This window comes from Castor canadensis, chromosome 2 (assembly GCF_047511655.1).
Source record: "Castor canadensis chromosome 2, mCasCan1.hap1v2, whole genome shotgun sequence".
Lineage (NCBI taxonomy): Eukaryota > Metazoa > Chordata > Mammalia > Rodentia > Castoridae > Castor > Castor canadensis.
Window position 1 is genome coordinate 26,569,948 of NC_133387.1, and position 1,153,433 is coordinate 27,723,380.

Consider the following 1,153,433-nt stretch of genomic DNA (forward strand, 5'->3'; position numbering starts at 1 on the left):
TTCACAGGATTACCATACGGGTTAAGTAACCAGAGCCATTAGAAAGTGCTTTGCAAATAAAAAGTGCTACATATAAATGAAGAATAATACTCAGGCACATGCATTTTGAGTACAGAGATATGGGTGTCGGTTCAACCCTTTATTTGCAGGAAATGAATATGTTGGCTGAACTAAAGCTGTCTACATCTTTTAAGATGACAGCTGTGAAATACTTAAAAACATATGTTGCCTCACATTTTGTCTGCTTGATACCACCAGATTGAAGATTTAAAATGAATTACAAAGAATTTCCATGGTACTGCATATTTTGAAATCTTTTTCATAAAAGATACAGTTATTAGCAGTCTATTATACTAAACCACTCTATGACGTGACTGGCATGGAAAATCCCACCTAAAGGAAGACATGTCCAGTGGGCAACTAGTTTCCTTGCACATGGAAGAACCTCATTTTATAGCAGGGACCACTGTGGTCCAAGGCCAGCAACATGTCCCTAAAAGTAGCAGAGACCTTAACACTGTTGGTTCGCAGAGCATAGTTCCTTTTCCTTTGTGGGATTATAAACATAGCAATAATTTCTCCATTATTTTTCATAAGGGTTGCGTGGGAGGAACACCTTGTCTGCATTCTGAACTGCCAGTCAGTGCCTGAATGGTATGGATGCCTAGAAAGTGCTGCAGAGCAGGCCAGTTTTGATTAAGAGCAGACCTAAGCAGGTATCTCATTGCTTTGCACTTTCCAAATTTCCCTTAAGTAGAACTCAATATCATTTTGAAGATAAATTTTGTTCCTCACATTGAACTGCAGTATTTCTGACACATCTTCAGAGTTCAGAAGGGTTTTTGTTTTGGATATGCGTCAGATGGAGGCTCCTGATAGCAGCTGCTAGGGAGCTAAAGGCCTCTCTGAAGGTCCATGCTGTTCCTGCTGGGTATCTTTGTTTGAGAGTTACAGCCCAGAGCTTATGAGAAGGGTTTACTGTCATGGGAATATCAATCAAGCAGGGAAGAAAGTGGTGAAGAGGCAGAGGGGTGGGTAACTCGAGGTTCCAAAATGAATGTCAGGGCATGACCATATGGAAAGATGGGAAGAAGATGCTGGAGACTGGATGCCAAGTTTGGGAGCAGGCTTTCATACAGAGTAAGAGTGGTCCAATAAAAGAAAAATAATCAAACAATTTAGAAATCTGGCCGGTGGAGGGAGAGGAAGATAAAGGTAGAAAAGGAATAGGGATAGGGATAAAATTCAATAGGGATAGTGAAATAAAAGAGAAGAATTTTGGGGCCCAAGGAAAACAAAGTGGCATGAACTACAGAGTGCAATTAACTCTGTCTCCATGGTTCAACAAAGAAATACAAAAATAACCAGAATACTGGATTCCAGCCCCGTATCCTCTGCCCACGCAGCCAGGAGTGTTCCCCACAAACAAGACTTATCCATCTTCTAACTTTTTCCCCTGTTACCTCTTCCTGTCATTCATTTGAACACAGTGAATGGGAGCATGGAAGTTAGATTAAGATAAAGGCCCATTTTCCCCTTGCTTAAGCTCATTTTATTTCTTCCCATTTCAAAAAAAAGCAATCAGTGAAATCCATGTAGGTGGCACATGGACAATATTATCTTTTCTTACTTGTGTGATGGTCTTTTCATTTTCAGATTTTGTTCCGTGAAAAGTTGACATTTTAATGCCAAGTGATATTTCCTCCCACTTCCTGCCATACAACTGAAAAAGGTATCCTTTTGCAAGTAGTTTTATAGGCAAGATTTCATGAAAGGGTATTGTATATAAGATAGTCACAAATTTTTAGGTATACTCATATTTTTCTAAATTTGTGAGAGGCTAAAAGCAGCAACATTTATGTTTGAAAATTATAAGGCATGAAACATTTAAATTTATAAACAGTGATTCATAACAATTTCAATTCAAGGAATATAGATGCTTCAAGTTTGAGAAGACCACCAGAACACGTGCAGTAGTCCCCCATTATCTGCAGAGGATGGGTTCTAAGATGTCTAAAACTGAAGTTAGTACCAAACTGTGCTCATCCTTCTTGTGATGCTGTGAGATGATACAATGCCCAATGTGATAAAATGAAGTGAGATGAATGATATAGGTATTGCAATGTAGCACTAGGCTACTGCATAGTGGTTGCTTGCACACAGGCACTGCAATACCTCAACAGATAATCTGATAACTGAGGTGACCACTAAGTGGCTTATGGGTGGGTAGCATAAACAGAGGAGATACAATGAACAAAGGGGTGATTCATACCCAGGGAGGGATGGAGCTGGACAGGATATCATGAGATTTCAACATGCTACTCAGAATATCACATGATCTAAAATATATGAAGTGTTGATTTCTAGAAATATCCATTTAATATTTTCAGACCAAAGTTGACTACAGGTTGCTGAAACTGCAAAGTCAAACTGTGGATGAGGAGCTCTGATAATCAGGTTCATGGTATATGCACCCAATGCTGTCTTTCTTTGGAGAAAGAAACAAAGGCATAATGTATGGAATTCTCCAATTACTTGTTCCAAAGTTCTCTTTGGGTGATAGAGTTGGATAAAGTGAGTTTTGTGCATGATTTCTGTCAACTTTGTCTCATTAAGCAGATAGTAAACTTTCAGTTTTTCCCATGTTAATTTCTGATAAAGAACTGAGTTGACTTTTACATCACTTCTGAAATGGGGTTTGATAGAGCCCACAAATGAATCTCCAGTGGTAGCTAAAGTTTGCTCTTTTCATTTCCATATAAGAAAGAGGACCTGTTGGTGTCAGTCGGGACAGCAAGCACAGTACAGATTAGTGACAGGAATAGCATAGGCAATGTAACCAAGATGTCCCAGGCCACATTTGTCATTAGGGAATAAAATGGTACCTTGACCCCCCACCTGACTGGCTGGTGGCTTTTAAAAATCATTTGTGTTACCCTAGGGATGCTTTACATGTGTATGCATATTAGCCAAGCAGTGGTGACCATTACATCTTGCATTTGCTCTTCTTTACTCTAACTCATGTGATAATGTCACTTGATTGCTGCTGCCACACCCAGCACAAGAATCTAGGGCCACATTCAGGATGACTTCACATGTTTCTAATGCTTTCAGGGTCCTGGTGTCCCAGACTTCTTAAAGGGGCTGGGAAAATGGCTCACACTGCCCTATATTTTGTCCCCCGGGACCACAAAGCAGGTCTGCTTGCCTGGTGCTGCAGCAACTCTCTCTTGAACTCATCAACCAGGTTCTGACCTGTCCTCCCTCAGAGCAGGCCAGAGAGGAGTGAGGGGCAAGAGACCAAGTAGACACTTCCCCTTTGCACCTCCCTTTAAAAAAATATATATCCTTTTCTTAATCCTCCTCCCCTTTACCGCTCTCATTCCTCTCTTTAACAGGTAGAAGATAATGTATGTGTAAGGCATAGACAGAGGGCCTGGGGTTGGAAGACCCTGGAATTAAGAGAAGGAGAAGTGGAGGTCTGTCTGCTCAGGAAGCGAGGCTCTACCTAGCCAGGTGAACATATTGTTGAAACTAATTGGCACATAGTTGGTGAGAACTGCTAGAGTGCATTGTTCTCATTCTTTTTCTCTCTTTCCCCTTACATTTTTGGAGCTCAAGAAAGCCGGGGATCACTCCATCTGGTAGATTGATCCATCTCCTCACTAGATAGGAGAAAATGAAGCCTGAGTCTTGCTCTGGAGTGAGGGGACAGTCTCTGAGGCCTCACATAGTCCAGGGCAGCCCAACAGGCAGCTGCAGGGCCTCAAGCTTTTGAGAAAACAGATGGATAGTTGCCTGTGGGTCTCTGGCAGCAACATACATAGAGGTTGGTGGCTGCAAGGTGTTCAAGACACCTTGATGAGATCTGTCAGTTATAAATAATATTTCAGACAGTATGTTGAAACTACTTAAATTTTGAATAAGCTTCTCCAGCATCTAAGCAATGCTTATTTATGGAAAGTCAATAGGGTAATTGTTCTTATTTATAGAAAGGCAACTCCCAAGGACAGACAGCTATTTGACAACATTTTATTAGATTATTGCATTTATTTGATGGCAAGAACCAAATTTTGTTTAAAAAATCTTAGAATTTTAATTGTCCCTACTTTAATAATAGAAAATCTTAATGGCTGGAATAGCAATTATATCACAATGTCTGTAGAAATGTATAGTTGGCAAAGCACTTTCTAATACACAGTCTAGTTTAATCTTTACCACAATCTTGTGTGATGGTGAGGAACAGGGCCAAAAGGCCTTTGCCCAGGGTCACACAGTCAGCAGGGAGCAGAGCGGCTCATCAGCTTTCAGATCTTATTTCATGGTTCTTTAGTGCACCTTAAACTTAAGAGTGAACTTGAACAAGGTGAATGTAAAGTCCTTCACACTCCCAGTGCTCCCTCCATAAGCTGCCACATGCACAGAGTGACTTTCTTTGGGACAGTCCCAACTTCTCTCTGTCTCTCTCATCTCTCTTTCTCTCCTCCTTCTCTCTCCTCTCTCTCTCACTCTCTCTCTCTCTATCTATAACTATATAAAGATATATATATGTATAACTGTATAAAGATACATATATATATATCTGTCTATGTAATTTTAAAAGAATTTCATCATGACATTTTCATACATACATATCATGGACTTTGATTATATTCATCTCCCCTATTACCATCTCTTGTGCCCTCTCCTTCCCCCAGTCTGCTTACTCTTCCCAAATAATCCTTCTACTTTCACGTCTTTTTAAAAAAAATTCTAGATTCTTCATATGATAGAAAATGTGATATTTGTCTGAGAATGGCTTATTTTGCTTAACATGATGATCTCTAGTTCCATCAATTTTCAGAGATTTAAAAAATTTTGATTTTGAGTTATTTGGCTGTGAACACTCATTTTATTTAAAGGTGGCTATGATGTTTTAGCAAGCAGAGTGAATATTCAGGAATTCTTGCAAGTGAGAAAAATCTATCTTACAAGTTGTTTTCAGATATATTTTAAGTATATTAGATTTAGTAATTAATAGAATCTATCTATTTTTATCTATAATGCTTTATATGGTAGATATTTTCTGAAGCATTTGTTTTGATCTTTCAAAACAAATTTTTTTTATATCTTTTTTAGGAATCACATATTTTTCAATGTCTTCAAAACAAGCACATTTTTAGTTTTCCTCTTCTATACGCTGGATATAATAATAGCAGCTATCTCATGGGGCTGTTATGAAGATTAAATCAATTTCAAATAATAAGCTCAGAGCTGTCAGAACAACACCTAGCATATGATACTCAACAGTGATTAGCTACTTTTATTATTTCTATTAACAAAAGGGCCTTTGTTATATACCTCATCACAGAATAAATTTGTAGGGAGCCAGTAATTCAATGATTTGAATCCTAATCCATGTCTACTAGTTTGTGCTGAATATCCAAGTAATTTTAGCTATATAGCACTTAAGAAATGAAGTGGCTTAAGGGGAGAGACTATCTGGTATAATTACAACTCCAGCAAAGATATTAATGAGACTATTGTAATGGCAGACAAAAATCAGTCTTTCTAATATAGTAGCATGTAGCACAGTATGTATGATAGAACAAGATGGAAAATATCATGGATGATCTGTTTTAAATCCTGGTTTTGAGTTTACTGTTTGCATGAACTAAGTTACTTGAGTCCTTGAAGTATCATTTCTTCTTTCATAAAATGGAGATAATAGTAGTGTGGACATCTGAAGGTCAAAGAAGGAAAAATGAGACAGTGCTTACTCCAGTGGCTGGCATAAAGTGATGGTCAAAATCTCAGCTATTAGAGCCATGATTGTAAACTCAGGGCCAGAGCCAGAGCTCCGGATAGAGACTGGTCCTTCTTTAGCCCAAACAGTCTTGTTACTCATTTACTATCTTTCTGTCTTCCATTTGCTAAATATTTGGAAATCCTTCAAATTCCTTGCCTACAGTTGATAAAAAAAATTAATCTCTTTCTTTCCCTTGTTTTGAGATTTCAGTATCCCCTGGGTTTCAAGTTTAGGCAGGAGGTTCCAGGACCCATGCTCTTATCAACAAAGGATTATGTTTGATCATCTCTATTTTCCATCTCAAAGGATAGCAGTTCACTTTGAACACAGATGTAAACCCTGTTGGCAAAATAATAATTTTACAATAATGAGTATTTAGATTACAAGACATTAGAAGGGAGATTAACAAAGGAGCTTATTAGTTTAACAGAAGATTTGATGTGGCTTAATCCAATTTTCCAGATGAATTAAAAAATAAATTAATACAAAGTAATACTTTATTGTACTTTACTCTTACTAGATAAACATATTCATATAGTGTAATTTTTTCCTTTTTGAATATGAAGTTTTTCTAGTTAAAGCACCACTAAGCTCATCATGATGGCAACTTGGTTTAGAAAGGGTAAGGACTTCAAGATCCCTACTCAACAGCGTTGCATTTATCTGTTCCAGGGGACACATTTTACCTTATTACACCATTAAATTTTATTCAGGCAATATTAGCAAGTACAATGGCCTGTAAAGATAAATTAACTTTCAATAAAGATATCAGGAATGAAGTAAAATATGAAAAGTTAATGCCTTTGCTTTTAGGATCCCTAAAATGTACCACAAAGTTCTGGTAGTAAAATTTTTTTGAAACACATGGTGTTAAGCAACAGGGCTTCTGTGGGAAAACAAAATGTGAAAAAATATCCTTTTTCCCTTGCAAACTGCTTCCCAATGGATTGAAGATGATATGGTTCCTCCTAAGTGCTGGCCCATTTCTTTCATGCACAAGATCTACTATAGTTTCATCTTACTTAACAATGCAGAATTGAGAAAATGCACAGATCTTTCACTAGAAACCTTTTACTAGAATGTCAACTGGCCTCAGCTGTGTGGCTTGAACTGAATTTTCATTTCTTGTACAAGTAAAGTGGTTTGTGTCTAGAGAGATGTGGCCTCTGGCTTCTTCAGACCCTGCTCCACACTGAGGAGCATGGGTTTGTACCTAGCTATCAGAATGGGGTAAGACTTGGCCTTGAGATCCAGGTAGAGTGGCAGCAGCATACAGGTATTAGCTTGAGAGTATATGAATAAATGTGTGTGCACACACACATACACACACACACACCACATGCATTTGCATGTATATAATTATATTCACTCACACACTGTTAGACACATTCATACATGTACTCTGCACATGCATTCATACATGTATACCCCTCAACACATGCACACATGCACATGGTGCTCTCCAGAGATGTCATATTTAAAGATGGTTATGTAAACATGGAAGAGTCCCTTGGCAAATTTAGTCCTATTTTAAAGTCCTGTTGGAAAGAATAATCACTGTTAGCCCAAGTAGATGCTATTACTCTCAAGAAAAGACTCATCTATTAACAACTTTCTGGGACTGAAGGCAGTATCTTAGAATGTAGAGAAGCACATTATCTTTAATGTCCTAAACCCTGCAACTCCTCTCAGAGTAGAAGCTCAAGTCCTCACAGTGGCTTACAAGGAATACCCCCAGCTCCACTCTCTCCTCCTTAGCATCTTTGCTCTTCTCCAGCCTGGATGCTCTTCCTCTGCCTCCATCCCTCCAGTCAGCTGCATCTTACTTTCTCAAACAAGTCTGCCTTGACCTTCTCTTCCATTCCTGCTATTCTACCCTTTCTGATTTTTTAAAAAATTGTACCCAACACTTTTAACCTATAGTATAATTTGCTTATTTACTATTACGCATTTAGCTTCTCTTTCTAAATTTGCAAGCTCCATAGGCAAAGGAATCTTTTTTTCTCTCGCCAATGGATCCCAATGGCTTAGAGGAGTCCTGAGTGCCCAGTTGTGCTCTGTTAATATTGGTTGAGCGCATGGCGGGTACATTGAACAAGTATCAAAGAAATACTCCTTAGTCATTTTAACAGTCCTGAGGCACCATGATTTCCATTTTCTAAATGAGAAAACTGGAGGTGAGATTCAGTATCTTATTCAAATTAAAATGAGTTACCAAGAGCCAGTGACAGAATTGTACCCAGACCCACCTGTCACCAAAGCCAGTGTGCTTTCTTCAGTGCCACTTTCCCATCCTCTGAAACAGAATTGTGGTTGATAAATTCAGAGTGAGTTATGATCTGTCATAACTTGACAGAGGCAACTTCATAAAAACCAAGGAAAGCTTATGGGGCTTTGTGATCTTAAACATGACCCTTCATGTAGTTTTGAGGTTTTAGAGGAGGGGCTTGAGGAGCAAAGAGAGGGTGCGATGGTCTGAATGCTTTGTCCTTTCAAAACTCATTTGGTGAAAATCTAATCCCCAAGTTGATGGCATTAGCAGGCAGAGCTTTTGGGAGGTGATTACATCATGAAGGTGGAGCCCAAAAAAAGGATTAGTGCCTTATAAAAGAAGCCCAAGGAAACTCATCACTCTTTCACCATGTGAGGACATATCTAGAATGCACCATCTATGAACCAGAAATCCCTAACCATATACTGCGTCAGCCAGCAACCTTGATTTTGGACTTCCCAGCCTCCAGAGCTACAAGAGATGAATTTCTGTTGTTTCTAAGCTATGTAGTTTAGGATATCTTGTCCTAACAGCCTGAAGGAAGTAAGTCAGAGGGATGAATCCAGAGAGCTGGATTACATATTCTTGAATTTGCATGTAAAATAAAATAATCTAGAGAAGATACAGAAAGATTATATAGATGTAGGTTAAAAGGATCTGTACTAAGCAAAACGGTCTTCAGCTTGGTTTTTGGTTTTAGGTCCCTATTCACCCAACATTTTCTTAAAATGGTGTCTTTCAGACTTGTGTGTTTAGGTATTTCCTGAGCAATATATTAAAAATACAGATTCCAAGGCTGTACGCCAGAGGTGCTTGGGTTAGTACATCACTGGACACAGAAATGTGCATTCTTAACAAAGCTCTTCAGTGTTTTTTGAAGTGGATAACCCAGCAACAGCAGCCAGAAACATGGCCCTAAAGCTTATGAGTGAAAAAGTGATTTTAGAGGCTTATCAAGCCCCTAAAATGTTCATTATGTAAGTTTTTATCTAAAAAATGGAGGATTGTATCATATTAAAACATTCAAACTGGCTTAACTGTCGCCTCTAAGGGGCCTTTGCCATTTGGCTGGTTAGTGATTGGAACTTACTGACAGGGTAGTGATGGAAATATGCAGTCCTTGGGGGCAATGCGCCTTCTGGAAATATTCCCTGACTTAAGATGCAAATGCTCTGGCACCCTCCCTTTTAAATGAAATGTAACAATTATTCTCACTACTGTGCTCAAGTTTAAATGTTAATGGCTCAAGCGTCAATATCCCTAAGCTGCTCTCCCAAGCTTTACCATTTATGAGGAATTTAGAGAGGTAGGAACAATAAAGTCATCTCATTCACTATAGAAAATTCCTCTGTTTTTCTTGATACCTTTGCTGTCAGCATGTTGTTGAGAGATGTGCCTCAATGAAGACGAGATTAAAGGCATGCCTAGTCAATGAATCTGCTAGAAGTGTTTCCTTGTTTGCAATTGCACAGAGAAATAAAAGCCCTCAACATACACTTTCATTGCAGGTAAGGGTTTGGCTGGCTGCCTTTTTCAGGTAGAACCTCAGAGGTTGCAGTTTGCAAATGATAACTCTCTAACACAGGGTGTGAGCCTCATTTTTTAAAGCTATGAAATTAAACTTGTCATTTCAGTCATTTTGACTCCTAGCTATGAACTTTTTTTTTTCTTTTGTCTTTTTTTTTTTAAGCTATGAACTCTTTCCTTTAACTCACATTGTCCCACATTCCTATGGCAAACTGAGATATGGGAACAGTTTTCAGCTGTGGAATTGAAGTTATCCAGGTTACCTTAGAAGTGAACCTATTGTCATGATCTCTTTAACACAGCATTCTAACCAAGATGGCCAGTCCCTGTGGTCATCTGATTCCATATTACCAGTTAGTTCATTGTTATTAGTGAAGAGATGATGAAACAGCACTTGGTTTGTGTAGACCTCAATCTAACCACGACAGCTGAAGTAGTTACACTTTTGTGTAAGAATTACTGAAGATTTTCATTGCCCTTATTTTCTTGAAATTTTTAAATAAATGTGTTTTGAAACTATTTTTCACTTGAGTCTTAGAATAGCATTGGCTACTTTGAAGTCTTATTTTTATTGTAATTGTAGAATTTCAAAGTTTAGCTGTCTTCCAACAAAAAAGGAACTATTAAATTTCTTTTTCTCAATTGGTTAAAAAATTGTAATGGTTTTTCATATCCTTATAGTTTGAAACTAATAATAATGTTCAAAAAAGTACATTTTCTCATATTTGTTAGTAGAGAAATATATAAGTATTCAATAAATATTGTGGAATGGATGAAAACATATTTACTTTGGTAATTAAAAAAGAAGTGTGTGAAGTTATATTTGAATTACTTATCACTCCTTTGATGGCACTGGATGACAATATCAGGACTCTCACAGAAGAGAAGCCAGACACCAAGGGACTAGCCAACTGGTTGATTGTATCATGGAGCCTGAGAACCAGGAAGAAGTAGGTAGTTCTACTTCCTCAATCACTCAGTGTTTCCCTAACGATCCGTAAAAATCCCTGACAATATTTGTAAAGAGAAAATCACGATTCATGCAAATATAAAATGACATTTACCAAAAATTTAATTCAACTTACTAACTAATAAGGAAACCAGTAAGATATTATAATAGTTCAAAGAATATTTGAGTTTTTATGTATTTGTAAGCAATTCTAAAATAAGATTGAGGGATTAAATACAAAAATGGTTAACATCCAACAGAGCCATAAACCTTGGCCATCTATTATATCAGGAAAATCTGCAAGTTAACCTTTGTCCCTGCAGAGTTGTAAACTGTCCCATACGATAAAATGCCAAGCCTATTACTGCACTGAAAGTGTCCCAGTAATCTCTTTTTGGGTATGTCCAAATTTTATATAATTTTTTGACACCCTAGTGTGACAAGGTCTTCTTACCATCATGATTCTCTTTTTCCAGGTAACTTCTTGCACTGAACCCTTTATTCCTTTCATTTCCCCTTTTCTGTAACACATAGACACACACACAAACACACACATACACATATGTATCTATATCTATATCTATCTATCTATCTATCTATCATCTGTCTCTCTCTCTTCCTTCTAATTGACACTGCATTTTTGTCTTGGATAAAAATAAATTAGGATGTTAATCTCTGATACTCTCTTTTATTTCATCCATCCATCCATCCATCCATCCTTTCATGGATTTATTCATTCATTTTCTATCCATTTTTTGTTGTGCTGGTGCATCTAACCCAGGGCTTTGTGCAGGCTGGACACGCATTCTACCATTGAGCTACAGCCAAGCTCCATTTTTCTATCCATCTTTATTAATTTGTTATCACATTTATTCTATCAGCATGTGCTGAACTCTGACTACAGTAACGATGTGTTAGGAGGTGTGGAGAAAAGTCCTTAGTATATAATTTCTATGCTTTCTCTGAGTTTGTTTGTAAACCAGATGGTATGATAAGCTGTGTTAGTTACTCTTCTCATTGCTGTGGCATAATGCTTGACAACCAACTCAAGGGAGGAAAGATTTATTTAGCTCACAGTTTCAGGAATGTCAGTGCATCATGGCAGGGAGGGTGTGGCAGAGCAAAGCATTTCACATCATGGTGGATTAGAAGCAAAGAAAGGAACAGGAAAGGGCCAGTGGTAATACACCCTCAAGGACCTGCAGCTAGTGGCCTACTTTCTCCATCTAAGCTCTACCCTCTAAAGTTTCCAGAATCTCCGGAAACAGCACCACCTGCTGGGGACCTAGATTTTAATATATGAGCCTGTAGGGGCCATATCATATTCAAAGCATAACACAAACTATCCATAAAAATTATGAGTTGTTTACAAAGATAAAATAGTAACATTTCTCATTATCACAATCCAAGATTGTTTTCAAGTATTTATGTCATCATCCAAGACTCTTTAAATACCCTCACAAATGAACTATTTTTTGTGTCATTTACCTAAAACACACTAAATGAACTATTTTCAATAGGAAGTTATTACTCTGAAAGCAGTGCTATAACAAAGACAGTGTTTGATTTGGAAATCTTTACTTTTGTACACTAAATCATGTGTCAATTTAATTCAATAAAAATTCAAAGAGAGCTAGGCCTGGTGACACATGCCCATAATCCCAGCACTCTGGAAGCTGAGGAAGGAGGATCACGAGTTTGAGGCCAGCTTGGATGTTTCAGTGGCAGCCTGGGCTATTTACTGAGACTGTCTCAAAAACACTAGGGAATATATTGTGCCATGGGAATTGGATGGAGATTGGGTGTGCATATTTACAGACCTTTGTTAAAAGCCACATTTTCCTCTGGTAGATTTTTAAACTGCCAACAGCCATTAGATTTTTGAGTAGGATCTTCCATTTTTTTTTGGAAAGTAGATTTATATATCAAGATGTTTCTTTTGTAGCAATGGATAAGGAAAATGGTGATTGGGTGTGTTAGTCAGCTTTCCATTACTATAACAAAAATATCTGAGATGATTAACTTACAAAGAGAGATGGGACTTTTTTGGCTCAAGATTTGAAGGTTTCAGTCTCTGATGGGTTGGCCATGATGGAAGCATGTGGTATAGCAAAACCACTCACCTCATGCCTAGGAAGCAAAGAGATACCCTCCAAGGACACACCCCAGTGACTTAAAGACCTCTTATTAGGCTCTACCTCCTTAAGGCTCCATCCCCCCAATAGCACCATCGTGGGAACTAGGGCTTTTAATTCATGGGCCTTTGAGGGATATTCAAGATCCAAACCACAGCAATGGAATTTCAAACACATTAAGAATGTGTTTGTTATGGAATTGTTTGGTTTTTGTTAGTTATTTTTTTTTGGAGATAAGAGGATTGGTTGGTTATTTGTTGGTTGATGGGTTGAGGAAAGAGCAAAAGGAGTAACAGGGAGAGAAAAGACATCACAGAAATTCCACCTTAGCTTGCCCCAGTTACCAAAGCCCTGATTGAAAAGTAGTAGTAGAGTAGGTGGGGAAAACAAGCTCTAGAAATGCAGAAGGCATCACTATCTTGCTACACATAGGCACTAGCCTAAACATGCCCTAGAGGTTGTTCCAAGTGAACCGCTTGGAAACCATTCTCTAGAAGCCAGGTAGCTTAATCCTACCTAAGGGCAAAATCTAGGAAACTGTATTTCCTTGTCAACTCAATTAACATGTATACAGCTGCTTTCAGCATTTTGTTATTTGGTTTGAACATGGTTTAGTTATATGACATGCCTTCTTTAATAAACAAATAGTCTGCATGTGTTAAGCATTAAGAGTTTCCATTATTGTTCCTGGGTTAAAATATTCATATTTTTTGAGGTGGGGAGAAGGTGTGGGGATCGGCAAGTAGAAGGCTGGGAACTGAAGTCAGATGAGCTTATGCATTTGAGCTTTAGCAATCTTTGCCAGTTTGTAAGTTATCATAATATCTATCATTTTAATTCACATATTTTGAAAATATAGAAAACTATAGCTGGGATAATGCTGTGCTCAAGAGTGTGTAATACTCTGAGCAATGTCACAAAGTGTTCAGGGTGAGACCAGCAAGGGTCGCCCTGCCCCAGAGGTCACAATAGCCAATGGAGAAAGGCCACTTCACCGCAGAGGTTAAGATAGCAAATGACATTGTATAGGACCATGTGTGGGATAAGCTGTATTCCCCTTTTTCTATAGCCTGATCTAAATGGTATATAAGGTGAGACCCCTTTGTCCTCAGGGTTCAGCCTTTGGACTCGAGTCCACCGAGTCTGTGCTGTCACAATAAAACTTTGCTTCCTGCTGAAAAAAAAAAAAAAAAAAAAAAGAGTGTGTAATACTTAATATGTGCTTTTGGAAATACAAATAAACTGTGATATTCACTTTCTTATCTGTATCCTTCATTTGATTGCACTTGTACTTAAGACTTTTGGACAGGTAAAATTAAAAACCCTTTTTAAACTTTAAAGCACAATTTAGTAGAAAATGTATTAGGGCCTTAACTTGAAAAGTATATTACATAGAACAATCTATGAATACAGAGAAAGATATCTATAATACTAGGTTGAGAATATCTGTTCTGAATTGCTTGGGACCAGAAGTGTTTGGGGTTTACAATTTTTTTAAACTTTGAGATAACTTGGGGATGGGACCCAAGTCTAAACATAAAATTCATTTGTTTTATACAATATAGCCTAAAGGTATCTTTATGCAATATTTTAAATAATTTTGTGCATGGAACAAAGTTTTATGATGTGGAATTTTCCACTTGTGGTATCATGTTGGTACTTTAAAATTTTCAGATTTTGCAGCAGTTGAGATTTGAGATTTTCAGATTAGGGATGGCCAATTTATATATAATAATTTCCTTCTCTGTGTAAGATTTGACCCACTGCTATAACTCTCCAAAAAATGTCTAAGTGCATGACTACAATCATGGTTAATGCCACATCAAATGGCTCCAGCTTCTAAGAACTCTGTGGCAGCAGATAAAGCACTGGGCCGGCACCAGGAGGCCATTCTTCCATTCCCATCCTGTCTGTAACCCACTGGAGGACTTTAGGCAAGTCACTTCCTGCTTTGGACATCAGTTTTTTTTCATCATGATATGAAGAGTTTGGATAAGATCAACACAACAGGTCTTTCTAGCACTGTGATTCTAGATCTGACCAAAATTTGAGGTTTTTTTTTTTTAATGCTTTTTTTTGGTGACTTTAAGTCTGTTCTTTCATTCTGGAGCAATCTTCTGGCTTCCTTTCCTGCTTTGTTTCCCTCTTTCTCTTTCCTTTTCCCTTTATGTTCTCTTCTCCTTTGTCTCTTTTCAAATCCCAGGTGGGAGTTGTAGTCCTCATTAATAGAGGAAAGATTCAAATTTCCTCTCCCAACACTTTCAACTTTTTATAAAAGAAAATATCAGACTTGATATGCTTAATTTTAGCTTCAGAAATCTATGCATGAGCATGCATTTGTCTGAAAACAATTCCTCAGAGGAATTGGCAAAATGGTTGTTTTTTGCCACATAGTAAGATAGCTACCTGTACACTGCTGGCTGGGCTCTGTGTACTTCCTGAAGACAAGATAGTATTGTGTGTCAGTTTATTAGGAAGTTTGCAAAATGCTCACCTGATTTAGATTGAACACAGTGAATTATGTAAATATCATTATGGCAGGACACTGGAGTTGCCCGAAATGGTTACTGACTTGAGGGGATGTTTTGTTCTTGCCTGGTCCTGGGGAAGGGTGAGGCTGACTTTGGCAGCTAGAACATGATCCAGTGACATCCAGCGTCTCTGGGAGATTTCTTAGTCAAGGCACTGCTGTCATACATTCCTCCTTAAGCTGAGACAGTGACAGGATCACGCCTCAGAGTGTAGCAGCTGGAGGCCCTGCACATGCTGCTAAAATAGTATCAGAATTCAGGTGAAAGGTTTAATTTTAGGCTTTTTAAGAGATAGGCTCTCCCCTACCCCAAGTCTGAGAACAAATCGTTGCTTAGGTTCTTTTTTTTTTTCCTTGCTAACTATAAAGTGTTGACTGCCATTTGTCAGGATGTAGTAATATATAAAGTATTAAATTAGTTTGGCATTAAAAGTCTCTCTTTGTACTGACTTTACACTGTAAGAAAGCTTAAATCCATAGGTCATCTGCACGATTTTAAATTTAGTTCAGATTTGACAGGTCATTCTAGTTTCTAATTGAAAGCTTTGAACCTATTTTGGAAAATGATCCTTTCATAAAGGAAGAATTTACTAACAAGGGTTCTCTTGTAATATATAGAAATTTGGTCCCACCATTCAATTGTTAGCAGGGTCAAGAACACTTTTTTCTTTTTTTTTTTAAATCAAGGGTCATAGGGGAAAATTGACTGTGGTTCACACAAATTAAAAATAACTTAATGAAGTTAAAACAAGAATTTATAGTAAGTAACCAACTGTCAAGGTTATTCTGTCTGGAGCAGGCAACAGGAAATTCTGTTCTGGAAGTACAACATATAATAAATAAATGTCCCTTTGTTCCGTAATAAGTTCACTGAAGAAGGGAGGACTGAGAGAATTGGAGAAAGACGGAAGAAAGTAAGATGAAGTTAGAAGACAAGGTAGAAGGTTGAGAAACTAAGGAAGGGGAGAGGGACAGAGAGAGAGGGGGAGAGAGAGAGAGAGAGAGAGAGAGAGAGAGAGAGAGAGAGAGAGAGAAGGAAGCAGGTGCAGGATGCAGGGACAGGGACATTTCATGGACCAGTCTAAACCCCTCCAGGTTTGATCATCCAGTAACATGTCCTTGAAAAAGATGATTACTCCTTGATCTCTCCTTCAAGTTCTCATTTTCATGACCCCTTACCTGGACCTGGACCTAGCCTCCAACTACGGTGCTGGGCGCAGTTCCTTCTCTTGTCCTTACAAGTCCATTGCTCTCTTGTCTCACTGCTCCTGTAGCTATTGTGCACAGTCTTCTGGTCTGCATCCCCAGTGTTCCCACTGGCCTGCACATCTGCCTCTACTCCCAGTTTCTCACTCGAACACCTACACTAAGAACTTGCCCTTGACAGTCCTTCTGGATTCTGATTCTCTAGCCCAGAGAAAGGTGCTGGGGATCCCACCTCACTTCTAAGTCAGTTAAAAAGCAAGTGGCTAGAGTGTTTCTTTCCAAAGCCTTCACTTTTTCTCCTCTCATCTTTTCCTCCCTCCTTTTTGATTCCATTCCTTATTCTCTTCTTCCCTTCTCTTCTCCAGAAATGGAAAAAAATTCAGAAGTTGTAATAACTCTTCTTCCTTCTACTGAAATCACCACTAAGCATCTGGATGTGGAAAAAGTGAGAAGGAAAAAGCAACAGAAGAAATGTGAAAATATGATTGACGTCAGGTATGGGCAGAAGACATCTTTTAGAGTGCTTTTTTCTTTTTTACTTGTGACCATCTAGAAGTAAAAGAATAAAGTTAAAACTGTTAGAAAGCAATGGATTCCTGGCCCATCATTGTTTGTTAACCTCATACACTTCCCTCTCTTCATGGCAACAATGTGTTAATTCTTTGTTAAGTGGAATGCTTTATAAATGACATATGATCTTCATTGTATAACAGTTGCTTTGAGTGTCTGATTCAGTTGTAGACAGGTTTGTTTAAAGCTTTGCAAGTTCCCCCACAGCTGTGTCTTCCAAACACCAACTGTGGACCCAGCTGCGGCATCAGGCTTCTATGATGGGTCCCCCAATCCTGTTATCTCGGCTCTGTGTAATCTCTCCCTTTCCCTTGAGTGTGGGTTGGACCTAGAGACTGACTTCTAATATGGCAAATGGAATGGGATGTAGCTTTCAACATTAGGTTACAAGAGGATATGACTTCTACCTTGCTGGTATTCCTTTGCTTATTCTGATGAAGCTTGTTACCATTGTGAGAGAGGTCCATGTGGCAAGGAATTAGGGGATAACCTCTGGCCAACAGCCAGCAAGGATATAAGGCTCCCAGTCCTATAGCCTATTAGGAAATAACTCCTGCCAGCAAATACTGAGTGAGCTTGGAAGAAGATCCCGCCCCAGCCACCTTTTAAGAATCATCTCAAAACGACTGGGACCACAGCTAACACCTTGATTGCAGCCCTATAGGAGAACCTGAGCAGATGATCTAGGTAAGTCATGAGTGGATTCTGGACAAATAGAAATCAAAAGATGAAAAAAATCTGTACTGTGCACAGGTATTAGTTTGGGGTCAAATTGTTCCACGGAAGTATATAATTTTAAGTTAAAATTTCCTTTAACAGAGTCTTTTTTTTTTGTATCTCAATATCCTTAGGTGCAATTCACTTACCTTAAATGATATTTTTTACTGAGAAAATAATGCTTTGATTCTTTTGAACTACCTAGGAAGGGGAAGCTGTTTCTCACAAGCCCTGGAACCCACTCATTATTTCTTCTCTATTCATTCTCCCTGGACCAGCTTGGTCTTGTCTTCCTAAAGTCTTTCTGACTCCCTAAAGCACCCCAAACTGACCTATGTAATTTGGCTTTGAGTTGTTAATATTCCTATATTTTACCACCTAATTGCACATCAGTCAGATTGGATTAGAATGTCTTATGGTATAGTGGCTGTGACTTCATTTGAGTCCTTGAGCCAAATAGGTAAACATAAATCACTTGACTATTAATCTTGGAATTTATCAAATAGCTTACCTGGGTTTATTATTGTGTTCATGATAATTTATGTATTTTTGTTTGACTATTACTGCCTAGTCAGTTGAAAGACAATTAACCAAATAAGCCAAAATATTCTGCCACTGGAAGCTCATGAAACTCATGCTCATTTCTGACATCCAGACTATTTTAAGAAGTTTTTGTTATGAACTTAGACTCATATCGAATGTAACACAGATTGTTTCCTGGAAAATATCAGCTAGCAGGGATCATTTTTGTTCTTTCTATTTGCCAGTGGTCTAAGTGATTTTCTTAACTCAGGTTTCAGAGATTCATATTTAAATTCTAGTGAATAATTTTAAAATAATATAAGACAAATAATTTTTAAACCTGCAGAGCTGAGATACATGAATGAAAGTCACATTAGGGAGTTCAGTTACATGTAGCAATTTTCACAAAATGATTTAAAGATATGATATATCTATATCACTATATCTATCTATCAATCATCTATAAAGCTTTTTTACTGCCACCTTTTAGTCTTGGAGAGAGTAAAGTTGTGTGTGTGAGGTATGGTGGTGGTGATGGCAGAGGTAATAATAGTGAATGTGTGGTGATGGTGGTGATGTTGTCTATTGGATTCTTTCTGAGGTTAATAGTCAAATAACTTATGAATATTACAAATGCAGTCATAACCTCTGTAATACAAGACAGTCCAGTGTAACCTGACAGACATGCAATAAGAGACAAAATGTAGGAAAAGCATCAAACTACAGCTTAATTTTGTGGGCCATATTGGGTACTCTAGAAGTCTGGGAAGGTTTCTGAGGCAACAATAGGCCTAGATGGTCTGACAAGAATGGGTCCAGAAGAAATAGTCAGGCTGTACCAGAGTTTGTGTGAAGCACAGATTCCCCTTCTCAAGTAGTGAAAGAAATCTGCTTTTGGATTCTTGGAAGAGGACATTTGAGAAGTGAAAGCAATTCTTCTACTTGGCCCAGAGATGTCCCAAGATGCTATTGGTCCCAGTGAGTAGCTATTAAGGGAAGAAACAACTGTGTAGAGGGGAGCTACATTAACTTTTCCTTCTCCTAGGCCATGCCATGCCAGTGGGAACCCAATGGGAGGAAAGACTGGGCCTAGGGAGGATCTGAAGGTGGCTCTGTGCTCTGGGTGCATAAATGTTGCCAAGAATGGCCAAATGACCATGTTCAGCTGGACCTGAAATGGTTCTTAGAGTAGCAGGAACATTTTCCCCTGTGTTTCCTAGGTTACTGGGAACAAATATTATCATGTTAACTTTGTTAGTAAGAAAAACACTAGGTGCTATCATAATTAAATCCCCAAGTTTCAGTGACTTAACACAACTTTCTCGCTTGCCTAACAATTCGTGAAGATGTTTCTGGTAGGCAGGCAGCATTCCTCAGGATGATCCAGGGCCCTTCCATCTTGAGGTGCTGTGTTCGCTTTCCACCACGATAACAAACACCTGAGCTATTCACTTTGTGAAGAGAAAAGGTTGGCTTTTGACACACAGTTTTGGAGAATTCAGCTCATGATCTCCTTTCCTGTTGCTTTTGGGCCTGTGGCAGCACATCTTAGGAGCAGAGCAACAGTGCTCATCTCATGACGGAGAAGTGAAAGAGTAGAAGAGGAAGGGACCAGTGTCCCATTATTTCCTTCGAGGGCATGTCCTCAGTTACTTATAAAGCTCTCAGTAGGCCTCACCTCTTAAAGTTTCCAACACCTCCCAATAGTGCCATCCAGGGGACCAAGCCTATAACACACTGACTTTTAGGGGACACTTAAGATACAAACTATAGTAGCTGCCAGTCCTAGAACCACAGAGTTCTCTGCCTTCAGCTGGCAGAAGAGGACATAAAGGGAAGAAGGCATCTGTGTTTTGACTTCCTTGGCCCAAAAGTGACTTCACCTATATGGAAGGAGGTTAGAGAAATGTAGCCCTTGGGGAGTGTGTGTGTGTGTGTGTGTGTGTGTACACAATGATTCCACACCGTTGAAAGGGGAGCATGAATCTTGGTTGGACAGGTGTCTGTCTTTGCCACATGAACATTATAAATAAGGAATCATAATGCAGAAATGTTAAGAGTTCCAAACTATGTGACTTATTAATGGCATAGTTAGAGGAACTTAGCTTCTTTTCTCCTTAAAAAAAAAAACACTGGATGGAGTGTTTAAAATTTGTTCGGAGGAAGAGTGGTGTAAAGGAGGGGAAAAGGACTATTTATGGCCATAAGCAAATATGAACAGCCTGGGTATCCTGACTTCTAAGGTCTTCTAAGGTTCTTGAGCTTTGTAAATAAGTCTTAACAGATTTAAGTGCACTGCCTACTGACTGCCTGCAGGAAAATAGCTTCCTGAATGTAGTGGATTTCAAATTTTAGACTATCACCAGATTCACCATTAATGTTTGCAAAACATGCATCTTCCCAAGCACTATTTCAGTGAATCTCATTTAAACATCTCTGGGATACACTCTAGGAGTCTCTGCATATATCCAGTGCCCCAGTAATTCTGGTGCAGGCGGTCCTACCTTGTGTAGAGACAGTTCCTTGATCATTGTATGTTTTATGAGGTTTGCTTGCTAACTTTGACTTGCCCATACTTTCTCTCCCTTACCAATAGGTTACATACCACCTGCTTACTAACTGCCAGTACCTGCATTCCTTTGCCAGAAGGTTTTTCCTGGCTTCTGGAGGCTTCATTGTCACCCATGTGGTTGGCTGGAATTACTGGAGAATTAACCTCATCTAAGAGCAGTTTGTAACTGATAACTGTAAGTGTTGGAGTATAGGTAACTCACCTTCCTCAGCCCTCAGTTAGGGCAACTGTCTTATGTACATTCTACACTGGAGTACAGAGTACCCTGTTAGGTTAAGTTCTAGGTGCCTACAGATAGGTTAATCTGGATATTTCTGGATAATTCATCCTTCATTGATTCACTTCCACTCCTGATTACTGGGGTTTCCTTACTCCTCTTAGATTTTCTGCCCTTGAAACTTTGTCTCAGGTTGTGCTTTTGGGGGAACCTAAATGAAGCTGGTGGAGATACACATTCACTTTACATGTAGTATCTCAGGGAATTTCTCCCATGACTCCTGTATGCAGGTGTGAGCTTACTGTAGGAGTGAGAAGCACACTGCTCTCATCTTCACTGGCTACTTGTGAGTGTCAGTCTAATGAGTCTGGTCATGTTTCCAAGAGCTAGTGCCTTAATAAACTGAGCAAAGCCCACATGATACACTCACTGCCACTTGCAGATGCTCTAGCAAGAAAAATATTGTGTTGGTTTCTAAAAGAAACAACTCCTATCTCCCCTTCCCACTGTCAGCTTTGTTCTGTATGGGAACTGCATTCTGGGTCAATATTCCTTGTGGGTGAGTGGCCAGCAAAGAGTTCAGCCTTAATGATTACCCCAAAGCAGGAATTACAGCATAAATCTTCATGCACGGAATGCATATCACAGCTTGAGTTAAATGGACCTCAAACATATGGCATTGTTTTTTTGCATTTTCTAACACATGGGCAGTTTCTCACATTTTAAATCAACCGAAAATGAGAAGATTATAGGCAAATCTTCTTGAAGGATTAACTACCAGGAAATATATTTAATTTGCATAAATATTTGGGATGGGATGGATGGTGAGGTCAGACACTTTGCAAAGACATAGTTCATATTGTAGGAGGTGGGAGCTCAAGGAAAGGCCAGGTAAATGACTCTAGAATCACCTCGTTAGGACAGGAATGCTTGGACTTCAGTCACTCTTGCCAGCCTTGGACTTCAGCAAAGGGCAAGCAGAGTCACGGTGAATGAGCTTGATAAAAAGGGTTTATGTAGCTGAGGTGTTTTCCATGTGAATGTTACTAACCCAGACCCATCACTGCAGGAGACCATCTCTCCTATTGGTCTCTGATGTTACTATTTGTATGGGTAGGTTACAACCTGTCACTTGCTCAGGGACTTCTCCTAAAGTTATTAGAAACACTCAAGAGTATGTAACAGGGCCATATTCCCTATTGATCAGATTTCATGTGGGATTTGAGTGATGGCTCCTCTCTGAGTATTGAGTTAAGAATGATGCAAAGCTGAGCATCAGAACAATAATTTCCCTAGGAGAGAGCAAGTCTACTTATCCCTCAGACAGTTGCACCAGAAAAGCAGCCATGTGGCTGTAAGACACCAGTTCTCTGCAGGTTAAAATCAATAGGGAAAGGAGAAAAGCAGCTCATTAGGCTATTCTTTCCTCAGCAGTTCACTTGGCCTTGTTAGGCCTTAAAAGTCACAGCCAGCTGTGTTGTCCTCATTATGAAAATGGGTCTACCAGAGCACCAGGGCACTGCCCTCTTGGTTAACATCAGGCAACAATCCTTCTGGGCCCACAACCAGCCCCTAGCAGACCTTGAAGACCAGAGTATGGTCAGCAGCTCTGTGCCTCAGTCTTGCTCCTCCTTTATGTCTCTCCCCTAATATATTAAGGCACGCATAAGTAAATGGCCTACAGAGGGATTTATTCATAACCCTATGTTACCTATGATAGCTCTGTTTAGACACTGGTCACTAGACTGGTGTTTGAGTCAGGCTGGACTGCTTGCTGTGGAAACCAAGCTGCCAAGCTTATTTTCATACTTCTAGAGAAGGAGTGAGTTCTTCCAGTCTCTAAGAAAATTCCCCACGCTTCATAGCAGACATACAACCAATGAGCCTGTTCAGTTCCATTTCTACAGCAAGTAGGGGTTTACCCCACCTTTGCTGCTCCAGGCTGCACTGGCCATCCCTCCTTTTAGGGTTGCAGTGTACATTTCCTGTAAATTGAGATTCCCTATGCAGAAATATTTTGGAATGGGGGATCCAGCCTATTTTGTCTTTCCAAATCCTCCTTCCTCCCTCCCAGGTGGTTATGGTCATAAAAGAATGATTCTACAATCAAGTAACTGAATGGATGGAGAAGAATGCCCCTGAGCTAGAAAACTGTAGATTTTTCTAAGTAAAAGAAAAGAGGGTGGCTTTAGGAAACCTGGAAATTTCACACTAATACCAGCGTTGGGAAAAGCAACAGTGCCAGGGAGGGAGTTTTGAAATTTCCAGTTTTAGTACTTGCCAAGCGTGTCTCTACGTCTGGTTTTCTTCTTCATCTGTAAGAGTGGGGTTAATAACTTTGTTCATTTTTTGATTCGAAAATTAAAGAAGCCTGGACAGGATGATGGCTGTACCTGTACACAGGAATTAATGACAGTTACCTGTCATGAAGTTCACGATACTTACTTAGGAAGTTGAAGCTCATTGTAGAGATTCCCTGGGCAGAGGTAAGGACAGAGGGCCTTAAATGTTGCGGGTCTCCCCTTCGCACCTTCCTCATTTGCTGCCTCCATCTCCCCCAGCGCCTCTCCCCTCCCTCCCTGGCACCGGTCCTCGCGCTCCGGCTGCAGTTGCGCTCGGTCACCTCTAGATGGAGCTTTCTTACCAACACAAGGCCAGGCGGGCCGCAGCTCCCCGCGCGCCACGCGCCAGGGGCTTCCTCTTTCTTTCCGCGCGGCGGGTGCAGTGTGGAGGGGCCTGGGCGGTGCCTAGCGGGGAGGGCGATGGACTGCTCGCTTGGAGCCCGGCGGATTCCCGTCAGCTGGAGGCGAAGGGAATCCCGAGGTTTCCCCGCGGCGCGCGGCACCGCAGGACTTTCCTGCCCCGCGTCTGCGGCTCCTCGAATCTTATCAATAAAATGACGGTCGCCATGGCCGCCCACGCCCCCTCCCTCACATTATCCGCAGGGGGACAGTATCGTGCCCAGTCTCGAGCTCCAAGTACTCTGTAGAAGGCGCCCTCGGGGCGCGGTGTCGGGTGATGATTGCGCAGCCGGGCAGGACGAATGGCCGAACAACCGCACGGCGGGAGGCAAACTTTGCGGGGAACCGCGCGGTTTGCGGGCTGTACTTTGAGAATCCCCGGAAAGAAGGCATGAGCAGAACACTTGCCATCTGCCATATCTTCGTCACAGTGACCCTCTTTGGCACTGTTCTCACTAGGGGGAACTTCGGGCTTGCGTGAGCGGACTGTCCTGCTCGGGTCGGCGTCCTGCAGCCCCTTCCCGCGCGGTTTTGAGCTCCCCAGGCAGTAGGACCTACTGGGCTTCTCCGCGCCACGTTCTTCCTTCTACCGCTCCGCTCCGCACCACCCTCCCATCTTCTCATCTCCCCCTCTTTGGGTCCTCCAGTTTAGGTTGGGAGCAGGGCAGGTAGAGGTGATTTTTTTTTTTTTTTTAAATTCAGAACTATTGATATTTCTGGTCCCCGCGTCGTTTGGGGCTGAAGTGCGGAGGGGTTCCGGCCGCTCGAGTGTCCCTGTTCCCGCCCACGCCAGGGCTACGCGGTGAGATCGAAATCCGGGGCTCCCGCCTCTCGGGTTCCTCCTCCCGCTTCCCGAGGTGACTGTTGGCTTGAAGCGATTGGCGATCCCGGGCGCGATCCCGGCCGCGGCTCCCGCGCCGCGCCGGGTGAATGGTCGCGGGAGGAGGATCGGGAGGCGCCGGGCGCAGACCAATCGCGGCCGCCGGTGGGAGTATTTGTTATTCACATGGAAGAGACTTGGCGGAGGCTCGGCCAGCTCAGCCTCCTCAGCCCGGAGATCAGCCACAAGTGCGGCCGCGGTGCTCGCCTCGTGCGGCGGCGGCGCTGACATGGAGCTGCGGACGCCCCGCGGGCTTCCTCATCGCGCCCTCTGCGGGGAGCAGGGTAAGACTCCCCGCCGAGCAGCAAGCTGAGAAAAGAGGAAAGCAAGTGCTGAACCACGGGGTGGGGGGAAGCCCTCAGCCCCCAACCCCCCAAATCTCTCCAAACGCCAACCTTGCTGAAAAAGTAGAATTCCCCCTATTTTTATTACCCTTTCCATTTTCTTTCCCCAAATCATTCAGCCGACAGCCAGGTGGACCGTTCCTTCTCAGATCACTTTAGTGATTTGCTTTTCCTGGGCACAAGTAGGTGGCCTTGCACATCCGGAGTGTGGGAGAGAACTGGCGGGCGGAGGAAATACAAGCGGCGAGAGAGGGAGAGTGGGCACCAGGGGGCGAGGGGCTGGCCGGGCATTGGAGCTTGATTGGGTGTCTGTTGATTTTACGTTGCAAATAACAAGGCAGCCACCCCTCTTGTCTTCCCATGATTACATTCCAGCGAAGAGGTTCAGAAGAGAGGGATGCTTAGCTTGGAACTCCCAAGGCTTGGAGATGTGATCCCCCAAAAGTTTAGTCGGCGAATGGGAGATTGAAGGGTGATGGGAAGAGGGCAGGCGCTCCTAGGATGCTCAGATGGGGCGTAAGGCGGCAGGATTTTAAATCGTTCTGCCTTGGATTGTCTGCCCTGGGTGACCTCCTGGACCTGCCCTGGCGGAATCCGGACTTGCCCCGCCGAGATGACGAGGTACCTTCGTTATGCGAATCTAACGGGAGGGATTTCCGAAGTTAGCTGCTTCCAGGTTGAGTTGGGATAACCCCCGCGTTTCTGAGCTTGGGCTGGCTGATGGTCTAACAAGGATCTAGGGAAGATGGGGGACGGGTCGCAGAAGAAGCCTGGCACTGTGGGGGTCCTCGAAATCCGCATCTCCGCACAGAGCACACTGTGCCTTGAGTTTGCGTTCTTGGAGTTAGCCCTGCGAGGTTGGGATTTACATGTCCCCCCTCCCCGTTTTGTGGCTCTGGGGAAAACACTGGAGTTCCTGTTCTCTTAGGGGTGGGGGTGGGGGTGGAAGAAAGGTCTCAGGGATGCTGAGTTTCTTAAGCAAAGGCAAACGCTCCCTGACAACTCCTTGGTAGCACCCATGGCCAGAGTGGTCCCAGTTTTGCGCGGACAAGTGCGGGGTGGGGGCGCTCAGGGCGGCCAGGTGTGGCGGGAGCGGAGGGCGCCCTCGGGGAACTGGGGCGGTGCCAAGGTGCAAGGAAAGGCAAGAGTAACCAGCTATCTCCCGCGGCTGTAGACTGTACCCAGAGCTGGGCTTCTACAGCCCAAGGAACTGAGAATAAAAAGGAAGATGCAGCGGGGAAGAGGGAACCTAGGGCGGGGTGAGTGGCTGCTGTCTGAGATACAGATAAAGAGCTAGAGAGAGACCCCGAAACCACGCCATTGAGCGAGCGCATCTGCTCAGCCAAACAGCTTGGAGATCCCTGATGTTCCTACAGTTGGTGAAAATATAACAGAACACCCCCCCCCCCACATACACACCATTCAACAAAAACCCGTGTTGTCTGGCATGCTTCTTTGGTGCAAATGATATGCAGAGGAGCGTGAGAGTCACCCAATGGCGCAAGACAGCACCCTCGCGCTTCCCTAAGGAATTGCTTCTCGCTTAGACCAAATTGGGGAGCTTGGGGTCAGAGGGCTTGGTGTCTGAGCCTACAGGATAATGGGGGTGAAAATACATTCACTGGCTAGTTGCAGAAGCACAAACTCTTCAGTTCTCCAACCAGTCCCGCCCCTGGAGGCAATGTCTTATTTGCCAATCGGTGGCGATCCTTTCCCACAGATTTGATGGTATGGGAGTCTCACAAACACCCAAGAACACATTAGGGTCTTGGCCACTGCCGCTATTGAACATAAATACTGCCAACTGACAGAACTGGAAGACAAGGTTTGTGGTGGAGATAGTTACAAGAAAAAAACTACAAACAGGAGAAATGCATTGCAATGATAGCTTGTATTTTGCTTGAAAGAAAAAATAAGAGAAAAAAGAGCCACCAGCAGGTAGATCTTGGATAAACAGCTTATTGTACTTGACTGTAATTTCCATTTTCTGCTATGAAATTGTTTGTCAATAATTGCAAATGGCTACAGAAACCACTTTAGTTTACCTTGGTCACTTGCTTGTGAATAATATCTTTGAAAGATCTCCGTAGAATCGGCTGTGTGAAATTCATTCTCTGGTTCTTAAAAACATATGGCTTGATAATTTTGAAAAGAAGAGCCTTATTGAACCCAGGGAAATGATATTCTAGTGCAATTTTCCTATTTCAGAGTCAACTACAGGTTGTACCACATGTAAGATAAAGACAGAGAATTGCTGCTTTTAAATAAGTGATGTGGTGACAATTAGATGAGAGGAGGCTCTCTAGGAGACATTTTACTCAGAGTAGAGAAAAAAGATGCTGAGAACACAGCCCTATACTGTTATGTAGGCTCAATTTGTTGTATTTGGTTTGAGCTAGCTAGTTCTGCCCTATTATGCCCCCTTTGCACTTTCTGGCTGCTTGAATAATTATTTTAAAAAATCTCAATTCAAAAGGAATAGAAAAAAGGATGAACTGAGCTCCAACGAGTGCAGGAGAAAGTTAGAGGTCTGAAGAGATGTGCTCTTTTCAAACTTGGCTGGGCAGGTTGAAGCTGCTGTGGGGCTTGTTTAATTGGTATTTATGCATCAAATAACCCAGCTGACATTCACGTTGGCAGCATCCGGTGCCAATCTTTGTGTAAGGATGCTCCATTGTCTTCAGGGCATGACTTACAGAATGTTGTACACACATGCTTGTGGCAGCAATGATGTTTTTCCTTACAAGTTCCTTTCCTGCTGTCTTCCCTCTTGCAGTTACAAGAAGGCCCAACATAAAGAGGGCCTTGCTTTAGTCAGGGAGGGGAGTGGCATTGCTCTGTTTTGGTGTTTAGAAAGAAGATGCTGCATGGACTTATCTTTTACAGAATCCACAGCAAAAACCTAGCCCGGTCTCCATGCCTGTTGAATAGGCTGGCTTGTAAAGGTTCAGGAAATTAATTGTTGCTGTTTTTTTGGTAGAACCTGAGGAGTATCACCAGCCTCACACATACAATTTTCCCTGGAGGGATGGTCATTCTGTATTGTTCCAGGAGAGGCTGGAGCCTAGAGGCAGTTGGATCATATATTTGGATCTTACTGTTTGGCATCACAAGACTGGTTTTTCTCTGCTAGGAATTTAAACATTTCCTCCCTCCCTCCCTCCCTCCCTTCCTTCCTTCCTTCCTTCCTTTGTTCCTTCCTTCCTTCCTTCCTTCCCCCTTTCCTTCCTGTTTCCTCCCTCCCTCCTTTCCTTCCTGTTTCCTCCCTCCCTTCTTCCCATCCTTCCTTTCAGAGAATGTTTTCTTTGAGTTTGATTTCTACTTGATACTTTGTCAAGTTGTATATAGTTACCCACTGACTAGAAGGATTTTGAACGTAATGTTGTCCATCCCAGGCCCCACCTTATGAGCAGTGGGCATTGCTGTTGAAGTTATCTGAGGGGCACTGTTGAGAGAAGGTTCCTGACTCATAGCTTTTTACATCACCAGTGTTATATACACTATTAATGGTGATGTTTCTTTGGTAAAGAAAGTATGGCTGCCCTAGGAATCATGTTAAAGACACAGGTGCTCTAGTTGGAGGATGATAGGAATGCCGGTTTAGGTTTTGATACCTGCTGATGAATCCACTTAACTTGGTACTCCCTGTGGAGTACCAAGGTAACAAGAGACAAGGTCTTGAGGTCAGGACTCATGGGACACATTAACACTGTGGGAAGGAAGAGAGCCAGCTCTGGGGAGGTAGTGGGAGAGAGCAGCAGGTGGGCAGAAGCAAGTAGGTATAGGAGAGACCCTAGAGGAGTATGTAGAGCTTGTTAAACACACATCCTGCCAATTTCCAGGCAGGATTTTGCCCAAAGATAGAAATATGCTGGTTGCTTATTGGCTGACTTTTCTAGTGGTAATAACCCTAGGGGTAAAAGCATTATATTCTCCTTATAATTTGGGAAGGTTTCCTATTGTCCTGCTTTCACTATAGAAAAACTGTCTTGTAACAATTTTTACCATTTCTTTTTCAGAATAATCCTTGGGATGCTTGAAGTGTTATGATCTTTGGTTCTCCAGGCCAGACCTTTTACTTCTATTGACTTTCTTCTTATGTCCTCCAGTTTTCCTTTGAGTGCTGTGCTCTCAATACGAGTTCTTCAAGCTTCATTCTTGAACACATGACTTTTGTTAAAGTCTGAGCAGCCATGAGTGTGATAGAACAGTGATTTTCTCAAATCTTCTAAGTACAACATACCAGTAAAATATTTCACTTCTAGGGCTGATTGCAAACTAATAGTACCCTTGTACATTCTTATAGCTCTTGGCAACTTATAAAGTATACACACACATACACACACACAAACACACACACACACAGATGTTTGGTTAAAATGTGCTGGATGTTTCTGAACCTTTGAGAGGTTCAGAAATTACCATCCTGGAAATACCCCCAGATTGCCTCTTCCTTATCAGTACATTATATATGTACTGATATATAATATATACTGATATATAACTTTACATATATATATATATATATATATAAAGTTTGATTTCACAGTCCAGGATATGGACAGAAGTCATTTTTCATTCATTCTAGGCTAAGTGCCTTGCCCAGTTCCATGCAGTGAGTTCTGGAAAGAGTGAGACTAGAATCAGGACATTAGGACAGTCCGCTCATACGCCATAGGATAGCATGAAGGGTAGCTCTATATCTATCAGGGTCTCCTGCCCCTAGGGAGTGTGGAGTAAAGGGAACAATGTAACAGGGTCATGCATTTGAACTGTGGCCTGGGCTTTACACACACAGTCTATTTGCTTTCAGATCCTCATATCCAGAATGGGGGCTTTGATGCTAACCTCATAGGTGAATTTCATGAGGAAATGAGATAATATGTTTGAGGCTCCAGGCATATTGTAGGCGTTCAATAAGTGTTAGTTTCACCCACTTTCTCTCTTATCTGCTCTATACTATAAAAGTGGCTTCTCATTTCTTTAAGTATAGTCTTTTTTTATGCAACAGCTGTGTTATTGGAAAGAAGGGTACAAATTGAATTCTACTAAATCAGATTGTATTTTAAATGCACGGGATTTAGCTATTAAAGGAAACCTGTGGTGAATTCTTTTGTAATGCAAATAATCGCCCTCTAATTTATCTGTTTAGTAAGTTGAACTTCTTGTGGATCAGATTTTCTTAATATGGGGCCTGCTTGTGCAGAAGCCCTTTCTTACTGATAGAAAAAATGTCACTCAGCTTGAAAACAAAATCAGTTATTAAGTTCAGTTGGCAAAGCTTTGCTCTAATGTTTGCGTATAATCTCATAGTCCCTTATAATGAAATAAAAGGACCTCAGAACAGGAAGCTGGTAGACACCTTAGAGATTTTATGTTCTATCTCACTTATTTCACAGATGAGGAGGTGGAACTACCTAGAGATGAAGTGATATGTTCAATGTCACAAGCCAGTGACTGCCAGACAAGGGTTCAATTCCAGGCCTCCATTTCCAGGGATGGACTCTGTCTACCCCCACCAATGATTCACACACAGGGCAACCTGGGAGATGGTTCAGAAATACGATGTATTTCCAAACAACCAAAACGAGCTGCAAGTATGGGCAGTTTCAGGTGAAAATCTGGATTTGCAACTTTATGAGTTGATGTCAACATTCAGCATCACCTTTCTGTTAAAGAGCTGAATGGAATGCAGCATAAGAATGCTGCTTTGACCTTTTTATGAGAAAAATAGCTCTTCGGGAACAATGTTTCTCAGCAAGGATTTTAGTGTGTCATGCCTTAATCGCACTTGCCACAGCCTGGAAGACAGAAGTGACTCTGACAGACTCCGTGTGTGTTTGTGGTTTTGTTTCTCTTGTAGCAGCTGGCCAGGAAACCAGATTTAAAGTAGAGATGTCTGGCTAAAATGTACTGGATGTTTTTAACCTTTGGAGAGATTCAGAAATTATCATCTTAGAAATGCCCCCAGATTGCCCCCTCCTAATTATTATTACATTACATTGTTTTTAAAGAGCTAAGCCTTGAAGATGTACATGGTTCTAAAAGATTCCAGTAGAGGAATGGGCCTTCACCCTCACTGTGGTATGTCACAGCTGGTCTTGAAGCACTGGGGGCTTTCTAAAAGGACAGGACCCACATTCCGGGCTTGAGGATTTTGTTGGTTCTGCTACTTGTTAGCTCAGGGCTCTACTCAACTTCTCTAAACCTTCTTTTCCCACACAGGAGTTAATGATTGGTATATGGAAATTCATAGAGACCCATGTTAGGTACTTGAGACTTTAGTATAAAGAGGGTACATAGAAGAAAAAAAGAAGCAGAATTCAGAACTCTGGCCCATGAGGGAGTCATCCTTACTGGCCTTTCAGGAACTACCCGGAGCACTGTTAGGGAGCCATGGACTCAAATTCCAGCCAGGATACCTCCTCCTTAATAGAACCAGGTCTGCAGGACTGTCAGTGGAAGGTCTAGTGGTATATGATGCATGATGTTAGGATGAGCAGGGAGAGGGTGAAGAGGAAGAATTGGGGTTAGATGGTTAAGCCTCTGCTGAGCTATCCACACTGTGGACCCAGCAGTAGTTCAGGGCATCTGCTCTTCTCAGAAGTAGATTTCCAGAGCTCAGATCTCATACTTCCTTTAAGAGTGAGGTTTCTACCAAATCCAGAGAAAGGTCAGTTTGAGAGAAATACTGTTTTAGTTTAAATCAAACACGGAACATGAAGTAGAGCTACTTGGATCTATAGCAGAGAAAGGTCATTATTTTTTTTTAAACTCATTGATTCTAAGTAGGATAAATTTGGCTTAAAGCTCACAAGAATTCTGTAAGAGCGAGATTATGCAGTGTAAGATTATACAATGAAACCTAAGTTAGGTAGTTTTCCACAAACTTTCACATATATTTTTCTCAGAATTTAGAAGGGAAACCAAACCTTCCAGCCATGGAGTCTGTGATTTTTATGTCAATGTGTCAGACTTGGAAGTAACTGCAATATTTAAATATTTTATAAGTAGTCTGATTTTATTTTTAAAGTGACAATAAAAAAAAATCTTACCATCTGGGCAAATAGGCAAGAAGTTGCTCTGCTTTGGTAGAAAAAGAATAGTAGAATAGATCAGGTTTGCTCCTGTTTTCTGAGCATGCACCCTGGACAATATACTAGGGTTTTCTTTGTGTGCTGTATGGTAGGTTCTATCACCCACTTACAGACAAAAAAAAAAAAATCAAGAGTTAGGGAGCTTGCATACAATTGATTCTATGTTGCAGGAGAGGAAACACAAGCAAAAATCCAAACAATTCACACTACATGCTCTCCATCCCCTGACCTTCCCTTAAATTAAAGCTCCAAACACACCTATGAGATGATAAAGAGACTGAACATTTTTGCAAACACCAATAATTTGAAAAGAAATTCATTTCCATTACTTCCAGTTCTGCACAGTAAGTGGATCTAGTTTAATGCCACACGAGTAGGTAAGGTTGCTTCATGATTAGCAGAAGGCCTGCTTATGTGTTGTCAATAACTGAAAACCACTTATTCTTTAAAGCATTTAAGAACTTGGGAGGTATACTGAAGAAAGGGTATGGAGAACAGGTGCCATCAATCCCCCTTAAATATTTCTCCTTCTCCTTATTTGTCCATGTATTCCAGGTTCTGCCAGAAAGGATTTGCTAAGTGTCAGTCCAGCCCTGTGGTCTTGGTCTCAAATTCTAAATTAGTGGTTGAAGTTAATGAGGTTTTATTATCATGTTACTGTATTCCTTGTGAAATTGTAAAACACAATCCTTCTCTTCATGGGTAATTTACCACCCATCACTTACATGGTTTCTTCCAGAAAGTCAAGTTGGCTTTCTAAGTGATTCCTTTTGTGGAGTACTTTAGGTTAGGCTCTTGTGGAATCTGAGTTTCCAAGGGAGAAGCAGCTGCTTGGAGAATTGAGTGGTGAGAAAACTCAGAAAAGGACTCAGTGTGTGGAGCAGTGTGGAGGAAATCCAGGGCTCACCACATGCCAAGAGACAAGGAACACTTAGAGGGGCCCATGGCTGCTCAGGCCTCTCAGTGTATATTCAGAAATTCAGTGCACTGGGCTGCTCTGGGCCCCTTTGCAAATCTGAAAGTGAAAAAAAGTTCAGTTTTCTCTGAAGGCACTTGAACATATGTTCAGTTGTCCCCTAGGGAGGCTCCGTCCTTTCTTTCAGGATGAAGAAGATGGAAAGAAAATTTTATGAACTGGAACTTGAATAAATGAATGGAAAATACAACCAGATGTTGGTTGGCTAGGGTAGAGGGAAATGGTCTAAATTTCAGGTTTCAGACTCATATATAAATAGGTTGGAAGTGAATGTTGGAGTTACCATCCTGCCAAAATAAATTGGTGTTGTTTACTCTCTTAATTATATGTACATTTCAAATCTCAGATTCCCTGTATTAAGTTGGCTCTCATTTTCAGCTAAACCTCTTCAAAAATCTATTCCACTCTCATGGAATTCTTTAAGGATATAGGTCCTAGAATGAACTTTTTCTATAGATTTGCCTGCAGACTTTTTCACTCTAGATTATTTCTAGTCTGATGAAATAACTGTTTTCCCCACTGAGTCAGACAAAATTAAGAAGCTTTTCAATTGATCTCCAGCTCTGATATGCTCCTAGAGATTCTAGGATCAAGGCATATTTACTTCAGAACTGTAAGCATGCCCAGTGCTTCCACCTTGACAAATTAATTTAGTACTCTGACAATGGTAATAGGAAGATCTTCACACATAACCTTCTTTATGTGCTTAGTTTCCAAGTCTTTGTTTTGTTACCAGAGAACAATGAGATAACTTATACAAAGTAGCTGATATTCTATGTTAAATGCTTTCAGAAACTGTAGGACTTAAATGTTTTGAGATCTTTGAGTAGATTTCTTTCTGTCTTTTTTTTTTTTTGTGATTGAATAATCACTTTTGCCCACTGGGAAATCTGGGACACTAAAAAATGTCATTAACAGATGACTGGCTTGTTGAGTGCATCACAGAAAATAACTTTTCATTATGATTTTGTGAACAAAATTTAAATGCTGAATTCAGATATCTGTAAAAGGTAAAAACAGATTTGAAAAGAAATAAAATGGCACTCATTACAGGATTTTTACTTTCATGGAAATAGGATTTATTGAAATAAAATGAGAAATAAATATTTTCTGGCTTGGGAGAATCAACCTAGTTTCCGATACTTTTCTGTTTCTCTTGCTCTAAAGGTATCATCAATCTCCCTGTTTAGATGCAGTGTGGCCAGGTGTTCAGAATCACAGGGGGACAAAAAGGGATAATATAGAAAAAGAAGTTGATGTAGACAGGGCTTCAATATGTGAAAAACACAGTTCCATTGAACTGAATCCCCCTTTTTTCCCTCTCCTACCCCCAGGAATAATTCTGCTACGGGGCTGATGTCAAGGACGTGAATTGTTGACCTCATCCCAACATCAGAACCTCAGATGTTATTCTAATTCTTGCGTCATTCCAGGCAAGTTGACTTTATGTGGGAATAAAATTGAACCTTAAGGGTCTGATGGAAATTCACTGTGACGTTCAAATCAAGAAAACCTGCTAAAATCCACAGAGCCTTTTCCCCATGGGCCCTGATGGTAGCCTCCAGAACTTGCAGCCTCAGGTGGTTCCCCTTCTTCTGCGGCAAGAATAAACTTTGGGTCTTGGATCGCAACACCATCTGTGGAGAAAATGGTATGTGAGGGAAAGCGCTCAGCCTCTTGCCCTTGTTTCTTCCTCTTGACTGCCAAGTTCTACTGGATCCTCACAATGATGCAAAGAACTCACAGCCAGGAGTATGCCCATTCCATACGGGTAGATGGGGACATCATTTTGGGGGGCCTCTTCCCTGTCCATGCTAAGGGAGAGAGAGGGGTGCCTTGTGGGGAACTGAAAAAGGAAAAGGGGATCCACAGACTTGAGGCCATGCTTTATGCAATCGACCAGATTAACAAGGACCCTGATCTCCTCTCCAATATTACTCTCGGTGTCCGGATCCTTGACACTTGCTCCAGAGACACCTATGCTTTGGAGCAGTCGCTAACCTTTGTGCAGGCATTGATAGAGAAAGACGCTTCTGATGTGAAGTGTGCTAATGGAGATCCACCCATATTCACCAAGCCCGACAAGATTTCTGGTGTCATAGGTGCTGCAGCAAGCTCTGTGTCCATCATGGTTGCTAACATTTTAAGACTTTTTAAGGTAGGTAAAGGCATTGTCTTTGACCATTGTGAAAGGACAATAAATTGTTGTGACTCTAAATGCAGGTTAAAGAAGAAAGTAGAGATGAAGATACTGACAGACCCTTTCTACATCACCAGGTTTCTCAAATAGGGGATTCTATGCCTGGGTTTCTACCTGTGTCACTTTAGTTTCATTATTTATGATTAGGTGGATTAATCATGATTCAGACAAAGAGAAAGGTGGTAAGTTCTGTGACATACCAAGTCCACATTATCTTGGGATAGCCTCCTTACAGAGGCTCATTTTAGATCAAAGCAAGCACTTTTTGAGAATAATGAACATTTGGCACATTTATCATATAAAACATTTCCTTAGTTTTGAGGCAATTTATTTGGTGAAACTTCTTCATGGTAGGATGATCTGTTATAACAAAAGTTCTTGTGTGAAGAAACAGTATTTATTACTAATCTGTAGATGGGAGTGACACACTGGGAGATAAGATGGCCATAAAATTGTCAGACTTATGATAACTGCAATAGAACAGAACCTCATTAATTCAGACTGCTCCAATGCAGACTTGGAACAATTATATACAGTGCTTATTGATTTAATAGTTTGAATTTAGCAGGATAAATTATGACATTTTGATTTAGGGTTGATGACCTATTACCTATACATTGCATTTATATACTGAATAAAATTGGCAATATGTAATAATGTAGGATAAAACACTTTGAAAAGTATTAAGTGCCATAAAAATAAACTGATTGTAACTCACTATTTTCATTAACTTTCATCATATTTATTAATATCCATTATGTAGTTTTTTGTAATAGATGTAATTTTTTAAATTGAAAATACTTTTCACTCTGATTTTTTACTCAGTAGGACTTGACTCTTCCAACTTAACCTGAATTAATTAGGTTTCATTTTGTATTGTGAAAAACTGTTCCGATGCATATTAGATTTAAGATTGGACTGATGACAGATATAGTGACAAAAATGAACAAAGTGATGAAAACATCACGAAAAGATGAATGGAATTGAATCAAAGGCTTTCTGTCTGGGAAGATATCTAGAGGGCCCATCTAGTTTGGTCCGTCTTGTGCTAGAATCCTCTGTGTAACATCCCCGGAGAGGCTGCTCAGGCTCTGTATGAATTCTCTTCATTTAGAGGAGAAAACGCTAAGAGGCAGCTTACTGGCTATTTTCAGATTGATGAAATTTCCTCAAATGAGCAGGCTGCTGAACAGAAGCTCTCTGTGTCTTAACGCATACTTGAGAAGCACAAACAGGCCCCAGGGAGCACGGGAGATACTTGAGCAGGACATTAGAAGAATCTCCTGGAATGCGAAGGACACAAGATAAGAAAAGGCAGTCTCTAGAAACCTTAAAGGGAAACATGTCTACTGTAAATAATTTCTCTTGGCAGCTGCATCCTTGCCTGGAGAAGATGAAGAACAAGGATGCTTGAGGACCCTTCCACCTCCTGAGATCTAGGATTGTTCCCAGTAGTCAAGACTCTATGCCACATGACATTTTCTGCTCTGGTGTAGTGTGCAGTGCAGTCATTTCCCCAACTCTCCTCCCCTCTCTGATTTAATCTTTCTCTTGACTCATTCCAAAGCATCTCTTCTCAGTTCTTAACTCAGTGACTGTGGCTTAGAAACACCCACTTTTAGAGGAGAGAACATTTATGAGGATCTTTTGTTTGTGACCCTCTAATTCCTTATATACTAATTCCTGTTCTCATGAGTTCATAGTGATTCCTATGAATCCATCTCCTTCCTGTAGTATGGTGCCCAGCCAAAAGTAGGCAAGGATTTGAGGAATGGGATAGAGGAGATAAGGTACTTATCTGAGGTTTTCAGTTTATTTACGTTATTTTTTGCCACAGAAACAGCTTATCTGTAGGATGGCAATAAAACAATATTAGGTTGTTGGATGTATTTTATTAAGAGAAAACCTTGTGTTCTTTGTTTCTGTGGGCTGCTGAAGCATGTTGAAAGCAAGAGGGGAGCTTTTATTTACATAGAATGGACCTGGCTTCTCTCTGCTCAGTTCTTCTCTCACTGGGTAGTTCTCTTACTCTCTGCGATAATTCTGGAGGGACTCCATCTGACCAGGTAAGAGAATTACCAGTGATTGTCTGGGAAGAATCAGTGCTCCAGGCCAACTGCTGAGACATTGATCAGCATTCCAAGGGGCTTATTTTGCTACCCTTGGCTGACTTGTGGGGCGTGGGCCATTTTTAATAGTGAGGGGGCACTGGCTGTGGTTGGTCAAAACTAACACCATCAGTACATGGGCATGAAGCAAGTATTAAAATTATTGGAAGTAAATCTATTTATTAACCAAGTCCCTGCATTTGAAAAATTGCTCTCATTCAAAAGTCACTCAGTGAGAGGGTGTGTGTGCCCAGCCATTTTTCCACCTGAACATGGAACCATATGAAGGTGAATTAGGTAATTCTATCTTATCATTGTGTTGCCTTCATTTACTTTGATGATTTATCGTGACCCTCAGCTAGCACTCCATAGCAATTTTAATTATGAAATAATGATGGTTGCTCTTGGGGTAGAAAATGGTGTACTTTATGGGTATAAACAAAAGTTTATACCCATATGCTAGAATGGACATGAAATATTGGAACAGTAATTAAGTGACTGATTAGCAAATTAATACACTAGAGATTGGAATACAGTTGCATTTTGAAAAAAATCTTAAGACAAATGCTATGGCTTGAATGAAAGTCAATTTTAGGACAGTTTATGGCCCCATGAGGACTTCATAAGACCCATTGAATCTAAAAAGTCACACAGAAATCCACGTGTTGTTGCTTATTCCTGAATGAATGGGGTTAAAGAAGGTGGAACCTTTTGGTTTGAAAATGTGCAAACAATTAACCTTGGGCCCAATGGTATAAACAAGGTCTTAATTTATAAATCTACTCTCCTGCTTAGCACTAAATATGAACTGGAGTTTTAAGAATGTAGTTGAGACCTATTTGAAATTTTATAGAAAATATTTGGGCCAAAAGTAATCCCCAAATATCTCAGTTTTCTTTTTGGGACATTGTTGGAAAAGTCTCAAAAGGACTTTTCCTGCAGGAACTTTGTGAACTAAATTGTGAAGGAGACGCCATTCTCCAGGCATTCTTGTCTAGCTCTGCCTTCATTCTTAGCTCTCCTTCAGTAGTTTGCCCTGTTCTGTGTTCCTCTGTGTTCTAATCAAAACCTGGTATAAAAGATCCATGGATTATCCATCGCTTACTTTTAGTCTGTCTGTGTTCAAGTTAGAGGAGGATTTTGTTGCTGTAGGATCAAGTGGAATGAAATGTTTTGTCTTTGCAAAGGCGATTCTAGCTGCAGTGGGGGAGGATCGCATTGCCCCTGCAGGGCTGGGCCACCTCCTCTTCCTGGAGTACTGGTAGCCCTGCACATCTGAACCAGAGGGAAGCCATGTTCCATTTTTGTTTCTCTTTTTACCAAAGTTCAGAAGCAAATGATAAAAAATGGTTTCTTTAACTTTAGAGGAGAATTGGACATAGGGCTGAAGCCGTACACTTCCTGGAAGCAGAAAAGTCTGTATGGCATAGGCCAATAGGGTACTGACTCCGCCACCGACCACTGATCCTCAGTCCTAGGATAGGGTGGGGCTCATGCTACCCTCTCCTCACTTCCAAGAGCTGTGTGTTGTGCCTGGGAGGCTTTTCAAACGGTGGTACCCAGAGAGTGTAGAGTGTCTCCCAACACTTCAGAGAGCTATTTTCACTGAGAGGAGTGGGGATGACTCATAACCCTCAGGTGTGTTGGGAGTGGAACCAAGCATGAGAGCCACAGAACAAGGCTAATTCTCTGAACTTTCTAGAATCACTACTGTAATATAACACACACACACACACACACACACTCACTCATGCACATCATATGGGAGCTGACATGGGTCAGAGTGATTACCTAGGTGATTGTTTAATCCTGTAGCAAGTTAGCAGCTTTAAGTGACAGTAGCATCAGTTGGGCCAGTGTGGCATGTAACTGTGGAATAGCAAACTCAGAAGAATTCTCTCCAAAACAAAGGCATAAGTGACCCCTCAGGGCTTCCAGAACTTCAGAAAGCTCAGTGAAGAGATGTGCTCTGTTCTCAGAGATTGTGTAACTTGAAAAAATTAAAAAAAAAAAAAACCCACGAGAAATCTTTTGGAAATGCTGACTGGGAAACACAGAAATTAAATTTGCTTATGTTTTATAAAGAGGTCAAAAATTTTTTCCTTTTCTAGAACATTTCCAACCTTCTCCTTTAGAGAAAAATCTATTTCCCAAAACACTAATCAGATGGCTTAGTTTGAGCAAAGATTGATCATTCTAAGTTAAAAATAGCACACTGATGCTGGAGGTAACTCATTAGTGTCCAGAAAGACTCATTGGGTTATAAGAGGACAGTGTCAGATATAATTTCTCTCTCTTCTGTTTTTCTAGTTAACTTTACCTTGATTATTAATTGTCTACTCTTGAAGGATAGGGATTAGGTAGCCTGTAGTATGTGCTTCCAAAGCAATCAAATGAGAGTTTTCCATAGAAATCTATTTGTGGGTAGGCTAATTTCTTCCCATGTGAAACTGTGCTGGTTATAAATGGCTAAAATTGATCTTCATGTTAAGCAAATGAAATAAAGAGAAGTATCCTGTTTTCCTGGGAGTCTTTGCCAACTTTGCAATGTTTACAAAGATGTAGTTTGTTTGAAGAGACTCTACCAATTGTACCAACCACTGAAGGCAAGTGTTTGCAAGTTATTTATCAAATGCAATGGGTTTTATTAATTGTAAACTATGCAAAGGTAAATCTGCCATACTTGGTTCATCTAGTTAGATGGACAGATAAATGAATTCTGCAGGAGATAATATTTCATGAAAATCTTATTTGGTAGCAAATAGATAAAAGGAAATGGAGAGACTCCTTCAGTCAATCCTTTGGTACTATACAAGCTCTAATTTATCTCTGAGAAGAGCTCATTTGCCTCAGATGAGATATGATGGGTACTCTCTCTTACACTGGTTGAAAGCAGTGGCATTGGGTGAGAATGGATCCTGCTCATGATAAGTGGCACTTAGATTCACAGCCAGCAAGTTCTATCAAAAATACTGGTTTAACTCTTGGGGATATACCCAAAAGACTGTTACTCCAGAGGCACCTGCACATCCATGTTTATTGCAGCACTATTCACAATAGCCAAGTTATGGAAACAGCCAAGATGCCCCAGCACTGACGAATGGATTAAGAAAATGTGGTATCTATACACAATGGAATTTTATGCAGCCATGAAGAAGAACGAAATGTTATCATTCGCTGGTAAATGGATGGAATTGGAGAACATCATTCTGAGTGAGGTTAGCCTGGCTCAAAAGACCAAAAATCGTATGTTCTCCCTCATATGTGGACATTAGATCAAGGGCAAACACAACAAGGGGATTGGACTATGAGCACATGATAAAAGCGAGAGCACACAAGGAAGGGGTGAGGATAGGTAAGAAACCTAAAAAACTAGCTAGCATTTGTTGCCCTTAATGCAGAGAAACTAAAGCAGATACCTTAAAAGCAACTGAGGCCAATAGGAAAAGGGGACCAGGAACTAGAGAAAAGGTTAGATCAAAAAGAATTAACCTAGAAGGTAACACCCACGCACAGGAAATCAATGTGAGTCAATGCCCTGTATAGCTATCCTTATCTCAACCAGCAAAACCCCTTGTTCCTTCCTATTATTGCTTATACTCTCTCTACAACAAAATTAGAGATAAGGGCAAAATAGTTTCTGCTGGGTATTGAGGGGGGGAGCGGGAGGGGGTGGAGTGGGTGGTAAGGGAGGGGGTGGGGGCAGGGGGGAGAAATGAACCAAGCCTTGTATGCACATATGAATAATAAAAGAAAAAAAAAAAAACAAAAAACAAAAATACTGGTTTAGCAGTGCCTCTATCCATTAAAACCCTTTAATGATACCATTTCCCCCCTTTTTTGCTCCCCCCCCCCAAAGTTCTGCTTGTACTTTAAGAAGTCCCTTCCTTGACTAGATTTTTTTTGGTTACATATCACAAAGAGCAGAATATATTTCTTCTTAGCATTTATCCTACACTATTGTCTGTGTACCCAACTGGACCATAAACAGTGTGAGTGCAGGATCCACATGTGTCTCATTTGCTGCTGCGTCCTGGCCCCTAGCCTAGCCTAGCCTGTCTGGGGACCTAATAAATGTTTACTTAAAGAATGAATTAACCAACCATGTCTCTCTATTTACTCCTTCATCCTATTCTCAAATATTGGAAATAATATGTGGGTAGATAGGGCAGAAATAGCTTTTTAAAAACTTTTATAGCTTTTTAGATTAGAGGAACAGAAGGAGGAACTATGGAAGAAAAGAAGGACATACGGCATATTTTAGAAATTCCTAATTTCATGTGCTTCCTCATTTTCCTATGCATTTACATTTTTCTCTAAATAGATTTTTAAAATCAAAGATTAAATAAGTAGAATACATAAGTACATTTTAATTTTAAAAGGTTTAAGCAGTAAATGAGATGAATGTAAAATGGAGAATCCTGTTCCCAACACATCTATTAATAAAATTGCACATGCACACATGATTTTATTAATAGGTTTGTGTCTTATGACTTTCTTTTCCACTTAATAACACATCCTGAGAGAGATTTCCATGTTGGTTAATACAGGTGTAGTTCACTAATTCCAAGCCCAGGCTGAATGTTAATATTACTTGGATAGCTTTTTAAATATAGGGATGTTTAAACTTTATTCAAGACCAGTGAGATTGGTATGCTTTAAAAGATTACCAGGTAATTCTGATATTTGTCTAGGATTGAGAACCACAAGACTGTCTTTATTTTAGTGGTTTTTTCTTTTAGTCATATGGATAGGCCACAGTTTATTTTACAAATCCTATCAGGGAAGTAATCAAAGGTTTTTACCTTTGATATTTTTTTAAGGATGGGTTATCATTTGAAAAACTGTTATAACAATGCTAGAGCCTCATCCAAACACTGTTAGCTCTAGAGTGATTTTTAGCATTATGGAACCCTTTCTTGGACCAAAAAGTGGATGCATTAATGATAACCAAAAACATTGTTCTGTAAGACCACCTCACATGACAGGCATGCATCAGAGACCATGGCTTTTCACCACATGTAGTAACTTAAAATCACTGTCAGGGTCATGTGCTCAGACTGTGACTCTTGTTGGATAGGACAGATTTTAAACTTGGTGAATTTATATCTTTCTTACTTTCCTTTTCTGTAGTCCCAAATTGTCTGGATTTTCACTACAGTGTGTTCTGAAGACATCTTAAGAACTTACTTAGTGATTAATGCCCATCTTTTGGGCATTTTAAACACTGAGGTAGTTTTAAAAGTAGTGAAAAGGCTGTCTAAGAAAATGGCTTGTGGTTGGATGCAATATATTTTTTGTTTAAGAAGTTATCTGTAAACCTTTCTAGAACAAGTCATGGCAGATGTAAATACATAAATAAATCTGCATAAGAAAAGTAATGTGTTCTTTTTATTCATTTATCTTATAGATTGCAGTTTTTAAAAAATATTTTATAGACTTAATTTTTTTAGAGCAGTTTTAGGTTTACAGAAAAACTGAAGATTGCAGTGATTTTGTTTGGTTTTAGCACTAGTGTCTTTCATGTCTTTTTTTCCCCCCCTCATCTGAAGGCTATGCCTTCCTAGGAAGACTTTAATTCTGAAGGTTTCTTGTTTTGTGTCTCCAGTTCAGTGGCTCTCAAACTCCGTATGCATCAAAATCACCCAGAGGGCTTTTTGAAACATGGATTGCTGAGCCTGCCTTCAGAGTTTCTGATTCAGTGGGTACAGGCTGGGGGGTCTGAGAACTGGCATTTCCAATGGTTTCCAGGTGATGCTGATGTTTGCTGTTTTGCACACCATTCTTTGAGAACCACTGCTCCATACAAATTGCTTGCTGGCTGACTTAGCAAGTCAAAGGACACAAAACAAAAAGAGATTTAACAATGTTCTGTCTGACAGCAGCCTTTTTTCTTTTGATTCTACCTGGTTAGAGTTCTGTTCATGTTGGTTATAATCACAGCAGCTGCTGTATGGATCTATTTTTAATTGTGTGCTCCTTTGTAAGTTCTGTTCCTTATTAAATAATGCATATCTCAGGACTCATGATCAGTGTAATGGTCACTTGAACACGATTCCTAAAGCAGGGTCACTCAGATTACCACTTCTATTTATTTTTACTACTGAGACTGTAGAGCAAACTGATTTAAGAAATTTAGACTGTAAGATACACATTAACTGAGAGTTGAGAACAGTAAGAGACAAAAGAGGCTATGATTTGTCTCAGCTCCCAGCAATTTGTCTTCAGAAACCATGACAGCTACCTCTTGATTTCCATTATACAATGTGATTGCAAATAACATTCCAGAGCAGTCTTAATCAATAGAGGGTCACAAAAGGCCCTTCTTTCCCCATGGTGGGGAAAAGGCCTATTTACCCAGTTAATTGATAACTTTCTGGCAAAAGACAGAAACATCCCTTTTAGCTGTAATTAGGGACTCTTCTATCCCTAAGCATGTTTAACAAAGTAAAAATACACATGTAATTTTTGTGTATTTTAGATACATAATAAATGAATCTATTCTCACACTTATTTCCCCTCACATGGATTGAGAGTGAGCACTAGCTTCAATAAATGCTTGTACTATTTGTAAGTAAGGTGAATGGTCTAGGCATAGTTGTCCACAGCCAGCTTCGTCTGTTTCCAGAATGAGACCAATCTCCTGCATCAGGCCCAGGAAGTCAACAGGCATGTTCTCAGTGTTGGCCACTGGTCTCCCTCCAAGAGTCTTCTAGGCTCTCTCAGAGCACAGAGAGGCTACTTTCCTGGGCATACTGTAACCCCAAATCTGTTAGTTAGTCCCAGCTTTAGAGAAGTTATGGATCTGTTTCTCTGCATCTTCAACAGTGCCACACAGTCCCAGTGCCCTGGGACATGTGTATACGGTCACATATTATTGCACTAGCACTTTCCTTCCTCTGTTTCCCTTCACATGGATTGAGAGTGAACTCCAGTTTTGGTTAGTGCTTGTACTATTTATTACACTTGAAATGAAAATATATACATTGTGACAGTTCTATTTATTAACATCCTCAGAGTGTTCCTGTTTGTTATTTATAGAACAAATGCCACATTCTGCTTATGCAGATTTGTTTATTTGTAGCTTATAGATATTATCTTTGTTATCAAAGAAGTTATTTAAATATAGATTTCTATAACAATATCTAGTGATGCTGACACTTGAGTAAAACAGATGAATGCAAGTTATATTAAATAGGTTATTCTCTATAGTCAAATTCTGGGTTCAAATTCTGATATAATGCTTATTAACTGTGACTTTAAGCAAGAGAGTTAATTTGTCTAAATATAGATTTTTTTAATTATAAAACATAGACACTAATAGTACCTTCCTTATAAGGTTTCGAATGAAGGCTGATAAGATAAAATGTATAGACCCCTAAGCAAATCCTTGGCACATATGAGGAAGGTATTTATGTCTGTCATCATAAAGATACTCATTTTGCATTGCACTCCCAATTTCTCAACCATTCATTTTGACCCTATTTGACAATGGCAGGCAGACTAGCATTAAAGATGTAATTATTGGTCAGGAAACAGAATAATATGATAGGTCCAAATCAGCTCTGGCATCCAGCAAGGATATGTTGTTTTCTGGAAGACAGTCCTTGACAGTGGGACCTCACAGCTCCGGGTTTCAGCCAAGTGAGCTAAGAAAGTATATTACTATCCTTTCCAAATTCATATGTTAGGTGTTAGGAGTCAGTATTATTTTCAAAAACCAGCAAACCAGGGGCCAGGCATGGTGGCTGATACTTGTAATCCCAGCTACTCATGAGGATTAAGGTTCAAAGCCAGCTTGGGCAAAAAGTTACAAAGAGCCCATCTCAATGAACAAATCAGGCTTACATCTGTGGTCTAGTTATATCGGGAAGTAGGAGGATTGTGATCTGAGGCCCACCCTGGGCAAAAATGCAAGCTCTTACCTGAAAAATAACTGAAGCAAAGAAGGCCTGTGTGTATGGCTCAAATGGTAGAGCACCTGTCTAGGGAGCCTGAGGCTATGAATTCAATCCCCAGCACCACCAAGAGAATAAACAACAACAACAACAACAACAAAAGCAAACCAAAGAAAAAGATCAGGTGACCCAAAGATCAGCTGTGTTAAATTTTAACTTTGTTTCTGTACCCTAACAAAAATGCCCACAGGATTCAGTTTTGAAAAACAAACACAACAAAACCATTTCTGGCCTACTTAGACTCTTTCTTAGGACCCTGGGTTTTATGGTGGAATTATACCTGAGGGTGGGCAGCTGACTAACCCCAGCAGTGAAAATGAGCTTCAAGCCTGTTTTGGATTGAAATTCCTTTTCTTTGTACCACGTTTGCTATAATGACTCAAATTCAGAAACAACATGCTCATTCTGAACCATTTATCTGAAAGGATAAACGAACAAAAGTCATTTATCCTTTGTTGAAGGAAGAATTTTTTTTTTAATCCAAGGGATGGTCTGTGTAACACTAATTCCTGTGACAACTAACTCCTGTGACTAACTCCCAATACAAATATCATAAATGAAAGCACTAAAACAATTTATAAGTACTTGCTCTAGAAGTCACATTCCTTTTTGAACAATCAGAAAAACAGGGATACTAAATGTATTTATTAGATTTGGATTCACGCTGTGAACTATCGTGTTCTGTGTGAATAATTAAGTCAAGTATATCAACTATGTCTGATAAATTTTCATTTGAGTAAATTATGGGTAATTTGCTGAAATGTAAAAGGATATCATAGGATAAGAGAGATTACATTTATGCAGTGCAGACTTATCTGGGCTAATTAGAAAGAACCTGATAACACAGGATCCTATGATAGGTGTTTTAAGATAATGCTGAATAGTGCTTGGTATAGCTCTTTAAACTCAGTAAGTGCTAAAGTTCTTCTTTTTTTACACCAAGGGTAGTAAAATACTGAAGAGATGGCAGCATTTTACCTACTTATTCTCCTTTAACTTAGTGGGTGAAACAGGTAAATAGATAATATTCAATTAACTCACCAATAGGTATTTATTCAGTATTCCATAGGTATATGCATCACGCTATGACACGTATGAAAAAAGTTGATGATCCTAAGATGTCATGTTGCTCAGAATCTAGTTGAGGAGAAATTACTAACATGTAAAATAACAATGAATTATATGAAACGCTGTAATAAGGGCTATGTCTTTGGCAACCTTCTGGGTTTTAGAGGAAAGGCTGACTTTGTCTGAGGAAGGTAACATTACCAGCCAAGGTGTTTTAGTCAGCTTGTGATGCTGTAACAGAATACTATAGACTGGGTAGCTTAAATGATACTCATTTCTTATAGTTCTGTAGCCTGTCTTAGATCAGGGTACCAGCATCCTTGTGGCGTTGGTGAAGGTCCTCTTTCAGTTTCATTGATGGCCATCTTCTCATTGTGTCCTAACATGGGAGGTGAGGAGGGAGAGAGAAATGAGAAGAGAGAAGGGCGGGGGATAGAAAGAGTTTGAGAGAGAAAGAGAGTTCTACTTCCCACAGGCCACTGTCATTACATTGATGGTTTGGATTTCAATGTATGAATTTTGGGAGGGCAGAGGCATTTAGTCTATAGTGCAAGGCTTCATACAGTGATGTGGATTGAGTGGGCTTAGAGGGGTGAGTAGGAGTGTGTAAATTTAGTATCTAGAAGGAAAAAAGGACATTCCAATCCAGGGAATCCTATGAACCTTTGACCTGATACTAGCTCATGCTCAGCTATGAGGGGGTGGAAGTAAGTGGAAATCTTTCTCCTCCCAGCATCTATTTGCTATGACAAAAGTTCAAAGGATTATTTTATAAGTCTCCAAGTAAGATTCAAAATGAGGAAGATTGGAGTGCTATGTCTCCAATTTCCAATGAACACAAAACTGGGGGCCTTGGTTATCATTTGAGCATCTGGAGGGTACAGCGCTATACCTTCATACTCAGAGGTGCAGGAAGAGGTGAAGGGTTAAGTGCTACTGGATTTAAGGAAGGGGCTATCAAATTGAGGGAACTGCCTCTGTCTTTTGCTCTATCCAAACCTAAGATAAAACATGCTTTTTTTCAGTAGCCACATGGATATCTTTGCTCTTGATACTATTCTCATTAAATATAAATGTGCAATTAATTGCTGAAAGCAAAATTGAATGCATTATCAGTGAATCTATTTTATTTATCTCTTTCCCATTAGGAAGGCCAGTCCTGGAAGGGCTCATAGGTCTGTGTGTGTGTGTGTGTGTGTGTGTGTGTGTTTTCCTGACCCTTGAGTGGACTGGGAATAATCATATCTGCACTGTTCCTGTTTCACCAGGTGATCATACGAGTCAGTAGAAGAAAATGTGGAGAACTGACAATATTCTGAGTGGAAAGAGTTTTGAATGATTTGAAATAGATACTGAATTGACAATGGCATAAATGAATATTTTTCTTCTCAATGCTACAGTGCTTTACCTTGTAATTTCTACTCTTAGAACCCCTCCTATTGAAATAGAAGATGTTTTGTTGGATTGAATTTTAAATCCTTGGATTTTTTTCCCCTTCTGCCTGAGGAAATAAGATTCTGGAAATTTCCTTTTTTTTAGTTTGGATGCCTTTATTTCATTTACATTTATACAGCTTAAGCATTGAGTAAGTTTGGCTGGTATATAAATTAATATTTACAGGTAAAACCTCACTGAAAATAAACTAGATTAAGTGGAGAATATTTTTCCCATAGCTTCCTTCTCTAACGAAAATGAAATAACCAGCACTACTGCTTTGCTGAATGCCCCATCTGTCAGCTCCATGGTGATCGAAGCTTCTACTGTCTTGGGAATGTTTGGGGCCAGGGTCTTCATGTGAAGCAGGGTGGGTTTAGCACATGCCTGGAGAATTGAGAGCTTGGAATTTAGGCTTATTTTACCTCTAAATATTTCCCTGAGTTATAGGGAACTAAAGTGGAAACCTGTAGTTTTGGACTGTAATTACAGTTAAGTTTTAGCCTCTACTGAGCAGATTATTCATAGCATGAGATAAAATTTTTTAGATATTAAATCAGTGATTTAAAATATGGTAATGGTACAGGATTGATGAATGAATATTATTTTAACACATTTAAAAAATCGAATAATGTTTAAACTAATAACATTAATGTTTTATGGTACAAGTTTAGGTTTTGAAGTAAACTAACTATAAACCTTATAAATAATACTTATTATCTACATGATAAGAATTACCCCTAAAGAATCTATGTACATTTAGAAAATAATTCTTATGAAGGTACACAGTTTTATCTTGTACTTTGTTTTTAACAGCTCAGAATTAAGTTCAGTAGAGTCCTATGGTTTTTAAATAGGACAGATCATACCCACTATGGTCTATGGACATTTAAAAGATGTTTTAGAAAGCTTGATGCATAATAGATTTTAAAAAAGTAATTATCCTAGTTTGTAAGTACTTAAAATCTTCAAGTTGGAAGGAAATTTTGAGGTCTTTTATGGCTTTCCATTTGAGGCAAAATCTATTCTGTGAGGACCCTTGATAGGTAGTAATAGGCAGGTAAATCCTTTGCTCCTCTTGGTTTAACATAACTTCTCACCCATCCCCTGTCTCCTGATGCCTTTCTTTGTCATGGGGTAGTCCTTCAGATGTCTGAGGATCCCTCTTGCCTTGAGTTCTCTAGGCTAAGCATTGCTGTTGCTTCTTCTGCTTCTTATCTTAACAGCACTAGAGCTAATGTTTACTGACAGCTTCCTATATGCCGGGTGGCACTGCACTAAACACTTAATATGCCTGACCTTATTTGATCCTCATCACAATTGTCAGGTAAGTATGGTTTTCAGATGAGGAAATAAGGCTTATCTAAGGTTACCCAGAAAGAACATGGACAAACCATATTTAAACTATGGTCTATGTTTTCAACCATTGCTTTGCACTGCCTTTCAGATGGTGTATTTTTAGACTTTTTGTTAGTTTCTTTTCTTTGTTACATACCCGCTACTATTAGTTTAGGCTTATCTTGAGTTAAATCCATTTTTCCTTGCCACTCTAAAAGATTCCTTTGAGTAGGGAGGATAAGCTTCCAAACAGAGTACTTTAACTCTGAAAGCCTCATATTCTCAGTGTGTAGGTGGCCAGAATGGCAGGTGGGCTGTTCAGCACATCTGTGCTGGACAGTGGCCTGCATATGTGGATGGGATCTGACTTGTGACCGTATGTGCCTTCCTTCCTGCTGGGATGGCCACATGGCTCCCAGGAAATGTTGGGAAACTTGTATTCCATTGGCAGCGTTGATGGGAACTTCCTATTGTTCCAGATGTTTTCTAGGGACTGTATTTGGTGGGAAAAGTTTGTATTATTACAGATGGTCAGAGCAGTTTGTATACAGGAAGTTTTCCATGGAAGAACTAATATATCCAAGATTCTTTTTTGAAGTTGATGGCAGGATGTGGTGAAATTACTTGACTTTCGGAAAACACTGAAAACATCAAAATAAATACATGTGGTTTGCGCCTACTCCTTTCCAAAACTTAAAATATGCCCCATGACAACACATGGAATCATGTTCTAGATCAAATGGAGAGATGATAACGTGAAACTATTCATATGATGTTTCTTTCATTTACTTTGTTTCCACCAGTGTCTAGTCTAGAATGGTTGACTGAATATATTAGGACCAAGGATTATATGATCTTATGAATGTCAGAAGAACAAACAATTCATTCTCACATTTGTGGGGAGAGGTCAGAGATCTAGCCCTCTTTTCTGTATCTTGACAGAAGGAGGGAATTGAGTTCTTTCAGTCACTTTTTGGGGTAGACTTGGCAACAGCCCCATGTATCCATGCATTATTCCAGTACAAGAATTTCCCAGTGGTGTTGGCTGTGTTTTCTACTGTCACTCTCTGCCCCTTTCTCTGTTAACCCATCTTGATCCTCTATTCGAAGCTGCTTTTAGCTACAATATGTTTGGTTATATCTTTACTTTGAAAATACTTTTGATCTTTTTAGAGTACCTCTAGGTTTTCCCATTAGTTGGAAATGGCTTTTTATACCTTTTGTTTCCATGGTAATAGATTCCAGGACTGCTTTAGAAAGCCACTGGTTTCTTGTGGCAGTGGAAAGTCAGAGCATTATGGATTAATACAGTTAATCCAACCCACCTGTACAAGGAGCACAAGCCTGATAGAATTACTTTAGAAGATGATAATGAAGTGACGGAAGCCTATTTCTTTTTTTTTTCTTTTTTAACCGTAATTAGCAGAATTTGTAAAGTAAGTCTTGCATTGCAGGCGAATGGCTTGGGAGCATTAGCATGAAATTTAGTGTTCACTAATCAGCTTAAGGCAGAAAGAGCAAAATTAACTGGAGATGTTAATTTTGAATTTAGCAATATATAAGAAGTCATGGAATCCCATTTCTGAATTTTCCATAACTTCCTGAGTGACAGTTCTACTTTTGGGAAGTCAGACATGGAATGAAAAGCTTTCTCAAGCTATTTGCATCTCAGTGAAAGGAAGATTGCTTTAGGAAACTCAGGAAAATCTACTTGGTATTGTCCGCAAATACACCTTTTAGGAAAAAGCCATTAAGAAAAAGTTGGGTAAAGATAGGACAGATTTACAAAGCAAAGATTTTCTGGGAAAATCTTTGTAGAAGGATTTTTTTTTGTGAAAAAGCTTTAGGTTTCTGAGTATGTGGAAGGAAAAGAAGTAATCAGAATTTTTTTGGTCCACCCTAGGTCCACCCTCTACAGTCCTGCTTTTTGTTATGTCATGGGACTAGGACAGAGTGGGAGAGTGAGAGACAGGAGAAAGGGCAGAGATCAGGAAAGAGGATGGAAGGTAGAAAGGAAGACAGGATGAGTTTGATGAGTTGATTGAACTTATTTGGAATGAGGTAATGAATAAGGACCCCTTTTCCCTAGTGTAGATTTTAGTATTTTAAGTTGCCAGTGCCATTATTGAGTATATTACAATGCTTTTATGTTGACCTAATTAAAATTACTTTCAGAATAATGAATGACATATAATGTATAAATACCTTTCCCACATGTTTTCTTTTCTTCTTATTCTTTTTTCCTGATGCTAAGGATGGAACCCAGGGCCTCTTTCATGCTAGTGTTCTACACTAAGCCACACTCCTTAGCCCTTTTCCTCCTCTTTTTAAAAAGCATAAAATTATATACAACTGTAGTGGAAAGTTTTCAGAAGCATTATTCCAGGAGACATAAAGTTGAGGGGCCAGAAACACAGGGCCACCATGTTGTGTAAAATGACTTACTAGAAGACTTGGGGGCTCCCCACCTGCCTGGGAGAATGCGGTACTCCTGTCCCTAATAAAATTAAAGGGAGGTCATTTATTTAATGAATATACTCAACATTCATTTTCTTTCTAGTACTTCTAAGATGAAAAAGCCAATTTTCAGTGAAAAGTAGTCTTCCTGTTTGGCAGGGAGGGAACACCAATGCTGATTGCTATTGAACCTGAGTCATTTGAGCTTGAGGGGCACTGCTCCTAACAGTTGCACTGGCTACTTCTCCTTGCCTGAGTTACATCACACCTTTAGCAATGCCATCTTAGGTTCCACTTTCCCAGAAGTACAGGTTGCACCCAAAGCAGAACTTTTGGCTTTTGTAATCAGAATGTAAGTGAGCCAACTCTCTCAGAATGGAGTGCCCACCATGCTGAAGGTTAGTCAGCACCCAGCCCCTGGCAAAGAGCCCCTTTGGGTGTGCTGGCAAGTCAGCCTGCTATAGAAACATCGACCATGTTGCTTTCTGGGTTTCTCCCTCTCTCATCCCAAATGAACCACCAGAGCAGCAGATGGACTGTGTTCCCATGAGAAAAGAGACTAGTTAGCTCTAGAGTAACCTTGGCATAAGAGGTGGAGATGCCTCTGTCCCCTTCTTCAGTTTTTTCTTTGTGTTTTTCCTGATTTCTGGTGGGTTATTAGAGCATTTTATAGAATTCCATTTTGATTTATCTACTGTGTTTTAGAGTGTTTCCCTTTATAAAGCTTTTTATGTATATACATACATACATAAATGCATACATAATTTATCACAGCCTTCTGCTGCCATCATATTGTTAGTTCCAGAGAGGTATAGGAACTCACCTCCCTTTACTCTTGCACTTGTGCAATGTGATTGTCCTAGACATTTCCTTTACGCACTTTGAGAAGTGTATTGGACAGTGCTATGATTTTTCTTTAATCATCAACTGACTTCAGAAAACTGAAGAGGAGAAGCAAAGTCTATTGTATTTACTCTTAATTTTGCTTTCTTAGTTGTTTTCCCTTTCTTCCTGATGTTCTAAGCTTCTTTTATCTTTTCCTTTCTGCTTAGAGAATTTCTTTAGCTATTCTTTTAGGATAGGTCTGCTAGTGACAAACTCTTTTAGTCCTCCTTTACCTGAGAATGACACCCTAAAGAATATTTTCTCTGGGTATAGAATTCTGATTGACAGTTTTTTTCTTTCAAAACTTGAAAAATGTTGTGCCAATTCTTTTGAACCTCCTCGTCATGCATTTTTTTTCTCCTTATATGTAATCCTCTGGCTCCTTTCAAGTCTATTATTTCCTCTTTGTGACTATGATGTAGTCTTCTTTGGACTTCTTTGGATTTATCTGTTTAGTGTTCACTCAGATTCTCAATTCTGCTTTGTTGCTAATTTTAGAAAATTTTAGCCATTATTTTTTCAAATACTTTTTTCCTCCCCCCTCTTCTTTTCATCTCCTTGTGGGAGTCAGCTGACCTAAATTTCATAGTTCCATGGGCCTCTGAGGTGCTATTCATTTTTCCCCAGACTAATTAATCTTTATTGTTTAGCTTGGGTAATTTCTATTGTTGTATCCTGAAATTCACTGAGCTTTCCCTGTGTCATTCCTGTTTTGCTGTGGAGCCTATCCATTGAGGTTTTTCTTTTTTTCATTTGGCTATGATATATGTTAGTTCCAAAATTTCTACTTGCTTCTTCTTTCTTCAGTTTGTTTGCTGACTTCCCATTGCTTTGCTAACTTTTTGTAGTTTTTCTTTCTTTCAAGAATGTTAGCAGATGCTCCTTGAAGCAGATAGCACTCTGGCTGTTATGGGGAAGGATGCCTTGTTCCTCAGTGGAATTTCCATTAACACCTTTGGGGATTGCTTGCCACCGCCCCCCCCCAGGCCAGGAAGTGAGATGCTGGCTTTCCACTAGCCCCCTTGACAGTACTTCAGTGAGGCATTACTACCCAGCACAGGTGAGAGGCCAGCCTCCAAATTCAGGGTGTAGCGGCCCCTCTCTTTAGTCTAGGCTCTTAACTGTGATTTTGCATCTATGGGAGGGGGCATGAACACAGTTGCTCTGTGGTGTTTGGCTGGAATAGATGGATTATTATCTAAATGTTTTCTGTCTAAAATTGGCTGGGCTGCCCCTTTTCTAGTTCTTGGGATATATTAAGAAGACTTTTTCCTTTTGTTTTTGGTCTCTGCCTGTTGTCATGTCCAGGTGGCTGGTTTCTCCATGTAAATGAGCAAATATATAAAGAAAATAAAAGAATATGTAGGGAAAAAAGAAAATCCAGGAACTCACTACCATGCTATTCCTTGGGTTCTGAGGTCCTTAACCTTCAGAATTCCATCTCCCCACCTGACAGAGTCAGTGTTAGATATAATGTTCATAGTTTTTAGCTATACCCTTGGGAGGAATAGGTATGGGATAATAATAGGTATAATAGGCCCTCTACTCCAGCCAAACACCACAGAAAAACTGTGGTTGTACTCTCTTCCTTACTGCATCCTCTTGTCAAAGCCCTTTGGGTTCTTATCTATATCCATACCGATGCCCTTTCTATTGCTCCACTCTTTCAAGGACAGAGAATGTGGCATGATTTTGAGAGCATCCAGTAATTGTTGTAGGAATCTTAGCTTGGAACAGGCATAGTAGGATGTAGAACTAGTCTCTAGTACTGGAGCAGAAGGAAGGACAGGTGAAGTGGTCCAATCACTTGTTGTGTGGTTAGACAAAGGTCAGCTCAAATCCTGTTTCTACTATGTATTTTTTACTTAAACTTCATCAAGATATGTAACTTTTCCAATCCTTATTTTTCTACCTGTTATGAAGACTTAGAAGTGACATATTTCTGGTGCCTGACACATTATAGGTGGTACGTGGTCATTTTGTTACAATGCCTATTATAAATTACCCAGATATATTGTCAATAGTCTGATCTCTACCAGTGAGAAATCAGTGTTTTATGTAAGCAAGTTATAGTCAAATAATAATTCCCAGAAATGACAAGCTCTCTATCCCAAATTCTGCCTCCAAAGAACATGGAGCAAGAATAGTGATTCCTCTGAGAAAAGGAGGTAATTTTAGAAGTAATGGTTAGCTTGTTGATGATAGTAATACTGTAATGAAGTCTCATACTGTGTTTAAAAGATTTCATACTGTAAGAAGCAAATTGAAGGAAATTGGGGAGGCTTCTTTTTCCCCAAGAAGAACTGGAAGAGTAACTACTTCAGGGAGTGTTCTGCTGCTGGTTACCTTAGTTTAATTATTCATACTTCAGAATGTCTTTGAGCTCCTAACTATGGTCAGGTGAGAGTGGAGGGAACAAGAAGGGGGGTGTGGTGCTTCTCCCAGGAGGAAGGGTGGACTTCTAAGCCAGAAAGAGAAGAGAGCTATTCCTGATTGGGTGACTAGATTTAATGTTGAGAGGCTCTGGATAGAGATGGTCATTTGATTATTATAGGGCCTAAGCCAATGTGCCAGCTTGGAACAATCACATTCCAACTTACGTCACGTTCCTGACTCAGTGTCAGGTCAGAGCTGAAGAAGCAGAGCTGAAGAGAAGGGAATCTTATACAAGTGGTTTGTTAAAGAGCATTCTCAGGAGAAAAGATGTGGTTTTAGGTGAAGTTTAGCTTCAGCCTAGTCCTGTGGAATGCCTGGAGCATCAATCACACCAGAGTCTGTTCTGCCTTGAGGCAGAGAAGTAAGGATTTTGTATCCTTGGATTGATCAATTCTGAGCTACAGATAGCCTAGTCCTAAATTAGGGGTCCTTTTCAGGCACCCTTGGACAAGGAGGTGCTATCATCCAAGGGCAGTTCTCTGGAGGAGGTGTGAGGTTAGCAGTAGCCCTGGGAGCAGCTGTAAGAGGGACTCCTGGGCATTATAGGCAGGATCAACCTCCACAGTTTTCATCAGAGGTACAACATGAAGATCACTAGCTTGTGTAACAGGAGGCTTAATTTGTGCTTCCTAATTTGCTGGTAAATCCTTTAACCTCTCTTCCTCATATGGAAGAAAGGATCAGTATGAATTATGGACCCTTAAGGCCTGTTTGACTCAGCTGAATTGATTGAAAACATTGGATTTAGTAAGATCAGGTTTTCCTGGCCTATGGGCTGTAGAAATTTTCAAGAAAACTTAAGGGGCAAGTGTAAGGTTATTGCCACATGGGTTATAGCCCAGGCAGTCATCTTTTGGGACCTGAGTTTAAGAAGGCTTCTTTAATTCAGGGTCTGGGGACCAGGATGAAAAGGCTAAACAGCTTGGTGAACATGGGGACAACACGGAAACTCACATGAAGCATGTAAGTATAAAAGTAGATTCTGGGAGGAGCCAAGTCTCCCTGATCCTTGTCTAAGTGGCTACAGTGGGAAATCTCTCTGGTTAGAAGTTTGATTAAATGTGTTCAGCATCTGAGCTTTTGTTTCTTATATCTGTCAACTTTTTTTCTTGATTTTCATTTCATCCATCTAATAAGAGATTCCCCATTTTCCCAAACTGATTGCATTATTAGTAATATTTTGCAGTAATTCTTTGGCTTATGACTACAGTTGCGCACTGTCAGGGGAAGAGACAGGTTTTTTCCCCATATTTTCATATGTACTCATGTGCAGAGACTAGATAGGTCTCAGGAATAGTGGGAGCAGGTAAAGTTAAGGAGATAGAGTGAAACTTTAGCAATGTTAGTCCTGGGCTCTCTGAAGATGGTTTCCTTCTCAAGAATAGAGATTTCTGATGAGAATATTGTGTTAGATAACACAAGTAGTTGATGTTTTGCCCAGTTAATATTGCTGAAATTGTGGTATAGATTCACTGTTAGTTCCTGAGACTTTCTTGGTATTTCAGGAAATTATAGACCAACATCTATCAGAATAGACTCCTGGAGAGGCTTCTCCTTTCATGCAGGGCTTTTGATTACACAGCTGTTACCATTCTCAAACTTCAGCCCCTCCCAGGCAACCTCCCAGGCTAGAAACTCTGCATCGAGGAGTTGAACCTCAAGATAAATCAACTTGCTTCATGGTAGGTTATATAAGCAATCTTGAGCAGGCCTTTTCTTTGGGCATGGTTACTTCTGTTGGCTTTCACTAAAAGCCAAATGTTTTTTGGCCTATGACCACAGAGGTCTTCAAGAAGACCATGAAGGCAAGTCCAAGGTTATTGTCAAATGGCTTGTAGCCCAGGCAGTCATCTTTTGGGGCCTGACGCTAAGGAGGCGTCCTTATATTGGGGGTGGGCATCAGAGATGGAAGGGCTGAGTAGCTTGGTGATCAGGGGGACAAGAAGGAAGTTCTGCCAAATTTGGGTATTGTTCAGTGTATTGACCTTTTAAAAGGCAGAGTTCGTTTTCTGCATGGTCAGCAGATTTGTAGTCTGCTGGAGTTGTGTCCCTCACATGTCTGTCCTCCCAGAGTGGAGCTTTAGGATGGTGCAGAGGTTCACTGGCATCACTGGATTTAAATAAGGTTAGTGTGGCAAGACTCTCCTTTTTTTTTTTGGTTCTTAAAATATCTGTGGTCATAAATATGGACTTACTTAAAATTCTATGTACAGCTCTAAAATAGTTTTATTTAGAAATAAAAAACGAATAATTTTAGTTCCTCCTTAAGATTTAGTAGAAATACAAGTTATGGAATAATTTTTGTCCTGGAAGCAAAGTTCTTTACTGCATTTATGTATTTCAGTCTTGAGGCCGCAGCTGATATGCTCATGAGGTAGCTTCTTTCCTAGGCTGAGACGTTGCCCAGACAGATAGCACTGTTTGCTGCTAATGATGATTGATGTTAGTCAAAAAAAAGTTCTTCTGTGTCAAGAGGGCACTTAGGAAGCTGCTGTAAAGAGCAATTCTCACCATCAGAAAGCATTTGTTATCACTCATGCTTTGATGCAGAAAGTCATTGCAGTTCGTGGCATAATGAGAGGCAGGTTTTAGGAGTTACTGCTGCAACCAACTCATACCTGCCCAACTATAAAGACAAACTATATTGAGGATTAAAGGATGGGAATCTCTTTGTGCTTCGTGCCGGCAGAACTGAAAGGCTCATAATGACAGACAGAACCATTAGGAGGCATGAAAGGAAAAGCAGTAGCCAGGCTGAAGGTGTTCTGTGCTAGAAAGGAGTTGACACCCTTTGAACATTTAGGTTGAAGTAATGTGCCGTCCTTTATCTCCAAAGACAGTACTACTGACCCACTGTTGGAGGAGCATTTTCGTATGTTTTCCAGCAAAAGGGATGGATTTTCTTCAGCTTTATTTTGTTATACTTGCCAGAGATCTCTTTTGGGACCAGTGACTGGCACTGAGAACCTGGAGGCTGGAGAAGGGGAGACTGAACAGCTGTTGAGTGCCTGCTGTATGCCAGGTCCCCTTCTAAGCACTGTACCCAAGTCACTTTCATTATAATTCACTATCCACCATCCCACAAAGTAGGAATGCTTTCTATCCCTACTTAAAGAATGGGAACACAGAGATTGAAGGAGGCAAAAGGACTTGCCCAAGGTAACATACACAGTAAATGGTGAGGTCAGGATTTGAGCTCATGGTGTTTGATGCCAAAGATGAAGCTCTAAAGCACCACTTCTGATCAGGTCTACTTAGAAGTTGAGAACATGGACCCCAGGAGTCAGAGGAACATGAACTGGATGCCTGGTTTCCCCATAGGACTGCTATGTAAACTTGGGCAATCTCCTTAAAATTGTGTGAAGATAAAGGAAGTGAGAGAGGCTACTGTCACTGTTAGTGTTTTGTTTACTGTTTTGTTTTTGTTCTAGATCAGAGCAAAGCTAGGATGTAGTGGTCCTTTAGAAAAAAGAATTATCTGCCTGTGTTAACAAGGTAAATTTTTGGACCCCACTCAAGAGAGATTCTAATTCACTGGCTTTGGGGGAGTGGTGGCTGGTTGTACCCAGGAGCCTGCATTTTAAACCAAAGGCTTTATGTGATATGGAGTGAGTGGTCTGCAGATCCCAGGATGAGAAAGAAGCCCTACAGTGTGGGGATCACAGATCTGAGTTGATTTCCCTGCCCTGGCCCATCCTAGCAAGGCCAGAGTTCCATAGGTGGCATGAACAAGGCTTTAGAATTTACCAAAATTCAAAACTGCATTTCCTAATTGACTTGTGCATTTAGCCATAATTGAGCAACAGAGTGGAACACAGGTATTCAGTAGACTCTCTCTTAATCATTTAAAAAAATAAACCAACAAAAATGCACACTGAAAGGAACTGATAAATTTCAGTTTCAGTACCAGCTGCTTTAAAATGTGTGCTGAAACAAACCCAAGAGTATCTAATGGACTTCAAGAGCTGGAGGGGATTTTAGAGACCTTCAGTTCACATACTGATTTTACAGATGCCAAGCCTGAAGGACCAAGGAGTGAAAGGATCTGCTTAAAAATCATAAAATCATTTAGTGGCAAAGTCTGTAATAGAACTTTGATGTTTGGCCACCTGGCAGTAGCCAGGACAAGGATCCAAAAACTTGAACTCTTTGGGAAGTTCTGCATTCCCACAAATCAGTACCTTCCTGTGGCTACATGGGTTCTTTTTCTGTATGGATGCTTTGTTCTACTATGTTCAGTCAGTAACAGCAGCTCATTCTTTAGAGCCTTTTGTAAGATGCCTTTTTTGGGGGGACAGTTCTCTGGCTGTCTCCCACACTTGCTCCCAATAGAGTTCATTACTTTCCCCTTGACCATTATAGAACCTAGTGGCATTTATTACACTTAATTGAAATTTGTTTTTGCTATTTATCTTCTTTCCTGGGATGTAACTAGTTGGTATATGTAGAGCCAGTCTCCTATTTTGTACACCTGCCGACATCATTGACTATTCATTCATATGTAATGGAGCATCTACTATATGTGCAGGTACATTTAGAGAATATAGAAAAAAGCAAAATAGGGATATAACAATGAAAAATACACAAATAACTAGATAATGTAAGATATCAATATGGACTATGGGGAAAGTAAAACAAGGAAGATGTAATAAACAGTATGGTTGGGAGGTCCTTTTGATCAAGTGGTTAGAGAGGAACTAAGACTGAAATGATGGAATATGGGATCCATGTAAATACCTGTGAAAAGAGTATTCTATATGCAGGAAAGAATCTGAGCAAAAGTGCTGGAGTGAGAATGAACAGCAAGGAGGCCAGTGTGGGTAAGGATGGAGTGAACATAGGAAGATGGGGAGGCAGGTGGTGCCGCATCTGGAAGGGGCTACTCATAGGCTATCAAAGAGTTTGGATTTTAATGTAAGGCTATTGGGAAGATGTTAGAGATGGTTAAGCAGGAAAATGGCATGGTGTATTTCAGGTTTTACAGATCAATTTTATTTACCCAGCCTGGACTTGTTTCAGATTCTTAATACAGTGCTCCAACCAATCTCTACTTATTGGTCAGTTTGCATTTCTTTGAAAACATTTTTAAGGCATTCTTATTATACTATTTGAGGGCCAAATTCATGCTTTAATCACTTTTGTATGCCTCACATTTTGTACCTGGCAAAGAGTAGGCTCTTGGTGGATATTTTTTGTATAAATGAATGGTTTCTGGATTATTTTATCCCTTGGAATAAAGAAGGGGCAGGGCTGTCTCTGTTGGTGACTTTTTAGCAAGTCCTCTAAGTGGTAGGTGGAAGCACATTTTGACAATCGGTTGGCTGATACCCAAGCTTACCTCAGCTACTTCAAACATTTCTTTTTGTTCCAGAAAGTTCAGTTATAATTAAAGCTGGGAGGTAACAGAATAGGGCCACTTCAAACCTCCTGAAGTTATGTCCAGATTATCTCAGTAGCCTTTAAGCAGCTGATAGAGAAGGCCTGGTGGACTTCTGCATCTGGCATGATGACAGACTGTATACTGAGAAATTTCCCAATGACACAGAATGGAAATGCTGGATATCACACAATAAACAACCTTTTAAATGTGTATCTAAGCTTGTAAAATAGAAAGTAAATCCACAGGGGCTAAAAATGGAGAGCTGATACCCGGGTGGTGAGTAAGTAACAAAGTTGTGGGCTGCTTTGGGGGTGTCTGCAGATCATAGAAACCTAGAGCCCTGTTTTTTTAACTGCACAGAACAGGAGGCTAGTAGGGGAGCATGGCAGAATGGGAACAAAGTATTTGGTACTACTAGGTGGGCAGAACTGATTAAGAGCCTACAAACCTAGAGATCTTGAAGATATTCACTCTCAATGAACGATGGACTAGGAAAATTCATCTAGCAAAGAAAGTTGCTATGAAAATTGTCTGTTCCAGCCTTGGCTAGACATGGGAATAAAAGGAATCTCTCCTGAGAATTCTGACTTAAATTTACATTATCTGTATATGCTGTTCAGGAAACCTCAAAGGATGAATTGTTAAGATGATTCCAGTGTCAGCATTCTGGTCAGAATCGGAAGAGAATTCTCTTTGGAGGCACATACCCACAGCTGGGGCTCTTTAGGATTCTCATAGGATAAAATCAACCATATATGAGTTCACAATGAAAAGTTACCAATGACACAGAGTAAGCAAGCCATCAGTGGATACAACAAAGAATAGAAACAGACTTCTGGAGAACTTCCATAGAATGATCAGAATCAGAATACACTAAGTGTCTTTAAAATGTTTACTGGAATAAAAGATGTAACTGAAAATATGAGCAAGAAACTAGAGGCAATTAAAATGGAGAACTTGAACCAAAATGAAATTCTGAAAATGGAAAATATTATATTTGAAATTAATAATTCAAAAGGGAAGATAAAAGGCTTTAACCTCCAAATATTTTTTGAAAATCATTGATGAGTTTGAGTGTACAATACTGTTAAAAGTCATATGCACAGAAAAGTATAAAAATTATAAGTATGCCATAATGAATTTTTACAAATTAATGCACCATGTAACCAGGGTCTAGAAAGGGAAATTATTAGCATCTCAGAAGCCTTCTTCCAAATAATCTCACTCCAAGGTCAACCAGTACTTGACTCCTACTACTGATTTAGTTTTACCTATTTTTTAAAAATTTATAAGTGAATTTATATAGTATATACTCTTTTATACATGGCATTTGTCTACCAACATATGAAAATGATAAAAGAATATGAAGCTCAACCATATGCTAAAGACAGTATAGTTTTCTTCTTATTTAAGTAGTATTCTCTAGTATCAACTCAAAATGGATTAAGGACCTTAATATCAGACCTAAAACTCTGAAGTTAGTACAGGAAAGAGCAGGGAATACTCTGGAAGCAATAGGTATAGGCAAGGACTTCCTCAATAGAACCCCAGCAGCCCAGCAACTAAGAGAAAGGATGGGCAAATGGAACTATATGAAATTAAAAAGTTTCTGCACAACAAAAGAAATGGTCTCTAAAATGAAGAAACCACCCACAGAGTGGGAGAAAATATTTGCCAGCTACACATCAGACAAAGGACTAATAACCAGAATATACAGGGAGCTCAAAAAACTAAACTCTCCAAAAATCAATAAACCAATAAAGAAGTAGACAACTGATCATTAGCAACACCACGCCAACAGGTGTTGGTGAGGATGTGGGGGAAAAAGGAACCCTTTTACACTGTTGGTGGGAATGTGAACTATTACAACCACTCTGGAAAAAAATTTGGAGGCTACTTAAAAAGCTAGACATTGATCTGCCGTATGATCCAGCAATACCACTCTTGGGGATATACCCAAAAGACTGTGACACAGGTTACTCCAGAGGCACCTGCACACCCATGTTTATTGAGGCATTATTCACAATAGCCAAGTTATGGAAACAGCCAAGATGCCCCACCGCTGACAAATGGATTAAGAAAATGTGGTATCTATACACAATGGAATTTTATGCAGCCATGAAGAAGAATGAAATGTTATCATTCGCTGGTAAATGGATGGAATTGGAGAACATCATTCTGAGTGAGGTTAGCCTGTCTCAAAAGACCAAAAATCGTATGTTCTCCCTCATATGTGGACATTAGATCAAGGGCAAACACAACAAGGGCATTGGACTTTGAGCACATGATAAAAGTGAGGGCACACAAGGGAGGGGTGAGGATAGGTAAGACATCTAAAAAATTAGCTAGCATTTGTTGCCCTCAATGCAGAGAAACTAAAGCAGATACCTTAAAAGCAACTGAGGCCAATAGGAGAAGGGGACCAGGAACTAGAGAAAAGTTTAGATAAAAAAGAATTAACCTAGAAGGTAACACACATGCACAGGAAATTAATGTGAGTCAACTCTCTGTATAGCTATCCTTATCTCAACCAGCAAAACCCCTTGTTCCTTCCTATTATTGCTTATACTCTCTCTTCAACAAAATTAGAAATAAGGGCAAAATAGTTTCTGCTGGGTATTGACGGGGTGGGGGAGACAGAGAGGGGGTGGAGTAGGTGGTAAGGGAGGGGGTGGGGGCAGGGGGAAAAATGACCCAAGCCTTGTATGCACATATAAATAATAAAACAATAAAAAAATAGGCAACTGAACTAAATAGAACTTTTTCAAAGAAAGAAATCCAAATGGCCAAAAAACACACGAAAAAATGTTCACCACCCTCAGTCATAAAGAAAATGCAAATCAAAACCACACTAAGATTCCACCTCACCCCTGTTAGAATAACTGTCATCAAAAACACCACCAACAACAAATGTTCTCAAGGATGCGGGGAAAAAGGAACCCTCATACACTGCTGGTGAACCCTCATATGCTGCTGGTGGGAATGTAAGCCAGTACAACCACTTTGGAAAACAATATGGAGGCTTCTTAAAAAACAAAACATAGATCTGCCATATCAACAATCCCATTCCTAGGGATATACCCAAAGGAATGTGACTCAGGTTACTCTGTAGGCATCTGCACAGCCATGTTTATTGCAGCACTATTCACAATAGCCAAGTTATGGAAACAGCCAAGATGCCCCACTATGATGAACGGATTAAGAAAATGTGGTATTTATACACAATGGAATTTTACTCAGCCGTGAAGAAGAATGAAATCTTGTCATTCGCAAATTAATGGATGGAGCTGGAGTACATTATCTTAAGTGAAGTTAGCCAGGCTCAGAAGGCCAAAAATTGTATGTTCTCCCTCATATGCAGATTTTAGACTTAAAGCAAATGCAGTAATATTATTGGACATGGGTCACACACTAAGGGGAGAACACATACAGGAGGAATAGGGAAAAGTAGGAAACCTAAAACTTGAAAGTGTTTGATGTGCCCACTGTAGAGGAGGTGATACAGTAATCTTAAACTGACAGAGGTCACTATGGGAAGGTGACCAGGAAGTAGTGAAGAGGTCTGGTAGAGATGAAACAATTCGGGCTGTAATACACAAGTACATGGAAGCACTTGTGTATTACATTTCTGTATAGCTATCTTTATCTCAAACTAGCAAAAATGCTGTCTTTCTTATTATTGCTTATGTCTTCTCTTCAACAAAATTGGAGAAGAGGGCAGAACAGGTTCTGCCTGGAAGTGAGGGGGCAGTGGGGAGAGATGGTCCAAACAATGTATGCACATATGAATAAATGAGTAAATAAACAACAACAAAAAAGTAGTATTCTATTGTATGAGTATAATTTATTCCACTCTACAGCTGATGAGCATTTGGGTAATTTCCAGTTTGGGACTATCATTTATTTCCATTGGGTTTATTCCAAGAAGTGGAATTTCTAGCCACAGAGTATGCATGTGCTCAGCATTAATAGAAATTGTCTAGTAGTTTCCAATACTTTCCTAACCCAGGTGTAATCTGTGTGGAAAAAGAATAAACAAAACCATATTCAAAAGGTCAAACCAAACATACAAAACCTCATGGAAAGGACAGATTAACAATAAATTAGATTTAGTGAAGAAAGAGTCAGTGATATGGAAGATAAGTATGAGAAAGTACACAGAATGCAGCACTGAAACACAAAAGGATTGAGGAAGAGTTAGATTAAGAAACAGAAAGGTTAAAATTATAAGACCTTCCTTGGATCTAATTGAACAGGTCAGTAGAGTTGAGTTAGAGAAAGACATCCTAGAATTATCCAACTAAATATTATCCAGTTAAAATACAATGTGAGCCACATATGTAATTTTTAAATTTCCAATGTCTTATTTAACCCATTATATACAAAATATTTCAACATGTCAGCATAAAGTTACTTAGATATTTTTACTTTTTTTCTCCATACAAAAGTTCAAAACCTAGTGTGTAATTTTATGCTTACAACACATCTCAGTTTAGATTAGCCACATTTCAAGTGCTAGGTGGCCACTTGTGACTAGTGGCAACCCTATTAGAAAATGCAGGTGTAATCAATAAAGGTATATAAGGGCAGAGAAATTGACTGAAAGTAACTGTGTATCTGGAGAAATGAGCCACTTGTAGCAAAGGGCTCTGTCATGAAGGCGGGAGGAATGTGGATTAGGGTAATGCCACGTGGCTGCATTGGCTTTGAGTTTACACACATTCATATCCCTCCATACACTTATTATATCTTTCAACATCCAGTGAGTGGCAAAATTGCAGCTCTTGAGTAGTTCAGAGCAGTAGTAAACAAAGTTTAGTACAAGGAAAGAAATATATCTGTTGAATTTGCAGAGGGGACTTGGAAGCTCAGAATTTAATTATCCCCATGCAAATTTGACCAGAAGCTAAAGTGAGCATGCCTGACATTTACATCAAAGTTTACTCTGTGTATTGATAGAAGCAGGCAGGTTGGAAATGGTTTCCATTTCTTTGGCTGCAATGATATGAAAACTTGACAATGAGTGGAAGTAGATTGTTACTTTGGTTTTTATGTCTCAGTTCAAACATAGCACTATGTCCAAGTGTATTCATACACTTTTGTACAATACGAAGGATATGTTATCAGGCTCTGGATCAAATACTATATAAATTTGACCCAAATAACCTCAGACTTCCTGGAAAATTCTACATTTGTGTAGAATATGTGACTATAGGTGTTGGTTCATTTTTGCCATGGCTTCAAAGGCACTAAAGCAAGGTACTTGGAATCCCTGTATAGCCTCTGCTGTTTGAAAAGTAGTGATGGAATTGAAAATGTATTTTTGTCCTTAGAAACACCTCTGAAATGCTATGTTTATTTGTGTAATGATAACACTTTTTATGCTTGCTCTGCTAGTCCAAAAATAAGGGTGTGACTGTTACGCAAGGGAGAGCATTATTTAAGCTTGTGATCATTATGATGGAAAAAAATTATTCTTTTTCCCATACCCTAAGGATGCAACCAACTCAGACAAAAGTGCTATTGTTATGTTTGATTATGGGATTGATAGTTAAATTATTAGTTTATTCCAATTATTCCAAATATTGGAATATAGTATTATCTTAGTCCAGTCTTATAGCTATAACAAAATACTTTCTACTGAGTAATCTATAGATAATAGAAACTTATTTACAGTTCTGGAGATTGGGACAACTAAGATCAAGTCACAGAAGGGCACTAGGAACTAGAGAAAAGGTTAGTTCGAGAAGAATCAATTTAGAAAGTAACACATATGTACATGGAAGCGAAACTAGGACTCTCCCTATATAGATATCCTTACCTCAACTAGCAAAAACCCCTGATCCTCCTTATTAATGTTTATACTCTCTCTTTAACAAAATTAGAGATAAGGGCAAAATAGTTCCTGCTTGGAAGCGAGGGGGTGGGGTAAGAGGAAGGGGATGGGGGCAAAGGGAAGGGGTGGGGGCAAAGGGAGGGAGTGGGGGGAAGGGGGGAGTAATGACCCAATAATTGTATGCACATATGAATAAAGAAAATTAAAAGAAGAAAATCAAGTCACCAGCACATTTCACATCTGGTAAAATCTTGCTGTCTGATTCACAGAAGGTGTCTTGTTATGGTATCCTCACATGGTAGAAGAGGCTAACTAGGGGTAAACCTGATCCCTCAAACTCTTTTAATAGGATACTAATCTGATTGAAATTACACACCTCTTAATACCATCACCTTAGGGCTAAGTTCCAACATGTGAATTTTGGAGGGATAGTAACATTCATACCATGCAAGTATTCTATGGTGGAACCATAGTATCTCCAAAATACTCTTTATTTTGGCTTTCAGAGGTTTATAAAACAGTTTCTGTCTAATGTAGTACCTATACTAAGTTGATCATCTTACAAAATATTTAAATCATGTCCATTAGATGTTGAGCTGTTTATTTGTGCCCATTATCTATGAAACCAAAAGGAACTGTGCCAGTATTCCCTGGTGTTTTGGGGTTGAGTTTGTTGCTGGCAGAAGCGGAAGATATTCAGTGGAAGGAGTACTAGAATAGGAGTTGGAGTGTCTGTATGACTTGTGCAAGGTCACTGATTACTTTACATTTGGGTGTTTTTGCCATAAGAATGATTCATCATACATGTTAGGGCTGGAATAAATCTTAGAAATTATTTATTCCTCACATAATACCCCAAAAACTAGAACTCTAAAGCATCCATAGGAAATAACCATTTGGTTTTGGCTTAAATGGGCCATAGATTACTCCCTTACAACACCATCCACTCTATTGTTTAATATTGGAGTTAGAGCATCTTTTCTTTTTATTCGAATGGTTTGCATTGAGTTGATACCATTTTAGCCAGTGCTAAACTTATAAGGGGCTTATGAAGTAAAATATCATAAATATGAAAGTTTTTTTTTTTTAAAAAGAGTAAAAAGACTTGAAATCTATGGCACTATGTTTACTGATGTGGATCAGCATGAATGGATTCTAACCTAAATTGTAACATCAAAATTCTAGCTTTCCTTTCAACAATTCCCTAAATTGAACCTATCAGCATCTTTGTGGTATGGCCTTATGATCTAGAAATTGACTTTCTGTGGGTTTGTTTTCAAAGTAGGGACAATTCTACCTTTCTAGGCTAAGTAGGAACCCTTACATTTTAAAAAGCTGATTTCATTCTTACCTTCAGAGTTTAACATATAAACACTTCACATGCTGAGGAATTCTCTCACTTATACTAAGAATTTGCTTGACCATACACTAGAGCCTTTTAGTTTTTTTCTAGTGCAGTGTAGAGTGAGAATTATATATTGTGAGGATGCCACTGGTCCATGGGCTATCTTAGAACTACAGGGTGCCTTAATTTGTTGCACTGTCTATTTAGGGATATCCGCTCATTATTAATTTATCCAGATAGTATTTGTTGAGAGTTCGTAGTTAGTGCTTAGCACTGTCTTGACTCAGGAAGTTCTAAAATCCTCTCCAACCTTATGTGTCATTGTCAGAGGATCTTCAATGAAGATGGAATTATTTCGGGTTGGCTATAGAGGCTTAGGGGACCTGAGACTAATCTCTAGGATTTCCCCTTGGATAATTCCCCTTGTTGCCTTGCCAGGTTTTGTCCATACAAAGACCTTTGTTGGAGGTTGCTGGAGTCCCCTTGGTTTACTCTCCTCCTGCCATGCAGCTAAATTGCAGAGTTTGTAGGGTGAGTACCCATCAGTCACCTCAGTGGTCTATTCCCACTGAACCCTGAAGAGCTAAATAATTGGCTGAGCTTCATACTGGACAGTATATTCTTGGCTTTGGAAAAGGTGGTAGGGAGTTAATGAGCTTCCTTTCTGATTTAGCACTTGGGTAATTTTTTTCCAACAGCTTCTCCTTAGCAAATGAGGTTTCCAGGTGTATTTATTTCCTCAACAATCCCAGAGCGGGAGCTGAAGGTGTAGTGCTGTGTTCTAGGTGCTAAATCTTGTTGAGGTTGAATGAGAGAAGAAACCTGAACTATATTTAACTGAACACAGTAAGTCCCTTAGCTCACAGTGGGGGTAGGGAGCAGTGGAGCAACACCCAATGGAACCTTCATTTTAGTTATTTATATCCCTGATTTTGAAACAAACACACACTATTGGATATTCCAGAGTAAAACTTGTGTGGGAAATGGAATTGGGAACTATGTGTCCCCAAAGACAAGCTGGGCATTCATGGCAAAAAATCAAATGACAGGAAAAAAAGAAGAAAAGAAAATTAGGCAGCTTACAAGCTGGAAAACTCAATGTTGCTATGTAGTGAAAAGATTGAAAACAGGTGACTTCTATGATTATATTCAGAATGAGGCTAGAGTAAGAGCTGGTAATATTAGATTGTATCATGTGTACTGAATCAAGGGGTTAGGGGCTTGGAGAAGGGGTAGATCTGTGAGATTTGAGATGAACAAACTAGGTGACAATTATGAAAGCTTCATAATGATTTGTTTATGGATCTGCCTCCCTGGGGAATTCAGAGTTCCTTGAGATGGTATAGCAGGGTCTGGCTATGGAGTCTGAGAGTCTGGTACAAATCTTAGCTCATTATTTCTTAGTTAAGTCACTCAATATGTCCCTATACCTGTTTCATCATCTATGAAATAGGACTTGTAATGACAACTACCTCTCAGAATTGTGGTGGGGATTGTTGATAGCAGGTCATGTGCTTAGCTTGGTGTCTGGTTTTCCTCACTTTAGGTACTATTTTTGTTGTCTATATTTCTATAGATTGGATCAGTACTGGGTCTATAGCCAGTATTGGCTATAGCCACTTGGTTTCATAAAAGTTTCATTTTTTAATTTCTTCCCTCCCTTGATAGTATATCATTCAGTGTACAGAAAGCTTTGGAATAAGGGTTCTGAAAATAATGATCAAATGTATACATAGTAAGTAGAAGTATTTTCTCTTAAGAATATATTAAGCATTTTATAAAAATCAGGAGTATAGTAGCCATGATATGCTTTATCATTTTGCAAATATAAATTAGCATGCAATTAATATTTCTCCCCAGATATGCTTCTCTTGTGTTTAATAAAAAATGGTTCTATACTCTCCACAGTGTAAGAAACCTTAGAGTCATTACTGCCTCCTGTTCTTCCCCATATGCACTCACGTTTGTGATCACATAACCCATGCCCATTTAATCTCCCAATTTGCTTCTGAATCTGTCTTAGTTGTCTTTCTCTACTATTATTACCTTAGTCCTGCTACTGTCAGCTCTTGTGTACATTATTGTCATAGAGCTCTGACTGATAACTAAGGAAAAGTCTTCTAGGAATCTAGGAATGTCCAAGGCAGCCAATGACTGAACTTCCTGCTGGCAAGCTCTCCAGTATTCATGCACATAGCACTTATGAATGATTTAATCAGCTTGGATTTCCATGGGTTTAGAGAGTGTTGAAGGTGCTTGCTTTCTCCCCTAAAGAATTATGTATGAGGAGATGGCTGCTGAAGCTAGTTGGACATGCATTTGAAGTGGACATAATTTGAGGTTGTTCTGTAGTTTGCTGTTATTATGGAGGTGTGTTAGTTTCAAGGAAATAAAACCTCATGATCACAAAAGATTTAGCTGTGGAGAAATCCAATATAGAAAAATAGAAAAGCTAGTTTCCCATAGTTTTATGTATATTAGAAAAACAAGTTATTTAACACAAACTTATTTAGCAATTTCTGCATGCATACTTTAGAGCAGCTGATAGCCAAGGAAAATCATGTGGAATAAATCATTCAGAATTCAGAGGCTGAACATTTCTATATTGATTAGGAAAACCCAAGTTAAATGGATGGATAGACTCAAATTAGTGGTTCTAAAAGATGGCTTCACCACATTTGGGCAAGCTTATTGTCAGACTTACCAGAATGGTTAGGGAATCTGACTTGGCAAGGATTATAAATCATGTTGGTTCAGTGGCATGGCTGCACCTCACCCACAGAGTCCATTATCCCAACTGTAAGAAGAGGGTAAGGAAAATGCTCTGATATAGTGGTTGGGTGGAAATAATAAACTGAATGGTTAAAGACTGGTTCTGGTGCTGGTGTTTTTTGATGTCACTGGCTCTCAGAATTTTCATCTACTTATAGCTGATGGGGCTTCCTAACAGAATCCAGCATGGTTTGTGGCTTTTGGAACATCAGGTTAGTCAATCCTGTGAAAATACAGATGTATGACATAATTCTCATGAACATTCCTGTTTCTGAAGAAAAAAGTGGGACCTGTTTGTACATAAGTATCTGGAGAGACAGATGTGAGAAAAGAGAAAAGAAAAAAGAGAAATGTATGGAGTCTAGCTGGAGAGAGAGGTAATTGGTCAGAGGGAAAAGGTAGTGTTTGTGAAGACAAGGTAGGTGTTTAGGCACATACAGATCTCTGGGGCTTGGGGGACCAATTGTAATACTAGCAAGGGAGTGAGTCTTTAGATTTCTTTCCCCATCCCCTAAGGGAGGTGTGACACAGTGGATCCTCCTGATGGACTCAGCAAGGCACAGTGCAGAACTGCAGAACAGTAGTAGAGATAATAATGTCCCAAGTCAGTGACTTCATCGTAGTGCTGGAGACATAACAGAGTTTTGGGTTTCTTACTCATGAGGAAAGATGACTAGCAAGAGGCCAAAGTGCTGGATCATGATTGGTTGGTTTTGTGCTTATTGAATGTGACATTTGATAGTACCATCAAATTGATTGGGGAAGCTTTAAAGGAAGCCTGAATCCTGATAATTCAGGCATTAATAGAACTGTGACTACATTTGTATTCATGGGCTGGTGAAACTTGAAATATTTGGAATTATATATAACACCTTAATTCTAAAATGCTATATTATGCTATATTTAATAGCATTCACACATGGTGAGACAAAAAAACGACTTAGCACTTATTTGCAAGTGAATCACAGAATTTTTAGCCCAGGAAGGAGCTTGAGGAATCATTTACTTCAGCCTTCATATTTTAGAAACTAGAGTTAGAGTGCAAAAGATGGGAAGTGACTAAGCTTTGTGATGTTGGGCATATTAGTGGCAAAATTAGGTCTGTACCCAGATCTCCCGGGTCCTAGATTTGGATGATTTAGGACTAGAAGAAGGAAGGAGTTTTTAAAAATATCAGTAAAAATATCAAGTAAAACTTGGTTTCAATCAAGTTAGAATTCTAAAAAAAATTACATTTTCACTATAGTTATGTACTAAACCTTCCAGTAGTTCTCTAAATTATAGTGTCTATTTAAAGAAAAGGTTCTAAAACTTCAGCTTGATGATTAGGTTTCCACATAAATTGTGTCTTTGGCTCCTCTATCTTGACTGCTTCTCCCTGGTGGATTTTGTTAGGGTAGAGATTTCTTGGTGGTGTGGATTTCGCTGTGGAAGTGACCACAGGTCTTAAATGCACTTCTCTTTTTCTCATCCCAGAGCTTTTCTTGCAGTTTCTTTTACCTCAAATGTTCTTGCTCTCAAGTACCCTCAGACTGTCACTTCCTCTTCTATGAGTCAGCTAAAGCATCACCTTCTGAGGAGCTGATGCTTATTATTCTCCCCTCCCCAGGCTGCTGTCTGTCTTAGTGGCTTTCAATGGAGGATGTTTTGCCACCCAACATCCATTTACCAATGTCTAGGTTTGACTGTTACAACTGGGACACTAGTGGTAGCAGCCAGGGATGGTGTCAAATATCCTGTAACCCATGGGACAGCTCCCCAAGGCAAAAACAAAAAATAACTAGCCAATATGTAAGTAGCACAAAGATTAAGAAACCGCATTCAATTCTTTGGCCATAGCTTTGCTTTTTTCCAAAGTAGTTTAATTTGCTTGCATACTTTTTGTTCTGTTTCCTCCCCCACTCTCCCAACTATAATATTGGCAAGTGAGTAACTCTCCAGTTGCTTTTCCCACTCTGCCATAGACTTGGTGAGGTGCGACACATTGGATCCTCCTGGAGGAGCCAGCAGAAAACTGTGGAGAGCCGCAGAACAGCAGTGGAGGTAACGCCTTGAATCAGTGACCTCTTGGTAGCCCTGTAGACCTGGCACTGCAAGGCCAGGAAGTTTGTTTTGTTCATTGTTATATACACTTTCGGAACAGTACTCAGCACCTGCTAGCTACTCCATAAATATGGATTGAAGTGATTGAATGGATGACTCCATCATTGCTACTAGAAAACAATTTCCAGGGCTAGCTGTACTGGTGGTGCGTCATCCTCTCTGATTAAAGAAACCAAGGCAAAAGTCCTAGGTAAAATGGAATGCCTGGATTTTGTTGCTCTTTGTCCTCCACCATAAGGATCCAGCACAATTTTGTCTGTCAGAAAACCAACAAATGGAAATGGTGAAGGTTGTTGAAAATAAGTGGATACTGTTGGTGATGGTTGTTTTAGCATAATCCAGTATCTCCCATAACTGTGGTTATCTCAGCACCCACTGAGAAGGAGGAAGGAAAGGAAGCCATTTGTATATAAGTTACAATTGGTGAAAAGTAACAACTTATTGGTTTAGGCTGTCCAGGGAGGCCATGTTTCTTCTCCATGTCTTTTCATTCTTAGTCTAGGTTGAATTGAAAACACAAATTCTACTCAAATGTGTTAACAGCTTTCTAATATAAGATATTGCTCACAAAGAAATGAAAAGAATTATTTGAAGAAGTACTGAAAAAGGCTTGAGTTTCAAGCTGCTTAATTTTACATGGTGTATTACAAATAGAAAAGAAAGAGCAACCCAGCACTAATGTCAAATCAGAGATTGCCTCAGCACAGTTTTCTCAATAGAACGGAGTAATATATTAGCGAGCTCATCTAACTAGCAAATATGGTCAGGAGCATCATGGAGTTAAAGACAGAAGAGTGCCTTAACGGCTTTAAAATCCACAGATGGCAAATCAAGTAAAAGATCTGTTTATCACTCTCTGAACACTCTGTAAAATGCACATCGGAGGGCTTGGATGTTTCTAATGGCAACTGCTGTACTTTTGGAAACTTCAGTGGAACCTTGGCTCTCTGGTATTCAGCTCTTTCAGTGTCTTGAGGCATAGTGGGGCAGCCACTGTCCTGACCACACAGCTTTGTGCAATGCAGTTGTGCAGAATTCTGCCTTGCCAGGAGAGTCTGTGAGCAAAAATGAGAGTCAAATATTGTTATGCCATGTGCTGTGTTTCATAAAATCTTTCACAAACAGCTTGATATGGAGCATTATAGAGTATTAAAAGCTTCTTCCCAGGGTTTGGGTTCTTTCTGTCTACAATTCAGTGAATGTTATGTACACTAACTGCATGGTTTGGGTACCACATTTTTTTTAATGCCCTAAAAATGTAAATTAGGCCAGGCACCAATGGCTTATGCTTGTAATCCTAGCTACTTGGAAGGCTGAGATCAGGAGTATCACAATTCAAGACCAGCCAGGGCAAACAGTTCATGAGACCCTATCTCCAAGATAACCAGAGAAAAATAAACTGGAGGTGTGGTTCAAGCAGTAGAGCACCTGCTTTGTAAGCACAAAACCCTGAGTTCAAACCCCAGTTCTATAAGAAAAAAAAAGAACTCCATAGTCATTTAGAACCCTAATGTATTTTGACCACAGCTCTTACATTTAGCTTATTATTTATTTTTACAACATTTCAACATTATTTCTCTTTTTTGTATTACGTATTTTAAAACATTTTCTAAATTACAAAGTTCTACAATGAGGACATTCCCATTTTAGCTATGGAGAGTTTTTTCTTTTTCTTTTTCCCTCCTATATTCTCCTTTTCTTCTTTCTTTAAAACAATTCATACAAGGATCAACTCTTTAAAACCCCAAATTTAATCACCTTATTTTAAAAAATATTTGTTGTTAGATACAAAAATGTGACCATATACTTGGCAGTATTCACCCACACATAAAACAAATATGACAATTTCATTTATACCAGGGATTTCATTGGTTATCCAATTATAATAGGGATCGAATCATGTTCTCCTAAAACATAATGTATGGTGAAATTCTGCTATGTAGCATTTGGCCTCTAAGATAAGTCTTAGGTGTATCTTCTTTTTTATTTATTTATTTATTTTTTTTCTTTTATTATTCATATGTGCATACAAGGCTTGGTTCATTTCTCCCCCCTGCCCCCACCCCCTCCCTTTTAGGTGTATCTTCTAAACTGAATGTGATAAAATTGTCTAAATATTAGCAGACCAAAAGCTCTGGCTTCATTGAGCAAAAGTATGAATGTGTTCTGAAGAGAGAATATATTTCTACCTCTATGAATCATCATTAGATTAGGGGGATCTCCAAAGATAAAAACAGCTGGTTAAGTTTTTAGTAGGGCTAGGATGAAACAGAGCATATTTGAGAGGGTCATGATCTTACAAATGAATGAATATTTTCCTGGATGGAGAACATCTCTAGTTATGTAAACTAGTTAAAATTCTGGCTTATTGTGTCAACAATATTAAAATACATCTGTGCAGGTAGAGGATATAACAATATGTATTGAAAGCTGCTGAATAATGGAGGGTGTGAGAGAAGGGTAAGAGAAAGTGATGGAAAGGGTTGAACTGATACAAGTAAAGTATACTTACAACGGGATACATGGAGAAGCCCCTTTGAACATTGATTTAGGAATTAATAATGAAAGATAGGACTACAGAATAGGTAAAGTGTATGGGAGGAGGGTAAATGTGAACAAAGGAGATGAAGTTGAGGGAATATGGTTGATGAACTTCATATCCATATATGAAACAGAACATGAAAAAATTCTGGCTCATCCATTTAGTAAGTCTTGAATGACTTAAACTTGTTAGAATAGACTTAGGCATATAATAAATTTTGTATGCTCTTTTTCCTTTTAACAAAACAAAAACCAAACAAGCCAACCCCCCACAACATCTCAGAGTCTATGTATAGAGTAAAATGGGGTTTAATAATAAGTACTCATAGAACTAGGAATATGTACAAAAATGCTTAGTTACTAGGAACCTTATAGGCGTTAAATAGATGGTAGCTATTATCAATACTTTTTTGTAAATAAATATAGAATGTGTTAAGAATGTGGAAAGAAATTTCTGGTTTTGTATTAATGTTTACAATATTTATGAGATAGAACCAATAGTGTGAAGTATAATACAATGTACACACACAAGTACACACATCCATACATTTTCTAGGCTAGAGTCGGTTCTGAGATATTAAATTCAAGAAGGCACATTTTTGTAGTAAATTTTAGTGAAGGTACAACTCTTCAAAGGCTGGGTCAGAACTGAATTTTCTCCAATTTCTTGTTTGAAAGTATTGGTTGATTTGAAAGATCAAAGTGTGCTCAAGTTTCCCTCATTTGGGAAACCTGTTCTTCTGACATTTTCCTTCTTAAGATTATAACAACTTCTTTACCTTCATTCTTGTGATTTAGGGTATAAAAAAGAATGTTCTTTGGACAATCTTTCTCTGCAGGAATGATAGAGTCATTTCTTGACTTCAACCTCTTGGCCCTCATAGAGGAGGAAGAATGGAAGTCCTAGAGGAGTGTTGTATTTGAGGCTATTTAAAAAGTGTTTGGGTAAATTTTTGACCATCCTTACCACCATAATGCTTTATTTGTTTTCAAAGTTAGGAAAATGTATACATTTTGTTGCAATATAAAGAATAACGATAAAAGTACTAAACCATGGTTTCCTATATGTATAATAGTAAGTGGCCTGAGGTTCTTCTGGGTGGATCTCTTTATCAGATCACTGGGTCTCTATATTGACTGCCACAGGGTCATACGATAAGATCACTAAACATATTTTAATAATTCCTGACCATGAATAATGTTAAGGACTTATCAGGAGGCAGTCTGAATTGAGATAGAAAAGTGGAAGCAGCATGGACTTAGAACATAGGTGCATTTGAGTTGCTGTCTTGGATCTGTTATTTATGGCCTATGACTTTGGGTGAGTACATTTGCTGTTCTTCAGAATGTGAATAATACCACTTACATTTACCTTGCAGTTTTAACATGGATCAAATGCCACAACTCATGCAGCACTAAGAACAGTATGTAGCAAGAGTTAGTATTTAATAAAGGTTAAGCTTCCTTCCCCTCTACTTCACTTTATCTACAAAAAGAGACTAATTGTCCTGCGTGTCTACCTGAGGGTGATTATTTGTATTTGTGAGTATACTGTGTTTGTGTCAGGTGAGGCAATGTGAAAACACTTTCCAAATATAAAGCACGGTATCAACATAATCAATGAGAATGACATATTTTATGATCCTAGATATAATAGAGCTGTACATCTGTTGAGAATTTGGTGACGATTCCAATTAACTTTGACTCCCTTAAAAATTCTTTGATAATCGAAAAGTAGATAGTTTTTGCTCCCCATATATACTGGGTTGAATAGTGCTCCTCAAAATTCATGTCCACCTGGAGTCTCAGAATGTGACTTTATTTGAAAGAGTCTTTACAAATGTAATTAGTTAGGGCAGGATCACACTAGCTTAAGGTAGGCCTGAAGGAAGGCCCTAGACTAATGAATTGTATCTTTAAAAGAAAGCAGATGCTATAGATACATGCAGAAGAGAAATCCATGTGAACATAGAGACAGATATTAGAGTGATACATCTAAGGACCAAGGAATGCAAAGAATTGTCAAGTACTAGATGCTGGAGGAAGCAAGGAAAGATCCTCCCCTAAAGCCTTCAGAGAGAGACAATGGTCTTGTAACCCTTTGATCTCAGGTCTAGCTTCCAGAATAAGAGATGTATTTTTGTTGCCGCAGGCCACCCAATTTGTGGTACTTTGTTACAGCAGCCTTAGGAAACCGATATACCACAGAAGTGATCAATTTAAGATTTTTTGACTTTATTATAGTGAAAAAGAATACCAGCATATAAGTATACCAACCATAGTTTTCATTTTCAGTACAGTATTCAATAAATTCTATGAGGTATTCAACACTTTATTTGAAATAGGCTCTTGCTAGATGATTTTGCCCAACTGTAGGCTAGCACAAGTGTGCTCTGCACAGGTAAGGTAGGTTAGGTCAAGCTATGATGTTTGGTAAATTAGGTGTATTAAATGCATTTTGACTTACATAATTTTTACCTCATCAGGTTGGAACACCATTACAAGACAAGGAGCATCTGTACTTCCCTTCTTTTTATTGTTCAGAATTCTGTATATTTTAAAATTGTATAAAGTTTCCACTTTAACTCAAAAACAAGATTAATAAATGGTTTAGGAACTTTACTAAAATCCTGCTTCAAGTGGAAATTAAATATGATGCTATCTACATGTAGTAGCTCCCAATGTGTTAATGTTTGGTTTTATTTTTTGTAAACCCACCGAAGAAAGAGGAATGAACTCAGATCTGGGGAAGAGCTTTAAGCTTCCAATTGTAAGTCCCATCTACTTGATAAACAAGTAAATTATTTAGATCAGAAATGGTGTATGTTTTTATGGGAGGCTAAAAGCAAAACAAACAAACACAAAAACAGAACACAACTTGTTATAAGGGAATTCTTTTATAAAATTAAGAAATTTAAATCATGTTGGATGTTTTGACCACCACATATAATGATTCGAATGTTCTAATTTACCTAACAGTTTTGAGATATTTGTGAGCTAAAGAAAGCAGGGAAATTAAGCAAGTTTGATTTACAGTTGTGTTAGGTCCTCCAGGGTGGATTCTCTTTTCTCTTTATAATCTATCCCTCCCCCCTGAAAAAAAGAAACAAGTGCAGACCTCCCAGGCCTCTGGTAGGCAGTTATTGAGCCAATATGAGTTTGGATGAAGGGAATGACACCTGAATTGAGTTGCTACTTACTGTGGGAATAGAACCACACATTCAGAACATCTCAATTATTCTGCAATTTTAATTTGCTGTAGAAGACCGAAGAAAAGCACAGGCTTTGGTATGGTTTCTGTCTTCTCATCTTTCCCCAAGCTTAGCCTCACATCTCTGTAGCTAGTCCATACCAAAGTGCTTTATTTTTACTCTCTAAGAAAAATTACATATGACACTATTGTACTTATGTCTTAAAGAACTCATGGTTGTTGGATGCATACCCACAAAAAAAGCAAAGCTGAAGTTAAATATTCCAAAGATCAGTAGTATAATGAAATAAATGGTATTTTTTCTGAAGCTGTTTCTGTTTTCACTTGTTAAAGATCTTTCTGACTAAAATAGGCACTACTATCGTCTTCATGTTCCTCTGGTTAATTAGGATGCTGTGCAGTGCTTTGGACTGGGGGAAAACAGGATAATGGTTTGTGTTCTTCTAAACTGAGGCATAATTTGCATCATTTTTAACAATAGGTAGTAGAGTTTCATACAATGCTGCAGAAAGATGAAATGAAAAGAAATCCTATCTTCATGTGGCCATGTTCTCATAATCTACAATGATTAATGCCTGGAGTTGGGTGTGGTGTCATCTTGAATGGTCATCAGCATCCAGACCAGCAGAACCTAACTCACCACATGCTATCTCTGCAAAGACCCAAAAAGGCCTGGCTTCTGCCTTGCTCAGAATTGTACATCTGTAAGGAAAGGACAGTCCAACCAGTGTAGTGGGGTTTAAAGGTACTCTGTTTTTATTTTTAAACTTGCAATAGAACCAGCTCCCTTCATCTGTGACAAAGGTTCTCATTTTATTTGAAAGCAATTTTAATTTCTATGTTATAAGTATTCACAGATTGACTCCCAGAGTCAAGTTGAAAATACATCCTAGAGTATGAAGTGAAAAATAGCATATATCATTAGCACTGGACAATATAAGTCAGAGGTCAAATCTTAGACTAGGACAATAGATGAAAAAATCTTCATGAAGACACACAGTGAAAAAAACAATAACAACAATAGCTCGCATCTACTAAGGGCTTGTTATGCATGGGGTGTTGTACAAAAATTAGCCCTGGTAGCCTTCAGCCATTATTCAAGGAGAAGACCCACAATTGTTATCATTTTCATTTTGTGGAAAACTGCTATTCAAGTTGGTTCAGTAGCTTGACTAAGGCGGCTGAGTAGATACAGGATTCAAACTTAGGACTGTGCTCATTGTGACATAAAGACTTTTGTCCAGTTTGTAAGCCTCTTGTGAACTATGACTTAAATAGCATAAATATTGGTTAAAACCTAATTATTTGGTATTCAAGAACCAAGGAAAACCTCATCAAGCCTACATAAAAAAAAGTCTCTTGGTCATTCTATATCTAGAAAGCAGAAAACTGAGTAGTGTACAGATTAGTTGAAGTTTGGATTAAAGTACTTTCTGAGAAAGAAAGCACAGGGACTGCATGTATTATTGCCCAAAGGAGATAAATTTATAGAGTATAAATTGTTTTTTCCCACTTCTCCTGCCTTGCATCTTTTAACATGTAGATATACATGAATTAAGAACAATGGAGAATATTGTTGTTTTCCTACTTACCTAGGCCAGATTTACATTGTTTTCCCTAAGTATGACACTTTGTTCTCATGAATAAATGGGCAATATCAAAGAATTTCTGGCACTTTTTATTGTTTTCCTTCCTATTTTTACTTTTTGCTCAGAAGGATATTTTTCCTTTGCAATTTCCCCCTTTCCTTTTTCTGACAGACATGTTTCCTTTCTTACTGAAAGAATCTGTTTTTTTTTAGTGAAAACAAAACCTAACAAAACATAGTGCACATGTATATCAATGAATTTTGGGTTGTCAAGTACATTAGAAGAAAAAGTATTGCTTCTGTGGTCACAACCCTCTCCCTCTTGCTGGATGTGCATAGTGATGGTAAATGAGTGACTCCTCTGAGATGAACAGCTCGCAGTAAGCCGCCTCCCCCCCCACAAGTTGTGGTCTTTTTCAGTTTCTTTGATGATAATCTGAATATGTTGTTGAGATTTTGTGAAAATATCTTCAGTTTTTGGTGGTACTGGGGTTTGAACTTAGGGCTTCATGCTTGATGGGCAAGTGCTCTACCACTTGAGTCAGACCCCTAGCACTTTTTGCTTTAGTTTTTTTTTAAGACAGACTCTCATGCTTTTTTCTGGGTCAGGGAACTGCAATTCTCCTACTCCTCCTTCCCACATAGCTGAGATTATATGTGTGAACCACCACATCCAGCTTGTTTGTTGAGGTAAGGTACCTTTAAGTTTTTGCCCTTGCTGGCCTCAACCATGATCCTCCTATGCTACTTCTCAAGTGAAAATATCTTTCTAAAGAGTAGTTCACAAAATGGCCAGCAAATACATAAAGAAGCATTCAATTTTTCTGTCCATAAAAGAAATGCAAATCAAAATTACACTAAGATTTCATCTTACCCCAGTTAGAATGGCCATCTTCAAGAGCAAAAACAACAACAAATGCTGGCAAGGATGCCATGAAAAAGGAACCCTTATACACTGTTGGTGGGAATGGAAACTAGTAAACCATTATGGAAAGCAGTATGAAGATTTTCTTAAATGCTAAAATTAGAACTGCCATATGATTCAGTGATATCGCTCCTGGGTATCTATCCAAAAGAGCACAAGTCAGGATACAATAGAGACATTTGCAATTTGAAGTTTATCACAGCACTGTTCACAATAGCTAAATAACCCAGATGCCCTACAACTGATAAATGGATCTAGAAAAAAAATATATATGAATGGATCTAGAGGTTATAATGATGTGTATTGAAAGCTGTTGAATAATGTTGTGTGGGAGGAAAGGAGTAAGGGAGAGTAATGAAAGAGGTTGAATGGACCAAAGTAAAGTGTACTCACAGTAGGGATACATCGAGAAACCCCTTTTGAACATTGACTTAGGAATTTATAATGAAAGGTAAGACTGTAAAATAGGTACAGTTGTGTGTGTGGGGTACTTGTGGGGGGGGAAGGTGGATGAAGGAGATGAAAATGAAGGAATATGGTTGATGGACTTCATATGCAAAATAGAACAATGAAACTTCTTGCAATTGCTTTAAGTGGGGTGGAGAGGGGTCAGAGGGGAGAGATGGTGTTGATGGTCTAACCAATGTACAATATAAGCCTATTTGGACTTGCCACAATGAATCCTCCCTGTACAATGAATATATCCTAGTTAAAAAAAAGAGTACTTTACAAATACACATATAAAATTAGGTAATTTTGCATGTGAGCAAAATTGTGACCTTGAGATGAGATTAACTTGGATTATCTGGGCTAAAAGTACTTGAGTCCTTAATAGCAGAGAATTTTTCTTGATTGTGGTAAGAGGAGATTGAGGCCAAAAAAAAGCAGGGGTGGGGGGAAGTGGTTGGCTTATAGAAGCTAACAAAGGCAAAGAGATGGATTTTCCTGTAGAGCCTCCAGAGAGGAATGCAGCCTTGATTTTAATTCATGGGCACCTTGATTTTAATCCATTGAGACCCATTTCTGATTTATGACCTCAAGAACTGTAAGATAATTAATTTTTTAAGTTACTAAGTTTGTGGTAATCTGTTATGACAACATTAGAAAAAGAATAATAATATAAATATATGTTTTCAATCATCTCTGTTATGGTTTGAATATGAAATGTCTCCCACAGGCTCATGTGTTAAAGACTTGGTTCTCAGCTAGTGGCATTATTTTGGGAGGTGGTATAAACTCTAGGAGGTATGGCCTAGATGAAGAAAGCAGGTTACTAAGATGTAACCTGGAAAGACATCCTGTCCTTGACTCCTTCCTGCTCTCTTTCGGCTTCCTGGCTGCTGTGACGGGAAGAGCTTTGCTCCACTGCCTGCTTCCTTTTTTTTTTTTATTGTTTTATTATTCATATGTGCATGCAAGGCTTGGGTCATTTCTCCCCCCTGCCCCCACCCCCTCCCTTACCACCTACTCCACCCCCTCCCTCTCCCCCACCCCCTCAATACCCAGCAGAAACTATTTTGCCCTTATCTCTAATTTTGTTGTAGAGAGAGTAAAAGCCATAATAGGAAGGAACAAGGGTTTTTGCTGGTTGAGATAAGGATAGCTATACAGGGCATTGACTCACATTGATTTCCTGTGCGTGTGTGTTACCTTCTAGGTTAATTCTTAATTCTTTTTGATCTCACCTTTTCTCTAGTTCCTGGTCCCCTTTTCCTATTGGCCTCAGTTGCTTTTAAGGTATCTGCTTTAGTTTCTCTGCGTTAAGGGCAACAAATGCTAGCTAATTTTTTAGATGTCTTACCTATCCTCACCCCTCCCTTGTGTGCTCTCGCTTTTATCATGTGCTCAAAGTCCAATGCCCTTGTTGTGTTTGCCCTTGATCTAATGTCCGCATATGAGGGAGAACATACGATTTTTGGTCTTTTGGGCCAGGCTAACCTCACTCAGAAAGATGTTCTCCAATTCCATCCATTTACCAGCGAATGATAACATTTTGTTCTTCTTCATGGCTGCATAAAATTCCATTGTGTATAGATACCACATTTTCTTAATCCATTCGTCAGTGGTGGGGCATCTTGGCTGTTTCTATAACTTCACTGCCTGCTTCCTGACATGATGCTCTGCTCACTGAGGCTCAGAAATAATAAAGGCAGACAACTATGGACTGAAACCGCTGAAAGCATGAGCCAAAATAAATACTTCCTTCCTTAAATTGTTTATGTCAGGTATTTTGCCACAGCAATGAAAAACTAACACCCTCTGCTCAAGGAAAGTACTCCATCAGTTCCTAAAATAAGTTGTCTACAGTCATACAACCCTGAACATGCCCGATCATGACTGATCTTGTAAACTACGCAGGGTTGGGCCTTGTTAGTACTTGGGTGGGAGTAAGTCATTCATCATTTAAAAGTAATTTTATCAATGAAACAGATTAAAAACAATGTTTCTGTTCTTGTTCCTTAGGAATTAGGTGAAATGTTGTCTTCTTTTCTCTTAAATCACCTATAAAAATAAAATCTGAACTCTGTATAAATAAGGGAGCTATTAATAGTCCCACAGCATCACTATTTGCTAGTTTTTTAATAAAGAAATTGTACACCACCCTCTGCTCAAGGAAAGTACTCCATCAGTTCCTAAAATAAGTTGTCTACAGTCATACAACCCTGAACATGCCCGATCATGACTGATCTTGTAAACTACGCAGGGTTGGGCCTTGTTAGTACTTGGGTGGGAGTAAGTCATTCATCATTTAAAAGTAATTTTATCAATGAAACAGATTAAAAACAATGTTTCTGTTCTTGTTCCTTAGGAATTAGGTGAAATGTTGTCTTCTTTTCTCTTAAATCACCTATAAAAATAAAATCTGAACTCTGTATAAATAAGGGAGCTATTAATAGTCCCACAGCATCACTATTTGCTAGTTTTTTAATAAAGAAATTGTACACCACTAACCTAAATGAGATGAAATACACTTAAAATATTGGTTGTCACTTTTACTGATTTACAGACATAAAGAAGACTCTGTCTTCTTTTAAAAATTTGATTGACTCTCTTTTTTTCACTTTAAAGGATTTTGCTAATTTGGAAGTTAGTTTCTTTCATATTTATCTCATTGTATCAGGTGTTTCAAGTTTTTGTGTAGGTGTCATAAACTTAAAACAATATCTTCATTAAGGGGAAGATCTCTTTATGTGTCAGGTACCAGGGGCATCACATTGTCCATGGTGTTGGCTTTAGGACCCTCCACATTCCAGAGCCCCACAAGCCCCTTCTGAAGGCTTTGACTTTTGGATAGTCAAGACTAGTGCAGGTGTTGGGGTGTGGCACATGGTGGACTTGTTTTGTAGCGTCAATCAAGTTAGCACATGTGGGGAAATGTACCTGATGACCATTGAGTTGACCTCTCCCTGGCATTGTTCATTATTACATGGAGTCTGAGCCACCACGGGTCAGAATATACCTTTTCTCAAGATAACCATATACAATAAGACTGCATTTGAACATAGTTGTACCACAAGGTAGACATTGATCTTCTACTCTGGTGTTAGCATCTTAAAGGACTTTTGTGTTTTTTTTTTTCCCAGAGACCAATAATGTATTGAAGCTTGTCTTAGTTATTTCAGGGTTTTTTATTTTTGTTACTACAGTATGGTAAGAATAATGACTTTTGAGGGGGTGACATAAGTAGGAAATCAATTACAAAATTGATCTTAGGGAGAATTGTATGATTATCAGCATAATAGTAACTGTCAATTGTTGAGAAGAAAAAAATGTATCCCTTTCATTTATTCCTTATTTGCTTATTAATTAATTGCTCTAATCAGGAGGAATTCAGAGGATTGTTCAAAGTATTGTGGGGATTTCAGAGAAACAGAAAACATAATTTTATGTTGCAAAAGACCCAGTTCTATTGGAGGAAGAAAGTCACATTCAAATAGAAGACAAATGAAAGGACAGATAACCAGATAACTAAAGTCACTGATGTGAAATTTCATGCTTGTGAAACTAGAATTTGGAAAGACACACAATAAGACAGTGAGCTGTGTGTGCAAAGTCAACAAGACAGGCCTCTGGTTTTAGTAGGGAAAAAGCTTGAATTAGAACTTAAACAAAGTGATGAACGTGAATAAGTGGAAGATATACTGAAGTATTCATTGTGGGAAGGATGGCAGAGAGATATGGGGAAGGATCAAGGCTGATGGAGAGCCATCTGTAATAAGATCTCTCTTTGATCCCAGCAAATAGAAAACCTGTCAAAATCATGGACATCAAAGTGAAACTTTATTGTGGCATTTTATATTATATTCATTATTTCAAGCAACAGGTAGGGTAGGAACCACCTGTTACCTGGAACTGGAAAATGTAGTTAAGCTTATGTTTATTAATCCTTTTGATATAAGGTCTCTTAAAATGATTTTCCTTATATAAGTATGACTCAGGAGTAATTTATGCTGATTTCTCTGGATGTATTGCCAAAATCAGTCTCATTACTTGGTATTCATGTTTTCCATATCTTATATAATTAGTCTATCAGAAAAGCTAGTTAAATTAGGAAGTTAGGATTATTTCTTATGGATTAACCATCAAAGATTTTATTGAAATGGGGCCATTTTCTAAGTTTTATGTTCTTAATTTAAAAAATATAATGTATTTGATGCTTAAACAGAGATGCCCAGAGTCAAAAAGGTGTTTTACCTTTTCATTGTGGTAGAGAAGATGCAAATTAAACTTTAGGGTAATGAAAGTTAAAGATTGAATGGAGGCTTTTTTTCAGTCTTGTTATTTCAAAAACCCTTAGACTCCGAGACATTGGAGGAACACAGCCTGTGGGTCATCTGGTGGTAAAGTCAGTCTTGCCCCTTCCTGAATACTCTCCAACAGAAGTAGGGACCATTAGTGTTACAAATGGAGCCTCAATGGCTTCCCCATGCTTCAAGTATAATTCATATTATGATAGGGATTGGATGTTAACATTTGGGATCTTAAATTTGATTTTACTTTTCTGTTTCTGTTTTCTTATGCCTGGAACAATGAATAAAATGTTTACTAAAAACATAATTCAGAAAGAGTTCCTTAGTTGGCCTGGGCTCTAACTTTTAAAGGTACCCAAACTTATGGGGCAGCTTCCTAAACTATCATAGCCTTCCCTCCAGCATCTCTGCAAGTTTCAAGACTGTAATATTTGACAATGCACTTCTGAGGATGTGTTGCATAACTGCTGTTCTTGGCAATTGCTTAGGAGAAGTTACTGCTTTACTTTTTAAGCCTCAGGAAGACTTGGAGTTTCTTGCAATGCCCCAGGAGTGCTGCTTTAAATTAGAATTGGGAATTAATCCAGCTCACATTCACTTTGAAGTTTTGTGCTGAATTGTTGACCCACTCAGGGATCCACACTGATAAGGAAAAGTAGGTTTCGACTGAATTGGGTCTTCCAACAAATAATATAGAAATTTCCACACCACATCCTGGAATACCTGCCTGGGTCAGTGGTGTGAGCTCTTCTTCCATTGACTAGAACTTTAATTGAGCATGGATGGGAGTTACAGCTTTTTCATTCTCATTTATACTTGAAGGTTATGTGATGATGACATATTCTTTAATTAAGAAGGAAATATTTAAAGTAATAATATAGAACATATGAAGAAGCATTAAAAAACCCCTGTTTTCTGTTTACTTTGAGAAAGGCTCAATGTTCACCATTTATGGGAATAATTGAACACTCTAACATGCTTTTGTCCTTGCAAAATATGACCTATTAGGGAAACGTGACTACTTATGTAAAGCATGTGGTAGATATAAAGATATATGGATGATAGAGAAAATTAAATGCTGTAATTTCTCCATGGAGGTGGCACTGGCTTTGGATTGAAATACTCCAGGAAGATGAGAGAGTGGAAAATGCGTTGGACCTTAACAGATGGATAAAATACAAGCACAGAGTCTTGAAGGTGGGAACTTGAGGTGCATTTAGGGATATGCAGGTGAGCCTGGTACAGTGGAGTCATAATATCCTGTGTTTCTAGGAGCTAAGTGGACTAAAATAGGGCTGTAGGGTGGCTGTGCCACAACCTGGTACTTCTTCTCCAACACAAGGCTTTGGGAGAACTTCAAATATGATTAGATATTTTGTTTCAATATCATGAAGAATGTGAAAATGGTAGCTCAGTCCTTGTACTTGTTTAGATCATGACCTTCAGTTTCAGCTGTTCCTGGGGTTTCTGTGTTATATACAATATGGAATGCTCCCTTGCTGGAAGTCAAGGAAGTTTTATGTCTTTCAGACTTCCTTTCCCTTTGTAAGCTCTGATGGGCTCCCTGAGACTAATGATAAAGTGCAAACCTAGTGGGTGAATCCAGAGAAGCCATAAATTAATGGCTTATAAACTCAGAAAGCCTTCTTTGGAACAGCCTGGAATCTTGCACCACAGTTTTCAGTATCTTCCACCAATAGATTTTAGAATTAAACTCCACTTCCACCCCTGCCTTGGGAATTTGAAATTAAAAACTGCAAATAGACTAAAATGTAAATGAAGCATTGGTATCTATGACATACTTTGGTTAGCTATGCAAAATAATGATGCATAATTTGGTAGCATGAAACATATGTTCCTCTTTTATGCATTTGTTCTATTTACTTTCTCCAAGTTTTCATTGGAAAGGCACTTCACATATATTCTGTGCCCCAGGTAGTGTTTGCTGATCAGAATATTGTACAGATCTCTCCATGTTGAGTTTACTTGTAATGTGGCAATACATTAACGGGAGCAGCAGTTGTTAAACACCATTTTAAAAGAGAGAGAGAGGTGTGTTTCATCAGTTTCGGACTACAAATTGATACATACATGCAAAACCGTGAGTTTTAATAAATGTGACATAAGTTAACAGAGCATGGAAGACAGAAGAATGGAAAAATGGTGTCCCTAAATCAATTTAATGTGGTAAGAACCCTAAACAAACAACAGATTGGGCCTCTTCAGCAGAACACACTGGAAAAACGAAAGTTGTCAGAAATTGTTCATAGTGTATTGTTCATCAACTTGTGGCGGAGATTATCTGGCAGAATGAAGTACAAAGTCACTTATGAGAAATTTGTCCTCTTGGTAGCTAATGTTGAGAATATTATTTATATTAACAGGCAAAATAGGCTGGCAGTACTCATGCAATTATCTAAATTTTATGGATGTGTCTCTGTGCATAAATCTGGATAATGATGACATATCTCTTATGGGACTACATTAACGTACGGGTTACCATAATTGTATCGAATCAAGAGAATGTCCACTTGAAGATTAAGGCATCAAAGTGACAGCTGGTAGCTGACAGATAGACAGGTGAAGAGGTTCTAGTCTTCGACAACAAAACAAGCTTTCCAATTAACTATAAATGAATATAATTTGAACACAAGCACCTTTCTATACATTATGTTATAGTCCCCAAACTGTTTCATTGTTAGAAGGTTAAGGGATTTGAAATTAAGGTAGTCTCCTTTTTCATATGATGAAAACAATGCAGGTAGTTAAACTGTCAAATGAACCCAGAAATAGAGATTCTGATTTGTATAGAGATACAATTTCATTCCAGCATTCCCTCAATCTAAAGCTACTTCTGATATTGCACAGTGAATTAGTCTTTACCCTGATGTGACTAAGTTGGTGATTTGAAAATATAAATTTATATAAATTGACTCGGATGAGAAATAAAAATTTAGGAATCAGAATGTTTTCATTTTGTCAAAACTGTTAAATGAAAGCAATCATTGAATTTAAAGTACTGAAACATTTTTTTAATTTGTTCATAATCTTTGTTATATCATGCAGGATATTTCAGTTCTCCTTTTCTCTAAAAATCAGGAAAATTTACTATTGTTACTGATTTACAAAAATGTTCAAAACTTTTATTAAGTCACTCGATTAAAGTGAGAGAGAAATCAATTTATGCATAATGTTATTTATCTCAAGATAATATTTAACTAATTATAGTAAAAATAAGATGAGTGAAAAACTAATTCTGAGGTAGATTGTCATTAGAAAAAACATAAGTACCTTCTTTTGGTTTGGTTACCTACATGGATTGTGCATGGATTCTATCTTTTGAGTTCAAAAACTGTGGTTTTATTTACTTATTATTTATTTATTTACATTTTCTGATTTTTTTGATACAGGGTCTCTTTGGTAGCTCACGATAGCCTCCAAGTTGTGATCCTTGCACCTCATCCTCCCCAGTCCTGGAATTACAGGCATGTGCTTCCATGTCTGGCTTTGTGGTTTTAATTTTTATGTGAATATACTTTTTTGGCAGATTATATCACTGACCTCAATTCTCCATTTTTGTCTATACCACTCATTTGCCATTTAACTTCAGTTCCTTTCCACTGAGGGTGGGGTATAATTCCCTGGCATTGAGTTTGGTCCAGGGTCATTTGGTTATATGGCTTGCTTTTGCCAATAGAATGAGGTGGAGGGGAATGTATGACAACTCCGAGCTTAGGCCTCAAGAGCTCTTGTCTATTTCTGATAGCAAATTCCCCTTCCTTTGCCATGTCGATGTGTCTGGATAGTCTGCGGAAAATGGAACAGAGCTTAGTCATCCTAATCGCCAACCCCCTCAGCCAAGGCCAGTTGATATCAGCTAAGGCCAGCTGACTGTAGACATGAGCAAGTCTGGCAAAGATTAGCAGAGCCATTGAGCCAACTCTCAGCTGATGCAGCATAAAAATGCTTTTTGCTGAATGCTACTGAGGTGTTTCTAGCTGTTTGTTATGTAGTACAATTATGGAAGAAGCTATCTGATACATTTGATACTTCTGCTGGTCTACCATTAGAAGCCAAAATATATTGACTTGGAACTTTCCAGCATTGGGGATGAGTTGCTACACATTGGTTACTCTCTTTCAAATTGTTCTTCTAGTGGTATAAATCCAAGATGGGACTGATTGGCTCATAGGATCACAGAATGGTGTTTAACCCTGAAAGACTTAATGGGTCACAAGTCAGACAGAGATGTAGTTTTGGCCTTGACTTCTTTTCATCTGCCATTACTAATTTCAGCTCTCTTGCCTCTACTTTTCCTTTTCATTTATTATTCAGCAAATATTAACTCAACATTTATTTAGTGTCTCCTATGTGTCAGTCATTGAGAGGACACACAGAGTAAGGGAGCCTCATTAAAGGAAAAATTCATTTTGTTTGAACAAATTAAGAAATAATTATTTAGATAAAGCATCAACTTGCTGATATTTGCTGAATATTTAGGAGTGTAATTCTTAACCTTAGGAGAAAGAAACAGGAAGAAACTAGACTTGCTACACAGGGCAAATCAGACACAATTCTGCAGATGCTCTATCAAATTGAATATAATGATGCCCCTCCCCCTGTGGCCAGTTCTAAATAAAGCTACTTCTCTGCACTGGAGATGAATCATTGCATTCATGATAAGGCACTTGAGAATTACTGTTGTTTACAGAAAGCATCACCAGCAGCAGGGTTTAAGAATACCCCATAGCTAAAACACAAAAGCATTTGCAATGATGAGTGATAGAAAATAGCTCAAACCTGCTTAGGTCTGCAGATCTTGCTAACATACTGCATGTCCTCCTGTTAGGTAGTAGGAGAGGAAATGCCCCTACCGGAAAGAGAACACTCAGGGTAGATGTTTGACCCATATCCAAATTCCTATAAAGGCACTTTTGAAGCTTCTAACTTTTATGGCAGTTTTGATTTACAATACAATATAAAAACCTGGGCAATGGAAACCATGAAACAGTAAAAGTTCCTTTCACTACTTTTGAGACTCAGTGTTTAAACTATCATTTAATACAAGATAAAAGCCACAGGCTGGGGGTATGGAAAGCTGATTGGAGGCTATTTGTTTCAACTCAGTCCTGGTGATTGACAGGGGAGGTTCTGCCAGGTCAAGGTGAGTGAGTGTCCTCAGACTGGTCTGGATAGTTTAGATTTGGCTCTTTGGATAAAGTAAGTTACTTGGTTTATTAATGGACCTTGCTTGCTATTTGATGAACACTGCACTAGGCTTGGATGGAGGTGCCCTTGATATCTTGGTTGGGAAGATGAAACATGGCATGAGAACACATTGGAAAAAATAATGCCAGATGTAGTATATGAACAAAGTAGCAATCATAACAGGTACTAAATAATAAAACGCAGATAGTGGTCAAGCCATTAAGTAGTTTTTTTCAAGGTGTTTGTCCTTTGTGCAGTGCTTGAGATGGAGATGGCTGAAACTATGTGATGGGTGCTTCAGATGGGGCCATGACATCAACATGGGAAGGGGTGGAAAGTATCTTGAAGCTCAAGTAACCCCTTATCCTTAGGGAAGCTAAGATCTTTTCCAGTACTTTGTGGATATCTTGAAATCAATTTTCACTGTTATTAAGAGGTATATCATTTTGAAACCATGATTCTTAGTTCATTCATTTCTAGTTACATGACTGAGGCCAAGTGGCCCATATGTCTCAGTTTTCTCACTTATGAATAAAGTCATCAAAAGTACCTGTATCGTAGTCATTGTGAGGATGCAGTGAGCCCTGCTTAAGTGTCCCAGGTAGAAGTGCTCAGAAATGTCAAGTGTTGCTAGATGGATGTGTGAAGAATGGCAGATTCCAAGGGTCTAATTCTGCAGAGATTTATACATGAGATCAGAGGCGTTCAGTGCAGGAATGATAGAATCAGAACTAAAAGAGACCTTTGCTGCTACTTAGTCCCATCCTCATTTTTACAGATGAGAAAACATGCCAGAGTGCATTCATGTTAACTGAGATATTTGAACACAGTGTATAGGAGAATGATGTGAAGATACTGTATTGGGGAAAAATTGTGCCTGGGTAGAAACATGAAAGCAGTCAAGGAAGTGAGAGCAGGAGCCCTGGGCTGTGAGATCTGGAACAGGCTGCCAGCACAGCAGATGCTGTGAGGAGGGTCGTGCCCAAGAATCACACAGAGAAAAGACCAGGAGTTCATGAGTCAGAGGAGACAAGATGAAAACACCACAGGCAGATATATGACAAAGGAGTTTGTGCCAGTTACAGTCCATTAGCTGGTGGCTTTGGAGGTCATCTGCGTGCACTGCTGTTTGCTATTTGTGTGGAAGCCCCCAATTTAATGTTCTAACTTTAGGGGTTGGAGACTCTCTTTCATTATACATACAGACATGCAGTTTATCTTTAGAATTGTGTGTTAAAAATCCATTCCTGATTGCTTTGACATGAACATTCTTTTAAAAATGAATCCTTTCTTAAAATATTTTGGTGTTAGCAATGGAAAAAAGTGTGCATTTGTGTATGTGTGTGCATACATTTCAAGGTACACAGTGTTGGGGTTATTATAACCTAGATGTTTTGATATTAAATGGTATTCTTTTAAACAGCTGTGTTTGTCTTTATTGGGAAATACAACTTAGAAGGTAGTTCTGGGTTCATTAACCAACACTGATTGTCCTCTTATTGAGTATTCTCAATAAGTAGGAGGTCAACAAGTGTTTATTGGGCAAAGGACTAGAGATGAGAATGAAAGGATGATAAAAACTCCTTTTTTGATCTCCCTTCTTGTCTCAGTGAGGAGACAGATATGTTAAGGTAAAAAGGGCCTCACTGAATAGTGCAACACTTCATTTCTCTTGGTTGCGCACAAGCTGAAAGTCAATTGCACCTGCCTGAGTTGACACAGTTCCAACTGTCAGACCTGTAAGGGTTCCTATACTTCTCAGATCCCTCACTTCATCAAGCTCTTCCTAAGTGATGTCCCTTTGCCTAAGTACACTCATACCCACCAGAAGCCATGATGGTTGTATGTTATATATAAAGAACAAGGAAAACAAAAAGGAAGGTATAGTGACTCTTGGGATTGGGGAAGGCTCCATGGAGGAGGTGGATCCCATGTAAGATCCAGTTCATTAAAACTGAAAAGCCCTTGTCTTCAAATTAATATATCATATTATTTTTATCTGTATGTACATATTTTATACTTGCATCAATTAAATTATAGGCAGGTAACAAGTAGGGGGAATAAACAAAGGGATAATTTCAAAGATGTGGGTAGGGTCAAGAGAAGCCAATAGGGATGGTTCAAGAGCAGAGAATGATACCACCCTGATGGCTGGAGGGGATATCTGCCAGAAACCCTGGCCTTGGGAGAAGAATGAGGCCTTTGTCTACTCACAGGACAGCAGGGAGGAAGCTGCAGTGATGGGACCTCTTTTTTTTTAATTATTCATATGTGCATGCAATGTTTGGGTCATTTCTCCCTCCACCCACCCCCTCCCTTACACCCCCTGCCCCCTTTCTCTGCCCCCCTCAATACCCAGCAGAAACTATTTTGCCCTTATCTCTAATTTTGTTCAAGAGAGAGTATAAGCAATAATAGGAAGGAACAAGGGTTTTTGCTGGTTGAGATAAGGATAGCTATACAGGGAGTTGACTCACATTGATTTCCTGTGCGTGTGTTTTACCTTCTAGGTTAATTCTTCTTGATCTAACCTTTTCTGTAGTTCCTGGTCCCCTTCTCCTATTGGCCTCAGTTGCTTTTAAGGTATCTGCTTTAGTTTCTCTGCATTGAGGGCAACAAATGCTATCTAGTTTTTTAGGTGTCTTACCTATCTTCACACCTCCCTTGTGTGCTCTCGCTTTTATCTTGTGATCAAAGTCCAATCTCCTTGTTGTGTTTGCCCTTGATCTAATGTCCACATGTGAGGGAGAACATATGATTTTTGGTCTTTTGGGCCAGGCTAACCTTACTCAGAATGATGTTCTCCAATTCCATCCATCCAGTAATACCACTCTTGGGGATATACCCAAAAGACTGTGACACAGGTTACTCCAGAGGCACCTGCACACCCATGTTTATTGCAGCACTATTCACAATAGCCAAGTTATGGAAATAGCCCAGATGCCCCACCACTGATGAATGGATCAAGAAAATGTGGTATTTATACACAGTGGAATTTTGTGCAGCCATGAAGAAGAATGAAATGTTATCATTCGCTGGTAAGTGATGGGACCTCTTAATGAAAATCATAAAGGCCAGATGCCTGCAGGTCCTTGGTGAAGAAGGTAAAGAGTTTTTGTTTGGAGAGGCAACAGAGAGTAGTCAGCACAATACCTGTTACATTTATTGGTTTGAATCTTCTTATGTGACCATGTCCAATCAAGACATATAGTCATTTCCTCCTCTCCTCTCCAATATAATCATTAATTGTAATGATATATAACGTATTAATTTTTTTCTTTCCTGGATATCTGTCCTGGATATCTCTTTAGCCATGGTTTATGCAATTTCTCTGTCTCTGTTTTTTACATTTCAATCACTTGCCAGTTCCAGAGTTCTTTTTGTTTTGTACTATTATAGTATATTGTCACAATATAATATGTGTTCTTTTGTGTGTATAGGATTTTCTCTAGGTCTTTCCCTCCTTTAAGATTCAAATCAGTACATATTTTAATTAAACCTCAAAATACCTTAGTGAGGTAAGTAGAAATACATAATGAAAAAGAGACAGAAATTTATTAAGATGATTCATTGGGTAAAAATTTTCATGTGTGCAAGAGTAAAAGATTAAAACGCCTATAGCTCCTTTTATACATGAACCCTTGTTGAGAATACTTATTCTTTAGCCAATACATGGCCAGGAATCCTGGATCTCCTCCTTTTTGGTCCCTTCCAATACAGCAGGGCCTCGCTCTTGAACAATGTTCATTGAACTTGAATTAGCTCAGTGCATAGGCAGCCATTTGGGTAGGGGTATAAGATGGGGAGTGGATTTTTAAATAAAATTCAGCTTATCATTTTTTTCTTTCATAGATTGTGCTTTGGAATTGCATCTAAAAATTTACTGCCAAACCCAAAGTCACTTAGACTTTTTCCTGTGTTTACTTTTAGAAGTTTAATATTTTTACATTTAGATCTATGTTCTAGTTGAGTTAATTTTTGTTAAAGGTATAACAAAAATAGATTCTAGATTCTTTATATTTCTTTTTTCATGTATATGACCAAATATGCCAGTGCCATTTTTTGAAAAGACTATCTTTCTCCATTGAATTGCCTTTTTCTATTTTGACAGAAAATCTGTTGATTGTGTGTGTGTGTGTGTGTGTGTATGTCTGAACTCAGTACTCTGTCCTATTGACATATATATATATATATATATATATATATATATATATATATTCTTATGCTGATACTATACTGTCTTGATTGCTATGCCTTTATTCTAAGTTTTGAGCTTGGGTAATATGAGCCCTCTATGCTTGGTGTTCTTTAGTATTGTGTTGATTATTTTAGGTCTTTTGCCTTTCCATATAAATTTTAGCATCAGTTAATTTTTATGAAACAATTCTCTGGAATTTGATTAGGATTATTTTGAATCTATAGACCAAATTAGGGAGACTTGACTTTTTAATATTGAGTCTTATCCATGAACACATAATGTCTTCATTTATTTAGTTTTCAGATTTATTTAATCAAATTTGTATTTTCTTCATATAGATCTTACACATGGTTTGTTATATTTATACTTCAGTGTTTTTTTCTGGTAATACTGTAAATGTGTTTTTTTTTATAATTTCAAATTCTAATTGGTCATTATTGGTATATAGAAAAGCAATTGATATATATTGATCTCATATCTTTGTATAGTGACCTTGTTACACACATTTATCAATTTCAGCACTCCCCCCCATTATTTAGGATTTTCTATATAGACAATCATATCATTTGTGAACAAATACAATTTTATTTTTTACCTCTCTATCTTTATGTCTTTTGTTTCCTTTTTTGTCTTATTTCTTCAACTAGGACTTTTAGTATGATGTTCATGTAGAATAGTGATAGAGGACACCATTTTTTGGATATAATTTTGGAGAGAAAGTGGCAGTTTCTCACATATATGTTTAACTATAGCTTTTTTTTTGGTAGGTGTCCTTTATCAAGTTGGATAAGTTTCCCTGTGTTTCTAATTTGCTGAGAGCTTTCTAAATACATAGATGTTGGATTTTGTCAAATGCCTTTTCTGAACACTCAATATGGTCATATAGTTTTTCTTTGTTAGCTCATTAGTGTGGTAAATTCCATGAATCAATTATTAAATGTTGAAGCAGGCATCTGTACCTAGAATAAATCCAGCTTCATTACTATGGTTTGAGCATCCCCACAAAAACTCATGTTGAAAAAAGAAATGGTCTCTAAACTGAAGAGAACACCCACAGAGTGGGAGAAAATATTTGCCAGCTACACATCAGACGAAGGACTGATAACCAGAATATATAGGGAACTCAAAAAACTAAATTCTCCCAAAATTAATGAACCAATAAAGACATGGGCAAGTGAACTAAACAGACTTTCTCAAAAGAAGAAATTCAAATGGCCAAAAAAACACATGAAAAAATGCTCACCATCTCTAGCCATAAAGGAAATGCAAATTAAAAACCACACTAAGATTCCACCTCACCCCTGTTAGAATAGCCATCATTAGCAACACCTCTAACAACAGGTGTTGGAGAGGATGTGGGGAAAAAGGAACCCTTTTACACTTCTGGTGGGAATGCAAACTAGTATAACCACTCTGGAAAAAAATTTGGAGGCTTTTTAAAATCTAAACATAGATCTACCACATGATCCAGCAATACCACTCTTGGGGATATACCCAAAGGAATGCAACACAGGTTACTCCAGAGGCACCTGCACACCCATGTTTATTGCAATACTATTCACAATAGCCAAGTTATGGAAACAGCCAAGATGCCCCACTACTGACGAATGGATTAAAAAATGTATTTATACACAATGGAATTTTATGCAGCCATGAAGAAGAATGAAATGTTACCATTCACAAGTAAATGGATGGAACTGGAGAACATAATTCTGAGTGAGGTTAGCCTGGCCCAAAAGACCAAAAATCATATGTTCTCCCTTATATGCAGACATTAGATCATGGGCAAACACAACAAGGGGATTGGACTTTGATCACATGATAAAGCGAGAGCACACAAGGGAGGTATGAGGATAGGTAAGAAACCCAAAAAACTAGACAGCATTTGTTGCCCTCAATGCAGAAAACTTACTGTAGTGGGACTGTGGCTTCTATAAAGAAGAGGAGAGACCCAAGACAGAATCCTTAATCCTTTTCACCTGTACAAGGTGTGTTGCCTGATCTTAAACTTAGCCTTCAGAACCATTAGCCAAACAAATCTCTTTTCTTACAAATTACTTAACCTCAGATATATTGTTATGACAGTGTGAGATTAAACAGTTACAGTGTATAATTCTTCTAATACATTGTTGTATTTGATTTGCTTGTATAAGTTGAGGATTTTTACATTTATGTTCACAAGAGATAGTGATATATGGTTTTCTTGTAATGTCTTTATCTAGTTTTGGTATTAGGGAATGCTACATTGAGAGAATAAGTTAGGGATCACTTTCCTTTGCTTCTGTTTTCAGAAAGAAATTGTAGAGAAGTCTAACATCTCTTCCCTAAATGTGTTGTAGAATTCCAATGAAACCATCTGGACCTGGTGCTTTCTTTAATCATTAATTCAATTTCATTAGTAGGTATGGTCCTGAGCAGATTATCTGTTTTTCTTTTTGTGAGTTTTGGTAGTTTGTGTTTTTAAAAGAATGGGTCCATTTTATCTAAATGATCAAATTTTGGGGCGGAGAGTTGTTGATAGTCTTTCTCTGCTATCCTTTTTGTGTCTTTGTGATTGGTAGTGATCACTTTTCATTTCTGATATGGCTAATCTATGTCATCTCTTTTTCTTGGTTAGCCTAGTAGAGATTTATAAGTTGTTTTACTCATTCTTTTAAAGAATCAGCTATTGATTCCATTGTTTTTTATATTGTTTTCCTGATTTCAATTTTATTGTTTTCTGTTGTGATTTTTATAATTTTTCTTCTTTTGCTTTAGGTTTTAAATTCTTTTTCTCTAGTTTCTTATGGTATAAACTTAGACTATTTCAGCTCATTATTCTATTCTAACATATTGATTTAAAGATATAAATCTCTATGTAGAACTGATTTAGGTAACATAATTTGATAAATTGTATTTTCATTTCTATTTAGTTCAAAAAATGTTTAACTTCTTTTGAGACTTCCACTTAGACTTGTGTTATTTAATCTCCAGATATCTGTCAGATTTTTCACTCTCATTCTGTTATTTTTTCTCATATCATTTTTACATTTACTCATATATATATATACATTGTTTGGGCCACCTTCCTCCCCTAGACCCCTCCCATTTCTGGGCAGAATCATTCTACTATTGATAGCTAATTTCGTTTTAAACATGCTTATATGATTCCTATTCTTTTAATTGTGTTAATGTGTGTCTTATGGCCAGTATGTATTCTATGCTGGAGAGTATTCTATGTGAGCTTGAGAAGATGTGTATAAGGATTGTTATATATTATGCTATTGCATATAATATATTATTATTTTATATTCTTGCATAATTGACCTCTGACCATTTTCATTATGTAATGCCTTTTTTTGGTGACAATAGGGTTTGAACTCAGTCTTGTGCTTGCTAGGCAAATGCTCTACTACTTGAGCCATGTCTCAGCTTTCTGAGTAGTTGGGATTACATGTCTGTGCCTCCATACTCAGCTTATTTATTGAGGTGGGGTCTTACTAGCTTTTTGCTCAGAATATCCTAAAACTGCTATTTCCCTATTCTCTGCCTCCCAAGTTATGTGTTTTTTTTCCCTTCTAATCCTTCTTTTTCCAGAGTCTGATTTGTCTGAAATTAGTATACCTACTCCAGGTTTCTTTGGTTATTGTTAGAATAATTTCTGCCTTATCTATATTCCTTTACTTTTAACCTATTTGTATCTTTATATTTCAAGCAGGTTTCTTGTAGGCAACATATAGTTGAGACATGGTTTTTAATCCACTCTAACAACCTTGGTCTTTTACTCATTCACATTTAAAGTGATTATTGGTATAGTTGACAAATATGTACTGTGTTTGTAACTACTTTCTCATAATTTCACTATTCTTTTCCCTTTGTCCCAATATTTTTCTGCCTTTTCTGGTTTTAGCTGAGCATTTTTTGTGATTTTTACTATATTTCCTTTCTTAGCAACTACACTTCTTACAATAATTTCAGTAGTGCTCTAGAGTTTATAATTTACATATATATATATATATTTTTTTTTTGTGGGACTGGGGTTTGAACTCAGGGCTTCAGGCTTGCAAAGCAGCCACTCTACCACTTGAGCCACACCTTCAGTCCATTTTGTTCTGGTTACTTTTTGGAGATGGGGTTTCAAGACCAACTTGCCTGGGCTGGCCTAGAGCCATGATCCTTACAATCTCAGCCTTCCAAATAGCCAGGATTACAGGTATGAGCTATAATTTATGTTTTAAAATAATCTATGTCCACCTTTTAATAACACAGTTTTGTGTGCACCTCAGGTTCCTACTTAATAACAGTATTCCTAACTCCTCCCACTCATTTGTTATAACATTGCTATTATTTATTTCATTTAACCATATGCTACAACTATCCAATATACCATTACAATTATTACTTTAAACAAGCACTTATTTTATCTTCATTTATTTCTTCACTGTTTCTTTTCCTTTCCTTATGCAAATTCAAGTTTTGAGTTTCTGACCTGTATCACTTTCCTTCTCTTGAAGAACTTCATTTCTTTGTTTTTTGAGACAGAATTTTGTTATGTAGCCTAGGCTCACCTGTAACTCTGTGTAGCTCAACCTGACATGAACCTAGTAATCCTCCCACTTCAGCTTCTAGGGTGCTGAGATTGCAGACAGGTACCACCACACCTGAATTGGAGCATTTCTTTCAATATTTCTGCAGTATGGGTCTGCTGGTGATGAGTTCCTCCCATTTTTTTCTTTTAATGAGCAAGTTTTTATTTCTCCTTTACTTTTGAAGGATAATTTTGTTAGAGATGGAATTTCTAGTTGATTTGTGTCCTTTCACACTTTAAATATTTCATTCCACTTTCTTCTTGCTTGCACAGTTTCTGATGAGAAGTCTGTTGTAATTCTTTATCTTGTTCATCTGTAGGTAAAGTGTTATCTTCTCTGGCTTTTAAGATTATTCTAAATTTTGAATATGATATGCCTACATGTAGTATTTTTGTGTTTATTCTGCTTGCTCTCAGAATCACATGGGTATGTGATGTGGTATCTGTCATTAATTTTGGAAAATTCTCAGGCACTATTGTTTTAAATATTTCTTTTGCCCCATTCTCTTTCTGTTCCTTCTGGTATTCCACTTGTGCATATATTCCATCACTTAAAATTATGCCTCAGTTCTTAAATATTCTTTTCTTATTTTTTCTCTTTGCATTTTATTTGGAAAATTTTTATTGACATATATTCAAACTTTCTGATTCTTTCCATGGCCAATCTTCATTTCTGTTACAGTGTTTGATTTTTAGCATTTCCTTTCATGTATTTCTCAGTATATCCACAGGTTTGCTTATATTACCTATCTATTGTTTCATATCATCTAATTTTTAAAATTACATCCCTTAGCATACTAATCACAGTTATTTTAAATCCCCTGTTAGAAAATTCCAGATTTTGTGCCATTCTGGTATCTGGTTATGATATCTGCATTTTGTCTTTGATTGATTTTTCTTGCCTGCTAATTGGTCTTGTTGGTTTTTTGTTGCAAGTCAGTTATGATGTGTCTGGTAATAGGTACTGTATAAAAATAGGCCTTTGGTGTGAAGTTTTATGTTTACCTGCCTAGAAATTGCATTTTTAATTTTTTTTTGCTACACCAGTATGTACTAGATATTTAGAGGAGGAAAAAAATTCCATCCAGATAGGTGGATCAATAAAGGAAATAAAGGAAACATTGATATAGTTTTGTAACATGGATAAGGCTTTGACATGTGGAGGAAGGACTGTACAGTGGGGTTTAAGTATTATAATGGAGTTCTAGGATTTAAAAAGGGTGAGATTTGAATGACTCCAAATGATCTTGGCTAATTTGAGAATAGTAGGAGTCCATAGCAGAGCAGCAGAGTAGTGGCATAAGATTGGAGTCAGAGTAGATGAAGGGCTCACTTTATAAAGGGTCTGGAAAAGCAGGCCTAGGAATTCCTATATTGTACCCTTGCCTCTTTGAACATTCTAAAATGAGAAAGTTATACTTAGGCAGTTGAAAAATCTGAAATTAAATTAAAATGTAGAACATATCCCAGTGTCAGCAAGGAAAACTAAAGGGGTCTTCAATTTCCTACCATGCCTGATATTTCTATGGTAGAGAAGGTTGATATGTACAAAGCAGTCATTGCCTTAGGTTCTTTCTCATTGAATATTTCCACCATTTAATTTTTTTTGCTAGAGGGGCACATTTCTGATTTTTAACTGGAAATTATGATAATCAGGTTTGTTTGCTTTTGGTAGCATTTGGAACTTTGTAACACAGTTATTATCATAGGGATATCCCATTCTTCTGAAAGTTTGAATGAGAATGGGGATAAGATGGAGGTAAGTATTCTAGAACTTAAGTGCTGATTTTGGTGGCAAAGGGCACCCTTAAGAAATTACCGGGAAGGTTTCTTGAATTGAATTGGCTTTAGGGTATCAGGAGCTTATGGTCTTACCTACCAACATTCTTCCCTTTAAGAAGTCTGATCTTCTTCTGGGCTTTTTCTATTTGGATCCATGGAAACCTGCTTTAATGAAGGGATAGGATAGTGGGTAAGCTTTGTGGGTGATAGAATCAAGGCAAATTTCTTGTGCATTTAAAATTATATCAAATAGAGAATTTCTATCTCCTCATGAGACTCAATTGGTAGAAGTTGTGATTTATAGAGAAGAAAGAGGTCTGTTACACTAAACATAAAGCTCATTGTGTGCCTATAGCTGATTGTGTTAAGAAAAGAAGTCATGTGTAATTCAAATGTGGGCTTCAGAAGCACAAGGTGACAAAATTACCAGCTTAGAGTTGTGAGCACTGGCAAGATACTAAACTTCTAAACAGCTTTTATACTTGTTAGGAAATAGGAATTCTTTTATTTTTTCAGTTCTAGCTTTAAATCTAACCTTTGGTGGGAAGTGTGGGTAAAAATTGATACTCACCTTAACATATTTTGCCTTGCTTTTTGATAGTGCTCCTCTTGGAAGCTATTTATGAAATAGTTGAGACGTTAAAAGCTTTCCATTGTGATGATGAAATATCAAGAAACTTTGCTACAAAAAAGTGTAAGTCAAACCAATGTAGTATTAGTTTAAAAAAAAAAAACGAACATAATTCAAGGACCAAGATCAAGAGACATCATTGGGGATGAAGGTCAGAGGGAAGGGCAGGGCCTCAGGAGGGACTTTTAAACTTTCTTCCTGCAGTGAGTGAGCCTGAAGTAGAAGCTGGCTCTGGTTCAAACTTTTATGTAGACAAGTTTTTCTTCAGGGGTCTCCTTGCCTATGTGCTTCTTACTTCCTAGTGTAACTGCCATGAGACTTTTGGATTGCCTTTTCTTTCCCTCTACCCTCCAGCCATCCTTATTCAGCACTAACATACTGAAATGAGGTACACACAGATGGAAAGACACAATGATAGGATACCATGTGCATCTTGTGGTGTATATTGGGACCTGTTAGCACTGTGGTTAGTTGATAATAAAATCCATATGAATAATGAATATCTAAATATTGAGGGGTATGTATAAGGTGTGTGTCTATGTGTGTGGGGTGGGGTGTGTGTGTGTGAGTGTGGTGTTGTGTGTGTGTTGCTGTGTGCTGTGCATGAATCTGGCCTTTCCCTTTTTTTCTTCCTGTCTAAATGCTAGTTTACTAGTTCCTTGTCATTTATCAAGGGATAAACAAATTTATCTCAAAAGTTAATTTTCATAAGGTAAAAGTCCAGATGTAGTTTATAGTTTTATAGAAGGCTTGAAGATATTCAATGCAAAATAATTAATCTCAAATGGTAAAATTTCAGAATCTGTCAGCACCTCTAGACACTTACCTGAAGAATATCTCTACTGAATAAAGGACTATCACATTACACCTTTAGGAGGGATGTAAGGCAAGAAGCAAGGACAGTTGGTCCTCAAAGCTAATCAAATGGGATGGCTTAATCTTGCTGGTGAATGGGGGACAGGCATGTTAGCTGGACTGCTTGACATTTCTCTGGGCAGACTGGAGGATTTTCAAGGTAGTTACTCCACTTATACTAAGGATACTCTTTTAAAAATCATAATTTGTATCATGTCATTCCTCTTCTTAAAACCCTGCAATGGAAATAGTTACCTGTTTTACCTAGAGTATAAGACAAAGTCCTCTTCAGAGCTTCATAAAACCTTGTATGATGTAAACCTCCTGACCTCTCTGGATTCATCTGCTATCACTTTCCCTTTGACTCTCTGCTCCATGACCTTTCTCTTCCTAGAACAATCTGGGTATCTCCCTTCCCATGGCCTTTGCCCTGGCTGTTTTCTCTGTCCAGAACACTTTCCTCAGAAGTCTACAAGTTGAATTCCCACCTTCTTCAAATCTTTGATCTAAAGTTATATTCCCAAGGATCCCTAACCACCCTATTCAAAATCAAAGCCTCCTGGCACCCTTTTACCACACTGGATTGATTATAACAGAATCATAGCACTTACTGCCTTTCAACATACTATGTAATTTATCTGTCAATCATGCTTATTAGTTATTATCTGTCTTTTTTCCACTATAATAGAAGCTTCAGAGGGCAGGAAGCTTATCTCAGCCATATTCCTAATGCCTAGACTGGTGGCTTAGTCCAGTGCTGGATGCGAAGTCATTATTTGTAGAATGAGTGATGAAGTGAATGCACATCTTGGTTGTTTTCCCTTTGTTCTATTCCTTCCTTAGGAGGTGTTTTCTTCTAGCTGCCCTAGAATTACCACACTAGGCCAGCTCACACTTTCAGTACAAACTCGTGTGAAGACCTGAGATGGAGACAAAAGGTTAGAAAGTCAGAAAGAAGCTGAGAAAACTACAGAAAGTTGGTGATGTACACAGCATGTTTCAGTCAGAGCACATGATTATTTTTAACCTGTCACTCCTCTAGGTGACAAAGTTATCTTCTAAATAATTTCATATGAAATAAAATGCCTGGTAATATGGCCATAAAAGAAAGGACAATTGTGGGAAAATTTTTATTGCACTTTATTCATGTAATTATGCCAGGGAAAAGTATAAGATAAAATGTGTTGTGTCCAAAAAGTAAAAAAGAAATGGATCGATACTTTAAAAAATTATAACTTTTATTATTTCAAATCTACCAGTAATTTTCAAGATATGCAGAATATCATTAGTGTTCATTTGAAACATTTTAAATTACAGATCCCTAATTGTCAATAACAACAACAATATAATTATAGCCTTTTATTCCCTACCATGTAAATTAAGGAATTAAGGACATTTTTATCTCTATCCTCTATCCCATACTTTCGAGTTTTAGTTAATATAATCTGTGGATTTAATCAATTTTTAATTAAATTATTTTGTTCACATTGCCCATGTCACTGGATAGATACTTTTAAATTACACTACTATAAATTTTTGAAGACAGGATAAAACTTTACTTATTTATTGGACTATGACAGTAAAATGAATAGCATTATAGTTTAATGTTGGCTAAGAAACAATTATATAAGAATAGCAAAAAATAGTGATCTTAATTTTAAAAAATATTCTTGAAATTCAGTAAGATAATTCATGTGCAAATGAAAATTTGCAGTTACCAATAAGAACATTGTTCTGCACTCTTATTTCATTGTTTTACATTCTTAACACAAGTGAAAAGTTCAGTGGTCATATGGAATGATGAATTAACTCAAAGTTTTTTCCCTACTACAATTAATATCCTATCACTATTTAGCATAAACTTACATTTTTCTTTATTAAAACAAATTTAGTTGCAATTCCAGGTCCACACTAGTTTTAAATTCCATTCTACAAACAGGTCAGGGTATCGTATACTTTAGAGTATTTGTTATAAAAGCAAGTATGGAATAGTCAGCAAAGGTTCTAGAACAAAAAGTCAAATCTTGGCAGGGATTATAATGTCTCCTGTCTCCATCTCCAATTTTGTATTATGTGGTAGCTGCAAAATTACAACACAGAAGAAAAAGTGTCACTTTACACAATGCACAAATGACAAGACATATACAAATCCAAACAGGCCAACAGGGACAGGATTGAATCTACTGTTTAAATGTATGGATGTGGAATACTACCAAGGATTTTCCAAAGTGGGCTGGAACGTTTTCTGAGCCTTCAAGATCTTACTTATGGAGTGAATGTGTGTATCTGTAACTGCATGGGTCTGGAGTCAGATATGACAGTGGTCTGAATTAATTTATTTGTAGTCTATACTGTATATTAAAGAATGAGCAGTAAAATGTGCTAAAGCTTGCAAGTATGTTGTTAAAATCCAATGATAAGCCAGCAGTTGTTAGAACTTACACAACAAAAAGGTTTTGGGGGGAGAGCAATACTTTAACATTTAAGATTACCTTTAGTTGTTGGCACATGATGATAAATGAGAACTAGTTTGGTTTTTAGTGAAGTTTTATTGTTAAAACATTATTGTCTGTTTAGAACACTTCCTGATGCATTTAAATTTTTTATAGATAGAGTACCTTTTTGCCTGTATTCCAGCCAGACTAGCCCCCTCCCCTTCAGGAAATACCAGACTCTTTCTAAATCTTTAATTCCCAGATTTCTTTTACTGATTGCTTGATTGATTCATTTATTTAGATTCACACAATATTTCTATATATTTATGAAGCACAATGTGGTATTTTGATTCAAGTATAAGTTTTGTCATTTCTTTATGGTGAGGGCATCCAATTTCCTCTCTGCTAACTATTTTGAGATATAATAATGCCAGTCCTCAAATTTTAACAGGGTGTTTTAGAGTTAGTGATTCCATTCTCTTAGGAAAGAAACTTCCAATTTTGTTTAATTCATGCTTGTAGCTCATCATTTTTAATGAAAACACAAAAGAAGAAAATCCTTTCTTTTGATCAGAATAAAGTATGGTCTAAAAGATTAAAATAAGTCACCAGAGGCCACTAGAGGGTGAACCAATAGTAGTTTAAACATGTTATTTAAAAAGAAATATAATTAAAAATTTATAGAAAATTTAAAAGTAGGACAATGCAGGACATTTTTATGAGGAAAATCTCTGTAAAAGGATGTAAGAGAGTAAAAGGCTAGAACTCTCAGATACCTCTTCTTCTCTGTAATGTTTTAACTTGGGAGTCAATGAAATTGGATTTTTTATTATCATTGAGAAGAGAACAGTAGTTTCCCTTTATCTTGTATTCGAAACCTTCAGTATCACACGCTCTGAGGTGTTGCCTATGCAGTTCCACTCCTTCTTGGATCCTGGAAAACTTTGTGCAGGAGTTGTGTTTGCACAGTGGCTCCATCCTGTCTCCTATGTAAGTCAGTCATGGAACAAGAAGGGAATCTGTCCAGTTTTGTGTGGTCCTAGTTTATCACAGCTTCAGAGGTGGTTTCATTAATCTGAGTTGTTGAACTCATCTGTTGACTCAGATGTTGAGGTCTAGGATAAGAGTTTTATAGTATTAAGTGAATCCCTGAAAAGTTAATCTTAAGAAGCTAATTTCTTTTTCTTTTTGTTTTGGGTACTGGGGCTTGAACTCAGGGCCCATTTTTTTTGTAATGGGTTTTTATTGAGATAGGGTCTTGTGAACTGTTTGCCCAGGCGAGCTTTGAACTGTGGTCCTCCTGATCTCTACCTCCTGATCTCTGCTAGGATTGCAGGCATGAGCCACCTGTGCCCAGCTTCAGAAGTCAATTTCTAAGTCTTTTATTTCCTAATCTTTAGTGATTTTGTGCCCTGTGTGTGAAAGTGGGAACTCCACCCTCCCCCAACCTACCATCAGCCCAAAGGAGCTGGAGATAAAGAAGAAAATTCAGCTGGCCAGGATATTTGTCTATGTTTATTTCTTCACATGTGGAGAAGTCCAGTGGCTCAGGTTAAACTAACCCCTGTTATTTTATATAGCCAGAAATTTGCATGTGTGTTTTAAATGCATTTCATTAATCCACTTACAAAAGACTCATCAGGTAATAATTTTCAATACTGGAAATTTTTTCCCTAGTGAAATAAACCATATATTTATCTTCCTGAATCTCCTGACATTTTCTAATGCAAATCCTTATATTATTAATTTTCTGATTTTGAAAAGAAAAATGATGGCGGGGGACTGGGATTGTATTACTTCTTCTCTCTCATGTCCTATTTCTCGGCTTCTTCCACTGTCACCAGTGCAGCTTCTCACCTCTCTCTCCCTTCAAACACACACCTTCCCTGGGTTGGCAGCTTCTTTTGGAATCTCCTCTTGCCTTGGCTATATTTGGGAGTGAAGAGAATGAAGAAGAGAGGCAAGGAGAATGAAAGAACTAGGTGACAGTGACTCTGATATAAAAGGAAAACAGGTGAACAGTAGCATTATAGCAGCTTAAAGGTGTAATTCAGACTGTGCATGATTTCTTAGGAAACAATTAAAGGTGAAAAAGAAATTAAAAGGCCCCGTCTGTGAAATGGCAGAAAGTGAAGAACCTGTCAACAGTGTGAAGAAGTTGTGATGAGAAAGCACTGTGTGTGTGTGTTTGAAAAATTAAGTCGGAATGTAAAAGGCAACATGTGGAAGATGGTAACATTTAAAAAGGCAATAATAAAATACAGCTTTAGAAGGGATACTGAAGCTTTATAAAGTGACCATTATCATGGCTACTTAGTTGGAAAGCATATAGTTCCCGAATATTTAGAAGCTTCTGATATCTATGAGTTTTTGATAGGCTGTAAGACTGGTTTAAAAACTAATTTCAATAGGCCTTGACAATAAAATGTCACCTTTTGAGAGAGGCATCAAAGGGCAATTTATCAAATTAATATCTTCCATCATTTTTAGTCTGCTTTAGTTTCTTCATAGTGCTTAGCACTATTTGCAAACCATATATCTATATCTACACCTAGACATACATATGTCTATGTCTGTATTTTTTTTGATGTATTTTCTATCTGCCTCTCCTTATAGAGAGGAAGCGCCATGAGGGTTGGATTTTTTTTTGTTTTGTTTTTTGCTGTATCCTCAGGACTTAGAAAAATCCAGACACAGAATGCAAGCTCCATACATATTTGCTGAATAAATTGAGATAGTATGAGCTGACATTGACCAAATGCTTAGTGCTGGCCAATTTAAATAAACTCACCTACTACTCAAATAAGTCCCAAGAAATGTATGGCTATTAATCCCATTTTACAGACGATAAAACACAGGCCCTGAGAGGTTAAGAAACATCTCAAAGTTATCTAGTCATTGGTGGAGCTGAGATGCTGATTCCTGAGAAGGAATGTTCATTTTGGGTCAGGAAGTTTAAGACAAAATTTACACAAGAGGTAAAACAAGCTAAATTTCTAGAAGAGTGAGTTTTGACGTGCAGAAGGCAGGACAAGATATGATAGGATGTGGAAAACTATATCGAAGACAGCTATAAAGGAAGTTTTCATAAAGATTTGCCAAAAGGAGTGCTGGGAAATAAAATTTGGTGTGTGAAGGTCAGTCTAATCTTAAAAGTGAATAACTTGTTCAATTGAAAGTGTGTAAGAATGAATTCATCACATAGATCTTTCCTGAGACAGGTTGAATTGTTCTAATTAAAGTGAATTAATGAAGTTTTATGTCCAGTTTAGAAAGGACCAGAACTCATTATTTGAAGCCCTTTGTTATTTTTCCTTTAAAGTGTTTTTAATTGACACATAATTGTACATATTTATATGCGATATTTGTACATGTATATAATAGATAATCCTTAAGTAAGGGAAATTGACATATCTATCACCTCAGACATTTTCATTTATTTGTATTGAGGACATTCAAAACTTCGCTAATTTTGACATACAAAATTAATTGTTTATTATGCTATAGAACATATTATATACTATGTTGTAGAACATTAGAAGTTATTCAGCCTATCCAACTGCAGCCCTGGAAGCCCTTGGCTTTTAGGGGTAGTTCTAGGAAACATTATAGAGTAAGTCTTGTTACCTTTTTGACATTTTCTACTTAATCATGCTCAACTCCTGAATAAATCCAAGTCCCTGTGGGAAATAAGTAACATCCTAGAAGAGGTACTTAAAAAACTTTTTCCCATAAAAAAAATCTCTTTATGATGGACAGTTTTAAACATTCAAAAGTAGAGAGAAAAATTATAAAAAAGATTCTGGACCCATTTACTGATGTCTTAGTTTTGACAATTATCATCAATTCATGGTCAAACACAGTTCATCTAAATATCACCTGATCCCTAAATATTTTAGAATGTATCTCTAAAAGATACATTTAAAAATGACTACAATGTCATTGTCCCACTCAAAGAAGTAATAATTCTGAAGAATGTTGTTACAGAGGGTGTATTTAAAAAATGGTGAATAGTTGAGGAAGTTCAACAAGGAATGGTAAGTCACCTAAGGGTGAGCTGCAGGGAGGAGCTGCTGCCACCTCTAACCAGCTTCAAGAGGTTGCTGAGACCCATGGAGAACTGTAGCTTTAGGTGTGTCCATTAGCAGTAAACACAGCCACTGTCAACCCAGCAGGAAGAGAGCAAGTGCTGTATCACAACTGTTCTCTCCTTCTGCTTTTGCATCCCTGGCAAACCCTCTGCATTGACCAGCTTCAACAGGAAGCCAGAGGGAAGGTCAGGTTGATATGGTTCATAGATGTCAGGCTCCCAGGCACACAGCAGGATGGAGAAGGGTAGAGAGTGGATTTCGAGCTGCAACTCATTTTCACCTTTCATTATCCAGGTCGCTCTAGGACATGTGCTGTCTTGTAAGAATGCCTTTTGAGGTATGCATTCACTTTTCTGTACTTGGAAACCTACCTCTATCACTTTGGGCCTCACATATCATCTACATAATCAAAGAAAAATCTACTCTGATGACAGGAATGAGCTGGTGGAATCAGACATTTTGGTAAAGAAAGTCCTTTTCCTTTTGCCTTCCAAAAGCATTCTTAGTCTCAGGTGATCTTGATGCTACAAAACAAGAGCTTTATTTTAATATATTAGCCCTCAGGCATTGATAAATCAAGGCATAAGGATGTCACTCTAACTGCCTTTCGAACTTGCTTTGCTTTACTGTGTTCCAATTAGGTTTAAAATATTTAGATGAGAAAAAGTAGTTCTGCTTCATTTAAGACAACCCTCCAGTAAAAGGCAGTTTGGAGTTTGCTGTTGGAAGCCGGCAGAGGTTATAAAATCTAGAGTCTAGTTAAATAAATCCTTTTGCTATTAACTCTGTAGTAAGACAGGAATGAGAATCCAGAAGAATGGTTAAGTCTAGCAAAAGAGAGAATGGAAGTAACATACAGTTAATACTTGGTTACCTAGGCAACCAACCCCTGACTGTGAGAGAACCATCTCTGGGGCTTGATTGGATGGAAGAAAAAGAGGTAGGGTCTTCCTGTCCATAGCTTTTTCTTTGGGTCTAGGAGAAAAGAGACCAAAAAATAGGCATATAGGACAAAACAAGTGAGGGAAAATACTTTAATGGAAATGTTGGCGAGAGAGGGATGGAGATGTTGCTTTGTCACTGGCACCCTCCTCTTGGAGCTGAAGTAGGAGTGCAGAAAAGGCTCAGAGCCCCCCAGGTTTACCAAAGACCAGAACCTACCTGCGACTCCTTTTTTTCATAGGTTAGGAGGCGTAAAGACTCAGAATGTCTTAGTTCTGGAAACCAGAGCCCTGGAAGCACAGAATTTTTTGAGTACAAAGGGATTTTACAAATGACATAGCTCCATACTACTACATAGTCAGGAGAGTTGGTTAAGGGACCTGTCAAGGAGCATCTAATGCTGATCTGTTAGCAGCGAGTAACACAGGTCAAATATCTCTGATCTGAACATTTGAAATGTGGAATGCTCAAAAATCCCAGACCTTTTGAGTGCCAAATTTAGTGGGAAGTTTCATACCTTTCCTCAGGTAATTAGGTCATAGTCAAAACATAGGCACACTAAAAATGTTGTATAAAATAACCTTCAGGCTATGTAGATAAGGTATTTATGAAATATGAATGAATTTCATGTTTAGACCAAGATCCCATCGCCAAGATAACTCACTTTGTATACATAAATATTCTAAAATCTGAAATCCAAACACATCTGTTCCTGAGAATTTTGGATAAGGGATACTAAACATAATTGCATTTCATCTATTCCAGCCTCCCTTAGCTTAGTTTGTGGCTTAACAGTTCATGCAATAAGGAGCTACTGAGTTCCAGTTTACTTGGCAGTACGTTTTTCTTTTTTCATGATAGCATGAAATAATGATACATTGCAGGCAAATAACACCAATTGTCATTTATTATGTGGAAGCTAAAGAGTTGATTTCATAGAAGTAGATAGTAAAATAATAGTATCATAGGCTGGCAAGGGTATGGAGAGGGGGATAGAGAAGAGTGTGAAAAAGGATGAAAAAATACAATTAGACAGGAGGATTAAGTTCTAGTGTTCTATAGCACAGCGCACTCATGCACACTATAGTTAATATCAATTTATTGTCTTTCAAAATAGCTATAAGGGAAGATTTTTGAATGTTTCCAACACAAAGAAATGATACATGCTTGAGGTAATGGATACACTAATTACACTGATTTGATCATTGTACATATGTCCATGTGTTCAAATATTACACTGATCCAATGAATATGTATAATTGCTACATTTCAATTATAAAAAAGAAATAAAGTTAGTCATCAAAAACAGATAATGGTATATTGGGCCAGGTGTGGTGCTGTATGCTTGTAGTTCCAGTTACTTGGGAGGTAGAAATAGGAGGATTGCAATTTGAGGCCAGCCTGGGCAAAAAGTTAGTGGGAACCTATCTCCAAAACAAGCTGGACTTGGTGGCACACACCTGTGGTTCACCTAGTTGGGAAGTGGAGGTAGGAGACCAGTCTGGACAAAAGCATGAGACCCTATCTGAAAAACAAACTAAAAATGCAAAAGGACTGGGGTAAGGGCTTAAGTACCAGAGTGCTTGCCTAACAAATGCAATCCCCAGTACCACCAAAAAAAACAAAACAAAAAAAAAAACAAAAAAAGGAAAGATAATGCAGTATCATATGATCATTGAATAATTGAATGAAATCCTGCTTTTCATGGTTGCATTGTTGATCCTTGACTTACAGAGATTAAGTTTTTACTTTACTATTTTATTTATTTTTTGAGATAGGTTCAGAACAAGCTATTTTCAATTATTAACAGATTTTTTTCTTTTAGTAGAAAAAGTTTATCCAAGTAAAGAATCACATGTCATCTTGTACTCCCCATCCCAGCCCCTACAGGAGACGTGGATGCACATGCATTATAGTAACCCAGTTCTCAGGTAAGAAACCTTCAGTTGCTGACCAGACGACAGCTGACTGAAACTGGGTGTCAGGGTTGATGGTGACTATGAGATGGAAGGGTACCTGTGAGAACATGGGCTGGAGGCGGTGGGGGCAGGGAGATGAGAGATTCCACCTCCCCAGCTGCTCCACTACCTAAACATCCACTTCTCACAGGCAGGTTTCCTTCTTTGCTCTTAAGGGTTTTGTTTTGTTTTTTTTTATAATCTTCATATTTCCCTCTTTTCTTTTTTTTTTTTTCTGCTCTCAAAGGTCAAAGTGCCAAATACACTGGGCTCATTTGATGAAGACAGGAACATTATACAGTTTGTGAGCTCCCTACCTCAGGGTCATGGTTTTTAAAAATTTTGTGTGGCCACATTTCTTTCTTTCAATAAATATAATTTTTTGTTTGATTAAAAAATTCAAGTTTATTATAAAGACTATTTAAGCAAACCAGACAATAGGGAACAAAGTAAAAAGAAAGACCTCTAATCCTATCTTACAGCAATAACCACTGTTCTTCATTGTTTTCCCCTGTCAATCTGAGACCTGCTGGTTGTTTTTCTGTGTTTGATCTACTTTCCTACTTCCTGGGAACATGACCTGAAGCTGGGTAGCTCAGCTGACTCAACCTCTGAGACAGGTGATCTAAACGTCCACCTGATGCGGGGGGAGGGTGGAGGAGGGGAAAAAAGACCAGTCCACAAAGTTTGCCTCTCTTCTGGATTTTGCACTTCCCATTGTAACTTGTGAGGGCTGCACAGAATGTGTGGGAGATGGTCAAACCTTCTTATACCATGCCACTCTGCTATATTCTAGAATCTTCTGTTTCCATCTTTTGATGAAGTTTTCTTTGTTGTTTTTACTAGTTTTTATTTCATTAAATTTGGATGGTAGTATATGATGTAAGCCAGTTTATGCTAATCCCCAAGGCTGGAAGTTCTGTTGGCAGGTTTCTGTGCCCAGTTCAGTTGAATTTGGAATACTCATAATCCACTGCCTACAATGAGGAGTTGTGATGTCTGAGACTGTGTATTCTAAGTGGATCTGTGCTATGTATGTATGTCTAAATATCCTTTGCTGTAGAGTATTGAATTAGTATTTTCTTGAAAAAGATGACTGCTAACCGTCTTGAAAAATACCATTTTCTAGTTTTCTCATGCTTAGGCAATGAGTTTTAAAAAATGTATCTATTAAATATACTCTTTTACATTCCATTAAAATATTTATTCTTTAGTTGAGCTTTGCTTTCCCACTATGGAAGTAAAGTCAATTTTCAGATACATCTTTTATTTGTGAAAATAACAATGTAGTAAGCTTCAGTCTTTTGTGCATGTTGCATTACACTTTATACCAGCTCTTCAGGGGGTGGAATCCAGCATTTGAATAATTTTATTTACATTTTAGAATGCCTTAATTTAACAAAAAGGAAAGCCTTCTTTTTCTTTGGTCTATTTGCCATTTAAATAACATTCATTCTCATGAAAAACAGTGTAAAGCTCGATGGGATTTTTAAAAAAAGCCTGTGGCAAAATGACTACAAATCTGATTTATTAAATGGGAAGTATGTTAAGACGATAAACACAATTTGAAAATTACTAAATTTTTTTTCTGTGGTCACTTTTCAATAACATCCTTTTCCATGTCTTAGAGACTGAGTTTGTCTCTGCCTTGTATTCATTCTGGCGTATTTGACAACTGCGTTCGAATCATACTATACAGGTTTTTGTAGAACCGCTTCAACAGTGTCATACACTTAAGGTTAGTGGTGGGTTCGTCTAAACACTTTGCTTGCGTTTCTTTTCTCCCCATGTTCTATGTAACAATTAATTAGGCCATCCTTAAAAATAGATGCTGGTGGTTACACTTGGCATGCACTCAGAAAGTATTTCCTGCCTTTAAATCTCTGAATTTACCAGCACTTTGTTCCTGCATCTTAATTATCAACAGAGACTGAAAAGCTTAAGTTAGATAAGTACTTTTGCACAAGAGTACCTGTATAGAGATCAGGTCTACATGTAGTTTACAAAAATCACCTGAAGAATACCCTGAAAAGCTGAAAGCAACACTTTCTTGTCCTTTCCATTGCCTGTTCCAGAGAAGCAGCTGTGCACCCTTGCACTCAGTCTACTCTCTCCAAACCTGAAAGAGAGCATGCATCAGCATTAGTTCCATACAGACCTTTCCATTGTGGGGCATAGTTTAGGGCATGTTTGAGGACCAGCAGAACTTGTTCATAGAGTTTGTGTGCTTTTACTCTAGTTTTGTTTAGGGCCCTTCAGGAGGAGGTAAGGCAAATAGAGAGAGACAGATTGGGGAATAGTTATTTATTGCCATCTGCAGTGAAAGGACCAGGAGAGCATATTTGGTGTTCCCTCAGATTCACATGTTGGAGTCTAATTCCCACTGTGATAGTATTAAGAAATGGGGCCTTTGGGAAATGAGTAAGTCATGAGGCTCTATCCACATGAATGGGATCAGTACTCTTGTAAGTGAGACTCAAGCAAACTCCTGTGCCCCCTTTCCACGATGTGAAGACAAAGCATCAAGGCACCATGTTTAAAGCAGAGTCACCAGGCACTGAATTTTCTGGTGCTTTGCTATTGGATGTTCCAGCATCCAGAACTATTTGAAATAAATTTGTAAATCACCCCATCTAAGGTATGTTTGTCATAGCAGCAGGAATGAACTAAGACAGATGGGATTTCATGTCTCAACTAAGTCTAGACAATCATTGGATTCCTGAGTTTGTGCTGGCTCTACTGACAAGAGAGTGGACAGAATGATGTCCTTTGTTTAAACTGGGAAAGACAATTTGTGACCAGCCTTTCAGGGTGGGACAGTTCTGAGTGCTACCCGATTTCCTCTCTAGACTGTCAGGCTTTTATTCCCGATGTGGACTCAATGATGTACTCTGTTATGATGGAGTAAGGGATCCTCAAAAAAACAATTTTAGGACTATTACACCTGATCAAGTTTGTAATTATTGACATAAACTCTTTAGTGGTTATCTTAACAATTCTTTTTTTTTCTATCTATTCTAATACATGACAATAACTTCTTGCTTTCAGCTTCCAATCATCTATAATGGTGTTGTTTGTTTCTTTTAATTAGCTCTCAGGTATAGAGAGTTAAGCAGATCATTCTCTTTAGTTCAGAGCACATTGCTATCATTGATTGGTGCATACTCTTCCCCTGTTTTATTTCCTTTCTCTTTCATCTTCCCTGATCACTGCTCTAATTCTCTTCCCTTCCTCAGCATTCACTCTGGTGTCTTTGATGTATTGTTTTAAATATGTGTGTCTCCTTGTTAACTTTGTCCTATTTTTTTGCATGTGAATGTGTCTTTAATTTACATCAATAGTGTTATATTATAAATCTGGCTCTGTTCCCTACTTTTATCCCTTAGCTCTGTCTAAGTAGTCTGATGTATCATAAACGCCTGGCTAGGTCAAAATTACAAAACCCCTTAAATTTCAGTGTCAGCAACAACATAATTTTTCTCACTCATGTTACATGGTTGTTGTAATTTGGCCAAGGCTCTTCAAATTATAGTAGTTATGAGACCTTCAACTAAATATTGTTGTGCAATGCATTAATAATGGAGAACATATATTACTATATCACAAATTTGTTTTGATACACTTTGGTAACTATATTTCAACAAAATTGGCTTTATTTATAATTCCATGAATTTTTCTTTTTGAGACAGGATCTTGGTATGTAGCCCAGGCTGGCCTCAAACTTGTGATCCTAATACCTCAACGTCCCAAGTGCCACCATGCCTGTCTTATAGTCCTATTTGTGTTATGCATTTAAAAATAGTGTTTTAGAATGACTCCATAGGATTCATCTGGTGACCAAAGTGCTCACAGCACCAAAATGTTAAGAACCTTTAGTCTAGAATATTTGTCCTCGATTATATCATACAAATGTGTCCTTCCCCCTTTCTTTCTCCTCTCTCTTCTCCTTTCTTTTTCTTTCCCTTTTCTCCTTCACTCTCTTCTTTTCCTTTTTTGACCTTTAATGTAATTTCTTTAATTCTTAAAAACTTTCTGTGATAATTTCTTCCATTTTTCTTTTCTCCAAGGCCCATGTTAAAAAGATGAGGACATGTATATCCTCAGATATCTTAACTGCTATGCTTTGTATCTTTTCCTTTCCATCTGTCTTATGGGAGATTTACTGGATTTGCTTTTCCAGTTCTCTCCATCTGCTATTTATTTCATTTGTTTTGTGGAGTTGTTTTTCACATCTGATATTTCTGTTTCGAGTGTTCTGAGAAGTCCTTTTTCTTGCTTCTTGTACTACTATCCTTTCTCTTCTCTTTGAGGACATTTATTTTACTTATTTTTACTTCTTTACTTCTCTTTAGTTCTGATTTATTGGGTATAGGTTGTTCAGTGTATTGTAGCTGATTGAAACTATACCAATATCAGGTCACTACTCCCTTGAGCCTGACCACACCTCTGATGCCTAAGTATCAGTCATAGAGGGGAAGACCCAAAGCCAAATCGTAGGCCATGTCACTCCTGGTAGGTATAAGGAGAGGAGGATGAAGTGTGCACAACAGAGAGTTCATAGGGTCAAGACATAGACTTAATCTTTGCACTTACTGCTTCTTTACTAAGACTGCCCTTGAGTAAAATCTTCTGTCACTTCTCTGAGCCTGATCTCTGTTTATGTCTTTTCTACTTGGTTGTCATGTCTGAAGCTTTCCAAGTCCTAAACTTGACCTGTGGATGGGGGTGGGGAGCTGGAGAAACCACTCAGGAACAGGCTAGTCAGACTAATCTCCAACACAGGCCACCGCTCCAGCTCTTCCCCAAAGTAACTGCTGCAGAGGACATGAAGGTAAAACAGATCCTGCTGGGTGCTGGTGGTTCATGTCTGTAACCCTAGTTAATCAGGAGACAGAGATCAGGAGGATTGCAGTTTGAAGCCAGTCCCATGCAAACAGTTTGTGAGAACTTATCTTGAAAAAAACTATCACACACACACACACACACACACACACACACACACAGGGCTGGCGGAGTGGCTCAAGTGGTAAGAGCACCTGCCTAGCAAGCATGAGGCCCTGAGTTCAAACCCCTGTGCCACTAAAAAGCCAAAAACAAAAACAAACCCCCAAAACCAAAACCACGTCCTGTTTGGGGATTGGTACCAGTGAGAGGAGGGGAGGGTGCAAGAAAATATTATGTACTCATGTATGAAAATAGAAAAATGAGACCTGTTTAAACTATTCTAAGAATGGTGGTGAGGGGAAATAATGGAGAATGATGGTAGGGGTGAGTTTAACTAAGATATATTATAAGTACTTTTGTAAACGGCACAATATACCCCCAGTACAATAGTAAAATAATAAAAAATTTAAAAGGGACAATACCAATTTTATTGTCTTCTTCTGCTTTCTTAAGTAGTTCTGACATGTATTCCAGATTGTTTGTTTGCATATTTTATAAACAATATGTTTATTGGGTGACATTTTGAGGTCTCTATGTGGAAAAACTTGTGAATAAAACTTTTTTGAACCAAACTTACCATTTGATTCCAGACAACTTCTTTATGCTTTCTTCCTTTTATATCCTACATGTTCAGTATGGATCATTATATCAGACATCTATTTCAGTCCAATTCATAACTCAGTTTTTCTCTTCCTAAGCATCAGTAATTAAGAAAGACATTCAACTTGTGACTGGAGTATCCTTTCCTTTGACTTCCCTCCTGTAGTTTTTCAATGAGGTAACTATTTATAACATATTTTAAATGATTAATGACAGTTATGTAAGATAATCAAAGAAAGAATTGCGTCTTGTTCCAAAAAATAAATTTCCCTAAACAACACAACTGTGATTTTAGAAGCTGTGAAAGCACTAGAAATGCCATGCTGAGTTAGATCAGACCAAACTGAATGTATCCTGCTCAATGGTACAGCTATGACAAAGATGCAAGTGGGACTTTGTGGGTAAGTGTGGGGGGGGTGTGCCCTGCTGACAAGGAAAATGGCTCTCATTTCTACTCGATGACATGTTGGAGCCATCATCCTAGATTATAGCTAAGTCCTTCTTGGAACCTACTTATATTTTCACATCTGTATCAATTCTCAGAATAAAGAGTTTCATGTTTACCTCCTGTTGTGTAAAGTAGCACTCTCATTTATTTATTCTAAAGACACCTTCTTCAGGCTTCAAGGGTGCCTCAAATTGTAACATTACCCTATTTGGAAGAGCACAGTCTTATTTCTGTAAACCCCCCATGTCTTTTGCAAAATTTTATATTCTTTAAATTGATATGAACCTTAATGTTTCTAGACTGTTTGAGTTAAAAAAAAACTGATAGAAGGAAGTAATTGGAATTCATTTAAATTATTTCTATCTTTCAAAAGTTTTATTCAGATTCCAGCAGTGCATATATTGTATGTGGCTCTGAAAACAGTTTGGAAAAAAAAAGGATTTAGTCCATTAGCTGGAAAAAGGAAATGTCAGAATTATTTAATACCTAAGAAATAGTCATTTGCCTACAAAGTAGATAAACAGTAAAATTCACTTCGACAAACATGCACTGAGCATCTAGGATGTGCCACTTACTTCTCAAGCCATGGGAAGTAAAGGTAAAATTAAGTGTGGCTTCTGCAAGCCTAAAGGTAGGTTCAAAGACACAATAGGGGTGGGTTCTTCTGTTTGGGTTTAGGCACACAACACCTAAGAAGGAGGAGTGGGAATTTATAATGGATAGGATGAGGAGTGAAAGGCCATCCAGGGACAGAGAGCGTTTCGTATAGAGCTTGTAACTTAAAAGAACATAAGGTGTTTCTAACCAGGAAGTAATTTGGAATAGCTGGAACAAAGGTTCCAGGATGAAACAGCAAGAGGAAGCTGGAGGGAGCTGCAGCCAGGGATAGGATCTTGGCCTTGAGAAAGAGAGCCAGGCATGTTATGTTATCTTTCTGTCTTTGCAAAACTGGAAAGCTGGATTATCAAGGTGATGGGTTCCTTGAGAACTTTTCCCCAAATTGCAGGCCACCAAGCCTAATTTCTTTACAGAAATGTGACAGATGGTGCCCCACTGATTCCCTTGATCTTGTTTCTGGAACCCTGCTGTACTCAAGGTGCTACCAGCAGAGGTGATGGGCAGCCATCTGATCTTCACCACCATGCTTCCCAGATCCCCTTACTTGGACCTTTCCCTACCTGTCCTCCTCTGTACCAATGACCTCAAATACAGAGTCCAGGCCTCAGGTTTTTCTTTTTCACTGTCAAATCAATTGCACTATGCAAACTTAAAATTATAGTATTTATTTAACATTTGTATATGTTCAGACAATTCAGTATTTGCCATTTCTAATTGAGTTCAAATAATATTTATGAGCATGAATTGGAATAGGAGCTGTGCTGGGTGCTGGTGACATGAAATGAATTAAGCCTATCAAGAGTCCCGTAGTGGAGAGATGGACAGGACTGGATAGAGAAGTTAGATGCTTCTCTAAATTTGTAGTCACCAACTTCAAATTGCTCCACAGTCCACAATTAACTTCCTCCACCATATTGCACAGTGACTATTTCAAATCACTACTCTCCCCACCTCCTCTCTCTGAATAAATCTTTCTACTACTTTGCAGAAAAAATAGAAGATATCTGACCCAAACCTCTCAACTTCCACCAAACTTTTAATCCAGTTTATAGCCAGACACACCAGGTGTCCCTCTAACCAAGGCTCCAGCTGTGGTCTGGATTTAAATTCTTCCCATTTTCAGAGTTCCTGTGATATCAGTTTTTAACGAAAATGAATTTCTCTTCTTTATAATATTTCTGACTGCCAGGTACTCTAGGATTGGATTTTCACTAGCTTTGCATAGCACTTGGATTAGCTATAACTTTTTGCCTGCAGAAGTGCTTCTAATAGCCATGAAATATGTCTTTCCCATGGACTATAAATAAGATGAGCCTCACACTTCATTAATGAATCCTTCCTCTCTACATCCCAAGTGATCCAAATGCTAAAGATACAGTATTTCACAGGAGGTTGTGCAACCTTTTATGTAATATACCCTTTAAGTAAATGGGTTATGGTCTTGTGATTAATGTGGCCTGATGCTCACATTGAGAAAATGGGAGAGTGTTAACTCTCTTAAGAAACCCAAGAGCTTTAAGCAGATTTTTGTAATTTATGCAAATAAGATTGACTGATATTTTATTCTACAAACGGGATGACTATAATTTAATTTTACTGAAAAAATGGTTCCAAACTGTTAAGAACATAAGTTGCACACAGCAGTTGAACTCTAGTTCTATGACCCATATCTGAAAAAAATTTTATTCATGATTTTCCTTTTTGTTAAATTTCCTTAGGGATCTTTTAATTGTTTTCTCCAAGTGTCATCAGATGTGCTTTCAATTTAAAGAAAAAATTCCCTGCTCATAATACCTGAACTCATTTGCAAAAAGAGTTCAAAGCACATTGGCAAAGGAAAAAACCACCTAACGGCACTTTGGCCTAACTTTCCCCTTGAATCAGATATTGATTACTGTGGGGTATGAATGTGGAGATAAACTGAGGTGAGACCAGCCAGTGTGTGGATCCTCATAGAATTTATGACCCAGCTCAAGTATCTTTACCAGCAGAATGAAGTTAATCAGGTTGGTAATTATTTCCCTTGTTATAATCATATTTGGATTTTAGGGTCAACAGTCTCAGTTTGGGACCTTCATTTTCTGTCTTGCCACATTTGCCTGTCACCACCACCACCATCACCACCACCACCACCCTCTTTCATATTTTGCATTTCAACGGTGTGCCAGGTGCTTTACTTGCATTGTTGCTTACCCTTAGACCAGCCCCTGCAAGGTGAATATTAATTTTCCAATTAATCATTTCTTGCTCTGTATGTGGTAAAACTTACAAGGATACTTAGGCCTGAATGACTTAAAACTTTTGCTCTGCCTCCAACTCCCCCCTCCATGGGTCCTGCCAGCCTTTCCTGTTCATATAGCATCTACACTATCTCTGTTCACTTCCCCCTAAGGTGACAGGAAGTGGCAGAGACATAGCAGTTTCCCTGTTTTCAAGATTAAAAATAAACATGAAAATTCAACAATTAGCAAGTGAGAAACGGTAATCTTAAAATGGCTTAGGAACATCTCCTGTTAAAAATTATTTTTTTTTGATCTTCAGAATTAAAAGGGCCTGGAATGCAAAAGAGAAATATAAATATAAAACTTCAGAATATAAAATATAATCTATATTTAGTACAGCTAAGAGAAGAAAATATAGCATCTGGCTTTCTAAAGACCTCTCAAGGTACATAATAGCCCTTCTTAAGATTTATAATCTGTAAACTAAATAGAAGCAGCTTTTTTTCCCCTATGTATTTCTTAGGCATTGTATCACATTGAAGAATCTTTGGTCTGAGATTCTAAGTACACATGCTCCATTTTTGGTAGGTCTTTGCATATGTCTTAAAGGGCCCATAGAGAGCCATAAACACAGACTTCGGGACTATGATGATGATGAGAAGATAAAAGAAGGTTGAAAATGTAGGAAACAATGTTGATGATCTTCTTAGTTTGGTGTGATGTTCACATCCCATAATTAGGTTTTTGAGTGTTTTTTCTATTAGGACATAAGCAGATCTTCAAAAAAGATATACTTAGCTAAGAGATAATATTTTGCTCCTTAATCTATAGAAGAGATAAAATACTAGTAGGTGGGAGATTTCTGAAGGGGTTGGCCTATATACTCAGGGAAAATAAAGCCTTTGGGTGGTTGAGTTTATTACAGAAGTGAGTAAGATGTGATTTTCTCTAGGGAGGCCAAGGCTGGAGAAGGATGTGGGATGGCACAGCCTCTGAGGACTAAAATAGACCTTGCAGGCCAAGCTAAGAGACTTTCAGAATATAGAGTTGCAGTGCTATTCTCAGGGGATCTGACCTCCCATAAAGTCCTTGGGTATCAAGGAGCCAGGTGGCTATACACTTAGTGATGCTAGCATATGTTATTCTCCAAGGAAGGAAAAGTGCTTCATTTTTGCTAAGACTTGATGTTAATTCTAAGGTATAACATGTACCAACTGGGGAAAAAAATCACATTTTGTTAAGACAGCATTATGTAGTGCCAGCCTCCTTGGACTGTGAAGGTGATGATGTTTTTGAGGCAGGGTCTGTTTACTTGTGACATGGGTGTGCAGTAGCATCTGCAGAGAGTCTTTTAATTCCAGATTTTATGAAGCCAACCATAGGGACATCTGGGAATAATTGAGCCAGGAAACCCATGCATGGCTAGTTCTCCTTGATCAGAAGGAGCAGTGGAACACAGGGTAAAAAACAGACTTGAGGGCCCAGTTGAGTCTGTATCCTGTGTTATCACTATCAGTGGTGTGTTTTGGATATGAGTCACAGTCTCTTCATTTTTTCACTTACCTCATTTGCAAAATGGGAATAATAATCCTTATTTCCTATTATAGTTGCTATCAATTGAAAAAGACAGAGTGTTAATTCTTGTTGTGGCCTACAGCACTGAGTATAAGAGAGCCTGTAGGTCTCTGACTTAAACTTCCAGTTCTTTCTCTTTAAGATGTCAAGCATCCCATTGCCATGGACTTTTTTTCTGTCTGGTTCTGGTGACTTCTAGCCTCTGCTGAGCACTCCTGCATACCCATGTATTCCTGTTGCACTGTCTGAGGGTGCTCCAGGCTCCAGGCTTCAGGGACCTTTGCAGGATATGCTGCTGCAATGATCCCAATGCCAAGTACCAACCCTGTAGCAATTGCTTTCTGAGAGCTGACTTGTTTTCTCATTTGCATCTTCTATTTTATGTCTGCTTCTTTCCTATATCACCAAGGGAATGAAAAGCAAATTTCACTTATTTTAATTAATTAATTTTTAATACAAATTTTATTATGTTTAAGGTATGCAATATGATGTCAAAGTATATGCAGAGATAATAAAAAGGTTACTATAGTGAAGCAAATGAACATATCCATTTTTTTCTTTTCTGTGACAAGTGCATTTGAAATCTACTCAGTTTTAGTATGAATCCCATATGTAGTACAATATTATTACCTATAGCTCTCATACTGCACATTACACATCTAGATTTGTATATCTTTCACATCTGCTTCTTTGTATCCTCTTTATTCCTCCCCTATGTCCATAGTAATCATTGTTTTGTTCTCTGAATATTTGAAGTTTTCTGTCTTAGATTTCACATGTGAGGTCACGCAATATTTTTCTTTCTGCATCTGCCATAGTTTACTTAGCATAAAGTCCTCCAGGCTTATCTGTGTTGTAGCAAATGGCAAGATTTCATTAGGGATTGAAGCCTCCTCTGCTATTGCATTGATGTGTATTTCTCCCTCATGTCCATTAATATTTGCCTTATGTATTTAAGTGCTTCAATGTTGGGTGCGTATATATATACGATAGCTATGTCATCTTAATGAATTTATCTCTTAAAGTCCTTTAGTGGAAAAGTTGCTTCTTAATAGGTAGATTTGATTGGGCAGGACTAGGGATACTTGAATTGATTCATCTGTTGCATTAATTTAAGAGGTACTTCTTATAGATTATTTCATTCCTAGTGTGGAGGAAGTCAGGGCTTCACAAACTTTATTGTGCAAACAAATTACTTGGGGAAGCCTGCTCAAAGGCATATTCTCTTTCGGGGCCTGGGCTTCTGTCTCTACATCTTCAACAAGTTTGCATGTGATGCTGGTCCATGGGCCACATTTTGAATAGCAAGGGGATGGTCTACATTAATGTGTTGGAGTTGAGTTCCAAGGTGGGCAACAATAAACACATTAGGTCTTTGAACAGTAAAGTGTTCTGTGCTCCTCTACACTAATTGTCATTTACTTTGTTGTGTTTTATAACTACATTTGAGGCACCAATCTATATGCAACTTTGATTTTCTTTCTCTGAGTAAATAACATAAAAATCTGCACTACAATCTTGATACATTAGTGTGTAAGTATTCAGGCATCACATATAAAAGAAAACAGTAAAATTGAGTTACACTAGTTAATGCAGATCAACTTCTAAAAACAGGTGTTTTGAACCCAGCTTCAAAGATCTGGCAAATGTGGATTGGAGGATATTGGAGATATGCTAAGTCAGTGCCCTTGTAAGGGGCAGAGGGAATAGGGGAGAGGGACTTGTCCAAAGCAGAGACCAAGAAAAAAACCTGCAGCTCATTTTGGTTAACAGAGAAATATCCCATAGTGAAGGGCCCTTTTTTAAGCCATGAAAGTCCTCTTAAGAGCTGTAGGGCTGCAGAGGTGGTATAGAGAGTTAATGTAAATTGAGTGATCACCGAACTGGAGGTAAATAGAGGGATGCTTTTGATAGGGAGGGATTTAGTAGCTGTAAGTATGTCCTGCTGGAGTAGATGCTTCTCTTTGGTGAGCTGTCTGGGTAAATGAATAAGAATATTCAGTTCCAAATTCACAGATTCAATGATAAGGATTTCAAGAAGACCATATGTCCTAATCATCACATCCTTCAGAATTCTCAGGTAGGAAGAAACACTTGCCTTTCTAATGGTTGGAACTTGTCCTCTCTCTCCTGTCTGTTGTCCTTCCAACTTGCTGTACCCTTGTTCTGTATCTCTCTAAGCCTTGGAACCCCCCTCTTTTGTCTGAGACTTATTTTTACACTGGAGAGCAGTTGTGAGTCTCTTCTAGCTGTGCCTCTGGTGACCACATTGTTTGCAAGGATTTTCTCATGAAAGTCTACAGAGCCACAAGTATCTCTTGCGTTCTCTTTAGCAACAGAGTGCCACCCAGGTCTCCCAAAGGCTGGCACATCTTTTTTGCATCATTCCAAAGGGCAAAACATAACTGAGAAGCTTGTGGTCCTCTGAGACCTATCTATTACAATTAAAAAACAATTAAATCGGAGCAGATTAAACAACGATCAATAACTTTTAAAACTCCAGATATGACTTAATGAATAAGCAATGTTTGTCTCCTGGACATTCTTTCTTGATATCAGCTATTGACCTATCCTTATTCCTTCCCAGGAAGGCCCAGAGTTTTTCTTCCTGTCATAGCTCACTCTGCACCCAGATACCAAGAAAATATTCTTAAAGAGACCATACTCTTTTAAAAAGTAGGGTTTCCAGATAAAATACAGAACACCAGTTAATTTTGAATTTCAGATAGAAAATGAATAGCCTTTTACTATAAGTATGTTCCATGCAATATAGGGAAAGCCAAAACAAAACACTGTCAAATCTGGCAACTCTCAGAGGAGGCTGTGTTCTGTTTTCTTGACATTGCAATACTATTTTAGGCAATATTCCTCCTTTCACATCATTGGGTTTCAATGGCCAGTATTTGTTTACAAAAATAAAATGAATATACCAAATTTTTCTTTGAGAAATCAATAATACCATGAGATACAATTAGGTACTCCTAGTGTGTTGCAAAATTCAGAGACAGGTATTACTGACCTATGGCAACATGAAAACTGGATACCATAGAATTGACTTGCTAAGTTTTGTAAATTGTTTGGATTTAATGATCAAGTGTAGTATTTAATTGTAGAACTCAGCTATTACTTTAGTACTGTTTTTGCATAAGTATACACATGTGCCTTGAAACATATGTTATACCATTACACTATTTTTTTTGTAGTGAAAGTGATAGTAAAGTTTATTAGGAAAAGAATACACTTTGAATAGACTTAAATCGGGTTGCTTCTAGAGTGAGTATGAGAATGACCACAGCTATACTATTTATTTGCATACTACATGAACAGAACAAGCTTCTCATAACACTGAGAAACTTAACTTGGAAAACTTATTTACAAACATGATGTAATAATTTTGTAAGTACGTAAAAGGGAAATGTTTCAGATCATGGGTAGTTTGCGGTCACTATTTTTTAAAGAATCATTTAACTAGAATGAGATTTAGCAATAATTTTCATCAAGCAATTTACAGTTGAGAAAAATTAATGACATTGTCATCTGTTTAATTACTGTTTATTACCCTTAATTAAAATATTAATTGAATACATTTGTGTATGTAACGTACTTAATGTGTTTATTTTTTGACAAAGGGAATGACCATGTTTTCTACCTTCCACACTCAAATGTTTAATTGTTCACTTAAATATTTTAGAGAAAATTGAATATATTTAAGGAACACGAGAACATAGTTTGAGAAATCATTTTTCTGTTAGGACTTTAGATAAGAGATATGTAGAAAATCAGCACTTTAATCAGCAGAAAGGAAAACTACCAGAAGTATGCGTTTTAGCCTTGCATTTGTATATAAGAAAAAGGGACAAAAATTAATCAGCTATAAAATGTCCATTTAGAATGACATTTGTAAGTAAGAAATTGATTATAGAGAGATGCACTTTAAACACAGTCTTGCCTCACTAACAGTCAGAATAGACTAAAGGATAATGAGAACCTTTATGCTCTTTTATATTGATGTACACTTGACCTTTTCATTTGACCAACATTTGAAATAGTTGTTTAAAACAACATGTAGACCTATGCTGCAAAATTGGTTTGAATTCTCTTTTAACAATGGCCATGATTTCTCTTTTCTACACAAACTAACCTCTGTTCAGTGAATAAACATATGCTGGTTGTATTTTGAAAAGCAAAAATATCTCATATATCAGCATAAAAACAAAATGGTTCCTTTTCAAATAATTTATGAAGCGTAATGCTTTCCAAAAACAGCATCAGCTAGGCAATAGCATCTACTATGCAGATCCATCAGCCAGCCAAGCAGCTGTGGAAAGAAGGGAGAGATGATGGAAAAATATACTTCTTTGCCCTTATGCAGCTTCAACTTTAAAGGTTTCTTCCCCCACCCCACCAAAGTTACTCTTTTTTTTTTCTTCTTTCAAGTCTAGTAAGAAGAGAAAAGCTAGTGCTTCTGAGAAAGTGATAATCATGAAAATAACAAAAACAAAAACAGATTTTTGTGCCCATACTGTTCTAAGTGCATTTCTTATAATATTTCCTTTAACTCTCAAACGATCCTGTAAGTACTATCATTATTCTCATTTTACAAGTGAGGAAACTGAGGCATAATTTCCCCAAGGCCACACAGCTAATAAGCAATGGGTCTGGGATCTGAGACCAGACATTTGGGACTCAGAGTGTATCCTGTTATCCTCTCATTATTCCTTTGAATATTGAAAATATTTAATGCAAGAGATAGACAATGATTTGAGCAACCACACATTTATACCTACTGCAGCAAAGAGAAGAGCAGGTGTGCTTTAGTTTTAAACTTAATGGTTTGTTTATTTACAGTCTTTTAATGACCATTGAAGTATCAAAGAACGTTAAGAGCCAACAAGGGGAAGCATAGGTTTGTAAAATATCATTTTTTCATACATAATAGATCTTTTGCCATAAATGGGGCCACAATTCAACAAGTTTGTGGAGCTACATGGCATTTGTTACAATTTCACTTACTAGCTGAATGATCATGGGCAAATTGTATAACCTCTTTAAGCTTCGGTGTCTTCCTTTACAAAATGCAGGCAACAATTCCACCCTTATAGGGTTGTTATAAACAGGAAAGATAAAGCACAAAGCACAGTGTTGGGTTCATACTGAGATCCACTACATGTGAGCTACATCTGCTACAAATTAAATAAGCAAATCATTATGTTGAGAAGTATCAGATTAGACATTAGTTAACACCTATTAGAGTATCTCTGAAGAGATTTAGGGACAATATATGTGGATATGTAGTTTAACTTGCCTAAGAGAATAGGCTTTCACAGCTTCAATGTTTACCCATTACTAGCAGTGAATATTTATTACAAATTAAAATGAAACTGCTCCTTCTGTTACACTACTAGAAAATATTCACCAGAAGCTGATTCATTTTGCTATTTTCTTTCCATTCCAACAGCCTTATCTATTAGAACTGTGGAAAAGAGAAAAAAATAAAGGAGAGGACATAAAAGAAATCTAAGAGAGAATGGCCCCAAGAAGCCATGCTTAAACTTGAAAACTGGCTTGGAAGGGGAGAAAGTTAACAACTTGGACTGCTCTTTCCACTTCACCCCAGTCCAGGGGTTTCCACTATGTAGGGCGATTATTGGTCAAGGTTTCTCCAAGATGGAGTGGTGGAGAATGCCTGGGTATTTCTTTAAGCAGTGCCTTTCAAACTTTTTAAAACTATATTTATACTAAGCAGCACATTTTTCATTGCTGTCTACTCTACTAGGCATCTGAGTCGGGGGGCTTTTATCTGTCAAGGTCACTGATATATCCAAACATGGATCTGGAAACATGACATGTAGGTATTCGGTAAATAGTTACATCTATTGATCTATAAATCTAATCTATGTGGAAAAAAGTTTCATCGCACATTCTTGAACTTACTACTTGCTTGCAAAGTGTTCTGGATTTTTAAATTTACTTTCATAAAAAGAAAAATAATTGTAGTCAAGACTTACTAATTTAATTTTAGTATGTTCTTTGTGGAGAGAACCTTAATAGGTCATTTATTCTAATCCTTTGGCTTATGATCTGTGATTTGAATAGCACTTCTTGTTACTGGGAGCATTGGCTTTGTGTGTAAATTGGCTTGTGTCGTTGGGATTTATATTTCTTGCTGTTACAATGCATGGTTTAGCTTGGGGATTCTCTAGTCCATTTATGAGCTTGGGTACCATGCTGCATGCTGATGCAATAAGTCAATTTATATTTGGGGTTCTTTCTCAATTTCTGGGAAGTTCTGAAAGCATTAGTTGTACTCCAGTGGGTCTTCTTTTTATGAATCCCCAGTGTAATTTTAATTGTTGGGTGGCATTCTTATCTAACCAGGGTCTATGTCTGACTAGAATAGTCTGGGTAGAGCTTTTCATGAAGGCAGAGGATTGGAAAAGCAAGACCTATAAAAGATTTCTCCACAATAAACATACTTTGAATCCATTCAGATACTAAAGTTAAAATTAATTACAAATGGATTTTAAGACTTTTAAAATCTGTTTTTTTGTTTCCAATTTCCTTCTGAGCTATCTGTACTTAAATTTTATACTCATTGTATATATAAAGAAGAAAGAAGATAAGGTAGAGAAATTGATGCAATTAACTGTTTTGATAGGTGTGAGAATTGCAAAAATCTTTCATTTCCTGAGAAAATGCATGGGAGTAGAAAGGATAATGTATTTAAGTATTACATTTTTGTGAAGGACAACTGGAGACCCTGTTTCTTGTTCATTTTCTGATCCACTTTTGGAGCATCTAACTAGAAAAGTCAGTATTCTGGCTTAAATTTTGAGTAAAATAGCTAGAAGAAATAATTAAATATTAACTCTAGCATTCAGTGTAGGTTTGAGGGCCATAGCTTAGCAAGGTTATCCTTAACTGCAGGGGTGGGATAAATGCTCAGGAGAGGGCAGGGTTGCAGACTGGCTTGTGGATGTTATCAGCCCGTGGGTGTTAGAAGGCAGGTGGTGGTAGGCTAATAAAACCATTGGCTTCATATACATGCAATAGGGTCTAGTGAGCATGTGTTGATGGGTTGTGGAAGCTCAATGATGGCCATTTCCAAAGTAGGTGATATTTGGGATTCCAAGGAGCAGACAAAATAACATTGGAGTAATAATACTGCCTACATGCAGGGAATCGCAAATTCTGAGTCAGGACTGGTAAAATAATTCAGGGCCCTAATTTTGGAGGACTGTGGTATCATGAGACCAATTATAAAAATGTAGGAATGAGAAATAAATTATCACCACTAAGTGGTAAGTGAAGGTTTTGTCTGCAGTTCAGCATGCACACACCTGGATTTCAAAACCAGGTCACAAGGATGTGTTTTAATGACAAATAGCAGGTGTAACTTGACTCTGACTCTCAGAACATGAGGCTAGGTCCCTACTTGCCAAATCCAGATCAACCCTTGAGCAAAGATAGTATTGGAAGTGAGTCTAAAGCTGAGTGGAGTTCAGGGGCCCAGGTGTTCAGAAAAGGAAAATGAAGATATGCAAGCTTTTCAGAGGCAGACTTCATTAAAGGCTTTTTAAGTACCACAACATCAGAATAAGGAAGCCTGGGCACTTGAAGTCAAAATAAATCAATCACCAGGCTCATAGGAACATGGGGTATAAAATATCTTTAAATAGTTGCACTATTTTATAGAAGTATATTCATATTTCTTTCTGTTATTGTTGCTTTTATGGCTCCATTATTCAAAATGGTACCACACCATGATGTGACTGGAGTATTGTGAGTTACACTAACCTATAAAATTTGCCTCATGGACTGATGCACTCAGGTTAAATGTTGTGATCTTTTTCTTGTATGAAGAAGAAAATGAGACTATTAATAGGTACATGAGATGCTGAAGGTACTGCCTAACTCAGCATCCAAACTGGTTCATAGGAGAGGTTTCAGGATAGCTCATAATTAAGAAATTATGAGAACATACTACTTTCCCTATTCTTTATCAAAACTGGGCCAATGAACCAGAAGTCAGCCTGGCAAAGTAATATTTGTGGGCTTAGAGGTTAGATACAACAAAGCTAGAACCCCAGCTGTAACACTTATTATCGTCTAAGACTTTGGGCATGTTTCTTAACATCTTAGTACCTCCTTTTCCTTACCCATGAAATTCAGGCTATTATTGTGAGGATTAGATAATACATGTGGCTCATTTGACAGAGATCCAGTGTCAATAAGGTTGATTGCTTTTGTTATCATTGCTGTTACTGTTAATTGCATTGAACAATCCATATTCACTATTCTAATTTTCTTCTTGTTAAACACAAAGAGGATGAACTGAAAGCTGGGTTTGAGGTAAGCAGGCTATTGGCCACTCTTCAGTGTTTTTCCTCATTAAGAGAGTTTTTTTTTCTTTTTTTTGCCTCAGCATGTGTATGTGAGTGAATATGTGTGCATTGAAAATAAAATTTTAGAACTTACAGTGATGTAAGTAAATTCCAAGGGACAAGTGCTTTATTCAACCAAGTGTTTGTTATTTTGAAATGGAAATGTATAACTATTTAGTGCTATGTTAAATGCTATCATTCAAATCCTAGCCCTGGGATCAGTTAGATGACTGGGAACCTTTAGTGTGTTTATGAAAATGGAGAGCCATGTCTGGACTGGGCTCCATACTGACAGACCAGAACAGTGTTTTTTGTGGCAGAATCCTCTTGAGTGCCTGGGAGAACACAGGACTCTGGGCCCCCAGTGAGATATGCAAAAGTTTGCAGGTTATTAACTGATTTGACTCTCAGTAGATGATGTGTACAGGAAATATTCAAGCTTCTGGGTGTACTAGCCCAATGATATAAAGCTCAAAAAACATCATAAAACAATAAGATATTTTAGAAAGAGAATGAAATGGGTGGGAAGGAAGATTAGTTACATGATTTATTTGTTTGGGACAGGTAAACTGAAGGAAAGGCCTTGCTGTTCTACACTGAAGGCCTCACAAAAATTATACTAAATGTTGTGCAGTCTTGTCTGTGCTCCCTGTGTTTGGCACCTGATGTGGAGAGAGAATTGGAAGTGCTTATGCAGGTTATCTCTCCTGTGTCCAAATACTTGTGACCAGAAGGATTTCAGATTTTTTTTGATTTTAAAATATTTGCATATACATAATGAGATATCTTGGGATCGGATGTAAGTCTAACCTCGAGATTCATTTATGTTTCATACATACCTTATCCACATAGCCTGAAGGTTATCTTATACAATATTCTTGGTGCATCTGTGTTTTGATTTTGGCACATCACTTGAAGTCAGCTCTAGAATTTTCTACTTGTGGCATTACGTTGGTTCTCAAAGAGTTTTAGAGCATTTCAGATTCCAGACTTTTTGGACAGGCTGCTCAACCTGTTCTTCTGATAGGGATAGGGGCTCCAAAGTGGAGTAGAGAGAGAGAAAGAATGAAAATAATCTGATTTGTGTCGAACAGGCCGCTGTATGCTTGGTAAGTTTTTTTTTTTTTTTTTAATTAAGATCCCTGGGTTCAAAAAGGAAATGAGCTTGAGCAAACAGCACAAACTCTCTTGAAATATTCCTATAGGTTTACAATCTAGCAAGAAAATACTTTCTTTCCTTCACTTTTAAATAAGAATTTTAAATGGGGAAGATTGCCTCCAGGCAAAACTCAGTTATTTAAAATTTTTTACCCAGAAAATTATTGTATTTTGAATTGAAAAAGCAACTTACCTGGTATTTATGGCCGACAGTTCTGTCATTTTTTTTTTTAAAATCTCAAAGCAAATTAAACTTCAAAAAAGGATCCAGACACATTCAAAGATGGTAAAACAATGGGAAAGTTTTAAATTTAAACCTGAAGTAGAAAAACAACAGCTGATTGTTGTAGCTAAACAAGTTTCTAAAGAAGTTTTAAAAGATAGGAAAACATTTAATAGGTTAAGAATGAACACTCTTCATTTTATTTCATTTGATAAAATATATTCACATGTGGGAGGAGCCAAATGCTATCACCAAATGTAAGTTGTAATTGATGAGAGAAATTAGCATGTGTGGTGCTCCATCCTGGGGTTACAGAATTGGGCATGATGTAGTTTCTGTCTGTAACAATCCCTTAGGAAGAAGGATAAAACAGAGCAGGAATGTGAATGCCAATGTATACAACAGTCCTACTTTTATTCACATTTTATAGATGAGAGAATCAAGGCTCAGAAAGTTACCTAAGATCACACAACTAGTTTTTTTTTTAAATAAGAACTCAGATTTGCGCTTAGAAATGTGAATGACCTTGAAACCTATGTTCTTCACATTATAATGCTATGATTTTTTATCCTCTGATCTAATTCTTGTGTATGTCATATCAAGCTAATGGGCAATTATTCATTTTTTTTTCTTAGGAAGATTTGGAATCTTCTTTATACTCTCAATCTGAGTCATACTATTCTGGTGCCCATTGCTCTGGGTGGAAGAAGTGTGAATGTCCAGTACATTCTCAAATGCTGACATGTCTGTCATGGTAAACAATTAATAAATGTGCTCTTTATAGAGATGCTCACTGCATCTGCACAAGCATGTTTATGGAAACAATGAGTTAAGCCTCAAAGGAAACAGCAGAGGTTGACACATTTTTCCAGACCTGGCTAAATTTTGTCACTGATCTCAGGTACTAGGATTTGAAACATTTGAATAAAAAATATATCCCTTTAGTGGAAAGAGGGGTGTCTCTGGTTACCATAACCTACTAAATTTATGTTTAAAATATTTTCACATTTTATAAGAGTTCTGCTGGTTTGTGCTTTATAACACACAGTTGAATGGTGCTATTATGGATGCTAGCTTCCTTCCTGGAGATAAAATGAATATAACATAATCCATTCTGCCATAGGATGAACTATTAAGAGTGACGCTCCTGGCTTTTAAGGGCAAATCATATCCAAGGAACAAATTAAGAGTTGGGCTGTTTGCAGAGTATTTGATTTGCCTGTTTCACAACTGCATTCGTTAAATCCAAATTTGATGAAAGCTGTTCATATTAAATTTGAAAACCCCAATTCCAGCAAGTTACAGATATAATAAAACTCCTTTGAAAATTCTATGACATTTGTGTTATTTTTGTCCTTTAATAACTAAGCCATTTTTAAATTACATACCTTTACTTAGCCATCTATTAGTGGAAGTACTTCATAATTTATGACTTTTATTGAATTAGTTCAGAATTCAGTGCTCTTGTCTGATTTTATCTTAACATTTTGGCATTGAACAATCAAAGATTAGGGAACAATGTTAGTCTTTCAGTTGAATTTGATGAATTTATAAAGGACTTCTTCAATGCAAGCAACATTGTGCAAGATGTAGTTGATTTGAAAGGGAAAAATAAGAAATCCTCAATTTCTAGAAATTACTGTTTATTGAAATAATAATAGGCAAGATCCATGTATGGAATATTTTCCCTGTTATTTGCCAGAGAAGGACAAATTCCTTGGATTAAACCGAAGTGGGGAAAATGACCTGTCTTATCATATTTAAATTCTCCTTGAGAATAAGAACAATTAATTCTCCATGAGTGTGAGTATAGATTCTTTGTCCAGCTGCTTCTAACAATTTCATGCCTGGTTCATTTGAAAAAAAATTGCACATTAATTCTCTGTCTCTCAATTCTGACTTTTAAGTGTTTCCTTCTCATCTATTCCCCTGGTTCAGTCCCATCCTGAAGCAGAACAAAGTTGTGTCTGGAAGGAAGGGTGGGGACAGATCAATTAGAATTAGTAAAAAGTCTTCACTGTGAATATTTAAAATTCTAGCTTCATTATTTTCAAACATCTATTATTGTTCAAACCATGTCTAAAAGGCATTGCTTGGAATATTTTCACTTAGAAGTTTCTGTGAGTTTGCTTAAGTGAATAGCTAAAACTGATTTATTATTTGCTTGTAATTAGTTTCAAGTATGTTCACATTTATTTATATGTAAATGGACGCTCTCAGATTTCTTAAAATAGCTTTATTCCCTTTTAAGTGGGTTAAATATGGTTTTCTGAAAATGTTTCCATCTTATTAACTGAGTATACTTGTCTTTTAAAAAATGATACAAACACCTCTAATCCAAATTAGTGAAGCTTGTATCAATGAGTTTTAAAAATACAGTATAACGTATACTACCTGTGATCTCTTAACTATAAAAAATTCCTTGTCTACTTGATTTTCATCATTTTAAACTTCTCTGGTGACCATAAGTTCAGTATACTCAAAACAATTATCAATTTGCAAAATGTTAGCCTTTTAAAAGGTCTTTGTGGAAAATCCCAGACCTACATTTAACAGCTCAAAGGAAAGTGGGCTGAACTTCAGATAGATCCTTCCTTTAACTTAAACACTTCATATGTTCAGAAGATCTGTCTCGCCTACATTTTGTAGTTAAGAGCTTAAATTTTTTTTGCATGAAAGAAAATGCCTATTAGTTAACAAATCAGAAAATGTCATGAACATTGCTCTGATATTTCAAATGGTTTAAAATGTTACAGTAGAAAACTGAAGAGTATTGATTTTTAATTTAACTTTATTTTTTTCTTCAAAATGGTTTTGATTTTCGTACAATCCAAATTCTGTCTTGGCCACATTTACCTGTGATAGCAAAATGTTTTAGTTCATTCTTGAAATAATCCCATTTGGCTCTCACACTTTCTTCATTGAATCATAGCAGATTTTAAGGGTAAATCAGGCCCACTGGAATTTATGTAATGGTGGTTTGTCAATTCGAGGTGATATTTTAAGGAGGTGAGAGCTGTAGCAAGATGTGACTATGTTTTAAATTGATCTTTGAAGTGTTGAACAACTTTATCTATTGCAGCACAGTAGATAAATTCTTACCCATAAGTTTTTAGTAATTCCTATCATTTTTTTTCCTCGAGGAGGAAAGCTTTCTGAGCACAAGTGTACTTAGTAATGAGTTCTTGATTTGCTCACATTAAATTATTAATAGAGTAGCTGTACAGTAACAAAAATGATAACTATAGCAGCTAGTATCTAATCAGTACTCTCTGTACAGGGCTCTCTATTAAATTCTTTATGTGTATTATTTCATTGACTCTTCTTACTTCAAACTTGCTTTTGGATGGGGAAGCTGAGGGGTAATCCCCATGAAGATGAATGATAAGATCCAAGTTATGTAGATGGTATGAAGGGGAAGGAGGCTGCAAAATTTGCTAGATGCCAAATTCCCTGTGCCCAATGACCACATCCCCCTCAATTAAAGAAAGTCTGCCCTGCACAGCCAGCTGGAACTTTTAGTGAGCCCTGTCCATTACAAGGTAATGTTTACCTTTGGACAACTTTCTTATTCACTAGCATACACATTAAAGGGAATTAAGAAAAAAGCAAGAAGAGTAGAAACAAAACATCTGTTTATCTTGTTATTTGCTTCTTAAAAAGTTGGCAGAGATCTATGGAATTAATTCTGTTTTTTAAAATATCCCAACTTCTACTCTAACAAGGACTTTCCTTTAGGAATGGGGCTCTGGGGATAAATCTGTGTGTCCTGCTTTCTCCAATGAACATCTAGACTCATCTTGTCTATCTGTCCAGTCATAGCAGTTTCCTAGAGGACTCAGATCTTTCCAGTACTTAGAACCCTCTAACTCTGTTACTTGCAAAGTAAGATTTCTCCCAGTACTTTACATCTCAGCTAAATGCCATTTTTTCAGAAAGTCTGTCTCTGACCCTCTCCCACCCCCTAGCTGTAGTGAGACTTTTCCTCTTTAGTACCTCTCTAACATATCTTAAAAATTTTTTTTTCCAGTACTGGGATTTGAACTTAGGGTCTTGTGTTCTACCACTTGAGCCACACCTCTTTTGCTTTAGGTTATTTTTCACTGATTTTTCTTGATTTTTACCCAGGGCTGGCTTTGGACTTTGGTCCTCCTACCTGTGCCTCCTGTGTAGCTGGAATTATTTGTTGAGATGGAATCTCACTAACTTTTTGCCCTGACTGGCCTTGAACTGTGATCTTCTTGATTTCTGCCTCCTGAGTAGTTGAGATTATAGATATGAGCCACTGAGCCAGGCCTAGATTATTTCCATTATAAGGCTCTTATTTGGTGTTGTCAATTTGGTCTGTATCTCCCACTAGACTCTGAACTTTTTGAGTCTTGTCTGTCTTACTGAGTCTCTAGCACTGAGTAGAAAACCTTGTAATAGGTGCTCAGTAAGTGCACCTATTCAGTGTGAATAAAAGAAAGAATGATTAGGAGAGCTTTAGGAAGAAAAAAGGGCTAGTGGAATGGCTCAAGTGGTAGAGTGCCTGCCTAGCAAGCATGAGACCCTGAGTTTAAACCTCGGTACTGCCAAAAAAAAGAAGAAATAGTAACATTTAAATTTATAGCCTTGGCAGAGCTTGTGGGATGAATAACAGTATGACTTACAGGACTATTTTGAAACTGAATGAGGCTACCCCAATTTCTTCCTCTGAGAAACAGTTGTGTCAAGACCCTGATCCAAACTCCAGGCCTCAGATTTGATGTATCACAGAGAAGACTGTTTGCACCCTACCATAGATAATGAAGCTGCTGGTACATAATGGCTTCCAGTTTGTCCCTATTTTTTTTCTTTCCAAGACTGCAGAATTAAAAAAAATGACATACTGTAAAGTACTGTTCTTTATTTTGAAAAATGTCATTATTAGAGTTAAAAATTAAGTTTACACTGTTCAGATTACTCTTTTGCATTTAAGAGTTCAGAGCTGCATAGGTTTAGGGAAGAAAACATAATTAAGCATAAATAACAGATGCCAGGAAACAAAGGATAAAGGGAGGAAATGTTAAATTACAACAGTAATGTGACAAAAAATAATAGACATGCAACAAATCTTTTTCCACAGCAAACTCAGGGTGGAGAGGATCAATCAATTCTGTCTTTCAAGCCTGGGTTAGAAAAACATAGGAATGAGAATGATGGAAAATTAATTGCCTAAAACTATGTGAATGATGTTATTATTTTAAAAAATTTAGGAACCTAGGGTGGTGAGATACCTTAAACCAGTGTCCTTATAGACAGAGAAGAACAGAGAGAGTGACATAGGAAGTCCTTATCTTTAGGTCCCTACTTACAATGGGAACAAACTTTTCAAGGTAAATAGTAAAAACAAGCAACAAATAAAACTGACTGGGGCTTTATCTTAAAAATCAAAATGAAATTATGAAACTACTTTCCTTTGAAACCTTTGGGTCATTTATAGTTGTTACTTGGTCTAATTGTTCCAAAGGTCATATGTCTATGACTTCCCGTATGATTCTGGAAGGTCTCCACTACTGCTTTCATTGACTTTGTACCATACTGAACCTTTTTTTAATAAGATTTGAAGTTTCATTTTGCAATTGATTTTCACTGCACCCTTGACTGTTGTAAGCAGTCAAAAGGCTGATTACAAAACTTTTGATTGGAACAAAACTGGTGCTTGGGAGGGTAATAATTTTCAGAGAATTTGTGAATATTTTGTTAAGACAATTTGCTTCTTTGTGCAACCTTTTTGCTGGGGGGAGTTGGCTGACATAAGCTCAAACAATTAAGAACTGTTATAATTCTGCTTCCAAACAAAAACCTCCTCTGGTGTTGCCACAAATCTTGCTGCAAAATGACTGGAAGAATAGGGAATTTCAAAATTATCTTGATTGGTTACATCAGTGAATCAAATTCAGAAAATTATTGTTTGATCCATGTATTAGTTTGCTAGGGGAAACTAAAGTAGGAAAAGACTCTCCCCCAAGGTTCTGGCATAGGAGAAAAGGACTACATTTACAACAGGGCTGCCAAGGGCAGACATTCATTCAGATTGATTTTCTCATTGGTTTAGCTTCCATGGCCTAGGAATTAAATCTCCTACTGTGTGCAAGTGCAATTTAGACTCATTGAGAAGGTTAGTGTCCTGGCAAGCTGTTCCCTGGTGTGTCTCGATGCGGATAAGAAATGAAAGTTTTAGCACTTTAGCACAAGTGTTAGTGAATTTTTTCAGTTATTTTGAATATTTAATTTACACGAGTATATTTTTCAGTTTATAAGAACTGATATTTAAAATTATACTAAAGAACAGGGAGCTTGGCTTTATGCTCAGCACCTTACTTCCTTAAAGGAATGGAATACTTTTGCCTTAATGTGGGTAAAACATTTCGAAAGAAGTATCTTTTCATAAACACAAGCTATTAGCTAATAGCTGCAGCAGGGAATGATAAATAAAAATGTTGTCTTGTTTATACCTTGACTGAAAGTATAATAGTTTTTTGGATTATACCTTTGATTCTGTATATTTATTAAAAATGTCAGGTCATGAAAATATTGACTTCACTGGGTTCTTGCTATGAAATTCATGAAACATGAAATTCTGACATACTTACAGGCACCCACATACATTCTTTATTTGAAAGAAGAAATAATTTAAATTTATCAGTGAAGAAGGCATTCTTTTGAAGTCATAGGGTTAATATTGACAATACCATTACTACAAGACCTTAATTCATATGGTATTGCCTTTTTATCCTTGTCAGTTTTTTTCCTGTGTACTCAGAGATATTAGGTATTGTTTGTTGCTTCTGCCATCCACAAACTGATTGGGAAAGAAGAAATTCTGGATGCAGTTTAAAGGAAGCAGTGCATATGGCAGGGAATGTTTTTTCCTGCTTGCTCCTAGGGAATCTACAGAAAGAGTGAGATCTTTAGAGTCTGACAGATTCTGGCTTAGGCCTTATCCCTCCATCATGATATGTATGCAATCAAAGGACTTACTTATTTTTCCAAGTCTCAGTTTTCTTATCTATAAAATACAGATAACGATGCAGCTAGAGATAGTATACCTTAAAGGGCTTAGAAGGTTTAGCATAAGTGGTAAAGATTATTATTGTTACTTTGCCACATTGAAAGGAGCTTTCATATATAGATGGTCACTTTGGTAAGAGTGAGGGGTAAATCTGGTGTTTGGTGTGGAAGTTTCCTGGTTTATATCTGCCAGACTATATAGATATAGTGGTACCAATAAAAGGACTCAGCTTAAAGTGGGACCCACTTCCACTAATTTCAGAGTAGTAAGATTCTCAAGCCTGGTTGATTATTGGGCTATTCGGAGAAACTGTTTGGTACCATTTGAAAACTGGATTATGATCTCCAGGTCCAGGGCAATATATGAGACTTGGAAATCTGAATTTTTAAAAGCTTCTTGGGTGATTCTGATAATCAGTCAGTTTGGGGAACCTTTTCTTCAGATTCAAACCCAGATGTACCAGACCAATATTGGTCATCATTGAGATCTTTTATGTAACTTGTCCAGTTTTCCATTCTGAACAAAGTTAACATAATTTCTTAACATCATCTAAAACCCAGTCCATATTTGCTTTGCCTAAATTATCTAAATTATTTTTAAAGTTCATTTGTTTGAGTCAGTATCCAAAAAAGGGCTACATATTGCATTTGGTTGATATATCCCTTAAATCTCTTTTTTAATATCATTTATTTATTAACAACACTATGTCATTTATATTGTAGAGTGTTTCACATTTTGAATTTGATCGATTGCTTTCTCCTGGTGTCTTTTAACTTGTTGCTTTATTTTTATATTTTGTTTAAACTAGTAATTTGATATTAAGTCATAATTAAATTCAGGCTCAATTTATTTTCAGATTTTTATATTTTCAAGTGTTCCAATTAATTGCAGTAATTATTCTTTTCGATACAAATTGTCTCATCTTAGGTAAGTGGGAATAATTGCATGTTGACTCTGGTGTCTTTTGACACAACCTAGTGTTCTTAATAATGTTCTTCCTTTCTGGAGCAATAAGATGTCCCAGGTTCATTGTGCTCTGTGTCTAGGAGGAGTGATTCCTAGAAGTAGCTTTGCTTCATTTCAGTGGGGCATGGTATTTAGAGACAATAATCTGAGTACCAGGAAAGCTCATTGCTTCTGCACATCACTGCACAGCTTTTTTAGATGATAAAATTAGAAAATATGTTAAAATAAAAGAAATCATGAATTTAGATTGAGATTTCCAATTCAAATGTAAGAAAACAGAATTTTCATTTAATTTACTTGATTTTATACTTGTTTCTCTTTAGTCATAATGTGAAAATTTGAAGCCTGCCATCCTAACCCTTACATTTGTACTGGCCATTGGGCTATCTGCTTACATAGATATTTTCCTTCCCATCCTCTGGTTTGTCCTACACTTCAGGAAGGATGACCCTTGAATTTTGCATTTCTGTGGTTCCATCATCAGCTGGCTACTAATTGATCTTGGTCAATGGAGAGGGGGAACTGGTAGTCAATTGGCCAGAAAGAGATTTCAAATTATTTCTTCCTTTTCATTTCTCCCTTGGAAATCATCTCTGGCAGTGACTATGTCTCTTCTGAAGCTGCCACTACCAAATAGACTGACTTGTCATGCTTGTCATGGTTTCAGTGTTCTTTGGGTGACCCTGTCTCTGGTTCTAGCTATTCTCTCTCTCTCTCTCTTTCTCTCTTGCCCTTTCTCCTTCCCTTTCTTTCTCCCTCCCTTGCTTAGGCATGGTAGGGGTCTGCTTGCTGTTTTCTGAGTTTTCAGCTTTATTGTCACCTGTACATCATAGTCTTTCTGTTTTAAATATTCAGGTGGCTTATTTGATTAGGCTCTGATACATAGTGTTGATTAATCATTTGACATTTTATTTTGACAAAAGAATGTTGTGAATTTTTAACTGCTTAGAGCTTGCGAGTTGAGTTCTGACAGCCATTATTATCATTATCATAAGTCATTTGTCAATCATCACACTGTGGATATCATTTCATGCATTTATGTGTTTTCTTTTTAATTTCAACTGTTAGCCTTTGTCTAATTCTGCATCCCCTCTTGATTCTGGAGCTCCTATTCCCACTGCTCTCACCCCACTTCAGGCCATTATGACAACTTCCTTAAATATTGCAATAACTTCACAACTCTTTCCCACCTCCATTCCTTCCATTCTACAGTCTATTTTAATATATGCTGCCAGATTTATTTTTATAAAGTATAGCTCTGGTAATGTCACACTGTCATTAAGAAAGAAAATCTACTGTGGCTCTCCACCACCTACCAAATTGAACATAAACTCTGTTCTGGCTGGGTGCCGGTGGCTCATGCCTGTAATCCTAGCTACTCGGGAGGCAGAGATCAAGAGGATCGTGGTTTAAAGTGAGACTCTGTCTCAAAAAACACCCCATCACAAAAAAGGAGCTGGTGGAGTGGCTCCAAGTATAGGCCCTGAGTTCAAACCCCAGTACCACAAAAAAAAAAAAACCAAAACCTGAATAAAATCTCTTCTGACATTCAACATTCTCTACAAAATATACCCAGATGTGCCTCTGTGTTGAGTCTCTTTCTGTATAACCATGCTTCAGCTTATTGGTTCATTGACATGGAAAATCTTTGGACATAAGAAGGCTATCCCAGACTTCACAATAGAGAAAGTGTTGAAATATCTTAGGGAGAGACCAAGCCAAACTAGGCTTAACTGTAGTAAGCAAATTTGAGTGTCATTATCATAGAAATGATTCTGTATTTATTAAAGGAACTTTTTCTCATTCACTATTTGATTACTCTGAACTATTAAAAAAGTGTGTTAAATATTTGATTTCCTTCTCTTTATTATTAAAGCAATTTCCAATGGTGACCAATAAATTTTAGTATTACTATGAATTTGTGCATTATTATATATTTTATATATTTCTATCCATTTAAGTTATCATTTTTCTGGATGCACCTTGTCCAATTTAAGGTAATGAGTCCATCTCTTTAAGATTTTAAAACATAGGGATTACAGTGTATCAGTCCTTAGTGATAAAATGACATTCACATTTTATAGGCTTGTTTATTCTACTCTGAATCCTAGGTCCCTCTGGACTCATTTTAGAAGCAAAATGTCAGTGATTAAAGAAGCTACTTGCTCTCAGAGAAGGTCATTGTTGACACTTTATTTTATTGTCATTGTGGGCTCTCTAGGTTCTTTGTCATAGGCAATATTAATTCATTTATTCATGTTTGTTGGACCTTTTAATAATTTGTACTGGAGATATGTTGGTGAATAACATGGGCAGGGCCACTGTTCTTGTGAATCCAGTGAGAGATACGGACATTAATCAATAAAATACACCAATAGTGAGACAATTCCAGTGGAAGCAAGTACTATGTAGGAGAGCCTGTGTCGGGGTTCTGACTTGGAGGGGAGTAGGGATGCTTCCCTGATGAAGTGATATTCAAGTAGAAATCTGAAGGATGAGCAAGGATTTGGGAAAGGTGGTATGTGAGCAGAGATCAAAGCAAGTGAGAAGAACTAAAGAGGGAAGCAGTAGGCTCTTCAAGGTCTGAATAAAGGCCACTGTGACTGGAGTATGGAGACTAGAGTAGGACCGGAATAGATAGGAGAGCATGCAGGGCCCACCACACTGGTCTTTCCAGATGATGGCAAGGACCGCATAGATTTTGGAGGGCTGTCATAGTCAGATGTGCACTTGGTTTGAGTGTGGGCGATACATTGCAGTGACACTGGAGTGCCTGCTGAGATGTCATAGGAGATCTGTGTGAGAGATAATGGGGTGCAGGATGAGAGAGATGACAGTAGAGATAAGATATGTCAGGACTCTCAGATATTTGAAGAGAAATAGAACTTAGTGATTGTACAGATCTCCATATTGAGGGAGATGGAAGTGGGAAAGCAAGATAGCAAAGTTTGAAATAACTTGAAGGACTTAATGTTTGAAGGATATAGGTTTGCCTAAAAGGAGAGACCAGCCATTGACTTCTTTTTTAACAAAACAAAACAAAACAAAACAAAACCTTTATTAAAGAGTAATTTACATATGTATCTATTTTAAGTGTATAGTTTGACAACTTTTGGCAAACGTGAACCTGAATACCCCAGCATGATCAAAATATTCAATCAAGCATCTTCCCATCAGCTAAAGGTTTCCTTTTGTTCTTTTCAGTCCCTTCATCCTATTCTGGTTCCAGGAAATCATTGATTTGCTTTTTCACTAGAGATTACATTTACCTTTTCTAATATTTCAGTAAGTGGAATTATATTGTATGTAGTCCTTGGGGATTGGCTTTTGTTTTTTGCTCAGTATAATTATTTTGAGATTTACCCCTATTATTACGTTTCAGTAGTTTGTTCCTTTATTGCTGGGTTGTGTCCCATGCTATTGCTTTGTCACAATTTGTTTATCCACTCACCTGTTGTTGGATAGTTAGATTGCTTTCAATTTGGGGATATTATAAATAAAGCTACAATGAACATTTGAATACATATCTTTGTGTGGATCTATATTTTTATAACTCCCATCCAAATACTAACTAGATCCAACCCTATATTTTTATATCTGTAGGGTAAGTATACCTAGTTGTAATTTCATCAATTACATGTAACCCATGTAATTGATTAGTTACATGGTATGTACACATATATGACTTTTATACATTTCTATAAAATGTTGATAGTATATAGAAACATAGTTTATTTTTCTATAATGACCTTATATCCTGTGACTTTATTAAATCAGCTAGTAATTTTAATATCTTTGTTGTGGACTGTTTTGAATTTCTGTGTAGATAATTATGTGGTCTATAAATGAGCACAGTTTTTTTCCTTGCCAATTTGTGTTTCATTTATGTACCTATTGTTCCATCCATCCAGTTATCACCTATTTATTCTTTTCTTACCATATTGCACTGGCTAGACTCTCTAGTACATTGTTTAATAAAAGTGGTGGGATAGATGTTCTTACCTTGTACAGGAGAATCTTAAGGGAAAACCTTGACCCTTTCCCCACTAGGTATGATTTTAGATGTGTTTTTCCAATAGATGTCCTGTATTAGGTTGAGGGGGGTTCCTGTATAGTCTTAATCTGCTGAGAATTTGTTAATTTAATCAGTGAATATTACATTTGCAAGTACTTTTCTACATAAATTGAGATATGTTTTGTTACACTCCTGTTACATAGTGAATTGATTACATTCTTATAATAAACCTTGTTAGTCATTGTTTATTATCTTTTTTATAATTCTGAATTTGGTTTGGTAATATTTTCTTAAGGGATTAGGGACCTATCTGGTCCCAGATTTTCCATCATGGCCAGAAGCAAAAAGCTAAGCATTCACTCTGGTTCATGTTGAATTTAAGGTAAAACTGAAATTTCTAAATGGAGGTCTGTTACCCAGTTGGTGTTAAGATTTGCATTTTAGAGAAGTCTGGATTGACGAGATATGTTTCAGGATTATACTACATGAGTGGTAATCAAAGCCATAGGCATGATTAGATATTATCTTGTGAGTATGAATGAATATGAAGAAAATTGTGTGTGAGATCAGGCCTCAAGGAACTTCATGTTTTAAATTCCAGGTAGATAGAAAAAGATGAACTAGAGGAAGTGACAAAGAAGGAACATCTAGAGAGGTAGGAGAAAACCAGGAGACTGTAATGTAGAAGACAGGGAAGATATTGTCAAGATTTTAATGCTGCTGTTTCAGTGAAATGAGGACTGAAATTTGACCACTGGATCTCTGGTCATGAAACGTTTCAGTGACCTTGCCCAGAGCAGTGTAAGTACAGCACCCAGACAGATGTCAGTATCAAAGTTGATGAATGAGTGAGAAGTAAGACAAAGTAGAGGATGTTTAGATATTTTTGAAAGTTTGGGTATAAGTTAGCTTGATAGCTAGACTTGGGTGAGGGTTTTTGAGTAATGGGTCTCTTTCTTTCTTTCTTATATGTTCTTTAAGTAGGAGAGGCTTGAGTGTATAGAAATGCCAGTGCAAGGACCCAGTTGATAGCATGAAGTTTAGTGACTCAAAGAGACAGGCAAAAATCTACAATGTTTAGCTCAAAAAGTCTGCTGCATATGCAATTAATAGCACAAGCTGAGGCTCAACATCTGATAACAAAAGTGATATTTAGTTGTAACCAAAGAAAGGAACAGAGGGAGGGAGGGAGGGAAAGTGGGAGGGAGAGGGGGTACCCAGGAAGTTAAGTTTGCCTGTTTGATGGTGGGGAATTGACAGCACTCTTAACTGGTAACTTCCATTTCTTATGAGAAAAAACTATGTTCTACAAAATTCTTGAAAAATATTTGACTGATAGTGAAATAGATATGAAGACTTTTGAAAGAATATTGAGTAATGTTTAATCAGATACCATAGATGAGATTGTTTGACTGAAGCTGTAAAGGCACAGCCATGTTTGATTACATCTGGATGGTCATTGGTCATGAAGGAGCTCAGTGGCCCTGGCACTGTAGTACAGTGACTGAGACTATCTTGAACCATAGCTATGTAGTCCAGAAAGACAGTGTACAAATGATTAGTACAATGATAGCTCCTTAGTAAGAAAAGAAGACTAGAGGGGAAATGGTGACTTCTTTGCCTATTCAATCTCCTGCCAATGGGAATTTAAAGCCCTCTTTTTCTCTAGAGTCTTCTTTCCCTGTTCCTGATGTTCAGTGTTGACTCAGGTGACACTGCTTTCTCCTCTTATCCTCTTCTTCTAAATCTCTAGTTTTATTATTTGTTGGTGGAGGACACTGGGGTTTGAGCATATGGCTTTGCACTTGCTAGGCAGGTGCTCTCATGCTTGAGCCATGCCTCTAGCCCTTTGTTCTCTGGTCAGTTTTGAGACAGGGTCTTGTTTTTTGGCCAGGTCGGCCTAGACCACAATCTTCCTATTTGAGGCTTCCCATAGTAAGTGCCACCATGCCTAGCTTTTTCCATTGAGATGGGGATCTTGGTAACTTTTTGCCTAGGCTGACTGCCATCCTCCAAATCTCAATCTCTTAAGTAGCTAGGATTTCAGTTGTGAGCCACCACTACCTGGCTTTTAATCTGATATTTAACTTGCCTTTCACTCTTTGGCCCTTGCCCTGAACAGTCTTTGTATTACTTTTTTCTTTTGTGCAGAGCTGGGAATCAAACCCAGGGCCTTGCACTTGCTAAACAAATGCTCTACAACTAAGCTATACCCCTGGCCCTTATATTACTTATTGAAAATCCTTTTTTCTAATGTTTCAGCTTTCCATCTCCTTCTTAAGTATTTTTCTTCCTGAATTTTTTAACTACCTTGAATTCAACTCATTGTCTTAGTATTTTTTTGCTTACAAAAGACAAAAGTCTAAACATTCAGTATTCTAAGTCCTAATTTTAAGGTGTATTCTTAAATGTCATCTTGAGCTACTATAAATTTTCTCATATTTTATGCCTTAGAATTAAATAGATTAAAGATACATAAAATGCTAATATTTTGTTAAGTGGTAGGGGGTGTATCTGGTCCCAGTTATTCCATCATTTCAAATTTTAGGTTGAAGTAGTATTTTTTTAAAGGTAGAAATGCCTGAAAGTTTTTTGTTTTGTTTTGTTTTTGCTTTTCTTGAAAATAGAGAACCCAATGACATTTACATATAGTCTCTGGCAAGCCATTATGAAGACATTTACATATTTAGATTATTTAGAAAATTAGAGAGAATTGGAAAGACAATAAATGTCTCCATATATCTAAGTTATGGCCTATGAAAGAGGAGTCATCTACTCATAAAAACATAAAAGTATATATTCATTTAAGCACCAAAAATATGAGAAACTTTTGAGGAGCAGTTTTACTTGGTAGACAGTAGATATTAAAAATTTGGAATCCTGAGATGTTTAGCCATGATTATTAGGCATTTAATCAACAACATATATGTATTATGGAGTATGTACAAAGTACTTCCATAGAAGCTGCTAGAAAATCACATACATCACAGAGAATTAGCTCATAAGCCCACCTTTCAGTAGGCAGTAGGCATAGGAATGTATTTGCTTTTCAAAATTCAGATGCAAGAAGCTTTTTTCTTCCTATCAACCAACTCTGGCACCAAGTCACATTCCCTGTGGTGTCAAGAAATTCAGTTATAGCCATAATTTGGGTGGCCAGACTTCAGTATCCAAAGCTACAGAGATTTCACTACAGGGATGCTTGCTATAACCCTGGTGGGCTATTAAAAGGAGGGGGATCCCATTCCTTCTATTGTAAGCACAGGTAATAAGCTTTGATGAGATTTCTGGGTTCTCAGGTACTGCTATGGAGCAAAGTGAAGATCTCTATCACTCCCAAGTTCATGGTGAAGTACTGAAGTACTACTCTCTCCCTCTATTTCCATTTATAATTCTTCTTCCTTCTCAACCTTTGGGATATGCTTCTAGTAATTCAGCTATACAGCCTCTGTAGGCTGAGGCTTCTGAAAACCAGCTAATTCTCTAGGTACATAGGCTTGATTGCTCATATGGAGGGTAAGGGGAAAAACGTCTTTCATAGGTCTCCTAAAGCAGCAAGAACCAGACAGAAATGAATATATCACTAAATTATTCTGTTGCATATGAATGTTATGGAAAATTTATTGATGGTAAGGTATATTGCATTGTGTATTTGGCATTCAATCATGTGGGCTTAAATTTTTATTTTTCAAAAACTCATCTGTTATTTTCAAATAAGTGAGAAATATATTTAAAAACCTTTTACTGACTCAACCCTTCATAGGACATATTCACTGGTCTATATATTTTCTGTGACACCAAAAATAAACTCTATGCCAGCATTTGATGCAAGAATTGAAACATATTTCTCTTCAAAATATAACTTTGGAGGCAGGATATTTCTAAAAATAAATTTCCAGTTATCAGGAGGTGCTGTTCACCGTGGGGAAGTAAGCCTCATGTTCATGAAGTGAAAGAGAGGGAGCGTTTCCATCTACTCATGGTGTTGCCAGCTTGATCTACCAAAATAATCTGTGCATTTAAATCCCTTTAAGAATGATATGGAAAAATTTCAAAAGAAACACGGGGCTCTTGGGTACATGTTCAATTTTTTTTATAATACAGCAGTGCTACTTTAAATTGACTGTGTACACAAATTACCTGGAGATCTTGCTAAAATGCAGATTCTCCCTCATTAGGTCTGGGGTGGGCCTGAGAGTCTGCATTTGTAACCAGCAGCCAGACATTGCTGATGCTGAGGCTGTGGGTTTGCTGAGAACACTGAGCAGCAAGGTTATAGGGAAAATCTAGTCAATGCATTCTTCCTATAGTCAATGTTGGTAAATTGACCTTATGCAATGTGAATATATCCAGCATACCAAAATAAGAGTATATTTGTTCCTCTTGAAGAAAAAAGAACCTAAATTTAATTTTTAAGCAGTCTTTATTTCTGGTGAGTACACCAAAGTCATGCATTGCATGATAGAGTTGTAAAACATTCAGTACAGCTGCAAAGTTGGACACTTTCATGAACTTTTAAGTAACATATTTGGAGCTCACATGCATTTGGAGCAAGGTAGGTTAGCTAGCTATGACTTGAGACCAGATGACCTCTAGTTTATGCTGGGGTGGGTGTGACAAGTTTTCAGTGTGTTGTTTGGGGAAATCTATTGGACACTCAACAAGAGGTGTCAAATGAATAGGACCTGGGTCTGGAATTCAGTAAGAGATTTAGACTGGATGAATAGACTGGGTATGAAGTGAAAAGCAAAGAGAAATGTAAAAGAATAACATTTAAAGTAAGAATTGTGTGCCTTTTCAAAGCAATCTATATTCCTTCATAAGTTTGTTTCTATCAGAAGCTTGTCCTGCTTGAAATACCCTTCAGTCTTTTTCCACTTTGTCTGGATTTCTGCCTCTGGTCCCCATCCTCTCTGGTGTTAGGACATGTTTTCTCTGGCATTTGCAACTTGGGTATCCACTTTGCCTAACCTGTCCAACCTTGTCTCTGGCCATTTTACTACTACCCAACTGGGTCTGAAAGCCCTATTCTCCCTCAGGAGCTGTAGCTAGTGCAATCGATAGAAACAAAAAGTGACAGATCATATTTGGCTGAAAGTAGATTTTAGTATCTCCTTTTCACTGTGGTGCCCTATATGGTGATGGTTGGTGCTATCCAAGCTGTAGCTAAGGTATGACCTGTGGCCCTGAGGGAGTTGCATATGTGGCCAGAAGAAGCGAGAACAGACTACTACGGCTGCGTCCTCAGAACCTGGACCCTCATGAATATCAGAGCTAATGAGGGAGAGACAGCGTACTTTACCAGGGGGATCCATGTAGTGGAGAGTAGGCTGTTCAGGAGACGAATCTAGAGTCAGACTGTCTGGCTTTGAATGTTGCTTTGCCATTTACAAGCCATTCAATTTCTGGAAAATTGCCAGTTCTCAGTTTTCTCTTCCCTAAGATAGAGGCAGAACACTTAGCACAGTTCTTGGCCAAAAAACCCACATTAAATAAACTTTGGTGAAACCAACTTCTACCTCCTCTTCCCCCACACTATTTCATTTGTTAGAAGTGCAGGTTGAATATGATACTTAAAAGAGGTTTATAAAGAACAGGGAGCTAGATTTCTCAAAGAGATTGTAGATGAACATGAAGGGTGAATCAGTTCGCTTTGGACATGCCTAATGTACTGCCTTTCAGATAGTATTGATGTTTGTCAGAGGGCATTCTCCAGTACGTAGTAGAATAATGGAATCTGAGTCATTTGCTACCTTTTATCTATTTTTTCATCACTCAGTGATGACCATTTATGAAGTCAGTATTCATTCTTTGGAGAAGGAGTGAGGCTTTTCCCTATGTAAGTGGAGCTCTAATTAAGACCTTTAACCTCCCTTGGACCTTCTCCTACCTCCTGAGTTCACCAACTTGGGTAACATTAAACAAATGAAATTTTCCAGGGGCCTTAGGTGTTTAGGATAAGTACCTGAATGTCAGCTGGGAGATAATGACTTGAAGACCAGGATATCAGTGAATGTGGATAATCACTGAAAATCCAAGATATTGTCAATCAGGAAACTTATTTGCATAGACAAATATTCTTACCAATGTTTTTCCTTATTTGCAGGATTTAAATCATGTATTACTGAGTGGCCAAATGCCAGTGTAAATGGAATATTTACCAGCTTAAGGTTTATTGACTTCAATTTGTTGGTTATAATTACTAACTTTTTATGTTTAAGTGTTCTAGTGCTGACATGCTTAGGGGGAAAAATTGAACCACAGCGGTGATTGCACAGCAAGGAAATCAACAGAAGAGGAAAATTAAATGCTAGGTGATAGTTTGAAGTCAGCAGTGATGGGAATGAGTGGGTGGGAGAGTTAAATTTTAAATGATTTAGCAAATGATGCTAAGAAAGTGCCACGACATCATTTTGGGTTTTCTATTATAACAAATTGTAATTGATCATCTTTTGGTACTCATGTAAGAAAACCACTTTACAAAAAATTTTCATTGCCCTAAGCAACTCATATCAAAAAATTTTCTTTACCTTTTGTTTAAAAGAATACTCAGAAATATATTTCATTTTGAAATCCCATGTTCCTTGAAAACTTTGTCAAGAAGGTATCAAAGAAGTACCTTTTACTCAAGAATGTGCTGGAATCTTGGTAGTAATAGTTGGGCATAGTGAAATCATAAGATGACATTTTCCTCATCTCCCTGACATGTTAGGTCACCTTGTGGAATTTTCAGAGACAGATCCATTTATTTCTCTTTCCTTCTTCTGAGAAAATATATATTATTTTGTAAAAAATGATGTTCTAACCTGCTTCTCACATGTATTAAAATTCTATCCCAAAGCCTTCCCTTCCTGAAGAAGGGAAGTGTTTGCTTCCACTTCTTTTTACTTTACTAAGGAAGCAAATATTAGAGCTTATAAGTAACAGAAATATATAGTTTTTTGGGGGTGGGGGAGAGGGAATGGGCTCTTGTCTTAAACTTGTTTCTCTTTTATGGGCTTAGTTTCTGCTGTATTCATTCATCTGTTCTTTCTCCATCTATCCATCCATGAATTAGTTAATTCATTCATTTCTTACCCATACAAAACTTAAAACTCAGAGATCTGTGTAGATCTATGTGGGTTTCTGCTGATAACTGTATGGCTACTTTCTTTATAGTTCTGTTATAATAACCCAAATTAGGTATATACTACTTAAAAGCAGATTTGTAGGGTGATTAGAGTTAACAATAATGTATTATAGATTTCAAAATATGCTAATTACCCAGATTTTATCATTATACAATGTATATGTGTAATAATACATAAATATGTACAATTTTTATATGTCAATAAAAATAAAGTAAGACAAAGTTGAAAGAAGCATGGGAAATAGTGGTCTTTGGTTTAATATTATTGGCCTAGGGCAAGCTTTTTAAGATTAAAAGTCAATTGTGCTCTCTCTTTCCATCTACAAATTGGGTAGTTGCACATCTGAAAGAAGGCCGAATGAGAAGCCATTGTGGCTGTTGTTTAGTGTTTGTTTCTTATTCCCTCCTAATTCTTGTGTCATCTTAATTAATCTCACTTCATCAGGAAAGCCTGCCCTGTCCGCCCATTAGGTGAGTGACCCTGGAACTCTTAGCAGCCTATAATTCACTTTCACAGAACTCATTACAATTGCTGTTAGATGTTTGTCTGATTGTTTACTTGATGCCTTTCTTTTCCATTGTACCTCATGTTCCCAGAGTTGGGAGGACCATGTGTGACTTACTATATCTTTAGAGCCTTTTACAGTGGCTGGTACCTAGTATAAGCAAATTTGTTGAAATATTTATTATAATATTTGAAGTAACCATTAGAAAGACATTAAATTTTATTTAACCACTGACCAGAAAAAGAATGTGTATTGAATTAACCCTTTAAATTTGTGTATAATATTACATATGTAGTGGTTATAGTTTTCTAGAAATCACAGAGTAGTGAATTGTAAAGAAATTAGAAAAAAATACAGTGTTCACTTCAAAAGGAAAATTGAAGATCAGGAGAAGTTTTAAACTAGAAAAATTATAAAATTAGTTGGAATAGTGAACTCCTTTTCTTAAGTAGTGAGGATTTTAACCCAACTTGCTGTTACAACTTTTTCATGAGCATATATGTAGAATAGTTTGGCTTAAAAATCTTCATACTACTAGTGATTTGATAGATTATAGCAACCCTTTCCCTTAGGAGCTGTTGTGCTTTCTCATTGTAAAATGTAATTAGCAGATATAAAAAAAGTTTATTAATCTTATAGGGTATAATTATAGTTGTTTATATGTAAATTCTTTTGTGTTCATGGATTGTTTGTCTATCATTTTAAGTAAGCAGGTTAGAAGTTAAACACCATTGTCAATTTTGTTAAAATCATTACACTTTTTAAAAAACAAAAACAACAACATAGCATTAGTTGTTTTATTTTTCCAAAAGAAATTCGAACTTAATTGGCATGGTGTTAGGGTTGGAATTTTCAAAACAAAATAAATGTTTAGAAATCTCAAGTTATATAAAAAAAAGTAACATAGCAAACTGAAAAACCTGCATAACCATTCATAAATTTATTTAAAGTGTCCAGTGATCAGCATCCAACAATACCTAGGCCAGATAGTTTTGCTTGCTTCTTCCACATCTACATTCTCTCTTTTTGTCTTGCTTGCAATCTGGGAGACTCTTCTAGGCAGACAAAATAATTAATTTGTTCTCTTGCCCTTTGACTTCCAGTGGATTCTGTTAGAGACCCAGTAGGAGGTATGTGTGGGGAGAGGCTCGGCTATAATTTCTTGGTTGGCCTGCAAGGGACTGGTTGTATCCTTTCAGGGAGGACATTGCTTCTCTCAAGGTGGCTTCCATTCATGACTCCTGCTTCTTTCTGTGACTGGTCCCTCCTCTGACCTTTGGGATTCATGTGTAGTTGCTGCTGTGCTCTGACTCCCAATGGATTATGGATTTGCATTAACATTCTTTATGCACTGCCTTGAAAATAGTCCCTTTACCTATATTCCTTGAATTACTCTAATTCAATGTGCTAATTGTTTTCTTTGCTTCCCCAACTCATGTAATACCCTTGAGAAAGGTGAAAAAAAAATGTGCTCTTTTTCTCTTCAATAGATCACTCAAATGGATTATTAGAAACCAACAAATGACTTTGCATGTGCAATATATATTTACACTTTCAGGCACACATAGATGCAAAAATGTGTTTTTTGTGTGTTTTAAAGAAAGCATACCTCCTATGACTTGAGCATCTTCATATATGCTGCTAAAATTTCAGGTTCATCATTTGAATGGTGAGAATAGATGGGCCTTGTCTGTCTTGTCTCTGGTTGATTTTGTTAGCAGTGCTGTGCATTTGTGAAGAGGAAGGTTCTGGTCTAACATCTTGGCCCATAATGGGATTAAACACATGATCTTAAACTTCCTAACATTGCATTATGCTCAGCTATGTTAACTAACACAGGCCCTTTTGGTGTGGGTGTGTGCATAGAGCATAGGTTAGTCTGAATGAGCTGATGTAGGGGAAAAGTATAAAAATGTATTACAATGAACAATGAAATCTCTTACTGCAATGGCCTCCATGATTTCACATTTCAATAACCTTTCTCTCCCTTTATTTTGCTGCGCTTCATCATGCATCAAAACCTGATGCTCTGGTCCCTCCTCTGAGTGAACTGTGGGAACTCAACTGACAAGAAAGGCAGCAATGACTATTTCACATTGGGCACTAACTTGCACGAGCAGGAGGCTTAGTAACTGTCCATTGTGTGGGCAGGGTTGTTTTGACCAGGTTTTGATTTAGGAGGGAATCACAGCTCATGCTTTTGTACAGAAACTTGGGACAGTTGTCACTCTTCTTTATTGTATCACACTTTGGCTCTATATTTCCTTTCTCCCTTTTTCTCTCCTTATGCCATTTTCATGAAGCTGAGAGGAGTATGAAAGCTGCAGGTATAGTGTTAGGATAGGAGGACCAGTGCTGGGCATTGCTTTCTAGCCTTAACTCCTCATTCTTATCTAATTTCTGATTGCATACTCATGTTTTACCACAAGAAACTAGTAGTTTTGATACTACAATGCAGTGAAGTCTGTAAAGACAAGGTTAATGGTAGCAATCATTATGCTTTTCTGGTCTTGAGTTTTGCAGCAACAACAAATCCATCTCAAGGCAAGGTGGCAGGAAGCAATCATTGTGATAGCCACTGTTGCTAAGGCCATTATCATTGGAGAAGTGCTCAGGCAAGTGCTACCTCCTGAGGGAAAAGCAAAGTTTCAAGCTGATCTTTTACTGGAGAAAACCAATGATGCTATTGAACAGCACAAAGAACCCTGCCAACCCACCTCACCAAGTTGACAATCAATGAATGAGCAAGGTTGTTCATAGAGATAAAAGAACAAAAGCCCTTTTTGGCAGGAATTGATGGCAAAGGTGCTGTGACTCAGGGCTTCTGCCTACAAATGTGTATTTAGATGTGTGTGTGTGTGTGTGTGTGTGTGTGTGTGTGAGTTTCTTTGCAGGAAGACTTATATTTACTACAATTCTGAGGGGTTCCTCCGAGCTCTGCTTTAGGTGGCTTATTGGTCAGGGATTTTAGCTTCATGAAATTTTTGGCAGATCAGAAGCTGGAGAACAGAGACAGAACTCATGCCATTCCATGGAAAAAGGCAAATTTTAAGCTTACCACAATATTTTGATATGTAAACAGTGGGAAATCTTTAAAAAGGCAGTTGGAGTGGAGTTTTCGGACCACAAAAAAATCTCGTTTCTCAGTAACTCCCAATCTTGCCCTTTAGTCATGTACTGAAAGCACTCAGTGAAGGCAATGTGGAAAGTCAGTTTAAAGGAGGAATAAGCACTTTTAGTTGTGTCTAGAATAATCAGTTTGCAGATAAGGATAGCTTGGGAGGGGCAAAAGATTAAATAATCTGTGACTTTGGTATTTGGTTAGAAATGTAATTTTTATTCTTAAATGACAAGTTGAAATCTATGGGCTTTCAAAGTATTAGCCAAGCTAGTTCTGAAGTTTTCATAGACATTTCTTGTATTCCGAAGAGCTTGATGGCAACTGTGTGCTTCCCTGTGATGAGGCTGCACAATGCGCAACTGAAATGGCACTTAGTTGATTTGAATTGGAATTCTAACACTCAGCCTGGGGAAAGCAGATATCTCAGGCTGACCAGAAGCTTTAGAAGGTGAATAGATCTTTGTTTAATAACTGATATGAGAAATGTATAACTTCATACTTAAATAGTTTTATAGAAAAAATTACAAAGTTGGAGTACATGAAGGAAAATAATAAGAGGGTACTTGATTGATGGATGGATGGGTTCATGTTTCTTTCAGTGAATATTTACTAAGTCATAAGATGAGCTATGAGCTCATATCACATCTGTAAACAATACAGAGAGGACTGCTGCAGACTGTACACGTTAGTAGAGAGAACAACACAAAAACTAATACAAGTTGTAATAACAGTAATGAAGGAAATAAATAGGATGATGAAGTAATAGCAGGAGGTAGGAAGACAAACAAGATGGGTTGGTTATAAAGGGTCTGTTTGAGGCAAACACATCGGAGCTGAGGCTGAAGGATGAGAGAAGCCAGGAAAGATTTTGGAAAACATTGGAGGAATATGTATGAGAAAGGGGAATTGGCCTGGTCAGGGAGCAAAAAGGAAGCCTGCATGGTTGAATTTGTTGAGTGAGGGGAAAAGATAGTGAGATGCCAGATCAAAGGATCCTCTAACAGATTTACGGGGTTTATTCTAAGGGCAAAAGGGAAGTGCCTGAAGGGCTCTGAGCAAGAATTTTTTTATAAGGTCTAACTTTACTTTTTTTTAGAAAATATCAGTTTTGTTGTTGGCATAGCATGGATTTGAGAAGGGAGAGAATAGAAGCAGAAAGAACAGCCAGGTATCACCATGGCTTGGACTGTGGTGTGGCCTTTTGCTCCACCTTTGTTAAGACATTGTCACAGATGGCTAGTCTGAATTCCAGCCATTAGAAAAGAAGGAAGAGCATGAGAAAGGCATGGCCTCTCTCTTCAAGGTCAGAAGTTATGCTTCCCACTGCAGGGAGGTCTAGGAAATGAAGTCTAGTTCTGAGTGGTCAAATGTCTAGGTTCCATCTAGGGAAAGTGGAGCAGTCACTGGAGGACAGTAGCATCTGATAACTTCTATTTTTAAAAAATATACATGTGGATGAAATTTTTGAGCTCTAAGTCAAGGTTTTGGAATCTTTCAGAGTATATAAGTCCAAGATTCACAGAGTAGCTGGTTAAATGTAAATCAGGTAATTACCTTTATTAGCAGCCTGTAAGCACCAAATAACTCCCCAGACACATGGCTGTCTGTTAAGAACTGGATTGGCTTAGACCTAAGCCACATGTCATCCTTGGGATCTACTTCTGCTTGCCCAGAAGACTTGAAGTCCAGGCTCCAGCCCTCTCTCATACATTTAGTTGCCAGGGGAATATGACAAGAAGGAGGATAGGCTTCCTACCCAATAAGGGGATCCTACCTGATCTTCTGACCCTATAGAGAAAAGAAGCCTGGGGTGGATGTGGGGAGGTCAGAGCATAAAGTAGAGTTTGCTGTATATTCTTGCCCAATAAATGTAGATCTCTGACTCCTGGTTTAGTTTCTCCTTCCTGTTGGGGAACGTAAGGAAAGGGTAGAAAGGAATTCTTTGTTCTGGAACTTCCCAAGAAAGGTAGAGTTGGGGATGGGAATCTCCTCTTCCCCATGTCTTCTTCCACGGGCAGAAGACAGCATGTAGTTTGAAGAATAATCAGGAAAATGGAAGGTAAAGCAATGTTTAAAGGAGGTTTGATAATGAGAATCCTGAGTTGTATAATTAATTGCTTCAAATATACTTTATTTTGGTAGTGGAAATATGACCTTATTTTAAGCACCCATCATAGTCTCATGAAACCTCAGCATAAAGAAAATGAGGAATGAAGAAAAGCAAAATGACAGGTGTTTTCAAATATGCAATTTGATGCCTTTAGGAGCAGAAAGAGAAAGGGAAGGGATAAGTCATATAAGGACAGTGGCAGGCAGAGAATGTTGGAAGAGAGAGTGGATGGAAGACGACTAAGAGGTTAGGGCAGGGCTGAGAGTGGAGAGCACAGCAGTGACATTCCTTCCCAAGACCTGTCATAGGGGATGCATTAATCAGATCAGTCAGGCTTCTGTCACATTGGAGGGGTAATAGGAGTCAAGTTCACAAAAGGACTATTTATAAGGTATGGGCACAGTTAAAGGAACAACCATGGGATGCTGAATTACTCAGGAACACACAAAAATGAGAGACCTGCAGGGGCAAGGGTGAAGAGTGGTCACAGAGCCTGGCAAAAGTTAGTTATGGCTGAGGTCTTAGGTAAGGAAATACTTTGTCAGTGGGGGAAGAAACTAGAGGAGTAAATTCTGATTTCTGACTCCTCTTGCCCTCCCATGTTCTGCTGTGCCTCCCTTTGGCCAAACTCAACTGGAGGCCAGAGATAAGAAAACAGCAGTAAAGAGGGCCTCCTTGGCCATCAATCAGGTGGAGGAGGATTGAAGAGACAAACATACCATATTTTAGTGGTGTGAAGGGGAAAAGTCAGTATCAAATTTCCTGCCATAGTTTAGTTAATAAATTGCCTCAAAACATTGATTGCGTCTTTTTTTCTTTCAGGTGTGTGGATACCAAATAATTAGGTACCTCATTCCTGAGAGAATCATAAGCCAGTAGACAGTCAGGATTCTAAGGGTAGATCATGGGGTAAGAAACAGCAAAAAACAAGGTTGCCTGATAGAGGAAGATGTCCAGAAAGAGGTGATCATGAATGTGTGTAGATGATAACCATGTAGATGAGGACAGTATCCCTGAATAGGGAACAGTATGCACAAGGGTGCAGATGCTGTCAGAGTATGGGCAGAAGACATGGCAGAGAGGGAGGGTGGCACAGAATCTGATGGTCATTCTGAGCCAGACTGAAGGGTTTGGATTTTATTCTCAAAGCTAATAAGTGAGAGTTAATAGAGGAATGAATATAATGGATGTTACTTCTTTAAAAAGTTAGGATAACTGATAAAGGCTGCCTCCCTAATACCTTCTTTTCTTGGTATGCTTTCCTTCTTTTTCCTCTGATTTCTCTCTCTTCTACCTAATCCACCACCCTTCTATTATTGTGGTAGTTGTTTGTGATAGATGAAATCTCCAGTGTGAAGGGGATAGTTAAGGTGGTTTTGATCTAGGTAAATGAACAAAAACATTCCAAGTCTTTAATAAATTCTCACTTCAGATATCAGGAGGGGTTTAATTTGAGGATAGTGGAAATATTGGGAATGCTGGGATAGAAATTAAAATGCTTAATTAATGGGCCAATTCTTAGTGGTCTACTGCCACAAAATAAAAAAAAAAAGATGTGACTTCATGAGAGCTTGGAAAGTTGTCTTGAAATACTATTGCTCTACCATGATTTATATAATTGTAGACTTCAACATAACAAAAAAACTAACAAATGAAAATACAGACACATACTCCCACATTGCTTTTTCGCACTTTGATCTCCAAAGAGGAAACTCAAGACTGTGGGGAGAAAGTCCATTACTGAATTAATCAAACAACCATTTTCTATCTGCACTTTTATTTTATATCCCCTTTACACCTGTTTAATTAATCCTAAACATGATGCTGACTGCTAATTAAACAGCCCTGGAAGTGACTGACTGAAGGTAGTAATTTGAGATAATTAGTTTTGGTTTCAAACACTCAATTTTCACACTTTGTGCTCATTTTTAGAAAAGGGTGGCTCATTATTATAGATAGGGTGGGGGTTGTATAAGACATTTTACTGCTGGACTCTGAGAAAGTGGGAAGGTTATGCCTTCAAATATGATAAAGAAATGTTACAGTGCTGTAGAAGTTCCTCTAGAATGCTCTCCTCTTCCCCTGACACACACACACACACACACACACACACCCTACTCACACATACACAGATTTTCTTCCAGTGTGAAGGTCATAGTGCCAAATCTTTTTCATTAGAACATAGACATGCACAGGATTTTGATCTTCAGGAAAATCTTACTTAGCAGGGGGCAGATCTCACTGAATCATCCATGGCTTCTTTCCTGTGTTCTCTAGAAGTAAATAAGAAAAGGTGAAAAAGGCCAAGGTTTGGCATGTGGTTTGAGATTTAGAGGAGTGTCTTGCTGAGTAGTCATGTACTGCAAAGGCACAAACCTATGCAAGGCAACCATCTGTCAGGATAAGGCCCGTATCTGGCAGAGAAAGCAAAGGGCTGGAGGAGGAAGGTCAGATGTTTTTCATGGTCACACAATGTTGATAAGTTAACATGGTCTCCACCAGGAGAACAGAACCAAGAAGAAATTTGGGATTAAATAGGTTCCACTGAGTCATCATTGTTACAGCCAATATAGGTAGATAGGTCAATGCAGGTTACACAGAAGCTGAATGGCTCCTGTAGCACCCCAGAGAGCTCCAAGCACATTATTCTGCTTCTGCACTGGATGACCAATGCTTTTATTTGTATCTTGGGATGCTCAGTATGACCTCACTAGCCACCAGTATGGAGTAGGGCTCACTAGACTTAGAAGGACTTATGTAGAAGAATGTTTTTCAAAGATGTCAAGAGTGCAGTGACCATTGGATCAGAGGATATACAACCTGTCCAACTTCTGAGAAGATGGAAGTGTAACCTCTGACATCCTTTTATGAGCAATGACATTAGCTACAGGCTCTGATTGTGAATAAGCTTAATTGTTTTGTGTATGAATCAGTCCTACATCTTTAAACAAACAATATGAGTTTAGGCATCTTGAAGTTAATTTGACCTTTGAACTTTCACCCACAATCCAGCATGGCAGCTGAACAATGATGAAATACCTAGCTGTATAGCTTACCCTTCCAAATTGTTGGGGAATGACATATGCTCCCATGTTTTAAAAATGCTCTAGCAATTTGCCCTGTTTATTTCAGAAAATAATCTCTTTTCTTAATGAAGTTATGATCTGGATTCTTTTTCTTTGAGTTTTTTTGAGAAGTTGGAAAGATGTTTTTATTAGAGGTTACCTGGCTAGCTATGCCCAGATATTTTTGTGTTATTTAGTGATTATACAAAGAAGCAATGAATAGACTCACAAAACTATGTATTTAAAGTAATTTACCAAAAATGCAATCTTAAGATTTAAATGGTATCAAGTATCCAAAAACATCTCATAATAAATTTCCTGTTAGTCATTGCAGCCTTTATATCCTAAAGCCAAAGACAATTTCAGAGGTGACCTTTTTCTGATGTATGTATATACTAGGACGTCAACCTTCTCTCTCATTTCTTCAACAGAACAATTAAGTACAGAATAAAAAGCAATAACAGCAAAAAGCATAAATATTTTCCTTTGAGTCCTGAAACAATGGAACCTGAAGCAAACTAAATTCTCTCTCTCTGCTTGCAAGTATGTGCATCAGAAGAAAGTAAGCCTATGGACCATTATGAAATACTTTTAAATTAAATTGGTGGTTCTAAAACTATATTTTGAATTGAGGCTGAGGTATCTAGATTTCTGTTATATCTTTGGTTGTTTAGCCTCTTGTGACAGTCCCTCATTCTACATCACTCATGCATAAAATGACCTATGATTTGTTTTGCAGATACCTCAAATTAGCTATGCATCCACTGCCCCAGAGCTAAGTGACAACACCAGGTATGACTTCTTCTCTCGGGTGGTTCCACCTGACTCCTACCAAGCGCAAGCCATGGTAGACATTGTGACGGCCCTGGGATGGAATTATGTGTCAACCCTGGCTTCCGAGGGGAACTATGGAGAGAGCGGTGTGGAGGCATTCACCCAGATCTCAAGGGAAATCGGTGAGCACATATTTACCACACGACTGTGTTTGGATGTGAGGGGTTGCTGAAATCTGAATAACTCCAAACATTGTCTGATATGTATGGAATAAAAGAACTGCTACAGATTTGTGACCCAGGATGACCACTGTTAAGGGAAACTGGATATATTGTAAATGATTTTTTTGTTCATATTTCTATCAAGGTATACTTTGGTGCTAGTTGAGGAGATAGAGCTCTTGACTCAGATGAATGTTTTTTGAAGTTGTCTACTTTGATGAGGGACTTTGTCAGCACATTAGAGCCACTGTAAATTTGAATAAATGGCATACTATTTGATTGTTCTAGACGATGTTTACATTAGCAAGTCATTAAATTTTTTAAAAGTCAGTGGAATTTAACATCCCAAGCTAGAGGTATTAAGACTAGTAATCATTTGAAGGCAAAACCAAAATAACCCCCAATGCCATACTTAAGTGATATTTTTATTATCGTAGTTGACTTTTTGCTTTTTAAAATTCTTACTTAAAACTCAGAAGCTTACAGTGGGATGATCATCTTAAGTGAAGTAAGCCAGGCTCAGAAAGCCAAAAATCATATGTTCTCCCTCACATGCAGACTTTAGATCTAGGGCAAATGCAGTAATATTATTAAACTTGGGTCACACGCTAAGGGGAGAGCACATACAGGAGGAATGGGGATAGGTAGGAGACCCAAAACTTGAAATGTTTGATGTGCCCACTACAGAGGAACTAACACAGTAACCTTAAAATGACAGAGGTCGATATGGGAAGGTGACCGAGAAGTAATGAAGAGGTCTGGTAGAAATGAATCAATTTGGGTTGTAATACACTTGTGCATGGGAAGCAATGCTAGGAATCTCTCTGTACAGCTATCCTTATCTCAACTAGCGAAAACGCTGTCTTTCTTACTATTGCTGATGTCTTCTCTTCAACAAAATTGGAGAAAAGGGCAGAACAGGTTCTGCCTAGAAGTGAGGGGAGTGGGGGGGAGATGGAGGGAGAAATGTCCCAAACAGTGTATGCACATTTGAATAAATGAGTAAAGAAAAAAAAAGAATCTTAAAAAATAAAACTTGGTTATGATAAAGTGCTAATGAGCTCCTTCTTGGGCTGGCTTCCTTCTTTCTTCTCTTCCTTCCCCCTTCCTTTATCCTTTCCTTTCTTTCTTGAGATGGGTCGTGCTATGTAGCCTGGAACTCACTATGTAGCCCAGGTTGGGCTTGAACTCATGATCTTTTGGCCTCAGCCTCCTGAGTGCTGGGATTACAGATGTGTGCTACCACACCCAACCTAAAATCTGGGCATTTTTCACAGTGCTTATTTGAATTTCTGTAGACATTTCACCAATGTGTACATTTACCCATGAGGTTGGAAAGCCATCCATTACTTGGAAAAATAGAACAAAACAACTGAGAGTACAAATCTTATTGCTAATTGGTCAGTAATATATCTTTGTGGATGAAAGGAGACATAATTATTACTCAAATTCTATTACTCTTATTAAAAATGAATGGATTTTTCTATAGGGATAATAACATTTTATGAAAAGTTAAAGTGTCCATTGGATATTTTTCAATAATTTTTAAGTTAAAGAAAGAAAATGATGTTGATCAATTCATATCTGTCCTAGAGGTTTCAATTCAGTAAAAGATCATGGGAATGATTTGTACTTAGCTAAAATTACCAAGTACAAAGAGTATTCAGGGTTAAAATAAGACTTTCACTTGTGAGACTTGTGGATGCCTGGAGACTGTTCCGTTCGTAATAGGAATTGGAAATATATTAAGCACAATGTTTTGTATATTTAACATTTGTTCTATGATTGTACTGTTGTAGAAACTGCAGAAAAGGAATAATTTTGTTAGACAGATTGGGTTAATTGATTTTACTGGACAACTGTTCACAGCTGCTGCATCCATGATAGCATAATTTTTGATCTTTGGAATTTTAAATTACATCACTATTGTTATAAATGATTGAAAACCTTCCATTGAACTTTAAATTATATTATCTTCTTGTATAAGAGTCCCAAGTTTATCATTAAAGGAAATGCCCACTCAGATGAAAACAATAGCTTCTGGAAGCAGGTTTAATGCATTATTTAAGCAGCCGATGTGAACTCTTACAGAGTGATAATTCAACACAAGAAGGAAACAACAGAGCATGTCTTGAAATAAGTTTTCTGTAATGATCCTGGACATTCTTCAATGCCAGGATACATTTCATGTGCACAAAACATATTACTATGAAAAATTCAATACAGAACATAATTTTCCAATTTGGAATCTGATAAAATTTATTGTTCTACAAGTTAAGTGAGAGTATCATTTTATTCTTTTGACTAAAATAAGAAACCCATAGTTTTCACTTTTTAGGGAGCACTGCTGTACTTTGGTAATGCTGTCACATAAAAAGATTCAGAGGGTGCCATTCATTATTCCTATTTCTATCATAGTCATTAATATGAAGAAAATAATTTTAGTGCCTGTGTATGCTACTGATTAGAGCAACACATTTTTTCTGTGTTGATCCTTTCAGTATTCTGTGACTTGACTGGCTGTCCATTCTATTTCAGTTCCCACTTATCTGGGGAATAGAGGAGAGATTCATTGTCAATTAATATGCAGAATACTGAAAAGGCCAAATTAGTACCACACTAGAGTATGCCATGGAATATATTAAATATCAAAATCATCCCTCATTTTAATGACAAAGATTTTATCTAGAACAAAAATAACTGAAAATTAAACCTTTTACATGACAATGATATTAATGGGAATGGCAAATAGTAGCAACTTAACCCATTCTGAAATTATCTGATGACTCTAATGAAAATTCATTAGTTCTGTAACATTTGCTGCTCTTACTACAACATCGATGACATCTCTGTCACTATGTTAGTAGTGTATATGTAAAAATCTTAGTATCTTGACTGAAAAGGAGATGTATAAATTCAGTTTTTGGAGTGTCTGCCTATTAGTAAAATTATATATTTCCCCAACTTTTATGAATAAAATCGTGCATACTTGGTTCTAAATTTCTGTCTTTGGAAACATTGATTGCTAAGAACTTTCAGTGTACATTGAGGCATCGTATATCTTACCTCTGATTAATTCAGGAAGATCATAATGGAATGATAGTGAAATGAAAACTCATTTAGTGATGAATTGCTTGTACAGTTTGCTTAGAGTACTTTTAATTTTAACAAAATCTTAGACTTGGGGAGGTGTCCTTTGTGAATCTGGGAGGATAAGGTTTATGATTGAATGGTAGTCATGAACAGACATCAGTGATGACTTTTCTCTAGCAATATCCTTGTGAAGGGGAGATAAGAAATGTCTGATAAAATAAAGACAAATAGCCCCTTGATATGCTCACTGTTATAGTGTTAGCTCATGGCATGTCTTGGTTATAGAATTTTTGCTGGAGAAGCCAAAAACATTTTAGGATCAACAAATAGAACAATTTGGAGCGTAGTGCTTAGTACAGGAGACAAAATTGAAAGATTCAATGTTGACCCATAATTGAGTATTTTGAATCATAGGTTATTTTATTCTTAATTTTCTAGACAAAACAGGAGACTTTTCCTTAATAAGAGAATCTATCAGTATATGCACTTAAGATTATACTAGGTGGAAGAGGGAGAGAACTGTTAGGAGGCCATTGCCATATCAGTTTTGGCTTGATACAGGGCAGTGATAATGGAAATGGAAAAAGAGACAGACTTGAGAGACATTTCTGAGATGGGAGTCTATGGGACTTAGTAACTGATGGATTTCAGAGCTTGAGGGTAAAAAAGAAATTAAAATTAAGCATAAAATTTCATAAATGGGCAACTCAGAGAAGCAAATACTATACAGAGAACCAATAGTAGAAAGGCTGGTCTGGAGTGGGGACACTGAGTTTGATCATGAACACACTGAGCTTCAGGTACCAATGCACCTCACTATGGAGAAGAGAGACAAGGAACACTGGTCTGAGCTAATCAGGAACAGAGATGTAGATCTGAAACTTGTTCATACAAAATTGGTAGTTGAGGAAGGAACTGTGTTTTCTGGGGTAGAACATGTAGAGTGAGAAGCAAAAGGGGCTGAGGATGGACTCTTGGGGGAAATGCTTCAAAATAAGGAATGGAAATAATGGCCTACATACAGCAATAGGAAGCTAAGAGTAGGGAAGAGTGTTCTCTTCTCTTGGTAGGTATGTGCTTAGGGAAGGGCTTTTAGTTGTCTTTGAAAAAGGGTTATACTGTGGGATAAAGTACAATGAAGGATTTTGAGTAGTTTTTCATATAAGAACAGGATCTTTTGCCAAAAGGTATAGCTGAAAGGGTGCCACATAGTTATAGAGATCTAAGCAGTGAGAAGGGTATTTTAGTTTTCCAGGTCTGTGAGAGCCAAGAACAATCTGGGTGGCTTCAAACAATACTCTTTGCATCTTAGCTCTGGTGGCTAGAAATCTGAAATCAAGGTGTTGACAGAGCCATGCTGCTTCTGAAACTTGTAGGGTAGAACCCTTCCTTGCCCTTGGAGTTTCTGATGTTTGGCAGCAATCCTTGGAATTCTTTGGACTGTATATACATCACTATCATCACTGCCTCTGTCATCACATGGTTGTCTTCTATCTTCTTGTATCTGTCTCTCTGTCTTCTCTTCTTATCAGGATGCAGTCATATTGGGTTGAAAGCTCACCTTACTCCAGTACGACCTCATCTTAACTAATTACATTTTCAATGACTCTATTTTCAAATGGTTATATCCTGTGGTACTGAGGTTTGGAGTTCAACTTATCTTTGTGGTAGATAGCTCAACTCAAAATAGGGGATAATTTGAAGTACTCAAGGGAATAGCTTCCAGGGACAAAGAAGGGAGGTGGTTCAGGAGAACAAAAGGTTAGCAATAGGACTGAGAGGAGTGCTATGTAGGCAGAATTTAGTTAATAAGGAAGCTTGTAATATAACCAGTTAAGAAGTTCCTTTGAAGTGTTAAGGAATTCTACTTAATTTTGAGAACTTATATGGATGGAGTGACATAATGATAATTTAGGGTTCCAGACTGGAGTAGGAGTTGGGATCCCAGTGTCTGACTTTCCTAGGCTCAAGGAAGTAAGAGGTGTGTGGTAGGGTTGCCATGGGGGTTGCAAATACCAATGTGAACTGGCTATTCAATTGCTTTTGTAGTTCCAGGAGTTTCTCTTCTTTTTTTTTTGTAACACTTTGAAAATTATGAACATTCAGAAAGTCCCTTCTGGCCTAATTTATTTTTACTTCTCCATTTGGTCTCCTTTGGCTCGAGGGAAGGGAATAGCTTAGTTGCTGTTGGTTAAGACTTATTCATCACTCATGTTACACACCCTCAATTGTTAGGACCACAGTCCTCTATTTGTCTTATTTTAATTATTCAACATAATGTTTCATTGATATTATAATAAAGGGGTTGATGATAGTTGGTCATACTTTCCTATCAGAAGCTGTGGCTCTTGTAGCACATGACTCAATAAATGACTTCCTTGAGCCTTTAGACAGGCTCTTTCATTTCGTTGTCTTACCTTATTATACTATTTTTAAAAGAAGACAGGATAATAAATGTTAATGTTCCACTATCATTATAAGGGGCAAGGAAGCTAAAGCTTTATCTTTGAAGATAAAAGGAATTTGTGAAAGCATATCTTTTTATTGTGGATTTGCAAAGTATGGTGACACACCTCCTTTAATCAGTCATCTTGTTTATGAATAGCTTATTGGAGATGATGGGCTTTCAAGTCATCATTGCATACATTATAGGCGGCAGAATAGACCTGAATCTGTCAAATTTTCTACTATATGTGACTTTCCCCCTCTAACTTTCAAATACTGGAAGCTTCTGAATATTGTCTGATATGTTTTCAGAATCTTAAAATCTCACTGTTGGAAGGTACTATAGAGGTCATTGGATTAGAATATCGTTTAAAATGTAAATGTAATAAACCAGTTCAATTAGTTCATTTTTTGTATATAAAATGACTGACACTTGCCAATAATTTGAGAGCAACTTATTTTTAGTGAGAGTCAAGCAATAAAATAAGGGAAATCTCATTCCTAGTATAAAATAGAGATGTGCCCACTGATCATATTTTTTTAACTTAGTATTGTTTTAAAAGAAAGCTTCCCCCCCGCCTTGGGTTATAAACATGAACCAAGTTTCTATTAACTGAAATGGATTCCCTTTAAGATTAAAACAAAGTATTTTCAATGACAGAAAGAAAAGAATCATAAGGAGCAGCTTTCCCCTCAGATGTTCATTGCTTTGGAAAAATGACTTCCAGCAGGCAAAAATCAATTTGACAAAAGTATTAACGTTGTAAAATACTGTGAATGAAAGGAAACATTTTAATTCAATTGAAAATTTTACTTTATATTCTTACAGCTGAGTTCCATTGATAACACCACATTTCAAGTTGCAAATCATATTTAATTAATATTAACATCAGGCAATTGGCAAGAATAACTTCAAAGGAGGGCTGAGAAAATTGCAAATTAGAACTGCAGGTGCAGCAGTATTGTGGAAGCTTTGGAGGAATCCAAAGAAAGTGTATATGATTTTAACAATTACTGCAGAACCTGATCAAATAGAGTGTCATTTCAAAGCTGTTCTTCACTCTGGCCTTTCCTAATATTTGGGGCTTAGTAACTGCCAACTATCAACAGCAGCTGTTAATGTGAAGTAGCAAACAGCATTCAAATAAATGCTTTAAAGTCTATAATTTGAATGCTGTAGTTATGTTTTTAGTAAACAATGGCTGTTCGATGCAGTGGAATCCATTTTGGAGTCAGAAGTTCTTTAAATCCTTGTTTTAAGATTGTGAAACTGTTAATGGTCTTCTTTGAGAATTAATTTCTTTGTAAGATGGGGACCCTCTACTAAGTGATCACATTAAGTAACATGATACTTATGAATGTTTCGTAAACTCCAATTTAATACTTGTGAAGGGAATGGGGATGAGGCAGACTTCTTTCCACAAGGCATTACAAAGGTATATGTTGTTATGAGGATGGAAAGTGTGCTTACTTGGTAGATAGGATACTTGAATTAGTAGAGATGGCTTTGCTTGATTTGCTAATTACCTTCAAACTTAAATCATATGTGGCAGTTCTGCCTGAAAGAACAAAACAAAGATTTTGAGTGGCCCCTGACCACTGCCCTCTCCTTTCTCTTGTCTCCACAACATTCTTGGCAGGTATTCTACTCCACTTCGTATTTTTGCCACCCTCCACTGTTGAATGTTTCTTGCCATGTCACCTGACAGTTGTCTTTGACTGGGTTCATTCAACTGTAACTTCAGCAGGGCTGAGATTTAGTGTAAGTTTGGGGCATCTTGCCTTATCCTTAGCAATGTGGTCCCATAAGTCCCTGTGCTTAACTCGTGGTGCCACTCACTGGGATGTTTCCAACCGTGGCTTATGCACTTTATTTGCTAATGTGTAACCTCTAAGGGAAACTTCAGGGGCTTTTATGCCATTAAGCCATGTTTTAATAGAGAATACCAAAGCCTATAATCTGTAGGTTCAGCCCTAATCCCTAGTCAAAAAACACTGGGGAGTAATTCAGAGCTTTCATTAGTGAGGCTTGAAAGCTTGAGAGCTTTCATTAGTATGGATGACAACCATTTTAGGTTCCAATTTCCTAATCTGTACAATGAAGGTAACAATTGTCTAAGAATTGATTGAGATCATATATTATTGTGGACAGCTCTGATAATTACTTGACAATTGTCAATTTGTATTATTATTATTATTATTAAGACAGGATCTTTTTGTGTAGCCCAGACTAGACTTGAACTCCCAATTCTCCTTCCTCAGTGTCTGAATTTCCGGGATTACAGGCACATTCCACCATCCTGGGGCTTAATTTATATTATGTTAAAAGTCTATCCTTACTAGTGGATGGCCTAAGAGTGGTCTTTCTTCCTTGAGCCTGTATGCAGTTTGCTCAATGCGCAGAAAGCAGTTCTCCTAGTAGTTACCAATCCTATTTTTTTCTTAGCATGGCAAGTATATTACCTAAGATAGTACCTTCAGCATTGGCTCCATCTAATCTGCCTATTCTGCTTCCATTTTGAACCTTCTAAATATTAATTGATTCAGCCAGCATTTATAGTGCAGGCATCATGTATTAGGCCATATTAGTATAGACTTTGAGGAGACAGAGATGAATTATGGCCTCTGTTTTCAAACAGGTCAGTCATTGTATATCAGAGAACAGAGATCAAAACAATTATGGGTAAATGTGACCATTGTCTTAGTGAAAGCAACATTTGGAGGCATTGCCCAAGAACATAAGGTGCAAGAGAGGGCATCCTTTAGTGCTTGTCACAAAAAGACTTGTCATGAGACATTGTGGAGTAGTAGTTGGTAGATCCCAAAGGGAATGCACAGTGTGGTGTGAATCAAATTAATTTAGATAACTTCAGCAAAAGCATAGTTTTCTGAGAAAAAAGCAGCACAAAAATTGAATATAAACTGGGATGCCAACTTTGTAATAATGTAGTATATATTTGTGAAATGTTTTATATGTGTAAAACACGAATAGTGTTTGACAATCATATTTATTTATCTATATGATTACTCAGTGCTGTTTAATATGGGCCATCAGTGCATGGACTTGCCCTGACAGTGTCAATCTGTTTTCCATCATCACAAGTCCTACCCAGTATCATTCATGCCCTTAGCAGCAGTTTCAGTTTTTCTCAGTTCCTAAGAGAGACCAAGAGCCAATGATTTATATCCAGTTTTGACCTATAAGTTCCTAGGGTTTGGCATGGCATTGCCATTATGGACCCTGCCATAAGGAGTAAGATCTGGACCCCTCTATATTTGGCAAACTTACAGTATTGGCCTACCCTTGACTTATTCTCCATATCCTTGGTGATTGTTCTGGTACTAGAATCTGGTGTCCTAGGTTTGAATCATGATGTATCAACTGTTTCTTGTCAACTTCTACCACGTGGAAGCATCTTGTGGTTGGCCTCTACTCTCACACAGGCAGTAAAAGGTCTTAGTATTCATGAAGCTGTCTGATCAGAACCCTGACTTTCTCCTGGATCCTAATATGTGCTGGGGTCCCTGTCTAGCTTGTCTGCATATTTCTCATATCCTTTTAATATCTTAGTAATAAGTAGGATACTATGAATCTATCTATCTATCTAATGTACATATATGAATTCCCTAGAATAGAAGAATCAGCCTCAGGTTATAGTTTGAGTCTGTGTGTGTGTGTGCGTGTGTGTGTGTGTGTGTGTAAGTCATATTAGATTAAGGGCTCCTCCTTTGCCAGTATGACTTTCTACTAATTAATTAAATCTTCAGTGACTCTGTTTCCCAAAAAGGTCACTTTGTAAAGTACCAAGGGCTAAGGCTTCAGCATATGAATATTTGGGGACACAATGTAATTCACAACACCATCTTTGGTTACTGAATTGCATCCCAGTTGAAAGTTCTGTCTGAACTGAGCCCACATTTGCACTAGCCTTTTGGATTGCTTTTGGGTCCTTGACCACATAGCTTCCCCTGAGGAATTAGCTTCTGTAATAAGGTGATCTAGTGCCATTTCTCCTTGTCCTTGCCAGGCAATAGCCCCTGCACTTACCCCTTAGAGCTAAATGCCCAAGTCATGGCAAGAAGTGTGTTTCCCCTGTGCTTAGCCTCAAAGAAATCATTCTTTTCTTTTCTTTTTCAAAGACATTTCCTTGTTAAAGGCATTCTTTTTGGAAACTCCAGCACTAGATGAGAGCTTTAAGGTGCAATCTGTACTTTACTGTGTTGATAGAAGCACATAATATAAAAACGCCCTTCTGCAGAAATGAAGCAACATCAGAATCCATTTATGTCATTTTTATAGGCCTTAAAAGAGTTGGCCTGAGAATTAGAAGTGTTTTTTTCCAAGTTTACTTCATAACTTCTCAACTAAGCAACAATTATAGTTTCCTTAAAAACACATGGCTCAAGAATAAAAATATCAGAGGGCTGTAAAATGAATAGTTGATTGAAATAGGTACCAGTTATTTCAAGGGTTATGTGTCTTGGAAAAATTGTGCCATACCAACTCTATTCTCCAGCATTCACATGCTTGACAGGTTCTGGACTCCTTTCTTCTTTCAGTGCTACCTGACCAAAGCCATTTCATGATTCACTGGTGCCCCAAGAGATGCAGGCAGGGGAAGGAAAGAAAGTGAACCTCAAGTAAGCACATTTTGTTTCTTGTTAACAGCTCTGGGAAGAGGTTTGGTCAGGAAAGGAATTTCAAGTAATGATTTAAACATATCATCTGGCAGTTGTAGCAGTGAGGAAAAAATAATGCTTCTTGTAGCACCTCAGACACCCTTCCAAGGCAGTGGTACGCACAACCATGTGACTCTGGAGTCATATTGGTATCACGTGTCACAGCTGGCATGCATGTAATGGGATATTAAGGGAAAGAGGGATGTTCAGAGTATATTGCCAGTCTTTTGTGTTGGAAATCATGGAGGGCAATCACTGTGTTCTCCTTCAAAATGTTGCTTGATGTTACTGCCAGAGGGAATCCTGTGTTAGACAGACTATTCATGCGAGCTGATGTGACATTTCATTCAACAAATATTCCAGCCCCTACTATGTGTTGGGGCTTTTCTCTAGGTGATAGAAATGTGGTGCTAATGAGACAGACCTGATTCCTGACCTTGTAGGTTTCTCAGTCAAGCACTCTATTTGTACATATTTTGTGTCCTTTTAGTCTCATATCACTCTAGGCTATGGGAAGTTAGCCTAATCCATGAAGTGAGATCAGATCACATAGAGAGACATGAACAGGCTGAGAGAGGAACTGAATCTGTCACATCTACATTTGGAGCCCTTGGGTGTTCTGGAGATGCTGAAGTTCAGTTGAGGTGTCCATAACATGTTGGGGGCACACATTTGAAAGAAGCTCTATGTGTGTGCACATGTTTGTGTGGCCATACACAGAGGGTAAGGCCTAGACTAAGGAAGGAGAGACTCCAGTTCATTGAGTGTGGATGTTTGGGAGCAATGCCAGTTTCGGGGAGGGTACAGAACTCTGACATGTAGAGTGTAGATCAGACATTACAGTCCTGGTGAGGACTTGGTGAGGACCTGGGGTGGACCCGAGTCTCCTGCAATGTGGTATGAGATTCATGCTTGCCACCTTTTAGCCTTGAATGCCTGGCCATTACCCAAGTTGGCTGGGTTAACATTTCATTGTACTTTCGCTCTTGGTTATTTCTAGGAAGCCTTTTCTGGTCTCCATTCCCTATTCCTCCCAGCTAGTTAAGTTTCTCTTCTAGGTATTCTGTCAAATGAAATCTAATCCTGGCTCTGATATGGAGAGCCTTAATTTAGAAGAAAGAATATAGCAATAAAGAGAATACTCCAATCTCAGATGCCTCTAGCCATCACAAAATCAAAGACAAATGATTTTTCTTTTATAGGGTAGGGAGGGATAAACAAACATTTAATAGAAATTGTTCAAGGGAAGTTTTGGCATGAAACAGAAAAGTTTCTTGTTATGGTCAGCTGATTATCAGTAGAAGCAAATAAAAGGGTCGCATTCCAGATTTCAGTGCTTGCTCTTATCTGGTCACATAGGAAGGAGAGAATACTGACTAAAATTCTGTGCAAACCACATAGAGTGTAAAATGTGGGCCATTGTGAACGTTTTAATGGTACCATGCAGTGTTACCACATCCTGGTTTAATTACTCTTTCTTTAGAGGTGGAGAGCATGACTTATTTATCTTTGTGTAATTGAAAGCTCTAGAAGATGTTCTAAGAATGCTTGTTGAATGAGTGAATGGCAGGAGAGTGTACCCTAACAGGCTATCAGGAAGCAGGTGGCTTGAAGAAAGATAGATGCTGCAGGTCAGGAGTCCACATGAAATAATTCTGTAGCAGAAATGGGACTCTGACTGTTCAACATCACATTTTTCCTAGTGACCCTTGAGAGATGTGGGCTATGTGGTTATGGCTGGGTCTACCATAGGAAGGTACATAGCAAGGAAGGAGGGAGAGCCAGGAAATCAGTTTAGTGCCAGGTTTAAGTTGGGAAACAGAAGCATTAGCTTAAGTAGATAACAGCAAGTCCAATGCCCAGATTGCTACACTTAAATTCTGAGAACCAGAACCAGATGGAAGATTTATAGTTCCGGTGGGAAAAAAAAATCTGAGTTAAGAACCAGATCTCTGCTACATCTGACAAGTAGGGTGGATGCAAAAATTAGGAAGTACATTAATCTGTTGAATATACTGCTCCTCTTTCAACTGGCTTTGAGTGTTCTGGGTATTTAAATGTGTGATGTGATTTCTGACAGCAAGTTGTCCTAAAGGTCTAGAACCTCTGATATTTAGAGTCATAGTCTGGGCCCTTGGGGGTTTCTTGCTCATTCATCATTCTCTTGCTGTATGCCTGATGCTTAATATGAGGTTCCAAGAACCATGGTAGGTGCTAGAAGTTCACAGATCTGGTTCCTGGCTATCAGGGCCTTAGATTCTGAGCCTGAGATTCAAAACAAATGCAGTTTATGGTTTACTTGAGAGGCAGCCAGGTAGGGTGGCAGCACATAAGATAAGCAGACAAGGGCTTGATTGACTGTAGCTGGATAGTGGATTCTATTTTTGTGCAATGGGAAGTCTTGCAGGGGTTTGGATAATGCCATGGTAATAATGAGGCTTTAAGAAGATCATGTGCAGAAACTGGATTGCAGGGAGAAGACGGAAGTGGAAGTTGAGTTAGAAATTTATTTCAGGTTTCTAGGCAAGGGCTGGGGTTGCCTTGGATTAGAGTGGACATAAGGGAAGGAAGTGTATGAGTTGACATTGGCTCAAGTAGAGACAAGGTCCCAGGTCTGGAGGTCTGAGGTTATTTACTTCCACGAGAATCTATGCCCTTGAGACAAATTCTACCAAGACATCTTGTCCATCAGCAGCGTGTGTCCTGGGGTCTTTAGATCGAGATGGGTATATCCAGAGTGACTATGTGGCTCCAGAATGGATGACTCAGGGCTGTGGCATTGGGTGAATTATTTTCTCACAAACTTTCATTGTAATTTAGTGAAAAAGAGCTAAAAGCGTAAATACCCCTCAGGTTGTTGTTACTTTTTTTTTTTTTTAATAAAATCCATTTGGAGATTTTCATTGCTATGTTTTCTAGGTGGTAAGAGGACCTGAGTGTTCTTCATAGTAGTTCTAAACATTTCCCCCTCAACTCATATGTCTTGCTGCTTTTTTAAAACTTTGTGTTAAAAATTCATTTTAAGGCCCATTAATCATTATACAGTTTTCTGGACATTTTTGTGCTCTTGTAATACAGTGGTGATTTTGGAATCATTCCTAGGTCCACATAGTCAAAGACTGTAGGAATGGGTAATTTGATACTTTTGTCTCTAGAAATTAGGTTTAGTGTGTCTTTCATTTAAAGCGTGTGAAATTATGATTTGACCAAAGTCCTTTTGTTTTACAAATTCCAACATGGACCATATTCTACTAAATGTGAATTATTTGCACACCAAAGTCCCCAAAAAGCCTCAGTGGAAGACAGAAGCTCTCCTTGGTCTCTTTTTCTGTCCTGTTGTTCCCAAATCTAAGCTTCTCCATAGATAAGTCATTAAAAGGAGAGAGAGCTGATATTTATTAATGTTTGCTCTAATATTTTACTATGTTATGAATCGAATATTATCTCTATTTTAGAGATGGCAAATTCAAGGCTCAAAAAAGTATGCAGCAGCCAAAGATAGCTTAGTTAGTAGGTAGCAGTGATGGATGCAAACCCAGAGTTTATTGACTCCAGTGTGCATGTTCCTCTACTACCTCTTGTCATCCCTCCTTTGAGGTTGCCCATTTTGGCTTCTGTAGTCAGGCTTCCTATCTTTGGTTTGTCAAGCTGCAGGGAGGACAAAGAGACAATGCTCTACATACAGGTGGATTGCTTGCTTTTCCTTCCTTCTCCTGCCACCCATTGTGCTCTTGTGCTGTACCTCATGACCTGAACTCTTTCTTTTGTGGGTACTGGGGCATGAACTCAGGGCTTTTTACTTGCTAGGCAGGCACTCTACCATTTGAGCCACGACTTTAACCTTCTTCTACTTTAGTTATTTTTCAGAGTCTTGTGCTTTTTTGTACCAGGTCAGTCTTGGCCTATGATCCCATGTAGCTGGGACCAACGCTTGTATCACTATGCCCAATTGACCTGACCATTTTCTACTTATGTTTTGATCCTTGATTTAGTCAAGCAGACTAAAGTCTACTTGAAATGCAGTGTCCACAAATTTCTGGAGTGCTTTTCATTCCTTAGGACCCAGCATAAGTGAGACCACCCAGCCTTTGCAGATTCCTAGATTCCTCAGAGTTTGTCTCTGTAATTGCAGCATGTTGTGTATACCTTTACTAAAGAAAGCATTTATTTCACTCAATCAATACTCAAACTTAAGCAGAGAGGAAATTTAGAGATCAAAAACTGAAAAATATCTAGGGGTTAATCTGACTTTAGATGGGCTGAGCTCCACATTTTAAAATGAAGTTGATAGGAATGTGTCATGCTGCAGCTCTGAGTCTGCTTTATGGTACAATGGCTCTATTCTGTTCTTTGCCATGTGGTGGGAAGATGGCCACTGACAGCTGTAAGCTTGCATCCTGCCAGCTTAGCAACTATATTAGTTTTCTAGAGCTACCTTAACAAATTACTGCACACTGGGTGGCTTAAAACAACAGAGTCTTATTCTCCCAAAACTGTGGAGCCAGAAGTTTGAAATCAAGGTGTTGGCAGGACTGGCTCCTTGTGGAGGGTCCTTGTGGCTCCTTGAGGAGGAGAATCTGTTCCATGCCTCTGTTCTGGCCTTTGGTGGCTGCCAGCAATTCTTGGCATTCCTTTGGTTGTACTGCTTAACTTCAGTCTGTCTTCATTGTTACATCACCTTCCTTTCTGGATATTTGTGTCTTCTCCTTTTCTGTCTTTTATAAGAATACTTGTTATTAGATTCAAGACTCACTCTAATCCAGGATGATCTCATCTTGAGTTTCCATTCTTAATTATATCTTTAGACACCCTTATTTCAAATAAGGTCATACCCTGAGGTTCCAGGTGAACATGTCTTTTGAGGGGTATCAGTCAGCTCACTATGGCAACTTTAGTGGAAAGGGTGTGTTTCCCTCTCATTTGTTCCAGCAGAAGTCCCTGGCTTGGGCTCCACTGTGTGTCAAGTGAAACTTCATCATCAACGGTCACTGTGGCTTGCAAAAGGTGTGTTCACATAGATATGCTTGGGCCAAATAGCTACCTCTGGAGATAGGAAGAAGAAGGTGGGGTGAGCACCACTTGAAACGTAGGGCCCAGCCCACAGAGTGGTTGTTTCTCAAAGGTAAACTTGGGTGCTCTTGTAGAGCAAGGAACAAAGGCTTCCTGGTAGAACAGCCACACAGATGTCTCCCTTACACACTGCAGTGTTAGTCTGTTGACATCTCTCCCTTCTACCTACACTATATGACCTTCTCCGGGGTAGGAGCAACCTGGTCTTACTCATCAGTGTCTGGGGCATGATAAAAGCTCTATCAACATATGTTTAAGTTTCAGAGACCAAAATTTCCCTGAAAAAAATAGGCTCTAAATGTAACCATGAATCATAATATTTGTTAAAAATAGTTTTGGCCTCCATCTAAATGACAACAAGCAAAACAGTTTCAAGGATAAGAAGAAGCTTCTATTGAAGTTTTGCCTCTCCTTTGAAAGGCTCTACATTCTGTCTGCCTCCATCAGCCCTAGTGTGTTGGGAACCGAAGAAATTATCCAAGGGGCTTCATGTTCATCAATAGGGCTGTATCTGCCCAGTAGTTATGAGTAGTAGGATACAGGTTCTTTCAACCTCTGTCACCAATTCATTGAGTTCAATCAGTGGAAATAGTACAAATCTCACAGCAGCCAAAGAGCTTCCCTAATATGGTTTCTTAATAATGGGTCAGTGCTGACCACTACCTATTTAGATGCAATCAGAGGAGTCTAAGCCAAAAGAAAAGAACTAGACATTTTGTTTGCCTCACATAGATATGGCTGAATCCTTTATTTTTGAAGAAGATATTTTAGTTCTTTTTCTAATATACAAATCAATGATTTTTAATTTTTTCATTAAAATATGGAATTCTCTGTGTGATTGCTGGGAAGCATGGAATCCTTAGCATTCCATGAGTCTAGATGGGGAAAGGCATTTTGGGGAAGCCGTACTTGAGAAGTGACTTAAAACATGTAAATATAATTGGCATATTGAATAGGTATGACCCCATTGAACAACTTCTTTATTTTAAAACAGCAACTTATTTATTTTATGTATTTATTTCAGTTTTTGAGGTGAAAATTCTATACATTAGCTCTATCCTCAACAAATTCTTAAATGTGTAATACATTATTGTTGGCCACGGCTATAATGTTCTACAGCAGATTGCTAGAGCTTATTTGTTTTGCTTGACTGAAACTTTATGCCTGCTGATTAATAACTCCCCATTTCTTCCTGCCTCTAGTCCCTTGTAACCACCATTCTACATTTTGATGCTATGAATTTAATGCTTTTGGATACCTCATTTAAGTGACATTGTGCAGTATTTGTCTTTCTCTGCCTGTATTATTTCACTTAACACAGTGTTCTCAAGGCTCAACTTTTTTGGTTTCACCACTTCTTTATTTTTATTCTTCCTATGGATTCCACATATGTGATGGTCTAGGTTTCCCTCACTCCTATCTAGAAGATACCTTGGTCTCATACTCTTAGTTCTCTTGTCATTCCTAAATATATAAGAAGCCTCATTTCAGTTATTAAAATGTGTAGCCCTATGTAATAAAATTTTGGAGTTCACTTGGACTGGGAGTTTCTCCCCTCCTGTTGTTTGGATCTGGAACCCTGGGTGCTGAGGCTGACTTCTTCTCTGCTGTCCCTTTGTACTCTTTCTCCTCTGACCCAGCTGTGTGTCAGGTATTAACATCCTATCATGTTATGGAAACATCCAGTGACAGAGGTGTGAGATGGCTATAGTACTTTTACTTAACTGGAGGGGTTTTCTCCTTCTACCACTATTTATTTTTTCCTTGGAGAAACTTTGGTTTTCTCCCTGACTTTTGGCATCAGGCCCTCCACGTGGGCCAACATATGCTTCGGGTCTTGATCTCAGCAGCATGAACTCATGAATTCAGCTTTTCTCTTCCTTGCTTGTAAACAACAAGCTGGAGGTAGGACTTGATTAATGAAGGTGGAACAAGAGCAGAACCTGGTTTCTTTTATTTGTGCCACAACATGTGATGTTCCTTGGTCACACTCAGTAAGATGCATTATATACCAACTTCCAGCAAGGCTCTGTGATAGGTACTGGAAAAGACACAAAGATGAATGTGATATGACTGTTGTCCTCAAAGAGCTTAGAGCCAACATGAGAAAATATTTTCTGGATACGGGTGCAGGTTCTGAGCTGTGCAAGAGCAAAGGATGAGGTGATTGGTTCTAACTAAGGACATTATGGGAGGACTTTATAAAGAGGCAGCATTGGACCAGACACTGAAGGAAGAATTGATACACACATAGATGGAGACTGGGGAGACAGACAAAAGTATTTAAAATAATAGTAATGTGAATCTCATAGAGTTTAAGACTTTCTTTGGCTGGATGTAGTGGCACAGGTCTGTAATCTCAGTACTTGGGAGGCTGAGTAAGGCAGGAGGATCACGAGTTGAGGCCAGTGTGGGACAGGCGAGTCTGGCTACATAAACACTGTATCAAAACCTAAACTAAACAAATGAACAAAGAAAGATTTTCACTGAGGGACACTAAAGATTGCTTTGGAATTTGTATACTTCTCTCTCAATTATAAAAATAAAAATTACTTTGATTCTTCTGACACTAATGCCTTTGTTTTCTTCTCCTCAATTTTATGATCCAGAGGACCTGATCCATCAACATAATTTATGTTTGTGGGTTTCCAGCATTCTTGGTATGCATTATTTCATCCCATACACTTTCCCTCTTCATGGACATAAAGATTTGTCAAAGTGTTCTCACCCTGAAACATTCGGTGATCTGAGTGTCATTGAGTTTGGAACTGTGGTCTTCCTTTTGCTAGCCTTTGGTAACAGCAACTCCTAAATAGAGACCAGGAGGGCTGAGTAAGTTAGTGATGGGGCAGAAACATTGCTGTGTATCTTCAGGCTTGGCCAGAGTAAGAGGCCTAGTTTTTCTGTCTCAATAATGACCTCCTCCTTTCTGTAACTGATGCAAATTATACTATGGCTTTATTTTAATGCCTTCTAGAATCCAAGGCTTATTTACAGCCTCGTGTCTCCAGATCATCAATAGTCTTGTGTTTACAGAGAACTGTAAAGCTAATCTTTCCTATGATGAAGGTGACCTCTGATTTTATGTATGTTTGTTACCATAACAAACATGGTTCAGGGTGCACCCAAAGCCCCTGGTCTACTCCTAAAGTTTAGGTACTTGAATGTGTGGCTGCTGGAGTGTCACATTTAGCTTACTTCCCTAAAAGATTTCAACTCCTCGTCTGTTTTTTTTTGTGTGTGTGTCTGAAGATTCTAGTGTTTGCCATTGTCTTGAAGGGACAGTCTAGACTAGCTCTGTCCTTTCTCAGTGTTCTACCAATCCTTTCTTACTTGCTCATCATTTTTCTTAGCAACTGGGAAGCTTACTATCTTTTTAAACTCTGAAAGACAAAAATACATTATTATAACCTGTCTTGAGGAAAATATTTATGATTTCTGGGTAGTGCCAGTGTTTTTTAAGACAAATGTATTCTCTAAAAGGCTGTGTTTCTGCTGAGGTCTCCAACACAGGTAGAAAGTATTTGTCTCATATGTCCCGGCACTACGTTGTTAAGATTCAGGTTACCAAATGAACGGAATATAGCACACTCTCCCAAGGATCTACAGAACAGAGGGGGAGTTATTTACAGTAGTTGGAAAAATCTGTATTAATGCTCTAGGTGGTCAGGCATGGAAATGTTTTCTAGAGATATTAGGAAAACATTTTCAGAAAATAATGATGTTTTTACTGATTTCGAGAAAAATGAGTCTGGCATTTGAGGCAGAAGGGAAAGAGCATTTGCAAAAATTTAGAACCAAGAAAGGGTAGGGCAATTTCAAGGGAGTGCAGAATTTTCAGTAAGATAGGGTGCAAGAATACAGGATTTATGGGGGATGATGTGAGATGAGCCTGAAAAATAAATAGGGACAGAATTGTACAGGAATTTTTCACCAAACTAAAGAGATGGGGTTATTGAAGGATTTAAACCAAGGCAGCAGCATGACCAGATTTGTGTTTTAGGGAGATCCTTCTGACAGTAGGTTGAAAGATGAATGGGAAGACTCCATCCATCTGTAAGAAGCAGGATGAGTTAGTAGGTTATTGCAACAGTCCAGGCAACAAATAACAAGGCCTTAAATAAAACTATGGTTGTGAGAATGGAGAGGATGTGACAAATAGCAAATAGGATCTATAGGTCTTTGCAAGCACTTGGGTGCACAGAGGAAGGGAAAAAGGAGAATTGGGGACAAGTATCAAAATGTTGACTTGGGCATCTATGTGGATAACTCTGCTACTAACCAAAATAAGGACTCTAAAAGGAAATGTTCGAGATGAACTGACATTTAAAAACTTATTGAGTGCCTCATTCTGATAAGGGCACAGGTATGATGGTTAATTTTTATGCATCAACTTGACTGGGCCGTGTTTCCAAAATGGGTACTCAAACATTATTTTGGCTATTTCTGTGAAGGTATCTTGGATCAGTTTTACATTTAATTTATTGAGCATTGAATAAAGCAGATTGCCCTCTACCATGTGTGCTGGGGTCTCATCTAGTCAGTTGGAGGTCTGAATAGAACAAAGGATTGGCCTCCTCTGAGCAAGAATCTATTGGGTCTGATTCTCTGGAGAACCCTGACTAATGCAACAGGTGTGGGCTATGCTGCCTTGGTTTGCATTTACTCAGAAACATGCCTGTGATATCACTGTATTGATTTGGGAAAAAGGACTTTTCTAAGTCACACCTGCCTCATTTGTACACTGAGCATAACAATGTTCTTTACCTCTATGGTTTTTGTGACAATTAAAGGAGAAAACTTATGTAAAGTTTGAAGCTTAGGGTCTAGGATGCAGCAAACACTTAAGAAATGTTTGCCATTATTATAACCAAGGAAACACACATTAATGTTAATGACTAATGACTGTTCAGATTGTTACTTTTCCCAAGAGTGGTTTATGTGATAATAGGGATCAGAGTTTTCCATTAGAAGAATAGCCTCTTAGCTTAATGCTTTGCACATTGAACTAACAGGTAAATATTCATTGAGTGGTTATTTCCTGGTACCAGTGAGTGGGATCAGAAAACCACAAAAGGTTAGAAATGTAGAAACTGAAGTCCAGAGAGATGAATGATTTAATCAAAATCATAGAATGGGCACTGGAAAGCCTTGTACCAGAACTCTAGTTTCTTGGCTCTTGGTCTCCTACCTTTGCTCTTAGAACAAAGGAACTTAGCTCTGAATCCATGCCATGTAGTCAATCTCCAGTCTGCCAAGCCAGTCCTGGCAGAGCGCCTATATCTCATATCTTCCCTGGTAAAACCTTTAAAGGCCTAATTCCCAAATAGACTAAAATTTGTGAAGTCATTTGTATTTCTTTTATTATATAAAAATGTTTCCAGGACTATTATCCAATATGAATATAGAATGAAAGAAGGCAAAGAGGCATGTGGTTTGTTCTCCTCCTTTTTGGGTGAGCATCTGACAGAGGCGTGTGCTCAGTATCCATCCACTGACTCCATTCTCGGTCTCCGTGAACCCCCACCATTTGCTCTCCCTTCATTCACTCTAGTGAAATTTCTTTCCTGGAGGTCATCTCTCAGAGGCCAAGTCCAAGGCCATTTCCTAGCTTATTTCTTTCTGACTCCTCTGCATCCTCCTGCACTGTGGTACCCTCTGCTAAACTCTTTTTGTCCCTGTTTCCCTCTCGGCACCTTTGCCTTCTCCTACTTCTAATGGAAAATATTTCTGCAGGAACCATTCTTGGCAGTCTCCTGTATGTTTTCAGTTTCGGCTGTCATTGGTACGTTGATGACTCCCTAAATGGCATCTTCAGTCCTGATGTTTCATCCAAGCTCTAGACTCAGCTCCTTTATTCATATTCATCCTCTCTCCCTTTAGTTTTCTCCCTCCCTCTCCTGGGCCAGGCACAGTACTGGTATGGGGGTTACCTCTGAAGTTTCTACCTTTGAGGTCCAGATTAGCAGGGAAGAGATAGATGTTAACTCACACAATCACAGCAATTCTAACAATTTGAAAAAGTGGATGTGTCAAGATGAAGGTGTGTCTAAGGTTCTGTGGGAACACAATTAAAGTAATTAATGTTTAATGTTCCCTGGGTAGTGTATATGGGGGATGCCAAGCTTTGCTTCTCAAAGCCAATATCTGAGTTTCATTGTAAAGAATGAAAAGGTGTTAGCCAGGTAAAAGGGCCCTAGGGACCATCTTGCCCAGTTGCACATGGATTGAGAAGGCGAGACATGTATTTGCAATGGAAGGTTTCTCAATATGATGTCTAGAGGACATGGGATACAGGATGAGGCTTCTCTCAGGGAGAGAGTTAGGCCGGTTCTGTGGGCAATGGCCACTCAAGAAGTACATCTAGTGCTACTCTGAGATTTTTTTAAAAGTCTGCTGACCATCTTTAATTAAACTCTCATTCTTATAATCTCTTAGACTGAAATTGTCTTTTACTTCAAATCTCTGTTCATCTTTCTAAATTTCAGCTAATGAAGGGATACCTAGTGGTGAGTGTTTTGTTTATAGAAAGAATTCATTTCTGGTAAAGGGAATAAAGTCTGCTTTTGATGATAAACCATAGAAGACCCATTTCTAATCTGACTAAAAGAAGAAGTACATTTGTCTTCATCTATACCAAGAAGTCTAGAAATCCATCAATTCAAGGGATGGCCATGTCAACACCTAATGAGGGAAGCAAAGATTCAGCTTCTTTGCATTTTTTCTGTTCTGCTATTTTTAGCACATGGACTTTCTCTTCATCCATCTACCCTTATGATCCCACTGTAATTAGCTCAGGGAATACATGTAGATGGAACCATATGTAGATAAACAAGATAACTTGCTGTTTGTGGGTCTCTTCATCTTTTCTATTTAAGAGCAAAAATACCTTTCCCAGAAACGTTGGGATCTGTCATCATATCTCCTTGCATCCTGTTGCATGCTTGGTTATAAATCAGTACTTGGGAAAGGGAATAGACTTACAATGACTGAAGTAGACTATCATTCTCCATGGCAACAAAATCACCACAATGGGGACAAAACATGGTTCTTGGGAATGGCACGTATTAACTTCCTATGCTGCTATTACAGATTACTATAAATTTAGTGGTTTAAAATAACAAAAATTCATTACCTAACAGTTCAGAATATCAGAAACCCAAAATGTGTCTTACTGGCCTATAGTTCATATGTATTAATTATACAGCAGAGCTGTGCTTCTTTCTGAATCCATTTTCCTGGCTCTTTCAGCTTCTTTGTCTGCATTCCTTGGCTTGTTGCCCACTTCCACAATATCAACTACTTATTGGTGGCATCATCAATGCCACCAATAAGTAGTTGATATTTTTCATTATGATTTCTCTGACTCTTCATCATTTAAAGACCCTGAGGTTACATTGGGCTTACCAGGAAAATCTAAGACAACCCTGACATCTCCAGTTCAGCTGATTAGCAACTTTAGTTTCATTTGCAACCTTAAGTCTCCTTTGCCATGTACTATATCAAATTCATAGGTTCCAGAGATTAGAATGTGGACATCTTTAGGAGTCATTATTCTGTATACCAGAGGGACAAACCACCCCACAATCTTAGATGTTACAATGGTTTATAGTCCTTTAAAGGGAAGTATATCCATGGAACTCAAATTTCACAGAAGGGGAAGAAATTTTGGGATTACTTGAGTTATAAGGCTCCATGGGTGGGGGTGGATTTTGGTTAAGAAATATAGACAACACTTTAGATTTGTGTATTCCACATCTATGGATTCAATGAACCATGGTTTGAAAATATTAAAAGAATATTTCATCTATATTAAATATGTACAAATATTTTTCTTAGCATCACTCCCTAAACAATATAGCATAGTAATTATTTAAATAGCATTTACATTGTTTTTAGTATGATAAGTAATCTAGATGATTTAAAGTACGTGAGGAGATGCGCATGGATTATATGTAGATATGCATCACTTTATATTAGGGACTTGAGCATCCACATATTGTGGTATCTATGGGGTCCTGGACCGAATCCTCCATGGACAACAAGGGATAACTGTACTGGGTTAGCCTAACTAAACCACATTCACCAGTGCAACTTATGAGAGACCATTGTACCCTGAAGCAAATGGATACTCCTTCCTGAAAAACACCGACAAGAAGAAAGAGGTAAAAGCTTTTGGGTCTACAGTAGGCAGGAACTGCTCCAGGAGAGTTGTCTGAAGTTGAGGCAGAAGAAAGTATAATCAGTTGGCATGAACTTTGATAGGATGAAGTCATGCAAAGCCCATTTGATTTCTCAAACTATATTCTCTTTTCTTCTACTAATTTTGATTTGCTTTTATTTTGCCTTTAACTAAATAAAACAATGAAGTGTAGTAGGCCCTTGATGTCCGTGGATAAATGGTTCCAAAGAGACCCCTGCCGAGGAAAAACTGTGAATGTTCTGAATACATAGAGTTCAGTGCTGTGCTGCAGCTTCTTGATTCATTTTTCCCCTAATTCTGCCTAGTTTTCAATAAAGACATTCCATCTTTCAACAAATGTAAAATTTTCACCTATCACTTCAATTAAGCAATTCATTTTTACCTTGCTTTTGGGGGCAATATTTGCTTTTTTGGGAGGCATATTTTCACAAAATTATGGGCAGGTCACATGATTTAAACATGGCTGGCAATAATGTGGGATTGACTAAGCTTCTTTGCATCAATTGAGCTGCATGCTCATGCAGGAATTTAACACTTTTTGTTTTTGAAATTTCTTTTGATTTTTAATTATTTTTTGATTATGCTTAGTCAAAACCACATGAAATAAATTCACAAATGAGACAGACTTACTATGTCTATCTTTAAAATATGAAAATATTTGAGTGTCATTGACTTTATGTATATATAGCATATGTGGTTGGCTTCAGGAACAATATCTGGAAAATGAGAACACAATGGTTGATTACAACTGTTATAATGAAATTTTCTACTTTTTATATGTCCTTTTCTTTACATGTGGGCATCTTTTTTTTTCTTTTTCAGTAACTATTGTTTATCCAGAAGTTATCACTTGAAATTCCATTACTTCATGAACTGCTCACAAAGCTTTCGACAATTACTGTTAATTCTAAAATAATTGTACCACTTATCATTACTCAGTCAAGAAAAAATAGGCATTTATGTGTGCTTTAGCAATATTTAGATAGGCTGTTACACCTCATCTTTTAAAATAGTCCTGATTGCAATGCAAATTGCAAGCTGTGATGCCATCACTAGAAATTGGAATGATCTTGCTGGTTGATATCCTCTATTGACAATGGGTGCCTTTGAAAGCTGTGTTCTGTTCTCTTTGGACCTCTTTACTAAGAGGACCAGTGTGGTCTGTTTAAGCAAAACCATACCTTACATCATCATGAAGTTATTCCTATGGCAATGTGTGGCTTCCCTATCTAATAAGAATTATGATTACTCTCAGCTGTCAATATAATCTTCACTATACTGCCAGGCTTTATACAAGATTAGGGGAGCTGCTCTATGAGCATTCAGTCATTCAATTCAATTCCACAATTATTATTAAAATGCCAGAACTGTGCCAAGGGAGCTAAAACAGAATGATTTATGTTGCTCAGCAACTATGATATAACCAGGTGGATGATAGAATGGTGGTGTATAAAAAGTGCCATGATAGCACAGATGGAAGAGTGGAAAGAGGGAGTATGGATAGCTATAAGGGGGTTTGGTTAGTGCAACTTAACTAAGAAAATGCAATTTTAAACAGCAGCTACTTTTCTAAGGAGGTGGAAGGTATTTGGATAAGCCTAGAACTGCACTTGGAGATAGAGCTGGCTACAGCTAAGTTGCTCTAGATCAGGGTTTCTCAACCCTAGCCTTCTTAATCCCATGATATTTTGATCCAGATAATTCATTGTTGTGGGAGCCTGTTGTATGGGTTTATGGTGTTTATCAGCATTCCTGGGCTCTTCCTACTATGTGCAGGTAGTCAATATCCCCTCATTTATGGCAATCAAAAATGTTTTGCAATTGTCAAACTTCCCTTAGGGGCCAAAACCACTACCAGTTGAGAGGCATTGTTTTAAACAGTAGGATAAGAAAAGTACAGAATTCCAAGCTGTCCTGAGAGGAGGGATAAGGGAAAATAGGAGCATGGGAAAGAGGAGTAAAAAGAAATCAGGGAGATGGTAAAAAGTTGGGTTACCAATGAGTGTTACCTGCCCAGTAAAAAATATCCCTGTAGGAGAGGATTTTAAAAACCAGGCATGTCTTCTGGCCAATTTGAAGTGATTTGCATTGTCTTTTTTATTGTATATAAAGTTGTATGGGAAGGGGGAATACATTGTGAGATTTACAAATGTGCTTAGAATATATCTTAAATAGAATCCCCCCTCCTTTTCTCTCCCTCATTCCATCTAAGAACGGGGGACCCTTCTTAGAACAATTTCAACAGGTTTCGTTTTTTTATTTTCGTACATGAATACGAAATACACCCACTATATTCTTACAAACATTTCTTCACTTCATCTCATACACACAGGAGGCTTGTGCAGGGGGATTTAGGTTTGGTGGATCTTTAGAAAGGTTTGACTCCCATGTATGGTATAGAACAGAGAATGTCACATTCATTCCAGTAGCTAATCTATAACTAGAATTATGTGTTAGAAAATAAGTTAAAATCATAGGAACCACAAAGCTGAAAACTGCTCTGGAAATCACAGTAATTGATGTGCATCAATGTACATGGAGACTAAAATGTTTAGGCTAATACAGTTGGAATCTTAAGGAGGGAGGAACACCTCTGGTTGAGATCTGGATTAAATAGGAAAGAATACAGAGTTGGAGGAAGATTGAGATTGTTTATGTAAAGCCCTGGCATTTGCTTGACTTAACACTAGAGGGCCTGGGTGAGTACTTTTGCACTTCCAAGACCTCTTTAAACTCTTACTCCAGCGTAGTTGCCTTGCTGCACACACACACACACACACACACCACCCCATCAGAGATCTGGACTTAGGAAAATAGTATGGGAAGAGAAAACAATACAGAATAACATGGGCTATCCAAATGGAGAACAGCATGTGACCACTGATATACAGATACAGAGCACTGGATGGGGATCTGGAGACAGTGCTTTGGCTCTGGCTCACCCTCTAGCCTGTGTATGAACCTGGGGATCATTTCACTTCTCTGTACTTTGGTTTCTTCCTCATTAAAGACTTTTGTTGAGCTAAATTGTCTGCTGGGAACCATAGACCTTTCCAACTCTAACATCTTGTGTATCTGTGAGAAAGAAGGGCCTAATCAATGTGGCTTCTGTTCTTCATTTGAACAAGCCCTGTTTACTATAAAAGGACACTTGTTTATAGGTCTCATCAGACCAGCTGAGTGAAAGTCAAACTCAGGTTTGCAATAGGTGCAATGGCCAAGCATGTTGCAAAGAGTTCTGTTGCAGCCTTAGGCTTCAGTTGGTCACCAGACCTCTGGAGATTGCTGCCAGATCTTGCTCTTTGGAGACCCATTAAAGGGTATTGTGATCTATCTGATCACAGATAGATCAGATAGCAGAAGGAAGCAGCAGGTACAAACCAGAATGGAAACCACTTCCATAGTATGTACCCATCCTCCTGGTAGGGTGTCCCAGAAGCTTCCCATCTCATTCTGACCTGTTTTTCTGAGCCCAAAGCCTCACCCCTTAGCCTTTTCCAGAGCCCTGATTCTGTTTGCTGGGCTCTTTAGATGGGTCTGAACCTGGAACAGAATTACAAAGTTTCTGCTTCTGTTACATATTAAAGCATTAAATGTCTATTTGCCTCCTTCTATTTCTTGTATTTTTTCCTAGCTGATCCATCCCTATTTGGATCTCAGGGCTATTTTAATGAATCTTTTACTATACTATGGCAAGTTGTTTACTGATTTCTGCTTCTAATGCAGCTGTCAGACACTCAAACTGTCTATTAGCCAAACTGGCACTCTATAGACCATATTTTCCAAGCTTCCATCTCTTAAACACAATGCTTTTGACTAGAATAAGCATTTCAGTCTTTTAACACTTTTAAAGCATGGTATATGCCATCATACAATTCAGTTCAATACAAATTTTAGCACTTTCTCTGTGTAAGGCTTTCTACTGGGTGCTGTTGGGTTGTATAAAGATAAATCAGAATATGCTGCTCTTTTCAATTGAGCCCCAGTGGGAGCTTGGGAAGCAGATGTGCTGAATGGATGTTTTTGCCTTCCTTCTTCCAAGATCATAGTGTCTACTGATCCCACCAGCTGCTTTGTATGGCTATTTGAATGTCTCTGCCCACCCTCAATAGTGGGATGTTCCCTTGGGAATTGACTCAAAATCAGGACAAGACTGTGGTCATAAACTAGAATCAACAAATTCTTAGAAAGTAATTGCTTCTTCCTCTGATTTCTATTGCCCTATCCAAAGCCTAAGAATGTGGATCTATCTCATGGGTAATGAGACAAATGCCCTTGTTTATTCCTGATGTCTCTGTTGTTAGTTATACTTCTAGCTCTTCCTGCCGCCCCACCTACCCCAAGTTTGAAGTTCCAGCTAAAAGGACTGGATTTATCAAGTAAGCACTGTACTGGTAGAATGGCTATGTTTCCAACAATTTTATTTTAATTAATTATCAATTTCACTTTACTGAACTACCAATGCAGTCACATTTTCTGCAGAGTGGTACATTAGCTGAGTCATTTTGGGGAACATCTAATTCTAATGGACTTAAATCTTAACTGTAAGTAATGGTAGAGAATTTTTTATATTAGAGAATGTTATTTGTTATCCATGATTACCTGGGAAATCTGTAGATTGAGTTTAAATACTTACTTGGTAAAACTGTAAGGTGCTGGGTGCCAACATCCCGTCTCCCTCCTCTACCAGAGATCTTTTCTAGGAACTTGACTTTGGCAGTGTTTCTTATTTTAGAAATCATTGGGGGAAATAAAATAAGCCTTCAGTAAAATGAGAAGGATCTCCTACATTAGGTATGGCTTTACAGGGGAAGAAACATGCCCATAATGCTGAGAGTAAAATGAATTTCAAGAATATACAAGAGATGCCCTTCTGATGGAGCATCTGTCCGGGAGAGTCCTTATAAATGGTACACTGAAGAATATGTATCTTAAAGTCTAGTATGTCCAACTAAGAGACAAAGGTGTAACCCTAGATAGAGCTTGACTATTAGATTTAAAACTGTGACATAGAAGAAGGTGCCAATAGAAGATAGAATTGTCATAACCTTTACAAGAGGGTAAGGAGATATAGAAGCAGTTAATGCACAGCAACACTGTTAAGAAAGAAGGCCAGTAGACTGGAATCTTCTGGCCCATGAATGGATATAATGGCAACTTGAATAATGAAGAAGCTTTATGCTATTTCTAAAGACTTATCTTAAGATCATACTCTTATTTCAAATGATAGTGAAGTTTTGTGAACATTGGTTATTATAAGCCAGTCCCCAGGTATCTAACAAGATTGAGTTGTTAGATATACAAAGCAGAGAATTATCCCTCAGAGAAGGGCAAGTGGGGACATCCAGAATCTCTGTCCCCAAAGGAAAAGCATCACCCTGCCTCATTACCTTCCAATGCACACATCTGTGACCCTCTGCTTTCCTTATCCTTTGCCTATATTGCACAATTTCATGCTCAGATGTGATGTGTGAATGAAAATTGGAAATATGAAAAATAGACTATATGGAATTAAATTTTCATAAGTAACAAAAGACTGAGTTTTGCATCGAAGTTCCAAAACCTACCTCTCTAATTAATGGTGTCTGTACTCTAGATTATTATTAATCAGAACATTATTTTATTGCTACCTTCTACTATTAAAAAAACCAATATTGTTTGGACTATCACATTAACTTAGCATACTATTGTATTGCCATCTGGGCTTATCAGTAGCAACCATTTCCATTTCCAAGTCTTATTAAGCCAAACACATTATAGCAATTTGTATGTGAAACATTCTAGCACCATTAAAACTCCTATAATGATGAAAACAAAAATTAAAATAAAGCATATTTCTCTGGTTACCTAAGATTTTATTAATGCTATAGTCCTATGTAGAAGAATTTTCTTTTCAAGGATAAAATATTCCTCTCAGAAACTTCAAATTATTAAGTCCATAACTCACATTGGACAAGATTTTCTGTCTAGTTAAAAGAGCACAGTCTTATATGCAGGAAAAAATGTATTAGGAAAGACTGGTTGCATTCAAGAGGTCCTTCTGGGGCTGGGTCTTTCCTCCTTCCCCTGATCTGGTGCGTTCTCCCCTTCTCATGATAACTGAGGGCCTGAGTGACTCATAAAGTTTGAATTCCAATGCTCTCCTGCTGTTTCTTGATCCTTGCTGGGTCAGACTTGCTTTCATAGACTTTGGGAAAACCAAGTCATCCATCTCATGGGATCAGACAAAATGTGGTCCTCTGGCTCACACTTTTACTCTCTTGAAACAACAAATGGAAGCTTCTAAGCTAATAGCTTCTGCGCCCCCTGAAAGTGCTCACCTTCTCAAGACTTGTATCACCATAAACATCCTGAATCACCATTTTTGGGGTTTCACTGGTGGAACACATACAATGTTTCTCTACACTTACTCGTCTGCCCTCCTTGCAATCATAGGTTATTTCTCTGTTCTTCCTGTTCAGTTGGTCAGATTGACCCGGAGGATTTGGGCTTCCATTCTAGAGGCTTTTTGTGTGGCTCACTCTCTTTAGCTCTTAAGTGAGTTTTCCCCTAATAGTTCTTCCAATCCCTGGAAGTTTAATCCTTTACACAGGCTCAAAGGCCTGGAATGGAGTAATATTTGTTCCTGTCTTTTGGGCAGAGGAAGGCTGCCATCTTCCAGCTGTGCCAATGATGAATGACTGGCTCTCTTTCCTTCTTATTCTCCCTTCACCTTACCTGCCCTCTTCTAGGAGTTGTCTCTATAGAACACCATTTTTGAAGGAAAAGGAAAATGAAGGAAAGAAGGATGGCTTATTCACCACCAACTAGTGAGCTAACTTCACCTTCCCTTGTCCCTTGCCAAAATAAAAGAAGGGAATTGGAACAGTATCTGACCTTATCTTGCCCTTCTTCAAGACGGCCTAAAAATGATGTTTCAGATTTATCAGATGGTCTGGAAAAACACCTAGACTGTTCTCTCCCTAAATTGTAACTTTTACCTATGATCATTCTTTGCATTTTTTTATATTTTGAGGTGGCATTGATCTTATTCACTCATATATTCTTTCTTGTTGAATTAATAATCAGTTTTGGGTGCCTGTGATTTGTGTGGTGCTGTACCAGATGCCGCAAAATCTATAGTATGAGGGTTCCACATTCAGTTATTGGTAGCACAAGCAAGAAACACTCATGAAACCCTTATGTAACAGTGGAAAGAAACATATAATTCAGTTTGAGACTTATAGGTACAGTTATAGATGCTAAAACGTTTTAGAGAGGAAATCAATATAATCTAGAGTGGCTAGGGAAGAATTCCACTTACAGAAAGATGTCTTGAGAGCCTTAAACGCCAGACTCTTGGGATTGTACTTCATTCTATAGACAATGGGAAACTTTGGAAATATGCTGGCTCTCTCAAAGTATCTGTTGGAGGAAATGAGCACACAAGGACTCTTAGTGGTTGTGAATGAAGAGCTAGTCCAACCTAGAAGAGATTTTCTTGATTCTCAAATGCAAGTGTAGTAGAAATAAAGGAAAGGAAATGCTTGCTGAGCTGAGACTAGAGGTTAGTGGGGCAGATGTAGATTGCACAGGATCAAGCTTGGGTGAACCAGGTGACCCATGGGCAGGAAGACATGATGCATTAGAACGGAGGAAATGAGGTGACATCCCTGGAAATAACACAAACCTTGTTATTTCTCAGTGGGCAAAATAACAGTATGAAAACTTCAATTCAAAGGGTAAAGATCGAATCACAAAAGAGAACAGAGAGAAATTGATGAGTTCAGGAGGTTCTCATCAGCATTATCAGTGGCATTCCACCAGGATAAACTGGATATATGGAAATGGAAAGGGAAAAATCCTGAAAGACAAATATTTCTGATTTCATCCTAATTAATTTCAGTTAGAGTTCTCATATTCAACTTGAAATAGCTTGGATAGAGAGGAGTCCACTTTGATTTATTACTGTTCAAAAATCTATAGAATAAGTTAACTAACATTATTAATCTACTGTTTTTATTTTATACTTAGAGACATTCTCTTTTGAGGTACAATGTTTCACATAATCTCCAAACTGACTTCCACAAATAGGAAAAGGAATAGGAAAAGTATCTGAGTTGCCAGGCAGGATTATTACCATATAGCTTTTGATCTGGCCCAATGATGGAGACCCTGTCAGGGGCTAATAAAGAGGGTTTGTTGTAGGTGATTCAGAGAATGTAACTCCAAATGGTCTTAAATTAATATCTGTTCACCTTCATGCTTGACTTTGAGCATAATGACATCAATGTGCAAAGAAGGCAGGATGAGGTGGTCTTAAATCATTATCTGAAAACCAAGTCTATAAGAAGTCCAGTTTTTAGCTCATTAAGGGATACTGCTGAATACTCTAGGATATCAAATTAACCATTAGAAACCTTTGAAAGTTGAGTTGAAAAACTAGGACTTTTTTTTTCAAATCTTTTGAGGTTCAGTTTTTGAAGTGAATAAAACTCAGGGCTTTTTAGGTTCCCCCCCCCCAGCTATGAAGAAGAGAACATTAAAGGACATTTGCTTAAACTACTTACATCAAGTCTAAGAAGTTACTTTGGAGAAAGAATTTCTAAGGCAGTGATGCTATTTTCTGTGGGATAATAGGAGTGATCCAAGTTAGAGGCTCAGAAAATGTAGTTTGTAGCCACTGGTACATAGACCAGCTAAACAATTTGGAGGGTAAAATCAAGGTGCTTGTTTTAGTACATCATTTAGAGCTATTAGAAATGTGAGCTGAAATGAACTGTTTTAAAATTTTTATTAGGTAGAATTATAATACTACCAGAAAGAAGACCAGTTCAGTTCCCTTTCTTCTCTTACATAGCTTAATGTCTAAAGTGAATGGGCTTCAAAGTCAGAAAGACACAAGATCAGGTATTACTTTTGCTGTCACCAGTTCTGGGGCCGTGAGCTATTTTCCAAGTCTTAGTTTCATCAGCTGTACATGGGAATAATCATAGTTCCCTTAGCACAGAATTATTGTGAGAGTTAAACTAATTTATTTAATGTATAAAATATGCTTGAAACAATCCCTGACACATGGTAACAGCTCTTAATTTTCTCCAGCAATAGAAGTCAAAACTGAGAAAAATAATCCCTGTGCTAGCTCACTTTTTTCCAGGAAGCTCCTTTGATACTTCTGGTTTTTAGTCACTTGAACTATATTTACACAGACAGGGTATCAGAAGAATTATTGGGCTGTTTTGACTTTTATGCATTATTTCAGAAAAACTGATTTTTGCCATGTTTGTTATCATTTGAAAATGGTGGTGAACTTTATGTCTTCTTCCATTTGGTGGTTGTGTTTGTGATATAAACAAAAATCAACTTCATAGGTCTGTAAGTGTAGTATTCATTCTTCTACTTGGAAATCAGGATTTTCTCAGAAAATAATCAAATATGGCAAGGTTCCAGAATAGGACTTATTTATTTAATGGTCCTTATCTAGCAACAAGTTTAATTTTGGATAGGAAGTAGGTGAATCGATTGGCCAAGTGCATTTTAGAACTTTTCATGGACAAATATTATATTGTCTCTACAAAATACCCATTTATTCTAGTGATAATATTTTTTAAAAGACAGTTGGTTTTTAAAGGGTAAGGTAAATGTAAAAGAAAAGAAAAACAGCTGAATTAAGTCTCAGCATATTGTACTGAGATTGGTAAGAAATGATAATAATTAACAATTTTTCAAATTTGAGAGTGATATGTTTTGTTCATTTGTAGACAGGATATTGTCAGAGAAGAAAGAAAGGCAAAGATCTAACATTTGTTGAACATGTACTCTTGAATACATTTCATTCTGCATTTGCTAGCTCTTGTGATTCTCTACAATCCCTGGACATTGGGAGTTTTCCTATTCATTTTTCATAGGAGGATAGTTTATCTTCAAAAGATTACAGAACCAGCTAAAATCATACATTTAATAATGGATAAATGCATGCTTTTAATCACAACACCATAGTGCTGCTCCATTTGTAAAGGAATGTCATCTCCATTAGGAAAATAAACCACTGCATTGAGTGTCAGTAATGTTTAGTTCTCTGAGAGAAGAAGCTTCTTGTGGAAAAAAGTAGATATTGACAGTCCTACTGTCCTCTTGGGGGTTTTCTCATCTGTTCCTCTGAACTGCATAACCAGTATACTGGCAGCAAGTTATACTTGTGATACGCATTTTTACAAAAAAGAATTTGCTAAGCAGAAGGAGAAGGTTTATTTCTCTTTTTCCTTCTTAAATGTTGTTTATAATGGATATGGCAATGAACACCAACTACCTATGAAAAGAATGGAAAGGAACTTCTGTTGTCTTCCAATGAAGAGTACTTCAGCATAGCAGAAATTCAAACTGAGTACCATATATACCATCTTTTTAACAGCATGTGAAGACTTCCCCTCACAAAAGCAGGAAAGCCCTATAATTCTGGTGGCATCCTTGTCTCCTAAGGTCAGTGTTGATGTGGGAGCTCTGCCCTACCCACACATGCTGAGGAAAATAGCAGTGCTTCCTAGTTTGAATGAAAGCAAGAGAACAATGGACTGATCAGCTGACAGGAGAGGTCAAAAAGAAATGAGGCCAGGAGGTTGAGGTCTTCTGCAGGTTTTATTCCCAGATTGCTCCTTGCTCTGTTGTTTGACTATTTGTACCCCAACTGCCCTGGGGCCATCTTGTCTCTAATTGGAGCTCAGCTACAGGCTTTAGCTGAATATGCCTGTGATATAGCATCAAGGCCTCAGGTCCAGCTTCAACCTGTGTTCTGACTCCAGCAATGCAGCTTTTGCTCTGTTCCAGAAGCAAATTCTCCTCTGTTTTTGCCCTAGTTTTAATTGAAGGTTTTCCCCTCAATTTGAATGTAGAGTGACCAATCTGGTTTGTCCATGACTGTCCTGTTTTTAGCACTGAAAATCCCATATCCCAGGAAATCTTGCCATCCCAGGCATTTTGGAATGGTCAGTCACCACACAAGCTCCACCTTGGTAATGTGACTGGAATCTCTTAAGCACCACCCCTAATGCTCACTGATTGTCTCTTGCTAAGTGTGAGTCTTTAGACTAAATTGCTAAAATTCTCTGGCTATTGCTAGGTATGTTAATAAATTGAGTATGGGATGTTGGCTGGCTGTTGTTCTAAATGATTGATTTTGATTATCAAACTACCCACACCTTTTGAGCACAAATTGTAATGGTTAAAATTTCAATTCCCTTGTTCTCTAATGCACAAAGACCCCTTTGTCAGAGTTTTGTCTAAAATCATGTTTTACATAGTCCTCTGAGTGCTGTTATTTGTGAGTAAAACATTTTTAAATAATACTACTAAGAGTTGAGATGAAAATAAAGATTATTGTAACAAAATGATTTATGTAACTAGTGAAGATTGGATCTAATATACTATTCTAAATTGGATCAAGTTGACTTTTGCTATAAAAGAAATGTCAGTTTTAACTAATGGCATTTTTAATTGCTTGCATTGAATGCAGGATAATATCCTTTAAAACAAAGGGAGATATTTAAGCATAATGAGACACTCTCAAGTGAAGATTGTAGAACTAAAGTATTACTTTCATCTATCAGAAAGAGAGACAGGGCCGGTGGAGTGGCTCAAGTAGCCTAGCAAGCCTAGTAAGGATGAAGCCCTGAGTTCAAGCCCCAGTACTGCAAAAACAAAAACAAAACCAGAAAGAGAGACAATCAGAGAGAGAGAGAGAGAGAGAGAAGAGAGAGAAACTAATAATATTTCAGAGAGTTTCTCAAATCAAGGTAAATATTGAATGGGCAAACCAAACTCACAAAATTAGTTTACATTGAGGCAAGTCTCCCTTAAAAATTTTAAATAAAGAATAATTCTTGATAGGGTAGAATTCTGTGTGCTGTTTACATGGACTGTCACATGGCAGGAATCATTTAAACAAGAATATAGCACCTGTTACTACCAGATGTGTAGCTTTCTTTGCTACAGGATGAGGGGTATACATTTCAGAAATGCTCACTTGTGATTTTTTTCATGAGAAAATAAGCATTTTTGATCTACAAATGGTAGCGTGTGATGCTTCTCTGACAGAATCCTTGGTCACCAGAGGGAGGTGGCCAAACAAAGCAAGGGAAGTAGGGATATCTCGCACAGTCTGTTGATACTGTGGGAGAGGACAGAGTCTATTTTTAAAAAGTCTTTTGGCATCTGTTTTATCACTACTGGTGCAGAAGATAGCACAGACATTTGGGGAGAATCTCAGCTCCACCCCTTAACAGTTAGGCAGCTTTAGGCAAATCACTTAGCCTCTCTGAGTCTTGTTCTCACCTATGAAATAAAACCACTCTTACAGGGTTGACTTGAGCATCAGATGAGATAATGTCTGAGAAAGTACTTTGTAAACTCTTAAATGCTACACAAAGGTTAACTGTTTTTCCATAATGTGGTTTATAATTGCATGTGTTTAGGTATTCTATGAGTCACAAAGCTACCTCCAAAGCCCACGGCCCAATGTAAGTTATTCTGTGACACAGATATTAGTCCTCTCCCCAGGAACCAACATTATAAAAGGTTAGCACCATATTAAGTAATAGATCTATTGCTCTTCTAAATTATTCATGATTATGTGCTCAATGAGTGATTGGTTTGATTGAAATAATCATCAGGTATTCTCAGGGCTCTGGAGAGGAAGCTGATAAATGACATAAGCATTCTTCAATGTGATGACTTTGCTGCCATTAAACCTAAGTAAAACCAATTAATGGATTCACTGTGAAAAAAAATGTCATCAGGTTCCTGTCTGGAGTTTTAAAGAGCTCATCCCTTCTTTGAAGTAATTGTTCCTTTTTTTTTAAACAAATCAAAGCTTTTCAGAAAAAAGTTACAGAGTAGTGAACAATTTCAGTCATTTCCTGAAGATCAGGTTTTTGGTGAAAACCCATTTCTTTTTCACAGAAAAAGGTAGGTGGAGTTTCCATTGTCATTTGAATGGATGCATAGATTTGGTTCCCTTAGCTCTGAAATTTTAGTGCCTGTTGAAAGGGTGTGAGTTGAGCCTCTTCTTGGGAAATGGGTGTCCCTGTCTCTATCTACGACTTCTTCAGTAGGCTCTGGAATCACAGCTGTCACAATCAACATGAAAATTCTACTTGGATACTCTGATGTCAGCTCGAACTGCTCATCTCTAAAATTAAACTAATTTCTTCTTCCTCCTCCTCCACCAACACAACCTTTCCTATTTCTGTCATTCTTTCCATCTCTCATGCTCAAATTCTTCAGAATTACATTTTTCTTTCCTTGCTCCAGTATTTCTTAAAGATAAGTTCACAGTCTTGACTCTCATTCCACTGAAAATATTTCTGGTTGAACTCTCACTCCCAGTTACCCACCCCCCCACTATCCTCGTGTCTCCATGCCACAAGCCTAACTCAAGCTTTCATGCTGTAGTGTCATGAGAGCTCTGACTCCAGAGGTCTTCTTCCTCTACTTCCTTCCAAATCTTTCTCTCCCTTGCAGCTCTTATTGTGCAAACCCTGGGATGGATCATTCCCTTTCATGGAATTTAGGAAAGTCCAGAATCAAGGTAGACATGAAGCTGCTTCAAAAATTTAAGTTTACCAACTCCAACTTTAATTTGGGTTTCTTTTTTTAGTTTGTCACAGTCCAGGACCTTCATATTCTATTGTGGAAAAGCAAGAGAATCCTGTATGGAAAGCAGACTATTTCCATTATGGTGGGAAAAGTTTCCTTTCCAACTTTAGCATTTGCAACCCAGAGTCTCAATGAATGAGCAAGAGAAAGCCCATGTCATCAGGAAGTACAGATGAGAGTGAGGTATGCACCGCAATGCAGATGGTCTGGGAGGACACAGCAGAACTTGAGTCCATAAGCGTTAGTAAGAAGACAGAGGATGTAGGGAGAAGATAAAATTAGGGTTGAATATTCTACCACAGAGACCCCAAAGCCTGAGATTATTAATCAGGTTGTTAACATCATTTGTACCTATTCACCTAAAAACTTCAGGAAAATAATGAGTTGAGTTTAATTTAAAAATGACAGTGCCTAACTCAAAGACCCATTTAGAAATGTTAATATATTTATCTAAAAATGATGAGCCAGCAGATTAATTCAATTAATTATATGGGGAGAGAATTGATATTAAGAAATTCTTCTCTGTCTAACCAACTGTTAATTGATACATGTCTTTGGGAGTTTGAGTGTTACTACTCTGTTTATTTATAAAATAGAAATGGTAATGATATATATGGATACATACACACACTACTTTATAAACCATATGTTAAAATTTCATAAAGTTTTAATTAAATAATTACTTGAATTCCAAAAGGATATGTGTATATCTGGCTTAGAAATGACATTTTTGAAACTTGTTTGAAAACTTGCCTGTCAGAATCATGTAATTCTCAGAAAATGGGGCTCAAAGAACCTAGAGTTTATTTTCTCATCATGTCTAGTTTTTAAACACCTCTTGAGGATGATGGTAACAGTAAAAATATCTACCCATAGCTTTCAGGTGGTACTGGATGTCAGCATACATTACTATTTATGGTTGACTGGGCTGAGATGTTTGCCATAATATATTAAAAAACAAATATTATTCAATGCTGATTTTAAAAAGGTGAAACATCAGCAAGGATTTTTTTGACTCACCTTTATGTACATACCAGAAAAGAAATTGCCAAGATCTTTGTGGCTATTCAAATGTTTTCAGGAAACATTTTCCTGAAAATGGCTTTGATTTCCAATTTGTATTTGGTTATGAAGAGAGAAGGGATGTATTTAGTCTCACGGATAGAAAACTCTCCTAAAAGAGAACTGCATTGATGTAGTACTTTAAGAATCATCTAGAGACTGTTTATAGTTATGATGAAGAATTAAGTAAAATGAGTTTGTGAGTCGGTACTTCTCAAGTAACATTTATATGAACAGATCATTTTGAGAAAATATCTACAAAAGGATGAATTTGGTCTAAGACATTAGGGGTCTCCATATTTCCAGCTTCTTGCATTTGAATCTGAAAATCTTTTTCCCCTCTATGTGTTCATTTTTAAAGAAACAGCAAAGATAAAAGATGTTATCTCCCTTGTAAGATCTTTTAGGTAACTTGGATCATACTTTCCTTTTCTGACTCCCTAGAACCCTGTCTTATCATTAGTGTCCTTTGCAGATTGTCATGAAATCTGTTGCTTACTTGTCTCACTTACTATTCTATGAGCTCTGCAAGGTGACTGTTTCATTTGCTTACCCTAAATGCTTGTACCTAGAACAGTGCCTGACCCTTTAGGACTGGATTAATGAAAGAGTTCTCAACATCATTCTGAGTGAGGTTAGCCTGGCCCAAAAGATCAAAATCATATGTTCTCCCTCATATGTGGACATTAGATCAAGGGCAAACACAACAAGGGGTTGAACTTTGATCACAAGATAAAAGCGAGTGCACACAAGGGAGATATGAGGATAGGTAAGACACCTAAAAAATTAGCTAGCATTTGTTGCTCTCAATGCAGAGAAACTAAAGCAGATACCTTAAAAGCATCTGAGGCCAATAGGAGAAGGGGACCAGGAACTAGAGAAAAGGTTAGATCAATAAGAATTAACCTAGAAGGTAACACACATGCATAGGAAATCAATGCGAGTCAACTCCCTGTATAGTTATCCTTATCTTAACTAGCAAAAACCCTTGTTCCTTCCTATTATTTCTTATACTCTCTCTTCAACAAAATTAGACATAAGGGCAAAATAGTTTCTGCCGGGTATGGAGGGGGTGGGGGGAGAGGGAGGGGGCGGAGTGGGTGGTAAGGGGGGGGGAGAAATGACCCAAGTATTGTATGCACATATGAATAATAAAAAATAAAAATTAAAAAAAATGAAAGAGTTCTCACAGCAGCAGTAGGCACAAACCACCCCATGTGTTTAATGAGCTAGTAAGTCCAGTCTTTTGGAAGAGTTCAAAAGTTAATTCAGGTAACCCTCACATAAATATCTTATCCAAATGCCCAAGTTCATAGTTATAGACATGGATATTGTGCTTGTCACCAAGGCTGTGATGGAAAAAGGCCCTCTTTCACAGCCTTCAGCATCCTTCCAATTTTATATAAATATCTCTAGTCAAAACCATCTACTGTGTCTGCCACCTGCCCTCCTTTACTTACTATGTTAGAATGTTATAGAAGAGGAAGTCAGATAAAGGAAAAGAATCTGAAGAAGGTGGTTGACAAGGCTAAGAAATAAGAAGCAAATTTCTTTTTCACCAGCCCAAAAGCTATGCTATTTTGTGTCTTCAGGGAAAAAAGGAGTGACTAACATTTGTAAATATTTATCTTTAAAATGGAGTTCAAGTGGTATTATGAGTTATGAGGCAAAGTAAGTAACAATCTATGAAATCTATCTCCTTGACAATCAACCCCTTGATCTCCTCTTTGTAACTTTCAAACACTTCTAATTGAAGATGTAGGAAATTTTAGGAGACCAGGAAATTATTTCTCCAGTTGCTGTTTTCTCCAATTCACCAAGAGTGTTGACAAGAGCAAAGAAAAAGTTGTAATCTTTCCTGTCCTTTCTGGGCCAGGCTGAGGGATTGCGATGAATTTAATTTGATGATATTATGCCATGACGTTGTGTCAATATGCGATGATGTGTTGTGACAGCACAGCGTCATCACGTGGTGACGCAACATCATGACATGAGATGTTGCAATGCCAGTTAAAGACGTGATTCAAGGAAAGTTTTTAAACTGATCAACAAATCTGCAATTATTTAAGTAAGATTTGAGATTTAAGGTAGGATGGTATCTGAACTTTGAACCAATATGTCTCCTTATAGAAATTTAACCTCTGTTCTTATAAGGCAGGTTTAGAACTAAAAATATAATTCATTTAATAGACTGCTCCTATTCCAGGTTGTCCCTATATGTATTTTTCTTGTCTGTGGAATATAAGCTGGTGCTAAATTTAAATATAATTTCACAATGAGGCTTAGAAAATATCTCTTAATATGCATATTTGTTAAAAATTATTTGGTACCTCATATAGCTACACATAAAATGATTTATCATTGGAATTACATTGTAACTAATATTTTTTGTATGCATACATTTTATAATAATGGTAATCATACACTAAGATTCTAATAATATGGAAGTGTTAAAAAAGATAAATGACTTGAAATTTAGTTGGTGTGTGTGTTCCTGGGAAAACCCTGTACCTATCTATTTTGAGCCTAACTTTCACTATTTGGAAAAATGAGGATAATGCCTTTTTTTTCCCCTGACTTTATAGGGATATTGTTGGGCAAATTATAGGGTGTTTGTAAAAGTCCTTTGTGACCTTTAGAAGAAATGTTACGCAACTTTAGGGTAGTATTACATGGCTTCTCCAGAGTTACACAGATTCTGCTTATGAACTTGACATCAAATGGAGAAAATCTGTTAAATTAAAACTAAGAAGGGTTTCATATTTCATATGTCATCTTTACTTTCCCCGACTGCTTTATTTTTAGATTTATATATTCAGAAATGAATTAGATAGTGAAGTGGAGAAGACATTGCTATACCTGGGATTTTACTTGTTGTATTTAAAGTTTTGGTAACTAATTCTCTCCTGTGAATGTGTATATAAAATGTATTTTTAACCGGGTAAGAGAACTTTACAACTCATATTTGGGAGAATATAGTTTGAGTAATGGTTCAGAGTTCCCGTATTCATTTGTAGCTTTGGCAGCTCATAATCCAGAGAACATTGAAAAAGCCCCAAGTACTACAAGGGCTCTTCTTTACTTCTGATTTTCTTTGGTGAAGTGAAGAGATTGCTTTATTGTCTTAAAATTCATGTTTGCTTCATTACTACTTCTGTAACTCCAGGAAAAATGTACCAAATTTTTGTGCCTTCTGAAAGTGATACATGATTTTTGATGGTGTTTGAAATGGTGGCTGATTACTTTTGAACACTGAAGCTTTGCTGGTTGTCAGCTCACATCTGCAGCAGAGAAAAACAATGACCAAATTTGTGAATTCTCTTTGATTTACACATTAAACAAGCAAAGTAATTCTTTATACCTTTAACCAACCGGCTGTGTCTTGATTACAGAATATTGTTGTTCATTAATAAATGGAGCTATTTTTAGTTGTTGCCAGTGCTTATGCCTCTTGCTTGCCTCTTTGTATGTTAGTCTCATTATGTGCCTGCTTCCAGGAACACCTACATAGTCTGTGGAGCACAGTGCTTAAAGATTATTAAGACTTTAAAACATTGATAGAAGAACTTTAAATTCAGTAAATGGCACTTCTAATCATAGTGCCCTGTGCAGCTGCACAGGTTGTGCACCCTTGCAGCCCTGGTAGCACTGGACCCTATCTGCTTGCTCTCAGTTTCTAGAATCAAGGACAGTTTGTGATCTATAGCTTTGGTTGGGTCCCTCAAGGTAAGTTTTGGACTAATTAGAACATTTTAATTTCTCTCTAGATGAAAATTCCTTTGTTTTGACTGGTAGTGGTCTACTGTCATTTCTTGCTTACACAGGTACTCAAGAAGAACTCAAAGCAGCATATTATCCCAGTGGTCCCTTAAACAAGTTGAATTAATGGAACTTAAAGTTAGAGAAATGCTCATTCAAATGAAAGCTGAATTTTTTAAATTTAAAAAACATTTTATATTTTCAAGTTTGTATGATACTCAGAAATAAGTGGTACTAACAAGTACTTGTGACTGTTCATTCCTACCAGACCTGGTAAAGAATGGGTCATTAAGAAATTGAAAAGATTTATTTGTACAAAGATTATAATAAAATTATTTTAATGGTAGGATTTCCTTACTTTATATATGATGCTAAGCTTTCCTCTCAGAATTTGTTCACACTAACAATTTACTTTGCAAACATTTTTTTTTCAAGAGAGATAGCAAGCTTTGATCCTCGTCTCCTCTGAATCATTACAAATTTGAAATGGTAGAAACTGAACTAATGCAGATTTGGTGTTTATTATGCCTCAAGTAGACTTATATGTCTCTCTCTTTCTCTCTCTCTTTGTACAAATTTGGGGCTTTGTGGGTAGAAAATTGAAGTTCAATCATATCTCACTGAGAGCACTAGTAATATGAATAAGTCTTTGGCAATCACTTATCTTTTAGATTCAAAATTCATTCAAACAAAATTCCCACTGATGCCTTTCAAAATATCCCACCAATCATTTGGGTTATTGTTCTTGTTGTCTGTCTACCCAACATGGGGAAACTCATAATCTCATCTGCCCCCAGCATACATTTCTATATTGTGCCAAGTCATCCTCATTCTACCACTTTGATTCTTCACAGTATTTCTGTTCTGTGGGCAACTTAGCTAATGTGTCCATTTCAGTTCTTCTTATCATTTAAAAAACAAATCCCTTTGCTTAACATGGGGAAGTTTGAATTTTCATACCTTTGGACAAATTGAATGTCTAGTTTGTCTATTTCTTTAAGTTTCAACTTCAGTTTGTATCTTTAAGTATCATTCTCCAAATCCATCTGCAATATGGAGTTCAATTATCAGTGTCAAGAAGAGCAGGCCTGGGCTGGTGGAGTGGTTCAAGTAGTAGAGTGTCTGCTGAGCAAGTGTGAGGCCTTGAGTTCAAACCCCACTATCGCCCCCCAAAAAAGCATGTTTCACTCCTCTAAGATACTTTCGTTTTATTATTGCACAGAAGGGTGAGTCAGCCTTGGAGTAGTCAAACCCTATTGTTGATTCAGATTGAATTTGTTATTATCCAACATTTTAATGGCAGTTTCAAGGTAACTGCCAAATCATGTTTTTGTTTATTTGAATGCTTTTTCTTTTTAAACATTGTATATGTGGGAATTTTGTTTTTTGGATTCTAAACTTATCTTGTCATCTTAAACATATCTCTTCATCCTGTTAGATCTATTTTGATTTGCACAACATATTTAAATAATATAAATTATTTGTTTATTTATTTATTATGGGATTTAACATTGCACTATGTAGGACATATCTTCCTCTCAGAGATACCAAAAGGATTAAATGAGAAATGATTGTAAGTACTTAGCATACTCTATGATATGGTATGAGCTTAATAATTAATGCTATTAATTGGTTCAGATAATTTTGTCATCTTCCCATTTTAGGATCTTTTTCTCTGTCTAAGCCATTGGCAATGTTTGGGAACAGGAGAGGGTCAAGGACAAACTTCAGTGGCACAATTCTTTGTTCAGATTGAGATCCTTTTCTTTATTGCCCACTTTTTGGTTAGAGTTGTCCAACTCATTAGTAGTCCTAGCACCCAGTATGTATTTTTCCATTTGGATGTGAATGACCCTGTCAGATGTTTTGCTGTATTTCCATGCACATTATTAACTTTGTTTCCTGACAAACTGACTAGTAGCTCCTTCAAAGAAAGTTATGAAGTTTATGTACATAACATGATATATTTAGTAAAGATAAAATAGATACCACAGATAATTCACAAAGATAAGAATCCATAGGTAGAAAAAGTCAAGTGTATTTGTCTAAATGAGAATAAGACCTAGATGAATCCCACTGAAGAATTCTCATTATTTTAGCTTTGAGCCAGTTTTCTACTTTCTAGAGGAGTACATCATCATAAAAATGCATGATAGGAAATTTTAAGATAATGCTTACGAAGTATATAGTTGTAGGTAAGTATTGAAAGGAGACTAGAAGTTGGAGTGGTACACAAGAGTGAAGCTCTTTAAAAGTTCATTTGCAAAGCATGTGTCTGTCATTTAGATATTAATATTGTAATTGAAGTAGGCCAAGACAGAATCTGGACTAGAGTTTGATAGTACTAAGGTTATTAGAGGCACTAAACTGGGAGGTTAATGCTCTCCTAGGAAATACCTACCTCTGTAAGAATTATATGAGAATGTCTGTGACCTAGTATGAACTTAACAATTAATCCCATTAATTAGTTAAACAAGTATTGATTGTATGCTATTATATGGCAGATAATAGATTTTTTTGTATAACTGAAAAATGTACATTGTTTTCTTTTGCTAAATAAAAGATACACATCTCTCTATATGATCAATATAAATAAACACAAATACACACTCATACCTTGTATTGAATCTAGCTTGGATCTACATGATTCATTAATAATGTATCATTTAGCAACCAAAAGAATTAAAAACTTAGACTGAGATTTTTATATACAAGACCAGAACAATTGGCTTATTTATTACATAGGACCAAAAGATTTCAGAGTTGGAAGGAACCTTAAAATTAACAAAGCCCAATTTGTACATATCATATACTAGGAAACTAAAGTTAAAAGATGTTGAATAACTTCAGAAAACCACTTAGTATATCTTAGAACTAAAACCAGATTTTGACTTTTACTCGTAAACAGTCAAAAGTAGATACACTTCTTATAATATAACACTGACTAAATGCCTAAAAAGTTTCCTGGAACCCTTAAGCTTGTGATACAGTGTCACAAATCACAAGGCAGAAAATGCCATTCTGCTGATTTTTTAGTATGCAAATTAGTAAAACTTAAAAAGATATTCTAAATCTTGGTGGTGGGTATTTTTTGTGCATTTGAATGAATTCTTATCATCTGAGTATCTTACAATAAACTAATGAAAATTAGTCACCCTTGTGGGCTTAGCTCACCAGTATGATTTTCATGTTATTGAAATAGTGAAAGACATTCAGATAGACTCTACAAACCAACCTACTTGGAAAGGGATTTCCCACATAAGGCGTAACTGGAGGGAAGTTTGAAAGAATCACATTAGAAACTAGGCTTTCCTTCATAGAAAAAATCAGCTAGTCAGTTGGGTTGAATCATTTCTGCTGTAGGAGGGTGGATAAGAGGTGGAGGTGATGCCCAAAGAGTAGGAATGAAGAAGTGAGCATTGCTATATTGTTGGTTTGCAATTCTCTTGCACTTGGTGAAATGCATTATTAAGGGAAAAGATTCTCCTTCAGAGAAAGAAAGATTGCTTACTGATTCAAGGTCATTTTCTAAATCCAACACAGCTTGTCTGTGTGCCAAACTTTTCTGGTTTTATTTTTATTCTTTTTGCCTTAAAATATATCTTAGAACATAGGTTCTATGATTCTTGCTTTGTGATATGTTATTAGTTCCTGTCTCATTTCTGAGGCCATTGTAAACAAGGGGGTTATTAGGGTGGACATCTGGACAGGAACAACTGCTGAGGAGGCTGCAGTCCATGCATAGAGAGGAAAAAAGAGAAGGGGCTGGGAATTTTCTGTTTGATCCCCAAAATAGATCATAGAGGGTGTAAGAGGAAAAGGACCAGAGGTCATTAAACCAATCCCTTCCATTTTGTCTATTAGGAAACAGAGGCCAGAGATAGAAAATAATCTGTGTAACACCAAAGAGCTACTAACAGAGTTGGGCTTAAAATCAGGTGCTTTGATTGAGGTTTCTGTGGATTTTTTTTACCTTATCAAAATTTTAATGAGATATTTCATCTAGTTAGAAAAGTATAATAAACATGTGTGCCTCTAGCTCTCCCCTCCCTGGGACATACCTTAACCTACTGCTATATTATCTTTAGATTAAAAAATAAAATTGATAAAACCCTGATCCCCCTCCCTCTTTTCTTCTCTTTCCCCAGAGCTAACTACTTATGATCATGGCTTATCATCCTTTGCAGGTCATTAAGATCAGTTAGTGGCACCAAGAATACCTAACATCATTTAGCATATAGAGTTATAAACATTATATAAACATTACCAAACTACACAGTCTTCTGTAACCTGCTTATTTTGCTCAACATTGCGATTCTGAGATTTCTCTGTTGATACATGTAACTTCATTCATTCATTTTGACTATGAGTGGTATTTCAAGGCACAAATAATGAAATTCATGCTTTTTTCTGTGTTGGTAGGTACTCAGGTGACTTTCTATTATGTCCCATAAAGCACAGTCATGTATTTATTTCCTTTTGTATTGATGTGAATTTCTCTGCTGATGGGCTGCAGAGGGCTTACAGTGAACTACTCAGGTCAGCAGAACCTGGGGCACCTGTTGCCTCTGGCCTGTGGAAGCCTCATAAACTTAACATGGTGTATTGTGTATGGGCCAATAGTACAAGTACCATCATTTTCTCTTTTTGCCAAGATGTGAAAAGGTTAGAAAGCACTCTTCTACAGTAGTAGCTCTCAAATATTAGTATGTATCAGAATCACCTGGAGAGCTTATTAAAAAGATTGCTGAGAATCACCTCCTGAAATTCTAATTCAGACTGTCTGGAGTGGGGCCTAAGTATTTTCGTTTTAATAAAATCCCAAGTGATGCTAGTATTCCTGGTTTAGAGAACACTTTGACAGCCACTAGGGTATTCACATAGGAGTTGAATTGTGAGTTCCAATGGATTATTCAAATGGATTTGTATCATTGCAAAAATATTTTATTATAATTAGTATTTCATATAATCCAGAATGTAATTTACAAATAGATATGATTCTTTAAAACTTTGGATTGTTTAAGCTTTTATTTATAACATGCTCAGAAACAACTTCCCCATAATAGTAAATTCTGCATTTCCTTTTGAGTGTGTAAACCAGAAAGAGAACTTTAAAAAGACAATTAAATGAGAAAAGCAGTCCTTTCTTCCTTCACCTGTTATCTTTATGGAGTAATCAATAGGTACAACACCCATTCACCAAGAAAGGAGAAGTAAAAAGGGAAATGTTACAATTAAAATCTTGCCAACCCTCAGCAAAGTTGCAAATAATCAGGATGTGCCTTGATGCACACCTTTATGGGGTCAGCTGTGTTTTTGTTGAGGACCATTCCAGTTCCTGTCAGCTAGGCTTGAATACGGCTTGTGTGTGTCTCCCAAAGGTTCATGTGCTGGAAGCTTGGTTCCCAAATAAGGGTATTGATAGGTGGTAGATCTTGAAGAGATGGAGCAGTAGAACGTGATTAGGTCATGGGGATGTTACCCTTGGAAGGAATTAATGCTGCTCTCATGGAGTGGAGGTTATCACAGGAGTGGATTACTTCCCGTGGGGGCAGGATGTTATAAAGGAGCAAGCCTGACCCCTCCTTGATCTCTTCCTTCCTCTTTTGCCATGATGCTCTTTGCTATGTAGCAGTTCAGTGACATGATCCTTATCAGAGGCTGCCAGATATGGTAGCTCAATCTTAGACTTTCATCCTTCAGAGAGTGAGTAAATAAACCTCTTTTATTTATGTAGTTCTCAGCTTCAGGCATTCTATTATAACAACAGAAAACATACTATCTAGTGCTCAGCCTTTTCTGGACAGCTCTGCCTTCAGAACTTTTCTCCTCTTCTTTCTGCTATCTTCAAAGGACATCTGTTTCTTTGCAAGAATGACACTCCATTTCTACCACCAGGAAATAAGAGGCCTCCAAAATAAAATTTTGTGCAAGCAATTCAATTTGGCAGGAGGAAATGGTACTGAAATGGACCTTCACTCTCACCATCAGCCCTCAAGCACAGTTAACATGCATACTTGGAGAGAAGTAGAGCCTCTCCACTATCTTCCCCATCTTAGTGAATGGACTTACACTTTCCCTACCAGATAATGAGGGCTCTTCACGAGTACTGCTTCGCCCTCATTCTTGACATGTATTCCATTCCTCTACATTTGCATCTGTACATCTTCACCCACTCCCTTCCTCCACCTCTATCCACATCACCGTCACCACACCTCTCATCTGGATGTTGCAATAGCCGTCCAAGCATTCCTCATTCTTGTTCCCTTCTAATCCATTTTTCTCATGGTGGGGCCAGACTGACCTTTAAAAAGTAAATACTATTAAAAATCTCCCAAAAGTGATATCTCTTTGCTTTTAGAGTTAAATCCAAACTTTGTAGCCTTACCTGACCCAGTCCTGCCTTTATCCAGCATCACCTTACGTGGTAGTTGCATTGTCCTGCTTTCCACCAGGTACACCAGTCTCTCTCTCTGTCTCTGTCTGTCTGTCTCTGTCTCTCTCACTCTGTCTCTCTTTTCCAAGCTGTTTGACTCTCTTCTCTCTGAAGACCTATTCCTCTCCAGCAGGAAGCCCAGGCTCTCCCATTACTTGAAAAGTTCTTTTTTCCCTTTGCTCTTCTTGTTAACATGTACTCGTCCTTCAAGTTGGACTTAAAATCACTTGCACAGAGTATTTCCTCTGCCATCTTTGCCCATAATGCTGGCCTCGGTTGCATGTTAAGAGCAGTCCTGCACTTTCCCTTTTCCTTCATCCTAATACACCTCAATATGGATTTATTGTTGGTTTCCTTACTAGGCTGTAAGTTCAATGAAGATGGGAATCCTTGCTCTTTTATTTTCAGAACTGAGTTCCCAAAGCCAAAGATAGTGTCTGGAGGCTACTTACCAAAGCAATAAATGTCTATGGCTGATTAACACAAATTCTTGAAGACATTTCTCTATGTTGATCACACACATACACACACACACTTAAATTTCTCAGTGTCATTTACCTGTAAACCTGGGTCAATGTAACTTGTTTAAAAACCTAACACCAACAGAATATAAATAAAATTTGTATAATTTATTTTTAAGTTGTTCAACCTGGAGCCTCCCCATTTGTCTGCCGCTGAGTAAGTGGAAATAATTCAATAGAGAATTCTTCTGTTTATAGGTATTCTATCTTTCTTACCAGTAATACTATTGTTCTGTGTATATATGTGTGTGTACATGTGTATGTGAGGAGAGAGAGAGAGGTTGAGAGACAGAGAGAGAGAGAGAGAGAGAGAGAGAGAGACTGAGAGATTGTTTCTCTTGGTCTAGCAAAAGTTTGATGGAAGACAGCATTTGCAGTGTACAAGATGAGATTTGTTGGGGAATATACTTTTCATTAGCAGATTTTAAAAAGAAGAATCAATAATCAAGTGGTAAAGTAACTTTAAAATAATGTAATATGAGACTATAGGGGAGAAGGAATATAATGTTTAGCTTTTAGTTTCTAGAGCTACAGTAAATAAATCTCTGGTTCATAGGTTTAGTTGAAGTAAACCTAATATTTGATGATCTAGGTTTAAAATTATTTTTGTAAGGGAACCACAAGCAAAATTCAGGAAGTCTAGATTGATAGCATCCAAATATTTTTATTAAAAATATGACTTATCTAAAAATCCATGAAAAATAAAACATTTAATTACTCTAAAACCATGAAACTCTTAAAGTAAATATTATACATTAAATAGACTTTACTTGTGAAGTATTTACACAAAGTGAAAGCCCACTTAGTCTGATTCTATGTACTCTTGACCTTGAGCAGACTGGATTTGAAACCACATATGCTTTACTTTCAATTTATTTAACCTTTTCCAGTCTTAGTTTCTTCATGTAGAATAAGTACCCCTTTCATTCAGCTGTTGGGAAATAGGACATGAACTCTTGAATGGCTTCTACAATCTGTCCTCACTACAACAGCTGAAGGGATCCTGTAAGTATCTACTTTTATTCCTCTGCTCAGAACCCTTTAGTGGCTGTTGGCTGTGGTCAGAATAGATCACAAGAGCCTCCACCATTTGGATCCTGTCACCTCCCTGGTTCTCTCTACTTTATCTGTCCCATCTTCTCCGGCCTCCTTGCTGTCCCTGGACACACCAGGAATGCTCCTGTCTTGGGTCTTTGTGCTCATCCCTCACCTCCTTCAAGTTCTTTGTTCTGTTGGCACCTGCTCAGGGATGCTCATTGAATGTCTTTTACTCTGCTCCTTGTACTTCTGTCTCTCACTTTCACCCTCCTCTGTGTTCTTTTTCCATCACTATTTGCTCTATTTTTTAATGATTTATTTTCCACAGCTGAAATGTAAACTTCATGAGAACAGGAATCACTGTTTTATCTCCTGATTTATTTCTGGGACTTAGAACAATATCTAGCAAATAGTGTACATTTCAGATTCTGAGCCAATGAAGTTTGAATGAAGTAATTTAGCACAGGGCCTGTGGCATATACTAGATATTGAAAAATATTGGCCAGTTGAACAGATTTTGCTTTGCTTTTTAAAAATATAGAATGATAAGAAAAAAAGAACCTGAGTAGAGGAAAGGCTAAAAGGAAAGGGGAAAGGAGAACCACAAACAAGAGAGAAAGTAGAAACAACAGAGATTAGGGGAAGATTGGAAAGAAATGTTAAAAATAATCTTTTTGACTTGTTTCCTTGAAACGGGTCCTTGCCCCTTACATAAAATGGAAGTTGTAAAATAAGCAATTTGCTGTGGTGTAGGTCAGGGTGTAAAACTTGCTGTAAAGGGCCATTTGGTGAATAAGTTAGGCTTTGTGGGCCACATGTTCTCTGGGTCAACCACTTAACTCTGCCATCATAGTTTGAAAGCAATCATGGAAAACATGTAGTTGAATGGGCATGTCTGTTCCAATAAGCCTCTTTCTCCTCCTCCTCATTCTCTTTCTTCTTTAAACAAAAATAGGTTATATAAACTGTAGCTTGCTGACCCATGAGCCTGTGTGTGTGTATATATATATATATATATATATATATATATATATATATATATATATATATATGTTGTAGAGTGTAGACTATAGTATAGGGATTAAATTAAAGAAATTAGGGAAAATCTAATATATTCATGGTAAAACTCACACCAAACTAGGAATGCAATGGGTCTCCTCCATCTGATAAAGAGTATCTACTAACAAAACTATGGAATCATAAATAAAGGCAAAATTTTAGAATGTATCTTTTAAAGAGATTAATGCAGAAATGTTGTATTAAATCCAGGATGATATAATACGGCAAGAAAGAAAGAGAAAAATTAATAGGTATAAAGAAGAACAAAGAAGAAACTGAATTTGTTCTTACTTGTAGATTGTATCATTATTAAAAAGAAAATCCAGATAATCCACAAATTATTTGAGCTAACAAGAGAGTTTATAAGGCTTTTAGATATCAAGATAATTATGCAAATTAGTAACATTCTTATAATAATAAGAATTACTTTTGATTACTCTGTGCCAGGTACTTTGCATATGTGAATTTGCTTACTTTCACAATCATTTTATGAAGTAGCACTGGTATTATTCTCATTTGAAAGTTAAAAAAAACTGATGTACACAGAGATTAAAGAGTTTGCAGTAACACAGTTGATAAATTATGACATTAGAGTGAACTAAATCCAGATTTGGTAATAATGCTTTTATTCTTCTTCCTTTTATATACCAGAACTAGTCTATCAAAAATGTAAAAGAAAAATATTTTCATTAACATTGACTAAAACTATATGGCCCTTAGGAATCAATGTAGAAAAATATGTACAAACATTATGAAGAAAATATAAACATTATTCAGAGACAAAGAAGTCTTGAATGACTAGAGAGATAATATTTGTTTATTTAAATTAACATTAGCATATTAGGCATTCAGTATTTCAAAATACTCCTAATCAATTGATTTATACATTCAATGAAATTTTAACTTAATGCCTACTGGTTATGACTTGATAGATTCTGAAACTTACACGGAAACATTCTGAAACAAATAAGCAAAAACGAAGAAATTTCCTATATATTGATTTATTAAAAAAAGCTTTAGTACATGGGGCAGTTTGTAGCTTGTCATTAGCATGGAGATGAACAAATAGATTAGAAGAAGAGAATACAAGGTTTGAGAGCTAACTCATTCACATATGGACCTTGGACTGTGGAGGTGAGATTGCCAATCAATGCAGAAAGAATGAACAACTCATGAATTATTTTTGTTAAAAAATAAAATCAGTTCACAACCTTGTGCTATTTAAAAAATAAAATTGAAATGGATTAGAGACCAAATGTGGAAAAGGAAACTGTATAACTCTGTGTAGAAAATACAGTGATAGAATATGTAGACAGACTGATATAGAAGGGTATCTTTATAACATCGGGATAAGGAAAACCTAATTGGTTAGATGACATGAAGTTAGAAATTTCCTAAGTGACTAAAGACCTAAAACAAAAGTAAAGACTGGCATAAAGTATTGACATGTATAAAATACTGAAGACTCTTACAAATTATTAAGGAAAAGGTAAATAATCGAGTAGAAAACTGAGCAAAGAGTATGAATTGGCCACACATCCCAGAGGATGCTCACAGATCCAGGATATGTTTGAAAACAGGTTCAGTTTCATTAGGGAGCAATCAGGAAAATATAAATTAACAGAAAACTGAGATGCCATTTTATTTTTATCTAATTAGAAAACGAAAAACAATCTGATAATGCCAAATGTCAACAGGCATGTGGGAGAGCAGCTGACAGTGAAAGGTGGTGTGCCTTCTTGGGAAGTAATTTGAAAATATCTAGTAAAATTTAAAGCATGCACATGAATGACCTAGTAATTCTGTTCTAGATAAATGACCTGGAAGGACTTTTGCACATGTTTATAATGATTTCTTGCAAAATTACTCATAATATCAAGAAATTAATAACTTCAAATAAGCTTCATATAAAAATGGATAAGTTTTGAATCACACATGATATAGACTATTCTAGAAGATAAATTAACTAAAAGTATATAATCATTCAACAAATATTTTCTAGGTAGCTACTACACAAGAGGCACTGTTTATGTGGTCAGAATACATTATTGAACACGACTGAAAAAATCCCTGCCTTTGATTCTTATAAGGAGAAGGCAGCATATAAACAAAATGAACCAGTGATTTTAATAGATTGTTCCAAGCTGATAGATGCAATTCACCAGATTAATCCACAACAATAGATTTTGGAGTCATACATTTGAGTTAATATAAGAAGATTTCAGGAAATAAAAATCTAAACTAATGCTGGCTGATATTTATAGTAAATATCAGATTAAGTGTAGTAAATACATTTGAAGGGACAGATATGCTAATCTCACCTTAATTTGCTCATTGAAACTGTGTATGACACTTCACTCTGTAAATGTATACAATTATGTGTCAATTAAAAATAAATTAGGACAAAACAAGATGCACAACTGAATACCACATTCGTGACATAATGCTCATCTCTGAGGAGACAGAGGGAAACAGGATCTGGGGAAGGTGAATTACTTCATCTGTAACTTCTTAAAAATAAAATCTGAAGCAAATATAACAAAATGTCATTTTTTAATTTGGGGTAGCAAGTACATAGGTGTCACTGTATTTTTCTTTGTACCTTTTTCTCATTAAAAAATTGAACCTGGGGAAAGAGGGAGAGGAAAAGAGAATGATAGAGCATCGGTAATATTGTAAAATATAAGATCTGTGAAGGTAGAGGATATAAGGATGTGTATTGAAGACTGTTGAAAAATGGGGGGAAGGGTGAGAGGTAAAGGGATAAGGGAGATTAATGGAAGGGGTTAAACTGACCAAAGTAAAGTATACCCATAATGAGCATACATTGAGACACCTCTTTGAACATCAACTTAAATATTAATAATGAAAGACAGGACTGTAAAATAGGCACAGTGTGTGCAGGGGAGGATACTAGTGGGAGGGGGCAGGGGAAGGGTAAAGGAAGGAGATTAAGATGAGGGTATATGGTTGATGGATTTCATATACTTATATGAAATAGAACAAAGAAACCTCCTGCAATTGCTTTAAGTGGGGCAGGGAGGAGGTTGAGGGGGAGAGACAATAGGGTCCATGTAACTAACGTACAATGTAAGTCTAATCAGAAATGTCATTATTAATCCCCCCACGCTGTATAATGAATATATTCTAATTTAAAAAAGAGTTGCATATAAAGCAATTAGCCTGGTGTTGCCTGACTTGCAGGTTGCTGTTATCATTGCATGAAGAAAGTTCCTATTTAATTCCCTCCCTGCAGCACCCTTATATTGCCCTCAGCCTGCCTGACTCCAGCTATGACTGGACTTCCATGACATGAAAGGATTTGGAGTTTCCAACCAAACTTTGTTACTTAAATTACATGGAGATTGCTTGATGTTTAGTTCTGAAGAGTACCTACTGAAACACTGTATGCATAATTTAGGTAAATTGCTAGTAAAACATTTATTTTAATTACTTTTAATATCTAAATTGTGGTGGAACTCTTAAGCTGCATTTGTTGTCCCACAGAGAGAGGTAAGTGGGTCTTTCCAAGCTTGATTGCTCCTGGGCAAGGTGTATGAGCCATCTTGATTGATCTTTCTTCAATCCCACAGGCAGGTGGAGTTGGTTTAGAGACAGTGATGTGTGTGTGTGTGTGTGTGTGTGTGTGTGTGTGTGTGTGTGTGTGAAAGAGAGAGAGAATATAGTTAACGATTCCCTGGAACAATAGCTGCCTATCAGATGCCCTCCTGTGCAGTTGCCTTTGGGTCTGGAGGGTTTTAAGTTTCCCCTTCCCACTGGTACCTCCACATCCTCCTCAGGGAGACAGCTTAGTGCTCCTGTAGGTTCCCTTCCTTTGTTGGCCTGTCCCTGTGATCCATGGGTTGGGCAGGGCTTGAGAAAGTGAGGTCCTGAAAAGAGTTTTCCAAAAAAGTGTTTATACAGAATTCATGTGAGAAAAAATTGTGGTTGTTTTGCTATTCTCCAACTTCCTCTTCAGGAGCCCTGTGCTCCTCATCTCTTGCAACCTTTTGGCTATTGCTCTTCCAGAAGCTCTTCATCCTATATTACTCCTGGCTCTCCAGCATCTCCTTCAGGTGACCCTACAGCCACTTACCTGCAAAGGCTTTTATCTTTGAAATTATTTCATTTTCCTTTCCTTTCCACCATCTGATCAACCACTGCTCCTCTTTACTTCATCTCGATCAAAATTGTTAGCCTCATGTGCCTTTGCACCTGCCGTTTCTCTGCTCTTCTGTCTGGATGGAACTTTCTTGCTTTCTCTCTATGCACTACTTGCCCCAGTTCAAATGCAACCAGCTGCAGTGCCACTATTTACTCTGCAGCCACTTAATGGTTCCCTGTCTTTGCTCTGGAAGCATTTTGTACATAACCTCTTATTACACTTCACACATCATACTATAATTGCCTATTAATCCATTTATCTTCTTCTTCAATGGTAGAAATATGTTTTATTAATTTGTACTGCCCTAGCGCAGCATTGTGTCTGATCAGGGCCACTGAAAGAAAGAATGAATAAGTAAATGGAAACTTTCATTTTGTCAGTATTGAGAAGCCACTGAAAAGTTTGAACTGCAGTGATACTTGGGGAATCCACACGTAGTGTGTCTCAGCTCTGTCTGCCTAAGTTTTGCACTGTAACATAGAAGGAAAAGAAATGAGCCATTAAAACTTCCTCACTCCTACAGACACAGCCCTGCCCTAAAATTCGCAAGTTCTATCCCATTGTCTGTGCCTTATTTTGCTCTCCTGCTTTCTCTGTTGACTCTGGAAGCAAGGGACTTCAGAAAAACTTCATTGCAAATTTCTGCTCCAGGGTAATTTACCCTCTTCTCACCTGACCACAGACATGCTGATTACAATCATTTACAGGAACTACTTCCATTTATTATTAATCACTGCGAAACTCACTGATTCAATATGTGCACCGTTATTTATTCCTCTAATATGAATTGGACATCTACTATCAATCACTGTGCTAAGCAATGGATGGAGATGCATGGGTTTACTTTGCACGTCAGATTAATTTAGCTGTGTTTTTTTTTTATTTGAATCTGGCATATTCTCTATTCACTAATGCTTGTTTTTCTTGATCTCATTCTCATGTAACATGATAGATTGCTCACAGCTTAACAAAAACATCATGAGTTCAAGCCCAGCCTGGGCTAGCAAGACCCTGTCTCAGAAAACAAAACCACATGACCACCACCACCACTACTACAAAAAATAGCCATTTTGATTACCCATCCAGAGGAAAGAAGGCAAGCTCGAAACAGAAAAGGCTGAGTGAGTTTGAGGAGGACCATCACCACCTTTGATCTTTCTATTTTACAGTTAGCAAATTAGACTTTGCCACCCATAGTTGCCTCATTTGGAAGCTCCTCAGTAGGGTGACTACTGTCCTTCATTTACATTTTTAATTTGGGTAGCCTACTAGCCTCCCTCTCTTTTCACAAGGAATACAGAAGCAATTTGCAGGACAGGAATCTTCTTCATATGACTAGAATTCTTCCATTAATTGTGTCAGACTACATTGATTTTTACTTTTATAGAGTCTGGAACAGTATTTGTGTTTGAGGGAAAATGAGAATGTTCTGTAGCTCCACACTGGTAACTAGGTAGAAACAGTGGTCCATTCAGAAAATCTGGATGGTATTTGTGACCTCTGGATGGAAGTTCTTGGGCATTGTCCAGAGTGTGGAGATCTTCCACTATGGCAGCCAGGAGATTTCCAGATCTAAAGAGTGTAGTAACTTGACAACTCCATTTATATGCTTTGAAATCTATCACTGATGCTTCCTGAAACTATTGTCACTGACTGAATGTGGCAGAGAGACTAAGGTAACCTAGTCCTGGGAGATACAGGATGCCCCTATGGCTTTGCCAAGATTGCCTTACATATGTACTATATAGTACCACACACTACCATCCTCCTTCTCTCCTCTCTTCCATTCTTCCTTCACTCAGGGTCAAACCAACATTGTGGACTCATAGTGGACTTATTGTGGACTCTCTTCATTTCCTCTCAAAGGAGCTCCTCTTGTGCAATAGTATCCTAGAACTGCTATAGCAGACACTATAGAGTAGGTGGCTTAACACAGAAATTTATTTATTTATTTTTTTGCAGTACTCGGTTTTGAACTCTGGGCCTACACCTTGAGCCACTCCACCAGCCCTTTACTGTAATGGATTTTTCCAAAATAGGATCTCATAAACTGTTTTGCCCAGGCTGGCTTCGAACCATGATCCTCCTGATCTCTGCCTCCTGAGTAGCTAGCATTACAGGCGTGAGCCACCAGTGCCCAGCAATTTCTCATAGTTCTGGAGACCTGAAGTCTGACATTAAAGTGTTGGTATGGTTACTTTTTTTCTGAGGCCTCTCTCCCTCTCTCCTTGACCTCTAGATGGCCATCTTCTCCTACATCTTCACTTAGTCTTCTCTCTATGTCTATATCCTAATCTATTCTTATGAGGGCATCAGTCCTATCACATTAGGGCTAATGACCTAATGACCTCATTTTAATGACAGACCCTTTGGTGTGTGTGGGGGGCATCCCATGCTACCTAATAATTTTCTTTTACATTTAATCTTGTTTCTGCCTTTGCTCTTTGAAGGACATGGGCCAGCATACATAGCTTTCCTAACTGGTCTGGCTGAGTCTGATTGCATTGCAGTGAGTTTGCTAAACCTTGGGGGATACCAGAGTGAGTGGAGTGGTCTCCTTGTTCTTCTAGCTGTTTTGATGGACTCCCAAAAACTTAAACTATAACTCAGATTTTTCAGACATTTCACTTGTTTTTAAAATATATAATACATCTTTCTGGGCTTATCATGATCATATGAATTTATCAATCAGTGTCATTGATTTTAGTTTTCAAGCATAGTCAGTGTTTCATTAGGCTCAAACCAAGAAGATGAATAACCTACCACCTCAGTTAAGCAGGGAATATAAAGTTTAGTGTACCATCCACTGTTGGTGGTTTTATTATTGCATTTTAATAGATTATTATTTAATTTTTATAAACATCTTTATGACTTTTTAAAAATTAAGCCAAAATATTAATATATATTTCTGTGAGTAAATAAATTATAATTGATATTTTTGAGTTCATATGAGTTCCTTCAAAGCTTGTCTTATTTCATCTTAATGTAATAGTACATTAAGATGAAATAAAGAGTTAGCTGAAATTTTGAATGTCTTTTCTATCAGAGAAAATAATTTTTTGCCTGGACAGGATTGCCTTTCTATCAAAATTCATATCTTGGTTTTTTAATGCTAAGTTCAAAACTCATTCTTCTCACCCAGGCTTTATACTTTGACCCATTGTCATAAATCCATCTCCCCTCATTTTTCTATAAATTGTATCTACTATAAGGTTCTTATCTGTTGTCATATATTTTTCTTTAGTGATTTCAGGTATGTATGCAAACTCAGGTACCCAATGCTAGATTATCAATTCCTAGGCATCTCTTGCTGTGCTATTTAGATTGAAGGGAAAACCAAAAGGAGTATAAGATGTGATTCCTGTCAATGTCTTCCTTACTGTTGGAAATTGTGAACAGCAAATCTTGATGACCAACTGCTAGTAAACTACTTTTAGTATGCAAATCAAATTCAATTTGTAATAAAATTAATGACCTATATATATATTGATGTAGTAGTTATTTTGCATTTGGTAATTAGTCAGAAATGGTAAATGTGATTCATACAAAACTATAATTGTCATTTCTTTTATACCATCAAAGAATGTATTCAATTTTCATTCTCTTCATTAACTCTTAGGTATATATTAAAAGCATTAGAGTTGGCAGTTTTTGTTGATGATGAATATAATATTATTTTAAACACACACACACACACACACACACACACACACACACACACACACACACCCCTGGAATTCAGCTTCCGACTAACCAGGATTTTTGTCATCCATGGTGCTCTGCAAGCTGAAGTAACTTCTGCTTTCATTGCCAGTTTTGCAGCTTACTTATTTCTCCTATCCTCTAATTTACAAGGTCTGGTTGCCCCTTCTCCTTGCTCTCTTCCTGTCCCCCCTGGAAGTTGTGAGCAAAACTTTAGGGCCAGAATTCTGAGCTTGTGGTCAGAGTAATGTATGGTCATACTCTGAGAGAAAGTGAGAGATGAGAGTCTATAATGCCAGTTCCAGTTGTGCCATAGTGTGGGGGGAAGGAAACAGCAGGAGGGACCCATATTTCACAGTCTCTGAGCAGAGAGGAAGAGAGGAAGACTTAGATTGGTGAGAGTACTAGCCCTTGATGACAGTGACTTGGGAAAATTTCCTGAGCTCTTATTCTGTTGGAGTCCTGGGAGGAACTCCTGAGCTCCTTTTTATTCATACACACAAGATTTTATTCACTGGAATCCATAGGCCATATTTAGTCTCAGAAATTCATGAGATCCTGGGTGTGTACACAATGATTTTGGATAAGGTAGATATTTTTTGTAGTGAGAAAATCTATCCCTTTAGCAAAGGAATCTATGACTCCAAATTGTTTAAAAACTATTTCATCATCATGTAACATAATTCTTTAAGATCAGTTTTTGAGACAATGTGATAAGATATGGGGGAAGTATGGGGTCGGGCATATGGGAATGGAAAGAAACTAAACAATATTCTATCTCCTCTCTGACCGCTTATCCTCCTGTGGGTCTGCTTTAAATTAAAAGCCCAGGAAAACCAAAAGGAAAAGTAAATGTGAATCATTAAATCGAATCAGGAACAATATTAAGATGACTATAAAACTTGTTTACTTGCTTAGGATAGATCACAATTTGGCTGTAACCTAAAAGTAAAACCTATTTAGTTAACAATGCCATGGGGTCCATAAGTAAGACAGAGCAATTGCCTTGAGAAAGTTGTCCTTGGTACTAAGACCAGACAGGATTCTCTACCAAGAATATTTATGAAGGGGACTTTGTGCAATATAGCAATTAGTCTCCTCACAATCTCCTAACTGTGGATCCCATGGGTAAATCCCAGTGTTGGGTTTCCAAATAGTAATTTATTTGTTTTCATTTTTTGAGTGGTGTCTTGAACTCGGGGCTTGCTCTTCCTAGGCAGGTGCTCTACTGCTTGAGTCATGTCTTCAGCCCTTTTTGGAGGAAGATCGGGTCTCACTTTTTGCCCAGGCCAGCTTGAACTACAATCCTCCTATTTTATGCTTTCTGCCATTACTGGGATGATAGGCATGCACCACCAGACCAAGCTTTTCCCTTTGAGATGAGGTCTCATGAAGTTTATTTATTTGCCTAGCCTGGCCTGGAATAGGGATCCTCTCTGTCTAAGCCTCCTGAGTAGTTTTGGATGACAGGCAGGTACCACTGTGCCTGGCTATTGGTTGGGATGTGGGTCTCACTAATTTTTTTTGTGTGGATTGGCCTCAAATCACAATTCCCCTGATCTCAGCCTCCTAAGTAGCTAAAATTAAAGGCATGAACCATGTTCCCCACTCCAAATAGAAATTTAATAGAAACAATTGTGTAAGGGCCAATACTGTAGGGAGTCCAAGTGTCCAGCTGTCTGTTATTCTTGCTTGCACAGTGGCTGGTCTTCTAGTCAGAGTTTTGAGTCTATGCAGAGTATTTGTGCATCAGGCAGACTGTCTAATAAAATATTCTTTCCACTTAGTTGATGACAGATTAGGCAGCTATAAGTTTGCAATAAAATTATAGATTTTTTAGTAAGACTCATATTCCTTAACGATATGGAGAAAGGGTGGACATCTAGGAAAACTGAGGAGTCTTTGTTAAGACACATGCCTAAGCATATAGATACTCCACTTTGGCTAGAATGGGACCCAAGGGAAGTTTACTATCATGTTTCCATAAGCTGGTTCCTTAACTTCTCTGTATCTCCATTTTCTGATATTTATGTTACATGTGGGCATTAGAACCATCCTTGTATCAACTGAGTGAAATAAAGTGGACAGTGGATAGTTATCATTTACTATTTAATTCATTATAAAATTCCTGCTGGACATAGTTTAATAGAGTAATGGTCCAAATCTTGAAAGAGCTTAATAATCATTGTGGTGGGTGGTATGTACTGATAAATACAGAGTAAGTCAGTAGTTTGCAATTAAATACTGAAATACTGGGGCAAATAACTGGGGAAGTCAAAAGAAAAGAAATATCTGTTATATTGTCAAGGAATGCTTCATGGAAGGTGTGGCATGTGAGATTGGAAGAGCGTAAGGCTTGAGCATCAGAATGGGGTGGAGAGAATCACTGATGGAGTGGCAATATGGAAATGGGAAGAAGCCATGTGGTGCGGTGCTTGCCTGACTTGCGTATACTGACTTCTAGATGTGACGAAAAAACATGTATGGATTAAGAAATGTGACAAGTTCCTATCACACTACAAAGACAGCTTGTCAATAGCCATATCAGTGACATTTCCCACACTTTTAAGGGTTTTGACGCTGACCACGGTGGTGAAGGTAGAAGATGGCTGAGAAGCTACCCCTGCCCTTTGAGGAGGTCAGTGTTTAGTGAGGAAGACAGGTTTGGAAATAGGCAATGACCTTGTATTGTCAAAAATTTGTAGTGAGTACTGTGGGTGACTGCTCCAAGTGGCAAAGGGCAGTCAGGAGCCAACCAAGTGTCCAGTCCATCAGACAGGCCAGTCAATCACTTGGTTAATGTAGGCAAAAAACACAGGCTTGAGTAAATGTTTCACTAAATTGACTGTTGCTTGAGTGAATCAACCTAATCAAGTGTATACTGGCATCATATATACACAGCCTTAACAATGCAAATATCATTATAATCCCTTGTCTTTGAAGTGGTTCTGTGGAACTTTCCTGGGAATCTGGGTCCCCGATGGGATCTAGCCAGCCATGTTTTGACCTTTCCTCCATATGGTGGGAAGAGGATTATTTTTTAATGGAATATTATTCATTGTCTAAAATGTACCTCTGCAAATACTTCCAAACATTTCCAACAATGATATTATTTCTATGACTTAAAAAATATATTGGTGTTTCTTTTAGAAGGCTAATCTTTTCCTGGCTATTCATTGGCAACTGATCTAAACTGAACTGATTTAGTTTATGATCACACCACTTTCCTAGCTTTCAAAAATACCTTTTTTAAAGCTCTGCAGATATATTTTTTCCATGCCCACCCTAACCAAGCACTTTTTAAATGACTTGAGTGAAAGTTTACAGTTTTATGGGCTTTTGTATAGTAATGCTATTTTTAGGAAGGCAAACAGGATATTTAGTTCTTTTCTTTTCCAACAAAACAAAACAGAACAAAACAAAACAATTTTGTCTCCATGAGCCACTCTACAGCAGTGTTCAAGGTTATTTGAGGGATAGAATGACTACAATTTTGCTTTTATCCCTGGAAGCTTTTACCAGTAAAAACAATGGATTTGTGGAAGGTCAGGGATGTACCTCTATGACGTAGATTGTATAACCAATTTTGAATTCTGACTGCAGCCTCCAGGTCTGAGCTTGAGTCAACAATAAGCACAACTATAAACCTTGCTACTTTGAGCAGGATCTGGGAGAGAAAAAGGAAGGAGCTGGGAGAACAAGGGTTAGGATTGTAGACAAACCTGGTTGATTATACAGTGGGATATCCACTTTCCCTCTTCAGCTTATTTTGGGGGCAATGTACCTGTGCTAGACTTAGATTATAAGGCTTGTAATATGGGCTTTTGTCTTACCAACTTGATAATCATATGATCTATTCAAGAGTCATAAACTTAAATGACTATAGAGGTTGGGGCAGACCAAATACAAATATATCATACCATGCAAACTGTGATGTAATAGGGAGTAGTATTGCCAGTGGCAGACTAGAAATTGTCCATGCATTTGTGCAGGACATTTTGGAATTTTCTGCAAGCCAAATTTGGTCACTGAACATTACTGCATTAAAGTGCATGGGAAGAAAATATATTTGCATGTAGTTGATGAAGAGATGTGTGAATTAGGCAGTGTTGTCCCTATTAGTTTCCTTCTGTGTCCATTTCAAAGTTGATTAATGAGATGCAGAAACAGTGGCTAGTGACACTCTGCCTTGGATATTCAGAATTTTCATTCTCTCAGAAAACAATTCCATTAGACCATGACAATGAATCTTCCAGCTTTAAGTTTTGTTGTATGTCTTCCAGACAGCATAATTTGTGATGCACTGTTAGTGGATATGGGAAAATAATTGAATAGGTTAAAAGCAATGTGTTTACACATGTGATTTTAGCTTTCATTATTAATGGAGTCTATTATTTTTAAAGTATGTGTCCAGAATTTATATGAGGGTGGATTTTTCTGTGGGTCATTAGTCCTATTCCTCCTAAAATTTAGGGGCTATGGTTTAATGTTTAAGAAAGTACCTTCCAGCTAGAGCTTTGTAAGACAAATATATATGTAGTGTTTTCATAATCAATAAAGTTCTATGATTAAGGACATTGGTTTTAGAGAGAGAAAACCTAGGTCCCCAGGTTTGAATTCTGTTTCCAACCTTTATGACCTATACAACCTTGATCAAATTACTTAATCTCTTTAATCTTCATTTTTCTCACCTATTGGAGTTTTTTTTTAAATAAAACTTAAATGAAATGGCACAGTAGAATGTGCAGATCATCTATGGTAGTGCTCAACAAACATTTAGCTATTCTATTACTATAATTATAATTAATATTATTAACTGAGATACAGGTGTTCAAATGTAATATTGGGGCCATGACAATTATTTATAGTAAATCTCAAGAATGAGCTAATGTTTAGTATACAGAATATTGAATAATACTAAAATAATAATAGTAATTATAAAAGTTTAAGATTTTTATTACAGAGAAATGAAGCTGAAGAAAGAATATGGTTGCCCAATCTAATCAAAGCATATGTTACTCTGTCCTATAGATTAAAATATTTAGAAGTTGCACTAGAAGAATATTTTTATAATTTTTGAATGGTGAGCGCATTTTAAATAAAGTCAAAAGGTAAACAACAAACTAGGAGAAAAAATCCAAATAGAGAATTATGATGTATAAATAAACTATCTGTATCTTTAATTAAAACATTATCCAACTCATAAAAGTATAAAGATAAAAACAATTCACGTGAAAAATTCTTAACTCACTGTGATCAAAAAATATAATTAAAGCATGACATGGTATTGTCAAAAATTTCAACAAAACCATCCCAACCAACCAACCAAATAAACAGAGAAGCAAACAACAACAAAACAAGAAAGAAAGTCCTCCAGATAATTTCTAGTTAAGGATATATAGTATGGCTTTTGAGAAGTTATAGATAAAAGTGCTTCTTTCCAGATTGTACAGCAAAAAAATGTTCCCAATTATGCCTTTAGCAGAAATAAAACAACAGTAACCTAAAGCAAAATCAAAATTTAAAAATAGAAAACTTTTATCTTCCTTACCTTATGGAAAAAAACCACAAGCTCTTTCTCTCATCCCCTCTTATACCCACATCTGAAGGCCATCCAGTTAGGAAAAAGTGGAGTTCTGAGAAGGGAATGGATAATTTGAAGGCTAAAGGTCTGTTTATATTTTCTTAAATTTCCTATGTTCATGCATAGTTAAAGATTTGGGCTATTTATCTCTGGTGGGAATTAAGATTGCTATTGATTTTTTAAGTACCCCAAATTGAGGCAGTAAATGAACCTTTAAAAAGTATAGCTTTTCAATTTTCTTTAAGGAGCATTGCTAGGAAGGTGGTAGAAGAGTATTCTTCAGTGGTAGACTGCACAGCTTGGGTGTCCCAGAGAGTTTATCCTGGAAGGTGACCAGCAGGGTAGAGCTCTGTGCTCTGAAATGCTGCTACTGGTCACTCAACTACCAATGAAAGTTAGTTGAATGTGGCAGGTTGTAAGGCAGAAGTCCTGAGGGAAATACCAGTGTACAAGTAGAAAAAATGCCAAAATAGGAGAAAAACTGTAGGAGGATTTCTGTGAGGCTTACATTCCTGGGTGGTGTCAGTGAGGCTCACAAAGAGAATAAACTGTAGTTCTGAACAATGCTGGACTATAAAATGTGTTTTAAATCTACATGTGGCATAAAAGGAACAATGAAACAATAATCTTACTGCTTAGAGCTGATGAGCAGTAAGGACAGATTATTGAGAAAAGGAAGAACAATTCAAATCATAGTTCTCTTCTATTGTATCATTTCCAGTGGAGCAAATAATCCTCAAATTGGGAAAGGGCAGGAAAAGCAATGTGAATAGAATGAACAACTAACTAATCTCTAAGATAAATGAGAGGATAATAGGAGGCTGTAGCTAGGACCAGTGCTCTAGGTGCAGACATAGAACTTTCCAGGGACTGCAAGAACATAAAGATTTGGCCCAGTAAATTGTGAGGTTCTGTGGACATTTATAGAACCTAAGAGGAATCTGAAGATGGACAGATATCCATATGTTAAACAAACCTAAAAAGATTTCTGGAAGTTGAGAACAATATTGATGTTAGTGAGGACGATTTGTGGTTATTTAGAAAGCAATTAAACAGTTTTTATAAGAAAATAAGCTAAGTATACTATATCATACTAACAAAATACAATTTTGAGGATTAGGTGATTTTTTTGAGAGATCATAAAAACTATTGTAGATGAACCATCTTTCCATATCATCAAATTATATCTTTAAAGCTACAGAGGAGGGAGGGAAGGAGGAAGAGAGAGAGAGAGAGAGGGAGAGAGAGAAAGAGAGAGAGAAAGAAGAGACAGCGAGAGAAAAGGAACATGGACTACTGGATAGATTTAGGTGGATTTGCAAGTAGGTGCAGTCATATCCCCAAATGCCTGTCCATATGGAGATTTCTAGATAATTCCAGGGTTCTGACTTGCCCACATTCTCTGTGGATGATTGAAAAAATTGGTGGCTTACGTAAGGATATAAGACAATATGGCAAATTTGCAGATAATGACAAATTGAATATCTTAATATGATAGCAAGATTTCAATAGTGTTTAGAGACTGTAACAATAGGAAAAGAAAAAAGGAAAGAAATGTACTGCAGTTAAATAAAAAATTAAACATTTGTATTTTTTAAAAAGTCACTTGAATTAATATAAGAGGTAGAAGTTTGACTTGACAGTCCATGTAAAGAAAATCTGGACTATGTGTTGATCACATAGTTGGCTTAGTGTGAGCTAACTGTGTTTTTTCTGCTGAACTAAATTTACTCCACATATCAAATTCCATAAACTTAATGCAAGTATAAACTTCATTAAAGAAAAGGTACGTCTGGCTCTCAGGAAGTGCTAATTTGATTACTCTTCACTGGTAGAACACATCTTAAGAGTAATATTAATGTTTCTAAGAGGCCAGCCAAGATGATCAGCGAGTCTAGAAACCATGGGACATGAGGAACTTGGAGAAGAGGAGGAGTTAGGGATATCATCTCTACTATAGGGACATTTAAAGTGAACATAATGTAGAAAGAAAAAACAGTTATTTTCTTATATTGACCAGATAGAAGGCTAAAATAAATGTGTATTTTAGCAAGATAGTAATAAAATTCTTTTGATTTCAAACCACTAAGGCTAGCCCAGCATGTTGTGGACGTCATTATGTTGTAGTTAACTCGCTGCTTTATAGGTGTTCGAAACAGGATTCATTTGACAAATCTTTAATGAGCACTTATTTTTGTGCCAAACATTGTTCTAGGTGCTAAGGCTAGACTGAGATGGTGGAGGTTAAGCAAGGGATAAGCTGACATTGACAGAAAGTAAAAGTACATGGCGATGCAGTTTACCCTGGAGTCCAGAAACTGGGACTTGGCTCAAGGCTGAAGACAAGAGACACAAAATACCCCCTTCCCAATTTCAAGGTGCTGCTAACCATTGGAACAGCTCTCCTGCAGTTCTTATTGAGAGACCCTGGGTAAGAACCAGTTTACACTTACCAATCAATATAAGAGGAAGATGAGAGGGATCAGCCTTTGAAATATTTTGTATTTAGAGCCTGGCTTTTCCCCTCCCTCCATGTGAGAAGTGGGAGGTCTTTTGTTCTGCTTAGAGGTAAGAGAGCAGGATTCTAAAGGAACAAATATTAGGGATATTGCTACAATGGTAGACCAGCACAACATTCCATGGAAGAATCTGTAGGGTTATTTTGGTGCTGGTGCAGGAATGGAATGGGAAAAGAGTTTGGGAGAATGTTCCTGGAGCCTAGTAGTAAGGCTTGCTATTCTTTTCCATCCTTGGCTCCTCTCTGAAGAGAATAAGGAGCATTAAAATTGTTCTTGTGAAGATTAAGCTAAATGTGCCTAAAGTTAAACTCTGGAGCTCCCAGAGAGAAGGAGAGCCCAGGAGAAGGGTGTGTGGTGTAGTTGGGAGGAAGTAGTAGACCTTACTCCATCCAGATTCCTGAAAGCCTTCAGAGGTGTGCAAGGGACCCTGGGTGTTTGTGTGCACCATTTGCAGGCATTTGGAAAAAAGCTGAGGTACAGGAATTTGGTCAAGCTTTGGAGAACTCTCCTTGGGATAAGCAAAGAAATCATGGCTGCTCCTGTGGCAGGGTAGGTGAGGGAGTGATGTACTCAGAAAACACAGCAGATTCCTTGGTCAGGACCATCATGAGTCAGAATGAAACACTGAAAACCTTTTTCATCAGGCTTGTAGTTAAGAGTCTCATCAGTGGTGATAATGGGGGAGGAGGTTGTGTATGTGTAAATGGAGGTTAGCAGAAGCTATGTAAGAATTTCCTGTACTTTCTAGTCAGTTTTGATGTGAACCTAAAACTTCTCTAAAAAGTAAGTCTGTTAAAAATGATAATCGATTTGATAAGGAGGATCTCTAAAACCCAGAATCACCTAGGGTTGATACAATTCCAATTGTTAAATTAACATAGCCACTTCTACCAAGAGAAATCCTAGCACCTCTATTTTTCCGAATAAGAAGATTTTGCTAAATAGAGATAATAGAGGTCAATTTGACCAACTGTCTTGTGAATTGTCTTTAGACAGAGTATTGACTGCCAGGGAGTTGTATACAGCTTGCAAGAAAAAAAAGTAAAGAAGTAAATACTGAACATATAGGAAACACCAAGAAAATATTTGCGCCTGTGCTTATTACAACCCAACACATGCTTATTCATATGAAGCAATGAACTAATGAACTAAAAAGGAGATGGTCTTGATCTCTAAATTAGAACATAGTGAACTAATACTCTGTACTTTGGCAAGGAGGAAGATAGGGAGAAAATATTATTTCATCTTAATAGCCAAACAAAATGGAAAAAAACAAAAAGGACTCTCTTCTTTTATGCAGCTATTCTTCTGGGTGTGGCAGGCAAGTTGAGATTACCCGAAGATGAAGTGTCTGAAGGGAGAAAAGTGAGAAAATTTAAAGAGATCATGAAAAGGAGGTCTTAGGCTGTGCTGAGGAAAGGAAAACGTAGTGTTGAATCAACCTTGAGGAAGGTATTTAAAAATTAATAGGGCCAAGTTTTAAATACCAAAGTGAGACTGTTGTCAGCCACAAGTAGCCACAAGCTATGGAATTTTGCCAAGATTCTATAAGGGATCTGAGGAGGGATTAACATGTTACTGCTAGGGGCAGTACTTTCATTCCAACAGCAGAGATTTCTCCATACATTGTTTACATAAACAAGTCAATAATCAAAAACCAAAGAGAGAAGTGCAAGGAATGAAACAGAATGAGAGTATTATGGGGAGGACAGAAGGGGGAGGTTTTTCTTGGGGGTAATGAAGTATCCCACTGGAGTAGCTTTTGATCTGAAATCTGCATGAAAAGAAGGACCCAGCCACATAAAGGAAGGAACCATGGGCTCTGCAGGCTCACAGCAGCAAGTGCAAGGGCCCTGCTATGGGAAAAGCCTTGGCTGGGGCAAGAAACATTAAAAAAGGATAGGCTGACTAAAGGAGGAAAGACATGGTATTTGATGAGGGCAGAAATTGGTTCCTGGGAAGCTCTGTAGGTCACAGTACAAAGGTTAGATTTTATTCTTAGCGTGGTTAAGTCTGGAGAATTTCCATCACAAGAGGGGTGTGTGGGTTAGAAAGATGACTTTGGATGCTGTGTGTAGAATGGAGAGGATGAAGGGATGAGTGAAACAAGGAAGACAATTAAGTAACAACCAACTCTATTTTCTGACTAATAATGTGTTAAAATCTCAATTGTTGCCATCATCATTAATGATGAATACAGAAAATCACCAGAAAACAGTTGAAATCCCTGATGGCTATTGCTGCATGAGACACCTTCTCTCTCTCTCTCAGTTGTAAAATAATTGCTATTAAGATATTAGCAGCTGCCAGTATTGGGTTCTTATGAAGTGCCATGCACAGTGCCAGGAATGTGATGAATCTTCCCTTATTTAATTCTCACAGGAATATGCCCAGCAATGCTGGAGAAGAGGTGGCAGCTGTAAATAGCCAAATATAAGATGTGACAAGCTATCAATTTAGTTAAGCAACTGCTTAGCAGTGCAGTGAATTAAAGCCAAGTCCATATTTTACTAAATCTAATCTTAAAAAAAAACTATTTTATTTACAGGCCTAGGCTTGGAGAAAAGACTTTAATATCAAAAGGAATGCTTGAAATATTCTCTAGGTACCGAGAGATTTTGAAATCACAGGCATTGTCAGGAATACATCTCTCCAAATTATCATACCATTTTCTAAAATTTTCCTTATATGTTACGATTCTTGATATTCTGATATTTTATGTAGCATTGGAAAAGCACATTGAAACCCACTATTTATTAAGGGTCTCAATTTAATGAGAAAATAAAATTACATGAAGCTGTGCAAACACTGACTGAAAGGTGACTATGGATTTAAAATTGGTAATTTTTGCCAGCCGAGGAAATTTTTGGGGGATCTGTCTCCATGAATTCAATTTTACAGTTTTTACTTGATGAAATGATCAAAGCCTTTTGCCTCTAAGCTAACATTCCTTTGAAATGTAAAATTAATAGTTTTCAACTTAAAGGAGAAATCATCACGGTTTTAGGTTTCTGAATATGATGAGCTGTTATGAATACTTGAAAAGTTAAATTCCTCTTTAAAAACAAGTGTCCAGATTTGGAAATTAATCTAATTCTTTTCTGTACAGGTGGAAAGTATTCTCAGCTTTTGTCCCCTTTGCACAGATTATGAGTGGCTCTATGAACAACCAAAGGGTTCTTGGCACCAACAGGTAATGAAGACTTACAGATATGTTTTGCCATAATCAGAAACTGTAAATAATGGATGGCTAAACAAAATTTCATAAACATTTAAATTTCATTCCATATGAAAAAGCCGAGATAGCCTATTATGAAGAAAAAGAGCTTGAAAACCCAGAATACTGCTGAGAGCATAAAAGTAGTGTCATCTCGGAACATTAGAGAGGAAAAGTACCCTGTAAGTGGAAATGTATGGTAATTTTCTAAATGGTAACACATATATATTTTTTCATTTTTAAATGGATAGATATTGATCTGATCCTCATAGACACATGGGCAATGTGGTTAACTACTGCTTCCAGGATAACTTAGAATTCAGGTATTTGCTGTGCAATGATCTATGCAGCCATAATAAAATTTATACTGAACAAGAAAAGAAACACCATCAATGCAGAGGAAGACAATAAGTTATATTATTCTAAGAAAACACAAATACATTTTAACCATGACCTATTTGTTTGGGGTATGAGCTAGCTAGTTCCTAGGCAGAAAAGTTAAGACTGATAAGTACAATTTTAATATTGTTGACAAATATAATTTGCCTAAAACATAGGACTTAAGTTTAGATGACATATTGTTTTATCAGCATTTAACTCAATTATAAAGCTGGAATAGAAGGAAACAATAATTAAAAAAAAAAACAAAGCCTAAGATATAAGAATTGTTTATATCCATTCATTGTATTTTACAGTGTGCTTTCTAATCTGAATCTAATCCTATAATGTATCTACTGCCTGAAAACATGATAGAATTTAGTTCAGCAAGCTTAGTAACTTGCACTTATCAGTCACTGACTAATCCCTTTCTTTCCTAAAAATGATTTTGTGTGAACAGCTGAGGTCTCTGTTTTAAAATACCATGAAAAGTACTAGATTTTCTAGTGACATCATAGATATGTGTTATCTTTTTCTAAGTAGTATCTACTGGAAGATATTTAAATATAATTTGATAGATTTAGAAGATCTACTACATTGCCTCACTAGTTGAACTACCCACAAACAATTAGATTAACTCAGTTTTTCTTCTATACCGTATACAGTTACATAGCTCTAATGACTAAACTGGCCAATAATATACAGTTGACTTATGGGAAGTTAGTGTATCAGTTACCACCTTTACTATAAGAAAAATAAACTTACCTAGGAGAGAAGATAATTTAACAGTTTAGTTTTGGGGTTACGATATTTCTTTAAAACATTTTTGATCATGATGCATGGTGGCACATGGCTGTAATCCCAGCACTACTTGGGAAGCTGAGGCAGGAGGATCATGAGTTCAAAACTACCCTGGGCTCCATATGAGAACTCCGACCCCCAAAACAAACAAACAAACAAAAGCCCCTACCACTACCACCACTAATAATAAAAAAAGCCATTCTTTCTCTGTAGGTCTTGGGCTGGAGTTCCTTCAAAGAATCAATTGGAGGGGGATTAGGACTGGTGGTGAGGGCAGCATTTAGTGGAAAATATTTCTGGCTATAGCACTCTGCAGCGGGAAAGCCAAGAGTTCCATCTCTTTGCCTCTCTTCATCTCTGTCTCTCTCTTCTTTAATTAATAACTGCTGTATTTGCAATACCTATAAATGTGAGTGAATATAAGAAGCTTTCTCCTGTAGCAGCATTTTGAAGAATGTGGAGATGTTATTCCTTGTAAGCATTTAGAACTGAAGTTGAAAGACTAGAAAGTGTTGGCAATTTTACATCACACAATCGCTTATCTCTTTTTCAATAATGTACTGTTCAGCACAGCACACATTCCCTTAGGAAGCTCAGTGGAATTGCCCTTTCTTCCACTTAGAAAAAGCTTTAATTTTCTTCTTGTATCTACTCTGAATGGTAATTGTATATTGAGATTCTTGTTTCCTGATTTATGATGATGATTAGGGCAACAGAGGACTAATACAAATTTGGCCACTCTAACATAAAATAAAATGAAATGTTCTCTGAATAATTACAAGCCTAGATAATGACGGTTATCTCCCCTCCACCACCTTCCTAGGAGGGAGCCAATAAGGCTACACATTTGTTTTAACAGACAAATGAACTGACATTTTTGAGACTGGCCAAGAAAATGTTACCATTCATAGTACCTTCAGGAAAAATATGAATTCTAAGTACTCATAAATATTACAACTGCTTTATCACTAAAGTCCTACTTATGAACGTTTTGCTCTCACTGGCCCTTGGCTGCTAGACTGCCCTAAAGGAAGTGAGATAATCAGAGATGACTTGCCAGGGAGGTGATGCCTAGTGAGGAACTGCCCTGGGCTCCTGGGGGGAGATGTTTGCTTTGTTTTGTGCTGGTTCAAGATGAAGGGGGTGTTGGCTGTGGATGCAAGGGTTGCAGGAGGATGAGAACAGGGTAGATTCATCAGGAAGATCCCTTCTCGGTGCTCAAGGATGTGCCCAGGTATATCTCCATCCCCCTGTCTATAGTATGAGGAGAGTGTTTTTTCAAAATTCTTTTCTGGTTTAACTGTATGATTATGCAATACTAACTTAGCCTTTTGGAAATGGAAACTATCCTTAAATATTCTTTTCAGGGTCTGCATGATTATTCAATAATGGGAATAATTTATTTTTACTACTTCCACCTTGGCTTCTGTATGTTTATAATTCCTTCCTTCAAATTTTAATAGAAACCCCCTTTTTATGTTGCACTAAATTAGGCTAGGATGCATTCTGTAAGAACAGATTTTCCTTCTGCTTCTGTTCATGAAAATTCCTCAAATGCAGTTCAGTGTGGAGAAAGGGCAAAAAAGAAAAGAGAGAATATTTGTAGAGAGCTTACAGTGGTATAGGAAAGCCTGTATGCTCACTGAGTTTCTTTATAAAGGATCTCATTTAATACTCACAAAATGTAGGTATTCAGGAAACCAGAGCTCTGACACATTGGGTTACTTGCTCCTGGTAACCCAGTTAGCTCTGGAAAGAGAGAGAATTCTAATCCCAAGGTTTTTGGCTTCAAAGCTCTATCAGACCAAACACACCTTAGAGTGAAATTCGTGCTACAGTGGACAGCATTTTAGAAGGCACAGGGTAATGATTCTTGGTGTTTACAATGCTTGTCTAAGTTGGCCAGAGCTGATTTTACATATCCTGTAAAATGGCAATGACATAACAAATCAATGTGTTTAATTAGAAAAAGGGATATGTTGGAAACCTATCTATGCTTTAGTGACTCAAAAAGTACCGGTCTCTTGCCAAATTGACATATATTTTTGGAGCCCGAGACTCTAAGATACTCCTTTATGTGACACTTAGGATAAATAATACCATTTAAATGGCCAGCCACCTGCTGCAGCACACAGCTGAGCTCTCAGAACAATACTCCTATCACTTCCCCGGTTGGTCTAGATTGATGATCGGCAATGGAAAAAGTGTCTTTATAAGGAAAATGTTGTAATGTGACAACTAAATGTTTTTAAATAGGCTAGTTTTTTGTGGTTTAAAAGGCTTAAGAGCTTCCAAGGATAACATTTACAGTTCTAAACCATTTTCCTAAATAAGGTAACACCTTTTGTTATATAGCTTGATTATTCTGCATATATGTAGCAATGACAGTGTCTGTGTTGTAAAGAGTTCCTTGAAATGGTTTTCTATCCCTATTTCTGTCGATGTCAGAACTACTCTGATCACTCCTACTACAATCTTATGTCAATTAAGGATTACATTTGACCTTCAGTAGCAGAAACTGTGTAGGGCCACAGATAGACAGTCTGGAATAGGTGCTAGGACTCTAGGATGTCATCAAAATTCCAGGTGCCCAACATTTTTCAGTTGTGTCTTACTTAGTAGGTGGCTTTTGCTCTTATGGTTTTCTTATAGGACAAGATGACTTCCAGCCTTGCAGTGTAACTCATGTAGAAAAGGGAAACAGGGTATCAAACAGGAAGGGGCTAACTATATGTTCTCAAGGAAGCAAAACTGTCGGAAAATCCCCAGTGCCTCCTGCATATGTCTTATTGGTCAGAATTGTCATAAAATCACTCTTAGCACCAAGGATAAGCTGGAAAAATGAGTAATAATTTGGTTTGGCTAATTGCTCCTAAAATGCAGAATTCTTTTAGTAAGTAGGACTGCTGAATGCTATGTCTGTCCCACCCCTAACTCCAACACTGAATTGTGTACTTACAGTTGGCTATGGATAGCATGGAAAATGCTGAGGGGAAGAAGAAAAGGAAGCTCTGTACTATATGTTTTCCTCAGTAGTGTTGCACTGTCTCTGCTCCCTCTGACTTTGGTGGTCCTGTTTCCTTATTATTGCTACTTTTTATTACTCATTCCCAGGTAATTTTTTTTTTCTTAAGGTAACCTTCCTCTTATGTATGCCCCTGGCACCTGGATCTTGCTTTAGTTTTTTTTTTTTTTTTCCTTTTAGGAGCATTTATTACCATTATACTTATTGGAGTGTGTGTGTGCGCGTGCATGTGTGTTATTTATCCAATGCCTTGTTCTCTTCTTCACTAGACTATAAACTCCATCAGAGCAGAGGCCATATTTATCTTGTACCTCAATAACTTCCCTGCCCAGCATCTAACACAGTGCCTAGGATGGAGTTGATGCTCAGCAGGTATTTGTTGAATGAATTTATAATGAATGAATATTTTGTGCTGCTCTACTCTCATCTGTACTTCCTTTTTATGCATTTCTTTTTGTCTCTTTCTTCTCACATTAAGCATTATTTAAATGCTCTCATTCATATTTGTCCATTCATTTGTATTTCTTTTTCTCTGTCCTTGCCTGTCTCTGGATTATTCTTCCTCTCTCTCAGGTGGATATTATCTTTATTCATAACTACATTTCCATCCCCATTCTCTTATTCAAATTATACTATCACATGTGAAAGCGCCTACTGCTTTTTTAGCTGGAATGACTCCTCAGCCCATACTCAACAAGTTACAAATGACACTCATCAGATCCCTGTCTCAACTTTCTAGTCTTTGAAAATGATGGTACCTTCTAGTTAGTTATACTTGAAACTTGATGTTATTTTTGGCATCATTTATTTATATCATTAAGTGCTATTTCTCTAACTTAGCAAATAGCTCTAGCTACTCTCCATTTTCCTTGCTGCCACCGCAGTATGTAGTGTGTAGATTTTGCATGCTGGAACTTGTGAGATGGCAAGATCAAAGGTGACAAGAGTCAAGGGAGCGTAGGGTAGAGGTTTTGGCAGCTCAGCATGCTGGTAGATTCACTTAATACCAATCTCAGTACTTGTGGAGCAATCAATTCTGATAAGCTGGGATTACTCTGCAATAAAATTTAAGAGTATTTGGATATTTAAATAGGTAGAACATTTTATAATGATAAACATGGGAAACTTTTGCACTATTGATGAAAAGATCACAGGAAGTATTATATTTGCAGTAATAAAGGGCTTTGTAAAGACAGATTAGTTGTTCCCACTCAATCAACTTCATAATACAGAAATTAGTGGAAATTTATTGAAATTAATAAGTATGAAATTTAGAAAGTTAGCAAAATTGCTTCACAGATTATCTCATTAATCAAGATGTGCATTTTTCTTTTTTAGAAAAATGAGAAATCACAGGGATAGATTGGGTGAATAAATGAATAAGGCAGTATCTTTTTGATGCCAAAATGACTGGTTGAAAAGTGAAAAAAATTGATAAGTTTCCTATTTAACATTTGCAGTCACAAATTCTATTAGTTGATAAAATTTTAAAACTAGTGTTTGAGAAAATGAATTGAAAAAAGCTATATTTTAACATGAAACTTTTAAAAGCATCATGTGAATGGATAATTTTTACATGGCTTTAGGTTCATGACTCATAGTATTTCAGAAATTAGAGAACACCTCCTTCATTACCCTCTTATCCTATAGAGAATATAAGTTTCTTCAGGATTTTTTTTCCCATCTAGATTGAAAGAGTGAGGGAGCACTGGTTTATGATCCTGTTCATATTTTAGCTCACTGCATTTGTCAAGTTGAAATTGATCTGTTACCATGTTGTTCTTTGGGATAGGTTTTCAGATAGATAGAAGCAAAGACATAGCTTGTATTAATAACATAGCATTATTTTCTTGATTTTATAGCTTTTCCTTGCTTTGTCATTCAAGTAACTATTTGATTATGGGAATTATATACAGATAAAAGTGTTACATATGGGATCCATGAAGTATTTGTTTCCTTTTAAATTTCCTTCAGTTAACTCTGTCCCTCTTACTGTTTTTAGCATGGGTATGTAGGAGTGAGGGACATACTTAGGTTTCTGCCATGGTATGACTCCTGTGCCAGGATCAGTGTTCCAAAAAGGATGCCAGAGACTAAGAATCTAGTTCCCTGTATTGATGCATGCATTTCATCTATTATTTTTAGAGCTTATTGTCCTCTAGACATTTTCATATTCTTCCAATAAGATGAAGTAAATATTATGTGGGTTTTCATTCATCATAATAATGGAAAGCTACTGTCATAAGGAGAAAGTTGAGGCTTGAGAACTAGGGCAATTAAGTAAAGAGATCTAAGCTTGTTTGTCTGACAAAAACTGTGAGTGAAAGGCACGTAAGATGACACAAAAATATGTGCCTCATCTTTTTCTTTGGATTTCATCTCTGTGGATGTCTCAGAACAGATGGCTATAGTTCAGATAGGCAATTCAACTAAAATTATTCCATTTGGTTGCCATTATTCAGCATGAATACTTGGTAACTTCTTCCCTTTTCAGCTGGTTGGGTTTTTATATACTCAACCAACCTTCTTTACTTTGATATATATCACTCTAGTGAAATAAGAAAGTCAGCTTTGTCAAAAAATACAATAATTATTGATACTAGGGTTTGTATATGATTTATATGGAACTTTCTCTTCCACTGGCATTCTTATGGAAGGTAAAAAAAATTCAAGAGCAAGATGGATAGCAGCCAACTTCATGTTTTAAATATAGTAGGGCAGTGACCAGAATTGCAAGCAGTGGAAGTTAAAATCAAGCACATGGTTGAGTGGGTATATCTTTAAGTTTAAGATTACCAGACTAGTAGAGAATGATTTTGAAACTAAAGGGGGCTACCTGCTAAGTAACCATCTGCAATCCCTTTCCTCTTTCCACCTGGACCAAACATTCCAGCTCTATTCAAGTAGTGCATTCCAAACCTCTGGACACAGGGATTGGTCTCAGGGTGATCATATGACCCTACAGTAGGACACATGTGTGTATCTGCTCACCTCTCCCCTCCCATATTAGATGTGCGTGAAGTATTATTCAGTTTTCTGGCTATTAGTCGACTTTTACTCACAAGGTCAGACTAAAGGTGAAATTGACTCTCTAAGTGGCAGAAAGCATCCTAACTGATTTAGAACCAACCCATTTAAAGAAAAATGCCCAAACTGACTCAACTGCCTATAACTTCTTTGACATTTATTTTAGAATTTTAATCCAAATTTTGAATGTAATATATAAAAAGGAATAATAAGAGCATTTATCAAATATCAAGTTTTTGCTATGTTCTGGGCATTGTACTAGATAACTTATATTCCTTAGTTTGCTTAACCTGCAAAACCATATTATAAGATAAATATTAACATTCTTCACTTACAGATGAGGAAACTGAGGCACTGAGAGTTTAAGTTTCTTGCAAAATGTACAGGTAGCAAGTGGCATTATCAGAATTCAGTCTTAAAGGGAATGCTTCTAACCCACTAAGGCATGATCAGACCTTGAAGTTGGAGAGGGCTATCCTGAAGGTCATTTAGGTCTTCAGCCTGAATATCCATAAAGCAGTCCTTTGAAGAAAGTTTCACAGATGGATAGAGCTTTCAAGCATTAAAGAAGTTAAAATCTTGGTCATGATCGTATAATAAATAGGATGAAAAAAGCAGCAGTGATGTGGTAGGAAATGACTTGGCTCTGTGTGCAGTTCACTCCATTGTCTTTGAGGTCAGTGGGCTCTGTTTTCTGCTGTCTCCCCCCGTATCCTCAGGCATCCTGCCTTTCCATCTTTGACCTTGTCATCATCAATTACCATGTTCTGGGAACCCAGATACTGCCTTGTTTGATTAGTCTCCCCAGACTCTAAGAAAAAAGATCCTTTAAATTTTTGCAGTGGCCTGTAACTCATCAAGAGTTTCTCTGTGATCTCATTTGAGCCTTTCAGCCATGCTATGAGATTGGCCAAGCACTGTCTCAGGTGCTTGTGTGTCAATTTTCTTGAGTTAATTTTTACTTTTAAGTATGTTGTCTTTTAAATGAGTTTTGATTCTGTCTTTTTTGTTGCTGGGCTGTATGCTTAATGAAGAGAGGGATTGATTGTAAATTTTATGTTTTTTTATACTACTTCAACAATGCCTCCTCTTGGTGCACAGTGGTTTCTGAACACAAAAACAAAACAAAAAAATCATAACCAAAAAACCAACTCATTAATATGTGAAAGAAGGAAATTTATACTTCCTTCTAGCCATGTGGTGGTGACTGTGGCTTTCCAGTCACTGTTAAATATTCAGAAACATGGTCAGCAGGATAATACTGTTGGCAGCTTGATATGTGTGGTAGAATTATTTATATTATGAAAATTGGAAAAGGCTACAAATCCAGGCTAACCTTTATCCTCATCCCCCAGAAGCCAGGTTACTAAGACACTCCTGTTTAAAATGTTTCCTGTGTTCCACAGGCAGCTGTCCTTCCTTCTCTTTTGTGGATTAGCTAGTGGCTATGGCCCAAGTGTGCACACAGGAGAGGAGGTGAAGTGAGGTCACTGTGTTAGCCTGCATGCATGACTTGGATGTCCTGAAGTGCTGCCAGAAGATGATGGCTTACATGTAGTGCAGAAAATCAAACCATAGGAAACTGCTCAGAGAACACTGGGCTGGGAGTCTTGTGTGGGCATCACCAGAAAGCCTGCTTTCTTACTTGCTCCAGCCTGAGTCTTTCTAACCAGTAAACAGATCAAGCTGTGCTTATAGGGATTCCAAAGACTGTAACAGGACAGTTTGGGTTGCAGGTGAAAGCATTCCTGCTTAAAGGTGATCTATACCACAAGGACCTTTATTGTTTACTTAACAGAAAGGCTAGAAGTAAGAGCTCCACAGTTGGTTCACTGCGTTGGCAGTAGTCTTACTGACTCAAGACATTTCTTATCCCTTCTCTGCTACTGTCACTCAGTATGTCAATAGTGTTTTCCCATCTGGCTGAGATAGATCTAAACAATAAGAAAGTTATACACCACCCAAACCCTCAAAACGATGTGATTAGGTGTCAGAAAGTTTAGAGAGTGCCAGGTATAGGGTGCATACCTAATAATCCCAGATACTTTATTGGTGGAGACAGAAGGATCTGAGTTTGAGGCCAATTCTGAGGAAAGTTAGGAAGACCCTGTCTCAAAAACAAAATTCAAACAAAAGTGCTGGAGGCATAGCACATGTGAGAGGCGCTGGATTCAATCCCTATTTACACACACACACTCACACACACCTACACACACAGGTTAGAAAGCTTCTGTTTTTTACCTTCTTCCTGAAATAATGACATTATTTTCTCCTTAAATAAAGAGCACCTGGAATAAAAGGGAAATGACATATCTTACAGAGTATTAAAGATAGCTTTATGGTAAAAATAATTTTGAGTTATTCACTTCCAATTATCAGGAAACTCCAGTGATTGTATGTGATGAGAAATTAATTAAGGAAGCCAGAAACCCAAGATCATCATAGAAGCTGTAGAATGATGTAAAAAAAATTGCAAGAAGAATAAGCAAAAGCTTTCATTAAACATTCAAGGCAGTAAAATGCTATTTAAGTGGAATTGAAGGCCCAAATGGCTGCAATTACGGAGTATTGAAAAATTTTTCACATTAAGAAAAAAATAATATTTTTACTTTTATGAGAAGCAAAATTAGATGAAGCTTCCACAGGAGGCCAGCTATCTGAAATTGTAAGAATTAGTGAGCATCCCTGCTAAAAGGGACTTGCTTTTCTCTGTTTCCCCTTGCTAACACAGTGCCTGGCACACCATATGTGTGTTGAATGAGGAGAAGTCAGTAAAGGAAGCATAAAGGGAACTGTGGTAAGGTAGAGATCGGTCATGGCAGAAGGAATCCAGGCTCAGGGTGCTGGAACCAAGGGTAGATGGGCTGTAGGAGCTGTTGTGAAATTGCTGGTGTTTAGATCCTGTGTTTTCCTTATTTGTGGCAAAGGACACAGAGTCTGGGTGAAAGAACTGTGAAGGGCAGAGAGCAGAAGGGCTAGGATTATTACGCCACATTCTCTTGGAGGACCAGTTTTCTGGTTCAGTCTCTGCACCTAATATTCCTTCCATACTGTTGGCTAAAATTAAGTAATGAAATGATTAAGGTTGATACGTGGGTGGCTGGTATTTGTATTTAGGAGCTTAATAAACTGCTTTATAGTCCTTTTTAAGGGAGAAATGGGCAGTTAATCTAAAAGTGAGGCTGGATGAGAAGGAAGCTATAGTATTCATGCCAGTGTTATCATCAGTGTATAATTCAAAGGGAAAACATTCCATGCTGAGAGAGTACAGAAAATATTGTCACACAGCTTAGGCTGTGAAGGAAGTCTTGTAATTATTCTTCATATTTTTAAAAATACATTTGTATACCTATGGTATAAAACTTTTGTTGGAAATCTGTCTTCAGTAAATCAGAGATGAAAATTTCCTATTAAATTTGAACTTCAAAATCCATTTTCATATTTAAGAGACCACCAAACCATTCTTAAAACACCATTGGCTTTGTCTTTTTCTGTAGAAGTCCTCATTAAGCGTCAGACGGAATAAAGAGAAAGAAGACTAAATCAACTAGTTAATAAATTTGATATTGCAACATCACAATTCCACACGCTCATGAGATGTACAAATTCAGTAAAAACTGGAAATATTGTATCTGTGAATGATAGCAGTTTTCCTCTAACAATTTTAATTTATGTAGTTAAACCTCAAGTTATATTCTGGGGATTTTCATATGAAATGTACATGTTCAAGTGAGCTCTGCAAATTTTATTTTCCTGAATTTTGAGTCCTCTGTCTGGGACACCATTACCTCTTTCACAAAGAATTGTGAAAGACCAAGGATGTAGAATTTTATAAACATTGCTGTGAGCTATGGTTGTATTATTTTGTATTCCATGAATTTGTTATTGAGTTTCATGGAATCTGACATACAAACGATATCTCTCTTAAATATTACCTCTGACTGAATAATATATTGAATTCTTTAAAAGACAATATGTAAGAAAATGAAATAATATCTAGGATGACAAGTAATATTCTGGGACAATAATAAGTAATAATGAACTAGATGATAATCTTTGTGAGTTCAGAATCCTTATTTTAGAGATATTTCTTTTCTTTTATTATGTATTCAATAAAATAAGAAAACAATTAAATAAGAAAATCAATTAAAATTATGCTTATACTTTGGTGGAAAGGTGCTAAAAATCAAAACCTTTCTGGAGATTATTTTAAATAAATATAAATTTTACCTGACTTGTATAACTTCAAATCAAAATATACTTATTATCTGGATCATTAAAGGCAGTATTAATTCAACTTCAATTTTCTATTGCAGTAAAGTAGCATACATAACAACGTACATCATTTGAAAGCTGCTACTACTTTATTACAACTGAAATTAAATAAAGATGATTAAGAATTTTTTTCTACTTACATACATTTTGAAGAGATTATATAAGGTCAGCTAAGGTTTTCTAGTGGTCACAGTATCACCTAGGAATTCATTTATGATAATATAAAAATTCAAAACTAAATTGAATATACTAATATGAATCTATTTGATGAGAGTGGTCCAGTGGCTTATATATTAGAACAATGTGCTGATAGAATTTTCTACTTCTCATTTCAGTGGCAAGATCTTTTTTTTTCATTATTATTGTGGTAGGTGGGGGTGTACTGGAGTATTTACAAAAGTTCTTCCAATGTATCAAATCTGTCATACTTGAATTCACCCCCTCCGCCCCTGCTCTCTTTCATTCCCTCCGCCCTGTTTCAGGATCCTTTTTTAATAATTATTTCTTCTTCCTTCCTCTTTGCCTCCTTTCCCTGTACCCCTCAATCTTCCTTTAATTAAATCCTACACTACAAGTGGCTTTGAATATCATGATTATTCAAAAATAGCTTTTATTTTATTTACTTTTTTTACTCTTATTTTTTCAAATTTTTTAGGAATAATTTACATACAATACATTCTACCCATCTGAAATGTATAATTCAATGTCTTAACAAATGTATATATCTCTTGAAACCATTACCTTGAACAATCCATAATATTTTCACCAACCTAGAATATTACTTTGTACTCCTCTGCAGTTGACTTCCTCCTGCTCAACTGGTCCTTGGTAACCACTAGTTTGCTTTATGTCATTACAACATTCTTTGCATTTTCTAGAATTTTAAATGAATGGGATTATACATTATACACATTTTTGGATCTTGCTTCCTGGACTCAGCATAATGATTTTGAGGGTCACCCATTTTATTGTATAACCAGCAGCTCATTTCTCTTTCTTGCTGAAGAGTATTCCATTGTTTGGCTGTACAGTAAACCCTTGGTGGGTCTGTGGCACCAAGATCCATACCACTGAGGACAACTGTGCATGCTCAGTGTGCATAGAGTTCAGTACTCTAAATTTATTCAAATTAACCTATACTATATGAACAGTAGGTGTTCACAGACTTAACTTGAAACTGCATGAAGTAGGCTACATTACTGTCACAAAATTTCTGTTGTATACATTAATACTACTCATCAAATGTAGATCTTATTTTACACTCTTTATCCCAAATAGTGTGGATGCTTGATTCATTTTTTTTCCCTACAACTCTGCCCAACTTCTGCTAAAGAATGGCCACCTTTCAACACATCCCAAACTTTCACTTGGTCACTTAAATTAAGCAATTTTGGTGCACCGTCTGCTTCTTTGGGGAGGCAGATTGTCATAAAATTAAGCGCAAGGAATTACTCAGAAGATCACAGAAGGACTTAAACTCAGCTGGTGATAACATGGGACTGACTGAGAGCATCAACTGAGCGGCATAGTGGGAATTTCAAACTTTTATTTTTGAATCTTATTTTGATTAAAAAACAAATATAACTTTTAAATTAATTAGTACGTACATAAATCTTTTTATCTTCAAATCTGGCTTACTATTTTAGGTATACTAACTGATAGGTAAGCATTGTTGAATGAAGATTTTGATTTACAGGCATTTTTCCTTTAGGGGTTTAATTTGATAACTTTTGAGCTTGAACTGTATTGAAGAAGAAGCTATCAAAGTGTTATTGAGTAAAGATTTTAATGGATCCACTTTAACAAAGAGAGGGAAACATTTATAATAAACATAATGATATGCAAATAAATGCTGGGAAGACTGAAATTAATTTAGTCCCCAAAGTAGATGGGTTTCTTCTTAACAGTTTTGGACACATTTTTTCATGTATTGGTGTTATAATTACTTCCTAGCAGCTAGCCATTTTTACCACTTTCATGATTTTTAACAAATTTGCTTACCACCTATACAGTTACTGCTAAATATTCTTTTTTAAATTGGTTCACTTTGTAATATAAAATTGATACTAATATAAAGAAAAAAACTTTATATTAGTACCATGAATAGAAAACCAGTATCTGCCACTGTAGATAGAAGGTGACTACAAAAATAAATATAATGTGATGAAAAAGACATGATTAAATTTTGGCCAGGTTTAGTTGCCTGGGGAATGATTGAGCCTGAGATAAATTTCCTTAAAGAGTTTGGCAAACATTCAAGAAGTATAAAGACAGACAGATGCTAAAATAAGCTTTGTCCCTGTCCATGTTATCAGAATTGAAAAAGAATTCAAAGGAGAGCAACTTGTCTCTACATTGAGTCAAGTATCAACTTCAAAAAAGAAAAAAATAGTTTTTTTTCTATAAAATAGGGCCATAACTTGCGATATTTTAGTTCTCTATAACTTTTGCATTAAGTAAAAGTTTTCTTTATTTTTAATTTCCTTTATAACATAACTAAAATGAAAGACACAGTTTAGAGAAGCTTCCATTTCTCCGCAGTGAATTTAGTTCCTGCCCAATGGATTATTTAAGCAAAGTTGGGGTTTTCTATGATGGTACAATATACTTGGTAAGCTTTATACTTTATTATTAATGGCTCATCAAGAATGTCATTCTAGGGTTAAAGACATGGCTTAAGTGGTAGAGCACCTGCCTAGTAAGCACAAAATCCTGAGTTCAAACCCCAGTATCACCACCACCAAAAAAAATGTCATTCTATGTAGTGCTTATGGAAATATGATATATGTGTAGTAAAAAGTCATCAATACTTTAGTGTCTTATAAAACTAACTCAGCAGTTTGTTTAAATGATCAAAATTCCAAATTAATGTAATCATAAGTAAAGAGTTTTAATACATCAGTATTGAGGAACTTTATTTTTTGGTGGTTGCTTTGGGTTAGTAATTGCAACATTGAAAAGGATCATTTTAGGTCATATCTGAAACATAATCAGTTTGACCCTCTAGATTGAAAGAATTGATTTCTTAACAAGTGAAGTAATAGTCTGTCAATTTAGTCAAACCCCCAATGGTCAGTCACTTTAATCAAAGTCAAACTGATTTTGTATACAGTTGGAAAATAAATCCTATAAGTTCTACATTATTGGTCTCCCCTGTCATTTCAGGAAAATCTATGTGGTGAAAATTCAGCCAGGCAAATTTAAAGAAAGAAAGCAAATGAAAGATATGATTTAGAAATTTCAGATGAAATGATGCCTTGTGTTATGTAATGCTTCCTAACGAGAGTTTCATAAATTATTTATTATACTGATTCAGGTAGAAATGTATTTGAAAGACCGAGGAGTCAAAGCAATTGAAATAGTCAATGATTAGTGTATATGCATATATATATATATTTTACTAATATATATATAAAATGTATATACTAACATATATGTATATATGTATATATTTTATTCCCATTATATCAGAGGCAATCTAAATGTGTATGGAAAATACTCTCATGACCAGTGATTGATGCCTTATAATCACTGAGAATAGAGGCTCTTTTCAAAATGGCCATGGGATTTTTCAATATTGTTTTTGCACTACTAATTGGCTTTAAAATAACAAATATAAATTAAGGCAGAAATCGCAAGACAAAAACAAGGCTCAGGTAAATGTTTTAACTTTTAATAGTTTATCTGAACAAATGCTGAGAGATTAAATTTCACCATGAAAATGTAAGTAGTTTAAAATAATTTAGAGAACAGAACATATTTTTCACAAATGCATTGTAAACAATTTAGTACCCAGGAGCTGAGGCCTAAGGAATAATTTTAATAGTGCTATGTCGCTAAGTGTGAATTTGCTTTAGGATATAGGTGGATGAATTTTTGGTTTGTTTTTCTTCTCTTTCATGTCCTTTTGTTAAGTGTTTGTAAGATTTTCTAAAAGAAAGTTCATTATATGAATCACTTAAGTGTAAAATGGAGAAACAGAAGGGTTATGGTTAAAGTTCTTCCTATCATGTCAATGCTGAAAAGGTTATGTTCAACCTTAGCTAGATAACTGGGCCTATGTGAGAAATTCCAGCAAAAATCATTTATTCTTTGCATCATACAGTCAAATACATCTTTAAAGCCTCTGCCAGAAAAATGAGGGAAATGACTGTAGTAACTGCATCTCTTTATTTTCTTTGTTTGCTTGTTGTTTCTTTGCTTCATTGTCTTTAGACTTTTCAGATCAAAGTCAAAGATATAATTAACCCTGAAAGAGTAGTTGATCTCCAAGAACTGGTTACCTATTATAATAATAAAAGGATTTGGTTAAATGACTCCTTTATGAATAAATAAAATGTTTATGACAATATAGAAGTTTGAAAATGTTCAGAACATTCTTTTCTAAATTCCCAGAAGCTACTCTAAGTCTGGAGCTTTACGAGTATCTCTTGGCCAGGTGTGGTGGCTCATGTCTGTATTCCTAGCTACATAGGAGGTGGAAATTGGGGGGGGAAGATTGCATTTTGAGGCCAGTTTGGGCAAGAAAGTTCATGAGACCCCATCTAAGCCAATGGTCAGATATGGTGGCATACATCTATTATCCCAGCTCTACAGGGAAGTGTAAAAAGGTGGATAGCAGTCCAGGCTGGCTCAGGCATAAACTGACACTTTATCTCAGAAATACCCAATGCTGAAAGGGCTGCAGGAGGTGGTTCAAGTGATAGAGAGGCTGCCTAACAAGCATGAACCCCTGAGTTCAACCCCCAGTTCTGAAAAAAAAAGAAAAGTATCTCTTGTAATAATGACATCTGAATTTGGGCACCTTTGACTTCTGAGCCCTATAATCCTGTTGGAATTGCTTAAGGAATAGCTATGTGTATAGATTTAAGTTAAAGAGATACTTGACACCATATTTTAAGATAGAGATTCATCTGGTATCTTCATAAAGCCATAACAAAGCATTTTCTAACTGAAATTATAAGAAAATTATCTTGGCCTTGAACTTTCTAAGAATGCAAAAAGTTATTAAGATGTTAATCCTTACCATATTACCCTATGATAGTGTGAAAGAATTCACTAGTGATGAAGTATTGCTAGAAGTCAAAAGTTAATAGTAAAATTAATGAAAAAAGTTATTAATACAAAGTAAAGTAGAGTGATGGGAAGAATCAAAGATTCTTCCCTAAGGGATAAAATGTTTTTATGGGAAGATTAACATTTTTGAAGAAACAGACCATAAAATGGCACTAGAAACTCTTAAAATCTTATCACTCATATTAAGAAAAATCTGTCCTGTAGTCAGGAGTGATCAATGTATTCTCTATTTTTAAAAAGGTATACATGGTACTTAAACAAAAATGTCATCCCATTATCTTAAGTCAAAATTACTAAATGCACTATTTTTATTTTTTATTGATTTTAGATACAAATGGTTCTGAGATCATCTGGGGAAAATAATGGTTCTGAAACAAAGGGGATGAAAGGCTTGCAGTTCTCCAACTCTGCTATAAGAAGGAATTGGAGAGACTCTTAGAGAAGTATGGATTCCCTCATACAGATGGCCCCTGATTTATAGTTGTTTGTTTTATGAGTTTTCACGTTCATGATAGTATGAAACAGAAACACATTCAGGACAAATCATACTTAAAATTTTAAATTTTTCTGGGCACTGATGACTCACACTTATAATCCTTGCTATTGGGAGACTAAAATCAAGAGGATTATGGTTTGAGGCCAGCTGGGGCAAATAATTGGTGAGACCCTATCTCCAGAATAATCGGAACAAAATGGACTGGAGGTGTAGCTAAAGCAGTAAAGTGCCTGCTTTGCAAGTGTGTAGTCTGAGTTCAAACCCCAGTCCCACCAAAAAAATTTTTTAAAAAATATTTTGACCTCTTCCTCGGCTAATGATATGTGGTATGAAACTCTCTTTTGATGCTGGGCAGAGACAATGAACTGAAGCTCCCAGGCAGCCTTGTGATCACAAGGGAAACAAGAAATATTCTATCATGTTCTGTGTTGCTAAGTTATAAGTTAAGTAGGTGAGGCATATTAAATACATTTCTGACTTACTATGTTTTCAACAAATGATGGGTTTATTAGGATGTAACCTCATGTAAGTTGAGGAGCACCTATACCAAGAATCTCAGTGTCTACCCCTACTCTAGTTGACAGACTTAGGTTGGCTAAATAAAGTGAATAAAGTGAATTAAAGTGAAGGTCTGTTACTAAGAAAGAAGAAAAGAATGGGCACAGGTGAGGTATATCCCATACTGAGAGATCTAATTCCAAAGCTCCTCAGGTAACAAAGGTTATTGTATTACTTAGGGCTCTTAATCAAAGAGTACACTTAGTCTTTGATTTGAAAAACAGTGACTGATGGTGCTGGTAGGTGAAATGGGGGTAACTGGTGGAGGCTCAAATGTGTTGAAGATAGAAATAATAGTTTTTCTTTGGCTGCTAGTTTAAGAGGTCTTTAGACATTCGAGTGAAGATTTTAAGTAGGTACTTGTAGGATATAAAGAGTTTTGAGTTTAGGGCACAAGTGGGAGTCTTAACACAGAATACATGGAATATAATATCATTCATATAGACTACAGAATATCTATATGATTTGAGAACCATCAGAATTTTGGTCATTACATAATAATGTGGAACTCAATAAAATTATCTAGGGAGAAATAAAACATGATCAAGAAAAGATGGCCAAGGACCAAGCTTTGAAGAATGTTAAAATGAAAACAAGGAAGAGCCAGCAAAAGAAACAGAAAATAAAAGCAAAAGAATTAAAAGGAAAATCAGCAAAGTGCTCTTTACTGGAAACCCAAGAGAAGCTCTTAATTTGAGAACAAATCTATTGTTCATTAAGTTAACACTTTTGAGAAGTTGAATAATTCAGAAACAGATGTGGCAAGATGGAGGGTCTTAATGATCTTGATGCAATCAGCACCTTGGGAATGAGATGGTGATGACAAAAGCCTGATTAGAGTCAGTTAAAGAATTAGTGCCAACAGGGGTAGAGACACTCTTTCCCAAGGAAGCAGCAGGGAAATGGGGACAAAAACTGGATGTAGGAACTTTGGTTTTTTTTTTCTTTTTTTCTTTTTAAGGTGAGAGACTTTTTATATGCTAATGGAAATGATTCAGTTAAGCGGAAGAATATCAAAAGGGAGCAGAAAAGGGAAGAATTCCGAGAGCAAAATTCTGAATATATGAGAAGGAATAGAAGCTGATGTTCCTTGGAGGGTTGCCTTAGCTGGATCAAGGAGATTTCCTCCATCATATCAACAGGAAGGACAAAGGGGATGGGTAGAATGTGACTAGGTTAGAAAATTTATTGATGGAAAAATGAAGACATTTTATTTTGTTGGCTTACAGTTTTCTTGTGAAATGGAGGTCAAATTCATTAGCCTGGGAGAGAGGGTCAGAAGGAGGAGAGAATGTCAAGGGTTTGAGGTGAGAGCAAATATGTACAATAAATTTCAGGGAGAGATGGAGAATACATTCACTATGGAAACATGTAAGGATGCTGGTGATGATGTAGTCTTAGGATTGTGGTTGTGTTAGTTTGCTTCCTGTTGCTGCAATAAAATATCCAAGAAAACTTAAGAAAAGGTTTATGTAGTTCAAGTTTCTAAAGATTGAGCTGTCCCATTGCTTTGGGCCTATGGTGAGGTGGCATATTATTACAGGAACATTTTACACAGCTAACAACTCATGAGCCAGGAAGCAAAAAGACAGAAAGAGATTGGAGTCCTACAATTCCATTCAAGGGCATGCCACAGTGACCCAGGGTCCTTTCACTAAGCCCCACTTCTCAAGGTTTTTCTGCTTTCCCATAGTGCCACCCTGGGACCAAGCTTTTTTTTTTTTTTTTCCTTTTTCTTTTATTATTCATATGTACATACAAGGCTTGGTTCATTTCTCCCCCCTGCCCCCACCCCCTCCCTTACCACCCACTCCGCCCCCTCCCTCTCCCCCCCCAAACCCAGCAGAAACTATTTTGCCCTTATTTCTAATTTTGTTGTAGAGAGAGTATAAGCAATAATAGGAAGGAACAAGGGTTTTTGCTGGTTGAGATAAGGATAGCTATACAGGGCATTGACTCACATTGATTTCCTGTGCGTGGGTGTTACCTTCTAGGTTAATTCTTCTTGAACTAACCTTTTCTCTAGTACCTGTTCCCCTTTTCCTATTGGCCTCAGTTGCTTTTAAGGTATCTGCTTTAGTTTCTCTGCATTAAGGGCAACAAATGCTAACTTAATTTTTAGGTGTCTTACCTATCCTCACCCCTTCCTTGTGTGCTCTCGCTTTTATCATGTGCTCATAGTCCAATCCCCTTGTTGTGTTTGCCCTTGATCTAATGTCCACATATGAGGGAGAACATACGATTTTTGGTCTTTTGGGCCAGGCTAACCTCACTCAGAATGATGTTCTCCAATTCCATCCATTTACCAGCGAATGATAACATTTCGTTCTTCTTCATGGCTGCATAGAATTCCATTGTGTATAGATACCACATTTTCTTAATCCGTTCGTCAGTGGTGGGGCATCTTGGCTGTTTCCATAACTTGGCTATTGTGAATAGTGCTGCAATAAACATGAGTGTGGAGGTGCCTCTGGAGTAACCTGTGTGGGACCAAGCTTTTAACTCATGGTCAATACCAAACTGAAACAGTGATCCTAAATTTATTTTAAGAAAATGAAAGTTTTTTAAAATTATTTTTTCAAAGCTTAAATTAGATTAGTGAACTCAAGTGGGTGTTTTCTTTCAGCCACTTTAAGTTTCTTGAGTGCAGATGGAGAGCAGATTAAAAAGTTGGGTTTTAACAAGGTCTGAGTTTTGGAGGTGAATAACAAAGGGAAAAAAGGAGAACAAGGAATATTGGAATTAGTAAAAATAATGCATGCAGTACTGGTGGCAAGGTAGAGAGCAAACCAGTTACTAAACCCTAAATGAAATGCTAGGGATGATTGGGTAGATAGTAGAAACTATGATTCTGAAAGACTCAGTGCAAATAGAACTAGCTTGGCAGAGTCACTTTGATCTTAAATGCAGTACAAATTATGTTTGGTTGAAACAGCTCACAGTCTAGCTTTAGGGGGATTAAAATAATATAATTATATCCGTCAGTTAGCTTAAAATTTTATTTTTAATTTTTTAGTAATTCTAACATACAAAGTCAGACATCACCTGCAACAAAGAAAGCACAGCCTGTGTCTTCAGGGAGTTGACATTTTACCAGAGACTTGGTAGAAAAGATAATGAGATGTAGAAAATGATCCACAATTGTTTTCTTGCATGGAATCTGTTTAAGTGGGAAAGCAACAGGCATATCAAGTTGTTTCTCTGCTCTTGTAAAGTAGGATGTAAATATTTATGGAATACAGACCTCTCTTAATCAGTAGCACAGTTGGATCTCTACAAATACAAGTTCTCTTTCAGATACTTCAAATTAGAGAGAAATATCAGCCAAAATTACTGACAGTAAAATTCTAATATGTCAGGAATAAGCAGGAATTCCCAAGAAATCACATATGTCATTTGTCATCAGTACAAAATAAATGATGCTTTCTTCTTCTTCTTCCTCTCTTTCCTCTTCTTCCTACATCCCTTGTTGTGATGGAACCAGGAAGGTGATACCATAGTATCTTGGCAAGTCTATAGTCTTTTCCCTTCTTTCTTTCATTCTTTTAAAAAATATTAGTAATGACTGTATTGCTTTTGTAAAAGTAATATATATTCCTTACCAATATACAAGCAATAGAGGAAAATACAAAAAAGGTAATAATCACCTCAAATTCTACCGCCCATAAATAATCATTTTGCATTTGATAGTTCTTATTCTGGATATTTCTCTATATTTATATGTGTACGTAGAAGAATGGATAGCAGGAGTTGATAACTAAGTTGTTTTTCTTCATCTTTGAATTTGGGTGTGGTAGTTAGTTTTTTGTCACTATAACAGAATACTTGAGATAACTAACTTATAAACAGAAATTGTGTATATTGGCTCCTGGTTTTAGAAGTTCTAGTCCATGATTTGGACTTTTAGTCCTCTGGTAGAGGTACTAGATGGCAAAGCAAACTGCTCACCTCGTGGCCAGGAAGCAAAAGAGAGACAGGAAGAATATGTGGTTCCACAATCCCTTGAAGACATATCCACAATGACCTAAGGACCTCCCATCAGGTCCCACCTCCTAAACGTTCCACTACCTCCCAACAGTACCACTTTGGGGACCAAGATTTTAACGTATGGACCTTTGAGGGGCACTTAAACAACCATAGCACAGGACTGGAGGAAAAACGTATCCAAAGAACTTTATTACAGATAATTGTTGTTTCCCAAATTTTCCTAGAATTTCATATACCCTTTAATTTATAGGTTTATTTTTCCCCTTAAAATTAGGAAAGTTTTATTTTGCCATCTTCTTTAATATCTTTTATGTTGCTTTTACTATCTTATTGATCTTCTCTATACATTACTTTAAATAATTGTTTTAATTTATGTACTTTAATTGCATTCAGTGTGACTTTCTCAAATGTTTTCTTTAGTAATTCAATCTTCAAACTTGCCTATTCAGTTCTTTGATCTTATTAATTTGTTACTTTGTTCTCCTTTGTTTCCTAACTTCCACAATCTTTCTTTTATATTTGTTATTTCATAAGCTTGTTCTTGAGCTTGTTTGGTTGGATTCACTTACATATAATTAATTTATTTGAATTAGGTATTCATATGAAGTTTCTTAAAAGTCTCTCTTCAGAGCCACTAGTCAAAAGGGGTCCTTATATCTGATTACAATTACAATTGTGGATTAGATTCACTCAGTTCAAAATCTTTTTTAAAAAATATGCGTGTTGTTTTAAAGTTCTTAAAAGGATTTACTGAGAATGAGTGCCACTCCTACAATGAAATAAACTGTTTAATTTTAACTCAGTAGTTAATTAACTAGGGCATATATAAAAAAGACTATAAATCAATCAATTTAGTAGACCCATGTATTCTCTCTAGGTTGACTATTCAGGTGTTAAGTGAAACCTTAACCATGAGAGGCTAAGAGGATATCTCTAGCTGGGTGTAGTCAGACCCCTTTTCTGTTATTTTCCTAGTTCTCTTTCATTTATCTTTTTTTGTCTGTATCCTGTGCTGACCCATGATGCCTCAGGTTGGATTGCTCATTTTTAAGATCAAAAGCAGAGATAATGGTGGAAAATTGTCAACCTATCTACCACTACTCAGAGTTTAGACTTTGACATATTACTTTCCATCAACTCAATTTTTATAGTTTATTTAGTTGTTTTTTCTATTTGACACTACACAATACCCATAATGTGGAGTGCTCCAAAAAGTTACAGTACTCTTCTCCAGTGGACAAATTGCAAGATTTCTTGGCACATAATGTCCTCCCTTTTTTCTGCTGTTGTGGAAGAGGTTTTATAGAGTTTCTTCAAGTGGGTGAAGAGGGAGCAATTTTCCATCTGGATGCCACCTGTAAGAGTTCACACCTTTTCTCAGAAGATATTTAATCTATAGTGGCAAACTATTTCATTTTCTTTTAAGCAATTATCCTAGTCATTCTCTAGGCATTAAGTCTAAAGATCCTTTATGGGTTATTTTCCTAGGATGTTACTGTTTGTATAATCAATGTCCCTTTCATTTAAAATTTGTTAACAAAAGCAAAGATCTGTCATCAGTTATATATTGCCCCATGCAAAAGTAATCATGCTATGTCTTCGTGAGGGACAATTTGTAGAAAGCATGTAGTGACTTATTTTAGTTTGATTATGTATTTGGTTATAATGTAGCCTATCAGTCAACTCATTCCACTCTAAATACAATGACTAAAAAGTTGGTTTTGGCAGAGTAATGAAAAAGTGAACCCATTAAAACAGAATTTCTCAAAAGATTCTTCAAGGCGATTTGCATCAGAATCACTAGGGAAGTTTAAAGTGCAGGTTGTAGACATTAATCCTCCTTCCAGATTCTAGGAATTTGACTTAAGATCATGCAGTGTTTGAGAATCATGGTATTGGTGTTAGTAGTTACTATAAAATCATCAGAGAAAATGAGTATTATTAAGACATTTTCAAAATCCACAGGATCAATTTATATCTTCATAAGGAATATTTAAACTGTCACTTGAGTTATGCTTTCAAAGTTTTAAAATTGTTTCTGTTGAAATCTAGACAAATTGCTAAGCACTACCTTGGAGGAAGAGAATTGAGAATCAGTAGGCTGTCCTATTTAAGGAAGCATTGGAAATGACAAGAGTGCACAAACGTTTTGTAAGTGATTTTCTAAAGAATAGACTTCTGGAGATGTGGCCATGGCAGAGGTTTCTAAGACCTGTCTCAGGAACCCATTGCCAAGAGCAATGACATTTTTTTCAAGAAGAAGATGCCACAGTCATTCTGCTGGTTCTCCAGCTGTTTACTCTGGCGTGTGAACACTGCTGGTCAAATTGGTCCTAACCAACAAATACATGATGTGGGTTCACTGAAGGTGATAGATATTTATTTACACTTTTACAACCTTCTTTGTCAAGCATGGTTTACAGTTAATAAAGTGTACCCGTTCCAAGTTATAGAGTTTGATAAGCTTTGACAAAATTGTGTTCATTTATGTAATCGTCACCACCGTCAAGATACAGAACATTTTCAATCACCCAAAAATGTCCTCTCATGCCACTTTGCAGTGACCTCTCTTCTACCAGTCACAACCTCAGGCAACCACTGATACGTGTTCTGTCACTAGAAATTTGTTTTGCCTGTTTTAGGATTTAATATACATGAAATGATACATCACACATTCTTCTTTTTCCTCAGCAAAACGTATTTGAAATCCATCCATGTTATTGTGTGTCACAACAGTAACAATACTGTATTCTTTTGTATTTCTGAATAGCATTCCATCAAATAGATAAATGTCTGACAATTTGGTGATCCAGTCACATACTGATGGGTAGTTTTCCCCACACAGTTTTTTGTCTATTATGAGTAACTCTAACGTGGAGATTACTGTGGGCTTGCCATATGAGTTCTTTACTTCTGTGAAATCATTACTGTTGGTTGGTCATGTGGGAGACAAATTAACTTTATATGAATCTGCCAAGTTACTTTACAAAGTGGTTTCAACCTTTTGTTTTCCCTCCAGCATTGTAGGAGGTATCCACTTGTCTAGTATTCTTATTTTTAGCTATTCTAGTGGATTTGTAATGGTATCAAAATGAGGTTTAAATTTGTGTTTTTCTGATGACTCGTGTAGTTGTGCATTTTTTGATGTACTTAGTGAACCTTTCATTTATTTTGCCAAGTATCTGTTAAACTCTTTTGACAATTTTTTTAAATGAAATTTTGTCTTTTTGTTATTAAGCTGTAGGTTATTATCTTCTGGATACAAGTCATTTGTCATATATACATGGTACTCAGTATTTTTCAATTGATAAATTGTTATAATTTATCAAATTTGGGTTTTTGCAAAGTTTTTGCTCCTTTCAGGTGATATATAGTTTTAATTTCTATGATTATTTTAGGTATCTGATCTATTTTGAGTTAATTTTGTATATGATCTGAAAGAAGTCAAAGTCCACTTATTCACGCACATGTCCACATGTTCCATGCCATTTGCTGAAAATTCTTTCTCTGAAAATTACTTGGTGCTTTGTCAAAGACTAATTGATCATATATTTGTCTGTTTTGGTCACTCTACTCTCTTCTATTTATTTGTGTGTCCACTTTTACTGTATTATATTGTACTTTGTTATGCTATGCTATGCTGTGCTATCTTGATTATTGCAAAATTGTAATAAGTCTTCACATTAGGTAATTGAAAAAAGAAAGAACTAAGATGGGTAACTTATATATCTTAGTTCTTTCTTTTTTCAAAATGATTTGGGCTATTCTAGGTCCTTTACATTTTCATTATATTTTCTCATATATAAATGAATGTCAATTTGTAAATTTCTGTTAAAATATTCCTACGATTTTGCTTTATAAATAGTGATTTTTAAAATTATATGTAATTTATTTGCCATTTTAAGTATAAAATTCAGTGGCATTAATTACATTTGCAATATGGAATTATTATCATTATTTTCAAAGTTTTCCTTTACCTCAAACAGAAACCCTGTACCCATTAAACAAAAACTGCATTTACTCTACCCGTAGTAAGCTCTGCTGCGCTATGTCTCTCTGAATTTAACTCTTCTAGGTATTTCACATAAATGGAATTATACAGAAGTTTACTTTTGTGTCTGTCTTATTTCAATTAAAGTAATGAGTTAAAGATTTATCAATATAGTAGCATAAATCAAAACTTAATTACTTTCTAAATTAATTTATTTTTATTATTGCTGTACTGGGGGTACACTGTGACACTTACCAAAGTTCTTATAATATATCACAGTTGAATTCACCCCTTCCATCATTATCCTTTATTCCCTTTCCCCCATTCCTGGAAGTTTCAACAGATCTTACTTTTTTATTTACATACATGTGTACACAGTATTTGCACTATATTCATCCTCCTACATTCTTTCCTCACATACTCTCCCCTCCCACTAGTGTCAGCCCTCCAGACAGGACCTGTTCTGCCTTCCTATTCTCCAACTTTGAAAAAAAATGACATTTTTGTTTGTTTGCGATAGCTATGCAAGGAGTTTATTTGTGACATTTTCATGTATATATGTATTATAACCTGAATTGATTCATCACCTCTACTTTTCTCCTTTCTACCTTAGTTCCTTTCTTATGGTGATTTTAACAGGTTTAAAAATTTTATATCCATTCTTGTATAGAAAGAACATCAATGATACTCATCTTCTTAACTTCCTTCTTTTACCTTCCCTCTCCCATTAGTGACCTCCTCTTAGTGTAACCTGTTTTTCATAATATTGCTTGTATTTGTATTGGGTCTATATTCCACATATGAGAGAAATATGCAGCTTTTGGCTTCCTGAACCTGCTAACTTCACTTAAGATGATGTTCTCCAGTTCCATTCAGTTACCTGCAAATCACAAAATTTTATTCTTCTTTATGGCTGATTAAAATTCCATTGTATATAAATACCACATTTTGTTAATCCATTCATCAGTAGTGAGGGCATCTTGGGTGTTTTCATAGCTTAGCTATTGCGAATAATGCTGCAATAGACATGTGTGTGCAGTTGTCTTTATTGTAAACTGACTTTATTTCTTCTTATTTTATAATTTTGGTGTGCTATTGTGAATTTATTTTCATTTGTAGTTTCCTATGTTAGTATGTAGAAATGCAAATAATGTTTGTCTATTACTCTTGTATATTTTGACCTTGCTCAATTAAGTCACTAGGTCTTCTGGCTTTTTTGTAGATTTTAAATATTTTTATGCATGACAAGTCATTCATCTGTGAGTAAATGTGGTTCATTTCTTCCTTTCATATCTGCATGCCTTATCATTCTTTTTTTCCCCTTGCTTTATTGCACCATTTGGGACATTTAGTAGAAAGTTCAACAGAAGCAATGAGATTAAACTTGCTTGCCTCTCTCACAGTATTATAAGGAAAGCACAGAGTTGTAGACATTATATTTGCATTTTTAAATTTGTAACTAGATCAGTTTATTGATTACACAATTCTTTTCCTCACCTAGATTCTGCAATTAGTGGTTATGGTAGCTTCAGACTTTTCAACTGTGTTTTGATTAGAAAAATTCTTATTTATTTATTTTATATTTTGATCCAATGAATAATTTTTCCAAGTTTCATTGTTAACTTTAAAATTACTTCTGTAACTGAAGTTGAAAAAAAACACACTGAATTTCACTGACAAAAGTACCGTGTTGTAAAAGTTAATTTTCCTTGAAGAAAGACCATGAAATAAATTCCTACTGGAATTTAGTACCAAGATCACATTCAGTAGTCATATCTAAAAGTAATGTAGAACTTTTCAATAAAATAATAAGAATTGCTTAATTAACTATATTTACATTTTTGCCTTAGTCTAGTAGAAACTCAGTAATTGTGACTATGATGATTTTTCTTTGTCTCCTCTTTTTCAGTGCTTTGGTATATTTTGATTTATTTTAGCAATCTTAAATCAATGTATGTCTTTTGTTGTAATTCAATTCAAATCCTTTTTTAAAAGAATTTTTGTTGTAGTTCAACTCAAAACCTTTTTTAAAATATAAATTAGAATCTCTTTGAATTAATAACATCTATTTAATAAAAGAGACTACCTTTTTAATATGTAATAGGTATAAATAGTTACCCTTAAGAGGTTTAATGGAAAGCTATAAATGGAATGTCTTTAGGCTTGGGAACACAGTCTTTTACTGGCCTTGTAAGATAAGCTTCCAAAGAAAAACAGTTGGAATGATGATCTTCTTGAAATAAGGCTAAAATACTTTTAACTAAAACAAAATAAAACAAAAGCATAGATCTGCTGTTTCCTTCAGGGATTCCAGAGAAATGGTCGGATGTCCTAGAAATAACCTAATAAATGAAACACTAAAGATTCACATGGGTTTCTGGATGAGGCAGTGACAGATGAACTATTTCTAGCCATTTCCAGTTATCTCGGTGCTGGAGGAGTTTATTTTCCATGACTATAATTACAATAATATAAAAAAACTTAAACCATTATGTTACTCATTAGTTGACATTTGTACCATCTAGTTTAATCACACATGAATATATTTGTACATCGTAATGCTAATTGTACATTGTCTTGACCTAAAACATACATACATATGTATATATGCATACATGTATCATGGAAATTACCAGGTGAATACAGGCCTGGGTATCATATACTCAGGACTGAAAGAAGGTAGAAGTGGCAATTCCAGCCATATTTCTCTCTTTTTTTAAATCAAGAAAACAAAATCTCTCCAAGAAATCCTCTGCTGATTTTGTTTGTATCTCATCAGCCAGAGTTGTGCTAGAGTCACTCGTATTTGTAAGAGAAGTAGGAAAGTGAGTGTTTAGTGGCCTTCATTACAGAAGACAATGGCTAGATCAAGGAGTGACTCTAGTTGGCCAAACAAATGTCTGACACATGACTATTACATAATGTTGGTGCTGTCGGGTTAGTGCTCATGGAATTTATGAATACATTTTAAAGGCAGTGATTAAGATGGGGAGAGTAAGACAAACAAATATTTACCTTCTCTTGGGATCTTTAATTCAATTTTCCAGCAGAAGGCTTTCAGGTACTCTTCTCTGTCTTCCTACCCCCCATTTTTGCAGAACTACATTGTCTTTACTAAACATGTCCCTAGAGTAGGCACAGTAGCATGCATTGTCAGGGTGTAAGGATGGTAAGAAAGAGGGACACCAACCTCATCCCTTCTCTACCTTAAGGTTTAGTTGGGAGACAAGACAAACATAGTACAAAGACTACAGGAGAGTGCAACTGAGGATGCAGATTTTGTCTTGCTATCAAAGTCATGAAAAGGAGTGAAGCTTGAAAACTCATGTATTGTTAATATAGTTTTAATTGGAAAACTTTGAAGCAATTATAATTTATTATCTTGTTAACTTGTAATTTAATAATCAGAATAATCTGAAAGATAAAGTGATTAAAGGTTAAGAGGATTAAGGAACTCCACCTAATATTAATAGCTATTAGTAAAGCTATAGCTTGTGTTGGTTCACTGATTTAGTTAGGCTTAAATTGTTGTACCTAAAGAGCTTCAATACGCTATCTGGGTCAAAATGGAAAGGTTAATATGAGAAGGGTAATGACCAAGTGGCCATCTTCATGTCTGGCATATAATTGTTTTTTGCATTGGAAAGAGCTAAGTGAGGGTCATTCATTCAAAGAATTATATATTGATGCACAATGCATTTCAGAAAATCAAGCCCAAGGGTACACGTCATGGTTTTTATCCTCAGGAGCTGTGGTTAGATGGGAGCTGGTCCTCTAATGATGATTCATCTCCTTCATGCTATGGGTCTACTGTCCCAAAATTAAATGCCAAAGCCAATTTTCAATATTTGAGTTCATTTACTGGTCAAATTAGGCAAAAATGCAAAGCAAACAGTTAATAAGAATGCAAACTATGTATATAAATATAAATAAAATATATTTATATGGATGTTCCTTCCATCTAAGATAAAATGCAGAATTATTTATGTCAACTAAAATTGTGCTTTTTCTACTGTATGTACTAAGAACTCACTGTCAACGTAACTGAACTTGACAAAAATCTCAGAATTACCAACCCAATGTAAAAATATGACTCTGGAAATGGTTCATGCATGTACACCAGACAGAGTACCTAGCACATAATGGTCACATAATTAACAAATTGATAAGTGAGTGATGCTGAATGAAAACAAATAAATAACAATTTCTCTATAATAGTTTATCTTACAAGAATTAGCATGACTTTTATAACTAAATTCTTCCATGTATAAGAATAAGAGTCATTTTAGAATAGTTGTAGTTTGTGTTGGCTAACAAGTCCAGTTAAGTTCAAATTTTTATACCTTAAGAGATTTGCAGCAGTTTTTCTGGGGATGCTTAAAGTGGTGTATGAAAGGTGGCTCATGATATATCTAGATCCTCTCTTAAACTGACAAGTTGTTTTGATGTCTTTTGTACAAAATGACATAACGTCATTTCTTGTGGAGAGAAAAATGTGTTAGCTGGCAATTGCTTGCTTGCATTTAGGTGTTGCTGGAAGTATCTTGTTGTAGTAGCTTGGTATATATTCCTTGACTTTCAACTTGAGGTGCTCGGGTCACCTGTGCTGAGATTAGAAAGATTTTGGGTGTCTGTGTGGGAGCAGCCACAAATGATTTTGGATTTCAAAGGGATTTATATTGCTGTGGTGAGGGATTGAAACCAGGGTCCTGCAAATGCTAGGCGAGTACTCTACTGTGGAGCTATGCCCAAGCCTTCAAAGGGAAAAGTATTTTACATGATTAAAGTTATTATGTTAAGTTGGACTCCAAATATGGAAGTGATTTTGGATATTGAGAAGAAACCTAATACAGTGCTTAAGAACTTGGGCAATCTCTGGTGCTCAAGTCTTAGGTTCAAGTTCTGAGTTTGTCATTTACTATATCTTAGGACTCTGACAAGATACCAAACCTCTCTACGTATGTAAAATGGGGAGATGACACTGCTAACTCAAAAAGTTGCCATGGGGATTGAATGAATTAATATTTATAAATGGCTTAGAGCAATGCCTAACAGCAACTGCTATATCAGTGTTTGTTAACCAAATATTGTCATACAAATACAGAACCATGTTAACAAATTATTTACCAGTTACCCATGGTCTAACTTATGTGTTCTGTACATTTCTAAGTCAATGAGATAATTCCAGTGACCTAAAGATCTAGTAGAATCATCCTGGGAAATGAGTTAAGTGCTGATTATAATCTAGTTTTGTCTAGGAGAGGGGAATTGCTTAGGTATATTAATGTCTGTGGATATTTTATATGACTATGCATATTTGTAATTTTGAACATTTTATAAAAGTCTGCATAGCTTCTCAGAGTCCATTACATTTGTGATGATAGAAACTGATTATTATGAAGAAAAGTAAATAATATGGACTTTAGTAATTTAGGTGATAATTATTTCTACAGTTGTTTTTAGGACACACTATAACTACAAAATTAATTCAACTGAGATAAAATATGACAGAAAGCAAAGATGAACTTTCCAATGATTACTGGAATAATTATTTTTACTATTTTTAACAATAAAAGGAACTTGAGTTTTCTTTCACACACTTAACTCTTAGGAAAAGGAATTATATATTTTTTAAAGGTTTGGTAATTCTCCTTCCATTACTAATAAATTCAGCCTGCAGTTTTGCTCTTCAGAGCTTTCAAATACATAGAGAAATAAAGTTGGTTTGAGAACACAGTAGATTAAGGAGGTTTCTCTGTTTTACTTTATAAAGTTCCAGCAGTGGTGAAATTATCCCAGATTCCCTGGTAAATGGAGTCATTCTGTGACTAATCCAGGCTGTTGAGACTGGATGTAACACAGACATCATGAGAGTAACAAGGAAATGAAAGTAGTGTATAGAATTGGCCAAAATATTGTAAAATAGTTTACCTGTGCTTAAAACTCCCATTTGTGTCTGTGAACACCGTAAATTATTTCTAAAAGCTTTTCTTTTTCTTTGACTAATTTTGTGTTTATACATGTTGGGGAAAGAAGAAATCAATCAGGAAAATGGAAATGATGAGAAAGCTTTAACCAGATAAAGTGAGGAGACATATGCAGGTATGTAATTTTACACGAGGCTATGCCTGAAAAATTATTTCAGAGAACATGCAGGTTATAGTTCTTACTCTTAAATGAAATGGTCACATTAAAAGCAGAATTATTCAATTTTAGGCTTATCTTTTCAAACCAGTAAGTTTATGAAAAAGAAACTTGATTCCACAGATAACAAGAGCTGTGGTGGATTCTTGATTTTTTTTTCTGACTAATAGAATGCTTATTAGCTTCCCTCTGTCAAATCCTGAGTCAACCACTATCCCCAGACTGCTTGGGGAGAGACTGGGAAAGGAACATACAGGGAAGATGAGGTAGGGAAGAAGGAACTATGACAAACAGAGAGGCTCCTGCACGATGAGAAAGGTTACTGTCAAGCATAAGGAATCTCATTTGCTTCTCAGAGGGCACAGCTCAGAATGGCATAGGAGAAGAGCTGTTGCTTCATAAAAGGAACATAACCAATGATGATTTTCCCAATCCCAGCCCCAGAGCCAGCTGCACCAAATGTGGCAACTCCAGTCCCAATAAATTCGACTGCTCTGTTGATGTTCCTTAAAATGGTGCTAGTTTGGAAGCTGTGACTAGGGATAAGTGAGGTCAGGGAGTGTGGGGTTGCTGGGGCAGTCATCTGTCAGCGGGTCCAGTTGCTTCAGTGCCACTGTACACAGTTCTGGGCTCCACCCCTGACCAGGGATGGGGTAAGATGAACTTGGCAAACATTTTCAGGAGGTAAGGGACTGTGGCAGGAGAAAGACTCTAGGGAGGTCAGTGGCAGACTACTGTAAGATTCATCATGATTTAAGTGCATGAAGGAAAGGATACGGAGACATTAAACCATATGAAGAAGTTGTTTTAGTAATTCAGTAATGAGAAGTGACAAGCCTAGATTGAATGGTCCAATGGGAATGGAAGGAAGTTAATAGATCAAGAGAGATTCCGAAATTATAATGGCAAAACTGACGAGCTGGGTGTGAGCTCTTTTAAGAGGGAATGTCCAACAATTTGCTATTTATTTTAGAATCTTATTTAAAGCTGGAAAAAAAAAGCAGCCAGGCATGGTGCTTCGTGCCTGTAATCTCAGTACTCAGGAAGCTGAGGTAGGAAGATCATGAGTCTGAGGGCAGATTGAGATACATAGCAACTTCAAGACCAGCCTGAATTACACAGTGAGACCCTGTCCCAAGAAAAAGTTCTGGGGATGTAGTTCAGTGGTATAATACTTGCCTGACATTTGCAGAGTCCTGGATTTGATTCCCAGCACTGAGAAAAAGAAAACCAAAACCGAAAAATAAAAAAAAAAAAGATTTTATTATAGGTGAAAAACCTGTTTAAGAGGGAATCAAAGAAAGGCAAGAATTTAAAAATGTTCTAAAAATACAAATGCTGAAGAAACATTAGATTCCAGTAAAACAAAACCATCAGTAGCTGCCATCTGCAGAACATCAGTGAAAGCAGGCCAACTGCTGTGGGAATGAATGAAACAAAAACATCTTGTTACTATGAGACTTAAAAGGAGATGAACTAGCATTGAAGTTCACCACTGAATTCATCTTTTCTAGAGGCTATGTATCCACTCCTTGGTGATTTTTCCACTGGTATGTAAGTTCCAGAGTAGATGCCAGGACTGATTTGCTCATGGTTGTATGTCCAATAGCTAGACAAGGAATAGGTCAATATTGGTTGAATGAATAAAAGAGTAAATACTAGCATATTCTGATCTTTCATGAGTGATAAAATCTGCCCATCTCCAAGGATAAGGTGTGCTTAGGTCAAGAACAAATTGGAATCCTAGAGCCATACTCTTCAATGGGGTGTGATGAAAATGTTCTATATACTCTCCGTGGCTGCATGCTGCTCTTAAAGTGTGGGTAGTGTAACAGAAGAACTGAACTTTTAATTTTACTTAATTTTAATTAAATTTAAATAGTTACATGTGGCCAGTGGCTACTGTAATGGACAGTGCAGGTATACAGAACAGCCTCTTAAGTTATAAAAACCTTCCTCCTCTGGGCAGATGTAAACTGCACCAGGGCAATGGCTGTGTAGGGGGCCCAGATGAAAATGGGAATCACAAAAGACATAAAGGATTTGCCACTGGGGTTATATTTATTAATCCTGAGCCCAAGGGACAGCATTCGTTTTCCAAGCTTACATCAGGTCTGGATCAATTTATCAGGGAAGGACACCGGAGAATTGTTTTGATCCAAGGTTCTAGTTAGCAAAAAAGTTGAGTTTACTTAGTGGGTCTTTGTGCACATATCTGTTAGAAATCTTCAAGTACATGGTAGAAGCTGTGTAGATGACTTGAAAAAATGCAAGACTTAGGGATTCTTCCCACCTTTTTTTGTACCATGATTAACAATAATTGCATCTAATTATTAAAAGATGGACTATGCTCATACACTTAAAAAATACTGAGACACCCAGGAACTCACAGTTTGGAAAAGCAACATCTTTGACTATCATATAGTCAAAGTATAACAGATGATAAAGAAAAATATGTATTTTAAAATACTCATTAAATTAAGTAAATACTTATCATACTTATCCCATGTCTCTAATTTATAATAGATTTGTAGTGTGACCACTACTACTGTCTTTTCTGTTTTAGCAGATTCTCCTGGCCAGTTATAGTTTCTTAGATAAATGGCAGTATTATTCTAATTTCCTTCATTTCCCTGTAGCTGGGCTATGGGGGAGGGGAGAGTTGTTCAGGAGTGTGTTAAATTGGCCTTGTATTCAGAATTCACCCAGCAATAATACATATCAACATCATGTATTGAACTGTGTGTAGGAGCAGATGTTTGGCATGTTTCAGGCTTCTTTGGGGAATAGACTCTATTGAAGAAAGAAAAGCATGCTTCAGATCCATTCACATAATTTATGAAAGTGAATAGGGATTTTTCACAAAGGAAGAATGCTGGACAAACTATTATACTTAGTAAGATAAAACCAGCTGTGTGCAAATTCCCAAAGTGGAGCACTATAGCAGAGGACTAAGAGATATTAATACATCCCTGGGAAGGAGATTAGTTCTCTATAGAGCAAGCAAGAAAGAGAGGCGTCTCAGAATTTCCTGAAGACTTGATTCATTTCCCAAGGCTATTTGTTTTCATTGTTTTTATAAAAAGAAAAATCTTTTGTAAGAACCCAGTTTTCACTGTAGGAAAATGTTTGAATTATTGGAATCTTGAGGTTTGGAGAGGACTTTAAAGGTTATCTAGTCCTACCATCTGCTTTATGTCTGAATTAGTTTTGCAGAAGTCTTACCAAGGTTTATCCAGTCTGGGTTTCAAGGTATCCTGGAGAGAGTAGTCAATAGCTCTAAAGCTTGGCCATTTTGTCCTTTGAGCACTTTGACCAAGAGACTGGTGATTTCCATTCATCTGGCCATCTTGTATATGGGTTCAAACACCGTGCCTCTAGTTCTTTTTTTTTTTTCTTTTCTATTAAAGTTCTTAGGATATTTGAACATAATGACCAGCTGTCTGGGCTGCTTGATTACTTTGAGAAGTTCTTGGGTGTTTTTGATTTTAGTTGTTTGTATGTCACTCCTGAATGTGCTATTTACCTAATCTTGTACTGCAGTATTTCAAGGTAGTCTGGGCTGTGGAGACAAGTGGAACTTTTGCTTCTTTCTATATAGATTTTTTACCTCTCTTTCATCTCCTCCCATCTCTTTTCCTCTCCTATGCTCTCCTTCCTCTCCTCCTTGGCCCCTTCCTCTCCTTCCCTTCTTTCTCTTTCCATCAATGCAGTAATTAATTCAATCAACAAACATTCCATTTACTATTGATTCAAATTAACCTTCTTGTAGACTAAATCTCTAAGCCTTCATTGTGTATATTTCTGAAATCACATCCTTTTTCATTCTGTATCAATAATTGTCCTTTTGGACTTATTTACCTCATTTTAAATTTATTTTGATTCTTTTCATCTTTTTAGATTTAGCCCTTATTTCTTACCTTCCAACTTCTTTTAAAAGCCTGATTCAGTCATCTAATATCACCATTTTCCCTTCAAAAGATTTTTTAAATTTAATTTTGTTTTTAGATTAGCATATATTAATAACATGAAGAGACTACATTGTGACAATTCCATGCATGCATACAGTGTACTTTAAACAAGTTCACCCCTCCATTGTATTCCCATTTCCATCTCCCTCATTTTTCAAACAGTGTTTACTGTTTGTCTAGATGTCCTTTCTGTACTCAGTGTGGGACACTGAGTAAAATGTTGAAACAAGCTGAACCCAGGGGAGAATCCTTATGATGCTAGAATCTAGACTTAGATCTGAGTTGATACTGATCCACGAATTAGGACCCTCTAATGCAGATGCTTGGTTCACATCTGCTGCACTGTCCTTGCACTGAGCACCTAGTTACTCTACTTTGTCCATATGAATTTGTGGAAAGATTTTCTAAAGGTCTCATTAGAGGTGACATGTGCCAAGCTTCTTCACTTTCTATAATCCTAGGAATGATATCAAACAAAAAAAGAGCAATTGACTCTCTATTTCATCCTGAAATCATTGCTTTATATTCTCTTTAGCGTATTTCTTCTTAGGCAAACATACTTTTTGATTTCCTAATAGACAAATATGACTAAGAGAAGGATATTGGCAACAAAGTGAACATTCAGATAATTGTTAGAAATGGTGATGGCATTTTATGGGATTACATATGTTATAACAAATTGCTTCGATATATTGAGTGAGAGCTACTACTTTTTTATTAGTAGACTTGAAATAATTGACATTTTGGTTAAAACAAATCAGAGGCTCTAAACTTCTGCTAATTCTTATTTATTAAAATTTTTCTTATATTTTCAGAAGAACTGAAAATCAATATCATATTTATCAATGTCATAAAACTAGGAGATTTATACACATTTTGTTCAAAATAGAACAGGTGCACAACGAATCTTAGAGTAAATATAAATCCTTTGTGGAAAGATGTATGGTGATGAGTCAGTTGGATATTATAGTGGTAGACAGAATGTTAAAGACCAGACTTTGTCTTATATGGAAAATGGAGGTTTCATTCATTGTGCAACAAAGCTTCTTAAGACAGAAGCAGTATTAAAGAAACAAAAACCCCAAACAGGTATAGTAGAGTAAAACATGAACCAGTTCCCTATAGATATGGCTGTTTCCTCTTCACAGTCACGTCGACAGATACTTTCTTTGACCCATGTGACAAGTTGTCATTAGTCAGATAAGTGGAATTTACATTAAATTATATCCTATATGTTTAGTCATTTAAATTATGTAGATTTTTAAAAATAAAATCAGTATTATGTTTTCTTTTTTGGTGACTTTAGGCCATTTTTTGTGAAATTTCATGGTGTCTTGTACTTCCTATCTTGTAGTTAGAAACATGAAAATTTAAGAACATCATAGCTTTAAAAATATCATTATGATAAATCTTTAATATACAGTTATTGAATAGAATTTAATATGAGCCAGGACCAAAAGAAGTTTCTAAGGTAGAAAAAAATATTTTTAGAAGTATAGATTTCCTTAGTAGTGTCTATGTATTTCCAATACAGTGAGAAAAGGAGAAAATCATCCATCTTCATGCATTTTTAACTTAAATTATAACTATGATTTTTCACTATTTAGATCTTACAGAAATGTCCTTGCACTTTTGACTTAAACATCTTATATCATCTTTTTCCATTTCCTATCTGGATTGAGTACTAATTAGAAAATTAGTAGGTGGTGATCCCACCCATTAAAGGAGGAACTGGGTAGTCATGAGATAGGCAAGAGTTAAAACAACATTTTCATAGCTAGCAGTTTACAAATGTAGATATGACATGATTTTAATATTTCATTAGATATTTGTATCTTAGAACTTTTAGAAGCTAAAATGAATTTTATTTCATTTTCTTATTAACTCATGTACATAGAAGCTACGAGAGACAATTTATTAAAGTTATTAGAAATTCTGAAATACCAATCTAAAATGTCAGAGGCATTACCTGACTCAGTTTTGTGTTACAGAATGAATGCATTTTTTATGGTGAGAGCATGAAGATCAAGTTGAAGGTGGGTCCACTGCCTGCCCTGCCTTCATCCAAACTTCCTAAAGTGAAGGGAAATTGCAAGTGCTATAACTTGATGAAGCAATCGCATTATAAAAAGTTGGCTATATTTTTTCCAGCCCTTTATAAACTCAATTTATATATCAAGATGGAAAATATAAACCTGCTACGGCCAAGTCCCAGCAATGTGAGTGACATTTACCATCTTCTCTTCTTCCTGGAATATAAATCTTCTTTGCCTCCATTAAAAACTTCCCCAATGAAGCCAGGCATGGTGGCACACACTTGCAATTCCAACACTTGGGAGGCTAAGGCAGGAGGATGGAGAACTCCAGGCCAGCCTGGGCTAATAGTGAGACCCCGTGTCAAACAACAACAAAACAAAACAAAAACATAAAACTCCTTCAATGACCTCCAAATTTCAAAACCGAAATTCATGTTTATGAAAACACAACAACAATAAAATCTATCATGGCCCGACACCTTGACACCTTCCTGTGACTGCACTATACTCTCCTCTGATTTGATTGACAAGTCAGTGGATTGATTTGTTCTTACCATACAGACAGCTGGTGTTCAAGGGAGAAGTCCTCTTTAAAGTTTAGCGCTTACTCCTAGGGAAATATGTGAAAGACTGTGACTCAGGTTACTACAAAGGCACCTGTACACCCATGTTTATTGCAGCACTATTCACAATAGCCAAGCCATGGAAACAACAAAGATGACCCACTACTGATGATTAAAAAAATGTGGTATTTATATACAATAGAATTTTATATAGCAACAAAGAAGAATGAAATTTTTTCATTTGCAGGTAAATGGATGGAACTGGATAATATAATCTTCAGCCAAGTTAGCCAGGCTCAGAAGGCCAAAAATCGCATGTCGTCCCTCATATGCGGATGATAGACCTAAAACAAATGCAGTGATATTATTGGACACGGGTCACACACTAAGGGGAGAACATGCATGGGAGGGATAGGATAAGGGAAGGAAACCAAAAACTTGAATGTGGTTGATGTACTCACTGTATAGGAATGAATATAGAAATCTTAAATTGACAGAGGCCACTATAAGAAGTGGACTAGGTAGTAGTGAAGAGGTCTGGTATAGATGAACCATTTTGGGTTGTAATACACATATGCATGGAACAACACAAGGAATATCCCTATATAGCTATCTTTATATCAAACTAGCAAAAACAACATATTTTTCTTATTATCTTTTGTGTTTTTTCTTCTACAAAATTGAAGAACAGGAAGGCATAACAGGTTCTGCCCAGAGGTGGGGGAAGGGGGGGGGCAACATGGGGTGGGGAGGTGGTGCAAATAATGTATACACATGTAAGTAAATGCAAAAATGATACCTGTTGACACTGCTCCAGGAATCAGGGGAGGAGGGATGAAAGAGATCAAAGGAGGGGGTAAACTCAAGTATGAGATATTTGATACATTGTAAGAATGTTTACAAATACTCCAATATACTCCCACCGAGCACAATAATTTAAAAACATTTAAAAAAGAGAAAATATTTTTATTGCATTAACACCCCATGGAATTATTTAACATATGATATTGGGATATGTTACTGTTGTAAGCATTTTTAGGGCTTCTAGACTTTTAAGACATCTGAACATTGGGTCTTTACAGGTGTCACATCGTTTGAGGTTTATAGTTTGGGACCAGAATTGTACATCACATAACCTGGGAAGAAAGCCCCAATTCACATTCCTACTTACTGTATTTACTGATTCCAGGATGCACATTTTTCCAATTTTATCTATCAGTTTAATTGTGGTATTAAAATTAATTTATTGTGTATATTGCAGCATGATGTGAGGAGATACATATAGACAGTTACCATAGAGAAGCAAATTAATCGTATCACACAGTAACTGCTTTTGGTGGCAAGACCAGCTAAATCTACTTTTTAGCAAGAATTCCTAATGCAAACCAATTTTATTAACTGTAGTCCTCATGTGCTACATTAGATCTCTAAACTCATTCATGCTACATAGCTACTTCTTTTTTTTTTGTTTGGCAGCACTGGGGTTTGCACTTAGATCCTCACGCTTGCAAGGCAGGTGCTCTACCATTTGAGCCACTCCACCAGCCTGTTTTTGTGATGGGTTTTTTTAAGGTAGGGTATTGCAAACTACTTGCTCTGGCTGGCTTTGATCTGTGATCCTCCTCATATCTGCCTCTTGAGCAGCTAGGATTATAGGCGTGAGCCACCTGCACCTGGCATAACTGCTTTTTTATATCCTTTGACCTACATCTTCCTATATTCTGCCCTTCTTTGCCACTGGAAGCACTGTTTATTCTCTACCTTTATATATTTGGCTTTGATTTTAGATTTTGAATATAAGTAAAGTTTATACAGTATTTTTCTTCCCATGTTTGCCTATTTCACTTACCATAATCATGGTTTAACTGCAGCATTTTCTTCCTTATTGTACTTACGATGGTGATGTATCTTCTCAGCCATAACATCTTAAAATCAATGAGTTACTGATTACAACAGAATATCTGAGGGGGAGGTGGGCTCATTGTATACATTTTATAAAAGCTCTTCAGGTGTACACCATTGCATATAAGTTTTTTAAGCTAGATTTTGGCATATTTCTCAATTAACAATAATAATAAGCTGACCACTTTCCTCTGTTGATTTTTAATTTGCCAAGAACTACTCTAAGCACTTACCATAATTTTCTCTCACTTAATTCTTGCTTCAAACTTATTGGAAAGGTATTTTTATGCCCATGATATAGATTAAGAACTAAGGATGAAGTAAGCAGCTCAAGGTCATGTACATATTCATGGGAGAGCCAGAATGCAAACCTTGGTGGATTTGATTCTGAAGCTCTATGTATTATTTGATTCAACGATTTTTAAAATGTCGTCTGAACCAGCAGCATCAGCATTCTGGGAGGACATGCCAGAAATGCAAATTTTAGGATCCTACTACAGACCTAAGAATGAGAAACCTGGGGGTGGGGACTGGTAATGTGTTTTAACAAGCTTTCCATGAGAATCAGTGCGTACTAAAGCTTGAGGGCCAATGTCATAGGATGCAAGTTCCCTACAATAGGAATGGGAGGCATGGCTAATAAAGATAGAACCTAATAAAGTTTATTGGGTAGCTGACTGGCTCATATTGTAATCTTGAGATTATGCCATATTTGCAAGGTTGACTAAGCTTTTACTTGCTTAATAACAAATAAAATTGCATTTGCTCAAATGTGCTTTAATTATAGTTCCCAATAGGCAGAACTATGCTAACAAAATATACTAGACTGTAATGGCATTTTTTGCATAATGAGCATAGTCAAAACATTTAGCATGAGTGGATTACAATTCCCCACACTAGCAGGGAAAGATTTAGAAGGGTCACATGCCTTTCTTTGGTCTGACAGCTTCTTGTCCTCAATCTTAGTCTAATCCTATTATTTCTTTTTTACTAAAGTACCAAATACAGCATACTTTTTCTTAAGAGGAAAGGACAAACTGACAAGATCCCTCCCTGTATTGTCCTGAGTTGATAGATTGGTTAAATCTAGCATTTGTAATGCAGATAGAAATAAACACTTTCTGAACAAAAGCTGATTAAAGAATTTAGTTGAAAAAACACAAAACCTGCTTACTTAGTGAAAAAAAATTGATTGACATTAAGGAATTAAACATCCCCAAAGGATAAATAAATTTGATTCCAAGAAGAAAAGACAGAATAAAAAATAACATACCAACGTGACAAGGGGTAGAGATGCCTGGTGATTATGATTACGTCTACCTAACATCAGAATAACTACTTGAAAAAGCACAACATTCAAATAGTAATTTTTTTGCTCTGCATGATGCAAAATAAGCAATTTGATTTTTCTTTTTTCACTAAATTGACTGGTTCTTGAATGCATTATTTGACCCATGGTACTTTATTATTTCACAGATGACAGAACTAAGTAGATGTCTTGTTTTTTTCTAATAGACATGCATGAGGATGAAGATAGTGATAACTGGCAGAGAGAAGCATAACATTTGGAACTTGGGAGTGGAGGTTTCAGAAGCTTGAGTGCTTCTCAGTCTAGAGTCTGCAGTGACCTGCATACCCTGTCTCCACCCCCACAGCCTGTGCACACTTAATACAGATGACTGTCTTATAAAGAGGGCTGAGAGAGCCAGCCCTTGTTGCAGATCCTGAATTGCTCCCTTTTTGAAATCTCTTTTTAACTTTTCTCCAATGTGTATCTTGAACCTCAAAATGTTACTTGATTGATCTCAAAGAACTCCTAGGCCTTTCTACCTTGAATAAATATCTGTCCTCCTATTGCTATTTATGTGCTTACCCAGGTTGGATGTCATAACTGGGGGCTCAAACCGTCTGCCCAGTCCTTGACTACTGCCTATACCTCCAGCTTGACCAGACTCTCGGAAATGGACATTAGCCCTCCTCATAGATTACCTTTGAGGCTAGAGGCCTCTACTGGCAATTCAGTAGTTGTAAGATCTGCAGTTACTCTCTGGGCCTTAGTTTTCTTATCTACTTTATGTTCAGTAAATGAAAAAAATAATGCTGAAAATAAAGTAGCACAAGTTTAAGGCACAGAGCAAAGCCTGCACATAGATTTTGTGTTCACCATATGTTTGCCATTGTTGTTTTGGAACTTTTCCTGATTATTTGTTTGGTTATTTGCTGTTTGACATATTTGGTGCCTCAGATACTTACTACTTCCGTTGGCTGGTCTTGGCCACCTCCATCTCAGTTTTTCATATTCTGCTATTCACAAGGCCAGTCCACATTCAGCATGAATCACGTAATTTATTTAGGGACGCTTATTGTCCACTAAAGCTCATCAACATCAAGCTATGGAATCAAGCAGTTTCCTTAATCTGTGAAACAAAAACCTTTTTAGGAATTTTTCCCCAAAATTCTATAAGAACTTTTGTGGAAGAATCTGCAACATAGTATACTTGTTTAATTCTTTCCTTTTGGCTCCCTGAGTTGAGTGAACAGCAGACCCCAGGAATACTAAAGCCTAACTACTTAATGCTAAGGTTTGCCTGCCTGTTTGTTAGGACACGCAGGTATAATTATAGATTTTAGTTTCAATTTTTGACTTTTTCTTGACCTTGAAGTAACAGCCAGCCAATCTAAGCAATTCATCATTCTTATAACAAGAATTCAGGGATGATCCAAAAGTGGTAAAAGAGTTTAGAAGTGATCATAGTTAAAACTTGATAGAGTTGTGGAATTAGATTATGACTGACATAGGAGTTTTTTATTGACCAGGGTTTAATGGCTTCATAATTTTCTTTTCATTTCTAGAGCATTTACAAACTTCTGAGTTGTTTAATGGATAGATCTTAGACAATGTCTTCCTACCATGATGATGATACAATTGTAAACTCATATATTACATCTAATGGATATCAAAGTGGTTGCTTCTCCAAGACTAATGTTTGTCTAGAACACATTTTCATAAGCTGAAGTCATAAAGCACATTTATGCTTGCATATGTATCCTACACATTTAGGTGTACATTTAACTCTATGTGAATATTTATATAGTCATACACATGAATTTAGATTTATTATGAGTGCTGAATATGGAATTGTAAAGTCAAGGCAGCTTAAGGCAATTTCCCCAAGACCTCCTTTTGCTTGGTTGTGACTTATTAGTTTAAACTTGACCGGTTGTATATTAATAGTACTGTTCTCTTTGAAGAGAGGACTGTAGTTTCAAAACTTATCAGAACTATGTTTGAATTTGGGACCTATATAAGACTTGATAAATTGGATAAAGAAATAGCATATTAAATATCATAAGTTTCTAAACTTTAAGGCTGCTCCTGAACATTTTAAAATACTTTTGAAGAAAGCAATTGTATTTGAGGGGACAAAGAAAAGAGCTTCTTTTTTTAATGAAAGACAAAAATGAAACAAAGTCCATGTAATGCATTTGAGAATGCTGTATTACTTTTTTCCCCCAGCACAGGTAGATTTATGAGTTTTACAGATGATCTAGGTTCTTATTCTTATAGAGATTACTGTTATCCACTGAATTTTGCAGAAATGTCTGCATTATTTTTTTGATGATGTGAGCCAGAGGAGGAAGTCTAATAATTCAAAGATATCTCTGAGTTGACATGAACAAAGTAAAACATAGAAGAATCCCTTGCCGTATTGCTGATGAATAGATTCTGAATTGGTTAAGTCAAGTTTAAAAGTTTGTCTAATCTTCTTTGGCCTAACCATATATGTTATCAAGTCTGATAATCTTTTACATGGTATGTTATGGGAGAAAGGCACATTTTGTCATGCACTGCATAATGACATTCCAGTCAAGAATGGATTGCACATAAGATGTTAGTGCCATAATATTGTATTGTGTAGTGTATCATAGCCATTCTAATTTCAATAAGTACATTCTACTATGTTCACACATTGATGAAATTGTCTTGCAAAGTGTTTCTCTGAATGTATCCCCATTGTTAAATGTTGTGTGATTCTGTGTATGTATGTATTTATGTGGATATGTAAGTATGTATATATAAGCTGCTAAATCAAAAATTAGAAATCAAATCAAAGCACTATGAATAAATGCAGCAGTGCCAGCAACTATCAGAAACCTACCAGTCACCCATTGCCTTAGTAAAATCTGTACTATTGTCCAAGCATTCTATTTCTAGGATGAGTGAGTCTAACAGCAAAGGCAGTGTGAGGGAGTCTCATGGAAGAGCACCTGCTCTCTAAGTTCCTATATTTTTCTTTCCTAGAGAGACCAGAGGAGGCAGCATTGGATTTCAGGGTGACATTAACACAATATAGTAAAATACAACTCTAGCAGCTCCAAAATGGGAACCATGAGTGGCTCTCTTCCTACCCTCACTTCCCACCTCTGTCTATGATTCTTTTTTATCATATCAGACTAGAGCTAGACTGGTCTATTTCTTCTTATTTTCATTGACTTAGTTTTTCCTAAATGTCTAGGAAGAGCCTACGGTAGCAAATTATTGTCTTTATTGGCTTACATGATGAGTTTAGTAAATCAAAGGTTTTCTGACTGGGTTATGCTGACCAGTACAGTAGTGTCACAACTGATTTTCTGTTAGAACAAAACATGTTCGCTCCTTAAATCCTAAGTATGGAAAGCACAATATACATGTTTCACTCATAGAGAGATAATCATAATATTATTTTGTAGAAAAATTTCCTGTGCACAAGCTAATACATTTTTTTGTTTTCCTTTCCTTTTAAGGTGAAATAATCATAAATAACTTGAAGACATCTTTGTGCATCCTTACTTAGTACTTAGTGCATAAATCCTTTTTTTTATGTTTGTGGAGTATATATACAGCTTTGATTCTAGAGTGTCATTTTCTCTTTTCATCTAAGTTGTATGACATTTTTAAGTTCTTAGTGTGTCCCTTACATTGTGCTAAGTACTGGAGTCATGAAGATGAAAATAATGGACCTTTCAGCATGTCACTCACAGTTTTGCTAGAAAAAAATAATTTGATTTTCTTCTTCTTTGTTTATATGCATAATTATAATGAGAAGTGTGTCTACAGTGTACTAGGTGACACAGAGTGGAGTCTTTGGGAGAATCAGGGAAAGCTTATTGAAAGAGGAGCATTTTGAATTTACTTTTGAGAAAATAAGGGAATAAAGGTAAAACCTAACAATTTTGTTAGTGTAATGGTTCATCTTGTTTATCTACTTGATTAGAATAAGAGACACCTAGATGATTAGTAAAGCACACTTCTAGATATATGTCTTTGAAAGACTGTGGGCAGGTAGAGAGCAAATAAGGCAGGAAGACCTGCTCTGAATGTGGGAAATACCGTCCAATAGGCGGGGGATGCAGATGGAACAAAAGGAGAGAAGGAGGAAGCTTGCCAGTGTAGACATGCTGCTTCTCCACTTCCCAGGTACCATGAGGCAAGCAGCTCTGCTCCACCATGCCTCTCTGCCATGATGTTCTGCCTTGCCTCAGGCTGGAAACAATGGATCCATCTGACCTTGGACTGCAACCTCTGAAGCCATGAGCCAAAATAAATCTTTCCTCCTTTAAATTGTTTGTCACAGTGATGAAAAACTAACACAGATAGGGAGGAAGTCGAAAGCATATGTTTTCATGGGACAACACGGTCATTAATCACTTTATATTTATTACAGATTGAAATGATACTATTTCAGATGTACTGGGTAAAATAAAATTAATTTGAGTGTAATTACACTCAATTATAAGTTGAGTAATTTCTAATGATAAATAATTTAAATTTTAACTTAATCTAGTTTTTACTAAACATGATTACTAGAAAATGTAAAAGAGTCTACTAAAAATTTAAAATCACAGATGTAATTGCATCAGTGTTAAGAAGGACTGATCTAGTTAAAGTTCTTACTAGAAGGGACATAGATGTTTAATTAACAAAATAAATGCATAGCATATATCTTTGACAAGTTAACTGAGAGTACCTATGTTTTATACATGTTTGATACAAATTGTTCCTTTTCTTGCTATCTCTATTTAAAGTAATTCAGATTCAATTAATATTTATTGATTGCATACATTGTGGAAATTACTGTGCTAAGAGAAATAATACTTCTAATATAAACATAAACTGGGGGTTGCATGGTATCATATATGTAAAAATGAAGTAGCAAGTACTATTGAAAATGAAGTCATTTGAAACTGACCAAAATAAAAGGTGATTAAGAATATAGAGTGTTATTTTTGTTATTACAACTGTGTGATAGGGCAAATAAAACATTTTTCCTAAATTTGTGTCTACCCTGCCTTAATAAAAAAAAGAAGCAAACAAAACACCAGTTAGTTCTTTGGTTTGCACATAGGAGAGACAAATAAATCCATTCATATAAACATATGTAAATGTGTGTGTGTGTGTTGGCAAAGGTTGGAAAGTGATATATCGGAGGAGAAACTAAGGGCAGAGACGTCTAAGGCTTCAACAAGTGGAGTGATGGCTACAACAAATAGAAGACTTTAGAGAATATCACCATCTTGAATGTTGAGCACAAAACTTAGTTTTAAGGCAGAGTACATGGGAATAGTAGAACCTATAAGGCAAACCACTGTGCAGAGAAAATATGTAGGTGGCAGTAGTAAAACATTTACTGCGGGATGAGTTGAACTGGTTAGCATGGTGGGCAACATTTGCTGTAACCACAGGTATTGAAAGAAAATGAAGTTAAATGTTTTGAGCAAGCTTTTATTGAAGAAAATTGGTTAAAATTGGAAATTGCTAACTGTGAGTTATTAACAGACACAGTATCCATAAATCAATTAAGGTGCATTATATTTGATTCCATTGCCAGTCCTCATTTGAAAATACACTACTGTCTGTTCTACTCGCAATACTATAAATCAGAAGCTTAGACTATCTTAACTTATTCTACAGTGTTTGTCTTTTGCTGAAATAAAATGAAATGCATCTTTTCTGATAAGCTGGAAGGGAAACACATTTGTATTCAACAGATTTCTGGTACTATAATCTTATTTTGGTTTTGCTACTCACATCTCGACCTTATGAAAGGGTATGGGGCACTGTAAAAAGCTGGGCTTTGGCAGGTGAACAGACCTAGTTCAAATATTGTCTTCATCATAACGTTTGATTTGGCCAAGTTGCTTTCTCTACCCAAACTTCTGTTTTCCATGTGTTGTCCCTAAACATTGTTGTTGGTGTTATTATTGGAAGGCTGAGAAACATTTGGAGTGGGAAAGTTAATTTTGTGCAATAAAAATTTTAATTAAAATGAACATCGTAGATATGAATAGTATTGTGAGTAGTTTTAGCCCCAGTAATTGGAAGGAGAGAAGAAAGGGTATAGAGAAAGGTTGAGGAAGGGATCAGAAGGGCACATGACATCAGCAAAGACAGTAATCCCATCTCTAGCTGGAGCCCTTGCAAGATGAATCTCCTCTGTGGTGGATGCAGAGAGATAGTGAGAACTAGAGCAGATGAGTGAGGAGATATAGAAGAGTTTGGCAGTTCTCTGGACTAACAGTTACAGTGTTCAGTCCTGCATGACCAGCAGCTGTCTGAGCAAAACAAACCTGAAGAAGGAAATATGTCTCTTTGTTTCTGTATCTGTCTTTCTCTCCCCTGCCCCCCTTTCTCTCACCTTCTCCCTCTCTTCTCCCAAACCTTAGGCTGGGGACAAATGCTTTCCTTCAGGGTCCTGGAACTCAACTAACTCTCTGCCTGATAGACAATATGATTTTTAGTCCTAGGTTTTCCTGCATCTTTAGCATGTGAGAGAGTATCTGCATTGTGGTGTTGGAGACTGGGGTAGAGCCAGCACCAGCTTGCTTAGCCTGAACTTGGCACACAGTAGGGATGAATAGTGTAGACAGGATCCAAACAAATGCTCACTACTCACAGTTTACAGACCCTGTGAATATCCAGAGTCTGAACAATTCAAACTTTGTTTCAGGCAAGTGAGAATCTTGCTGTATTCTCTTACACATGGTGAGGGTATAAGAGAAGAAAAGAGAATGGAAATCAATGATAAATTAAGCAAAGGGTATTAACTTCCAAAAGGCAAGTGTTTTAAATGTCTCTCAGAATTCTGCATTTGCTTGTTTTACAAAATACTTTGATCAATGAAATGCAGTAGGTGAGGAGTTTCACATTAGTGATTCATTCTCCCAAGCCTGTTTAGAATGAACCAGGAAAATCTTTCACTTTTTCCCACAAGAGCAGTATTTTTACAGCGAGAAAGCATTTCTGTTATCTTCATTTAAAGTAGGACTTCCATAACTAAGATCAATTGAGTTTGAAAGCTACGTACTTTGTCCTGTAGCTATGATAACATGGCCAGAACAGTCTTTATGAAAATGAGGAAGGCGAATTGTTTGATGTGTGAATATTTGCAGGAACAGAACTGGCTCCAGTTGTGGGCATTGCATTTGTTTATGTGTCAGTCATCCATAACAAAGAAGTAGCTGCTGGAGGTGGGGATATTCTTTGCTGAATTTTAAGTGTTACTAAGCTGTTTAGCAAGGGGTTGGGGATATTACTAAATTCCTATAAAAAGTAGGAATGGCAGGGAAAGAACAGAATTAAGTGGCACTGTTTTTCACATAGGAACAGTCTGGATTTTACAATTAATCTGTTTGGAAATAACTTAGTCTAATGCTATTCACATATTTGAATTTAATTCCTTTTTTATGTGGATCTGAATAAGAGCATGTAAAAATAACTTTTTCAGGTTTAGAACAAAGCCAAATTGAGACTAAGTCTCCAATATTATTTCCTTGGCTATGGTCACAATAAATTCAAATGATTCCTCTCCATCCTGAAAGCATCTCCTCAAACACATAACATAAATTTTAAAGGACTCACTTCTTCAATTCCAAGCAAACATTATAAGAATAGTGTAGGTTGGGGACTTATTTGTTTATTATTTTTCATTCTTTGATGTTTGCTAATTTTTTCATTCTTGTTCTAATAAAATATTGTCTACCTTTTGATAGCTAATTCTATTTTTTTTCTGGTTTCTGTGTTTCTTCAAAAGCCAAGATATTTGAATTGCTTTTTAAAGGGGATACTGTATTTTATCTTTTTCATTTTCTTGGATCTTTGAGGAAGATTCTCTGAATGAAATAGCATTGTATTAAAATTATCTTCACTTGTTAAGACTTGTGCTAATTGTGACAACACATCATTATTTTGATGACAAAGGTAATATACCTCCCAAGCAGGCTTTTTTCTTTTCCTTCCCTTTCTTTTCTTTCTTTTTATTCTTCCTTACCACTAGCTTCTAGGGTCTTGTCAGAGTGGAGATATTGAAAGATTGATTAGTGTCCTTTTCTTTTTCATTGATTTACCTGGGTTTCTGACTGGGTGATGAATGTGTAGCATACCATGGATTATTTGTGTGAATAACTCAATAATAAAAATAATGAAGACTACCATTTCTTAATGTTTACAATTTGTTAAGTATTATATTAATTGCTTCATGCACATTTTATCTTTTAATATTTTTGGTGGCTCTGGGCTTTGAACTCAGGGCCACTTATTAGGCAGGCTCTGTACCACTTAAGCCAGGCCCAAGCCACTCCTTTTTTCCTTTAGTTATTTTTCAGATAGGGTCTTGCTTTTGCCCAAGGCTGGCCTTGTATAGTGATCCTCCTACCTATTCCTTCCATGCAATTGGAATTACAAGTGTGTACCAACACACCTGGCTTATTTGTTGAGATGGGGGTCTCACTAAGTTTTTGCCAAGGCTGGCTGCCCGATCACTGCCTCCCAAATAGCTGGGATTATAGTTAGGAGCCACTGTGCTTATTGAATTTTAATTTTCTTTTTGGGGGCATTATTAGGGTTTGCATTCAGGGCTTTGTGCTTGCTAGGCAGGTGATCTACCAACTCTAGTCCCTTTTTCTCTGGCCCTTTTTACATCTGAGTCTCACTTATGCATGATCCTCCTATTTATGCTTCCCACAGTAGCTGGGATGAACAGGCACATGTCATTATGCCCAGCATTTTTCCATTGAACTAGGGTCACACTAATGTTTTTTGCCTGGGCTGACCTCCAGCTGTGATCTCCTCATCTCAGCCTCCTGAGTAACTAGGATTACAGGTGTCATGAGCTGCCTTCACCTGGTTTAACACTATTTTCTTTTTTTAGCAACCTGATCTTAAAAGGCCATGTATCACATGTCCTTGCTCATTTATAGAACCTAGACCTGAAATGATGATGACAATGGTAATGATGATGGAATGTAAATGTATAGGTCAAACTGGGGGTGTAGTGAGAGAGGGGAAAGGGAAAGGACAAGGAACTGAAGGGTGAGGAGGATTGAAGCATGCTACATATATGTATGAAGACAGAATAATGAAATCCACCAAACCGTGTTTGAAAAGGGGAAGAGGAGAGAGGGAGAGAATGGAAATGTAATGGAGGGGGCAGACTTGTTCAGGTATAGTGTATTCATGTGTAGAATTATCACAATGAAATCCCCTTGTATTATTAATGTATGGTAATTCAAAATAAAAGTAAAAACAAAAAAATCCTCAGTGTTACCTGATAGATGAGGAAGCTGAGTTTAAAGAGGACAATTAACTTATCTAATGCCACACAACTAATAAGTGAGAAGCTGATTTCACCCTAGGTTTATCTAACTATAGTACCCAGACCAGACGGTTTATGATCAAATTAAATTCAAGATATTTGAACCAGCTAATCATTAGGCATTGCAGAGGATACAAACCCACAGGAGTTTAGACTTCCTTGGATGAAAAAAAAGACATGCAAACAAGTAAATAGTAATTGTATAACATTTTACAAGAGAGCTTTAGAGTTTCACCTTGGAAGCAGCCTCTTTTGCTTGAAATCTCTGCATCTTTCAATTCCAGAAAGTATATGCTTTCTCTACAAAACTTGGATCTATGCTTATTGGTTCAAGCTAAAAATAATGCAGGTATAACATTCTTACAATCTCAGTACAATTTTCATCTTTGATCTCCTTTGTTTCTCAAATCACCTTTGCTGAGTTTTGCATCTGGATACTTCCTCTTCCACTCTCTTCTAATCCTGCAACAGGACTTTGGCTCAGGGACTTGCCATCTCTGAAAAGTCTAGTTTGGTTGATTGTAGTTTTGTTTATTTGTTTTTTGGGGTTTTTTGGCCGGTATCTGGAACTTCTTGCTGAACACTGTCTTTACTGCCTCTTTTCACTATGGTGTTTTTTGCTCAAAGGTTGAATCAAGCCATTCCTTAAAACTCCAAGTTCACAAGATCCTATGAAGAACTAACAACCTTCCTCTCTGCTTCAGTCTTTTCCCCAGGTTTCCTCTTACCAGGCCCCATCCCCTTTTATCTTCTAATTTTCTTCTTCCATGGGCCCACATTAAATTTTATCCTGTTTCTGAAGCATGTTAGAGAGTCAACAAAGTAAATTCTATATCTAAGAATAGCCTCACTGCTGGTTACTCCCTCATAATTTTGATGACATTGGGCAACTTTACTGAATGTACTTTATGAAATAAACTGGGTAAAATGGTGATTATTTGGTATTTTAGCACACAGGGTTGTGAATGGAGAGCAGGTAGGAAAACCCTTAATGCAAAAGATACTGCTCTTTTCCATGTAAATTCTTCTTTAAGGGTGGAAACCCGATGGTTTAAATCCCTGTCAGGTTAATCATGAAGGTATCAGGAACTATAAAGAACCGAGTTGCAGTCTCTTCATTTATATTTTCATGTTAAAAAGGAGTAGGAGTAAGTATATCAGGCATTAACAATTATTGGACATCTACTGCCAGACACTGTTCTTGATGTTATAGATAACATTCTGTTTATTCAGACCACAACATCTGAGGTAGGTATTGTGATTTACCTTTCACAGATGAAGGTGAGACTCAGGAAAAATAACAGTAAGTAATGGAGTGGGGGTGGGGGTTCCTTCTCACTCCACATTCTTAGTCTTTCAGCATGTTCTCTTTGGAAACCAGCAACCTTTGAGATTTCTTTTCCTTTACCTTTAGATAATTCTTATAATACCCTCATTTTAGAGTGATCAATTTAGATTTTTAGAATCTTTTATCTGCACATTTTTGTCCACAAAACTTTTAAGTGTCATTTATTTTTAGGTAGTTGATAATATGGCAAAATTCACTGAATTTTGTCCTCTCAGCTAAAGATATCGCATAGACATGTGCAAAGCCTACCATTTAATTTAACTTAGCTCTCAACTTAACCATTTAAATTCTTTTTTAAAAAAATTAAAAACTGAAATGTGGTATCTAGAACAGAATTCCTCTCAACTCTGGGAAAATCCCCCACAACCAACATCAGTGTGTATTCAGAAGTTGACAAAGTTGTCAGATTTTTGTCTCTCTTCTTAAGGAAATGAGATAAAAATGAAAGGCCCTTTAGAGACTCCATATTCTTAAGAGGCTGCACAATTAACCAGCAGTATAACACAGAAAAAAATTTCATTAAAATGTTGGAATGTGAAGTTTATCTGATTGCATAAGGAAAAAAGTCCATTGAGATTTATTAACAAGAAGACAGACTTGAATTGACAGGAATAATTAATCTCTTGAGATCTGGTAAAGGAAAGAAACTCATTTGAGTCTATAGAACACCTCAAATACCTATGAATACTAGTTATAAAGAAAATGAATCTTTTACAAGGATCCTGACTCATGGGAAAGAGGAAACAGTTTGGAAAGTGCTGGTATAACCAAACACTTGGAGTCCCTGTTATTTATTTATTTATTTATTTATTTTTGTACCCTTCTAGCCAGCAGAAAGAATAAGTTGACAGTGATTCAAACAATTTTCATTGAGAACCTTTCTACAGTGCTGGATTTTGCATCCAACCAAGAGGAAAATGTTATTTTACAGCCTTTGTATTGATGTTGATGGGTTCTGAGGAGACTTCCTCAGGGAAGGAAGGTGGGAGAGGCAGATAGAACACTTCTAAGAGAGGGGCTTAAACATTGGCTGTTATCCAGGTTCAGGTAATCTTGGAAAGTGACTGTAAACCAGCCTCTCCACGGAAATATTTTACTAGAGGTCGCTGTCAATTCCTTTTTCTTAAGGGCTGGTAATAAGTGTGTTTTTAATTTACATATATACCTTTTCATCATTTTTTTCTTTGGACTTATCTCCGTTGTTTCACTCCAATTCTTTTGCCTTTTATTCTGAATTGAAGTGAAAAATGAAATGTATAAAACGTTGCAAGAAAATTCTGTAAGCTTTCTTTATTCTGAAGCCTGACAGTAATTATTATTAAGGGATTACGGGAAACTCTTACAGTGTAATTTAGGAACTCTCAATTTATTCACAGACTCTTCTGCCTCTGCCTTGTTTAGCAAAGATACTTTCTGTCTTTCTGATAAAATCGATACTTTGCTTATTAACTTGTTTGCTCTTGCAGCAAATATTAATTCAATGCAAACATTAATGATGAAATAATTATACTATTTATTGAATACATATTATATGCCAGGACCTAATCACTTAATAGACTGCTTGATTTTACTCCTCACAACAACACTATAAGGAAGTTATTATTATAATTATCCCATTTAACAGATGAGTAAATGAAGAGTTAGGGACACCTAAAAAATTACTGGAACAACATAGAAAGGAAGTAATGGATCTATAAAAAAAAATCCAGATCTGGAAGTTAAATTGTAGCATTACATTTCTGAGAAGGCAGAGGGGTGTTGCCGGAAGAAAAAAAGGGCACCCTGCTGAATCTGAATTTCAGATAAACAACAAATAATTTTTAGTGCAAGTCAGTCCTAAGTATTTCATGGGACGTGGACCACCTGTATTGTTATTTGCTAGATCTGGAAGCCCTAGGAAGACTTGATTATTAGCAGAATCAGTTTTGACCCAGAAAGTTCTTTAGAGGCCCTCTGTCCTCCTCCACCCACCCCCATCTTGGATACAGGAGAGGAAATGCTTGAGAGTTTTATATTTTTATGTTCCCATGACTGGCAATAAGGTGAAGTGCAGGACCTTGCTGTGCTGCCTCTTTGAACCCCTCAGCAGTTTTTCATTTGACTGCTAAGTAAGTTTGCCCCTGCTATTTCTAAGGTCACCCATCTCTTGCCTATTTTTAAAGTTGCTGTCGAGAAAGCAAACCTTCACAAACACTTTACCATTAACATTCAACTTGAGTTTATGTGTTCTTCCCTAGCTCGCCACTATAAAACTAGGAGTTGGGAACCACCATTTTGAAATTTTGCTCCCATTTCCTGTATGGGGAACAGGAAATGTCTCTCTCTCTTTCCCTGCTGACCCTGTTGTTCTCACTCTAGAGATAACCTGCTTTGAGTCTGTTGAAAGTGTTGGGGTCCAAGGTCAACCACCCCTCAGAGGAACAAAAGACACTCACGATAATGTAAGCCACAAAGCGAGGTTTATTTCCAGCTAGCTGGGGTCTGGGTATCCGCCCGATGCAGCGGGTTTCAATGAGGACCCTCAAATGCAAAGTTCAGGCTGCTTTTATATTTTTTAAACATTAGTCATGGTCACGCAGCAATTTTTATGGCCCCTGGGGTCACATATTTCTGATATCACCCACATCCTGGTGGTGGGGCAAGATTACTTAAAGATTACTTATCAGGAACTTGATAAACACCAGGTGTCTTAACTCATACCGTTTAGCAAGATTAACCAGGAACAGTCCCTGTTCCCAGAAACCGTCCCACCTCCCTTTATTCCAGTAAGTGGTGGCTTGGGTCATGTTAGTCATGGCCGGTTTCAGGCTGAGTGGGCTGCAAGCCTCAAAGGTACCCTAACATTCCCCCTTTAGTTGTTCATAATGAGGAATCATGCTCATCTGGGCGATGAGCATAAACATTGTCAGGGCTATGTAACTTTTCATATTGCTGTCTCAGGACCATTAGTTGGACTGTACTAATTCGATCTTTCACGAAGGTCACTAGCTTATTCAGAATACAAGGACTAAAGGTTAAGATAAGCAGTAGTATGACCAGAGGGCCCACCAGGGTAGAGACCAAGGTAGTGAACCAGGGGGACCTATTGAACCAAGCTTCGAACCAGTTTTCTTGGGCTTCCCTTTCCTGTTTCCTTTTTTCCAGTCCTTCCCTCACTTTAGCAATAGAATCCCTAACTACTCCTGAATGGTCAGCATAAAATCAACATTCCTCCCCTAGGGCTGCACATAGTCCCCTCTGCTGGAGGAACAATAAGTCTAGGCCCTGTCAGTGAGTATCCAGGTTCGCTTATAGGGCTGGTGAGGGTGGTTTCTGTGAGGCTCCTGCTCTGGGCATTGAGCAAGATCAGAGCGACCAGCCAACCCATCCATGGCTGCTCTTGAAGACTCTGCATGTTCCCAGGGTCGCAAAAGCTTCAGCTTCAATGGGTTATCTGGGTGCCGCCGTGTGGTCCACTCTCTAGCATCTTTCTGTTCTTGCTGACTGGCTTGACGCACGTGGGAGTGACGGACCCAAGGCCCAACGTCGTCAACCTTAAGAGCAGTGGGGGTAACCAGAATGACCAGGTAAGGACCTTTCCGTCTTTCTTCCAGAGTGTGGGCTCTGTGCCTCTTTACCCATACCCAATCCCCTGGGACAATGCCATGTTCTGGGTTCAATGTGTCCTTTGTCTCATACAAGGAGCGCACTATGGGCCAGATTTCACGTTGGACCTCCTGTAGGGCCTTTAAGCTGGCCAAGTAATTTGGGGCCGTACTGGGGTCTTGGTCCGGTAGGGTTTGGACAACAATGGGGGGCAGAGCCCCGTATAGAATTTCAAAAGGTGTCAATCCATGTACATATGGTGAGTTTCAAACCCGGAAGATGGCATAGGGTAAGAGGGCCACCCAGTCTCCACCAGTCTCAATGGCTAATTTAGATAAGGTCCAATTCATTCTTTCTACCTGCCCTGAGCTCTGGGGGTTATATTCACAATGCAGTTTCCAATTAGTCCCCAGTGCCCGGGCCAGCCCTTGTAGGACGTTACTGATGAAAGCCGGACTATTATCAGAGCCTAGAGTTTCGGGGATGCCATATCTGGGTATGATTTCCTCCAGCAAAACCTTAGCTACAACCTGGGCAGTCTCTCATTTTGTAGGAAAGGCTTCCACCCAGCCTGAGAAGGTGTCTATCAGAACCAGCAAATACCTATACCCATACCTTCCTGGCTTCACTTCAGTAAAATCCACTTCCCAGCTCCGTCCCGGCACCCTCCCCTGTACCTGTGTACCTGTATGTAGGAGTCCCCTTTTGCTGGGTTTCATAGCCTGGCACCCAACACATTGGTCCACAATCTTTTGAATCTGGGCTGTTTGGCACGGGAACCAGAGGTGGGCCGACTCGAGGAGGGTGAATAGTTTCTTCTTGCCTAAATGGTTGGCTCGATGTAAATTGGAGAAGAGAAACAGTCCTAACTTTTCAGGAAGGTTCAGCCGCCCTTCGATATCATGATACCAGCCTTGTTGATTGGGCTCCGGGCATCGGTGATCTTGAATCCACTGTTTGTCTTCTGGGGTGTACTCGGGTCATGGTGGCAAGCGTGGAAGCTCGGGCACATGTAAGGTCAGCGCTAGGGTCGTGGAGGCCAAAGCAGCATTTCGGGCCGCTATGTCCGCACGCCGGTTTCCCGTAGCTTCCGGAGTCTGGGCAGATTGGTGACCAGGAACATGTACTACCGCCACAGCTTGGGGCTTCTGCACCGCAATCAGTAGTCTCTGGATCTCCAGGAGGTTATGTAGCTCCTTTCCTTCTGCTGTAATGAAATCCCTTTCCCGGTAGATGGCGCCATGTACATGGACAGTGCCGAAAGCGTAACGACTGTCAGTATAAACAGTTACTCGTTTTCCCTCAGCCTCTGCCAATGCGATCAATTTGGCCTTCTGGGCTGAGGTTCCCGGGGGCAATGGGGCACTCCAAATTATGTTCCCACCTTGGTCCACCACCGCTGCACCTGCCTTACGCACCCCATCTGAGATGAAGCTACTCCCATCTGTATACCATACCAGCTCACTGTTGGGTAGGGCTGAGTCCTGGAGATCGGGGCACACTTGGGTGATTTCAGCTATGATCTCCTGACAGTCATGTAGAGGGGCTTCCAGGTCTGGATTTGACAGCAAGGTGGCCGGGTTCAGAGAGATTGGTTTGGAGAAGAGGATGCGGGGAGCATCCAGCAAGGGCCCTTGGTAATGAGTCAGTTGGGCATTGGTCATCCATCTACCTGCAGGGTGCTTTAGGACCCCCTCTACTGCATGGGGGGTTACCACCTTCATATGTTGCCCAAAAGTGAGCTTATCTGCATCCTTTACCATTAGGGCAACTGCTGCTATGATCTGCAGGCATGGGGGCCAGCCTGCTGCAACTGGGTCTAAACTTTTGGATAGATAAGCAACTGGATGCTTCCAGGGCCCTAGGCACTGCATTAGTACCCCTTTTGCTATCCCCCTCCTTTCATCTACAAAGAGGGTGAAGGGCTTTAGAGAGTCTGGCAGCGCCAGGGCCGGGGCTCTCAGGAGGGCAGTCTTGAGCTCCTCAAAGGCCTTTTGTTGATCTGGCCCCCAGGCCCAAGGGGCCTTGTCCTTAGTTGCCTCATATAAGGGTTTTGCCAGTCAGCATACCCCAATATCTACAGCCGGCAGTAGCCCACCATCCCCAGGAACTCGTGGGCTTCTTGAGCCGAGGTGGGGTGGGGAGTCTGAGAATAGTTTCTTTCATAGCATTTGTTAACCATCTGGTTCCCTCTTTTAGTTCATACCCCAGGTAGGTGACTGTTTGTCTACAAATTTGAGCCTTCTTTGCACTGGCCCGATAGCCCAACTTCCCCAGCTCCTGGAGGAGGTCTCCAGTGACTTGCCGGCACTCAGCTTCAGATGCAGCTGCCAGAAGCAAGTCATCTACATACTGCAAAAGTGTGATGGAACTGTGGCTCTGGCGATATGAGTCCAGATCCTGATTAAGAGCCTCATTGAACAGAGTAGGGGAGTTTTTGAAACCTTGTGGAAGTCTAGTCCATGTTAGCTGTCTGGGGGTTCCCGTATTTTCATCATGCCATTTGAAGGCAAAAATGTGTTGACTGTTGGGTGCCAGGGCTAATCTTTCAAGTCCAAAGTGGTATACCAAACGTGGGAGGGGGGCAAATGGCTCAGCAAGGTATAGGGGTTGGGGACTGTGGGGTGGATGTTCTCGACCCTCTTGTTTACTTCCCTTAAATCTTGGACTGGCCTATAGTCTTTTCCCCCGGGTTTCTTAACGGGGAGAAGTGGAGTGTTCCAAGCAGAACAGCAGGGCAGTAATATTCTGGCCTCCAGGAGATGGTTAATGTGAGGGGCAATCCCCCTCCGTGCCTCAGAAGACATGGGATACTGATGGACTCAGATGGGCTGAGCCAAAGCCTTGATTTCTACTATTACTGGGGCTTGATGTTCCGCCAGCCCCACACCTGCTATTTGGTCCCGGGTGACCCTGGAGTTTGGGACATTCCTTCTTCCAGTATCCATATTCCTTACAATAGGTACATTGTCCCTGGTATAGCCTGGGTCGATCTCTTCGGGGACGTGAGGGGCTGATCCGTCCAGAACTCGGTCTGGCCAGACCCTGGACTCCTGCTAGTAATATCTTAGCCATCTCCTTTTGCTGTTTCTTGTTTTCCTTACTCTGGTGTTCCCTGTCCTCCTTCCATATCCTTTCTTGTAGTTCCTGATTCTCCTTCCTGATTCTATCCTCTCATTCTTCTGGGGTTTCTTGGGTGTTAAAAACCCTTTTGGCTACTTTCATCAGATCCCGGATAGTCATTTCCCCAAGTCCTTCCTGCTTATATAGTTTCTTCCTGATATCTGGGGCAGCCTGATTTATGAAGGACATTATCACAGCTGACTGATTCACCTCTGCTAGTGGGTCTAGGGGGGTATACTGTCTGTATGCATCGTAAAGACGCTCAAGGAACGTGGCCGGGCTTTCATTTTCCCCCTGCATTATTGCCTTTACCTTAGCCAAATTGGTAGGGCGGCGAGCTGCCGCCCGGAGGCCTGCCATAAGAGTCTGGCGGTAGACCCGGAGACGCTCCCTACCTTCTGCATCCCCATAGACCCAGTCGGGTCTGTTCAAAGGAAAACGATCATCAATCAGGTTTGGCAGGGTGGTCGGTCATCCATTGTCGCCGGGGACATTCTTTCTGGCTTCAGTGAGAATCCGCTCCTGTTCCTCAGTGGTGAATAGAGTCTTAAGGAGCTGCTGACAGTCATCCCATGTGGGACTGTGAGTATGCAAAATGGACTCGAATAGATCAGTCAGGCCTCTAGGGTCCTCAGAAAAAGGAGGATTCTGGGCTTTCCAGTTGTACAGGTCACTAATTGAAAAAGGCCAATACTGATAGGTGCGTCCCCCATCGGGACCAGCACCACCCAGGGCCTGCACCAGGAGGATGGGGGCCCCGGTGGAAGTGGAGGAGGGCTCCTCCTCTGGGGTTTCCTCTCAGTGCCGATAGGGTCTGAGTCCCCTCGCCAGTCCGGAGACCAGGGCAGGGGGTGCAGATGGGAAGGCTGACGAGTGGGGAGGCTAAAGGGGGCCAGCTGCCTCTGGCTGGAGCGGCGTGGCAGTGGCATATGGCGGGGAATTTACTTCAAAATCTAAGTCTATCAAGGATGGATGGAGAATCGGTTCTTCCTATAGAATAGGCTTTTTAGGGGAAGTAATGGGAATTACTGTGTTCCCCAACACGGCCAGTATTGTAGGCCAGTCTGCAGGTGACTCATGGATAAATGGCTGCAGCCAGGAAGGAGGGTCCTCTACCAAAGTCTGCCACATAAGGATGTAGGGATATTGATCAGGGTGGCTGTGAAGACCAGGTCTATTAATGACATCTCGGACCTTCTTAATCGTGTCCAAGGAGAAGGTGCCTTGAGGAGGCCAGTCTACATTCTGCTGAACAAAGGGTGTTAAACTTACCTTTCTTAATTTCCACACCATAATTGTGTCCCTTAGTACGGATTTCTGAAAAATGACTCAGAAAGAGGGTCTTAGGAGTTACCTGAGCCTATCCCATGATGATCAGGAGAGATGGACAGAGGAGACAGCAAAGAACAAAAGAGACAATTCCAGTAGACAAACAAATTTGCACAGGACTCTCTAACATACACAAGTACTGGCCGGTCAACCAGACCACTCTCACAGGCGTAATTCCATTCACACCAGACTCTGGATCCTTACCCAAAGACCGCCCAAACGGCGTCCACTGAGGACGCCGGCGCGGCTCCTGACTGTTGGGGATGTCTCCCACGACATCCAATAGTGGATCCTCCAGGGCTGTAACCCCTTCCTTCCACTCAATGAGAATTCTCAACCAAATTCAGACGGGGACTCTAAGTCCCTCCAAACGGAGGTGGCCAATCCTCCTTCCGCGGTCTTTCCCAACTAAACCTCGGTATCGGAGGCCGTTTGTTCCTCTCAGGGAGGGGCCAATATCTCGGTGGGACCTCCAGATGTTGGGGTCCGAGGTCTACCACCCCTCAGAGGAACAAAAGACACTCACGATAATGTAAGCCACAAAGTGAGGTTTATTTCCAGCCAGCTGGGGTCTGGGTATCTGCCCGATGCAGTGGGTTTCAACATGGGCCCCGAATGCAAAGTTCAGGCTGCTTTTATATTATTATTATTATTATTATTATTTTAAACATTAGTCATGGTCACACAGAAATTTTTATGGCCCCTGGGGTCACATATTTCTGATATCACCCACATCCTGGTGGTGGGACAAGATTACTTAAAGATTACTTATCAGGAACTCGATAAACACTAGGTGTCTTAACTCATACCATTTAGCAAGATTAACCAGGAATAGTCCCTGTTCCCAGAAACCATTCCACCTCCCTTTGTTCCAGTAAGTGGTGGCTTGGGTCATGTTAGTCATGGCCGGTTTCAGGCTGAGTGGGCTGCAAGCCTCAAAGGTACCCTAACAAAAGTGTAATCCTTTCCTAATAAACTACTATTACTTTTATTGAAAACTAAAGCCAAAACAAAAAAAAAACAAAAAAATCAGTGTTAGTTTAAGTGAAGGCAGGGAAAGAGGAAGCAACAAGTAAAAGTTACTGGCTGCTCTTCTGTGTCAATAATACCCAATATTTTTTCCATATGGCCATCTCATTTGTTAGAACAAGAAGCATGAGTGTAATGACATATACTGAATATCTACTTGTCCCAGTCAAGTTTCTTTTAGACCTTAGCCAGGGGGTCGAATGTGAATGATGTGTTATCAGAAAATGAATAAACAGGAATGCATTTTATAAAGCAGTTATCCTTTTAGCAGATAGTAAGTTAAAATGTTGTATAATTCACTGGAGTTCAACAATGGGTCATTTTTCTTCAAAGAAGAGTGAGGTATTAATTAGTCTGTTGCTTGGAGGCTTCATTATATATGCTTCATTCCCTTTGCTGTTCTAACAAACAATTCCTGGGCTCTTGGGCCCTGCCTGATTAATTTGCAGAACTCCCTCTTGATAGCTCTCCTTCTGACAGACACTGTTAAATAGGAGAGATTGGGGTGGAGGAGAAGAAAAAGCAGAAAACAAAACCTGGCTCTTTTCATGACATGAGAAAGCAAATAAATGGAACAGCTCATCAGACAGAAGTGAAATACATTGCCTGAATTGTCCATCTTAGTGATGGAGTTCCTTCAGGCCAGAAAGCGAATGTACTAGAAGCTATTTGCATTTGGATTTGCAAGCAACTAAGAGATCAAGAAGCTTCTTGGGAGGGCTTTGTCTTTGGGAAAGGGAGTGACAGCTTTTCATTGAAGCTGGAAAGTTGAGATTGATTATAGCTGAGGAATAAAATTTATTAATGTGTTAAGTACAAGGAATAGAGTTATTGATTAGATTTTTAAGTTATCATTAACAAAAGGTAGGAATTTTTATTTAAATATACTTTCCTTAATATTTTCACACCAGAGTGTTTCATTTTCTTACCTAAACCTGGTCTTTGCTCTCGAGAGAGGTTTCTTTAAAAGTGTTTCCAATTGTGTTTGAGTGAAGACAACACCTTTTTCTTTTGATTTCAAGCTGCTTTTTGACTTACATAAAGTTGCAAATAAATGCAGGTAGCTTTTTTCTTTTTTAAATATCCCTAGCCTCTTTAGTTTTAAAATCTTTCTTGACCAAAGTACAATGATGAGAACTAAGAAATTAACATTGGAACAATAAATAAACCAAGGACAGTATTCAAATTTTATCAGATTTTTTTTTTGTTGTTGGAACTGGGATTTGAACTTAAGTCTTCACATTTGCAAAGCAGGTACTCTACTGCTTGAGTCATACCTCTAGTCCATTTTGCTCTGTTTATTTTGGAGATGGGGGTCTTCACAACTATTTGCCCAGACTGGCAAATCCTCCTGATCTCATTCTTCCAAGTAGAATCAGGATTACAGATGTGAGCCTCTAGTGCCTAGCTTCACCAGGTTTTTTATCACTGTCTTACTGCTCTTATTTTCCCACAATTCACTTTACATTACTTTTTGTTGTTATTTCTCCTTAGCCTCCTGAAATCTATAATAGCTCATCATCTTCCTTTAACCTTTATGACCTTATGATTTTTGGAGAATAGATCAGTTATTTTGCCAAATGTCCCTGGACTTGGATTTGTCTGGTGTTTACTCATAGATGAATTGAAGTTATGTATTTTTTGGCAAGAATCTCACAGAAATGATGTTGTACCCTTTTCAGTGTCTCATATAATAGCAGTCATGATGTCAATGTGTTTTATTACTGGTGGTATTGACCAGAATCAATTGGTTAAGGTAGCTTCTGTTGGATTTCTTTACTTTATAGTTACTATCTTTTCCCTTATTGCTAATAAATATCTTGTGGCAAAAGCTTGAGACTATGCAATTCCTGTTTGTCTTTAAACTTTCACCTATAGATTTTTGTCTACATCAGCAGATCTTGATTTAAGGATAACTATTGTGTTTGCTTGGTGGTGACTTTCTATTTCCCTCTTTCTCTCAGCATGTATTAATTATGCAGCAAGGAAGAGCTAACTTTCTCTTCTGTTTTTCTAGATAAGTGATTCTTTATATTATTTTATTTTTTATTATTCATATGTGCATACAATGCTTGGGTCATTTCTCCCCCCTGCCCCCACCCCCTCCCTTACCACCCATTCCGTCCCCTGCCTCTCCTCCCCACCCCCTCGATACCCAGACTCTGGGATAGTTATTTGATTCTGTAGGTCAAAATCTAATGTTACCATTGTTTGATTTGCTGTTCAAACTTTTCCAGTCCTTGACATTAGAAGTGTCTCTAGATTGCTGTTTGTATTCTTTTGATAAGCCTTTATCTAGTTTTTGAGTAATTTCTTACTATATTAGACTCATTTGTACTTTTCCCACCCTAGTCTTTTCTTTCTCTCTTTCTTTCTTTTCTGCAGTACTGGGATTTGAACTTAGAGCCTTGTGCTTGCTAGGCAGGTATCCTACAACTTGAGTCATGTCCCCAGTACTTGTTCAAGTTTCTTTTATTGGAGAATAACATTTAGGAACCTAGATCTTGGTGCTACATGTGCTTATTACTACAGAGGTGTCATTGCTCTAAGTTCTGTCTGTGGAAAGGGTTGGGAAATATATGCATTTATACATACACACAGTCCATGTTTCCACATCTATCTCTCTCTATAAATATATGTATATATGTCTATATATAGAGAGACATACATTTATACTATAATCTTAAGGGTCATTTTGACATCCACCTTTCTGTATTTTTAAGTTCTTTCTCAAATAGTGAGAAATCTGGTTCTCATTTTCCACAATATATTTCTTACTTCTTTAACTCTAATGCATGCACAAAGTAGTTTCAAAATTGTTAACCTATATCCCAGCAAGAAAAGCATTTACTGACTAAATTATAGCATTTATGTTATTTTTATCTTAGTCTTATAGTAACCACTTGGGATACTCTTTTCTGCAGTTATTTAGGTTGTTTTACTATTCCTACCCCTTCAGTGTGTTTTTGTGATTCATTTGTAATAATTGGTTTTATTTGTTAATTTTTATATTCCATATGGGATCATCATCATAGTTTCAATAATTTATTGCTCAGATGTATGTGAAAATTATGAACTATAGCTGTGGTTCTAAGAACCAGAGCTTTACAAAATTATATATCAGAGAAGTGTTACTCCATCCTTGTCTTGATACTGCAAATCCTTTCCTTCCTTCTTTTTAGCATCTGTATATAGACAAACAACCTCTTTAGATTCTAGGGAATTTTTCTCACATTTCTTTTATATAAATGGACAGTTAACATGTATTTTCTTGTAAGCACTTCTTTCTCATACAAAGAGTAGAATACTATAATTTTTTTTTCATTTTTCACTTAATGGTATATCCTAGAACTTATTCTATATCATTTGCTAGAGCTCTTTCTTAACCTTTTTTTTGCAGCTGTATTATTGTATATATGTATGAAATAACATCTTCATGTACCACTTTTTCTAGGAGAAAGTCATACCAGTTAGCAGTGAAAGGAAGTTTAATATTATCACAACAAAAAGAGAGAACAGAACACTTAAAAACCTCTTAAAGCTGGGTAAAGTTGGTACATGTAACTGCTACATTTAGTATTAACCTAGTTGGAAAAATACAAAAGCAAGTCATAATAATTTACTAAGTCAATATTCTTGTGGGAAAGTCTGCCTATGTCTATGATTTTTTTGAAACCCTTTGGTGATTAAAGGCAGTTCTTGCTATTAGATAATTTGGGTTCCAAAAGATTTGAAATTTTATAAATTGCTGGTGATATGCATTTGGGCAAGTTCTTTAACATCTCCATGCCTGTTTCTCCTATCTATAAAATAGGAATAATAAGAATAGTCATCTCACGGGATTAAAGATAAGCCATGGGAAATGCTTAAGATCTTTTATGCAGCCCAGTAAGCTAAAAATTGGCTATGAAAATCACTATTTTGTTGCCAATTGCTCTTAAACATTGTACTAATTTTTACTCTAAGCTAAAGTTTTTAATGATTTTTGGTTTATATAGACAATTGACAATACTTGGTATTTAAAAAATAATAGCTATTTTTATATCAAAGTAATGCTGAGAGAGCAAAAGGGATAATGCAAATTACACTTAATTTTACTAACTAGAGAGTTCCTGCTAGTATATGAGCATAAATCGTTCTATATAATGTTCTATGCTGATGTGAAAAGTGTATATATTTCAATGAGGTATATAATTTAACCAAAATGCTATCATAATTCATATACAAGCATTGTTCATTTAAAATTTTATTGTGAATATTTTCCATAGCATTTATTCTTCTTACTAGAATGCCTGAGCAGATCATTTTATTTCAGTCTAAGGTCTGATCAAACAAATGTGAAACAAAATTGAACAAACAGACAGACAAACAAGTCTAAAAGCTCAGTAAACTTGAATATTTGAGTGACATGGGTCCTCAAATCAGTCAGCTATTTTTATAAATGCAGCATTTTCTAAGCACTTACCTAGAAAAGATATAGTTAAACCCAAGGAATCGATCTTTGCTTTTGAACTTTTGTTTGTGATGCTCATTTTAGTGGTATTGCAAAGTGAAGGAATTAACCTCAACTTCAAAATCATGTCTTTGATTAAAAATACTTGACAGAAGCCTCCAGGCTTCCTCTAACACGGCAATTCTAAAAGAAGCATTTTCATTATGACTATGGATTTTAGAAATTGTAAGTAAAGTTTTACAGTTTTAAAGAAGCTTTAATGAGGCAAAAGTCCCCCAAAGGTCTCCTTTGCTCCTTTTCTCCTTCCTACCTTTACTCATTTCTCCAGCTCCATCATACAAGAAATATTGCTGGTCTTTTAATATCGCCAACATTTTAGAAGGTGTTGAGACATATAAAAATTCCCAGAAATGTAGAAGATTGAGCTTTATGTTCATTTTTAAACTCATGAGTATAATAAGAGAGTGGATGAAAATTCAACAAAGTTCCCATCTAAAGAGGCATCCTTACTAGCTCACAAAACCCACCATGACGTAGGGGGAATAGAGGTGAGCTGCTGTCTTTCTCATACAAACATAAGTCTGTATCTTTATTTTGATTCAAATACTCTGCCCCCTTTAAAAGAGGGTCTTCTCAGGGATAGGAGGGAAAAATTAAACTTTATCATAAGAATGTAAGGAATGCAGGGATGAGGCACTAAAACACAGTATTTTGTCTTCGAGATCTCTAGAGGGGATAATGGTGGTTGAACTATTGAGGAGAATGCTGCTAGTACCATGGATGAGTTTCTAGACTTCTTTGGGAATAAGCAAAGTGCTTGACTGCATGTTGCTTAAGGTTAATAATCATAATTATGGATTATAGAGTACTTGCTACCTGCCAGGATCTGTGCCACATATTTCACATGTATCATTTCTCTTAGTATATTCACAATATGAGACAGATGTTCTTGTTATATGCATTTCGTAGGTGGGGATCCTGAGCTTGGAAAAGCGAAATAACCTTTGTCACACAGTTATTCCATTGGTTAAAACACCTGCTAAGGTTTGTCCCAGGTCTGTTAGACTTTACTACCTTAGTGTCAACTGTGGTTGAGTCTTGTGAGTCTCTGGGATTCCCTGAGGCTCTGCTTTTTGTAGCATCAGCACTTCTTTTACATAGTAAGCCAACTGTGAGCAGTGGTGGGCTCTGGTACCAGGCCTGGTCCTTCCGAAGCTCCTGAGCATCTCTACTGCCTTCCCTGTAGGATTGGATCGTGGATGGTGATGGAGGTTTCAGGCTGGAGGGAATGAAATCCTTCAGAGACTGGTAGAAAAAGCAGCAGACCTGGGCTTGCCTCCCACTGCTCCCATTGTTTTCATTAATCATTTTCCCTATTAACCAACTGAATTTTCTTGTCTCTTCTTTAGGTGTGTGCTTTTTGTCAAAAGCAAAGATAACCATCCCCCTTACCTGTTTATGGTCTTTTACTGGTTCATTTCTCATCTCCTTAGACAACAGCCAAAACTCCTTTCCTTGGCATTATCTATTTTTGCCTATTTCTTCCTTTATGTCTCCTGGCATTGTCAACTTGTGTCCTAGGTTTAGGGTTATTTGGCTGTATGCATATGTGTGCGTTTGTAAATATCTTTTGCAAATGCCGGGTTCTCTGCCATTTCATCCCATTACCTTTTTTTATCTTTGAAACTTCTTATTTTTCAAAATGTAGCTCTGTTGTCTTCTCTTCCATGAAGCTTTCCCTGTGTCTTCTATCAAAGTGAGGTATTCCTTCTTCTGGGTTTTTGAAACATCCTACAAATACCTCTGCCTTAGCATGTGTAACAGGGTTTAACATCTTTTCCCTCATCCTTCTCTTCTATCAGACTGTGAACTCTGTTAGGGCAATGGGTTCATCTCAGAACTCTTTGTATGTCTAGTACCTAGCACAGTGTCTGCTAAGTGTTTGATAAATTTCCCTTGACTGGAATAATGGGTGGACCAGGAAAACAAAGAAGTAGAACTTACTCTGCCTGCCAAGATGCTGCATAATTGGTAAACTAAAGGACTTCCCAGGACTGATCCTGACCATAATCTGTAATATCTCTTCCTTGGAAGATATTTAGCCAGTTTAACAATGGAAGTAGCAAGGAATTTCTGATGGCAACTACTTTTCAGCTTGCTTTTGGCTAAAATTTTTATTTCAGTCCAAGTTTTACAAATGTGTGATTTAGCCTGAGAAGAAGGACACCAAACTCTATGGAAACTGAAGTGGAATGAAAAGGTTGCTTTTATAATAGGAAGGCCTCAGAGCTTGTTTCACTGTCACAGGATCTTGGAGTGTTCAAATTGGTGGAGGAAGCTAAAAGATAAGTCATTGAGCCTCTTTATTAAAAAAAAAAAAAAAGACCTGGAAACTTTAAGTAACTTGCTCAAAGTCATAGCACTAGTTTGCAATAAAATGCAGTTCTTTGCCAGGTGAGGTAGCATACACTTGTAGTTCCATGACTCAGGAGGCTTAGGTGGGAAATTGCAAGTTCAAAGCCAGCCTGGCCTATGTAGTGAGACCCTGTTACAAAAAAAACAAAAACAAAAGTCTCTTACTTTTAGATTTGTACACGTGTATCATACCCACTACTGCTGTCTATAATTATTAAATCAAGATGTTGAGTAAGGTATATGGGCAATAAGATGTCTGCTAAGGTGTATGAGCAAAAGTATTGGTTCTATTTTTTGAGCTTCTGCTTCACTCTGGACTTCCTTTTGAGTAGACTCAGTGATATGTTAGACTCTTTTGACTTGCTTTATATCCATATTGGCTTGGGGTCTGCTGCCAAATATAGTAGAAGCTTATAAACAGTTTGTTGTTTTGTAAAAGCATCAGTTAGAGAAATCTCATGAAGGATAAGTGAAAGGCGATTGAAACTTCATGAAGGGGACTTTCCATGGCACATCATGCTAGAAAATATGATAAAAATTCCACTTTAGCCTTAGTTGGTGGGGCTCAAGCTTCATGGAAGATGAAGCAAACATCTAGATAAGAAAGTAGACAATGTATGAACAAAACTGAGCAAGTTCTGATGCCAAACCCTAATGATGTTGTGAATCATGGAGGCTTGGAGTTGCTGCCTGCTCTGTGTAGCTGTGAATCAGCAAGTCACCTTTGCTAGAGTAGATGGACATTTCGTTCACTTTTAAATTTTTCTTATGTGGTTAGTCTATGTGTCAGTTAACTGTTATGGCATAATTTAACCATCTCAAAACTTAATGGCCTAATACAATGAGCATTTAGTGTGGCTCAAAAGTTTATGGTCTACTGGAAATTTCTTCTGGTCTCAGATAGGTATCTGTAGCCCCTGTGGGTCTAGTAAGCAGATCTGTTAATATTGACTGGGATTCCTGTATTTTTCAGGGAGAACCTTCATTAAGTTCGTTTGGAATAGCTTTGTCTGAGACAACTAGTGTCTCTTTCACATGACTTATAATTCCCCATTGGGCTAGTACAAACTTTTCCCAAGAGTGTGTAAGTTTTACTTTGGAAGAGAAGGATTAGGAAGTGTGCCATCCTCTTGAGACCTAACTTTGCCCGTTGGCACATTATGGTTTCATTTGCATTGTATAGCCAAACCAAATCATGGGGCCATATTACAAAGTTACAGGGTAAACATATGGATGCTGAAAGGACATTAATTATGGCCTCAATCCCATTAATTCACCATGACACGTGAACATATATTCATAAATATGTGAATAACACAGAATTAGGTAAGGAGAAAAAAATTCCCCTTTGACCTTCTTCCATTCTACTTTCTTCCCAAAGTCATACTATTAACAATACTGGGCTCTTTTGGGTCTTTATTTATGTATCTGTACATAGGGATAAAATTCTTCAAAAATATAGAAAACAGAAAAATACAATAAATACTTAAAGTTTTATAACCCTGTTTAAACATTTATAACATAAATGTATCCAGTATTTTATCTTTATGAAGAAATGAAATATTTGGGCTGGAGGTGTAGTTCACTGGTAGAGTGTTTTCTTAGTATGCATGAGGCCCTGGGTTTGATCCAAAGCACCATAAAAAAGCTATAAATAGAATATCCCCATTTATTTATCAATTACTCCTTGCTTATGAACAGCTAGGTCTTCTATTTCACCATTATAGACATTTCTAAGGGGAATGTTCTTGTCATGTCTCCCTGTAGACACATCAGTATGTCTTTAGCGTAAATGCATGACTTCTGGGATTTAGGGTATCTTCACTTAATAGGTATTGCCAATTTGATCCCCAAAAGATTGGCCCCAACCTTTCCCACTAGAAGTGTATACAAGTTTCCCCAATCTTAACTCACAGTTGTTAAACTCTAATATTTTTCAGCCCAATGGGTATGAAATTATATCACTTAATAGTCATTTTACATTTGTAATTATTATTGAAGGTTAAAATCTTCCTATGTATTTTTTGGACTTTAGAATATTTTTTGCAATGAAGTGTCGATATGACATTTGTCGACACCCTTGCTTATTTTTTATGGTATCATTTGGCTTTTTCTTACTGATTTTTATAAGTTATTTATATATTTTTGGTACTAATTCTCCATGTCTTATCTGTATTCACTTAGTCTTTTTCAGGATGTGGTTTGCCTTTCAGTTTAGTTTATGCTATTTTTTAGGTGTCAAGGTCATAATAAAAATGAACTAATTTTCTTTCTATTTTTCTGACTTCTGGAATGGTTTAAATTTAAGATTGATTCTGGTAAATCTCATTTATAAATTCCTTTTTATTAGAGTTTGAGCATCTTGAATGACTTTTTTTTGTGTGTGTTTTTGGTGAAAACAGTTTTGCAGTGCCCTAGGCTGGAGTGTTTTTTTTTTTTTTTTTTCCAGTTCTCTCTTCAAGGGTTGGGTATTGTGGTATGTAGTTCTAGTTCTCTAATGGGCGAAGAGCCAAGGCCAGGAGTTTAGGCCCAGCCTCTAGGGTCCATATTCTTGAATAGTACACCATCAGGATTTTATACACAGTCCCAGCTTACATCCCTTCTCTATTTATGGCCTCTGTGAATCTCCTGTCTTTCCTTTAAATTCAGATTACATTCAAATATTTATTTTTGGTATGTTTGATCCAATTTTCTAGCATTGATGGTCAGAGGAGTGCCCGTGTCACTAGCCCTCATGTTGCTGGAAGTTTTATGGAGAGACTGAGCATTTGCATTTGTCATTCTGTTGGGTACTGTTGGTGTCTCATGGATAGGATACTAACCTAAGAACCTGAGTTTTATTTTCATGCCAATAGTTCAGGAAAGGCATCAGCTGAGATCCTTGGAAAGATATAGGAAGTATTATCAATATGTATATTTTTAGTTCAGGCATTTTATATTTAAACTTCATCCAACTTATGAGTAAAATGAGTCCTTTAGAAAGACAAATATTCAGGCTATGCCTTCCTTAGAAAAGTGAATAGCTCTTTTGGCAGATGTTTGCCAAATATCTAAGTTAATCCATATATAAATTTAAATTTGTCCATCTATTTTCTGTTTATTGAGCTCACGGTCAACCCCTACTCATTTGAAGTACTTGTTCTGTGAACATGACTCTTTAGGTCTAATTTCAGCTGCCTCACCAGCTAGAATATACATTGCATCAACTAGAAAGATGGAAACAATGGATAAAATTTCATCTTGAATTATCCCAAGAGCTCACCTATCCTGTTAATTCAAATGGAGCATGGGGCAATGACTTAATGCATTTGATATGGAGATGATTTCCCACCCAGCTCCTCACATCTGCTAACTTTTATGTAACATGATCTGCAAGTCTTTACTTTGTAACCAGGGTCTTTAATTTGAGCACCTTGTACTTCCTGTCTTCCGTCAGTGCCTAACACACCTGTCTCTTTTTTTGTGTCAGCTGTGCTACTGGTGCCTGCAAAATTGAGCCCTTTCCCTGTGTCCTACAGACCCTGGCTGCTTGCTCTGGGAAGTGGAGAGGGAAGAAGCCTGACTCAGAAGTCTTGAGAACTGGTTGAGACTGAACCTTCTGAGTCATTGTAACCAACCTAATCTCTGGTTTACTGAAAACTTGGTGATTCTGACCAGGTACTTGACATTTTCTCCAAACCTTTCTTGTCTTGCTACTTAGAGTGCGATCCAAGGACCCAACACCTTTGGCATTACCTGAGAGCTTGTTAGAAATGCAAAATCTCAGGTCCCAATCAAGACCTCATGTGTGAGAATCTGCATTTTAAGAAACTTCCCAAGTGATTTATATGCAGTTTTACTTGACTAAATATCAACTCAGTCTTAGGTACAAACTCCATACCCCACAAAATGGTAAGGGTAGCCCCCTTCCTCTGCCCAAAAGAATTGTGCTCTCTGATGACCAATGCTCATGAGTTTGTGTTACAGAAGGAAACATGGCTATCACTCTGGTATGACAGAGAAAGAAACTAAAGCAAGGAGCACATTTGTTTGAAATCACTGTGTCTGCTTCTGACCTGGACCACAGCCTTGTTCTAAACACCATTTGCTTGTATGTCCCCAATCCTGTCTGTCTTGAGGACTTGTAGTAGAACATTTAGACCCTTCTAATGGTCTGTACTTCCTTGTCACATGCGGGCAGCTACAAAAACCCAGGCATTTCATTTATTGTCATGGAATAGGGCAAATGTCCATTCATGACAGGTTCAGGACCTTGGCCTTATTAGCGCTGACCTCCAAGCTGAGCTGGTTATTATGATATTCCTTATTAGGTAATGAGTGCTTAAGCACCTACTGCTTCCAATTATAATGAGCTACTGGCAATATGGTCTGAGCCCTCAAGTCACTTTCACAGTCTCAAATGGGGAAATGATACAAGGAAGGGAGAACAGAAGACATGCAGAATGGAAAAAAGAAAACAAAACCCAACAACAGCATACAGGCCTGCAGGGTGGGTATCTTAGGACACATGATGACCATTTCATTGTCAAGAAGGTTTGGCATTTTAAAAATCGACACATTCTCTATATGGCAATGCTGGGCTGTCATACCGTCACTTTATTGGAAATGTGGATGTTTAGGGACTTGTTTACTCATGTAATTAAGTCATTCAGAAAGTACTTTTCCAGCTTGAGAATCTTAAAGGGTCCTAAGAAATCACCTCCCTAAGTTCATTACCCAGAAAACAACCCCTAAGATTAAAGGAAAAGTATGGCAGAAAGACATGCCAAAGTGAATTTTAATTACAAACAAAATTCATTCTTTATTATAACAATTATTCATTTATTTTTTTTGCAGAATTGAGGATAGAATCCAGGAACTCATGCATGCAAGTATTTGATCACTAAACTACATTCCAGACCCTAAATTTCACTTTTTAATGAAAGAGAAATTTTTTACTTGTCTCATAGATTGGAAGAAAACATTTATGCCCTACCTGATGCAAGAGTTGGGGTACTTGCCAACATATTTCATTTTTAAAGAGATGTTTCTAATTAGACTTGATTTTTGTTTTTAATATCAAGTATTTATAAATCTATCAAACTTTTGACTTTATAGTTTCTGCAATAAGAAAATAGCAAATAAGATATCATTCAAGTGCAATAGTGGTTGGTTTGCTTTCTGAAATAGAATCATGAATTTGTCCTGCTAATTGAACAGATTCAAACACATATAATTTATTATATCTCTAGGATGGCCTTTAATTAGTTTGCTTTGGCTATAACAGGATTTCATTTCAAAAGGTGAAGGATTATAATTTGTTCCTACTCAGGTTGAGGAGCTCCATGGGCTATATCATGGGTGTTTTTACCAGTGTTTCCTAAGCATATTGTGAGTGCTGTACATGGCTCCCGGATGAAGCAGGCAGTGAGATGGTTCTCTAAAACCTTACGGGTGAGAAGGGACAAAATGTAATGTGAACCATTTTAACATGTGGTTGGAAATAGTTGTCTTAAAGAGAAGTGCCATGGCTGTTCAGAGAAAGGTTCAGTAGAGCAGGAAACAAATGAACTCAGTTTAGGTAGAAGGAAAAAATTGAACACGAATCACAGTCTCATTTAAAACCCTGTGGTGCACACAACTATAACCAACTTGTCTTTGACAAAGGAGCTAAAAATATACGATGGAGAAATAGCAGCCTCTTCAACAAAAACTGCTGGGAAAACTGGTTAGCAGTCTGCAAAAAACTGAAACTAGATTCATGTATACCACCCTATACCAATATTAACTCAAAATGGATCAAGGATCTTAATATCAGACCACAAACTCTAAAGTTGATACAGGAAAGAGTAGGAAATACTCTGGACTTAGTAAGTATAGGTAAGAACTTTCTCAACGGAACCCTAGCAGCACAGCAACTAAGAGATAGCATAGATAAATGGGACTTCATAAAACTAAAAAGCTTCTGTTTATCAAAAAAAATGGTCTCTAAACTGAAGGGAACACCCACAGAGTGGGAGAAAATATTTGCCAGCTACACATCAGACAAAGGACTGATAACCAGAATATATAGGGAACTTAAAAAACTAAATTCTTCCAAAACTAATGAACCAATAAAGAAATGGGCAAGTGAACTAAACAGAACTTTCTCAAAAGAAGAAATTCAGAAGGCCAAAAAACACATGAAAAAATGCTCACCATCTCTAGCCATAAAGGAAATGCAAATTAAAACCACACTAAGATTCCACCTCACCCCTGTTAGAATAGCCATCATTAGCAACACCACTAACAACAGGTGTTGGTGAGTGTTTGGGCAAAAAGGAACCCTTTTACACTGCTGGTGGGAATGTAAACTAGCACAACCACTCTGGAAAAAAATTTGGAGGCTCCTTAAAAAGCTAAACATTGATCTACCATTTGATCCAGCAATACCGCTCTTGGGGATATACCCAAAAGACTGTGACACAGGTTACTCCAGAGGCACCTGCACACCCATGTTTATTGCAGCACTATTCACAATAGCCAAGTTATGGAAACAGCCAAGATGCCCCACCACTGACGAATGGATTAAGAAAATGTGGTATCTATACACAATAGAATTTTATGCAGCCATGAAGAAGAACAAAATGTTATCATTTGCTGGTAAATGGATGGAATTGGAGAACATCATTCTGAGTGAGGTTAGCCTGGCCCAAAAAATTGTATGTTCTCTCTTATATGCGGACATTAGATCAAGAAGGTCAAACACAACAAGGGGATTGGACTTTGATCACATGATAAAAGCGAGATCACACAAGGGAGGTATGAGGATAGGTAAGACACCTAAAAATCTAGATGGCATTTGTTGCCCTCAATGCAGAGAAACTAAAGCAGATACTTTAAAGCAACTGAGACCAAGAGGAGAAGGGGACCAGGAACTAGAGAAAAGGTTAGATCAAGAAGAATTAACCTAGAAGGTAACACACATGTATAGGAAATCAATGCAAGTCAAATCCCTGTATAGCTATCCTTATCTCAACTAGCAAAAACCCTTGTTCCTTCCTATTATTGCTTATACTCTCTCTTCAACAAAATTAGAGATAAGGGCAAAATAGTTTCTGCCTGGTATTGAGGGGGTGGGGGGGAAGAAGGAGGGGGCAGGGCGGGTGGTAAGGGAGGAGGTGAGGGAGGGGGGAGAAATGACCCAAACATTGTATGCACATATGAATAAAAATAAATAAATAAATAAAACCCTGTGGTGGAAGTGATGAACTAAAATATGTAAAATTCTGTGCTTTATTATCATTGTCTTTGTTTCTAGGTGGATACAAATAGTCTGGAAACTGAGTAAGCAAGCAAATAATGGTATACAAAGTCCCCCTTTCAATAATGTAATCTACAATGATTACACAGAGGGCTCTGGCTAGGGACTGGGCTCTTAGCTGGGATAGCCAGCCAAGCAGCAGCCGATCCAACTGGGCAAATTTGAAAATATCTTCAAAGGAAGAGAAAGGACAAAAAATGACCCCAAATGACGATCATAGAAGATAGCCAAATAATCTGAGGCAGATCCAGGAGACCTGGAACAAGACTGTGTGTACACAAAGCCACCAAGCAAAGTACTTCAATTTTTATTTTAATTTGTTTTTAGTTTATAGTGGATCAAGGGCCCTTGCCTGTATGGTGACAACATAGATAATGGCTCTGATCATAGTTCTGCCACCACTGAGTAGTGTGATCTGGGCCTGTGTCTTCCTCTGGGACCTCAGGGGAGAAGGGTGGCAATATTGACTTTTTCATGAAGTGCTCAGAGGTGCCAACCAGATACAGAGAAGATGATTCCAGGGCCTATGGCACTAAGAATGGAAGTAGATGAATGGTGAAGCCACCAAGCAGGCAGCTCTACAGCTGAGAAAAATCAGTTTAGAAAATTGGACCAGAGTCAGGTGGTGACTCTAATCAGAAACCTGCAAGAAAGACACACTATACACATATTAGCATGGGAAAAATTGATTGTTTTAAAACTAAAGAAGAAATAATGGATTCAAAGGAGCAATGCTAAATGTCCCTTTTCCTGATAGAAATGGGATGAGGAGCTGGCATTGCAGGTGAAGGAAAGGTTTTGTTTTAGTTCCAAGAAGAAAAGATTTATTTTCCCTTAAGTTTCAAGCATGGTTTTTGGTTTCATGGTTATCTCCATGTTATGAGTGAAAGATAAAGGTGCCCCCTGATCCATCCTAGAGACTGGGTTAGCCAATGACACTAGTTGCCCCAATCAGCTCCTCAAAAGCTATGAGGGTATTTTTCTTACAAGCTTAATTTTAGCTTTGTGAAATCATTAAATCTTGGAAGATGCTGGGTGACACACATTACTATAATTATTATCAGCCAAGCCTGGAGTGGTCAGCTTAGTTGGATAGAATATGGCACTAATAAGAAGGAACATTATGGATTTAATTTCATAAAGGCCATTTAGTCTCACAGAGGGGAAAAAAATCTATGTTCCAGGAGTGTATCCCATTCCTGGACAACAGGAGCTCAAAAATAATGTTTTTGGCATTAATAATGAAGAGTGGAAGAGAATATGCTTAGGCAATCAGTGGGGGCCCATTAACATGAAGAGAAAATAGCACAAAGTGTGGTGTGTGCCTTATAACCAGTAGGCCTCATACTAATGCAGGTACCATTGTTTTATGATAAGAAGCATATTTTACTACCTTATGGGACATTAACTATAACAATAATGAAGTTTCTATTGTCCATTATTTTAATACTTGCTGTATTTAGGCATAGGATAAATGTCTTGCTTATATCATCTCATTTGATACTCATAGAAATCTGTGAGGTAGATATTGTTTCCATGTTATACATGAGGAATCCTGGTCACAAAGATATTTGAAGACTTTCCCTGTGTCAGAATAAAGGTACAATAGAACACACCTGGTGTTCTATTCAGGTGGGCTCAGAATGGGGAAATGGGAGTTGGACTCTGCAATCTAGAAGTTGTATTTTAAAAAAAACTGAATATGATTTTTATCTGTATATTTATTATGCCACATTGATCCTCCATTTCATGCCAAGGTAAGGGAATACTTGATTTTTTTGAATGAATTGCTTTTTCCTTAAGACCCAAGGCATTCAGCATTCTGTGGTTTGCCAAGAAGAGAAAGAAGTCAGTCTCATAGAGTACTGAAGGTTAAAGTGCTTGTTCTCTAAATAGTGACCTTTTCACAATCTCATGGTAATGATTTTAAAAAGTATTCGCTGAGGTCTTACTAAGAACTGGGCATTGCCCCAAGTGCTTTGTTCCTAATTTCACTCAATCTATAGGAAACTGCTGGGAGCACACGCAGCTGAGACTTAGAGAGTCTGGTTAAGTAGTTCAAGGTCAGGTAGCTCAGAATTGGGGAGTTAGGTTATATAACTAGTCTGTCTATCTTCAGGTAATACCTTTTAACCACAGTAGTCAACTGCATTTTTACTATGGGATTTTATTTCTGGATATTTATACTAAATACTTGAGCATGTATCCATTCATTTCTGAGATTACTTATTTGTTCTTGATAGGATTTCTTTTTGAATTGATCAGGTGACTTATTACTACCTTTAAGCCATTGAAATAAAAGAGAATGCCTCCTTGATTTTACAATCCCTTTTATTTTTTAGATAGTACCTTCCAACTGAAGCTGGCTTTAGTTTTTCTCATGGATTTTCTTGGCTGTGTATGGTGAAGGCTACTGGATTTTAATGCATGCATTTTAGTACTCCTCTACTTTGACTGACAGTTTCTATATACTCACATTAAGCTCATGTCTATGTAAGTACAATTTACACTTTGTACTCAAGTTACTTTGCTTTCCAGATTTCCATTATATTAATCAGAGAGCAGACTTATTTTCTATTAGGATGAGGCAACAAAACAGTTACCCTCCTAACTGTTTAGGCAGACAGTTCAGGGAGAAGAGGCTGTGAGGTCACCATATACCCAGGTCCTTTTTCTCTTATTGCTCTGCATTCCTCTGGCAATGCCTGTGTCTGTGTGTTCAGTGGTGATACACATCATCACACCTGTATTCTAGCCCATGGCAAGGGAGTAGAGAAAGGAGAGAACAATCAATTTCCTTTATAAACATGTATTCCACTGGCCACCATACATACCTTGTTGACCAGAATCTAGTTATATGGCCATGCCTAGTCAGCTACAAGAGAAATGAGAATGACTGGTAAATGTAAGCTCTCTAGAAAATCCTTACCTAAAGGCACAAGAGGAGAATGGACACTTGAGTTACCTAATGGTCTCTGCTGTAGTCTAGCTTCTAGCATCTAAGCATCCCTTCCCAGTTCTCATCCCACATAGAAGACATGCTCACTTTCTTCTCAGCAGAGACAAACCAAAGTTCTTCTTACCACACCCAGCTAAGAGTCCAGGATTTCTGGGAGGCATTCAAGCCTTTCTACTTGGTCACCTGTGGTCCAATGACCTCTGCACTAAACTATGTGTTAATCTGCTGCAAAATCCTCATCTGGAAAGGGCAAGAATAGGAAGCACACTACAGAGACTGGTCAGAAGGACTGATCTCCTGATGCTGGGCAGGAACTAATTGGCACTCATGGTTAGGCTTTCTGGGTCAAGCCAGACTTGCTCTCTGGTGATCACTCCATTTTCCATTGTTTTGAGTAGCACCCACATCTGTGGTGGGTGTTGGAGAATGTGACTTCCTGAGGAGTCACCCCTCTTTTACAGCCTGCTTTTGCTAGTTCAGGGTTGGGAACCTGGGATTTTATGTAGTAACTGAGCATCACTGGCTTTGTCAGCCAGGCTTTTGTTGACTTTGGCAATATTTTCCTAAAATTTTCCTGTTTGTTTCCAGTCTGTTCCATATGAAAGTAAACCTTTGGCTGTAGTTCTTAAGTTTGCAGATTTTACTTTTTTATTTGTTTGTTTATTGGCTTCTAATTCTGTCCTTCTGTTTAAGGGTTTCTTTCTACCTTGAGGTCATCTGATGCCATGGTCTTAGATAGGAAAGCTATCCCTGCCCCATTTGAATGTTTGCAGCTGGACTGGTTGATATCAGGTGTCTCAGAAGGACCCTCCATGGGTAGCAGAAGCAGGTGGCTTTTCTAGCAGCAGTCGCCAGTTTTATAGCCTTCAATATCTGTGTCCTCACCATCTGTGACCTAGTCTCTAAGCCATTGCCAGATATTTTTGGTTTTGTTATGGCAATATCCCACTTCTGTATAGCAACTCTCCATTAGGATACAGGTTAAGCTGCCCCTAACAGACACTTATATGGTTTAAACAAGAGAGAAGCTTATTTCTTTTTCACTTAATGGCCTCCAGATGAGCAGGTAGACCAGGATAGGTAAGAACTTCTGCACTACAACATCCACTAGGGAGCAGGTTTCTTTGATTATTACTGTGCAGGGGTGGCTGTGAACTGCAGCACCAAAGCTGATTTCCATCATTGTGCCACATTCCAGTCTGCAGGAAGGGAGAGAGTTGGGAGAGGATGGAGAATAAGCAATGTCCTTATGAAAACATGAAATGGAATTTATACACATCTTTCCTAATTACACCTTGCTGGCCAAGACAGTTCTTCAGCCACACCTAGGTTCAGAGGAGGCTGATGAGAGTGGGGAGGTATAGTCTCTAGTGGGTTATCCATGTGTGTAAGTGAAATTCAGGTGATTCTGTAACTAAAGGAGTGAAAAGTAGACACCATGGGATTAGATAGTCTCTACTACAATCATGCTGACAGATCATAAAATGAGGTTAAAACATGATTGGACTCCTGGAAGGCCTTAAATACTTTCTCCTTTCTAAGGAGCCTTTCCATCGTGAAAAGTCATAGGAAAGAGAAATGTCCTCTCAGTCTTGTTACTTGTTCAGCTCTCTCTCTCTGTGTTCTTATAAATATACTGTGAATTGAGTTTTAAGAAATACTATCATGGGACAGGTGATCAACTATTTTAAGTCCAAATATCCATCATTTTTTGAGTTCCTTTCAGACAAACACATTGTAATTCCATCACAGAAACTTATCTGTGTGTCTGGAAAGGTGTGGTTATATCTAATTCTATACAGCATGCTTGAGACAGTTTCCATCTCTTCTTAATACTGACCTTGTTGCCAACCCCAAAGAGAGTAATCCAGGCTTGGTAGTAATGTGTGCATGAAAGCAAGCATGTTATTTATACTGGAGAGGGAAGATGTGAAAATAATGAGCTAGTGGCCAACTTAGCCAGTCTGAATCTCTTTTGTCCTTGGAAATACTGAACCTGTGGAAAGAATTTCCTCCTGGGGAATAGGCTTATTTAAGATGAGATGAGAAGGAAACACAGAAGAGTCATCACACTAAGAAAAGTGAATAAAGTTTGGAAATGCAGTTTGAAAATTGTATATAGGTATTGTTTTCTGGTATTATAAGTTCATCTGGACACCTACAAGCAATTTCCTCTTTATCCTGGTTGAACTCTGTTATCATCCTTAACATATATTGTTAAAATTCATTTCTGAGGCCGTGTGAGTGTGTGTTGTGTGCCTCTGCCTACTTCTCTACTAGCTGAGTGAACAGGTAACTGCAATGTGATGCTCTGGCCTTTGTCCCTTCCCAGCACGGAAGTTGTTGCTCACCTCTCCATTCTCACATAGAATCTCCTTGGCTCCTATAATGTACTTTGCCAGTTTTACTTGTTGCCTTCCTGCTTAGATGTTGAAAATTGCTGGCTCTGATAGGTTTGCATTTCCCTAGTGTCTCTGCCACCTTTACTGCTTGCTCTCCTTTGCTTCTGAGTGAGGCTGCATTCAGCCAAATTGTGAGCCTGGCCTTGAGTCTCTTCTCTTCCTTTCTCTCTTCTTCATTAATCTTTACCACTGAAATCTCCCTCTTCAGCCCAAACCCCTTAGTGGCTTGAAGTAATTGACCGCAAGCATATTGTTTTGTATTTAAAAATGCATGCAAATCTTGCATTTCGTACACCAACTTACCCATTTGTTTAAATAAATAAACAATTTAAATTACTCCCAGTTAAAACATTCATCTCCATCTCCTTCAAATCTTCAAGAAAAACTTGATTTGTAGGAAAAGAAGCTGTGTGTATCCTGTGGCTTTGCATAGTCTTTTGGCATATGTCTCCAGACCTCTAGGGAGGCAAAGTATTCCTGTTTGAGAAATTCATATTTTCTTAGCCAAAGAAATTGAGCTCTAACTGTGAGATTTGTTATAAGGGATGTTGTTCTTGCATGGAGAATTTCTCTCAAAAGCCTTAAAACCATGCTAAAGAAAAGGTTACTCCTCATAGATCCAGTCCAACCCATGTCTCTTTTGAACCATGTATATGAATATTGCTTATCTCGTAAGCTTAACTCCGGCACAAAGCAAATGACATATTTATCCCTGGCCCTGACAGTATCATGCTATTTAGTGGTCCTTTGATTTTAGTGTTGTTAGTCATCTGAAGATACGTTTTATTCATTAGCCTTTCATTTTTTTGGACTGTTATTTTTCTGGCCTAGAAATTACTGGTATGTTCATTTTTAACTCTGTGGTTTAACCTCTGTGTACACCATTATGAAAATCAATTTTAAAAAGTCATAAGCATGCTGTGGAGACCTATCACCAAATGTTTCTATGAATGATTCAGAGTGGGGCTACATAATTACATTTTGTGACCAAAAGACTTTTTGTTGACAAGCAAGAGGAACAAATCATTTCTTTGCCTTTCTTAAATATATACTGGAATTATATAGTTTTGTATAAACTTCATAATGTAAAATAATTTTGGTAGCATTGCTGAAGACTGGGGTATTTTGCCTCTACCTACATTTCTCTAGATTGGGCTCTGTATGCACTGGGGAAGTATCTGGTTAAGTTTGAGCCTGAGCATCATGAGTTGTTGTACTGGGCACGCAGAAGGAATGTTAGCTTGTGCCGAGCACTTTGAGACCAAAGAGACAGAGTGAATAGTAAAGCAGAAGGTTTAATGAGTCAGAAAGTATGGAGTGATGGTTTATCCATTCATTACACATATTCATTAACCCCCAATATTTCCCATACACTGTGCTATGCTTCAGAAGGTTGGTGGAGGATGAAACAGACAAGACCCTTGTTCTCATGGACCCAAGGGGTGCCACCCTATTTTCACTGAGTACTGTTTGAGTGCCAGGCATTTACTTGCCTTTTACTTATACTCACTCTTAATCTTTATAGTAACATTATGAGGTGTGGAATATAATTATTTACAATTAGAAGTGCTAGAACAAAGATTTGAACTGAACACCTCTCTCCATAGCACAGAGCCATGGACTCTACACTATCCCCTACATAATCAACCAATATGCACGGAGTTATAAACCTGTGAAGTATAAGTGTTAAGAAGGAAAAATACATGATGGCATGAGAAACTAGCTGGGGCTAGTAAGAGATGCAGGTTCAGAGAAGGTCACTTGGAGCCAGTGAAGTGGGAATGGAAGAGGGGCTAGGCTAAGTCCAAGAGTTTGGAGTATTCAGCTTGTATCTCAGTTTAGAGAAATTCCAGATAACCTCCATCCAGTCACTGGTCTCTATTCTCTTCACTCTTCCCAGGATGTACTATTTGCATGCATTGCCCTTGACACCTATATGACATGTACAAACTAGTCAAGTCCTCTACTTTATTTCATCTAGCTTTAGAGTTTGTCTCTTTTAAGTTTTCTTGAAAGGAGGTAGGGAATTGTCTTTCCACTTACTGTATCCTGCTGGGGCTAATGTATGTTGTGGGTGTGCTCGGTATCCAGATACGATTCTGAAAGTTTCATCCTTCCAACCATGTCAAAGTCGGTCTTTCTCGGGGGTCAGAACACATCATTTCTTAGGGAAGCAATCTTGGGTCTTTCTACCATCAGAGTCATCCTTATCCTGGTTTTATCTTTTTCTGGATCGGGTTAAGAGTTTCAGCCTCCTGAACTATGGTAGACCTTTTAACTGGTTGCTTCTTCACATTGTATAACTCCATGGCCTGGGCAATCTTTCTCTACTTCATTTCATAGCCAGTGTGGCCTTAGTCTAACATTTTCAGTACTTCATCTCTACTTACAGATTCCTATGTTGGAAGAGTTGACTCTAGAAAATCCCTAACTAAGGTGCTATTGTTAGGTTTAAAGGAGAAACTAAAGATAGTTAAAAGAAGTGTTAGCAGAGTGAGTCTGAAAGTGAGGCCTTGGAATTTGTTGTGTTGGTCAATACTTTGTTTTTTGAGTTAGATGCAAAGTGCTATGTGATGCTCTCAAGGCAACCATGATGAATTATTAAGTGTTTATAACTTATTGCACACATCAGAGAATAATATATTGCAATGTGAGCTAGTGTCACTAAACTGTGCTGGCTGGAGCATTTGTCTAGATATTGTGTGAGATTGTCTGAGAAAGCAATGGACTCATTAGTAACTCAGATTGTTGCAAGAGACTGTTTTCCTTTTTATGAAGGTTCTTTTTTCATTTTCAAACTAGAAAATGAAGAATTATGAACACATACTTACATTATTCAAGTGTCCTAGTGAGACTTCTACCTCCGATATTACTTGAACAATCACTGGTATTTCCCAAAAAATAAATTACAGTACTTGGCTCCTTCTGTTTAAAGCAAATGTTTTATGAAGTCTTGATAAATATATATTTGAGATTTTGACTTTTTAGTTATCTATGGATGATATGAAATGCTATTAATCTATTGTTTGTTAACCTAGTTACAAGCTACAATTCTTATGCTCAATGTTATTTTATAAAGAATAATTCACACTAAGCATGCAGAAGCATGCCTCAGGTAAGGATTAATTTATAAAGCTATAGATATTACCATTTTTCATCCCATTCTTGCAACCTGAGTGTTTTCTTCTACTGATTCGAAGCACATCATTGAATTTGTATTTGGAGAAGAATAAAAAATATTCTTGCATTTTCTTTCCTAGCAATTGTCATATGCTATACCTTGTTAGCTCTGTAACACCTTAAAAATCTTTAATTTATTTCACATTACTCCTAAAAATGACTTCAAAAATCATTTTGTATTTTAAGTAGTGCTTTTCTTCTTGGGTAGTCTGGATTTCACATCCATCCCAATGCATTCAAATCAGCTTTGCTTATAGACAAATTATTTCACTGTCCTTGAGTGTTCTTTCTTAAAAACCTTAAAAGCTTCTATCTAGCTGCACCAGGCAGTGAGCTGCCTGGAAAGAAGAGGGAGGAGACAGGACTTATGCACTTCATATAGAAGGAAGGGCACAGTAGAGGTTGGAAAAGCAGAGAAAAAGAGAGTTCAGGAATGGACAGGGTGTAACCAAGAACAAGGATTCTGAATACAAAGAGCATCCCAGTGCCAGGCTGAAAAGTGGGAGGCTTTCAAGAATTCTGACTATGACTGTTATTTACTATGTTTGTATGAAGGCATTTCAGAACTGATAGAAATCATAATTTTACCTATAGTTTCTAGCCCATTAGAAGTTGGAAGAAAAAAGTAGCCACACATACAAAATAGAATTACAATTAGGATGATAGGATGATGGAATTGGATTATCAGGAGAATGTAAAAATTTGGTTGAAGATATTCTGTTATCATTTGTTTAGTACTCTGTTTTCTTTTGTCTGGAACCTTGTTGGATTCCTCATCAGATATTCATGAGCAAAGACATATCACAGTCAGAATGAGGACTGGTCAAGACCAGAACAATGGGCCTTTCCCAAAGAGGCTTCCTTGGGCATTTGTGAACTGCTGCTCTATGGGTAGCTGCTAATCCAGGTACTTTTCTGTTTTGCGTGTGTTAATTCATACCACCGATATGAGGTTGATACTACTATTACTTCTTCCATTAAGTTGAGGAAAGAGCTGAGGCCCAGAGAACTTAAATAACTTGGTCAAGAGCACACGGCTAGTAATCCTGAAGTGAATTTTGAGCATAGTCTGGCTCTAGAGTCTGCATTCCTAGTGACTATTGTCCCCTGCCTATCCAACATGGCTCATAAGGTCTTTGCTCTACAGGAACCAACCATATTCTTATTAGGTGAGGATGTAGAACCTGATTCCTTTCCTATGGACTCTGTCAATGAGAGTCCCCGTTTATCTTTAGTTTGTGTATTCTTGTTAGATAAAATGTGGGAAAGTACATTTTAAATGCACACTCAAATAAAAGACTGTTTTATTTTCTTCTAAACAGGTAAAACTGGCTCTTAAGTCCTCTTCCTCCCTAATTTATTTCATTATTTTAAAAATCTCACATAAGATGGAATTCTGCTCTGCCCAAAGTGGCAGGCAGTAGTCACATGTGGCTATTCAAATTTAAATCAAATAAAATTTAAAACCCAGCTTGTTAGTTAATATAGCCACATTTCATATGCTCTGTGGCCATATGTTGCTGCTGGCTACTATACTGGATAGAGAAGCTATAGATCCTGGTCATCATCACACAAAATCTCACTAGACAGATTGCAAATAGTAGCATTCCTGTCCAAATGAGACAAAATGATATTTCAGTCATTTTCACATTGAACTATCTTATTTAAAAATTTTTATGCATATTGAATAAATATATGATCTCTTTCCCTATCCTCTTGCTTGCTTATCAATTTTTTTACTTTAAACGAATGTACCTGTTCTTTTCTTCTCCCTTTCTCTTGATTTAACTCATCTTTCCATACTGAATATATGTGAAAACAACTGCCAGAGCCCATTAAATGCATCAACATCCTTGCCTCCAGGCAGCCTGCATGCAGACTTCTTTCAGACAACCTTTCCCGAGTGGCAAGAGGATTTTCTGAGACAGCCAGATTGGGCAGGAAGTTCTGTATCACCCTTAGCGGTTTCCTTTGTTCCTTGCTTCCTTTGTTCCTTCCTTCCTTCCTCCCTCCCTTCCTCCCTCTTCTCTTTCCTTCCTCTTTTCCTTCCTTCCTCCTTTCCTCCCTCTCTCCCTTCCTCCCTCTCTCTTTCCCTCCCTCCCTCTCTCTCCCTCCCTCCTTTCCTTTCATTTATGTACATCACTACTATGTATTTTGTCTATTATTAGGGTATTCACATTTAATGCACACGCCAGAGATGGTATCCAGTATTCTATTTAATATGTCATACAAGAGTACCAATTTCATGTACCTTCCATGCCAGAAAATACTTTAACAGTGTCTTAATATTTATGTGCCTAGTCATAATGGCAGAAACTATAAAAGCTGCTCTCTAGTTTTAAAAGGTTAGTAAAAACAATAGAATGTTTGGTGGAATACTATCACTAGAATTCGTTGGACAGAGACTGGCTCATTCATTCACCTATTTATTAATCCAAAAAACATGTATTTACTACCACTAAGCATGCACTTTGCAGAGCTCTGAGGACACAGAGCTAGAGGCACATCTTTAACCTCAAAGAGACAAGAGGCTGGTTGAGGAAGTCAGCAACTAAATAAGCAGGCATGATGCAGTGGAATAAATGGTGAGTATTTTTTAATCTCTGTTGATGGAATAATGGATGACCAACAGATACTGGGAAGGTGTGGAGTCAGAAAAGCATTCTGGATGAGTGCACCCTGAGATGAGTCTTCCAGGATATCCAGATGAAGGTTCATAATGCACATGTCCTTTGGGGGTGTTCAAGGTATGACAAAAGGTTACCTGGTGGGGGGTTAGTACCAGTGGGATGGAGAGAGGTGGTGGGGAAAGGGCATGGATGGGCAGGTGAATATGGTGCAAATACTGTGTACACATGTATGTAAATGGAAAAATGATACCTGTTGAAACTATTCCAGGAATGGGGGTGAGGACAGAATAAAGGAGAATGGGGGGGGTGAGTTCAAGTATGATATATTTGATATATTTTAAGAACTTTTGTAAATGCTACAATGTACACCCACCCAGCACAACAATAAAAAAAAGGTTAAACTAGATTATGAAGATTCTTATATACTATGCTGTGCAGTTCAGATTTTGTCCTGAAAAAAGAGGCATGCCATTGAACTTTTTGAACAGAGGAATAACATTCACTATCAGATTGATATTTTAGACCACATATAATACCAAACATTGAATAAAGGTAGAAACACAGGAGAAAACTTTATTGCATTAACCCGGATGAGTAAGAAAGGCTTGAACTAAGGCCATGGGAGGGGAAATTTAAGTGTGATTTGGGACTTGAAATAGCAGAGCTGAGTAATACATTGAATGAGGGCAGTTAAGCATAGTGAGCAGTCTAGGATAATTGCCAGGTTTCTGTCAAAGTTATTGCTGCAAAAAATTTTCTATGGGTGGAAGGCTAGGTTAAATGGTATAGATAGTCCTTTTACAGGTCTGCAAGTTATAATTTAGAATTCAATTAACTTTTAGATCTTCTGACAGTTTCTACTAATTATTGCAAAATGTAATAAATCTAACATTTGACATCTATAGAGTATGGTGGGATATCATTGTTCAGATATTGCATTAGGAAAATATTAAGAATACGAAATTCATTATTAGCAAGCTTCCTGGATGATCATATATTGTTGGCAAAAGTATAAATTGGAATAAATCTTTTGGAAAATAATTTGATACTATGTACCAAAAGCTATAAATATGTCCTCCCTGCCATGAAGGTATATTAAAGATAAAGAAAAAGAGACATAATTAAAGAGCTATATCAAGGAAGTGTGTATTTTACTGGTATTTACATCTGTGAAATATTGGTCATGACCTAAATGTCTACGAACAAAGAAGAATAAGTAACATTGTTTACATCAATTCCATAGAAAATGGAGTAGGTGAGAAAATGGTGACTGTTAGGACAGGACAAGGAATTAATTTATGCTAACACTTGAACCACATCTTCTTGCTTAAAATCCAGTCATCTTCTTTTTGTTTCTCTTGTAATTGCATGGAACAATACTTATTGTGTCATGCTCAGTGGCAAACCAAACTCAAGAATGTGTGTGTAGTGAGACCTTTGGAAACTATTCCAGGAATAAGGGGAGAGGAGGATAAAGGAGAATGATGGAGGGAGTGAATTCAAATATGATACATTTGATATCTTGTAAGAACTTTTGTAAATGCCACAGTGTACCTTCACCCAGAATAACAATAAAAAAAAAAAGAAAGGGTGTGTCTATAGATTCAGAATAACTGATAACAGAGGGTGTATTTGGATAAAAACTAAAATCAATTCTAATGTTTTAATGCTAGTATGGTAAGATTATGGGCAACATTTTCCCCATTTCTTTTTTCTCTGGAAGTCTTTATCTTTTGTGCTATGTTGACAAAATGATATTTTAATAATTATAAAAGTAAAAATAATGGAACAGTTTTATTTTTGTTTCAGAATTGTATTGTTTAGATCTTCAGCTTCTCCACAAGATTGCTTATTATTATCTTTCCCAATTTAGAGGAGTTTGATATTTAATAATAGAACACATGTGCAGTAATTCTAGTACTGCATTCTGCTTTCTAAAAATTCATTCAGCACAATTTTCACAGAAGCCCACCTACACTTTTGGAGCTATTTAATTTTTCACAGTTTTATGCTCATGTTGTATTATGGCACCCATGCAAAAATGAATTGAATCCTAATCAATCTGCAGAAAAATAGAAAAAAATGCATGCTATGAGCTCTAAAAAGGATGAGCTGAGTGCTATTTTGGATAATTTTTCATGCTTGATAACAAATGGAAAATAGGAAGAAAAAGCTGCTGTTGATGAGGCCTTGTTCTCTTGGGTAGCGTTCACCTAAAACTGATAAGACCATCTTCCTTCCCTCTAGATGCTGCAGATTCTTACAGTTCCTTCTTCTCTCCCTTCTTTTCTCCTTTTCTCATGTAAATTGTGACATTGCCTCCTTAACTCCCACAGACACTCATTGGTAATTTATTTTTACAGGACTGGAGTAGTGTGAGGTAACATTTATTTGGTTATGGATTTGATTCTTATAAAAGGTAGGGATCTCTTCCTCTTTTTCTTCATTAAACCTCTCACATAAACTTTAAACTCTGAGAGGCTCTGATGTCCATTAATTTCCTTTTGGTCCAATTAGAACCTTATAAAAACTTGATTCTTACTGATACCATCAACACCCAAGAAGATTAATTAGTAATTTTTTTCCTAAGGAAAGAAAGAAGGAAGGAAGGAAGAGGGAAAAAGGGAGGGAATCAAGGAGGGTGAGAAGAAGGGGGGCGGAGAGGAAGAAAAGTCAATTCATCCTTGTAAATATTATGAATATGAGTTGGCAGAGGATGAAAAAGTCTTGTTATGAGTAGACAATGTGACAACCTGGTTTCATATGTCAATATATCTAGGACACATGTGAAACCTGGAGGTATTATAAGTCAAATCTCTGTTGTAGAATGACATAATGTAGGAAAAGAACTTAACACTTTTTCAGTTATGTGATTGTTTCCAATTTTATGCCCAAGTGATGTTACAAAATCCCTGAGATTTAAAGTGAATATTTATAATTTGATATTAAAATGAAGGAATGCCTTAGGAATTTAATCCTTTTATTTCTTCCATCACTTGGTCCCATATTTTGTGAAAATTAGGACCTGGTCTTGAATCCCCTTGCTTGTTCAGTGCTTGGCATGAGAAACCTCTCCCCATTGCTGGTGTTTGACTTTGCTTTTTCCTGTGTAAGGGCTGATGGCAAGGGGCCCTTTAATTTCCTATGTAGTGAGGAAGACAGCCCATTTGCTATTGGCAAAGAAATCACTGCAAATCCTTTCTGGAAAACTGTGACGTAATCAATTCCCAGTGCTGCAATGTATAGCATACATTAAAAAATACATGGAGATATATTTGAATCACGGAAGAAACCATGGCTAGGCTATGAGCAGGTTAGCACTGGCCACTGAAAAGCTGACACTTTAAGCCATGACAACATATATTGTCATATGGTCCTATTTTAGTCAATATTTGCTATTGTTTGGGTTATATTCCTAAGAAGATTAAACAAGTATCTCTTGTTCCACCAACACAAATAAACAAATAAATGCATTAGAGTAAGATAATACAGGCACAGGTGGGAAGGTACAGACAAGTTTTAAAGAGAAACTCACAGAAGATGCTTGTCTAACATATAGGATTAAAATAATTTTGCTGTCTTGAAACTCTTATGACTTTAAAAAGTATGGGCTCAGACATACTTATTTTAAAAATATGAGGCATGTCATATACACGGCAACTAGGCATAAACCCATCCCACTCCTCCCATTTTGGAAAATAATTTTTTTGTGTGGTGTTTCGTGTTGAGCTCAAGGCCTCACACTTGCTAGGTAAATGATCTACCACTTGACCCATGCCCCCAGTACTTTGCCTTTAGTTTGTTCTTCAGATAGGTCTCATGCTTTTGTTGGGGTTAGCCTCAAACCTTGATCTTCCTACCTCCAGTTCATGAGCATTAGGGATTATAGGCATGCACCACCATGTCTGGCCCACTTTGTAGTCTTGATTCTCAAGAACAGTCATTTTCAATCCCTGTAGCTATTTTTCTGTATGATTCCACAAATCACGTTTATACTGCTATGTCTTGACTTTTGGGCTATTATCTTCATTGTCTGCCTAGTACGATGACTTAACTCCCCACATTATGCAGATTGCGCATGGTATGCATGTAAACATACACTTTCCTTCCTTCCACATTTGCAGTAGGATTATCTCACAATTTTGGTTTAATTAATAGTAATTATCATAATTGTGTTCATAATGTAATAGTTGGTCTTGCAGAGTATTATAATAACATTTTTATATAGCATTTTATCTTTTCTACTATTATTAATCACTTTGTCAAATGCTTGCTTTTCTGTATATCTATTATTAATTCATCTTCATACTGTGATAGAGCTATTCATATCCTTTTAGTGTGTCTAAGCACATTAGTCTCCCTACCTTAATTCTGCTTCTTTTTTTCTTAGAGATAGGTCTAGAGTCTTCCAGCTTCCTGCTCTGATGTGGACTGATCAGTAGACGAGTTTCATGGCTGTTTGTTAACACTGACCTCCCTCATCATCACACTGAGAAATCCCTTTATCTCTCCTGTGTTATTTTACCTATTACCTGGACTCTGGGCCTTTCTCTTTCTTATTTCCTTTCTTGTTTGGATGGCATATTTCCTTCCTAAGAAGGGTGCGTAGGAAGTAAATATTTTTGTGCTTTCTACAGAGTCAAAATAGACTTTACTGTATTTGGATGTTTGAAGGAAGGAGAGTATCTTTGTCACCTCAGGCTGCTAAAACAAAATACCATAAATGAGTGATATAAACAACAAACACTAATTTCTCAGAATCTGGAGACTAGAAATCCAAGGTTAAATTCCCACCATGGTAGGTTCTTAGTGAGGGCCATCTTCTTTTCATCTTCCCCAGACAGCCATCTGGTTGTCTTTTCATTGTGTTCTCACATGTGGATATAGATAGAGATACTCAAGTCCTTGCATTTTACAGGCAGGTGCCCTACCAATTGAGCAACTCTGCCAGCCTTTTGTGCACTGTTTTTGAGATAAGGTCTTATTTTCTGTCCTATCAGCCTGGACCATGATACTCCTCTTTGTGACTTTCCACATAGCTTGGATGACATGTGCCACCAAGCCAAGCCATTGGTTGAGATAAAGTCTTGAAAACTTTTTACCCAGGCTGGCCTGGAACTATGATTCTCCTGATTTCTGCCTTGCCAGTCTCTGGTATTATAGGCATGAGCCACCCTACTCAGATCCCTTCCTCTTCTTATAAGGCCACACATTACATCATTGTGATCCTGTACTCATGACTGTCTAAATGTTATTGCCTACCAAATTTCACACCTCTGAACACCATCAGATCAAAAGTTAGGACTTCAGCCAAGCAGTGGTGGCTCATGCCTGTAATCCTAGCTACACAAGAGGCAAGGGTCAGGAGGATTGAGATTCAAAGTCAGCCTGGACAAATAGTTCAGAAGACCCTTTCTCAAAAAAAAACCCCACAAAAAAAGAGCTGGTGGAAAATGTCTATACTCCCAAAAGTAATCTACATGTTTAATGCAATTCCCATCAAAATTCCAATGACATTCATTAAAGAGATTGAAAAATCTACCGTTAAATTTATATGGAAACACAAGTGGCCACGAATAGCCAAGGCAATACTCAGTCAAAAGAACAATGCTGGAGGTATCACGATACCTGACTTCAAACTATATTACAAAGCAATAACAATAAAAGCAGCATGGAACTGGCACAAAAACAGACATGAAAACCAGTGGAACAGAATAGAGGACCCAGATAGGAAGCCACATAACTATAACCAATTTGTCTGTGACAAAGGAGCTAAAAATATACGATGGAGAAATAGCAGCTTCTTCAACAAAAACTGCTGGGAAAACTGGTTAGCAGTCTGCAAAAAACTGAAACTAGATCCATGTATATCACCCTATACCAATATTAACTCAAAATGGATCAAGGATCTTAATATCAGACCACAAACTCTAAAGTTGATACAGGAAAGAGTAGGAAATACTCTGGAGTTAGTAGGTATAGGTAAGAACTTTCTCAACAGAACCCCAGCAGCACAGCAACTAAGAGATAGCATAGATAAATGGGACTTCATAAAACTAAAAAGCTTCTGTTTATCAAAAAAAATGGTCTCTAAACTGAAGAGAACACCCACAGAGTGGGAGAAAATATTTGCCAGCTACACATCAGACAAAGGACTGATAACCAGAATATATAGGGAACTTAAAAAACTAAATTCTCCCAAAACTAATGAACTAATAAAGAAATGGGCAAGTGAACTAAACAGAACTTTCTCAAAAGAAGAAATTCAAATGGCCAAAAAACACATGAAAAAATGCTCACCATCTCTAGCAATAAAGAAAATGTAAATTAAAACCACACTAAGATTCCACCTCACCCCTGTTAGAATAGCCATCATTAGCAGCACCACGAACAACGGGTGTTGGTGAGGATGCGGGGAAAAAGGAACTGTTGGTGGGAATGTAAACTAGTACAACCACTCTGGAAAAAAAATTGGAGGCTCCTTAAAAAGCTAAACATTGATCTACCATTTGATCCAGCAATACCAGTCTTGGGGATATACCCAAAAGACTGTGACACAGGTTACTCCAGAGGCACCTGCACACCCATGTTTATTGCAGCACTATTCACAATAGCCAAGTTATGGAAACAGCCAAGATGACCCACTACTGATGAATGGATTAAGAAAATGTGATATCTATACACAATGGAATTTTATGCAGCCATGAAGAAGAATGAAATGTTATCATTTGTTGGTAAATGGATAGAATTGGAGAACATCATTCTGAGTGAGGTTAGCCTGACCCAAAAGACCAAAAATCACATGTTCTCCCTCATATGAGGACATTAGATCAAGGGCAAACACAACAAGGGGATTGGACTTTGAGCACATGATAAAAGCGAGTGCACACAAGGGAGGTGTGAAGATAGGTAAGACACCTAAAAAATTAGTTAGCATTTGTTGCCCTCAATGCAGAGAAACTAAAGCAGATACCTTAAAAGCAACTGAGGCCAATAGGAGAAGGGGACCAGGAACTAGAGAAAAGGTTAGATGAAAAAGAATTAACCTAGAAGGTAACACGCAAGCACAGGAAATCAATGCGAGTCAATTCCCTGTATAGCTATCCTTATCTCAACTAGCAAAAACCCTTGTTCCTTCCTATTATTGCTTATACTCTCTCTTCAACAAAATTAGAGATAAGGGCAAAATAGTTTCTGCCGGGTATTGAGGGGTTGGGGGGAGAGGTAGGGGGTGGAGTGGGTGGTAAGGGAGGGGGTGGGGGAGGGGGAGAAATGTCCCAAGCATTGTATGCACATATGAATAATAAAACAATAAAAATTAAAATAAATAAATAAATAAATCTTAGTGTTAGAAAAAAAAAGATTTTCTTTGTTTCTCATGAGTCTGCTTTTAACACCAGAGGGTCTTTAATTCTAACAATAATAAATTTAGAAATTGAAAAACAAACAAACAAAAAGGGCTGGTGGAGTGGCTCAAGGTGTAGGTCCTGAGTTCAATCCCCAGTACTGCAAAAAAAAAAAAAAAAAAAAAAATATATATATATATATATATATATATATATATATATATATATATATATGTGTGTGTGTGTTAGGCTTCAACATATGAATGTTGGGGCGCACAAACATCTAGTCCATGACATGGAGATTAACAAATATATTCTACTTTCCACACTTAACCAGAGGCCAGGACATGCAGCTGTTCTTTTTGGCTGCTGCTGTGCTGTTAATGAGATCAGAGTAATGGAAGGAAAGTAATTGGAAAGGGATGGTATCAGGTGACTTGTTTCATTTTTAAGTTTTTGGAAGGGGAAAGGGTAGAGAAAGAGAAGATAAAAGGAAGAAAAGACAAGGAAAATGGAGTAATACAAAGAAATATGAGAAGGAAAGATAAAGATGAAAGGAGAATAAGGCCATTATTGAATAGTGAAATGGAAGCTATTAATGGACAAACCAGCATGGAGATGCCTCCAAGCTTATCCCCCAAGCTCCTTTCATTTTTACTGAACTGACAAGGGACTGTAATCACTAGACACCTACCATCTGACTGAGGTTTTAATACTTTTATAAAAATAAGTTTTTTAAGTTACCCAGTCATGCTCTGGCTCATCAAACCAGGATTCATGATATTGAGTTGGACATGTTTTCCTGTGTATCCTTTAGTTCTTTTCTTGTAGGCTTTTAAGAAAATGATTTATTATATTTTACATGATGTTCTGTTCCCATATTAGAACTTACATAATTCACAGTCTCATGAGACCAGCGTATATGGTATATTCATAGAAACACAAATGTTGAAATTGAAAGGAATTTTGAGGTTATCCTGTCAAGCAACCTTCTTTTTTACAAAAGAAGAAACTGATTGGTAGAGAGGTTATGTCTCTTACCCAGGGTCATGCAAAGGGAGCAGGGACTCTCTCCAATGTAGGGATGAGAAAAGGATACCATGTAATGAGTGAACTTGTTATAATGATAGAATCATGCTTTTGTTATGCCACTTAGACTCCAGAATTTTTTTCACAGCCAAACTACATTTCATTTATAGATATCAGTATGTTCTATATGGTTAAGATATTGTGCGTTTGTAAGGAGAATGAGTTTTATCTAGGAGCCAGTTCATGACCAGAAATTATGCCATAGAAATTGATGAGGTAAAAATTGTTATCCTTTTGTCATTTGCAGAAGTTTTCATTTTTGTGCTTGGATGATATTAGGATTGTTGAAACCTTCATATTCTTTTGTAATAACCCTTTTAGATAAACGATATAACAACAAAATGTTATAAACACATGTCTATCACATGGAAGTTGTAGAACTTTCTTGATTTCAATGAAAGTTTGTTTGATAATGAATCCCTAAATTATGCATATATGTGTGTATTTGACATTTGCTGTTTTATGGTCCTGATTAAAATTTATTGAACCCAGCTCTGAAATTCTTGGTTCTTAGGATTTCCTTGATTCTTTGCTATTTCCCCTTCAAGTAACCATTTTAATTTTTTTCTCCACCTCAAAGTGAGATATGTGTTTTTTATTGTGGAAAGGTGAGATTAAACTTCCTTTTGCACATAAACACAAATGTTTATTACAAGATATTTTAATTATTCACAATAATCACATTCTCATAGGAAATGCTATTCCTGTCTATTGCCTGGCAGTATACATTAGAAATAGGTTTTTCTGGTTTCTGGCTACCTAAATTAATCAGCTCACGTCTGAAATGTTTTCTGACTGAGTGATCCTGGTGAGTATCAATGCACCATACAGAAACCTTTTGTGCATCTCTGACCATGTATTTCCAAGGTCACTGGCAGGAGCCAGTAAATCTTACTCAATTATCAGAGTCCATCTTCTTGGTCCCTTTTACTAGGCTACTCTGTATTATAACATTTCTCACATCAAGTTGTAACATGTTCATGTTTACATGTTGTGTTGTTCACTAAGAGCTCCTCCAGACCAGGCACTGTGACTTATTCATTTTTTAGCTTCAGATTCCAACAGAGCACTCAGAATGTAGTAAGAGCTCAATTAAGCTCCAGAAGTGATGGCAGGTATGCCTGACTTATGGGGGGAAAGAAACCTACTGCATTTTGGGAGGATATTAGCAAATGAAATTTTTGCCCAATTTGAACCAACTAGACCTAAAAGCATTTTTAAAAACTATTCATATATTTTTAAGTTTTATTTTTATTATTCCCATATTATTAACTTCACCATCACTATTCTTTTATCCCTATTCTTACCTTCTTCACTTTCCCTCCTTCTTCTGTGCTATAATCCATTATTCTCCCTCCCAACTACTCTTTCTGCCCCTTCACACCCACTCTTCACTCCCCCTCCTATCCTTCCCTATCCTGTCACCACAATACCCCTCCCTCCTACACACTCATCACCCACTGACTAGCCTACTGTACCAACTGTATACAACCCCAGGCCCCTGAAATCCCTGACACAAGCACCCTCCACTACAACAAAAATATACCCAAATACGCACAAGGGCCACAAAACCCAGCAGCTCCCATACCTCTTCTCCCACCCACCAACCCCCCTTTTTAGTACCGCCTTTATAAATTCCCCAAAATCTATAACTAACCTAATAACTATCACCCACCCCAACTACCATTATTTATAGATATTATCATCAAGGGGTTTTCAATGTAATATGTAAACAAGTGGTCTGGCATTGAACCTGTGAATTTGTTATGCCATATCACACCTTCAGGCCAGGAACAGAAAGAGCACATCAACCAAGGTAACAACCAAGTCAGTCTCAAGACAAAAATTAAATCAGGGAAAGAAAACAGGCAATCAGAACCACCAACTAGCCTATCAAAACATAGTTGCACAGCACCAAGTGGAGTGATGGGAAGAAAAAGGCATGGAAACCACTCTCCTCAAAAAAACAATTTAATACAAGATTCAGGGGGAAATGAAGAAAATAGACACCCAGTTACTGACCTCAACAAAACAATGATAAATGTCACTAACGAGCCCAGTGACACCCACATAAAAACCTTCAAAGAAGAAATTTTGGAAGATATCACCAAGAAATTCATGGAGAAGATACTAGACATGGTTAACCAGAATGAACAACATGCACTCAAGAAATTTTGAGACACCAAAAATAGACAACATGAGAAGACACAGAAACAAATAAAGGAACTCAGAGAGACTTCAACAAACACCAAAGTGAAACAAAGGACACTATAAAAAGGGAGATATATGAGTTAAAGATGACAACACAAAACATAAGAGGAGTTGAACAAAGATATGGAAAACCTCAGAAAAAAGAATCAAACAGAAATCCTGGAAATTAAAAAGTCCCTTTACTCAAACAAAAAACACAGTAGAAGGCCACTCCAGCAGACTAGAACAAGTGGAACACACAATCTCAGAGCTTGAAGATAAAATGAAATTAAAAAAAAAAACAGAAGAAATCTTAGTTAAACAACTCAAGAGCTATGAAAAGAACTCAGTGACTCCATCAAAAGATAATTTCATCAAAAGTGACTGTCATCAAACCTGAGACTCATGGGCAGTGAAGAAGGAGAAGAGGTGCAAGCCAAAGGAAACATAATATATTCAATAAAATACTAACAGAAAATTTCCCAAATCTTGAGAAAGTTTTGTCCATTCAGATACTGGAAGCCTCCAGGACACCAAACAGACTTGACCAAAATAGAACCTCCTCATGGCATATTATCATTAAGACAACAAGCATAGAAAACAGAAATAATATTGAAGGCTGTAAGAGAGAAAAAACAAATAACATACAAAGGTAAACCCATCAAAATAACAGAGATATCTCAATGGAAACCTTAAAAACAAGATGGGCATGGAGTGAGGTATTTCAGGCACTGAATGAAACTAACTTCAAACCTACGATACTCTACCCAGCAAAACTATCATTCAAAATTGATGGAGCAATAAAAATCTTCCACGATAAATAGAAACTAAAACAATATATGACCACCAAGCCACTACTACAGAAGATTCTTCAAGGAATTCTGCACACAGAAGATGAAAGCAAACAAAACCATGAGAGGGCAGGAGGTATTAAACCACAGGAGAAGAAAAGACAAGTATCAGAGTGTAGCATTGATTCAGCTGCACACACTCAAATCCTGAAACAACAAAAACAGCTAAATGGCAAGAATCACCACATACCTGTCAATATGAACACTGAATGTCAATGGACTCAACTCCCCCATCAAAAGACACCATTCAGCAAACCTGATTAAAAAGGAAGATCCAACAAATCTGTTGTTTACAAGAGACCCATCTTATTGATAGAAATAAACACTGGCTTAGAGTGAAAGGCTGGAAGAAGATTTACCAAGCCAGTGCACCCCCGAAAACAGGCAGGAGCAGCAATACTTATATCAGACAAAGTAGACTTCAAACCTACATTGGTCAAATGAGATAAAGAAGGACACTTCATACTAATAAAAGGGGCAATACATCAAAAGGAAGTAACAATTATCAACCTATATGCACCCAATGTCAGTGCACCCAATTTCATCAGACATACACTAAAGGACTTAAAAACACATATAGATTCCAACATATAGAGGTGATACCCCTCTATCACCAATAGATAGTCATCCAAACAAAAAATCAACCAAGAAATATTAGAAATAAATGACACCATAAACCAAATGGATCTAACTGATGTCTGCAGACTATTTAATCCAACAATGGCACAATATACATTCTTGTCAGCAGCCCATGGAACTTTCTCCAAAATAGATCATATCTTAAGGCACAAAGCAATTTTCAGCATGTATAAGAAAATAGAAATAACCCCTGCATTCTATCTGATCACAATGCATTAAAACCAGAATTCAACAACAAAAACAACATCAGAAAATACACAAATAATTTTAGGCAGAATAACACATTGCTCAATGTTCAGTGGGTCATAGAAGAAATAAGACAGGAAATTAAAAGTTTCCTGGAAGCTAATGAAAATGAAAACACTACCTACCAGAACCTATGGTTCACAGCAAAGGCAGTCCTAAGAGGAAAGTTTGAGCCATTGAGTGCTTATTTTAAAAGGACAGAAAGATCTCAAATAAACAACCTAATGCTACATCTCAACCCCCTAGAAAAACAAGAACAAGAAAAACCCAAAAGAAGCAGAGGAGAGAAATAATAAAAATAAGGGCCAAAATTGATAAAATAGAGACCAAAATAACCATACAAGGAATCAATGACACAAAGAGTTCTTTGAAAAATAAAGAAGATTGACAATCCCCTGGCAAACCTGACTACAATGAGGAAGGAAAAAACCCAAATTAGTGAAATCAGAAATGAAAAAAGAGAGACAACAACAACACTCAGGAAATCCAGGGAATCATAAGAGACAACCGTGGAACCTATATTCCAATAAATTGGAAAATATTTAAGAAATCAAAAAATTTCTAGATACTTATGACCATCCAAAACTGAACCAGGAGGATATTAACCACCTAAAAAAGATCTATAACATGTAATGAAATTGAAGCAGCAATAAAGAGTCTCCCAAAAAAGTAAAGTCCAGGACCTGACAGATTCTCAGCTGAATTCTACCAGACCTCCAAAGAAGAACTAATACCAACACTCCTTAAACTTTTTCATAAAATATAAGGGGAATGAACACTGCCTAACTTATTCTATGAATCCAGCATTACACTAATCCCAGAATTAGATAAGGACACATCCAAAAAGGAGAACTACAGGCCAATCTCCTTAATGAACATCTATGCAAAAATCCTCAATAAAATAATGGCAAACCGAATCCAACAGCATATCAGAAAGATCATCCACCATGATCAAGTTGGCTTCATCCCAGGGATGCAGGGATGACTCAACATACACAAACCAATAAATGTAATACAGCACATTAACAGAAGCAAAGAAAAAAACCACTGATCATCTCAATAGTTGTACAAAAAGCCTTTGATAAGATTCAACACCACTTCATGATAAAAGCTCAGCCCTATGACAACTAGGAATAGAAGGATTGTACCTCAACATTATAATGGCTGAATATGACAAATTTGGCCAGCATCATACTTAATGGAGAAAAACTGAAACCATTTCCCCTAAAGTCAGGAATGAGACAAGGATGCCCACTCTCCCCACTCCTATTCAACATAGTCCTAGAATTCCTAGCCAGAAAAATAAAGCAAGAAGAAGAAATAAAAGCAATATAAATACATAAAAAGATAGTCAAAGTATGTCTACTTGCAGATTACATGACCCAAAAAACTCCACCCCAAAACTAGACATCATAAACAGCTTCAGCAATTTAGTATGATACAAAATGAACTTACAAAAATCAGTAGCTTTTGGATACACCAACATTGAAAAACTGAGAAAGCATATAGGAAAACAACTCTATTTATAATATCCCCCCAAAAAAATCAAATACCTAGGAAGGAATTTAACAAAGGATGTAAATGACCTCTACAAGGAGAACTACAAATGAATGAAGAAAGAGATCAAGGAAGACTACAGAAGATGGAAAGATCTCCCATTCTCATGGATTGGCAAATCAACACAGTAAAAAATGGCAATACTACCAAAAACAATCTACATGTTCAATGCAATTCCCATTAAAATCCCAATGACATTCATCACAGAGATTTAAAAACCTACCCTAAAGTTCACTTGGAAACACAAAAGACCACGAATAGCCAAGGCAATACTGAGCAAAAAGAGAATGCTGGGGGTATCACAATACCTGACTTCAAACTATACTACAGAGCCATAGCAATAAAAACAGCATGGTACTGGCATGATTTCATTCTTCTTTGTGGCTGAATAAAATTCCATTGTGTATAAGTATACAATTTTACTCAGCTGCAAGAAGAATGAAATTTTGTCATTTGCAAGTAAATGGGTGGAACTGGAGAACATTATCTTAAGTGAAGTTAGCCAGGCTCAGATGGCCAAAAATTGCATGTTCTCCCTCCTATACAGATTACAGACCTAAAACAAATGCAGTAATACTATTGGACATGGGACATACACTAAGAGGAGAATGCACACAGGAGGAATGGGGAAAGGGAGGGAAACCTAAAACTTGAATGTGGTTGATGTGCTCACCGTAGAGGAGTGAATAAAGTTATCTTAAACTGGCAGAGGCCACTATGGGAAGGGGACCAGAAAGTAGTGAAGAGGTCTGGTAGAAATGAACCAATGTGAGTTTCAATACACAAGTGCATGGAAACAATGCTAGGAATCCCTCTGTATAGCTGTCTTTATCTCAAACTAGCAAAAATGCTGTCTTTCTTATTATTTCCTATGCTTTCTCAACAAAATTGGAGAAGAGGGCAGAACAGGTTCTGCCTGGAAGCGGGTTGGGAAGTGTTCAGGGGGGGATTGGAGAGGTGGCCCAAACAATGTATACACATGTAAGTAAGTCTTTTATGTATTATTCACTGTGATCACTCATTGTTGAAAAGTGTCTCACACACAGTAAGTACGCAAAAAACACTTGTTGAATAATTGAAGAAGGGCAGATGTGACTAATGTCCCACCCCATGTAATTTTGCAATTAATTCCTAAACATACTTAATAATTCTGTACTGGGCTTAGTTAAAATTCCAGTACTATATTTTAGAATCCAGAATGTGTAAAAAATTTAACCAATGCTCATTTTGATCCCAAACTCTCATTTTGTAATGAATTTCCCTGGCAATGGGCTTGAAAATATGAACTTTCTCTTCTCTCAGATTTTTTTCGTATTGGGCATGTGGACCTCTTAAGGGCATTTGAAACCTTCCTGTCATATTGTTGACCTCAGTATCTGGAAACCTAGTTTGAAATTGCAAAAACAACTGAACATAAAAAAAAATCCTGTAACACTCTACAAAAAATAATTGACATAAGTACATAATTGCCATAAGTACAAATGCACATTGCATGCTAATAAAATGTCTTTAATCCTAGTCAGGTGTTCCTTGTTGCTTTGATCTTATAGATTCACTTCATGGATAATTCTGGGCTGTCTCACATCTCCTGTTTCTACTGTTGTTCTCTCTCCTCTTCTCATTCATTTCCCATCTCACATCTCTTCTCACTCTGTCCTCTTCCAATCCCTTTCATACTTCTTGCTTTAATTTTTTTCCCTAAATCTTTTCCATTTACTGTACCTATGTTTCCTTAGTCACTTCAGATTCACAAGAGTGGGAAGCGACTTCAGTTCTAGCCTGTTGTGGGCATGTGTTTGCCTTCTAATCCCATTGGCTGGAATCTCTTGTAAGAGATATCATCTTGTTATGTTTGGTGAATGTATTTGAGGGTCTAGAAATAATGTAGGTAATTATGACTTATTGGAAGTGAGTTACTTTTTTGTAAATTTGATTTTAAACAATTTACAGCTAAGATATTCTCTGGAGAAAAAAATGATGTTGCGTGCCATTTAATTCCTTTATGATAACCCATTTGGCCAGCATCCTCTCAATCTTCAGAGGTACAAGGAGCACACATAAGAGGAAGTCACATAACTTACAAAGTGTCACATAGCTGGTAAGAGAAGGGCCAGAAACCAGAAAATTTGCCCCAACAGGTGAGATTTGTAACTCCCACACCAGTCTATTTTTCTGCAAGGATCTTTGGTTCCTGTTGACCTGTGGCTGTGTTGGCCCAGTGTGAACCTTAATGCTGGGAGCCTGAGCCAGTCAAATCCACATTCAGAGCATCAACAACTCCCTGAGAGCAGACATGGAGTCTGGCAGGGGAAGGGTCCTCTGTGCGCAGGTGCTTTTCATAGTGGATTGATTGTCTCTGTGGCTGCCCTGTGTGTGGGGGGGTCACATTGAGTGCATGCCTCTTCTGTACTGGGAATTCCATTCACACATTGCACTGCACAGCCCCTTTAAGAGTCACATGGGCTGAAGGATTGTGAGTTTGAGCTCAGCTTGAGCTACATAGCATATGTAGCAAGACCCTGCCTCAAAAAAAAAAAAAAAAAACAGAGTCCACATGGCATTTGATGGAGGACAAAGTATAAAATGTTTGAGAGTCACGGTGAGAGAGAAAAAATGAAAATATATTTAAGTGTAATTTTATTCTTTTAATCCATGTTGGTAAAAATAACACTTTTATAGTAATATGTGAGATAAGTCTTCCTTTTCACAAAGTGTACTTTTGAGCTGACAAACTTAAACAATTTCATCACACTGTGCTCTTTTCTGCTAAATCCCAGTTGTACATCACATGAGGAGGTGAAAATATTGTTACAAGAGGTGTGATTACACATATTTGAATCTTAGAGCAAATTTTGCTCAACTACTGCTAAAGGACCAATTACATTCGGCTAAATTGTTATTTTACTTTTTTCTTCAGAAATATGGAATGAAGTGATGGCAAGGGTATTTAGGTTGGGGAGGTCATGTGATTCCATTGTCTTAAAAATTCCAAATCCTGGTTATTTTGTTTTGCTCATTGCTCCTTATCTAAAGGTACACTTGTAAAAAGTTACAATAATTGAATGGCTATATCACATTTCTATTAGCTCAAAATGGTCAGTGAAGGACAATTTTCAGCCTAAAATTTTAACCAGTAATTTTAATTCAATAGTCTAGTTATTTTCTTTGGTAATTGATAAAGTGGTAATTTTGTTTGCATATTTGATTGTGTAAAGTTTTATCATGTGGATCTGTCAAGTTATTGGAGGCTTGATCAGATTTACAAAGGACTTAATTTGATGGAAATTGTGAGACAACTTGAAATACCGATAATAGTCATGTTGATTTTATTTATTTATTTTAGTTAGTTAGTTAGTTAGTGGTGTAACTGGGGTTTGAATTTAGGACTTTGTGCTTGCAGGGTTGATGCTCCACTACTTGAGTCATACCTCCAGTCCATTTTATGCTGGTTATTTTGATTTTTTTAATTTTTAATTTTTTTATTGCTGTGTTGGGTGGGGGTACGTTGTGACATTTACAAAAGTTCTTACAATATATCAAATATATCATATTTGAATTCACCTCTCCATCATTCACCTTTATACCTCCTTCCCTGATTCCTAGAATAGTTTCAATAGATATCATTTTTCATTTATATACATGTGTATAGAGTATTTGCACCACATTTACCTTCCCACATGGGGTCTTGAAAACTATTTGCTTGGGCTGGCCTTGAACCACAACCCTCCTGATCTCAGCCTCCCAAGTAGCTAAGATTACAAGTCTAGCACCAATGCATGGCTAGTCATGTTGATTTTAAAACATTATATTTATTATTATATACACAGGTTTGTAAGTAATTTAATCCTAATAAATTAATCCTCAATTTCTATCACAGTTGGAACTCAGTGCTCTGGCATTGTTTCTTGTTTTATTTTTTCCTACTACATTATTAATAGAGATTTTTTGTCTTACAAATAAGTAATAACCAAATTGACAATTCTTTGTCTTTTTAGATTGTTTTAACAAAACTTCTCTATTGAAATACCAGGGATTTTTCTGAGCCTAATGCTCTTATTCGTGTTGGTTACAATTCCAAGTTTGTACTGTTTCTGGAGACTAGCTTTCTTTGTGCTGTAAGTATCCTTGGAATTTTAACAATAAAAAATAAAATTCTTCTAATTCTTTGACTTATTTTAGAGATAGAATATCTTTACTTTTCTATAAATTTCAGTTTTCATATGTGGTGAATTCCCTTTCTAGATCTCTGTTAGTAAGTGACCTATTGTTCCCACTTCTGAGACGGTCTTAGGCAGGTGGCCTCTAGCTCTCAGTCCCTGAGGGATTGGCCCTAGCTGCAAAGAGCTGCCTTTTGTAAGGCCAGCTCCCTCTTCCCAGGATGTTCCACATTCAGTGATTGATTGTACTTGTCAGGATCCTTTGGACAAACCAACTACACGCATACATATATATGAAGAGAATTATTATAAGGTATTTACTTGCAGAATTATGGAGACTAAGAAGTTCCACTATTTGCCATCTACAAGCTAGAGATCTAGGAGAGTTCATGATGTAGTTTAAAGACCTGAGAACCAGAAGCACTGAGGGCAAGAGAAAATATAATATTCTACTTTGAGCAGTCAAACCAAGTTAATTCAACCTTATTCCATATTTTTGTTCCATTCCAGCCCTGATGTATTGGATGATGTGAGCTGACACTGTGGAGGACCATTTCTTTTACTTAGTTCACCAATTCAAATGATAATCTCTTCTAAAAACATCCTCATAGACACAGTCAGAAATGATGTTTAACCAGCTATTTTAGAAATCCATGGCCCTGTCAAATTGACACATAAAATTAATACATTTTATACTGATTGATATGGAAGTGGAATGGTCTGGCCTTTGTGGTAAGTGTCAATGAAACTCTGAAGGCCATTTTAGCCTGAGGCCCCTGTGCTATTGGGAGCCTGTCATTGGGACTCAGCTAGTTGGAGTTCTTTTTGTTTAATGTTTTTTTTGATATGTGATAGTTGTATAGGGGAGTTTGTTGTGACATTTCTATATATGCATAGGTGGACTTCTCTGCCCAATATTCCTTGCTTTTGAGCCCTTCACAGGTTAGATGCTAAAGGCAAGTTTTATACATTTCAAACTGTTTCTGAAGGTCTACTTTAGAGGGAGCCCAATCTATAACTGTATTATCTCAGCATTTCAGATTTTAACTCTTAATAAGGTATAGTGAGCATACGTTTGTTTATTTATTTATTGTTATCAGTACCATGAAATTATTTTAATATCATTTCTTCCATGACCAAATATACAAAGATAATGGAAGTAATAAATTCTGCTATGGATATGGGCAGATATATCAAAATCCACTTGTTGAATTTTCTTTAAATAGTTATCTAGAGAAACCATCTGAAGAAAAGCAGGGTATGCTTTCACAGGAGCACTTTTGTGGGAGGACCTATCATGCTTTAGGTGCAAGTGTGCCAGGATAGAAATGTCATATATTACATTTCTCACATTTTTAATCTCTTTTCCTTGGTAGAAAGTGCTCTTGTACAACACCATATAGCATACAAATATCCACAGGAAGGAACACTTCTGCCACAATGATAGGGTGTTTCTCTTAAGTAAGTGACAGTGCCTTGTGCTTTTCTTATGACATGCTCTGTATGAAGATCTTTTATCCCCTTTTCTAGTGATAAATAAAGAAGAGAGATTTATGTGTATTCAGATTAATTTTCAAGTTCCTGGATATTACAATATACTTTGTTATACAATTTTTTTCTTGTTTATTAGTGATTTTCATGAGCCATCTCTAAGTCAGATAATGTCTTTTGTGGGGTTGATGGTACTAAGGGTTGAACTCATACTTGCTAAGCAGGTGCTATACCACTTGAGCCACCTTACCAGCCCTTTTTGTGCTGGTTATTTTGAGATAAGAGTCTCACTTTATGCTCACTAAGGTCTAGACTTTGGTCCTCTTGTTTGTGCTTCACCAGGTATATGGGATGACAGGCATGCCACTGCCTCCAGTAATTGGTTGAGATGGTGTCTCAGAAATGTTTGCCCTGGCTGACTCCAACCTCTGTCCTCCAGATCCCCACATCCAAAGTTGCTAGCACGACAGGCTTGAACCACTGAGTCCCTGGCTGTTTATCTCAAGCTGGCCTCCAATTTGCAAGCAATCTTCCTGTGTTAGTCTATCTAGTGCTGGGATTATATGCCTACACCACCATACTTGGCTCAGATTATGTCTTTTGACAGCACTGTCCTATTCATTTCTTCTTCTCAGTCCCCATTGTAGAGGTCTGAATTTCCATCTTTTCTGGGATTCTCTGTAAAATCAATCTGGAGCCCATGTCTGCCTCTTACTGTGTGCATACCTTCCATAGTTCAGTGACCACATGCTGATGTGGTAGACTGTCACAGCATTTATCTTCCACAGTTTATTTCCAATTTGTATTATATCAGTCTAATTGTTTTCTCAGAGACTGAGTCCTTAACCTGAGCCAGTTCCACACTGAAGGCCCTCAGTGCAAAAACAGAGTTTTGGAAGCAGGAAGAGTAGGGAGCATAAATAACTCATAAGCTCAGTTCTGCAAGAACTCAGAGCCTGAGATGTTGGGTCTGCTGGTTCCTGCCATACTCTGTGATCATGGTGAGGGTGGGAGTGAGTGGGTGGGGCTTGGTGGTACAGGCCCCAGGTAGCCAAGCCTAAGGGGCCCTGGCCAAACCCAGTGCAGATGCTTCCATGATGTAGGCAGACTCAAATGTTTAAATGAAGCAACATGTACTTGGTTCTACAATAACTTTTACACCATAATTGCCCCAGTATACTTTAATGGTTTGGGGCATTCTATTATTTTAAAGAGTTAAATCCTAATTTTCAATTCAAATCTTTGAAATGCTTATGGACTATTGTTGATTAAGTCTTGGATTCTTGTGGTAGGAATTGGGAAGGCGAATTTAAGTAACTATTCCCATTCTCTTACCTTGAAACTACCCTCATCAAACATAATCATTTTATCTATTTGCATAAGAAAGTAAACAATATCACTTCTCAAAATTCAAGATATCTCATACTATGCAAAGAATGATGAAGTGTTCAAGAATCATGTCTGCCAAAAATCCCATGTTTTAGATCTGAACACCAGCTATTTTCTATATCTATGTGAATGGTATTGCTTGTCTAGCTATCATTATTATAATGATAATTATTATTATTAACAGTGATAATGTGCCACATTTGTATAAAACTTTAGTCTTTTTTAAGAAGAAATTCAAATGGCCAAAAAACACGTGAAAAAATGCTCACCATCTCTAGCAATAAAGGAAATGCAAATTAAAACCACATTAAGATTCCACCTCACCCCTGTTAGAATAGCCATCATTAGCAACACCACCAACAAGTGTTGGCGAGGATGTGGGGAAAAAGGAACCCTCTTACATTGTTGGTGGGAATGTAAACTAGTACAACCACTCTGGAAAAAAATTTGGAGGCTACTTAAAAAGCTAAACATTGATCTACCGTTTGATCCAGCAATACCACTCTTGGGGATGTACCCAAAAGACTGTGACACAGGTTGCTCCAGAGGCAACTGCACACCTATGTTTATTGCGGCACTATTCATAATAGCCAAGTTATGGAAACAGACAAGATGCCCCACTACTGATGAATGGATCAAGAAAATGTGGTATCTATACACAATGGATATTTATGCAGCCATGAAGAAGCACGAAATGTTATCATTTGCTGGTAAATGGATGGAATTGGAAAACATCCTTCTGAGTGAGGTTAGCCTGCCCCAAAAGACCAAAAATCATATGTTCTCCCTCATATGCGGACATTAGATCAAGGGCAAACACAACAAGGGGATTGAATTTTGATCACAAGATAAAAGTGAGTGCACACAAGGGAGATACGAGGATAGGTAAGACACCTAAAAAATTAGCTAGCATTTGTTGCCCTCAACACAGAGAAACTAAAGCAGATACCTTAAAAGCAACTGAGGCCTATAGGAAAAGGGGACCAGGAACTAGAGAAAAGGTTAGATAAAAAAGAATTAACATAGAAGGTAACACACATGTACAGGAAATCAATGTGAGTCAACTCCCTGTATAGCTATCCTTATCTCAACTAGCAAAAACCCTTGTTCCTTCCTATTATTGCTTATACTCTCTCTTCAATAAAATTAGAGATAAGGGCAAAATCGTTTCTGCTGGGTATCGAGAGGGTGGGGGAAGAGGGAGGGGGTGGAGTGGGTGGTAAGGGAGGGGGTGGGGCCGGGGGGGGGGAGAAATGTCCCAAGCATTGTACGCACATATGAATAATAAAAAAACAAAACAAAAAAAAAACACTTTAGTTTTTTTAATTGGGTCCTTACAACATTCCCAGGAAATATCATGAATCTTGTCACAGAGATGAGAGACTAGTTCAAGTTTGTACTGGACCTACCCTCAGGTCTTTGGACACTAAGTCTGTTTGCTTCCCCACTTCATCTTCTCTCTGCACTAGCAAATAAGTACATACAAACCATTCATCTCTCAGGTGTGAGACATCAGTTCACTCAGTCATGAGTCTCATCTTCCTAAAGAAGTAAAAAATTATGAAATGATATTGTTTACAAATTTTCCCTTGTTTTATAATGCCACCCGATAGAGGAATAAACTAAGGCCTAGTGTTTTTTTTAATTCACAGTACCTTGATAAAAAATAGTCTGGGGAGGCAGAGCACAGTTCAGTGAAAACTTCTTCTGTATTATTATGGCCCATATCTTTTTTTACTTCTATTAATGGCACATATTTTTAAACATTTGTATGCAGCCAGTTTTTTCTCTGTTTGGCTGAGAGTTCTGTGAAAGCAAGACTGTCTCATTTCTATTTCTCTATCTCAGCACTGTCTGTTTTAAGTCTTGCATTTATTCATTCAACAAATATTGTTTGAAATCCCTATGTACCAAGCATGGTGATAGGTATTGGAAGTATGGCAATAAATGTGAAAGACAAGGTTTGGCAGTCATGGAGTTTTAGTTGAAGGAGAGAGGGGGAAAAAGATAACAAAGCACAATTATTGTGGTTGATGCAGTCCAAAAGTAGAAGACCAGTATCTCAGGAAGGTCTTCTGAGGACATGCAATTGCAGAGATGATTGGAAAGTTTTGAGTTTAAAGTGATATCTACTGAAGCTTAAGTCACTTTTACAATCTGCCAAAGTCCTAAGTATCTTAATTCAGTTCTTAATACTCAGTAGAAGTACTGTATTTATGTAGCTGTCAATTAGATTTGCAAGGAACAACCTGCCGAATTTTCTAAATGAGTCTTTACATTTGCTTTATCTTATTCATCAGTGATTTGCAAACACTAAACTATTAAGCTACAGGTATAGTTAATTATGGACAGGCAAGATGATGGAAAAAAGTTTAGACTTAAGTAGTTCTGGCTTTGAATCTGTGCTCCAGCCTCTGATACCCCTGTTTCTGTTTCCTCTCCAGAAAGATGGGGATAATACCAACCTTAGAGAGTGGCTACTAGACATAGTGATAGAACCAGAGGGGTGAGACTGGCAAGGAGCAATAACTTCCATTGTAGAGTATATATAAAGTGTTCATTTCACCAAATCATCTTGAACTATTGCTGAATTATCAAAAGGAGAAAAATTATAGACTTCAGAAAATTCTGGAAAACAACCCATCATAAATTCCTTCATATAGTATTTTTCCCTAGATGTGAAGCTTTAAAAATATTTTTTTTTTGCAGCAATGGGCATGTTCGCAGAGTGGGAAACATAGAGTCCCTTGAATTGTACATAATCAGTAATATTTCAGAGTAAGATATGAACAAGTGGATTTAATGGACTAATTCTATGATGAAGGGCAATTTCTCTTATCCCTTCCACCCCAGGAGTTTAAATGTCTATTTCTTTTTTTCCCCTTAGTCTTATTATCTTTTGAATTGGTATACATTAATAATACAAGGGAGTTTCATTGAGGTAGTTCCATACATATGTACTGTGTACACAGAACAAGTTCACCCTCTCCATTATATTTCCATCCCCCCAATCTTCTCTCCCTTTTTCAGTGTTTGGTGGGTTTCATTATGGTCTCTTCAAACATATACATATAGAGTATTTCAATCCTCTTCCTCCCTCAGTATCCTTTCCTTTCTTTCTCCCCACTCCCAGTTGATTTGTCCCCACACCACCTTTCACATTCATGTCCCATTATTATTATTATTTCATGATCTTTGTCATTATTTTAAGTCTAAGTTACACAAATGAGTGAGAACATCAGATATTTGACTTCTCAAGCTTAGCATATCTTACTCAACAAAATTCAGCTAAAGACATTTTCTTTTATGAGCTGAACAATAGATGTTGGGTATTATATGGAAAACATATCTTTTTTTAGTCTTGCACGTTTGACTGAATTTCACTGGATTTTAAAACCAATTTCTAACAGTATGTAATGATCCCTTTTTTGTATGAAGTCACAGGACTATTTGGGAAAGGATGATCAATTTGTCCTTTATTACTGCATTTTGATATATTTTATGCTTATGCCTTGTGAAAAATAACAACCTTTCATTGTTACCTAAATTTTTACTCTTGTGTTCAATTATCTTGTAAGACTGCTGAGGACTGGCAACTTTTAAATAGCTATAGCTCCTGAAACATAGTAGACCACAAATGCTTATGAATGGATTAACTGTCTGTCTTTTTGAATGATATGAAGATAGAAAGTGAATGAGTTTCAGAGCTAAGGAAAGCCTCCTAATCTTCTAACTCCAATCACTAGAGAAGTAATCAGTCTCCAACTTAATAAAATACCCATAAAGTACCAAACAGCAAAATGCCATGTGTAGCAGGATCTCCCTAAGTATTTGCTTGGCTGAAATGAATTAAATGTGCTATGTCTCTTTCCAGGAAAATGCAAATTGACCAGGTTGACAAATATAAGGGAAGGAAAAGAAATCGAAAAAAAGTGAAGTGGATGTAGACTTTGATAAAATCCAATCTAGATAATACAGCATTTCACAAACAAAACTGTCCAGTAGATCCTTAAAAAATCAATCAACAAATTCAGATTAAGCCCTGTTTGGATTGCCTGTTTAGCTCACTTGAAATAGTCATAATAAAAAATTTTCCAACTTTCATTTCTTTGGCTCTGGAGTCAGTAGTAGTCTCAGAGTGATGCTGAGGATACAACACGTCTTTAATGGAATGCTTCAGTAATCATAAAGCTTTAATTAAAAGGGCAATCGTACTTTGGAACAACTGTTGTTCCCTAGAGAGTTATTATACTTTTGGTGTTGCATTTCTGCAGTTATCTAGTGTTTCCACTCTCCATGTTTGTTTGTTTGTTGATTTTTAAATAAATTATATAGAAATTTCAACATACCTCTAGACTTTGTCCCCCAAATTCTCTCAAAATATGTGATCTTCCTTCCTGGTCTCATTCACTAGCTCCCCTCCAAACCTGGTAGTTTGTTCAGAGCTCCATCAGTGCCCTTCCTATTGTTGATCTAACTCTCAGTCACCTGGTGCATCAGCACTTGACAGAATTGTAATTGCATTTCCCTTTTCTCTCCTTAGTCCAGAAACACATTTTCAGTCTGATGTTCCAGGGATACTTTAAAGACGACCTGTCTCACACTGAGATCGTTCTTTTCTTCTCCACATACCTGCTCAACTTCTTGTATTTCCCACTCGTTTAAATGGTCACAAAGGCCAAATCCGTGGAGTCATAGTTAGTGGGCTTCTGGTTGCTTCACTGCTCACATAAATAAATATAAAGCTCTGTTGATTATAACTCAGAAATTCCACCTGAGATCGGTTGGCTCCTCCCAGCACTAGTAGCATTGCCTAAGCATCATTTCCCATCACACATTCTGATAACCCCCTCCCTGGGCTCATTGGCTCCTGTTCTTTCCACTTTGAGGTGTTCTCTATATTAGCCATCCTCATCCATTTTCCTGTTATGAAATGCCATGTTTATATAGGAAACATTTTCCCATGGGTCATGAAAGATTGACAAAATAGTAACATTTAGTGAAGATCCTAAGCACTTTAACTATGCACAGTCTTCCAGGGGCCCTGCAAAGTCAAGAGTGCTCTGATCTCTGTCTACCTCTCTCTAAGCTTTATCTCCCCCTTACTCATTAATTCTACTGGCTCTTTTCTGTCCTTTACCACACTATTCTCTAGCATCCTTTCACTCTTTTGACCTCAACTAAATTATGTCACTTTAGGGTAGCTTTTCCTGAATCCTCAATCTAAATTAAATTTCTTTGTTCCTTCTTATAGGACTTGTCATAATTCATAATTATGTACTTATTATTATCATTGTTTTTCTTAAACCTGATTCACCCATGACATTTTTGAAATTTATGAAGGCAGAGGCCATGACTGTTTTATTTGCCATTGCATCCATATTTCCCACACAGTGTCTGTCAAATACTGGAGCTCAATACATATTTACTGAGGAATGAATTAATCATCACAACTGTTAATGGTCTATCAGTAGACTAGCTAACTACAGGTAGTAGCATGGCACCATCTATGGATTATAATCAGTTCCTATCTGTGAAGAGCATAGTGTAAGTTAGTAAGAGTATTTCCATTATAGAGTGATTTTGAATGTTCTCAAACTTACAAGAAAAATAAGTCTGCAGAACTCTAACATTGGTTAGTCATACATTGCTGCCATGTACATTAAGATGAAGTCTGATCATGTACTCCAGACACTGATTGTCAGCTGGCAGACATTTCTTTCTTTGTATGGCTATCTCAGTTTTCTTCCTAAAGCATAAAGCTTATCGTGTAATTCTCCTGCTTTAGAGCTTTTAATGGGTTCTTGGATAAAATCTAAATTGTTTGATGTTTTAGTCATTCAGGCTACTATAAAAATTACTGTACACTAGATGGCTTAGGAGCAAGAGAAATTTATTTTACAGTTCTGGAGGCTAGAAGTCCAAGATCAGAGTGCTAGCATGGTGGAATTCTGGTGAGGGCTCATATCTTGGTTCACTGCTGTCTTTTACTGGATCTTTTTTTAAATTATTATTATTCATTTATTTGAATGTGCATACATTGTTTGGGCCATTTCTCCCCCCTATCTCCCACCCCTTCCCTCTCCTCCCCTACCTCCTCGCTTCCAGGCAGAAACTGTTCTGCCCTTATCTCTAATTTTGTTGAAAAGAGAGTATAAATAATAATAAGAAAGACAAAGCATTTTTGCTAGTTGAGATAAAGACAGCTATACAGAGATTCCTAGCATTGCTTCCATGTACATATGTGTTATATTCTGAGTTGATTCATCTCTAACTGTCCTTTTTTCTAATTCCTGACCCCTTCTCATATTGACTTCTGTCAATTTAAAGTTTCTGTATTAATTTCTCTGTAGTGAGGACATCAAATACTATCATGTTTTGTGTTTCTTACCTATCCCCATACCTCCCATGTGTGCTCTCCCCTTATCATGTGCCCCAAGTCCAACCACATTGCTGTATTTGCCCTAGATCTAAAGTCCGCATATGAGAGAGAACGTATGATTTTTGGTCTTCTAAGCCTGGCTAACCTTGCTCAGAATGATGTTCACATGATAGATGGTACAAGGGAGCTCTCTGGGCTCTTTTAGGACACAAATTAGGACACAAATCCTATCCATGAGGGCTCCAACCTCATGACCTAGTACCATCACGCCAGGGATTAAGTTTCAGCATATGGATATTTTCTTTCTTTATTGCAGTACAAGCATGTAGCCTTATACATACTAGGGAAGTGCTCTACCACTCAACTGCACCCCTCATCCTAATATATGATATTTCATCAACAGCATTTGACATCATGAACAAATGCATTTTCAATCTGGACCTAGTTATTCTTTCCAAACTCAACCTTAGCCAATTTCTACCACAGACTGTGTCAAGATAGGTTCTTTCATACCTTGGATTCTGCCATGAATGTCCCACTTTTTTCCTGTATGGATGTATGTATGTTCTTTAAAAATCAGCTCTTCCAAGCACTTTTGTATTCCTCTTTGTAATAAGAACCTCTGTGCTCTTATTACATAGAAGACTTTGTTAATTCTCTGCTGCAACTGGGAGGAACTTCTTTCTTTTTTTCCTACCCTGGCCCAAAGGCAGAGATCTTTTTCAAAAATTTCCCTTTGTCCTCTCATTGCCTGAGAAGGAGAAGCCAAAAGAAGAGCTTTTCTTCCTTCCTTCCTTCATTCCTTCTTTTCTTCTCTCTCTCCCTCCCTCCCCCCATTTCCCTCCCACCCGCTCCTTCTTTCCATCCCTCCTTCCTTCCTTCCTTCCTTGTTTTCTTTCTTTCTCTTTCTTTCCCTCCTTCTCCTTCCCTCCCTCACTCTCTCCCTTCCCCCCTCCCCCCATTGCCCTTCCTCCCTCCCTCCTTTCTTTCTTTCTTTCTCTCTCTCTCTCTCCATCCTTCTCCTTCCCTCCCTCCCTCCCTTCTTTCCCCCCTCCCTCCTTTCCCCCCTCCCTCCCTCCCCTCATTGCCCTTCCTCCTTCCTTCCTTTCCTTCTTCTCTTTCTTCATTCCTTTCTTTCAGCTGGGATTTCTGCCATTTTGATTTTTATGGTGCAGACTATGTCAACTGAGTTCCATCTTTGGGAACTTGCTTGTGTCTCTAATAGCCTTGAAGACTGTTTATCTCATAATCTATTATTATGCTAATGCATGAGAATCTTGCTGCAATACTAGAAGCAATAAAATGAAATTAACTTTAAATGAGATATACTAGTAAATAAAAGTAGCAAAAACCCCTAGCTACTTAATAAAGGTCTCACCTATAAAACATACTCAGATTTTTTATTAATTCTACCTCTTGTCTTTTGGCGTATGTTAAATAAATCAAACCAGCTCTTCTTCCTTCCACCCCTCACCTCTCATCATGCATCTTATACATGTTGCTTTTCCTACATATATCCATAAAAATGATGTTTAAATTTGGTAAAATACTCATATGTTGATAAGTAATTGATCATGTATTACATGCATATATTATAATGCAAACAAACATGATTACTTTTTACTGAGAATAACAAGTGCTTTGAGAAACAATATCCTGTACTGAACCATGTTCTTTTAAAAAACAGTTAATTTCATTAAGTGTTAATTCAATAAGTGCTCTTTCTTAGTCACCTTTTTTTTTTCAATAGGTGGTGTTTGCATTGCTCAATCACAGAAAATCCCACGTGAACCGAGACCTGGAGAATTTGAAAAAATTATCAAACGCCTGCTAGAAACACCTAATGCTAGAGCAGTGATTATGTTTGCCAACGAGGATGATATCAGGTACTCATTATTTTTCTTCTGTATATAGGATCAGATTTGTCCCACATCCTTTTCAAACATATTTCATGTTCAATGTAAAGTCTTATGAGATTTCACCAGAATTGCCTCCTTCCTTTGCAATTATAGACTGCTTTCTGCTACAAACACAATGACCTCCATTTTACATGTCTGAAATGCCTATAGAGTAAAACCAGGGACTGAGTGAGATGAGCTAAATAAAAATGATAGACAGAATGATGGGAACAAGGTTAAGGATAAGGCTAATTAACATGCACTGCAGTTAAAGTCTCTGTTGTATTTCCTTTAGGAGATGATAAGACTCAAGCAGTCAGAATGATTGACTAATTGTTTAACAGTGACTACTGAGTGTATTTAATTTCATAAAGCTGGTTGTGTTAGTCTGCTTCTGTTGCTGTAACTAAATGCCACAGAATGAGTAATTTATAAAGAAAAGTTTATTTAGCTCATGGTTCTAGAGGTTCAAGAGCATTGTTCCAGTTTCTGCCTCATGTCTGTTGAGGGAATTCTGCTGGGTCAAGACATGGTGGAAGTTTTTATGAGGAAAGACAGAATTGTAGTGTTTCTTGATTAATGTGGTATGCTTTATTTCTTTTTATCCCTATAGGAGGATATTGGAAGCAGCAAAAAAATTAAATCAAAGTGGTCATTTTCTATGGATCGGTTCAGATAGCTGGGGTTCCAAAATAGCACCTGTCTATCAGCAGGAGCAGATTGCAGAAGGGGCTGTGACAATTTTGCCCAAAAGGGCATCAATTGATGGTAAGAATGCACCATGGAGAATTTGTTTCATTCCAGTTGAATCAAAATTCAAAGCAAAACTAGAATATTAGAATAAAATGAAAAGTACTCGTTATTAATGACTGAATAAATGGTTTAGTTCTGATGACAGAATTGTCATTTCAATAACTATATAACCTAGCATGTTTTAAAGTGTACCTACTAGACTTTTACTTTAAGAAAGAGAACTATAATTGGTGTTAGATACTTCCATTATGCTAGTAATTGGATTCTAATTCTGTATATTTCCGTTGTCATACATGAAGGTTATACAGTTGAAGGGAAAGTGCTTGACTAATAAAAACTGAATATAAGATACTAGGTTGACCCTGTTGATAATAAACTCAGCAGGAAAGATCTGTGAAACAGGCTTTCAAATCTTTTTCTAATAGTATTGACTGTGACTAAAATTCTTACCTTTAACATTATCCTTTGGAGTTGGGCATTTTTTCCAAGTGTTCTCCCTTAATTGAGGTAGTTCCCTGAGAAAGCCAATGCTCTTTACCCATGACTCCATAGATTATATTAGCACTGATTGCATAATTGAATTAGTTGAAAGTGGAACATATAGGGCAGATACATTTTTGGCTATACCAGGGGTTGAACTCAGGGCCTCCCAATTGCTAGGCAAGCATTCTACCAATAGAACCATGCCCTCAACTCTTCTTACTTTAATTATTTTTCAAATAGGGACTCATGTTTTTACCCCAGCCAGCTTGGACCACGATTCTTCTGTTAACACCTTCTGCATCTCCAGGATGGCAGGTGTGCACCACCACACATGTGGTTGAGATGGGGATCTCAATAACTTTTTGCCTCAGGTAGTCTCAAACCACAATTCTCCTGATCTCTGCTTCCAGAGTAGCTGGCATTATGTACCTGGAAAAATGAATGTTGAAGTAGGTAGAAACATAGCAAAGTCTGGTACATTGATCCATGCTAGAAGAGAGAGAGAGAGAAAAAAAAATTAGACAACTCTGAGTTAGAATCTGCATATCCAGGATCTAGCATGAGGCTACTAGTTGCTGCTCTGGGAGGTGTAGAGTAGAAAGAGAAGTTATAAGGAGGATACCAATGATAGACTTTCTTGTTTTACTCATCTCTAGAACCAGGTGCTGAGTTTGGGGATGGAGACACTGCCTACTGATCTTTCTTGGCTTTTGCCATGAAATAAATCATTATTTCTGGCTCTTCCTCACTTGCTTATATATATATATATAGTAATATATAGTAATTATATATACTGTATATAATATATGTTTCATACAATGATTGCAACATAATATCTACTTCAAAAGTTCTGGAAGTATTTAAGTTTTATTTAAAACTATTGAAAGTCATACCTTTCTTCTTTAATAGGATTTGATCGATATTTTAGAAGCCGAACTCTTGCCAACAATCGAAGAAATGTGTGGTTTGCAGAATTTTGGGAAGAGAATTTTGGATGCAAGTTAGGATCACATGGAAAAAGAAACAGTCACATAAAGAAATGCACAGGTAGTGACTTAAATCTTTTCCTGGTTGTTTTAACATTACCTGATAAATGAAATATTTTTCTATGTGACTTATAACAAAAGCATCTTGATGTTCTTATACCTCTTGTTATAGTTTCTCAGCAGGGCACAACAGGCACTGATCATTCAACAAATTTAAGTTTGTTTGTTGGTTCTTACAGTCAATCAACAAGTATTTATTAAGCATACACCATGGGTGCAGCACTGGGCATTTCAATTGTATGTGAGTAACATTTATTAAGTGTCTACTTTGGGAAAAGCAATTTATTAGGTTTGATGGGATATAGGCAAATAAACAGGATGCAGTATTGCTCTCCAGGAGTTCAAAATGTAGTGAGAGTGATACAGCATAAGTTGCTATAGGACAAGTGTTTTTCAATTATTTCAGTGCATGTCCACCATAATACTGTTTTTCAGCCAGCATAGCAAATATCCTGGAGCAACTAAGATTTTTGATACTTTTATTTTCTGTAGCTTGTGCTTAAAAATAACAATGATATTGAATGTTCATTTTTAATGTAAGAATAATCTACATTTATTCATAGATAATAAGACTGTGTACATAGAAACAACTATGGAATTTAAAAAATTACTTAGTACTAAGTAGTAAATTTAACAAGGCCACAGATACAAAGGTCAATATAAACATCTATTTTTAATATATAAATTAGAAACTAAAACATTGAAAACAATATCTAAAAATAATGTTCATAGCAAGATGAAAAAATATAAAATATTAGGGATAATTTTAACAAAGATGCATAAATCCTTTCCACTTAAAACTACAAAGCTTGAACATGTGTTTTATAAACCATCCACTCCTTCACCTCACCCTTTACCCACATATTTCAATTTGTCCTCCTTTCCCTCTATCTCACTTCCTTTGGAAATAGCTGCTTGAAGAAAGATGTTACATGCTAGAATAGACTTATAATTGGAGAAAAATGAAGATGTGAAAGTAGGTGTCACACAGAAAAGGAAACTGAATTCGGGATTCTGAGCCAAGCACTATTCAGTATCTGGGGTGAATGAAGAAAAGATTCGTGCTCACAAGGCTGGCATTCCCATGTGAGGGGACAGATATTCAATAAGTAAACATGAAAATGAACATATACTTCCAATGCTGAGGTGAGTTTAGAGAAATAAAACAGAGTAAATGTGAAAGAGGGACCCAGCAGAATTGGGAGAGAGGATGACAATTAGTTCATGTGACCTGAGGACGATTCCATTCTCCCAGGCAGTGACACTTGAGATGAGATTATGTTATCATGTAAGGTTTGCAGTCATATGAAGATATGATAACAGTACATTCCAGTATCTTGGGCCAGGATGAGATGCTTTTGTTTAAAGTCTAGAAAAAAAGAGCTGGAGTGAGAGAGCATGATTGAAAGGGAGGTTGATGGCAAATGTAACTAAAGAAATAAGTCAAGAATAGGCTTGAAGTTTTTTCTAGAAGTTCCAGAGTTGAGGAATTTGGACTTTACCCTACCTATAGAGAAGAATGACTTGGGGCTTTGCATCCAAAGAATTGCTCAGATACCTGTTTCAAGAATATTCTTCCAAAAGTATGGGGAGGGCTGGGGTTCAAGGGAGAAAAAGAGAAGGTAGGTCAGTCAGGACTTATCCAGCAGTCTTGGTAATGGGGCAGTCACCCCCTACACAATTGTGGGTTGGGAGATTCTCTCTTGCAGGTAGTCTTTATCATAAATGTAAGTGGCTATGTTTAAGAGATGGAGATTTTGAATGATAAATTTCTATCGGGAAGGTCTAGGAAAATAGTGATGTAATTAGTTTACAGAAAACAGCAGAATGAATGGGAACTTGATTTGCTTTCTGTGGCCCCATGGAATGGCCCAGTAGGTGGCAGCATAAGGTCTGGGACCTAAAAGAGTTCACTAAACTTGGAAGTTAAAAACAAGGACAGAGATGCACTTGACTAGGGGATTGAGAGAATATGAAAAAATGATGACAAAACTCAAGAGAAGTAGCCAAGAGAAGAAGCCAAAATGGTGAGCTTGGAGGAGGGGAATGAACTGAGATCAAGGTTTTCTCAGGCTCCAGGAGAGGGAACAGGTAGTTGTAGTAATGCAGAGAGGTGTGGCTGAAGGGTAAGAAATATGAGAGAGATACCCAATATGTGAGGAGTTTAAAAGAACATAATAATCGGAGTAGAGGAGATTCTGTTTCAAGAAGTTGGGTCAAGAAAGAAAGTAGGTACAGTAGAAAACTTTAGAAAGAAGCAAGGGAAGGTTTTAAAGGATATGGCAGGTTTAAGCATGCTTTCAGATGAAAGAGAAGGAAAATTTCCTAGAGACAAGAGAAAGAATAAATGCAGAGAGGAATCAAGGAAACTTCAGGATGAGGCATGAAGAGGACAGTATCACCTCTGCATAATAGGATTTAGTTAGGGTAAAAGATACACACAAACATATACATAATCAAAGGCGGATATTCCCTGATTAAATGCAAAATTTGGACATAGATATTAAGGAAATTCAGAAAATGTATGACTGTAAGTTCAAGATAGAGGATCTAAAGCCGCATGGAGGAGGTGTTTGTTAACAAGAAGTTTTGAGAAAGAGCATTCAAGCTGAGGGAAAAGGATGAAGGCATGGTGTAGGGTATGGAAGGCAGGTGTTCAAACAGCAAAGAGGTCCAGCTTACTGGAGAGAATGATGTATATTAGGAAAAAATTGGAAGTAAAGAGAGCTAGTTTGTAGAAGGTTTGAAAGGAGAGTTTATAAACAGAGTGATGTTTGTTTTTTACTAAGGTATATTTTTACCCTGTGCTTAATTATGAATTTTGAACATTATTGTTTGGTCCTCTACAAATTCAAACCCCATTATTTAGATGTTAGTAATAAAATTACACTAGTTCATGAAATAGATGAACTTGCACGTGTGTCTGTGTATAAATAATTGTGTATGTGTGTATATATAACTGGTAGAATATTAGCTAATTCCATAACTATTTAATAGATTGTTTGCAGAACAACCAGTTTCTCCAACCTAATAAATTGAGGCATGTAGTAACATTTTTAGCATCTATTGGTAGCATGTAGTTGACATTTATTTCAGAAAAAAGTAATGAACTGGTTTGCTGTAGAATCTAGACTTGGTGGCAGACCTGCTTCACATTCCTTTGATTTACTTGGGTGTTGCTGTAATTGTAACAATTTTCCCAATTAGAACTACTTCTAGTATGATGAAAGTGGAGTTTAAGTGCTAGGGCAAACATACCCTTTAAGGAACTGGATCGTTCAGCAGATTTTCATGCAAATCCCATTGTGGGGATGCCAAAATAACTTCTGCATAGAAAACAAATAAATAATGAAATGTTGTACTTCTTTTTTTTTTTTTTAAAGAGTTAACCATGAGTGTTTCCAGATGGTAAGAGAAGACATTTGTGCTGTAACACTGTAACACTCAGTTTTCATTTGTTCTGGAGAAGGAGAGAGGATGATTTGGCATGGTACTGGTCAAATGTACTTAAGAAGAAACATTAGTAAATAGTATATTCATGACTCGAGGTGTCAGAGGTTTGAAAATTGTTTTAAAATTTGGCCTTAAGATGTTAATGTTTAGCTATTTACAAAGAAAAAGTTTAGGAATTCTGTGAGAGTGAGACGTCTATAAGGCCCTTTGTCCCCACATTTGCAGCATTTTTTTGTGAGTTAAATGTGATGAGTAAAATTTTACATTCGGTGATGGTAATCTGTGAATGTGGTTATTTATTTCCACTGGGGGCAATATGATGCTGGCAATATGTTTACATGGATAGAAGTCTTCCCAGCAGTGCAGGGCTTCTGTCTTATTAATTTTCAGGAGGCAGATCATCTTCAAGCAGTGAGGAGTGTGCTCTTTCTAACATTAACTCCGTTCCAACAGTTTTTCTAAGATAATTTCTCCCCTTGAATCTCAGGAAGCTTTCAGAAAGATGTGATAGTGCTAACTTTTGATATGCTGGCCAAATTCCAAGTGAGGTAATTCTTACCATCCACTTAGCTGTTTATGTAGTTATTATTGCTTCTGAGAACTCAGAGTTCCAAAGGCTACCACTACTTAATCCTACTTAAAATTCCCTTTGTCTTCCTCAAGAAGAGAAAAAGGGCTCCTTTATACTTGTTACCAGTGGCAATGGCTGTTATTTAGTAGATGTTTGTCTGACTTCTCTCATTCTATTTTCAGTTTTAATGCCTTTCACTTCCCCAAACCCAGACACCCATAGACACCCTTGAGAAGTGTATTATTCACAGTAAAGCACACCCACTGTGGGCATACATTGAGACGCCCCTTTGAACATCAACTTAAATATTAATAACAAAAATCAAGACTGTAAAATAGGCACAGTGTGTGCAGACAGGGGGCTATTAGTAGAAAGGAGAGGGTGAAGGAAGGAGATTAAGGTGACAGTGTATGGTTGATGGACTTCATATACCTATATGAAACAGAACTAAAAAACCTCTTGCAATTGCTTTGGGTAGGGTGGGGAGAGGTCTGAGGAGGAGAGACGATGGGGACAATGTAAATAATGTACAATATAAGTCTGATCAGAATTGTCACTTGGAATCCTCCCATCATGAATATATCCTAATAAAAAATATAATGAAAAAAAGAAGTGTGTCTTCATCTTCTCCCTGTCTTTACACATATTCTACACCTATTTTTGTAGTTGGGCCCCTGCCTCAACTCCTTCTTCAATATTCCCCTTCATCACCACTTTTTTCTCTTCTTGTCTTTTCTTTTATCTACCATGTTTTCCCCAGCAAGACTCTCACAGGCAATGGAGAGTTTTTCTTCAGTGATGTTGCTTGACTCTTGATAACTGTCATTCCCATTTCTGTCTTTTCTAGTGAAGACCCAACCGTGAATGTGTAGGGACCTGGATACATCTGCTTGAGCTGTTATTTCAAAGGCAGTCTCCTTCACAGCACATACTGTGTCATTGACTTTATTTCTCCACCATGAATTATAAATAGTTCTGTCTTTATCAGAATAATATCCCTTAGCCAAACATGGTGGTACATGTCTGTAATCCCGCACTTAAGAGGCTGAAGCAGGAAGATTATGAGTTCAAGGCCAGCCTGACTACATATTGAGACCCTGACTCATAACAATCAAACAATCAAATTTTTTAAAAATCCACAAAAAACAAAGAACAAAACAACATCTTTGGCCAACTCCATAAATCCAGTCAGTTGCATATATTACTTTAGACCCTTTCAATTCATTCATTCATCATTCCTTCACTTATTGACTCATTTGAGTAGTCCACCATATGCCAAGCAAGTTTGGCTAATATAAAGACAAACAACAGACCTCCCTTGTCCCCAGACAGCTCACAAAGACATACACACCATCTCATTGGCTCTGAAGTGCTTTTCCTGTTTGCTGTGTTTTAATCCTCAGCCAGAAACCTGGAGCCCTGTGGCTTAGCCTGTATACAGCTGACACTCAGATACTAAATAGTGGTGAGCATATGCTACACGAAATGGCCTATTGATTCTTATTTATGATGATAGAAATAGTGGTAATGGAAAAAGCAATGGCCAAATATGTTTCTTTCCACAAACAAGCAATTTTGTCAGTGAACCAAATAGCAGGCTCAATAATTAGCTCCTGGAAAGTCCTGTCAGTTTATTTTCTAGTGCCTGAGTAACTAGGTGACTTCAGGTATAACCACCTCTCAGCAGTCCTCTATTTGCTCTGAAAGGCTGTGAAAGGGGAAGCTTTCCCCCATTCACCCAGGACTCATGAGACCCAAAAATGAATTGAGTAGTTAGCAAGGGGGACAGATTCCACAATTTGATTTGGTGATTCAAAATGAAAGGAAATCGAGCTAATCTTCCCTGAATTAAAATGTGTCTGGCATCCTCATTTGTCCCCTTGCCTAAAGTAAAGATCTGTCAGGAGAATGGTTTTACATTAGCACTACAAGGTGGCCATTGGTCCATATGCTGTCGTTCTTGGCAAATAGCAAAAATCTCATAGTAACTTATTTATGCTTGTTCTGAGATTCCGTATTGAATTCCCCTAGTGCATCTGAGATGAAAAAACAGGTATTGATTTCAGACATACTAGATTTTAGAATTTAGAGCCAGAATGTAAAATCAAAATCATTGTCTCATCGTCTAGATGAAGAAACTAGAAACCAGAGAAGTGAATTATTAAAAACAATCGCAGTGTTAGTCTCAGAGCTGCAACTAGAAACTGAAACCCTGGTCTTTTTTTAAATTTGAATTTGTCCTTGACATTTACATACTCAATTTATTTTATTATTTACTTACTTCAGAATTTTTATCACATTTGAAAAGTATTTTTTCCCTTTATGATGCCTTATGTATGATACAATACATTGCAGGATTTTAAAATTACCAGCTATAAAGTGAAATAAAAATAATATATTGGCTTGTTACTTAATCCTACAGGAAATAGTAAATATTTTAATATTCTTAATATTGATTTTCAATTATATATGTGTTTTTTGCTAGTGATTCTGGAATAGCACAAACCTTTTTATATAGCTTTCTGTTTCCCAGCCATTTATAAGAGTAGATCTAGGACTACATTATGAAAAAGAAAATAAGAGAAAAGTGTCAACTATAAGTTGCTATAGCTCTAAGTCCAGAGATGCTGAATTAAAGCAATTCACTTTGCTAAATTACAGTTAGCTCACTCATTTTTTTATCCCCTTAAAGAAAAAAAGCATGTAATTTCAAAAGCAGTTTGGGAAGAACTGTACAGCATCTCTAGAACTTTATTGTGCACACAAATCACCCAAGCACCTTGTTAAGATGCAGATTTTTATTTTGTACATCTGGGGTAAGGCATTTTATATTTCTGACCAGTTCCCAGGTGACCTGGATGCTGATGAGCTCTGGGAGGGGCTATGAGAGTGAGCTTATAGTGACACCAATAGCACCTGAAGCTTAATTGGCAGAATAAATATTCAACTGTGTTAAGGATTACTGATAAACACAAGGTGGCTTACAGAGGATCATCTAAATAAAACTTTAAATATAAATCATCAAATGCAAAAATGTGCAATCAGTGGTCTGTGTTTTATATACTATCTCCAATATGTATTTAGATCAGTAAAGTGTAAAGACACAGTAATAGGTGTGTTTTCTCATAAGGAAATGTGAATTGGGAAGCTTAATTACTGAATTTAAAGAAATGTACACAGATGTACCTGAAGCTCCAAAATCTACAAAATAGATTGTAAGGTTTGCCATAACAACCAAAAACATTCTGAAAACTTAAATTATACTTCCAATCATATGTACACATTAAGTAAGACTTAGAGAGGTCACTAGAGATCATTTAGCTTAATTTTTTCATTTTTCAGAAAAAAATTGAGGCCCATTTGACCTTGGTGAGTTGTCTAAAGCCCTGTAGCTACCTGAAGGAGTCTGATTTGATGCTTAATCCTTTCCTTGCTCTTTTTTTTATTCTGAAGACCTTTCCAGCATGGGATCAAGTCTAAATCATTTCACTCATTTTCTTAAAAGAGTGGTTTGAGTGTTTCCCAGTGGTCATCCCAGGTTAAGTATTTCCTATTTGTGAATCTCTGTGACTATTGAAGGGGTTGTATTGATATTCTTGGTCTAGAAACACTAATTCTGCCAGAATTTCAGAAGCAATTAAACTTTAAGAATGAATAAACTCTTACATTTTTTAGACAGTAACTTAAAACAGAAAAATACACATTCTTCAGAACACCAATGAATTTAGGGGGTCTTTAAATTCCTTTCTGCAAAGGTCTTAATTTACTCTGGCCTTTGGTCAGAGTTGAGCATTAACTGAATGATCTCTGGAATATTACACTGAAGCACTCTGAAACATAAAAAAAATATAGGCCATCAAGTACCAGTTAAGCATTTTTGAGAATCAGTTATTTGAAAAATTGCAGTAAGGTTTGGCCAGCAAGATACCAGAGAGGATTAGAAAAGTACAATACCAGACAAAATTGTCTTCCCACCAATTGTAATTAAACATTAGTTGAGGAGATCAATTCATTCAAACAAAACCAAACACACACACACAAAGAAAATACAGATGGTTCAGTATCAGGAAAATTTGGTATTTCCCCCCTTAAGGGGGAAAACAGATAAATATAAGGTATTGATTTTGTATACTACAAAAGAAGTACTTTTAAAGAAGTTTTACCTTGGGATTCCTTTAAACACATGGGGTTTGAGGGAATCCCATCCTTATGATTTGATGTACCAAAAAAAGAGTTAACTCAAACTCTTAAGAACTCATCTAAACAAAAGAACTATCTAGCTATCTAACAAAGATTTGTATTTATTAGAACAAAAGAGACCTAACATAAAGGGTGATTTGAGTTTACTGAAGTTAGTTGAGAAAACCTTCTGGAAAGTCTTGATTATCTTTGGTTACTTATGACATTTGTTAAACTATATTGTGCTAAACATCTCCCCTAAGGATACTATGCTTATGATAGAAAAATGAAGCAATTAGTCTGTAGGTGGCTAGTAGACAGGACCATATCTTCTAGATTTAATACATGTTTAGCATTACATGTCCTTTAAATTAATTAATTGTTCAATAATGATGGTTTGCATTTCATTACAGTACTGTAGATATGGTGCATGGTGCCAGTTTGGTATGTACTCAGTTAATGTTTTAATTGTTTTGTTTTGTTTTTTAAAATGTTTTAATGGGTTCATTTTTAATGAAAGAAGTTCAATGCAAATGATTATAAAATACTTTATAGAAATTTATGAAAAAAGTGAGCTCTTCTGTCTTCTGGTAGTTTGTTGTTAAACTCTGACCACACAGTTAATACACAGGGGAATATGTTTCTAGAAACACAAATAGGCCAATGCCATGGGTCAGATTTTAATTAGAATATTTGGTTTCTTGATTGTAAATGCACTGACTTTGTAGGGTTTTTTATTTTTAGTATAATACTTGAACTCAGGGCCATGCCCCCATCTTTTTGCTTTTAATTCTTTGGAAACAGTCTTGTGCTTTTGCCCTGGTGGGTTCAGACCACAGTCTTCATTCCTGTAACCCCTGAGTAGCTGGGATTATAGTTGTGGGTCACCATGGCTAGTGACAGTATTGTGTTTCTTTAGAAAATTTCATTTGTTCCATGTGAGGGAACAGTGCTTTATTTTCATACTGCTTCCATTGAGGTAACAGAATAATGGATAACTTGGAAAGCATGTTGGAAAATTTCAGTTAAGAATGTGTCCATTTATTCAATTTTGGCATGTTTATTATTATCTTCCTCATATCCTAAAAGCATGATTTTTGTGAAGGTAAGGACTTTGTTTTATTCTTTGTTGTATCTGGTGCCTTAGATGGCATTTGGCACAAATGGGATTCCTCAAAATATTCATGAAATGCATGATTGAATTCAATTCAGCTTTCATTTATTATCTACTTTTTTGTAAAGCACTACCTACTGTATATCAATGATGTATCTGTGAACAAAAAGAAATGGTCCTTGCTCTCATAGAACTTATAGGCTAGTTGGGAAGATAAATTTTTGAGTCAAGTTCTTGAAATGAAATGTGTTATATAAAGTGAATAGGAACATATAGCAAGAACTAATGTAAGGTAAGGGAGCAGAGAGGTGAAATTTAAGTTGAGAAAACATGAACAGAATTTAGACAAGATGAAGAATTTCAGTGGTGTTAGTATTTTAGGAAGAGGAGAGAACAATGACCAGTAGACAAGAGCTAGGAGAACAGTTCGAGCAACTGACCATATTCAATATAGCTGTTGTAGACAATAGATAGGGGGAGTAGTAAGAAATTAAGAACAGGTAATGTCTCACAAAGGAGATGAAATCTGTTTTGAAAGGCAATGAACAAGTGCTAAAAGGTTTTAAGTAGCTTGGTGACATAATTGGATTCACATTTTAGAAAGATTATTATTGCTATAGTGTAGAGAATATATTGGCAAGGAATGACATTAAGCAAAGGGAGACTTAGATATTCAATCATCCCTCTAGAGACAATAGTGGCCTGAGTTTTGATTGCTGTACCACACTGGGGATGGACAAGATACAAAAGATATTTTGAGATATAATTAAGATTTGACAATTGAGTGTTTAAGGAGATAATGAACGAATCAGGGATGATGATTCGTTGATGATGCCTTGACTCATGGATTGGAAAACTGGGTCATTGGTTGAGAGCATTCCTGACATAATGTATGATTGGGGAAAGAGGGGAAAAGGATGATGATGAATTCCATTTGGGATATAAAATGTATATAAGGAACAAGTGAGGTAGACAGCTGCAGAGGTCTGAGAAGCTATAGTTGCTTATGAAACTAAAGCTGAGTAAAGAGATGTTACTGTAGAGAGAAAGCTGATCATCACTAGTCTGTAAGTAGGACTGGGTGAGATAGATTCAGAAAGTGTGTGGAGAGCAAATTACAGATGATCTGAGGCAAAGTTTTGAGGAACTCAATCTTTGGGAAATGTATTAAATGAGAGGACCTCTGTCATACAATTTCTCTAATAATTGATAACAATATTTATTGGTGGAGCTCCTGTAGCCATATCTCTGATGTACAACCCAATCTCCTTCCCAATGTCTCTTCAGTTACAACTGGTTGGATCAAGGTTGAGTGCTTGACTCAAGATGAACCATGAGAAAACATTCAAGGAATATGTAAAATGGGAATGGAAGAAGGAAGATCCCTCTGTCTTGGAGGTGGGTGGGGTAGTGGTTTGAGACTGTGAAATGTAAGATGTGTGTTTTCAGAAAACTGCCTGGAAGAATAATATTGACATGTAGAAAGAACAGAGAAGCTAGATGCAAAGAGTTCTGACTGTGATCAAGACCCTAATTATACCCTTCTTTATAGGTGTGTGAACTAGTTCAGGATCCTTCTAATTGAGTTTTCTCATCCTTGGCTAGCACTCTAGTATCCAGACTAACATGCAATAGGAATACTTGCCTCACAGGTAAAGAAAATAATATTCATAAAGCTTATTACCTCCTACTCAGGGAATACAATAGACACTGTTGCTTATTGATCCAGTGGAAATTTCCCTTTCCTATTAAAGCATTGTTGAATAGAACTTTCTGTGATGAGGAAAATTTTCTATATCTGTATGGTCCAATAGAGTAGCCACATGTGGCTATTGGTTACTTGAAATATGGCTAGGGCAAACTACTAAGTTGAATTTTATGTTTTATTTAATTATAATTATATTACATCTCAATGTAGATAGCCATATGTGGCTAGTGTCTATCGTAGTCAACAACAGAATCTACGTTCACAACTTTGAACGTAATTGTGATCTACGTTCACAATTTTGTTTCAGGGTGTACCCAATGTAACTCAGCCCTGATTGGTCTGGTCCTTCATAGTGGTTACTACCCTGCTGGAAATTGAAAGAGTAGTTTGTAAAACAGGCCTAGTCAATGCAATAGATGGGAAAGTATCCCAGAATCCTTTGGAAGGGAGTGTCTATTGGTTCTTGTAGTTGTGTCTGATATTGGTGGCTGGACCTGCAGTAGAGAAATCATGTGGAAGGAAACTCAGGCAAGTGGAAAAAAACTCAGTTGCTGTTGATATCTTTAAACCTCTGCTGATTTGCTCAGCTCTGGAATGCCTTCTCATCCTTATGGTAGGAGATGATAATAAAGTTTATCAATTTTAAAGCCATTTTGTATTAGATTTTATATTATTTGAAGCTGAAAACATCCTGATTAATGCAATGTATTATAAATAAGTAGAAATGATTTATTTAACATGACATGAAATTGACTCATTTTAAGAAGGATATGAAAAAATTAAAAATAAAATTGCTTATTTTTACATAAAAATTAAAATTCTAAAATAAACAAGTAGGTGAATATTTGTGATAGAGCTAAACTGTTTATATTAATTGGATTCACTGCTGATTTTTTAAATATGACTTCCCAGCTAGTAAACACAAGATATGATTTGATTTCTTAAAATTAAACTAATATAGCTTTTGGCAATATTTCATTGAGGCATATTTCTATATAACTGCAGAATTATAAAACACACATATTAAAGAATGTTCCTTAGTTTACTCAAACAGTTCACTTTTGGATTTCTTTAAACAACATGGTCTCTACTTTATAAAAATATTTCACAGATGGTAGTGATTTCTACCCTGTTAGATAGTAACTCAAGGAAGCATTTTTCTTTTCAGTGCAGTTAAATACCTGTTCAAAGTGCAGGTAAGTTTGTCAACCATATCATAAAACCCAATAGGAGCTTGGTATTTCTGTTATGTTTTCTCTGTTTAAAGTCTCAGCCCCTTGGTAACTGTCTCCTAGTTGTGTGATCTTAGGCAGGTAATCTAGCCTCTAAAAGAATTTTGCTAAATTCTAATTTTTCCTCTGCTTAGCTTTTGATGGCGATGATGGTAGTTGATATTAGTGTGCTTATCCTTCATAAAGGATAAGCATTCAGATTGCTCTCTTTTCCCCCAAATGCTATCTGGCTAAAACATCAAGTTTAAATGTATAGTTTACATTGCTTTTGGAAATAGTACTTACCTTTCCACTTCCCAACAGTGGGCTGACATGGGATGTCAGCTATTTTGGGGGAGACAAGATTAGTTGTCTGACAAATGGGTGATGACATTCCACCCATGTATTATTTCCATTAGAGCCATTGACCAGTACATTACCTTTCCACTGCAAGTTTGTTTAGATTAATGTGGTCACATTGCTAGAACTGTAGATTTTCATTTAGTGAAATGATTAATCTTGGTTTGCATTCTCCCTTTGTTCAAGGTCCATGAATACCATAGCTTTCTCTAACCTTGCTGTGAAAGGTAGGAATATGCTCTACTTGTGTTTCTACCCATATCTCTTTCAGAAAGAAAACAGGCTGTCTTAGCTAAGCTGTGGGACAGGAGCAATGTTCAGTTCTTTGCCAAGACAGATCCAAGACCCTGAATATGCCAATTCAGCAGACCACAGTGAGACTATCTAAAACTGAACAATGGTTCAGGATTCCATCAGAGAAAATTTAAATACAATTCAAATCCCACTACCCAATAGAATTGGAGGACATTAGAGAAAGAAGGAAACCTAGAGGTCATTGTCCCCAGTATTTTGCTGAGCTTCACCTCCCAGGCTGATGTAAAATGAGGACAGGGAGTGCACAGAAACATTTTGGTTTTACTGATTCAGTAGAATTCTTGAAGGCTTTTATTGGTGCAAAATGAGGCGTTCTCATTGACTCTAAATAGGCTTATTAGCAGCACACAGAAGGATTTCCACTGTGATCTTTCCTTTGTCCCTCGTCGGAGGGAAGGCTTAGGTCTGAAGCAGGCTGATAGCTGTGGAAGTGAAAAATACCCGCAGACCAGAGGGCAGAGAGCGGGCTGGCTGCCAGTGTTGGGTTGAGACCCTGAGGAATGTCATTTGTCTGAGACACTTTTATGAAACAGAAGCCTTCTCTTTTGTGTATTTATACCTGTGAAAGGGAGCAGTGGTGTAGCAGATCCAAAGTAGCAGAACACCAAATAATTCATATTGATTTAGGATGCCCACATACCCGCTCTTTTTCAAGAGTGTTAGTTTACATTTCAATACATGGCCAACATCCTGGGATTTCTGGCATCATGTTTTCCATAGAGGTTTCATTAATTGGTGTGCAGGTTTAACTCAGTAGAATCCAGGGAACCGTTTAGCTTTTTCTCCTCTGCTTAATGACAGAAATGCCCTTATTGTTGATTTCTTTGTGGGTTTGGTCTGTGTCCTCCCCAAGACTGACAGAAAACCCAGCTTCAGCATGCTGTGCTAACTGTGTGACTCATACTCTTCCCCCAAGAGCTGAGGGTTTGATTAAATGTTTAAATGACCTTTTAGGAGAGATGATTATGAGGATGGGCAAACAATTTGTTCTTCCCATTTTTAATAACTGCAGTGTGTATTTGGAATATGTGTACATGGAGTGAGAAGGAGTGTGACTAAGAGTCCTGGGTAATCATTGTAGATATGGGTGATGGTAAGGATGGTGATAATTTTGATATAAATAAGCAGAGAGTACAATTTGCCAAGAAAAGGGGAAATTCAACACAGTTCCTTATCACCAGCTGCCTCTGCTTACTCTAACCCAGACACACAGAGAATGTTGCATTACTGGCAATTTTCTAACCTCACGTGGGTTCCATTGTTTCTCAAGGAACATACCTATGGCCAGAGTACTTTTGCCTTGATTGCATTCTGGGAAGTTCAGAAGTAACTTTAACATGGCAAGTATAATTCAAGAGTAGATATACTTTGAGGAAATCTGCAGGAAAATAATGCACGCATTTGTAAACTACACATAGTCTCATCATTCAAACTATCTTTATGGAATCTGATAAATTGGCTACAGGTTTCACTTCCTAGGTCTCATATTCTCCAGTTGATTCTCTCTAACTCTAGTTCTTGCAGTAGCAGTCTCCCCTGGTTTATTTGCAGATGCATCTCTCCTCCTCTCCTACTCCACATTGAAAACTTTCTTGCTGGTACCCAAGATGGACCACGTCTTAGTCTACCAGCCTCTTACCAGTTACATTTCTTGAATGAGTTCACCTTGTCTGGACACATTTCCAGAAAAATATTTCTCTGCCTTTACAAAACGCAGCCCTCCCTTCTTTTTGGCCCTTTACTTGGCTTTAGTACATTAAATCATTGTTACTTAGAATAAATACTAACTCGATATCTAAGGTTGAATTTTATTTACATCTTATATATTTTATTATAAAGGAAACTGGCCATATTCAAACTATCATACTTAGACATGGGAATATTACTCAAGAAAGGTCAACACAGACATTTCAGATGATGAAAATTTGTAAAAGGTGAGTTAGCTATGATATATTTTTCATAAAAATACATATTTGCTGACTTTTCATTTGTACTACCATGTCATTAATTTGCAGGCATTAATGAATTTGAGCAGCCTGCTCAGAAATTAATGAAGTTTGTTTATTCTATGGATTATCTCATTAGCTCCTTCCTTCTTCTCTTGTCTTCTTGGCATCACTGTTGACATTGTAAAAGATGCTGTGAATCCCACTGCTGCAGTCCTTGCAAGAATTTTGGTAATTATTACACACTTAGGGACCTGAATAGCATTGGATCATCAGTCAAATTATTTTGAGATTTTAATTCAAAATGCACAGGAGAAAATGAAAGTGTGCGGGAGTTTGCAGCTTTTCTTTGTTTAAAAAACCCCACAATCTAAATAGATTAAGTGGCATTAAATGTGTCAGGAATTTTGCTGCCTCATTTTCTTCACTTGTGACTTTGTGTACTTAACTGGTTGATCTCAAGATGTGTTAATGGATATATCTGATATGAAGGGTCTATGTAATTGTGGGAAAATTTAGACTTAATTTTGTTGTGCAGGTTAATATGCAGAATGATCTTATCATCAAGGTCTCTGTTATAATAACTACTTTGCAATCATAACAGAACCTTGTTTGCAACAATGCCACTGAAGTAAAGCAAAACATCATTGTACCTGCCCAGAATTACCTAGTTATAAAGAATGGGATGAACACTGTACCACTATAGTCACCTGAAGCTATTAATAAGATATCTACACAGGACCAATACTGTGCCAAGAGCCACAAAAAGATACGAAAAGTAGCCCTTGTCCATCAGGAGCTTACATCTCTGAGGAGAAAAACTTGTCTTTGGAATCAGGTAAGAAACTTTACTCTAAACACAATTTGCATTTTCTCATTTTATGGCAAGAAAGTTACACCTGAAGATTGAAGATACCTTGAATTGCCCTCTCTTATACTCTCTGAAGTTTTGAAACCAGTTTTGACTTAATAAATGTATTTAAAAATTAAGTCATATTTGTGTAAAATTATCTGAAGCTAATTTCTCAGTTAAAGATATTTTAATTTCCCTCTCTGGTTTTCTGTTTTGTTTTGTTTTGGCAGTACCAGGGTTTGAACTCAGGGCCTCACACTTACTAGACAAGGGCTCTATCACATGAGCCAAAACCCCAGCCTTTTTTGTTCTAATTTATTTTTAGATAGGATCACAAGCTTTTGCCTGGGGCCAGCCTTGGTCCCCAATCCTATTCTGCCTCTCTAGAAGCTGGGATTATAGGCATGAGCCACCCTGTCCAGCCCTCACTGTCTTTTTTTTTTTTTATAGGCTTAGGCATCCCATGATTTTGCACTGTAGAAAACAACAATAAATTTCCCTGGTGTATGCAAGACCAGGGTTGTTCTTCTGTTTCCCAAGCCTAGGGAAGACTTTCAAGTAAGGAGTAGACCAGTCTGGCTAAGATATACTCTGATTACTCTAAGGACACAGATGATGGGGAAGAGAAGGCTGAGATTGAGGGAATAATCTTAGTTTTGACTTGGACCTCTTTTTGATGTTGGTTACCTGTTCTTGTTAGGAACTTCTCATTTTAGAAGTTAGGACTATTTTTGTGACTGGATGTGTTCTGAGTTTATCTGTTTCCCCCCTGAGGACCCTTAAATTTTATAGCATGTTACTGTATGAAGATACTGGGAGAGAGACAGTGGTGAGTCTTACTGGGGTCTCTTGTAGTAAGGCAACCATCATCATGCGTTAGCTCCAGGCTCAAGGCTGAGCCATTCAGATTTTGGACAATGGGAATTTGTGCCAGGCTGTAGATTCATCTTCCATGATGTACTGGGCTGTCAGCATGACCAGGTAAAAGCAGAGAGTCAGCTTTGGATGTAGAGGTATGCATAAAGCCGATTGCTGCCCACAGGGCAGGATTTTGTAGGTTCAAGAACAGCATACTATTCTTAGAGATGCTCCCTCACTGTTTGACAATGAGCAAGACTTTACGAATAGGATTTAAAGTCCTCAATTCATCTTAGCTCTTTGATTGGCTGTATGTCCTTGCTGCATGCCCACACAGCACAATGCTCATTTCAGCTCTTATTGTAGTTGTACATTTATCTGTGGTATTATTTGATTGCTGTCTATCCCTTATTAAACTATAAGCTGCATGAGGACAAGGAACATGTCTTTGTTCACCTCTCTGTCCACTGTATCTGATGTGTAGAAGGTACTGGATAAATATTTTTGAATGAATAACTAGACCTAAAAATACTCAGTGGTAGGTGATGCATTCATCAAGTTTATGCCACAATAATGACAGTTCTTTCCAACAAAACATAGTATCTTTTTTTCTCCTATGTCATTTCTATTTCTAAGTTGTCTTTGAGGTTGAGAAATTGGGTGGTGATTCAATATGTGCATAAACTCTTTGACAAATAATGTGCTTTATTTTCTTTCATAAAGCCAGAATGAGGATGAAAAAGAGCAAAGAAAAAAAGTGAAATATTTATTTAGCACACTGATGTACAGTTGATTGAAAAGGCATTTAGCCAGGTGCTGGTGGCTCATGCCTGTAATCCTAGCTACTCAGGAGGCAGATATCTGGAGGATCTCTATTTGAAACCAGCCCTGGCAAGTAGTTTAGCAAGACCCTATCATGAAAAACCCTTCCCAAAAAAGGGCTGGTGGAGTGGCTCAAGATGTGGGCCCTGAGTTCAAAACCCAGTAATGCAAAGAAAAAAAAAAAAAAGAAAAGACATTTGGGTTGTTTGCATTTTGTTTAGCCATGAAGCGTCCACATAAACATTTCTATCTTTGACACAGGTTTAAACAGGTTTATGTTTATGGCATTCAGTTCTTCATTGGGGGAAATGCTCTTTCCTATGCCTCATCTTTTAGGGAAATGCTCCCATGTCTAATGTGTTGTTTTGTTTTGTTTTGTGTTCCTAATTTACAGTGTCAGTAAATGATTTATACTATATTGTTATCCAGTGCTTATAAGGATGCTAATTTTGACTAAATCCTAGGGATCTAAGAAGAAAAATCACCTCAGTTTAGTACTGTGTAGGACCTTATGGCACATCCACCTAATATTATTATTCATGCTTCATATTTTCATGTTAAACTATCTGTATAGTCTATAGTCTGATTTTTACTTTTTCTTGAATATATTTTAATATAACTGATTTTTTGGAAAATGTGGGTGAAAATGTTGTCTTTTTATCTCCTTCCTGATTATCTCTTTATCTATCTATCTATCTATCTATCTATCTATCTATCTATCTATCTATCTATCTCAAAACCCAACTTTTGGATATATATTCAACAAGTGGATGTATAATATACCAACAGAATAATTGTAGATATGACAATCTTGGTTAAAGTGTTTGGTCTGTCCATGAATTGAGTTCTTCAATTTTGCCCGATTCTGACTGAATCCTTTAAGCTGGTGCTAGAGATTTTTGAATCCACATCTGGCTGCTTCAGATCTACTTGAAATGTAGCTTCATGGGAACACAGGTCTATACTTCACAATGTTGTATTTGATCCTGCTTGGCACATAAAGCAATAGCTATTTTTAAGAGTTGGAGGACAGTTTAGAGATTATTTATCTGGTATCCCCTTTTTATATATTGGAAACCTGGAATTAATTGTAGTAACTTGTCTAAGGATCAAAGAAAGAACCTGGACCAGAAATCTCATATTTCTTCTTATCTTAGAGTGAATTTCTGTTGATTTGTTCTACTAGTCTAAATGATTTATTCATGTCATTCTATTTGTCTTTAAAAGAAGATGTGATTTGTTGTACTTCTTTCTACCAATTGCACAGTTTAAGTGAATCTCAACATTCTCTTGTAAATTCAAATGTTTATCTAGTCTAGAAAATCAGGCCAAAGCAGATGAAGGGGACTTTGAATAGTTTATCTAATCCAAACACCCAAATTCCTTAATTATTTGTCTGTGAAGCTTCTTGAGTTTTATTGTGATGCTCTCGATAGAGGCCAATCAGAAATGACCCATGAGTTCTGACTCAATCTAGTCAGTCTCCCCTTGATCAAGGAGAACACTGGGGCATGAATTGTAGTTTCCATTGTCCTGTGACTGACTCACATTAGAAACAGCTACCTGAGGCCAGCCGTTACTTCTATTTTGATCTAATTATCTGGCAGACAGAGCCTTTAGTGTTTTCTTTGACCTTTGAAGACTTCCCCAGGGTACAGGGAAATTACAAATACTACTGAGGTTGATAGTGTCTCTATAATGAGGATACTATTTTATATGCTTAGAGATATATGCCTTTTCTCTGTGGGATGCCTGAACAGGAAATTTTGATGTCCTCAGATGTGGACACTACAAACAGTAAGTCTTCTATTATAGAAATTCCCCTGATGTTGAACTCTAGAGGATGAAATTGCTTCTAGTGCGCATCCTGTACATTCCACAAATGAAGTTAAATGTATATGTGTGTGTATGTGTTCTGCATTTTTTAGTCCCATAACAGATGAGTTTAGAATCTCATTCCTTGCCAGTGTACAACCTAACAATTTTTATGAATGTTCTCCAGCTTTTAATCACTTTTTCTACTTGAATCAATTTACTCACAAATTTTTATAGGTTATCCCTACAACTTTTGTCTTGGCTTACTTGAAATATTCAAATGTTAACACATTGGAATATGGAGGAGCTGAAAAAGAGCAGAGTGTCCTCTTCTTTACTTCCTTGGTGATATAAAAAAGACAACTGGAGTACTTTTTCATGTTTTCTTTTGCCTTTAGAAAAAAGAATCAGAGAAGTTGAATTAGAGGCATAGCAAAATAAGCAAAAATCTGCAGCTATAAATTCTGGGTCAATCCAAATACATAAAGCATTAAACAATGTCAGATATGAACCTAGATATAAACTGACAGGGAGAAAAAAATCTGCTTGTGTACATAAAGTCCCAAACCAAAAGCAAAATTAAAATTTGTGCTGACCCTTCTCCCTTGGGGCTGCAGATGTCACTGCTGTCCTGGGCACCGTCTGTTACTGAATGGAAGGAAGAGGAATGCATGCAAGTCACTGGTGTAAATAAAATAGTTTCCCTGCCAAGTCCTGAAGATGTTCTGCCATATTTTTTAAGGTGGGGGTGGTGGGGAGGGAGGAGGGCTGTAGAGGTGAGCAATAAAGGTGACCACTAACATTCATTGATTCTTATTTTTGATGACTCCTTATTTTAAGATGTTTTAAAAGAGGCTATATGTACACATATACATATAATTTTTATTTAGTCTATAACAATAGCAACTATCATTTAATTAGTGCTTACTGGTCTAGATATTTCATATTTTTTATGTATTGTTCAGAACAATTTTATAAACTATGTATAATTCTTATGGTAAAGGTAAGAAAACTGAGCTTCTAAGAAAGTAAATTGTTTAAAGTGACATACAGAGGGGTCTCTGGTTGTTTTTTAGTCCAAAGGTGGGAAATTGCCACAGTTAATCTTGGAACTAAGCTACTTCCCTATCTTTTCTCTACCATTCTGTGTCCTTCCTGGGCCCTGGGAAGCTGACTTCTGTTGACTTTGTGACCAAAACTCTCTTCCTCTTTGTGTTCATCTAGGAGGTACTCTAGTAGGATATTGGAGGGTGGGAAGGGAAGGAAGTGGATGTTTCTTCTCCACTTCCTGCTTTGGCTCTGTGTTCTGGTGCTGGCAGTGCATTTTTTAGACTTTAACTACTAGCAGCCTGCCTTATTTCTTGCATACTTACACTGGGCTCCCAAGAACACACTACTCTTTATCCTTCTCTTGTTCCCTGGGGCTAATGTTATCTTCTCACCATTGCTAGTCTTTGTGAGAGGGGAGGGTCTCACTATTTCATTTGTTCTCTCTTAATTGAACCATCTGGAATGAATTCCATTTTTGTTCTGGGATCCTGACATCTGATAATATACCCATATGAAGGTATGTCAAAGATCACTTGCAAGTGATGTTTTAAAGTTCTAAATTAGGACCAGTAGCATGCCAAAAGACACCAATAAAAAATGATAAGCAAATACATGGCCTGGCATAAGATTGTTTCTTACTAACAGAACTTGCCTCAGGGAGAAACTAGAATACTGAGAGGGGTAAAGACTTTCAGAGTGTTATATACCAGGCATTAGAGAATTGTGACAGTTTTTTGAGTGTGTGATAAAAGCTGTCTTTGGGGAAGATTTTTCTAGCAGTCGTTTGTAGGAAGAGTAGAAGTGGAAAGAACGGTTGACAGTAGAGAGAACAGGTAGAGAGACTTTCAAAATATGACAGTTGTAAAGAGATTGAAGACAGGTTCACATGGGGACTGTAGATATGAAAAATAAGGAATGAAATCAGGAATGAAACTAACTTTGCTACTTTTTGAGCCTGCATTCTTGCCCATGTGATGTATTTGCTTTAAATTGGTGTAAGTTCCTCACCTGTGGAGGGCCCATAGCCTTGATGCAACAACATTAGATCAAATGGCAGAAGTTAAATTAGGAGTTAAGGCAGTATTTGATTGTAGAGAACATCATTCTTTTTTCTATCTCTTGGACTTTATGTGAAAGCTCTTGAAGTCCTAAGAGGCTAATTTCAGCCCAATTTATCTATTTAACAATATTTCAGATCTTTAATTTTCTGTTTCCAGATGATCAGACTCCTCAGCTTGAAATCCAAAGGCATTATAGACTTCAAGCAAATTGCATCTGCATTAAGACTATTGAACTTGGAAAGAGAAATCCTATAAAAGCCCCATCACTACTGAAACAGTTTTCTAATCACGTATTCCTTCTGAATGTTTACTTGAAAATATTCCCTTTTCTTGGGGAGCTAAATGAGCTAATGTGTATTGAGCAGTATCCACGAATTTATTTATTTATTTATCTAATAAGCATTTTCATGAATAGGTATCAGCACATTTATGTTATACTCAAGAGGCATTTCACTTAATATTTAGCCATTCACCCCTTTTTTCATTCCTAATGAAAAGATCACAGGCTTTGGAATGAGCCTGTGGGCTTCAAACAGGTATTTGATGCTTACTGGAGGAGTTGTGTTGGGGAAATTATTTTACAGGCTGCTTTTCAGATTAGACAAGAAGGTTTTGTAGACAATGTGTGTTGTGACTGAGAAAGGGCACTCAAAGTAGATGAGTTTAATTCTTACCCTGACTAACTTTATATATAAGCAAAAATATGCCAGGCTCCAAATTTGATGCAAAATAAATGCAAGTATGACAATCACCCTAAATGCAATTGCAGATACAAGACAAAATATAATAGTGTTTATGAGAAAATTAATACAAAAAAGGAGCAAATACAGTATAACTCCTCCACTATTTACTTGGTATAAAATCAATTTCTCAAATCTCACATTTTGCCAACAAATATGATAAAATATGTTGTGATGTATTGCTTTGCTTTGAGATGAAAAAAAATTATATCCATAAAATATTTAAGAAAATTCTGGAAAATAAGATTAATAGAATTTTTGAACCTTTTCCAAATGTGTTTTAAATGGCTTTCCTAAAGGAGTGAGGGGGGAAGAAAAGAACATTTGTGTACAGTTAAAGATAAAATTCGTGCCTATTATTTGTGAACTTAAATATAATCATGCATGTTCAAAACTAAATTGCTAATTAACATTCCCAGAATTTTATTTAATATAAGAGTTATCTTAATGAGGTTAGGGCAAAAACAATATGATAAAGATCTAAATATGTAGCTATTTAACCAGTGCTGACAACTTGCGAAAGTTTCCTCTCGCCCTCACATAGACATAAGCAATTAAATCTCATTATCACATTTTTTTAAACAATGAAAAGGACAAGTAGAAAACAGTATTTTGAGACAAAACACTTGGAGCCTTTGTTGATTGTTGAGTTTTAAACTCTCAAGGGGTTCAAAAGCAAGGCTGATGGAACTTAAAGGCAGAAGACAGGAGCTAATATCCTATCCCTGCCACTAAATAGCACTAAACTTTTGAGTCTCGAAAATGGAGATAGTATCACCTCACAGCTTCTTGGGGAAGTATATGCAGATGAGTTATAAGTGTCAATGCACCATATGAACTGCAAATCATTTCACACTAATAAGGTAATAGTCATCTACCTGCTCATTCACCAATGCAATAGTGCCTCCTGTTGATGAGGCATGTGGTGTAGGCATCAGTTGGTGAATGAGATCAGGAAGCCTTGTCGTCTCCATGATTAAGTCTATGAGCTTAGATTCACCTGGAGTTAAACTCACCTAGAATGACCCAGGTCAATCACTTCTTGTCTTGAGACCTTAAGAAGCACTTCATCATCTCAAAGCTCAGTTTTTTTGTTTTTTTTTTTAACATCAATGTGATAAAATCCTAGATGTTTGACATGGGGATTATGAAGATGTGAGGACTATTGTCAAAGACTTAGCAACTACAACACTTCAAACACTTTCTAATGTGGAGAGAGAGGAGGCATTCACACCAACAAGGTCTGAACAAAGCAACATGGGAGAGAGTAGTAGCGAGAATTTTAAGAGTTCGTGATAGTGTGGCTATCCTTTCAGCCAGAATGATCAACAAAGATTTTGGAGAGATGTAAACATTTTGGATTAATCTTAAAGAAAGGCTCAGATTTCAGCAAGCAGAGATGTGGTTGGTGGATAGTATTTGAGTACAGGGAATAGAATAAGCTAAAGTTGAGAGGTGAGAGACTTGAGTAGTCCAGCTCTTTGGTCTATAACTGATCAAAAGAAGTTTCTGCTTTCTATAAATGTCCTGTACATTGTGTCATGTGTCTATTAGCACTTGGCATATGATAGTGTGATTTAGCAATTGGATTTTTATTTCACTTAATTTTAACTAATATAAAATTTAAAAGTCACATGTTACTATTGGTGGTCTGGACCGTAGGGTACATGAAGAGCTTAGTATGATAAGACCCAAACATTTCACGAATTGGGAAGAATGTGACTACTATAACAACAAGTTTAGTTGTCGAAATGGAGCCAAACATATTTAGAAATAGGAAAAAGCAGGTTCTGCCTGGAAGCAGGGGGTTGGGGGGTTGGGAGGGCGGTGTGGGGGGTAGGTGGCACAAACAATGTATACACATGTAAGTAAATGTAAAAATGATAAAATAAAAGGAAAAGGGGGAAAAAAATAAATCCATTTGCAAAGGAGAACAAAAAGCAGCAGAAAGAGAAGTAGGAAGACCAGGAAGGCAACAAGGACTGAGCCTTGAAGAAAGGTTTGTCTTGTATTGTTAGTTCAGAGGTAAATGGGTATTGGAAACATTTGTTAGATATGGCAAGGAAGAGGTTATTACAGATGTTCTAAAGAAAAGTTTCCCTTGAGCAGTGGAGGTAAAAACATCACTGCAAGGATTAAATAGCAACGTATGCTGAGTAGGAGCAACATAGAGCACAGTCTTTTTGAACAAGTTTCTATTCCTAGAGTTGCAGAATAAAACATTGCGCACTAAGTTAGTTTTAGCAAGTACTGTATAATCACCAAGTAAGTGGAGTTCTTGCAGGCAAACTAGGTAGTTTCAATGCCAGGTGTGAAATTATAGTGGTTTAGATAAAATTTTGAAACATTTCTACAAATAACTGCTCTGAGTCATGACATTTTTAGGCCATATGGAAAACACAAGCTGAAAGAATACAAACAATGTTGAAATGATAACCAGGCCCCTTGCTGAGTTTATATTCTGAGCTCAGGATAGATTATTCTCCTGCCCTTGTTTCTATGTGATGAAAAACTGTTTTCCTTGCATAGCACAGGTAGATACTAGATAAAGGAAGGGAGTGGCCCTGTGGATACATCAAAGACAGGTAACCCACTGACCAAAATGTTTTATACGAAGACAGATTTTCCTGTCTTTCCTGATTAAATTATTATAGCAATTCTCTCAGTGTCCTCATTATGAAAATTACTTGAGATACTTGATAACACAAAATCTTTTGCTCCAAATCAAAGTGGTCAGTAAGAATCTCTAAGGAATTCATTTGGGGATCCCTTCCATTTTTAATTCACAGTGGTTTTTAAGATCAGACACTTTTGGAAAGTAATGATTTATGTAAATTATTTATCCTTTTAATAAACATCAATTGAGCATTTTCCATGTTCCAGATACTGAACTAGATTTTGGGACCCAAAGATGACTAAAATAGTATATGGTCTCAAGAAATTGTTCTGGTTGAAGAAACCAGTAAATGTTATTGTGGAATAAATGGATTGGTTAACATTACAAAGGGAAACAGAAGAGGAAGGTATGAAGAGCTTTACTAGGGAGAGGTAGAGCTGGAGTAGGGCATTCAAGGATAAATCCACATAACTGAGGGAAAGAGAACTACTATATTTGGGGAAACAGTGCATTGAAAATGGAAAAGCAATTAGGTGGGTATGGGAATTCAACATGGCTGAAAACAGGTTTTCTGTGAGAATGAGACATGGTTAAAGAGAAAGGGATTGACCACAGCATAAAAAGGGATTTCTAGTTAGTCACCAGGTGATGTAAAGTCATTAAAGGGTAATATGGGATTTGTGAGATTGTAGATAGCAAGAGCTACTAAAAAACAATATGATAATTAAGGGCAGAGGTGTTACTGTCTGACCTAAGACAATAGCCTTAAAGGTGGAATGGAAAGGACATTTTGGAAAAATAGTTGATGATTTATTATGCATGATATAATCAGATGATAGTTCCCTGATTCTTTTATTAAGGTTGTCATATGAGATGAATTGGATTGCTCAATAATTGATTGTGAAAATGGCTCACATCATGTGTTTTGGCTTTGACAGGGAACATATAATTGTTTGCTTATTTATTGCTGCTTAAGTTGGATTGCCATTGGGCAAGAGTTCCAGTGATTTAGGGAGACACCAAGCAGAGGTTTTTATAGTTGCTTCTATGGGTATCACAAACTCAGATTTTATGTAGGCAAGGAAGTGTGCACTGCTATTTACTTAAATTATTTTTGTTTAGTGTTCTTACCCTTTAATATTTTAAAATTTATCTTATATCCTTTTATTGATCAGTTACAAATTCAAATCAAAATATAGAATATTCAGATTTCTAAAATATAAGCAAACTAAATGTTATTTTTGAACGTTTTGATTCTTTCTAAAATATTTAAGATATCTTAAGTTGTCTTGAAACTAAATTTGAAAGAAACTAATTTAAACTGAGTGACAATATTAGTGGTAATGTTGCAAATGAGATATTGGGCATTTCAACAAGATTTAACAGAAGCTAAGTACATGAAGTCTAATAACCAAAAAACAGAATATAAAACATTGTAAAATGTGTCACAACCTTGATTTACAGACATATTTTATAAGTTGGAATAACTTGAAGGTTCATAGCATTTGTGTTAAATATGTGGTTGTTAATGTATTTTAATAAATTCATTCTATTGTGAAAAGCCCTATGTTATAAGGTATTTTGTAGTTAAAATGGTCAAAAGTATTCCTATGCTTATAAAGTTTGCATTCATAGGAAGGAAGTGGGTGATGTGGAAGGAATGTTGACCTTGAGTAGCTAACTAAAGACAGGAATTTAGAGTGAGAGAGATGTGCTCTGAGGGTTGATTATTCCAGTGCATGAACCTGGATGCATGGGCTCACTTTCTAAGTTATACTGTGGGATGATAATGCTCACATTTATGTTGAGTTTTAAATGAAATAATGAAAATTGAACATTCAGAATGGTGACTGACTCATGGCATACCATTGCAAAAATAATAGAAATTACAAAAAAAAATCATGATTCAAGATTCTATCAGCAGTTCAGCTACAAATCCATGATGATCTTCAAAAGTTTCTCAGGTGGGAGCTTCTTTATTAGCAAAATGATACAGGGGGATTGGGTGAATTCTAAATTTGATGATTAGGATTAGGATTCAGTGACTGAGCCACTTCTAAATTTGTGCCAGAAGATTTGTCACTTAAAAAGTTTATTTTGCTCCGAGCCATGCACTCCTAATAAGTACTGAGAATGAGTACTTAAATAGCATTACTTTAACAAATGCAAGTTATTTAAAGTATGAAAAATGACTGGCATTTCTTTAGCAAGAAATATGCAGGCAAATTTCACATTTCTGTTTCCTTCCAATAATCACAATAGGGGTAGCCTGTTAGGAGATCAATAATTAACTAAGACTGCTTATTATTAATTACAAAATTTGTATAAAATACTGATTTAGAAAATCTTGAAAGAAATTTGAATTTCCATGTATTTCTGTCATGATAGTTAGCAAATGTTTGACATCTTTCACACAGATGAGGCCAGTTCATGGATGAATTTTGTATGTGACTATGTTGAAAGCCTGAGCATGGAATACTATCCAAGACAAAAGTTGAGGCCGGGGACTGAGAGATTCATGTCTGCTTATTTACCTTTAGTTACTCTGAGCTAGTTTGAACTAATAATGTCTGTATGCTGATCTTCCTATACACATGTTCATCCTTAAAGTGGTTGAGTAGTACAGTGGTAGGGCATTTACTTTTGGAGTAGTCGCCTTAGTTTCAAAAAAACTTAGGTAGGTCTGTAACTTTGGGAAAGACATTTTACTCTCTGAATTTTGTTTTTTCCATACAGGATATTAACGATAGGACTTATCTAATAAAGGTTTGTGAGAGTTACATTAAATAATATATATATAAATAATAGGCCTAAACCTAATATACAGTTTTTAAGGATCAGCTGTTTTTCCCCCAGTTTTGAAAATAAGTTTTGCTTTTATCAAGTCAAAATAAAAGTTTCTTTATTTTAAAGGAAACTAATATGCTTAGTGAATTTGACCATGCACAGTATAAAAACATGTAGTGAATATGACTCTTTGAATTGACTGGTCAATTTCACTAGAAAGCCAAATTGAGCACATTATATAGACAAAATGTAGGTTGAAAAGTGCTCTTCAATGAAATTTATCAAAACTGAAGCAATCCTGATACATGCCAGGAGAAGAAGATTTTTATAATACTCTGTGTATGTATGTGCATGTGTACATGTGTACGTTTTGAATTGTAATAGAGCATCTAAATATTTAATCACAATTCTGATAACATGGTAGTTAGTTGCTGATTCTTTTTATTAATATAAAATGCATTTGAAGTTATTTATATTTTGAGTGCTTTATAATTATGTGCATGGGAGAGAAAAGCATTTCACAAAAGTTATCTTAGTTTTTCCCATCTGAAATTATGACCTATGCCTGATGGATATAGATTTTCATTTGAAAAATTAAAGAGGGGCTCAAATGAGTTTAGTTATTTTCTTCTATGATGAAATGCTCCTGGGAGGTGGACCAAGAGGGGAGATAAATCTTTTATGTACCTTTGTAATATATGTGGTACACTGCTGAGAATATCTGGTTTTGAGGTTTCAGTGGCAGAAAACCAACTGCAGGGATCTGGATATCCTAGTACACTTCTGACTTTAAATGCTTTAGCCACTAGAAAAAAATAATGCAGTTTCAAAAATATTAGCATGATTCACCCAAAAGGTGATACAACTTTAATAACACTGTACTAAACAAGTGAAACACAAGTATCACCTTAACTTTGAAACAGAGGCTCCCTTTTGTTTAGGATACTGTTATTTTAGGTTTCTCTGTACAGTCTCTTAGAAACTAAAAGAATTAATGCTGGGAAATGGACTCCATGCAAGATGAGGCAGGTCTGGGCTACAGAAGCAATGGGATGGGAATGGCTTTTTCTCCCAACTTCCTTGGCATTTCAGAAGGAAAAGGAAAAAAATAACAAACAAAAGACAAGGTGTGTGGAGGGATGACAGAAAAGCAGAAACAAAAGAGACAGGATAGGACAACCTTTAAAAGAGTTTGTTCATCCTCAGAAGTCAAGACAGACTCTGAGAAGAAGAGAGCTCCTTCTCTACCCTTTGTCCTATGCAGACACAAAGACCAGGAACGAAGCAGGTTTTTATGCTAAGCCACAAACAAAGCACCCACGTCACTGTCAGACATATACCAGTTCACTCACGGGTGTCCTTGGGTGTGGGCTAGCAACATTGTCATGTGCTTCGTGCAAAGGCTAAATTGCATCAAGGATGCACAAAACATCTCATGAATCATATGTACTAGAAATAGTTTAGTTTATTGTGATTAGTCACTAAATTTTCTCTTCTATTTAACATTTCTTTAACTGTTTAGTAATGTTTACTGTGTGTGCACCTAAAGGTACACATGATGCTTAGAGATGGGTTTAATTTTGCTTCTACAAGTCTTTTTTTAAGAGGACAGTCTTTCTCATGTAATACAAATGTATACTGAACTCTACTTTTGTAAGACATTGACATCTTTTTTAACATCTAGAAAGATCTAGCATTGTAAAACAGGACTTGTTTTTCCATTATATACACAACAAAGTAAAATGAAATGCACAGAACACATAGGATAAGATAGTTAATCTTGAATTCCATATGAAATTTTAAAGAAATAGTATTCAATATTATTGTTACTTTAAACATATATCAAACACTTCAGAACATCTAGAAGATACTTACCACTGTTAACTATCTATGCAGTTGTGAGGAATGAAGTGTATACGTGGAACAATGTGTGTAATATGAAGATGTTTTCTAAATATGCCCAATTCAGCACAGGCATAGATATCCATTTTATTCTTCCCTATGGCTTTTCAAGGAGGTGGCTCAATTTCCTTGAAAACACACTGAACAGACCATAGACCTTTGTAATTGCCAATGTTACTTCTAGACGTGTGCTAACAATTCCATTTCCAAACATTTTCAGAAGACATTTCTTTCCTATAATTTTTTCTTCCTTCAAAGGGTATTTACAAGATGTCAGATGTTCTAGTATATAAGAACTTCTTTACATCTAAAAACCCAAGATGTAGCAAAGTTTTCTTTTAAAAAGATAGGAATGTTTCTTTTAAAAAGAAGGAATGTTACTACTAATAATAATTTGGTTGTATCATAATCGTATGTTCTTTGTACAGTTTATCATTCATCCATGATTCTGAAGATATTAATGATATTAATAAGACTGGTATTCTTTCTAAACTCACCAAATATAAGTTTAAATTCTTCAACATGTGGAACAAATCACTTCATCAGTATTAGAACATTGATTGACTTCTGTCTTTCCAAAAAAAAAAAAAGTGAGGGAAATTTGAGAGCAGCTGTTACATATTACATACACATGCCTTTTATAAATGGCCAGTAAATCTTCCCAAAGACTTGGGGGCATTTCCTGTTGGCCAAATGTGGCATATTGTTCTATTCTTTTTCTATTCCTATGTCACAGTATGGTTGAAGGAAGGTTACCTTCAGGAAGGATGCTGGGCACTCTCACCAAATATTCCTGCCTTCCTTCACCTGCTGGGCTCCCGGAGTAGAGTCTTCTTTACTAAGGCTGTCACCCCAGGTCCAGGGTCTCTGACTAAATTTGTTGAGCTCCAGTCTACTCTGGCCAACTTTTGAGTTACCAAAGTCCTTCTTAGCATTTGGGTGGTTGTCATTCTCCCTAGCCCACCAACTTTCAGTTCAACGGTGCCATATCTTCTGTGTCTGTCAAGGGGTCAGGGGTGTCCCACAGAGCTGGTGTTGCAGACTAAGTGACCAGAGGATCCAACTCAGAGAGTTCCCAGCTGGGACAGGGATTGAAGTCACCTCAGGGCCTGGACCTGGCCTGACTTGGCTTCCCTGGGATCCTCAGCTCACTCAAGAGCCTGGGGCCTATGGGGCTTAAGAAGGGGGCCATGCTTCAGTTCTCAACACACTCTGTCAGGTTCATTACTTTGTTTTCATATTTAATTTTTCCTCTGATTAACATCCTATGAAGAATAAAGTCCTTTAGGTGTAGATTATATGATTTTTTTCTGCTGTAAACTGGCACTAATATTGAGATGCTTTATCAATATTTTTAGATTTATTGTTAATTAGTTACTTCACTTGAATTCCATTGATGATTTTAGTCCTGATCAGAAAACTGCACACTTTTCTATACAGGTGGATGATAGCTTCCTTTCCTCTTGCCTCTCTCTTTCTTCTCTTCCTTTCATTTCTCTCATTTAGCATTCTTATTATTCTTCATTCCCACTGACCCATTTCCTAGCATCTGTTTTGCACTTTCCCATTTAATCTCTCATTTTTTTCTGATATTACAATATATAGAGAAATGCAGACTAGAATTACTTACTGGGATTTACCATATAAAAAAGAATTTCTGTTCATTCTCCTTTGCCAATGATTCATTACTTGAAAATATTGACATTGATTTCCAGAATTTTATAGAAGTCTCTAGTCAATACATCTAAATTTCAAATAAACCTCCAGTGGTTTTGGTGAGAAAGTGTTCAATTTATTACTTTCCTTCATTTCTTGTAAATCACAACAGTGAATATTTGGAACAAGGTTATATCAAGACACCATAAAAAAAAATCAGTCTACATAAATGATTTTTTTCTATTTCTTTAAGGTTACATCATCCTAGTAACTCAGACTGGTTAAGGCTCCTAAACTGTTTAGTTCCCAGGGCTTCGGTATTGTCTCCTTATTTTATATCAAAATTTCAACAATAATGGCTCCTTTTAGTTCTGCTCACTATAGAAAAACACACACACCTGGAAATATGTAAGAGAATCAATGTCTCTGAACTAAGATTTTATAATTCCCTCATTTTAGAGAGATCAAAGTATCAAGAAGGCTGATGTCTCATATCCTTTTCTAATGCTGTGATAGCAATTATGCATAATATACCCCAAATCATGTCATTTTCTTGTCAGATCTTTAATGCTTAGAGAAGACCTTTCCAGGTGGTAACCACTTTAAAAATTACCACTGTGCTCATTTCACTTAAAATATTAAATCAGAATGGATCAAAGACTTAAATGAGAGCTCTAAAACTATAAAGACCCTAGTAAAAATATGTATAAATCTTTGTGACCTCGAATCAAGCCCTGATTTCTTAGATATGACACCAATATGCATGAGAAACAAAAGAAAAAGTAAATAATTGGGCCAGCATCAAAATTAAAAATTTTTGTGCTTCAGAGGACACCATCAAGAAAGTGATGAAACATCACAATGGTAGAAAAGATTTACAAATCATATATATGATAAGGGATTTGTTGCTAGAGTATATAAAGAACTATTAAAATTCAATAATAAAAGAACAGCCAGGTGCTGTGGTTTATACCTGTAATGCCAGCTACTACAGAGGCAGAGTTCAGAAGAATATTGGTTTGAGGCTGGTCTCAGCAAAAACATGAGATGTCGATCAAAAATAAAGCAAAGGGCTGGGGGTGCAGCTCAAGTGGTAGAGCACCTGCCCAGCAAGTGCAAGACCCTGACTTCAAACTCCAATCCAGCCCCCCGAAGCCCCCTCAATATCCCAAAAAAGACAACCAACTTAAAAAAAATGAACAAATGATCTGAATAGACTTCTCTCCAAAGAACATAAACAAATATGGTCTTATTTCTAAGAACATCAGAGCATGAAAAGATGCTGGTGTGATGAGGCACACCTGTAATCCTAACAACTTGGGAAGTGGAGGCAAGAGAATTTCAAGTTGGAGGTCAGCCCAGGCAAAGTTAGTGAGAACTTATCTCAAAAAACAAAATACAAACAAAAGGGCTGGGGTGGTAGCGCAAGTGGTATGTCAAGCAACTGGCTTGACATACCCCAGGCCTGGGCTTAATCCCCAGTACAGAAAACAAAACAAAACAAAACAAAACAAAAACACAAAAAGATGCTCAACACCATTATCACCAGGGAAATGTAAATCAAAACCATAATTAGACAGCACTTTATACCCACTAGGATGACCATAACAAAAAAGATATAATAACAAATGTTGTTGAGGATATGGAAAAATTAGAACCCGCATACATTGGTGGTGAACATAAGAGGAAAACAGTTTGGCAATTTCTAGAGTAGTTAAATAAAGTTACTATATATTCAACCAGTTCCACTCCTAGCTACCTATCTAAGAAAAATGAAAACACTTCTGCACAAAAACGTAGTCACAGTAGTTGAGACCAGCTTAAATGTTCATCAACTGATGAATGGATAAATAAAATGTAGTACAGCCATGTAATAATGGAATACTATTTGACAATAAAAAGTACTGATATACCCTAGGTTGATGAATGTTGAAAGCATTGCACCAGGTAAAAGAGATCAGTCAAAACCAACCAAATATTGTATGAGTCCATTTATATGAAATGTCAATAGGCAAATCTATAGAGACAGAGGGTACATTAGTGATTTATAGGTCTGTGGATTGGAAAGTGAGGAATAGGATGATTGGATGGTGATGGGGAAGGGAAACAGATTCTTTTGTGTTTGTTACAATGTTCTAAAATTGATTACATGGACAAATTAGCAATATTGTGAATATTTTAAAAACCATTAAATTATACACTTTAAGTAGGTGAACAGTGCAACATGTGTATTATATTTCAATGAAAATGTAACAAAACACAAATATTCCATTGTGTTTAGAGAACTCTTTCTTTCTTGATGGGTGTAATATAAACCTAAGGTAGAGCCTTCCTGGGAGAAGGGTCAAGAAATGCCTTTGAAAATGCCCAGGAAGTGACATAGAAGGCTCTTTGTTCCATGCCCAATGCATTTAATCAATATAAAAAGGATAATAAATATATTATACTTTAAGGTATATATACTTTAAAACTATATGTATATATATAATATATATACTTTAAAGCTAACATAGATTTCTAGTTCTATAAACAAAGATGAAACTCAGTGAAGAGTGCTCAGAAAGTATCGAAACTGGATAGAAGAAATTGATACCAGATTCTGAAGCTATGCTTGGACTTGGAACCACACTCCCTGAACAAATCCTGGAGCCACGACTCTGCCTAGCCATAAACATTGTACTAGATAAACAGTCTCCACAAGCCCTGGGAAGCAGAAAGAAAGTAGACCATTTAGTCAGGATGTAGAGTGGGAAAGAACAAATCTATGCCAGACAGTGTATTAGGATCTGGAGTTACAGTACTCTGCAAGAATCCTAAGCAGATCAAATTACAAAAATTAGTCTAATTTTTTTTAAACACAAGAGTCCCCAGAGAAGGGACCACTAGCTATTTTGTACAATAGGCTTCTAATAAGGCTAACTTCATATAGAACAACTGCCAGAAGTAAATAAATAAATGCAACTCATAGTAAAAAATTGCAAACAACATAAAAAATGAATTGGCTTCAGGTAGAATCAGCAAGTAACAAAGTCTGGAAATGTAAAATAATACAAGACATTAGAAAATTAAAATCAAAATCTTAAAAGGTATAAATGAAAGAACCAAAACCATAAAGCATTTATGAAAGAGAACTAAAATAGAATTACTAGAAAGAGTAATCAGTACATTGGATGAATGATGGACTAGAAATAGCTAATGAGATAATTAGTGAGTTTGAAAATATTCATGTATAAATATGGACATCATCCATTATGGAATATGCAAAGAAAGAAATACAGAAAATAGTAATGAATCATAGAGGATAGAATAAGAAAATCTAAAGTAGGAGTTCCAGTATAAAAGAACAGAAAGAATGAAGGAGAGAGAATAGCCAAATATATAACAATAGAGAGTAATTGAGGTTTATATAGAAATGAGTCCTCAGACTGAGGGAACAACCAGACCCACTCAGAACATCATAGAGAAACTGGAAATGGACAGACAAAACAAACTCTTAAAGATACTAAAGAAGAAATGCGGCATGGTGGCACATAGCTGTAATCCAAGCTAAAGGGGAGGCTGAGGCAGGAGGATTGCTTGAAGCCAGGAGTTCAAGACCAGCCTTAACTGGAGCAGTAAGTCATATTATACATGATGGTACAATAATAAGAATAATAGCAGAATTCAAATCTGCTAGGAGACATCACAAACATATCTTTCAAATGTTGGGGGAAAAATTACAGTAGTTATAAATCTAACTACGATTTAGGAATAAAGGGAAATGAAGACATTTGCTGTCATATAAAAACAAGTTTATAAAAGACTTGTGCAGAGGGAATTGCTAACTTTTTTCTAAAGTTATATTTTATTTCTGGGTTACTACTGTTAGTGTAACATTTCTTTTTTATTACTGTATATTAATTGTAACAAAGGGATTCCACTATGAAATTTCTGTACATGCATATAATGTACTTTACTCATATCCACCCCTCTATTATTCTTATTATCACTGTCCCCCCTTCCTTCTTCCCCTCTCCCATCCCTAATAGTCAACCTTTTACTTTCATGTCCTTTTTCTCCATGAGATTGCACATGAGAGAAAACATGTGATTCGTATCTCTGTGGGACTTGCTTATTTCACTTAGCATGCTGATCTCTACTCCTGTCCATTTTCCTTGAATATGACATAATTTCATTTTTCCTTATGGCTGAGTAACTCTTCATTAAGATATAAACTACATTTTCTTTATCTTTTCATCACTTGGTGGACGTTTAGGCATATTCTATAACTGGCTATTGTGAACAATGCCACAATAAACATGGATGTGCAGGTATCTCTCTAAAAAGCTGACTTTGATTTTGGGGAGTGTATATGAAGAAGTTGTATAGCTAGATTACATGAAAGTTCTATTTTTAATTTTTTATTCTGATCTCCATATTGGCTGGACTAATTTACATTCTTATCAACAGTGAATAAGAGTTCCTTTTCCCATGCATCCTCTCCACCATTTGTTGTTTTTTGTTTTCTTGATGTTAGCCATTTTGACTAGGGTGAGGTGGAATCTTAATGTAGTTTTGATTTGCATTTCCTTGATGGCTAAGGGTGTTGAACATTTCTTCATACATTTATTGGCCATTTGTACTTCTTCATTTGAAAAAAAAAGTTTGTTCAATTCAGTTGTGCATTTATTAGATTACTTCTTCTGTTGTTTAGTTTTTAAAGATATTTATATTCTATATGGTAATCCCTTGTCAGATGAATATTTGGCAAAGATTTTCTCCTATCCTTTAGGATGTCTCTTCACCATGTTGATTGTTTCTTTTGCTGTACAGAAGCTTTTAATCTTGATGCAATTATTTTTGTCAATTCTTCCTCTTATTTCCTGAGCTATTTCAGTCCTGTTCAGAAAGTCATTACCTATACCTATATTTTGAAATGTTTCCCTTGTGATTTCCTCTAATAAGTTCAGAATTTTGGGTCTTACATTAAGGTCTTTGATCCATTTTGAGTTGATTTTTGTGCAAGATGAGAGATGGGATTTTGTTTCAGTTTTCTACATGTGGATATCCAGTTTTCTACATGTGGATATCCAGCCACTTGTCAAAGAGAGTGTCTTTTTTCACCTTATGTTTTTGACACCTTTGTCAAGAATCAGATGGCTGTAGCTCTGTGGGTTTATTTCTGGATCTTCTATTTTATTCCATTGGCATACATGTCTGTTTTGTGGCAGGATCATGTTGTTTATGTTACACTGGCTCTGTATTGTTGTTTGAAGTCAGGTATTGTGATACCTCCAGCATTGCTTCTTTTTGCTTAAGCTTGCTTTGGCTATTTAGGGTCTTTTGTGTTTCTAGATGAATTTTAAGGTTATTTTTTCTCTTTCTGTGATGAGTGTCATTGGAATATTGATGGGGATTGCATTGAGTTTGTATAGTTTTTGGAAATGAGGCCATTTTCACAGTATTAATAAATATAGGTGGTCCTTCCATCCTCCAGTGTCTTCTACAGCTTCATTTTCAGTGTTTTGTAGTTTTCATTATAGAAATCTTTAACATGTTTGGTTAAGTTTATGCCCAGGTATTATTCTTTTGAGGTTATTGTGAATGGGATTGTTTTCATGAGTTCTTTTACAGTGAGCTTGTTGTTTGTGTATGAAAAGCTGCTATTTTTTTGGCCAATTATGTATCTTGCTGTTTGCTGAAACTGTTTATCAGATATAAGAGTCCTGCGGTGATTTAAGGTTTTTAAATATGGAATCATATCATCTGCATACATGGATAATTTGACTTCTTCCTTTCCCATTTGTATTACTTTTATTTCTTTTTCTTGTGTTATTGCTCTGAGTAAGACTTCAAGCATACCCTGAAAAAGAATGTTGACAGTGGACAACCTTGTCTTGTCTCAGTTACTGATGCTGGAGGAAATGCTTTCAAACTTTAGGTCTGTTGAATATAGCTTTTACTATGTTGAGGTATGATCCTTCTATTAGTTTCTTCAGGCTTTTTTCATGAGGAGATGTTAGATTTTTGTTAAAGGCTTTTCTTGGGGCTCAATTGAAATGAAATGTGATTCTTGTCCTTGATTCTGTGTATATGCCTTATTATACTTATCAATTTGTATATGTTGAATAATCCTTATGTCAATAGAATTAAACCAACTTGAACACATTTATGATAGGTAGTATACTAAAGTAATACTAGACAAAATAGAATTTATTGGTTTGTTTCTGGAGGACATGTCTCATTGTGTAGCTCATAATGAGATATGACTTCACTATGTAGCTCAGACTGGCCTCAAACTTGTGATCCTCCTGCCTCAGCCTAGATGGGTGGGGGAGGGGAGTGCTGAGGCAGGAGTATCATGGGAGCACCACCTGCCAAAAATAGAATTTATCACAAGACATCAGTAGAGATAAAGAGCAATATTAATTGAAAAATCATTCATCAAAACAGATAATTACAAACTGAAATGAACTTAGAAAGCAAAAATTAGCACAATAATAATATGAAATTAACAAAATTATAATCCAAATAGATGTCAACACATCTCTTAGAAATGAGTATATCATTCAGACAAAATAATTAGAAAAGATATAGAAGACTTAAAAAGCCCAGTTAACAAAGTTGATCTGACAGATGTATGTACAACTGCATACTCAATAAACATGTGCCCTAGTCTGTTTAGACACACTGACTTCAGAGCCAGTCTGTGATGGAGACTATAGATGCAGACTCTGGGAATTGACTAGGTTTGAGTCTTAGCACTGCCTCTTACTAGTTGTGTTACATGGTTAAATTATTTGATGTTATTATGGTTCAGATTCTTCATTTATAAATTATCATTAATAATAGTACCTAAGGCTTTTGTGAGTATGAGCAAATAGACTAGTGCCTAACACACATGAACTCTTGGCAAATGTGAATTGGTAAAGAAGTAGCACAAAATTCCATGAACTAAATTCAATAAAATTAGACAGCAACTATAGAAAATAGCCCCAACTTACCCATATTGCTGGAAATTGAAAAATAGACTTCTAAGTAATTTATGAATTAAGAAAGTAAATAGATATCACACAATATTTACAATTGAATCAGAGAACATAAAAAAACTAGTGGAATAAACTAACCAGTTAAACAGAAGTTTCTAATAAGAAATGTATTATAAAATAAGGATGGAATTTTGAAAAAACAGTTAAAATAGACAAGTCCATGGAAAGATTGATCAATCTTAAAAGCATATATTAACATAGATAGGCAATGTGAAGAATGAAAAAGTATATTGTTTCAGGTCTAATGAGGATATTTAAATCCTGAGAGAATAATTTGAACATTATGACAAATAACCTGCAATATTAGATAAACTGAACAATTTTCTAAATACAAATCTCCAATATCAACATAGAAAAAAGAAGAGATTCTGAATATATGAAAATTTTAAAACACTGAATTAACAGTAAAAACACCACTTTCTTACCCAAAAATGCAGGTTGTTGGTTCTTATAGCAGCTAGGTCCTAAGCCTATGCAATGTGATAAGAAGAGCTGACAGAGATTAATAAATAAGAAACATAATGATTGGTTGAAGAAGATAAGTGTATGTAAAGGAAATTCTATTATGAGAGAATAAATTGACAAAACAACATTAGCGGGTTGTGGGAAAATTTGCATTCTATACTACTAATTACACTGTTACATACACCATAAGGAGATGCTCACATATTTGGGATATTGTTCATCTCTGCATTGATTTTAGTATTAAAAATTTTGAAAAAACACAAATGACCATTTATAGAGGAAAAGATCAATTATGGCATATGAATTATAGTAATTGAACTAGATCTTTATGCATCAACATTGGCCAAATCCTTCTTTTGTGGTGCTGGGTTTTGAACTCAGGGCTTCATGCTTGCTAGGCAGGCACTCTACCACTTGAGCCACTCCACCAGCCATTTTTTTAAAAAATTTTATTGTTTTATTATTCATATGTGCATACAATGCTTGGGTCATTTCTCCCCCCTGCCCCCACCCCCTCCCTTACCACCCACTCTGCCCCCTCCCTCTACCCCCCATCCCCTCGATGCCCGGCAGAAACATATTTTGCCCTTATCTCTAATTTTGTTGAAGAGAGAGTATAAGCAATAATATGAAGGAACAAGGGCTTTTGCTAGTTGAGATAAGGATAGCTATACAGGGCATTGACTCACATTGATTTCCTGTGCGTGGGTGTTACCTTCTAGGTTAATTCTTTTTGATCTAACCTTTTCTCTAGTTCCTGGCCCCCTTGTCTATTGGCCTCAGTTGCTTTTAAGGTATCTGCTTTAGTTTCTCTGTGTTGAGGGCAACAAATGCTAGCTAATTTTTTAGGTGTCTTACCTATCCTCACCCCTCCCTTGTGTGCTCTCGCTTTTATCATGTGCTCAAAGTCCAATGCCCTTGTTGTGTTTGCCCTTGATCTAATGTCCGCATATGAGGGAGAGCATACGATTTTTGCTCTTTTGGGCCAGGCTAACCTCACTCAGAATGATGTTCTCCAATTCCATCCATTTACCAGTGAATGATAACATTTCGTTCTTTTTCATGGCTGCATAAAATTCCATTGTGTATAGATACCACATTTTCTTGATCCATTCATCAGTGGTGGGGCATCTTGGCTGTTTCCATAACTTGGCTATTGTGAATAGTGCCGCAATAAACATGCGTGTGCAGGTGCCTCTGGAGTAACCTGTGTCACAGTCTTTTGTGTTCCACCGCCATTTTTTTGTGTGTCAAATATTTTCAAGATAGGGTCACATGGACTGTCAGCCCAGGCTGGCCTTAAACTGCAATCCTCCTGATCTCTGCCTCTCAAGTAGTTAGGATTACAGGTGTGCGTCACCGGCACCTGGAAATATTGGCCAAATCTTGAAAGTATAATGGTAGAAGAAAAAAAAGTGTGGTGTAATACCTTGTGAATGCATAGAAACTTCAATACTATGATTGTAAATGGAGAGGAAGGAAGGGGAATGAGATTATTAACTCTTGGTGGTGAGTATGTGGGTATTTAATGTAACTTCTTTCTGTATTTTTGCATGGTAGAAATATTAGCAAAGTTCCAGACTGCCTGACATCCTTACCAATTTCTAAGTTCAAAGAGCTGCTTGGGATGGAGTGAGAAAGACATGTCTGAGCATAGTTGAGGCCACATAGGAAACTCACCAATGAAACATTGATAATTATGATTTGTGGCAGTCACAAACCATAGAACAATCTCAACATGCCCACCATTATCAAATGACTCTTCATAATTATTTTTATGTCTTCTCAGTTTTATACTAAGGTTCACAGGCCATGATTAGGCTTTTGTTTCCTGAAAAGGAAAAGAACATCAGTATCTAAAATACATTTAAATAGTAGAGGGACATGTATATTCATAGCAAATGTGCAATAATTCCACATACTCCTAGATTAGATATGTATTTTGTCTAGTTAATGTGTTATGTAGAAAAGAGTGGGGCATCTGAGCTCAGTATGCTCACAAGTTCCATAAGTAAATCTGCTGCTGTTTTAAAGAGATGAAGTTAGTATCTATAAACTGGGTAAAATAGCAGCATATTTTAAATGAGGTTTTATTTGTGCTTTTATTATAAAGCTATAATCATTTTAATTAGTAATCATTTCTTCATAAATGAAATATTTTTTAATTTCACAAATTTATATTTATTACAAGTATCTTAGTACAGTTAATCCTCTTCTAAATAATATGATTACAAAAATACATTTCTTAAGAAGGCATATTCTTATTCATATATATAAATAATTATATTTCACATACTGCTACCAAAAGACTATTAATTACTTTCATATGATTTTTCCTCAAGGATATTAGTTTAAGGTCTAGTAAGGGAGCCAGTGTGGCTTGGATGAGGTGAGCAGAGGGGATGGTGACATCAATGAAGTCAGAGCATTAAGGGAATGTCAGTTAGATGAAAGAATCAATGACCCACTTTTAAAATATGACCAAGTGGTCCAACCTAGAGAGCGTAGATTCATAACCTGGATATGAATCCAGGCTCTATCCTGCCCTTTTATTTTTTACATTTTTATTAGCATGTATTAGTTTAATGGGGGGTGGAGTTCACTGTGACATTTACATCTGTGCTTACAATGTGTCTTAATTACATTCACCCCTCCACCATTCTCCTTCATCCTCCCTATCCCCATTCTTAGAACATTTTCAGTGGGCTTCATTGTTCTATTTTTATATGTGCATGCAAGGTAAATCATCCATAGTTGTCCTTCCTCACTCTCTCTCTTTACCATCCCTCCTCCCACTGGTACCCATCCTCTGGACAGGACCTGCCTTACCTTCCTGTGCCTCTTTTTCTAAGTGTATATTGATTGTACATGTGGCATTTCATACATGTGTATTTTGTATTTTAATCAGATTAACCCCCACTTATATGTAAATTATTTGACCTTATTTTTCTTCAGATTTCCAGTCTCCAAAAATGGGACTGATAGCCTCATAAGATTGTATTGATATTTAAATGTGAGAATTTAATTTTGTGATGAATTAATATGAAAACTAAATTGCATTCCATGGAAGTTGTATTGCAGAATTCTGTACACATATTAGTGTCCAGTTAACATTAGTGTTCCTTTTTTCACTGTTTCTCCTAGTTTATATGTTCTTTGTCTTCAATATATAAGGCAATGACCAAGTTAAAAACTACATTGAGCACGAATTACAAGCAAAACCAATTACTGAAGATTCTGCCTGCATAATCATAGAACAAAACAGTGACCTCTTGTTCATGTAGTCAAGAGTGTACAATGCATAGGCTTCAGGGGGTCCACACACAACTCAAATTGTATGTAAATTTTTTCCATATGTGAATTTTGTTTTATATTTTGGTCCATATTTGCATCAAACTGTCAAAGAATACATGCCCTCTGAAAATACTAATATGCCTTGACTTTTAAACTTGTGTGGAATATTCTTTATTATAGTAGAGTGTTCCTAAGGATTGTCTGAGATATGTTTTCATATTTGGGTAAGAACATATGGTTTCAATTCTAACATGTTAATTGTGCATACATGAAAAACTCTTATTCTTCCCTTTCCCTTTCCATTAAAGTACAAGAAGCCTGGGGAAAGTAGGCCTTGGCTTTGTCCAGTGGCTTCCATTTGAGTTAATTGATGGGTAGTTTGGATGGAGGTGATAAAAGGCTTCTGAAGTGGAGTTGGCTTCACTCTTACCATATTTGGTCATGGCAAATCCAGCTTTTTTCCACTCACCATAAATAACTTCGAATTGAAAATCCTCTGTGTGCCACAATCTGTGCTAGCACTAGAGTTGCCGTGGTAAGAGCAGTAAGCAAACAAGTCAACAAGAAGATGCTAAGTTACAGGCGCAAGGTGCTGAGAAGGGTTTGGAAGTGTGTTGGGACGGATGTGAATGCTCTGATGAAAAACAACTGAGCTATAGTATTGGAAGCTATTTATGATGTGGTGTTCTGGGGAAGGCCTGTCTCTACGTTTGTGTGTGAGGGGGGGGGTCACTTGACTGAGATTGCTATTAAAAGAACATGGAAGACCATCCAATGCAGAGGTCTTGGGTACATTAAAAAGGATATGACATGTTCAAAGAACAGAAAGGAGACAGTATGGCTAAGTATGGCCAGTACGGTAAGAGGCAAGTCCAATCATGCAAATACTTATAGGCCAGAGTTAGGAATTAAGGTGTTGCAGTATTAGTAATGCTAATGGAAGAATATTGAGTGCAGAGAGTGACCTGATTTTAGTGTGTAAATTTTGACCCCTGGATGTTTCTTAATTGTAGGAATCAATAGTAACTGCAGAGAGACCACAATAACCCAACCACAAAGATACTGTGTAAGTTCTATCATTTCCAAATGTATCTATACACCCAGCCTCTTCTTCCACAGTCAGGGTTGAAGGACAGCATTAGTTACTAAGTTTGAGACTTGAATAAACTGCATAAAGTGGAGGTATCATTTACAACCTTTCTAGGTTCAGATTTGAGTTTGTGGAAAATTCTGTTTTGAACATAGCACATGAACATCTAGTGACAGAACTGCACATGGGATTCAAAAATGCATTGGAAAATGGGGTCTTAAGACAAAAATTTAGAATTAAGAGTACATAAATGATATTTCAATCACAGGACCAACAAGCTAGAGAAGCTGTGATGACTTGGGTAAATAGTACATCTCACTTGATGAGTTTCACTGCAAAGGAAAACACAGAAATGAATTTGTAGATAGATGTGGGTGTTGAGTCAAGCCTGGGAGGGTCCTCCCTCTCCCCTCCCCCTGCAGATGAACTATTTGAGAACATATTTGTGTAGATAGAAATGATCCAGTTTTATGGAGTAAATGATGATGCCAAAAGACAATAGCTCACAGCTTTTGTGAGAGTTGAGGGTTGAAGCATTTCCTCGATTAGTGGGTCACATATTCAACTTCTTTTATTTGGGTAATTCAGTGGAAAATGGTTGTTTATAAATGCAGCTGCTACCTCTGCCTGCAGAATCACATGCAATAGCACCGTTTGGTTGAGAGGCTTTATAAAGTTAAGATAGACTTTTCTAGACACCAATAAAAGCAAAGATACCATCCTGCATAGTTGTGATAGCATACAGAATTTTCCCTATTATTTGTATTTCTCTCTTTTCCCTTCAAGAATAGACATAGTTTCTCTTTGGTGAGTAATTAGGTCAGTTTTCAAGATCCTTTTTCTTACTCATGGAACAAAAGTTTACTTTGCTTTTGCCATCGAGCAAATGTACCATGCAATCACAAAGAACATCTTCATCATTAAGACCTTTGATTCAGAAATCTAGTCACAGAGAGCTTTCTCAAAGGACAGGAATAAAAAGACAAGCTAATTCCCCAAACACCTCAGAAGCAAGTGGAATTGACCCTTTAAGAAGACTGACTCCTGTAGGCAGAATGAAAGACTGCATGAATCTCATAGTGGGTAATACATCTTGTTTGATGTGTATTCCCAGAACAAGAACTAAATTACAATATGGAAGTTGGTAACTATTCCTTGATCAAAAGGCTTCTAAATTTCATCATGTTATGGTGTAGATGATGACTTAGCAGGGTTGCATATTTGTTTCCATTTCCAAATCTTTTGTAAAGAAGTCACCCCCAAATGAGTTAGCTAAAATATTTCCAGATTCATCCACGGTATGGGACTACATATTATAAATTGGTCAGTGATATCATTGGCCTCTAATTCAGTTGTCAGATGATATTATCATATAACATAATTTATTCCTGAAGCTACCCCACTCAAATTTAGGAGAATAACAAATAAATGCAAATGATAGGCAAATAGAAATAGTATCATTTCCAGTATGAATTTTAATCACTCAAGCTCAAGCACGCATTTCAACTGTATCTACTCAGACCCTTCAAAATAGATTGTTGAAAAAATTGTTGCAATGCTATTTTTGTTGATTATTTTTAAATTTACAGGCATTCCCTGCAGATAGCATGGTGACAGGAAATTTATAGAATGATAATAAAAAGGATGCACTATTTGAAAGTAGTTTAAAACAATACTTCTTTTTTTATTCATTTATTCACATGTGTGTACATTGTTTGGGTCATTTCTCCACCCTGCTCTCTTCCCCCACCCTCTCCCACTCCTCCCCTCAATTCCAGGCAGGTCCTGTTTTGCCCTTATCACTAATTTTGTTGAAGAAAAGACAAGCATAATAAGGAAGACAAAGCATATCCTTGAGTTAAGGATAGCTATACAGAGAGATTCCTAACATTGCTTTTGTGTACCCATGTGTTACAATATTTCTTAAAATAATTACTTGGAATAGTAAAGTCCATAGTTGTACCATTATGCTTATTAGCCTGATCTTTCATTAATTATTAGAATTCAGAAAAAAACTCCAGGGGAATTTACTTTTGAAAAAAATGTTGATTTTAGCAATACTTGGGAACAAAATTTTTAAAAAGCTGGTGAAATCCATGTTTGTTAGTCATTGAAGTCATTTATGCCTTTAAAGAAAGATACTTCTCTTTTTCTTGGTTCAATTAAAATATATATAAAATATTTTTGACACTATAGATGATGCAGGGATGGGTAAATCATTATCATTACTCATGAGGAATATTCATTACTCATGAGGAATATTCACTTACAAATTCATTCTGATGCAATATAGGTAATTGGTTAAGAGAAGTCCAACTAGCTATGGAAGCACAGAGGAAAGAGAAATTAGTTTTGACTTAACAACTAGGTAAGACTTGAAATAATGCATAATACAAAAGAATGAAGCAAGGTTAACATTTGTGTAATGTCAATGTGTAGAAGAGTCTTCCTGAGGAATTAAATCTGTGATTCTCAAAGCATGGTCCCAGGAACAGAAGTCTCTACATCACCTGGGAACTTGTTAGAAACATAAAAGATTGGGTTCCACCTCAGAGACCTACTAAATCAGAAATGCTGGAGTTGGTTTTAGTGATATATGTTTTGACATGACCTCCAGGCAATTCTCATGTATATGAAAATTGGGAACCACTGGATTAACCTATTCAGGTGAAAGTAAGATGGTAGGAAAGATAAAGCCATTTCAGGGAATAGAAGATAGTTTGATTTTTCTAGACTTCATGATATAAGAGAGGCACTTGTGAAAGTAAAAACTAGGCTGGTATAATCCAAGAGAAGATTTTTCCTCAATCTAGATTGAGGAATTTTGGATTCATTGCCTTGGCAGAGAAGATCTATTGAAGGCTGTTGAAGGAGAGTGACCCCATCAAGCTTGATTTCAAGGATTCCTTTGGCAGTAGAGTATAGGATAGTGAGAAGAAGACAAGTGGAGAAACCATTTAGCAGGTTATTGCAATTGGACAGGTAGAAAGTGACCATGGTAGAAAGAGACTTCAGATAGTATCTGTTCTGACCTCTTTCTCAGGGAAGAATAAGAAAGAGGGGAAAGCAAAATAGAAATCAAATAAAGATAGTGGAAGGAATAGATCTGATCATTATCATTACTTTGGTTTTGGAAATTTTCAATTGTCCTTGCAGGACATTGAAGCAGAGCTATCTGGCAGTTGGACTGAAAGTGTGCATCTCATCTACATTGTCCAGTAGGACCACAGACAGCTGCTGAGCATGAGCAACGTGGCTGGTTGGAATAGAGATGTACTATAAGTGTAAAATACACATTGCTTTTTGAAGATGTAGCACAAAACATAAAATATCTCAATAGTTTAATATTTCTTGAAATGGCCATATTTCAGATATTTGGGGTTAAATAAAATGTACTACTAAAATTAATTTTACTTTGTATCTTTTAAAACTTTTTTTATTTTATTTTTTTTTAATTTTATTATTCATATGTGCATACAAGGCTGGGTCATTTCTCCCCCCTGCCTCCACCCCCTCCCTTACCACCCACTCCACCCCCTCCTACTCCCCCCCACCACCTCAATACCCAGCAGAAACTATTTTGCCCTTATTTCTAATTTTGTTGTAGAGAGAGTATAAGCAATAATAGGAAGGAACAAGGGTTTTTGCTGGTTGAGATAAGGATAGCTATACAGGGAGTTGACTCACATTGATTTCCTATGCGTGGATGTTACCTTCTAGGTTAATTCTTTTTGATCTAATCTTTTCTGTAGTTCCTGTTCCCCTTTTCCTATTGGCCTCAGTTGCTTTAAGGTATCTGCTTTAGTTTCTCTGCGTTAAGGGCAACAAATGCTAGCTAGTTTTTTAGGTGTCTTACCTATCCTCACCCCTCCCTTGTGTGCTCTCGCTTTTATCATGTGCTCATAGTCCAATCCCCTTGTTGTGTTTGCCCTTGATCTAATGTCCACATATGAGGGAGAGCATACGATTTTTGATCTTTTGGGCCAGGCTAACCTCACTCAGAATGATGTTCTCCAATTCCATCCATTTACCAGCGAATGATAGCATTTCATTCTTCTTCATGGCTGCATAAAATTCCATTGTGTATAGATACCACATTTTCTTAATCCATTTGTCAGTAGTGGGGCATCTTGGCTGTTTCCATAACTTGGCTATTGTGAATAGTGCCGCAATAAACATGGGTCTGCAGGTGCCTCTGGAGTAACCTGTGTCACAGTCTTTTGGGGTATATCCCCAAGAGTGGTATTGCTGGATCAAATGGTAGATCAATGTCGAGCTTTTTAAGTAGCCTCCAAATTTTTTTCCAGAGTGGTTGTACTAGTTTACATTCCCACCAACAGTGTAAGAGGGTTCCTTTTTCCCTGCATCAGCTTGTTGGTGGTGGTGTTGCTGATGATGGCTATTCTAACAGGGGTGAGGTTTTAATTTGCATTTCCTTTATTGCTAGAGATGGTGAGCATTTTTTCATGTGTTTTTTGGCCATTTGAATTTCTTCTTTTGAGAAAGTTCTGTTTAGTTCTGTTTAGTTCACTTGCCCATTTCTTTATTGGTTCATTAGTTTTGGGAGAATTTAGTTTTTTAAGTTCCCTATATATTCTGGTTATCAGTCCTTTGTCTGAGGTATAGCTGGCAAATATTTTCTCCCACTCTGTGGGTGTTCTCTTCAGTTTAGAGACCATTTCTTTTGATGAACAGAAGCTTTTTAGCTTTATGAGGTCCCATTTATCTATGCTATCTCTTAGTTGCTGTGCTGCTGGGGTTTCATTGAGAAAGTTCTTACCTATACCCACTAACTCCAGAGTATTTCCTACTCTTTCCTGTATCAACTTTAGAGTTTGTGGTCTGATATTAAGATCCTTGATCCATTTTGAGTTAATCTTGGTATAGGGTGATATACATGGATCTAGTTTCAGTTTTTTGCAGACTGCTAACCAGTTTTCCCAGCAGTTTTTGTTGAAGAGGCTGCTATTTCTCCATTGTATATTTTTAGCTCCTTTGTCAAAGACAACTTGGTTATAGTTTTGTGGCTTCATATCTGGGTCCTCTATTCTGTTCCACTGGTCTTCATGTCTGTTTTTGTGCCAGTACCATGCTGTTTTTATTGATATTGCTTTGTAATATAGTTTGAAGTCAGGTATTGTGATATCTCCAGCATTGTTCTTTTGACTGAGTATTGCCTTGGCTATTTGTGGCTTCCTGTGTTTCCATATAAATTTAACAGTAAATTTTTTGATCTCTTTAATGAATGTCATTGGAATTTTGATGGGAATTGTATTAAACATGTAGATTACTTTAGGGAGTATAGACATTTTTACTATGTTGATTCTACCAATCCATGAGCATGGGAGATCTCACCACTTTCTATAGTCTTCCTCAATCTCTTTCTTCAGAAGTGTATAGTTTTCCTTGTTGAGGTCTTTCACATCTTTTGTTAGGTTTACACCTAGGTACTTGATTTTTTTTGAGGCTATTGTAAATGGAATTATTTTCATGTATTGTTTTTCAGTTTGCTCATTATTAGTGTATAGAAATGCTAATGATTTTTCTATGTTGATTTTATATCCTGCTACCTTGCTATAGCTATTGGTGATGTCTAGAAGCTTCTGAATAGAGTTTTTTGGGTCTTTAAGGTATAGGATCATGTCGTCTGCAAATAGGGATATTTTGACAGTTTCTTTACCTATTTGTATTCCTTTTATTTCTTCTTCTTGCCTAATTGCTCTGGCTAGGAATTCCAGTACTATGTTGAATAGGAGTGGAGATAGTGGGCATCCTTGTCTGGTTCCTGATTTTAGAGGGAATGGTTTCAGTTTTTCTCCATTAAGTATAATGCTGGCTGTAGGTTTGTCATATATAGATTTTATAATGTTGAGATACTTTCCATTTTATTGATTTTCGAGTGTTGAATCACCCCTGTATCCCTGGGATGAAGCCTACTTGGTCGTGGTGAATAATCTTTTTGATGTGTTGTTGAATTCGGTTTGCCATTATTTTGTTGAGGATTTTTGCATCAATGTTCATTAAGGAGATTGGCCTATAGTTCTCCTTTTTGGAGGTGTCTTTGCCTGGTTTTGGGATAAGTGTAATACCGGCTTCATAAAATGTGTTAGGCAGTTTTCCTTCCCTTTCTATTTTGTGGAACAGTTTAAGGAGGGTTGATATCAGTTCTTCTTTAAAGGTCTGATAGAATTCAGCAGAGAATCCATCAGGTCCTGGACTTTTCTTTTTGGGGAGACTCTTGATTGCTGCTTCAATTTCATTTTGTGTTATAGGTCTATTCAGGTGATTAATTTCCTCTTGGTTCAGTTTTGGATGATCATATGTATCTAGAAATCTGTCCATTTCTTTTAGATTTTCAAATTTATTTGAATATAGGTTCTCAAAGTAGTCTCTGATGATTTCCTGGACTTCCATGGTGTTTGTTGTTATCTCCCCTTTTGCATTCCTAATTCTACTAAAATTTGGGGTTTTTTTCTCCTCATTTTAGTCAGGTTTGCCAGGGGTCTATCGATCTTGTTTATTTTTTCAAAGAACCAAATTTTTGTTTCATTAATTCTTTGTATAGTTTTTTGGTTTCTATTTCGTTGATTTCAGCTCTTATTTTTATTATTTCTCTCCTTCTATTTGTTTTGGGATTTGCTTGTTCTTGTTTTTCTAGGAGTTTGAGATGTATCATTAGGTCATTGATTTGGGATCTTTCAATCTTTTTAATATATGCACTCATGGCTATAAACTTTCCTCTCAAGACTGCCTTAGCTGTGTCCCCTAGGTTCCGGTAGGTTGTGTTTTCATTTTCATTGACTTCCAGGAACTTTTTAATTTCCTCTTTTATTGCATCGATGATCCATTCTTCATTAAGTAATGAGTTATTTAGTTTCCAGCTGTTTGCATGTTTTTTGTCTTTACTTTTGTTGTTGAGTTCTACTTTTACTGCATTGTGATCAGATAGTATGCACGGTATAATTTCTATTTTCTTGTATTTGCTGAGACTTGCTTTGTGCCCTAGGATATGATTTATTTTGGAGAAGGTTCCATGGGCTGCTGAGAAGAATGTATATTGTGTAGAAGTTGGATGAAATGTTCTGTAGACATCTACTAGGTCCATTTGATGTATTGCATATTTTAGATCTTGGATTTCTTTATTGATTTTTTGTTTGGATGACCTATCTATTGATGATAATGGGGTGTTAAAGTCTCCCACAACCACTGTGTTGGTGTTTATATATGTTTTTAGGTCTTTCAGGGTATGTTTGATGAAATTGGGTGCATTGACATTGGGTGCATACAGGTTGATAATTATTATTTCCTTTTGGTCTATTTCCCCTTTTATTTTTATGGGTTGTCCTTCTTTATCTCGTTTGATCAATGTAGGTTTGAAGTCTACTTTGTCAGAGATAAGTATTGCTACTCCTGCCTGTTTTCGGGGGCCATTGGCTTGATAAATCTTCTTCCAGCCTTTCATCCTTAGCCTATGCTTATTTCTGTCGGTGAGATGGGTCTCCTGTAAGCAACAGATTTTTGGATCTTCCTTTTTAATCCATTTCATTAAGCAGTGCCTTTTGATGGGTGAATTAAGTCCATTAACATTAAATGTTAGTACTGATAGGTATGTGGTGATTCCTGTCATTTAGTTGTCTTAGTTGTTTGAAGGTTTGATTGTATATACCTAAGTTGAGGTTACTTTCTACTGTCTTGCTTTTTCTTTTCCTGTGGTTTGGTGCTGCCTGTCTTTTCATGGTTAAGTTGGGTTTCACTTTCTGTGTGCAGAATCCCTTGAAGAATCCTTTGTAGTGGTGGCTTTGTGGTCACATATTGTTTTAGTTTCTGCTTATCATGGAAGACTTTTATTGCTCCATCTATTTTGAATGATAGCTTTGCTGGGTAGAGTATCCTGGGGTTGAAGTTATTTTCATTCGGTGCCCGGAAGATCTCACTTCATGCTCTTCTTGCTTTTAATGTTTCTGTTGAGAAGTCTGCTGTGATTTTGATGGGTTTACCTTTGTATGTTACTTGTTTTTTCTCTCTTACAGTCTTCAATATTCTTTTCTTAGTTTCTGAACTTGTTTTAATGATGATATGTCATGGAGTAGTTCTATTTTGATCTGGTCTGTTTGGTGTCCTGGAGGCCTCTTGCATCTGTATGGGAATATCTTTCTCTAGATTTGGGAAATTTTCCGTTATTATTATGTTAAATATATTACGCATTCCTTCGCTTGCACCTCTTCCCCTTCTTCGATGCCCATGATTCTCAAGTTTGGTCTTTTGATGGAGTCAGTGAGTTCTTGCATTTTCTTTTCACAGGTCTTGAGTTGTTTAATTAATAGTTCTTCGGTTTTTCCTTACTTCCCATTTCATCTTCAAGTTCTGAGATTGTGTCTTCTGTTTGTTCTATTCTGCTGGATTGGCCTTCCGTTTTGTTTTGCAGTTCTGTTTCGTTCTTTTTTCTGAGGTTTTCCATATCCTGGTTGTTTTCCTCTTTTATGTTGCCTATTTTTGTCCTGAGTTCATTTAACTGTTTATTCATCGTGTTCTGTCTTTCACTTTGGTGTTTATACAGTGCTTCTATGGTTTCCTTTATTTCTTCTTTTGTTTTTTCAAATTCTCTATTTTTGTTGTCTTGGAATTTCTTGAGTGTCTCCTGTACATTTTGGTTGACCCTATCCAGTATCATCTCTATAAAATTCTCATTGAGTACCTGTAGTATGTCTTCTTTTAAATTATTCTTGTGGGCTTCATTGGGTCCTTTGGCATAGTTTATCTTCATTTTGTTGGAGTCTGGATATGAGTACCTGTTTTCTTCATTCCCCTCTTGTTCTTGTACTAATTTTTTGCTGTGGGGAAACTGGTTTCCCTGTTTTTTCTGTCTTTCCATCGTTGTCTTTGGTGTTGTTACTGTCCCTGTACTGTGTGCAATTAAGTATTTTCTACCTTGTAATAATAACAATGGTAATATTTAGAATGGAAGGGTGAGCTGAGATGGAAAGCAAGAAGTTAAAGAAATGGGAAAAACAAATACACAGACTGGAGGGAGAAAACAGAACAAGGTGTCAGACAAGAAGATTTCAAAGATGTAAACAGGGAGCTTTAGTGTACTAATCGACAGTAAGCTAAACAGACATTAGAGACAGAGAGAGGATTGAAAATCAAAAAAAAAAAGGTAAGAATAAAAATAAAAAGTAAATGAAAGAAAAATCTATTTATACAAATGTATTAAAATAAAATGAAAAAACAGAAAATTAAAAAAAAACCCAAAAAACCAAAAAACCTCCAAGTTCAAATGCAGTGAAGTCACAGTCTCCAATCCTGGAGATGGTGCCTCAGATGTTGTTCTGTAGTTGTCTCATCAAAGGGGATGCATAAAGAAGAACAATACACACACACGCACAAAGAAAACCCCACCAAGTGTCCCAAGTTCAAATGCAATACAGGTTCAGTAAGTTTTTCAGCTTGCAGGTGTAATTCGGTTGTTCTCTCATCAAAGGTAGGGAGACAAAGAAAAAAAAAAAGAGTCTGGAGACAGTTCTGAGAATGGTTTCTGGAACTGTGGCTTGCCTGCCACTGTTGTCAGCCTGCTGTTGCTGGAGGCATTATTTATGCAGATCTCTGGGGTGAGCTTAGCACTCACCTGGACCCACAGGCTTTGTTGCTCAAATTTCTCCTGTGCATGAGCCTCTGCTACAAGCTTTCCCCTTTCCAAGCACTGGGAAAGGTGACACTGCACCTGCATTCTCAGGCGTGTGTTTATTTATAGTTCTTTTGGGAGTTGGGTCTTCCCCCTCTCCTGTGCAGTTCTCCCACCGCCACTTTCACAAGCTTTCCTGCTCCTGGTTACTGGGTGGTGCTGCTGCTCCTGCCAGCCGCCATGTTTGTTTACAGCTCACGTGGGAAGTGGGTCTTCCCTCCTCTCCTGTGGAGTTTTCCTCCCTCCGCCACTCGGCTTATTTATTTACAGTCCCAGGAAGGATTCCCTTCCCCCAATCTTTGGTGCTCAGGGTGCCCCACCCTCTTTCCAGCGTGTCTTATTTGTTCTTATTGCTTATTACTCAGTTTCTCTTTTTTCCTGGGGTAGAGGTCAGTCTGTCCAGGGGGCTATGCTGCTCTGGCCCAGGCTTGTCTGTGGGAGTTCCGCGGTACCGCGAAGCTCACCTGGTCCACGTCTTCCCACACCATCTGGGCGCTGGCGACTGATGGCCCGGGGGCCCTCCTTGTTTCTCCTTTTAACGTGAAGTGGAGATTCTCTGCGCCGGCTGGAGGTGTGGAGGGGTCAAAGTTATGCCTTTTCTCAGTGATTATGCCTGCAAAGTGTGTCTCTGGCATCTCTCCAAGATTTCACTATAGGAGGCTCGCTTTCTGCTTCCTCCCTCTAGCCGCCATCTTGGAATTCTCTTAAACTTTTTTAAAAGAGGCTACTAAAACCAGAATAAAAACATAAGTACTTTTTCCATTCAAATTCTACTAGACAATTGGTCTACAGTTTTAGTCAGAGAGTCTGTATTTGGGAATATTTTAACTTATCTATGTATTATACTATTCTTGAAAGTATAGTATTGGATGATAACTCAAAGGGAGAGAAATAAAAGCAAAACAGCGGAACTGACAAAAGAACCTTAGGAAATTCTCTGACTGGAGAGGAGAGATGTTGGAATGTAAGAGGCAGAGTTTACAGCTTCATTTCTCACATTTATCACTGTGATTTGTTCTGTTTATGTAAATCCTTGCTGAAAGAATAAGTTCATGGAAAATGGTGGATGGATTAATGTTTGCTTACTTTAAGTGGACTCTTCATGCTGCTCAGTGTACTTTATTTCTCTAGACTCCACTTACTTTCCTTCTCCTAGACATTTCCTTCTGTCTCCTTAAACCTGTCACTTTCAATCTTTCCTTTTCCATCCTCACTTTTAATTGGCTTCCCCTTTCCTTGAGAACTATCAGAAGAGAAGGGGGCCATTTCCCAGCTCTGTCCCCACCCATCTTATTTAGTCTGCATACTGGTATACCCATCTCTTCTCTGTTTGCTATATTCCTGTTTGCCAACCCTCCACTTATATACCACAATCCAGACCCGTTCACACAAGGATGTGGCTCCAGTAATTCTTTCCAGCTTCAGAACTTATCCTTCTCAACCCAGATTGTTCCAATCAGCAGAGAAAAATAGCTATTTATGCTATCTTCATGAAGCTCTCTCTTGATCCCACTTCACTCTTTAGTGATTGCCCCATTCTCTTCTTCCCTTCACACCAAAATATCTTGAAAGGGCTGACCATATATGCTGCTTTCAGTTTCTCTTCTGATTCCCTCCTGAATCTATATCAATCATAGTTTCCACCATTCAGCTGTTTTTATCAAGAATGTCAAATCATTTCTTGGTCTTCGTCTTATTTGACCTCTCAAAAGCATTGGTGCATTGGTCATTATCATCTTCCATTGGATTCTGGAATAGCACACAGCCCTTGTTTAGGTTCATGGCTGTTCTTCTCGGTATGTATGATTGGTCTCTTTTTATCTCCCTCATCTTTACATGTTAGTGTGCTCCAGGGCCCAGCCCTTAATGTCTTTTTATTGTTCATCTATGTGTTAACTAATTTTTCATTGCTGTGACAAATACCTGGGAGAAACAATTTAAAAGGAGTAAGGATTGATTTTGGCTCATAGCTTCAGAAGTTTCAGTCCAAGGTCAGCTGGATCCATTGCTTTGGGCCTAAGGCAAAGCTAAATATTATGGTGGTGGGCATATGGCAGAGGACACTGATCAACTCATGGAAGCCATGAAGCAAAGAGAGTTGGAGAGAATATGCTGGCTTGGTGGGCTTCTTCTGCTTTTATTCCATCTGGGCCCTCACCCTATTGTATGATGCTATCCTCATTTGGAGTGGATTTTCTACTGATCTCATTTCCTGCTACTTCTACCCTTCCTCACACTGCTTCAGCTACACTGGCCTCCCCAATGTCCTTTGAACATCTAGAAAATTGCCATTTATTTTTCAGGGCCTTTGTAATGATCTCTTCTGTCCAGAATGCTCTTTCCAGCTATTTTCACATATTACCTCTCACTCTCCCAGGGTTTTTACTCCAATGTCATCTGAAGGCATTCTTCCTTAACCTTTCTCTCTAAAATTGTAGCCTTCTATACCTGACATTGCCTCTCCACATTTCTAACCTTATTTTTTATCTTTAGCACTTGTTACTCTCTGATACACTATATTTTCTGCTTACTGATTTTAATTTACTATTTCTCTCTTCAGCTCCATAAGGACAGCATTTTTACTTGTTTTAATTGCAGTATAAACAGTGCTTCATAAGTTATATATTATGAGTGCAGAATTGTCATGCTACAGAGAGTGGGTACTGTGGCAATTGGGAAGTCAGAGAAAGGTGCAGTATGGAAAAGCAGGCTCCTCCACATCTCCAGGGACCCAAAAGACTGATGCTATACTCATAGGTGAGATGCTGTAGGTGGCGCCAGACCCCCTTTCTGGCTTCACACTCATTTGTGGATAGGGATGTGAATCTCTGGTGTGTACCCTGGCCAATGGTACTGTAACTATCTGAGTCATCCCCGTCTACCCTGGAGGGTGCCCTGCTCCAGCCATGCAATGTGTTTGTGACTGTCATAGATGCTAGGCAGCATGGTCCAGCATGATCCACACGTGTTATGGGGGACCATACATCAGTGCATGGCATTTTCTTTTTCCTTTTTAGATATTACACCAAAGTTTAGCTAGAGAGTTGGCAGAGTACATTACTGAAAAAATTAACTTTGACAGAAGCAGTTCCTATCAGCAACTCAAAAGACCACAGTTGTAGGGCCAGGCTAGCTTTGAGTAAACACTACTCCTATTTTTTATCCCCAGTTAAATTATCCTAGTCTTCACTAACAAAAGGAAAAAAATGAAAAGAAAGAGCTTATATTAAATTGCTTTTTAAGAACTGAACTAGAAACATCAGGATTTACTTTTGTACTAAATTGCAATGTTTAGTAAACCTTCTGAGAAATCTTCAAGTGTACTGACAGTATTTAAAAGACTTGTCAAGTATTATATTTGCAAAAATCTAGTAATAAGTGGCTTACCTCTGGTATAGCCTAGCCTCTATCACTAATCTTTTAAACAGAATATTTGTGTGTGTTACATCATGATAGTTAAATGTGTTATATTTATACTTAAATGTTTGGATTTATAAATAATTAGATAAAATGTCATTGTTGAAAATCTATAATTTTTAGTGGACTTCAATAATGATTGATCAACATTTTAAATTTAGTTTTGTTCAAACAAACTAATGTTACTCTAAACAGTATAGAAGTAAACTGATTGAATGCTAGCACCTGTGCTCTTTTTCAAAGTCAAGATATCAGAGATAATAATTTTCTGATGAACGTAAAGTTTTGTATTTATAGGCCTCAAGCCTTGGTTTTTGAAAAAAGAATGTGACACACGTAGTAATTCCAGTACTACTTGCCTCCTCTGTTTCCTTCAGCCACTTTGTATTAGTAGTGACATTACATGACTGGCCTTCAAGGCTGAAGAAAATCAGATCGCAGGAAACAGTGCATGCTGGATTTTTCATTAGCTTTTCTCTTCATCATCAGTTACTGGTATTTTATTTGGTCTGTAATATGTTATAAAAGATGGCTGAAATAGTTTTTTCTTACTCTTTGTTACCTTTACTGTACTGTGCTAAATTTCTGCTTGCCTGATTTGAACTCACTTTAAAGTATGTCTCCTGGTCACAGGAAGAAAAGATGACACTCTGGTGGGTGAGGCTTAAAGAAACCCCTTCTAGACACAGGAAACCCATGAATCTGTTTGGACCATTTCTGAAAAACTTAAAGCATAGCAACTCCTTTTATACCTGGCCCATCCTACATATGTATATAAGGTTATGTACATATGTTTTCTTACAGTGGATATCATTATGCTTTGATGAGTAGTGAGTAGTTTATGAAAAAAAAGGACCTTAATGCAAGAATGTAATGGTTCATTGAACTCAAGGATGGAGCAGGGCCTAGGAATGGGTAGGAATAAGAAACTGAATGCCTGTAGGTGATAATCCCTTCTCTCCCATTCCCTTATCTAAACCTGCTCTCAAACTTTGTTATTTGCCTTTTCCTGTCTTCTTCTTTCCTTTGCCTTCTTTCAATAAGAACTGTTTTTACCTATTACAATAAAAATGAATGGATTCTTATTGGTGAATGGATTCTTACTGGCTCTGGTTGAGACAGGTACCCATGCTTGGCCATCAGTTGAAGTTGTAGCCAGTTGGGCAAACAGTTGTTGGGAGGTTCACAGCTATAAAAATGTAGATTATAAGTGGACACTAGGGTGAATGGATGGGGGTGGAGTGGAGTGTGGATGGTTCCCAGAGAAAGGATCTGGGAAACTAATTTAATATGTCCACTTATAGTCCTTTCTGGTTCAATGAGCTTTCTGGTAGATAGAAAATGAGATGTTCCCAAGTGTGAAAACCTCTCACAGTTCTTTGTTCCCATTACTGAAAGGATACCTGTGCAGACTGTTATCTCCAAAGCTGGGCCCAATATATCTATCTCCATACTTTCTGGATATAATGTGTGGTTGATACTTCTCTATGTAGAGGTAAGGTTCATATTCTCTCCCCTTAAGTCCAGAAAAGCTTGTAATCAAAACAGAAGCAAGGCTGCACAACTTCTGAGCTAGGTCATAAAAGCAATATGACACCCACCTGGCTTTCTCTGATGGAGATATCTTGAGAGTCTTGAGCCAATATATAAAAAGGCCAGCTATCCTGTCACTACCATGGAGGAGAGATTGTGTGGAATGGCCATATGGAGTCAGAGATTTCCAAGGATCACCAGCTATTTCAGTCCTAGCTCTTTAAGGCTTCAGATGCTTCCAGTCTCCACATCTAAGATGCAACAGCTGATGCCAGATGAAATAGGACAAGCTATCTCATTCCTACCCAGATTATAGACTCTTAAAAATTATATCTTGCCATTTGTTAGTATTCATCAAGGTAGGATCTCCTACTGAATTTTTAAATGTCAACTGTGTAAAAATGGGCATACTAGTCAGTTCCAGGTTTACAAAAATCTATGCTTATTAGAAAGCTCATTACTGAAGACCTTTGTTATTTTCTTGGACTAAAGTAGCCCTTAGGGCTATATCCTTCAGTAACCAAAGTTTCCATTCTGTAATGTTTCTTAGACACAACTTTTTAAAGATAAGATGGCATTACTTTCAATTTCACACTATGTGATTATTTTGGGGAGTAAATAATTTTGTAATCTCAAGTGGCAATTACAATGTACATAAGGTATCACCTTTTTCTGCATTTGATTTTCTTGGTAATTGCCCTTATCTTCGTATGATACCTCTTATGTAGTTAAATTTTTGAATGTAGGAACTTCATTTTGAATTTGAGTTTTAATAGTAGGTTTCCAAAAACTCCTAAAACATCATGCCCTGTTTTTCCAGTTTGCTATCATTGCTAATTCATACTTAACATCTGTATGGCTTGGGTAGCTTACCTGATCTTCCTGAGCCCCAATTATCTACACAATACTCAAGATTTTTATGACCACACAGACACACACACACACAAATACACAACCTCCAAAATATATCACACATATTTATATGTCTATATATTATCTATATATCTATATATTTAAAAAAAAACTTTCTTTTATTCATATGTGCAGACAATGTTTGGGTCCTTTCTCCCCCCTTCCCCCCACCCCTCCCTTACTTATCCCACCCTCTCCCTCTTTCCCCCTACCCCCTTCCTATCAGGCAGAAACTATTTTTCCCTTATCTCTAATTTTGTCGAAGAGAGAGTATAAGCAATAATAGGAAGGACCAAGGGTTTTTGCTAGTTGAGATAAGGATAGCTATACAGGGAGTTGACTCGCATTGCTTTCCTGTACATGTGTGTTACCTTCTAAATTAATTCTTCTCGAACTAACCTTTAATATATATTTTATTATTCTAGGAATATAATAGGACATCAAATTAATAATTATTAATTCTATTTTTTCCATAGAATCAGTAATGTTAATGTGCCCTCCTCCAGGGCCCCCATTTTGTTCCTATCTCTCTCCCTGTGTTACTCAGCATAGCCTACCCTCCCATGACAGCTAGACTTGAACATGGGAGATTTAATAGATTTCCCTTCTTTCTATTATTTTGTAATACATTTTTAATGCATGTTTAATATCTTTGAGTACATAAGTTCCCCCAAATGCACATATTTATGAATTCATAAGAAATGATTCTTTAAACACAAGCTTGTCTAGTTGAGTTTGCCTGGGTGTTGATATGAGATAGTAAAAATGTTTTTATAGTTTTTCTTTAAGCCTTATTTGTTTCCTCATCAGACTGTGGTATATAAAGGAAGCTTAGTTATGAATGACTCATTTATACGCTGATTATGAACTGGGAAAATGCTGATGTGGTGTACTTTATTTTTACCCGTTTTGGAGATAAGAAAAAGGATAAGGCAAAGCCTACTTGAGTCTAACTAAGGCTTCTAGCTTTGGAGGAAGGGAAGACAAATGTGAGCTCTGCAGAGGAAAATGCAACTGTCTCAACCTTTTTCAACATCCTCTCTAAAACTGCTGAAAACCCCTGTCATGAAGGGATTGTTGGATCATTAACCTCTATGAACACAAATACTCCACTAGCATGAAGTTATAGGAATAAAACAGTCATAGTCAGCCAAAATACTGCAATTCTCAAAGTTTAACAAAGTAACCTGGGTTATATTAAAGTCAATTCTCAGTCACTGGGTGACCAATCACTGTTCTTTTCCAACAGTTCAGGTAGATGGTAAAGCTCTGGAGTCAGGCAAATTTGGGTGCAAATCATGGATCCCACTTACTTGTTATAATAAGCAAGTCTTATGGACTTCAAATTCATGTATTGAAGCCCTAACTCCCCATGTGTCTGTCTTTGGAGGTAGAGCTTTTAGGAGATAATTAAAATTAAATGAGGTCATAGGGGTCTAATGGGATTAGTAGCTTTATAAGAAGAGAAAGAGAGATCTGTTTCTGTCCATGAACACATTGAAAGAATGCCAGGTGAGCACACAGAGAGAAGACAGTTGTCTGCAAGCTAAAGAGAAGGCCCTCCCCTCACACCTGACCATGCTGGCACTCTGATCTCAGACTTCTCAGCCTCCAGAACTGTGAGAAACAAATGTCTATTGTTTTCAATACCTGGTCTGTGATATTTTGTTATGGGAGCCTGAGATGCCTAAAACAGTAAGGGACTTAACCCTTTGCATCTCCATCAAAATGAAGATAGTAATGCTTGCCTCGTAAGATAATTCTGTGAATTTAAACAGCTCACACACACAGGGCTTAGAGATTTAAAGGAAAGAAGAAAAGAATGTGAGGAAAAGTATCATCCAGATTTATATATGGCTACAAAACAGGTCTGGTTACATTACACCAGAACCTGTGGATCAGAGTCTCCCAGAAAGTTTGTTGAAAATACAGATTCTTATGCCCCACACAAACCTAAAGAATTAGAATTTCTCTGATAGAGTCTAGGAACAGGAATTTTACAAATTTAAAGTGATCTTATACACTAAAATTTAGGGGTACTGTCTCAGAGGAATAGTTCACTAATTAGTGTCTCAAAAAGTTGTTTTACAAACGCTTAATGCCAGGCACTCAGATTAAAGCAATTTATGTCAGTAGACACCAATAGACAAGAATATTAACTGAAATTTCTCTGAAAGCTGCTATCAGAGTTGGCCTCAGCTATGTTGATCTGTGTGTAAATTATGGAGATACACCACAAAGGACAGCAGGTGAGTGCTAGTTATAAAAATTAATTAAGATATTATAACAAGATTACTAGGGAATTTTATTAATTGTGACCCTATTTAAATATTACTTTCTAATCAATATTATGTATGAGAACTTAGTATGCTCAGAAAAAATGAACTGAAAGTTCTGAAGTTGATGCTCCTGATTCTTTATCTGTGCTGCCTTGAATAAATAACTAGCAGGTGAAATTGCCATTCTGTGGGCATACCTAACAGCTGAGCAGAAGGCAAACATCAGTGATGGTCCCTCCCCGGGCTTGCAGAAATATTGACTTCTTTTTTAGTGATACTAAGTCTCATCTAAATGATTAGATCTTTAAAAAGAAAGCCAAATTCCCCGCAAATGGTAATTACAATGCCTAATCCACCCCCTCACATCTTCGTGCAAGACAATATTTACTCTGGGTTATGCGTTTGCCAGAACAATCATAGCCCAGCTTCAGCTGGTGGGTGTTCAGCTGTATCTTTGCCATGCAGTTTTGCAAGATGTTATGAAGACCCAACTGGAACTCAGCTTTGTCAATGGTTAAAAATGTCTCACTAGAAATATATTAGCATTTTCACTTGGATCTCAGTTTGAGTTCTTTTTTTATTCCAAATAATTTTAGCTGCCTTCTCTCTTCTTTTCTTTGTTAACATGCCTAATATAACAGGCTATATGTAATAATGACTTTTGTTGTTTTATAGCCCTATTTAGCTTATAGACTAGATTTATACCTTCTTGAGGTTCTATTATGTACCAGGTACAAAGCTAAGTGAGGTCTAGATCTGTCAAAGTCCACATTAAATGAAACAGGAGGCTGGTTTTCAAGACACTACATGGATCACATTAATTATGAACCTGACAGGGTTATGCCAAGAATTATGTGTTAGATATAGTTTCTTCTTTCAGGACAGTTATTTTCTTTTATAATGCATTTGTAAATTTCAGTATCATTTTTTATCATCCTTGAATGCTTTTAAATGCTTTTATTTTTCTCTTTGGAGTACTTCACACATTTTAAAACTAAATTATCACAAACTTAGTGCCTTAAAACAACACTTGTATTACCTTATAGTTCTGGAAGTCAGACCTTCCAGATACTTGAAAAGTATCTCTGAGCTAAAATCAAGGCAGCAGTAGACTGGCTGCCTTCTTTCTGGAGGTTCTATGGGGCAATCTATTTTTTTTTTCATTTTTCATTTTCTAGATGCTGCTTGCAACCCTTGCCTCATGATCATCTTTCATTTTCAAAGCCAGAAAGGTTCGGTTCAGTCTTTTTCATGATACCATCTCTCTGGAACTGACTCATCCTCCCTCTTCTCCATTTAAGAACCTGGATGATTATATTAGGACAATATATTTTATTATATTATATTTGACAATCTAGGGTAACCTTTTAATTTTAAACCCAATTGATTATTAGCAACCTGAATGGTCTGCAATGTTAATTTCAGTATGTAACCATAACATAGTCACAAGTTTCAGAGGACAAAACATGGACAACGGACATCGTATTCTGACTACTACAAATACATAGAATTTCTCTCTCTCTCTCTCCCTTTCACCTCTCCTCTTCCTTGTCAAGGTAAAATAAATACCATTTACTAATTTTTCCCTCTTCTTACATTATTTTGGGTGGGCTGTTTCTTCATTCCGATAGCCCACACGCTCCTCTCAGCATTGCTTTGTGCGTGACTGGCTGGGTTCCCACTGAGCATTATGCCGTGCCGTTGGATTTTCCCTTTTCCATTTTGAGACTTCTGTTCTCTTCTCTATTCCATTGAAAAGTACGCAAATATACTGTATTTAAAGTTTTTCTCTAAATTATTGCATCTTGTCTTTTTAATAATAAATCACAAAAATGTTGAATGGTTAAGCAATATATTAATCATAGCTACCTTTTTTCTGACAATGTAGGTGTGGGAGCTTTCTTTTTGGTCCGTATTAATTATCCATTATATATACATATGTATGTATGCGTGTGTGTATGTATATATAGTTTCTGCACCCTTATCCACAGAATGAGGAATGCGTTGTATATAATGCATGTCTATTTATCTATCTATCTATCTATCTTCCTGCTAAAGGCCATACCTCATTCTTTGGTTTTACTGTCCTGGGAGATCTATATTCCATTTAGTCAATAAATGCAGTAGAAGTGACATTTTGGGAACCCTGAGTACTAATGCATAAGAAGGCTTGTTCCTTCTGTCTAGCTGTCTTGGAACATTTCCTCTGGGAACCTAAGCTGCCAAGTAAGATACCCGATACTCTGCCACTACTGTATTGGGGAGGCCACATGAGGTGCTGCAGTCATCTGTACATCTGCACCCACACTTCTCACTATTGCCACCAAGATTCCAGAAACATAAATGAAGCCAGTGAAGGCTCTCTGGAGCAACTCAGTCACCAGCTCTTGCTTAAGACCACCAAGTGACTCTGTCAGTGCCACCTGGCACAAAGGAATTACTCAGTCAGGACTCTCCTGGATTCTTGACCCATCCAATTACAATAAATGATCAAGTGATGCTTGTTATAACCCACAAAATCTGAGGGATAATTTGTTATGTGGTGAGAAATAGCTTTCAGGACCTGAGGTGAGTAATGCAGCGTGCGTTAAGTCTCATTCTATGAGATTTTAAAGCTCTCACAGTACTAATGTATGCATTTATTGTAGTACAGAAAATAGAGACCTTCATTTTTAGCACTGCTAGAGCCTTTAATCTTTACATATGTAGCTACTTACACAAAATGAAATGTACCTTCTTTGTTAAGTTTTCAGATTTTCCTCAGATAGGGGCCAGAGTAATCTAACAAATATTGATTATAAAAACAGAATTTCTGGGAGAATGATGGGGAGAGTGAATTCAAGTATGATATATTTGATATATTGTAAGAACTTTTGTAAATGCCACAATGTACCCCCACCCAGCACAACAATGAAAAAAGAAACTCTGGTCTCATCTGTGACATAAAATTAGTATATACTTTCTACTATTAAAATGAAAGTCTGATGGAAAATTCTCATCTTCCTTTTAAAAGTGAGTTGCCCTGTGTTGCATTTCATTCATATTAGAAACTTGCATAAAGCTCATGTTTCCTTTTGGTGTAAATGTATTCATTAGCAAGTCATGCTATGACTTAGAATTTGGAAGTTTTCATAATAAAAAACACATGGTCAAAATTCATTTTTAAATAAAAAGAAGTTCAAAGACATTGATTCAAGATGAATGGCCACTTGAGCCACGTGGTTATAGTAATACATGATGAACAAGAAAAATTATCCTTAAAAATAAAGCTATAGTCTCCTCCAAGACAAGATTAAAATAAGCCAAGTGTGTGGGCACCAGCCTGTAACACCAGGCTGTTACCAGCACTAGGGAAGATGAGGCATCAGGATCACGAGTTCAAGGCCAATGTGGGACACATACCAAGAACTTTTACTAAAGCTGGTTTTTGTTTTTTTTTTAAAGAGTAGGTACTATGAAAGTCACTCACTAAAATCTTTCAATATAAGATTAAGGAAAAATAATGGCTAACTTTTAATGAAAAGGCAATAAAGCTAACCTAAATAATTGTGATAACTTGAATTCTATGTGACTTGAAGTTTACCTTTATAGTCTGAAAACAAAAAGATTAGCTCGGGGAATTTATAATATAAGACAGTAGCAAAAATAGTTAACCAACTTAAGGTTAAGGAAAGCTGTCTTTAAGATCAGTTGCTAATTTGCAAAAATATAACATTTTAATTATTTATCATGCTTGAATTCCATCCATGCAAATGCAAAATAGATGATTGGTTAATGTGGTTTGATTTATTATATATGGTGGAAAAAACTAAAATTAGATTTTTTTAAAAGTCCTCATTCATACAGATGTTTCCATTTATCAGGCTTTATCTCTAAAAAGCTAATATTGAGGTGATTGTCTAACATAAGAACCTGAAGTATAATTATGTACATTTGGCAAAGCAATGTCTTTGGGTCCATACCCACAGAACATGGGATACTTGGTTCATGAGAAGGTGATCTTGTGCATAATTCAATGTGGCACTCTTGAGCTTCCCTGTAAGATTATCTGATGTCTAGACCACTTTAGGTGAGCTGAGACTATTTCAATGACAGAGTCAGAATTAGTTAGCTGTGAGTTAACATTTTTCCTTCACAGCCTGTCTCACGTTTTAAGTAGTAAATTCAGTCAGTTAGTACTTAGCCAAATTGAAATGGACAAATTCTGTTTTAAGCTTAATTTATTTTCCTAATGGTTTTCTCTTATTTCCTTACTGAGTATCTACTTCCTATGTAATTCCTGGGTCACCCTTTTCTTCTCTAAATTTTATAATTCTCAGTATCAGATTTTGTCAATCAAAGAAAAATATTGTGCCTAACTGCAAATATACTCAATGGTTTCCATCATTTAGATGTCAGTGCATCAAGAAGAGCTGATTATTTTAATATAGTAATCTTTGAGTTAGAGACATCTGAGACAGACTGTGAGTTAGTCCATTTTCCTAGAGTGATGTTTCTCAGTATTCATGTACATAAGGCACATGGATAGCCTATGAAAATGCAGATGCTTATTTAGTCCTCTGGAAGTTGGGCTGTCAGGTGATTTCCATGGATCTTGGAAAATTCTTTCATTTTAACCAAAACCTAGAACAAAGTATCTGTTGTAATTTAAAAATAATAATAATACCTACTTCATAGAGGTGTTACATAATACCCAATGCTGTCCTTAAGAGTCAGTCCACCAAGCTACCTGCCCTTTGGCTTTCCCTGGTGGGCAAAGCACACACATGGATATTCCTCCAGTAAGTCAATAGCACAGAGGCCTTTGACAGTTCATGGTAATGTTGTAGGGTTTGTAAATCAGTTGCTGCAAAATACTAGCTGTGAGTTAACGTTTTTCTCTCACATTCTGAATTATATGATTCAAGTAGTGAATTTGGTAGAGGGAGTGGAGGACAGACTCTTGGTTCTGTTTTGTTTTGTTTATTAGTATCTAAAGAGCTGGAGGAATCTTCATTGAGTGTTTTAGGAAGGGGAGAATTCAAATGTAACATTGTAATGCCTCTTAGCAATAATGAAATATTATGTGGAAGACAGAAGTAGAGCATGGTGTTCATCTCAATTTATCTCTAGGGGTCTTTAAGAACTTGAAATGGAATAGCTTCCCCTTGGTATAGATAATAGCTGGGGAAGGTTATGAACCACTTCTTTAATGTATTCGGTTGCTTATATTACTCTGTAATTCTAAGAAACTCTGCATATAAGTGCAGAAAAACTGGAGCCTCAGTACCTCAATGCTGAACAAGCAAAGCAGAGAAACAAAAGAAGAAAGTTGATATTGCCAATATTTGGCTGTGTCACTGGACTCTCACTGCCCCTTTTATTGGCTTTTTTTTTTAGGTAAACACATTTTTCTTTTTTTCTTAAGATAATTTTTCTAAAAGGTCAGTTATTTGTCACATTACTATTACTATATATTAAATTGTAGAGTTTATAAAATTAGAATAAGATAAAAACATTACAGCATTTCTCCTCACACATATTTTAGTAATGCTATTTTTTAGATTGGCGTGTTTAAAGCACAGGTAATATTTACAATTGAGTATCTAACAACACTTTCACTTTGGAGGCAATGGTTATCTTTCATAACCCATTTGAAATAGCCTTCACGGTCCCTTTAACTTTAAGAAGCTATGGCTTCCTCCTCAGATTTTTAAGGGAAACTCTACAAGTCTTTGATTTTCTGCAGTACTGCTTGAAAGATGAAGATGTCAAGATGGATGACAGCTAATGAACTGAATGCTCAATAGTTCATCACCTTGTTTTTTCCTGAAACCATTTCTTGTCCTTGCCTGGTAAATTGAAATCACTTGACTTTGTTGCAATACCTGACAGGAGTCAAATCCCTAAAATATCCAGGCAGGAGTAAATTCTTTTAGCATCACAAATCTTCTGCTGTCTGGGCCCACTAGGCCACTAGGTTAAGGTGAGAAAAAATGAGACCATGGTCATGTTCCATCTGGCACTTTTTGCCTCCCTTCACTCTGATAAAAAGTGTTCTGGACATAGTTCCTTTCACCTTGCTATTGGAAGAAAGAATGAAGTGACGACTCTGCATAGGTCAGGATAAATGGATTTCCACTCTTGGAAAAATAACTCAGACAATAAGCCTACCCACAATTGGCCTTTTATATCCTCTTATTTCATAAAACACATTTCCAGTTTTGATGTTCATTCAAATATAGTTGTTAATATCACAGTATATTTGAGCTATTCAGTCACATATACCCTGTATTGTTTTCCAAGTTGCTGAATAGTACACATGAATAGAAAAATTAAGTAATACCAATTGATTTCTTTTTACCTGACATCCTAGCACAGACTAGATTAAAGGAAATAGTCTTCATCAAGAAGTTGGTATACCTGATGTAGCACAAACTTTAGCTTGTGGTCAATGTGAGAAAAGAAACTAAGTAAATAATTACACAAGTATGTAATCATTCACATTGGTAAGTGTTTCAAAGGAAAAGTAGAGCATGCTTTGGAAAAGAATAGGGTGCACAATTCAGAATGTGGGTTAGGCAAGGCCTGAATTTAAAAAACATATGTAGTCTGAGACCTGAGCAGGACATATCCAGGTTAAGATGAGTCTGTGAAGAATGTGACACAGGTTACTCCAGAGGCACCTGCCCACCCATGTTTATTGCAGCACTATTCACAATAGCCAAGTTATGGAAACAGCCAAGATGCCCCACCACTGATGAATGGATTAAGAAAATGTGGAATTTTATGCAGCTATGAAGAAGAACGAAATGTTATCATTTGCTGGTAAATGGATGGAATTGGAGAACATCATTCTGAGTGAGGTTAGCCTGGCCCAAAAGACCAAAAATCATATGTTCTCCCTCATATGCGGACATTAGATCAAGGGCAAACACAACAAGGGGATTGGACTTTGATCACATGATAAAGCGAGAGCACACAAGGAAGGTATGAGGAGATAAGACATCCAAAAAACTAGATAGCATTTGTTGTCCTCAACGCAGAGAAACTAAAGCAGATACCTTAAACACAACTGAGGCCAATAGGAGAAGGGGACCAGAAACTAGAGAAAAGGTTAGATCAAAAAGAATTAACCTAGAAGGTAACACCCACACACAGGAAATCAATGTGAGTCAATGCCCTGTATAGCTATCCTTATCTCAACCAGCAAAAACCCTTGTTCCTTCCTATTATGGCTTATACTCTCTCTTCAACAAAATTAGAGATAAGGGCAGAATAGTTTCTGCCTGGTAGCAAGGGGTAAGGAGAGATAAGAAAGTGAGCAGGGGAGGAGTAAGTGAGGGGGCGAGGGGCTGGGGGGAGAAATGACAGAAACATTGTATGCACATATGAATAAAATAAAAATTAAAAAAAAAAGATGAGTCTGCGAGAAACCAAAGAGTCTGGGATACGTGGCATGGAGCTTGGTGTACTTGAGGAACTAAAAGGTGGCCAGGAGACAGTAGGTCATGAGGCTGGAGAAAGGGCCACACTCGTTAGAGATGAGTGTAGTAAGCCATGTCATAGACTTCGCATTTCATGTAAGCAATGAAGTCACTGCACAGGAGGTAGAGGAAGACATTGGCCAACTTAAAGCGGGTGTTCTGCCCCTAATGTTAGTGACTTATGTCATGATGCACCAGTCTTCTGGTAGTGCTTGTTTTCTTATCTTTATTTATTCACTTAAAGTTTAAATATCCCAGTTACCTTATTTACAATGAGTATATGCTGCTTCATCTATTGGCTGCCCGAAGTGGTGGCTGTTGCAAATTTTTTTCCTATTTTACTACAAATTTATTTACTAGATTTTACTAATCTGGGTCTCTTAAGATGAAGCTTTAGGAAATGTGATAGAGGAGTCTCATTATGGATACAAAGTCAATCATGGAAGATGGTCACCTGCCTAGGTTTCATGTAGTTTAGCTTATTAATTGAGAGCACAGGTTAAGATTCAGATAGAACTGGTTTTAACCTACAAGTCCACTTTTAAAAAAAAATCTTTAATATAATCATTTTATTTAAAAATAAAATTATTTTTATAAAGTAATTTTTAATAAAATGATTGCAATTTAAAATCATTTGAGAGGACATAATTCTTGTCAGGAAGTTATTAAGAAGTTACAGGCAAATTGCATTTCATTCTCTGTGCATTTCAGTAATATGGAATTCATGTTATTTTTTGGCATTTCTTCATTGTGCTAACAAGTGGTTGCATGGTGCTTTTGATCAAAATAGAATGAGCTGACCAAAGAAGGAACTTTTTAAAGATACACAATGTCTTTGACTGTCAACTTTTCCTCTTGTTCCGCTCTCATCCATCAGTCTTAGCAGTCTACATCTAGATGTTGAACAAGAATTCAGCCCTTGAACATAACCTATCCTTTTAGAGGTGAGTTTCTCTGTGTGTTTTAAAACAGAGAAAGGTATTCACTTTGAAGTTTGCTTTAAAACAACCTGTATTCCTGTCCTTTGAATTAATGTCCTCAAGTTTACACAGGCAGTTAGAAAACATGGATGGAATTATCCACACAATTTTTGTTTTCCTGAGAGCATCTCTGAGCTAAATGGCATTTTGAAAACCATATTTATAAATCACCTGAGACCAAAATCCATCAGGAAACGTATATCTTTGCAAAACTTCATGTTTTCAAAGAAATTAAATGGATTTTAAAGATGTAAGTATTCAATATAATTTAGCAATAGTTATTTATCACTATGAACATTGGTTTATTCTTAGCCAACTGCTCCATGATGCCCCAGTGATGACAATTTCCTAGGCACTTAGAACTTGGTTAACAGATTTTCATTATATTTCCTGAGGCCCAAATTTATCCAGGAACATTTGACCACATTCATCATAAGATTTCAGTTTAAGGGTCCTTTATCTTTAAATAAGAGTGGCTGGTAGGAATTATACTTCATTTTTTACTTGTTTGTTCTTTCACTAAAATATACCTTGTGTAAACCCAGTATATAAATAATTTAATATTAAACAACACTATGATGACACTCATTTTTCTTTTCCTTGCAGTAGCAGTAGTCTTGTGCATTTATATTTAAATGACAACTTGAACTGTTGTAGGAAAATATACAATGTGCTAAAACTAATTATAATTTTTTCAGTATTACAGTTCTCTTTCTTTTGGTGCTTCTCTCTTATGTGTATGAACAATAATGACTTTTTAAATCATCATTACATGTGTATTGCAAAATGCTCTGAAGCTGTTAAAGCTTATGATTTCAGTATTTAAAAATAAATTCCTAGCAGTTAATTCCATTAAAGCCTGCCCATTCAGGGTTTTTAATGTGACCACACTGTATTATCTTTACGATAACTGAATTATCAGTTCTTGTGAAATTTCTCTGAATGTTATTAGTGCTTTGTTTGAACCATTTATGACAATAGTTCTTTCTTCATGTTTAACACAGAAGACAAATTAACCAATATATTGAAAAGTATTACATGTGAGTAAACATAATCCTCAAAGTTTTTTTGTTGTCTGCTTCAAGAAACTTTTCACTGGTATCACATTGAAAGGAAGATGCTTTCTTGCTCAGGGTGAGCTCTCCTTAGCCAGACCTCCTCCACTGGGCCTTGGTGATATTCCTACAGGGGCAGACAGTTCCCATCTACTGCCTCTCCTGAATAAATCTTAAAAACTCATCTTTAGATTGGATAGGGGGATATTTGCTAAGATTTTTTTCTTTTTTCACTACTCAAAGGTAGTTTTACAAAGACCATACAACTGGGAGTGGGGGTGGGGATTGGATAGTGTGTACATATTCATTACTTAGATCAATCACTGGTTGGCTGACAAATATGTGGATGTGCCTCTATTGACATCTGGTTCTAAATAATTTAATATTAAACAACAGTATGATGGCATCCACAGCGAAGTCTAAACTCCAGACACATCCTTGCACTCCTCAAAGTACATTACCGGGACTTGTTAGCAATCCTTTCTCCTCAAAGCCAACCTGGGCTTAGGACGAGATCTGTCATAATGTGGATTCCTTGGCCTGCTTTTGAATGCCCTGGCCACCTTCCAGATGGAATGAATCAGAATCAAAAGTGTAGCAGGACTAGTGATCTGAATTTTTCCTGTGTCTCCCTACGTGGTTTTTATGTACACTGAAGTTTGATGGCTAGGCTTATGAAATGAATGTTCAAGTCCCCCTAAATTCAAATATTGAAGCCACAATCCCAAATGAGGTGGGCGTTTCAAGATGGGGCTTTTGGGAAGTGATTAGGCTTAGATTAAGTCATAAGAGTGGAGGCTCCATGATCATATTGGTGCCTCTATAAGAAGAGAAACACCAAGCATGCCTGTAATCCTAGCTATTCAGGAGGCAGAGATCAGGAGGATCAAGGTTCAAAGCCAGCCCAGGAAAATAGTTTGAGTGACCCTATCTCAAAAAAACCCTTCACAAAAAAAGGACTTGTGGAATAGCTGAAGGTGTAGGCCCTGAGTTCAATCCCCAGTACTGCAAATAAATGAATAAATAAATAGAAGAGAAACATCAAAGCTTCTTCTCTCTATCATGTTATACAGCAAGAAGGCAGTCACCTGTAAGTCAGAATAAAGACCTTCACTAGAACCTGACTGGCGTTCTGATCCTGATGTTCCAGCCTCCAGAACTATGAGAAATGAATGACTATTGTTGAAGGTGTTCATCTTATGGTATTTTGTTATAGCAGTGCAAACTGACTAAGACAACCAGTTTCCTAAGACTCCCTTGTGGAAATATATATAGATTTATCTTTTAGATTGAGAATGAAGATGGAGGAAATGCAAAGAGTGATTGATCAGTGATTAATCAGTTCTTGCATACAGTTGTCTCACTTTTCCTACTGTAGTGATTATTGTCCAAAATCAAACGTTTTTGTATCCCTCTTTCCTTACCTCTTGGGTAGTTTCTTCAACCAGCTGCATTTGGTGCAGAAAAAGTTTCAAAGCACAATTCATTAAGCTCCTGTGTCCTGATCCTTAATCTGCCCTTGGCTAGCAAAGAGACTGATTATGCAAGACTCCTAATGTTTCTGCAGAGTTAACTGAATTTGCCTTACCATTAAATTTGAGTATATCATGTGACTCCCAGTACACATTAAAATTGATACTATCCCTTTAGTCTACAACATAAAGTCACGACTTTCTTTTGAGATTTTGCAAAATTCATGAACTGTCATAGAATTTCCTGAAATTAAAACAGCATGTTAATAAGTGACAGTAAATATGATTGATGTGGTGATATGGCTCTTCAGCATATGCTTTAGCTTTTAATTCTTGGTTATTACCATTATCCAAGGAGCCACTGTAAACTATTTGAAAAGGAACTAACACAAGAGAATTTTATTGAAAATAATGTACCAATGGCTGATAGAGTGACTCAAGTGGTAGAGTGCCTGCCTGGCAAGTGTGAGATACTGAGTTCAAACCCTAGTACTGACCTCCCAAAGTCAATAAAGTACCAAAATTGCATGTTTCTTCCTAAGTTTTGTTGAGAAGGATAGTCACAGGGGTCATAAAATTCAAAGTCTTCTACCACGCTCTCATCTTTTCTTATAAGAGAAGCAGAGAATTTCACATCTTCTTAGTACTATAGGTTTGTTTCACATAATTCATAGGCCAAGGTTAAACAATGAAAACTTTGGCCAGATATGATGGTTCATGCTATAGGTAGGAGGATCACTGTCTGAGGCTAGTCCTAGGCAAAAGCATGAGACCCTACTTGAAAAATAAGTAAAGCCAAAATGGCTGGGGGTGTGATCAACTGCTAAGCAAGCACAAGACCCTGAGTTCAAAACCACAGTATGGCCAAAAAAAGAAAAACAAACAGAAAAATTGGGCTGTATGTGATGGTGCATGCCTATAATCCAACTGCATTGGAGGCAGATAAAGGAGGATCTTGTTTGGAGGCCAACCTGGGAAAATTTAGTGAGACTCTATGTCAAAAAACAAGATGGATATTGTGGTACATGCATGGGGTTCCAGCAAGGTGGATGTAGGCAGATTTTTGTTTGAGGCCAGCCTGGGCAAAAGCACAAAACTCAATTTGAGGGAAAAAAATTCCAAAAGCTAAAATGCAAAAGGACTGGAGCATGGCTCAAGTGGTAAAGCACTTGCCTAGCAAGGGTGAAGATCTAGTACTCCCCCCCAAAAAAAAAGAAAGAAAAGAAGAAAAATAAAAGAATTTAGGCAAACAGATGTTTTAATTATAAATTAAGAAAAATGTTCCTGTCTAATTCATCTTTATAATGTTTGATTGTATACATGTTTCTTCTTGCTTTAACTGAGCAGAGGTTGAGTTTAGGTGTTGAGAATGCAAATAGATTTAAATATGGCTTAAATAAACTCAAAGAAAAGACCGTCATTATGAATTATTAAGGCAAGCAGAAGATGTTTGAGGCATATTCCTAAGTTTGTGAAATTGATGTCATAAACCATTATTGCTTCCAATTGTGTGATTGTCATGACAGCACAGGACTAAATGGACCAGGAATCTGAGGTAGCATTTTTGTTTTGGAAGGTGGCATGCTGATATGTACCAGCACTTGGACAAGAAAAAGGCAATGATCTGAATTCTAGTTATGACTCTGCCCCAAGCTTGAGGTTCACTGGGCTTTGGCACAGTAGGTACAAGTAAATGTTTGGAGAGGGATTTGTAAAGTTATATAACTCTGTACTCAATTCTTGGGATGACTTTCATATTTGAAAAGGAAAACAGAGGATGTGTTCTGCCCATTTCTGGAGATATAAGCTTTTAAAATGAAAGAGAAAACAAGTTTGACAACTCAGATGTATAATATTCAGGAATTATTTTACATACAGACATGCTATTTGTGTGTAACACTTTCAGTTTTTATTAGCATACATTAATAGTATACAGGGTTTCATTGTAATAATTCCATACAGAGATAGGGATTTAGTTTCAGTCTTCTATATGCAGATATCCAGTTTTCTCAGCATTGTTTGTTGAAGATACTGTCTTTTCTCCAATGTATGTTTTTGGCTCCTTGTGAAAAACAAGAAGGCTATAGTTACGTAGGTATATTTATGGGTTTCCTACTCTGTTCCATTGGTCTTCATGTCTGTTTTTGTGCCAGTACCATGTTGTTTTTGTTTCTCCGGCTCTGTAGTATAGGTTTCAGAATTTGTTCTGGGTGTGATTATCTTATTTCATAGGTGCTAATAGAACTTAAACCCACTTCCAAAAGTCTTTTCGTAATCTTCTGAGGCTAGTTGTGGTGAGAACTCTGAAAGTGAATTGAGAAATATGGGTAATCTGTTACTTATTAATTCTTTTTATCCTGGACAGGCCATTTAATGTCTCTAAACCTTTGGTTTCTTATTTAATTAGACAAACATAACAACAGTGATAAAGAAAATACTTCCTCATTGATTTTTTTTTACATTTTAATACATTCATACTCAGGCAATTGCTTTATAAGTTCTAATGTGGAATAGATGGGAATGGTTGGCCCAAGTTTTTTCCTGAATTTTGGTGTTTTCAGACTAATTTCCTGAGGAAGTAGAGTCTTTGAGAAAGTCTTATAGTATGAAGGTTTTTATTAGTCTTTATTCCTAATGTTCGTCTTCCTTCTTTGCTCTCTTCTTGAATTTCACTATATATGAGTTAAGGAGGAATGTGACAATATAATGGTATACCAACAATTTATGAAGGATGTAATATCAAAATACTTCTTAGTCACTGACCAAGAAGGCAAATGAAATGATAAAATGTTGGATATTCCTGTTTTTTCTCATACAGATACTTCTATTGATATCCCAAACTATATTTCATGAAGAATCATATATGTTCAGCACAGGTGTCATTAACGGTCATGATTGTGATCTGACAGAAAGAGTGAATGACCCACCCCTCAGAGATTGTCAGAGGGTAAGCCACAATCTGTGGCCTAGCTGTCGTCACTCTTTCATGGGACACACTCACGGTAATTCGCATGGCATAGTTTCTCCTCTCACAAGGCACCTTTCTCCCAGTCAATATGAATGGGAAATGAGAGAGAAAACTGCCATTAGTAATTTTGACTTCCAGGATCACCAGCTTTCAGTGCAAAATGTGTTTTATTTATTAATTTATTATACACCATTGACCCTGACTCTTTCTTTCTACATGTAGACTTGTGAAATATATGTCAAAATAAGTACTTTTTTTTGTTTGCAACACAGTGCCAAGTCAATGATTGAAATAATCTTGGCAGGATCATTTCGCTATAATATACCTGGGCTGTCTGCAGCTGGAGAACATGAAGTGATTAAATGAGGGAAGAGCAATGATACCCAACCTAAGAAATAGTAACAATAACAATGATGATAATAATATTTTTAAGTGAATAATATTTTCTTCAGGTACATAAAAACAATTAAAATCATCTATAGATGTCTTACATTTATTGATTTGTAACATTCTGAATAAAAATTAGTGCTCTTTTTATGAAAGTATAGATTTAAGACAGATTTCCTTGTGTATAACCCCCCTTCTGTCACACACACACACACACACACACACACACACACACACACACACACACGATACACTGTATCTTGTGTAGAGATTCACCATGAACTAGTGATGAGAAACCTGGAAAGTCTTGGTTCAACTCCACCCTATTGTAAGATGTCATGACAATGACCTGACAGTTTATAGTTATTATCTTCTAACTATTATCTTGTGATTGGATGGTACAACACAGCATAGGAAATACTACCCAGTAGTTTCTGTGAGTTGACTCATTAATAGGTGGCACAATAAGTCCAGAAATGTGAAGAGACATGTTGAAGAGTCTGTGGGGCAAAAGTCTTCTAATTCCTCAGTCATATGACAGGACAGTTTGGAAAACTATGGGCTGACTTCAAAGATGATGTGGAATATGAGTTTATGACTGGTGATTAGTGAAATAGCCATCATGAGGCTGCTGACTAGTGGGTCGCTAAACAAAAACATGACAGAAGTCTGTGTTACTATTTTTTATCACAGTGTATGGATACCATGTTTTATTTTTATTTTATTGTTTTTGCATTTACTTACATATATATATATGTATATATGTATATATATACATACATTATCTGGGCCACCCCCCACCCTACCTCGTCTCCAGGCAAAACCTGTCCTGCTTTCATGTTCTCCAATTTTGTACAAGAAAAAACATAAAAGATAATAAGAAAAATGGGCTGTTTTTGCTAGTTTGAGATAAAGAGAGCTATACAGGAATATTCCTTGTGTTGTTTCCTTGCATACGTGTACAACCCAAATTGGTTCATCTCTACCACACCTCTTCACTACTTTCTTGTCCTGTTCTTATAGTGGCCTCTACCAGTTTAAGATTACTATATTCTTCCCTATACAGTGAGTATATCAACCACATTCAAGTTTTTGGTTTCCTTCCCTTCCCCTATTCCTCCCATTTGCAGTCTCCCCTTAGAGTGTTACCCATGCCCAATAATATTGCTGCATTTGTTTTAGGTGTATAATCTGCATATGAGAGAAAACATGATTTTTGGCCTCTGAGCCTGACTTCACTTAAGATGATGTTCTCCGGTTCCATCCACTTACCTGTGAATGACAACATTTCATTCTTCTTTGTGGCTGAATAAAATTCTATTGTGTATAAATATCACATTTTCTTAACCCATTTGTCAATCGTGGGGCATCTTGTCTAGATGGAAAGAAAGGATACATGCTTAACAAATTTGAAGATGGGAGGGAAGGCAAATTTAGGGCCTTAATGTGGTTAGTTTTTCATCTCGTGTTCCTTAGGTTGAAGTTGCTTTGCCAGAGAATCCAAAATACAAGTAGTTTTCTTTCAAGCAAATGAAATGTGAAGTGTAAGTGTAAAAATCCACTCTGAAGTCCATAATCAAGAGCATCTTTCTGGGAAATGCAATTTCTGTACCTTTAAACTATTGAACACAGTAACTACTGGCCAAATAAGACTATTGAGTTCTTGTAATGTCATTGCTCAGGATTTAGATGAGCTCTGATATACATACCAATTTCAAAGAATTGGGATGAAAAATACATAATGTCCTAATTTTTATATTTTTATATTAATTACACTTTGAACTGGCCATATTTAAATATATTGGGCTAAATAAGATGCATTTACTAAAGTTGGTTTCACTCTTTTATTTCATTTAATTTGACTACTAAAAACTAAACTTACATATGCAGCCCCCACTATTTTTTTAAATTTTATATTGGAAATTGTAGCTGATGGCCAGGAACCCAAATGAAACTACAATATTATAGACAAAGAGAAGACTGGATCGAGAAGACCATTCTTAGTCAACCCCACTACTATGTCTCCAGTGCCTCAGAAATTGTTACACACCTAGTATTTGCCCAGTGTAACTTGATTTAATGACTAATTGAATTACTATATTTGTATCCTAAAATATATCAGATTGGAGTGTTAGGGACAAATTTAACAGAGTGATATATAGTGTGTCCTAAATTTATCTGTATAACTGCAGGACTGGGAAAACAGCTGTAGCAACATATTTATAATAAAAATAGGGACTTTTCTAAAATTTAGCATGTGCTAATTATGTGTTGTAGCCACTGCAAAATCTAACATAATCCTAGACTCCATTAAAAAGAATTGATTTCAAAGAACGAATGGCATTCATAACCTATTCTCTACTTTGCTAGGGTTTTATCTGTAGTGGCTAGGTAGGTTGGGGTCATCCTGAAGTGCAATATAAACCATATGTCACAAGGCTAAACTTTAGGGTTTTAGTACTGTTGGCTATGGCATATTTTCAGTTTATGATTCCTAGAAAGTATCCCATAGAGATGTTTGTATATATGGGTTGAAGATTAGGAACGAAAAATGTGTTAAAGACATTGAAGAATTTTCTGTATATGGATGGCAAGTAAAACCAGAGATTTGGATGATTTTGTTTAGGAAGACTGGATAGTTAGGTACCAACAAAGGAGCTAGGGAAAGCACTCAAAAAGCTAGTGATAAGTGATAAATCAGGTAAGTGTGGGATTGTGGCCTGCTAAGTGCAGCCATGAGAGAACTGCTGAATATTCAGCAATACCAAGAGTGACCCAGGAGTATAGAGTAAAGAAACTTCTTTTGAATTGAACAGAGAATTCGTGGTGTCCTTAACAAGAGAATTTCATGCGTTGGAGGGGACCAAAGCCAGTAAACAGTGGATTAAGAAACAAGAGAGAAGAAAGAAGTGAAATCGGTGAGAGGAGATAATTCTTTCAAAAAGTTTTGTCTGGCATATTGATATCATGATCTTTTGATTTGATGCCAGAGAAGGATACAATATCATTTCAGTGGTATTATTGCTAAAATTCAAGAAGTTTTCAAATTTCAATCATAGAAAAAAAAAGAGACAAACCCAAACTGAAGGACATTCTACAAAATAACTTATGAGTTCTCTTTGAAAGTATTGAGAGCATAACTTGGAAAGACAAAGGATCTGTTATAGATTATAGGAGAATAACAACTAATTGTGCTTTAGGATTCTGGATTGGACACTGGAACAGAAAATGACATTAGTAGAAACATTGGTAGAATCTGAAAAAAAATATTGATAGCTTAACAGTGTTGCACCTATGATAATTTCCTGGTTTGTATAATTGTCACAATTGCACATTATGTTAACTTTAGGGGAAGCTGGGGAAAAGGGTATATGAGAACTCTGTATTACTTTGAAACTTCTATGTAAGTCTAAAATTAATTCAGAAAACACTTTTCTCTGAGGGGAAGGGAAGATAAGGGAGTGACTGGAAAGAACATGAAGCTGAGGAGAATTTAAAATTAGCAGTAGTAATGAAATTGACTGATAATATTTCTAGGAGGTTATCATATGCTACGTACCCTGTTAAGTGCTTTGTGGAAAGTTTTGGAATCTTGTACTATAATTATACTATGGAGGAAATGTTGTTTTGCTGTTGCTATTCCACTTTAACACATGAGGAAAGGGAGACAAGAATGAGGTTAAGCATTATCAAACAACAGTAAATGGCAGAGCTTACATTTTGAAGCAGACTTTTAAAATCACTGTATAATATTTTCTTTTCAAAATGGGACGGAATTGGGCACATTTAAATGTTTGATGGATACATGCTGTTAGTTGTGGAGAAATAGAAAATACAAGCCAGAGAGGGGATAAAAAGTAGAGGGTTAAATCCAGCATATGGGTAAAGTTGGACCTGAGGCTGATCATAGCACCCATGGAAATAGTATGGGCAGCTTAAGAAATAAGCAGGAAAGTAGTGAATATGTTGGATACTTGGTTGAGAGTAAGAGAGTTCTTAGATGGTTTTTAATTTCTTTGTGAACTAGGAGCTGAGGCAACCAACTGATAGTGTGGTTGAAAGATAGCAGTGGTGAAACTTGTTGAGAGTGGAAAGGTTATATAAGTAGCCAAAGTAATGAAATGGAGAGAGAACTGGGGGAGAGAATGGTTGTAAAGAACACATAGAGGGTGGGTGACCAGGCTGTGCTGAGAGCAAGGCAGTGAGACCAAATCTACCCATGGTGCCACCATCTTTGCAGTAGTGTGGCTTCTACCATATATTCTGTAACCCATCTTGTATACTGTTGAATTTATTGAAGGCCGACTTTTTGACAGGTGTGCCAGGAGGAAATAACTAATAAATAAAGAAAAAGATATTGTTACGATAGTGATATAAGGTGATGATCTCAAATCTAATTAGTAGAAATGAGGTAACAATAGGAGGGGGCTGATAAGGAGAACCTAGAGCATTCATTGTACTGTTTCAATTTTCATTTTTGGATAACTAGTGTGTGGTAAATGCTTTTCATACATTTATTGGCCATTTGTATTTCTCCATTTTATATATAATTTGTTATTATTTTTTTCCAAAAAATGTAAAAAGTCATTTGAAAGAATAATTTATGTTTTAAAGGTATGATATATTTATCAATAAATGTATTTCAAATATTTTCTCCTGAATTTTGTGATTTATATTTTTACTTTTCTTCTAGAGGATTTTATTTGAACCTATGAATCTATCCATTTATAACAGCAACCATTAACTACAAGTGGCTATAAAACTTAAATGTAATTTGAATGTCATTTTATTGTTGAAATTAAATAAAATTAAAAATTCATTCTATAATCTCGCTAAGTTTCAAGTGCTCAGTAGCTTTTTGTAACTAGTGGCTACTATATTAGACTGTGTAGTTAGGAAACATTTGAATTATAGTTGAAAGTTATATTAGAAAGAATTGCTATATAGTTTTTTTTTTAAATTGGAAAGCCTGTGTTGCTTTCTTTATTAATGTTTGCCTTTGAATGCTTAGAAAGGACTTTTCCATCCCAACATGATATAAGTTTTTTTTTGTGGTGCTAGGGTTATTTTTTAATTTCATCTAGTATTTCTATAGCTTTGTTAAAAGCTAGTATTACATGTTAATGTACCTGGAATATATTTTGTTGTATTTAATAAACTAAAGCCTCATATGCTTTTTCAAAAATTTGACCAGAAATCCTAAAAAAGTTAAATGAAGTTGAAATGACATATTTTACATTTAACAAATATTTTAATATTTATTATTTTATTATTGTCTACTTATTTTATTACATAGACTTGTCTTTTAGAATTAATCTCAGTTGAATTAATATTAAGGATATTAATATAATAAAGATTAAGGCATACTTAACACTTCAATGAAATCCATAATTTAGCAGAGTAGGCAATAGATACAATAGATACTTATAATGGTATGTGAGCATATTTGTAGGTGTTTGAAAACAGTTAATAGTTATTAAAGTGGGCTCTGTAGGAAGTTATGAGGAATTTAAGGTTAATGTAATGTGAGTGTGTGTGTATGTGTGTGAATAAGAAGGTTTGGGAAAGAGGATGAGGAGTGAGGGGAGAGTGTGATAAAGTGTGGTGAAAATAAATTATGAAATATTTTATGTGTCACATTCTAGCTTCTGATTCATTCAAACACTTGTTCTCTGGGAAGATAGATCTCCCATTTGTTAAGGATAAATTACTGGGTGGATAGACACAGAAACAGGAAGATCTATCAATGGCCAATCCATGGTTCAGGTGAGAGTAAAGAGGACTTACACAAGGTATTACTTGTGGCATGAACTAGAGGGATTCCTGGAAGGTAGAATTTATTAGACTTAGTAATAGTTAGATTTGCAGGGAAGTGCTCACTGAGTGATATTTCAAAGTATACCTGTAGACTAGAGTATGCCTCAACGTCTGCCAAGAACGACCCAAGTTGCTAACATGGGAAGCTGAATATTTGACAATATGCCTTTTCCTTATTACCATCCTTTCCTTGTCAGAATTCTAAATAACTAGATGGGCCTTCCTTGAACTTACAAGAGTATCTTAATACTGGAGAAACATTCACTTCTGCAGGTTCTTCACAGTGCCAAGATTATTTCTGAAAAAAGTGATGTGCTAGAAATATGGCTACAAGACATTTAGTTTTAATAGGATGCTATAGTACATCCAACACATAATACTCCATTTTTATTAATATGTATGTTGTTTCTAGAAAGAAATGCATCAAATTATTGATTGTGATTGTCACTGGGGAGAGTTGTAAGAGCTTTGATTTTTCTCTGTATTTTTTGAAAAATAATTTACAATATACATAATTTCAGGAAAAATAAAACATTTTCAAATAAAAAGTAATGCTGCAATTAAAACGTTAAAAAATTAATGTGTGATGGAACATCTCCTTTACAGAATTTATTTGAAGCAGAATGAATCAGCCAGGAATAATGGAATTATTAGAGATGAAAGATTTGCATTTGATATTTTCCATTGACACTAAGGGTCTAAAAGTTAGTTTAATGACAGTGAGCAAGAAGAGATTATCATTGTGTCCTGAAATTATATCTTCTGTTTTTTCTTCCTGGAAAAAATATTTAACAGACAGTTGATGTTACTCATTTAAAGAACACAGACAAGCTCGAAGCCAATATGCAGAAAATTAAATTTAGATTTTGGTTTTTGGATATGCTTCCAATAATGACTTCAAGTTATATTTACTAAGATTTCTTGAAAGCAAATATCTCATCTGGAAGCTAATTTTATTGTTTGACATGTAAAATGAGACATTTACCATCAACTAATACATTTCCTAGTAAGAAATTAAAGATGTCACGTTTCTTAGAAGATTCCATTCTCTTTACCATCCTTTTTCCAGTTAGAAAAAAATATTTCTTAAGGATTTTAAATTTTATTTTGTTATTATTGCTATTCCTCAGAAAGAGTTAAAAACCTTAAGTTTAAGACTTTGGTGAAATAACTCAATAGTTGAATTACCTGTGAATTCTAAGTAATTCATATAATTTTTTTAAATAAGACTTGGGAAAATTTTGGTTTGCTGTAGTTCTTATTTTAGTTGTGAAAGGTAAAGTGTAGCTGTAGGAAAGAAAGGGAAAAGAATGCCTAATGATTTAACTATATAGAATGAATCTAAGATATTTTCTCTTTACCCTTTTAAAAGGACAGCTTACTTACCTCAGTGAAATTACATCTTTTTCATCGAGGTGAGTTATTGACTCATAAACACAGGAATGCTCAAGCAACCTCCCCTTCATCCATTCACCTCAAATGTCTGCTTCTGAAAATCAATTGCTCAAAACTGATGATGGCAAAAGTGGGCAGGATGTGTTTAGAGGATGATAAATGATAGGGAAGGACTTTTTGTAAATATGCAACCTACAAGATATTTTCTAAATTTACTGGTAACTGCCCATCGATAATCCCCAGTAAATAAGCCAAACCTTACAAATTAATCACACAAGCAAAAACTCATTATCCCTGAAGTAAATTATTTCAGAGGAAACTGGCAAATATTTTGGAAATATTTGAAAGGATATTTATGGCATTGATGAAGTGAAGCTTCCTGCATATTCTCCATGCTATAATTTGACTGTAACTCTTTTTTGCTGTACTAATACTAAAACAAACTAAGTAGTAAATATTGCACAGACCACTGTAGGTTGTTTGTGATTAAAATAACAAGAAATTGTGAGGGACACTAACAAAAGTAGTAAACTTAGATATTAATCAATTCTATTCCAAATTCTACTTGTCAAAAGTCTGTAAGTAATTCAATTAGTAAACATTCATTTTATGAGTACAATTTCAATGGAAAGTAAAAATTAAAAAATGAGCCTTACATTTGTGGAAATATTTGCAATGTAAATAAATCAATGTTGAACTTTGTATCATGTTAAATTTATAGCACAACAATTTGGTAGATAATATTAAGGAATTTTAAGAAGGCATAATGGCATTATGAAATGGTTACATTTCATAAAAGAGTTCTTATTTAAAAAATGTATATAATGAAATATTACTCATGAAGTAATTTCTTACAAATAAAATGAAATGGGAGAGAAAATTTGGGAATTATTGATGAAAAAGATTGTACATGAGGCTATAATTAGTGAAAAGTAATGATTAATGCATTGAGTTTCATCATACTATCTGTGTACTCTGTATATACTAGAAATTTTAGAAATTATATATATATATATATATATATATATATATAATGGATACACTAGCTACCATAGATGTAGTTTCTCTTTTTTATTGTTGTGCTGGGTGGAGGTACATTGTGGCAGTTACATATTCTTACAATATATCAAATATATCATACTTGAATTTACCCCCTCCACCCACCATTCTCCTTCATTCCCCTTACCACCCCTATTCCTGAAATACAACAAATATCATTTTCCATTTACATACATGTGTACATAGTATTTGCACTATATTCACCCTTCTTTACCATTTTCAGACCTTCCCCCTCCCACTGGTGCCAACTCCCCAAGGCAAGACCTGTTCCACCCTCCTATTTTCCAATTTTGTAGAAGAAAAAAATGACACTTTTGGTTGTTTAAGATGGCTACACATGGAGTTTCCTTGTGGCACTTCTATGTATAAAAATATTATTGTAGCCCAATTTGGTTCATTTCTCCCATTTTTCTTCTTTCTACCTTCGTCCCTTTCTTACGGTGGTTTCAACCAGTTTAAAAATTCTGCATTTTTGAATAGAGAGTACATCAACCTTATTCATCTTCTCCCTTCTTTACCTCCCCTTTCACATATGACCACACCTTACTGTGACCTGATTTTCATAATTTTGCTGTATTTGTATTAGTCTGAGAAAACATGTACTTTTTGGCTTTCAGAACCTGGCTAACTTCACTTAAGACAATGTTCTAAAGTTCCATCCATCTACCTGCAAATGACAAAATTTAATTCTTCTTTGTGGCTGAATAAAATTCCATGTGTATAAATGCCACATTTTCTTAATCCACTCATCAGTAGTGGGGCATCTTAATGTTTCTATAGCTTAGGTATTGAGAATAATGTTGTTATCCACATGAGTATGCAGATGCCTTTGTACTAACTTGACTTAAATCCTTTGGGTATATCCCTAGGAGTGGAATTGCTGGATCATATGGCAGTTCTATTTTTGTTTTTTTGAGGAGCCTCCATACTGTTTTCCATGTGGTTGTGTTAATTTACATTCCCACCAGCAATGTATGAGGATTACTTTTTCCCCACATCCTCACCAACATTTGTTGCTGTTTGTGTTCTTGAAGATAGCCATTCTAACCAGTAGTGAGGTGGAATCTTAAGACGATTTTGATATGCACTAGATGCAGTTTCTTAACATCGCTGTGGGCAATGTGAGGTAGCAAATTGTAAGACACACATAAATTGCAAATCACAGAAAACACAAGAAACCATCACCACCATCATCGTCATAATTATCATTGTCATCATAACCATTACTTATTGGCCACCTATGTGCCAGATTATAGGATAAGTGTGTTTCATACTTTATCACATTTAATCATTGTACACACCTATTTAGGTAATATTATTACTGTCATTTCTCCGAAGAGAAAACTGAGACTTAAATATTAATTTTTCAAGAATAGACATACACTAATAATTACTAAGTGTGTTGTCTTTTTTATATTGTCATTTCACTTGGTAGTGTTTAGTGTGCTGGATTGCCTGTAAAGAGTATAAGAATTTGTGAAAATAAGATTACTCAAATTAGAACAAAGTATTTATTCAGAGCTTATCATAGCTATAGCCACCACCCTGTGCATCTTTGTCAGAAACTCAAGAACAGACAGGAGAATAAAAAACATTATATTGAAGAAAAAATAAGAAAAGATTCTAGGTATGCTTTGATTAAACATTGTTGGCATGAGGAAACTGAAGGTAACCTAACTAGAAGTGCAGCATCTTATGTGATTGGTTTGGGGAGCATATTTGGTTTTTTCTGGTTGTTTCTGACTTGGAAGTGGGACAAAAGTAAGGAAGCATACCTTCAGAAGAAGTTGTATCACAGCTCTGCTATCTATCATCTATCTATCTATCTATAATCTATCTATCTATCATCTATTATGGATACTCAGTTCCACCTTCATATCATTCTCTCACTTGTGAGAGGCTGACCAATTTTTAGAAGACTAGAGACTCAGACTTTCATCCTTGGGAGTTATTCAGTTCTTGCAATAGTCCCTATATCCCAGGGTATTGGTCTTTCTATTTTTGTATTATCATGCTTATCCTATGATGAGAGAATGGCTACATAGAAGCATTTGATACTTCAGATAGAATGCAACAAATCAGCACCATGATCACAAGGATAGAAACAAGAACAAGTAATAATCTCTGTAAGATTATTTATGTTCAAGAACCTCAGCCAGAAACCAGAAATGCCCAACCCAGGTCATGAGAACAAATTCAAGGGAGCAGGAAGATCATCTTAGAAATCCAAGTAGCTTTCAGTAAAGGCAGAGTATAGCCTGTTCTGTCTTGTGTACTTCCTGTATCCATGAATAGCAACACACATGCACAGGAAATCAATGTGAGTCAACTCCCTATAGGTATCCTTATCTCAACTAGCAAAAACCCTTGGTCCTTCCTATTATTGCTTATACACTCTCTGCAACAAAATTAGAGATAAGGGCAAAATAGTTTTTGCTGGGTAGCGAGGGGGTGGAGGGGAGAAGTAGGGGGCGGAGGGGGTAAGGGAAGGGGTGGGGGGCAGGGTGGAGAAATGACCCAAACATTGTTGCACATATGAATAAAAAAAATTTAAAAAAGGGTATTAACAATGGCACAGACATCACCATAGCTAGCCAATAAGAAATACAGATCAATCTATTACTATTGTCTATTACTACTGCCAATGAATTGAGGCTAATGAATATTCCATCCATTCCATTCCATATTGTTAATAACTCTGTTACAGTTAATGATAAATTTCTTATAGTCTTTTCTAAATATATGATTCTTACTATTGGGACTGCTATTCTACTTGTTCACTAAAACAATGAGTCAGTAATTCTCCCAGGAAGAATGTCTGAATAATCAAGGGCTGCTGAGTTTGTGTTTGAATCAGAAGTTCTATCCTTGGTGATTTATAGAATTAAGTTCTCTGCATGAAGAACAACTTGGAATACTAAGCAATTTAAGAATTAGTCTGAGGCAAGCAAGACCAGGCATCCTGATCACAAAGGAAGTAATAACTAATAGGGGCACATGACAGTCATGACAAAAAAATTGAAAGTATCATTCATGTAGACTAGTACAACCACTCTGGGAAAAAATTTGGAGGCTACTTAAAAAGCTAGACATGGATCTACCATTTGATCCAGTAATACCACTCTTGGGGATATACCCAAAAGACTGTGACACAGGTTATTCCAGAGGCACCTGCACACCCATGTTTATTGCGGCACTATTCACAATAGCCAAGTTATGGAAACAGCCAAGATGCCCCACTACTGACAAATGGATTAAGAAAATGTGGTATCTATACACAATGGAATTTTATGCAGCCATGAAGAAGAACAAAATGTTATCATTCGCTGGTAAATGGATGGAATTGGAGAACATCATTCTGAGTGAGGTTAGCCTGGCCCAAAAGACCAAAAATCGTATGTTCTCCCTCATATGTGGACATTAGATCAAGGGCAAACACAACAAGGGGATTGGACTTTGAGCACATCATAAAAGCGAAAGCATACAAGGGAGAGGTGAGGATAGGTAAGACACCTAAAAAACTAGCTAGCATTTGTTGCCCTTAACGCAGAGAAACTAAAGCAGATACCTTAAAGCAACTGAGGCCAATAGGAAAAGGGGAACAGGTACTAGAGAAAAGTTTAGATCAAAAAGAATTAACCTAGAAGGTAACACTCACGCACAGGAAATCAATGTGAATCAATGCCCTGTATAGCTATCCTTATCTCAACCAGCAAAAACCCTTGTTCCTTCCTATTATTGCTTATACTGTCTCTACAACAAAATTAGAAATAAGGGCAAAATAGTTTCTGCTGGGTATTGGGGGGGAGAGGGAGGGGGCGGAGTGGGTGGTAAGGGAGGGGGTGGGGGCACGGGGGAGAAATGAACCAAGCCTTGTATGCGCATATGAATAATAAAAGAAAAATGAAAAATAAAATAAAATAAAAAGTCAAAAAAAAAGTATCATTCATGACATGAAGTTAGAACTATTGTCTTATATTATGTGGGTTTTACACTTGAATCTCTATTCCAAGTAGTAAGCAATTGGACCATTGTCTAGTGAATATAATGGGATTCAAATTTAGAACTCTTTAAAGTCTGATGAATAGATGATAATTGGTTCTTTTTCTGGTCTAGAGGGGCAGTAGAAAAGTCATGGGTTGATTTATTTATGGTTTGTTATCCATGTTGGGCAAGTTGAAAATGCCGTCAGTTATAATTTCCTGTGATGTCATTTGATGCGACCAGGATTTCTCAGATATTTTTATTAGGGTATCTCATTATAGATGAGCTACAGAGGAGTCCATAAGATTGAGGGCAGAAGCTACTATTTGGGAGAATATAAGAATGGCAAAAGAATGAATATGTTCTTAATAAAGAATTATAATAAATTGAGAGAAAGTGAGTTAATGACAAACAGATGTTTATAGAAAAATGACAAGAATCATTCCTCATAAGCAAGAGCATAAAGCAAACAAGCAAATAAACAAAACCCAAACAAGAATACACAGGTGTTTGGGTTCAGAGGTCCTGAGAAGAAACTGTTAGTCTGTGAGATCATCTCCTTTTTTTCTAAAGACTTTAGGTCAATCTCTGCTTTTGAAGACTGGCTACTTCTAGAGTATCTCTAAGAATCCTTAGTTGAAGATCTCTTATTAGAGTAGCCTTTCCATTGTGTGAAATACTAAATGGATTCTTTATTTGTAAAAAACAGGCCCAAGTTTTGACTTCTTGGAATTTCACTGCTGTATTTGTTGTTCACAGTACCTGGTAAGGTCTCTTCCAATGAGGTTCTAGAACACTTTTTTCTGATGTCTGTTTCAATAGTTGGAATCTCCTGGTTAAGATCATGAAGGAACTTTTGATAGAACAAGTTAAAAAGTCAGTCTTGTTGGTGATGAGAATGGATATACTACATGATATTTTATAATATCTCTGTGCAATAGGACAGAGTCTAGTATTAGAGGGAATGTCTTAAATTAATGGCTCTTCCAATTAACAGATAATAGGTGGGTAATGATATATAACTGAGGAAGTGGACCATATGGCCATAAGGGCTAGTGGAAATAACTGGTGTTCCAAAGAAGATTCATGGGCTTCTGGAAGTTTTTGCTAATTTTAATTTAAGATACTTTCAAATTTTCCATAGATTGGGAGGTCTTTCCTGGATATGTATCTAAAAGAAATTAATGTCTGTATTGCTTGCACTCTTATACTTAATATGCTACTATTCACAATAGCCAAGAAATGGAAACAACCTGTGTCTATCAAATGATGAATGAATAAGGAAAATGTGGTATATATATACAGTGGAATACCATTCAGCCATAAAAAGAATAAATCTTGTTATTTGAGACAACATGGATGGAACTGGAGATAACTGTGTTAAGTAAAATAAGCCAAGCCCAGAAAGATCTCACTTGTATGTGAAATCTAAAAAATTTGATGTCATAGAAGTTGAGAGTAGAATGGTGATTACCAGAGGTTAAGGAAAGTAGGAGAGAGGGAGAGATGGGGAAATCTTGATCAATGGGTATTAAGTTATAGTTAATTAGGACCAGAAGTTCTGGTGTGCTGTTGCACAGTAGGGTTAGTGTAGGTAACAATATATTGTACATTCAAAAAGCTACAAGAATGAATTTTGAAAGAAATTATAATTGTTTAGGGAGGTATGTGTAACCTGATTTATACATCACATAATGTTAACATGTATCAAAAGATTACATACTGTACCATTAGTATGCATATTTTGAGTCAGTTAAAATTTAAAAATTACTAAGATCATGGATGTTGAAGACAGTGTAGTTCTGAGTACATATAATGCCTTCAGACTTCTTTTACATTATTTCCCATAAGGCACACGCCTTGGTCACTTGTTGTAAAGGATGGCATGCCTCACGTATTCAAGGAGTTTTTTAATGACTATGAAGGATATAACTTTTCCACAAGTAGTGTTGCAACTCACCTTGAGAATAGACATATAAACTAATGTATGTGAAAATCTTATGGAGCATAGAAGCTGGAAATAAATCATCTGAGAGTGTTTAAAAGGTTCTTGAGGTTCCTAGCTATGCCTCACCTTTTTAATTTTTCCTGGATTTTGCCACTGATTATGTCATTTCAGGTTAGTTAACATATGACCTGAAAACACCCTCAGCTGTGTATAAATTTTCCCCACCAATGTTGACTTAAGATTGTCACCAATTTGTCCATGTCATGAATTGCTCCACAGAGAAATTAAGCTAATAATCATTTGAAACTATTTTGTGCTTTCAAGCATCTTCATTGGGCATGCCAGAGATTATCTGAGTGAAAGGTACAACTGTTCTTTTTTTCCCATTCTTTCTTTTCAGGGACTTAACATTGGCATTTTGTAATGGCCTCTTTGAATTCTTCAAGGGATTTATCCTTGGAGGGGTTAATTAAGAGCATAACCTTGGTGGAGGCTGCTTTTTTATTTAGGCTGCTTTTTCTGTGGCATTCCCTATGCTTCTAGATAATCTCTTTTTGCATGAGTGTGGTCCTGAACCTTTATAAATAGCTATCTTTCTAGAAGGTTTCTTAGTTTAGTGTTCATTTTGATGGAAGTTTCTGTGGAGGTGAGGAACTCCTTTGGTTATAAAGATCCCAAAGTCATGTACTGCTACAAAACTAATCTGCTCTCTGTATGTATATTTAGTCTCTGGCAAAAAGACAATCACTATTAAGCATAATAAATTCTGATACCTGAACTGATATTAACTACATTCTAAGGAAAGTTTAAGTTAGTGATGATACATTCAGACTGAGACCCTCTATTTTCTTTCTTGAAATCTACCTTCTTGTCAAGTAATGTTAGGTAAAGTTTTGTACTGGGAGTCTCCACTAAATCAGAATGAGGTTCAGAAAGTCCCCAACTTAGGTAAGAGTATTATAAAGTTTCCCTTGTTCTGATAGGAACAGGAGAGTGGCAGGATCTGAAGTAAGGCAGTGAGTTGTAATGTGAGAAAGAAAGATTGACAGAGTATCATAAGAAGTTTACAGGTTAAAAAGTGTCCATTGCTCTCAGGCAGTAACACTGTGTGAGGAGCCACACAATCCAGCTAGATGCTGAGAACTAATTCAGGTGAGCATTGACACATTGTATAGCTGTAATTATTGTCCTCAGACAAGAAGGGTAAGCCTTTGCAGCAGGGCCAAAGGTGAGGTTGTAGTTAGCAATGGGTTTTTGTTATTTTTTGTAAAGTTGAATTTAAATCTCACTTTGTTCAGGGCACTTGTGCATAAATATATAAAAAGGTCTTTTGTAGTCAAGAATGATCTTGAAACAGGGCATTTAAAGTGCCTTCTTGGGTTGGGAATATACCTCAGTGGTAGAGTCCTTTCCTAGCATACACAAGGCCTTAGATTTGATCCTCCATCCATGAAAAAGAAGAGCTTTCTTTAGGTTCCAGGAAACCCACTCATGGTTGGCCTCTCAGAGAACTTCTTGTACTGAAGCCTTAGTCAATTCATAACAAGGTCTTACATGCCCAGAAAAATAATTCTTCCCCAGTTAAACCTAGAAATCTTCTAAGTTGTCATTTTGTTGGGGGAATAAGCTTGGATAGTGTTAAACTGGAAAATGTTTTTCCAAAATTATAATTTATCTTTTGAAATGTTATGTCCTTTCTGCTAAAGCTGGGAACAAGTAAATATAGTCTTTCTTACAAGTTTCATTATCCTCTGAAAAAAGTAAGAGATCGTCTGCAGACTGTACTGGAATTGAATCAAAAGGGAAATTTATACCTTTTAAGCTTTATTTGAGAATCTCAGAAAAGTAAGGGGGGAGGGTTAATGGATCTGTAAGGTCTGATGTACAGGTAGATTCCTATCCTCCTTAGGGAAAGGTATATAGTTGTTGACATTACTGGTCCAGAGACACTGAGAAAGGCAGAGCAGAGATCTACTATAGTGCAGTAAGTAGTTTAATTTGGAATTGAGAGATGACATTTGGGTTAGGTACAGTGGGGAAGTGAAAGATAATAATTTTGTTGATGGCCCAGAGGTCTTGAAAAATGTCAATATCCTCACTTGTTTGGCTTCTTTACTAGTAAGATGGGAATGTCTTATGCAGACTAGTGAGAAGGCCTTTGGATATAAGACTTTCATTGAATTGAGTTCTTCCTTTGTATTGGGCTTTAAGGGATATTGAGGAAGTATGGATAAGTGTTTGGTAGAATCACCTGGATGTTACTAGATTCTCTTCCACTTACTTTTCTTATGTCAGTGGAAATTTTGCCCATAGAAAATCAGGGCAAAATAGAATAATAGCACTGTTCTCCCCAAAAAATGTCCACATCTTACTCTCCAAAAACTATAACTGTGGTATGCCATTTGGCAAGGAGGAAGGAATTAAGTTTGCAGATAGGTCACTGATCAGCTTACCTGGAGAGGAGATCTCCTAGGTAGGCTCAATGTAATCATAAGGGTAGTTAAGAGCAGCAAAAAGTTCAGGGTTAGAGAGAGACTTGAAGAAACTTCACTGTCCATTTTGAAGGTGGAGGAAAGGGCCATGAACCAAGGAATTTAAATGGTCTCTAAAAGCTGAAAAATGAAGGCAACAAATTCTCCCTTTGAGTCTATAGAAGGAATGAAGCTCCCATGACACTTTCATTTTAACCCAGTAAGACCCATTTTGAATTTATAACCTTTAGAACTGTAAAATAATAGACTCATGTTGTTTTAAGCCACTACATTTTAGTAATTTGTTGTAGCATCCATTGGGAAGTAATCCATATGTCCATATCTCTATCTGATATATGCCTGATATGTAATGGAGGAGTAAAGATACCAGAGGGGACACAATTTGATTATGAAAAGAAGAGCTCTCTGGAAATAGCTCCCCTAGTATGCATTTAATATTATAATTTCATTTGCAAAGTAAGTCATCTTCCTATTAAATTTGCAAAGTGGTGTCATAAAGCAGTTAGGGTTTTAATTCAAGAGTTAAAGGGTTACAGTTCAAGACTGAGATAGAGAAAAAATATGTGTATTGTTTGAAAGACCCATCATCTATGTGTATTGCTTACTTTGAGGATGAGTTTCTGCAAAGGAGGAAGAGTTTAATGAAGAGAGAGTAGCTCTTGTGCCCGCCTGGAGGTTAGCTACCTATATTACAGTAAATTCATCTTGAGTGTTTAAGGCAGGACATTGGGTGCTTTTTCCTTTCTCAGAGTGTCCTTGCTGATCTGAATTGAAGGATTTTTCTTGGCCTCGATATTTCTTTTGTAAGATGGGATAATTTTTTTCCAGCTTCTTTTTTATTACTATGTACAAGTGTCCTTGTTAGTAGATTATTAATCAGGAAGTAAACTACTTAGTTGTTTGATTTGTAGGAATGTAAGTTTATTTTGGGCCTTGCTTTGTTTTTGTTTTAAAGCCCTTTCAAAATGTTCTGTGGGATGCTATAATTCATGTTCCTACAGAACATTCTAATTTCTCTAAATTGAATCTCCAATTTTAGGTGTAAATTCATTAATAAAATGAGATGGAAAGGTCCATATTCCATAAGCAACTTCTTTAGCTCCCAAATGTTGCCAAAAGGAATTTTTGAGTCTCTCTTGAAAATGCCCTATAATTTTACCTTTCACTATTCATGGACTGAATTATGGCCCAATCCATTTTATTGGAAATGGATCAGGTTTAGGACTTTGCTTTACAATTTTAGTACTTTTTCAACCCTTGGGTTTATTATAAAAAGAGGAATCCTACGGGTCCCTTTTTGGTCATCCAATCAGCATTTGTCATGTAGTATTTAGCATCTGCAGTTCCAACCAACTTTAGTCTAAGTTGTTGTAGGTCAAGAATGCACTTAAGGTAATCCTAAATTCTTCTAGAAGCACCTGCTGGTCTTTTCTGGGTTTCAGAAAATCCTTAATTACAGCTTTTAATACTGCTTAAATCTGAGGTTTAAATTCTAGTGTTGGCTATATACCTGAGTCTGGGAAAATGGGTTCTTAAAGGCAATTGATATTTTAGGAGTTTACTCCTACAACCATTTGGAAAGTCTAGAGAAGGGTGGGAAGAGGGAGGAGATGACAGAGGAGAGGGGGATATAACAATGCAGGGAAAGAGTAAAATCCAGATATAGGATGTCAAGTGAAGGATGAGGAATGGGAGAATTTATTAGGGAGATGAATTTTGCTTACTGTTGCTTAAGTTTGTCAAATTGTTGTTTATTAGTTTTGGCCAAAGGATCTTTTATGAAGAAAATTTTAATGAGAATTTAATTTGTAGCCTTCGGTACATTAATAGGAAAATGCTGCCCATTGGGCTTGAGAAATCTTATTCCTTTTTTTTCCTAAGGAACCTCTCAAGTGATCAATTTTACTCAAGTCAAATGTTCCTCAGAGTGACCTCTGAAGACTCAGATATTCTTTGATGAGCTTGTGCTACTTAGAAGCTATGATGAAGAATTAGGATTGTAATAAGAGTGTGTAGCAGAAGCACACTTATACTTAATGACCCCACGAGACCTGACGACAGTTGGTCAAGAGATATGCTTGTGTGGATACTTCATATGTTGGGCCCACAAACAGCAGGTTCCCTATAAATTCAGAATTGATGTGTACCTTCTGGTAGAAAGAAAAGCAGAGAGAACACTCTGTTTGGATCAAAGCCAAGCTCTCAGGACAAAAAAATTGAAATAGAAGCAAGCCCTCATCCTGCCCACAGAAAATATTGTATAAATGGAAGCTGGTCTGTTAAAAATCAAAATCTCACCAGTCTGTGAGCCCAGCTTGAACAACAGGGTTATGAGACCCATGCCTTTGTTCTATCATGTGCTGCTACTTCTGATAAACAAGACTTTTAGACAGTCTACTACAAACAGTAACACAAAAGAAAGCAAAAAGAATGAATAGGAATGGCTAGCCAAGCATACCAAACTAATAGGAATCCATAACATGGCTTATACATCCCACTTAGAATAGATAGCCAATGAACTCAATGAAAAGAGAGAGAGACTTCATACTTGGTGCTAACTCACCACATTTGTGTAGACTCTGTAAGTTGTAAGCAGCAAGGCACATACCTGACTGAAACCGACTGGCAACAGCAGTGACTAATGCAGCTGTGTCTCAGTGAAGCCTCCAGAGACACTGGAAATAACAGAGACTACCCAAATGAAAAGAAGCTTGCCATAGTAAGGGAGTTAGCCACCATCACTTGTGCTTGTTGGAGACTCAAAGAGAGGCAAAAGAATGATACAACTTTTTTAGATAGACACACAGATGGATAAACCCAGATGTGCTCTGATAGGAATTGTTGGCATGAGAAAGCTGAGGGTAAGATAATTAGAGGTGAGGAATCTTATATGATTGGTTTGGGGAAGCCTATTTGAGTTTCTCTGATTAGTCCAGAGTTGGAAGAAGAGCAGGGACAAAAGAAAAGGAAAGCTGGAAATCATTGACTTGGGTCAAGTTCTCCTCTTTCTGGGCCAATTTCTATAGAAATTATAATTTGTCTTCCTTGGATAATTATTGTGGGTATTTGGGGTCAAATTCTGTTGTCACTCATGGCCTGGTCATTACTATTTGTAAACTCAGGCTCTCACATGAAAGGAGAGCATCAGAATAGGTTCACGTAGAGTATCAAGTAAGGGACTACAATCTGAGCAAGGAATTCCTCCTGACATTTGTTTATTTGAGGGCATAGAGGAGTGTAAGATGGGATTCCTAGTAGAATAATTTATAGCAGAATAGAGTAGGTCTGGTTAAGATTCTAGAACACCTATAAATTATTCAAATTATTCACAAGCTTCAGCATGGGTATGGTAGACCTGAATGGAAAGTAGATTCAGTCTGTCATCTCAACTCCCTTGTTATAAACTGATGGAGGCAATCTAGCTACCACAGCAGAATTGTGCAGCCCTAAAGAAAGGTTCACAATTTCTAGTTGGACTATGATGTTTTAGGCTTATCAGGTAGAACAGCTCGTCCACACTGAAGATAAAATGCAGGTGCCTTTGTAGAATGGATCTTGAAGTGGAATTATAACTAGGTTCCTATTAAGGTGTGACTGTGAGACCAAAACAGGGGCAGGAAGGAGAAGAGAAGGGCAGGGTGGGGGAGTAAAGAGGGAACTCACAACATAGGTTTTTCCACACAAAATATTCTGAGGTCAATAGGTTAGTGTCATGTGTACTTCTACTGGCTGATAATCTGGCCCTTATAACAGGAGAATAAACTAAGGAAAAAAGATAATGAAATGGAGTACAGTCAGAGGGGACTTGAGAAAATAAAATGATGGTGCCCAGTCACTTTAGTAAATCTTGGTTATATTTAGAATATGTTTGGAAAGATATTTAAAAGAAGAAGTGACCCTGCTTAGTAAGGGATTTCCTTAAAATAGTACATATGGAAGAGGAAGGGATAAAAGCCAGTAACCTTCCAGACAACTGCAGGAAAAGCCATGGGGTTGGTGAACAGACCAATGGAACACAGCATTGATGAGAACTATAATTGCAAAGGTGCAGACAGAGAGGACATTTAGGAGAGGAGATTGAAATTAGTTTATTTTAATCTGATCATTCAAGCAGAGGAAATGATACCCAACCAAAGATGCATTATAAGTGATGATAATAGAAATCATTAATGAGGGCTTTCTTTGTGGAGGGCATAATGATGTAAACTTAACACTTCAAACATGTTCTCTCATTTAATTCTATGAGGCAGGTACATTGTTAACACTGTCTTACTGATGAAGATGTTTAGATTTAACAAGATTAAATAATTTGCTCAAGTAAGTGGTGAACAATTTAAGCCCATAGGCCTTTTGACACCAGGGCCAGAGCTCTTAGCCACTATGGTCAGCACCCTCACTTAAAAATAATTAAGAGCATCAATTTACTTGGTTATGAGAGTGCTAGAACAATGCTTAAATTTCACAATGTCTTAAATAGGTAGGACTGGAAGAAATACAACTAAGGCTATTTCCAAGGATGTAGAAAAATACAAACCATAATTGGGAAATTTACAAAGGAATTAATTGATAGTATATCAGCTAACTATGAGACTTAAAATACCTATACCTTGATTTGTATTCAACAATGGAAACTCATTTCCAATAATCTTTGTAGAATATTTATATACATTTATTGTCAGAGGTCTTTCCTTCCCCTCTGAGTTCTGAAGGATTCATGAATAGTTTTCATATTTAGATAGAATTAAACTTAACATTGTAGGAAGAGCATCCTGTGGGGCTACCTGCATTCTATGCCCAGAGATTGGTTCCTATGACATTACTCAATAAGCCAATGTGGCCATCTGCTGGTAACTTCTCTAAGTTGCAGACACAAGATTCCAGGGTCCTTACTATTTAAGGGTGTGTTCCTTAGAGATGGAATCTTAAAGGGAAAGGAATCATGACTCTCCAAACATTAACAATGAAATATCAAAATAATTTTGAGCCTCATGGGTACCAAGAAAACCATCTATTTATTTAGAGATAATTTTCATTTAATTGACACTTTGGAAGCCTTTCTCTTTGACCTGCTTCTGGGAAATTTTCCCAGATCTCTCTTTCAAGGTCAGTAAATCCTGCTTAGTACTACCTGGAAATTTATGGCTGTTCACCAGGTTCATGGGCCACAGTCTATTAGTTTAATTTACATGATGCTGTGGTTATGGGAATGAATACTCTCTTTTCTTGAGGCAAGTGGCCATGGTCTCCATCACCTCCTCTGCACATTTTGACCTTTGTGATTTTCAAATGATGAGAGTTTTAACTTTATAACTTAAAATTTTAATTTCTGACTTTATTCTGGTTTGCAGTACACTCTAGTGATGCTTTTATTTTTGTGACAGCTCTCAAGGAAATTTTGCTGTGAAGAAGCATTCTGACCAACCAAAGATAAAGGCTGACCAGAAAAGTCACAGGAGTGGAGCTCACTCAAAAATTCTTGTAGCTTATTTCCCCCCTTTTTATTGTCATGTGTAGGGGTACATTGTGGCATTTATGAAAATTCCTAAAATGTATCAAATTTATCACACTTGAATTCACCGCCTCCATCATTCTCCTTTACCACCCCCTTCCTGGAATAGCTTCAACAGGTTTCATTTTTCCCTTTACATACAGGTATGCACAGTATTTCCACTATATTCACCCTCCCACACCTTGTCCCTACCTCCTCCTCCTCCAACTAGTTCCAACCCCCCCAGACAAGACCTGTTCAGCCCTACTGTTCTCTAATTTTGTAAAAGAAAAAACAAACATTTTTGTTTGTTTATGATAGCTTCACAGGGAGTTTGCTTGTGACATTTCCATATATATATATATGTATATATAAAAGTATTTTATCCAGAATTGGTTCATCTCCTCTATTTTTCTTCTTTCTACCTTAGTCCCCTTTGTATGATAATTTCAACTGGTTTAAAAATTCTATATTCATTCTTGTATAGAAACTATATCAACCTTATTCACCTTCCTAACTTCCTTTTTGTACCCTTCCTCTCTACTTTGTGACTTCCCCTTAGTGTGACCTGTTTTTCCATAATATTTGTATGAGGTCTATATTACACATACGAGAGAGAACATGTGGATTTTGGCCTTCTGAACCTGGATAGCTTCATTAAGATGATGTTCTCCAGTTCCATCTTCATTTTCATTCTTCTTTGTGGCTGAATAAAATTCCATTGTATATAAACACCATATTTTCTTGACCCATTCATCAGTAGTGGGGCATCTTGACTGTTTCCATAGTTCAGTTATTGTGAATAATGCTGTAATAAACATGGATGTACAGGTGCCTTTATTTTAAGTAACTTGGCTTACATTCCTTCAGGTACATTCCTATAAGTAGAATTGCTGGAGCATATGGAAGTTCTATTTTTAGCTTTTTGAGGAGCCTCCATACTGTTTCCCACCAGCAGTGTAGGAAGGCTCCTTTTTCTCCCCACCCTCACCAACATTTGTTGTTTGTGTTCTTGATGACAGCCATTCTAACAGGAGAGAGGTGGAATCTTAGTGTGGTTTTGATTTGCATTTCCTTTATGGACAGGGATGTTCATGTGTTTTTTGGTCATTTGGACTTCTTCCTTTGAAAAAGCTCTGTTAGTTCATTTGCCCATTTCTTTCTTGGGTCATTGATTTTTGGACAGTTTAGTTTTTGAGGCCCCTGCATATTGTTGTGCAGAAGCTTTTTAATTTCATGTAGTCCCATTTGTCAATACTTTCTCTTAGTTGCTGATCCATTTGAGTTCTATTTAGGAAGTCATTGCCTATGCCTAATATTTCCAGTATATTCCCTGCTCTTTCCTGTACTAGCTTCAAAATTTCAGATCTTATATTATGGTCTTTAATCTACTTTGAGTTGAAACTTGCACAGGGTGAAAAACATGGATCTAGATTCAGTTTTCTGCATGCAGACATCCAGTTTTCCCAGTAACATTTGTTGAAGATACTATCTTTTCTCAATCATGTTTTTGGCACCTTTGTCAAAAATCAGGTGAGTGTAGCTGTGTGGATTCATATCTGGGTCTTCTATTCTGTTCCACTGGTCTTCATATCTGTTTTTGTGCCAGTTCCATGCTGTTTTTATTGCTATGGCTCTGTAGTATAGTTTGAAATCACATACTGTGATACCTCCAGTGTTGTTCCTTTTGCTCAGAATTGCCTTTTGTAGTTTAATGCAATGTTCTCCTGGGTCCTCCATATTGCTGCAAACGACACAATTTTCTTCCCTTTTATGGCTGAATAGTATTCCATTGTATATGTGTATATGTATATGCATATACATAGGCAAGTACTGCATGGTCTTACTTGTATGTGGAATCCAAAGGAGTTGAATTCATAGAAGCAGAGAGTAGAATGGTGGTTGCTAAGGGAGGCACTAATGTGGAGATGTTGGTCAAGAAATGCAAAATTTTAGTTACTCAGGAGGAATAAGTTAAAAAGCCATGTTTTATATCATGACTGTAGCTAATAACAATATTTTTTGTACTTGAAAATTGCCAAATTAATATATTTTAAATGTTATAACCTAAAAAACTTGTGTGAGGTAAAGCATATATTAGATAGTTTGATTGATCTATTTACAAGGCATACATATATAAAGATATATTGTATACCATAATTATACAGTTGTTATTTGTCAATTAAAAAGTTCTAAGAAACAACAAAAAAAATTCTTCTAACATCACAAGGGAAACATAACTATCAGTCCTTAGAAATCCTGCATAAGTAATTTATTGGCACACAATGCTGATGTTAGCTAAATAAACCATTAGGAAACCCTTGCTAGAGGTCCAGCATAACCCATGTTGATGTTTAACTGTTTGTATTTCCCCAAATAGCTGAGAAGTTGAACCAATGAATGAATTCTACTCAAAGCAACGGAGATGAATACTAGTAGAGTTTGTTTTCCTTCCCTTTGTAACTAGTCACTGTGAAAGAACAGGCCTTCTCTATTGAGAGATGGCCCCTTCTTAATATTTTGTATACTGGTTCTCACTCTCCTTTCTCCCCTCCAAATTGTAAATATTTATTTTTAATTATAGCCATCATGTATTATCATAACTGATATATATATATATTATGGAAAATTATATATCATAGATAAAAATGTAATTAAAAACATAGTAAATACTACCCAGATAGTAATGCTGAGTATTTTAGTATACTACACAAACAGATGTATATCACCATTTTCATTTTACACAAAATAAGTAAGAAAACACCATCCATTAGCCTTTTTAAACTATAATGTAGCAACATATCTGTGGACAACCCTTAATTTAGTAATTACAGGTCTAGATCATGAATTTCCATGAATGCAAAGTATTCCATATGTCTTCTCTTATTTATTGATTTAATAAACAACAACTTTATATCTAAGTAAGATAAATATTTTAAAATGGCCTTGGTGGGTGATGCATACACACATTTTTAAGTTTTGTTTTGTAAATGTTGGCAAATAGTTGTCTAGGAATGTGGGTCCATTTTTACAACTACTATCACTAAATGGGATATTAATAGGTTAAAAATTGTGTTATAGCATGACTTCAATTTGTATTTATTTAATACAAGTTTGGTTGAATACTTCACTTATATATTGGTTGATAGTATTTCTTAGTTTCTGAATATCCCTTTTATAGCCTTTGCCATTTTTAAAAAATTTATTTCAAATGTGTCCCTTCTTCCTTGCTTATTTTAAATAGCTTAGTCCACATACAATGATATTCTTTTGTTTACCATATGTTATGGACTTACCTCAGGTACCTTATTGTGTTTTAATACTACTAATAACATGACTGTTTTGCATTTCACGCTTTTGTATTTTTATTCAGTGAAATATGTCAATCATTCCCTTTAAAGTTTCTAACTTTGGTATCATGCTTTGAAAGGCTCTTCTCAAGTCAGGGTAATATTAGAACTCTGCTTTCTTTTAAATACTTTATTTTTAGAAGTCAAGATTGTTTCATCTAGAGTTTATTTTGGTATACCTTTGAGATAAGAACTTAACACATTCTTTCCCCTAGTCTTTGGCTTGGACACCACATAAAATATCTTATTGAGTTGAATATTCTGTGATGCTTCACACCCTCCAAGTCCCCACTCCATTGAGTGGCAGAGTTGGTATGATGTGAGCAGCAAGCTCAGACACTTAGCACATAGAGAGCAAGACAGAAGCATTAACTTCCTATTTAGTGTTCCACATTTCTCTATCATTAAGTATAATAAGGATTACTATTGATGTACTAGAGCATGGTTTCATTGCACTTACAAATATTTAAATGGGAAAAGCAGGGTCAAAAATTTACCCTTTTCTGAAAAGTGAGCAGAAAGCCTGCTGCATGTGCAGAGGATGGGGCTTTGAAATAGAACTCAGATTGCCTGAGAAAGGATGCTTTGATAAATGATAGAGGCTGGTCTCTTTCCTGGGCCTGTACAAAGAAATGCATTAGGGCATGAGGATATTCATAGGGCTTATGGTTTTTAAGGTACCACAAAGTAATTTGCCAAGGTGGAATATTTTCAGCAGCATTAGTCATCATTATCATCATTATTATCATCTACAAAATAAAGAAAGACAAAAAAGGAAAAAAAGAAGAAACAACTTGGCAAATTGAAAGAGCTGATGTTTGAGGATAATGATATCATTGAACTTGAAGGAAGAAGATGTCTATGTTTCTGATTTTGTAAAGTGGAATGAGTATTCCAGTTCTCACTGTGTCTTTTAAAGAGGCATGAAAGCTCGTAGACTTCTTTCCCTAGCTTCAATTTCCTTGGATTGGGTAGAAGGAGATGACTGGATTCTGCAGTTTGGGGCAGGTTTGCCTCAAGTCCAGGTCCATCTCACCCAGGTTCTTAAAAGTTGCGGTAAGCTTTAAAAAACTCAACTTAGAGAGACCTTTTGAGAAGGTGAGGAGAGAGGCACAGCTAATAACAAGTTATTAGTAATAATAATTATTGTTATTATAACAATAACATCCACATTAATGGAACACCTGCTATACTCCAAATAATGTTCTATGTACTGTTCCTGAGAAATACTTTAATTACTAGTATCTGGGCATTCTGGCCAGGGAATCTGCTCCCTGCACTCTAGGGATGGAGAAAGAAGTGATGGAGGAAAGAATTTGTTAAGTACAACCATGCAGAAAATGATGAGAACATGTGCCGAGAAATATGTCATTAGGTGATTTTGTCATTGTGTGGACATCATAGAGTCAAACCTAGGTGGTGTAGGCCAATCACTCAATGTGGTTTCTTGATGTGATCAAGAGACAGGCTAAGTATGAAATATACAAGGCTATTGGTGGCAAAGTGCAGCATACTGTTTCATAGTAAGCATTTTTTTAAGTAGGAGGAGTACATTGCAAAATAATAATTAAAATTATAGTAAATCCGTAAGTCAGTAACATATTCATTATCAATACCAAGTATAATAGCTGAGCTCTATTTTTATGTGAGTGGTAGCATGGTAGGTTTGCTTACACTAGCATCTCTGCAAACACAAGAGTGATATGTTTGGCTGTAAACTTACATTGTATTATATGTATGATGTCACTAGATGATGGTAATATTTCAGCTCCATTATAATTTTAAGGACCACAGTTTTATATGTGGTCAGTTTTCAACCAAAATGTCATTATGTGGTGTATGATTGTGCAAAGATACTTAATCAGTCCTGCTTCTGTGTGCCAAGTTGGGCATTACGGAGGCTGTTTAAAGTTGGTTTGGTTGACCCTATTTCATATAGTCATGGCTACATTATTGTTACTATTTTTTAAATGATTGCAGCTTGCCCCTTTCCCCTTACACCCATCCACTACATCTCCTTCATTTTTTTTTCATTTTGCTTTTATTATTCATATGTGCATACAAGGCTTGGTTCATTTCTCCCCCGTGCCCCCACCCCCTCCCTTACCACCCACTCCCCCCCCCAATACCCAACAGAAACTATTTTGCCCTTATTTCTAATTTTGTTGTAGAGAGAGTATAAGCAATAATAGGAAGGAACAAGGGTTTTTGCTGGTTGAGATAAGGATAGCTATACAGGGCATTGACTCACATTGATTTCCTGTGCGTGGGTGTTACCTTCTAGGTTAATTCTTTTTGATCTAACCTTTTCTCTAGTACCTGTTCCCCTTTTCCTATTGGCCTCAGTTGCTTTAAGGTATCTGCTTTAGTTTCTCTGCGTTAAGGGCAACAAATGCTAGCTAGTTTTTTAGGTGTCTTACCTATCCTCACCCCTCCCTTGTGTGCTCTCGCTTTTATCATGTGCTCATAGTCCAATCCCCTTGTTGTGTTTGCGCTTGATCTAATGTCCACATATGAGGGAGAACATACGATTTTTGGTCTTTTGAGCCAGGCTAACCTCACTCAGAATGATGTTCTCCAATTCCATCCATTTACCAGCGAATGATAACATTTCGTTCTTCTTCATGGCTGCATAAAATTCCATTGTGTATAGATACCACATTTTCTTAATCCATTCGTCAGTGCTGGGGCATCTTGGCTGTTTCCATAACTTGGCTATTGTGAATAGTGCCGCAATAAACATGGATGTGCAGGTGCCTCTGGAGTAACAGTCTTTTGGGTATATCCCCAAGAGTGGTATTGCTGGATCAAATGGTAGATCGATGTCCAGCTTTTTAAGTAGTCTCCAAATTTTTTTCCAGGGTGATTGTACTAGTCTACATTCCCACCAACAGTGTAAGAGGGTTCCTTTTTCCCCGCATCCTTGCCAACACCTGTTGTTGGTGGTGTTGCTGATGATGGCTATTCTAACAGGGGTGAGGTAGAATCTTAGCGTGGTTTTAATTTGCATTTCCTTTATTGCTAGAGATGGTGAGCATTTTTTCATGTGTTTTTTGGCCATTTGAATTTCTTTTTTTGAGAAAGTTCTGTTTAGTTCACTTGCCCATTTCTTTATTGGTTCATTAGTTTTGGGAGAATTTAGTTTTTTAAGTTCCCTGTATATTCTGGTTATCAGTTCTTTGTCTGATGTATAGTTGGCAAATATTTTCTCCCACTCTGTGGGTGTTCTCTTCAGTTTAGAGACCATTTCTTTTGATGAACAGAAGCTTTTTAGTTTTATGAGGTCCCATTTATCTATGCTATCTCTTAGTTGCTGTGCTGCTGGGGTTTCATTGAGAAAGTTCTTACCTATACCTACTAACTCCAGAGTATTTCCTACTCTTTCTTGTATCAACTTAAGAGTTTGGGGTCTGATATTAAGATCCTTGATCCATTTTGAGTTAATCTTGGTATAGGGTGATATACATGGATCTAGTTTCAGTTTTTTGCGGACTGCTAACCAGTTTTCCCAGCAGTTTTTGTTGAAGAGGCTGCTATTTCTCCATCGTATATTTTTAGCTCCTTTGTCAAAGATAAGTTGCTTATAGTTGTGTGGCTTCATATCTGGATCCTCTATTCTGTTCCACTGGTCTTCATGTCTGTTTTTGTGCTAGTACCATGCTGTTTTTATTGCTACTGCTTTGTAATATAGTTTGAAGTCAGGTATTGTGATACCTCCTGCATTGTTCTTTTGACTGAGTATTGCCTTGGCTATTCGTGGCCTCTTGTGTTTCCATATAAATTTAACAGTAGATTTTTCAATCTCTTTGATGAATGTCATTGGAATTTTGATGGGAATTGCATTAAACATGTAGATTACTTTGGAGAGTATCGACATTTTTACTATGTTGATTCTACCAATCCATGAGCATGGGAGATCTCTCCACTTTCTATAGTCTTCCTCAATCTCTTTCTTCAGAAGTGTATAGTTTTCCTTGTAGAGGTCTTTCACATCTTTTGTTAGGTTTACACCTAGGTATTTGATTTAGTTTGAGGCTATTGTAAATGGAATTGTTTTCATACATTCTTTTTCTGTTTGCTCATTGTTAGTGTATAGAAATGCTAATGATTTTTCTATGTTGATTTTATATCCTGCTACCTTGCTATAGCTATTGATGATGTCTAGAAGCTTCTGAGTAGAGTTTTTTGGGTCTTTAAGGTATAGGATCATGTCGTCTGCAAATAGGGATATTTTGACAGCTTCTTTACCTATTTGTATTCCTTTTATTCCTTCTTCATGCCTAATTGCTCTGGCTAGGAATTCCAGTACTATGTTGAATAGGAGTGGAGATAGTGGGCATCCTTGTCTGGTTCCTGATTTTAGAGGGAATGGTTTCAGTTTTTCTCCATTAAGTATAATGCTGGCTGTAGGTTTGTCATATATAGCTTTTATAATGTTGAGGAACTTTCCTTCTATTCCTAGTTTTCTTAGAGCTTTTATCATGAAATGATGTTGGATCTAATCAAAGGCTTTTTCTGCATCTATTGAGATGATCAAGTGGTTTTTGTCTTTGCTTCTGTTAATGTGGTTTATTACGTTTATTGATTTTCGTATGTTGAACCACCCCTGCATCCCTGGGATGAAGCCTACCTGGTCGTGGTGAATAATCTTTTTGATGTGTTGCTGAATTCGGTTTGCCATTATTTTGTTGAGGATTTTTGCATCAATGTTCATTAAGGAGATTGGCCTATAGTTCTCCTTTTTGGAGGTGTCTTTGCCTGGTTTTGGGATAAGTGTAATACTGGCTTCATAAAATGTGTTTGGCAGTTTTCCTTCCCTTTCTATTTCGTGGAACAGTTTAAGGAGGGTTGGTATCAGTTCTTCTTTAAAGGTCTGATAGAATTCAGCAGAGAATCCATCAGGTCCTGGACTTTCCTTTTTGGGGAGACTCTTGATTGCTGCTTCGATTTCATTTTGTGTTATAGGTCTATTCAGGTGATTAATTTCCTCTTGGTTCAATTTTGGATGATCATATGTATCTAGAAATCTGTCCATTTCTTTTAGATTTTCAAATTTATTTGAATATGGGTTCTCAAAGTAGTCTCTGATGATTTCCTGGACTTCCATGGTGTTTGTTGTTATCTTCCCTTTTGCATTCCTGATTCTACTAATTTGGGTTTTTTCTCTCCTCATTTTAGTCAGGTTTGCCAGGGGTCTATCGATCTTGTTTATTTTTTCAAAGAACCAACTTTTTGTTTCATTAATTCTTTGTATGGTTTTTTTGGTTTCTATTTCATTGATTTCAGCTCTTATTTTTATTATTTCTCTCCTTCTATTTGTTTTGGGATTTGCTTGTTCTTGTTTTTCTAGGAGTTTGAGATGTATCATTAGGTCATTGATTTGGGATCTTTCAATCTTTTTAATATATGCACTCATGGCTATAAACTTTCCTCTCAAGACTGCCTTAGCTGTGTCCCCTAGGTTCCGGTAGGTTGTGTTTTTATTTTCATTGACTTCCAGGAACTTTTTAATTTCCTCTTTTATTGCATCGATGATCCATTCTTCATTAAGTAATGAGTTATTTAGTTTCCAGCTGTTTGCATGTTTTTTGTCTTTACTTTTGTTGTTGAGTTCTACTTTTACTGCATTGTGGTCAGACAGTATGCACGGTATTATTTCTATTTTCTTATATTTGCTGAGACTTGCTTTGTGCCCTAGGATATGATCTATTTTGGAGAAGGTTCCATGAGCTGCTGAGAAGGAATGTATATTGTGTAGAGGTTGGATGAAATGTTCTGTAGATATCTACTAGGTCCACTTGATCTATTGCATATTTTAGATCTTGGATTTCTTTACTGAGTTTTTGTTTGGATGACCTATCTATTGATGATAATGGAGTGTTAAAGTCTCCCACAACCACTGTGTTGGCGTTTATATATGCTTTTAGGTCTTTAAGGGTACGTTTGATGAAATTGGGTGCGTTGACATTGGGTGCGTAAAGATTGATGATTATTATTTCCTTTTGGTCTATTTCCCCTTTTATTAGTATGGAATGTCCTTCTTTATCTCGTTTGATCAATGTAGGTTTGAAGTCTACTTTGTCAGAGATAAGTATTGCTACTCCTGCTTGTTTTCGGGGGCCATTGGCTTGGTAAATCTTCTTCCAGCCTTTCATCCTAAGCATATGCTTATTTCTGTCGGTGAGATGAGTCTCCTGTAAGCAACAAATTGTTGGATCTTCTTTTTTAATCCATTTTGTCAAACGGTGTCTTTTGATGGGTGAATTAAGTCCGTTAACATTAAGCGTTAGTACTGATAGGTATGTGGTGATTCCTGCCATTTAGTTGTCTTAGTTGTTAGAAGGTTTGAGTGTGTGTACCTAACTTGATGTTACTCTCTACTGTCTTGCTTTTTCTTATCCTGTGGTTTGGTGCTGCCTGCCTTTTCATGGTTAAGTTGGGTGTCACTTTCTGTGTGCAGGATCCCTTGCAGAATCTTTTGTAATGCTGGCTTTGTGGTCACATATTGTTTTAGTTTCTGCTTATCATGGAAGACTTTTATTGCTCCATCTATTTCGAATGATAGCTTTGCTGGGTAGAGTATCCTGGGGTTGAAGTTATTTTCATTCAGTGCCCAGAAGATCTCACCCCACGCTCTTCTTGCTTTTAATGTTTCTGTTGAGAAGTCTGCTGTGATTTTGATGGGTTTACCTTTGTATGTTACTTGTTTTTTCTCTCTTACAGCCTTCAATATTCTTTCCTTAGTTTCTGAACTTGTTGTTTTAATGATGATATGTCGTGGAGTAGTTCTATTTTGATCTGGTCTGTTTGGTGTCCTGGAGGCCTCTTGCATCTGTATGGGAATATCTTTCTCTAGATTTGGGAAATTTTCCGTTATTATTTTGTTGAATATATTACGCATTCCCTTCGCTTGCACCTCTTCTCCTTCTTCGATGCCCATGATTCTCAAGTTTGGTCTTTTGATAGAGTCAGTGAGTTCTTGCATTTTCTTTTCACAGGTCTTGAGTTGTTTAATTAATAGTTCTTCGGTTTTTCCTTACTTCCCATTTCATCTTCAAGTTCTGAGATTGTGTCTTCTGTTTGTTCTATTCTGCTGGATTGGCCTTCCGTTTTGTTTTGCAGTTCTGTTTCGTTCTTTTTTCTGAGGTTTTTCCATATCCTGGTTGTTTTCCTCTTTTATGTTGCCTATTTTTGTCCTGAGTTCATTTAACTGTTTATTCATCGTGTTCTGTCTTTCACTTTGGTGTTTATACAGTGCTTCTATGGTTTCCTTTATTTCTTCTTTTGCTTTTTCAAATTCTCTATTTTTATTGTCTTGGAATTTCTTGAGTGTCTCCTGTACATTTTGGTTGACCCTATCCAGTATCATCTCTATAAAATTCTCATTTAGTACTTGTAGTATGTCTTGTTTTAAATTATTCTTGTGGGCTTCATTGGGTCCTTAGGCATAGTTTATCTTCATTTTGTTGGAGTCTGGATCTGAGTTTCTGTTCTCTTCATTCCCCTCTGGTTCCTGTACTAATTTTTTGCTGTGGGGAAACTGGTTTCCCTGTTTTTTCTGTCTTCCCGTCATTGTCCTTGGTGTTGTTACTGTCCCTGTATTGTGTGTAATTAAGTATTTTCTAGCTTGTAATAATAACAGTGGTAATATTTAGAATGGAAGAGTGAGCTGAGATGGAAAACAAGAAGTTAAAGAAAAGGGGAAAACAAATATACAGACAAGAGGGAGAAAGCAGAACAAGGTATCAGACAAGAGAGTTTCAAAGGTATAAACAGGGAGTGTTAGTGTACTAATCGACAGTAAGCTGAACAGACATTAGAGAGACAGAGAGAGGATTGAAAATCAAAGATAAAAAAATAAAAAATAAGTAAATGAAAGTAATATCTATATATAAAAATCAATTAAAATAAAATGGAAAATAGAAAATTAAAAAAAAAAACAAAAAACTTCCAAGTTTATATGCAATGCAGTTTCAGTCTTAATAATTTGGGTGTCTTTCTCAATCTCCTGTCCTGGAGTTGGTGCCTCAGATGTTGTTCTGTAGTTGTCTCATCAAAGGGGATGCATAAAGTAGAACAAAACTACACACACACACACACACACACACACACACACACACACACACACACACACACACAGAAAGCCCCACCAAGTGTCCCCAGTTAAAATGCAATACAGTTTCAGTAAGTTTTTCGGCTTGCAGGTGTAATTCGGTTGTTCTCTCATCAAAGGTAGGGAGAAAAAGAAAAAAAAGCATCTGGAGGCAGTTCTGAGAGTGGTATCTGCAACTGTGGCTTGCCTGCCTGCTGCTCTCAGCCTGTAGCTGGTGGCGTTATTTATGCAGATCTCTGGGGTGAGCTAGCACTCACCTGGTTCCACAGGCTTTGTTTGCGGGAGCCTCTGCTACAGGCTTTCCCCTTTCCAAGCACTGGGAAAGGTGACACTGCCCCGCGTTGTCAGGCCTGCGTGTTTATTTACAGTTCATGTGGGAGGTGGGTCTTCTCCCCTCTCCTCTGAAGTTTTCCTCCCACTGCCACTTTCAGAAGCTGTCCTGCTCCTGCTTACTGGGCGGTGCTGCTGCTCCTGCCGGCCGCCATGTTTATTTACAGTTCACGTGGGAAGTGGGTCTTCCCTCCTCTCACAAGCGTCCCTGCTCCTGGTTGCTGGGCGCGCCCTGCTCCTAACAGAGGCTCTCCGGCTGCCCGGCTTGTTTATTTACAGTCCCGGGAAGGATTCCCTTCCCCCAATCTTCAGTGCTCAGGGCGCCCCACCCTCTTTCCAGCGTGTCTTAACTGTTCTTATTGCTTATTACTCAGTTTCTCTTTTTTTTTTTTTTCCTGTGTGGAGGTCAGTCTGTCCAGGGGACTATGCTGCTCTGGCCCAGGCTTGTCTGTGGGGCTACCACAGTACCGCGAAGCTCACCTGGTCCGCGTCTTCCCAAGCCATATGGGCGCCGGCCACTGGCGGCCCTGGGGGCCCTCCTCGTTTCTCTGTTTAACGTGAAGTGGAGCTTCTCTGCACCAGCTGGAGATGTGGAGGGGTCAAAGTTATGCCTTTTCTTGGTGATTATGCCTGCAAAGTGTGTCTCCAGCTCTCTCCAAGCTTTCACTATAGGAGGGTCGCTTTCTGCTTCCTACCTCTAGCCGCCATCTTGGAATTCTCTACATCTCCTTCAAATTAGTGTTCCTAAACTGCTGTTTGGTTTTTTTTGGCCTGCTTATTTTTCTCACCCAGGATATTTATGGAAAATGGAGATGCCTGACCTCATTTTAAGCTTTAGTACCAGGGATTCAACTAAATACTGGAGTGGTACATCTCCAACATCTGTGTGTAAAGTTCCCTGTTTACCATCTGAAGCAATCAACGCAGTTTCTGGAGTGTTCTCCAATAGTGCACATAGACCTTGCCTCTGAACCTTTGCTTTTACTTATCATCACTTCTACCTTTCTGAGCCCCAACAGAATTTTTCACACTTATCTCATAGGGTAGGCTTTTCCAATAGACCCAGCCTTCTGAAGCTCCCTCCTCTTTGACCTTTTCTAAAAATGCCAACCATTTATCCTTGGTAATGTGTTAGGGTAGATAGCGCTGTAATTTCACCCCACCTGTAGAAAGAGCTCTGTGAAGTGCAACTAGTCATGTTGAAGTATTTTTTCTCTTTTTATTTTCTACTCATGTGTTCTATTAGGCAGGAACCATAGTTGACATGGAGCTAGCAAGGCCCTATTTCAAAAGTTAAAGCTGTCTGTACCATCCCCATTGATGAACAAGATGTCTCTGACTCATCCCTGTTAATTATCCCTAACTTGAACTCATTCAAAACAATCCTAGACGTGGCCACGGGGACACATTGAGGTGGGTGTAATCTTATCTTCCTACCTCCTGAAATTAAAGGAAAATGTTCATGTTTTTACCTAGTTTTTTTTTTTTTGCCTTCAACTTGCAGACTGGTTTATCTGGATCAGTATTTTTCCTATCAGGACTTTCCTTGATGTCTTTGTTCTAATTGGTAAAATGCATATGCCAAAGCCTTCTTCCTTAATTCTTAGTTACACACTTTGAATCTGCACTTGGTTTTTCTCTTTTCAGATATGAAGGGGATGCACACTACAGGATGGATGAAAACTGTTCTAAAACATTGACCCCTATATATTGTTAAGACAAGTTGAAGAAGTAGACTTGTACTATATAAATTTGGAGAAGAATTTTGAGACTTTCTTTAATGAAGGATTTAGGTTATTATGATGTTTTTTGGTTCTTCTCATAGTAACATTTTATTCTTACAAATTTATTCCCAAACAGGACAATCCTGACTCTTTTTCAAATGCTGTTGGTGGTTAGATATAGTTATAATAATAGACTTGCCCAGTGTTTGTGAGATCCTTAATCCTACTTTTAATGGGGACATAAAGTGTACCTTTAGAAAGAATCAGGCTTGAGCCAGAAAAAAGTTCATGTTAGTATTTAAAGGGGGAGAGAGAGAACAGCAAAATTTGAGGTCTGAACTGTTTTACACTATCTTAATGCTAGGTGTAGATTTTGGGGTAATATTTTATGCTCTAGGAGTAGTTTTTATCCAAAGACTAGACCTTTCAATTTTTCAACCCCCTTTCCCTAAATCTCTTAAGGTCAAAATCATGAATAAATCCATGCTCAATAGACTGGAAGATTTTAGCTTCAGAGAGTTGTTGGTGGACTTCTAGTTGGAACAGGCTTTCAATTCTGTTACTTGCAAGTTATTGATAAATCTGCCCACTGCTGGCTGTAGTCCTAATGAATATATTTATGGATCACAGAGCATGGCTTGATATTTAGAGAATCCAAAATGTGATTTTTATAAAAATGTAAATAGAGTTGGAAATGTTGTTTGTGATTGAATATTTTTAAAAAATAGCTTAAAAATTAAGACTATGTGCCATTGAATTTTTAATTCCAGATTCAATATCAAAATGTAAATAATAGATGATAAAACACAGATGATGTTATTAGGCCATCCAATTTAAGCCATCTTTACTAATGCTAATCACAACACCAATGAAGTATTTTAAAAAATTAAGAGCTTTAGCTGATTAAATTCTAAGCTTTATACTGATAGAAACGCAAGGAGAATTATAAACTGTGGATATCTCAAGAATTAATGAACTTCAAGTCTGATAATGACTCATAGGGTAGGGGTAGGAGACTTTCCATTTAGTGACCATTTATATAGTCTAGAGTTCAGTTTGAACTTTTACTTTTATTTTCAGATAATGAATTGTAACTTAAAAAGTCCAATTAGGCTTTCCTACTCCAGGGGAGAAAACAGAGTACCTAAATTCCTGAAATTTAAATTTAACTAAGTAAAAATACTAAGTCTGTATTTTTATTTATTGAATCTGGAAATTCTGATTTAATTGTTCTGAAGAGAGGTAAGATGGTGATCTCAGGGTAAGATCAAGTTTTATTCTGAATTCCTCAAAAATTGAGACAAGCCCCAGTGGATTCTCCAGAACTGTTTCTGAGAATGATGACATTTAATAAATATAATATCTGTGAAAAGAGAGTTATTCTTATTTAAGAGAGCTTTAACAGGGGGATCTTAGCCCTAAGAATCCATGTCTTACATTCAGAAAGTAGGGAGCCACCTAGACCCAAATTGATAAAAGGGCATACAGTGAAATTCAAATGAAGTGGTATCATTTACATGCCTTTTAAAAAGCTGGCATACTGTTAGCATAAATTAATTGTACAAAATAATGGATTTCATAGAGATTTTTTTCACACATGAGTATAATGTACTTTGATCCTATTCAACCCCAATGACTCTCTCTTCTTTCAATCTTGCTAGTTCCCTTCCTCTTATCCAATATTTCCCCTTCTACTTTCATGCCTTTTTAAAATCTATTTTTCACATATAAGAAAAAACATGCAGTACCTGTCTTTCTGAGTCTCTTATTTAGCTTAACATTATATTCTCCAATTACATCCATTTTACTACAAATAGCACGATTTTATTCTGCCTTATGGCTGCATATACACCACATTTTCTTTATCCATTCATCTGTTAATGGGAACCTAGGCTGATTCCATAGCTGAGCTATTGTGAATAGTGCCACAATAAACAGGGGTGTGCAGGTGTCTCTATTGCATGCCCTTTGATTCTTTTGAGTATATGTTCAGGAGGATTTTAGGATCATATAGTGGTTCTGCTTTTAGTTTCTTGAGGAATCCTCATACCCATTTCCATAGTGGCTGTGCTAATTTACATTCTCACCAGTAGTGTATGTGGGTTCTTCTTTCCCTGAATTCTCAACAGCATTAATTGTTGTTTTCTTTGTGACTGCTATTCTGACTTGGGTAAGATGGAATCTCAGTGTCATTTTGATTTGAATTTCCCTAGTGGTTAACAATGGTGAACATTGTTTTCATGTATTTATTGGCCACTTTAAATTCTCTTTTGAGAACTGTCTGTTCAGTTAATTTGTGCATTCTTTTGATGTTTATTTTTGGTGTTCTTTACATATTTGGGATATGAATCCCATATTGGATGAATAGTTGGCAAAATTTTTCTCCTATTCTGTTGGCTGTCTCTTCACTCTGGCAATTCTTTCCTTTGCTGTGCAGCAACTTTTAAAGTTGATGCAATCTCATTTGTCAATTCTTGCTCATATTTCCTGGGCCACTGAAGTTCTACTCAGAAAGTTGTTGCCTATGCCAATATCTTGAAGAGTTTTCCCTATGTTTTCCTCTAGTGGTTTCATAATTGGGGATCTTACGTTAAGGTTTTTGATACATTTTGAATTGATTTTTGTGCATGGTGAAAGATAGGGATAGGTTTCAGGGAAAAGATTCAGTTTTAATCTTGTATATGTGGATATCCAGCCTTCCCAGCACTATTTGTTAAAGAGGCTGTTTTTAACTTACGGGAATTTGGCATGTAAACAGTAAATTAGCAGGTTTCTATTAGCTGTCTATTAAAATTATTAATGGGAGATAACTTACTAGTAACTCTGATAAATGGTTATTATTAAATTCTATCAAATCCTGGGAGACGTGTAGGTCTGTGTGATGAGTCTAACTCAGTGAAAGTCATTTAACTCTTTGTCATTTTTATTTTCCTCTTTGGTAAATGCTACATCTTGAAGGAGGTTAGTTATCACCAAACCTGGAGCTATATTAACATATATCAAGATAAACTTTAAAATTCCCTTTTTGTTTTGGGAAGCAAGAGGATGGCTTCCCAAAATGTTTCATATATATAAAAAATCTATGATATATATATAATATATAATCTATAGATTATATATGTGACCTTTTCTCATTTACAAATGTATTACAAAGATACATTCTTGCTAAAATTTATTTAGTATTCCCCCCAAATCTGTCATCTGATTAGAATTCAGCTGTGTTTAAGTTTTAGACTTTCTTAAACTTTTATGTTGAGGGCAATTCCCCCTGACAGTCTTTTTATGAAAACATTGAATGATATATTGAACTTTATTATTGTAAAGTATTAATGATACTTTACTTTAATGATATTATTGTAAAGTATTAATGATACTTTACTTTAATGATATATTGAACTTTATTATTGTAAAGTATTATTTTTTGTAGATTATGTTAACATTTTAAGCATGGGATGATTGAAGTTGGGCTATTCTATCAGCTCAAAAATTTTGAGGTTGTTACTATCAGTCTTACTGTCCTAACTTCATTGGATACAGCAACATATATTCTGTAACATAATCTTCTCTCTTCTGTGCAAACCTGAGGATTATTTTTGTGCTGGTTTTTACTCCTTCAGGGTCTCTATTCATTGGACAATTGGTAATGTCTAACCTTTTTTTCTGAGAAGAAAATGCCATTAAGTTTTGCCTTCATATGAAATGTCATAGAGATAGGTTTCTATTATTCACAACTCTTCTCCTGCTGAACATCCTGGTGATCCAGAGAAAGGGGTTTATAAATACAGAAGCCAATTTACCAATTATGAAAAACTTTAGCCAATTATGGAGCTATGCTTTTGAAGTACTTATCTTATTTTGTATTTTCTAAGAAGATATTTTTAAAAGATACTGTTTTCTGTTCTCACCCTTTTGTGCAATACTAGGGTTGTTATAGTCTAAAATTACTTATGATATATTTCAAAATAAGTAGAAGAGTAGGAAGAAGGCTCTCGATACATAGAAATGAAACATATGAGGAGATGGAAATTATTTTTACTCTGATTGGATCATTACACATAGCATCCATGTATGGAGTTATCATGCTGAACCCCATAAATATATATAAATATTATGCAACAATTAAAATATATTATTACATAAGTTAAAGCCTAAGTCTTAGATTGATGTATTTCATTTGTCATATACTTAATTTAATATCAGTCAACTCCTGTGAAATTTTTTTGGAAAACAAAGTATATGAAATAATCAAAATGTGATGAGTTTTTCACATTATTCCTGAGCTAGATTATATCAACTCTGCCTGCAATACTGGAGTGTTTCTGTAGAGTGATATATTCTAATCATTTTAGGGTCAATTCCACTGCTCAGTTGGCACAAAGAGGGAAGCTTTTAAAAATCTTGCACCTGGGACCCACAACTTGGGTTGTCAAATATAAGTGTAGATAATTTAAAGGTCAGATAAATAATAGATAATTTTTACTATGTTAAAGAAGTATGTTTGTATTTTATCTGGCAACCTTGCTCATGACCCATAGATTTTGATTTAATTAGGCTGGAGTGAGTTGTGGCCTTGGTGGTTTCATAAATTCTCCAGGTGAGTACAGTGTACAGTGAATTTGGTAACCACTGGCCAGATGAACAGTGTTTACAAACTGTTCTGTACATGGGAGTCACCAGCAACATCTGTGAAGGTAAAAATTCCCCTACCTCCAATTCCCCTCCCATCTAATTCATTAGGTCAGACTTCAAGAAAGCATAAGCATCCTGGTTTATTCTGGATGCAGGTAGGTAGTGGATGACGCTTCTTTGATAAACACTGTTTTAGGGCTTATTAGAAAGCACCTCTGTCTCCCAATCTCTCTTTTTCTTTCTGTCCTAACATGATGCTGCTTTTATGTTATTTAAAAAGTCTCTTGGAATAATAAATTCCAGGGTGCAGCATAATATACTGTCTGAGAATGAATACCATTTATTTCCATATTTTAGAATAAATGATATGGATTAGAAAGATGTTTTCCAGAAGAATATTAAAAATCAATATAAATTGTGTTCTGTTGTTTGCTGTCATTTCTTGTGTAACAGATGGAAGATCTATATCTTCTGAAATGGAAAATGGGGTCTCTGTGATGACAATATGTTAACTTTAAGAGCTCCACTTCCCTAAGGACTCTAATCTTCAGTAACTGGAAGAAGTGACCTTCAAAGACACTAAACCAGGGAAATTGACACAACTTGGGATTAGTTGTAAACTCATGCTGAACAAGATTGTCTATGAAAATGTGTTCTACAAGGTTAATAGGCTGAGTTTCTTCAACATCGTATACTAGGAAAAATAAGTAGATAATTAACAGTGCTAGTGCTGTTTTTCATTTCTTATGTGGTTTTGGTAATAAAGAGAGCAAAGACATTCTGTCTTATTTTAGTTTCTTGGGTTTGGTGATTTCCAAGTTCCAAATCGATATTTTTTCTTAAGCCTTGAAAAAAACCCGGGGATGTAAATATTGCACTTTATTTTCAAGGGCCATTTAAATTGATGGAAATCCATACTGTTGTTAATGAGCCAAAGTAATTTTTTATGGTGTGATTATCTCTTATAATCTATCACAGCCCTGTGGATCAGCCACAAAACTTATTTTGTTTTAATAAATATTTTCATGTGCCATCAACGACCCCAAGTTCCTTTCCATTGATCTATTAGGTAGTATTATCTTTAACATATTTACTCCTTTTTTTCCAATTTGGAAATAATTTAGGACACATTTTCTAAATATCTCTGCTTAGACCTGTTTTAGCCAAATGGAACTATTTTTTTATTATCAACATTTTCTAGCTAGTCAATTGGATTAACCTGCTCAAATTGTGGCATTGTGACTGGCGAAAGGCTAGTTATTATGAGACTTGTGATTGCTTCCAAGTCCTCATTCTATCTGTTTTGTAACTTTGACTCTAATAATAGCTCTCTCGTTGACACTAGAAAGTCAGGTATATGCAGCACTTTACAGTGGTCACAATGACCTCACTTACATTTTAAGTTTGTTCTTTTCAAGAATTTTATGGGGCCTACCTGTCAGGGATAATTATTAATTCCATTTTCCAAATTAAGAGATCCAGCTTAGAGTTCTAAGGAGCATGTCCAGATAAGTTTGTAAGTTCTGAGATTGTCCCTTGCATGTGGACCTTCTGACTCACAGTGCCTTTTCCACTGGATTATAACTGTCTCTTATTAGAACAGACCAAACCAAACAAAATAAAATGAAAGCAGTGGGTGAGTAGCTGTTACCAAGGAAACTATCGCTTTATTTTTTAAAAGTATTGATCAGAAAGGAAGTAGAAAAAGAGAACCTTTTTTTTTAATCACAAGTAGGAAAAAAAAAAAACCAAATAAGTAAAGAGTTGAAAGCAAATTGATAGAAAAACTGTCCTGAAGAAACTTCAACACAATCACTTTCAGCACACTCTTCCAACTTTCTTCTATTTCTGGGAGGGAAAAGAAGGTACAAAGAGATTGGCACAGACATGAAAGAGTGTTCTGTAGTTTAAATTATATTTCAGAGATGAATATGATGCAAATTCTTTACTGTGAACTTCAGTAGGGAGGAAAACGAAGGGAGGAATTATGAGGGAACTTGTATCTTCCATAGCCATGGGGAAGTGCAGAGGGGGCCAAAGCAGAAGTGGACATGGGCTGTGGCCAGTCATCATTTGATGGTTTTCAAATGTTGTTCAAAGATGTTAGAAAGTCCAGCTCCATTCGTTTCCCAATATAGTTTAGGCAGAGTAAACATACTCTTCATTCATGGGATGGGAAAAAATATCCAATAATCTACATAGAGGACTTTTGTTTTTCGTTTATTCGTATGTGCATACGTTCTTTGGTCATTTCTCCCCCTACCCTCTGCCCCCTGCCTCTTCCCCCTACCCCCTCACTTCAGGCAGAAACTGTTCTGCCCTTATCTCTAATTTTGTTGAAGAAAGAGTATAAACAATAATAAGAAAGACAAAGCATTTTTGCTAGTTGAGATAAGGATAGCTATACAGGGAGATGTGTAGCATTGCTTCCATGTACAAATGTGTTACATTCTAAGTTGATTCTTCTAGAACTGACCTTTTCTCTAGTTCCTGATCCCCTTCTCCTATTGACCTCTGTTGCTTTAAAGTTTCTGCATTAGTTCCTCTGCATTGAGTACATCAACTACTATCATGTTTTTTTGGGTTTCTTACCTATCTCCATACCTTCTGTGTGTGCTGTCATCTTATCATGTGACCGAAGTCCAATCACATTGCTGTATTTGCCCTAGATCTAAAGTCCGCATATGAGGGAGAACATATGATTTTTGGTTTTCTGAGCCTGGATAACCCTGCTCAGAATGATATTCTCCAGTTCCATCCATTTACTTGTGAATGATAAGATTTCATTCTTCTTCATGGCTGAGTAGAATTCCATTGTGTATAAATACCACATTTTCTTAATTTATTCATCAGTAGTGGGGCATCTTGGCTGTTTCCATAACTTGGCTATTGTGAATAGTGCTGCAATAAACATGGGTGTGCAAGTGTCTCTGGAGTAACCTGTATCACATTCCTTTGGGTATATTCCCAGGAATGAGATTGCTGCATCATATGGAAGATCTATATTTAGATTTTTATGAAGCCTCCAAATTGTTTTCCAGAGTGGTTGCACTAATTTGCATTCCCAACAGCAATGTATGAGGGTTCCTTTTTCCTCACATCCTTGCCAACACCTGTTGTTGGTGGTGTTTCTAATGATGGCTATTCTAACAGGGGTGAGGTGAAATCTTAGTGTGGTTTTGATTTGCATTTCCTTTATGGCTAGAGAAGGTGAGCATTTTTTCATGTGTTTTTTGGCCATTTGAATTTTTTCTTTTGAGAAGGTTCTGTTTAGTTCAGTTGCCCATTTCTTTATTGGTTCATTAATTTTAGGAGAGCTTAGTTTTTTGAGTTCCCTATATATTCTGGTTATCAGTCCTTTGTCTGATGTATAGCTGGCAAATATTTTCTCCCACTCTGTGGTGGTCTCTTTAGTTTAGAGACCATTTCTTTTCTTGTGCAGAAGCTGTTTAGTTTTATGAAGTCCCATTTGTCTGTTCTTTCTCTTAGTTGCTGAGCTGCTAGGGTTCTATTGAGGAAGTCCTTGCCCATACCTATTACTTCCAAAGTGTTTCCTAGTCTTTCCTAATGGGAAAGTTGGCTTTACTCTTTGGGACTGTAGATGTGTTACGCTGAAACTGCTTGAGTTGTGATAGAAAAGCCAGGGAGACAAGGTTCAGGTTAATTAATGATTAATTAATGATTGAACCTGAGAGTAATTTAGAGGCACTGCACCTAATTGCTTACATTTTAAGCCAGCAGCCTTCAAATTAAAGGGTGCTCCAGAATCACTTTGCTAAAATCCAGATTTCTGGGGCTCAGCCAAGAGTTTCTAATTTAGTAGCACTGCTGAGGGACCTAAGAATTTATATCTTTAAGTTTCCTGTCAGGGGATGCTGCTGTTGTTGGTACCTGGACCACACATGGCTCACCACTGGTTAAACATTGCTTTGATGACTTTGGGTTTCCAGAAGCAATGATGTTGGCTAAGAGAGAACACGGCCCTTTTACCATAAGGTTCTTTGACATTCCATCCAGAAAAGAGATACTGACCAGATGTGGAGAGGCTACCTCCTGGCTTTCCTTAAACCTTGGTTCCCGGGGAATTTCCTCAGGTCATGGACCTGCTCTCCAGAACATGGTTTGATAGATATTATAGTAGGAGCAGTGTCTCACATGTACCACAAATCCTTTAAATCATACTTCTGGAAAATTTCACATACAATCTGTGAGTTTTCTTTGAAAGGATGTTCACAAATCCCGGGCACTCCTGCCTTTGAGCACCAGCAAGCATACCTCATCCATGAGGGAGAACAGATAATACTCAGGTATGACTGCTCAGCGTCTGTTTCCACCTCTCCATCTTTCCAGAAAACCTGTTTCCCTGCAATTACATGTTAATTTCAGGACAGTGATTAATAGCCTGATTAAAATTGATGTCTTTCTGTTTCAGAGTTGCATTTTATTTTTATGGAATTCAGTTAATGACCCTTGTGATTCTTTTACCCACAAGCTGTGCCCAAGAGACAGACTACTTTTTTAACTGATGGCAGCAAATTATAATTATGAGCAAAATACTTGGGAAGATAATTTAAGGCCTGAGCTTTTGAACACAGTCCTATGCACTGGCAAGATGCATTACAAGTCAGTTCCTGCTTCAGAGCTCCTGAGAAAGGAGAACAGAGAATGCTTCTTCCTCCAATCTGTACTTGGAATGTACGCAGAACTCTGGGGTGAGTCACCACCTCAGGTTGGCAGCTTCCTTAGTTACAGCAGGACGTAAAAAAATTTAAAAAATGGTCTGGGAAAGCTGCCTCATGTGAAACAAAGCAGAGAAGGCTTTGCATTTAAAGTATGAATATAGTGCGATTACCGCAACTGTAAAAGAAGTTCTGTGTTGTGAAGGGAAGTCATAAAATAACTGTAGGCAAAGAAAGGTGGTAGCAAGCAAAGAGGTTCAATTATCTAAGCGTGGCATCTCGACTTAAGTGTTCTGTTAAAGTAGGAATGAAGTTATACAATATTGTTAAGAACTATGTGCTGTGCCTGAATAGTTCTCTCTCTCTCTTTGCCTGGTGCAATATCTAAGCATATAAAACACTCAGTCATTATTACACATTGTTTGGGTAGGAGTGACACTCATCTACATTAGTAAGGTGGGCTCTTTAGAACGAACATTCATTCCAACAGATGCTTAGGCTCCATTTAGAACTCTAGCACTGTCATTTATCAAATGGCACCCTACTGGTTTTAAAGAGTTCAGGAGAATCTCCTTTCCTCCTTACTCCCCCACAGCAAAGACATCTGACATATTTTGCAGTCTAGCAAAGCAGCGTGCACCCTGAGACATTCATGGCAAATTATTCTAGCCTGAGCCCCAGGTTCTCATCTGCTGAGCCACCAGGCCTTCCTGTCTGCATCTGAATTCTATGGGGTACTGCTGTGGTGCTTTCTCATTCACCTTCATCTGTTTGGACTTTGGACAGTTCTTACCATACGTTCCTGTCTCCATGAGTGCGGCCCTGGCCCCATGGGTGGTTGCTGATTTGGCAAATACCTCTTCTCCCTCTGACTACCTTGGCACAGTCATACGAAAACAGCTGACCCACCTCTAGGACTTAGTCCTTAATGAGAAAAGTAAACTTTCAAATAAAATGTTAATACAATAGCTTGATACATAGCTGGTACAACAATATGAATAATTACTAATGCAAAACTAAATTTCCAGCAGTTAATTAAACATATTGGTGTGAATAGGTACATTATTGATTGTATCTTTATGATGCTACATAAAGGTAAATTTCTCCTTGGGATGTAGAATACTTCCATATCTATGAAGTGAAAGGAAATTTCAATACACATTTGTCATGCCAGTAATATGCATCTTTTTATTTGTTGAAACAAACTGTTTTATTCCAAACTTCAGGTTGGGTAATAGTTTAGTAATTCAGCTCTTTGAAAAAAAGTAAGAGAGTCTTAATCTTCCTCCCTCCTTCCCTCTCTTCCTTCCTTTCTTCTTTCCAGCAGTACTGTGATTTGAACTCAGGATCTTTACTTCTTCAGTCACACCCCAGCCCTTTTTGTTTTAGTTATTTTTTGGATAGGGTTTCACATTTTTGTTTGGGGCTGGCCTCGGACCATAATCCTCCTACTTCTGCCAACCCCATGGGGGATGCGGTTACTGCTGTATGCAATCACATCTGACTTATTGAGATGGGGTCTCCCTAACTTTTTTGCTTGGGCAAAACTGTTTGTCCTCAAACTACAACTCCACCTCCTGGCTAGCTGGGATTGCAGACGTGAAACACCACGCCCAGCATCTTCCTCCTTTTCTAGATATTTGATTTCTGGCTCCACATGATATGATTTACATAGTAAATCTTCTCTAGAAAGTCAGTGTATAGAAGAAGGAAACAGCCAGAGTAACAGAAACAACTCACACCTCTCCCACTAGGATTACATAATTTCAACAAGTCATGATATCAGATAGTTCCCATCTATTTTAGGTGGAGCATTTTTCACAGTTCTTCAAGATTGGTATTTGTCACTGACAAACAAGAAGCTACTTTCTCCTGATGCCAAGTCGCAGTTGCTTATATTTTAAACCTGTGTTATTTGTCATGCTTTATGGGGTTTTAACATTTAAAAAAATAAATTAGCTTCCATGGAACACTAACCTGTACATCTGGATGTTAGTTCTGATGAGAGAAGTAGCCGCCTCAGAACTCAAGAGTCCCCATCGTCAGTCGGGGCATCGAAGATTAAAACAGCTTGAAGCTGCCATAAATTTATAACTTGGAAGCTGACTAGGAGTTTCTTGCTATTTCTTTATATGCTGCCTGGTTTGCAGGGCCATAATTATAAACTGATTACAGCTGGAGAAAAATCCCTCCATTGTTCTCCTCACTGCATAGTAATTACTCTGTTGTGTTTCGTTGTGGTTTTTTGTGTTACTCTTTTAAACATTATTAGGCTATCTTAGACTAAGATACTGGCTCCTCTCAAGCAGGAAAGGCAAAATAAGCGTAATATATGTAAGATGTTTATAGTAATTATCTACTCTCTGCTTTAAACCACATTTGGACAAACTAAATATATACTAGAAACAAACTTCCTGTTTCCTTATCTCTTCCTTAATAATACATAAGTACTTCAGAAAAGGCTGTTTCAAAGTCAGAATGCCACATAAAAGGTTTCAAATATATTCAGGACAATATGAAAAATCTGTTTCTGTGGGAAGAATAGCTTTCACTAAGACTGCATTTATGTCAGCTAAAAAAACAAAACCATGGGCAATCTTTCCCCTCTCTTAGTCAGTGTATTAGTTTGTTTTGTTTTTAAATTGACATAACTGGCCCGATTGCTGTCTCATCGGCATAATCTATGAGCTCATATCCTAGGTCTAATTAGTCTAAATTCTTTCTTGATTTGCTGCTAATTGTTTATTTAACTGTACAGTTATAATGAAGCCCTCTGTAGGGTAAAGTAGAATTGATTCTTCACATTCTTTAGTGTAATTGCATTTTATTTTATCATTGCAATAGGTGGGGATGATCAATTTTGCACACATTCTAGGGCACAGGGGATATTTGAGTGACTCTGAAATTAGGGAAATAGCAGGAAGATGAAGCATAAGTAGGATGGACAATGTTAAAAAAAAACACCTCCAAGTTGGATGACAAAGGAATAATAAACACAAAGATTATCTGAAGAAAAATTTAAATAATAGAATTGAAATAAAATTTTCAGATAGCTTGCTGTTTTTGTTGGATTTTAACAAAGAGTTAATGCAGAAAGTAGAACACATGCATTTTCTAATTTGATACATTCAACTAGAGATATTTCCCTTATCTTTAGGCATTTGTGATAAATTTGATTTTTAGTGATAACTTTTGTCTAAAAGAATGAGGTTGATCACAAACCAAAATTTTTAGAAATGTCTCTGATATTAGTGAAGTTTTTTTATTCATTTATTCATATGTGCATACATTGTTTGGGTCATTTCTCCCTCTTGCCCCCTGCCCCCTCCCCTGCCCCATCCATCTTCCCCTACCCCCTCGCTTCCAGGAAGAACCTGTTCTGCCCTCTTCTCCAACTTTGTTGAAGAGAAGACATAAGCAATAATAAGTAAGGCATAGCATTTTTGCTAGTTGAGATAAGGATAGCTATACAGAGAGATTCCTAGTATTGCTTCCATGCACAAGTATATTACAACTCAAATTGATTCATCTCTACCTGACCTCTTCACTACTTCCCGGTCATCTTCCCCTATTGACCTCTGTTAGCTCCTCTGCAGTGGGAACATTAAATACTTTCATGTTTTGGGTTTCCTACCTATCCCCATTCCTCCCGTATGTGCTCTCCCCTTAGCGTGTGACTCAAGTCAAACAACATTGCTGGATTTGCCCTAGAGCTAAAGTCTGCATATGAGGGAGAATATACTATTTTTAGTCTTATGAGCCTGGCTAACCTCGCGCAGGATGATGTTCTCCAGTTCCATCCATTTACTTGCGAATGATAAGATTTCATCTTCTTCATGGCTTAGTAAAATTCCATTGTGTATAAATACCACATTTTCTTAATCCATTCGTCAGTAGTGGGGATCTTGGCTGTTTCCATAACTTGGCTATTGTGAATAGTGCTCCAATAAATATGGGCATGAAAGTGCCTCTGGAGTAACCTGAGTAGCATTCCTTTGTGTATATCCCTAGGAGTGGGATTGCTGGATCATATGGCAGATCTATGTTTAGCTTTTTAAGAAGCCTCCATATTGTTTTCCATAGTGGTTGCACAGCTTGCATTCCCACCAGCAGTGTATGAGGGTTCCTTTTTCCCCACATCCTCGCCAACACCTATTGTTGGTGGTGTTTTTGTTGATAGCTATTCTAACAGGGGTGAGGTGGAATCTTAGTGTTGTTTTGACTTACATTTCCTTTATGGCCAGGGATGGGAGCCTTTTTTCATGTGCTTTTTGGCCATTTGAATTTCTTCTTTTGAGAAGGTTCTGTTTAGTTCAGTTGCCCATTTCTTTATTGGTTCATTGATTTTGGTCGAGTTTAGTTTTTTTGAGCTCCGTGTATATTCTGGTTATCAGTCCTGTGTCTGATGTACAGCTGGCAAATATTTTCTCCCACTCTTTGGGTGGTCTCTTCAATTTAGAGACCATTTTTTTTGTGGTGCAGAAGCTTTTTAATTTTATGTAGTCCCATTTGTCCAAACTTTCTCTTAATTGCTGAGCTGCTAGGGTTCTATTGAGGAAGTCCTTACCTATACCTATTGCTTCCAGAATATTCCCTGCTTTTTTCTGTATTAACTTCAGAGTTTCGGGTCTGATATTAAGGTCCTTGATCCATACTGAGTTGATACTAGTACAGGGTGATAAACATGGATCTAGTTTTAGTTTTTTGCAGGAAGAAAACTACTTTTCCCAGCAACATTTGTTGAAGAGGCTGTCTTTTCTCCATCATATGTTTTTGGTGCCTTTGTCAAAAATAAGGTGGACATAGTTGTGTGGATTCCTATCTGGGTCCTCTATTTTGTTCCACTGGTCTTCCTTTCTGTTTTTGTGCCAGTACCATGCTGTTTTTATTGCTATTGCTTTGTAATATACTTTGAAGTTGGGTATTGTGATACCTGCAGCATTGCTCCTTTTGCTGCGTATTGCCTTGGCTATTCGAAGTCTCTTGTGTTTCCAAGTGAACTTTAGGGTAGTTGGTGGTTTCAGTCACTTGTTTTCTTTCCCTTGTTTAATTTTGTTTTGTGGCTGTATTGGGTTTTTACCTTAGTGTGTGTGCCTTTTTTGTCCCTGGTCTGGGTGTAATTTAGTATTAACTAACTCACAATAGTAAAACTAACAAAACAAGTGAACAAGAAACAAAACAAACAAACAGACAAACACACACACAAAAAAACCCAGTTTTAGGAACAATAGAATTTTAGTCTTAGTTTAAGTTCTGGTATTACTCCTCCTGCATCCAGTCTTGGTGTTGGTATTTAAGCAGAAGCTCTGTTGTAGTCTCGCCAGGTGATTGGGTAGTATTTGTTTGTTTGTTTGTTTCTCTTCTGTCTTTCAGTGGCAGCTGCTTATTCAGCTCCTCCCTCAGTGAGGTATGGCTTGTCTTCAGGTTCTGGAATCAGCTCTGTAGCCCACCAGCTGATCTGCTTTGGAGTTGGGTTTTTGCTGTTCTAATTTACTGGGGGCTTGTTTCTTTGCTGTGCCTCCTTTCTCTGGGGCAAGATCAGTGATCCGTCAGCCGGCCCCCTGCTGTCAGTGTGTTATGGTGGTTTGCTGATTGTTTTTAAGTTTTGCAATGTTGTTTGACTTTGGATGTTGCTCACTGGCTCAGGAGATGAACTTTGTGGACTGCTACCCGCCCTATTTCAGGCAGTGGCTCACTGTTGGTCCTTCTGCCTTTCCAGCCTTTGTTTACTGAAAGTTTGCATGGAGATCAGCTCCTTGTCCTTCATCCTTTCTCCCTTGCGATTTCAGTAACTCCGCCCCTCTGCTGTGTGTTAGTTTTCAGTTCCTTGTTTATTGTTCAGTTGTTGTTTTTTTTTTGGTGTAGGGGGATCAGTCTGCCCAGGGGGTTATGCTGGTTTATCCCAGGGGTGGTTGGGGAATATTGGGTGATGCTTGCTGCTCACTTGTTTGGACAGCCAAATGTCTCCCAAGCAGGTTTGGAGCCAGCATCTGGCAGCACCAGGAGCCCTCCTGTTTTCTCAGTGTAAAGTGGCATGGAGAAGCTTTGTATGGGCTAGGAGTTCAGGGTGTCTAAGTTTTGATTCTCCTTGGCTCTTCATTTCTGCCAAATGTGGCTCCAGCATCTCAGCAAGATTTCTGATTCATGGAGCTCATGCTGTCTGCTTCTGTACCCTAGTCGCCATCTTGGATCTTATCTGATGTTAGTGAAGTTAACTAAAAATTGATTTCAGTGGAATTTTCCTTAGTTGCATAAGTGGTGTAATTGAGGAATAAAGACTTATATATATGTAGGAAGTTATTAAGTATCCAGTAATAAAGTCTACATGAAATTATTGAAGTATCTAAGTAGATGCTATAGCAAGTCAAAATGATAAAGGTTATGAAAAAAACATAAAAAGTAGCAAATTAGTTAACAAATAAAATGCAGTACCACTTGGAAAATTGCACAAAGAGAATAGAAACTTGTTTTGTAAATACAACATGAAGAAATGAATATTGATTGACATTTTCTTATAATTACATTGAGAGGAAAAGCTAATTGATTTGATAATATTTTTCATGTGGGGTTGTACTTTTAGAAAAAGAGTTTTTTTAATTAACAGAGTAATGCATAACAAATTGTTGTAAAGTTAGAAGTGTTTACATATTGAATTAATTCATTAAATTAATTGAAGGTACTGGAGTTTGAACTCAGGGTCTCATGCTTGCTAGGTAGGCACTCTACTGGAACTGTGATCTTCCTGATCTTGCCTCCTAAGTAGTTGGGATTATAGACATGTGTAACCAAATCTAGCCCACATTCAATTTAAATGACTACTATTCAATTATATAAGGAACACTGTAGTATGTGATTTGAATTATTACTTCTTCCCCTCTTTTGTTGATGCCTGGAAATCTAAGGAGAGGATCATCTTTGGGACAGTTGAAATAAATGTCCATCAATGTTTAGTGACTCTTTCTCATATATATGCAACTTATTAATGTCATAGGTTCCAGAATTGCATGGATGTTCACAAAATATATTATAGCTGGTAATACTTTGGGTTTATCCGTCACTATTATTTCATTGTGAAGTGGTCTGTCTCACTGGCATGGACACTTGTTGATCAGGGATGGCAAAAAAGGGATGGCTATTTTGTAGAGAAAAATGCAAAAACAAGATGAATTGGAAACTAGCTTTGTCTCCTTCATAACTTGGTTGGACATACACCAAATGCTGGGGTAGAAAAGAGCCAATATTGTGACAAAAAACAGCATTTGCAAAATGAAAGGTATATGGCACTGACAATTGCTCTGTGAACTTAATTGAGAAAACAGTGGAAGATAATCTCACAGTTCAAAACCCTTAGTTAGCCTAACATAATAAAGTATACCAACACATCTAGCTGATCAACAAAGTTCATACCTGCCAAGATAGTCACTTTTGAGAACTTTGATTCTGTCTTATTGGTATATTATAGTTATCATTAGACCAGGAGAATATGAAATAAAATGACTAGTTCTCATCAAGGAATATAGTTGGCTATAGGACAATATTCAAAGGACATGGGTTTGTGGACTGCAAAGGTAGAGCATAAATCTGCCTACAACTTTCCACTTCATGGCAGTGGAAAGGACCTTTTGCCATGGGAAAGCCTAGCATGGAATCTTGGGAAAGGTGGCTAACAGTTGTTAAGAAATCACTATGTGCCCTGGGAATCAAGCCATGAATGAGCAGGATCATGGGCCCTGCCCTTATGGACCATTAAAAACATTGTCTTAAAAATGAGATAGGATGCCAAGATGATCCAGAAGTAACAAACAATGGAGTGTCTTTAAAGGCTTGTGTTTTCTACCTTGTTTATTTCATAAATAGTAATAATTTGCAGGCAACCAGTGAGTAGATGCTGAGGTTGAAAGGCATTTTCAAGATAAGTGTGTAAAAATTCCTAGTCCTAAAAGACTTGTGTGTTGTGAAAGTAGAAACAAGAATATTGCACAAATCACAGTTTTCATTTGATTGGTTTCGTACAGCATTTTGAAGTAGGAGGTCATTACCCTCTTATTCATAGGTGACACTCAAACTAAGAGAGGTTGAGTTATTTATCAGACATAATATAGATTCCAGGAATTTCTGTGAAAAAAATCATGTTTTTCTTATTGTTCTAGGAAACCTCAATAGACTAGTAATCAAAAGTCAAAATGTGGTGGTGAGTGTGTTTCTGTTCTTGGGCTTAGTTATAAACAAATCTTGGCTGTGTATCATTTAGGATTATGTCCAGCTATAAGTGACAGAGAGTAAAAACAATCATTTAAATGAGATAGAAATTTATTTTCTGCCTGGTAAGATCCAGAGGGAGCACTCTAGACACAAAGGGGTTCTTCTGTCCCCCTCAGGCCTCAAGGACCCAGGCTCCTTCTAGCTTGTTGCTCTGCTTCCCTTGGGGTATGGCTCTCATATTCTAAATCCCAGGTATGGCTCCAGTGATCACATCTGACTTTTAGTTGGAAGGGTGGAGGAAAAGATAAAAAAATGATAAAGAGGCAAAGGCATATGCTTATGTCTCTTAAGAAAGGTTCCTAAAAGTTGCCACACTATACATTTGCTTACATCATATTGGCAGCTATGTTAGCCACAAATGTGGAAAATGAACTTGTTATTTTGGTCAGCCATGTTTCCTGCCAAAAATATGTGTTCTAATGACATGTAGAAAGTGGTGAATTAGGATGAAAGTACGGCTACAGATATCTTTCCAGGTAGTTGTGGGGGTATGGTTGGGCTACATATGAAATTGTAGGACTCAGGGTGAACAAATACTCTTTTTAGAAATCTGGGTCTGACAGGGTGGTTTACCAGATGACTCTAATATGTGGGTCTGTCTTGCTTCTAAATACATTTGATTGAGAGACTATTACAAAACTCAGAAATTAAAAGATACCACTCCATATGGAAGGTGAACACATAAGACTGTGATAGAAAGTCAAAGGATAACTTGTGTCTTGGTGCTTAAAGTACAGGTGTTAAATGACATGGGTTCATTCAAGGACCTGGTAACAACAGCTTATATCTTTGTCTAAACCCATAACACTCTTGATGAGCTTATTCTTTATTATTTAGACCTGGGATGTAATGAAAAAAGCAAGAACACTCTGAGTAGACAATCACAGTTTGGAGTATTGGCTGCATGTCTTTTGTTTTTTGGTGGTACTGGGGTTTGAACTCAGGGCCTCATGTTAGGTAGGCACTCTACCACTTAAGCCACTCTACCAGCCCTTTTCTGTGATAGCTTTTTTCAAGATAGGGTCTCGTGAACTATTTTCCTGGGCTGGCTTCAAACAGTGGTCCTCCTGATCTTTGCCTCCTGAGTAGCTAGGATCATAGATGTGACTCCCCTGCACCAGGCCTGTGTGTCTTCTAAATCTGTGATAATGGGTAGCTTATTTAACCTGTCCAGGACTCACTTTACTTGCCTAAAATGTGGGAATAACAAGTCTTGCCTCACAGAGTTATTGCAAGTTTTGCCCCAGCATTTCCAGCTAACCTAACATGGCAGTTGGCTCTGGATAAAATCCTATGCTAGGTCTCTTTTCAGCTTCTGAGAAGAAGGCTTTTTATGTTTATGCATTTCCTTTATCATGTCTCTCCTAGTCCTTGGTGCCAGTAACATAATTTGGGTAGCAAAAATAAATCACTGAGAAAAACAGATTTGTTAGAAATAAATTTAAAGTGCATCTCAGGCTATGATTTTCACATTAGTTCTAAATTTATCAAATTTCTATTTATAATTTTTCTCACAAAGTGTGTGTTGATATTCAAAGCATGTGATGAAAGTTAAAAGATGAAAATATTTTCAATTCTTTTTTTGGCATTTGCATGCATTGAAAATGTAAAGATGAAAATATTTTCAGTTTTTTTCTTTGCATTTGCATACAAGGGTAATAATGAGAGATTTTAATGGGTCTTTCTTCTTCTCTCAAGGTGAAACAGATTCTTGGTGGTTAATTCAGTCCTTACTGGGCCAGAATTCCACTTTTGTTTTGGCGTGTTTCCTAGGTCCCAATAGAACCTATACAAACTAAAAGCTGTTATATACCGTATTTGTAATGTTAAAGAACACTATATTTTATATTAATTACATTTTATTTTAAGAAAAGATAACTAATTCACTGTTTCCATAGTAAGATAAATTCTTAGTCAAAAGTCACAGTTTTTGATCTGAGGCAATGCTCTGTATGAGTTCTGCTTAATGAATACTGGTGTTTTATTGATTGTTTGGGAACTGTTGAAATACAACCATAGGTTCCTGATTCATAAGGGGCTTTAAATGAGCTGTCATGTGAGCACTTACCTCATCTTAGATCTCTTGTTTCAACACTGTCTATTGTGATTAGCCTCAGATGACCCATTTTCTCTTTTATGGAAGTTATCCTACTGGCTCATTTGGAAAGAAACAAAAAGCAAATACCCTATCCACTCCACATTTTATATTTATTTGAAGATAAAAATAAAATGCATGGATTTAGTTTATTTGGTCAAAGTTTTACCAGTAGCACTTTAATAAATCTTTTAATAGTTTTTCTAGAGTAGCACTCTGTAGAATGTTAAAGCAAAAGGATGGGAACCTATGGATGGTTAATTGGAATTATTTTATTTATATACACTTCTTCAGTGAGAGACTCAGTTCAGATTGGTTTGTAAACATTTCATTAACTTAAGATGTATTAGGATACACATCAGGTCCAGTGAGAACCCAGAAGAATTAGATCCAGCTTCTGTCCTCCATGGGGTTTTAGATTATTGTAGGGGAAAATAACACTTAGAAACAAGACTGTAAATCAAAAGTGATGATTGAAGATGAAACCTGATTATTCATTAAACACAGTCTGAGGCCTCTGTGTTTATTTATTCCTGTTGAGGACTTGCAGAGAGTATATAGTTTGCATCCCTGAAGATGTCTGATAGAAACAGAGGCTGCATGAATTAATTGGAAGGCAACAGGGAGGTCATCTTGTCTGGTCCCTATCTCTCTGAAGGATGGCAGAGAAACTCTCCTAGACAGACTGTGACCTGCTTTAATCAGCCACTGGCATTACAGCTACACCTGTGCTGTGACCCCTAAAATTGGGAAGAAAAGTGAAAGACCTAGTCAGTCATCCAGAGGATTGACCGCATTGTAGAGTCAACAATTGTTTTTGTTTTTCATCTGGGCAATCCAGTACTACACACAGACACCATAAAATTCTCACTTAAAGTATATGCACCTTATACTTAAGCTACCTTTGGTCTTTTTTTTTTTTAATTTAAGTTTCTATTTCAAAATCCTTTGCTTTTTCAGCCTCAAACCATGATTCTTCTTGTTAGTTTTCACTGATACATTTCCCATTGAATTGAGACAACCTTCCCATAACTCATACCTTCCTGTCACTCCTTTCTTTCCATGATTGGTTTGTTCCTTCAAGGCTTTTAATTTTTCATGGATAACCTCATTTAGTGACTCCCTTAAGTTTTACTTACATTCATGGAACTTAATTACAAGAGAGAAAAGGTGGCTGAAAAGAGGCAATATGATCTAAAAGGAGAGTCATGGAATTAGGTGATTAGGGGACCATTCCTGGCTCTGCATCTTCATGAATTGCTGGGACAGGAAAAAGCACTCGGTCTTAACATTTGTAAAATAAGAGAATTGAAATGTTAGCCAGATTTGTACTTTTTTAGATTACCCTTCAGATTAATAGTTTATGTGTATGGCAACACATATACAAGTTTCAAACTCAAATACAAGTTTCAAGAAAGATTGCTTCCTATTACTATTTGTGATGTATTTGATTTCTGTTCATTTAAAGAAAAAACAAACAAGACATGTGAACCACTAAATTGATTTCAAGAACCACTCATGGGTCATATCACAAAGTTTAAAAATAGTTTTAAGTTAATTTTAGCATGGTTATTTCTATTATTAATTATAAGTTCTAAGGTCTTATAAAACATGTTCTGTTGTAGTAGTCCTCTGTTGCTGACAAAATATTAAAGGCAAAAGGAATGAGAGTGCAGAGAGGCAGGGATGTGAAAACGAGAAAGTTTTCCTTTCTAATGTTTGTATTTAAGGCAGACTAGCATGTTTACTGAGAAAAGCTACTAGTAACTTTCACGTAGAATTGATGAGGTCAGCTGCTGAATATGGTTTTAGAAACAATTCCTGTGTCATCTCCTTCTCCAGTTCCTGGGTAGTAATTTACAGCCTGAGAAGTTTGTTAATAATGATGAAACTAAGAGTAACCCAGTGTTGACCTTGACCCTGAACAAAGCATCTATGCTACACATCAGGCAGGGTACAGTCCTGTAGTGCCAAGAGAGTAGACAGTTTTTAGGAGGCAAAGGCTAGCAAGATTCCCATGACTTATCTTAATAGGAACAGGCACATAATATTGATTGTCCACTAGGCAACAACCAGTGCGTTATCTGGTGGGTCATTATATTTCTGGCCTAGACAGTGTTGCCCATCTCATTGAAGAGGAGCAGGGTCTGTGCAGATACGTGAGCCTGGAACCTAGAAGTCACTCTTTGTACCACCCTTTGCTTCAGTTCCCCTATCTGAATCCTCTTAATTTTATCTTCTAATATGTCTCAAATGCTTTTTCATTTCTCCATCATCATCACCACCTCAGCCCTTTGCTACTAAATATGCTCCTGTCCAACCTATGTGATAACCTCCCAAATGGCCCCATCCATACTTTTCTCTTTCCTCTCTGTTCTTCTGACCAAGTGTTCCTTCTGAACTGGAAATATGGCTATTCCGCCTTTCTCTGGTTATACTCTACTCTTCGGAACAAGATAAGTTGATATCATGTAGTTTTCAGGGTCCCCTATCTGACTCTAGCCCTCTCTCAGGCCTCAGCTGTGATACCATCCCACTTTCTCTGCCCCAGGCCCACTAGATTTGTTTCAACCCCTCAAACTCTTCTGCTCCCCCCCATCACTTGGCCTTTACCATTATGTTACCTTCCTTCTGTGCTTCCATTTTATATCTTGTTTACGTGATCCATTCCCATTTATTCTGTAGATCTTAGCCCTGGTGTCACTCTATGACTCAGGGACTAGGTCAGTTTTGTATATTATTGCATCCTGTGTGGTGCTTAACATATCACAAAGCTTAATGAATGATGATAATAAAAGTAGTGATAAGAATAATGATATTGTCTCATGAAGTCCCTATTATACTCCTCACACTACATTTTATATATGAACTCATTTGAATATGACACCAATCCTATGGGGCAGATACTATTATTATCCCCATTTTCAGGTAAGAAAACAGAAACAAAGCAGGTTAAGGGACTTACTGAAAACCCTATAATTAGCAAATGGTGATCCTAAGATTTTTAACCTGGACAGATGTGGTGCAGGGTGAGTGTTCCTAACTACGAAACTAAATTGCCCTTTTCATGTTTATTGATTAAATGTGTATATCTGTAGACTAGTTTTCACTTTCTGTTGTGATATCTCTTGTTTGTGTGATTGCAGAAATGTTACACATCATAGAAGGTGGTCATTCATTCAATACATAATGTGCCAAATATCTTACATCATCTCATTTAATCCTCACACCCACCATACAACATACGTAGTAAATTCCACTTTCAAAAATGAAGGCTAAGAGGCGCTGAGGCAGGGTCTAAAATCCAGGTCTGTCTTATCTTAAAGCCCTTGCTCTTTTGTATGTTTCCTTGTTTTGTAGAAGAGATAGGACTTAACGTGGAGCCTCCAGGATGCAGACTTTAAATAAGAGAAGGAAATGTTGAGCATTAAAAATGAATTGAAATTCATGAATTATGTCAAGAATGACCAATTAAAAATCAGTGAAAAAATTTCTATCTCATAAAACTACAAAACATGAAATATCAAGGAATTAATTTAAGAAGAAATATGTGGGTGACATGTCTTTACTGTGAATGCCAAGAGAAGATTGAAGAGTCTATATTCTCAACTGGGAATTTAATACTGTAGCTATGTTAAATCTTGTGCAATTAATTTTAAAAGAATTTTAAGAACGAATATGATATAACCAATGAACCAATGATCTAGCATTATAAAATCACGATAATTATAAAAACAATATAGCATTGGCATAGTAGGAGACTATGGCTTAGAGCTGAAACTAAAGTGAATTTATATAAATAAGGAAAATAATATTAATTCTATAAATAACATTGGGAGAATTGGTTTACTATTAGGGAAATATGAAGTTGGGATTCCTACCTTGCTACAAATATCACCTTGAAAAGAATTAAATACGAAAATCTGAATCTATTAAATGATTAAAGATAACCCAAGAATCTTAGAGATTAAAAAACACTATTAAAAACTATACTTCCCTACTATTGAGGGAAATTCTCACAAGAGGTGAAGTGAATGCAGCATATTAAAATGATTGCACATATTAAACCTTAAATGTTTAAAAATAAAGAAGAAAAGAAAGAAATGGTGTAAGGCACTAGAGCAAATACAAATGGTGGGTAAGATGGCAGGTTACTTGGTGTTCTTTATTTTCTTTATGCACTATTTTCCACAATTCTACTAAAATGGCATATTATTTTGTAATTAGGAAATAAATGAAATACATTTTAAAGGATAATCCTGAAGCAAGTCATAGGGTCTTCAATGAGTATAATATATCCAGTGGGAAGCATTAGAAATCCTCTCTGGTGAACTGAGAATTATGATGGAAAATTTGAATTCATTTATAGAACAGGGTTTCTTTAATATACTTCAAAGAGGGAAATTTTACTATTCATCAAGAGTTTTATACAGTATTCAAATCAAAATTTGTAATGTGCCTGGTCTAAGATAATTATGAAGAAAAATGCAAATGATTGGATTTAATCAAACAGTCTTTTCTTTGTTTAGGGACTTAGGGATCTCTCTATGAAATAACTTGCTCTTCTGAATGTCTTTCTTTTAAACTGGTTGTTTTGCCTGAAGATACACTCTTAATTTTATTTGCCACTTACCTTAGGTTTTTCAGTGTCTTAGAAACCCTAGGGCATTGCATGGAAAATTTAACACCTGAAGGGGACACCTGGTACCTGCCTAAAGCACTTTCCATTTCCTGCTAGGCACAAAGGAGAGAGTTATTGTGGGCTGATCTACAACTCTTCAGTGGTTGATTTACAAGTGCCTCCTGATGTGTCTGCAGGCAGCTAAGAGCCTTCAGTTCTTGCTACAACATTTAAATTACAGAAGCTAGAGAGCAGGTGATTTTCAACAAAGGACCCTTATCTTCTAATTTCCTCTGCCCTTTGCAAATAGATAAGGCAGAGGATCAAATTAGTTCATCAGTCCTATAGACCTGTCTCTACAGGTCCTTGACAAAGCCTAGGATGGAGTCCATAATGCAGAACCTTAAGTGTGGAATTCTCTTTGGAGCTTGATGTTATTTTCCTAGAGAAATACACTAAACTAATTTATGATAATTTCATAAATATAAATTTGTATTTATTAGGTTTGATGTTGCCACAAATATCTAGCATTTTGCTTTTGCATTTCAGTCATTTTATCTCAAGAGCATGGCTGAAATTCATAGGCAAGATGATTTTTTTATAGTGTATAAAAATGCTCAAAATGCTCTAGAAATGCATTTGTCCTGCATAGTATATTTCAGTGTAAATATTGTCATTTGTTAATATTTGCTAATATTTATTAAAGATTCTGTAAAATTTATGTATTACTTTATAACATTCCTTAATGCTTGATCTAGTGCTTTAAAAATTAACACAAGATCATTATCTCTATTTATAACTTTGAAAACAAGCCAATCATGAGTCTAGTGACTAAATTAAATAATAGCTCGAAAACCAAAGGATAACACTGAGCTGGAAGAATCAAAGAGGATTTCACAGAAGAGGGAGAAGATACAGAAAGTATTGGAGGAGGTTTTGAATCTGACAGATCTGACTTTAAATTACCATTTACTGCCAAAACTTTGAGATTTTGGGTAAATAAAATTTTTTTTGCATCTTAATTTGTTTCTTTGTAAAAGAAGAGAAACAATAATTTAATATTAAGGAGATGCTACTTGTGGTATCCTGTCCATTTTAATTATGCACCCTCCTTTTTCCTATTCACTTCTCTAAACTTCTTTTCTTTTTTTTTCATTTTTCTTTTATTATTCATATGTGCATACAAGGCTTGGTTCATTTCTCCCCCCTGCCCCCACCCCCTCCCTTACCACCCACTCCGCCCCCTCCCTAACCCCCCCCAATACCAAACAGAAACTATTTTGCCCTTATTTCTAATTTTGTTGTAGAGAGAGTATAAGCAATAATAGGAAGGAACAAGGGTTTTTGCTGGTTGAGATAAGGATAGCTATACAGGGCATTGACTCACATTGATTTCCTGTGTGTGGGTGTTACCTTCTAGGTTAATTCTTTTTGATCTAACCTTTTCTCTAGTACCTGTTCCCCTTTTCCTATTGGCCTCAGTTGCTTTAAGGTATCTGCTTTAGTTTCTCTGCGTTAAGGGCAACAAATGCTAGCTAGTTTTTTAGGTGTCTTACCTATCCTCACCCCTCCCTTGTGTGCTCTCGCTTTTATCATGTGCTCATAGTCCAATCCCCTTGTTGTGTTTGTGCTTGATCTAATGTCCACATATGAGGGAGAACATATGATTTTTGGTCTTTTGAGCCAGGCTAACCTCACTCAGAATGATGTTCTCCAATTCCATCCATTTACCAGCGAATGCTAACATTTCGTTCTTCTTCATGGCTGCATAAAATTCCATTGTGTATAGATACCACATTTTCTTAATCCATTCGTCAGTGGTGGGGCATCTTGGCTGTTTCCATAACTTGGCTATTGTGAATAGTGCCGCAATAAACATGGATGTGCAGGTGCCTCTGGAGTAACAGTCTTTTGGGTATATCCCCAAGAGTGGTATTGCTGGATCAAATGGTAGATCGATGTCCAGCTTTTTAAGTAGCGTCCAAATTTTTTTCCAGGGTGGTTGTACTAGTCTACATTCCCACCAACAGTGTAAGAGGGTTCCTTTTTCCCCGCATCCTCGCCAACACCTGTTGTTGGTGGTGTTGCTGATGATGGCTATTCTAACAGGGGTGAGGTGGAATCTTAGCGTGGTTTTAATTTGCATTTCCTTTATTGCTAGAGATGGTGAGCATTTTTTCATGTGTTTTCTGGCCATTTGAATTTCTTCTTTTGAGAAAGTTCTGTTTAGTTCACATGCCCATTTCTTTATTGGTTCATTAGTTTTGGGAGAATTTAGTTTTTTAAGTTCCCTGTATATTCTGGTTATCAGTCCTTTGTCTGATGTATAGTTGGCAAATATTTTCTCCCACTCTGTAGGTGTTCTCTTCAGTTTAGAGACCATTTCTTTTGATGAACAGAAGCTTTTTAGTTTTATGAGGTCCCATTTATCTATGCTATCTGTTAGTTGCTGTGCTACTGGGGTTTCATTGAGAAGTCTAAACTTATTTTCCATAGTCCATCCCTTTAACCATTGTATCCAAAAAAATAACAGAGCTGAATATGATTCTTTTTGATGAGTAATGAGATTTGATATGTGCTGTAGTCTAAGAACAATGAAAATGTAGTGAGAGAATTAGCTAAAACTGAGAGTACAGGAATTAAAATCCTGGCTGACATTTGTTGTTTCAGTTACTACAGCATTTCCGGGTCTCAGCGGAAATCCAGTTACAAGATATTCCATACTATTTGGAGAACTGGTTTTAGTAGTGTTTGTTTAGTGACACCTAGTCAAATGGACTTAGAAAGAGTAGAGAGGAGGCAATTGAAAAGAAGAAAACATGCCCAGGAGTCCAGAATTATAGTACTGAAGGAACACTGACTGATTATTTTATTCAATTCCTGAGTTTCCATGGAGAAGTAAACAAATGCCATGAGATCACCACTTGCTCTAATGTCACAAAGTTACTTGTTTGTACTGTTAGACAGAACATACATTCAATGTCCCAGGCTAGTGGTTTTGTTTAACAAAGCATAGCACAAGCTACTTTACCCCAGGTGGCTTACATTATTACAATGTGACAAATGACCAATCATATTACTGTTACATGATTACTTTAACATTTGTTATTATTGAACTAATCCAATGAATTTATACAAATCTATGCTATATTACAGGGTGTAATAACTACTGCAGCATATGAAAAATTAGTCCTTTTAACCAAGATCTTTGTACAGCTAGCCTCAAAACCCTGATCCATTGATTTCTCCCAACCCTTACTGCCATACTTCATCAGGGGATCAGATTCTGTCATTTGACATATGAAAGTTATTTTTCTTATTCCTTCACTTTCATTTCTACTGTCTCATCCTATTTCCAGTCTCTGTCTGGCTGCCTCCCAACTTATATCTCTACCTTCAACCTATGCTTGCTTCAATTCATTTTATACATCATTTCCAGAAATTGTTTTAAATACTGATAACAGCTCTCTGACTCAAGTGAACAATATTCAGCATTAGCTTAGCATTTAAGATGCTCCATGATCTAATCTAAGCTGTGAAATTAAAAAATAATGAAATATTAACTAGTTTGAGGTACATGCAACCTGGAAACCTCTGGGGCAGAGCAAAGAGAGTTACAGAGAAGCAGCTGAGTGAGGTCCCTGTGGTCCGCAGATCTCAGGTTACAGTAAAAAATCTAAGGGAGGTGCAGAGAGAGGTGGTGGTACCCAAACAAGGCTGAGAGATGAGGAGCCCTACCACAGAGATCTCAGTGAGGCTCAGACTTAGTGAGGTTCAGCAATGTGTCCTATGCTACACACTTTCTAAGCTGTCCATAGGGACCCAGATCCAGGTCTACTGACTGTTCAGTCCTCTCCCACAGCCAGCTGCTTCCTTCTGTCAGTTTATCTTTCTGCTTCATCTCATGTTTTCATGCCTCTGTGGTGTGTATTTCTCATGATAGTATTCAGAAAACATTCCTGTATACTCGAATATGTTCATGTTTCTTCCCTGTGCTCCCTTTAGTGTGTCTTTGAATTCAAATTAGTTTCTATCTGGTAAAAGAGGACCTATGCTTTCCAACTTGATAGAAATTACTCTTTAGTATATAGGGTAGTTCTTGGTGTAGTTCTCATGATTAAAATTACTATGCTATACAGTCACAACATATATTTGCCATATTTCCCAGCCTAGGAAAGCACATGTAGAACACAATAACTAATCCTGGTTACCACTAGTGAGGCCAATGGAACTCTTGTGGAACTCAGAGCAACTTTTAAATTTGTTCCTACATGCATTAAGGTTTTTATTAACAACATGCTCACAAATTCTCTTCTTCCCTCTTATTACAGCAACTCCAAGAAAATAATTAAATCATTTAAAATAGTTGCTGCATACTAAAGAAAAAGTCAGGGAGGAATTTAAAAATTAAATAACTTTAACTTACAAATTTAGAGTCTGAGATTATTTCTACCCTAAACAAGAACAGTTTACAAATGTTTTGGTTTCCTGTGAATAAAGCAATCGATAGGACTTTTTCTTTTTCTCTTTTTAATTTTTTTCCCTGAATTGACAAGTGTTTATTGGATTAGCACTACATTGACATTGGGAGCTTTGTATGACTAATTTCAGGAAAATGAAAACAATGTTCTGACATTTCAATTTAGAAAATTGAACTCTATCCCAAGAAATGGGAACTTCTTAGAAAGTGAACTTCTGTAGTAGTAATGTGTCAAAGAATTAAAAATTCTTCTTGGGTTCTTTTTAGGAGGTCACATTATAGCATACTCAATGCTTTGCAAACTTGAACTAATTTTGCTTTTTATGAAAAATTTTTAAAAAGTCATTAAAATACACTATGGAGAGTGAAATATCTTCACTGAAGTCCATTGGTATTTCTTGGACTAATACAAATATACTGTTTTCCAAGAACATGAGATATAGTTAGAAGTTCAAGATTTCATTAGTGAAAGCATCAAATGATCTTGCTATAAAATTTATGAGGTTGACTTCATCTCCCACCATGCAAACACATTACTGCTATATGTACTGTTAATTTTAAGCTATATACTAACACACATCACTTTATAGTCAGTGATGTTTTAAGCAGATGGCTGACAAACAGCCTTTGACAATATTTAGCACTTTATAGCAATGCATTAACACCAACTTTAGAAACTATAGCATCATGAAGTTTTATAGTCAATTAAGTTGATGAGTAACTGTCAGTTTCCTAAACTCTTTTAGATGAATGAGAGAATCAGATATATGGGGAGGAAGAGCCAACTGGAGCTACTGTAAAAAAAAGTGTCATCATGGGGTTCATATGTTAATGAACAGGATGATACACTGTCTAAACTTCCTGAAAAGAAATAAACTATTTCCTTTTAAATTTGGAAATAATTTTTGGTCTATCCCATTTGTAAACATATGCTTACATTGATTCATGGAAAATGTCTGATGGTTTCTGTTGATTCACATGTGGATACCAGTCATTGGACAGGCTGCAGGACATGACTTTTACTTTAAAAATCAAAAAAGAAAAACTGCACAAGCTTACCTATTGTTAATCTTCACTAAAACTAAGTAATTGAGTTGTATAACTGGCCAAGAAAATAATTAGTCTGAAGAGTGAAAAGTTACATAATGCTCTTTAGTTAGATGGTGTGGTATTTAAGAGTACACAGGAATCCACTATTTATGAAGTTGAATCTTTTTAAAAGAAAGGCCAAGGAAGGTTATGTCTATCATGTCCAACCTCCTCTAGGTTAGTTTATCATGAAGGTGTTGTATATAAATTTATCCCACTTATTAAATAAATGTTAAGGAATATCTTCTTAGATTGACAGGTAGATTACACTGGCATTAAAATAAAAATATATAAAATCCAGAATAGTTTGGGATACAGCAAATGTAAAATATAACATATTCACATGTCTAGCTTTTACGTGTATGCCATGGATGTGGAAAATTTCTAAACGTCTTAATGTTCTCATGGTCATTGATACCTTTGGAGCAATTTGGCTTAAGCATTTTCTGCCAATTCTATGCTTGCTATCCATCCTTCAAACTGCTGTAACAGAAATAGAAATCCTCCCCTTTCCTCAAAGTCCACAAAAGGAAACAAAATCAGATAAACAAACAATAGTATTCTCAGAAGAGGTGTGTGTGTGTGTGTGTGTGTGTGTGTGTGTGTATGTGTGTGTTGTGCACGTGTGTGTGTGTCTGCAGCAGAGAGATTTATTGAGTAATAGTACAAATAGCTTGACTTGGAATATAAGACATCCTTGTTTAAAAAATTATGCTGCTGTTTTTGCATGTTGGGCCCTTGCCTTCTCTCTGTTTCACACCCTCCCCCATCTTTTCCTTTTTCTACTTCTTTCCTACCTCTGTTTCCACCCTGCCAAGAAGAAAACATTCAATTCCTTACGATTTCTTATTTACAGATCTTTTATGTCTCTCTGGTGTCTATTCAAAATCAGCTTTAGGTCTCCCTGGTACCAAAGGATGTGATACAAGTTTTGAAATTTATAGATACTGAGAATTATGCAGTAAGCCATTCTTATCCACAGCTTCTGCATCTATGGATTGAAACAACCATGACCTCCCAAATATATTTTTAAATGCATCTATATAGAGCATGCACTATCTATCTTTTCCTATCTTTATTCCTTATATGATATAGTATAACAGATATTCATATGGTATTTACATTATGTGAGCTATTGTAAATAATCTAGAAATTATTTGAAGAATAATAACGCACCATTTTATATAAGGGGTTTGAACATCCATGAATAATGATAACCATTGGGATCTGGGGACCAACACCCCACAGATACTGAGGTGTAGCTGTATGTCCAACTCTTCACCTTGTAGAAAATGGGGAGATTTTCTTTGAGTTGCATATACCATGAAATGGTTATTTTGCTTTTGATGGTTTAATATCATAAGATTCTCTAAACAGGTAATCTATATTGACTTTAAGGATTAGGACATCAAAGAGCAGTGTTTTCCAAAAGCTGGTTCACAGACCAGACTGGTATATCATAGTTTCTTGGGGCAGATTTTGAAATGACAGATTCTTTATATCCCTTAGTTAGAGATTCTTATCCAGCCATTCCAGAGTAGCACTGAGGAGTCTATACTTAAGAAGATGACTGAGTGTGGGAACAGCTGCTCTGGGCCTCCTAGGCTTCATATTCAGTCATCAAGTTCCTTGAAGCAAAGTCAATGAAACACAGGGGTATCCATCTAGGGACTGTTCTTAGAAGTAGTTCAGTTTTCTATCATCAACTTTCCTTGTTGCTTACCTCTTATTTCATAAGCAGCCATCCTGGCTTTTCCATAATTGTTCAGGTTTTGGTCTCATGTCTAAAGAAACCACTAAAATCCTGATCTAACCAGTATAGTTGTTAGCCAGATAAGCATCTATAAAGAAAACAACCTGATTTTAGATATTGAGTAGATCTTAAAAGCAGACTACTAACCTGACAAGGTCACTGGACAAGAAAGGCTTAGAAAATGAATTTTCTGAGTTAATTTCCAAAATAAATCTATTACTATTAATCAAATTGATAATTATTGATCTATTGTTTCAAACTCTATAACTGGCATGTTGGATTCCAATTTATATTTTCATACCATAGAACTATTACTAGTTGACATTGTTGAGAATGAATAATTCTGAGATTGGGAGAAGAGAGACTTTACTTTAGAGAATGGAAAAATCAGAAAAGCCACGTCCAAAAGGAAAACCCAGAATTCAGCATCACAAATTTAGTGGAGACTAAACACTATCAACAACACCCAAAGAAACAAAGTGTCACAAGTGATTGAGACCAGAGGAAAAAATATCCAGTGATTGGGTAAATAAAAATGAAAAGTAATTGTTTTTTAGGAGGTAATCAATGTCCAAATACAAAACAACCATGTAAATTCAACTCTTAAATTTATCAGGTATATTCATTGGTGTTATGAAAATAAGTATTTATTGTATTTAAACAATTTTCATTACATATAACTAAGATCTACAAGAAAATTTAAAGTGTTTGCTTTTAGTTTTTTTTAAAGTGTTACTGATGTATACACTTTCAGGAGGATTTGAGAGTGATAGGAAACTGTTTTTCATTTCCTTGGTAAGTCCTTGACCTTTTCGTAAGTTTTCTTGCATTCCCCAAATTCTTGTCATTCACTGATTTTTTTTTTTTGAGGATGGAGAGAATATTGAGTTGGCAGTATCAGGCTTGGAGATGCTTCCTCATGATCTGTTCTATGTGTTCCATGTGACTATCGTTTCCATGAGTCTCAGTTTCCTTATCTTCAAAATGAGATAGTTGGATCATAGCTGCTCTCTAATTTATCTTCTGTTTTTAAATTCTGTGCTTTTTTTACATATTAAATGATAAATACCAACCTAAAGGTAATCCTAATGCCAAGTGTCAGCCCTAAATATGCATAAACACTGATACAATTACTCTGACTGACATTCATTTTGAGAGATATACATCTTTTTAATAGAAAATTAAAATAGAAAATTGGGTTCAAAGAGAAAATAAATTGAATGACTCTTCTAGAGATAACTAGAGTCATTTATGCAAATATTGTCATAAAATAGTCACCAGAAGACTCCTAAATACTGCACATTTAAAACAAGAACAGATATGAAATGAGGAGAGATTTTACTTTGGGCTATTAAAGGATGCTCTTGTATCTAGGTGGATGAAAAGAATGACATTTAATTTAAAAGATCAAGTCACCAAATGTTATGTAATTACTAGAATGTACAATACAATGGGACTCAATAAGGTGGCAATAAAGATAATGGAACTATGTGCCTCTTATTTTTTTATTGCTAATGAAATAGTTTCTATTCTTTCCAAATAAAAATTCAATACCCAGTTTAAAAATTTGACTCAGTAAGGATAGGAAAAAAGTAAAATCAAATAGTTGTATCTTATTAAGTCAAAAGATGGAAATCTTATTGCTGATGCCATCTTTTATTTAAATATAACAATGCTAATTGATGTTTTTACTTTTTATTTGCAGGGCTGGAGCGAATTGCACGGGATTCATCTTATGAACAGGAAGGGAAGGTCCAGTTTGTAATTGATGCTGTGTATTCCATGGCTTATGCCCTGCACAACATGCACAAGGATCTCTGCCCTGGATACATTGGTCTTTGCCCACGAATGAGTACCATTGACGGGAAAGAGCTACTTGGTTATATTAGGGCTGTACATTTTAATGGTAAGTTACAACTTTTTTTTTTGTCTCTAAATACTTTAGGAGTGACAGGGCATTTTTCCTTCCCTATATATAGGAGATAACTCAGGCACAGTGGAAAGCACAGGATTAGAAGCAGTTCTCTTTTTTAATCAAAAGTGTGAGTTTTCCCACCTGCTTTTAAATCTTAAACATATTTTTGAGCCACCATTAATCTGCTCTGGAAAGAAACAGAAGTTAAAAATAAGTCTTTATCAATCAAAATATTCTACTTAAATATCACTTTTCAGAACCAATTTAGGAGGCTCATTCAAAAACATTGACAATAGGTTAGACTTATTTGAAAATGTTTTGTCCATGTGATTTTTAGAGATCACAGGCATTTTGCTTGGAACTGATTTGGTAGCTTTTTGCACATTAAACTGACTCAAGGCAAATGGATGACTTGGAGTTGCTCTTTATTTATATAGTATAATCTATGAGTGTTCGGTTTCTACTCCTCTTTTCTTTACTTGTGCGTTTCTCAATGATTTAGTCAATTGGAAGCACAGAGCTACATACAATGCAGTGTAGATTGGATTTTCCTAGTATAGAAGCAGAAATCTTGCTTCTGTGACTGTCAGAAGAAACTGATACAGAATATGCTAGATTCTCAGTATTCAGTTGAAAATAGCCAAACTGTCTGTCTGAAGTGATGGAATTATTGAATGCTGCTGTTCTTTCATGAAAGTTGTAATGGCTGCTACCCATGACTTTGACCATTATTTTCAAATGAAATGATAGAATGCTCTGAGCTGTCTAATTCTTTTGGCTTGGCTGTAATCCACACAATGGACATGCCTCCAAGCCACACACAGCGCTGCACTGTCTATCACAATACACTCCAGTGACCTCAGCTGCCAGCTTTTCTCAAAACAGTACAAGGTCATCTTCAATTTAGAATTCAAGTGGAAACTTCTTTTGCTTTTTTCAAGGAACATAAGGCAGAATTTGGTTTTCTTTCAACACAGACTGTATTCCTCTCTAAGCAGAATTTTTGAGAATCATTATATAACATTAATTCCTTTGCTAATATAAACACTAAGAGGAGTTTGAAAATAATTTTCATGCAGTTATCAAATTGAACAAAAGAAGATTGTTACAATGTTAAGTCATTTATTCTAATGTGAGGTTGGAGAACACTTCATTTATCTAACAGTGTTAGGAAGCAGGAAGAAGAATGCAAATGAATAAATTTTTTCAATAATTGAAAATCACCTTCAGGTAGGGAAATCTTATAAAGATACAGTAGATGAAAGCATTTTAAAGCTGAATTACTAATTTTGCTTTTATCTTAACCACAGATGAAAATCTAACCCTTCCTGATACCTTCAGTTATTAGACCACACTATAATATAATGATGCTATTATGAACTATTAAAGGTTGTCTTAATTTCTAATGGCTATTAAGACAATTTGCCTCTAGACTCCAATGATCTCTGATTTCTCTGTCCACATTTTGTAGATGTTCACTTCCCAACTACTGTTGCTGTGCTTGCTCATAGGGCTGATTCCTTCAAGAATATGCTTCTTTCAATGCACTATCGATAGAGAAGCAAACATAACATTTCATTAATTTAGTTGATAGATTTTTATTGAGTACACAGACTATATTCAGCTTTGTGATTAGTGTTAAAGATGCATTACTGGTAAAAACAGACAAAACAGTCACAGGATTTAGAGTTCTTTAAGAACTTAGAAAACATGAAAAGTATAATTTTATAATCTACAATGAGTGTGGAAAAGAGAGATGTTGGAATTAGAATTTATAATAGGGGAACTTTTCTAATCTAGAGAATTAGGAACATGAGACCTGAAGGGGTTTAAACCAATAGTCAGGGCCATATAGACATTGTGAATACTTGTAGGCAGTTTTCAAGGTTTGTTCTTTACCTGGAAAGCAAGGGGGAATTAGTGAAGCATAATTGAATGGAGCCTGATACACAGAAATAAGTATACTCCAGATGAGGGTCATGGAAAATTTTTGACATTTATTCATATATTGAAAGAGAGTTTCTTTGAGTTCCTTGGAAATTTATTTTGTGAGGCTTGAGATTTGTTTGTGTTCTGATAGCCAATGGTACAGAACCAGAGACCTGAACATCAGCAAATTAGCATGGAATATATAATTCTTTTGATTTCCAGTAATTTTCAGGATGCTCATCATGTTTTTGACTTCATTATTGGTTACTCTATTTTTTAAAAAATCTTTTTGGTGATACAGGGGGTTAAATCCACAACTTACTCGGTAGGTCTACATAAGTCACTCTGCCAGCCCCTGGTGTCTCTATTAATGTTCATCACTGTTGATGCTCCACCTGTTTATAATAAACAAGACACAGCTGTTTAAATAGAAATACAGCTTCAAAACTATTAAAGGAGGAAGATCCAGATATAGTAACCAAAATAAAGGATTGAGTTTTGAAATTCCTAAGCAATCAAAGAGTTAAGTGGCTCTGTGATGAAAACTATATGGCAGGAAAAAGTCTACCTATTTTTTTCAATAGAAAATGAGCCAAATGAGAACATTACTTAATAAAATCTATAGCAAAATTGAATCCTTCTTGTTGACTGTTTTGTAAATGTACTCATAATCAAAGCTAAGAAATGTAATGCTTGTAACACCGAAGGATATTTCATTAAAGATGTTTTCAAGGAGTAGGAGGATAATCTTCCTTGATCTAGACTTACAGCCTTTTGCACTCTGATTGTATGGGGAGGTACCATATCCTGTGCAGAATAAATGAAGAGCATCCTCATTACACTCTGCTTTTAAAACTCAATCTTCAGAAACATCCCACTTACAAAGCTAACAGTTTAATCATTTAAAATAAGAGCTGCTAGATTGAAGGGGTTGACATAACCCTGGCCAGTCCATTCCCTTGGTCCTACTTGCTGGTCTTAGAGGCTCTTTGAAGGGTCCCAATGGCTACTTCCTATCCACAGACACATACATCATTGCTCTTTGTGGAGATTTCACAAGCTGTAAGTAGACATTTAGAATTTTTGTTTTCTGTTGGGAGCCTAGCAAACTGCTATTTTGTGTTAATTGGAGACCTTTTGATTAGGTCATGCTGGTCATGATCAGTGTTCTCACCTAGTGGGACAACCATCCAAAAACTGGAAGTGAGAAGTTCTCAAGTATACCAAGTGTTCTTCAGAGACTATTTTAATTTTTGAGGAGCCCAGGTGTGCTTAGTTAGATCTAGAACTGCACAACAAAAACATGCATGAGGAGAGTTTTAGCATAGCTATCAGCAATTGTTAAAAAAAAAAATGAGCTTCACAGGGCAATTGCTAGTTTTGCACAGGGTGGCCTTCCAGATTCACTGTTAAGATCAGTGAACTACATAGTGTTCTCCCGAGTATTTTAAAAAAACTCAAATGACCCATTAGATGGAATTACTTAGAAATTCCCACTTAAATACTGGATGCTAACTGCCCTAACATGTAATTTCTGGGTGGATGACAAGATTATTAAGCTATTTTTTTGATGTTAATAATGGGACATACTGCTTTTTTGTTGTCCCTTTTAGTTTAAGATAGTAAGTTGTCCCTTTTAGTTTAAAATAGTAAAACCATGTCATTAGTTTGGAGGAAGATTCTTCTTCTTTGTAGGAACAGAAGTGGAACAGATCAAACAACTGAATGTTGCACAGACCATTGGTATAAGAGAGTCATGTTTCAACCTTGTTGAAATTGTAGCCACGGATGTGAGATACCTACTTAGGCAATAATTTAAAGATACTTGGTTTAAAAGATCTTACTTCTTCCAGTATGTTGTTTAATTGACAATGTAAAGACCATAGAATTTGGAATCATAAATAGCTAGTATTTCAGCCTAAAATTATTGCATTACAAATATGACTTAAATGATTTAATCAAAGTATTATTTTACCTCAAGGACATAAGCTACAATGATGATTTGGCTTTAATAAACTGATATTTTTCATTGCTGGAAAAATCTACCTATACTATCTGCTGTATCTGTGTTGTAAGCGTGTTCTTAATCATGGCCTGTCTGGAACTACTTAGTTTGTCCTTACAAGTTTTCTCAACCTCTCCTCTCTACTTGGGAAGCCACAGGAAAACAAAGATTTGCCTTTTAGGATTACTTTTATTGCTCCTATTTGAACAAAACGCTATTTCTATAAATTTTTTAAATTCTAAGATCCATCAAAAGGAAAACATAAAGGAGTGTAGAATTTTTAGGAACTTAAGCAACTACAGCAATTCCTTACTCTACAGCAATAAAATATTAATACTATAATCTTGTGTAGAATCAAAGATGTTTCTTTTGCTATGAGAACCTTATTTATTACAAAGAAAAAAAGCGATGGGTGTCTCCCCACTCCTTTTACCGGTAGATGAACTCATCACAGGGGCAAATCAAGTACAATGATATTAATTAGAATTGTGTGATTGTAGGTAACAGAGACCAACTTAAGCTTGCTTAATTAAGCTAACATAAAGAATTTCTGAACATGTCTCAAGAAAGCCCATAAAAGGATATTTAAAAAGTCTAAGAAAAGAACTGTTTTGAAGAAATACAAACTTTTCAGAAACCCAAACATGCCTCCGTCTGTCTGTCTGAATTGGTTTTTTATACTTTAGGTCCTTTGTGTAGTACAAGGCAGTTGTGTGTGTGTGTAAGTGTATGTATATGTATAGTCTCAATTCCAGTTTCTTGGAAGCTTGACTCTTATTAATAGACTTAGGTTGGATGTCAGATCTATTCCAAATTATCAGTGGTTGGGAGCAAGTGGTACAAACTTGATGGTCGTCGGCTGTTCCTTGAAGATGAAAGGTAGGGGGAAATTTCTTGAAGTGACTTGGGAGGAAAGTTTAAGCAGACTGAGCAGAGGGGTGGAAACCTGAAAGAGGGGAGGTATCTATGTGACTGAATCTTGTTGCCTCCTTGGGTGGGTGAGCTTTTCTGAGGTTGAAGAAGACACATTTAAGAATCACACAGATTCTGTGCGGAATGACTTTGGAGTTAAGCAATGCAAGGCTCATATTGTGTCTGAGTTCCCTGGCATCAAGAAGTGTGAAGTAGCTTCTCTAATCTCAGTAGAGGTAATAGACTAACCATTTCAATGCTCAGTCTCCTAGGAGAAAAATGGCAACATTTACCAGATCACAAAGACTGGCATAAGGTTGGAATTTACCAGAATTTTCTGTAGAAACCGTTATGGTGTGAAGATGAACTGTTCCCCAAAGGCTCAGGTACTCAAGGTCTGGCCCCTGGTTGTTGATGGTGTTGGGAGGTGATTGGATCATGAGGCACTCGCTCATGAAAGGATTGATCCTTTTGTAAGTTCACAGCTGAACGGACCATTCAGAGTTGGGGCCTAGCTGGAAGAAGTAGGTCATGGAACAGTGCGTCTGGTCCTGGAAAATTTCCTCTCTCTCTCTCTCTCTCTTTCTGCTTCCAACTTGCCCCAAGGGGAGAAGCTTTGCTGTAGCACATGCTTCTCTCCATGTTTTTGCCTTGCCACAAGCCTAAAAGTAACGGAGAGCCATTGGACTGGAACCTCCAACACTGAGAGCCCAAGTAAATCTGCCTTCCTTTGTTTTTCCTCAAGTATTTTATCACTAATAGAGAAACCTTACTGACTTCAAAACTTCATTCAAAATTTCCAATTATACAATTCTGAGAGCATCTGAACATTACAGTCTGATTATGAAGCAAATTTGTTTGCAGAAAATATAATTAGGTTATCTAAAGGAAATAAGGATGGCTTAATATTAAGGAATATACTACAATTATGCTAATAGGTCAAATAAGATGTTTAATATTTCATAATATTTATGAAGTCATTTGATTAAAATATTACCCTCATTTCTGTTATAAGCAAAAAGCAAACCGGAAAGGGAGTACGTGTTTAACATGATTAAATAGGTCTCTCTCAGCCTATAGCCAATTACATATTTATAGTTATTTCTATTAAAAAGAGATGGATTAGATCTATTAACACTATTATTAATACTTAAAAAATTTAACCAATACAGTAAAACATGAAACAAGAAATGACAAAGGTTACTACTAACAGTGAAAATTTAGTATTATGATTTTCTTTTTTGTGCATGTGTGGTTCTGGATTTGAACTCAAGGCCTAGTGTTTGCTAGGCAGGTGCTCTACCACTTGAGCTATGCCTCGAACCTTTTTTGATTTTTAGTTATTTTTTGGATACGGTCTTGTGGTTTAGCCCAGACCCAGCCTGAGGCCATGATCCGTCTGCTTATACCTCTTGCATAGGTGGTATCATGCCCTTACTCCTGGCTTATTTGTTGAGATGGGTCTCACTAACATTTTTGCCTGGGCTGGCCTCAAATGTCAATCCTCCTAATTTCTACTTCCTGAATAACTGGGATTATAGGCATGTATCATCATGTCCAGCCCAGTATTGTGATTATTTTCAACAATTTGATTGTAAGATAATAAATTTAAAAATATTAAAAGTACTTATGATGATCAAACATAAAATTAACATGAAGACATTAAGAGCTTTCCTACATACTAATAAGAAGTTATTAGCTAATATGTGAAATGGAACTTTGTTCCTTTTGCAAAAATGTTGAAAGTATCTTGCAATGAATCGAACCAGAAAGACCTCTATGAAGACAACTATTTGTAAAAATGGAGATACATTTCTTATTGATGAATAGAAGAACTTATTGAAGGAAAAAGTGTTTATCCTTTTTTATTTTATAAATCTGTATTTGGATTCAGTATTATTCCAAAGGGAATATTCTCTTAAATTTTGGATTGTATTTTCAATTTTAATGGTAAGAATAAATGAGTAAAAATAAGTAGGTGATTTTGAAGAAAATGTTATTCCTACCACACATTTAGCATTTAAGCATAATGTTAGGCTACAATAATTATAATAATCAGTTTTATATACAATATCAGAATAGATATATGATAACTGGAACCAGAGAGATACAGCAAGAAACATAAAGTGATGGTAAGCACATTTCCATATGTATTTGTATCTGCATATATAAATTTATAATAAGCTAAAGCAGGCATTAGAACTCAGTGGGACAGGAAATTCTGTGAATTGTTTACCAATGTACAGTAAAATCATATGAGATGATTTCTCTTCACCAGGCGAAATGTATTCTGGTATTAGTTATAAAAGAAACAAGAAAGTGAAAGAAAAAGGAAAAGAAAATATAAGGTAAAATTTATCTGATTTAAATTGGTCAGTTTGCAATTAGTGAAAGAAGTTGTAGTGGGAAAATAGACATTTGGTTCAGTAAAAAGTATGAATGTGTTAAACTGGAATATTAAAATGATCATGAATACAATTTTAAAGCAGAATTAAAGTAGAGGACATATCGGGATTGCTGTGTCAAAGAATTAATATTTCAAATGTAAAAATGACACATAGACTTGTCTAAGTTATGATATCTTAAGGGATCAGTTGGTAAATCTTGCAAATGTTATGATATTTGAAAATGTTAAGATTCATGACTAATCAAATAAAGGCCAATCAATCAATAAAGAGATTGTTTTCCATGTGTCAAGTTTGCAAAAAACAGAAAAATAATAATGGCAGTTACTAAAAGGAAATTATATTGGGTGTTCCAAATATGCTTGCAGAGAGTAGATATTGTTGAGATTTTTATTCAAAGATTAGTTGGTCAGAACATATAAAACCCCTGTTTTTTTAATCCTAGGTATATACTGTAAGGAAAATATTTGAAATAATTTTATTTATAAGCAACTTTTTTCAAAAATAAGAATTAAATTTTATTCATCTTGTTCTGTTTACTTAGAAACCACCAAAACCAGGTTGTACAATGATGTGATAGAGTCATGGATATGTACAAATACAACATAAAGCTAAAATTCAGGAAACAACATAAAGGAGGCTGAAAGAATACAACACAGACAGAAAGTCACACCTGATATGTGCTACAGATGAGAAGTGACATTTTCTCAGTGGATAAGATGTGGATAAGGAATTCATGGCAGTTTAATAATAATTGGAAGACACAGAAGAGCAGGAACATATTCTAAGAAAACTGAGTAGAAGTTTCATACTAGAAGAATGTAAGAAAATGCTTTCATCAGGCACTTGGGAGAGGAGAGTGGTAAGATGAGCTTGGGACCATTAGAATTCTCTGCCAAACTCTGGTGTTTGAAAGTAACATATCAGGAAAAAAGAAACTATAGCTTTCTGAGCAGAACAATGAAGTGTAGGTAAAGTGTTATAGAAAAATAACTGCGGTAGTAATTTGAAGACTGAAGAGAAGGTTATTAAGTTAAGAGATAGTCCTGCACATCTTGGTGAGAGAAGAGCATCTGAAATGGGAAAATGAAGGTACACATGAAATGGAGATAAGGGAATGACAGAGGGAGGAGATACAGCACCATTGGAAAGGTGGCTCTGTACCAGGCACTTTGACCAGAAACCCAGAGATTTTGAGAAATATCTTAACATCCCTAGGTGATCTTTCTTTATAACTTTGTGACAACTCCATTATTGGAATTAATTCAGTATTTGAGCATACATACTCTTAATGAAATTGACTTGACACTACTTTATGTTTCATTTACCTCTATAAGTAAAAAATAAAGGACAGGAGGTCAGTATATGCACAAATTAATATAAAATCCCATCACTTGGTGTTATAACCCATAATTTCCTTATGATTAAATTTTCCTTATCTTCTAAATAGAGATAAAGCAAAGTCTAGCATGATGATGTAATTATCTGTTCATCTTAAAATGATACCCCTTTTGATAATTATCTCATTGAAATAAAATTGAGAAGTCATTACTAATAATTTGAAAGTACATAATTAGTTCTTCAAGCTAAGATAATACCTGGAAATATGTATACTCATAAGAAAAGTGAGTGGATTATGTGGTATTAATGATCATATAAAGATAAACAGATTGATTTGAAGGTAGGTAATTTTTTAGTTTGTGATTAAGGAAACTTCAAGTTAGTTATGAAGTATTCATCTTAACGAAGTAATCAAGAAATTTAGCAGTGGAATTGTACCTGCCTCTGATTTCTAATTGAGTAAGGCGATAAACTGTGGTGTTTTTAAAGTCTAATTTCTTTCACAGCCATGAAGGACAGAGTTTATTAATTTCTTATAATCTCTCTTAAAATAAGGATTTACCTGTGGACCAAGGTTGGGGCAGCATGGAACAAAAGCTTGAGGCAAATCAGTATAGTTATTCTGTGTTCTTATTGGTCTTGCTCAACTTTACCCACTGTGTTGGGCTTTTTACTTATTGTTTATTCTTATAGTTCCTAATCTTCTTTATTGCATATTCAAAACCCAGGGATAAGTGATAAGCAAGTCCCAGAGAGAGGCAGGGAGCCATGGGTTTAGGAAATGAGGGTTGAAGACTGACTTTGGTGTAAATGGGGATGCAATAGTGAGCCTTGAATGAAGAATGAGGAAATAGATAAGGGATCAGAAGAGGGTCTGAGGTGATGGACAAAGTTTTTGAAGGTGTTTTCATTTAATGGCGTGGTGTTTTTCACAGTGATCAGAAACACAAGTCTTAAGAAAACTGTACAATAAATGGAGATTATTCAATCTATAGAGACATAAGGAAGAAAGTGGTTGGCTCTTCCTTTGTTGATGGTGAGATGTGTGGTTTGAGACTGAGGACTTGAGAATCTTTAGGAAGACACAAACTTAAAAAGCACTATAGTTGAAGACCGATAGTGGAGTGAAAACCAGGCAGACATTAGAAAGAGACTTCTGCTACTGAATCAAAGTAGGAAAACAAAGTTTTCTGAGTAGTCTTAGCCTCTTGAATATAGGAACAGAAATGTGAATGTTTTTACATTCTCAAAGCAAATGGGAAAGTACATTACTGCTAAGATGGGAATATGATGAGTCTAGAGTAGATCAAATTGGGCTTATTCTCTCATTATTTCCTCCAAAATTATGTATGTTTTTTGAAAAGAAGGAACATATTTAATGGAATAGCTCCCATGTTATTAAGGGTAATTATTTTCTGGTGATATTTCACTTTAGGAAGAATCTACCCCCAAAGTAAAACGGAGCCTTGATTATTTTTCTCTTTAAGGTTATTAACTTTTATAATTACATTAAGTTTTAATCACAAAGTTAGTTTGAAAGTGTGGGATATGAATGAGAAAATTCTTTTTAATTCTGGTGGTTAATCATTACACTGGGGATTTTGACTTTCTTAGTCCTTTGCATGTGTTCAAAAACCACGACTATAAAATAACTTTTCTTTTGAACCATATAAACACCTTTGTCTGTAGCTTAGTGAAAAATTAATAAGTTTTAATTTTTTTATAAAAACTTAGTGACTGTATATTTATATGACTATGTCATACACATTCATTTAACAAGCACTTGCCACATGTTTTTGTGCTGGAATCTCCTATAATTGGAAATGCTGTATTGTCAGAAATTATTATTTCTTCAAGGTTTTATTAATGTATTCTCAAAATATCCTTAGTCTTTTAAGTTTCCCCTTCCTCTTTGCTTTTGCAGTCACTTCTTAAACCTGTCATTTATTATTAGTGCCATAGGGTAAGATAGGTGAATAAGAGAACATAATATCCATACTAATCCATTTTTTTCCAGAGTGAAATGACAGGACAGGTAAGGAGGTAGAGGCTTACTACTCAGGTAGTGACCAGAGTATGTGTACCAGAATATAATACACCTCCCATGTTGAGTATCATTGGAAGTTCACTTAATCAGGGACTGAAAGACACCTATGGTCTGTGCAAAGAATTTACCTAGAACACATTGGTCACATCCAACTCAACCAACAAAAATGCAAACCAGTGCACAATTGTATTTTTGCACTGAGCAGACTCAACTTCACGTGAAAGAATTAGCTAAAAGTCATAAGCTCTATCCATTTCAAAAAGTAATTCAAATAGCAATGAAAATACTTGTTTGGGAAGTTAAAAAGGGATGTGGCAAAAGTCTTGCAAAAGGTGTTAATTCCTAATTTACCCTTAATCCTGTTTAAGAAAGCCCTAATTTTCTCAAAGGTATTATGTTTTTTCTTTACTGGCTATTTAGATTATGTGGTGACCCTGTGATTTATATTAGCTCATGAGTAATGCTGAGAAATTCTGACCTGTATAACAGCAATTCCAAAGGGCCAGTCTACTCAACTTCTTGAAGCACACATAACTTCCTTTCTATTCCTCTCTGTTATATAAACCTCAGGCTTGGGTTGAATTTTATATGCCCTTATCTCTTCTTTTTGCTTCATTCAACACTTAAGGAAAGGAAGAATCATGTTTACTGTCTTTTACTTTAATTTAAAAGAAACATGCATATAGAAAAGTGTAATAAGTTACAGCTCAATGAACTTTCATAAACTGAAAGCAACCAAGCCAAATCCAGAACACCCTAAACCAGAAACTGTACATAAAATGGAGTTGAGAACACCCTAAGCCAGCATCCAGAACTCAAAATCTAGGCCTCAAAAGTCTCTTGCATCCCCTTATGGAATCACATCCTTCTAAGAAGTCACACTCTTGACTCTCAACAGCACAGACTGTGATGGTCTGGTTTTGCACTTATACAAATGAAGTTTCTCTTATGTTGGGTTTCATTTCATCACAATTTTTGATAAAGAGGAAATTTACTTCCTCTTTATCAAAAATTTCTGCTATTAACTCTCTCTATTAATGTTAGACTCAATTATTTAAATTTACTTTGTTAGATATTCAATATTTAATTTTTAAAGCTGAATGAATTACTTTATGAAATAGTAACACTTAATAACCATTAATGAAGTTTAAGTATATGAAGAATTAAATTTTTATCACAATATCTATAATTTCTGTGAGAGCAATAAAGATACTATTACATTCAAGAACCTAATCTTGGGTGTGTTACCATCATTTTTTTAAGTAATAGGCTTTATTTTTTAGAAAAGGTTTTTAGTTTCACAGTTCAATTGAGTGGAAAGTCTAGGAGTGTGCATAGTTCACATTAGGGTTCATTATAGATGCATAGTCTACGGGACTTCAGAAATGTATAAAGACATGTATCCACCAATATAATATCACACAGAATAGTTTCAATATTCTAAAAGTCCTCTGTCTTCCTCATATTCATAGAGAATCACTGATCTTTTTTACTGTCTTCATAGTTTTGCCTTTCCCATAATGTCATATATTTGGAATTACATGATGTGTAGTCTTTTTATATTGGCTTCTTCCACATAGTAATGCATACAAACACATATAATATACCCCACACACACATACCTATATATGCTTTCTTCACCTTTTTTTCATAGCTTGGAAGTTCATTTCTTTGTAGCATAGAATAATATTGCATTTCATGGATATATTACAGTTATCGGTTCACCTACTGAAGGATGTTTTGGTTGCTTCTAAGTTTGGGCAATTGTAGGCTTTTGTTAAAACATAAATTTTCAAATTTTGGGGTATATAAGTAACTTGATTAATGAACCATACAGTAAGTTTATGTTTAGTTTTGTAAGAAATAGCCAAACTGCCTTCCAAGTGGCTGCACCTTTTTGAACTCTTATGAATAATGAATCACAGTCTTGTCGCTCTACATCTTTGACAACATTTAGGGTTTTCAGTGTTTTGAATTCTGTTCATCCTAATAAGTGAGTAGTGGTATGGCATTGTACTAGTTTGTCATACCCTAGTGACATATGATGAGTGTCTTTTCGTGTAGTTACTTGCAACTGGCGTATCTTTTTTTTTGATGAGATGTTTGTGCAGGTTTTTTGTCCATTTTTAAAATCAGGTTGTTGTATCATTGTTGAGTTGTAAGGGTTCTTCGTGTATTTTGAGTAACTGTTCCTTATCAGATGTCTTTGTAAATATTCTGTCACACTCTGGGGGCTTGTTTTCTCTTTCTCTTGACATCTTTCACAGAGCAAAAGTTTTTCGTTTTAATGACGTCTAGCTTATCAACTATTTGTTTCATAAATCATGACCTACCACCCATTTTTAGTGAATTTTTGTAAAGATTGTGGAGTCTACAGGATTGTTTTCTAGTTTTGCATGTGAATGTTAGTTGTTTTAGCACAATTTGTTGAACCATCACTTTTCATTCAGCTAGAGGTTTTATCTCAGTATTGGCAAAGGACAAAGTGATTCTCAAGAACAGTTTCAGGTAACTCCTCAAGAAACTTTGGTCATAATCAATTGTTGAAATGTCATTAGAAGGGAAATCAAACATTCCTTGAGACAAGAATGTGGTTGTGTGTGTGTGTGTGTGTGTGTGTGTTTGTGCATCATCATTGTGGTTGTTTTTGTGATTGTTGCAATTTAGCGGTATAAATACAATATTTAAACAATGACAAACTAAACAAAAACTAATAAGTTTGAGTTGAAAAACTGTCAAGTGGAAAATATTGCTATATAAGACACACACTGGCTAGATGTTGGGCCCTTAATTAAAGCATATAAACATTCAGCATAGTATCTGAAGTATATTTCATCTTCTAGGAGATAGAATTCTCAAAAAAATTTCAGTTTAAATCAGCATTATGAAACAGTACTACTGATTGTCAAATTCTATCAGTCTTTGTGCTAGACACTGAAGAGAAGAATATTATACTGTTCCAGCTAATTCTCTAGTATATTTCCAAACTATTAAAAACAACAGTGTAAGGTCTGCCAATACTTTTTTTCTCTTAGCATGCAATACTTTCATTTTACAGAAGAGCAAAACACATTTGCTTTTCCCAACTTAGCTGTTAATGATAATATGTCACAGTTGTCACAAACTAGAGTCAATAAATTCTAGAGTGCTAAAGAGGCATTAGAGAAGACCTTAGTATTCTTTTTATTATTATTATTATTGTGCTGAGTGGGTTCATTGTAGCATTTACAAAGGTTCTTACAATGTATCCAACATATCACACTTGAATTCATCCCCTCCACGGCTCTCTTTCATTCTCCCTTCCCCTATTCCTGGAACAGTTTCAACAGTTATCATTCTTGCATTTACATACATATGTATACATTATGTGTACCATATTCATCCTTTTCTTCCCCCTCCACCTCCCCTCCACAACCCACCTCCTGGCAGAGCCTATTCCACCCTCCTGTTCTCTGATTCTGGTAGAAGAAAATACATAAAGATAAGAAAAACAGTGTTTTTGCTAGTTTGAGATAAAGTTAGCTATACAAGGAGATTCCTTATGTTTCCATGCATATATCTATTATAACCAGAATTGGTTCATCTCTACCAATCCTCTTCACTCCTCCCTAATCCCCTTCCCATAGTGGCCTCAGCCACATTAAGATTACTATATTTGTTCCTATACACTGAACACATCAACCACATTCAAGTTTTTGGTTTCCTTACCTTTCCCTACCTCTCCCATGTGTGGTCTCCCCTTAATGTATGACCCATGTCCAATAATATCGCTGCATTTGTTTTAGGTCTATAATCTGCATATGAGGGAGGACATGCAATTTTTGGCCTTCTGAGCCTGAGTAACTTCACTTAAGATGATGTTCTCTAGTTCCATCCATTTACCTGCAAAAAAATGACAAAATTTCATTTTTCTTTATGGCTGAATAAAATTCCATTGTGATAAATACCATATTTTCTTAATCCATTTGTCAGTAATGGGGCATCTTGGCTGTTTCCATTACTTGGCTGTTGGGAATAGTGCTACAATAAACATGGGTGTTCAGGTAACTTTGTAGTAACCGTAGTACTCTTGAATGTATGTAATTCCTGCTTCCATTTATATCCAGAGATAAGTGTGTTCTCATTTTTCTATCCTCTGAAATCATCTTTAGCCTCTGAAATCATGTTGGCCATCTCTAAAAAGGCTTCAGACTGACATTTCAGAAAAATTTTCCAGGTAGTATTTAAATAAGAATTTTCTGGATATATTTTTGTGATCCTACCAGGTACTTTTCAATCAAAACCATATATATAACTGATATTTCTTATATGCAGAAATTTGTCTGGGGTGAGAAAGAGAAATGGTGTTTCCACTGTTAAAGTATATAATGAATTAGTAGATCTGGATGAGGAAGTTTTCTTTTCTTCTTAAGCATGGTGTATCTGCATAGGCATAAACCATCAGATATTATTAAAGAATAATAAGATTTTTTATTGAAATGTTTGCATAATATTCTTTTTATACATTTCCAGATTGAGTACTTCATCTGTTTTGTACCCTCTGAGACATCAAAGGAGACTGCAGATGCATAATTTAAATAATATTACTTTGGACAATGATATGTTAATATATGAAAAACAAATACCATTTCATGTTGAATTTTTTCTTTTTAGCACTACTTGAAACCATCCTTTGGCTTTTGAAAATGGTAAAAAATGTGCTTCATTGGTACTGAAGCAGAAGATAACCAGTCCATAAATTTTCTAACAGTCTTTACACACAAAGTGTTTGTGAAAATAAAATAACACATTTAACAAACTCAAGGATGGTTTCAGTGGAGGAGCTTTCAGTCCCGAAGCAGATCTAAGTAAGAAAGTGAGATACAGAGCTTTTAAGAATACAAAGGAGTGTGTGCAAACATTCACATGCCTCTCTTTATATAGAAATAGATAACAAAAAATAATGATATGTGGAAAAGAAGGATATATCTCCTTGCCAATGTCAAGATACATTTTTCTTTCTTTCTCCCTTCCTGTTTTATTTGTTTAGTTTTTGTCATAGTGGGATTTCGACTCAGGGCCTCATATTTGCTAGGCAAGTGCTCTACCACTGGAGCCACTCTGCCAGCCCTTTTTTGTGTTAAGTATTTTCAAGATAGAGTCTCATGAACTATTAGGTCTGGTTTGTCTTTGTGCTTTGATCCTCCTGATCTCTGCCACCTGAGTAGTTAGAATTACAAGGGAGTTGCTGACACCTGGCTATCTCTTCTTCTTTCTTTCTTCCTCCCTTCCTGCCTCTCTCCATCCCTTTTCCCCTCCCTCCCTCCTTCCTTCCTCCCTTCCTTCCCTCCTTTTCTTGAAACAGGGTCTCTCTGTGTGGCCCAGGTTGGCCTATGTCTCCCAAGTGTTGGGATTATAGGCATGCACCACCATGCCTAGCTAAGATTTTTTTTTTTAACTGCATAGAGGTATTGAGAACGAGTAGACGTTTTCAGTGCTTCATGTCTTTCAAGAGCAACTTGGATAAGCCAAATGACATTTGAGCTTATGTTGACTTTTGGCTGGCATTTACAGAAAATATTTCCAGAGTCACTACCTATATATTTTTTTAGTTTTAATAATTGAACAAGTATTAAAAATATTCAGAGTATTGTGAGCATCTACCTTCTTTAGCTCATTTTTAGAGCATCATAATCTAGTTGTAACATGGTTACAGATCAATAATGTAATGCACAATTTTAAAATGCTAGCAATCAACTGCAGAATCTTAGGATACTTCATTTTGCATGGCCCCACAGGAAACCTGCGCTTAATTGATATACACCAGCTTGGGTGGTCCTATTTGATAGCACAAGGAATTGTGCTTACAGGTTTGCCATAACAAAACCCCCAAAACAAAAAACCTCTGTATTTCAAGAGTTTCTTGAAATAATACCTGATTAGCCTATCCATCTCTATCATTTGGGTTGATTTAGGACTAAACTCTTACATGATATTATCATTATCCAGTGATACTTCTCTAAGACTTCAGTACTTTTTTTTTATGGGTAAGTGAATGTGATTATTTAAACACTGTGATTGAAAAGACTTGTTATACTTTCTAGCAAAGACAATAGTGTTATATACACATAAAATTGACGGGTTCTAGTCATTAGAAATGTAGATTAGAAAGAGTCAAATAAAATGAGTTATGTAGTGTTTAAGAAAGAAATAAATCACTTTAAACTACATATTCTTTTTTCTTTTCCCACCATAGACTTTAAGTTCTAAGCACTTTATTGGTATTTGAGGTGAAAAACAATATTTTCATTTGGGATTTATTTTCAAACAAGTTATATATGTAAAGATGACAAGATCCTATTAAAAATGCCCCAGGTTTTTCTTATTTTATACCTCAGTGCAAGACTTTCTATGATATATTTAAAATTCATCCATGTTGAATTTAGTTTTTAGCTTTTAATTAAGTAGAGGAACTTGGACGAGACCTACAATTTTCAGTTCTGTGCTCCATGCTTCAAATAGTAAAATAGCCAACGTAGGGAATTACTCTGAAGGTAGTTAATTACAATTGCTAACTCTGTATTCATTCAATGAACTATTTATTAAATAGATTATTGATAAAAGCTTTCTAGGTACTAGTCTCTGTTAGGAACTAGACAAGAAGATAGTCCATGCTTTCAGGGAGATGCAGTCTAATAAAGTACACTAATGATGAGCAACTGACAACAATATGTAAAATATGACAATGATAAAAGAGAAGATGGTGAGAGAAGAAGGGTCAGGCTGATTAGGCAGGAATATCAGAGAAGGCATCAGTAGTGTGGTGATATTTGAACTAGGGCTGGAATTGTAAGGACAAGAGCTTAGGAATCCTTAAGGTAGAAAAGATATTTGTTCAGCTACCATGCTGAATTCTTCTATTATGGGAATCCTTTTTACTAAAATATATTTCCTGAAATTCTCAAAATATAATTTTATTCTTTCAGGGTTAAGATGGTATATCATCCGGTAAACACTTTTTGAAAACCCATAAAAGTTCACAAACTATTCTCAGAGTATTCAGAGTCCAGGCATGTCTTCCCCACAAGTCTGCACACTATTCCCCTCTGCAAATTGGGAAGTACCGATTTGAAAAAATAAGCATTTTTGTGAAGTTTTCATTGCAAACATGATATTACTGAACACTGAAGGATGTTTTGTCTTGTGACTCTATCCCTGATTGTAATTGTAGGTGTTGGAAAACATGGCACAGAAAACTATGCCAGATGATTCTGGCTACCTTTAAACTTTCATCACTATTTTAAGGAAGGTCATGGGCTACCAGGGCAAGTAAACTCTCTCTAATCATTGAATTCTTCCCCCCTCCTACCCTAAGGAAGAAGAGGTTCTTTCAGATGGGTCAGATTCAAAGTCTGATCACTGTGCTCCTAGATGGAGTCATCCTTTGCCTAAAAGCATGTGAGTAAGGCTTTCACTAGAAGATTCCCTGAAGGAACAGCAATAACGCAGTGCCAAGACATCTCTCTAAGCAGGCTTGTGGGCATACATTTTTATATATGGCTAGAGACCCAAAATTGCTGTTCTGGGTTGGGAATACCTAGCACAGGTTGGTCTACTTCAACTAAAACTTAAACTCTGCTTGTGTAACTGGCTTATTTTCCTAACACAGGGACAAATTGTCCACTATATTGTCTCTTCTAGCTTATGAATTTCTACTGTGGAGTTTGAAGTCAAAGACACAGCTAATTAAAGTATAATTGTGCCTTCTTTCTCCTCTTTGAGGTGTACATTTCCTTGGAGATCTCCATAAAAGAAACATCTGCTAAGCCAAGGCAGGACTTGGGCAGTCCTTGCTTTCCTATCCAAACAATGCAAGTCCTTTACAGAGGCTCAAAATAATGCAAGTCCTTTAAAGAGACTCAAATTAGAGTTAGGATAAGATATATTAAAGTACATCAACACACAGTGCAAACAAACCAACAATATAGATGCTTATGATAGCTATGAGATATCTTTTATTGTAGAAACTTAAGAATGCAACAATAACAAAAAGAAACTCCTTCACCTCCATCATGCAAATTCTCCAAGTGGGAAAAAAAAGAAAAGAAAAGTAGAGAATAATTCTATTATTCACTCTGTTATAGTGAAGTACAATTTTTGGATTTAAAAAAATCTTTTTTTTTTTTGGTGCTTTAATCACAGTGATATCATGTATATCATTGGGTATTGCCAATAGCAAATGTGAGGCAGATACAAACACCAACAGTTATTTAAAATTCTTTTTTTAATCATTGTGCAGGATGGGGGGGTACATTGCAACATTTACAAAGATTCTTACAATGTATCAGATATATCATATTTGAATTCACTCCCTCCACTGCTCTTCCCCATCCCCCTTCCCCTGATTCCTGGAACAGTTTCAACAGATATCATTTTTATATTTACATACATTTGTATACATTATTTGCACCATATTCATCCTCCTACCCCTTTCCCCACCACCTCCCACCTCCCACCAGTGTCAACCCCCACCCCTCATCCAGCAGAACCTGTTCTGCTTGTTCTCCGATTTTGTAGAAGACAAAATATAAAAGGTAAAAAGAGAAACATGGTGTTTTTGCTAGTTTGAGATAAAGTTAGCTACACAAAGAGTTTCCTTGTGTTGTTTCCATGCATATATCGATTACAACCCAAATTGGTTCATCTCTACCAGTCATCTTCACTCCTCCCTAGTCCACTTCCCATGGTAGCCCAAACCAGTTTAAGATTTCTATATTCATTCCTGTACAGTAAGCATCGTTCAAGTTTTTGTTTTCCTTCCCTTTCCCTATCCCTCCAGTGTGTGTTCTCCCCTTAGTGTGACCTATGTCCCATGATATTGCTGCATTTGTTTTAGGTCTGTAATCCGTATATGAGGAGAGCATATGATTTTTGGCCTTCTGAGCCTGACTAACTTCACTTAAGATGATGTTCTCCAGTTCCATCCATTTGCCTGTGAATAACAAAATTTCATTCTTCTTTGTGGTTGAGAAAAATTCCATTGTGCATAAATACTACATTTTTTTAATCCATTTGTCAGTAGTGGGGCATCTTGGCTGTTTCTGTAATTTACCTATTGTGAATAGTGCTACAATAAACCTGGGTGTGCAAGTGTCTTTGTAGTAACCTGACTCTCATTCGTTCGTGCATATCCCTAGGAGTGGTATTGCTAGATCATATAGCAGTTCTATTTTTAGTTTTTTAAGGAAACTCTATATTGTTTTCCATACTAGCTTACATTCTCACCAACAGTGTATGAGGGTTCCTTTTTCTCCACATCCTTGTCTACATTTGTTGGTGGTAGCCATTCTAACAGGAGTGAGGTAGAGTCTTAGTGTGGTTTTGATTTGTATTTTCTTTTCTTTATGGCCAAGGATAGTGAGCATTTTTTCATGTTTTTTTTTTTAGTCAGTTGGACTTCTTCCTTTGAAAAAGATCTATTCCGTTCACTTGCTAGTTTCTTTATTGGATCATTGATTTTATTGAGTCCTTATGAGGGAGACTTTTAAGCCCCATAGGTATATTATTCTATTTAATTCTTTAAGTCATATGAGGAGGTAGTGACAATTTTTATTCCAGTTTCTACAGATGAGGAAACTGAAGCACATATCCAGTTCACTTGCTTAACTAAGTGGTGGCATCAGGATTATAGCCCTTGAAGAATTAGTTCACAGCCGCAGTTGTAATTATTGTAGTGATTATGGAAACTACCATGATAATTAAGGTGTATCACCTCTAATGATAGCATTATTAGAGAAGCCGGGAAACCTTGTTGGGGAAAAAAAAAACCATGTATCTAAAAGAGAAAACAAAGAAACTGTGGGACACATGGAGTCAGATTAGTTCTCAGTAACTATAGAGCTAATGTGAAACAGGTATAAACAGACTGAACAACAAAAAACAAGAATTGCTTCTAAGAATTGGAATGCAATGGGTAAAACGAATATGAAGTCAAACTCACTGCAGTCATGCATATTAATCCATGACTTTCTTCAGACCAAGGAGGGGAGATCAAGATTTCTTCCAGCCTAGTAATTTTTTTCTAAGCTTGACTGAGCTTAGAAATATATGCAGCAAAGCTCTTCCAATTTAAGTGTACAGTTTGATATATTTTATACAAATATTATGACTACCACCACAATCATGACTTAGAACATTTTCATCACCCTAAATATTCTCTACTGCCTCTTTGCAGTCAATTTCTACACTGGATCCCATTTACAGGCAACTACTAATTTACTTTCTGTTGACATATATTTGCTTTTTAAAAACATTAATAGAAATAGAATTGTGTATTATTTTGGTCTGGTTACTTCCATTCAGCACACAGCATTTGAAATTTACCTGTGCTGTTGTGTCTATCAGTAGTTCATTACCTTTTACTTTTGCCATGAGTATGTAAAAATTGTTTTATCTATTCCAGGGCTATTGGACATTTGGAATGTCTGCAGTTTTTCTCAATTAGGACTAAGGCTTCTATGTACATTGAAGTACAGCTGTTTGTAAGGACATGTGCTTTTATTTCCTTTAGGTAAATATTTGGGAATAAAAGTTATGAAAATATGGTAAGAATATGTTTAATTTTATAAGAAACTGGAAATTCTTTCCTAAAGTACCTGTATCATTTTGCATACCTAACATAAATAAATGATAATCTCAGTTACTATGTTCCTTTCCAACACTTGATAATGTCAGGTGCCTTGATTTATAGCTATTGTAATGGGAATATGGTGATTTCTCATTGTGGCTCTAATTTGTATTTCTCTGATCAGCAGTCATCTTGTACATCTCTTCCTAGGCTTATTTGTCATTTATTTGTCTTGTCTTTTCAAACATTTTGGTCATTTTAAAATGCAATAATTTATTTCTTATTATTAAATTATAAAACTTAAATGTTTACTTCTGGAAGTTTTAGACTTTAAGCATTTACATTTAAACCTATGATCCAGAGAAAGGTAGTTTTTGGATATGGTATAAGGTAGTATTGAGGTTCATTTTAAAAAATACAGATCTCCAATTGTTCTATCACCATTTTGTGAAAAAGTATCAACTTCTCATTCGATTTTGTTTACATCTTTTTTGAGAGTTAGTTGAGCAGCTCATGTGGGTCTATTTCTGAACTCACACAGTTCTTCAAAGATCTATATGGCTATGCTTTAATATTTCTTGGTCTCTATTACTATAGCTTTTTACTAGCAATTAAAAACAAGTAATATAAGCAATCCTTTTTTTCTTTTTATAATTTTCTCAGTTATGCAAGGACAAAAACTGTCTTTGCATCAACCTATTGATTTCAGAGTTCTGTCCATTTCTAAAAAAAACAAAAAGGAAAAGAATACCTGCTCTGGGTTTAATTAGGATTGCATATAATCTATAGGTCAATTTGGAGAGAGTTTACATCTTAACATCAAGTCTTCTCATCTACAAGCATGATGTATTTTCCACTTACTTAGAGGTTTTAAAATTTCTTTCTATTTACAATGTAATTTTCAGTGTAAAGGTATTGCATATATTTTACCAAATTTACCTTTAATTTTTTTCTTATTTTTGATGATCCTGTAAGTACATTCATCCAAAAATTTTCTCTGTAGCTCCTTTTTGGTATTAAGAAAGCTTAGTTTTTTTATATCGCCATTGTTGACTCATATTTCAGCTATTTTTGTAGATTCCTCAAGTTTTTCTACATAAACAATCATGTTGTCTGCAAGTAATACTTCTTCCTTTCCAATCTGTATGCTGTTCAAGTCTTCTTTGTTCTTCATAATACAATTATAATATTCCCCAGTAAAATTATGGAATAAAATTAGAAAAAGAACTTTTCCCTTATCATAGGAAGAAATAAGGCTATTTTAACTTTAAATAATGAACTAATGTGAATGAGTCAAAAACCATGAATGGTGTAAGCTACCTGTAGAATAGTATGTAATATAAGACATTATAAAATGTAATAATATTATATAAATACTGATACATATCACATATCTTTATGGATACAAATGTATATGTAAAATGAGTTAAAATGTACATAGAATGATAAATAGGTAGTTATCTTTGGAAAATGGGGGAAAGGGAGAAAGTTTGTAATATGCAATTGTATTTGGGTGGTTTTATTATTTGAAACAAATGTGAAGGAAAGAGAAAACAACAGATAGTTTCATGCATGTGGAGAAAATAAGAAGAAGTTCCTTATCATTCTAAGAAATATAGTCATTAAAAAACTGGCACGAGTATTATAAATAGTTTTTATGGTAAGTAGTGACAATAAAGTTGGTTAATATATTGTCATCAAAATATACATATTATTGAAAACCAAGTAGAATAACTTAGATTTGCTAGTGTGGCCAAAGGGGAGTCATGTAAACTTAAAACTGGCAGAATGCATGAACATAGATTATGTCAGGGTTAGCAGGTAGGAGTGCATACCCTTAAATTTCTGAAACTCAGCTGTAAATGTTTTATTTTCCAACAAACTTTTACACAGATAGAGTTACAAAGCATGCAAACAATAACAATAGCAAACTATGGAGAAGTATGCTGTCTCTGAAAATAACATCAATATATACTACTATGCTCTATCATCCAGACATTTCAAGGTGAATTGAAGGGCGATTTGATGTTTAATCATACTGAACACAAACTATGTGGAAAATGGTGTATAAAGTGTTGGGGAGGCACGAAAGATATATTAGACTAGCATATTGCCTTAAAAACAAGATGCATTTGAATTAGGAGTTAAAATATAGCAAGCAAAACAAAGTAAGATGAGAATGTTAATAGCATTGTAACTATTTAATAGCTTATTGTGTTCTAGAGTTCTTTTATATAAAATTTGTAGACATATGAATGTGAAACATGGAAGTATAATTTAGATTGCATATGCTTTGTATTTGGCAAGATATTTTAGGTCTTATCAAGTAATTTTAGGTGTTATAAGTTTAAATTTAGCTTTTTGTTATCAACTATAAAATATTTTAACTTTTAGTGCATAGTTCTGATGGTGGTCTCAATAAAGGAGTAATCATATGTAAATAAAAAAATACCATTTCTCTATTCCAGACCACAATGAATGAATTTTCTTGTTGTATCTAAATCTCTAGCCTTCTGTTATGAAATATTTATAATATTAGGGAATATTCAATGATTTTCATGTTTTGTTAGTATGTAATGTGTATACATCATAGAATTCACAGTAATGTGAATACATCATAGAAGTATTTTTACTAGTATGACCATACTTTGAACTTTTGTTGTCATTTTTTTTAATTTGCAGGGAGTATGATATTTAAATAAATATTCCACAATTGTTTAATATTTTCTACAGTGAGTTTTAAACTGTTGTATTTTAAATCATCATATTATAACTCTGATTGTAGTATTTTCTGATAAAGGCCTCTTTTCCACTTTAACAAATAGTACTTCCTTAACTTTCTTTTGGGCAAATGAATATGGCAAAATCAATTAACAGAATTTTCAGAAGATGTAAATTTATTATGTATCTGTTTCCAAGGTGTTTTATGGGTTACAGAGAGAAACGTTAAGTGGAGTGTACACACATATCCAATGTGATTCTGAATCATTTTTTGTTGTGAGGATGACATATAGTATTTGTAGGGAAAGATACACAGGATAAGAGGAACAATCTTGTGAAAATCCAGTGTGTAAGAAATTCAGTACTTATAACTTAAGGAGAATAGGCTGAGAAGCAGAGGCTGTACTGACAGATGGAATACAAAAAAATGAAATTTCAGAGTTATGATTTATCATCATTACAAAAGAAAAGATCATATTATATATCTATTTTTAATGTTAAGAAAAATCTCCCTACATCATAAGGGAGGAAATTACCATTAATCGAACATGGAATTGAACAAATTATTTCAGTTTTGAATTTATTAGAGTTCTCTGTGAAACTTTCTGGGTGAAGATATTTAGGAGGTAGTTGGACGCACACAGATTAGATGGGAATAAATACATGAACACAAGTGATTAACACTAGAAGCTAAACACTATGTCTTATGGTTTTGGTTTCCCACACTGTATGTGGTCTATAACCAGGACTGAGAAATGGTTGTTACATATATGACATATAAATCATTGCATCTGTGTAGGTAAGGAACCAAACTAAACAGAACAGCAAATAGTCAGAGAATTTGTCATCTCTATCAAATTGTGGAGAATCCTAACGCTATCTTCTAAATTAGCAGTTCTCAAACATTTTGGTCCCAGGACTTTCTTACTAAAAAATTATTGAGTGCTCAATAAAAACCTGTCATTTGTGTTCATTATATCCATTGATTATTTACCTTACAAATTAAAGTGATAAAAATTTATATTTATTTAGTTCATTAAATAATTTAAAAGCAATTCTATGTTAAGATAAATAGCATTACAATAACAATATTCCAAAAGAAGAAAAACAGTGAGAAAAGAGTTATCAATTTACATTTCTACAAATCTCTTTAAGGTCTGGATTAATAGAGATAGCTTGCATTCTCTTATCTTGTACATATTGAATCTTAAATATTATTTTATTTGAAAAATTCACTTGGCATAATTTAGGGAATACCAAGACAGAGAAAGTGACGATTAACCATGGCTACATTTCTATCTCAGGTACATATTATTTTCTTTTTTCTTTATGATTATGATTGGAATCTAGCTTAGTACGGTTTAAAAAATTGCAAAAAGGATCAGTGAAGCTGGGTGTGCTTGTGTATGCATGTAAGCCCACCTACTTGGGAGGGAGAAATCAAGAGGATCTTAGTTTGAGGCCAGCACAGGTAAAAAGTTAAGGAGAACCAATTCCAACCAATAAGCCAAGTGTGGCAGCAGGTGTGTATGGAGTCCCAGCTACGCAAGAGGCACAGAGAGGATGATCACTAAAAATGTAAGACCCTATCTAAAATCAATGAAAGCAAAAAAAGACTGGATGTGTGGCTCAAATGGTAGAATGCTCACCTAGTATGCATAAGGCTCTGAGTTCAAACCCCACACACAAAACAAAAAAAGAGGATCAGCATAGAAAATGGTATGAAAAGTAGATCATTTTAATTACACATGTACTGAAAATTAATCTCTATTCCTGAGATATAAGCATGCATATCTTCAAATATTTAAAAATGAAAATGGTAGAGATTTTATTTGATGTGCATTATAGTACATTAAACTACAATACCTTTATGGGGAGAATGGCTCTTTAAGCTGCCAATTGGTTACATCCTTTCACTGGATTCTTACTACATATGCCTCAGGCTCAGTTATGCACTGGTCTGTTTTTCAGATAGTAAAGATTTTATGCTTTACTTTTCAGAGAATACTTTTATCTAGTGCATACTATGCACTGTGTTAGATTTTGCTGGGTGTGGATGTGCTCTGTTGGTTATATTCAGGCAGAAGGAAGGGTGAGAGTCCAGGCACTGAGAGCAACATACGTATCATGGTTGGTTAGTGGTGAGGTGGTAGTTGGGCACAGTGGGCTGGGGAAGGCTGGTCTTGTAAGTAGTAGCATGTATGTTGGGGGTAGAACTGGGACAGTAAGAAGTTAATTATTGAAATGCTCTTAAATAGAGAGAAACAGGACACTGTTTTAGGCCAGTTTTCCAGTACTAAATCATAGCTTCAAGTTGCTTTCCCTCCCTGCTTTCTTGATTTGTTTGATGGTCGATGCTCTCAGACAAGCATAGCCAATGTGGATTTTTTTTTCCTAATACTCCATCTGGATATGAGGTTAAAAACATTAGAATGTAAGGTTTATAAATCCTTATTGGGTTTGATTTCAAAGGGTTAATTTAATCATTGCAGCAGTCCTAATAATCACAAATGTATTAGCTCATTTAATTTTCATCAACACCCTCTGGGCTTGGTGTTCTTGGAATCCCTGTTTTATGGATGAAGAATTTACTGTTAGGGAAGTTGGTGGTACAGTTGGAATTTGAATCCCCTCTTAAATATCATGTTGTTTAGCCTCCTGCAACTTTGTGTACATGTCTCCTCTTATTGCTATTTTATTAGTAAGGAAGACAAGGCTCAGAGAGATGAAAAAAATTTGCCTGTATTCTTACACTTTTACAAATGGCAAAACTAGGATTTGAGACTGTATTTATTGTGCCCTTCAAAACCTTTGTTGTTTTTCTGATATCACGCTCTCAACTTCTGTTGGACTGGTCCTACAGAAGACATTTCAGTTCTTTTGCACTCATAACTAGAGTTCCAAGAAAAATTCATGCACGGTTCTGAGGGTAAACAAAAGGAGAGCATTTATGTGTATATACCTCTGTGTCGGCAGGCATATTATGTACATATCTGAATTAAGCAAAGCCATTATATGACATCTTCCCAGAGGAGACTAAATGTTTAATTTACAAGACTGTTCCTTTCTCAGACTTGCAAATAGAGATTTTATTATTTTCAGCAGGTCATCTAGGCTGCTGATTTTCATGCACTGGAAACAACCTCATTAGAATTAATGAGTGAGCATTGAACATACATGCACACACAGTGCATAGATGTGTATGCTCACACATATGCATATATATGCATTCACACATTCTTGGAAATATGACCCAAGAACTCAGGTAATGTTGAGCATGGTGGTGCATGCCTGTAATCCCAGTGTTTGGGAGTTGGAGGTAGGAGGATTTTAGGTTTCCTGCCAGCCTAGGTTATATAGCAAGTTCCAGGTCAACTCAGGTTACATAGTGAGACCTTGTCTCAAAAAATTAAAATAAATAAATAAATAAAACTGAGCTTCTGATCAAGTCAAGTAGTGCTCAATAATCTGTCATCTACAAGATTTTTGGTTGAGGCAAGATAGTATAACAGTGAAAAGCCTGGACTATAAAACCTGATCTCATTGGTTTTATTCCCAGCTACATTTCCTTGGCAAGTTAGGCAGTCTTTCTGTGCATTGATTCTTTACCTATCCCCATGTGAACTCCATGTGAATCCCCATGCACTGTGGTTATTACATGCAATCTGGATTGAGAGACACTAGAGGTTATGATAGCTCAGATTCACAGGAGTGGGTGAGAAAATCCTGTGTGGCCAATGAACTGTTTTCCTCAGGTGAAAAGAAAGAGAACTATGTGAATGGACCCAGGACAATTCACTTGTTATCTTGCTTATGTGCAATGTGCATTTTTCAAATATTATAGCAAAAGAGATTAATGTAAGCATCATAAACTGAAATCTGGATGACTTAGAAGCGTATGCTTTTACACAATTACATACGCAGGTTTTACTAGAAGTGAATCTATTTAGAAATGCCTTTGCAAAGTCTTTGGACCTTGAAGCTTATTAGAATCTGTAAAGTTCTTTATTTATAGATGAAGAAACTGAATACCAGAAAGGTTAAGATGACTATCTAAAATTTATAACTAGGTAATTCCTAATTTGAAATTAAGAGTGAGTTTTTAATTTTTCTCTGTTTATCTTATTATATTAGTTTTTACTAAAGTTGTTCTAATAATTCAGACCACTTCTTATGCCACAGTGACTGGGAGATACATGTTCTTAAAGACAGAATACAGAGACTTTGGTGTTTTTCAGATTGTAGTTAACAGGCTCCCTCATTTATTAGATATGTAGCTAGGCTATAATACTTCACTTTATTGAGTTTTACTGAGTTTCCAGTAAAATCAGATACAATAAAATTGACATCTATATTTATTATCTATCTATCTATCTATCTATCTATCTATCTATCTATCTATCTATCATCTGTCATCCTTCTCATCTAAAAAGAGCCTGAAAAGAAAGCCAACTGCTGCTGTTGTGAATGGTGATGGAAAAGAAAAGCAACAGGAGAGACCTAAGAAAGTGATGGTTCTTATGAAATAGAAGCTGGGATAAAGAGTAGGATGTCAAATTCTGTACTGGTTCAGATCCAAATCGTGACTAGTTCTGCCATTAGCTCCATATGCTGGAACTAGAGAAAATGATTCCTGAAGTTGTTTCAGCAAATGCTGTAGTATTTTCAAAACAACTCAGAAAATCAAGCTTTAGTGCAAATTGAATATAGATTACATTGAAAATATGTATATGAAATAATTATTTAAACATGAATGTAGATTATTTTTTCTTTTGAGACAGGGTGTCATTGCTATTTTTGCCCAGAATAGCCTTAAACTCATGGTACTCTGCCTCTGCTTCCTGAGAAGTGGGGATTATAGGTGTGAACAACAATGCCTGGATGAATGTGACATGAACGTCCACCTACCTCTACAGACATTTCTATATTTAAAATTTAGCAGTTTTTAAAAGTATAAGGATATATGCCTAACAAATATATGACTTATTATAACTACTTAGTAGTTTATTACTACCATGAGATAATACATTTGACACATTGTCCAGCATTTACTATGTTCACAGTAATGACAATTGTGATTTCTCCACTTAATCTGTGTAAACAAGGTTTTACCACAGAGGAGTGTAAGTTTTATTCCTGCTATCATTTTCTATGTGAAACATTAATCAGTTGTCAATGTTGGTTTCAACTTGTCATTTTTATAATAAACTAGTTTTGTATATGTTTTTAGTGATTAGGTTATCATATTTTATGTGGTTTATTGAAAGAAGATATATATATACATATTTATCTGTATGCTTATGTATCTATACATGTATACATATCTATACAGATAGATATGTATCCATTTACATTTATATGGATACATATCTCCACATATATATGTCATAGCTATATCTATATCTATCATCTATCTACATTTGCTGTTTTATTTTATTTAGGTGCTGGGGATTGAACCCAGGGCACTGCACATGCTAAGCACATGTTCTACTACTGAGCTGTATCCCTAAGCCTGGAGGGAAGATATTAATCAGAGGATTTTTTTGGTAGTAAATGCCTATCCTTCTGTATTTTCTTAAAGTTCTGAGTTATTATTATGGCTGGCTAACACACATACCTGAACTAATGTGTACAGCTTTAGGACAAGACTCCCCTGAAAATCCATCCTCTAGCCTGTGTGGCTAGAGGAACCTGTTAGCACACTTTCATGATCTTTCAAATCAAGAATTGTTGAGTTCAAGTCATAAATAATAGAATTTTTCTGCCAAAACTGTGAAACGAAGTCAGACAGTGTAAATGATTTGCTCAGGGTTAGGAAAGGAATGCATATTTGAGTCTCAGATTGTGACTTGGGAACCACCTTTCGTGTCAGCCATTAGCAAAGTTCCCTATTTAGCAGAAAAAGCTTCATATAAGAAAGGAAGGTTTTTTTTTAAGTATGCATAAAATACCTACATTTTATTCAAGACTTTTTAAAAGGAAAAACTTTTTTTGGCAAAACTAATTCAATTTGACAGGATGGGAGTTATATCCTAGTGAATAAAGAATGGCCATGTTAGCAGTCGGAGGTGGTATCAGCTTGTGGCTTGTTGTTCAGTGGAGCATCTCCTGTGATTGATTGTAGCTCCGGTCTGGTGAAGCATCTTTATTGTTTGAGAGCCAGGTAAATAGCATGTTGATTGTATGACTTGTCGTTTTCATCATCTTTAACATTGCATAGCATTTATTTATATAAGAAGGGTATAGCTTGAAAGGTATTTTAGGATCCCTCAGGTTAAACAATGCTATTTAAATGTAAATTATTATAATTATTAATAATTTATAGCTGATGTTGAATTAGATTTAGAAACAAATGTAGGGAAAAGCTAAAAATAATTATAGAAAGGAAAGTGGGAGGATTACCAGAATCCGAAAGGAACAGAGAAAGAAGATACTAGGAGAATGGAAAATGATGATTTAAATCTCTAGGGAAGAATTAATCTCAAACATGAGCATAAACATTAGGTGATGTATCAAAACACCCGTCTTAAAAGAGACATAAGCTGAGATGGAGTGACTATTGCATGTTTATTTACACTCACAGGGTAAATTTTGATTTGTGCAGGGCATGCCTCTGTACAGACATAGTTTGGAGTAAAGGGAAAAACGAGTTTACCCTCCATTCTATTAAAATGGTTTCCGGCTGGGTGTGAGGGGTCATCTCTGAAATCCCAGCACTGAGAAGTCTAAGGGAGGAGGATCATGAGTTTGAGCTGGCCTGGGCTACATAGTGAGTTTGAGTCCAGCCTGTATTACAGAGTAAGACATTGTCTCCAAAAACAAAACAGTTAACAACAATAAAAGAAACAAAACTGTTTCCAAAAGGCTTCATTTCTACTTGCAAAGGAAGTAGCCAATATAAGTATTGTGAAACAATTAGGTATGCAAATAATTAGTATAAAACTAATGGTTGATAAGGAGCATGTCTGGGTCCTTCTTTTCTTTCTTTGATAAATTATTAGGAAAACTGGTTCATACTACATCTACACTGCCAATCACCTGTGCAACCTTTTAGAGTGTGTTTTCTTCTTCCCTTTCTTCCCCCACCCTTCAGATCTGATTTGCACTCTGCCAAAGCCTTTGAACACTTGTTCTGCTCATCTTACTAAAGTGAACTCTCTGAAGCAAGAGATATGGCTTACCTACTTGGAGCTCCTCATCAACTTCTATGAATGACAATACTGATGGCCTCTTTCTTCCTCCTCCATTACCTAATATTTGTCAGAGTTTCTCAGGTTTTTATGCTGGCTCCTCTGTTCTTCTTTCTGTATCCTTTCACCTCTGATTACCTTGGACTGCTCTCATTGCTCAACTACCTCTTCTATAACAGATGATTCCCACATCTCTGAACTAGAACTTTCATTTATCCAACTGTATCCTGAACTGACTTACTTGGATGTTAAACTCAACAAATTCAAAATTAGGTTTAACTCACTTCACGTCTATCCATTCTCTTGAATTTCTTATTTTTTGAGTTGAAAGCACCCACTTGGTCCTCCAAGTCAGAAATCAGAACCAGTTTAGCCTCCTATCCCTACTACAATATTTTCATATATATATATATATATATGGCGGTACTGGTGTTTGAACTCATGGCCTCATTCTTACTAGGCTCTATCACTTTAGTTACTCCACCAATCGCCTTACAGAATTTTATCAATATTGCAAAGAATTCCAAATCTGTTCTCTCTTCTGGATCACTCTTACCTCAACTGAAGCTATTAAAATTTCTTGCTTGGTTCATTGCAGCAATATTCTAGTTCCCTTTTTCTAGTTGGCTTCCTTTGTATCTTCTATATAGCAGTCAGAGGCCTTGTTTCCAAAATACTTGTATCACCATGTTTTCCTCTTGCTTAGTCATGAGGTGGCTTCCTACATCTCTTTCCATCATGGCCCAACTTCTTGGTTTAGCACATCATACTCATGTAGAAAAGGTTCTTATTTTCTGTCTTTCTACTGCATATGGCCTTTTCTCTGGCTATGCTGGACTTGTAATTCTATAAATGGATCATGCTATATAACACCTTTGTGGTAACTTATGTTATCTTTTGTCCTGGATAATTCGTCCTCTTGTCTTTGACATACCACATTTTTTTCTTCATCTTTGAAAAGTCAGTTCAAGGGTCACTTCTAGAAAACCTTCTCTGACATGAATTCATCCTCATTAGTGTTAATCTGATATTCCTGCTCCACCTGCCTACTCTTCCAATCAGTAGGTAGCATTTACTATACGGTAATTAAATTGCTAATTTACCTGTCTACTCCCACTCTAGATTATAATTTTCTTGAGGGCAGGTGTCATGACTTATTTGACTTTATATTCTCAGTGATTCATGCATGGCTCAACTAAGTAGTGTTCAATAAATGTTTGCTGAAATGAATGAAAAAAAAGTAATCAGTGGACTTTTAAAATGACTCTTGGTAAATTTGGCCATTGGTTAGGAAGGGAATGGAAAGATTACATGCTAGTGAATTTTTAGTCTATTGTTAAATATAATATCATAAGAGAGGTTATGTTTAGAGGGAAAATGAGAAAGTCTATATTTTATTGAAATGGTACTAAGTTGGGACATAAGTCTGATTCTCTAAGAGACATGCCAATAATACTGACTAAAAGATTTTCCTGTGAGATAAACTTTGGGGTATTTGGAAATATAACCACATTTGTCTTTATATAGAATAGCTACCCTGACTAGTGATTGACTGCACCTTTCCATTTCTATTAAGTTATTCTGGAATCATTTAGCCTCAGAGGATAAATAGTAGCAAAGGTTAGATATATTTAAAGCACTCCTTCCACTAAATATAATGAGAGAGACACAAAAACATCCAAATTGCAATTATAGGCTCATAACATTGACACACATAATTAATGAATGACCTTGTCCAAATTACAGGATAACCTGAATATATCAAGCATGAGAAATGGAAATGGTTTTGCTAGGTTCAGCATGTTTACAAAATCCAGGACATTTTTGATCCCTGTTTGGGGGGGGGTTATGTTTACACATGTTTTAAGAAATTGAAAACAAGCTAGTATTTCAATAGTGCATTGTTGTAAAGGTGTTGCATATTTCCAATTAGTGGGAAGAGACTTAAACGTGCATACATGTTGTATGCTAGGTTAAATCTCTGATTTAACATAGTACATTCTGTTGCAGATTTCCTGTATCCTGGTTGTGGAATAGATCACAGAATTGGTGTTGATGTTGCCTATACTAAGTAGAGTGGTGCTTAATGTTGGAAAATGTTCAGTTTGTGCTGAGCAATGAGTTTTTTGTACCCAGAGCTTGCATCAGCCTTCTGGAAGAACTTAGCATTAGCAATTTGTGCACTTCTATTAAAGGTATTGTGTGCAAATATCGGACTCTTCTGGTTCTTGAATTGAATTTAATGTTAGCAAGGCTTCATTCTCATCCAGGGAAAGAAAGATAAATAGGGCCTCAGTGTCCCTGTTTCTGCTTACAGCTTTTTAGTGTTCTAGAGAACCCATTCCCCGCAGGTGCACAAATGGGACTCACATTGTCTCCATCTGTTTCTTTTATTCTTTTTCTTTCTTTGTTCTTGTGATTAGAGCTTTTGAATTGTGGGTGCCATCTAAAAACCTTTGGGTTTACTTGATTTTAGTGTACTGTGAGGACAAGGTCTTTGAAATACTAAATAGCTTTTCATTCTGAAAAAATAAATAATTCATCAGAATCTTGGTAATAAGGTGGTGTCTTTTGTATACAAAATAGATGACAACAATCATTTAATTACTTTCATAGGAAAAATACTTAAGCTGTATAATTGCTGCTTTTCATATTGTTGATAAATGTTACCAAATCACCCTTTTTAGTTACATGTACTGGGTAAGTTTATGTACCTTCCCTTATTGTCACATCTTTATCAATGTCAAAGGTGAAATTTATTTTATATTTTAATTTGCATGTTTTGTTTTATCATGAGCCTGATATTAATTTGATAACAAATATCATGAGCTGTATACTAATTAGATAATTGTACTTATTCTTTTCCAAATAACTTGTTCATTATTTTGCCTAGTTTTCTTTTGGAGTATTCCTTTGTTTCCTGTGGATTTGTGTAAATTTATTTTAGGCTAAGTACATCAACCTTTTGGCATATATTATATACATTTATTTCTGAAATAAATCATTTCATATTTGATGTTACTTACCCTACATCAATTTAAACAAGTTAGGAGGGCACGTATGTTGTTTTTCCTTTATACTTTCTGTCAATGTGTTATGCCTAGGAACATGTGTTAACATGTTTGGATTTGGTGAAAGTATTACTTTTCAGTAAGGTTTTTTACCTTTTTATACTCCAGACGCTCCACCAAGTTATTTGGAATCCAAATGCCTTAAGTCGTAAGTCAAATCATGTAAATTTATCGTAGCAGTAGTTTGAATAAAGGTGCTCGTTATATTTGAATGGCGAGAATGTAGTTGGGCTCCAGTGAAGCAATCTCAGTGGATGTTGCATCACTCCTGCTTTTCGTGAGTGTTTGGTCCTAGGAGGTGGGGCTACTCTCAATTAACCCCAGGAGGCAGGCCAGGCAGCCCTCTGCTATTCTTTCTGGGCAGGCAGAATTTTAGGCAGGCACGTGTGCACACAAGCCCGCACACATGTATTTTGATCCTTACCACTAGTTTAAAACTAATTTCCTAGTTCAAAGATCAAGCTAGACTAAAGCAGATATATTATGTTTTCAGGATTATTAAAAATATTTTTAATGCAATTTTTTCATGATTTAACTTTTTCACAAAATGTAATTCATTTTCACCTTATATTATGAGATCTAATATAGATATATAATATAGTAATTTCCAAATACCTGGCATCAGATGTTATTTATAGAAAACTCATCATTTGTTTTACTGATTCGAAATGCAATTTTAATGATTTACTACATTATTACATTTTCTGGATCCATTTTTTGAATTTTCTATCTTATTGATCTGACTATCCATTTTTTGTAGTAGTACGAACTTGGGGTTTTTTGTTTGTTTTTATTTTTTGTGGAACTAGGGTTTGAACTCAGGGCTTTGTGCTTGCAAAGCAGGAGGTCTACTGCTTGAGCCACACCTCCAGTCTAATTTGTTCTTGGCTAATTTGGAAATAGGGTCTCGAGAACTAACCGTGCACCACAATCCTCACAATCTCAGCCTCCCAAGTAACTAGGATTATAGGCACAAGCCACTGGCCTATATATTGTTTTATATATTATAATTGTATGATGTATGTTATTACCTACCATGAAAAATCACAACCATTAGTATGAATTTCAATTTGTTTTGGCTTTTTTTCTTGTATTTTAAGTACATTTGTAAAATCCTTACCCTCCAATAATGAATAAAGACATATGTATTACAAATAGGTTATACTATCAAGTCAACTTGGAAAGGATAGTGTGTCCCTATGGGGAAGTGATCTATATACCTTGTTTATTCAACTCGTGTGTGATTCTCAGTAACATATTATCATTTTGATATAGTTCTGGTAAATTCATACTAAGTTTATTTATGAGCATTTAGTATTTGCTAATGTTATTGCTAATAGGATATTTCCCATGGTATTTTAAGGTAATTATTGTAGGTGTTTTAGAAAGCTTTATTCTTTTTTTTCTTTATTCATTTATTCATATGTGCATACATTGTTGGGGCTATTTCTCCCCCCTTCTCTTTGCCCCCTCAAACTTCCCCCCGCACCCCTTACCTCCAGGCAGAACTTGTTCTGCCCTTTTCGCCAATTTTGTTGAAGAGTGGGCATAAGCGATAATAAGAAGACATAGCATTTTTGCAGTTGAAATAAGGATAGCTCTACAGAGAGATTCCTAGCATTGCTTCCATGCACAAGTGTATTACAACCTGAATTGATTCATCTCTACCTGAACTCTTCACTACTTCCCATATTGACCTCTGTTGTTTAAGGTTACTGTATTAGCTCCTCTGCAGTGGGGACATCAAACACTTTCAAGTTTTGGGTTTCCTACCTATCCCCATTCCTCCCATATGTGCTCTCCACTTAGTGTGTGACCCAAGTCCAAAACATTGCTGCATTTTCCCTAGATCTAAAATCTGCATAAGAGGGAGAACATATGATTTTTGGTCTTCTGAGCCTGGTTAACCTTGCTGAAGATGATGTCCTCCAGTTCCATCCATTTACTTACGAATGATATGATTTCATCTTCTTCTGAGTAAAATTCCATTGTGTATAAATACCACATTTTCTTCATCCATTTATCAGTAGTGGGGCATCTTGGCTGTTTCCATAACTTGGCTATTGTGAATAGTGCTCCAATAAATATGGGTGTGAAAGTGCCTCTGGAGTAACCTGAGTTGCATTCCTTTGGGTATATCCCTAGGAGTGGGATTGCTGGATCATATGGCAGATCTATGTTTACTTTCATAAGAAGCCTCCATATTGCTTTCCAGAGTGGTTGCACAGCTTGCATTCCCACCAGCATTGTATGAGGGTTCCTTTTTCCCCACATCCTCACCAACACCTGTTGGTGGTGGTGTTTTTGATAATAGCTATTCTAACAGGGGTAAGGTAGAATCTTAGTGTGGTTTTGACTTGCATTTCCTTTATGCCCAGGGATGGTGAGCATTTTTTCTTGTGCTTTTTGGCCATTTGAATTTTTTCTTTTGAGAAGGTTCTGTTTAGTTCAGTTGCCCATTTCTTTATTGGTTCATTGGTTTTGGTCGAGTTCAGTTTTTTTGAGCTCTTTGTATATTCTGGTTATCAGTCCTTTGTCTGATGTATAGCTAGCAAATTTTTCCTCCCACTCTGTGGGTGGTCTCTTCAGTTCAGAGACAATTTTTTTTTGTGGTGCAGAAGCTTTTTAATTTTATGGAGTCCCATTTGTCCATCCTTTCTCTTAGTTGCTGAGCTGCTAGGATTCTATTGAGGAAGTCCTGGCCTATACCTATTGCTTCTAGAGTATTCTCTGCTCTTTTCCATACTAACTTCAGAGTTTTGGTTCTGATATTAAGATCCTTGATCCATTTTGAGTTGATACAAGTACAGGGTGATAAACATGGATCTAGTATCAGTTTTCTGCAGGCAGATAACCACTTTTTCCAGCAACATTTGTTGAAGAGGCTGTCTTTTCTCCTTCCTATGTTTTTGGTGCCTTTGTCAAAAATAAGGTGGGCATAGCTGTGTGGATTCCTATCTGAGTCCTCTATTCTGTTCCACTGGTCTTCATGTCTGTTGTTGTGCTGTACCATGCTGTTTTTATTGCTATTGCTTTGTAATATACTTTGAAGTCAGGTATTGTGATACCTCTAATTGCTCCTTTTGCTGAGTATTGCCTTGGCTATTTGTGGTCTCTTGTGTTTCCAAATGAACTTTAGGGTAGATTTTTCAATCTCTGTTATGGATGTCATTGGGATTTTCATGGGAATCGCATTAAACATGTATAATGCTTTTTGTAGTATAGCCATTTTTACTATGTTGATTCTACCAATTCATGAACACAGGAGATCATTCCACCTTCTGTAGTCTTCCTCAATCTCTTTCTTCAGGGGTTTGTAGTTCTCCTAGGTGTTTGATTTTTTTTTTTTTGAGGCTATTATAAATGGAATTGTTTCCATATATTGTTTCTCAATATGTTTGTTGTTGGTGTATAGAATAGCTAGTGATTTTATAAGTTGATTTTCTATCCTGCTACCTTGCTGTAGCTGTTTATGGTGTCTAGAAGTTTTTGGGTAGAGTTTTTTGGGTCTTTAAGGTATAGGATCATATCGTCTGCAAATAAGGATACTTTGACAGTTTCTTTACCTATTTGTATTCCTTTTATTTTTTCTTCTTGCCTAATTGCAGTGGCTAGGCATTCCAGGACTATGTTGAATAGGAGTGGGGATGTGGGCAACCTTGTCTCATTACTGATTTTAGGGGAAATTGTTTCAGTTTTTCTCCATTAAGTATGATGTTGGCTATAAGTTTGTCATATATAATCTTTACCCTAGTTTTCTTAGAGCTTTTATCATGAAATTGTGTTGAATCTTGTCAAAGGCTTTTTTTGAACCTTTTGAGATGATCAAGTGGTTTCTGTCTTTGCTTCTATTAATGTGCTGTATGACATTTATAGATTTGCGTATGTTGAACTACCCCTGCATCCCTGGATGAAGCTGACTTGGTCATGGTGAAAGCTCTTTCTGATATTCTGTTGATTTCTGTTTGCCATTATTTTATTGAGGATTTTTGTAAAGATGGTCATTAAGGAGATTGGCCTATAGTTCTCCTTTTTGGAGGTGTCCTTGTCTGGTTTTGGGATGAGTGTAATACTGGCTTCATAGAATGAGTTAGGCAGTGTTCCTTCCCTTTCTATTTTGTGGAAAAGTCTAAGGAGGGTTAGTATTAGTTATTTAATTCAGCAGAGAATCCATCAGTTCCCGACTTTTCTTTTTTGGGAGACTCTTTATTGCTGCTTCAATTTCATTTTGTGTTATAGATCTATTCAGGTGATTAATATCCTCTTGGCTCAATATTTGATGGTCATAAGTATCTAGAAATTTGTCCACTTCTTCAAGATTTTCAAATTTATTGGAATACAAGTTCTCAAAGTAGTCTCTGATAATTCCCTGGATTTCCATGTTGTTTGTTGTCATCTCCCCTGTGCATTGGATTTTACTGATTTGGGTTTTTTCTCTCTGAATTTTAGTCAGATTTGATAGGGGTCTGTCAATTTTGTTTATTTTTTCAAATAACCAGCTTTTTGTTTCATTGATTCTTTGAAATTTTTTTTTGTTTCTATTTCATTAATTTTAGCCCTTATTTTTATTATTTCTTGGCTTCTGCTTGCTTTGGGTTTTGCTTGTTCTTGTTTTTCTAGGAGTTTGAGATGTAGTATTATGTCATTGATTTGAGATCTTTCTGTCCTTTTAATATATGGGCTTATGGCTGTAAATTTTCCTCTTAGGAGTGCCATTGCTGTGTCCCATAGGTTCTGGTAGGTCATGTTTTCATTTTCATTAATTTCCGGGAGTCTTTTAATTTCCTCTTTTATTTCATCAATGACCCACTGATTGTTGAGCAATGTGTTGTTCAGCCTCCAATTGTTTGCATATTTTCTGCTGTTGTTTTTGTGGTTGAGTTCTAGTTTTAATGCATTGTGATCAGATAGAATGCATGGCATTATATCTATTTTCTTATATTTTCTGAGGCTTGTTTTATGCCCTAAAATATGATCAATTTTGGAGAAAGTTCCATGGGCTGCTGAGAAGAATGTATATTTTGTAGAAGTTGGATGAAATATTCTGTAGATATCAGCTAGGTCCATTTGATTTATGGTATGATTTAGTTCCTGAATTTCTTTATTGATTTTTTTGTTTGGATGACCTATCTATTGGTGGTAGGGGGGTATTAAAGTCTCCCACTACCACTGTGTTTGAGTCTATATATGCTTTTAGGTTCTTCACAGTATGTTTGATGAAATTGGGTGCACTGATGTTGGGTCCACATAGGTTGATAATTATTATTTCCTTTTGGTGTATTTCTCCTTTTATTAGTATGGAGTGTCCTTCTTTATCTCGTTTGCTCAATGTGAGTTTGAAGTCTACCTTGTCTGAGGTAAGTATTGCTACTCCTGCCTGTTTTCAGGTCCATTGGCTTGGTAAATCTTCTTCTAGCCTTTCACACTAAGCCAGTGGTTGTTTCTGTCAATGAGGTGGGTCTCCGGTAAACAAGAGATTGTTGGATCTTCCTTTTTAATTCAGTTTGATGACTGGTGTCTTTTGATGGGGGAGTTAAGTACATTAATATTCACTGTTAGTATTGATAGATATGTGGTGATTCCTTTCATTTAGTTCTTTTTGTTGTATAATGGTTTGATTGTGTGCAGCTGAATCAATGTTACTCTCTGATTCCTTGTCTTTTCTTCTTCTGTGGTTTGTATTGCCTGTCCTCTCATGGTTTTGCTTGCTTTCATTTTCCGTGTGCAATATTTCTTGAAGAATCCTTTGTAGTGGTGGCTTTGTAGTGGTCCTATATTGTTTTAGTTTCTGCTTTTTTTGGAAGTCTTTTATTTCTCCATCTATTTAGAATGACAGTTTTGGTGGGTAGAGTATCCTAGGGTTGAAGTTATTTTCATTCAGTGCCCAGAATACCTCACTCCATGCCCTTGTTGCTTTTAAGGTTTCTGTTGAGAAATCTGCTTTGATTTTGATGGGTTTACCTTTGTATGTTATTTGTTTTTTCTCTCTTATAGCCTTCAGTATTCTTTCTCTATTCTCTGTGCTTGTTGTTATAATGATAATATGTCATAGGGTAGTTCTATTTTGGTCAAGTCTGTTTTCCTGGAGGCTTCCTATATGTGAATAGGCATAGCTTTTCTAGATTTGGCAAATTTTTTGTTATTATTTTATTGAATATATTATGAATCCCTTTTGCTGCACCTCTTCTCCTTCTTCAATGCCCATGATTCTCAGGTGGGGTCTCTTGATGGTGTTGGTGAGTTCTTGCACATTCCTTTTACAGGTCTTGAGTTGTTTGACTAATAGCTCTTCAGTTTAGTTGTTTGTCTAATAGTTTTAATTTACATTTTTTCTTCAAGTTCTGAGATTCTGTCTTCTGCTTGTTCTAGTCTGCTGGAGTAGCCTTCCATTGTGTTTTGTATTTCTGCTTCATTCTTTTTTCTGAAGTTTTCCATATTATGGGTCACTTCCTCTTTATTATTGTCTATTTTTGTCTTTAATTCATTTGACTCTCTATTTATAGTGTTTCCTGTTTTACTTTGGTAAGGTATTCATTTAGGGCCCCTATGAGTTCATTTATACATTTCTATATGTGCTCACATTCCTTATTTTTGACGTCTTGAAATTTCTTGAGTGCCTCTTGTATGTTTTGGTTAGCCATGTCTGATAACATCTTCATGAAATTCTCAGTGATTACTTCAGGATTTCTTCTTTGAAGGTGTTCTAGTGGGCATTGTTGAGTTCCTTGGCATCATTTATCTTTGTTTTGTTGGAGTCTGGATCTGGGTATCCATTTCATTCATTTCCCTCCTAATTCTGTATTACATTATTTTTGGGGGGAGAATGATTTCCATCCCTTTTCATCTTCCCATTGCTCCACTTGGTACTGTGTAACTGTGTTCTTGATAGGCTATTTGGTGGTTTCAGTCACCCGTTTTCTTTCCCTGGTATAATTTTGTTTTGTGGCTGTATGGGGTTTTTAGCTAAGTGTGTGTGTACTATTTCTGTCCCTGTTGAGTGTAATTTAGTATTAGCAAATCCATAATAATAAAACTAACAACAAAGAAACCCCCTAAGATATCAATGGGGAGAGATGAACAAACAAACAAGAAACAAAACAAAAGCAAACAAACAAAAACTCCAGGTTCAGGAATAATAGAATTTCAGTTTTAGTTTAAGTTCTGGTATTGCTCCTCCAGCATTCAGTCCTGGTGTTCGTATTCAAGCAGAAGCTCTGTGGTAATTTAGCCAGGTGGTTGGCTTGTGGGTAATGTTTTTTTTCTTCTTTCAGTGGCAGCTACTTGGTCAGCTCCTCCCTCAGTGAGGTGTGGCAGTTTAAGTTTGTATGCTGTTCTCAGGTTCAGGAGATTAGCTCTGTAGTCCACCAGCTCCCCTGCTTTGGAGTTGGCTTTTCGCTGTGCTTGTTTACCCGGGGCTTGTTTCTTTGCCTTGCCCCCTTTCTCTGGGGGAAGGTCAGTGATCAGTCAGCTGGCCCCTTGCTGTCAATGTTTGTGATGGTTCGCTGTTTATTTTTCAATTTTGCAGAGCCATTTGATGTTGGATGTTGCTCGCTGATTCAGGAGATGAACTTTGTGGTCTGCTACCTGTCCTATTTCAGGCAGTAGCTTATCACCCACCACTTCTGGCCTTCCTGCTTTTCCAGCCGTTTGTTTACTGATAGTTCACATGGAGATTAGTTCCTTGCCCCTCTCCCCTTCTCTGGTGTGTTTTCAGTGTTTCTGCCCCCTCTGCTGTGTGCTACTTTTTCGTTCATTGTCTATTGTTCAGTATTTTTTTTTTTTTTTTGTGGGGCAAGGGGTCAGTCTGCCCAGGGGGCTATGCTGGTTTATCCTAGTGGTAGCTGGGGGAATACTGTGTGATGCTTGGCGCTCACCTGTTTGGTCTGCAGAATGTCTCCAAAGCAGGTTTGGAGCCAGCGTCTGGCAGTGGTGGGAGCCCTCCTGTTTTCTCGGTGTAATGTGGTGTGGAGAAGCCTTCCACAGGCTAGCGGTTCAGAGTGTTGAAGTTTTGATTCTACTCGGTGCTTTATTTCTGCCAAGTGTGGCTTCAGCATCTCAGCAATGTTTTTGATTCACTGAGGTCACGCTGTCTGCTTCTGTGTCCTAGTCACTATCTTAGATACTTCAGAGCACAGGTGAAAATTGTATTCTTAAATTAGAATTTTTGCAACACTTTTGTTTATTATTTCTAATAGATATTCAGATGATTCAATTTTGTATGTAACTAGTCTTTTTTAAAAATGAGGATAATCTTATCTCTTTCCTTAAAATATTTATCTCTTATTTCTTTTACTTGTTGCATTGGTTAGGATATCTAGAGTGGTGTGGAATACTGCTGACTGTGATACTAGGCATCTTTGTTTTGATATAACATTAGTAGCAATTATTTTTGTATGATATTTTTTGTTGACCTTGAATAGTTCCTAATGGTCATGCTAAAATGTATTTCTAATTTGAAATCTGTCTTAAAATATTATGCAGTATGAATTTTTTCAACTGTCAAAACTTTTTGTCATTTATTAACATGATATATTTTTGTCCTTTATTTACTAAAATAATTTTTCCTAATGTGTAGCCATACTTTGTGGAATAAAATTTCTTGGATATGCTGTATCATTCTTTTAGTATACTATGGGATATATTGCTATGTAATCATTAATATTTTATTGAGGAATTTTTTGCATTCATATTTTTAGATGAAATTAACTATAGGTATTTTTCCCTTTTATCTTTTTCCTCACAGGTATGTCTTTTTAATTAGAAAGAAATGCTGATCACTGACAAGCATATACCCTGACATGATAATACATTATTTAGTTATCAATTTTATGTATAAAGTGAAGAAATAATGAAGTAAAAGCAATAAAAATCTATGTTTGCTAGTCATTATCTTACTGAAACTTCCAATAAGACAAATTAGTCATTGTAAAAATGTTCTTTAATATTTCTTGATGTCACAAAAGACATTGCCCTTTACTGGTGAGTTAGTGAAGAAGACAAAAAGACAACCACTAATATGATCTCAACTTAATGGATTTATCTCAAACTTGCCTTTAAAGGAAACTGGATGATTCTTTATTGCTAAGCTATTATTTAAAAAATTTGTATTTGTCATCTCTTGGCATTATCATTTGTTAGACAATGATTCAATAGAAAGAATTCCTTATTAAAAAATGAGAAAGCAAAAGGAAGGTATTTCCATACTGTGTTTTAATCAGGTCTTCACTTGACTCATGTAGACTGTGCATATAAGGACAGGTGGATTTTCTCAGTCTGCTTTATGTAGCTCTCTATACACTGTATTCATATTTTTGATAAAACAAATTTTTCATGCTTTTCATATACTAGAGTAGATGACTCCATTTATATATCTTCCTTTAAATTAAGATAACAATAGCTTTTACTAGCAATTCTGAAGTGGAAATTCATAGAAGATACAAATTCAAAAGAATAAAAGGTACTTAATTGGAGACTGAATTTTTGTAGATAATTTAGATATTTTCTCTTGCTCTGGATGAATATAGAAGACTTAATTAAATATTTCTTCAGTTTTTTTAGTGGGTCTTTTCATTTTTATGACAGATTTTTTTAAACTGGTCTTTTATCATCCCTAATAACCTGCCTGCAGTTTTTCAGTTTCATAGTTTAAATTAGTTTATTTGAAATTATATTAAACATCTAATCTGGTGAAAGACCATGTGATCATACTTGTTCTTCCTACAAACTAAATCTGGTTATTGTTTGTAAACAAGCATTCACTGCTGGCACAATTAACCCATTAGGATTTTGGTGGTATTTCCTTCAGAGGGAGAGTCACTGTGGTCATTTCCTGGATATTTTGTACCTCATGGTGATTCTTCTAATATTGAGGGAGTTTAGAGCTGAAAAAATAGGAAATTAACTCTTAGTAGAGGAAGCCTTTATAGCATTTCACTGAGAAAATCTCTTTTAAGATGGAAAAAAAAAAAAACCCTTCTGTTCTTAATAATGTAAATAACATAACTAACTGATTACCTCCTTATTTTCTATCTACAGGTACTTATTAGACATCAGGAAAATTTAAAAATCAAGAAAATAATGTATTCTCATTTTCTTCTGGTAATATTATATTTATAATTTATATGAATACACATGTGCATTTATCCATCATTCCTTGATTATTGTAATCATGGTTAATTATTCTAATCTAAATTGTTCAAATCTAAGTTTGAGTGTTTTCTTCTCGTGGCTTATTCCTGGTGATATATGTGGAATATATTAAATAAAGAAGTCATGAGTGGAAAGTTTGTGATGCTTAGAAATAGTTCACATTGGTAATAAAATGTCAGAGAATCCTGAGTTAAAATGAACAATTTCTAGAAGGGGTTTTGTTCCCCTCCATTTTACTACCTTTGGGAATATTCAGTGCATATCCCTTCAGTTTCCTCTGAAAGGAAGTTTGGAAATTAAGAATCAAAGAAATTTAGAAAAGTGAGCAGGTTGAAATGGAAATTAGGAAACCTGTAAAGTGAATTTTCAAACTTTTAAGCCGATTCCAGCCATAGACATAATTATTTAAGTTGAATTTGGGTCTAGATTTAACTTAGTTGCACATGTTCTCAGGATATCCAGGGTTTCTTAATAAAAACAGTTTCTTTATGTGCTCTCATTAGAGTTAAACAGTATTAAGTCTTTCCATTAAGATATCAGAAGAAGACATGGTTAAAAGAATGAAAAGATCATTTTTACATTCATAATGTAAAAATGTAATTTTTACATTTAATGTAATTCAATTAATGAATTTGGCTTAATGTGAAAAATTAGTCTAAAGCCTTCATTGTTTGAGGTCCCTTTAAGCATATAATTATATTCTGAAAAGAATTCTAAAAATCCATATCTATAATAGATATCCACAACTTTTAACCATGTTTGCTAATAAAATCTAGTGTGTATCAAATAATTTTATTTAAGAAAATATATGTTATGTTCAATTATCAAAAAGTAAATTTGATAACTAAATTAACTAGGTGCCAACTAAAGCATTTCTTTTGTGCTCTGTACTTAAACCACTTGCTTCCTTAATTTCCTGATTTAATTGTCTAAACATTATCATGTTTTTAATACTTCAGAATCATGTCTTTCTCCAAATTGAGCTTCACATTGAAGCAATACCAAATATTGTTTTTTTCTATCACACTGTTTCTCCATTTTCCTTTCTCTCTTTTCAAATCTATGTGGTATCGTTCTGCTCTCTCCTTCTTGAATAAATACACAGGGCAATGCCTATAAGCTATTTTATTTTTCATGCTCAAAAGTTTTGATAGTTCTACATTATTTATGAAAAGGAGTTCTAAATTTCCTGGGTGGACATCCAGGGCCCACTGTGACACACCTCAAAGTTACTTTTCCAAAATTTTTTTTTCAGTGTCTGGGGATCAACCCAGGGCCTCCTGCATGTGCATGATAGACAAGCACTCTTTCACTCAGCTGCATTCTCAGTTATTCTCCAAATTTTTTTATCTTTTTTCAAATTTTTGCTCAAGCTACAGTCTCTATTACATTCCCAAATTATTCTTGCTTCTAAGTCAGTGCCTTCCCAATGCCATTTCTTTTACGTAGATGTCATTTATGTGTAGGTCTATCTTCTTAACTAAGGTTGTATGAACCTGGTACCATGATCTCAACTGAATAGAGAAGATCCAAACATTACTCTCACACAATGACTTCCTCATTCATGAGTCCTTTTATTTTTGGTTTAACACTCATTTGATCTATTTTTCGTTTTTTTTTTTTAGTTGAACATTCTCGGTAGAAGATGTTCTTTCTAAGCCCTTTCATATCTGGGATGATATTTATGTTTCCTTAATTTGTATGGATACTTTTCAGATGAGAACTTTTGCTCCAGAACTCTTTAGATTTGTGATAATTGTCTTTCAGCATTTTGTGTATTAGATGCCGTAGAACAATCTGATTTTCATTCCTCTTTAGTTAGGTCCTTTTGTTTTGCCTCAAAGCTTTAGAGACATTTCCTCTCTCATCCTTGCAATTCCAAAATTAGTTGCCAGGGTGTTTAGGTGTGAGTTGTTAGGGATTTGGTGGTATTTTAGGGTTTGAGTTATTCTCGATGACATTGTCATGTGAGGGACAAGGTAATTGTTATGGTTTAGATATGAAGTGCCTCCTTAACAAAGGCTAACATATTGAAGGCTTGGTTCCCATCTCTTCTCACTATGGAGAGGTGATCATAAGGGTACTAACCTCATCAGTAGATTAACACGTTGATGGGTTCATATAACTGAATGGGCTATTAAGAGGTGGAACCTACATGGAGGAAGTAGATCACTGGGGGTGTGGATTAGAGAGTATATCTTGTCTTGAACCTCTCATCTCTTTCTTTCTTTCTCTCTGTCTCTCTCTCTCTCTCTTTCATTCCTAGATGCCATGAAGTGAGCAACTCTGCTCTGCTGTATGCCTTGCTATGATGTTCTGCCTCATTACAGGCCTAGAAATAATGGACCCAAGTGTCCATGGGTGGAAAATTCTGAAACCATGTGATAAAATAAATCTTCCCTCCTTTAAATTGGTTTTCTCAGGTATCATGTGCAAAGTGTGTGTTACTTCATTTATGGGTAGTCTAGCATATGGTACCTGTCCATATGGTACCTGTTAGAAGGTGGGACTTCTAACCTGGAAAACACAAGTTGTGTTGTGGGGCTTACTGAAGTTATCTGCTTACTCTTCTCCAGTGTCACATGCTAGGGCCTGCATGTCCACCCAGCCACACAGATAATGGCAGCTTCCCAGAGGGCCAAGCTCTGGGCCTTTCACTACACGGAGGTGGGAAATGAGAATTTAGGAAGATTTCTTCTAAGGGACACGAGCAAACCACCTCCTCTCATTAGTATAATGTGGCCAGATAATGTCTTTCATTCAAATAGATAAGTGTTCTATTTTTTGTAAGGAGCTATGAAGTGGATGAAGAAAGTAGAAATGACCACATAGTAGATTTTCTCATTATTTCTTCTTATAGAATTTAAGACTTTAGAATTGCATCTTTAACAACTTACTATTTTTAAAATATGAAGCCTATTCTTTCATTGGTTATTATTAACATTTCTAAAGAAAATTTCTTATTTTTTCTTAGGAACCCCTAGCATTTTTATGTTGGAGTTTTGTTCTTTGTGCTGTGCATTAATCATGCCCATCCTAGTCACTTTCAACTCTTTTGTCTCTTTTCTTTATATTCTGGGATAGACTCTGGATCTGCTTCTATATTCCTAACATGATTTTTTTTTCATGGAGTTTAGGGCTTTTACAGTGTTCTAATTTGAATTATAATAAAGATACCACTTGTATAAACCCTGTATAGTTCTTTATTTCACTTATTCTCCTTTTCTCTCATATTATTCCTTTTTATATTCTTTTTGTTAATTCCAAAAACTATTCATTAAGCATGTCCTTTTTACTAGTTTTTTTCTAAATACCAAAATATATCCATGAATATTAAAATACTAGTTAGATGTTTACTGTGTTTAGGTATTATTTTACATCCTTGCTTCTATCAATTCTTTTAACTTATCCATTATCTACAACATAAAAATCCTGAGATTAGCATTTGACTACAATCAGTTTGAGTAGGAAGGAATTCCAGGAAGGACTAATAAAGAAGTAGAGAACTGATGAGGAAAGAAAGGAGAAAAAAGCCATGACAGGGTATTTGGACTGTGGACAACTGGGGCATTGATTATAGACCTCCAGTATGGAAATGGCCTCCATTTTCTACCCAAGGTATGACAAAGCTGAGTTGTTTATCTTCATACCCTCACTTATCATAGTGTGCAGACTATTCCCTAGAGTTTTAACTCCTTGGTACTTCTGGCCTATCCTGATCACAGCATGTTTGTGGGGCCAGCAGACACTTTCTGGCTGAAGATGGCAGGTGCTTCCAGTGTACAGTATAGTCAACTGAGGGCAGAGGAACAGTGAGTACCAAGAGAGGGAGGTATCAATAATGTTAGTTACAATTGGTACCAAATGTGAAAAATGAACCAAAAGGCGGTAAATAACTTGCTTGAAGTTGCACAGACAGAGACTAGTCACTGTAATAGATGCTTACTTGTTGTGAAGACTTGATGGCAGATTATGGCAATAAAGAATGAAAGAAGCCAATGTGTTAAGGGTGTAATGAGGGAGATGCCCCCAAAGAGAACATGTATAAGCAGATGCTTGAATAAAGTGGGGAGTTGAGGTTAGGGATTATCTTACAAGGAAACCTCCTGCCTGGAGAGGGCAGGCACATTTAAGGTGCAGCATGGCTGGAGGAAGGTAACTGCAAGCAAGAAGGCCAGGCAACTGGGCATTATAGGTCCAGCAGCCCCTATTGACCTTGTTTCATTTCCTGCCCCTAGATCATTGATGCTGTTCCATTTTGCTGCCTATTGAATTTATCAATGCTCTAAGAGTTCATCTAACTACTCTATTGAGATGTTTTCAAAGAGAATTTCTTCCTACGACTTTTCAGAATCAAATTCCTTCCCTTATTTTGGAGTGTTTTCCAAAGGTACTGTGTGTTTTTATTTTCTAGTTTGTGCATTTCTGTAAAAGGGGCAACCTCTCTGGAGCCATTGTGGGTATATTACTTTTCTGTTTGGCCTTTCACAGATTGAGAAGACAACAGGGAAACACAAAAAGCACAAAGGACCAAACCCTGTTGGTAGTATTGTTCCTTGTCTGCAACATCACTTCTTTGTAGCAGGATTTTCTCTCCTGTCCCCACTGTCAGTCAGTCAGTTGAGTCCTCTCTTTCTTCAGAAGTAAAGGGAAATGAATGAATGGTTAGACACAGATGGCAACCCAAATAGTGCTACATGCAAGAGCACAGAGAGGAGGAGCCATGTGTGGCACAGCACTGAGAACAGCCTCAGTTCACATATTTCTTTCCTTCTTCATTTTCTCCCATGTACTTCAGTCCCAGGACATATGTGAAGGGGTGCTCTAATGGTTATGGGTGTGGGGTTGCAGTGTTGGGCCTTGTAGAGGTAGATTGCTTTTGCTGCCTGGAAGAGCAGAAGCTGTGGAGCACACAGGTTCTCAACAAATATTTTCTTCCTGGTATTTATTTCTTAAAATGATGTTCCCATGTTCCCTTTGTGTCTACAGTGTTTGTGTAATTCCCAGCATGCTAGTTATATAGCATAGCACTCCATCCCTTTCTTTTCAAATGAGTAAATTGCATCATAATGCAAGCACTAATAATATGCTCTTAGATATTTCTCGGTGCTCAGATGCCCACAGAGAAACAATAAAACTCTCACTTCACACTTCAATGGCTGGCCTCAATGCCCAGCTACTTACTTTGTAGGTTGTCAAAAAATCAACATATTCTAAAGGTTGTGGGGACAGAGATGGAATATGTGAGGACAAACAGCAGAGGAGGGACTATTTTGTTGTTGTATCATTTCAGATGAGCGAGTATTTTCTTATCTGGACACTCCACCCCATGTACTACTATTATCATTGTTTTTTTTTGTTACAAGATCTCTCCCTTGTAGCCCAGGCTGACCTTGAACTCTTGATTTTCCTTCCTCAGTCTCCCAAGTGCTGGGAATATAGTTGTGTATCACCATGCCCCTCAGGCATTATTTTAAATCCACTTCAAGTCATGTTTTTCTTTTTATTGGCAGTCTGGGGTTTGAAATCAAGGCTTGGCTGGCAGAGTAACTCAAGTGCTAGGGCTTCTGTTTTGGAAGTGTGAGGCCCTAAATTCAGATTCCAGCACTACCCCCAAAAAAGGCAAATGAAGTCAGTGCCTTGAGTTTACCAGGCAATAATTCTACCTCTTGAGTAACAACCCCAGACCTTTATGCTTTAGTTTAGTAGCTAGGATTATATGCATGGTTGGTTTGAGATAGGGTCTTGCTAACTTTTTTGGCCTGGACTGACCTCTAAACAAGATCCTTCCATCTCCTCCTCCCTTGTAGTTGGGATTGCCAATGTGCCCCACCATACCTGGCTCTTACTTTAAGTCATTTTAAAATTCTTTCTAGATCCTGGAATACAGTGAATATTTGCTTTGGATGATATCTTTTTCTTTTTTTCTTAGTATTTACAGTTATATTAGTAGGAATTGAAAAGTCTATATCAAAGACATCTACCTAGAAGATGATTTATTTCACTGAGGTCTTAAAACTCATTGTACTAAGTCAGTGGCATAATGAATCTAAATTACTTTTCAAATGATGTATTTAAAAATCTATATTATTTTGACACAATAAAACTGTGAATCGCATTCTATCTATATTTGTACAGATCTCATATTAATTTATGAATATCAATAATTAGAGATTTTTAAAAAGTATTTCTTCCTCATGCACTTCAATGTTTCATAGCTAGACCTACAGAAGTATATAAGATATCCTCAATACTGCCTTATTAAATTTATATACTGGTACATATGTTAACATGTGGATATGCTCTGTACATGTGTCATTATGTATTTAACTGTGTTTTCACACATTTAGATACTAGTCAATTTATTTGATTTTATGATTAAGTAATTACATATAAGGATGTATATATTTGTATAGTTATATGAAACAGTTTATTTTATACAATAATTATGACATAGCTAACCAAACACTATGATATACTTTGAAATGATCTTAATTTATTAAAGAGGAAAATAGTGGATAAAGAATGTATACATTTGTCTTTTTAAGTGCTGGATGATATTTTTTATAAGTGGTGACATATTACTTATGCAAACCAAAACCTAGTTATTTCTAAACCCTCTTTAGCAAATCTTGGGTGGTAAGTCTTAGTTTCATTAGAATTTTTTTCAGAATAGGAGATTAGTTGGGTTTATATCTACACATATTTTCAAATGTACTTCATCTTTGTATACTTCTGCAGTGATATACCGACTTACATAAAAACCTCAGAATTTTTCTGGGACAGACACTTTCCATCTCCTCTTTGTATTCTGAATTACAACGGACTCAGGCTCAGCAGCAGAAATAAGCCACCCACTCCAGAAAGAAGTTTCAGGAAGGTCAGGGCCTAAGCCCTGATTCAGAGTCAGGAGGGAAAGTGGTAGAAAGAGCTGGTCATGTGGAGGATTGGGACCAACTTGCATGTGAGGAGCCCTAGGACTCAGCAGAGGCCTGAGCAGGGAGCCAGGGATTCATAGTGGCACAAAAATGTGACATGGCCATCAAAGTTGGGATAGTGGGAAAGGCTCTGAGCTAGAGTGTCAAATATCTGCTGACTCTGAATATCCTAACTAGCATGACATTGAAGTGAGGGTTTGCTTAATCTCAAGAATCACAGAGCAAGGGATCTGCAGTTATCACTAAGGTTGGGGACTGCTTGCTTCTCCTTAGTTTTCCCCAATGATTCACAGATATCGATGATGATGACAGTAGTTGACACAGAGTTTATATTAGACAGTCTTTTAAAGAGCTTAATATGTGTTAATTATATTACTTATCACAAAAATGCTATGAGAAAGTATTATTATTTCCATTAAACAGATAAAGAAAATGAGACACAGAGAGGTACACTTAAATGTGCCACCTGGAAATTGGTCGTGTGTGCCATGTTAGTGTTAAATATTCTTAACTTCTAGGTCATTCCTTGTCTGTATTAGAAACCAGTGGGCGTTCTGCTGCAGTTGGTACATTAGACTAGGAGTAGACCAGATTGGGTTTTTTTTTTTTTTTTGTATTCCCCTCACTCCAGGCTTATTCCTAAGCTACATAAGCCTTGCAAATATTTAACTGGGGTGGGGTAATTCTTGGAAGAGAACTAGAGGACCTCCTGCTTCTATTTATGAGATTTAGAGCATTACAATCTGGCACCTGAGCATAACAATAGGGGCACTACTTTGCAGCCCAAATTGTAAAGAGGGGTGCCCTGAATTGACATGTGCATGCATCATGGGTATTCATGTATATGATCATTAAGAATCTAAGGTAAGTATGACAAAGAGAGCCCATCACTTTCTTCCATTATTGAGTGTTGTAAGATCAACCTTGGAGAGGCCAACTTGGTCTGAAGATGCAGGTCTGAAAGCTGGCCACAGCCTATCTGTCAGGTGGTTATTTGTAGACTGTGTGTTTTGATGCTTTCAGATGCATCCCCAATCATCTTGAGAAAACATCTGTGCTTGTCATTTCCTTTATAATTCTTCTTCACAGCATGCACCTCATCTGAGAGAACCCACAGACTGTAAAGGGTAACATGAGGTCCTACCTGCTTGTAGCAGATGTAAAGATGTGCACCAATTTAAGTAATGTTGGATAGCTTATTTTATTTCCATCTCTTCCCCAAACCAATGATGTCTCATTTTTGTTTGAAGTGCTGCTTAAAATCAATTTTAAAGATAATTATAGGAGACAAATATTAAAACTGTCAAAATTCTCTCCCAATTTTTTTCTCAAGTATGTGCAGTATTTTCATCTGTCTCTTTGCAGGAATATATTTTAAAATGTACTTTAATTAAAAGTTTAAGTCATACATTTTCACAACCATAAAGGAAGTAACATAAGTGGATCACCATAAACCATCTTTAAGCTACCCATCCATGCTTTTCAGAATAACCAATTGTTACAACAATATTATATATATATATATATATGTATATAACAATATATAATAACAGTAACAATTCTAAATGATAGAATCTCAATGGATTAATATGAGAAAATTTTACTCCCTTGTAAATGTCACAGTTCAGTGAAGGACAGTGAGACTTAGGGAGGATTCTTTGCTCCATGCAGTCATTCACATAGTGACTTTGTAATTCCCTAGTGCCCCAAGGTTCATCACTGGATCTTTACACCTTGCTAATAAATGAAGGGGTAGAAAAGAAATGGAAAAGGCTGCAGGAAGTCCTTCAGAGCCATGCTTGGAAGTGTCATGTACATTTTCATTCCCATTTTATTGATCATAACTCAGTCAGGGCTGCACCTAACTGCAAAGGATGCTGGAAAAGATAACTATCTGCCCAGGAGGAATAGAGATACTGTTGGTGAATAATTAACTAATTTAATATATCTAATTACAGCGACCTCACACTAATTATTAAATGGGCTCCCCTCCTATAACCCTTGAGAATAGGTCTCTTATGAATGATGATATTGCCAAGCAGAGAAAACAAAAGAACATGTTCTGTTACTCACCTCGTCTAGACTCCGCTTTAAACATGCATACATGCGATGTAAACGTGAATTTGTAGAGGCTGGAGGTAGTGTCTGTTGCCTAAGCCCTGCCTTTCATAAAACTAATAATTTTTCTTCTTGTTGTAGCTGATCACTTGTGTGTTTGCCTTGGCCCTAAACTCTTTAAAGCTCTGACATTTCATCCTCTGCCCACAGTGGCTGCATTTAGGTAGATAATAGCAGAATAGTAATTTGCTTAGTTGATTCACACTAAGATATAGTTAATTGTAAAAATTCTCTTAACTGCCCAAATGTGATCTCCCCCTGACATTAACATTCTTACTCCTCACTTAGACCATTGTTTTAAGCATTACTGTATTTTCATTTGTCCACACTGAGCTCAAACTGCCCAAACTGTTAGTTTTAACATGAATTTCCTTGATCCTTGACCTATCATTACTTTATTGCCTAAAGGGAAAATGAGATATAATTCCGATTCTATGGTGTTCTAATTTCCATTATCCCTGAGGATCTTGAATGCTTGGCTTATTATTTAAGGCAGATCAGTTTGGGAGCCTCCATTTCCCAACCCCGTTCTGGCTGCAAGTTGAGATCTGGAGTAACTTTTCAGTTGAAGCGCATAGTTAAGAGAGAAAGGAATCACCAGTTGACAAAATTTATGAAAATAGGTAAATAAACAAATATTAGGTTTGACTAGGAAGTTGTAATTGTAAGGAACATGCTTCCTATAACCCTTTTTGCTATATTCTTGACTTCCACCAGCAATGTTAGCTTTGTTTTCACTTATAGAAGAGGACAGGGAAATGAGAGTTTTCTTAGTCCCTCAATGTCTGCCTCTTCTTGAGGAGACAAGGGAATCGGTTCTTATAAGAAAGGGACAAATGCTCTCTAAGGAGGGCTGATAAGATGGGCATTCTGGACTAACTTACTCATCTATGTAGGATCCCACTTTTAGTTTCCACACCCAACGGACATATTCTTGTGAAAAGAAGACCTGACTTTCTATACACTTAGGTTTTTTAGATTCTTTTTGTGGAAAATGGAAAAAAAATGCCACCTTAAATATTCCAGAGATCTGCAGATAAATGTCAGAGACAATTAGTCTTTCTTTCTTAACTCATTCTGAAATTAATTCTAAACTTCTTCAACTTATCTCTTCTTAGGCTCTCACCTTCATCTACCGGTTTCACCCTTAACCTGTTTTTAATGCTATGAGGCTGTGTCTGGGTTAGTGGCTTCTTTCTTCTTTTTGGGTACAGACTAGACTGTTTCTCACCCTCCCTTGTATGTCAATGTGCGCATACCCCTAAGTTCTCTCCAAAGGAAGTGGATGCATGCCACAGGAGGCTAGCATAAGACCCCTTCCCACATACTTCCTGCTTCCCATTCTGCCGACAGACTTACATTTGAACACCAGTGGGATCTTTGGAATCACATATTGAAGAAGGCAGAGAATCACCATTCTATGTCTTTGTGTAATCTGAAATTTGAAAACATTAACAAATTTAAAGAGAATATTTCATATAGAAATGTATAGAGTTGTATGGAATATCTAGATCTATATCTATCTATCCATTTATCATATGGTTTTTTCCTAATCCAATGGGATAATAAAATGAATACTGTATTTATTTTCTATGCCTGCTGTAACAAATTACCACAAACAAAGTGGCTAAAACAATACAACAAAAACACCTTAAGTTTCTGAGATCAGAATTTCAAAATGGGTCTCACTGGTCTAAAATCTGGTGTCTTGGGGCCAAACTAGCTTCTGAAGGTTCTGAAAAGTTGTCTTTTCCAAGTCTTCAAAGGACACCCATATTTTTAGCTGAAGGCTCTTTTCCTGGATCTTTAAAATCAGCCATCATGGAATCTCTTTTACGTCAAGTCACTCAGACCTCCTTCTCTGCTCTTCTTCCAAATCTAAGTACAATGTGATTGCATTGTCCCTGTCTAGAAAATCCCAGGTAATCTCCCTACTTTAAGAGCTGCTGATTAGGAATCTTAATTCTGTCTGCTGCCTTAATATTCTTTTTCTCATGTAAATAGAACATATTCCCAGGTTCTGGGCATTAGGGTAAGGACATCTTTGGGAGGCCATTATTCTGTCTACCTCATACCAAAAGGTGGTTGTGATAGCTCCTGTCCTTAAAGAGTGATAATGCTATGATTAGTATGGCCCACAGACTGTTATTGCAATGCATGAGAATACCACTAAAAATAGACAGCTTGGTTGCTTCAATGAGGAAAGGGCAGAATTATCTGGGATTAAAATACAAGCAATAGAAAAGAGTTAGGAAATTATTTTGAAGGCTATAGGAAACAGCAGAGACATTTTTAGGGGATAGAGTGAAATGAATTAGTAGTCTAGAAAGATCATCCTCACAGCCTCTGGAAAGACTGATTAGAGAGAGATGACCTTGGAAGTAAGAAAATCTATAAGACTATGACAAGCATCTACTAAGTGTTGATGATAGTTGTGGGGTAGAAAGTGATCCAGGCACCAGCTTCAAAGCTATATAGGGAATAGATTCTATGAACATATTAATGCTTTGCTAGATGGAAGGACAAACAGAATAGAGTCTAAGATATCTTACTTTCTTTCAAGCAATGGAAATGTTACTAATTAAATAAATATATGGGGAGCAGATCTGTAGAGATGAAATGCATTTTGTTTTGAATCCATTAGGTTGAGCTCCCCCTGGGACATCTAGGTAGAGTTTCAATTGGAAGTAAGATAAACAAGAATGGGGTTTAGGAGTGAACTTAAGGAAATAGAGCTTAAAATGCAGATTTGGTGGTCCATTACCTTTTGATAGTGATGATACCCACTTAGGGTACAATTTTTTAAGATACAATGTGCCAGTTAGCTACCTGCTGATATACATCTCTTAGGTGTCCGCTGGTACAATCCTACCTTCCAAATTCTAGGGTTAAATGGTCTAGCCCTAACCCAATTTTCAAATAAAATGAACAACAACAACAAAAATGTGAGAAGATTTACAAAATGAGGCGAGGACTAGGCCTATGAAAGAAAAGAGGCTCCATTACCAGTCTTTTCCCTTCATGAGTTAGAGAAAAGAGTTGAGGGAGGTATTTGACAGTACAACTGAACAAGAAGGGAATTGCTGTCCACAGAAAGCTTGATTTTCAATGAAGTTTGCTAAATGAAAAAATATCAGTAGACAATGGAGTACAGGGGAGGTCAAGCCTGAATAGAAGGAGATGAAGAAGAAGGAGGAAAAAAATATATTAGGCAATGGATTACATTGATTTTCTGATGAATCTGACTTCTGATGAGGTCGGTTCCAAAGCAGAATTTAAAAATAAGTTTTCTGGGCAATGGCAACAGTACTAAGAAAGGATTTAGTATTCCTAGAGGTCACAGAAGAACATATTTCTTTTTTTTTTTTTAATTCTTTTTTTTTTTTCATTTTTCTTTTATTATTCATATGTGCATACAAGGCTTGGTTCATTTCTCCCCCCTGCCCCCACCCCCTCCCTTACCACTTTAGATGTATGTATTATAGTACAATTGGTAAAAGAAATCTGCTTCCTTTCTCTATAATCTCATTATGTTCATTCTCTAAAAAAGCTTAAAGGAGAAAGCCAAGCTTTAGTGATGGTTGCACTCCACTATTGTAAAGTATAAGGTTTGGGTCTGAATTGAAAATGTTTTTGATTGTGTAGATTCAGGATCAGATCCAAAATTATGTGCCTTTGACTTTGCCCACCATTCAAGCTGAGCACCAAGACTTTTGACATTGTGAAGGGGAAATAGTGACAGATCAAGGGATAAAAAGAAAAATTACTGCAGATAAAATTCAGTTCAGACGTTTTAAAGACAGGTATGTGATGTATACTGTTGAGGTGTGGGGTCAAGCTGTTAGTACTGATGAAATGGCAGCTCAGGAGAGCAGAAAACATTTTATGTTGTGATGACAGTGAATGACCAACACACTGATCTTTAATCTCTATGTTTGCTAGAGGGAAAAAGTGAAGGAAGGCAGCAAAATAAACACTCACAAGGCAGTTTCCTAAAAAGCTATCTAAAATCTCTAAGTCTTAAAGCTTCTTAGAGGTGCCAATGAAAATTCCAATCCCATGCAGCGAAGTGGGTTCTTTCCCTCCTATTGCACATTTATAACAAGAAGGCAAGAATTGCAATGGAATACCTTTGTTCAAGGAAGTATTACTTTATTTTATTAAGCACAGTTTTGTATAAGAGATCCATAATATATTTTCTTAATTTATTTATAACCACTAAAAGTTTTATATTTTATCAGAATTAATATTATGAAATCTTTGAATTTTATAAGTTTTGGGGGGTCTTGGAATTCATTTAGTGTTTTTTTATAGATTATCCTTTTAAATGAAGCAATAGTTTGGCTAAAAATTAAAATATACTTTCTTGACCTTTATATATCCTTCCCATATCATGAAGGCAATTTGTCCTAAGAATGACTACTGCTTTAATAACTGTGTATTCACTTGAGAAACAATGTGAAGATCACATGAGTTAAATATATACAAAGAAAAGAAAGAAGGAAGGAAAGAGGGAGAGGAGGAATATGGAGATAAAGTAATAAAGGGTGTGTTTATGATGTATAGCTATAACAGCCATGTGTACTAGGGCATTATAAATTAAAGATCCTGGGAAAATTTATGACTATTGCTTAAAAAGGGGTAACATTGGAATTAGAAGAAAGAAAGAGAAAAATTAGAGCTTTCTATAGAAGTCAGTAAGCACCTTATATTTCTTTCTTTCTTTTCATTTTTGTCACAAGATTGCCTTCTATCCTAATAGCTGCTGCCTTGAAGAACAAAAATCCACCCACTCAAGTCTCTGTCTATTTGTAATTTCCCAGCTCCCTGGAGGCTTGGTGAATTGTGCAGCATTTTTCCAGAGAAAAGATTGCCCAGCTAAGAACTATTGTGGATTGTAGCCAGGGTGCACATCAGCTATCACAGGGCTCCAATAATGCACATCTGTAAAGTATCTAGTTCTAAGGTCCTGTATTGTCACTCTTCTCACAGGTTATCTGTCACTTACTGCAATAGCACACTTCCTGTGGAAATGGACTGAAGGTTTGACAAAATCCTGTACAACCTTTATGACTCCTCTTAATACAATTCCTGAACCATGCCTCCTCAATTACTGACTAGAGTAGATTATAATAAAATTCCTCTGGGTTTAAAATATTCATACTTGTGAAAACTTATTGAGTAAATATTTACTTTTGACTATTTAATACATGTTAAAATGTGAAATCTACTTTTATGTAAAAAACAATTACTTCCAAAATGCTTCTCTCTATTTCAAGGACCCAATAAATTTTAAAAATGAGCAATTTATTCTGTGGCAATTTATTATCTTTCCCCCAAATTATATAAAATGACTTAATATACTATCTTATTTATTAAGTTATTCTGTACAATAACTTTGTTAATTATACATTATTATAATAGCCATGTTAAAAGATTTGGAGTTCACAAAGTTTAAATAACTCTCCTAGAATCTCCTACCTCTTAAGAAGCAAGCCTAGGAATTGAATTCACATCCTTTTGACTTAAAAACCCCAGTATTTCCATTTTCTCAATCCTCAATATTGATTATACATTATAGTTTTTTAGGTTGATGAAAGTACATCTAAGATGACTATAGGGAGGCTAAGAGTTTTCCTTAATGAAGCAGGGAGTAAGGTTCTGTGATTGGGAGGTGCAGCTGCTTATGAAATTGAGCCCACTTTCATGAACAATGTATCTGGGAATTTAAAAGAAATTAATAATTATTATGAGAGCCCAACTGAAAAGGGCTGGCATGAATGTATAATGGCTAGTCCTGGAACTCTGTGGCCTTCAAGTGTCTGGACAGGAAGCTGAAAGAAATCAGAGACAATGGATCTGATCCCCGAGGAAAATGATTCTGGAGTGTTAGAGATGAAGATGTCTAGTTACATCTCTCTCAGACTCTCACTTGGCCATGATGCTTTTAGATAGTAGCTAGTGGAGGCGGTACCTGGATAAGTCTTGGCTTCTGCCTCAGATCAGCAAAGCATCTCACCAGCATAGAGGTAAAGTCCATCACTGCAAATTGTTATTCCTGTAACTCATTCCAGGCAATGGAGTTTCTGAATCAAAAAACAAAACCTCTCTGAAGCAAGTATTTTTCCTCTGATCCATAACTTAAACACAAAGTAGTCAGATATAAACACACTGATATAAATAGTCAGAAGAACACATTTTTTATAAACTTCTTAATATGGATCAAGTTTAACCTCAAAAACTAAATGAATAGAGAAAAAGCATTAAAGTTATGGTCAGCGTCATCTCTCAAACTAAGGGTCCACATACCTATGATCTTATGAAAAAGTTACTTCCAGAAATAGGCAAAGAGTTTAATCATAAATTTATGTTCTCAAATGTTTTTCCATATAATTCATCAGATGTTGATTAAAAAGCTGGCAACTTGTGCTATATTGCAAAAAAAAAAAATAAAATTAACTTGGCAATCATTTATTTCTTAAATCAAATCATTTATTTATTAAATGATTAAACAAGTCATTAAATAAATGATTGCCTAGTTAATTTTATTTTTTTTGCAAGTACACAAACTGGTAATTTGTAGTTGGGAGTAATATTTACTTTGAAATAGATACCGCAATCCTTTGAAGTAGAAATACAGGTTGCATTAATAAGTATAATCCTAAAATTTTTATGTAGAAAGAAACATGGATATTGACCTCTGTTATTCTTCCTAATTCTCTCTTTTTGGCTCAACATGTCCATAGTTGTATATCCTGGCCAAATGTGCCCTGCTCCCTAGGTATAAGGGAGGAGGGCAAAGCTGTTTGTACTGTGCTCAGTCACTCCCATTACTCTTGTGCCTGGGTTGCACACATACCCTGCTTACTGTGTGCAAACCTGCACACCTCTATCTCCAAGCCTGGATCTATCAGTCAGTCATGACAACACTTCCCATTTCCATCACTCTAGAATTATTTGCCTCAGGTATCAGTGCCATTTTCTGTGTTTTCATTCTCTTTTTTGTCCAGATCTGTCTGAGAGTCACCTGGTTGCAGGAACCACACAATTATCCATTTGTGCCACTCACTTTCATCACAATTATTAACTTCCTATAAAAACTCAATTACATTTCTCACTAAGGTAGCTGCAAGTCTTTTTCATACTCTGCTACACCTCCCAAGCAAGTGATTTTACTCCCATTTTTTATTATTGTTGTGCTGGCTGGAGGTACACTGTGGCATTTATAAAAGTTCTTACAATATCTCAAATATATCATGGTTGAAATCACCCCCTCCATCCCATTTTTTAAAAGAAGAATGTTAGGCTCTCTATAGTCATCTTTTATGTAACTCTTTTTTCCCACCTCAAAGACTTTTAAGAACTATTTATCCCGTTCCTGCTGTCTTTAACATGTTTATTATCCCTCTCCATTGACGGAAGAGGCTCTCTCTTGCCTTTTTATGAGACCCTTCTACTCATGTTCGTGATCTTTCCTGTTCTCCCTCATGTTTTTCTCTCTCAGCCACTCTCATTTCCTCTGTCTCCCCTCCTCACTGACACTTCAGTCTGTAAACCTTCACAAAAGCTCTCTGCATGCATGAGAGAAGAGTGCTCCTTACACACATCCTTAGGAAGAATGTAAGTTCTTAGCTCTTGAAGTTTCTGAGCACAAGCACAAATGGAGTAGACAATGCTGAAAGCTTTAGATGAGGTGGGTATGGGAGACAGGAGGGTGGGAGGGGAGAACCACTATTCCACAGAGGCACTTTGGAGAGGATTAATGAAACATCAGGCAGGCTGCATCACGAAGGTATACTTTATAGCAGTGCCTACCTTTTGGATCCTGGGGAATCACATAGGCAGATGCCACAAGGGTGTAGAGGGTATTACAGAAAAACAGTAGAAATTACAAGACTAACTGATCCCTTTAGAAATTTCAGTGCATTTCCGAAGAGAGATAACTTAGCTGTCAGATGCACTTCTTCTCTGGCTAACTGCTTTATAACTCTAGATAGTTATAGAAATTGTTGCTGCCAACATGATTTTTAAATTAGGTCAATTAGACTGCAAAGTCAGGAGTCTAAAACCCTGACTATCTGTAAGGAAGGGAAAAGTTTTTTGAAAAAGAAGCCTGGCTAGCCTTTTAGAGAGAAAGAATTAATGTGTTTATTCAATCTTCATGCCTAAATTTAAATGCTTCTTAATCCAATTCAATTGTACAGAATAAATTATTATTAAACACCTACTAAATGTCTAGCTATTCGAGAGAATGCAAATATATTTATGACAAGGTGATATAAAATTTGTTTCAGGTGAAAGGATTTATGCATGCAAAAAATTAGAGAGCATAGTTTGATTTTAAGCAACTGTGAAAATATATGCTCTGTTAATAACTTATAAGAATGGCCAGAAAAAAAGAAACTCAGTGTTGGCTGGAAGTATCTGCAAAGGAAGGAGAAGAGAATAGCTATTGGAGGGGATAGAAAGTATTTGCAAAAGGAATAAGTAGGGTATTTCAGCCTACAAGAGCACGATTTCAGCTGTAGGAGTATTGAAAAGAGCCGGGCCTGGTTAGAGCAGTATTTGTGTATTGGTGTTGAAGAGATAAGAATTGAGGCAAATAAATACATAAAAAGAGGAGAGTTATTTTTTCCATAAGTCACTTCCTGTGACACTCTTCATTTGGGCTCCCATATGCTTCTGGGCAAACCTTTCTTTAGTATATTTCACAGTAGAATTTCATAACTAAAAGTACAGGATCTTGAGCCAGATATCTCCTTTCAAAGCCTGTTTTCACCTTGTAGTTTGAGCAAATTATTCCACTATTCTATACCTTAGACTTTTTTCATGTATAAAATCACAACAGAAAATATTTGAAAAGGTGCTTATGAAAATTAAATGATTAAATTTGTAAAATGCTGAGTACAGTATCTGACACAAAGTAAGAAATTTTTATGTATTCATTATTAAACAAATTTCTCCTAGTTTCTGGGCTCCATAAGGTCAGGAATTATATATTTACTTATTTATTTAATTCAATATATTTGTGGAATTAAGATGGAATATATTTGGGGCATGTAACATGATGATCAGATATGTGTCATATCTGTCCATTTTCCATTGCTATAATAAAATATGTGAGACTGGGTAACATATAAATAATAGAGATTTACTTAGCTCACAGTTTTGGAAGTAGAAAGTCAAAGTAGTGTGACTCTAGCTCTGGTGAGGGCCCTATGACTATGTCACATCCTATTGGATAGCGTCAGCAGGAATGTGCTTGAGATGGAGATCACATGGTGAGACAGGAAGTCAGAGTGCTGGGGAGGAGCCTGTCTTGTTCTTTTATAACTACTCTCTTGCAAGAGCTAGCCAGAGTCCCGGGATAACTACCTTACTCTCTTCTGATGGTGATGCACCAATGCTCTTATCACCTCTCAGTAGGCCCAACCAAGTAAAGGTTCCCCTGACTCTTTATATTGCCACATTGGAGACCAAGCTTCCAACACACAAACCCTCAAGAACAAATGACATCCAAACATAGCATGTATATTGTATATTGATTACCACAATCAAATTAATTAATGCATTTATCACCACTCATACTGTATGTAGATCTCTATAACTTTTCCATCTTATGATTTAAAGTTTATGCCCTTAACTAGTACTTCCCCATTTCTCCTGCTCCTTAAGTCTTGATAAATATAACTCTACTCTTTGCTTCTATTAGTTTAACTTTTTAAAAATGCTACATGTAAGTGGGAACATAAAGTATTTGTCTTTCTATACCTGGATTATTTCATTTAATGTAATGTCTTCCAGGTTTATACATGATTTTGCAAATGACAAGAATTCTTTTTTCTAATGGCTAATATTCCATTATAAACTGGCACCATAATTTCATTATTTGTCATTGATGGGCACTTAAAGTGTTTCTGTCTTCACGTTTATACATAATACTGGAAAGAGCATGGGGGGAGTGCATATCTCGTAGAGATACTAATTTCATTTTCTTTGAATATAGATACATATACATTATATTTTATATATATTATGTTAGTGTGATTCCTAAATATATGATAGTTCTATTTTTAAATTTTATGGAGTTTCAACGTTGTTTGCCATAGTGAATGTACCAATTTGTATCCCTAACAGTGTACAAATGTTTCCTTTTCTCAACACTTTTCCAATACTTCCTAGCTTTTGTACTTTTCATAATAGGCACCATAACTGGCATGAGATGATACCTCATTGTAGTTTTAATTTGCATTTATCAGATGTGATGTTGAGCACCTTTTCACGTACTTGATAACCATTTTTGTGCTTTCTCTTGAGAAGTGTCTATTCAGGTCCTATGCACATTTTTAATTTGGTTGTTTTCTTACTATTGAGTTATACCAGTTCTTATGTATTTTGAATATTAAGACAATATTGCATGTATGACTTACCAGTGTTTTCTCACATAACATGAACTTCCTTGTCTTTTTGTTGATTGTTTCCTTTGCTGTGTAGAAACTTTTTAGTTTGATGTATTCCTACTCATGCTTTTTGTTTTTTTAACCTCTTAAAAATGTATTTTAATAGCATATAATAGTTGTACAGGGAAATACAATGTGATATTTACATATGGGCTTACAATATATCTTAGTGAGACTTACCTGCTCCATCATTCTCCTTCTTCCCTCCTCCCTTCTTAGAGTAATTGTACTAGGTTTCATTCTTCTATTTTCATATATGAACACAAAATACGTCTACCATATTCACGCTCATTAACCCTTTTCTTATGCCTTCCCCCACCTACTTCTCCCCTTCCTTTCTGTCCTTCATTTTTAAGTGTATATTGATAATCTAAGGGGATTTTGGCTTGATACCTTAAGACTGCATATACTGTGCTTTAATCAAATTAATTCCCATTGCTTACTCTTCTCCATCACCATGACCATGCTCCCCTGATATTTAACAGCATTGCCTGTGCTTTTGGTGTCTTATACAGCAAAGTCATTGCTAGACCAATGTCAAGGACCTTTCCCCTATGGTTTCTTCTAGGATTTTTAATACTTTAAGGTCTTACATTTATATCTTGAATCCACTTTTGAGTTGATTTTTTATATGGTGTATTTGACAAAGGTCAAATTTTATCAGTTTTCATACAGATATTCAGTTTTGCCAACATCATTTACTGAAGAGACATTCCTTTCCCCATTGTGTATTCTTGGTGCTGTTACCAAAAATTAATTGGTTAAGGATGGATGGACACGTGGCTCAAGTGGTAGAATGCCTGCCTACCAAGTGTATGGTCCTTAGTTCAACCATTCTCTGTTGAGCCAATATTTACTATTGTCCTGTAAAATGTGAATCACAGCTGGAAAGATGCAGCAAGTCCAGGGAAGCAAGCCCTTGGTAGACTTTGGGGCTAATATAATACAATATATAATATGGTATGATGTAATATAAATTACTTACATATATGTGTTTATTTAAAGAAGGGAGGAAGGAGGGAGGAGTTAGAATGGAGGGCCAAAGAGATCATGGGAGGGAGGCAGGAAAAAGTGACCAAGTGATGACATTTTGTGGGAAAATAGCAGAGAAACAAATTAATTGTTCTTAGTCAGGAAGCAATTTTGATTTAGAAACGTGAAGTCTCTTGGGAAGAAGACATGTCCTCCATTGTTTTATATATTCTTCCATCTTATTTAATCCTTCTGAACTCTTGATTTTTTTACTTCCTCTAAGTCCAGCATGCTTTCTTTCATAGACTGGCACAATAAATAGCTTTTTATGTGCAGTAGTTGTCTAGAAATTGTGAACTTTTAGTTGTTCCACATGTTTTGTGCCAACTTTCCACAAAATGCAATGACTGTGCAAAGTTGAATGGATTATTAAAATAACCCTATTAACTATCTGAAGAATGCATGCATTGATTCTGATTTTCTTCTCTCACATGTGGCCTAAACCAGTTCAATTAACATCCTCTATACCCTTGTACTCTGATCAGATGTTATAGTCCCTGGCCAAGAAAAATATCAGTTTATCTGATTTTTCTTTTACGTCTTTGTCCACTTTCTGTTGCTATGAGAAAGTACACAAGGTTGTTTACTTTATGTATAAAAGAGGTTTATTTAGCTCAGTTTTGGATGCTGAACTTCCAGGACTGGGTTGCCCATCTATTCAACTTCTGGTGAGGGCCTCAGAGTAGATGCAATCACAATGGTAGAAGTGCTTCAGGAAGATTTCACATAGCTAAAGATGATGCCAAAGAGACTTGGGGGCCAGGGTTGTTCTTTTCATAATAACTCACTCTCAAGGAAACTAACAGTCCCTTTTAGGGCAGCCCCATAATGACAGAGCTGCTTCCCATTAGATCCTACCTCTGGAAAGTTCTTTCACCTCCCAAGAACACACTAGTGACTATGCTTCTAGCACATGAACTTTTGGGAGCCACACCTTAACCACATCTACACTGTAGCAACTTTGATCTTTGTATTAGAACAATGAATTTTGCATAACTTTTTTAAGCCAGTATTGACTATTGTCTTGAAAACTGTGCATTTTAACTAGAGAGCTGCACCCTGCTCAGGAAACCATGCCATTAGTGGGCTTAGGGCACATCTGGGCCACTCTGGTTCTTCATCTGGAGCCTAGAAATGATTGTTTGGCAGACACCAAAGGGAGAACTTCATCAGATACTGAAAATGGCACCTTGGAGCTTGCAAACAACTTCCAATTGCTTCGGGAAAAAGGCAAAGATGCAGAAACATAAAAGTCAAATTCAAAATGTAATAGAAAAGTGAAAGAGGAAATCGAAGAGGAGGAAGGTGATAAAAACAGAAATGTATGAATCACTTTTTTATTTAGCAGTCTTATCAAAATCATGGGGAGTGTGTTTTGTCTACTAGAGTCCAAAGTCCTTGAGCATCTAATGAAAACATCATGAATTTTCAAAGTACTTTACATTCTACATTTTTGAAAGCTAGGGAATTTTCTTACATTTGTATCAGGCCCACAGATACAAACTAGCACTATAGAGAACTCTTATAAGTTTATTTTTATTGAATTCATTCCTCATAAAAGCAGTACCATTACAATTGAGGGAAATAATGGAAAATGGCTTTGCCATGAATTTTGATAGCTTGATTCAATTTTTAAATCCATCCTTATTCTGTCATTAGTCTTTTCCTTTCAAGTCCTTTGATGGCAATTCTGTTTTACAAATGAACTTATTAATTCCCTGGGAGGTTAAGTGATGGGCCCTGCATGGCTGTCAGGTGCAGGGTTAAGACTAGATAAAAGTCCCTCAGATTCTGGTGATAGCTGAACTTTGAGGACAGCAACCTTCTTAGTGTGTAACTAGAAATTCAGAAATTATCTAGCAAATTTTTCCACCATATTCAAAAGAAGGTTCATGTCCCTTTACAGAGACAGTGCCAATGAAGATGTCAAAGATCAGATTGGCAGATAATATACTTTCCCCTCAAAAGGTAACATAATTCAGGGGATATTTCTTGAGGAAGTATAAATGTGTTTCAACTTCTGTAATACATGTGCAATTAATTCAATGAGCATTTAACCTACCAATATTTCAGGCACTACAAAGGACTTTATTGGGTTATAAAAGTAGGTTCCTCATAGAACCTGCCCACATCAACTGAGTCGTTATTTCATTGAATCACTTATTTGTTTGTGGCAGTCAATAACTGTTGTTAAGTTCATGAAAAAAAAAATAGCTTGATTAGGAAAGATTTCATGGCCTAGGTAACATCAGACAGACACAGCATTCACACACAGCACAGCGGTCTGGGTCATTGTGGGTATCAGAAACAACCTGGCACATTTCCTCCCAATTAAATTCCAGAGTAGAAAGGCGTAGTGATGTTTAGGGGTAGCAAATGTACTGGTAGACCTGGAATGTTTAGAAACATGGGTGTGACTGAAAAACAATTTTTATATAAACTACCTGTTTATAAAACACCTGATCTTACAAAATACAAGCTTCATTTTTCTCAATTGTCCCTTTTCTTTTTTTCTGAAATTTTATGATTTGGTTGTCTAGTTTTCCTTAAATGGGGAAAATAAGACAATTTTGTTACATTGTAGTCCTTTTACAACTTTCTAAATAAAAGTATAACAAAGAGAAGGCATTATGTACGCTTTAAAAAAATTCCCTTTCCCCTTACTGTAGGAGAAAAACAACTCTTAAGATTAATTGTGAGGCTTTCACCAGAGTATTGCCTAATTAAAGATGACCAACGAAGAGGGAGCCGTGGAGACTCCTTTAATTTGACAGGCTGGATACTTAGCATGTTTGAGAGGTAGCTCTCAGGGGCAAATCTGCAATCTATTTCATTAGTATAGACCTCTAAAACTTCACTCAAACAATAGTAGGGCACAGAGGAATACTTGCTTCCACGAATAACAAACATTTATTGCATTTGCTTGGACTGTTTCTCACCTTTTTAGTAGATATTTTATTACAGAAGTAGGAGAACTGTTTTATGGAAAAATTGCTCCAAGGCGTAGACTTCAGTGAACTTGGGGGTCCAGCCATGGCAACCTTGAGTTTAATTTCCACCGTAAGGTTGGGTAAGAACATTTTTGAAGAGATGTGAGTAGCACTTTGGCACCACTTCTATTATTTTCAGCAAATGGTGTCTTTAATGCTGCTTTGTTCTTCCCTTGTTAAAATCAGCATTAGTAAATGTAGATTAATGCTAAAAACAGAGAGGATTACAGGAAGGTAAGTATTGCACACTAACTCCTCTAATGTGGGGATGGGGACAAAGATGTGAGTAAATGTTATCAACATTTCAGAAGAGAGTAAAGAATGACCCACCGGGGAAGATGTACTAATGTGGTATTCAGACAACAAAGGTACTTTCCTTTCTCTCTCTCTCTCTCTCTCAAAATGTATAACATGATACTTTGATGCATACATGTATAATGAAATTATTACTAAATATATCTCACATACTTTGTTTGTTTTTTTTTTTTGATGGCAGAAGCACCCAACACTACTCTCAGCAAATTCCCAGTACACAACACAATATTACTTATCTTTGTTCTCATGCTGTACATCTGCAGACTTAACATAATTGCAATTTTGTATTTATGCCTCTCCATTCCCTGTTCCATCCATGTCCCTGCTTACCACCTGTGTTCTCTCTGTTTTTTATGAGTTTTGCATTTTTTTGCAACGTGTAAGTGAAATGCACAATATATTTGTCTTTGACTTATTTTGCTTGGCATGATGTCTTCCGGATTCACCCATTTTGTCACAAATGGCAGATCTCCTTTGTGAAGATCACATAATATTCCATTGTGGGTGTGTCCCACATTTTCATTGCCTGTTCATTCCTCAGTAGACATTTAGGCTTTGTTCATATTTTGGCTACTGGGAATAGTGCTGCCATGAGCAAGAGTGCAGGTATCTGTAAAAGATTCTGGCTTCATTTCCTTCAGGTGTGTTCCCAGAAGAAGGACGGCTGTGTGAGTTCTTTCACATCCTGGTTGGAAACACCCTCAGGATGAAGGCCTCTGTTCTAGTCTTTTCTACTTCAGCCCTATCTACGTCTTCTCTAGTCTCCTTTTCTCTCTCTGCTTGGGTATCCATTTTTTTTTCTGACTTTTTCTTGCCCCCACTCCTCCATCACCAACCCTTTTGAGCCTCAGCCAATAAACTTGTTCAAGTTTCTTATTTCATAAAAGAAAAGTAAAAAGGAATAAATAAGAGCAACTTTAAACCTCTGGCTTCATCTTCACCATAACTTCATTAGCGAGTAGGTGTTTCCCGTCATCACTGCATTATGAGCGGCAGTCACTATTACTGATCTTACTTTTGCTTTGGTAGGTTTTGGCATGACACTGTGACTGTATTTAACAGTTTTTTTGTCTTGTTTTTTGTTTTAATCTTATGTTATTTTTTCTTAGTGGCTTAGTGTTTATCTTAGTACTGAGGTTTTTGTTCTTGTTTGTTTGAGTTTTTACTCCTTAAATTTTGTACCGAGTTGAGTGCCTCATTCACCTTACTGTACTCTCATCCTGGCACTGCGTGTACACCTGTATACTACATAGTAAGGTCAGCTAAGTGTATATACCTTCTATCACATCTTTGCTCTCACTTGCTCCCACTTTTGCCTAGTTGTCAAAGCCAGAAACCCAGGGCATCTCAGGCATGCCTTCCCCCTTTCCTTTATCCTTATCTCCCCAACCTTGTAATCAACTAACCATATTTTGCCTTCTTTAGCTCTCTAATGGCTTTCTCTACCTAAATAGTGTCTCTGCTTAAGGACTTCATCAAATCTTTCCTGAATTGCTTAACTGTTGTTTTTGTGCTAATGTGTCTCCCAGCCCTCTCCAATCTACTAGTTACACAGTTGTAGCCAGAGAAATATTTCTAAAATACAAATCTGAGCACACCTCCCTGAGTCTATAAAATCCTTATGGGCTTAGAACAGAATCTGTAACCCTTAGCAAGGCAGATAGGAGCACTAATCATTTGGTACTGGTAAGTCCTTCATTTTCATTTCTTTCCATTGACCAATTAAAACCTCTGCTGAAATACCTGCAGGACAGTAAACAGGCTATTGTTCACAGTGTTGAGTCTCTAATCTTCTAGTTATTCTACCCAAAATTGTCTTCCTTTAAAACTTAGTTCATAGGTCACATTCTTCAGGAATTCTTCTGGATATTTATAGCCCCAGATAGTATCTGTTTAGTCTGCTCTCTATTATTCTGGACGCCCTCTCACAGTTCTGACAGTTTCCTAGGAAGTCTACTCACTGTTCTATGAGCTACAGGGACTGTACTCTCTACCCCTGTCACTAGTGCATAATATAGTTATTGGAAGAAAGTAGGTATTTCTCAAATTATAGAAAAAATCAGTTTGGACATTATTTTTCTCATTTTCTTTATAGTAAACAAGATTCCCTTTAAAATGTTTTCACATATGACATATTTTGATGGGTTATGATTTGCCTGTCTGTGCAGAAATGACAACTTATTTTTCAATAGGCATTTCAATCCCTCCTTTCCCTGTCTGTTCTCAGCTGGAAAAGCCACCCAATGCTGGCAATCCCAGAAACAACAAGGTCCTGAAAAATCATGATATTTTTTCCCCCACACAGGAAAACATTAGAGTTCTTCAGACTGGACCACACACATTCAGTTTTTCTATTCTTAAGCTCATGCCTCCAGATGTAGGGGATTATCAAGGAATGAGACCATTGTTGTCCCAAGTAAATGTCTCTGGATAGACTGGGGAGCTGGAATAATTTCTGAAACATCTAGTTCAGGCAAGGAGCCTAGAGGGACAAACATATCTCAAGGGTGTGACAGACCCAGTCCAATATCATTTAACAGCAAATACACAAAAGCATCATTAAATCTAACTAGTTTTGCCTAAGCAGAATCCAGATGAGAAACAGAGATCTAAAATAAGGCATCATGTATTTTAATGCTCAAGAGCTTTCTTTATCACATTAAGGCATGCTAACAATTTTCCACAGATATGACAGCCATGAGGCAATTAATGGAATACTTTGCAAATCAATTGCAAAAAAGGAGGAAAAAAACTAAGTAAGTAATAGCTTAAGTAAAACATGAAACTGCTATAAATATAGATAATAGCTTCCATTAAAAGTGTCTTCCAACATTGGAAAGTTTAATCACAGTTATACTCAAATCATTGGTTATACTCTATTTCACAGCTACCCAGCTTGGGAAAATCTATACACCATTAAACATGATAGGTTCCATGTTTTTTATAATATCTGGTCAGCAGTAGAAAATTTTGTTAGCTAATTTCATTAACAAGTTTTAGTTTCATTTATTTCTAACAGCAACAATTACAAAACAAGTTCTGTTTTTTAGATAGTAGATTATCTAGTTTGTGAGGGGAGGAATGTTTCTAAACTAAAATTGAGAAAAAAAATTGAGAAAATTGAGAAATTGAGAAAAAAAATCACACAGGGAAATACAAATAAATTTAGCCAAGTAAAAGTTTATAGATCACAAAGTTAAAAAAATGTAGCTGGGAGAAGTATTTGTTTCCAATATGAGAGAAACATTTATGTAGTGAATATTTACAATGATGATATGCATTTCTAATAACATCCCCCAAAATTTTAAAACATTAATCTGTAAGGGGCATATTCTAACAATTCACAAAAGTAATGACTTTTTGGTGATATGTTTTCAAATAGTTAGCCTTAGAAATAATCAATAAAACACAAGTTGAGACACATTTTTCACCTACTAAATCAGAAAATACTTTCAGAAGAAATATTTTGGGTTGATAAGAGGTCCAAAGATCAAAGTTCTGTTTTATATGCTGGGAAAAGATTAAATAAATTACAAAATGAAAAAAAACTAGAGAACATATTTTTTCAATTCTGTCACTGTGCTTTGTTCCAGAAACATTACTCTCAATAATTTTACTATAATATAAAATAAAGAAATGCATCAGAATTTCTTAAACATTTTTGTGTTAGAAATAAAAATGTATGTGTCAATAAGATAGAATATAATTACGACATTAAGATTTATGCTTTTAATAATTTAATAAAATAAGAACTTATGAATATAAAATGTAAAATATAACTGTGGCATGATGTACACTGTTTATATATGAAAAGATTGAAAGAAGAATGCTAATCTGTTATAATGATTAGCTACGGTTGGCGGGTTTCTTCTTGATTATTATTGTTTCTTTGTGTTTTTCTCTAGCTCCTTGATTTTCAGTAAGAGGCATTTATTACTTTCATAATCAGGAAGGATACGTTGTTAATAAAAGGAATTTGGTTGAAATGAGTCATAAGGGAATAGTGTTAATATAACACTGTCTTTTCTCTACTAACCTGTAGTAAATTAGTAGATTCTTTGTACCCGTGTTGACAATTTGTTTTTCTGTCTTGTCATTTGTTATTCAGTAAATGACTACAGTGATCTTTAGGGGTGGTGGCATCTTCAATTAAGGAATACTCATCAGATTTCAGATGATTACAAGGTTATTTACTTTTCTAGCCAGCTTGTCCCAACTGAGGGTTGAATAATGGGATAGGCAGAAGGAACACCATTCTTTGTGGTAAAAATTTTAGTGAGGATAGTTAAATAAAGCATTAGCATGTGAAAAGAAATAGCCCATAAAGTATGACCTACTAATTTTCTGATTTTGCATTTGTTTTATAAGACTAATATTTGGAAAGTGATATTTTTACTTTTTTCAGGATTTAAGCCTTGATGGGAATCAACTCCTGAAGGAATTACTCAAAGTAACCTTAATAGAATTCAAAGTTAGTAAGAAAATTTTCCACAGTATTGATTTCCAGTCAGAACAACATAAAATTCTACATTATATAGTTAGGAAAAGTCATACTGTGTATAGTCTTTGAGATTCTGATTTATTCTTGGTTTGTTTCTTAGTGCCACAGTATGTTCCCATGATGTGCTGCCGGAAAAGTTCAATCTTCACAGGGTGGCATATTGAATATACCTCCCTAGTGGAGAATGATGCCTTATCTGAAGACAGACACCACCCTTCTCACCATCATTGATACACATCTTCTAAGGCTGACATCAAGGTCATGGACTGTGGTGATAGTAGTCACTGTCCTTGGTGGGAAACAACTAGAGGCATCTAGGGCTTAATCTAAGACATTTCCTCACCATTCTTTTAACCTCTTATTTTATAGCAAGTCTTCATTTCTGTTGCAGAGTTTGTCCTAACTATATTTGAACTTCAAAGGTTGTACTGAAACATTACAAAAATTGTGGTCCTTAGGAGTGCTTTTATGACTTTACTGAAACACCTTAGGACTCTTATTTAAAGAGTGTTTGTTAGCCTTTCACTTCTATGTCAGTCTTCACCACAGGGAAAGTCTTTTTTTTTTTTTTTTCATTTTTCTTTTATTATTCATATGTGCATACAAGGCTTGGTTTATTTCTCCCCCCTGCCCCCACCCCCTCCCTTACCACCCACTCCACCCCCTCCCGCTCCCCCCAATACCCAGCAGAAACTATTTTGCCCTTATCTCTAATTTTGTTGTAGAGAGAGTATAAGCAATAATAGGAAGGAACAAGGGGTTTTGCTGGTTGAGATAAAGATAGCTATACAGGGCATTGACTCACATTGATTTCCTGTGCGTGGGTGTTACCTTCTAGGTTAATTCTTTTTGATCTAACCTTTTCTCTAGTACCTGGTCCCCTTTTCCTATTGGCCTCAGTTGCTTTAAGGTATCTGCTTTAGTTTCTCTGCATTAAGGGCAACAAATGCTAGCTAGTTTTTTAGGTGTCTTACCTATCCTCACCCCTCCCTTGTGTGCTCTCGCTTTTATCATGTGCTCATAGTCCAATCCCCTTGTTGTGTTTGCCCTTGATCTAATGTCCACATATGAGGGAGAACATACGATTTTTGGTTTTTTGAGCCAGGCTAACCTCACTCAGAATGATGTTCTCCAATTCCATCCATTTACCAGCGAATGATAACATTTCGTTCTTCTTCATGGCTGCATAAAATTCCATTGTGTATAGATACCACATTTTCTTAATCCATTCGTCAGTGCTGGGGCATCTTGGCTGTTTCCATAACTTGGCTATTGTGAATAGTGCCGCAATAAACATGGATGTGCAGGTGCCTCTGGAGTAACAGTCTTTTGGGTATATCCCCAAGAGAGGTATTGCTGGATCAAATGGTAGATCGATGTCCAGCTTTTTAAGTAGCCTCCAAATTTTTTTCCAGAGTGGTTGTACTAGTCTACATTCCCACCAACAGTGTAAAAGGGTTCCTTTTTCCCCGCATCCTCGCCAACACCTGTTGTTGGTGGTGTTGCTGATGATGGCTATTCTAACAGGGGTGAGGTGGAATCTTAGCGTGGTTTTAATTTGCATTTCCTTTATTGCTAGAGATGGTGAGCATTTTTTCATGTGTTTTCTGGCCATTTGAATTTCTTCTTTTGAGAAAGTTCTGTTTAGTTCACATGCCCATTTCTTTATTGGTTCATTAGTTTTGGGAGAATTTAGTTTTTTAAGTTCCCTGTATATTCTGGTTATCAGTCCTTTGTCTGATGTATAATTGGCAAATATTTTCTCCCACTCTGTGGGTGTTGTCTTCAGTTTAGAGACCATTTCTTTTGATGAACAGAAGCTTTTTAGTTTTATGAGGTCCCATTTTTCTATGCTATCTCTTAGTTGCTGTGCTGCTGGGGTTTCATTGAGAAAGTTCTTACCTATACCTACTAACTCCAGAGTATTTCCTACTCTTTCTTGTATCAACTTAAGAGTTTGGGGTCTGATATTAAGATCCTTGATCCATTTTGAGTTAATCTTGGTACAGGGTGATATACATGAATCTAGTTTCAGTTTTTTGCAGACTGCTAACCAGTTTTCCCAGCAGTTTTTGTTGAAGAGGCTGCTATTTCTCCATCGTATATTTTTAGCTCCTTTGTCAAAGATAAGTTGCTCATAGTTGTGTGGCTTCATATCTGGATCCTCTATTCTGTTCCACTGGTCTTCATGTCTGTTTTTGTGCCAGTACCATGCTGTTTTTATTGTTATTGCTTTGTAATATAGTTTGAAGTCAGGTATTGTAATACCTCCTGCATTGTTCTTTTGACTGAGTATTGCCTTGGCTATTCGTGGTCTCTTGTGTTTCCATATAAATTTAACAGTAGATTTTTCAATCTCTTTGATGAATGTCATTGGAATTTTGATGGGAATTGCATTAAACATGTAGATTACTTTTGGGAGTATAGACATTTTTACTATGTTGATTCTACCAATCCATGAGCATGGGAGATCTCTCCACTTTCTATAGTCTTCCTCAATCTCTTTCTTCAGAAGTGTATAGTTTTCCTTGTAAAGGTCTTTCACATCTTTTGTTAGGTTTACACCTAGGTATTTGATTTTTTTTGAGGCTATTGTAAATGGAATTGTTTTCATACATTCTTTTTCCGTTTGCTCATTGTTAGTGTATAGAAATGCTAATGATTTTTCTATGTTGATTTTATATCCTGCTACTTTGCTATAGCTATTGATGATGTCTAGAAGCTTCTGAGTAGAGTTTTTTGGGTCTTTAAGGTATAGGATCATGTCGTCTGCAAATAGGGATATTTTGACAGTTTCTTTACCTATTTGTATTCCTTTTATTCCTTCTTCATGCCTAATTGCTCTGGCTAGGAATTCCAGTACTATGTTGAATAGGAGTGGAGATAGTGGGCATCCTTGTCTGGTTCCTGATTTTAGAGGGAATGATTTTAATTTTTCTCCGTTAAGTATAATGCTGGCTGTAGGTTTGTCATATATAGCTTTTATAATGTTGAGGAACTTTCCTTCTATTCCTAGTTTTCTTAGAGCTTTTATCATGAAATGATGTTGGATCTTATCAAAGGCTTTTTCTGCATCTATTGAGATGATCAAGTGGTTTTTGTCTTTGCTTCTGTTAATGTGGTTTATTACGTTTATTGATTTTCGTATGTTGAACCACCCCTGCATCCCTGGGATGAAGCCTACCTGGTCATGGTGAATAATCTTTTTGATGTGTTGCTGAATTCGATTTGCCATTATTTTGTTGAGGATTTTTGCATCAATGTTCATTAAGGAGATTGGCCTATAGTTCTCCTTTTTGGAGGTGTCTTTGCCTGGTTTTGGGATAAGTGTAATACTGGCTTCATAAAATGTGTTTGGCAGTTTTCCTTCCCTTTCTATTTCATGGAACAGTTTAAGGAGGGTTGGTATCAGTTCTAAATGAACTCAGGACAAAAATAGACAACAATAAAGAAGAAAACAGCCAGGATATGGAAAACCTCAGAAAAAAGAACGAAACAGAACTGCAAAACAAAACGGAAGGCCAATCCAGCAGAATAGAACAAACAGAAGACAGAATCTCAGAACTTGAAGATGAAATGGTAATTAAAGGAAAAACTGAAGAACTATTAATTAAACAACTCAAGACCTGTGAAAAGAAAATGCAAGAACTCACTGACTCCATCAAAAGACCAAACTTGAGAATCATGGGCATCGAAGAAGGAGAAGAGGTGCAAGCGAAGGGAATGCATAATATATTCAACAAAATAATAACGGAAAATTTCCCAAATCTAGAGAAAGATATTCCCATACAAATGCAAGAGGCCTCCAGGACACCAAACAGACCAGATCAAAATAGAACTACTCCACGACATATCATCATTAAAACAACAAGTTCAGAAACTAAGGAAAGAATATTGAAGGCTGCAAGAGAGAAAAAACAAGTAACATACAAAGGTAAACCCATCAAAATCACAGCAGACTTCTCAACAGAAACATTAAAAGCAAGAAGAGCGTGGGGTGAGATCTTCTGGGCACTGAATGAAAATAACTTCAACCCCAGGATACTCTACCCAGCAAAGCTATCATTCAAAATAGATGGAGCAATAAAAGTCTTCCATGATAAGCAGAAACTAAAACAATATGTGACCACAAAGCCACCATTACAAAAGATTCTGCAAGGGATCCTGCACACAGAAAGTGACACCCAACTTAACCATGAAAAGGCAGGCAGCACCAAACCACAGGATAAGAAAAAGCAAGACAGTAGAGAGTAACATCAAGTTAGGTACACACAATCAAACCTTCAAACAACTAAGATAACTAAATGGCAGGAATCACCACATACCTATCAGTACTAACACTTAATGTTAATGGACTTAATTCACCCACCAAAAGACACCGTTTGACAAAATGGATTAAAAAAGAAGATCCAACAATTTGTTGCTTACAGGAGACTCATCTCACCAACAGAAATAAGCATATGCTTAGGATGAAAGGCTGGAAGAAGATTTACCAAGCCAATGGCCCCCGAAAACAAGCAGGAGTAGCAATACTTATCTCTGACAAAGTAGACTTCAAACCTACATTGATCAAATGAGATAAAGAAGGACATTCCATACTAATAAAAGGGGAAATAGACCAAAAGGAAATAATAATCATCAATCTGTACGCACCCAATGTCAACGCACCCAATTTCATCAAACATACCCTGGAAGACCTAAAAGCATATATAAACGCCAACACAGTGGTTGTGGGAGACTTTAACACTCCATTATCATCAATAGATAGGTCATCCAAACAAAAACTCAATAAAGAAATCCAAGATCTAAAATATGCAATAGATCAAGTGGACCTAGTAGATGTCTACAGAACATTTCATCCAACCTCTACACAATATACATTCTTCTCAGCAGCCCATGGAACCTTCTCCAAAATAGATCATATCCTAGGGCACAAAGCAAGTCTCAGCAAATATAAGAAAATAGAAATAATACCATGCATACTATCTGACCACAATGCAGTAAAAGTAGAACTCAACAACAAAAGTAAAGACAAAAAACATGCAAACAGCTGGAAACTAAATAACTCATTACTTAATGAAGAATGGATCATCGATGCAATAAAAGAGGAAATTAAAATGTTCCTGGAAGTCAATGAAAATGAAAACACAACCTACCGGAACCTATGGGACACAGCTAAGGCAGTCTTGAGAGGAAAGTTTATAGCCATGAGTGCATATATTAAAAAGATTGAAAGATCCCAAATCAATGACCTAATGATACATCTCAAACTCCTAGAAAAACAAGAACAAGCAAATCCCAAAACAAATAGAAGGAGAGAAATAATAAAAATAAGAGCTGAAATCAATGAAATAGAAACCAAAAAAACCATACAAAGAATTAATGAAACAAAAAGTTGGTTCTTTGAAAAAATAAACAAGATCGATAGACCCCTGGCAAACCTGACTAAAATGAGGAGAGAAAAAACCCAAATTAGTAGAATCAGGAATGCAAAAGGGGAGATAACAACAAACACCATGGAAGTCCAGGAAATCATCAGAGACTACTTTGAGAACCTATATTCAAATAAATTTGAAAATCTAAAAGAAATGGACAGATTTCTAGATACATATGATCATCCAAAACTGAACCAAGAGGAAATTAATCACCTGAATAGACCTATAACACAAAATGAAATTGAAGCAGCAATCAAGAGTCTCCCCAAAAAGAAAAGTCCAGGACCTGATGGATTCTCTGCTGAATTCTACCACAGGGAAAGTCTTAATCACGAGGGGATTGGCTCCCCTTGTGATTAGCCAATCTTGTCTTTTCCAGTTTTGACTTCTACTTCCAGTTTCCGTTCCTTATGGTCTGTTTGTCCTCCTCATAGTTACAGAGTTCTGGTTTTTCTCCCATCCTACCCCACAACTCCCATTGAGAAAGAACCCTTAGTTAATCCACAATAAGATTCCGTCACTCTTGGCTCTGTGTACATTAAAAAGAGCCCAAAGATCTAAATAGTCTACAGAATTAAATTCTCATTGAGTAGAATTCCTTGAGTTGTCAGACTTCAGAGAATGTTCACCAGTGCCTATTGGTGCACCTTCCATCTACCCAGTCATATCTGGCTTTGAAAAAAGGCAGTGTGAAAATAAGTTGATCTGCCCATTCTCACTCACCTGCTTTATGTTCACTTTTCTCTTTCCTGAGTCCCATACTTTCTGGGACTCAGAAGCACTTTCATCAGTGCAATATTGTCTTCACCTGTTTCTCAAGTTTGAGTTCTGATGGCCAACTCTAGAAGTAGTAGCAATAAATTCAGAAACAAATTCCAGCTCCAGTACATGATCAACCCTAGAATTTGCCATTACTTTGACTAATTTATTTACACAATTAGAGTTTATCGCCAAAAATGTACAATGGAAAAATAGACAGCCTCTTCAACAAATGTTGCTGGGAAAAGTGGTTATCTGCCTGCAGAAAACTGAAACTAGATCCATGTTTATCACTCTGTACTAGTATCAACTCAAAATGGATCAAGGACCTTAATATCGGACCCAAAACTCTGAAGTTAGTACAGAAAAGAACAGGGAATACTCTGGAAGCAATAGGTATAGGCAGGGACTTCCTCAATAGAACCCTAGCAGCTCAGCAATTAAGAGAAAGTTTGGACAAATGGGACTACATAAAATTAAAAAGCTTCTGCACAACAAAAGAAATGGTCTCTAAACTGAAGAGACCACCCACAGAGTATAGAAAATATTTGCCAGCTGTACATCAGACAAAGGACTGATAACCAGAATATACATGGAACTCAAAAAACTAAACTCCCCAAAAATCAAAGAACCAATAAAGAAATGGACAACTGAACCAAACAGAACTTTTTCAAAAGAAGATATTCAAATAGCCAAAAAACACATGAAAAAATGCTCACCATCTCTGGCCATAAAGGAAATGCAAATCAAAACCACACTAAGATTCCACCTTATCCCTGTTAGAATAGCTATCATCAAAAACACCACCAACAACAGGTGTTGGCAAGGATGTGGAGAAAAAGGAATCCTCGTACACTGCTGGTAGGAATGCAAGCTAGTGCAACCACTCTGGAAAAAAATATGGAGGCTTCTTAAAAAAACTAAACATAGATCTGCCATATGATCCAGCAGTCCTACTCCTAGGGATATACCCAAAGGAATGTGACTCAGGTTACTTCAGCACTATTTACAATAGCCAAGTTATGGAAATAGCCAAGATGTCCCACTACTGATGAATGGATTAAGAAAATATGGTATTTATACACAATGGAATTTTACCCAGCCGTGAAGAAGAATTAAATCTTATCATTTGCAAGTAAATGGATGGAACTGGAGAACATTATCTTAAGTGAAGTTAGCCAGGCTCAGAGGCCAAAAATCATATGTTCTCCATCATATGTGGACTTTAGACCTAAAACAAATGCAGTAATATTAATAGACATGGGTCACACACTAAGGGGAGAACACATACAGGAGGAATAGGGAAAGGTAGGAAACCCAAAACTTGAAAGTGTTTGATGTGCCCACTGTAGAGGAGCTAATATAGTAACCTTAAAATGACAGAGGTCACTATGGGAAGGTGATCAGGAAGTAATGAAGGAGTCAGGCAGAGATGATTCAATTCAGGTTGTAATATACATGTGCATGGAAGCAATGCTAGGAATGTCTCTGTATAGCTATCTTTATCTCAAACTAGCAAAAATAGTACATCTTTCTTATTATTGCTTATGTCTTCTCTTCAACAAAATTGGAGAAGAGGGCAGAACAGGTTCTGCCTGGAAGCGTAGGGACTGGAGGGGAGAGGGAGGGAGCAAGGGAGGGGGTGGGGGGCAGGGGGGAGAAATGGCCCAAACAGTGTATGCACATATGAATAAATTAATAAAAAAATTAGAGTTTATCTTTTATGTTGTCCTCTGTGCCGTTGTTTTATAACCTAGTCTATAGAGAATGTCACAGCTTATAGCTCCAGCAAAGATTATCCAAAGAGTATTTATTTTATGTAACAACTGTGACAGACGCAGACATCCTGTCAGTCATTCTCATAAGCACAAGCATTACGAAACTTCTGCTTGTGTACTTGGTATACACATAAACTGAATGTATGTTCTCAAACAATTAAAATAGCTACTGGGCTATTATTACAAGTGAAAAGGATATCTACAATTGTTAATGAGATAAATTTGCAGACCGCATCTGCTTCTGGCCAGTTCCTCACTTTTGACAATGTTTTCAGCCATTCTTCCAGAATGCCCCTCCACAACTCTATTGCCACTCTTCAGTTATCTAGTGAATCACTTTTGTTGAAGTCAGTAGTGTTGCATTTTCATTCAATTGAGAAATTGAGGCTTCTTGTCTTTATTTTAGCTATAACTAAATTTTCTTCCATTAGCCTTGTAAAATAAGCTCAGTGCTGGGCATCTTAAGCACATTATCTTGCTCAGTCTTCACAATAACTCGTTGTTGTAGTTGAAATAATTCCTATTCTATACCAGGCTAAGAATAGTTGCTACCCACCCCAGGCCACTGTTGGGCAATATAGCTCAGGATGAATTATGCAGCAGTACCTGGTTAAGGGACAGGCTTTACTGGGATAACTCTCAAGTTGGAGTCAGCATGGGAGGGTTGCCTTCCTGGTGCCTATCACCATCTCATATTGAGATGGGCCAAGCCAAATCTTTGCTGGAGGCATGGTGGGTATATTTGCCATTAAACAGCCAGTGACCCTAGAGCTTGTAAAGACACTGCAGATAATTTGGATGACAGGCATAGTTTCCTGTGGTTCTCTGAGGAAGCCTGATTCTTTGAACCTGGGGACCAATGCCATTCTTCCTCTGGGGCTGAGGAGACACTGCTGAGTCATTCCTTAGCAAAGTGAGAGCTCCCATCACCAGCTAATTTATTGCTCAGGGGACTGAAAGGAAGCATTCCCTGTCACTTTAAAAAGGTGGTATGTTATCCATTGTCCACAATACTTGCCAAATTGTTGTTTTCTCTCTTCAACTCCCAAGACCCACTCTCATTCCATCCAGGAATGCTCTACTCCGCTCCAGGACAACCTCAATTTATTCAGTGTACACTTTTTCTTAAACCACTGGGAATAAAATTTTAAGTGAAAATGTGCCTTTAGTACACTTAGCTTTCCTTATTTATATTTAGAGTTCTATTTATCACTGATGTCCCTTAAAACTCTCTCTAGCCAGGGATACTGCTCACTGAGCTGCATGAATAAGGCAAGAAGGAAGAGTCACAGACTGTTTGCATAGAGACCCTGATTCCTAAATTTCCTAGAAAACATGAAAACATATTTTTTAATATTCACTTTATCTCTCTATGGCAATTTTTGAGCTCCTCTTCCTCCTGAGTGTAATTGGTAACTCCTTCTATATATTACACAGTATCCCCAACATATGACTATCAAATAGTGGGCCACAAAGACTTTGTTTGAAATGAATTGAATTTGAGAATTCAATTGGATATGAGAATGCTAAGGGCATATAGAGATTGATAAGGCAACCCCAAGAATGGAACAGGATATTTGTACTTTAAAGAAGGACTGAATTGTTTGTATAAATTCTGGAATATCCCCCCCAATACTTACAAATCAGTGAGAAAAAGGAGGAAACCCAACAGAAAAAAATAACCATGTGATTATTTGAACATATAGCTCCCTAACACAAAATGAAAAGTTCAAGTGGATCTAAACCCCATTAATGTCTAGGAAATGCAATTTAAAGCCACAAAATATAGTAATATCTATCTATAAAAATGGCTAACATTATAAAAAACTGAGAATATTAGGTTTTGGCAAGGATCTGAAGCTATGATTCTCATACTCCGCTGAGAGAAGTATAATTGGCTCAATTGCTCTGTAGATCAGACAGTTATCCTCAACCGTGTTTGAAGACAGATGCCAGCTGATCTACCAACTCCTTTCTCAGTGGTCATACTCAATTTGCAGAAGGGCATTTATAAAGAATTTTGATACCAGTAGAGTGTATAATAGCCCAAACTAGAAATAACCCACATGCTCATCAATACTAGAATAGATACATAAATGTTAGTATATGTATATAATGGAATACTATTCAGCAATGAAAACAAATAAATTACATGTAACTATAATACTGAAGATGATTCTCACAAGCAAAGTCGAAAACTGCCAAGAAGATAAAGTGATTGTATAATATTCTATTGTATAAAGTTTGAGTAGAAAAACAATGCTTGATATCTTTCATGTAAAGTTAAAAATTAAACTAAAAGGCTTAGGGATATACAGTTAGATATACATGATAAAAATGTAAATCAAGGAAACAATTATCTGAAAGTCAGTGTGGGCCTCTTTAGACAAGAAGAGGCACTTGTGATTGTCAACAGGTAGAGCCCAGGATATGAGGGCACACGGGTGGGGAGGGGCTACCTAAAGGAGCCAACAGGGTGCTGACTCCTGGCATGGTGTTACACAGGTGCTTGCTTTGCAATGATTCATTAGAATGTACATTTTGTTTATAGTTCATTGAGGTATTGGCTTTTTTCAGTATTGTGTGTGTGTATAAATATATATGAATGTATGTATTGTATTTCACGTTCAAAAAAATTTATAAAAGGATACAAGCAAGTGAAGGTGAGTGATTAGAATTGCAGAGTGATAGACACCTGGAAGGATAAGATGGACCAATGATTTCCAGGCTGTTGGGATGGCATTTTCCATATCTTTAACTGGAAGGAAATGGTAACACATTAGGCTGGATGTTGGTGTGGTTTCCTCTGAGATCAATGTGGAAAATTAACCAAGGGTGACATGAAAGTACCAGACTTTCAGCCTTCAATAGCCTGCAGCTAACAAAATTCACAGAACACAAGTTTTATGGGCTCCTAATCCCAAAGTGGTAGAAAACCCAGGCTTTACCAGGACATTCCTTACCCAGATAATCCTGGGAACCTACAATGTTGTTGGTCACACTTAACTGTGAAACCATCCCTCTTGGCACATCTACTTCCATGAAATGAAGAGCAGCAGGCCAGTGCTGCTCAAACCTCTACAGAGACTAAGCAGAAGCTGCCCTCGCACAAACCACCTACCGCCCTGATGGTCCCGGGGTTTAGTTTGACAGGTGTTCAGCTATGATGAGCAAGCAGCCCTGCTAACTGTAGTGCATTACTTAGGGCATCTTTGCCTCCAGGTGAACAGCTCTCCTACTCTCCCTAACACTTGGTCTATCAAAGTGTGAAGGAAGGTATTCCCTTAAACAGTTGTCAGAAACAAGTTATGGTCAACGTCACCAAGAACCAATATAATAGTATATAAGTGGGTCATTTACCCAAATTGAGTGCATGGTGCCAGGAGGGAGTCTAGCATCAACCATAGTCTTCTGTGACTACATCAGCCTTCCCTCCAACAATCAGAAGCTACCTTCAGAATCTTAGCCTGGACCCTATACTCCATTATGGTAAGTATGCTCTAAAGAACTTCTGCATGGTTCAGGCTCTGGTTCACACCTGAAATGTCAGCTACTTGGAAGGCAGATGTCAGGAGGATAGTGGTTTGTGGACAGTCCAGGCAAAAAATTAGTAAGACCCCATTTCAACAAAAAAGATTATAGAAGGTGTGCATCTATAATCCCAGCTACACAGGAAGTATAAGTAACAGGATCACAGTATAGGCTGACCTGTGTAGAACATTGTAAGATTCTCTCTGAAAAACATCTATAGCAAAACTGGCTGGGTGCAGGGCTAAAGTGAGAGTGTCTGCCTAGCAAGCAAGATGCCCTGAGTTCAAACCCCCACACTTGCATTATCAAAAACAATCCAACCCTTCCCCACTCCCCCAAAGCAAAATGAATAGTCTAATTTGGTTTTCTTTCTGATCTTTTTACCCCTCATACTCTTTCCTTCCCTCTCTCTCTTCCCTTCACTCACAAATTTATATGCTACAGACTGTGCTGGGCAATGTAGAACAAAGTCATGAAAAAATTCAGCAAACTCCTTCAGATAAGGAGGTTATAATTCCCTGCCTTCTGGCTTTATTTTAGCTTACCTAAGAACTTCAGAAATGTTTTAGCAACTGTCTCACAGAAAAGGGAATGCAGTCCAAATTTGTTTTGTTCCAGGAGGCCTTTAATCTACTGTTAACTCATCTATCTCTTCTGGATGAAGACAACAGAAGGAAAAGACTTGCCCATCACCAAAGATCATAAGTCTTTCCAATAAAAGCAACTAATCTCCATGCCCCTCCTTGTTTAGGTGACATATATCATATGCAAGATGCTTAATTACCTAATATTAAGAAATGAACATTGGATTATATTCAATTAATACAAGAAAGGTCTATATTTGACCAGTTAAGTGGAGATAAGAGGGGAAGAAGAGATAAGGTAGCGAGGAGAGGAGGTAACCCCTAGGAGAAAAGGAGATGGGGAGAGAAAGGGAAAGGAGAAAGGCTTACTAGATTTAGGGGTATTGGAGACTGGAGAATGTGATTACCTATATCTTCCCTTTGAAAGACTAATTAATTGTTTAATAAGAGTTTCAACTCTTCAGCTGCTCTCAGCTCTCAGCTTGAAATATCGGAAGCTTCACTGGGAATGAGTTAGTTATAGCACCAAATGGGGAAGAAAGTCAGATAAGGCAGCAGCTCAGAGAAGACCAATGTTAAACTAAGGCTGGATGGATTTATATTAAGGATTTGCCTGGTGTTCTTCAGTTCACAATAACCTAGTTGTGTGAAAATGCAGAGGAGGAGAAAATTGTGAGTTCAACTAACGTGGTGACCACGCCTCTCACTTGGGTCAGATTTTTTGCTTTTCCATCACTGCTGCTTCTGATCTTTTGGTATATCCTACCTCAGGGGTCATACACATTTTCTGTAAAACACCATGTAATAAGTATTTTAAGGTTCATAGACTAGTAGCTTTGTTTGCAACTACTCAACTTTTCTGTTGTTGCCCTGAAGCAGCAATAGATAATATATAAACAGTGAGTGAGGTTGTATTGCCATAAAAGTATATTTGCTAAACCACTGGCAGGTGAAAAGAGTGCAGACCATACTTTGTTGACCCTTGTCCTAGTGAATAAGAACATAGCCTTTAAAGAGGACAGTTTAGAGTTTAAATTAAATCCACCATTTATAAGATTTACAACCTTTGCCAAGTCACTTAGCCTCTCTAAGTAGCTGTTTTCTCATCTGCAAATTTAGGGTAATAATGCTTGTCTTACAGTATTGTGAGAATGAAATCAGATCACTTATGAAAACTTTCCAGTGCAGTCCCTGATATGTGTTGTGTTTTCAGTAGTGTCCAGTTATCATTAGTCCCTCAGTAATCATCATCTTTTCATCTTTTCATTCCATGGACATTCAGTGAGTACCACTTGTGTCAGGCATTGAGTAGGATAGGAATGCAGTCATATACAGCATCAGTGCCTGTTCTAAAGGCCTACATTCTATGGGAGGAAAACATGGACACATAGGTGAGCATTTATAGGGCAAGGATGCAGTGCTAAGAAAGATACTGCAATTTAAAAATACTCTGTTTTTTAAAAAAATTTAAAATTAGATTCTAATTTTATTTTATTTTATCATTTTTACATTTACTCACATGTGTATACATTGTTTGGGCCACTCCCCTCCCCCCTTGGTTTTGATGTTTCCAGGTTTTGAATGATGCTTTAAATAAAAATATTTAAGATACATTAGGTTTGGGATAGCTCTTAAAATCCAAGCAAAATGCATTCATAAATGGGAGGAGAGGTGATTACCCATGAGAATTACCCAGGAATTAATAAATGCAGTGAATTAACCAGGAAGGAAAAATCATGTCTAAAATTTAAAAAAAGTTTTGTCTTCACTGAATACCTCTCTGGATGCATAATTGTTTTCATTAAAAAACATGGATTTGGAAAAAGGATGGTGACTCAAGCTATTGGACCTTTGAACTTACTAACGGAGAGGGATCTGGTATATTTTGGCTCTCATGTGCCCGCCAAAGGTCCCCAGCATTGTGCTATAGGGATATAGGGGAAACTTTAGGCTGTGGACCAGTATGAGGTCTTTGAGTCCTGGCATGACCCTGCTTCTCTCTTTCATTTCCTGGCATGAGGTAAGCAATTTTTCCCCACCATGTGCTAAAATCCTGATGTGCTGTCAGAAGCCGAACCCATCATGGACTGAAACCTCTAAAACAGTGATCCAAGAAAACCTTTTCTTTCTACAAGTTGATTATCTCAGCCATTTGTTACAGTAACAGAAAGCTAACACAAGATCTTCCTCATATTTTCCTCTAAAATACGTATCTAACAATTAAGCAAAATTTGCCAATGTGATGCTTAGAAATCTGCATAATTGGAAATGAATCAAAGTCCCTGCTTTGTCACAGGCAATTGGTTCAGTTTGGAGGAAACTTCTAAAATCTCTAAATCTTTGTATAACTTTTCTTCTTCCTGATGTGCAATGGGTTCCAGGATAAAATGTGTACACAGTATTTCCTGGTTAGTCTGCAATCTGATGTTAACATGTTAGTGTCAAGAAGTAGCAGAGGATTTGCCACCCATGCCTTAAGAGACCTTGGTTCATTCTAGTTGTACCTCTCACTATCAATGCAACCTAGGGCAAGGCTCCTAGTCACTAAATCCCACCTTTAATAATACCCTTGGAGAGAAGTAGCCTCTTCATGTACACATTGAGTTGCATCAGCCTATTTTATACTCTTTAAGCATTTTGTAATTCTCATGTCCCCAATTACTGCGATTATCATTTAATTACTTGTTAATTACAGCAGAGTAATGTGGGTTGTGTTCATCACTATAATTCCAGCTTCTTCCTTACTGCCTGGCATATGGTTGATGTTCCAGTCATATTTGTTGAGAGAAATTATTAGACTCTCTAGGTGTAAGTGTTTTCATCAGCAAGAGGAGAATATTCCACTAAAAGATCTCTCTAGGGTCATTCTATCCAAAAATTCTGCATCAATTTTCTCTTAATGAAGCCTTACTTAAAACTTTATATCAAAGGAAATTCTAGCCTTTAATCATAGATTATTTGTTCATGCATCCAAAAGTAATCGTATATAGAATATCCGCTTTGGAGAGCCTTCCTGCAGTGTGTACATTTTATGCAATAATTTTAGTGGTATAAAAATGAGCAGTTGGGGGGAGGGAGCATGCTTACTCATCTTTTCAGTTCAGGGCTAGTGCAGACCCTGTAAAAGGCATATAGTCTTTGCTGAATTAATAAGGGAGGCTACTGAATAAAACTGTAGGAAAATAAGAAGAAACAATGTAATGAAAAGTTTTCTTAGCAGCAGCCTTAGAAACTTAAAGGCAAAACAGAATTAGTTACAGGCATTTAGCTGAGAAATTTTGATATCTGTTAATAATTTACAGAGGTTCAGACAATAATATTTCTGAATTTAAAATGATTTTCAAATTATTAGTTATAATAATTTTATAATGGAAATTTAAAACAATAGAGGGGCTCTAGGGCTTGATTGCAGCCCACCCCCACTACTCACTCCCCACTGATAGTCAACTTTGAAAAACTCTCTCTTCCTGAAATTGAGATACAATCTGCAGCCATCTCCGTGACCTCGGTATTCATCAAAAAAAGGAAGCGGTGAGCACACTCAGCCTCACCAGGTAGCTGAGTACCTCTTAGTGGAAGATTGCTTCATATATATATATAGGACTTCTAAGAAGTGCTTTTAGTTTATCAGAAAGAGGAGAACTGCTGCTTTGAAAGTGCTTTAAGTAACTCGGACAAGGATATTTCCTTTAAAAAAACCTACTGTATCATTATTTTCCCTCATCTTGTCCAAAGACTCTTAGAAACAACACATTTTTTTTCCTTTTAACTTCACACAAATATAACATTCAGTGGCTCTTTATGGATGAAAAAACTTGAGCTACTCAGCAGTGACAACATAACCAAAGACACTTAAGAATCAGATTACTCCATGGCATTTTTGATTATTTTCTCTATCAGAATACTAGCCTATATTAACTTATCAAATATTAAAATACATGTTATATGTGTCTTACATATAAAAGGACAAAATTTAAGGAACATATGGCAATATCATTTTTAGAACTATATAAATCCAAACCCTACCCCCCAACCAGCAAGAGGTTTCTGAAAAGAAATGATAAAATTAGTGTTAAATACCAAATCTTAATATTGCTAATGTATGGGTTCCATCAATGTTATTTCTTCAAGCCAAAGACAAGGGCTAACATCTTGACTATGTACTTCTCAAAGGCCCTTCCTCCTCATACTACCACATTCAAGGTTAGGATTTCAACATATGAATTTAGGAAGGACACAAACATCTTCGTCACCCCGCTTGCCTGAAGACTGAAGGAATCAATCAATACCTTGGACATATTAATTCATGCATTTATGACACATGTGTGTATTTTATCTCTCTACCTAGAAATGTGACCAGAATACTGATTCACTGATTATTTTTCAATTATTTTTCCTTACCCAGGTTTTATGCTTAGGTATGTACAAACCCAGTGGCCATTGCTAGATGACTTTTACCTATGTGGGTGGCTAAATATTTAGCAGCCTTTCTTGTTACCATGGTAGCTTACTCTAAAAAAAGTTTATTATTCCTGTCTAGGGTGCATATGACTCTCTTGGTTTGGTCAATTGCACTTTTTTCTTTATAATGTTGATTACATTAAATTACACTTATTCTTTATTTTTATATTGTGAGTTCTTAGAGGCCAGAAATTACATCTAATTATTTCTCCAGTTTCTAACATTGTTCATGGTATATGATATTTTTTCTAGGAACCTAAGTTTGAGTCATTCAAAAGTCTGACTGAACATGATAAGTAATGTGAATGTCACATTATTGAGATGCTCAGAGTATAGAGGCAAACTTAGTGAACTTTTCTACTGACACATATTTGGGGATGTGAGTACCTACTTCAGGAAGACATGTGGCAGATTATATAAGGGAGAAAGAATCCCAAATAGCTCATAGAAAATGTTATCACCTGCATTTAAGGATTATGACTAGGGAAAAACACAGTGCCTTTTATATTCCTCAGTCCTTATGACTCAGACAGCTATAAATCTACTCTGTTGCTACTTGGGGATTCTTAAATCTCTGGTAAGCTATACAGAACAGCTAAAGTATGGATTTTGTTGAGTCTTTGGTGTGAAGAGGAGAAGGAAATAATTGGAAGAGGCCAGCAGGTTGAGAGATGGAATAAGAATCGGAAGAGATTGAACTGTAGTATTTGAGTTAGGTAGAAATGATGTTCAACCAGAGTGCAGTTTATATTGCACTGAATCTGTTAATAGAATGGAGGACAAAGGTCTGTACTGATATGTTTAAGTTCTTGATTCGTGTTGCAGTATCAGTGAAGAGGGCTAATAGAATGCCAACCAAGATCAGGTAAAATATTAATAACATGTAATCCATTTCCAGAGTGTCTTATAAAACCAAAGACTCTGAGTTGGAAAGTCTCTTAGAGGTCATTCAGCCTACTTCTTCCAGTAATATATCTTTAAACTTTCATACTAAGACATACTTCTGAATGTTAGAATTTGGAGCAACGTAGTCAGAGGGATTAAGATGTTCACAATAATAAGTAACAAGTTAGCAGTTATTAACAGTTAGCATCACCAAGAAAAATTTGACAAGCATGAGCCATGAGCATGTCCTTTAAAAAATATGCAGCAATTCACACTGTGTATCTGGTAGGTCCCTTCCCAAGCTAAGGCAGTAGAAAGAAATTGACCCATGTGTTCTTTTATTGTGGAACCCATCTTTCTATGGTTTCCTTTTCTCCAGGAAAGCCTATTTCTTGGATGATACAGAATTTGTCCCAGGTCCTAGTGCATAATATAGCTACCTCAAAGGGACTAACATTTTAACATACCTCTATATATCATTGTAAGTCCGTTATCTCCATTTGAGGTCTTCCTCCTAAATTTTCCAAGAATATTGGGGATGTACTCAGTCCAGGGTTTGAGTTCCAACAACAGGTGAAGCAGGATACAGACATCTGACAGTATACACTTGCCTCTTCTCTTGGCCACATGTTGCTCTTGGGTTCTTTTCTCTGTCGTTATGATATCCTTGCTCGTCTGGATGCTGTGATACCACAGTGGGCTCTTGGTTCACACAATCAGGCTTAGCTGATATACCACAAATAATCCTACAATATCTGGCATGCTCAGTACCTGTTAGCATTAGCCAGAATCTGTTTTTGACACCCTTGCCCTTAGATCCCTGTGTAGGGTCTGAGTGAGCAGCCAATACCACCTCATTCCTCTTTTTTTTTTTTAAATTAGAATTAGGTTGTATTACCTTTCCACTTTCTCTTTAACTTTGATTCTTGGAGATCAGTTGTCAGGTTCTTACTTTCTTCTCAAGAAGCCCCAGTTTTGCATTGTAGCAGCTTTAAGCAGTTGTGGTTTGACAAATTTCAAAATAAATTATTTCTTGTTTTGTTTTGATTGTTCCTGAACATTTACCACATTTTTCTTATAAAATTACAGAGGGATACTGAAAAGCAAAAGCGATCTACTTCAAGATACATTTCTGGATGCTGGAAAAAAATTTAAAACATTCTATACTGGCAACGCTACTAAATTCTACTTTCATAGCCTTCCTAATAATTAATTAAGCTTTCAACCTCAGGACAACTATCAACCATGACATAACCATTCAAATTACATCTTATCAAGATGAAGATTTTCACTTATTACTGTGGTCTTGTGCAAATCTCTGCTTCAATTTTCTTAGTTATAAAGTGCCACTAATAATATATATATATACACATATATATATACATATATATATATATACATATATATACACATATATATACATATATATGTGTATATATATATATGTTTCAAGTTATTTTGAGGATTAAAATGTGTAAAGTGATTAGAACAATGCTTGGTACACAGTTAAGTCCTTTTGTGTTAGCCAATATTATAATTATTTATTATTATTGTGTCATCATCATTAGGTCACAATTCTTTGCCCCGAACTCTTGAGACTAGATGTATTTTGAAATTCCTACTATTGGATGTGCTTTAAACGGCAACATGGAAATACACTGGCAATATTATGTAATATCCCCAGAGAAGCATGGGCAGAATCCCATTATCAAGTTCTTTCATATTTTTACAAACAGTCACAAGAATAAGTGGTAATACACAGGTGATAGACATCTCTTATTTCAGGTCAGGATCTGTTAAAGTTGAATTAAATATCTTTTAGTTTTCAAACATTTTGGATTTCAGAACTATAGATAAAAGATGCCAAATCTGTGCTGTTATCATTATTATTGTTGTTTTTATTCTTTTGAAAATGACTTATTACTACCTGCTCTGATTATGTTCTATATGGCTTCCAGTTTGCTACCTTGCTTATGCTGAGGTTCCCAGAATGGAATATGCTATTTTGGGTGTAACATGCTAGGCTCAGTATAAGTCATCTGTCTTCCTCTAACTGTTGCTATTAATGTGGTTAATTTACCACACTGTGAATTGCCATTGACAAATCCTTCATTTCTTTTTCATATGTGCTACTTAATACTGTCATGACTTTTGTTGTTTTTATGCAACTGGTTTTTGGAAAATAAGTTCTTCCCTATGAAATTGTTTTTCTCCATGAAATTTAATTTTTTAGGCTTGGCATATTTTCCCAATTTGATGAGATAATTTTGGATCTTAACTTTATCATCTCAGATCTGCTACTGCCATGCATCAGATGTGACTTTTATCAGCATGTCTTAATCCAATTTGGCGAGGAAAATATTGAAAAGGACAGTGCCAAGGGCATAATTAACATTGCTCATTAGTGAACATTTGAGGTAGTCACTCAACTTATTAAAATACATCAAACTGCATGACAATTCATGTTTCTAACTTGTTTCTAAGAATATCAAGGAGATGTTTATCGAGGAGATGTTTATCTGAGGTCTTATTAAAATCCACTCTTGATCCATCTACAGAAACCCCATGACATGCATTGCAGCAACCCACTAAAGAAGGAACTAAGACAGAAACTCTCCTAATTTAGTGTTTATAGACCCCTGTTGCCTCTTAGTCATGGCTTCCCCTATCTCCAAACTCTGAGTGAAAAATCTGTTCCTCAGATGATCAAGTACATATGTTCTCGTCTAGATATTCCAATATAGTCCTTCTTTCAACTTTTAAAAATTATGGTATCTGCTCATCTCCATTTTTGCAGGACTTCTTCAATTCTCCATTGATTTTTCAAAGACTATTGCAAACAATAAGATGGATGACACTCTTGGCATACTGATATGTGTTAAAGATTACCATATAATTCATATCCAATGAAAGTTTTGAAATAGAAAAGAGGTTTATTAATAATTATACTAGAAAGGCAGGCATAAACCAGGATTATCTCAGGCAAACCAGGATGCACTGTCACCCATAACTTAACCTGAGGTATTCAACTCTTTCAGAGTGAGAAAGTGCCTTTTAGAATGTTCTCACCTGACTAGCTTCATGCCAGTATTTGTCTCAGCCATTAATTGGAAGCTGTCTTCTACCACAGAAGGGAATGAAAATTAGCACCCTACTCACCACCCCCCAAATTCACCATCAGCAATTTGAAAAGATATTTGTCTTCATGACTCTTCTTATATTGTATAGCACTTTAAACAGCAAAAGGAGGAAGAGGAGAATATTTTTCTTGCCATGAATATTCTTTTGAGCTTTAGCTTACTATAATTTTAGCTTCCTTGACTGTTTTACAAACATTTTCCTCTTTACTGTTTGTCCTTCCTACCATTTGCACAAATCTTCACAACATTTGAGGTCATCAGAGATTCCTATTGATCTTTTTAGATATGCCTCCCTGCCCTTTTCTTTGTTTTCTGAATTGTTTGCAGGAGAAAAATGGAAATTTCATTCTGGATAGTCTAATATACCTCCTGAGCTTTCTTCAGCTTCAGAATCTTAGCTGCAGTTTCATCCTTCCCTTCATTGAGACTTTCTGAAAATTCCCATTCTGGCTTCTGCACATCTGATTAAACTTAACATTCCTCTCACTATCTCTCATGAGCCTCAAGATGGCATAGACACTTTTTCCTATGGCTTCTGTCATTTTCTCACTCCCAATCTACCTGGGAGCCAGAATTAATTTGAAAAATAACAGTTTTCCTCATTGCTTATTCTATTATCTTTAGCATAATTTAGACATTTCTATTAAGAGATCCTTTTGAAGTTTTATTTTCCTTTAAGCTTCCCAAGCCCTGGAGAAAGTAAAACCAAAATCCCTAAAGCATCTGGTACAACATGTAAATTTAGAGTAATTTGAAAAGCCCGAGGATATTTATTTTGAAATAAGAACTGAGCAGAGCAGGAATGTGGGTGTGGCATGTTAACAGTTAATGACAACGACTTTTCAGGAATCTATCATGCTTTGCACATGGAACCCTGGAATCATTAAATATGAGACAGGACAAAAATCAGGCCACTGTGAAGACAAGGGAACTTTCTCTCATTAAAGTGGCATGTATTGATTTGAAACAAGTTGTTAAGAAGCTCCTTCCTTTCTTTTATGTCTGTGAAGGGATTTTAAATCTACTCTCTTGGAAGGAGTACTATATAGTACACTTTCAGCATCTCTTGTCTTTCCTCCTACTCACCAGAAGGAGGGTAGGCTGACCCTTTGAGTGGGACAGGTTAAAGACGCCATTGCCTATTCTTTTGGGGGCAGTTGCATTACAGGAAGAATCGGCACTCTGAGAGTGGTCTGTCCATTCTCAGATGCCACAGGTGTTTGGTTTCTTCCTCCTGTGGTAACAGTTGGAGCAAGGTTTGCTCAGGCTGTCTGGCCACCATCCTCTAATGCACAAGATGTTCTCCAGGGTGAGGTTTAGGGTGTGAGTTAAGAGACTCAGACTCAGTGTATTCTCCACTCTGCTTTACAAGGATCCATTAAGATCCTGATCATTTTTGACAGCCAGTGCTAACATTTGTACTCTACATGGTATATTTATACTCTTCTGGACAGAACCTGGGAAGTGATTTGGGCTAAGGTAGGATTCTGACAGAAGAGTTGACCTTGGACTTTCCATAAAAATAGTGCTTGAACTGCTCTTTAGAGAAAAGACATATGGTGGGATAATTGCACTAAAAGTAATTAAAACATTATTCAGCTATACTGATTTTTAATATTGTAGCATTGTTACGTTACTAGCCAGGCAGATCAATGGGATTCAATAAAAAGTCCACAAATGAATCCAAACACCTATAATCATTTAGTATGTAGTAGAAGTGGCATTTCCAATTAGTGGGATACAATACATGTTATTCAAAATAAAATGCTGGCACAAATTTGGAAAAACTACATTTAGATTAATTTTAGAGAATTTTACATTCTCAAAATAATGTCCATATGTAGTAGGGAGTTTAAAAATCTAGGATTCAAGTATTTGTAATCTGTGCCAGACATTATGCTACACACTTTAAATGAATCATGTCATTTACTACTTTTAACAGTCCTTTGAAGCAGATACCAATGTTAGTCAAACTTTATTATGTACAAATAAAAGCATAGATCAGATTAAATCTCAGATAAGTAGAGGCAAAAAGGGCACAAGGTAAAGGTGAACATTAGGGATGACTTCCAACTTCCATGCTACTAACTTGTGTGCCTTTGAAGAGCTAAATGAATCTACTGGTCTTAGCATAGAGGACATCTTCCAGACACCAAAAACAAAAACCAAAGAGGAAAGTAATCAACTACATGAAAATCTAATGTTTCCTATATTGAAAAATATTGTAAATGAGTTAAGACAAATCAACAGCATTTTAAATGTGTATGACAGAGGGTGGATTAATGTATTTAATATAAAAAGGTTTTAAGAAAAGCTTATTATCTTGGGAGAAAAATGGACAATAACATGAAGGCTATTCACAAAAGAAGTATAAATGTCCAAAAACATGAAAATGATCAATCTTGCCAACAACCAAATAAAGCAAATAGAACCAAGTGTAGTAATCTACAACTTTATTTGAAATAAAAAAATTTGGAGACTAAAGTTTTTAACTTTAGGGAATCAATTAAAGCATTAGAGTTTAATGTAGTCTTTAAAAGAATGTTTTAAAAATGTAATGAAATTACAACATACACAAAGCAATGCCAAGTAAAAAGAAAGCATTAAGGTTCCAATTTTATTTATAAACAGACACAGATGTGCAAATAAATAGACTATTGTTCAATGCACCTATATATATATATATATATATATATATATGTACATATGTATGTATTCCATTTTTATTAGCATTATATTAATTGTACAAACGGGTTCCATTGTGGTATTTCTGCATACATACAATGGTCCTCGATTAAATTCACCCTGTCATTCAATGTTCTACTTTCATATATAAAGTACTTTAGCTATGTTCACCCCCTTTCACCCTGTCCTTTCATCTTCTTGCCTTTGCTGGTTCTCACCCCCCAACAGAACCTGTTTTTACATTCCTATCATTCTTTTTAAATGATTAGACTACAGATATGAGAGAAAACATATCATATTTGTCTTTCTTAGTTTTATTTCACTTAACATGATGATCTCTAATTCCATCCATTTTCTTGCAAATGATATAACTTTATTCTTTTTTATGACTGAATAATATTCCTTTGAAAAATATATATGCCACATTTTCTTTGTCCATTTATTGGTTGATGAATACCTAGACTGATTCCACAGATTGGCTTTTGTGAAGAGTGCTGCTATAAATATGGGTATGATTTAAGGTTGAATATTCGTCTTTACTTTTTATCTTTCTTCCCTGTTTTCTAAGCATTCTATAATGTACCTGTGTCACATTTATATTTAGAAAAAATATGCCCATAAAATGAAATAAACACTGAAATCTAAAGCCACTTTAGAGTATTATTACCCTTTTCTAGTTATTTTGAGTTTATAAAGTTCAATCACATATACTTCCTCATTTAACAGAAATACTACTCAAGGAAGTTTTCTGCTGCTGCTTGTAATAGCATAATTTTTAAATTTTAATTTGTTTTAATTGATACATAAAACATAAATACCATACATATTTGTGGACTTCCATGTGATGTTTTGATACATCACATGGAACTGGCTTAATTTTCTAGTTCACAAATTTAAAGATTAGATGAGTCAGGAGAATGATGGAGGGGGTGAATTCAACTATGATATATTGTAAGAAGTTTTGTAAATGTCACAGTGTACCTCCAGTACAACAATAATATAATAAAAAAGAAATAAAAGGAATCCATTTTTGGAATTTCTGGTGTTCCTTCCTTCCAATGTATATAACCCATAGTTCCCCATTTACATAGAACCAAGGAATTGACCCCAGTTGATCCAGAATGAGGCCTTCACACAGTGTGGCATAGCATCCCAGGGCCCCATGGTTCACTGTGGCCACATTTGAATCATTGAGTAAACTGTAAGCAGGATTTACAGAGACTATCTACAGCTATATGGATGCATCAGTGATCATCTCCAGTCTTCTCAGATTGGATGCTGTCTAAGGTCCCTTCATAGTTTGGCCATTTGGGATCCTGTTCTCTACTCATCTGGTCCTGCTCACTGGTTCTAGTCACTAGTTCTTCTCCTTTGTAATTCATTTCACTTCCTCAAGTCCAAGGTTAGGTCGTTTTCTTTATATTTCCTTTGGTCCCTGGAGAGACATACCCTTATCCTTTTTAGAATTGAGTTCACTAACTGCCTTTAGTTCTTGCCCAGAACTCTCTTCTGCATCTTCACAAGCCGTAACTCAGCCCATGGCTCTTGGATTGTCTTCAGAACTCCTGTGGTCTTAGTATACGTTATGCCAGCAACTTTACTCAGCAGAATCTCTCCTGTTTGTTCTGCTCCTCCTTATTTGTTTTTTCCTGCTTTTCCTTTGGAATTCAGCCTTTAAATGCTCTAATTCTATTAAATTTTTTCTCAGCCAGTTCAGACAATTCTAGCCTCTAGGCCATTGCCTTCAAGTTATCCTCTCCTTTCCTTTCTTTTCTTTTATTTTCCTTTCTTTCCTTTTCATATAATATTAGCATCACATCCCTTAATTTCAGTTTGTTTCCAGGTTCAGAGAAGACAGATCCATAGTGAGAATCAGGAAGGAAGTTTTTCCTCTGGCTACCAGCTTTCTTTTTCTTTTATCCCATAAATCACTGTATGGAAGTACTTTCTCTGCTGGTTCCTGCCCCCTCTTCTTCCTCCCTTTCCTTCTCCCTGCTGGATGGCTCACCAATTAAATGATTGAATTTATGGGTGTGAATACATTCCCAGCTTATGCACTATGGAATTATGTTTATACTCATGTATCAGTTCTGCTTAATTTATGTGTCTTAACTACTAGGTTTAAGCAAACATTTTCTCCCCATAGCCAGTAGTCCTGTGGCTTATGCAGTTCAGAAGTTCCAACATTTATAGATGCTGAGAGTGATACAGGCCTAGAACAATTATCCATTCTCTGATAGACTTTTAAGTTGATGAATGCATTAATTGGCCCAATAATTAGAAAATGTTAGAAATTTCTATTTATAATTTCTACCAATATAATGTAGCATTTTCTTTATAAATTGGAATTGCAACTTTTTTAGGAGAAGAAAGGCTTTACAACTAAGAAAAATATTTTGGTCCTATTGGTCTTTTTATCGTGAAGCAACATTTTAAGGCTCTTTTTTTCTGTTCCAAAAGGTTGTTTTTGTATGTAGAGACAAAACCTGATCCACTCTCTATGACTCCATGTTTACCATTCTGTGCCTTATATTTCTTACCTAAAATATGAAATGGAGGTAATACCTCAAGGTAATACCTCCAAGAATAAGTAATAGAAACCATTGTAGCACTCAGTAAATATAAATTGCTGTGTGCACATTACTAAATCAGAGCCATTGTGTGGTGTGCCTAAGCACTTTTCATTTGGGTTTCTGGTTAATGCATTAATCTGTTGCCAGAGGTTAGACTCTGTAGCCAATGTCAGAAGTGGATGGATTTGTTTCCCTGAGTACTTGTAGCCTTCAAAGATGATGCATACACCAGTGAGCGGCAGCATACGTAATATTTATTACTAATAACAAACTGTTTTTCTGTGAAAGCAAGCACCTTCAATATACAGAAATATCTGTCCCTCTGCCCTGACTGTTGACTCTGACCCTCTTCTGTTGACTGCTGTTCTTCTTGGTAGGTCTTGCTTCCAATAAGATGATATGACGTATGGGGGTGCTCACAAATTCACATGATATACCCCAGACAGTCACGTATGGCTTTTGACTACTTCTCTTCTTCACAGGCTTCACTGTTCTAATCACTAGCGAGAACACAAGTGCCTCAGTCCCTCAGCAACTCACTCTCGATGTAAGGGCACCGTTAGCTTGTACTCTACTCTCCAAATCTTCAATGCTCTGACATTTGTAATGTCTCATGTTATTAGTTTATGGTTATTATTTCTGCTTTGTAATTTGTAACTCATCCTTTCCAGAAAAGAAAACCAATACTAAAAGTTCAGTGGGCAGTTTCCTGAATCTGAAAATTGGTAGATTATTTAGGTTAAATTTTATTATTTATTGCCAACTAAAAGGCAGGAAATAAATAACATTAGTTATTTCCCAGAGGTGAGAGTACCAAGATTATCCCATTTTCTGTGATTTTCCTTACTACAGTTATCTTTGAACATGATTTTAAAGCTCTGTTTTTCCCACATGCCATGCTTTGGAAATATATCTACCTTGGGAATTACTTAAATGACATGTGAATGTTTTAATAAATCATTTTGTGATTAAACAAAACACATCCTTTAGATTTGGATGAGCTATTTCGATTCTATTATTTCTACATTTTGAATATTATCTGATAAATTAAAACAGTAGCACAGATTCAAATGCCTGATATATTTCTGCACGGAAACACCTGAGAAAATGACTTTTCAAGTTCATTTATAGACACTATCAGTCAGGCATGAGCCTTGTTAAAGATGAATAGTTAGTACTTGGGGCCAAAAGGGATGAGATGTTTTAAAATGGAATTTCATAACATTATGGGATGCAAGTGGGATCTATTCTCATAGGATAGGAAGGCAGAGAAGTTTGTGGTACAGATCTCAAGATGAGCTGGTAGGCTGAGTTCTGAATATAATGTTTAATAAATTACTGAATGATGGATTAGTGAATGAATGTGAAGAGCTAAGGATAATATGATTATCTTTATGATAATATGAAGTCATGAAAAGCAGAGTTCAGCAAGATTAATAGCCCTACCTGAAAAAATAAAATCTATGCTATATATCTCTTTTACTTTTACTTCTCTGTCTACATTTCCTCAGTAACAGTTCTTCAGGTCACTCTCTATACTTGCCATAGTCAGTTCCTACAATTAATGATAATTAGCACCGGTTCCCTGTGGCTCTTCCTGGACTTTTTTTTTTTTTAGTAGAATAGTAATTTTTTTCTTTAACATTTCCTACTGTTTTAATTTTCACTCCTGTTTTAAATTCTTTATTAACTTTAATTAAGCTTTCCTAAGGCTTAAATACCTGTAAAACTTTTAAAAACTTAATCATTTGATTAAGCTTTCCCAGTCTTACCCAGTTTTTAGACTGTTAAACCTAAAATTGTGCCTTGAAGATGGTGTAAGCACAGAGGGAAAAGAAAAGATGTTATTGTTAGTGAAATTAATGATGAATTTCACTGGAAAAATCTCACACTTCACTGCTCTTTGTGTTTCATGCTGATAAGGAGCTAATACTTTTAAATGCCTTCATTTTGTTTTAAAAACACTTACAGCTTTCAAGTCCACATAAATACTGGGTACAAGTTTACCCAGTCTAGAAGAAAATGTACCTTGCATTGTTCTTTGCACATTCTGTTGCTTACTTCAGCAAGTCTGTTTGATTTTAATTCTGTAGCCCATTAATTATCTTCTTAAACCTGCCATCATTCTTCTGATTAAGAATTTGGAATGGAAAGTTGGTTTTAAATATAAAGTATTCTCATTTTATACAATTTAGAGAGGAAGAAACTGTAGTTCCAAGAGTTTAAGTTTGCGTAGGAGAATTGCAGCAGAGCCTGAGCAAACCCAGGTATCTGGGTGGTTTGGGATTCATTCAAATATTATTCACCAGGGATATTCCCTCTGACCATGAATGAGATAGACATGCCAATTGTTCTGGAAAATCAGTGTTGTCATCTCATCCCAACACAGGTCCAGATGTATAGGAAGGGTAAGAATACACTTGTACCTGCTTAGGGCTCTGGTTATTTCTAGAAATTGCCATACACAGAGTTCACTATAATTCTAATTGATAACATTTTTTCCTGGCTCTAGGAAAAGTTGTAACCCTCTTATGATCCTGCTAAATGAATTCTAGAGCTATGCCTTTCTGACTTCAGTTCAGCAACTGTTCGTAGTCTGTGCTATAGAATCTACTACAAATTATCAAAGGATCTATTTTGCATTATCTGAAGTAGCTCTGGGTCCAATTATTTCTGCTTCTTGCCCACAGTGTATATTACCTGGATAGGTTCTGTTAATAGTTTTGAGGAACATAAATAGAAATATGTATTGTTCTTTCCTGAGGAAGAAAACATCCACATTTAACGGAAATGTATTCAAATATATATCCAGAGATTTGTGTTTTTGTTAGCGATTACTTACCCTGGATTATTACTTTTTCTTGAGCTTTGTAGGTTTTGAAATTTCCATATGTATCACAATATCCCTTTTCATTTTAAGCCATAGAGGCAGCTGAAAAGTGATCCACTTTGATATGGTAAGGTTTATGTGCTTTCAGAAACTTTAATTCTCAACTATAGAATCAATATAAGTATCTCCTTATCTCTGTTGGAGTTAACTTGTTTAATACAATTTGAGATAAAACTAATTTTTTGGGACAATTGGAAAGAGTTTTATTTTCAGGGAGGATGAAGTTAGTGCTTCTGTGACTAATCACTAACTGAAATGTGTGTGCCACTGAGGAAAGTTGCTCCAAGCTACAGTGATTCCTTATGTTGGTAAGGAGACACATAGAATTAATCCTAAACCTTCAGAAAAAAAAAGTGAAATTCCTCCTGATTGCTAGGCAGGTGCTCTACCACTGAAGCAATATGAGTCCTTTTCAAAAATTTCATATAGGGTCTCCTGCTTTTTAACAGGTCAGACTCTGACTATAATCCTCCTGAGTAGCTGGCACCACAGATGTATAACACACCCAGCTTGTTTTGGAGATAAAGACTCGAAACTTTTGCCTGGGCTGTGACCCTCTTGTTTCAGCCTTCTGAGTAGCTGGGTTTACAGACATGTACCAGTGTTTCTGACCTTTAATCCTTCCTAGATAGTTCTCCCTCGGTCATCACATCTGGATATCTACCTTTGGAATCCATGCTTTTAGATATCAAATATGATATGATTTACTTAAATAAGAAATGTACTTAACTAAAATGGTTTCTAAAATCTTGAGTCTATGAGTTTGAGAATGTCTTCCCATGGAAGTTTCCAAAGTAATTTGGAAAGTCCTCAAATTACATTGTCTCTATAGGGATGTCATAAGAGTAAAGAAAGGTACTTCAGTAACTAGTGGGTGTATGGCACATCCCTGTATCCTCCTTCTAAGGATTATATTATTTGATTAAGCCAGTCTTAAATAATCACAGTCATTGTTCAGCATTTTAAAATTTAAAGTTATTTTTTAAACCACAGTATATTTTCCAGTTTCATACTATGGGTATGCTTGAGATTATAGGGTTTCTAAGCATGAAACTTGTTGGTCTCTACCAGAAAAAGTCATTCCTTTTTTTCAGAGTCCCTGTTTCTTTCTTTCTTTCTTTTTTTTAATTGTGCTGGGTATAGGTACATTGTAGCATTTACAAAGGTTCTTACAATGGATCAAATATATCATACTTGAATTCCCCACCTCTGTTTTTCTCACCCTTTCTTCCTTGCCTGATTCCTTGATTTAGAATCATAATTACATCTTGAGTTAGCTGAGGAAATTGCCAGATTTGGCTTTGGGTATTCAGCTGTTGAATCTGTCCTGTCACACTGTCCATTATTCCCACCCTTTTATTTCAAGCTATGATAGGAACCAAACACCACAAGCTTCAGACCAGTTGAGAGTGTTACCATTGAAAATGACTAATTCAAACATTGGGCAGACATTTTTGAATAGCTACTCAGTGTGCCTAGCACTACATTAGGCATAAACTATCAGAAATAAAAGAGATGACTTGTCATCCTTATGAAAACCAGACAAATAAGGAAGATGGTTAATAAACACATCAGTAAGTACGTAATTTCTACTTGGGAAGTGAAGGCAGAAGGATTGCAAGTTTGGGGCTAGCCTGTGGAAAAGTTAATGAGAACTTCTCTCAAAAACAAAATACAAACAAAGGCCTAGGGGCCATGATTCAAGTGGTAGAGCACCTGTCTAGCAATTGTAAGGCTTTGGGTTCAATCCCTAGTACCATACCCCCAATCCCCAAAAGGAGGTAATTTCTAACTGTGGTAGGTATCAGGATATGACTTGAGAGAGTACACAGACATTTTGGTGACATTGGCAGGACATAAAGCTCTCCCTGAAACATGGAATGAGATTAAAGTCAGTGAGCAGAGTCTTCCTTGAAGAGGATGTGTAAAGGTCTGAAACAGAATTTTAATGAGATGAAATGAAGTAGGGTAATGATAAATTCACTGGGGAGAAGGGGCACATAATGCAGCCAGAAAGGTGACCAGGATTCAAATTATTAAGTGCTCTTTTTCTTTCTTTTTTATTTTAAAAAATTTTATCATTATTGTTGCTTGAGGTACACTGTGACATTTACGAAAGTTCTGATAAGCTTTGGAAGTGATAGTAAGGATTTCCAGTTTTTCCCAGGTTGCAACAAAAAATCATTGAGAAATTTTAAGTCAGGTGATACAACATCATTGTTTTTTCTTGATACAGGATGCCACTATGTAGTTCAGGCTGGCCTTGAACTTGCTATGCTATCTCAGGCAGCCTCCAACTTGTGATTCTCCTGTCTCTGCCTCCCAAATGCTGAGATTATAAGTGTACACCAACAGTTTTAGGACTTTTTGCTTCTAGAAACTTATTTTGTGATGAGAATGCATTGGGAAAGACTAAGCAGAAAAGGATGAGGAATTCTAGAAGCGGGTGCTTTAGTTCAGAAAAGGAAGAGGAATTCTATAAGCGGGTGATATAATGATGGTTTGATTAAGAGTGATAATAAATGGAGCTACTCCTAACCACTTATAAAATGGAAGGAGAAAAGAGAGCACCCAATGAAGGGTCCATGTTCTCCATGTAGCCCTTGTGGATGCTAAGCTGCAAGAGTGTGGTGGAGGAGGAAGAGATCAGTGGGTCTGTATGTGTTAAATTTGAAATGACTGTGAAATATCTAAGTGGGGATGTCAAGGCAGAGTTTCAGGTTCATAAACTTCAAGAGAGGAGTAAGATGAGGCAGATATTTGACTGCTTTATCAGTTAGGAATTTTAGTTGTAGATAATAAAAACCAAATACGGCAAATTAACTGCTGAAAGAGACTTATTACAGAATATTGGGAAGTGCTAAGATTTTCCCAGGAGTACTTACAGATAACAAGATAGTATTAGCCTATAGAATTCATCTGGGAAAGATAGCATTGCTGCTGCCACCATGGGGTAAAGTCACAATGGCTTGTAGTAAGTATAGCACCAGTCCTGAATGCTGCATTTCAGGGACTGAACAACCTTTTCTTCCTTTGGGGAGTATTGTTTCATGAAGTTGCAAAATAAGAGAATAATTAAGGTAGAATGGCAACAATAATATCACCAATTGCAAAAACAAACAACTAAAGAATCCTTGTTAAGCACCAAATAAAAGATCAACCTCTTTGCATGGACTGTATCATTTAATCACCCAAAAAACCCTATGGAAAGAAGTAATTGTTATACTTATTTTACAAATGAGGAATTTTAAAAGTTTATAGGTAAACCTAGTATGTTGGTGAGCTTTGTATCCAAGCTTACATAAGATTCAATAACTCATTCTGTTAAGTATACAAATGATATCACACAGCTGAAAGGCCATAAAAATGAGAACTTATGAGTCTCTTGGTTTGGCAACATGGGCACAATTATAATCTTTGAAAGTATGCTAGACAGCTTTCTGCCCCTGGGAAAAATTATCAGACATAATCAACGTTAAAGGGAAGAAGGTTTATTTTGGCTCATGGTTTTGGAGATTTCAGACTGTGGACTATTGACTCCAGTACCTTGGGACTGTTGGGAGGCAGTACATCATGACAGCAGCACTTTGTAGAGGAAGCTGCTCACCTCCTGACCACAGGGAAGCAAAGAAGACAGAGGGCATCCAGGGTTCCAATATCCACTTCAAGGACATTTCTCCAGTAACCTAACTTCCACTTTCTAGAAAGTTCTATCTCTTAAAAGTTCTACCACCTCCCCATACTGTAAGAAATTAACACATAGGCCTTTGGAGGATATTCAAGATCCAAACTATAGCAGAAAGGAAAGCTTTAATCCTGAGAAAGAGAAGAAAGTACAGAGAACTGAAGCATAAAGGCAGATAGGCTAGTAAGTGGGAGAACCTTTTTAGATAGCTTTGCAAGATTTTTGGCCGAGAAGAGAAGCAGAAAGATAGGTGGTAGTTTAAAAAGGATCAATTATCAAAGGAAGATTTCCTCCCTCCATCCTTGTAATCATCTCTTCCTTCTCCCAAGTCCTGAAATAAAGAAATGTACATTTGTATGTGGACAGGCAAGTCCTGGTAGTGAAGAAGGGGGTAAGGAAACAGTGAGGGATTCAATGACCTATGAAGATAGGTCCTGAGCCTGTGGGGGGAGTGATAACCACAGTGGATACAGTGAAGTTGACTGTTCATGGAACAGACAGAAAGGAAAAAGTAATACATTTTGAAATTTCATTTCCGGAATAAATTAAGGGCTATGCATCATAACTTTTATTTTCCTAGTGAATTATAGGTGAAAACATAAGCTCTGGCAAGAAGAAGAGTTGAGGTGGGCACCTGGAGAACAATGGGCAATATTTGTTGAGTGCAAAGAGAGAAAGATGCAGCTGATTGAGAAACCGTAAGAGCCCAGGCAATGTTCGTCTTTTTTATGTAAAGGAGCATGAAATTAAACTGACACTAATCAGACAAGTTTTGTCTTTTCTTCCTTTTCTCTGTCCACAGAAAAGGAGTTCTACAACTCTAATGCTAGATAGAGTGTGGAGAACAGATTGAAAATTGAGTAAGGTTCAGAGAATGGAGACACCCTCTCAGGAATTATCCTTTCCTTTGGGAAAATGGCTATGACAAAATTTTCTTCTTGTGATCCCATGGACCCTGGTTATGGTTAATATTGTAGAGAACCTATGTCCCAGGCACTGAGGTAGGCACTCCCAGTTATATAATACACAGAAATATAAAGTTACATAAAGACAGAAATATACAGAGGTGTTTACAGGGCAATAACTAAATGTGTCTCACTAAATATGGCCCAGTGGGCTTTGTATTGAAGTTCTTCTTTTATTTACCTCATTAGGTATCTACTGACAGAATCTCATAAATCAAACATCGATATTAAACCCTCCATCATTTTCAGGAGTTAATTTATATTGAATGTGTGCAGTCTATTTTAATGTAGTTGGTACTCAATGTAATATAAACATTATAGTTAAATAAGTAATGTCTGCTAATATTTGTGGAGAAAGAAAATGACAAATGAATGTGTCCATTATGTTATTTACTTATTCTTTTTTGATAGATACATAAGACATTCTTCTTTGACTTAAGTTCTTACTTTCCAAAAAAACTCTCTAAAATTACTATGAAACAGAAAACATTTGTGAAATCTGTTCAGATTTTTATTTACTAGGGATAAATATCAGTCTGTAAAGCTTGTCCTTAACAACCAGCTATTTGTCTTAAGAACAGAATATTAAGCTGAAATAATTCACCATTTTGCCAGTTGTTCTTTCTGCTTCATGAGAGCTAGAGGTGTTTGGAAATTGGCTGTAATGTATAATACTTGCATGGTAGATTCAGGTTCTCAGAATAGGAAGATTGAAGCAATGGTATACTCCAAATGAAGTGTGAGCTATGCACAGAAAACTAACCAATATTTTCATGAGAGTTTGATTAAATAGACTAATTTTCAAAAGAGGAAAATCATCTTTTTGCTGCATGACTTAGGGATTTGGGGTGATTTCTGTACATGGAAAACACTGCCATGTGGCCATGGTATCTGACATTTTTAATCCTTAAAAATTAGGTCTGAAAGTAGAAAAGCCAAGGGATGATTGAGTTCTCATACTTTGTCTACATTCCTTTCAAAAAAATGTGATCAGATTATGATGAAAAAGGAAACACTTATTGGCAAAGTATGAGGCTGCTACTGATAGGAGGAATTTATGAATAAAACTTTATATTCATACAAATTTATTAATATTGAACTTAATCCTACAAATAAAGTTCAATTTGCTTGCTTCATTTGCCCTTTTGGACAAAATTTTGGAATTGTAACATTATTCCAAGATACTATCTAGTGTAAGATTCACAACTTGATAAGAGGCATTTTTTAATCAAACCCATTTTTTTTTGGTGTTCATGAAGCATTTATTGTTTCATTTCTTTTTTTTATTGTTTTATTATTCATATGTGCATACAATGCTTGGGTCATTTCTCCCCCCTACCCCCACCCCCTCCCTTATCTCCCTGACTTTGCCCCCACACTCTCCCCCTCACGCCCTCAATACCCGGCAGAAACTATTTTGCCCTTATTTCTAATTTTGTTGTAGAGAGAGTATAAGCCATAATAGGAAGGAACGAGGGTTTTTGTTGGTTGAGATAAGGATAGCTGTACAGGGAGTTGACTCACATTAATTTCCTGTGCGTGTGTGTTACCTTAGGTTAATTCTTTTTTATCTAACCTTTTCTCTAGTTCCTGGTCCCCTTTTCCTATTGGCCTCAGTTGCTTTAAGGTATCTGCTTTAGTTTCTCTGCGTTAAGGGCAACAAATGCTAGCTAGTTTTTTAGGTGTCTTACCTATCCTCACCCCTCCCTTGTGTGCTCTCACTTTTATCTTGTGATCAAAGTCCAATCCCATTGTTGTGTTTGCCCTTGATCTAATGTCCACATATGAGGGAGAACATACGATTTTTGGTCTTTTGGGCCAGGCTAACCTCACTCAGAATGATGTTCTCCAATTCCATCCATTTACAAGTGAATGATAACATTTCGTTCTTCTTCATGGCTGCATAGAATTCCATTGTGTATAAATACCACATTTTCTTAATCCATTTGTCAGTAGTGGGGCATCTTGGCTGTTTCCATAACTTGGCTATTGTGAATAGTGCCACAATAAACATTCAAACCCATTTTTCTGAACTTCCATTCAAATGATTTCATTTGACTTGGTTCCTCTGGATCACAATCAAAACTTGAGTCTAAACCATCATCATTTTCGAAGTCCATGTGCTTGGTCTGACCTTTGACCTTTGACTGGGCAGTGACATGCTGCCTTCTCAAAACCCCACCTGTACGACTGGCCTTGGGACTCACAGAATCATTTAGAAGCACATCAAGGAACACCAGGTTTTGTTTTCATTTCCAAATATATGCACACACATCTTTAATTACATGTGTATATTTTGTTTCATAGAAAATGGAAAACACTTAATTTTGAACTTAAAGATGATGTGCATTTATTCACCTACAGTAATTCATTACTTCTAATTATTAATAATAATGATAACTAATACTTATTGAGTGCTTCCTGTATACCAGGAACAATTCTTAGTATTCTATGAATATTAATTCATTATTCTTCTTAGTGGCCCTATTGTCACCCTCATTTTGCAGATGAGCCACAGGAAATAAGATGACTTTCACCAGGTCACCTAGCTCCTAAGTTGTGAAACCAGAACAAGCTCCGATCCCAGCAACCATATTCTTTTTTTTTTTTAATTTTATTATTCATATGTGCATACAAGGCTTGGGTCATTTCTCCCCCCTGCCCCCACCCCCTCCCTTACCACCCACTCCACCCCCTCCCTCTCCCCCCAACCCCCTCAATACCCAGCAGAAACTATTTTGCCCTTATTTCTAATTTTGTTGTAGAGACAGTATAAACAATAATAGGAAGGAACAAGGGTTTTTGCTGGTCCAGCAACCATATTCTTGACTGCTAGCAGTACTGCCTCTCATGGGAGATTTGCTTTCTTTATTTCTGTCTCTTTTGTTCAGTAAACGTCTTTTGCTTGAACATTGTATCATAACATCAAATTTGCAAATGCCATTTTAAAACACAATTATAAAGAAAAATGTAAAATCCAATCACATAATCATGTGTGATACAAGTGAAAATAATGCCACTGTGATGACACAGATGAGCACAAAAAACTCCAACACAAAGCTAAGCTGTGCTAGTTTCCCCTGCTATCATTATAAAATACATATTGGTTTAAGAAATATGTCCTTAAAACTCAATGATACACAGAAATAATAATTCAGAGCATTAGTGTTAACTTTGTGAGTACTTCTTCTATGGCTAACTCAGTGTGACAGATGATGCAAGTGTCAACCTGCTATCCTCTGATCATGTCCAGTTACATACAATCCCATTTACCTTCAGGGTAGCAATGTGCACACGCAACCTCAAGCTAGAAGTGGCCATATAGCAGTTCTGGCCAACAAAGTATAACTGGAAAACAGGATGTCAGTGTCTGGGGACATTTATCTCCAGATAAAAAAGGAACAATTTTGCCACAAGAGTGCCATAACCCTGTTGCCTGAACATGCCATCCATTCTCTGCCGTATACTCTTTGTGTGCATTTTACCTCTTTACACCTACCCACCTCCCAGTGTGGCTGAAGTATCTTCTCATGCAGTAGTAGAAAGAGGTCTTATGGACAAATGGCTTTTTAAAAAACAAATTAGTGAGTCTTTCTAAGCTTCATTCTTGTCAGTGATGTGAAGATCATATGCAATAGAGTACGAAAGTTGCCTCATGTTGTACATGAAACAAAAAAACTAGTTCTCAAAGAAGCTTTCTTATGCATCCAGAGGAAAGGATCTTCCTCTTTCCCTGAGAACCGGTCATGCACTGTGCTCACTGCATGCCACACACTATTTTTCTTTATTTTGATTAATAATAATATCTTCTTTACCAAACAAAGATGCTCCTTGATCTACTGATCCTTGCTCTTGTTAGGATTTGTTTTTATTAGACTAAAAACGCATGTCATTCTAGAGCCTAAGTCAACCTGAATTTATTTCACAGATCTGCAGACTTTTCCTTTGTTTTGGGTTCAGACGGTCAGTTTAAAAGGTTTTATTGAATAGTCACAGATCATTGCACCAGGGACAAAGAGAGCAAGTAAATAGATTTAGGCTAGAAGAACTCTGAAAAAGTCAAGTATTTCCATTGCTAACAGAGCAGTTAAAGAGTACAATTCAAAATTATATATAAGTTGATGTTAACAATGTAGTCTTTTGGCAGTGACCAAAGAAACAAGAAATAAAGCTGTTGGTATGATACTTTAAGGTGCATTTGTACCACTTTTCTTTAAAATTTGCTAATAATAATAATAGAATACATTGATCCACACTAGAAAGTGAAAAAACCTCTTGGGTTAGAAGTAATTACACTTTGTGCTGATGTATTACCCACCTGTTTGTTTTTTTAGTTATTTTGGACTTGATTGGTTATCTTGTCTATTCCATTAGACAGAAAGTCTAAGACTAGGTGATTTATAATGAATTTAGGTCATGATTTTGAAGACTGGAAGTCTAAGACGAGGGAGCTACCTCTGGCAAGGGCTTTGTTTTACATCAAAAATGAAGGGGAGAAGGGTAAACAACAGAGGAGCATGTGGAAGAGAAAAATAGAACAGGTGGTTGTCATCTTTAAAACAACTTGTTCTCACAGTAACTAATCCAGTCCAGTAATAGCTACAACTCACTCACTACCTCAACAATTTAGCACAGTCCATCAATGAAGACATTATTTTCCTGGTAGTGACCCAATTACCTCCTGAAGGACCCACATCTCAACTCTACTACAATGGCAATCTAATTTCTACATGAGTTTTGGAGGAGGCAAACTGTATTCAAACTATAGCATAAGGCAAGAATGATATAAATATAGCTCTTCAGGTACTCTTCTCATGAGCCAGCCTTACTTGTATACAACTGAGATAAGGTGTATGGGAGCAGGGAGGGGAGAGGAGAGGAGAGAGAGAGAGAGAGAGAGAGAGAGAGAGAGAGAGAGAGAGAGAGAGAGAGAATAATACTTTTATATTGAATGAATAGGCATACATATTATAGTAGTTGACTTTCTCTCAACATCTACTTAGTTGATGTTATTCTAGAAAATATTATTATTATATTCTAGATATTATTGATATTGATATTATTCTAGAAAATAAGCAAGCTTGTTTATCTCCAGTTTGAAGTAATATCTTCTTATATTTTTTTCTCACAAAACACTGTCCCCCTGCTCATGACAGAAGGAATCCAATTCCAATTATAATCATAAACATCCTTACCTCTCCTTGAGCTCCAGCCATTAATCACATTAAAAGCTGACACAGATTCCTATTAACTGTGTTGATGTATTATGAAAAATTTTTAAAAGTTCTCTTTTTTCTGTGAAATGTACTCTTCTGCTGAGTTAGGCTGTATAAGTGAGACTGTTGGAAATATTTCATCCCACATTCTTCAATTGCTCTATTATGGCTCATGTGCTCTGGTTATGTGTTAATAGTTTTCTGACATCTGAAATAACAGCCCCATTTGAGCCACATGGAGTGCTTTTATCTCAAAGGGATTCAGCCTTAAATACAGATGAGCTTGTCAGCATGGTCTAGATGACATTTTTATAACCTGTAATGTTCTTCAGCAAGATGTGGTTAATGATGCTCACACCAGCTAGAGAGCGCTTAGTCCTGGTGGAAGGTCTCACTCACACCACAGTTTCCGAGCCTACTGATCATAACGTTATTACTGTGGAAATCAGCTAATGAAAATCTGGATGTTGTTACACTATTCATCTCATCATGATTGGTATTAATCCCAATATTTCAATCTCCTATTTGTACCCTTGCCATACAACTTGAGCTTAGCTTATTTTGACCTTTTGCTTTGATGACCCTGCCTATGTTTGGGAGGAAAGGAATGCCCCCTGACCGTGCTTCCTCTTGCTTAGCCATAACTTCAAAATGGGCTGGTCCTGCTGGAAACTGACTTCCAGACATTTTATAGCCCCTACTAATGTAACGAGAATGACTATTTAGAAAACTATCGTGAAGGGTACAAAAAAGCTGAGAGATAACTCCATGGAACACCTGAGGCACACGGTCTCCATGTCCTTTCTACTTGTTCCTTTCTACTCTTAGGATAATTCCCTACAATGCTAATAACAGATTCAATACAGAGTTATTGAGCATCTGCTTTAGGTAAGGAACTATAACATATGATGTCGCACAGGGGTGGGGGAAATCCACAGTTCACACAGCTCACAGTGTGAGATAATAGATTCATTTCCATACAAAACAAAAATTGATGCTATAAAGAGAGATGCAGCAAAGTGCTAAAGTTATTTCCAAATGTCAGGAAAGGACAAAATGCCAAGACATCTGAACAGAAACTTGAAAGATAATTCAGAGTTTGTTAGCAGAAGAAAAGACAGGCCTGCTTTGGGGTCTGACTGAAGAGGTTGCACCCTTTTTCATGGGTGGATGCTGTATCTGGGGAATGTAGGGTAACTTCAATAGACCATGTGACTAGATTAGATTGTGCAGTGAGATTCAGTGGCAAGTGAGGTGAAAAGGCAGTGAGGCTAGGGGAGAGCACAAAGTTGGGGTGGGTGGTACCTGGAATGCAGTTAAACAAGACTGACCTTTATCCCATTGGTCTCGGGAGGCACCAGAGGTTTTTCAGTAATATAATTCAACTAATGCTTTGGAGCCATCACTGTAGACATTTGAGGACCACAGAGACCAATTATAAAGCCTGTACTGTAACGGGAAAAATAAAGAAAACTATATGGGAAAATGATCAGAAGTTGAAAATTGTACTTGGCAAAGAATCTGATATGAATATTCAGGGAAAGAATGAGTAACTCCATGGTGTCGAGCCTGGAATGTTGATGCCTTGTTTTATAGTGTCCTGGCACTTAAAAATACATCAGGGAAGAAAGATGGACTGAGTTAGGAAGCAAGAAAGTGCTATCTTAGATACACACTAGTCACCTGTACTTGACAATTGCTCTTTGTCTTTTTGGCACTGTTGATTGGTGTATCTTCTCATTCTCCAGTACCTTCTGGCTGTCCTATGGTACTGCCCACCCAGAATTCCCATCTAATACAGAGAGCCTCCTCTCTATATTACCTATATGCACGTATATCCCATTCCATCAGAATCATCATACAATCCATACTGAGTTAATTAACAGATAAAATTGTCTGTGATGTTACAGTAACCAGTAACATGTTACTGGGTTAACCTCTAAGAACAATCCTGTTGCATTTTTCACCTGAACTTCTGCTTGCTCCAACTAGTCATAGAAATGGGGGATTCTCTGTTTTGTGCCACAGAAGCTGGAAGATACCTGGAGGTTTCTGTGCCATATAAGTGTGTCCCTTATAAAATCAGTCAGTGATATTTAGACAATGTAAGTTTTATAAACAATGAAAATTTATGTTAACACATGATAAAAGTTTAGTTTAAAAATGTAAACACATTATTTATTTTAAAATGTCATATTATATATACTCAGGTCATAGAAAAGTGTGGTAAGTCATGCTTTTATTAATTTTCAATGTGTGCTTCAAGCATGAGAAGTGATGGAACAAATTTCAGGAAATAGGAAGTAGAGGAGACTAACTTCATTACTAACAACAAATCATTTCTCGGGAGATTTCCATTTCATTCCCAAGTGCTCCCAGGTAGATTTGCATCATCAAACCTCAGGGGTATAATTGTTCATGTTGAATACCTCTTTAATACAGGAATCATGTACCCTCCTGCTGAAGTGCAGCTACCTTAGGGGCAGATGGTAATGGGCACTTGAAAGAGCATAGACCACTGTAAATAGATATGAGAGACTTCCAGGGACTTGGAGACAGCTAGAACATAATTACCTAAATTAAATTTGGCCTAAACAACAGACTAATGCTTCTTTTCTTGCCACATGTTTCAGTGAGGCATTGATGTTCTACATTATAATTTTCTGTGCAAAGAGAGACAGACATTTTAAAAGCAAAGCAACAGTTTATAAACCATTTTTGTATTTGTCTTTTGGTTATTTGGTATCTGAGCCCTTACCTTTTATGTACTTGTTTATTTGGATTGTATTTATTTATTGTTTAATTGTGTTAAAATAGACATCACAAAGGTTCCCATTTATTCATATTTAGAGGTGTGGTAGCAGTAAGTGCATCCACCTTGCCGTGCACCTATCACCACAGTTCATCTCTAGAGCAAAAGTCCTTATTTTTGTTTCCTGTTCATTTTTATGTAATTTGATATACTCGAAGAAGCATAGTCTTTTAGTTTTCATTAAAGTAACCAAAGCCCATATTTTATTCAAATTACCTATTAGTTGCATAATTTTTTTTCCATTCCAGGATCCTATGCAAGACACCACATCACATTTAATCATCCTGTCTCTTTAGGCTCTTCTTGGCTCTTACAAGTTTTTTGTGGGTGGTGGTCTTTTCTTTTTTTGGTAGGTAATAATGGTCACCTTTTACTTTAAAACATTTTTATTCTTTTTTTCTTAATTAGTGTATATTGATTATAAAAGAGACTTCGTTTTGACATTTCATACAGACATATGTACATACATACAATGTACTTTGACCATGTTTGGCCATCTATTATGCTTTGTTACTTTCTTCTCCCCCTTTCTCCACTATATCACTATAGTCCCTCTTTTCTTTGCCACTCCCCATCCGATTCCACATATGAGAAAAACACTCAATGCTCATCTTTGTGAAACTGATTTACTTCACTTCACATGAGGATCTCTAGTTTCTTCCACTGTCCTTCAAATAACACAATTTTATTCTTCTTTATGTTTATCTATGCCATGTTTCCTTACCCATTCATTAGATGATGGGCTCCTGGGCTGATTTCATGACTTGGCTATAATGAATAGTGCAGTGATAATCACTGTTATGCAGACTATGACTATAATAAGTTGACTTTGATTCTTTCGGGTATATACCCAGAGTGGTATAGCTGGATTAGATGGAAGTTCTATTTTGAAATTTTGAGGAACAGCCATACTGATTTCCACAGTGGCTGAACTAGTTAGCATTCCCACCAGCAGTGTAGGACTTTCTTTTCCCCCATATCCTTGCCAACATTTGTTTCTATTTGTTTTCTTGATGATAGCCATTTTGACCAGGGTGAGACCAAATCTCAATGCAGTTTTTATTTGCATTTCCCCACTGACTAAAGATGTTGAATCTTTTTCATGTACTTATGAGTCATTTGTACTTCTTCATTTGAAATGTGTCTCTTGATTGGATTACCTGTTTTTTTTTTTTTGCTTAACTTTAAAAATTCTTTATATATTCTGGTTATTAATCCATGGTCAGAGGTGAAAACCTCCTCTTAAAAAACTTTCAGACTATTTCAAAATATGTTTCAGTTCAAGATGTGTTTTCTCTCTGCGAGAGGAGCCGCATATCCTATGAAGTGGGAACTGACACCCCAATTTGAAAAACACAGGGGACGGGGAATGGTTAGGCTCTCTGGGTCTGTGTTTCTGCTTTACCATGAGTCAGTTATAATGATGACAATTCGTGGTCAAGAAAGTTGAGTTGATATTTTCCTTGTTTAACGCAGCTTCATGGGGGCTGTGTTATAAGGACTAATATTCTCCCTTCCTTAAGAAGTAAAGCTATGACTTTCAATTTTAATTCTTCCAAATTATTTCAAAATTCATTTATTCATGATAGCAATAAGTACCTGTCTGTGATTCTCTGAGTTTTGCCACACAGATGTACAGAAAGAGAAAGCTACGTGCTCATCTATATAAGCATGAATTAAGGCAGTGGGTAAAGAGACAGGGTTTCTCTGGGAAAGACTTTTGGAGAGAGATGAGAAGGTAGCTGGGAAAATGAAGCTCCACTTGATCAGTTTTTCTATTCATCCCATAAAGCACAATAAATATCATCAATAATGCTTTTGTTATCATGATCCCTTTGAGTTTTGAATTAAAGCGATTGTTCTTTCAAGAATAAAGCATTTTACATGCGCACTGTTTTTTTGTTTCTTTTAGTGCTTGACAAAGAACCCAGGGCTTCTCCCACATTAGGCAACCACTCTAGAACTGAGCTACATGTTCAACCCTTGATTTTTTAAAGTCAGAATGTCATGTAGCATAGATGGGCCTTAAACTTGCTGTGTAGCAATGCTGTCCTTGAACTGGAAATCCTCCTGCCTCTGACTCCTTAGTGCTGGAATTATAGGTACACCCCCTATTTTCTAACCATTACAGTTAGTAAAGACAATTTGTAAAGCTCATTCATGAATTCCCCCAGTGGTCTACAGAAATTAGGTTAACTATCAGTGATGTGTAAATGTGGAAGTGAAAACTTTCCTCAGTGATACAGAGTTAGACTTGTAGTTTCTTGCTGAGTTAATCACAAACTGCTGATCTGCAGTGAGCTTACTAAAAATGTTCACCCTCAGGCCTAACTCCAGTCCCACTGAGTCAGAGTCTGCCTTTTAAAAACTTCTTGGATGATTTGTGTTCATATTAAGCTCTACACACAAATAGGTCAGAAAGAAAAAAAGCAAAATGTGTGTGTGTTTTTTCACATCCTGGAATAATTACTAAATCTTTTTCATATTACATAAATACTGGCAGTATCTTAGACACTGCTATTTAGCTATAAAATTTCTAAAAGGATGTTATCTGTATCAGAATTTGATGTATTTTTGCCCTTTGACATAGCAAATCCAGGTGAATAGAGCATTGTACAAAGAAATATCTATGAGTTTTATAACAATATTGCTATCCATTCAAATAATTGCTAATGACTTAAGTATCTATCACTGAGATCGGCACAATAAATTATGATATATACATAAAAGTATTCAAAGCATAGATGATAAATTTGTACCAGTGTTATATGTATATATATAGTATATATATATACATATAATATATATATAGTATATATATATACACATATAATATATATATAGAGAGAGATTTCTATATATTTATATTGTTAATTGAAAAAGGAAGGATTAAACGCCTAATTGTTTAACATCATTTTATAAAATCTATGTAGCTATACATACAATGAGAAAGAATTTGGATAAAGCAATAACAATTTTTTTCCTTTATTGTTGTGCTGGATGGGGGCACATTGTGGCATTTACAAAGGTTCTTACAATGTATCAAATATATGATACTTAAATTCACTCCCAATGATTTTTGTTAAATATTTTCCTCTTTGTTTTTGCTTATTTCTATGTTTGTATTTTCTTTACAATAAATGTCAATATTCCTATAATTAATATGTTAAGTTGAAATATAAACATCAGCATTGTGCTCTGAGCATAATATATTCAGCTTTCTTTTGGTATTTGATGATATTCTACTTTATCCTATTTTCAACAATCAAAGTGCTTAATTAAATGAGTTTGGTTTTAAAAAGCAACAGGCAGATGGAGCATATTTAATTGAATGTTGGATCTTGGTTGTAGTTTTCTTCTGTTGATACACAATAAATTAGACTGTGGATCAAGAAAGAGTGAATATTTCACTTTTTTACTCTTCTGTAATGAAATGGTCTGATTATAGGTTGTTGTAACCTATCCTTTAAATATGATATGACTATTTAAATAACAACATTACCATTGAGATGGTGAAGAACTTAAGAAACTAGTGGTATTTAAGTTAAATAAAATGAAAAATGAATGAGTAGAAATATAGTTACAAAAGTTGTACATTACTAAAATATAAAAAGGCATGAGATCCAATTTATTAAAGTTATTTTCAATTGTTGCACTTTTGCTATTTTTCTTAGTTTCCTATCTTGCATTAAATTTTAGCTAGAATTAGTTTCCCATCTTGGGTTAGAATTTAGAATTTTCCATCTTGTATCAGAACAAATTAATTAATTATGAAGTAACTAACATTTTAAAATAATACTCCCACAAACTTTCTGAGGAAGGATGGGGAAAAATCCCATAATTGTGGCCTCTGATTTCATTTTCAGATCAAAGGGACTGGAAGAATCTTGTTCTCTAGTTTATATTACACATACTATTTTCCTAGGCTATTCTCAGAATTTTAAAATACAAAATATGTGTCTTACACAAGTTTCTGAGGCTGTTTTGTCATAGAAATTGCTTTTAACAACTTCAGTGAACTCAATTTTAGAAGGCATTTAAATCAGAAAACATAAAACATTTAGCATTTTCAAGAGAAGAGAAATAGAGTTTCATAAACATTCCAAAGATTTTGTTATTCTTTTCAGACACTTGTTTTGGAACATGTAGGATAATAACTTGTGAATGAAAAAAAATATTTGGAGTTTCATCTCCATTAACCTGGAATATTAACTGTCTAAATGGGAATAATGTTGGTTTCATTAGTGAACTTATGACACATTAATGCTGGCATATACTTAGGAAACCTAATATTATTTTAATAAATGAGTTAATTTATTATTTCATCATTTTACTATTATAGTGAGTAACTGCAGGTTGAGCTGAATCTCATTAGTCTAGTATTATAACTGGTGCATCTGTGAGCTAAGTTACAACCAGTGTAATGCAAGAGGTTGGGTTTCTTCTTGCCATATAGGATAACAAACAGGTGCACCAAATGCATTGTGCAAATTTAGATATGCTACTTTCCCTACTGATGCTAATTGGGAAAGGTGCCGGAGTTTTTAGGCAGAGGCAGATTAAAAGTATGAGACCTATTACAGTAAATAAAAAAAATTTTCAGAGGATCTGGTACAAAAATTATTCCTATTTCAGAAGGAATATATTCCATGGTGTACTCAAATTTTAGTCTATGCATAGTATCAAACAATTGCATTAAATCGCCATTGAACTTGAGCCTCAAAATGCAGCAAAGATCAAAGTAAAGGGTCTTGTGGGTTTTATGCATTTGACTACCATGTGTTTTTTTAAATTTGGTTGGATTCTGCAGATCAATTTCTTAATTAGCCAAATATGGAGGGAAATGAAGAAAGCTGATATTAATCACTCAGTGAACATAAATAGCTGTAGGCTAGTAAACCTTTTCACATGAGAAATCATGTTGACAAAAATAAAATGTCAACTTGGTTAATTTTTTTACAACTTCTATTAAATCAATGGGCAAAAAAATTGCTTTTTTGAGTTAATTAGTTATTTGCTTGTACAACATTATTGATTTAAAATTATTGATCTCTTCTACTTTCATAGACGGCACTGAAGGATGAAAAGTATAACAATTATTGGCAGCATACCACTTTTTAAAATTTTTTTTATCACTTAATCCTTCAGCCACTTTATGATGAGGTTGTATTCTCCCTAGCAAGAGGAAAGAACAAGCACAATGATCATTCTCAGAGTTCTCTCATGTGTGGCAGATTTGATCCCAAACAATCTGTTCTTTTTACCCTCTGATCATGGGGGTCCTCAAGGTTATGACCATCAGGGACATCATTTAGCATTCCATCCTTAAATATCAACATTAACATCACTGCTTAGAATATAAAGTGTCACTAACATCTAGTGGATGATCTTTTGATCTTTTTTATTTTTTGTTTTTTGGATTGAGGGATTGAACTCAGGGTCTCATGCATGCTAAGCATGTGCTCTGTCACTGCACTGAATCCCTAGTCCTGAACAGATGGCTTTAGGTTCCATATATCCTCAATATTCAGCAAATAATGAAGATTCAATAATGGCTTGGTGTTGTTGGTCATGATATTAATAGAAAAGATGATAGTATACATCTCTCTGAATGGGCGGGAGGGTTGAGCTGGGATTGGTTCTGGGTGTCTAGGAGAAAGGAGCTAGGTTAGAATGTACTCTGCCATTCTCTGAAAATATGAGAGCCTTATTAGGGCTTAAGTCAACTTGGAGAATAGATAGTCTAGAGCTAAGTTATGAAATACAAAGGAAACAAGGAAAATGAGAAACCAAGATTTGCAGCCTGGGGAGTCAGGAAACTCATTCAATTGATGAATGAGAAGGATAAATAGCCAAAACCTAGAGAAAGGTCAAACGGCAGGGTCAGAAATTCCTCAGCTATGACTTACTTTATGTGGTACTGTGGTCTTGGATATGGGAATGCTGGAAGCAATTAAAAAATGGGTAGTTGATGATAGCGTGGGTATAGAGAATTTTATTTTTGGAAATTTACTTATAAAATACTTTGGATCACTCTTAATTCCTTAGTTTCAAAATCCAATGTGTTTTTATAAAACTGAGCCTTAAAATGTCTACAGCTTATTTCCTCTAATAGTCACAAATAATATCTCCTTTTCTTTTTAAATGAAATCAATAAATTTACTCCTAGTTGAAAATAATTACTCCACAGCATTCCAGTGTAAACTTTAATTAATAATGTACTGAAAACCTCTTTATAGATTTTTTAAAACTTAGAACTGATTTAAAATATCATTCTTTTCTGTACTTGTGATAAACATTAAAAAATATGAGAAATTCTTTTCTTTCTTTTAGTTAACATAAAAGTTAAACTGAACTAGTTGGTTGATATGTATACTCTGTACATATGGAAACCACAGCGTTATTGAAAAGATAATTTTGACATACTCAGGGTTATTTGTTTGGATATGGATTGAAAAATTCCTAATCTTTTCAGAATGATTGATGTGTTTTTAACTATTTAAAAGCCTTAAAAACCTAAGATTAAATTATAAAAGAACATCAGTGAACTGGAAACTATTTCAACCATTTGTTTTAATCCAAAGATTGTTCTCACTTTAATCAAAGAGATTTACCTCCCGGGTGTTCCAAGTAGCTTATATTTGCAGATACAAACCAAGAGCATATAACATCAAGATGTTTGGGAACATCAGTGCTATCTCTCTCCAATTACTTAGCTTCCTTTCTTCCCGTCCTCCCTTCCTCCCTCCTTCCTTCCTTCTTCACTCTCTTCCTCTTCCTCCTTCTCTCCCTCATTTCCTTTCTTCTTTCTTTCCTTCCTTTTTCCTTTTAGACAAAAGTATAGGTAGACTTGGGGGGGGTTCTCAGAAATAAAACACCCTATTGATCTGAACTGTACTCATTGCTGAAATGAAATTTTTTTACAGGACCATAGTAATAGGCTTTCCCATGTTTCTTCTTAACTTTACAGGGGAAAGCAGTACATTCTGTAGGGATTTATCTCCTAAAATCTGTGTATATAAGCCTTTGATATAACGTGTTATTTTTCAAAAGATGTCTTCTCTTATTTCATTCCTCCAGATCTTCTTTTTTCTTCTTTAAAGCAAATATATTTTTTGTTTCTATTTTAAAAAAGGAATTATTCTACAGTTTTCTTTATTTGTTGTATCCTTTTCTGATTTTGGTATCAGGATGATACTGGCTTGGTGGAATGTATTTGAAAGTGTTCTTGCCCTTTCTATTTTATAGAATAGTTTAAGGAGAATTGGTATTAGTTCTTAAAAAGTGTAGTATAATTCAGCAGTGAATATGTCTGGTCCTGGGCTTTTCTGCGCTGAGATACTTTTTAACTATTGATTCAATCTCATGACTCATTATAGATGTACTTAGGTCATATGTGTCATGAAATTTATGTGTTCAAATTCTCCCAGTTTACTGAAACATGTGTTTTAAAAATATTCCCACATGGTTTTAGTAGTATATGTGGTAATAGCTCTCTTTTCATATCTAATTTTATTAATTTGGGTTTTCTCTTTTTTTTGATTAGTTTGGTAAGGGTTTGTGACTCTTATCTTTTCAAAGAACCAGCTCTTTGTTTCACTGATCCTTTACATTGTTTTTTACTCTTCAATTCATTAATTCCCACATGGATCTTTATCATTTCTTCCCATCTACTAATTTTGGGTTTGATTTATTCTTGTTTCTTAAAAATCTTTAGGTTCATCATTAGATTATTTATTTGATATCTCTCTGATTTCTTAATGCAGGCATTCATAGTTATAAACTTCCATCTTAAAACTACCTTCATTATCTCACAAAGGTTCTGGTTAGTTGTGTTTTCTTTTTTATTTGATTCTATGAAATTTTTAATTCCCCCCCAATATCTTTAACAACCCACTGATCATTCAAAAGTGCAATGTTCAGGAAGGTGCTAGTGGTTCACAGCTGTAATTCTTGCTACTTAGAATACAGAGATCAAGGGGATCACAATTTGAAGCCAGCCTTGGGCAAATAATTTGTGGGACCCTGTCTCAAAAATACCCACAACAACAAAGGGCCTGCAGAGTGGCTTGAATGGTAGAGTGCCTGTCTAGCAAAGCATGAGGTCCTGAGTGCAAGCCTCAGAACCACCAAAATAGTGTGTTATTCAATTTACACATTTGTATGTTTCTGTATTTTCTCTTGCTACTGATTATTCCATTATTATCTGATAAAGTGCATGAAGTTATTTCCTTTTTTCTGTAAACTTGCTTTGTGTCTTAAAATGTGATCTCTTTGGAAAAAGTTCCATAAAATGCTGAGAAGAATATATATGCATTGGTTTCAATATCCTATAGGTGTCTATTAAATCCATTTGCTCTATGGAGCAGTGTAATTCTGAGGTTTCTTTTAAAAATATTTTTTGACTGGATGGTCTATCTACTATTGATGATAATGTGGTACTGAAGCCACTTACTATTGTTGTATCTGGATTTACCTATCCTTTTTTTGTCTAATAGTGTCTGTTTAATGAAATCACATACACTATTGTTTGTGTATATATGTCTATAATTATTATAACTTCTTGATGGATTATTCCTTTTGTTATATGTCATGCCTTCTTCATCCCTTCTTGCTAATTTTGGCTTGATGTCTGCTTTGGCAGATGTGAGTATAGCTACTCCTGCTTGCTTCTGGATTTCATTTAATTATCTTCTGCAGTGCTGGCTTAGTGGTCATGAATTGCTTAGTTTATACTTACCATGGAAAGTCTTTATTTCTCCTTCAATTTTCAGGGCTAACTTTGCTGAATAAAGTAATCTTGTCCAGCAGTTAGTTTGTTTCAGAGCTTAAAATTCATTAGTCTATGCCCCCCCATCCCGACCTTCAGGGTTTTTGCTGAGAAACCTACTACTTTTCTGATAGGTTTGCCTTTGTAAATAACTGCCTTTATCTCTTGCAGTTTTCAGTATTCTTTGTTTTATACTCTTGGCATTTTAACTATAATATGATATGGAGATGTACTTTGTAGTTTTGTCTGTTTGGGGTTCTGAATTGCTATACTTGGATGTCCACACATTTCCCTAGATTTGGTAAATTCTCTACTATAATTTCATTAAGCATGTTTTCTGTGCCAATCTGTATCTTGGTTTCCTTTTCTATGCCACAGATTTGGTCTCTAAATTGGGTCCCACAGGTTTTGAATGTTGTGGTAATGATTGCTTACTTTTTTCTTTATTATTATCATAATGTAATAATGACTTAATTGATCTTCAGTTCCTGGTATTCTTTATTCTGACTGACATAATCTAAGGGTGACATGTTCCACTGAGCTTCTTATCTGATTTATTGTGCTTTTTATTTCTAAGATTTCCATTGTTTTTTTAGTTTCTATATCTTTGCTGATTTTCTCTACCACTTTAGCCAGTCCCTGCCAAACCTTTTTATGCTTCAGTAATTTTTCAGATAGGTTTTTGCTTTTGATTCTAGGGCCACCCTTAGACCACGACCCTTCTAACTATGCCCTCCAGTGTAGCTGGGATCAAAAGTGCATGCCAGCACTCTCATCTTATTTGTTGAGATGGGGGGGTCTCACTAATTTTGACCCTGGGCTGAACTCAAAGCATGATCCTCCTGATATTCACCTATACAGTAGCTGGGATTACAGGTGTGAGCCACCCTCTAGCTTGAATTGATTTGACTCCATTCCTCTGTTTATTTAAATCCTCTCTGAGGTCATTGGTCATTTAAAAGAAATAGACATTTGAATTCTTTGTCTGCCATTTCGACCATTTTTTGTCTTTGGATTCAGCTATGAAAGAGTTTTGAACATTGGAAGGAATCGATTTGTCTTGTGTTTTCATATTTCTGGTGTTTCTATGCTGTGATTTGTGCAGCTGTTGGGATGGATATCTATTCTGGTTTTACACGGTGGTCTCCTTAGTGATCAACCATCTTTTGAAAGCTCAATCCCCATTGTCACTCAGAGAGGAGAAAACAATCCCCTAAGAAGGCAACACTAAAACATACTACACACAGTAACACAGTAAAAACCAATTAAAGAAAACTACCAGTAACCATAGGAAAGGAAGGGGTAAAAATAATGTAGACTAATATATAAGTTAAAAATTAATAAAGGTAAAAGTAATAATAATAATAATAAATGGAACAAAGGAAGGAACAGGGAAATGGATAAAAGGGGGAAGCAAAATTGTACAGAGGAAAAGAAGAGGAAGAAAACAGATAAGGAGTATGGGGGAAAGGAAGAGAAAAGACCAAGAGATAACAATATGACTAAAAATAAAGAAAAAAACTAATGCACAAATAAAATTAGATAAAGGAAACAGGAATAAAAAATAAAAGAAAAAATTTTAAAATATAAAGTAAAAGGCAATTCTATGGGACACAGTGAAAAAGAATAACAGCTGAAGTTTAGAGGAACTTCTTTTTGGGTCCTCTAACACTGGAATCAGCCAGGTCTGGGAGGGGGTAGTGGGGTGTAAAGGGAGGTACTCTAGTTCTTCTCTGTTCCCACTGTATAGGTTGATGCTGTATGAGGGCCGAGCACTGTACCTGTCAAAGGTATGTTGTTAGCATCTGGGCTACATTCACTTTAGTAGCTTCCTTTCTTCACATACCAGGAGCTGTTGCTGGCCCCAAGAAGAGTAGTGGGATGTGGACCATGCAGTTTCTGGCATATTCTAGATGTCCCTCAGCCTGTGCAATTAGGCACAGCAAATGTGCATCAGAGAGTGGGAGAAGCAAACAGCACTGGGGTCTACACTGGAAGGGGAGGACTGAGGGAACCCAATACCTTGCTTGCTGATTTCAACTCTTTCAGTGCTCAACCAACAATAAACCTCCCTTCCAAAAGAGAGGAGACTAGAAATCAAATGACCTGCTGGATGTGGCTCACAGTTCTCAGCCTCACTGGGCAACAAGCCACACATGGCAGGGAGGCAGCTCTGTTGGCCAAGTACATCACTGACCATGGGCTCTGAGCTCTCAGCTTCTGTAGTAATCCATAGGCAAAGAGATCCTCCTTGACACCATTCTTTCCACAGCCACAGCTTAAACTTCTCAAAGCTTTGAGTCTGACTGATACTCTCTCTCTCTCTCTCTCTCTGAGCAACTGACTCTTCTAGCTGTCTTCCACTCACATGCTGTGGTAAGGTGTTCCCAGGCTCCCTTGAATTCAGGTCCCTGGAGTAGCTCAGTCTTAAACTTCTCTTAAGATGGGGGGCCCTGCTGTAGCACCCTGAGATATGGGGAGCAATACAATGGATTTCTTCTGCAGTGCTAACCTATCATGCATAAGGAGTTACTGTCAGACCAAATTCCTGCATGGGACTTACGGCTTGTGAGAATCATGAGTTTCTCCAGTGGCTGGGACTGCCAGTCTATTTTCACCAGGGCTGCCTGGCTTATCTTGTGGTTGCAGCTTTGGGTTCTGCTCATCCCTGGGCAGCTGGGGTTGGCTTTGCAGACTGTTTGCTACTTTGCTCTGCATCCTCTTTCCATTTCTCTGTGCATTTGAGCTATCTTGTAGCCTCTTTCATGATTTGCAATGCCTTTTCTCTCTTTCCCTTGTCAGAGTAGTTTTCTCCTTTGTTTCCCTGATGGTTCTTTACAACCACTGGGAGGAAACCTCTAATCCTCCCTCATATATTATCTGTTAAGCAGTACTCTATAGTTGTCGTTTTAAATTTCTCTGACAAAAGAAGTAATTAAAACTAGTTCTTGAATTTTTTTCCCTAAATCTTTGGTGGTTTTTTATTTTTTGAACTTTTTATTTAATTAATTAATTTATTTTTGCAGTACTGGTGTTTAAATTCAGGGCCTACACCTTGAGCCACTCCACAAGCCTTTTTTTTTGTGATTGGTGTTTTTGAGATAGGGTCTGGCAAACTATTTGCTCAAACCGGCCTTGAGCCACAGTCCTCCTGATCTCTGCCTCCTGAGGAGGTAGGATTACAGGTGTGAGCCACCAGCATCTGGCTAGAAAAAAGGAATTAAGGTTTATGATTTATGATGATTATAAACATTTTGTTTTTGTTAGAAAATTAACACTACAAATGATTAGATTAATTAGCAAATTTTTGTATATATTTGTAAATAAAATGTATCACTTAATTATTATTTTCATCTGATAAATCAGTCCTGAAATGGGTATACTAATGTGAGATCATATTTTATTGTTTAATTTATGACAGTTTTTTGTGTTCATATACTCATAGTTTTCTTCAATTGTGTTCCAAATTACTGAGCATGCAGAGTAAAATCTCTAATCACCGTAGTAACATAGACAGTTTACATTTATCACATTGGCCTAATAGACATTGACAGTTCATATAATTATAGAAAATCAGGTCCATTATAAGTAAATGATTTATATCCTTTTAAAATTCAATTTGTAAATTATTGTCAGAGATGAGTAGACCTTTACTAGTTTGATATTTTACTCATTTCTTTGACACTTTGGCATCTATTCCTATAAAGTTCTCTGTATTTCATTGACTTAACATAACTTTGCAAATGTTAACAAAATATTAATTCTGAAATATATTGAAAACCTATACCTTAGTGAAACAATGCATTATTTCAAAGGCATGCATAATCCTAGATAAAAGAACAATTTGAAACTCAGCAGGAATGAAACAATGAGTCAACTATGAGGAGGTGAATTTCAGGCTTATTTTATTCATTTAGAAAACCTTCAAAATGAAAAAAATAATTAAACTTTTGACTTAAAAATTTTGTGATTCTAATCCCAGAGAGTTATTGTTTATAAACTGGAAACTCTGACAGAAGGTTGACTAATATAAGATCTAAAAATACACAGAAAAGCTGCTTTAGAGAATTGGGTGAAGGCAACTCTGTATGTCTGTATGTGACCTAATTTCTTTGGGTTTATAGACCTACAGGGAAGGTTCAGATTCTCTGAGGTCATAATGCAAGTCCTAAATATGACATTCAGTTAATTCATAGGATTTCAGAAAAGCTAAAGCACTTCTTTGCATTTTTTTGGCAGGGGGGAGCAGTACTGGGGTTTGAACTCAGGGCCTTGCACCTCTCTGCCAAACCTAAAGCATTACTTTTATATACCTTTCCTTTTCCATAATTTTAGTGGCGATTTCTCCATTTAAAATTTTTTCATCATTTTATTGATTATTCATACATTTCTTTCATTTCTCTACTTCATTCCCTTTTTTCTTCTCTCCCTCCATATTTTCAAACTCTCCACCTGCTGCTTTGTTTTTTTCCTCTTCCCTCTTGGTTCCTTGTCTTATGATACCCATTCATTGTTCACCCATACTATGTTCATTCATTTATTTAGTTATTTTAAAGAATGTAATATACACCTATGAAAATACTCTTCTGCACTGGAGGTGTGGCTAAGCAGTAGAGTGCCTGCCTAGCAAGAGAGAAACCTTGTGTTCAAAGCCCAGTACCACCAAAACAAACAAACAAACAAACAAAAACAAACAACAACAAGAAATAAAAAAGCTATTTCCAAACATATTTCCATCACCAAATCATACCCATTATTCCTAAACAATCATTAGCATTATTTTGCCATTTGAAATACATTTATCTTACATGTGTAAATATATATTTCCCAAATGACTAAAATTAAAATGTAATTGTTTAGACTTTTGCAAATTGCATTTTGTAAACTTAGTTTTCTTATTTAATGTTGTGACTGCAATGTGATATCCCACTATATTAATGTGCATGTACCTCAACTGACTTATTTACTCTCTTCTGGGCAGTTGAGATGATTCCAGGTATATTCTATAAAACTATCAAGGAAGATATTATCCCAGTTTTACACAAATTTTGCTGGACATAGAAAAAGAGGGATTATTTTTCAAATCATTATATGAGGTAAGCATAATCCTAAAACCAAAGCAAAGAAATTTTGTTTGTTTGCTTGTTTTCCCCCCTCTGAACTCCTAAGAAATTACAGCACTGGAGGCTATTTACAAGGTGAGCTTTCATCTGCCTTCCCTGATGGATTGAAAGCAAGACAGTGTCTACCTGTAAGCAGTTGTGCTGATGCAGAGTTCAGATGCCTCCCTCAACCCATTTTTGCCAGCTGATTTCAAGGACTCCTTCTCACAGGACAAATGACTCTTAAGGCCAGAAACTCTCTTCTTGTGTTAGCTTGTTATGAGAAAATTTCAGAACAGTGGCTTCTGTCCACCAATATGCATTGCCTTCTGCATGGGTGCAAAGCAGTCAAGACTATGGAGTTTTCATGGACTGGGTAGGGAAAGGAGTCTAACTGATCCTGAGTAAACTAACTTCATGATTCTCTGTCTTAGGACCCCATCTGGGCTCATATTCACAGAGCTGGTATCTCTACTATTATCAGGGTTCAGAGTTTGTGTCACAGTTCCAACTCCATTCCCACCATGGAAGTTCTCAGCTGCAGCTCCGTCACTATGTCTTTGCTATTTTAGTCCTTGACTATTCAGCTGGGATCTAGGTTGCTCCTTCATCTAAGAATATTTTGTTGCTTATTCTGAGACTAAGTTTGTCAACAGGTCATGTCCTAGTCTGTAGACTAGAAATGGCATTGGGATTTAGCAATAGACACATTCACACACACACAAAAATAATCCATATACATAATGATCATTATACTGCTCTCCCCAATAGAGTTTTGACTATTGCTACCACTGTGATGATGCCCCTCCATCTTACCAGTCAGTGAGCTGGGAAGTTAAAGGAGTGCCTGCACTTCTAGTTGCTTTCTGCATGATATGTTGAATTCCCATCTTGAAATTTATTTTTTGAGTGCCAGGTCATGTATATCTGTGTATCTTCCTAAGGTTTAACTTTTCTCTTTTCAAAGCAAAGACATTATAAGAAAAAAATACAGATCCTTCTCACTCACGTGTATGAATGCAAGCATTCTAAATAAAATATTATTAAATTGAACTCAATAGTGAATATAAATATAAGACATTAAAGTGAAGTTGGGTCCTCCCCAAGTTCTATCCTATAGCATCAGAAAATGTATAAATAAAATTGATTACAATAACTAAGGGAAAATGATATCTCAATAAATGCAGGAAAAGTGCTAATATTCAACATTTATCTATGACAAAAATATTAATACATTCTAAATGGAAGGCACTTTCTTAAACCATTAAGAAGACTGATAAAAAGCTTATATTGAACATATTACAGAATGGAGAATGTAGGAAGCATTCTCTTAAAATTTAAAATAATGAAAGCTGCTCACTACTGCTACTTCATGTCAAAATTGTGTTAGAGGTCCTAAAGAGTATAATAATAAAAATGATTAAATGTGTAAGAATTGTAGAGGAAGAAATAAAAATAGAAATATTTACACATAGTATGATTCTTTACACAGAAATAAAACATCTAAAGATAAATTACTACATATAGTAAGAGAGTTTTAAAGGGTTTCTCAGCCTTGAAACTGTTGACTCTTTGGGAGTCAATTCATTATTTGTTGTGAATGTTTTTTCTGCTTAAGGAGGATGCTTAGTAGTATCCTAGCTGCCATTAGCATCACCTCACCAGTGTGACAACCAAAACTATATCCAGGCATTGCCAAAACTCCCACGGGGGAAAAATCACCTCTAGTTGACAACCACTGGATTAGATATGAATTTTACAGAAAAACGTCAGTTCTGTTTTATGTACTAGTGACCAAGTAGAAGATAATACAATTTAAAATACATTTATAATGGTATGAGATAATGTTAAGCATCTAGGAATGAATCTACAAAAATGGAAAGTGCTGTGGAATGAACATTTAAAACTGGGTCTGGGAATGTAGTTCAGTAGTAGAGGTACATGCTTTGTATGTGTGAAGCTCTGTATTCAATCCCCACCACCAAACCAAAAAAAGAAGAAGAAGAAGCAAGAAAAGAAGATTATAAAACTGTTTTAAGACTTAGGAAAAGAAGATTTAAATAACCAAGGGAGCAGCAATGCTCATGGTTAGAAAGATAATATAATTCCTCAAGGAATTTTTAAATTATATAAATTTTCCTGTAATTAACCAACATAGATTTTTGATAAAAGTGAATACAAGCAGACCATTTCTTAGAAAGAATAAGGGATTTGAGTCAGGTACTGGTGGCTCATACCTGTAATCCTAACTACTTGGGAGGTCGAGATGAGGTAGGATTGCTGTTCAAAGCCAGTCCAGGTAAAATCGTTCATGATACCCCATCTCAACCAATAGCTGGGTATGGTGGTATGTACTTGTCATTCCAGCTACATGGCAGGCTGAGATCAGAAGGACTGTGGTTCTAGGCGCCTGGACAAAACAATTCATAAGAGCTCATCTCAATGAAAAAATGCTGAGCGTAGTGGTACATCACTCTCATCCCAGCTTCAGTGAAAAGTGTAAAATAAGATCATGGTCCCAGCCAGCCTGGGCAAAAGTGAGACCCTATCTCCAAAACAGAGAAAAAGGGGCTGGACTTTTTGCTCAATCATTACAGCACCTGTCTAGCAGGTGTGAATCCCTGAGTTCAAACCCCAGTACCACCAAAATTAAAAAAAAAAAAAGAAAGAACAGGTGATTTGAAATTTATATACTATGATATTGTGTCAGGTATGGACAAATGAGCTGGTAGAACAGGTCAGGCCACAGAAAACAGGTCATTTCTCTATTGATCTTAGCTATAAAACCGACATATTTCTCCAGTCAGTGGAAATGTGGGGATTCAAGTTAAAATACATACACATGGAAATGTTACAAGGAAACTTCTGTAATGCTATCTTAAACAAAAATGCCTTTTTTCAAAAACAGAGAGCAAGAAGGTAAAACAGGTCCTATTTGGAAGTTGGTACCAGTGGGAGGGGGGAGGACATAAGGAAATGGTGAAGAAGGTTGAATGTAGCAGAAATATTATATACTCAAGTATGCAAATGGAAAAATGAGACATAGTGAAACCATTCCAGGATCAGAGAGAGTGAGATAAAGGAGAATGATGGAGGGGTTAATTCAAATATGATATATTGTAAGAACTTTAGTAAATGTTATAATGTACTTCCAGTATAACAATAACATAAAAAAGGGGGTTATTCAATTAAGAGTTGGGATATGATTGTCAATATCTAAAAAGTAAAATTGCGTCCTTACTTCACACTGTAGGTCAGCTACATGTGGATTAAAAATCCATATGTCAAAAGGAAAATTTCAAAACACTTAGTAAAAATACAAACTAATAACTTTCATACTTTGAGGAAAATATATTTTCTTGCATGTACATGAAAGCATTTATTATAAAAAATTCTTAAATTTGTTTATCACAAATCAACAGTTTTTCAATCAACACAGTGGGCTATTTGGTTAATGACTTCCTCCTACTATAGCCAACTTGAAAAGGCTGGAATGTATGCAAACACACAGACATACATTTCTCTCATATATATCTTCCTCACTATTAGAGATACAATGATTAATAAAGCACAGTTTTTCTTAAACTGAAAGTTCAAATTCTTATGTATAAGGTAATCAATATTCCCCAAAGAAATAATAAAGGGCTTCAGTTTCAACTGATAAAGAGGATTTCTGCCATGGTATAAAATTATTTAATTCAGGGAATTAGAAGATGCTTTGGTTTGTTCCTAAATTTTTCTTAAGATGTATGACCTAATTGTTATATATTCTTTCCATTCCTTTTCTTTAACCAAACATTTGATATTAAATAGTCTTTTTTGTCACTTTTCTTACAAGAGACTTTATGTAAATCTCCTAATTCATCTGCTTCCCTGAGATGTGTATCACTAGTAATGGATCTTTTTGTATTTTAAAAATTTCATCAACTTATTTGAGTACTATAAATGCAATTATAGGTTGTATTTCTATTTCTCAAATGGGGCTATTCACTAATGATGATGATACTTTGCAATCATAAAGCACCTTTAATTCAGGGACCATAAAGACATTTCCACAAGAGAAAGTACTATTGTAAACTCAGTTTCTTAATGAAAAAGTCAAGAAGGAGGTTTGGCTCAGAGAATTAGAAATGCCATTCAATTATATTCTTTGCTCTGACTTTCTTTTTTTAACAGACCAAAGCAGTCAAACGGTCATTTTCAACCTAAAATTGTGCATACATTTTTAATACCTTTATCTTTAGTTTTTATGAAAATATCCAATTGTACGAGGGCCTTAGCCAAGGTAAATGTACTTGGATACTTATCCAGTAGAATTCTGGAAAACGATCATACATTGTTAATTCCACCTTGTGTGTGTCTATGTTGTAGTAATCAGTATTAACTGTTACTGGGAATTTAAAACCAGTTGCTGGTTTTAAGACCAATGTCTTTGATTCTGTTGCAAAATTCTAAACTACTCTTGAAGCTGTGTGATGTGGCATGAAACGAAGCATTCATTTCCAGAGTCAATAAAATTTTATATTTTTTCATTTAGTTACTATTCATTGAGAGCACACTTTACTAGACATTTGCATGTGATGGTTTTCTTCTATAAGAAAGTCATAACCTATAGTGACTCAAACAGAATAGATACTTGTTTTTCACTTACATAATGGTGCTGGATGAATGGTGGATGAACAAGGTAGTAACACATGCCTTCTATGTGTACTCATACTGCAGTCCAAGCTGAAGGAAGTTCTGCCATCTTTAACATGTAGATCCCCTAGTTGTCCGACATGTCATTTCCCTTCTGAACATGATAGGAAAACTCCACTCTCATAAGCAACTAATCCCATACTTAGATGCCTATAAATACAATGAAGAAAATGAATAATGTGTGCAATAGTGAGTGATAGGAATAAGAAACAGGCTGTATTAGACATATTTGAGGTGGGATATGAAATGGTCCAAGGTGAAAGAACCCTGGAAAGAAAGAGAACAAAAAATGAAATCCCTGATATAGAGCAAGGTTTTTGTGCTTGCTGAACAGAATGAAGACTTGAGCAGATAGAGTATAGAAAACAAGTAAGATCAGAGAAACCAAGAGCCTTTAAGGCCATGATAAGCCTTTGTGTTTTATTTTAAGTGAGTGTGAAGCCACCAAATGATTTTAAGGATTTAACTTGTGTCTCACAGTATCATTCTCACTGCAGGATGAAGAGTGCGTGGTGGTTGCCCAGTGTGAGGGCAATGTACTGGCTAGGTGTCTAGGGAGTGATCACAAACCAGGACAGAGATGAAGAAAATGGATAAATTACGGATGTTTTAGAGATAAAACCTGTTAAAGCATTAGATGTGGGCAACTGATGGCCTGATTGTTAGTTTTTACCCCTAGAACAGTTTATATCTTTAAAAATGATAATAATAGTAGTTTATTATATACATATGTACATTAATTATATTAGTATACATTGACAATAAATATAATATATATGTGTGAACTAACAGTCAGGGTTGGCAACCTATGCTTCCCAAATGTATCTTTTAATAAAATGTCAGATGAGATCTGACATCTCCTAACTCCTGGGTCAGACAAATGTATATACTTTTAGGGGAGAAACTAGTGAAATGGGTTCAGTCTAATTTTAGTGGAGGCTAAAGAGTAGGCCAGATCAGAAAGGCCCAGCAGTGGACCTTGTCTCCCAGTGAATGAAGGGTGGGAATGAAAGAACAGCAACAGATCAAATGTTGTGCCTTTTAGACCTGTGCTGTTTTAATATAGTCACCATAGGAATTGTGGTATCTGTAGGTGTAAAGAATCCATGGGGTTTTAGACATTCAGGGTAAAAGAAGTAAAATGTCTCATTGATATTCTTATATTAATTATAATTTCACTTCTTTTTACATATATTTCCTTATATAAAACATATCACTAAAATTAATTTAACCCTTTTTTGTTTTTTAAGAATTAAAAAAGGTTTTATTTTTGAGACAGGGTTTTGCTGTGTAGCCCAGATGGCTTCAGACTCACAAATCTCTTAACTCAGCCATCCAAGTCCTGGGATTATGGGTTAATGTCACCATGCCCAGCACTTACTTTTTAAGAAAAAAATTAGATTTACAGAAAAATCTGAGTAGATAGTATACACAGTTCCCATATTATACCCTTACACACAGTTTTCTTAGTTATTTGCATCTTGTATCAGTGTGGTACATTCCTTAAAGAACCAATATCCATGAGGCCCTGGGTTGGGTCCCCAGTGCTAGAAAAACAAAATCTAAATCAGAGAATTAGTACTAATGCACTACTATAACCTGAAGTCCATATTACTTCAGTCCTTTATGTTACTGTTAGATGTAGGATATCAACTTGTTTTTTACCTTCATTGACTGAATAGACAACAATCAGCTGCTGAGTAAGAGGAGAAAGACTGCATGTGTATGGGAATATGGAGGAATCAAGCCTTTTATCTGGATATTAACATTTTAATGTTAAATTTGAGGTAATTATCAAACAACAAAGTAGAGATACTGATAGCTGGATAAGCCTGCCTTCTGAGATAGACATAAATTTGAGGCTCATCAATAGATACGTAGTTAAATTTGAAATTAAACTGGGTGGAAGAGATATAGAAAAATAAGAAAACTGGGAGACTGAACACAGTCTTACTATGAAGGAGGGTAGAAAATGAGGCAGTGGCTGGATGAGGCTCTGTGGTTAGAGTGATGGGTTTTGTTTGTTTGCTTTCATAGTGAAGAGAAGAGTTATTAGAACTGATGTTCAAATTTAAGGAGATACTTTTGCACAGAGTCTAGAATTTTTTGTGTAAAATAAAGATAATTGAGAACCTGAATATGTGTAGAGGGTGAGAATGAGTGGGACCCTAGCACCAGGGGAAGAGCATGCTATTGATTAGTTCAGGGATGTGTATTGAGACAGGAGGGAAGAGAGAGTACGAATATAGATCCAGGTAGGAGGTAGGTTTTTGGTAGAATGGTGGGGGAGTTTCTGTCTTATTGCTGCTTTCTCTCAGTGAGAAAGTATGAGAAAAGCTGAAATATGAATGTGCTGAAAGTGTGAGGAGTGAGACTAAGACATAAAACAATTAAATATTATCCAGAAGGAAGGAGAATGACTAGGAAAGTGAAGTGGGATTGTGGAGCAATCCTGATTGCCTATCTGAAATCTAAGGTTGTAAATTTAAAGTGAGATAGTACAGTGGCAGTTCCGATTAGGAAAGGAAAATAGGCCCCTAGCATGGACTGTGCAAAATGCTGGATGACAGAAACTCTTAGTTCTACCCTGGGTGCTTTGCTTGTCTAAACCTAGTCCTGGACTTCCAGACAACATTTTCTGTTTTCTCAAAGAATATCCAGGTGCTTCAGTATAGCCAAAGAAAATGTACTATTGAGTTTAGTCATGATTACAATTGGTAGAGGAACAAAATTAGACAGACAGTAGCACAAGAAAATACAAAGTATTTTTAGGGATGATCCTAGAACCAATGAAGGATAGGTAGGGAAGAGGAAATATGGGGATGAAGTACAGTGACAAAACAGGGGGATTAGTGAATTGGTATGTGTAGGGGAACATGGAATTTTTGTGTGAGGGGGTAAAAGGTTATGTCCATAGAGTAACAATTTGGAAATGGCATAATTACTGGATTGGACAATTTTAACAGTGTAATTATTATAGTAGATGTATTAAAGATTTTATTAAAAAATGAAATTTGGAAATGAAGTCAGATAATTCAGAGGCTAGGATATTGAATTACCCAAATAAATATAAGAGCACCAGAAATGATAACAAGAGTATGGATGGAGAATATGGTGAATCCAATGCAAAGTCTTCAATAAGTGGGGTTGAGTAATTGATATATGTTAACAGTAATATGACTGATTCTTACATGATTCTAATAATTTTAATTAAAATATGTGGTCCTGTTTATTTGTTATTATAAATACTTGATAAAAGAACCTGGATAAAGAAAAGAAGAAAATGAATAACTGAGATATTATTGACACTATTTCTATAACATTTTAGCCAATGACTTAAATCTCGGTCATTCTTCTTTTAAAGGTGCTAAAAATTACTAAATTAATTGATTCCATGATTCTTACTTTTTCCTGATTACCTAATAAGTTTTGAACAAAGGAGAGAAGGAAAATAATAAACTTCAACATAAATAAACTGAGTGATGTACACTTATAAATATATTTATAATTTTTACACAGGAAAGTGAATGGATTACTCTTGCATTACTTTTTGCATTGTGGAAACAAGGAGATGTGGACCAAGGGATCATAAGAGTAGGCAAAGGAATGGATAAAGATGATAGTTTTCATTCATTGTAATCTATCATGTGCCAGGCTCCATCATCTCACATAACCCATGTAATATCCCAGAGAAGTTGGAGTTATTATGTTTACCTGGGAAATGAGAAAACAAGCATGAGGAGGATAACTTGCTCAGATCACATAGGTAATTGGCAGAGCTAGAAATCAAACTTCAATCTTGACTCCCAAGCCTATAGTCTTCCCAACAGTTTGAAATAGCCCAGAAGAGCCAATATTTTGAAATAAAATCTTCACTGGATGTTTAATTTCTCCTACAAAACCACATTGGGGGCTCTTGATATGTCTAGCAATATAAAAATAATTTCCCACACATTTCTTATTGAACAGAAAATACTCAAGTAGTTGTGTGGACCCTGAGGACAGTGCCTTATGAGTAAAATCTACTCCATAATACTCATGTTTGTTTCCATTTCTCCATAGGAACACATGGATGAAAAAAAATTTTAAAATTTAACATACTTCAAAATGTTTGAACTAGTTAAAGTGCAAGATAGAAAGAAATGAAATGAAGAAATTTGATGAAGCATAATTTATGGTGTAAAATATATATCTGAATGTTTCCTATGCAAATATATTTATATTATATTTCTTACCAGAGTTGCTTTTAAGCCATAATAAGTTGAAGAATATATTGAGACAGTTGTCATTTTAAACTTTTTTCTGGACCAAATACCACTTATTTTTGTATGAAGGGTAGCCAATTTCAGTAGAAAAGATGAGCCATTTGAGTTCTATTGAGGAAGTCATTGGCTCTGCCTATTAATTCCAGTGTATTTCCTGCTCTTTCTTGCACTAGCTTCAAAGTTTCAGGTTTAAGGCCCTTAATCTACTTTGAGTTGATACTTGTACAGGGTGAAAGACATGAATCTAGTTTCAATTTTCTGTATGATATATGTCCAATTTTCTCAGCAACATTTGTTGAAGAGGCTGTTTTTTTCTCCATTATGTTTCTGGTACCTTTGTCAAAAATCAGGTGGGCATAGCTGGGAGACACATATCTGGGTCTTCTATTCTGTTCCACTGGTCTTCTTATCTGTTTTTGTGCCAGTACCATTCTGTTTTTCTTGCTATGGCTCTGTAGTATAGTTTGAAGTCACATATTGTGATATCTCCAGCATTGCTCTTTTTGCTTAGTATTGCCTTGGCTATTCGCAGTCTTTTGAGTTTCCAAATCATCTTTAAGGTTGATTTTTCAATCTCTGTGATGAGTGTCATTGGAATTTTGATGGGGATTTCATTGAGCATGTAGATTAGTTTTGGTAATATAGCCACTTTCACAATACTGATTCTACCAATCAATGAGAATACAAGATCTTTCCATTTTTTATAGACTTTTTCAATTCTTTCTTCAATGGTTTATAGTTTTCTTTGTAGAGGTCTTTTACATCCTCATCAAATAAGAGAAAGAATTGACAAATGGGACTATGTGAAATTAAAAAGCTTCTGAACAACAAGAAATGGTCACCAACATGGAGAGGCTCCCCAAAGAATGGCAGAAAATCTTTGCCAGCTATACATCTGACAAGAGATTAATATAATAACCAGAATATGGAGGGAGTTAAAAAATTAAACTCCCCCTAAATCAATGACCCAATGAAGAAGTGGGCGAATGAAATGAACAGAGCTTTTGCAAGGAAAGAAGTCCAGATGGCCAAAAGACACATGAAGTAATGCTCACCATCCCTGGCCATAAAAGAAATGTAAATCAAAACCATGTTAAGTAGTTCACTCCTGTTAGAATGTCTGTCATTAAGAGCACAAACGACAAATGTTGGTGAGGGTGTGGAGAAAAAGGAACCCTCATACACTGCTGGTGGGAAACAGTATGGAGGCTCCTCAAAAAATTAAAAATAGAACTGCCATATGCTCCAGCAATTCCATTTCTAGGGATATACCAGAAGGAATTTAGGTCAGGTTACAATAAAGGTACCTGCACACTCATGTTTATTGCAGCACTATTCACAATCGCTAAGCTACAGAAACAGCAAGATGTTCTACTATTGATGAATGGATTCAGCAAATGTGGTATTCATGTACAACTGAATTTTATTCACCACAAAGAAGAATAAAATTTTGTCACTTGTAGGTAAATGAATGGGACCGGAGAACATCATTTTAATTGGAGTTAGCCAGGTTCAGAAGGCCAAAAGCCACATGTTTTCTCTCATATGTAGACTATAGACCTAATACACATACAGCAATATTAGGAAAAACAGGTCATGCTAAGGGAAGGTCACATATGACAGGGGGAAGTAAAATATGGAAGTTAAGAAGGTGAATGTGGTTGATGTACTTGCTATATAAGAATGAATATAAAATTTTAAAATCTATTGAAACCATCATCAGAAGGGGACTAAGGTAGAAAGAAGAAAAGTAGAGACGAACCAGTTCGGGTCAATACATATATACATGGAAATGTCACAAAGAAACCCCCTGTATAGCTATCCTAAACAAATAAAAGTATCATTTTTCTTTTACAAAATCACATAACAGGAGGGTGGAACAGACCCTGCAGTGGGGGTGGGGGGCAGATGGGTACTAATGGGAGGAGGGAGGATGTGGAGAAAGGGTTTAGAAGGGTAAATATTGTACAAAACTGTGAAGACATGTATGTAAATGGAAAAGACCTATTGAAACTACTCCAGGAATATGAGGAGGGGGGGTAAAGGAGAATGATGGAGGGGGTGAGTTCAACTGTGATATATTTGTAATCCCAGATACTGTGGAGGTGGAGGCAGGAGGACTGTAAGTTAGAGGCTAGTCCAGGCAAAATTTGGAATACCCTATCTCAAAAATAAAAACAAAAAAAATTGCAGTCTTCTTTGTTTTTTCTTCTTTTATTTTCAGTTTTTAGCACTGAGGATCAAACCCAAGGCTTCAAGCAATGTAGGCAAGTGCTCTGCCACTTGAGCTACATCCCCAGCCTTACTTATGCTTTTGTTTTGGTATAGGGTCTCACTAACTTTGCTTGGGTTGGCCTTGATTTTTGACCCTCCTGTCTCTGCTTTTCAAGTAGCTTTGATTGCAAGCCTGCACCATGTACCAGGTTTCAACTTCTTTCTGTCCTTACACCTTAGTGTTTACTGAAAATAAATATGGGGCGAATAATGATATTTAATTACCCCACACATGGGTCTCTGCACTGAGTGAGAATTGATTCATTTAATTCTCTTAACATTTCTATGAGACAAGTGCTATTATTCCCACTGCACAGATGAAGAAACTGATGATTTAAGAGCTTAACCTCCCCAAGATCACTACAATTAAGGATAACAAATGGGTTTCCACTTTAATATCTAAGGTGTGGTAAGATAGCACTGGATTCCTTTATTGATTTATAAAGTCATTTCCCACATAAATTAATAAAGTATATAACTAACAATAATTAATGTGTACTTTTCTTTTAGGACTATATTGTTTTTCCTCTATTGTAAATGAAGTAAAAAAGGCATACACAATTTTTGGCAATGAATGAGGAAGAACATTTGCAGGGCCAGGCAGTGCCTGATCCTCACACCAGTGCTCTTTGCTCCAGGCTATGTCATTTTTTGTGGAATCCTCAGTGCTTAATGATAGCAGATATCTGTTGTCCCCCTAGAGATTTCATGCCATGTTCATGTTTTAGGGAAAAAAATCAAGAAAACAGGATATTAAATATCTGTCTATTAAATTCCATAAAATCACACCAATATTGATGTGTAACTGTGATTATATTTTTTTGCAAGTTACTGCTTTTTTGATAGTCATTCATTGTGCTTGATAAGTTAAATATTTTATAATTATAATTATTAGTAGTTAACTATACATACATATAAGAAACTCACTATAAGATGGAACTATATAAAGTTGACAAATTTAACTACTAGCCATATATAGTTTTGGAGACTATAATATGGAAAAAAATAGAAAGAAAAGGAAACTTTCTATTACAAGATAGAAATTAAATCCAATATCCTGTGAAAAGAAATTCAGGGAAGGGGACCTGCAGAGAGAAGATAGATATGAAAAAGGAGGATTGGTGTCAGGTGAGTTTGCCAAGATGAGAAAGAATAATCCAGGAAGATCAAGGGGAATTGAAAGGCTGTTAGAGAAAAAGAAAGTCTGTGTACATGGTGTGACTAGATGGAACAAGGAAACATTGGGGTGATGATCCCTTTCTACTCCTACACCTCCAATTATATAAAAGTTGATAAGACGAAAGTAAAAATGAGCTGAAGCTATTAAGAGAAAAGATGAAAGCTTCTGAGAGAAATGGAGTTTAGAAAAGACTATGTTTCTTGCATCCTGCTGCTCTGCCAGTATTACATTACAGTATTACATAGTGAGTCAGGGACTTTTACTATCTGAGCACAGATGGGATTTCCCATTGCTCACTGCATATCCTTGAGGAGTTCTCTACAGTGGCCCACATCAATGTACTCATGGGCAGAGGTAGCAGAGGCAAAGGGACTGGACAGGATGCCTTCTTCAGACGGAGCTGAAGCTGAGATAAAGTTAAATCTGACGATTCTGCCTGGGATGTTCTCCTACCAACTACGAGTCACTGTTTGTAGTTCATATTGTACCATAGCTGTCATGCACCAAGACTTTACATTTTTCTCATTTAACTACATTTCCAGTACTGAATATTCATCCTACCAACTTATATCTATTTAGCTGCTATGTACATTGCCCAACTTGGATATTCATTATTTCCTTTCTAATGTGCATAGTAAAGAACCTTATTCCTATATGTCCAGCTGGCCTTATTTTTATGTAAAAGATATTATGCTATCAAGAATGACCTTGTGTAGATTACAATCTGTATCACTTACTACACACAATATATTTTTATCTACCATTCTTCCTTACGGAAAAGTAAGCACAATGGACCACTTACTAAACCCTTGTTAAACACTGCTTTCTAAATCTTTGTAGGGAGTGCTGGTACACCTGTCACGTTTAATGAAAATGGAGATGCTCCTGGACGCTATGATATCTTCCAGTATCAAATAACCAACAAAAGTACAGAATACAAAGTCATTGGACACTGGACCAATCAGCTTCATCTCAAAGCAAGTATCAATGTGACTTACATTAGTAGATCTCGGGGAGGAATGGTTTTCTTTTTAAGTATATAACTTAAACTTCTCCAGAGAAATCTATTATCTGAAAGGATTTAGTGAATTTCATTTCCTTTTAGTTAACTATACACTTAGAGAAGTTTTCCCTTTTTGGAAAGGCTCATTTATCTCTGTACACTGGGAGAGAGAGAGAGAGAGAGAGCGAGAGAGAGAGAAGGGGAAACAGGGAGAGTTGGCTGAATGTGTAGTGAGTTACAAAGTTAGGGTAAAAAATAGTGTGTATCACTTTTGCCACATTATAAAGTGAGCCCTTACCCCTCCCAATGATTGAAGTCAATAACTTGTATCAGCTTTTTCAATTGCAGCGGTAGGGAAAGTTATTGTACCCAAAGATGGTGTTCAGTTTACTTAACAGCTCTTTAGGCTGCCTGCTGTCCTTCCTTGTCTAACGTCAACACAAGTCTGAGGATCACGAATTTTGCAGTTCCTGCATAGCCATGTGAGGGCGACTTAGAAAAACCCAGTCCAAAAATGGGATTCCAGCTGGGTATTTGCTTGCCTGGGTACCACTCTGCCGTGGGGGCTTATTTTGTGGTGGCAGAAGTGTGGCGGAAATCGAGTGAGGTTGGCACACCTGATGTTGGTGGGGAACAGTCTCATCAGGTGTGCCTTGCTGGTGGGCGTCCCTTGCAGGAATTTTATAGGGCAAGGATATTCCTGAGCTCTAGGGAGAATTTTCTTTTTCTTTTTCCTTTTTTTTTTAGTAGTACTGGAGTTTGAACTTAGAGACACTCTCTTCAAGCTTGTTAGACAGGCACTCTACCACTTGACCCATACCTCCTGCCTCCTCCCAGCAATGGTAATGGGCTCTGAAGTGGGAAACCATCTTGAACATGATGGGTGTAAGGGAAGTCCGGAAATCACAGGCACTGGGCTCAAGGCTGGAAGGCGTAAGGTAGAAGGGAACATTGGAGCAGCATTCATTTACCACCAAGTAAAGAATTATTCACATTTTAACAGCTCTGGCTATATTAGTACACTTTGGCTTCTTTAGAAATAGAAAGTAGAGAGTGTGCCCTGTAGTCTGAGTCAAGAACTGAAGTTGGTTCATACAATAGGTCTTCTACAGAAACATAGGAATATTTACAACAATTTAGTGCCCAAAGAATTGCTACAACAGTGGCAATATTTCCTCTGTTGGCAGTAAGAAGCTTTTAACATGCTTCCAGTAAACCAGGAACACAGTCTCCCACTGCTGTATGGTTCCAATGTGTTACCAATTAACTTTTTTGGAATGAATGTATCCTCTTGATTCTTAAAGCTACTGCAATCCTGGGAGGGTGTGCATGTGCTTGCTTGTGTTTGAACCCATTCGAAAACATTAGTATCTTAAATACACTTTCTCTTTTCTGTGTCTAAATATGTCCCTTGAACTGACATGATTTTGCAGTAGCAGTCACCCATCTCCTCAGCAAAGAAGTAGCTGATGAGACTTAACAGAACTAGAATTAAAAACTTTACTGGTTTTGGAATGGGGGGAGACAGTGTAGAGACTGGGTCATTACTGTGTTCTAAATGTAGCTGCTTCGTGAAACTTGTCCATGGTTCTGAGACCCAAACTGATTTATTAAAACAGAGCTTTGGGCCCAACTCAGTGTTTTAATAGTATGAAAATCATAGCTTTTTGATAAACACTCTTTTGAAAATAGATTTGTATGAAGTAAAGTTACTCAGCATGGAAAAGAATAGTTGGCAAGGGTTAAAATAGGGAAGCTACTTATATCTGACTTATCATTGCCTAAAGGCCTATTTTATTCTTTTGATAGAAGATTCATATAACAAAATTCAATGTTTGTGGAACCACCTGCACAATATATAGCACCAAGATACCTAAAATAATTACACACGTAAGTACACATACACACATCTACTTATGCATAATGTATTTATTGTAAAACTTCACATTGAATCTCAAGCTGCTCTTTTATGTACATTTAACTGCGCATGAAAGTTTTATGTTTATGACTGTGTTATTGTTCATAAAATATATCAAAACAATTTGTAAGAATTATTTCTCATGCGTGATGATGGTGGCTTATAACTATATAGGAGTGTTACTTCTGCCAAAACGGTGAAAAAATGCTCTCTGAAGACTAGTGAACGTGGTTGGGGGTGGGGTGTTTTAAATCAAGGGATGCTTTCTGGAGACCATCAAGACAAGCCAAATGACTGCTTGGGAACTGGACAGCCACCTGCTGGAAGGTGGAGTAGGGGTGCTGTGCTTGGAAAGCTGCTTACTTATTGGAGTTCCATTAGGTCTTTGGCAAGGCACAAAAATAGGTGCTGTAGTTTCATCATCTCCACCATGGAAATACCTGTGGCAACCACCTTCTATGGCTGTAATAAGAATTAACTGAAATAAAGCAATAAATCATTTAGTCCATTGCCTGGCACACAGGAGATCTACAGTGTTACCTAGTATTATCCCAGTATCCTGTGATTCTGTGTGATCAGTGGGAGAGCTGATAGTGAGGGTGAGGAGTAGGGTCCTTTCAGGAGGATGGGGACGTGAGGGTCCTTTCAGAAGAGACACTTGAGTTTGCTTTACAAAGTTCAGAGAATCTCTGCATTTAAAAATTCTGCTCTGCCCTACAGCCAGTTGTTTCTGTCTTCGATATTTGGAAAATCTCTAAGCACTTGAAATGTAAACTTTATGTAAGATAAATGTTTCTTTTCCTATATCAATATGTGGATAGATGTTGTCACCTAGGCAGTTTTTATGTGTGTGTGGTTTCCAAGCTCTTATTTTTAAACCATGTAATGTTTTTTCTTGCTTTTTTTTTTGCCAGTACTGTGATTTGAACTCAGATCCTTGTGTTTGCTAGGCAGGCACTCTACCATTTGAGACATGCTCTCAGCCTTTTTCAGTTTAGTTAGTGTTTGGATAAGGTCTCATGCTTTTTGTCTGGGGAGATTCTCCTCCTATGTCTCCCATATAGCTGAGATTACAGAAATATACCACTATGCCCAGCTTGTTTGTTGAAATGGAGTCTTGCTAACATTCTGCCAAGGATGGCCTTGAATTACGATCCTCTCAATCTCTGCCTCTTGAGTAGCTTGGATTACAGATATGCACCACTCCTAGCCTAATGCTTTCTTTTGAAAACAAATTTAAAATTTTTATTTTTACTTGACTATATTAAATATATCTGTACAGCTATATATGGGTACAATATGATGTTTTGATGTATGTTTACATTTGCAATGTGGCATGATTAAAACAGGCTAGTGAACAAATCCCTTACCTTGTATACTAATGAATTTTGTGATGAAAGCACTTAAAATCTACTGTTCCAGGAAATGCAGCATTATTTATTGATTACTTATTTGATCACCATTCTGTGATCCAAGGGTACAAAGCTACAGGTAGATGAGAGGAATGAGGAGTAGATAGTTATTATTTTAAGGCTTGATAAATTCATTCTGTACTCGTATGATATGCTATGGGTAGAAGTAGAGAGGAAATGTGGTCTCTGCTTCTCAGGGCACTCACAGCCTAGAAGCAGAGAAAGAGCCTTCAGCCAGCAGCGAGAATGCAGACGACAGGTGCGCTGATGGTGATGATGTCTCCAAGGTTTTGCAATGGCAGCCTAGGGAGAGGGCTATCTGTCCTGACCCTCACTGGACTTGGCGTAGTGGGCAAAGAGGGAAGGATTGATTTTCCATATGTGCCATTTCTCCTTACTCTATTAAACCAGATTTATGATTCATTTCACATTCTGAATGGTAAGCATTTATCAGCCATTTATTGGACTGACTTCCTCTTGTTTTCAAAGAGCCAGTTTTTCTGGCTGAATTCAACTGTAGAATAATTTTGCACACAGAAAATATATGGTGAGGAATATCTGAGTGCAGCAAATTTGGCCTGAATAAATCTTAGTGAAGTGAATGAATTTTTAATACAAGCAGATTATACTTTTTTTTCCCTGGAAAATATCTGATGTATTTCATATCCTCAAAAGGACTGCTCTTCTTATGAAAAATATTTTTTCTTTTTTATGGAATGAACATATGTTTTTAATTTAGCCATTAGAATCAGTTAGCATAATTTTTCTATTTTGATTTAGACTTTCTATTCTGTCATATTGGTCCACAGATGAAGGGGGTATTGTCTACCTGGGACTGATTTGAACAACTAGATATGTATTTAAAATGGCTGAATCTCTTAAGAGACAGGTTGTCCTTATTAGTGATTACAAAACATACTGTAACCTAGAGGTTCAGCATACACAGGACTGTGGGAAGAACAGCCATATGCTGCATTGAGTCCACAGGGAGAAGGTGTGTAGAGGTTACTGGCTGAAAATAACTCTGGGCTCACTTTTTTTATGCTTCCAACCAAAGCCATTTTTTTCTGGATTACTGTAGGAATGAGTCATAGGTTTTTTGCTGGGGTTTTTTGTTTGTTTGTTTGTTTGTTTTGGTTTCTTCTCCTTTAACTCAAGTAAATAATTTCAAGATAAATAAAATAGCAAGTAAATAAAATAGTAAAAAATAGTGAATTAATGATAGTGGCTCAACTATAGTTAGGGTGGCACAGAAGAGAGATGTGAAGGAAAATTGTTTCGTTGAGCCTGATTTAATCTTTTCAGTGTCTTTCCACAGAAGAATAACTTTTGATGAACATTGTTCTGAACTCTGAGCCTCAGTTTTCTCAGTGTTAGGTGGGGTAATAGATACTGTGGATAAACATTTGAGTGCTTTGCAATGTAGTGGTCAAGAATAAGAGCTCAAAGTTGGATAGATGTTTGAATTCTGTCTTTCCCTTCATGAGTTGTGTTTTTACTTTTCCTAATCTCAAGTTTTTCAGCTGTATGGAAACTATATCATCTTCATAGAGTTCTTGAAATAATAAAGGAAATTGTGTATACAAAGATCTTAGGACACAACCTGACACATTAAGTGTTAAATGAATGTGGTAATGACAATTTTTGTTTTGTTTTGCCAGCAAAACCAGCCTGCCACTGAGGATCTATAATGAGTGTTCAATCTGAAATCAAATGGAGGCAGGATATGAAGAATTTTTTGGCTTGTACCTTGATGTTCTGAGTAGGGAGTAGCTATAGAAAGAATTGCATTCACCGTGATAACTTGTCTGTACCTATTCAATAAGCCCAAAGTGTGCTTTTAAATGAAAGAAAATGTAGCCTCCATGATTCCCAAAGCGGGAACAAATGGAAAATTGAGCGAATTTTCTAGTGTCATTTAGCTCCATTCAAATTAGTATTACTATATACATATAACACAGTACCTGTAATGTGGTATTATATTTGTTCATATATCTTTTCTGATAGATGATCAGTCAAATGTATACATGCTGTCCTGGAGCTTTTCTTTGAATACAGAAAGGGAAAATTCCTGAGTCTCCCCTTTTGCCACAGAGTTTTATTGATCTGGATGAACATCAACATTAACAGATTTTAACAAAAATCATTAGGCTTATTTCTTTAATATAGTAAGAGCTCTGATTCAAGGAAGAATATTAAAATATCTCAAAGTAGTGGTAGATTTAACAAATTGGAACAGTGAGGGGAGAGTTGTCTTCTTCAATTCTTAGGGGTCATGCATTTTCCTTTGCCACTGGCTTTCCTGTTTGCAAAGTTGCTTGTATTTGAAAATGCTTTCTCATATTACTGTCTATGTGTGCATATATGAAAATTCAAAGTATAAAAACTATATAAGACACTCCCTTTTCTACAAGTATGAATGTGGGTCCATTCCCTGAGATCTTTCTGTACACCCTGTTAGGACTTTAAGTGACACTGTAGTTCCTCTTTGTACTCTATTCTGAAAATACTTTGTTTGGCTTCTTTTTCTTGTAACAAGATGTTTAATATCCAAAACTGTATTTTCACTTATTAGATGCTAATTTATTCCCTTCAAAAAGTCATTTTGGTGCCACTACTTATATTTCTGTTTATGAACTAATAAGCATTTGGTAAAGTCATGTTTTTGACATGTTAAGCAAATGTTAAGATGATTAAATTTTAATTACATTCTTGCCATGCCCATAGTAGGTACTCAATAAATACTTGTTGAACATGTCATGAATAATACCCTAACACTTTCTACATATGGGCTACATATAAGCAGTGATCTATGATTGCTGATTAAAAACTGACATATGCACTAATTCAGTGACTACTTTTTGTCAGGCAAGGTGATTAGTCAATAAGGGGTACAAGGTTTAGAAAGATATAGATACAATTACCAAAGGAAGTATAATTGATTAAAATCAATTACCTACTTGAGCAATCATAGTAAAGGCATAATTATAAATGTGTAGATTAAATAATGAACATATGAATTCAAAGTACTGAATACATATCTAAAACTATGGGCACTGAATAGCTTCTTGATATAGATGAAATTCAAAATAGAAATTAAATTACTTTAGTGGCAAGAAATTGTTTCAAGAACACAAGGATGTAGAAAAAGCATCCATCCACCCATTCATCCATCCATCCTTCATCCATCCATCTATTCATCCATCCATTTATTCATTCATCCATCCATCCAGTCTTCCATCCACCATCCACCCACTCTTTCATTCATTCTGGAATAAATGATAATGTGTTATAGTAGATGCTAAAGAGGTTTAGAGTTGTCTCAGATTCAGTCTGTAGTGTTACCCTTGAATTAACATCACTGTGTAGGAGCAGAATCCAAGAATATGTCTCTTCCATGAGCCCCTAATCATCCAGTTTTGTTCCTTTATTCTTGTTAATTTTAGACACACATTCTTACTAGCAGAGTAGAATCATGTTCACAAGGAGACCTATTCTAGACAGGTCTGGAGGATGGAGAATTAGGGAAATGTTTGATCTATCTGGCTTGCAACATTCTAGTGAAGCGAGATCAGAGAGACCCTAGTGTTTGAATGTCCTGACAATTCAGGACTCCTCTACTTTCCATTCTCAGAGCAGCAAGATTATTGAGGCTCAGAGAGCCTGTTTTCCATGGTTTTATCTTTTTAACAATAATGATGCACAATGAGGAGCTCATTAAATGTTCACTGAATGAAGTAAACCAAGAAATTAAAGTACACAAAGTCAGAAGGTGAGCTTACCTGAAGATACCAAACCTGAGATGATGGTGCAAAGTAGGAGCACACTGTGGTAAGTATAGAGCTAAGTGCCACTGTCAAAGAAACCAAGGACAAACACCAGAATGGAGGATCTAGCTACAGGATTTTTGTACTCAAGCCAGATAAAAGCCCCAGAAGTCCAAAGTCACACATGCTATTGAGGGGAATGCATGCATAGAGCCCAGGTAAACTTCTATAAGAGATAGTGTTATTGTTACCCCACTTTTATTCCTGTCCATGACATTTGCAGACCTTCCTATACCCTGGATGGCTTCAGAGTTTCTGAGTAACTTCTTATATCTACCTTTAAGGAGCAGTATCCACTGGTTGGCAGGCCTATCTTACCTGCACAAGGACTTCACAATGCAAGTTCTAAGTGTCATGACACAGACAAGAACCATAGGGAGATAGAAAAGGACAGTTTCTTTAATGAACTTATTGATCCTGAACTGCTAGAACAGAGGACAGTCTGATCAGAGAACATTGTGGGAATGAAGAAAGATGTCTTGAAGCTGAATTTTATAGGCTCAAAAGTACTGAGAATATTTTTCGATACGTTTTAGGATCCAGTAAGTTTTTCAAGAGATACGCTCAGAAGGATGTTTTGGCAGGAGAAATCATATTGGCTAGAGAAAAAGTTCTTCCATGAATTAGGTAAAGGCCATAATTTATAATTAATTTTGTTCCTATTTTGTGTATTTCTCTGATATACAGAGATAAGGATAGATCCAAACATCTATTTATGTACTTGTTCTGTCCTTCTGCCATAAAATTCTTGAAAGGAACTTACTGGAGAACATTTATCATAGTAGGATAAAGAAATGAACAAACAAGCAAAAGAGTGGGGAACAAGGAATAAAGAGAGTTGGTGAATTTTAGTTAGTTAGAAGTCAGGTTTTGTTTTTAAATAATAGTAATCAACAGATTCACTCAGGATGTTCTGTTGAGTAAGGTAAATAATCATGCTATTATTTTAAAGTACAGTATCTATAACTATGCCATATTGAAATTGGTTAGATCTGATGATGAATTGAGAAACTAAATTCAGTTATCTTGACCTAATTGAAGGCAGATTTCTGGAGTAATTTACTAGTATCCAGAGGATCTGCTAATTTATGAGTGAAAAATAGGCCACTAAAATGATGATAGACTACAAAAATATGAAAATTACAAGGGTATAATTAGGTAATTAAAAAATAATGAAAATTACAAAGGAAAAGAAATCTAACAAAATGATAGAGGTTAAATTGGGAAAGGCAAATCAAAGAATATGATATAACTTAAAGAAAAATGTAACAAATTGAAAAATGTCTCTTTATACCAGGACTAAAGAAGGAAAACGGAAGATGGTTCTAGATTTCTGTGGGAATAAAAAAAGTAATAAAAATAAGAATGAATTTTTAACCTTGGCAGTAAAGTAAGTACAATTTTAACATGACTAGTAGAATAAGTAAGGTTAAAATAAGGTTATAAACATAAAATGATACTCTGGAATAGAGGAGTAACATAAAAATCATTTTCTCATGGAAGAGTTATTAAAATACATGTGAACTCTGTATCCAAAGGTCATTTTAAAAGCTCGAAGGACTCATCAGTGTTATGCAAAATCTACAACGTGCAAGAGAATTATAAGTAAGGACTGAAAAGTATTATACATGAATAAAATATGTAGTCCCTAGCTGTAGATAGAGACCAGCCACTGGTAAGAACATGAAACTGAAAAGAATGAAGTTATTATGTCTATTGACTGAATCAGAAGTTTAACATGTTAACAACTTAACAAGCTTAACACAACATCTTTCTTCAAGGTTTACAATATTTAAGGAAGGTAAATAGAGCCAGAAGCTGGAGTCCTCCACAAGTCTTTCCATTGTACTGTTCCCTCAAATGAAGGTACAGAAATATACAATCCTCTCTTCCTTTCTAGAAAGCAGTCAATATTAAAGGGTCAAGTACAACTTATAAAAACTGTCATATACATTACGTTGTCCAGTTTGGAAACATCAGTCTCACAGACCCTAGTGAGCACTATTACACTGTGGGGGGCAGAGCTGGGAATTGGGATTCTAATCCTCAGATGGCACTGTTTAGGGCCTCCATTTCCACATTTATAAAATTATGAATTTGCTCTAGTTAGTCACTAAGGTTTCTTCCAGATCTGTTGTTTTTTAACTGGGTATTTCAGATAGGTAGAGTTGATTATATCTTCCTGTTTATATGTTTTAGAATTAAAAGGTACTCTCATAAGTTTAAGACTTCAATCATTTATCTACAGAGGAGTAATGCTGCAGTATAAATATGATGGTGGGGTTGATAACACATCTCAGTTTCAGTCTGGGATATTTAAGGAGGCACACCTTCTTATAGCTGATGAAAGCTGAAGGTAAAATGGGAGAGGAAGCTATTTCACTGAACTTTGTTCTAATTAAAAATATAAAAATTGTTACAATGACTAACATTTTTCTTTTGCTCTCACAGCAGAATGTTTTTATAACATGCTTTAAAAAATAGGGCTCTATTATAGGAGAGCCAGGTTTACTCTATTAGGTGGACTGAATTTGAGCGAGGTTAAGGAGAAGAGACTAATGTGATTTGTGAAATTTATCTGAAAAGCACTTTTTCATGAAGGTAAAAAGAGTCAAGTTCCATGTTTGTGAGGAGTTGGGGGGCATAATGATTTAGAGAAGAGCAGGATATGAATGAGCAATAAGTGTGAGCTCAGCTTCTTTTTGTTCCCATAAAAAGAAAACTAAAATGATTTCAGAATTCCCTCTGTGCCAAATATAATTTGGTTGCCTTCAGTTTATAACATTGAGACAATCAGTTGACAAGCTTTCATTGCCTTTTTACGTTGTACATGGGTAAAGGTGTGTTAGTAGGTGGATGCCTTAGAACTTGGGTGTGGCATTCTCTATTCTGCCTTCTTCATGGACACAAGTGGCTCCGGGCATCCTGAGAGCACTGCCCACTCTTTACAGATTGTCCACAGATTTGTATGAGAAACTTTCCTCCTGAGACCAAGTCATGCATCTGCTACTGCCCACATAAGCAATTACTAGGCATTGACTGGAGAAGAGAACATTTTCATATTCTTGAAGATATTACTAAGAAATAATTGTCCTTAGAAAGTTAATATCATTCACTACACTTACAGCATAGCTACCCACAGGACAGAATTTGGTTCAGTTTTTGGACACTGTGATGACTCTGAACACTAGGAAGTGGTTTCTTTTACATTTTTTTAACTTCAGGTTCGAAACCTGAAGCTGAAATAATTTCCACGATGACTGTGGTTCTTGTTCATGTCAGCATTTTCTCAAAAGTCTTACTCAGATCACTGCAGGCTTTTAAGTAGTATGATACAACCACACAAAGGCATTTTGGTCAAATAGGTGTAGGGGTGTTAGAGCAACTGGTTTGGTTTCCCTTTGTTTTAGAACCTGTACTTTTCTGAAATGTTTCTACACACATTGTAGTTGACTGAGAAGAGATTTTGTGGCACTAGTATTTCTTGAAATCTTCTTTTAGAACTGTTGGCATAACTGGAATTTCCCACTTACATTGACTTTTAGGTTCATTAACTTATTTGAATTTATCATAACCTATGAGTTAGGCTCTCATAAAAGCCATGCTGGGTTTGGTAGTATGGACCTATAATTCCAGCATTTCAGAGGCTAAGGCAGGAGGGTCATGAGTTTGAAGCCAGCTTGTCTCTAAACAAAAAGCAAAAAAAGCAAAGCAAAACAAAAAGAAGCCATTTTATAGAAGAAGAAACCATGTTTAACAATATTCTGCTTATTTAGGGTAGCTCAGTGAGAACATAAACAAATTTTTTTTGGTGGCTATCAGTACTGGGATTTGAACTCAGGTCCTCCTGTTTGCTAAGCAAGCATTTTACCACTTGAATGGGGCCCCCAGCCCTTTAGCTTTAGTTATTTTTCAGTTAGGGTTTCACTCTTTCTTGTTGGGGATGGCCTCAGAGTTCCATTTTCTTACCTAAGCCTCCTGTATAGCTGGGATTATAGCCATATACCACATGCCTTGCTTATTTGTTGAGATGAACTTGCTAAGTTTTTGCCCAGTATGGCTTTGAACTGCAATCCTCCTGATCTCTTCCTCCTAAGTAGGCGTGAGCCACCACACCCAGCAACGTGGATGAAATTTAGGAGCACATATACATAAGTTCAGTGTATCTCTGTTTAGGAATACTGTAGAATTAGAAAGAAGAGGTCATTGGTGACTGGATGTGGGAAACAAAGAGAAGATTGAGCACATGAGAATGAAGAAGGAAGAAAGTCTAGAAAAAAGAGGAAGATTTGAGAAAGTCACATTCATGTTAAATGTATCTAGAATGTTCTGGACAAGGCGCAAGAAGGCAGGACATGTCAGGGTTATGGAGTAAATGGGACCAAGGCAGAAAGAGGGTCATGAAGAAGGAAAATCTTTGATCTATTGAGGAAGCTAATTTTAGAATTTGATCTCAGTTTTGCTAGGCAAGCATTTTACCACTTGAACCAGACCCCCCAGCCCTTTTTAATTTAGTTATTTTTTAGACAGGTGCTCACTCTTTAGTTATTGAATTTCATCTATTAACTAGTGTCAGTCACTGTAACGAAAGGCCATGATGATGTCAACCACTGAGAAGATGAATTTTGCCAGTCTATGAAAATGATTGCTTACAGATAATTGTCACTTACCAGTGCCACCTGACCATTCAAATTATTAGTGAAGAGGCATGCTTTCAACTCACAGTTTATTTACTGAAAAAAAATTTTTTATGGTAATTATAATTTTTTCATAGTTTTTAAAATGGAATCAGCAAGTTTCTTTTTTTTTTTTTTTTACAAAATGCTTTAGTTTATTTTGTAGCATTTGGGGGTTTTTATGATGCTGGGGATCAAACCTAGGGCCTCACACATGACAGGCAAATGCTATACCACTGAGCTACTCCCACAGACTCTTGTAGTTTTCTCTTTAACTTAATATTGATTTGATCTCATTTTAAGGAATGTAAGGATCTTTTGAGTCAGGGATAGCAAAATTAAAATTGCATTTCATAACTATTTCTATAACAATTATTTATAGCAAAATACCAAATAAATATCTTATTGTTTCAATTAGTTAATCTTGACTATTTCCTTAATGCTATAATTTAGCATATATTAAGTGAATGATTTAGAGGACTAATTTAGGAGAATCTGGTCTGAACTGTAGTTCAGTTGGCAAGTGACGGACACTTGTGCTGCACTGTAGCACAGAGGCAAGTAGAATTTCTTTTCCTAAAACATTGACTATGTCTGCTCTTCGCATCAAACAAGAGTCCCATGGTTCTATCAGCATCAGACCAAAGCCTGGTTGTAATGTCTACTGCCTGCCAAAGGCTTATGAAATGTCATTTCTCCTGTGTAGAGGCCACTCCAGCCAGCGTTCTACTGCTCTGAAGTCCCTCCATATCTTAGAATTGAAGGTTCCTAATGCATGGAAGTTCCTATTGTATAGAATTTGCTTAAAGATCAAAAGAGTTTTATATATGAAAATACTTTGTAAACTTCAAAATGCTATCAAATTGTAAACTATTATTTTTTAAGACTATAATCATGTTGATTAGAAAACACCAGTCACACAAAACCACATTAAAAAAACCAAAACTCCAAACTTGACTTTGTCTCTTTCTTCTTTGGGAGAAATTTTGATAGAAGTTACTTAGAATTGGATTTACAACCATTTAAGCATAAATGAAATCCTAATATTTTGTTTCTGTGTGTTTATTTTTGTGAAATAGAAAAAGACCTTTCACAGCTTCTTCACATAAAATAATATCCATGGAAAATTCTGGTTCCGTCATGGGCACACAGAAGATGCTTACAGCAAATGTGGGTTGAATGTGGTAAATTACCTTGTGTTCTTGTCATTTGACCACTTAGCTCTTGCTTCCAATGGATAATGCCAGTAGAGAAGAGAAAGTGTGCTTTAAAATTTTTTCTTTACATGTCATAATTGTCCTGCAGCTGATATGTAATATCATCTACTACTAAAATTAGAGAGCTAAGTTAAAGACCCAAATTAAAAATGGTAATTTTCCATGAGTGAGCCTTTCTACAGACTGCTAATAGACCACACATACTTAGAGCACATAAATGTCACTGAGTCTTGTAGCTGGAGTCCTCACCATTCATGAGAGCACCTCCAGAGCATGGCTGCCATCTGCTGCTGCTCTCCAGTGGCTGCCCCCACACTGCCCAGGCTCTCCAGTGCTGAGAGGAAGGAGAGACTGCAGCAGCTGTTATGGAGCTCAGCGGCTGCCTCTGCCTTCTCCTCGCCACCTGGCAGACACACAGCTCAGCGCCTGGGGCAAGCAGACACACCAAGCCAAGCTGTATTCCTCCCTACCCCACTGGCTGACTCTGCTCAACCCGCTGGTCTCTGTCCTGAGATCCTTTAGATTTTTCCTTTATCTTTGTTCCCATCCTACTTCAGGATGCTAAGTGAGGATGGGGTAGGGAGACAGGGAGAATGCAGGATTCTTGCCAAGTATATCTTGCTTCTCTCCTCAGTACATTTCTTTAGATGAAAAAATCCTTAAAAATCTAAAGTTAGGTTGCCAACACTTTTGCTTTTTATCTTCCTTTTATGAGAAGGCATTTTCAAAAAAAGAATACATAAAGAAATAAAAAAAGCCTATTAGTTAGGAATATATGTTACTACATCTTTTACTTTAGTTTCCAACCTCAATCCTCTATGATGGATATTGTTGTCTGTGTATAAGAAGAAAAACATGCATATAAGATTACTAAGAGGCTTTAAACTATTTTCTCTTTAAGCAGAAATATCTTTGCTGTCTGTGATGAATGAGGAAAGATTCAGAAGTCATGGAAATCAGCTTGATTGATTGATATTCATTTACACTGAAAGATCAGAGAAAGAAGGAAAATTTGTAGGATATGAGAAGGAGGAGAATAGAGAAAGAAGCCCAGGTTGGGTTTGGAGGGAAACTTTGAGAAGAGAAATGAGCTGAAGAATGAGAAAGATATATGTCCAGAAACAGGGAGGGAGGTAGGGAGAGAGATTGAGGGAGAAAGAGAGAGAGAGAGAGAGAGAGAGAGAGAGAGAGAGAGAGAGAGAGAGAGAGAGAGAGAGAATTCTTGAGACTGAAGGTCCTCCCATGGGAAAAAGTTTATTCAAGAGGGTTACAAAATACAGTTTAAGAAATTACTAGTGTCCCATACCTGTAATCCCAGCCTACTTTGGTGGTAGAGATAGAAGGATTGTAGTTCAAGGCTAGCCTGGACAAAAAAGTTAGTGAGAACCTCACAGAACAAACCAGATATAGTGGTTCACTCCTGTAATCCCAGTTATGGCAGGAGTTACTGGTAGGATAATCACAGTCTGAGGCTGGCCCTAGGGGGAAAATTACAATACCCTATCTAAAAAATAACTAAAGAAAAAGAAAAAAGCTGGGGGTATGGCATAAGTGGTACCCCCACCACCACACACACACACACAAAAGGAACTGTACTGGGTTACATAGGTTGAATAGAAATTCATCTATTAGCATTGCTGGGATATTTCTATGAATTTTAAAGTTATTTTCAAATTCTGTTTTGAATATTTAGGCATTATGTTAAAGATACATGAGGCAATTCATTTTTCTGTGGTTACATTTCAATACTGGAGTGTAAAATGTCATTTCTGGTGTCTTTTGCAATGGATCATCTAGGACATAGAGTAGAGCTTCAAAGTATTTTGTAGTTTGGAAATTTCATAGGCCTTTCAAGATGACTAGATTTTTGTCAGCAGTTGTCCCTGGACTATAATACCAAAGTTGGAGGGAAATTTGAGTAATACTCTGGGATAATAATCTATTTGGCTTTGCATTACTGTTTTTTTAATTTAGTGTTAAATGAATATGCTAAATTGATAGTGCATTGGAAGTTTCTTTAGGTAGCTGAAGTTTAGCAATAAGCTTTTGAAATTTACCTCCCAAGGTATTAAATAAAATGAGTGACCATTCAGAATGCAGGAAGGAGGTACAGCACCCAAGTCTGGATTGGAGGGTTGACTTGGAAACCACCAGTGATACTAGCAATTTAAGGAATTGATGACTAATTACAGAAAAATAGGGCTCTGAGTTATGCTATGCTGAAATAGGACAGCTAGGATATGCCTGGAGTCCACACACTGGGCAGTGAAGTGAGTGACTGTGGGGTTTGGCTTAGAATTTTTTTTCTAGAGTCAAAAGTGGCTCACTTTGAGCTTCTGAGGAAGAAGGCCTTGCTGACCTAGAAAGGGAAGAGCAGAACTGATAGAAGCTAGAAGTCTATGTTTAATCTGTAATTAAGCCTTGAGAATAAAGAGAGAAATATCCATTTTTGCACTCAAGACTAGAAGGAATTCATACCCTGGGCCTATAAGGTCAGAATTTTAATTGAATTTTTAGGAAAATATCAAAAAGATTTGATGAAAGGAGGAAGAGGCAAGAGACGGGTCTGGTTGCTGTAAAGTTTTAAAGGAAGGAAGAGCCTTGGGGATTGCTGAAAATATTAGAGATACTAAAAGATGGGGGAAGTGACTTGATAATTTTTGTTCTATGCAATAATTTGAGTCCTTTTTTTGGTATTTGTGAATGATATCAAGAAATATTTTAATCACTTCTCAACATTTTGGTGAAAATTTGGTTTTGAAATATGATACAATGGAGGACCAGTGGACATGGTGCCTTGGCTCTGCAAGTGGTAAGTGCATTGACACTTGAAACCAAGGCTCATAAAGTAGAAGTAGCTCCCTAAGACTGTCTGGTACTGCACTGGAGGAAGACACAGCCACTTGCATTATGTTGCAGCTGTCTCTATCAGCCTCTGTCATGTTCTTCTATTAACCACTCTGGGAGCAGAGTGAATAGAGGTCTGAGGATGGGAGGGCTGTTTATTAGGTGATACAGAAATATGTTTAGTGGAAAGTCCTAAAATTCCACTTGGGAAGCTAAGTTATCAGAGTAGGACACTTAGATACCAGAAAATAAAACATACAATATACCTTAAGACATTGAATGCTACTTTAAAGAGTTGATGGCTCACAAACTTGAGTACCATGGACTTACCATGTCAAAGTAAATGGATGGAACTGGAGACCATCATCCTGAGCGAGGTTAGCCAGGCTCAGAAGACCAAAAATCGTATGTTCTCCCTCATATGTGGACTTCAGATCTAGGGCAAATACAGCAATGTTGTAGGACTTGGGTCACATGCTAAAGGGAGAGCACATACGGGAGGTACAGGGATAGGTAGGAAACCCAAAACAGGAAAGTGTTTGATGTCCCCACTGCAGAGGAACTAATACAGAAACCTTACAGTGACAGAGGTCAATATGGGAAGGGGATCAGGACATAGTGAAAAGGTCAGGTAGAGATGAATCAATTTGGGTTGTAATACACTTGTGTAAGGAAGCAATGCTAGGAATCTTCTGTGTAGCTATCCTTATCTCAACTAGCAGAAATGCTTGTCTTTCTTATTGCTTATGTTTTCTCTTCAACAAAATTAGAGATAAGAACAGAACAGGTTCTACCTGGAAGCAAAAGGGGGTGGGAGGAGGGGAGAGGAATGGCCCAAACAATGTATGCACATGTGAATAAATGAATAAAAAAAAATATGGTCTTAGTCAACAAGGGTAATTTCCTGAATTCCACATTGACATCTGGTTTTTTAATTATAGTGACTAGGTTAATATTTTCTTTCTTTCCTCAGGCTTGAAAAAGAAATGCATGGGTCAAGCAGCACATTTTATTTTATTCCCTAAAGAATCTGTTGTATAGCCTTACAGTGTTTGGTAGCATGAAGTTAGCTGGGGGAAAAGCAACCCAGAGAATTTCAGGAGATAGTAAGCCAGTTTTGAGAAAGGGCTTGGAATTCAATAGGGCTGCCAGAGGACAGTGAATCGTGCTATGCAATCCTTGCCTAATAGTCAGTGTTCATCAGGGATGCTCACAGGAAGTGTTGATTCCATGCCTTAGCAGCTAGATCAGTCAATAACATCAGACAATAGAGGAAGTCTCTGAGCCAGTCTGTAAAGCAAAACAAAAGAAAAAACAAAAAAAAACCCAGGAGACTGTACAAAAAAAAAAAAAAAGCTGCATTTTGTATGTATTAAAAAATAATTTAAAAGAAAGAAAGAAGTTGCCTTGGAGGATTTTAGATCACCAAACAAAGATTCAGGTAGTTAAGATTTTAAACAAAGACCTGTTCTAAAGATGTAGCTTCAAAAAAAAGGCAATTTTAAACCCAATTTTAGAATGGGCTTATGACATGTATGTGGTTTTCCGCATTCCTTGCCTTATCACATCTTGTCACTTTTTTTTTTTTTTCCAGAATTGAGGCTTGAACTCAGAGCCTCATGCTGAGCTACATGCTCAGCCTGGTCATCACATCCTTTCCGTACCTGCAGTCCCAATTCATAGGCTGCCCTGACTGCTTGCCCAACCTTCACTCATTCAAGCTAGAACTCTCCAGACCCATCTCCCAGAGTTGTTGTATTCCAGCTGAAATCCTGGGATTTGCTTACGTTCACCACTGATAGAAGTTCAATATTCTGCCAGTAACAATAGTAATGTTTGATGTAATGGTTTATTTATTAAACCAGTATTTGGCATATTGACCAAGCACCATTTGCTGAACCTAGAGATATGCGTTGAGTTTCCACATTAGTTGGTGGTGATAGCAATGTCACTTGAAATGCTGTTTTAAGTATTATTTTAAATTTCTCATGACATCTTCATTTTAGAAAATTCCTTGAAATAGAAATCAAGACTATCTGAGCTCACCTCTCTAGATATTTGATTACTGTCCAGAGAGGCAAGCTCCTTCAGATTTTGTAAAATTTTTTTGTGTTTTAGCTCTAGATACTATTTTTATATTTCTTCATTTCCTGGGTTATTTACTGACTTTATGAGAAGAAAGGTAAGGGTTTTATTTGCTTTTGTTCTCCTCTACACTTGTGTCTTCCAAATTCCTGCCTTTTACAATACTGTTTTGAGATTCTAGCTTTTCTTATGGTAAATTTTGTGACCTCCCCCTCCATTATAGGCCTCAATTTTTTGTTCTAAATTTTGACATATATCTTCTGACACTTATGACTCCCTATATTATAAGAAAAATATGTCAAAAGATATACACTCTGTTCTAAGCTTTCTTCCCATTTATCACCCACACCTTTTCTTCAGTCCCACTTTGGCCTTTATATCACTAAGTGGTTAACATTGATGTTATGTCCTATAAGAATAAACAAGCATTTCTTTTCTTTGTCCCTGGTTGACTTTAAAAATAGAAAGCAAGCAAACATTTGCATTTTTATGGTCATGTAAACATTAATTTCTGGGCTAAGATTCCACTTGTTTTTTACTCCAAATGATCTGATGCCAATAAACCTGGGGTCACCCAAAGCACAATGCTGCTTGCATCAAGATCACAGGAATGCTCTTTTCTTATACTCAAAACTATTGGTTCACATTCTGATGCATTTTTTCTGGCTTTATATTTAGACTTTAAAAGAAAACATTTCCTGATGTTTCTAGCCATCATTTGTTTTGCTTTTTCCTGCACAGTTGGTGGTATCCTCGCTCTATCTTCTTTATCCTCCTGACTTTTCTTTCTTCAATACCCACTGGAGATTTCCTTTCTGTGCCTGTCTTCCTGCTCTCAGTTTTGCTGGTTGTTCTCTAGTTTTGTTGCACAGTTACCATCCTGCAAATCTCTTTCCACCTTGTTGGAAGGAAAAATCATCTCATAAATTACATGCTTTCCTTTTTCTTTGTTTACTTCATACAGCTTTGCTCAAATGACCATGATAGGATACAGGGAGGGAAAATGATCTCAGGAAATATCGTAAAACTACTTTAACTTGGCCTACAATTAAACAGATAAGTGGATTGGACTTGGAAATGTAGACAGAAAAATTTCTACCAGAATTTTGAAGGAATTGCTTAGTTGTTTTTTAACCCAGTATTCATGATAAGAAACGAACTTATGAAATATTAAATCAAATATTATATCAAACTTACTAAATAACAAATTAATTTTGTAAGAAGGTGACTTACCGTCATCTGTCATTCCTTGTACAGAGCACCCAATGGTCCTTTCCAATGTGAAGATTCATGTGGTTTAGCACTGAAACATTTCTTTGTCTTAGATATTATACAGAAACCTCTCAGGCTTCTCTAACCTTTCTTTTTGAAATTCTGTTTACCAATATGCTCTGAAGAGTGACCCTTTATCTTGCTTGCAGTTTTCTCTCATATTTGTCTTTTTGCTTTAGACATCCTATATACTCTCAATTTTATTTTCTAATTTTTTCAACTTTTTACTTCAGCAACTATATTATTGAGCTCAGTAGCATTTTTGATCCTTCATAATCAGTTTTAACAGTATCTCGCATGTGTAGGAATTTTTCCTTTTAAATCTGTATAGTATCGATAATTTTAAAAGTAGAATATTTTATTCTCTGAAATATCTAGTTTCCTCCAATATCAGAGATTTTTTTCAGTTTGTTTTTCTTCTGCAATCTTTTTCCTCTGTTTGGTGATACATGGTTTAAGAAATTCCTGGGTAGATTGAATAGGTTTCCCCTGCTGCTATGAACATGGATGGACATTTTCCTCTTTGATCTCTGATCAGAAAGGGAAATAAGGCCAGGAATGTTCTTCAGGACAAAAGAGAGTAGGATAAACCTGTTAACAGTTCAACAAGACATCTTACTAATATTTCTAGGTTTTTAATTCAGTTTCCTTAAGAAGAGCCCTGTGACTTCTTGCCTAAGGGAAAGTGGCTGATGAGAGAGATCGGTGTCCAATCCTGGTCCTATATATAGACCACCAACTGTCCTGTGCATAGACTGTATATTCAGTACAGTGTTCAATTTAATTTCAATCTCATAAAATCTAAATTAATTGTTGCATTTTTATGCTATGTTTCTATGGGAAATTGCTTTCTCTATTTCTCTTTGGGAACATTGCTTTCCTATGAAGCCTTCTTGCATTACAGTTTAAACTGTGAATTTCCAGCTTATTTTTCCCTGTAAGACTATGAACTTCTAGTTATTACATTTATTCAAAAATCTGTGCTGATAATATTTCCATTTGCATTGTTGTAATTATATAGGATCTAATGATTTTATTCTATCTTGCATATCTAGACTTTTACCACAGAGGTGTCTTGGAGTGATGGAAAGCAAATTCCTAAACCAGGTCCTCATCCTGGACTGGCCACATCAATGAAGTTTTGAAACCAACCTCATGAAATGTCTCACTGTAAAGAGGGTAGTTGATGGTGGGCTGTATAAATGATTAGATGCAGGAAAAGTGACTAGCATCATAGAGTGATTTTGGGGATCTCAAAATGTTGGGGTAGCTCTAGTGAATATGTGAATTAATTTAACTTCTATTCTCTAAGAGTTCTAGAATGTGATTTTGCTCTTTTGATTTTCCTAGAATGTGTTAGCTAGGGGATGTGTTGTCATGGTAAACCTTACGGATGGGTTACTGCTGAAAATGTGAGAGGATGCTCCTGACATTTTTAATGGTTTTATAAGTTAATGTCAGCGGCATCCAGGAAAAGGAAGGTGCTTTTCAAGAGCTCTTTAGCCATCTAATAAATGGATAATAAGAATGGTGATAAAGTAGATTGTTCATTACTACCATTTATAAAAACTTCTTTAGAGACTTCAAATATTTGTGAGTGGGTCTGTTGCTACGTAGGAGTGCAGGAGATATTTTGAATTTCTGATTTCCAGTTTACTTTATATTCATGCAATCAAGTTGGCTATTGCAGCAGGAGTTATTTAATGCTTAGAAATCTAAGATTATAATTTAAGAAATACCCTACCTGACTCATGTCACAATTCATGCTCACTGATGCAAGGATCTGCCATCCAATGATAATCCATGCTTCTCCCAGTGGGAGCATACAGGTGAACTGAAATCAAATATAAAGTAAGTAAAGGCTCCAAAATATGAATATGTGATGTAGAGAATGTGCATATGGCAAAGTACTGATGGAGAAGAAAGGAAATGAGAAAGCAGCAGGTAGGGAAAAGGTAAAGGTAATAGACACTGAAAGAAGGAATACATTAGTCTTAATAATCAAGGAGATTGGAAAAACACAATGTGGTCTGGAGCCAAGGAAAGGTTAAGAAGAGAATTGTGATGTTCTGATTATTAAATTCAAGTGAGTAAATAATAAACTCCCATTTCAGGTGACTTTGGACAGAGAAATTCTTACTTTATGGGAGTAAGTTGTTCATCCAGATCTGATGGATAGCCCAAGTATTTGGGACTGGATTTTAAAAAGAATAATTTCTAAGATTGATATTGCTTAGATCTAACAAGCTGGGAGATCTCAGGATGTCTTGGGCCCCTAAAATTTGCCTTGCTGTATTTATCTTGGAATTCGAACACTTTTCACCCCATAGCAGTGTAGATTATCCTTTCTAATGGAAAAGGCTGCGTTTTTGGATAATGTATGTTTTTAAATGGGTGTGGGAGAAGTCACAGTGTAGTACCCATACTTAGGAGAAACCACTTGGCCCTTCTATTGTCTCAGCAAAACTAAGGGCACTAGTTTCAGAAGAATTCCTCCCTGTGGTCCTTTATTCAGTGCTTCCATCGTACTTCTCCTGACAGCTTGCCTACACTGCCTAAAAGGTGCCTGTCTGCCAGAATTTGACTGGCTGCTCTGATCTGAATACAAAGTGTCCTGTCATCCTCTAGTAGAATAAAATTAAAAATAAAAAATTCAGTTTCAGCATTTTTGTTTCTTTTTGAAGAATTTCAGTATATCTTGAGAGAGCAAAAATTCAGTTACACAGAGCCTGTCATACTTGTTAAATATCCAGGTTGGAAAGTACTCTGTAAACAATAGTTAACTTGGCACTTTTGCCAGCTTTGTTGTATGAGGCAAATTAGAAAACTACTGGCTTGTGGCTGGATTATGTAAAACATAATAAAAAAAACTTGATTAAGAAACTATCCCGTCTTTAGATGGACCACTGTTTTGAGAAAAGAAACATTTTTCTGGTTAGATAATTGTGAATCTTTGTGTGTTCCTTTGGAGCAACTAAACATGAAGGCATAAAATTTTTTAAATAATCATTTAAAGAAAGATAATAGAGTGGAATTTTGAAGAATCATCAGAGTATGGGGCTGAATCATTTCTGTAAAGTGATTAATTTTCAAAGGCATTGTTCTCTGTTTTACTTTATGATTTTTGTTTATTTGTTTTAGTGGGACTGGGGCTTCATGCATGAAATTAGGCACTCTACTTATATTTATTTTTCAGGATTACATGTCTTCATTTGTTCTTTCTTCTCCTTGATTTCTTTTGCAATGCTATATACCTTGATAGTAATTTTACATTTGCTTAGCATGTTTCAACCTAGCTAGGTCTCAAATCCCTTTGTAATGGTTTCCAACTCATTAAAGTGTTAGGAACAATTCCTACAGTACTGAAGCCACCAAACAGGTCCAAACAGCATCCCTTGTTTTAATTTAATGGCAATGCTGTAAAACTTTATGGAAGAATAGTTCTGTTTATTTTTTTTTAACCTGTTCAACATTTTTAGCTTCAGTGTTAACTAAAATGAAGGAAATCATTGTAAATGTTTGAATATTTTTTCAACACACAACAGATTAATGATCTGTATATAAATTTAGTAGAATTATCACTTATAGCAGTCTAAAGTTAGCAATTATATAAAGTTAAAATAGTTGTCCACAGAGGGACAGGGTTGAAGATTAAAGAGCTGGAGAGAGAGAGAGAGAGAGAGAGAGAGAGAGAGAGAGAGAGCAAGAGACAGAGAGATTCTTGAAGTTTTCTGGAAGAAATGTAAACCAGAGAACTAAATGCTTCCTGTGCTAGACAACCTTAAGTTGTTTAATGATTGACACCATCTCTGAATTACTCATGTTAATAGAAAAGAATTTAGGAATAAAAAATACATCATTTGGAAATATTTTCTTTTTGGAAATATTTTTTCCTCTTAACATAAATCTAAATATCAAATATTGGTGACTTGAAAATTGATTAAATTTCAAGTAGGGTAATGAATTTGTATTGGAAAGGTGGGAGTCAAGAGCAGATGCAATCTTGAAGCTTTCCTTTTTTTTGCATCTTCAAATTCACTTCTGCTCTGTTCTTCATTCCAATTTTTGTTACAGTTTTTGTTTCTTGAGACATAGTCTTATCATGCAGTCCAGGATAGCCTGGAACTCACAATGTAACTGAGACTGGTCTTGAATTCAAGATCTTCCTGTCTCAGCCTCCCAAATGCTAAAATTATAGGTGTGTACCACATACCCACTTTTATTCTAAATTTGAGGGTATCAAATATAAGTCAGCAGTCATATTTTTTATATTATTGCTATTACAACTAATTCATTAATTTTGATTTTGGGGGGAATTTGACAAAGACACTGTTTATTTCTTAATTTTTATACTTTTGAAAACTTGAGTAAAGATTCTGTAGTGTTCTGATAGTTTTTGATTATTAAAAATAATTTTGGCCAGGCATGGTGATACACACCTATAATTCTAGGACTCAGAAGGCTGAGGCAGGAGGACTGTGAATTTTGAGGACAGTGTGGGCTACATACTGATTTCATGACCAGCCTGAGTTATATAGGGAGATTCTTTACAAAATAAAGTCAACTAAAATAAATATAATAAATATTATATTTATCATTTAGAAAGGCAACCTCATATTGTATTCCAAAGTCACTCACATGTATTTTCCAGTGCAGACTGGACTTGTTATTCTGGCTTTTGAAAGTGTGAGCGAGTGCCTATGGGCAGGGATGGTGGTATGTACAGAGTTTGGTGTACTGTTTATTGCATGTCATTTTGCATCTTATTCCCTCTCTATATAGCTACTTGAGGGCAGAGAGGATCTAGAGGTGAAAAACCAAGGTTTTGTTTTCTTTCAATATATTTAATTGGAATCTTGTCAGTGTTAGGCAAGCACTTTTTTTGGAATAAGAACACTTACATGAATACCCTCCTAACAATATTTAAATATACAGTACACTATTTTTGACTGCAAATTTCTAGAACTTATTCATCTTGTTTATTTGAAATGTTATGCCCATCTATTAATAGTTTTCCATTTCCCATTGCCTGTAGCCCCTCACAACCACAATTCACTCTTGATTATATTATTTAGATTTTTTGGGGGGTGCCTCATAAAAGTAGAATAACACAAAATTTGTTTTTTTCAAGTAAACATTTTTATTTATTTTTTACTATTAATGTATTGGGGATATAATGTGACATTTACACAAGTATATCATAGTTGAATTCACCTGCTCTATCATTCTCCTTAATCCCTTCTCCCCCATTCCTGGAATAGATTCAGAAGTTCTCATTTTTCCATTTATATACATATGTACATAATATTTTCACCATATTCACCTTCCTTCACCATTTCCTAATATCCTCCCCCTCCCATTGGTATCAACCCCCAGACAGGACCTGCTTTGCTTTCCTATTCTCCATTTTTGTAAAAAAGAATGACATTTTTGTTTGTTTAAGATATTTGTATGGGGTGTTTCATTGTGACATTTCCATGTATATATGTATTATAACCTGAATGGGTTCATTCCCTTTTCTACCTTAATCTCCTTCTTATGGTGATTTCCACAGGTTTAAAAATTCTATTTTCATTCTTCTATAGGAAGTACATCAATCATATTCACTTTCTTAACTTTCTTCTGTTACCTATCCTCTCTCATATGTGACCTCTCCTTAGTGTGACCTGTTTTTCATAAAATTGCTTGTATTTGTATTAGGTCTATCTTCCACATATGAGAGAAAACATGTGACCTTTGGCTTTCTGAACCTGGCTAACTCCACTTAAGATGATGTTCTCCAGTTCCATCCACTTACTTGCAAACAATGAAATTTTATTCTTCTTTATGGCTGAATAAAATCCATTATATATAAATATCACATTTTCTTGATCCATTCATCAGTGGTGGGACATCTTGGTTGTTTCCATAGCTTAACTACTGTGAATAATGCTGCAATTTAAACATGGGTGTGCAAGTACCTTTATTGTAACTTGACTTACATTCATTTGGATATATCCCTAGAAGTGGTATTGCTGGATCATATGGCAGTTGCATTTTTAGTTTTTTGAGGAGCCTCCATACTGTTTTCTGTAGCAGTTGTAGTAACTTACATGCCCACCAACAGTGTATGAGGGTTCCTTTTCCCCACATCCTTGCCAATATTTGTTGTTTGTGTTGTTGGTAGCTATTCTAATAAGAGTGCTGTGGAATCTTAACATGGTTTTGATTTGCATTTCCTTTATGGCCAGGGAGGGAGATCATTTCTTCATGTGTTTTATGGCTGTTTGGATTTCATCCTTTGAAAAAGCTCTGTTCAGTTCATTTGCCCATTTCTTCATTGGGTCATTGATTTTTTTTGGGAAGTATAGTTTTTTTTTAACTCTCTGTATATTCTGGTTATTAATCTCTTGTCAGCTGTACAACTGGCAAACATTTTTTCCCATTCTGTGGGCTGCCTCTTCAATTTGGTGACCGTTTTCTTTGTTGTGCTGAAACTTTTTAATTTCATGTAGTCCCATTTTTCAATCTTTTCTCTTAGTTACTGAGCCATTTGAGTTTTATTTAGGAAGTAATTGCCTATGCCTATTAATTCCAGTGCATTCCCTGCTCTTTCTTGCACTAACTTCAGATTTTCATGATATAACCTCTGATGAAACTAGGACTAGAGTGAATGTACTTCAACATAATAAAAGCTATATATGACAAGCCTATAGCTAACATCTTACTAAATGGGGGAAAACTGAAACCACTTCCTCTAAAGTCAGGAAAAGATAAGGGTTCCACTCTTTCCACTCTTATTCAAGATAGTCTTGGAATTCCTACCCAAAGCAATAAAACAACCAGAAGAAATAATCAGAATATAAATAGGAAAGGAAGAAGTCAAACTATCCCTATTTGCAGATGACATTATCTTATACCTAAAAGATAAGAAAAATTCCACCAAACAACTCCTAGACCTCATAAACAGTTTCAGTAAAGTAGCAGGGTACAAAATCAAAAAGTAGCCTTTCTTTATACTAACAATTATCAGACTGAGAAAGAATATAGGAAGATAATTCCATTTATAATAGCCTCAAAAAATGCCTAGGAATAAACTTAACAAAGGAAGTGAAAGACAATGAAACCTATAAACTATGAAGAAAGAAATTGAAGAAGACTACAGAAGGTGGAAAGATCTCCCATGCTCATGGATTAGCAGAATCAATATTGTAAAAATTACTATATTACCAGAAGTAATCTACATGTTCAAAGCAATCTCTATCAAAATTCCAATGATTTTCACCACAGAGATTGAAAAATCTATGCTAAATTCATGTGGAAGCACTAAAGATTGTAAGTAGCCAAGGCATTACTGAATGAAAAGAGCAGCGCTTGGAGGTATCAGAATTCCCGATTTCAAACTACCACAGAACCATAGTAATGAAAAAACAACCTGGTCCTGGCACAAAAACAGACATGAAGACCAGCAGAACAGAATAGAAGACCCAGATATGAATCCATGCAGCTATGCCCACCTGTTTTTGACAAAGTATTTGTCTTTTGCAGGGACTTACTTCCCTTAGTATGATGTCAAGATTTTTCCATGTTGTTCCATATGGCCTAATTTCCTTCTCTCTTAAAGCTAAATAAATTACATAATATATGTGTATGACATATCCTTTTTCATTATTTCAGTAGAAACAAGATGTCTTTTCAATTCATAGTGTCTTTCAAAATTTCTTCCATCAGTGTTTCATAGTTTTCAGTGTGTAAATCTTTCACCTCCTCAGTTAAGTTTATTCCTGGGTATTTTATTCTTTTCTGTGCTATTGTAAATGTGATTGTTTTCCAAATTTCCTTTTCAGATAGCTCATTATTAATGTCTAGAAATGCAATTGACTTTTGTTGGTTGATTTTATAGCCTATAACTTTATTAAATATTTTATGGACTATCAAAGGTTTACTATATAATAGTTCATATTGTTTGCAGATAGACAGTTTTGCTTCTTTCTTTCCAATTTGGTTGCCTTTTCTTTCTTTTTCTTGCCTATTGTTCCGACTAGGATTTTTAGTACTTGGTGGGTAGAATGGGCATGAGTGAGTTCCCTTTATTTTCTTAATATTTAAACTTGTTACCATTCAATGTGATATTAGCTGTGGTCTTTTCTTATATGTCCTGAATTTTGTCAAACGCCTTTTCTGCTTCTATTGAGATGGTTGTTTGATTTTTTTTATCCTTGATTCTGTTACATAAATTGATTTTCATTTGTTGGGCTATCTCTATTCCAGGGATATATCTTACTTAATCATAGTGCATGGTCATTTTAATTGCTGTTGGCTTTGGTTTGCTAATGTTTTGTTAAGAGTTTTTACTCCTATATTTATCTAATACTGACATAGTTTTTTTTACTTGTGCACATTCACCTGGCCTTAGTATCAGAGTAATGCTAGCTTCATAGAAAGAATTTGGAAGTATTCTTTTCGATTTTTAGAAGAATTTGAGCAACACTGACATTAATTCCTCTTTAAATGTTTGATAGAATTCACCAGTGAAGGAATTTAGTCTTATACTCTTTTTTGTTGGGAGATTTTTAATTATCAGTTCAAACTTCCTACTAATTATAACTCTCTTCAGACTTTGTATTTCTTAGTGATTCAGCCTTTGTAGGTTATATAGTTCCAGTGATTTGACATTTCTTTTAGATTATCCAGCTTACTAGTATATAATTATTCATAGTAGTTTCTTATGAGCCTTTTTATTTCTGTGGCAAAAGCTGTAACAGAGACATATCTCTGACCTCACTTGGTTTATTCTGCCTCCAACTACTGTTGATCATGATTGATGTGGTTTCTAAATCACTACTATGTGTAATTTTCTTGAGTAAAATTCAGTCTCAATCCATATCTTCTTTGACAAGTTTCCTTTCAGGAAAAGCAGCAATAGAATCCTTGCCCTTCCCTTAGGAGAGATATCTTAATACTTGTCTCAGTGACTTCTGAGAAGGCCTATGGTACATGTCTGTCATCTAACCTCTGATTTGCATCCTGTATGGACAGGTAGAGCTGTTCAAACTGCCAAATCTTCCTCCTCATCTCCAAAGTCCTGGAAGTCATTAAGTTGTCCTAAACATAGACATAATCATCACCTTAACTTTTGCTTTCAAATGAAATGAGACTGGATGAGACACTTTGCTATCATAATCTCCTACCATTGATTTAGACTTCTTCAACAAGTCTCCAGCCTTTAGGAATCTTTAGTACTAATTCTCCCCGCCACCCCCGCCAGAGATGGTGCTTATTTCTACACCTTTAATGTTCTTACACATTAGGACATACATCAAGAGCTTGGGAAAACTAATCCTCCATCATTCCCCGTAGGGAAGTTCCAAGTACACATATAAGTTCTGTCATTCAACAAATATCCACCTAAAATGTCATCTTGTGCAGGTACTAGCAGATCCCACAAGAGTTCAGTTTGGAAAATTTTTTGTTCTGAGAAGAAAGACAATATTCTTTCCATGAACCTGGCCCTTTCCTCAAGGCTATCACACCTCAGATGAATGCCTTTAAGACACCTCCCTATTAATTCTTTTCCTACACACATGAGGAGGGAGAGTGGAGAGTAAGGCGGAGTGGGGAGTCATAGAAGTAAGGCTACTTTGCTTACCATAACTGGCCCTCATAACTGGCCTTCAGGACAACTCTTTACTTTAGAATGAGATCCAAAGGTAGGTTTTGAATAGCTCTTTTCAGATTTTTCAGCATTAGGACTTACCTGGATTTCTGTATAAAGGAAGAGTCTCAGTAAACAATCTGTTACACTATGATATCTTACCATTTTCTCTGGTTGCATGGGTGGTATGGAATATTGCTGATTAAGTATGCTCCCTTTAACTTCATAGGGGAAGCAAAAGTGCTGTTACTATAAACAAACTTAAGAAAGATTTAAAAATACTATCACTGTCATTATTAACAGAGGGTAAAATATAATGCCCGGGTATTCTGTGGGGCCAAATGCCTCACTAAGCACAGTATAAGAAAGGAGAAGTGCACACAAGTGCCAAGGAGGCCACGAGTTTTAAGTCGTGAAGCATCATATCCAAACATTACACAATTGGAAGAACAGAAATGTTCTGAATAATATTTGTTAGCTACCTAGTTAACTATATTCTTTTAATAATTTGTTGTCCTAATAATCAATTTGATATTTAAGAACTGATTTACTTAAAGCCTTTGCTTGTTTTGGAGATAAATCATACCTGAATTTCATTGCCTAATTTAAATTCTTACATTACATGCCACATTCAAATGTCTAGTTTAGTTTAAATTAACTGAGTGTTTCTTCAACAATAAACACTTAGGTTTATATTTCTTTGAAACTCAATATAATGAGCATCTCTGATACCAGGGTTCCCTTGTCAACTAAAACCTGAAAACTTCCTGGAAGACCAGCCAGTCAGTATTAGCTGCCCATGGCAAATACTTTGGGTGAAATGTGGAGAGTGCTCATTCCTTTGGCCACAAGGAAGAGAGAGTCTGGGCGATGCCTTTGACACAGTGGAATATCTTCTCACTTCTCTTTTTCAAGAGGCTTACCCACATTCTAAAGCTTTGGATCAGGAATTCCTTGACCTTTCTCAACATTAGTCTACTCTTTTTCTCTGTGGCAGTACTGCAGTTTTGAACTCAGGGCCTCAAGCTTGCTAGGCAGGTGCTCTGCCACTTGAGCTATGCTCCCAGCCCATTTGCTTTAGGTTATGTTTTAGATAAAGTCCCATGATTTTTCCCCATGTGGGCCTGGACCACAATCTTCTTCTCTTAAACCTTCTGTGTAGCTGGGACTATTATCACATCCAGATTCTTGATTGAGTTGTGGTCTTGTTAACTTTTTGCCTGGGTTGGACTTGAACCATGATCCTCCCAATATCTGCCTCCTGAGTAGCAGGAGTTCTACACTGTGCCTAGATCTACTACACTCTTTTAAATAATTCCTCCACTTGGTAGTTTGTAATTTTATTATCTCTAATTTATGTATTGGCTCTCTGAATCTTATTCTCAAATTTCAGGGTTTGGGGAAACTCTTAAAAGGATGATTCATTTGGGTATTATCTATAATGCTCAAAAATGCTTCATATATCACACATCTGTTTTGAAATTAAATGAACGAATTAATTTTTAAATGATTAATATGAAATATAATTCATGAATAGAAGAGGAAAAATCTATAGGTGATCCTGCTTGTTATTGTGCTATATTATAATTTTGGAAGTACTGTATATGGCATCATAAATTGATTTTTGTTTTACTAGTTTTGTAACTTTTTTTCCTAAAAAAGACATGCAAAGGAAAGTGCCAATGTGATCATTACAGTAGATCTAGGTAAAATTCAGAATTGGGTCTGACTATGTATTTCAGTGTGGACATCTGGTAGGAATCATAGAACACGTAGGATCTGTTATGTGGACTAATAAACATCTTATACACACCCATTGATTTCTATATCAAATGTCCATTTCTTTACAGTAATCTCAAATGAAGGAGATGATTTAGAAAAGCTCATGATTTCCTAGGCTGGTAGAATAATATAATTGAGTACATGATTATCACTTATAGGTGTACTTTATTGGCATTCCTATCTAGCCAACTTGGTAAATAAACATTTGATTCATTTTTATTGAGTCACAAGTAGTATTTTCATCCCATTTCTAAATGTCATCAATCCCAAATTTTCTTAATTGGATCTTGAAATTGGGATGTGAGTACTTTAAAATTGCACTTATAGAATTATTACAGTGCTACTTTATAGCATTTTTGGTCTTCATGGAGAAATCAGTTATAGAAAGTCATGCTGTATCAGGACTAACTACTTGTGTTGTGTTATTATCCAAAAATGAACATATTTTGACCAGTAAATCTTATCTGTGGTGTTACTTTACTTTTTTTCATTGTACTATTTGGTATTTTGCTGGTTTATTTCTTCTCCACACAGAGATTTGCATTTATTTATTGACTTATTTACAAGAAACAATAGACTTTAAGCACTTTCTCCAGCTGTTTAAAACCTTAAATATAAACAGTTTTCTAGAATTTCCAAATCAAGAATACAGTAATTTTATATAATTTTCTCTCTTTCTGCCTTCACATTAAATGGATCAGTTTTTTTGTTTGTTTTTTAAAACCAGATGAAATATTAGCAACTGGTTATAATTAGAAATCTTGCTGTTAACTTGACTTTCTGTTAAAATCAATAACAATATAATCACTAATAAATATAAACTAAAAAGTATGGGGGTTTGTAAACCTCACTGCTCAATATTATTATATTTTTCATCTGAAATAGAAGTTCAGTTATGCCTTTAAAGAATAAAGCTTTGACAGCACCAGAGGTAAGTGCTGCTGCTGAAGTGTAAGGACAGATTAGCCCTTGCTCTAACAATGAAGCTTTCCATCTTTGGGTTAGATTTCCAGTGCCAATGCATTTGTTGCTCTGGCTTTCTCAAATCATAAAATGATCATTTGTGTTGACACAATTATGGATGCTGCTATTCAAGTCTAGAAAGTGATTGAAGAGAATTTCAAAGAGAAAATACAGCATCTCCAGTTGCAAATGGAGATGTGTCATTTTCAGAGGCAGTAAACTCACTACTATTAACTAAGCTTACCCAGCAGAAAATAAGATTGAAAATTTCAGTTCCAATTTTAAGGGATGGCTTACATTCATACTAGGTGAGCCTCTGGAAGTTCTAACTTATACTCAAATATTCCTGTAGATTTGGGATAACTCACTGAATCAACAGAGAATTTTTTAGTTTTGACTTTAAATACATTTCCCCCTACTCTTGTCCCAGGTAAGTTGTTAAGCCATTTAGTGGCATTTTAGAAGGAGCTGTGGCAAAACAAGACAATGTAATCCATTCAAGAATTATCTAGCATGACAGTGATTGAGATGGGGTTTAAGTGTTATTTTTAAAGTTGAAGAGCTTCACCTGGTGTTGAAATTACCAGTAGCTGACTCTTCCTTAAAGATCATTACTTGACCTGTTCTGACTTCCCAGCTATTTGCATCCTACTTCCTTGTGCACATCACTCATGTCACATGTTATGATCTGCTCCGGAAAATGCATGTAAGAGTCCCTGTCTCTTCACTAATTGTTGATGCTGTTGCTACATTTGGTATAATTCCTAACCCGGTTTCTTATTGTGTTCATTCCCTTGACCGTTAAAATATATCTGTTTTCCTGATTTCTTAGCACTATTTATTTTATTTTTATGGGACTGGGCTTTGAATTCAGGGCTTTGTACTTGCAAAGCAGGTTCTTTATTGCATGAGCCACAGCTTCACTCTATTTTGCTCTGTTTTTTTTGGAAATAGGGTCTCACAAACTATTTGTCCATGCTGTACTCCAGTTGTGATGCTCCAGATCTCAGCCTCTCAAGTAGTTAGGACTGTAGTTGTAAGCCACTGGAGCCCAGCTCTTAGCTCTTTTAGATGTTAAACAATGATTTGTTGCTCTTTGTATTGGCCATTTAGGTTAATATTTATTTATTAATACTTATTTGAAATACTTATTTCAAATAATACTTATTTGAAATTTGCTCTTTGCCACACATCATAAAGAAGTTGAGAATGGGTTTGTGATTAAACTATCTGGTTCTGAGTTCATCTTTGCCATTTTGCCACATATTCTTGCTATATATATTTATATATACACTTTGTCATAATTCCAGATATGCAAAGATGCATGAGATACAGCAATGAGTGAATTCAGAGTTCTGAGTTAACTTAAAACATTTTAAATTAACTATTGTTATTAGCTAGTTTCATGTTTTAATTCTTTATTCCTAATGAGTTTTATCATATGGAGGGTTTTATAAGAATAGAGGGTGATTTCCAGAAGTTTCTTACTGTTGCCACTTGTGGCTTTACTAAAACTGGGATGAAGGATGTCTTCCTGAGAACGAAGATGGATCCTAACAAGAAGGAAACAAGCAGCAATGAAAGACTTGTGTTGATGTGAGAGAAAAATGTGCAAGAACTGGAAGGAGGGTCAAAGTGTGAGTCCAAGTTGGGAATATGGCATCTGAGCCTGTCTTGATCAGATAGAGCTGTTCCATTTTCTACTTTATTTGCTTTGATTGTGGCAGTGAACCTTAAACTTTTCCTAGTATCCCCCTAATATAGCTACCTTAGCTCTGTCTTAAGATTTCACAATTCTCTTCTTAAAAACGTTGTCATGAAGAGTAACTGCTAGGGAGACACTGGGCTTGCCAGTGCCGACTGGGGGCAGCAGCACCATGAGCACCACTGGAAAGGTCCCTGGTCCTTTCTTTAGGGCAGCAGCTTCTCTGCATCCTGATCATTTCCCAGAACTAGAACAAGTCTCACTCTCTCTTTGTATTTCTTCTATATGTTGTCCTTTCACCCATCCCTTAAAACAATCTTTTTTATATCCATATTTTCTCAAGTTGTTTAGGGATTCTAAATAAACCTAAAGAAACCAAAGGAGAAACCTTGACATTTATAATTGGTTAGACAAGGAAGCTAAGGACAATGGGTTAGAAATAACATTCTCTTTACAGGTAAAATACTTAGTGTGGAACAAAAAAGTATTTAGAGTCATTTGTTTATGTCTTTTTAAATAAAATCTCCACCATGATTGATGTTTGCCATGCTGGAAACTCCCTGGTTTGTAACTGAGACTTATAAAAGCATCCACACTATATATTTTGAGAACTACTTCTCCATTGTAACTCGAGCTGCACTATCAATTCTAGCCCTGGTTTAAGGTTTTACAATATAAGTGCCAAACACTAACTTTCTTTAACTGCTGTTCTTACTTTGAGAATTGAAATTACTCAAACCTGCATCTGTTTTTAAGAATCATCTCATTCCATGGATGCAAAGTGGTTTGCTTCTCAGTCAAATTACTTTAAACAAAGGGGTATAATTCTAGGACTACATGTGCCTAACCCCAAAATAAGTTATTTGGGGAAGAAAGGCCAAGAAAGCACTAAAGCTCAGTTTTAGAATGTAAGTATGCTTACTTTTCAATTTAATGTGTTTGGTGCTTTTTAGACATTGCCATTTTACTTCAGTTTCATATTCTGAGATTTGAGTTTCTCTTGGCATGTCCTGTTTCAGCAAATCAAATTGCTTTTCATGGACATTGCCAAATTTTAAGCACCGAAGATTCAAACGTAATGTTCAAGGTAGAATTCATTCTGAGTATTCATATTCCACACTTGTTCTAGGAAGAACAAAGTACTTGAACATTTGCATCTATAGTAAATAATCACCAAATATAAAAACAAAACAAAGCTATAAAGTTTGAACAATAGTAACAAAATTCTTTTATTTAAAAATCTGAAGTGTCAAATATGAGAGGTCTTCAGAATAAATTATTCCCTTCAAAATAATGTAATAATTAATTATATTTTAACAATTTAAGAAAAATTATAATTATAAACAATTCATAATAAATTTAATAATTAAGAATGTACAATATAATGAGTAAAATAAACAAAGGTACTTGTACTTGTGGTAACTGCTCATTTTCTAATAATGGGTTGACCTACAGAATGATTTGTGTAGAAAGGCAGGGAGTCTGGTTTATAGCTGCTCCTAGCATTGGCTGTGCCTGGTGGTACTGAAGCAGTAGAAATTTAATCAGATCCTGTTGGATTCTGCCCAACTCTTAGCCAAACCCATGAAGATAATCTCTTGGCCTGAGCAATTCATGTGAAGCTCCTTTTATCATCTGCCTACTTTGATTCTTCACATCCAACTGTGGACACTCAGTTTGCACAGTTGGCTGTGTGTCCTGGGATCAGGTTAGAATTTGTGCCTTATTATTCTCTATTCACATAGATCAGATTAACGTCCCATGAATCTATCAAAAAGATAAATTGCCTTTGTTTTGTTCCATTGGTGTTTCTGTTCTAAGTGATGTCATTTGTGTTTTGTTTGTGTTTGGTTTTTAAGTGTCTCCCTTAGTTTTGGGATCATTATTTATTCTGCCTTTCACCCCTTCATTTTGAACTGTAGGCAACACATTAATCCTGATGCTCTGAAGAGGGATCTCTGGCCCACCAATGGGAAGCTCAGATTCTAACTTAGTCACTTCTTCAAGCATTTATTCTATTACTAGCAAAATGGGAAATGAGGATGGCTTTAAAAATGATAAATATTAACTATATGATCTTATAGTTTTCTAAACAAAGTTATACAGTTTAGTTCCTTAGGAACAATGTGTGGCAATATACAGAAAGACTGAAAGTCAAAACAAAAATAAATAAATAAAACTACTCCTAAAAGCTTTTACAAAAATAATTTTAGTTAACCTTGTTTTCTATCCTAATTTTTCCTTAAAAGCAGAAAGTTGTTTCTAGGTTTTGGATAGCCTATGCTTTTTCCTTTGTTGTCATTTACTTGGGTACTTCTCTTTTCCTAAATTGTTCAGCTGACTTCTCCAAAACTTATCATTATGTTTTTAGTTTTACCTAAAAATTTCTTGATATTTTTATGCCTGTGTTCATATATTTACTGATTAGAGACATGCAACTTCCCAATTCTTCAAACTGAAACCAAAAGCCAACAATTTTAGAAGGCTCTATTTTAGTCAATTCATTTAAAATCTGATTTTTAAAGAAGTGATTGGATGTATGATATATATTTCTACAAATATAAAACATTGCCAAATTATTACATGTGAACAAGATACTACATATGCAAAAGATAGGCTTTGAAATTGGTGTTGTATGTGGTGGAACATGCCTAAAATCCTAGCACTAGGAAGGCTGAAGCAGGAAGATCCTGAATTTGCGGTCAGCCTGGGCTATATATTGAGACCCTGTCCGAAAACAGAACAAAATTTAAACAAAAACCTATCAAGTACAAAAGAGTACCAGGGACATTGAGAAAGAGAGAGCAAATACTATTTCACATCATCTGTGATTTGGTGAGTCATAAAACTAACTGCTCTATTTCTAGCAATCCAAAACACATTCTACTTTCATCTTAATTTTACGTGTACTCTTTTAGTTTATTTGATAAGATGTCAAGATTTCCCTTCCAGCAATATCCACAGTTACATGTGTGTACTTTCACAAGCATCACATAACTAATCTCTGGAGATAGAAAAAAGAGCTCATGTACTTAAATGCAGTGGAGTCATATGTTATAAGTAGTCAGTGCACTTGAGTTAACCTCTAACAGCTTAATGTCTGAGTTCAGATTAGTAGGCTGGACTGAATATGTTAGATATCATGTCATACTGTGGAGATACAGACACATTGTAATCCATGCAAAGCACAGCATCCACTCGGGTTCATTCATTCATGTGACAAATTCACTTTTCAGAGCACTCTTGGTCATACATAGTATTATCTCAGGGAACTCAAGGTAACAAAGCTAGCACTTTGATATTCTATTTCCATATTTTTAAATGAAAACATATTTCAGAGAGGCATTATCATGGCTATTTAATTAAAATAATAAAAAAATACAGTACATTAAAAAATGTCAGGGGCCAGGTATGTTGGCTCATGTCTGTAATGATAGCTACTCAGAAGATCAGGAGGATCACAGTTTGAGGCCAACCCAGGCAAAGAGTTCTCAAAACCTCATCTGAACAAATAAAAGCTGTGTATGATGGCATCCACATGTCATCTCAGCTACATGGAAAGCGTAAATAGCAGGATTGTGGTCCAGTCTGACTTGGGCATAAATGCAAGACCTGATTCAAAAAGTAACTGAAAGCAAAATAGGCTGCAGGCATGGCTCAAGTGGAAAAGCACCTGCTAGCATCATGCACAAGGCATTAGATTTAAACCACAGTACCACCAAAGAAAAGAAAGAAAGAAATGAATAAAAATTTCAGTTACTTAGTAACGATTCTATATTAGTGATGCACAAGAGCTATATATTTTCTGGAATCAATTTGTGCATAGTCTAGAAATTAGTTATTTTTCCAAATAATTCATATGTTTTTATTATAGTTATCTAAAAATAGAAAATAGAAACTTTTTTCCTATTTATGCAGGAAGTAGAGGATATGTCCAGAGAATTCTGTGGTCAGACATGGTGGCACATACCTGTAATCCCTGCACTTGAAGGGCAGAGGTGGGAGAATTATTAACTTCAGGCCAGCTTGTCCTGCATTGCAAGTTTGAAGCCAGTCTAGGCTACGTAAAGGGACATTGTTTCAATAAAAAAAAAAAGAGAGAGAAAAATTGGAGGGGGATGGAGACTAGCATGTTGGGCGGGATTATTATCTAATTGATGAGAAAGGGATGAGGCCCAGGATGACTGTTGCTGACAAAACTAGACCTATTATGTCTGCCCTGTTCTAGGCCTTTTGTTTATAGATTCATTCTCATAAAAAGTAAGGTATTATTTACCTATTTTCATAGATGCGGAAATTGAAAGGCAGAGACATACATTTAGTAAGCTGTGTATTACAGACTTAAAACCTGATCTGATTACAAACCCTTATATTAATTTACAGGTAGAAATTTTCAAAATGCCCAAGCCTGGAAAATTATGACATTAAAAAGCAGGTATATTTTCAGTTTTAAAGATCAATTAAACCAACAACATACATAGCTATTTTAAATATATGCAATCAGCTAAAATATTTTTATCAACACCTGACACATGGTGAGCACTTGGAAATCTTGTCATTATATATTTTGTTTTACATTTCAGAATGAGGTTAACTGGAGATGCAAGCCAGGAAATCATGTGTAATGAAGACAAAGTGTACCAAAATGGATTTTGGAGTACTAGCTTGTACTATGTAGTTCTCAAAAATGCACAAAGGATGATAGTACATATTTGCTTTATTAGATTTTACTGTTATTTGCTAATACCTATAAAATTGAGAGTCAGATTAGATTTTCTCAAGACTGTACCTTAAAAATATCATTAGCACCTGTCGTTTTGTGGAATGCTAGGTTAAGTAATGTGATATGAATCTGAAGTATAAAGCATATTTAAGGCACATATTAAGCTCTGTCCCTGATTTAAAGGAGATTAAAAGCTAATAAAATAGTTAGTTAGAATATTAGAGCATAATGAAATTATTGTACAAATGATACAAACGAAATTGCATGAGATGAGAGGAGAGATGGTGACAAGGGACACAGTGGATGAGGTGTTCGAAATCATTATTGAAGAAAGTGTTTTGATTACTGAGAATGAAAATGGTCTTGATGGCAGAAGTAACAGAGGAGTAGATACAGAAAGCAAGCAGGGACATCTGTAGGAAAAGATGAATACAAAAATTAAATGAACCATATTAATTCCTGTGGGGGCATTTCATATAATGCTCAAAAGATATATTGGAGCCAAATGTTTTAGAGCTTGAAGCCATGTTACCAGCTTCTAACTTTATTTTATAACCAGTGAGAAGTCATTGTAATTTTCCGTCAGGGAACTAAACAAGTGTAAGAAAATGTTAAAGCATTTTTATCTGGCCCTGATTTATACATGCACAGTAGATTGAAAAAGAAAGAAGAGCCAGTCATGATTCCTTCATGGTAGTCAAGATGAGACAATATGATGAGTGCTTCTAGCAGGGCTGGATAGAACCATGGATGGAAAAAAGGTATAAAGTTGATTTGGAGAAAATAGAGAGTCAAGAGGGAAATGCTGTAGGTTAGGTGATGAATCTATTTTTAGATATGGTAAGCTTCATGTGTTTTATTTTGGCTGTTTGTTTCTCACAGTGCTTGGCCAGCAGGCCACTGGAAATATTCTACTTTTAAGGCACTCAATTTGGATTGAAGTATAACAAATATGTTTGAAGCAAGGGGATAGCTGGGTTCTCTAATAGGGAAAGACAAGTTAGAAAGCATTAAGGTTAAAACTATGGGCAGAGTTAGGGGAACCAAAGTAGAGTGAGAACCAACACTAATGACAAATGGAGACAGTAGTGATAGTGTTCAGATGACAAGGTAGGAGAGGAGAGAGGATTGAGGAGGTCATTGGATTTGAATGATGGTGCCTTCTCATTAATATTTAGTAGGTACAAAAGCTAATTTGGATGGGGAGGACTGTACAGTGTTCTAAAGGATGGGTCAAGAAAGAAAGGTGAGAAAGAATGTAACAGCTAAAGGAAGAATACAAATACAAACAGAGGGGAGGTGGCAGTTTGAGACTAGCCTTGGCAAAAAGTTAGCAAGACCCCCATCTCAACCAATGAGCTGGCTATGGTGATGCACATTTGTGATTCCCAGCTACCTGAGAACTAGGAAGATCACTGTCAAAATGCAAAAATATGGTATTTTGTCTGCAAAATAGCTAAAGCACAAACAGCTGGGATTGTGACTCAAGTGATAGAGTGCCTGCCTAATAAGTGCAAGGACTTAGTTGAAATTCTAGTATGACTATAACAGAAATACAATTATGTCACAGTATTTTCTAGGTCTGAGAGATCAGGCAGTGTTTAAAGAGCAATACAGCAATAATATAATTGCATAACAATTTCTATAAAATGTCACCAAAAAATTAGATTATGTTACACACTAAAGTATTTCTTTTACGTTTCCCTTTTTTGCATTTGTATCACAGATTGATGCTGTGCATTTTAGATTTCCCTCTTGTTTTCTCTGTTACACTGGCCAGCTATATGTAATTTTTATTGGCTACTCCGTAGAAATCATTCTTAGATTTTGTTTTTAATTAATTTACCTAGATTCTGTTTTCTAAGTCTTTTGTTATTATTAATTCTTCCCTCCACTTTTCTTAGCTTTATGTATTATTTTTGCCTAGCTTTGAGAGTTCAATACAAAGTTCATTTATTTTCACTATTCCTACTTTATAATAAAAACATCAAAACACACAAGTTATTGTTCTAAGTACAAATTTTTCTGTAGCACTAAGATTTATATGCATTGTTCTCATTCTAAATGGTCCTGATTGGAGTTTGGACCTGGCCTATTGAAGATAGTTATTGTTTAATTTCTAACTGGTTGCATTAAATGTTTATGGCCTTTTTATTTTTACTTGTACTAAAAACTGTCATCAGAAAATGTGGCTTAACCAAGATTTTTTTTTAAATCTATTAAGAATTTCTTTATGATCCATTTTTAACACATTTTCTCTGAGCTCTGGAATTTGTGTCAATTTATCATTTTTCTGGCAGTTTCTTTCTTGTTTGTTTTGTTGCTTATGCAAGCATGTAAGAGTTAAATTTTCTTTGCAACCTAGAAGGTTTGGATCCAGATTACTGTAATTTTATTCTTTGGTTTATATCTATACATCCTTTAAAACTACTTCGATAGTTGCACCTAGTTTTATAACTAGGTTGGTCCACAATAGTTTAGATTTCCCACATGCTTTGGTGATCACAAGTTGCCTTTTATGTACAGCTTCTCTAGATTTCTCGTTTGTTTTAATCTTCATTAGGCTACATTACATATTCAGGTAATCTGTCCCAATAAGATGCACCCCCCTGCAGAACCTGTTCTGCCCTCCTGTTCTCCAATTTTGTAGAAGAAAAAACATAAAAGATAAAATGAGAAACATGAAGTTTTGCTACTTCAAGATAAAGATAGCTACACAGGGAGTTTCTTTGTACTATTTCCATGCATATATGCATTACAACCCAAACTGGTTCATCTCTACCAGTCCTCTTCACTGCACTCTAGTCCACTTCCCGTGGTGGCTCAGCCAGTTTATAATTTCTATATTCAGTCCTGTACGGTGAGCACATCAACCTCATTCAAGTTTTTGGTTTCCTTCTATTGCCCAGTCCCTCCCTTGCAAGCCTCCCTTTAGTGTGACCTATAATAGCGCTGCATTTGTTTTAGGTCTATAATCCACATATGAGGGAGAACATGAGGCTTTTGGCCTTCTGAGCTTGATTAACTTCACTTAAGATGATATTCTCCAATTCCATTCATTTACTTGTGAATGACAAAATTTCATTCTTTGTGGCTGAGTAAAATTCCATTGTGTATAAATACCACATTTTCTTAATCCATTCTTCAATAGTGGGGCACGTTGGCTGTTTCCATAGCTTAGCTATTGTGAATAGTGCTGCAGTAAATACAGGTGTGCAGGTGCGCTTGTTCTTTCAGGTATATCCCTAGGAGTGGTATTGCTGGATCATATGGCAGATCTACATTTAGTTTTTTAAGAAGCCTCCATGCTGTTTTCCATAGTGGCTGTACTAACTTACATTCTCACCAGTAGTGAATGAGGGTTCCTGTTCCTCTGCATCCTTGCCAACATTTGTTGTTGGTGGTGTTCTTGATGGTATCAATTCTAACAGGACTGAGGTGGAATCTTAGTGTGGTTTTGATTTGCTTTTCCTTTATGGCCAGGGACGGTTATATATCTTAAGATATTTCTTCTATTCCTTAACTATGAAAAATAACTTGGTAGGTTATTAATTATCTGATCACAAGAATATCTTTTAAAAATATTATGTTTCTTTTTATTCTGTATTTGTTTTGGGGTAGAAATGTTTGAAAGTACTATTTAAATTTTGTTTTTACTTAGATAATCTTTTGTTGGGCGAGCTGAATTTTATTGAAATTTGATTATTTTGTAAACTCCCACCAAAAAAGGGAGTTTGGTCAGTCTCTTCCATTGATTTTTAACTTTCAATCTATTCATATAGATGATTCATTTATAACTAAGTAAATAAATAAACAAATAAAATGCATGTATGTTTTCTTTCCTCATACATTTATTTTCTATATTATTTTCATAATAATTGTTTTGATTGCTCCTTCAGAAATGTTAGTTATCCATATTTTTTCAACAGAATCTGTCTGCCATTTTCTTCCATATTTTCTACCATTTTTCCATCTCTGTACTTTCCTTCCCTCCATTGTTTGAGAAGATATATAAATTGGATTCCACATCAATGGAGTACAAACTCTATTTTGCATTCCAGTATTTTCCTGGTCTCATTTGTATTTGATATTTCATTTTTACCATCCTTGAACTTTTGTTTCTTATTTTTCTTTTTCCATTGGTGTTTTCATTTCAATTCATTCTTATTAAAATGTTTATTAAATTTTAATATGTATGTGTATGACTTCAAGCCATTGGTCCACAAGATTTATTATTTATTTTCCACCCTGTGATATTTCCACCTCTAGTTTCAGATGGCCAAAGGCAACTGCATTCAACATTTTAAATTAATGAGTTTCTTGATGTATTTTACTACTTGTCTCTAAACAACTTACACTCACTTTATACTTTTTATTTTTCTATGTTGCTTTATTTTGATTTCTCACTGTAGAATATCAGAAATTACCTCCTATGCCTCTCCTCTTTGCCACTTCCTATCCTATCATCTCTCTAAAACATGTACAGGTAGAGTACCACTTACAGATACTGTGCAAAAATGTGCTGTAATGGGAAAAGAAATTTGTCCCTGTAGCTAATAATCTTCACTTTGAAAGTTATTTGTTAGGTTGCTCCATATTTATCTATATCTAACATATAATTGTTATACATATATAAAAACATATGATTATATATACATACACACACACACACACACACACACACACACAAACCCCAAAGACAGCTGTTTAGCTGAGAATTTTATATTCATAGAGATGCTCTCCACTCTTTTCGGTTTAGATTACCTGACAGGTGTGCAGCATGGCTTGATACAGGTATCTCTCTTTACCCTCATGTTGTGATGTTCTTTCCCGCTCTCTGTTCCTTGTAACCAATTCCCCCTTCACTTCTCTCATATTTAGGTGTAACAAGCACATGAACCTGTGGCTTCCTGAGAGTGAAGGGTAGTCTTTTTTGAGAATTTAAATGAAAAAATTTCTCCTCCTCCTCCTCCTCCTCCTCCTCCTCCTCCTCCTCCTTCTTCTTCTTCTTTTCTTTCTTCTTTTTCTTCTTAATAACAGACTGCTGACACCTACATTGGAAATCAACTTACCTTTCTGGATCTCAATTTCCAGATACTCTATTATTTGCAACACTTTTTTGTTGAGAGGGTATCTTTAGAATCCTTTAAGTTCTTCTAGTTATGATCATTATTCTGAAATCTCAATGTAATAATTATATATTTTTATATATTGTGTGGGGATCTCAGAACCCCTTTTAATCTAGAATTTAAAAACCTTTTGTTCCAGGAAGGATTTTCACTTTCTGGTTTGATAATCTTAACTGTAAATTTTCTCTTTCTTGAAATCTTATCATAAACATATTGGGTTTCTTGCACTGACCATTTAACTCTCTGATCTTTTTCCTCCTGAGGTATTTCTGTTTTCTTGCTCTAATTTCTGGGAGATGACTTCAAATTTACCTTCTGATTCTTCTATTGGGTTTTTATTTCTGAAGTTATAATCAGTAAGTTTGTCCAGTATTACATTTTAATATAATTAATGCTACTATAAATAAATATAATATTAATCATGATGATTATAATTAATTCATAGGTCCATTCACACTCTCTGGATATTCTTTTTGACAGTAATTTTTTCTTGTTTCACATATGCATTAAACAAAATCTCTGAAGTTATTAAGTTTTTTTAAAAGATGTTTTCCTCTCAGTGTATAGCCTGTATTTTTTCCAAATATCTTTTTTGCCTACTCATTTAACTTATTATCTGTTTACATGATGGAAATTTCTTCAAATGCACAATGATCCTTGAACTTAAAAAATGATCCTTGAACTTAAAAAAAACTGATTTAAACTCTGCACACTGGCATGTTTATTGATAGTGGGCTTTACTGGGAAGTCACTGTGACTCCTTATTTAGAGCTTTTCTTTTAGGTTGCTGAATATAAATATCCCCAAAGTTGAGTTTTCAAATTCCCTGTTGGGAGGATGCAAGTCAGGACTAAAGCATCCTGTGAATCAAGTGGACAAGAAAGTTGGAAAACTCAGGACTCAGTAATCCTATTTTCACTTGGTGTATAATGCAGCACCTCAATTCCACCTCTGCCAGGTGTCTCACATCCAAAAAATGCTTTGCTTTACATTTCAGAAAGAGACAATGTAGAATTACTTTGAATAAAACATGCTAAATTGATAAAGTAATGATTATGGATTATGATAGTCTTATGTGAACCAAATAGCTGGAGACTGTGTTTCAGTGTAATGATTATGGGGGGAAAGGAATCAGTAGGGTGTAGCATTCTCAAACTGAAACAAAGTTTTACTTTGTTCTAAGGCATATGGTGCTTGCCTTCTGTTACTATTAACAAATACCTGAGACAATCAATTGATAAACTTTATTTTGGCCCATGGCTTTAGAGGTTCCAGTCCACAACAGAACTCTGGAGGAGTGCCAGATGACAAAGCTGCAGAGTGCCAGGAAGAGAAAGAAAGCAAGGACAGGGATAGGTCCTCATAATCCCCTGTGAAGGCACTCAGTGACCTAGAGACCTCCTACTGGACCACACTGATGAAAGGTTCCACAACCTCCCAATAGTCAGGGACCAAACCTTTACCACATGGACCTTTGGAGGGACACATAAGATCCAAGCTATTGTGTGTCCTGTGTGAAGAAAAAAATCTTTATATAGACAATCAATAGATAAATTATTTTAATTCCTCTTTTTTCATTTGTTTAAGACTCACTTTTTCTTTCCCATTCTTAGGGAACTGAACCTACTTGTATGACTCATTGTTCTGCTTCTCTCTAGGGCTATACTCCCCTCCTCTAGACTATTATTTTAAATTTCTTAAGGCTCCTGCCCTGTTTCCTATCTCCTCTGCTTTCTATTCTGTATGTCCGTTATGTAGGTAATTTTCAACGAGTTTTAGCTGTCTACTATGTGTCATATACTGCCCTGGGAGCACTGTGGAGAGGCAAGAAATATTGTGTGACTGCAAGCCACCTCACTAAATAGCTGTGTTATGTGAGGCACATTATCTACTGACCTAAGACTCCTTAAATAAATTGGGGTTGGGGATATCTAATCCACAGTTGTTACAAGCATTTAATATTAAGTTCTTAGAATACATCTGGCACATAGTGTGCCCTCAATAAAGGTTAGCTGCTATTATAATTACTGTTGTTATCTTTATGTGTATTTTTTGTTTAGCAGTATCAAGTGACTGGTTGCTGAAGACATTCATTCTAAACCCCTTTGTCTATCTTTAATGTTCTGAAGGCCTCTACCTCATAAAACCTACAAGACATTGGGTTAAATGTCCATTGAGTCATATGGGCTAAGATTGAAATGGAAAAGTGTTTTGCACTGAGTAAGTCATCAATATGTTGTTCAGAATATCACAGAATCTTTATAATGAACTGTATTAGTTTCTGTCTGCAGAAATTTTAAATTCATACAGGAAAAACAAGAAATGTGAAAAATGAAATGGAATATTCTAAAAGTTCTCAAAATCGCCACTGGAGACTGTTAGTCCTGAGGTGATTTTCATGTTAGTTTCTATTTATCCTTAACAATGAAGCACTGGCACTATATTTTAATTATAGTTATTCATGTATGACATTTGATTCATATTTTATGTTAAACATATAAATATTAATAATACTTTTCAATAACATTCAGAAACGTATAATATACTAAACCATTGTGAGAAGTTAAAATATTTATGTAAACATTTAGATGAATTATTCCTACAAGAAAAAATTGTGGAAGCAAATTGTTTGAAACTCTTTTTTTGGGCTACCTAGAATATAATCATGACCATAGTTACACAATTATATCTCAATGGCTATGATTAAAAATTATCAGTATAGTGTTTAAATGAGAATGATAAAAAATTTATAATTAAGAGATTATCTGCTTCAATACCATTGTGACACCATGTTGCCAGGATAGTTGCACATAGACTCTGGATGAAAAAATATTACTGGGTTGCTGTGTCCCGGTTAGCAAAAATATTTCAGGTATAACTTCTACACTCTTCATTTAAGCCACTTATTCCATGACTCAGACCCCAACACTCACACTCCAGATTTTGCCACCCCTAAGCTCAGAGTCAAGAGTTGAAAGTATTCTTCTCCTGACCAGAAGTTGAATGAAATGTAGGGCACCCAGATATCAGTTACCAAAAATCAGCATCAGGAGCTGAGATGTACTGGAGGCTAATGAAATACCAGCGGGGAATCGTTTTAGGGTGTGGTGGATGAGAAAAAAGTTCATAGATGGGCTAAATTTTATCTCAGAAGTGAACCAGGAACTCTAAAATTTCAAATCTATTCCTCATGAAATTTGACTGTCTTTGGACATCACTTGCCACTTCCTCATTTCTAAAATTAAGTATTTATTTGGTTTCTTGGACTTTGGACTGGATTCTTCCTTAGTTTCTATCAGGCCATGTGTTTTCATCCTTCTTTGCTGACCTTTCTGAGCTGGTTCCTTAAATTCTGCTCAGTCCAGAACTCTAATTGTGCCATGCTCCGTTTAGAGTTTCTATAATTTCTATGGGTGAGAATTCCTTTATAAGTATTCAATTGTCTTGCATATGACTGTGCCTTTGAGATCATTACCTCCCAACAATTCTGACTCAAACTCATAAATCAAGTCATGATCTACTTCTCAAAACCGATAACATTGTTTTGTACCACCCTTTTCAGTAACACCACCACTTATTCACTTGTTCTTTCATTCCTTATTCATTCAATTAATATTTATTGATGCTTATTAGAACTTAGACACCATGCTAGGCTCAAGAATGAAATGGTAGAAAATAGTACCTGGTCCCTACTCTCTGATTATAATAAACTTTAAATTAATGCTTACAAGAGTATGCCTCAAAATTACTGGGTAAAAATCACTACAGGGTAAAGGACTTCTTTTCAAAATTCTGACTTGAGGCCTTCCTAGACCTATTGAGCTGTAATGTCTAAGAAACAGGAATATGTATTTTAAGTAATCACCTCAAGTGACTCCTAGGATACAAACCAAAATTTTAAACAAATACGTTATTAAATAGAAATGAAACCAAACAAATACACTATTACATACTGTAAAAGAGCCACAAACAACTCTATGAGAAAGAAGAAAGTTTGATAAATAATGGTCATCCATTACATGGGAGGCACAGATGAGTAAAATCATGCATGGCCATATAAATTACTGATTGATCAAACATGAGAACTAGAAGTAAGTGGAATACTAAGGCTAAAGGACAAATCAGAAATCTAGATGTCATCTTTTGGTTTCTTTCTTGCTCTAACTCTCCCCTTCTCTGTTTTTTAAAAACATTTTTATTAGCTATATTATTTGTATAAGGAAGATTCATTGTGACATTTCCATATACTTATAATGCACCTTGGTTAGATTCGCCCCTACCATCATTTTACCTCACCTCCCTCCCCCACACTTAAAATGACTTCAATAGGTTTCATTATTCTAATATTCACTTTTCTTCACCCCTTTCCTTCCCAGTGGTATCCACACCCTAACAGGACCTGTTTTACATTCTTGTCCTGTATTTTAAGTGCATATTCATTATATAAAGGGGGGTTTAAAATGACATTTCACCCTTGAAAGCATTGTACATTGATCAGATTAACTCCAGCTACTACTCTTCCTTACACTTTCTCCCCCACATCTTATTATTCAACAGCTTTCAATGGGTTTCATTATTCCATCTTCCTATGCAGGTACAATGTATTTCAATATTATTCACTTTCTGTCATTCTCTTTTCTGCTTCCTCCTTCTCCCTCATCACCTCAAACAGTCCCACTATCACAAACATGTTTGTTTATATATATATACATGAACATACACATATATACTTCTATGTACATATACATACATATGTATATAAATAATCATGTTTGCATTTGTGTATACATTTATGTTTTATGTCTGTCTTCCATGTATGAGAGAAAACATGCAGCCTTTTTCTGAAACTCGCTCACTTTGCTTAACATGGTGGTCTCCAGCTCCACCCATTTATCTGAAAATGACATAATTTCATTTTTCACTGTTGTTGAATAATACTCCATTGTGTATATATAGGACATTTTTTAATCTATTCATCAGTTGTAGGGTGTTTGGAATATTTCCATAGGTTGGGTATTGTGCATAGTGCTGCAATAAGCATAGGTATCTCTATTGTATTCTGAACTTACATTCCCTGCAGATATATACCCAAGAGTGGTATCACTGGATCATATGGTAGTTCTATTTTTAATGTTTTGAGGAACTTCTATGTTGCTTTCTACAGTAGTTGTACTAATTTACATTCCCATTAACAATGTATAATTTTTCCCCACATGCTCACCAAAATTTGTTGCTTGTGTTCTTGATAATAGCCATTTTGAGTGAATTATATGAAATCTCAATGTGGTTTTAATTTGCATTTCCTTTATGGTCAGAGATGTTGAGCATTTCTTCATGTATTTATTGGCCATTTGTACTACTTCCTTTGAGATTTCTTCATTGGGTTGTTGATTTTTTAGGAGTTTAGTTTTTTGAATCTCCTATAAATTCTGGTTATTAAACCCTTGTCAGATGTGTAGCTGGCAAAGATTTTCTCCAATTCTGTAGACTGTCTTTTCAGTCTAGTTTCCTTTGCTGTGTATAATCTTTTCAGCTTGATACAGTCCCATTTGTCACTCCTTTCTCTTAATTGATGAACTATTGAAATTTTATTCAGGAAGTTATTGCCTATGTCTGCATGTTTTAGTGTTTTCCTATCCTTTTCTGTAGTAGTTTCACAGCTTCAGATCTTACATTAATATTTTTCATCTGCTTTGAATTGATAAAAGATAGGGATCTAGGTTCTGTCTTAAACACATGGTTATTATTTTCCAGCACCATTTGTTAAACAGGCTGTCTTTTCTCCAATGTATGTTTTGGGCTCCCTTGTCAAAAATCAGATGACTGCAGCTGTACAGATTTATATCTGAGTCTTCTATTCTGCTCTATTGGTATTCATGTCTGTTATTGTGCTGGTAGCATGTTTTTTTTTTTTCATTACTATGGCTCTGTAGTATAGATTGAATTCAAGTATTGTGATACTTCCAACATTGTTCTTTTGGCTGAGGATTATTTTGGCTATTCAAGGTCTTTTGTGCCTCCACATGAACTTTAGGATTGCCTTTTCTGTTTCTGTGATGAATGTCATTTGAATTTTGATGGGGATCACAATGAAGGTATACATTGCTTTTCATATTATAGCCATTTTTACAATTTTGATTCTGCTGATCCATGAGAATGAGAGACTTTTCCAACTTCAGCTGTATTCTTTAATTTCTTTCTTCAGTGCTTTCTAGTTTTCATTATAGATGTCTTTTGCTTCTTTTGTTAAATTTATGCCTATGTATATTTTTGAGGTTATTGCAAATGTAATTGTTTTCCTGATTTGTTCCTGAGTCTGTTCATTGCTGTAACATACAAAATCTCTGATTTTTGTGTATTGAGTTTGTTTTACCACTTTATTGAAAGTGCTTATGGTGTTTAATTGAGTTTTTGGTGGCATCTTTAGGATCTTTTAGGCATATAATCATATCATCCATAAATCAGGATAATTTGACTTCTTTGTTTCATATTTGAATCCCTTTTATTTTTTTCTTCTGTCTTATTGCTCTGCTTAAGAATACTAAACTGTATTGAATTAGAGTGGGGAGAATGGACACCCTTGTCAGTTCCTGACGTTAGAGGAAATGGATTCCATTTTTACCCATTTAGTATGATATTGGCTACAGTATTGTCATATATACCCTCTCCTGTATATTGAGGTACATTCCTTCTATTCCTAGTTTCTTCAGAGTTTTTTGTTTGTATATTTTGGTAAGACTGGGATTTGAACTCAGGACTTCACATTTGCAAAGCAGACACTATTGCTTGAGACACACTTCCAGCCCATTTTGCTTGGGTTATTTTGGAGACAGTCTTATGAATTGTCTGGGCTGGCCTCAAACCATGATCCTCCCAACCTCAGTCCTCCAAGGAGCTAGAATTGCAAGCATAGACCACTGGCACCCAACCAGAGCTTTTACCATGAAAGAATGATCAATTCTATCAAATGCTTTTTCTTCATAAATTGAGATGATTGTGTGATTTTTGTCCTTGATTATATTCTGTATTACATTTATTGATTTGCATATATCGAATTGTCTTTGTAATACTGGAATGAACCCTACTTGATCATGGGATATGATCTTTTTGACGTGTTGTTTACTTCAGTTTAGTAGTGTTCCTTTCTTTTCTGTTTCATGAACATTTTGAGGACTAGTGGAATTCTTTAATGGTTTGGTAGAACTTCGCAGTGAATCTATCAAGTCCTGGGCTTTTCTTTGTTGGGAGACTCTATTACTCCTTCAATCTCCTTGCTTGGTATGGATCTACTCAGGTAGTTTATATCCTTTTGGTTCAATTTTGGTTGTCCAGATGTATCCAGATTTGTTTCCCTTTCTTCTAGATTTTCTAGTTTATTTGAATATAGGTTCTTGAAGTACTCTAGGTTTCACTGGTGTTTGTTATGATGTCCCCATTTTCATATCAAATTTTAATTTGGGTTTTTTCTCTTCTCCATGTATTTAGATTGGCTAAGGGTTTATACATCTTATTTATCTTTTCAAAGACCCAACTCTTTTTGATCATTGCTTTTTTATATAATTTATGGTCTCTATTTCATTAATTTTGGCCCAAATTTTTGTTCTTTCTTTCCATCTGCTAATTTGGGGTTCAGCTCACTCTTGTTTTTCTAGGTTCTTGATGTATAGGATTAGGTTATTTAAAATTTCTCTGCATTTAAATGTACTCATAGATATAAACTTCCCCCTTAGCATTGCCTTTACTGTCTCTTATATGTACTGGTGTCCTATGCTTTCTAGTAAGTTGTGTTTTCATTTTCATTATATCCAAGGAAATTTTTTATTACCTTCTAGTTATCATTGACCCACTGGCCATTCAACAACATGTTCAGTTTCCTTGTGTTTGATTATTTTTTGTAATTTCTTTTTGTTGTTGAGCTCTAGTTTTTATTCTATCATGGTCTGATAGAATACAAGGGGTTAACTCAAGTTTATTATATTTGCTAAGACTTGTGTAGTGTCATAAAATATGATTTATTTTGGAGAAAGTTCCATGAGCTGCTGAGAGGAATGATTAAATAATCTGTAAAGTCAATTTTCTCATGGTGTCATTTAATTCTGAGGTTTCTTTGTTGATTGTTTTTTATGGATGACCAATATATTGTTGATGGTGGGGTATTAAAATCTCCCACCATCATTGTGTTAGGAGTCTATCTATTCTTTTAAGTTGAGTAGTGTTTGTTTAATGAGGTTAGGTGCATTGATATTAGACATGTTTATGTTAATGATTGTTATTTCTTCTTGATATATTGTTCCTTTTATCAATATAAGGCGACCTTCTTTGTCTCTTCTGAATAATTTGGATTTGAAGTCCACTTTATCAGTGATATAGTACATATATGTATATATATACTTACATAGTTATATATAAGTATAGCTATACTTAAGTATAATATATACTATATATGTATATAGTATATAAGTTTAGCAAGTCCTGCCTATTTTCAGGGTCCATTTGCTGAGAAAAATCCTTTTCCACCATTTCACCGTAAACCAATATTTGTTTTTGTCAGTGATATGCATTATTTTATAGGCAACAAATCATTGGGTCTTACTTTTTAATCCAGCTCACCAATCAATGTCTTTTGATTGGGAATTGAGTCTATTAGCATTCAGTGTTAACATTGAAAAGTATGTGGTAATTCCTGCCATCTTGTTGCTTTTTTAATTTAGTGTTTGATTCTTTCCTAATATTCATTTGCTAATCTACTCATCTGCTGAGATTTATTTATTCCCATACTTTCATGGCTATGTTTATCTTCATCTTCTGTGTGTAGGAATCCTTTGAATATCTTTGGCAGTGCTGATTTAGTGGTCATGAATTGCTTTAGTTTTTCTTTATCATGGAAGGTTTTTATTTCTCCTTCAATTATGGATGATAGCTTTGATAGTAGAGTAAATCAGTTGTGCAGTTATTTCTTTCAGCACTTGAAATACCTCATTCCATGCCCTCCTTACTTTTATGGTTTCTGTTGAGAATCTGCTATTATTCTGATGGTTTTACCTTTATATGTGACTTGGCACTTATTTGTTGCAGTCATGCCTACTTAGAGTCCTAGAGGCATCCTATACCTGGATGGGCAACTCTTCTGAAAACTTGGGAAGTTTTCTGCTATTATTTTGTTGCATATGTTTCCTATGCCTTTCAGTTGTACCTGTTGTCTTTCTTTAGTGCTCATGATTTATAGGTTTATTCTTTTAATGAAGTCACAGAGTTCTTTCATATTCCATTCATATTTCTTCATTGTTTTGTATCTTCATCTGATTTTTTAGTATATCTACTTGTCTTCAAGCTCTGATATTCTGTCTTCCAATTGATTCATTCTTTAGAAGATCCCGTCTACCCCAAGATGACACCCAAACTCCTCCCTATAGCTTTTAAAAACCTTCATGGTCTAATGTCCACCCTCTTTCCTAGACTGTGTATTCTACTCCATCTACTACCTTTAATGTACACTCTGTTGTTCTTACCAGTTGTGTTTAATTTATACCCTTGGTATCCTTAATAACCACTTTCTCCAGTTTGTCATGGCTTCTTGTGTCTCTGTTCTGGTATTTTTTTCATTGTGGAGAACTCTTCAGATATTTTTTCTACATCTTGTCTCCTACACATCCTTCAGACTGCTATTCATATATGTATAAACCACAAACTTGGACATGTTTTCTTCCATCAGCTCCACTTATGCCACAGCCTCCAGAACTGTGAGCTTAATAAACATTTACTCTTTGTACATTATCCAGCCTAATCATTTTGTTACAGCAACAGAAAAGAGACTAAGACTATTACTTGAACTGGTGAGGCTCCAGGGAGATCTCCAAAAGCAAAGATGCCTCTGTCTGTGCCTGTGTACTGAGTTTGTGATGTCACAGAAAAATAATTTTAGGACACATCAAGGTAGAGACCATGAAAGTTTATCAGTCACATAAAGATGTGTGGCACATCTGATAAGTGCAATGTGTCCTCTAATGTCAGGGGTATTTATGATAAAAAAGTGGGTTGACGATTTGGTTCAAATGTACCCTAATATGAATATTTCCCTTTGTTTTGAACATTTGATATATTTAATCATTTTTGTTGTGACATAATTTTATCAATAGGGCCCAGATATATCAAGGTTGGTCCAGTCATTAAATTTGGATGGGTTCTACTAGATGTTCCCTTTTAGACAGGTCTCCATTGTTGATATAAATATTTTCCCAAGTGTTTTTCCCAGGATAAGTTTCTTTAAGATATTCTTGCTTAGTTCCCAGAGCACAGTAATTATTTGTGCAAACAGGCAAGGTTAGAGGCAGAGAACTGCTCTTCCTGCACCTCCATTACCTTTTTTTAATGTTTTGACTGAATGCTGTAATTTATTGAGTAATATAAAGTATAATGCAAAGAAAATAGTGTCTGTGTGCTTTTAATAAAGCTATTCATTAATATACCATTTATCTCTGAATTTCTGTTTCCTGTTTACCATGCCACATTTTTCCTGTCTCCATGAATTTTCTTACTTTGGGCATTACCTAAAAAATAAAATCAGACAAAATATACTCTTTATTGATTGACTTCTTTCACTTAGCACTTTTCCAAGGTTCCCCATTTTATTTCATGTATCAATATTTTGTTTTTTTTTTTATGGCTGAATGATAGTCCATTGTGTGAGTAGATAACATTTTGTTTATCTATTCATCGGTCAATGAACATGGGGGGTTGTTTCTGTATTTTAAAAATATTATGACTAATACTTCTTTGAACATGCAGGCATGAATTCTTGGGTAGGCATAAAATTTCAATTATCATGGTTATAAATGTAAGAATGGAATTCCTATGCTTAAGGTTTTAAGGAATTGTAAAATTGTCTTCCAAGTTACTGTGCCATTTTACATTGTCTTCAGCAATGCAAAGATTTCCAATTTCTCTACATCATCACCAGCACTTGTTATTGTCTTTATTTTTAATATAATCATTCTAATCTGTGTTATGGTTTAGATATGCATTTCTGTGCTGTTTAATGATTTTGGCTATCTTTTCATGTGATGTTATCCATTTGTATATCTTCTTTGGAGAAATAACTATTAAATTCATTAAATTGTTTTAAATGTATTGTTTAGCTTTTATTTGTTGAATTTAGGAGATTTTGTAAAATACATTTTAGATGTGAATACCTTAGTAGTATGTGATTTGAAAATATTTTAGCCTATTCTTTATGCTGCATTCTTACAATATTGATGGTGTCTATAAAACACAAAAGTATTTAGTATTGATGAAGTCTAATTTATTTGTCTTTTATTGCTTTTGCTTTTGGTATCATATCCAAGAACTCCTTCATTTAATATTGTTATTTGCTTGTTTCCAGTTCTTAGGTGAAGACTTTGGTACATTTTGCATTAATTTTTGCATATGGTGTGATTTGGGGATCTCTATTCTTTTGTATATTGATACATGCTTATCTTAGCACCACTTTTTGAAAAGACTACTCTCTCTCCATTAAATTTTGTTGGTATCCTTATCAAAATCAATTGCTCATCTCTGTGTATGGATTTATTTCTGTATTCTTAATTCCATGACATTAATCTGTGTATCTTTATGCCAGTACTATGTGTTTTGGGTATTCCATATTTTGGAGAAAATTTTAAAAATTACTGTGAGTACTCCAGCTTTGCTCTTTGCTTTCCAAACTGTTTTGTCTATTCAGGTACCTTAACATCTCCATAGGAACTTTTGGATCAGCTCTCCACTTTCTGAAAATGAGCCAGCCTGGATTTTGATAGCAATAATGTTGATAGGGATAGTGCTGAAATTGTAAATAAGTTTGGGGAGTATTACCACATTTGTAACATATATATGTATATATATATATATGTATGCATAGATATGTATATACATATATAATATATCATAATTATATGGGTTGAATGGGAAAGGAAGGGTTTTTAACAAGTTCTAATGTCAGTAGGAATGTTTGCATTTGTGACCTTCCATTGTGTAAATCAGTCAAGGAGTTGAGTTTTGAATACTGGGGTGTCAAACTAGTCATCTAAAATGTTTGTTGATACTATGCTTATGTATAGAGCAAGATGAAAAGAATTATGCGTGGTACCACTAGATGTCAATTATCTGTATTATATTTAAATTTTTCCCACACATATGATAATCAAACTAATGAAGATACCACTTAATATCCTTGAAAATACCGTAATAGAGGAATCCTATCACATGAGAGTATTGTGATGACTACTGGAAATTATCAATTATAATGGAGCTTTCAGTTGTGAAATATTCTTATAATTTTTAGGAGTCTTCTTCTATACAGAAGAAAATCATTCAATAAAAATTATTCTGTCTTTTAAGAATTTATGAAACTAGGCCAACTGTTCTGGAGAGGTTAAAGATTAAAAAGTGCTAGCACACTCACACAGGAACTTTTGTTTGTGTGATTGTTGATGTAGTTTTCTGTATGAAAAACAGGATACAACAGCAGAAACCAGCTAATGGCTTATATTCTCTGAAATGCACTGGATTGAAACCTACTGAATGAATCATTATTGGTAAACATTGTCAAGATAAAAACAGGCTATCTTTTTGTTCCTGGGATGTCCATATTCTTGTCAATTTATTAGACTACATGTTTTAGACAGAAACATTATAATATCAGAATAATACCAAGCATGATGTAGACAAATTTTAAAAATACTTGAATGAGGCTTCTCTTTACACTCATTATGAAAGATTGTATAATTTATTAATATAGAAATATAATAGGGTTGATTGATCCTTTCTTAAATTGTGTAACAAAGTCATAGAAATTAGATGGTTTAATTTTCTTTCGAATAATATTTTATTTTATTTTTTCACATTTTTATTAAGGCACATTTATTGTGCAATGTGGGGTGGTTTGTGATATTTCTTTTCTGTTTTTTTTCTTTTGGCAGTACTGGGGTTTGAACTCAGGGCCTGTCACTTGTTAGGCAAGTGCTCTACTCCTTGAGGCATGCTGCCAGCCCTCATTGAGAGATATCCACACATGTGTATATTTTGATTATATTCACCCCCTCTATTGCTCTTTCTTATCTCTTCTCCCTCATCCCACCTTTTCTTATTTTTCTTGCAAATTTTTTAATGAGTTTTATTATATTTCCATACATGTGTACAATGCACTAGGATCATATTTTCCTTCCTCACTCTCTCTTTCTCCTTCCATCTCCCACTGGTTTTGACCAAAAGTAGTCCCCCATTTATGTTCATGTCTAGGTTTTTCTTTAGCTTTAGTTTCTACACATGAGCAAGAACATGCAGTATTTGTCTTTTGAGTCTGGCTTGTTTTATTTAACACTGATGATCTCTAGATCCATCTACTTTCCCACAAATTGTTTTTAAATCACCCTTTAGCAGCTATGCACAAATAACTTTTTATTTTTCACATATTAATGTATTTATAAGATCCTTATCCAAGCATGTGTTTGTTGTTCCTTAAGGTTGGTAGTGATTGGTGTTCAGACTTTAATTATAAAGTCAATCTATAGTATAGTTATACATTAATAGATGTTTTGATTAAAATGGGGTCATTTATTTAGCATGCTTATTAAAACATACTTACCATCTTATTATATGAATTATTAAATCTGTTTTATTTAAAGGAAATTCACAACTTTAAAAAACCTGTGCTATTTTCCATAATCTTATAAGTTTATTTTTCATTTATGAAAACATTTTGCCATTGGCTACATATGGAGAAAACTTATCAAGGAAAATTTTATATTTAGCTTATAAAAACATATTTATCCTTATGTAATGGGACATAGTATAGGTAAATCTCTTCATTAACATATCTTATTTCATTTTGTAAAATAAAGTGTATTGAGACTTAAAATATCAGACATGTGATTAGTGATGATAATATTTAAGGTTTCTGGATGTTGTTTGCTGATTTTTTTTTTCTTTTTTTTTTTTTGGACTGTAATGTTGTCAACTCATAGAAGCTCCAGAAAAAATGCAATTTTGGTTTTACAACAATTACCTTAGAAATATAATCTTCAAAAAATGTTTTATTATCTTATGAGTCCATTATGGTATAAAATCAATACTTCAGCCACTCAGTGGAACATTTCATTTGTTTTTCAATATTTTTGAGAGAAACCACTATGTGCTTCTGATTTAATATTTTCCTGCCTTAATGAAACCCTCTAAGTAAATAAAATAACCTTTTAAAGTCATTACAAGGTAATAGCAAATGAATAGAGTTACAACAAAGTTTTCCTTTGTGGTGAACAGACAGGATAGGTCTAATAGCCTTGTGTGAGCTTATGACACATGAAGTAGCATCTCTTTTCTCAAGGGAGGATGTTTGAAATTAAAGACACATCAATTCCAACTTGGGTGGCTTAGATAGTCCTCTGTGCTTGGATAATGGAAGTGTTTTTAAGTAATTGTTCATAAGAACACTCACAGTCATGTAGTTGCCAAAATAAGGTAACATAACATTAAGGGTGAAGAAGGAACATTGTTGAAACTACACACCTGACCTTTTTTTACTTTTGATGGGACTGGGGTTTGAACTCAGGGCTTTGCACTAGCAAAGCAGGTGCTCTACCATTTGAGCCACACCTCTAGTACATTTTGCTGTGGTTATTTTGGGCTGACATTGAACAGTAATCCAACCTATCTCAGCCTCCCAAGTAGCTAAGAATACAAATAGGAGATGTGTCCAGCATACACCTGAAATTTTTAAGGTATGTTAAGGCTGTCATTTTCTGAGTCTTCTCTATAGATTATTATACTGATGTTCAAATGATGGTGCCCATAGACCGGATGAGCCTAATTTGAGCAGCATTAGTTTTCTATTGCTGTGTAAATATGAAGTCCAAAGTTTCACAGCTTTAAACAACAAACATTTATAATATCACGTATGTTCTGTAAAGGAGAAATTCAGGAGCAACTTAGTCAGGCTTTCAGGCCCAGGGACTTTCATAACAATGTAGATAAGATATCAGTCAGAGCTGCAGATACCCAAAGGCTTGATAGGGACCAGACAATTACATTGTAGGTGTTTTTCTCACATGCATGGCAAGTTGGTAGTTGTGGCTGACAGAAGACCTCCACTGCTTTTCATAGGACTGCTTGAGAATTTTCATGACACTGTAAATCCTCTGGAGTGAATGATAAAAAAGAGAGCAAGCATAAGTAAAAAATGACTTACCATCAGAAATTACGTACCATCATTCCTAGAACATGCTATTATTTATGTAGGTCACCTCTATTCAAAGTGGAATAGGCCCACATGAGTTCATGGGTTTCTAGCAGAAGAGGTTATTGCTGGCCATATTGGCAGCTGACTACCACTGAGTATAGTAATTCTTCTTGAGGATTATTATTAAGGCTGATTTGGGGAAAATAAGTTTTATTTTCTCCCCTTCAAAAATGTCTTCACCTCCCCTTTCTGTGCCTCTCTGAATAACTCTATATTTCTAAATCCCAATGCTTTCAGGTTGGTCCTTTATTCCTTAGGTCTCTGTGTGGTATCTTTCCTGCTCTTCCTTCCTCATGCATTCAATGAATACTTATTAAGGGCAAATTGAGAAAATCATTCTTTCCACAGACCTCACCTTTTGTAACTTCTTTTCATAATAAATGGTCTCTTATTATTCATAATTTCTAGTTTTGTTCAATTAGAATTCTGCTAAAATAGTTATATATTAAGAAGATGAAGAAATTCAAGGTAAAATATCAATGGTTGGTACCATCCCAATAGGAGGAGGGCGGATAAAGGAGAATGATTGAATGGGTAAATTAAACTATGATATATTGTAAGAACTTTTGTAAATGTCACAATGCACCCCAATGCAACAATAATATAATAATACAAAATAAAGCTTAAAAACATTATTTTATTAAAAGTATTCTGTGATTTATAAGACTCAACTTTAAGGCCCTAAGGCAAATATTAAGCAGATAGGGAAACATCTTCATTTGTACTAATTATACTGCTTTAATTCACTATAGGACTGTATTTGCCCAATGGAGAACATTACCCTTAAGCTATCCATTCAGCAAGGACTTATTCACAAAGTGGAAAAACAAGATAGGGGGGAAAGTGCATTTCAAGTCTAAGGAGGGGATAGCACATAAATTCTGTTATCTGCATGAGCACACGAGGAGTCAGAAATTTAAGTCACCCCTGTGCCATTTTTTTCAAAATTTGTACAGTATGATCTGAATTTCTCCCAAAAAGGTACAAAGACATGGATCATCTTTTATATAAGTTTATATCCTAATCCAGTTCTTCAAAGATTCTGGTATTTATACATGTGATTAGCTCTAAAGTATCTTGCTATGGAGCTTTTTATTTTTAAATGTTTTTAAGTTTTTTCTTGTTAAAACTGTTTTGGCCAATAAATCTTTCTCCAAATGTCAGATTGGTCAGAAATGAGTAGGTAAATAGAAACTAATGACACTCATCAGGTTTATGTTGTGAATGATTTATTGGACCCAATCATTTAACACTTTCATAAAGTCAATATCAGAGAAAGAAACTGGGTTCTTATTATGGTAAACTGTATTTGTACTGTCAGCATTCAGTGATTTATTACAAACCTGTGGCTATGATTAGGTTATTATAAATGGGGGAAAATGGAAGGCTCATTAATTTTTTATACCCACAGGTGGAAGACATGCAGTGGGCTAATAGAGAACATACTCACCCAGCGTCTGTCTGCAGCCTGCCTTGTAAGCCTGGAGAGAGGAAGAAAACCGTGAAAGGGGTCCCTTGCTGTTGGCACTGTGAGCGCTGTGAAGGGTACAACTACCAGGTGGATGAGCTCTCCTGTGAACTATGCCCGTTGGATCAGAGACCAAACATTAACCGCACGGGCTGCCAGCATATCCCCATCATCAAATTGGAGTGGCATTCTCCCTGGGCTGTGGTGCCTGTGTTTATTGCAATATTGGGGATCATTGCCACCACGTTTGTGATTGTGACCTTTGTCCGCTACAATGACACACCTATTGTGAGAGCTTCAGGAAGGGAGCTTAGTTATGTGCTCCTAACAGGGATTTTTCTCTGTTATTCAATCACCTTTTTAATGATTGCAGCACCTGATACAATCATATGCTCCTTCCGGAGGATTTTCCTAGGACTTGGCATGTGTTTCAGCTATGCAGCCCTTCTGACCAAAACAAACCGTATCCACCGAATATTTGAGCAGGGGAAGAAATCTGTCACAGCACCCAAGTTTATTAGTCCAGCATCTCAGTTGGTTATCACCTTCAGCCTCATCTCCATACAGCTCCTTGGAGTGTTTGTGTGGTTTGTTGTAGATCCCCCCCACACCATCATTGACTATGGAGAACAGCGGACACTAGATCCAGAGAATGCAAGGGGAGTACTCAAGTGTGACATTTCTGATCTCTCACTTATTTGTTCACTCGGATACAGTATTCTATTGATGGTCACTTGTACTGTTTACGCCATTAAAACAAGAGGTGTTCCAGAGACTTTCAACGAAGCCAAACCTATTGGATTTACCATGTACACCACCTGCATCATTTGGTTAGCTTTCATTCCCATCTTTTTTGGTACAGCACAGTCAGCAGAAAAGGTAAGTGGCAGAAAATGCATTTGACAATGCATTCTTCCTTTAGGATGCTTTTCCTCCTTTTGGTTCATTTATATTTTCACAAGATGGTTCAGTCTATGTTATTCTTATTTGGAAGTATGTACACACATACACACATAAACACATATATCTCAAGGTCACATTGCTTAGAATGTGTTGAGTAAAGTTGATTTTCCATGAAAAATACTTTATTGTATCCTCCTTAGCAAGATTGACAGAAATCACATCACTTTCTGGGTCACCCTTCCCAGCTGTACTTATTTCACTGCTCTTTTCCAAATGTTAATTAAAAGAAGGATGGAGAAAGGGCAGCTGTGGTTCATAGAGGTGAGTTGTCTCAGAGATCTCACTGCATAACAAATGTCTCCTTTTCTGTTCTACTAGATATCTGGGGAAAAAACATTCCTTGATAATTATGATGATTTTAGCCATAGAGCAGAGTTTATAGTAAAGCAACCAAAACAAAGAGAAACTGAAGTGGTTTAGTACAATCTAAATCACCTTACTAAAATTTCTTCTCAGCCCTTATTTTTGTTACTCTTCTCTATGTGGAGGATGATGGTGAAGGATAAAGACAGCTTGGACAGTTATATAAAGCAGTTTATAACTTTTTAGACAGTAATGAACAATTGAATATCCCAAAGTAATTTCCTTCATCAATAATCTCCCATTATGTTTTCCACATTAACCATTGTTAGTAAAGAGCATCTCCATATGAAAGGGAGTATTTGTTGCATTAGATGTAGTTCTATGTACAGAGAAGCCAAGAACTAAAAAGTTAACCCTGAATTCTAAGGTTTGGGTGGTGGGATGGTGATAAACTATCCTGTAGAAGAAGGGAGGTACTATCTTTCTGTAGTGATAGGCATGCACACCTAGTGTGTATGTAAGAAAGATCTCTTAAAGTGAGGACTTAAACATTGGCCCATTCTCCTCATCAGAACTAGTGAGGGAATCAATATACTGCAAGAAATTATATTACCTGGGCTGGAACATTACTGGCAAGGTTCTGCATGACTTAAAATCCCTGAAAAGTCAAAGAAAAAGTCTTCAATGAGAGATCAGAAAGTTTGTCAGGAAGAGCACTCATTCTCTATCGGGTCCATATGGCCTTCAACTGTTGATAAAAACTGTACTTTGGCCAACACTGCTGAACAGAGTGAACTTGTCCTGAGTCCCAGATCCTTTGTGATTTTCTGGTTGCATAGCCTCATGGAGGTCCATGGACATTTGATGTAGGGTCTCACATGCAGTTAAGACAGTTTCAGGCTCTAATCCTAATATTGGAAAACACATTGTGGCATACATGGATAGAAATTTATTAGGACCAAACTTGTAAATTTAACTTATGAAAGAATGTATGAGATGGAAAATAACTTTCAATTTTATTTTTAATAGATTTATTGGACTACTAAAGGCAAAATAATATTTTCAGAGTTTAGAAATGTTCACATTATATGAATTATTAATAATTTCACCTTGAGTAGTTCTTATATTTGTATGTGAACCTTTATTAGATATTGTTTTACTTAGAGAGGATCATGGTAAGTGGTTTAGTCTTCTTCCACTGGAACTAAGCATTTGAACCAAACAAAATTCCTGAACTAACGTCTAGCTTCTTTTTCTTTCTCTTCTTTCACATTAAAAAAAAAATAAAGAAGTATAATCTATTATTTTTTGTACACTGACTTCCACATATGGGAGGAGGTCAAATGCCAGTGTGATTTGATGCTTTTTCTGTTGATATAACACAGTGCCTCAATTTTTAGACAAAATAAAATTGTGGTCCCACATCACAGTATTAGACACCAATATAGTCATCAAATAGGATTCATATTAGTAGATTTTTTGAATAACTGTTTTTTAATCAGAACATTAATGTTGCAGAGTTGCAGCTGCAATCTGAGGAGCAGTGAAAGAGATAAGAATTTGGGGGTGAAATTGACACATGAGTATGCCAGGAGGTGGGATTTCTCTGTGCTGTTGAGCCTAGGATAGCCAGGCATCCACTTGATAACCTGGAAGTTATGAATCTGGAAATATCCATGCCTTTGGAGATATAATTGAATATGATTAACAAATTTCCTCTTCTTTCTTAGTTTTGTGGAATGAAAGTAATTCTAACAAGCAACTTCCAAAACCAATGATAAAATGTTCTAGTTGGAATATATTTTGAGTTTATGATATAATTAAATAAGGAATAATCTGAAGAACTCAATAAAACATGCTAACTCTTGGATCTTTCCGAACATTGTAGAGTCTTCAAATTACCTTGGCTTAAAGTTGTCAAATTTAAACAAGTTGTACATCAACAGCTATTGTATCATAAATAGCTATGATCTTGCCATTGAGCTACTTTACACGAGAGGATTATGTACAATACTAAAATTTGCCTTAAAATTTACTACCTTCTATTCTCCCACAGTGTCTTTTATTGTCTAAAACAATAGATAAAATGTCAAGGGTATTTATTTTTTTAACATAACTGAAAGTATTGACATGAATATTAAAATGAACAAAACATTTATATATGTAAAAGAAGTCATTAAAATAAGTTCATTGACTTTGAAGGAGCAAAGAATTGGTCAGGCCTCCATTTTCATTTATAATGCTCAGCCAATTAGGCCTATGTTATCAGCTTGAAGCATTTACAACAGCTTGGTAGCTCACACATCCATTAATTCAACAGATCCTTATTGAGCATTTGTCCAGCCTTATGCAAATTATTGAACCCATGTTAATCTGCTTCTCTGTGTCTTCTTTGTTAGACTTAGTCTGACTCCCAGTCCATGCATTCCTACTGTCTGCCAGCACCAGCAAATTCCAGGCTCAAGGGCAGGAGAAGGTGGTGAGGGGTCAGATCTGAATGAGTAAGCAAAGAACTGTGCTTTCTGCAACAACATAGTAGTGACACAGGATTTGTAACATGGAAATAGCAGGAAGAGCAAAATTTCTTCTAGTATACATTTGTTTATGCCTTCTCAGAATAATGTTTATAGCAGAAAACTTATCTAACTTTACAGGTCTCTCTGAAAGTATACAAAACAGAAAGAAGTAAAATTAGTTGAATAATTTGCAGATATTTTGAAAAAAATTTGGGTAAAATCAAATTATAAAGTGACACTTATAGAAGAATCATGAAGAGTGCCAGCTCCATGAAGTATGTCTCCATTCAATAGCAAAACACCATTTAGTTTCCCCACTTTATTATTTTTTTAGATTTTGAAATCAAGATGAATTATCTTTTTTCCAATAGATAGTAATAGACTGCTGAATTCTATTAAATCATGTTATAAATGTACTTTTTGTCTTCCTGGAGAACAGCAGTGTGGAGGACCCACTGAGTCATGGCCATAGGCAAGAACAAACACACACAATTATTCTGAAAAATCAAAAAAATCAAAACATAATTAACTTAATAGTCAGGAAAAGAATCATTAGAGATGTTTAGGAGCTGTTAGGATGGAAGAAATCTCTTAAGTACATATTTTATCCTTCCTAATTGGGCTCAGAAAGCAGAGATAACCAGACAAGGGTTATGACACTGTCAAGCTCCATGGAGCATAGGGCTTCAACCAGAGCTTTGATGGAAACAAAACAAAATAATTTCAAAATGAAAAAGAAAATAAAGCTCAAGAATGGCAAAGAAAAGAAAACAAACCCAAACATCAAACCAAACAAGAAAACCAACACATTCAGAATCAGCTTTTCTTCCTTCATTCTCTAGATGCATATTACAGCATCTACCCAGTTATTCAAATGAGAAACTTATGGTCATCTTCAACCCCACCGACTACTCACCCCCACTCCTTTATTTCCTCTTATCACCTTTAAGTGTCATCCTGTATAAATTTGTGGACCTTCAAAAGTGTCTGTCTGATGTGTATCTGAATGAATGCATCTCAACCTATAGCTCTCCACATAGTACATTCTCAATAAATGACTAATGACGGAGTGAAACGAGTGCCTTGCACAAAAATAGCATAATATGATAATGTAAATAATTATTTAAGTTAGATTATGACAGAATGGAAATCTTTTATATACATCTTATCACACTTCTTTGCAATCTTTCTCTTAAAAAGTTTTACCACTTAATGACAGGCCACGCACATTCTTTAAATTGTTTTTGTCACTATCACGTATTCTGAAAGAGGACTAGTAAGTATTTAGAGAGAAAGGATAAATAGAAATTCTAGTTATCTTTCATCCAAACTAAAATTCATTAAACTAAGGGGAATTGATGTGACTAATTATTTTGCCATGCAGCCCGTCCTGTGTGCTTTTACTGTATCATCTGTGTAGAGGTAGAGGAGAGCAAGAGTGGACCTGTACTGGGGGCAGCCAAGAAGAGTATGAACTCTGGAGAGTCATGACTTGAGTTTTATTCCTGGATCTGCTAAATTAGCTGAGAAAACATAAGCGAGAGGATATAGTTCTGCAGATAAAAATAAGTTCCCCCAGAGAATGCAAATAGAACTACAGAGCCATGTAAAGCAATCACCTGCTTTTTGTGTCCTGTCCTAGTCTCAAAGTACAGTGGACCTCAGTTGATATGTTCTGAGAGAGGGCAAGATGGCTGACTTTTTAAAATTGTGTTTTCTTGTACTAATCCACACTCCATGCAAGTTTTGCAAAGAGTTACACAATCTATGAATGAAAGAAGGGTTTGGCACATAATAAGCAGTGAAAATATGTTGGGTATTATTATCATAGGCTATTGTCCATGAGGAAATGGACATTATTTGGTCTTGCTCACCACCTGGCACAATACCTGGTCTGAAATATGCCTGTCAAAAATATTTAATGACTGATATATTCAAATGGACTGAGTTTGAGGATCCAGTTTGATTATTTGAGGTAGTCCTTTCCCTTTCTCCAGCCTTTTAGACCCTGTTTGTGCAGCCCCTAACTGGAAGTGTTTCCTCAAACATGAAAGCCTGCCTGAACTGTAGATCTCATGATTAAAGCCATGAGAGAGATCCATGAGGGAGGCACGCATCTTTACGATTAGGAGGAAGAGCCTTTGTCTTGGAGCAACATGTAACTGCCTTCAAATTTTAGCAGAAAAATCTGGAGGAATGGAGTATCCTCAGAAAGCATTTGCCAAAGCCTTTATGTTACAATTTGGAATGTGAATAGCTCCAGCAATGTGAGAGCAATAGTTCTGAAGTCAGTAATAAACTGACCTCGAGGCCTTTCTTTTGCCTGACCTGTCTCCTAACTATTCTCCATTTCCTGCAAGGAGAGAAGTGGAAACAATGGTCAGTGTCTACCTTCTGTGTTTGTAATTGTTGCTTATAACTATGTGGTGCTGTCTGTTGGCACACTGTATAGCATTTTCTTTCCTTGTCACCATACAGTCATTTGAATCAGATCCCTTTGAAGACTTTAGTGATGGATGAAGTTATGGAACTATTTCGTATGTTGTGGTAGTCGTTTCTGGATAAAGTCAGTTATACCAGAATGTTGTCATCTGCTCTGGAAGAGGAAAATCAAATAAGAAAAAAGAAGGCTGAAAAGAAAGGACTTTTATAATCTCATTTGTGAAGTTACTTAAAATGACATGCTTATTAATATTTAGAAGAGAAATGAAACAAGGAGATTCTGGGGTATTCATAGACCTGTTAAGTAATATTCCCTAGAAAGTCTGCCTAATCCAAGTTTTTTGTTTGTTTTTTCTGGTTTTGCTGTATATTATTGCTAAAGATAATCTCCAACTTCACACATTTAGGACAATTCTTTTGAGGCCGACTATCTGATTTAACAGCACAAAGGAATATTTGCTCAATGAACCTTGTTTGAATTTCATAATCCTACTTTTCAGGCCTCTGAGGATGCTGTGGGGTCTAGGACTTTTTAGTGTAAATAATTGTGATATTTTCTCACTCACCTTTGTAAACTGAAATTGAGCTTATAAAAGGTTTGATTTTTCTTTGTCCAAATTATAATAATTTAATCAGGTAGACAATGAGATATTCAACCTGGGAACTTGGTCCCAGAACTACCACATCCCAGCAGAGTGGCGTATCCCTCTTAATGTGATTAAAAAATGGTAGGAAACTACATTTGATTAAGACTAAAATGTGAATATTTTCAGAATCATATTGATCACGGCTTTATTTCCTAATGTTTAGAGGAGTGTAATACAGCTAGACATATTGTTTTCTGTGTAGACAGAACCTTAAAAATACTCTAGACTGTTGATAGTATAGAATGTGGTGACTAATTTACTTATTGTAAATTCAAATTCTATTTCCTATGTATCAGTAAATTCTTATAGCTCAGGGAAGCACACAGAGTGCCAGAAAGAGCAGATTGCAAGCAAATAGTTTCTTTTTGCTAAAATCATACATATATTTTTATGTCGGGAACTTAAAATACATATATATACACATATATATGTATATATATAAATGTAATATCATATAGGTTAATATCACTTACCTTAAAGTGTGGAAAATATTTAATGAATACTAATATATTTTTCATATTGCCTACAATAAATATAAAACATATGTATTTCAATATTAAAATAAACATAAAAATAGAAACTTAACCTGACTTCTGACTCAAATTAAGAGCTAGCATAAACATACATACCTTCCTGTAATACAATGATGTAATGATAGGAAATATGGCAGAAAGAAGAATGGTGGAAGAAGGCATTATATTGCTAGAACCAACAGTTGAGTTTAAAACACAGTTTGAGAAAATCTTGAAAAATAAGTGGGTTTTCTTTCATTTCTGGAGAAAATAAAAGAGAGAAAGCACGACCCTAGAGGCATAAGATGGTTCTTGCTATGGGAGTCTTGAAATTTCAAGACCAAAAGTCAAAAATAACTAGAAGCAGGTGTTATGGTGACCACCAGGGAAATACTTAAATGCATTTCAGAATAGCTGCACCATTTGGGCCCTGCATTACCCCTTTCTGTGTTAACCTTAATGTAGGGATAGTGAAAGCTAAAATTATGATCTGTAAAGAATGGGTGTAAGTGTGGACATAAGGCACTGAAAGACAAAGAGAATAATTTGAAGTAGTTTTATACAAGATGGATGGAGGATGGGGGATGAAGATTTGGGGAATAAGAGGTGTAACTCTATCTAGGACAGATAGATTTCCAACTCTTAGAACAAGTTCCTCCTGAGGTGGGTCCTCGTCTACTTGCTGGTGTGTATCCAAGCATTTCTAAGAGAAGCCAGTCAAACAATCATTAACTCACCAATCCATAGTCAGCCCTCTCAAGCAAAGAAAAAAGACTCCACCAGTAATCTTTATCAATCAACTTGGCCTGCCAATCACAATTATACATTTAATCCAAGGGTATAATTTTTAAAAGCTTAAAAAGCCAAACAAAACAGAGTAACTGACTACAAAAAAAATTTCTAAGAGTAATTGGTATATATGAGAAGTTTTGAAATTAACATTCTCAGAGAGAATTAAGAGAATAATGAAAAAGCACACAGACACACACAAATGTGCAGTAGGAAAAGATAAATCAGAAAATAAGAAAATAAATCTAGAAATTAAAATTATGAATGTGAGCAGGAAAAGGTGAACAGATGGATAGAAACATGGTACTTGAGTGTTGATCTGAAGTATAAAAATAAAAGGCAGAAACAAAAAGAAAAGTAAATAAAGAAAAATATAAAGGAAAATAAAAACGTACTTAGATAGTTGCAGGATCCAACATATATCAGTAAACATCATAGAAGAGGAGATAGAGACAAAGAAGGAAAGGAAAAACAATCTCAGAAAAGAAGAAAAGTTTAAAAACCAAAGAAAGATAATTTTTAAATTTAAAGAATGGAAGAGTTGCTAGTCTTAGTAAAACTTCTTTTTGAATGAAAATTCTAAGAATACTTAGAGGGAAAAGGAAAAGATAACTACAAGGACTAACAATCAGACATTACTTGTTTCCATGGCTTCTAGGTTGGTGAGGTGCAAAAACTTATTCATGGAAAAGAATTCTAAAACCTAAGATTGTAGAGCCAGTCTCACAATCAATGTGGAGCCAAAAATGCAAATGACTTTGAAAATGTGTAAGTTAGTCTCTATCTGATTCTACAATAAAAAGGCATATCAAATATGAGACAGATAACTGTGCCAATAACATATGATCTAAAAGAAATGAGGAAATTTAAGAAGAAATTGTACAAGGATCTGTTAGACTTTAGAGGAGTCTAACAGTTAATTACCCTTAAACTTTAAGGTTTATCCCATCTCTCAAAAGACAGCTATGCTACTTGGATTAATCTGAAAGAGATTATGGTTCCTAAATATTATCTCCTAAATATTATCAGCAATTACTTTTTCTATTGGTCTAACACTGTTGAAAAGAATCTAGAGGCAAAACAGAAATTAATTGATTTATTAAAGTGACTGTAAATATTATTTACCTTGTACTTAAAAAATAGTAATATGACTTTAAAAAGAGATTTTTAGGGAGATACAACAGAGGGGAGTTGTGCCAACACATTGAACTGCTCACCTTTCACTGTGAGTAGCCAACAGGTACAACATAAAATTGATAAGATGAGACATAAATGAATTACTTGAACAACAGCAGTTTATTAGTTTAAAGATGTATTAGATTATTTTCATTTAATTTTTTAATTCAAAAATTTTAATGTGTTGAATATATTCATCTTGCAATTTTTCAATTCCCAGAGCTACTTGTTCAGTCAAGTGTATCTTTTGAAAAATACCACTGAATGTAATATTTTTTGGTTTTGGTTGGTTCAAATCCTATAGAATACAGATCCCTATAGAACCTTTGTGAATATATGCAAAACACATTGCACACGTGTATTTACATATAACTTCTGTAGAAAATATCAGGTTCTCAGGCAAGATTAAATATCTTAATTTTCTCCTGCTGGCTGTTTTCTCTCAAATTCTCATCTACTCGAATTGAATTGAAAGTAGTATTGGTGGATTGTAAGCTTGTCATAAAACCTGAAAGTCAGATTATTCCCACACCTCTGCTCTTTCTTCAACACAAACTTTACCCATGCTAAAATGCCTAATCAAACTGCAATTTATTGAATAGCTTGTTATATTGCCTACTTATTGTTAAGAACTGACAATAATAAGCATGAACTAAGTACATTCTGAATGCAAAAGAATATTATAGAAGTTAGTAAGAAAAACGCAATGACCAGAGGCAGTACCACAGATCTATAATGGATGCATCTCCCAAAAGATTCTCAAATTTCATTTTCTACCTTGCTTATTATTTATAGTGGTCAGCCCTACATTTTATATCTTCTCATCCTCTACATTCTGGGAAACCACAGTGCTTTTAATCTTTTTGTTTCTTTTTCTCCTTTATCTCAATTTCCTTCTGCTCAAGTTGCCCCTGATTTTGGCCTATCTCCCAGCACCATTCCCTTGAAGTCTCATCATTCACATAGCTTCTGCTAGAAGAGCCACATTCACGCTTTCCTGTCTCTTTACCCTCTGCTCTTTCACATGTTCAAAGATGTAGATTGAAACAATCCAAAACTGAATTTGAAAGCAATCCAAAACCTAAATTGTGAAAGAAAGCTACCTAAACCCATAATCTATCATATTTAAAATACTATTTACTGGGTGCCAAAACTAATCTAGATTATATTTAAACTATCTCCTTTCATCTCTAAGAGATGAAAGTGAACTTTCATCAAAGTTCCCTGAAGTGAAATTTGCAGGGAAGTTAAGTCAAGAATTTCTGCATTCATACTTTAAATAGACCAGGGTTTTAACTTACTCTGTCCACAAGACTAAGGCTTCTAGCTTTTACTTTATATTTCTCCATTGTGCTCAATCTTTTATTTCTTCCTTTCTATAAACATTATATCTGCTTTTCACAGATTCAAACTTGAAAGTTGATCTTGACTTCCTCTTCCTTTTCACCCTTGTGTAACTTCTGCTGTTCTACTTCATTTGAAATGTTTACTATACTCATCCTTTTTTTTAATCCACTTCCAAGGTCAAATCCCTAATCTGTGGCTTGGCTACTGTTGGGATATATGAGTTGTACTCTTGACTGGCAATTTCACAGTGATTTCCAGATTTTTGTCATGAAGTTATTCTACAACACTTCTGCTTTTTCTCTTCTTTTATAGTTCTATTCAGTCAGCCACTTTTTATTTAACACCTTCATTCTGTTGAATACTATCCACATTGTTTGAACCAGATGTGACCTGCCTTTATGGAACTTAAATTATAGTAGAAGAGGAGACTGATTTATCAATGCAAGGTTGCAGATATGGTTAATCAGTAAAAATTAAGATATTTTCTATCAATGGTCCTATGAAGGTCTCTTCAACTAAGGTTATTTTCTATTCACCATTAACTGAAGCCTAAGCATTCCAACCTTTATCTTCCCACTAGCATCCTTCATATCAGTGAAGTTGATTCTCATACAAAATGAAGCCATCCATGAGTTTTCTCTGACTTCTAAGTATTATAAATTCAAAGCACATTTAAGTGCTGTCTGGATTTCCCTTGTTTTACGTTTCCAGATTTGCATCTGTATGGTTTATTTATTCATCCATCTATGATTGTGTTCCCATTCAGTAACTCTTTGGTAATGGATAATAATTATAATTCTTTTGCATTCTCCCCAAATCTCATTTCTTATTAGCCTCACATTGCTAGTCAAAATGCTTTACAAATAGCTTTACATAAGAGTTTTTTTTTATTGAATTGGATAAAAAGGAAAGTAGTAAACATTTTCAAGCCAGTGTACTTCAAAAATGAGTTAAAGACAAAAGTGGAGAAAATATTTCAACTGAAAGGCAAGAAATCAAGCTTCTTGCCTCATTAATATTGACTTGGCTTTGATCAAGAAAGTTATCTTTTCTGAATTTTAGTTTCCTCACCTCAAATAAAAATGAAGACTCATAGTCTTTTATTTTAAAACACTCTGATTGTAGAGAAAATTACCAGCTACATAAGAAATGGTCAGTTACACTCAGAGGCATGACCTAATTTTTAAACAAATGCACACAAAGATTACTATGCACATGCAGTGAAGGACTCAAATGAATGTACAAAGAATTTTATATAATAAATGTACTTAAGGCAACTTATTGGTCTCGTAAACTTTAGTCAAATTCATTTATGTCAACATAGCATGATACAAACATCTGAATTACTTGCCTAAAGAGCCTTATGGGGCATCTATTCACACCATATGTTTCTTTCAGATTTAGGAGATATCTTAGGCAGGAAAATGGAAAATATGCTCAGTACATTATTTTTTTAACTCATTTGCTTTCTATTTGCAAAGAAACAACAGCAATAGTAATGATGATAAAAGGAAAAGAAAAGAAGAAAGAAAGTCAAAGGTAAAAAAAGGAGAAAGATATAGCTATCTTATAGCAGACATTTTCTAGTTCTTCAGATTTCATTACTTGAACACATTCTCCTCTTTATTCCCTATTTATCATTCAGATGACTTTCCTCTTCTAGAAATAGTTGAGCCACTGGCTGGAAGACTTTATGTGACCCAAGAGAAGTTAACTTGTAAAGTAATCTCTTGCTAGAGATTGATTTTGATTTCACTTCACAATAGTGAGTTCCTTATCCCCTTCTACCACATTTTCCTTGTACTTTCAGCTAATGCAGGTCATAAATCGCTCCACCCCAATGCCTAAGGAAGAGAGACAAATAATGTCTGCTAAGCATTCCTCTTGTGACAAATTGTAGAGTGTTGGTAACAAAACCCAGTTAAGTTCCCTTGTATACCTTTGGTTTTTAATCTTATTTGATTTTTTCTTTCTAATGTTATTCAATCTGTGGTCCTGGGAGAAAGCTGATGCTTTAAAGTCCTTCTGCTATGGGAACACGAAAAGCTTTTATTTTCTTGGAAAACAAACTCATGACAGTTTAAGGCTTAATTCAATATAGAAACTATGTAGGTATAAGAGTTCTCTTCCTTTGATAGAGTCTCATAGGACAAATATGTGTATGTATTTCTTTTCCTTTAATTTTATACCATTCAAAAGCAGTTGCTTTTTCCAGAATCTTCATTCTTCAAACTTGTATGTTGTTCTACAAATGATCTATGCATTATTAGTGAATGTTACATATGAACTTTCATTTATATTAAATATAAATGCCGAATGTTGAACACAGAATATTTTAGGGTCAATGTGTGATATTCACTAATTCTACACTATTTCAAGCAGCCCCCTAAGCCAGTAAATTACATTCTGTTCAATTTCACTGGAGGCAGCATGGTACAGTAGGTACAAGAATGGATATTGAATTTGATGCTTGATACAAATTCTGCTTTGGCTACATACTAAGTGATGCTGCATATGTTAGTCCTGTATGCCTGAGCTATGATTTGTAATATTGGAATAGAAACAGTGTTTAGCACACAGTACTGATTAGAATATCAAGTGAGACTACTGATCCTTCTTATCCCACTGTTGGTGATGGTAATGATGCCCAGATGGTGATCTTTCCTTTCCCAGGCCCAAACGGGATTAATGCTTTTGCAGTTCTCTTTCCCAACTTTTGTGGTTCTTGCCACATTATATACATTGCCCTTGTTATATTAATTTGCCCTAACTAGAGCACCATATTCTCCTTGTATAAAACTTACCCAAGACAGACAGTAAATGTTTCACATTGTCATGTGGTTTAATGAAGTGGAGCCTAATTACTTAATATCAATGATTACATGATTTCATACTTAAAGTTTTTGTTATAACATGGTTTGTTTATTAGACTTTCCCCTATTTACAACACTCTAATAATATTTTCTATCCGAAAAAACCTTTACCTGTATTAGTTTTAAAATAATTTTATTTGTAATATTTGATTAAAGCAAACGAGCAATTTATTTTCTGGAGGAAAGCAATTGCAATTGTTTGATTTCAGTCAATTCAAAATGTATCTCTATATATTGAAATGATTTTGAAATAATTTTAAACAGCTCTTAAATAAAGTAAGGTACATATGGCACAACATTTTCAGTTGAACTATTAATATTATGAATTCCAGAGCAAGCTTTCTTTTGTGAGTTAGTGTAAAAGTTCTGCTTTGCAGAATTATACAGTAACTAAGCTGTTCCATATGAGCAGGTATTGCAGTAAAGGGGGCTATTTCTTGCTGCTCCACTCCCAGATTCCTGTTCTGTGTCAGGAAGGCATAGATGCTTGCATCATGCTTCCTTTAGGTTCCTGTTAGCCAAATATTTATTTTTAGTCATTAAAAATTCTGAAGAACTTTGCCCTTCTATTTGAAATTGTTCCAACATGAATTGCATTCGTTTTAGGATGTCAGTTCCCCATAATAGTTCTTACCAGAAAATCCTATCAATTCTTGTTCAGTTCTCCAGAGGAACAATGTTTAGAAATTTCTGAATTTTGCTTATTTTAGTGAAGAGCAGCTTACAAAGGGACTCAATTCTATACTTTTCGTAATGCTGTTAGTATCTTACTCCTCATTTTCAGCACTTTACTTTGGAATAGTGATTCATTTAAAGTCATCTCTCTCATATTGCATACATCATAATACCAAAGGGAGAGATATATAACTATATCTTAAAGTAAAATTTCATCCTAACATCCTGCAATAGTGCTCTCTAACACTAAATCAAATCAGGAATTATTAATACGTGTGGGGCAATTTAATATTTTTAATAATAGAATATTCCTTTTCTGTTTAGAATGCTAATAAGGTCGATTTATTCCATTTTTACATCTCAACTCAGTATATATTAAGTCAAATTTACCTTTTAAAAATGATGTTATATTAGAATTATCAGACTTATTAAATAAAATTCAGATGTTCAATTAAATTTTAATTTAGGACATACAGCAGATAATTAAAGTATGTTATGCATAATATTTATGATATCTAAAAATATCTTTTATGTTTATCTGAAGTTAAAATTTAGTTCGATGTCTTGTGTTTTATCAGACATCCTTATGCTAGGTTGATGAGATGAGACAAATAACAGACAAAAAGTTAAAATCCTCAAATTCTTTGCTGTGAGAATTCAGTAGATTTCAGGTATATGTTTAATGTAAAACCATTAATTAATGGTGCACATATAAGTTTAAATTATAAGAAAAATACATAAACTAGACCATGTTCATGAAAAATTCAATAGTCAGTAGTTATAGTAAGCAGAGTAAAGGCCTCCCAAAGATAATCTGTTAATATATGATGTTACTTGGCAATGAGGAGTTAAGGTAGCAGATAGAATTAAGGAGCTAATCACCTGACCTGAAAATAAGGAGACATTGTAGATTGTCTGAGTGGGTCCAATGGAACCATAAGAATCCCTAAATGTGGAAAAGGGAAATAGAATTGTCAGAGACATAACCCAAAGACACAATCTGAAGGCTCAACTGGTCATTGTTGGCTTTGAAGATGAAAAAGAGCCATGAGCCAAGGATTTCAGGCCAATTCTCCCCTAGAGCCTCCAAAAGGGGTTTAAACCTGCCCATACCTTGCCTTTAATCCAGTGAAACCCATGTTTATTTTTGACCTCCAGAAGGGCAAGGTAATCAATACATTTGTGGTGCTTTGAGTGACTGAGATTGTAAACATTTTTTTACAACAGCAATAGAGAGCTTTTGCAGTAGGTGAATACCATGTGTCATTTTCAGGCATGGCATAAATTTCCTTAAGACTAATTATCTTACAATAACATAGGTATATTTATTATTAAAATGATTTTTTCAAGGGAAATGAATACACATTTGAAATAATGCACTAAGCTGATACGCTGTACATTAGGCATCTTAATTTGCATTTAATCACAAGTGCATAATTAATGAAACAAATTTGAAGGTAATTTCAAATCAATTTCAATTATTATATGTAGTGAAACAAGATGGAGTCATTGTAAAAATGAAACAACAAAATCTAAAATATAAATATGACTATATATATATATATATATATATATATATATATATATATATATATGAAAATGAGAGACCTTCATATAATTATATGGAAATAAATAAAATATAAGTATAATGTTTTAATTGTAAAATTGCTAATGCAGTATGAGTTCAGTTTGTTAATTCTACTTGCTAGAAAATATTTAATGTAATAATAAAAAAGCTTAGAATCTGGTTGATGCAGAAATATTAGTCTTTCTACATAGTCTTCACAATTTTACTCAGTACAATGAGAATTATAATGTTCAGTAGCTAAAAATATCAATTTTCTTTAATTTTTCATCTAAATGTACAATCTCATTTATATCTCCATATATATTGTTATTTAACTTTATAAGAATTGATCTTTTTCTCAGGTCTAAGGTATTTTAAAGTCATATTTAAAGTTCTTTTGTTACACACCATCTTTTTATATTTATGGTCTCTTTTCTAGCTGCATTTTCCAGTTGCAATGTCTTGAGTAGAGTAGATTGGGAAAAGAAATAATGGATCAGTAACATTTATTGAGTGGATGCTTACTGAACTCAGACCTATGCACTTTACTGACCATACTTCTACAAAGGTCATTTCATAAATATTTCCTCACTTTACCTATGTTAGAACTTGGTTTTATGGGACTTTGTGAGTTTTGAAATTGGAATTTAAACTCAAGTTTGGTTTTGAGGTCTGAAGTCTTCAAAGTCCAAATTGTTTAAATAGTGTTACCCTGCTTCACTTAAGCATTCACTGCAGTTTTATTGAACTGGGCTAGAGAATTGAAATGCACCTTCCCCCATCTGGGGTAACATCAGATTGCTTATTGGTATCCCAATTACAAGTCAATGAGAGAAACAAAAACAGGTGGATCATGATTCTAGCAGCTGCTGCACTGGCTGGGGCTGTTTTAAGTCACTAGATGCTGAGCTTTGGAGGGTTGGAACTGTTTTCTTCATCTCTGTGTTTCCAGTTCCCACCTACTGCTTAACATATCAGTATGCAGGAATATTCTGGGTAAGAAATTCACCATTGCACAAGTGCAGATATGAGACTCACTGTTCTTTCCACATTGTTTCTTTTTTAGAACATGATGGTTGAAATTGGGTTCTTGAAGCACTCAGAGAACTCTGGAAAAATAAGCTGTAAGGTGGGCATTTTTAATTTATAAGGAGAGTAATTGGATGTTTTATGGTACACACTTCTGAGTATGATCAACTTGAGATCAGAATTTATTCTATTTAGGTTGGTCGTGAATTAATGTGAGTCAACAGGTCTCTCTTCCTCCTCTTATTACCCATGATCTCAGTATTTCCATAATTTCAGAATCTGAAAAAATAGTTTGCTCTTGAGTTCACATCCATTTATCTATTGATGAAAATAAGGAGAGGAAAGAGAGGCAATCACTGTCACTGGTTGTGACAACTTGCTAATAGCAATCAGTAGAGGAACTTGAAGTGGAGAAGAAATGACACCATGATGACAGTGTTGGTGAGCATGAGATAATCCTAGGTACAGGGTTCAGGTTTGTTTTCAACCATGAGTGCCTCTAATAGGTCCTGGTTTATTAAGCAGATGGAGCCAGTGATGGATGTTAAAGCAATTGCATTTGGCTCTCCTGAGTTTCAAATGCTTTTGAAACACTCATGAAGTGTTTGTTGTTTCTACTCTGCACAGATTGGTGCTGGAGTTCTTAAAATAGAAAATCACCCAAAGTTTCAGGTAAGGAAACCACTCATTCTCAACAATATGATCTTATTGTGATAAACATGGATGTTAAAGACATATGAGTTCTAGAAATAATTTCCATAACTCCTTTTTTAGTAAGAGAGACTTAGTTTTTTATTGACAGACTAATTTTTAAAAGCCTAAAAGAAGACACCTTCATCATCTGAAACACAAGAATCCAGAAAATTGGTGATTACAGGAAGACTCCAAACTTTTCATAATTGACATTTCAAAACAAAATATCGTATTAGCTCTGCCATTTATAGTTTTTGAAGTTGTGGTCTATAAAAATAATGAGCTTGCCTTCAAACTTTTGGGTCATAGACAATAAGGAATAACTCAGCTCCCCCACTTGTGTGTGTGTGAATTTTTACTGCCCATGAGATAGCAGTAACAGCAGCCCCCATGTCCTCAGTAGTTTACTTCTTGGTGGGATAAGACATGTTGGAGTGGAGTGGAAGAGACTGTAGCAAATGTTGTCCATCTCAGCACTCTCCCCAAATCTTCCCTGTCAACTTCAAATGTGCAGTTTGGTGAGCTAGGGTATATGTTTTGTCATTCTTGTATTTTGTTCCTAAGGAGTCATGAGGCAGAATGGGAATACCTGGAATCCTTTATCCCTGTGTTTCAACTATAGATGATGGTGTTCGCAGAGTTAGTATCACAAGCTGTGGACATCAGGCCAAGCCAAAGCATGTGAGCTGGAGCATGTACTGGGTGATTAAATTCTACACAGTAGTGGGAATGATGAACATTAGTGATAATAGGAAGTTCACAAGAGGCTGGAATGTTGTGTGTTGAGGCCAGGTGTTGAGGGCAGGGCCCATATTGGCAGATGGTGCTTTGTTAATCTTGTTCTTGTTGCCAGTGAATAGGAAGTCTCATTTGAACCAATTTTTTGGGTGAATAATAGGGAGGTCTGTATTGAGTCTGTAATGCCACCTGAACAAAATAACTACCAGAATAGAACGGAATTGAGTGGGAGCCAGCCACAAGCTGCATGCACCAACTGACTGGCTTAATTTTTCCAAAATATTAATTAAATTTATTTTTAACTAACATATAAAAACACAATACTGGCACATATTAATGTGGTACCCTGGGATGTTTCAAAGCATGTATACATTCTGTACATAGACCAAATATATCTATTTCTACTCCTACCTAACTGTAGCTTTGTACACATTGATTAACCATTCCCCATCCCTTCCTCCTTCATAACTCCTAGCCTCTGGTATCCACCATATCTTTTTTCAATTTCTTTCACATCAACGTTTTGTATTCCATATATGAGTGAGCTCATGTAGCACTTGTCTTTCTCTGATGATCAGATTAATCTAATTTTCTACCTTGTCCTTGTGAGTATAGAGATTTGGAGACTACAATGGCCAAATCTCTTAATCTCTGCTTTGGGAGATGAACATGTAGATTTTAACTTTTCATATTTCTCATCCTCCAATACTAAATATCAACCCATATGGAGAAAATCTCTTCCTTAACTTTTCATATATATGGAGTTATCAAGATTTTTCTTTTAGCAGCTTGACTTTTTATACTGGCTAATTTTCTTCTTTTTTTATTGTTTTATTATTCATATGTGCATACAAGGCTTGGGTCATTTCTCCCCCCTGCCCCCACCCCCTCCCTTACCACCCACTCTGCCCCCTCCCTCTCTCCCCCACCCCCTCAATACCCAGCAGAAACTATTTTGCCCTTATCTCTAATTTTGTTGAAGAGAGAATATAAGCAATTATAGGAAGGAACAAGTGTTTTTGCTGGTTGAGATAAGGATAGCTATACAGGGAGTTGACTCACATTAATTTCCTGTGCATGTGTGTTACCTTCTAGGTTAATTCTTTTTAATCTAACCTTTTCTGTGGTTCCTGGTCCCCTTTTCCTATTGGCCTCAGTTGCTTTTAAGGTATCTGCTTTTAGTTTCTCTGCATTAAGGGCAACAAATGCTAGCTAATTTTTTTAGGTGTCTTACCTATCCTCACCCCTCCCTTGTATGCACTCACTTTTCTTGATCAGATCTTCTAAATCTAGCTGCAGATGTGATTTTGCCATGTTTTTTCCTTTTTACATTTATCTCTTCTTTGGCCTTTTTGACAATCTTTTGTGTTTTATATCTCACATCCAAAGCCTATAGAGTTCCTGTTGGAATTTCTCATTACCTTAACATCTTAGAATTTTACCAGTGGGTGGAATAATTCTTTCCAGTATTAATCATATACATTTTCCCTGTAGGTTTTTAAATTTACATTAGTTCATTCCTTGGCCTTTTCCCCACATTTAATTTTTAACTCTTCATAGAATTTGGTCCTATTAACACATGGTTAACACAGTCCTTTATTGAGTCACATCTTGTTCATCTTCCTGATGGTCTTTGAGTGGCTTTATGAGAACTTTCCTTCAGTGGGATAAAAGATAGAACTCATAGTGCCACTCTCATCATAATCTACCTTGGAGTGATAAATGATTCAAAAAACACACATGGTATATAAAGTTGCCTGCTCATCCATAGATTTTCCCTAAGATGTATTCTTGAGACAGTATAATTAAAAATATATTTTCCTCAGTTATATCAAAGCTCATCATATTCACTACACACTCAGCAGCTGTTGGAATTTGACAAAGGTATAAACCAGGAAATGGTGAATAGTTATGTTATAAAGGTTTTAGGTGGATAATACAGCTCTGAATTTCTAAGCTTTTCACCAAGCTTCCTTAGAGACATATGTCTTCTGCATACATATGGACCACAGGACACCTGATACTGGTAATTTCAATCTCCCTTTGTCCACACCCTGTTTGTAGGTGTCTTCTTGGGGAAGGAGTACAGTTTTCTCAACATATTGATGTCTGAATTTTAAGGATAGTTCTACATGTCTTTTTACCTCTCTCCCTCACCAACATTCTTTGACCATTGGTATGTAAGATCCAGGTTTGGAGGATTTGGTGCTAATGTGCCCAAGCACACAAATTAAATCTACAAGTATATTCTAATGCAAACTCTCAATATATGCCCTATGTATTTCTAAAGACTGATTCTTAATTTTGGTCAAAATATTTCACAAGTATATGCCAGCCAAAGAAGGGGGACTATGAAGGAGTGTGTATCCACAGTGTCAGCATTAAGAATTATCTTAAAGGATCCTTAGTCCAATGATCCATCAAGAACTGATATAAAACAATGTATGTTTACATGATGCCTGAATAACTCCAGGGACTAGAAGCTCTTATCTCCGAGATATCCTATAATATAGATGCCAGTAGTAACTCTAAATCATTCTTCAAGTTGATTAACATTTATCTCTTTTTAACTTACGCTGATGGAGCCATGAAGGAAAAACTTAATAAGACAAAGCTAACCTACATTCACATCAAAAGCAATCAGTTAAGATATCTGAAGACAAACTCTGTAGTTCATTTTAATTTTGTTTTTACCTTAGACATGGTTACTTCCTTCAAAACTCCTTCAAATAATTTGTGGGTTTTTTCCATTTCAAATGTTCAATGACCACTTGAAGTCTTTGACAAGAGCAAAGCTGAGTGTTCCAATAAGATATTGGAATAGGACAGGTTGTTTCTTTGAGGGAAGCAGATTTGATAGATCTCTTAATGAATAAAGAGATCACATCAACTTTCATTTGGGAGCCATATCAACTCCTGAACCATATTGAGCTTATTTTCAACAAAACACATACCCTTTTAAATTGTATTTTTGCTGAGTTACAGATAGTATCTGAAGCTGTTTGTATAACTCATTACAGCTTATAAAGGCTGCTGTATGTCTTAGGAAAGAACTTAGATTTCCCACCTTCTGTCAAGTTATCCATGAAGCAACAAATAAATAAATATATGCCACTGTTACAGATTTATGATTGTATCAGGAACACCTTATCTGTGTCCTTCTGCCCAGGGAGAATTTAGTATTGCTACAGGTACATATGATCTATACTTACAGATGATCTCACCTTTCCTTCTAACAGACTCTGTGTGTGTGTGTGTGTGTGTGTGTGTAAAGTTGTTTTAAAGCTTTCTATCCTGATATTACCAGAATGACAAGAATGGGAATAATTGTTTCATTTTTCTAAGTCTTGTTTGTAGCTATGACATTATAGTTCTCATGTGCATTACCATCACAATTCTATTAAATTTATTATCTATCTGAGGTCATTTAGGACCACTTCTGTCATTTTCCCTAGATGTTTTCTCCTTGAAAGTCTAGTTTCTATGATGAACTATACTCTTAGATAGTCCTAATTTCAAACACTACCTTTAATATTTGCTAGCTCTCATATTTTTAGTAATATTCACACCAATTAAATCTCATTTAAAAAAATCTGTGTGTTAGCTATAATGAATACTTACATCAAAAGGACATTGGAACATTTAATCAGATATCTCTCAAAAGATGTTAAGCATTCAATGAATGGTAATAATACTTATTTTTATTATTACTTTGTTATATTGTGGTTTCTCCATGATATTCATCTTCAAAATATGCACAATTTGTAATTAAGCTACAAACACAGCTTAATGTGGACTTGTATTCATCTTCTCCCATATTCAAATTAATGATGAGTATGCCAACTATTCTTTGAACAAATGTATGATTCTAAATCTCATGAAATAATGCAATTTGTCTCCTCAAGGGTCTATCTTTATGCTATTATAAGCCATATCTCAGAAATTAAAATTCTGTTATATAACATTACCTATGTAGTCAACCATTCTTTTCCAGGAATTGCCCATCATAGTTTTTCAAGCATTAGTTAGAAGAAACATCATGAAAACCTTTTTCCCCCAAAATATTCATTTTTCAACCCTCTCTTAAGAGTTCTATTATACTTCCAGATTTTATTGTCATCATCATTTGTGTCCTTGTCTGTTGGAATAAGTAGGGACCAATAGCACATGGTGAAATTTAAGCAACTGTATGCAGAGATATCTTGTATGTAGATCAACTTGTTCAAGTCAGTGGAGGACCACTCTTTTGATGTTCTTCTTTTATTATGATGTTCATTCTTGCCAACACAATTACTGTCTGAAATACACGTTTGTATGTGTGTGTAATTTATGAAGTGGGACAGAGCTTCATATATTTCATGTCATTCTTGTGTTGCAAAATGTCTTTAAACTATTCTTTACATATCATCTATTTTTCAGAACATATGCTAGATCATTCATATGAGAAGCAATCCACTTGACTTAAACAATTTGCCTCTCAAGTCTTAGTTAATGACTGCACTTGATAACCATGAGTCTAAGTTTTTCCGAAGGATCATTAATAACACATTTCTTGCATCTGTTGGAATAAACTTCTGTCTAAATATTACTGAAATATATAACTAGGTTAAATTAATTGCAATACAGACCTCTTTCATTTATAATTCCTATTATTTGAATATTTGTCTCCTTAAAAACTCCTGTTGAAATTTAATTGCCGATATATACATATTGAAAGATGGGGCCTCATGGGAAGTACTTAGGTCCTCAGGTTTCTGTCCCCACACATGGATGAATGGCATTATACACAGGGATTTTAGGAGAAGTTTCTTTATATCTTCTGCCTTCTGACATGTGATGATGCAACAAGAGGGTCCTCCCAAGATGCTAGCACTTGATCTTGGACAACTCAGCCTCAAGAACTCTGAAAAGTAAGTGTGTGTTCTTTATAATCAGTCTATGTTATTGTGGTATATCAGCACAAAATGTACTAAGAGAATTATATATATATATATATACATATATATATATATATATATATATATATATATATATATATTGTATTTTATAAAAATGTGATTTATTCCCAAAATTGAAGTTGGAGGTGCAGTTCTCTTCCTCCATGATAATTAACAAATATGCTAATTAATGCACACATGTTGCCAACCCATACCTGCCTTACCAGTACAGGTACTATTAAGTGTCACTGTGGGCAATAAATTGATGGCATCGAGGATTTCAAACTGAAGAGAGTGGTTGAGAAGAGGAAGAACCCAGACCCTAGTTGGATTGATAGTTGGATTCAGGTTGTTCTAGAACAAACTGAATGTGTGGAAAACATAGGGGAGTCACACTCATAGAAACAGAGTGTAGAATGATGGTTGCCAGGCAATTGGAGTAAGGGACAAATGTGGATAAGTTGGTGAAAAAAATACAAAGATTCATGTGTACATGATTAAGTTCTGGACACCAAAAATACAACATGGTGTCTGTAGTTAGCAGTGCTGCAATGTGATCCAGAAAATTGCTAAGTGTTCTCACCACAAAAATAAAAAAGGAAAATAGTGACTACGTGAGAAGATGCATGTGTTAGTAAGCTTGATCATACTGATCATTTCACAATGTATAGCAGGACTTCAAGCTGTGTACTGGATAAATGCGATTTTTGTTTTTCAATTATATTTCAATAAGATGATTTTAAACAGTGGATTAAAACAGCAACAACAAAAAGTGGCTGGTAGACTTAATTTTCCTTGTTTTACTTTGTTTGCCACCAACTCTGTACAAGTAAAGTTTGCACAATAAAGCAATTACTCTTCTCTTACTCCATAATTTGGACACCACAGTTTATTCTTCTAGACTCTTAGGGTTCCTCGGCCACTGCCGGTCTGATGCCTTCACTGAGTAAGGTCAGTCTGTAGGTTGAGAGGTGGATGGAAAAACCTATTCATCTGCATATTCCAAGGAAAATTCCATGGAAAAATTTGAGGTATGATTGTCTATTCAAGCAGACACTGAAGGCATTAAGTTGGGGCCACTCTAATCAGTGTTCATGTTAATTAGTGGTTACATTAATTAGTAAACCTACACAATTAATAAATAAGACACTAAGGGAAATTTGGGTGATGTCTGGAGGAAAGCAGCATGGTTGTGTGTTTATATGTCTCTAAGTCTGCTTCTACAGCAAATCAATTTTAGTTCCTGTAAAAGTTTGCTTACATCCATCACCCTGCAACCTAATTGGTGACAAGAGTTGTTCCTCTTATCCATTTTTCCACCTTGGACACTTGAAATTGAAAAATGGCTCCAACTGCACAATTGAAGCCCTTCATTTTTCCTTCTTGGTATGAAAGACCTCTATAATTTGGCTCCCCTGTAACTACCTTGTGAATTCAATATTTTGCACTATCGTTAGTGCAAAAACTTTGTTATTTGGCAATTACTGGGTGAGAAGTTCTTTTCTAGCATAATTTTGTAAAATTTCTGGCACACATTTATCCCTTCTGACGGATAAATATCTTACTGGAGCAAATAAAATGAAAGCTAATCATTTTATGTCATAGATTCATTTATTTTTACAAGCAACATGTGTAATTTTGGAAGAATAATTAAAAGAAATAATTAGCAAGTTGATTGATTTAAAATATAAAGTAAACTGCAAACTCATCAACACACTGACACATGTATCATCATAAATGTACTGAACAGGAAAAAATAAGTCAATTGGAAAAAGTCTATATTATCAAGGGAGGAAAATTTTGATAAGTACTACAAAATTAAGATGAGAAAAGAAAACTTATAGAGAATGTTGTAGTGGTTTATTTTAAATTTAATAAAGCTATATCTTTAATAAAGCTAAAATATGTAATGTGCATAGTTTTATCAGTAAATTATGAAACATTTGATAATTACAAGAACTTATTTGATTCCTTGAAAATAAAATTTCCCTAAATCAGATCTATGTTTCTAATATAATACTTATGTGGAAAGTTTTTAGATTTTTTTTGAAAAGTCTTTACTTAGATGTCATCAAACTAAATCCCATGAGCAAAACGAGATAGGAAATAAAATGGGAAATCTTGATAAAGATAGAGATTAAAGTTATGTTGAGTTGACAAAATAACCTCCACATCTCAGCAATTCATTAAAACAGAGGTTTATTTTCCATCTTGTGTAGCTTGCAGGGAGTTAGGTGACCTTCAAGGGCCATTGTCCTTCATATGGTCACTTAGCAATGAGACATGTCTTCACACCTAGAAGGTAAAAGCAGAGAGCTGCAGGTTATTAAATGCTTCAGCCCTGTGGTGGCATGTGCCACTTGAGCTTACAATCACGGGTCTCACCCAGTCACATGTGTCTCCTCCTTCATGAGCAGTGGCTGACATACTGTTGTTTCTTAATCAGTGGGCTATTTCTATCTTGTATTATGTATGTATGGAGTAAACATTAAGCCAAAAGATTTAAAGTCCTAGTTTGTAAATATGCCAGAGCTGGAATATTTGTTTATAAATTACTGCCTAACATGTCCAACATCATGATTTGGAAGTGTTCCATGCCCATGTCATGATTTGATATTTCTAAACCACCCCTCATAAAATATAAGTACTTTGATGATGTCTTTTTATTTTCTTTTAATTTTTCCAGCTTTGGGAATTGAACTCAGGGTCTGTGCACAACCACTTAAGCCACACCCCAGTTCTTTTGCTTTCAGTTTGTTTTTCAGATAGGGTCTCAAGATAACTTTGTCCTGGCTAGCCTTGAACTGTGGTTCTCCTACTTCTGCCTATGAGTAGCTAAGCCACCATGCCCAGATTATTGTTGAGATAGACTTTCACTAATTTTTGACTACACTGGCCTGGAATTACAATCCTCCTGTCTCTGCCTCCCTAGTAGCTGAAATTAGACGTGCATCACAATACCCAGCTGGTTGACATTTTTTGCTTTCCTACAAATGTGTTTTGGAAGGAAACACTAGAATTATTAGTTATATGAGTAGCCTCATGTCTGTTCAGACTTTTCCAGAGACATTTATGTTTGTCTTCCCTTGTTCTCTGACGACCTTTCTCCATCCCGTCCCTCTCTTTGCTGGAGTCCTGCTTTCTTTATCCTCATTCTCCTCCCAGCTGCAGATGTGCTGCTTTATGGCAGGAGAACATGAAAGTTAACAATCCCAGCTCATATCTTCCCTGCTTAGCAACACCAGCAGAAAGAAGAAGTTAAATGATGCATCTATCAGTTCCTGGTAATTTCTCTGATTGACCCTGTTTGAGTCTCATTCCTTAACTTTTAACCTATCAGTTGCCATAGGAATGAGGTCCTAATAAAAGGCTTGGGAGTCAGAATCCTCTGTAGTGGATGGCCAGGTGGGTCTTTGCTTGATAGTGCTATGGAAACATCTGGAATGTGAAGCCAGGGCTGTTCCTGGAGGTACAGATCGGTCCTGCCCACCCATGTCCTCTGTGTCATGCTGGAACTTGTGCTACTCATCTAACTCGGTGTCCATAGTAGACAGCCCAAATTATCTGTTGTAAATTGTGCATTCAGTCGCAACTCTTTTCTGTCTCTAATTTTTAAAATGTATTAATTAAACATTAAGTTTGGAATTAAGAGCATTCTCAATCATTTACCATGACTAACTCATAAGAATCTGAAGATCTATTTTTGGACTATATAAAATTTTAAAACACTAGGAAAACAAAGAGTTCTACTATAGAAGTCGCAGCCTATGAACCAATGCTTTATTTTTTGTCAATACTTTAACAAGTTTTTTTCAAATCAAGTACAAATACTCATATTTACTCTTTAGAAGTAGTATTGTTTTTGTATATGTTAATGTATACATATTTGCACATTAAGAAGAGATTGTGCAATTGGGTGTCTCTCACATTTTAAGCAGATAATTTTGGAAACTTCTCTTCCTTCTCTCCTGTAAACAGATCCTGGAGGAAGAGTTCCAAATTACTTTTGTTTTGATAGTATTTTGCTTACAGACTGTCAGAGACAATCCACATTTCATTACTTAGCTCCTCATCAGAGAGACAGACTGTTCCTTTCACAGCTATAACTTTAAGGGGCAGGTAGCAGTTTTCCATTTTCTCCCCGTCCAAAATAATCAGCAAATTATAAATCTGTTTTATTTCTTCATTCTTAGAATCAAATTCTTAGCCACTATGACTCAAATTTCTATAAGCCAAGTCATTCATTCTTATAATAGCAGGTTCTTCTCCAATAAGGCAAAGAGTTTATAACTAATCCCAACAGGTCATATTGTAACTGTAATCAATCTAGCCTTGCTGCTGGTATTACTCTAAAAAGTAAATCAAATCAAGCCATCAACTCCTGTAAACACTTTATGAGTAGTACTATCAGCCAGGCATCGATCCCTCTTATAACAGGCACTTTAATGCTACACCCAAGTCCTCATGGCTAATTAAAATCCATTCTGTATGCATATGGCCTGCCCAGGCTTGCCATAAGCTCTTCCTGGGCTCATTGACACTGTCCCTCCTTGTAGCAGCCATCATTGATTGTCATATTCTCAGACACCAACCACCAGGCTATCTGACTTGGGATTTTGGTCTCTTGATGAAGTGACAGTCTCCAGAACTTGTTCAACCTGATCTGTTCCAATCTAAACTTAACCTACCCCTTTGATGACAAGTGATTGCTCTCTAATTTAATTTTTTACTCGTCATTGTTTCTAATAAATATTATCTCTATCACTGCTTTTCTTTTACTCTCCTCCCTCCCTTACTCCCTCCCTCCCCCCATCCCTACTTCTGAGAGTCTTGCTTGGCTCTTTCCAGCTGGGATCATATGAGTAGTCAAATGTGATAAATACTTTGCTTCCCTTACCTATGTTTCTTTGTCTGAACATTCCAGAAATGTTTCAGAATATTTTTTCTTGGATAGCCTATGTTTCAATGCACCTCTATAATGAAGCCCTGTTTCTTCAACTTTTCTGAGTTTTAAAAAATCATTGTCCTGCTCTGTACTTGTTTATGTTTACTTTTAATTTATAAATTTTTGGTGGTGCTGAGGATTGAATCAGGGCCTTGAGAATACTAGGCATGCATTCCACCATTGCATACACCCCCAGTACTCATTTTTTTTAAAAAAATTATAGAATATAAATGCTTGCATTTACTTTTATAACTATCCCTGAAGTCAAAAATAAGTAATCTCTGAAGAACTTTTAGAGAAACATTTATATAGTATGTTATGTGAGTACAAAGTCTTGCCATTGTTCAGTAAGTATCTTATTAATAGTTGAATATAAGCAGAATTCAGGCATTTTAAAAGGAATTATAAAAATGAAGCGCAGAATTATATGATTTAATTTTAAATGGTCAAAAAATTAAATACTATGGTTTGATTAAAAAGTAACAGAGTATAATAGACAACAAATAGCTTAATGGTCTACAAAATATGCAAACATTAATACAATGGTAATTTGGCATAATGCAATTAAAATAAAGTTGAATCCCATTTGGGTTAACACAATACTTCGTATTTACAATGCATTAAAAGCTATAAGGAAGCCCTCCACTAATGAATCACAGAGCCTAAGCCTCTACTACGTGATAATTGGCCAGGCTTATTCACACTTATTACACTGTGCCAAACACTCATTTCTCATGCAATAATTTGCTGAGTATTTGAACTGAATATTTTTCAGGAATTATCTTCCTTCATACTGTTGTTTCAAAAACATCCCTATTTCTGACCTTTCTTCTGAACATCAGACCTGTATCTCCAGTTACCACTGAGCATATCAGCTTAGCTATCTGGAAGGTGTTTCAAAGAGAATAAATAAAGGATGGGACTCATGGATTTTTCTTCAGTTTCTAATCTCTAATAATGGTGCATTTATTCTTTGACCCAGAGGTGGTCTCTTTCATTTCTCACATTCATTCTGTCACCAAGCTCTTTGACCATCAAAATTTTCTTCAAATCTTCTAAATGTGCTCCCATTTCTTCATTGCTGCCATCTCCTGGATGTTTAAGGCTTCATTTTTGTTTGCCTACATTAGCAAACATCTTCTCTTAACTGTCTCTAAAATTGCTAACTGCTTCCATCCTCCAAAGTCTGTCCTTCACTCTAACCAGTATTACTTTCCTACAAAGAAAAGAGAGAGAGAGAGAGAGAGAGAGAGAGAGAGAGAGAGAGAGAGAGAGAAACGAGGGAGGCAGGAAAGAGGGACAGAGGGATGGAGGAGAAGGCAGGTAGGTGTCTTCTGAACTAAAAATCTTCATGGATTTCCTGAGGCCCCAACTTCTTAGTATATACTATCTATCTTCAGCCTACATCTCCCCTGTGCTCCAATCATCCTAAATTTTTACTGCTCTTAAACATGTTTTCTCTGAAAAACATGTTAGCTATTATTTTTGTCTGAAAAACATAGGACCTAGGATCCCAGAATCCCTTTCTTCATTTTCTTCCTTTTTTATCACTACCAAAGTTAAATTGTACCACCATTTATGTATACGTTATTCCTCAGTTGACTGAAGTCACGTTCAGTACAAGTACCACATTATATTTGTCTTGATATAGTTAACATTTAATATGATGTGTGGCTTAAAGGAAGAATTTTTAAAGTCTTTCCTAAATAAATACATGGATCATACTTGATGATTTTCCCTGATAACACATTTTAGTATACCTAAACACTAGGTATATATAAAATAAATAATATAGGCTAAAAATAGCAACCCATTTTTAACTTATGTAGGGTAAAGAAAATCAATAATATCAATTATAATTTCAATTTAAAATAGTTCAACTATTAGCCTTGTGTTGACACCATCAGATATCAGGTGCTTTTTTTGGACATTACGTGAATTTCTTCTCCTTTGTTCTCTTCTTATGAAGAACTGTCTGTCCTTAAGGAATTATGAAATGTGAAAGTTCTGGTGCTGAGAATGAGCTATATCATGATACACCTATGAAATTAATTGTGCTGTAAACCTAAGATTAATGCATGTTTCTGTATCTATCTTACATTTCAATCAAATGGTTATAAAAGGAAAAGAAAAAGACAGGAAGTTGAATACCCAAGAGTTCTTAGTTATAAAGAAGCCTTTCTTTAAAGGTGGCAACACTAAGGCTATATTATTTCCATTTAAAGCAACAACAAAAAAGCTGTCAAATATAGGCTAAATTTAAATTGTCAATTTAAGATACAGTTTATCAGATCACTGATTCAGGGGTCCTTTTGACACATGCACACTGTGCTCAGTTTGAGTTTACTCAAGGAAAGTAGAAACAATAGCAGGGATTAGGACAATTTTAAGAGGAAAATTTGTTGAAAGGATGTTGGAGCAATATAAAGGTCAAAGAGAGTACTAAAGTAATGAAGAGATCAAGAAGTGGGGTTACTTGCTAAGGAAATAAAGGGAGACACTGGGGCTATGAGAACATTGAAGCCAGGAGGAGGGGCCCTGCACCTTTGTGATTGAGACTTTCTGGTGTAGGGGTAAGATGTTTTGACTCTGCTGGTGGAGTCTTTTGGAATTGGGACTCAGGCCTCTGAGGAGGGAGGATCACTGAGTAGCTGCTGATACCTCAGGAGCTTAGAGCAGACCTCCTAAACATAGAGTTCATTCTTCTGTAGAGGACTGCTACCACTTTGTTGGTTTTTATCAGGGAGCACACCAGTACTCTTTGAAAGTGATGACAGGAGCTGAAGACCAGAACCAAATGCTGCTATGAGTTGAAGGTCATGGCTAGGTGATCCTCCGGAAGGAAGAAGTCCCTCTCCTCTTGTTCTCCGCTTCTCTCCAGCATCTTCTATTCAAAGAACAAATCAGAAACCCAGCTAACAACAGGAGATGTACTTGTGGAATCTAAAAAAGTGGAACTCATAGAAGACTAGAATGGTGGTTACTAAAATCTGGAGGCTGGAGGAAATGGGAAAAAAGGGTTGTGTGAGTCAAAGTGTACAAACTATCAGTTAGACCAAAGGAAATAGGTTCTGATGTTAAATTGCAGTTTATTATAGTTAGTAATACCATGTTGTATTTTTCAACTAGCTGAAAGAGTAAATTTTAAATGTTCTCATCAGAAAGAAATGATTTTATTTGAGATTATGCTATGTTAATTAGCATGATTTGATAATTCTCAATGTACACATGTATGGAAATATCATGTTGTACTTAATAAGCATATTCAAGGGTTATTTGTCAGCTGAAAATAAAATAAAACATTTTTAAAAAGTGCTTTGCATTGTGGCTCATGCCTGTAATTCCAGCACTTGGGAGACTGAGTCAGGAGGACCATGAGTTTGGGGGTAGCCTGGGCTATGTAGAGGGAGGAAACAGTTCTCAGCCCTGCCCCAGCAGCAGAGTCTAAAGCATATAGAAATGTGGATTTTGAAAGATCCAAAAGTGAAGAGAGTTGCTGAGAGAAAAAAAGCTTCATAAACTGAGAATGTAACAAATTTGAATTCTGAGTAAATTTCTCATGAATTTTCCAGAAGAGATAAGGTCTACATTTGTTTTCCCTTAGACTTTAAAATGATGATACATGTTTAGAAACAAAATAAATATGCCCTTGTATTCAGGTCATGTTATACTACTTTATGCCAACAGCAAATGTAGAAGAGACTCACTATAGGTCAATAGCTATGATTTCTTCTAATTAACAAGTTACTTTCACCAGTTAATGTAAGATAAATGCATAATTTATGACCCATAATCAAATTTCATATGATAAAGACCTAATTTGACCCACAGCTGCATGACGTCCATTAGAGCTTGTCCTTTGCAGGTCTTGCCAATAAAGCTCATGCACACTGGTATGGAACGAGGCAGAAGGAAGGTGGAAAAAGTAAAGTAAATTATGCTATAAAATATTTAATGCCAATTGGCTCATTAATCAGACAAAGGCAGCAGAGACCACCAGCAGTGCCATTTTCCCCCCACTTTTCTGGAGACACACTGTCTCCTGCGAGGACAAGTGGTGGCTGCAGACCACTTTTAAGTCATCCTGTGGTCCTGTACCAGAAAGGAGCTTCTCATGCTGAGGTCTATTAAAATGGGGCCTTGGAAACCAGGCATTGCTGCTATAGACTGAATCTCCTGAGACACCCCCACCAGAGCTCAGGAGCAAAAGGGCTAACATCCCTTCTTGCTCTTAAATTCTGAGAATCTGTGTCCTCAGAACCTGTCTCTCATCATGAAATCTTCCAACCCATGGAGACCTGCTCTAGACTTGCTTAAATATCCAAAATGCGTGTGCTATCTTCTTTAGGAGACATTTCAGGCTCAAGGGATTATTTATCTTTGGCCTTGATATCCTGAAATAGGAGCTCCCTGCCTACGCCTACATTCTACTGACAAACATCCCTTGGTGCTTTCCTTTCACATCTGATCCACTGGCTGACACTTCCTCCTTCCCTTTTGTAATAAGGCACTTCTAGCATGGAAGTCACAACTCTCTATCATTTAAGATTCACATTGAAACATTAGTACATACAGCTTTAGCTCAAAATTATGGAGGAAACCGTTCAGTTTCATGTCTACCAATTACACAAAAATTGTGATCCCTTCAGAGAGCATAGAAAATGTTCCCTCTAGAAAAAACATTAAGGGGTTAATGATGATAATGGCAGAAAAGGGGAAAGGACATCAACATGTCATAGATATCCAGGCTGGGCAATTCCAACTGGGACTGTCTGATACCGTCTCGAACAAATCTCCATTCGCAGCTGGTTATTTTGTGAGAATAGCTGCTTAATCCCTTTAGAAATGAGTAAATTCAGGCAGATGCATCTTAAAATGCCAAGTTAGATGTCAGTATGCTAATTAAAGGGGCCTGGGTTTGGGAGATAGATATATCCAGGTTTGAAGGACAGCTGCTTGGGCACTATTTTACTTTAAGTAGCTAATTTAAACTTGCTACATCCAAGTTTTCTCATATTTAAAGAGTTTTTAAAGGTTCTCATTAAAATAAATGAAATAACAAATGTAGACCTAAAAGCATAGAAAACAATTCTGTAATAATTAGTAACAGTTCTCAAATGTGTCTGTATCATCTTTTTATATGCTACTATATCATTTATTTTGGGAGGGCTATTGACTATATGTTACTGTGTTCTGTCAAATTGACCCATACTCAGAATGCCCAACACTTCTGAAATTCCTTCTGTGTACGTAGTATTTAATGTTGCTCATTTCATGCCTTCTCAATGAAGAGAGTATTGCCCTCAGTGGGATGGAAATTGATTTTTTTGGGCAGGGGAAAAACATTTCACTCTCCATAAATAACAATAGTCATGCATTCAGTACCTAAAGAAATTTACAGTTTATCTGTGGTAAAATTTCTTTGGGGTGGAGATTAGGAAAATATTCTGAAAGACTTTAGTGGTGACAAGGTGAGAAACACGGCTGTATGTAAGTAATTGTGCATCTCCATTGTCCTGCAACTGTCCTAGGTATAGGGCAGAGAGATTGAAAGTGTAGCCCCAAGGCTACATTGTTAGTGAGCACTGATCACATAATATAAGTGAAACTGATCTCTAGTAGTTTAACTTTTAGAGGGAGACAAATTAGAGATATAGTAAAAACCCATTGCAAGAAAATTGGCCATATTTCCTAATTCAGAAAAGTCGGTACCGTCTGCATGGTCATAAAACATGTGCCTTGGCTTCACAGTAGGGGAACCATTTATATCTTTGGGTCAAAAACCCTGAGAACTCTTCTCTAAACCTATAAATGGAGAATCAGAGGCCTGAGATTTAGTTATCTGTGCCAGGAATATCTGAAATATCACTTTACCTACTTAGAACTCATTTGCCTAATCTGAAAATCTAGATTCTTCCTCCCTTCTTTCCTGCTTTCAATTTTCTTTTTTTTAAGAAATTATCTTCAAAGTGATATTTCTTGTATACTAAACATAAACAGGAAGACACGGGGCTCTCGATTTTTCTTGTTCCTATATACATTTCAGATCTCTGACCTTGCTACTTAGGAAAGGGCAGATTTGGACATGCTAAATTGCATCCTAAATCCCTCTGCTGACCGCCCTCTCTTTGGGAGCACACACATTTTAGATACCCCAGTGGCTCTTGACCTTGGACCACAGTCTCTGCCTTGGTGCTGAAAGACACGTTGGAACTGTTTTTATTATTAATGGGCCATATCCACTTGAAAAAAAACACACCATTATATAATATGTAGACACTGTATTTTTGCCCATTTAGTTGATTTTTAATTTAATATTTTTACTAGGGTATAAGAGCCCATTAGTAAATGCTCATACAAAATTATTAATTCAAGCATATCTTTTTTATCAGCAGTTATCTACTTTAGCCAAATGTATGGTATTTCCAAGTATTCCACGTTCATCAAAGAAAAAAGATTTTGTACATTCTTAAATATTGAATTTTGTTATTTTTAGCAACTTAGGTCAGTAGAGTATCAACATTTTTAAGAAAAGTACAATTGGAAGTTTTGCCTTATAAATCAGTGCTAGTAGCACTCACATGTAGAACAATTCCATCTTTGAAAACTTAGGGTGTCTTTTGGCATTCTTTTTTTCTTTTCCTTTTTGGTGGTGTACAAAGAAATGTACAACAGACTCTTTGAAATTAAAAGAACACAGCATGGAGTGTGATGCATTTACATTTTCCCCGAGCTTGTTCTTCAGAGGGCTCATCCAAACACTTACAGCAATACTGCTGCCAGTTCCCTGTACCAGAGCTTGTATTTTATTGATTTGGTTTTTCAAGAGGAAAAAAATACAAATTATGAACACAAAGGGTTGGATCTTTATGATATGATAGATGATGGGGCTATTAAAAGTGGGCTAAAAGCCATTATTGGAAGTAAGTATATGACATTGACAATTAAGCTATAATTAGCCTGAAATGATGCTTACTTTATATAATTTTAAGTAGTGTGTCCATCTATTTGAACTAATGATGAAATTGCTTCTTTAAAAAGTGATGAAAAACTTACACTATTTATATCAAAAGAGAATCAACTGCAAAATTGATATGGAGTTATAAATAAATAAGAAAACAAGCATATTCATTTTTAGTAAGTATTTGTTGGAAAAATCTGTTTGGATCTGAGAGAAATACATTGACCTCCTAACACCCCACCCTTCTGTAGTGGACATAGAGTCTGGTTCTTGAAACTCATCAGAGAAAAAGAGAGAGAGAGTGAGAGAGAGAGAGAGAGAGAGAGAGAGAGAAAGAGAGAGAAACACTGTCAGAGCTGACTTCACCGGCCAGTCTTGACAGCGGTATCTGAGAGAAGAATGGGCCTCCTAACCAACTATTTCCAAAAACAGAGCCTGGAAAATTGAGCTGTATATTCTTGGTGTCTTTACCTCATCATAACTGGTCAGATAAAAAAATTCCCCTTGCAATGGGAAACATACAGGAGATGTCTGGGCTGGAGACAGATTAGGTAAACCTGCACATAGTTGGTAATCAAAAACTTTAAGGTAGTAATTATTCCAACTTAGAAAATGAGAAAGCAGCCTAGTAGAGTTTGGGGACTCAGTCAAGGTCATAGAACTACTACCAATGGAGCAAAGCCTCAGATGTTCTCCTCAGTGAAGCTGCCTTAGTCAGAGCAGCATGGCTATAACCCATGCAACTTGCACATCTGCTCATTTTCTTCTCACAGAGAAGCTGCCATGGGAGTTTCCAATGGCTCAGATCTATCTTGTACTAAAATCTGTTCTTCAGGGAAAGATGATAATTACTCTCTTACAACATTCCTATTAATCTTTTTGCACATGTTTTTCTCTTCTTTGTCTGGGAGAAACTGCACTTATTTTATTTAAACCAGGATCTCTTTCGCCTCATGAGCCCTGTCCTCTGCTCTCCTTCTCCCCTGGAGTTCCGTCATCTCTCAAAATATGGGGCCATTCTGCACTCTTTTAATAGTGCTTTTTGTCTCTCCTGCTGGGAATCCTGCAGGTGCATTTTGTAACATAACCCTTGCTTTCTTAAAGTTGCATGCCTTTTAACCTCCATTTCTTCCTTAAGTATATTAATATTAATTAAGAGCAGTAACTAAAAACAGAGAGGAAATTATATAGTAAAGCAATTTTATTAGATAGAAATATTTTTATCCACTCCACTCTAATAAAAACAAACAAGTAAGTAAACAAAACACAATGAACGGAAAGTCCTCAACAGCCATTTCCATCAAAATCAGTAAATAGTAAAAATAAATGTATAGATTTGGAGATGTTTTTGAAGTAGGAGTCAAATGGGTTTATCATGTGTTCATTTGTGATTTCTTCTCATCTTATTGTTTTGATTGCATAACAGCTTTGCCAAGAAAGCAATTCACTTGACAGTATTACTTAAATTTGAATTTTATGTGTAAAGGACACCTTATTAGAAAGTTGTAGATAGATTTATGTAAAAAAATCAGTGTTTACAATATCATAAATATACTAAAGTTCAAAATATGGGTTAAGTATATTTTTATAAAAACAGATATATTTAAATATTACCGTGTAGCCAGATCCTGGTGGCTCACACTTGTAATCTGTGCTACTTGGGAGGCTGAGATTGGGAGGATCACAGTAGCCAGACTGGAAAAATAGTTCACAAGACCTTCATCTTCAAAATAACCAGAGCAAGTATGACATATTTGATATATTGTAAGAACTTCTGTAAATGTCAGACTGTACCCCACCAGCATAACAATAAAAAAATTAAAACTTAAAAAAAACAACCAGAACAAAATGGACCGGAGGTGTGGCTCAAGTGGTAGAGCACAAAGCCCTGAGTTCAAACCTAGAACAAGCAAGATTAAAATAAATAAATAAATAAATAAATAAATGTATAAATATGTGACCTAATAACATTAATAAAGAACTGGCATGAGATGAAGTAGAAGGAACAGGCTTCAGAAGATGGAAAACCTGGAATAGAGACCGGCTGGCTGTAGCATTCACTGTGTGGCTATTGCCTCCTGCAAGTTAGTAATCGCATTTATACCTCAAGTCTCTTCAAGTATAAATTGTGTGACAATAAGACCCAATTCATTGAATGTGTATGGATTAAATTAGAGTGAGATAATGAATGCAATGCTCTTAACACAGTTCCTGGCACATTAAAAAGTTCTTCATAAATGTTAATTATTTAATTATTGGATTTTTAGGGCTTGTGCAAATTCAGCATAATTAATACTACATAAAGAAAGAAAAAATAGCTTGTTTTATTATTATTCTCTGAGGTTAACTTCCCAGTTTAGACATTGATGCAATAAGACAAATAATCAAGCTTACAATGCACAGATCTCCTGGAAATGTAGAAAATCTGTATGAATGATTGAAATATTCTGAAGTTTATTGAGGCTAGCTTGGAAGCAATGAGAGCCTTTCTATATGCACGTAAAAGCTATTTTCTTACATTGCTGAAGTTATTTCCAAATGTCTTCTCATTTTATACTTTTAACGCCCTTCTGTTGTTAACCTTATTTTATAAATAAGACACCTGTGGCTAAGAAAGGTAAAATACTTCGGTTAATTATTCACAAAGGTTTAAAATAAATTGGTTAAAGTTTCGTGGAGTCTCTAGGAAAGGAAGAGAAAGGAAACATCACATTCTCTTTCCTTTTGGATCTTTGTTGTTCTTGTGAGGCCCCATTACTTCTAACACTAGGGAACTTTGTAAGAGTTAAGTTTTATACATTATACAGTGTAAGCACTCTAAATTTGACAGTAATCCTCTTCTTAAACTGAAAATATTACTGGATTTCCTTGAAGAAGCAAATAATGTTTTTATGAAAATGTGAATGACAAACAATATCCATTTCATTGTAAATGACTGTGAAATGCAGATAATATAAATGCAGATAATATTTTAGGATTCATTTAGTTTTTGAACATTTATAATAGTGTTGGAGTAAGTATCATCATAATAACAGGAGAAGAGCCACATTGAGTAAATTGTGTAGGGTTGATGAAGAGGGAAATTACCTGTTACAGTTCTGTGAAATGTTATATAGCTTTGTGAAACCCTCAAGTTGGAAACTAGTGTTCAAGGAGTAGGGCTAACTTTTGAAATCTCAAGAAATGCTGATTAGGTTAGAAACTTCAAAACCCACACTTCACAGTGTTTGGGTAAAGTTAGGGAAGCAAACTGCTCTAATTTTTTGAAATATTCTTTCCAAGGATAAAGCACATAGGAGGTGTATAATTCATGTTTGCAATTATCAACAAAATTACACAGTGTAAAAGAAGAGAGAGTATAACTTTGGATTTGAATGAGGCAAGGAAGTACTCAGAGCTTGGCTTTCTAATGAATTAGCTGTGTGGCCTTGGCTATATTACTCAAATGTTCCAAATTGCCCTTTGTTTGTTCTTAATGTGGAACCTACCTGTATTATTCTAGAATTGGAGATCATTTATTTGAAGAGTCTATAATACATAGTGCAGGATCCATAAAAAGTGGTGATTTAGGTTGAGTTTTCTGGAACCAGATGTCTGAGACAAAGAGGTGAGTGCAAGTTGTGTATTTGTAAGGAAATTCCGGAGTAGGAAAGAGGGAGCATGACTAAGATAGGAAACAAAGTAGAGGTATCAGGGTAGTTTATAGCCCATGGGACTTCTCTTTTTTGGAAACCTCTGAACATGTAGATTACCTCTCCTGTTTAGTCATTGGAAAAACAGGAGACCAGAACATTTGTCCACAGCATACTTACTGCTCTGTATGGACTTATTTCTTCTAATTCCATTTTAAGAACTAAGTCACTCCCATATACCTGTTCCTCCTGCTTTTTTTGGTCAAAATATGTGACTTTTGACTGTGAAAGCTCTCTAAGGCTTGTCTGTCCATTGTTGAGGCTTCAGGAATTTTTTTTATCCAAGGTGGAAGATTTCATTAAGAAGAACACTGATACCATATTTAAGAAAATTGTAGTCAACAAGGAGAACCGTGTTCTTATCAAGGGCATGGCTGAAGTGAAGGTTGTAGTTATATTAGCAAATGTAGGCAGGAGGAAAAAATTAAACAGAACACAAAATATTGGTAAGAGTAATATATTAGAGTTCCCCAATAGGAGGTAGATATAAATATGTAAGATGATATTGGCAGTTTCCTTTCTACTGTATATAGATGCATTGCTTTATTAATTGATATTCTATATAAAAATTAAGTACATCTTAGATATATATATTTATTATTCATATAAAAGATATTGCAAAATAATTCCTTATACTAAAATGTTTTCCCTATAAAGACACTTGCATCTGCAGAAGCATATGCATTTATTTCCCCTAAAGTATCAAGATTTTAAAATTCAAAGTATTGTTAATATTATCATCATGATGTGTTCATCTCTGTGCAAATGTTATAGTGAAAATTGAAGGATTATAAGTCTGTCCTTACTTACGAAGAACTTATAATATAGCTTAGGAGATAATTCTGATTCTCAAAGGAAAAAATCATACAAAATATATAGTCAACTTATCTGATAAGTGGAAAAGAGTTCAAGAGTTTTAAAATTAGGTTGGAGGTTGAAAGATAGAAATATTTACATATTTTAAAGACTGAGAAGAACATGATGTTAGGGGATGACAAGAAAAGATTTATTTCAAGAGTGAGAAAGTTGGTTTAACTGAGGTTTATCAACAGAGTAGAGCCCGATTATGGATGGGTGTTACCCATAGACTTCAGGCCTCAACATAACATTTTTTCCTGAGGACATCTGGGGACACCTAAAGGAATTTTAGGGAACTATGAAGTAAAATCTGTTTGCTTAATAATACTATGTTATCATTTGTCTTTTTCACTGAGTTGACATTTACAGTATTGATGCAAAATTACTGGTACAACACCTCTGGTGCTTAGCATGAATCAAGACAATGATATCCAAACTGTGTTAATAGTTTAACCAGTCATTGTATTAAACACCACACACTTATGGTTCTTTAAACAATCCAGTTTCAATTGAGTACTTCTAGTAAAGCAGTCAGAATTATTAATTTTATTTAATCTCTTTTTATTAGGTTCCTAGATAATGAAAAAGAAATACTTCTAATTCTTATCAAAATGTGATGGTGGTTTCAAGCTCTTATAAGGTTGAGCTACAAGCTAAACTAATTTTTTTGTGGAATTTTTATTGAAGAAACTACTGACAGATAAATTATAGTTATTCAAACTTGGGTATATGGCAGATATTTCCTTGAAAATGGATGGGGTAAGCTTGTCACTTGGAGGAAAATAACTGACAGTGTTTGTTGCCAATGATAAAATTTGAGCTTTAGAGCAAAAAAAATAGACTTTTGGAAAACTTGCACCATCACCATGATCTTGATAGCTTTTCATATGTTAAAGAATTTTCCAATGAGATCAGTGTTGATATTAACAAATATAATCTTTTTGGTATTGTATAATGAAATATGTCAACATGAAAAGCTTGTATAACTCAGTGAACCAATATTTACCAGATGATAAATGCATAATGTTACAGAATCATCAGGAATGCCTACATGCCTAGATGAAAGATCCATTCAAAGTACAAAATGGACCAATGGCTTTTAATTTAATGTAATACTATATGGAAAGGTCATTTATATCATTTTGGATTCTGTGTTGTATCTAACCTTTAAGAACTACCATACTCAAATAATAGGTAGTATAAAAAAGGATATAATTATCAGAAAAGGTAAGTAATGCACTCTTCCTTTTTCCAACTATATTCTTTATGTGAGATTTGGTTTACATGCTACTGTAATCTAAATAGATTATACATTACTATAAGGATCCAATTATCTTCTATTAAACCAGGAATGCAATATTTTAAAAAAGATCACTTTTTCATAATACTTTGTTTTGAAAAAATTATATAGTTATTTTTTGTGAAATGTGTTTTATAACATATAATTGGGTTGTTATTTTATTTTATTAATTTTTTTCATTTTTGGTTTTGTTGAGATGGGTAGGGGTACATTGTGACATTTACAAAAGTTTTTAAAAATGAATTTATAAATAAATATTTTAAATTCCTTAGATTTAATTCCAAATATGGTAAATAGCAACGGATATAACAGTTATTTAAGAAGTTCTCAGGTATCCTTCACCATTTATAAGGTAGTAAAGGAGTCTTGAGACCAAGGAGGTATTCTGTGTCTTCATGCCTTAGTTTGTCCTGTTACACTTGCCTAGAAAACACTTCTTGGCTTTTATCTGTCCTGTCTATGAAGACCTCACTTGAATGAGCCTGCTTTAGAAAACTATAGCCAAACTCTCACTCCAGGGCATGTGCTGTATCTGTGTGCTACGTATACCAACTAGCACTTGCATGTTGTGACATTTCTTACTTCTATACTATTTTCTCTAGTAGTTATTAAGCATAGTGAGGAGAGACTTTGTGACAAATACTAGAAAAAGTTTCTTTTATTTACATCTAATGGATGATATAATAAAATATTAGGAGAAATAGGTAACTACCTTTGAAATGGTTTGAAGTCACAAAGATCCACAGTATGAGAACAATTCTGATAAACCAACAAACAAAAGAAAAATATCAATCAAACTCACATTTTTCCTAATCGACATGGAGATTAAGTGACAATAAAAGTCTGACAAATGCATTAAACAATAAATTCATGTAAACACACCTTAGTTTCTAAAAAGTAAGTTAATTACTTAATATTTTAATAGCACGTTTGTTTTACAGAGGCCAAATTCTTAAGGCCATTCTTGCTAACCTAATCTCACAAAAATCTGTGCAAAAGTGTTTAAGGAAACAAAAATCAAAGATTGCTTTGGAATAAGCATTTAGCATACCTTTTTCTAAAAATCACTGTTATAATATTAACATAATGAACAAATTGGAATTTAATTTCTCATTTGGTTTGAATTTAGCCTGTAGCAGCTACATTTAAGAATGAGTCTACAAATGTGTTCCTTGCCCTACAGTGACTAACTTTACCTGTATATAATAAATGCTTTTGGCTACAGGAATGATAAATAAGCCTGATTCTTAGTATTTCTACATATTGATGCTGTTGAAATGCTAAAGGCTCTCAGGACTTGTTTGATGGTTTGCATCTCTGGACGCCATTCTGTTCCAGCTGTTCCTTTAGTCACAATGGAGCAATGGAAGTCTATTCGCAGACCATGTGGGTTGGGTTTGCACAGCTATCCTTGCCAAGGGCTTCCCTGCAGTTGCTCCATCACCGAGGTAACCAGCTGTAACTTATTTAAAGCCTCCATCATTTTCTATGACAGAGTAACTTAATTATGCCCTGCTTTAGAGATGTTAAATGAAATTATCTCCAAAACAAGTGCACTTCATTTAATATTTTTCTCCATCAAATACTTGAACTGTGACATTTACGTCATGAGCACTAAGTAACTAAATGCTTTATAAATTGAGTCTTTCTGATGGGGCAATTATTATTGAAGCAGAGCTTTATTCTAAAGCACCTGTAATAAAAATTGTACTAGCTGATGCCTAAGTATGAGTTAGAAAGTTTTGGAAAATGAAAATTCGGTAAAACGATTAGCAAGTTGTAGTTATCAACTCTCTTCACCAGTCTAGTTTTTTTTCTAATTTTGGATAGGGACACATTAGTGGTTTTAGTGGGCCTTGCAGAAGATTATAGAATCTCTTTCCTGGGTCATGACTAGCATTAGCCTGAAGGAAAGAAATGAGGAAGGAGGAAGGAAAGAGGTAAAGAAGGAAGGATGAAGGAAAGGAAGGAAGGAAAGAAGAAAGGAATAAAGGAAGGAATCAATGAAGGAAGGAAGGAAGGTTGAGAAAGAGGAATGGAGAGAAAAGGAGTGAGGTCTGATGGAAAAGAAGAGAAAGAAGGAAATAATAAAAAGAGTATGAAAGTCTTCACTAAGGGCAAGTTTTGTTTCATAAATATGATTTCATATACATGTATGCATATATATCCTCAATCAAATATAAATGTTTTTCTTCCTATGGATTCTCTGTCAGAAAAGTCTGAAAACCAAAGCTAACCATGTAAACCTTATATGGAATTTATCAGGTTAAACTTCTAAACACACTTGTAATCTCACAAATATCTGTCCCTTGGTCATGATTTTCTACCTATATCACAATTATTTTCATAGTTGTAAAATGCACACAACATTAAATTTATCATCTTAATCATTCTAGGTATACAGTTCATTGACAGTAAGTATATCTACATTAGTATATTCACATTGTTGTGAAATTAGCACCATCATCCATCTCTGGAGTTCTTACTTCATAACTAAAACTCTATACTTATTAGGCAAAATCTCCTCATTCTCTCTTCCTCCACCTCCTGACCCCACCATCCTACTTTGTCTTTATGATTTTGACCACTCTAGGTAACTCACAAGTAAAATCATGTTTCTTCTTCTTTTTTTATAAATTGCTTATTTCATTCAGTGTAATGTATTCCAGGGTCTTCCAGGATATAGTTAGTTAGAATTTCCTTCATTTTCAAGGATGAATAGCATTCCATTGTGTTAATACTGCATTTTTGTTTATACATTCATCTGTCAACGGACACTTGTGTTTCTTTTATGTTTTAGCTATAGTAAATAATACTTCTATGAACTTGGACATGAAAATATCTCTTCAAGATCTTTTATTCCTTTTGAGGGTAAATATAGGTAAAGGAATTGCTAGATAATATAACAATTCTATTTTTAATTGTTTGAGAGCCACCATACTGTTTTCCATAGCAACATCACTATTTTACATTACTTTCCCAACCACCGTGCATATAGGTTCCAGTTTCTTCACATCTTCACCAACTTGTTATTTTCCTTTTTAAAAATAGTAGCAGTTTTAATCTATTTTCTATTGCTATAACAGAATAACTGAGATGTGATTTATAAAGAAAAGATTTACTTAGCTTACAATTCTGAAAGTTCAAGAGGATGCCAGCACCTGCTTGGCATCTGGTGAGGGTCTTCTGCCAGGTCTTGGCATGGTGGAGAGCTTCACATGGTGAGACAGAGTAAGCAAGCCACTGTTGCATCAAAGCCACTCCTGTGATAGGAAACTCATTAATCTGTGAATGGATTAATCCATTCATGAAAGTAGGGCCTTTCTCACCCAATCACCTCTTAAAAGGATTAAATTTCAGCATGAGTTGGGAGGGGGCATCCAAACCATAGCAGAGCCATTTGATGGGTTAGGAATGGTGTCTCACTGAAGTTTTGGTTTGCATTTTCTGATCATCAGAGATGTTGATCATCTTCTCAAGTGCTTATTGGCCATTCACATATCATTTTTGGAGAAACAGCTATTCAAGTTCTTTGGCTGTTTTTAGACAGATTTATTTGTTCTGTGATTTTTCCCCCAATGTTTTAAGTTCAGATAATTTTAGACTTACACAACTGTTGCAAAAGTCACACAAAAATCTCCCATAGGACTTTGTCCAATTTCCCCTAATGTTAAAATCTCATATAATGCTCTAAGTAAAATAATCAAAACTAATAAAATCCAAACTAGTATATTAACACATTAAGTATACTTCTGGCTATGCTCTACAGGTTTTCCACTAATATCATTTCTGTATCCCAGTATCTAATCTGCGCTCTCACATTGTCTTTGTCTGTCATCCTTCCTTACTGAGTCTCTTGACTTTGAGATGGTTCCTCAGGCTTTCTTCAAATTTTTGTTATTTTGTGAAATGTCCATCAGTTTTATGTTGATTAGATTGAATATATTTATTATTGGGAAGATTATTACATAAGTAACTTCCCTTATCATTGCATTAATTGTTATGTAATATGCAGTAAAATGCAGTAACTTGTCTTACAACAAGTAAATTACACTTGCTCACTGGGTTAATATGGTTTCTTTCAGTTGTCACCAACACAAAGTCATGTGTTTTCCCTTTGTAAATGATCACAATTTATTTTAAAGTTATGTTTTGAAACTGTGTAAGTAAAATTAATAAATATTTGATACTGTGAAAGTACGTCTTTTCCTTTTTAATATTTACTGCACTAACTTCAACATCAATAAGTGACTCTTGCCTGCCACAATTATTCCTGTGATGTTCTAATATTTTTTCCCTTTGCCTCGTTCTTACTCTATACATTAATTGGAATTCTTAAAACAGCTTCCCTTCTCTTACATTCATTTATTTATTAATATATTTGCATTAGCTTGGGCACAGAATATTTATATTAGCTTGGATATTTATTTTATTTTATTCATTGGATATAATCTAATCTTCCCACAAAATTTTACTAGCTATGGTTTCACTTGGCTCCTGTCGCCTTTTGACATGACTTGTCCCGTTTTGGTTTTTATTTTGAGCATTTCCTTAATATTTTGTACCCCAAGATGTTTTAGGATTATTTTGTATTTACCTACTACAACTCTGGAATCAATTATTGCTACAAGGAATGTGGTTCCAGAATGGTGTTGATAAATCAAGATGTGGATGCTGTATGCTCATTACCAAAGGGGTGTCAATGCTTCTAGACTGTCTCAGAACTACTGTATATATATCATAGATACAAACTCTTAGACATTTATTTTATGTCAGTTTATGTATATGTACATACATTTGTAGAAAGGAATTTCAAAATCCATGACTGATACTCAAACTGATATCTCAAACTTCAAATCAACATTCTAGGGTTCACTCTAACCTTTCCCCTTTTTAAAAATTGTACTTTCTTCTCAGGTAGTACTAGCTCTGACTCTCCTTACATGTAGTATACTTACTTCTTTATTAAACCCTAGATATCATATAAAGTAGCTTACGAATTTTACCTACAGTCCTGTGAGAAACATATTTACTAGAGTGTAGCTTTTGAGTACAGTTTCATTTTATATTCATTTTCTTTTCTTGGACACATTTATGTCTTAAAATATCTTAATATAAAATGTTCCAATAAAAATGATAAGATGTATAGCATCATTAGTTATCAGATAAATACAAATCAAAATGACAATGAGCTACTCCATGCACACCCAATAGTGTGGATAAAATAAAAACACATACAATAAAATTTGATGAGGATGCAAAGAAATCGAAACCCTCATACACTGCTGCTGAAATTATAATATGATAAAACTACTTCAGAAAGCAATTTTGTAGTTCCTTAAAATGCTAAACATAGTTACCACATAACCAGCAATGCCACATATATTGCCATATTATATCTTGAAATTATAAATATATATATATATATATATATATAATTTAAAAATCCACATAAAAGCTCTTAGATGAATGTTCATGGGACTATCATTTACAATAGGTTGAAAAGTGAAAACAATTCCCCTAAAACCATCAACTGATGAACGGTTACCCAAAATGTGGATAATTCACATGAAAAAAATATTATTTGACAACAAAAATGGAATGGATAAACCTTGGGAACATTTTGATACATGACAGAAAGAAATCACAAAAAACCTCTGGCTTATCTCCAGTCTCCTTTAAACTGCTTTTGAGGATCAAGATATGTGGTTATCTAAGGAATGAAAAGCTTCATATTTTTGAACATTTTTTTGCAAAACCTTTTTAGTTGGCAGTCTGGTACTTTACTTCGGAATATGGAGAACAAAACATTCCAGGTTGTCTTAGGATGTCAACTGAACCTGACTGGGATGATTGAATTTGTCAGACATAGCAGAGAGACCAGCAAAGACAAAGACTGAGAAAAGTTCATGGTGATTTGATAACATGGTGCTTAATTTGAAACATAAATTTTCATAGAAGGATGGGAAAAAACCTAACTGGAGTGGGTTCAGGAAAAGACAGGAGGAAGTCAAGTGTAGTCAGAAAATATGGCCAAATCTCACTGAATTTTATTGTAAAATTGTGAAAATGGATTTTTTTTTTAGTGCTTACAAATTAGGAGTTCATGGAATGCTATTCATAGGGTAGAATATAATAGCTTGCTTGTATTGTTATGAAAATAATTTGGTAGAAAGGTGAAAGCTGAGACAAGAGAACATCTCAAAAGTATTGTCCTTTAATAGGTGAAGGAGATGGGATCTTCTGCACAAGTGGTGGATCATCCTTGTATACTGACAGAAGCAAAGACTGAGCTAATGACTACAGAAGCAAGTCAGTTACTGAGAGTGGTATAGAAGCTTATAGTTTTATAATTTCTTTCCTGTTTTCTTAGTGAAATAAGAACTAGGACTTCTCAGATAAAAGTAAGAAGAGCAGGTACTGCAACTGTAAGAGATGTGAAATACTCATGTTCTTCAAGGGATGGAAAGTGAATTGATGAGGACAATCTATTAGGATAGCAGGTTGCCTGAGGCCCAGCTGAGGCCTATCATTAACAACTGAAAAATGTCTTAGAACAAAGATAACTTCTGGCTTTCTGGAAGTTAAGCTACAGACAGAGCAGTGAGTTCGATTTAAGCACAGTTGGAATTCAGTTTTCTGGACATAGGCAATGACAGGAGAGAGGAACAAGAAACTGAAGGGTATTTGCAAAGCAATGCTTTTAATGGGAGACAATGAGCTCTGAGACAGTTAAAGGATTAGAGTAATAGGAATGGACTTGTATACCTGTTTATTGGAGGACATTGTAAGGTTGAAGGATTGTTATTTTTGGTACTAGAGGAATAGGTAGAGTGGTAGTCAGAGCTTAGAATGCTTAAAGTTGAAACTTTGGCAGGTGTTCAGTTATGAATGACATGATTATTTCAAGTGAGAAATGAAAAGAATCAAGAGACCAAAGAATTGGGTATTCCTCAATGTGAATGTTGTTATTAGAAAGAACAGTGGAAGTGAGAGAAAGATATTTAGTCAGATACTAAAATCATTGCTCTTTTACTTGTTGTTTAGCATTTTAATTCTTTTTTGTATTAGTCATCTCTCTTGGATTATAGGTGAGTGACAAAAGAACATACTGAAATTTTATGATTGATACCAGATATCCAAAACATCCTATAGCACTTTATGGTCTTTATGGTTATTGAGGTAATTTTACATGCATTATCTGATTTCGTTTTCATAGTTACCTAGTGAGACAATTGGAGATAGTATCAGTATAAAACATTTATAGATAGGAAATTGAAGCTCAAGTTTATTAAAGCATTCACCAAAATATCTATGACGAGGATATAATAAAGATGTTCCATGAGAACACATTCCATATGGGTATATTTTGAGAATGGCAAAGGGAAGAATTATTAAGTACCACAACCAAATATATTGACCTTATGTTTTGATATTTTAATAAAATTTTTGTCTTAGTATGAACATTTTATGCAATGTAAATTTGTGATAAGAAAATGTATGTTTTAAATTGTGAAACACATTTTACATTGGTTTCAGAATACATTCTATTTTTTTCTGCCCTAAGCACTAAATTCTCTGCCTTAAGTGCTTTCTAAAATGCATGCATAATAATTCATAATGTCTTAGCTATAGCAGGGCAATTTCTTATCAAGAGTGTATACTCTATTTAGAAGAAGGTAGAGTAAATGTACTTACGAATATAGTTGTAAAAGTAAATAAAATACTGGGAACAGCAACAATTTAACAGAATATTAAAATACTTACAGAATGAGAAGGGGATAAATATACTAGGATATGTAACTAATTTCTTTAATTGTAAAAGTGTTAAGATCCTATCTCTGGATTGGAAAAAACCCACAAAGTTTTCAGTATCACTTTTTAAAAGAAAAATCTCTAAGAAACTTAGTGATAGAAAAATGCTTCAATTTATAATGAAGCTTGTCTACTTTGTAAAAAAGAATTATCCTCCATCATAATGATGAGATTTTAGAGGCATTATGTACAAAATTAGCCAAAAAGGAGTATATTCTTATCAATTTTATTTGTAATTTACCTAGAAGTTCAGGCCAATGAAATAAGATGTTAAGGGGGTAGACTTTCTGTGTTGACTGAGCTGAGTAATGCTCATATATCTGGTTAAACATTATTGTTGGGTGTGCCTGTGAATATGTTTCCAGAAGATATTGGCATTTAAATTGGTAGATTGAGTTAAGATCACTCTCACCAATATGGCTGGTCATCATTCAACCCTTGAGGGCCATGATGCAATATAAAGACAGAGGAAGGGTGAATTCATCCTCTCTTCTCGAGCTGGGACATCCAACATCTCTTATTATTAGCCATATGTGGTCCTGATTTTCAGGCCTCAGATTTCAGCTGAATTACACCTTGGGCTTTCTCAGTTCCTCAACCTATAGATAGAAGATCATGGGAATTTTTGGTTTCCATAATTGTGTGAACTAATTCCTATAATAAATACACATATTAATAGGAAGTGTAAAAAATTCAAATAAATCCTTCTTGCTAATGTGAGAAATTTCAACACACAATACTAGATACATTATAAATAGGGAAAAATCAACATCTCTTTATATTCTACTAATTAGAAAATGGAATGTGTTTTAAAAATGTTCTTTTTATAATGGAATGAATACCTCCCTAGAAGCAACTCTAACATAGAAACATAGGAACTGTTTTAAGAAAATTACACGCCTACACTGAAAGATTGAAAAAAGATTTGGATAAAGGATTCATTAATAGGAGACTAAGCAGTGTAAAAACATCAATTTTTCTTAAATTCATAAAATAAGCATTAATTTATAACATAACATGCAGTATTAAAAAAGTTTTAAAAAGAAAGTTTCTTCTCTAATCTGAAAATGAGTATCTTAAACATCCAGTAAATATCATACTTAATAGTGAATGACTGAGAATTTTTTTTTCCTGAATTTGGAAAAACAGACAAACAAAAAAACCCAAGGGGAACAATTCTCACTGCTATTCAATATTCACTGGTGTTTCTATCCAGTGCAACACAACAAAAAGAGAAATAAAAGACAAAGTTTAGAAAGGAAAATAAAACTTTTAATTATTTGTACATGACATAAATTGTATATATGCATATGGATATCTCCAAATAATCTACAGATAAACTAATAGAATTAATATGTAAATTTTAAAAACTTATAAGATGAGTATATAAGGTTGTATTCTATCAGTATGAGGGATTCTCAAAAAACTAAAACCAGTACTACAATACTTGGCATATATTCAAGGTAATGTAAGTCAGCATAATGTAGATATCTGCACACCCATGTTTTTTGCAGCACTATTCACATAACAAATTATAATAAATATCATATATTTAGAAATGTATCTAATAAATTCATGACTTCTATTTTGAAAACTACAAAATAACAGAAAAATAATTTAAAGAAGGCCTAAATAAATGGATTGCATAAAACATTCATGGATTGGAAGATTCAATTTGATAAAGATATCAAATCCCAAAATTGATCTATTGATCTATACATTAATGCAATCCCAATCAAAATCCCAGTAGGTTGTGTGTGTGTGTGTGTGTGTGTGTGTGTGTGTGTGTATTCACATTGAAAATTGGCAAGCTCACACTAAAATTTTCATGTAATTTATAGGATCAACAATATCTAAGGTACTCTTGCAAAAATATAAAGCCAGAAGATTTATGTAACTAGGTATTGAGGCTTATTATCAATTTACAGCAATAAAGCAATATATGTAAGTTTTAGGAGGGATACATAGGTCAACGGAAAAGAGTGGAGTCTTGGAACAGACCTACATACATATGTTTGATTCATGGAAAAGCTGTAGGGTTATGGAAGTTCTTTTCTTCAGCAAATCAGATGGAGTCTGTTTGGCATCCAAATAAAAATCTTGTTCCATCCCTTTTATGATATAGACAGATCATTCCTTATTGATCATAGATACAAAATAAAGTTTTAAAAGAAACCCTGGTGCAACACATTTGGCCTGGGTTAGGCATACATTTCTTGAATAGGACAAACATACACTTAAACACATGCACAAACCTTAAAGGAAAATATTAAAAACTGTAATTGAGACTCTCAGTGATTCAAAAGATAGTACTAAGGGAATAACAACAAGCCCCATGGTAGTAGAAGATATCTACAGTATACATACAGGGGACTTATATCCAGAATATGAAAAGGAGTAGCAAAAGTTCCTAAGGAAAAGATCAACTCCTCAAAAGAAAATGGGCAGAAAGTTTGATCACTTTACAGAAATGCATACTCAAAGTAGTAATTAGTATATGAAAAGGTATTCAATTTCATTGATCATAAGAAACTTAAATAAAAACTATAGATAGATAGTACTACAACATACTTGAAGGTCTAAAATGAAAAAGTCAGATGATCTGAAATGCTAGTGATACCATGGAGTATTTAAAATTATCTTAGCCTTCTAGAAGGAGTTTAAATTAGTTCAACTACTTTGGAAAACTATTTGGCCAGCTAAGCACTGGTGTGCTTTTAAACAAGCAGTTTCACTTGGTCTATGTATTGAGCAAAAAGTCAGGTACTAGAATGTTCACAGCAGTGCTATTTATCCCAAAATGTAACAGTAATAAATATTCACACACAATGGAATATACAAACAGGGCACTTGGTTTCTTATAATTAATAGAGCTATGTGCCTTTGACTTTCATTCTTTTAAAAACACAGTATTCTTTTAATGTTTGAAAGTTAATTAATACCAAAATGGAGTAGAAAGGAAATGGAAATAAGTGTAAAAGTAGTGTTGCAGGATTCTTTTTGTAACGCATATGCCACTATCCCATTGGACAAGTCACACGGCCAATTCTGAGTTATAATAAGAGATTAAAGAGTATAGTCAAAGTACATGCATGCAGGAAGGTGACTGGTTGAAATTAGGATTTGTAAACCTATATGTAAATCACATAGGTTGGTGCTCCGTTTCCTGACTAGTAAAATTTAGCAGTATTATGACTAAATAAATCCGTAAGAAATGTTGTCTAAGGCAAAAAATATCTCGGAAAAGATATTTATAGAATTACATGAAAGAAAGTATGAGGTATGTAAGTAGTAAAGCTTGAGAGTCTAAACGTTCAGGCATCAAAGCAAGATTTATTTAACTATTCTGTACTTTAATTCTAACCTTATAGAGGTGAAAAGGAGAATAAATAAGGTCATATATCTAAAGTGTTTAAACCGTGCTTAGCACTTCTTGGACTGAACAAATGTTACTTATAATACATTATTATTCTGATTTTTTTAATAACCCAAAAGAATTGTTATAGGCACTGGGCATACAAAAATGAGAAAAGTAGAAAAAAATGTAGGTTTCAAGAATCTCACAATAAACAAAGAAATAAAACCTTAAAATATGATGGTGGTAAGCAATTAGATGAGAAATAAAGCAGAAAAAAGAATAGAGAATAATAAAGGGTATAATTTTAGACAATATCTCAAATTAAAAATAAAATCTGTATCTACATATCAGGATATTATTTCAGTATGTCAGCAGGATTAAAATTATGCAGCTATTAAAATTAGATTATTAAACAGAGAAAATATCTAAGAAGTATTTTAAATGTTCATTATCAAAGAATTAGTTTATTCTATCTTATGTAAACTATGTGTTTATTTAGATACAGTACAATATACAAAGAGTTTATCATACAAAATGTAATAACTGAAAGTTTTTGCAAATTAGTCAATAATCCATAAAAGAAATTTGTTCCATGGAAAGAGCATAGTTTCTTAAAATAAAAGGAAAATACATGCCAACAAATTATCTTTTGGTACATGAAAATTCATCAAAGTACTTTGAGTTCTTGTTGCCTAGTCTTGCAATAATTATAAATATGCATACAAAATAGTTAATGTAATATTGAGAATTAATATAATGCATATTGCTTTTGAAATAAGACACATTTTTCTCTTGACCTACGAGTATTGATAGATGCAAACATGTTCAAAAAATGGAAAAATGAACAAAAATAAATATAGATTCACAGGCATATATTTGCAAAATTATTCAACTATTGCATTCCTAAATAAATACCTATAGTTATTTTAAATTTTATCTTAAAATTAGTAAGATAATTCTTATATCAAAGACAAAAGCAATTCCTTATGCAGGCAGTCAGTTTTATTCTTTGTCATGTTTGAAGAGTTTCCTTAATCCACTTTGAGTTGATACTAATACAGGGTGACAGGCATGGATCTAGTTTCAGTTTTCTGCCAGCTGATAGCCACTTTTTCAGGCAATATTTGTTGAAGAGGCTGTTTATTCTCCATCATATGTTTTTAGCGCCTTTGTCAAAACTAAGGTGGCTTAGCTGTGTGGATTCATATCCAGGACCTCTATTCTGTTTACTGGTCTTCATATCTGTTTTTGTGCCATTACCATGCTGATTTTATTGCTATGGCTCTGTAGTATAGTTTGAAGTCACATATTGCGATACCTCCAGCGTTGCTCTTTTTGCTCAGTATTGCCTTGGCTATTTGTGGTCTTTTGTTTTGCCAAATGAAATTTAGGGTAGATTTTCAATCTCTGTGATGAATGTCATTGGAAATTTGATGGAAATTGCGTCAAACATGTAGATTGCTTTTGGTAGTATAGTCATTTTTACTATGTCGATTCTACCAATCCAAGAACATGGGAGATTTTTCCATCTTCTGTAGTCTTCCTCAATCTCTTTCTTCAGTGGTTAGTTGTTCTCCTTAAAGAGGTCTTTTATGTCCTTCATTAAGTTTACTCCTAGGTATTTAATTTTTTTTGAGGCTATTGTAAATGAAATTGTTTTCCTGTATTCTTTCTCAATTTGTTCATTGTTGGTGTATAAAAAGGCTACTGATTTTTATAAGTTGATTTCTATCCTGCTACATTGCTGAAGCTGTTTATGTTGTCTAGAAGTTTTTGAGTGGAATATTTTGGTTCTTTGCAGTATAGGATCATGTTGTCTGCAATAGGGATATTTTGACTGTTTCTTTACCTATTTGTACTCCTTTCATTTATTCTTCTTGCCTTATTCCATAGTCCTGGATTTCCAGGACTATGTTGAATAGGAGTGGGGAGAGTGGGCACCCTTGTCTCATTCCTGAGTGTAGAGGGAAAGGTTTCAGTTTTTCCCATTAAATATGATGTTGGCTATAGGTTTTCATATGTAGCTTTTATAATGTTGAGGTACATTCCTTCTATTCCTAGTTTTCTTAGAGCTTTTATCATGAAATCATGTTGAATCTTATCAATGGCTTTTTCTGTTTCTATTGAGATGATCAAGTAATTTTTGGTTTTGCTTCTATTAATGTGCTGTATTACATTTATTGATTTGCTTATATTGAACCATCTCTGCATCCCTGGGATGAAACTGACTTAGTCATGGTGAATGATCTTTCTGATATGTTGTTGGATTCAGTTTGCCATTATTTTATTGAGGACTTTTGCATTGATGTTCATTAAGGAGTTTGGCCTGAAGTTCTCCTTTTTGGATGTGTCCTAGTCCAGTTTTGGGATGAGTATAATACTGGCTTCATAGAATAAGTTGGGCAGTGTTCCTTCCCTTTCTATTTCATGGAAAAGTTTAAGGAGTGTTGGTATTTAGTTTTTCTTTGAAGGTCCGGTAGAATTCAACTGAGAATCCATCAGGTCCTGGACTTTTCTTTTCTTGGGAGATTCTTTATTGCTGCTTCAATTACATTGTGTTTTATAGATCTGTTTAGGTGGCTAATATCTTCTTGGTTTAGTTTTGGATGGTTGTAAGTATCTAGAAATTTGTCCATTTCTTCAAGGTTTTCCAATTTCTTGGAATATAGGTTCTCAAAGTAGTCTCTGATAATTCTCTGGATTTCTGTGATATTCGTTGTTATCTCCCCTTTATTATTTATGATTTCACTGATTTGGGTCTTTTTCCTCCTCATTTTAGTCAGATTTGCCAGGGGCTTGTCAATCTTGTTTATTTTTTCAAAGAACCAGATAATGCTTTCATTGATTGTTTGTTTGTTTGTTTGTTTGGTCTCTATTTCATCACTTTTGGCCCTTATTTTTATTATTACTCTTCTTCTGCTTGTTTTGGGTTTTGCTTGCTCTTGCATTTCTAGGAGTTTGAGATGTAGCATTAGGTCATAATTTGAGATCTTTCTGTCCTTTTAACATATAAACTCATGGCTATAAACTTTCCTCTTAGGACTGCCTTTGCAGTGTCCCATAGGTTCTGGTAGGTTCAAAGTCAATTAAGGACCTTAATATCAGACCTGAAACCTTGCAGTTAGTATAGGAAAGGGCAAGGAATACCCTGAAAACAATAGGTATAGGCAAGGTCTTCTTCAGTAGAACTCCAGCAGCCTAGTAACTAAGAGAAAGGATGGACAAATGGGACTACATGAAATTACATGTACAACAAAAAGAAATGCACAACAAAAGAAATGGTCTCTAAACTGAAGAGACCACCCACAGAGTGGGAGAAAATATTTGCTAACTATACATCAAAGTACTAATAACCAGAATATGCAGAGAGCTCAATAAACTAAACACCCCAAAACTCAATGAACCAATAAAGAAGTGGACAAGTGAACTAAGTTGTACTAGTTTACATTCCCACCAGCAGTGTATGAGAGTTCCTTTTTCCCCACACCCTCACCAACACTTGTTGTTTGTGTTCTTGATGATAGCCATTCTAACAGGAGTGAGGTGGAATCTTAATGTGGTTTTGATTTGCATTTCCTTTATGGCCAAGGATATTGGGCATTTCTTCATTGTTTTTTAACCATATGAACTTCTTCCTTTGAAAAGCTCTGCTTAGTTCATTTTCCCATTTCTTCATTAGGTCATCGACTTTTGGGGTGTTTAGCTTTTAGAGCTCCCTGTATATTCTCGTTATTAATTCCTTGTTAGATGTATTGCTGGCAAAGATTTTCTCCCATTCTATGTGCAGCTACTTCAATTTAGAGACCATTTCTTTTGTTGTGCAGCAGTTTTAAATTTTGATAGTCCATTTGTCAATTCTTACTCTAAGTTGCTGAGCCATTTGAATTCTATTTAGCCAGTCATTGCCTATACCTATTAATCCCAATGTATTCTCTGCTCTTTCCCTGCACTAGCTTCAAAGTCAGGTCTTATATTAAGGTCCTCAATCTGAGTTGATACTTGTACAGGTGAAAGACGTGGATCTACTTTCAGTTTTCTGCAAGGAGAAACCCAGCTATCCCAGCAACATTTACTGAAGAGACTGTCTTTCCTCCATCATATATTTTACCTTTGTAAAAAGTCAGGTGGGCATAGCTGCATGATTCATATCTGGGTCTTCTATTCTGTTCCACTGGTCTTTGTATCTGTTTTTTTGCCAGTACCATGCTGTTTTTATTGCTATGGCTTTGTAGTATAGTTTGAAGTCGCATATTGTGATACCTCAAGCATTGTTCTTTTTGCTAAGTATTGCCTTGGCTATTTGTGGTCTTTTGTGCTTCCATATGAAATTTTGGGTTGATTTTTCAATCTCTGTGATGAATGCCATTAAAATTTTGATGGGGATTGCACTGAACACCTAGATTGCTTTTGGTAGTATAGCCATTTTCACAATATTGATTCTACCAATCCATGAGCATGGGAGATCTTTCTATCTTCTGTAGTCTTTTTGAATTTTTTTCTTCAATGATTTACAGTTTTCATTATTGTGTAAGGGTTTGTGTGTAAGTAATTCTATGTTACCCTCTGATTACTTGTCTGCTTTTCTCTTGAGTTTTAATAGTTCCCATTCTTTCATGGCTATGTTTGTTTTCATCTTCTGTATGTAGGATTCCTTTGAGGATTTCTTTGGAGTTCTTGTTTAGCAGACATGTATTGTTTTAGTTTATGTTTCCCATGGAAGATTTTTATTCCTCCTTCAATTCTGAATGATGCTTTGCTGGGTAGAATATCCTAGGATTGAAATTGTTTTCTTTCAGTGCTTGAAATGTCTCACTCCATGCCCTTCTTCCTTTTAAGGTTTCTGTTGTGAAATCTGTGAATTTGATGGGTTTACCTTTATATGTTATTTGATTTTTCTCTCTTCAGCTTTCAGTATTCTTTCCTTGTTCTCTGTGATAATTGTTTTAATTATAATATGTCATGGAGCGGTTCTATTTTGTTCATGTCTGTTTGGTGTCCTGGGAGGCTTCCTGCACCTACATAGGCATATCTTTCTTGAGATTTGGGAAGTTTCCTGTTGTTGGTTTGGTCTTTTGATGGAGTCACAGAGTTCTTACATATTCCTTTTGTGGCTCTTTACTCTTTTTTCTAGGTCTTATTCTGTTTTTTCTTTAATATATATTTTGTCTTTGAGCCCTGAAATTCTTTCTTCTAGTTGTTTCAGTCAGCCAGAGTGGCTTTCACCTGTGTTTTTTAATTTGCACAAGGAACTATTTATCTCAGGTTTGCTATTTGTAATTTTTTTCTAAATATTTCTTAAGGAATATGTTCATGAATAGATATCGTTTGCACATCTTACTTTTTATGTATTTCAAATAATATTAATTCCTAACAAGATAACACTGTCTCAATTAATTGTTTTATTTCCCCTCATGTTTAAGCATTGGGGTCTATAAGTTTTCTGAGCAAGAAATGGATAGATTTAGCTGAGTTTAACATAAATTTTCTTTTATATAGTTATTGATTTAGTCAAATTTTTCAAAATTTTTGAAATTCTATTTGATTTTTTCAAAAAATTATTTACTTAACATTTTATTTTTATTGATCAAAAGATAAAATTGTATGTATTTACTGTGTACAACATAATATTTTGACATATTTACATTATGGAATAACTAAATGTACCTAATTAACAAATGCATTACTTCATATGTTTATTTTTGTGATAACATACTTACAAACACTCTCTTAGCATTTTTAAGAACACAATATATTATGTGTAAGTCACCATGTTGTGCAATAAGTTTCTTGAACTTATTCCTCCTAATGAGCTAATCTTTTGTCTTTGTTACCATCTCTGCAACAGTCCTTCTTCTACCCCAGCCTTTGGTAACCAACATTATGTTTTCTACTTCTGTGAGTTTGAATCTTTAGAAGCTATGTATAAGTGAGATCATAAAGTATTTGCCTTTCTGTACTAGTTTATTTCACTTAATGCAATGTCTTCCAGGTTTATCCATGTTGTAGAAACTGACAAGATTTTCTTCTGTTGTTATTTCAATGTTCATATTACAAAACATGAAATCTTTGCAAATTACCCTCAGGTTAATGTTTATGTTTTTTCATTAACCAAGAATGTAATATATTGTGTAGTCAGTAGATTTCTTAAATTTACTCCACCTATCTAGCTGAAATTTTGCATCCTTTGATTAAAATCTCTCTCATCTCTCACCTTCCTGATCCCTAACCATCCAAGCACCTGGTAATCACCATCGTACTGTTTGCTTCTATGGGACCAAAGTTTTTAGGTACTACACAAGAGTTATATCCTATGGCATTTGTCTTTCTGTGTCTGGCATATTTTGCTTAATGTAATGTTCTCCAGTTCCATTCATGTTGTTGTAAACAATAGAATTTCTTTCTTTTTTATAACTTGATGGTTTTCCATTATATATACATACCACTTTTTCTTTACCCATTAATTCACTGATGAACACTCAGGTTGATTCCACATCTTAACTATTGTGAATAATGCTTGAATAAGTATTATAGACATGACGTGATTAATCCGGCAAAGGAAGTACACAGACTTTGGAGTGGGATTAGCTGAACAAGAAGCCCAACTCTGCTCCTTACTTGTCTTGTGTTCTTGAATAAGTAGCCTAAGATTTCTGTGGTTCAGTTTTTTCATCTGAAAAGTGTGGACAAATGCAATACCTCCCTCAAAATGTTGGGAAAATTTATATAAAGTGGAAATGCATGTAAAGTTCTTACAAAGGGCCTGTTGCATAATAAATGATTAGAAGAATAGTTTATTGTCAGCCTGTCTTTTCAGGAGCTCTCGTCTCTCTGGTAGTCTATATCTTTGGTTTTTGGTACAGTTGGAAAGCAGAAACTTCTCACTTACCCCACTCTGACTAAGATTTTCCAGATTCCCAACTGGATCATGGCCTCAATATGATGGCCTAAGCATTAATTCTAAGGGCTTTGTTGGCCTTATTGTGCCTTTTACTGCCTTCTTACCCTGGTCAATATTTAAAGAAAGGAAGAAGTTCCTAAATCCCTGATATTCAACAGAGAAGCTAAATGCAGAAATACTTGAGTGAAGGTTTTGATACTGAATAATAGTAGCACCCAATTGTCATGTGTTATTTCAGTACTTTCAAAGCACTTTTCTATTCATTATTCACAACTAACCCTGTGAGTTTATCAGGTCAGGAACAATTTTTCCTGTTTTATATATGAAGAACAGTACTCACAAAAATTGATTTATTCACTTTTTAAAATTTTTTTTTTGTTTTATTCACATTTCCTTTAAAAAATACAGCACCCTTTTTTAATTTTGTTAAAGTAGGGTGAGCTCATTAGAAAGGAATACTGAAAAAAAACAGGCAAGCCCACACTTTCAACTCCATCTTCCCTCCAAGGATTTACATGCACATTTGTTATATATCAGTAGGTCTAGCTCTTTCCACACTGCTACCAGAGGCTGACACTATGTTACCAGACAGATTTTTATCTTTTTATTTAAATTTGACTTCCCATTCAAACAAAGCAACCAAAACCACCCATATCAAGTTTTAGTTCTCTGGGTAACTAGGTACTCCAAGTAAGAAGTGGAAATAGAGAATAAATGATGCTACATCTTCCATCAGAATTCATTACTTTTAGCAAAATGGGGCAGAACGTCCAGGTTGAAGGACCAGGAAAAAAGTGTGTCCACCCATGAGACACTTACAAATTGATCACTATGACAGCAGCCCTTTTCAGAGGTAATAATGTCATTAGGTTGTGGTAATTTTCTAGAGACCCCAACAGCCCTGGATTAGCAACATCTGGACATTGTTCAGATGACACAAATTTCTGCTTCCTGCTGTTAAGGCTTCAGTGATGCCTCTCTGTGGTATCTGTCAGTAATTTATTTTGTTTTGTTTTTTGCCACCCTCCTTTTAAATCAGAAAGTGTTCATAAGGTGGATTTCAGACATAGTCAGTCTTCAGCAAGGGCAGATTCAGTTTTCCTAGTTAAATTCCTGAATTTCTTTTTGGCTTCTGCCCTTTCTTCAGCATCAAAGTACCAAACTATCTGGTCGCATAGGAAGGCTGGACTTTGTCTGACCAGAAGAACAGGAGTCTGTCAAAAACGGGCTCCACGTCTGCTATGAATGACTTCCCTTCTGGAAATATCCGCAGGATACCGCCATGTAATTTGGCATCCCAATTCTTGTTCAGGTAATAGATGCAGGTGAGGCAACGGCCATCACCATTGGGGTTGTCCACATGGCGAACATAACCTGTTCCATTTCCTGGATAGCAAGCCACCATTGCCTTGGACCTCTCCTTGACATAGTACTTGCCCAACCGGCTACTGCAGTACAGGACCAGCCTATTGATGAGGGACAGGAGGAAGTTGATGGCCTCTCAGCCCTCCTCGTTGCCCCCGATCCACGTGATCTGGTCGCCCCGAAGGTAACGCTTGGAGACACCAGCGCGCGGCCCCGCCAGCTGGCCGTCCCGCAGGACCCCGATGTAGTGCAGCTGCTTGACCCGCTCCAGGACGCAGTCGCCCACCACCTCGCCCAGGAAGTTATCCAGGTAGCAGAAGCCGACCTCGTGCAGACAAGGCACGATGTACTCCAGGGCGATTTTCTCCAGATCGAGTCTCATGATATATCCTAGAGGCATGTCGCCCACAGAGCTGAGATGGGCAACCCCGGGTGCACGCAGAGAGAGAGAGCGACCTACGCTAGCGCGGGGAGCGGGGTCGGGGTTCAGCAACCTGCGGCGGCCACGGTCCCCGAGCCACCGTAGCGCCAGGGGCCGGGGAAAGTTGTTCGTAACTCAGGGGAGAAGAGATCCGCGTTCAGTGACCCGCGGGAGTTGTGCGCGAACTCCACGACCCAGCGCTCCACTGGCCCCGCGAGGAGTCGGAGGGCCCCTTTTAGAGATGCGGAGCAGCCACAGTGGCTGCGGCGGCCCGAGGCCTGATTTATTCACTTGTAGTTATCATATCCAGGGGTGGTATAGTTAAGCAATTAACTTCGGCTGAGTTTTTAGTAGATTTGCCTCCCAACTACACCAAACTGAGTCTACAAAAAGTGTTATTCTGGCTTTAAAAGTTTGTGCTGCTGTAATAAATAGCTCCAGATCAGTGACGTGCATCAACAGCAATGTGTTCTTTCTAGCTTGTGTCACATGTTAGGGTTTACAGTTCTACTGCCGAAGGCCCTCCTCCATCTGGAATATACCTTCTCTTGACAGGAGCAAAGAACAAGGACCAGACATTTAGTGATGCTGAAAGATTTTTCTCAGGTGTGGTGTTTCACTTGCTTATGACTTACTTTCTAAAACATATGACATGATAAAACCCAGGATGGAAAGGATGAAGTAAAGTGTTTTTTCCCATGGCATGGTCTGGAAATCTTATGACAATGAACAATGATATGCAATCATATTAAAGGGAGAGGGAATAAATGATTGAGGACCATTGCATGGTGTACAATAGGAATTCACAAAACGATAAGAATATGGATGAACTTTGCAATAGAAATAACAAAGAAGTATCAACATTCAAAGAAAAGAAATAAAAAATTGTAGAACTTGGGAAAATTTTACTGTGTATGAGAAGGTTTATCAAGGATAATACTATAGCTTTACTTTTTCTTAGATATTTGGAGATTGAGGATGGTTGTTTCTAGTGACAAAGAAGTTAGAGTCACTGTCAGATATGTATGTGTGAACTAGCTGAGGGAAAGAAGTCAAAAGAGAAATGTGTAGATCAAGCACAAGTGAAAAGCTGCTGACTTTGGAATTTTAAACCATTTATTTGACAGTCCACTTCCTTTTGGAAATACTGAGTTATACTTGCTTTCCTATAAGGTCCTGAAACCTATATAAAGTGTATGAAATGGTTCTCCCTTGAAATTTTAATAGGAAATATAGCTTGGTACTTTCCCTAACCAAAGACAAAGGTCACTGAACCTGGAAATAAATTTGATGTCTTGGGATTACATTTGACAGACTAGTCACTTTGTTAGAACATGTTAATGATGTGAACAGGTCAATCATTACAATCCATCTAAGAATATCAGAACTTCATTTTTTTTTTTTTGTCATAGCCATGGATAGTCCTGATCTGCTCAGTCATCTCCCATTAGTCTGAGGGGCTACTAACCATTTGTTTGATACATCACCACCTTAGAAAACCAATTCAAAATGCGTGCTCTGAGTATACAATTTTATTTCCCACTCACATGTCAGTCTGCAGTGGTTTATGGTTGGCTGGCACATCTCCTCCATGTGGTGATTCAGGAACCTCTGTTTTCTCCATCCAGTGGCTTTGCCATTCTCTAACATCTCATTATCATAAATGCAGAGTCAGAAGAAAACAGGCAGAGTTTTAGAGAAAGTACACATATTCTTTGTGTCTTTTGATTTCTGTGAAACACCTTAATGATGACTATCATTGTGTTCACATTGTATTGTTTAAAACCATATCTTGTCAAAGTGCTTTGTGCCTGGCTAGGTGCTCCCCAGACTCAGTTCTGCAGGATGTAAGGAGGAACACATGGTTTTTCAGACTATTAGCTTCTTATGCCTTACTCCTTTCCCCATTAAAAAAGTGTGTCTTTTTCTCATAATTTTCTTCTTGATAAGCTGCTATATTTATAAGGTTTCTTAGTTAAAATAATACAAGGGGAAAAATATAGGGGCCATTTTTTCCCATAATAATAGAAGAAAGAATATTCAATGACATTTCCTCTGTGGCAATTAAAGGTTTCAGTTGGTTGCAATTATTGTGGAAATTGAAGCATTAATAGTTTGGATATATTTGGAATTCAAGTCTATCAGATATAAGAAATGGAACAATTTATTTATATAATTCTTTACCCCATCCTTAGGAATAAACTTTTGTTAATAGCATCCAGATGGCTTCCCAACTTAAAAATAGTTTTTGCTCTAAAATTCTGTTTAGAAAATAACTTGTGGAATTTGAGATATTATTTTATACACATGATGTTACATATGATAATTGTCTTTATGTCATCTGTAAATGTCTGTTTATTCATTTAAGTGATAAAAACAGGTCCTTTGAACTAAAAACTTCAGTAAGTATTGTGTTGTTAGTAACTACTATAGAAGTCCTATAAATGAAAAGCCTTTTGTGAATACAAAACATTTAATTAGAATTTTGACACTGTAATGTATAAAGTAGCTGTGAGAGCTGAAAATATTTATTTGATAAAAGCTGACTTCACTTTTTTTATTTTCTGAGAAGATAGATGTTACACTGTTTTAGTACCTATATTTTCATATTTGGGAAAGTCCACATTCTATCACAGTGAAGTGTGATCAAACTTAGCTGTAATGTTTCGAACATGGAAGAAGTCATAAATAGCCTGATTTCACAGAATCTCTACACATATTTACACTAATTTTAGTCTCTTAATATGAAGTAAAATAACTTTTCCATGAGAAAAGAAAATATCTACCCCCCCCATGCATTAACTACTTCTCATTCCTGGATAACAATACTCATGTCACCAACACTTGTGAATGCTACTCTATATTTAAGTGAAAAATGCAGTGACTTAAAGGAAAATACAATATTTGTAAAAAAAAAAAAACTCTCAGCAGAAAACAATACACTAAGACAAATGTGTTGCAGAATTATTACAAGAAAATAAACACAGTATTTAAGATACAGGCTGTGATCACAGAGTGAGGGCTGACATGGATAAAGAACATCGGAAATGAGGAGGTTTAAGAGAATGAGAGATCAGAGGCAGGTTGCAGTGATGCCCACTACTCTGGAGGAAAGGCAGGAGGATCACAGCTCAAGGACAGCTCTGGTACAGTTAGCAAGAGACCCTATCTGAAAAACAAACTAAAAAGCAAAATGACAGGGGGCATATCCCAAATGGTAGAGAATGAGGCCCTGAGTTCAATACTCATATACATAGATGTAAAATTCACCCTTATGATTTGGGGTTAAGAACAAAACTGTTGGCCAGAGCCAAAACATCAAATGCGTGAAGATAATATGATTAATGGCAGGTACAGGGGACAAGGATGAAAGAGGATATATAGTCAATGTTACAATAGTTTGAAAGTTAGGATATTTGAGGAAAAAAATGAGTATAATGAAGAAGTAAAGAATGCCCGAACTGTCTCATCATTCCTGAAAGACATGAAAGGAAAAGAAAAATAACCATTACTGGAAAAACTGGAGGGGAAGCAGTAGTTTTGGGAAGAGCAAGGTTTCAGTTAAGACTACAGGGAAGAGGCAGAGAGAAAAGGCTAGGGACACAGAGGAGTTTGTTTTGGAATAGGAATTCTAAAATTGATTTATAGCTAAGAGAAAGATACAGAGCCAGGTTAAGCATAATGAACCAGGTGAATTGTGGACTGTCAGTGTCACTCGGGAACTCCCTGATGACTAGAGGAATAATCTACTATTTACTTTCCAATGAACAACATGGGGAAACTTAGTGGGATTGCCAATGGGTCATACCAAGACTTAAATGTGTGGGGATGGAATGAATCACCTGTAACCAGGATATCAATGAAGCTAGTTATGATGTTATACTCATTGAAAATAGGAAATTTGAGATGCTGTCTAGGCTCACTTCTCCATATTTAGATGCTTGAGCTTTCTGATAGATTCATGGCCCTAGAATATTCTTTGTAAGTTTCTTGATTCTAGCTCATATCTCAAGACTTGAATGTACTTCAAGAGTACATTCATCTGGTACTTGGGTGAGAGTTTTCAAATTTAGTCAGAATTGTGGAATATTCAAGTCCTCTTTCACATCACAGAAGCTTAAGAATAATGTGCAAGAAGAGGACCTTTAACTGTGGTCTAGATATGTGAGCAGTAGCAAAAGTACTCTTAAAATGGTTACTTGAGACCTATAGCTTATTCAAGCTGTGATCTCTGGGTGTTTCAAGGTTTTTTAGATCCATTTGACATAATTTTGAATTTTAATTTTCTTGAAAGAAGATGACATTACCATAATGAATGGATCTTCAACAGGAGGTTCTTAGTGCTAATGTTTGTGACAAGTACATACTGTACATAGCAGATAAGTGGTCTGATACAAACAGCATGCTTTTACCATGTGCAGTATAATGGTCTGGGGAGGTTACCATATGCACGGATGTTTTAGTTATCCTGAATCTTTTTCTCTTTAGAAACCTGACTACTTTGACCTTTATCTGTACCTTTTGGAGGCACCAGTCCTAGAAAAAAGTTTTCATACATTCAAATATATTCCTTTATAGAATGTTTCAGAAATGAAGATATGGGGAGTCCAGGTCTGACAGGATCAAGGAATATAAGAGTAAGAAAGGCAGACAATGCTAGGCAGGAGAGTCATGACCCTGAGTTTTGGAAGATTCCATTCACAGAGCCTGGAACACAGAGGGTTATGGGTCTGAGGTTAAGTTTGAAATGGATAGCGGTCTTATATTTGTCACCCTTTCATATACAGCTACATTGATATCTTTCCCCACTCACCTCATCTTAGGGATAATCATAGTTAATGCGCCAATATGAGTAAATATTCCTACTCCCTAGAGGTGGTTCAGGGATAAGGGTTAGTGGAGATTCTGCATTGCCACAATAATTAATTAGTTCTTTCATTACTTTCAAGGAAGACACTCTGCATGGTTTTCTTCCTTTCAAATAGCAAGAAGGCACTATAGAATATTGGAAGAGGAATGCCAAGAAAATTGCTTCTGCCAGTCTATTTCCCAAACACTTGGAAGTTACCTATTCTTACCACTATACCACCAACGTGTTCTTTCCTAAGCACTTAGATTTCTAATTATGAAAAGGATTCTGTACAATTTAAATTCTTATACCCTGGCTAGTGTGAGAACAAAAGCACAATAAAAATGTAACTGCAAATATTTCAGAGGGCTATGGGTGGAGTTTGCATGGTGAGTGGAAGTGGATACTTCTTCCTTGTCCTCACCCATGGTTTAGTAGAATGCTGGCTCTCTCATCCGTGCTGGGTTGGAGAGCAATGATCTTATATTTCCAATCTGTCTTTTACCCATGATTCTTGTTTATTTAACTTAATTCCCTTATCATCATATGATTCCTGAGCAATCATGCATTTTTTTCTAGACGTGCATATCTGTGACTTGAAGTTAGGCATAATTTGCTCTCATAATTTAAAAAATCTGATTTGCACCTATATTTATATCTTCTTTTTCTTTTCTGTGTTGATTAGTCATAACTCTTTTTGATCAAATATGATCAAATATGACTTGGTTTTATTGATCCTATTTACTAATTTTAATTTTCTATCTTATCCACTTCTTCTTTTATGTCAGATATTTCCTTCTTTTACTGTTTTCTAAATTTACTTTTTATTTTTCACTTTGACTGGTTCCACAGTTAAGTTTGAGACTTTCTTGTTTTTTTGAGATTGTCATTTTAGACTTATAATTTTCCTTCAAGCATCATATAGGTTTTATATACAAGTTTGCACAAGTGTTGTTTGCATAATTCTTATTGCTAAGTAGTTTGACTTTTCCCTTTTAAAATAAATGATATTTACTTTTAAAATCACAACTTCTGTTTATTTATTAATTGTAATTTTTGTTTAATTGTTTTAGGTGAAAGAATATATCATTATGTTTTCTTATTTAGGAAATTTATTTTTGTTTCCAAGTAATATAGTACATTATCAATTTTTATGAAGAATTAATTTACATTTTAAAATATGAGTTTCACCATGTCTATCTCCTTGTTTTTACTTTGCAGTCAAATGCTCTACCACTGAGCTATACCCCCTAGTTTTTACTTTGTTGATATTTTCTTCTCTTGGATTTTGGTCAGTTGTTCCTTTGACCTGGTATACTTGGCTGATAGTCTATCACTGAATAACTGACATTCTACATTTTTTTTAAAAAATAGGTATTATATTATATTATTTCCTTCTGATAAATTTCAACTTTGTAATAGTCTGTAGTTAAAGTAGAGACATGGCACCTTGATATAATCCAGGACTGGCATTATTTTTGGATAGGATTCAGGCTTTCTGTGACTCTGTTGTCAACAATTTGTCTCTGGTGACTACAGAGATGTTGTAGTACCCAGGTAAGAACAACATGCCAGAAATTTGGCTTCCAAAGTCAGGTAATCTTTGCCCTCCTTCCTCCTCTCCTCAGTGGTGCCATCAGGTCCTTCTTTGTTCTGTCCAGTGAAACATCTTGATCTTCATTCAAAAGATTAACTTATTCAGCTCTTGAGTCCATGTTTTCACCTAGATCATTCAAGAAAGTTCAACAATGTATAGTTTTAAGAAAGAATGCTTCTGAGAACCCACAATGAAATTTTAACGAAGAAAGTCACTAATTGATGACAGCAAAACTCCCCTAAATCATCGATTAAATATTATGTTAAATGTTTTGTTGGCAATAATGGCGCTGATAGGTTTCGGTTCTTACTGCACCCTTAAGCTTCTGTTTTCCAGGGTCACAGCCCTGCCTCAAGTCTAGCTTGAATCCTCCTCGTGCCCCAACTTCCAATCAGCATGAACCATAAGATCCTAACCAATCAGATCATGCTGAGTCTCACTGAGGGGTATTTATGCCCCTGCCCTTCCTGCTTCTCTCTCTCTCTTGGCTCACTCCCTCTCCCACCCGGCAATAAAGAATCTCTTGGCCAGATCACTCCTCTCCACGTGGTCACTTTTGGGGCCTACATTTCCAACATTTTGGTGCCATGACTCGGATGGAGGCTCCCCACTAATCCTGGTGGGACCCCCATTCCAACTCACCCCATGACCACCCTGAGGATGTGACTGGCCAGGACTCATCCTCCCGATCACCCTGCTTGCATCCAACACCGGACATTCTTTGGTGAGACCACATACCCTTCTTGGGGTCCCTTTGTGGTCTCTCCCTTCAGTGTCTCTGGGGTTTTCAAACACTTCCCCTGTTTGGCTACCCCTGGGCGGCTCAGGTGGTAGAGGGATTCCCTTCCTTGTTGGGCTTAGATCCATTTTGTCATGGGTCTCAGAGACCCATCTTCAAAAAGCCTGGGCCCAGGTGACCCATAGTCCTTGGCCCATCGGCGGCCTTGCAAACCACCTGAACTCAGTGACGACTGATTCTCATGTGTTTTACATTCTCTTGGATATTTGTGCTGTACAAGGATGCTCCACAGTACATAATATCCTCCTCTTCCATTCCGGGACCAAGTCCCTCATAATAGGTGCCTCTACATCTTCTCTGCTGTCTGACTCCCCATTGAGATGCCTCCTCAATAATTTAGACACCTTGGGTTTGACCTCAGACATAAAACCAAAAAACTTAATCCACTTTTGCACTCAAATCTGGCCCACTTATCCTTTAGACAACCGAAATCACTGGCCCCTTTTCAGGTCTTGAGATCCCAACATTTTACAGGACATATAACTACTGTGAGCGATCGGGACGATGGGGAGAGATTCCATTATGTCCAAGCCTTTTCATACCTCCATCTAAATCTGGCTCTCTGACTTCAAACCCTCCCTCTGTACTTTCTGTTCCCCTGCGCAGATTCTATCAGCCTGTAAACCAGTTTCTAAATCAGCCAATTCCTCTCCAAACCTCCTCCTTCCCCACATAAACAGACTTCTTGCACTGCTTACCATACCTATCTCCTCCTATCTTCCTAAAAAACTTTCCCTGTCATGGAGCTAAGCAAGCCACTCCTTGCCAATTCTGGCCTCAAGGTGGTTCCAGCTCTGGAGAGCTCATGCTCCCTTCCTGTGGGCTGAGACCAAGCCCCAGGTATTTTTGGTGACCAGAGAGTGGAGGTTTCATTTTTGCTGAAAGCCTGCCAGTACCAATCAATAGGAGCAACCTGGAGGCACTGGTGATGGCTAATCCCATAGGCGTGTGTCATGCCTCCAGGCTGTGCCTTCCCCTCCCTTACCTAAAATGTCAGCACACCTTTTCTGCCTCCTCCATGGTCTCACCATGTGTCCTCTGTCTCTGTCTGCCTTCCTCTCCCTGGGCTTACTGGGACCCTGCCTCCCATGAAAAACTTGTAGCATGATACTTATGACTTAAGCTATTCCAACTAGTTTGCCAGGCCTCTCAGTCTAAAGTAACTTTAAGTCAGCTGCTTTGCAAAAGTGCTTACAAAAACCTGCAGCTGCCACGCTCACGCTCTAACTCTGCCCCCACAAGGGGAGGAGGGAAAGCAAACAGGCGCACCTGTGCACAGGATGCTGGCTTCTGGAACAGCAAAAACACCTGCCATAGCTAAGAAAATCCATAGAGAGGACCCAGCAAATCCTGGGCCGCCAGCCACACGTGGCGATGGCTGCAGCCCACTGCCACTTCCCCTAGAATAAACGTGTGCAGAGTAGACAGGAAGGGGGGAAGGGGCGAAAGGCCACAGGATCAGGCCTAGGCAGTCAGGGTCATTTGTCCCAGGTGTGTGTGGAGGGAGTGGCGCCTTGCACAAGTCCTGCTCCTAGCCCCACCTCACACCTCAGGGCATCAGACTAACCTTGTTAGTTCAAGGTTACAGTTCCAGAAATAACTAAATAGACATTACTGTGGTCTCTAAACTTCTCATTTAGAATTTTCTATACCTTTGGCCTCAACATAAATTTTTCCCTCCAAATATTAACACTGGTTGTCCCACATGGCACAGTTATTGGCCTGAAATGCCCTCTGAATGCCCTTCTCTAAATTTACAAATGATTTCTTTGTTAAAAAGGTAGCCTTTATTAAAGAGGCCACCTGCTGTTAGCTAAAGGACAGGATCCTAATGTTTTGTTCTTTCTAGATGGGACCTGCAGCTTCCAGTCTTCTGGCTGGTAGATGTCGGAAGCTTTGTACTAAGGCCTGGCCTCAGTATGCCTTGGGTGACCAAGAGAAGTGGCCTTCACAGGGCTCCTTAAATTACAATACCATACTTCAATTAGACCTTTTCTATAAAAGTAAAAAAGTAAACTGAGGTCCCCTATACAAATTTCTACCCTCTAAGCCACCCCAATACTCAGAACCTCTTAATGAGTGCTTCCCTCTTCAACAGGCAATGATAGGAAGAAGGCAAGTTTTATGTCCCCTTCCAGTTATCAGATCTAAGGGAAATTTAAAAACATCTAAACAGCTGTACTGATGCCCAGACAAATACATTCAAGCCTTTACATGAAAGGATATTATGCTTCTACTAGACCAGACTCTTATCTCATTAGAAAAGCAATGGGTTCTGGCCTAGGCCACTCAGGTTGGAAATGATTATATGGCTCAAGCAGTAGAGTGCCGCTTTACAAGCATAAAGTCCTGAGTTCAAGCCCAGTACAGCCAAAGTCAAAAATAATAATAATATTTGGGGCTTAGGAAGTAGCTCAATGGGAGAATGTCTGCCCAGCATGTGCAAAGCCCTGGGTTCAATTCCCCAGTATTACTAAAAAAAAAAATGGTAAAGAAGATAAGTGGCATTAATGTCACTTCAGCCATCTCATAGTGGAAAAACATAGTTTAACCTAGACCAGATCCCTCATTCTTCAAGTGAGGAAACTGAGGCCCAGAACAGTTCAGATACTTACTCTCCAGAGTGTCAGGTGTCAATGTAAAAATAACAACTTTATAGCAACAACTTAAAAAAAAAATCCTCTTACCTTTCTATAGCATCTTAAGGATGCTATCAGAAAGCATACTACAGTGGACTCAGAGTCACAGGTGAGAGAGGTTCTCCTCAAAGATAAATTTCTAACAGTCAGCCCCAGATATTCATAAAAAACTCAGACTGTGGCTGAAGAGAAAAGTCATTGAACCAAGTAATACAGCTAGCCATGTCTGTATTTATAGCTTTCTCTGTATGTCTGGGACTTTCCTAACAGGAGAAAAAAAGATAAGAGACACCATGGCCTCATTGCTGCTCTCAGAGAGGGCCCCACCCAACTGGGGCCTGTATCCTGAACCTGCTACCATGGTGGACAGGAGGAGCACTTCTGCAGAGAATGCTTAAGAGGGGACAGCCCTGCCCCCAACCAGGACCCTGCCCTCTGCAAGGGTAACCACTGGATGTCTAAGTGCCCCTGTCACCAGATGGAAGACAAGGTGCCACCTTCTATGGATTGATGGGTCCAAGCCTCCTGGCCACACTCCACTTCTTGGCATCAATGTTGAGGAGCCATAATGGCAGAAAAACAAAAGGTCATTTTCCTCCTAGACAGTGGAGCCCATTTGTCTGTTTTACCTTTTTCTCCTGGTCCCTGGTCCAATGACAAAAGTTATTGTTCGGGGCAAATCTGGCCAGCCCCTAGAGTGCTAGTTTACCTGGCCTCTGGCCTGCTCTTGGGGAGACCTCCTCTTCTGTCACTCTTTCCTCATAGTACCTAAAACTCCAGTGTCCCTGCTGGGACAGGATTTACTATCTCAATTAAAAGCTCAAATTCTCCTCCCTCCAGGCAGCTATCTCTGCTGCCCCCTCCTTCAGGAACAAATAGATTCCACAGTGTGGACTGATGAGATGAGTGTAGGGTGAGCCAGGACAGCACCCCCTATTCAAATAAAACTCAAAAATCCCTCACAGTTTCCACACCCAAAACAATATCCCCTCAAGCCTGAGGGACGATGAGGCCTTATGTCTATCACAAATTCCTTAAAACAGCAAGGGCTACTAATTAATTGCTCCAGCTCCTATAATAAATTTAAAATTCTTATAAAAGTTAATTTTAAAATACAAGTTACAAAGTAAACAACTGGAAAGGATATAGATAAGTAATAAATGTGTTTTTGAGAAGTTAAAGGAAAAAGGAATGGTTTTTTGGATGAGAAGGGATTTTGTAAAGAAGGATTTGTCCTAAAGATTGTTTCAAATAGGAAGGATAAGGACAAACCATCAAAGGGTTTAGTAAGTTGTATGAAGGTCTGAGTAAGTTTAAAAAGCGTATAATAAAAACTTCGGTGTGTGATAAAGTTAAAGTTGAATATAATCTAGGAGTTGCCCAAAAGATTTATCAAAGAAATTATTTGTGTTTTCTGCTGATCTTGTCAAGCTTTAAGTACTACTAAATCAGAGTTCATTTACGTATTTGCTTATGTGTCTTAAATGACCACCTTGTAACAGTGTTATGTTATACTGTATCTAAATATGGTACAAACATTTAAAAGGTTAAAAGTGTCAATTTATATAAAATAATGAGCTAAAGCTCTCTTTTATCCAAGAGTGTTACATTTAAATCCTGACAGCCCCTGCCTCCCACAGGTCACCTACCTAGGTGTGGCCTTAAAGGGATAGACTCACTCCCTGAGTCAACCCAATCTTCTGTTTCCCAACCCCCGTACCGTAAGACAGCTTACAGCTTTCCTGGCAGTTATAGAGTTTTGCAGAATTTAGATCCCTAGGTATGTAGTCCCTGAACAGACACCTTTTTATGCTCCCCTGTTTTCTTATATTTTTCTAGCTTTAGTATTTATTTGATTTATTGGGGTTTTTTTTGTTGTTGTTCATTTATTCACATGTGCATACATTGTTTGGGTCATTTCTCCATCCTGTCCCCCTGATTTATTGCTTTCTGCTTAGAACTGTGTGGGTTATTTCCTTTAAATGCCTAAATCAAGAGTAAAAACCAACACCAACTCAAGAATGTAGAAAATTTATGTCTTTCAGACAACATTCAAGGTGCTCAGTTTGTAGCAGTGAAAAACACAGATAAAAACTTCTCTACTTGTAGAGCTTTTATTTCAGTTAAGGGAGACAGATAAAGCAAGTTAAATAAGTAAAATATGCAGGTTTTAATAATAGAAAATATTGATGTTAAGAAGTAAATAAAGTTGGGAAATGATGGTGGGGGGTGGGTATCAATTTTTAATGATATATTCAGGAAAGGTCTTACAAAGGAAGAGTATTTCAGGAAAGACCTAATGGAAGTGAAAGAGTAAGACATCAAATCCAAAAGCTTGACAGGAGAGGCCTAATTGGTCTGTTATAGGCAGGCATGATTGGATGACTGTGAATAAAGACAAGAGTAAAGCCAAATCAGTTCAGAGGACCTTCTGAGTCCTTACACACATCATCAATGAAAAGTCATTGTACAATTTCAAGACCTAATCTGATTTATGAATAATGGGATTATTCTAGTTTCTGTGTTAAAATCAATCCGATGACCAGACAGAATTAGGTGTCTGTAGTAACAATCCCATGAGAGGTGACAGTGGATCTGAGCAATGTAGTACCAGTGGAATCACTAGAAAATGACCTGAGAAATTTTTGAAGATAAAATCAACAGTATTTGATCATAGATAGGGTAGGGGTGTGAAAGAGGAGTCAAGATCAATTTCAAGATTTTATGGTCCCAAGAATTTGAAGAGTGGAATTAATAAGATGGGAGAGATCTCTGGAAGAACATGGTTGGTGATGAAGGTGGTGAATTGCAGGCTTGCTAAGATTTAAATGCTGTCAGACATCCAGGATTGCTACACAGATGGCAACTGAATTTCTTATGAGGAGCCTCAAACCTGTCAGTATGTGATTTTTAAAAAGGACAAACTACATAATTTGTGGGACCTAATGAAAATGAAAATGCAAGTTTCTTCATTCAAAAAATATTAAAAGTTCACAACAGCAAACAACTAAAACTTTCCCTTAAGTTCCCTGCATAGGGTCTTCCTGAAACAGGGTGCTTGAGTACAGATTGTCACCCAATGAACTGGTCCTGGTTTAAGTCCGTACTAGCAAATGTGATCAACAAGGGAGTACTATATATAGACAGATGGATAGATGTGCAAAGACAGAGTTCTGGGTATTTCAATGTAAAGATGTTAACAGGATAATGAGAATATCTCCAAATTTTACTTAAAGGGAGAAACCAGAAAGGATTTTGAAGTAAACAAAACAGAAATAATCATAAAATATTTTATACAGACTCGGTGATGGTTCTTTAGTGTCCAGGCTCAGCCAAAAGAATTGAGTTGTTGCCTCTGGTTTTGCTGCTGCCCAGTTCCAGGACAGTTTAATTAGAGTTTGGATTGTTGCATGATGGGTTGATTTGGGGTTTTTATCATCCACAAGCAAATCCCGTGTTTCTCTGTAACATTTGCCTTAAAAAATGTAATCAACTTAGTAATAAATGAGATTTTGAAGTCCATTGACTGAAGCCCTCCCTAAAAAAACAGACCAAAAATCCATTTTTCAATATAGTGCCACTTTGGCAGACATACAGCTGAGGGAATAGATGACAGAAGCAGAGAGAGACAGGATGTTAAGTGTTACCATAGCTTTCTAATGGCTCAGGCTGTGCGCAAAGTAGCCAAATAGAATCTAGCTGACTATAGCAAAAAGATGAGATTAAACTATCCAAAGCAAGGCAGAAATGTTTAGGAATAAATAATGAACATCTTTCCTATAGCGTACAGCTGCTTTGCATGTTAGGTTTTATAATGGAATACCTTAGCTACTAAGGTATTGTAAGTTTACCAGGTCAAATGTCAGAGTCTACGGAGGTCTGTTTAGGTAGCTGGTTGAAAGTAAAAGACTAACCTTTATTGTGAAGAATATAATCTCTTCCCTCCTTACTTTTAGTGGAGTCTTTAATCATTCTAGATGACCCTGGCTGTGAACAAATGACTCATTCAAAGAGTGAATAGGGAGCTGTCATAGGTTCCAGATAAGATGTCCTGTGTGTATGCTGCATTGTGCCACCTCCTCCCTGATTTATTAAAAAAATTGTTTAAACCTGATTTAGCGCACCTGCTGCCTCAGGTTCAAAATGTCCATGAGGTGTGGAGGCCAAGGGAATGATGGACCATCAGTGGATAGAATACATCCTTTCTTACCTCTGGGTATGGGTGTTTTGGAGTGGTGGGGCAAGAGGAGGTACATAAAAGAAAGTTGGAAAAAGATTATTATTCACATATCCAATACAGTATTTTTGGTAGATTTATGATGGCTAAGTGTTTAGATTTGTGCAGAATCCCTTCCTGCATTCTGGGGACTTGTGACTTGTGATAGAGAGCTCTCAGTCATTCTGGGACAGAAATCCAGTCAGTGTGTATGGCTGTGATATCAGCAAATACTGCTGGCATTTTGAAAAAAAATATGGCTATCAGCTCTTCACTAAATAATACTTTTGGTTCTGTTACTGGTGGGTAGTCTCAGAAGATCTCAGTTTCTTTCATGTCCCAACAGAGAATTGTACAGAAACATGCAGATTGCAAGGCAGCAGCAAAGTTTTATTGAAGGTGAAAGAAGAAAAAGTGAAAGTAGGAAAAAAATGAAGACAAGAAAAAGTGAAGGCAAGGAAGAACACCACAAGAGAAATGTAGGCTCTGCCTAGATTGCTCAAGAGCCCTGATCTTTGTTTAATGGGCAATTTATTGTAAGAGTCAAGGCAAGAAAAATCTGGGAGGTATTTTTGGAAGAGGCTAGGGTAACTGACAGGTTTGATTGACAAGGTCTTGTTATGTAACATTGGGCATTCTGTGCATGTGCTTACACCTGTTCCTAGGTTTTTAATTGTGTGCATGAGATGTGACCAGCATTCATAAAATCTTAAGTAGAAGGCGATTGCAGAGAGAGTAGATTGAGGGCAGATTTCCCTTTATGGAGCAAGTGCTGTTTTTCCAGCTTGAGCCAGCCAAGAGACTCCCTTGTCTTTTGAGGAATTTACAACTGCAGAGGAATTTACAACTGCAATTCTGACCATAAAATGACCAGAAGAAGGAATGTCCAAGGGTAGTACCAGGAAGGGGCAAGAAAGAGTCCAGCATGGGGTGTGACTTTTTGATGAGGAGAGTTGAGTCTCTTTTTCTGTTTCCTGTTATTAGCCTGCCCCAATTCGAATAATTGGCTAAAGGGTCTCTCTCGTCCTACACACCTGGAAGGATAAATTGTTTCCATCTTTTTAGATTCAAAATTATATTTCAATTTATCTTTGTTGAACTACTATTTTGTGCCTAGAAGACATCTTATATTACTGCACCCTGTAACTCCTCTATGAGAAAAATATCCCCCTATTTTACAGATAATAAAGACAAAAAGAAAAATATGAACACATTTGTCCAATTACCAAGGGAGTATTTAGGGTTTGGATTGTTGCTTGGTTGATGAGTTTGAGGATTTTCTCATACATGAGGCAATTCCAGAGTTTATCTTCTTCTTTAAAAATAATTACATGGAGCCAAGGATTGCAGGCTCATCCTTGGAAGGATGGCAGTTCAAGGTCAGCCTGGCAAATAGTTCATACTACCCCATCTCCAAAATAACCAGAGCAAAATAGACTGGAGGTGTGGTTCAAGCAGTAGAGCACCTGCCTTTCAAGTGTGTGGCTCTAAGTTTAAACCCCAGTCCCACTATAAAAATAAACAATAATAATTATAAGTCATGGTGCTTGAGTTCAAAGCGTGTTTCCTCCTTTCATGTCTACAGTAGCTAGAATTAGAATTTTTAAAATTAGTGCTCATTTTCAACTTTAAAAATACAGTCTTTCTATTCCTCTTTAACATGGGATGCGATCTGAATCCTACAATTCATGATACTAAGGATTTAGCTTCGCTGATATGAGAGTCAGGAGAACTTTTATTTCTTTGCTAGTTCTGCTGTTGTTTTCATTGAGGTTATGCCCTGTATGACTTGTTCATTTCACTAAGTAGTCAAAGATGAAATTCAAAAACCCACTCCATTCTTATTGCAAGGCTCTGTGACAAATGCTAGACTACTGTGAGGTTTAGGATTCTAGAGTATGATTTTTTTATAGATGCTTTTCATGTATTAAATTCACATTAAAGTTTTTTCAGAAGCTGTTTTAAGAGAGCACATAATTAAGATGAACATTGTGGTGTAATTTGGAAGTATAATGTCTAATGGAGAGCTTGGTACACTAAGCATAGTACCGTTTAATTCTCAAGTCTACATTTATTATGTCTTTCACTGAGTTGGCTTGCCAAGAAAAGAGACTGCTGTAATGCATTTAATGAGGAAGCTAGCATTCCAGAATCTTTTTCATGCCTGATATTTAGCAAGGTTAAATTTACTATATATTTCAGAAATTGTTCTGAATAAGGAAAGAAAATTATAATTTTTATTTTTGGTACCAGAGAAAATTTACAAGATTAATAAAAACTATTTATGGATTTGCTAATTTGGATTAACACTTAGCAAACTAACCAATTAATACACATTAACAGATCTAACTAAGCAGTATGGCGCTTTATATCATTTCATGGTTGTTTGATCTCTAGATTTTGTTTGTCTATTTGTTTGCAGACTGAATTGACTTGGCAGAGTCTGACTGAGACAAATCTGATGGCTATATATTCGGGTGGCTTTGGAATATTTATGTGTGTGGTTTGAACTTGGCCATATTCTTTCCTTACCTGCACTTAGATATTTTTCCCCTTACCTCTGCTTAGATTTTAGATTTTTTACCTACTCTAAGAAATTTTTTAGAAATTTTTTTAGATTTTTCAATGAAAGCTTGCAAATAAGTAGGAATGTAAAGACTATTAGCCAACACATGAGAAGCTTAGGGACACTCACAATAATAGTGTGCTTAAAAGTAGATGGCAAAGCTTAGGGAGATTTATGTGACTTAAAGGCACATAACTGCATTCCATTGGGAACTTCTTAATTGAGGTAAATCTTCAGTACTCTCCAATTTAATATGGGATTTCACTTATTGACATACCTGTCATGACAGATCGTGACATGTGCGCATTTCCCACTGTGCTGAGGGATATACTTGAAACAGGTCTGTTGAGACTGATATGCATGAGCCTACTGTAGAACTTGGGATTCATATATTGTTATTTTATGCCTTCACTAAATTGTCATCAACTCTGTTTGGTAGCTTTTACTGATGTCCAATTCACAGAGTGAGAATCAAAGACTTCTTGAAACTCTTCATATACCTAATACAAAAGAGCAGTTTATGCACAATTATTTGGTCTATGATCTTGCATAATTTCTTGGGGGTATGTAAGAAATAAATGTACTTTACCTACTCTAAGAAATTTTTTACTTTAATAATATAATATTAATATAAATACATATAACCACAGTTACATATTAATGCATACTCCATTATGTTCAGTTAAATAGTTGGGAGGAGTAAAATAAAAACTATAATTGAGGCAGGATTTTTATTTTTGATGGCACTGGGGTCTGAACTCAGGGCCTCAAGCTTACTAGGCAGCAGCCACTCTGCCAGCCTGAGGCAAGATTCATTATGGAGAACTTCCTGAAGGAGGTGACCTTTGAAATAAATTTTGTATTACTTTTTAGAAAGACATTGCCATACTAACAGGGAGGTCTTCTATATAGATTCCCATAGTGGTGGATGAATTGATCAGTAATTCAGAAATCTACAGAGAAGGATAGTCCTTGAACTAGTGCCTGGCATCACGGTTTGGACAATTCTTGACCTGAAGTCTTTGTCATCTGTTAAGAGCAAGCAATCTCCCCCAGGAAAAAAACAACACTAATGTTGGTTCAGGATATCGTCTTTAAGAAAAAATATTTTTCAATCCTTTTTTTAAAAAGACACAGTTTGGCTCCTGAGGATAGTCATATGAAATTTGACAACTTTTCATATTCAGAAGTGTTAAAGTATTATCAGAGGTATTATTCTATTAATGAGGATCATAAGTATGGAATAAAGATCTTTTTTCCAATCTTAAGACATTGTTTTTGTGGAGCATAGTGGCTCAAACCTATAATTCTAGCCACTCAAAAGGCAGAGATCAGGAGGATGGCAGTTCAAGGGTAGCTTGGGCAAAAAGTTAGCCACCCCCATCTCAATAAAACAAGGCAGGAATGGTGGTGCAGGTTAGGAGATTGGAGTTTAGACCTGGGAAAAACATGAGACCCTATCTGAGAAATAACTAAAGCAAAAAGGGCTGGAGGTAGCTCAGGTAGCAGAGCGATTTCCTAACAAGCACAAGGCTCTGAGCTCCAACCCCAGTATTGCCGAGAAAAAAAAGATTTCTTTCTTAGTATCATTCAAGAAGTGAATGATATAATAATATTCTAGAACACTTGATTCCCATTCTCTTTTCACTATATGTGATTTGCCTTCTGGATTAAGTATTGCCAGAAGAACAATACTTGGTCCACTGGTACCTCCTGAGGGAGGAAGGCATAAAGTGTTAGTTTGTTCTTGGAGTGCTTATGTCCTCTTCCTTGTGTAGTTTATAAACTGAAAAATAAACTAAGTTTCACTGCCTGGGTTTGGCTTTTTTTTTTTGTCTATTTCTTTCAAGGAATTTGGCTCAATAAAAAATACAAACTTACTCATCATTATTTACAAGTTGGGATATAGAAATGCAAGTTGTTAAGGGCAATTTCAATAAGTCCTTTCTAAGTACCTTTAGCAGAGAAGCTGGAATAATTTTAGAAAATAGCATATTATGTGCTTTATCTCCTACTAGTCAGAATTAACAACAGTGATTCTTTTTTCTTTTCCTTCCCTCAGATGTACATCCAGACAACAACACTTACTGTCTCCATGAGTTTAAGTGCTTCGGTGTCTCTGGGGATGCTCTATATGCCCAAGGTTTATATTATAATTTTTCATCCAGAGCAGAATGTTCAAAAACGCAAGAGAAGCTTCAAGGCTGTGGTGACAGCTGCCACCATGCAAAGCAAACTGATCCAAAAAGGAAATGACAGACCAAATGGCGAAGTGAAAAGTGAGCTCTGTGAGAGTCTTGAAACCAACAGTAAGTCATCTGTAGACTTTCAGATGGTCAAGAGCGGGAGCACTTCCTAATAGATGTACGTTGAACATTCTTCTACCCATCTTGGGGACTGTACTACACGGTTGTAGGGGCATGCTGGTACCCATATACCATGAGACTGTCACAAAAGTCAGAACAAAATTTGGTGACAGCCAAATGATAGGTGGCTATTCTCCAGAGCACAAACATGGTGACAAAATCTCTTTTACAAAGCATGACACTCAGGTCTTTCTTTTGAGTCATTTCAGAATTTGTGGTTTGGAAGTTTCTTCCATTTACAAAATTCACTTTTGACCTTTAGGAACTATTCTCCAACTTTTGTTAGTTCAATGTTGGCTATTCTTTATGACTGTAATCATTTAGCAATATTCATGGAATGCTCTACTAGAGATCTTACCAATAAATGACGTTTTACGGGTCTTCAGGGTAATGAGAAAACAATGTGCTTAGATAAGTCACAGTACATACTTGGTTACCAAGTATTCTTCTTTTTGCATCCCTTGATTTCCTTTATTGAATATGTTAAGATAATTAGACCTCTTCTCTGAAAGTTTAATAACCCTGAATAGAGAATCCTTTCCACAGTCTCCACCCATCTCCCTTTTCCTCATATCTCTTTCTCTTCTCTATAGTCTGTTTCCAAAGCAGCACATGAAAACAGTACATTGGCACCCATGCTAACTCAGTACGATTAACTTATCCATAAAAGTCCATCTTGATATCTATTGAAAAGTAGCAAATACATTGAAAATTTGTATTGTAAAATACCAGAAACCTCACTTTCGTCATTGTTACAAACTTTGTATTACTTATTTCTGTAGATGGTTCAAATACACACAAATAAAAGCTTAAGTCCTTACATTAGAGAGGTTTTCAGTCATCTGGGAATAGAAACAGGTATGTGATACTTCATACACAAAAATACTCTCTTCAGTGGTACATGCCTGTAATCCTGGCACTTGGATGACTGAGGCAGGAGGATAGTGAAGAAAAAGAACTCTCTTCTCTCTTCCTTTTGGAATCCTTCAGCAAGATGTATTCCCTCCTTGCTATACTTTTGGCACTAAATACAGAGGAAGAGTAAGAAGTGGCTTTATTTGATTTAGTTACTGTAGCAATTCACAGTTTTCACTGGATTCACAAACCTTCCCTTCTATTAAGATTCCAGGTTAATATTTTCTATTGTAATAGATGATAAGCATTGCTTAATTAAACTTATTAGTTTTAGTTACCTTAGATTACCTGTAATTACTGGCCAGATTGGGTATAGAGATTATCTTCAGATTACTAGTACCAAATGTAGTCACTTTTAGAGAAAGAAACTTTGAGATTCCACAAATATCCCTCACATATTCACTGTTCTGCCAACATGCAACCTTGTGAAACTATAAGAGAAGGCAAAATAAGCATGAGTTTTAGTAAAAATAGTTATAATTATCTCTTATTATAGGTAAGCAAGTTACTGATGATGGGCCTGTTTGGGCTCTTAGCAAATATATATCAAAGCTAGTAATAAAGGAATCAGAGTGCAATGCTTGTGATCCCAGGGCAGAGTTTTGTGTTTTAATACCTTGAAAATAACAGTGTGGAAAGTTAAAACCTATGTAGATGCCAAGAGACTGCTGTTGGCAATGATACACTTTGAACACCGGCACTTCTCAGTATGACTATTGGAGCCTGTTGCTATACCTATATTTTAATAACAATCAAAAAAATTACACGATATGGTTTCAAATGGGGACAACCAAACTTAGTGAAACAAATAGAGATCATCCCAGACCCACTTATGAAAAATGGTGGAGAAGATAATTAATAGTGCTTTCACTCCTTTAAATAACTCTTAAATACTTCCTGTTTTCCCCAATTTTTTTTTCTTTCTGTTGACATTGAAATGGAACTTATATAGCATGCATTTGTTTCTCTATTTTCTCTAATATAAGAATTAAACATTCCAAACATGAAGATGATTTGGAGGTTGAGCCTATAATATTCTGGAAGAATCAGAGACTCACTTTTGGAAGGTGAAGGAAAGTGAGAAAGATGAATTAAGATAGCTTCAATTACTGCCTGAATGTAGGTTGAATTGTACTTTGGACATTTCAGTTTGTTCATCTTTTACAAGAGCAGTTTAAATTTAAATAAATTATGTCCAGTTAAAGTGATAAGGCACAAACAGTATATACACATGTAAATAAATGTAAAAACAATAAAATAAAAGGAGAAAAAAATAAAGTGATATGGCTTAAATAAATTGGTAATAGTTTACACACTTGGGACAAACAGTGTGTGAAATCTGCACACATTTTTCCAGGATCCCAGCCATGGTCACCTGTTTTTTTGTTTTTATTTACTTATATGTCCATGCTATGAGAAAGGGGTAGATTCTTGTACTTCATTTAATATAGGAGTCTGAGTGAAAAACCCAGCACATGTGTCAAGGGCTCTTCTATCCCTGTTACTTTAGTACATGTATTAGTGGTTTAAATTAGTCAAAGTTTCTGAAATCACAGACTATAAAGGTATCAACACAGTTAACAACTTAAATATATTTTTCTTCTAAAAATGTGGTAGGTAGTTAGAAGAATAATTGAATATTAGAAAAATATTTGACATTCAATCATGACAAGCACCTAACATGTTCAAGTTTAAAGCATTTTTCAAAGTTAGTAGTCAATTCTCAATAAATCCATGGCTGCTTAATACACTATCAAAGCATGCACATTGCTGCATACTCATATTTCCTGCTGCCAGAATTTTGATAAATCACAATTAGTATTATGAAATGAAAATGACATACAAAATAGTGCTTTGTAAACTATAAAACTATTGTGTAAATGTTTTAAGGCATCATTGCTGCCTTAAAAATGTAAATTGGTCTGTGATTAATAGAAATAGTATCTTAGAATTAAACAAAAAAACTATTGTTTTAGCATCTCTCTTCTCTTTAATATCTAGAATATTTTGGCTACCAATTACTGAGATTTTTTTTTGTCTGACCAAATAGCTGTTTATTGATACTAACATGAAATGCTTTTCTGTCATGGTTAGAAGCTTTAGAACTTTTCTTATTCAGAAAGCTCATGTTAAATGTGACTTGTTAATACCAGACATTCTGGTCATCTGTTCAAGATTTTAAGGCTTGAAAAGCTACATGTATTAAATATAAGTAGTGTGAAACTGGAAAGCAAACCAATTCTGCTGAGCTTGCAAAATACTATAGTTTGCATAAAACAGGTCCTGTTGTTTCAGAACGGGGTGAGAGACATAGAAATAGAGTTGGTCTATATAAATTTCACCAATTGTACCCAATTAACCAGGGCTGTAGATGGTTGACCTTATGTTACTCATGAATAAGTCATGGAGACAGCTGCCACTAGAGGTAGATTTGCCTCCCCTAGCAGATGAACTCAGGGTAGTGCACACGAGGTAATTCATTGTTGCTATACAGAAAATCTTGTTTTCCCATAAGCATGTTGATTTCTACTGTTAGAAACCCCTCTATTAGTTCACCTTTCCATTTCTGATCCATTTTGCTCTTCACTACTTCTGAAATAAGGATTCGTGCAAGTTATCAGTCATTCACTGTTTATTCCTTATTATTGTTTTCATTCATGTCAATTAAATGCTGTTTTCCAAACTTAATATTCTTTATTGTAACCAGTGGAAAAAGTAACATTACTCTCCTGTGAATTATAGCTTCATTTTTCTGTAGAATTCTATCTTTCTTCCTGAAGATCACTTTTAATAGTTTAAAAAATGAAGTGTGGAACTTTGTTTTGTTATAAACTCTCAAAAGTTAGAATGATTCTTAAAGATGGTTTGATCTAAATCACCATATGCTGAATAACATCTTCAGGATATCAAAATAATGGATGACATATTTTTTCCCTCTCTTTCAATTACGACTTTTTATTTCTGTAGTTTATAAACTTAATAAGTACTTTCTATATTTTAGGGTATTGTTGACAATATTGTACATTGCATGAATTTGAGTGACCTTTTGAGTGGTCATTTTTCTAATTCATGATGAGTTTTCTTCATCTTCTCTAAAAAATGTAAAATACAGATTTTATTTTCTTGAAAGAAATTTAGAGGCATAGAAGTGCATCAGATAAATTAAAAACTGAATGTAAACAAAAATAAACATCATTGTTTCAATTCATACCAAACAAGTCCAGCAGATATCTTACTGTTAGGCAACAGTGACTAGAGAGTAAGACTCCACATTGTTCTCCCAGACTAAAATGTCATTTTGTGGTTCTCCCCACAAAATGTAGTCTGTCTCGACCCTCACAAACACTCAATGCTGTAGGCTTTTGACCAGTGATGAAATTAAGACTCAGGGGCATTGTTCAGTGAACTTTTTCATCCGTTTTGTAGGGAATATAATGTACATTAAAATCAAGCCTAAGTCTACTTCCTTTTCCCCATCCCACAATTATAACTTTTAGAAATATGAGCAATATGGACAAAAGAAGCAGTATCTTACCTATTTTGGCATGTAGCTCATAACACTTAATGAAATAACGAGTAAAAAAAAGCACTTCCTAGAACTTTGTGTGTTAATTTTTGTGACTGTGGAAGTTGTATGAGCTTGCTTTCTGTAAGAACTTACCTGATTAGCCATCAATGTTAAATACCACATTGGAATGAGTTTGATTGTCAATTATTTAAGAGGAGGAACATTATATTTCTAGTCTTTTTCAATGTTCAATAACTAAAATTATTTTACCCTGAATTGGATTTATGTACTGAAATATAGATATGTTTAGGTTTTTAAAATATAATTAATCATTCACTTGCTCCTTTGAATATTTATTTTCTAAGCATCTCTATTTGTATCCTTTGAATAAAAGCAAAACAAACATAAATATGTACTGACAATGTATGTATTTACTTCACGCACTCTGTGTACTTGGTATTTTACCATCTTCATCTCTAGAATTTAAAATTATTGTTTATTTTTAAATGAGTACATATTTATTGTCAAAGAACAAAAATAAATTGAGGATTTTGGCTCAAGTTGATAAATTTTATTTTATTTTGTGAGACATAGAAGATATCTTACTTTCATTTTACATGTATGTAATTCTTTGTTAGTCAAAATATACACTTACATAGAATTTTGTCTAAATTTGTTAAATGATTACCATTTTTGCATTTTTAGTTTTGTGCTAAATACCCATATACTGTAAATTAGAATAGTGTTTTTTTACAGATTAAAGTTGCTATTGAATTTTAATTTCTACAATCATTGAATTCCTACTACAGAGTTTTTAAAAAATGAGCAACATGTTGTAAAAACTGAGTATCACAAAATAATCATCACAGGATTTGAATTTTAACATTGTGTTAACCAAATAGTTTATTATTACAATAAATTTTTCTCACTTTGTTTTAACAGCTTCTTCTACCAAGACAACATATATCAGCTACAGCAATCATTCAATATGAACAGGGAAGTGATGCAATCTGAAGAAATGTGATTTGTGATCTTAAACAAGGAGCACGACAATGCAAATACTCACTCCTGGGGATTTCCATAGACTACAGTCCATCAAATCAATAGTCAGTCTTGTAAGGAACTAAATTAGCCATGAGCCAAAAGTACCAATAATGGGGAGTGAAGTAACACATTTTATACATTTCAACCAATGAGTGTCAAGCTAAAGTATTGCTTACTCATGAGCAGTTAAAAAACAAATCTCAAAAGGAAAACTAATGTTAGCTTGTGAAAAAAAATGCTGTTGAAATAAACCATGTCTGATGTTATTCTTGTAAGTATTTTTCTGTGATTGTGAGAACTCCCGTTCCTGTCCCTCACTGTTCAACTTGTGTAAGAAAATGAGTCTGTTTCTTGTAATGGCTGACCGGATTGAAGCCCTGGGTTGTGCTAAAAATAAATGCAATGATTGACGCATGCAATTTTTATACAAATAATTTATTTCTAATAATAAAGGAATGTTTTGCAAATGAGAGTTGTTTCGTTCCGGTTTTAAAGCTAGGGAAAATTCTTCTTTCCAGTTGACATTTCTGCCATTTTTGAGTTCCTTCCTGGTGTTTCAAAGGAAATATCATTTCCTCCAGGAAAGTGCTTTTGTAAATTTGTGTATGAGGAAGATTGTCTTTTATTCCTATATGAAAAGGCATTATTTGTGTAAGAATTTGAGCATATTTCCCAGTTTTTGTGATAGCTTTCCATAGTAACTGTTTCTTTTATGTAGAATCAAGTAGTAGCTTGAGGTAAATTGCTTCAAGTTATTAAATCTTACTTTGGAGAATGTAATATGAAAATCACCATGTTAAAATACATGAAGATGTCACTGAAATTCTCCATTACATTTCTAACTCAAAACTTTTGCATAATGAAATATCCCCTGTTGTGTGGTGTTAACCTTTTCTCACCTGGGCCTAGTAGTCACTGAAATCAGTAAAGTAATGGGCCTTACCCAGTGCATTCTTCAAAGCACAGAATTAGCATATTTATTCCCTTAGCATCACTAAAGAAACCACAGTTCAGATAACATGTCAATGCTTTCTTATTTTCCAAATGAAACATTCTTTGGTTCATAGAACAGTATCATTAAAGAGAGAGAAAACAGGAACCCTGTCTCATGCTAATAAACCATGCCAGGATGGATAAAAGTGGCCTGTTAACTGCTTTCAAATCTGTTACTATTTTTGTCATGGGCTCTCTATTGCATACAATCCCAGACATCCATCAAATCAATGGGTCTCTATAATCATTTTGTTAGTAAATGTTCTGTCTGCTGAGTTAGCTTGGATGGCTCATTGTACTCCATATAGATATAAAGAGCTATCTGTGCTATGTAGCTTCAACCCATATTAACAGTCAACTTTATTTAATAGAAAAGGTTGAAGTATTATAGCACAGGCTCCTTTCACATACAGTAACATTTCCTAGATACCTAGGAAGACAGATTGCAACCGATAGGAGGAATTATGTATTTATTGGCCTTTTGTTGAGTTTCTCTGAAAAGCATTTGGTTTTTGTAGATAATATCTAAATTATTTTAAAGTTTTCAGATAATACAAATTACTGATAATACAATCCTGTAATCAGGATCATAAACCCACTTCTAGGTGTGCCTTTCTAGATAAGACTGAGACTAAGCAGAATAAACCCATAACTGCTTCTTTAGTTTATGTTATTGTACCATGTAGTTTAGTACAAATAACCATACCAAGAAGTAATTTTAATTTTCAAATTGCTAATTTTCTTTATACTGAAGACTGTTGGTGATTTATAAGATTTTGTTACTTGATTATAACTAAATATCCATATGTTTAGTTGAAAAAAAATGCCTGAATTTCCTAAGATTTCAGAGAGCAAAACTCAAGTATATGTGCATGTTTTCAGGTATTAACTAACTCTAATCAGGGTAATTCGATATGTCAGGGTGATTTGAGAGCAAAGCTGGCTCTCAGGCTAACTGGGTTATTATTACTTTTAAAGTTTTAAGATTTTAGGAAGAAAAATAAACTATCAAGCATTTCGTGGCATTTCAGACTATCAACCATGGCATTTTAAAATTGTTTTTCCAATTGCAAGCTTACTAGTGGGTTATTTTTCCTAAGTATTTTTATAAATAATTGATACTTGATTGGTGTTATACAAAATCTGACTTAACTAACCATAATAGAGATGTATAATAGTTCTCTTGGATTTACATATGCCAGTCATCCTTTATAACTTATCTCAGTGGGAAACTTTCTGCTGGTGAAACTATCAACCTCCCCAGGCAGTGAGAGGAAAAACTTCCTCAACCTTATACAGTAAGAGCTGGGGAATTCTGCCCTCCACTGTGGTTATTTTCTCAGGGATTTTGCTGAGGGCTCAGAGGTAGTTAAAAAGTCTAGGACAATGGTGGCATCCAATGAGAAGGACTTAACATGTGCCTGGTAATAGTTCTTAAGGCCTGTGCTTTAAAATGACTGCCTGTGTCCTATAGATAAGAAAATGCAAAGTTGCACAAAAATATAGTATTATATTTTTTGGAATTGACCTTGTGTTTTATTCTGGACAAGAAATGTCACATCTAATCTCAGCATGCCAGAGGGAATGCTAAAAATGTAGCCTCCACTAATATTCAGCGAATGTCACTTATAGACAATGAAATATATTAGTGTGACCTTGGACCAAATCTGACCTCAGTTTTAAAAAATAGCTTATAATGGTTAGTAATTAAAGATGTTTAAATCAATAATAGTTGGTCTGTCACAAACTATTTCTATTTTAAGAAATTTAAACTTAAGGATGACCATTTAATTTTAGAGTTTATTAAAAAATGTTTTCAGAGAACATAATTTCAAATTAATAAGATTTTTTTCATTTAAGTTGCCACAAAATAGGAAATCAAACTGGAAACAGGGGTTTTTGTCATTTATAATTTCTTCCTCTTCAACATAATATTTTATATCTCTTACCAATACTTCTTGACAATCTAGAAGTAATAGTAACAATTTTATAAACTGTGTTACCCAATATTGATGTTTCATTCAGTCAGCAAGTGGAAGACATGGTATTTAAAAATTCTTTTATGTAATCTTACCAATTTCTTCTCATTTCATTTATTTAATTTTATTTAATATCAGTGTATTCATCCATCTTCTAGAATGAAATACCCGAAAGGAACAATGAGTTTTCATGAAGGGATGATTGAGAAATAATACCAAATTATAGTCTACCCTAATGATAAATAATGATCATTAGAAATGTTTCTTTTTGCTTTTTTTTATGATTCTCATTTAATGAATATAAGAGAAATGAAGAAAAAATTGAGCACGGTTAGAAGAGATTTCCTTGAAAAGAAACTATTATATCTATGAATGTTCATAAATTTACTGACTGACACTTGTATCATATTACTGAGATAATAAGAAAAAGCAGCATATAATTTACTTTTTTAAAAAATATATTTTCTATGACAGTATATTTTTCCTGTTAAATTTTTTACAGCATAATTGTTAATGGTATTGTAACTTCTGAGCACCATTTTTTTCATTTCATTTAGTCCTCCACAGGGCATACAGAATATTTTTTCCAATGGTAAACTCATCTATTATCAGTATAAAGTTTCATATCACATTTTGACTTGCATATCTGTTTTCAAAGTGATAAGGATAGAGAAAAATAAATTTTAGCTGTGAAATATTTTTCTATTTGCCTACTATTAAGTATTTTAGGTAGAGCTAATTCTGACAAGAAAAACTTCATCCAAAATCATCAACTGCCAACCATGGATTGGGGCATATAAAAACCAAGAATTAACTAGGTATTGACTCAGATGTGAGTTATAGGTAGTGCGACTATATAAATAGGAAAGACAAATAATTAGTGTAATGTTTTGAGTTATGAAGGAAACACATGTGATTATTTACACATGAGTTAAATTCCATTAGGTAAATTCACTAAAACATAGGACGGTTTTTGAGAGTCAATGAAAACTATTGAAGTATAACATGGAGAAAGTTGAACACAACTCTCTACAAGGTTAAAATAAACAAGTCAAGGATTCTATCCACCTCATTACCTAATAGGAGAACCAATGCAATGTCAAAATGAATCCAAAGAACAGTTGAGAAGTGAGTAATGCATATGTATGTGTATATATATATATATATATGTATGTATATGTATAAATCTATATCTATTTCTCTCTCTCTCTCTCTCTCTCTCTCTCTCTATATATATATATATGTATAACTATTGGGATACATCAGGGATAGTTAGTTAAAAAACTGGCTTAGTGTCTTACAATATGGTAAAACATAGCCATTGAAGTTATCTATTTCTTTAGACAGACATTATTAGAATTTCTAATGGATAAAGCTCTACTAATTAACTGCTATGTTACAAAGTAGCTCTGTTGATGGAAATTCTTTCAGTCCTATTCTGAAAGATCACCAATGGATATATTTTGCTTATTTCTCAGTTTTGGTTAATTTGCCTAATAGGAGTGTTGTATTGTTTTGCTTCCCCTAATTATTACTATTACATTGAAAATATCAGAATAACAATGATCACAAACATCTGATATTCTATGAAGATCATCCTAGTTAGGAATGAAGGGCTCTGGGATGTGACTCTTTTAATTATTCATTTCTATTTTAACTCTATCTCCATTTCAGAGGCAGGGTTGTATGAAATGACATGGGGAATAAACATGAATAAATGTATATTTAATTGCCTTCAGGTAACAGATTCCTATATGGCAGTCCATAAATAATCTATGAAAATATAACTTCCTCCTTCTTCCTTCCTTCCTGGATATTGTCATTTCTAATTGGTATTTTCTTTCCCCTTTGTAGAAGATTACTCTAATGGGGGATATCAGCTTTGTTAGAATGACCCTGAAGATAACAATGGATAATTTACTCTATGTCCCAAAGTCTCTTCTATTTGCCAATGGCTATTAACCCTACCCTTCCCAGAACAACCTTTTCTAAGATCTTGCCATTGGTATCTTGCAGGCAGGAGAAGTGAGAATGAAGAAAGCAGTCTTAGTAAATGGGGAGAGGGGAAACAGGTATAAGAGGAACTCTGTTTTTCCACAATCATCCTAGAATTTAATAACCCCCATCCACCTCTCACTTCTGCCTGGCACCTTGGCTTTGCAGAGCAGTGTAATGGTGAGTGTAGGGCAATGGGATCCCTTCTCATATGAAACCCTCTTTCTGGATGGAGTACTAGCAGCTCTGGAGCTCAATGGTCCCTTTGAATATCTTCATTAATCTAAGGAGTATGGTTTATTAACTTTTCCTTCCTCCATCCCTCCTTCTTTCTTTCTACCTTCCTTCTCTCCTTCCCTCCCTCCCTTTCCTTTCTTCCTCCCTTCCTCCCTCCCTCCCTCCCTTTCCTTCCTTCCTTTGTCCCTTTTTTCCTTTCCTTTCTTCCTCCCTTTCTCCCTTTCCTTCCTTCCTTCCTTCCTTTTTTCATTCTTGTAATGGCTTCCAACTTACTTACACCTCTTGCCAATGTCACCTAAGTGACATTTTACCCAATGTACCCTCAGTGTACCATCACCATACATTGTAGATACTTAGAGATCCAGTTTTCCTTCTTTCTTTCTTCTGAGTCACTAGCACTTCCTTCAATAACTCAACTACAAATTATTTTTCTGAGTCAAACATTCCTTCTTCCTCACTCTCAGCTATCACAAGGAGGCAAATCAAAGGCCCCTAGGAAAGCTGGTACAGCTGAATTTTAAGTAATATACTATATAATTAAAATAGTTTAGCTATTCATTTTATGAAGAAACTATTGACTACCTGCTATGTTGCAGACATTGTATAGGATCTCAGAATTAAACAATGGACAAAAAGATCTCTGCCATCATGGTGTTTATATTCTGTAAAAGAGAACAAATATGATGCATATGTAAATATAGTGTGTGTTACATAGTGATAAATGTTCAGAAAAATGAGGAATCAGAGAAAATATATAAGAAATATGTTCAGAAGCATGATTGTGAAGTAAAGGCAGGGTTGGGATTACCAGGTTAGGATGACCAGGGAAGATGGCATTTCAGTAAAGATCTGATAAACATGAAGGGCTGGTATATGCAGTGTCTTAGGGAAGGGAATGTCAGGCAAGAGGAACAGAAAGGAGACATGCCCTGATGCAGAAGCTTGTCTAGACTAGGGGAAGTTGAACACAGCTGGAAGATGATTATAAAATTTTGTAGGGCCTCATAGGTCATTGAGTGACATTTAATTTTTACACTTAGGAATGGAAAACTATTACAGGTTTTGAGCAAAGGAATAGCATGATTACTCTTACTTTTACCTAAGTCTTTTCTGACTTCTATAATGAAATGAGGTTACCCCTAAGGAGGTAATGGCAGAAGCACAGATGTCTACTAGAAGACTATGATCATCTAGATTAGAAATATTCATCACTTGGACTGAGGGGATCAGTGTCTGTGGGGTTAGGCTGTGTGAATTTTCATAGAAGATCTTACTGATGTGCAATGGATTAGATATGCATTGAGAAGGAAGGATGAGTAACTGAAAGGATTACATTGCTGCTTATGGAGACAGGGTAAACTTAAGTAGAAGGATTTCAGGGAAACAGGATTCATACCAAAGTATGAATGTCTACTAAATCTTTATGCATAGTCTCCTTCATTTGCATTTTTAAAGACTCATGAATTATTGATTTGAATAATTCCAGAAATCCTGGGACAATCTGGGGACAAGAAATAACGTGAGGACAAACATTTGCTCCGTCCAAGATATTTTTAGCAGAATCATGCCTCTATGTTACTAAATCATTCTCTCTTCTCAACTCCCTCACCCAGGCTAAATTCTGAGATGATTTTTCCTTTCTCTTCCTAGCTTCTACCTACAACCCTTATCTATCTCCTGAGACCTATCTCAGTTCTTATGAACTGAGATATGTTATGTTAAATGTTTGTTTGATTGTTGTTGTAGTTTTTGCTGATATTTCTGTATTAATATTTTCTCTGAAGTGCCGGTGAGTCTTTTGGATCAATATTGACACCTAAATTTCCATTTCATTAACTTCTAAGTTAATTAAGCTCTTCAGAATTTACCGAGGGAAAATTACCCTTTACCCTCAGTCCTTTATTCTAGTTAAGATTCTCTCTTTGTCATCTCCAAAACAGATGGTTGTTTTTCAAGAATCATATCTGCTTGAAGCAGAATAAACAAGTGAAGGGACATTGCCTGAAGTTCCATACAGCTAGAGGCTGAAGCAGTACATGGCTTCAGCTACCGTGCGGTCTTCTTGTGTCTAAGTTCCTTACTTTTCAAGGGCTTGCTGCTTTTTCATCCATTACTTCACCCATTTAATCATTCACTTTTTCATTCTTATAACAAGAGCTGTGTGAAAATTATATATGAATTTTTCTCTTTGAATAAGGGTACAAAGAGCTTATTAATTATGAAGGAAGATAAGGTACTTAATGATAGTATTTATATTAATGATATTAACAATCGTTGTAATAGTTAAGATTATTAGGCATTTAGTGTATGTAAGACAACTTGCTAAGTATTGTGTTATGGTATGTCTTGCAATAACCTTGGCTATTATTATTATTATTATTATTACTGTTATTATGCCTGTTTACAGGTGATGATATGGAGGCAAAGCTTGATTAGCTAATTTGCTTGGAGTTCAGAGAGCATAGAGGCATAGAACTGCAGTGTCAGCCAGAATGTTCCACCTGAGAGTAAAGACAAAGCAATAGGGTCTAGAAAAGGTACATTCATATTTTTCTAAGAAAATTAGACACAAGTCTGTGAAGGAAATTCCTGGCATTATTTGTTTTCTGATATCAGTGTGTCGTGCATGACAACCTAATTCAAGGGGAGCTATCCAACTTTCTTAGTTCTGGGAAGTATATTTAGGTCATGGAATATTTTGTCAACAGATACAACTTATTTTCAATTTTTTAGTACCAAATTTGTTTTTGATTGAGACTTTTCATTTTTATTCAGTTTTTCCCATTATGCAGTTTTTGCAATTATCCATACATACCACAAGACTAGATCCTCATAGTTCATGAGTAGTTACATCAAATTTTAAATGTTTTGTTGTATTAAATTCATTATATCACACTTAAATATTTAAATTGCAATGAAAGAAATTCAGAACCATGACAAGACTACTTGAGGGATTTACTTACAACCTAGTGTGAAGTTCACAAAAGTGAACAAGTTATACAATTTGTTATACTTAAGGTAACCTTATTCAGAAGTTCAGACAACTTGTTTGTAAATGTGCTCTTATTGCACCCCTAGGATGGAAAGCTATGATTGTTTCTTTTATGCACAAGTGGTTTCTTAGATAACTTGTGCATAAATTCCCTCATAAAATATAGCACATTTTATTGTAATATCTTCTACACAAAAAGTTCAGAGCCTATGGTTATTAAAGCTTAGTGTCAAATCATCTGCCAGTAATAGGGCCAAGAATATAACCCCACAATCCACAAGGCTGAGCTAACACCCCTCTCCTAGACCATGCTGACCCCAGCCATTAATATTCAGTCTTGAACATTGTTACTGCTTAGTGACTATTTACTGGACACACAACCTTACTGTTATTCTTAGTAGGAGCTGTCACAATGGAAATTATTGGCAGATCAAAATTTACAAAAAGAAAGATTGAAAAAAAAGAAGAACCAACAATGGTCTTGCTGCCTTTCCCTGACAGGTCCAGATCTTCTGGGTCAGATGGGAGAAGGAAGGTGTTTGGATACTCAGCTGACACTCACCTTTTTTTTTTTGCTGCTATACCCAAAAAGTTTTTAAGAAGTGTTAAAGTTGTGGAAGTTTGGGTCCTATCCGGTTACCTTATCTTCCTTCCCTAATATACATACACACAAACATACACTCACACACACACACAAACACACACAACATGGGTGATGATTTTTTAAGGAACAAAAACTGGACTCAATTTTTAATCTATGTAAAATGAAAATTTCAAATATGAAACTTTATGTACTCATTCACACATTGAAGGTGGGATTTTTAGAACCTGCATCTTCTATCAGCAGAGATCTGAGATCTTAAATAGTTTTTTTAATGTGGCCTAGGTATTTTATGCTGGACAGGTGCAATAGTCCATAATGATTTTATGGCCTAGGTCAGTGAATCAGAGCACAGAAGACTTTATGCTTTAGGACTTATCCACTATGAAATGCTTAGTAGTAGTGTATTGTAACCAAAGTCTCACTTTCAGAAAGTACCAATTTATACAGTAGTGACTTTTAACCAACAGCGACAGCTGTCTCCCATTGAGGTATTTATTTGTACTTGCAACCAATAAGAGAAGAATTTGGCGGCTTTCACACTTAATTTCTAACTGTATGGACTGTATAGTTTGAAATACAATTACCATATTTATGGTCTCATTCTGCCTACAGAATATAAAATAGCACATTTAATATGAATAATAAAGAGAAAATGTCATGTTCATGCATTCCTTATTGCTGTCAGCTTTCAAAATTTGCAATTTTGTTAAAATATATTTTAACTTAATTTTCACCATTAATACATAATAATGATTCTTTCTTTAAATCATTGCATATTGTGAGGTTAGCATTAAAATCTAGGATGAAATGACTCATGCTGAATTAAGCTGAATAAATACTTAAAAGTGCTTTGAAAATGCAGTAATGACAATGTTCAACCACACTAGGGAACTGAAATATTAATGGAGGTATTTTACTTAAAGGTTGAGCACAGGTCACTTGCATATGTATATTCTAATTTTTAAAATTTTCATAATTGGATAAAATCCATTTATGATTGCAAATATTATAGATAACTTTAATAGAAAACTTAGCAGCAAATATTCAAGGTATTTTCTAAAGTTTTCCAGTTTTTAAGGCTTAATATTAATGCTATAAGTTTAGCTTTTTTTGTTTACCTACTAAGCTGACTGGCGTCATATTTTGAAACATAAAAATGCAAAAAGGTTTTCAGCATACATCAAAGTGGTGATGATTATCTAAACCGAAATATGAGAGAACTATATAAATGTGTGCTGATAAATCATTTGACAAATAGGTAAAAAAGCAAACAGGAAGCTCAAATTCTCTTGTTTCTACTGCACAAATGTATCATCATTTTACCTGGCTCATCATTACACAGAAAACAAGACCACGTAAAACAATCTGTAAATCTGTAATTAGTTCAGAATAAAAAGTGTTAAAAATCAATCTGTAAATCTGCTTTCCTCTCTTCTTTGACTAGTACCCTCTGCCACAGCAGTTCCCACCAAGGATAAAATAGGATACAAACATTTCAGAAGCCACATAAAATGGAAATGCATTAGAGGTGGTTTTAATCCAGGGTTTCTCTAAGAGAAGTGGAGACATTGCCTGCATCAGGAGCAATAGGGATATGGTTTTAGGATGTGGATTGAGAAGTCCTTCTAAATTAGACCTACTGAATTAGAATTTCATGGTGCAGGGCATGGCAGCTGCATTTTAAAATGAGTATCTGTGTGAGTCTGGTGCTCTGTAACTTTGAGAACCACTGGGTAAAAGTTGAAGGAACTGCCTCCTGTCAGTTTGGTTCATGATATTGTGTGTCCATGATACCTAGTCGTGTGATTATCAAATTTTACCGTTTTCTAGCTCTGCTTTACCAGTACCTTGTACAGCATTATAATTGTTTAATCTGTGAAGATTTAGTGATTAAAATTATAGCAAACAGCTTTAAGTGGCCAAGACCATTTATAGTTTCTATGCAGTATGATGACTTTATCTTGGCTTTTCCCTTAAAGCAAATGAAAAGGTTTTTTTTTTTTTTTTTTCAAATCACTCAGTAGGAATTTACCTCATTCTATTTAATAAATCCTAGGATCAATATTACTGTTTCTCAGTCTGGTAAACTAGAAAATCTTCCTCTGATGTTACTCTCTTCATTCAGCCCCAGCCCATCAGTAGTGATGCATTTAAATGTGAACATGAATAATAGTGATGATCCGCCTATGGATATTTTGGTCATGTAGCTCAAACAAGGAGCAAAAATAAATATACACAGTTTATTATATGATGGGTGCTTCAGAAGTAAATATAGCATGCAAAAATCTGTTAAATTCTAACTATGGGCAAAATAATCATACTATATAGTGAGCAAACTTTATGGAAATTATAATTTCTTTGAGAATTCTAAAAATGTTGACCCGGGTGCATACATAAGTTTATTGTAATCTCTTGGTCCTTATTATTTCCTCTTGTTACAAAGCTTATTTTTTTTCTTTCTTTTTTATAGTCTGTGGAATGTATTTTTCACAAATAAAAATGTACTTATATCCTTATGATGTGTTTTTTTTTTTCAGCATGGAGTGAACTGAGACAACAGAAGCTCTTTATTGAGAAGTCAGACCTCAATAAACACTTTTTCATTTAGGGCACTTGATGGAATAATTCACTCTTTGGAGACAGTAGAACTCATTCAGCTTTAAAATACATATGGTGTTCAGACAGGAGAGGAAGATTTTGTCACATTCTATAGTAATCTAACCAAATCTTTGTTTTCTATTTGGAGTCATATTTGAAAAGAGATAGTGACAAAGTAGAGTATAATCAGATGAACATGAGTTGAATACATTATACTATAGGAAGTACTGAAGAAAATAATTAAATATATTAAATTAAAAGACTTTCGTAAAGCATAAAAGTAGGATAAGGGACTGCCAAATACAGGGAAGATGGGACATCCTTAGAAGAAAGATTGGATTTGTTCTAGCTATAGGGCAGATTTAAACCACCTTGCAATGAAACAAGGTTTCAGATGAAAGCTGTTTGATCATCTCTCAAAAGTGATGTGTGGAAGTTTCTTTGCTTCAAACCATGAGGTGGGACTAGGTGATCTCTTAATTTTATTCCAACAGTTATGTGCTGAGGACCCACAATGTGCCAATCATCCTGCCAGTGGCTGCAAGGAACACAGAGGAGCAAAGTCACCATTTGTGTTCTGAACTGTGATAGATGTTAGAATTAAATTTCAAACCTTCCATGAGGTTTCCAGTAGGATATATTTCATTTGTAAGAATATTTCTGTGAACATTTTGAGATTCAAATGTGGTTATTAATGTGACACTGACTAAGATTCAAAAACTGTCAACTGGGATTAATATTAATCTGGAACCAAAGTCATTTTAGATCAGAGAAGTCCCATGACCCCAAGAATGCAGACTGAGATGGGAAAATATGAGAGACCATCAGGGATTTCTAAATAACTATAAAAACATTACTTAACCACATATTAGCCTGAAGTAGGTTTTCCAGGCATAAATATGTATCATTTATATTTACCAATAAACAAAAGTAAATGTATTGAAGATGCAAATGGGAGCATTTTAGAATTTATTTTTAAAATTGATTGATCTGTATTTTAGCAGTCAACCACATAAGTCACTTCAAATAGTTTATTTATGTTTAGCCTAATATAAATTTTAGGTTACTTAAAATGATATTTAAATGATTAATTTTTTGTTTTGGTTTGTTTTCCTCTCTTTTCACTCTTTTAAGTTCATCCTTGTCATTTCTGAATAAAACTTTGTCAAAGGCTTTTGAACACTGTCATGTGGTTTTAGTAAATGGATAGCACTAATCCATGGCAATCCCCCAAAGAGAGAGTTAGAGGTTGACCTATGTCAACTTCACTTTCTTTCTGCCCTCAAATCCCATAGGATGTTACTTACTGGCTGAACCCAAAGGAACACATTAATGTCTTTCATTGCTCAGCATACAATGCACAGAAAAGAGTATGCAAAGGCGGGGAGTTTTTGTGAAAAGGCAAATGAAGTAGATCAGGTATACGTATTTATTGTGTTCAGGGCTCTTTTCTATACACTCAGGGGACAGAGATAAAGAGAATAGTTTCTAGGGGTTGGGGGATATAGCTCAGTGGTAGAGTGCTTGCCTAGCATATGACAAGGTCTGAGTTTGATTTCCAGCACTGTAAATGAAAGGGAGTGGAGAAGAAGGAGAGAAGAATGAGGAGAGAGTTCAAAGAACTCAGAGAAATAAATCAGTAACTTCAAAGTGGTCCAATGAGTATAATATTAGAAGTATGCATGAGAAGGAAGCTAACTTATAGTTGCTTCTTCCCCTTTCAGACTGTCAGTATTTACATACAATCACAGAGGTCACACAGATAGAACAGAATAAAGATAAAATAAATGGAGTGGGACAAAGTTTCTAAGTCCTATCTGCTTTCACAAAGCTCCAAATCTAATGGGATTTTGTTTCTGATTACATATGCAAAAGAAAAATATGAGTTAAACCTTTTAAAAGTTTACGTTTAATATTCTCATGACTCAGTCTACTAAAAAATCCAATAACAAAAAAACGAGATGAGAAAGAAAAATGTTTCCTTGCTGCATGAATCAAGTATTATATGTTATGATGAATTTGCCATAAAGAAAGTTCTCCTCCCTTTAGGTTAGGAGATGACAAGATAGATATTTCATACAGCAAGATTTCTTTTCCATTTTTGTTTCAACATTTTAGACCCCTGACCTGAGAAATATAAGGGCTTTGGATTCTGAGAGGCTACAAAGCAACCATTTAGCCTTTGGGCCTCGACTGCTTTATCTGTAAAATGGAAATAATAAGACTTTCTATTTCCTGCAGAAGACCTCAGTTTTGATAACTAATAAGAAACTAATAATAAAACGTCTTGAGCTCCCTGGAGGTCAGCTACTAGCTGGGATAAACTGGGTTATTACAGTAGCACTTCTTGAGCTATTGTTACTTACAGCAACCAAAAACAAAATATATCATATCCTGTTGAAACCGCCCTTGGATAGGAAGAATGCAATTATCCAAGGTTGAAATTGATTGCAGAGTGTCTGTGGACATCTGGACTTTTATAAAGTGTACCTTTGGAGCCCTAAGATATGTGCACTACTTGCAGAAGAGGACTGCTCTCACAGAAGAGGCAAGCAAAATACACTATTCCTGTTTTAGAGCTTTTGAGCATTGTGGTATGGTTGGAATGTTGATAAAATTCCTTTTTCCCTGCAATCTCAGCCAGAAGTAATGCTGCCATTTTCAAGTGAGGGGATGAAGGAAGATTTTGCTCCATTGGGAGAATCATTAGCATAACTGTTGAAGAGATACAGATGTGGAAATAGCACAGGTTGTTTCAGGCATCTGAATTTCAAACTCAGCTATATAGGGTATGTGGTAATGTGTCTTCTCAGGTCCCTCATTTATGAAATGAGAACCACTGAGACGGATGGTACAGGAGTGGGGCCCAGGTTGGCGTTTCTTGAGAAAGCCTGCAGGGAACGCTGATGAGCAGAACACTCACATATGAGCTCCTTTTGAGCAGGTAAAACTCCCAACACAACTCTTCTGTTTGTGAAGTGGTGTCAGGAGCCTCATGTCCTTTCTCCACAGCATCCTAACACCTTCACTTCAATCCTAATCATCCATGGCACAAAAGGACATTTGGCTGTACGTTTGTAACAATCGCCACTATCTTAGGTTCTGCCTTTCCCACAAGTACAGAAAATGTGGTGATGTCATGGGAGACAGTTCTGTTTTCTTGTCTCTTATAGGTACAGTGAAACAGAAGCTACTGCTTAGCTAGTTTCTGTTTTGGCTGATATCCTTGACCTTGTAATACAACTCAGGAAATGAGTCACCTGTCTTTTTGGATCACCAAGATAGTCTAAGGTTAATAAAAATGGCAACATAGAAAGAAGTAGAGAAGGTAGAAAACAGAAGCAATGTTTGGGTCTTGTTCTTGGGTAACATTACAAGATTAATTTAAACGTGGCATTTGTTTAGGGGATTCAAAGTGCTGGATATTGCTCATAGCCACCAGCACTCCTCAAAGAGTTCCCTGGGAAAACACACACACACACACACACACACACACACACACACACACATACACACACACACACTGGCAAAGAAAACAAAAAATAAAACAATAAAACAAAACAAACAAACAAAACCATTATCATTACCACACATAGTCGGGAGTCTAAATTCCTAAGCTAGTCCTAAAATGAGTGTTTTCATTATAAAGTATGACCATCAGACCAACATCTTAAGTATCACCTAGGGCTTTCGAGAAAAGCACGTTCTCAGGCTCCACACCTGGATGGTGGCCTGTCTGTATTTTCAACAGATTCTTGAGGTGAGCACTACTCAAGTCTAAGAACCACTGACTAAAAGGAACAGTATAAACTATGGCCACATGGTCTCCCTACGTTCTCCAAAGTCTATTCCAAGTCTGTTTTTTAATTTAGTATAGGAAAAGAGGCAGGTCCACAGTCAAAGGAAAGGGAGTGAGAGATAGAATAAAAAAAAGACTTTGCTTAAATGACCCTAAAGAGGTGTTGGTTTTATATGCCTGCTCTTGGTCTTTCTAAATTAGGCAACAGCTGTTGAACTGAATGGGGATGGAGATTGGGAAGTCCCTGATCACCCACAGGTCGAGTCGCCCTTGTGCTGAGGGTGATACATATTTGGAAAAAAAAAAAAAACCAAAACCCCCAAACCTTTACTGAACATCTTTACATTTATTTCATTCTTTTATGTTGTTTATATTTATAATGATAAATGGATGAAACACCACCATCTTTAAGTGTGTAGAGCTAAGTGTCTTAATGTTCTAGAATGACAGTGAATGGAAAGGAAATATGGTGTCCATAATGTATGAAAGCTAGCCATCAAACCTTCTCATTCTAGGCATCAGACATCAATTGCCAGCTTACCATCCAGTTTCTGTGGACATAAATAAAGATATACACTGTCACCATTGTCTTTTCCATATTCACTGGTAGGTGCTTTGAGTCTATATTCTCAACCCTCAGTAATAATCTCTGATTTGGGAGGGACTGCCTTGGAATTGGTCTTATCCTTGGGAAGGAGTGAGGAGAACTAGAAGAGGTCTCAAGCCCCCCTCAGCACCTTTTATGTACTCAAAATGTTGATTTTCACAGGCCACACTTCTTTTTACCCCTGCGTGGGAAAATGAGGTTCAATGCACCCTACTACATTGTTCAAAGAAACATAACTTGTGACATTTGCCAAACCAATGCTATTTCCAAGGCATAGCCACAAGTAACTATTCAAAATTCTAAAATATTAAACTTAGATAAAATTTGAAATTCAGTTTCTTAGTCACATGAACCATTTTTCAAGTGAGCAGCAGCCCCATGTGATGAGTGGCTTACACACTGGTCAAAGTATAAGAACACCATCACAAAGCTGGAGGTGTTAGAGAGAGGTGTGAGGGTGTGACATCATTAATTATTAATTAGAAAAACTATATGCTTAGGAAATGACTCTGTGGCATATAAATCCCAATGTCTCTGAACACAGGACAAATGCTTCTGAGTTGAAGGTCAATTAGAAGGAAACAGTGTCCTGCATCAGTGACCACTGGGCATTTCAGGAATACAGCTTTGTAATCACAGATTCTTTCCATGACAGACTGCTTCTCTATACTGCAGGGTTATGTTCTAGCCATTGACTCTCTTTCTACACCAACCTTACCCTGTACACTATTCTCTACACCCTTCATATGTTGCAATCTAGACTCTCATTACTCAAAAACTCAAATAAATAGGCAAATATAATGAACACCCTGAAATTCCTATTTACTCTATCCTAACTGCATTTATGGTTCTATCTCTGTTTTCCCCAATCATCGCATCAATGATTGCATCAATCATTACAGCAGGAGCTCTTTGCCTGTTAGGATGGAAGGTTAGCACTTCTGAGTTTCTTTCATAGACTTTGTTAGGGTCAGGGTGAATACAACACAGTGGGCAATAAGGACCAAGGGCGAAGATAGCGTCCGTCCTCCTGCTCTGTATTCATATGCAAGAGAACATTTATCATCTAAAACAATTGAGTTTTTTTTTCACTAACCAGCATTTTGAGGTAAAAAATTATAAATATAAAAAGTGAATTGTAAAAGGAAGTCTAGTATAAAGATGGACTTCCTTCAGATTTAAAAATAATCTTTATTTTTTAAAGTTATTATGTGCCTTACAAGGAACAAGAATACAGGTAGCAAAGAATAAAGTCATCCACAGTCATAAGCAGTTGAGTTGGATGTGACTTTCTGGTTAAATATGGGCATTTCTAAATTCCTATTACTGGGCTGATGTAGTGGCCCAGGTAATAGAGTCACCTAGTGCCTGGCTAGCAAGCATGAGACCTTGAGTTCAAGCCCAGTACTGCCAAGGGAAAAAAAACAAAAACAGAAACAAAAAACATACTTCATCCACTAAATTCCTGTTAGTCTTTTTCTGTGGTTATGAGATAGATGATGATTTGTTTTCTCTACTTGATGAACATAGGAGGAAGAGAATTGACTGAGGAATGGAGCCAATTTTATAGCTGAAATACTAAATATTTAGCAAATACCAGCAACTTTTCCTGGAAGTTCTGTACGTGAATGTTTGGGGGTGAGGGAACTCTCTTATGTGGGTTGAAGGACTTCCATGAATTCCAGCAGTACAGTCCAGTCTAGTCCAATTTATGTATTCTTTTCTGGAATAGGATGATTGCAAAAAAAATCAATCAATCATTGATTTACTTATTAGCAACTCTAAAAAGATTGGAGGACAACTTTCCTTGCAAATATTAACTTTTTGAGAAAAAATAAATCCAAACACATACAAGGGATGGTTATAAATTTATAAAACTGAGTTCCCAAGCCACACACATTATCAATCTTATTAGCTGAGAGTTATAGTTTATAAATAACAAATATTTTCTGTGTCAGATTTATTGTTCTTATCATTCACATAGAGAATAATATAAGTTAACAGCATGGTCTAGGAATATTTCAGATAAAAGTTAAAATGCTTTGTTCATTTATAAAACAGAACTTTAGTACTATTTTGAAATGTAACATAAAATATAGCAATGTAAAGTCTAATTCTATACAGAAATTTTTGTGAAGCAGTCACATGCTTAGCTAGACTTCTCCACATTTTACTAATTAGAAGATGATATAATCAAATTTGGGAGAAAATCCAAACTATAGAATATGTTAGCTTCAGAACAACAATGACAACAACAAAATTAGTTGCTCACAAGATGTTTCCATGTACTGTCTGATCTCTTTTAATCACATATTTTACTGCAAAATGAATAGAAAAGTGCTCCATTGGTTATAAGGCAGAGAGCTAAATCAAATAAGCTTGCAAGATCTTCCCAGAGCATGACCTGTGATTCCATGGTGTGTAAGCAACAGCACATGGTTATATAAAACTAATTAATGTGATAAAGGGGTTAAACATGCTTCTTTCAAATAGGTTAAACCTATTTTCTATACTATCCTTCACAGTTTTTTTTTTTTTGAGAAATAGAACTAAATTAAACTACATAAATTGCAGGTCAAATCATAATGCATTTCACATTAACAGAATCTGAATTAATAACACTCGTTTCTGACAAATATCTTTTGTTTGGATATTTGAGAGCAAAGTCATGGTTGCAGCTCAGTGCTAATCCAAGTGACTCTCTACACTTGGATTTACCGAGCTCTGGTAAAGAGTCTGAGCTGCTGTCTCACAGTCCTCCCCTGTCTTACTTCTGCTGTGAAATGTTCAAGTTTAAGTTTCCTCACAATCTCTATACAACACATGACTTTAATCCAAAGGAATTTAGGGATTAGAGCTCATTTCTTATTGAATTGAGTTGCTAGTGCTTTAAACACAGATTTATCTGCAAGATTCTTGTTTGGCTTTCTATCATTGAAATGACTGAAAATCTCGCTGATTATTACTCTTATATCTAATGTGAAAAGTGCTTTTATATTGATCTTTTAATTTTATGCCTCAAGAAAACAGTACACAGAAATATGTTGTGATACCCTCATTTCCACTTGTATTGCTGGTCTCCAAGACATAGCTGGTAGTAAGAACAAGACCAGAAGTGAAGGACTTTTCAGCAACAATGTTGGTGAGGCTGAAGGCTCTTAAAAAATACATTTCCTGGGAAGATCTAATGGCAGATGATCTGATGGAACAAGTTAACTGTGGAGTTTCTTCAACATTAGTGGGAGGTGTGTTAGTCTTCTCTGGCTGTTATAATGAAATACCATGAACTGGAGGCTTAAACAACACACATTTATTTATTACATTTCTGGAGGCTAGGAACTTGAAGTTCAAAATTCTGTCCAGTTTTGTTTCCAGTGAAGGCTTCGTCTTCATGTGTGCTCATATAGTATGGGAAGAAAGGAAACAGTTTCTTTCTCATAAAGACACTAATTTAAACATGAGGACTCCACTCTCATGATCACATTGGAACCTATTTAACTCAAAAGGTACCATCTCCAAATATCATCACATTGTTGTTAGGACTTCAACATACGAATTAAAAGGAACACAGTTATGTCCATAGCATGTTTTTGGGTGCCTGATATCAGCAAGTACTCACAAAGAAAAGTGAGAAAGCTAAAAGTAGCTTCTTGATCAATCTCAAAATTTAGTGGACTTCTGTAGAGCTTAAGAATACCTTGATTATTTTTTATTTTGCTCTATACTATAAAACAGAAATAAAGAACCTGAAATAAATTCTAAGAATTATACTCTAAATATTAAGATTATGAAAGTTATATACTTTATGCATATCTTGAAAGTGAGATTATTGTTTTCTCTTTGAGGACAATGGAACAGTAAGTAGAAAAAGATTAATTCATTTGAGGTAAAATTAGAACATATATCCATTGTCTAGTAATTAGTCTGTATCCATGTGTCAGTCAACTACTAGGTTTGGGCTAGACTAGATCCAATTCACAAAGGTGGACTTTGCCATTTTGATTGTTGGTCTGATTTTCAAATGGTCAGATTAGTAAAAATTTCCCTTCACTTATATTTTTTGATTAAAAGTACAGCATTCAAAATGCAAAATACTATTTTCAGTGATGCTGTAACCTTTTATCAGCATTTCAGAACACTTCAATGCATCTCATAAGCATAGCTGCCAAACCTTGGGAATCCTGACCTGATATCAGTATCAACTGACCAACAGAAAAACTTTTTAAATTTTGAAAGTCTAAAAATGATTTAACTCAATATGGGTGATCCCCAATGGTCAATATTTCATTTCACTAATCTCTCTTTTCTCCAAGGTATTTGCTGACTTTTTAGTGGCTCTGTCCCACCGTCTTCTCAAGGTTTATGTTTACCTGGATCAGTAAAGTTAGTATGCCATACTGAAGGATGGGGAATAGAAAATAACAGCAACATGGCTTTGAAGATGAACAAATATCCCATTGAAATTCAGCTACAGCTTCTGAAAATGCTCACAGGATGTTTGGAAATTGCATTTCTAAATGTTATGGGCTTTGAGTCTTTCAACCATGTAATGAATATATATTTTTTTCTCCATTTATTTATTATTGGTAGAAATTGAGTGATGGACTTTTCCACTGCTGCTCCTGTCCATGTTTATTTTTTCATTGCTCCAGTCAGCATTGTTATCTGACAATGCAAAACAAGTTACGTTTGGGTTGATCTACAGAGGCAATTCTTCTTTCAAAGAATTTTCATCTGTCACCATCATCTCCACTAAGATGCAGAACAGGGAATGACAGAATGATTGGTTTTATCTACATTTTGGTGTATTTTTCTTTGAATGGCAGTCCCTGAGAACACAATTTTCAAGATAAAATAACAAAACTGTGATTATTTCAAATGGCAAGGTCTGATGGAGGATTATAAATTATTGCATAAAAGTGCCAAATACTTCAGACCAGTAGCTGGAAATTGCATTCTGGAGATTGTTTGGAATAACTGCTTCTCTGAATCTCTTTTTCCCATTTAAGAAAATGAACTGTTTCTTGAAAAATGGCAGAAATCCAAATAAAAAAAAAAAGAAAAGAAAGAAAGAAAGAAAGAAGAAAAAGCCCATGAAACAAAATACCAAGGTCAAAACAAATTCTAGTAAAATTGCCTACATACTTCTCTCCACATTAGTACTTGCCAATAGTACTTTTCAAAGCTATAGTCCATTGTGTTCAAACAAGGAAAAAAAAATTTGTAAGGACTATTTTAGCTTGAGCTTTTCAAGTGATACAAATTCAAACACAATTGCATAAATCTAATAAATGTGTATTTATCATCAGTTCCCAACTGCAGACTCATGACATGCTCGATTTTACAAAAGGAGCAGCTGTGTTGAAGATGTTAACACAGTTGAGGTTTGGCTACTTAAATCGGAACTCACCATATAAGATATCTACATTTCAGGATTGGGATTGAAGGGAGACTCTGGCGAAAGGTGGTCACAATGACTAAGTATTTTGGTCAAAATTTTCTTTTTCTTTAACTGCCACTTACATCAGATCATAACAATATTGTCAAACCTAAATAAAAAATTTCTGAGCTGAATCACTGTTAAAATGTAGCGTTATTTGTCCATTTTCCTAAGTAGGTTTCTAGATGAAGAAAGGAACTGGATAGGTGAAAGACAGCTCTGACTAATGAGCTCAACTTTATGTGTCAACTTATTTCTGATAATCTATGCCAGAAGAAAATACAGGGATCTTGGGGTGGCTGATTTAAGACTAAATTACCTTCTCTTGGGGAAAATGTTTTGACAATCTGAATGAGCATCTAATTACAGACTCTGCAATTCCCCGCCCCTCTGACCACTGCCAAAATAAAACATCTTAAGACTAATAGCAATGCTAACAATTGTCAATATTTACTCTTTGCAAAAATAGAAGGCTGCCTAGTTTCCTAGAAAAGTCTGTGATATTGATACAGTCAATGCAGATGGCCCAGGGGACAAAAAACTCTTCTATCAAATGTATATAATTAATGAATTGAATTATTGTGAATTTCTATAGATACTATTTTGCTTTGGTAGTGAGAGGCAAACCTTACCTTGCTCTTGAGAAAAGTAATTTAATTCTTTAAGCCATCAGTGGAGAAGTGGCTGCTGTGCAAATTGATTATGAAAGAGCAATTAGTATAATAGGTAGTCTTTGTGTCGGGTAATGTACCAGTAAGATAGAGAAAGATAAATAAACTAGTTGTTTCTAAAGAGGTTTTAAAATGGGCTGTCAGTGACAGGTATAGCTGCTTCATGGGTCCTAAGATGAGAGGAAAAGGAAATTTTCTCATCTGATTGTCTCTAATGAAGTACAACTGATTCTTCATTTCATATTATGTTTGGATGGTGAGCAGTGGGGAGCAAGGGAAAGGAAAAGAAGAGGACAACCAAAGTATGGTGCACCTTCGAATGGTTTTCTTCAATCTGAAGCAGTTGAGAAGTTGCAGTAAGACCCTAAGTTGTCTTCACATGTGTTTAACTCTATTTCAAACATGTGTGCTGCTCAAGAATAATTTATTATTTCATGGAGGCATTGAAACTGTTTCAGAAAAGTAACACTGATTTAAATGTTTGCTGAATATTTTTAGAACTATGGTGACAAAATGAGTTTCTTGTTCTTCATTTTTAAAGTGAGTTGAGAATATAACCTACATCCCCAGGGATGCAAAACAAAACAAAACAAAACTCAAGAGTTGCCAAGTTTTGCCAGTATAAACTAGAGAAGATTTGTTTCTGTCAAAAAAAAAAAAAATTCTACAAAAGTAAGTCACTTGAGTAAAGAGTTATATGGGGTTAATGCTGCACATTGAGAGCTTCTGATCTTATTTTTCCATAAGAAAATTTTGTTCTTAAATCCTTTAAGTAATTTTCAAGTTTATTGACTCTCATCCAACATGAGATAAGCAAAGCAAAGATTGTCCCTAGTGACACATTGTCCTAGCCTCTTTAAAAACACATTGAGCTGGGTGTCAGTGGCTCACTCCTGTAATCCTAGCTACTCAGAAGGCAGAGATCAGGAGCATTGCAGTTCAAAGCCAGCCTGGGAAAATAGTTCCTGAGATCCTATCTCAAAAAAACCCATCACAAAAAAGGACTGGTGAAGTGGCTCAGGGTAAAGGCCTTGAGTTGAAGCTCCAGGACTGCAAAAGAAAACACACATACACACACATTGAAAGAAGGAAGGAGTTATCTCCGAGCCAAAGACTCAGGAATGAAATTTAGTATTACTACCTATGTCACTCAAAATCCACAACTACAAGCACCCCATTAAAGACTTTTTTTTAAAAAATTGGTTTTTAAACATATATTTTAATTAATAATTAAAATTAAGTATATTTAGTTGGTGTGCAACGGGCTGTTTTGATATTTGAATGCACTGAAGAATGGTTAAATCAAGTTAACATATTTACTACCTTATACACATTTTTGTAGTTAGAACACTAAGATGATCCCTTTTAGTAATTTTCGAGTATATAATATAAAAAAGCATGTTTTGTTAGAGGGATGTCCTTCTACTAAGTCAGGTCAGTAATGGAGTTATGAGCTAGTTCTCTGCACTATCTTTCCAAAACAAAAATGAACACCTAAGCTGGGTGTGGTGATTGTGGTGCACACTGTAATGCAGCTACTCAGAAGCTGGAAGTAGGAGGGTCTCAGTCCAATGCTTGCTCAGTCAAAAGCGCAAGAACCTATCTGGAAACAAAGCTAAAGTAAAAAGGGTGGAATGTGACAAAAGTGGTTGAGTGCTTGCTTAGCAATCTTATGAGTCTGAGTTTAAACTCCAGTATTATCTAAATAAAAGGCAAAAATGTGATTAGATGTGTCGATAACATGCAAGTTTAAGTTTAAACATTTCAAATGCAGTAAAAATGAACCATTTTAGGATGTGTGGTATAATTCTAAGTATATGTTTAGAAAAGCTGCTCAAGGGCAAATATCTTCTATCTTATTTACTGATAAATTCTGAACTCTAGAATAATAAATACATGGTGGTACATAAGTATTAAATATTCAAAATGAGTAAATGAATGAATACTTAAGAAATATTAAAGTATATGTTATAAATAAAACATTTAAAATTATAACAATTTACATGGATTATCTCTTTGACTATGACTTAGTAGTCATAGTCAATATTCTCGTTATCCTCATTTATGTGTGAAGAAATGGAGGCATGGAGAGGTTAAATAATTCACCTGAGGTTACTATCTGTTAGTGTTACCAAAACTAGAACTCAGTCCACTTGCCTAAGAGCCTGCCCTCCAACCACTTTCTACCCCACAGTAAATGCTTATGTGAATTCCCTTTAACCAAATATTCTTCAAATGGTGAAATGTGTGATTGAGTGTAAAACACCCTCTTTGTGTATATGTCAAAGGTCACTGACAAGTGTTTCAAAATGGACCTGCCATTAATGATTAGATTTAATACCTGATGTTGGTAGATACGTAAGTTTGTTGACCCATCCATATAAACCAGCATTGAAACTGATATATTACTATTGGTTGATCTAATTTTCCAGTTTTCTCCAATTTAAAAAGGATTTGGGGCCTTTAATGTTAGGTTTGCAATATGAACAAAAAGGTATATTCATCTTTCTAAGGCACTTGAGAATTCTGTGTCGATCTACCTCTATTTGTCAGTTATGTGAAAGCCTAGTTTGCATTTACAAAATTTAACAGTTTTAGAAGGAAAAATAGCACAGCAAAGTAACAGGAGTGTCAATTTCTTCCTCAATGGGTCCCAGGAAATATGATTTATCTTTTGATGGCATCCATCCCTGTTCCAGCCAAGCTCCCTTTCCAGTTGCAACTCCATGCCAACTCAACTGGCTGCTGACCAACCTAATCCTCCTCTGGAACTAGAAAGTGCTCAGCATATAATTAAGCAGGGCACATTTTCTAATAATACTTATTTCCTCATCTGAGCAAAAAATGTCATAGATCCTTTGTGCACCATTTGTATGTCAAGTGGTGGACCACCACTACCAATAAAGATGGGATAGTACAAGTCCTTACTCTTGCAAATGTCCTAAGAACTTTGGCCTAAGACTAAATGTATACTTTTGGCCTAAGTGTAAATGTATACTTTCCCAGGAATTCAATTCAGTTCCATTTTCCAATCTATTACTCTTTCCTCCCTCCTGTAACTTTTAATGTTGGGAAAAGGTCTGTGCTCTTTCTTTGAGCAGATTTATCGTGTATTATTTGAATAAATAATTAATATGCCAGCTAGTTTAGTGGGGTAGAGTAGAAATAGATCATAAATCATGAGTGAAAGAGAGGCACCTAACAGAATTCAAGGATTTACCAAGCTCAAGTTTAGACTACAAGAATTAGCATCTGATTTTGCAGGGAGAGAACCAGAGGTTTGATATTCAACATTAGAGCTTACATGCTTACATGGTGAGGCAGTCAGAATGGACTTGGGGACCTTCAGCCCTGGACACATTAGCTTGTCACTTCCCTGCCAAATTTTGACAAGAAGGAAAATCTTCTAAACTGCTGAATCATGTTCATTTTTTCTGTTTAATTATCGCTGTTCTGGTAAACATTTCTAATTGTCCCTGAATATTTGTCATTTTCTTCTTATCTTGTAATAAGACACCTTAACTTTTTAGCTGAACACACACTAATGTGTAATAAAGAAACTATTTCCTTGAAATCAGTGTTAAAGAGACATCTGAATTCCCATATTCTATACAGCACTATTCACAATAGCTAAGAAATGGAGATAATTGAAGTGTCCATCAACTGAGGAATGATAAAGCAAGTGTAGTATGTATGCACAATGGAATACTATTCAGTCATGAAAATAATTAAATCCTGTTAATTAAGATAACTTGAATGCAACTGGACATCATTATACTAAGTGAAATGAGACAGGCACAGAAACAGTCTCCGAAGGCTAATCTTGCAGAACTTGAGAGGAGAGTGGGAGAGTGATTGTTATCAGAGACTGGGGGGAGTAGGGGAAAATAAAGAGAGGAGGGGAAAAGTTGATCAATAGACACTAAATAACGATTAGAGTAGGAAGTTCTGATGTGCCATTGCACAGTAGGGTGACTATAGATAACAATAAATTACCATATACTTCAACGAGCTAGAAAAGCTTTTAAGAGTTTTTACCATAATTAAATGATAAATATTTGAGGAGATAGGTATGTTTAATCTGACATAAATACTGCATTATGCATACATATATGGTAATACTACATGATGATCCATTAATATGTGCAATTTTTATATTTTTATGTGTCAGTTAAAAATAAATTTTAAAAGGCCTTCTTTCTTCTTTCCCATGTAGCTGGTATGAATATGAACTTTATCTTCTTTTTCACCTTCTTACTGGTTATATGCAAACATCTCAACTGATTTCTGACAATGCAGCAAAACTGAATGAAATAAAAATAATCATTTTAATAAGTTGTACTGGAATAATTGTCATCAATTTGAACCCTAGTCACAGTTTACACAAAACTTAACTCAACATGGATTGTATACATAAATGCAAAATGTACAACTATAAAACTTTATAAAAAGGGAAAGAATCCTAGAGTTAGGCAACAGAATTTTAGGTGTGGCATCAAATTCCAGATCCATAAGAAAAAAACTAAATTATATACCTCCATCAGGATTAAATATGTTTAAAGACTAGGTTGAGATACTGAAAAGACAAGCCATTCATTTAGGGAAAACATTTGCAAATCACTTATCATACATAATACTCATATCCAGAATATTTGAAGGACTGTAAATTTTAGTGTAAAAACCAAACAATTCAAGTGGAAAGTCAGCAAAATAACTCTAAATTTTAGTGGAAAAAGGGAAACAACTCAATTGGAAAGTCAGCAAAATACTCCAACATATCATCAAAGAATATTTACAGATGGCAACAATAGTAAAACATGCTTAATAGCATTTGCTGTCAGGAAATGCAAAACCCACTAAATATCCATTAAAATTGCTAAAATAAAAATGTCAATAATGTCAAATGCTGATGAGGTTATAAAGAAATGAGGTCTCTTATGGATTACTGGTGACAATAAAATGACACAGTCAGTCAGGAAATCAGTCTGGTAATTTTTTACACTGCTAAACATGTATTTACCAAATGATCCAGCACTTACAATCTGACACTTATCCTGGGGAAATGAAAATTTATGATTATGCAAAAAAATCTGTACATGAATATTCACAGCAGCTTTATTTGTGTTAATCCCAAATTGGAAACAACCCAAGCATCCTTCTATGTGAATGGTTAAACAAATTGTGATACCTCCAAACAAATGAATACTATTGGGCAAAAGCAATAAAGTAGTGACTTGGTTCAATCTGAAAGGCATTGTGTTCAGAGAAAACAATCCAGTCTTAAAATGTTACATGAGTCCACTTATATAGCATAATATATGAGTCAATTTATACAGCATTCTTTTTTATCATTGTGCTGGGTGTAGGTATATTGTAACATTTACAAAGGATTTTACAATGTATCAACATATCATACTTGAATTCACCCTCCCCGCTGTTCTCTTTCATCCCCTTTCCTCCGATTCCTGGAACAGTTTCAACAGGTATCATTTTTGCATTTACATACAAGTGTATATACATTATTTGCACTGTATTCATCCTCCTATCCCTTTCCCCACCACCTCCCCTCTCTCACCAGAGCCAAAACACAGATATAGAGAATATGTCAATAGTTAACATGCATTGTGGAAGATAAAATAGAATATGAATACGCAGGGATGGCATAGGGAAGCGCTTTGCAGTGATGGAGCAATTCTGTATCTTCATTGTAATATGGTTCCATGAACCTATGTACATGATTAATGTCACAAATTTATGTAAAATGAAGGCATGCAGAAAAAGATGAAACCTAACTAAGGACAGTAGGGTAGATAACTACTCTTCTAATTAATTTCCTGAATTTGATAGTGGTCTATATTTATGTAAGATGTAACCATGGGTGGGGGAGATGGGAGACGAGTGCACAAGACCACTCTGTACTACTTTTGCAACTTCTTGTTAGTCTGAGTCAATAATTATTTCAAAATAAAAAGTTTAAATCATTCTTGGTGATGGAGTTACTAAAAAGGGTTGGATATAGTTAAATCTACAATTAAATCCCATTATCACACAAATATTCATAATACTGATTCTTCAACTGTGTTAATAAAATATAAATTCATTTCAAAGACAAAACAAACAAAAATGAACAGAATAGCAAAATCCAGTTGTAATGATCATATCTAAAGGTTCTTTCTTGGACTAGAGGGTAAAAGCCACCTTCAGAGGACAGCAGATGATTTATAATGATGCTGTCAATGATGACAGAGAGAGTGGGAGAGCATATGTCCCTGGTAATCTGATAATTGTGGAGACACCATGGGGGCCCACACACTTTGCTTATCTCACACTTATCTTGCATTTCTATATCCTACAAACTTAATCCTAATAGATCCATTATATTATAACAAATATGTAACTATATTTTAATATAATATATAAGAATAAAGTTAAGTATAATTATATTTTGTATACATTATTTTATAAATATAAAAATATATTAACAAATTAATCAAATATTATTGTGAAGGCTATGTTGAATCAAATAATCAAACGTAGGATCCATTCTTACACTTTTGTTTATTTGTTTATTAGTGTTCCAGCTGATGTGCTTTACATCTATTCATGGTGTTAGTGACACTTATCTAATCTGAACATATGAAAATAACACCATTGAAACTTTCTTGTGATTGACCTTATTACATTTGATCACTGTGCTTTTTCTCTATTCTTTGACATGACAATATAATGTGGGATGAGAAAATTTATTTCCTAAAACTCATAAATTCTTATTCACACTATGGTAACCTAACTCCTCTTGAAACTGAGTAACTTTCTCACTCTAGACTAAGACAATGCTTCTGAGAGTTAAGTAACTATATTTGACATTGCACCCAGATTCCATAGCATTCTCTTTCATGCATCTAACTTTACACATGTTTAATATTTTATCACTTTTTAATTGGCACTCTATTATTTTTTCTATTTATGAGAGTGTATTTAAGACAACTGCCCTCATACAAAACATTATCACACCATGTTAATGTGGTGGTATTTAGGATCAAACTCTCAAAGTTACTCTTTCAATGCAAAGTGGTTGATGTCAGTGGTTGCTGCCATTCCCTGGAAAGTCATCTGCCACATCACCATCTCACCAAAACCTTCATCATTGTCTGCATTCCTGATAGATGTCCCTGGTTTGTGATTTTGATAATCTCACACCCATCAGTTTCTATCTGTTTAACTATTTTACATTTCATCCTTCCATTTAGAATTGGATATGACTCCTAAATTAATGTTTGAACATCATGCTAAATACAATTTAAGTGTATGTTACATAGTCCAGAGTATAGAACATTATACTTCACCTTCACTTCCTACTTAATTATTTTTGAGCTAATAGAGAATTTGAATTAGAAAGCATAAAGATCACAGAAGATGGGAGTCATTCCAATTAATAGGTTAATTTCTATTTTCCAGCATAAGACAGTTTGGTTATCTTAATTAAGTTTTAAGTTTTTCCCTTTCCATACAGAACATAGCTACTTATTAGTCACATCTATTTTTAACCTGTTTTAGTTATGATCAAATGTAAGAAGTTCACATTTTATAGAGAGATCAATGATAAATGATTTAGCTTCTCCCATTAACTATCTAGCACCTTTAATGATTGGATGTCAATATTCTATGCCTAATTAATACATAAAATTTTCAAAATTTAGGCCAGTAATGATCCTTTAGTGAATGATGACCCCTACCTAGTTGATAAGTCTTGTTCTTGTCATGTTTATTTTCTGAGTGCAGGCAATAAGTCCTACAGTACCATTACTTACCTTCATTAAACTTGCTTGAGTGAATAAATAAATGTGTGCATGATGAAAATGAATGGCAGAGTCAGATGCTTATACCCTGTCACCAGGAAAACTATAATACCAGCATGTCTTATATAGAATAATAAACTGTTTATCATGCACAAGGCTTGGGCAGGATTGGATAATTATTTTTTGAGAAAATTGGATTTAAGGAGATAAAAGGACTACCTATAAATAGAAAAATTTTAAATCTGTCTTAAGTGTACAACATGGTGCTGGAAGAGAAAATTTTGAGATGGGCTATGTTTAAATACAAACCAGTTTAATGGAGAGAATCAATTAAAACAAAATATATATATATACAAAATACATATTTGTATTTAGTAAATCATTAAACATTTTAAAGTTTTCATTGTAAAGTAAATCATCTTTTGTCCAATTGACCCTCTTGGTATGAGTTTTTAATCTCTGCATTTCCTCAGTCTGATTCATAAAAACAATCTAATAATTATGATACAGAAAGCAAGTATTCTATAAATACTGTCCTATTATCTTTACACTTGACTTACTCAGATCTCTCAGAAATTGTGATTATTTCATTTAGGTGTTTTGAGGGGTTGGGCATAATAATCTCTGTTAATTATAAAACAACTTCTAACCAAATGTAATTTTCAAATTTAGGATTAGAACCCAATTAAATTGTGTATTTTACTCAATACATAACCCATACTTCATTTTCATGTAAATTGAAAATTTTCATATTGTGCAAGATGGATGCTATTTGCATGGAATAAGGCAATCTTTTCCAATATTATTCAAGGTTTTGGAAGAATTGCACAACTTTTGTCTTATGTAGGAAGTTATGGATGACTTCTCTTTCTTTTTTGGGGAGAAGGAGATTAAATAAACAATTTGATGTCTTATGAATATAGGACTTTTTAAAATTCTTTCAAATTATTGAGGTCCTCTGCACAATTCCCAAATAGTGCTTTAAAGGTAATATTCAACTAGACAATAGATGAGTTAATTTAAGAGCTCCATATAGTCCATCAACATTCAACGAAGACCAATGCAGGCAGCCTGTGTTTTTCAGATTTCAAACATGGGAAGATAAGGAAAGACATTCAAAACACCCATAAGCTTTAGACATAGTACTGAATTCCACATGCAATTTGGTTTAGAAATTCTCTGCTGACTTCATTCACATGACTATTAGTGTTAGGAATAGCAAGGTACTAACTGTGTAATAATGAAAGGTTTGTTTGCTTTTAGATGAAGTTTCATCTTTGAGATGGTTTACTAACAAGGGCACAATTACAATGAAAGACTATAAAACCATAGAAGACAGTTTTTGCTTCTTTTCTAGGAACTTCAGAAAGGTGAGGGCCTGAACTTCAGACAGGGGAGTCTGAGAGAGGTGTCAGTCTCATGCTGGTAGTGAGCTGGACTCTTAAAATAATAGTAGTTAGAGAAGCCTATGGCAGCACATGACTGGGAGGATTCATTGTCTCTTTTTGCTAAAAGTACTAGTCAGTTCTAAAACTTTCTTTGGGTAACTAAGGGAAGGGTTCGTGGTGTCCTTTATGATTAAACATTATGGCAGATTGGCATTATTTGAACTATACTTGACAGTAGACCAGAGAACTATTAGCAGGGAGTAAGTGACCATCAGGAAAATACAAACACATTCGTTGAGTATCCTCAAAAATAGGAAGGGGAAAAATACATGACTTTCTCTGGACAAATATGACAATTTGTAAATTAAAGGATGATCCTGAAAGGCTGGAGAAGTCGAAGATGTGTTATAGCTGAATAAATTATTTTACTTAAAAAATTATTTAAAAATTTTAAATAGAATTATTTATTTTGTTAAAAATAATCATTGCGAATTTTGGTATACTGATTTATGCAAAAATACACTTTAATCACAAATTATTTTATTTGTAAGATGCACAAATAAGCAAGGAGCACAAATAAGCAAGCATTCTACGATTAATCGATTCAGAGATTCAGTTTGAAAAAGATGAGATGAAAGCATACCCCACAGGGCTTACAGATTTAGGACATGAGGCTGTGCTAATAAAACCAAAGCTGAGCAATTAATCAATCTAATGAATTAGATTAATGCAGCCAGTCAACCTGGAAAATGTGGAAGAAAAACTTTCATTTTCCTCAATAGCAAGTATTTCTTCCTGCAATTGTTCTTAATTATTCGAATAATTTAAATGAGCTGATTTATTTTTTTTGACTTATTTAGTTTGTCTCTGTAAATTAAGGATTTCATTTCTGAAAGGTGTCAACCTTTCCTTCGAGGGTAGTAATCCAAAAATTGTTTCTGTGATGTGAGTTTTTTCCCCATCAAATATCTACCATGTCAATTACCTAAAGTTTTTTCCTTCTTCATCTTATTAGTATAAATAAGTCTGATGCTAAACACAGATTGTGACCTTGATTTTCCTGCTTATATCTTACTTTATCTCCTCCATAAAATTTTCATTTACTTTGTCTATACATTTATCTTAATTAGCCTGCAGTTCCTTCAATTAAATATATCTCTATCAATGTTTGCTGTGACCAAGACACAATATTATTTTAAGTAAGTAGGAGTCAGATAACTTCAGCCCCAGGAAATGGATGTCTTTTTTTCCTCCTTGAAAGTCCAAGGACCAAGAGAAGGACAAATAAAGTTATTAGAATGAGAGTTACACCTTCATCATAGAGGCAAGGATTAGAGTTGTTCCTTAAATTCTTCTGAATGGCTGTCAGGAAAGATGTTTTTTGCTGTGAAGATACTAAATCAAATACTTACATAACATTAAATGAAAATCACTTATTTACAGAAGAAGAATGCTTTTGACTTTGTGAAACATATCACTTATTTTGTGAGGATTAGGAGGTAGACTTAAGACAATTCAATCATGTGGAAATTTAAGAAAAAAAAAGAATAGCTGCTCTAAGAAAATGTATTAGACTGTGAAAATATAACCCAATACCTAATAGTATTTGATTTTCCTATTTCTCTTGTTTTCATGGAAATACACAAAGAGTAATATTAAGAAAGGGTAGAAACCTATTTATTCCTATGGTCAGAAAGCTCTTGTGAGATGAATTTTCCCCAAAATGGAGAGAAGATGTAATTTATACAGGAAAATCATTTCTGATGGTAAGACATAAATATGTGCAACCATGAACCTTCATTACATTTTCTTAATCTATATAATTTTTGATCAGATCTAATTTTATTTTCTCAGAACCTATGTGATTTGTTGACCATCTCTGCTTTTGTAATTCATAGGATTCTTAAAGAAATGTTGTTTGCCTTATTACAATAAATTGTGATTCTATAAGTTCCATAATTCTTTCCCTTTCTACAAAATGAAACTGTAGTTCAAAACAGCCAACTAAATCTCATTATTCGCTAAAAGATAAGTACAAGTAATAGGAGAAAGCAAAAGAAAAGACATATATAGGTTTAGAAAACATGTTTTTTAAATGACAAATGAAAGCAACAGATTTTTTTAATATAAGGCCATCGTCTGATTTTTAAAGTTGTGAAGGCTATTAAAAGGGATTTCACCCAGTCTTTTCATTTTACAGACGTACACTCGAGGCTCAGAGATCTTAAGGTACCTGACAAGAGCTGTTGGATGGGAATACAATTAGCTGTAGGGTATTTGCCTGACCTGGAGTTTACCTGAAGAAGTCTAAGGATGATGGATATAAGAGTTACTGTATCACATACGTAAACCTGAATCTCTGGTCCTAATTTGATCTTGTTAAGTCTCCAGATAGGGAGTAGGGTCAAGAGTCCTCCCCTCTTCCCTCAGTTACTTAATTGTTGTATCTGCACGTTCAAGCCAAAGCCAGGTATTTGTGATGAGTCTATGTTCTTACCTTGGCTCTTTAATCCCCTCTGTACTAGGCCAGAGGACTAGGAAAATGATGGGGTGTTTTATTGTTTATTTCCCTGCCTTTTATTTGCCCTTTATTCTCCTCTTCCATTAGATTAGCAGGTCTCATGATTTCCAATCTACTACTTTCTTACTGGAGAATTCTGTAAATGAGTTCTTTAGACTTAGCCCTTAATGTACTGAATACAATAAAAGGAACAGGAATATTTTCTCACAAGGAAGTGATCTTTGTTTACAGGGTCACAGTCTCACTGCAAAATCCTATTTTGAATGCCTGAGGTGAAATAATGTTTCATTTCTTATTCTAAGAATTCTTAAGGAAAACTAATGAAACTACAGATAGAAAGGTGCCTTAGGTGAAGGTCAAATGGCAACACAGGAAAGAAAGTACATTAATAATTTTCAAAATAGAATTTGGATCACATTTATTTCATAAGTAAACAAATAATTCAGAAAGAAATCACTAGGGAAACATCTACACCTACTGAAATAGTGCTCAAAGTAAATTGTGACAAAAATCCTGTGGAATCTCTACATGCCGTGAATCAGATGTTACAACATCCCAGTGAGGGTGCATTTGAACCTGACTGCATTGCTCTGTTGTTGTGGCTACAAGGCATCAGAAAAACCGAGATTCTAATATATTTGAAACATAGATTGGGCATCTGAGTGTTAGGCTAAAAGAGGCACAGAATGGATAGGCAGGGAGATGGCTCAAGGCCAGCACAGGGTTTGTTGTGGAGAAGTGGTCCTGGGAGGAGGGTCCCAGTAAGGGAGCTGGAGCCTGCAGCTGCTTCCAGACTTGCAGTAGTTCTAGGGAAAGGGTCTGGAAGTAATGATTGCTAGGGGAAGCTAGAGCAGATCAGTGGTAATTAGGTAATGAGGAAGGCTAAAATTAGGGAAAGTTCGGGACTCATATAAACTTAATAATACATTTCAAATTGACCCCACTCTGGCTCAGGGACTACCCCCACCTGGCCTGGAACTGCCCATGCCTCTTCTCGCTCATTCATTATTGGATGGGCAGCTCCTGGTTCTCCCCTTCCCATAGGTTAGCATAGGTTTTAAAAGCACCCAGAGAAGGGAAACATGTTCTACCTGTGGATTTCACCCGGGTCCCACCATGCTTGTATTTCCCTTCTCTAGCTTTCAATAAATTCCCTCTACACCCACGTGTCTTGCCATGGATTCTTCTGCAGGGGACACAAAGCATTTGGAAGCCTTCTGATCACAGACTGCATGGGTACCAGTTAACAGTTGGTAACTTGCTCTGCTCTAGCCCCCCTGGCTAGGTGAAAGTTCCATAACCCCTGTGAGCCAGCAATTTTTCCTTTGCCTGAGGCTAGGTGTGGTCCTTCCAGTGGGTAGCAGAGTATTTCCAGTGAGCTGCCTGCAAGGATGTTGCTGGGGGTGGGTAGGGTCCAGTCCTAACATGGCTTCCTTTTTTGTTCACCCTAATACTGAGAAGACTGAAGAGAAGTTTTCTGTCTCATAAATTGCATAATCTGTAGTCAGCTGAAATTTACTAACTGGATCAGTCATTCAGGCATCTTTATAATTCTTCCCAGTGCCATCCTTCAGTGAGCCTATCATTTTCACACTGATGATTAATTGCAAGAGAAAGTTTACTTAAAATTGTAAAACCACAGACTATCAACTACTTAAAGGAGTCATAGTCTTCTTCACTCTTTCTGGGCCTTTTTGCAACTAAAATTCATCAAACTCTATCTTAAGCATTTTATGTATGCTTTATGTTTTCTTCCCCATACTCTGTACTCTTCACAGTATATATACCAAAATGTACTTATCTGACATGTGTACTGACACACCTTAGCTCATGTCTAAATACATGAGAATGAAACTTTGAAATAACAAGGATATCTTTCTATGTGAGGCTCACTTATCCTACAGGAGTTTATCCTTCTTTACTGTTTAGATTCTCTCTTCCCTCAGGATATTATCTTCCATAATTGGTTTTTGAATAGTCTGGTGATTTCAACAACCCTGCCTTGTAGGTTTTAGTTTTTCTGTTGTTTTTAAAGTGTTTCTAATGTTTTATGACAAGATTTTATCTGACATTTGCTTTTTTTCTTCATGTAACTTTCATTTATTCTCTTGTCCTATTATTTCTAGGAAGCAAGAGATTGAAACTTCAGATATGATCAAGACTACTAATGAGTGCATATACTTCAGTTGAAATTTCCTACCATTTAATTCTAGGTTTAGGCTTCAGTGTGGGAAAATAAAAGAAGAATGTTAATATTTGCCAGTGTATATTGCCTTTTCATTTACTTTTCTTTTCTTTTTGGTGGTACTGGGGTTTGAACTTAGGGCTTCTCGCTTGCTGGGCAGGTGCTCTACCACTTGAACAACTCCACCAGCCCTTCCTTTACTTAAAATTTTTTTTTATTGTTGTGCTGGAGGTACACTGTGAATTTACAAAAGTTCTTACAATATATCATACTTGAATTCACTGCTTCCATCATTCTCCCTAAACTAATCTCCCCCTCCCCCTGTTCCTGGAATTGTTTCAACAGGTCTCATTTTTCTGTTTACATACTTGTGTACAAAGTATTTGCGCCATATACCCTCCTACACCCTTTCCTCACATCCTCCTCTCTCCCTCAAAACAGACGCAGAAAAGAATTACAACAAACATATATCTTAATGAATTAGCATAAGACCATGAGTGTCATGAAAGAGCTCTATGTCCAGGACCCCTATACCCTTCGTTCAATCAAAACCACATCTCTCTTCACTAAATTAATGGCTTTCTTTAGATTTATAGTAATCACCTTTTGACACTTATAAAATAATTTTATTGCCTAAATACTCTAGTAACTAAAACAGAGCCTTGTAAGTAACAGGTCCTAGGCTGGTGTGTATCTATAGTCCCAGCTACTCCAAAGGTGGAGATAAGGGGATCCTCGGGTGAGGCTGGCTCAGGAAAATGTGCAAGACCCTATCGTAAAAACAAACTGAAAAAGGGCTGGGGGGTGTGGCTCAAATGGTAGAGCACTTGACTAGCAAGTAAGACTCCCTGAGTTCAAAGCCTAGTAATACAAAAAAATGAAATAATAACAGTCGCCACCACCATTATCATCATAATAGCATGTCCTCAGTAACCTCCCAAACAAGTCCTCTCTGATCAAGCATTTTCAAGTGTGCATCCCTAGTCTCCACATTCAGTCTTGCCCATTTTTAGTTTTCTAAATGTCTCTTAAGTCACTATGATAGTGTCTTCCTCTATCTCCTACTTCTTGTTACAATTTTTTCACTGAATAACTAGGTCCCTTTGACCTGCAAATTTGACTATTCATATGTCTTCTGTTTTCCCACAATTTGGCAGCTGAAACAGAGATTTGATTAGATCCAGTCTCTGCCAGGATCTCGAGGGTCCCTGACCTGAATGGACCTACGAAAAGACTGACTCACTCAGGAAGGGAATGACGAGACACATGACCAGAAGGCTGGTGACCTGACTGGCAAAATTTTATTTTTTGCATCAGGCTTTTTAAGCAGTATAAGGCAGGAAGTTATACAATACTAGAAGAACTTCTATTCCTGGGAAACAATGTCCTCTACCTGAAAAACAATGTTCTTGCTTCAATCTCCTAGGTTACACAAGCGAAACTCAGACCCTCCTAGTATCAATGACGACACCCAAACCTCCCTGTTTTTACCTAGCTTCGCTTGGTTTCACATACATAAAACTCGGGTCTAGTTGTCAAGGGCATGTGCCCTGTTTCCTAACCTTTCATAAACAAATACCTTCAGGTTAATGTTTCTTTTTTCCAGACAAAGGGAGCTACTCCATGTTTCCTCAAAACCTCAGTGAGAGACATGGTACCCTTGCAGTCCCTGACCTTGTCAGGATCCTGCTAAACCGCAATGACCTTGTCAGATTGGGGCTCATGGCTCCCAGTAAGTCTCCCTTTGGCACCATTGGGAATTATATTGTGTTTTTTGATAGGAGGGACATGCTGTTTGTTTGTCCATCTTCTTAGAATATTAACCTCTTTGAATGCTATAACTAGATATTTAATTTGATGGGAGGTGTAAAACAGTGATATTCTACTGCTGTCATTTATTTTTAATTTATGGTCTGCAATAATTCTATGAAAAGAGGCACTCCTCAAAGTAATACTTTGGCACCCCATGGTATTGATGAGGTAGGATAAATAGTTCACTCATTCTCTTTATTTTCTACTTCTCACAATAATAAATTTGTCCCAGATTGCCTTCTGAAAGGAACCAATCAGTTATTTTTTTTTCTTTGTTGTACATTGTTTTAGGGGTTTTACTATTTGAACACTCAGTTTTTTTTTTTTTCATTTTTCTTTTATTATTCATATGTGCATACAAGGCTTGTGAACACTCAGTTTTTATAAAGAGTCTTAGGGTGATTTGCAAGCTATACAGCCCTGCTACAATGCTCTTTGTATATTACTTCACATCCTTGATATTTTTATTTTCCCAACCTTTTTATCATTTCTTCTTCTAAAAACTGCTATATCTTCCCTCATAAATTAATTCTTCAACTCATTGTAACAAACTCTCTTTTTAATGTCATAGTCTATTATCTTGATTTTTAAAATAAACACAAGTATATTGATTTCAGGGGAATTAATTACAGATTATTTCCTCCCACTAGCCTAACATATTATGTATTAAAAGTCCATTGAGAACTATATTGGATAACTGCATAATCCAATTATAATGGATAATTGCATGTCTCTTTGGAAGTACGATAAAAATAAAATAAAGTGTGTCTGTACAGTGGCATATCAGGAAACCATTGGTACTGTATTTCCCAAATGGAGAAAATAGGAAGCAGGGCATAGTTTTCTCTAACCTGTCTCCACAGAGTTATTTATTTATTTATTTTTAAAAACATACAGAAGAGAAAAAAATCCTCTTCTAATGCAGCATCCTATGACAATCTCTCAGTTAAGGTCCTCTTCCAGGGCAATGTGAAAACCAAACATGCAAAACACAGCAGGACAGGAGAAAAACCTTATCTGATTTATCTAAGTTGATTTTTCATCATGAGTTTTACTCTTTTTTGTTTTTTATGGAGTTTGCAGTAAATCATGTAAAGTTTTTGTCTAATTATTTTTGGGACCAGTGGTAATTTGAAATAAAAAGTCATTGGGTAAAAAGCAAAACAAAACAAAACAAAATAATCAAAAACTGATTCATATTTGATGCCTGACTCTGGTGAGCTTATTGAAATATGTGATTTTAAAATGATAGTATGTTTTTAACGCAAATTGTAAATTGCCAAAGTCATGTTTATTCATTTAAAAGTGGCACATTTCTACAGGCACCATGATAAAGAGGTCCATACTGAATTCAAAGTAAGTATTGCAAGCCTCATGTTTATAGATATTTTCTTAATTGCAAAATTTCCAGGAACAAATCTTTGATCTGAAACTAGTCAGACTGCATTGAATTACAATGTTATTTGTTGCCTTGCCCAAAATGACAAGTTTGTGCTATAAGATGACCTGTTAGCAATTAGTTAGTAATGTGATCTGGAGAACCTGATCAACTGGAATGTGATTTGTTTGAAAAGCAGATAAAAACATGGTACAGGGATACTCTGGTCTTGGAATGAGATTTAAAATATCTTTTAGCTGAATGAGTTGCTTGAGATTATCTGTATTTACAGTTTCAGTCCCAAGCAGTTGATAATAGTGAGAAATAAAGGCTCCAAGAAATAATACTAAACAATAATTATGTTTTGCAAGAAGCAAAACACAGGCAAAATCATCGTATGCTTTTGGATTCCATGTGAAACACACCTTGATAAACTAGGTCTTAAATCAGCATTTGCTTACTTCAATGCAATTATGGCACTAAGGATTTTTCTTGCTAGCATTCTTGATGTGTACATGTGTGTTTGGGATAGGAAAGGTGTATAAATGGGAAGTCACATTACTGTAATAAACAACTGGTCTTTCCTTCATGTGAGTGTCATTTTGGCCTTTCAGGATTGATATTTATGAACTCAATGACCACTCTTTCAGCAGGAACAAAAGTAGTAGAGTATATCCAGAATGGGCAGAACTGCAAAATATGAAAAGCCACAAAAAACTCATTTTGCTTGACAGCAAGAAGGGCTCATGACTCATTGTAATGTCAATATATATTGGCCAGAAGCAATGTGAAAAACTTCAGTTGTAAGTCAGGATATACTCACTTATTCACATGAACACAGTTTATATGTTCTCAGTAATATGTGCCTTTCTCGCACATACTAAACTTACTCTACAACTATAGTCACCAAATTCTATATTCTACTCTGTTCTTCTGAGGTGAGTGAAATGTTTGCATAGAGTCATTCAATTCCCACTGGGGGCCATTCTCTCTCTTTTACTAAAGAAAAACAATAAGTTAAATACCTTTATTGTATTCTCAGAACAAAGATTCCTTTCTAAGATGTCAAGAACATAATACTTTCAGCTTTATATCTTCAATTGGTGTCTATTTGGTAAAATTTTATGCTGAAGAGAGACATATAATGGTATTCTTCCTTTGAAATATGGATTACCTTGGCTGTGAAATAGCCAAGAAAATGTTTGTTTACTTATTTTTAATGTGCTGTTGGTACAGATGCAATATTCCAGAATTATAGGAAACAGACTAATTATAAAATTAAACAAACTATACAAACTACTGAATTCATTCTCCTCAAATTATAAATTTATTCTATTTAAAATAGTTTATTTAGCACTCCTAAATTATAAACTCCTCCTCTAAATATACTGGAACATATTCACAAAAATATCTTCAATCTCTCTTAATTGCTTCCATTATATCATTGCCCTCTTTAAGGCATCAAAACCTTCTTGTGAATCAGATGAAGTGGTCTCTTTTCATCTTTTATAGTAATTCATACTATTGTTTTTGCAGTGGTGGGGATCGAACCCAGGCCATTCTGCCTGCTCACTCTACTCATACTATTAGTAAGCCTCCCTTGTTCATGCATCTATTCAACAAATGCTTGAGTATACTCTCTGTGGCAAATATGATTCTGGCTATGAGTGATAAAGTGTGGACCCAAACAATAAAATTCTCTGTCATCTCTGTCATGGAGATGCTTGAAGTCTGGGAAAACATGAAAAATAATGCATTATCAATGTCACTTATTGATAAGTATCTTGGATAAAGGGAAAGCCGAGTAAGGTAAGTAAGTAAGTGTTCTAGGGGATATAGAACATGAGTTAAGTTTGGAAGTATGCAGTCTGAATGTCTAGAGGAACATATTTTTAGGCATCAGTATCAAGAAAGGCTTAAAACAAGAGTATGTATTCACATTTGGGGGGAAGCTACTAATGGAATAGGGAAGGAGTGGTTGAAAAATAGATTGAACTGTTGAGGGCCCTGAAGCCATAGTGAGATTTGCTTCCACACTAAGTTCTAAGAAAGTTTTTTTGCAAGTTGAGTCATGGTCTGCAGAAGGAACATTTTAGAAGGATGATTTTGGCTCTTGTGTATGTGCACACATATGTATAATAAATGTAGTAAGAATAGAAACAGGAGATGAGGTAGAATAAGATATCAATAATCATTGTTAGTTATTATAATGAATGTAGACTGTAATAGGAACAACAAATGCATTAAGAAGAACAGATGTGGAATTTAATTTGAATGTATAGCCAAAGGACTTCAATGAGTAAAATGACTGTAAGAAAAGAGGCAGTAGTGCTGTTTCCAAAGTTTTTGACCCAAGAAACTCAGTAAATTTGGGTGATATCTGGTCACATAGAGACACTGAGTCAAAAACAGGATTGTCTTTGTGTACAGAGTAGAGGAGAATATAAAACTTAAACTACATTAAATATGGTTTAAGATATATTTGAGTTATCCAAATTGAGAAACAGAAATATTAGATAGAATGGTGGATAAAAGTCTTGAGTTGTGGAAGGATTTGGACCTGTAATTGTAAGATAGGAGCTATCAGTTTACAAATGGTATTTAAAAGTTTGAAGTCTGTTATGATTTGAACATGAAAGGACCCTACAGGCTCCAGTCTCCAGTAGGTGGTGCTATTTTGGAAAATGTTGGAATCTTTAGCAGGCAGGGCATAGTTGGAGGAATTGAGGTTCTGAAGTTTTTATATTTTTATATGTTTAAATGCAAAGTTCATTTTAATCAATATAATTCCTTTTTCTGCATATATGAATGATCTTTGTTTTATCGTTCTTTCCTTTAAACATTTTTATTAGTATGGTGTATTGTACAGGGGGTTTCATTGTGACATTTTCATATATGCATACAATGTACCCCAATTTGGTTCATCCCCTCTTTTATTCTTCCTCTTCTCCTTCCTCCTTCTTAAGATGATTTCAACAGGTTTCAGTGTTCCATATTCATACATGTGTAGAAAACACATCAATCATTTACCCTTCCCCTTCTACTATTACTGTTCCCTTAGCATGACCTATTTTATATTCCTGTCCTTCATTGTTTAAGTACAATATATTTACAGGTAATATACCAAAGCAAAACCCCACCAAACAATTAACAGATGCTTAAACAATGAAGGTTATATCTTATCCATGTCCCTTTCCCCTTGTCTCTCTCTTCATCCTGGTTCCACAAGGTGAGCAGCCTCCTCAACCACACACTGTACCACGATGCTCTGCTTCACCACTGCCCAGAAACAATGGAGCCAGACAACTATGAACTGAAACCTCCGAAACCATGAACCAAAATGAATCCTTCATCTTTTGAATGGTTTCTCAGATATTTCGCACAGTGACAAAAAGCCTAATGAATACAAAGGAACAACCTGAGTCTGAGGTAGATAGTGCACAGATATGAAAAGAAAGAAGAGGTACCAAACTGTGTACTGGTTGGAAACAGGAGAATGCAGTGAAAACTGTTATCAGTGAGAAGAAAACAAGAGTGTCCTTCTCAGAGGCCAATGAAAGAAAACTTGCAAGAGTGAACTTCATCAACTACTCCAGGAAGCTCAAAAAGATGAATTCTTATAATTTACCTTTGGATTTGGCAATGTACAGTCATGAGTAACCTTGATAAGAATAGTATGGTTAAATATTGGAAACAAATGAATGGTCAGTGAAGGAATGAATGGCATTTTGAAGGAGAAAAATGTGGTAGTAAATATTACAACATCAAAGAAGGAATTGCTGCTAGTCAAAGCTAAATTCTTGACAGAAATGCAGGAGACATTTCATGTGGCAGATGTAGGAAGCCAAGCCCCCAGTAAAAGTGTGTAGATTATGTATGAATTCAGCAGCTTGGATCCATGGAAAAAGAGAATGGAAATGCCAGTGAGAAAGAATCAATAAAATGGTATGTAGGATTTTTGACTGCAATATTTTAGCACTTCTGGAAATCACTTTCATTGTTTAAAAGATTTATCAGACATCTTCATGTAGAGGTGATTTTGAAATAGAGTCCAGAGGAACTTTTTTCCCCTACTGATTCTGTGCTGATAAATCTTAAATTTAAAATCAAGTTCTTAAGTCATTTTCTGAAAATAAAGCTCCATATATTAGTACTCTAGATTTCTCTAGAAGAACATATTATGATGTATATATAATTGTAAGAGTGAGATTATTAGATTGGCTTACATGACCAGAGACTGGATAGTTCCACAATGGCTATCTGGAAGCTACAGAGCAGGGAAATATAGCAACTGACCAAAAGCTGGTAACTTCAATACAAGAGGGACCAAAGATATAGCCACAGTCCACAGCTGAAGGCCTGGAAGTTCCCTGGAGAGTCACTGGTGTGACTCTGTGTTGAAAGGCTAAAGAATCTGGAGTCTGATGCATGCAGGTGATAGCTGCCACATAAAGTACACCCACAGGTTGGTGGTGTAGCTCTTTGAAAATGTTTGTGTCTAGCCTAAGGTTAGATCCCCAGGACTGCAAGAAAAACAAACAAAGAATCCAGCAGGAACAAGTGTGTGTTTCCCCTTTGTTCTGTTCTTTGCTCCACCCAAGTCCCCAGCTATAGGACCTTGCCGCCATATTCAGCTGGGGTCTCCCTGCTAAGTTCTCTGACCTATCCGCCAATCATCTCTGGAAAACACCCATACAGACAACACCCAGAAATGAGTTCTACCAATGTCCTATGTGTTTCTCAACCAGTCAAATGGACAACCAAATTAGCCATCATACCCAGTTAACAACATCTTGCATCCATCTCCAATAGGATGTCCCACTGATATCTCAAATTGAGCCTACTCAGTGTCAAAATCATTTTTCTGAAATCTTCTTTTGCTCCTGTCATCTCTCTTTCATATAAGTCCTCTCATTTTCCCCAAAATACTGGTTTGTGAACTTGACTGTGTTGTCTTTGTTGTCCCCACACCCACCTCTTACTAAACTACCTGTACAGAGTCTACTGCTTTCCTTTCTCCTCTTCATTTTTACTGCCAGTCCCTTAATACATTCCCTTCTTAGCACTTTAATCGACCATACAATAGATTCCTACCTGTGCCTTCTATTGCTTTATAATCTAGTCTTTCACATAGGTAAATTATTCTTATCACACGTAAAATCATATCACTTCTATCCTTTTCTTCTTGAATATCACTATGTGATATTAGGGTTTCTTTCAAGATATTAAGTCATTTGGTTTAATTTTGATTTTGGAGATAAATCATTTTGTGGAAGTTTGGACAGCTGGGTAGTGTAGAAATGAAACAAGTGATGCAGCCAGGCACTAAATTTGCTTTTTCTCTAGAATAGAATGCAGTCTTGTCAATGTTGAGTTGAGTTGAGCATGAGGTAAGAAGTCCCAGCTGTTTGTAATTTTTTCTATTGAAAATATAATTAAATGCATTTAGCCTGAAAACTGATGAGAATCCTGTTTATCAAAGTACTGGAATATAGCAAAAAGTAAGCTTCTTCTATCCAAAAAGATCCAAGTTTTCTTCCATGGAATCATGAGCAGCTGACTGTCATCCCTCACCACACCTCAGAGACAATAGCAACATTTTAGAAGAGAAATAGAACTGCTATTAAGGTACACTATATTCTTTGCTTCACATAATACTTATGAAGTACTACTAATTAATCTTAATGTCGTCTGAGCTTATTGTCCATTCTGAGAAGCTGCTCCAATCTTGCTATATATTGGTAAATATTCCTTGTGTCATATCCTTCATTATATTGCTATTTTTTATTTGTCATGCAGTTGGTTCCACTTTCCATGTCCTTCTCATCTTATTCAATATTAACATTTCTCTTAAGTTTTAAGGTACTTTAAGTGCCTCTACTATAGAATCTTTTTTCTGCAGTACTTTGATTCTGTCTCAATTCCTATAGTTGTATTGGGTTTTTTTCTTGTGCACAGGTTAACTGATTATGTGTCTGAGGTTAACCACATCTTCATTTCTCTACTCTCACAGCTGCTGTCATAGTGTTGTCTAACTTCAGGCAGTTGATTAATTATATTTGCAATGGTGGGACTTAATGGACTAGCACACATAGAAGCATCTTTCATGTTAACAGTATACTTCCAGAGAGGTCTATCTTCCAAGGAGCCTTCAAGAATGCATTTCAAGGAATTTGGGATTCTAATGAAGTAGATAAGATCTTAAAGGCATTTTAAAAGTACAATTCAGAGTTTTTAGTATATTTGTAATTTTGTGTGGTCATCCCCAAGATCAAATTCTAGAACCTTCCCAATAACCACACAGAAGACCCCCCAACCTCCCAGTTAACCCTCACCCCTTTTGCTATAAATGACTAATGTTTCTGTTGCTATTTGTGTCTGTTCTTAACATTTCATATAAATGGAATCAAACAATCTGTGGCTTTCGTGTCTAGTTTATTTTGCATAGCATTATTTTTCAATGTTAATCCATATGGTATATGCATGTAGTTCATTTCTTTTCATGTATGAAAAATATTCTACCATATGGATATACCACATTTTATTAATCTATTTCACAAAATCTTGGTGTCATATGTAAAACAATGGTTGCCTATCAAAATCCATGAAGATAAATTTTATGTTTCCTTTTAAGTGGTTTATAGTTTTTGGTTTGGATATTAAGTCTTTAATTCATTATGAGTCAATTTTTTGCATAAGGTATAAGACAAGTGTCCAAATATACAGTTTTGAATGTGGGTATCCAGTTGTCCCAGACCATTTAAGAGACTATTCTTTTCCCATTGAATTGTCTTGCTCCTTTGTGTAAAAGCAGTTGAATGGAGATATATGGGTTTATTTCTGATATCTCAGTTTCTTCCATTGATCTATGTATCTGTACTTATGTCGATACATTTTTTTCTCTTCCTTCCTCCCTCTTTCCCTCTCTTCTTTCTTTTCTTTCTTTTACTTGGTGGTAATGGAGTTTGAACTTAGGGTCTTGCACTTGCTAGGCAGGTGCTCTACCACTTGAGCTATGGTCTCACCCCTTCTTGCTTTAGTTATTTTAGGAATAGTGTCTTGTGTATATGCCAGGGCCAGCCTGGAACGTGATCTCATATTGCTGAGATGACAGGTATGGCCACTATGTTCAGCTATTGGTTGAGATGGGGGTCTCACCAATTCCTTTGCCCATCTGGATTTGAACAGCAGTCCTCCCTATTTCTACCTCCTGAATAGCTGGGATTACAAGCATAAGCCACCACACTAGGCCTAATACTTCAATTTTTTAATTAATATTGTTAATTAAGTTCAACATATGTTAATTAACATATTGTTAATTAAGTTCAACATAGGGAAATATGAGTCCTTCAATTTTGTTCGATTTCACGATCATTTTGAACATTTTTTATTCCATTTCCATAAGGATTTTTAGAATTAGCTCATCCTTCTCTGAAAAAAAAGACAAATCAAGTTTTGATGGGAGTTACAGTGAATGTATAGGTCAATTTTGAATTGCCTTTTTACTATTATTAAACCTTGTAAATCATACTCATGGAATTTCTATTTATTTAGGTCTTTAACTTTTTTAAGTAATGTTTTGTAGTTTTCATATTATAAATCTTTCACTTGATGAAATTTATTGCTATGTATTTTATTCTTTTTGATACTATTATAAATAGAATTTTGTTTCCCTAATTTCATTTTCGGGTTATTCATGTCTAGCATTTGAAAATAAAATTGATTTTCTATATTAACCTATATGGTACAATTTTGATGAAATTGCTCATTATCTATGAATTTTTGTGAATTCTTCAGAACTTTCTTTATATATTTTTGTTTTCTTTACATAGTTTGTTTTTTCTTTCCAATATGGACGCTTTTGTGTATGTGTGTGTGTGTGTGTGTGTGTGCGCGTGTGTGTGTGATTGTCCCAGCTAGAATTCCCAGTGAAATGTGTAACAGAAATGGCGTGCTCAGACATATTCATTGTTCCTTATCTTAGGAGGGACACTTAACTTTCACCATCAACTATGATGATAGCTATGGATTTTTTATAGGCATTCTTCATCACATTGAGGAAGTTCCCTCCTATTCTGAGTTGTTGAATGTTCTCATTATGAACGAATGTTTGATTTTTGTCAGAATTTTTTTCTATACCCATTGAGATGATTGTGTATTTTTTCTCTTTATGCTATTAATAGAGTTGATTTCTATGTGTTGAACCACTCATTCCTGGCATGAAATCTGTTTCATTATGGTGGATAACCCTGATAATATTCTAAGCTCAGTATGCTAGCATTTTCTTGGAAGTGCTCCCTACTCTTCTCTATTTTGGAAGTATCTGAGAAGGATTGATGCTAATTTCCTCTTTAAACTTTTGATACATTCATCAGTAAAGCCCTCTAGGTCTGTACTTTTCATTCTGGAAGGTGTTTTTTAATTTTATTTTTGATTATTGACTCAGTTTCTTTATTGCCATAGGTCTATTCAGATTTTTAATTTCTGTCTGAGTTGGTTTCAATAGTTTATATGTTTTGAGAATTCATTGATTCATTGTAAATTATCTAATTTGTTAGTCTTTGATTTTTCATAGTATATTTTTGTGTGTGGTATTGGGATTTGAACTCAAGACTTTGTGCTTGCTAGGCAAGTGCTCTACCACTTGAGTCACATCCTGAGGCCATGGTAGCTATTATTCTAATTTGAATCATATCATGCTTTGTAATAATGTCACTACTTTAATTCCTGATTTTAATAATTTTGGTCTTTTGTTTTCTTAATTGGCTGGCTAAAGGATTGCTAACTTTTGCTATATTTTCAAAGACCAATGTTTGTTTTGATTATTTTCTTTATTGTTTTTCATTCTGTTCACATTTTTTCTGCAGTCTCTATTATTTCCATCTTCTTGTTCTGGTTTACATCTGCTCTTCTTTGCTTGGTTTCTAAAAGAGGAAAGTTGGATCGTTGAAATCTTTTTTTCATTAGAAATTTATGTAATTAAACCTATAAATTTCTCTTTCAGCATAATTTTTCTACAATCCATGTTTTAGTACGTTCTGTATTTGTTCATCTCAAGGTACTTTTAAATTTCCCTTTTGATATCTTCTTCTGCACATTGACTTAAGAGTTTGTTATTTAATTTGCACAAAGTTGTAAATTGTATACATTTATATCTGATATATGATTTTTTTGTTGCAATTGGGGGATTGAACTCATCATGTTAAGCAAGCACAATACCACTGAGAGTCATCCCCACCTTTCTTTCTGGTCTATTCTTGGTGAATTGATGCTTTCATCGTCCCTTAATATCCTTTATTGTCTTGAGTAACATTTGTTTTGTTATAAAGTCTATATTGATTTACAAGAGTGCACAGCTCCAACACTTGACTAATATTTACATGAAATTGATTTTACTATCCTGTTAATTTCTTTTTTTTTTAAATTGCTGTACTGGGTGTGGGTACATTGTAGCATTTACAAAAGTTCTTAGAATGTATCAAATATGTCATACTTGAATTCCCTGCTCCACTTCTCTCCCTATCACCTTCCCCTGATTCCTAGAAGTTTCAGCAGGTTTCATTTTTGCATTTGCATACATGTGTATACATTGTTTGCACTGCATTCATCCTCCTACCCCTTTCCCCGCCACCTACCCCCTCCCATTAATCCCCCCCCAAAAAATGTTCCTCTCTCCTGTTCTCTGGTTTTGTAGAAGGAAAAAAATCATAACGATAAGATGAGAAATGTGATAGTTTGCTGAGATGAAGATAGTTTGTGTTTCTCCCATGCATATGTATATTACAGCTCAAATTGATTTACCTCTTCCAGTCATCTTTACTCTTCCCTTGGCCACTTCCCATGGTCACCCCAACCAGTTTAAAATTTCTATATTCATTCCTGTACAGTGAGCACATCAAGCTCGGTAAAGTTTTTGGTTTCTTCTCCTTGCTCTATCCCTCCCTTGCACAGCCTCCCGTTTGTGTGACCTGTGTTCCATAATATTGTTGCATTTGTTTTAGGTCTACAATCCACTTATGAGGGAGAAAATGCAGCTTTTGGCCTTCTGAACCTGGCTACCATCACTTAAGATAATATTCTCCAATTCCATCCAATGACCTGCAAATAACAAAACTTCATTCTTCTTTGTAGCTGAGTAGAATTCCATTGTGTATAAATACTACATTTTCTTAATCCAGTCATCAGTAGTGGAGCATCTTGGTTATTTCCACAGCTTGGCTATTGTAAATAGTGCTGTAATAAACATGGGCATGCAGGTGCCTTTGTTGTAACCCGATTCACATTCTTTTGGGTATATCCCTAGGAGTGGTATTGGTGGATCCTATGGCAGATCTATTTCTAGTTTTTTAAAGGAGCCTCCATACTGTTTTCCATAGTGGTTGTATTAGCTTATATTCCCAATAGCAGTTTATGAGAGTTCCTTTTTCCCATGTACTCCTCAACATTTGTTGTTTGTGGCATTTTTGATAGTAGCTGTTCTGACAGGAGTGAGATGGAATCTTAGTGTGGATTTGATTTACATTTCCTTTATAGCCAGGGATGGTGAGTATTTATTGATGTATCTTTTGGCCATTTGAATTTCTTCCTTTGAAAAAGTCTATTCAGACCAGTTGCACATTTATTTATTGGGTCATTGATTTGGGGGGAGTTTAGTTTTTTTTTTTTAGCTCCCTGTATATTCTGGTTATCACTCCTTTGTCTGATGTATAGCTAGCAAAGATTTTCTCACATTCTGTGGGTGGTCTGTTCAGTTTAGAGATCATTTCTTTTGTTGTATAGAAGCTTTTCAATTTCATGTAGTCCCATTTGTCAATCCTTTCTCTTAGTTGCTGGGCCACTTGAGTTTTACTGAGGAAGTCTTTGCCTATACCTATTGATTCCAATATATTCTCTGCTTTTTCCTATACTACCTTCAAAGTTTCAAGTCTGATATTAAGGTCCTTAATCCACTATGAGTTGCTACTTGAGCAGGGTGACAAATATGGGTCTTGTTTCAGTTTTCTGCAGGCAGATAACCACTTTTCCCAGCAACATTTGTTGAAGAAGCTATTCTCCATTGTATGTTTTTGGAACCTGGTCAAAAATAAGGTGGGCATAGCTGTATGGATTCATTTCTTGGTCTTTTATTCTATTCCACTGACCTTCATATCTGTTTTCATACCAGTACCAGGGTGTTTTTATTGTTATTGGTCTGTAATATAGCTTGAAGTCAAGAATTGTGATTCCTCTAGTGTTACTCTTTTTGTTCAGTATTTCCTAGGTTATTTGTAGTCTTTTGTGTTTCCAAATGAATTTTAGGGTTGATTTTTCAATCTCCATGATGAATGTCATTGGGATTTTGATGGGAATGGTGTTGAACATGTAGATTGCTTTTGGTAGTATAAGCCATTTTTACTATGTTGATTCTGCCAATCCATGGACATGGGAGATCTTTCAATCTTCTGTAATCTCCTTTGATTTCTTTTTTCCAAGGTTTGTAGTTTTCCTTGTAGAGGTCATTGCAACCTTTGTTAAGGTCATTCTTTGGTATTTGATTTTTTTTTGAAGGTATTATAAATGGAATTGTTTTCCTATATTCTTTCTCAATCTGTTCAATATTGGTGTATAGAAAGGCTACTGATTTTTGTAAGTTGATTTTGTATCCTGCTACTTTGCTGAAACTGTTTATGGCATCTAGGAGTTTTTTGGTGGAGAGTTTTGGATCTTGTAGGTGTAAGAGCACGTCATCTGTGAATAGGGGTAATTTGACTTCTTCTTTACCAATTTATCTTCCTTTTATTTCTTTTTCCTGCCTTATTCCTTTGGTTAGGACTATGTTGTATAGGAGTGGAGAGAGTGGGCACCCCTGTCTCATTCTTAACTTAAGAGGAAGTGGTTTCAGTTTTTCCCCATTAAGTATGATGTTGGCTATAAGTTTGCCATATATGGCCTTTATTATGTTGAGGTACATTCCTTCTATTCCTAGTTTCATCAGAGCTTTTATCATGAAATGGTGTTGAATCTTACCAAAGGCTTTTTCTGCATCTATTGAAATGATCGTGTAGTTTCGTCTTTGCTTCTATTAATGTGCTGTATTACATTTATAGATTTGAGTGTGTTGAACCATCCCTGCATTCATGGGATGAAGCCAACATGGTCATGGTGAATGATCTTTCTGATATGTTGTTGGATTATGTTTGCTGTTATTGTATTGAGGATTTTTGCATTAATATTCATTAAGAAGATTGGCCTGTAGATCTCTTTTTTCAATTTGTCCTTGCCCAGTTTTGCAATCAGTGTAATACTAGCTTCATAGAATGAGTTAGGCAGTGTTCCATCCCTTTCTATTTTGTGCAAAAGTTTAAGGAGTGTTGGTACTAGTTCTTCTTTGAAGGTCTGTTACAATTCAGCAGAGCATCCATCAGGTCCTGGACTTTTCTTTTTGATTCTTTATTGCTGCTTCAATTTCATTGCATTTGTTAGAAAATGCTGTTCCCAAACAGTGATCAAAGAAACACACACAAGTTGTTCAGCAAGGCAAAAAGTAAAGTTTTACTTCTGCAGAAGGGTGCAACCACAGACCATAGTCTGATAGGCAGAACACACTGAGTGAGGAGTCAGCTCAGTTTTTATATCCCTCTGCCCCTCACCCTGATGGAAAGGTTTGGGCTCACAATCTTCATGATTAGTTACTTAGAAAAGGGAGAAAGTGGGGTAAGGGGAACCTTGAAGCAGGGAGAACAAGAAAATTCTTTTGGGCAATATTAATCTTTAAGCAAGCATTTATGATTAGGACATCTGGCAAAAAATAGCTCTTTGCTTGACTGCAAGGACCTTGCAAGGTCAAGCAACATTTCACAAAGCATGTAGACAGCAATTTGTGGAGGTTAGCTGGCATCTACACAATGATAGTTTTATATTAATTGCTTTGACAGAAAAGACCTAACTTTAGTTGATCTACACACATTTTATACATCTGTTTAGGTGATTAATTCCTGTTGGTTCAGTTTTTGCTTGTCGTATGTATCTAGAAATTTGTTCATTTCTTCTAGATTTTACAATTTATTTGAATATAGGTTCTCAAAGTAGTCCCTGATGATTCCTTGGTGTTTATGGTTATCTCCCTTTTTTATTTCTAATTTTATTAATTTGGATATTTTCCATCCTCATTTTAGTCAGATTTGTCAGGAGTTTATCAATCTTATTTTTTTTTCAAAGAGCCAACCTTTTGTTTTGTTGATTCTTTGTATGGGTTTTTGGTTCTCTATTTCATTGATTTTGGCCCTTATTTTTATTATTTCTCTCCTTCTACTTGTTTTGGGTTTAGTTTGTTCTTGGTGAGATGGTCAGTTTCAGCTTGCTCCCAGTTTTGCCAAGTAGTGCAATGCCTGGCTATTCCCACAGGGGCTGCTGAATCACTCCTCCCCAGAGGGACTTTTTTCAGCAACATGTTCTACCCCTCCCCTCTAGGCAGAGGGGAAATCTTTCTTGGCCATCAGTTTTGTCCAGAGAGGGTGCAATCAGTTCCCCAGCTGTGCTACAATATGTGGTTCCCTCACAAACAGTGTGTTGAACACACCTAACAGGTTAGCAGATTTGCTTGGCTGAAAACAGAGCAGCTACAGGACAGCTCAGGCAGGTGGCAGATAGAGGTTTTGTGTCTACTTGTGTTTGGTGGGTTCCAGTTTTCCAAGATGCTTGCAGCAGTTTTATCTCATCCTGTTCCTACATTGTAATATGCATATCAAACAGCGGAGGAACTTGTAAAATACAGGTGCTGATTCATTAATTTTGGAGTGCCTGAGATTCTGGACTTTTAACAGTTCCAAAGTAATATAATATTGTTAGTTTCTGTTCTTCTACTTCTTGGAAAGAATACATTTAAAATCTCTGGAAAAAAAAGTCTGTATCTACCTAGCATATTCTCTACAAAGGAATATTTCAAAGAAGTCATTGTAGTGCAGGAAGAAAATTTAGAGCTTCTCTGATACTATTTTTTATTCAAGAATAAGGAATAAGTTAATTTGCATTAACATTTGGTATGCTTTTTTCACTAGCATTCTCACTCAATCTATATGTCAGATCACCACCTGTCATGCTACACTTATGTTGATTTGTAGGAAAAATATAATAACTCTTTGTAAAGAGCTGATAGGTTCAGTTTCCAGGGTCCAGATAGCATTTCAGATAACATTACATTGTTTGAACTAATGTCATTAGCACAAAATAGAAAAGGAACCAAAAAAATTCCTGAAAAGAAAATATAAATTTAAGATTAATGTTTTAAATATGAGCCAAAAAGAAAATGCCCAGCCTTAAATTTCTCCTCTGAGTCTGTACATTTCATTAACCACAGTGCAAGTTTAAAACAACCATCAATTAATCAGAAATGATAAATTTCTCCTAAACATTCACATTTATGATAATATTTATAAAATGGATTACAGTTGTAATTCTTAAAATGATCAAAGCCTTAACTATTTTACCTTTAGATATTAACTACCAGATGAAGCCATTATGAGTAATTAGATACATTTTAAAGCTAAGCATCAAAAAGGGAGAAGTCAACAATAGCTTCACTGATTTTTTTTTTTTAGAATTCAGTACAATAATTTATAAAATGTCACCAAATTTAGATAAAATAACAGTGCTTTTTTTTAGAATTGTTTTTGGGAGAATTTTGGTATTAAAAGAGAATAGTCAGATCTTATTGGCAAATGCTTACTGATATTTCCACAGTAAAACCTGCTGAAAATAATGCATAAAAAACAATAACATGATCATAAACAAAAATTCATTCTTATCAGCAAGCACTATCATCAGCAATAGACACATAATATTGCTGGAGATTTGAAAAGCAACTAAGAGATGAAATTACTTAGTGTCAGAGTTTGCTATGCAGTTGGATGCAAGTACATTTTTCTAATAATTCTTACTTTAGGAAATTTGATAGATGATGAAATTCTCAAGTTAGATTTCAACAAACCACTCAAAAGAAAAAGCATTAGATACAATTTTGGCAGTAATGGTTCTTTTAATTTAATTTTATAAAGTTATAAGACAAGGTATGTAAATATAACCAGACTGGATTGGTTACCACAACTGCAGGGGTTTTTTTGTTGTTGTTTGTTTGTTTATTTTAAGAATTAAGAGTAGACTTGAGGAAATAACATCAAACATGAACTGTATTTGTTGCCTTATTTTTAGACAAAATATTATAGCAAGGAATATAGAGACAGCAGTGTTCAAAATGATTTTGTCACTATGATTAATTTAAAAATCAAAATTGGTGATATTGGTATATAAATGCCTTATGATGAGAAGAGCATGACAGTGAAGGTAGTATGTATTATTTCACAGTGTGTTGACCAATTTGCAATGAAATACTTGGGCTCAAATTAGATATGACTTACACAGTTTATATTTTAAAAAAGAAATCTAAATATATGGAAAATTTCTCATGGGTACAGGCAAATGTTGATGAAAATTATCTGACCCTTCAAAGTATATAAGCATTTTAACAATGATCAGAAAAATTATTGAGCTTTTTGAAAGAAACTGGTGCTATAGAGTGAGAGTTTTTGATATGGGCTTTCAGCAGTATTTCTAAATACAATGTAATTTTTGGTTTCTGAAAAATGTATGTCACCATTAAAATACTAATGCTTTCAAAAGTAAAAGCAGGATTTTCTAATATACTTGAAACCCTTTCTTATGAAATTTCCATTTGGTCTTTCTATTTGCCAAAGGCCATATGTTTTTTCTTATATATATAATATAGTCCCAATATAAATATAAACAATACTATGAAAAACAGGTCATACTAAGAGGAGGTCACTAACAGGAGAGGGAGGGTAAAAGAAGGATGTTAACATGGAGAATATGGTTGATATGCCTTCTATACAAGAATACAGAATTTTTAAACCTGCTGAAATCACCATAAGAAGAAAAATAGAGGGGATGAACAAATTTGGGTTATAATACATACATAGATCTGTCTCAATGAAACTCCCTGGATAGCTATCTTATACAAACAAAAGTGTCTTTTTACAAAAATTAAGAACAGGAAGGTAAAATAGGTCCTCACTGGAAGGTAGCATCAGTGTGTGTGGGGGGGAGGATGTAGGGAAAGGTTGTAGGAGGGTGAATTTGATGGAAATATTATGCAGTCAAGTGTGAAAATGGAAAAGTCAGACCTATTGAAACTGTTCTAAGAGCGAGGGGAGGGGGTAAAGGAAAATGATGGAGGGGGTGAGTTCAACTGATATATTGTGAGAACTTTGGTAAATGTCACAATATACTCCCAGTACAATAATAATAATAGTGACTTTAAAAAAGATTTAATAAAAGAAATATATTTTGCTTTACCTTTTCCTCCCAGAAGGAGAGAAGGTAGCTAGCAGTTATTATGATAACTTCATGTTTTTCTGTCTCTTCTCAAAACAATGAAATGATTCTGAAGATTGTTTAAAAATAAGTATTTGTTGATATAAAAAGTCAACATCTTCTGATTATTTAAAAAATGTAATTGGCATTAGGAAAAAAGGAAAAGTTTTGATACTCCTGGGGTCTGAACTCAGGGCTTTGTGCTTGCTAGTCTGGTGGTCTACCACTTGAGCCACATTTCCAGGCAGTTTTGGTTTACTTTTCTTCTGGATAAGATTTAGTGGTTTTGTGCTATGATCCTACCTTTGCCTCATTTGTAGCTGGATTAACATTCACTACCACATCCAGCTTATTTGTTGAGCCGGAGTCTTGTTAACTTTTTGCCCGGGGTAGCCTCAAATTGCAGTCCACCTGATCTCTGTCTTCTATGTAGGGAAAAATGGAATTTTTCCAGATAAATCTCAATTTAAAACTTTCAGGGAATTTTTTTTTCTGGACCCACTCTTGATAGGCAGGTGCACTACCACTTGAGCCACTCCACCAACCTTTTTTTGTGCAGGTGTGTTTGGTCTTTTTCAGATAGGGTCTCCAAACTATTTGTCTGGGCTGGCTTTGATTAGGTATCCTCTTGATCTCTGCCTCTCAAGTAGCTAGGATAATAGTTGTGAGCCAGTTGCACCCAACGTCAGGGAATTTTTAATGCAATTAAATTATTAACATCATGATCTAATAAGCACAGTTGACCATATTTCTTTGGTTCGGACAGAATTTCATTGTGAAATAGATCTTTCACTTTTAGAAACATTTATTTAAATAAAGTGAACTTAGAATCAAACCATTAATTTTTGATACAAAATGTTTTTACTAGAGTTTCAGAATTAGCAAATTCTATGTCTATGAGGGTAAATATAAAAAACGTATGTAAATACAACCACAGTGGATTGGTTGCCTCAACTATTTTTGTTTTTAATGAATGAAAAGTAGGACTGAAGAAATAGCATCAAACACTACTGCACTTACTGTATTATTGTAGGTAAGCTATCCTTACCTTGAATAGAGGTCATTACCAGTTACTAGACTTTAGGTATTATAGATCGAAGCATATAGTTGTGAGATAACCCCTCCTTACGTAGTCAAAATAATCATGTTTGTCGTTTGATGGTTAGAAGTTTTCAGCCTTAATCAAGTTCACTTTATTCATGCTTCCTTTTAAAGTAAGTGTGTTTTTTATTCTCCAAGGAAACCCCAATGTTATGAAGATATTTTCTGATATTTTCTTCTATTTATCATTCTGGACACTTTATGAGTAGATTTGGTAGCTATATTATTACTAAAGAAAATATATTTAAATGTACTTAAGATATTTTATTTTTCTTTTTAATATTAATTTTGTACATGTTCAAATCATTTCCATTTTAGAGTATCCAGAATTTACCCTTCTAAACTTGAAGATGAGTTGTAAACTATGTTGGAAATACATCATGGAGACAAAAGCTGAGATACATTCTATTTGTTAGGTTCAGTGAGTTTGAATTGCATTATTTTTCAAAATGCAATTTTATTTGCATTCAAAGAGTCAATGGGAAAATTATTCCATGAATACAAGTGGAGAAGTTATATTTCAACAAATACTAATGTAAATACTTTCCAAATCTATATTAAGAAAAATGATCATGGTAGTAGTTGTTGTTACAATAATAGTAGAAATACTAGTAGTTGTAATAGTAAAGATGTTGCTTTAATAAATGATAACAGTAGCTATTTGAGCATAATCATGAGCAGTTTACATATAAGTATTCATTTAATTCTCACACAAGCCCTTGAGAATGGCGTGATAATAACAAGCATTAAATTGATGAGGAAACTAAACCTCAGAATTTTAAACAATTGACTTCCAAATACATCTTGCAGTAGAATAACAGAGATTCAAAATCAGACATTGCAGTTGGAGTTCATGATCTGAATCAGAATTCTCTTCAGTGGTTCATCAACTGCTGAACATCTCTGACTAAGGATCACAAATAAAGCACTAAAAACACTCTAGATGGTTTCCTCATGTAAAGTTTTATTAAAATTAAGTGATGGTAAATGAGAGTATTCTCAACAAATGCTGATGCAATAACTGGTTACCTGTGTGGGAAAATGACTTTTGAGAACTACATTATACTATTTGTTAAAGCACAACAGGAAAAAGAAATCAAAACCAACTATGGAGAGATCTGGATACTCATAGGTACAGTCCCTTCTTTTCCTTCTTTGTATTATGAACCACCAAAATATACATGGGGTTGCTCAATCTTATGGGAGCCCAGGCCTAAGTTTGCTTTGGAGTCATAGACTCCGCTTGCCAAGTAGCTAAGGCCAGATGTGGTTTTACTGATTAAACCATAGGAATAGCATCAATGCACACATCTGTAAACAACAGAGAGCCAACAGTGGGTGGTTCCAGAGGTGTTTCAAACATTGAATAGCATGTTATAATTCACTCGCTAGAATATCTCATCTTGATCTTTTTTTCCATATACTTACATTTTACTGAATTTGTTAATGTTACAGAGTTCTTGCATTGCCAAACCATGCCTGAGAATCCAAAGAAAGAAATGGCACAATGGACAGCCTCATCCACCTCTCATACAGTGTATTAAAACTTGATTCATGTGCATTTTGATATCATCTTGATCTTGAACAAACATTACTACCAGACTTCTAGGCATACTAGATAGAAACGTGGGGCTTCACCTTTCCGGCTATAAGACAACCCTGTCTTTACATACTTAAGATAATCATGTTTATATTTGATGATTAGAAGTTTAAAACTTTTGTCATCTTAGATTTGTTCACTTCTAATTTTTATAGTTAATGTTTTTAAAAAATTGTTTGTTTTCCCAGTCCACTCTCTCTTCCTCTGGTTTTATTTTTATAAAGCCACTGTCTGACTTTTAAGGAGTAAGATTGTACGTATTTGTAAAACCATAAGAAATATCAGAAGTTCTAAGGACATTATTGAATATTTAATAAAGGTAACAGTGTCTCCTAAAACATTGTTTATTTTTTTACTTTCCAAGGAAACTAGTGTTATTCCAGCTTTGTGAAAATGTGCTCTGATATTTTATGCAATTTATCATTTTGGAAATGTACAATTTAGCATTGCTGAGTAGATTTATCATCCATGTAGAATTTACACTTTGGGATTGTATGAAATAAGGGCCATGGTCACTTTGTCCTTGTGTGTGTTAACTGGCTATATACCTTTTACTGAAAACCCTTACTCCCCTTTTAATTGGTTGGGCTCCTTTGATGAAAATCAATTGATAGCACAAGTATAGATCCATTTCTAGATTTGCTATCTTTTTATTTATTTATCTTTACCCGATCCCACACTGTTTTGGCCATTTGTGGTGGGTATTGAGATGTGCTGGTATGAGTCTCCAACCTCTGCTGTTCATTAGAGTTTTTTTTTGGTTAATTTAAATCATTGTATTACCATATAAATTTTAAAATAACTTTGTCAATTCTGCACTTGTCAAAAAATAGCACATTGAGATTATAATGAAAATAAAAGACAATTTTAGAAGGAGTATCTATCTTAACAACATGGAATCTTCCCACCTATGAACAAGTTGGCTCACCATTTATGTAGGTTTTGATTTTGTTTAAACATTTCTTTCAACAATATTTTAGAGACAAACTTGCATTTTTCTCAATAAATTTCTTCATAATCATTTTGTTTTTATGGTATTGAAAGTGACATATTTATATTTCATTTTTCAGTGACAATGATTATAGAAACAAAAATTAGGGTAGGGAGGAAGGGAACTATGGGGAGTTGTCATATTAAATTAACACAAAAGTTTCATCTATGCAAGATAAATTAGTTCTTGAGATCTGATAAACAGCATAGTGTATGTAGTTAGCAATACTTTGTTAAACACTTAAATTTTTCAAAGGGTCAATTTCATGATTGATGTTCTTACTACAAAAACCAAGTACAATAAAATAAAACAAAAAGAGAAGCAAGGAACCTGTTTATGTGATGAATATGCCTATTACCTTGATTGTGCTGATTTTGCCACAATCATGTGTGTTTGTGTCCACACTCATCTAATTGTGTGCATTAAATATGTGATGTACACTTAACTCATTAAATTGTTTAAAAAAGAAAAAAATGTAAAAACATAATAGACTTTTGTGTTTCAACCTTATGTTCTGTAAACTTGTTGATCATTATAATCTCTAAGTGCTTACTGGTAGAATGCTTAGAATTTTCTAGCTACACATTCTTACTGTTTGTGAATAAGGCTTTCTATTTCTTTTATCATTATGCTAAATGTGAAATTAGTATTCATCTGATAGCATCCTCGCTTTCAAAATTCAAATATTATTGCAAGAATCTTAAAATAGTCAAAGCAAGTGACTTTTCCTTAACATGATGGCTGTGTAGAATGTTTATTACATGGTGGTCCTGGAAGAGGTGTAGGTGAGAACAAACTCTGGCACTTGCTCTGATTACTGAGCTATGTATTCAAGAAACTGTTGGGAGTGAGACTTCATTAGTCTACTTAGAATGGAAGCATTTTCTGATTTTTAAAAGTGACCTTGTGAGTCAATAGTCACCTTTTACTTTGAAGGAAGCTTTAACAGGACTAGAAAAGTATGAAGAAAAAGAAACTATGCAGAAAACACTGGAGAGCAAAGTGTGGGAAGTATGCATTCAGAAAAAATAGAAAATATGATGAATAATAGTTTTCAGTCTTAAGCTGGGCATGATGGAGCACACATGTATTACACCTAGCAACTTAGTAAGTGAAAACAGAAGGATCATGGCTTAAGGCCAGCATAGGCAAAGGTAATGGTACACCCTATTTGTAAAACAAACTTTAAGCAAAATGACTGGGGGTGCTCAAATGGCAGAGTTCAGGAGGTAGAGTGCATGCTTATCAAGCATGAGACCGTAAATGCAATCCCCATACCACAAAAACAAAATCAAACAAACAACAACAACAAAAAACCTCTCAGGGGTCATGGCTGTAATTGATGTTTTCCTGTAAGGGGCCACAGTTCCTTTAAGCTTCAAATTTTTATTGAGCATCTGAAAGTTCTGGAGAGATACAAAACTGACTAATGTGTAGCACCTCTTTCTGTATCACCTTTGAGGAACTTCTGTCCCATCCTTGCACAGGATGTTAGGGTGTACCTGATGTCAATCATACCCATTCTCTCTTCCTGACAATAACTTCCATTAGACAGAGCCAAACCCTCAGAGTACAATCACAGTTAATGATTCAGATCAGTCATTGTAAAATAAAGAATATGTTATCTGGATATTTAGCCAGTGTAAGCTTTATTGCTTTTCTACAGGAGCCGTTGAAGAGATGTTTCTCTACTGGATGGTATTGTCTAATGCTGCCATGAACAGAGCTTGGCAGAGTTGAAACTAAGAAGGTAGACATGTGGGTGTGTGTCTGTCTGTGAGGTGGCTTGAGAGAAACTAAGGCTACAAAATAATATTTGAGTAAAAAAATGTACTGATTTTGAATTTTCTAGAATTTTGGTCTTTATGCACTAAGCATTGTGGAGATGTATGATTTTTATGTAAAGAACAAATATTTTTATGACAAACATCGCAATGTTGGAGATACATCTGAATTGTGAATTGCTAACATCCTGAAAATTATAATATGTGATATAGCTTCTATAAAATAACTATGAAAGGTGTAATTAATTGAATATTGTCAAGGTTAATCTGAATCTGAATGGTCTAGAATGCCATACTTCATGTCTAACCAATTTAATCTTTTTAAAAGATAAGCAGTCTTTTAGTTAGTTTGAAGTCTTCCCTTAAAGCATGTCTTTCCAATTGACATCTTTTCATTGTGAACAAGAATAAAGTGATGTGCTTGACACAGCCACATGAAACACATCACCATTGTACCTGACATTTGAGAAATTTAAATTGACAAGAGCCTCTAAAAAGAATCAGAGAAAAAGTGGACTTTGAGCTCGGAATGCAACCAATAGACACTGGTGTTGCCCTGGGCACAGTGAGGGAAGTTTTCCTTTTACCATATGTTCTTTCTTATACATCTACTTAAGAAATTAAGGTTTTTCTTCTTAGAGAGCTTTGTGTATCCAACCTAGTAAAAACATTTGTAAATATTTGTATAGGGTTACATCATCCATTATTTTAGTTTTACATTATGAAATTAAAAATGAATCTGATACTCCCTTTTCCTCAGTGAGCATAAAGATTAAAAATAGATAATATAATATACATTACATTAGATTTTCTGTATTTAGAGATGAAATGGATTCTTCCCCTTGCTTCAATGAGAATAAAATTTTGTTTTCCTAACTATTGTTAATCAGTTTTCTGTCACTGTGATAAAATATACAAGATAAATTTCAAGGGGAAATGTGTGCTTTGTGCTTCTGGTTTCAGTTCATGGTTGCTTTGCCCCATATCTTTGTGCCTATGGCAAGGCAGAACACAATGGTGGGGAGTACATGGTGGAACAAAGATGCTCACCTCTTGACCTCTCAGTAGCCAGAAAGGAGAGAGAGAGACAGACAGAGAGAGAGAGACAGAGAGAGAGAGAGAGAGAGAAAGCAGTGCTCCAAATCTCATTCAAGGGCTGACCCCAATGACCTACTTCCTTCTACAAAGCCCCATATAGAAAGTTCCACCATCTCGCAATAGTGCAACAGGTTGATGACCAGGCCTGGACACATGGCCTTTAGGGAATATTTAAGATCCAAACTGTAACACCACTTGGGTTAGACTTTTTTATGTAGTGACAGATACTTGAGGAATACAATTTAAAGGGAGGAAAGATGTATTTTGGCTCACAATTTTAGAAGTTTCAGTCCAAGGTTACTTGGTTCCTTGTTTCTGGGCCTGTACTGAGGCAGAGCATGGTGGGGAGGGAGGATATAGTGGAGAACAGACAGTAGCAGAGCAACTCACTTCAAGGCAGCTGGAAAGCAGGGACAGTAAAGTTCTGGGACAAGGTGCACCTTTCTGTGGCATGCTACCAGTGACCTGCTTCTTTTAACTAAGCCCAACCTCCTGATTTCTACCACTTCCCAATAATGCTATGAAATTATGAATCCATCAATGTATTAATCCATTGATGAAGTCAAAGCCCTCATAGTCCATCATTTTCCAAAAGCCATGTCTCTGAACACTGCTGCATTAGGAACCAAGTCATCAACCCACAAGCCTTTTGGGGGATATCTCATATACAAACCATAACAGCACTCATCCACATTAATGTGATTGACACTGTCACTCAGCTGGTCATGCTTGCAGTCATTTATTTCATTATCTAATCACTTAGAAAATTCTGTTGTTTGTATATGAAAATATATTGAAATTCACCATGTTCATCTCTGCTACTTCCTCAGTAAGGGTAGTCATTATTTCAACTAATGTTCTAATTAATAGTAATGTTCACTGAAGACTGTATTTCCCTATTCTGTTTGAAGTTAAGCATGGCCTAACTATAGGCAGTAAAGTATCAGTAAAAATGATGTGTTATTTTCATGTGAAAGCTTTAATCGGATACAATTTGACATTTTTCTGTTGTTTGTGCTTTTTCAATTAAAGTTCAGGAATGGAGCATCGCTCTGCTTTTTCCAGGGAAAATGATGTAGGGAGGATCTCTTCAGTTAACCCTCGATGTACATTTGATGCAGCTGGCAGGTGACATACGAGAAGAAATGGCATAAATCTCTTCCAGGCTAAGAACAATGAGCCTCCTGTTTTTTCCCCTGTTGCCACTTTAAGGAATAAATAATAATAATGATAATAATAAAGCCATAGAATGAGAGGTTATGTCAATACCATATTGTTGCAATCTGGATCTTTGAGTTGGTATCCACTCAAGTGTGTGGCCTAATCTATAAAGGACTTTATATGAGTAATAGATAAACTACATAATGATAAAATGTTCAACTCATCAGAAACAAGAATTGTAAACTTGAATACAAGTAATAAAATCAAAGCATGTGAAACAAAAATTGATGAAACTGCAAAGAGTAATTGCCAAATTTGTCATAATCCTGCCCAAATCACCTTTAAATGAAAGCATGAATTAGTTAAGAAATTCAATGCTTGGGCAGGGCAGTCAGTAAGTTTCATTTAGTGGACTTATGCAGAATCTTGAATGTAACAATTATGGAACACATATGCTTCTGAAGCATGCAAGAAATGTACACGATAATTGAGCATGTCTGTGATCATAATTCAAAGTCAAGAAATCTCAAGGATGAACAACATATAGACTCCTCCAGAGCAAGGAAAAGATAAAAACATTCCTCTACTCAGTATGAAAGCTGTATTTACTCCAAACCTTAAAAACAGCCAAGGATAATATAAGAAAAATCTAAAATAAATAGAACACATTGACTTGTATGTGAACTGTTAGGAAAATAAGAGAGCAACAAATCTAAAAATTTACAGAGAATAAGGTCAAGGGTCAGGACTGAGTCAAGTATATTACAGGAATATAAGCAGAGTTGTTTTTATTAAATCTATAAATGTCAGTCATCATTATAACAGATGAGTAAAAATAATGTGATAACTCAAAAGGAGCAGATAAATATTTCATAAATTTCAGCACCCATTCATAATGAAAATGTTTAGTAATATAGATCACTAGGATCCAAATTATCTACCAATATTCTATAGCAAAAATCTATTTACTGTTGAAGTCATTCTAATTCAGTAAAGGATAACCAAAGGTGCTCACAATCACAACATTTACTTCATATTTTACTGGAGACATTACTAAACAACAATAATATGAAGTAAATAAACAAAAAAGATGTATGGTTTGTTAAGGAAATAGTAAAACTCTCAGACATGTTATCTGATAGCATTATTTTCATAGAAGAGAAAAGATCAGCTAAAAAACAGTGTTAGCATTAGCATGTTTGGCAAGGTTGTTGAATACAAAATCAAAATAGAAAAGTAAATTGTATTTATTCTTACTAGCATCAGTGACCATCCCTGTACTCTCAAACCTAATCTTGGACATACTACCTAGTATTTGTAGATTAAAGTTGACTCCTCTTGCAATCTTGTATTGGGTGATCCATTGTTCTCCTGCCTCTCACATCATGACTAACATAAGAAACTAACATTTGTTGCGTAACCTATGGTAAATTGGATGGGACATCTTTGGCCAGAATGAGTCAGTCCAGAATAATACATGGCTTATGATCTCGCACCCTGGTAAGCCAACTTGAAGCTTACAAAGAGTTTTACTGACAATTCGTAGACATTTGATGTAGAAAGTAGAACTATGCTGTCATCTCCAATGAAGCTATTTTATACATCTGATTAAAATAGTGACTTGACATATGTGCAACTGTCATTTGATACATTCTCCTGGCAACACAGTCTACTTAGAACTGAAAAAGAAATAACTTTTGGCTTGTTTCTGTAATAATAATTAATTCTTCAACCATTTGTTTCCCCAAATAGTTTTTCATCTTGCCAAGTATGTGAAAACCAATTTTCAGCCTAGGTATAGTAGTCAGTTCAATATAAATCAGGCTTGGAATGCTCTTTTAATCTCTGGAACTATTAAATAAGATTTTAAGGTCAGTGTTTTGTTAATATTGAGTAGTTTCAAAGTAAAATGGGAAAAACATTAACAATTGGCAATTAAAAACTGGAAACTTTGCTATAAAACTTGCTTTTAAAAACCTGACTACACAACTTCTCTTTCAAATTAGCTTTAGCCTAAGAGTTTATGAACTCAAACACTCTTCATCTAAAAATGTATGTAGTTTATATTTCAATTCCACCTCAGCTAGAAAAGCAGAAACCACTAGATAAAATATTAGTGTGAAAATAACATACATGGTCAGGATTCATACTCATGAGACTTGTAAATTTAGGATTCCTGCATTTTCCCCATCTCCATCCCATTTTTTACATCCAGAAGATTTCAACCCATGTCAGAACTTATTGTCATCTATTAGGAGCTCAGCAACTCTGGTTTGCTTGCTTCATTTAACTGCTTACTATGGTCTCCATTTATCATTATTTTTAATAGTTGTCAGCATTAAATGTGATTTGCCACATCAGCCAAGTTACCCAACAAATGCAAATCCTTTTGAATATCACCTATGATGTCTGAACTTCCCAGTTCTTTCATTTCTGCTTTGTCAGCGCCATTTGATTTTTTTGCCATTAGGGACAGGACTTGGTGAATTTTATTGTATTTAAGGGAACAGAGTCTAAAACAAGCATGTTCAATTAGACATAGTTCTTCACTTATACAAATCAGAGCACTCATTTCAACATCCATAATGCAGATCAATAATAAGACCGTATTTCCTTTTGACAGATTATACAAAATGATTGGAAATTATTATCCTATTTAGGAAGAACACCACAAGAAGAAAGTGTTTATGTGCACACCCTTTTCCTCAGACTGTTTCATGACGACATTTAACTTTGGGTTGAGCCTTTAGTTTGTGATTGCTTGATTTTGTTTCTAAAATAGATAATTAAGATAATAATAGATAATAAATAGATAATTAAGATCATATGTCTTCGTGAATACTCAAATAATATATCATTATTTAGAAATCCAGCTTACTGTTTGGACAGTATTTAACTTTTTAATACCATCTTCAGATTTTAAATAAGAGTTCTGAGTGAATTTTCTAAAATTTCTTTCAGCAATAAAACAAAATTGTTTTATTTATTTTACCATAGGTCACAATTATACCTATTCATGTAGACGTATATATGGCTCAACAGAAATAATTTGTACTGTATCATATCATGGGTCAAGTCCTCGTATGACTGTAAGAAGTCTGGGAAAAGGTATTACTTTAGACAGCTCATAATTCACCATCTGGGACCAGTTACATTTTCACCAGACCAAAACTGAGATTCTTTTAGAAAGATTAGGGGTGATTGCATATCAGATATGACTATATTTATCACACTAATTTTTTCCCAATTAAAAAAAAATTAGTCGCTAGGAGCCAGTGGCTCACATCTGTAATTCTAACTGCTAAGGAGGCAGAGATCAGGAAAAAAGTTCAAAGTCAGACTCAGACAAGTAGTTCAGGAGACCCTATCTAGAAAACACCCAACACAAAACAGGGTGGCAGAGCGGCTCAAGTGGTAGAGTGCCTGCCTAGCAAATGTGAGGCCCTGAGTTCAAACTCCAGCACTGTGGAGAGAGAGGGAGGGAGAGAGAGAGAGAGAGAGAGAGAGACTAATCGTACATTTATCTCTTCCTTCTTACTCCTAGAGAAAATAGGGATGAGTATACTGAGAGAGAAGGGTAAATAGAAGAAATAACTAAGATTCTGTCGTAGTAGTTTAAGGCTTATGGTTTCACATGGAAATTGTGGAATAATCTGAACAATATATATTTTCCCCAAAAAATATCCCTTAGAGCTATCTTATTCTAGGTGAAGATGTTTGCAATTTGTTCAGTTCCATATTTTATAGCAGAAGGTAATACATTGTTATCAGTATGTCAATGAGCATTTAAAACTTTTCCAACCACAGTTTCTGCATAAAGTAATGAGTCCTAAAGGCACTGAGTGTATTTGTGGAAGGAAGGACAAAAAAAGGAGCAGATAAACTTTGGACAGTATGAAGGGATGCAATGCTAAAAACTATCTTAAACTCCTCTAATATTTAACTGATGGATAAATTATAATAGTGAGTTATCACATCCTGTGTTGACAATCATCTTTAAGTAGCCTCTAAAGATACTGCCTGTAACTGAACTTATTCACTAGACAAATTATCTAATGTAATCATCCTACCATGTATCAAAACAAACAAAGAGCTTTACAGTTCTTATTCTTTCAGAAGAAATCTGTAGCTTAGAGACTTTCCCTTGCTTCCTCAACTTATACCCTTGTAAAACACATTTTTGCAGCCAGGTGTGAGGGAACAGGCTTTCAATCTCACCATTTGGGAGGCAAGGCAGAAGAATATAGGATGAGCCTGCCAGGCAAAAGCTTGGGACTTTATCTGAAGCACAAAAGGACCAGGGCATGGTTTAGGTGATAGCATATTTGCCTAGGAAGTATGAGGTCTTGAGTTCAATTCCCAGTATTCCCTTCAAAAAAATGCTTGTAAGAATCTTAGCCTAATAATAAATTGCAAATACTTGGAAGTTAGGAGGTTGGCGAAAATATTACAGAGGCACTTGACAAAGTGTTTCAGGGGTTCTAAACATCCAATTAGATTCTCAAAGACATTCCTGACACTTGCACACCCATGTTTATTGCAGCACTATTCACAATAGCCAAGTTGTAGAAACAGCCAAGAATGCCCCACTACTGACGAATGGATTAAGAAAATGTATTTATACACAATGTAATTCTACTCAGCCATGAAGAATTAAATCTTCTCATTCACAGGGAAATGGATGGAACTAGAGAACATCATTCTGAGTGAGGTTAGCCAGGCTCAGAAGACCAAAAATAGTATGTTCTCCCTCATATGTGGACTTTAGATCAAGGACAAACACAGCAAGGGGACAGGACTTTGGTCACATGATAAGATGAGAGCACACAAGGGAGATATGAGGATAGGTAAGAAACCCCCCAAAAATGATAGAATTTGATGTCCCCAGTGCAAAGGAACTAATGCAGAAATGTTAAAGCGACAGAGGCCAATAGGAGAAGGGGACCAGGAACTAGAGAAAAAGTTAGTTTGAGAAGAATCAACTTAGAATGTAACACACATGTACATGAAAGCAGTGTGAGGACTCTCCCTGTATAGCTATTCTTATCTCAACTAGCAAAAACCCTTTGTCCTTCTTATTATTGTTTATACTCTCCCTTCAACAAAATTAGAGATAAGGACAGAACAGTTTCTGCCTGCAAGCGAGGGGGTGGGGGGAGGAGAAGGAGGAGGTGAAGGGAAAGGGAGGGGGCAGGGGGAATGGGGGAGAAATGACCCATATGTATACACATATGAATAAAAGATATACTTTAAAAAAAAAGGCATGCCTGAGTAACTAACTGGTCAAACCTATTCAAGTATATGTATGTGATGTTTCCATTGATTCATTTTTTAAAAGCAAACTTACTGTCTGCCTTGAATGTAACATTGTTTTAACAGCATACCTGTTGTGAACATATTTGATATTTTAGTACTGTATACTCCCATTATATGTCAAAAGAGAAATAAATGACAGATATTTTATATCTATAGAATAAATTTTTATAATTTATATTCTACAAATTTGTAGAATCATACTTAGATATAGAGATAGGAGAAAGTATTTGAAAGTTGATATTTCAAAATGAGCACATAGCTTTCCTACAATGTGAATAATGTATTAAATTGTCAATTATCTGTAAACTAGTGAAGCAGATTGGATATTTTAAGTTATTATTTCTTGAGGGATCTGTCCCTAAAACTCTCTTCAGAGAAACCATTGCCTGACTAAAAGGCAGAAGACTTTAAACAGAAAACTGTTGAAATGGCTAGCAATCAATGGAATATTCAAAATGGGTTTATGTGTTAATCCAACTACAAAAGGACTGTGAGAGGCACAATTCAGTTTTCCCGGGGGAAAAAAGCTGTTGAGTAATTCCAGGACATACTCCACTAGTGGCAACTGAATGCGGGAAGAGAATTGTGCTCGTGATCAAAACCTTTGTGCTGTAAAGGGAAAATGTTACCAAAGGGAGGAGAATCCATTGAGGTGATGTTAGAGATTAGAACAAATAAATTCATTTAAGGAGATTATTGATGACTTTGGCCATCTAAAAGCAGTTGAGTTAGTATAGACAAGAGATAGTAGAAATAGAATAGTCTTTTTTTTTTTTTTTTTTTTTTTGCTTTGTTGTGGATCCAACCCAAGGCCTTGAACTTGCTAGGAAAGCACTCGGCCATTGAGCTACAGAAGAGTGATTCTTGTATACAATGTACAGTTTTTCTAATAGCCTGCATCAGATGTTCTCAGGAGGGGAGAAAGAAGAATCAAATAATTCATATAGATTAACAAATAATATTTGATAAAATTTCTATGTTTAGTTAATGAAGTTGATACTGAGAATATATTTGACATGCTAAAAATTAAGGAAGTAAATGAGAAGGGTAAAGCCAGAGAGGATGTATATGTGGAATGATTTAGTTAAGAATATGATATTAGTGATGTGGCTTTTTAGCTACTTCTGAGAAAATTCTTTGTTATGTTTTTCAGTGAATATGAAGTGCATTTTGTTCCTGCAAAAAGAGGATATATATCAAGTCCTGATATTTCAGTGAATTTATTGTTATTAATGGTCTGAACAGGAATAGAGTTCATTTGAACTCTGATTTTGCTACCAGGTGACACAGGCAATCTATTTTCAACTTTATTATGATTGAGTGGTTGTAGTTGAGAGAACTGATTAGAAGCTACTTCAGCATAGAAAATAAAGAACTCATTAGCTTAATTTTCTGCCAACAAGTCTTTTGAGCCCTTTTAACCAGCACTAAGTTGTCATGGTGATGGCAAAAGTTAATAGTGGATTGGGTGAGAATTCTGACCTGACTTCCTCAAGCAGCTAACAAGGTTATTCTGCAACAGAATTTTGGAGCTTGCAAAAACAGTAATAATTTTTAATATAATGGGTTTAGAGTAGAAGCATCTCCTTGGCCTTTCTGAAAACTCTTATTTGTCTTTCAGTTATCTTTGATACTTGAGTCTTTTGATTATTTGACTACTTTTATGTTTTGCTCTTTTTTTTGATGATGGTTGTACTGTTGTTCAGTCTTTGAACAGGTCATTTATTTTGATGTTTCATCATGTCATAACTAAAAGAGCAGCTAATTCTATTCCCTTTTCTTTCTAAACCACAAGTTTAACCTTTATTTTACATACAAATAATATAGTCTCAAGATTAGAAGGTTTCTTTCTTCTAATTTCTTTCTTCTCTGTCTTGTAGAAAAATATAGAAATATATCAGGGAATAATACTCACATGTGAATTATGGGAGATAAGACATTTTTATTTGTTTCACTCAAATCTATTCTATTACATTTAGTCAAACTTCAAAATAATTTAGTAAAGTGAGAGATTAAGATGTGTCCTTAGTGTGATTCACGTATCCTGTACTATAAATATGGTTTATAAAATTCATGGGGAATACTTCAGACAGTGACTTTTCTTATAAGACGACTAAAGTAACAGAGATCAAGAAGACTGAAGTAAAAATCTCAAAGGATTTTCAATAGAAGGTAGGCATCAGTGTTTACTTAAGAAAAATCAAAAGACTACATCTTAATATGAGCAATTTCCCTGTCCCATTGTATAGGTTAAATTTCAGGTCATTGTATAAGCTTTGTGAATGCAAAATATGTACTTCTCTCATGGGTAGCCTATCATTGCATCTATGATCCTTAACCTATATCATCAGTACAATTGAAGGGTTTTACTGCACATAAAAAACAGGCATTTTATTTGATACGTGGTTTGCTGTGTTTTAAAGTAAAAGATTTATAATTTGGAAAGGAAATGAAGTCATGCATACATGTTCACATATGATGAAATGTGGACCTCAAGGTCTAAGAAGGTCCTTAGGCTTTATTAATTTCAGTGACTCTGGCTGTGGTCAGTTTCCAAAATCCATCAGAGAGACATAATTCCTTCCTGGGCTCTGGATCCTTCGCAGGTGTTTGTAAAGGTCTCAGTGGAGTTGTTATGATTAAGCCCCTTAGTGCTGTGCTTAGGAAGCCACATCAGGTGTTCCTACTTCTATGTTCCTGTACAGACTGTCTTGCACACTAACCTGTCAGCTAGGCCTCACTAATGGCCTTTCCCAGTTCTCGGCTCTTTTTTCACCTCTTGTTATCTTCAGCAGTAATCTTCACACCTTAAATGGATTTTTGGTTTTATTTCCCACTAAAAAATCAGAATGATATTTTACACATCTAAAAATTAGAGTTAGCATAGCCACAATAGCTAACAAAATGGGTTATAAATAAGACAGAGTCTATTCAAGGTTAGCAGAACTTATATCCATTAAGGCTGAACTGATGACACCATGGAATTCTTCTGAAGTAAAACCTATAATTTTTTTTTATTTTGATTTACTTTTATATAACCTATCTCAAATTACCTCATCATTTCTTATATATTACTGTTTTAGAAGTGTTTTCTTAGTATTTCATTGGCATAGATCCAAAAGTTATTTAACAAAATGTGTTTTAAAAGTCACTCAACTATAAAAAATGGGATCATTACCATTGATGGCACCTATTAAAATTTCATCTCCCTGACTGAAAAGAAGCCATTAAACTTTAAAGATGATCTACAAATTTGAAACATAAACAATATGCATTCTTTTCAAATTGTACTATAGAAATGTTGCAGTAAAAATAAAAATAAGCACTTGATTTTTCACATTACTGATTATCATTGAGGTCCTAAAATATTTATATTATAAAAGTGTATGTTATTTTTGAGCATAAAAAACTATAGACAATAAAATTACCCATATCACTATAGTCCTTAGGGAGCCCTTGTTAGAATTTTGGTGTCAATTTTTAAAAAGATAGAAATCAACTAAACAAGTGTTTCTATGAAAGTATTTGCATTATTTTTGTTTTATAACATTTTATAATATGATAAATATACCCTGTTTTTTAATCAGCTTTTCCTACCTAATAATTCACGAATACCCCCATATATCAACCAATACATATTTATATTACTGACTTGTTAGCATCTCATTGTATGCATGTACTGTAATTAGTATAATATCACACTAATACAATACTATATTTAGTATTATACTTGGTATAATACAAGTATAATACTAAATATAGTATTATTTAGGTGATTCTACTTCAACTCAGTTGAAATATGCATGTATGTATTCTTGTGATATTTATTTCTGTGTGATGTAATTTACACATAAAATTACTTGACAAGTACACTTATTTTACTTTTCTAGTATATATGCCCAAAAATATCTTCCAGAAAGTACTCTAATATATACTTCCAAAAGAAGTAAATCATTATCTATTTCTCACACATTTAATGATACTACTTCTTTGTCTACTAAGAGGGTTTAAGTTCAGATTACATATTGTCATTTCAACATTTCAATTTAAAAATTAAGATGTTAGATGTTAAAGTCTTTTCTTTGTGTTAAGTGTTTGATATACAGTGTGTATTTTACATATCTACCACATCTTAATTCAGTCACTGAATTTTCATTCAAAAGACTTGATTCATGAGCTAGCAGTATGGTTCAAGTGGTAGAATGCTTGCCTAGCAGGCATATGGGCTGTAAGCACAAACCCCTGCATGGCAAAAAGAAAAGAACCAAAAAAAAAAAAAAACTTGATTCATGTCTAGATTTGTTTAATTAAATTTATAATTAAAATATATATTCACATACATATATTTGAAATATACTTTAATATTTCCAATAATGGAATGAAATATCAATATCTGAAACTAGAATTAAATTAATTTAAATTAAGTGAACTAAAAATTTAGTTCCTCTAGCCACAATCCAAATGCCCAATACCTGGCCACAGCACTGTACAGCACAGGTATAAAATGCCCACATGATATGGACCACCATGAACTCTGCAACCACATTCCTGCTCTCTCACTCCACTTCAGCACTCTTGCTTCCTTCTTTTTCTGGAACCAGCAGGCTCCTCAGAACCTTGGCATTATCTTTGCTGTCTGCCTAGAATGCTATTTCCTAAAATGCCATCCTCTTGCATGGCTATTAACCACTTTTCCTATCCTAATTCTTACCTTATGGTCTATTAGCTCTCTACCAAATTTAAACTTTCACTGGCAGGTGAATGGGTGTGAAACTTTAAATGTGGGCTTATATGTAAGCCTTTCACTCTATAAATATGTCTACAAATTCAGTCTGTTGGGAAAAATCATTTAGCTTTTGTATCAAACAATGGTATGACCCACAAAAAAGTTTTACCATTTGGGGAAGATAAGGGATTTAAATAATTATCTCTCATTTCTTCTGCTTGACAAAAATCAGTTATCCCTAAAATAGAGCTTATCCATGATTCTGTAATAGATAGTAAGTACAACCTCATGCATATAGTATTTTAGAACTATTTACATAATGAATACTTGCCTCTGAAGAGATCATAAACTCAGAAAATTACATCAATAGCATTAAAATGGGAACCAAATCATCAATAGCTGTATCAGACATTACCAATCAAAAAACTTAGACCACATTTATAAATATTTATTATAAACACTGATCATTTGATATGACAAATTTTTACAATAAAGTACCCATAATTGCAGAAAGAGCAATCATCACTTTTCAGACAGATCTCCTCTGTTTTAGTATATTTTCTATAATCTTTGTGATATATTTCCATATAAATACATAATGGAGAAGCTAATAAATATTAATTGTAATGAGTGAAACTAATTTTACAAATATTTATCCTATAGAAAATTTGCATATTCTAATAGTTCTTGTGATGCTACAAAATTGCTGCCCTCAGTGGTGATGTCATTTGCCCATTTACTTAATAGCACCTGCAGTGAATTATCCAAGTTCTCAACAGAGTAATGTCTTCCTATGGTTACAACTGTCTTTGTTATTTCAGGATAGGTTTTTCTAATGCTCTCTAATTAAATCTCTATTTGAAGACTCTCAAGGGAGTCACGTTGTAAAGCTGCTCATTTGTAGTGAAATCGAGCATATGGAATATGTAATGTTGGACTTGGTGTCTCTGGAATAGCTGACTACTTGAATTCAAAACAGCTAAACCCCATTTTAATATAGATCATGAATAACCAGATTAAACAGAAAACTAGAATTGCATGGGGAATTCATAGCTTGCATTATGGTCCTTGGCATTACCTAGTTGATTTTTCAGGTATTCGTCCTATACTTTTCTGCCTGGAAAACTTCTTGTGTTCTTTCAAGACCTTAGTAACTGTCCATTTCTTCTGTGAAAACGGGCAGTTAGTTGTTTCATACTCCTATATACAAAGACCTTTAGCTCATAACATTTTAGACACATATGATAACTCACTAACTTATTTCTAGCTGCTAAGAACCTAGGAACCATCTTTTACAACTTTTTCTCTCTCTTTCCTTACTAATCAATCATCAAATACTTTGCATTTTATCATCAGTACATGTGGGAGGCATCTCTAAAGATGACTGTGTCCCAGCCCTTACTATTTGACCTTGGGAAAACTCAGTAGCCCTTTGTACTTCAAGTTCTTCATGTGCAAATTGAGATTATAGCAGTAATATCTACTTAAAAAGGTTCTAATGATTAAATGGATCTATACACAGAAGACGGCTTGGCAGGAAGTAAGCACTCAAAAATATAATTACTACAACCTATAATTCGTTACCTGCATTTTCTTGTTTGAGTCTTTCAAAACTCTGAGGTAGTGTTAACATTATTTCTTATTGAAAATAGGGAAATTGAACCTTAGAGAGATTAAATAATTGTGTGAGGAGAGGCTCAGAGATTAGAAAGCTAGTTCTAAGATATACTGGTTTCCAATATTTATTTGGGTGACAAATTTTTAGTTAATTTTTTTCAAAAATTTAATAAATTTTCCATATGAAAATTATATATGTAACATACCCAAATCTGTGAAAGAACTGCAGGGATTCGGAGTACAGTCCTTATCCCCTAGCACAATAATGACACTAAACTGTTTACATTGAAGCAAAGTTGGATTCAGATCAAAATATGCTCTTAAATATGGCCTCAAAGTAAAATATGGTCAGTCTGATATTTAGCTTCAAGATTTTCTTTGTTAATAGCCTAAAAGAATAATGTACATTAAGAAATTAGTAACTTATACATGTTTAATATATTTTTATAACCAGCTTAAGTATTTCTTTTACAAAGGAGTAGTTGAGTGATTGTTCAATGAGAAACTGATATTGAAGTTAAATTACATCAAGAAAAAAAGAGGTGATCTAAGTACTATAAGCAAATAAATTCTCAAGTTTTTGAATTGTTCTTAACTAACACAGTTTTACCCTATCTTTATGAATTTTCATTTGGAGACATTTACAAAAAAAATTCTAAACTTAGAATTCAATAGTTAAGGTTAATGTAAAACCCAGCTGGTCAAGCACTGTAACTATGTTCATATCCCCAGTATCTTGCAGACTCATTTAATTTATTCATTCTACAAATACTCCATACTCACTATGGGCTGAGAACTGACCTTGGTCTTGGCATACAGAAAAAACCAAGACAGTAACAGTTAGAGCTCCAGTCAGGGAACATAAGCATTAAACCAGTAAATAAACACATTGGCACACAATATGATCCAGATACATCAGCAATACATGGTGGCTGCATCAAAACTGAAAAGGATTCAAATTTGAACATACTGTAGTTGGGCTTCTGAATCTTCTGCTGGATTCATTTGTGTACTTGCTATTTAAAATCCAGTTTTAGCAAAGAATCCTGTTAGGTCAGTGTAGGAAGAAACCAAACCTCATTTTCTGTATCTGATTGTTTTATTTTATTTATTTATTTATTTTTATTGTTTTATTATTTATATGTGCATACAAGGCTTGGATCATTTCTCCTCCCTGCACCCACACCCTGTCTTACCACCCACTCCACCCCCTCCCTCTCCCCCCACCCCCTCAAAACCCAGCAAACTATTTTGCCCTTATCTCTAATTTTGTTGAAGAAAGAGTATAAGCAATAATAGGAAGGAACAAGTGTTTTTGTTGGTTGAGATAAGGATAGCTATACAGGGAGTTGACCCACATTAATTTCCTGTGCCTGTTTGTTACCCTCTAGGTTAATTCTTTTTTTCTAACCTTTTCTCTAGGTCCTGGTCCCCTATTCCCATTGGCCTCAGTTGCTTTTAAGGTATCTGCTTTAGTTTCTCTGCGTTAAGGGCAACAAATGATAGCTAATTTTTAGGTGTCTTACCTATCCTCACCCCTCCCTTGTGTGCTCTAACTTTTATCATGTGCTCAAAGTCCAACCCCCTTGTTGTCTTTGCCCTTGATCTAATGTCCACATATGAGGGAGAACATACGATTTTTGGTCTTTTGGGTCAGGCTAACCTCACTCAGAATGATGTTCTCCAATTCCATCCATTTACCAGTGAATGATAACATTTCATTCTTCTTCACAACTGCATAAAATTCCATTGTGTATAGATACCACATTTTTCTTAATCCATTTGTCAGCGGTGGGGCATCTTGGCTGTTTCCATAACTTGGCTATTGTGAATAGTGCCGCAATAAACATGGATGTGCAGGTGCCTCTGGAGTAACCTGTGTCACAGTCTTTTAGATATATCCCCAAGAGTGGTACTGCTGGCTCCAAGTTTTTTTCCAGAGTGGTTGTACTAGTTCACATTCCCACCAACAGTGTAGGAGGGTTCATTTTTCCCCACATCCTTGCCAACACCTGTTGTTGGTGGTGTTGCTGATGATGGCTATTCTAACAGGGGTGAGGTGGAAACTTAGTGTGGTTTTAATTTGCATTTCCTTTATTGCTAGAGATGGTGAGCATTTTTTCATGTGTTTTTTGGCCATTTGAATTTCTTCTTTTGAGAAAGTTCTGTTTAGTTCCCTTGCCCATTTCTTTATTGGTTCATTAGTTTGGGGAGAATTTAGTTTTTTAAGTTCCCTGTATATTCTGGTTATCAGTCCTTTGTCTGATGTGTAGCTGGCAAATATTTTCTCCCACTCTGTGGGTGTTCTCTTCAGTTTAGAGACCATTTCTTTTGATGAACAGAAGCTTTTTAGTTTTATGAGGTCCCATTTATCTATGCTATCTCTTAGTTGCTGGGCTGCTGGGGTTTCGTTGAGAAAGTTCTTACCTATACCTACTAAGTCCAGAGTATTTCCTACTCTTTCCTGTATCAACTTTAGAGTTTGTGGTCTGATATTAAGATCTTTGATCCATTTTGAGTTAATATTGGTATAGGGTGATATATATAGATCTAGTTTCAGTTCTTTGCAGGCTGCTAACCAGTTTTCCCAGCAGTTTTTGTTGAAGAGGCTGCTATTTCTCCATCGTATATTTTTAGCTCCTGTGTCAAAGACAAGTTGGTTATAGTTGTGTGGCTTCATATCTGGGTCCTCTATTCAGTTCCACTGGTCTTCATGTCTGTTTTTGTGCCAGTGCCATGCTGTTTTTATCGTTATTCCTTTGTAATATAGTTTGAAGTCAGGTATTGTGATACCTCCTGCATTGTTCTTTTGACTGAGTATTGCCTGGCTGTTCAGGCCTCTTGTGTTTCCATATAAGTTTCACGGTAGATTTTTCAATCTCTTTAATGAATGTCATTGGAATTTTGATGGGAATTGCAATAAACATGTAGATTACTTTTGGGAGTATAGACATTTTTACTATGTTGATCCTACCAATCCATGAGCATGTGAGATCTCTACACTTTCTATAGTCTTCCTCAATCTCTTTCTTCAGAAGTTTATAGTTTCCTTGTAGAGGTCGTTCACATCCTTTGTTAGGTTTATACCTAGGTATTTGATTTTAAGGCTATTGTAAATGGAATTGTTTTCATATAATCTTTCCCAGTTTGTTCATTATTAGTATATAGAAATGGTAATGATTTTTCTATGTTGATTTTATATCCTGCTACCTTGCTATAGCTATTGATGGTGTCTAGGAGCTTTTGAGTAGAGTTTTTTGGGTCTTTTTGGTATAGGATCATGTCATCTGCAAATAGGGATATTTTGACAGTTTCTTTACCTATTTGTATTCCTTTTATTCCCTCTTCTTGCCTAATTGCTCTGGCTAGGAATTCCAGTACTATGTTGAATAGAAGTGGAGATAGTGGGCATCCTTGTCTGGTTCCTGATTTTAGAGGGAATGGTTTCAGTTTTTCTCCATTAAGTATAATGCTGGCTGTAGGTTTGTTATATATAGCTTTTATAACGTTGAGGTACTTTCCTTCTATTCCTAGTTTTCTTAGAGCTTTAATCATGAAATGGTGTTGTATCTTATCAAAGGCTTTTTCTGCATCTATTGAGATGATCAAGTGGTTTTTGTCTTTGCTTCTGTTAATGTGGTTTATTACGTTTGTTGATTTTTGTATGTTGAGCCACCCCTGCATCCCTGGGATGAAGCTACTTGGTCGTGGTGAATAATCTTTTTGATGTGTTGCTGAATTCGGTTTGCTATTATTTTGTTGAGGATTTTTGCATCAATGTTCATTAAGGAGATTGGCCTATAGTTCTCCTTTTTGGAGGTGTCTTTGCCTGGTTTTGGAATAAGTGTAATACTGGCTTCATAAAATGTGTTTGGCAGTTTTCCTTCCCTTTCTATTTCATGGAACAGTTTAAGGAGGATTGGTATCAGTTCTTCTTTAAAAGTCTGATAGAATTTAGCAGAGAATCCATCAGGTTCTGGACTTTTCTTTTTGGGGAGACTCTTGATTGCTGCTTCAATTTCATTTTGTGTTATATATCTATTCAGGTGATTAATGTCCTCTTGGTTCAGTTTTGGATGATCATATGTATCTAGAAATCTGTCCATTTCTTTAAGATTTTCAAATTTATTTGAATATAGGTTCTCAAAGTAGTCTCTGATGATTTCCTGAACTTACATGGTGTTTGTTGTTATCTCCCCTTTTGCATTCCTGATTCTACTAATTTGGGTTTTCTCTCCTCATTTTGTCAGGTTTGTCAGGGGTCTATCAATCTTGTTTATTTTTTCAAAGAACCAACTTTTTGTTTCATTAATTCTTTGTATGGTTTTTTTGGTTTCTATTTCGTTGATTTCAGCTCTTATTTTTATTATTTCTCTCCTTCTATTTGTTTTGAGATTTACTTGTTCTTGTTTTTCTAGGAGTTTGAGATGTATCATTAGGTCATTGATTTGGGATCTTTCAGTCATTTTAATATATGCACTCATGGCTATAAACTTTCCTCTCAGGACTGCCTTTGCTGTGTCCCATAGGTTCTGGTAGGTTGGGTTTTCATTTTCGTTGACTTCTAGGAACTTTTTAATTTCCTCTTTTATTTCATCGATGATCCATTGTTCATTAAGTAATGAGTTATTCAGTTTCCAGCTGTTTGCATGTTTTTTGTCTTTACTTTTGTTGTTGAGTTCTACTTTTACTGCATTTTGATCAGATAGAATGCACGGTATAATTTCTATTTTCTTATATTTGCTGAGGCTCACTTTGTGCCCTAGGATATGATCTATTTTGGAGAAGATTCCATGGGCTGCTGGGAAGAATGTATATTGTGTAGAAGTTGGATGAAATGTTCTGTAGACATCAAGTAGGTCCATTTGATCTATTGTATATTTTAGCTCTTGGATTTCTTTATTGATTTTTTGTTTGGATGACCTATCTATTGATGACAATGGTGTGTTAAAGTCTCCCACAACCACTGTGTTGGCATTAATATATGCTTTTAGGTCTTTCAGGGTATGTTTGATGAAATTGGGTGCATTGACATTGTGTGCATATAGGTTGATAATTGTTATTTCCTTTTGGTCTATTTCCCTTTTTATTAGTATGGAATGTCCTTCTTTATCTCGTTTGATCAATGTAGGTTTGAAGTCTACTTTGTCAGAGATAAGTATTGCTACTCCTGCCTGTTTTTGGGGGCCATTGGCTTGGTAAATCTTCTTCCAGCCTTTCATCTTAAGCCCATGCTCATTTCTGTCAGTAAGATGGGTCTCCTCTAAGCAAAAAATTGTTGGATCTTCCTTTTTAATCTATTTCGTCAAGCGGTGCCTTTTGACGGGTGAATTAAGTCTGTTAACATTAAGTGTTAGTACTGATAGGTATGTGGTGATTCCTGTCATTTAGTTGTCTTAGTTGTTTGAAGGTTTGATTGAAAGTAAAGGTTACTCTCTACTTTCTTGCTTTTTCTTTTCCTGTGGTTTGGTGTTGCCTGTCTTTTCATGGTTAAGTTGGGTTTCACTTTCTGTGTGCAGAATCCCTTGAAGAATCTTTTGTAGTGGTGCCTTTGTGGTCACATATTGTTTTAGTTTCTGCTTATCATGGAAGACTTTTTTTGCTCCATCTATTTTGAATGATAGTTTTGCTGGGTAGAGTATCCTGGGGTTGAAGTTACTTTCATTCAGTGCCCGGAAGATCTCACCCCATGCTCTTCTTGCTTTTAATGTTTCTGTTGAGAAGTCTGCTGTGATTTTGATGAGTTTACCTTTGTATGTTACTTGTTCTTTTTCTCTTACAGCCTTCAATATTCTTTCCCTAGTTTCTGAACTTGTTTTAATGATGATATGTCGTAGGTTAGTTCTATTTTGATCTGGTCTGTTTGGTGTCCTGAAGGTCTCTTGCATCTGTATGGGAATATTTTTCTCTAGATTTGGGAAATTTTCTGTTATTATTTTGTTGAATATATTACATATTCCCTTCACTTGCACCTCTTCTCCTTCTTCGATGCCCATGTTTCTCAAATTTCTTCTTTTGATAGCGTCGGTGAGTTCTTGCATTTTCTTTTCACAGGTCTTGAGTTGTTTAATTAATAGTTCTTCGGTTTTTCCTTTAATTACCATTTCATCTTCAAGTTCTGAGATTCTGTCTTCTGTTTGTTCTATTCTGCTGGATTGGCCTTCCGTTTTGTTTTGCAGTTCTGTTTCGTTCTTTTTTCTGAGGTTTTCCATATCCTGGGTGGTTTCCTCTTTAATGTTGTCTATTTTTGTCCTGAGTCCATTTATCTATTTATTAATCATGTCCTCTGTTTCACTTTGGTGTTTATACAGTGCTTCTATGGTTTCCTTTATTTCTTCTTTTGCTTTTTCAAATTCTCTATTTTTGTTGTCTTGGAATTTCTTGAGTGTCTCCTGTACATTTTGGTTGACCCCATCCAGTATCATCTCTATAAAATTCTCATTGAGTACCTGTAGTATGTCTTCTTTTAAATTATTCTTGTGGACTTCATTGGGTCCTTTGGCATAGTTTATCTTCATTTTGTTGGAGTCTGGATCTGAGTATCTGTTTTCTTCATTCCCCTCTGGTTCCTGTACTAATTTTTTGCTGTGGGGAAACTGGTTTCTCTGGTTTTTTTGTCTTCCCATCATTGTCCTTGGTGTTGTTACTGTCCCTGTACTGTGTGCAATTAAGTATTTTCTAGCTTGTAATAATAACAATGGTAGTATTTAGAATGGAAGGATGAGAGGAGATGGAAAGCAAGAAGTTAAAGAAAAGGGAAAAACAAATAAACAGACAAGTAGGAGAAAACAAAACAAGGAATCAAACAAGAAAGTTTCAAAGGTATAAACAGGGAGTGTTAGTGTACTAATCGACAGTAAGCTAAACAGGCATTAGAGAGACAGAGAGAGGATTGAAAATAAAAATTAAAAAGAATAAAGATAAGAATAAAAATAAAAAATAAATAAATGAAAGAAATATATATATTAAAATGAAAGAAAATGAAAAATAGATATAAAAAAAAAACCTCCAAGTTCAAATGCAATGAAGTTTCAGTCTTAATAATTTTGGTGTCCGTCTCAGTCTCCAATCCTGGACATGGTGCCTCAGATGTTGTTCTGTAGTTGTCTCATCAAAGGGAACACATAAAGTAGAACATAACTGCACACACAAAAAAAGCAAACTCACAAAGTGTCCCAAGTTCAAATGAAATACAGTTTCAGTAAGTTTTTCAGCATGCAGGTGCAATTCGATTGTTTTTTCATCAAAGGTAGGGAGAGAGAACAAAACAGAGTCTGGAGACAGTTCTGTGCATGGTATCTGCGGCTGTGGCTTGCTTGCCCGCTGCTGTCAGCCTGCTGTTGCTGGAGGCGTTATTTATGCAGATCTCGGGGTGAGCTTAACACTCACCTGGCCCTGCAGGCTTTGTTTAGTCAGAGTTCTCCTGTGCGTGAGCCACTGCTACAAGCTTTCCCCTTTCCAAGCACACTGGGGGAGGTGACACTGCACCCGTTTTCTCAGGCCTGTGTGTTTCTTTACAGCTCACATGGGAGGTGGGTCTTCCCCCCTCTCCTGTGGAGTTTCCTCCCTCTGCCATTCTCACAAGCTTTCCCGCTCCTGGTTGCTGGGTGCATGCCCCCGCTCCAGCCAGAGCCTCTCCGGCCTGCCCAGCTTGTTTCTTTACAGTTCTGGGAAGGATTCCCTTCCCCCAATCTTTGGCACTCAGTGCGCCCCACTCTCTTTCCCATGTGTCTTTATTGTTCTTATTGCTTATTACTCAGTTTCTCTTTTTTCCCTGGGTGGAGGTTGGTCTGTCCAGGGGGCTATGTTGCTCTGGCCCAGGGTTGTCTGTGGAAGTACTGCGTACCACTAAGCTCACCTTGTCCACGTCTTCCCAAGCTGTTTGGGTGCATGGGCGACTGGTGGCCTGGGGGCCCTCCTGGTTTCTCTGTTTAATGTGAAGTGGAGATGCTCTGTGCCGGCTGGAGGTGTGGAGGGGTCAAAGTTTTGCCTCTTCTTGGTGGTTTTGCCTGCAAGGTGTGTCTCCAGTGTTTCTCCAAGATTTCACTATAGGAGGCACGCTTTCTGCTTCCTCCCTCTAGCTGCCATCTTGAAATCAGCTATCTGATTGTTTTTGATATGTGGTCAAGTACTTCATTCTTCATTATCCCTCAGATGATGTCTGATTACCATATCCTGCCTTCATCAAGAATCTTGCTAATTCTTTTTACTCAGAATCTCCCTTTTGATGTTTCCTTCCAGTAATTTTTAGTCCACTGACCCTGGCCTATCCCTTGGCTATAAATTCCCACTTACCTATACTGTTTTCAGAGGTGAGCCTAATCTCTCTTCCCCCACAGCAAGAGTTTGTAGCAGTAGTTCTTATACCTGTTGTGATGGTTCCTAACTTTGTATTAACAAGTATCATTGCATTGATTTTTTTTTTAATAATACTTTTCTTATTTGTTTGTTTTGTAGTTTTGGAGGTCCTTACCCATGTCAGGCAAGCACTTTCCCACTGAGCTACACCTAAGCCATTCTTTAAAAATACACACAGCTGGCAGTTCTTAACCAATTTTTACTTTATGTTTTGCGTTACCACAATTTTGGAAAATAATTTTGGTAGATGTTTTTGTTTTTCACAGGAAGAAATTGAGAAATTTGTAGATTAAATAATCTTCCCCAACTTATATATCTAGTTGCTGATTAAAGCAAAACAAAACATGTCTTGACGTTATTTGCAATAAATCTGATGCAATTTTAATAATAGCTAATTAAATTATATTTGCACAAAAAACCTACTGCTATACTATATAGCAATGACTTTTGTGTGCTATATATTTTCTGATAGCATAGAACTCTAAAAGTAACTTGTTCTTTCAGCATGATAGCCTGTCCTAGACTGTGTTCAAAGTCTACTCTTCTATGATAATAACAGTTTTAAAAGTGAAATTTAAATAAAAATGATTGTAAAAAGGGAAAGATAAATATATATGTGTGTTTGCATATAGAAATAGGTAGATAGATACAAAGATATATATGATATATCCGTATATTTGTATTTGCTTTTCCAATGTAGATATAATGCTTTTCATGAAAGGTTTTCAGTTAAATTCCCATTAAAATGATGTCTATTTAATAGAATTTGACCTTTGTTTGAAAAACCTTCAAGTTTTTGTTTACAATCCAAGATGAAGCAAACAAAAACTAAATATCAACTAACTCTGGAAAGTACTCAAATGCCTGTAATTTCAGAGGAATATTACTAACCATAAGTGATGAAAGGTTTTGGAGAAAAACAATCTGCGTCCTGTCCTGTCTATTTTCTGCCCATCTACAAGGAATATAGGAAAGAAAATTTACCCTTCTCCCACTTTCTGCTCAGTGGTTCAGAGAAATAATGTGTACCAGTGAGAAATCTGGTTGATCATCTATCTATTAAATGGGAAATAGTTCCACTTAGCCTTCTTTCCCACTGTCATATAATTTCCTCTCAACCATCTGATGCTTTGGTCAGCCAAACTTGTTTTCACAGTTGCCTGCTTCATGGAGGAGACTATCACTCCCAGAAAGATACCAGTAAGGTGCAGCAGAGCTGCAGAAGATGAAGCTGACCAGGGACCAAAACTGGGCCAGGCCTGGCTCTGGCTCTGAATCTCTGAAGAGGACTGATCAGCTTCCAAGTAGAAAGAGAGCAGGGCCATAGGTGATACATATGTTCTCTCAGTTGGCAAATTTGGAGTATGATCAGATCATTTCCCTTCAAAGAAAAGTAAATAGGAAACAACAACAATGAAATGTATGTTATTTTAGAGGAACAATATACATAAAAAGGAAAAATGTGACTAAAAAATTGTTAATAAATAAGTAATTAGAAGAAACTTTGAAAACTGGTACCTAATTGATGAAGACAAGATATCTATGAAACTGGAGCACAAATTCATAGAATAAGAATTATTCAGACAATGTACAATGGGAAGATCATTAAAAAAAGCCAGAAAATGAGATGTAAATGTGATAAAACTGAGATATCAGCAATGATGAGAAAAAAGTGAGGAAAGTTCTAAAGGAATTGAAAGCATGATGGTGAAAGTATAGTATTTATTGTCAACTGTAAGCAACAGAACTGATTCTACAAAAAATTCCACAAAAATGTAAGGAAGAAAATAAATGAATAATAAATGGATAAGTCTATCTTGGAAGACAGATAATAAGAATACAACTAAGAATGATTTATCTTATGGTGGAAGAAAGACAAAAGTTTAGAAGGACAGCACTAATCATGTTATTGGAAAAATCCTATTGTAAGTTTCAAAGAGAAAAAAATCAAAACCACTCAAATACTTTTACAATCTCTTTTTTTGGTTTCCAGGTCAAATCAGTAGAACTAACACACATCTCACCACCCCTCTCCTATGACTCCAACCTCAAATGTTATGTTCCCTGAGACAGAAAAATCAAAAGTTAAACTTTAGGACACAGGATTAGATTAAGAGTTGTGGTCTTTCTGTTGGAAGACATATGTGTGCTCATATGTTTGTGTGTCCATGATATAGGGACAGTGACTTCAGGAGTGATCAGAGTCTCGGGGTGGTCCTTCTCCGGAAGAGGTAGTATTGGAGATGGAGATGGTCTGACGTGAAACCACAGAGAAGTTCAAGCAGCAGGAAGCTCCAGCAGCAAAAGGTGTAATGCTTGGAGGCCCATACCTCCCCAGGGAAACAATTGAGTCCCATCACCTGAGATTGCAGTGGAAACTGAGTGCTGAGAAATGTGGCCAGCATAATATTTGGACTTCAGGTACTGCTTTCTGGCTATGTGTTGGCTGCCAAGCTGGGCTTGGAATTCCAAGCACAGGCCCTCTGAATCATATAACTTCCCTGGCACCTCTCCCTCCACCCCCCCATAGCCAAAGGAAGGCAAAATGTTGGGCAGAATCTGATAGCACTGAGATCCACCTCTAGGAACTGCATCCTGGAGTGTGCTTGCTGGCATTTGGGTTTGAGGGTCCTGAACCCAGGCCTTCCAAACCTTATTTTGGCAGCATAGGCTACCACACAGGGAGATGAACTGCTAGGCAGGGTCTGAAAGCACTAAGGTAGGTAGGCAGAATGCCTAGGTCCTTCAGTTTTTCCCTGACAGTACACAACTCAGTACTTTGTTTTTCTGCTGTCCAATGCATTCTGTTAAAAACAAGACAAACCAAATCTTTCAGTATCAAAAAGAGGGAAGGGTCAAGACTAAAAGACAAATAAAGAAAATGTAGTAAGGAGAATATATGTAGCTAAAGGAACAAAGCAGTTGAAATCACAAGATAGAGAAAAGAGTCAGAGGAATTCTTTGGCTAGTGTAACAAAGTCAGGCCTGACAGGAAGGGAGGAAATGGGTATCAAAACCTAGAGAAAGTATTCATCTGAGGAGGGGTCCCTCCCCTGAACCACATGCTTTATTAGTGGATACAGGCAACCTCCAGCAATATAATGTGGAGTCAAGATACTTGAAGAATGAGTTCTTGGAGTCATTCATTCTCTTGTATCCTCTAATCTTCTACTGGTCCCTTCTCTAAGTAGATCTAGCTTAAAACCAGAGCACAAGCAAGAGAGACCTTGATATATTTCAAGTAAGTTAGATCAGCCTACTAGGTCACAACACAGAAAAAAACTAAAATAAACCAAAATGCTACTCCAAACCAACAGAAGCCAGGTAGAAAAATTGAATTATTATAATGAAAAAAAATCTTGCAAATAAATACTTAAGGAGATGAGGTATCTTGCCTATAAGGAGTGCAAGATCAGTTACATGTGTCCCCTATGAATGTCTTTTTAAGATATTCCTAACTTGAAGGTTAATGCATGGACTTCAGGTAGTTCTTGAACTACAAAAGCCTCCAATTTGCCTCTATTTTGAATAGAGGAATACTTGTTTTCTATGTAGAGGCCCTTGCCTTCCATTGAATTCTTAAAGGTATATGAAACTAAAAAATGTTCAGAGCTATGGCTCCGTATAAATTCAAGATGAAAAGATTATGAGCAAAGAGTTTTATTATTCTTGCAGATTGCTTTCATATAAGATAGAAATAGAAGACTATCTTGAACATAAAGTATTTCAGAAATATGTACCTTCAGTGACCTTGGAAAAACTTACTTCAGCCAATGAAGACATGAACCAAGATTTAAAGTCCAAGAACGAGAATACTGTGAGATAAAAGGTAAATACAGGACATTGAAATTGATTAAACATAAGTTTAAAATAATTGCCCTAATTATGATTACAAAAATGGAATTATTTCAAGCAATCATATAATTTAATATGCTTTAAAAGCAAATTTAAAACAAATATATTATTCTACATGATGCAGTAGCAATTATTTGTAAAATTGTGAAAAAACAATTATTATTATTTCATACAATAATATGAATGGCCAAGTTTGTATTGGTGGAAGGAGAAAAGTGGGGAGGAAGAAAGTAGGGGATAAAAATAAAGAGCTCTGTTTTTTGCAGTCTTGCATTGAGAATAGGCAAGAAATAAGCCATTATGGATTTATGAAAGTGTAGATTGAATTATGGTTTTGAGTAGCTAACAGGGGGTCATTTGAAGATTGCAAGTATATGATTTCCAAATCACTGTAAAACTAAGCCATAGTTCATATAGTGAAAGAAAGAAAACAATTTAAATAGCAAAAAACAAAAATGGATGAATTAAAAACAACTTTGTATGTTTTGGAAATCTCTCTATAAATATAATACATTTTTGGATCTGGAAATACCAACTATACTTGCTTATGTGAAATACATCTAGAAAACTTACAGGTTAGAAATTAATGGGTACACAAAGATTATTCAAGAATCTATAAATCAAATGAATATTCAATAGTCATAGTTTATGAAAAAGTTAAATTCAAGGCAATATGCATTTCAAAACCACAAAAAGGGATCCAAGATGGCAGATAGCAGAGGAGAGCAGAAATCCTGAGCTTGAAGATTTCAGAAAACACTTTAGAGTTGTAATAGCTACATTTGAGGAATTCTGATAGTTTTAGCCAACTAAATTACCACCAACACATAGGGTGCACATAAAATTCAATGACCAACCCTAAAAACAGCTTTTAATAGCATATAACAACCCAGCATGGGACCAGCACAGTCGCCTGTGCACTTTTGCCTTGGGAAAAGCCGACGGCCATTTCTCCCTTTTTTTTCCCTCTTTACTTACTTTATTCTCTTTTTCTTTCATTTTTTTTTTTGGAAAAAAACAGAAGACTATATTCAAACTGAACTAGATTCTGTGACATGCTGAACCCATATCACATGGACATAGCATACTGGCTTGGACCCAACTCCACTAGTGTGAATCTGCAACCTCAACAGGTAAGCACCACACACAGGTGAGCCCTCCAGGGAATATAACCCAGTGCAGCTCATGGGCAGATTGCAACACTCCTGTGAACAAAACTGAAGGCCATTGACAGAGAACATAATTCATTGCTGCCTGGCATGGTGGGGCAGAACACAAAATGAACCTCTGAGAGTGGGGGCCATTGAGTTGTCAAACTCAGAGCTGGAGCAGGGTGAGGAAGCAACCTCCCAGAGTATGGGCATGGCAGAATGTTGAGCTAATTTTATGGGACAGTGGGTGGAATGCAGAGTTGCCCTTCTGTGTTAGGGGAGGGGCTGACAAGCCATAGCCAAAGCAGCTGCGGAGCAATTCAGCTACCACCTGGTGAAAACAAAATCATATCTGACCACCTTGGAGATTCTGGTAGTGGGTGACCAATTTGCTCTGTGGGCAGAAGGTATCAACAACTGCTCACAAACCAGCCATTTGGCAATACTACTTTCTGAAATCCCATCTGCACCAGCTGGCCCATCAGACCAAAGAAACACTGGGTTCAAAAATCCCTACCTGACTCCCCTCTAAGATGTCTGATAAAGAGGAGCAGCATCCATTGTCACACAGCCAAACATACCAACCTTGAGAAGGGACAGGGATACTGAAAAAGCCCCAATCAAAAGTGCCAGTACCTGGATTTGATGCCAAAGGAGTAAGTCCAGAGTTTTCAATAAATTGATTTTTTTCTTTCTTTCCCCTCTTTTATTTAGTATTTTAAATTGCATTACTACAGTTTTCTTAAATTTATTCTTACTCTCTTCACTTTCTTTCATTTCGTGTGCTGTAATCCATTGTTACCAATCTCCTTCTTCCTGTGTGTCTAAAATTGATCTGCTTAGCTCTTTCTTGTCCCATGTTCCCCTCTTGCCCCTAAATATTTTTTCTGACCTTTTCTTCCATTCTCTCCTCTTGTCTTTACCTTCCCCTCTTCACCTTCCCTTTACCTTTCACCCCACTGCCCCTACCTCCTCCATACTCACCACTCTCTGATTAGTCTACTGTATCAACCCTACACATTACCCCATCCATCTTATCCCTTTACAATCCTTGACACAAGCACCATCACCTACAATAACAGACCTTCACCCTAGCACACACAAGGACCCTAATACCCTATAGCCCCACACCTCACATCCCTTCCCTACTCACCCATACCCCTTTCTGTCCCCTCTAGTGCCATCTTTTTAAATATCTAAATATCTATCTCTATCCAAACAATCTTTATCCCCCCTCCAATTACCACTGCTTATAGATAATATCACCAAAGGGTTCACTACATATTATATGAATAACTGGTCTGGAATTGAATCTGTGAATTTGTTATTCCTAATTTATACCTCCAGGTCAGGGACAGAAATAGCACATCTTTGTAGCTAACAACTAAGCCAGTCATAAAACAGTAATTAAGTCAAGGGAGAGATAACAGGTGATTAAAATCCCCAAGTAGCCAATCAATAACATAGGAGCATGGCATAAACTAGAAGCATGGGGAGACAAAGAAGGCAGGGGAATAATACAACCCCTCAAGAGACTAACAATTCAGTAGACTTAGTGGAAAATGAAGGAAATAAATACCCAGTTTCTTACCCCTGTAGAATGTTGATAAATATATCAATGAGCTCAATTAGGTCCATAAAGATATGCTCAAAGAGGATCTCCAACAGGTGCTGAAAGAGATACTCATGGAGGAGCTTCAAGAGAAGCATAAGGAGAACATACAAAATCAGCTCAAAGAATATCAGAACAACACAAATAACAAACTTGAGAAGACAAAGAAGCAACTAAATGAACTCAGAGAGGACTTCAACAAATTCCAAAATAATACTAAGGAGATTATAAAAAAAGAGATATGAAATAAAGAAGACATCAAAAGATATGAAAGAGGAGTTTCACAAAGATATGGAAAACATCAGAAAAAAGAATCAAGCATTAATCCATAAATGAAAATTTCTTTAAATCAAATTTTAAAAAGTTGAAAGCTATTCCAGCAGACTAGAACAAGTGGAAGACAGAATTGCAGGGCTCAAAGACAAAATAAATATTAAAAAAAAAAACAAAACAAAACAGAAGACTTCTTAGACAAACGCCTTGAGAGCTGTGAAAGGAATAGGCAAGAACTCAGGATTTCCATTAAAAGATCAAGCCTGTGAAGCATGGGCTTTAAAGAAAGAGAAGAGGTGCAAGCTAAAGGTATAAGTAATGTATTCAACAAAATAATAGCAGAAAATTTCCCAAATCTTAAGAAAGAATTTTCCATTCAGGTACAGGAAGCCTCCAGGACATTAAGCAGACATAACAAAATAGAACATCTCCGCATCATATTATCATTAAAACAACCAGCACAGGAACAAAGAAAGCATATTGAAGACTGTGAGAAAAATCAAATAATATAAAGGTAAACCCATGAAAATAGCAGCAGATGTCTCACAGAAATATTAAAAGCAAGAAGGGCATGGAAAGAGGTATTCTGAGCACTGAAAGAAAACAATTTCAGTCCTAGGATAATACTCTGCCTAGCAAAGCTATCATACAAAATTGATGGAAGAATAAAAGACTTCCATGGGAAACAGAAACTAAAACAATATATGACCACAAAACCACCACTACAGAAGATTCTGAAAGGAATCCTACACACAGAAGATGAAAACTTACATAACAATTAAAGGAAGGGAAGTATTAAACCTCACAAGAAAAACAGACAAGTACTCATAGAGTAGCAATGAATTGGCTGCACACACACAAATCCTTAAACAACAAAAACAACTAAATGGCAGGAATAATCACATACCTCTCAATATTAATACTGAATGTTAACAGATTCAACTCCTCCATCAAAAGACACAATTTGGCAAACTGGATTAAAAAGGAAGACCTGACTATCAATTGTTTACAAGAAACCCATCTGATTGACAAAAACAAATGCTGTCTTAGCGTGAATGGTGAAAGAAGATTTACCATGCTAATACTAGCAGAACTAGCAATACTTATATAAAGTGGCCTTCAAACCAAAATTAGTCAGAAAAGACAAAAAAGGTGACTTCATACTTACAAAAGGAGCAATACATCAAAAGGACATAACAATTATCAACTTATATCAGCCCAATGCCAGTATACCCAAGTTCATTAAATAGACACTAATGGATTAAAATCACAGGCAGAATGCAACATAGTGGTATTGGGAGACTTTAATACCCTTCTATTACCAATAGATAGATCATCCAGACAAAAAAAATCTATAAAGAAATTCTAGAGTTGAATGACATGATAGATCTAATAGACCTGACAGATGTCTACAGAGTAGTCCATCCTGCATCCAAACAATATACAGTCTTCTCAGCAGCCCATGGAACTTTCTCCAAAATAGATCATATCTTAGGGCACAAAGAAGTCTCAACAAATGTAAGAAAATTGAAATAACCCCCTACACACTGATTTATCACAACGCAATAAAACTAGAACTCGACAACAAAAGAAACAGAAAATAAACAGTTGGAGGCTGAACAACACATTCCTCCATGGTCAGTGAGTCATAGAAGCTAAAAGGGAGGAAATCAAAAAGTCCCTGGAATTTAATCAGAACTTATTGGGACACAGCAAAGTCAGTCCTATGAGGAAAGTTTATAGCTATGAGTGCATATACTAAAAACGTACAAAGAAGTTAAAATAAGAACAAGCTAAACCCAAATAAATACAACAGAAATAAAAATAACAGCCCAGATTAACAAAATTAGACACACATACACACACACAAAAAATACTAAGAATCAACAAAACAAAAAGCTGGCTCTTTGAAAAAAATAAACAATCTTGACAAACCCCTGGCAAATCTGACTAAAATGAGGAGGGAAAAGACCCAAATTCATAAAATCAGATTCAAAAAGGGGAGATAACAACAAACACCATGGAAATCCAAGAAGTCCTTTGAAAACCTATATTCAAATAAATTGGAAAATCTAGAAGAAATGGACAAATTTCTAGATACATGTGACCATCCAAAAATAAATCAAGAGGATATTAATTATGTAAACATCCACAACACACAATGAAATTAAAGAATCAATAAAGAGTCTCCCAAAAAAGAAAAGTTCAGTACCTAATGGATTCTCCACTAAATTCTACCAGACCTTTAAATAAGAACTATTTCTAGCATTCTTTAAACTTTTCCATGCATAGAAAGGGAAGGAACGCTGTCTAACTCATTCTATGAAACCAGTATTACACTCATTCCAAAACTGGACAAGTACACAACCAAAAAAAGAAAATTACAGGCCAATCTCTTTAATGAATATAAATGCAAAAATCTTCAATAAAATAATGGAAAACCAAATGCAACAGGCTATCAAAAAATCATAAACTCTGACCAAGTCAGCTTCATCCCAGGGATGCAGGAATGGTTCAACATATGCAAATCATTAAATATGATATAGCATGTTAACAGAAGCAAAGACAAAAACCACTTGATCATCTCAATACGTGCTGAAAAAGACTTTGATAAGATTCAACACCATTTCATGATAAAAGCTCTGATGAAAATAAGAATGGAAAGAATGTACCTGAACTTAATGAAGGGTTGAACTTAATGAAGGGTATATATGAAAAACCCATAGTCAACATCATACTTAATGGGGGAAACACTGAAATCATTTCAAAAATGAGACAAGGGTACCCACTCTCTCCACTCCTATTCACTGTAGTCTGAATTCCTAGCCAGAGTAATAAGATAGGAAGAGGAAATAAAAAGAATACAAATAGGTAATGAAGAAGTCATACTAGTCACACTATACCTTTTGGCACATTACATGATCTTATACCTATAAGCCTGAAAAACTCTACCAAAAAACTCTTAGACACCACAACAGCTTCAGCAAATAGCAAGATATAAAAGAAATTTCCAAAAATCAGTCTTTCTATACACCAACAATGAACAAATTGAGAAAGAATATAGGAAAACAATTTCATTTACAAAAGCCTCAAAAATATATCAAATATGTAGGAATAAACTTGATAAAGGATGTGAATGACTTCTACAGGGAAAACTACAAACCACTGAAGAAGGAACTCAAAGAAGACTACAGAAGATGGAAAAATCTCCCATGCTCATGGCTTGGTAAAATCGACTTAGTGAAAATGACCATATTACCAAAAGCAATCTACATGTTCAGTGCAATTCCCATCAAAATCCCAATTACATTCATCACAGAGATTGAAAATTAAACCCTCAAGTTCTTTTGTAAACACAAAAGACTGCAAATAGCCAACACAATACTGAGCAAAAACAGCAATGTTGCAGGTATCACAATATCCGACTTCAAATTATACTACAGAGCCACAGCAATAAAAACAGCATGGTACTGGCACAAAAAACACATATGAAGACCAGTGAAACAGAAGAGAAGACCCAGATATGAATCCACAAACTATGCCCACCTACTTTTTGAAAAAGGCACCAAAAACACATGATGGAGAAAAGATATCCTCTTCAACAAATGTTGCTGGGAAAACTGGATATCTGCCTACAGACAACTGAAACTAGAAACATGTTTGTCACCCTGTATAAGTATCAACTGAAAGTAGATTAAGGACATTATTATACAACCTGAAACCTTGAAGCTAGTACAGGAAAGAGCAGGGAATAAACTGGAAGCAATAGGAATAGGCAATGACTTCCTTAGTAGAACTCAGCAAGTAAGAGAAAGGATTGACAAGTGGGACTACCTGAAACTTAAAAAGCTTTTGTACAAGAAATGTTTTCTAAATTGAAGAGGCAACCCACAGAATGGAAGAAAATCTTTGCCAGCTATACATCAGACAGGGACTGACAGGCAGAATGTACAGACAGCTTAAAAAACTAAACTCCCCTTGCTAGGCGTTGGTGACTCATGCCTATCATCCAAGCTACTCAGATCTCAAGCAAATAGTTCCTGAGCCCCTTGAGAAAATCCTTCACAAAAAAGAGCAGTTGGAGTGGCTCAAGGTGTAGGCTCTGAGTTAAAACTCCAGTACCGCCCCCCCCAAAAAAAAACTCCTAAACTTCCACCCAAAAACAATGACCCAATGAAGAAATGGGCAAATGATTTTTAACAGAAACTTTTCAGAGCAAGAAGTTCAAATAACTGAAAAACACATGAAAAAATGCTCACCATTACTAGCCATAAAGGAAATGCAAATTAAACCACACTAAGATTCCACCTCACTCCTGTTAGAATAGCTACCATCAAGAACACCAACAACAAAAAATGTTGGTGAGAATGCAGGGAAAAAGGAACCTTCATACACTGCTGGTGGGAATGTAAGCTAGCATACCACTGTGGAAAACAATATGGAGGCTCCTAAAAAACCTAAAAATAGACCTGCCACACAATCCAGCCATACCACTCCTAGGTATATTTCCAAAGGAATGTGAGTCACCTTACAAAAAATGCACCTGCACACCCATGTTATTTCAACACTACTCACAATAGTTAAACTATGGAAACAGCCAAGATGCCTTACTACTGATGAATGGATTAAGAAAATGTGGTATTTGTATATAATGGAATTTTACTCAGCCACAAAGAAGAGTAAAATTTTGTCATTTGCAGATAAATGGATTGATCTGGAGAACATTATCTTAAGTCAAGTCAGCCCTATTCAGGAGGCCAAATGCTGCGTGTTCTCTCTCATATGTGGCAGGGAAAGTGTCGGAGACAAGGCTCCCTTTGTGAGCCATTCTGTCTTGACCTTGCCCTGGAACATTTTGCGGTTGTTTGTCCCAACTTCTCCATCTCCAGCACAAGATGGCGCCGTCCCTGCTTCTCTTCCGGGAGTTTACCTTGCCGCCGGCGCGAACGGGCACCCTATAGCAGAACCAGCCAACCAGCCTGCACCTCCTCATACCCCTCACTCCCTCAGCACATAAATACCCCTGTGTGAACAATAAAATTTTGCAGCTTGATCAGAACTCCTGTCTTGCTGTCTCCTTCGTGTCTCTTGTCCCTTCATTCTTCCCCTTCTAGGTTTGCTACCCACGCTGATGTGTCCTGCAGGACGGGACATCTGGCGCCCAACGTGGCTGTAGCTATTCCTTTGATTGCGGGGAGAACACTGTCCTCCGGGAAGGCTTGGGCCCAAGCAGAGTTCGCGATCGCCTTGGCAAACGCAACCGAGAGACAGATCCAGGAGGAGAGTGAGGACGGCGAATGGTGAGTGACCCACCCTGGGACAAGCAGTGTCGTCACATGATTTGTTTCTTTCAGGCCTCAAGGAGGCCCTCAAGACACGAGGGGCGCGTGTTAAGAAAAAAGACTTGAGGTCATTATTTTGTTACATAGGAGATTTATGTCCTTGGTTTCCTCTCGAAGGAACCATTGATGGTAAAAGATGGCTCCGGATCGGAGACTGTTTAAAAGACTATTATGAATCTTTTGGCCCCAAAAAGGTCCCTGTGACCACCTTTTCTTATTGGAACTTGATTAATGACATTCTCAAAAGTGCACCCTTTGATAATGGTACTTTAAAACTTGTTAAAATTGGGCAAAATGCTATGCAGACGGCTTCCCGCCCTCCTACAGGGGTCTCTGACGGTGGAGGACCCACGGATGCTGTCAAACATCTTCAAATAATCGAGCTTTTAAAACCCCAAATCCCTGAACTCACATATCACCCCTTAATGTTGCCTAAATCTCAGATTCCAGATTTAGATCCCAATACATTAGATATTTTGGGAAGTACCTTCTCCTTGCTTAACACTTCCAACCCCACCCTTGCTAAGGATTGCTGGCTTTGCATGACCACAGGAGAAATAATGCCCACGGCAATACCTGTTAACTCCGCTGTAAATAATCAGGATACCTGCCAATCTGGACTTCCGTTTAAAGTACAGCCTATGGATGCACCTACAGTATGCCTTCAAAGCAGGATGCAAAATAATTCTTATGATATTGACGTTGGGGTTAGTTCTTTTGGAAATTGCTCATCAGTTCTAAATTATTCCTCACCCACCCCAGCTCTTTGTCCCCCCAACGGTACAGTTTTTTTGTGTGGAGGAAACTCAGCCTTCCCCAGGCTTCCAGCAAATTGGACTGGTGGCTGTGTTGTTGCCTTATTACTCCCAGATATTACTGTTGTCTCAGGAGATGAACCTCTGCCCATTCCTAGCTTAGACACCTTAATTAAAAGACATAAACGGGCAATACAAGCCTTACCGCTCCTTGCCAGCCTTGGAATAACAGCAGCTATAGGCACAGGTACAGCTGGCTTAGGCACGGCTATACACTCTTACCGTCGCCTATCTCAACAACTTATAGATGATGTACAAACTCTATCTGGAACCATTAAGGATTTACAGGACCAAATAGACTCCCTGGCAGAAGTGGTCCTTCAGAACAGGCGAGGCTTAGATCTGCTAACAGCCAACCAGGGAGGTATCTGCTTGGCCTTAGGGGAAAGATGCTGCTTTTATGCCAATAAATCAGGCATAGTACACACCAAAATTAAACAGCTTCAAGAAGATTTAGAAAAGAGACGAAGGGAGCTATTTGAAAACCCCCTCTGGACTGGGCTTAATGGAATTCTACCCTACCTTCTTCCACTATTAGGCCCCTTGCTAGGTCTACTTTTAATTGTGATCATAGGGCCCTGCATTATAAACAGGCTGATACAATTCATTAAAGAACAAATTAACACCTTAGCCTCTAAGCCTATACAGGTCCATTATCATCGCCTGGATATGGAAGACCGTGCTCCTGAGACCTTCCTTTCAAGAGAAACTCGCTAAATGCTCCATCTGGGTTTCCAAATTTTCTCTCTGCCACCCCCTCTTCTTATATAACATTCTTGACCACTCATCGTCCATTGGGCCCTCCTCCACTGGGCCCCTCTGCTTGGGGGAGGCAGCACCCAGGGAGAGTGATCATAAAGGCTTTTCTAAACGAGGGTGCAGGTAAGACTGCAGGAGGGTGGATCCTAGGATCCCCAGACCCAAGACCTCTGTATGACATGCCCTGGTGCATGGCGGTTGGCATGCTCCTAAAAAATCTGCCTCCTCAAAAAACATGCCGAGGAGATTCTCTTGAGAACTTAGCAAGGACGCTTGCTTACAAAGCAAAAATGATCTCCACCCTGAGGAACTGGGCCTCTGTCATCCCCTCTCAATAAGCCGACATATTCTGGTCATGTTTGTATAAGAATAAGGGGGAAATGTCGGAGACAAGGCTCCCTTTGTGAGCCATTCTGTCTTGACCTTGCCCTGGAACATTTTGCGGTTGTTTGTCCCAACTTCTCCATCTCCAGCACAAGATGGCGCCATCCCTGCTTCTCTTCCGGGAGTTTACCTTGCCGCCGGCGCGAACGGGCACCCTATAGCAGAACCAGCCAACCAGCCTGCACCTCCTCATACCCCTCACTCCCTCAGCACATAAATACCCCTGTGTGAACAATAAAATTTTGCAGCTTGATCAGAACTCCTGTCTTGCTGTCTCCTTCGTGTCTCTTGTCCCTTCATTCTTCCCCTTCTAGGTTCGCTACCCACGCTGATGTGTCCTGCAGGACGGGACAGGAAAGGGGGTAAGAGGGTAAACACAGTGCAAAAAATATGTACACATGTATGTAAGTACAAAAATAATATCTGTTAAAACAATATCTGGAATGGGAGAGGGGGAATAAAGGAGAGTGGTGTATGGGGTGAATTTAATTATGATATATTTGATGCAATGTAAGAATCTTTGTAAATGCCACAATGTACCCCCACCCAGCACAACAATAAAGGAAAATAAAACACACGATGATTTGTTTCAAATGGATGAAAAAACCCATTAATTTAAAGATCCATCACATTCTAAAATCAAATTATATAGATCAATATAAAGAAATTTACAAAGCACAATTTTTGAAGAGAAAAATAAGTTTATCCTTTGATAGATTTTTAAAAAACTAATATGCTATAGAAAATGTTAATGTTTTTCTGAAGTTGGAAAACAGATATCAAATATATAAATGATATATCAAGTATATAAAGAGATATCACACTATAAAAATTTTGCTAAGGCATATTGGCATATTTTAGTAGGTAAAAAGTTGTAGCATTTAGAGACTATACTACAAAAACTTTAACCCAAAATATTCCATGTAATTCCTCTGCCTATATGGGGATTTCTAGGGAGGGCTAGGAGAAGGGACTTTTAATTTGAGTGCAAATTGCATCTAGAATAATAATAAATATTTGATATGAACATAAAATTTCTTATCTAATATGCATTTTAAATGTATTATGCCTTTACATAATACAGCAGGCATTATTACAATTGAAAAAAATCATATGCATTCTGTGCTCTAATCACTAAGTAACTCAGTAAGACCCAGAAATAACTCAAAATATTCTTGTAGTAATGAAAAATATTTTTTTAGAATTAATACTAACAGCAGTTAACATCTGACAAAAATGCCCTTGGCTTCTTCAAGTCAACAAACTCAAATAAAAGTGGTGCCTGATTTTCTGTGTAATTATTTGTCATTCAAAAAAGAATAAACTATTTCCCAACTTCCTTTGTAGTTAGTCATAGTAATGTGAGAGTCTTGGCCAATGGAATGCTGGCAGAAATAGAATCATAACAGTTCTTCCAATGTATATAAAGCAAAATATTATGTCTTTTTCCTCTTCTAATAACTGGCTACACATAGATGTAATAGTTGCGGATGGATTGTTCTGCATAGGTCAGGAAGTGTAAGCCAAATGTTGAGAGGGATAGAAAAAACAAACATAAATACAATAGAGACTTGGTCTTGCAATAATTATGAACTCACAATTTTTTCTCCATGTTTCTTCAGTAACAGGATAAACATAAAGTTCATTCTTAGTCTTTGTTAAGTAATCATTGTGTGGGGTTTTTCTCACTGAAGGATGGACTGGATCTTGGTATATTTTATTGTTCTTTTTTCGTAAACAGTTGTGTTTGGTTCCATAGACTATTTATTGAAATTGAAACATCAGACAAAACTTTACATAATAATAGAAGACTGTCTTCTGTAAAGATTTAAAGTAAGTGATATTTTGTTTTATTTTATTTTATTAGCATATGGTAATTGTACAAAGGGATTTATTATGACATTTCCATATCTGCATTTCATGTACTTTAATCATATTTGTTCTTTTGTCACTCATTTAAAATATTAGATAATTAATAAATATAGCAAATACTCAATACCACCAAACTGAGAGAACAATTTCTTTTTAATTTCCCGTTTTATCTCTTACTAATCTCTTTTCCCTCTCCCATCTACCATGACTCCATACCCAAGAAGAGTAATGACTGAATTTGGTGTTCATCTTTCCCAAGGTTCATACTTTTGCTACAAAGATGAATGATACTTTTTATGTTTGAATTTAAAAACTGTGAAACTGGACTGTATGTAGTCTTCTGCTAGTTGCTTTTCCTCTTGTTATTATAGTTTGTAAGATTATTCTGTTTTATTATTTCCTCTGCTTCATTCATTTGTACTGAAACAGGGAACTCCTGGGTGACTATTATAATTCATTTATTTGCTTTTCTCCCTGATGGTCATTTACATTGCTGCTATTTTCATATAAAAATCAATGTGATGAGTGCTTTTTGTGGCCAAGTGACATCTTCATTAGTGCATGTTTAATGATAGAATTTTTATGTCATGGGGTGTGTGTGTGTGTGATCATGTTTACTAATTTTTGCTAAATTGTATTGCAAAATTAAAGATTCTCCAAATGCATGTCAACACTTAACAGTACCAAATACTAAAAGTTAATAATTTATTAAGCATGAAATGCTTTTATTTTTACTTTATTTGAGTACAGTTTTCACAAGCAGTGTGGTAACTTTTTATAGTTATTTGGGTTTCACATCAATGAATTTCCTGTTGGTATCTTTATCTAATTGTTTATTTGTTATTTTCTTCATTTGCTGGATGAGACTATATTCCTTACTTGAAAATATTATAAATTAACTTTAACCCTAATTAAATATACACAAAAAGAACTTTTTCTTATGCTTCAGTGGTGTTTATCCTCTTATATAGAAATCTGTGTCCTTAAGTCAGAGTTTCAAATACAAAAACTTGAGAATGATAAACTTTTCTAATTTTACCTCTTATTCTTTCTTTCATGATTGGAGAATCTACCAGCTCAGATTCTGTAAAGGATAATGTTAATAGAAGGAGCAGAATTCTCCCTCCCTTTTTATTACTCTCCTGTGGCTGGTTGTAATGCAAGTTTCTCCTCAGGCTCTTGTAGAATTGCTGTCATAAAAATGCAAGGAGACCTTAGCAGCAAGAAAGATCAGCAGGGCAACACCGCTGTTCCTGCCCTATGCTGGTGACCATGCTAGCAGTCTTCCCATGGCTCCTTTGCCAACGGGTACCCTACACAATCACCCTGGGATGTTTTGATCCGCATGTGCTATTCATCAAACACAGGATTCATAGTCACTGACTGGTGTGAAATCAATCTACATGTATCCTTATTTTATATTTTTGTAAAGAGGCTTGGTTTTATCCTTTAAGGATTTAGGTTGTCTACGATATCTGCATGATTCAAAATTCAAAAGGAATAAAATTTCTTTTATTCCTTTTACACAAAAAAAATGACCCTCACTTCTGACTTCTCCCTTATTATCTCAGTCAATATTAACATTTCTACATATCATTCTACTGATGTTATACATGCCATATAGATAATATCCTCACTTAAAAAGAATCCTCATCATCTATTCATATGGATATATATTGTGGAAGACAAAATTATTTCTCCCAAAGATGTCTATGCCCTTATCCTTAAAACTGCTGAACATGTTAACTTACATGTTAACTTTACAGATATAATCAAAAGTCCTATCACATGAAAACTTAAGGATAGAGAATCTTAACGTTGATCAGGGAGAGGCAAGAACGTACAATGCATATTCTTATACAACTGCTAGTTTTCAAACCTATAGTTCAATACAGAGGATAAATCCTAAGATGTTGAACTGACCATTCACTGGGAATATGCATTTTGAATTGAATTGACTCCATAGAAGTTGTTTCAATTTATACTATATTTTAAATTTTCCTTTTTATGTCTTTGTGAATGCAGCATTTGTTGAACATTATTTTTATTTACTCAAGAGCACATAAGAGGAATCCTACTTTGAATTCACATATTTCTTGTGGTAACCAAACTTGAAAATCTATTCACATGTTTGAAAATTGTTTTTCTTTCTCATCCTGTGAATTTTCCTCCTCCGTTTGACTTCCTTTTTTCCTTTTATATTTTCTTCCAAGGTTTGGCCATGGTTATTTCTGCTGTGTTGATGACATTTTTCTTATTGACCTGCTAATGCATTATATCGCCAAGAAAAACAAACTCCTTTCTTTTTGGCTTTGGTTTTAGAATCTGTATCAATGTGGATTTTAAAAAAATACATTTATAGCTAAATTTATAATATTTTACTTTACTTTTTGAACTTGGAGTCTTAGTTCATATTTTAAAATATTTCCACCAATATAATTTTTAGACTTCTGTGGATTATGATTTTAAGATCTATGTCTTTGATCTGGTATTAGTCATTTTTGCATTATGATAAAAAATAACTGAGATAATCACATTATAAGAGATAACACTTACTTTGGATCACATAGTAGAGGTATTATGCCAGGATTTGTAGCCCCATTGCTTTGGGCCTGTGATAGCACATCACGATTGAGGTTCATGGTAGAGCAAAATTGTTCACCAAAGAGAGAAAAGGGGAAGAGAATAGGATCCTACTATACCCTTCAAGAGCATGCCCCCAATGATCCAAAGATTGCTCACTACACAGCACCTCTTAAAGATTCTACCCCTTCCAAAGGTGCATCCCTAGAGACCAAGCCATTACTATATGAACATTTGGGTGATACTAAGGCCCAAGGTATAGAGAACTGATTTTCTTCTAGTGGAAGTTATGAAAACTTTTCCTTATACTGTTTTTTTCTGGAAGACTATGTAGTTGAATATTGGCTACTTTATTGAATACTTCACATCAACTTTTAATTGGCCTTAAAAATAATTTCCTTTAAAATGCAGTGAATGTATTATATATATCTAAATGTTTTTAGCTTTAGTTTACATTAATAGTATTGATGTTGATTAAGATTTTATTAAGGACTGATGTATATTCTTTACATTTATGAAAAGATAGACATCTTAATCTAGCCTGGCAGGAGATGCAGTAGACCCCAGTTGAGCTGATTGTCTAGCATACAGCAATATATCCAGTGCCCACATTTGTCTATAGCCTATTTCTTTCCTCTCTGTTCCAGTCATGGTCTGATTGTACTAACAGTCATGCCATCCCATCACTCCAAATATGGTGTTGAAAATATAATTTAGCTTAGAGTGATTGTGAAGAGTAATGCCTTGTTCTGGCAGACCATATCTATCTCTGTTTTTTTGTTCATGGATTTGTATATTTAAACTTAGCTAGAGGAAAATAACCTTTCTTGCACACTGATTAAAATACTGAAAAAAATATATTGGCAGAGGCTTCCAGGGAGCCTTGAATTTAGTCAGTTGAAAAATGTGGCCTGAGGGGAAAAAAGTTGACTGACACAGAAAAAATGAGATGAAAAATTCCTGGATGATTTTGAATCTGTGCTGAAATTCATGGTAATCTAGGTTCTTGTTTTATTCAAAACTTGTTTATTATGTTTTATTCTGTGACCTTTATTAGTATCTTATCAGATCAGAGTTCACACCCTCCTTTTTTGTTGGCTTAATATTTTTTCTAACGCAGTGCTGGGGATTGAACCCAGATCCTTTTACATGCTAGGTATGTGCTTCACCACTGACCTATACCACACTCCATCTTCACTTAATCTTGGTTGATTTGAATGCTTAACATTTATGTAGCTATGGCTAAAACATGAATACTGCTTTAAAAAGTAAAGAAGTCTCTCTTATAAGAGTTGATCTTTAAAATAGATTGATCATTAATAATGCTATATGTAATTTATGTTAAATACTTTTATGTTAAGATGTTATGCCTAATAACTGTGTACATTTTGCTAGATGGTTCCATTCTGAAGGGACATATTCATTAGACTTAAGCCAGAAAGCTAAGCAAATTATTATCTGATGAATATAAAAGTAAAATGATATCATGTTACTTTCAAAATTCCAATGTTTAACACACAACTGCCAAGTGATTGTAGCAATTTTATTAATTAAATAGAATATTGCACATAAAGCAGATAGTGATTTGCTGGTACATCAAAAATAGCAATTATTCTATATATTAAGTGATATGTCAGACTGATTATAGTGTTCTCAATATCTTACAATGTTTCAATGTCTCATCAATTCCTGCTAATGTTTCCATGGGATGGTACTTGGTGTATATTGGAAATACAAAATATTTTTGTAAAATATTTAATGATTATTTGTGAAATAGTAAGAACTGAATATTGTCATTCTTATTCACCCTCAAAAACTGCTCACTCTCATATAAGAATCTGGAGCAAGATAGCCCAACATGTCTAATGCGTCCCATTGAATACACTTGCCCTTTCAAATTTTTTGGAATAATATGTAAAATTCTGAACAATTTCCTACTTGCAGCTGTTTCCTCATTCTAAAAAGATAAAACACAACCTATTTACGATAGCTTGAGTAGAACAAAATAATTTCAACATGACTTCTATTAATGAAATGCCTTGGGTGCCTCTTATTTTCCTCTTCAACAGGAGCCTAGTATAATTTGGATAGTGCTGTTAGGCATTACTTTCTCTCTAATGAATCATGTCTAGAAATGTCCCATACCAGGCAGTTTTCCATAAGTTTATTGTAATAAACAAACATGATGGGAATCAGGGCTCTTATTTCTGATAGATATGAATACAAAGGAAATGGTTGGATAAACATGAAGTATATTTAAGTTATTACAAAACCAAAGAGTTGGAAGATTGATGATTAAAATCCTTTGAAGCAGCTCCTTGACTGAACAACTGCTTTTTTACAAGTGTGAACTCCAGGGCTTGAACATTAAGTTCACAAAATAGGAGAAGCAGAAATCACATGGATGTCTCACAAAGAGTTTAAGGATAACATATTATCTTTACTAAATATGCTATAGTGATGTATATTTTCAATTTGAGTAGCATACAAATTTTCATTATAGAAAACAGAAAACATCATACACTCCTAGAACACATTCATGAACTAATAGCAGAAGTTCCCTTTTTGAGAAGCACTTAAGAAACTAAACTTCTTTTATTAGAAATTTAATTGATTATAAAGTATAAGTGAAATAACTTTGCATCTATAAACTGTATTTGTTTTAGCTAACCATAAAATTGAAAACAAAAATATTGAGAAAGTTTGGGACCCCACTAATTCTTCAAGTGTCCATAGACTTACTGTTATGGATCAAAAATTTGTGTGTCCCCTAAATTAATATGTTGAAGCCCTAACCATCAATGTGGTTGTATTTGAAGATATGACTATGAGGTTGTGATAGGGTTATGTAAGGGTAGAGACCTAGTCAGATGGGATTAATTCCCTTATAAGTAGAGTCAGCAAAAAGGCTATCTATAAGCCAGGGAAAGAAACCATGCCAGAGACCAGGTTGCATGACACCTTAATCTATCCTCCAGAACTAAATTTCTATACCATAGCCACTATGTTACTTTTTATGGAAGCCTGGTCTAGCTAGGATTGTTGCTTTTACCAACTGTATAATAGAGGGTAGTAAAGTGATTTTCAAGAAAAGACTGGAATAGGAGTTATATCTATATCTGAGAAGAGTCCACTCTTTTATGTCCCTTCAGTGGTTCTTTTACTACCCAATTTGGCTCTAAGGTATAAGTTCGAAACTCCTCCTTGTTACCTAGGGCTTATGAGACTCCTTGCCTGGAATCCATTTCTGCAGGGGTTCAGGGACTGAGCCATGTCCAGGACAGTATTCCACTCCTGTAATTGAGTGACCTGTAAGTGAAGACATCATTAGCTTGGTGAGTCATCCCTAAACCACCATCTATCCTCTCATCTGTCTCCTGGGCTCGCAACAGATAAAATCTTCATAGCACATCTCCTAGCTCACTAAAGGCAGCTCTTTCTGGAACTCTGCTAGACTCTATTTCTCACAGAGATTGAACCCAAACATGAACTGTAGGACCCTAGTTCCTTTACCTTGTCTTGTCTTCACTGCATATTAGGGCAAAGAAAGGAAGAAGGAAGGTAGGGAGGAAGGAAGGAAGGAAGGAAGGGAGGGAGGAGGAAGGAAAAAAGAAAGCAAAGAAGGGACTTTCCTTACATAATTTGGTTTCTTTTTTTTCCATAAGTGGATTTGATGATTCATCCAAGAAGCTTAATCAACCATCATAAAGGGACCTCAGCTATTAGAACGCAAACCTTAGTTATCCCATTTTGAGAAACAGAAGGATTTTCCTTTCATCCTGGATGGGAGTGAGCATAATTTTGTCACTTTTTGATGTCTTTCACACCTCTAGCAGTGGGTTGAAGAGCTTCTTTTTAAAATAATTAAACAGGAAGATCAAGCAAGATGGTGTATTGCTGACATCCCTAAACCCCAGTAGTGACTAATTATCCTGAAGAAGGAAGACTGGGGACCCCAAAAGACACCCATACCCAGTGAGAGCAACACTGTCCCCAAATCCACAAATAAAGAAGCAACTAACCATGGGAAGACTGCAGCTCATCACTCTCAATCTCCTGCTCCTGAAGTCTCCACACAGCTCCAGGCTCCATTACTCTGTGCTGAGTTGTAAGTACTGCTTCCCAGCACACATAGGAGCTTGGAGTTCCATGCTTCCCCCTGCTACACACATGCTACCCTTCTCCCTGAAATGCCAGGCAAACCTGGACCCCTGCATAAGCAAGACCCAAGGTTCCTCTTCCTCCATGGGTAACAGAAGGTACAAGTCAGCAGGCTTGGTTCCCCTGTGCCTGCAGTGCTATTGTACTTGCTCCTGGAAGCCCCCACCCAGCAACACGTCTCAGGGTTCCCACTTTCTGCAGGTTTTGTTCTCCCATGATTGCAGCAGCTGCTGTGGCTCCTGGAAGCCTACACCCTAGTACAAGCAGACCTCAGGTCCTCTGCTGCCTTGGGCATCAGATGATTCAAGCCCTTTGGATTTGCTGCCCACCAACATCTTCAACTTGCTACTCAGTGCCAGGAGCCCATCACCACACAAGCAAGTGAACCCCAGGTCCCATACTTTGTTCTTCTGATGGTGCCAGGAGGTTTCCTTCCCCACAGAGCACAAAGGCCAAGTGCTCACTACCAAGCCCTCCTGCAGGAATGCTCCTGCTACCCTGTCAAAGAGTGGGAACATAGCTTCTCCACTGAGTGGTAATCTCCCATTCTGTGGGTGCCAGGAGACCTGCTTTCCTAAGATGCAAAAAGGCCCAGTGCTTCCCTTTGTGCCTGACCACAGGAGAGCCCCCACTTCTCTGTTAAAGAGTAAAAATGCCAGATTCCACACTGAAAGAAGGAAAGCTGTAGCTTACTACTCAGTGAGCCTACATCCTGAGATGCACAGAGGCCCCATGCTCCCCATTTGCCTGGTAGCTGAAAAGCCCCTGCTCCCCTGTCAAAGAGCAAGAATGCCAGATTCCCCATGGGAGGGAGGAAAGCTGTAACCTACTACTCTGTGGACAGGACCAGAAGGTCTGCTTCCCCAAAATGCACAGAGACCTAGCACTTCCCACCATACCTGCCTGTAGGAGAGTCCAGTCTCCCCTGTCTAAGAGCTGGAGCATCTGGAACCCCAGCTTCTCCACTGAGTGGCAGTCTGCTACTCTGCAGCTGTCAGGAGGTTTGCCTCACAAGATGCACAGAGGCCTAGCACTTCCAAATGTGCCTGACAGCAGGAAAGCCCCAGCTTCACTGTTAAAGAGTGAGAATACCAGATTTCTTCCTGAGGGGAAGAAAGCTGAAACCCTCTACTCTGTAGGTGACACCAGAAGGCTTGCTTCCCCAAGGTGCACAGAGGCCCAGCACTTCACACTGTGCCTCCCTGTTGGAGAGTCCAGTCTCTTCTGTCCAAGAACTGGCATCCCAGCTCCTCCACTGAGTGGCAATCTGCTACTCTGCAGGTGCTAGGAGACCTGTCTCCCACAGTACACAGAGACCCAGTGGTCCCCACTGTGACTGCAAGAGAGTCCCCTCACCCCCATCAAAGAGTGGGAACTCCAGGACCCTTGCTGAGGAGAGAAAAGAGGTAATCTGTACCACAAAAACCCTGCAAGGGGTAACATTTCCAGCATGCCCCTCTCTGAGGAAAAACCAGGAGAAAAAACTCAAAGCCCCAACTACAGGAAGGCATGGGATTTAAATCCTAACCAAAAACAATTCCAATGCTGGAGGCATCACAATACCTGAACTCCAAACTACACCTACATAGCCATAACAATAAAACAGCATGGTACTGTACAAAAACAGACAGGGAGACCAATGGGTCAGAATAGAAGAGCCAGACACATATCAAACTGATCTTTGACAAAGCAGCCCAAAAAACATAGTGGAGCAAAAACAGCCTCTTCAACAAACGTGGTTGGGAAAACTGGATATCGACATGTAGAAGATTTAAACTAGATCCCCGTCTTTCACCCTGCACCAAAATCAACTCAAAGTTATCAAAGGGCTTAATATAAGGCCTGAAACTTTGAAGCAACTCCAAGAAGCAGTACCAAATACACAGGAACAGACAGATACAGGGAACACTCAAAAGACCTAGCATCTAAAAGAAACAATGAACAAATGGGAATGCATCAAACAAAAGAGCTTCTGCACAGCAAAGGAAACAGTCACCAGACTCAAGAGATAACCCTCAGAGTGGGAGAAAAATCTTTGCCAGCTACTCATCTGATAAGGTACTAATATCTAGAATTTACAGGGAAATCAAACAATTCAGCACCCAAAGAATCAACACTTCAATGAAGAAACAGGCACATGAATTCTCAGAGGAAGAGATACAAATGGCTAGTAAACACATGAAGAAGTATTCAACTTCCCTGGTTATAAAACAGATGTAAATCAAAACAACATTTAAATTTCATCTCATCCCAATTATACTGGCCATAACCAAGGGTAATAACAACAAATGCTGGTGAGGATGTGATGAAACAGGAATCCTTATACACTTCTGGTGGGAATGCAAACTAGTAAAACCACTATGGAAAGCAGATTGGAGATTCCTCAAAAAACTAGAGTTAGAACTGCCATATGATCCAGTGATACTGCTCCATGGCATCTCCCCAAAGGAATGTAAGATGGGATACAGTAGAGACACCTGTATGCTGATGTTCATCACTGCAGTATTCACGATAACCAAGCTTTGGAAACAGTTCAGGTGCCATACCACCTGAATGGAATAAGAAACTGTGATATACTTAGAAGGCAGAGATGAGGAGGATCGCGGTTCTAAGCCAGCTAGGGAAAATAGTTTGTAAGACCTTATCTTGAAAATATCTAACACAAAAAGGGCTGGTGCAGTGGCTCAAGGTGTAGGCCCTAAGTTCAAGCTCTAGTACCACAAAAAAAGAAATTGTGGTATATATACACAATGGAGTATTACTCAGACATAATGGATAATGATATGTAGTTTGAAGGTAAATTGATGCAATTGGAAGACATCATGTTAAGTGAAGTAAGCCAAAGTCAGAAACACAAAAGCCACATTTTTTCTTATATATAGAAGATAGATCAACATACACACAAAACAAGCATGCTCATAACAAACTCAGATGTAGAACTTGTTTGTAACAGTGGATCTACTCTATGGAACTCAGGGAAGGAAGGAAAGGAAAAGAGAATAATAGAACATCAGCAATATTGTATAACATAAGATGTGAAGGTAGAGGATATAAGGATATGTATTGAAAGCTGTTGAAAAATGGGGGTGTGAGAGGTAAAGGGGTAAGGAAGAGTAATGGAACAGGTTGAATGGACCAAAGTAAAATATACCCACAGTGGGCATACATTGAGACACCTCTTTGAACATTAATTTAAGTATTAATAATTAAATGCCAGGAGTGTAAAATAGATACAGTGTGTGTGGTGGGGTGCTAGTGAGAGGGGGAAAGGTGAAGGAAGGAGATTAAGGTTGACGGTATGTGGTAGATGGATCTCATATACCTATATGAAACAAAACTAAGGCACCTCTTGCAATTGCTTTAAGTGGGGTGGGGAGCAGGTTGAGGGGGAGAGACAATGGGGACAATGTAAATAATGTTTAATATAAGTCTAATTGATTGTCACTATGAATTCCCCTGCATAATGAATATATCCTAATTAAAAATTTATAAAAAGTGAAATAAAATAATAAAACTGGAAATAAAAAGCAACATGCATCATCTGCATTTCAAGAGCTGATACACTTATTTTTTCTGAAGTTTTGGGTTTTTTTTCTTCATTTTCTATATTAGCCCTCTTTGAAAAATCAAGCTAGTTAATCCAGTTTGCATTCTAAGGCCTAGTAAAAGTACAGAGAAAATACTTAGTAAAATTTTGCTTAATAAATGAATAAGTGTTTCCATTCCCTGAGCGTAAATGTTTCCTCTGGAAGAAACAACCAGAGGCTCCCAATGCCTTTTGCTTATGTAATTATTCATACCATTCCTTTGCAATTAGTAGTATATCCCCAGAAATTTCAACCTTGTGGCTCTATCTGTGCTATCTGTGATGATTCAGTGCCTTTTTCCACCTTGTGTCTTCACTTCACTGCTCAGAGTACCATCCTGGCCCACTTTCACTGGCAGCCATGACTCCAGGAAGAAAGAACCAGAGTAGTCACGGAGAGTAGAACATGCCATCCCAAAATATGCCACTTTGACGTAATGATTATTTTGAGCCAAAAACACTTGAAAAATACCTTCTTTTCTTAATCACTAGAGGTAGAATTCCCATGTGGAAGATACTCTCTTTTATAGCAAAGGAAATTTAGCATTCTTATCTCCAAGGTCAAGAAGTTGAGGCTGAGACCTTTTAACAGACCTCATTATTCCTGTCTTCTTTTAGCCTTCCCACATATTTACTATCCATAATTTGTTTCCTTTTTCAATCTACTATGTAAACATTTAAGTTTTACCACTTTCTTGAGTCTTCCCTTCCTTACGAGAGCTATTATGTGACCTACAACTTGCATAAATATGTTTACTTTCTCTTGTCAATCTGTTTTATACCAATTTAATTCTAAGGACAACTTAAAAACCCTAAGAGGGTAGAGGTAGTTTTGTCTCCCCCACAATAATATTTTCTAATCTCCCAGAGAAAGTGAACTAAAGTCTCCTCAAAAAAAAAAAAAAAAAGTCCACTTTTCCAATCTTTTTTGGGACTCTTTCCCACAGTCCCGTTCTGGACTTGTTGGTTTTCTTCTTGAAGGAAGCAAACAAACTTCAATTCAGCGCTTGATCCTCACTTTCCTCAGTGGTAAGGGGCATGAGTTCCTTAATTCACACTTAGGTACCAAAATGTAAGAAAAAGATCTTTTTTGTCCTATGGCCTCAGGAAATATATGTGGTCTGGAGAGCTACATTTCAGCAGTATTTGTTAGCAGGACATTGGAGGGATGGAAGTTAGATTCCTCCCTTTAGACCTGAGGCTATTCCAAAGTACAACTGTCCTGGTTCTAGGTAAATCTATGGCATTCCCTCAGAAACGTGTTTTGAAAGCTTCTCACGTGATTCAATGTACGTGCTTGATAGTACTCCTGCCCACTCACCACTGACCAAATGTTCCTGACTTTAATTGTTAACCTTCCACCAACCAAGTTTCTTATTTATAAACAAGTCCCTTAACCTTCATAACTTTTATAAACTGCATAAAATACTCTTTCCCCAAATATCTGGGAAGTTTAAATGATATAAAGTATCTACAAGGCATAGCATGGGCATCCAATAAATGAAATCATTATTATAAGGCTAAGCATTGTGACCATGTTCTCAGGAATAGATGAAAAAAGTTATCCATTCATTGTGACAATGAACAGGAAAAAACCTCTTTTACAGAAAGGTAGAATTTATGCTACTTTGAAATATTTTGTTCAGGAAAGGCTCATTTGGTCAAAAGATGGTCTTAGAATGAAACCTAATAAAATATAGGCTAAGTTCATATGGAACGAGCTATCGCATAACACAATGAAATTCAATTTAATTCTTTTCCTAAGCTTATAAATAAGTGCTGCAGTTGCCTTTCTCTATTTAAAGTGCTTTCAGCCAAGACAAACAGCTCAAGTCCTTTTCTTTTCCCTTAGTCACTCTTAAATGAACACCTTAGTTATTTCTGACATCTCTAATCCAACCTGGAGTCCTCCATATATTCTATAGCTGCTATTTATTTTCCCCAGAGTCTAATAGCTCCTGTCTTTCTAAAAGATTAATTCAGAATCCCCTTCCAGATTTCTTACTCATGGTTGCTTCCAGTTAGGGAATTTATTTCAAAACCCATCATGTTATAAGCAGTATACTAAAGCCTCTTCATTCATGAAAGGGATATGAGGCTGAAATAAAAATTTGCCTCACACTATTTTCCAACTAAAGATGAAGCAACAATTATAGAATCCATACAGGGTTGTATTTTACAAATGTTGCACTGCCTCACAGATGGCTGCAGTTTACAGCATGATAGAGGAAACACTGTGAGAGCAATGACTTCATGAAAATTCAGATTGAGAATCACTTAGTTTCCTAAGCCAGGGAGTCCATACCCCCCATCCCAGTGCTGTCTCATAGAGCAGAAGTAAGTTGGTCAGCAATGATTTTCATGGATTAGCACTGTTTTCTAGAGTGATTCTTCTTCTTACCTGTGCCTGTGGCTGTTTTCTTCCTTTTGGAAGACTTATGGTATTTTTAGTGAAGTACTATCCAATTCTTTGGTAATGCATTCAATTCAGATATAGAGTAACAACAATACAACTGATAAAGACTATAAGTATGTTCTGCAAGCAATGCTGGATAGGAGACTGATATGTGATTTAATAGGAAGTTCTAACTTAATGGAGCTATCTTATAGATTGAATGGTATATGAAGAACACATGGTATGTAGCTAAGAGAGAAAACAATATTATAATATATGTCTTTAGTCATTTAAATAAGGATTTAAATTATTGCAAATTAATAAGAATTCAATACATGGCTCTAATTTTATTATGTGAAGGTATGTATATACTATACACACAGTCATGTTTAATTATTTTCACATTCAATAGTGTGAGTTCAGATATTACCAATTAAATGTTATTGCTTTAAAAAGTCACCCCCTGTTAAAATCAACTTCCGATGTACTGGATGTTTCTTGAAACTTCAATGAATTCTCTTTTAACTTTAAAGTGACTCATATACTTATCTTGGGCATTTAAATTATATATAGTCTATAGAAACGAAATTTTTTAACCTCTTAATTTTCTTTAATTTGTCTTCCTTTTTAAAAAATGTATTTTATAATACAAAGGAACACGTCACATGAACATGTAAAATATATTGAATCCTTTATAAATATTTAATGTTCTACTATGAGTTGGGCATTTTTCTAGATACTAGGAATTTAATAATAAACAAAAAACCTCATAAACCTTCTTATCCCAATGTAACTTATATTCTAGTATGAGCTCAGTTGTGAATGTTATAAGATTTAAAGAGGAAGAAAAACAATACGAAGGAAGAAGAAAGTATTTTACAGTATGGGAGGAAGGAGTGATAATTGTAATTTTTAAATAGGATGGTCAAGGAAGGCTGAGAAATGTGACATTTGCATGAATATTTGAAAGAGGAAAGAGATGAGCTAGGAAAATATCCAGGGAGACTGTTCTTGGCAAAGTTCATAAAAGGTGGCACAAAGGCTCTCAGGAAGGAGTATGCTGGCATATTTTAAAGGTGGTACACAGGGCAGATACTGGAGTTAAGTGGGAATGTTAGAGAATAATAGGAGAATATAGGAAATAATCCCAGGAGGGCTCACGTGGGGTGAGGGTGAAGAGCCATTCTGAACAGCCCCTTCTAGCCTTGTAAGGCTATCACCTTTCACTTAGAGAGCTGGGTGAATGAAGGAGGGAACTGAATACAAAATTATGTTTCAAAGGGACTCTGTCCTCTTCACTGAGAATATAGAGGAGAGAAGAGAGACTGGTTAGGAGACTATTATAATAATTTAGGTGCCAGTGTCTTTAATGAAATACTCTACAGTACTAAAAAACTTAAATTAAAAAAATATTTCTTTACTCATTTCCTAATTACTCCTTCCCTAATTAATTCTTTCTCAAAATGAATTCCCTCTGTACTTCTGATTCCTTCTCCTAATGAGCATTTCCCAGTAATATTCCATTTCAGCATTGTGATACTGAGTTTTGAACTTAGGGCTTTGTGCTTGCCAGGCAGTGCTCTACTGTTAGAGTCACGCCGCCAGACCAGGTGAAAAGGATATAGATCTTTCACCCCATAGCTTTCTATCAGGGACTCCCACATATCAATGATCAGAGATCTTTTCTTTTGAAATATATTTTTTTTCCTGTGAACAGATTCCTTCAATATTCTACCTGCTGAGCATGGTTTGACAATCAAGGTTCTAGGGGAAGTTGTGATTAAGAAAGGAAAACTACCAGTATTCAGAAAGCAGATTAAACATTCCTGATTTTGTGCCTGAGCTTTATCTGTGCACCTGGCGTTTCTGACTATGGAGTGATCCTGCTTAATTCCTCCAGAGAATCAGCCATAAACCATGACACATTGTTTTTCTGGTGAGGGAATATGGGGAGTCAACTGCCTTCTAATACAGCTTTTGTATGGATCAGTTTTCTTAGGGCTCTGCAGGGTGAAGTTCTCATCATTATCACTGTAGGGACCTCAGATTCTAATTACTCTTCTGTATTTAGTCAATCATTATCATTCTCTCCCCTTTCTCTATTTCTGACTCCAAATTCATTCAATTCTCATTACCTTATAAATTTAAACATTTAAAAAATTAACTTAGTCTCAATTAATTGGAGTTTCTGAAGATAAAATGTATGGCCAATTGTAATGGTAAATTTTAAGTATCAGCTTGGCTGGGCTGTGGTATCTTGATATTCAGTCAAACATTATTCTGTTTGTTTATATTAAAGTGTTTTAGGAAGATTAACATTTAAACTAGTGGACCTGGATTAAGCAAATTACCATTCATAATGTGTGTGGGGCATACCCAATCAGTTAAATGTTGTAATAGAACCAAAACAGACTTCCCCTGAACAAGATGGAATGCCACCATTAGAAGGCCTTGGGAATGAAACTGCAGTTATTCCCTGGATTTCAAGCTGCTGGATTGCTCTGCAAATTTTGGATTTACCGACCACAAAAGTGTGTGGGTCAATTGCTTAAAATAAATTTTTCTTGCTCTTTCTCTCTGTGTGCTCCTCAACTTGTGATGGAATTATATCCCAATAAACCCATTTCAATTTACAGGTAGAAATTAGAGTAAATTGAAATTTTAATACACCTAACCTACCACCATCATAGCTTAGCAACACAACACAGCGTAGAATATCAGTTATTCCCCTTTGTGGCCATGTGGCTGGCAGGGAGCAGCATTGTAAGTGAGTATTCACAGATTGCAGCCAGGAAACAACATTTAAAATTCCAAGAGTGATTTCTACTGAATGCATATTGTCCTAACACCATTATAAAATCAAACAATGCTAAGTTGGGGAATATCTGAATATGTAATTCTGTTGGCTTGGTTTCTCTGCAGAACCATGACTAATTCACCAATCCATCATTCAAAAATATAAGCCAAAGAATTTCTCCTTTTTCTTCCATTCATTTCCTGTATAGATGATCCTGTTCTTCCTTCTTATAAAAACCTGATTTGGGTATTTTAATATATATTTGAACACAGGTGGACCCCAAGTAATAGTTGAAGTAAAGATAATATTTAAAAATGGGCCATCAGTTAAATAATTTTATCATCCTAGTGTTTCCTTAATAAGGCTTATTCCTGCTTGTTTTGCCAGATGTGACAACTGCATTTCATACTACAGGCTAATGAGCACTTGAAAACCCAGTATTTTATAATTTTCTACCTATTAGAAATATAGCAATGCTATTGTCCACTAATTTAATTAATTACCTCTTTGTTGAAAAGACCATGTCTGCAAATACATTTGGTCTAGAGCTCAATTTACTTGTAGATTTTTCTCTCAATAGATAAATTTTGTATTTTTAATAATCTGATTTCTAAGTAAAACTATTTATAATATCTGATGATACATTAGTAAATGCCTTCTAATAAAATTAGCTTTTATTTGCTGGTGGATAAGACCAGTTCTCTATTCTTTTCATTAAGATATTAAAGCTAAAGGAGAAAAGCTATTCTTAAGGTTAATGGATTTCTTTAATGTACTATATACATTAAAGAAATGTAAATCATCCCTGGTATACCAGACATTAGGCTAAGCTATGATAAATATAGCCATTGAAAACCTCCTGGTACAACTCTAGCGTGGTAACACGCTGGGCACAAGGCAGTGTGATAGGAGCCACAATAGAGAGAAGCATAGCGTGCCATCAATGCAGAAAGATGGGAGTGACTCATTATCACAGAGAGCCAGGGAAACAGAAGATGCTTTTAATAAGAAGGGAAATCTAATCTCTCTGGGATGATGATTTTCTAGGTTGGGAATCTGAAGAGTACATTCTGACATATTCCATGCATAAAAATATACAGAACAATTAATTCAATGAAGGCAACAGGAAAATTCCAATAGGTCTATTGATGCAATAGAATTCACAAATTGCCAAGAGTATTTTGGGGAGAGAGGCTAACTAATGAGGGAGAAATATCTTAGAATCTTCAAAATTTCCAGGACTTGACTACTAATGGATGCTGCTGGTCTTTTGCTCACATGTGCTCTCCTATTCATGCAAAGGGTGCCAGCTGACAGCACTTGCAGTTCTTTGATGGAGGATTTTCTTTCATCTCTGAAGCTTACTTTGCAGGTCAGAAAGGCTGCAGAATTACTGCCTCCTGAGTTCATATGTTAACCACTGCTCTCACAAGCTGATGTGCAAATACTCCTGCTTCCTCTCACATTTATGCTCAACCTTGAAGAGCATATATTATTGGGGCTCCTAGAATTCCTATAGCTAGTTTGGGCTCCAGTCCCTCATAATTAGATCCTTTGGATGGCATGGCAATACCCATGATGGCAAACAGCATGCTGTAGTATTACAAGTAGGAAGGAACTCACCATGCTGAGTTGTGTTGGAATACAGGTAGAAGGAAATACCTAAGTATATAACATCTCTAGTATTTTAGAGATGAAAGACAATTGTAAGGCTTCATAGTCCACTGGCTGTTGTTAAGATGATAAGAAAGAGTGGTTTCTTTAAGATGAATTTGTTTTTCATATCTCTGTTCTTTTCTATTGTTCTGTGATTTCATAGTTTAATTATGAAAGGATAATTTTACTTCATTTAGTTTATTTTCAGTAATTTAGAGTGTCCTCTGTCCCCCAATGTGCAAATTATGGCTCAATATTGTTGTAGTATAGTGTACATGAGAAAGAGTTGGCAGAAGTTAATTCTGGGAAAGTAATTAGATACCAATTTGTGAAGGACTTTACAGTTTATACAGTACTCAATGAGATGCCCTTAAATGAGTTTTAAGCATTGGAGTGATGGGTCCAGTCACATGATTTTGAAAGCCAGTTAAAATGGCTTGAAGAATTGAGAGCAAAGGATAACAAAATGGTTAAATTCATCTTTGTGATCTAGAAGAAGATCTGAAGAAGGCCATTAACAATTGGATAAAAAGAAGTTAGGACAGATACAAGAAGATGAAAATAGCAAAGTTGAGATGTTCAACTTTGGTAGTTAATTGGATATAGGAGATAAGTAAGAAGTGAGAGTCCTATTAAAATAGGTTTGTTCTTATTTTTTAGTTTATTTCTCAACTGCATTATCTCTCAGTTTCTGCTGCCTGTGACTCATTAAGTTCTAAAAAGAGGCCAGACATACTGGCTGACAACTGTACCCAGCTACTTGGGAGGTGAGATCCAGAGGATCAAGGATCAAGGCTAGCCCTATGAATAAGGTAAGTGAGACCTCATCTCAACCAATATTCTGGGTTTGGTGGCATACACCAGTCATCCTAGCTATCCAGGAGAAGTAAATAAGAGGGATCATGGCCCAGGTCATCCTATAGAAAAAATGTGAAAGTCTATTAGAAAAATAACTAAAGCCAAAAAGGATGGGCACATGACTAAAGAAGTAGAGGGCCCGCATAGCAAGCATGAAGGTCTGAATTCAAACCCAGTACATCAAATAAAGGAGAATCTGGTTTTAAAAAACAGGACATGTAAGAATGCTAATGGCAAATGTTGAGGCAAGAAGGTATATTAAAAAGCATTTTGACCAGGAACTAGAGAAAAGGTTAGATCAAAAAGAATTAACCTAGAAGGCAACACACACGTACAGGAAATTAATGTGAGTCAACTCCCTGTATAGCTATGCTTATCTCAACCAGGAACACTTGTTCTTCCTATTATTGCTTATACTCTCTCTTCAACAAAATTAGAGATAAGGGCAAAATAGTCTATGCTGGGTATTGAGGGGGTTAGGGGGAGAGGGAGGGGGCGGAGTGGGTGGTAAGGGAGGGGGTGGTGGCAGGGGGGAGAAATGACCCAAGCCTTGTATGCACATATGAATAATAAAATAATCAAAAAAAGAAAAAAAAAAGCATTTTGAAACAAAGGGCAAAAGTTCATACCCTCCAAATGGATATACTGTATTTGTACTTTGATTGTAGTGACAGTGCACAGATGTACACATATGTTCAAACCTATACAACTGTGTGTGGAATGTGTGCAATTTTGTGTACAGTAATTATACCTCAGGAAAGCTTTTAAAAAGTTCCAGAGTCACATATTTTCTAAGGAATTGAGCTAAAACTAGTTTAGATAGCTTTGAACACCTTCCCCATATCTCAGAGTTAAAAACTCCTGCAATTGTGATGTACTCCCTCATCAGTACTACTAAGGAGGGGGATATGGTGTATGTCAAGTCCATTAAGAGGCTATCTTCCTGAATGTAGAAAACCCAATAAATTTTAACAGTATAAGTCATATATATGTGTGTTTTTCTATTATATGTAACACAGATAATATATTTTCATATATAAGATAACATATTTTATATGGCTTACATATTTATATTTTATAATTTTATGATATGGGATTTATTTAATAGCTTTTCTATACATATCAAAGCTGAGACATAAGATATAACAAACAGGAGAAAGGAGAAATTGCTGAGTTGGGAATGAGTCATCATTCTACTCCCAGGGTTTCTGAGGACAAAGGACTTGAGTGTTTCCTATGGGTAAGATAGGAAAAGCACCCCATGAAAGAGAACCATTGTGAGACTGACTTAGAGAGTTTGTTACATCTGAGAGACTTGTAAGATTTTTATGCAGAGAGGACAGGAGATAACTGGAATTAAAGAGTATGAATTAAGTGTATGAGATCACAGCAATAAAAGTGAGTGAAATGAGTCAGGAAGAGTCTGCATATAAAATCCTGAAGAGCACCAGAAATGAGGTGATGATAAAAGGCAGCTTAGGCAAGGTTAGGGAGACAATGACAATCTAACCCTGTGAGGATACACAAGCAATGACACAGCTCCTCTGGTTAAGGCTCTGTTTTCTCTTCACAAACACACATTTGAAGAGTTTCCTAGGTGTTGAGGTGCAGCTCAGTGGTAGAACATTTGCCTAACACGTGCGAGGTCCTGTGTGTGATCCCAGTGGCCTGTAGTTGCTGCCTTTTCTTATTCATATATTAATATCTCCTCTATCCACTCCTATTTGAATTTGATGTATGTAGAGTTGGCCCTCTGTCCCTGTGTCTGTAGGTTTCAAGTCTGTGCATTCAAATTTGGAAAAACAAAAATTGATTTTGTGCTGAACATGTACAGACTTTTTATTTCTTACTGTTTTTCCTAAGTAATACAGTACAACAACTATTTAAATAGCACTTACATGGGAGTAGTTATTATAAGTAATTTAGAGATTATTTAAGATACATGGGAAGATGTGCATGGGATCTACGCTATTTTATATAATGGACTTGAGTATCTTTAGATTTTGATGTCTGTGGGGTTCCTGGAACCAAATTCCCATGGATGGTCCTAACAAAGGCTACTAAAAATCTGGGTGGTGGTAAGTCCAATGGCTGCTTTCTCTTATTTTTCATTTGGACTGTCAATGGCCTTTGATTTCAGGTATTTCCTTTATTTCTCGGCCTCTGTTATTTACCATCCTCTGATTTCTCTTGGCTATTCTTCTGAAGACTTCTTTAGGTGATCTGCCTCTATTACTTAAACTGTAAATATAGGAATAAGCCCAGAGTCTGGTCTTGGCCACTTTCCTGTTACTATCTGCTCTTTGTCCTGACATAATATTCATCCCTAGATAATATCACTAGGTTTAACTGTCTTTTACATGCTGATTAGTACAAAATGCTGTCTCCATTCCTTTCTCTCATCCTTTCTTCCCTCCTCCTTTCTTTCTTCACTTTATTCTTCTTTCTGAAATAGCCGTTTTAATACTTATATAGTATCAGGTGCTGTGAAATAGACACAAAGAGTTTAATTTGAATTAAAAAGAGAGTTGACAAGAGGCAAGAGGGAAGAGAAATTGCATTTATGCCAAGTAAATCAGTAGCAGCATCCCTAATGGGTTTATTACAGGTACTGTGTTAGTCACAAACAACAAAAAGGACTCTGCATAACACAGAAAAGGAGTTTGCAGAAATGTACAGAATATCTCACAGAATCTACAGAAAGGTTAGATATGGGTTATAGCAATGAGCAAGGCAGAGCCAAGACAACCCAGCCATTGCCAATGGTCATCATACTCCTATTACAGGGACCAGAGGAATCTTTCTTCACTGACCTTTCCCTTTGCTTCACCTCTCGAGAATCAGACAGGCTGGGTGCTGCTGGCTCATGCCTGTAATCCTAGCTACTCAAGAGGCAGAGATCAGGAGGATCACAGTTTGAAGCCAACCCGAGGCAAATAGTTCACGTGACCCTTGGCTCAAGTTGTAGGCCCTGAGTTCAAGCCCTAATGCTACACAAAAAAATAAATAAATAAAAAAGAACCAGACAAGGTCATCTTATTGGTGAGACTCAGATCACATAGCTGGTGGGAAAAGAAATACTTAACCTCTTTTCAGTTTTTGTGTAAGGAAGTGGGGTTGCCCAGTGTCTTTCTTTGGATTCCCTCAAACTTGTGCATGAATGTAAGCATCCCCAAATCCAATATGCACTACAGGCAGTTCTAGAACAGTGAAGCTTTATAGAATGGTGGAGATGGAAGTGATTGTGGATCTCTGGGCTCCCATTTATAGTTATTTCTTGAATCACTGAGTGAGTTTCTGTAGATTACTCACCCCCAGCAGACCATTCAATTACTCACTTCTCTATAAAGTGAGGCTGTTGCTTCTGCATGTTTTCTAGGCCAACCCAGTGCTATGATTCTCTAGGCAGCAGCTTAAAACTGAAGGAATTCATCAGGAAGCCAAGTCATACCCAAGTTTGCAGCACTTTATCACTTATGACCCTCCTTGCAAGCCCTTAGAGGATAACAAAAATGGGAATATCTTCACTGGCATTATGAAGGTAGAAGAATACAAATGATAAGTAGCAAAGGTTATTATATACACTGGTCAGATGAACTGACATGAGATTCAGAGAGAAAATGTGCAAACACTGTGGTTATGTTTATTCTCTCAGAACAAAAAAAAAAGATGCTCAGGGATCCAGAGTTCCCTCTCAGCAGACAGTTCAATAGAAACAAAGAAAATATCATAGTGCAAAAGGCAGGATATGTCAAGTCAACCCAAAAATCAGTTGGAGGTAGCAGGCTAAATGAAATTAAGGTTTCTGTTCTACAGAGATGTCTCCAGTGCCAAGAGATTCTGTAAAAACTAGTACAGACTATAAATGACAAAGGGCTCATCTTTATGACATTATCATAGGCTATAGAACCAGTAATCCTGAAAGTTGTAATACCCACTATGTTTTTTTTAAATAATAAATACTAGGAAAGAAGGACAAGAAAATAAGTTAAATTTAGGTCTTTGATGGGCTAATACACTTGGAAAAAAATAAGTTAAACCTGAAAATCAAAAAATTGAATCACTCATTTTGGCCAAAGATGAGTTCAGTAAATTCAAATTACAAGCTGGGATTTGAGATCTTATTGATATTTCACAGCATAATGGAAGTTGATATCCAGGAGGAGAATCTTTTTCTACTGGCACCAATTATTTAGGGTAGGCTGTTCAGTTTAGGAATCAGTGAATAGTAAGAGCTCAAACTACTTAATGGCATACCAGGAAATCTTTTAGAGAAGCACCTACAATCTGTTTTCTTAGAAAATGCTTATTTGATACAGTTTTACAATACTGTTTTATTTTATATATAAAGAATGAAAAATCTTGAATTTCAGAGAGATATTTAAGACCATGTATATTTTTGTGACCACTATATAATTTTACTGTTTTTCTTTTCATGATTGAGGAATAGATAACACATTGCATTTTTTACTAATACTATGTTACCAAACCCTTCTAGTGGGAATGAAAAGACATTTTTTAAGTGATATTTTTTTATTGTACTAAAGGAACTGAGAATTGGGGAAATATCTTGTTATTGAAGAGAATAGAGAGAATAAAAATAAAGAACTAAATGTTTTTATGGCACATTGACCTTCATGTTGAGGTGCTAAAGCTACCACATGTGTCCTTTAGTCATTGTAATGCAAAAGAATGACATGTGTCCAAAAACTATGAGAAGTAGGAAGATGTCATGAGGCTGACACGAAAGAGGGGCTTGCTACAGTAGAGGCAGTCAACATGGTTTTACTGTGGGAGATCACTCTTCTAGGAGAACTTGACTTTAACATAGCAATGGAAAAGAGGGCAATACTTGCTATTTTGTAATTTATCAAATAGCTAACTTCAGGCATCAGCAGTTCTTACAACTCTATCTTCTACCTACTATTCCAGCCACATATCTTGCCAGGACCAGGATTAGGCATATTATTGGCTCATACTGCAGTATCACAAACAGTGGAGCATTTGGTAGGAATTTGTGAGATAAATGAAAGAATGAAAAAGAACTGTGGAATAGTGAGTAAAACTATGTAGTCTCCAGGTACACTGCTGATTTTAAACACATTCATCTAGCTGCATAATACTGAACAAGTTATGCAACCTCTCTGTGATTCTATCTTTAAATATAAGATACGATTTCTGTAGGGATTAAATGGGGTAATATATGCAAATCCTTTAGAACAGCATCAAATGCATACTAATTGTAGCTGCTATGTTTTCATACCTTAAAAAGTGTTGAATCTATGTTTGTGGCAGAATCATTAGTTATTACATTTTCATGTCTACATTTCTCAGTAACTTTACAAATAGGAAGCAACTCATGACACATTGTAAGCCTGGGATTATAAAGACCTAAAGGCTGGTTCTCTATGCCTTTGGTTGTCCTGCCCACATGGCTTGCAGAAAGGCTGTGGTCAGGACAGAAAAGAGGTAAGAGAGACAACAATGCTGTGGATGCCATTCTGATTCAGGAATTGTTGGAACCATTAAGACTAAGTTTTTTTAAAAGGCTTACATGGTGAAGAAGTGATGTTACAATTTTTCATTTGGGTTGTGATTTTTATCTCTATCAGTAAAATTAAAACTTCAAGAGTTTAGAAAAAATAAAAATTACTTTCATATTTAGATAAAGCTACTAAATATAAGTAAATAAATAATGCGGTTGGATAACTTCAACTTTTCTGAAAATAGAGCTTTGTGAGTGAAGGCAGAAATGGATATCAGACTTCTTTGAAAATCTGGTAAAAATAGAGATTTTTTTTTCCCTAAAGAAAAATGAAGGTGACAACATAACAGTTTCAAGGGTTTCTGCACCCAGAATTGCAATTCTATCAAGTCTAATTTGTACTGTACAGAAATGTCTGGACAGAAATTTCCCAATAAATTTTATTTGAAAATAATTAATAACACTATGAACACCACAAGGAGTATAATACACCATGAATACTTACATTAGTGTAACTATTATGGAGGGCAAATAGTCAGTATTCTTCACACTGAAAAATTATCATCTTCTTTGAGTCAATTCCATGGATAAGACTTATCCCTATATTAACCTGGCAAAATTATCTTGTTTTAATTTCCTTTATTCATATGTACATACAATGATTGGATCATTACTCCCTCCTTCCCCTTGCCCCCTCCCTCTCGCCCCCACCCCCTCGCTTCCAAGCAGATACCGTTTTGCCCTCATCTCTAATTTTGTTGAAGAGAGAGTATAAACATTAATACGGAGGACCAGGGGTTTTTGCTAGTTGAGGTAAGGATAGCTATATAGTGAGATTCCTAGTTTTGCTTCCATGTACATATGTGTTACTTTCTAAATTGATTCTTCTCAAACTAACCTTTTCTCTAGTTCCTAGTCCCCTTCTCCTATTAGCCTCTGTTGCTTTGAAGTTTCTGCTTTAGTTCCTTTGGCAAAATTATCGGATGATGTGTGTTCAAGGATCTTCATTATAGTGTCTTCATTTATAACTAAAAAAAAAAGAGAAAGATGACCATTAACAAGGAATTTACAAATTAAATTTTAGTATATTTGTGCAATATAATAGCCTTCATCCATTAAAGAAAATGAAATTGATATTCATGTACTGACATCAGATGACTTGCTTATTTAAATTTAAAAAATCAAGTACGCTCATGAGGTAGTGGTTAGAACATTTTTCACGAGGTTTTGTGTGTGTGTGTGTGTGTGTGTGTGTGTGTATGTGTGTGTGTGTATTCTGAAAGATTATGAAGGATACAGCTAAAAATGACTGCTTTTGGTGAGTGATATCATAGATAACACACTGGATATTTAATAAATACACTTGCATTTATTTAGTACACACTGACTTTATGATTCCTTCGTGATCAACACATTTCTCAATTATTTGGGAATACAAAGAATGCATTTGGCAGTCACTACATTAACTTTTAATTATATTTAATAATAAAAATAGGTAACTTTGAAATAATTCTAGGAGATATAAAAGACAATGTATGAGCAAGTGTCGATTGAAAGTAAAATCCTCATAATAAGGACTGAATGTGTATTGTTAAAATTGAAAGAAACTGTTCTATTAAACAAAATAAGATCACCTGAGACAAATATTTGTTTGTGTATCTATACTTTACAGAAACAAAAACATGTGGATCATACAATTCATATAGGAAGAACTCAGAAAAATACAACTTTAATTTCAAAATGCAGAATAAACTCCATGCAAGGATATCACAAACAACTTTCTCACAATTTTGGTTGATTGGCAGTTGAACAAGCTCCAGTACTACTTCCATCCGATTTATCAATAGTCAATGAGAAAACAGCAAATGTAATTAATCTACCATGTGGCACTCTTGTAATTATGTCTAGAAGTACAACATACGTCCTTACATGACTTCGATCTCTGACACTGGTAAGCTATATTTGGCAATGTTAGCAGCTTTATTATGCTAGTTGTTAGTGATGCTAAGAAAATATGCTTGTTTTCAGCTGAACCTGACAACAGTTGATACATAGACCATGTTGACAAGTGCACCAGCTGGATCCTTACAGGAGATAAATCTTTCAAAAAAGTCACTGAGTCAGTGTGTGTATCTATGAAGTCACAGGCGTGACTGACATTTTTTCCTGCGATGTTCAAGTCATATCTCTCTGAGAGGGAATACAGATTTACAAGAATCACCAATCAAAATATCTTAAAACCAGCAATGTTTCTACAAAAAAAAAAGTGCAGTTGCTCAAATGGAAAATAGATATGCAATGAATTGCTGTTTCAATTAAAATAAACTTGTTTCAAAATTCCCTTTCTTTTATATTTTCAGTGTTTGATTGTGGTCAACATGGCACTGATTGTTGCATATTTTCTAAAGTTTTCTGGTTTTGAGGGAGTGGTACTAAGATTTGAACTCAATGGTATGGACAGTTGCTCTACAACTTGAGCCATTCCCTCACAGCTTCTTTTGCTCTACTTTATTTTTCAGATAAGGTCTGCTTTTTTCCCTGACCTGCCTCTGACCTCATGATCCTCCTCCCCTGCTGCCCATGTAGCTGTAATTCCAGGTGTATGCTACTATGCCCATCTTGTTTTTGAGATAGTGTCTTGCTATCTTTTTGCTCTGTCTGGCCTTGAACCATGATCCCCCCCATCTCTTCCTCCTGAGTAGATGGGATTACAGTTGTGTGCCAACATGCCTGTCCTCTAAAATTTTCTCAATAAATTAAATGTTTAAGTAGCACTGAGGAGGTTAGTTGGATAGAGTTGAGGGGCCCAGAATTGAATTATCAACATGAGACTCTATTCCTCCCAATGTACAGTCATTGATACAAGCTAGGATGCTGGACTCTGGGTGAGATCAAAACATAAGGTTACATTAATATACAAAGAAGAGGTTACTCCTCATTCTTTGGGCTCTCTTACTACAACCTTACTTCTATAAAATTTCTTTCCATGGCTTAGTTTGCTGGCCTTATTTGAGTATAAAATTGGCTGGGAGGTGAGGACAGAACAAGAAGCACTTATCTTGTTTGTGAGTGATTTGTCAGACTGCTTACCCATGATTGAGTTGACAGCTCTCGAGCATGTAAGAAGAAACATGTGATGGTTAAACCACTTGCTTTAGGACTGCCTAATTGCTCCAGGAATCAAGTCAGTTGTACCACTCCCAGATGAAATTCTAAGGCCTTTTATGTATTTGTTTCTATTGTTTAACCTAGAAAGTAAAGAATGATGATATATGTTATTAATTTAGATGAGGAATTTCTCAGAGTTTCCTGACGATTTAATCACTTATGTAGGAAAATACTGTTATAACTTCTCAGAAAGAGTTGTAAGTGAAAGGACTATAATTTTTAAAAGATAAAATACTATATTACCTAAAATATTATTGATCCCCCATGATATTTCTCCCCTAGAATGAAGTAAGAAGTTCCACAGGCGGTACACAGATGATCCAATCTGTGAGCTCAGGTTGCCCACAGTGAGAGTGAAAGTGGGGATGGTGCTAAACAGAAAGATAACTCTTTGTTTCTGCACCTGCAGATGTCTACTAATAGATGTCACCTAGATGTTGCTAACACATACTTTTAAAATAGGAATACAAAATTATTGGGTTAGGTAGGTCTCCTGCAGAAACCAGTGGGAGACAAACGAGAAAAGAGTTTTACTAAATACAAATTCTGAGCATCTACCAAGTGAAGGGTAAAATTGACAGGATTCAAGGATTAATTAAGACATTCCACCAAAGTTCTTTTCTGATTGATAACTATAGGAAAAATAAATGAACTTAACCATAGACAACTTGTCTAAGAAATAGAATTATAGCAAGGAAACTCAGCCCTCAAAGTTAACATCCAGCTACCACCTAGCAGGTTGCCTAATATGTACCTTAAATGAAGGATTCTGCCTGTGTTTTTCTTAAGCTATTCTGAGTATATTAGATATATCTTGAAAAATTGTGAAATCTATAAATTCAATTTGTTTACATAGCCTATGCTTTTGGGTGAGGTAGACTATGAAGAGGATTCTGGAGCTTTGTCAAGGTCTGAATTCAGATATTACTAAGAGATAGTAACAGATACTATACTACAAGAGCTTCACATAGTCTCAATAGGGAATAAACCTCATCTTGAGCTAAACTGGGTAAGATGTCTTGAAATTAAGAAAAGCAGTGAGGGATACATATGATTATCAATTTTTATTATAAGATCAATAATAAAAATATAAGAGACAATGTAATGTTATACATTGAGTGTGCTATATTTGGAATTTTATATGCATTACCTAATAATCTTGATATTACTCACAGGAGTTATACATTATTTTTGTCACTATATTGTTTCATCTACTTTCTTAATATTTCCTCTCTTTAATTGAGGAACTGAGGTTTTATGCAAGTGTCTAAGATTCCTTGGCACTTAAGTGGCAGTGCCCAAGCTGTTAGCAACTGTTGTTCTGGGCTGTCCACTTGGTGAAAGGAACTTTTCAAAGAAGCAAGACTGAAAGCCTGACATCTGAAGCCTGACTGCAAAGACCTATCATGGGGTCTACTGCAGGAGACAAGCTGTTGAAAATCGTCAATAACAGAAGTTCCCTGGTGGGAGTCATTGCTCCTGGGAAACATTGTTCCTTCAAAAAGCATTACTTAGAGTTGACTTTAATCACAAAACCCACAAACGTGCTATTCGAAATGTCTCTTGACTAGAATCATGTTTGTTATGAAAGTGGGATCTAAGGGTCCACCAAAGTCTCACTGAAGCTCTATTATCAAGGATTTTCTAACTTGCATAAAATCACAGATAACTTACGTACAAGGTAAAGCTTGAGATGTTTTACATCTCACAGCCTTTTAGAGTGCTATGAGATGTCATCTGTGATGAAATATTGCAGTTTTGTTTTCAGCTCAATAAGCTAACATAAGTTGGGAAATGCATAGATGAGATTTATTCTTTATAGAAAGGCAATTATACTAATATTAAGATAGGATGCTAAAATTTGGGACAAGGCCTTTGCTACTCTCTCTGACAAGAGTATCTAGGGCTGCTGGTGTACTGCATGTGAGAGATTAACCAACACTTCTTGAAGTCCTATTCTGTTCATAGGAAAACTTTTCAGAAGCACCTAATAACACAATTTCCTCTAAAGACAGATGCATCTCTAAGCAGCCAGCCTAAAATATAATCAATGAAAAATAACCTGTTCACTTGAGAATTACAGGTTGATATGTGGAAAGGATAGTAGTAAAAGAACAAAAGCAAACTGAAAGTTGATGGTTTCCATGGGTTCTAGAAAAGTGAAAGTTAGAAAACAAGAATTTGTCATTGTCACTTAAGCATCATTCAGAGAAGGTATCCTCACTACTTACCAAAAATATCCTTCCATTGGACAGTTAGATCTTTGTAGAATAGACAATGTTTCACCAAACTTCCACTGCTGGATGAATGGCTTCTTAAGGACCCTCAACCACCCATATTCTAATTCCAACTTAACGAAACAAACTTCTCATTTTAATTCACATTCTGAGATCAGTTTTCCAAAAGGTAAGAAGATATATTTAAAAGATGGTGCATATAATCAATCTTTCTTATAGATTATTTAAATGGCTTTCTGTTGTAACTTTCTTTGGGCAAACCCAAGTGATGCTAATCCTGTTAAGCTGACCTAAATACTCAGAAATTGTTAAAGTGAGCTAGTATGTGGATGAGAAATAGTTGTGACTCAGCATTCTAAAATAAGTAGGCTAAAGTAGTCTGTCAATATTCAATTGTTTGATTGGAAGTGATGTAGAGCTTTGAATTTCTACAATACCTCATCTATGCAGTCTTGGGAGACAAAATATGCTGTGTGTGCTCCCGGTGAAACTGTCCCCTATAGCTTCCATACTCTGCCCTTGGCAAGGGTGAAGACTGCAATAAGTGCTCTGGGCAATGCTCTGTTGTGAGAACAGAACACTGCACACTGTATAATTTAAAACTGATAGAAGCTTATGTTACTCAATTCTGGAGACTGGATGAACAAGAGTGATGGTACCAGCCTCAGATAAAGACTATTTTGTGCTGTGTGCATGATGCCATGGCAGAAAGACAAGCAAGCATGGCAGAAAGACAAGCAAGCATGGCAGAAGGACCAGCAAGCAGGTGAGAGACAGAAAAAGAATCTGGTGAAACTTGTCCTTTTCATAAGGAACCCACTCTCATTCCTGAAAAAACTCTCCCATCTTTTTGATAAGAGCAATAATATAACCATCAAGGTAGCACTCCAAATGCCACCTCTTAAAGGTCCCACCTCCTAGTATTGTTGAAATGGTTATTAAATTTCAACATGAGTTAGAGGAGACATTTAAACCATAGCACTGGGGAAGGTATTTGTCAACTATCTCAAGTACACAATAAAGAACTCCTCTTGCTACTGGATTTAATAGAAATCATATGGTCCTTGGTTTTCTATATGAGACTTTCTCCACTATTGACCTTCATGCTTCCATTAGAAGACTGAAGGAGGTAACTGTGCTTCTCCCTCATCACTGGTATCAATGGGCCTAGAGGAGGGCTACTTGTTCTCTTAATCCCATCCTAGTTTGCTTGGGACCTAAGAGCTTCCTGGGATCTTGGAATTTTAGTACTAAAACCAAGAAATTCTGAGGCAAAGTAGAGTAAGTTGGTCACCCTTCTTTATATCCAGTATGGACTATCATCTATTCTTTCCTGAAATAAAACATCAGCTTTCTCCTGTGTTATTTATAACTCCATCTTGCTGCAGTGAACTGCAAAACTACTTATATGAAACTACTGTAGAAAAGTATCAATTTTTATTTCTTTCCAATCTATAACAAAAAATTGGGGGCCACATTTGAATAAATACTTTTTTTGCATACTACCAGAATGCTCTTCCTCATTGTTTAAATATTTTGCTTCCTGGTTCTTTGTTACATTCTCCAAAATGAAATCTATCATAATTCTTGGTGATTTAGTATATAGGTAGGTACTTCTCCCAACAACTTGGCCTCTCAGACATTTAAATATCTTGTTTTTTCATCTTCTTGAAACTCCCATACATGTGGAAATAATCTAAAACCTGTTATTGCCAATATCTGTAATGATCTCCTTCTCTGACCAGCAGGTTCTCTAATATTTTTTTCAGATTTCTATCTCTATTATCTTTCCTGAAACCATTTGTCACCCCCACTGGGATCTGAAATCCATTGGCTCTACCATCTATGAAATTTTCATCAAATTTTATTTTAATTATGAAATACACCATATACAAATAACTTCTCATTTCTGTAAATAAGCATGTTGGACTTTCTTAAAATTCAGATTAATTATTGATCAGTTTTCAGATAATTGTGTCTTTACAAAATTGAAATACTCTGTCTATGACAAGGTATATTTTCCATTAATTTCAGCTTTATAATTCCTTGATATACTATGTATATACTGGTTCATTTTTTGGTTGACTGTTTACTGCACTGTAACCTCAATGAAGACAGGTATTTTTTCCAGTGCTATTTTATGCAGCACCCAGATCGAAGTGCCTGACACATGTTAAAGCTACATTCATTCATCCTTTCATATAAAAACTCCATGCACGAAAAATTCTGAAATAAATGAGAGTGCTTTTTTTAACCAATAGTTATAATGCAAAATGTACTATGAAATAGGTTTCTACACAGGGTATGATGGGAGTACCGAGATAATGTATACAGTCAGGTGTGTGGTAAGAGAAACTTTGAAGCTTCTTCTAGAGGGTAATTCAGGAGACTCAAGTGAAGAGCAAGATAATTACAATGTATTCTAGAAAGCAATGAGATGATGGGAATTTCAAGGTACAGAGACAGAAACCTCAGGCAGCCTGTGTAGTCACTTATGAGGTATAAAACGTGAATTAGGAAGAAGCAAGATGAGGACACAGAGGCACTGCTGCAAGTTTAAGAAAACTAGATTTGGAAAAAAAACTTCCATGTTATAGGAAACCACTGACAAATTTAAAGTAGACAAATGAAATGTATAGATTCCTAAATCAGTAAAGGATGGCACTGAGTGTGAGTTAGTCTAGGGAACATATAACAAATTTGAATCTGTTTGTGAATTTTATCAATAAACACCATACACTAGATTTGAATATTATTGATATTTAAGAGGCATTTATGATATTATGGATTTGGGAAATAAAGAATGAAACTAATGTGGACCATTAGTTTAAAAACATTAATATTGTGACCAGGTCAATTTAACATTAACTAAAAATAGCTTTCTTATATATAAAACATGCTTTCAAAAATGATAACATACCATTGAATACCCAGATATAAGCCTAATAAGAAAAGTTCGGGATATGTATGAATATAACTTAAAAATATATTGAATCATAAAAGAAAATTTTAATAACCAGAAAATGATTCTTGGGCTTGCATACAAATAGTCATGTTAATTCATTGTAAATTAAAATATAAATTTGAATTTCAAAGTTGAATTCAATGTCTTTAAATCAAAACACCATTGCAATTCTCTATTCTTCTCTCTGTCCTCCTACTCTTTCTACTTCTTGATTTAGACTTGAGAAAAACCTTTATGAGTATAAATAAATGAGTACAAATAAGAAGAAAAAGATAAAGATTTTTTAATTGTAGAGAATTACTTCTGTTAAGTACATACTAAGCTGTACTAATTAAAGCTGTATGCAATGGCTTAAGGGCTGACAAATCAATGGAACAAAATAGTTCAGAAATAGAGGTATTTACATGAGATATTTTGGGAGCGGATTAAAGCCTATGAGAATTGGACACAATCAAGAAGAGATGCAGTTAATTGCTTTTACCTGTAGGCTGAGAGTGGCAGAGCCCCTTCACACAACAGAAAAAAGCAGAACAGCTGTGCTGTGTCTCTTTTCCTAAGTTTGCTTTCAGAGAAGCAGGAACACAGGTTTCTCCTGTTATAATGTCATGCCCCTCCCAGAGAGCCTCTGCTCCACTCTTTTTGCCACTGTTTATGAAAGGTCCACTGAAGGAGGGCTGGGGGCTTTTGCTTTTTGCCTTTTGGGGCTTTACTTTGGGCTTTCGGACTTTTTGCTTGGCTTTTGGCTTTTTGCTTTAGGAGGCTTTTTGCCTTTGAATATTGGGAAGAGGCTTTTACTTTGGGTCTTTTGGTATGGGAAGCTTTTGGAAGGGAAAAGAATTATTGAAGGGAAAAATTGCTGAAGGGAAAAGAATTGTTGAAGGGAAAATGCTAAAGGGAATGCTAAAGAGGGATTGATAGAAAGTCTGCATCTAGAACTTTAACATAGGCTCTGGAAAGCTAAGGCAAAGAAGAACTTTAACATAGGCTTTGGAAGATAAAGAAAAGCCAAAGAGAACATGGGACAGTGCACAGTACAAGCTTAAGAACCAAGACTTTAAGGGTTATGCATATGCAGGTTGTAGCTCGGCTGTTTGCAAGTTTGAGCACCAAGGCTCTAAGAGAGCTAAAGAGAGATGAGACAGTGCAAGCCTGGGGGCAAAAGACTTTAAAAGCAATCAAGCTAAAGATACGTTAAGAGCAAACATGGGACAGTGCAAGCCTAAGGAAGAGGTTTGAAGCAAGGCTTTAAAGAAGGCTTTAGAAGCAAGTTTTTTTTTTTTTTTTCTCATATATTCATATGTGGATACATTGTTTGGGCCATTTCTCCCCACTCCCCCTGATCCCCTCCTTGTCTACTCCCTCCACCCCCCCTCACTTCCAGGCAGAAACTGTTCTGCCCTTATCTCTAATTTTATTGAAGAGAGAGTATTAACAATAATAAGAAAGACAAAGCATTTTTGCTAATTGAGATAAGGATAGCTAGCTATACAAGGAGAAGAACTGCAAGGAGTAAGGCCTTAAAGAATCAAGATAGAGAAAAGAAGCAATTAGGGTTGGGCATCTACACCCAAAGGCCAAACATACCTGACCCCAACTTTCTGTCTGTCTGTCTGTCTATTCTGTGTCTTTTCTAAAATCTCCATTTGCCCCCAGTTAATCCCAGTTAGGTGCAGTAAAAACCAAAGGGTGAGAGAGAAAACTTCATTCCAGCAAGGGAGGGAGCATGAGAAAACAGCACCCCCTTTAACTTAGGACTTAATAAACATGGGTTTAAAAATAGTGATGAAAAATAGATCATTCAATAAATTGGATTAGGATAACTAGCTATATTTTGAAGGGAAAACGTCTGGACTCGTTTCTTGAAATAAATTCTTAATCATACAAATATGAATGATTCAATGTCAAAATAAAATTTGAAAAGCAGTGAACTCCAAAAGCTCTTTGCAATATATAGGGCATATACAATTTCTTTAAATCTTAAATCAGTGTTAATAATTTATTAAGAAAACAATGAGCAGTAGCACAAAATGACCTACAAAGTCAGTTCCACCCTCTCTCTCACATGTATACACACCATACAAATGACTAATATACAGAAAAGCTCATCTCATTAATTAAAAAATGCCAGCTAAAAGAAAATCTATCTACTTTTTTACTCTGTACACTAACATCTATTGGAAAGATTTATAAAATCACCTGTTATTTAAAATGTGGAAAATGAGTACTGTCATCTCCCTCAACTGGAAATGTACATATGATTCATACCAATGTTTATGAGCTAAATACATCATTTGAGATCCTTCTACCAATTTTTTTTTTTTTTTTTGCTGGAAGGGCTCAGTGGGCAAGAAAATTCTTTACCACTAAACCACATCCTCAGCTCTGGAATTTAGTGTATAATAAGATTTATCCAAAAAATGCTCATTTAAGCACATAAGTATTTTCATTGTGATAGGCATAAAATATATAACTGTCCATTAAATATACAAGAATTTCCATTAAAATAGGAATGTTGGATTGGACGCATAAGTTAGGCTACATACTTACAAGCATTATGACAGAGCCATTAATAAAGACTGAGTTATAATTATGAATTTTACCATAGAAAGATAGGCATAATTACATTTTAAGTGAAAGCAGTAAATTAGAAATCTGTATATGTAGTCTGATTACATTAAAATAAGATATGCACATACTTTTGCATATGCATGCAAAAACAGCACTGGGAAAAAATACTCCAAACTCCTAACAATAGTTACAACTGTGATGCAGAATTAAGGCAGTAGTAGGTAGAGGAAAGAGATTTTCATTTTTTATTGAAAAAAAAAACTTTAATACTTTAGGAATTTTTTATTATGGTCATACCTTACTTTTTAATAAAGACTACTTACTATATAAGGATGAATTAAATGTTGCAATGTCCTTTAGTCTTAACTGGATTTACTAGTACTATAAACTGGAAAAAATTGGACTTATTTCTTCCCCAGTGAAGAATGTGGTTCAGTGGACAACTGAGCAGACCTGTTGTGGAGACTTAGGAAAGCAGGACTGAGTCATAACCAGTATTAATATAACCTATCTATATGGCAGCTCAAGCAACCCTTCTGTAGGACTCATCTGTAAACTCAATGACTCAGTTAATTTTGTCAGGGGTTTATTCATTCTGGAGATGAAGGTAAGTGATTAACATAGCCTTATGTTAAATATTTAACATGATACGTTAAAACCCTTGGACATTCTTGTTCTGGTTTCTTGCTTACCAGGCAAATTTCTCGGCTTCCCAAGAACTTCTTCTTGTGTTGTAAATTAAAACATTGATATTCTCATTTATACTTTGGGCTTTATGAACTTGGTTAATGTGAGTTTTATCTACAGCAATTGACCCTCTTTAGAAATGCTAACAAAATCAAACTTCTGAGCATGTGAAAATAATCTTAGGCCCTAGACTTTGTCATCTCCAAAGCAAATGCTATATTTAGAAGACTCATTCAAATTAAATAGACTTTTGATGAAAACAGTCCCTTTAAATAAAATGCCCCATTTCTATGAAAGTATGGCCATTATTCAGCCCTTATACCCAATTTTATCTCCAGCATGAAAATCTTCTGTCGTAACAAGTGACTCGCTTTTCCTACTCACATACAATATTTTTCTTGTACTCTTTGAGCATTTATCATACCTAAATTGTATTTTTTCAACTGATTAAGACTATATGTTGTTCAAAATTAAGTTTACTGTCTTTTCTACAACTAATATTATTTATCATATTCTTTATATTCACTGTGGTTAGGGTTGAGTTTATATTTGTTGATAGAAGCTCTTCTTGATTGCCCTTCTCTGCTACAATTACTCCTTTTTAATTTTTATTTTATATAAAATAAGTGATTAAATTCCTTTTTCAAATTTATTTTTAAAATCCATACATTAAAACAAAAAATTGTTTATTTATGGGTACCATGGCAGCTTTGTTACTTAAATACATTGTGTTATGTTTAAATCAGATTAAACATATCTTCTCCGGAGACATTTATCATTTATTTATGGTGGAAACTTCCAGCTTTTTGAAGTGTGTGGTACATTACTGCTTACTATCATTCTTTTTGTTTATTTGTTCATTTATTAGTACTTGTGAAATAAGGTACAGTAAATACGTTTAAATGTATTATAATGTATTATACAATTGTAATACTTATGTTATTGTTGCAAGCAGGCAACGGTGTAAAGTTGACCTTCAGTCAGGCACTAAATAAATTAACTTAGGCAGGAACTAAGTTGCTCATACACACACTTTATTGCAGGGAGTTACAACCTAACACCGGATAGCGCCTCAGCCTTCCCCAGGCTGTGCTCACCTTGCGACCTGATCTTAGTCCACTGGTGGCTGGCTCCAAACTAGTCCTGGCTAGTTCTCAGTCTCGATACACCTCCAAGATGCCCAGGGAATTCGACCCGCCATGCAGAGAGTCAGGGTCCACCTCATCCAGGTCTGCTGTCCACCAACGTGATGCATGTTGCAGATGGGGAGGATGTAGGGTGGTCTTGTGGCGAGTGGAGCGGTTTATGGGAGCCAGCTTAGGGTTGGCTGATTTGCATATCGGCACCATATGGTATGTATTCACACCATAGGGCTTCCAAGTGCACACGATATTATTTTCATATAGGTTTTAGTGTATTATATTTTTATAAAATTTTCAATATGCTTAATGCAAGCTAAACAATACTCAACAGTTATGCTGTTAATAAAGTGTCAAATGAATGGATACCCACATGAAATCACAGGAAACAATAGAAATTTATGAATTACAGTGACCCAGCAGTCATTTTAGGTAAGAATTCCCAGATTTGCTTTGATGAAGAACAGAAAAATCCAAGCCTAATTTGGAAATGAAGTTCACTTTAAAGAGCAGTACTAAAGAGGTGGTAAGATATGAATCATTCATCTTCCAGATGTGCAATACTTACTTCTTTTCTCCCTGCCTCTTTCCAGGGCAAAGGAATATGTTCTATGTTTTGATGCACTCTTTTTATATATTTAAAGGACTGCATTATATGTTGCTAATTCACTTAATCACTGTGACCCCAAACAAACAAATCTCATGTGAAATGTTGGTTAGGTATGAAATATAGAAGGTAATGCCTTATGGAGACAATACCTCCTGTAGACTCCATCTAGTGTTCTCACTTTATTAGTATGTGGTCACCTTACGTTATGGAGTTTTAATATCTTTTAACACATATTAATCAGATTTTACACACACAAAATTGGAGCACTGAACCCAAGAAAAGGAAAAATTTTTATGGGAAGAGTCGAGCATTTATTTTTAAGACTTTATCTAGGCATTACTCATTGTCACTAACCTTGGGATTATTAGTTATCAAAGTTATAATGCAGCAATATGGTTGCATATTCTGTTTACATTTGCATTTATAATTTCTCATGTAGGCTGAAATGTGAAGAAGTTTCTCAAGAAAGATTCTTCTATTTTATAAGCCCTGAGACATTTCAGTCATTATTGCTTCTCTGGAAATGGTGGTCAAATATTGAATATACTTTTTTGTTGCTGTTATAAAACTCGTTCTCTTGAATGTCAACATTACAAGGAATTGAAGGACAGTTGGCTATCTTCTCTTATCTAGATAGGAGAGTTGAGTGAATGAATATCAACTTTGTAGCTTACCAGTGCATGTGGAATATGGTCATTTCATACTCGGTTCCCTAACGGAAGGCAGCCTGCTACTTATTAGGACTTTGTGGAACTCAGGAGTAGTTGAAGAATGGAGGTGAAAGAGAGTGAGAAGATAAGGCTTTGGTTAATACAGGATGGGTTATATTTGATTTCCAGTAGGAACTCAAATAAATACCTTTTCTTTTTCTCTGGGACTGTCCTAGCACAGATACTCCAAAACTGAGTGAACTTACGGTGGTGAGGGAAAGTGATTAGAAATGGAAAGGGAAGCTCCAAAATGGCACATTTATGATTCTTTGACTTTGGAGTAGGTGATTAATATGAAAATCACAGGTTTATTAAGTACATGGAGAATTCTCCACAATTTGAAACTGTCAAATGCTTTTGTTAGGTTAAATAAGAAGACTTTTCTTGAGAAAAGGCATGTATGGTTCAAGTTTATTACAAGAGAAATCAGGAAGTCAAGAGTGTCTGGCTGTGGCCTGAGTGTTCAGTGCATGCAGAAAGGCACCATGTTTAGGAGTCTGTTGTTCAGGGCTTAAATATTTATCAATGTATAAGAGCTTGCAGGTGGATGTGAACATTCCTGGATTTCAATCTCTATCTGTTTAAGAAAAAAAATCTATAAAAGTCACACTTGTCTGTGCATCAACTACCTTCTGGGTCTTTATGGTGGTTACTTAATTCTCTCAAGTGCTCTATAATTCCTATTCTCCACTCTCCCAACACAGCTGACCCTGAAATAATTGATTTCATCACCTTGGGCCAGGGATGGAAGTTGGCTCAGACTTGTATGCTGTGTACTGGGTCTACTGTACCCTGAGAGAAGTATGAGCCATTGAGAGGAGTTGCAAAAAACCTAAATGCATCTATTTACTCTCCAAATGCAAATGTGGAACCATTGTAGATAGCATGAGTTAATGATTTAAATCCTGGCAAATGTGTGAAAGGCTACCTGTAAATAAATACCTGAAACTTAGAGTGGGTGTCCAACATTGTATCAAATGATTGATCTGGTCAATTTAGTAAATGAATAATACAGGCCAGTGACTTGGCTTCATAAAAATGTCAAATCTGAAACCTTGGAGTCATATTGAACTTCTCTCACTTCTACCTCTTACTTTCCATCTGTTTCCAAGTCCCATAAATTCTACCTCTCGAAACTTCTTCAGTCTATTCACCCTTCTACTATTGCAAATTTATTTCATTCTCTCATCATTTCTTATATGAACCATTATATTCTTCTCCATATTATTTTATTATCTGTCTTTGTTTACTCTTACCTCTCAATAATTTGTGTGACAGAAAGGAAATGGCTGTAGAAAGAGATGGAGGGAAAACGGAAGAAATGAATGCTTGCTTTGTTCTTTGCTCTGCCTCCTTCATGTGCTACATTGTACTATTGAGCAAAACATATGTTTTGAATATGTTTATGAGTGAATGAATGCATAAAGAGTTGCATGTGTGATCAAAAAGATATGTTTAGGCTCACTGTTTTACTGCCTGTGGCTGTAGGGATTTTGACAAATATAAATCTAAATATGTCACTCCCAATCTGAAACTTGTTTTACCTAAATGCGTCATTCACATTCTTAAACCTATTAAATCTTAAATATGAAGCTTACCAGATGTGTAGTATACAAACATCTCTTATGTCACCTTTCACCTTTAGTCCACACACACCTAGTATATATCTCACTCTCAACCATTTTTGCCCTTATCTGAAAACATCATTTAATTTCTGATGTCCATGTCTTCATACATAGTATTTTTTTTATCCAAATACACCTATAGTTCTTCTTCATTAGACATTAACTACATGAAGGAAGTTGAACATGCACTTTCCTCCATTACAGGGCTATTGAGTCTACTGTGAGTTTTGGTTGTGTATTTTCTGTATATTGTCTGTGCTGCCCTCCACACCCTGCTCCTCCCACTTGAGTGAGTTCTTCCAAGATAGATGGGCTTTGTAGACTATCCTTCACTCATATATATAGTTATAGTTAAAAGAATTAAGAATTATATAATTATAAGAATTAATTTATAGTTGTATGAAAAAAATGTAATGAATCAAGACACTATCACAAAAGGTGCTTTGGTGCATTCAAATACTTGCACAGGTTTGATTTAGGATGGATATCTGTCATTATACTGTAGGTCTCCTCTTTCCATTTTTACTGGGTGTATAACTAGTTAAGTTATAGTTTTAACATAAGGAAACTGATAGTTGAGAATCAATAAAATTATAAATTGATAAGTAGACCTTTATTTGGATTGATAAATAAAAATTAAAAGTATTTCCAACCAATACAAATTTGGATAAAAGGGCCGCGGATTTTTTTTTCCAAAGCAATAGTACAACTATGTTTACTTGCATATATTTGAATTTTCATGTTTTACTCAAAAGTACTATTGAAAGTTACAGATGCATATTAAAAGTACAAACTACTAGTCTGAGTACAAGGATATTGAAAAATTTGGAAACTGTAACAGTTCTCATTATATGTGTATGAAAATGGATCAGGGGAGTACCTTCTCAGAGCTTTGATTTCCTTGATTTTAAGTTAGTGACAATAATTTCAAATTTACAAGGTAATGATGATGATAATGGTGATGATGATGATGTTGAAGTCATTTACGAAGTGCTTATGTGCCAGCTTCTATGGAAAATACTTGATGCAGCCATTCAACCCCCATCATATCTGAATAAATTATTGTTTTCCTTATGTGATTGTGGAAAGATAGTTAACTACGATTGTATAACAAGTAAGTGACACAGCACAGGTAGTTAGATGTCAAATTTGTACATTTAACTGTATGGCAATACATCCTAAGATGGAATCTTCATGCACAATGTACCTAATTTCTAAGTGATCTGCATATTGAGAAAAAAAATATTGATTACCTTAAAAGATAAAGCCCCTCGTGAGAATCTCATAAATATGATTTATTAATAGATTATATCACTGCTTTCTTCCTCATTGAAGAGGGTTATTATACTGATTTCCTTCTTAGTTTACCATAGGGAGTTAACACTCCATTATTTATTCAGTTCAGGGACCACAATAACATAATACTATAAAAACGAATTGAAGTGTTCTGGGTAGAAAGGAACTAATTTACATTCTTTCAGTTATGTTCTATTGAATGAAAGAACGTGTTTCATAAGCAAGAATCTCTGTTTTTAAAAATCAATTCATCTTCTGAAATGTAGCTGTATTATTCACAAATTTTCTCTGTTTGTGTTGTTCTTACAGAACTGGCTATATTTCTATCCACAATCAGAAAATTATTATGTAATGTTACTCAGGAATAGGGCTAACACCTCCCTAGGGTCTTTCTGAGGTATATTAATATTTGTGTAGAATTTCTTTCAGTTAAGTACCATTTATGGATCATCACTGTCACTTACCTTGTAATGTGTTTTCATTGCTATTGTTTTTGAAATTGTGTGAATTGTGTGTCAGTAGTCTATCCCCTCACACTCTTGGACAAAGAGCTATGGACAGAGTGAGCCACCTTGTGATGTACAGAAATACTTATTCTAAATTCTTCTGAGTCCACAATACGGTATGGTGAGAAAAAGGAAGGGACTGAGTGAGAGAGAAAAAAATGAGAAGAAATAAAAGTGTATTAAAGTTCTAAAATACGCCAAAATACTAATTCCTAAATCATAGGTATTTTCTACTTTGTTGCCATACAATCCATACCCTATTAACATTTCTTAAGTGCTGAATTTAACAGATATTTCTTTTAACTGTTTTGCAATAAATGCTTTAATCAAACTAAATATAATTGAAATAAATCACAAAAATTTGTATTCATAATTGCATTTAGGTAATAAAACACTGGAATTATAGATTAATCCTACTGTTTAACTATCTCTAGTCACATCAGAGCTAACCATACCTGTGTATTAGTCAGGATAAATAGAAAATAAATAATCCTCCAAACAATGTCAAACAATAACCATTCATTTCTTATGCATGCTAAATGCCCCAGGCAGAGGGACTTTCAATAACAGAACACTATCATTTTGAATTTCAACAGCCTCCATGGTAGTAAGAAAAGTGAGGTCTCACATCAACTAAATGCTTTGCCTGAAAATAAATCATGCTGCTTCCATTAACTGCTCTGTGGTCTCATTTACCCAAGGAGCACTGAAAGTGCATACGTAACCTGTGCTTAAATTGTGTCAGAAACATAAATATTGGGAAATAAAAATAATGACTATTTTTTTTGATGCTGTTTCTTATCTTTCTCATTTATACATGTGAGTGTATTCACTCTGTCTCTAAATGTATAGTTCATAGCTTTTTAAACTTTATGTAAATTACATTTTGTTTTATTATTTTGTAATGTTTTTCTTTTGGATATTTTTATGCCTATGACATCATCTAAAATGTTACATGTAGCTCAGTTTATTTATTGAAATAGAATGCGATCACTGGTCCAGATTTTTTATGATTATTTAAGATATTTTCTTTTTTTCTATTTCATTGTTACAAGAAATCCCACAAGAATTCTTCTGTCTATAGTTCTATAATATTCTACAAGATTTTCTTCTGAGTGCATAATTTGTAATACTATTTTTATATCCTAAAATAATGTATTATTACAAAAATATTCTGTATTGTTAAATAATAGCATATTATACTTTAATTTGCTTGGAAATGATTTCTGCATATTTTATGAAAAAAGGATTTCATTAAAGAATTTATACATGAACAATTATGTAAAGCATTTATTTAATGTCTAGTTCTTCTTCCATTAATCTAATGTCACATTTGTCATATATCAAGCTCGCTTATACATCTCTTCTTGAGATCTCAATTTTATCAGTCATGCTTTATACCCTTGTTTCTAAAAAAGCCACACTACCTTCACTAAATATATAATAAAGCTTAATATCCTTCTTTTTTCCACTTATTCAAAATAGTCTTGGTGATATTTGGTCTTTTGCTGTGCTCATAAAGAAATGGAATCAACTTGCTAAATTCCATGAAATAGACTATGAATTTTTGGAATAATTTGGATAAAAGTATTATTTTCTTTAATAATATTGAGTTTACTTATCTATAATAATAGCTATATATTCACATAGTTAAAACTTTGAGACCACATCTTTCAATTATACTTAAAATTTTCCATAAGTAACAGGAATATCTTATCATTATTCTTAAGTACTTTTTATTTGCTGCTAATCATACCTTATATTTACTGCCAAGTGTTTGATGTTGGGTATTGATAGATACTTTTATCAGCTTATATTATAATTTTAGTTACATTACCAATGTCATTGTTACTGATGTATAAGAATGGCCTAATTTTAATATAGCAATCTTGTATCAGAAAGATTCTTGATGTTCTTATAAGCAATTCATTTGTAAAATTGAAGGACTGAAGGACGCAAAAGGCTATAAGTGGTCAAGGAGACACTTCTCCTCCCTAGGAAACGCCTGTTTGCATCTGAAAGGCATCTCCTGCCATCAGGCAATGCAAACTAGGCTATAAAACCCACTCCCCACCTTGACCCACGGGATCACCGGTTTCCGGGTCCCCCTGCATTCTCCAGTATGCAGTCTTTATCTTCTCTTTTCTCCAACTAAATTCTCTATCAATAAAATCTTTCTGACTCTGCTGTTAGAGTCTGTCTGTGCTTTCATTCTCAGAGCAGGCTCAAGAACCCGGAGCATCTGAAATTCCTGGGCGTGTCATCCGTGCATCAAAATCTCTGGGATATACTGAATAGATGATCAAATTTTGTTATTGTAGCATTTCTTTTCTACCTTTTCAATCCTTTACACAGTTCCTTGCTTTTCCTTGTCTTACTACACTGTTTAAAACTACCTTTACATTTTTAAATGGAAGCAATGAGATGGATCCTCATATTCCTCTAGAAATTTAAGTTCAGAAGCTCAGTACTTGAGTGCAATGTTTGATATTGGGTATTGAGAGATACTTTTTATCAGCCTAAGAAAATTTCTTCTATTCATATGTTTTAACATTTTGTTTTGTTTTCATTTTGCTAGCTTGTGTTCTGTGCTTTTCTTAAAAAGTATACATACCCTAAACCTAAATTAGAGAGAGATATTTAAGAATTATCAGTACAAATGCTCTTCTTCTCTGAAGATTTTCATAATAGACAAGAAAAGATTTCTCCTTGTAGAATAGCAGATTTTCTTTCTGGTCTATCCCTTTATTGAGATTACTGCCATTTGAAAGCCTAGTCTTGAATAAGAAATTTATCTCACTTTGCAACTTGAAATATCTCAAAGACTTGTCCTCTTGATCTTTAATAAATGTTAAAAACAAAAATCCTTTGTACTGGGATTTGCATGAAATCAACTAAAATATCATTTACTGTTTACATGCTTACATTTTTCTTCCTTTTCATTCTTCTCACCTTGATATATACAAATTTTTTTGAGCTCATATACTTTTCAAAGGTGAATGGTATATATTATAGTCACAATTTTCCATGTTCATGATGAGATTTTAAAACAATATTAATGATGTCAATTAATTTTATAAAATAATCTTGAAATCACCTCTAGGAGATATATTATCAGATAATTTGATTCATGGATTGAGAAGAGAGGCATAGAAGGAAGGGAAGAGAAAGAAGGCAGTTCCTGGTCTTCCCCCTGCTTGGCATTTGTTCATACATTCATTAAACAAGTATCAATTGAGCTTGTCCATCAAGTAACAGACTCTCAGTTGGAGTTAAACTTGAGTTGATATGTGAATTTGATATGTGGCAAAGAATAAGTTTTAATTAGAAAATTAAATGTAGGACAAATGAAGCCAGAAGGCAAGTTATAGGTAAAGAGAATCAATGTATCTTATAATTCTGGAAATTTTGGAGTGAACATTCCTATACTTGTTTAGCCTTAAAAACATATTTTATTATTATTAAAAATGTTATTGTCTTATTTCACTTCAAGAAATTCAGCAATTACTGCTTATCTTACAAAGCCAGACATTTTATAAGATGCTGAAATTTGAGGTCCTTTTATTTAGAATTCCTCAGAGATTTAGTAGCATTGATTTTTTTAATTTTTGGCTTGAATTTACAACTCACATATAATTGTGTTTTAGTTTACTTTGAAAAGCATTAAGGTGTCAAATATAGTTCTTACATCCAGGACCAGTCCTTCAATTCTCTGACTAGATTTAAATTTTGATCATCTTTAATTGTATATATTTATGTTTATGTTTTTCCCAATCCCAAACTAAAATTTGTAATCTTCAGTTGTAGGATGCATGCAAGTTTATATTTCATTTTCAAATCAGAAACTATATCTGCTTTTATTGAGCAAAAAAAGAATCCACTCAAACTTTGGGTTGGTTGCAACTCTCAAAGGCCACAGTCTCAGTGAAGGCTTCAAGGTGTGCTGGGTTTATATCTGGGGGTGTGCTTAAGTAGTTGTTGGATTTAGTCCATGCAGTAAGCGAGGATTTATAATCATTATTCAAGAAATGTTCTAAATTTGTTTGGACTAATAATTATACCAACAGTGTGCAGGAGGTTAGGAAGCAATTCAAAGGTGACAGAAAATGTATTTCCATATTAAAATATTAAAGCCTAAATATTTGCATAGAGGAAACCACAGGAATTACCTTAAGAATGAGGAAAAATATTTTTAAATTTTAATAAAGTACATAGAAGATGGTCTGAATAAATGAAGGGAAATGGCATGATTTGGGATAATACAATTTAATTTTATAATGACATCAATTTTCACAAAATTATCATAAATTTTTCAGTTACATTATTTTATAAAGCTTGATAAACTTAAAATGTATGTGGGAGAATAAAGATGCATAAATATCTAAATAAAAATATAACAGAGGGTTTATTAGCATTGCTGGGAAACTGGTACATTAAAACATTCCTAGTTTCCTACCTAACAGAATAACAGAAGTGAATTCTAGATTAAACAGACTTTAAGACAAACTATAGGTAAATGTAGAGTAAAGCTACCAAGTTAATAGAAGAAAAGTATAGCATAATATATTTGAGATCCTCATGTTTTCCTCCTTTTCTTCTTCTCATTTTGACTCTTTTTTACTTTCTGCTTTTACTTTCTCTTCCCTCAGCAGTTTATTTAGACCATTTATAAGGAGAATATATACATGAATTAAAACCTTGCATTGTACCTCATAAATATGTGTGTATAGTATGTGTCAATCAAAAATCTTAAAGTGTTTATCTTTTATTAGCATATTATTGTTGTTCTGGAGGTATTTTGTGACATTTACAAAAGTTCTTATAACATATCACAGTTAGATTAACCCCCTCCATCATTCTTTATCCTTCCTCCTCCCTTCTTAGAATAGTTTCAACAGGTCTCATTTTTCCACTTTCACATATGAGAACATAATATTTCTACTACATTCACCCTCCTATGTCCTTTCCTTATGTTCTCCCCCTCCCACTGCTAACACCTCCAGAAAGGACCTGTTTTACCTTCCTGTCCTTCGTTTTTGAAAAAAAAAAATACATTTTTGTTTAAGATGACTACCCAGGGACTTTCCTTGTGATATTTCTATGTATCTGTTTATTAAAAACTAAATTTGCTCATCTCCTCTATTTTTCTTCTTTCTACTTTAGTTCCCTTCTTATGGTGATTTCAACAGCTTTAAAAATTCTATATTCATTCTTCTATAGAAAGCACATCAACCATATTCACCTTCTTTACTTCCTTCTTTTGCCCTCTCCCTCTTTTTCGTGCCCTCCCTTTAGTGTGACCTGCTTTTCAATCTTGTCCTTCATTGTTTAGGTGTCTGATTTTGTTCAGTGGGAAAAAATCTTAAAATATTTTTTAAAAGATAAAATACTTGCCAAATACACTTGCAATATCAATCTTGCCTGCACTGTTAATGGGTTGAGTTGGTATGTTAAGGTGATCCTAAAGTCAGAGGAAAAATAATAGTTATAAAAGCCTGTACATTTGTTTAATTTTATTGCTATAAGAACTAGAATTTCATTTAAAGAATTTCCTTATTTATATAACCATATATTATTATAACTATATAATATACATAAAATTATAAATTTGATATATAGAATGTAATTCTTGCATATAGTTTTCATTATACAAGTAGGTTCATTATCTAAAATGAAACTGATCTATTCACATGAGTTCGGTATAAAATTAAATGATGTATTCAGGAAAAAACCAAACTCTGTGTCAATATGTAGATGATTCTGTGTTTGCTCTGACAGGAGCATGGCTTTACGTTATTTTTCCAGTAGTAGAAAGTTCCTGCTGCTCCTGGAGAGAGACACAGCAGTTTGGCACAAACACAATGAAAGGCAACGTGTCCTCAAAGGAACTGACCTGTGACTTTGGCCTCATTACCTGTGTACTATGCTCTGAAATAATAGGTTGCAGCCTAAACTATTGAGAATTATATTAACATGCTAGAAACATACTGAATTTTTTTTCACATCAGGTAAAATCCTCCTGGACTCTCATCGCTCACACTTGTGCCTATGGAGGTGTTCATTCCTATGTCAAGGAAACTCACGATGAAACTTGGTTTCAATTCTAACCTATCTTCAAGGTGTTCTTGACTCTCAATAAACTTAGTTTTTATTATTCATCCTCATATTTCTGGCCACAGACAGGTATCAGGCTATTGACTCTTGAAAATTCAAGCTTTGATTGAAATCTCTTTGTCATTGTGCAGCCTAAAGCAATTATCAAGAGAAGACCTCTCTCATACCAGTGACAGTCCACACCAGGCTAGTACTGAGGGTGCAGCTCATGGATGATGGTTAATCCTCTACAGTTTTTGAGCACTTAAAGCATTGACTGTACACTGTTTTAGAAACAAGAGATATTGCTTACAACTCTGTATTTAAAACTATGTGTTATATCCTAACTACCTTTAAGAAAGGAATGGAAGAGAGAGTACAACTTTAAGAAAAATCCAATTAAGAACTTTCTATGCCTTGTGGAAGTCTTCTAGCTTATCTGGGACTGAAGTTCTACTTAAAGTTAAGAAAATGGACTAAGTGAACTTGAAGTTATTTTGAAGCTTTAAGATTTATGATTTGAAATTCATAGAAAAATTTTTCTAATATCATTTTAAAAGAAAATTTTGTTCAAGATCTCTGTCAAGAGTTTAGGCTGTGTAGAAATAAAATGAGAAACTTCAAAACCTACTGCAGTGGTTGCTCAGGGGATCAGCTGCATAGTGGTTCAGATTATTAATCAATAATATCTTCCCAAGGAGTCAGTCATGGTGGCAGAAATACTGCCATTAGAGTAAAATTTATTTCAATTGAATTGCATATACAATGCTGTCTGATTAAAACTCACAAATCTATAGAGGTTTTAATCTTTTTAACTATTAACAGTTCATTACATCAATGTTTAAGTGTTGGGATAAGCCAGAAATCATTTTGGATAAAGGAGAAAAGGAAGAAAGGAGTATCAAGGATATGTAGACATATCTTGAAGAGAAAGATCAGTGAAACTTCACAAGAAGTAATGTTAGCGTAGGGGACAGTTTATAAAATGTCTTAGGGGATCCAGGTGATAGAGGCACCAGGATGTGGAAACAAACATGGTGAAACTGAAGGTGGACAAATTCTTAGAGCAGGAGACCAGAATTAACATGCTTCATGTTTGGGGTTTATAAAATCCCAAAAAATGCAGTTCATTGTCTAAACATCTGGAAATCTTTCCTTCTAATTCAAGGAAAAAAGCGTGTTCTAGATATATTGTGAGTCTTAAGTTATTAAAGTAAAAACAGCAAATTTCTTACTATAAGAATAAGGCTATATGTGTATGCTTATTTCATAAAGAAAGCATTAAAGCTTAATATCACCATGCCTAAAAGAGATTTTTTTTTTAATTTTTAAAGCAGAAAATACAAGCGTGGAGCTTTTAGTAGTCATGAACATCAGAAATGGAGGCAAAGTAGATTGTTTTATGTTTTACTTCTTGCTAAATCTTAAGTCAGATAATTCTTATGAAAATTATTATACATATTCAGGCAGATCAGGCAAAATTTAGGGATTTATGTTTCCCAGAACTAATATGTTATCAAGATTCTTAATTTTTTTCCTTTGTGAGGTATTTTGACAAGTGTTTTTACTACATCTCAAAAAGTTCTTGAATTTTACTTGACCATAAATAAACCAAATCAAATTTTAAAAAATGAAATGGAACCTCAAAGAATAAAGTGACCCTGTACATGTTAATTCTTATGTCATACTTGTATTACTTTACATAAACATGAGGTGCTCTATTATCTAAACAGTTTAGAATATAAAAATAAATGAAGAACTGGGGAGTTCACCATGAGAACTCTTCTGCCAGCTATTAAGCATGTTCTAAAGTATGTAATTCTTTATGGAATACATAAACTTGGAATTGATAGTTTTCCAATGAGAGAAACACTCATGGAATCTAATGCTGGAAATTGTAATTTAAAAAAGGTAGGAGGATGGAAAGACAGATGTGTAAACAGTTATGGAAAATAATATGGTGGATTTTCAAAAAATTAAAACAAGAGCTAGTATATGACCCAGAAATGAGACTTGTTGATATCTCTTTAAGAGAATTGAAATCAGAATCACTGAATGTATGTTCTCATTCCCATGTTCATTTCAGCGTTATTCACAGTGGCCAAAGTATGGAAACAAATTAAATACCTACTAATAGATAAATGAATAAGAAAAGATGATATATGCATGCAAGGGACTATTATACAACTTTGGAAAGGAAGGGAACTCTGCAACATGTGATGACATGGATGAACCTTGAGCATTAAATGAATCTACAAGAGACAAAAAGACATATACTGCATGATGGCACTTATATGAGGTATCTAGGATAATCAAACTCATAGAAGCAAATAGCAGAATGGTGGTTGCCAGGGCAGAGGAGAAAGAGAAATGGGGTGTTGCGAATCAATAGGAATGCAATTGTTATGCAGGATGAGCAAGTCCTTGACCTCTCCTCTGCCTACTGTTAAGGATGAGGTAATGAGACAGGCTAGCAAATAGGATAAAAACAAAGCCAGGGACTTTCAGGCACCTTGAGGCATGGCTATTCCTAGTGCATTTCATGCTGAACTCCTTATCTCAGCCCCATGCTATCCTTTGCAGTTGTAAGTTTTAAAGATTGTAAGACAAAGTCTTGAGGCAATTCTACCATACTCTTATTACTTCTCAGGTAAAACATAAATATTGATGAACCTCATGCATGTAAGTAAAATAACCTGAGAGATAGCTTAAGAGAATGTGAAGAGTGAATCAAACCTATCAACTACATTAGCCCAGTCCACAGCTTAGATTTTTCTTGTTTGAATTTATAAAAAGCCCTCTAAACAAGAACAAGTATATATACTTCTGTCCCACCTGGCTGGGGGCCATCACTGCTTTCTCTATGATAACTTTCCTTCACTTTTAATAAACTTTGTTACATTTCCACATTATCTTTGGATCTTTTCTATGCAGGACATAAGAGCCTAGGCTCTTCTGACTAGAGTTTCCCAGAGACTAACCATCTAGTAATAGTAATGTACACTTAAAATGTGTTAAGAGGGTAAAGTTCACATTAGGTGTTCCTACTGCAATAAAATTAATATACAAAAGAAAGAAGAAAGAATTCTACATGCTTCAAGTGCATATTCTTCATGATTGAGGGGAAGAGCTGCAAAAGAAAATGTTTCTTAGGATTCTGATGAGAAGTATACTGTAAGGTAGGTGGGTGGGGCCAAGTACTTTGGCAGTGGGAGACTGAATATCAGAAGATATACAGCCTAGGAAGAAGGAGAAGAGTTGTCCCCAAGAAGATGACTGCAAGAACTGTTGTGTTTTTCAGGTTAAGGGACAGAGGGAGAGCTCCATGTTAAAAGCAGGGTATTTTGAGATAGCAGGGCTGAAAGACGTGGTGCCTTCCCAGCAGTTTTAAGCAGCTATAAACAGGGGACAACTTTTTGGAGAGGAACAAATAGCTGAAAATTAATTTTCAGAAGTTTTCTCGCCAATTGCATGCTGCCACAGTGAGAAAGTCTAAAAGAAAATTTACAAAATTCTTCACAAATTTCTAAGTAGAAGTCACTGCACTCTTGTTTCATTGGTGTAAAAGTATAACATCTTAGGCCAAGAGAGAGCTGGATAGTGTCTTTACTTGTTTCATAATCACAAACCATACCTTTACCCAGAGCTTTCCTCTCTTTTTCTATCAGTATTACTCTGAATGACATGAGAAGGAGGGTGTTATTGAATGACTTGAGAAAAATTTCTGACAAAAATGTTTTATAGCATAGAACCAGATATAAAAACATGCATACATAAATAACGTTGTTTGACTAAAATTTAACGTTTATTATCCACTTATTTATAATCTCTGATTTAAAATGTGCATTTCTACAATCTTTGGAGCACAATGTGTAGAATTACCCATGTTAAAAGCAGATCAACCACAAATCAGCAGGAACGTTTGGAGGCTCAGACAATGAGGCTTCTATTCTGCAGCTTGTAGTTCAATCCATCACTCATTTTTAGGTCATTTTCATTCTGCTACTGTCATTATTATACAGGTCAGGATGCACACACACCTCAGTCACATGTTTTTGTCTTCTGAAAAATGATAATCCCATCAGAACAACCTAAAGTAGAATTACCAGCTCCTTAAGCAATGCATTCTATAAATATACCATGAAACTTTGTAATTATTATCTATCCAGATATTTCAAGTTGATTCCATAACAGGAAAAAAATAGATAGAGACTGAATTTTACATTTGGGATATATTTCATTATACTTCAGTGCCCAAAAAATTTTGCAGTTTTTTTCAACAAAATTTATTGTTTTGTTCCCAGAAAAAGTTCAGGATTGTTAATGGTAAACAATGTTTCCAAAAGACCTTGGTTCTTGTGTTCCAGTGTAGAAGAAATCCAAGCAGAACATGTGGGTGTAAATAGGGTTTATTAAAAGTTAAGGAAAGGGAGATAAAAAGAGAATATGGTGGGATGCAGGTGGAGTCTGATGGCAAAGAGAGCATGCTTTTCTGGTGCTTTTAAAACCTACACTAACCCATGAGAAGGGCAGGCCCAGGAGTTTCCCACCCAATAATCAACTAGTGGGGAGGAGCAGGTTGTGCAGGCCATCCCTGGGCAAACTGCATGAGTCCCATACTTTTCCTACTTCTAGCCTGCCTCAGGATGACAAACTGGTATGAGCTTTCAGGGTTGATAGAGTGGCTCAAGTGGTAGAATACCTGTCTAGCAAACCTGAGGCCCTGAGTTCAAACCCCAGTACTGCCAAAATAAAAGTGCTTTACAAAAACACATACAAATATGCCTTACTTTATGCATACATGTGGCTGAGCATGTGTCCATATATATATTCACTGACACTTTAAAGGACATGACAGGTTTGCCTTGGATCACTATTATATTTGCCTTGGATCACTGTTATATGTTAATTGACCCTTGGTGTGAAACTGTCTGTCTTAGAGAAGAAATGAAAAAAACCACACTTATGACTTTGAAATTCATATGCAGGAAAACACATCACCTAAGCATTCTCACTCCATGGTAGTTTTCATTCCCTCTGCAAACACAATTTGAAAAGCATTGTGATAATGGTGGAAAGGAAGGATTTTGGTGCATGAACTATCTGGGCTTGAATTCTCACTACTCTCTGTGATACTTTGACTGATTCCTGAGCCTTTAAAGTTATCAGTTTCTTCATCTGAATTAGGGAGCTAATGAATCCTGAATATAGAAGACAGAGGAGCAGAATCTAAGCACGCAGAGACTTCTCAATAACTATTTGTTCCTTCCCATTAAACAGACATGAGTAAGATCTTTAATCTTCTCATTCTTTTAACTGAGAAATGAATTATAATATTTATTGAACATTTACTATGTTCCAAGCACTGGCTAAGTGTTTTCATACATTAACCCATTTAATTGTTATAACAACTTTATAAATTAGGAACTATTATGACCTCTATTTTATAATCAAAGAAAATGAGGCATGTAGAGTTGCAATAATTTGTCTGAGACTGCATAGCCAACAGGCTGGTTTTCTAATCTCATTTTTGTTGTATTCCTCTGGGCTACAAATCTCTTCACTAAAGTATCAGATCCAAAAATTTCTTCACATCCAAATTGTATAAAATTTAAGGAAATATTTTCACCACAAATAATGAAACAATTAACTGAAATATTCTCATCCTGTTCACTTTTGAATGGACTATTGCTGATTGTATAAAGGAGGAAGTTAATTCAAGCAATAAATGAAATATCTGGTTTCAGATGACAGAACTAAAAGTCGGTTCATTTCCACACTACCAAATGGCATCTGCTCCTTTCTAATTCCCTGCAAAACAGGCAACACCATGGTCATCTTCAGAACCAACCATGTTTGATTACTGAAGTTATTCTTCATATTCCCAAATCATTTTGATATCAGCAAAAATTGTATTTATAAAAATGCTATGAACCTGTTTATATCATTAAAAATTAAAGATACTTATATCTTCTTTGACAAAAAAAGCACACTTCTTAAGCATAAGAAATTACAAATACTTGAGAAAATGACTAAAAGAAGATAACAATTCCAACGCAACAAGTCTTTCCCAGTGGAAGACAGGAAGTTATTACCCTAGATAAACCATCCACCTTCCTGTAGTTAGAAGGATGTGTGTGTGTGTGTGTGTGTGTGTGTGTGTGTGTATGCATGTATGTATATGATTATTGAATGTTAGGAGGGGTGGGTTGTGGGCTTTTAAAACTCAGATGAGTTTGGTGATTCCCTCAAGCTTCTTTATTCATTGGCCTGCAGATATTTCTCTCTGACCTAAGGCTGATGAATCTGATGACATTATACTTCTGTCCACTAAGCTGCTAGAGGTGAGAGATATGAGTCCCCTTGAATTCCTTATCATCTTACACTCTGTAGCTCTCCCTTATTTCTTGTCCCATCATTGTAGTTTGGCCCTTCAATCATTGCTTCCACTTTCACATTCAGAGTTCCTACTGAAGGGTTCCAAAGTGTCACACAGATAAAATACATGGATGTATGGAGGAAATGGAGAATCTTCAGTTCTATTTTTATTCACTCTAATCCTGCCAGTAAGATGACATTGACACATATGGCTTTCTGGTTGGCAAATGATCAGAGCAGGTCAATCTGCCATGGGAACTCTCTTTTTTCTTTTTTTTTCTCTTCCAGAAAGATAACTGGTTTAAGCTCTTGAGAAACACCTTCTTCCTATGTGTGTATGAGTGTTTTTGTGTATTAGTTAATTATTTGAGTTATCAAAATGTTATTAACATATTCTACTGAAGATATATATTGTTTTTAAACAGGGTCTTTTTTTTTTTTACCATAAAACTTCTATTTCAGTATAGATAGTACTTCCTAACTTTCCGTAACATTTGTTTATGATGGTTATAAGACAGCTGGGACTAAATTGTTTCCAAACTTCCTTTCTAAGATTCATGCATATTTGTATAGGGTAATTGAAAGAAGAAAAGTCAGAGGCTATTCTGTTTTTTCCACTGTTCTCTATGGCAGCTGTAGCACATTCCTTCAGCTGGTGTGACCTTTGTTTCTTCATAGGTCTAAGAGTGTTGTGGCAATATAGTCAGAGGAGAAACCAAGCAACACTCAGAGGAGTGGAGAACTCAGATTTTAATTTTATGCTAGTGGGCCAAACGTGTACCTGTGTCTGAGCCCTGAACAAAGGATTCACAGGATATTTAAAAGGCAGTGCATGGCATCAGGTTACAAGGAATGTGCTCTCCCATAAAGTAGGGCTAGTAGTGGATTAGAGACCTCAGGTTTAGATAAGAAGAGCAAGGGAGTCCTGCTTTGGAAAGTTTATTTACAAGTGGAGACAAAGAAAGGCAGGAATGGGTGCTTAACTCTGCATGGTACCTTTCATCCTGAACTTTTGCATGGCTCTAATGGGCAATTCCTCACAGCTCTGTCTGAGGAGGTTACAGCTTTAATTGACAGTTTACCATGTTTTACAGCCCTGATTTAAGGCTATCTTCCTCTTCAAGAGCATCCTCAAAGCAGGATTTCAGTATCTTACATGGTCCTTGCCAGGATGTTAACGCCTGCCTTCTGAAAGAGTGCTCCCATTTGACAAACTCTTCCTCATCTTGCTTTATTTTGTTCCCTCTTCTCTTGATCCAGAACTTTCACAGTTCTTTCCCAATACAAAGTCTCATGATTCCTACCCTTACAAATTGGTTGGAACCTGTGGCTCCTTTGGCATGTCATCCTATTCTTCCTTTAATCAGTTCCTCTCTTCTCTAGGAAGTGTGTTTCTTCCAGGAAGTTGACTTCTTTCAGGAAAGGGTAATGAGGTGAGAGGATTGACTTTGGTGGTCTGTTAGCCAGAGGCAAGCTGGATGTGTCTTTTGGACTTAAAGGAGGATTTGGGTTGCACAGCCCAGTATCCACCAATTTGTATTGTTTAAGTAGGGAATCTACAACCAATTTCTCTTACTTGGATTGTTGATTCTCACTCTCTTCTTTACATCTCCATATTGGAAACTGTATTAGTTTCATCTATAACCAAGTATTCTCTGCATTAAAGACTACCAAAGATAATTACCCCACTTTAGTCATCCCATCAGTCTATCCATAAGTTTAAGGAAGCCTCATTTCTATATGAATGCATATATTGAGAACTGATGGCATATTTGGACAAAGGAGCAGTATGTCAGTTGCCCAATTTTCTCTACAGAAATTGTAAGTACAGACACATTTTGGCTACTTAAGAGAGGTCTTAGTTAGAACAAAGGGAGTACTTATTCAGTACCTAATTTGGAAGCAGAAGTCTGGAGTTAAATCTTTTGTGGGCAGTTCTTCTATGTTGCTGTGTATTAGGTTATATTATATAGAAAATAGCATGCTCGGTAAAATTTGTGATCATTTACTTACATAGTTTTGACTTCTCTCTTTTTCTATTTTAATTTATGTTATTTGAAAAGTTATCTTTTTTTGGGGGGGATAGATATGGGAAAAGACCCCAGTAACATCATTTTGCTGAGATATTACTGAAAGTTTTAAGTCCAAAAGATCTAGAAAAGACAAAGGATAAACACTATAGTTTAGTAATAAAATCTTTGCCTTTATTACAGGCAACAAACATTCACAAAAGCACAGAATCATCTGCATTCATATATACTTATTGATCAAAGGTTACTCTGGTAGTTAGAATTCTGGTTTAACCAATCACAAATATCAGTAGCAAATTTTTATTTGGGGGGTTTATGTAATTATTTATTTATTTAATATTTAAGTATAAATAAGTATTTTTAGAGTTTATATGTTCATACATGATGCTCCTTCCTCCCAAATGCTTCAGTGTTTCCTATAAACTAGTACATTCTTTCATATCTCCCCAGTGTAATTATCAATATTAAGAAATATCATTGATGTATCTATAGCACATGTGAGATACATTTTCATGACTATCACACAGGTGAGTTCATTTGATTCCTGTGTCTAGTGATGGGGATGATGTGATAGAGGTACAGTTAAGTAAATAAAAAATTAAAGTTCCTGGGAAACTTGGCAAACTACAAGTGCTCAATTTACTTCAATTGAATAAATATCAGTATTGTTATTGATACTCACATGGTTTTTAAACAATACAGAAAATATAAGCACTCCTACTTATATTAAAATATTTGAGGCAATAAGCATTTTTAATTATAGGAATAAGAACATAAAATGTCAAAGTGCCATTATAGAGTTGACCTCTCATTTTATTTATAACAAAATAAACATACAAATGAATGGATAACTTTTTGAATTTATGTGTTTGTCTCCTTATGTCAACAGAAGTTCCTTTTGTTGCTCTTGTCATGACCTACATTAAAGTGAAAACACAATTTGAGTCTGTGATCTGCATACAAATGCACATTTCTTTCAGATTTTGTGACTATTTTCCAGCTGCTTTGTGATAGGAAGCCAATTATGTACAATACATCATACAGAGGAAGCAATTACATTCATTTTCTTGGGCACTGAGAAATTTGATAAGGTTGACACTTAACACATTAAGCTGTGATAACAGTTAATTTTTTAAAAGGCATAAAATATAGGCCAGTTGAATTGAAGTCATTCATTTTAAAATAGTTGGCAATTGTGTTACCTTAGATGCTTTCAGATGACAAGAGGGAGTGAAAAATTAATTTAGAAATCTATTCTAAATGCAGAATGAGTATAGGCTCATTCAATTAGAACAAAATACTTCATTCCAAAAACAAACCAGTTCCTGAGACCTTATGAACAGATTCAGATGGAACTATGAAGTTGGAAAAGCTTACCAGGTCAAGTGTTTGGTTGAATTCTATATTTTAAAATAATGCCCTTGTCCTGTTTTTGTATGTTACCCTGGTATTCATATATTTTTGTTTCTTCAATTAGATATTCTGTCAGAAAGACTAGACATGTTTATTAATACTTTGAGATAGATGACTCAGAATTCTAAATACCAATGCCATCTCTATTCACTTATTCACTGAGCTTCTATACTGAGACAAAAAATAAATTATACTGTATACTTACCATATTATGTTGAGATTGAGAAGTCACACTAGGCACAATATTGGCACAGAAAGAGCTTCACTTGAGTTAAGACTTGTAATGAATTTGCTATGTGAGCGTGTTCAATTGGAGAATTACACGTGATTCTTAAAGTCTAGAAGGAGGCATGGTGATGATATGCTCTGATTTTTCTAAAATCAGCTGTTATAGCTATGTCTCAGGACCAAAATTAATAATAGCAGTCACTTTTCTTCTCAAATATCCAGCTTTGAACAATGTATTATGTGATTGAACATAGGACCAAATGGAATCAAGATGGAGAATGAGGCTAAGGAGCTAGGCAGGTGCTGTATTTTGGGTCTGTCTGATTTCAAAACAAGACACTGAAACTTTATCTACCAGGAACAGGAAGCTTCCGTTCCATCTCAGAAACAAAAAATGCAGAGGTCTCATATTGAAGTGTCAGGTATTGATAAAATGGGGTAGGCATTATATTGCAGATCACTCCTGCCACATTAATAACCTCTCATGGCAAACACTGGCTTTCTTCTAGTTATATTTATCTTTATACAAAAACATAAAATAAAATCTTTCAACATGGCTATTGGCTTCATTATTCTACAGGATCATATTTAAAGGTTTTTGGAATATGTATCAAGTAAAAAGACTTCTTGTGTGTTGGTTTAAAATATTTTGTGGTCAGAACTATCAGTGAATTGTTAAAGAGCATAAGCAATTGATTTAAATAGTCATGGTGTACATTAGATATTTTGCCTTAAGAAAGGACAAATATTTAAAATAAAAGGAAATATTAAAATCTGTTCTCAAAGTTCTCTTTCCTTCCTCCAAAATGAAGTTCTATAGGTAACCTGTCACATAGCCCTCAGGTGCCCTGACAGTAGGTATACTTCACGAACTCCACAGAGGCTCATCCTTTCCTCTTCACAGCCTCTGCTGTGAAAAATGTCTCCTTTCTTCTGGCTCCAGAGGGTTTGTGAAGATGTAGAACATGAATAGGATAAATACCACGTATCACTGACTATTTTGTAACAACAGCTCCAGTGATTTCTTACTGACTACACATTGCAGTACAGTAAATAGCTACTACCCATCCATGCTGGGAATTTTGTTGCAGCAACAAGTTACACCTTTGGACAGATGACCAAACACAAGTGGATCTAATTTGAAGTCACAGTCACATTTGCATGTGGAAAACTTTGGATTTTGCAATTATAAAATGTAGGACAGATTTGTATTTTACTTCTTTGGATATGATGGTAACTCATTTGTTCTCTCAGGCACAAGCTTTCTTTCATAACATACATATTGTTGTGGTTTTTTTGTCAGATAAGGATTTTTTTTCCCCTCAGTAGGTATATGATGTGTTGTGAGAGCGTTTCTGTCTGTGTGTTTAGTGGAAAAAATGAGAAAAGAGGAGGCAGAATAATGCCAGTGTGCAGTATAAGTTGGAGATTTGAAATGTTCCTTGGGAGCAGAATAAACTGTGCCATCAAATGGGTTGCTCTATGGTCAGGCTTTATTAGTCCCCATCCTTTGTTTTTCAGGGTAACTACACTTAAAATATAATCAATTACAGGTGCATATGAAAATTATTAGAAATGTTAAATTCAAATTAAATATTTGAACATATTCAACAAACTACATGTTATTTTTAGAATGTGGGAGTATTAATATAAATAAGCAGAGCAATACCACTTCAATAGAAAAAGAAGAGCTGAGGCAGAAATAAGAAGGAAAGCAAATTGCTATAATAAATATCTAAAATAAGATTAATAAAATAAAATCAGTCTAAAACAATAAAAGACCTATTTTGGCCCATATCATAGAAAAACAAAAATAAATAAAAAGTAATACTGCTGACCAAGTTGTAGAGAACTGAGCACTTTCATACACTGTAAGGAAAGTGAAATAATGCAACTTTCATATAATAATAATTAACAGGATTTCTAAAACTATGTATACCTTAACCTAGTCATTATATCTCTATGAATCAGTCTTCAAAAAATAATATCATGAAAATATGACCACTGTATTATTAGTTATAGATACATAATTTCTATTCAACAAAAATATCCAATAAGAAAATGGCCAAAGATATCATATACATATATACATATATACACACACACATATATATAGTTTTGAAGATATTTAGCATGAGAAATCACTCAGAAAACATTGTTAAAATTAAAAACAGCAAATTATAGTATATAAAGAATAAATTAATATAAAATACAAGAAATTTGTCAAAATCTTGAGATTGTTTAATGTTGGTTTAAGAAATATGAATGTTTAAAGTCATCTACTTGAAAATGTTTTTAATTTTGGATTTGTAGCAATTGGGTATGTATTACTCTTACAATGAACAACATGTGGGCTAAAATAGAAAGCATGATATTGACAATGGTAACAAAGACCTTGAAGTTAACAAGTAGAAGAAATTGTGGAGAGGACTATTCTAAGGAATAGCTAGAATTATTAGTAGATGTTCCCAGAAGGCATTGGCTTTTGAAAAGTGTGTCTAAATTTAGAAGGAAGAAAAATTAATGGTAATCATACCAACACTGCTTAACTCTACCCCTCTCTGGTTGTTTCTCTTCCTCTTCCTAGACCACATGCTCTCACTTTCATAGGTGATTCGGAATTTCACATGAGATTTTGAACTGTACTGAGATATTCGCATCACTTGAATGATACCAGTAAATGATAATTCTACATTTCCGATTCTTCTGGTAGTTTTCTGTGTCTATTAATTTACTTTTGAAATAAATTTGTAGACTGTGAATCATTAGTAGATGCTTAGTTTGGTATTCCAGGATAATTTTTATTCTGATCTTCAGAGTTAGTATTTTCTTAATGTCATTCAGAATCTATGGAGATACATTGACCTCTAAGTTATGAAAGAGCAGAACGTGGAATTTTTTTGTACTATAAAAAGAAGAGTGAAGGTGACTAGTTGATGATGTATTGTATTATGAAAAATGCACAGTGAATGCTAAGTGTTCTCATCACAAAATGATAACTGTGTGAAGTAATACAGTTAGTAATAAGTTGGTTTTAACCATTCTATGTTGTGTATATACTTCAAAACATTGCATTATACAAGATCAATACATACTACATTATCTGTTAATTTAAAACAAAAATTAAAAATATAATACTGAAAACTCTTGTAGATAATATTAACTCATAGATTCCATTGTCATAAGTGGAAATGTCTTGAACAATTGAAGGAAAAGTACTACTAATTATTTGAAGCTGTCAGACATTACAAATTCTTTACTGTGAGGGAGAGAAGTATTATGATGTCTTCTAAAGATCATTGTCCAGAAGTAACTATTCACAAATAATTCCACTTCTTAAAACAAACAAGTAATGAACTACTTGTCATGCTATGGAAACATAATATCATTCAATAATGCATGCAACCTTTGCATTAATTCTATATTCACAAAACAATCATTATTTGACCTAATTTGCCATGTGCAGATGAAATTATCTGATATTGCTGGTAAGTTGAATATGACTTCCAATCAAATAGTGAAATTAGAATAAGTCTTTTATGAGCTTTCCTGTAATAAGTTAGCTTCTTGTGATCTCTTCAAATATGTATGAACTGAATACAGTCAAGTACAGGGTGGCGGCTAAGAGGATAGACTCAAGAGTCTGATTATTTGCAAGCTATATGATATTGGGCAAATAAAAAGACAGTTTCTTTATGTGGAACGCAGGAATAATAATATACTTCAGGAAACTGTTGTGAAATAAGTTACTACATATAAAATTCTTAGAAGAGTGTCTGGGACATAAGTACTCAGTAAATATTAATTGCTGCTGCTTTTATTAATGCTACTATTACCACCTAAATTTGTCTATTTGCTTACTACAACAAAATGTAGTTTCACTGGTTCTTGCTTAAATAGCTTGTTAGTATTACCAATACATAAATAAGTGACATTTGGGAGAGAACAATGCCTATACTTTGATAAAAACAAAAAACAATATATCTGACATTTTGCTGTTTAGACAGTTATTGAGTGGTTGGGGAAGCTCAGGCTTAATCAATTTTATGTATGGACACATTGATATCTCATTCTAGCATGTAATTGTTTGATGATGTATGTTTTTTGCTTCCATAATCTATGCTTTGTTCTTTAGCATCTTCTACAGGCACTATACTTTTTCTAAGAATTAAAATAATAATAAAAGAAAAGCAAGCACAAATAAACTCATTTTGTTACAATCTGAGGTCACTTCCATGGGCCACATTTGCCAAGTATTTTGTCACAATAAAAATTTATGGCTATAGCCATGGCTCAAGTGGTAGGCAAGTGCAAGGCATTGAGTTCATATCCCAGGACCACCACTAAGGAAGTAAATAAATAAATAAATAAATAAATAAATAAATTTGCTCTATTTTTGGCAATTGAGGATAATTCTATAGTTCAAGCTTTCATTGAGGTTGTTTATCTAAAAAAATAACAAAAACTGCATTTCAGTTATTTGCAAAATTAATTTCTTCTCCCAAAGTGAGAGATTTAAATTAAAAATATTTCTGTCTCAGTTTTTGGTGTCCTAATTATTCATATATATCTGCCCTAAAAATACTGAAAAAGGTTGCATGGTTAAGTCTTTTGCAATGTGAACAAAGCAGCATCCCTGAGGTTTGTCACAGTCAGGATCCCAGGAGACCTGTTCCATTCCACACAGCTGCCTAATCAGACAGTTACCTCTTTTTCTCACATTTTCTGAAAATTGCATTGAAATATCACTCACTTCTAGTGTGAGGTTGTGAAAAAGAAAGGTAAATGCATAGTGGTAAAAGATTGGAATTTGAGTTTACATTATTAACTTTAAAAGAAAAGACATTCTAAGTTGTTTCACTCACAATGAAATAGTTAATAAGCAAAATCTAAGAGGTATAGAAAATTTTAAAAACTTAAAGAATTATCAATTTAGTTTTTTAAACAGAAAACTGTGCCCTTAAAGTAGCCAATTGATTCACTCATTCAACAAATATTTGTTTTAATTCTAGGCTGAGAGATGAGCAGTTCAAAGATTAATGGTGGTCAGAAACTAAACAGAACTGAGGAAGTGGCCAGGGACTCCGCCACAGGACAGCCTTTGAGGTTAAGTTTAGGAATAATGGCATTGAGGAACTATTGAATATTCTAAAGTAGGAGGAAAAACTCTACCAGACCAGTCTGTTTCATAGTCTATAAAGAATGAAAACAACACCCTTTTAATTATATTCCAATATATGTTTTGAATTTATTGGTTAGATTTCTAGACCTTAATTAACTACAAACTTAGCTTTTGCAAGAGTTGGCACATGAATGAACCATTTGAGAGCTAAGAATTGGAATGTGTTCACCAATGTCAGCATGTATTCCTTTATTCAGTTTTCCTTATTAAAATTTGAGACATTCCTGTCAGATGCCTAGCACTGTACTAGGTGGTATGGACAGATCAAGAAAAAGACAATAAGTGCTTTATTTTCTGAATCTTCTTGATGCTCCATATTCATGGTGGTGAAAGTTAAGAACTGGGACCCTAGGGTGTCACAGATTTCTAGATTATATCTATGATGAATTTTTCACCACATGGAATCTCCTTGCAGAGTCAAAACCAATAGAGAAGATCTAAATATATGTCCTCTTCATGGGCAGCAAATGATCCCTCAACTTAGAGCAATTTTTGATAATAAAATTTGTTATCCATTCTTTTTTGCATACAGTAGAAACTTGACACCTATGGGTATGTGGTTCAAAGGAGACCACCACTGAGGAAGACCAGCGAATGCTCACGATGTTTAGAGTTCAGAGCTGTACTGCAGAGGCTTGATTTATTTTTCTGTAATGCCACTCAACATTGGCTAAAGACACGCTGCCATTCAACAAATCTGGAACTTTCATTTTATTTCTTCAGTTGAGTAGATCACACACCCTTTTGACTTGGGAAGATTGCTATAAATTTTAACTTCTGTTTTGGGTACCATTTGCTTTTGCAGAGGCAAATTTTCACAAAATTAAGGTCAGAGAAAACACTCAGCAGATCACACAATGATTTAATCACAACCAACAATAACATGGGAATGACTAAAAACTTCTCTATATTTACTCTGCTGGAATGTACATGTAGAATTAAAAATCCTTGTCATTGATATTTTTTTGATTTTTTAAATTCATTAAAAATTATTACTTTGCCCATGTTTGGTCAAAATTGCATGTAATAAATCCTTGAATAAGGTGGACTTACTGCATTTTATTTTTCTTTCTCACCATTTCAATTCTAGGTTAACTGTTAGCAAAAAAATGTTCTGGCCAGAAGCTGGGGGAGGGGAAGGTGGCCCAAACAATTTACACATATGTGAGTAAATGTAAAAATGATAAAATAAGAAAAAATTAAAAATTAAAGTAAAAATAAATAAATAAATAGGCTTTGCTTTAATGTAGTTCACTTAATGCATGGGCTCATCTTTAAAATGATACTTCTAGATAACTAAAAATATTTTTTAGCTAATTTAAACACTATGAAGGCATTATTGTCAATGACTTTGTTTTGGCTGACACATGCTGTTGTTTACCAACTGGTCTCTTTGTGGGCTGGATCATCTGTTCCTAGGTATATTAAAGATTTTTTACAAATTATCAAATATTTCTGTTTCTTCACAATGATGAAAAGTTGTGCAAAGACCTGCCATTGCAAAACTTATAAAAGAGTGCTAACTCTTTTACAGTAATTTTATAATGATCATTTTCATAACAATTTTATGGTAGTTTTAATTTTATTTATTTATGCAAATTCATAAGCTCACTGAGGCAAAAAGTTTATAAATATTTTGTAATCTTATTTTGATTTTCTCTGAACTAAGATTTAATATAGGTTCATTATTAATATCACTAGCATTAGCACTTCCAGACAAGAGTTTTCACATATGCATTCATATCCTATGTGTATAGTTATGTTGTTAATTTATGGCTTCCTTACATCCTGACCACAGAATAACATTTATATCAGTTCTACTTTGGTGACTTGATGATTTGGTTATATCTTTACATGAGGTTGATTTTTGAGATTGTTTTAGGGCAATGGAACATAAGTGTTAGAAATTTATTATGGGTTGTGATTTTTCTATTAAAAATGCTATATACCATTTCCTAATGTGTTTTGTCCTGAATTGAAATCACGGTATTTCACAAAGGAGTGTTGTTCTTGATCTTCTTCTCAGAATTTGTTTAATGGGTCCACCCTTTGATTTTTAACATTTTTTTTTATTAGTTTTGCATTAGGTATGTTTGAGAGGAGATATTTCCGGATGTCCTGAAAGATTATTCCCTTCTACCTTTAGAAAGCTAAACCAAAAGCTAGCTCCATAGATCTGAGGTAGTTTAATATGAGCTTTACATATGTGCTTATATATAATTTTATACATTTTCCTGTGGATTAAATGCTCATATCCTCTCCAAATTGTCATGTTGAAGCCCTAATCCCAATGTGACTATATTTGGAGATGAGGTTTTGTGGGAGGGGAATTAGGTTTAGATTAGGTCATGAGTGTGGAATTCCATGATGTGTTTAATGCCCTTCTAAAAAGGAGAAAAGTTAAGGCCTCCCTTTGGCACCAAGGGAGAGGCAGGTGAGGACATAAACAGGAAGAGGCCCTTCTTGGAGATCCTGACCATGGAGATGTCCTGATCTTGGTCTTCTAGATTCCAGAATCATAAGAAATAAATGCATCCAATCTATGGTAATTTGATGTGGCAGCATGAACTAGATAAGACACATTTTTTTCTTTTATTATTCATATGTGCATACAAGGCTTGGTTCATTTCTCCCCCCTACCCCCACCCCCTCCCTTACCACCCACTCCACCCCCTCCTGCTCCCCCCACCCCCTCAATACCCAGCAGAAACTATTTTGCCCTTATTTCTAATTTTGTTGTAGAGACAGTATAAGCAATAATAGGAAGGAACAAGGGTTTTTGCTGGTTGAGATAAGGATAGCTATACCGGGAGTTGACTCACATTGATTTCCTATGCGTGGGTGTTACCTTCTAGGTTAATTCTTTTTGATCTAACCTTTTCTCTAGTTCCTGGTTCCCTTTTCCTATTGGCCTCAGTTGCTTTTAAGGTATCTGCTTTAGTTTCTCTGAGTTAAGGGCAACAAATGATAGCTAATTTTTTAGGTGTCTTACCTATCCTCACACCTTCCTTGTGTGCTCTCGCTTTTATCATGTGCTTATAGTCCAATCCCATTGTTGTGTTTGCCCTTGATCTAATGTCCACATATGAGGGAGAACATACGATTTTTGGTCTTTTGGGCCAGGCTAACCTCACTCAGAATAATGTTCTCCAATTCCATCCATTTACCAGTGAATGATAACATTTCATTCTTCTTCACGGCTGCATAAAATTCCATTGTGTATAGATACCACATTTTCTTAATCCACTCATCAGTGGTGGGGCATCTTGGCTGTTTCCATAACTTGGCTATTGTGAATAGTGCCACAATAAACATGGATGTGCAGGTGCCTCTGGAGTAACAGTCTTTTGGGTATATCCCCAAGAGTGGTATTGCTGGATCAAATGGTAGATCGATGTCTAGCTTTTTAAGTAGCCTCCAAAATTTTTTCCAGAGTGGTTGTACTAGTCTACATTCCCACCAACAGTGTAAGAGGGTTCCCTTTTCCCTACATCCTCGCCAACACCTGTTGTTGGTGGTGCTGCTGATGATGGCTATTCTAACAGGGGTGAGGTGGAATCTTAGCATGGTTTTAATTTGCATTTCCTTTATTGCTAGAGATGGTGAGCATTTTTTCATGTGTTTTTTGGCCATTTGAATTTCTTCTTTTGAGAAAGTTCTGTTTAGTTCACGTGCCCATTTCTTTATTGGTTCCTTAGTTTTGGGAGAATTTAGTTTTTTATGTTCCCTATATATTCTGGTTATCAGTCCTTTGTCTGATGTGTAGCTGGCAAATATTTTCTCCCACTCTGTGGGTGTTCTCTTCAGTTTGGAGACCATTTCTTTTGATGAACAGAAGCTTTTTAGCTTTATGAGGTCCCATTTATCTATGCTATCTCTTAGTTGCTGTGCTGCTGCGGTTTCATTGAGAAAGTTCTTACCTATACCTACTAACTCCAGAGTATTTCCTACTTTTTCCTCTATCAACTTTAGAGTCTGGGGTCTGATATTAAGATCCTTGATCCATTTTGAGTTAATCTTGGTATAGGGTGATATACATGGATCTAGTTTCAGTTTTTTGCAGACTACTAACCAGTTTTCCCAGCAGTTTTTGTTGCTATTTCTCCATCGTATATTTTTAGCTCCTTTGTCAAAGACAAGTTGCTTATAATTGTGTGGCTTCATATCTGGCTCCTCTATTCAGTTCCACTGGTCTTCATGTCTGTTTTTTTCCAGTACCATGCTGTTTTTATTGTTATTGCTTTGTAATATAGTTTGAAGTCAGGTATTGTGATACCTCCTGCATTGTGCTTTTGACTGAGTATTGCCTTGGCTATTCGTGGCCTCTTGCGTTTCCATATAAATTTAACTGTAGATTTTTCAATCTCTTTAATGAATGTCATTGGAATTTTGATGGGAATTGTATTAAACATGTAGATTACTTTTGGGAGTATAGACATTTTTACTATGTTGATTCTACCAATCCATGAGCATGGGAGATCTCTCCACTTTCTGAAGTCTTCCTCAATCTCTTACTTCAGAAGTGTATAGTTTTCCTTGTAGAGGTCTTTCACATGTTTTGTTAGGCTTACACCTAGGTATTTGATTTTTTTTGAGGCTACTGTAAATGGAATTGTTTTCATACATTCTTTTTCCGTTTGCTCATTGTTAGTGTATAGAAATGCTAATGATTTTTCTATGTTGATTTTATATTCTGCTACCTTGCTATAGCTATTGATGATGTCTAGAAGCTTCTGAGTAGAGTTTTTTGGGTCTTTAAGGTATAGGATCCTGTCATCTGCAAATAGGGATATTTTGACAGTTTCTTTACCTATTTGTATTCCTTTTATTTCTTCTTCTTGCCTAATTGCTCTGGCTAGGAATTCCAGTACTATATTGAATAGGAGTGGAGATAGTGGGCATCCTTGTCTGGTTCCTGATTTTAGAGGGAATGGTTTCAGTTTTTCTCCATTAAGTATGATGCTGGCTGTAGGTTTGTCATATATAGCTTTTATAATGTTGAGGAACTTTCCTTCTATTCCTAGTTTTCTTAGAGCTTTTATCATGAAATGGTGTTGTGTCTTATCAAAGGCTTTTTCTGCATCTATTGAGATGATCAAGTGGTTTTTGTCTTTGCTTCTGTTAATGTGGTTTATTACGTTTATTGATTTTCGTATGTTGAACCACCCTTGCATTCCTGGGATGAAGCCTACTTGGTCGTGGTGAATAATCTTTTTGATGTGTTGCTGAATTCAGTTTGCCATTATTTTGTTGAGGATTTTTGCATCAATGTTCATTAAGGAGATTGGCCTATAGTTCTCCTTTTTGGAGGTGGATAAGACACATTTTAAATAATTTATTTGACTTATCCAGTCTGCTTCTGAAGTTAGGTGTCAAATCCTTCAATTCTGTTAAATTCTTCTTCTCCTAGATTTCTGTTGGATTCTTTGTTATGGCTTCTATTTCTTCAATAAATTTCTCGGTTGATTCATCATTGTTTTCCTGATTTGCAGAGCCATATTCCCATGTTCTGTATCAATGTTGCTTCCCATTGAGCTTTTTTTTAAGATGAATATTTTAAATTCTCTGTCAGGCAATTTTCAGATCTCCATTTTTTTGGGGGTCATTTACTACTAAGTTTTATTAGTTTCCTTTGGTTATGTCATGCTTTCCCAATTGTTTTGTGACCTGTGAAGCCCTGCATTGGTATCTGTGCCCTTTGAGAAACTACCTCTACCAGTGTTTGTAGACTGGTTTCAGCAGGTAAAGTACTCTGTAGGCCCTCAATCTGAAAGAATTGCCTCTGGGATTGCAGTTGAATGAATCTGGTTGTGTTAGCTACTGGGTCTGCAGTGAAGTCCACGATTGATGATCCTGTCATATGAGGCTTGCCTATGTAAGAATCCTGCCTGATTCCTGGGCAGATGGAAACTTCTGCAGGATGCTGGTCCACAGGGTTGATATTGGGACAAGAATCTACATCACAGTCTTCAAATAGTGGTTTTGCTGCTAGGCGCATGGATTGGTGTGGCCTCCTCTGGGAACCAGGGATGGATCCTTTCACGTCAGAGGCTTAGTTCCTAGGAAGGCAGGTATGGTCCTTACTATGGATGAGAGGCACTTTAACCAAATCATTGTGTTGTTTATGGTGTATAACCAGGACCTAGGTCTGCAGGCTTCCCTCTGGGGACATGTACAAGCCTGGGTCCTAATAGCTCCTAGAACTCCTAGGCCTGGAGTGCTCCTGAACCATGACGAAGCTAGACTGGCAAAGGATCATAGGTTTGCTTCAGGATCTGTGGTTAAACTGAGTTCAAAGGCTTACCTCTGGAGTCTGGATAACTGTAATTCCCTTCTGCCTGGATGAGCAGGACTATCCCCAGATTGTGGCTGAAGGGCTGCAGTCAGGTCATGGCTACTTAGCTATCCACTGCCAGGACAGAGGTTGATGGACCTGTTACTAAGGCATGGGTGGGTTGAATGCATTAGTATATGTTGCTGGTACAGGACCAAGGACAATCTGAAGACAAAGCTGTTTATGGGTGTGTAATCAGCACCACCTGTGGTGAATCTGCCACCTGGATGTACTTGCCTTCTTTAATGTTCCCTTCCCAGTTTTTAGCTCCACTAGATGTGTAAAACCTTCTACTGAATCCCAAATCTTCCACTATGACACTTTTGTCTGTGGACAGCTGTCAGATTATTGTTTCTATGAGGGTACACAAGTAAGCAATTTCCTATTCTACCATCTTGCTGCAGTTGCTACTTTTGCTTTTGTTGTTTCTTTTCTTCCTTTTTGTCTTCTTTCTTTGTCTAAACGGTGGCTTTTATGTTTTGCTATGTGTTCTTTCAGATAATTTCACTTTATACTTTTTTGTGACTAACTTGATAATGGTAACATTTTACTGTACAATTATTTCTTGGGAGTAGATATTGACTCTTCATTCTGGCTAATGACATATTAGTATATTCCACTCCCTTCTACCTCCTGTTCCTCCCTTCCTGAAGCTAAATTGTTACACTCTTTGATTGTTCTGTTTTTAGACCAGTATTGTTTCCATTAGAGTGAAAATACATATTCGTGTTTCTAATGCTCAATTTATCAATTTAAAATTTTTATTTTTTAATTCCCAAAATCTGTACATTTACAAATTAAAAAAATTCTTTTCTATTACATAGGAAAAAACCTCTGATACTTAAACTTAACTTTATATTTAAATGGATTTAATGGTCACTGCCAATCTTTTTGCATAGAGTTTTCATTAATCTTACTTGGCTGGCTTATTGCCTTGAAGGTCTTTTCAAGGAGGTCTCTGGACTCTATATACATGTTGGAGAAGTAAAAATATTATCCCTATCTCTCTTCATTATTGTCTGGACAGAAAATTCTGAGAAGATCATACTATCTTTCTTCGGAGATTTTATTATAATTACATCCCCCAATTCCCATTATTTTTGAAAAGTCTAATTATTTTATTTATTATATTATTTGTATTTTGTGCAGATTTTTAAAAATTATTTGAAGCACTGTGTCTTTATTAGTTTGCACCTTGGTTTGATTTTTCTATGCCACTTTTTCTTTGGATGTATTACATTATTTCAATTATCTAGATGTAATTTCAGGAAAATTTTATCTACTTGGTTTTTGAATATTTATGCTTCTAATTGTTTAGTTTTCTTCTGTAGAAACACTTGATAAGTTGGCTACATGTTACCTGTTGTCTTTAATTATCATTATAAATCTAATCTTTTAAACCTTTGTATTCTTTTCCATTTCAGTTCCTCTGAAGCTTGTTCTTCATGTATGGTGATTTTTAGCAGTGTTTATTTTTTTTTGTTACTTTCTGTTATGGTATTAATTACTGCAAAGATTTTCTTTATTTTTTTCTTCATTATTGTGCTGGGTGGGGTTACATTGTGGAATTTGCAAAGGTTTTTACAATGTATCATATATCATACTTGAATTCATCCCCTCCACTGCTCTCCTTTATCCTCCCTACCCCCCCATTCCTGGGGCAGTTTCAACAGGTATCATTTTTTCATTTATATACATTGTACACATTAGTTGCACTGTATTCACCCTCCTACCCCCATTCCCCGCCACCTCCCCCTCCCACTGGTGCCAACCCCTGCAGGACCTGTTCTATCCTCCTGTTCTCTATCTATTTGCTTGTTTGAGATAAAGATAGCTACACAGAGAGTTTCCTTGTGATGTTTCCATGCATATATGTATTACAACTCCCATTGGTTCATCTCCTCTAGTCCTCTTCACTCTTCCCTAATTCCCTTCTCATGGTGGCCCAGCCAATTTAAGATTTCTATATTCCTTCCAATACAGAGAGCACATCAACCATATTAGAGGTTTTAATTTCCTTTCTTGCTCTATCCCTCCCATGTGTCACCTTCCCTTAGTGTGACCCATGCCCCATAATATTGATGCATTTGTTTTGGGTTTATCATCTGCATATGAGAGAGAACATGTGGCTTTTTTCCTTCTGAGTGTGGCTAACTCGGCTTAAGTTGATGTCTCCAGTTCCATTTGTTTACTTGTGAATGACAAAATTTTGTCTTCTTTGTAGGTAAGTAAAATTCTGTTGTGAAAAGTACTGTATTTTCTTAATCCATTTGTCAGTAGTGGGGCATCTTGGCTGTTTCTATAGCTTAGCTATTGTGACTAGTCCTGCAATAAACATGGGCATGCAGGTGCTTTTGTTGTAAGCTGACTCATGTCTATTTGAGTATATCCCTAGGAATGGTATTGCTGGATCATACAGAAGTTCTATTTTTAGCTTTTTGAGGAGCCTCCATACTGTTTTCCAGAGTGGTTGTACTAGCTTACATTCCCACCAGCAGTGTATGAGGGCTCCTTTTTCCCATGCATCCTTGCCAACATTTGTTGTTGCTTATGTTCTTGATGGTAGTTCTTCTAACAGGAGTGAAGTGGAATCCTTTTTTCTCATTTCTTAAACTCTGTTAGTATAGTTGTCCTTCCCTGATTTCTTGTTATTTTTTTTCTTGAGTCCTTGTAGCTCATTGGTATAATCATCTGCTATCAGGCAACCTTCCTCTTTGAGGCCCAAATATCTAAAAAATAAGGGATCTTAATGGGAATAAGCTGAAATATATTTAAAATAATTAGGGAAATTTTCAACTGTGTTCTAGGGATTGAACCTTGGCCTCCTGCATGCTAGCCAAGCTACATGAGCTACATCCTAAGATTGGGATATACCAATCATGTACCACTGAGTGACAGCCCAAACATCAAATTGAATATTTCTGAAACACAGAATTTACTTATGTGTATGTGCTTTCAAACAGACCTTTCTTTTCACAGAGGAGGAACTAAGATTATACCATGTTTTTTATTTTTCAGTAGGAAAATCTTCCACAAGAGACTAGTTCCTTTTTTCTACAATATGTGAAAAAGTCTATGAGAATATTTCTATTAATATAAAGAGAGTTGATTCCATCTCTGCTTTTGCTGTGATTTTCCATGGGATATTTGATCATTATTTTTTTCTTTGGTATTGCTTGGATTTCCTTTTCAAGTATATTTTTAATTATTTTTATCAGACTATCAGTATCAATCTCAGCATAAATTAAACTCTCATACAAATTAAGTCATTTTTTTCAAGTGCTTAGAACCTGTACTTTTATCCTGACAATTTAAGGTATGTAAGTTTAAGAATTTCTAATATAGATATTGTCATAATAAAAATGGTTCTGGCAGCAGAAATTTGACAATATCACCTCTCTCGCTATATTACTCCAGTCTACCCAACTTGAATTATGAGACAAAAAAATAATTCCTTCCTTCCCAAATTTGTGGAGTACCTTCAAACATTATATTCTTGTTCTGTAATGGATTCACTGTACTGAAAACTACTATGTGGTAAAATAAGTATAGTTAATTTATGACTGTTCAGTTGTTTTCATGAGTTCTAAGGTAGATTTAAAACCTACAGTTGGACATAGAGGATTATAATGACTGTGAAATATTTGTAGAAATATCAGAATAGAGAAAGTGCTAATAAAACTGATAGAATGAAGCACTTGCATAATTAAAAGTACTCTCTTCTGCAAAGAGTATTCTAGGATCTGAAGGAAGCTTACAAAGAGCACAGTGCGCAATTACCTAATGGACCACAAGAAAAGTTTTGCCTTGACCCTACAATGATCATCCAATTTGAAAATTTATATAAGTTTTTTTACAAAGGTAATCCATGAAGAATTGAGGAATCTTTCCACGATTCTTTCTAAATCTTCATGTGAACTTTCTACTTTTAGGAAATGTATTTTTTCCTGAGTCAATCCACTCAATTTGTGAGCATCTTTGTAAAGTCCATGGAAACAGGACAGCCCATTCTCTACAGATATGAAGGTTGTAGGAGCTTTGAGAGACAGGACCAATTCCTCATCCTAAATTCTGTGGACTAAATTCTGAGATCTGGGAGGGATAGAGGAAGATCAAGGAAATATGACAAAGGATCTCCTTCCTTATGGAAAGAAACACCAGAAGTGAGGAATATTTGTAGCATTATCAATGCAGACTATGAATACAAAATGTAGAAAATTTCAGAATTTAGAGCTAATATTTGAGTCAGGAAACATGTAAGGGAAAGAACAGCCCTGTAGAGGATGTATATAATATGTATGGTCCTGGAAAAAATAACCAAGATTATTTCAGCAAAAATAAAATGAAATATGAAAGTGAAGGATAGTGTTTCAAGACTGATGAGATACTAAATAATAACATCATATAGAGAACAGTATTATGCATTTGAAGTAAACTAGTTTACTTTATTTACTCATTTGTCTTAACTTGTCTAAAGGCCAGAATATCACATTTTCTCCCTCATTCTCTAAGTCATACACATTTGCACCTACAAAAATCTAAGCTAAGACTTCAAATGTACAAACATATTGATCTTTTTTATTTTGGAGGTGGTGTGTCATGTTCAACTCACTATATAATTTGTTTCTACTTTGAAATTTCCATTATTTGAGGTTTTTGGAGGGTGCCCTTTAGAAAGGCAAGTAGACTTATATTTCTTCATATGGATTCTTAAAAATACTTCTTGACCCAAAGTCAAGTAGACTTATATTTCTTCATATGGATTCTTAAAAATACTTCTTGATTAATCATGCTACTTGCTCTTGGCTACTTTGCCTGGATAGTAAGGAATAAACTGATAGACTGAATTTTAATTAGAATAGACTGAATTTTAGGAAAATAGCCATAAAAGGGATGAAACTAACAGTCAGTCATCCCCAGGGTGGGTTGTTATAAGTAGAACTAGTGTTGAGGTAAGCATAGGACTTCCATCTCATGCTAAGAATAAGTTCACTTAAGCAATTCTCTAGGCTTTAGCGCTTAGTCCATTGTGGAGAAATGTGAGCTTTCTAACTTAAAACTTCTGCAAGAAGTTCTATCAAAGCTATCCTTGCTATGTTTTCAGAAGGTTTTTATTTCTTCATCTATTCACTTTGTTTATTTCACTCAAACATTTTTAGAATTAACTCTTTTCAAATCTTTATTGGGAGAACATGTGAATAATATGTTTATTTTTACAAATTTTTTGTATGCTAGAGATCAAATTCAGAGCCTTGCACATACTAGTCCAACATTGAAATACACCCTAGCCCCAATCTTCTTATTTTTTACTCACTTTCTAAAAGAGTTTTTGTGTAGACATGTTTTTTGTTTCTATTATCAGGTAAATAAATAACATTCATTTTCAGGAAGGATTTTAGAATATGTTCCAGTAGTATTTAAACTGTTCACTTGGCTTTGGTCCATTGTAGGCTGGTACTGAGAGGTCAACAAAGCATAGGAGATTAGAACAAAATAATCTTTGGGTATATAGCCAGTTTCATACTTATAAATTGGATAACTGAGAAAATTGCTTAATCTGTTGTTAAGCTTCTTATAAAATGAGCTAACCAACCATGTCTACCTAAATAGGGTTGTTATAAAAATTAAATGAGCATTGAATGTAAACTCTTTAGAGCAAAATGCTACATAATATGTACAAAATAATTCCAGCCATAATATTTGGCACAATTACATTAAGCAACTAGAAAATCTCTACAGATTGGAAGACAAATGACCAGATAGGAGACATTTATCTGTAGGTAAAGTATGACAATTGTTGTTACTTCAAGTCAAGATGAAATAGCCTATTGGTCAAGTTTTGAGTGCAAATGGCAATGTCTAATGAGACTATACCATCTCTAGGATAATTGTATATACTTAATAAGGCTCCCAGAGGGTATTTTCTGAATAAATTTTAGACTACAGAGAGCTTGGCAGGTTTATTGGTATAAAGTTTGGTTTATATGGTTGACAGCTTTTTATTGTTGTTCTATGAATAACATTTTCTCTGTTGATTTAGAGTCCCACCCTGAAAGGAACTCTCATTCATTCCCACAACTGCCTGCCCAGGATGATCAGATAGTTTTAGGCTTTCCGTTTGCTTATTTTCAGGTTGGAAACAACAGGATACATGGTATTTTAGTCAGTGTCTCAGATGATCAAATTTCCTCGCAGTCATCTATTCTTTTCCAATGACGTATAGAGTCCCATTCTGTACTATTTACTTTACAGATAATAAGAATCTGCATTTGGGAACAGGAGATGAGAAACCTTATACTTTCTGACCCTGAAAACTTCAAGTAGTAAAAAGCTTTATAATTTATATAAAATTATTGGAATTAATGAATCAGATTAAGTACTTCACTGCTCAAAAACAATGCACAATTTCTGAGTTTCCCATGATGCCAGAAAGAGATAAACTGGTCCTTTCTCCCCTCAGTAGAACACACACCTTGAGCATACCATCACAATTTTAATGGCTTTGATTTTTACCCTGAAACGGTGGCATGACAAGGAATAAGTGTTAGGCAGTCAGCCTCTTTCTACATGTTAATATAGTTAATGAAGTGAGGGTGCCTAGGGCATTACTGATATGTTGTGGGTCTCAGCCATACTGTGAGAAAGAAGATGGAAAAAACACGGCAGCATTTCTTAGACTTTCCTTTGCTCCACATTTCCAAAGTTAACTGGATGGAAAAGAAAATGATACTGAAACTAACTTTGAATTCATGTGTCTCATTCTTCTTCATCCAGATGTGTGACATTGATGAAGAATAAGTTTCACAAAGATTGATAGCTCTGTATTAGTTATCACAAGCAAAATCTGAACATAAGAACCTTGTATAATACAGGGATGAGTCAGGAAGCTCCACAGTATAGAAGAGTTTGGGCAGCCAGATTGTTGAGTAAAATGGCAAACCGGTTTTTCTCTGTGATCTGGAAGTTTCACAGATTCAAACATTGCCTTCAAGACATGTAAGCAGTAATGAATTTGGTATTGTTGACTGGCACTCACACAGACAGAAGAGATGAATCCATAAACATTCCTAAAAATTCTTTTACTTCTGTGCAACTGAAAAAACATGCCCCAGTTATCAGGCATGTGAAATTTGCTGTTCAATCTCCATTTTCATTCTTCTGCACACTCTTTTCCTGCTCTCCACTCTTTCTGTTTGATGAGTCCTGTGAAATTGCTCCTAAATGCTCAGCTTTCATAGCTTTAATGCCTAAGATGCTCATTTCATGATATTCTGAACCTAGTTCTTCTTCTATCTCTATCAAATCTTACTACTCCTGGCAGCAGTTATCTAAGGTTCCACCAAGTGTTTAATCAATATGAAATAGATGGTTGGAAAATTACTTCAATGATAATCTCTCAGACATACTTATTTCTTACAGAAAGGGCTCCTATTCTTTTCACCATTACTATTATTTTAATTGTGCTTATTTTGGGAGTATGGTGAGGCAACTCAATACATGTACACAATATGCAATTATCAATTCAGGGTAGTTAGTGCTTTCTTCTCCTTAAATATTTCTTTAAAATTTTTGATAAACAATAGTTGTACATATTTGTGGAGTTGGACATGAAATTTCAATGTACATATACAATGTGTACTGATTAAATTGAGGCAGCACAGGGAAGGAGGCAACTACATGTTTGCTAAATGTTGGTGTAATGGCAGAGTTGCATTACAACAGGACATCATATGACCTCTTAGACAGTGAAAAGCAAGACTTTTACAGAACTAGCCAGACCAACATGGCTGACTAAGATAGCCCAAATGGTCTTTTGCTTCATTGTAATGACATCTTCATATCATTCACCATGCAGAATTGGCATTTCCCACATGAATCTGATGCCACAACACACTCTAAAACCCTATATAAGGACAGAAAGGGGGAAAACTCCTGACACATTCAGGGAATTCTCTCTTTTCCCAGACTTAGCTCATTAAGCTTGCCTATAAAAAAAATTGGTCAAACTCCAGCACATGACTCACTCTGAGAATTTTGACACTTGTCCCTGCAGTGTGTACTTCTGTGCTATAATAAAACTCTCTTTCATTTCCTTACTTTGTGTTGTCTCTGAATTCTTTCTCTGTTGGTGACAGAACCCAGAAACACTAGGTGGAGGTCTCTCTCTCTCTCTCTCTTTGGAATTCCCCACCCTTCACCATTAACATCAAAATCAGGGTTATAAACCCATTCATAATTGAATACATGAATAGTTGGGTTGCAACTCTGCTGATAGAGACAACAAGGGGAGAGGTTTTAATGTGCAACTTTCTTGGAGCACTCGAGATGACATAGATGGAAAGGTATTGATTTTGTTTATGTGAGCTCAGGGCCTTGGCCCTGGGTGGCCATTTAGAATTGATTAAGCCCATTCGAAAAGTATTTCTGGTAACAAATCTTAATCAATCTTGCTAAAGGAAGTATGCAAGTATGAACTGAAGTTAATTATTTCTATAAAAGATAGCTTAATATCTTAATGAAAGTGAACAGCTGGGGAGTATGGCTACCCTTATAAATGGATGCTCTGTAAATATTTACAAGAAACAAATCCAAATAACAACTACATTTTTAAAAGTTGTTATTGTGTTTTTATTTGATATGCATTAAGAGGTACCTAAAGTCTAATGTGTGCTCTATCTTACTGGTAATCCAGTAATTTTCAGAGCTACTGTAATGCACAATTGTCTTTAATGGTGAATTTATTAGTATAAATCACTTATAGTTTTCCTGTGATGAACACTGAAACTCACCCAATTATGAGAATGGACTGGTTTAAAAGTTCATAGAGAGGTCTATTTTAGTGCAAAATTTTATAAAAATGAGTAAGGAACAATATTTTATAGAAGTGTTTTGTTTTAGAGAAAATCATTTTCTGTTATTTCTTCTTTATAGAAACATTTTCTGTTACTTCTTCTATATATAATCTTTGTATAGAGTAAATATGATTTGATTAAAACAGAGTTTATTAACTTGCAGACAGGGCAAAGATCCTGATATTTCTCTCTCCTCCCTCATTTCCTGGCTAATATAAGTGAAGTTAAGCATACTGATAACTCTGTAAATCCACACAGATTTAAACAAACATGAATTGATATAAATAAATATCAATTTATATATATTTTTTAAATATTTTAAAAATTGTATATTCACTGAACATATACATTTCCTAGACAATATCCATAATGACTAACTAAATAGAACATACTAACTTAGAGAACCTATTAGTATTTGGGGTTTTGAAAGAGGTAATATGACAGTTGTAAACCTTGGATTCTCAAATGTTAACATCAAGCTTCTAAATTCAATCAGAAGACTAGAAGTTCTAATTTTTTTCACATTCCATATCTGTCTAAGAATATTGATTGCTTATGTCAAGAAATATTAATTTAGTTTCTACACTGGGCGAGGTGCTGTTTTAGGTGCCAGGAATAAACATGAATTATACACTCTCTTCCCTAAAGGAACTTTAACTTTAGTCAAGGGAGACTGACAATAAATTCCTGAATAAAATTGGATGTAATATATTAGGTGTTGATAAGTGCTATGAAGAAAGCTAAAACAGAGTAAGGGTGATAAGAAAATCTAGGGAGGGTTAAGATTTTATAGGGAGGTTAAGTAAAGCACCTCTGCTAAGGTAATATTTAAGCAGAAATCTGCAGGCAGGAAGGGAGTGTGCCAGATAGATATATAGAAGAAGGACATTACCAGGTAGAGGTTAGTAGGTATAAATAGCCTGAAGCAATAAGTGTTGTTAAGGAAAATCAAAAAAGCATTTGTAATTAGGTAACCAGAGTCTGAATGGAAGAATTGGAAGGCAATTAGCTTGGACAGGTAGCAAAGTGTATTTAATTGGGTTTTATTTGTTTCTGTATTTCTTATACCTATGCAATCAGGTATATATAGTTTTAACATTGTTGCAGCTTCCTAGAGAAATCTATTTGCAATAATTTTCTTAAAACCAACTTATAAAAATATATAGTTATACTGGTTTTCTTTTGGTTATTTTTTTGTATAACATTTTCATCTTTTTAATTTTTCATTATCTTGCTTCCTATATTTCTAGTCCACATATTTTAGTTGTCTTGCTTGTAGTCAGTATATGGTTAGAACTTTCATAATTAATAAAAAGAATCTATGGAAAATCAGCAGCTAAAGTCTTAATGTTGCTACATGGAAAGTAGGAATCAAGACAAGGCTTTCAAAACTTAACACCTCTGTTCAATATGGTATGGGCAGCTCTAGTCAGTGTGATAAGGTAAAAAAATAAGACAAAGCCATATCATTTGTAAATATGTGCCATTTGGAAAGACTGTATTTATTGTCATGCAACATGATCATACACTTAGAGAACTAAAAGGTATATACAAAAGTATTATAGAACAAATAAGTAAGTTTAACACAGCTATAGGATACAAGACAAATATAAATATAAATTGTATTTCTTTATATAGAAAATATATAAGGAATTGAAAAACAGCATTTAAAACAGAATCAACAAGCATTAACTGCAGAAACAAATTTAACGACTGATGTCCAAACTTGTACACTGAAAACTACTGATTCAAGCTGAGATAGCAATGTAAACAAAAGATATGTTCAAGAGTTGGAAGACTTGATAGCCTTAGGATATCTTTTTTTTTTTTAATTTAAAAAAAAAAATTTTTATTCATATGTATGTACAATGTTTTGGTCATTTATCCCCCCTTCCCCTACCACCTCCCTTACCCCCTACACCATCCCTTTCCCCCTCACCCCCTTGCTACCTAGCAGAAATATTTTGCCCTTATCTCTAATTTTGTTAAAGAGAGAGTATAAGCAATAATAGGAAAGACCAAAGGTTTTTGCTAGTTGAGATAAGGATAGCTATATAGGGAGTTGACTCACATTGATTTCCTGTGCATGTGTGTTACCTTCTAGGTTAATTCTTCTTGATTTAACCTTTTCTCTAGTTCCTGGTACCCTTCTCCTATTGGCCTCAGTTGCTTTGAGGTATCTGCTTTAGTTTCTCTGCGTTAAGGACAACAAATGCTAGCTAGTTTTTTAGGTGTCTTACCTATCCTCATCCCTCCCTTGTGTGCTCTCGCTTTTATCATGTGCTCATAGTCCAATCCCCTTGTTTTGTTTGCCCTTGATCTAATGTCCACATATGAGAGAGAACATACGATTTTTGGTCTTTTGGGCCAGGCTAACCTCACTCAGAATGATGTTCTCCAATTCCATCCATTTACTAGTGAATGATAACATTTCGTTCTTCTTCATGGCTGCATAAAATTCCATTGTGTATAGATACCACAATTTCTTAATCCATTTGTCAATGGTGGGGCATCTTAGCTGTTTCCATAACTTGGCTATTGTGAATAGTGCTGCAATAAACATGGGTGTGCAGGTGCCTCTGGAGTAACCTGTGGCACATTCTTTTGGGTATTTCCCCAAGAATGGTATTCCTGGATCAAATGGTAGATCAATGTTTAGCTTTTTAAGTAGCCTCCAAATTTTTTTCCAGAGTGGTTGTACTAGTCTACATTCCCACCAACAGTGTAAGAGGGTTCCTTTTTCCCAACATCCTCACCAACACCTGTTGTTAGTAGTGTTGCTAATGATGGCTATTCTAACAGGGGTGAGGTGGATCTTAGTGTGGTTTTAATTTGCATTTCCTTTATTGCTAGAGATGGTGAGCATTTTTTCATGTGTTTTTTTGGCCATTTGAATTTCTTCTTTTGAGAAAGTTCTGTTTAGTTCCCTTGCCCATTTCTTTATTGGTTCATTAATTTTGGGAGAATTTGGTTTTTTAAATTCCTTATATATTCTGGTTGTCAGTCCTTTGTCTGATGTGCTGGCAAATATTTTTTCCCACTTTGTGGGTGTTCTCTTCAGTTTAGAGACCATTTCTTTTGTTGAGCAGAAGCTTTTTAGTTTTATGAAGTCCCATTTATCCATACTATCTCTTAGTTGCTGTGCTGCTGGGCTTCCATTGAGAAAGTTCTTGCCTATACCTATTAATTCCAGAGTATTTCCTACTCTTTCCTGTACCAACTTTAGAGTTTGGAGTCTGATATTAAGACCCTTGGTCCATTTTGAGTTAATATTGGTATACGGTGATATACATGGATCCAATTTCAGTTTTTTGCAGACTGCTAGCCAGTTTTCCCAACAGTTTTTGTTGAATAGGCTGTCTTTTCTTCATCATACATTTTTAGCGCCTTTGTCAAAGACAAGTTGGTTATAGTTGTGTGGCTTCATATCTGGGTCCTCTGTTCTGTTCCACTGGCCTTCGTGTCTGTTTTTGTGCCAGTACCATGCTGTTTTTATTGTTATTGCTTTGTAATATAGTTTGAAGTCAGGTATCATGATACCTCTAGCATTGTTCTTTTGACTGAGTATTGCCTTGGCTATTCATGTCCTCTTGTGTTTCCATATAAATTTCATGGTAGATTTTTCAATCTCTTTAATGAATGTCATTGGAATTTTGATGGGAATTGCATTAAACATGTAGATTACCTTTGGGAGTATAGACATTTTTACTATGTTGATTCTACCAATCCATGAGCATGGGAGATCTCTCCACTTTCTATAGTCTTCCTCAATCTCTTTCTCCAGAATTTTATAGTTTTCCTTGTAGAAGTTGTTCTCATCCTTTGTTAGGTTTACACCTAGGTATTTGATTTTTTTTGAGGCTATTGTAAATGGAATTGTTTTCATATATTCTTTCTCAGTTTGTTCATTATTAGTATATAGAAATGCTAATGATTTTTCTATGTTGATTTTATATCCTGCTATCTTGCTATAGCTATTGATGGTGTCTAGGAGGCTTGGAATAGAGTTTTTTTGGGTCTTTTAGGTATAGGATCATGTCATCGGCAAATAGGGATATTTTGACAGTTTCTTTACCTATTTGTATTCCTTTTATTCCTTCTTCTTGCCTAATTGCTCTGACTAGGAATTCCAGTACTATGTTGAATGGGAGCTGAGATAGTGGGCATCCTTGTCTAGTTCCTGATTTTAGAGGGAATGGTTTCAGTTTTTCTCCATTAAGTATAATGCTAACAAGTAGGAAAAAACAAAACAAAGAAACAAACAAACAAAAGTTTCAAAGATATAAACAGGGAGAGATAGTGTACTAATTGACAGTAAGCTGAACAGGCATTAGAGAGACAGAGAGAGAATTGAAAAAAAATAAAAAGTAAATAAGTGACAAAAAATCTCCAAGTTCAAGTGCAGTAAAGTTTCAGTTGTAATAATTTTGGTGTTAGTCCCTCAGCCTCCAATCCTGAGGATGGTGTCTCAGAAGTAGTTCTGTCGTTGTCTCATCAAAGGGGAAAAAAACCAAACCAAACCAAACCAAAGAAAACAACAGAAAACAAAAAAAAAAAAACCACCACAAAGTGTCCCAAGTTCAAATGCAATACAGTTTCAGTGAGTTTTTCAGCATGCAGGTGTAGTTTGGTTGTTGTCTCAATAAAGGAAGAGAGAACAAAAAAAGAGTTTGGAGACAGTTCTGTGAATGGCTATCTGAGGCTGTGCCTCACTTGCCCATTGCTGTCAGCCTGCTGTTGCTGGAGGTTTTATTTTGCAGATCTCAGGAGTGAGCTTAACACTCACCTGGCTCCTCAGGCTTTGTTTACTTAGAGTTCTCCTGGCGTGACCACCACTGCTACAAGCTTTCCCCTTTCCAAGCACACTGGGGGAAGTGACACTGCACCAGCTTTCTCAGGCCTGCGTGTTTATTTACAGTTCACACAGGAAGTGGGTCTTCCCCACTCTCCTGTGGAGTTTTCCTTCCACCTCCACTTTTACAAGCTTTCCCGCTCCTGGTTGCTGGCCGTGGGCCACTGCTCCTGCCTTCTCCAGCCGGCTTGTGGTGAGGGATTTCCCCTTCCCCCCTTCAGCACTCAGGGTGCCCTGCCCTCTTTGCTACGTGTCTTTTTTGTTGTTATTGCTTATTATCCAGTTTTTTTTCCTTTTCTTCCTGGGTGGGGGTCGGTCTGTCCAGGGGGCTATGCTGATGTGGCCCAGGGTTATCTGTGGGAGTTCTGAGTGCCACTTAGCTCACTTTGTGGTCCGTGTCTTCCCAAGCCATCTGGGCACTGCTGTCTGGCGGTGGCGTGGGAGCCCTCCTGGTTTCTCCGTTTAACGTGAAGTGGAGATGCTCTGCGCAGGCTGGAGGTGTGGAGGAGTCAAAGTTTTTCCTCTTCTCGGTGGTTTTTCCTGTAAGGTATATCTCCAGCATCTCTCCAAGATTTTACTTTAGGAGGCACGCTTTCTGCTTCCTCCCTCTAGCTGCCATCTTGGAATTGTGTCCAGGATATCTTTTATTAGAAGTCATTTGATGGATTTCATATAATGCCAATCAAAATATTATTTGTTGTTGAATTGATAAATGAATTCTAAATTTATATGAAAATACTAAGATCTTTAAAAAGCCAAGACAGTTTTTGGAAAAAATTTAGAGTATTTCTATTACTTTATTCCAAGACTAATTATGAAGTTGTAACAGTGAAGCACAGACATTTAGAAGAGTAAAAAATAATAAGAGCCCAATAATACATCTTACCCATATATGGCCAATAAATCTCAACAATATACCAAATAATTCAATGGAAAAAAAAGAATTCTTATAGAATATGTTTTATTTGCTTATGTCTCAAGATTATGTGGATTCCTTAGTACATTTGTAAGTAATGATGTTGGTTTAAACACTGGATACCTGACCTTTTATGTTTAGGAAAAGCATAATTGTTCAATATTGGGAATTTATTAACTCACAGGCCACTAGGATGAATGTTAAAAAGTCATATTTTTGTACAACAGATGATATCTATATGATATTAATGATTCCAATACCTATTAAGATAACTTACTATTCTCTTTCATTATAGATGACTTATGTAATTCTCATGTTACAAAGAATTCATGTGTATTTAAAGCAAAATCTTGGAGGTGGCCATTCACCTGTTTGCTGCTTGCCTAATGCAAACTTTATGCACGATGATCCTGCTCTGTATCTACACTGACTTGAAGAACTGAAAATGTAATTGTGTTTATTTTTTTTACTGTCACTTCAATAGCCATTGTGTCTATTAGTTACCATAATCAAATATAGATCTAATGCCTGGCATGGATGAGGTTGGACATTCTTTGGACATTTATCAACCTAGTGTCTAGCAATAATGGAGAGGGATTCTTTCTATATCTTTTCCTTCCCAGTGTCCAGGGTGTAATGCTTACCTGAGTTAGTCACATTCTAAGCTCTTGTTAGACTAACTTTCCATTTGCAGATTTATTCTGCATTAAATGATACCATAGAGGAGAATGGTGACCTCGGAGTTTTTCCCCACACTGTTAAGGCCTATTGAAAAAGCTGAGCTCAAATCTGTCTCACTGGGCCTCATTTGAGAAAATTTATTGTCTTTCTTCTTTCATATTAATTGTTAAGTGCTTGGGGCATTCCTGGTATTTTGTTACTATTGAGATTTAAATTACAGAAATTCTTGAAGCCATTTAACTACTATATCTAAACTATTTGTTACAGTTCAGAACATCAAAGAACCCAATTTGAGAATTATGGGCACTGGTTATTAACCAACAGTTCTTCAATTCCTATTTTCTGTTGCATTTGTGGATACATAAGCTTTTATACTTAATAGTGATTTAGATTCTGAAAGACTATTCATGAATTTTAGAGTTTAAATATCTTTGCCTTGTATATTTCAAAATGAAGCATAGTTACATTCTTGAATTATTTGTACTTTGCCTTTCAGATTGTTCCTGCTATGGAATATTTCACCCTGTTTGTGTGATGTTATATTCATCATACTGCTAAAGACTTTCTTTTTCTGTTGTTACTTCTTAATTTATTTTTCTCAATAATCACCCCCCCTATTCTCTTGCATATATAAGAAAGGATAGCAATACAACCTCAGCACATCTACAGAAAACAGGGCAGAGAACAGCTTGACAGATTAGTCTGCTGGTGTTCCAACTGAGAATTTCATTTTATACTGTACAAAAAATAGGGATGTCTCTCATGGCATTCAAAATAAAACCTTGGAGAAACTGAAGTATTGGTTGTGAAAAAAAATGAGCAAATTTAATGATAATCATGCTCCAAATAAAATATTTATACCATATTTAGTACTGAAAAATTAGAGAAAGAATAAGTTGTCAACTAACAGATAATTAAAATAGAGTCTAATGAAAGATGTCTAGGTGATGCTTGGTATATAATTCAGTAGTAGCCAAATGCTTCCATTCTTATTTACTTAGTATTCAAACAAGGTTCTCAGATCTTCATGTGAAGTTGAAAATTAGGGAAGGATGGTATAGTTACTAAATTCTCCTTTTCTAGCAATGAATGATATTAATAATGTGACACTGATTAATTTTAAAAGAGCCAAGGTTATATTAACATTGCCTTTCAATGCAATTTTGCTGTTTTAATTTTATAAAATTATTAGAATGTATAAATTAATTATGTTTCATTTTTAGTGCACTAGTCATTGTTCTAATTATAATTCTACCTTTAAAGAGTTTTTTCAAAACCTTGAGACCTATGATTATTGAAAGTGTAAAGAAAATAAATTTCAATTATGAAATATTCTTTCTTAAGAGAATTAAAGAATAATATATAATGTGAATAATGGTCCTTGGAGTTAGGCAATGCAGGGGCCTGAGTTAACGAAGAGTTAAAAAATATCCAAAACACAGAATTAATACAGTGCATTAATATTTTGTCAGTTCTGTAAAAGGAGTGGAATGGAAATATAAGTTAAAAGGTAAAAAATTATGTAAAGTGTCTGTCCATTAAGGGAAATGGTCATATATATATATATATATATATATATATATATATACACACATTTATATATATATATACATTTATATATATATAGTAGCTTTATTGAAGCATATTTGACAAATAAGAATTAAACATATTCCAGGTTTACAATATATTTTAGTACATATACACATTATGAAATGATCACACACTCAGACTAATTACTGTATTCATCATCTTACCTAGGTATCTTTGCTTGTGTTTCTGGTGACAATACTTAAGATTTACTCTCTAAGCAAATGTTAAGTATACAATATATTATTTTTAAGTACAGTCATCATGCTGTACATTCTGTCTCCAAGACTTACTCATTTTGCAGTATCTCTCCATTTCCCTCACTCCCTAATCCTTGGTAATAAGCTCTCTACTCTATTTCTATAAGCTTGAATTTTTCATATTCCACATAGAAGTGAGATCATACAGCATTTATCTTTCCATATCTGACTTATTTCACGTAGCATAATATCTTCCAAATTCAAATATATCTTAAGTGTTTTATGGTGGGTCTCACTTCTCTGTAGTAGTTGCTAATGGACATATTAGGTGCTACATTATTGTTGGGCATCAGTGGTTCACACCTACAATCCTAGCTATGCCAGAAGCTGACACTTGGAGGATCACAGTTCCAGGTGAGTCTGGGCAAAAAGTTTATGAGTCTCAATCTCAACAGAAGAAGCTGGTCCAGTGGCACACGCATGTCATCTCAGCTACAGGTCAGCCTATCTCAAAAATAAGCACAGCAAAGAGAGCAGAAGGTATGGCTTGAGTGGTAGAATGCCTTGCCTAACCAGTGTGAAGCCTTGAGTTCAAGCCAAACCAAAATGAAAAATCAGAGCAAAAACAAAAAAACTACATTACTGCAAATATTTAAACCTGATAGAAAATTGTGATTCAAAACTAGAATTTATTAGAATATGCATGAGTTTAAAAATTCTTTAAAATGAGATATATGAATAAATTTGGAAGAACAATGTCCTATACCAAGATGGGTTAAAAGTCCTCAGGTTGTAATGATGAAGAGTATAAGTTTAATTTATGTGTAGAGAATATTTGGTGTTTCTGCTGAAACATTACCTGGAGGGTGACTGGACAAAGTGTTAGATCTGGACAATGTATTCCTAAAGCCATTAAACTGTTATACTGGTTTTAAATATTTAATTGTAGCAAAGATTTATGGATGAAAGGGAATATGAGACATAAAAGTAAAATCAAATCCCAAGGCAATCCAGCACTCCTGAATATCTAACTCCCAAAAATGACACACAAATAAAAATCAGTTAGCCATTAGTAGTTGGACTAGTACTCCATGTAAAATAGGTATACAATAAATTTTGGGGAATAAATAAATAAGTAATCCTGGATTGTGGATACAAAATTTGACAAATTTTAAGATACATAGGAAAGAGGCTTTCCTTTGTATAGCGTAAGATATACACACAGGAATTTGTGTGTACTCACAAATCCTTCGGATGTAAGCTTATTTTCAACTTGCAAAGATCCATAAGAATTTGTTTTTCACTTTTGCAAACAATACCATATAGGTAACTCTTCTCTCTCAGCCTGGAAATCTGCTTCTTATTATTGCCTACCTACCTTGCAGAAGAAACTGCTTTTGAATATTTGTGCTTGAGGTGTTCCTAAAATCTTGGCAGTAGGGACATATAAAATCTAGTAGCAAGGACATACTGCTTCTGTGTATCAAATAATCATTTTAATGAACCTTGTCTGCCTTGGTGATCACCATTGCTTTTGCAAGTTTAGCCTCAGAAAACTTTTAAGGGTTGGTAATCAATAAATTCCATAATTTGTATATATGTACACATATACATACATATATATGAATATTTAATTTTACTAACAATACTTTGTTATCCAGTTTTCAAATTCAGTGACTAAATTTTCACTAGATAGTGTTTCTTATAGTTAGGGACTTTATTATGATAATTATTTCATATGAATTATGGAGTTCATAATCCGTTCTATAAACTGGAGGCCAGCAAAGCCAGTGGTGGAGCTCAGCCTGAATCCAAAGGCCTGAGAACCAAAGCAGCAGATGGGGCAAGTTTCTTTCTGAGGCTAAAGGCTGAGAATTGGGGCAGGAAGAGGGCTGTTGCTGTTAATCCTAGAGAAAACAAAGCTTTGCCTAGGGCAGGAGAAATTGAATGTTCAACTTTAAGCAGAGATGGATTTAGCCTTCCTCTACCTTATTGTTCTATTCTGGCCCTCAGTGGATTAGATGATGTCCATCCTCACCAATGAGGAAGAATCTTTGGTCTACCTATTCAAACATTTTTTCCCTTTATTGTTGTGCTTGGGTGGGGTACATTGTGGCATTTACAAAGGTTCTTACAATGTATCAAATACATCATACTTGAATTACTTCCAGCTTTCTCCTTTATTCCCCCCTCCCCTGATTCCTGGAACAGTTTCAACAGGTATAATTTTTCATTTACATATGTATGTACCTGTACCATATTCATCCTCTTACCCTTTCCTGCCACTTGTCCCCTCCCATTGATGCCAAACCTTCCCTCCCCAGGCAGGACCTGTTCCATTCTCCTGTTCTTTGATTTTGTAGAAGAAAAAGAAAAGGTAAAAAGAAAAACATGATGTTTTTGCTTGTTTGAGATAAAGACAGATATACAGGGAGTTTCCTTGTGTTATTTTCATGCATGTGTGTATATATATATATATGTATATATATATATATATATATTATAACCCATGGTTCAACTCCTCAAATCCTCTTCACTCCACCCTAGTCCCCTTCCCATGGTGGCCCTAGCCAGTTTAAGATTTCTATATTCATTCCTGCACAGTGAACACATCAACTACACTTAAGTTCTTAGTTTCCTTGCCTTGCCCTATCCATCCCATGGGTGAAATTGTTTTCTTTCTCAATCCGTTCATTACTGGTGTACAGAAAGGCTACTGATTTTTGTAAATTGATAATGTATCCTGCTACTTTGTTGAAGCTGTTGATTGTGTCCAGGAGTTTTTTGATGAAGTTTTTTTGGTCTTTTCGGTATAAGATCATGTTATTTGTGAATTGGGATAGTTTGACTTCTTCCTTACCTATTTGTATTCCTTTTATTTCTTCTACCTGTCTTATTGCTCTGACTAGGTATTCCAAGTCTATGTTGAATAGGAGTGGGGAGAGTGGGCACCCTTGTCTCACTCCTGGCCTCAGGGGAAATGGTTTCAGTTTTCCCCTATTAAGTAAGATGTTGGCTATGGGTTTGTCATATATAGTCATTAGTATGTTGAGTTATAGTCCTTCTATTCCTAGTTTCATAAGAGCTTTTATCATGAAAGGATTGAATTTTATCAAAGGCTTTTTCTGTATCTATTGCAATGATTGAGTGGTTTTTGTCTTTCCTTCTATGAATGTGCTGTATTAAATTTATTGATTTGTGTATGTTGAACCATCTCTGCATCCCTGGGATGAAGCCAACTTGGTCATGATGTATGATCTTTTGAATATGCTGTTGAATTTGGTTTTCCATTATTTTATTGAGGATTTTTGCATCTATATTCATTAAGAGATTTGCCTGTAATTCTCTTTTTTTGTTGTGTCCTTGTCCTGTTTGAGAATGAGTGAATACTGACTTCATAGAATGAGTTTGGCAGTGTTTCTTCCCTTTCTATTTCATGGAAAACTTTAAGGAGTGTTGGTCTTAGTTCTTCTTTAGAGGTCTGGTAGAATTCAGTGGAAAATCTGTCAGGTCCTGGACCTCTCTTTTTTGGAAGATTCTTAATTCCTGCTTCAATTTTATTGAATATTATAGATCTGTTTTGGTCATTAATATCTTCTTGGTTCAATTTTGGATGGTCATATGTATCTAGAAATTTGTCCATTTCTTCTAGATTTTTAAATTTATTTGAGTATAGATTTTCAAAGTAGCCACTGATGATTCATTTGATTTCCTTGGTGTTTGTTTAGATAGTGTTTTAAATACTATAACAAATAATTGATATCCATTATAATAGGATTTTGTTGACGGTATAGTATTTGCTGTGTAATAATTTATTTTCTATATCTTACAGATCAATCCCAAGCATTCTTACATAATTAAATCATCTGTTTTAACTACCAAGATGCTGTGGGCTTCTTCTCTCTCATTCTTGATTTACAGTTCAAACTGAACATTTGTACTGTGTACAATTTATAACAGAAACATAAAATCCTATATGGGATGTATAGAAAGAGAAGTTCCTTTCTCATATTCTCTTAGGGATAATCTGCCTTTTGTGTAGTGTTTGGAAGCTTACAGGAGGCCATTATTGTAGGCCCTTTTGCAATTCAGCAATAATATAATGAAGCTCTTCATAATAACCCTGAACTATTAGGTCTGTTGATTCAACAAAGACAAATTATATTTTGTTTGTAATAAGCTTAATGTCAAAGGTATTTACTTGAATCTTAATGTTTGGAAATTCAATTATGTGCAAAACTTATGTAGCTACTATTAATCAGAATACCTGATTAAGCACAAATCCGATTATTCACACAAAGATCACACTTGATGAAGAGAATAAGGAACATGTGGGTTTGATTAAAAGACTCACAGATGGTTTCTATGCAAGTTGATACCTGGAAATCCCAGTGAGAGCACTCCAAAGATCAGCAAGGGTGACATGCATGATTGTGATTGCAACTGTGTATATTAACACATTTACATAGCAAATGTATGTTCTCTTTCCAGTCCGTTCCATCCTTCTCTGAAGATCACTTGGATTTATGTTCTTCCTTTGGATACCTTCCAATATTTCCTCCTTTCAGTTTAACTGTTTCTCCTCCTGCCTTGAGTTGAGGAAGGGAACAGAAAGTATGGAGTTTGGGGACATGAATCATCACCCTAGATTTTCTAACACCTACCTCTGTCACCTTTAGGAAGTAATCTTATTATTCTTCCATTCAGTTTCCTCATAGGATGGTGTTGGACTAGACCATTGTATGGTTTAACTTTTTAAAAGAGCATTTTCACCCTTAAATAAACTTACCTAAAAATAACTTTGCTAAACCCTTGTATATCACATAGAAAATGAAGAATTGCTATGGATTAAGTAAGATCACATCTCTAGACCCCTGCTCTTTCAGGAGCACACAGGGTCCATCTGTGAAACCTTGTTTTATTTTATTTATCTATTCATTTATTGTTTTGTTTTTTTTGGGTAGGGGGAGCAGTCCTGGACTTGGTGCTTACTAAGCAAGTGCTTTACTACTTGGGCCGTACCTCCAGCCCTTTTGTGCCCTGGGTCTTTGTGAGATAGGATCTCACTTTTTTGAGAACTGGCCTGGACTGAGATTCTCCTATTTTACAATTTCTGTCATAGCTGGGGTGACAGACATATACTACCACACTCAGCTTTTACAGTTGAGGTGAGGTCTTGTGGACATTTTTGCAAAAGATGACCTATAACTAGGATCCTTCTGATCTCAGCCTCCAGCATAGCTGAAGCAGGCACGTGCTACCACACCAAGGTATTGATCAAGACAGGGTTCTCATAAACTTTTTTCCAGGGCTGTCCTTGAACTGAAATTCTCCTGATCTCAGCCTCTCAAGTAGCTAGGATTGCATGTTTGATGCAAAAAATTAAAACACAATTTCAAGACAGACTCAATATTCTCCAAGGTATCTTCCATTTTCATTTAGTATAAAATGCACATCAGTTCCTGAAGACCTGGAAATAATAGGTTTACATCATTAATACAGGTTAATGATGTAAAGTAGATTTTATGGTACCCGTAACTGTTTTTCTTCTCTTTTTAAAAAGATTTTAACCTGACATTGTTTCTCAAAACACTTAATTGTGAATTATCTGATCTCTACTTCCTTGGATTCTAGAATTGGTTGTGTTATGACAAATATTCCTTTTTTATATGATAAAAGATTATCACTTTTGTTATCATCCTTTCTTTAGATTATAACTGAATGATATATTCTGTTTTCTCCTTTGTTAAGTGAAGAGGCTGGTTTAGATGGTAATGAAGGTTTTTTTTCAAATCGAATTAATATTCAATAATTTATTGAATCTATGATAAAGCTGACCAACTTTAAATTAATTCACAGAGGAAGTTCAATTAAAATGAATTTGGACTCAATTTCTATTTATGTAAAATCAATTAAGATGAATTTAAATGAGAGCTTTACTCTTCCTATAATCCATAATTTGCCCAAACTATTCATTCTTTCTTCTTTTCCATCTACTGTCTTTACTAAGTCTATTTTACCACACTAGATCATTCAAGCCTCATATTTAATTAATCTCCTCCATACTCTGAGCTATCTTTCCACAGATACTGCTTTCCTTTGGAAACACTGTCCATTTTAAAGTATGCCCATTCTAAAGTCTCAAAGAGGCTGTCATCTTCACCACTGTGGTTGATTGTAAATGTGATCAACAGTTCTTCTCTGACCATGTTTCTTTAAAAAGTTCTTATTAAGAGACTAGTGTGTATTTGCTGACCCCTTGACTCTGGGATGACCTTATGTCACATTTGTTCTTGTAGGATGTAGCAGATCCAAGCTTTAGTAGATATGGTATTGCAGATCCAAGCCAAGGCTTTAAGATGCCTTTGTTTCTGTTCTTTCTGGGTACTCTGTCATCTCTATATAATAAAACTTGGATTAGATTGGTAGATAATGAGATACATGTGGCCTTGCTAACTTCATTTCTCCTGTTGGCACTGAATATATGCAAATAAGGCCACCATGGTCAATCAAGACTCCACCCTACCTCCTTGCATATCACAGACTCAAAAGTGGGTAAAGAGAAGATCAGCTTGGCTTTGTCCAGGTAAACAGAACTGCCTAGCTAACCTGTGAATGGCAAATGACTAATGTGTTCATTATGTCAATAAGTTTGGCAATGATTTGTTACATACCAAAAACTAGTATCCCTTTCCACTGCCCTAGTTTGAGGCCTAAATGACTTTGCCTGGATTAATGTAAAAATATTCTGCTGACCTTTTTGTCTCCAGTCCTTCTCATAGTCTCTATTTAATTGTCTTCTGCATCCTTTAAAGTTGTGTAGCCATATTTCTGGGTGTGGCAAAGGTTTGCCAAGAAATACATAGGGTCATATTATAAGGGGACCAGTTTCCAGATCTTTCATTTCCATAGAAGCCTCTTTCTAAAACTGACCTGCCTGCAAAGGAATTCTCTTATGCTGTTTCTCCTTTCCCACTTATTTTTCATAAAAATCTTGGTTTAAAATGTTGCTTTGGGAAAGCACTTTTTATAATGAGCTGTTACATTTTTCCCAAAATATTTTTAGGGAATATGGAAGCCAAAATGTTTGACAACCACACACTATTGTCAAGTGCATGTCTTAACATGCAAATTGTGTCACTTTCCCCTTTAGTTTATTTCAGCAGCTTCTCATTATTCATAGGACAAAAGTCAAATTCTTGGCATGGTGTTTAAGACCTAGTGAGACCTCTTGCTTAATTTTCTGGTTGGATTTTAATAAAACTTTGCTCCAGTTACATCACACTCCTAATTGATTTAGGAGTCTTAACTATACTTCCTGTTGTCTTTGCTATAAAAGTTTCCTCCTTACACATCTTCTCTGTTTACCCAGAGTCCAGTCTTCCTTCTTGTCCAAGGTCCATCAAACACTTGCTCTTTCTTGAGCTTCCTCTGTATAGTGCACCTCCCCCATGTCTCAGGTAGATATCATCTCACTTATTCTAATCTTTACTTTTACCTACTTTTAATTCTTTTTTGTCTTATTTTTATTTCTTTTTATATCTTCCTTTTCTTTTTGGCAGTACTGAAGTTTGAGCACAAGAGCCTGCAGTTGCTTGGCAGGTGCTCTACTGCTTGAGCCACACCTCTATCCCTTTTTTGCTTTAATTATATTTTGGATAGGGTCTTGTGCTTTTGGCCTAGGGTTGGCTTCTCACCACTATTCACCTACCTACTCCTCCAGCATAAGTGGGGTTATAGGATGCACACCACCTTGACTGGCTTATTTGAGTTAGGGGTCTTACTAACTTTTTCCCAGGCTGGCCTCCAACTGTGATCCTTCCACTATACCCCACCCTGTATTCATATCTTCTGATTGTGACCTCCTAAGAAAATAGTTTATTCTTCTCAGTGTCTCCTTAGAACCATCTCAAATTAACAGTAGGAAAATATTTAAATGAATGAAAAAAATAATTTTATTTGATGAGAAGAGGAAACAAAGGGTTAGAAATTTGTTAAGATATAGGGCATTAGATCACTTTCTTTTATCTTCATGACAGGAGATAGTTTTAGAATTTGGACCAAGGTTATTCACTGAAGTTAGGATTCTACTGAAGTTAGGCTGCTACTGCCCCACTCTACCCACACATATTGGATACTATCTTCCTTATTGGTTACATTTCAATAGGATGGCTTTGGTCCATGAAAAAGACAGTCTTAGCTATAAAACTAGAATAAGTTTCTTAATAAATATATATCTTAAAGGTTTCGAATTCACATTAGCTAGTTTTCTCAACTAAATGCTTAGAGCCCAGAAGCAGGAAGGAATCTAAGTTTGGTCAAGCTGGGGTAAACCATATGGTCATTGTGGTCAGTATGAAACCATATTTTGAAGTATGATACCAAACCAAGGCATCTAGAAAGATTTTAGAGTTAGTTCTCCCATTTAGAACTATTTACTAGACTTTTAGGAAAGTATAGCAATTTTAAATGCCATCTGGTCCACTTTTCCTCTCAATCTGTAAATTCCTTCTTGTTTGACTCTGAGAATTAACCATTCACAAAATTCCTATTAATTCTACTGACACTTAAAGTCATTATGTCACAAAGTAGTTATTCTATCTCTGTGCAAATCTAACTTACAATCTTTTAATATTGCTTCTTAATTACCATATAAAGGCTTCTTCCTAGAGCTTTCCTAAATTCACTATTCCCTTGGAAATTGTGTAAAAACAATATAGTTAAGAAATCTAGACTTTTAGTTTCAGAATAAAGCTAAAATATTACTACTTTCTAGTTTTCTTAATTTGAAAAATATTTTCAAAACTTATTTTGTCAGAAGATAGTCTGATGATGCACATTTTAGAAGCCCATGAAGCAAATTTGATAAAAAGCTTTACAACATTTAAAATATTTGATTAATTCTTTTGTCTCCAGGCTGCAGATAATATATGAAACTCAGGCAATTAGCATGGAAGTGTCAAAAGACTTGATAGAGATGCTAGACCATCACAGTGTCAGTTAAATACCCTTCTGGTGGTTGTTACACATCTCAGTAAATTTCCTTCATATATTTAAAGCAGTAAGAAAATGCACCTAGGGAGATGGATCAGACTACCGAAATATGTTAATGTTTTATTTAGTCTGCCTAATACCTCCATTTTAAATGCACTTAAATTTGCCTTCCTATGAAGTATTTTTCTCCAAACCTCTTCTCTTTGCAAAGACAGTAATAATGATTATAAGTGTGCTAGCTCTTCCTTCTGCACCGAATTAACTAGAATCCCTGAGCCCAGATACTTGGAGCTCATGCCTGCTGCATTCATGGGCTTTCCTTGACCACAGCAGGCAACATATTGAATCCCAACATCCTACATTTTGCTGTTTGGGATTCTGTGATCAACATGTAAGGTGAAAATTATAGATAGGTAAATGAACTTTGAAAATATACTCAGTATTCTAGGATTGAAAAGTATTGCCATTTCTTTATTTAAATTCCAGACCTCTTTGTGTTATGTTTAGCAATGGTGGATGGGATAAATTCAGTATGGTAATTTTGATATATTGTAAGAACTTTTGTAAATGCTGATAGAACAATAATGCCGCCATTTTATAAATTAGTGGCACCTCATGGAAAATGGAGCCATTCCCTCCCCCTTAACAAGGTTTCCCGCACTCCCCAAAACACGCTCCACTCAAGCTCCACCTCCATCAGGGACCCACTGCCTATGTGCCAACCCCTTACTCTCCCTCTCCTATAAAAGGCCATGCCTGGCCTGAACCTCTTCCCTTTTGTCCTTTCTTCTTCCTGCACTACTTCGTACCTGCCATTAAACCTTGCCCTTGGACGTGAGTTTTCTGGTGAGTTTTCTTTGTGTGGCATTTTTCCTAACACATGCCACAATGTACCCCCACCCAAAACAACAATAAAAACATAAAGATCAATAATTTCTCACCCTCCTTTCCAAAAAGAAATCATTCTATGGCTGGGTGTGGTGGTACTGTCAGGATTGAAAGGCCAGTTTGGGCTACATAGTGAGACCCTGTCTCAAAAACAAAACAGAAAAAGAAAATCATTTTATTAAAAAAAATCCTTTAAATAGGTGAATCATAGGCTAATCTTAGAGTACTGAAATAAGGGATGAACTAGCAGAATTTTTCCATTTTTCCATTTTAAGAACACTCAAGAACTATGAGTATCAACTCTTATATATATATATATATATATATATATGTATATATTAGTTGATACTATCAAGTATCAACTAATTAACATTTTTTTTAGTCAGTCTCTCTCTATTTCTTTCCCTCTTCCTCATTCACACATATATACCACACATCTGCATACACACATGGCCACTGGAATTCTAGTTTATGGGAACTAAAATAAAATAGTTCCCTGTCCTTGTATTAAACTATGCTGGAACCAAGTAAAAATAATTTCACTGCTTGCTCTAGGAAATATCTGCTTCTAGAAGATAAGAGAATGAACCAACTAACTGGATTCCTTATCAGGGCTTACAGCTTCCTGATCAAGACTTGCTTTAAGACCCTTGGCTTCATTCATGTGCCCAGCAATCCAAAGTTATGATATCTAAAATACTTACATAGTTTTATAAAACTCCTAGAAAATAGCTTGGCCTAGGTTCCAAAGCCTTACATATGTATGGCTTTAATTAACCATTTGAGACAGAGCCTTAGCCCTGTCTAGGTTACATACTTTCCTTACTGTGGTAAAATTAATAAACTTTGATTAACAAGGTTTTCTGGTGGCCTTTTTGGGGAGGCAACAATGAGAACTGTCTGTATGATGTGATCCTACCATATTATTACATATGAAATCCCATCCCCTCTTATTTCACAACTAGACATAATCTAAGCATGTGGAATATCTTCCACTAACTCTCAGTGGTCAGATTTTAAATAAATTGGCTTCTAATTATTTTTTTCCAGTTGATACCATTGTCGGTGAGCCATTAAACACTAGTGAGTTCTAGAGTCCAGTTATCCATCCTCTCTACTTTTCATATTTCTTCAGGATCATGATACTGCTAATCAACTTTATCTTACAATAACATTTCTCCAAAATTCCTATTTGTAATTTGTTAGAACAAATCCAGGGATTTGAGCCAATTTTTAATGTTTTTCTAGTGCAATTTTATGGCCAGTTCTCTTAACCTCCAATTCATTAATCTCTGAAACTTTCCCTTTGGCAATATCCTAACTATTGAAAACCTAACTTTCACCACTATTGTTCTGTGGTTATTATCAAGAGTTTATTTATAGAAATAATTGTTATAAATACAGAATCAATAACCTGGTATGTACTAGCTGTGTAAAATTAGAACAATAGAACTTCTTGGAGTCTGTTTCTTCAATGATAATAGAAAAAATGCAAAATGAATTAAATGGGTTCTTAGACATGAATGTATCTTATAAATGTAAATTATCAGAGATAGAGTCCTTAGTAATCGATCAGTGGGCCAGAATGCTTTGCACACTGAAAAAAGCCACCAAAAAGTTCTAGAACCCTTTGAATTGATATCAATAAATTACCCTTTTAAGTTGAGCTACATTTTTGCTGCAGACAAAGATAGGATATGACAACCTAAAGCATCAATTTATGTTTTTAAAAACCACTTATTCAACTATGTCCATTTTCTGGATCTCTCAGCTTCTTATTCTCCTGTTCTTTCTGAGGACCTCTTGGCTATTGCAGTGGTCATTAGCATCACAAGAAAAGCCCAAAAAAAGGATGTGTGCAGAGATACAGCTCCATTTTTTATGGGAATTCTTGTTAGCAGCCCTGTAAATATTTGTGAGGGGAAAAGCTTTTCTTTGCTTGTTTCTTCTCACTCAGGGAAGGAATAAGCAAAGCACAGGGTATAAATACTTAAATTTATGGTCTGTGCACTATAACATCAAATGGCTTCAAAGGTGTAGCTATGCCAAAGTGTGTTATAACTAACATCATTAATTTCTGCCACTTAGAGCTGCAATTTTCACTGTTAAATCTTTGCCATTTACATGTACACTATATATATATATTTCCTTATGGTACATAGACATGAATATTTTGTGTGCATATTTCAAGACAATAGATATTTACATTAACTGTATGTGAGCAGGTTGAGTACATTTTTCTTTTCAGGCTGACCTGACACTGATTTTCAAACCAAAATGGATAAAAGATGAGAAAATAGAAATGCTCCCTATATGTCAGGGGCTTTAAAAAAAAGTTTTAAATTCTCCATCTTTAAGTGATTGAAAGAGGATTTTCTGTAAATAAGTTTTGATTCTGCCATTAATATCAAATGAAACACCTCTGGAGGTTGACATGGCTGGAGGCATTACTCAGAGACAGAGCTTCCTCCTGTTCCCTCAGGGCACACATTGTTAGCAATCAGAGGCAGTTAACAAGCTCTCTGCTGTGTTCTCCCCTGGATGCAACTCTGGAAACTTATGAGTAGTTCTTGAGAAACCCTTGATTAGAATTTCTCACAGCAGTCCAGCTTGGAGGGCAAGAAGGGCAAACCCAGCTGTGACCAGGCTACGTGTAAGAAGGTTGATGATTAAGGATGAAAAGTCTCTCCTAATGCTGAAGCTAATCTCACAGAAACACAATGATTTACAGTATACACCTAAACAGCTCTTTATTCTTTTTGCTTGCTTGAAAGAAAGGAGTAGAGATAAGCTTACTGAAAACCAAAACACCCTATCATTTTACTTATTTTTGGTAATATGCAATAATAGATTAATGACACATAATACAGATTGATGACCAAGGTTTTAAAACTAGTAAGCGTATTTTGGAAATTTAACAGTGAGAAAATGTACTCACATTTCACTGTCATGCTGAGGGTCTCCTGGGCACTTCTGTGAGGTCAGCACTTCCTTCAAGGCCAGGACAACTTGAATGTAGGTGATTCTGTATCTCCAGGATCAATCAAGAGTGAACCCATACTCAGGATGCCCTCACTTGCCCTTCTACTTTCTGAGAACTGCCAAGATCTTTGCACTCTGTAATACTCCAAGGGAGAAATCTAAACCAGGCTTTAAGAGATAAAGTAAGCTACTGAATTGAAAGAAACCACTAAGAAAATAAATAGACACACCACAGATTGCAAGAAAGACTTCCCATTACACTTATCTGGCAAACGATATGGATGTAGTCTGTATAATGAATTCCTACAGATAACAAAGAAAGGAAACCAACTGATCAAAATGGACGTCATATTTGTATAAATAGTCCCCAAAAGAGGTATACAAAAAGCCAATAGACACATTAAATAGGTATTTATCATAGCTAGTGTTAGGTCCTTGGCATTCTTGGGGCAGGCAGAAGGACCCGAGGCTACACCTTAAAACCAGACCCCCTGATTTATGACCACTTGTTTCTCCCTGCCTGATTGTTTCTCGGCTTGCAAAACAACTCAGGAACTTCCAGTTACTCAACTAGCCAGGCATGTCGACCTGTTCCATCTGGTGATCACAGATAATCAGAGACCAGAGACTCTCTCCCTCCCCCATGGCTTGGCCCCTCCTATAAAGCCCACTACCCAATTCAGCCAAGCCGCTTCACTCTGAACCTGAGAGTGACAGCCCATGGTCTGGATTAATAAATCTTTTCTTTCCACATGTGGAAAGCTAGTTATTAGGGAAAGCAAATTTGAAGTACACTAAATAATAATGAGGGAACTAACACCCCTACACTGTAGGAGTGTAAAATGGTACACCATTTTAGAGCACTGGAAATTTTTTATTAATGAAACATGGTTTACAATGTGATTACTCTTGCATATTCACCCAAGTATACTTCTATGTGTTTATCTAAGAGAAACAATAATAAGCTGAAACAAGAGTTTTAGATCCAAGGCCCAGACTCCTGGAATTCCACATGCCAGGTCCAGTTAACTACCAAATAGAGACATGATTAAAGGAGATTTATTATAAGGCTTGGGACACTTTGTAGGAAGAGGCAAAGTAAGCACTCAGCAAATCTTCAGCCTTATTCAGGGTACAGGCATGAGCTATAGTTTTCAATAGATAAAGAACTGAGATCAAGGGAAAGAGATATGCATAGTTAATCAGTCCTGGTTCAGGGATTCAGGAGAAATTGTTAGTCAGAGTAATTGTCACCTGGCAGGTGGTCTATCCTGAGGAGGCTGTAGTATTAGAGGTAGTTTCTGTCCTTTGTCAAGATGTTATCAGTTCTATCCTTCCTGGAATCCAAGATGATTGAAAAGTGACAACAGAGAGAATGGCTTAGAACAGGCAAATACAAATGGAGAGATGTCAACATTTTCTCTTTCTTTTAGGTAATTTGTGAGCCCAGTGCATTTCAGCAAAAGCAGTTTAAGTGCCTCAAAAAGAGTTGTGCAAGAATTCTCACACTAGTTTTCTTTAGGGCAGCCAAATATTGGACACGATACAAATATCTGTCAATTAGAAAAGGAATAATCGATCAACCTGTGCTGTATTCATACAATTAAGAATGATTTATCATAGAAAAGCAATGAAAAACAAATTTGCACATCACTGTGAATGAGTCTCAACAACAGTATGTGGAATGAAAAAGGATGCACTAACACACACACCAATATGGCAGATCTCAATGACATTATTTCAAGTGATGTCTGAGAGTGATTGCTCTGAAAGGGGTAAATTTCTCAGAATGAGGCATAAAAGAAATTTCTAAACTGATGGAAATGTTTAGATATTTTATACTGAATAATACAGTGTAATTTTTAAAAATATTGAATTAACATTAACGATATTGTTAATGGCACTGGTTCAGTCTGTGATCAGAAGACATCCAAATTCTTTGTGTGAAGAATTTGGGAAGAATCCTTTGCAGGACATGTGAGTGTAAAGGGAGTTTTTAAAGGTAGGGAAGATATACCTTAAAGACCCAAAAAACTCTACTCAGAAGCTTCTAGACATCATCAATAGCTATAGCAAGGTAGCAGGATATAAAATCAACATAGAAAAATCATTAGCATTTCTATACACTAACAATGAGCAAACGGAAAAAGAATGTATGAAAACAATTCCATTTACAATAGCCTCAAAAAAAAATCAAATACCTAGGTGTAAACCTAACAAAAGATGTGAAAGACCTCTACAAGGAAAACTATACACTTCTGAAGAAAGAGATTGAGGAAGACTATAGAAAGTGAAGAGATCTCCCATGCTCATGGATTGGTAGAATCAACATAGTAAAAATGTCTATACTCCCAAAAGCAATCTACATGTTTAATGCAATTCCCATCAAAATTCCAATGACATTCATCAAAGAGATTGAAAAATCTACTGTTAAATTTATATGGAAACACAAGAGGCCACGAATAGCCAAGGCAATACTCAGTCAAAAGAACAATGCAGGAGGTATCACAATACCTGACTTCAAACTATATTACAAAGCAATAATAATAAAAACAGCATGGTACTGGCACAAAAACAGACATGAAGACCAGTGGAACAGAATAGAGGATCCAGATATGAAGCCACACAACTATAAGCAACTTATCTTTGACAAAGGAGCTAAAAATATACGATGGAGAAATAGCAGCCTCTTCAACAAAAACTGCTGGGAAAACTGGTTAGCAGTCTGCAAAAAACTGAAACTAGATCCATGTATATCACCCTATACCAAGATTAACTCAAAATGGATCAAGGATCTTAATATCAGACCCCAAACTCTTAAGTTGATACAAGAAAGAGTAGGAAATACTCTGGAGTTAGTAGGTATAGGTAAGAACTTTCTCAATGAAACCCCAGCAGCACAGCAACTAAGAGATAGCATAGATAAATGGGACCTCATAAAACTAAAAAGCTTCTGTTCATCAAAAGAAATGGTCTCTAAACTGAAGAGAACACCCACAGAGTGGGAGAAAATATTTGCCAATTATACATCAGACAAAGGACTGATAACCAGAATATACAGGGAACTTAAAAAACTAAATTCTCCCAAAACTAATGAACCAATAAAGAAATGGGCATGTGAACTAAACAGAACTTTCTCAAAAGAAGAAATTCAAATGGCCAGAAAACACATGAAAAAATGCTCACCATCTCTAGCAATAAAGGAAATGCAAATTAAAACCACACTAAGATTCCACCTCACCCCTGTTAGAATAGCCATCATCAGCAACACCACCAACAACAGGTGTTGGCGAGGATGCGGGGAAAAAGGAACCCTCTTACACTGTTGGTGGGAATGTAGACTAGTACAACCACTCTGGAAAAAAATTTGGAGGCTACTTAAAAAGCTGGACATCGATCTACCATTTGATCCAGCAATACCACTCTTGGGGATATACCCAAAAGACTGTTACTCCAGAGGCACCTGCACATCCATGTTTATTGCGGCACTATTCACAATAGCCAAGTTATGGAAACAGCCAAGATGCCCCAGCACTGACGAATGGATTAAGAAAATGTGGTATCTATACACAATGGAATTTTATGCAGCCATGAAGAAGAACGAAATGTTATCATTCGCTGGTAAATGGATGGAATTGGAGAACATCATTCTGAGTGAGGTTAGCCTGGCTCAAAAGACCAAAAATCGTATGTTCTCCCTCATATGTGGACATTAGATCAAGGGCAAACACAACAAGGGGATTGGACTATGAGCACATGATAAAAGCGAGAGCACACAAGGGAGGGGTGAGGATAGGTAAGACACCTAAAAAACTAGCTAGCATTTGTTGCCCTTAATGCAGAGAAACTAAAGCAGATACCTTAAAGCAACTGAGGCCAATAGGAAAAGGGGACCAGGAACTAGAGAAAAGGTTAGATTAAAAAGAATTAACCTAGAAGGTAACACCCACGCACAGGAAATCAATGTGAGTCAATGCCCTGTATAGCTATCCTTATCTCAACCAGCAAAACCCCTTGTTCCTTCCTATTATTGCTTATACTCTCTCTACAACAAAATTAGAGATAAGGGCAAAATAGTTTCTGCTGGGTATTGAGGGGGGGAGTGGGAGGGGGTGGAGTGGGTGGTAAGGGAGGGGGTGGGGGCAGGGGGGAGAAATAAACCAAGCCTTGTATGCACATATGAATAATAAAAGAAAAATGAAAAAAAAAAAAAGAATATGAAAAGAATAAAATAAATAAATAAATAAATAAAGGTAGGGAAGAGAAATAGAGGGAACATGGTGGGCACAGATGGAGTCTTCCAGCAGAGAGCTTCTCTTTCTCAGGTACTTTTTAAACTTACACTAGTCTACGGGAAGAGAGAAACCAGGTAATTCCCATATAATAATCAATGAGTGTAGAGGGGCATGGATGGTTCCTGGCCAGGTGAGGGTGGTCTGGGCTGTCCCTGGGCCACCTACATATGAGTCCCAAACATTCCATACTTCTAGCCTGCCTCAAATTCCCCATGAGTGACAAGCTCCCCAAAAATCTTTTTTGATATTGCTGAGGGGAAGTTCTCTTTTCTTTTGAATCTGCTTCAAGCTGACAAGGGGCAGCAGACCCTACCTACAATGGAAATTGTCTCTTCTATTTCTTTTCCTTAGGACACATTTGAAGACAAAGCATCTAAATTACTGTACAGTACAATTAAATTTCCTCATGGAGATCTTGTTGGTCTATAGAGATGGATAGCCCTGTTGTCTCATGATTTGCATCCTGAAGGTTTTTATCCACAAGAAATAAATCTGGTTTAGAAGGCATGACATGACATGAACATTGATAGGAGCATCAGAACAGGCCCTGTCAGCTGTAGCAGAAAGAATAAAGAATTTAAGTTTTTATTTTGAAAAGTGACAGAGAATCTCATGGTTACTTTGCCTATTGGTGTTTATATCTGTAGCTATTTTTAACTTTTACATGGTCCTCTATTTGGGCTGCTATTGTACTGGGCAGTTCTACATTAGGGGGCAGTTATACCAGGGGACAGGTGTCAGTCTAACTAGGGGCCAAATATTAATGAGTCAGTTCTGTACAGAAAGAAGACTCACAGTGTCCCTAAGCAGAAGTTAGGTACCATTCATTGAAGGTTTGTTTTTTATCTTATTTGCTATACAAATGAGTTGAAAAGAGTAAAAAATAACATTGAGAGAATTCCAGAAGCTGTTTAGGATTTCATTAGGGAACTTGGAAACAGAAAGACGTCTACACTGGCATCTTGGAAGCTGATGAGTAACACATGTCATACGCCAATGGTGGTAGCAGAATTTAGTCACATGAATGCTTACCGGGGCTCTGCAAAAGTAGTTGCTTAGAGTAACACAGTAAATGAAAGAGTGACATATCTTCAAAGGTATAATCAGAGAGATTGACTATGCTTTAGGAAAACATGTCAGGGCAAAAAGAGGATAGGTTTTGAGGTCCAGAAAAAAAAAATTAAGAAAATCCAGAAGATTCTAAGTTAATGACCAATGGCTTGAAATTAATGAAGATAAATCTGATAGGAACAAAGAGATAAATGTTTGTTTTATCTATCTAGAGAAACGAATTAGGGCAACTGTGAAGTGAAAGTAGAGAATTACTATCAGAGAGATAGAGTTTGGCTCTGAACCTTAGAAATAAGCTATAAGATCATTTTATTAGTTCTAGGAAAATGTGCTTATTGTGAAACATTGGAAAATGGAAAATATATCAATTACAAAAACAAAGATCATGAAATGAACTGCCCATTGCAAATATTCTAGTTAACCTTCAACACGCATGTATTTAGGCATTTGGTATATAGCAGAACATGAACAGGATCACTACGCTTACCAATATATTAAGGATTCCTTCTTATGTGACTACTTTGCATAGTATAGTAATACATCAATAAATATTGCATTTTCATGTTGTTTATAGTGTTGTACATCATTTAAAAAATAAAATTACCTTCATGGTCATGCTCAAAAAGAAAACAAAAAAAGGAAGTTATATTGCCTTTGCTCAAACAGTAGGCGTTGGCCAAAGACATGAGTTTGTCTTTTGTCAGAAGCCTAGAAGGCTTAAATATTAGAGCACATCCATAAGGGCCCCTTTTTAAAATCTCTTGGCTTTGGTTACTTTTAGAGGTCTAGCATAACTGACTCCATTTAGATCTGGAGAAGTCTTCTCTTTTGTGTAGTCCTTTTGAGCTGTCTCAGGTGACTGAATGCCACTTGTTGAAGAAATTGGGAATGCTGACCAATTGGGGATTGCATCCTTTTAAACTGTTTCTCTGAAAATTCTGCCATTTTGGCAGTTTTGTCCTCCAGAGCAAGAGTAGCTTCTCCCAGAAAGTCATAGTTTCTTCCAGAAAGTCAGATTTGTACCATGGAGGAGAGGAAGTAATACATCAAACAGATCAGAAGTCAGTGTCAATGTGATCTTTGTGGCCAAATTAAGCAACAAAGAGATTTATTAAAATGGCTTTTAGGCTAGGCTTAATTAAATCTAATTGTCTGTCCCATAGGGGATGTACTGACACTTTAAAATTGTTGTAAAGTGTCAGCAGACAACAGTTGAAAAGTTTTACAAGGAAAATACAATATGACCCCAGTACTTATGAATGTTTGTCTTGGTTGACAAACAGATGTCAGGCTTAAATGGCAAAACCTTTTGCATTTATCATAAAGAGCAGAAATGTCAAAGACCTTATTAGACAGAATGTACCTTATATAAAAGAACTATAGCTGTTTACATGTATAAACTTTAAATTCTGTATGTGATTTTATAACATTTAGATACACATACAAGTCATCAGCAGTATTAGAATCATTTAAAAGAATTTTTACTTAGTTTAAACTTAGTTTTTTTAGTGCTATCAGAAAAATACCTTAGAGACTAATTTAGGCAGGATGCAAAGAACAGTGAATAGTTTTAAATGAGCTATGAAAAGAACTAGCTTTTTTTTTGTATTAGCAGGATCAAAGCACTCCCAGTATTTAAGTATATAGCCAAATGGCAAATATGTCATCTTCTCTTATACTGGCTGATGGAAACACAGAGGGAAACAGAAAGTGGGGTCTTTATCCTTTGGGAGAGAACAAGAACTTCTGAGATCCTTAAGGCATCCCCCTTATATCAAGAAGTTTCCAATATAGGTTCATTTGACCTGGTTCTGTCAGACATCTCTGGAGGGAGTGAGCAGCAGGGTGCTCTGTCTTTGATTCATCTGTCTTCTTAAGTGGCCCATCTCTACACCCCTGCATGAGAGTTCATAAATGGCATGTGGATCCTAAATATTAACCCAACTGTTAAACCATACACTCTGGGCAAAGAGGCTGATACCAAAAACAACAGGTAAAATGAAAAGATAATAATATAAAGGAAGACAACTTGTTGAGTGTTAAAAACAAACATCTTAATAACCAGTGCAGAATTAACTATCAAATTCACGTCATACTAAGGTAAGCGTGGCTAACAGAAACCCACAACCCATGATCCATTTCCACATCAGGTCATGGGGTTGCAGTCAGCTTGTAAACTTGAGGAGAAAAGGGGAAGAATTTTTTTTAATAAAGATAGTAATGAATCAACAATATTAATGTGTCAAATGATTAGATACAGAAACAGAGACAAGGGAGTAAGCATAAAGTTAGAAAAGCTAATGACTGAGAGCCATAGCTTGGATGTTGATAATAAATCATATCCCAGACTGCTGATGTTAACAGAATAGCTTGGGACACACAGCAGAGTTTTTGTTGATCTGCATGCATCCCCTAGAGCCCAAGAATAACAGGCTCAGTCATTGAGAGTTAATGATGCACATAATTTAGTATTTTAGAATTAATTACCTTTTTGTAAACCCCAATAAAAAGTTAAGTTTTGAGTCTTTGTTCACATTGCCTGCATGAGGAACAGGAAATGCTTCTCTCTTTTTTCTCCCTACTGTTCTAATAAACTTTACTCTTACTTTTACTAAAAAACAACAACAACAACAAAAACAAAAACAAACACAAAAAACCTTAAGTTTTTACCATCATATCTGGAGGGTGAACTTTTGTTTGGTTTTGGTAAAATTTTGCATTTGCTTATAGCACCAAAAGTCCCTGACATAATTTTGATACAATAGAAGCCCATTTTAAAATATGCATTAGTACCTTAAATTTTGAACTTAGAAAACTCTTTAGTAAAGCTTTGAACTATTGCTAACCCAATCACACACATATAAACTTATAAGTTTTAAGACCTTAATTTATATCTTGAAGCAACCTTTATAAAAACCCAAATTCAGATAACAGTTTTTAATAAAACTCTTAGCAACCTTATACCTTGAAAGATTTAAGAGAAAAGGAAATTAACTTGCACTTATGATAGAAAGAAACAGGTTGAGGTTATTGGGCATACATTTTCTTTTATTCTAAGGCAGAAAATATTTAAGCCTTGTTGGGATTAGAATTTTAGATAGCTTTTTACAGAACAGTTTTACATTAACTGTGTAAAAGTAGTTTAAGAATCATCCTTAAGACATCTGAACACACACACAGATTTTTGACCTACGTATTAAAATAATTGAAATATAAGCATACAGGTATAAGTGCAGAAAAAAAAGGAAAAATTTACTGACCATAAGTACATAGGTAGGAGACAGACTAAGACATACACAGAAACTGCACAATGACACACAAAACAATCACATTAATTTAGAGTGCACTCTTAAACAAATCATTTTTGTCATTATCTTTAACAGTTTAGTTAACTATATTTTTAAATAGTTTATAACAGATCTTTAACAAAAATATCCTATTTTTGTTCAATCTTTAACAGATTAATGCAGTAAAATCATATTGATTTAAAGAATTTTAATCAAAAGTTAGTTATAATTTTCCTAGGGAATGGCAAGATGCATTAACCATGAGTTTCTTATCCCTAGGGAGTGGCAAGTTGGTGCTAGACATATGGTAGCTTAATCATGGTGGCAGCACTCCTTGTGACCACATAGTCTTTCAAAAGTTCTCTCAAATGGAACACAAAGACATGTTGCATGCAACATACAGGCTCAAAATGGCAATCTACTATAGGAATAAAAGACATCTTCCTCTGAGAAACAAGTGTTACTATCTATATGAGTTTCTAATAAAGCAACCAAATAATTGAAACAAGAGAAGGTGGGATTATAACTCACGACCTTACATATGCTAGACAAGCAAGTTTTTGTTAGCACCCCAAAATAAAGGAGACTTAGAAACTATCTTTAGAACCTGCTATCTAATACCATAAGCCCCATCAGTGAAGGGCGTTAGCCACTTACTGGTGGGCCCAGGGCATGAGTCTCTAGGGCAAGGGAATCCAATCTTTGGTTGTTTCTGTGACCCCTTTAGGGCATGGGGACAAGCAAACCATGGACAAGTGTTGGTATGAGGTGCCCAGGCAAACAGAATCATGGCAGGTAGACAGGCAAAGAAATGGGACAAGGGAGGAATCAGGCAAAGGCTGCAGATGGGAAAGAGTGGTCCAACTAGGCCCAGGGCTGTGGCTGCCAGAGGCAATGCCTTTGGTTTCGGGGATGTTCACAGCAGAGCAGTGGATGTGGAGACCTGCTTTGTGGGTGCTGGGTGTTGGGGAGTACAGCTCCATCATAATGCTGCTGCTGTGTGCTACCACTGGTGCCCTGGCTGGCTAGGCGGGGCTTCTGGGCCCACACTGAGAGGTAGGTGGTGGGGCTGGAGAGACTCATGCTGGCTTCCCCCATTGCCTCAAGCCCTCAGCTTCTGGTTGTGGTGGAGGTGCTCCTCGTTTGTGCCATTCCCTCCTTCTGCCACCTGGACAGTCACACTGAGGCCTGTGTTTTTCCACTTCAATTGGCAGGTCTAAGCTTCCTATTCAACCTCCATAACTGTGCCAGCTGGTTAGGGAGTGGAGGAGGGGAAGAGAGAGAGAGAGAGAGAGAGAGGGAGGGGGAGAGAGAGAGAGAGAGAGAGAGAGCTCGAGTGCCTGCGTGCCTGCGATTGTGGCAGTCTTTATTGTCCCTGGACTTATGGTCGTCTGGGCCAGGAGGTTAGAGACCTTGATGACCACTCTCCACACAGCATATTTTTGGGAGAGCAAGCATATAGGCTTCAGGGCAAAGGCTGCTGCTTCTTGCCCTGAGTTCCAGGGTGCTGGAACTGGAGTGTGAACTTGTGCGAAACATGCATGGTACAGGGTGATTGAGGGAGGGAGAAGGGAAATCATATTATGGTTTTAAGGTGGCCTTTCCATATTCTAAGCCATGGGGGAAGTGTGTGTTGGGCAGATGGACACCATTGAGTCCCACAGTCTACCTGCTCCTAAAACATGGCCCACCTGTTAGGCGGACAGTGTTGGGTTGTGTGGACTCAGCATCTCTCAGTTGCTTTCCCCAAGGGCAGAGCTCAGCCAATTCCCTTGTCTGTGCACAAGGAAAAATAGAAAAAAAGAGCAAAAATGACCATCTATAGTGAAGGGTGGGCTTAACATTTCTCCTGGCTGGCTCACCAAATGTTAATGATGCTGGTTCAATCTGAGATCAGAAGACTTCCAAATTGTTTTTGTGCTGTGGGAAGAATCCTTTGTAAGAAATGTGGGTGTAAAGGGAGCTTATTAAAAGTCAGGGAAGAGAAATACAAAGGGGAGCATGGTGGGCACAGGTGGAGTCTGCTGGCAGAGAAAGATAGCTTCTCTTTCTCAGGTACTTTTAAAACTTACACTAATGTATAGGAAGAGAGGAACCAGGTCATTCCCATCTAGTAATCAATGAGTGGGGAGGTGTATGGGTGGCTCTTGGCCAGGTGAGGATGGTCTGGGCCATCCCTGGCAACCTACATATAAGTCCTAAAATTTCCCTACTTCTAGCTGGCCTCAATATTTGTGTTTTATCCAAAAAGTTCATAGAAAAGATAAAAAATAAAGTGATAGAAAAATGTAATCAATAGCAAGAGAAAAAACTTTTCATTCACCAGATATTCTAGGGATTTGCCACTTACAGTCATATTCACACATGTACACAATGTTATTTATTGTGGCATTATTGGTAATTGCAGAATATTGGAGCCAATCTAAATGCTTATGAGGCAGGATAGATAGTTGAAGAGACAGGGAAATTACATCATTGTAATAAATATTAAAAGGGCTAGACTCAGACAATGGAATGAAGAAGTAAAACCTAAAAAGCCAGAACAGCTCGCCAACATTCTCATCTCCTTACAAGAACAGGTAGACTTAAAGGGGCTAACTGCATCTGCCTTGCTCTTGGAGATGTTACCAAGCTGCAAGTCTCCTTAAATGAGTAGAAGGAAAGGCATGTCTGGCAAATGAAAGTCCTAAAACTCATGCATTTTGTGTAGACCAAGGTAACATCTCTATATTTTAAAATAATGAATAACACCCAACTTGGGCACTCAGAACCTTTGTCTAATAATTAGGGTCACTAGACTTTAACTTGATGATCTGTATTCCCCCAGCTCAGAAAGTATAAGATGACAGATTAAAAACCACTTCCATTTCATGCCAAAAATGGTTTTCATTCCACTCCCAAAACTCCACTTCTATCTACTTTATCTGTTATACTGAAATAAATCCTTGCTAAAGTTTGCCACTTGTGAGACATCTTGAAATGCTTTTCAAGTTTGTTCACGTCAAGGAGCTCTGATTTTGCATTGAAACTGGGAAGCTGTGGGAACTCCCTCACCCCTTCTGTGGTAAGAATATGTGGGAAAAAATCAACTATTACAAGTATCATCACAGTATTACCTCAGAAATCAGTAGTCCACTAATGTCCTCCAGGATTTGCCCTTTTAAGATCCTTTCTCTGCTTTCCCCCATGAGGTGTGGCATATGCCCTCCATTTCAATCTTCCCCACCCATCTGTCCATGTGGTCTTTCCCTGTCACTGATTGGATCCCCCGTCTGTGAGCTGAGTTCTGCCTGAGTATGGAAGTGCAGGGGTCCTCCCTTTCCTAGGGCATGCTGGGATGGAGAAGCTCCTGCATTACCAGCACCATGTGGAATCTGCCATCTTTCCCTGACTGCCTGTATCCTACTATCTATACCTCAGGATAAGAAATTATAATTTGAGGTATGAGGATGAACTAGTGTGTATATATATATACATATGTACATGTGTATATACACATATACATTTTATATTTATAAATATGGTCCTCAATTTTTTTCTATGCTGTGATGGTACAAAAGTGAATGTATTCAGTAGAAAATGTACTTTGAACTTTGGACTTTTCTTGTGCTAGCAGTGTATAGTACAATGTTCTCTTGCCATGGTGAGAGTTATAGGGTAAACAACTGATACCCACAGTGTCCTGTGTTGCCAAGCTATGATGATTTGTAGGTTAGGTGTAGTAAATGCATTTTCAACTTAAATATTTTAAACTTACAATAAATTTTTCAGGATATAACTCAATAAAAAGGTGAATGTATATTTATGCATATAAATATTCTAGCTGTATTTGCTGAAAAATGGACTTTATAACCCCATTATAATGAGCCCACCTGGCTTCAACATATTGGTCTCTTAATGCTATTGCAATTTTAAGAGGTGCTTAAATTGTTTTTGTTGAAAAGAACTCATTTCTTGTTTGAGCCCATGAGTTAACTAAAAGCAGTAAAAATATTTGGCATCTTGGTCTCCATTTTGTGCTTGTAGTCCTTTGCTCTGAGCCATCTCTCTTGCAGTCACTTTGGAGTCAAGGGAGGACAGGAATGACTGGTAGCATTTTTATGACAGAGAAGGGACCGAAACTACCCCTAAGAATCTGTAGAACCTTGCAGGACAGACCATCCTTCCAAATGAGGACAATTACCTATAATGATGAGACTGTACCCTGGTGCAGGAGTTAATTATATCTTGGAAGCAGATTGCTCCCCTCAAGTGATAACAGAGATAAAACTTCTGAGAAACTCTCAAAGAACAAGGACCAAGATAATCATCAAATAGCCCACGCACGTGACTAGGACTGTTTAACTATGCATACTTTTTGTCACCTGCCCTAATTCTTTGTCTATTTAAAGCTTATGTCTCTACCCCAAAGATGACTGAAGAGAGGATGAGTGCTTAATTTGTATCTTCCCACTGCATGTCTGGGGCAGTATAACAAATACCCTTTCTCTGTCATACATCTAAATTACTGTTTCTTTATTTGGTGGATGGGGATGAATTTCCAGATCAGATATATGGAAGCTCAGGTCTTAGGGCCTGGGGTTCAAAACTCCAGTTTGCTTTTCAATGTGTAAGTCTTTAATTTCCTTAGCTAAATTTATTCTTAAGAATTACATGTTTATGTTAGATATTACATATGAAAAATTTTTTTTAATTTCTTTTATAGATATTGTGTAGAAGTGCTATTGATTTTGCATCCTGCAACAATTTTTGCTTTTTAGTTCTATCAGTTTCTGGTGAACTCTTTAGAGTTTTCTATATATAAGATCATGTCATCAGAAAAGAGCAATTATTTTATTCCTTCCTCACCTATTTGGATGCCTAAATGGTCTGGCAAGATTCGCAATACCATATTGAACAGAATTGGTGAGAGTGGGCATCCTCTTCTTATTCTAGATCTTAAAAAAATAAATTTGATTTATTACCATGGAGCAAGATGTTAACTGTGGCCTTGTCATATATAGACTTTACTCCTGAGTAAAAGCAGTAAAATGTGCTGAGATACATTCCCTTTATATCTAACCTGTTGAGGGTTTTTAATATGAAAAGTTATTGAATTTTCTCATATTTTTTTCTGCATCTGGTGAGAGTATCAGATGTTCTATCTCTGATTCTGTTAATGTAATGTATCATATTCATTGATTTGTGTATGTTGAACCTCTTTGTATACCAGGGATAAATTCCACTTGGTCATGTTGAATGATCCTTTTCAGGGTGTTATTAAAATGGGTTTGCAAATATTTTGGGGAAACTTTTGCATTCATGTTTATCAAGAATGTTGACTCTTAGTTTACTTGTGATATCTTATCTGGTTTTGGTATGAGGATAATGCTGACCTTGAAGAACAAGTTAGAAAGAATTCCTTCCCCTTCAAATTTTTGTAAGACTTCATGAAGAACTGGACATGGCTTTTCTTTTACTGTCTGGTAAAATTCGCCAGCAAGGCCATCAGGTACTATTGTTTCAAACTAAAGGTCCATTAACAAATGAGCAGATAAAGATACATATGATTGTGTAGATATATGCCACAATAGAATATCATTAGACCTTTAAAAAAATGAAATTCTGAGGCTAGAGATGTGGTCCAGTGGTAGAGTGCTGCTTAGCGTATGCAGGGTGCTGGGTTCTATCATCACCACTGCAAAATAATCATAATAAAAACTAAGTGTATCACTTGCAACAACATGGATTGAGTTGGAGAAAATTATGCTAAGTTAATTAAACTAAGCACAGAAAGATAAGTATACTTATGCATATGTGGAATAAAAAATATTGAACTCAAAGAACTAGAGAGTTGAACTTGGTTGCTAGAGGCAAAGGCAAGGGTGTTGGGGAGCATGGAGAGATGATTGTCTAAATTAAACAGGAGGAACACTTTTTGCTTTGACATATTGTAAAAACAGTGAATACAGTCATCCACTAGTACCTGTGGGGAATTGGTTTGAGGACCCCTGTGGATATAACAATCTGTGCATACCATTTGACTATATAAATGCGTAGTGTTTGCATATAATCAATGTACATCTTCCTATATACTTTAAATTATCTCTAGATTACTTTAATAACTAGCACAAAGTAAGTGCTATGTAAATAGTCATCACACTATAATTTAAGGGGCAATGACAGGGAAAAATTCTGATGTATTCAGTACAGATAAATTATTTTTGTGTGTGTGGGAATGGGGTTTGAACTCTAGGGTTTGTGCTTGCAAAGCAGATGCTGTACCTCTTGAGCTATGCCACCAGTCCAGTTTTCTCTGGTTATTTTGGAGATGGGGTCTTGCAAACTACTTGCCTGGGATAACTTGAAACTGTGATTCTCCCAATCTCAACCATCCAAGTAGCTAGGATTATAGGTGTGAGCCACTGGCACCTGGCTCAGGTGAAATTTTTAAAAGACATTTTTAAGTCTACAGGTGTGCAGTGAGCTGATGCAGAACCCTCAGATACAAGATGATGGTATATTACAGAATGTGTGATGCATGTCAAAACTGCTAAGAAAGTAAATGTTACTCTTGGGGATATACCCAAAAGACTGTGACACAGGTTACTCCAGAGGCACCTGCACACCCATGTTTACTGTGGCACTATTCACAACAGCCAAGTTATGGAAACAGCCAAGATGCCCCACCACTGATGAATGGATTAAGAAAATGTGGTATCTATACACAATGGAATTTTATGCAGCCATGAAGAAGAACGAAATGTTATCATTCGCTGGTAAATGGATGGAATTGGAGAACATCATTCTGAGTGAGGTTAGCCTGGCCCAAAAGACCAAAAATTGTATGTTCTCCCTCATATGTGGACATTAGATTAAAGGCAAACACAACAATGGGATTGGACTTTGAGCACATGATAAAAGCGAGAGCACACAAGGGAGGGATGAGGATAGGTAAGACACCTAAAAAATTAGCTAGCATTTGTTGCCCTTAACACAGAGAAACTAAAGCAGATACCTTAAAGCAACTGAGGCCAATAGGAAAAGGGGACCAGGAACTAGAGAAAAGGTTAGATCAAAAAGAATTAACCTAGAAGGTAACAAACAGGCACAGGAAATCAATGTGAGTCAATGCCCTGTATAGCTATCCTTATCTCAACCAGCAAAAACCCTTGTTCCTTCCTATTATTGCCTATACTCTCTCTACAACAAAATTAGAAATAAGGGCAAAATAGTTTCTGCTGGGTATTGAGGGGGGGGGAGAGGGAGGGGGCGGAGTGGGTGGTAAGGGAGGGGGTGGGGGCAGGGGGGAGAAATGACCCAAGCCTTGTATGCACATATGAATAATAAAAGAAGAAAAAAAAAGAAAGTAAATGTTAGATATTCTTTACAGAAAAGAATGTAAGTGTTTGAAGAGGTGGATATGTTAATGACAATTATTTCACATTGTATTCATAAATAATAACATCACTCTGCACCCAATCAATATAAACAACCAAATTTGTCAATTGAAAATTGAAAAACAGAAATCAAATGACTAGTATTTTCTTATAAAAACACTTCCTTGGAGGATGTTTCCAGGGTGAATGGAAAGTATGAATTTGGAAGAACTTTTTGCTCCAAAAAGCAGGGTAGTGCTCATAAACCGAATCCAACAACATATCAGAAAGATCATTCACCACAACTAAGTCGGCTTCATCCCAGGGATGCAGGGGTGGTTCAACATATGCAAATCTATAAATGTAATACAGCACATTAATAGAAGCAAAGACAGAAACCACTTGATCATCTCAATAGATGCAGAAAAACCCTTTGATAAGATTCAACACCATTCATGAAAAAAGATCTAAGAAAACTAGAAATAGAAGGAATATACCTCAACATTATGAAGGCTGTATATGACAAACCCACAGCTAATGTCATAGTTAATGGAGAAAAACAGAAACCATTTCCCCTAAAATCAGGAATGAGACAAGTGTGCTCACTCTCCCCACTCCTATTCAACACAGTCCTGGAATTCTTAGGCAGAACAATAAGGCAAGAAGAAGAAATAAAAGGAATAGCAATAGGTAAAAAAAACAAAACAAAACTGTCAAAGTCACCCTATTTGCATATGATATTATCCTATACCTCAAAGGCCCAAAAAACTCTACCCAAAAGCTCCTAGACACCATAAACAGCTTCAACAATGTGTCAGGATACAAAATTAACTTACAAAAATCATTAGCTTTTCTATACACCAATCATGAAAAAATTGAGAAAGAATATATTAAAACAATTCCATTTACAATATCCTCAAAAAGAAGTCAAATACCTAATGGAAAGATCTCCTGTGCACATGGATTGGTAGAATCAACATAGTAACAATGGCTATACTACCAAAAGCAATCTATATGTTCAATGCAATTCCCACCAAAATCCCAATGACACGCATCACAAAGATGAAAAATTTACCCTAGAGTTCATTTGGAAACACAAATGTCTGCAAATAGCCAAGGCAATACTCAGCAAAAAGAGCAATACTGGAAGTATCATAATACCCAACTTCAAACTGTATTACAGAGCCATAGCAATAAAAACAGTATGGTACTGGCACAAAAACAGAATAAAAACAGAATAGAGGACACTGTATATGAATCCACACAGCTATGCCCACCTTATTTTTGACAAAGACACAAAAAACACATAGTGGAGAAAAGACAGCCTCTTCAACAAATGTAGCTGGGAAAAGTGGTTATCTGTGCAAAAAACTGAAAGTAGATCCATGTCTATCACCATCTCAAAGTGGATATATGACCTTAATATCAGATCCAAAACTCTGAAGTTAGTATAGGAAAGAGCAGGGAATATTCTGGAAGCAATCGGTATAGGCAAGTACTTCCTCAATAGAACTCCAGCAGCCCAGCAACTAAGAGAAACAATGGATAAATGTGGGACTACATGAAATTAAAAAGCTTCTGCACAACAAAAGAAATGGTCTCTAAACTGAAGAGACCAACCACAGAGTGGAAGAAAATATTTGCTAGCTATACATCAGACAAAGGACTGATAATGAGAATATACAGAGAGCTCAAAAAACTAAAATCAATGAACCAATAAAGAAGTGGGAAACTAAACTAAACAGAACTTTTTCAAAAGAAGAAATCCAAATGGCCAAAAAACACACGAAAAAAATGCTCACCATCCTTGGCCATAAAAGAAATGCAAATCAAAACCACACTAAGATTCCACCTCACTCCACTAACAACAAATTTTGGCAAGAAAGTGGGGAAAAAGGAACCCTTATACATTGCTTCTTTAAAAGCTAAACATATATCTGCCATATGATTCAACAACACTACTCCTAGGAATATACTGAAAGGAATGTGACTCAGGTTATTCCAAAGGCACCTGCACACCCATGTTTATTGCAGCACTATTCACAATAGCCAAGTTATAGAAACAGCGAAGATGCCCCACTACCAACTAATGGATTAAGAAAGTGTAGTATTTATACACAATGGAATTTTATTCAGCCACAAAGAAGAATGAAATTTTGTCTTTTGCAAGTAAATGGATGAAACTGGAGAACATCATCTTAAGCGAAGTTAGGCTCAGAAGGCCAACATAGTATGTTCTCCCTCATATGTGTACTTTAGACCTAAAACAAATGGAGTAATATTCTTGGACATGGGTCACACACTAAGGGGAGAACATGTACAGGAGTAATAGGGAAAGGTAGGAAACCAAAGCTTGAAAGTGTTTGATGTACCCACTGTAGAGGAGCAAATAAAGTAATCTTAAACTGACAGAGGTCACTATGGGAAGGTGACCAGGAAGTAGTGAAGAGGTCTGGTAGAGATGAATCAATTCAGGTTGCAACTCACATGTGCATGGAAGCAGTGCTAGGAATCTCTCTGTATAGCTATCTTTATCTCAAACTAGCAAAAATGCTGTGTCTTTCTTATTATTGCTTATATCTTCTTTTCAACAAAATTGGAGAAAAGGGCAGAACAGGTTCTGCCTGGAAGCAAGGAGGGTTGGGGGTGGGGGGCAAGGGGGACAGATGGCCCAAGCAATGTATACACATATGAATAAATGAATAAACAATAAAAAAAGAAAATGATTTCAAACATTTACAGAAGCTAGTTACAGAACTAAAAAGCACAATAATAATGACAATATAATATCCTACCAATAATAATATATAATGATAATTTGATATTATAATAAATATAATGTACAATGATGCATATAATTAAAATGAGTAAGGCAAAAGTGAAATGTAAGGTAAATAATTGAAAAAATCCATGAATCTGTATTGTTATTAAAAATACTCTATATTTATTCATACATACACATTTACATGGGGATGATCTTTACAGTAAAATGAAAAATGAGAAGGAAGGAATCAGAGTAAGAAAATCATATTAACATCTATATTAATAATTGATTCTTATAAAAATCCCACATTTGCATTTATTTGCCTCTTTTTAAAAATTATTTGATTCCCATTGTAATTTTATTTAATGTTCTTTACCATTCTTAAATAGTTTATACTCAATAATGAACTTTTCATTATGACCGAGAAGTTCTCAGATTCTACATTAGTTATCATATATGGTAGAGTTTTAAAAAGGCACCATTACACTTTAATTTTTGTTACATTAGAAAATCATAACTATAATAAATATAAAATAAAAAATTCAATGTTTCATGTACTCACTTTGTACTTATATCCCTGTTTTCATCATTAATAAAATTAATGAAATTTGAAAATTAATAATTTTCAAAGTTTACAATAACATTCATTCATTTTAAGGGTGAGTTTATAGAACCATGTAGTAACTACCATGATTAAGAGATTGAATCCCTCATTCTGCTGGTTCTCCTGGGTTTATCTCCTCCATGCAGGTTTAGCCCTCAAATCAGTCTGTTCACTTTTCTGTCACTATTGTTTGCCTTTTTTAGAATTTCAAATGAATAAAATCATGCAGTCTGTACTCTTATTGTATTTGATCTATTTGGCTTAGCAAAATCACCATCATAACAACATTGAGTGTTTCATTTATATTTCATTTAAAATATATTTTTAATTTCTGTTTACAATGCTTTTCAGTTTTCATTGAACAGGTCATTCTTGTCTTTTATAAATACATTCATATATGTATTTTGATGTCATTATAAATGGAGATATTTTAGTATTAGTACTATAGAGAGTTAGCTAATTTTTCGTTGACCTTATACTCTGTAACCTTGTTAAATTCAGTTATTAGTTCCGTAGGAGTATTTTTTTTTGGAGATACCTTTGGGGTTTGCATTCACAATCATGTCATTTGATATAGGGATCATGCATTTCTTCCTTTCTACTCAGTTTACATTTTATTTTGTTCTTGCTTTATTGAAATGGCTATGATGGTAAATAGAAACAGTGGGAACAGATATACTTGTCTTGTTTCTGCTCAGAAGTAGAAAACATTTCATCTTTAATTGTTGAGTATGATGCTAGTTGTAGGCATAAAGAAAGTTTTAAATCATGATTAGAAGCTTTCTTTCCACAAGAAATGTGTTGATATTAAAATTTTAAAATGCTGTATTCTGTCACTTTTCTTTGAATAGTGTGCTATTTTCAGATAATATATTTAATATTTCTTTAAGTTTAAGTAGGAGTTTCTTTATGTTGAGATATCTGATATGCCACATAATATAAACACCTTGGCATAAATAATGTAGATTCTAATAGATAGACACAGGTGAAACATTAAAGAATGTATACTTATGATGTAACCAAATTGTTAATTCTTAGAGAAACATACATTTTGGCTTGCTTTTGCCCTATGTGTGTGTGTGAGTGTATATGTGTACTGAAGTGGATGTGTGAGAGAAGGAAGAAGTTAATGTTTTCTATGCTATACACATTTAGCATTGGCAATAGAATAAAAGTGAATTTAATGCACATATGTTAATACATACATACACATACTAATTATCTGTGTAATTTAAATATGAGCACATGTGCTTACATACGCATATGTGCTTAGTGCATATAATTATGTTTATATTGTGCTTAAATAAGAAATTAATATATACAAACTTTTAGAGTACATATATAAACAATACAATAAAAATTTAATGTGTACTGGAAGACGTATTTGATTTTAGCCATCTTTTCTCATTAGACAAACTTTAGAGGCATTGGACTATTGAAGGTTCAAAAATGTGTTGATGTTTATAAGTGGATCCAATAAAGGTGAGTGATACTTTGGGAATATAAGATTAGGTCTTTATGTTTGTATTGTTGGCTTTGGTTATCTATATATCACCCAATACTCAATCTTATGTAGATAAATAGGTAAGCATTTATTTATTTGTCTGGTTGTTTTATTTATCAGCATATTGTAGTTGTAATAGAGGTACACTGTGACATTTATGAAAGTGCTTATAGTATATTTTAGTTAGATTCACCCCCTAATCTTTCTTCTTTATCCCCCCCTTTCTTAGAACAGTTTCAACAGGTTTCATTTTCATACATGAGTTCATAGTACTTCCATCATATTTGCCCTCCTTCACCCTTCCCTTATGCCCTCCCTCCTTCCAATGGTACCAACCCCTAGACAAGACTTGTTTTTACCTTCCTGTCCATTTTTTATTAAAAAGACATGTTTTACTTATGATGGTTATACAGAGAGTTTCATTGTGACATTTCCACTTATATGTATTGTACCCCAAATTTGTTCATCCTCTCCATTATTCTTTCTAACCTAGTCCTCTTCTTATGGTGATTTCAACATATTTGAATGTTCCATATTCATACTTTTATAGAGAGTACATCAACCATACTCACTTTTTTGAAACAATTGTCACTCTCTGAATAAATGTAATAGGTATAGAACAGGATAAAGAAGAGATAAAGTGCTAGGATTATAAGAAATAGGACAGGAGAGTCAAAAGAGCACTGTCTTGGCTGTCCGACCTGGTGGCCCAGGAAAGAAATTTATCACTCTAGTTTTACAGCTTCTTCTTATGTAATATCATTCAAAAGACTTATCTCATAAATGTATGAATATTAAATGACATTATAATATTACCATCTCATATGCGATAAATGATAGCTATTCTTATGATATAACAAAGGCAACCTTACATTACAAGAAAATGATGAAATATGTAAGGGAAGGAACTATATTGTGGACAATGGAGATAGTAGAATATGGACAATTCTGCACTGGACAAAATGGGATTTGTCTAAATTAGAGTAGCTTGATTGAAACTTTGCTAAAAGCACAGACTTACTCTATAAAATTAAAGAATTAATTAACAATAAAATAAGAGCAATAATAATAATTTTGTCATATAGTTATACAAATAAAACCAGTAAGTATCCATGTGGTTAGTTGAGAATTTAATTATTAATTGCTATGTATATGATTTATGCCTATTATAATCCCACTGGGTTTTTTTGTATAAAATACATATTAAACCACTAATTTCAAGTCCAGTCCAAATGTTTTCCTATGACTCGTGCTATCAGACGATCACTAACAAAAACTGGGGAGCTCAACTCAATGGGACTCCATCAGGGAGAAACAATGATTAGAGACCAGGATGCCTTAAGAAAGAAACCTGGTGTAAGTGACCCAATTTTGGAAACACAGCAAAAAAAACAAAAAAACTAGGGAATCAGCAGGGATCTTTAATGTGCAAATCCCTAGTGGTCAGGGCTTAGCAGCCACTCTGGGTGTTAGGGAGCTTTGTTGGGAATAATTGCCTTACATGGATTTTTCCACCAGGATTTCTCTACCAATGTGGAGCCAGAACTTAGGAGGAGATAGGAAGAAAATTTAAGTCAGCATATAAATCACTGAGAAATAAAATGACAGAGGGAAGTTTTGAATCTCTCTATTCTAGCCAAATAGTCATTGGTGAATGACAAACATGTACATTTTAGGTATTTGAGAATAATATTTCAATATTTGCAAGAGAATTATGTGTCCTGTGAAATAAGATTGACATAGACATATTCACCTATGTGCTTGTGACCAAAATAAGATTGAGTATACACAATGTTGAAACTCAGAAACATGCATGCTTATGCTTCTTTAGGAAAAATGGCACAGCCATTTTATGAGTGGAGACTGTGTTAATTATGTGAAAATTTTCAGAAGAGACTTGTGCTTGTATGAATATGGCAGGAACATTTTCTGTTGAATCTATGCACTACATATCTGTAGAGTACAAGTATAGTGGACATATCACTTTTACTGCCCCATTACATTTTTCAAATGACAAAATGGCAGCATATCAGACCAATGAAAGCATTTAAATCATTGTGATTCCTGAGTAAAGAGATAAAGAAAATGTAGTAGTCCTGTACAAACATTTTAAGGAGGACAAAACATCTTAGTCTCACATGATTCAAATAAACTAAAAACAGAATATTGCTGTCATTAATGAGGAAATTTTAGAATCACTGTGTTTTTTAAAGCTAATGTCTTTTACCTGTATTTATAGGTTAGTAGTCTTAAGAAACAAATGAAATATGTAGATCATAGCTGCATAATCCAAGGCTAGGATTTGAGGGTAAAAACTGTTTTACATTGATGAGATGTATAGAATTTCTTTAGATTTTATGAAGAGCAGCAGATAAGCTTTCATTCAACTGATGGTAAAAGGAGACAAGGAGATATATTTGGGTACTCTAACTTTGCATAAAGTATGTGATCAACTCTTTTCAGTGGAGCACATCATTTAAAAATGATTACAATCACAGCTGCTACAATGATGAAAGGTGTTCCTAAGAGTTCTTTTTCTACTATATAGCATGTTATGACATTTTGTGGAATAGGTTTTCACTTGCTTTTTCATCTAAAAATTTAGATTACTCATCTATATCCCATTATAGCACTGAAGATGGAGATTTATATCTCAGAGAAATGTATATATTTTGTCACACAGACTGGATAGTGACAGAAGCCTAGTACACACTTTTATGGAAATGCTAACAGCAATGGATTGCAAAGGAATTCTCAATGTTATGCAAAAAGCAATCTCAGGAAGCTTGCAAACAAGGCAAAACCACAAATTCTACCATTACATATAAAAATAAAAAAATCATGATAGAAATCACAGCTGTGTTTAATAGTTTCAATTAAAAAAATTCTTGGTAAACATGAAAAAATATCTTAACCTTGATTATATCCATTTTTTTCATAGATTATAAGTGAAGAGATAAAATGTAGTTTATCCCAGTGGAGATTCAAATAATAACAAAATATTTCATGTCCATATACCACTATAAATAAAAATAAGACATTATAAAAGTAATCTATGAAATCTCATTTTGAGCTATGTGGTTTTGGAAAAATCATACACAAAATATGTAATATGATTTTTAATTTTTTAAATTTAGATGACTTTTCATAGTCTATATATAAGATAAGTGAAATCATTATACAGCAAAATCCAAGTTTGGAAAAGTTTCTTATGGTGGGAACTAAACAATGGATTGTGTCAATGGTGAATGTCCTTCCAGGATAACATAAACCTGGGAGCACTCTTTGAAAGAAAATTTCTGTAGAACTCCAGTGCCTTAACAGTGTTTAGCAAGTCATATCTGTGGTGAAAGAGAAATGGTAGGTATAAGCAGGAATTCAGTTCTGATTAATATGATAGTTATGAGCACATACAATGTTTCAGTCATTGTTTATCATATTTTATTTTACTTTTTTTTTCTTTTATTATTTATATGTGCATACAAGGCTTGGGTCATTTCGCCCCCCTGCCCCCACCCCCTCCCTTACCACCCACTCTGCCCCCTCCCTCCCCTCCCCACCTCCTCAATACCCAGCAGAAACTATTTGCCCTTATTTCTAATTTTGTTGTAGAGAGAGTATAAACAATAATAGGAAGGAACAAGGGCTTTTACTGGTTGAGATAAGGATAGCTATACAGGGAGTTGACTCACATTAATTTCCTGTGTGTGTGTGTTACCTTCTAGGTTAATTCTTTTTGATCTCATATTTTATATGTATAATTTAGTATTTGGTTTAGTCCCATAGACTGGGTTGTACTAATTGTATAGTAATTTTGTTGTGATAAAAACTGTATAACATAAAATTGCAATCTTGACAATTTCTAAGAGTATAGTTTAGTAGTGTTAACCATATTCACAATATCCATAAGCTTTTCTTCTGGCAAAACAGAAATTTTATACCCATTAAACAACTCCCATTTACACTTCTCCCATCCCCTGGCAATCACCATTCCAAATTCTGTTCCTATGAATTTGACTACTCATGATACTTTGTATAATTAGAGTCATACAATGATAATCTTTATGTGACTGATTAATTTCACTTACTGTAATGGCCTCAAGGTTCATCCATGTTGTGTATAAATAAGAATTTATTTCCTTTTGAAATGTATAACCCACATTTTGTTTATCCATTCATCCACAGATGACACTTGGGTTGTTTCAACCTCTTGGCTTTTACCAATATGTACTTGCAAATATCTTTGATATTCTGCTTTGAACTATTTTATATATTCCCAGAAGTAAAGTGACTGGATCATAAAGTAGTTCTATTTTAAATTTTTTTGAGAAATAATAATGCTGTTTTCTAAAATGGTTACACCATTTTTTATTCCCACTAAAGATACACAGAGTTCCAATTTCCCTACATTGTTGACTACACTTGCTATTTTGCATTTTTGTTGTTTGATAGTAGCTATCCTTATACATGTGAGATGATATCTCATTGTGATTTTTGACTTGAATTTCCTGAGTACTATTTTTATCCTAATTTTTCAGATGGAGAAATCAAATTACAGAAAAATTATGTAAATTGTACAAAGCCACTCTGTTTAGAATTAAGCTTAAAATCCAAACTCTCTGCCTCCTATACTTGAGTTTCTAGTTACTATCTGGCAGCCAGCAATTGCAGGCATATTGAGAAAATGAAAAATTTTGTTCACAGGCAATTAGGACAAAGTAACTAGGTAATGTATATGGTGCACCAGAAATATATGACAGTAGAGAACAATAGAGTCTCACCAGAAATATATGACAGTAGAGAACAATAGAGTCTCAGAGTTCACTTTAATTTATTTAAAGGTATGGAAAGGAATGACTCTGTTGCTAGAGACAAAATGAGGTACACCTTGTGAATAAAAAGGTGAGGAAGTAGATACATACTAGACCAGAAGAGAACCTTTTCCTGGATCACATTTGGGTTGATTTTCTCTAGTTCATAATATGGAAATTAGTAATATGACCAATATATAAATGTAGCAAATCATACTAGCATCACACTATATATTCTTTATCTTTGGTTATTACATCCAAGCAATTGCTTCTATGAACCATGTAATTAATATTATGCTTAGTAATTCAGACTAACTCACTTTTCTTTCATTGCAAGTGTTCTCTTTAATACCAGTTTAAAAAAATCTGAAAACTTTACAGACTTGCTGCATCAGGTAATCCTCATCTAAAAAACTTGCAATTTAAATTTTTTTTTTGGAAAGTTCAGTGAGTGGTACGTATCTTCAAAATAAGAATACTTACTGAACAATGACCTCCTATCATGTATTAAGCTTTTTAAATCTTTCACATGCAATGTTCTCATTAAATTCATGAAATAACTTACCAAAGTTATTAATAATACAGTTGAAAAATTTACAGATATATAAAGTTATGATCCAAAGTTTAAATAAACCCCTGAAAGATAGAAAATTCAAATCAGTTCTATTCTGGAGCAACATCAATGTTCCCTATGAATATGCAAATCAATTATTTATTTGTTCATGTAGTCATTCAATAATTTATCATATTTTCATCAATGTCTCCTATATGCCAAACAAAAAAGACAACTAAGGAGCACTTGGGAGGCTGAGGCTGTAGGACCATGAATTTGAGGTCAGCCTGGGCTGCATAGCAAGACTCTGCATCAGAAAAGAGTTTGAGGAGGAATTCCAAGATGGCGGCTACAGAGAGGAAGCAAAAAGCATGCCTCCTAAAGTAAAATCTTGGAGAGATACTGGAGATACACATTACAGGAAAAACCACCCAGAAGAGGCAAAACTTTGACTCATCCACACCTCCAGCCTGCTCAGAGTATCTCCACTTCATGTTAAACAGAGAAACCAGGAAGGCTCCCGTGCTGCCACCAGACGCCAGCACCCAGATGGCTTGGGAAGACGCGGACCACAAGGTGAGCTAAGTGGAACATGGTACTCCCACAGACAATCCTTGGCCAGATCAGCATAGCCCCCTGGACAGACCAACCCCCACCCAGGGAAAAAAAGAGAAACTGAATAATCAGCAATAACAACAAAAAAGACATGTGGCAAAGACAGCAGGACACCCTGAGTGCCGAAGGGGGGGTGGAGGGGAAATCCCTCACAAGCTGGCTGGAGAAGGCAGGAGCAGTGGCACACGCCCAGCAATCAGGAGCAGAAAAGCTTGTAAAGCAGTGGTGGAAGGAAAACTCCACAAGAGGGGGGGGAAGACCACTTCCCACGTGAGCTGTAAATAAACAAGCCAGCCGGAGAAGGCAGGAGCACTGGCACACGCCCAGTAATCAGGAGCTGGAAAGCTTGTAAAAGTGGCAGTGGGAGGAAAACTCCACAGGATGGGGGAAAGACCCACTTCCCATGTCAACTGTAAATAAACACACCGGCCTGAGAAAGCTGGTGCAGTGTCACCTCCTCCAGTGTGCTTGGAAAGGGGAAGGCTTGTAGCAGTGGCATTGTGCCCAGGAGAACTCTGAGTAAACAAACCCAGCAGGGCCAGGTGAGTGTTAAGCTCACTCCTGAGATCTGCATAAATAAAGACTCCAGCAACAGCAGGCTGACAGCAGTGGGCAGGTGAGCCACAGCCACAGATAGCCGTACACAGAACAGTCTCCAGACTCTTTTTTTTTTTCTCTCTATCTTTGATGAGACAACAACCAAACTAAACCTCCATGCTGAAAAACTTACTGAAACTGTATTGCATTTGAACTTGGGACACTTTGTGGGTTTTCTTTTGTTTTGTTTTGTTTTATTAGTTTTGGTTCCCCTTTGATGAGACAATGATAGAACTACTTCTGAGACACCATCTCCAGGAATAGAGGCTGAGAGATGAACACCAAAATTATTAACACTGAAACTTTATTGCATTTGAACTTGGAGATTTTTATATAAATATATATATATTTATTTTTTCATTTATTTATTATTTAGTTTTCTTTTCTTTCTTTTTCTTTCAATCCTCTTTCTGTCTCTCTAATGCCTGTTCAGCTTACTGTTGTTTAGTACACTATCTCTCCATGTTTATACCTTTGAAACTTTCTTGTTGTTTGTTTGGTTTTTTTACTTGTTTGTTTGTTTTTCCCTTTTTCTTTAACTTCTTTGCTTTCCATTTCCTCTAACCCTTCCATTCTAAATCTCACCATTGTAATTATTACAAGCTAGAAAATACTTAATTGCACACAGTACAGGGACAATAACAACACCCAGGATAATGATGGGAAGACAGAAAAAAACAGGAAAAACAGTTTCCCCACAGCAAAAAATTAGTACAGGAACCAGAGGGGAATGAAGAAAACAGATACTCAGATCCAGACTCCAACAAAATGAAGATAAACTATGCCAAAGAACCCAATGAAGCCCACAAGAACAATCTAAAAGAAGAAATACTACAGGTAATCAATGAGAATTTTATAGAGATGATACTGGATATGGTCAACCACAATGTGCAGGAGACACTCAAGAAATTCCAAGACAACAAAAATAGAGAATTTGAAAAAAACACAAGAAGAAATAAAAGAAACCATAGAAGCACTGTATAAACACCAAAGGGAAACAAAGAACAAAATTAATAAAGAGATAAATGAACTCAGGTCAAAAATAGATAACATTAAAGAGGAAATGACTCAGGATATGGAAAACCTCAGAAAAAAGAACGAAACAGAATTGCAAAACAAAATGGAAGGCCAATACAGCAGAATAGAACTAACAGAAGACAGAATCTCAGAACTCAAAGATGAAATGGTAATTAAAGGAAAAACTGAAGAACTATTAGTTAAACAACTCAAGACATGTGAAAAGAAAATGCAAGAAATCACTGACTCCATTAAAAGACCAAACCTGAGAAACATGGGCATTGAAGAAGGAGAAGAGGTGCAAGCAAAGGGAATAATGCATAATATATTCAACAAAATAATAACATAAAATTTCTCAAATCTAGAAAAATCTATTCCCATACAGATGCAAGAGGCCTCCAGAACACCAAAAAGACCAGATCAAAATAGAAATACTCCATGGCATATCATCATTAAAACAACAAGTACAGAAACTAGGGAAAGAATATTGAAGGCTGTAAGAGAGAAAAAAACAAATAACATACAAAGCTAAACCCATCAAAATCACAGCAGACTTCTCAACAGAAACATTAAAAGCAAGAAGATCTTGGGGTGAGATCTTCTGGGCACTGAATGAAAATAACTTCAACCCCAGGGTACTCTACCCAGCAAAACTATCATTCAAAATAGATGGAGCAATAAATGTCTTCCATGATAAGCAGAAACTGAAACAATATCTGAACACAAAGCCACCACTACAAAAGATTCTTCAAGGGATTCTGCACACAGAAAGTGAAACCCAACATAACCATGGAAGGGCAGACAGCACCAAAGTACAGGAAAAGAAAAAGCTAGAAAGTAGAGAGTAACCTCAACTTAGGTACACACAATCAAACCTTCAAACAACTAAGACAACTAAATGACAGGAATCACCACATACCTATCAGTACTAACATTTAATGTTAATGGACTTAATTCCCCCATCAAAAGGCACTGTTTGATGAAATAGATTAAAAAGAAAGATCCAACAATTTGTTCCTTACAGAAGACCCATCTCACCGACAGAAATAAGCATAGGCTAAGGATGAAAGGCTGGAAGAAGATTTACCAAGCCAATGGCCCCCCAAAACAGGCAGGATTAGCAATACTTATCTCTAACAAAGTAGACTTCAAACCTACATTGATCAAATGAGATAAAGAAGGACATTATATACTAATAAAAGGGGAAATAAACCAAAAGGAAATAACAATTATCAACCTATGTGCACACAATGTCAATGCACCCAATTTCATCAAACATACCCTGAAAGACCTAAAAGCACATACTAACTCTAACACAATGGGTGTGGGAGACTTTAACACCCCACTATCATCAATAGATAGGTCATTCAAACAAAAAAATCAATAAAGAAATCCAAGATCTAAAATATGCAATAGATCAAATGGACCTACTTGATGTCTACAGAACATTTCATCCAACCTCTACACAATATACATTCTTCTCAGCAGTGAATGGAACCTTCTCCAAAATAGATCATATCCTAGGGCACAAAGCAAGCCTTACCACATATAAGAAAATAGAAATCATACCATGCATTCTATCTGATCACAATGCAATAAAGCTAGAACTCAAAAACAAAAGTAAAGTCAAAAAACATGCAAACAGCTGGAAACTGAATAATTCATTACTTAATGAACAATGAGTCATTGATGAAATAAAAGAGGAAATTAAAAAGTTCCTGGAAGTCAATGAAAATGAAAACACAACCTACAGGCACCTATGGGACACAACAAAGGCAGTCCTGAGAGGAAAGTTTATAGCCATGAGTGCATATATTAAAAACACTGAAAGATCCCAAATCAATGACCTAATGATACATCTCAAACTCCTAGAAAAACAAGAACAAGCAAATCCCAAAACAAATAGAAGGAGAGAAATAATAAAAATAAGAGCTGAAATCAATGAAATAGAAACCAAAAAAACCATACAAAGAATCAATGAAACAAAAAGTTGGTTCTTTGAAAAAATAAACAAGATTGACAGACCCCAGGCAAATCTGACTAAAATGAAGAGAGAAAAAACCCAAATCAGTAGAATCAGGAATGCAAAAGGGGAGATAACAACAAACACCATGGAAGTCCAGAAAATCTTCAAGAACCTATATTTAAATAAATTCGAAAATCTTAAAGAAATGGACAGATTTCTAGATACATATGATCTTCTAAAACTGAACCAAGAGGATATTAATCACCTGAATAGACCTATAACACAAAATGAAATTAAAGCAACAATCAAGAGTCTCCCCCAAAAGAAATATCTAGGACCTGATGTATTTTCTGCTGAATTCTATTAGATCTTTAAAGAAGAAGTGATACCAACCCTCCTTAAACTGTTCCATGAAATAGAAAGGGAAGGGAAACTGCCTTAACACATTTTATGAAGCCAGTATTATACTTATTCCAAAACCAGGCAAAGGCACCTCCAAAAAGGAGAACTATAGGACAATCTCCTTAATGAATACTGATGCAAAAATCCTAAATAGAATAATGGCAAAGTGAATTCAACAGCACATCAAAAAGATCATTCACCACGACCAAGTAGGCTTCATCCCAGGAATGCAGGGGTGGTTCAACATACAAAGATCAATAAACGTAATAAACCACATTAACAGAAGCAAAGACAAAAACCACTTGATCATCTCATAGCTGCAGAAAAAGCCTTTGATAAGATCCAACATCATTTCATGATAAAAGCTCTAAGAAAACTAGGAATAGAAGGAACATACCTCAATGTTATAAAAGCTATATATGACAAACCTACAGCCAGCATTATACTTAATGGAGAAAAACTGAAACCATTCCCTCTAAAATCAGGAACCAGACAAGGATGCCCACTATCTCCACTCCTATTCAACATAGTACTGGAAATCCTAGCCAGAGCAATTAGGCAACAAGAAGGAGTATAAGGAATACAAATAGGTAAAGAAACTGTCAAAATATCCCTATTTGCAGATGACATGATCCTATACCTTAAAGACCCAAAAAACTCTACTCAAAAGCTCCTAGACACCATCAATAGCTATAACAAGGCAGCAGGATATAAAATCAACATAGAAAAATCATTAGCATTTCTATATACTAATAATGAACAAACTGAGAAAGAATATATGAAAACAATTCCATCTGCAGTAACCTTAAAAAAATCAAATACCTAAGTGTAAACAAAGGATGTGAAAGACCTCTACAAGGAAAACTATACACTTCTGAAGAAAGAGATTGAGGAAGACTATAGAAAGTGGAGAGATATCCCATGCTCATGGATTGGTAGAATCAACATAATAAAAATGTCTATACTCCCAAAAGTAATCTACATATTTAATGCAATTCCCATCAAAATTCTAATGACATTCATTAAAGACATTGACAAATCTACAGTTACATTTACATGGAAACACAAGAGGCCATGAATAGCCAAGGCAATACTCAGTCTAAAGAATAATGCTGGAGGTATCATGATACCCAACTTCAAACTGTATTACAAAGCAATAACAATAAAAACAGCATGGTACTGGCAAAAAAGCAGACATGAAGACCAGTGGAACAGAATAGAGGACCCAGATATGAAGCCACACAACTATAACCAACTTGTCTTTGACAAAGGAGCTAAAAATATACAATAGAGAAATAGCAGCCTCTTCTAGGAAAACTGGTTAGCAGTCTGCAAAAAACTGTAACCAAATCCATGTATATCACCCTATACCAATATTAACTCAAAATGGATCGAGGATCTTAATATCAGACCCCAAAGTCTAAAGTTGATACAGGAAAGAGTAGGAAATACTCTGGAGTTAGTAGGTATAGGTAAGAACTTTCTCATTGGAACCCTAGTAGCACAGCAACCTAAATAGAGAGCATAGATTAATGGGACTTCATAAAACTAAAAAGGTTCTGCTCAACAAAAGAAATGGTCTCTAAACTGAAGAGAACACCCACAGAGTAGGAGAAAATATTTGCCAGCTGCACATCAGACAAAGGACTGATAACCAGAATATATAGGGAACTTAAAAAACTAAATTCTCCCAAAATTAATGAACCAAAAAAGAAATGGGCAAGTGAACTAAACAGAACTTTCTCAAAAAGAAGAAATTCAAATGGCCAAAAAAACACATGAAAAAATGCTCACCATCTCTAGCAATAAAGGAAATGCAAATTAAAACCACACTAAGATTCCACCTCACCCCTGTTATAATAGCCATCATTAGCAACACCACTAACAACAGGTGCTGGTCAGGATGTGGGGAAAAAGGAACCCTCTTACACTGCTGGTGGGAATGTGAACTAGTGCAAGCACTCTGGAAAAAAAAATTTGGAGGCTTCTTAAAAATCTAAACATAGATCCACATATGATCCAGCAATACCACTCCTGGGGATATACCCAAAAGACTGTGACACAGGTTACTCCAGAGGCACCTGCAGACCCATGTTTATTGCAGCACTGTTCACAATAGCCAAGTTATGGAAGCAGCCAAGATGCCCCACCACTGACGAATGGATTAAGAAAATGTGGTATCTATACACAATGTAATTTTATGCAGCCGTGAAGAAGAACAAAATGTTATCATTCGCTGGTAAATGGATGGAATTGGAGAACATCATTCTGAGTGAAGTCAGCCTGGCCCAAAAGACCAAAAATCGTATGTTCTCCCTCATATCCTTAGATCAAGGGCAAACACAACAAGGGGATTGGACTTTGATCACATGATAAAGCGAGAGCACACAAAGGAGGGGTGAGGATAGGTAAGGCACCTAAAAAATTAGCTAGCATTTGTTGCCCTCAATGCAGAGAAACTTAAGCAGATACTTTAAAGCCACGGAGGCCAATAAGAGAAAGGGACCAGGAACTAGAGAAAAGGTTAGATCCAAAAGAATTAACCTAGAAGGTAACACACATGCACAGGAAATTAATGTGAGTCAACTCCCTGTATAGCTATCCTTATCTCAACCAGCAAAAACCCTTGTTCCTTCCTATTATTGCTTATATTCTCTCTTCAACAAAATTAGAGATAAGGGCAAAATAGTTTCTGCCAGGTATTGGGGGGGTGGAGGGGAGTGGGAGGGGCAGGTGAGAAGGAAGAGGGTGTGGGGAGAGGGGAGAAATGACCCAAGCATTGTATGCACATATGAATGAAAAAAAAAAGACAACTAAGAAACAGTTTCTGATTTCAAACAGAATGAAATAATTTTAACATACTTTTTACAGCAAGGACATAAACAAAGGATCATATTAACTCTGCTTCTGGATGTACCAAAGAGGTCACAGTAGCCCAATGTTACCCAATGGAATGAATAGAGAAATTGAAATGAGTTACAGAGATCATGTTTTTAAAGACATTGGAGCGTTGTGGGGAGATGAACCACACTATGTGTGGGAACTTCAGGAAGGAGGGCATTTTAAGATGAGCTGACGGCTATAGGCCTTTTAAACAATCACCTGAGCTCCACATTTGCTTTATAGAGGGACTTAATAAATGACATCCGTTGAGATCATGATAATGATGAAGAGATGGATGAAAATGATGATGTGATGATGGTGGTAGTGATGGTGGTGATGGCGATGGGGATGATATCTTTGTTGTGTAATACATACTATTTCTGTTTCCAGTACAATATATGTCTCTGATTTTCAACTCAGGACCATTTTGGCACATTTACTCTGGCCAGCATCTCCTTCTGAAATACAATACTGTTTTCACTGAGTTCTGATTGTTTCCAGTATATCTCCTCCAAAGTAGTGCTCATTCAGGTTTTTTTTGTTACACATTTTCAATAATGCACAGTATTGCTCCAATCATATGACTAGACTGGGTTATTTCATTAACAGAGGCTGTCCTGTCACAACCTCTTCTAATTCTTCTCTATACAAGCAACTAAGCAGCACTTCTTCCTCATCCTTAATTCCCTCTGCACTAGTAAAATTATTTCAAAACTTGTCATCAGTTGGTGTTTTGTTAGTATATGAGGCCAGTCATTGATATCATCTCCTATCTGCACATACTCTTGTTGAAGTTCAATGAAATATTCTTATGAACAGCCTCAAGGGAGAGTTAAAAACAAAGGCAGGTTTTACATGTGATTTATCTTTCCCAAAGGGAAATTTCATTGATCCTTCCACTAGAGCATTTTCTTTTTGTAACTTTGTTACTAAAAGCTTTATATTTTGTCATATATCATTTCTAATTGTCTTAAACAAGTACTGATCCCTTTTCTTCCTTGGAGAAGAGTGGTTGACAACAGAAATGACACAATAATTCCCCAGTAAATTTTATTTTTAGTACTTAAAAATTATTTTCATTCCCCAAAGGTGATCTGAAGTAGTAATGTCTGTAAAGAAAATATATTTGAGCTTTATCTTTCTTGACCAAAAAAGACAATGGAGAAGAAGAGTGGAGGAGGTATTAATGAATTTTTAATACAAGGTATATGGAAACTTTTTGTTTTGCTTCTTCTGTCTTGCACCACAAATGTGATGTGTGACATCTTTATCTCTCTTCTCTCTTCTAAGTTTTCAATATATTGCATTTTTTTCTGCATTTCTTTAGTCTGACTGCAACGGAATGAATTAGAGTAGCACATATCTATAATTTCTCTTATTTTTCCACAAGGTACACCTTTTTGTGCACAACTGTTAAATTCAATACTTTTTAGCTATCAAGAGTGAATACTTCTGTGAATGTTTTTTCTGACAGACTGTTAGTTCTGGTGGTTCCTCCATCCCCTTGGGAAGAGTTGCTCAAAGGCACCCTCAGGTAGCATTTGGTGGAAAGGAAGAAGAGCGTAGATTTGTAAAGACATCCTGAACTGGTTTAAGCTTAATTCTCATAGTTACTCAATCAAAGAGATGGCCAGATACCAGAAAGCTCAGAGTTGTGACCTTGGATTCTGTACATACTCCTGTACATCACTGTATGTGACCAGCACAACTTGACAGTACTACACTGAATATGACTGTAGTTTTGAGGCTGATGGCAGGGCTTTGGATTTGTGGCAGGAGTATAATTTTTCTTAATATGTTTTTATCTACTTATAAGAAAATTGGAATTTCATAGTATTTTTAACCTTGGTAGTGGCAAAAAATGTCTCTTGAGTAAAATAAAATCTTTTCAGATTGTCCTAATCTGTATAATATTCTTTGTAACTGTAAAGACTGTTTTAACAAAATACCAAAAGAAAGCTGTACTATGAAAAGAAATACCTATTGTACCTAAAGTATTATTTTAAGACAGATAAAAGAATATTGTCCTGTTAACTGCAAAGCCCATATTCACCAAACTGAAGGAATTATAGAAGGTTATTTCTATATACCCTATAGAAAAAAAGGTTAAGACAAGATTTCCAAGGTATTTTATTATTTCTTCCGCTGATACTTCCATATATATTTATTTCTGGTGAGTGTTTTCTTGGCAGCTCCCTGTAGTTAGTGAAACGAGAGCTCCTCTGCTCCCTTTCGTATTCAGATAACATTTGAGACAAATGCATTTTTTACTTACCTAATTAAGTCTCTGGGTAAATTGATAAAAGAAATGAATTTTCTTTTATCAATTTGAGTCTAAGTTTCCCCAACTGTCACTAGCTTACATTTGCATATGATGTTACATCTACCCTAATACTATTATTTTTTTGGATCCTGACCCTCTCAATTCCCAACCCACTCAATTATAGGACTTTGGTCACCAGAGAAGTATCATATGTATTTTTGAGCTTTCTCACACATTCTTTTGACTAAGGTCATGTTTCACAGAAACTTTTGCTGCTCAAGTAGAGACAGAGACAGTCATTGCCTTTCAGTGCATGCCTGTTCTACCCAAGCACACCATTGCTGTGCTTCCAATGCTTCCATGATGAGTTAAATCCTTGAAAGTTCTCCACACAGAAGTGGGTATGTTATCCATCCTGTAGGATCTTCTAACTTCCTGTCTCTCCCAAATCCATTGTTCAAGGACATTCCATAGCTGAAGACATGTCTGAGTCAAAATTTTGTCTTCAGTTGAATCCTGCTCTATTAGTTTCTAAATCATTTTTTTTAATTTTGGGAGAAAACTCATTTTAATTGATTAAAAATGTGGCCATCCACATATACAGATGTAAACATGCATTCAAATGTTTGGATACATTAAATATACACCATTGTGACTTCACATGCTTTATAAGAAATGTTACAAGTTCAAAACAGTTTTATGCTTGTTAATAATTATCAATATTTTAATTTTGCTGTACTTTTCACCAGAATTTCTGAGAAATTCAACAAACACTAAGAGTCTAGAAAAATTAAAGATGAATGATTTCTCTAAATAAGAGTAAATTAGGTTGGGAAAATGTAGTTGTCTAGGAACATGTGACCACACAACAATGTACGTTTAAATTAAAATCATTTAAAAAATTTAGCAATTCTTAAAATTTCCTTTCAAAGAGCATACTGACTTGTGTGTGTGTGTGTGTGCGTGTGCATGTGTGTGCATGTGTGTGTGTGCGTGTGTGTGGGTGCATGTGTGTGTATGTACATGTGTGCATGTCCATGCGTGCGTGCATGTGCGTGCACGTTTGTGTGTGTGCGTGTGTGTGCATGTGTGTGTGCGTGTGTGTGCATGTGTGTACGTGTGTGTGTGCATGTGCATGTGTGTACGTGTATGTGTGTGTGTGTGTGTGCGTGTGTGTGTGTGTGTGTGTGTCTATGTATATGCAGTGCTAGGACTTGAACAAGAGCCACATGAGTGCTAGGCAAGTACCTCACTGCTGGACCACATCCCCATCCCTGAACATATTTTAAATGTATATTTTAAATATCTAAAACAATGGTTGTTATATAACTCAGTGGCAGAGAAGCTGTTGAGCTTGAGTAAGGTCCCAATTTTGAGCCCCCGAACTGTATTAAAACAAACAAAGCCTGAAAGAAGTATTTTTCTCCATAACTGCCCTCTCCCCACCAAAAACTCCTAGTGAAATCACTGTGGAGGAGGTTTGGGTTGTGCTTCTTCTCCGTATGGAAATATGTGGACTGTACCCTATGTAATATGCACCTTTGTGGGGGATTTCTGTAGGCAGATATTTGCTTTTAATGTTTAAAGACCTTTTCCTGGCTCAAAAGATGATGTACAAATGGCTAACAAACACATGAAGAAAGGCTCAGTTTCATTGCTTATCAGGGAAATACAAATAAAAGCCACAATGAGATTCTATCTCACCCCAGTTACAATAGCTATCTTCAAAAAAGACAAGAAATTACAAATACTCTTGAAGATGAGAATTGGGAACTCTTACACACTATTGCTATGCATGTAAATGAGTACAGTCATTATGGAAAATGGTATGCAGAGTTCTCGAAAAGCTAAAACTGGAACTACCATATAATCCAACAACTCTACTATTGAGTTTGTAACCAAAAGATTTGAAATCTTTATACCAAAAAGATACTTGCATCCCCATGTTTATGACTATTCTATTCACAATACTCAAAATATGGAACAAACCCAGATACCCTTCAGTGGATGAATGGATATATTTACAAAATGGAATAAAAATAATGATGGAATGAAATTATGTTATTTGTAGCACAGTGGATGAATCTTGAGAACATTATTTATGTGAAATAAGCAAGACACAAAAAGACAAAAGTCACACATTTTTATACACAGAAATCAATCAGTCAACTTTGTAAAAGTGTGGAAAGGAACAGTAGATACTAGAGAGAGGGAAGAGTAAGGGTAAGAGGGACAGAAAGAAATTAAGGGGGACTTTTAGCAACAGGAAGGGTTCTAGGGAGAGGCAGAAGGAGTAACATATATAAAACTAGCAATGGACGACAAATAATCATGATGCCACCAATGGGAGGTATCTGAGACAGAGTCTTATGGTAGCTATCCAGGATGAGTAGAGGGAAAATGAGGAATTACTCATCCTGGCATTAACAATTTAATTATGCATGATGAGTGTTTTCTAAGGATCTGCTCATATAGCATGTTCCTAAAGTTGACAATATTATACTGTGCACTTAAACACTTGTTAAAGGGGTAGAAGAAAATCAGTCATGCTCATGAGAGAACAGTTGGCAAATACAGAAAAGTTTGGAAAAGCAAACAAAAACTAAAATCTGAACACACAGACATCCCTATTAGCAATATTCTTGTGTGTTCTCTTCATGTCTTTATTTCTAAGCACACAAATTATGAACATATATATACAAAATAGTTATGTTATTTACAGAATTTGATTCTTGATTTTTTTACTGAATAAAATGCTATTGTGTTGTTTTCTCTTTATGTAGTTTCCTTTTCCTTCATAGACTTTAATTACCCAAACTATCTTCTGCAGAACGGATATTCTACAAGGTAAAATGATTTTAGCAACAGTATTTATAACTTAATGAATTTTTTTTCTGTGTATTTACATTTAGCTTGTTATTTTGTATAAAACCGTGAAAGCTATGAAATCTGTTCACATTTTGGACAACTTATGACTCTCTTGCAATTCAGTTGATGATGTGATCACCTTGTTTTCATAAACCCTTAAAGGCTGGAAAGATCCAGCAAGCCCTACCCTGCACAAGCATGCTCCACGCTGGCATTTAACATCACATTCCAAAGGCCCATTCTCAACAACAGATTCCTCATTAAGTCAGCATAGGTGACTCAAGTTCTGCTTGTGAAGCTTACTGCTAACCTACATGCTGTAAAACATTTTAGTGTTTGAGACCCAATTCGTTCCTATGACAGTGGATAAAATGGACGTTGTTACCGATGATGGCAATTTCTTCACCTCATTTTATTCCCAATCTTTTGTAAATTTTTCTCTCAGAATCAACATAAATTTCATGAGGATGTCCAGTCAGTTTGCAGAAAGGCTCTAAATGATGGTGGAAGACTGCCTCATCTACAAGGGTAACATTTGCTTCTTGTAAGAAACTATTGGATATTTTGGACAGCTCTATGTCTTATTTCGAGATGTAAAATGGGAAATGATGCAGGAAGGTGGTGACCATGGCCTGGTGCTTTTAGAATGGCACCTGCTGCTGTGGGGCATCAGACACCAGCAGCTTTGCCCAGAAGACTTCTACCTGTTGCTGGCTCTGTGGTGAGTTTGGGACAGTATCAAGGCCTGGAGCAAAGCCATGGCAACCCAAATGTGCACCAGCAGGACACTGGTGAGGAGAGCCAGCTGTGGGCCCAGGGTGCATGGGGACATTTCTGAGTTCTTTATAAATTTTTCTTTGAAAGTTTCATAGGAAGGATGGAAACTAAAGCTGAGAGTTAAGGCCTCCATAAAGGTATAGATAACAGGTTCTCATTTCATATGAACAATTAAGGTTATGTGGCTCTGCTTATATTCTATATTTCTTTTTGCTGTTTTACACATTCTATTAACTGATTAGCTATGCTGCAACTTACCTTCTCCCCTTATTTTGGACCTGTTTTCTTCTACATGAAGTTCTTTGAGCATTAAGGGCTCAAATTAATCCATTCTTGTAACTGAGAAATATATAATGTGGCTTAAATTTTAATTTAACTAGGCATAAATTTAATATTGAAAAAACTCAAGGAGCTTGAGAATATTAGGTAGGATATATTTTGTTGAAACCCCCCTCCCCATATTTTATATCAGGAATTTTCAGTGCTGTCAAAATTAAAGCATGTAATTAAAATAATTCTTACTTGAATTAAATTATATACTAGGGGCCAACTGTCTTCCAGATCTGTGATGCATGACCTCAAGCTTTATCAATTTATACTACAAAAGGTTCTGTGGGAGGAATGAGTGTGACAAACACTGGAAATTATTATTGTTTTCTGCTTACTTTTAGTCATATATTTTCATCATCATAAGAGAAATGGGGAAGAAAAATCTCTCTATAACTTTATTTTTGGTTTTATTGAAAATGACTTTGAGAGGACATCATATTATCCATATTGGGAAGAAAGTGCTTTTCTTCTGTTTCAAAGGGGATTGAGACCTATGGAATTTCACCTAGGCTCCATAAGGCTGCCTTTAAACAAACTTTGCTGTAAAATTCTCTGGAAAAACTCAATTTGCTAACTCATGTTATTTAGCAGGTGATGTTATTCCTCTGTAATTATGTAACAATTAGAGATGCAGGAATGTCTTAGGAGAACTGACTCTGTTGTTCTAAAAACTCATGAGACAGTTCTGTAAGATTTTGGCATTATATTAACCTACAAAGACATTTGTCCTACATCTTGCCTGCCTATATCCTCCCATCTTGGATCTCATCCCTGGAGCTCATCCTGGCTTTTGGATTTAATCTACAAAAATGTTCAGTATCTTAAGGGAGATATAGAAAGTACAATAGATAATCTCATCCACTGATGTATTAAACTTGATTTTAATGTGCCTTGAGACAAAGAAAATCTTTCTGTGCCAAGATATATATGTACTGTGCCAGAAAAAAAATCCTTACTGGACTATGGTACAGTGTTTGGTGGATTTGATTAATTCATGTGCAAAAGGCAAGACATTGCAGAATTTTAAAAAATTCATAATTGTTAAGACTTTGCCCCAAAGGCTTTTGGATACAGAATTGTTTAGCCTATGTCTTTACTCTTTTGTTCATAATTATATATTTGCCATAAAATCTGAATGTATCTTACTTTTCATTAGATACAATTGTCTCTCCAAGTTTATAGTGTCAAAAATTCCACAAAGATGGACAGATAAGAGAAGCTCATACAATTCTTCAAAGTTAGGAAACTGCTTATAAAAGAGTTACTTGGTGACATTCAAAAAATCAATTTCTCTCTGAAGAATTTTTAAACTATATTTTTTTAACATAAAACCTTCAGGCTTGGGAGGGAAGATAAAGGAGAACCATAGAGGGGGTGAATTTCATGTATGATATATTTGCTACATTGTAATAACCTGTGTAAATGCCACACTGTATTTCCACCCAGCACATCAATAAAGGGAAAAAATGAAGGGCAGGAGGACAAAATAAATCTCTTCTGGGGAAAGGTACCAGTGGGAGGGGATGTGCACAAGGAAAGGGGAAATTAGGGTGTATATGGTAGATGTATTTTGTTTCTTTTCCTTTTTTTTTCTTTTTGTGGTACTGGGGCTTGAACTCAGAGCCTCATGCTTGCTATGCAGGCATTCTACAACTTGAGCCACTCCTCCTTCTTCAACTTACATGTATAGGCCTATTTGGAAGAAAATCAGTGGATATATTTTGTATCCATATATGAAAATAGAAAAATGAAATCTGTTGAAGTTGTCCTAAGAAGGGGAAGGAAGGGAGAAGAGGAAGAACAATGGAGGGGGTAAATCTAACTAAGATATGTTTTAAACACATATATAAATATCACAATGTATCCCCTATACAACTACTATGCACTAATAAAAACCATTAAAAATTTTTAAAAAAATCTTCAGGCTAAGGGAAATAGTCTAGGCACAGAAAGAACCATGCCACATGTTCCTACTAATGTGTGGAATCTATAAAAATTGAATTCATAGAAGTAGAGAATAGAATGGTTGTTATGAGAGGCTGACGTGGGGGAAGGATTGAGGAGATGATGGCCAAAGGATGCACAATCTAAAGTTAGTCTGGAGGAATAAACTCAATAGATCTATTGGACACCATGGTAAGTACAGTAAATTAACAATGAATTTTTGAAAAATGGTATCAGAAAGTGGATGCAAAGTGTTCTTGACACAAAAATGATAAGTATGCCAGGCAATGCTCAGGTTAATCAGCTGTCTTTAAACATTCTCCAATGCATATCTATTCAAAACTTCATGCTGGACACTATAAATATACACAATATTCTCTGTAAATTTAAAATAAATTAAAAAGTGAAAAAAAGATAAATTCAATAAGTGAGAAAGAAATTAAACATATATTTTTCCATCCCCATGCTATGCTTTTTCACTTAGCATCTTTCATATTGTGTCTTTCAGAGAGTACTATCCTGCAGAAGTCAAGCATCCAAAAGACTGCTTAGGAAAGGATCCAAGATGGTGACTAGAGTACAGAAACAGACAGTGTGAGCTCCGTAAATCAAAAATCTTGCTGAGACTCTGGAGCCACCCTTGGCAGAAAAAAGTACAAAGAGGAATCAAAACTTCAACACCCTGAGCCCCCAGCCCGCACAAAGCTTCTCCACACCACATTACACTGAGAAAACAGCAGGGCTCCTGTGCTGCCAGACACTGGCTCCAAACCTGCTTGGGAGACATCTAGCAGACCAACATGTGAGCAAATAAGCAGCACGTGGTACTCCCATAGCTACCCCTGGGACAAACTAGCATAGCCCCCTAGACAGATTGACCCTCCTGCCCTGCAAAAAACCCCCCAAAAACTGAATAATAAACAAGGAACTGAAAAGGAACACACAGTAGAGGGGGTGGGATGCTGTAAGCATACCAGAGAAGGGGGGAGAAGCAAGGAGCTGATTTCCATGGGAACTTTCAGTAAACAAAGATGGGAAAAACAGAAGGGCTGACAATGGGCTGGTAAGCTATTGCCTGAAATAGAGCAGATAGTGGTCCACAAAACTCATCTCCTGAGCCAGTGAGCAACATCCAAAGTCAAACGATGCTGCAAAATTGAAAAATAATCAGCAAACCAGCATAAGATGCTGATAGCAGGGAGCTGGCTGAAGGATCACTGACCTTGCCCCAGAAAAAGGGACAAGGCAAAGAAACAAGCCCCTGATAAACCAACACAGTGAAAACCCAATTCCAAAGCTGGATGGCTCTTGGGCCACAGAGCTGATGTCCAGAACCTGAGGACAAGCCATACCTCACTGAGGGAGGAGCTGACTAAGCAGCTGCCACTGAAAGACAGGGAAAAAAAAAAAAAAAAAACTGGCAAATCTCCCCAACCACCTGGTGAAACTGAGACAGAGCTTCTGCTTAAATACCAACACCAAGGCTGGATGCAGAAGAGTAACACCAGAACTACTAAGACTGAAATTCTATTGTTCCTGAACCTGGAATAGTTTTTATGTGTTTGTTTGTTTGTTTTGTTCCCTGTTTGTTTGTTCACCACCTCTCCCTGTTTATTTCTTTGGTTTTATTTCTTTCTTCCTTCCTTCCTTTCTTTCTTTCTTAGTTTTACTATCGTGAGTTAGCTAATACTGAATTACACACAGAACAGAGACAGAACCAGCACACATACACTAACCTAAAACCCAACACACCAAAACAAAATTAAACCAAGGGAAAGAAAACAGGTGACAGAAACCACCAACAGCCTATCAAGAACATAGTTACACAGTACAAAGTGGATTGATTGGAAGACAAAAAGGGATGGAAACCATTCTCCCCCAAAAAAGAAATTAATACAGGATTTAGAGGGAAATGAAGAAAATGGATACCCAGATTTAGACTCCAACAAAACATAGAGAAACTACACCATGGAACCCAATGAAGCCCATAAGAACAATCTGAAAGAAGAAATCCTGTAAGTAATCACTGAGAAGTTCATGGAGATTTTACTAGGCATGGTTAACCAAAACATATAAGAGTCACTCAAGATATTCCAAGACAACAAAAATAAAGAATATGAGAAGACACAAAAACAAATAAATGAACTCATAGGAGCCCTAAATGAACACCAAAGTGAAACAGAGAACACTATAAATAGAGAGATAAATGAATTAAAGATGAAAGTTGATAATATTAAAGAGGAAGTGACCCATGATATGTAAAACCTCAGGAAAAAATAAAACAGAAATACAAAACATAATGGAAGGCCAGTCCAGCAGACTAGAACAAGCAGAAGACAGAATCTCAGAACTTGAAGATGAAATGGAAATTAAGGAAAAACTGAAGAACTATTATTCAAACAACTCAAGACCTGTGAAAGGAATATGCAAGAACTAACCAATTCCATCAAAAGACCAAACCTGAGAGTCATGGGCATTGAAGAAGTAGAAGAGGTGCAAGCAAAAGGAATGCATAATATATTCAACAAAAGTCTATTTAGGATCAACTATATTCTACTTTCAACATAGATTTTTGCATAAATTGGGAATACATGCTTGATGTTGGGCTGGCTTGCTGTGCTAACTGCTAAGAATTGTCAAGCCAAAGATGACAATTCCTTCTCCAATCTTAGGTTATTATTGTAATCCATCAGACTGGAAAATATTGAAGTTTATATTTGTCCTGTCACCGGGGAAAATGGAGGATCAAGGTAGAGAGGGGAAAGCTGATGAATAAAGAAGGTTAGAATTAAGAAAGTAAAAACCTAGGAAATGTCATTCTATTACTATTATTCTCAAGCATTTTTATTTTCAATTGAGTATGTATAAGACCTTCATACATGGTGTTAGATACATTATTATTTTACTCAAATTAGAAATATAAATGAAAATATACAATTACATTATACATTTATAAATATGTACATATTTGTCAGTAGTTGAGACTATTTTGAATAGCATTGTTTAGGTACCACTGAAGGAGAAATCAAGCTTCATTTAGTCCTAGAATAGAGTAATTGCAACATGCATAGGTTTGAATCATCTGGTATTGTTCCATTTGCTTCTCCAAAACTCAATTTCATTTGGGATATAGCTTAGGCAGTCTAATTTCCAAATTGTTATTTTTCTTACTGCTGGACACAAATGATTGGCTTAAAACTAACATTAAACAAAGTCTTAGATTACAAATAATTTTTATGAAGAGTTGTAGAGACATGATGTAGTGGCTGGAGAGTATCTTCAAGTATCCTTAGATTGTAAAAACTGAGTTCACTGGTCTTATTAGTAAGAAGCATCATTCTTTACCATTTTAGAACTTTTGTCTTTTATGTGGTTGTTCTTACCTTGTTTGAGGTAACTGCATCTGTGTGGATAGGTTATTTTACAATAATATTTGTCTGTGAAACAGTTATACAATTCTTAAGATGTTTAGAGAATCTGACTTCTAGATTATGGTCTATGTGGCCATCCAAAGAGGATACAGTTTAATAATTCTCAAATAATCAGTACTGGAAATATTTTATAAATTTATATGATTAATTGAAATATGGCTAACATGGGATCACTCATCAATTTAATTATTGTATTTCCATGCAAGAAAAAGGAAAATATGTGACAGTCCTGGTACTACATATGTTATTCTTCCTAATGATGTAGTATTGTGGAGTTTTGTCAAAAATTAATGTTTTATATGTAACTTCCTCATATATAGTATAAAAACAGAATAAGCAAAAATATAAGACTTATAGTAGCTTTATTCTAGTCATAGTGCATCAGAAACAAAATCTCTTAGAATAAAAAGATAATATATTCTTTTCCTTTTAGAGCATTTGTAATTACATAAAACTTCTTGTTCCTTATTGGCTCCCAAACAAATTAATTTGTCAGGTAATAATCCTTTACATAACATAACCTACTTATTGTGACTAAAATGTATGACCTTTAAAGGCATATAATGAGGGTAGACTGTATTAACTTGTTTATAAAGCTGTTTTATACTTGAAAGTTATTCAATTCAATACTAACCAAAGTTAATAAATTTTTTAGATAATTAGGAAAAAACATGATTAATGTTGCTCAAATAGCAACTGGCCATTCTACTTAGACTGTGCAGTAAACAATAGGTTGTTCTTTAAAGCACTTGGTATGCACTGATGGATTTTAACTAAAATATATCCATCATTTTTCCTTATAAAATCTTGAAGAAAATTTTTTCTGCATAACATCAACTATTTTATTACAGAACCATAAATATTATGTTTTCATAAGCCGTATATCTGACCTTGAAAATAAGGTTGGGATTCAAACTTATTATATTTCAATTTCCTGAAAGAATGTCATGAAAATATATAGCCTCTTGTTACTGCCTGATTGTTAAATTTGATAGGGTGGTCATGAAAACAAATGCTGTCTTGCATCACCAGAGTTTAAATAGATCTTCATGGATCTAAAAGGAACCAGTCAGAAGCCAAAATACATGTGGTACAGTAAGTAGATGGAGAAGCTTAATTAATTTTGATTGTGATCTTTACTTATTTTCACAAGAATATGCACTTGTGGTCAAAATTCTGGACATATTTCATACGAGATGCTGTGTTGTTTTCTTAGAAGTTAACAGAAGAGTGAGGAAGAGTGGAAAACAAGGATTTCCTAATTAAGCTTCTACCATGTTTAGAGTCATAGGCTAATTAATTGTGATATGTGTGTCAACATGTGTGCACATTATGCTGATTTTTTAAAAATCAGATGTTTAAATATGAGTCTTTCTTTGATCAGACTATTAAGAAAATATTATCACATACGAAACTACTTTATCTAAACCTTATAGTAAGTAAGGAAAATCTAAGACTGCTACTTAAAAGTCTGAAAATACAGATCATCCTGACAAGAGACAATGCAGTATCTGAGGCCTAGCTCAATAAATAATTCCCTCAAATAATATCAAATAATTCTATTAAAAATGAAGAACAGAAATGTAATGCAAGCCCTGTCCAGAGGCAAGTGCCTATGGGTAGGGAGAGAATAAATGGAGAGGGTAAAGGAAGGTAAATATGGTCAATGTACTTAGTATAGATGTGTGAAAATAGAACAATGAGACATGTTAGAATTGTTCTAAGAGGTGGGGAGGGGATGTTCTAAGATGGAGAAAGATGGAGGAGGTGAATCTAATTAAGATATAGGTTGAACATAAATGTAAATGTCACAATGCACCCTCCCTGTAATATACTTATAAAAATGTAAAAAATCCTGCAACAGGTATATTTAAATAGCATGCACAAAAGTTATCCTACAGCATATATATATATATATATATATATATATTACACAAAGCATACACGAGTTATATATGCTACATATAGATATATGCTATAACTAATAGCAAAATAATCACCAACTAGATTTAAAACAGTACCTCTTGAGGTACTTGAAGAAGTACTTGTGTTTTCTTCCCCAATTTCATTTTCATGTCTTCTCTTTAGTGGTTAAAATGATTTAGATTTGTCATTTTTTGACTGTAGTTATGAGTCATCACTTATGCATATATCACAAATAAATTTTACTCATTGTTGCCTATTTTAAGACATATATAAACCTTATTTTATCATTATATCATACAGTATACTTTCCTAAGCAATTTATTTTTGTTCAGTTAAGAATGGTTTCTGAAAATGTGTATATGTTGTTAAATGTAGCTTTTGTTAATCTGTGTTAATACTAAATCACTATTTCTATTGTATGACTGAATAAGCTGTAAATTATTTATACATTATTCTTTGATGTACATGGGGGAGGTTTCCAGCTTCTTGCATTACAAACGATAGTGCTATAAATATCTTTATATCCCTCTGCTGTTGCATATGTGTGGAAACTTTCCTAAGTTCTACATATGTGCTTCCTTAAAAGATAACAACAAATTGTTCCCATTGTGTATACTACATTTTCTCCATCAGCAATGCTGATTAGATCTTGTGGTATCATATCTTAGTAATGTTCTATATGATGAGTAATAAACCATTCAAAGTACAATGTAACAATAGAAACAGTTGATTTGCACAGTTTCTTATTACATACTGCAATTAACTTCTAAGAAACTAACACTTCAAAAGGCTATGAAATATCCTCTCTATAGTCATTATACATGCATGTGATATTATTACATTTTTCCTTAAAAACATATTACAGGAAATAGATTTGAAAATGGTCCTATCACCTATTAAGCCAGAGCATTAGGAAACTTACAAAAATGTAAAGCAGTGCTATTCTTTTTACTGAATAATTAGTTTTAAAAATTATAAAACATTAAAACTGTGTTAAAGTATATTCTTTATTTTAGAAAGATAGTAAATAATTTTACCTATTTAATATCTGTAACATATATTAATTGAGAGCAAATTTAAGTTTCATGAAGAATTTATAGTTTAATGAATTAATAAACATTTTAAAATTTCTTATAGCACTGATTAATAATGTATTAAATGTCAATACATTAATTCAATCCATAAAAGCTGAAGCATTTTTGGGTCTCAAAATTTTTTTGTTTGCTTTTTGACAGCTTTATTGAAATACAGTGTACAAACCTAAACTGTACCAACTTTAAGCTCATAACTCAGTAATTTTGCCAAATGTATACTTTTGTATAATCATCACCACAATCATGACACAGACATGCCCATCACCCCCAGCAAGTGCTCCCCCAACCATCTTAGGAAATGCTTATCTGCTCTGTATCACTACAACTTTGTTTTTCTACAATTCCCTATAGATGGAATCCAAAGTTTGCAGTCTTTGCATTGTTTGTTTTACTATGAATTCTTTGGATATATTTTTCCTTTAATTTTTTTAGGATATGTTCCTTACAGAGGGCAGTGTTCACTTACAGTTTGTTTTATAAAAATAGATTTTTTTCTTTTGAGTTCAAAACTCTGGAATAGACTTGCTGTGACACATGGTAAATGTATGTTTAATATTGTAAAGAAACTACAAAATGTTTTGTAAAGTGACTACCATTTTGCAGTCTAGCTAACAATGTATGAGAGTTCCAATTGTACCACTCCCTTCTCCAACACTGTATTTTTCAATCTTTTTAATTTGGCCATTATTGTATGTGTAACGTGAGCATTTTATTATGTTTTAGATTTGCATTTCTCTGATGACTAATGATTTTGAGTGTGTTATTAGGAGTTTGCCATCTCGGTGTTTTCTCTGGTGAAGTGTCTCTTTAAATCAACAGTTTTTATGACATAGGCAGGATATAAAATCAATATACAGAAATTAGTACCTTTCTATATACCAAAAATGAGTAGGTTGAGAGAGAAATCAGGAAAATCATTTAATTCACAATAGCCTTAAAATAATGCCTATGTATAGACTTCACCAAGGAGGTGAAAGACTTTTGTAATGAAAAATTATAAAACTCTGAAAAAAGAAATTAAAAAACATATTGGAAGATGGAAAGACCTCTCATGTTCATGGATTGGCAGAATCAATATCATAAAATGACTATATTACCAAAAGCAATCTACAGATTCAATGCAGAGACCATCAAAATCCCAATGTCCTTCTATGCAGGAATAAAAAAAAATCAATCCTAAAATTTATAAAAGATCCAGGATAGCAAATGTAATCCTGAGCAGAAAGAGCGATGCTGGAGGTATCATAATACTGAACTTCAAATTATACTACAGAGCCATAATAACAAAGACAGTATGGTTTTGTCAAAGAAACAAATACAAAGACAAATAGAACAGAATATGAAGACCCATAAATAAACCCATAGAGCAATAGCCATCTGTATTTTGACAAAATAGCCAAAAACATACATTGGAGAGAAGATAGCCTCTTCAACAAATGGTGCTGGCAAACTGATTATCTGCATGCAGAAGACTGAAATTAAACACCTGTCTAATGCTCCATATAAAATCATCTCCAAATAAACTAAATATATTAATGTAATATCTGAAGCTTTGAAAACACTAGAGGAAGACATAGAGAAAACTCTATAAGATATGGGCATAGGTAATTATTTTTTGAATAGGACTAAAAATTGAGCAGGAAATATGAGAAGAATTGACAAATAGAATTGCATCAAATTTAAATTTTTCTGCACACCAATGGAAAGAGTTACATGAATCAGGAGACAAACTGCAAAATAGCAGAAAATCTATGACATCTATTCAACAGGTAAAGAGCTAAAAGGTTAGATCAAAAAGAATTAACCTAGAAGGTAACACACATGCACAGGAAATTAATGTGAGTTAATTCCCTGTATAGCTATCCTTATCTCAACCAGCAAAAACCCTTGTTCCTTCCTATTATTGCTTATACTCTCTCTTCAACAAAATTAGAGATAAGGGCAAAATAGTTTCTGCTGGGTATTGGGGGGAGGAGAGGGAGGGGGTGGAGTGGGTGGTAAGGGAGGGGGTGGGGGCAGGAGGGAGAAATGACCCAAGCCTTGTATGCACATATGAATAATAAAATTAATAATAATAAAAAAGGTGATAGTATGTGGCTCAGGGGCTTCATATACCTATATGAAATAGAAATAAGAAACATCTTGCAAGAGTGGAGTGGGAGCGGGTTGAGGGTGATAGATGATGGGGGCAAGGTAACTAATGTACAGTATAAGTCAAATCAAAATTGACTCTATGAATTCCCCCTGTATAATGAATATATGCTAAAAAAATTTTTATAAAAAAATGTACAAAAACTAAAAAATTAAACAGCAAAAGAACAAATAATTCAATTAATAAATGGACAAATAAATTGAGCAAACAGTTCTCAGAAGTTCATATGGATAATAAAAACATGAAGAAATATTCAGCAACTCTAGTCATAGAGGAAATGCAAATCAAAACTACACTAAGGTTCTGTCTCACCCTAGCCAGAATAGCAATCATCAACAAACAATAACAAATGTTACAAGTGTTGTCAAGGATGCGTGAGAAAAGGAACTTATACACTCTTGGTAGGAATATAAATTGGTGCAATCACTATGGAAATCAGTATGGAGATTCTTCAAGAAAATGAATAAATAAAATAAATAAATAAGGTATGTGTGTATATGCATCTTCCATACATATCATGGAGTATTACTCAGCCATTAAGAAAAGTGAAATTTTGTCATTTTCAGGAAAATGGATGGAACTAGAATTCATCATATTGAGTGAGATAAGCCAAGCTCAAAAAAGCAAATATTGCATATTTTCCCTCATCTGTGGAATCTATACACAAGATGATGGTGGCGATGATGATGGAGATGATAATGAGACATGAATGTAAAACTGAGACAGTTGGGGTGATCAACAGGAGGTGGGAGGAGAAAGGATGGGACTATAGATATATAGTGTATATATAGATATAGATAGATATCTATCTATCATCTATCTATCTATCGTCTATCAAGACAACATGATGAAATCCACCAAATACTGTTTGAAAAAAAAGGGAGGATGGAGGGGAAGGAGGTATGGTAGTATAATATATATATATATATATATATATAGGATTATAACAATGAAACACCCTTGTACTACTAATGAATGCTAATTAAAATAACAACAATGAATAAATATTTAAGTATATTTAACTGATACAAAATACCATAATGATTCTACATATGAATGGGATAACATATGATGTTTTACTACATGCATAAAATGTGCAGTGTTTCAATCAGGTAAAATATATTCATCTCTTCAAACATCTATCAAATTCCTTATGGTGAGAACATTGAAAATCTTCTGGAAATGTATAGAATATAATCTTTATTTGAGTTACTCTACAATAGTATGTAGTACAACACCACACCAGAACTTCTGGGTCCTGTCACATAGTACTCATTGATCAATCTTTCTCTTACCTTCTTTCCCTGTTACTCTGACAACCACTATTCTACTCTCAGCTTCTAAGAAATCATCATTTTAGATTCCACATATGAGTGAGATCATGTTGTACTCATTTTTCTGTGCCTGGGATATTTCAGTTTACATAATGATCTGCACTTCTAAAAGTGTCACAGCAAATAACATGGTTTCCTTATTTTTTATCCCTGAATATTATTGTATTATAAATACATACCACCTTTTCTTAATCATTCATCAGTTGGCAGACAATTTGTTTTCATATCTTGAATATTGTGGCTACAATACAGAAATAATAATCATTGTATGAGGAATGTAGTTATATAGAAAGACAAAAAACAATTTAGGGGCCAGAACTGGGGTTCAAACTCAGGGTCATATGCTTGCTAAGTAGGTCGCCTGCCACTGGAGCCACATCCCAGCCCTTTTTGGTTTGGTTAGTTTTCAAATGCGGTCTCATAGTTTTGCATGGGGTGGGCCTTGGAGTACAATCTTACTACATATGCCTCCTGCATAGCTGGAATGACAGGTGTGTGCCACCATTCCAGGCTTTTTGGGTGTGATAGTGCATCACTAACTTTTTCACCAGACTGGCTTTGAGTCACAGTTCCCCTAATTTTTGCCTCCCAAATAGCTGGGATTACAGGGATAAGCCCCCCACTTGCTCCTGGCCCTATGAATTTTTGTTTTCCTTTATAGTACTGTTTGGGATAGTAATGGAAAGTGTTGTAATTATAAAGGTGCCTTACTGTGGAATTTAAATCTAAGAAAAAAATCTGGATGCTGCTTTGGCTACGTTATCTCCCTTGATAGTACTTTACTTGCTCAATGTTAGATTTAAGAATGCAAGGATCCCACAGTATGTAGTCAAATGGAAGATCATGTGGTATGTTGTGCAACATTCTCCTTCCTAGAGTAGCCTCAGAAATGTTTGATTGTAGGATTTTCACAGTTATAAACTCAGTCTTTTTCGTTTCCCTTATAAACATGGCAAGACTGAATCAATTTCCTCACAAATGCAGACACTATGTAAACATGGCTATGATTAAGTGAAGTTTGTATTTTAAATTAATGTCAACCAAATTTTTAATGATATTTCACTTAATGTATTATGAAAATTTCCTTCTAGCAGGTAAAAATACTGAGCATTTACCGCTGAAATGAATGTTTAGATCTCAGGATACTGAGTGTTCTAAAATATTACATGTCAGGTCTTCTGGGAACACAGCAACATTGTTGTCTGCAGTAAACACTCAGAACCTACAAGTTAGTTTTAGTCTAAAATGAACTGCCACTTCTCATTTTCTTTGCCTGTTCTACTTAGAGTTCATGAAGTTAGTGCTACTGAATAAAACGGAGGCGATTCCACAAAAATTATTAGCTTCCGTGTGTTTTAAACCATTACTTTTAGTGAAACACTGGATAATTTTTGTATTTAATGCATCCAGAAAACGGTAAAGTTCTATCACCCTAATGGTATTTTTAGAAATCCAATTAGTTGATTACCTGCTTAATTTTAGTGTATAGATAAGAGCTTTCACATAGTTCATGTCACAGTCATTATTATTATAAACCCTGGTGTTAAAATTACTAAAAACTCTTCTCATATTCACAAGAAGACTGATACCCAAGTCACTGAAATAAGTTGTGAGTTCATACTTCTATTATGAGTGAGTCAATATCAAAGCCAGAGCTTTTTTTTATCTCAAGTAAGACACTTTCCACTACACAGCTTCCAAAATAGTTTTGTATTTTTATTATGTCATTATTTATACACAGTAAAGCTCACGTTTCTTTCAAGTTTTGGCAAGCATGTACATTCATGTTCAAAACATTATAATTAAGATATGGAGCCAAATGTGGTTATACACTGCTGTAATTCCAGCTACTGGGGAGGTAGAGATCGGAGGGTTGTAGTTGCAGGTCAGCACGGTTAAAAGTTAGTGAGACCCCATTTCTAAAAATATGCTGGGCATAATGGTTTACACTTGTAATTCCAGCTAGATGGGGGGACCTAGGTAGGAGGATCACTGTGCCAGGCCATCACCAGGCAAAAGTTGGACTCTAGCCAAAAAATAACTAAAGCAAAAAGGACTAGGGACATGGCTCAAATAGTAGAGTACTTGCTTAACAAGGACAAGGACTTGAGTTAAAACCCCAGATATAGAACATTTTCATCATGTCCCTAAATTTCCCTCTGCCCTTAGTTATAAAATCCTGCCTTCCATTCTCAACCCATGAAATCAGTGATTTTTTTTCTATCCCTATAGTTTTGCCTTTCTGTCTTTTGATGCTGGTTTCTTAAAATTAGCAAGGAAACTTTGGCATCCAGTCACTGTTGGGATAACATTTGTGCATCCAATGGAATTGCAGAGTAGTATTCTCATTTTTTCTGTGCTGGAGATCAAACCCATCACCTTGTACTTCCTGGGCAAGTGATCTACCTTTGAACTGTATCCCAGTCCTGGATTTTCCCCATATGTTTATCCACAGCTAAATAGAAATAGTATGCAATAGATATTTACATATTGCTTTTGAGTGAATAGTTTCTTTTTAATTGGTTAAATACTGAGAAATAAAATTACTGTGTCAAATGGTAAGTGTATATTTTACTTCTAACTTTGTAAGAGATTGAAAAACCATTTTCTGAATGACTTCCCCAGGGTTCATTCGCATTAGAAATGCATGAGAGCTCCAGTTGCTCCATGTCTTCACTAGACTTTATCAAGATCACTAATTATTTTAAAATCCGTTCTTATAGGCATGTGGTGTGTCCCATTGTGGTTCTAACTGATTACAATGCAGTTTTAGTTGTCATCCTGAAAAAAGGTGTGGACAGCCAAGATATGAAAATCTTTCATTAAAATCCTCCATCTTAGTTTTGCAACACTTAGTTAAATGCCATGCCAACCAGTAACTGTTTAATCAGATTAACTTTTATTTCCTTCTTCTACTACTTCTGCATTGCTTTGGAAATGCCAAATGTTCCTTGCTAATTTTAAGAAGCTGCATCAAATAAAATGATTACAATTCTGAAGGAGGAGTAAACTAGAGTAGGGCTTTCCTAACAAACAACTTATATAGCTGTATTTTTGAATGTGTGAGAGATTGTCAAATAGGTGGTAGATATTCTTTATGTTTTTGACACATGTACATGTAACTTATTCACATAAGAATGTTTTTCCCTGATAGTGAGGGACAAAAGATTTTTGAACAGACTTCATAAACATATAATAGTACCTGTAAAAAGTTTCTACTTTTGTGGACTTTAAAAAGGCTAACATTTTATTTACATGAAAAGTCTACTAAGTTCTACATTTAAGGATAAATTATCATTAAGTTATGATTACATAACTTAATGAGGCTAGCATATCCTCAGAGACAACTTAGTAAAAGCACAGCTCATTATAAATCCTCCAGAAGAGACTATAAAGAGCAAAATACTTTTAAAATTATCTTAGAAAGAGTTTCTCTAAGATCCATAGGGAAAAGTTTCATAGGATATGCAGGACAAGTGCTGTCAGCCTTCTATTGAATTATTGTCTTGCATTTATTTTGTAGAGAATACATATCAATAACACAAGTACAACTGCAATCAGTATGCTCAAGTAATACATTTAAAAAGGAAATGCATGTAAATTATATTCAAGATGACTGTTTTTGAAAAGTTTATATATGGAATGGAATACAAAGGTAGCAGAACAAAAGAAAGTGAAACATGGGAAATCAGAGTTTAAAAATGTTTACCTTATTAAAAAGTTTACTAGGGTAAGAATGTTTATACAGGAACAATTTTACTGAAAAATTAGTAAAAATTAAGCATCTTCTTTTATGACTGAAAGCTGTACAGGTTATTGCAGACAATGTGTCCCTCCATTTGCTTCTAAAAGTGCAAGAGTGTGTATCTATATACTGTTGGTAGTTTTAATTTTAAAAAATTAAATTCTGACTTCTTATTATAAATAATAGTAGATGCTGAATTGGGTATAAAATTTGATTTATTTATCTCTATTTGAATTATAATATACACATTATGCTTATATAAAATGTTCCTTTCTGAGTAATCTAAAATAATCTCCTCTTTCATTAGCACTACTTCCTTAGTGGTACAATACTGGATCTGTTTTCAACACTGTAATCTTTCCAAATTTGGCAAAAATCTAAATGATACTGTAAGATTTTTAGGATGTAATTATATACTTTATTATTTCCAAGAGTAAGTTTTTTCTTTTTAAGAACTCAAATTAAGAGGTCACATAGAAATTTTAAATTTACATGGGATTTTCATTTTATGATTATAGGTTTATTACATGTATGTAAGAAAATGTATTATAATATGTTTTTACAACCTAAAAAGATGCCTAGATGAATAGGAATAATTTTTAGTACTAAAGAATGGTTTTTACAATGTGGTGTTACATTGCTAGTGTATTTTATTAAGATAAAACTAGTCTTTGAATAGGAAAATCAAAGAATTCCAGTTTTGCTTAGTTTATGAACTAAAGATGTTCTATAAGTTATGTGTATTTGAAATCATTGTTATTTTTATTCAAATTTTAATATATTTGTAAATATGATCTCAGGCAATTTTAATTACTTTTATTTTAAGTGGCATTTTTTTTTTTTTTTTAGAAAGCTCACATTTTAATGAGAACTTCAAACTTTGTGAAACTTTAGGTAATCATTTTTTCCAAATTGCCACATAAAAGCTAGAACTGTCAAGGGGAGAAATAATCATGAAAAAGATCAAAACATGCCTGGGAAGACTTGATTTTAATGCCTTAATAAATAGTTGAGTGTAAAATAGTAGCCTTCAAATTTTACTTAGCGCCACACTTCTAGTGCTGTAGCTCCATTTGACCCTATAAAAATGCTGTTAATGGCTCTCTTTTCTAGAATTTATTGCTACCAAGATGGAAAGCCACAATGCTATGAAAGTAGCAATGTAGCAATATGCAACCTCAAGCCCTATAATGTGGCTATATTTTGAAATCATTAAAATGCAGATGAGAATTAAACTAAAGACTGATTTTGTGATTGCTTTTAAGAAATTGCATGGTTCTTAAAATATATGTATGAGTGAGTATGTATAAATAACTTGAGTATTAGTGTACTCTAAAATTGCTCTGATGGGAAGGGGGTTTTCTTTAATCACTGATTTCTCGTTATTTTTAAAGTGTTCTGTGATTTATCAAGCAATCTGATGGATTTCTGGTTTACGCTGTTGTGATTAAAAATGTATGGAGTTTTACATTTTCCCACTAATTTCCAGGTGCAAACTATGTGGATATTTATAATGGTTTAGAACTGAGGAGTTTGCTCTATTTTACTTTCTGCATAGATCACATATTTGCTTCATATTATCCCAGAGCATTTCAAATCAGTGCTATTATTGTTTTAGAAAAATTTCCTTAATGGTGCATATTCATGTGCACATATATTAACAAATGTGGGCATGTAAAATCTCTTTGCTGGATAAAATTCTTATGTTTGTACTAACTTATTCTATCCAGATATGGATTAAAAGTTCTCCATATCTACAGAACATGTTTAGTACCTTGAGAACAAAGTACCAGCATCATCTAATTTATTTACACGGAAGTTCAAATCTTTTGACTTGGGTTAAAATATGAAATTTCTGAGGGAAATTAATTGTTTAGGATGGATGTTTCACATATTTCATATTTGATAGCTACCCTGTCTGCTTAAAAAGGCTGAGACTTCATCCACCTTTGTGGGCTTCCTGCTTACTTACATCACTGCACATTAGTGGCACTAAGTGGACAAGAGAGTGCCCTTCACAGACCACTTAGCTCTTCTCCGTGCTCCATGCCCATTGATCCATATAAACTCTATTTTTACAAAATGTTATAGAGAAGTTTATTACTTGATTTTTCTTTCACTAGTTAGAATTGATGCTATAATTCTGGGGACATGTTGACATTATATTTCTCTTTTCACTCTAAATCATCTCAGCCACAGCCATGAGTTCAATTACTATTTATATTCACCAGTAGCTTTCAAAATTGAGCATTACTTCCTGACCACTTTTAAGCTAGATTCTTTACTGAGAAAATTCACTTCAGAACACCTTAATCTTAGTATCTTCCAAACCCATTACCTTCTCTTCTCAGCTCAATCTGCTCCCACCCACTGTTCCCTTTCTGGCCTACCAGTATCACTGTAGTACCTGAACACCTCTTTCCTTTCTGATTACAGAGGTCTCTTTAGTGGCTTCTCTGGCTTCAGTCTTGCTTTCTTCAATTCCATTGAGTTGGACTGTGATCTACTTAAAACACAAGAATTACCTTTCCATTCAGTATCTTTTTTTTCCCTATATATTTTTTTATTGTTTTATTATTCATATGTGCATACAAGTCTTGGGTCATTTCTCCCCCCTGCCCCACCCCCTCCTTTACCACCCACTCCGCCCCCTCTCTCTCCCCCTCACCCCCTCAATACCCAGCAGAAACTATTTTGCCCTTATCTCTAATTTTGTTGAAGAGAGAGTATAAGCAATAATAGGAAGGAACAAGTGTTTTTGCTGGTTGAGATAAAGATAGCTATACAGGGAGTTGACTCACATTAATTTCCTGTGCGTGTGTGTTACCTTCTAGGTTAATTCTTTTTGATCTAACCTTTTCTCTAGTACCTGTTCCCCTTTTCCTATTGGCCTCAGTTGCTTTAAGGTATCTGCTTTAGTTTCTCTGCGTTAAGGGCAACAAATGCTAGCTAGTTTTTTAGGTGTCTTACCTATCCTCACCCCTCGCTTGTGTGCTCTCGCTTTTATCATGTGCTCATAGTCTAATCCCATTGTTGTGTTTGCTCTTGATCTAATGTCCACATATGAGGGAGAACATACGATTTTTGGTCTTTTGAGCCAGGCTAACCTCACTCAGAATGATGTTCTCCAATTCCATCCATTTACCAGCGAATGATAACATTTTGTTCTTCTTCATGGCTGCATAAAATTCCATTCTGTATAGATACCACATTTTCTTTTTTTTACTGTTTTATTATTCATATGGGCATACAAGCCTTGGGTCATTTCTCCCCCCTGCCCCCACCCCCTCCCTTACCACCCACTCCACCCTCTCCCTCTCTCCCCCCACCCCCTCAATACCCAGCAAAAACTATTTTGCCCTTATCTCTAATTTTGTTGAAGAGAGAATATAAGCAATAATAGGAAGGAACAAGTGTTTTTGCTGGTTGAGATAAGGATAGCCAAACAGGGAGTTGACTCACATTACTTTCCTGTGTGTGTTACCACATTTTCTTAATCCATTCGTCAGTGGTGGGGCATCTTGGCTGTTGCCATAACTTGGCTATTGTGAATAGTGCCGCAATAAACATGGGTGTGCAGGTGCCTCTGGAGTAACCTATGTCACAGTCTTTTGGGTATATCTCCAAGAGTGGTATTGCTGGATGAAATGGTAGATCAATGTTTAGCTTTTTAAGTAGCCTCCAAATTTTTTTCCAGAGTGGTTGTACTAGTTTACATTCCCACCAACAGTGTAAGAAGGTTCCTTTTTCCCCGCATCCTTGCCAACACCTGTTGTTCATGGTCCATTCAGTATCTTAAGAAAAGTAATATACCCTCAAACATTTACTGGTCAAATTCCACAGTAGAGATACAATTCCATATACTTTCCTTATTTCTTTGACCCGTTTCTGGGTAGGTTCAAGTCATTAGTACACATTGATGGAAAATGGATGTAACGATTGGAAGAATGTTAGAACAGAAGAGGAACCATACTGCTTTAATTGCTATAGGTTTGTTATTTTTTAATATGATTATGTACACACACATATATAGTTTTATACACATATGTGTTTGTGTAAATGCACATATATACACTTGTAAGGAAATGTGATTTCTCTAACATTGTTCTTTCATTGCAATATTTCTTTGGATTTTGGGAGTCTTTTGTGTAATCACATGAGTTGATTCTTTTTTCTTTTCCTGTCAAAATTACAATGGTAATTACCATTGTGCACACGATCAATTATTTTCATAATTTATTTTAAAATGCTATATATAAAAATTAACAAGTCTTGTTGACTGTTTTCAAAATTCATGTTTTATTTTTTTTAATCAAAATTGTGTTTCTCTGGATCTATTCTAGTGAAAGTTTGAGATTTCTTCAAAATAACTGACTTCATTTTATACAGCCACAATGCTCTGGAATAAGTTTCTTCTGGCAGTGGAACTTAAACTTATTTAGTGCACAGAAGTGGTCTTGTGAAATTTCTTTACCTCTTGGATTTCAATTATTTTTGATCAGTGTTGATTTATACTTTAGTCCAAAGTTCAAATTCTTGGCAGAAAAGATTGATTCCAATTCTTCTATTGTAGAATTGATGCAGTCTGATGCCCAGACCCAAAGGTAGTGTCCCCACGCACCCATTCTTGCACACAGAGGCTCACATAATTGGAAAAAAGAAGTGCAGCTTTCTGAAAAGCTTTCTTCATTAATGGCAATTCTAAAAATTATCAAAGGAGCAGAATGCCTTTTTTCTTTCCTTTTTTTTTCCTCTTCACTTTCAAGGCAGTGATGAAAAGAACTAAGAGACTGCTGAGTTCCGGAGTCCCTAGCAGGTAAGATATTCCCAGTGATTAATAATGTCCATGAATTTGATGACCTAAAATATGTGAGAAATATTCTTGTGCCTGCACTGAAGAAATGAATTTTATTCTTAGATGTAGGAAACTTAATTTTCTTTTTACATCTTCTAAATTTTTAAGAGTGTGGATATGTATATATGTGTTTGTGAATTGAATATTTGAAGACTTTCATATCCTTCCTACAATAATTACATGCATAAAAGAAGGAAGATACAAGGAGATTCCAGGAAAATAATTATGGACACTCATATTGTCTTGTACATTTCTGGGTACTGAAAAATTTGGAACACTTTATAAAGATTGTTAACTCTGAATAGTGAATTCTATCAAGGGATGGCAATATAGTCTTTTATATTTGATTTAGTGAGCAATATAAAAAGATGGATTATATTCAAATCATTTTTATCACAGTTAATGTTTTATTGTTTTATGTTTAAGCACACAAAGTTGGTGTAAGTATTCTTTACCAGGGAAAATAATTGGCTCTATTTGCTGTCTACTAAAGACAATACACAAAGCTAATTAAACTAAAAAGGATCAAAAAGGGTTTAAATGATTTAAGCCTTAAATAATATATAATTTTATTTTATATTATTGAATGATTTCCTTTTTTGATTTTTGCATAGGAACTTGTAGATGTACTTCAGTTTCAGTACTCAATAAAATCAATATTTTTGCTTGTGCAGGTACTTCTTCCTCGTGGTTGTGTTATTTTTAACATAGCAATTTTATTCTAGGTTGTTAAGCTGCTGTTAGAATTAAAATAATTATTTGAGAGCCATAAACTTGAACTTACAATTGAGTTAAATTTTGTAGTGTCCAGAAGGTGGGGATCGTTATAATATTACCAATTTCTTTAAATGAATAACAGATAAGAGAGGCATTAAGTTTTAACTTGTAGGTGCCTTAAATACTGTGATAATTTATTATCCATTCACAAAGTTCATTGTGTTATCTAACAATGCTCATACTATTAGTCTTAAATTTTAATTTGCAATAATCAGATAAATTATAATAGTCACATTGTTATTTTTCTGATTATTTAAGAAATGTAAGTTGGTTGTAGTAGCTCATGCCTGTAATCTTAGATACCTGGTAGGAGGAGATCAGGAGGATACATGTTCAAGGCCCACCTGGGTAAAAGTGCATGAGACCCTAGCTCAAATAGAGATAGGCTTGGTGTGATGGTGCACAGTTGTCATTCCAGCAATGGGGAAAGCACAAAAATGGTCCAGGCTGGCCTGGGCATAAACCAAGACACTGTCTCAAAAATAACCAATACAAATGGGTAGGAGTGGCTGGTGGAGTACCTTAAGTGGTAGTGCACCTGTCTAACAAACATAAGGACCCGAGTTCAAATCCCAGTACTGCCAAAGGGAGTGGGGGAGAAATGTTTATTCAATGTAAAAAATCAAGATGACTGAAAGAGGTATTTAAAAATAAAAATCACTATTCATTCCACTTCTGAGAAATAACTGGTCATATGTTTAAAATAACTATCTCCTATCTCTCAATATATGTATATGTCTACATATACAAAGAGATATTTCTTATATTTATAAAACTTTTTCAGTGACATTTTAAAGTTCATATGGATGTTTCTAACTTATTTTACTATGAATTTATTGATTGACTATTATCTTTACATTGCACTAGAAGAAAGGATATCAAGCATAATAGCTATAAAAGATTTCTTAGGTCAATTTTTAATGCTATGGGAACAAATATGGTTAAATAGACTTCTTCACTGAAAATCTTTTCAAGGACATTATATGCAGCAATGCATTGTGAATTCAGGATATAATAAAGTGTATTCCTGTGTATTTTTTTATCCTGGAATCCTGATCTTTTTCCCTGGGAGGGTCTCATGTGAGTACAGTTCCTTCAAGCACAATTTGGAAAATGGTGATAAAGACTTCTGGCTACATGTTCAAAAAATTTGGATCCTGTGGATGAATTCTTCAAATAACTAAGTTTTTTAGCACTATTGTATTGTTCTGGTGCCCTGAAATAGTTAATTTTTCCTGAACAGACTGAAACGTGTGGTTGTAGAGTTAGCTTTTGGACATCGAGCATTTATTATAGTAAATAGAACTATGAGTTGTAATTTTAAAACTTGGAGTCATGAACTCTTAGTAGGTCATATGCAGTGCATACATGGGTCATATGCAGAATTTTTAAGGCCAGAAAGTTTAAATAAATTAATGAAGTCTAAAAACTTTAGCATTAAATAAGTATTATTTCATAAAAGTTGTTTTATTTTCAGTGAAAACATTTGAAAAATATCACATTACTTGCCTGACACTATTTGTGATCCTCATCATTGTGCAGAACACCCACAAGTAGAAGATGGATTTTCCAGCTGAATGGGAAGGGAACTAGGAATTGGAAGGATTTTTAAATTTATATTTGTGAACTGAGATTCTTAGCAACCATTCTAACCATTTCTATGTGAATTGAAATAATAAATGGTTACCATTTCTATCAGTATTGGCATGTTTATTTTAAGATTAATATAAATATCCAATTTATGTTGTTTTTTCTGTAAAATCCTATGCAGGCCAAACATCATTGTGAGTTAGCAATGTTTATTTCTTTAGAAACTGCTGCTTTCCTTGGATAGAACTTTTTTCAATGTTTTTGTTAGAGCATAGCATTTTTATATTAAATATCTCTAGTATAGACATTTTTAAATTTAAATATTAAGTTCCTTGAGCTTCCTTAGGTAGTGTAAGAAAAATATCTTGAGTTAAATAAATGCTCTACTAATTCACAAAAATTATTAAGCTCGTGTTGAAATTAATGAGCTCACTTGGATCATTGAAATCACCAAACTCAAGTGTATTGCCATGGACATATTTGGAAAAGCATGCTTCTCTCACCCTAAAATGCATGACTGTCACTGTCACTTTTGGAGAATAATTATTTTATCATGTGCTACATTGTCTCACTTTTACATAATCTTCAGAGAATACAATAATATTTACTTGCAATTTTATTTTTGTTGTGAATGGAAACACTGAGAAAAAGACAGTTGTTATATTTAGATCACTGCTTTAAAAATGTACATTTAAATGAAATCAGCATAAATGAAAAATGCCATGTAGTCATCCCATTTGCCCAGTGTATCAGCACAAAAGTACAAGTCAAGGACAAGTGGTCACTGTAATTCTCTTTTTCCCTTTAATACATAAAGACTATCTTTGTGTATATGTATATCATAATAATTTATATTTCAAAATATCACCAGAAAATATGAATAGCAATTATATACTATATTTTAATGTGACAGTTATCCCATAGACCTTGGTTTACTAATTAACTATTTTATATAGATATGTCAATTTATTCATTTATTCTTAGTATTGATATCATTTATTACAGTCTTAGTACTTACTGTGTCCCATGGACAATGTCTTTAATTTTAAACACATGTTCAAATTTTAAACATAACTTCAATAAATTCTCTAATTTCTACTGCCATCGTTTGTGCTATAGGCATACAGCAATTCTAATATTATTGGACATGGGTCAGACACTAAGGGGAGGACACATACAGGAGGAATAGGGAAAGGTAGGAAACCCAAAACTTGAAAGTGTTTGATGTGCCCACTGCAGAGGAGCTAATACAGTAACCTTAAAATGACAGAGGTCAATATGGGAAGGTGACCAGGAAGTAGTGAAGAGGTCAGGTAGAGATGAATCAATTCGGGTTGTAATACACTTGTGCATGGAAGCAATACCAGGAATCTCTCTGTATAGCTATTATCTCAACTAGCAAATTCACTGGTTTTCCTATTATCGCTATGTTTTCTCTTCAACAAAATTGGAGAAGAAAGCAGAACAGGTTCTGCCTGGAAGTGAGGGGGTTGGGGGGAAGAAAAAGGGGGTGGGGAGCAGGGGGAGAAATAGCCCCAACAATGTATGCACATATGAATAAATTAAAAAATTTTAAAAATAAAAATGTATTTCTAGAGAGATCATTAGTCACTGGAAATACACAGGGATCATAGAGTTGAAATGAGAAAAGATTTTATGTGCAGCCAAAAACTGTCCTCTAAAGAAGGATGAGATTAAGAAACATCCGTAGAACACTTGGTCAAAACTGAAAATCATAAAGGAGAAATTTAATTGCAGGAGTATGGTGTCAGACAACAGAAATTCAAATCCCAATTCCACCTTTTACCTTTTCTGTAATTTTGGCAAGTTTTTAAACCCTCTGGGCCAGAGATTCCTCATTTGTAAAATGAAGACTTTCCTTATAAGGTTGTCATGAAAATTAAATGAGTTGATATACAAGGAAAACACTAGAGGAGTGTCTGCTACATAGTAAAACTACGTGTTAGCTATTTGTACCACTTTGATTCTCAGTTACACATCTTATTCTTTTTCCCTTCCTCTTCTCCCTCCCCTGTACTCTCCTTTTTCATCTTCTATGTATAAAGTCATTTTTACGTATTGCTTTTTTAGACTGCTTACAAAGTTAATATGTATTCTTTAGACATACTTTTGCCAATAAATGATTTTGCAACATGATTTTTGGTAAATAAATGTTTTAATTACAGATTAACTTCACTTATTTAACATTCCTCTGCTTTTGTTGGACAGTGTCTTTCCCCCCTTAAATTTAATTACTTTAAACAAGACAGTCGAAAAGGCTGTGCACGTCTGTAGTCTCAGCTAAGTACCAGCTGAGTCAGGGGGAATGGTTGAACTCGTGAGTTTGAGACCAGCCAGTACAACACAGGGAGACCCCATCTCAAAATTGTTGCTGTGAATTGGTTGCAGTGAATATCATTATATTTCCATCAACAATGATTTTGTGAGTATAGTTTTGAAGTGAATTTATTAAATCAAAATATATACATGCTTTTAATGCTTTCCATGTAAAATGTCAGTTGGTCTTCCTCAAATGTCATCAGTTTTTCATATCTGCTGATGATATTTGTGCATCCTATTCCTAACCAAATATTGTGCCGCTGGTGAGAGAGAAAAAATATCTATACATATATATGACTATATATAGTACATGTACTCTGTATATGCTAAGCACATATGTACCATACATTCATATGTAGTATATATAATATACACAAATACTACATAAACATATTTGATACTATAATATTGTATGTAGTATTGTATTATACATAAATATTATATAAAATATCATCTACTGTCTACAAGTTAGACATATACTAAGTCAGACCAGTGTCTCTACCAACCAGTATAGTAAACAGAATAATAAATCCCATAACAATTGGCCCCAAGCAATCAGTAGTTGATAAGTAACTCACAGCCTCTCTAAATTTTGACCCAGTTTCCAACTTAAGATAACCCAAGAAAGCCAAATATGTAGCCCTGACCAACTACACAAGAAATCCTGCTTCCTGTAAGTTCATCTCCTCCTACCCCATGCTAATAGCATAAGCCCCATTCATTATTAGGGCATAATGACATCTTCCCTATATTTTACTATTAAGCTTTCTACTCCCTCTCCTGCCCTTGAGTATTGGCCAAAACTATAATCTTTGCTCATTCTCATTTAAATTGTGTATGTTTTGTTCCCATTATAGGTATAATTATATTTATTTTTATTCTCTAAAAATATTGATATTTCTTTGAATTAGATGACATTTTTTAGTACTTTCTATATTTGAATCATCTTATTTTGCCATTCATTGTTTTCTGCTGATTTGTATTTCACTTACATTCAGTTATAATTTTAATATTTATGTAACTACTTTTCACTAATGAAGAGTCAACTATTAAATTGTTTCCATTTTGATAGATATTACATTATAAATAATATTTTTGGGATTCCTCGGCAGAAAATTCTATCACTTGCAAATACTTATGAGTTTATCATCTTCTTTAGGAAATATTAACTTCTTGCTTTTATATTACCTGGCTCCTACAGAAAAATGTTTGTAAAAAGTGTCATTGTATTTTTTCTTTTCATTTACCTAACAGAAATAATTTCAGAATGTTACCAGTGACTTTGTTATCTTATCTACAATTACTTTGAGATAAATGCTGAAGTACTCTTCAATTCCTAGTTTATTAAGATCTGTTATCAGAAATTACTTTGAATGTCTATCAACTATTTTGGTATCTCTGCATATAACTTATGCTTTGACCCACTGAAGTGATAAAGGATAATAATACATTTCTTAATTTAAATATCCTTGAATTCTTAAAGTAAAACTTATTTGGTGATTATTTTACAAAAATCTAGAGCATTAGATATTTTATTATGCATTTCTCTTCCTCTAAAATATAAAAACATGACACATACATGTAAATGTTGGCTGTAATTCTAGGTATCCCATACCATTGGCAATATTTTTTCCAAATATAATGTCTATTTATCTCCATTTCAACAGAATTTATAAAAGTTCAAGGAAGAGTGGAACAACCTGGCCAAAGTTTCACAGAAGTACTGCCTATTCAATAAAGTGTTATTCACAAACAGAGAAAAGGAAGGGTACTGCATGAACTCCTAAAGATTAGTCTAGGGATAGGAAATAAGAAAGAGCATAATTAATGACAGAATTTTGCTGTGTATGTTTCATGAATATTGTTTAGACATTTTCAAGAATTCTAACAGGAAAATAATGTGAAATACACTTTAAAGATTGGAAGGGCTGGTGGAAGGGCTAGCTCGGTGGTGGAGTATTTGCCTAATATGGACATGGCCCAGTGTTTGATTCCAAGACCATACACACACATGCACAGTTGGTATCACAATGAATAGGATACTAACTACTGGAAAGATTAACTTTTAAGCAAGTGGTTTTGACCCAGGGATTGGCATGGATAGTGATATTTTAGGAGTATAACATCTGTGGATGTGTATGGGCTAAATTATAGCAACATCATCTAGAAGAAAGAAGACCAGTAACAAATTCACTGCAATACTCTATGGATGATTTCCATCCTTAATGAATATGGGTTATCTTACTTAAAATGATCTATTTTCCCAATAAGATAGTTGTTTATAATAACAGTTTGTGCATTTGGCTAGTACTTTCCTGATTTTATCTTTGAGTTCTTACACTCTTGGATAGATTTCAATTAGCCTGTCATTTTATCTACATAAACAGATGTTCTTAACAGAAATGCAATTTTTAACTGGAAGGTTTGATGCCACAAAAATGATTTAATGTATTTGCTACAGAAATATTTGTTGCATCTGTATTTTTTTTTTTTTTTGGTGGTACTGATGTTTGAACTAAAGGTCTCACGCTTGTGAAGTGGGCACTCTACCACTTGAGCCACTCTGCCAGCCCTGTATCTGGATTTTATTTAAAAACATTTCATACAATGATACTGCCAGAATTTAGACATTGTGGCCACCAATAAATAACTGAGATTCTTTTGATAATGCTATTCCATGCTAAATATCTAAATAGAAAGAAATTAAACATGATTTTGTCAATGTCCTCTGAATGCTTCTATCATGTTACTCTTGTTAGCATGGTATAAAGCCACTATTCAAGATAGGAATAAGATTTAGGACAACTGTCTTTTCTTTTTTGTTTTTTCTTTTCCGGTGCTGAGATCAGACCCAAGGTCTGGTTCCTGTTAGGCAAGTGCTCTATCACTGAACTATATCCCAGCCCTAGGGCAATCGTCTTATCAGAGGCAGTAGAGCAACACTAAAACAAAAATATCTGAAGGCTTATATGAAACAAAACCTTAAAAGCAAAAGGTTCCATCAAATAATAAACAGTAAGGACTGTTAGAAACAGTAAAGACTGTTAGAAACAGTAAAGACTGTTAGAAACAGTAAAGACTGTTAGAAACAATAAAGACTGGTAATATTACTAAATTCATATATTTAACCATCCATTTAAAAGAAAAATCATTTCCAAAGGTGATCATAAAGAAAAAGCAATAATGTGTAGCATGTATTTCTAAATCAAAGTTATCCACAAAGTTTGAAAATTGAAAGATGGGAAAAAGGAACAATTAATAACGTAGAAACAATCTATAGACAATTATTTTTACCCGTAATGTTTAATTGGGAAGAACAGACCCTTTCAGTTGTAAGTATAAGCCAAAAATGTTATGAATTTAGAGCATAAAAGATAGACAAAGCAACCCTAAGTTAAAAGACCAATGCTGGCGACTTCACAATACTGATTTCAAATTATACTACAAAGCCATAGTAACAAAAAAAAAACTATGGTACTGACAAAAAATAGACAAATGAATGGAATAGAATGGAAGACCCGGACATAATCTCACATACCAATAGTCACCTAATCTTCAGAAAAGGTGCCAAACAAAGAATGTGGGGAAAAACACAAACTCGTCAACAAGAGATTTTTGAAAAACAAGCAGAACATTGAAACCAGATTGCTACCTCTTACCCATATGAAAAAGTGTTCAAAATCAATCAAAGATCTTAATGTAAAACTTAAAACTACGGCAGAAAAGCATAGGGAAAACTTGAAGATACAGGCATAGACAAGATCTTTTTTATTCCAATAACTCAAAAAATAAGAGTAAGACTTGACAAGTGGAATTATATCAGATTAGAAAACTTCAGTATATCAAAGGAAACAATTGCCAGATTGGAGAGGCAGTCTATGGAATGAGGGAAAATCTTTGCTGGTCACTCATTGGACAAGCTGCTCATTTGAAATACATAAAATACAAAAACATTTAAACCTGAAATTAATCCAATTAGTAAATGATGATAGGAAATGAACAAATAGTTCAAGTTACCTTAACTATACAAAGAAATGATCAACATCCTTCACCATAAAGGAAATAAAAATCAAAACAACATTGAGATTCTATCTCACCTCAGTAAGAATGGCTATCATCAAGAAAATAAACAACAAATGCTGGTGCTTGTACAGGGGAATGAACACTTATACACTGTTGATGGGAATGTGACTAAGTGCAACTACAAGTAAGTATGGTGAGCCCTCAAATAGCTAAAAAATAAAACTGCCATATGACCTGCTATATTACTCTGGGGCATTTATCTGAAGGACTAAAAATCAGTATACAATAAAACACCTCCATACCCATATTTATAGAAGCATTATCGATAATAGCCAAGCTATGGAATCATGATACCTAGGTGCCCAACAACTGATAATTGGATAAAGAAAACATACATGTATAATGAGAACAGAATCATGTCAATTGCAAGAACATGAATGGAACATGAGATCAACATGTTAAGTGAAATAGGCCAGACTCTGAAAGACACACATCACATCTTTGACTGCCCATGCAGAATATAGAGCTAAAAAAATACAAAAAAGGACATGAATGCTAAAGGGGACTGTTTGTTGGGCAAGATAGGGTGATAGTGAGGGTCAGGGGAAAGGCAGAGTGCTAGGGAATGACTATGATCAATGTACATTACATGCATATATAAAAATAGAATAATGAAACAGATTAAAAGTGACTAAAATCAGTGAAAATGGGGGGGGTAAGTAATAGAGGGTGTAAAGAGGATAAAAGTACATTATATGCATATTTTAAAATATTTCAATAAACCCCACTGCACAATTTAAAATATTTTGGTGTGATTTGTGTCTGTGAGTATTGTTTTTCAGTGGGATTTGTGTGTGTCTTTCCTGATACCAGTAATAACTATTAGTTAATTCACCATTGAAGTCCTGAAATACTGGATTTGGAAAGGTATTTTGAATTCTTTAAGTATTGGGGTGTGTGTCTGTGTCAGTGTCTGTGTGTATTCTAACATGGTAATTTATATTGCTAGTAGATAACCTCTTGAATTTTATAAGGACTTATTATATAAGTTGATCACATATAATTTTACATGAAATGATATACATAAGTTTATAAGCACATATTACTCAGATAGGAGATTTTATATGGTTAATGAGATATTACTTTTTAATGAAGTAGCATGTATCCTGAAATAGAATAAGCAATCATTTCCCTTCCTTCCAAGGTTACAGAAGATTATGATCTTGATGTGAGGTATATAAGGACAGTTTTAATAATCTGTTTTTGATTGAAGCAGGAAAAATGTCACAAGAATTTTCTTATGTAGCTAATACTTCCAGATAGATTTTTTCCAATTTTTTAAAATAAATTGATTTTAAATGGAAGATTAACACACCTAAAATATGATAATGATTAGTAAATCATTATATTTGATAATGTTGGTAATATTCTGTCCACTGGGACCATGTAGTCATTTAGAAATTCCAAGGATCAAATAACAAATGCTGAATATTTTTAGATTTTGACATTCAGGATATTAAAGATACCATAAATAATATATGCCCTACATGGGTTGGTGTTTGCAGTCAATGGAATACAAAAACATTTTTTGCTGTTACTGTGATGAAGAAATGAGGTCACATATAAGACATTAGATCTAGATTAATTTTTAGCTTTGAAGATTAAGTCAGCTGGGGATTTTATTTCAGATCATACACTTAAAACTTCAGAGCCATGAATTGCTTTGAAAAATATTTTTCTATTGGTATTTCATTGTAATCATATTAAAAACCTAGCTTTGAGAAATGTAGAAGGTAGCAAGTTTAGGTAGAAAAAATAACTGAAAATAAGGATAAAAATTCTCAAAAGGATGATATTTCAGTTGAGCAATTTAACTTTATAAGAAATGTCTGTTTCTGTGTTGGTTTGGTATACACTGTATGTGTGTATATATATCTTGACATAATAAGTAAAATATATTACTAGATAATTCTTTGAACTAAAATAAGTGTACTTCAAAATTGCCAGTGTTAAACGTAGGAGATACTTGAGGGATAGACCAAACCAAACATAATCTTCCACATACTGATTTATATATGTAGAGGTTTTCATTCTGTTTAAGTGCAATTATTAAAAATATTAGAAAGCCAATGTTTATATGTTACTTGTTAGTTTGCCAGTTGAGTGTTGGCCTTGTGACAGTTCCTTTTCCTCTTTATTAGCTTTTATATCACTCATAGTTGGTTATTTGGTATAGTCTGACAAAATAGACTAGTTTTATTTTCCTTAAAGATTACTCCTGTTAGTTTTTTGTTCCAAGTAATTTCTTTTCTCTCAACATGAAGATGCATGTTCCTTGTAAAGGCGTGACATGTATAGGCTTCACTCTTACACTACATATGCAAAAGGCCAGTTTATATACCTTATAGTTATCTATGTTTATTACTTGAATATGATTAAGGTGGATCTAAGTACAACTGTTTTATTTTATATACAAATATAACTATTATTTTGAACTCTTGCTTTTACTTACCTAATTGACCAGAATTTAAAAAAACCCAGCATATTCCTTATGGCTTTCTCCTTAATATTACCTAGGAAATGCATCATATAGGTAATTAGAAACAATCCATTAGAGAAAGAGTTAATGGAGGTCTGTGTTGCTAATTACTATTGGACTGGTTCCATCCTGATCATTTGAAGTTCATAAACTTGCACAGGGAAATGCTATCTTTAGAATAAATTTGTGTGTGGAGTGTGGAAAATTTGAGTCTTCTTTGCATTTTCAATGTGTTCTTGACAGAACATATGGACTTGTTATACATAATGGAATAACTAAAAAGCTCAGGTCTCCTAGAGATATGACAAGAAGGCTTCTTAAGAGCTAGATTTCCTGTTCTCTCTTTTTTTTTTCATTTTTCTTTTATTATTCATATGTGCATACAAGGCTTGGTTCATTTCTCCCCCCTGCCCCCACCCCCTCCCTTACCACCCACTCCTCCCCCCCCTCAATACCCAGCAGAAACTATTTTGCCCTTATTTCTAATTTTGTTGTAGAGAGAGTAGAAGCAATAATAGGAAGGAACAAGGGTTTTTGCTGGTTGAGATAAGGATAACTATACAGGGAGTTGACTCACATTAATTTCCTGTGCATGTGTGTTACCTTCTAGGTTAATTCTTTTTGGTCTAACCTTTTCTCTAGTACCTGTTCCCCTTTTCCTATTGGCCTCTGTTGCTTTAAGGTATCTGCTTTAGTTTCTCTGTGTTAAGGGCAACAAATGCTAGCTAATTTTTTAGGTGTCTTACCTATCCTCACACCTCCCTTGTGTGCTCCCGCTTTTATCATGTGCTCATAGTCCAATCCCCTTGTGTTTGCCCTTGATCTAATGTCCACATATGAGGGAGAACATACGATTTTTGGTCTTTTGGGCCAGGCTAACCTCACTCAGAATGATGTTCTCCAATTCCATCCATTTACCAGCGAATGATAACATTTCGTTCTTCTTCATGTCTGCATAGAATTCCATTGTGTATAGATACCACATTTTCTTAATCCATTCGTCAGTGGTGGGGCATCTTTAAAGGACACTGTGACATAGTTGGGAGCATGGTAACAGTCAGAACATGGAGTCAAGTGATCCTTCTACAATACTCATTAAATTATAGTCCCAAATAGCTCCTCACAGGTTTACTTTGAACAATTGTGTTTTCAGTTTTGAGAGCAAGAATGCATATACAGTTATTTACACTAGCACAAGTGAACTTCCTTACCCTCTGCTCAGAATCTCTATTCTGGCAGGACAGATGTTTCTATCCCTAAGTTTTTGGGTTTCTGGTAGATGGGAGTTTGTGCAAGTTAAATTTTTCTTACAGTCTTGTAGAGAGAGAGAGAGAGAGAGAGAGAGAGAGAGAGAGAGGAAGAGAGGGAGAATCATAAGATCCAGAAGTACTAATTTTATAATTAAACCCACATTATTTCATATTTATTTTGAGTAAATGATTCAATTGATCCCATGGCATTCCTAAAAATTCAGAAAATAAATAACTTCTGTTTTCTTTGGCTGTAGAGCTGTCATGTGGACATCCTGAGATTGCACAGGGAAGATAAAATATGGGTTACTGATTACCAGGGAAAATTTCAGAAAGAATAAAGATATTTAAGATCTTCAATGTTTAAATATTTTCATATATCTTTAAATTTACTCTTTGGCTACTTTCTAAGCATCTCACAGAATTTTTAAAATGCTATGTTAGGATAAGTGACTATTCAGCTATTCTTACCTATTAACTCATTTGTATATTTATGTAGTTCTTTTGCAAGCAATATTCAAGTAATATTTTTTCCTTACAATTATGTGACATCTTTGGTTATCTGCTGTTTTGTTATAATGGTTTCATGATTATTCCAGCACTCAGTATTCTGTTAATATCAACAGAATCACTATAGTAGTAGTAACAGTGTCATAAAAGCTAGCACTGTTATAGTTCGTTACGGTTTAGTTGACAAATGTCCTGTGCAAAATGTGAAACTTAATATTCAATAACATTTAATATTTAGTTTTACTTAATAGAAAATCTTATATAAATAGAATGGAGTTAGTTAAAAGAAGTTTATTACATAGAAATTTAGGGAAAAGATACAGGACCCAACTCTATTGACTTTTATTATTTTTTTCTATGACTAGTTGTCATTGCAATCATACGATATATATATGATATATATGTATAGAAAAATACACTATTTTCTTTTGCATTTGTCATTGCATGAAATTCTGTGGTAGATTATAGAAAATCTAGAGTAGATCCTTCATAAGAATATCATGATTGTTAAGCATATTAAAAATAATTTCAAGTAATCCAAATTTGAGAACCATAAGAAAACATATGATTTGAGAACATTTCTTGTTTGTAAATATAGAAAAATAATTATTAAAGATAATTCACAACTTAGGAAAAATGCAAAGAAACAAGCTTTCTCAGAAATCAATAAGGGGAAGGAAAATGTGTGATCACAGAAGTGTTGGAATGCACCGTTGAAATAGGTTACTCTATAGACACACTGTTGCTTGGCCCATTAATTATACTCCCAGGAAATAAACTCTAGAAGACAATCATAAAAATATAAAAATCAAGCCCAAAGTATGCAGTTTAGAATAGATAGAAATTACCAATTATTGTAAATGCTGAATAACATAGAAATGATCAAATGACTGTGGCCTATTATCTCAATGGTATGAATTGGCTTAGAATATTTACCAATAATATTTAAAAAATATTTTCTATGCTTCTCTTGCTTTGGTCTCTTCCAAGTGTTGCTTTATATTCTGGTTGTTTTGAGTCACGTTAACAGCATCTAGAAGTAAAAGGACTCTCTAATCCTCTAGTTGTCAAATGAAAGTCTAGAACAATTTATTTTGTTTCCTCCTTATCTAGTCTACTGTAAGGAGTGAGGTAGGAATCCCTGGAGCTGAACAGATCGATATCCCTATATTGGAAGACTGCTCTCTAATGGGGACAGAGTATAATGGGTGCTGTGGAGACAGGCAACTATGGTTTTAGAAGAAAAGTTGTGCAATGCAGTAGTGCAATTGTCACTTGGCAAAACAAAACAATAAAAATACAATGACACTTATTAAAGTTTATAAGATGAATTAAAGCTTCATCTTAGCAACCTAGCAAAATAGGTATCATTACTGCCATTTTACAAGTGGGAATGTTGGGGCTGAATTAATTAGTTTGTTATAAGTTACAGTCATTGGTATTTGAAACCAGTTTTAAAGCAAATTTCATGCTCACTGTATGGCTTATGTTCACCCTCCTTTCTGGGGGTACCAGTAAACAGTCACACAATGGGATTTGTTTTTAATGTACTTCCTGCCTAACTAATCTGTTTTTGTTTTTTAGCTAAGCCATTTTTCTAACTCTTAAGAATTTGGAAAGAAATATTGAATGTACAATCTTTATGAATTTGTAATATTTGTGTGAAAATTATGGGTGTGGGTGATGATGTTAAGATTCCCTAGAGAGACTGAGGAATATGGGGTATTAGTACAACAAAATAACTTCTACAGCAGTCTTAGGTCCTTGGCTGTGTATATTTGCATTTTATACACAAGTATCCAGCAAACGCATAGCTGCAAATTACTTCCCATCTTCTAGGAGCGAAGCAATCAACAGGAAAGCACATGACAGGCGTAGAAATGCTGACATGGAAACACAACTTGGTGTATTCCAGAAAATCAGAATACTTTCTGTCTAAAAACTATTTTCAAATTGATGTAGAGGAGCTCTAGTATTTTAAAACTGGATATTATATTTACAATAACAGTAGAAATATATTATAGAGGCAGAATCAAATATATAAGGAATATGATCATGTTTTTAACGCTCACTGTTGGGTTACACCACGTTCACTTTGCTTAAAGATCTATCTCAATGTACTGTACATAAGTAGTGTCTTAATTTGTATATTACCATTAGAAGTCATTAAGTTCAAAATGCAAGTGGGTATTTGTGAAAATATAACTTATGTTTCACAGCCCATGTGGCAGACTCCTTGATCCAGCTTTACTGCAGGGATGTTTACTACTTTAGCAAAGTTTTTCACATCATTATCTTGTTTCTTATAGGTAAACCAATTTAGCCATACTGGATAATGTCTAAATTTTATTTTTATGAATGACCATTATTTAATCATTCTACCTAAACAAATATTTCTAAGAATAAGACAAACATATTTTGTTTCAGACTGTGTACTCAGAAACACATGATAATTGACCTAAAAATGTTAAGTTTCTACTCAACTAGGGTACTAGCATTAAAGTGGCCAAAAAGAGATGTGTACTGTGTCTTTACGATGGTAGACTCTTTGAAGTATAAAGTAATAGCAAATTCATTTTTCTCTAACTTCTCTATATATACATATATAGTGTGTATATAATATTATGCATATTGTATATATGTTTATGGAGACAGAGAGAAAGAGAGGGAGGGGTGGGGGAGGGAGAAAAAGAGAGAGAGATCTTAAGGGATTTATATTCTTACTATTTCAGTGTTTTCATATTTTTAAAAGAGTTTAATATGATCCACACTTTTCATTTTCAAATTTGAAAGTCTGCATTGATCTACATAAAAATTGCAGTTTCTCTTTTAGTATAAAGCTTATCCTTCCCACATCCTTCCCCAGTACACTGCCCTGTTTCTGGTTCTTTGATCCCACTTGTCTCCCCTTCTCTCTACTCATGTCTTGCTCCTAACAGATGGTATGAAGGCAGGAAATGCCTCTTAGGGAAGAGGTCTTACAGCTGAATATCCCAGAGAAAGGGAAAGGCATGAGAAACTATGTGCATGGATTGGAAGCTCAAAGTCTCTACACAGAATACTGATATGTTTTGTCTGATCCCATCATAATTTGAAAAATGTTTACCTGATTGCAAATGTTTGTAAAGGTGAATGATTTTAAGCATTAAGATAGTTCACAATTTCATAAATTGGTAGACCTAGTATCCCTGAGTCACTGTATGAATATTATCCAGTTTTTAGAGCAGATATAACTGTCCTTTCTGTGCCTCACCATCATGTTTTTGACACTCACTGTTGGGTTATACCAGGTTCACTTTTTTTTTCTTTTATTATTCATATGTGCATACAAGGCTTGGTTCATTTCTCCCCCCTGCCCCCACCCCCTCCCTTACCACCCACTCCACCCCCTCCCTCTCCCCCCACCCCCTCAATACCCAGAAGAAACTATTTTGCCCTTATTTCTAATTTTGTTGTAGAGAGAGTGTAAGCTATAATAGGAAGGAACAAGGGTTTTTGCTGGTTGAGATAAGGGTAGCTATACAGGGTATTGACTCACATTGATTTCCTGTGCGTGGGTGTTACCCTCTAGGTTAATTCTTCTTGAACTAACCTTTTCTCTAGTACCTGTTCTCCTTTTCCTATTGGCCTCAGTTGCTTTTAAGGTATCTGCTTTAGTTTCTCTGCATTAAGGGCAACAAATGCTAGCTAATTTTTTAGGTGTCTTACCTATCCTCACACCTCCCTTGTGTGCTCTCGGTTTTATCATGTGCTCAAAGTCCAATGCCCTTGTTGTGTTTGCCCTTGATCTAATATCCACATATGAGGGAGAACATACGATTTTTGGTCTTTTGGGCCAGGCTAACCTCACTCAGAATGATGTTCTCCAATTCCATCCATTTACCAGCGAATGATAACATTTCGTTCTTCTTCATGGCTGCATAAAATTCCATTGTGTATAGATACCACATTTTCTTAATCCATTCATCAGTGGTGGGGCATCTTGGCTGTTTCCATAACTTGGCTATTGTGAATAGTGTCACAATAAACATGGGTGTGCAGGTGCCTCTGGAGTAACCTGTGTCACAGTCTTTTGGGTATATCCCCAAGAGTGGTATTGCTGGATCAAATGGTAGATCGATGTCTAGCTTTTTAAGTAGCCTCCAAAATTTTTTCCAGAGTGGTTATACTAGTCTACATTCCCACCAACAATGTAAGAAGGTTCCTTTTTCCCCGCATCCTCGCCAACAGCTGTTGTTGGTGGTGTTGCTGATGATGGCTATTCTAACAGGGGTGAGGTGGAATCTTAGCATGGTTTTAATTTGCATTTCCTTTATTGCTAGAGATGGTGAGCATTTTTTCATGTGTTTTTTGGCCATTTGAATTTCTTCTTTTGAGAAAGTTCTGTTTAGTTCACTTGCCCATTTCTTTATTGGTTCATTAGTTTTGGGAGAATTTAGTTTTTTAAGTTCCCTATATATTCTGGTTATCAGTACTTTGTCTGATGTATAGTTGGCAAATATTTTCTCCCACTCTGTGGGTGTTCTTTTCAGTTTAGAGACCATTTCTTTTGATGAACAGAAGCTTTTTAGCTTTATGAGGTCCCATTTATCTATGCTATCTCTTAGTTGCTGTGCTGCTGGGGTTTCATTGAGAAAGTTCTTACCTATACCTACTAACTCCAGAGTATTTCCTACTCTTTTCTGTATCAACTTTAGAGTTTGTGGTCTGATATTAAGATCCTTGATCCATTTTGAGTCAATCTTGGTATAGGGTGATATACATGGATCTAGTTTCAGTTTTTTGCAGACTGCTAACCAGTTTTCCCAGCAGTTTTTGTTGCTATTTCTCCATCGTATATTTTTAGCTCCTTTGTCAAAGACAAGTTGCTTATAGTTGTGTGGCTTCATATCTGGGTCCTCTATTCTGTTCCACTGGTCTTCATGTCTGTTTTTGTGCCAGTACCATGCTGTTTTTATTGTTATTGTTTGGTAATATAGTTTGAAGTCAGGTATTGTGATACCTCCTGCATTGTTCTTTTGACTGAGTATTGCCTTGGCTATTTGTGGTCTCTTGTATTTCCATATAAATTTAACAGTAGATTTTTCAATCTCTTTAATGAATGTCATTGGAATTTTCATGGGAATTGTATTAAACATGTAGATTACTTTTGGGAGCATCGACATTTTTACTATGTTGATTCTACCAATCCATGAGCATGGGAGATCTCTCCACTTTCTATAGTCTTCCTCAATCTCTTTCTTCAGAAGTGTATAGTTTTCCTTGTAGAGGTCTTTCACATCTTTTGTTAGGTTTACACCTAGGTATTTGATTTTTTTTGAGGCTATTGTAAATGGAATTGTTTTCATACATTCTTTTTCCGTTTGCTCATTGTTAGTGTATAGAAATGCTAATGATTTTTCTATGTTGATTTTATATCCTGCTACCTTGCTATAGCTATTGATGATGTCTAGAAGCTTCTGAGTAGAGTTTTTTGGGTCTTTAAGGTATAGGATCATGTCGTCTGCAAATAGGGATATTTTGACAGTTTCTTTACCTATTTGTATTCCTTTTATTCCTTCTTCTTGCCTAATTACTCTGGCTAGGAATTCCAGTACTATGTTGAATAGGAGTGGAGATAGTGGGCATCCTTGTCTGGTTCCTGATTTTAGAGGGAATGGTTTCAGCTTTTCTCCGTTAAGTATAATGCTGGCTGTAGGTTTGTCATATATAGCTTTTATAATGTTGAGGAACTTTCCTTCTATTCCTAGTTTTCTTAGAGCTTTTATCTTGAAATGATGTTGGATCTTATCAAAGGCTTTTTCTGCATCTATTGAGATGATCAAGTGGTTTTTGTCTTTGCTTCTGTTAATGTGGTTTATTATGTTTATTGATTGTCATATGTTGAACCACCCCTGCGACCCTGGGATGAAGCCTACTTGGTCGTGGTGAATAATCTTTTTGATGTGTTGCTGAATTCGGTTTGCCATTATTTTGTTGAGGATTTTTGCGTCAATGTTCATTAAGGAGATTGGCCTATAGTTCTCCTTTTTGGAGATGTCTTTGCCTGGTTTGGGGATAAGTGTAATACTGGCTTTATAAAATGTGTTTGGCAGTTTTCCTTCCCTTTCTATTTCGTGGAACAGTTTAAGGAGGCTTGGTATCAGTTCTTCTTTAAAGGTCTGATAGAATTCAGCAGAGAATCCATCAGGTCCTGGACTTTTCTTTTTGGGGAGACTCTTGATTGCTGCTTCAATTTCATTTTGTGTTATAGGTCTATTCAGGTGATTAATTTCCTCTTGGTTCAGTTTTGGATGATCATATGTATCTAGAAATTCAGGTTCACTTTTCTTAAAGATCTATCTCTCATTGTCATTTGGAATTTGGATGCCAGTCTACAGCCATGAAAACTCATAGGTTTTGTTGTTGTTTATTTAAGTTAGCGTTCTTATTTACTTATTAATTTTAGAGGAGGATTTTGCTATGTAGCCCAGGCTAGCCTCAAACCCATGATCCTCCTACCTGAGGCTTCCAAATGATGGGAATAGGGTGTGAATATCCACACCAGGCTGAATTATTTGTAAGAATCAGAACTGATATAACTAATTTAAATGAGAAAGAAATTTGTTAAAAAATAATAGTTTGTGTAAGCTCTAGAAGAGAATGTGGCCTGGAAGGTACACAGTTGAAAACAGCCAAATCATACTTGCGTGGTGATCCTGGGTGCTGCCCCTCTCTGCTGCAGAGGCTCAGTATTAGGGAACATGTCACAAGAGCATTCATGATGTTGATGGCTTCTGGTACTGCTCCATGAGAGGGATGCATTTCTTCCAGTGCTCCACAACTGTTTCCAGTAATGTGGGAGCTACTCAATGTCACCATTCTCCTTACTTTCTTCTAAGTCATCTTTGTAGAGACACAAAGTCTATATGCTTAAAATTGTAGCTCTAAGTAATTATAGGGAGGCACATTCAACTTCTTGGTGAAATGCAACTCATGCAATGGAAGATCAGCAAAATATTCAGAATGTTCCAAAAATACATGGCATTTACAAGAAGAACTAAGTGGCTCATATATACTTAGGAGCTGCCAGTAAAGATTAAATTTGAAGTCACCTCTCTTTTGTCCAGATCTGTTATTTTATGCTTGTCTTTCAGGCTATACTTACTCATTTATTTCAAATAAATTTTATTGTGCAGTTTATGGTATATAAATTCTGTTGTGCATGTTTGTTTTGAGAAAAACATGATGCTATGGGATGCAGGCATATGGATACCATGCCACCATCTCACAGTCACTTATGTTTGGTGGCAAGAGCAATACCAAATACAATATAATTTTATTAACTATTTCTTATGCTGTACATCAGATTTCTAGACTTGTTCTTCCTACATGCCTGATACTTTGCTTCTCTGACCTATGTCTCTTCACCTCTTTCTTCTTACCCAGCCCTTTCCTTTGTAATCACTCCTTTATTATCTCTCTCTTGTTCGCTATCTCTGTCTCTGAATGTCCCTCTTTTCTTTGTCTCCCTATTGATTTTATTATTTATTTATTTATAGTCCATGTGTAAGTGTGATTATCAAATATTTTTATCCATTAGTTCATTTAGCTTGGCTTCTACTCTGTATTTAAACAAGAAGATAGAAAGCTCTAATCCAAAGCAAGGGATCTGAAATGTAAGACTTGTGGGAACTGTAGAAAGGCTTATATTTTTAATTAAAAAGAAACACTACAATAAAACCCAATCTCCTTTCTCAAAACATGAATTTGAAACCATCAATACATCTCAAATAAAAACTTGTAATACAATCAGAAAGCATCTGACATTGATGGAAGCACAAGTTCCTAATGTGCCACTGTGAGTGCAGAGAAGGCATTTGATGCTAGCAAGGAATGCTGTTATCTTTCTCCCTACAGCACTGATATCTCTTTTAGAATTTATATTTTGTGATGGCCCAAAATCTGTCCTGTGATTGCCACACAAAACCATTTAACTTCACATTTGGAGTCTTATATTTTCCACTAGAAACTAAATTTTTTCAAATAATAATGCATTTTAGCTTTATATATACATACATATATATATATATATATATATATATATATATATATATATATATATATATATAAAATGACTATGTAGGTAGTGACATAAAATTTTTGAAAGAATGAATGTGTGTGTGTGTGTATGTGTGTGTGTGTGTGTGTGTTTGGTGTTTTGAATGAATGAAGACTTTTAATAATAGGCTTTCAGATAATCAGAATAGTTATAGAGAGCTGATCTGAAATAGTTTCCACATTTTCAATCACACTACAGTTTTTCACACTGTAATTAGATAAATATAATGTCCTCCTTCCTTTGCCAAGTAGAGGTATCAATTATCTCAAATGTAATTTAATTTCTTTTGTGTGTCAGACCACTATAAAAGAAGACATACAGATGGAAAAAATGGTCATAATCAAGAAATAATAAATGATTACATTGAGAAGTCTATTCTATGCAGCTTGCCCAGACTTTTGTTTGTTACTCAATTATATGACTTATAAAAGTGGTAATTAAATGAGTGAATAAATGGTCTTTTCACAAGCCAGAAGAATGTAGTTATCTGTTTGATCACTGATCACTGCTCAGCAAAGGCCAGGAAACCAAGAGGATAAAGCACAGCAGTGGTTCAGAGAAAGACCTAGAATGAAATTCAGACAGGAAAGAACACTCAGGAGGCCAAATTAAGTGTCAGAAACCAACCACTTCATTTGCCTTATTTTATTACAAAGTATGGTGATGCAAAGAGATGGCTGAAAATGAAGTCTTTCTTCTTGAAGTAGTGAGGCAATTAGCCATTGTTAGAAGTATTTTTTTCACTTAATGCAGAAAAATTTTAAATATAAGAACACTTAATGACATAGTAAATCCAATGATTAACCATGTTATTTTGAAATAAGCACATTGAGAAAATATTAACATACCTCACTCTTTCTACTCTCTCACAATACATGCGTATACATACGTTTACATATACACTTACTCACACACACCCAAATACATTATTTCAATCATATACCTAGATACAACTAACAGTACACATCAATAGAAATTGACCTTCTGATTTGGGTAGATGGAAAGCACACTTAAATACTTAAAAATATCAGACTACTTTATAATATCTACTACTACTGTTACTCATTGTGAATATGGCTATAGTTAAGTATCTTGTAAAATTACCTCCTGCAAAATATGAGGCAAGGCACATGGCTCATACCTGTGAGGTTTGTGATTCAAGGACAGCCCAGGTAAAAAGCTAATGACACCAGGACATGCTAGTGCACATTTATAATCCCTTCTACACAGAGGCAGAGGGAGGAGGATTGTGGTCACAGGCTAGCTCTTGGTAAAGGTGTGTGACTATATTTGAAAAATAATTAAAGATAAAAGGGATGGGGTTATGGTGTAAATGACTGCCTAGTATGTGCAAGGCCCTGAGTTCAAACCCCAATACTGCCAAAAACAAAACAAAAAACAAGGGCAAATAAAAAAATAAGAATCCTAAACATTAGCATCTTTGGAAAAATGTACATGCATTTTTTCTTATCCTGAAAATCTCTCTTTCAATTACTATGTGTTCCTTCATTGTGTATTCCATTATTTGGTTGACAAGTGTGTGCTGATTTTATACCATAGCAACACTGGAGTAAGAAAGGGTATCTAGGCTTCTTGAATAGAAAATAGAAAATATTTCATTTTATGTATTTGGAAACTGTCCACATTCAAAGAATAAATGTATATGTGTTCATTCTTTTCTGGATTAAAATCTAAACCTTTTGTACTCAAGAAAGGAAGAGTACACAGGGGGACAGGCACAAGGGCAGTACTGTCACCAGCAGAGAGTGCATTGGCTCAGTGAGAGAGCACAGCCGTGAAGACAGGGAAGAGGCTCTCTAGCACACTAAGGTTGCTGAACTGACACCCTTTGTTCTAGCTGCACTCTTCTTTATCTTTGCAGTGCTTCACATTAGTTAGCCTTCAAAGCACTCTTCTTTCTTGAACCAAGGCTAGAACAGCTAGGTCCTGTTTATACCTCTGATTTCTCTATCTTCTTATCTGCCATGATACTCTTTCGTATGTATAATGAGGTTTGTTTTGTCACTCTCTTCAACTATTTTGCTGATGCTGTAATTGCAACTGGATTAGTTAACATCTGTCTTTAAATTCCTAAATCAAAACTTCATTTTCCATCTTCTGCCTAATTTCAAAACACACATTCCAAAACTGTCTGTTGAATATGAATATTGTTACTTAGATTTGAGTTGCAAAGTGACTCCTGTCACTTCTACATTTAAAGGTTACTGTTGCTCCTGAAAGCTCATATGATTTATGGATTTATCCTTCACTCTTAAAAGTAACCCTTGAATCCATTGAGTTATAAGTCTGGCTTTATTTATTAATATTTCAATGTTTTTGCCACACATATCTCTGTGCTTTCCATCATTCTGACTTATAATTCTTATTGCCATCCTCTACTTTAGTCTCTCCTTTCCCAAACCCTACATTATTATTAAGTAATCCCTTGTCTTTTATCCATTCCAATGATTAGTCAAACTGTAAAGAAATTGCTAAATTAAGCTCTGTAAATTACTATCCTAATCATACACCCAATCTCCTTTTATAAATCTTCAGCAATCCCTTTTATAGAAAATGCTATCAACTCATCCAAAGCTCTGGAAAATCTGAAGCTCACTTGCACTAATATCAAAGGTTCCATTTTACATATTCTGTACCAAAATTATATTACTTGGTTTTCTGTAAGCATCATATTTAATGCTTTATGTTTTAATCCTCATCTTAATGTAATCTTGTCCTTTGTGTATTAAAATAATACATATCATTCAAGTATGTGTTCGAACATCATAAAGCATCCACAAATACCTACTCTTTAGTTATTATAGCATTATACTCATGCCTTTTATCTTCTATCCTTTTATTTCTCTCAGTAAATAGTCAATGAAATATTTATCAATATCAATGAAAGTATTGATAACTGTATTATCAAAATAATATAGCCTAATAAATGATCAACTTTCATGTATTCTAGTATGAATAATAGATTATATTTTTAATATTTTAATGAACATTTCATTGCAAAATAGGTTCTAATAATTCACTTGAAATAATGTTGTATAGTTGGAATGCAACCACACCAATTGGACATATCTCAGAGGTATCCACAAATATTCCCATCTGGCACAATAATAACTTCTACTAAGTACATTCCATTAATTTTTTCTGTTTTGGGGACCTGGTGACCATAGAATCTTCTTAGGGTTTTCAATTAATATTTTGAGATGGATCAGTCTTAATTTTATTTTGGCATTTCCAGTGTTATAAATTTGTCTACATTACATGCACTTACCTTACCATAGGCCTTGTTTATGTTAGCAGTCTATATTTCTCAGCCTCATTTCAAAAAGTACTTTGCTAAGGAAATGCTCTAAGATCTTAAGCCTAATCATTTTCTAGTATTCATTAAAGACCTTCTGCATAGGAATTAGGTGCAGGTAAGCTCAGGAAGGAAGGAACAAAATGACAACTAGAGCACCTGGGCAGCAATAGTCTCATGTACGCTGATGTTTTCAAGCACACACTAATAAATGCTGCACAAGGGACAGAGAATGGACTTTTCCTATGTCAACTCAACTGCTTATATTTATTATTACATAACCTCGGATATATTGACCAAACTTCCAGATCCTTAGGGTTTAATATATGTATGTATATATACATTTTTTGTTGTCTGGTGATTGAACTCAGGGCATCTTTGCATGATTAGGACATGTTCTACCACTGAGCTATAACCTCTACCCTCAAGGTTTTTCCATATGTGGAATATTCATAGTAATGACAACCTCATAATATTGTTATAATGAATAACAAAGATAATATAATTCAAGTACTCAAAATCCTTATGGCTTAACTTCCTTGATGCATACAATCCCATGATTGATGTTTTAGCATTAATTTATGAAATAAAAAACTTTACCATACACTTATTCATTTACTTTTGAGCACTAACAATACCATCCACTGACAGGGATCAATAATCTTATTACATTTTGAAAGCTGCTTTAACAAAGGGAACTTGCTCATTTTCTATTTCCTGTGCATCACAGCACATCTGAAATTTGGCTAAAACTTAGGATAAGTTCACATGAAAGTGAAGAAGACAGCAGGGAGAAATTACATCAAAGTTATTTCCAATGATTTTATTAAAGCAAATGCTACTAAAAAAAAAGTGGACATAGCTTTCTCTAAAACTTCTCTTGGTTAAGAAATGTTAAGGACTCTCTGAGAATCAGCTTTATTTTATAATAGTAAAATCCAGTGAGAAATATAAGGAGCAAGAGGTAAATCTGAAAAAGAGAACCAAGTAATGTTTGATGATAATTTGAGAAACATTGACAGAAGCAAATCATTTGTTACCTTTGGAGCTCTTAGAATTAGAATAAACCTACACAAAAATATATAAGCATTTCCTTCTGAAATCAAGACTAGTTTCTATGCATGGTTTGTCTTGTTAGAGTATTTGTTGGGAATGGCTAGAGAACTTGTGTAAAGCACCAATATTTAAAAACTTCCCTTTTTATCCAAAATGACTATTGTCTGTAACTTTTTAGGCTCTTCCTCAGTGACAGATGGACTGTGAAGTTTCTCCTCTTCTTCTTACCTGTTGATTGGGGAAATGTCACCTCTTCACTCTGGAGGAGATTTGTCAATTTATACGTTTGCTATGGTGCTTCTAAGTAGGATAGAACCTGCACTTCATAATTGCAGACACTACCTTCTTTGGGACGTAAAGGAGAGAAATCTAGTCTTGCTTCTGTTGTAGGCTAGCAGTTTACATATTGCTTGATTTAAAATTTTTACTGCTATGTTATTCTAAAGAGACAATAAAAATATACAAATCTTTCAATACGAATTCTGATTTTTTTCTAAAATTTTTGACTGTTGTGATTTCTCAAGGGAGCTCACTATTAATACTCTTTCCTAAGATGTTTGTTTTTGAGTGAATGAGACAGATGCAGTTAACTAGGATGTTGCCAAATAAGGCTGGTGAGTTGGAGTAATTTATTTTATATTAGTAATAAGTTGTTTGAAGTTTTCTAGTAAATGTGAGTGTGCATTTTCAGTTCAGCTGAAATAGGAATACCTAAATTATATTATGAATCCAAAAACAAATATTGGACCACATTTCTGCTTTTGACACATTTTACTTAAAATTTTTGAGAAATTATTTTTTCTACAGTTAGGGGATATACTTGGGTGTTTGTGAGGCAACAATTCAGAAGAAGCTATGAGTGGATGACTCTGAAAAGCATAATTCCTAAGTGAGGGAATTGCTTTGAGGAGGTACCATGTAGCTTCTGAGTCCAGAGAACATGGCTACTAAAAGCAAGGGCTTTGTGATCAGCCTGAATAAGTAAAACAGATTTGTACTCAGTCTGGGAAGAACTTTAGGTCACTAATTCTTATTTTCAACCATCTTCCTACATTCATAAGTAAGGAAAACCATATGTAGAAGTGTCTTTAAATAGGAAAAACATGATTTCTCCATGTCATTCATCACCAACCTCACTGTCATCTCCACCTCAGTCCATAACAAATTATTTCTGTCTAAACATGCTGCTGGGAATTTTTCAGCAATCATTTCAAATCTGAATAGAGGAATTCTTGAACTTGTAAATTAGTTCTGACTTGTCATTTCTCTCAATCATTCAGTGCTTTTCTCTCTAAATCAATTCTATTATTATGAAGTCTATTCATCAATTTTATACTTGTTTACTTTCTTCTAGACTTAGTGTCAAGTATCACTTTATTCCTGTAGTAATATTTCAATTCAATAAGTGTTATATAAAGAAGAATATTCTGTAATATTTTGTGAATCATAACTCTTATTTTCATACTGTTTGATTCTTACACCTTTCTACCTTTTTCTTTGGTTTAGTTTGATATTTCACATTTGAAAACATGTCATGTCCAGATAACATTTAAAAGCAACATTACAGAATGTTGGGGATAACAAAAAAAGTTCTATCACTTTTGCAGCAATTGAAGCTTAATATTAAGGAAAACATCCTGTTGACAACAGAATTGCAGGTTCACCATCAACCACTGAAGACAGAACCCATGAAACTTGTGTTTCTAGATTTGTTTCTGGCTCTGATATGGATGTTTTAGATGCTGTGCCTACACTGGAACAAAAACATGATCATAGTCCTGGAATCATGAGTAAAGAAATTTAGGATGTCTATTAGGATTTTTTAATTATCAGGCACTGGGAAATCAAAAGGTGTTCAGGCACCTCCTGGACTCAAGAAAACTCACCTTCCAAAGAAATAGCTAAGTGTATTATGATATAAGCAGTGCTATGAAAAACTGATAGTGATAAGATACCCATGCCAAGGGAAGGGAGATAAGGAAAGCAGTGGAGTAGGAAAGGTAGGGGACAGATGTACTAACAAAGAAAGAATTTTATCATAGTTATCAATTACATTGGACTTTCCATGGTTATTTTCTGTGTCTTGTCAACTATCACATAAATTTTATATGGAAATTATTAATCTAAAGTAATTGAAAGAAAAATAGAAAAGTTTTAATGAAATGGAGTCTTGGAACATTTGAAGAAGCCAAGATAGATCTGATCCAAGATGGCAACTAGAGGGAGGAAGCAGACAGTGTGAACCCATAATCAAAAATCTTGCTGAGACGATGGAGCCAAACTGGCAGAAAAAAACCCACCAAAAATAAGAAGCAAAACTCTGACAATCTGACCCCCAGCCTGCACAAAGCTTCTCCACACCACGTTACACTGAGAAACCAGGAGGGCTCCTGCGCTGCCAGACACTGGTTCCAAACCTGCTTAGGAGATACAGACCAACAAGTGAGCAAATAAGAGGCACACAGTACTCCCACAGCCACCCCTGTGATAAACCAACAGAGCCTGCTGGACAGACTGACCCCCCCAAAACAAACAAACAAACAAACAAAAAACCACCAAAACAACTGAATAGTAAACAAGGAACTGAAAAGGACACACAGCAAAGAGGGTGGGGTTCCTTGAGCACACCGGAGAATGGGAGAGGAGCAAGGATCTGCTCTCCGTGTGAACATTCAGTGAACAAAGCCAGAAAAAGTAGCTGGCAGGCAAGCCTTTCCACCGGAGAAGGGGAGAGAGGCAGCTCTCCACTCGAACTTTAAATAAACAAAGCCTGCAATAGTAGATGGCTGGCAGTAGGCAGCAGATAAACCACTGCCTGAAATAGGGCAGATAGCAGTTCATAAAGTTGTCTCCTGACCCAACACTCTGGCAAGACAAAAACAGAGCTACTGCTTAAATACCAACACCATGACTGGATGCTGAAGGAGTAACACCAGAACTACTAAGAATGAAATGTCATTGTTCCTGAACATGAAAATATTTTTTCTTTTTTCTCTTTCCTTCTAAGTGCTTGTCATGCTCACTGTTTGTTAGTACACCATCTCTCCCTGTTAATTTCTTTGGTTCTGTATTTTGTTTTTCTTTTTCTTCTTTCTCTTTCATTGTTGGTTTCATAACTTTTACTATTATAAGTTACTTAATACTAAATTATACACAGAACAGGGACAGAAACAGCACCAAGTGGAATGATGGGAAGACAAAAAAAGGGATAGAAACCATTCTCCCCCCCAAAAATAAATTAGTACAGGATTCAGAAGGAAATGAAGAAAATGGATACCAAGTTCCAGACCCCAACAAATCAAAGATAGACTATGCTAAGGAACCCAACGAAGCCCACAAGAACACCCTGAAAGAATAAATCCTGCAAGAAATCACTGAGAATATCATGGAGATGTTACTAGACAAAGTCAACCAAAACATACAGGAGGCATCAAGACAATCCAAGACAATAGAAATGAAGAATATGAGAAGACACAAAAACACATAAGTGAATGCATACAAGCCCTAAATAAATACCAAAATGAAACAGAGAACACTATAAATAAAGAGATAAATGAATTAAAGAAAAGAATTGACAATATTAAAGAGGAAGTGACCCATAATATGGAAAACCTGACCATACCTGAGAATCATGGGTATTGAAGAAGGAGAAGAGGTGCAAGCAAAAGGAATTAATAATATATTCAACAAAATAATAACAGAAAATTTCCCAAATCTAGAGAAAACTATGCCCATTCAGGCACAGGAAGCCTCCAGGACACCAAACAGACTTGACCAAAATAGAACTACCTCAAGACATATTATAATTAAAACAACAAGCACAGAGAATAAAGAAAGAATATTGAACACTGTAGGAGAGAAAAAACAAATAACATACAAAGGTAAACCCATCAAAATCACAGGAAATTTCTCAATGGAAACATTAAAGCAAGAAGATCATAGAGTGAGGTATTCTGGGCACTGAATGAAAATAACTTCAACCCAAGGGTATTCTACCCAGAAAAACTATCATTCAAAATAGATGGAGCAATAAAAGTCTTCCATGATAAGCAGAAGCTAAAACAATACAAGACCACCAAGCTACCACCTCAAAAGATTCTTCAAAGAATCCTGCATACAGAAAATGAAAGCATACAAAACCAAGAAAGGACAGGCAGTACCAAACCACAGGAAAAGAAAAGGCAAGAAAGTAGAGAGTAACATTTATTTAGCTGCACACAATCAAACCCTTAATCAACACAGACAACTAAATGACAGGAATCACCACATACCTATCAATATTAACACTGAATATTAACGGACTTAATTTCCCCATCAAAAGACACCACTTGGAAAACTGGATAAAAAAGGAAGATCCAACAATCTGTTGCTTACAGGAGATCCATTTCATTGACCGAAACAGCACTGGCTTAAGGTGAAAGGCTGGAAGAAATGGACAGATTTCTAGATACTTATGACCATACAAAATTGAACCAAGTGGCCATTTATCACCTGAATTGATCTATAACACAAAATGAAAGTGAAGCAGCAATAGTCTCCCCAAAAAGAAAAGTCCAGGACCTGATGGATTCTCTGCTGAATTCTATCAGACCTTTAAAGAAGAAGTAATATCAACCCTCCTTAAACTGTTCCATGAAATACAAAGGGAAGGAAAACTGCCTAACTCATTTTATGAAGCCAGTATTACACTCATCCCAAAACCAGACATAGACACATCCAAAAAGGAGACCTATAGGCCAATCTCCTTAATGAACATCAAAGCAAAAATCTACAATAAAATAATGGCAAAACGAATCCAACAACACATCAGAAAGATCATCCACCATGACCAAATCAGCTTCTTCCCTGGGGTGGTTCAATATATGTAAATCTATAAATGTAATATAGCACATTAATAGAAGCAATGACAAAAACCACCTGATCATCTCAGTAGATACAGAAAAAGCCTTCCACAAGGTGTAACACCACATGATAAAAGCTCTAAGAAAACTAGGAATAGAAGGAAAGTACCTCAACAATATAAAGGCTATATATGACAAACCTACAGCAGCCAACATCATACTTAATGGAATGAGACAAGGCTGCCCACTATTCCCATTCCTATTTAACATAGTCCTGGAATTCCTAGCCAGAGCAATTAGGCATGAAGAAGAAATGAAAGGAATACAAATAGGCAAAAAAATACTGTAAAAATACCTTTATTTGCTGATGATATGATCCTATGACTTAAAGACCCAAAAAACTCTACCCCAAAACTCCTAGACACAATAAACAGCTATAGTGAGGTGGCAGGATACAAAATCAACTTACCTTTTCTATACACCAATAATGAACAACTGAGAAAGAATATATGTAAATAATTACATTTATGATAGCCTCAAAAAAATCAAATACCTAGGAGTAAACTTAACAAAGGATGTGAATGACCTCTATAAGGAGAACTACAAACCACTGAAGAAAGAGATCGACAAAGATACAGAAGGTGGAGAGATCTCCTGTGCTCATGGATTGGTAAAATCAACATAGTAAAAATAGCTATACTACCAAAAGCAATGTACATGTTTAATGCAATTCCAATCAAAATCCTAATGACATTCATTCATCACGGAGATTAAAAAATCTACCCTAATATTCATTTGGAAAAAAAAGAGATTGTAAATAGCCAAGACAATACTCAGCAAAATGAGCAATGCTAGAGATATCACAATATCCAACTTCAAACTATATTACAAATCAAAAGCAATAAAAACAGCATGGTACTGGCACAGCAACAGACATGAAGACCAGTGGAACAGAATAGAGAACCTGGATATGAATTTACACAACTATGCCCTTCTTATTTTTGACAAAGGCACTAAAAATATATAATGGAGAAAAGACAGCCTCTTCAACAAATGTTGGAAAAAGTGGTTATCCATCTGCAAAAAACTGAAACTAGATCCATGTTTATCATCCTGTACAAGTATCAACTCAAAATGGATCAAGGAACTTAACATCAGAGCCGAAACTCTAAGTTAGTATAGGAAAGAGCAGGAATCACTCTGGAAGTAATAGGTATAGGCAAAGACCTCCTCAATAGAACCCTAGTAGCTCAGCAACTTAGAGAAAGTATGGACAAATAGGACTTCATAAAACTAAACAGCTTCTGCACAACAAAAGAAATGGTCTCTAAACTGAAGAGACCACCCACAGAGTGGGAGAAAATATTTGCCAGCTATACATCAGACAAAGGACTGATAATCAGAATATACGTGGAACTTAAGGAATTAACTCTCCCAAAATCAATGAACCAATAAAGAAATGGGCAACTGAACTAAACAGACCTTTCTCAAAAGAAGAAATTTCAATGGCCAAAAAACACATGAAAAAACTCTCACCATCTCTAGCCATAAAGGAAATGCAAATCCAAACCACACTAAGATTCTACCTCACCCCTGTTAGAATAGCCATCATCAAAATATCACTAACAACAGGTGTTTGTGAGAATGTGGAGAAAAAGGAACTCTCGGTACACTGTTTGTGGGAATGCAAACAAGTACAACAATTCTGGAAAACAATTTGGAGTCTTCTTAAAAATAAACAGAGATCTACCATATGATTCAGCAATCCTACTCCTGGGGATATACCCAAAGGAATGCAACACAGGTTACTCCTGAGGCACTTTCACACCCATGTTTATTGCAGCATTATTCACAATAACCAAGTTATGGAAACAACCAAGACACCCCACTATTGACAAATGGATTAAGAAAATGTGGTATTTAGTCCCTGGAAGGGGACCAGGAACTAGAGAAAAAGTTAGTTTGAGAAGGATTAATTCAGAATGTAACATGTATGTAGAGGAAAGCAATGCGAGTAAACTCCCTGTATAGCTATCCTTATCTCAACCAGCAAAAACACTTGGTCCTTCCTATTATTGCTTATACTCTCTCTTCAACAAAATTAGAGATAAGTGCAAAATAGTTTCTGCTTGTTAGTGAGGGGGTGAGGGAAAGGGTAGGGGGGAAACGGGGAAAAATGACCCAAACATTGTACGCACATATGAATAAAAGAAATTAAAAAAAAAAGAAAATATGGTATTTATACACTATGGAATTTTACTCAGCCATGAAGAAGAATGAAATCTTATCATTCGCAAGTAAATGGATGGATCTTGAGAACATCATTCTGAGCGAGGTTAGCCAGGCTCAGAAAACCAAAAATCGTATGTTCTCCATCATTGTGGACTTTAAATCTACAGCAAACACAGTGGTCGAACTTGGGTCACATGTTAAGGGGAGAACACACATGGGAGGTATGGGGATAGGTAAGAAACCTATAACATGATAGTATTTGATGTCCCCACTGCAGAGGAACTAATACAGAAACCTTAAAGTGGCAGAGGTCAATATGAGAAGGGGGTCAGGAACTAGTGAAAAGTTCAGTTAGAGATGAATCAACTTGGGATATAACACATTTGTACATGGAAGCAATGTTACAAATCTGTCTGTATAGCTATCCTCATCTCAGCTCACAAAAATGCTTTGTCTTTCTTTTTATTGCTTATACTTTTTCTTCAACAAAATTAGAGATAAGGGCAGAACAGATTCTGCCAGGAAGCAAGGTGTGGTGGTGAGGAGAGAGAGGGGGTGGGGGTTAGGGGGAGAAATGGCCCAAACAATGTATGCACATATGAATAAACGAATAAAAAAAGGAAGTTAAGATAAACTATGCCTGGTATTCTATTCTTTCTTATTGAATATATGCACACTTCAAGGAAGAAGAATGAAATGTTATCATTCGCTAGTAAATGGATAGAATTGGAGAACATCATTCTGAGTGAGGTTAGCCTGGCCCAAAAGACCAAAAATCATATGTTCTCCCTCATATGTGGACATTAGATCAAGGGCAAACACAACAAGGGGATTGGACTTTGAGCACATGATAAAAGCGAGAGCACACAAGGGAGGTGTGAGGATAGGTAAGACACACTAAAAAATTAGCTAGCATTTGTTGCCCTTAACGCAGAGAAACTAAAGCAGATACCTTAAAAGCAACTGAGGCCAATAGGAAAAGGGGACCAGGAACTAGAGAAAAGATTAGATCAAAGAGAATTAACCTAGAAGGTAACACCCACACACAGGAAATTAATGTGAGTCAACTCCCTGTATAGCTATCCTTATCTCAACTAGCAAAAACACTTGTTCTTTCCTATTGTTGCATATACTCTCTTCAACAAAATTGGAGATAAGAGCAAAGTAGTTTCTGTGGGGTATTGAGGGGGTGAGGGGGAGAGGGAGGAGGCAGAGTGGCTGGTAAGGGAGGGAGTGGGGGCAGGGGGGAGAAATGACCCAACCGTTGTATGCACGTATGAATAATAAAACAATAAAAAAGTAATAATTTCCACCAATATAGAGTATAGTGGATCCACTGACAGATAGACAGTACTACCATTTTTAGATGCAGATTTTTATTATAGACTGTAGATATTTCCTGATGACTTGATACTGATTAAATATACCCCAAATCAATAAATAGGAAGGAAAGAAAATGTATTGAGAGCCAGGGAACAACGTATAAGAAAATAATTTGAGAGCTTGTTTGGAGGTTCTACCAGGGGAGTGCGGCTACTTCTATACCTATCAGGGATGGTCGTCCTCTTGGACTGAGCGCGCAGCTTCGGGAGGGATGCACGTGGAGCGGTGAGGGAGGAAGGGAACACCTGCCTAGCCAGCCAGATCAGCCGAATCAACCCTGGCGATCAATGGGGTGACAGATGTCGCAGCCAGATCGCCCTCACATCCAGAAAATAATTTGAAAGAAAACCTGACAAAATCATTTTATCTGATAAAAATCCAATGTATCACCAGCACCAAAGGACTCTTTATTTTTCCTAAATTATGTAGGAAAGTATGATAGGGTGGGAATGAGGAGTGAGCAGAGTGCATATTTTGTAAAAAATAGATTTGATATATTGTGCCAACTCTGTATAAATATGATAAAACAACTGAATTGGGATTTTTGAAGGGACTAGAAGAGGATAGCTATTTATATATAATTATTAAAGAATTTATTAAGCTTCTTTATGTTAATATTTGCTTAGGTGTTAGAGAGTTAACAAGAAAGAAATACTCTGCCTGCTCACAGGGAGCATTTAGATTAAAGAATATTTCTTAAAAAGTGATCTTGGAATCAATTTCTATGGAAGCAGGGGAAGGAAGAAAGATAGGTTAGAGAGAGTATTATGGAGCTCTAGCTATGGTATGAGTCTGCTCTATAGGGAGCTCTGGAACTAGAATGGACTTTAAAGGTTGTTCTGAGAAGAACTGAGAGTATCAAGCTTCCATAGCTTGTGCATCAGTCATTCACATGTGTGTCACCCCATTAGTGGGCAAAGCCCCTAGAGAGGCATCTCCTTGCAGTTGTAGATATCTCTGAATAAGGAGCTGACACCTAAATGGTTTCTACCGACTGCACTTCCAGGAACTGGACCACAGTCTGACAGAAGAAGAATCTGGGGCTATATCATAATGATCATGACAAAGGTGATATGAATAGAAACTGGAACTTGGTGAGGAAAGTTTGAAATAGATACTGTGTGATGAGATGCTCATTATAGAAGTATTTAGGGGAATTGAGGGTGTCCACACTGGATACAGCCAGTCCTACTCCCTTTTCAAGATAGTACTGGTGATCTTGCAATTTCTAAGCACCAAGACCTTGGCAAATGGCTCATATTGGTGAGTAAGGAGGTTTAGCTGTTAATAGAGGAGACCTTGCTGTGAGAACTTGTCTTTAGCCAATGTACACCAACACTTCCCACCTCTCAGGAAAGGCAAGACAGCAAGTACATTGCCAGAAACATGTTAAAAATGCGGTAGGCAGAATAATTTTTGCAGACACTCATATTTTAATCTCTAGAACCTGTGAATTTGTTAGCTTGAATGGCAAAAAAGACTTTGTGAAGGTGATTAAAAATAAAGATTTTGAGATGGGAAGGTGATTGTTCATTATCTAAATAAGCCCCATGTCATTACCATTGTTCTTAAAAGTATAAAAGGACTCCAGAAATGAAAGTCAGAATGCAATATGAAGATATCTGCACACCCATATTTAACATAGCACCAGTCACAGTTGCCAAGTTATGGAATCAGCCTAGGTGCTTATCATATATATATACATATATCAAATGAACTAGTGTGTGTGTGTGTGTGTGTGTGTATATATGTATATATATATATTTCTATTTATATAAAGACATTTTGCTTTTAAGAGAAATATAACAACTCTACAATCTGTGTGGCGATTTCCTCCTGTTTCTTTGATCATATCATGCTAATGTCCTTTACATTACATATTAATATGCTATAATTTATTATGGGTATATCAGAAATGTATTATAAAGATGGTTGTGAATTACAAAACTTAGAGGAAATGTATTGTTCTTTCAGAAAAATGGATTCCAGAAAAGAAGATCAGAAAGATATAATTCAAGAAAGTCTTTAATTTTATGGCTGGCTTTGACAATGTATGGGAGGTGTGAGCCAAGGAATGTGGGCAGCCTCCAGAAGCTGGAAAATACAAGAAAACAAATTCTACCCAGAACACTGAGAAAGCAGGAGTCCCGCTAACACTTTTATTTATAATACTCATGTCAGACTTCTGACAAAAAAATTCCATATAGCAAACTTACATGTGTAAAGACATTAAGTTGTGATAATGTGTTACAGAAACAATAGAAAACTAATATAAGAGGAGTTACATTCTAAATTCAGCACACAAGATTAAGCACAATTAGTTAACATTGACTTTGATAATATCTTATATGCCAGTGCTCACCATCTGGCATATATGACCCTATATACTTATCATAGCTATAGATATATAATGTTGATAATATTGTACAATATGTACATTATATATTATATATTCACAAAAAGTAAAATTTGTAAAATGTAAAGTTACTACTAAAAGTCACATATATATAAATTTCACAAACTAATTGCTGATATGATATTCTACTCTCTTAGTAAAGGAAGACAAGAAAGACAGCAAGTCATTGAAGTAAGTCCCTTTGCCATTGGTGAATGAAATATAATATAGTTTAGAATGAAGTTCAAATATCAAAGTGTTAAAAGCAATTCTGACCTAATTCTGATCTTGTGATTTCCTGATGGAAGGCTCTTACTATTTTTTGTGTAGGAACAGAATTGCATCCAGAACTCAGAACTAGATCAAAATTGTGGGATAAATACCCTGTGGAGCTCAGAGTCATGGAGCTAATATGATCAATACAGACCCTGACAATTTATTAATGTTGTACTTTTTCATAATTCCAGGAAACATTTTACCTAAACATTGGTATTTTATTAAGTAACATAGTAATAAAATTAGAAAGTAGGAATACTTTAAAAAATGATAATAAAATTTATAATTTATACTATTACAAATTTATATTCTAATAGACTATGTAATTAATTTTTGGAAATAAACTTTCTCCATCTATAAGGACAATGGCTGAAAACTGAGTAATCCCTTAAATAAGATTTCACATGTACTTTAGTCAATAATTTCTTCCCCTGTTCTTATCCCAAGAAGTTGAAATAAATCCAAAATTTAGTTAACACAAATGTTTCTCCTCTTGTTCATATCCTAAGAAGCTGAAATATACACAGAGCATTTTAAGATGGAGCCAATAGTAATCTCATGCTTAAAGTAGCTTCTGAACAGTAGGAGGGAAAAGAATTCTGATTTTCCCCCATTGGGGAAATAGATCCATTTCATTCCATGCCATTTTCAGTGATGCAGAAAATGCAATATGAAACAAAAGGCCACATCTGCTTATCTTTTCAAATCCAATGCCAGAATAACAAAGGTAGAGGAGAAGGAAGGAAAAATAATGCAACACTAGTATCTTTGGTTTATTTTGAATTTTAATGTCATTATAGAGGCAAAGCAAGTGTTCTTGGGTCATGGCTATACATCCCTACTTGGAATACTTCATGTCTTAGTAAGGCTTGTGTTTTGAACATAAAGGAGTAGAGGTGTGCATCTCAAAGCTGCCATTTAATAGCTAGAAGACTGAAACAGTGAAACAAAAGTCTTGAAATAAAGGACTGTTGCAGGAAATACTCATTGCATCATTGGCTTCTCTACTCTTCTCCCTTATGGCTGACTAGAACTGACCAGCTGGTTAAATGTTTGCTGGTGAAGGTGACTGCAGGTAAACCTTTTATTCTCAATCTTAGACACTCAATAAATATTTACTCAGTACTATTAAATGATGAAATGGATGAATAATTTGATATATTTGTATTAATGATACAAGTCAAATTTGTTTAATTTGATTGACAATATTTATCACTTAATTAATAAATAATTTGTGTTTGATTCAATTGTGGCTGTACCGCTCCAATGGCTGTCCTACTGTAAATTGTTCCACTTGACATTTCTCTGTGGTGAAAAGTCTGTGTTCTGGGGTTTATGTCTAGTACTAATTAAGCATACTCTCCTGTTAAGTGCTAATTTTTCAAAACTGATTCTTTCTTGGCTTATGGAACAGCCCACTTAAATCTTCTAAATTGGTTTGCTGAGGATACACCCTGACCTTCTTCCCCTTTAGATATAGCCTGATGTTCTATGTTTCTTAAGCTAAAGCTATGCTCACATCAGAGTGATTAACTGAATAATTGCCCTAATGGGATTTTAAACTTATTCTGAGTCTTAATTGGATGATTTCTTCAGTGTATTCACTGAAGTATTCTAAAAAGAATTTACCCTTTACTTTTCAAAACCAAAGTTTATTATGCTTTCTCTTCACTGAACCTTTTTCATTAGAGATATAATAAATGTTAAAAATAAAATGCTTGAAACAGAAATATGTTTGTTAGAAATAAACTTTTCATTAATGACAGCCTGCAGAGATGGATACAGACAAGTTTGAAAAGCTTTCCACAATTTCTTCTTTCTTTATTCCCATGCAGACATCCATAGTTGCAAAGAAAAATATGTAAATATATAAATATAAGTAAATAAAAGTATATAACACAATATAGCTCCTACGAAGTATTTTTTCATTTTAGGTCAGACAGCCAAATTTTAGCATAAGCAACTAAAACCAAAGTTAGTGTCAAATATCATTAAAATAGAATGAACTTCTATAATATTAGAATCTATCTGATATTTTCTTAAAATAATTATTTGAACTTTATTATTAAAATTTTAGTTATATAATTTAAAACTCTGAAATAATAAGGCTGGAAGAATAGATCCTATAGTATTTGAGGCAAGAGTGATTCTGGGTCCCTGTATCTTACACTCATTAAACTAAATAGAAGTTTGGGCTTACTAGATGTTTGTACATTGAAAGGTTTTTAGAAGGGGGATATGATATCTTTTTCACCCTAATACATGCTGTTTTCAAATTCTTCATTTAAAAATATTTGTAATTATGGTTATTATTTATTTGGTGGTTATTTGTGAATTTGAAGAGTTTTGGTACTTATGAAATTTTGTTCTAGGAAAATTACCATTTTCCCTTTAAAGCTATTAAAAATTCCCAGGTAGGACTTAAAAAAAATTCATATCCTAAATTGCATCATACCTAATATTAAATACAGTTTTAGAGTTATTTTAATACTATAATAGTCTTAGAAATATGAGATATTTAACAAAGAATTAATATATTATCTATTTTTAAGTCTGTACTATTATTTAAATAATTTAAATAGGTTTATTGACCTGAAAGGGATATTTTTTGTCACTTTTATACTAACACTATAACACTTTTTTCCAGTTATGTTATTTAAAAATGACTAAAAATCATTTTATATGACTTAGTGATTTTAATGATCATTGATTTTTATTTTTAGTATTAAATGTACAATTAAACCTAATTATCTAATATACCTTAAACATATAAATAACTTGATATTATTTTCCTCCAATATATGTCCCAAATACTTACATTTAAGATAACATTAATTGGTGTGCCCCTAAATGTCAACATATCTGTGTGTGTATATATATATGTCACATACATGTATTTTTACATATGTGTAGACATACATGTATTTCCATACTTTATTTAAAAACATAAAACACTGTTGCATTTTAATTAGTAACTTGCAATCTTTTTTCTTGTTGGTGTGGATAGTTTGCTTATATGAATAGAAGATAATTTGCAAGGTTTTCCTCTGATGGCTTATAGGTTGTTAACAATTTTTGCCTATTATTTCATGACCATTGTTTATTGTACACTAAACATCCATTCCCTCACCTACCTAAAGTTATCAGAATTATGTTCAGGCATTCACTCTTTTTCTGCTTCAAGTAAGGATAACTGTATACCTGGGCAGAGGGAAATACGATTAGTCTAAAAGTAATCTTTCCCACTGATGAGTTTCAGAACATGCTACCCTAAAATATGGCATTTTAGCATGGCAAAATAACTGATGGAAGGTCATTCTGACCTTCCACCCTCACCGTTTTCTCAGAAGCAGATCATAAAACCTAAGAAGATCACTCTCTGACCTTCTCTGTCATTCTCAGCTAGGGACATAAGATTCTCATTTAAAAGGTTCCTTCCTTATTACCTCATCTCTGAAGACACAGGAACAGAAGAAAGAATCTGTACAATAGATCTTGTAGGTACCCTACTCTCCAGTTTATTGTCCTTAAATTATTCTCCTTCATCCATTCACACTTCTCTACAGTTTTCATTTCTATCAAACCTAGCATAAAAATACGCAGGTTTACTTGTTTCTTTTGGGTCTTCATTTCCTTATGAAGGTTCTCATGTCACATAAGACTCGTGTTAAATTAATTTGTATGGTTTTCTTTTATTAATCCATCTTTTGTTATTGGTGTCTCAGCCATGCATCTAAAAAGGAGTAGGGGAACAGGAAGATATTTCTTTCCCCTACATCATTTTGCTATTTTTTGACTAAGAAATAATCCCTCTGGGCATACTAACATATAAAGAAGAATTTTCAGGGAGAGTTCTTTGACAAACTTTTGGAATACTTTTGGAAGCCACTTTCTGTCTTGCACTTCTTAGATGTTTCTGTCATTGATTTAAGAGCTACAGTTGGTCTGACCACACATGGAGAAAGGCAGAGACAGAGGAACTAAAGCTGGAGCCACAGTAGGTATCAGAGGGGCACCAGATCTGCACTCAAGTTCATTTTCTTTTTGTTTAAACCAAGTTAACTTGGAAGTCCTGTTATTACTGGATAAAAACTGTGATAATTTGCTTATTATGAGATATAGAATCAAGAAAATTTGAAAGTGAGGAATTCAGTTTTTCTTCAATTCTGTATAATTGCATTTTAAGTGTGTTATAAATAAATCCATAAATTCCTACTTGTAAAAATCTTGAGTCAAAGCTCATAGAAATTTTAAATTAAACTCTGTATCTCCTTTTTCTAACATTTTAATTTGTGCAATGAATTTGGATAAAGAGTTGATTATGGGGACATAGTAAGTACCTAAATAAATATTTTTCTTGAAAGTTTACATGAAATAGCTTCTTGTCTTTGCCCAACACAAATATTTTCTTTTCTTTTTCTGGTAATGGGAATTGAACTCAGGACTTCATGCTTGCTAGGTAAGCACTGTACTACTTGAGTCACACCCATAGACCTTTAGCTTAAATTCATTTTTCAGCTAGGTTCTCATACTTTTGTCTGGACTGGCCTAAGAATGAGATCCTCCTACTTCTGCTTTCTGTGTAGCTGGAATTACAGATATGTACCACTATTTCTAGCCACAAATATTTTATTTATTAAAGAAATGCTTTGTCAATGGATGGAGTGATTTGGTGATGGAAGAGCCGTGCACCAATAGTAATTCTTTTATGGGATGCAGTATGTATCTGTGGATGTAATGTATATTTTACAAATAGAAAATCCTCCACAAAATCCTTGACATTTTTGTCCACATATATTTTATGTGACTATGAAAATTTTCCAACAAAATATGATAATTTAGTAGGATGTAGAGTTAAAACTGTCTATTTTTACTATTAAAAAGAAAATGCTGTCATTTATATACTCTGAAAAGATAACCAGAGAAGCAATAATACTCAACATAGTTTATATGCTAACCTCTCTAACTGGTGTCATGCAAATCCCATTTACTTTAGCTAGTCATCAGTATTTTCCAGTGGGATCGCAGAATTTGAGAGAAAAATTTGACTCTGAATAATTTTTTTGGCTTATGCACACTATTCCTGTGTCCATTTTCCTTATGATAGGCAAATACAGAGGAAACAATAACACAAAGGAGACAGCAGATGCAGCACCACATCCAGCTAGATTTTGAAAACATCCTACTGCATCATTGCCCTGATGTAATGGTCAACCACAATTGAGGCTACTTCTTGGTAGAACAGCCAAGAATCCCCACCAACCTTAACAGGAACTTTGTCAGCTCTAGAGGTTGGCCATAGGTCTAATTTACATGACATTATAGTTGCAGATTCCTTTCTAATTGCCATCTTTGCTGTGAAGACACATTAGATAAACTACTTGGCACCCTTTGTTCTGTGAAACGCCCTTCCATTTCATGGCAAAATCCACAATTAAGTACATATCCTTAGAGTAACCATTAAATGCTATCTGCAAAAGTGCCTAAGAACTGAGATCTTGAGCAACTGAACTGATGGGTCAAACTGCATACCCACAGTTTCCTGTGAGTGTTGCTATTTTTTTTTTATTCACTTCTGCTTCAATTAAATCTAGCTTTTGCTTAGATAAATCTTCTCTGTTAAAAATTTTTTTGTGTGTATACACCTGAATTCTTTTCTTATGGAGACCAAGAACCTGTAATTCATTTCCCCTGACACCAATGCTATGAAAAATTTGATTATTTTTCCTTGCTGCTGAACTCTAAAACAAATATTACAGCTATCAGTTCTAGGCATCACTATATTTTTAATATTTAATCTATCTGAAAGTGAAATGCATCATATAATTGATGATGAGTGTCAATTTAATTGACAGAGCTATTCTCTTATAGTGATATAAACTAATTAAGCCTATTATAATCATTAACATATTAACACATATAATTTTAATTATCATACATTAATAATACAAAGGGGGTTAAATATAGTAATTCTGTACCTGAGTACAGTATACCTTGAACATGCTCACCCTTTCGTTATATTCCCATTCCTCCTACCCACTTTACAAATGGTGATTGCTGGGATTCATTGTCCTGTCTCCATATGTATATATGTAGGTATATATGTAGTGTACATGCATCCTTTCACTCCCTCTTCCTTTTCTTTTCCTCTTCCCCCTCCTGCTGATTTCACCCCAGACAGTCCCCCATATACATTCATGTCCCATTATTATGGTTATTATTATTATTACTATGATCATCATCATCATTCCAGGTGAGGTTCCAAAAAGGAGCAACAAAACAGGAGATAGTTGGTCTTTTGAGCTTGGTTTAACTTGCTCAGCATGATGAGCTACATTTCCATCCATTTTCTTGCAGATGGCATAATTTCATTTTTCTTTACGGTTGGGTAATATTCTTTATCTATTCATCAGTTGTTGGGTAACTAGGCTGTTTCCTCAATTTTACTATTGTGAAGAGAGCTCCAAAAAGTGGGTACGCAGTTATCTTTCTTGTATGTTGATTTACACTCTATCTGATATACAGTCAAAGAGTGGTATAGGGGGTTCATAAGGTAAGTCCATTTTTAGAATTTTTTGAGAAAACTCCATGTTGGTTTCCATAGTGACTGAACTAGTTTACACTCCCATTAACAAGATATGGAAGGTTTCTTTTCCCACTCATTATCTCCAGCTTTTGTTTTTATTTGTTTTCTTGATTGCTAATCTGACTGGGGTGCAATGGAAGCATAGTGTGGTTTTGATTTATATTTCCTTTATTCCTCAGGATGTTGAGCATTTATTCATGTATTTATTAGCCATTTATGAAATTTAATAGATATACTTTACACTTTTTAAAAACATTTGAACTTCTAAGCATTGCAAATCCATTTTATTTCAATAGTCACCATTTCATGGTCCTTTTGTATATAGTTAATTGCAGATTGAGTACTGCTTCTAAAAAATTTGTTAATTATTTGCAGTAAATAATCATGTATTCATAAACTATTTTTTCTTTCAGGGTTAGAACCACTCTCTATCCACATTATTTGATTGTCCTTTTTAACATAGTTTTGAGCAGGAGTTTTTAAATTTTATTGCATCATAGAGTCACCTGACTAGCTTAAAAAAGGATTTTGAAAGTTTTTACCGTAATGAATGACAAATGTTTGATGAGGCATAATTAAGTGAAACAGCATACAATGGGGTTGGCTAATCTTGTCAATATTGAATGAATTGAGAAAGGCCCAGGAGAACAGTAAAGCATTCTGGGTGTGTCTGTGAGCCTGTTTCCAAAGATGATTGGCATGCTAGATAGCATGTGAATGTGGGTGGTAACTCCCAACAGGGTAGGGATCAGAACAAAAGTGTTAGAAGAAGTCCTCCAGCACAGCATACTCTCTTTTTAAATTTTATTTTACTTTATTTTGTTTTTATTCAAATGTGCATACAACGTTTGGGTCATTTCTCCCCCCTTCCCCCCTCCCTCTCCCCTCCCATCCCCTTCCTACCAGGCAGAAACTATTTTGCCCTTATCTCTAATTTTGTTGAAGAGAGAGTATAAGCAATAGTAGGAAGGACCAAGGGTTTTTGCTAGTTGAGATAAGGATATATATATCCCTATACAGGGAGTTGACTCACATTGATTTCCTATGCATGTGTGTTACCTTCTAGGTTAATTCTTCTTGATCTAACCTTTTCTCTAGTTCCTGGTCCCCTTCTCCTATTGGCCTCAGTTGCTTTTAAGGTATCTGCTTTAGTTTCTCTGCGTTGAGGGCCACAAATGCTAGCTAATTTTTTAGGTGTCTTACCTATCCTAATATCTCCCTTGTGTGCACTCGCTTTTATCTTGTGATCAAAGTTCAATCCCCTTGTTGTGTTTGCCCTTAATCTAATGTCTGCATATGAGGGAGAACATACAATTTTTGGTCTTTTGGGACAGGCTAACCTCACTCAGAATGATGTTCTCCAATTCCATCCATTTACCAGCGAATGATAACTTTTCATTCTTCTTCATGGCTGCATAAAATTCCATTGTGTATAGATACCACATTTTCTTCATCCATTTGTCAGTAGTGGGGCATCATGGCTGTTTCCATAACTTGGCTATTCTGAATAGTGCTGCAATAAACATGGGTGTGCAGGTGCCTCTGGAGTAAACTGTCACAGTCTTTTGGGTATATCCCCAGGAGTGGTATTGCTGGATCAAATGATAGATCAATGTTTAGCTTTTTAAGTAGCCTCCAAATTTTTTTCCAGAGTTGTTGTACTAGTTTACATTCCTACCAGCAGTGTAAGAGGGTTCCTTTTTCCCTGAATCCTTGCCAACACCTGTTGTTAGTGATGTTGCTAATGATGGCTATTCTAACAGGGGTGAAGTGGAATCTTAGTGTGGTTTTAATTAGCATTTATTTATTGCTAGAGATGGTGAGCATTTTTTCATGTGTTTTTTGGCCATTTGAATTCCTTCTTTTGAGAAATTTCTGTTTAGTTCACTTGCCCATCACAGCATACTCTCTTAACTCTCTCAGCCTCCTGTCAACCATGAGGTGAGCAGCATTGCTCCTCCACACCTTTTGATGTTCTGCTTTGCCATAGACCTGAAAGTCATGGAGCCAATCAACTATGAACTAAATACTCTAAAATGTGAGCCAAAATAAATCTTTCCTCTTGTTAAGTTGTTTCTCTGGGCGTTTGTCACAGTGCTAAAAAGCTAACAAACTAATGTATATGTGTATTGAAACAATACATGGTCTCCATTAACACATAAAATGTTTATGTTTTTATTTTCAGTTGAGAGTAAATTGAATATAAAATTTAAAACAAAATTCCAAATGCTCAGGCTACACCGTATATTACCTTAGTGGGAATTTTTTGAAGTGGCTGCCATGTCAAGAATTGTAAAGGTCCAAAGAGTAGTTTGCAAATGTGTTTACCTGTTAATGCCTTCACCTATTGATAAGTCCTGTCTTACAAAACTTGAAACGTTTACCTTAATTTTATTCAATTTCAAAACTCATCAAACAAATGAGTTAGCTACAAAATAACTAAAAATTCATTAGGAAAAGTTTGCTTAAATTAATAAAAGATACTTCTATATTTTCTTGTTAAATTGAAAAAATATCACATTTTAATTCATTGTTAAATTGCAAAAAACATGTCACATTTTAATTCATTGTTTAATTCATTTAATTTAATGTGTTTAATTTATGTCTTTTTGCCTGGAATAAAATATGGAATTTTGCATTGTAAAATGAATTTTTACCCCATAATTTTGTCAGTCTTAAATTAAAAAGTAAAGATAATCTAAGACACCGGCTTCACTGGTGTCATGCATCCCTTCCTACTGTCATCCTAATTGGTCCTTCCTGTGTGACTGTGGGTTTTGATCAGTCCTGACCTGTTCTGTCCTATCTTCCTTAGTTCAGCTCTTTCTTTGCATCTGCAAGGGCAATTGACTCCATCCTATGAGACTTGGGGATATTTCAAATAATTGGTTGCATGATTTTTTTAAGATTTTTGTCTCTGGGTGATAAAATGGAGGGCAGAGGTATTTTCTTTGAGTTGATGTGTCTGAGTAGGAGCCCTAGATAACTGAAAATGACAACAGCTCTGTTGCTGTTCTAATGGTGTGGATTCAAGCATAACACTAACAAGATGCACAGACAATAGGGAAAAATAGTCACAGAAGAATGCAGAGGTTTACAAATGCTGCTCCAATAGTACTCAGGTCTTGTCATTTCAACATAGGGTTCCCAGAGTGCAGTGTGTCTGCAGAAGCATGCAATGAGTTTACAATGGTTAGGAAACTTAGGGTGTACCACGTGATGATGGTTCTAAAACTGAAAATTCTTAGTAATTCGTTCCCTTAGAAATAGGGCTCAGAAACTAATGACAAGGCAATGCTGACAGGTATAAATTTATCCTGCTAATGAAAAATAGTATTTATATTATATATGTACATATTTACATATTGCTATGGTTTGAGTGTTCCCTTCAGGACTTATCGAAATTTAATTGCCACTATAATAATATTAAAAAGGGAGCTATGTAAGTGCTAGCTAATTCATGAGGACACCACCTTTATGAATGCATGAATGCTGTCACCTGGGGAATGAGTATTAATCACAGGAGCGAGCTTCAAATAAAGTCTGAATTCAAACCGTGCTAACTTGCCCTTCTGTCATAGTATGATACAAGAAGGCCCTCATAAGATGAAGCCCTTTGATCTTGAATTCCCAGCCTCCAAAACTGGGAGCCAAATAAACTATTGTTTATAATTTAGTCTGTGGCATTCTGTTATAGCATCAGAAAACAGAGTATGACATATATATGTATATACATATTTATTTATAATATAAAAATATGCATATATACATCTTCATATGTACATAGAACACCATGGCAAAATGATACTTTTACACTATAGAGTGACAGGAAAGATGTTTATGAGTGGTGCAGGCTCGTAAAAGACATTCCTATGCTAGCCAGCACCTATATGGTTTATATCTGAACCTGCAAGTGCAGTTAACCATTTTATATTGCAATGTGTTGTTCTTCCCATCTTCATTATCAATTACATTCAATTACAAAGATAGCTTTAAAATCAACTTAAGTTTAATTTAAAACTCCATCTTGCTACCTCTCCCCACAGAACACAGCCACACAAAGTAACTGGTGAAATCACACACTGTTTGACATTGACTTATTGCCTTTTTTTACTTCTCTGGAAACAAACTACTCAGCAGTTACATTTTCATTCCTGTCCCAGACAAAGGTTAAAAGAGAAAGTGGATTTTCATGAATGAGGTTTTAATTTGTGGCTATTAGTGTGAGATACAAAATCTGTGTTTCAACTAATGTTCCTCATAGCCATTAATACCATTTTATGTATGGATGAGCAACAAGTGAGTAAATGAATGAATTGAGATGGCCCACTGAGACTGTCTATTCTTTACAATTTTCATTTAAATAATTTAAGAGGTGGTGATGGGAGTCATTTTGATGTTCATCATCAGTTTTTATTCCATAATAATAAAAAATTGGAAATTATGGGTAACTAGCAGAGTTAAACAAGAGATAGTTCCCTCACTCCTTATAAAGTGGTAGCAATAAGTAATACCTAATAATGGCAATAACAGTTGAGAGCCCGATGGAGCTTTAGTGATCTTGTGAGTTGTGTTACTTTTCTCCCTCTCATGTGGTATTATCATTCCCAAAGAATGTTAGCTGAACAATGACATTTTCTCAGTTGTATATAAATTGCTCAGCAAACACAGTCTGAAATGGGTTTCATCTATCTACACAGAATTCATCTTTGAGGTTTCCTGTTTTGAAAACTTGTCCATTATTGAATATGATAGTAGCACTTTTATTAAGTGTTTAATCTTATCCAGATGTAAGTTACTACGATTCATTGCCACTATGTTCCTATGAGACACACACAACCATTATTTCCCCACTTTGCAGAGTATGAAACTGCAGTTTAAAATACTAGAGACTCAAAATCACATAGTAATCACACAGAATAGGGAATGGGATCTGAACTCAGAGGCTTACTCTTAACCAGATATCGGCTTCAGATCTCTCATAAGCAGACATTTTCTCAATTGTGCTTTGTGGAGGGAGCTAGCAATGGATTGAGCTTCTATGGAAAGTAAGTACAAAATATCCACTTACCATCAGCTATTATTCATGAAATATTATGGATACTTATGGCAAGTAATTTCTGTTCTAAAATGCGATAATAAAACTCTTACTCAACTTTGTGTTCTTAGAGCCTCTCATAGTGCCAGTACATAGTAGATGTTTTATAACTGTTTATTAAGCTATTGAGTTTAGATCAATATATCCATTTTCAATTATTGTTTTATTCACCAAATTTTTAACAGGGTTTTTACATGGATCTGATGGTGGACAATGGGCTTAGTGTAATCTTATGAAGAAAAATTACAGTCTCACCTACCAAGGGCAGAGAAAAGGTATTTCATTCTGGATATTTTATAACTTGTCAAATATAATCCCTATCAACTACAGGGGAGAAAGACACTCCCAGTGAGATTTACCGTAGACCGATTTTAACCTCAATTTACCATATTTCTCAGAAGTCACCTGACTCCTTTCAGTTTGTTACAGTTTCTGGAGCATCTGGAGCTAGAAGGGCAAGTGCCCCCCTGAGAACCATTTACTTTGAAAGTTTAAAGATCACTGTGAGTTTACAGATAGTTAGTAGTCCTTTTCTCAGCCAAATACACTTTCTATGACTGCATTTAAAGAACCAGTCCATAGGAGTAGAAAATTTGCAAAAATACTCTGCCACATAATACCCACTTTAGTAAATTCTGGAAATTAGTTAGCAAAAAATCAAGATATAGATTGTGTTAATCTAATTCTAATTTGTCTTTAAAGATGGTTATATACTAAAAGTACATATTTATAGACTCTGTACTCATCCATAACCAGATTTTTGGATTATGGGATTACTTAGTGATACTTCTCACTTATTATTTAGTGATACTCCTTTCTCTGAGAGAGGATAACAGAAACCAGTCATCTTTGGATTAAAACAGTGTAGGAAAATGCAAAGAAACAAAGTGTCATATTTGCAGATCTTTGTAAAAATGCTTAAAAGTTCTCCTTCTGCTTAAATTTGAATGACATCATAAATTCCTTCTCTTACTGCTTTAAGGCTAATTGTCTCGGAGAATTTAGGGCTTCATTTTAGGTTGATATGGTAACCTCAGTACTTCTAGTAATTATTGGTGTCCAGTATCTGAGGCTTCTTTTTACAATCTTCCTATTTGAACTTAATTTTTAAATTTATGAGCAAAATAACATCAGAGGTCTTGAGGATATTGAGCACAAAAGATATAGAATGTTTTCTAATATTTATGATATAAGAAGTGAGAATATTGTTTCTTTTACTTTCCCAGGTTCTTTTTTTAGTCCTGATTAATATTTGTTTTTTCTTCTTTTAGAAACCTGCCAGAAATATGTTTCTGTCTCTTCTGCCCAACTGTACCAAGAAATGCAAAAATGAAAGAAGGAAGGAAGGAAGGAAAGAATGGAAGGAGGGATGGAGGGAAAAGGAAGGGAAGGGATAGAGGAATGGAGGGGGAGAGGAAGGAAGGGAGGACAGAAAAGAGGAAGGAAGGAAGAAAGGAAGCAAGAAAGGAAGGGAGAGAGGGAGGAAGGAAAGGGAGGGAGAAAGAAGGGAGAGAGGGAGGAAGAAAGGAAAAGAAAGAAGGGAGAGAAGGAAGGAAAGGAGGCAGAGAGGGAGGAAAAAAGGAAGGAAGGAAGGAAAGAAAGAACTCTGTATGAGGGGTTAAATACAAACATTTTTAAGGTCATGCCTCTTCAAGATGTGAGATGTCCCCAGAGGATTTTGTCTGTGTCTCAAATGTTCTTCTTGGTTTCTATTCTCTGATTTTTGCTTTTGCTTTTTCTTCTTTAAATTAAGAATTGCATAAGGTTAAGTTAGGGTCAGATGAAATTCTGTGTGCATTTCCCCCACAAGCAGCTCCCAGAAGGTTAAGGTTCGTGGCATATAAACTTCTCTGTGGTGGCTCGCAGTCCACTCTGTACATTGTAATTGCCCCAAGGAGATGGACATCTGATGTCTGTGTCCTGCTGCACCCCAGACACCATGATTTAATTGGCTTTGCATACAGCTGAGGCATTGGTGAGTTTAAAAGCTCCAGAGAGGATTCTAGCATGCAGGCAGGTTGAGGTGCTCTTGGTTTATTTTAAACAAACAATTCTGGTTTCGTGGAGAATAGGCAAATTGTGTCTACCAATGTCAGGTCTGGACATGTACACAAATTCTCCCCACCTATTTTTTAGAACAGCATAAGCTATATCTTTACTAGTCTACTTGTCCCCTTGTTCTCATTACCACCAGGCACCATGACCTCTGATTTGTTCTTAGCAAGCACATCAGACAATGCCTCTCCAGAGGGCACTTGGTCATTTAGAAATTCCAAAGTACCAGCAGTTTTCACTTATTTTCATTTTTATTTGTTTATATTTTTTTGGAGCCAGGGTCTCACGATGTAGTACAGGCTAACTCTAAACTTGTAATCTTCCTTCCTCAGCTTCCCAATATTGGGTTTATAGGTGTGTGTCACCATGCCTAGCACCATATTTCTTTTCAGTACAAAATAGTTTAATAAGATCTAAGCCATGTTCATGCATGGGACTGTACAATTTCCAATATCTAAAAAAATTTACTCCAAGATATATATTTTACCTGACAAAAACTGGACACACAGTGAATATCAACACTGATGCCTAAGGGTGTTTTAAAGTGCTTAGATGTAGTCTGAACTCTTGCCATGTGAACAGATGATGCATTTTTAGTTTGGACTATGAAGAACTGTACTTTAACACTCATGAATGTTGACTCAAACCCTTCATTTATAGCAGCTTCAGGAATTGAGAATCACAGGTACATTTCAACAAATTCCAATGTGCAAAATCTGATCTCAGTAACTGCCACTCTGAAAGACATCTGGCCCAAACCAATAAACAAGCAAACATACTATCCAAACAAAAAAGGAACATGGAGAAAAAGCAAGCTGTGCAAGGAAGCTCTTCCTCTAAATCAGCTGTCCTTGTAGTTTTTTAAAAAATAAATTTGTGTTATAACTGTTCTATATTTGCAGAAAAATTTGAGAGATACTACAAATATACTCCATACACTCACACTTCATTCCATCCATTATCACCATCTTACATTGGTGAGGTATAGTTGTTCCATGTGATGAATCTACATTCATAAGTTATTTTAAAGTAAGGCCCAGGCTTAATCAGATATCCTTAATTTTTAAATAGGATTCCCTTTAATGTTCTATGATTCCATCCAGTCTATCACATTACATTCAGTGGCAACTGAACTTAGGCTCATCTTGGCTGATGTGTTTCTGAATCTTAGTCTTCTGAGTTGTGCTTTTATGATCTTGGCATTATTTTGTGTGTGTCCTCATCATATTTTTATTTTTTAATTTTTTTAAATCACTTATTCACAACTGCATACATTGTTTGGGTCATTTCTCCCCCAGCCACCTTCCCCCACTCTCTCCACCTTACTGTCCTAGCTTTCAGGCAGAACTTGTTCTGCCCTTATCTCTAATTTTGTTGAAAAGAAGACATAAGCATAATAAGAAAGACAAAGCATTTTTGCTAGTTGAGTTAAGGATAGCTATACAGAGAGATTCCTAGCCTTGCTCTCATGTAAAAATATGTTACAACCCAAGTTGATTCATCTCTAACTGATCTTTACACTGGTTCCTGATCCCCTTCTCCTGTTGACCTTTGTCGCTTTAAGGATTCTGTATTAGTTCCTCTGGAGTGGGGACATCAAACGCTTTCATGTTTTGAGTTTACTACCTATCCCCACACCTCCCATATGTGCTCTCCCCTTGTCATGTGACCCAGGTCCAACAACATTGCTGTATTTGGCCTAGATCTAAAGTCCGCAGTGAGGGAGAACATATGATTTTTTGCCTTCTGAGCCTGGCTAACCTTGCTCAGAATGATGTTTTCCAGTGCCATCCATTTACTTGTGAATGATAAGATTTCATTCTTCATAATGGCTGAGTAAAACTCCATTGTGTTTAGATACCACATTTTCTTGATCCATTTGTCAGTAGTGGAGCATCTTGGTGGTTTCCATAACTTAGCTATTGTGAATAGCGCTGCAATAAACATGGGTGTGCAGGTGCCTAAGGGAGTAACCTGTGTTGCATTCCTTTGGGTATATCCCCAGGAGTAGGATTGGATCATATGGGAGATCTATGTTTACATTTTCAAGAAGCCTCCAAATTGTTTTCCAGAGTGGATGCACCAGCTTGCATTCCCACAAGCAGTGTACGAGAGTTCCTTTTTCTCCACATTCAGCCAACACATGTTGTTAGTGGTGTTTTGATGATGGCTATTCTAACAGGTGTGAGGTGGAATCTTGTGTGGTTTGGATTTGCATTTCCTTTATGGCTAGAGATGGTGAAAGTTTTTTCATGTGTTTTTTGGCTACTGAAATTTATTCTTTTGAGAAAGGTCTGTTTAGTTCAGTTGCCCATTTCTTTATTGGTTCATTGATTTTGGAAGAGCTTAGTTTCTTAAGTTCCACGTATAGTCTGGTTATCAGTCCTTTGTCTGATGTGTAGCTGGCAGATATTTTCTCCCACTCTATGGGTGTTCTCTTCAGTTTAGAGACCATTTCTTTTGTTGTGCAGAAGGTTTTTAATTTTATGAAGTCCCATTTGTCCATTCTTTCTCTTAGTTGCTGGGCTCCTGGGGTTCTATTGAGGAAGTCCTTGCCTATACCTATTAATTCCAGAGTGTTTCCTGCTCCTTCTTGTACTAACTTCAGAGTTTCAGGTCTGATAGTAAGGTCCTTGATCCATTTTGAGTTGATACTTGTACAGGGTGATAAACATGGATCTAGTTTCAGTTTCTTGCAGATGGATAACCACTTTTCCCAAGAACATTTGTTGAAGAGGCTGTCTTTTTTACATTGTATATTTTTGGCACCTTTGTCAAAAAAAAGGTGAGTACAGTTGTATGGATTTATATCTGGGTTTTTATTGTGTTCCACTGGTCTTCTTGTCTGTTGTGCCAGTACCATGCTGTTTTTATTGCTATTGCTTTGTAATATAGTTTGAAGTCGGGTATTGTGATTCCTCCAGCATTACTCTTTTTGCTGAGTATTGTCTTGGCTATTTGTGGTCTCCTGTGTTTCCAAATGAACTTCAGGATAGATTTTTCAATCTCTGTGATAAAAATCATTGGGATTTTGATGGGAATTGCATTAAACATGTAGATTACTTTTGGTAGTATAGCCATTTTTACTATGCTCATTCTACCAATCCATGAGCATGGGAGATCTTTCCACCTTCTGTAGTCTTCCTCAATCTCTTTCTTCAGTGGTTTGTAATTCTCCTTGTACTTTGTTAAGTTCACTCCTAGGTATTTGATTTTTTTTTGAGGCTATTGTGAATAGAATTGTTTCCATGTATTCCTTCTTGGTTTGTTCATCGTTGGTGTATAGAAAAGCTACTGAGTTTTGTAAGTTGATTTTGTATCCTGCCACCTTGCTATAGCTGTTTATGGTGTCTAGGAGTTTTTAGGTAGAATTTTTTGGGTCTTTAAGGTATAGGATCATATATCTCAAATAGGGATATTTTGACAGTTTCCTTACTTATTTGTATTCCTTTAATTTCTTCTTGCCTAAATGCTCTGGCTAGGATTCCAAGACTATGTTGAATAGGAATGGGGATAGTGGGCACCCTTGTCTTCTTCCTGATTTTAAGGGAAATGTTTTCCATTTTTCACCATTAAGTATGATGTTGGCTGTAGGTTTGTCATATATAGCCTTTACAATGTTGAGGTACGTTCTTTCTATTCCTAGTTTTCTTAGAGCTTTTATCATGAAGTGGTGTTGGATCTTGTTGAAGGCTTTTTCTGCATCTACTGAGATGATCAAGTAGTTTTTGTCTTTGCTTCGATAATGTATTGTATTATATTTATAGACTTGCATATGTTGAACCACCCTTGCATCCCTAGGATGAGGCTGACTTGCTCATGGTGAATGATCTTTCTGATGTGTTGTTGGATTCGTTTTGCCATTATTTTACTGAGGATTTTTGCATCAATGTTCATTAAGGAGATTGGCCTATAGTTCTCCTTTTTGTAGTTGTCTTTGTCTGGTTTTGGGCTGAGAGTAATATTGGCTTCATAAAATAAGTTAAGTAGTATTCCTTCCTTTTCTATTTCATGAAACAATTTAAAGAGGGTTGGTATTAATTCTTCTTCAAAGGTCTGATAGAATTCAGCAGTGAATCTATCAGGTCCCGAACTTTTCTTTTTTTGGGAGACTCTTAATTACTGCTTCAATTTCATTTTGTGTTATAAATCTATTCAGATGATTAATAGCTTCTTGGTTCAGTTTTGGATGGTCCTAAGTATCTAGAAATCTATCCATTTCTTTAAGATTTTCAAATTTATTAGAATATAGGTTCTCAAAGTAGTCTCTGATGATTTCCTGGATTTCTGTGGTGTTTGTTTTACCTCCCATTTTGCATTTCTTATTTTACTGTTTTGGGTTTTTTCTCTCCACATTTTACTCAGGTTTGCCAGGAGTCTGTCAATCTTACTTATTTTTTTCAAAGAACCAGCTTTTTGTTTCATTGATTCTTTGTATGTTTTTTTTGTTGTTGTTGTTTCTATTTCATTGATTTCAGCCCTTATTTTTGTTATTTCTCTCCTTCTGCTTCTTTTGGGATGTGCTTGGTTTTGTTTTTGTAGGAGTTTGAGATGTAGCATTAGGTCATTGATTTGAGATCATTCTGTCCATTTAATAGATGCACTCATGGTTATAAACTTTCCTCTTAGTACTGCCTTTGCTGTGTCCCATAGATTCCAGTAGGTCATGTTTTCATTTTCATTAACTTTCAGGAAACTTTTACTTTCCTCTTTTATTTCATCAATGTCCCATTGATCATTCAGCAATGTGTTGTTCAGCTTCCAATTGTTTGGATGTTTTTTACTTTTGATTTTGTTGTCAATTTCTAGTTTTAATGCATTATCATCAGACAGAATGCATGGGATTATTTCTATTTTCTTATATTTGCTTTGTGTCTTAAGATATGATCAGTTTTGGAGAAGGTTCTATGGGATGCTGAGAAGATTACATATTGTGCAGAAGTTAGATGAAATAGTCTATAGACATCAGCTAGGTCCATTTGGTTTATGCTGTGATTTAGATCTAGATCTAGGATTTCTTTATTGATTTTTTTGTTTGGATGGCCTATCTATTGGTGATTAGGGGGGGTATTAAAGCCTTCCACTACCACTGTGTTGGAGTCTATACTTGCTTTTAGGTCTTTCAGAGTATGTTTGATAAAATTGGGTGCACTGATGTTGGGTGCATATAGGTTGATAATTGTTATTTTCTTTTGGTGTCTTTCCCCTTTTATTAGTATGGAATGTCCTTCTTTATCTTGTTTGATCAATGTAGGTATGAAGTGTATTTTGTCCGAGATAAGTATTGCTACTCCTGCCTGTTTTTCGGGGGCCATTGGCTTGGTAAATCTTCTTACAGCCTTTCACCCTCAGCCAGGGCTTGTTTCTGTCAATGAGATGGGTCTCCTGTAGGCAGCAGATTGTTGGATCTTCCTTTTTAATCCAGTTTGCCAAGTGGTGTCTTTTGATGGGGGAATTAATTCTGTTAATATTCAGTGTTAGTATTGATAGGTATGTGGTGATTCCTGCCATTTAGTTGTCTTTGTTGCTTAAGGGTTTGATTGTGTAGCTGAATCAATGTTACTCTTTACACTCTTGCCTTTTCTTCTTCTGTGGTTTGGTACTTACTGCCCTTTCATGGTTTTGTTTGCTTACACTTTCTGTTTGCAGAATTCCTTGAAGAATCTTTTGTAATGGTGGCTTGGTGGTCATATATTGTTTTAGTTTCTGCTTATCATGGAAGACTTTTATTGCTCCATCTATTTTGAATGATAGTTTTGCTGGATAGAGTATCCTAGGGTTGAAGTTATTTTCATTCAGTGCCTGGAAGACCTCACTCCATGATCTTCTTGCTTTGATGGTTTTCATTGAGAAATCTGCTGTGATTTTCATGGGTTTATCTTTGTATGTCATTTGTTTTTTCTCTCTTACACAGCCTTCAATATTCTTTCTCTATTCTCTGTGCTTATTCTTTTAATGATAATATGTCATGTAGTTGTTCTATTCTGGTCAAGTTTGTTTGGTGTTCTGGAGGCTTCCTGTGCCCGAGTGGGCATAGTTTTCTCCAGATTTGGGAAATTTTCTGTTATTATTTTGTTGAATATATTACAAATTCCTTTTGCTTGCACCTCTCCTCCTTATTCAATGCCCATGATTCTCAGGTTTGGTCTTTTGATGGAGTCAGTGAGTTCTTGCATATTCCTTTCACTGGACTTGAGTGGTCTGACCACTAGTTCTTCAGCTTTTCCTTTAATTACCATTTCATCTTCAAGTTCTGAGATTTTGTCTTCAGCTTGTTCTAGTCTGCTGGAGTGGCCTTCCTTTTTTTTTTTTTTTTTGTATATCTGTTTCATTCTTTTTTCCGAGGTTTTCCATATCATGGGTCACTTCCTTTTTAATACTGTCAATTTTAAACCTTAATTCATTTATCTCTCTATTTATTGTGTTTTCTGTTTCACTTTGGTGTTTATTTAGGTCTCCTATGATTTTATTTATTTGTTTTTGTGTTTTCTCATATTCTTCATTTTTGTTGTCTTGGAATTTCTTGAGTACCTCCTATACATTTTGGTTGACCATGTCTACTAACATCTCTATGAAATTCTCAATGATTACTTACAGAATTTCTTCTTTCAGGATGTTCTTTTGTGCTTCATTGAGTTCCTTGGTATAGTTTATCTTTGTTGTGTTTGAGTATGGATCAGGATATCTGTTTTCTACATTTCCCTCTGAATCCTGTATTAATATATTTTTTGGGCGAGAGTGGTTTCCATCCATTTTTCATCTTCCCATCATTCCATTTGGTACTGTTTCTGTCCCTGCTCTATGTGTAATTTAGTATTAGCTAACTTGCAATATTAAACCTAACACAACCAAGATAGAAGGAGAAAAAAGAAAAAGGAAGGAGAAAAAAAGGAGAACCAAGGAAATCAACAGGGAGAGATGGTAGACAATCAAACAGCGAAGACAAACAAACACTTAAAGAAAAGAAAAAAAATAATCCCCTGTTTGGAAACAGTAGAATTTCAGTCTTGGTTGTTCTGGTGTTACTCCTTTAGCATCCAGTCCTGTTTGTCTGTGTCTCCTAGGCAGGTTTGGAGCTGGTGTCTGATGGTGCTGGAGCCATTCTATGGTGGGTGGCAGCTGGTGTGCTGGCAGGCTGGTATGCGGGTTGTGGCTTGGTGGGTGACAGCCTGGTGGGCTGGTGGGTGGCTGCCACTGTGTCAGCAGGCTGGAGGATGGGCAGGTGGTGGTGGCGTGGGGATGGTGGCCTGCCTGTTCTTTCAGTGTATCATAATATGGATAAGCCTTTCACAGGCTAAGGGCTCAGCATGACGAATTTTCAGCTCTCCCTGCTGCTTCACCTCAGCCAAGCATGTCTCCAGTGTCTCAGCAAGGTCTCTGATTCCCGGAGCTCATGCAGTCTCCATCTGTGTCCCAGTTGCCATTTTGGATTGATCAACCTTGGCATCTTTGAGTTCTGTTTTGGATTATCGTAGAAAGTGCCTTGTTGGGATTTGTCTGATGATTTTCTTATTTTTTAAAATAAGGTTACATTTTCTTCTGAGGAAGACCATAGATACAAAGAGCCATTATTGTCACATAATATCATGTATATATGCTGTCAACATGACTTATCACTGTTGATGTTAAGTTTGATCATCTGGCTGAGGAGGATTTCTTCTCTGTAAAATTACTTTCTTTCCCCCTGTCCCTACTGTACTCTTTGAAAGGAGTTTCTATGTACATCCCACACATAAGGAGTAGAGAGTTACATTATCTCTTCTTATTTCATTTAAAATTTTTTGAGTTAGTGTACATTAATTATATGAAAGGATTTCATTGTGAAAATTCTATATAGATGTACCTGGAACAAATTCACCTCTTCTATTTTATTTCCATGCCCCTTTTCTCCCCACCATTTCAAATAGTGTTTGGGGAGTTTCATTATCCTGGCTTCATATAAATATATATGAATATATATGAATATAAATATATACTTAGATCTTCTTCACCCCTCAGTTTTCCTACACATTAGTTGGGATTCTTTTCAATGGAAGTTTGTTTTTTTTCCCTTCATTTACTCATATAATAATTTATTAATACCAGTAATGGATATTTGTTTTATGCTTTGAGCTATCATCCACTTTATAAATTTTCTTGCTCATGTTGATCTGAGTTTGACTTCTGGAAGCCCTTTCAGTTTTTTTCCTATGTCCTTTTGATGTACCTCCTCATTTTTTATTTTATGTATCTCCTCATTTTTGTGTGTGCATGTTTAAGAAGTGCTTGCTTTTTGACACTAGAAGATGATTCAGATTCATATTGTTTATTTTCTGCTTCATTCTCTAAGGAAACCTGATCCTTTTAACCAGATAATGGAATTAGAAAGCCAAGGTCTGGATTTTAGGTTTGTTCATTGTTCCTGGAGTACAGCTACTTCTATAGCTCTAAGCTGACTGAGCAAGAGAGTATATGTGCATATAGTATCACATGTATATGCATCTGTCTATCAGCTATCATCTATCATTTACCTATTATCTATCTATTATCTATCTATCATCTATCTATCTATCTACCTATGTATGTATGTATGTATGCATGTACATATGTATCTATCATCTATCTTCATGGACAACCATTTATATCTATATTACAATATAAACATGAGTTTACACTGATGTTTCCAATTCTAATCCAGTTTATCATATGGGACATTCTAGACTGTTGCTTTTGTTTAATTGCAACAATCAATTCCAACAGTGAGAAATCTTGTTCCACCGCTCTACCAAATAGCTTATATTGTTTAATGTGTATTTTCCTTTGTCTTCCATCTTTCATTTTATAGTCAAAACTGCATTCTCAATTTTCCAGAATTACCTAGTTAGCACAGTCCCTTCCAGAATTCTACTTAGTGAGATTAAGACATACATGTGTAACACAGCGAGAGCTTTTATCATAGCTCACATTCTGTCTTGGAATCTCCCATACTCCTTAATGTACTTTAGGAAATAATAGTATGTATATGCCATTGTTCACTATATATTCATTTATGGAAGATCTCTCAGATATTTCCAATATTTAGTGATTACAAATAAAATTGCTAGAAGCATTCTCATTCAGGATTTAAAATTAGCTGTATAGATACCTAGGAATACAATTTCTGGATTGTATAGGAAACCCATGGTTAACTTTGTAAAAAACTGCAAAACTGTCTTCTAACATAACTATACTATATTGTGTTTCTGCCAGCAAGCAATCAGTGATAGTTCTTATATCATGTACAGTCACACATCACTTAACAATGGAGACACATGGGAAATCTGTCTGTGGGAGATTTCATAGTTGTGCAAACATCATAGATGACTTACACAAATAGAAGACATATGAGGCTGCTGCTTGAGTAATAGGTCATACCATTTTAAAGTAAGCTTATTTATTAAACAGGAATATTCTGTAAAATAATGATAAAAGGTGTGATATAGTAAATGCACAGGTCAGATAGAGTCATTTATTATCATTATCAGGTATCATGTCCTGCACATAATTGTATGTGCTATACTTTCTATAGCTGGCAACATAACAGCATGTTCATTTACATCAGCACCACCACAAGCACATGAGTAGTGCATTACCACCACTGTGATAGCTGTACTTTCACTAAGTGATAATTTTTCAGTTCCCTTGCAACCTTATGGGACAACTGTAATATATGTGATATGTTATGGGCTAAAATATTATATGAGACATGACTGTATCAGAACATGTATTTAAAATTTTATTTTTAAGCATTGCAAGAGTGGAGAAGAGAAATAATATGTGCTGATAAGAAAATCACAATAAATTCTCAGGAAATGATTGGGAATTGAGGACATTGGAAACTCTATCTAAAAATTATAGGTGTTTATATACAGATCTGAATGCTTTATTTCATTGAAACAAGCATAGCAACCTTATAATTTATTAGTATTTTGTAATGAGTCAAGTTCAAGTATTTGACAGTTTCACCATTTGGGGATAACCCCTATTATTTTAATTTTCTTCCTAGATATTTTCCACTGTGTGCATAGAAAGAACATAAATAGAGATTTTTTTTTTTTTAGTTTTGGAGGGTTCAAGTCTAAATACCTTAGCAATATTTAAAGATAACTAGCATATTTCTTTTATTAAATATATCCATTTAAACATACATTGATAGTAAAATTTTCTTTGTCATCATTATCATTTAGATTATTATTTTAACATTTTAATTTTTATCAAAGACCTAAGACCTAATGACAAACTTCTATCATTTTTCCTTTTATTTTATTCACAACTTTGGTAAATTTTTTTAGTAATTGTTAGATGGTAACTTTTCTCTATGAGATGAGAAAAGACTCAGAATATATTAATTAAAATGTGCAATAATGTATTATTACATATAATGGCTTAATAATAATATGAATTGCTTAATAAAAGTTAAACTTCTATTTGTTTAAATCGTCATTGTTTGTACCTTTTAGACAGAACTGGGGCTTGGATTTAGAGCCTTGTGCTTGCTATATCAGTGCTCTATCACTTGTGCAATACCCAGTCCTTTCTATGCTTCAGTCATTATTCTCATAGGGTTTCCTGATTTCTGCCTAGGGCCAGACTTGGACTGCGATCTTCCCACCTATGCATTTTGTGTAGCTGGAATTATAGGCATGAGTCATCACACCTGGCCCCATTTATAAATTTTTTTGAGCATCACCTTATCTTTCTATCTTGTAGGTAGACTATTTAACTATATTGTACAAAACAAAACAATTTGGATTAGTTCAGCATTTGCATTCATGAATATGGCTATGTCCAACTATAGATGTTGACAATAGAATGTACAGATGACAAGGTTAAATTGTTGCTGATTTACACATATGTAAGATTCATAATGGTGTGAATCTCTATCAGTACTCTTCTCCAGCATACTCTAGGCATTTAAAACAGAACTTCACCTTACTGATTTTTTAATAAATATTAACTGAATGAATAAATTAGTAAACAGTTCTGCAATTTTCTCCATGGAATGCTGTTAATTGATTTTTTCTCATTACAAATAGTAAAAAAAAGCTATTTAGAGTGTAAGCTAAAAGAGGATTTTTTCATTGAATAAATAAAAAGTATTCCACAGAAAAAGAAATGACTGTTTATCATTCAAACTCTTATTCATTACTTTGCTTATTTAAACTCATTCATTTATACATAACTTACTACTGTTTAAATTTATTATTAGAGCTGGATATGTTGGTGCATGTCTATAATCACAGCTGCACAGGAGGCTGTAGCTAGGATGATCAGGGTCTGAGACAACGTGGGCAAAAAGTATGATACCCTATCCAGAATAAATTGAAGGAAAAAGGCTGGGGGCAAGGTTCAGGCGGTAGAGCGCTGCATCACAAGCATGAGGTGCTCAGTTCAAGCCCAGTATGCCAAATGATTATTGCTGCATACCAGGGATTGTGCTTATGGTAGTTCCTCCCTTATCACAGGGATACGTTCCAGGACTCCTAGTGGATACCTAAAATAGCAGATATAAAATCCTATATATTCTGTGTTTCCTCCCATTCATGTAAAATTCAGGTAAAATTTAAAATATAAATTGGGAACAAAAAAGTTACCAATAAGTATAAAAATAAACTATTACAACAATATTCTAAAATAAAAGTATTTGAAAGTGATGCTATACTTTTAAATTTTTATTTTACCATTTTTACGTTCACTTACATGTGTATAGATAACTTGGGGCACTTCCCTCCCTCTCCGGGGAAGATCCTGTCCTGTCCTCTTGTGCTCTGATTTTGTTGAAGAGAAAACATAAGCAATAATAAGAAAAGAATAGCATTTTTGCTGGTTTGAGATAAAGATAGCTATACAGAGAGATTCCTAGTTGCTCCCATGCTCATGTGTATTACAACCCACATTGCTTCATCTCTACCAGACCTCTTCACTGCTTCCTGGTTCTCTTCCCATAGTGGCCTCTGCCAGTTAAAGATTACTATATTCACTCCTCTACAGTGAGCACACCAACCACATTCAAGTTTTAGGTTTCCTTCTCTTTCCCTATTCCTCCCGTGTGTGTTCTTCCTTTAGTGTATGACCCATGTCCAATAATATTACTGCATTTGTTTCAGGTCTATAATCTGCATATGAGGGAGAACATGTGAATTTTGGCCTTCTGAGCCTGACTAACTTCGCTTAAGATGATGTTCTCCAGTTTTATCCATTTACCAGCGAATGACAAGATTTCAGTCTTCTTTGTGGCTGAGTAAAATTCCATTGTGTACAAATACCACATTTTCTGATCCATTCATCAGTAGTGGGGCATCTTGGCTGTTTGCATATCTTAGCTATTGTGAATACTGCTGCAATAAATATGGCTGTGCAGGTATCTTTGTTATGACCTGAGTTGCATTCCTTCAGGTATATCCCTAGGAGTGGTATTGTTGGGTCATATGGCAGGTCTATGTTTAGTTTTTTAAGAAGCCTCTATATTGTTTTCCAAAGTGGTTTTACTAGCTTACATTTGCACCAGCAGTATATAAGGGTTTTTTTTTTCCCCACATCCTTGCCAACATTTGTTATTGTTGGTGTTCTTGATGGTAAAAATTCTAACATGTATAAGGTGGAATCTTAGTGTGTTTTTGATTTGCATTTCCTTTTATGGCCAGGGATGGTGAGCATTTTTTCATGTGTTTTTTGGCCATTTGGATTTCTTCCTTTGAAAAAGTCCTGTTTAGTTCAGTTGCCACTTCTTTATTGGTCCATTGATTTTTATGGAGTTTAGTTTTTTAAGCTCCTTCTTTATCTTGATACACTGTTTATCTCAATACACTGTTTTTGCCCCCACCTAAGCAAATCCTTTAACTGTAAGACTTAATGATTTCAGTGCATAATTTCATCCACATATAGCAATTGTATAAATATTTATTGTGGGTAAGCAATAAGATCAACAGTATTGAAGGTGATTATTGCTAACTAAAGATCAACAGTATTGAAGGTGATTATTACTAACTATAAGTTAGTTAGAAACAAAAGGCCAAGGGTCATTTGAAAAAAGTTTCAGTTCAATCCATAGCCATGGTTTTATAAAATCTTCACTGATAAAAGCTTTACTCTTTTTCTTCATAGTCTGCTTACAATTCACTTCAGTTTAGTAAAAAGATACTAAGAGTTGCTTTTCAACTCTTGGTTAGAAGTGAGCTATCCTGCCTCTGGGTACAGAGTATCTCACCTCTGAGCCTGCATTAAGGTGCCCTGCCTGCTAATGCTATCACCTGGCTGTCCTGAGCCATTTAATGACTTTTAAGCTACATTGCAGTCTTTGTTGGATACAGTATTATTAGATGTGTTGTTTCAGTTTCACTTTCAATTTTTATTTTGCCACGCTATTTTTTTCAAGAATTGTCCAGTCCAAGGGAATTAAATTGCCATACATATTATATATATTATAAAAAGATGTATAATGTTAGGAAGTAAAATTCACAAGCATTACAAGTATTGTTCTATGAGTTGTGACAAATAAATGCACTCATGTCAACATCATGCCAAATCAAGACTGAGACTATTACTTTATAGTTCATCCTACCATGGAGAACTACAATTCTAATTTCTGTTATCTATTAGTTGTACTTATTTTTGAAATTCATAAAAGTGGAATCATACATTATACAAATTTGTGTAATTTATTTTATTCAGCAAAGCAGCATGTATTTGTAGCCAGTATTTGCTTTTTATACTAATGAACAAAATTCCATTTGAAGGCTTCACCATTCTTCTGTTGAGAAGTCCTTTGCAGTTTGGGGCTATCAACAGGCTGGTATATACATTCTTGGACAAGATATTTTTAGAGCTATGCTTTCATTCCTTTTGAATGAACTCCTACAAATAAAAATGCTGCATTACACTATGTGTTTAACTTGATACAAACTTACCAAAGAGTTTTCTAGAATAGTGGAAGCATTTACACTCTTATAATTAATGTATCAGAGCTTTTGTTGCTGTATATCCTTGCTGACATTTGGTATTGTCTGCCTGTTTGAGTTTTTAAATTTCCACTTTCCTATAAAGGTATCACATTATAATTTTCATTTATATTTATCTGATGGTTAGGGTTGAGTAGTTTTTCATGTGCATACTGGACATTCATATGACATTATTTGTTGCTTTAATTGGGTTGTTTTATTTTCATATTTATTGAGTTATGAATAAAAATCTTTTCAGACACTTCTATGGAAAAATATTCTAGTGATTTGCCTATTTATTTTCATAACAGTGGCTTTTGATGAGCAGAAATTTAAAATTCTAGTGATTTCTAGCTATTTGATTTTGTTTAGTTCTTTATGTAACTTGCATAAAAATAAAACAAATATTTTCCTTACACAAACACCTAAAAGTATTTTCTGATGTCTTTTGGCAGAAGCTATATAAAAATGGACTTATAGTTAGAGCTAAAATTACCCTTAATTAAAGTGAATGTATGATATTAGAAAGGAAATCAGATCCATTTTATCCCATGTCGCTATCTAGTTGTTTCAGAACTTTTATATTTTGTCAATTGAATACAGCACCACTCTTTTCCTTATTGTACTTTGCTTGTGTATTTGTTAAAATTCAGTTCACTTACATATGGATCTACTTCTGGATTCCCTTTATTTTTATTGATCTATTTCTTTTTCTTTTGTCCAACATTATACTTTGTTTCTTTTCTTCTTTTTTTTTTTTTGTGATGGGGATTAGATGCTGGGCCTCATAAATGCAAGGGAAGTTCTCTACCAATGAAATACAGCCCTAGTCTTCACACTTCCCTGATTCTATAACTATATGGCAATCTTGAAAACAGGCAGGAGATGCCTTCCAAATTTGTTTTTCTTTTGTGGTTGTTTTAGCTATGCTAAGTCTTTTGCATTCCCATTTTAATTTAGCAATAGCCTGCCATCTTATACCAAAAATCATCCTGGTCTTTTGTTTGGGATAACATTGAATCAATACTTCAATATGAAAAACAAAACCAAACAAAAATGGCTAACACTTCATTACTATTGAGTTCTCAAAAACATGAGCAGGGTATTATATTATTTACATTAATTTTAGTCTTTATTAATTTCTTTCAACAATTCATTTTTAGTTTTTGGGTAGATGTTTTTAGTTTTCAGGGTAAATGTCTTACACACCTGGTATTAAATTTATCCCTAAATATGTGATATTTTTGATACTATTATAAAAGGCATTTTATGCCACTTTTATTCATGAATATTTTACATTCAATAAAATACACACATTAAAGTATACTTCAGTAAGTTTTGACAAAGTTATGTATCACAAAATCATAAAAAATGATATAGAATATTTTCATTTCCCAAAATATTTTCTTGTATCTTCTTGCAGTCAACACTGAAACTTCTAGCTCTAGGGAACCTCTCATGTAATTTCTGACACTTCAGATTAAGTTTTTCCTTCTTTAGTTTCATATAAATGAACTCTTTCAACTCATAATCCTTTAGGTCTGGCTTACTTTCCTTAGCATAATGTCTTGAGGTTTCTACCTGTTGTAGGCATTGGCAGTTTACTTCTTTTCATTGCTGAGAAGTACACCATTATAGAAAGCACATTATTATTCATTCACTTTTTGTTGTTCACCTGAATGTTTTTGGCTATTAATGGGTTATTGACTATGGACATTCACAGACAAGATTGTGCATGTTTTTGTGTGTTCATTTTGTTTGTCTGTATCTAGGAGTAGAATAGCTATATCATAGGGTGAATGAAGGTTTAACTACCAAGCATGTAAGATAGTTATTTCATTTCAAATTCTTACCTGAAATATGTGACACTGTTTCTCTACATCTTCTTCTTGATATTTTCAGGTTTTTTAAACCTAGTCTTCCTTATGATTTAAAATTTAGTTATTTAATGATGCTGAATATCAATTGATATGCTTACTTTATTATATGTCTTCTTTTTTGTCTTTCCAAATACTAATCTTATTTCTTGGATTGTTTATTGCTTAATATTGAGATGCAAACTCTTTATATATTTTGAGTATAAATATTTTGTCAATGCATATATTATAAATAGTTATTGTAAATGTCACATAAAATTATTGTATTGTGAACATGTGTTGCAAATGTAACTCATTCACACGTATTGGCAAATATTGTTTGATTCCAATAATCATCTAGTCCAAGTGTAAATGTACATGTGAGTGTGAGCCACTGTTTTTAAATAGTGATAGTGAAACTGCCAAAATGTAAGGAATAATATTGGTGAAGTTTGTAGGCAATCCCACCCTGTCATCCATCTAAGATTGTCCTTCACAATTTCATGGGCTTTCTTTCGATATCCATTATAATAAATTTAAATGTTCTGTGTCATCAATTTACCTCTATACACAAATAAATCAGAAAAAGATTCATCTCAGAAAAGTTGGAGAATCCCATACCCAGACTGATGCTTAAAGTTGGTTCTTTAGGTAATGCAGACTTAGTGAAGTTTCCCAACATGTTGGCTTCAAGATAATAGTAATATATTTTACTGTATTTTAATTTAAAAATAATTCTTTTGCTAAGGATTATTTAATCAAACATTTTGTTTGGTAAAAATAAGCATATGTTTTATGCATATTTGGAAGAATGTCTATGCATTTTTATAAGTGTGGAATATCAAAATTTTGAACAATAATGACAACAAAAACAAATGAAAAGGAACGATGTCTTCACTCTGCCCTAAGATACCTTACTCCAGCTTACTATTAATTAACATAATTGCTGTCAGTTATGGTCATCCATGCACGTAGATGCATATACTTTCATGCTCATCTGGTAACAGTCTTAATGTTCATTAAGATACAATAAGAAACCTTAATGCCTTGCTGGAATTCAGATTCCCCATCTATGATAGCTTCTTCATTTTCCAGTTTGCAAAATTATCAAAAGAAAACTCAATTAGACAGAACTTGGCTTGTTTTCTAAATGAATATTTCTCATAATTCTTTTTCTCCAAATTAACATAATATTGTTTTACAATTTGTTCACAAAATGCCTTGTGAACAAATCTTAGACAAATAGTGACTTTTCCACTTTCCAATTTATTCAGCTTTGTTACCCATCTCCTTGAGTTTACCTATAATCTTTCAATAATAGAAAGGGTAGAAGTGAAAAAGTGTCTTCTCTCATGAGCCTATCCTTAGTTAAGATTAATGTTTTGTTTTCTCTTGGTTGCTATTCAATTTTTTCAATACATGTCAATATCATTATATGTATATTTTTCAAATGTATTTCTGACACAATTTTTATTAACCTTATTCTCACTCATTTTGTGATGTTTATTTTTAATAAGGGTGGTTTATATTTATTATATTTTCTAATTGTTTATTTCTGACATGTAAGTGGATTACTGGTTGCATATTTAATGCATATTTGGCTTTTGTTGAAGTTTAATTGTGTATCAATTTTTTAGATTAACTTTGATTAGTGTCTTGTACATAGCAAGCAGTTGGATTTAATTTTTAAGCCAATGTGTAAGGCTTCATCTTTTAATGACAGTGCTTATGGTACTTACAAGCATGACTTTCCCTGACATCCTCCCTTCCTCCCTCCCTCCCTCCTTCCCTCCTTCCTTCCATTACCACATGTGAATTATTAATTTTAACTGATTGTTAGAGCTATTCTATTAAATCTGATCAAACATAGGTGAATCTTAGAACTCTTTGGCCTGTATTTGTTTTCTGAGTCAGATTGAGGGCTGAACATCTTGAATTCTTTACATCTATCTGGAGTTTGGTGGAAGGATGCAGGACAGGGGCTGTAAAGAGCTTAGAATGTTGGAGTATAATCTCCTGTAAAACATGTTCCTGCTCTCTATTATGTGCCATTTGTTAAATGTCCTGTGAGCCCAGGATTTGCTCTCTCTTGTTCAGAGAGACATAATAATACTGACAACTTTTAGCTGTGGGACTTTTTCATTTCAATATGCAGTCATTCAGCTTCACTTCTTTTAGATATGTTTATCTACTACATTTCAACAATCTTTCTCTAAGAATTGCTTCTTGTTCACTTTCTGAAGAAAATAAACAGTGCACAATGACTTCAGAGAAAAATGAAGGCATTAAGTAGAATCAGAACTTAAGCAACATAGCTATGAGCCAAGGAATGCCAGCAGCCACGGAAGCTGCAAGACAAAGAAAGCACATTCTCCTTAGAGCTCCAGAGGGAGTGTGGCACTGCTGATCCCTTGATGTCAGCCTGGTGATATTTGATTCAGACTGCTGAACTTCAAAACTGTGAGAGAAGCAAGTTTTAACTGCGAGAGAAGCAGGTTGTTTTAAGAGGTCAACCTGTAGTATTTTGCTACAGCAGTCATGTGAAATTAAGACAGAATTTTTTCACTACCTATAGGCTATGGGAATTTAGTATGATTTAAGTCTTTCAGGTGAGCTGCTATTCTCAGCTCCATTGTAAAACTTTGCTGTTTCTCATTCTTTCTTTTTTTTTTAGCTTTTATTTTTTGAGACATTGTCTCACTAGGTATCTCAGGCCACCCTAGAATTTGCTTTGTATCCCAAGCGGATCTTGGGCTCACAAGCCTTCTGCCTCAACCTGTTTGCCTCTTGAGATTTTTTTAACCTATGTTTCTTTTCTTATTAGATTGTTTTATATTATTTGTACAGATGACTTTATTTTCTCATTTTTCATAATATTCTAGGAGTATCAGTTTACAATGCTATTTAATTATGAAATATTAACATTGACACCTGGATTTATTTTTATACTAAGTCAACTCCCTGAACTTTGGGTATTTCTTTTACAGAGATTTTATTCAGTTGGTCAAATAATTATTGACAGGAAGGAATGAGATAGATTTGGAACTTTCTAAGAACAAGTACAATTCTGGGGGAGAAAAAAAGGAACATGAAGTGTGTAGATTGCCATTACTGGTAGATTCCACAACATATATAATTTGTATGACATAATTCTGTAGACTACAAGTTGGATGTTTCCTTTATTTGTAATCATAATCAGCATCGACTGCTGGCTAGATTCTATATTCTGGCATCTAAAGTATGAGAAATTAGTTTTAGAAAGCCAGAACTGCATGTAACAATAGCAGAAATATTTTAGAAACAATTTATCTTTCAGACACCATCTCACAGTGTTATCCAATTATTTAATTTTGTTGCAGGAAGAATGTCGGACCAGCGAGAACAAGACTCAAACCCAGGTGGTTGGAGGAAAGAAAGATTTATTATGCTAGCGGGCCAACACCCTGGATCTCTCCAAAAATGGCACTGGCCCCACAGCTCAAGTCTGTGGGGTTTTTATGCCCCAGAATGTGGAAGCAAGCAAGCAAGCAGGAAGAACAAAAGCAAATATGGCAGTTAGCCTCTCACTAAGAGGTTACAACATATCATACTAGCACAAGGTTACAATTTATCACACTACCTCAAGGTTACAGAATACCACACTAACACATCTATGAAACTGGGGCCCCGCTGGGAAGGGAGCTTGCCTTCAGATCTTTCCTCTGGGTTTCTTTATTATTCCTTCCTCTTACTCTTCATAATCCCTGATGACCATTTCAAGGGAGTCATCTATGGGCAGTCTTTGATATTGCCTCACTAACTGCAATCTAATGGTGTTCATCTGGTTGTGAATGAACCTGGTGAGGAGGTTTATCACACAAGGCCCTAAGAGTAATAGCATAAGGAGCATAGTAAATGGGCCCACCAGGGGGGCTACCCATGGGGCCCATCTCTTCCATCCTGTATTCCAAAATGTTTCCTTATTTTTTTCCCTTGCCTTGATCCTCTCTAGTAATTGGCATGCATTTTCTCTCACTATCCCTGACTGGTTTGCATAGAAAAAACATTCTTCCCCTAAAAACATGCAAATTCCTCCTTTTTCCACAGTAATGAGGTCTAAGTCTCTGTGGTTCTGTAAGATTATGGCTGCCAGTGAGTCCAACTGATTCTGTAGGATGATGATGCTCTGTTGTACTAATCCTGAATCCTCACGGATTTGTTCAGACAGCTGGCTGTGTTAAACTTGTTGGAGGCCAATGCGGTAGCTCCCATGGCCATTGCTCCTGCCTGGGCGACTCCCAGAAGTACTGGCAGGAAGATGGGGTCCCATCAGAAATGGGTCTGGCTGTCAGCTTGTTGGTTTAGGTATTGAGCAACTTCAGTCCCGGGAAGTATGTCCAGGTCCGGGACTAAGAAAGCTAGGGCACAAACTCCCACCCCCAGGTAACAGGTGTGAATTACACCCTGACAGGCAAAGTAAATCCCATTAGGTGCTTTGTCTCTGTTTACCAGATGCAATTCTTTTTGTTACCAAAGCATTTAGTTTCTCCAATTATTTGGATAGCTGGGCCTGTGAGACAAGTATTGTCATTTTGGGTTGAGTTGTCCAGGCCCAGCTTATGTATCTCGGATATGTTAGTCAGGTCCACCCTGGCATATGACACTTGGCAGCCTTCAGGCAAATCCAACAGTCTCTGCCTAGTTCAGGGTCTGTTCATTGTACTAGCTGGTGGCTGCTGTTTGCCAAAGCAATTATTTTAATGAGAGGGGTGTTGCGGTGTAACGGGGCCCGATCAGTCCCATTGGAGGAGGGAGGGAGGATTTGCCCCTGTGCCCAGGCATCCAAGGAGTTAATTTTACTAGCCAGGAGAGAGACATTTGCTGCTTTAATCTCAAGCCTAAGGATCTTTAAGACTGCAGGGTCTCCCCAATGATTTTCAAGGAATCCTCCCAGCCCAAAGACCCTAGTTCCCAATTGTTGTGATTCATTTCTTGTTAACTGAAAGAGGTCTCCCTTTCCTGCTCCCTGTGCCTTAGACCGCTTGTTCATGTTGAAGAGGCTTGAAGATAGCCTCTGAGTACTGACACCCTGGCCTTTGGGGAGGGGGAACTTTTCCAAGCCCCAGAGAGAAAAAATCAACACATAACCAGTGTCATAGAAAGGACCATGAAGACCCCCTACAGTCATCCCAGTTCCACGGTACTCAGCCATACACATTGAATAAGCGATCTCTGGATGGGCCAGAGCAAATCAGGGTAGAGGGCCCCAGTTGGGCTCATCTGCTAGCCTCCAGGCCTGGGCAATACCTAAAGGAGACAAGACAAGGTCCTGACAGAGCACAGATGGTGCAGTTAATTAGTGTAGTTCCCTCTTGTCCTTCTGAGAGTTTGACCTCACATATCAGTTTATGAGAGACCCCAGCTGGGTCTGGAGCATTTGTTTGTAAGTCATTTATTATTATTACAGCTGTTAGTAGAATCTGTAGGTCTGTCTGGGGCCTCATCGGCACTCCCTTGGGTCAAGGTCAGTTTCAACGGCTGATATGGGTTGGTTCAGGATTTCCACTCTGGGCTTGGATTTTCTGCTGGCTTGGCATGGGTGTGGTGAATCCATGGTTTCAGTCTTGCAACGTAAAGGGCTAAAGGAGTGGTTAGAATAACTTGGTAAGGTCCCTTCCATCGGGGCTCTAGACTCCCTGTAATTGGGGTTTTGACCCAAACCCATTTCCCCGGGCTCCATGAGTGCAAAGGCCTGAGGGCCACAGGGGCCAGCTCCAGGTGTCCTAAGTGCCAGGCAATCTCCCTGGAAGCATGCACCAAGACTTTTAGGAACTTGTGGAGGCTGATCTGTCCATACTCCCGAAGGTCTCCAGCCTGTCCAGATATTAGTGGTAGCAGCTGTCCATACAGGTCTTCAAAAGGAGAGAGACAACATTTTTTAGGTGTACACCTAATTTTGAATAGTGCCAAGGGTAAAACATCTGGCCAGGATAGCCCTGTCTCTTGACATGGTTTTGCAAGTGCTGTCTTGATAGTCCTGTTCATCCTTTCCACTCAGCCTGATGATTGGGGGTGATACCAGGTGTGCAAATCCCAGGTCAGCCTGACTGCAAGAGATATGCCTTTGACCACCTGGCTGACGAAGGCAGGCTCATTGTCTGACCCAATGCTGCTAGGTACCCTAAACTGGGGAATAATTTCCTTGGCTAGCACTCTTGACACTTCTGTGGCCTTTTTTGTGTGGGTGGGATATACCTCTACCCAGCCTGTGAAAGTGCAGACCGCCACTAGGAGTTCCAATAAATTTTACTCTGTTGGATCTCGGTGAAGTCCATCTCTAAGTGTTGGAAGACCCCCTTTTTCTGAGAGAGCAGCAGGGGCTTGGGTCCCTGTCCTGGGTTATGCTGGGCACAATGTAGGCAATCCTTGCTGGCCTACTGAGTTAAAGTTGCCAATTGGGGAATGACCAAGTATTTCTGTAATAGTTTTTGTAGGGAGGTTTTGCCCAAGTGGGTGATGTTATGCACCAGCATTACCAGGCCTGTTGCTGTCTTTTCTGGTATTAGGGTCCTTTGCTCCTGGATTATGAACCAGCCTTCTGAGTTCTCTTTAGCCTCTGTTTCATGGGCCTGTTCTCTCTCTTGTGGGCTGTACTCTAGTCGGTCTGGGAGGACAGGGAGGGTGAAGCATACTTTGGCTGGAGTTCTGTCTTCCTTTTGTACTTCTTCTGAGAGAACTGCTGCTTTTGCTATCCTGTCTGCCAATCCATTTCCTTGGCTGATCTTGTCTGGTTGGTTGGTATGGGCCAGACAGTGGATGATGGCAATGGCTCAGGGCTTCCAGACTGCCTCTAACAATTGTAACATTTGTTGACTGTTTTTGAGCTCATAACCTCCAGATGTCAATAGGCCTCTCTCTTTGTAAATGGTCCCATGGATATGTAAGGTGGCAAAGGTGTAGCATGAGTCAGTGTAAATGTTGGCTCTCTTTCCATCTGCTAGTGTGAGGGCCCTGGTGAGGGTGTATAACTCTGCCTGTTGGGCTGACCAATGGTCTGGCAACTGTCCATGTTCTACTACTTGTGTGATGGTAGTCACTGCATACCCAGTCCAGTATCTTCACTTTTGTAGGCCCCGGCTTCCATCTGTGAAGAGCTCTAGGTCAGCAATGGGAATGGCGGTGCCTGTGAAGTTGGGCCAGGAAGGAAAGACTTTGTCTAGAATCTCCTCACAGGAGTGGAGAGGTTCTCCCTCCTCTTCTGGCAAATATGTGGTGGGATTGAGAGTCCTCACTGCTTCTACTTGTATCCGGGTGTTCTTGCCTAATAAAGACTGATATCTGGCCACTCGTTCCCTGGTCATCCATTGACTGGCAGTGCCATTGAGCAGAGAAGTTACTTGGTGGGGGACCCAGAGTGTGATGTGTTTGTTTCTAGGTTGCAGGCTTCCTTGGATTTGGCAGCACCCATGGCCACTATTTCCTTTTCCTTTTTTTTCTTGTTAGGGCACTCATTTTTCCAATGTCCCTCCTCCTTACAGTAGGTGCACTGGTTTTTTCCCAGAGGGTTTCTCCGTTCTCTCCTGTTGGGGCCTCCCTTCTGGCCTCCAGTCTTCCTGTCTCCTTCCTTGAGGGCCATAGTCAGTATCTTTGCATTCTTTTCCAGATATTTTTCTTTCTCTCTTTTGGCTATCTCCTCTTGGTTTGCTACTACCTTTGCTGCTATACTAATGAGTTGGTCAATACTGGCATCTGCAAAGCCCTCCATCTTTTGTAGCTTTCGGCAAACATCAGAGGCAGACTGTTGGACAAAGGTTCTCGGAGGCTTCAGGGTCAAATGGAGTACACCGACGATAAGCATTGCATAACCAGTCATAGAATTGGCTAGGCAGCATATCAGGCTTCTTTGTGTCTTCACTGACCCTGGTGAGGTTCATTGCTCCTCCTGCCCTTGGTGAGCTCCCTCCAGGATGGCTTGTCTCACATGCTGGATGGATTAGAGCCTGGCAGGAGTGTTTGGATCCCAGTCCTGTCTGTTGTCCAGGACCCTCTCATCTGCCCATCACTCCAGATTTGCAGTCTGCAGTGGAGCTTGGGTAACGAGCCATGCTCTGGCTGCGTGGTATACTCACCAGCACTCATTAGAAGTGAAGAGGGTAGACATGAGCAGATGCCAATCATCCCAGTTGTGTTGGTGGCTGTGCATGATGTTGGTCAAGAGCTCCATCACAGCCTGTGGTCCCTCTGAGTATGCTGGGGGGTGCTGCCACCAGTTCAGGTGGTTGATGGTAGTGAAGGGCTGGTACACGTATTGTATGTGTCTGGCCTCACATGACCCATCTGCCTGGGGTAATGGTGGTCCCGGAGCCTGGCACAGAGAGCATAGAGCCACACCAGGGGTTTCTGCCACCTTGCTTGTTAGCCTCCCAGAGTTCGGTGACCTTCCCCAATGGCTCATATCTTTCTCCAGGGCCATCAAAAGCAAAGGGGGGCATAACAAGGGAGCCGTTGGTGGGGGTTTGGCTCCAATGCCTTCTCCTTTCCATTGGGGTCCTCCGAGTTGGACTCAGGTCTCCAGGAGGCTGGTCTAGTGAGGCACAGTGGAGGAACCTATGGTGGCAGGTCTGGTGGCTCAGGTTCTGAGGTGTGGTGGACCTCAAATTTCTTTTCTTTTCTTTTTCCAGGGGTGCATGAAAACAAAGCCAGTCTGCTGGGCAGGTGGCCAGGATGTACCAGGAGTCAATGTAAGGAAACTGGTCTGGATGACCTGGATCCCCAGTGATATGTCTCTCACACAGGTGATAGTGGCTAGGTCACATGTGCCCTCTATGGGTCATCCTACTTTTAAGGTGGGCCACTCTACCTCACATAAAGTTTGGAGCTTTGCTGACTTCATCGGACTCCATAGTCACCCGAGAAGCCATTCCTAAAGTTAACAAGCATGTTCTGGAGCAGTGTTGGGTGCTTTGACCCAGAGGAACCCATTTTATATATGCTTGGTGATTATTGATGCCACAGGACAGACAAAGGGAAGGTGGTGCCTCTCAGTGAGAGGCCACACAGGTGCTCATCTGGCCACAATCCCAGACAATGGGGTCTGGTGTGGCTTGGCTGTAGTGGGTTCAGCCCATCAGGGTGACTTACAATCGGACGCTAGTGCAATCCCACCATAGACCATATGCCAATCACCATGAAGTCACAGATTGAGCCCACTCAGACTCCATAGCCTTTAGGGGACCTTAGAGGTGCCCAGCCATGGAGCCACAAATTTGAGCTTGAAGCACAAGCAAGTCAAGTCACTCACTCACACACCATTCACTCAGAGTTTAAAACAATCAGTTCCTATTTATTTTCCCCTAAAATCCTGGCCTGCTGTAGTCCCAGTTGACCAGAATCACATGGGTCACAGAGGAAGGGGATGCATCACCCTGGACACTCTTCAGTGTTTGGCTGGTCCCCTGCAGAGGATCAGTCTGCATTAGCTCCTTGCACTGATTACCCTGGGGCTTCCTACCTGGTCCAGTCGTCTGGTACAGGTCTCCATTTCATTCAACCAGTCTGAGGGCCTGGTCCGTGGCTCCGAAACTTCCTTCTGTCATCTGGAAGGAGACCCCAGAATCACATCGGGGGTGTGCACTTCCCAGTTCCAGGGACCCCTCTCAGGCTGCAGAGTCTGGGAGTGGGGACCCTTTACCCAGTGGGGCTTGGTGGTCTGATCTCTCTGGGGCCTCCAAAATGTTGTGGGAAGAATGTCAGACCACTGAGAACAAGACTCTAACCCAGGTGGTTGGAGGAAAGGGAGATTTATTATGCTAGAGTGTCAACACCCTGGATCCTGCCAAAAATGGCACTGCCCCACAGCTCAAGGCTGTGGGGCTTTTATGCCTCAGAATGTGGAAACAAGCAAGCAGGAAGAACAAAAGCAAATGTGGCAGTTAGTTTCTCCCTAGGAGGTTACAACATATCACATTAGCACAAGGTTATAACTTATCACACTACCTCAAGGTTACAGCATACCATACTAACACATCTGTGAAATCAGGGCCCAGCCAGGGGGAGGGAGCTTGCCTTCAGATCTTTCCCTGGGTTTCTTTATCAATTTGTTGATAGAAACAGAATACAGAGTGAGAAAATAACATCAGAAATGTCAAATTGAAGCTGACAGAAAGTTTCTCTTGGTGCCAACTGTGATTGTGCACACTTAAAATCTCAGTACTCTGAAGGCAGAAGTAGGAGGATTATACAGACATACACACACAGAAATGTTTGTCTTGGAACTAATTACACAGTTATACTTTTATAATTTTTTATATCAGGACTCAATGATCAGCAAGTAGATAGTTAATAGATTTATAAACAATGTCCTCCATTTCTCCTTGGCAATATTTTATTAAATTATTGCAACTCTTTCCTCATATGAGACTGAAAGAAGTTTTTCACATGGGTCAAACTTAGAAGTTTGAAGTCCTAGAGATGTACAGTAAATAGTTTCACTATATGAGATTAACCAGTTCTGAATATGTCTTTTAGTTTATATAAATGGTACTCTATATAAGTGGTACTCTATTGGCCCAGAGGAGATATAGCATCCTACCAAATGACAATTTATTATACCATGTGGTCCTTTGGTCTAGTTGATGGATTGCTACTATAAAGTACATTTTCCTACTTTATCTTGAAAATCCCTCTGGTGAATCACAGATACTTTATTTAGCATTCTGGTATATTACTATTACCATCATACATTTTTCCTTAAAATATATTTTTAAATTATCCTCTTAAACAGATGTTTCTACTCTTTTTAGGGAATGTGATTAAGTTAGCTTTGATGAAACTAGAAAGTTACTCAAACCCACACAGCCAGAGAAAGATAGACCCTGTATAACATTTATTGTGATGTTCTTACAGACTTTCTATCACTGTGATATGATAATAATATCATCGAGTATTTTGTATCTCAAAATTCTTTTTAAAATCAAGCCAGTTGCAGAAGAAATATATACTTTACCTTTGTGTATTCTCAAAATGAAGAAGGGAACCAAAGCCTTTTATGTACATGATCAGGGCTTTGCAAAGAAGAAAAGATTTGAATTGTATCTAAATTTAAAGATACTTTATGTTAATTACCTCTAAAAGTTTATGTTTAATTAAGTGAAAATCAGATTGCAACAGTATTTTAATGGCTGAAGTTCTTCTCTTGGTAGCTAGATTCTTTAAAAAAATGAAAACATTTCAGTTGAGTATATTTTTGGAACTACTTTTATGTCTTGCTGTTCTAAGAGTCTTTCATAGTGATGCTTCTATATAGAAAGCATTGGGTTATATTTTGTTTACATTGTTGCTTTCTTTCTATTTTAGTTGAAAAACATTTTTAGTAAAAGTGAACTTACAAAAGTGTTTAATGAAAATAAAATGTAGATACCATGAAACCAGGTATCAAACATCAAGAGGAAAAGAACTAGGTAAGGAACAAATACAGGTCTACTTATTCCACAGAGCCAGATTTGAGGCTGACAGTCACATACTATGATGGGATTGCATTTTCAAACAGTGTAACACTAATAAACCTCAACTTTATGTTTTCTTTTAGTCAGTTTTAAGAGATAAGAAAAATGATCTGCTATAAAGTTTATGGCATCCAAAAGAGTAAAACAAACTAATTCATTCAAAATGCATAAATATTTTTTAATACTAAGATCATTAGGTTATTTCATCTAAGTATTTTCACACAGAAAATACTGTTAATGCACAGTTCAACTTCAAAGGCTTTTTAGAAAATAATTAAAGCAGCAAGATTTAGTTTAACCATCAGTGTAATCACATGTCTTCATTCCAAAACATAACCAGTAAGGCAGTCAATCCAGTGTGTGTAATCAGTAAGGTAATCCAGTGTGTAACATCTGTATGTCAGTGTATGTTTGTGGTGCCTGCAGTTGAACGTGTATGTTTGACTGTGGTATAATGAGGATGACATATAGCAAATTAGGGATGATCAAACAGCGCTGAGGTACAACATTGAACCTTGTGTTTTTCTAATCCAGTGGTGATAGTAAGAGTCTGTCAAAATGGATGAATTAAGTATCCTTCAGAGTATTTCTCCAAATATACTTTAAGTTTCAACAGATAGTTGGTTGCATTAAGTTCATATTTATGTTTTTGTAATGTTTAAATTCTAAAATCAGTACCTGAATTCCATACCTATGGATTTCTGAGTATATTAAAACCTATTGCAGTTGCTTTAAGTGGGGCGGGGAGGGGGTTGAGGGGGAGAGACGATGGGGGAGATCTAACCAGTGTACAATATAAACTTATTTGGAATTGTCAATATGCATCCCCCCTTTATAATGAATATATCCTAATAAAAATTATTAAAAAATTAAAGTCTTCCATTTTATTTTGCGCTGGGTGCATGATTGTCCTGCCTCATATTTTCCCTTCTATGTTGCAGAAGTACGTACTCAGTCTAGTGAGCAATGCGTCCCTTCCAAAGTGCTGTTAATTCAGGCTATGCTGAGATTTGATTTTTTTAATAATCAGTTAGGTTGGAGTTGTGATATATAAGTTTTTTCCTTGAGGATAATTCATGAAAATTCAATTAATATTAAGGGGAATCCTGATTATTGAGATGGACAGAGAACTTGATCAAATATTTCTCATTTTACCATGGTATATCTAATTTATGAAATTTGAGACTCTTACAAGGGAGGAGTCTTCTTTCATTTAATACTTTTGAATTCATCATTAAGATATTAATTAATAATTGTAAATCACAGCTCTTTCTTTGTTCCAATAACTGAGATGGAAGATTAATCTTTGATAGGTCCTTAGGATCTAATAGGAGGTTTCACTTGCTGATTTCTAAGTTCCCACTTCAAACTGAGGAGCTATTATCCATGACTTTCCTTACATTCATCATGCTGCTTCATGTTCAGGAAGTCATAATGGATACTTTATTAATGGTGTGGAGTTCAAAGCCTTTGTCCTACTCTAATTTGAGTTCCCTTTCTTAGTCAAGGAAATCAGTATACCCTCCCCACATACATAGTGCTTTACCCACATTTATGTGTAGTTCAGATTTGTAACTTTTTCCCTTTGATGACTTAAATCTTAACCCCTCCTTTTCCTCTTCCCTTCTTCCTGCCCTTGCTCTTACTTCTCCTCTTCTATCTCTTTTCCTTCCCTTTCTTTTTTCTTAAAATTCATAGAACACAGTCTTTGTTAATCTTGATGGCCAGTAATTCATATGTACAGAAATTCTGACCCTTGCCTATTATTCTGTGTCTCTGGCTAGACCATTTGCCTCCAGATTCTGAACTTTGAGAATCTGGCTTCTTTTCAGTTAAAGAAAAAACCTTTTTGTCCTAATTCTTCTAAGCCATTCAGGCCAAGTTAGGCGTGAAGGACTGATTTTACCCAGTGGCAAATAGCTCTTTGATAAGAACCTAAGTCATAATAAAGAAGGCCCTATGGTGATTAACTTCAGAAGATTGACAGCAAAAGATCTCAAAGTATTTACCATGCATCTGTGATCCTTAAGCCTGTTATCTTTTTTTTTCTTTTATGGATTGCTTATTTGGCCAACAGAGCTTTTGAGACCAAAACCCACTTCTGTACTTTCTTCCTGTTCTTTTTCTACTTGCGTTGACTCTACCTCCTTCCACTGACATCAAGAGTGTACATGCATTTGCACAAAATATCTCTGCTGGTTGTGAAACTTTTAATTTCTATGATCCCTTATAGCCACTCAAATCACTCAGCATCCTTCTGAAGACTACAGATCTCAGGCAGCTGCAGCATGTGATTCCTTCGTCTTGGGTCAAAATATCCACAGTTGCGAACTGATACCAATGCTACTCCTACCCTAATTTTTTGATGTGAATACACACGTGGACATGCTTTACTTTCCAAATATTTATGATGATTTTGCTGCACAAGGTAATAAATGTGTTTTATTTATTATCTAAGTTATCTTGTCAGTAACAAGCACATCACATTTTTTTTCTAACTTGCTCAACATCATTTTCCAACAGAACCTGTCCTAACAGAAGATGTGATTTGAGTATGATTGATGAGATCGTAATCAGGACTCCTTGTTCCTGAATTGCTACCATATCCTTTCTTTCTCTCACATGTTTCATCATGATTCCTCAGAGCTCCTCAATCTTTTGGAGGCATTTTTATTTAATAACATCACACTAAGAAGTAGTCTACCATCTGTTATCATTAAACCATGGTCAAATGAAGTAGTTTTGGAATAAAATATGGAAATGTTATATTGGTTAAAAAAATAATATCAAGAAAAAAAGGAATTGGTGTTATCACAGAAGGTTCTAGAGCCCAGGAAAAATTTTCCTAACTATGCATTTTTTTTGGTATTTTGTCTGCTTCCATATAGTTTTTTTCTACTACCTATGTATTTTTAATCTGAAAAAAATTACAAATTTCTTAAACAACTGCCCTGATATTTTTACCCTTAGGTTTGACAAGGATCAGAAAATCAAGACATCTTTTACAAATTTACATTTCTAGAAGTGTAAAAATTGACATTTGAGTAATCATTCATTATTGATGCAAAATTTTTATTTACTATGAAAGAATTTAATGAGGTTTGGTGACTTTTTGGTAATAAGTTCTAGTGTTTCACAATACAGTGGGATGACTATAGCCCATAATAAGCTACTACATACATCATAAATAACTAGGGAAACTTGAAGACTCCAAACATAAAGTAATGATAAGGACATGGAAAACATTCTAGCTAAGGTGTTACTTTTGTGTATGTGGATGTATAGTATTTCACACGTAATGCTTGTAAATAATTTGATGACTAAAAACATAAATTCTATAAACTTTGGACGAGACTGCTGCACTGTTACCAGTTGATGAGTAAAATGTAAAATAAAATCTATTTTCTAAGACCTGTGGATTGTAAATGTAAAGGAAAAGAAAAACCACAATTACTATTTTTAGTGACAGCATTCATGTTTGTTACTGATATATACCTTCCCCAAATGCCGAAGGAAATAGTTGAAAAACATTTCAAAGAATGATCCCATGGTTTGTAAGAATATTTTTCAGTGTATTCACTACCATTTTCTTGCTTCATATTCCAGACAGGGTCACTAAACTTAGTCAATCCATTCTGATAAATGGTCATTTACCGAAGTTGCTACTTTCTAAAAATGTTATCATTTGATTCAATTTTGTCAACTTATCTAACTTTTCAAAACTGTTTTATTTCCTGTCAGATCTTTAGTCATCTTGGATCTTGAGTAAAGTAGAATGTCAAAATATCAAATCATCCCTTCCATTCTTTTTCATTTTTATTCTCTGGTGGTTTCTGGTAAATAAAGGGATTGGTTTTAGGTAAGTCAGCTTTGCTTGCTTTGAAAATGAGAATTTTTGAGAAGATAATATACTCATATTTTCATTGAAACAGCGGCATTTGAAACACTGGGCAAGATATGGTAATAGAAATGTTGTATTGTATGGAATTGATTCATTTGGAAAGCTAGAATCCATTCACCTAAGTCATGGTCTCAACAAAGTAATTTTGGAAACATTGCTTAATTACTAGGATTTTGATTACAAATTCAAAATATTAGATTAGTTATCATATTGAGTTTTTTTATATATTCACATCCATTGCATAATCATTTGGTGAATTTGAATGAATCAAATATATTGTGTGGAGTTTTAACCAAACATAAAGTTTCTTGCTACTTTTTCTTATTTTCCTACTTCAGGTAATCCCTTAATACATTTGTATTTGTTTTAAACTATATCATGGTATATGTTAATCTTTTGACTGTAAGTTTTCATTTCTGTATCTGTTCTTATTTTTCTTCATATATTTTATAACCAATCATATACATACATTTTTGATATCTATACTCAATACTGATTGACAATTTTATTTAATTTCAATATTTAACCTCTATGCTTTTTTACTTTTAATTAAAATAGCAGATTCATATTTATTTATGAAATACAGTGTCGTAATTTGATACATGTATATAATTATAGTGATCACATTATGATATTTAGCATTTCCACCTCCTCAAATAATACCATTTCTAAGTGTTGAGAACATTCTAACATTTCTCTAGTTATTTTATTTTACTTTGTTGTTTTCTGAGACAGGGTGTTGCTATTGTAACCTAGGCTGGTATTCAACCTGTGGTCTTACTGTCTCCATCTCCAGAGTGCTGGGGTTAAAGGCATGCACCACCTATAATGCATGGCATTCCTCTAGCAATTTTGAAATGTATAATTAATTGTTGAAATCTAAAGTTGATAGTTAAAAGTTGCATATATATGTATATGCATACATAATATATTTATTTATATAGTCATTTCATCATTACAGTAAGCCCAAATGTGGTCAAGAAATAATAAATAAAAATTCAAAAACAAAAACATTAAATTCCCCTCTGCAAATTATGCAGCTCACTTGATGCAGAGAAGATCCTTGTCCATCCCATGTTATCATCAGATGCATTTAAATTGTATGTGATCTGTAGTGTTTTTACCTAACTTAATTTCATGAAAATTTGCCTCCTAAAAAGGAAATGGTGCCAAAAAAGCAAGGTAAAATTTAATACGTTTAATTTTAGATTTGCTGTCTTTAGCAGGATTTGTTATGGGAAAATGAATCAAGATGCGCATACAGAGCTGAACTCTATGCATCTATGGTTCTCCTCAATGGCTGTGTCCTTGGCATCATATCTCACAGATACCGAGAGTCTAAAGTGTCTCTTTCACCTTTCATTATCATTAGTCTTTGTTTTATTCCTTCTTAAATTGTTACCTCTGTTTTTATTTCTTCTCTATAATCTCAGTGGTATCCTCTTCCTTCTCACCTGATAAATACTTGGTAATTGAAAAAATGCTTTTTGCTTATCTCTTTAAGGATACTTTACAATATGGTCTCAATTTGCAATTGTAATGAAACCCTCTGCAACAACAAATTCAAGTTTAGGTGGAAATCAGTGAGCTACCAGAATCATAAGAGTAATTTCAGAAAGTACAAATGCTTGTTATTGGTAGGAACAGGTGCTTAGGAAGGGTCAGTTTTAGAGCAGTAATGGGGTTGTAATATTCCAAACGAATGTTGGAAAATTTAAGCATATATGAAGCCCTCTGATCCAGGAGTGTCTCTATCCTAACCTTGCATTCTTGTCTACAGACTATCTGTTTCCCAAGATTGACTCATGGTATGGTATCTTTAATGCAACTGTCCAGACAGTTCAGCTGTTTTTCTATTTATGTTGACATCTGATCTAGTTTAACCTTCAACTCTACACTCCAGCAAGTAATATCCAGGTGATATTCAGCTAGTCACTGCTGGCTGGCCTCCTTTGGGCTTGCTTGTATTGACAACTTGCTGTAATTTTCTGCAGATCTGTGCCTTATTACAGAATGTGTTCTTGCTAAGGTGAGATTCCATCGATTTCACATATAATCAGTTGGATTATCTGTTTTGGCTTCAATTCTGTTCTGACACAATTTTATTCTCTTTTTGTTGAAACTTTCTTCTGTCTTGGTTTCTGTGCTAATTGTTATTTTATTTTCCTTAATTCTTCCCTATCTTCTGTCTGTGTGGTTTCTTTGAATATGTATTCATCTTCCTCTTCTCTCCTCTTTAACTTTCTAATATCTATTCCACTTGCCTCATTCTCCCTAAATGTTTTCATGAATTAATACAAACTTTATGGATTCCAGTTTCACTTGTGTGTTTAAATCTTCTATCATCTAGTTAATCATTTTATCTAGATGAAATCTTTCCCTTCAAACCATCATAATTGCTTTTTGATGTGGGTGCTTACAACTTCTAATACAGTACCTTATTTTTTTGTTCTTATCTTTCTGGGTCTTAGTGTAGTATTTTCACTTAGTGGGCTTGTCTTTCTATTTGAAACACTTTGATTTTTGGCTTTCATCATTTTTAAACAATGGCTACAAGTTAGCTTTCATTTATAGCCTTTTTAGAATCTTACCTGTCACTATAGATGCTTTAAGATGTTTTGTTTATTTGTTTGTTTTCTGAGCCATCTTCTTTTCTATCTATGAGCTATCTTCTTCAGTATTGTGTTCAGGGCTCTCAGCCAATCCCAAAACCTTTAATCTCTCATTCTAATGAACCCTATTTATATCTGCACCCGTATATTAAGTCCTTATCTCTTCCTTACTTCCTCACTTACGCCTTGCTTTATATAAACCATTTCCAGTTATAGAGTCTATGAATATCCAGCAATCTAACCCATATTTTCTGCTCTTCACTCACTTTGTCCACCCTCATCCTTCCCGATCTTGGTTAATGGACTAACTAATGTCCACATAAGACATTCAAGCCACAAACCTCATCCTTGAGTCTGCCTATTTCTTCTACCACCATGTCCAATTCATCATCAAGTCTGATTAATTCTAACCCCAAATATGTGTCTAGAATATTTTTGCTTATTTCCATTACACTGTTGTCACTTTAATCAAAGTCACCTCTACTTATTTGGGTCAGTACAGAGTACTACTATTCATCAATATTCAGGTCCTTTACTTATGGAAAAATTATATATCCTTGAAGTCAGGTTGGGCCATACAGCTATTTTAGCAAATAAAATATAAGCAGGGCTGAATCATGTCACTTCCTAGCAGAAACTTTTAAGAGATGTCTGTGGTTCACTCACTTCCTACATGCATACTGCGAGAAAGTCACTGATGATGTTCTGGTGAGTGAGCACTTCCTTAGCCTTAATTTCAGCTGAGGATGGTGACAACATACAGCAGTGTCCTCGGCCAACCCACAAAAGAAGTGATATCTGACTAAAAAGAAACCTTTGCCTTTGGCAGTCACTGCAATGTCAGTGGTACTTCTTTCATTCTTCTCCCAGAATACATCTCCTCATTACAGAGTGCTTTTTAAAGAGTGCTAAGCCAACTATTCACAATAGCCAAGTTATGGAAACAGCCAAGATGCCCCAGCACTGACGAATGGATTAAGAAAATGTGGTATCTATACACAATGGAATTTTATGCAGCCATGAAGAAGAACGAAATGTTATCATTCGCTGGTAAATGGATGGAATTGGAGAACATCGTTCTGAGTGAGGTTAGCCTGGCCCAAAAGACCAAAAATCGTATGTTCTCCCTCATATGTGGACATTAGATCAAGGGCAAACACAACAAGGGCATTGGAATATGAGCACATGATAAAAGCGAGAGCACACAAGGGAGGGGTGAGGATAGGTAAGACACCTAAAAAACTAGCTAGCATTTGTTGCCCTTAACGCAGAGAAACTAAAGCAGATACCTTAAAGCAACTGAGGCCAATAGGAAAAGGGGAACAGGTACTAGAGAAAAGGTTAGATCAAAAAGAATTAACCTAGAAGGTAACACCCACGCACAGGAAATCAGTGTGAGTCAATGCCCTGTATAGCTATCCTTATCTCAACCAGCAAAAACCCTTGTTCCTTCCTATTGTTGCTTATACTCTCTCTACAACAAAATTAGAAATAAGGGCAAAATAGTTTCTGCTGGGTATTGAGGTGGGGGAGAGGGAGGGGGTGGAGTGGGTGGTAAGGGAGGGGGTGGGGGCAGGGGAGAGAAATGAACCAAGCCTTGTATGCACATATGAATAATAAAAACAAAATGAAAAAAAAAATAAAGTCAATGGTTCTCCAAAGCTGAAAAAAAAAAAAAAGAGTGCTAAGCCATAACCCTGTTCCTCTATTGACATTCCATTTCATCTAGACTAATATTCAAACTCTTTTCATTGCCTGCAAGGTTCTGCAAACCATGGCCCTTATCTACTCTCAGATCTCTCATTCTATCCGAACTGATGCTCTACTGGTCTTCTTATTCACCTGGCTATGTTAAGGTTGTTACTGAACTGAGAGCTTGTGACCTTCTTGTTCTTACTACTTCTCTTAGTTATTCACATGACTGTCTCTTTCTCATCTTCCAGGTATTAATCAATTCTCTACTGTCATTTCCCTACTTTCTGTGACAATCTCATTTATTGCAATTCCCCTTGCTTTCACTCTTTCTAGCACACAGCAGTTAAAAGTCATGCTGTGATTCTGAAGATAATATGAAATATAGGTGATACAATGGTGACTTGAAGAGTTCTCTATATTTTCTCTACCTGGTTCCTAAGGGGCGTGCAACTTACCTTCTCATATCTCTAACATTCAGTGAAATGCAATGTATAAAATATAGATTGTGAATTCAATTTTTCCATATATCTTCTCACTTTCATCTATTTCTGTTTAGGGGGTAAGGATAAAAACATGACCAAACACTGAAGCTCCATAGCATTTTCTTTGAGAAAACAAAGGTCTAAAATAAAATTGTCTTCTTTCCTCCTCATAATACCCAATGAATTGGAATACTGACACTTGCATATCATAATATTGCAAGTGCTAGTGTCACATTTTCTAGTATACGAAACACTTTTCCTTTTTTATATTAATTTACAATGACTTTAAAATTTGTTTTTGACAAATTGACACATGCAAATACTAAACATAAAAACAAAAACTTATAACTCAAATCATTGATCGCCTAACAACATTTTTGTATCTTTAGGTCCATTCTCAAATAAAACCTTTTTAAACCACTTTAATTTTATTCCATTTGCTTAGTACATCTACAACCAATATGGATCTAGTATGAGGATATTTAATCACTATCTTTCATAGTACGGTGGCAAGTCACATCTTCCTGTCAGTGCAGTACGACAATTGCTATCATGTAAGTGCTTATATTATTGCCCTCTTTCCTAGCTTATATTATAAATATTCTGACACATAAACAAAGTAATGAATAAATAAATTATATAACATAAATGAAAAAGATAAACACAATAAAATAATTCCAATTTTGAAGTCTTGAGATAAGGACAACTTTGAAAATCAAAAATGAATTTTACTAACAGAAGTACAATGAAGATGATGTTCACATACCCATACAATGCTCTGAACATTTCTGACTGGATACTTTATGCTTTAGCAAAGACAATGTAATTATTCAGAAAGTATCAGATATATAATTATGCAAGTGAGAAAGCAAACTTGGAGCCTTCATTGACTAAGGAAAATCAAGAATTAGGAAAACAAGTCCCTCAAATCCAAGTCTTATGACACCAGGTTCAATATTCCTTTCTTATCTTCACATTAGTTCCTAGCTGTAAAATATTAATGTTTAATTACATACTATCGCCTTTTTTGCTTTCATCATTTTGCTAGTTAATTTGGAAACATGGAAATTTTGCCTAGTGTTCCAGTATGATTTGATTCATTCCATTCGGAAATTACAATTGTACTCATTTGTTTTCTTCCCTTGCTGTATGGACTATGCAATTATATTTTGCTGCCTTGTTTTTTAATCTCAATCAATTCTCAAGTATAGAAAGGACTAGAAGAGTAGGAAAATACAATTCTCTATTATATAGAATAATTTTTATGCCCAGAAGATTGAAAAAGAGGGAGAAAATGTTGTTTCCCCTAATTGGAAAAAGCTCTTGCATGCCTTACTTAATATAAATATATTCTTAACGAGAACTTTTTGTTTTCCTAGTCACTCAGTGTGTATGCTTTTTAGCTACACACTTTACATTTTACTTTCTTTTAAACACAATTTCAAACTTTGGGCTTTATGCAACTCTAGAAATTAAATGTAAGTAGCAAATCTATTAATCTAAGAGCTGGAAATGTCACAAATTTAATAATAGACAGAATAGTGAGTGAAATTTTATGGGCCATTTTAAATATTAAAGACTGAGGGTAACTTCCAAATTACATACTAGTCACTTTTCTTCTAAAAGAAGATAACATGTATAATGTAGTTGGGCTTATCTTCAATTATTTTTTTTTTACAAAATAGTAAACTGTTAGATTTAGTCATGAGATTACATCAAAAAGATATTTGGAGTCAAATCATATAACAAATTGATATAACTCCACTTAATTTTCAAATGAATTTAGTAGCTTACATATTTTCATATATATGTTATGTATGTTTTACCTTGAGAGGACAAAATCCAATGCTAATAAACCATATATCCAAACCATGGTTCCCTGCAACAGAATCACCTCTTTTTTTCTTTTTTCTTATCCTTGAAACTTACATAGATTTCTTAGGCTCTGAAGCAACTGCTGGCTGGTTCTGATCCACAGATTTATGTACACCAGTACTTGTATTCCGTATTTGCTCACATTTTCAATTGTGACTTATCTTGAGTAGCTGTAGGATTTCATATAGTCATCATGCTAAGCCCAGCTTTCCCAAATGAAACACAAATTTCTTGAGGCCACTATCATATTACCTCTCAAAACCCATCAAATTTCCTCTCCAAGAGATAATAGGGTGAGAAGTTTGCTTCAAAAGAGCTAGTATTTTGATACTTTTTCATATTGCAAAGTGCATTTGATTTATTTCATTTAAAGATACTAGATTTGAATGAAGTGCTTAGTTTTTTAAATATTACTTATGTGAAAGATAAACACAATTTTTGCATTCTTTTCGAAAAGTCTCCAAGACTTTGTTTTACCTTAGGTTCATTATGAAACATTTTTCTTAAGAAATAGATTGTTCTTTTATATGGATACATGTCCACCAAGAATCCATATTTTTTATTAAAAAATTAAAAAATGAATTTTTATGCTCTTAAAAGAGTATTGAAATTCTCAGCATTTACTTTTAATCCTAATATTATATCTACTAGCTCCAAATTTTCATCATGATATTGTCATTTATTGCAGCAATAGGCACACTGTAAAATAGTTGATATTGCAACTTGACATAAATGAACTAATGCATGTAAAGCTCGGCACACAGACCCTGGCACTTAGTGAAAACTAATAAAGGATACTTATTAAGTTCTGCTTCATGAATTGACAGCTTAATTTCTTTTCCAAAGCACTTTTAAGTATAGAAATCATCCAAAGTAATCAAATATTATTTTTTAAAGTCAGAATAAATTTTAAAATTCATAATAATTTATTATTAAACATTATTTTTCATTTAGATTATTTTCTTCAATTAGCTATTTCCACTCTACATACTTAATCTGGACATTTTACGTTTTTAAATAAATAATTATTTATTTCTTTCACTTGAAGATGTCAGAAAAGGTTGATTTCTAACATATTCTGTATTTTTTTCTCATAACTGAATATAATCCTCTTTGTGCAATGATAGTAGCATTCAGCATAGGACATATTTTCATTTTATCTCGGTGAACTCCGTTAAGTAGATGAGAGCTATTGCCTAAAGAGTACTAAGAATATTGCTGCTATATTAATCAACAGTGAATTTTTTTTCTCTCAAAGTAAAAAAAATCAATTAATTGTAGCAGTAATACCATATTCGAAGTCATGTTCCAAGTGAGCAATCCTAAATAATTCATTTCCAGTGAGTGTTAAGTGTTTGTCCTTCCTGATTTGTCAACTAGATGAGTTACATGTGTTCTTTCTGAAGATATCTAAAAAGATTTTTAATTTTCAGAAAAAAATATATCTGTTCTGTACATTTTGCTTTTCCACAATTTGTTAGCAATATCTGAAAAAAATTTAACTATTCTGAGTGACGTTGTTCATGTGAGACTGAAGAGACAAATGGCAATGCATGCAAACAGCTCTTGGGTAATCGAGGACAGTTTAAATATAAATATATCATACATAAATATATGTATGTTCTCTACACTAGTAAATTTGAAAAAGCAGCACCGAGGTCTTTTTTGCTTGGCTCCTATTTGATCAAATAGCTATTATGGGTATCAGTGTGGCTGAGGCTCTTGAAATTGTTTTGTTTTAATCACTGGTATTGATGACAGTCATTTTCAAGGAATTAGGAAAACTGAATTCAGGACCAAGTTAGCAAACAGCTAGCTAGCTTAACTGAGTCCTTCTTTCACTCTTTTTCTTTAGTACGTATGAATAAAATTTTATTGAAACACAGCCATGCCCATTGGTTATACATCGACTGTAGCTAGTTTGAGTTATAATTGAAGACTTGAATAGTTCTGACACACTAGATGGTCTAAAACGCCTAAAAATTTGCTCTCTGGCCCTTTGCAAAAAAGTGTCAACCTCTGAACAGGTGTAGAGTGCCAGCACACACTGACCACAGCTACATTCAGGACCATGGGAAATACTATACATAGGCTTTCGTCTATTCACTCAAAAGGTGTGACTTGAGGAATTTAAAAATAGGATAGACCATTACTTGTGAAAATGAAGACAACAATTTTTAAAAATCAACTTCAGTGTATTTTGCAACATTTTATTAAAAGGGAGCATCTATCAGTACTTCTAAACTATAAACAGTGAGGAACTGAAGTATCAAAGGAAACACATGAGGGACCACATGTAGGCAATAACTCTTATTGTCTTTATATAAGCAATGTGTAATACTAATGCAAAATTGTATTCAGCAACATTTTTGCATATAATGCCTTCTCTCTATCTTTCTGTGCCTTTATTTTTTGTTTGACTTTTAGTAATTCTGCCTGGGTGGCTTTATCCTCTGGTGCTGTCTCCTGAGCTTTTTAAATATGAGCCAGTGCTTGATTGTTTTCTTTTAATCCTTGCAATCCTTGAGCTCTGTGGCACAGTGCTTTGGTACTTCATGGGTTTATTTCAAGAGCCTTCACACAACTGGCAATTGCTCCATGTCAATTCGACATCTTCAGTTTACAAGTACCAGTGTTTAGTATACAACTTAAGGTTATAGGCTGCCCTCTGGATCTGTCTGCTTCCTGAATAACAGCTTTTGAATATCCACATATCTTAAAACTTTTGTATATTTTAATAGTCATTGCTTAGTGCTGGTATTTGAGAAAAGTATTTCCAATGTTTTTTATTTCTTTTGTTATTAATAAGACTTTATCTACATCTTTTAACTCTATATCTGTATCCTCAGGTAAATCTGGATGACACCAGAGCCATCTTTTGGGAACATTCCCCAATCATCCCTCTCTTTCAATTCTCCATATTCTGTAATTACACAAAATTTGGCAGGTTTTTCACCTTTCACTTCTGTGTTTCTCAGTATCCATGCCACACCTATTCTTTTAATTTCATGTTCCTCATCCAAATGAGGAGGTGGAACTATTGTGATACAAACCTAAGAACCATTTGCATTGTGCCCTGCATTTGCCTTGTTCAACAAACCCTCCAGATCATGCTTAAAATAGAAATTTCCATATTCAAAATTTTCACCATATATGCTTTCTCCACCTGTTCTATTCTGACTTGAGAAGTCTCCACTCTGAATAATGAATAATGATTTTTTGATGGAGATAATTATTTGATGGAAAGAACGTCCATTAAAATGGGGAGGTTTCGCAGTTGTGGGTCCAATGTCTTTTTCTTCTGCACACAATGCATGAAAATTTTCTGCAGTTTTGGGTACAATATCTGCAAGTAATTCTAAAACAATTTTACCAACTCACTACCCTCCAGTTTCCACATTAAAGAATACATGGGGGTTAGCAGAGTTGGAGTTCTTAACCTGTGGGGACAGGTGCAACATCTCGATTTGTAGACAAGTCTGGGAGCAGGGCCAGTGACCTCTTGTGCAACTGTCAGCTCAAACCAGAGGACGAATGTCTCCAGCAAAGTGGGAAGGGGTACATTCTTTTTTCTTTTTTAGTAATTAAGACTTTAAGTTCCAGTTAGAATACAGGAAAATGCAACAACATAAAAAAAGTCACATGGTAGCAAAAAAGGAAAACTCAGAAAAATCATATGAATGAATATACAGTTCAATTGTAACATGGCCCTAGAAATTAAGATTCCTGTAGGACATACATGTGGCAAATGACAACCCTGCCCCACAATCCCCATTTCCATAACTGGGGCACAGAATTAAATATACATTTGCATATTTCCTGGTTTCTCTTCCCTATTTTCTGTAAGTGGAAACACTGCTATAGGCGAAGTAATCTCTCCTTGATTTTGGCCAAGATGGGAATAAATTCATTTTCTCATTTGTATATATAGTATATTTTTTTGTAATATTAGTGAGTGTTCATCACATTCAAGCTTTATGGCCTGGAGTTCTGGTAACATAGCTTTATATATGACTCATGTATTTTCATACTACTTTCTGTCCACCTTGCTCTGTCCATTCAAGAGTATGAATGAAACTAGTGACTTGTTTGATAAAAAGCTGAGTGCTAAATGACATTTTCCTACAAGTAATAGTCAGAACAGGTACTAGTGAGTTCTATTAGTAACCTTATATGGGGTGATAACCCACTTTATTCTAATTTAGATTTTTTTCACATTATAAAATACAAATTATTATTTATTTTCTGAAATGGATGATGCAGGAGAACCAGGTTGCTGAAAATGTAGGAAGAATCAACCACCTGCAGGGAAGGGGAAATACGACCAATTAATTGGAGAAGTACAGCTGGACACTGATAAGGAATTTAGCTAAAATAGTTAAATTAATGTAGGTTAATTGTGACATCGAAAAGGAAAATGGAAGAACTAACAGATACAGTTATAGCAGAATTTGCATAGTCTATAAACTCTGACAGCTACATGTACAACATACTGGACCTCCCTACACACACAATGTAGTGAGACTTGAGAAACTATCCCTCCTGGTAGAAGCATGGAGAGGAAACAGTGGCCACAGGGAAGTAGATTTCAAACCCTACCTAGGGGCTCAATGCCTTATCTCAGCTCTGAAACTAGAGACAATCTGTGGAGGAAAGACCAATAAACACTGATACGCTTAGGAAACTGTTAAAAACTCATTTCAGTTGAGGGAAAGAGATAGAATAAAACATTCTACCTCAGGGGGAAACGCAGAACACATTATTACAGGTGTGGTAGTGGCAAAAGCATTAGGAAGACCTTATTCCCAACCCAAGGGACTCATTAGACTGCTGCTTTGTCAGAAAACAGAAAACTCCCCCTTTCCAGAAACAGGCTAATCAGTGTTGAGTAACAAGTAATAACTGAATATTTTCATGAGCATTGTTAAGGTGAGTTTATAAATCTCTGGGCTGCAGCATAAAGTGAAGACCTAAAGCAGAGGTAGGAAAAAACTGAGAGGATCACTCTAGCAAACTAGCTCCCATCCTAAATACAAGATGCTACTAGTCTAAACTCCAATTTCCTCACAGATTTGATTGAAATGTTAAAGATTTTAGTAGATTTATAAAAGAACACTTGGAACATTTCAGCACAGAGACAGAAGTATAAGAAAGGACCAAATAAATACATTAGACATTAAAGAAAAATACTGTGACAGAGAATGCCTTGAATATCTGACTAGCAGGGTCAGCACAAAGAAAGAAAAACTTGAAAATAGATGAAACTTAGACCACCAGAGAAAAGCAAAATGAAATGAGAAGAAAAATACAACAGAACTTGAGCTGTGGGGGGAAGGCAAATGGTCCAGTATTGACTAGTTGGAATCTCAGGAAGAAAAAAAGAAGATACATACACACACACACACACACACACACACACACACACACACACACACACACACACCACTGTAATATGATTTGTATTTAAATAACTAAAAACAAAAGACAAAACTATCCTGGAAGATAGGGAGGAGAAAAAGATACATTTTGTGGAGAGGATACAAATATAAGAGATATAATTGACTTCAGAATCCATGAAAGCACTAGCTAGACAATGGAGAATGTCATTAAAGTGTTGACAGCAATTAAAAGTCTGCCAAACTAAATTCCTCATTCAGTGAAAGTATGATTTTAAAACTGAATCTACAAGATAAAATTGCTTAATCAAACAAAAATTAAGATAATTCCCAGCAGACTCAAACACATTTAAACTAAAAAGGTTTCTTTAGTTAGAAGAAACATAATGCTACAAAGAAACTTGAATCCACACACACACACACACACACACACACACACACACACACACACGCTCACACAAACACACATACACACAGATGACAAACACTGGAAAATAAATGTTAACTATTAAATTTACTGTATTGTTTGCTCTGGGAAATAGCAACAATGTATTTTGTTATTTAGCATAATTAAACTAAAAATCTATAGCAACAGTAGTAGAAAGAACCGTAGAAATAATTAGTAGTATACTGTCTGAAGAAAGCACACAAAAATGTGAATCACTACAATGTTAATTTAAAGTATACTTTGATCAATTAGAGATGTATACCGCTAATCCTAGTTTCAAGAGTCTTAAAATTAAAAAAAATCAGTAATAAAAAATGGAGATAAAATGTATTATAGTTTGAATATTAAATGTTCCTCACAGATCCACGTATTAAAGGCTTGGTTAGGAGACTGACATTATTGTAAAAAGGTGAAACCTTTAAAAGATGAGCCCTAGTGGGATGCCTTTAGGTCATTGGAGGTATGCCCTTGAGGGAAGTTGTTGGACTCCAGCCTATCTCTTCTCTTTTCTTTTATTCTTAGCTCATGAAGTAAGAGTATTACATCACTATACACTCCTACGATGGTGAAATGCCTTGTCACAGGCAAGAATCAATCAATGAATGAGGTCAATCAATCATGGGCTGCATCTCCAAAGCTATGAGCAAGAATAAAACATTTTTAATATTTTAGTTATTTTGAAATAATGATAGAGAGCTAATACAAAGTGTAATTATAGAAATATTAAATTTATCAAAAAAAGAAAAGTAGGATTAAATAAATAAAGACAGATGAAATATGTAGAAGACAATAAGCAAAATGATAGACGAAACTTTAACAAATTGATCCCATAAATAAGGGTGCACATATAAATTTCTTATAATATTGAAGGAGGGGCTATCACTAAAGATCACAGCAACATAAAAGGGAAAACAAGAGAATATTTTAATCACTTCATTATCAATGACTTTCATAAATTAGATTAAATATATTAAACATTTGCAAAAAGAAAGAAAATACCAAGACCAATTTAGGAATAAAGAGAAAACCTAGATAATCTTATAATTTATCCAATAAATTTAATTTATGATTAAAACCTTTTTCTTTTGTTGGCACTGGAGTTTGAACTCAGGGCCTCACTCTTGCTAGGTAGGTGCTCTACTGCTTGAGCTAATCCACAAGCTCTGGTTAAAAAAATTCCTTAAAATGAACTCTACAGGCCTGGATTATTTAACAGAAACAATTACTAAGGTTTTCAAGAAGGGATAATACAGTCTTTATTCAGTCTTTTTCTGAAAAATTGAAGAGGGAATTTTTCTAAACTTAATTTACTGAGATATAATTAAAACCAGACAAATATATTAAAGAAAAAGAACCTATTCTCTTCTATGTCAATAGACTTCATATTGACACAGAAAACGTGAACAAAATATTAGGAATTTAAATTCAATTCTGTTTCAAATGTACCATCATGGAATTTTTCCAAGATTATCATGGATAAGATTTAGATATTCCATACATTCTGTAGTCTGTCATTTACTGGCTCTCTCCCAGGTTAGATAAGATTAATTTTCCAGTTTTGGCATGTGACTTTTACTAGTTAGTTTTAACTATAAACATTTCCGTAGATTTATATATTTATATAAATTTATATTTATATTCATACAATATATACTTATGTATACTTACATATATATATATATATATATATATATATATGGAATAGATTCCTCCATTTTTCAATCCACTATATCAATTAATAACTATTTGGAAAAAGTAATATGTTCTTGCACTTTCATTATATCAATTTTTAGTACAAGTGAAATATAAAAATATCATAAAAAACTAGCACATATAAAGAACTTAAAAATTTAACATTAAAAGACCCAATAATCTAGTTAATAAATGGGGAAGTGAATTGAATAGACAGTACTCAGAAGAAGTACAAATAACCAATAAATACATGAAAAAAGATCAACATCTTTAGTCATCAGGGAAATGTCAATAAAATTACATTAAGATTCCATCTCACCCCATCAGAATGATTATCATCAAGAAAACAAGTGGCAAAAAATACTGGCAAGGATGCAGGGAAAAAGAAGACTTTATACACTGGTGGTATGAGTGTAAACTAATCCAGCCACTATAGAAGTCAATATGGGATTTTCTCAAAAAACTAAAAATGAACTACCATGTAATCCTTCTATACCATTTCTTGGAATATACCCTAAGGAATCTAATAAGCACACACATATTTATTGCAGCACCATTGTCAATGCCAAGTATGGAATCATCCTAGATGCCCATGCACAAATGAATGGATAAAAAAATGTGGTACACAGTGACCCTTGCTATCTTCAGATATCTGGTTCCAAGGAGACCACAGTTGAGAAAAAAACATGAGTGGTAGGGATGCATAGAATTCAGTACTCTGAAATTAGTCAAATTTATCTATGCCTCTCACACAGTAGGTCTGAGAATTCATAACTTGATATCTTCAGTAGTAGGCTATAGTACTGTTACAAAATTACTGTTGTGCACATTATTATTGTTCACCAAAAACTACATCTTATTTTATGCTCTTTATCTCAGACACTTCAGATACTTGATTGAATCTTCCCATAATGCCACCCAACTTATGTTAAAAACATGTCACCTTTCAACAAATCTAGTATTTTCATTTTATCACTTAAAGTTATTTTGTGCTCTTTTTGACTTTTGGGGATTACCATAAATATTTTCTTTCTTTTTAGACACAATTTGCTTTTGTGGAAGTGTATTTTCACAAAATTAAAAAAACACTCAGCAGATCAGACAATGATCTAAACACAACTGATGATAATACAGGAGTGCCTGAGAGCTTCTCTGCAATAATTGAGCTGTGTAATGCAAGCATAGAAATTTAAATTTTCTGTTCTGGAAATTTCTATTGATGTTTAAAATTCATTATTATTTTTTCTGCACCTGGTTGAAATAGCATATGATAAATCTGCAAATGAGACAGGCTCAGTGTGTATATCTAATTGAGTTTTCTTTGGTCATAAAGAAGAAAATTATGTCGTTTGCAGGAAAATGGATGGAACTGGAGATCATCATGTTAAGAAAAGTAAGCCAGACTTAGAAAGTCAAATATCACATGATTTCTTTCATATGCAAAACCTAGATTAAATAAAAACATACATGAAAGTAGAAGATGGACTATGTAGGAAGGATGAGTAGGAGTAGGGGAACAAGAGGGCAATGGGGAGTGAATATGATCAAAGTACATTATATACATGTATGAAAATGTCATAATGAAATACATCATTTTTTTTACCATTAATACACATTAATAAAAACACTGAGAGAAGCTCACACAGAGCTGAGCATGGTGGTGTACACCTATTATCCCAATGCTTGGGAGGCTGAGGCAGGAGCTTTGCAAGTTTGAATCCTGCCTGTGCTACATAGCAACACCCTGTCTCAAAAGCTAACACATCATTGATGAAATAGTGTTATGTAGACAACTAGCTCTTCAGAATATCAGTATTTTGTTAATTAAAAAGGTAATATTTTGCCAAATATGCTTGAATAAAACAAAATGAAGCTGAATTTCTTAGACAATTTTTAATGTGTTTCTTCCAAAGTTTCCAAGTAATGACATTCTATGTAGTCTTCATACCTATTTGACAAAGAAATCATTTATATCTATCATATTCTTCCTTGTTGGCAATTGGAAGAAACCCTACTCAAAGTAGATTAACAAGATAAAGATGAATCATCCTTTTATCTGAGACACTCTGGGGACTTGAAGCTACTGATGATGCGTGTTCAAATAATACCATGAGAAATAGGAAAATATTCTTCCTCTATTTTCTTTACTCTGTTATCTTCAAATTGATGTCTGAAATGGTGACTTACTACCCTTATAAATAAGAACAATTATTATGTATCAATTAAAAACTTTTAAAAATAAAAAAAAAAAAGAAATGGTGACTTAGAAGTTGTGCTACAACTGTTGTGCCTTAGACCTCAGTCTAAGTCATGTACCTTCCCTTGCGGGAGAAAATAGGAATGCCCCTCAAATCACACTGACCATGTGTGCATTACAAAAAAATGATGACAAAATGGGATGGTATTCTGTCATAGAATGAACTCTATGAAACAGGACAAAATATGAAGACTGAACATTTTTTCTATTGATGTGTTATTTAAAATAATTAAATTTAATAATAATATGTTTTTTGATAAGCAACTCAGTGTGCCCATTTGAAATGAGAGTTGGGCTGTGTTTCTTTAATAAAACAAACTGTTTCACTTCTTGTACTTTTTCCCTGGTGAGTGATGTTTGTGAAGCCTTGGGAGTTGAGTTCCATGATGGATGAGTGGTCATGTATCATCTATGCTATCGGGACCACCCTTTGCAGGGGAAGTTCTTGATTAATTCGGAGAGAAGACAGCTTCCTGTTACTCATTGCTCTGGTCTTTCTGAGAAGACAGAAAAAGTAATAAGTTATTTCACTTGATTATTAAATAATATTTTATAATTATTTTAATAAACTTATTTTCAGCCCAAATTATTCCTGTTGGAGAATTGCCAAAAACGGCCAAATAATAATTGTCCTACTGAGCCTTTCATTTTTTGGTACCTGATTATTTTAGTGAATTTAATTGAAACATAACTTATATTTTACCAAACAAATCCATTACAAGTGTATTATATTAGGAGTCCAGTAACTTTATATATTTGTGTATCTCCAACACAACCAATTATATTCTAAATTAAAATAATTGGTCTTGGGTCAGGCATGGTGGTTGCATGCCTATAATTCCAGCTATACTGAAGGCAGAGGCAGGTAAGATTGTTAGAAAAAATAATGAGTTAAAAAACATGAGTAAGACTCCCTCTCAACAAACAAGATGGCCTTGCTGGCCCATGCCTAATATTCCAACTACCCAAGAGGCACAGGTAGGAAGACTGTGGTCTGAAGCTGGCCTCAAGCAAAAAGAGTGAGACTCTATCCAAAAACTAACTAAACCAAAAGAGTGCTGAGGGCATGGGTCAAGAAGTAGAGTGCCTGCCGGGCAAGCATGAGGCCCTGGATTCAAACCCTAGTCCCACAAAAAAAAAAAAAAAGATAACAATGATAATTAATAATAAATAGTCTTCCAGTTCACAATGGCATAATAAAAATAGATGTTTGCTTGATATACCTTCAGAGTCCTTGACACATCAAAATAGTAGGAAAAATTAGAAGTGGGACTATCAGAGTAGAGGGCCATGTACAGACAAGAGGAGAATTTTTGGAGGCAAGCAGGGATGGCTACAGTTGTGCCATCTAGTGGTGGTTGTAAGAGATCCCTTAGTTGAGAGAAACTCCATTTAGCTGCTCAAATTAAAAATCTTGAAATCTTTTTTTTTCCTCTTCATCCTTCTCATATTCCATAATCTATGCATCCAGAAATTTTTGTTAGTTTTCCCTTCAAAATCAATTCATAATCTATTTCTCACAATTCCCCATGATCTATTCTGGTCTGAGCCTTATCTTTAGCCTGGATTATTGAGATTACATCCTAACTTGCCTTCTTGCTTCCACCTTGTTCTTCACAGTAGGCATCCAGAGCCATCTTTTCACAGCTTACCTAGAATATGCTTCAATTCACCTCCAATGCTGAATGACTCCTTATTCCAGTTCTTTCAATGACCTGAAAGACCCTGAAAGATTTAGTGTCACACTTTCAAACACTCCACTGCTACACCTCTGACTTGAACTCCTGATATGCTTATCAGTGTTGCCTCCACTCCATCCACCATGACCTCCTTGCTCCTCTTCAAACATGCCATATACCACCCCACCTTGGGTCTTCACTGGCTATTCATCACCCTAGAATAAGCTTCCCTTAAATATTTAACAGTTTAGTTTGCGTCCCTGTGTATAAATACATGCCTCAGCATCATTCCATCAATAAACAGTGAAAATGGTACTTCTACCCAAATTCTAGTCAGTTAAGGAATGTTACTGTTACCTGTAGGTGAGAGCACATTGAATGGTAAGGTTCTAGAGGTAACTTCTGAAGCAGAGTTCACATGGCACAGTTCAAAACTCCTGAATTCTTTAAACTTTGTTCAAATGTCATCACCTTTTCTTTTTATGATTATTATTAGAATCGTACTCTAACTTTCAGACACCATTCCCCTGCCTCTGCCTACTACTCTTTCTAACATGGCTTGTACTTAAATTACTTTTTATTTCTTCACTAGAATTTAGGATCAATGATGGGAGTCTTTTCTTACTGGTATAGTTTCAACACCAGTAAAAGTGAAAGATTCATAGAAGTCTCTGTTAACTATTTGTTGAAGGACTAAAAGAATTCAGATAAAATGACATGTCCAAAAAAAAAAACCAAAAAACCAAAAAAAAAACGCTCCATCACTGCCCAACCTATAGTGGCCAGTCACTCTTTCTCATTCGTCATATTTTATTTAGAATTTATTTTCTGCTTACTCTCATACTTCTGCCCCAGCAATGAGTAAACATTCTATAACAAAAATAGCCTTTAACTTCTTACTTAGGTCTTTGTTTTTAATACCTAGAATAAGAACTGGTCCATAGTGGTTAAAAAAGTATATTGAATGATTGAAGAATGTAGAAATAAAAGGCTATGAGTTCTAAATCAGCAATTTTTCTAGAGTGCAGGAGTGAAATATGAGATTAAAAATAGGAGAGTTACTGGGAATTGGTGCAAAAGAAATGAAATCAGTATGTTAAAGAGACATCTGCATCCTCATGTACATTCACTGTTCACAATAGCCAAAATATGGAAATAATCAAAGTGTGTATCAACTGATGAAAGAGTAGAGGAAATATGGTAACTATACACAGTGGAATATTATTCAGCCATAGAAAAGATTAAAATTTTGTCATTTATGACAGCATTGGTGGAACTGGAGATCATTATTTTAAGTGAAATAAGCCAAGCATGTAAACACAGTGTGATCTGACTCGTATGGAGAATCTAAAGAATCTGATCTCAGAAATGGAGAGTAGAAGAGTGGTTACTAGAGGATAGTTAAGTGTAGGGGAAGGGGAGAAATGGGAAACAGATAATCAATAGGTACTAAGCTGTAGATATGTAGGAGTAAGAAAGTCTAGTGTGCTACTGCACATGGGGTGACTGTATGCAGTAGTTGTGATGATACAATGTATACATGATCAAAAAATCATATATTATCCCATTAATATGTACAATATTTGTGTTTTTATGTCAGTTGAAAAGATAGGATTAAATGAAGCTCTAAGTATGGATTATATTAGCCTCTATTGTGAAGACTTCTCAAGTAGAAAAAGTAAAGTGTTGCAGACTTAAAAGTTAGGGAAAACAATGTTGTTTACCTCTGAGCAAGTTTTAAGCAATGTTTGTTGAAAATTCCCATTATAACATCTGGAGTAACACTCTGAGGCTGTTCAAACAATGCATCTAATGCTCCTGAGGAAAACAGCAGGATAAAAGAAAAAATATCAAGATAAACAAAGAAGAGAAACCTGATTCAAGTATTTAAAAATAGCAATTTTCATAGTATATAAAAACTCATCACCAAATCTGAACCCACTTAAATTTTCTATTTTTTTCTATTAGAAGTTCCAACTTGCAAATTTTACATTTTTGTGTTTACATTAGTGAAAGGTATAAGCTCTCAATTGCAAAGACTTTTTACTACTTTTTTGTAACTAGGTATTCCAGTGTAATTGCTACCATTTGTTCAAAAGAAAATCATGCCTCAAAACTGAAATGTCTTTCACTTTTTTATTATTATTGTAAATGATACATTTTTTAAAATTTTCAGACCTCCAGTTAATTAATGTTATGTAGAAAAACAACTGAATTTTGTGTATTTACATTTTATCATTTGACCTTGATATGCATGCCTGCCTGTCATATGCAAGTTAAGATGGTTTTATTTTTACATTTCTATTCTGCATAACTTGACGTGTTTTTCTGTTTTCTTGTCCTCTAGACAGAATTTCTGTTTAGGGGCGGACTGCCCAGTCTCCCAAAATTAAGATGTTATTGTAGACTTTTGGTAGAGACTCTTTAAGTTGGGGAAATTCTTTTCTGGTTTTAATGATGAATGGAATATTGGATTTTGTAAAACTTCATAAAATTTCACTGATATAATTGTATTTGGTTTTGAATTTTGTATCAGTCTTTTATGCTGGAAATAAATCATACCTGTTCATAATATGTAATTATTTATATACAATATTGGATTTGATTTGCTAATATTTTGTTTAGGTTTTTACACCCATGTTTGTGCTGTGGTTTGATTGTATTCCCCAAAGTTCATATGTTAGAATCTTTTTCTTTCATTAATTTTTATTAGGATATATTCATTGTACATGGGGATTCATTGTGACAATTCCAAATAGGTTTAAATTGTACATTGGTTAAATCATCCCCACCATCACTTCCCTTTGAACCCCTCCCTGCCCCACTTAAAGCAATTGCAAGAGGTTTCTTTGTTCTTTTTCATATAAATATGTGAAGTCCATCAATTATATTACCTTATTTTAATCTCCTTTGTTCACCCTCCCCTTCTCAGAAATACCCCCCCCACACATTTACTGTACTATTTTACGGTCCTGTCTTTTATTATTAATTTCTAAGTTGATGTTCAAAGGGGTTTCTCAATTTATTCCCACTATGAGTACACTTTACTTCAGTCCAATCAACCCCTTCCATTATTCTCCCTTACCCCTTTACCTCCCATCGCCCCCTGATTTTTCAAAAGCTTTCAGTAAACATCCTTATATCCTCTACCTTCACAGATGTTATGTTTTATGATATTGTTGATGCTCTATCCTGCTCTTTTCCTTTCCCTCCTTCCCCCAGTTCCACAGAGTTGTTCCACTATTACAAACTTGTTCTACATATGAGTTTATATATGATCATGTTTGTTTTGTGTATAAGTTTATTTTTGGACCTATCTACTATGTATGAGAGAAAACCTACAGCCTTTGTCTTACTTCACTTAACATGATGTCCTCCAATTGCATCCATTTATATCCAAACCACATAATGTCATTCTTCCTTATGGCTGAGTAAAACTCCATTATATATATAATTTTCCTGATCCATTCATCAATTGTAGAGCAACTGGGTTGTCTCCATACTTTGGCTGTTATGAATAGTGCTGAGATAAACTTTGGCCTACAAGTGTCTCTATTGTATCCTAACTTTGCGTTCATTCGGACATAAGCCCAAGACCAGTATTACTGGATCATATGGTAGTTATATCTTGAGTTTTATAAAGCGTCTTCATAACACTTTCCATAGTGGTTGTACTAATTTGCATTCCCACCAATAGTGTATAAGGGTTTCTGTTTCACAACTTCCTTGCCAGGATTTGTTGTTGTTTTTGCCCTTAATATGGTCATTCTAACTGGGATGAAATGAAATCTTCATGTCATTTTGATTTGCATTTCTTTTATAGCCAGGGAAGATGAACAATTCTTCATGTATATATTGGCCATTTGTACCTCTTCCTTTGAGAATTCCCTATTTAATTTGTATGCCCAGTTCTTCTTTGGGGATTGAAGTTTTTGAGTTCCCTGTAGATACTGGATATTAGTCTCTTATAGGATCAATAGTTGGCAAAGATTTTCTCTTAAGTCTAGTGACAGTCTATTGAGTCTAGTGACTGTTTCTTTTGCTGTGCAGAAGCTTTCTAGTTTGATGCAGTCCCATTTGCTCATTTTCTTAGATGTTGTGCCTTGTGAATTCTGCTTACAAAGTCATTCCTTTTGCCTATCAGTTCCAGTGTATTTCCTACTACTTTCTATAGTTGTTTCAAAGTTTTAGAACTTATATTAAAGGTTGTTGATCTGCTTCAAGTTGATTTTGGCACAGAATGAGGGACAGAGATCTAGTTTTAGTCTTCTACATGTGGATATCCAGTTTTTCCAGCAATGTTTATTGGAGAGGCTAACTTTTCTCCACTGTGTGTTTTGGGCTCCTTTGTCGAAGATTAATTGGCTGTAGCTGCTTGGGTTTATATCTGGGTCTTCTATTCTAATCCATTGGTTTTCATGTCTGTTTTTGTGCCAATATCATGCTGTTTTTACTGTTATGACTCTGTAGTATCACTTAAAGTTGAAAGTTGTGATACCTCCAGCATTGGACATTTTAATCAGAATTGATTTGGCTATTCGAGGTCTTTTGTGTTTTCATGTGAATTTTAGGATTGATTTTCTATCTCTTTGAAGAAAGTTTTTGGGATATTGATAGGGATTGCATTGAACATGTAGATTCCTTTTGGTAGTATGGTCATTTTCACAATGTTGATGGTACCAATCCAAGAGCATGGGAGATCCTTACATTTTCTGATGTCTTGTGTTAGAATCTTAATCACAAACTATGCCATTCAGATGCAATTGGGTCATGAGGACTCTACTAGAGTCAATGAATTAATGCTGTCACCATGGGAGTGGGTTGGTTATGGCAGGAGTGGGTTCCTGCCATAAAAGGATTGAGCCTGTTTCCCCACTTGCTCTCTCCCTTTCTTGAATTTTTGCCTTCCCTCATAGAGTGATGCAGCATAAAGTCCTCACCAATGCTGGTGTGCTTTTGACTTCCCAGCCTCTGTACTTTGAGTCTAATTTTGGCCTTTTATAAACTATCCAGGCTATGATATTCTGTTATTGGAGCACAAAAGGGACTACAAGAGATTATGAAACATATTGATGTTTGTATTTTTTTATATTATTATCAGCTGGCATAGATGTTAGAGCAATTCTAGCTTTATAAAATGAGTTAAGAAGTGATCCTTCTGCTTCTGTTTTCTGGAAGATATATCTATCTGGGGAACTGTATTTTTTTTCTTTAAATCTTTTGTAGATTTCACCACTGAAATCAAATGAACCTAGGGTTTTACTTTATTTTGTTTTTTAAAGTTTACTAATTTTTAGTTTAATTTCTTTAATACATATTAGGCTATTAGTTTCTCTATTTCTCTTTAAGATAATTTGTTGGTTTGAATCTTTCAGGAAATCAGTCAATACAATGTCAGTAGTAAAAGGGCAGGTAATTGTTTATAGTATGACTTTATTATTTTTTAATGCCCATGGATGTTAAGTTATAACCTATATTCAATTTTGATATTGTTATTTTGCATTTTCCTTTTTATTTTATCTGGGTAAAGATTTTATTAATTTCACTGATTTTTATAGAACCAACTTTTTCTTTCTTTGATTTTCTTTTTTGCTTCCCTTTTTATAACTTCATAATTTCTTCTCTAATTTTAGTTACTATGTTTTTCTCTACTTGCTTTAGGCCTATTTTGCTATTTTCTACTTTTATAAGAAAATTTGAAATTGATTTCATAGTTTCTTCTTTTCTAATGTATGCACTTAATTCTATATATTTCCCTGTAAATATTGCTTTTGCTGCTTCCCACAATGATATACAGGGTGTAGTATAGTGAGTTATGAAGATGTCAATCATTTTCTGAAAAACAATGAAACAAACCCCATAATTAATTCATAGACTCACACATAACTTTATCAGCACTATAGATCATTAATCTAATTGACATGTAGGATATTCTGTACAACGATAATAGAATATACCTTCTTCTCAAGCTTACAAGAAACAATCTCCAAGAAAGACCCATTGTAAGTTATGCGAAAAACTTAACAAATTTCAAAGAATAGAAAGCACACAAAATATGTCACTAGGACACAGTGAAATTAAACTAGAAATCGATACCAAAGAGAAGCAAAAAAATACTGCCAAATATTTAAAAATTGACATCAAATTTCTAAATAATTCATGGGTCACTTTTTTCAAAGAGATATTTAAAATACTAAAACTAAATGGAAATGAAAATACAACTTATCATTGGAGTGTCCTTGTTTTTGTCTCTCTTCTTGAGTTTGAGTTTTCTTAAGCATTAATTTGCAGAGACAGAGTCTATGCCTTGCATCTCTTTCAGCTATAATGCATTATTCGAAGAGATCCATGCTGATGTAAGGGAGGGGAACATTCTTTAATTTTATTATTAAATCCAGTCTTTTAGTAAGTCTGTGTCTGAGGGTCATGACTGTCATATGTTTTTCATCAGTGTATGTCAATCACATCCATCCACTCTCACCCTTACTCCCTTTCATGGCTGGCATTCATAATTTATTTCCTTAAGCTGCCTGTTGACTGTTTTTAACACCCCAGCTACTTCTATAAGTGCCATGAAATGCTTCTAGAATCTTAGGAGTAGGAAAGTGATGGGATTCCTGGAAGAAAACCTCATGAAATTGTGAAGGTGACCTTAAAACTGCAGGTCTCTGTGGGCTTCTTATTTAGTCCATTTTAGTCTCCTGATTCCCAAAATTATCATTTAAATATGGCTACCAGTTTATGGTTCTAGTAGTGTACTAGTAAGTTCAAAAACAGCCATCAAGTATTCTTTTCATTGTAAATTGGAAGCTGATGATTTCTAAGTTCTTAAAATATCAGAACTGAAACTTGAAATCGGTTGCTAAATTTCAGAATAAACATTTTGAAAACATGTGTACTGTTCTTTATCTTTTTTTGTCTTTTCATATTCCACTTTCACTTGTAAATTTTTTCTCCATTAGATCATCCATTTCTTGGGGGGAATATTTTGTTAAATGCAGCAAATCAATGCAATTGATTTAATTCCATTTCATGCTGTTAATATTTTTCCTACCTTTCCTGTGTACTCTGTTTTTAATCTTTTATAAATTAAGTGGTTAATCAGATGTTACATTCTTTCCACTCATTGTTTCTTAAGCAAATGAACATATATTTGATAATTTAAAACTAATTTTTTGAGTGTGCTAGGTATTTAATTCAGGGCCTTGATCAGGATAAGCACATGCTCTGTCACCAAGCAATACCTCCATTCCTTAAGCACTTTTGGCAGTACTAGAGATTTTACTCAGGACCTTGAGGTGTCAAATGCTTTGATATTTGAGCCATGACTCCAGTTCTTTTGTTTTTAGTTTGTATTTCAGATTGGGTCTCAAGGTGCTTTTGTCTAGGCCAGCTTTGGATAGGGATTCTTCTCCCACTGTCTCTCAAGTAGCTGGGATTACAGTGTGTACCACCATTATGGTGTCCTAAACTTTTTATATATGATAAACAATAGAAGGAAATGAATGTTTTAATGCAAGTTTTTGTTTCTTATCATTAGAGATGTGATTATAATTTAAATACTCTTCTTACATTTTTCTAATTACTTTCTAATTTTTACATAGCATGCAATCAGTGCTTAAGAGATATTAAGATATGATGATAATACAATGCATTATACTTAGGTTTTTAACTGACCACATGTAGTAAAATCTTGAATAATGACAAATTTTTATTCATATATTCTGATTTTATTATCCATACTTAACATTCAAAGTTTTATTTATTCATGAATACATTGTCAAGTTATAGACTACTTGGGGAAAACACTTTGATTGTGATTTTTTGGTTTTATTTTTACAGAGTTTGATTTGGCATCTTTCATAAAGTATATAGTTAATATGTATTTTTATCAACTATATCCTGATTTTAAAAATGTAAAATTCCCAAAACTATCTTGTTTTTAAAAGAGATCTGCCTATGTTGCAAGCCAGTTAAGTTTGGATTCTATATTTCCTAATGACATTGTTAAAAGTTTTGTATTTCCTTTAATATGTAATAATAACAGTCCATTGCATTTATTCTTACAGACAGAAAATATCTATTTTAGCAAGTAAATTTGATCCTATCTAAGTACTTTTGTTTTATCATTCAGAGAACAAATCTATAGGCAATTTGAGGGAACATTAGAGAAAAACATCTGATTGTACTTGTCTTTCTAGTTTACCATTATTATTATTTTGATGATGTCTACAATGTTGAAATATATAGAACACCCTTGAAGAAACTCTCTTTTGCAATATCAGGGCCAACCTTAAGTATATTGACATCTTTCTTTTCCTGAAAGATCGTAACCAACAGTTCAATTGTAACCTAGAATAAATCATTTTATCAATGTTTAGCATATTCAGAAATATACACTTAAAAATATTCAGAATCTTTAATCTTAGTTATTTTCATTTTTATCATTGCAAACTTACTGCTGATATAGAACAGAAAATCAGTGAATCTAGTAAGTGAATATTAAAATAAATTGAATCTTACATTTTTGTCTGGAAGTAGATGAAATGTAACATTTCCATACCTTATTCCTCTGAACCATTATCATTACAACTTGCATGAGAACAAAATAGATGATATACATCTTCTTGAGATAAACAGAAAAAGATTTCATTTTGAAATTACTTCAACTAGTTCTTGTTAAATAATGGACTTAATATGATAACATAAATTGAAACTGAAATTCCCAATAAGCATGCTGCCTTGAGAGAAAATACCAATTTCAGCAATAGAAAAGAAACTCATTCAAGTGGTAAAGTGCTTGTTTTGTACCTGCAAAGTCCTAAGTTCAAACCCCAGTCCCACCAAAAAGAAAAAGCCATAAAAAAGAAACTCAGTTGATATTAAAAGACAGCACAATAAATTCATGGTTAGAGATATTCTTCAGAAGCAAGAGAAAATATATGAATTATAGCTTCTATGTATAAGATGTAAATGTTACACACACATTCACACACATATACAATGAGAGAGCTAAAAAAGTATGATAATCATTATATTGGTTCCAAAAACAATGTAAGTTGAAATTAATTATATGTTATAATTATGTGTTTTGTAAAATGACATCTTATACTCTTAAACAATATTTATGGACTTGTAAATGAAATAATATGGACGATATTATTTACCTTATTTTTTGCAACTTGACATAGCTTCTCTTGTTCTGTATGGTGGAAAAGAATTCCTTACCAATAAACAACACTCTCATAAATTATTACCTGAAGACATTTAGTTGCTGCTATTCATCTTACGTACTTTCCAAGGCATTTTTAAATAGAATATTAGAGGTGCAAAACTCTCTATACATTAACTTGTAATATATGCTTATACATATATGTGTTTTAAAAAACCATGAGGTTAATTTATTTAATGATGTAGCTATTTCATGAAACTAAAACAAAACAGCTTCTGTGTGTGTGTGTGTGTGTGTGTGTGTTTGTGAATTTACCGAGACAACCAAACCATAAATTTTCAAAGATTTATTTATGTTTTACTGAACATTCTACATTAATTCAGAATAGATTTAGATTTTTCCTTGCTATGAAAAATACCTGATAAAGTCAACTTAAAAGAGGAAAAGTTTATTTAGGCTCCTGGTTTCACAGGTCTCAGTCCATGGTCTTAGTTCCATTAATTTTGGGCTAGTAGTTAGGCAGAACATCATGGTTGGGAGCATGCACTGAGCAAAACCACTCATTTCATGACAACCAGGAAGCCAAGTAAGAGGGAAGGTTAGGGTCCAATATAACTTCTAATGACATGCCCTCAGTGACTGAAATTTTTCCAATGAGGCCCCAACTATCAAAGGTTTCACCACATCCCAATAGTGTCACAGCCTGGAATCAATCCTTCAACACATGGGCATGTAGGGGTCAACTAAGATCCAAACCAGAACTACTGAAATGTAATGAATGTGAAATTAGAGAGCATTATTCATAGTAAAATAGGAAGACTAACTTCTGAAAGGTTTTAGTCAAAGAATACTCACTATGTAACCAACATTATTATAAGAAAACTATTCATTCTATTTTAGGGTAAATAATCTGACAAACCAAAAAATGTATGATAATCTGACCAACAAAAAAGTGTGATTTTTATTATGTGGTTATTCATTAAAAGCACAAATCAAGTGTCTAATGCTTTTCTATGAATGAGGAAAACACCAATAAATGTGGTAGATTAAAAGAAAATCCAGCTGAGACTGATGTTAAATTTCGTCCTAGTATAGTCATGGCATTTAAGAGATATTTAACATTTATTGCATCTTGAAATAATTTGAGGTTCATGCTCCCCTTCTACAGAATGAACCATTTCATCTGACATGATTCAATAAAGCCAGCTTTTATTCACTTATTTGAAATTGCTCTTTTCATGTGTACTATTTCTATACACATATTCAGGTTAACTTCTGGATTCTTTGTCATTCTATCTTATTGGTGTTTGAAATCCTTCTGGTCCAGGATCAAATGATCATTGTAAGAATTCTAGTGTGACTTTTCTCCAAGAGCAGTTCTTTTTTTTTTTTCTTTTATTATTCATATGTGCATACAAGGCTTGGGTCATTTCTCCCCCCTGCCCCCACCCCCTCCCTTACCACCCACTCTGCCCCCTCCCTGTCCCCCCTACCCCCTCAATACCCAGCAGGAACAAGGGTTTTTGCTGGTTGAGATAAGGATAGCTATACAGGGCATTGACTCACATTGATTTCCTGTGCGTGTGTGTTACCTTCTAGGTTAATTCTTTTTGATTTAACCTTTTCTCTAGTTCCTGGTCCCCTTTTCCTATTGGCCTCAATTGCTTTAAGGTATCTGCTTTAGTTTCTCTGCGTTAAGGGCAACAAATGTTAGCTAGTTTTTTAGGTGTCTTACCTATCCTCACCCCTCCCTTGTGTGCTCTCACTTTTATCATGTGCTCAAAGTCCAATCCCATTGTTGTGTTTGCCCTTGATCTAATGTTCTTTTTATCTGACACCAAGTCTAGAGCAGAAGTCAATAGGTTATTTCCATTCTGCTAAAATAAAACATACTCCAGAGACAAAAGCATGTATTTCACTAAATATGTATTTCAAAGGAAATCAGAATACATTGAGTAATAATGGTTATCAATTACCATGAAATATTTCTGCACTACTAAAAATTAACTTCTAATTCCATCTCTTTTGGACAACCAGCCTACTTTCCTTCACCTCCTTGCATTTTGGTATTAGCCTTCTTAAACATTTTATTCCGGATACTGTATAGTCCTTTATTTAACATGTAAATTTATTTCGTTATGCCTTGGCTCTTGCAAAGTCAGTGATTAGTATTCTTTAGGAATATGAATGATCTTGTTGCCAAGAATGGATCTGGGTTTAGAAAACACAATATTCCAATTATCAAAATTCACCCTATTTAGAAAATATAGGAGAAGGGTGATAATTGCATAGTGGTAAACGTAGCACCAGTTACAAAAAAGAAAAAGACTGTTAACATTAAACGCAACTGAGAAAGGCAAAATGTTTTCCTCTACCACCAAAAGTGTGGAGTGGTGATGATGTAATGGACACATTATATGCTCGATATATTATCTCTATTTACCAGGTGATCTCAGAAGAGTCTACCAGTGTTTCAGTAATATTATTATTAAGTGACGGAACTGTCCCTTGAACCCATGTCTGATCCATATTTTTTGAACATTATTTTTTATATGAAATATATTTTGAGTTTTGAGAAGTCAGGAGCATTCATTAATATTGTGTGGGTACTTTCTGTACTTACTTAATATTGTCTGCAGAAAATCTTTACAATCCAAAAGTCCAATGTAATGTGATTGTAAACATAAGCCTAAGATAGTCACACCTTTCATTTGCCATAGTCATAGATGAGTACCTATGGCAATTAGTGTTATGTGTTAACATGACTGCACTCTAGTGCCAGTGATTTAATCAAATAATAATTTAAATGTTGACATGTTGGTAATTTCATTAGCTTGTGGTTGTGTGTTAATGTCATTTGATTCTGAGTAAAGGATATTTTATTAATAACATGGGTTAGACTCATTATTAAAGGCTTTAGCTTTCAATAATAATGATCATGGTGAAAGTCTTGAAAGCAAAAACCAAGGCACATTTATAGAATTTTTCCATTTTTATAAAATATTAATTCCAATTTTAAAATGACATTATCTTATTTAGAATTTGAATCCAAGGATTGTAGTAGGAGGATACTTTGAAGGCAAGGGCACATGGTGCTGACTCAAGACAAATTCTTTGGCCAACAAGCTGATAGTGTTTGTAGAATATCAATAGACGTATCATGAAATAAATCCTAGAAGAGTGAATTCAGCTGTCTCTCCAGGTTCTTGGTTGAAAATAATCATTTTGTTACTTAACTTAATACATTTAATAAGTGCAAGTTATCTTTTAAAGCTATCCAAGCCATTTGGATGATGTTTTTAGATTTCTATTACTCACATAATGAGTTCAAGTAAAAAAATCTTTAAGAATTCTTAAAATATAAAGATTTTTAAAAGCAAGCAATACGATCATAAACCATAATTATAGGAAATGATAACAGGAGTAGAGTTAAAGATTTCAAGGTCATTAATGAGTATCTTGTGCTACTTGTTTCAACATTAGTTTACATTTAATTGGGTAAAACAGGACATTTTGAAATAAAGTACTTTTACATTTCTACTTTGAAATTTTTAGCACCATGCATGGTACAATAGCATCATTCTAAAAATGTATCTGTTTTAATTTAATAGACAAGGAATATGAGAGTTCATAAAGGAGAACAATTGAAAAACCAGTCTTTATAAGTTATTTGGTTACATTTTCACATATGTAAATTTCAATCTATGATGATATGATAAATGTAAATCAATCAGAATTACCATAGGAATGGTAGAGAGGACATAATATAAATTATTCATAGCTATATCATTTATCTTCATTTAGTAGACAGTAGCAAAATGTAGGCAAAATACATGCTGTTTTTAAAAATATCAAAGTCAACAAATAAAACATGCTTCTCCATAGAGAAAAAGTAAAATAAATTCTTCCTGAAAATTTCTCAAATTAAACATTTATAAATTATACTAGTCTAATATTTATCTAAGCCCTTCCACATCTCCTTATCATGTTCGTGGTTTAGTTGCAGAGTGGATTACATCAGGAATCAACAGATGAATTAAATCACACATATGATAAAATAAAAGTCACAGTTCTTACATAGAAAATGAAAGGATACTTCTTTCCCTGAAGAGTTTCAGAATTGCTGGCATGAGACTCACTTTTTATAGTCTCACTCCTCCTCTCTTTTTTCCAAAATATCCTGAACTTATCAAAACAGATGCTAGGTCCCTAGAATATCTGAAGGAAGAAAGATATTTCAAAAATTTCTCAATAAAGTGGAAACTACACTAATGATAAAACAACAAAATAGTAAGTGTAAGTCATAACTGAGCTCTAAAGGCCAACATAAGGACATCGTCCTGCACATTATCTGATCTCATTATTCTGGTGTTGCAGCTGTCACTTAACTAATTGAAATTCCACTGCCTTGCTAGCTGTTAATGGAGTATAGGAGAACCTGTCATTGTGTATTGATATTAGACTCCAGATATTGTATGGGTTAGTGCAAACACTATCAAAATGAGTTCTTATAAACACATCTCATTAATAACTGAAGGGCTCAGAAAAATAAAATTATAGAGGGCACAATTTTATTTTTCTTCAGGACCTGTATGCTTCATAAAGTTCAAAGCCTGGTGAATTATTCTTTTTCTTCCCCTACCCTTTGTCCTCTGCCCCTGTGTCTACCTCTCTGTGTCTCACACAAATACATTTACTCAACTAGAAACTGTCAATGAAAATGAGTAATCAGAAATTGACTGTTCTATTTTTCTCATTTTTTATTTCTTTCAGGCAATATAATTGTACAAGATATAATTATAATGTATTCTTATGATACAGTTTTCATTTGGGTTAAATTATTTTATATGTAAAATTAACAAATTAATAAGTGCTAGGCTGTAGGGAAGAAAGCAGTGCAGAGTGGTGGAGGTAGGACCTCTCAAAAGCCTTTCCTTCATGAAAATAATGACACACTGGTGACAATGGTCAAAACACACATTTTTTCAGAACTTACATTTGTTTTCAGAATTATCCACATGCTTGTAACAACTTAGGAAGAATTATTCAAGAAAAAAAAATAGCATTTTAACTTATTCCCTTCTCACCCTTATTTTGTCAGCTCTGAGGCAGTCTAGAAAACTAGAAGTCTTGCAGGTAAGGTAGTTGTGGAAACACAGCAGAAATGACCAGGTTTGAAGATTATTGTTAGCATTTGACAAATCAGTAAGTTCCTTGAGATATCCCATCATCAGGATTTGTTTTCACTGATTTGACTCAGATATAATTCTGTGTGAGACCTTATTTCTAAGACACTTGTTAAAAAATAATTAGCAATTGTTTAACATCACAACTGACTGAAATCTTGATACCAGTTGGAGCTGAGGATAGTCTGAATAGAGTTTTTAAATGAATAACTGAGAAAGAGATTTGCATAGGAAGCTTGAGAAAGCACTAACATAGCTTGGGAATATAAAGGTTACACATGAGTGATGGGCTGTGTCAATGTCCAGATAAGACCTAAGTAGTACCTAAATTCTCACCTGTGGCTAACCTTGAGGGCATATACAGACAAACTGAGCTGTACTATGACAGCATTAAAATTTATAACTGGGAAATACACACATAGCCCCCAGGCAGAGACTTGGAGGCCTATCAGTTTAAAGAATTTTTTTAAATCCCTGTTTAATCAGTATCTAACCTGAATTAACTAGACTTCAGTGACTACAATTGACAAAGAGTATATATTATAAAGAATTAGTCCAGGAAAAGTACTAAACAAGCATCAATGGTGACTATGCCAATCACAACTATGATAACAACATCCAACAAAGCTACAAACCCAAAGCAGTTAGGTAGACATAAAAATCTAATTTCCAGTGCTGCAGAATTCCATCAGTTTAAATGTCTAGTTTCAACAAAT

At 36.0% G+C, this 1,153,433-nt stretch overlaps 1 protein-coding gene, 1 long non-coding RNA gene and 3 pseudogenes across 4 annotated transcripts; 2 read left to right on the plus strand and 3 right to left on the minus strand.

Moving 5' to 3' along the window:
• Nucleotides 1-24,466: 24,466 nt before the first annotated feature.
• On the plus strand, nucleotides 24,467-791,710 carry Grm8 (glutamate metabotropic receptor 8). Of its 3 annotated transcripts, none has more exons than XM_074063968.1 (11): nucleotides 24,467-24,910; nucleotides 34,378-35,201; nucleotides 160,906-161,122; nucleotides 347,027-347,162; nucleotides 347,788-347,942; nucleotides 349,320-349,457; nucleotides 493,516-493,716; nucleotides 634,984-635,120; nucleotides 695,019-695,954; nucleotides 774,624-774,870; nucleotides 780,293-791,710. In XM_074063968.1, the coding sequence occupies exons 2-11, from the start codon at nucleotides 34,692-34,694 to the stop codon at nucleotides 780,340-780,342; spliced, it is 2,727 nt and encodes a 908-aa protein (XP_073920069.1). In that variant the 5' UTR covers nucleotides 24,467-24,910; nucleotides 34,378-34,691; the 3' UTR covers nucleotides 780,343-791,710. The 3 variants fall into 3 exon arrangements, with proteins under 3 accessions (XP_073920069.1, XP_073920076.1, XP_073920064.1); XM_074063975.1 differs by lacking the exon at nucleotides 24,467-24,910 and adding an exon at nucleotides 25,235-25,591 and having other exon boundaries at nucleotides 774,624-774,925; XM_074063963.1 differs by lacking the exon at nucleotides 24,467-24,910 and adding an exon at nucleotides 25,235-25,591.
• Nucleotides 334,085-338,423, minus strand: LOC141416826 (NADH dehydrogenase (ubiquinone) complex I, assembly factor 6-like; annotated as a pseudogene).
• LOC141417209 (uncharacterized) lies at nucleotides 360,011-366,175 on the plus strand. The gene is made up of 4 exons (XR_012441800.1): nucleotides 360,011-360,171; nucleotides 362,239-362,279; nucleotides 364,207-364,301; nucleotides 364,918-366,175. It is a non-coding gene; the product is annotated as an uncharacterized lncRNA (long non-coding RNA).
• On the minus strand, nucleotides 755,169-755,920 carry LOC109677929 (prolyl hydroxylase EGLN3 pseudogene; annotated as a pseudogene).
• A 337,517-nt stretch (nucleotides 791,711-1,129,227) lies between the features above and the next one.
• LOC109679751 (peptidyl-prolyl cis-trans isomerase D pseudogene) lies at nucleotides 1,129,228-1,130,348 on the minus strand (annotated as a pseudogene).
• Between the last annotated feature and the right edge of the window lie 23,085 nt (nucleotides 1,130,349-1,153,433).

Coding starts and splice junctions, on each gene's coding strand:
- Grm8 (XM_074063968.1), top strand. CDS start 34,692: ATGGTATGTGAGGGAAAGCGCTCAGCCTCTTGCCCTTGTTTCTTCCTC. Junction 347,163..347,787: donor GCCAACGAGGATGATATCAG/GTACTCATTATT, acceptor TTATCCCTATAG/GAGGATATTGGAAGCAGCAA. Junction 349,458..493,515: donor TCACATAAAGAAATGCACAG/GTAGTGACTTAA, acceptor TTTTATTTGCAG/GGCTGGAGCGAATTGCACGG.